This window comes from Mesoplodon densirostris, chromosome 13, assembly GCF_025265405.1.
Source record: "Mesoplodon densirostris isolate mMesDen1 chromosome 13, mMesDen1 primary haplotype, whole genome shotgun sequence".
Classification (NCBI taxonomy): Eukaryota; Metazoa; Chordata; class Mammalia; order Artiodactyla; family Ziphiidae; genus Mesoplodon; species Mesoplodon densirostris.
The window spans coordinates 622,317-1,775,749 of record NC_082673.1 but is presented as its reverse complement, the minus strand read 5'-3'; the positions used below and the strand labels follow the sequence as shown (position 1 = coordinate 1,775,749).

Below are 1,153,433 nucleotides of genomic sequence, written 5' to 3'. Positions count from 1 at the left end.
AATTATTCCGAGATTCATTACCAAAGAAAAAGTGTTTATCTGTAAACGGTCTGGAAAAGTTCAAACAAACTAGTAACATCAAGTGTTTCACTTACATTAAAATAAAGAAAATCACCATTTCACCACCCCCTCTCCCTGGCTTCTGAAGGTTGAATCTGGGCAGTGGTATTATTAACCCTTTTAGCTGCCAGACTCTCCGGCCTGGAGAGAGGAAGAAATGAAAATGGCATAACCTGATAGAAAAGGTGGGCGGGCTCCCACCTCAGGAAAAACTCTGAACTTTCTGAGCTTCTACCGGGTCTTTGTGAAATTAAAGATGCTCCCTAAGCAGAGGTGTTTTAATTAGTTCACAAAGGAAAGTTTTAGGTCTTGTTTCTCATGCAGCCAAGTGGTTCAGATCCTTGTCTGGAAGCAAGAAAAGAGTAGCAAGTGTTATACTGAATGAAAATATTTTTTCATATACTTTTAAAAGTGAAGAATAACTGCTTTACAATGTTATGTTAGTTTCAGGTGTGCAGCAAAGTGATTTTTCAGTTCCTTTTCCTTTATAAGTTATTATAAGATATTGAATATAGTTCCCTGTGCTATACAGTAGGTCTTTGTTGTTTATTTTATACATAGAGCCTTGGAATCTCTGAAGATCATTCAGTAAATTTTTCCTTTAATAATCTGTGTGTGAACTGTCCTGTGTCTGCAGATCAACAATGATACTCAGACTGGTATGTAGGGAACATGTGTAAATGCATTTAATCCATTTATTCCCTGCCAGGAGCTAAGGAAGTGGTGTGTCCCCTCCTGCTGGCAGAAGCATCCCACTGGGACTTTGTTTGGTAGGTCAAAGCCCTCCTTCAACTGTCTTGTCCCAGAGAAGTTTGGAAAAGTGCTGCTCAGATTACAGAGTCCAGAAGAGGGGATGGACCCGTGAGAACAGGTGTAAAGAACAGGCAGGTGGGGACAGACTGAAGAATGGCTTCCCTCAGAGGAGGAAACAGAAGAGGCCAAGCCTCCACACTGAGAAGCAAGACTTGAGATGTGAAGACAACATGAGAAGATGTTCCGTGCAGGCTAAAACTCAAGGTGGAAGTTAAAAATAAGGAGGGTCTTTGATTTATTCCTACTGCTCTAGGATAGATAGATAGATAGATAGATAGATAGATAGATAGATAGATAGATTTGATTTATTGTGAAGAGGTTTATTATAAGGAATTGGCTCCTGCAATTATGGAGGGTGAGCAGCCCCACAGTCTGCTTTCTGCAAGCTGGTGACCCAGGAAAGGCAGAGTGTAATTCATTTTGAGTCCAAAGGCCTGAAAACCACGGGAACCAATGGCAGCTTCACAGTCAGTAAGTAAAGGCCGAATTCTCCCTTCCTCTGTCTTTTCGTTTCATTCGGGCCTTCAGCAGATTGGACGAGGCCCACCCACATTGAGAAGGCAACCTTTTACTTAGTCCACCAATTCAAATGCCAACTTCATCCAGGACACAGACACACTCAGAAATACTGTTTAGCCAAATATCTGTGATCCAGTCAAGTTCACAGGTAAAATTAATCACCGTAGCCTGACTTAGTTTTTCAACCTTTGTCTCCACTGATAGTTGGAATAGGAGCTCCTGAAAGGCTGAAGTTATATCTTCAGTTCTCTATTCTCAGAAGCTAATACAATGCACATCTTAGAGTAGGTGGTAAAGAAAGAAAGAGAGGGAGGGACGGAGGGAAAGAGAGAGAGAGAGAGAGAGAGAGAGAGAGAGAGAGAGAGAAAGAAAGAAAGGAAGGAAGGAAGAAAGGAAGAGAGAAAGAAAGAAAGAGAGAGAGAGAGAGAGAAAAGGAGGGAGGGAGGGAGGGAGGAAGGAAGAAAAAGAAAGGGAAAGAAAAGACAAGGGGAATTTTCAGGTTTTTATAAAAAGGGAAATAAATTCTGCTAGAAGGAAGGAAAAATTGAAAAAATGATGACATTTTTTCAATTTGTTTTTTATTGAAATACATTTGACATAAAATGTTGGGTAAGTTTAAGGTGCATACCATGTTGATTTGATACATATATATATAATAGTACGATTACCACTGTAGCGGTAATTAGTACTTCTATCAAGTAACATAATTATCAGTTTTTTTGTGGTGGGAACAATTAAGCTCTATTCTCTTGGCAAGTTTGATGATTATAATACAGTATTGCTGTCTGTATTCACTATGCTGTGCACTAGATGTCTAGGGCTTATTTACTACCCATTGCAAGTTTGTCCTCTTAAAAGCATCTCTCCTCTTGCCCCACACTACAACTCCCTGTAACCACCATTTTAAGCTCTGCTTTTTTAGTTTGATTTTCTTAGATTCCTTGAAATTTTCCTTTTAATCATTTTAAGGCTGGTTAAGATAAAACAGGTTAGCAGTTGATATAGTCCAAAGGCATCTGGATGTAATGAGTACCTGTAACGCCCCCCAAACTGAAAGTGTGTTGACTTCATTTGCAAAGCACATTTAAACTGACTTCAGATGATTTGTAATTGGATTGTTAACTCATTTTGGCAAAAAGAAGCAACAGATCAGAGTAAGACCGTTTGTCTTTCTTGATAGATTAAGCAGAACCATTGGGTTAACTTACTCGCTGGAAAGCAGTTTGGTTTTCTCTTGGCTCCTTTATTCTCTGACACTAAACAAACAAACATGATTACTAGCCTCATATAGAATTTACTATTTGCATCCAAACTAACTGCCTTAAACTCCAATCTCCTTGAATTCTTGGTGTTGATCCTAACATAAGGGGAAAAGAAATGCTTCATTCCACAGGAAGCTGAACCTGACCTTGTCTTTTTATGATGTAAAGCAAAAGGAGTGAGACCTTAAAAGCACTGCTTTTTAAAGTGAGAGAGAATGGCTCTGTGTGTGTGTGTGTGTGTGTGTGTGTGTGAGCAGGTCTGAGCAGACTCAGTGAAATACACATATACATACATGGACGCTACATACATACGAAATGAAATACGAGTAGGAAGGAGGTTGAAAGGGTCTAAGGCATATGCACAGAAAGGAAAACATGGTACTTTAACTGTGTGCTCTGGACAGCTTTTCATGCAGAGAAGCTGATGCCGGGTCTTAGACTCTCCCAGGAATCCTGAAAGTGCTTGCTTCCTACCCGGTTACTTGAACACTCAGTGCTGAGAGATCCTCAGTTATGACAATATTTAATCACTGGGAAGTGCCAACCTGAGAAGGAGGCATGTAGAAGCACAGCTGGCACACTTGTCTTGATTGACAGTTTTCCATGGGGGATTGGCACTCTGCAAGATGCTAAATTTACAGGGTAATTGACAAGCCATCCAGAACTCCGTGAGAGATGCTTATTACAGTAAGGTAGACCATGCCACAGAGGACTCCGCCCTAAAAGACCATTCTTTTCCCTAGAACCACCCCTCCCCTCTTTTTTTTCAAGGTATTATATTCCTGAAAAGTACTGCAAGGAAGTAATTGCTTCCAACTGCCTTTAAACTCCCTTTAAGCATAAACCACTTGGTAAATCTGGGCCACTGGAAGAAATACATTGGAATGTGAGGGGTGTTACCAGCACAGATTCTTTTTTTTTTTTTTTTTTTTCTTTTTGCGGTATGCGGGCCTCTCACTGTTGTGGCCTCTCCCGTTGCGGAGCACAGGCTCCGGACGTGCAGGCCCAGCGGCCATGGCTCACGGGCCCAGCCGCTCCGCGGCATATGGGATCCTCCCAGACCGGGGCACGAACCCGTATCCCCTGCATCGGCAGGCGGACTCTCAACCACTGCGCCACCAGGGAGGCCCCAGCACAGATTCTTAAGTGTATGATGAGGTTCAGAGCTTGATCAGGACAGCTTTTGTTTGGAGGAAAATAAATGAGGTTCTCCCAAGAAGCAGGGAGAGGCAGCTGGCCATACTTGCCATTGAGCCAAAAATGCCCTAACCTTGCTCCCAGACTATGTTCTAAGGTAATTCATCTTTGCCAGCAAGCTCTGTGGTAGGCAGGATAATGACCCCTAAAGATCTTCACATCCTGATCCCTGGGACCTGCAAATAGCCGACTTTAGTGGCAGAAAGAGACTTTGCAGATGTGATTCAGTTAAATACCTGGAGATGGGAAATTGTCCTGGATTATTTGCGTGGTTTTAATGTGATCACAAGGGTCCTGACGCTTGGAAGCGGAACGCAGAGAGGGAGAGCAGATGATACCTAGTGAGTCCTCAACACTTTGCTGCTGTTTGGACACAGGGAAAGGCGGCCAGGGCTGAAGCATGGGGCACCTCTAGGAGCTGAAAGGGCAAGGAACACATTCTTCCCCAGAGCCTCCAGAAGGAATACAGTCCTGCCAGCCTCTTGATTTTAGCTCTGGAACTCTGACCCCTAGAACCATAAGTGTATAAGTCTGTGTTGTTTTAAACCACCAGTTTGTGGTAATTAGTCAGGGAGCCATAGGAAACAAGCCCAGGAACTCCCTCCTTCCTCCCTGTGCCCACACAGAAGCAACCAACAGCTATTCCAAGGTGAAACCCACCACCCACTAGGCTCAACGTCTACGTAGAAGCACCTGGGAGTTGTGCTTCATCAACCTAGTCATGACCTTGAGTGAACCTTGGCCCTTACACACAAGTGTATTAATTCCACAGCATTCACTAGACACCACCCAGCTCTTGAGACTGGCATGAAAGAGTGAACACCCTTCAGGAAGCTCCCAGGCTGCATTACCAATAACATTTAAAAAGTATTGAACTACTCTTAACATTCTCTGACACTATCTATCTAACCTTAGATCACTTCAACTATGGCTTCTCTAGTCTTAGGGGCAGTAAAGAAAATAATCACTTAAATGTGTTTGCCTTGGAACCATCAACAGCTCAAAACACAGAGGAATAAGGGGAAGTAACTGATAGTTTTCTCAATCTCCAGAACAATCTTTGGGATGAGACGGTCTTGTTACCACTGGAGAAGTGTCAGGGAACCTGCTGAAGGTCTCAGAGCTATGACTGAAAAATCCAGGTCTGGGTCTGTCTGCCTCCAAAGCAAGAATATTCTCCTCTTCACCACGTTGACTCCAGCTTCAGGTGATGTTGGTAAGGGCTCATCAGCACAAGCTGCTTTATACAGAGAAATGGGGAAATATATTAGTATTCCTACTATTTCTCTTCCCATCTGATCTGCGTACCTCATTGGGTTGCTATGGAGATCAAAGGATACATGAGCAATGCCTCAGCAAGAAATAAAGCACTATTGCCTTCCTTCAAATATTCAGAATATTTTATGACATTTAAAAAATATTTCCATTAAAAAAATAGAAAACTCTATACCTAAAAATCTCTTGAGCTAATTAATCCACTTGGTTAGAACATGCTCTTATTATGTATGTTCTACATATATTAAAATAGCTAACTATAAATCAACTAACATGCATGAAGTATTTATTACAGGCCAGCCACTGTGTTGGAAGCTTTATGTACATTATTTCAGCACATCATTACAATAAACCCAAATGATAGTTTTGGTGTTTGTTTTTAATTATTCCTATCCTGAAGATTTGAGAAGTGAGATTTAAAGTTCAGAAAATTCTTCCAAGTTACGTGGATTGTGTTAAAGGTGAAAATTCAACACCTGCATTCTGAATTTATAAATTTATAAATCCAAAGCCAAATTGTGCTATAAGCTTAGATTTCTATGTTTTATCTTCATGTAAACCACTTAATGTCTAATTTCAACCTTAACTTCTATCCTGGAAAAGATGTTATATAAATAATTATCATTGGTCCTAAGGGACCTAGCAAAATATTTTAAGCAGATAATTCCAATTAATTAATCCTGTGGTGAACCGTATTCTAAGCACGCATTCTAGTGTGATGATATTGCATATGTTTATTGCAAATGCATATGTTTATTGAAAATTCTAAAATTAATTATCCTTGTTCCAGTTGTATATGAAGTTAAGATGAGCTGGGAATGGAAATGCCAGTTTTAAAGTGGCAACGGGAAGTCATGCTCTTACAATAGTCCTCCCAGAATTTGTCTAAGGTAAACAAGACAGAGAAACAACAGAACTGAATAAGCAGTCTCCAGTAAAATTAAGAGACTTTTAAACACAGGGACCACAAAGAAACGAGGAAAGAAAGGTAAAAAGTAAAAACTAGTGAAGATGAAATAGAAGTGCATGGAGACACTCAGAAGAGTGCCAGGAATTTCAGAAAAAGTCAGCTGATCACCTCTGTGCCTGAGAAATGTTGCAGACTGGGGTCCAAGACCAGCAAATGTTGACTGTAATAATAACTGTCATAGATGTGAGGCTGATAAGGATTAGGTCCCTGATCTTTAGTGCAGAGTCTCAAAAAGCAGAGACAGACAAAGGAAAGATCACTTGGAAAGGCCATATTTTGAAAGAACAATATGCTGGTACAACGTGGGTGGAGGAGAGATACTTTGTATCACAAACAGTGCTGCAGGGAGAATTTTAAGTTGGAGAATATGGCTTTAAGGACTCACACACACGTATATGAAACCTGGTGAATAAAGGAGAATTCCTGTTTGCCCAGAGCACACAATTCACACATGAAGCTCTTGCCCAAAAGCCCCCAAAAATGAACCAAAAAAACTTGTTTAGAAATAACTTACTTTGTTCAAAAGTGAGTAAGAATATATAAAGGAACAAACTCATAATATCTGAAATATTCTACAAGAAATAAAGGAGTATTGTAAACAAATTGTAGTCTAAGAGTATAAACACCAGTAAAAATGTTACCAAAGAACAGATGAAATTTTTGACCAAATATATTGACACGAATAAAAGTGAAAGAAAGAAGAAAGAGGAAAGGAAAGGAAAAAGAAAGAAAAGAAAATATACCCTCTGTAGCAGCATCAAAAAGCAGATAAAAGAGCTGAGGATGCTAAGAGATTTAACAAAAGAGATGAAACAAAATCAACACAGGTGAAAGAAAAAATTAAAATCATTATGGTAATCAAGACCAAATTAGTTACAGTTTAAAGGAGAGTAAAAATGACAAAAACAACAAGAAACATGGAGGGCAAGAAAAAGAGAAGCAAGCAAATGAAATGGCAACAAACACATTACATGGAACAAAGGCAGTGAGGTCAGTGAAAATGGCAGATTAGGGAGTTCCAAAAATACTCACTTTCGTGAAAGCAATGGGAAAATCACAAAAATGATCCAATCAACTTTTTCAGAACTTTGGAAATTAACCAAAGGCTTGCAACACTCTAGAACATTTATTTAAAAAAAAAAAAAAAGACTGAATATTGGTAAGAATGTGAACTTGTGGCAGTTTATTCCCATATTCCTCTCCCTGGGTCTGTACAAGCCTTGAAAACACCTGCCATCGTGGGGAAAACCATCAACCTTGCAGTGACTAGAGAAGAGACAACAGGCTTTGAGCTCCTTCAAAGCTGAATTTCCAAAGAATTGGGATTATTTTAATTGTCTGATGGTTCTCTGGAGGACCCTATTTCCAAGGCTGTTGATCTGATTCAGAGCTTGCCCTGCAGGGCGTCATCCAGTGTGAAGTAGTTTCCTTGGAGTTGTTTGACAAAAAGAATCAGAAGCAATTGTTTAATATTGCAGCCACCAGAGGCAGTGAATAATAGTTGGGGGAAAAATAGAGTAACACCAAAAAGCTTAAAAGGAAAAGCTGGGGAAAGAGGGGTTTATAGATGTTTGAAAATCTTTGCCATGTCCCTGGGAGGCTAGAAGGCTGTGTGTATAAGAGCACATGCCCAGGAAAGACCTGAGAAGACACACAGCTCTTAGAAGAAGCACAGGTATAAATCTTCATCATGCAATGATCTCTTACGTGCGACACCAAAACCACTAGCAACAAGAAAGCATTTTAAAGATAAATTGGACTTTATTAAAATAAAACTTTTGTGTTTCAAAGGATATTATCAACAAAGTAAAAAGACAACCTACAGAATGGGAGAATATATTTGCAAATCTTAGTAACCAAAATATATAAAGGACGCCACAACTCAGCAATAAAAAAAAGACAACTCAATTAAAAGTGTATAAAGAAGTTAAATAGAAATTTCTCCAAAAACAATACAAAAATGGCCAATAAGCATGTGAATAGATGGTCGACATCATTAGTCTTTAGGGAAATGCAAATCAAAACTATAATGAAATACCACTTCACATAGGGTTATCATATGATCCAGCAATTCTATTACTATGTATGTGACCAAGAGAAATGAAAACATATGTTTGCACAAAAATGTGTACATGCATGTTCATAGTAGTGTTTTCATAATCAAAAAGTGTAAACAGCCCAAATGTGCATCAACTGATGAATGAATAAACAAACTGGTATGTCCATGCATAAATAGAGTAACATTCAGCCATAAAAAGGAAGAAAGTACAAATACATCTAACCATATAGAAGAATCTTTAAAACATTATGATAAGTAAAAGGAGCTAGACACAAAATTTCATATATTGTATTCCTCATTTATAACGCCCACAATAAGCAAATCCATCGAGACAGAGGATAGATTTGTAGGTACCAAGGTCTGGCTGGACGGGGTGAGGAGAGATGAGTGCTAACATGTATAGGGTTTATTTTGGGGGTGATGAAATTAGAACTAGAGAGTGGTGATAGTCACACAACTTTGTCAATATACTAAAATTCACTGTACAATTTAAAAGGGAAGATTTTACGGTATATAAGTTATATTTTGATCTTGGAAAAGCATTATGAGAAAATATGAAAATAATGGGGAAAATGGAACTCAAATATACATGTGTGTCCAAGGAAAGACCTAGAACAATGAAACAAGAACACGATTTCATAAACCATGAGAAAACAATCTCCAGATGTAAAGAACTACTGGAATCTTTACATTTAAAATAAACCCTGTATATGTAGGAGAGTAAAATGACACAAAACAAGCAACAGTAAAATATCTTCATGAATTTACTTAAAAACAGTAATTTGAACAGTTACATAAAATGTTACCCTTCTTATAAAGAAAGAGAAAGGCAGGATTCAGCTATACATACATTCTTCAAGCCTAGGCTACCTCAGAGCAATGGCCAGAGTCCTCAGGGAAAGGAAAATGGTCCAAGAATTTCAAGCACAGCCAAACAATAGTGGAAGTACAAAGCTGGAGTTAAAAACAAAACATGCGAGTGCCCAGGGAACATTTTTCCTACAAGTTAATCTTCAGGAAACTATCAGAGAATGAACCTCAGCCAACCAATTAGTGAATTAAGTTATTATGGCAAAATTCCAGCATTGAGAATTGAGTACGTGAATTGTTTGACTAAAGTCTGAAATAAATATGGTAATTATGGTTACAGAAAAAAAAATGTAAAAATTGTAAATCTTAGCAATGTAGAAATGATATAAAATGGCTAAAACTGGAAAGAGAAAGAATGTAGCAGTTTCTGTATAGCTCTGGTTTTCTCAATGTTTAAAAATAGCTGACTGACAGAGATATAGTTAAATGCTGCTAAGCCTATGGTAGAAATATAGGTATATTTGACGTTATAAAGATAAACAAAAGAAAAATAACATAATCAGTTAAATACATTTGGTGGGAAGAACAGAAGAAGATATTGTACAAAGGTCTACAATCCTTTTTCTGAAATTCTTAATTCCTGATTCTCAAGATACTAACTTATTTAGATAATCATTCAGTTCAAAACTTGATCTGAATGGGATGCCATTTATAATCTCATTTTTTCTGCACTGTATGATCATGCTGTAATATTAACGTGCTCAGTTCTGTATGTTGGTATGTAATGCATAGGTAAGCATTATGCCATCATTCTAAACTTCTAAAAATTTTGAATTCTGAACATGTGGCCCCAAGGGTTTTAACTAAGGAAGATTTATATGAATTCCATCATTGTATAGAGTAGAAAACAAATAGGTATTATCTAAACAGCATCAGTAAAAGTTGTGATTGCCTTAGCTAACCGTTAGAGCAAGGAGTAATACAGAGCAGAATTTTAAAGAAGAAAATCCAGTGAGCCAGACTGATGTAAAATTTATTTTAAAATCTATGAAAATAGGAGTCACAGCCCAACATGTAAGCTAAGAAATGACATCGAACATATCTACTGTATATAAACAAATGTAGGGCTTCCCTGGTGGTGCAGTGGTTGAGAGTCTGCCTGCCGATGCAGGGGACACGGGTTCGTGCCACGGTCCGGGGAGATCCCACATGCCACGGAGTGGCTGGGCCCGTGGCCCAGACATAGCCGCTGAGCCTGCGCATCCAGAGCCTGTGCTCCGCAACGGGAGAGGCCACAACAGTGAGAGGCCCGCGTACCACAAAAAAAAAGAAAAGAAAAGAAAAAGAAAAATGTAAATGAGCTAAGCTCATATGCTAAAAGACAAATTGGAATTCAAAGTAAAATCTAACTTTAAGTGGTAGATAAGCAATAGCCATAAAACAAAGAAACTCAAAAAGTTTGCACAAAAAACATTCCAGACAAATGAAAACAAACAAAAATACAGGTATTGTAATCTTAATAAAATAAATGATCGAATTCAGAATTGGAAATACGAAAACAAATATCTGTTACAAAGGGCACTTTACGGTGACAATGAGCTCCTTTTATTTGCTTGCCTGAACAGTGGATGCAGGTAGGACCTTGCTGCAACACCGTGCCAGCTGGGGGCTCCCGTGGGTACCACGCAGGTGTGTGCTCAGTGGTGAAGGCGGCTGCCTCTGGGAGGCCGAGAGAGGCAGTGGGAGCAGAACAGCTTCCCTCGCTGACGGACCCCAGTCAGTAGTTCAATAACACTGTGTTTGAGGCCTTCCCGAGGGGCTGCAGTGCTGAGGTTACGGTGCGCCGCTGTAAGGCTCCTGTGTTCTTTCCAGCCAAAGACTTAGTTTAATTTTTATTCATTACTCACTGCATAGGAGCATCCATGCCCACTCTGGGGGATTTCAGGGGCATGCATGTCATAACCATGGGGACTGTCCTGATGGTTAGGATGAGCATCCTCTTTGTCTTCTACTTTGTATTCAGGAGCTCCCCTAAAGTTATAGGGGGCGCCGTAAGTCTGAGCACTGAAGTGGACCCAGAAGGAAGGCTGGATGCATCGGACCACGTATTAAATCTCATTCAGAATCGGCGTCACGGGGGGCGGGGGCGCAGGAACCCGGAAGAGGCTTTTGATCTTTTCAGCAAAGACTTTTAATAAGTTTTGTGTTTCTAACTGAGTCAAAGTGTGGACCTGTTGCAGTATATTTTGCTTTCCTTGCTGAACCCAGGTGTCATCCTTTCTTTCATTGTTCTTTCTTCCCTCTTAAATTTTTCTGTTGTAGTTACTGGTATATTTCAGGAGGATTTCTCTCTACTCAACCAGAACCTCAAATGAGTGTCGTCAAGGTTAGAGGTGTCCCCAAAGGCAGTGGGTGCTTTATAGGGTTAAAGGACCCTGGGCTTGAGTCAGCCTTGAATGAACCCCTTTGCTGCACCACAGGATGCCAAGGGTGTTTCTGTGACCCTGTAACCCTGAGGGTCAGGACACAGGCACTGGCCATTGCAAAGGCATTTAGGGTCCCAGAAAGGCCGCTCTTTCACAAGCCACCCCCCAGTACCTTCCACAGAGCGTAGTCTGTCCCCTGCTCACTGTGTTGACAGGCCAACACCAGGTTAAGACACACAAGCAGCTGGTCCCATGGTAAGAGTTTTCCCCTGAGCCTGATGAGAGCCATGTACTGGTCAGAGCTCTGCAGAGAAACAGAAGCAAAGGATTTATGGGACTTCCTTGGTGGTCCAGAGGTAGAGAATCTACCTTCCAATGCAGGGGGCATGGATTTGATCCCTGGTCAGGGAACTAAGATCCCACATGCTGAGGGGCAACAAAGCCCACACGCCACAACTACGGAGCCCATGTGCTGCAACTACAAAGGAGCCCATGGGCTGCAGTGGAAAGATCCCACATGCCTCAACGAACATCCTGCGTGCCTCAGCTAAGACCCAACACAGCCAAAAAAAAAAAAAAAAGAAGAAGCAAAGGATTTATAATATCTATTTCCTTATAATAAGGAATTGGCCCCCTGGATACGGAGGCTGAGAAGTCCCAGGACCTGCAGGTGGGTCGGCTGGAGGCCCCAGAGGCCACGGCGTACATTCCCATGTGAGTCAGAGTCTGAAGGCAGGAAAAGACCAGCATCTGAGATCAGGGCAGGGGAGAGGATTCTTTCTTCCTCGGCCCTTTGTTCCACTCAGGCCCTCAGTGTGTTAGGTGAGGCCACACACATGGGAGAGAGGCAAATGCTTCACTCAGTCTATCAATTAAAATGTTCATCTCATCCAGAAACACCCTCACGGATCAGCCAGAATGTTTGACCAAATAACGTGTAACCGCAAACTACCCCACGTCCCAGTCAAATTGCACAGACACACAGACAGTTCTAGACCAGGAGACGTGACTCAGGGCTTCTTGGAGGAGGGTCCTGTTTCCATACTTCTGTCCGTAAATCCCAGTGGATTACTGAACCCCCCAACATAAGTGGGCTAAAGCTACGATAGGGGGTTGGAAGGGCTGGACCAATGCAGCACCGCCCGCTCAAGGCACAAACCACCTTAGACGGCAGAGCCTGTCCACTGCCAAAGCAGGATCAAAAAGAACCCAGCAGTGGTCATTGACTCAGCAACCTGCTAACAGCACCCTCTGTTACCACCTGGACCAGTAGGATGGAGGCCCCCATCAGTCACAAGATGACACCCACCACGAGGGTAGGAAAAGATTTATCAATCACCCACATCATCGAGCCTTTGGTCACCAAGAGCCTTTCTCAATGGGACAAGCATCCCCAGCTGGTGGGAAAGAGCCTCAGAGAGCCAGGAAGGAGACGGACCAGGGCCTTGTTGTGATGAGGGCGGGACTCAGTGAGGACTCTTGTGTCCACTCGCGCAGGGCGTGGAGCATGGGGCCCAAAGCGGGTGAGGCTCACGGACTGTCAGGAGCCAGGCATCAGGAAATGGAGCCACAGCCTACAAGTGGCTTCAGGACGGGGCCCCGCCGTCCTGTAGCCACAGGACCCTAGTTCTGGCAAGCATCTCCATCAGCTTGGAGGATTCCAGAAGTGCGGATGGCCCACCTGTGAGACCCTGACACTGGACCTGCCAAGCTGCCGAGAACCCTGCCCTAGAAAACTGGGACGTCCTAAGTTTGTGCTGCTTTAGCTGCCAAACTTGTGGTAACGTTTATGCTGCAATAGAAAAATGAAAGCAATACGTTGCACAGTTGCTCACAGCAATGAAGACCCAACGCAGGCATAAATAAATAAATAAATAAATTTATTTATTTAAAAATAATACTCACAGTATTTAAAATTTTCATATGGAATGAAAATAAATAAGCTACGTGCCAACAGAAGAATTTTTTTAAATAGCAGAACAACAAAATAAATGCGAGGAAATCAAAACAATAGTTAATACAAGTGAAAATATTTATGAATTCAAGATCATCATAGAAAGGGTAGGACTAAAAATCCTAATGCAAGCTGGTTATTTGTGATAAACAACAAAATATACAAATGTCTACCATCCAGATAGATAAGAAGAAAACAAGGATAAAATACTTAAAAATAAGACATATTATGATGGAGAGAGCATGACAACCCTGCAAATTAAAAGAATTCCAAGAGGACTTCCCTGGTGGTGCAGTGGTTAAGAACCCGCCTGCCAGTGCAGGGGACAGGGGTTTGAGCCCTGGTCTGGGAAGATCCCACATGCCACGGAGCAACTAAGCCCGTGCGCCACAACTACTGAGCCTGCGCTCTAGAGTCCGCGAGCCACAACTACTGAGCCTGCGTGCCTAGAGCCCGTGCTCCACAACAAGAGAAGCCTCCACAATGTGAAGCCCACGCACCTCAACAAGGAGTAGCCCCCACTCACCACAACTAGAGAAAGCCCGCGTGCAGCAACGAAGACCCAACACAGCCAAAAATAAATAAATAAAATAAAATAATTTTAAAAAAAGAATTCCAAGAGATTATTTTGATCAATTGTCTGCAAATAAATGTGATGACCTATATGAACTGGGTAAGGATGATGAAGTGAGGATAGACATGCAGAAACTGTTCTGAGAGCTGCCCCCTGGCAACCTCACGTGGTTTCTGAAAAGCTGCACTTTCTGGTTGTTTTACTGGATAATTACACCAAATCGTTAGGGAAAAGATCATGCCAACACTTTTAACCTTTTCCAGAACTTAGCAAAAGAAAGAATATTACAAATTCTTTACAAGACATAAGGCCAACATTAAGACTCCAAAATGATATCACAAGAGAAGAAAATTATAGATCAATTTTATAATTAAATGAACTGAGTCATACGCTCATGGATTAAAATTAACTCCATGGATTTTGAAATGCACTTAAACCATCAGCATCCATTTTTCTTTTAAAAAAGCAATTAAATACAGACATGCTTTCCTGAAAGGCTATCTCTTGCTTTTTCCCCTCTTAGTGAGAAAGCATTTGGCACACTTCCATCACAGGCCCATCAAGCTTCCTGATCACCACTCCAAGGGTTCTTGTGTTGCAAGTCAGTGTGTTTTCAAGGACACAGTGTGAAAGATCCTCTCCCCAGCTTGTGCCATTCAGCTGTGAAGGTCGTGTTATTTGGCACTGCTCTGGATATACCAGCCAACACAATGGGACATGAGGAAGGAATGGGATACAAAAACCAGAAGGTAGAAGGTAAAATAATAATTTATTTGCAGGTTATATGACTGTTTATTGTTAATTAAAAAATCAACTGAAATACTATTATAAGTGACAAGAGAATTCATAACATACCTAGATAGAAAATTAATATACAGAAATCATTAGTCTGCAACACACTAAACACAAGCATTTAGAGGAGATGGAAGGAAACACATTATAAAACATCCAGGAACACAACCAAACCCCAAAGTGCAGCTCAGTGTGAGGAAAATTTTGAGACAAAGCTGAGATGCAAATGAAGCCTTGAGCAGTGGAAAAGCACACTTAATCTTGGGGGAAATAATTAATTCAACAGGAATGAATGTTCTCCCTAAGTTAATCTTGAAAGTTATGCAGTCACAATGGAAGAGCACCAACATTTTGGAAAAATTAAGGGGGAAAAGGTAAGATTTTCAAACTTCATATGGAGACATAAAAAGCAAAAGTAGAAAATTGCTGGAGACAAAAGTACAGAGAGAAAGACTTCTAATGGAATAGATGTATTCCTCCCATGAAGTAAAACTAAAATCCCTGACATTATATATTGAAAAAGCACCAGAGTCTCTAAGAGAGGAATGGCTGGGGTCCTCAGATGCAAGGAAGGACACAGAGGTGAGTTCCCTTGGTTTTATTTTTCCCTAATATATCCTAAACTGAATACTGGAGGGAACAGCGGCCAGGAAACACCAATGGGGATAAACAAATAAACAAAAAGCCCCAGGAAAATCTGCTTGATCAGGTCAGAAGACCAGGAAAGGGGTCTGCTGGCCAGATGGAAGGTTTGACAATAATCTCTGTACTGCAGCCAAACAGCATAGAAAATCTGTGGCCCAACCCACTCTTGCAGGCAGCAATGGGCACCCATCCCATTACAGAGAAATCTACAATGATTTCATTCAAGTACCGCAATTTTTGAAAATTAACTGATTTTAGAGATGGGTTTTCTGATACTTATTTTGTCAGCTGTAGTGCTGTCACAGAATCACAGAAAACAAACAAAAAATTATTATCAAAGAAGCATAATGAGCAATTTATATGACAGGTGTGCAATGGAGATAAATTGAGAAAAATTATCCTTCTTTTAAATTGCATTTATCTCTAACATAGGTCGTGGGTGAATTAGGGACTGAAAAGCAAGAAGTGAAGTTTAATTTAAAATTAGGAGTTTTTGGTAATCATTACCATTTGAGGATGTAGAATAAAACTCTCTCCCCAAGTGGAAAGTCCTTCCAAGCTCCAGCTCTCCTTCCGAAAGCTGAAGTCGACTGGTTATGCGTGTTCAACTCCTAACCCTTCTCATATGAAATAACTTCTCCATGTTACACGATCTTGTTTCCAGAATCACCCACATGCTCTCCCAGGCCATTGAGTTCTTCACACTAAAACAACCACTACAGCTAAACATAGTAGCTTGTTTCCTGAGTTTGGGGAGAGGGATGGTTGCAGTTTATGCCAATCTAATAAAACGCTACTCCTCATATCAGATACAAGTGGCCAGGAGCCCTCAGCAAAGAGTAAATTCCCAGGCCTCAGCTCAGGACCCTTGACTTTGGATTTCTGGAGATGGGGCCCTGGTATCTGCATTTTACTGAACTCCCCTCATGATTCTTAGACATACCAAATTTTGAGAGTTGCAGGGCTGCAGCTTTGCTAAAATAAATTGCTTCCTTTTCAGGCAATAACCAAGGGTCTTACGATGTTTTTATACTTTTGTAATATATGCCCAGCTTTTCTGTCTGTCACCTGTCCTTTTAATTATTCAGCATCAGAGAAGTTGTCATTGCCATTTGAAGAAACACAGTGCTTCACAGAAGCACTGTAAATAACTAATTATAATAATTAGCAGGAGAGAGACGATACATTGAAATTTAATATTTTCTAGAATATTAAATTCAATGTTTTCTAAATACTGAAATGTAATATTTTCTAGAATTTTGAAATTTAATATTTTCTAGAGTTTCAAAAGGAGGAGGAATATGGAATAGTGTTAAAAGGTGGTTTCAAAAGGAAAATACTTGAACAGCAATTAACTTTTTAAATATGTTTGAGAAAACTTAATTCAGCCCTGTAGATGCCCAGATTTGTCTTCTGGTCTGAGAGCACTGCCCTGAATGAAGCCTACTTTGCCTTCAATTTGGGATCCAACCCCCATGGGGTCCAGAATTCAGGCCCCTTTCATCTCTTAGATCCACCATCAGGCACACTCAGATGTGCTCCCACCTCAGGGACCGCCCTGAACCTGATGCAGCTCCGAGGAAGGATGCTCTGTGCACCATGGTCACAGATGCAGCTCCGAGGAAGGATGCTCTTTGTCACATGGTCTCCTTCCAGGCTGCGAAGCAGCATCAGCAGTACCAGAAGATGGACGGGTGTTGGAATCCATCTGGGATGACAAAGGACAAAGTAATGTGATCATTCTACTTGGTGGCCTTCCACTGTCTTTTCTTTTCATGGTGAAATTTAGCTTGAAATCTGAAGGTGGATAGCTCCCTCAAAGAGCTTTGTATCACTGCACAAATATTTTCAAAGGTAGTTTATTTGAAAATAGAATGTTTGTCACTCTTCCTTGCAAAGGAGTTTCAAAATCCTAACCTCTGCAGTGAGTTGACATACAAATCATAGCTCTAGTAGTAACCATTCATTTATTAATTCAAAAACCTCCACTAAGCATGTAAAAAGGATAAAATATTTATGAACCTCACACTCCAGTTGTCTCTCAATCAAATAATTACTATAGCACAAAGGATTTAATATATTTTGTCCTTACAACCTGGAGGCAAATAACTTTTAATATATCTAATTTTAAAATGATGAAGCAAAACTTCTGTATTCCACCTCTTCTACATAAAACCATATAACAAATATATATAATACAGATCATTTTTTTCTGAATAAATGAAATACATATTTGTTATAAGGAATTTATTTATTTATTTATTTATTTATTTATTTATTTATTTATTATTGTGTGTGTGTGTGTGTGGTACGCGGGCCTCTCACTGTTGTGGCCTCTCCCGTTGCGGAGCACAGGCTCCGGATGCACAGGCTCAGCAGCCATGGCTCACCGGCCCAGCCACTCTGTGGCATATTTGATCTTCCTGGACCGGGGCACGAACCCGTGTCCCCTGCATCAGCAGGCGGACTCCCAACCACTGTGCCACCAGGTAAGCCCCCAGGAATTTATTTTAAGTGTATGTAAAGGCTGAATAAAAGTTGTCTGAAGCACTGTCTATATTAGCAACACATCATACCGTCCCCCCCAACCTTTTGAGAACCAAATAGTTATACTGTAACAAGAACAAAATTTTCAGACAGCAAAACTAAAAAACATTCTTTCTAATCTATTGAGGAAGGAGAGTAATTGTGTAGCACTCTCTTTTTCTAGTTCTTTGATACAAAATAGCTCTAAGGTTATGTTTTGAAGAGAAACTAGAAAAAACTTAAATAATAGCAATTTATGTATTCATCTGGTATGAGAGGTGGGAAGAAAATTATTTATGAAGAACCTCGTGGGGCAAGGCATTGGGTGACCTTACTTCATGTTGCTGCTACACAGTGTGCTTTTGGACAATTCATTCATAGATCACAGATTTCTTTAAGAAGGAAGCACATAACTCCAAGCCCCACCATTTCTCATCCTGAGTTTGGTTGGAAACAAACACTGTAGGCAATTTGACCTCCACATGGAAAATACCAAGCTCTTCCAAAGCAGTTGTCCCCTGACCACAGTGTCACAGGGGACTGGACACACCATGGAGAGCATGGTACGTCGCCTCTGGCTCCCACCTGGAATACTTTTCACAAAGCCGGACGTTTCCGCCTCGCTCAGCACCTTCTCCATGTGTCCTTTCCCAACTACACCAATCAAAGCAGCCGGGCCTCCACCTCTGTCCTGTCCCAGTCACTCTTCAACAAAATGCCTTGTTTTAGCTCCTTTACAGCACTTACCACTATGGGGAAACTATATTCTGTATTGATTTAGTGTTTACTCTTCTCTCCTGACATGTGATGCTTCTTGCGGAAAGGGGAGCTCTAGCCGAAGAAGCAGTGTCAATCATCTGACAAATATTCATTGTTATGTCAGAAGCTGGGGATAAAACGTCGGGTAGAGCAGATGTGACCCTTGTCTTCGGGTAGTTTATGGTACAGTGGGGAAGACATATAGTGCCATGGAGAAAAGAAATAACTAGATGCATGTAAAACTATAACTGTGGTAAGGGCTGGGAAGGAGATAAACACGGGCTATCAGAGCCTATAATGGAAAACCTAATTTAGTTAAGTAGATCAGAGAAGGTTTCTCTGAGGAAGAGGCTTTTGAGCTAAGCTTTAAAGGATGAGTGGACGTCAATTAAGAGGACAGAGTGGAGGCTGTGGACGCCCCAGTGCAGGAGGGAAGATGGTGCCCAGGTAGTACAGAATGATGACTGATGGGGCTGGACCACAGGGCGCTGGAGGGGCTGCTGGGGATCTGCATGGCTAGAACGTGCGCGGATTTGTGAGTTGTGACTTTATCCCGAGCGTAATAGAGTCATCGAATGTTGTGGACATGTGAGTGTGTCTGTGTGCGTGTTCCTGGGGGAGAATTAGTAGATTTGTGTTTTGTGAAGATGATTGTGACTAATCTGTAGGTGACTCTCCATTGGAGAGATTTCAAAAGGGCGTACGTAGGTAGACCACTTAGGACGTCATGGCAGTGCCCTCGGGAGAAACGATGAAAGTTTGGCTTCAGGTAGTGATGGTGGGAAAGGAAATAAGTAGATAGATCTTGGAAACATACCGAATAAGATCGAAAGGACCTTGTGCCAGATTGGACGTAAGGGAAGCTCTCGAGGATAGTTCGCTGTGTGTGCGGGCTGATGAATGATGTTGCCGGCCTCCAAGGAAGGAGAAACTACAGGACTTGGTGTGAGGCTTTAGAGGACGTCATTGGGGTGAGGGTGGGGCATTGATTACGACTCCTTCCATTTCTTGAATTTCCATGAGTTAGAAGTTTAGCTCTACCCTGTTCAACATGAACAATTATTTATCCTCACTCTCTAATAGCCCAATGGAATTCTGCAATTTTGTTTCCTACAACCCTAACTTCTATAAAATGTACAAAGCATTGCATAGGCCTAAGTTCCAGCTGAAGGACTTTTACTCTAGAGAGAATTGAAGAATTGGCTGTCGGTGGCTTTATCTGTAAAGGACATGGGGCCAATAACATGGAACCTGCTATCCAAACCATTTCTCAAAAAAAAATTAGCAGAATCTCAACATATAATTTCACAGAAACTGAGAAGAAGCTGTCAAAACCTTGTTGCATTTAATACCAACATCCAGGCCAAGTCAAATAACATTTCATAAATCATAGAATGATCATAGCACATCTCAAATCACATGGACACCCCTGTAACATATGTACCTTCACTATTTATTATCTTCCCAATAGGCAGCAAAGCCAGGCAGGAGATATTTTAACTAAAACAACAGTTATGCTGAGACTTACGTCTGAGGTACTTTTTAAAGACAGCCCCAAAGTGTCTGAACTGTGAGAAAATTACTTTAGAAGCAATTTAACTAGAATTTACCTAGAAGACATTTTATTCTCTTTATTTCTATCACACTAATTTTGCAGAAACTCTGGAATAGCAAAAGCAATCTTTTCAATTTTTTAATCATTATATAAGAGTTCACTTTAACATTATTTTTTGGAAAGATTCCTTATATTTTTTCAGTATTCATATCTGTCTATTGATATCTATCTGTCTATCTATCTGGCATCTATATATCCTCACATATATATGTATATAGGTGTGTTCACCACTCTAAAATGCTTGATAAATATATATGCTCATGATAGAATGTTTGATTTAAAACCTTATGTAAAATTCAACTATTTTAAACAGTAATAATTTTCAGTAACAGTAACACTAGTCTAAACAAATATAAAAGCAATACTTTTGATACATTCAAAATACTACAGACACATAGGCAAAAATGTAATTTAACAAATAGTAACTTTCTGAGTAAACAAAGTAAATACCAACTTGATAACCTATTTTGGGAAATTCATCAAATAAACTAATCAAGCCATCTGTTCACACATATATCAAGTGATTAAGAAAAAATGAATTTGTTAATAATCTTATAAAACTAAACCTCCCACAATTTACCATTTTGTTTCACCATATTTTTCTCTCACTTTGGAAAAATTCAGTCTTCAATCACTGAACTTTGATTTTCGACTAAACCCAAATCAGGTATATAGTCCAAAGGTTTAATCAGCCTCTACAAATATATAAAAAGTGTAAAGGCAAGTAGCCAGCAGAAGAGCAGTAACATGTCAACAACGATATACTCCTGGACCAAAAGGATGTTTGAGTCCCTTGGTTGACAGCAAAGTGATGGAGGAACGTGACATAGAAGGAACGCACGTCCCGTCTGGAAGGAGCGGTAAAGACTAGTGCCCATCACTGAGGATGCCGGTCCTGCCGTGGCTGTGTGGTTCTGTGGTTGGGCAGAAAGACGGCTTCACCAACAATCACATGTTCCCTACAGGTGTTTAGTGTGACATCAGCCCCATGAGCCTGTAGGGAGGTCAACCTCTGAGGGAACTTAGCACCCTTAATTCCTAAGCCTGGCATCTTACATTGAAAAATATTTGCAAGAAGTATCAGAAATTTTTCAGCTGAAACTCCTTTGGCCCTATCTACCCAATACTGAGGAAAGTAGGGAATATTCTGCCCAATGTAAGGAAGATTCACACTCAGAAAATGTATTCCAGGTCTCCTGTATGTAATAACATGTATTGCCTTCTAATTGTACACAAAAACCTGCTCATATTAGGAAATGTGAAAAGATACAGAAAAAATATAAAGAAGAAAATGAAAATCACCCAAAATCCCATTTCCAGAAATAGCCGTTGTTACCATTTTGATATATTTCCTTCCAATCTATTCTTAAGCATACATACTTTCTAAATACAAGTAAAATCACACCGTATAGAGATTATCATGCTTTTTTCATCCAACTTTGTATCTTCATGATTTTCCATGTTGTTAAATATAATTTAAAATCATGAGTTTTAAAGTCTACACAAAAACCAGTTATGTACAGTAATGTATTTAATAGGTAATGTACTTATGGATATGTTTTCTATTTCCAATGTCCATGATTAAAAATACAATTTTTGCAACTCTTTTTTACATTTCTGAATCCAATGCCCTTAAAAGCCCTTATGTTAGGCATCGATGCTTCAGTTTTAAGGCATAATAAATCAATCAACAGATGCAAAGAGTGCTTAACTTAAATTTTTTGAAAATTTAAACACAACTTTTAATGTTTAAAAATTTTTGAAGAATAATATGGGTAATGAGAAAGTTACTCTGCACAAATCACTGCGTTTGAAGGGCACGTGTTTTCAAAGGCTTTTCCAGTATTCCCTGTGCAGCTGATGCTGGTAGCAGGAACGGTCTCGCCGTCGAGGAGAATGCCTGATCTTTAGCCATCGGGGTGGCTGCGGTGATCTTGCTTCCTAAGTGAGCCATCCAGCAGGGAGCTGGAGCTGTCATCTCCTTGAAGAGGAGAAGAGTCACTGGCAGTAGCTTAGGTGCTGAAGGCTGCAGTTCACAGGGGCAGGGCCTCCACCTGTGGTCTTCTGGCTTGTCAGAATCACCCGTTAGCTGTTACATAGAATACAAAGAACAGTAATTCTTTGCCTAGAAGAGTCAGCTGTTACAACAATGCCCACTGAATTGCAAGTCAAAGGTGATTAGCTGAGAAATGCTTCTTTGTAAGTTGTCTTTACAATTGAGGTAAACCGGAAAAATAAATGAAACACTTACCTAAATAATTCAAACACTATACTTGATAGAGTAAAGAATACATCTTTTCAACAACTGGCCTTACTTTGATTTTACAAAGTACTGTCTTTAGTTGATTCTGTGGAAAATGTATCAAAACACTAATGTTTTAACATTAGAGTCTATGGACTGCGTTGTTATTTACTCTTTTTATCCCAATTAGTAGCTAGTCATTAGTAAAGGGTGTAAAAAACAACACAGTCACTTCTGAAAAACCATTAGAATAACAACTGTGCTATTCAGTATGATAGAGTTCAAAGCGTGTTGTGTACCAACGCACAAATTCCACCTTCTGGCTGGTAACTGGCACCCAGACAGAGGCCAGTCCTGACCAGCAGTGGGACCTAGCAGCATTGTCTAGGACAGCCAGCAACTAGCTCACTGTTTTCTGTTTGTTTTTGTTGAGGCTCGTCTGACAGGTTTTTCCGTTAGAAAGTTACTATTTTTCCCCTTTGTGATTCTTAGGTACTTTATGGGGAGATACTCTGAGAGCCTGTGATATCTTGTTTCTCGCATTTGTGCCCATTTATTTTAGAGCCCTGGGGTAATTCTTGCCTGGAACAACTGTTGCTGGTGTGTTTGTCATATAACGATTCTCCATCATTCCTTCTACGTTTATAAATTGGAATTCCGCTGCAAGAAAGAGCTTTTCCTTCTCTCTCATGTATTTGTTCATTCAAGTATTTTTTATATCTAAATAGATTAATGGACTTTATTTTATTCTACAGGCAATTGTCTATCATTATCATTATTTTACTGCTGAAATAGTCCCAGATTTACCCAGTTCGTTCCTGTGTCATTTTCACACATCCCCATCATCTCGGGGGCATTTCTATCTTTTTGGCCTCATGAAATGTCCAGGCTTGTCTCTTACTGTTTCTTACCTGTCCTGGGATCAGCCATTTCCCCGAGGAGCTGTGATTCCTTTTATTGGAGTAGATAATTGTTATTTATTCCTGTAGGTATTGGAAAAACAAGTTGAGAACCTTGCCTCTGATTCCCGATCCATTCCCACTAAACCATGATAATAATCGGCATATGAGTTTTCAGTTTTTTCTCTACAGATAGAATTAAAAAGTGTGCTCTGATCTGACTGATGCTTAACTAGAAGGAGGGAGAAAGTGTTTCCCCACCTTTACCCTCAAGTACGCTTCGTATCAAAGCCTTCACTACCTTCCAGGAGACAACTAGGTTTTATCCTTATTGGTTATCATGATAATTATGACATGTATTGTTCTATTCTGAAAAGGAAATATCCTTATCAGAAAAGGCTAAAACTTACCCACAAGCACACTCGTCTTCTCTGCTTGTTCAGACTGGAAAAAGGATTTAAACCACCAGGTGGATTCTGCCACTTCAGGTAACCCTATCAAATAAAATTCACATTACTCCCTTATCAAACACATTTGAGAGATGAAAAATGAAGGGAAATAATGAGGGTGATGCTGATAAGAAATAAACGACATACCTTGCTGGGATTTGTCATCATCTACGAAGTGAACAGAATCAGAGCCAGTTAAAGAGGTGCCTGAAGAAACACTGGCTTCTGTAAGAAACGGATGATAAGAAACAAGCAAGTAAACAACAAGCCAACAAACACGAATTTTTATATATAAACGCTCAAGTAGCATGGTTTGAAATCATTTAATCCTGATCATGAATTCATGAATTGAAAATCTGATTAAATTATCAGCCTATTAAAAGTCTTCCAGAATAATGTGTATTACATTTGTATTAATAAAGTAAATTTCTTTCCATGGTGGACAACTCTCTCTCTCCACAGATTAAATGTAGAATTTAAAATATATTATAAATGTCATCAAAATCAAAATCTTAGGAAGCACAAAATGAAGAATGAATATTATTGTATTATATTAGGAATATTTCTTGTATATTATATACACTAACTTGTGCGATATATACATTTTATTTGTCATATCATACTTGTATTTTAAACCTGTAAGTCTTTTAAAAGATCAGGATATAAAAATAATTTCTAAGGATGTAAATTTATTGTCCGCAAAAAGAATAAATCAATAAATGTGTCCAACTCTTATCTACAAACAGCCCTTGAAATAAGAGTTTTCTACATGCTGGCATACATCCCTTAAATGATAATTTGGTTCTGAAATGATTGTTTCATTTTATGAAATTTCTGAAGTTTCTTTAAGAAGTTACAATTTTCTATTTAGCTATAAATAATCACAGATAGATAGATAAATAAAAATAAAACTGGCCAGGTAGAAGCTGACCTGTTATCCACAGCAGAAAATGGAAATGAGAACATCTTTGAGGCAGTCATGTGACTGCTCTTTTCTAAGAAATGAGTATTTTATTTATGTGAAATTTTCAGTTTTTAACACATCCTATTAAATGCAAGGTAAATTAAAACATAATTATGAAATATAAGCTTATTGTCACTTATTTATGTGTCAGTGGTTTCATGGATGTAACGTAACATAGTTAAAGCAAAGCAATGAGGCTTGACCATATTGATTTGGATAGGTCTCTGATGAGGTCTACTCCTATTTTCTTCACTGTCACAAATAATTGTCATTCTTCTCCCTTAAGTTCTGAGCAGGACATGATACGTAGGTTAATAATATCCCACAAACATCACCTCAGATCATATTCTCTGGGGGTACCCTCCGGTGCTGGTACAACTTACTTCGATAATACTGGTTTGGGGCCAGAAGGCATCCAGTGGAAGGCACCGATGCCACTGTCCCCTGAGCAGGAGCCAGTGAGGTGGTGACCAGCAGCCTGCAAAACAGGAGCAGGGACGAAATGCTGAAATTTCCTTTTCCTTTTCCCATGAGTATTTTGTGTGTATGTGTGTGTGTGTGTGTGTGTGTGTGCGTGTAAAGCAGCAAAATTTATCATGTAATAAATCTCATAAAGAGAATTAAAGAGTTCACACAAAGTTGCAATCAAATACATTGCAATGAACAAAAAACGCAATTCCTTTGCAAAGGCAAGAAAAAAATACATAACCAAGTACCATAACAACGCCTACAGCTTGCTCCACCTGAAACACTAAAGGTCAGAGAACAAGTGTGAACACAGCTGTGACAATCACTCACCCGCCTGCCTTCTCCAACCTTTCTTTGCAGTAAACGTGGTTCTAAAGCTTCTTCAGAAAAGGCACGCCGTGGAAAGGCCGATTGGCCGAGGTCCGGGACACACCCGCTGCCCGGCAGGGGAAGGGGTGTTAACCGTCTGCAAGGCAGAAAGTGGGGCTGCGAGCACACGCAGGTGGGCACCGGGCCCCCGCAGGCGGAGCCGGAGGCGCCCTGCACGCCCGCCCGCCCTTGACCGTGCCAGCCTGCCAGGTGGGCCTGGGCCCGGCAGGCCCCAGATGTGGCGCTGCCCTCGGCTCTGGACGGTCGTGGCTCAGCTCTGCTGGTCTGACGGGGGTGGGGTGGGTAGTAGCCCCTCTGGGGACAGCACCCCTCTGGCCTCTGCGGGGGACGCCAGCGGCAGGCTGCCAGGCCAGCCGGGGGACTGGACGCCGTCACAGACATCGGGATGCTGGGCCGAGGCACAGGGTCTCAGAGGACAGGGAAGAGCTCAGGGGAGCTGGGGGGCTTCCCGGGAAGACCGTCACTGTCGCCCCGATGGACAGCGGGCGAGAGATTCCAGCGAGAATGATCGGGGACAGATGGAGAAACTAGCAACTCGAGGACGCTCTGCCAATACTATTGGTTCATACAAAAGCTGAGTTTCTGTTCTGCTTTAGTAATGGTCCTTATTTGACCTGTTTTGCCATTTCACAGACTCAGTTTACTGAGGGGTCAAGCTGTGGCTCCCTTGACACTGACATGAGGATGCTGTCAACTGCTGTTTCAGCTTCTTTGGTGGCTGTTGGTTTTACCCGTTTAAATCAATTTTGGCGACGTTTACAAAATTACTCGAGTCAGCTAGGTCCACATTTGTTCAGACCATTCGTCTGAGTTTGCCGTCGTGGCTTTTTTTAAATACCTGCTTCATCTGGTTCTGGCTTCTCCCTGTTGCCAGTATAAGTGACTTCTGCCTTTTCATCTTTTATCTTGATTAGTTTTCTAGTGGTTTCTCTATTAAGTTAGTTCTTTCAAGGAACTGCCTCTCTTTTGTTCTTTGGTTTTATATTTTATCATTTTCTGTCTTGCTTTTATTCTTCTTCCTTTTACTTACTGTACGATTATTCTTCTTCCTATTTATTTCAAGATATTTTGTAACTGCCGTTATGACATTTCTTGAATATTTGAATTATCTAGGGATGCTTTTCTTTTCCAAACATATAAATTTTCTAAATTATCTTTTAATTGATGATTCCTAAATCCACTGTATTGTCAAGAGAGAATGTTAACTTTTTATTCATTCTTTGAAATAATTTTTGGAAGTGGCTTTGTGTGTATTAATAAGAGCGAATATTCTTCATTTACTGCACAGTCATGATGTTGTGTCTATTTGATTGTGTTACTTAACTATGTTAAACAAATAATCTGTACACTTAGCAGTGTGTTACCCCCTGCCCTCCCAGTTTCTGATTCTGTCCATTTTGGCCTCCTGTATTTTGCAGCCATGTGGGAAGGTGCACACAGAATCATGAGGTCATAGCTTATCGGTGAATCTTGGCTTTCACCTTCCTTTATCAGCACTAAGGGGTTACTTTTGCCCTAGATTCTCATTGGTCTAATATTAATATTGCAGCACCAGCTTTTTTGTAAGTAATCGGAAGGTATCTCCTTACACGTCTTTGTTTTCAACTAGCTGTTCTGTTTCAGTTTAGAAATAACTTATAAGCACACTTTAGCTGCGTTATTTTTTTCCTAGTTTTACAGATGTACTTTCTGTCACGGTTGTTGATCTGTTGGCTGAGTCTCTTGCCATTGGATTTCTTCGTAACGTTTGTACTGTGGGGTCGTGCGTTCCTTTTCAGTGGGAGATGACTCTCATTTCCCTCACCAGCTCTGCACCACCCCGGCCACTACGCCGCGCCCCTCTCCTGGCTGGTGGCACCAAGGTTTTACCCACCTGACCCCAGTTTTTGTAACTTTCTATTGTAACACCACTCACATTTTATTGAGTTATTTGTTAGAATGCGAGTTTCTCAAAGATAGGGAGTACCCTGTTCATTTTCCCTTTAGCAACACCCAGTACAAAACCTGACACATACAGTAGTTTGTGTTCTGAAAATCTTATAAAAACCAGTGTATTATTGCTCCTGTGCATGGTAATGAGAATTACATCCTTGGCTAATAATTAAAATGCTATAACAGGGCTCAGATTTCCACACCATAAGCATGACATAAGGAGACTAATTTTTACCCAATTGTTTTCTGAGTCACGTCATTTTTCAATAGCTCAGTATTAAAATGAGGTCCATCCACATTTTCACTAAGTCTTTTGTCCTAGAATTAAGTTATGCAAACATTTTTCTTCGATCATAACAAGAAGAGAGCCCGACTCTGAGGACACCCTTCAAACCTAACGGACGCCTCACTAAGGGAAGAGAAAGGAAGGTTTAAGAAAGAATAAGTACTAATTAAAGTCAACGGCAGCCTCTCTGAAAGGTGACCTATTTATCACATGGGAGACACTATTACTCCTTCTGGGTTTATTGACGGTGGATGAAGTAGTAGATAGATATCCAATTGCTGCTCTGTAGAGCATGGAAATTCATGGCGAGAAAGAGAGTTTTGCCGGTAGATGATTTCCTACCACGCTGCGCTGTCAGACGGTTGACCAAGTGCGCAGCGTGAGAGCAGACCCGGGCAACTCCACCACCTCTGCCTCATTCCGGCTGCAGCCATGAAATATGCAATGTCTGCGTGTGCACACGGCACGTCAGGGATCTCAAACACGCGGTAACATCCAGGTCATTGAACGTGCCACATGAAACACACTGGGCACCTCTGACAACGAAAGCTGCAAATGAACACTTGCAGCAGGTGCTTCACAAAGGCACACAGTCTGCGTGGGTGCCACCCGTGGCGGGAATCACCCTTCATCCCGCTCACCTTCCTCCTGTGAGTTTTCCCAGGAAAAGAAACCTACCTGAGTCTCTGAAGGATGAGCTTACAGTTCACAGCATCGGAGTCTAGTGATGCCAGAGAAGGGCTGTGGACCCGGGGCCACCAGCATCCTACCCCCGGCCACCTCAGCTCCCTCTGCCTGGCAGTTGCAGAAGATGATACACCCTTCACATGCTGCCTGTTACCATCCCACTTACACTGGTTAATAGTAACCCTCCTCCTTTCACAGAGTTTCCCCAACATATGGATGACATCCGGCTACAGTCAGCTCACCCCAAGGTCCAACAATCGGCTGCCAGGGATGCTAGACCATCACCTTCCACACTGCCCCCCGACCAGGTCCTCACTGGTAGAGGCTGTAACAGTTGCCCTAGGTCTCAGTCTGATGGACTTGCTGTAACAATGCACCACAGACAGGGTGGCTTAAACAGTAGAAATTTATGTTTTATTTTCTCCCAGTTCTGGGGGCAGCATTGGTTCCTTCTGAGGCCTCTCTCCTTGGTTTGTAGACAGCTGGCTTCTCTCCGTGTCTTCACAGGCTCTTCCTCCATGTGTGCCTGTGTCCTAATCGGCTCTCTTATAAGAACTCATTCATACTGGATGAGGGTCCCATCCTAAAGACAACATTTGAACTTAGTTACTTCTTTAAAGACCCCGTCTCCAAATGCAGTCACACTCTGAGGTCCTGGGGGGTTAGAACTTCAACATGTGCATTCTGGGAGAACACAGTTCAGCCCATATCAACCTGCTGGAGTTTCCCAGGTCATGTGGGCACTCCACCCATCACCAAAGACGGGGTCCAGATAGCTGCCGGCCAGCTGAAAGGTGGTCCAGCTCTGAAATCCCAGCCCTGCTGGCGTCCTGCCCTTGGCTGGGTTCCCTGGGAAGCAGACACTGAGACCCACATGGGGACATTTCTGAGGCAGAAGGAAGCCTTAAGCATCACCTGTTCACACCATCGATCTCATCAATTACGTCACGAGATCACTCAGACAACTTACCAGGTGAAGTGAGATTTCAAACACAAAGCGTCTGCTGAACACTAAAATTTTAATTTCAGACATGGAATGAATGATCTCTTTAATTGAATATCCTGAATTATATCAATTTTGATGTATCTTTACCCATAAATCTGGGCATGCTATTGCTGGAGTAGAATATACATAGTTTCTGACATAAAATTTCATACACTGTAGTCATTTTTTCACTGATCCTTCAACTAAACTCAGACAAAACAGTTTCTTATTTATAATTAAAACCAGAGAAGAAATGAGTTTTAGAGGTAGAGACAAAAGATACAATTTTAATCATCTCATAGTAATTATCAAAGGGCCCAAATGAACACAGCATGTTGAAAGTATTAGATTGTGTATTCTTTACTTGAAATAAACATTTTAATTCTGAGAATCACACATAAGAAGAAAGAATGGTTTTAACTGGTATTTATTTTATTTTACTTTTCACTCTTCATGCCTCATTGAGGATATAGTTTCCAAATATGGTGTTTTTTCCCTTCTCATCTGTTTTCTTTTTTCTCTTATGAGAATAAACTCTGTTGAACTTTCAAATGAAGTATTAACTTTTATCAGATGATCCAAAGCTCAAGTGGATTTTGAATTTCAGCCAAGGAAGGCAAAGTATTTTGATGAATTTCATCACCAGAAAGGAGGGGGAGCAAAAAAGTACCGTTGGCAGAACTTTCCCAAGCTGTTGCCAGGAGCCATAGAAAACGTACTTGCATTGCAAATCCATCATGACATTATAACATAGTTTTATGTAATCAAGATCAAGGCAATTTATAAATAATTAAATACGGAAAGGCGCAAGCAGTTAATGTTATGTGCGTCATAGGGTGTTTTTCTAAAGTATTACATCTATAGGTGTTTAAACGCAGGCCCTCAATCACAAAAACATGCAGAGATTGTGGACTTATAGGTGCTTATTTAGTAAACGTTTGTAAAACAATAGTGTTACCTGCAATCTCGGGAAATATTGGTGAAACTTTTGCTGAAAACAGAATTGCTTCAATCTATGGCACAACTTCTAGTTTTGCATCTATAATACTGAACTCAAAGGTAAACTCTGGACTCCTTCATGAATCCACACTCATTGCAGATTACCAGTGGACGTGTGTCACTTGTCACGGCCCCTTTGCTCTCACTGACTCATTCCCTCGTGACCACTCTACCCTTAACCACACTTCATTTAGGGCCAAAGTTGTTAGCGTTTTCCCTCTATTTCATTCTGCCCTCTCTCCCATCCCCCAGCAGCATGGGATATACCTGGACCCGGGAACAGGAGGGCAACAGTGGGGGAGGAGGGCAAGTGTAGAGGTCAAAGTGAGACAGGAAATAGAGTCTGCACCGTCTTCATGCAACTCAAAGCAGGTGACAGACACTGTTCTCGGGACTGTGTCCATTTCTGACGGAGCCGCAATAATAGCTGTTCTGTCGACATCATTACCCCGACTGTGCAACGAGACACGGTGAGGGGATGAAGGAATATCCCCAAGGTTATTTATGGTCCAACAGGTGGAGATCATCTCATGCACAAAAGCTCAGGATGAAGACCCTTGGTTCATCGTGTGAGGAGATGCAGAGGGGGTGTCTCGGCCTGGAGCCCATGAAGGGAATTTCCTGGAATAAAGGGGTTCCTGAGGCTTCGATTTCTTTAAGACTCTTTATTACATTAGAAAAATGTTTTTCTTTTCTAGCTCCTTCTCATGTGATGAAAGGACAAAACCTTTGTAGCTGAAGTAACTTTTTAGATACCCCATTGGAAGCCACATGCTAACTGTAAGGTATGAAGCCAGGGGGATAAAGGGCCCCAATCTCTGTCATACTTGTGTTCAGACTGCATAACCCATCATTAAAACACATTCTTCTTTGACTGCACATCTAATATGCTCAGTAAGGTTGATTAAATACCTCCGGTGAGCTGCTCCAAGATGGTGCAGGCATCAACTGGTACCTCAAGAGTCGCCCACTGGCTTCACCTCCACATGTTTCAAAGAGCCCCCTCAAGCAGCAAGGAATGTCTAAACACAGAATTTGAATAAGACATCAAAAACTGTAATATAGGATGCATGATATAACAATTATAAATCGTTCATCTTTTTTAGTAAGGCTATTTATATTTCACAGAATTGGGAAGGAATGTGATCTAGATTTCAGGATTGAAAGTCAGAAACCACAGGTAGGTCCCAGGTTTAACGTCCCTTTAGTTAATCACATAAACCAAGACAAATTTCCTTGTATTTATTTCCCATGATGGATAATTTTCACTTGTATCTATTGGGAAAGAAGGCTAATGAGTGAGTCCATTTAGGTCTGGATTTTGTCTAAATGTGCTGGGTAAGCAAGAGAGCATGCATCTCATCTGTGTCTTTATTTCTTCTTGTGAGAATAGGGCTATTCAATTTTAAATACCCTTCAAAGTATTACATATAAAAATCTTTAAGTTGGTGTATGCATTTGAAAAACATGACACAAGATACCCCTTGTTAGCAATTCAACCCAGTTAGTGTTCTCCTTGTACTTTAAAATGAGTCTCTAACTGTACATTAGACATCTGTGAAAGATCATGAACTATTTGGCAAATCTCCAGGGGGATATGTCTACTAGAGTTGAGTTACAGAGTAAATAACCATATGAGAGGTGAAGGGCTCCCTTCAGTGAGCTTCTGTAGAACTAACTTCCCCTGATCATTAAAAAACAGTCCACCTTGGTAGCAATTTTACGTCCTTGGTGAATGTAGCCCTTTGGTAAAGCATCTACATTGAAGTATCTTTGATTTGAGATTTTATCTAGAATTGCTAACAGAATCAGGACATCTTTTCCGCAGGGCTTATGCGATCAGCGCAATTCACTGATACTAGTTTATAAAATATAATCAATAATGAGTTTACAATAAATAGAGCAGAAGCCACTCTTCTGTCTCTAATGGGAGCACTCTGAGTTTGTTTTAACTTTTAATTAATTAAAATTTCCATACAAAGGATGAAGTGTTTATGATTTTTCAGTGAATGTTGATGAAAGCTCATTGTCCAAAATTCACAAGCGTTCATTCAGACTCATAAAAAAGTTTATGAATATTTCATCCAGAACTGAGATCATAAAATGAAGCACTTTGTAACCCTTTCAAGAGCCAAAATAAAGAATGTCCATGAATTAAAACCACGCATATGTTGGTAAGCACTAGTATTTTTTTCCTTCAGAACATACATAGCAAATGTCTACTTGGGGTCAGCAGTGCTTTAGACCACACCTAACATTTTAGCAAGAAGTGCTAACCACTCAATAACTCAAGAACTTTCAAAAAGTTGGGAGGAAAAGACAAAGTTCTAACACTGAGTTTACAGGTAACAATTACCAAATCCTGAAAAAAATTGATGAATTAATTTTACAATCTAGAAATTAGAAGTCAAATGTCATCATCAAATGACAGACTAAGATGAGAACCAATTTTCCAACCAGTACCTCAGCGTCACAGTTGTTTACAGAGTGCTTGCTATGTGTGAGGCAATAGGCTGCTATTTTTACTTCCAAGAACACTGTGGACTCACTGAAGACTCCTGAGGCTTAACTAGGTGTCACTTCTCTATCTACAGTAGAATGGAAGGTAGGAGTTGAAATCACAATTGCATTTTCAGTAGACATCTGGTGTTTACCATTCATGGACATCAGTTTTTCATGGATATTGTTCTACGAGCGGGTGAAAGCTAACTCTCTGTGAATTCTCAGCACCCACTGAACTTCGGGGTTGCTTACTGCACAGACAGCAATGATGATCAACCCATTCACTCATTCGAAGGTGTTTTTTTGAGTGTATCCTATGTAGCAAGCGTCTCATCATGCTGACACATAAGGTAACCAAGACAATATCCTTGATCTCATGGACTCTAGTGAGGAAATAAGTTAACGTGATTTCTAGTAGGGAAACACACTGCAGATAAAATAAAGCAGAAAGAAGGTTGGGGGAAGCTCATTTAGGTAAAGCAGTGAGAAGCAGCCTCTCTGAGGAAGGCGCATTGGGCAGAGTCTGAATGAAGGAACAAGCTCGTGCCTGGCGTCAGTGTGAGGAAAATCCCAGACAAGCACAGCAAGCGAGGCAGCTCTGATGGGGGACCATGGCTGGAAACAGGAGAAAAGGCCAGGTGTGGACTCAGTGGGTAAGAGAGGGAGACGCGTGATGGGAAACACCTTGGGAGAGTGAGAGGTGCCAGGTACAGGAACACTCACTGGACTCCTAAGGACATCGGTCATGTTTTATTTTGAACATAATGGGGAGCTATTTATAGGTTTTCAACAGATGCACATCATATCTGATTTTCATGTTTAAAAGATGTTTCTAGCCATTCTCCTGTGGGCTAAAGACTGAAGCTGTCAAAGCGGAAGAAAATGGACAAGTCAAGAGATTACTGCACATCTCAAGGAAGAGATGATCAGAGCCTGGGCACAAAGATATGATCAGACATCATATTTTAAAGGTAGAACTGACCAAATTCATAGGGAATAAATGATTTAAGAAAACAAGAGCGACTCCAAGATTTTCCATCTGAGTGACTGGTGATGCCATTGACTGAACTTGAGTAGAATGACAGCACATCGAGTTTGGTGTCCAGTGTGACAGAGGTAGAGACCACCCATTCTAGTCTGGACAAATCTGAAATGCCTGTTGCACAATCAACTGGAGAGGGACACAGTCATTCAGAGCTCAGGACAGAGCCAGAGCTGGGGCTGGAGATGCTAGTTCAGGATGTTACTCACGGAAGAGGTACTTCACACCAAGAGCCTGCCTGAGGTTACCTGGCGACGTGTGTGCAGAGAGGCACAAAGGGTGTGGAGGGCTGAGCCCAGGGCAACTCTGTCAACACCTAGAAATCCAGCCGAAGGGCTCTGAGCAAGCAGCGCAGTAGAGGAAAGTTTTACAGATGTGGCTTTCGAGGAGCAAAGTAAAAGAAGCGTGGGAAGAAAGAGGATGTGTCAATGGCTTCAAAACAGAAACCACGAGTTTGCAGTACAGATGCCACTGACGGCTGTGCCCGGAGGTCCAGGCGAGGCTTAGTGGGGGCTCAGTAGGGAAATGAGAACAGCGATGGGGGTGTTCAGGAGGGAAGTAATATGAGAACTTTTTAAAGAGTGAAGTTTGTGGGGCTCAGAAACCAATGGACCACAGAGCCCAGGATGGCTCACAGGACGAGACGCTTCCCAAATAGAAAACACAAAGAAACCATCTCATTTTAGGAAAATTCGATGAGTTCAGTTTTAAACATATTTGTATGGAGGTGCCTGGAGCACACAGGGCACCGTCAGGAGACGGGGTAACAGGCCTCCAGCCAGGGCTGGAAAGATGCACACAAACGACACCAGCACCAACATTCAAAGAACGTGCCAGACAAAAGGAACCTGCCCTAGAAAATTAGGAGGAAAGCTGGGAGAATCCATTGACATCCATGTGACACCTGCTTCCTGAATGATGACGGTGCATTATCTTGAATGTTCTGGTCTTAGCTTCTCCCAAACGTCTTCAGTGTGGCTCCAAATCTGTCAAGGAGATCAGGTAGATTAATGTTCCACGGTGGTCCAAAGAGAGAGAAAAGGAGTTCTAGAAGGATGTAAGGACACATATTTTTTCTCAAAAATGAGTTTCTCTTGGAACACAGGATTCCGACAACTCTGGCTTATTTGGAGCAGGAAGGAGCTGGAGTTGGTGTCGTGGAAAGGAGATGGGATGTGAGGTGGAATTCCAATGTTCCCTCGTTGGCTGGCTGGTCTCTGGCAGGTGACCTCATCATGACGCTACCTCTCATCTGTGGGTGGAGGGTCAGCAAAGGAACTGCCCTGGGTTACTGCAAACATGACTAGTGATTGTGTACGTAAAAGTTCCACCATGGTACTTGGTGCATAAATGCTAAGAAATAGTCATTTCCTTCCTGTCCCTCCTGTAGGATATTTTGAAGACCTTCCACTCCAATCAAAACTAAGCTCAAGAACATAATTATGTTTTCAAAACTGTTTCAAAATTTTAACAGTTATAGTTGGGGAAAGTTGAAATGATGCATGTTCATTGTTTTTGTTATTTTCAGTTTCATTACTTTGTATTGAGGTAAAATGTATGTACAGTGGAATGCACATACCTTAAGTGCATAATGGATGAGTTTGGGTAAATGTATACACGTGTGTAAGCACCATTCCAACCAGACATACAGAGAGACGGGAGCCCAGGAAACATAGGTCAGCCTGGGTGGGGGCGGGCAGGGAGGACAGCAGGGGAGAGGGAAGGGGTGCGTGGACGGTTGCCGCGGAGACGAAGCAGGTTTCAGGGACAAGCATCACAGGGCAGAGGCCCGGTCACCTTGCTGGGAAGCTTCTGGAGCAGCAGGTCCTCTCCAGAAAGGTGCAAGGCGACAGTCCCATCAGGTAAGTTGAGAGATAAAGGAGGGTCCACAGACCCATGGGAGTCCAGGTCAGAGGGCAAAGAGGGCAGCAGGTCGGGTGTCAAAGGTGGTGACAACCCTGTTACCCCAGAGCCTTTGGAAGGATACCGATGCTTCTAGGGAAACAGACCACATCCAAAATCTGAAGCTGCAGGGAATGCAGAGCATGAGCTTTGTTTCTACAAACACGTTGTCCTCTTCTAGGAGACCCGGGGCAGACCAAGCCCCAGCCAGAATCCACGCTCGGCCCAGCACCGGAGCCAGGACCACTAGCGATAGGACAGAGTGGGGAGGTGGGTTGAGAGGTGTGGAATCGGGGACACACCCTCCAGGGAAGACGGGGTCCTCAGGGAAGACCCTGATGCAGCAAGTGTGCAATTTCTGACAGCAAACAGGAGGTTTCTAGACGCCGCTGTGGAGCAGAAAAGAGCACACATTCGTGGAAGATGTTAGGAGTCGCTACTCTGGGGAATTTGTGTTTTCAAATCACTCTTAATTTTACAGAAGCAGTGGTGAGGATTCACTGACACCTGGAGAAGGTGAAAATGCTCTTGTTATTTCCTGTTTATCCAACCTTTTCCCCAGCACGTAATCGGTGCCTGACAACAGCTATGAACAGCGAGTATACAGTTTACTCCCATTGAGCGCCTGCTGTCTACCAGCTGAGGGCCTTAATGCTTCGGGTGAAGGTGAGCCTCACAACAGCCCCAGACGCAGATTCTCTGTTATCCCCTCACCGCACAGGAGGAAGCCCGGAATGGGTTGGTAAAGAACTGGGCTGAAGTCCCACGAAGTCCCACGACGGGTAGGACACGCAGCCCGGAACCAGAGCCCGCTCCCCGCCCTCCTGCCCGCAAGCCCGTCACGCACCCTGGGCCGCCGGATTCTGAGTCAGTCTCAGCCCGTGAGAGCGCTGTGTTTGGGGATGTTACTTGCTTGCTTGTTCTCCCGGGAGTTACTCTTAGGGAAAGATATTTACCTTGTTAGCAGCTGGAATGACCAGTGTGGTTGGCTGGGGACTCAGCTGTGTGTCTCTTTTGGCCAAAAGCGGGGCTTGCGGTAGAGCTTCCTTAGGGGTCCGGTGAGCCCGGCACCTTTAGGAGAGTGATACCTAGAGGGGCTTGAGGATGGAGTCATACAGGCCGGCAGGTCCGTTTTTGTTTGTTGGTGAATCCTGGCCGCTGCCAGGACATAGTTCCGGATGTTGGGGCTGAGTGGGTGAAGTGAAGGGCCCCCAGGGGCTGGTGACGGACGCTACTGCAGCAGAGCTGCAGCCCCAGGCAGACCCCAGGGCGACGGCCCATCCTCCCCTCCCAGGGCCTAAGCGGGAATCACCACAAAGAGCAAGTTCCTCTTGTTTTCTTCCTTCTTTTCTTCAAAAGTAAAATGACATTATGAGTTTTCTTCTCTATAACCTTCGACACACTTGCTTAGCTTAGAATCACCAAACGCAAAACTGTTTTGTTCATAGAAATATACTTTATCAGAAATAGTCAGGAATTAAAGCCTCTTAAAGCCCTGAGAGCCAGGTTAAAGTGGATTTTGTCTTGTAGAAATCAAGGAGAGCATTTGCTTCAAGCTCACTCATTTCCTAAAACACAGATTATCCATGTTTATAAAAAAAAAATTTCCTATACATTGTCCTAATAAAGTAATCAAATATCATGGATCCCAATATATATAATACAAATATTTTTAAAGATTTCACCTACTACAGCATAGATTTTTGGATTAAGGGAGTGAGAATATTTTCCCTTAATTTTTAATGGTTTTGGACTAATTGTAGACCCATACCGCCCTCTGCTGGCCACTGTGTGCCTGACATTAAAAATGGATGTGAACCTGCAGTCTGTGAAGAACCCAACATTCCCCAGAAAATAAACTTTTGTTCCCCTAGTGAATGACAGTTTTTTCTGACATTTGCTTTCCAATAAACAAAACTCTCAATTTTTTAATTTTTATCTTTTTATTTCTTTAATTTTTAAGCAGGGCTACTTACTTAAAGGCAATCTTTAGTATATTTCTTAGGATATTTTTTATCAAAATGTCACTGATGTAAAGTTAAAATAACAAAATATGTGCAATGGAAGAACTGCCCCCAAATGACACATATATTTTAAATCGCTTTTTTACTTCATGTTTTTTATTTTCCATTTAATATATTTTCATATACAAAAAATTTTATACATTTTATATAATCATAAGATAAGGTCTATCACCAAGATGTGCCCTATATTCCATTAATTCTCCAGATGGATTGCATCCACCAAAAAGAATGGAGATTTAATTCACCAATTTAGAGTTCGATAAAGATGTCACGGGACAGTTGAAAGAGAAAGTGACGGGCAGCTGGGATTTGAAACTCGTAGGTCAGCTTGCTTTCTGAAAACACGACCTCGGGCAAATATTTCCTGTAACTCAGCTTCAGTGTCCTCATCTTCAAACCGCAGGTGACACAGGATCCTTACACCGTGTGCCTAATAACACATATTTCATGGAGCAAGACGCTGCCCGCGGGTCACCCAGCCTCCTAGTGGGTGCAGCTCGGGTTCACAGGCTGTCCCTTCCTCTCTCTTCCTTCTTCTCTGAGCAACAGCTCTCACCGATGTACCTTCAAACACTGGCACGTATTGGACTCTCAATAATATTTGTTAGTGAATGAATATCTTTTAACACATGATGGCCGCAAGGGGAGAGATGTTAGCATATTCTGGGGTCTGTATCCGGCCCAAATGCTTTTCCTAGTCAACATATTAAAAGAGTTCTCACTGAAACAAAATATAAAACTATGGACTTATGACATTGTCTCCGAAATCAGCTGAGTATATATGCATCCTTTCTTATTCTTTGTTTGGTTCCATGGAAACTGCTTTGGAAGGTGAGGGGTTTTTTTGGTTTTGTTTTTGTTTTTTTAACATCTTTATTGGAGTATAGTTGCTTTACATTGTTGTGTTAGTTTCTGCTGTATAATGAAATGAATCAGCTATACATATACATATATCCCCATACCCCCTCCCTCTTGCGTCTCCCTCCCTCCCTCCCTATCCCACCCCTCTAGGTGATCACAAAGCACTGACCTGATCTCCCTGTGCTATGCGGCTGCTTCCCACTAGCTATCTGTTTTACAGTTGGTAGTGTATATATGTCCATGCCACTCTCTCACTTCGTCCCAACTTACCCTTCCCCCTCCCCGCGTCCTCAAGTCCATTATCTACATCTGCGTCTTTATTCCTGTCCCGCCACTATGTTCTTCAGAAACTTTTTTATTTTTTAGATTCCATATATGTGTGTTAGCATACAGTATTTGTTTTTCTCTTTCTGACTTACTTCACTCTGTATAACAGACTCTAGGTCCATCCACCTCACTACAAATAACTCAGTTTCATTTTGTTTTATGGCTGAGTAATATTCCATTGTATATATGTGCCACATCTTCTTTATCCATTCATCTGTCAATGGACACTTAGGTTGCTTCCATGACCTGGCTATTGTAAATAGTGCTTCAATGAACATTGGGGTGCATGTGTCTTTTTTTGTTTGTTTGTTTGTTTTGTTTTGTTTGTTTGTTTTTTGTTTTTTGTTTTTTGTTTTCTTTTTGCGGTATGCGGGCCTCTCACTGTTGTGGCCTCTCCCGTTGCGGAGCACAGGCTCCGGATGCGCAGGCCCAGCGGCCATGGCTCTCGGGCCCAGCCGCTCCGCGGCATATGGGATCCTCCCAGATCGGGGCATGAACCCGTATCCCCTGCATCGGCAGGCGGACTCTCAACCACTGCGCCACCAGGGAGGCCCGCATGTGTCTTTTTGAATTATGGTTTTCTCAGGGTATGTGCCCAGTAGTGGGATTGCTGGGTCATATGGTAATTCTGTTTTTTGTTTTTTAAGGAACCTCCATGCTGTTCTCCATAGTGCCTTTATAAATTTACATTCCCACCAACAGTGCAAGAGGGTTCCTTTTTCTCCCAACCCTCTCCAGCATTTATGGTTTGTAGATTTTTTGATGATGGCCACTCTGACTGGTGTGAGGTGATACCTCATTGTAGTTTTGATTTGCATTTCTCTAATGATTAGTGATGTTGAGCATCCTTTCATGTGTTTGTTGGCAATCTGTATATCTTCTTTGGAGAAATGTCTATTTAGGTCTTCTGCCCATTTTTGGATTGGGTTGCTTGTTTTTTTGATATTGAGCTGCATGAGCTGCTTGTAAATTTTGGAGATTAATCCTTTGTCAGTTGCTTCATTTGCAAAGATTTTCTCCCATTCTGAGAGTTGTCTTTTCGTCTTGTTTATGGTTTCCTTTGCTGTGCAAAAGCTTTTAAGCTTCATTGGGTCCTATTTGTTTATTTTTGTTTTTATTTCCATTTCTCTAGGAGGTGGGTCAAAAAGGATCTTGCTGTGATTTATGTCATAGAGTGTCCTGCCTATGTTTTCCTCTAAGAGTTTTATAGTGTCTGGCCTTACATTTAGCTCTTTAATCCACTTAGAGTTTATTTTTGTGTATGGTGTTAGGGAGTGTTCTAATTTCATTCTTTTACATCTAGCTGTCCAGTTTTCCCAGCACCATTTATTGAAGAGGCTGCCTTTTCTCCATTGTATATTCTTGCATCCTTTATCAAAAATAAGGTGACCATATGTGTGTGGGCTTATCTCTGGGCTTTCTATCCTGTTCCATTGATCTATATTTCTATTTTTGTGCCAGTAACATACTGTCTTGATTACCATAGCTTTGTAGTATAGTCTGAAGTCTGGGAGCCTGATCCCTCCAGCTCCGTTTTTCTTTCTCAAGATTGCTTTGGCTATTCAGAGTCTTTTGTGTTTCCATACAAATTGTGAAATTTTTTGTTCTAGTTCTGTGAAAAGTGTCATTGGTAGTTTGACAGGGATTGCCTTGAATCTAGATTGCTTTTGGTAGTATAGTCATTTTCACAATGTTAATTCTTCCAATCAAAGAACATGGTATATCTCTCCATCTGTTTGTGTCATCTTTAATTTCTTTCAACAGTGTCTTATAGTTTTCTGCATACAGGTCTTTTGTCTCCTTAGGTAGGTTTATTCCTAGGTATTTTTGTTGTTTTTGTTGCAGTGGTAAATGGGAGTGTTTCCTTAATTTCTCTTTCAGATTTTTGATAATTAGTGTATAGGAATGCAAGAGATTTCTGTGCATTAATTTTGTATCCTGCAACTTTACCAAATCCATTGATTAGCTCTAGTAGTTTTCTGGTAGCATCTTTAGGATTCTGTATGTATGGTATCATGTCTTCTGCAAACATTGACAGTTTTACTTCTTCTTTTCCAATTTGGATTCCTTTTATTTCTTTTCTTCTCTGATTGCTGTGGCTAAAACTTCCAAAACTATGTTGAATAATAGCGGTGAGACTGGGCACCCTTGTCTTGCTCCTGATCTTAGAGGAAATGGTTTCAGTTTTTCACCACTGAGAATGACGCTGGCTGTGGGTTTGTCATATATGGCCTTTATTATGTTGACGTAAGTTCTCTCTATGCCTACTTTTTGGAGGATTTTTATCAAAAATGGGTGTTGAATTTTGTCAAAAGCTTTTTCTCCATCTATTGAGATGATCATAAGGTTTTTCTCCTTCAGTTTGTTAATATGGTGTATCACATTGATTGATTTGCATATATTGAAGAATCCTTGCATTCCTGGGATAAAAACCCCACTTGATCATGGTGTATGATCCCTTTAATGTGCTGTTGGATTCTGTTTGCTAGCATTTTGTTGAGGATTTTTACATCTATGTTCATCAGCGATATTGGCCTGTAGTTTTCTTTTTTTGTGAAATCTTTGCCTGGTTTTGGTATCAGGGTGATGGTGACCTTGTAGAATGAGTTTGGGAGTGTTCCTCCCTCTGCTATATTTCGGAAGAGTTTGAGAAGGATACATGTTAGCTCTTCTCTAAATGTTTGATAGAATTCACCTGTGAAGCCATCTGGTCCTGGGCTTTTGTTTGTTGGAAGATTTTTAATCACAGTTTCAATTTCAGTGCTTGTGATTGGTCTGTTCATATTTTCATTTCACACGGGCAGGAGGCAGGGCTCTCACATGGAGGGAAAGTGTAGGATACAGAATCACGTGGCCCAGCCGTGGAGTCTGAGGTCTCCAGGGAAAGGTCACTGAGCAGACATTCAATAAACATTGGCTCCATTGCATAGTTAACACATATATATGGACTCTAAAAACGAAATGGTTATGCAGAACCTAGGGGCAGGACAGCAATAAAGACGCGGCTGTAGAGAATGAGATCAGCTCAGTGCTTAGTGACCACCTAGAGGGGTGGGATAGGGAGGGTGGGAGGGAGACGCAAGAGGGAGGAGATATGGGGATATATGTATACATATAGCTGATTCACTTTGTTATACAGCAGAAACTGACGCACCATTGTAAAGCAACTATACTCCGATAAAGATGTTAAAAATTTTTTTTAATAAAAAAAGTAAAAGATCTATAACAAAGGGCTTCTAATCTTCTTTGGAACAAATAGAGAAAATTGAAAATATACATATTCATGAGAGTGGGCTGCACACAAAAGTAATAATCAATGCCATCGTTTGAGGGATTTCCATGCCCTAAACCCTCCCTAAAGCCCCACACATATTACCTCGTGCATCTTATCACAGCCTGGCGAGGTTTATTATTTCAATTTCATCCATGAGGATAGAAATGATCACAGAAGAAATACAGCACGGTTTTCAATAAAATAAGCCCTGTGATCAAAAACACCTGGGTTCTATTCTCGACTCTGCTACTAGCTGATGGCCTTGGACATCTTAAATGAATCTGATAAAAATTTAAACCGTGATATGCATTTTTTGTATACTAAAGAAGCATCAGCAGTAAAACAACACTGTCCCGCATGGACGGGGGTGTGGCTGCAGGAACTTGCCCACAAACTGCATCTCTGAACACAAATGGCTTCAGATTGGTATCTGGAATTTTTGACATTTGTATCATGAGCCATGAAAATGTTTATAGCCTGTGGCCTAATAATTTTACTTCCAGGACTACTTTCTACATCATAAAACATATTTATTGTAGCATCATTTGTAATAGTGAACATCTGGAAAGAACAAAATGTCCACAGACAGAAGATATTAAAACACATTAGGATCTGTCCGCATGATGGAATATTGTGTACTTATTTATAATTATGATCCTGAGGATGAGTGAATAACAGGAAAATCCTTAGGATGCAATGCTAAAGAAAAGAGCAGAACACAATTTTGCCTAGACATTATTATTTCAACATGTATAAATTGTGCATAGAAAGAAGTTTGAAAATTAATACAATAAAATTTGAGCAAAGGCTCTGTTAGCCTGCTAATAACAATGTAACAGATTTTTTTCTCCATTTCCCAGATTTTTCAAAAAATGTCAATGCTTTAAAAAATGTAATACAGTTTATCTTTTATAAATATAATAGACTGTAGCATTTTTTTCTTTTCTAAGAATCCCCAGTAAAACTATTAGCTTTAGGGGAAAACATTAAAAGCTGGTATTTTTTAGCCTTTAACAAAACATCAAATAAATAAACAAAAAACAATACATCCAGAAAACATATCACCAGGCTGCTTAACATCGGAATCAATTAATTTAGGATTTCTTAATACATCAAAAGATTACAACAAAATAAAAGAATAAATACACCAAAATGTAAAAGGAAAATGGTTACTTTTAAAATGTTACTGTTCTCCAGCCTTTTGAAGGACAGATGATTTCATATTAAACACTTGGGACAGCCTTCGTCACAGTAGTGACATCCAACTGAAACCCACTTGGTAGTTACTTATTTGCTTAAAAGGCAAACAGGGAAACTCCAGGGCTGGCGGTTTTGCTAACCCTGCCGTGCGTCCAGCTGATAAGCTGAAAATAATTTGCAAAGTGTTTGGGGAGCCCATTCCTTCTATATAAAACTCACACCCCTCCCGATGTGATGTACCAGCGGAGATTTCACTATTCTTTCAGTCTACCTTGAACAACCCTCAAAAGCAACCATGTACCAGGATTAAACCCAACAGTCGGAAGGACTGCATTTACTCCATCTGAATCTAAGTGGCTCTGGTCCCTGGACACCAGACCTACAGCACCTGCCTGGGTGTGATATTTGTGATATTTGCATTTGTAACACAGCCTTGATCCTGTAGGAAGATTTTTAAAGTTCAAAATAAACTAAAAAACAAAAACAAAAACAAAACGTATTTTAACTGGAAGAAAATCGGATTGGAATTGATTCCTTTGGCCATGTCCAGTGGTTGAAGGAACTTCGGGCTGGCTGGACCCCGAGGGAAGCTTCCCGTGCTGGTCGCAGGGGCCCCATGGGATGAAACGCAGAAACACATGACAAAGTCTCCATCTGAGTACATCTGCCCTTCTCTTAGGACATAATTTAAATCCTGACAGAACTTAGTAGGTTGTGAATAAATTACAATCAGAATCAACACTGTGGCTCAATAGTGAAATCGAGAAATTCTACTCTTTTCTCATCTTATGGAAGTTGCCAAATGCAGCTCTGTGGGTCAGCCGCCTCAGGGTGCTAAGAAAACTCATTTTCAGGCCCTGCATCCTTGTTCTTAGGGGAAGCCCTTAGTCATTTGCCATCAGGTACGCCGTCAGCTGTGGTTTCCCATGGATGATGGTTACCAGGGTGAAGAGACCTTCCTCTAGCCCAGTCTGTCCTGAGTTTCTATCATAGTAACGTGTTGATTTTCTCAAGTGCTTTTTTTCGGTATCAGTTGAGATTTCCATTTATTCCTAAATCTATTTATGTATTTAGAAAAAATAATTCAGACATTGACACCCTGAGATGGAATAGCATCCCTGATCCTGGTTCCTAGTTTATTTTGGAAAGTGCAGAGCATGAGAGAAGAGAGAAATTACAAGTTATGTTCATCATCCTTATTTTAAGTTTCCTATATTTTTCAAATTTTCAAGACCATTTTAAATAAAATAAGCATGTTCCCAGCATAAGTTTATAACCCTATATATAAATATTCAATAGTTTTTTTTATTTATACATAACACTTCCTTACTAAAAATTTTTAGTTTAGAGTGATCTTTTTTTATAATATAGAAAAAATGCATAGTAGCTTTAGGGAGATGTAATTCCTATGTCACACAATTCATCCATGCAAAGTGTACTGTTTAATGATTTTTAGTGTATTCACAGGGTTGTGCAGCCACCACCATGGTCCACTTTATAGCACTGTCCCCAACCATCCCTTCTCATTACCCGTCATCCCCGACCCTCAAGCCCTCCAGCCCTAGGAAGTGTACCTTCTGTCCCCAGACATTTGCTTAGATATATCATGCAAATAGATATTTCTTTTAATGGTTTCACAGTAAAATACCTGTCCATTTATTGAGGGATTTTCTTTTTTTCAAAAATGTTTTGTAATTTTCAGAGTAAACGTTTTGTAGGTCTTTCATTTGTTTATTTATTCTCAAGTATTTTATTCATTTTGATGCTAATATGAAGTTAACTTCATTTTCAAATGGTTCACAGACAGACTATAGAAATACAACTGATATTTGTATATTGATCTTGTATCCTGCATGCTTGCCAAACATGTTTACTAGTTGTAATCACTTTGTAGTGGACTCCTTAGGATATTTTTTAGGAGAAAGATCATGTCATCTCAAAGTAGAGATAGTTTTAATTCTTCCTTTCTAATCTTGGTGCCTTGTTCTCACCTAATTTCCTGGCCAGAACCTCCATATAACGTTGAACAGAAGTGAGGAGAGTGGACACCCTTGTATTGCTCCTGATCTTACGGGAAAAACATCCATTCTTTCATCATTAAGTATGTTAGCTGTGGGGTTTTTTTTAATAGATTTCCTTTATTGTGTTGAGGGAAATCCCATCCATGTCTAGTTTGTGGCATGTCTTCATCATAATAAGGCATTGGATTTTGTCAAGTGCTTTTACTTCATCTATAAAGGCTCTATTGGTAGGTACATATATATTTATAATTCCTATAACTTCTGCATGGATTGACCACTTCTATAATAAAATTTCCTTCTTTATATCTAGTAACATCTGTTTTTGTTTTAAAGTCTATTTTGTCTGATAGTTGTGTAGCCACTCCAGTTTTTTTATGGGTGCTGTTTGCATCACGTATTTTTTCCCATCTTTTATATTCCAACCTCTACACATGTTTGAATCTGAAGGGTGTCTTCTTTAGAGAGCACAGTTAAGTATTTTCTTATCCTTTCTGGCAATCTCTGTCTTTGGATTGGATTGTTTACTCCATTCATATTTAATATTAGTGTTGACATGATTAGATATATCATGTTGTATGAGATCGTAGCAAACTACACCGAGGCAGAGCCTTGGAAAGCACTTGTGCACCTAAATCTCCTCTCGTGAGCCCCTGCCCTGTCACAAAATCCCCAGGCTGGCCAGCTGAGAGCTGTCACTGCAACCAGGATGACCCACACCCACCAGCTCACTACCCCTCATCCATGAAGGATGTACATGTGAAGTCACACGCTCACATATGGGTGGATATTTTTGCTCTCCTTTAATCAAGAATGGCCCCCCTTGAAGGGGACCAGAATATGTCCCCTAAAATATGTCTCTTTGGCATTAGGATTATTTTAAGCTGATTATTTTGAGAAACAGCAGATGCAAGAGAAGCTCTGAAAACAGAGCCTAAGTTTCCTTTTTTAAGGGATATTCACATTTATAAAGGATGTTTCCGTGTGTAAAGGTGCTCCTACTTCTATACCAAGGAGCAAGATTACTCTTAGCAACTCTTAGGAATGGAAAACACACGCTTAAATCTGCATAACAAACCTTACAAAAAAATTCTTGTGTATCACGCATTTCCTGACCCCATCCTGTAACTGACCTCCCTTCCCCAACCAGAGTCCAAAATGCCTCTCCTTTGTGCAGCCTCAGATGCCACAAAAGGCCCCAAGCTCCAGTCGCTTACTGTTTGTGCACACACGTAATTAAAACTAGCTTTTTTCCTCTATTGTTAATCTGTCTTATATCAGTTTGATTTGCCGTCCCCAGTCATTGAACCCAGGAGAGCAGATGGAAGACATTTTCCTTTCCCTGCCCTCTGCACAAAGAGCCCCCTACAGATGCCCACAAAGTGAGAAAGGGGTTTTTAAAATGGCGACATGATTATCAAGTGATCAAACTCAGTATCACTAATGAGACAAACGGGTGTGTTATATCCCCTGATTGGCTGCCACTGGATGGCTGCAAATCCCCTCTGCAGCACTCCTACCAAAAATGTTCTCAGAATCTGCTGACAAACCCAGATTGTGAACATTATACAAAACTATGTCAATGCATAGATGCCACATGAGCTGTTAATATCAGGACGGAGTGAGGTGTTTAGAGTGATGACCAATGAAAACGTTGGCACCAAATAAATCTTCTTAAGTGGACAAAATGTCTCAGGGAAATAAGATCATAAGTAACTGTGGCTCAGTTGAGAAAGCGAAAGACAAAGGTCCAGGAAGCAGGGAAACACAGCAGATCTTAAAAGCGTGTCCAGAAAAGACATGGGCGTGGTTATCAACATGCAGAGCTGATGGAAATCAGATACGTCATCATCTCCCCAAGTCTCTGAGAGCTTCACCGCCTGAAGGAACAATCACCCAGGACCAAAAGCGAATGTGACCCTGCAGGATTAAAGGACATTGGTTCCGAACCGTCCATGGGCAAGACACCCAGAAAGCTGCTCAGTCCCCAAGGAGGAAATGTGCCCTAATGTCCCGTTCAGATGTAGCCAAGAAGGTAACGGCAAAAGAAGACTGTCCCATGGGGAGGCTGGGATGCAGAGACCAAGGCGTTGCCGGGAGAGGAATTGAAGATCCCCCGTCCCCGGGCAGGCGTCAGTGACCGCATGCGTCCCCATTCTGCTTTCTTTCAAATGGGTCATAAAAGTGCTTGTTGTCATGTTTCCTGTCCCTTGTGCCACCACAGTGCACCAGGTACTCGAGGGCAGTTCACTGGTCTGCAGGTGAATTGGGAATCCCCTCCAGACACCCGGGAGGCTTCCAGCCACTGTCCAGACAGCCTTGACCTCGACGAGACATGGGCCAGGACGGACGTTTGGGGCATGCCCCTTAGGAAGGGGGCAGAATATTCTGTTTTGGGGACTGACAGTGAACTGAATACGTGGAGACAGGGCGGATTCAGTAATTAGTGCTGCTTACTGGACACCCTGGCTCTCGGCCCCCAGGGATGTCCTGCCCCCTTCCAGCTGGGTGGAGCCTCGTGACTAGTCCAGGTCCTTCCCAGGCCAGAACACTCCTTCTGCCAGCCCCCTGCCTCCCGGGCTCTCCTTCCCCCGCTCTGTCCTGCAGCCGGACCCTGAACGTGCATAAGAAGTAAAGACACCCCTCTCTACCCGCCTCCAGATGGTTCCTCAAAATGGCATTTAGCATAAGCAGGAAATAAGCCTGTGTGTTTAAGCTACTGATATTTAGTATTTTTTAGATGCCCTATCATTTTTCTTACCGCAGTCTGATCCAGTCTACCCTGGAAGGTAGGTAAGTCCTCTGCTTCGAGAACATCTTAGCTGGGGAGCAAGACAGAGGGGCCCACAAACAGAGGTTGAAAGAGTCGAGGCCCCAGCAGAAAGTGGGTTTCACCCCAAAGTTCAAATGAAGATACTCAAAGGTGGGGATCTTTCACAGGGACACAATCGGAGGGAAGGACCAGCCGGGTGATGAGGCACAGAGGCCAGAAAGAGCAGGGAGAGGTCACCTCTCTCAGGGTTGAAGGGACGGGAAGAGACAGAGACAGTGACCCAGGGAAGGAGCTGGGCTCTGGGGGACGTGGCCCAGACGCTGCAGGGGGCACGATCCTGGAGCCCACCCTGGAGCCGGGAAGGGAGGAAAGCAGCACCTGATTTCTTCCTCCTTCTGTTCCCCATCTGCTGGCCAGCAGGACAGGAGAGCACAGGACACTGGCCCCAGGGAGCTGAGGTGCAGATCAGAGGACTGATTTCAGTGAGCCCGGGCTCCTGCATCTTCCCGTGCACAGAAAACCTGAGATGCCTGGTTCCTCCCTGACCTCTTCGAGCCGACGCTCAGAGCTAGCGAGAGACTGCCTTCCGGGCTATAGTCCTCAGAAAGCCCACTGAATAAAACATACTTCTCAACTTTTAGGTTATGCTTTTTTTTTCAGTTGACATATCTAAACGTCCAGTTTTCACCAAGACATTTTAAGACACACAAGAAACAGGACACTCTGTCCCACACACAGCAAAATTAACAGTTGGCAAAGTTATAGCAGAGGAACCCCAGCTTGAAGGAACAGACACCTTAGAACAGATTGTTTTCAAGTGCACATGGAATAGTCGCAGAGTAGACAGACCATAGACTTGGCCATAAACCAAGTCCCAATAAAGGTAAAAGGACTGAAATCACACAAAGTATATTCTCTGACCACATGGAGTTAAATTAGAAATCAAAAAGTGAAGGTAATTTAGGGAAAGCACAAATATTTGGAAATTAAACAACAGATTGCTAAACAACACACACCACACACAGGTGAACGAACTTACAACGTAGATCTGAATGAAAATATAATACAACATACCAGCATTTATGATAAACAGCTGAAACAGGGCTTAGCTCTCTAGTCTAGCTTTAAATGCCCATATTAGAAAAGAAGATCATTCCCAAAACAGTAATCTAAGCTGTTCTCCATTAGCATATTGATGAAGGCTAAATAATTTGTTGTATCTTTACAATGAAATATTATCTGGCAATAAAAAGGAATGAAGTAGGGCTTCCCTGGTGGCGCAGAGGTTGAGAGTCCGCCTGCCAATGCAGGGGACACGGGTTCGTGCACCGGTCCAGGAAGATCCCACATGCCGTGGAGAGGCTGGGCCCATGAGCCATGGCCGCTGAGCCTGCGCATCGGAGCCTGTGCTCCGCAACGGGAGAAGCCACAACAGTGAGAGACCCGTGTACCGGGGGGGGAAAAAAAAAAAGGAATGAAGTACTGACACATGCTATGAGATTGATGAACCTCAGAGACAGTTATGTGAAGTGACGGAAGCAAATACAAGAGTCGGCCTATGGTGTGGTTCCCTGTATACGAAATGCCCATGAAAGGAAAACTAGAGACAGAAAGCAGATTGGAGGTTGCCTGGAGCTGCGGGTGCAAAAGCAGGAGCACGAGAGACCTTACTGGGGGTGTAGAAATGCTGTAAACCTGGTTTCTGGTGGAGGCTGCAGCACTCAGCAAGATTATTAAAAGTCCTTGAATGGCTGGATTTTATAAGATGTAAAATATAAACCTCAATAAAACCGTTTTTTAAAAAAAGCAAAAACTGGGGCTTCCCTGGTGGTGCAGTGGTTGAGAGTCTGCCTGCCGATGCAGGGGACACGGGTTCATGCCCCGGTCCAGGAGGATCCTACATGCCGTGGAGCGGCTGGGCCCATGAGCCATGGCCGCTAAGCCTGCACGTCTGGAGCCTGTGCTCCGCCACGGGAGAGGCCACAACAGTGAGAGGCCCGCGTACCGCAAAAAAATAAATAAATAAATAAATAAAAGAATAAAATATCTGGGAATAAGTTTAACTAACAAGGTAAAAGACCTGTACAATGAGAACTATAAGACACTGATGAAAGCAATTGAAAGACATTCCATGTCCATGGATTAGGAGAATTAATACTGTTAAAATGCCCATATTATCCAAAGCAATCTATAGATTCAGTTCAATTAATATCAAAATTCCAATGGCATTCTTCACAGGAAGAGAAAAAACAATCGTAAAATTTGTATGGAACCACAAAAGACCCTGAATAGCTAAAGCAATCCTGAGAAAGAAGAACAAAGCTTGCGGTATCACACTCCTTGATTTCAAACTATATTCTAAATATATAGTAATCCAAACAACATGGTATTGGCATAAAAGACAGACACATATATCAATGGAACAGAGTAAAGAGTCCAGAAATAAACAAACGCATATATGGTGAATTAATTTATGATGGAGAAACCAAGAATGTACAATGGGGAAAGAACAGCCTCTTCAATGAGTGATGCTGGGAAGACGTCTCTCACAGACAGAATGTCCAACAACACAGAGAAACAAACGCGGGTGGAAGAGAGAAGTCAGGGTGGCGGCTTTTACTTTTTATTTTTAATCAAGCTAGCCTGCTGGCAAGGTGGCTTATTTCTAAACATAAGACCATTTTATAGTCTATTGAAATGTCAACCTACATACTTACACACAAATTTCCTCCAATGCTGTTCCATTTATCTCAGAACAGAGATGATCCTTTCGGGACAACGGCCCTAGACTCAGCTTCATCTGCAGCTTTTTCTTGTGTCCCTTCCCCCAACACAGGGGCCTCTTTTGGTTTTTGGATGTTCAGTCTGCTCCCCGCCACTTATTAGTCCTTCCAGAATGTCCTCCTCCCCTCCCCTGTCTCACTTAGCTGGCACCCCTCAACCCTCTGAACTCAGTTCAAACATCACCTCAGCAGAGAAGTATCTCGACTCCCAAGAAGGTCTGATTTCCTGCTAAATAATCTTGTAGCATCCTTCACCCACCACAACTGCCCTCATCTGTAGTTCATGCTTTAGTGGCAAGAGATACCCCTCCCCCTCTAAACTGTAAGCCCCATGAGATCAGGGATCCATCAGCTCTGCTCACTGTTGTTCCCCACTGTTCACACCTGGCCCTGCACACGTTGGCCATCTAATCCATATTGGTTGAATAAGTAAGGAACTAATATATCCATCAAGTTTTGTAAAGCCCCACACACCTCTTCATGTAGAATGTATAAATTCCATCCTTGAAAGTAAGAGCAAAGGGGAAATTAAATTTATCCCTCCCTTACCCCCTCCACCTTATTTATTACAGTGTACGAAACTCTATTCCAGCAATGCATTCAGGACTGTAACACCTCCAGTCCCAATAAATAGGACTAATAATTGAATCATAGACTAACCATATTATTTGAGACTTTGGCAGGTATCCTTGTTATGTTTGGAAGACTTAGCTTGACCAGCAATATATCCAAATCCGTGGATGAGTCATATAGTAACAAGGATCTACTGTACTGTTCAGATTTGGCTGGGAAATGACAGAGGTCTCCATAGCTTTCCTTGGCTCAGATCCACTGCCCTCTTGTGCAGTAAGAACAACACCAACCTGAGAACCCAAGGCAGTGGGAATGGAGGCAGGACCTTCTTTAAAAGAAGCCCCAGAACTACTTCTGCCCCAGCCTGTCAGGAGATGCTTCAAAACAGAACGAAAAGTAACCCAGGGTCACCCTAGAGTCATGGCACCAAAAGGTCAACGATTGTGTTTCTAAAACAAAACTGCTGTGGCTGGATTTTTGAACGGCCAGCATAGTTCCTTTTAAAAATGTTTTTATAACAAAAAATGATGTCCTTTCTAAGCATGTTTCACTGTGAGCTCTAACAACAGCAGCGGTCGTTCATTCAACTGCTCCATAGCAGGTCTCATGGTAGGAGAAGCACAGGGCGTGTCAGACTAACTGGATTCGAGTCTTGCCTACGGGACCAATGGGTTGTTGGGCAACCCATGTGCAAAATGGGTTTTATCCTGACTTCATCAGGACGAGATTAAAGGGATTAGGAGAGGATTCAACAAAATAAAACCTGCTGAATTGCTTTGCACAATATCTAGCTCATGGTAAGCACTTAATAAAGGATCATCCTTGTTATTACTGCTATGTGCTGAATACTATGTGAGCACCTTACATGCACCATCTCAAGTCCTTACAACAGCTCTGAGAGATAATCATCAATATTCTCATTTCTCCAAAGAGTAAATGGGAATTAAATAACTAGCTCGAGGCCACTCACCTAGTATGTAACACTAGTCATTATTCAAATCCAGACCTATTGAACTTCAGAATCCGCAGTCATTTTTGAACTCAAAAACTGCATAATTTAATGGGCACTCAGGCTGGGTCACATTATTCTTTATTACACTCTTAACCAAACACAGTTACCCCAGTCTGCATGAGGGCTGTTATTGTCTGATTTCCAAATACTTGGAGGTCAATAAATGGTCATTCTGCTAACATGCAGTATACAAACCAGTGGACTTAGAACAGCGGCCATGTGTATGAAGTCTAGTTCTCAATGTCATCAACTGTGAAGTAGTAAAATATACCTGTCCTAGAGAGTTGTTAGGAGATTTAAATAAGATTCACAAATATAGTTAGTGCAATTCTTCGCTAAAGGTAGGCACTCAGTAAGTGCTTATTAAAAAAAAGAATACATATGCATGTATATATACACAGGTTCTTATGAGGATATAAAATCCATAAGAAAGAAAGTGAAAGAATGAAAGAAGGAAGGAAGGAAAGGAAGAAAAAAAGAAAGAAAGAAAGAGAGAAAGAGAGAAAGAAAGAAAGAAAGAAAGAAAGAGAAAGAAAGAAAGAAAGAAAGAAAGAAAGAAAGAAAGAAAGGGAGAAAGAAAGAAAGGGAGAAGGGGAGAGAGATAGGGAGGGATGGAGGGAAGGAGGGAAGGAAGGAAGGAAGGGAGAGAGGGAGGGAGGGAGGGAAAGAAAGAGAGAGAGAGAAAGAGAAAGAAAGAAAGGAAGAAAGAAAGAGAAGGAAGGAAAGAAAGATGGGGAGGGATGAGGGATAGAGGGAGGAGGGAAGGAAAGAAGGGAGGGAGGAAGGGAGGACGGCAGGCGGGACTCAGGGCCCTGGGCTCTGTCCATCTTGGCGCTCAATCACCAGGAGTTGCCTGCTGGCGGGAGAGATGCCTCCAGGTGTCTGTTTGCATCAAGGACCAGAAGCCTCCAGGGAACAGAGAACTGAAGAGTGCGAACCTGCAGGCGCTGGTGCAGTGCGCTGGAGAAAAGGCCATTTGGCGCTGGGCACTGCGTGTGTCAGGTGCTTGTCCTCTGAGCAGCCCCTGCGCCCTCACCTCTAGGGCCTGGGTCAAGAGCATGGAAAGCGGGAGGCTGTGGGGAACCCCAGGCCCGGGGCTGCTGTGTCCAGTGCTGTGTCATCTGTGCAGCGGAGACAAGGCCAGGTTCGGGGCTGGGACTGGAGGAGGCTGGACGCCGTCTGACGGGACACGCCTGGCTCAGACGGGAGGGGAGCCGGGGGCGTCCAGGGGGTCGTGCCATGACTTCCACAACCTGCAGGCGTGTCAGCAGCCTCGGTGGACACTGGAGGCACAGCCACGGCCACCAAGACAGAGACGCAAGAAGGCGCCCCAGGACTCCGGGCAGGAGCTGGACTCCCCAAGAGGAAGCCTGTCTACACAGCTGGGGAGACAAAGCAGGAGAACCACTCTTCAAGGGCTTCTATTCAAACCCCTTTTTCTCCCCAGGCTGACACAGCTTAAGAAAATATAATCCCCCTAAAAACAAAGGGTTTATAATGAATCATCTTTAATCGTCCTTTTCAAGTCAAAAACTGAGCCTTTCCTCACCCAAACATACCAGCGATCACGCTGATACTTCGTTTGAATGGTTCATCTGCCTGAGCTGATTGTAGGTGTATCTGGTGAAATAGCCTGAAAACATACAAATTCAAATGTTCTTATGGGAAAATGATGATGATGAGCATAACATTTCCTATAATTTCCAGATTATTATTTTTTAAGGTCACTTTGGAATCCATTGACTCACTGCTGATGGAAATAGCCAACATTTCATTCCAAGTACAAAGGAAAAAAAAGCAGCAAAATCCCACCCTCAAAAGACAATACACAGTACATAGGACCAGCTTCCAAACTTGTTCTCTGCAATCAGCTGAGCAGTGCATTTAGCTTCCCTGTACCGCCTACAGTGGCTGGGTTTCCACTCCCCGTGGGAGGGGTCCCACTCTGCCATCCTCCCTGCAGGCTTCTCCAGGGAGGGCCTCCCTGGGTTCTGTGTCCTGGGGACCTTCCATGCACACCACCCACCCTCTTCCATCCGACACTTAATCCTGGGGTGTCACCCATGTTGATTTTCAACATTGTTGTGTCAAGTCAGGGCCTTCCCTGGGGCTCAGGGTGACCTTCCTCCAGTGCAGAGTCTCTATCCTGACACACGGGTGACTTGGATCCATGTCGTGGGAATGACGTGGACCACTGGCTCTGAGCCCTCCCGTTTCAGGGGGCCTCGCCTCAGCCTGTGTGTTTAAAGATCGTGGCTACCAGGGACCTGTGTCCTTTTCTTCCTTACTTCAACTTGACAAACCCTGACCATCATCTTTGGAAATGAGGGAGATTTGTGCTGTACCCGGGGAAGTCAGCACGGTTGCAGGTGCCCGACGGTCCCCCCAGGAGGGACTGGGCGGAGGGAGGTCCCATCGATGGGAGGATGTGCCCTGGCTCACGTGGCCAGTGGCTGTTCCTGTAAAGGCACAGGTTTGTCGGGTGCTTTGTGGCGGGAAGCGGGACCGCGTCCACACCTCTGGGACCACCCTCATCCCCACGTTCGCTGACACCAGGGAGTATCACCAACTGGGGAGACCCACTAGGCCATTTCCAGAGCTCCCCGAATGCAGCTTAGAGCCAAGGGGAGCCACCTTTCAGTCGACCACAAAGAGAAAACTGAAAACCGGGCGTCGGGAGAACCAGGTTGAGCTGTGGTCCTTCTTGTGTAAGTTCTCCCTCAGGTGGAGGATGTTCCAGTGTGTGGGATCCACATCTCCCTTTGCACTTTGGTCTAAAACTACTGAAACCAAGACATCTTGTACCTTCTGTACCCCCCTTTCCATGAGTGAGGGTCTCTCCTGGGGTGGAGGGTGCATTTGCCATTTTAAGCGGAACCTGCTGTTTCCCACGGTCTCCGCGAAGCACGGGGACATCTGTCCTGATGTATGTGAGGGTAAGGATGAAACCAACATTAAATATGCAGGGGATGCCCGTGCAGAGGCATGAAACTGGACCGTTTCCCAGGATGGAGAGGGCAGCAGAGGACAGGACACTAATTTCACCAGCGTTTTGAAGTAGAGAACTTTGACGCCTTTAGAGGCTTTCGAGGAGAGTCTGCAAAGGCTGCTGGCTTACATTTCCCAGCAGAAGGTGGCCTTTCCCCCAGCAGCGTGGAGGCTGCCTGCCAGGGCTTTACCCCGGGAAGCAGTAGGATCAGACCTCATACCCTGGGAGGCTGAGAAGGTTCACACCTCTCCTCACCTTCCCGGCCAGAGTCAAAGGGCACGCGCAGTCCCCCATCCCCGAGGCTCTGCCCTGACGGCTGAGACTCCGCCTCCGCTTCCTCTCTAGCCACAGTTCCCGTCACCCTTTCCGAAGCACAGCTCCTGGTTCTGGGTCATCACTCAGCATCAACATCGTAATTCCCAAGGTTCGAGACAAGGTGGCGTCTCGGGATTACTCTCACGCCCTTGACGTCTACCCATGATCACCTTTGAATGGTTGCACAGTGCCTCTGCCTCGTGATGTATCCCCCCAGTAGAGTCTGGGTCCGTGTGGCTGCCCTGGGGGTGGAGGGCAGAACCCCACCCACCCAGCTCCTAAGAGGCCTTAGGCTTCTGCAATCAGCGGATGGTCTCTAGCCGCCGGGAGAGTTGCAGTAAGGAGGCTTCAGTGTTAATACTAGTTAATAATAGATGCTAACGCTCTCTTGCTGCCCGTGAACTGGACCAGCACCTCCCCTGACAGTGGGCGACGGGGACCGGTCATTCCATAGTGCCAGTGAGAGGTTTACATCCGAGGTCTGAAGAGGATGAGTGAGCACCTCAGGGCTTACTTCCCATGATGATGCTGGCTTTAAGATAAGACTTTTACTTTTAAACACAGGTCACAGAGCACGTTTAGAAAAGATTGCTCTGCCCGTGGTATGGGTGTGTTTCTTTTGAAACAGGTATAACTTAAGAAAATGTCTACTTTGAAAAATCACAGCATACGAAGTGAGGTTTCCATCCAGGCAAAATAGTTGGTCAGCAGTGGATCCAAGTGCCCACAAGGCTCTACATGTCTTTCCCAGGGGCTTGAAAACAGTGTGCCCAGGTCTGCCTGGCTGGTGACGGCCACCGTCCTGGCGCAGGAGACAGGTGTCAGGGAAGCTGGCGGGACCCTCGTGTCAGCCGAGTGATCTGACAGACACGTGTTTCTGGGAAATGGCTCACCGGGAGGTGGGCCCGGGTCTCAATTAAGGGAGAAAATCATAAGCAGAGCGTGATTTAGACTTTGCTTCTCTAATCATCTTGAAAAGTCTGCTCTTTGAAAGGATTTGGCGTGAATATCCAGGTGGATGTCTGGGCGACTCGGGTCCGGGGCTAAGCCAGGGCATCTGGGCACAGGGGCGGGCGGGCAGTGACACTCACATACTGCCCCCTGCCTGCTCAGTATGTCAGTGACACCGGCACTGATCCAGGACCTGAGCACCTGGAAGGCATTCTGCGGACCTACTCTGTGCTCTGCGGGGCCAGGGTGGGTGTCTGGGGGACTCGGGGAGCTCCTCCTCCGGCTCCCCGAGCCTGTCTGTCCGGCCCCCAGGCCCTCCACCGCCGCCGCCTCTGCTGGGGACAACTTCGGCCCCCAGGGCACTCTTGCTCCTCGCTGGGTACCAGAGCAGCCGGGAGACCCTCGTTCCCCGGCTGCGCCCGCACTCCCACTGGGCCCCCACTGGAGCCGGTGCCCGGACCCCTTCAGGCGTGGACACCGTGGGGTCCTCCGGCAGACCCGGGAGGGGGGTTCACACCTCCTCAATTGCTCTGCGCTGGGGGGTCCAGAGCAGCTCCGCCTCCCTCGGGAGCCCAGGGCCTCCCAGTCCGTCCCTTTCCAGGTCCACCCGCCAGGCTCCCCAACTTCTCCTGAGGCCTGGCTGGCACTGGCTGCGGTCAGAAGCCTTCCTGGGGACCCAGGGTTTCTTACAGGCTCCCACTGCGGGCCCAGGTCCCTGTTCTCCCCGAGGAAGCGCCTCAGTCCTTCTTGTAAGCGACTGCAGACCAACCTGCCCACGCGTGTACAAGGAAGCCATGTCCACGACACGGCAGCGCCCCACGCTGTGAGCAAGGCAGGCGTGTCACTCATGTGCGCGCACACTTATGGAGAGAAAGAGGACTTCCCGGCTGTGGGGCACCCCCATTATAGCTGGAAACACTGCTTCTTTACGGGTGGGTTTATTTCCCCAACAAAATCCCATTAAAGCCTGGAGTCCCTTCCAGTCACTTGCAGTTTTGAAAGCCACGTGATGCTTATAGGATAAGAACAACGCTCACTGTTGTCTCCTTTTGGGGCAAAGACCACGGCAGCTCCTTAGCTAAGTGCTCAGGGCTCTGGTCCAATGTCTTCCCAGAAGCCACACCCAAGGCCTGGGGTAAATGATACCAAGTTTGAAATGAAGCAACTGTGACCTTGGTGTGACTTAGGAAAAAAGGGAGACACACAGCTCAGACTGCGGTGGGTGGAATGGACACAGGAAGATGCTAAATGGGAAGATTATAAACATTCCCTAGTGAGGAAGAATGTGGGAAGGCACTCTTCGTGCTCTGCAGCTGGTAATGAGCCTGACTCAGTCCTGTGATAGAAATTAAGTTGCAACCGAGCAGTGGAGTAGGTAGGACCTGAAGTTAAGCAGATTAGAGACAAGTGCCCACCCTCCTGCCCCAGTTCCCTATTAGCAGTGTGACCTGACCCCTGCATCTCCATCTCCTCACCTGCCCCTGCAGGGCTGGCTACTTTGGGGGATTAACTGAGCCGTGCGTATGGAGTGCCCAGCACGGTGGGCAGCTCACATGGAACCTTCTAGAACCGCGGCCTGTATATCACCCTCCACTCCACAGACTGCCTGGCCTCAGGGTCTCGCCCACTTAGCAGACCCGGTGGGTAGCAGAGTGCCCAGCCAAGAAGGATGCACAGTGGGAATCCGCCCCCTCGTGGCTATTGGATGCCCTGGGATGCTCGTTCCCGCCTTTGAGCCTCTGTCTGTGGGTCAGCGAACAACCATCCGAGGTGCCCCTGAGTTTCCAATACGATGCTTTCCTCACGACGGCCCAGACCGATGAAAGTCTTCCCCCCTCACTCACCATCCTTTAAGCGGCATAGTGCGTTTGTAAATGTCACCTGCGTTTCTACAAACACAAATAAGTCACTGTTAATTAAGAACAGATTAAAAACTCAGGGTTTAAATAATATTCGCCTGAAATTGGGGCAACTGCAAAATGAGGTTCGGTTCAGGCCCTGGGTGTGCAGACCAAGCGTCCACCTTCCCCGAGGTGGCAGCCTTGTCAGAGAATTATGGAAAAGGAAGATCAGAAAGGAAACCGGGCATCTTCCCAACTCCACCAGTAGGTGTCTCTCTGCGCCCACAGATCCTGGAGCCCCAGCGTGTTCTCTGCCGTCTTTCCTGCTCCTCTAACTGCCCGGTCCGCAGGTACGGATAGGGCGCTGCGAGCATGGATGTCTTTGACCTTGAATGGCACGTTAACTGCAGTGCAGCCACCAGAGGCAAAGGGGGTTCGAAAACCGTGCCTAGAGATGAGGTGCTGCATGCAAGTTATTCGACACAAAATATTCAGTACATCTCATTAAAAGCTGCTCCCGCGTTCAGCAAGGTTTTGTGTTCGGTGTTAGATGTGCACCCCTCCTGACCTCACCACATTGGAGCCAGGCGGACACACACAGAACCCGCGGCTGTGAGACACCCAGGAAGAACGAGCACCGTCACACCTCACAGCACACGCTGACAGCTCGCCTTCCCGGTGTTCTTCACACCGGTTCTCTCTCTGTCACACACACACACACACACACACACACACACAGGCTCATGCTGACCTCGCTGAGCAGACATACGTGTGTACGTGAGTTTTATCCACATCCCCAGAGGAAGTCATGGAGCTCAGAACCTATTAGCAGAATCCTACACTCACTCTGATTATTTCCCCTTCTGCATTGGGAAATATTTGTCCCCATATCATTGGAAAAGATATAAGGGAAGAGTATCGAACATAATTTACAGACAGAGATGCCCAGGTATCCAAGGAAATATTTATTTCTCTTTCAGGGGCTGGTTGACTTTATCTGAAGCTGAGTTAAATTATGAATTAGGACTACAAATACATACACATCTGTGTACAAACACAGGTACGTGACAAACCATGAGTGGCCTCACGCCTTTGTCATTCAAACTTCAAAGTTCCATATCACAGCCACTTTGTTACTATCTAAGTAGTTAAGAAATTAGCAAGCACGATCATATTCTCCAGACAGCACAGTCAAACCAACGACATTCCATGACTGCATATCTTTCAAGGGAGATTATCCCTCCCCCGCCCGCTCCAGGGTGCCGGCCACAAACTGAAGCCAGAAGACACACCACCGTCTCAGGAGCCCGTTCTCTGCCTCGGCCCAGAATGGTTTCCTCTGGTGCCGGACTTGTTTCCTAAACTCCGTCAGATCTGCACTGCTTCCCACATACCTACGTACCTACATGTACACAAATCCCTGTGCAAAGTAAACAAACCGGAGGTGCATTCCCAAACCTCATGAATCTAATTTATTCCCCAATCTGGCGAGGCAAGAATATGTCTTTCATGGAAAAGACGGGGTCCAGGAGAAGACCCGCCAGCACGGGGAGCCTGCGGGGAAGGACTGGCCCTGCCGTGAGGTCACTGACCTGTCCTTTACAAAGCTGTCTACAAGTCACCTCTGTCAGCATCTTCAGAAAACAGAGCAAAGAAGAGACTGTCAGGTAGGTCACAGCAGGGCCCATCCTAATAGCCTTCCCGACAATTAAGGAACTAGATCACGTGGGCTTCCAAGGTCCCACGCGCCCCACAGACCACAGGGAAGGCGAGCCCCCCCACCACGGCGGGCTCAGTCGCAGGGAGGGGTATTTTTAAGGGCCCACTTCCTCCAGAAGAACCGCGATCCTGGGGGGAGTCGGGCCTGGGAGCCTAGAAGCTGCCCCCAGGCCGTCCCTTCTCCCCTCACGTGTCTGTTCCACGAAAGGCTGACAAGTGCCCCTTGCTGGGGGCCTCACCTGTGCCCCCAGCTCCCCACACACACACCGCAGGCCCAGTAACATCTCAGTCCCAGTGTCTCTCCTCACTCTTCCCAAGAGCCTGAGCCGTCCACCCAGGACTGCTTTCTTGCAGAACCAAACCCACTTGGGTGTGTGCTGCCCCAGTGACATATTTAAGCCCAGGGTCCATGCCTGGGCCAGAGCGTCTTTAGCCAGTGACCGAGGCCAGGTGCTGGCTGACAGGAGGGGACCCTTCACAGGTGTGAGCAGAGCCCCGCAGCGGGTTCCTTGTTAGGGGGTCCTGTTCTTTGGTGGGGGGTCCCGGCAGTCCGCCTCCATCCTCCCATCCTCACTGCTTTGCCTGGCGCCGCTGGCCCCTCGGTGGGTGTGTGAGCGGAGCACCTGTGCCCTGACTCACCTGAGCGCAGCCCCACCTCACGGGGGCCCGCAGACCTGCGTAAGGATGCTCCTCAGATGGTCCCGACACCCCTACTCCTCGCCAGCAGGCGCAGAACGCTTCCCGACTCTGCCTGGTGTCCGCGGGATGAGGCGTCTGTAACCCAGCTTCCAGGGGTTTCCTAGCGGAGTGAACTGCTGCTCAGCTTTTAAAATGGATTGTTTGAATACACGACGTTAGCAGGTTATCTCGTGCTGGAATTACCAACAAACAAACACCGGATGCCCTTCGCAGCCCTTGTGCTGTGAGCAGGCTCTACCTGCAGCTCAGTGAAGACGGGAGAGCACGTGGCAGCTGCGTTTTCCCGAGGGGGTCGCGCCTCTAACACAAGGGGGCGAGCAGGGCCCCTGCCCCAGTAAACCAGGCCCGGGTCTGAAGCAGCCCCTCCCCAAAGCAGAGGCTCAGAAACCGTGCTCTGAGGGACCCTCCAGTTTATCGTTGGTGGAGAAATCTGAGGCATATTCACATTTTCCTGGCGCCTACGAACACCGTTCCTTTTAACGTAAAGATTCGTCTAAATTCCTTTCTCTGGCATTTAAACTAGTGACTGTTGGGAGAAAAAAAAGGGGGGGGGGGGATCATTGAAAATGGGCTCCTGCATCGGGAGCGCCCGCCCCGCCCCGCACACGGCTGCCTCACCCCGAGATGAACAAGTTATGCGGCCTGCCACGCGCTTCCCTCTTACAAGTCTTGACTTCACACTGTTATTTTTTCACTTTTTTTTTTTCTCCTGGCACCTGTTCGAATCAGGAGTCGGGTGGTCTGGCTGCAGATTTGTTCTTTCCTTAATCTCTAAGCAAAAGGTGGGGAGAAAATCTGGAAGGGACAGAGATGTTTGAAAATACGGTTGAAATGTCATTTTTACAATGAGCCACCTTAGCGTACTTTCCGATTGAATACCATACACAAAATCAAAGTATTTTTGCTGGTTACTAGACTAGCTTCAAAGCTTAACCAAGCAGTACTCATGAAAGCACCCTTTCTTTAAAAACACCATGCAGGGGAGCAGCAGACATGAAGTTTGATGACTTTATACTGGAAAAAACAGCACCATATAAAAGCAGGTAAATGTTTGAAACAATTGTCTCTAAGGGCCCATTCACGCTTTTTTTTTCCATAAAAAACATAGTGATGCCTGAAAAGATACAAGCTCTTGTCAGATGCCTTTGTGGAGACGTTAAGATCCACCCATCCTTCCCTCTCATCCCTGCGGTGCCGCCGCTTCTCCCCGAACGCGGGTCCTTCAGGGGCTACAAAGCGCTTCTTTCAGGCACCGAGGCTAACATGGTGACACGGCCGCTCCATTTCCCGAGGAAGCGCCGCGTCCGGCTCGGCAGAGCCTCCGGGACGCGAAGCGCATCCTCAGCGCGAGGCCCCGGGAAGCCCCCTGCGGGGCCGCCGCTCACTCACTGGGGCTTTGTCCTCGCCGCTACCTTCCCTTTTCAAAAGCCAGGAGCGAACCGTTCCGTCCCCGGGCCAGCCGGACCTCTCCAGGGCCCGGGGGCCGGCCTCCCCGGCCAGCGCGGAGCCCACATCTGGAAGCCAGGCCCGGCCAGGCGGACCCGGCGCGCCCGGAGCACGGACGCCCGGCTTAGCGCTCAAGGAGGAAAATGACCTCTCCTAAGAAGACTCGAGCACTTTTTTCCTCTCCACTGAAATCCGGGGCACAGCCCATTTGGAACCAGAATAACTTAGTCTGACAACAGATTCTTCCTCTGTTCACAGCTGTCCCAGAGGGAGGAGCTGAAATCTGAACCTCTCGGCTGTGATTGGACCCTTCTCGCCAAAGAGAGGAAAAAAAGGCCTCCCCGCCGCCACCGCGGGCTCAGTCCGCGAGGAGCCCGCGACCTGGCGGCGCCGCACGCGCACCTGCCGGGGCCGCGATGCTGTAGGACCGCGCGCCCCGCGCCCCGCGCCCCGCGCCCCGCGCCGCCGCCAGGATGCCGCGTTCATTCCTGGTCAAGAAGCATTTCAACGCCTCCAAGAAACCCAACTACAGCGAGCTAGACACGCACACAGGTAAAGGGGGGGCCCGATGTCTGCATCTCCATCTATCTATAAATAGGTAAATGCAGGGGCGCGCGTCCGCTCAGCTTCTGTTACAAAGGAGCTGGAGACCGAGCTGTTTGCCTCGAAACAGGGTCGCGAACGAGCGGTCATTCCTCTGATCATCCAGGCTCAGGTTTAATTCAAAACTTTCAGACTCTGAACTGGCCAGGAGAACTTCCTTCAGCTCGTCCGTCGTCCTGTTCCAGAGCGTGTACATACTTGCATAATGAGTACGTGGAGGGTGGGTGAAGCGCTGCGTAAACGTTGAATTACTGCTTTTTCCCCCATGTAATAAGGCTCCTTTCCTGCAGAAAGCGGCGTGATTTACGCCGATCTTTGTACTCACAGGCGTAAGCCCTGCGACCAGCCCACGCATAAAATGGAAGAGAACTTTTCTGTATCTCTTAAAAGAGTGGGTAGGTTTTCCCCTCGCTGGGCTGCGCTCGCTGGGGACACAGATGTGCCTTAAGGACAGTGGCCGTGAGCAGCAACGGTGGAAAAGAAATGTCCTCCCAGCGCCTGCGCCTCTTACAGAGTCTGTCTTCTCATACGCACGCCCTGCGCGTGTTGCCAAGCAGCTTCTTCGTGCGTTTTTGAAGCTACGTTTCAGCTCACTCTCCTCTCCCCTCCTCTCTCTTCCCCAGTGATTATCTCCCCGTATCTCTATGAGGGCTACCCTGTGCCTGTCATCCCCCAGCCGGAGATCCTCAGCTCGGGAGCCTACAGCCCCATCACCGTGTGGACCACAGCAGCTCCCTTCCACGCCCCGCTGCCCACCGGCCTCTCTCCTCTGTCGGGATACCCCGCATCCTTGGGGCGAGTGAGTCCCCCTCCGCCATCTGACACCTCTTCCAAGGACCACAGCGGCTCCGAAAGCCCCATTAGCGATGAAGAGGAAAGACTACAGTCCAAGCTTTCAGACCCCCATGCCATCGAAGCTGAAAAGTTTCAGTGCAATTTATGCAGTAAAACCTATTCGACCTTCTCTGGGCTGGGCAAACACAAGCAGCTGCACTGTGACGCCCAGTCAAGGAAGTCTTTCAGCTGCAAATACTGTGACAAGGAGTATGTGAGCCTGGGCGCCCTCAAGATGCACATCCGGACCCACACGTTACCTTGTGTCTGCAAGATCTGCGGCAAGGCGTTCTCCAGACCCTGGTTACTTCAAGGGCACATTAGAACTCACACTGGTAAGAGAAAACCTAGTCAGGGATGTTACTGATGGACCGAAGGAAGCTCTGGGCTGGTTGTCGGATTTGCATTAAGTGGCGACACAGGGCTTTTAATGATGGATGATCATTTTTAGCTACTGCCTGACGACTTGAAAGATCGTCAGAGCACCAAGGGCTCCATTGCTTGCTAACACCCTCTGCTCCCGGGACCGCAAACAAGCATTTAGACTTTGGAAAGTAGATCCAGGAGGTTTGGTCTCAAAGATCAGTTAGCAAATCAGGAAAGATGTGCTTGAATGTGTGTTCTGTGAAATGGCTCCCAGTAACCAACAAGTACAAATGTTGCTCCCCCAATCAATTGATCAGGGGGACAGAGAGATGAAGGTTTTGGGTTTGGGGTTTTGGATAGTTTCCTTCTTGCTGTGCTCTCACCCCACAGCAAGCTGGATAGTTAGAGCTGAATTTGCTTTCTGTTGTTTGCTTTTGTTTTGTTTTTGCTGCCGAATTTTCTATTCCTAGCACAAAATTACCCTTCAGGGAGTCGAGGCATTTATCCAGGCTTTGTCATAACACGAAAGGAGGGAAAAGGGGAAAGGTTGGGAAATTTGGGGAGGAGCTGGCCGTTAGCTGCACCTGCTGAAGCTGAGAGCCTGGACAAGCGAAGCCCTGGGACCACAGGAATTATGTCTGCGTGACTGGTGGCAGGAATCATATTCTTAAATTTTTTTAATTTGATTTTTTTTTTAATGCAACAGTCACATTTGTCTTAAAGGGCCAGACATTAAAACAAGTATCTATTCTGGGGGATTTGAATCAAGTCTGGCTGTTTCTCATGCTTTGGGCTAAATGTGGTGGTTGCTCATAAACGTTATCTGGCTTTGCGTTTCCTCTGAAAACACTGACTGTCTTTCTTTCTCCCCCCGCCCCCCAAGGGGAGAAGCCTTTCTCCTGCTCTCACTGCAGCAGGGCCTTTGCAGACAGGTCAAATCTGAGGGCTCATCTGCAGACACACTCGGACGTCAAGAAATACCAGTGCAAGAACTGCTCCAAAACCTTCTCCCGAATGTCTCTTCTGCACAAACACGAGGAATCTGGCTGCTGTGTGGCACACTGAGTGACACAACCCATGTTTACTCAAGCAGAAGGCATTTCTTCACTCCGCCTCCGAATGACAAGTAAAAGTCCAAAGGCATTTTCTCTTGTGCTTACCGACCAAAGAATATGTATACACACACACACACACACACACACACACACACACACACACACACAGCTTCAAGAGCACGGGCATCCATGTGTGTCAAGTTAATCCTTTCCATGTGAAGTTTAAAATTACTATATATTTACTGACAGCTAGATGGAGAGGATAAAAGACAAGAATCTTTCTCTTCAGAGATGAAGCAAAAAGCACATTGTGCATCTTTTCTTACTAAGAAAGAATGCAAAGATTTACATCGCTGCCAAATCATTTCACTGAAAAGAACAGTGTTGCCTTGTAATGGAATTTGTAATAGAATTTCCTATAGGAAGAGAATCTGCCAGACCCTATCTCAGGTGCCTTATAAAGTATTCCAAGTTTACTTTATTACATGTCTGATGTCAGGTCACCATCCTTGAGCTAAAGCCTGTTTTGATTACTGGTCATACTTTAAACTGTGTTTTTAAGGGAGGGAGGGAGGGAGAGAGGAAGACAGAACAAGAAGAAAAAACACAGGAGAATGTATTAAAAGTGGGGTTTTTTGTTCTTTTTTTTTGTTTTTGCCAATAAATAGTATGTGCCTTGGGGGAGACGGGAAAGACTAGCTTTGAACATTCCTGGTGCATGCTCCATGTCATACTTTTTTAAAGAATTTTTGATAATTTTCTAAAATTTTTAATTTTTTAAATTTTAATGATTTTCTAACAATGGGAATAAGTGCAACAAAGGATTTTTAGAAACTCTGTGATGTACTTAAACTATTTTAAACGCATACAAGAAATGCAATCCACACAGCACTCTTTGCAACTGCCTTTTTAATTAATTGTATAGTTGATGAGTCCATGTAAATTTGTGTTTATTTTTATATGATTGAATGAGTTTTGTATGAAAGTGAGAAGTTGTCTATAGCTAATGCCTATAAACAACCTGAAGACTTGTGAAATTCACGTTTCTTTTTTAAAAAACAATTTTCAAGGTTCTTTTTTACAATAAACATTTTTGATTTAAAATCTATTGTTTGTATACTTTCAGAGACTTTACTTACTTCATGATTAGTACCACCAAACAGCTGCATGAAGAATTGTTTCTTTTGTTAATAAGAGAAAACGTGAATAGTGTTCATTATGTATGTGCAGTGTTGTTTTATGTGTTTGATTATAGCAAAGCAATCAGTCAGTATTTTTTCTTTACTCTTAAGATAATACTGTTACATTCAGAAAGACAGCATCCTAATGGGAGTTTGTTAGCGTTATCTCTTTAACAAAAATCACGCTTTCTGAGTGCTAAAAATATTCACCTTATTAATAGTCAAGAATATTTTTCAAAACTTTTTCTTCTTGATGACTTGATTGTTTTGGCTTTATGACATCAGATTACAATTACTCGTTGTAATCAGTGCTTGTCACATAGGCCACTAGAACAGTTTAAGGATTTTAAAAGAAATATTTAATGATATATAAGAAGAAAAATAGAACTTCTGCTTGAAAAGATCAGGAAAAAGTGGATTTATTATAAATTACACAAGTTGGAAGATTAAACCATGCAAAGAAAACCCCACGTCTAGTGGGATGAGATAAGCTGCAGTCTGAGCAGTGCAGAGCTAAGTTTCCCTTTATGGTATTTTGAAGAGGCAACACCCACACCCAGTGTGCACTGAATCAAACAGGGCAGGACCAGCCAGACCACATACAAGCACATGCTTACCAAACGCGGTGGACGAACTCACAAGTCAAGATGCTAACCAAGTGTCGCAGGCACTGTGACAACCACCAAGCTGTGTGTTTAAACCCAAACTCCAAACCTGTGGTGAGGTTAGTTCTGCTACTATTAATCACTTCTCTCTGGTTTGCTCAGAACTTGGAGAATTATTTTTCCTTCTAATGTTCTTGTGATACAAATAAAAGCCAGAACTAGTACCTGAAAGATGTTAGCAATACCAATATATTCCCTTAATGTTCACACACATTCCACTATGTGTTACATTTAAATTTTAGTCAACATATATAAGGAGTGTGTATTTGACTTTAAAAAAACCCTCAATTTAATACTCTATGTTTAATTTTTTTCATATCTCAGGGTATATATCTCAAAGACAATTATTTGGAGACCAATTTATAAATGTAAAAGAAATGGCTGGTAGCTTGTCTGGGACAATCTAAAGTCAAAAAAAAGACGGCTTTAATTAGTGTATATGGCATATAAATGACACCTGGAAGTTTGCAGGCCAGGTAAAATGTAGAAATATCCCACAAGGGACACGTGTGGGTGAGTCACATCCCTGCAGACATCTGGTTCGTCCTCCCAGGAACCACATCTGCCCACTTTCCTTTCCTCATCAGTAGAGCTACAGGCAAGTCGTTTCTTTGTGTCCAAAACACAAACAGATAATTTTCTAAAGGGAAAAGTCTGTTCATTTAATTTCCTAGTGAAGCATTAGTGGTAATATTTTTGCAATATATTTCTGCTTTGTCCTCACCATTCTCACTTCATTCATGATTTAAATATTCTACTTTCATTAAGGTCACATGAGTTTGAATTATGGGACATCAATCAGATACTAAGATTTTCTATAAATACAGCTCAGTCATTTTTTAGATCTTTTAGCATTTTCACAAGGTCTTTGACTACACGTCCTCTAATATATAAGACGTGGCTCAGATGTCACATACTTTGAATACTTTTCCAAATTCACTCTTTCTGAGAGATTTATATCATTTACAATGCGGTGCTTATCTCACTGCGTGGCAGTTTTTTTTTTTAAGATTTAATTTTTTATTTATTTTTGGCTGCATTGGGTCTTTGTTGCTGTGTGCAGGCTTTCTCTAGTTGCGGCGAGCAGGGGCTGCTCTTCATTGTGGTGCTCAGGCTTCTCACTGCGGTGGCTTCTCTTGTTGTGGAGCACGGGCTCTAGGCATGTGGGCTTCAGTAGCTGTGGCACGTGGGCTCAGTAGTTGTGGTGCATGGGCTTAATCGCTCCGCGGCATGTGGCATCTTCCCGGACCAGGGATCGAACCCGTGTCCCCTGCATCGGCAGGCGGACTCTCAACCACTGCGCCACCAGGGAAGCCCAAGACAGAACATCTTAAAGCACAAATTCCCAATAACCAGCACATCTTCTGGAACACAGACATCAACACATGTTTGCTGAATGAATAAATGAATAAAATAATAGAAATTGGTGAAAAATAGCCTGCAGATCTAAAATAAATGTAACATATTCCCCTTTATTGCAAAGAGTCTTGATAATTTTTGAGAGATCCTCTAAGCAAATATGCTGGTGTGTCTTCTAACTTAGTGATGACATCCTCCTGCCAATAAGGAGGATGCTCCAAACAGTGAATAAAGGGCAAATGCAGTGCACATGGACCAGGTTTGATAGACATTCTGAGAGCTGGAGCTTTGAAAACTGTGGTTTTAGTAATAGGGACGTGTTCTAATAAGCCTACTCAGTGTCTGGAATTTGTTTCCTATAATATGAGACAGGGTGGTACAGTAGGAAGAGCTCCAGCTTTTAAAAGCAACATATATGTTTGTATTATCGGCTTTATGTCCTTATGCAACTTACTTAACCCCTCAGTGCCCTGTTTCCTAAAGTGTATAAGAGGACAGGATCCTTAGCGTCCCAACTCAGGACTGACAGTGCCGGGCACGGACAGGCCTCATACAGCACAAGGTCAAGCCCATGGTGCTATCACTCAGCGCTGAGCTACACCTGCTCCCGAGCTGGATACCACCTCACCTGGGTCACATCCAACGGCCACGCTTTCTCGGTGCTGCTGGTCTTTTACGGGTAAAGAGACTGAACTCAGAGGGTTTGGAAAATGGAGCCAGGGTAGCAGAGGCCTTGAGCTGCAAAACTGAACTCCAAACCCCGATTCTTCCGGCTCCCAAGACCCTGCTTCCTCCGCTGCTCGTTGGGAGAAGGGCCCGCTGTGCCACACAGGCCACGTCACCATGACACAGGCACACAGCAGAGGCCGCTGAGAAGACCAAAATGATGTGGCCCCCAGATTAAACAGTGCGGGGCTGCCTTTAGGAGCCGGTGTAATTCAGGAATTACCCAACCACGTCTAACGATCTCCCGGCTCTGTTCGAGAAGCCCCGCGGCCCCTTTCCTCCAGGGCCGCTGGCAGGCCCCACTCCCCGACGGCTCCCCTGCGCCCTCCTGGGGCCCTGCAAGCCCGTTTCCTCTCTCACCCGAGCTGAGAGGCAGCTGGCCTCCATCCTGGGCCATTAACACTTCATCTTCTGAAGGCCACGGCCGTTCCCTCATACACCCACGTCCCTCACCCCGGCTTTTATCTCCCCAGACGAGAAAGGCTTCCAAGTCAAGCACCATTTCTTTCACCACTAAAATGTGGACACTCTGGGGTAATGAGGCAGTTATAATTGTGAAAAGTCTAAGGCTTTTCTGGCTAAGATCCACTTCCGAGGAGTTGTCCCTGGTTTAGATACGGGAAACACTGTGAGCAAAACTCACTTAAGAATGCGTGTTCTATCACGGGAAGCAAGAGGTCTCCAATGAGACGGCTTTTCTCCCATTCTTATCTTCTCACCAGAGGCAGATGGAGAACAGAAGCATTCTGCTCACCTGAGACAGATACAGGTGGAGGGGAAACCCTCTGCTTTAATTTTCAGGGGTAAACGTGTGTCCACGAGCACAGGGCTGGAGCTATGTGCAATGCGAGGGGCCGGCCCCTCGGGTGTCCAGGAAGTAATCGCTACCCTGTGGGCGGGTGCACGTCAAAAGCAGCGAGCATGGCAACCCTTCCGCCCTGGCCCTCGTCCAGGCCCCAGACAATGAGCGCTTCAGCGGAGGAAATGGCACCACATCCCCGTCCTGGGACCCCAGAGGAGCTGGCGAGGTATTTATAGCCGTGAGTGGAAGGTCTTCTGCCAGCAGGAGACGGTGCGTTTATATGTTCTGGGCGCTCCCTCACTTAATTAGGTTCCTGTGCTTATAATCCTCTCGGCCAGTTGCTTGGGAAGATGATCTGTAGAGATGATTTGTGAGTTATCACTAACTAGTTTCCTTAGACAACGGCCGAGGGACAGTTAGGGTGGCAGGGAAGGATGGATGACTTTCTCCAGGGGTTTATTCTGGGCTGTAACTTACCTCCCCACACCCGCCCTCCCAGGGAAGGACTTGTGCCCCTACGTAGTCAGGAGGGAGCAAGGGCTGGTTCTAAAAAGTGGGAAGGAAAGACTCAAATGAGGTGAAATAGCGAGACACTCTTAACAAAGACAGCGAATGGTCATTATAGTTCTTCTGAGTGACCCATCAGATGCGTAGAGGGTTAGTGCTCTCTGGTGATATGTGGCGCTTTTATTTATATCTAGCAGAAAAGACGGTGAAAGAGGCCACCACTTGGGCCACACAATCTCGTGGAGCTGAAGGCCCCGAGGTCCATCAGAGTCCCACCTGTCAGACCTCCGTCTGCTGAGACCCCTGGGTCTCAGTGGGGGGTCTGGAGCGGGCCTGAGAGTCTGCATTTCGAGCCAGCTTCCAGGTGATGGACATGAGGCTGATCCTGGAACCTCACCCCGAGGAGCCAGGCTGTGACCACGCTCAGCTCCCGGCCCGCCCCCTCTCCACACAAGCTGAGGGCGGCAGAGGCAGGATGCCGCCGACGTCCACTGAAGCGGCGCCTCTCCTCCCGGCCGCCCTGCCCATACCACCCACCTGCCCCCTGATCTGCACAGCGAGTGATGCTCTAACTCTCTGACTATGGCTTCATCTTGCCCAGTCCTCATCCACCTTTGGGCCCAGAAACACACACAGGCTACTTCCACTCACACCCCAAGGCTGCACCCTGCTCTCTGCAGAGAGGCTTCTAGATGTGATTTCACCCCAAAGGGAGAAAAGCAACCACACTGGCAAGGCTGACCTGGGGGTGGTCCCCAATGAGAGGTGTGTTCCAGCCTGGGCTCCCTCAGCACTCAGCAGCTCCCCTGGGCCTCCTCCCGGGTTGCCCGTGGCCACCTCAGGGAGCAGCTGTGGAGGCTTTTCCTGCCTGATTACCTTGTATCTTTGAAAAGTATTTGACTTTCTGCCAAGTGGAAATTAATTGATGGATTTTTTTCTCTAGTTTTCTCTAGTTACCTTTACTATGTCATTTTAAGTTAATTCTGTATTACTTATTAATATTTATGTAAAATTGCAAATAGACATTCTTAGGAGAAAATTATTTTCTCTGAACTGATGACAAGTAACTCTTTCCTCTCTTAAATGTTTTTCTTTTATAATAACCAAACTTATCCAAAATACGATAAAAGGGTGATAGATAATTAAATTGAGGGTTGTTTTACTTCCTAAGTGTATATTGTGGAATGAATAACCTGTAATAAGAATCAGCTGATCCTTGAATCACACGGGTTTGAACTGTACGGGTCCATTTATAAGTGAATATTTTTCACTAAACACTACAGCACCGTACGATCTGTGGCTGGTTGAATCCACAGGTACTGGGGCCACCTGTGAAGTTACACACAGATTTTTCACCTGTGGGGCGTTCAGCACCCCTCACCTCCACCCACATTGTTCAAGGGTAGCTGTATGTGTAATGAAGGATTCCCTATTTCTTATGTTAAGTACTGTTTGGTGAAGAAATTTCATATTATTGACAATGTACTGATCACCTTGGGTTCTTTTATTTTATAGAATAAACTTGTTTTAAAACCATATTTGTCAAAACAACATAGAATGGAGATCACGACGTCCTAAGCCTATAGAATCTAAATGAAGTAAAGGTTTGAATTATAACAGGGCAAATTCAGCAGGAATTACCTAAAAAAATAGGTAAGAACCAATGTCAGGTTTGGGGGGTGATACCATGCAAAATGCCATAAAGCATCACTAGGTGCTACACTGGCCCAGTGTGGGCGTCCTCTTCAAGGTGGCCATCAGTCGGGGCCAGACAGCCCCATCTTGCTTAACCTGAGCTTTGCTTGGTTGCTAGGAGGTCTGCCCCCCGATGGTGGGTCGGACACCGCGGGCTGACCCAGGGGCAGAGACAGAGAGGGTGCCTGGGTGTTAGCATGCCCGTGGAGCTGCGCGGTTCTGCCTTTCTCCAGTTGTGCTTGTCCCACTTGCGCGTCGGGCTTTGCTTCTCTGCCCTGGTCGCAATCGTAAGTTATACACACTGTGGGTAAAGGCATTCTGCTGAGTCCAGGCCTAAAACGCACACCTGGTCCCCCACTGAAGCATGCTGACCACGGCCCCCATTCCCGTCTCCTGCAGCAGGAATGGGGGTGATATCTGGATCTGCCATAGCCCCGGGGGGACTAGAGGCCCTTCCAGCCTCTGCGTGTCCTGAAGACCGACAGACGGAGGGGCCCAGCCCGTGTCTCGCCAGCATCAGGGGTGAGGTGGACAGAGTGGAAGGAAGCTCCAGGGGCCGTGGCAGGGTTGGGGGAGCACAGGCTGCTTAGTGGCTCTCAGACTTGAGAGAGCATCTGAATCAGCCAGAGGTTGGTGGAAACACAAACTGCTGGTCCCACCCCCAGAGCTCGGCATTAGAGGGTTGGCAGGGCACCCAAGAACTTGCATTTCTCCCAGGTGAGGCTGGTACAGGTGGTCTGGGACCACCTCTGAGGAGAGCAGGGTCCCAGGAAGGGAGGGGGGCGGAGGCCCAGCTGCTGCAGTCCGTGGACGAGTTCAGAACCTTCCTCTTCCTCACCGTCGTTCACTGCAGCCTCCTATTTGCCAAGCAATCCAGGGACTAGGCACTGGACAGAAAGGGCTGTTGAAGAAGACCTCCCAGTGAAAAAATCGAAAAGGAAACAGCACACACTTGTTCTGAATGATTCCAAATTCTTTATAAATTCCTTTACAGCATAGCGGCTTTCAAAGAGTTTGAAATTAAGCTGAAAAGATACGGTATAAAATTCAGAGGGGAGGAGGGGTGGGAACAGAGCTTCCCTGCACAATAACGACGATTTTACCAAGTGAAAGAGAAAGAAAATGATAGCTGCCATAGCTGCAAAGATTTCCTTATAAAATTATACTGGGTGGGAATCTAGCCATCTTTTTCCCATGTATTAGTTTGTTGGTTTTTTTTTTGCGGTACGCAGGCCTCTCACTGTTGTGGCCTCTCCCGTTGCAGAGCACAGGCTCCGGACGTGCAGGCTCAGCGGCCATGGCTCACGGGCCCAGCCACTCTGCGGCATGTGGGATCCTCCCGGACCAGGGCATGAACCTGTGTCCCCTGCATCGGCAGGCGGACTCTCAACCACTGCGCCACCAGGGAAGCCCCATGTATTAGTATTTTTAAATCATTTTCTTGCGTTTATAAGCTACAATGAATGAACTTGTTTGGAATAATTGGGCTTTTACTGGCGAGATAAACACTGATCAGCTACAGATTTCCCTCCACGAACCCAGCCAGACAAGCCCCTCATAGATTCTGTGTTTTAAATCAAAGATGTAAAGGATCTTTTGTGTTACTGTTTTGCTGAGGCAATAAAAAAGCAATAAAAAAGAATTAGAAGAAAAGGCGATTCTAAAGTGTAACTTTTGGATTTTTACAATTTAGGAAAATCTGGAGGCCTCCAGGCTGGAGCTGCTGCTAGGGTGCTGGCGGGACCCAGGGCGGGAGCCTCGTCAGGGGACGCCAGCCTGGTCCTCTCTCCTGCCAACATGGAACAGCCCAGGCGACTTTCCAGGGAGGTGTCCTGATCCATTTTAAAGACAGCCATTCTCTTTCTTCAATTTCAGATCTTAAACTAGGAAGGGGCTGCATTTTCATTTGTCCTTCGGAAATTGACGTTGGGCAACACAAACATCAGTGTTATGACTTTTTAAAAAGAACTGACGGCCACAGCCCCGGTGTAATCGAGGCCGTTCTGGTCTGAGGTCCCAGCACAGAGCGTGGTGGGGCTTCCGGGGCTCTGGGCCCAGCTGTCCAGGCTCCACATGTGGCCTCGCTGCAGCGTGGACTGTTCCTGAGTCCGGGTGGGTAAGGAGCGCACAGCGGATTCAGCACATTTTTTTCTTCGAGTTGAACTTGAAGAAGAAAGTCAATGAGAACGTGATTCTCTCTGGGTCTGTTAGAGAGAGACACTCCTCCCTCTTCATCAGCCTTTCTCACCTGCTCTTGTCACTGTTAATAAAGACCCCTTAGAGGGGTGTGATCAGAGCACCTACCCTTTTATCATCACGGATCGGTCTACAGCTAGTGGCCCACCAGCCTCAAAGTCCCACCCACAATAATGCCAGAAGCTGAGAAGTCAAGATGATGTTTCTCAGGCTTCAAAACCACAAAAACATACAAAAAGCTCTTCATCCAATGAGCTTGGCAAGAACTTTGAAACTTTTCCCCTCCTGTATAATGCCTTTATATAATGTGCACACTTATATATGAGAATAGATGACTTCTGCAAACAGGAAAGAAAGAAACACTTTGGAAAATCAAAGGACAGAACACTGTGACCGAGTTTGACTCTCCCTCTTGTGTTTTCTCTCCGTGTGCTTTACCTGTTATCTGGGTCTATGTCCAAGATAAAGTGATTTTTGAAACCAAAGTCATTTTCATTCAATCAGGAGGATTAAAATGATGTGCAGAAGTATTTTGAAGCAGAGTTGAAAAGGAAGATTAGAAATGGGTTTCTCACTTATTTTTTCCACGAATGTGTGAATTCCACCTGACAGCCCTCCCCCACCTTTGCTGGACGCCTCACAAGGGCAGTGAGTTACCAGCACATACTGGCACTTTGGTTGGAAGTGAAGCACGTGCGCAGCTGCCATGGCACCGAAGATGACTCCATCTTCAGAAAGTCCTTATTCATTTCCGGCGCCAGATAACCCCAACCAGGAGAAGGCAGGGCTGGGGGCTGGCCCGCTGGAGATGGTCGACAGGCCCCACGGGCCACGGGCTTTACTCCGAGCTCCTCCCAAGCCAAGCACACCCTTCACCAGTGCAGCTGAGCCAACCATTGGCAGCAAACCTACCTGGAGTTTGACATACTATGCTCCTTGGTGTCCATTTTGGCTTTTTCCTAAAAGCTAACCTGGTTAATCCAGTGAAGTGACATCCTCGAATCCTTATTGTTCACAAAAGAAGAAACAATGTGACTTGTACCTATTCAGGTCCCTGTTTTACTCTCTTTCCCATAACAGGTTAAAAATAAAGAAAAGAATATGGAAAAGAATGTGTATATATATATGTATAACGGAATCACTTTGCTGTACAGTAGAAATTAACACAATATTGTAAATCAACTATACCTGAATAAAATAAATCTTTAAAAAAATAAAAAAATAAAACTATTCATGGCTTTTACATTGAGATTAGCCCATGCTCAACATTATCAACCATGAATCCCAGCAAACACAGTGGGATCCAAACCCCAGATGAATCTGTAGAAAACATCAGCTAAAAGAAAGGCTCAGTAAACCATATCAACATGTCAATACTGTTTCTTCTTGGCCAAACGAGCTTCTTATATCTAGTAATCACAACATTGTATTTTGTCAAGTAATAAGTAAACACTCAGAAGACCATGAAGAAGTGATGAGCTGCTGTTTAATTCATATTTAATTCATGCCGTCACAAATAGCTTTTACTAAATATATATAAGGAGATCCCAGGAAACTGACATTTCTAATACAAAAACACCATGGCCAATTCATCAACCATGTTGGATAATTTGTTTCCTGATGGGTTATTCATGTCCCAACTCACCGAAAGAGGATGGGAGACCCTGTACCCCAAGGTCATTGAATCTTAGAAAATCCAGAAACTGTCTACTTGGGGACCATGTAGGGACATTCAAGTAATTCTGATCCAAACCTGGACCCCTCTAACGGGGACTATCTGATATGGCTGTGGCTTTAGGCTCCATCCTCATGAATGAGGAAAAATTAATATGAGAGCAATTCTGGCCCACTGGCCCAACTCCAGGGGAAACATGAGTTCATTGAATGAGCAATCATGTCTTTGCCGTGCTCTCATGGGAAGAGCCCACCCTGCTCTTTAACCAGGGGAAAGGGTGGCAGAGAAGGCTCTCTATCTGCCTCTGATATAGCAAAATACAGTCACGAAAATGAAAAACGTTCCTCCACACGTGACAGCAAAGGCAACTTCTGAACATACGACACTCCCCAAACCCATAAGCTTTTCTTGATTGCTCAATAAATTAATGATTGACGTTGTATTTGTGTGCTCCAGAAATACGGAAGAGGTTCCTAAACAGACCTAACTCTGGAACGTCCTGTACCTCCTGCCGCTGGTCCCCCTCCTACCTTGTGTCCATCTGGCTCATGCCCACATGTTCTTGGAACCCAGTTCAACTGCCTCCTCTTCCAAAGAGCTTCCTCTGACTTTCCCAGACCTGCACGGGGTTCTTATCCCCACGGCACACCGCACACAATTCACGTGACAGCTGTTTGCCACTGTGCCCGTCTCCTCACTGGACTGTGAATTCTTTAAGGGTCCACACTGGGACCACATTTTTACCTCCCAACACCCTGCATGTTCCTGGGGCCGAAGAGATGAGCAGAAAGTTTTTACTGAATGGAGGACTATTTTGTCCCAAGGTAGCCGTGCTCTGGTGATTGTGAGAATAACTTAGCTTCTCACTGTAAGCCCTGAAATGTATTCTAAGACACCTTGAAGCCAAAGCAGCGCAGATCACACATGAACATCGATGTACCATCGGCAGCTGTCTCCCGTGGGGCAGGGAAGCCAGTTGTCACGACCTCAGTGCATTTTTCAAACCCTCACGCTCTGGTCACCACCGTTTGCAGGTCTGCCCCCGGCAGAAAAGTTCATCGTGATTAAACAACGACAAACAACTCTAACTAAAGCCATGTTTCCAGCCCCGTGTGCCTGCTCCATCTCCCTGTCTCCAGCCTTTCCCTCTTGCCATCTTTTCCTTCCCCCGTACATGCGGGGGCGGAACCACAGATGGGACTTTCCTGTGGTGTACTGCAGGCTCTCTACGCCTCTCCCAGCTTGTCCCCCTGCCTTCTGTGGTCTCGGAAGCCAGCTTTCGGGATGATTCACCCAGCACTACATGCTCTGGATTGTTTAAGGCTCTTTCGTGCACTTAATGGTTCTTCAAAAAATGCAGCTGCTCAGTGTCTGTGTCGAACTACATCCAGGAAGAAAAAGTGTGTCTTCCTCAAATCATCTCTACTTGCTCACAGATCTAAGTTCCTATCTACATTTCTGGGGTGTGTACATGTGTGGGTGTGGACACGTGTGCATGTGCATGCACGTGTGTATGTGTGTGTGTGTGTGAGCATGTGTGCATGTATGGGCGCGTGTGTGTGTGCGTGCGTGTGCGTATGTGTGTGTGTGTGTTGCAGAAGCGCCTTCGCTGTGTAGAGTCTCTCAGGCTGGCAGCCTTGATGCAACGTTCAGTCTTTGAAAATCCCTATTTGGAACATTAGAAACATCTGGAGAAACCACATTTCCATGTTGAAATAAAGATAAGTTGTCATTTCTGCTGCTCATTTTGAATGGATCCCACAGCCTGACGAGAGGATTTTGCCCAGAGCAAGTTATAGAGAAAGGAACTAAAGAAGAAGAAAAACTTTTTAAGGAAAAATAAAGAAAAAAACAGATTTTGTAGCATTCTACCGGGAGTTCTCTTAACTACCCCTCCCACCAGGCCCAGTGGGTGGGCTTCCGGGGTAACTCAGGCCGGGAGAACGGTGAGGACCAGGGCAGGCAGGGGCCCTGGGCAGGCACACTGACCAGCCGTTGTTGGTTTCCCTTTGCTAAATTAGAATACTAATTTAGACCTATGCCTAATAATGCATGTATGTGGTCTGCATATTTAGGATAATGCAGTATCAACACAAGGTTTTAGGCTGATGTTCTAATTTCACACTTGATTGTTTGTCTTCTTGGGCCTATGATTAAAAATCACAGCTTTCCATGCTTCCTCCTTATAGGGAGACAGCAATGCATTTTCACAGAACTGCAGCTCCTGTGCCTACAGGTGCCCCTCTCAGGGGATTCAGGACAGCCTGGTGCTCAGCTAACAAACTCCCTGGGGCATCGAGCTACCGTCATCCTCCTCACATTCTGTCCCGCTACCTCGGTCATCTCCTGCTAAGAGGAGTCCTTTCATTTGCTGTGGTTCTAACGCACTTGTGGGAAAAAATATCAGACGATTTTGGCTTTGAGATTTCACACTGGAGTCTGAATCTGTGGTTTCATTCCAAAAATACCATAAGAAAGTCTGAGGAGCAGCAAAGCCAGGGGGAAAAAATAGCTGACATTGAGATTCAGTCCCAAGCATCCACAAATATTTCTAGAATCTTTTTTTTTTTTTTTTTTGGTCAAGGAAACCTTTCTTCAAAGAAAACCTTAGTCATTGAAGAGCCAGCTGTGTGAGAAAAAAGTGAGAAAGACTCTCCTTGAAACGGGCCCGGATGCTGCCTGCCCTTCTTTTCAGACACCCCCCTGGAGTTCATCGGGCAAGACTGACACCACCTCCTGGCCCCCAAACTGTGCTCCAGAAAGTAGGTGTCTTCAGATGCTTCTCAAAGACTCCTCTGGTCCCAGGCCCGTCGATGCTGTAGACTGAATCTTCTTGTGGTTTCTTTACTGTATTGGACAGGAGTTCTTACACCAGAGATCTGGACACCCCACGGCCTCTCTGCGTCATGGTCACTGCCAGATGAGATGTCCTGTAGGCTGCTGGCCCCTGCTCTCCCCGGGGAAAGACCTCAGGGAGAACAACCCCTGACCTATCTGACCACTGCCTGCAGGAAGAGGGGTGCTGGGAAGGTGGGGAGGAGGGACAGTAACTCGGGGCCCACGTGAGGCTAGGGGGAGGGGAGGGATGTCAGTAACCCATGTACATTTACGTTGGGTCGTTTCCAGCCATGAGGTCAATAAGAGTAAATGCCGGTACCTGGGCACTCTCTGCAGCCCAAGAATCCAACACAGAAGCTCTGCTGACATCCTGCCATCACCTCCTGCATCCCTCAGCAGAATGACAGAGCACAGCAACTGAATGACGGGTGTCTCTTCCTCGCTGGGAACTAATATTTCTCAAATGAATCTGAATATTTACCCTCCTGTCAATTTCTAGTTCTATAGTGGCTTCCACTTCCTTGTAATTATGGGCATTTTAATGATTTCTGAGAAAGGACACAAAGAACAAGGAGTGGAAAAAAGAAACTTTCGAGATTGTGTCACACGGCTCACACAGGTCGTGCTAAATCTATGGATGCAAGTTAAACAAATTGATACTCTATCCAGTCTGTCAAATAGATCAACAACTGTTTTTTTTTTTTTCTTGAGAGTTTTTCTTCTTTTTCTTAAGGAATGGGTAAAATGCTCTGGGTAAACAGGTAAACCGAAAGATCATTCTGAGCCATCACCTCAGCTGTCGACTGTCCGCATCCTGATGGTTTTCTACCCTCCTGAAATTTTCCATTCGACTTGGGTGGCTGGTTTTACATTTTTTCCTGGACCCCTGCACCCTGTGGGGCTTGGGACTCCACCAAAGACAGAAGTGAACTGCCACCTGCCTGTGGTCTCCTAGCTCCTGCCCGCCTGGCCACACGAAGCTGGAGGGAGGAGAGACCCGCCCCAGGAAACTTTTAAAGGGAAAGGAATTTCGTGCCAAGGCTAGTCTTCATATGCAGACGGAGAAGCCTTACTTCACCTCCTCTTTTCACATCAGGCTTTCATTTGTTAGATGGTAAAAGACAAATAATTTAACTGTATCTACGTATCTATAGGAAATTTGATAACATTTTAGAACTAGAAATAGATTGGTAGATACTTAGATTCACTTGTGAAATATTTTTTTTACACTCTAAAAAAGACTGAGCCAGAGATAAACCTGCTAAAATCCTAGCTGTAAAAGCAAAAAGACCTTCACGGGCTTTTCTGTCATAGCCCCAGACTTAAGTGTCGTAGGGAGTTTCCAGCCCCTGTTGGGTATCCATCCCTCCTGGGAGATACTTTTCTAAACCTAATAAGTGAATGATGCACAGACAAACCCCTGCAATTACTACTCTGAGAGAATTAACATTTGCTTTCCGAAGATTCCTGTGGCCATCAGTGTTTTAACAGGACAACTGTTCTTACATACTAACATGGCTCTTTTTTTTCCTAGGAAATTGTTAGTTGCGGAATCAAACTGGCCAACTGGCTGCAATCTCTGTGAACCGAACGCAGGTGGGACATCTCCTTTGTGACTCTCACTTTGAAAGGTGCCCTGAGAGTAACAGGCTGATGTGGGACCACGTTAAAGCTGCTTTGAGGCAGCGCCTGGGAACACGGTGACACCAAGGAGGGCAGAACACAACCTCAGAGGTAAATCTCTCCTCTTCAACTTATCCCCTCCTCCAGTCCACATTCTGATAAAACCCTTCAGTAACTTCCTAAACTTTCAACCAGCACGGTTCTCACCAGGCATCTAGGCTCAGAGGCTGTCCTGCATTCCATTGATCGCCTTCAGAGTGAGCTCTGCACAGGATACGGATGCCAGGACACTGCACGGAGCTACACCCGGCCCCTTGGGAGCCTGTTTGCACAGGTCACTTTCTACATGGAGTCACGTGACATGGATCAACTCATAACCCTACAAAGCAAGAGAACCATCAAAGTGCAATATCGTAACAACCAAATTTGTGTCTGCAACTCGTTAAAAAGAAGCTGTGTTCTACCTTCGTTTTCTACAGAAGCAGGCTGCATGTCCATCCTGATATTTTCACCCTAAACCTAATACACTGCTTACCTAACGGAAAGATTATGCAGCGCATAGCTGCCTTTATTCTTTAGAATGCGCTTTTTTTCAATATAAATAGTGGCAAGATTACTATTTAGAAATGATCTTCCTTAGTTAGCAGAGCCCCAAAGCTAGTGGGCTTGTCCTTATACCTTATCTTTGCGTCTGATGTTGAATTACACATCTCAACGAACCTCTCCACTGACAAGAAGCAAGAACAAGGTGATGGGCTGATGCGGGGTCAGTGCGTTTGCACACGTGACATGACTGTTCTCGGGACACGTCTTTGCAGAGGGACGTCTGACTGACTGCAGATCCACGTCCGCAGAGGCCCCCTGGTCCCGGTCCCATGTGAATCTGCACTTGGCTACACTGGGGCCCATGTGCTCCTTTCCCTCACGCCTCTCAGTGGGAGGTGGAAATGGGGGGGGGGAGTGCCTCAGCCCCTCCCTCGGCTCCAGCATCCCTGCCACGTTAGCACCACGTGTGGCTGCAGAGCTTTACAACACAGCAGCCCTTTTTTCTGTTTCATTGAGAAATAACTGATGTCCCTTACTGTATACGTTCAGCATATGCTTAAGGCGTTCAGCCTGATGGTGTGATTCACACACGTTGTGAAATGATCACAGTAGGGTTAGCTAACATCCCTTGCCTCATATAGATACAATAAAAAGGAAAGAAAGAAGAGGAAAAATACTTTCTCCTTGTGACGAGGACTCTTGGGATCTACCCTCTTCTCAACTTTCGTATATAACACAGAGCAGTGTTAATTCTGTTTATCGTGTGGGACATCGCTTCCCTAGAACTATTTTATCTTGTAACTGGAAGTTTGTGCCTTTTGACCACCTTCATCCAACCCCCTCCTTCCACCTCTTACCTCTGGTGACCACAAGTCTGATCTCTTTTTCTCTGAGTTTGGTGTTTTATTCGTTTTGTTTTGTTTAGATTCCACATATAAGTGAGATCGTAGGTATTTGTCTTTCTCTGACTTATTTCACTGAGCATAATGTCCTCAAGGTTCTATGCTATCGCAGATGACAAGGTTTCCTTCCTTTACATGGCTGAGAATATTCCATGAACTATACATACCACCCCTTCTGTGCGCATCATCCTTTACATGGCTGAGAATCCTCCATGATATCTATGTACCGCCCCTTCTGTGCCCATCATCTGCCAGCGGACTCAGTTATTTCCACACAGGCTGTTGGGAACACGGGGTGCGGCAGACACACTTTCTGAGGGAGAGGGTTCGTCTCCTTTGCGCATGCGCCTAGGCGTGGAGCTGCTGGACGGCGTGGGAGGCCTGTTTGTAACGACTGAGGCACCCCACGCTGTGTTCCACGGTGGCTGTGCCCCTTTACAACCTCTCTGTGGGGACGGCCATCATCCCAGGACGGGCCCACAGAGCTGGTGTGGGCGGTGGGGTAGGAGCCCCCCCACCCGAGGCCTGCGGACGGACGGGAGCTCTTCTGACAGGCACGCGGAACCAACGAGACCCCCGCCCCGGGACGGCCGGTGTACTCCCGCCGGGCGGCCCGGGACCCGAGGCAGGCCCGTTCCCAACGGCCACGCTGTTCCCGGCTCTGCTTTGACGCCATCAGGAGGACGGCCCGGGAAGATGAGGCCACACTGCTGAGCCCGGCACGGCGTTTACACCGAGTCACCCCCGTGACCCAACAGAGGGTCCTTTCAAAGTCTTCAGAGGCAAACAACCTTGAAAATGGTGAGGAATGCGCCGCTCGTTCAAACTAGGGGTTCTGTCCCCAGGAGCTGTGCAGCCCGGCTCCAGCACGTGCCAGACGGCGGCCCCCGACAGCAAGGGCCCAGGGGCGCCCGCGACGCGGGAGGCGTTGTGCGAAGCCAGCTGCTCGCTCTTCAGGCCCGCCCGTTGCTTCCCCCACTACAACGGCCGTGTGCTTGAGCCGCAGTGACCAGTGACCCACCCACGAGGGAAGACCGCCCTGCCCGCCGCTGCCGCAGCCCCACGCTACGGAAGGGATCTTGCCTTGGGGCCCAGAGCTTCCTCACCGCGGAGGCTACCGCGAGCCTGAGTTCTCGCGAGCTCACGCGGCTCCGCCCCTCGCTCGGGGCAGCGGCTGGGAAGGAGGCGCGCGGGCCCGGCCCCGCCCCGCCCCGGCCCGGCTCTGCTACTGCGCTTCCGCGGAGCGCCGTGGACGCCCCGGGGCGGGGGTGACGCCAACCGCCCACCCGGCCGGGCCGGGCGGGGCGGGTCTCTGGGGGGAGCGCCCTCACCACCCCTGCCGGGGGCCACCACGCTCTCGCGAAGCTAGTCAGCCGCTGCGTCCGCTCAGAGGAAAGTGCGGGACGCCTCGCCTGCCAGCGGGTGCCCAGCCCCACCTCGCCCCGCGCCCGGGCTGTCTGATGGCGCCGCCCCAGGCGCTGAACTCGGCCAGCCTGGTCCACCACCGGCCTTTCCCGACCGGCAGCCCCGCCCCTCCACGACCCAGCGGGGCATCACCTCCTGGCGTGGTCCTCCACTGACCCACCCCCGGCCCCGGGACAGGGCACTTTGCCGTGTTTTCTGCCTGGGTAAGAGTTTACTTGAGGAGAAGGTCAGGTTCAAGGTGGAGATAAAGTTTAATCATCTGTGATGAGTTACCCGGCGGCTCGTCCAGTGTCTTCCAAAGTGCGCTTGGCTGATCTCGGGACCCTTCAGTGAAGTTCACTTCTGATTATAGTCTAAAAACATATGCTCGCTATTATAAAAACTTCTTTGTCGTAGTGAAATTTTGACTTGAAAGATACATTCATAGGGTAAAATTTTAGTTTCTAAAGTAAATTACTCTCAAATTAGTTTTTTAAGTAATTAGGTTTAGGTCCCCGGGTTGGGGGCTCTGCACATCGTGGGTTGCTCACATTTTTCCTTTAAAAGAGAGAACTTGGGTATTATCCAAGTTTTGAAAAATATTAGAACACGAAGTCTGATCTTAACTATGTAAAATGCATTCACAGAAAATACTGAAGGGAAACATAATAAAGAGCGAACACTGGATATTTCCAAAGGGAGCCATGGGTAATTTGTTATTTCCATGCTGTAAAATGTTCATCATTCACTTTTATCCTAGAAAAAAAGAGTCAATTTTTAAAATCTATCAGCTCTGTGTGAAGACCATGACAAATGGCATGCTGAACTTAGCAACCAAGTTACCAAGCAAAAATCCAGAAACACTTTCTATTAATGTGAAAAAAAATTTAAGAATCAATATTTTGGGAGGTTTCTAAAGTTCCTTGATTTGTATTTTCCTACAAATGCATACAGGTCTGAAGTTGTTCGTGTTGGAGCATTTTCACAGAACACGTAGTGGATTACTCAGGACATGAGGCAGAAGCAGCGGTGAGCACAGGGTGCCTCGTATGCCGGAGCTGAAGGGTGGCGGTCCTGAGGTCTGGGACAGCAACCCGGGCAGGCGAAGAGGAGGGGCACACAGGAAATACAATGGGCAACATACTGAACATCGTTGAAGCTGCATGCTGGGAAAATCGAGTTCATTATACTGTTTTCTCTACTTTAGTGTATGCTTAAAAATTTCCATAATACATGTTTAAAAACTAAAAGCACAAAACTAACCACTCAGTGAGATACTATTCTCCACCTCTCAAAATGGCTATAAAAAAGATCACTAACACCAAAAGTGGTCCAGATGTGGCACTCTGAGAACTCTCGAGCAAACCAAATCCGTTTAGGAGACAAACGCTGTTTATAGTGAAGCCTGCATTTTAAAACATGGATTGGATAGAAACTTTATGGGTTTTTTATCTATGCCACAGCCTAAATCTTTTCATGCCTGGACAAACGCTCGTGTTTAAATCACGTGTACATTTATTTGGAGATGATTTTCCTCTGTGTGTGTGTGTGTGTGTGTGTAAAACTGATCACAAAATTCAAGTCCTCTCATCCTTTCTAGATGTGATTAATTTGGCTTAGACTACAAACGGTATAAGACTAGCCCCAAACTTGTGATGGGCGGGCAACTTTGATGTAATTGTGACCTGAGCAACACAAACCCTTGTCACCACAGTGTAGACATCATAGACGTCCATGTACCACTGTATACACTGGAGATCTCTATATTAACTTAACACTTAGGACCTGCATACACAGGAAGAGTTCATAGGTCTCAGCTCTGAGCGATGGACGTTTTCATGTTTTTTAGTTCATTTACTTAAAATGTAATGGGTCACCAGCAGTTCACGGAATTTGTTTTCTATTGAAAGAATGTTGCCTAAGAAATAAAGGGGATGGAGTCCAATGCTGGACTATGACAACTCTAAAGTTCTTGTATAATTACAGTACATTACAACCAATCGAGAGCTGACAATTTACGTTGAACTGTCAAGTTAAAATATCTTTGAGCTCAGTAGTTATGACTTGTTTCTAATCTTCTAACACTGTGTATACAGGTTTCATTTTCACAATCTTAAAAAATGTGCATAAGATCACTAGAATGTTATCTTTAAAAACATGTTGAAATAAAGCACAGAAGAGTGAAAACACAGCTATAGATATGGATACAGAGACAGATAAAGATGTAGATAAGATATGGAGATGGAGATGGGGACGGCGTGGGGATGGGGATGAAGATGGAGGGAGACACAGAGAGAGACAGAGTCCGAGGGGAGGACGGACTGAAAACCCACGTGACCACTGCCTAGATCCAGACCCCGAGCAGAGCAAGAAGCCCGAAACTCCCGCTGTGATTTGTCCAATCACGACGACCTCCCTTCTCACGAAAAGTAACCGCAATGCACATTTATAACACCAGTTTGTTTGCCTGGTTTGTTACTTTATATAAATAGAATCATACTGTATATATTCTCTGGTGTGTGTCTGCCTTCCTTATTTCAACATTCAGTTTGTGATTCACCCCACTCCTGAATGTAGCTATTGTTCATTCTATTTCAGTGCTTTTTAAGACCTCACGGCATGCAGATCCCACAAAATATATATCCATTTTGCTCTAACGGACTTTTGAGTTATTTCCAATCAGGACCTACTACAAACGCCGTCGCTATGAATATTCTTGAACAAATCTCTCGCTGCCGTGTGGATGCATTTCTGGGGGGTGTATAAGCAAAGGGGAGACATTTTTTGTAGGTAATACCAAACTTTTTCTGAAAGTGGTCCCTGTTAAAAGAAAGACATAGAGCAACTCGGGCTTACAGACCCAGAAGAACCAGGACACTCGTTTGAGAATTGACTTTAAAAACTAAGCCGAGTGTAACTTACTTAAGAAGCAAACTTTTCCTTGACGAATATATTTTTCCATTGAAATACATCACTATGAAAGAGAGGTTCTTATACTGTCTCAGCGTGGACGTGACTGAATTCTCTGCTACACTCTGAAGCCCGCGGAGGTTTCTAATAGGGCAAACGATATCTTCGGGCAGGCTTTCCTTTCCAGATGTTGAGAGAGAGGCATGAAACCACACGGGTCCGCGAAGTGGCTGCAATAACGAGACTATGTTTAAGTCCACACATCCAAACGGCTGCCGTCCTTTAAACTGGCCATTTTGGGGAAACTTGGGCATTTACAAAAAGAGGAGACTCTCAATTAAGTAACGATGGGCGCAGCCTCCCGGGTGGGCGCTGGGAAGGCCCGCAGCCCACACCCACCCCCAGCGCCTGGGCCTGCCGTCTTCTACACGCAGGGCTGAGCCCTGAGCCCGCTGCATAAACCCTTCCGTGGCTCCCCTTTCTTCCAGGTCCAAGTCTGAGTGCTTGTGCCCAGCCCACAGAGCCTCTGCAGCTCCTCTGCAGACCGCCAAGACCCTTTCAATCCAAGCTGTCTGCTCGAAGTGCCATGTGCCCCTTCCAAGGGAGTTACAGATCCTCGCTTATCTTTGTGTCGGCCTGTGAGGTGGGCGCCGTTGTTCACAGCCCCCGCTGGACAGATAAGGAAACTGAAGCACGAGGAGGAAGATGCCTCTGGTCACAGGCGGGGACGGGGCGGGGCACCCCAGCCCGTTCCACGTGGGCCAGGCTTGCTCCCACCGCCGTGCGCCGCCCGCCCCCACCCACTCGCCGCCTCTCGGGCCCCTTCGTCCTGCGAGGCTGGCCCCTCCCCTCCGCAGCTGGTCTCCCTGGACCCTCCTCGCGCCTCTTCTTGTCCACCTGTGATCCTCTTTGAGCCACCACCGTACTGTATCCTTTTTTTAACGTGGATATTTTAATGAAATTATTATTTTTCATGTGTGTCCTCCACTGGAGTGAGAATTCATTGAGAGATCGAGTGAAACTGTAGTCGTCGTTTTTTATCCCAAGAGTCTGACATGGTGTTTGGATCACATCAGCAATTCAGTAGATTTTGGCTGATTGGTTGGTTGATTTGCTGGGAAGGAAGAGCCGGCTGGGGTGTGGACAGCGGGAGTGAGTCAGAAATGCACGGGTTGGAGCTGCGGTCTGAGCACTCGTTAGCTGCTGTGCAGGTAACTGACTCTCCCCAAAACCTTGTTTCCGAACTTGTTTACTAAGCATAAGAATGACTATCTTTGCGCAGTCATTATGAGAATTAGAGATGCATGTAAGGTGGCCTGCATGCAATAAACACACTGTGGCCACTATGCTTAGTGACATTTATGCTCATAGTAGCATTTGCTTTACTCTCTGGTAACTTGTACCCAGCATGACATAAAATCAGTCACTCTCACTTTCAGGAAAGGCCACCTGAAGAACAGAGGCGGCGTTGAATCCTCCTGAGGCCGCTCCTTTCCCAGCTTTGAAATCAAATGATCACAGCAAATGTGCATCACAGATACTGCGAGGTTAATCATTAACATCACTGCAGGAATTCTGAGTGATTTCCAAGCACTGGCTATAGGTGCAATAAGGCGATTTTTTAGATAGTGTAGGCCTGTTATTTTAGAGCATAAGTATTTCTGGGATTATGATAAACCAAATAAAATACCATTTTCCAGGGACTTTCAAAATGACAGCTTGGCACTGCTGACGAGTTGCAGATCCTGGGTGTGGTCAGTGCACTGTGTGCGAAATGGGGGCGGTCACTACTTTTTAATGAGTATTTTATAAAACCTCTTGTTGGATCCATTCGGCACCCAAGGGAATGCCACTTTCTGAATTGTTTGCAACCAAACCCACGCTAGGATCAGCTGATGGAAGACGAAGAGGCAGAAAGCAGACGGGGGGGCGGCCGGTCGGGCCCCAGGGGCGGGGCCTGGAGCCACGGTCCCCCAGAGCCCTGGGGACGGGGACACCGGGGGGTGAGGACCTCAACCAGAGCAAACTCAGGTAACGTGAGAAGACCACGGCCGCAGAGGTCAAACTGTGTGAGCAGAGAGTCTGGAGGCGGGGTGGGTGGGGACCGAAGGGTTATTGTCGCGCAGGAGGGTCACCCCCGGTAACCAGAGGCAGGAGGGAACAGGCAGCTTGGTGGACACAGGGGTGGAAACAAGTGGACGTCTTCTCTGCTCAGTGAACAAGAAAACGAAGCCATCAGCTGAGAATGAGGGGTTGACGATTTGAAGAAAGAGGAAAAGGTGTAAAACCTTCATCTGGAGAAACGCAATCTGATTTCTCATCCGTATGAACCCCCTAAAGTGATGGCTGCCACACTCGGTGCCCGGTGCCGGCTGGGCACGGGCTTGGGCTCTGGCCGAAGGGGGCACGCCGGCAGAAGGAGGGCAGGGGGTGAGGAGTGATGGTGGTGGTCCCGCAGCTCAAGCGGGCAGGAAGGAGGAGAGGACGTGGGGAAGGTGGGCTGCAGTAACACACCACAGGGTCCCTGGCATTCGGGTCCCGGGGGTCACAGAACTCCCAGGCTGGGGAATCTTGGGCGGCATGTGCTGGGGAGACAGACAGGCAGATGGGAGCACGGGGAGGGGGGTGACAAGACCTGGGTGAGGGGGGTGTCCCGGCAGGTGGCCTGGACGCAGGATCACAGGGGACACGGGAGGCCCAGCAGCGAGTCAGCACCCGTGTGGACCCTGAAGCCAGCAGGAACGGCCAGCGCTGTGGACGGAGAAGGAGGAACAGTGGTCCAGGCTGTAAAGTCTTCCAGGACCGGAGCTGCCTGACCAGAGGATTCACAGGAAGTGCAGTAATTTGATGGCAAAGTTCAAAGCTTGGGGCTTGGAGAGTGGCATGAGGGACACTAATCCGAAAGTGCAAAGACGGGCGAGCGAGGGCAAATAGTCAACATTTAACACAGATACGCTTGTGTATCAGCAGCTGAACCCATGGGACTCGATAGTCCTCAGGGTCTTCCGCCCCCCTCCCTTCTGAGGGCGACTAAAGCTGGGTCTCGGTGTCGGAATCGACCGACCAGGCTCGGGATGGTTACCCCCTCAGACACCCTGGAGGACCCATGGATCTACCCGCCTATTCCACAATTAACCCTGAAGTTCCCGTGTGTCCTGTGCTGGTGGAAGCACAGGGACAGGGCAGTAAAAGATAAATGACTCATCTCCTGCGTGCAGAAGCCACACGCGGAAACGTCAGGACAAAAATGCACAAGTAAGGTAAACTCAGGTTGTGATGATTCGTACTGGGAAGAAGTGATGTAAGGAACCCCGGAGGAGAACAGCATGTGACCTGACTTATGCAGGGTCCTCAGGGAGGGGCTGTCCTCCTGGACAGCAGAGGTGTCTTGTTTACACCGGCTGCTAAAATATAGCAGATGATAAACAAATTAACACTGTGTTGATAATGTTATAAAATTGTTCCTGGTTCCCTGCTTGTGTGGTGTTTTACAGTTCAGTAAACTTTTAAAGGCCACCAAAAGTGAACATACGGTTAGCATCCTTTCACATGTGTGAAAATGATATGGAAGATGAACCTTGAGGCAGAGATGGTGTGGTACCCAAGGTTCCACGATGACAGCGTGAGCTGGGCTTAGGTCCCGTGTCCAGCTCATGCGGGCACCAGCACTCTCTCCTGTGTCCTCGTGTCCTGTGCGATGTCTAAGCCCAGACCACTGGGGACGTCCCTGAGAACTTCAACAGGCAACGCTGCTGAAAGCTGGGAGAGGTGAGAGAGCCCTCGACAAGCCCGACGGGCATCCGTCCGTCGCCGTGTCAGTGTCTGCGCTTCACTTAGCTTTCCTCCTCTTCTGCCCCACGGAGGGCCTCCCTGGAGAGGAACAGCCTCAGCCCGGGGAGGACCAGTGACAAGTGACGGCCGGAAGGAGACAGCGCCTGGGTTAGGGACTCGAGCTCCCCGTGCTTGGTTATTTCACTTTGTCCCAAGTGCATAGTGTGTCCTTACCAGACGGTCCTGTGTAAGTGTCTCTCTATTCCTAAGTCCCAAAGGGCTTGGAGCCGCTGTGCTCAGTGACACAGACCTAGTACCAGAGGGCAGAACATGCATTTTCCTTTTATGCAACTCAGGCACACGTCGTCCTCTCCAGCACTCAGGAGATGCCCAAGCCCAAAGCCCCCTTCCTACTGATTTCCTTCCCGACTCACTTTTTGCCGGCTGCATCTGGTCACACTCTTGGTTTGCATGAGCGCTTTGTGAGCTGTGTGTGGTCAGGGCTTCGTTTCCCTACATTAATGAGATCTCCCTGCAGCCAGCACTTGGCAGACAGGAAGTATCTGCTCCCCTCAGAAAGACCTCAGGATGAACGGCTCCCCACCTGACCCCAACACAGCCACGCACCTCCCAGACGCGAGTGCCGTTGCCCAGTTACCTGAGCAAAGGGCGTCTCAAAGGATGTCAGGATAGTTGGTTATCAGAGCAAAACAGGACAAAACGGCCCCAAGGATGTCAGTGGTTCTGAGGCCGAGAGAGAGAGACAGGGAGAAGCCCTGTTCCTACCAGGCCCTCCCTCCCACCGGTAAAAACAAGCCATTACACAAAAAACAAGCCTATGAGGACTCTGAGAGGTGAAAGGAAGACGGAATTTGGCCCAGGAGCTCAGGACCCGAGGGCAACACGGAAGGAGTCCCCTGGGTCCCCTCACTGCCTCCCAAGCCTCTGAGAAAGGGTGCTGCTGAGGCCTGCAGTCCAGGACCACCAGCAGCACAGAAGGAATTCCAGGAAAGGCCGGTTTCTCCCGGCCAAGAACCTGGAAGGGGGTGGCCAAACGACGGAAAAGCGTTTTGGAAGCATGTCCTCCAGGGCAGGCAAACACCAACAGAGGACACGCCTCTTTCTCCCCATCCGTGTCTGCGTTTCCAGTTGGCCAAAAGGGCGTTTGGTCTTCCACATCCCATCCTGCCTGTGGGGCTGGGAGGGGCCACAGGACTGAGCAGGGAGCGGGCTTCCTTCCCCACCAGGGCCCTGTCCCCAGGCCCCTCCCATGCGGGGGCCCCTTCTGCACCCTCAGCCGCCCCAGAGGGGTCGGGGCACCAGTCGCCCCAGACGGACCAACCAGACCAAACGAAGGCCACAGGGGCTCTGAGCTTAAACTGTCCTTGGAGCTACAGCCAAGGACCTACTCAGGACCTGCTGGAATGCAGGGCTTGAACAGGACCCAGAGACTCCCAGTACCACAGACAGAATTCCAGGGAACAATCCAAATTCACCTGTCACACGAGAACCAAGAAACGTCACAAACCGAGGGAGAAAGGACGACCGACAGGGGCCGACACCGAGCAGAGCCCGACGTGGGGAGCAGCTGAGGAGAGGTTGAACGTTGTCGCCCTGAAGGCGCTTCATGGGCAAGTCCAAATCCTTCTGAAGCTGAGGAAAGGTAGACATGGAAATTCTAGAAACAAAGAGAGGCTCTAAGTGGAAATTAGAAAGCCGAAAAGTACCACCAGCAAGGTCAAACCTCACTGAGTGGGCTGAGTAGCAGCATGGAGGTGACAGAGGGTAGAACCACTGGACTTAGTGACAGATCAATAGTATTTGCCCATCTGCTCAGAGGAGAGAAAACAAATAGAAAAAATGGAGAGAGTCTCGGGAACCAGAGAGAAAAGAGCAAAAGGTCCAACATCCATATTATCCGGGCCCCAGAAGGAGAGGAGGAGAGTGGGGCTGGGAGAGTTTCAAAGCAATAACGGTACAAACTTCCCAAATGTGAAAAGTGAAAGACGTAAACCTACATTTTCAAAAAGCTGGGAAAACCTGAAATCGGAGGAATGCGTGGAAACCAATGCCAGGACAGATCACGTTATCAGTTTATATCATGTTAAACTGCTGAAAATAAAAAGCAAAGAAAAGAGTCCTGAAAGCCGCCAGAGGGAAAAACCAATTGGCACGAGAGCAGATTTCTGATTCGAAGTCCTGGAGGCCAAGGGAAGCTGCACAACCTCCTGTAATTGCTGAGAGAAAGGACTGGAGACTACAGTTTCTGTTATCTGCCAAAATGTCTTCGAGGAACGAAGGGAGATGGGAAGAAAACTCAGAGCACGTGTTGCTCAGAGCACGTGTTGCTAGCAAACCAGTCCCTCGAGAGTGGACACCGAACATTTCCCAAGCAGAAGGGAAACGGTATTAAGAAATACTCAGAGCTTTAGAAGGAGGAGGTGAACCTCAGAATGGGTAAAAATGGAGGTAAATGGAGTAGACACTTCTTCTTGTGATTTATCTAAATCATACGTAATGATCGAGGCAAATTTTATCAAACCATCTGACAGGTTGAAGTAACACCTACGAGAATTGCATTGAAAGAGTGAGTGAGTCAAGGGGCCTGAGTGGAAGTGTGGCTTCTCCACTTCCCTGGAATTGGTAAATTGTTGCCTCTGGCTGTGGCTGAGATAGCTTACCCGTGCAGAGCGTGAGACCTGACGGGCACCCCCGAGAAAGACGTACAAGACAAAATCCTAAAAGTCACTCTGAAGAAATCAAGAGGAATTGATAACTTAGGCTTAGTCAAAATTAAGAACTTTTTTCTCTGTCAAAGACCCTGTGAAAAGCAATAAGAGACGGGATAACAATTTGGGGAAAACATTTGCCACAAATGTTAGTATCTCGAATAGATGAAGAACTCTCAAAGCTCAACAGTAAAAACATAACTAATCTGATTAGACAATTGGCAGAAGATATGAAAACACCAATTCAGTGAAGACAAATTTGCACATGACAAGATGTCCCACATCACTAGCTATTGTGGAAATAAAACCAAAGTGAGGTTCCCTACGAACCCGTTAGAACGGCTAGAACACACGCCTGTAAGGACGTGGAGAGGCTGGGCCCTCACGCATCGCTGGTGGGAAAGTCCACCGGCGCAGCCCCTCTGGAAACACTGTAGCGGCTTCTTATAAAACTAAGCTTTCAACTACCAGGCTGCCCAGCAATGGCGCTCTTGGAGAAATGAAAACTTTTATCCACACAAAATCTTTACCTGAACGTTTATAGCAACTTTACCTGCAATAGCTGAAAACAGGAACAACCCAGATGTCCTTCAATGGGTGAATGATTAAACACACCATGGTCCGTCTATACTGTGGAATTCTACTCAGCCATGGAGGAGAATGAGCCCCTGGTACATAGAACAGCTTGGATGGATACCCAGGGACTTGTGCTGAGTGAAAAAAGGCTAATCCCAGCAGATTACACACTGTGTGATTCTATTCCTAAAACTTTCCTGAAATGGCAAGCGTATGGAGATAGAGAACATGTTAGTGATGGCAATGGGCCAGGGTAGGGGCAGGTGGGGTGCGTATACAGATAACACAGTGACGGGAGGCGGTGTCCCTTCAGTGATGGAACGTCTGTGTCTACACTGTACTGATGTCAGCATCCTGGTCCTGACACAGTATCTCAGTTTTGCAAGAGGTCACCTTTGGAAGAAACCGAGCCAAGTGTCCATGGGAACTTTCTGTATTATTTTTTACAACTGCACGTGAATCTACAATTATGCAAAATATTTAAGAAAAAAGCTAGACCCAAATTTAATCCCAACTTAATAAAATTAATGAACCAAAAGATTCTAATGCCAGGAAACATCTGGCTACTATTTGCATCTTCTGATAAAATTTGAATGCTTAAATTAATTTTCAAGCTGGTCGTATATAGCAACACATTAAGACTTGATTGCTGTTTAGAAAACTACATTTTGTTTATAGTTTTTATATTAATAACTCATCCACTTGGGCAATATGCCACATGAAAATTACACCTACAAGACAACACTTAGAACAAGAATGGAAACAGTTAAACGTATCAAACTGTGCTTAGGGTGGTCAGTAGAATAAATATTGGGGTCTGAATTTCTTTTTTTTACAAGAGAAACACTTTAAATAAAATAGGAAATTTAATTCGATTTGGAAAATATGTAAATTTTCAGTCAGATCCATGCTGTTTAAAGCAAAAGTAAGGATTCACTGGAAGCATTTTTTCCTGCTTTGGCCCCATGACATTCAGTTAAAAACACGATACACAGTATGTGGCAGTCTCGGAATCCAATGTGTTATTTCTTTAAGCAACATAACGTATGGGAGAAGGATTTGGCTAGTTGATAGTAAACCGAGGTAACAGTCAGTATAGTTTTGTTTATCGATGGAAACAGAAAACTTAAAGTGATCATTCGGTTGATGGAGTTTAATTAGTGTCTGAGGCTCAAGTTTAGCTCTGGTCACTCCTTTAACCTCATTGGTCAAGAGTGGCTGTACTTGGGATCACACCATCCTCAGGCCCAGGGGTGGGCAGACAGGGGTTCACCCTCAAATGTCTAGCGTTTCCAAGCTCATGTCAGCAATTTGTGTCACACACACACACACAGTCATCTCGGCCGACTTTCCCTAGCTCTACCAACCATTTGAAGACCATGGCTACCGTAATTGAAAAGAACAGACTGGATATATCAACTCAATGGGTTTTTATTCTAAACTGAGCAGTTAGCATATTATTCCAACCTCTTGTAGGGAAGAAGAAAGCTATTTTTATATATAACTCTTACTGTTATAACTGTTGTATAACTGTTACTGTTGACTCTTATTCATAATGTCTTTGCCCAGGAGGACTCAAACGCTCAAGGAGAACAATCCATAGCAAGTTACAAGCAAATCCAGCTGGCGAGTCTCACTGATTAACCAGGACCTCACCAAGGAAGTTTCCTCAACTTAGCAGCCAAGATTTAAAAAGAAAAAATATGTATACATAGCACAAATTCTTGCAGTATAGAATAAATATTATTTTAAAAATCATTTAGAATTTACCCCTTTAGCTCCACTCCCAAATGCATTAACTTTGAACCAAAATCATTAAACCTTCCAAAGTGATACATAAGCTATAGATAATAAGAATTGGCGTGATCTGTAGTCATATGCATCGGGGGATTTTTCCTGAGTTTTCAGTGTACACTGACTTGGAAAGAAAGGAGAAGGGCCACCCAAGGAAGCATTTTCACGTTTAGACCCAACTTGTCTATAGGCCTTTCTATCCAACATTCGTTCTTAGTATTTTATCTTTAATATAAAGAATAGTTTTGATGACTTCAGGCCCCGCTATGAGATTTTGTCTCCGCACCCTCTCCTGACCCACTATTTCATGTTATCAAAAGAGGTGAAATAAGTGAAGTAATTGATGAGGTGTCTGGACATCCTTCTCTGTCCATGACTGCATCTCAGTGCTCAACACCTGCTCAGGAGAAGCCAAGGGACAGAGACGGAGGGGCTTTGTCGGGGTCACTGACTACTCTCAGTGTTTGGAAAGCAGCATGGGTCCCAAGACCATCTTCTGATATTCGCCGCTGAGCCCACAATTATTTTACACGGAAAACGTTCATGAGGTGCCCTGGCTTTGGGGTCTGGGAGCACACACGAGGGGCCTGTCCCCACCACCAGGCGTCTGCAGCACAGGTGACATGACGGCCCATCAAGGACGCATCCCACACCCTGGGTCTTGAAGACGATGGAAAAATGGTCAAAACTCCCATAAGTTGCAAGGAACGCTACTTTTCCTTTTAATCTTCCCACCCATTCTTCAAAGGGAGATGGTGGTGATGACCTGACCAGAAAGGATGCCAAAACCTCAGGGGTCCCCAGGGCCAGGCAGGCAGCAGGCGCCAGTGACGGAGGTTGGAGTGACACCCCGGGAAGGTCAGGGCCTCAGGGGCTGGGAGCGCACGCCGCTCTGAAAACTCTTTCAGTGACGTTTCGTAACAGTGTAGAGTCCAAGCAAATCGTGACTCCAATCAAGATTTCATGTGTGGCCCTCACACGACCAAATCTTGATCCCTGTTTTAAGCAAAAACAGAGCAGAGAACAATTTCACCCCTTCATTCACTCTCCCCACGAGGCAGCCGTGTATCAGCACCAGCACTTTTACATTTAATCCGAACAAAGTCTGAGAATGAAATATCACAGTCCCCTTTCTACTGACGCGGAAACCAAGGCTCACAGGTAGGTGCGTGGCCTCGGTCCTACAGCGAGGAAGGAAGAACTCAGCCAGCTCAGCCTCCACGTTCGGGGCTCTTGGAGCTCTGCCCTCAGCTCCACAAAGAGCGGCATCAGAGCAGGTGGCTTGGGCCTCAGCCAGCACAGGACTCAGCGGCCCACAGGCACTGACCTGCTGCTTTTAAAGGGGGCGGTCTCAGCGGGGGACTGGGTCCTTGGGGTCCTGAACCAGAAGCAGATGGCACTGAGCTCCCACCCCCAGCCCAGCTGCCTGGAAGTCAGGCACGTATTTATCCCTCAGCATCTCATGCATAGGTGAGGGCCTTGGTCCAGGGCAGCCCTTGGACCCGCTGCCACCTGGCCACGACCCCTGCATCCTTTGAAGAGCTGTGGGTACGGCCTGGACTGCTCCTGGGGCGCCAACCAGGATCAACTTTGCATGATGCTTGGTCCATGCTTTTCTACCTCAACACTGAGTGCTAGAGTCCAGGGGACCCAGGATGGTGTCTGAGCTCTGCTCTTTACTTGCTGTGCGACTTCGGACAATTTAGTCAAATACTTCAAATCTTGATGTTCTCAGGTAAAGTGGGCCTAGTTATATTTCCGACTTCCTTGGATTGTTGTAAGGGTGAAATGAGATAATGCTTATCGTTCCTGGACCCAGGGCAGGGACAACCCAGTGCGGGGACCACCCAGAACAGGTACTAGCTCAGGTAGAGTTTTCTGTAAACTTGATTAATACTAACAAGCATCAATATCATGGATTTTATTTCACAGCACATTCGGATCAAAGCCGGTCTAATTTAAGACCTATCTGCATCTATTCCGTTTCGTAAGTAAAAGAAAATAAACCTGAATTGTATTAAGCATCTCACGGAAAAATGGTATCAGACATAAAAATTATTAATGCAGCTAGTTCTTGTTTTTGCTCCACGAATCTTAGTTTGCACACTCAGGCCTCAGCACTCTCTATTCCGACAGCGTTTGCTCCTTGACAGATACGCCCATCACCCCAGCCCCTACCTCTGCTGCCATGTGGGCTTCTCCCTGTGTGTCCGTCTGTGTCCAAATGTCCCTCTTCTTATAAAGACACCAGGCATATTGGATTAGATCCTACATGACCCAGAAAGACCTCATCTTAACTTGATTACATCTGCTAAGACCCTGTTTCCACCAAGGTCCCAACCACAGTATCAGTGTTAGGACGGGCACACATCTTCCTGGGGTCACAGCTTGACCCACAAGAAGCAGATGCCCGACTCCTCTTGGCCTCTAGAAACTGTCATTTCCCCTGAAGTGTACCATGTTAGGTGTTGATACAACCATGCCTTCTTTCTTCTTTTATTATTAATGTCGCATGGCCTATCTTTTCCCATCTTTTAACTTTCACACACCCAGGTTGTTGTATTTGGAGTGAATTTTTAATTATTAATCTGGGGGCTTACAATGATGAAGGTTTATTCGTCACTCATCAGACGTCTGGCTGGGGGCTGCCTGGGGCGTTGCTCCGTGGGCTCCACGCAGCATAGGGCACGTGGTCATCAGCATGAGACAGGCCCGGAGATGCACTGGCCACTTCTCTGCATGGTGCCCGGCTGATGCACGCGTGTCCGAACAGCAACAAGATTAGATGGTCTCATCCCTGCCCTGTTGGCTGCAGAGCAGCTGTGCTGTGCTCTCCACGTCGTCTCCATCCTGGGGTCCGGGCTGAAGGAGCAGCCTCTCCCGACACCTACACTCCACCGCTCCAGGCCTGGATGTTGCAGCGAGCTGACATCTCATCTCTTGCCCCGCCCCTGGACGTCTCTATCCAGTTTCTCGGGATAATTCCAGGGCTGTTGGCCCTCTGTGCTCTCCAGGCCTGGTCAGTGTGTCGAGCAGCCCTTCTCTGTGATGGGGAGCTTGGCGGGTTCTCCGAGAATCCTCTGTAGGTCTCTCTCCCCTGCTGTTCGCTGGATGTGAATGGACACGGCTCTGTTTCGGTGAGTGGCTGGATCTCTCTGCAGCAGCACGGGCAGGCGGTGGACCATCTCCTGGCATCCTGCTGAGGCTCCACCAGCCCGGCAGGCCGCCTTCCACCCAGGAGACAGGACCCCGGACCAGCTGCCTCCTCACAAAGCCTATACCTGCTCTGGGGAAACCACTGGCAGCCTCGCCCCAGAACATTCTGGAGGCGTGAGGAGAATGTCTTGTAGACGGCATATTTTTGGATTCTCTCTGTATCCTTTCTTGCCAATTCTGTCTTTTGTTGGGACCCTCAGGACCCCTAAGGGCTGTCATTGATGTGTCGGGCTCGATGTGCCATTTCATCTGTGTCTCATTCCTTGGTTTGCCTTCTCTTGACTTTCTGTGGGTCACAGAACACTTACAGGACTCCGTTTTGATTTATTTATAGTGCTCTTGAGAGTGTGTTAATTGCTTTAGGCATCACTGTACACGTAACAGATCACGCCCACTGGCATTGATCTTTCACCACCAAGGTGAATTGTAGACACTGGGCTTCCACGTGGGTCCCATCCACTGGCCTCCGCACTTTCACCAAACAGTTGTCTTCAGTATCACCTCCACACAGCCCCTCGGTGCCATATCAGACGGAGTTAACAAACACGATTTAGGACCCCTGTGTTTACTCAGCCCAGTGGCTTTCTTCCCTTTCTGGTGTTTCGAGCAGTCCGGTACTGCCGTACTGTCTAGAGAACTTTCTTTACCTGTTCTTCAGGGCTGTTTGCTAGCAGTCGTTTCCTTATGTTAGAGAAAACCTAAGTTGTTTCCCCTTCAGTCCTGAAGGCTGCTTTCACTGGACATTGAATTCACGGTGCACATTTATTTTTTTCTGGTACTAAAAAAGGTTGTGTCCGTTCCTCTGACCCCCACGGTTCTGGACAAGAAGTCCGCTGTCATGGAGACGCTGATACTTTGTAGACACTATTCCGTCCTCTGCCAGCATCCACATTGTTTCATTCCTCTAGTCTTCAGCAGTTTAACGTGATCTGTCCTGGCATTGGTTTCCACGCATTCCTCCGATTTCAGGTTTTCCCAGCTTTTTGAAAATGTAGGTTTACGTCTTTCACTTTTCACATTTGGGAAGTTTGTACCGTTATTGCTTTGAAACTCTCCCAGCCCCACTCTCCTCCTCTCCTTCTGGGGCCCGGATAATATGGATGTTGGACCTTTTGCTCTTTTCTCTCTGGTTCCCGAGACTCTCTCCATTTTTTCTATTTGTTTTCTCTCCTCTGAGCAGATGGGCAAATACTATTGATCTGTCACTAAGTCCAGTGGTTCTACCCTCTGTCACCTCCATGCTGCTACTCAGCCCACTCAGTGAGGTTTGACCTTGCTGGTGGTACTTTTCGGCTTTCTAATTTCCACTTAGAGCCTCTCTTTGTTTCTAGAATTTCCATGTCTACCTTTCCTCAGCTTCAGAAGGATTTGGACTTGCCCATGAAGCGCCTTCAGGGCGACAACGTTCAACCTCTCCTCAGCTGCTCCCCACGTCGGGCTCTGCTCGGTGTCGGCCCCTGTCGGTCGTCCTTTCTCCCTCGGTTTGTGACGTTTCTTGGTTCTCGTGTGACAGGTGAATTTGGATTGTTCCCTGGAATTCTGTCTGTGGTACTGGGAGTCTCTGGGTCCTGTTCAAGCCCTGCATTCCAGCAGGTCCTGAGTAGGTCCTTGGCTGTAGCTCCAAGGACAGTTTAAGCTCAGAGCCCCTGTGGCCTTCGTTTGGTCTGGTTGGTCCGTCTGGGGCGACTGGTGCCCCGACCCCTCTGGGGCGGCTGAGGGTGCAGAAGGGGCCCCCGCACGGGAGGGGCCTCAGGGATTCTGGGACAAAGGACGCGTCCCAGGCCAACAAGCACTGTGGCAAGACAGCCCGACTGCTGCTGCCTGGCTGTCACTGTCCCTAAGGAGGGGACGTGTCCCGGGGTGAGTGGTAGCTCGTGGCTGAACGTGCGGCCCGCCGTGTGCAGGTGCCAGGGCAGTTCCTGCGCTGGACCTACAGAGCAGTGCCGGGTCTGCACGCCTGTCGGAGGGTCTGCGGGGTCCCACGTGCCTCTAGGCGGGGAAGGGGTCTCCGCCCTGTGAAGGCACAGCGCACGGGCGGGCACCGCTCTGACGGTGTCTCCGCTGGGGCAGCGGGCGGGAAGGCGAGCCCCACCCTGGCCTCTTGGTGTCGGCAGGACTTCTGCCACTCCTTCAGCCTGTGTCATCCCGGGGGAAATAAGCACACCTGGGTGTCCTCCTTTGGGGAAGGGCCCCGAGCCCCCTCCCTGCTTCTCCTCCACAGTGCGGGTGGATTTCGTCCGGAAAGCCAGTTATAAAGGAAACGGGAAAACGTAAGCACATTTCTAAGCACACGCAGCCTTCTTCTCCTGTCCGTCCACTCACACGGGCTGCAGCCCGTAGAGAGCGGCCAAGCAGGCCAGGGTGTCGGCTGGCCCTTGTAAACCCCACCTTCTCACCTGCCCCCAGTCAGGTCGCGGATGTGGACTCCTGCCTCATCATGACAGGCAGACTCAGGACCCTCTTCTCCCACAAGCCCGAGGGTGGTGGCCCAGCCAGTCTGCACTCACCTTGGACGTCTGACCAATGGTGGGCTCCCATCTCAGGGACCTCCCTGTCCTGCTCGTGGTCTCAGAGAGCTGCCTGGAAACCTTCATACCTGGAATCATTTCCACTCTTACCTGGAAGAGCCAAGGCATCCCTTGTAGAGAAAATGACGTGTAAGAAAGTATAGAGCATCCCTTCTGCACGCGATCAGTCAGTGCCGTGGTCATCACATTGGTTTCTAATCAATCAGAGTATGACAAGGAACACTCTTTGTAGAATTTCGGTAGCTGTAGTCTTAAAATATGCTTCTCATTTACCCTGGATAAGGATTTTGCCTTAACTTTCTAGCAAATAATCTCGTTTTCATCTTTTCTCTCTAACGCTTTCTTAGTCTTTGTGGCCGGGGTCGGCGGGAGGGATGTGTGATGCCAGGGTCCACCCCTCCCCCGCCTGCTTCAGAGGATGCTCTGAGGGAGTGCCGGAGGCATGGGAGGGACAGGAGGGGACAGAGAGGGATTTGGGGACGCTGGCTCTTCCCCCAGGGGCCTGGGCCACCCGGCCTAGGAGCTCATTTCAGGGAGGGAACAATTCAGGCAAGACCCACCCAAAAGTCAGTGCCATCAGGGAGCCCACCACGGTCCCCTCCCCAGGATCCGGCTCTGGGAGCGCTTGGAAGGGGACTGGCCTCAGGACTCCCGTCTGGTCCCCCTTTCCCACCCCAGTCCACTTCCGGCCTGGCTCTCAGAGGAGGGATGCTCCCTAGCAGCGGGGCCCTGGGCGCAGCTGGGAGCCCAGGCCTGCTCCGCCGAGGGCTACGCTGGGCCCACCAGCAACCTCATTTACACGAGGAAAAGACTTTAAATGACCAACTCGCGTCTCAGCTTTGAGATCACGATGAGTTCATCAACTGCGAAATCCCAGTGATTAAAACTCTGTGAATAATGATTTTGTCTCAGCAAAGTTGCTGCTTATGACACATCACTGGTGGAAGCGAGGACCCCCTGGAGGAGCAGCTGTTCTGGGCGGATTTTCTTTGCTGATTCTTACGTGTTTTCGCTGTTTTCCTGGGAAACCAGGTCTCTATGCCTCTGTCTCCATCCTCCTCTGAGACGATCTGGAAATGCCAAAAGGAGCCGATTTACTGCCAGCAGAGGCTAAACGTACCGTCTGTGTGTGAATCGGGCAGGAATAGAAAAGACGGGATTAAGTATGTCTGGAAATACCAAGTCCCTGGACTGGTAACCTCAAAAAAAAAGTAAAAGAAAAAAGCTGGGCTTCATTATTCATGTGAAGCTCTTGTCCTGCGAATCCTACAAATTATCATCCATTAAGTAACCACATGTGACGTAACCTCGGGTCTGCTGGTCCTCGTAAGGCTCCTGCGGAACCACAGAAAATATAAGTGGCTGCCGGGCCACTGATGTGAAAGGGAGAGATGACATCACGTCCTGGCCATTTTTCTGCTCAACCGAAACCTGTTTATTCCCATATGACCTGGGGGGAGCACTTTGCAGACGGGGCGAAGAATCCACTCCTTTGAGCACAGTTGATCAGTGCTTCCTAAAGCCAGCCTCCCCGTACAAGCAGCAAATCCAGTACAAAAGCCCAAGGAAAGTAACTTTAATCTTAATTAAGAAAAACTACAAAAAATGACCCCAGTCTCCTAACTCTTCAGATGTCAAATATGAGAAGAGTGCTAGCTAGTTTTCAGAAATTTACTGACTTTCCCCTGCAGTAAGGGGATCTGTCAGGCTGGCGATACTGCCAGTAAGAAGACCCATCCCCTTTGCTCTGCACTGACTGACCACCATGATCTCCCACCTCTGGAAGGCTGATGGTATCGTGGCCAACACGAGCACCTTCCCCACCTCGTGGCTCTTTCAGAATCAAAGGCATCTCTGCGTGGAGGAAACCCAGGGTCCTCAGTCATCTGTGGGTTTCTTTCCAACATAAAGTTTAATTTTAGTGTCATTACTTAGAAAATAATTTTTAAGCAACATATGGACACAGCTGTTTCTGTTTGGTATAGTTTAGAACTTGCAGTGAATTACATCTTCCTTTAAAAGGGGGCCACTTTCTACTTCTCTGTGAAAGCAGCAGTCAAATAATTACAAACTGATAATAAACATGTCTGAACTTTCCTCTCCAACCCCAAAGCCCAGGCATCCGTCCATGGCCTCTGCTCTTATTTGGTCTTCCCATTTTTTAGGAGAGAACTTTCATCTGTTCTAAAGTATGGACTTAATGCACAAACACCGTTTAGGTTTTAACACTCTTCACTTAGTTTGATAAACAAGAAGAAGAAAAAAAAGAAAAAGAAAATGCTACCAAAATTGAAGGGTCACTCTCTCACCAGAAAAATTCTGCTGTCAGGCAATCTATTGACTATGTAACATTAAAAAGGAAAGTGAATATATTAAAATGCATTGTCTAGGGTGGTGAATGTGGAAACTTTGATCTGTTTTCCACCTTTAAAAGATCATGATATATAGTGACCTTTAAATATATGGCAACCTGGGCTTCCCTGGTGGTGCAGAGGTTAAGAATCCGCCTGCCAATGCAGGGGACATGGGTTCGAGCCCTGGTCCAGGAAGATCCTACATGCTGCGGAGCAACTAAGCCCGTGAGCCACGACTATTGAGCCCGCGCGCCTAGAGTCCGTGAGCCACAAGTACTGAAGCCTGCACACCTAGAGCCCGTGCTCCACAACAAGAGAAGCCACCGCAGTGAGAAGCCCACACACCAAAACGAAGAGTAGCCCCGCTCGCCACAACTAGAGAAAACCTGCGCGCAGCAACAAAGACCCAACACAGCCAAAAATAAATAAATAAACAAATAATAAAATAAATTTATTAAAATATATATATATATATATATGGCAAGCTGCCCCATAGAAGTTTCTGCAATGACGCGAATGACCTGACCAATGTGGTAGCCGTTACACGCATACGCGTTGACCACATGAACTGTAGCTGGTCCCACTGAGGAGATAAATTGTTGATTTAATTCAATTTTAATGTATTTGGAATGAGGTAGCACCCATGGCACGTGGCCACCACGCTGGAGAGTTCATCTACGGAGTGTGATGGGGCAGCGGGAGGGATCCAGATCCGGACGGCCCAAGTGACAAAGCTGTGTGTGGAAGGAGAAACCGCAGGAGGTGTGGGGAAGGTGCAGGCAGGCGGAGTAAAGTCAAACTAACAAACACTTGCTGACACTCAGCCCCGATGACAGCCGAGGTGCCCTGAAGCACATCCCGAGTCATGGTGTTTCAACTCTGGACGGTGCACCACCGAGAGTGAACCCTCGTGTAGTGTAAACTACAGATCTGGGTGATGATGACCTGTCAATGGATTGTAACAGATGTACCACCTGGGGGGGATGTTGACACTGGGGGATAATGTGGTCAGGGGGGGATGGAGGAGGTGGGAGGTACCTGGGAAATCTCTGCACCTTCCTTTCAATTTTGATGTGAATCTAAATCTGCTCTAAATAATAAAGACTATTAAGGAAACATCTCAGATGGTTAAGAGGGACGTGACCAAGATGTGGTGGGAAGGGTTTCAGACAGCAGAACGGAGCAGAGTGGATGGAAGAGGGTGCAGGGACGTGAGAGGTGGGCTGGAAGGGGGGGTAACAGGTGGGCTGGAAGGGGGGGACAGGTGGGCTGGAAGGGGGGTAACAGGTGGGCTGGAAGGGGGGTAACAGGTGGGCTGGAAGGTGGGGGACAGGTGGGCTGGAAGGGGGGGTAACAGGTGGGCTGGAAGGTGGGGTAACAGGTGGGCTGGAAGGTGGGGTAACAGGTGGGCTGGAAGGTGGGGGACAGGTGGGCTGGAAGGGGGGTAACAGGTGGGCTGGAAGGGGGGGTAACAGGTGGGCTGGAAGGTGGGGTAACAGGTGGGCTGGAATGTGGGGGACAGGTGGGCTGGAAGGGGGGTGACAGGTGGGCTGGAAAGGGGGTAACAGGTGGGCTGGAAGGTGGGGGACAGGTGGGCTGGAAGGGGGGTGACAGGTGGGCTGGAAAGGGGGTAACAGGTGGGCTGGAAGGTGGGGGACAGGTGGGCTGGAAGGGGGGTAACAGGTGGGCTGGAAGGTGGGGGACAGGTGGGCTGGAAGGGGGGTAACAGGTGGGCTGGAAGGGGGGTAACAGGTGGGCTGGAAGAGGGGGTAACAGGTGGGCTGGAAGGGGGGGTAACAGGTGGGCTGGAAGGTGGGGGACAGGTGGGCTGGAAGGGGGGGTAACAGGTGGGCTGGAAGGTGGGGGACAGGTGGGCTGGAAGGTGGGGGACAGGTGGGCCAGAAGGTAGGGGACAGCTGGGCTGGAAAGGGGGGAACAGGTGGGTTGGAAGGTGGGGGACAGGTGACCAGGCAGTGCAGGGCCTGGATGCCACACTGGGGCAGTGGGACATTTCTTGTGTAGCCATTTGAAAGGCTGGTCCTTGCAGCCCTCCCTTTCCTACCGTTGCCTTTGCTTCTGTGTGATCAGGGCACTGCCCAGACACAGCAATAAAGAAGGCTCTGGCCCCTCCGGGCAGCAGGCAGCATCTTCTCATGGACCGGGTGTCTGGGAAAGGAAAGGACGCGGTAGGTCGTGGATGCTGAGCCTGGTTTTGACAGTGGTGGGCCATCCAGTGGGAAGACCCCGGAAAACGCCCCCCAGGAAAGATGAGGAGCAGCTCGCTGACGATCAGAGCTCAGAGCGATGGGGTGGTCCCACCGTCAGCTCCTTCTGGGGGGACACAGTGCACCTGCTGCTTTCACACAGTCGTTGAGAGAGGGGCTGCCAGGACGTGGAGGGCCCCCAGGACCCCAACTTCCCAGAAGGCATGTACAGACCATCGACCCTCAAACAGGTTTGCATGAAAGATCACTGGCATTTTATGTTAATGTCCTCTGAAACTTTAAAGGCTGTCATCAGAGTCCAAGGGGGCAGATTTTGGTCCTTCTCAGAGAGCTCACCTGAACCCCCAGGTCTTCACACCTGAGTCTGCCTGGCAGGAACAGGAGGCCACAGGGCGGGCCCAGCGCTGACTCAGCCCAGACAGAGCAGGGCGGCCACCCTACCTGGCCCGGGAGGTGACACAGTGCTCAGGAATGCCGGTCCCTGTGAAGGCCAGAGAGGAGAAGAACAGTCACCTGTCACCTGATCCTCCAGGTGGGAAGGGGGTGTGGTCATGGCTGGGCCTGGCTCTGGCCCTGGGATTGCGGCAGGAAGCTGGCCCCTGAGGGTGGGATGCCACCCCCCAGTGGCCGGGTCCTCCCTCCCGGACCCTCCTCCCATGCGCTGATGTCACGGCAGGACCATCATCCCCTGTTGTTGGTTTGAACAGTGATGCCGTGTCACCTGTTTAAAAAGCCCTGCTCTGTTGCCCACAAGGAATCTGAGACTTCAGGCTCCACCTTTCCTCCAGGAAAGGAGTCAGGATGGAAGCAGCTAAAGCAAGACCGGGAGATGCAGCAAAGGGGCTGCCACGGCCTCAGCCCAGCACATCCGCCCAGAGCCCCTCTGTCATGGACACGGCATGTGGGCCCTCCCCAGGCATACATGCACACATACACAGTGCACATGTAAACACATATACATGCATGCACGCAATACACGCACGTGTAAACATGCATGCATGCACACGTAAACACACGTAAACACGCATGCACACGTGCATATGCAAACATGCATGCACACACATGCACGTGTAAACACACACGCATACATGCACACGCACATGTAAGTACATTCATACATATGCACGTGTGGAAATGTGCGAGCGCACATATGTGCATACATGCATGACACATGCATGCACATGCATATGTAAACACACATATATTCATGCATGCATGACACATGCACATGTAAGCACGTCTGTACGCATGCATACACGACACACATGCATACACATACACGTGCACACACACACACTCCTATGGCCTCAAGCAGCCCCACGCGAGTCTCCAGAGGTGCCTGACGTGTGCAGAGGGAGGGACAGAAAGACAGAAGGACAGGGGTGGGACCGCCCGCCCAGAGCCTGGGCAGCTCTGAGGGGGACGTGCCCTCCTCTCCCCTCACGCAGGTGGGTGCAGGGGGGTGTGGAGATCCCGGGAGGGCAGTGCCCTGACGGTGCTGGGAGCGGGGTGAGGGTGGAGAGCAGGGGCTGGACCGAGCCACCCGCTGCAGGGAGACCCCGGGCCCCCAGCCTTCCACCAACATCATCTTTGCATGAACTTCAGCGCTGCCCTCACGTCTCATTTTTTTCCAGCTATTTCTTGAACAAATCTTTATGCTGGTAAATGTCAAATGCCATTTCCCTTGGTGGATACAGAGCCTGGGTGGAGAAAGCACATCACGGCCACTCTCTTCAAAGCTCCCGGGGCATCACTGAGACCTTAAACAAGATGTCCCCGCGCAGATTCTCGGTGCGGCCGCATCCAGGGTGCTGTCGGCGGGTGGAACATGTCCTGTGCCCGGGGCGGGGGGATCCGCGGCTTCCTCACCACAACAGTCCCCCAAGGAAGCTGGCCCGGCCCCACCAAGTCCCTCTGCCCCCGGGGCCACGCTGGAAGCAGGCTTGATTGTAGCTGAGGCAGGCGGGCCTGGCCTGAGTGCCCTGAGCCCTCTGTGCCCTGGGGCAGCGTGGGGTGTCCGGGCTGGGAGTGTTGGTGGGAGAAATCAGGCTGCCGTCTGTGGTCCGTGGTCCGTGGTCCCAGAGACCCGCACACCGTGTGCTGTCCCCGGGCCTTGGGCTTTGTGCTGACCCCTTGGCCCTTTATCCTGGACTATCAGAAATCAATGGAAAGTATCTCAGGTTTTCTGGCTGTAGCTTGTCACCGCAAGAGATAAAAGGGAGAGATGAGTGGTGTCATGGTAACTTGCTCCGGAGGCAAAGAAGCAACATAATGACAATGCTTGTCATTGTGAAGCATCGTCGTGGAGATACAGGTTATTATTGAAAAGGCAGGAAAGTAAAACCTGTTTTGTTGTGGTTATCTCACATTTATTGCAGCTTATGATGTGCCAGTATCTGTGCTTAACAATTTATAGATACGATCTTGTTTAATTTCCTAAAATCCAGCAGGATAAAATCTCTTATCATCCCATTTCAGAATGGAAGTGACTTGCCCACGTTCACACAAGACATAAGCAGGTGCTCCAGGAACCGAACTCAGATCCAGGCAGACCTGCAGGCTGTGCTTTTAACAACGGTGTCATACCAGGAAGAAAAAACCCTGATACACGTCGTGCTTTAACAAAACTAGCCCATGATATGAAAAAGATAATGAATTCTCTTAAGATAGTAACATGTTTTCCGCTAGACCATCAAAACAATTTTTAAAAAGAAAAATCCAACTATTTCCTTCGCCAAATATGGATGTTCTCTGCTGGTGACACCAACCTCCTCCTTTTGGAGTTTCTATCAAAACATTAATGAGAATTTATTTTAAAAGCTGTGGGTAGAAGCTGCTGGCCCTGAGGGGGGCAACGAGATAGGAACACACGTGGCCAGAGTGTCCCCACCTCTGCCTCAGGAAGCAACTCAGGAGCGAAAGAGAGAGAGGGGTTCAGGGAACTTCCGCTAAAAGGAAATTGCTCTGGGTTCAAAATTCTCCAAGCAAAGAGCGCAAAGGGTGACAGGGGACATTCCAGAGGTGGGTACAGAAGGGAGAGCTCTGTGCAGAGCGACTGTCTTATCACCCGGGTGCCCTGTGGCCCTGGTCACCCGCAGGGCAGGGGTTCAGCACTGTTATGTCCCCGGGCTGGAAATCCCCCCCAGGGGTCACATTCTCTGCTGCGCGGACACGGCCCCAAAGCTCTGCTCTGAAAGACTCCACGGTGAGATTTTTCTGTTGTGTTTCAGGAGGAGAGATAACGTTAGCCCTGGTTGTTTCCCATCACAAGACATCACTATATCCTGTCAGCATCTCCATGACAGAGGAGTTAGAGGAAAGGAAATAGAGAGAGAAAAAATGTCACCCATTAATCTAATGTCTTTTCTACACAGTAGAAGTTCCCACCCCATAACTGGGAGGCTGTCAGAATAGAGGGTCCCCCCTTCTCGTATAAACTTTGAATATATATTTAAAGATCGAGGAACTGGGTTCTTCTGAAATCTACCGTATATGTCCCACACTGATTTAATCCCCATAGTAGATTTTTGTCATTATAAGAGTCAATGTGTGGGAATTATAAAGTAAGACCCTTACACAACCCAGAACCCACGAGAAAAAAGCCTACAACGTAATTCCTCTTAATTCACATCCTCTTATGTGAATTGCTGTTGTTTCACTTCATGGTGACCATCCAGGTATAAACATACACCTACAAGTAAGCAGTAGCAATGACAATGGTTTGGAAAGCAGTGCTTTCTATGACGACAGCCGGGAGAGTCTGTCAGGTCGGGGCTCTCACCTGCAGGTTTCCTCTCCTACACCTGGGTCCACATCATCCGTGCGCCTGCCGACCTGAAGCCCTGGGCTCTGTCCATCTGGCAGAGATCGCAGGCTGTTCCGCCCCCTCCTCACACACCCGCTTCCCATCCGGGCACACTCACTGAGCTCCTGTTGGTAGCGGCCGGTGTGCCCCACAGACCGTATCATCTCCTGTGCTCCTCTCCCCGCCTCTGCCCTCTGTGTGCTGTGGCCTCGGGGACACGGAAGCTGTACCCTCTCTGCTGCTTCAAACCGGGTCCCCTCACCTTCCGCGTCTCAGGTTTGTGCTGCAATTTCCATCGCCTCCAGGAGTTAAGATTATTTCTATATAAAGAAGTCAATCCAGAGTTTTCAGGACTCCAGAAGGAGAAAGGAAAAGAAAACAATTTCTGGTGTCAAAGTATTCATACTAACTTTTTTTGTTTGTTTGTTTGTTTGTTTTGGGGTTTTTTTTGCGGTACACGGGCCTCTCACTGTTGTGGCCTCTCCCATTGCGGAGCACAGGCTCCGGACGCGCAGGCTCAGCGGCCATGGCTCACGGGCCTAGCCGCTCAGCGGCATGTGGGATCTTCCCGGACCGGGGCGCGAACCCACGTCCCTTGCATCGGCAGGCGGACTCTCAACCACTGCGCCACCAGGGAAGCCCTCATTCTTACTTTTATCTTTTAATCCTCCAATGGAATTTAGTATTAGTATAGTTAATATCAGTGGAGTACTAACCGTACATGTGTAGTTAGTATTAGTTCCAACTAGTATATCTTATCTTTCACAACAATTAAATTTTAGATTAGTTCATGTGCAAATCTCTCTGAATTTCCTCTGACTAGGCATTAACATTTCAGACTGATAGAATGTAAGATTTATGTATAGTTTTAAATCTATTAAATCAAGCAGAATCGTCTAATCATCTGAAAGTTATTATATGTTGTCCCATCAATATGAAGTATTTTTTAAAATATAAATGCACATTTGAACTTAAATGTTATCTATTACAAGATCTAAAGATTGACAGTGCAGAGTGAGCTTTGGAAAAGGTCATAATTAATTGTACAGATCTTCCTCAACTAACGAAGAGGTTACATCTCGATCGACCCATCAAAGGTTGAAAACACTCTAAGTCAGAAGTGCATTGACTACCCGACCTCCTGGACACCGTAGCTCAGTTCGGCTGCGTGAACTGTGCTCAGAGAATCCGAAGTGGCCACGGGCTGCCTGGGAGCCGTGGATGCCGCCGCCCAGCTTCACGTGAGAGCATCCACAGAACGTCACTAACCCTGGAAAAGATCAAAACTTGAAGTACGGTTTCTACTGAATGTCCATCACTTTCACACCATCATAAAGTCAAAAAGTCCTAAGTCACATCATCGTGAGTCGGGGATTATCTATTTACTGAATGTGTTTGCAGCCCAGTATCAGTCATCACCCTACATTTCTCCCTAGAATAACGATATAAATAATATTCATAACCAGGCCTTCCTGAGTGTGTTCCACTCTACTTCCCGTCCTATCAGCTGGATGCTGACATCTTACCCATTTTTCAAATAAGGATGCAGAGGCATAGGTGAGGCTAAAAGCTTGTTGCAATTCCTCAGCGAGTAAAGGGGGAAGCTGCTCGTCACATCCAGCACCTGAAGTGTTAAACCCTGGGTGAGGGACCCGGGTGGTACCTGCCCAGGGAGAGGCTGTGTCAGGGGCCAGGCACGGGATGCGGCCGCCGGGACCCCCGCTCCCTCCCGGGCTCAACTCTCAAGCTGCTGTCCACATGCGTGTGCTAGGCTGTCCAGCTTCTCTCGGAAGGAGGACGATGCTGAAATACGCTTCGGTTCCATCTGGGACTCACCCTGGTCAGTGACAACGTTCTTATGAAGGCCCCGAGTCAGTAATAACCGCCTGCCAAATGCTAAGAGATATTTTGGAAAGGGATGGTTAGGAGCAAGGCACTCTGTCCTGAAATGAATACTTCATAGTCGACCGGGACAAAAACATGGGGTCCGCTCAAAACACTCTGCTGGGTCCCGTCGACTCATCCGGGGCCAAGGGGAGCTCCAACGCCAAGTCGTGAGGCCTCCTTCACGCGGGGCATCGGGGGGCAGCCCCCCCGGCCCTCAGGAACCAGGAGCCTGGTCCTGTGCGCACTGCTCTCCAACACAAGGTCTGCACACAAAATGTCCTGCAAGGAAAAGCCTAGACGTAACCCCTGCAGGGCAGAGCAGTTGAGCTGAGGTACTCCGGGCCCAACTTCCGGCACAACCAACAGAAAGGCACCTGTTTAAGAAAGCAAGCCATTGCTTAGAACGAGCACGGCTACAGAACGTGCTGGAAAAAATCTATATCTCCAAAGGTTGTCAGGCAACCTCAAATCCTACGAATACACACACACACACACACACACACTGACTTAAAACCAAATAAACACACGACAACATGTTTGGGCCTTACTAACACGTACTTGTGTGATAAGGGTTTATTTCCATTGAAGTCTAGCTATGCTGCTGCTACGCACACAGCCCAAGAGTGATACCTTGAAAATACTTGCAGTTTTTGGAGTGTGAGCACGGCAGCATTCTCGAGGTGACCCACAGTCTGTTCCTTGCACCCACCTCAACAAGACGCATCACGCCCGCCTGGTGGACAGCGCGCGTCCAGATTTGCGTAACACCTGCTCAGAACAAATGTTTATTCTTTCCCTTTGTGTCCCTTGATTCAGTTAATTACATTTCTTGGCATGTTGTCTAGCTCAGCACTGAAAAAGGAATCAAGTGATTTTATCAAATTACTGAAAGCAAACATTGTTCTTTCCCTTAGAACAGTGAGACTTCCTTATTCACCTTTAAAAGGAAAAATGTACAGGAATAAAAATTCTAACATTCTTACATACCTTGCTCATGTCCAACTGATGCTGTAAATCATATCTTGTTCTTCAAATGAATGATCTAGATGCTTCCAGAAACTCTGTATTATCAACAGATACTATCTTTCCAGAGGTCAGAGAGGAAAACCTTTTGTAATGTGCACCCTCATGGTAACAGGTGCCCAACAATTCTGGCCAAGTTCGCAGCACCACCCCCCCAGAAAAAACAGAGAGAGAGAGAGAGAGAGAGAGCTCTCTGGTGCGGCCCTTACTATTTGCAGTTCCTGCCCCTTAAAGGAGAGCACTTTTGACACTCTTTTGGGCAGATGAGACCTCGTAATTGTTCTACTCTCTGAGTCATGAGTCCCAGACAAACATGTAACTGTTAGGACAAGACCTGCCAGGGCTCTCCCTCCCCATCACCCACGGCTGACAACTCTCAGGACGCTGCTGGCCCCAGCGTCCAGCATGGCAGGGCCCCTGCAGAACTGCCAGGCCTGTCTGGGGACAAGCTGCCACCTCCCGGGCTGTGAGCCGGGCTGGCCATTGTCCCAGCCCCTGCACCCCTGCACCAGGGACAGCCAGGTGGCCCCCCAGTCTAGTCTGGTGGCCTGGCCTGCAGGGCACCAACCACATCCTGTCAACCCCAGCCCCAAACTCACGAGAACTCGTACATGGCTTGCTGTGCCATGCCATCCTACCACAGAAGGACACCGTGCATACACGCAGGCACACGCACCCCGACTGGAAGGGGCAGCCCTGCAGCAGGGTCCCTCTCACTCCCTGGTGGGCCAAGGGCCCTCCTTCCCCTCTCCGGTCCAGCGACAAATTGCAGGACGACTGGTCCTCCAAGTCAGCTTACTAGTGGGTCAGAAAATAAGACAGAACGAAACAAAACAGACAACATAAATCGAGCCAGCTGAGTCCCCAAAACTACGTCACATCATCTTCCCACAATTTGAGTGAAGCCAAACCTTTCATACACTCGGAGCTCGGTTAATGCCCTGTGAACAGATGAACAACGGAGTGAGCGGATATCCTCGACATGCTCCCCGCAGCCTCGCCCCTCCAGCACGTGCTTTCTGGAATAATCCCTCCCAGGCTGAATCACGGCCAGCTGGTGAAAAGGGCAGCTCTTTGCAGGGAAACTTGGGGTGGGGGGGCTTCGATTTCACAGATCTTACACTCTACAGAGTGAACTCTATGCTTTTCCCGAGGTAACAAAAGAGACCTTTGTTTAGCAAATTCCTTTGCAAACTGCATTTGTGAGATATAGTTTACAAGTTATTGAAAACAATCCATTTGGAAATTTTTCAGCTGTTATTTGTTTAAAGATGGAGCACTCCAACTGAAATCAAGTCTGAGCTCAATCTAAACATCCCTTAACAACCAAGGCTTCACCCAAGTCGGCCGCCTTTATTCGGGTGGCCTTGGAGCAGAGAGTAGGAAATCCTGAGCCGGCCGGCAAGGCCACGTGGGGCGCCCTGTCCCCAGCCCGAGGCGGCACTGCCCTGGGCGGGCGCACATCCTACCCCGGGTCCCGCAGAGGCGGACCCAGAGTCGGGTGTGGGGCGTGGAGTTTACTTGGGATGTGACCCCAACACATGCTGAGAGGGTAGGAAGTCGAGTCAAAAAAAGGGCAGAGTCACGAAAGAGGAAGCAGCCGGTGGTCGTGTGGTCACCTCCACGCAGACCCTGAGGGACAGACAGCTGAGCACCCGTGAGGGCCGCAGAGGCTGGACGCGTCCCCACGGGTCCCTTTCTCGGAGGGAGGGGATGGCGCCGGCTTCAGGAACCTGGCAGGACACTGGGGACCCGGCTCGGTTCCCTGCAAGGAGGCCATCGGCGTCCTCAGCCGACTGCTGCCAAGGGTCCCTTTCGACTCCTGTTTATCTCCTTCCGAGGACGCATTTCCCTCCGTAGATTTTGAGTTGACTTTCTGACCTCTGCTGTCTACTCACTTGCCTTCTTGTGTAAAACACTGTCAGGGAATAAAGACACAGACGTTGAGAATGGACTTGAGGACACGGGGAGGGGGAAGGGTAAGCTGTGACAAAGTGAGAGAGTGGCATGGACATAGATACACTACCAAATGTAAAATAGATAGTGGAAAGCAACCGCATAGCACAGGGAGATCGGCTTGGTTCCTTGTGACCACCTAGAGGGGTGGGATAGGGAGGGTGGGAGGGAGACGCAAGAGGGAGGAGATATGGGGATATATGTATATGTATAGCTGATTCATTTCATTATACAGCAGAAACCAACACACCATTTTAAAGCAATTATACTCCAATAAAGATGTTTTTTTAAAAAAGCAACAACATTGTCAAGGACCTCACAGAGGTTTATGACATATTTCCGTGGCACTTTGCAAGCTTACACAGGTAAGGGAAAGCAAGAGGGACTTATTATCTCCACAACGAGTCTAAACAGAAATTGACTAGGTATCAAATCAACTTTGCAGATACGGAGACAGAGGCTCACAGAAATTAGGCAAATTCCTTCAGTGCAAAGAACCAGGTAGGGCCCAAGTTGAGGCTGCATGGTTATTCCACTTACCGGTAATTTCTTCCCAATGTTTCAGGGAGCAATAACATCAGTTTTTACGTAAACTTTCTCAAAGAACAGAGAACAGAGACTAGCGGTCAACTCATCTTATGAGACCAGCATAAATCTCATACCAAAACCCCACAGACGTGTTGCAATTTTCAGACCAATCTCTCCCATGGACAGACATAAAGATTTTAAACAATATATTAGCAGGTAAATCCAGTGTTATAAAAAGCATGATATCTGTGGTTCCTTTAAAAATGCCTTTTTTTCTCTGCAATGTCAAGTTTAGATTTCTTGTTACATTAATGAGCCACTGAGGGATTAGCGAATTGCTTCGTTGCTCAGAGGAAGCAGAATATTGAGACCATCAGTGAGATCCCTAGGCCTAGTTTTTTGATGTGTTTAAAATATTACAGTCTCCACCTTCGCTCTTTCAGTTTCCCCCAGAAACCCCGCATTATATCCCTGATTAAAGGCACAGGTTGACGGAGATCTCGTCTTGGCCACACACCGGTGAGTTCGCACAACGAGCTGGACCTGCGGGGAGGTTAGAACTGTCACCCAGGGAGTGAATCCAGGACACCAGCGTCCACTTTCGATGAATAAACTCCTGACGCTCTTTCAGTTTCCTTTCTTCATGGACAGCGCAGTCTGTGGAAAGTGAATTGTTTTCCACGTCCATGTCAAATTCCTCAGTGTATGCAAATTCCAACGCGAGTCTCTGTTCTGTCCGCTCTGTCTTGACAAAGCCCCCAGGCGCCTGTCTGTCTCCTTGGGCTGCGGCCAGCTCCACCCCAACCAGCTGGGGCCCCGACCACCCAGAGCACGTGCCTGCAGAGACCTCGAAGCTAACGAGTCCAAAACCAGACCCCGCCCCCTTTCGCTCTGCTCACAGCCCCTGCTTCTCAGCTGGGGCAACACCCCTCCTCCGAGGCCCAAACCAAGCAGCCAGCCTTCACCCTTCTGTTAACAGGAATGAAGGAGCACGTTGTTTAGATGTATTAAAACGGCTGAGTGATCACTGAAGCTTTGATTCCATTTAAATTTCATTCTCCTAATGTGTTTGAGATGTTATGAAAGTACTACATAAGTAAGAGATGACTTCAAATTCAATCTACAGTCTTAGAGGTCAGTGGTCCCGTGGTGAACTCGCTTTGCAGCTCATAAAATGACTTCTGTGTAAAAGTTATGCTTCCAAATTTTTTCATTTTCACTTTAGGAAGTATTTATTTAGGTTGTCCCCATACCCTGGCTATTGTGAATAATGCTGCAAGGAACACAAAGATACAGACATCTCTTTGAGATAGTGTTTTCATTTCCTTTGGAGGAATACCCGGCGTGGAATTGCTGGACTGTATGGTAGTTATATTTTTAGTTTCCTGAGGAACCTCCACACTGTTTTCCACGGTGGCTGGACCAGTTTACATTCCCACCAACAGTGCACAAGTCCACATCCTCACCTACACTTGTTATTTATTGTCTTTTTGATGACAACCATTCTGACAAGTGTGAGGTGATATGTCCTTGTGGTTTTGATTGCATTTCCATGATGATTACTGTTGAGCATCTTTTTATGTGCCTGTTGGCCATCTGTATGTCTTCTTTGGGAGTCTATTCTGATTCTCTAGGTTTGAAGTTTAAAGACTATGAAATCTAGGTAGAATTAACAAGTGAGTATCAGTATTTAAGGATTGGATGTCGGCGTTTTCCCTCTCTTCAGTGTTTGAACACTGCTGATTGTTGCAGATACCAAATCCCTCCTCGGTGGGTGGGAGGGCACAGGGGGAGGTGCCATTCTAGTGTTGCCACATGGTACCTGCAAGGCCTTTGGGGAACGGAGAAGGGGAAAGTCTCAACCTGCCTGACAAGGGGAGGGAAGCCTACTTTGGGAAAATGAAAGGCCTTCTATAGCAGATGGGAACGCGAGTCAGAACGCACAAGCTTCGGGTGCCCAAGCAGGGGGCACCTCGGGGTGACAACAGCCCGACGTCCAACATAAAATCTAATCGCTTATTATCCTTTAAAAGCACGAGAACGACTTATGCTCAATTCCACCTAAACGCTTTAGAAAATAATTCTCAGCTATTTTACGATCGCTGGGCGGGAAAAGCCATTGAGCAGATCCTGATAGGCTGGTGATTCCCTGGAGGAAGGTGCCCGTGTGGCCGGGAAGCCCTGGGCCCCTGTCACCAGACCTTCCTGATGCTTCTCAGAGCCCAGCGGCAGGAGGCTAGCCCTGCCCGAGGCTGCTCATTTCACTCACCCAGGAAGTGGAGACTCATTGGACTTTGCAGCTCGGTGAGGGCTGTTGTCTTCAGACCTCTGCTGCAGTTAGTCATTCACGCTGCTCTTTAAATTATATGAATTTAGTCACTTGGCTGTGTTCCAGCCTGGGAACCCTGTGTCAGGGAATCGTTTCAAAGCCTGTGTTAGGACAGGTGCCATGACCTGCAGACATGTCTGGCGGTTGGTTCAGGCCCTTTCTTGCTGGGTTAGGAGGTGAATTACCAGGAGGATTCGGGGGAGGGGCAGGTGGACTGACAGCTTCTCTCCAAGGACGCCTCCGGGCGACAGGTGGGGCGGCCAGCGCCCGGCCAGGCGAACTCTGGGGGACTGGACCCGGGCCCTTGGAAGGAAGGCGGTGATGACAAACACCACGCCGTGTCCACGGGGCCCGGACGGCCAGGGACAGTGCTCTGGAGGGATTTCTCTCCTGAACAGCAGGATGCAAACAATCCATAGGTTAGCAAATTGTTAGGAATTTGCTCTAAGTCCAAAAATCTGAAAAATACCGCAAGCGATGCCAGAATTCCTCTGTCATTAGTGGAATCTTGCGTCCCCCGGAGCAGCACAGCTTCAGGCTTGTTAGGAAGGGATCGCCTGCTTCTTGCAGTTTTAAATTACGTTTGCAAAATGCTTCCAACTTCAAAATCAAGAGACGAGTCCCCCAAACTCGACTTTGTCTGGGGTCCCTAAGTGTCTACGGAACATTATGCGTGAGTTTAATTCAGAACAGTTGACAGTTCGTGTAGGGGCGGGGCACCGGCCGACAGGGCCTCACGTGGGCAGCATGAACACCCCCTCCAAGGCCGCCACCCTGGAGAGCTCGGCTCCCCGTCAGTGTTTAATGACACTCAGCTGACGGGCGGGAGGCTGGGGCTGGGAGGTCCCCAAGGGCCCACACCACCGGCTGGAGCCCTGGATTCTGGGACTGTGTCCCATCTGACCAGAGCTGTCTTCGGGCCTCCTGGACCCACTGCCCCAGCACGTCCGGAGGCCGGGAGGTGACGGCCTTCAAAGTTCTTGGCTAGGGTCCTCCCCTGAAGTTTACCAATCACTAAAGTAGCACAAACCATCCTCAAGTGCCCTACGTGACTGGCTACAGTCATTTCCCAGAACACCTCCACAGATAAAGGGAATATTGAAGCGACACGAGAGAGGAGATTCAAATCATCACTCCTTGACCTTCCTGAGGAAAACAAAGGACAGCTTAAGTTTATCGTTTCAACTTACTTATTGTGTGAGAGAACCTTGTTTTCTTTCATTGCTTTTCTTAGCTATGTCTTAGTAAGAACTAGCCTATTAGACCTCTGGGCATAATTTATGTAAAGTGGTGAGAAATTAACCCGACTTTATGTATATTTGAAGAATATGACTGTAAAACTTGCTTGAAGTTGACTTAGTCATTATAAGTGTCATTAGTAGACAATGTATATGTTTGTTTTCTTTCTAACCTCCACTTTACCAAGGTGCTCAGCAAGTACTTCTGAGTAAACGGACTTACGTCACATCCACATCTGACATGGACGCGTGGCTGTGTGTCTTCACAGACCCCCTTCCCACCTGGGTCACTGTCCCCGAGAACGTCTTCTGTGGAATCCAGCTTTCCTATCTGAACGGTGCGAACACTGCTCGTTGTGTGTAAATGGAAGTATATCTTTAGGGAATACATTCCCTGAATCAAGTTCCTACAGGAAGAACGGTTTTCAAAAAAATATCTATCTCATTCTTCTCTTGAATTCCTTATTCAGTAACGAGAAAATAAAAGGAAATAGATTTGAAAAGAAAAGAAGAAATCAGGAAAAGACATTAGAAGTTTGAAAGGGAAGAAAAAAACTGAATGAGAGGTTATATTAATTCCGTTAGCCATTCAACAAAGATCACTAATAGTTAAAGAGTTCTGGGGATATAGGAATGAGTCAATCATAATTTCTGCCTTCGGAAAGTTTATAATCTAAGTGATGAAATAAGCGACTAAACAGGCAATTAATTACAAGAGTGTAGCAACTGCCACGAAGGGGATGAAAGCTGTGGTACCGGCCCTGGGGGAGCCGCCCACGTCGGCAGGGCTCAGAGACCACGGTGGGCACGGCGTCAGGAGAGCCCTGAGAAATGGCACCTCCCCAGCCTGGAGGGTCAGGGAAGCCTTCTCTGGAGAGGTCGTGCTTAACTCAGCTTGTAAGGTGAGTTACCATCAGCCAGGAGCGAGCTGACAACAGTAAGGTAAAGCCTGGGCAGCAATGTTGACACATAACCCACAACGGATTGTATCCGGAAGATATAACAAGCTCTCAAAACTCAACGTTAAAGAAAACAATCCAAATTGTTTGGGTGAAAGACGTGAACAGACATTCCACTGAAGACCATCTACAGATCGTACATCAGCCCATCACTAACCCTCAGGGAAATGCACATTAAAACCAGAGTAAGAGGTCACCTACCAGAATGGCTAAAATAGAAAACAGTGACACCACCAAACTCCAGGGAGGGTCCTCCCCTCACACTTTGCTAGTGGAACATGAGGGCGTGCAGCCACTCGGGACACAGCATGGCAGCTTCCTATAAAACTGGACCTTCGGCTGTCATACAACCCATGTGCACAAGCCATTTATATATTCCATTTTTAGAGCCCTGAAAAATGTGCGACACATGGCTGTTTCCCAGGCTAAGCCAGAGGTGGGGAGTGCAGGAGGCGGTGGGTGCCATACGGGCTCTGTGAGAGCCACAGGAGGGGTTGTGTGGGTCCGTGACCGCAGTGGGCAGGTAGGAGTGGGGCTGAGAAGCCGCACAAGTGATAGGATGGGACGGAGCCCAACGCACACACACCAGGAACCCGGGTGAAGCCGGGAAGTGGAAGTGAGATGGGTGACTGCATCCACGTCACTCTCTCCTGCTTGGGATAAGAGACTATACTTCCCAAAATGGTACCATTGGGGAAAAACAAATGTGTGGAAAGGATCTCTCTGTACTGTTTCTTGCAGCCAGATTTGAATCTATAATTATCTCTATAAAAAATTCAATTAAAGTAAAAACATGTTAGTTATTGTAACTAATAAAACAAGATTTATAGACAGCATGTGTAAAACCTTGAGAGGGGTTATGCCAGAGGGGGAGGGTCCACGGAGAGGGAAGTGTGCAGTATCTGAGGGGAAGCAGTTGCCTTTTGCTGGGTGACCCTGGGTAACAGCGATTAAAAGCTCAGTTGGGGAGGGGGGAACTGTCCTCAGGGGTCTCACTTTTCTGCATCAGAACTGGCTCAGGCTCCCCAGTGGCATCTGGCCTGGTAGAGACAGAGGGAGTGGTCCCTATCTGAGCTCAGTTTTGCCCCAACTTACTAAGGGCCTTTCTGGGAGGTGGCTGTGTATTGCTTTTCAGAGAAACACCCAGGGCTAAGAGTTCTCAGGCTTTAGGAACGTTGTCAAGGGTCCTAATGTGAACCATGTGATGTTCTAAGGACCAGACAAGGATGCTGGTTGGTAGAGAGACCACGAAGGCCTTCGTCAAGGGACAAGGTCAAGAGGAGGAAATTTTGAGTCTCTTGCTCTGAAACCTCCCACTTTTAGCCTCGTAGTTAAAGCAGATCACTGAGAAACAGACCTCGTGGAGAGAGCAGGTGTGACGCATGTTTAGGAAAACATACATTTTTCTACATACACAGACTCTCATGGAAACTGAAAAAGAACACATGAATAAGTCTAAATTTAAGCAGACGTAGATATTTTCTAACATCTTATAGGTAACATTAAGGAAATATTTCAAGCCAAACCAAAGAGAAAAATCACCGGGCAAATGAGGGTATTTCCTGCCAACCGCCATCTTCCTTTTCCTGTCATTACTCATTGCTCACAAAGACAATTTCAAAACTCCCCAAAACTTTCTTTTCGTAATGTGCTTGATTTACACAGATTTGAAGGTGTCTCATTCAGCATATTTTATCAATCATAATTTGCACAAATCTACAATGTCTGCACAGAACGGAACTGCAGTCTGGTGAAACAGTTCTTCAGTTTGGGGCCTGACTGTGAAACGACCCTCCTCAATTGCTTATTTATTGTACCCAGTCTCTACCAGTGCATTCCCACTGACGTATGCAATGGAAAGTCATTTATTATAACTTGGAATCTCCATTATTGAGGAAAATGGCAATGTTTCAGCAGAGTTCTCATTCAACTCGATGGCCAAGTGTTCATTTCCAGCCATTTTGAGGCTTTATTTTCCCAGCCAAGGTGGACAGCACACTGGGGGCTGAAAGGGGCGGACAGCTGGCCTGTGCAGACCTCCTGCCTTTACCTCCGGCCTTTACTCCCGTCCACCCGCCTCTGGGTGGGACGCTGTCCCAGGACAGAGCAGAAAGGGGGGGTCTCTTTCTGCCAGGTCCCTGCGGCCCCTCCCCAAGCCTGAGCCTGCTGGACCCACCTTCCTTCAATGAAAGACATTATGCCGTTTTTCTTTGCATCTGTCCGCCATCACACCAACATTCCTAGCACTGGGATTTTACATAAAAGTCTGCACTCAGAGTCTTACAACGTATGCAATTAATTTAGCATATGCTTCAGTCTCTTAGAAAACTATCCCAGTGTTATTGCATTTTAAATTGTAATTACAGCTATTAAATGAATGTCTCTTTGAAGGATTTCCTTGATCCAGTGATCACATGACAGTTTGAGGGTCAGAGAGCCCTCGTCCGCGGCTCTGATGCCCTCGGGGCTCACGGGGACCCGCTGAGTCCTGGTGAGGTGTCAGTGTTCTTCTGAACAGTTCATCGGAGGAGAAATCCACCTGCAGTGTTTCAGGATCCAGGGACTTACAACTCTACTGCAGTTCTCTACACCGAGAAGCACTGGTTTGCTTTCAACGTTGAACAAAAATGAAGTGGTGGAAATGAAATCGAGTGAGAAGTAATATTTTTGACCAGAAAAAGCTAATGAAATACTTGCCCTGAGTCCCCTGAGATAGGTATGTTTATTTTTTTTCTTGGGATTTTAAACAATTCCTCCCTGTTCTTTCCCGATGGGGCCCCGCGCTGCCCATCAGACTGCTGTGAACCTTCTCCCTTTACGGCCTCTGACACCTGTTGCAAGATGCTGTCCAGTCCTGCTTAGGGCTGCACTTCTTTTCAAGTCCAAAGTAACAAATACAACTATTTAAAGAAAGTGTCATCTCAAGTCCTTTTAAATTCTTTTATATATATATATAAAAGGAGACAGAGAGAGAGAGGAAGAAAGGGAGAGAGACATAAATCTCTGAAAAGTAGCTTTCCTCCAGATGTTGGAAACCCAGGATGTGACGACGAGAGGCAGAGCTCGCACAGAATCCCCAGACGTCTTCCCTTCTTGCGCACTGTGTTCTCTGCGCTCCTCTTTTCTGTCTTTGAGACCTTATCCTTCGCCTTCGAATTATTTTTGTATCTATTACAATTTGGCCAACATCTGCATTTACAACTGACTTGGGAGTTTTGGCTGACCTGGATATAAAACCTCATTTCTATGAGAACGATTATCATGACTTTGTGGTAGTGAGAAGCATGATGAGAATTCCTAGGAAATGAAAAAGGGAAGAATCATGAAATCCTGGAAAGAAATGTTCAAGTCTAGTATCTTTCTCTGTGTCATTCATACAGATTGATGCACCAAAATCGAGTTGTTTTCATCAGCTGATTTCTCTTGATCTCGGGACCATTTATCTGACATTTTTAAACACGGAGCACAGGAGTGGGGTGTGTAGAACCCAGAGGGGCCCGGAGTGTTGGGTTTCTCTTGAGTTAACAGGAAAATAACCCCGATGGCAGATGACTTCAGCTGAATTCGAGCTAATACCACAGAGATGCAAAGTGCTTCTGGAAGAACCGGGGTAGAAACGCTTACGAAATAGTTTCCTTCCATTTCGGCTAGTAAGAGCCCCGTGCCTGCAGCAGAACAGAAAACACAGTTGAGAGTGAGCAAGTACAACCACAGAGAGCCAGCCAACAAGGGCACATGGCCCTGGACATGCGCTGATGTTTGCAGAGGGGCGTGAGGCGCTGGAGGCCCTCAGGTTTGCATCAGAGACGCCCTCGGCCTCCAGCCAGCAGCCTCTCCCAGGCCCCGCGTGCCCATCATGGCATCACTTCAAAAATAAGCAGAAAGAGAAAGAAAGAAAAGTCTTGCCATTTACAGGTTTTAACCTTTAAGCGATGAGGAGGAGGTGAAGTCGGTCACCCCACTGTTCCCCAGAGCTCCCCAGGCACCATGCACCACAGGCAGCAGTTGTTTCCTGGTTTTGGTGGAGTCACACCCAGCGAGGGATGGGTCAAAATCAGCCCTCAGGAATTTGACTGGGTGCCCTGGATTGGAGAGAATCCCCCTGGGAACATCTACAGATGCCCTAGGTGCTGAAGGTCCGAGTCTCTCTCTTGCACTTTTCCACAGTAGACATTAAACCAAGCTCGATGTTGCAAAGGAAGGCTATGCGGTGTCTCTCAGCTGCATCTGAGGGAGTCTCCCCCTGCCTCCTAAGTGGACGTCGGGCACCTATGGGGTGGGTATAAGGGGGGCCTAGTGGAGGCTGCCCAGTGGTCTGGAGAGAAGTGACGACCGCGTGGCCAGGAGCAGCAGGAAGGCCTGTAGGAGACAGGGGTGCCCCCCTTCCGCCCTCCTTCTCCCAGACAGGATCTAGCCTCAGGTGTCCGTCTGTCCTCTGAGGCGGTAAGCAGGGACCTCGTCTCAGGTCAGCCCTGATTTTCTCAGGTTCGTCCCTTCTGGCCTTTGGTGCAGGTAATGCTTCAAGGGGGCTGTCCTGTGTCTCAGGGGGACCAGCATCCTCAGCCTCTGTGCTCTAGCGCCAGCCCTCACCAGCTGCGACAAGCCCAGACGTGCCCACAGCAGAATCACCCCGGTCCAAGCCGGCAAGCACAGGGGCCTCCTCTGAGGTCACCATCCCCCGGGCTCGTCACTCAAGCTGACACAATGCCCTGGGGACCAGTGCCCCTCCCACCAGTCCCTCTAAAAGGAGGGAAAAGCCTGCAGCCTCGTTGGCACCAGGACTCAGAACCAGCCAGATCTGCTGGTCCTGGGCGGACGCTGAGGACAGCAGGGCACGCGGAGCAGGAAGATGACAGCTACGCCCTGGAGCTCAGCCCTGCGGGGAGAACTCATGCTGAAGCCGGTGTCCGGAGGGGCATCCTGACCCCGGCTGGTCACGTCATCTGAAATGATCCTGCATGCGGATCCAAGGAGAGGCCTGCTGTCCACGGGTCTGCGTGACTGGACGGCTGTTTAAGGGCAGAATTCTCCCAAGTTCTGATCGCCATGCAGCCTCCACCTGAGCAGGTGAGCAACAGGCAGTCCGTCCTGCCCATCCTACCTGCACGGCTTTGCCCCTGCCGGCAGCTGCATCCCTGACGACCATCCTCACCACCAGCGCTCGTCCAGAGTGTGTCCTCGTCCTGCAGCCTTCCCTGCTTCCGCGCTGCTCCAAGCTACACCGGCTGTCTCGGTACCAGTCATGAGCCTCATGACCAATCTCCCCCCATCCACACCCACTCCCCTCCGTGCTCTCAGGAGCGGCTTGAGCCATCCTGTGGACACGGGTGTCACTGGCTGGCTTGTCCAAACAGCCCTCGTCTCCAACCTGCTCTTCTCCCTGTGTTTCATTCTGCTTCGTAGCAGGTGTCATACCTAACACACTCTGTGTTTCCTTATTCGCTGTGATCACTGCTCATCACCCACTGGGGACACCTCTGGAGGGCAAACAGTTTTGTTTGTCGTGCTCACAATTATTCCAGAACCCAGAACGGCGCCTGCACTTAGGAGCCACATTCCACGGGTGGAGGAAGGAAGGAAGGAACGTGTGCTCAGCATTGTGTTAACTGAACTTGTTTTCATGCTTCCGTGGGGAAAGATCCAGTCCTGCACTTGACACACACCTGGAAATCCTGGGGGAGGAGAGCGTCACCTGGGTGAGGTCCAGAGAACTAACCAGCTACAGGAATTCACGTAAAAACCCCTCCCGGGCCTCCCAGCTTCTGGTTCCCACGTGAGGACCTTGGAAGTCATGGCTCCATCCTCAGGACAAGTGACAACCCGAACAGACTGAAGGATGGCAAGAACTCATGGATCCCTTGGGGGGACACGGGATTGGCGCGAGTCCAGGCGGCATGGTGGTCATCCTTTCCCGGCCCAGAGCACAGGAGCAGACACTGCCGTGGGTCCAGAGTAGGACCTGGACCGCAAGGAAAGGACAGCCGGGGCCCCACGTGGGCAAGTCTGAGAGTTAACGCTCCAGGGGGGCCCAGCCCCAGGCCTCATGATGTTGTGGAATCCTGGCCGGGTTCCCACGGTAAAAATCAGAAAAAAGTCCCCTGGGCTTCTGGCAGGGGGAGGCGAAAGCTCTCTGAAAAACACCAGAGCGCTCTGTTCTTCTCAACAAGGCCTGGCCTCAAGAAAAACTAGTTAACCAGAGTCTAACCAGCTGGGGTTTATCAGAGACTAACTGCCCCGGGGGAGGGAAAGACCCAAATCCAGCCAGCTCCAGCCAGCCTGACCCCAAGGGCTTGGGGAAATAAGTCCAGATTAGGAAGGAAGAAATAAGGCCACCCTGTTCACAGCTGACATGATCATGTATGTGGAAAATCCACACAAACGAAACAATGGCATAAACTTAAAAAACCATGTGTATTTATAGCTTTACGTATATGTATCTTCTTCCAACACAGGCTCCACACTCTCGTACACAGGTCACTCAGCTGGATTTTCCTCTGATCTTCCTCCACATACCCGTCTCTAAGATAAAAATGCCAACTCTAAGATGTAAAAAAAAAGGCCATCTTGGGCACTCTGCAAGTATTTGGGAATAAACTACTCCCCTACAGACTCTGTGGCACAGAAAGAAATGTGACCTGATTCCTTGAAGAGTATAACGTCATAAAACCTATCCAGATGTCTGGAAACTGCAGACAGAACCTTGAATCCAAGACCTTGGTCCAGGGCCTCACACTGATGCTGCTGGTGTCAAACCTATCACATGAGGTAAAGAATGACGTTTCTGTTCCTCTCACATCTTGTCCATGTTCTATTTATTTTCCACTTCTCCTCCCCTGAATGTGTATACACTAAGCACCACTCATTCGAATTACCCTTTGTTATTCCTAAATACTGGCAAAAACAGATGAACAAGAAGATGGTAGAAACGGAGTTAAGAGATATTAAGTGCCTTAACTGCATTGAAATTCTGGGAGTAAAGCCACATTTTAGGAAGTTTGGCATCAAGTCATCAGGTTAGAGATAAAACGGTGACTGGGGATACAGGAGCCTCAGAGAAGGATGCCACGAAGTGCTACATCGTCTGGACCAGGGTTCCTTTAAAGAAGCACATGGTGATCTTCTCTTAAATGTAAAGGAAGCTAGGACATGAGAAAAAGGTGTGTCTGCAGCCCTCAAGGGACAGGATTAACCCCCCGCCCCCGAGTCCCCAGGTTACAAATCTGAGTGTTGCTAGTTCATACCATTTCCAGCATGAACAGCTCGGGGGCAGGTTCAGGGCAGCTGTGAATCGGGGCTGCCCCCCTCCCCGAGGAGCTGAGTCTTCAGGAAGAAGGCCCTCCTCAGCCCTCTCTTCCCAAGAAATCCAAAGAGTTTTACCCACTTCATTTTGCTTATTTGATTCACACCCTCAAGAGACCGTAGAATTTCAGGATTTTCAGTTGAGGAATCAAAACGATAATTTTTCAAAAGATTCAGATAATTAATCCAAGATCCAAGTTCTAATATTTCTGGTTATCGAGAAAACTCTGCTTCCCTTGAGGTCCGTCTCTTGTTCAGACACCCCCTCAATTAGCCCCGGAACCCCTCGTTATGAGTAAAGGAAAAGAGCAAACCAGTAATAGAGGTACAGATATATTTGCATTTTTTCAGTGTCACGCTATAAATCACATAGTCAATGGCATTCTTTGATGCCGCATACCTTTAAGAAGACAGTGATTGGATGATATTATGTAAAAATACATTTTAAAGCCCGATCTTGGATGGCAAGTCAGTGGGACCTAGTACAAATGCACAGGAGGTCACAGCCACGTTGCTGGTCTAGCCACAAGGCTGGGCGCTGGCCAGGGCACTGTTCTGAGACCCGCCGGCATGCCGGTGACTCTGGAGAGGACGGGACATTTTCCCAGAAAGGGCTTTGCTGGGGCCACTGTCCCCGCCTACCGGGGCCACTCTGCAGACTCCGGAGCAGGCAAAATCATTCTCCTCCATGTCGTGCAGCCCCTTTCCGCCCATGTTTCCGTCTTCATCACCCTCGCTGACTTGCAGTAAATGCCTGTTCCCACCTGACACGTCCTCCCAGCCACCTGGAGCGGCCAGGGGCCAGTGAGCCTTCAGAGCAAGGTGTCAGGACATCGTACCGAACCTCTGCGTAACCCAGCATCTCCTCTGGCAGCAGCGGGCTCAGAAGAGGAAGCGGGGATGTCGCTCTGCGGGGGATTATCCTGCCGGGGGCCCTTCAGCATGGCCTCGTCACTCTGCAGGCAGGTGCCCTGGGTCAGGGGGTGTTTCTCTGTCCTGCGTGGACAGACACGTGCATTCGGTGCCAGGAGGGGAGGGGTGACGGGGCACAGCCGGTCGGTTCCCCCATCTCAGGCGGCAGAAGCACAGCAGTCCTGCAGGTACCCACGCCCACGCGAGACGACACGTCTGCACAGCGCCTCCACCCCTTTCCTCACGGACCCTCCACTAGGTCACCTTCCTCGGTCAAGGTGCCTTTCATGTGCATCCTTACACAAAACATATTTAAGACCTTAAGGTAAAATTATGGAACAGCACTGCTATATACACTTGTTTATTATGAAAGCTCACTGTGGGCAGCCGGAGAAAAAGTCTAGGGGCGTTTAGATCCCTGCTCAGTGCTCTCCACTGGATTTCACGGGTCTTTTAAAATCAAATTCTGGCTCTTCCAGACCCTTCATTTTGAACATTTCTGGCATCAAGGTTGGCCCGGGAAGTCACTGTGTCTTAACTGCCAAGAGTCTAACAGAGACGCCCTGCGGTCAGGGATGACCAGGTGCCCGCTGCCGGGTCCACGTCCTGCATCTGCACATGCTGCCACCCTCCAGCTGTGTGACAAGGTGTAGCTTTTCCTGTGCCCTGTCGCCAGGTGTGGTGGTAAGGAAGCTTGCCCGCTCCAGTCCGAAGCTCACGGACACGTGTGAACGTAGGGCTTGGCTCCCAGGCACAACCACACCTGGCTCTCCCTCCACTTTGGCTTGAGCTGCGCTCCAGGTGGATCCACGCGGTGTCCCTGTGGAATAAAGCTCAGCCAGCTGTCATCCTGGAGCCGCCCCCGTGTGCCTGCACGAGTCACCACCCACCACTGGTGTGAAAACACGGTCTCAACGCTCGCCGCAGATGATCAGAAAATCCTTAAACTCATCGATCAGTAAAGCGGATCCAGATTTTAGAAGTTGGTCTAGCAGGCCTCCTCTCTCCAGGTTGCCCCCCGGAGCACCGAGAAGGTGGAAATCTCGGATGGGCCCCCAGGGGCGGGAGAGGCCATCAGGATGAGCTGACGTCCGTGCCTCTTCCATCCGGGCCTTTGGAAGCAAACTCGGTATGTTTTCAAATGTTTACTAAGTTTTTTCCTGAAGAGCTAACACTCCTTATAATTAAGCTTCTGGAAAATGTATGAAAATCAAAAGTAGGATATTTTTCCCCCACAAGGATCATTACTTAATGCAGTTCTTTCTAATTAAAAATTTGTGTTTCTTACGGTTGGAGATGGAGTCGGCGGCAGGTGCCAGGCCCCCACCTCACCCGGGGCTGAGCCCACGGCCCACGGGACCCCGACGTGACTCTGCGACCAGACGTGGCAAACCGGGAAGGCCGTCCCGTCCTCTGCCACCTGCGGTGGCCACGCCTCATCCCTCCCGATGCTCGTCTCCGTTTTCCAGCGTTTTCCCCCCCGAAGTCTCCCTGAACACCCCCCCCACCCCCGTGCGCCGTCACGCTAAGACCGGGAAGCGAAGACGAAGTGCCGAAAACTGCCTAGAAGATGCCGAAGACAAGAAGGGGGGAGAGATGTGGACCCAGAACAGGAAACAAGACGGGAAAGGGCGGAAACCTTCAAAACACAAAGGAAGACGAATTCCATCAAACCCCTTCCACCGGCTGCAGGACGAGGGGTCATAAGTGGAAAGATGCTGCGGCCGACACGGACTAGGCCGGTAGCAGGCGGGAACAAGGCGGAAGGAAGAGGTTCTGTAACACCTTCCGCGGCTTCAGGGACAGAAGTGGTGCCGCCGCCGGCATCGCAGCACAGAACGCACCTCGGGGCTCCCCACGGATTTTCTGTCTTTCTCCATCCTTCTCCGATATCCCACAAGCCCAGCCACGATCACCTGGGGAAAGTCACGCAGAGCCGCACGGGCCCAAGCTGAACGTCAACTCCTCCTCACGCGGGAAAAGCAAAGAAAGAGGATGGACGCTCCACCACCTCGCTGAGCTCACTCATCACCAGGACGGGTCCAAGGAGCAACTACAAGCCAGACGCAGGACAGAACGCATGAAAAGGACAGCCCATGAAGAGGACAGGGACCTCGAGGACTGCGTGCTGGAGGAGATGGCCTGTGTTCCGTTAAAATGCAAACTTGGATCTGCAGGCGGGCCTGAGACGGAGCCGACCCAGCGCTGCTCCAGGAGATGGCTCTGGCCTGCCCGCGCCCCGGCCAAGCCCCACGTGCCACTCCTCCCTCTGGGCCACCCAGGCCCGGCCTCTGTCCAGAGCTTCCCTGGAGTCCTGGTCCAGCTGCCATTTCTTTTTTTAAATATTTATTAATTAATTAATTATTTATTTATTTATTCATTCATTCATTCATTCATTCATTCATTTATGGCTGCGTTGGGTCTTCGTTGCTGCGCGCGAGCTTTCTCCAGTTGCGGCGAGCAGGGGCCACTCTTCATCGTGGTACGCGGGCCTCTCACTATCGCGGCTTCTCTTGCGGAGCACAGGCTCCAGACGCGCAGGCTTAGTAGTTGTGGCTCACAAGCCTAGTTGCTCCGCGGCATGTGGGATCCTCCCACACCAGCGCTCGAACCCATGTCCCCTGCATTGGCAGGCAGACCCTCAACCACTGCGCCACCAGGGAAGCCCCCCGGGTGCCATTTCTGACACCCCTGACTGCAGACGCTGCTGGCCACCCAAGTCCCCTCGTTCTTCCTTGGAAAAGTGGCCTCCTTTGGACTGCAACATCCTTCAAACCGTTCGGTCAGCGAGGCCTGAGCTGGAGCCCTCGCCTGGCACCACGGGGATAACACAGACTCGGGGCGTCTGGAAGAGAGAACACACACCTCGGGCGGACGTGCGCGCCCAGCCTCATCCCTTCCTGCCGCTCCCCTTCTCCCGACCCCAGGACCAGCTCTCCCACCGTCCTCACCCTGTCTCCCCCCGCCCCCCGGGCAGTGCTGGCAACGCTATAACAGGGACGCAGAGGGGCCTGGACCGCCCCCAGGGGCATGTGCTGACGCGGATGGAGCTCGAGGCGGAGGAAGGAGCGCCGGCACCACCTCCGGGCCGGGGCGGGGCATCTGGAAAGGGCTTCTCTCCAGTAACTCCAGCCCTTCCTCTGCCCCGACCTCAGCGCAGAGACGGAGCCAGCCCAGGACAGGGGAGCTCACGCAGGTCACAAGCCTGAACAAATGCCGACTCGGGTGCAGACCGACTCTTGCCCCATAGTCAGGGCTGAGCAGGTCGTGGAAGGGCTCCAGGGGCGGAGCAGACAGCCCCGCTGAGGGCCGTGTGACCCGAACTCCTGCCCAGCCCCGCGCCCCCCAGGGCGAGGCAGGACCTGCCCGATGGGGCCAGGCGGGGCCACCCCTCCCCCAGAGGGAGCCTGGGGGCCTCAGCCACGTGCAGCCGCTCGGCCCCAGGTGCAGGGGTGGAAGGCAGACCCGAGTGCTCACCTGAGCTCCAGCCCGTGCGGGACGGTCCCGGCCCTGCCCAGCGGCCAGCGCACCTGCGCGCAGTGCCCACCCGCGCCGCCGTCCAGGCCGCCCTTCCTATGCTCTTCTGCTGCGCCATCATTCTTTGGAACAACTTGAGCTTCTGCGCTTCCCTTTGACGCTTTGAAAATCACCCAGAGAAGCCCTAAACTGTTAATTTAAAGTGAATATCGGTCCCGCGTCCCAAGCCCCTTCCTTTAAAAGCAGATCAATAACCTGGAAGAACAAGGTGCACTTTGGCCCAACTGGCCCTCACGTGCCGGTACGGCGCCTGCAGCCAGAATCACGAGGAAAGCCTGCAGGTCCCACACCCGCTGGGCCCGCCCACCTGCCCACCCCCTCCGCCTGCCCATCCCCCTTCCGGGGTCCCACCACGTGCCCATCCCCCCGCCCTCATCTCCCCCCCACCTGCTGTGGGTGTCTGAACCCTTCCTGAGGGCCGGCCCACCTGTTGCTCCTGACTCCCTTCTGTTCTCTGCTGTCCCACTGGGTCCCAGCCGGATTATTTCCGGGGCTGACTCATCCGCCCGGCTGTCTGGCAGCCATCCGCCCTGGCCGGGCTCCACTGGGGAGCGGCTTGCAGGCGTGGACTCAGCCGCCCGGCGCTGCCCGGCCTGGCCTGCTGCTCTCACTGCGCCTCCGACCGGGCTCCCTGCGTCCGGAGCATCCGCCACCTGCTTGGAGCCAGGGCTCCCGGGTCAGCTGTTCCCGCATCTGCTCAGAATCCGCGTGTTCATGGTGGAATGCTCTCCCTCTGTCACGGCGTGGAATCCCTAACGCCAGGGCTGTGGCTCAGACCCAAGTTCACAGCCACGTGATATTTCGTGTTCTGTGAAAGTTAGATAAGATGTGGAGCTTTCAGAGATTCAGGACACAAGCCTGCTGGTGCGCATGCTCAGATGGGCCCGGGCCTCCTGGGGTCGCTCAGGGCACGGGGAGGGCTGGCGGGTCTGACGCTTTGCGCAGAGAAGGGGCTAGATGTGGGGACAAGACAGATTTCCTTTTTATCTTACTTTTTCCAGTTTTACTGAGAAATCGTTGATGTGCACCGTTGTGTAAGTTTGAGGTGTACAGCGTGATGACCTGACTTACATATATTGTGAAATGATCATCACGATAAGTTTACTGAACAGCCGTCATCTCATACAGACACAAAAAAAGAAGAAAAAAGAAAAAATACATTTCTCCTTGTGATGAGAACTCTTAGGATCTACTCTCTTAGCAGCTTTCCTGTACACCGTAGGGCAGTGCAAACTACAGTCGCCACACTGGGCATCACAGCCTTCATCCTATTCTTCTCGTAACCGGACGTCTGTTCATTCTGACCACCTTCCTCCAATTTTACCCCTCTCCTCACCCCTGCCTCTGGTGACTGCAAATCTCATCTCACTAGCAGTTTGGCAGGGTATTTAATTTTTTTTTTTTTTTTTTTTAGATTCTACATATAGTGATGTCACACAGTATTTGTCTTTCTCTCTGACTTATTTCACTTAGTTTCACACAATTCCCTCAAGGTCCATCCATGCTGTGACAAAGAGCAATATTTCCTTTCGTCTCATGGCGGGACAGTGTCCCGTTGTGTACATGCTCTTTACACACCCTCTTTATCCATTCATCCATTGAGGGACACTTAGGCTGTTTGTATGTCTTGGCTATTGTAAATAGTGCTGCAGTGAACATCAGGGTGAGTATATATTTTCGACTTAGTGCTTTCCTTTCCTTTGGATAAATACCCCAAAGTGGGGCTGCTGGCTTCTAAGGTAGCTCTATTTTTAACTTTTTGAGGAACCTCCACACTGTTTTCCACAGTCGCTGCACCAATTTACATTCCCACCAAAGTTGTACAAGACTTCCCTTTTCTCCACTTCCTCGCCAACCCTTGTTATTCCTTGTCTTTTTGACGAAAACCATCCTGACAGGTGTGAGGTGATAGCTCATTTTGGTCTTGATTTGCATATCCCTAATGATTAGTGATGTTGAGCATCTTTGCAGGTACCTGTTGGCCATCTGCATGCCTTCTCTGGAAGAATGTCTCTTCCGATCTTCTGCCCATTTTGTAATTGGATTATTTCACTTGTTGCTATTGAGTTGTATGAGTTCTTTATATATTTTGGATATGATCCCATATCAAATATATGGTTTGCAAATATTTTTCCCATTTGGTAGGCTGTCTTTTTACGTTGTTGATGGTTTCCTTTGCTGTGCGGAAGCTTTTTAGTTTTATGTAGTACCACTTGTTTCTTTTTTATTTTGTTGCTTGTGATTTAGGTGTGATTTCCAAGAAATCATGACCAAGACCCATGTCAAGGAGATTTTTTTCCTATGTTTTCTTCTGAGTTTCATGGTGTCGAGCCTTACATTTAAGTCTTTAATCCATTTTGAGTTAATTTTTGTGTAAGATGGGGTCATTCTTTTACATGTGAATATCCAATTTTCCTAGCATCATCTACAGAAGAGACTGTCTTTTCTCCACTGAGTATTCTTGTCTCCCGTATCAACTATTAGTGTCTACATACGCTTGGGTTTACTTCTGGGCTCTGGATTCTGTCCCATGATTATCTTAAAATAAATTACAAACATTTCAGAAGAGCCCCTGTTTCCAACACCATCAGAGCAGACAATGTAAGAAACCGTTTTTCTCTTTACTTAGCATAAAGGCAGGCTCCCATCTTGCCTCTTCAGGGTCCTGCCTCCCCCTCCTCCCAGCCCTGGGGCTCCAAGTAAACTTTATTTACAGAAACAGGCGACTGGCCAGCGTGCCGTAGTTTGCGTGCATGAATTTTTTTTTTAATATTGCGTTAACTATTATTTATCTTGACTACCAGGTTTGAGGGGAGTTGTCTGTTCTCTGGACTCCCCTTGAATACCGTGCCTCACCCTCGTCCGGGCACACTGCGCCCTCCCCACCCCTCCACACCCCCAGGCCTCCCCCGGGGTCCCGCATCCAGGCCGGGCACTCTCTGGGGCTGCCCCTGCAGAAAACGTAAGACAACTTCTAATTAGCTGATATAATAAGGCTAAACGATTCTGCCGTACCATAATAAAAAAGACAGTCGGTAACTACACTCTTGGGTCTCTTTCAATAACGAATCAACATATAATTGTGTCTTATCTCGTGCTTCCCTGACGGCTCCGGCACGTGGGGAAACAGAGGACCTGCCGTGGTCCCCACGCCTGTGTGGATGCTCCCAGGCCCCGTTCTCTGTCACTGGGGCCCGGACAGAGCATCACGGCCTCACAGGATGGCCGTCCCGCATGGTAATGGGCAGACTTCTCAGGGGTGAAAGCACCTGCCAGAGGTAGTTCACATTTGCACCGAGCCCAGAGTCCCCCGACTGCCTCACTTTTTATGGGCTCCCAAAAGGCAGATTTCATCAATCGCAAGAACAACGCAAACGGGACGGTTTCCTCACCCCGTGCGGTGTGTGCTGACACTCACCCGGCGTGACGGTGTCCCGCCGCCCTGGCCGCTCGCGGACACAGCTGGCTGTGGCTGCGTTGCCGCCGCTGTGCATGCACAGGGTGTGCCCACGGGGAAGAGGGACGCTCTAGAATGTACGCGGCAGTCACAGCTGGAAAGTCACTGAAATATAATACCAGCCCCCGAGGGCTCGTAAGTTACTTTTTGACACTTATGAATGGTTAAAGAAATGGAGTCCACCTTCGGGAGATAATGTTCCTTTATGTCTCATCCTGTCCCATTTTCCCCAGAAGATGGAACGAGTGTGTGGTGGTGTAAATCACGGTGGTGGCCCTGAAGCGGCCCCGCAGCCCTCCTGCCAGCTGAGCCAAGGGTGCAGACGGCGGCCCCAGCTGTGGAGGCTTCAGCAAGGAAGCAGGAGGGAGGGGGGCCACCGGGTGCAAGGTGAGCACGTGAGAACCTGCACGGGTCTAGTGTTCCTCCACTGCACCGTCCCTGTGCCCGGGCTGCCGGCCTCTGGCGAGGTCAGCTGCCCCGTTGGGGGCAGACTAGGAACGTCACAGCCCGAGTGACTCGCAGTGGCTTCCTGCTCTTAGGTCCACCCAGTGGTCCCTGCATTTAAGAAACACGTGGCCAAGCTCACTGCACACGAGCTGATCCACTCCTCCTCCCGGGTTGATGCACTTATCAAGTCCCCCTCACGTGCCCTGTGCCCTGCCACGTGCCAGACAAACACACCCATGAAAACACGTGTCCCATGCTCTCTTGCAGCCAAGCACAAGGGAAAAAAATCACCTTTCCACAACCCAAAGGATTATTTGCTTATAACTACGATGAACGTGTTGAAGGAAAATAAAGGTTGCTGTGAGAGTTTAAAGCGAGGGTCACGGGGAGCTCTGTGTCTGTGTTTCCTGACAGCAACAGGGAAACTGAGGCTCCGGGGAATCAGGAGTCGGCCAGGCCACAAAGTGCTGGCTGGGCGGGGGCGAGAGGGACGGGAAGAAGCCGCTCCAAGAGGGCAGAGGAGTGTGTGAAGACATGGCCTGAGATGGGCCAACGGCCCAGAAACAAGGCCAGAGTGGCCGGCAGCGCCACCAGACACCACTGGGCAGGGGCTCTGCACAGCCCACATTGTCCACACTGGGAACCCTGCAGCAGGATGGAGGGCAGTGAGTGTATATGCACACGCACAACTCACATCATCTGCACTGCAGTAAGATAGCATGAACGGGAGGGCAAGCAGCAGCTTAGGCAGGACGCTTGTACCCTTAGGAAGGCGTCTGACTGCAAGGAAGAGAAAGACAAAGCAAGCTGGCCACGCAAACATGAACTTACTTCTCACGGGAAAAGGGTGGGATCCATACCGCTGGGCCGCCTGCACCCTCCGCCCCTGCACAGCAGCACCTTGTGATGACTCAACACCTCCGGGACCACTTCCCTGTTCCAGGCAGGGAAGGGCTGAGGGGAACGGGAGAGGGCTGTAGGCCACGCAGCCAATTCTGCCCTCCCCTCCCAGGACACCTTTCCCGGGGAGATGTGGACAGCACTGGCGGGTGCCGGGCCAGCTGGAGGTGCCGGTGCCTGTCACAGCCTCGCTTGACCTTGCTGAGGACGGGAGGCTTTGAAAGTTGAAGATCTCAGACAATCCACATTGTTCCACCTTTCTGATGAGCGTATAAGCTTCTTGGAGAGGATGAGCAGGTCCCTGGCCCCTGGACCCTAATTCCACTCCAGTCGTCAGACTCCTCAGGGACACGCAGGAAAGGCACGTGCGGCCCCAGCAGCCAGCACCACGCTGGGTGCTGCACACCAGTAAATCCGTCTCCGTCCATGGAGCACACACATACCAAGAGCCACCGTGCGCCACCCCGGCGCAGGCGTCGGAGGGTCCCGATGGCTCACCTAGGAGCCTTCCAGCCGGCAGGTCACTCTCCACTCACTCAGCTCTTCCAGAGGGCGGCTGATGGGTCAGGGCTCCTCCAGGAGCTGTCTCTACGGAAGAAATCTCCTGCTACAACCTGGATGACGGAGTGTGAATAAGACACCACGTGCCTGTTATTCCCTAGAGTCGAGGTAAAGGGGCCAGGAAACCACAGTCCCGCCCGAGCTGCCAGCCTCATCCTTGTCTGGGAACCAGAGACGTGAGGGGCACGCCACAGTTATCCTTCCTCTTTGCTACAAAGAGCAGAGTTAAATTCATCCCAGGATGAATGTGTGTTGTTACACCGTGAGAAGTCATACCCTGCTACAAAGCGGAGGGTGTCAGGCCCTCATCTCCCCAACCTGATCCTCACCCTTGATGGCCTGATGGATGTCCCCGAGTGCCCACGAGCCTTTCCACCCGGGAACGTCCGCAGAGCATGATGGATGGCTCGACGTGCCTGCACGAGAGGACGCAGGAAACTGGATGAGTGCAAGCACGTTTTCAATAGTCCATAAAATGGAAGTGTTACGTGTCTTGAGAAAATCTGATATTATACCAGGGTAATGCAGTGGAAAGCCAGTCTCTAAACTGCTTGACCGATCCACTTTACCATTCCCTGGCCGATTGTTCTGTTTCCAGTAAGGTAGCCATTAAATGCATGGTGAAGCCAAGAAGATGAAGAATATGTAAGCAAAACCGGAAATGAAAATTACAAGTCTACAGAAAGCTGGAATAAAATCAGGTAAAGCTACCCTGAATTAGGTAAAAATGGTGAAAAATCAAGGTCAGTAATATAGAAAGAAAAAACATAAAGTAAGGGGTTTTGCCACCATAGTTGCTTGGGTAGAAATAGGTGAAAGAAGGACCAGTTTTCGCACGTCTCAAAGCAGAGATAAATCTGGTGACAAGGGCTGCGCGGCCTCTCTCAGTCCTCATGGTTGTCCTGTCTGCGTCCTCAGCACCGTCACTGTCACCTACAGGGTCAGGTGACCTGCACAAGGTCAAGGTCACACAAGGGGGAGGGGGAAGGGGTTCTTGACGTCAACTCCAACTCTGGGCTGTTCTGCAGGTTAATACCACCTTTCTCTTCAAGAGATGAAAGAAATATTCCTTCCAGTTTTGTTTCTTCTCACATTTTAATAACAATAATAAATGCCAATACTGAGTGCAGTGTATCTTTCCATTAGGGTGGCCTTCAATTTCTTTCATCAGTGTCTTATACTTTTCCAAGTACAGGTTTTTACCGCCTTAGTTAGATTCATTCCTGGGTAACTTTTTCCCGTCAATGCGATTGTAAATGGGATTGTTTTCTTGACTCCTCTTTCTGATAGTTTGTTGTTAGTGAACCGTGTACAGAACACATGTTAAAAGTGGGCATAGGACCTGAATAGACATCTTTCCAAAGACGACACACAGATGGCAACAGACCCATGAGAAGATGCTCAACATCATCATCAGGGGAAATGCAAGTCAAAAGCACAATGAGACACCACCTCACACCTGTCAGAATGATTGTCATCAAAAGACAACAAACAAATGTTGCCGAGGGTATGGAGAAAGGAGAACCTTCGTGCATTATGGGTGGGAATGTAAATTGGTGCAGCCGCTGTGGAAAACGGTGTGGAGGTTCCTCAAAAAATTAAAAATAGAGCTACCATATGATCCAGCAGTTCCTCTTCTGGGTATTTTTCCAAAGAAAATGAAAATACTAATTTGAAAAGATACCTGGACCCCTATGGCAGCATTATTTATAATAGCCAAGACATGGGAGCAACCTAAGTGTCCATCAATGGATGAATGGATAAAGAAGATGTGGTGTATAAATACACAATGGAATATTACTCAGCCATAAAAAAGACTGAAATCTTGCCATTTGCAACAACATGGTTGGACCTAGAGGGTATTATGCTGAGTGAAATAAGTCAGAGAGAAAGACAAATACCGTATGATCTCACTTACATGTGGAATCTAAGAAATAAAACCAACAAGCAAACATAACAGAGCAGAAACAGAGACCTACAGAGAAGAGACAGGTGGTTCCCAGAGGGGAGAGGGGAGGAGAGAAACAGGTGAGGGAGATTAAGAGGTAAAAACAAAAATGGCAATATTATGACAATTCTATAATAAAGAAGTTTGGTTGATTTTAATGAAAGTAAGAATGTCATTGTCATCACATAATATGACATACTTACCAAGTTATTAGTGGCATTTAGGAGGAAAATACATAAAATTGCAATGACATCAGGTATCAACATTCTCTTTGATGCCTGTTCCTTTATTGATTCAAATACTTCGAGTCAAGCTTCAATTTTTCATCAAGACATCCTGATCCATGATCCACAAATAAATGACTAGGAAACTATGACAAGATTAGTTGTTAGGTAAGAAGGCTTATGGTGTATAAATCTTTGTTAAGAGGATAAAAATGTGTGTGTGTGGGGCCTCCCTGGTGGCGCAGTGGTTGAGAGTCCGCCTGCCGATGCAGGGGACACGGGTTCGTGCCGCGATCCCGGAGGATCCCACATGCCGCGGAGCGGCTGGGCCCGCGAGCCATGGCCGCGGAGCCTGTGTGTCCGGAGCCTGTGCTCCGCAAGGGGAGAGGCCACAGCAGTGAGAGGCCCGCGTACAGCAAAAAAAAAAAAAAAAAAAAAAAAAAAAAAAAGTGTGTGTGTGTGTGTGTGTGTGTGTGTGTGTTGAATGAGTTTTGAGAGTGGGGGCTGATTTAACTTCAATTCAAATATGGCCTAAATGTCTCTTTTTCTAGAAAGACTGAAGGTAAATCAGTCCCGAAACTCGTTTCCGTTCATCCCTTGTGCACTAACAATATTCAGCATGTTTTGAGAGAAGGGGATCACATGTCTTTTGACGTCTTTCTCTTTAAAAGTCAATCTTCTTACTGTCAGAGCCAGCAATCCATTTGGCCAGCATAATATAGACCCCATGTGGTCTTGGACCCTGGATCTTGGTAGCAACCATGGAACTCAAAGAATTCTCCAATATGTGTGTGTGAGAGTGTGTGCATGTACATACCATATCCCCATACAGGATTGAAGTAGTAGAAATATCTTATACTAATACTTGGAACCAAAAAAAAATGCTGGTCTACAGAAACAATATCATTTTCTAAAGATGTAAAACCAGAGCTCAAAATTATTTAAACACACTAAGTATATATAGATAACTGATCTAATATTTATGCCTACTTCCTTCATAAACAAAACTGGTTTATCCTGATACATATATAGAAGACTACATATATACATATGTGTGTGTATATATATATATATATATATATATATATATATAGAGAGAGAGAGAGAGAGAGAGAGAGAAGATAAAAGGGTTTCAGTTCTCTTTGACAAGAAAAAGACATACTGTGTGATTATTAGCAACACTGGTGAAATTGAAAACAAATTCAGAATTGAGATGTGTTCCTGGTGGACTGGTTCTTCTGTCATATAATGACTCCCTCTACCTCAGGTAATTTTCTTTGTTCTGAAGTCTGATATATCTGATAGTAATATAATATAATCTGATATTAGTATAATATCTGTCACTAATATAACCTCATTTCTTTCAAATAATATTTGCATGATATATCTTTACTATCATTTTACTTTCAACCTGCCTATATTGTTATATTTGAAGAAGGTTTCTTGTATCCAGTGTATAGTTTGGTCATGTTTTTTCATCTATGTTGCCAATGTCTGCCTTTGGTGTACTTAGACCAATCAACTGTAATGTAATTTCTGTTCTAAGGGTCAGTCTGACAGTTTATTTTCTGTTTTCTGTTTGTTCTCTCTGGTTATCTGTTGTCCTTGGTGACTATCTGTGTTTTAGTAGGTTCAGGCTGGTATAACAAAGTACCATAGGCTGGGTGGCTTATTTGTTTGTTTACTTCTCACAGCTCTGGAGGCTGGGAGGCCAAAATCAGGGTGCCAGCATGGTGACCTTCCAATGAGGACCCTCTGTGTGCCTACCAGGGAGGAGCGGAGGGAACAGGTTGTCTGCCTCTTCTTACAAGGGCACTCATCCCACCAGGAGTCCCCACAGCCATGACTTCGTTTCCTGCTAGAGGCCCCACCTCCAGATACCATTACGGTGCGGATTAGATCTCAACGTATGAACTTGGGGCCGGCGGGGACACAAACACTCAGTCCACAACAGTCCGTTTCTCTGCTTTCTTTTTCCTGAGTTCCTCTGGGTTACTTGGGCACTTTTTAGGAATCCCGTTTATTTACCTTCGGTGGCTTTGAGTGTATCTAGTTAACGGTCACTGCAGGTGTCATATTGTACACCGTCCCAGTTCGCCGCTGTCATTACCTTCCCAGGTCCGTGATGTGGAGAAAGCTTGCTTCACGTCACTTCCATTTATCCCCCCCCACGTTTACAGTTTAATTATTTTCTTAAATTTTACTGAAGTATAGTTGACTTACCATGGTGTGGTAATTTCCACAATTTAATTATCTGATGCATGTACTCTACCTAAAATCAGAACCACATAAGATAGTGGTAAAGTTTTCGCTTCAACCATCAAACACAATTTACAAAATTCAAGATGAGAAGGAAAGTCTATAGTATTTACCCATAGATTTACCCATAGGTTTTGCTCTTACCATGCTCTACTTTCCTTCCTGATGTCCCAAGATTCCTTCCTTATCATTTCCTTTCTGTTTAGAGAATTTCCTAATAGTCGTTCCTTAGGATATGTCTTTTGAAAACATATTCTTCTAGTTTTATGCTTCAAGATATGCCTTTTTCCCCCAGTTTACTGAGACATAATTGACATATAACATTGCATACATTTCAGGTGTAGAACGTGTTGATTTGATGCACTTACATGTGGCAAAATGATAAGCACCATAGTGCCAGCCATCACCTCCATCATGTTTCATAACTACCATTTCTCTTCTGTGGTGAGAGCATTAAAGATCTACTCTCTTAAAAACTTTCAAGTCTATAATACAGTATCCTTAACTATGATCCCTGTGCTGTACACTAGATCCCCAGAACTTATTCACCTTCAAACTAGAAGTTTGTACACTTTGACCTACATCTCCCCATTCACCCCAACCCCACTCCCTGGAAACCACTATTCTAGACTCTATTTCTGTGAGTGTAGCTTTTTCAGATTCCACGTATAAGTGATATCACACAGTATTTGTCTTTCTCTGTCGGTTTTATTGCACTTAGCATAACGTCCTCAAGGTCCTTGCATGCTGTGGCAAAAGCCAGGATTTCCTTCTTTCTCATGGCTGATGTTCTATTGTATAGACACCACATCTTCTTTATCTATCCATCCACTGGCTGCACTGAGGTTGTTTCCATATCTTGCCTGTTGTGAATAATGCTGCAATGAACCTGAGAGCACAGATACCTCTTTGAAACACCATTTTCATTTCCTTTGGGTTTACACCAACAAGTGGGATTGCTAGGTCTTAAGGTAGTCCTATTTTTACATGTTTGAAGAGCCTCCAGACTGTTTTCCATAGTGGTTGTGGCCACTGTATTTTGGAAACATATTCTTCTAGTTTTTACTTCTTCCAGATATGTCTTGATATATCTGAACATGTGCTTTCATTCTTGAAGAGCAGTCTTGGTTGATATAGAATTTGCAGATGACAATTCTCTTTTTCAGCACTTGAAAAAGGCCATGCCAAATACAATCCCAAACAAAATTCCAACAAGTTATTTTGTGGATATTCACAGACTGACTCTAAAGTTTATATGAAAAGACACAAGATCTGAAATAACACCTCAGTGCAGAAGGAGAGCAAAGTCTGGGAATAGACACTACCTGACTTCAAGATTTACTGTGAAGCTACAGTAATCAAGACAGTGTGGTATTGGTGAAAGAACAGGCAAATAGATGAATTGGAACAGGTTAGAGAGCCCAGAAATAGACCCACATAAATGTAGTCAACTGATCCTTGACAAAGGGGCAAAGACAATTCAGTGAGAAAAGATAGTCTTTTCACAAATGGTCCTGGAACAACTGGACATCCATGTGCAAAAAAAAAAAAAAAAAAGATTCCAGACACAGACTTTATAACCATCATGAAAATTAACTCAAAATGAATCACAATAGCCGAGACATGGAAATAACCTAAATGTCCATCAACAGATGAATGGACAAAGAAGATGTGAGATAGATAGATAGACGATAGTGTGTGTCAGAATATTATTCAGCCATACAAAAAGAAATCCTGCTATTTGTGACAACACAGATGGACCTTGAGGGCTTTATGCTAAATGAAATGTCAGACAGAAGAAGACAGACACTGTATGATCTCATTTATATGTGGAATCTTGAAAAAATGGAAGAAAAGAAAGACAAACCAAATCCATAGAAAAAGAGATCTGAACCTCAGATCTGCGGTTATCAGAGGTGGGAGTGGGGGGAGGGTAATTGAAGGAAGGTGGTCAAAGGGCACGAACGCCCAGTTATACGATGAATAAGGACGGGGGATGCACAGCGTGGTGATTACAGTTAACACTGCCGTATGGAACATGAAAACTGTCAAGAAAGTAAATCCTAAGAGTTCTCATCACAGGAAAAAAAAAAAGTACTGTTTTTTCGCTCTGTACGAGATGATGGATGTTCACTGAACTTCAGGAGGTGAGGAGATAAATAAACCATGGACGTCCACACAATGGAATGTGATTCAGCGCTGAAAAGAAAGGCGCTCTCAAGCCATGGCAAGACACAGAGGAAAGAAGCCAATTTGAAAAGACTACACACGGTATGATTCCAACAATATGACATCCTGGGAAAGGTGAAAACTATGGAGACAGTAAACATATCAGGGGCTGGGGAGAGGTAAGGATGACGAGGTGACCACAGAGGACTTGAAGTCTGGCTGAGCTTCTCCTTACGGCTCTTCTGATTCTTAGAGGGCAGCTTTATAAGCGCCTTAGAGCATCAGAACTGGGCTCGAAGTGAACCCGGGCCACTTAACTGCCGACGGGCAGGAGACCTGGCTCTCCCGGCCTCCATCTTCTGCTCTGAAAAATGGGGGTGATGACGCAAACCCACTGCAGAATTAATAGAAATACAGTCTGGCGCTGGTGGACGCCAGTAAGTGCAGTTCATAAGCCACTTTGTCTTCACATATTTGTTTAAGGGCTCTGTCTGACGTTTTTCCTGTTTTCTTCCCTTGGTGCATATGTCATCTTTAAATCTGACATTATATGTCCTGTCCTTCTTTTATATTTATTCTTGCTCATGTCATCTCTCTATTCATGGGTGTGACCTTTTTGAACCTGACCTAAACACACACTCATACACATGCATATACATACATACACGTATATAGCCACATATACACACACATACACACATATACACCCATACATACATGCACACGCACACCATGCACACCTGCACATACAGACAGACGCACACACACATACACGAGTAGAAGTAAAACTGGAGAAATCTGAATAGGATTGGTGGGTTGTATCAACGTCACTACCCTGGTTGTGATGTCACAGAACTATAGTTTGCAAAATGTTATAAGTTGAGGGAAACTGGAAGAGGCCTACAATGTGAGTCTACAATCATACGAATAAGAATTTTAATTTAAAAATCTTAAGCAGCTCCTAAGAGCACGCCCTCAGGAGCAGCAAGGAAGGGAGGCTTGAGCAGCCTCATGCCCCGAGCGCAGCCTTTACGTGAACCAGGGGACATTCACGGTGGAAGGACGGGCCGGTCCATTGCAGCAGAGCGATGACCCTCATAAACAGAAGCAGGACAGGCAGGGCAGAAGGCAGCGGCCGCGCTCCTGCTGGGACCGGACGCAGCGCCTCTGAGGAGCTGGACTCTCCCCGCTGAGGGCTCCCAGCAGCTGCTGGAGGCCAGGGTTTACCTCGGGAACAGCTTCTTATTTTCAATAATTTCATTCATATTTTTAAATTATGCAAGAGGCAAGCCGTTTCACCTAAGCATACGGTGTGCTGACTAGCGACAGAGGAGGCTAAATAATAATTTTTGAATTAAAGCAACTAGAGAGACAATCAGGGAACTTTTGAACTCTGATCCCGAGGGCTGTTCAGTACAGTTGACACTGGGCCGTCTCGAGGGAAAGGGTAGGGTGTGAAACCCCTCACGGGATGCAACCGTGGGCTCGCTTCAGGAGCAAATTCAGGCCTCCTGTGCTGGTGAGATGCCTGAGGAATCATAGGCCCCCAGCCCTGCCTGACCGAGGCCGTCTGCCAGTGGGGTCCGGCCAGGCACTGCCCGCAGCATCAGTATCAGCATCAGCATCAGGGTGAGCGGGGCAGCCTCAGTGCAGACCCCTGGCGCGAGGAGGATGCAAAGACTAGGGGTCGTGAGGGGCCATCCGCCTGCGGACGCCAAGGTCCACCCAGGCTTCCTCTTACACACAGTGCCCCTCAGATGAGGGTTTATGCCACGAGAAAGTTCAGATCCATCACTTAGAAAACCGAGCCACCCCTGGAGGCCCTGGGCTCTGTAGCACTTGCTCCAGGGTCTGGGCTTTCCCCCTTGTTCTGCACCTGAGGCCGTGTTGCCTCAGCATCTGCTCCCATCACACGATCTAGGTACAGACGCACCAGGGGGAGCAGATTGCGTCTCCTCACCTGGCCGGGCATCTGTCTGTCCTGCTGCGGGCGGAACGTGACACCAGGTGGACAAAACACAGCCCCCACACACGTCTGGAGGCCCTTTGTTCCACTCGGTGCCCCTGCTGTCGGGCCCCCCAAAGTTCAGGGGGCCAGGCCTCTATCGTGTTGGCCTTTCAAGATAAATGGCAGATCCCAGATCCCAGCGGGTGACACTCAGCTGGACCCATGTGCCTCCTACACAGGGGTCTTCCACCATGGGTCTCAGAGCCAGGGAGGAGCCTGGGGGCCGTGTGTTCACGTGTGTGTGTGTGTGTGAGCATCCCACCTCCGGCCAGGAGGCCACTTTAGCATCTGGTCCCTCTCTCTTAGCGCCCTGAGGCTCGTTTTGCCTCTGAGCTGCCTCTTTGCCGCTAAAATCTGGTCTTTCCTTGGGGCCGGGCCTCGGGATGCTCCCACCCGGGCCGGCACCTGGATGCCCACTGATGGAGCTCTTCCCTGTGCTCCAAGCAACAGAGGAGGTGGGTACGTGGGGCCTCACCTAGCTGACTGCGGCGCACCTGCCCCCATGCGAGCACGGCCACCCTGGGCGCCAAGGGGAAGAAACAAATACGAGATCGCATTGACCCGAGCGATGGCGACAGTCCTGTGAAGTAGATGGTCTTTGGAAAATGGTTAAGATCTCAACAACCGGCAAAGGAGGGGGGGATGGAAATAACTGGAAAGGAAGTCAGGCTCTAAGAATGAGGGGCAGGGAGGAGAGCAGGACCTCCCTGGAGGTCCCGTCCAGCCCAGCGATCGTGCATCCACTCTGCCTCCGGCGCTGGGGTCACGGAGGGCCTGCTGCGGGGCACAGGCGCTGGAAGCGAGACTCAGAGTCCGCGGGGCACTGCGTCCCGGGCTTTCCCACCTGGGGGTCAGCCCGCCCCACGCTCAGCACACGACCCCCTGGAGACCTGCCCAAATGGAGCATCCCCCAGGACCCAAAGAATGTCATCGGGGGGTGGGAGAGGAGAGGGACCCTGGCCTGGACACTCTGTGCCCTGCTCCCCCACAGCAGCTGCAGGCTGCCTTCCTCCTGGGGGTCCCCAGTTACTCGGAGGAGAAAGCCGGAGCCGAGAGCACGAGAACACTTCCCTCTCAGCACCGACGGCTCCCCCGGGAAGCCCCAAAGCCCATGAACTGGCCAAACAACAGGGCAGAGGCACCAGCTTCCAGATCCAAGGATGAGTCACATCCTCTCTCAGGCCCGAGGCCCCGGCCCTGCTCCCTGAGGACGCTGGCTCTGGAAGAGCTGCCGCGGGCTGAGCCAGGGCCGGGCCCATCCCGGCTCCACCGCCCTGTCACACCCACCCGAGCCCGGGACCCACAAAGAGCCCTCTGTGCTCCCCGGCCGCGAGCATCCCTGTCTGCAGTTGCCCTGTACAAACAGCAATTTTAGTTTTGACCAGTGTCTGTGGGCTAAAAGCTGAAAGAAACAGAATAAAAGAAAGGCAGCTGAACGCAACAACTCAAAGCCAAATTCTTCGTAAGTATATACTTTTTAAAACTATGAGAAAATGGACAAGGCTTTTGGAGATTCCTGTGGTCAAATCCAGTGACCACTGACTTTAGGGACATCTCGTTTTTCTGATGACAGAGCAGAGCCAGCACCCGGGGGCACAAGGACACTGAAAGCTCCTCTCACACAGCCCAGGGGACGAGCTTCTGACTTTTTCAGTCAAGAGAAAAGCGCAGACGGGAAGGGGCGTGCTCCTGCCCGCCCAGAGCCTGCTGGGCCACCCGCCCCTGCACTGTCCCGAGGCTGACCCCCGTGCATGGACGGCGTGTGCACAGGGGCCTGGACGGCTGGCAGCTGAGGAAGGGGCTCCTGGCCGAACTGCTCTCCTCGCACAGAAAACTCTCTCCCTCCCACTGGCCACGGAGCCTGCAGGCGTGAAAGGCTGAGAAAGCAGGGAGGAGCGTGATTCATTCTGAGCTGAAAAGTGACTCAAAAAGGAAATTGCAGGGTGAGCCAGGATGGCACAGTTCAGGGTAACCCACCGAGACCAGGCCCCGTGTCAGGAGCCATCAGGGAACATGCCGGACACACCCAGGCCCCGCCGCCACCCGGTTCCTGGCTGGCCTGGCATTTCTGCCCACTCCAAGCCACCCTGCTCGGGCCCCTAGACTCGAGGAAACAGTTCAGATGTGAAGACAGGACACACATCCTCCTGGACGCTGGGGCCCAGGCGGGCGGCAGGGAAAGCAGGGAACCCGTGTGTGCCCCCATCCCTAGAGCCTGAGCTTGAACTTCCTGCCTCAGCCTAAAGCTCGCTCCAAACCACATGCAGGAAAAGGACCAGAGCTCCCTCCTGCTCTAAAAATTCACTTTCATCCTTTCTTTTCATCTTTTCTTTCTAAGATAAAGGGACTTTTATACTTTAAGCCTTAAAATAGCTCAGGTACTCTGTGAGTCGTTTCACCCCTGAAAAGTAAAGATTAGGGTAAACTAATAGAATATTGTAAATCAACTCTACTTCAATCAATCCATAAATTACAATCAATAAGTTGATTTACAAATATGTTTAAAAATAAAAAGTAAAAATTAGGGTAAAGTATACGAAATTACCATTTTGGTGAGTCAACAATGGGTGAATATCCTCACTTTTCAATCTAACGGGCTACATGGGAGAGTAGTCAAAGCTGCTTCAGAAGCCGCTAATTACTTTTCAGTAGGCTTCATCGGCATCTCAGGAGACGTTAGCTCGCTACCGAGTGCCTGTCACTCTTCCTCACCCGGCGGGTCTCCCCGCAGGTCCCCGTGCTCCCTGGAAGATGGTCATCCTTCCTTCTCCCCATGCGTGACAGGCTGACTCCAGGGCTGCACCGCTGGCATTGACCTCTGGGCAATTCCACACCGTGCCAGGCTCTCGGGGTTACTGGGGAGCCTGCCACTGACCCCAGAGGAGCCTAGACCTGGCCTCTAAAGGAGGAAAAGAGAGGCTGCCAGCTCGTCCTACACACAGGACAGGACACCAGGGCTTTTCCACGGGCAGCGTTGGTGGCATCGGCTGAGTAGTCTGCCTGCCTGCCTTCCTTCAGTGAAAACTCATTAACTGTTTACACGACGGCAGGTGCCTTCTAACAAAGTCATCACGGCTTGGTATATTCCGAGGAAACTGAGATTCTGCACAAAGACAGGCACACCGTCGCCACATGGGCAAGGGGGTGTGTGTGCAGTGAGGGTGGAATGGACTCGCTGGTGACGGGTGAGGGAGTGGGTGAGTGACCAGGAGAGGAGACGTCGGGGAGGCAGCCTCCCCTCGAGGTGCTGGGGGCAAAGCAGTGAATACAGTAGATGCCAGCCTTGACTCTGGATCATGTGGATTTGACAGACATGATATTTTGAGTTGCGTTGAAGAAAAAAAATACAGTTTTTTAAAAAGAAAGCAGGATAAATAAAGTTGTATTTAGAGAAATATATTCAGGGTGATTTTTTCAGAGGAAGCAGGAACATAAGGATTTTCACCAAAAGGAGCAGCTTGGGGTCATGGAAGCACATGGAACGGGCATACACAGCCCAGACAGGAAAGCTATAAGGTCAGACCTCTCAGAATCTATAGCACAGGGAGTGATACTCAGTATTTTGCAATAACCTATTATGGAAAAGAATCTGAAAAATATATATATATGTATACCTGAATCACTCTGCTATACACCTGAAACTAACACAGCATTGTAAATCAACTCTACTTCAATAAAAACATTTTAATAAAATAAATAAATAAATAAAACTGTCACAATCTGATGAATTTTAGAAAAAGGAAAAGAATAACACGTCCTGGCCTCTGCTTATGACCCTGTTAGAGGGGCAACCAGCACTCCCAGACCTGCCCTAGTCAGCAACACGGAAGGAGAACATAACGGAAACAGGTCTGACGTTTCGCTTTGCCTCCAGTCCAAATCTCCCAGGCAGCCCAACGGCTGGCATCAGTGCTTGGGGGCAGGCTGAACTGGGTGAAAGGGAAGAAAACTGCCCAGTCCTGCAGGAGACCCCTCCCCATTGAATATTCTCGACATCTCTGTCAAACATCAGTTGACATGTACAGGCGGATCCATTCCTGAATTCTCTGTTCTCTTCACTGATCTATTAGTCTACTCTTAAGCCAATAGCGCACCACCATGATTAAGACAGAGCTATAGGAAAAATCATATCAGACAGTGTTAACTCTTCCAATGGTTTTCATTTGTCAGCTTTGTGTTGATTTTCTTAGGTGCTTTGTTTTCCCAAATATATTTTAGAATCAGCTGATCTATTTCTTTTGAAAAGTGCCCCCTGAGATTTTGATTGTGATTGTGTGATCGCTACATCAACTTGAGGAAAATCAACAACAGAATGTCCTCCAATCAATGAACATGAGCATTATTCTCCATTTACTTAGGGCTTCTGTCATTTCTCTCAGCGGTGGATTCATGTGTGCCTTTTCCTAAACTTGTTCTTGTGTCGTATTTGGTGTGTTGCTGTTGTACACGGGATATTTGTGTTCTGTTTTCCAGTTCTTTGCTACTGGTATATAATGTAATTGATTTTTGAAAAGCAGGCATTGTGCTCTGCAGCCGCAGAGCATAGGGAGATCAGCTCGGTGCTTTGTGACCGCCTGGAGGGGTGGGATGGGGAGGGTGGGAGGGAGGGAGATGCATGAGGGAAGGGATGTGGGAACAGATGTATATGTATGACTGATTCACTTTGTTATAAAGCAGAAACTAATAAAAAAATAAAAAAATAAAAACAAAACAAAACAAAACAAAAAAAAGAAAAGCAGGCATTATCCTGTGACCTTGCTATATTCACTATGGGTTCCAGAGAAGTTTTAGCATATCTGTGTAAACCACCATCACATCACCTGCAAATGAAATAATTTTACGTCTTCCTTTCCAATCATACGCCTTATGTTTATATTTCTTGCTGCACTGGCTACAACCTCCAATAATATGTTGAATATAAGTAATGAGAGTAGATATCCTCATGTTAGTCTCAATCGTTGGGAGAAGGCGTTTAATGTTTCACCACTAAGTATGGTGTTAGTTGTAGCTTGGTTTTTTTTATAAATTTATTTATTTTATTTATTTTATTTTTGGCTGCATTGGGTCTTCATTGCCGCGCACGGGCTTTCTCTAGTTGCGGCGAGCGGGGGCTACTCTTCTTTGTGGTGCGCGGGCTTATTGCGGTGGCTTCTCTTATTGCAGAGCATGGGCTCTAGGCGCGCAGGCTTCAGCAGTTGTGGCACGTGGGCTCAGTAGCTGTGGCTCACGGGCTCTAGAGCACAGGCTCAGTAGTTGTGGCTCATGGGCTCAGTAGTTGTGGCTCACTGGCTCTAGAGTGCAGGCTCAGTAGTTGCAGCGCACGGGCTTAGTTGCTCCGTGGCATGTGGGATCTTCCAGGACCAGGGCTCGAACCCGTGTCCCCTGTATTGGCAGGCAGATTCTTAACCACTGCACCACCAGGGAAGCCCTGTAGCTTGTTTTTCAGTCGATATTTTTTACAGACTTGAGGGCTAAGACCCACGAGCTGAGGTAGATCTGCCAGGGGCCTGGGAAAGCAAGAGCCTCGGGCCACTGTAATTTGACCCTAATGGTACAACAATCTTATTCATTTGTTCGTTCTTAAATACATATTGAGCACGATCTACGTGCCTAGCTCTGTGCTAAGTGCCAGAGATAGAAGAGAGAGCAAAGCATCCTGCCTTCATGAGACTCGCATGCTAGTAAAATGGCATTATTCGAATAACACGGACCTCAGTGCATCACTGCAAAGTATGATCTGTGCTCTGCAGGAAAGCATCACAGCAGCTCCCGACCAGGCTGGGCAATGGGAGGGGAGGAAGTCTCTGGGGGAACCTGAAGGTGGCAGAGGGTTCGAGGATGCAGACGCCCAGGATGACCGCCAGGCTTGGTGGGGGGCTGCAGGGGTGACGTCCACACGCAGGGGCAGCAGGTGGACGGAGTGAAAGAGGGGCATCCCGGCCGCTCCTTCCTTCCATCACTCGGTAAGTGTCTCATTCATGCTTGAAGGCATTAAGCCCTGTGCCAGGCAGGCCTCCAGGTCAAACCTTTTCATTCATATTTTAGGTTCCTTTTCATGCATAATCTTGAGATTCCAACAAAAGTAGCACATTTATACAAAGTACACCAGGAAGGCAGTAAAACTGCATCTTTCTAATTTTTGTTGCATGCAGTCAAGCTCAGCAGACGTGCTCTGGGCTAAACGCACAGCAACAGCTCCCTAAGTAACAGGTGGCGTTTTGTTCTCCGTCTGCCTGCTTTTCAGCTTTCTTTTGTTACACGTGTTTTTTGCTTTATTTTGTTTTAATGTCAGAAAGAAGCTGTTCAGCAAACACATAACTTAGAGGGTGTGGGTGCCTTTCTTGAATAACAGTCTCTATGTTTTTTATCCTGTGAGATTCTAGACCCTTGAAAATCATTTAATAAGTAGAATTGTTTTTCTTCCTGCAAATATACCCCCTTAACTGTTTATTCTAGCATAAAAGCTTTCCTATGTCATCAAATAAACACCACAGAAAAATATCAATTGAAAACATAAATGCTTATGCTTTGTCTCATCCCCACCGGTGACTATATTTATTCATTTCATAAGTCCTTCTGAAGTGGTTGCTGTATGGTGAGGCAGACACTCTGATAACTTAGCTAAACAACTTTTACTGCCTTCAATTTATAAATGTGATTAGAAGATTCTTCTTCCTTGAAATTACACGCATGCAGATATTAACTCTATATACATACATGTACATATGTGCAACTATGCAGTTATAGACGATCACTTGTAGATTCTTAAAAAGTAATTATTTATTACACTGCATAGGATCTTCAATGAGTCTAGATAAGAGATGCAAGCGCTTTAGCAAGAAAAAGAACATAGTATCTGTTTTGCATATTGTATAATAAATTATCTCATAGAACTTTTACATGTGTTTCCCCTGAATTAAATCCACAATGTGAAAAAGCAGAAAAAAATACTGGGGAGAAAAGCGAAATCAATGTCTGAGCAGACTTTTCTCCCAGCCTGAGCTCCATGGTCCCATGGCTGGGAGACGGCGGCAGGTCACAGGGACTCAGTCCCATCTCCACCATGGCTGCTGCCATCTGCCAGGCTGGACTCGTTTTCTCATCACTGGCTTCTTAGGTTTGTGCCCTTTTGGTGGCTTCAGCCAAGAGTCCAGTCCAGCCCAGGTCTGAGAAGTGATCGCCAGTAAGCAGGGCACAAGAGGCCAGCCCATCGGGCCCCTCCACCTGCCCTGCCAAGGGCTGCCTGTCCGCCTTAGCCCCCACTGGAACCAGGTGAAATAATGAACCAACAACGAAATACCGCTGCCACACAGGTGGCGGACAGGTAGAGGGAGAGTGAGCACCTGGGATGAATCCGGCTTCCCTGCCTGAGTCCACCTAAAACCAGAGCCCTCAACCGGCGCCAAGTAAACCCCTGTGATACTCTCCAAGTCAGAGGCCTTTCCAGGAGCTCCCTCCGTGGCTATGAAAGCGATTTGCTTGTCTTGAAAAGTTATGAGGAGCTTTGAACAAAGTCTGCCTTAGTGACTGAAGGAAATGGTTCCCTCAAAAATGTATAAAGAGCTTTGAGAAAATATAATTATGGAGACTCTTTCTTAAATGTTTGACCTGAAGTTTCTCAGACCTGGAGATTTTCAGGTTTTCTCTCCAGACGAGAAAGAGAAGCTGCTCCAGGGCTAAGAGCTGCACTTGCAGCAGGAGCGTACCACAGCGACAGTAAATGCGCTGAGTTTGCACATGCTCTCTTTTTCTAACATTATTTATTTGAGAAACACTAGAAATATCTGAGAAACAAAAGAGTAAGACTGAAAAAAGTTCATAAAACTCGAATTAGGCAGGAAATTACAACGTATTGCATTCGAAAGTAACAATGCACCACAGAGCTAAAGAGAGACTGCACATGACATAGCAAAGTACAAACATCTCTGCCTGGGTCACTCTGGAGGCACCTTTTGGAAAAAAGAAAACAAGACCCTGGAAATGTGGTGATATTGAAGGAGGAAGGTGATGAACTTGTTTTCTTACAGCACCATAAAGCCTGTGAGCAGCTGAACTTCCATGAAGTCAGTGGATTATTGCAAATAATTTTAAGAAAAAAGGATTTGTTTTAATGGCTCAGGCAGCAAAAAGGCCAGAATGGAATCTTCCAGTTCCATTCATTTGACCTCTGTTCATTCTTCTGGGTCCTAATTCCAAAAGTCACATGTCAGCAGTGTCTTTCTGTGACAAGGGGAGAAAATTTGCCTCTTTTTTTAAGTCTCCATAGAGAAGAAAACTGCTTTTGTAGCACCCCCCGCCCCGAGCGAGAAGATTCATGCACACCTGTCCTGGGATATAGGTTGAGGCTGCGATGCTGCCTTCCCTGGCCGAGAGCCTGAATTCACACTCAGAACGTGCAGGTCACATTTTCAACCCAGGCCCCCAGCCTCTGCCCATATCATGGCTGTGACGTGCATGCTGTTTTCCTTATGACAATCCAGATCAGCTGCTTTCTCCTTTGCACATGTCCTTTGACTTTTAAATTTTCGAGTGCATGTTCCAAGGAGGATGTTGCTTTAAAACTAGCAGAACAAATATGAAGCAGGATGGATGGTCAACACACAGTGACTTGGAAGAGAGCCCTGGCATGAAAGCAACTCAGGGTTACGCTTACGACGCACACACTGCTGCCAGGCATTGCGTCCTTGAACGCTGCAAAGCCCTAAGTATGTGTCTATATCTGGGAAACAAGTAAAGTCTTCATTAATTTCTCTTGCCTCTTCCTGAAGACCGATTGTCTATGATTAGGACAGAAAATGTGGTATTTCGAAGATTATCTGGCTCTTTGGGCAAAAGAATAGTCTTTTTTGTAAGCGGGAGTTTGTCAAATGAGAAATCTGGAGAGAACGCATAAGTCAACACGTGATTCTGTGCGCAACTGCACTCCAGGCGCCAACACGCTAGGGAGGGATGGCCACGATTACATCAGGTCATTGTGAAAAGTCTCTGCGGACAGTAAGATGAGAAATCCTGAGCGTGAAATAAATGTGCTTCCCACTGTAAGAGGACTCGCCAGGCAAACCTCTAACTGTACATTTCCTTTCTAGCTGAGATGCTTGTCCCCTCGAGCTGGCGAATCCTTTGGGCCCCACTCCCGGAGCAGCAGAGCTGCCTTCCATCCAGGCCTCCACTCCCTTTGCTGTTTCACCTTCGAAGGACAGACATCGTGGCTCGGGAAAGGCCACAACTGCATGACTTAACCGAGCTCCTGGACCCCTTACCTTCCCTGGCAGCTGGGTCCCCCGGGGAGGTGGGGGCTTGGAGAAAAAGCGGGACCTGCTGCCCTCTTTCCCTGACCTCAGGGGGTTGGCAGCCTCCTTCACGCCCCGTAGCCACAGCCCAGCCCTCAGCGCCTCTGGCACCTGCCAGTACCATCCCGTCCACCAAACTGCCAGACTCCACAGCGCCTGGAGTCTCCTTATCCACCACCTGGAAAATCCAGACTACACTGAGAGCCACCCATCACCTCAGCAGATCTAATCTCAGCAAGAAAGCAGACCATCGGATTATTCCAAATGCGTACGTTCACTGTAAGAAAAGAGGCAGATGGGCCAAATTACCAGGAACTCTGCCTGCTCCGGTGGTCAGGGCGGTGCTCCCAGCGTCCTCCACGTGGGGCACTTTGGCTGCAGGGGTAGGGGCGCAGCTCCGCGGGACCAGGGGACCCCAGGCGGTCCGGCACAGCGTGGCCTGGGGAAGCCACGCCAGCTCGGAGCCGGAGCACAGCTGCAGGGAGCGGGCGGGCTGGGCAGGGGGAGCTTCCGAAGGGGACCCTGGGGGCTCCTGCCAGGCGCAGCAGTGGCAGCGCCAGGTGTGGGGTGTGGCCATGGGGAGCTTTTCTGATTTTGAGAGAGCAGCGGCTGTGAGGACGGCGGCTCCCAGGACCCCCTGGATTCATTCCAGGATTGAGAAAATGCAGGAGAAACTGTTCTGGGGGCGGCGGTGGCGACCGCAGAGGCCAGGGTGCCCGCTGCCACAAGACAGGGCAGATGCGCAAAGGCGCACGGATACATGGAAAACTGGGAAGGGGCTCAGAGCCTCGGACAGCACTGTGACGCGCCCAAGGTCCCCCGGCAGAGACTCCATCCCCACCCCAGCTAGAGGGGAAACAGAGCCCCGAAGTGAAGACTTGGAATAGAAGAAAACAGTGGCCACATTTTACAAAACAGCTCAAAATTCTTGTTGAACCGATTGTATTACACAGAATAAACACATCAACTCCGTGGCTACGCTCCATGGCTCTTATTTTATGTTTCCCTTGCCGGAGACGGGATTCTGACCCAACAAACAGACCGTTATGAAATAGTGATCCACACCCTTTGTGGTTGAATAAGAGGAACGGTTAGACACAGTTTCCATTTCATAGTCCCCCCAAAACTAGACGTGAATTTTCCAGTATTTCTTCTGCCGCGTAGTAGAAGAGGTATATCTGAGGGTCCAGGCATTAAACACTGCCGCAGGAGCCCTGCCCGGGGCCACTCCTCAGCCGTTACAGGGGAACATTACATAGCATTTGAAAGATAAATGTCCATTTCCTTTAGTGCCTTGCAGACCACATGCCACTTAGACGGACTACGTTTTGAAAAACCAATCTACTGATTAATTTAAATTACATAAATTCAATTATAGTAACTGCACCTTAAACTTTTAAGGTAACAACAGGGTAGATTATGTTTTGAGGGTTTTTTTTAAATGAAAGATGCAAAATAACGTATCTGTGTTCTTTCTTCGAGTTCCTAGATTCTTGTTCCCAAGTCCAGGAGACAAAGGTCAACAGCAAAAAAAGCACAGAAGGTGACAAATTGTGGGAACTTGGTGAACTTGAGAAGGAAGGACACAGGGTTTAAAGTATTTACTGTAGCACTTGAAGAAAGAGAGAGAGGGTGACAGAGGTGAGAGAAACCAAAGTTTCCCGTGAATCTTGGGACCGAGCCGTGTCCAGGGAAGGCCTTCTCCTCCAGCCAGTCCCCAGGGCTGGTCTGTTCCCTGGTGCTCTTTACCATGGTCGGTCCAGAGGACAGAGTTTTGAAACAAAGAGCAAAAACAACAAAGAAGACAATTTTTGGAATAATTGAAAGAGATGCCTCCTGCTTTAGCTGATGTTTACGAGCCATTCTGTAAAGTGAGGATCTCATGTAAAACATTGATTCTTTGAAGGAGCTTCAATACTGCTCATCTCTCTTTTGATGTTTAAACTTGTCTTTTTTTAAATTTCAGCTTTATTGAGGTACAATTAATACACTTGTAAGGTATTGAAAGTGTACACTGTGGTGATTTGATACACGTGTACACTGTGAAAGGACTTCCAGCACATGGTTAACTAACAAGCGTCACCTCATGTTTATCTTCGTGTGTGAGGACTTTTAGGTTCTGCTCTGTCAGCAAATTTCAATGATACAAAACCGTGATCAACGGTAGTCACCACACTTTACATTCAATCCTCAGAAATTATTCTGCTTGTAGCTGGAAGTTTATGCCCTTTACCAGCCTCTCTCTGTTCCCCTACTTTCCTGGTCCCTAGTAACCACCATTCTAGCTCTGTTTCTAGGATAAACTCAAGTCTAAAATGGAAAGAAAATAACCCACAAAATGTAAACAACTTAAATGCTTGTCTTAAGACAAAGTATCTACAAGAAGCAGTTATACTTAGAGAGACCTGCTTATTAATAAAATCAAAAGTTCTCTTTACTAATAACGAACCACTCTAACTTTATGTATTATTATTATTATTTTTGGAATAGCCAGCCTTCATTTGATACTCCAAACCCTGTAAATTTCGGATGGGCTGGTAAATGCAATCCACCAGCTAAAACAATTATAATAATATAAACATTTCGTTGTATTTAGAAGTGACAGAGGCAGGATTTGAACCTGGATCTGATGCCCCAGCCTTTGCTGATTCCAGTAGAACCAGTTGTTTTTCTTAGCTGAGATGTTGAAACAAATTGATATACTCCAGTTACAATTTTCAAACTGTGCATTTCCTTGGTGCATTGCCCTGGGACCCTGGTAGGTTATGCTGGGGACCCTGGTGGGTTGCCCTGGGCCCCTGGAGGCCCTCAGTCCCTGCCCAGCTCAGCCCCACTGCCCACTTGCCCACCAGGAAGACACCCAGGCACTGAGAGCCCACGTCCTCGCCCTGCTGCTCTCAGGAGTGAAAAATTCTCCAGGCATGTTCTCAGCAACGGTCTGTGTAATAACCAGCCAGCACACAACCTTCTAAAGTAAATCAAGATCAAATGAAAGGCACTTTTAATGCTTATTGCCAGCTTTGCATTTTGCCTATATTATATTCATGAAATGTATTGTGAAAAATTAAAAATAGAACTACCATGTGATCTAGCAATCCCACTCCTGGGCATATATCTGGAGAAAACCATAATTCGAAATGATACATGCACCCCAATGTCCATAGCAGCACTATTTACAATAGCCAAGGCATGGAAGCAACCTAAATTTCCATCAACAGATGAATGGATAAAGAAGATATGCTACACATATACAATGGAATATTAGTCACCCATAAAATAGAACGAAATAATGCCATTTGCAGCAACATGGATGGACCTAGAGATTATCATACTAAGTGAAGTAAAAAGAGAAAGACAAATATATGATATCAGTTATATGTGGAATCTAAAAAAAATGGTACAAATGAACTTATTTACAAAACATAAATCAAGTCACAGATGTAGAAAACAAACTTATGGTTACCAAAGGTGAAACGGGGTAGGGAAAAATAAGGAGATTGGGATTAACATATACACACTACTATATATAAAATAGGTAACTAATAAGGACCTACTGTAAAGCACAGGGAACTCTATTCAATACTCTGTAATAACCTACATGGGAAAAGAATCTAAAAAAGAATGGATATATGTTTATGTATAACTGACTCACTTTGCTGTACACCTGAAACTAACACAACATTGTAAATCAACTAAACTCCAATAAATAAATAAATAAATAAATACTTACCAGCAAGGAAGAAAAAAGAAATGTGTTGTAAATTTGGGTGCAAAATAATTCCTTTAGAAACTAGTAATAAATCGCTGGTTAAAAACAATATTTAAGAGATATTATAAAAACAGACATGATGCTATTGATTAGCTTAATATGAAATTAACTGCATCAAATTAACTAAATTAAATGTTTGCTGTTGTGGACCACAGTGACAACATGTGAAATGAAAGGCTGGATGCTGGCTTTCCAGCCAAGTCAACGGCAAGAAAAATGGCAAAACATACCCAAAGATGGGAGGAAAAACACCTAGTCCTCGAGGCAATTTGTACTGTGAAAGTTTGCAAAATAGTTCCAGGGTATCTGCCTGGGGTGTGTAAAAAGTTTTTAAAACACTTTTTTAATGTGCAAAGAAGACATGGCTTAATATTATCGAAAATGTATACAAAATTCAAACCTCATCAAAATGAGTTTGTAGGATTGTTCAGATTGGCTGCATAGCCCTTAAGAAAGAAATGAGTCAGGTTATAAAGAACTTATTAAAGCTTCTACTGGGATGTTGTAATGAGTATAATGATGGATCAGATGGCTTACAAATGCAGTCAGAGTTCTGAAAAATCCAAAAGTTATTAACACCTGTTGAGTTAGTTTGAGGTTTAAGCTCATGTGACATCTTTACAATTCAAAAGGGCACACACACACAGATGTCTCCTTCCTGGCATTTTTATACAAATTCACACGCACACAAACCTGAATATGCATTATTTTGCTAAACTTCTGACATACATACAAGAGAAGAAACAATTTTAAGAATTTATGATAATTTAGAAGACATCATCTATAAGTTGACAAAAACGTAGCTGATGAAGCCACATTAGGAAGAAACTGTAGTTATGGGTCCTATTAAAACCTCTAGGAAAATTGAGTTCTCTGTATATAGAAAGATATTTTTAAACACTGACTGTTAAAATGATAGCATCTTTCGAAACTATTGAATAATGACATACAAATTGTCGTTTTTATTGGCTATGGTCTTTCAATTTCATACTTTTCCGTGTGTAATGTTTTTGTTTGGCAATAAAGAGGCTACTGATGCTGAGAAGTTTGAAAACGTTTAGAACTTGAATTGCATGATCTCTGGAATGGAATGTCACCGCCTGAAGCATTTCTTTTTGAGGTGAGCTGAGAGCCTCCAGGAGCGACTGGCTGTGTGTCAGTCACTCACTGGGCTCCAGGTCCTGTGCTGGTCACTCCGTGAGTGACCCCAAGTCTGAGGAGCAGCTCCCCTGCTCTGCAGCTGAGGACTCGGGCAGGGAAGCTTCCACAGCAGCTCAGCCTTCCCGATGACAGAGGGCTGTGTGTCACAGCAGAAAAGCAGGCGGACCGCAAGCAGTGGGGAACCACTGGCGGCACAGATTCCCAGGTACTGGGTGGACGGGGCGGGCTGTGGACGGAAGCTGGTCACCTGGGCTCGGGCGGCATCTGAAGCCCAGGCTGTGCTCTGGGTGCAATGTGGGCCTTTTCAATAAATGCCCCTACGGTAGAAGTGACAGCTCTTAGGACAAAGTCAGGGACTCGGTATTCTACACAGAGGGTAGCAGACCTGAGGAAGGCAGGGTCCTGGCAGGTGCGGGTGGACACAGTCCCAGCGGCCGCCCCCTCAGGGCTGGTGCAGGTTTGACCTTCTACAAGTTACATGACATCACGCTGCCCACACTCTGTATTTGTAAAATGGAATCACTGTCCTTTTATAGATTAATTTAAAATTATTTTTAAATCTTAAAAACAATCACGTGTCTTTGAAAATACATACACATACCTTTTCTATTCTTTGACTAGAAACACTTCTTTGTGTAAAATTAGTCTTAGGCCACGATCCTGAAGTGTTTGAAGTGTTTGTCGTTCCTTGGTTTGCCTCAAGAATTACGCCCTGACAAGTCCCTTCCTGATAACACTGCTGGTTCTCATTTAAATAATTAAGGTGCTGATAAGAACCACCAGGACAAAGACAAAGGCCCCTGTGTGTTAACCTGAGAAGGAAGGAGAGGAGTGAAAAGATGAGAGAATCAGGCACATCGCCTGACCTGTAGCTTTGAAACGAGAAACAAGTTTTGAGGAGAGTGAAAATACTATTCAATGCCCATCAACAACATAGACACTTCACAGAGTGCGCCATTTATTAAGAATCTTCTCCCACCATGAAATAACCCTCAGAAAAACACACTGGGCCTTCTTAGGAATTAGCCCAGTGCCTGAGGTCCCTGGAGCTATGAAATTCAAAACAAATAAATAAAACTGAAGAAATACATAATATGCTGGGCAACCTGGCTCAGCCTTAAACAACTTTTCCTTGTATGAAAACTTTCAGAAAGAAACTGCTGTGAAGTTGACGTGAGCGTTCGCCCTCCGGGTCGTGCTGTGATATTTGAATCACCAGGTACACGGAATGGTGACTGATCCAACGACAGAAAGTCTCGGGGCTGTCCTTTCCGCCCCTGCCTCAGGTGCACGCATACACGCACAAGCTCACACACACACATGCACACGCACATTATATTTATTTTTTAAAAACTGAAATGTATTTAGACACTGATGAGAACTTAGAAGCATCTCTCCTGCTCTTCTTGTATTTGAAGCTCTGATGCATGTTTTAAACCTACAATAGGCCCTGTTTAGGCTGGGCTGGCAGAGACCCACAGGGATTGGGGGCCCTGCCTGCAAACCTAAGATGGGGGAGAATTACAGATAAAATACGATTTCATCCAAACCCTTTCCCATAACAGATGCTGATGCCAAACCAGAACTGCTTTGAAGAGCATAATAAGAGAAAACTGGGTTAACTTTGGGTTTTGCTGCTTTTAAATGATGGTTAGTCTGCAGTGTCTGCACTTCTGAGTCCCCATAATAACTAGGTGCCATAAGAAAAATGCCAGGCCCACCCCCAAGCTGCCTGGCAAACATTTATTGAGTGCCTACTGCATACCATGAAAAAACCAACCGACCAGCAACTCCTCGGGGATCTCTAAGACAGGTAATGCTTGGGATACAGGTGGAATAAAATGCAATATTCTGCTTAACATGCAGTGTAAGGAAATGATTTTCACCACATTTCCCATGCTTCCCAGTTTTCTTTCTCTCTTACAGACAGGGGTCCTACAGCTTGGCATTCTTCTTTGAGAAATCTGTGACCACAGTTATAAATAACTAGCTATTTGCCCACAAAGGGACTTCTGTGTGGGAATCCGTGGGTGGTCAGGGCCCTGCCCACAAATCTCAAAGACCATGAGGGAAATGGAGATTCTGCAGAGCAGGTAGCCCCGGCCAGACTCCTGCCCCCGTGTCCATGCTGCCGGGCTACTCACGGGCCAGAGGACAAGCCTGGGTTCAGAACAGCTGAGCGTCCCAGGACCCGGCCAGGCATCTGAACGCCATCCCAACTCCAGAGCAAGTAGTCCCACTGGCTGAAAGCCTTACCTTCCGTTAAATAATAAGTAACAAACAAACTAATTAATAAAACAGCTACTTGGACAGTGCAGATCCACAAAATAACCCCTGTCAGAAGTGAAGCTTTTGAAAACAAAGACGGTTCTGCTTTTAAATTCTCTTCAGACCCCAGCCCTGCACTCACTGGCCCCAGGAGGCTGTTGCATTACCCACGGTGACACTCACTCTCCTCCCTAAACTGGGCGGTCCACCTGCTCACCCACGAAGCTGCTGCAGGCCCAAAGGCAAGGCACTTCGCGCGCACCGGGGCCATGGCCGGGGAAGGCCCCTCTCTAGTCAAGCTCCTCCTTGGCCTACCCAGGAGGCAATTCTGACATCCACCCTCCTTCACACGGCCGCTGGCCTGTCTCCTAAGAGAAAGACAAGGAGAGGGGGTATCAGCCCTCGACTCCCTCGGACCTGACAGCTCAGGAGGGACGCTGTCACACGGATGCTGAGAATGACCAGGGAGAAGGAAACAGCCTGGATACTGGTACACCTGCAGTGTCAGTGAAGCTGACCTCTGGAATTCTTATCGCATGAGGGTTGAATCAAGGGTTAACTTGCACACAAAAGCTCCCTAATGACTCAGAAAACATGCACGGTCCCTGCGGCCAAGGTCCCTGCACCGGACACGTGAGTCCAAGCTTCTCCAGAAAGCAGAGTTTGAAGGACTGGCACTGATCAGAATACCAGTTTTTGACTAAATGCCAATATTTATTTTGAAATAGGTGTCGATTCACAAGCAGTTCTGAGGAATAACGTGGAGGTTCTCGTGCACCTTTAGGCAGTCGCTCCAAGGCAACATCTTGGAAAACCAAAGCACAAAACCACCACTTTTTCTAAATATATCAACTAATATATCACGTGATTTTCCTTCTTTAACCTGTTAATATGGTGTATAATCCAGATCTATTTTTGAATACTGAACCAGCTTTGCCTCTCCACTATGTTACGGTGTAAAATTCATTTTATGTAATTCTGATATTATTTACTACAATTTTGTTAAGGATTTTTGAGTCTGTATCCAAGAAGGATATGGGTCTGTAGTTTCCTTTTGTTGTACTGTTTTGTCTGGTTTTGATTTAAGTATGATGAATTGGGAAGAATTTTTTCCTCCTCTATTTTCCAGAATAGAGTTTAAACAATTAATGTTAATTCTTCTCTAAAGGTTTGGTAGCATTCCTCAGGGAAACTATTTATGCCTGAAGATTACCTTTTGGGGATGCTTTTAGTTACAAATTGGATTTCTTTAATAGTTGAAAGGCTATTCAGATTCCATATGTCATAAAGGGTAAGTTGTGGTCGTTTGTGCTTTTCAAGGAATCAGTCCATTCATCTACGTTGTCACATTTATGTGTGTAGACTTGTCCATGTTACTCCCTTATTATCATCCTGATGTCTGCAGGATCTGTAGTAATATCCCCATTTCATGCCTGATATTGGTAATTTGTGCCCTCTCTCTCTCTCTCTCTCTCTTTTTTTGGTAAGACTTATTAGAGGTTTGTCAGGATTGTTGATCTTTTCAAAGAAAAACCTTCTCATTTCATGGGTTTTCTTTATTGTTTTCGTGCTTCTAATTTCATTGGTTTCTGTCCTTTTCCTTCCATTTGCTTAGTTTACTTTGCCAGGTTCTCGAGGTGGAAGCTTAGATCATTGACTTGGAAATCTCCCTCTTTTCTGAGGTAAGCATTTAGTGCTATGAATGTCCCTCCCAGCGCTGCTTTAGCCACACCCCACACATTTTATTATGTGGCATTTTCATGCAGTTCAATGGACATTTTATTTCTCCTGAGACTTCCTCTTTGACCCATGGACTATTTGAAAGTACACTGGTTACTTTCCAAGTGTTTGGAGGTTATTTTCCAGTTTGGATTTCTAGTTTGGCTCCATTGTGGGCAGCAAGCATTCTGTATGATTTTAATTCTGTTAGATTTGTTGATTTTGTTTTCTGACCAAGATATGGTCTCTCTTGATGTGTTGAGTAGATCCTGTAGGTTGATGGTGCTGCTGAGTACTTCCATATTCTTGGTGGTTTTCTGAATAGCTGTTCCATCAAGTGCAGAGAGAGGCATGTTGAAGTCTCCAAATACAGTTGTGGGGTTTCTGTTTCTCCCTTCAGTTCTATCAGGTTTGTTTCACAAATTATGCAGCCCTGTTGTTTGGTGCTTACACGTTTGGAATTGCTGTGTCTTCTTGGTGGCCTGACCCTTTTATCATAGTGCACTATCTCTCTCTGTCACTGGTCATTTTCTTTGCTCTGACATCTCCATTAACTGATATGAATATAGCTTTGATAGCTCCTTTTGATTAATGTTTGCATGATACATCTTTTTTCTTTCTATTTACCTATATCACCCATTTGAAATGAGTTTCTTGCAGGGATTATATAATTAGATCATTTAAAAATCACTGTGCCAATCTCTTTTAATTCATGCACTTAGATCATTTAAATTGAATGCAATTATTGAATTGTTAAGCCTTAAGCCTGTCATTTTATTTCTTTCAGTTTATTCTGTTTTTCTTTTCTCTTTTTTCCCTTTTCTGCCTTCCTGTAGGTCACTTAAACCTAATTTTAGAATTCCAATGGGAGTGTATCCTTTTGTATGTCCTTCAGTGGTGGGCATATAGAAATTCCCGCAGTCTCCCGGGGTAGATGTTTTACTTTTGAGTGACGTGTAAAAAGGTCACATCATTTTTATATCCCCTTTCCTCCCTCACTAAAAATATAATCATCTTAAATATTTCTTCTTCTCACATTTAATGCCATATCCAGAAGTTTTATAACTTTTGCTTAGACTGTCAAATACAATTTGGAGAACTCAATAAGAGAAGGAAAACACACTGTATTTTCACATTTTCACTCTTTCTCCTCCATCCTGCCCTGCTTCCCAGTCCTCCTGGGACTCTGATGACTCAGAACTGGCCCCTCCAACTGGACACCCTCCTCAGCGTTTGCTGGTGTGTGTGGGTGTGGGCGGAATCAGTGGTTGTCCTCTAAAAGCTGTCTGTTCTGCAAGGCTCTCATCCCTGATCCTCATCTGCATCTCAGGTTCTGGATTATTCTGCCCTGGGTCTGGGATACAAGGAGAAGGGAAACCAGGGGCCCCTGCTCCTTGATGCTCTCAAGACTTGATGCCAAGTCCCTATCTGTCCACCCCCCTGTCTCCAACTTTCAGTCTCCCTTCATGTATTAGACATTTAAAGCCCATCGATTTCAGCTGTATTTTGTGGGAGGAACAGGAAAAGTGTGTCTAATTTATCCTGAAAGCAAAAGCGCCTCCTCCTCTCTCCACACTTCTCCTCTGGTCACAATCAGGGCAGGTTTTTTTGATTGTTTGGTTTAGTTTGTTCTTTTGCAAACAAGAATCACAGCATTTCTGAGAAGTAAAGACTTAATATTTTCCCAGTTTCAGAATGAATTCCCAATTTTCTGAGTGAAGCAGAGAGGCATCATATAAATAAGCTAATAATTCAACCAATCTATCCCTAAATAAATAATTCAAATTCATTATTAGCTCAGCCCAACTCCCCTAAACAAACAAGTCACATAAGCAATATGCAAATAAACAAAGAGAAAATGAATAAATAAGTGAAACACTTGAGTCAAGATGCCCTAGGTCTAGGGTCCCCACGTACCAGTGGGCCTCACCAGTAACATGCCTGGTCAGGGCCACCTTTTCTGCCTCTTTTATTTTTGCCTGGGCATTCAAGGGCAGGTATAAATGACTCTGTTTCCCAGTAAAATTTGACCAGTGAACATCATATGTGCTTATTCACATCCAACAACGAGGCTCCTGCCCAAGACACAACCTCATCTCCACGTGCAGGTAAGAGAAACATCCAGCACATGTGACGTGGGTGCCTCCCCAGAGCGTGCGTGAACGAGATTAGGGGAAGAACTCAATTTAACAAAGGTGTTTTCAACACTCAAGGTGTCAGGCTCTGCAGAGAATTTTGGAATTTAGGTCTCTCAGGCTGGCAGGATAAAGACTCCTTGGGGTGCACTGTTAGCTGAGCCACGAAGGTGCTCAGCCCTCATGCTGAGGGTCCTGCCTCTGGTTCCTCCTCCGGCCTCAGGTCCAGACAGAGAGGGTCCCGTGGGAACGAAGGTCACACCCCATGGGGCTCCGGTGTCGTCACAAGTAGGAAGACACAAGGCTGGACTCAGTATTCTTCTTCTAGCCCTTTCCTTCCCAGTCACCCATGTATCAGAGCCACACGGAACACTAGAATTCACCAAATAAATGCTTCCAGAACCACACCTGGAGTTTTCAAGACATGCCCTTCCCGAGGCTTCCCCAGCACCAGTGAGAGGCAGCTCCTGCCGGGTCAGGGCTTGGGGGCCTTGACGGTTCTAAGGAGCGAGGTAGGCTCTGATGCAGGTCCCACCAGCTCCTTAGAATCCGGGGAGCTGCCAGCTAAGCACCAGTAGCAGATCAGAGTCACAGCCATCGGGGTTGAGGTCAAGTCCCAGAGCTGGGCATCTGCAGAGGGGCTGGCGGGGCTTCATCCCCAGCCCCAGGCATGGAGATGGAGCAGGGCCACGTTCAGGGCCCACATCCCCGCATCCTTGTATCCCCCTATCCCCACAGCCCTGCATCCCTGCATCCATGCATCCCCGCATCCTCACGCAGGTGGCCAGCCCTGGAAACCAGGCCGAGGCTCCGGGGTGGACCGTGCAGACCCAAGGTGAACAAGGCCCCACCGGCGCCCAGAGCCCCCAGCGAGGACGAGGCACGCGCACATTCCCCCAGCCACGGCCCCGCCTCTGGGTTCTGTTTCCACAGGCAGCTGGTTCAGGAGGAAGGCCCGCTGCTCCATCGCTGCTCGGAGAGCCGTCAGGGAAGCACGCGTCCAGGGGCCGGGCTGCGTGTCCAATCAGGGAGGGAGTGAAAGCCCCTTTCTTCCTGCTCTGGGCTCCCGAGTTGCCAGTTCAGCTCCCTAGCCAAGCAGGAGGGGCCTGGCAGCTGGGCCGGAGCAGCAGGAACTCCCCACGCAGACAGCCAGTCTGCGGCTGGTGGCCCACAGAAGGCCACTCTGTTCCCGGCCCCCAAGAGCACCCGCGCTGCACAGGCCGCAGGAGGAGGAGACTCTGAAAGGAGTGTTTTTTTCCTAGAATACACAGTGCTCTTATTTCCTTGGTGGGGGCGGGGTGGGCAGTAAAACTGAGCCACGACCAGGTTGCCAAATGCAGGGGGAGTCAGCAAGGACACATATCTCCTGGGCTGGAGTGGCTGGGACCCATCGCCAGGACAAACTTTGAACGCTTCAATAAATCGTAATGAAATTAAAATAAGAAAGCATTTGCTAAACATGTCTGGTAGGAGGCTTTCATGCCGCTCTTTTTTTCCTACCAACTGCTGCTCGGAGAATCCACTGGGCTGTTGGAATTCAACAGAAGATGTGTATTTGTTTGAAGTGGGGAGGAAGAAAAGCAGTTCGTGCTCAGAGTCTTGGTTTACGTGGGTTTTTGAGGTCAAAGAAGATTCAACTGGTAAATCTCAGAGCATATGTTAAGTATAAAAAACAACAATTAAAAAAACCAACCAAGAATATATCTCCAGGATATGTGAATTCTTAACACGAAGGTCTATTGAAATGTACCATATCATTTGTTTTCTCTTTCATTAAAATGTAAGAATCGATTTCCTTAAAAATCTGTGAAAAGAAGCCATCATTCTTTCATGAAACAGTCTCGTGAGCGCTGCTGGACGGGCAAGGACTCCAGAAGCCCTCGCCGTAGTGCGGACACCCCCTGGGGGCTCGGCTCCCTTCTCTGGAGGTTAGAAGTCATGGTTTGTTTGGAGCAGGAAGTGGAACCAAGTGAGAGCAGAGGCCCCTTCCAGCCTGGAATTCGCCCCTTCGTGACGACAGCCCGGCCTCCCTCGAGCCCCGGCCCTGACGGCCACCTCCGCCAGGAGCCTGTCTGCAGCCCGGGCCTGGCCGCCGCGTCCAGGTCAGGAGCAGTGGGCAGGCTGGGCTGAGGCCTTCCCTGTGCTGTCTGTGTTCCAGGCTCCCGTCAGGGGCCGAAGGGGGTGCCCTGGACACTCAGTGCTGAAGTCCTGACCCCAGGACCTCAAAGGGGATGACCTGGAGACGGGCCTTTGAAGAGATGATTAAGGTAGAGTGGGGTCACCGGGGTGGGTCCCGACACAACAAGAACCATGTCCTTGTAAGAAGACGAGATTCGGACCCAGACACACAGAGGGAGACGTGTGAACATGCAGGAGGACACGGCCGGCCACGAGCCCAGGAGAAACCTGCCCTGCCAACCCTTTATCTCAGACTCCCGCCTCCAGAACTGCGAGAAAACACACGTCTGTGACAATTGGTACAGCCTCCCGGCAAACAAACAGCCTCTCATGCTCCGTGACACCCAGCTCCTAGCTCGGGCAAAGGAGGACTCAAAATTTGCTTGTTGGTGACTCAGTTTGCTATATATAATACACAATAATGTAAATATATGTAATGGCATATATATTACATAAAATACATATAGATTATATAAAGTAATACAGCTAAGTATTATATAATTAATGTATAACATATTATAATTATATACTATGTATTATAATGTATATAATACATTATATTTATGTAATACATATAGAATAATACATTATGTAATATAATACTATATGCATTACATAGCATGATATTAAATATACACACAGAGGAAATATGGGTGTGAAAAAGAGAGTTGCCATTTTATGAAAACCACACAAATATACTGAGTCCTAAAAACTTTCTATAAGTAAGATGCTTGTAAAATTTTTAAAATAGAAACTAAAAGTCTAGCAGCCTTCCATTGGACTTCTGCTTCCAGAAAGATGTAATAGACATGTTTTTCCCTTTTCTTCCTGCTAAGTACAAATAAAAATAAACAATATATACAACACAAACCTAAAGGTAGAGAGGAGAAAGTGGGCCGCTCAAGAACTCAGGACCCAAGGGAAACGGTGGCGAATTCCATGGGTTTCCTTTTTGCCTTGTATCCCAGCCCTGGAGCTGAAGAACCGGCCACCCAGAAGTGTGAACAGGCACAAACCACAAAAGCCCCAAGAAAAGCCTGCCATCTCCAGCCAAGGGGCTGGAAAAGGGGCAGCCTGTCAATAAGGAAAGTGTCTAGACAAGTGCTCCACTCTTGCCAAATGCCAGAGGAAAACTGTGGCCCCAAGCCCACCAGTAAAGGCACAGGGAGGGGCCTGCTCCCCATTCCATCCAAGTGGAATGAGATGCCCTAGACACCTTGCCACGGTGTGTCACAAAAGGCCGAGTAATGAGTGGGCTGGGAATTGCATCCTGAATGGGGGTATAAAGACCCCCCCACTCCCTAGTAGGGTGATGCCAGTGTAGCCAAGTGAGGAGCAGTAACAAGGTACCCTCAGCATCCAGGCCAGGCTGGTGTCACTGGAGGCCTAGTGGGAGCCAGACTCCCACATTTAACCAGCTGTACAAGGAGCCCTTCCTCCCTTGGTGCCAGTGAAGGTGCCAGTGAAGGCCAAGGGGGGACACTGAACTTCTACCCTCATCTGGCAGGACCCAGGCAGAGGCCCCTTCCCCCTGTTGGAGTGATGCAGAGGAAGTCAGCTAAAATGGAAGGTTTAAATAAAATTCAGATCTCATAACATAATACCCAAAATGTCCAAATTTCAGTTGAAAATCACTCATTATACCAAGAATCAAGAAAATTTCAACCTGAAAAAAAAGACAGTCAACAGACACCAACACCAACATGCCGAGATGTTAGAATTATCTGACAAAGATTTTTAAGCAGCCACCATAAACATGCTTCAATGAGCAAGTACAAACACACTGGAAACAAATGAAAGAACAGAAAGTCTTAGCAAATAGAAGATACAAAGTAAAACAAAAGGGAAATTTAGAAGAGAAAAATACAATAACTGAAAAAAAAATTTAACTCAGCACATGGACCCAACAACATGAGGACAAAGGAAGAATCCATTAACTGGACAGTAAACAACAGAAATTACCCAATCTGAACAATACCAAAAAAAGTAGAAAAAAGAAAAGAAAAAGATAAAAGAAAGATGAACAAAGTCACAGGGAACTGTAGGTGGATTTAAAAGAAAATTCTCACATTCATGGCATGAGTCCCTGAAAGAAAGGGGGAAGAAAGTGTCTGGAAAATTATTCAATGAAATAATGACTCCAAAATCTCCAAATTTGGCAAAAGACATAATCCTACAGATTCAAGAAGCTGAGAAAATCCCAAACAGGATAAGCCTTAAGACATCCATTCCAAGAAACATCATATTCACATTACTAAAATGTGAAGACAAATTAAAAAACCTTGAAAATAGCAGGAGAAAGAACACTTTTTCTCTAGGGCAAAAACAATTTGAATGAGAGTGAAGTTCTCTCCAGAAATTAGAGTCCACGATATTTTTTAAGATGTAAAAGAACTATCAACCTAGATTCCTACACTCATAAAATACCCTTCAAGAATGAAGGGAATTCAAAGACTTTCTCAGAGGAAGAAAAAAATTGCTGCTAGCAGAACTAACCCAACAGAATAGCTAAGTGAAGTTCTCTAGACAGAAAGGAATTTCTGAAAGAGGGAAACTTGGAAGAGCAGGAAATGAGAACAATGCAAAGAGTAAAAATATGTATCTAGACAATACATATCCTTCTCCTACTGAGTTTTCTAAATTACCCTTGATGGTTAAAACAAAAAGTTCTAATACTTTCTGATGTGGCTCTAAAAGTATGTAGAGAAAATATATAATACAATTGTATTTTAAACGAGGTTATAAATGGGATATAAAGGGAGGTAAAGTTTCCAAACATTATTCAAACTGGAAAATATTGACACCAGTAGGCAGGGATTAAAACAACAATAACAACAACTTACAGAAAGCAATACATTTAAAAACACTGAGATACATCAAAATGGAACTCCAAAATGTGTTCAACTAACCCAGAGAAAGCCAGAAAAAATGACACAGAGAAAAGGAAAAATATACATAAGTAGAAAAGAAAAATGAAATGGTAGTTTTAAACCATAACAATGAATAATTACATTAAGTGAAATGATGTAAATATAGCACTTAAGAGGCAAAGTTTGGCCCAGTGGATTGAAAATTGTGACACAACTATATATTGCCTTCAAGAAACGATATAGAAAAAGATGTATCATGCAAACATTAATCAAAAGAAAGGAGCTATCAAAAGCTATATTCATATCAGCTAATGGAGATGTCAGAGCAAAGAAAATGACCAGTGACAGAGAGGAATAGTGCAATATGATAAAGGGGTCAGGCCTCCAAGAAGACACAGCAATCCCAAACGTGTAAGCACCAAACAACAGGACTGCATAATTTGTGAAACAAAACTGATAGAACTGAAGGGAGAAACAGCAACCCCACAACTGTATTTGGAGACTTCAACATGCCTCTCTCTGCACTTGATGGAACAGCTATTCAGAAAACCACCAAGAATATGGAAGTACTCAGCAGCACCATCAACCTACAGGATCTACTCAACACATCAAGAGAGACCATATCTTGGTCAGAAAACAAAATCAACAAATCTAACAGAATTAAAATCATACAGAATGCTTGCTGCCCACAATGGAGCCAAACTAGAAATCCAAAATGGAAAATAACCTCCAAACACTTGGAAAGTAACCAGTGTACTTTCAAATAGTCCATGGGTCAAAGAGGAAGTCTCAGGAGAAATAAAATGTCCATTGAACTGCATGAAAATGCCACATAATAAAATGTGTGGGGTGTGGCTAAAGCAGCGCTGGGAGGGACATTCATAGCACTAAATGCTTACCTCAGAAAAGAGGGAAATTTCCAAGTCAATGATCTAAGCTTCCACCTCGAGAACCTGGCAAAGTAAACTAAGCAAATGGAAGGAAAAGGACAGAAACCAATGAAATTAGAAGCACGAAAACAATAGAGAACACCCATGAAATAAGAAGTTTTTTTTAAAAAAAAGATCAACAACCCTGACAAACCTCCTATAAGACTTACAAAAAATAAAAGAGAGAGAGAGGGGTCACAAGTTACCAATCAGGCATGAAATGGGGATGTTACTACAGATCCTGCAGACATGAAAATGATAATAAGGGAGTAACATGGACAAGTCTACACACATAAATGTGACAACTTAGATGAGTGGACTGATTCCTTGAAAAGCACAAACGACCACAACTTACACATTATGACATATGGAATTTGAGTAGCTTTTTAAGGAAACTATTCCTTAACTATTAAGGAAATCCAATTTGTAACTAAAAGCATCCCCAAAAGTTAATCTTCAGGCACAGATAGTTTCCCTGAGGAATGCTACCAAACCTTTATAGAAGAATTAACATAGATTGTATAAAATCTATTCTGGAAAATAGAAGCACCAAATTACACCTCCAGGCAGAATGAATAGCCAAGTCTGAGCAACTGCCACGGGCCAAGAAGATGCAGGATCCCTGAGTCCCCCAGCATCTGGAAGGACAGTTCAAGGCCTTTTGAATAACTGCCAGAATCACAGTGTTTATGAGAAAGCAGATAAAGAAGAAAATAATTAATATAGAATCTGATACGCATTCCAAAGCAGGCATATGAAGGGCACTGATGAGGCCACAGGCAGGGGTAAGATACAAAACACAAACATTTTGGATTATAATAAACTTTAAAGCGCTTTCCTGTCAGATCTTTCAGGAATTGCACATGTAGTAATCTGAACCATTAAAAGGTTGGAGGATATTAATGGAGAACTAAGTCTGTGCTGTAATTAGCACATAGATTTGCACGTAAAGCATAACTGAGCACAGAAACGCGTCTATGTAGCCCCAAGCCTTGGGTGTGTTATTCATTTTAAGCAAATAATTCTTCATATCTTTAGAAATTTAAATTGTAACTGCATAGGATATGTGACATGGGGCAGCCTGACTCGACGAGGTTTTGCTATAAACACCAATGAATTTTTGATCTGTTTGAAAAAAGAGGATTCCTTGCAACGAAGTGAGGTCAAGTCTAAAACATCATATAAAATGTGACAAAGCATACAAAGTAATCAGCTATGCTCATGTACCCTCACAAATAGATGTTTACGTTTCAGATTCTGGTCTTTGCCTTGAACTTCTCTGGCAGGAAGGAGTCTGCTTGACAAGGCATATAATAACATAAACTAAATCTGCCCTCGGCCGAGAAGTCAAAGCCTCTACAGCGCAGCCTTGCAGCAGGACCCGAGCTGCATTGCGAGCTCCCACGCTGGAAACACTCCACAGTGCATCCTGTGGAGACGGCATTCTCTACCCAGAAGGCACCATCCACCACATCCGTCTTCCAGGGGAAAGGCTTTCCGGAGACCACAGGCCAATAAGAAACGGCAAGTGACACACGAGGCACCAGAGAACAAGTGGCCCCTGGGGACGGGAAATCCAGTGCAACTGTGACTGCAGTCATGCCGGCATATGCATGCCCATCAAAAACATCAGACAAGTGTGCATCATGCACACACACACGCATCCACGTGCACACATGCACAGGTACAGGCGCCTGTGGCACAGGAACAGCCACCAGTGCACTTGGAAAGGACTCAAAGCCACTGTGAGGTGAAGCTCACCCTCTGCCCCCAGCGTGAAGCAACCACACCTCTCCGGGCCTCAGCTTCCTCCAGTGCAGCTCAGAGGGGAAAACAACCTACCGCCCAGGGCTCACCTGAGGTCGGATGCTGTAAAACAGATAAAATGCCAAGAGTGCTGTCTGGCACACGGTCAGTACTGAATAACCGTGGCTTGTTCTTGAAAGCAAGATGTAGATGTTTCCTGCCACCTTTCTGGTGCTTACCCTCCACCTCCAGGCTTCTACCTGTTAAAACACGCTTCCCTGGTTATAAGTGCTGGAAAACTCCGATTAGTCAAGCTCAGAATTTGTTCTCAGGAAATCTTTATCCTTAACCGACTTGTCCAGGCCCTTGGCTGTGTTTCCAGATGCTCAGCACCCTTGATTCCACCTCCAGGAGAGGAAGGGCTCTCCCTTCCTGCTGGTCCCTGTCCCCTGCCCCAGGCACAAATATCTGGGCAGCGCAGGGCAGGACCGAGGCAGCCCGGCCGCAGGAGCGATGCCTCACAGGCGAAGGGGACCGCTCTGCACCAAGGCTCCTCCTGGAAAAGCACCAGCTATTTTTGAAACAAAGTACTTCCTCAAGCCCGAGAAAGTCCACATTGGTAAAAGCACGGGGACCGCCTGCCGGCTCTCCCTCCGTGACCTCCCTCCCGGTTATTTTCAGCAGTTCCTCTCTCCGCACCAGCCCACAGAGGGAGGAAGTGAGCGTGTCCCCAGGGCGACGGTGTGACCTCACGGATCCTGCAGCCACACGGTCCCAGGGGGTCCCAGGGTGGCGTGGGAATCAGTCTCACGCCCAGTGAGCGGGTCTGCGCCCCGGGACGCGGCCAAAAGGGTCTCAGCCCTGAACACGGTCCTGGGGGAGGGCAGCCGCCCAGCGCCCCGTATGTAAGAGTCACCCAGGCCGCCTAGCGCCCCTCGCCCTTGGGGGTTTCCTAACGTGCGTGGCCGAGCCCCACGGGACCACATCCCGCGGGGTCCCTGGAAGCCACCAGCCTGCCTCCTCCCTCCCCGCAGGGCCAAGTCCCCTGGAAAGAGGGGCCACTTCTCCTCCGGGTCTGTGCTGTCGCGGACCTGCTGTGACAGGGTGGCCGGAGCTGGGGGTCGGGCCACGGCCTGGGGGCAGCGGTGCCCATTCCGGCTCTTCCGAACGAGGGAGGGTGCTGAGCTGAGCCGAGCCCAGAGCACCAAACGCAGACCTGGGAGCTGACAGCTGGCTGTGGCTCTCAGCCATGGCGACGTGGGCAAGGTGTCGTGGGCACAGCTGGCCCAGCCCTGTTGTCACCCACGGCCCCCGGGCAGCGCTCCCTAGAGGCCTGGGCCTCGGCCGCCGCTGTCCCTCTCTGCAGTGTCCTCCAGATGCCTTCCCTGTTCCCTGGGGCCTCTTTTCCCAGGAGGCCTCTCCCCTGACCCCTGGTGCCCGTCAGGCTCTCACACAGCGCACGTGTGACTCGTGGCTGGTCTCCTGCAGGTCTTAGAGCACCACCCGCACGCTGAGCTGGCAGAGACCCAGAAACAACCCGCCGGGTTAAATCAGACACGGTGGCTTCCCTCGGATCCGAGGTGATATCCCAGCCGCGGGCAGCCCTGCTCCACGGGACCCTTCAGAGACTGAGACCCTCCGTCTGAATTCCCCTCCGTCCCCACAGAGCTGGGTCCGGGCAACAGGAAGACTCTCCATCCCAGCTCCTAGAAAAGGACACATGAACCCCCCGGGGCATCTTATGTCACAGACCCTGGGGCGACACAAATACGGCCGTTCCCACCCACAGGGGAGGCCGAGGCCTGGGGCTGGCCAGCAGCCTTGTGAGTTGCAAGCCTGTCACCATGGGGATGTCTCGAAGAGACCTGACCCCAATAGGAGACTCCGTCGGAGATGGACTGATTTCTCAGGAGTCATTCTTGAGGAACTTGTATCAAAATAACTGACGTCAGAACCAACAGTAAAGAGGAGAGACGGGTGCTGTGCATGCACCACTTTCTGGGGGGCCTCCCAGGCTCAGCTGAGCCGTGAAGGAGTGGCTGATGGGTCCACACCACCCAGGGGCCAGCTGAGGTCAGCAGAGGGGACGCGAGCCTCCGACCTTGCGTCCGGCAGGAAGTCGGGATGACAGAGCTGTGGCCCGAGGGACAGCGGAACGGATGCAGAGCAGGCCTGGCTCAGGTCCGACCCTGCCTCCGGTTGGCTGGTTTGTGCATTATTCTGATCATGGGCTTCTCCCCCCAGAAGATCAGGAAATGCTTCCGAGGGTACCGCTGAGGAGGGAATAAAGTAATGACTGGGAAGCAGACTGGGGTCCAGAGGCTGTAGGAACGTGGCTGTGACCCGGGCCAGACAAAGGAGGCACCGAGCCCCAGCTCAGGGCACCCGGGTTGGGGGAAATCTGCGCTTCTCTGAGTGAGCCCAGGAGAAAAATAAACCTAGGCATTTCGTGACCATCTTAGAGGCAACACTGGGACTGTTTCAGAGTTTCTCTCTTTCCAACGCTGCGGTAAACGTAAACACATCTGTGCGGTGCCTCACAAAGACCCAGCAAGCTCAGAAGGCTGACGCCTCAGAGGAAAAGCACCAGGGCCCGCGTCCAAGCAGTTCTGTCCCAGACATGACCCAGCAAGTCAGAGGTGGCAGGGGAAGGGGGACCAGCCAGGTTCAACCCACCGCCCACTTGGAAGGAAAGCCGGGGCCCTGTCGCGAGAGGGAGACGGTGAGGGCGCCCAGGGCCAGCTGGAGAGGACACCCCCTGGTGGGAGCGGAGACTGCCCTTTGCGGTTCTCATCAAAGGGCAAGTTTTCAGCAACTCTTAAGAGAATAACTCCGAAAGCGCCTCAACATAGATGTGTTTATACGAAACTCACAGTTCTCCTACTAGAGCTGGCATTGTCTTCGCGGCAAAGCCTCACACCAGACCTTCTGCAAAGTCGGGACCAGGACCCTGGCATCACCAAGGGCGTTTCCGAGTCCCTTCCCTGCACTGCATTTCTCCATGACCTAGAGCTTTGCTCATAAAAAGGAAGTGGGGAAATGAACCATTTTTAAATCTAAATAAGGACTGACTTGACCCTCTATTACTGGATTATGTGGACACACACACGTAATGATAAACATCCACGACTGAAACAAGACTTTGAAACAGAGACATTTAAGAACTTGATTTCCAGAACAAGAAGAAACACTTCAGCATTGAATCAATGTACAAGGCTCTGCAAGCTGGCTCACTTTTGTTTATATGCAAGGTTCTCTGACCACTGAAGAGAGGCCACATCTCAGTCCTCAGGCTGAATGAGAAATGAATGTGCCAGAGCCCGGCCGATCCCTGAGGACCTCTTACTGAGCAGCCCTCCACCAACCGCAAGGAGACAACCTGAATCGCTCTCTTTCTTCTGAGATTGACGTCTCCTCTCATCTCCCCAGTTCCTGCTGGTCCCATCCCATCCCTAATCTCAGCAGCATCCACACTTCCAGCCACAAAGCCGGCTTCTCAAAGGCAGCATTGCCTTCCTCAGAAAACCAGTCCATCAGTGCCACGGTGATGATAAGACAATGCTGCTTAGTCAGGGATTTAGCCTGTCTCTCCTAAGACAGTCGTCTCATTGACCGCATGCTCTAAGATCAGTGTTAGTCACACTTCGTTTCCTAGGCTCCCAGGTCTGAACTGAATGGTTCTGTTTCAGGGGAATCCAAAAAGGGACAACAGTCGTGAAGTCTCACTGACATGGAGTCAGTTGATAGGCGAATGCTGGAGACTCTGGGGAAAAGGATCAGAAGCAACACCAGGCTGGGTCCTTGAGCCCTTTGCCTACAGCGAGTCCCAAACAGTCGCGTGAGCTCCAGGAGACCTGCCGGGGCAGAACTTGACCTCAGTCAGGAGCTGATTTCACCAGGGATGAACAAAGGAGAAGGAGGAGGAGAAGGGTGTATTTGATTCCTCCTAAGCGCTCCCTGAACAAAGTGGATTCAAATGTGTAAAATCTTATTAAAGGAAAGAATCCGTTGGCTCTAACCCTCCGAGTGTAGCAAACTGTGCTATTTCTACTCGGTGTAAAACCCACTGTGGGATGTAAAAGAGAAAGTGAAGGTTCTTCTCATCTTGAGGCTGAACGCCACTGAGCCCTAAAAAGTGATGACGAACAGCCAGAAAATTGTAGGAAACTAATTATCTACAAACTCGAACCAAACTCTGACATGTCGAATGATGTCATTATAACTGAAGCTCTCGCTGGGACTCTTTATTGTTTAAGTGGATCTCTCTTCAGCACAGGATGTGATATCACCTCACAGAATACAATACGGTTCAAGGTAGGCAGATGCTCAAAAACAATGGGGATGAAAAAAATAGAAAACCTATTTCCAAAGTTTCAAGGATGTCATTGAAAAGGACACGTGAGTTTAAGCTAAAAAAACGGAAGGGAATTTGGTGTGCTTTTTGGAAACATTATAAAGATTCTTCTTCTTGTCCGAGAGAAAACACTTCCTCTGCTGACACAGGAAGGAAGGGTAGGTGGACTCCCTGACGGTCGCTGGGGAAGAGGTGAAAATTTAGAAGGTTCATGAAGGATGACCTCTGTTTTCTGTCTGAAGTAACAGGCGAGGCCACATGCTCAGGTGTGACGCTCAGAGCATCGAGAGGAACAAAGGAAAGTAGCAGCAGCTCTCACAAATCACTGAGAGAAACAACTGTCTCACCGTGAGTTATTATTAGAATGAGTTTTTGTGGCTGTTGTTTAAGTGACAACGTGTATTCCAGGGCAGGCTCTCAAGGCCACGTGCTCTCCTGTTTGGAGGACAGTCACATGCGTGTCCTAAGAGCAGTATTCTGAGATGTGCAGGAGAGGATGTGACCCTTTATTCGTTTCTCTGCTTCCAGAGTGTCATGGGCATTGCCCTTAAACGTGTGCCTGGTTAAGCGGAGTTTGGGACTGAATTCTCTGGTTTTGACTGAACTAGCCCTGAAAGAAAGGACAAGTAGGTTGAAATTGTTTCTTCGCAGAAACCCCGATTTGAGGGTAACAGTGACACGGAAGGCAGAAGCCACGAGCAGGGAACAGGGAAGCCCGGCCCCTCCCGTGGAGTTCTCCCACCGAGAGTAGGACCCTCTCGTCAGATCTGCAAGAAGCTGGCCACAAAGCAACACACATTTATAAACTAGAAAGATGATCCCATTTATGCGAGGACAAATGAATCATTGGAGAGGAAGCTTGCACTGAGAGTGCACTGTGAGTTACAATATAAACTAATGACAGCATGAGCAGTAAGACAATTAAAAAGAAGCACGTACCATGGAGAGAATCATATTTACGATTTTTAAAGATAGTTAAGGGTTGGGAATACTCAACGTAGTACTTTATTTTTAATGAACTTAATGAGAAATATGTGTAAATCTCACTTGGGGTCTATGGCTTCATAGTAAGAGAAGAAAAGCCAAATAGCTTTGGGGCAACAGTTGCTCTTTCTGGAGACAGTATGTCAAGATTATAAGTCATTCAGTCTTCAGCAAACGCAACTGGAAGATGCACATAAAATAGCTATGTTCGTTGGAGGCATGAAAGACAGAGTGTACCCCGTTCCAGTCGGGGGACTGGCTGCCCCACTTTGCTGGACGGTATGTATTGCTCAGGGTAGGCGATCTGTAACATGCGACCCCAAGCTCCAATGCTATAGAGCAGTGAAGATCTTCCACTCACTCAGTGTCCACACAAGGTGCCCCTGACCAGGACGCTCTAAGGAGTGTCTGTCCTCCAAGCATTTACCGCGGAGCCCCAGGCTCCTGCAACATGTACCCCACCCCCTGCCCAGCTGCTCGAAGGGGACCACGCAGAGATCAGTGGTGTGGCCAGGCCGGGGCAGCCCCTCTCACTTCTGCCCGCATCCCGCTGGCCAGGACCCGGTGATATGGTCCTGTCTTGATGCGAAGGGCTGAGGAGGGTGGTCTCCCCACAGGACCAGGAGGAATATTAAGGGTACGCTGCTAACCATCACCCTGTATGTCTAACACGTCTAAGCTTATGGTGCTTGATCAACCGTGTTTCAAGAGCAAAATGCTGAGTCCCTAAATAATAGAGATGCCAAAGAAAGTATATTCTCACACAAAAGGAAGTAATAAATAAAAAGACTGTTCTATTGAAAATAAAGTGTGACGCTGTGAAGCTCTGACCACAGTGAAAAAACAAAACAAAACCCCCTGAGTAAGGCTACAGAGATATAGCACCAGACAATGAAGTCAGTCATTTGTAGGCTTCAGTGAGGAAGTTAATTCAAAGTGATCAAAGTCAGTAGTGTAGTCAACTCTATAAAAACGGAGACTTAAAATGCTATGGAACTTTGACAATAATTCACAACGAGGGAGGGTGGGGACACGTGGACCCTTTTGTGCTGCACTGATGCTGACTGTTCGGAACACCGCAGAGAATGCAAACACTCTCAAGGTCCAGGATGAGCTGTGAGTCATCTGTTTTCCTCAAAGACAGGCATTCCAGCTTTGCCTGCATTTTCTGTGATGTGCAACTCAACTAACAGATGCTGGTGCCACTTCCGGCAGGGGGAGGGGTGGATGAGCAGTAAAAACTCAACAACCCACTGAAGACAAACACGCTCAGGAAATTTGGAATGGATGGCCGCTTCCTAATCTGATGTAGGACATCTGTGAGAAATCGACAGCAAACAGCACGTGTGATGAGAAACAATGGGCACCTTCCCTCCAACACAGGAAGCAAAGCGAGGGTCCGCTCTCCCCACTGCCCTTCAGCTTCACGCTGGAAGGGGGCAAAAGCAGGACCTTGCTTTGTTCCCTGGGCTGGAGGGAACGTGCCCGATACTGATTTTAAAAGGCATACAGATGGGAAAAGAAGAAGTAAAAATCCCTTTATTTGTAGAGAACACGATCATCAAGGTAGAAAATCTTAAATAATCTAGAAAAAATCTAGTAAAAGAATATATGAGTGTAGCATGTTTCCAGCATACAAGATCAGTGTACAAATATCAATTATATTTTATGTACTATCAAAGAACAATTGCAATATTAAACATTGCATTTATATTAGCATCAAAAATACTATGAATACATGTACACACGCTCCGATGTGTACACTTAAAACCTCAAAACAATGCTGAGAGAAACTAATGAAGACCTACATAAATGGAGAGATGTACCATGCCCATGGATCAGAAAAATCAATACCTTAGTGAAGACGTCAATTCTACCCAAATTGCTATATAGATGTGATGCAACCCCTCAGCAGGATTTTGTTTCTTTGGAAATTGACAAGCTGATTCTAAAAGTCATATGAAATGAAAACAATGTTAATTAATCAAAACAATTTTGAAAAAGAACAACATTACAGAATTTACACCACCTGATTTGAAGATTCACTATAAAATTACAGAAATGAACACAGTGTGATACTGGCAAAAGAATAGCCACAGTGATCAATGGAACAGAATAGATAGTCCAAAACTAAGCCCACACTATATAACTATTTGACAAAAATGCCAGAATAATTCAATGGAAAATGAATAGTCTTTTATATAAATCAGATACCCATATGAAAAACAAGGAACACTAACCCTTACCTCAGACACATACAAAAATTAACTGAAGGAAACCAGCGGTCTAAATGTAAGAGATAAAACCATAAACCACGTAAAAAATACAGGAAAAAAAGTCTTTATGGCTTTGGATTAGGAAAATATTTTTAAGTAGCACACAAAAAGCATGAACCATAAAATTAAATTGTGGTAGATTGAACTTCATCAAAACTCAAAACTTTTGCTTTTCAAAGGCCACTAGTAAAAGAATAAAAGTCACAGGCTTTATTCTGATAACAGTATTCCATTCCTAATACATAAAGAATACTTACAACCTAATATTAAAAAGAAATTCAATTCAGGAGTCATAAGGAAACGCAAATGAAAATCACAAGGAGTCTGCACTATACACCCACTAATGACCAAACTCAAGAAGGATGACAATCCTGAGTGCTGGGAGGACTGGGTGCACGGGAGCCCTGGGCAGGTCCCAAGTCCCTGGGGACAGCACAGTGGCCAGAGCCAGGCTCTGGGCCCGGGACCCAACGGGCCACAGGAGGGAGCCCAGTGGGTTCCTCAGGACATCATGGGCAGCTCCAAGAGGCTTGGAGGGTCAGCTCCCTTACTCAACCTGCTGACTGATTACTGCTGTCAGAGTAATTATTTACCACAGGCCACTCCGTAGCTTCCAGCATCAGAAGCATATGTAAGACGTGAGGGCCCCAACCTCAGCAGACCTCGGGTATCTGCCTTCCCCACCAGTCGCTTGCTTAAGGTTCCCAAAAATTACCTAGAGATGTGTTAAGAGCAGTGAGTGTTTGGTGTGGATACTCGGAAAATGTCTTCTTCGCTCCCCAGCCCTTTAAAGGCCCTGTTGTACATTCACAGGGGTCTCCAGGACGGGGGCTGTGGACGAAGGGGCTCTGGGTTCCTCCCGCTCAGGCGACTTCTCTCCCTGAGTGTGGACCACGGAGCCTGGGCTGTGCTGGCAAACGCAGAAGGACGACAGACAGGTGACAGACAGAGGGATTCAGAGATAAAACAGACACAAATACGGGGAGAGAGGGATCATGTAATTCACAGTCCAGTGGGGAGGAGAGATCAGAGAAAGAGAGTCATCGCTCGTCGTGGCAAGCGCTGGAAGGGCAGTCCCGAGGCAAAGGAGGAGGACAGGGGCAGGAGGGATGTGGCCTCTGAAGAGGTGCCTCAGGGCACGGGGTGAAGGCCTGGCAGCAGTCCTGGAGGGAGACGCCCCGTGCTGTCAGGGGGGCTGGGGGAGCGGCGCAGGGAGAGAAAGCGGTGAGAGACCAGAGGAGGAGGGTCACCTGCACGAAAGGTTGGCTCAAGTCCCCACAGAACTTCCCATTACTCGCCCTATAACATAAAACTGGTACAAATGAATATAAATTATGTAGATAACTAACCTTTATATTTTCCTTTCATTAAAGTAATTTCATAATAGACTTGTAACATACTTGGAAATCAATTCTGTGATGTCATTTCCCACAGCTTCCAAACACCTCCATCATAAAAGGTCCACATTGAAGGAAACACTTTCATCAATTCAACGTCCAAGCTCTTTATTATGGCAAAATTCCAATTAATTGTGAGTCTAAGAGAAAACTGTTTGCACACAAAATTAAAGGAAGCAGTTATAGCTTTCATAGTCACTTTAACGTACTTTTGTATTCACAAAAGCATCCATCTCAAAGCTGCTTGAACTCTGGTAAGTTCTATAATCACTTCATGCACAGCACAAACTCAGCCCAGTTTTTGATTATTCTATTACTGATTGATTTGATATGAGGTAACTGTTGAGGCCTAATTGCCTCTCTTGGAAAAAGCCCTTGGAACGCAATGCTGCATCTCCTCCACACAAGCAACTAAACCTATGGACAGAAACTACAACCGGCTCTGAGATGCACTCAGCAGACTCTGTCAGGCCCACAGCTCATTCTAAGGTCTAAAAATATTAAGTTCAGAATGTCACAAGAATGTAGAGAACGCTCTGAATTTTGCCAGTATGTGGACAAAAGACGCCCCTAGTAAATACCTGCTTTCCCTGAGAAAGGTTTGCAAGACCGTATGGTGAGGCCAGTTCCACAATGCTCTCAGAGACACAAGAGAGATGCTATGGTGAATTTGTAAAGTTTTGGCTAAAAGAATAACATAGAAGAAAGACCTGGGGGAAGGGGGGCTGGGAATAGGACGCGTCACCAAGGTCTCCCGGCAGGTGCAGGATCTCTGCTGCTAGAACAGACCTGACTCTTAATCAGCCTCCTGTGGCACTGCCCTTTCATTAGCTTTTCCACTTTAAGGGAACACAGATGGCGGGGCCCAGGCCTGAAGCTTATGAAGAACGGATTTGCTCCCCAAAGGTGCTCGAGAAGCTTCCAGTGCATGAGGTCTGCCCAGACGCCTGAACTCGCCCAGCGAGGTGCTCCTACCCGTGGAGGCTGCTCCCCAGACACGCCAGCAGGGAGTCTGTTCAGCACACCTGGTAGGGACGGGAGTGGCCCGTGGCTCCTCTTCTTAGCCCCTGACAGCCACGCTTTGGGCTGCTTGTCTTTATAACGAGCACCCCAACAATCTCTAAGGGCTAAATATTTGCCACAGCTCTGGCATCTGACAAATCACTAAGGTCTCGCAGTGCATGTATCAGAATACACCCATCCCCATTTGTTCCCTACAGTCCTATTAGAAACACCGCACCTGCCGGACAAGGGCACGAACAGGAATACCACTGAACCGCTAACTGTTGCAATCTCACATTCACTATCACTTCATATTAGTTAACAGTTCTCAGGCAATTTGCTTCAGGATAATACGGTGCCTGCCCGCCTTCCCCAGGCATCCTCAACCCTGGATTCAAACAGCGTCCCAGTCCTCCATTCAACAAACAAATGAAACAAGGAAAGAGAATCAGAGACCTCATGTGAGGTTGTTACATACGGTTGGCAGAATTTTTCTGCTTTCAGTTTAACAATGACAGTACACACACTATAGAATAATTTGTATTCAAAAGTATTTTGCCTTCGGAAGCGAAACAAGTGACATGTTGAAGAATATTGTAGGTTTTTTGCTCCTGGCTGAACTAACGCATGTTATCGCTGTCTTAATTCAAAGAGGGTGTTTCATCTGTGTTAAGAGCAGAAAGTCCTCTCATAGTAAAGATGTAAGGACTAGCCTTTGTTTGCAGTCAAAGAACCTGTCTCTCAAATAAGTAGAATATCCATTTTACTGGGACATTTTCCAGAAAAGCAAAGTCAGGCTGTACCCCAGAGCTAGTGTCAGCTGTCAGCTCGTCTTTATTTGGGAGGTTGCCTCTTTAACCAGCTTACAAGTTGCCAGGGGCTCTCCCCAGACTCCACAGACAGCCTCCAGCCCCGCCTCAAGAATGAATGGGGGGGGGCGGGGAACTAGTCCAAGCGCCTCTTGCTCTCTGTAACATCACCAAAAACTTGAAGATATCCTGTGGCAGACTCCCTCCTGGCAAAAGGACTGGCAACCTGAGAGCGAGCCCCTCACCCTCCCGCACCCGAAAAGCCGTCGTCTGGACCACACGTGCTCATTCCTGCAACCCCCGAGTTCCCAGACCTCCCTGAGGACCTGAAGCCTCTCTGGTGTCGCGCTCACCACCCAAGACATCCCCACAGAATTCAGCCCTGAGGACTCACGGTGCATCTCATTAAAGGGGCTGTGAACTCGAGCCAGCCACACCTGGAGGGTCACCCGCCGACGTCACAGTCGGAACGCGGTCCCAGCGCGCCTGGCCGGCCCTCCCAGGGAGACAGTGCCGGCCCGGGAGCCAATCAGCTGCCGCCCAGGCGTTGCCATGGCCACGCCGCGGGTTAGGACCTCGCCCGCCTCAGCCAGGCAGCCAATCGGCAGCCGCCTAGCCGTTGCCATGGCCACGTCGCGTGTTAGGACCTGCGCACGCGCACAGGGGAGACTCGCCGGCAGCCCCAGGCCCAGACCTCGCGAGGGTCCCGGCAGCCGCCCCACTGGACACGGGCCGCGGCCCGGTTCCCTGAGCGGCCGGCATGAACCGCAAGAAGCTTCAGAAGCTGACGGACTCCTTAACTAAAAATTGCAAGCATTGTAAGTAAGAATCAGGTGCCGGGTGTGCAGAGACTCCTGGGCCAGGTCCTGTCCTGCCCGGTGCTAGTGTCCCGCCTGCAGAGCCTGAGCGCAGTCGGAGGCCTCTCAACGCCCGACCCTAAAGAGAAGCCTGGAAGGGAACACCAGCATCAACTCCTTGGGGCGGGCACCCCCGGCACCCATGATCTTAAGTCGCATTTCCAGGTATCCAGGTATCTAGTGCTGTACCCGCACACATGCACATACTTGCTTCTCAAACCTTCTCTTAACTTACCCTTACGTTATAGAAACGTGATTTATATACCCTGGAGACACATGTGGATTTAGCTTCAGACACAGGTGGAAAACAAGCACTAAAAACCACCGAACTCAAGAAAAGTAGCCCAACCAACAGCTCTTCTTAGAGCAAATCAACTGACAAGGTCCAAGTTTGGGGAATTAACAAGAGACCTATAAGGGAAAATGGTTATCAGTGGTTGAACATCCTTAGGACAGATACGGTGAAGTGGCACAGAAACCTGTATCTCAGAGCAAGGAAATGTGCCTGGAAACCAAGGAGCTCCACAAAGCTAAAAACATGGTAAAGAATCTGTTCCCAACTCTAGACCCAACTTTCCAGCAAAGTAAAGGATTGGACTTGGCAGGTGGCAAGATGGACACCTATTGAAGACATCTGCTCCCATCTCACACATATTCTGAAAAGTGGTCCTAGAATTTCACAGGTAACTTTAAAATTATATTCGGACTGAAAAACAGGACTGCTTGGGCAAGGACGCTATGGATATGGCTTAGATGAGGGAGATATCTGATGAGCAATCTTAGAAGTTGAGTGCTGATTGCAAAACTACTGCCCCTTTGAAAAAAATAGAAGCCATAATCCCCAGACGACTCCCACTGTGCAAAGAAAGAACAAACATGTTTTGATGTCGTTCTAGAGATTATGAGATCTAGTGCCTTCTAATCATACTTAGTATCTAATATGATGAGTGGTAGGAAATCCTGTCAGGATGGTGCTGGAAATAAAAGGCTGTGAATAAGCATCTTAAACATCTAAAAAAAGTCATTCTATAAGATATTATTTGGGTTATTATAATCTGATGAGAGTTTTGTCCTGTTGTTTTTCTTAAAATACTTTCATTTCTGGGAAAAGGCCAGATCTTAAACATCTAGTAAACATTTTAAATAAACAATGCAATAACTGCTATACACAACGAACACTGAATTTGATTTAGTTCCTGTTCAAGTGAGTTTTCAATGTATTGCAGATATTCTGTGAACATATTAAAAGGTAAGTGAGGGCTTCCCTGGTGGCTCAGTGGTTAAGAATCCGCCTGCCAATGCAGGTGACACTGGTTTGAGCCCTGGTCCGGGAAGATACCACATGTGGAGCAACTAAGCCCGTGCACCACAACTACTGAGCCTGTGCTCTAGAGCCTGCGAGCCACAACTACTGAGCCCTCGCGCCATGACTACTGAAGCCCACGCACCTAGAGCCCACACACCTAGAGCCCGTGCACCTACAGCCCGTGCTCCACAACAAGAGAAGCCACTGAAATGAGAAGCCTGTGCACTGCAACGAAGAGTAGCCCCTGCTCGCTGCAACTAGAGAAAGCCTGCACACAGCAATGAAGACCCAATGCAGCCAAAAATAAAATAAATTTATAAAAGGAAAAGATAAGTGAAAACATGGCAAGAAAACCAGTCAACTCTTTTGATTTTTCTCCTACATAAAATTTTTAAAGTGAGCCGTAAGAACCTTGATGATTACTAGTTAAATTCTATAGAAATAGTGACTAATCATGGGCGTTATAATAACTTTAAGTTTCTTTAAACAGAGGACCTTTCTTCTAAAGTCAGATTTCCTTTTAGTTGCCAGGTGATAATCCCACCAAGATGAAATGGATAGAGTTTGTAGAATCAAAGAAGAAAGTATCTTAAATGGTTGTCTAGTTAATCCACCATTCTGCAGATCTGATCTGCACAGCAGACTTACACCAATCCAAAAAGATGAAAATCTATTCTCAAATTTCCTTAATTTCATTTAGTATTGTATTCTTTTTTTTTTCAATATTTATTTATTTATTTATTTATTTGGCTGCGCTGGGTCTTAGTTGCGGCACGTGGATCTTTTAGTTGTGGCATGATATAAGAAACATTTCAGCAAGAGAATTTTTTCCTATGGAAAAATTACCCATCTTGGATCTTTTGGGGAATAAATTAAGCTAATACTCTTTCATTTTTATTTCAGCTGAGAAAGAAAAATGGCTAATCAGCATCCCCTCAGCTAGCATTTCATATATGTGATCAGACTGCATCATTCTTCATGCAAGTTTTTCTTCCCCAACCATTAACATCACTTTTTATTTTTAGAGTTTTTTATTGTGGTTAAATGTACATACATAAAATTTACCATTTTAATTATGTTAAGTGCACCACTCAGTGGCACGAAGTACATTCACATTGTGCAGCTGTCACCACCATCCACGTCCAGAACTTTCTCATCTTTCCACCTGAGACTCTGTCCCCATTAAACTGTTGCTCCCCACTTCTCCCTCCCACAGCCCCTGGCACCCACTGTCTACTTTTTGTCTCTATGAATTTCACCACTCTGGGTACATCATATAAGTGAAATCATATAATATTTGTCCTTTTTCATCTGGCTTGTTTCACTCAGCATGATGTAGTCAAGAGTCAGGCAAGTTGTAGCATGAGTCACAATTTCCTCCCTTTTTAAAGCTGAATCATAGTCCATTGTATGGATGGACCACATCTTATTCATCCACTCATCCACCCATGGACACCTGGATTGCTCCCACATTCTGGCTGTTGTGACGACTGCTGTTATGAATAATGGTGTACAAGTATCAGAGTCCCTGCTTTCAATCCTTTGGGGCAAATACCCAGAAGTGGAATCACTGGATTATGTAGTATTTCTGTGTGTAATTTTTTGAAGAAGAAGTGACATACCATTCATACCATTTTCTGTGGCAAGTAAAGGCTCTTTTTAAAATTATAGCCATTACATTATTTTCTACTTTTTATCAATTTATTTACTAAATCATTTGTTTTCCAACGTTTTGAATGTTTGTCTTAAATTGTGGCACCCCAAACTGGAAATCGCCCTCAAGCCTATCCTGGCCTGCAAGCTGAGGTGGGATTTATCCATTTCTTTGGGCTGTTTTCCCTTAAATCACACAGCTTCCATCCTGGTTTTTAAAAATACTCAACCTTAATTTTGTCTTGTTTTGAAATAAGATTTTCCCCATCTTCCACCTTTACTTCATATTTAAACTCACCTTTATGTTCTTAATGCCAGACACTAATCCTTCTACCTACACACCTTGGACAGCCGATGGGGACACAATTAGCTCAGTGTTTACAGCACCGCCCTCTATGCAGTCGTGTGTATGCAAGCATGCATGTGTGTGCACACCCTTTAGACAAAAAAGTCCTCCCTCCAAAGTGCTGCAGCATGGATGCCTGTTAATTTCCATCCCTCACAGCGAGAACCTTACTGGGTGCTAGAATATGCTTAAATCCTTCTTTATTGGAAAATAGGCGACTCTGATTTCCAAAATCTGGCTCACGGCTTCACGAAGGCTAATGTGAGATGAAAGTTATTGCCTGGTTTGGGGGAGGCTGGTATCTATTTCCAGGGAAAAGTTAAACTGTAAATCTTACGAATGCCTATAATCAAAATGCTGGGGGAAAGTTACCATTTTTAACATCACCATGGTTACTTAGAATCAGACCCCACAATCCGCATTCAGGTGACCTGGCTAATGTTATCGTCCTTTTTCTACATGTGACTCTGCACCTACATCTGTTTGGAGGGAAGGCTGCTGCCCTTACTTCAGTGGGAACTTCTGGGTAGTGACCACCCTCTGTTAACTTGAGGGTCACGAATCTCAAAAGAGGATCGTCTGCTGTTGACAGCTGCCCATTGATGATTCCAGTGTTGTTTGTCTACAAAACTCATTTGTGCAAAGTTTAAGTTGGACATTAAAGATTCAAAGGCGTTTTTGTTATATCTCAATTTCATTCTTTCACAGTTACTAAATTGGAAGTGAAATGCCTTATCAATCTTTTCTATCACTTGGTGGGTGATGTGAGAGAGCGGCAGGGCGTGGTCGTCGGGCTGGATCGGAGCGCCTTTCGGAACATCCTGCACGTGACATGTGGGATGACGGACGACATGATCATGGACAGAGGTGAGCGACGTCAGTGTCTAGGCGGGCCAAATCCAGCAATAACTGGGAAAATCAGTTGGGAGTTTGGACAAACTCTGGGTGGGAAGCTTCATGTTCTGTGTTCCCAAATCCATTTGAACATAAAAATTTAATTTTTATATTCATAGGGAAGCATGGTAGGGAAGAAGATAGAGACCACTCTTTTTGTGTATTTAGGAAGAGGACAAAGTCAACTTGAATAACTAGGTTTCCTTTCTTTACATCAGAAAACCAGAACTATTTATATTTCTACTTAGTAAATAGAATAATAAATAATAGTTTTAAAAGGACATTTAAATTTCCTTACATCATCAAGAGTATTCCAATAAAAATTAAGATATAGGGCTTCCCTGGTGGCGCAGTAGTTGAGACTCCGCCTGCCGATGCAGGGGACGCGGGTTCGTGCCCCGTCCGGGAGGATCCCACATGCCGCGGAGTGGCTGGGCCTGTGAGCCATGGCCGCTGAGCCTGTGCGTCTGGAGCCTGTGCTCCACAACGGGAGAGGCCACAACAGTGAGAGGCCCGTGTACCACACACACACACACAAAAGATATAATCTTATCTATCATGTAATAGCAGTACTTTTCTTGGGTAACAAAATATAAAATTATATGTTTTATGTTCATATATCAACAAATTTAATGTACCTATATGTGTATATGTTCATTGTTGATTCATGTATTTAGATATTCAGAATTTATTGGTTCCCACAAAGTATAAAGGGAAAATGTGAAAGCTTAAGTAAAAGAGTTTTCCAATGTTATGACATCTTAGTTTCCTCCTTTCTCAAATGAGTACATGGGACCATAAGGTCGTGAAGTTTTGCCTAAATTTCAGAAGTGTGTAGTGCCCGTGCGGGTCCATCACTGAGAATAGAAACGCAGCACAAATGTCATATTTCACTTCTCTCGTTTTTTTTTAGTATTCCGAGTGTTTGACAAAGACAATGATGGTCGCATAACTGTATCAGAGTGGGTTTATGGATTATCAGTGTTTCTTCGAGGAACTCTGGAAGAAAAAATGAAATGTAAGACTTCATCTTATCCTATTGGTTTATACTTTATGATAAGTACATCTAAAGAATGTAAATCAATGTCCTCCAGCCCAGCCAGTGGCTGGGTTTGTCTGTTGTTTGCTTGGTGTGAATTCCCATCAGCCTCTTTTATGGAGCAAGTTCAGGTCAATAATAAGGGTTGAAAAAAATTAATAAAAAGGCAAATCAAGAAATTCTGAGGCGGAATCCATGCCAAGCAAGACCACAGAGGTGTGTAGTGCACATGCTGACCACGTACACATGTGTTTAGGTATTAAGTGTTTTACATATTTTGTTACTCAAATTGTCATCATACAGCATCGATTCAAGTTTCTGATTCTTAGCTAATTCCTAATTCATCCCAATGAACTCTGTTTAAGAGGCACATTTCAATCCATTTTCCAAGGTTTTCACGATGAGAATGGTAAGTTGTTGTCCCTTGGCCTGCTCTTTGAAGCTAAGTGTAGGAAACTTTCTGAGGATTGTTGAGTCTATTCAGTAAGCAGACATCAGGCGTTTATTAGGGGAATTGATTGCACTGAGGCCCGAGGCTTGATCAAAACACCACTGGAGCCCTGGGCCTGGACCAGCATCAGAGCCAAGGCTGCCTTCCTGGCCGCAGCACATTCGTACTTCTTTCTTGAAGATTGCTTTGACGTGTTTGACTTGAACGGCGACGGCTTCATCTCGAAGGAGGAGATGTTCCACATGCTGAAGAATAACCTCCTGAAGCAGCCGTCCGAGGAGGACGAAGGAATCAAAGACTTGGTGGAAATAACCCTGAAGAAAATGGTACGATGGGTAATTTAGAGTTTTCTCGTGAAATCCACAGATATGGGGTAGAAATAAGAATTCAAATTAGAGTAACTCTCAGTTTCCTGCCTGGTGAAAGACAGCACTCGGACTGTGCTCCTTTATCATAATATGACAGTTTCTTTCAATTTCAGTACTTAGCCTCATACTTTTCTGACGTCTTCTTTGTGAACACTGGGCCATGAGAAGACAGTGTGTGTTTGTGTTGTGTTTTCCATGTTAACTGCGGTGTGGCCGGTCGCCCCCAGGACCACGACCACGACGGGAAGCTGTCCTTCGCAGACTATGAACAGGCTGTGAGGGAGGAGACTCTTCTGCTGGAAGCGTTTGGACCGTGTCTTCCTGACCCAAAGGTAACGGCACTACGTTCACAGAACAGTGACCAAAATGTCATGTAGGAGCCACAGCCCAGGACTTCTTGGTTTGGCAAGTGGTCCGATGACTCACGTTCGCCCGCAGAGAACAGCTTCTAGAAAGAGAAAGGCCGCCTCGGAAGAGGGGCTGGTTCATGCCACTGTACTACTGTAGCCAGGTGCGACTTTTTCATTCACTGACCTGTTTTTTCCTGTAAGAAACGATTATGGAAGCGTAATGTGGGCCAGAAACCCGGATGAAACGCTCCAGGGCCGCCCTCAAGAGCAGGGAAAAGCCAACACAAAACTAGTCACACAACAGTGTGATAACCGTTATTATTACACTAGTCAGTGCCTGGAGCAATGCTCCATCTCTGCCAGCGGTGCCAAAAGTGCTGCGCCTGTGTGGTTTCACTCCATCGCCTGACAACCTTAGGAAGTAGGCAGTACTATTGTCGTCATTGTACAAACGAGGAAACCGAGGCCAGGAGGGTTTAGGCAACTTGTCCTAGGTCACCGGGGCCCTGGTGCTGGAGCTCAGGGAGGTATGTGTAGTCAAGAAGGAGCATGGAAACCGGCTGCAGGGAGATGGGGCGATCACTGGAGGGACAAGGAAGTGTCCCTGGGTCTTTGCGGACACAGCGGTCGGCCAGATGCACAAGGGGGAGAAGGGCCCAAGCAGAGAGAAGGACATGCATGAGCGAGGGGTGGGGGGGATACAAAGGAACCTGTATTAGAAGAGCCTCTGGGGTCACGAGACTGGTGATGAGGCTGGAAGACACAGAGGGCCACGTCCGTGGAGCTCGGAGCTGGTTTTTCTTGAAGGTCGTGAGGAGTTGTTGGAAGATTTTAGGCAGATGGAGTGATGCGATATATAAATATTACCCTATACCCACCCACCCCAATCTCCAGTCTGTCTCTCCAGCTGCCTTCTTAACATACAGAGTAGATGATCTCAATAAACTCTGGATTTCCCCCCAAACTTGCCCCTCCCCCAGCCTCCCCTAACTCAGTAAGTGACACCCCACACACTCAGGTGTTCAGTCAAAACCCTAGGAGTCATCCTTAACCTCTCTCTTGTAACACTTTCCGCTACTCTTTCAAAATAAGCCCTTGAATATAATCTCTTCTCCCACGTCTGTTGGCCACCAGCCTCCATCAAGTCGCTGTCATCAGTCACCCAGCCCAGGTCATGCTTCCACTGCTGTTCCCCTACTGACTGTCCTCCACAATATCCAGTACATGTAAGAACACAAAGGCTCTCATGCCCTTCTTGGGCTCGAGCCCCTCCCCAGTGGGCCCTGAAGTCTGCATGAGGCCCCTTTCTCTCTTTCCAGCCACGTCTCCTGCTGTGTCCTGTCCTCTCTTCCCCTGGAGCCCCCCCGGCCACCTACCCTGCCTCCCTGGTGCCCTTGTGCTCACCGTGACCGCTGCCCAGAACGTTTCCCCCAGACCTCGCCTCGTTCAGTCTCTGCTCAGAGGCTGTTGGTCATCTTCACTTCTCCTCCATCCCCGACCCTGCTTCCTTTTCTTCATAGTTCTTATCATCACACAGAACGTATTTACTCACTATTGTCTGTCTCAACGTGTAGATGTAGGTCCCTAAGGCAGGAACTTGGAGGGTTTTCACCATATTTCCTCACATGTACTGTGTAGCACATGGTGGGTCCCTAGTAAATGTTGAGTGGATGGATGGATGGATGGATGGATGGATGGATGGATGGATGGATGGATGGGTGGATGGATGGGTGGGTGGATGGATATGTGGGTGGGTGCATGGGTAGATGGGTGGACAGGTGGATGGGTGGATGGATGGGTGGATGGGTGGACGGGTGGACGGGTGGATGGACAGGTGGATAGATCGGTGGGTGGGTGGAGAGATCTCAGAAGTGCCTGATGGAGAGTCCTGGATCTATGTCCTTCCATCTCCTCAGAAACTCTATCATTTACCTTCATCTTTACCCTACATCTTCAACCTCCTTCCTCACTGCTAAAACCTTCCCACCAGAATTTAAAGACCTAAACCTGTCACATCTGACAAACAAAAGGGAAGTAATGGAGGGAGGGAGGGAAGAAAAGGAGAGAACTTCCCCTAATTCCACACCTGCTTTCATTTCCTGTCCAAGGCTTGTTTTGTCACAGCCAAGCATCTTGGACGAATTGTCCATATTTATGACCTACACGACCATCGCTTCTTCCCGCCCCCTCTTGCAACAGCTCTTGCCGAGGTCACCCCCGCCTTGTTGAGAAAGCCCAGGTGGTAGTCCCTTGGGTTCTTGTCTTACTCGACCTCGTCCCTCCCCCACCCCCAGCTCTCCGTCCAGAGCCTCCCGCTCCAGGAGGCATCTCCCTCGCCGTGCTGAGCTCCCTGGACCCCCGACGTGCACGCACTCCTGCAGCCCCCACTGCACTGAGCTGAGCTCCCAGCTTCTGGCCAAGAGCCTAAGCTCATGGCGGGGGCTCCTGGGAGCCAGGCCATGTGGTCTCGCCCACCCTGCGGGCCCAGAACCAGCGCTGGGCTGGAGCGGAGTCCGCGCCTGCGGGTGAACACGCAGCCCCCCAGGTCCCCAACCCCACTCTTCCTCGGTCACTGCCTGTCTCTTCGGATGTTAGGAGGCCTAAGGAACATTTTTTGTTTATTTTTTTGAAAGTCTGTACTAATTTGAGCACTTTCATTTTGCAGAGCCAGAAAGAATTTGAAGCCCAAGTATTCAAAGATCCAAATGAATTCAATGAGGTGTGAATTCCTAAATGTCTTGTTGTCTCAAGTGAGTAGAAAAAGAGGCTCATCCGTGTTGTGTATTTTTCCTGCTTAGCTCAGAAGGTGATGGTGAATTGCGTGTTTGGTGAGAGGGGTCAGGGCTGACTAACATATATCATTCAACTTTGGTGTAAGATGCCACTAAGCTAGACGAAGACAAGGAGTTCCTTATTAGCTGTGGTTGGGTTTGGCCAGACGAGTGAACACTGCAGAGACAGGTTATCACCTAGACTGTCTGTTGACACATAACTGTCATAAAATGTTTGTATGAATGAAATGAATAGAGAGACTATATCATCATGAGTTATTTTCCTCACGTCAGAAAGATGCTGGGCACACGTTTAAAAATCACTGAAACTCTTGTCTCTTCCTCCCACCCTCCCTATCCCACGGGGATATATGTATGCATATAGCTGATTCACTTTGTTATAAAGCAGAAACTAACACACCATTGTAAAGCAATTATACTCCAATAAAGATGTTAAATAAAAAAATCACCGAAACTACTGAATTTCCTTTGGAGCAGTAAATAATCAAGATGGCATCCAGAGCACAATGATTCTGGCATTTAGCATTGAAACATCTTTCTGCTGGGCCCTGAGGAAGATTCAGAGACACGGAACCTGTCTTCATACGATCTGTGCTACTGTTGGAGGCGTCTGAGGGCACAGCCCGCTGCCCAGAGCGGCCCTGGGTAAACATCAGGGATGGACAGTACCGCGGGACACCAGGAGGCGAACCCATCTGTGGGTGGGCGGAGGCGGGACGTGCTCTTCCCTGGATCTGAGGGCCGAGGCCTGGGTGCAGCTCTCAGCTTCCCTCTGGAGTCAGCCGGGTGCCTCCCTTGCCGGCACATGCGGAGCTCCCTCTCTGCCTGGCTCTGCTGTGTCTCCACCTGGACCCCATTCTTGGTCCCCATCCCCCGCCCTGCCCCTCAGTGCATTCCCCCCACACCTGGGACTCCCCTTGTGCAGCCCCTCGTCTGGGGTCACATCACTCTGCGCCCACTGGCCAGGAAGCCCTGAAGACAGCCCTGCCTTCCCCCTGCCCCCCACTCTCCAGCGGGTGCCCCTGGGCATCAGGTGGCAGCTTGAGAGAGAAGGGCTTGTGAGGCTCTTTCCCTGCCGTTCGCATTTGGATATTCCCATATTTTTGCTGTTACAAATACTTCCCGAAATGAACTGTCCTTGTAGATAAATCTCTTCACATGCATCATCGCTTACTTACTTGGGGTAACTTTGTAGAAGTAGGAATGCTGGCTTTCAGGCCTGCATCATTTTGAGATTTCCAGCGCATGTGACCTCACACCCTCCGGGAAGGCCGGCTGGGCCAACGCAGACCCCGTCCCTGTGCCGCACCGTCTTTTAACTTCTTTGCCAACGCGTGGGCCCTAACTGACCGTGATTTGAACTCCTGATGCAAAGAACTAATGCTTTGCGTCTGTCCCTAAACGTCTTGTAGGTTGGGTACAAATTGACTTCCACGTGGATAACCCTGTTTTATTACTTTATTTAAAACTAAAAAAAACCTTTAAAACAATTCTCCGTAATTGCGGTGGAACTGAAGAGGGTGCCAGCACCTGGGGGAGAAGCCACAGCCTCCCGGGCAGCTCAGCGCACGCCCTGCCCCCTGCCCCTCTTCCAGACCTGCCCCAGCCGCCTCCGCCTGCACCTTGCTAGAGTCCCGGCCTCTCTTCATGCCACCACTGTGGTGACTCAGAGGACTTTAGCACCAAGGAGTCACTCGACTCCAGGGCAGCTCATCCGAGTACCCGCATCCCTCTGAGGACCCCTGTGTCCTCGTGCTCCGCGCTGGGCCCCACTGCCGACCTCCGCCCAGGCTCAGCCCGTCCTGCCCGCTCGGCACTGCGCCTGCCTCGGGGCGGCGGGGTCGGGCTGCGGGAAGCGGTCATAACCTGGAGAGTTGAACGCAGCCTTCCTCTCACTGGCTCCTCTAAGCAGGGCTTCCCTCCCCTCCCACCCACCCACCCACCCCCACCCCGCGCCCTGGGAGGCCCCTCTGGGGGGCTGCATGGCCTCCACGCAGCACAGAGAGATTCTGTTTGGGAAACAATCCTTTTGTTTTTCAACTACAGGATTTGAAAGCTATCACTGAAAACTGGTAGTCCTGCATTCTTAACCTGCAAATATCTTTGGGAACAAGATTGCACTTGTGAGAAGCCAAGCCTGCAATTGCCTGCATTATAAAATCATCCAAAACATTCATGAGTCCCACCTCGGGCTAAGCCGGGAAGGGGGGTGGTAACCCAGCCTAAGTCTAAGTCAGCCCCTGGCCTCGCCTGGTCCGCAATGTGGATGAGGGCTCCGCGCCCTGCGATGCCCCTGCCGTCCCCCCAGCGCCGGGCATCCCTGTGACGGCCCCTCCCCCCGGCCCAGCAAGAGTTATGTCACTCTGAATGAAAGGAGATTGTTCAAGGGAATTCCCATCGCATACTCTCGGAAACTGTAAAGACAGCCGTGTCTAGAGAAGGTTCCTCCAGGTGCACCTTCCCTGATGTGTTTTCTCACCGCCCCCAACCCTCCCAGTTGTCAGGGTTCACGTGGGGCTGCTATAAAAGATACATAACGGAATAGACTTGTCCCCAGACTAGCGTTCGTTACGATGCACTGACGGTGCAATCGCCTGGCAATGCCCAGAAAGGGCAGAAGTCGCGTGCGTCCCCCAGCTCAGGGGCGGCGCTCCATCCAGGTGGAGCACAGGACCTCCTGAAGTGTCGCCAGTCTCGGTCTCCACTGAAGGAGGAGCCGTCCCCAAACACACCTGAGAGCCAGCCAGGAGGTGCCCACTTCCCAGCAAGAGGAGGGGCGGCCGGGCTGGGGACAGCCTGGAGACTCCACATCGCCTCCCCACAGGCGTGCACTGCTCAAGGTCCCCGCGTCCTAAGCGTGGCTTCCTGTGCCCTGTGCCACCCACCGAATCCACCAGGAAAACGCTCCTCCCCCGAGACCCGCATCCCCTGTCTGTCTCCACTTCCTGCTGCCTGGCCGGACTCGGCACCCCTGCGGGAGAGGCTGTCCACCCAGAGGGCGTTTGACAAAACTGGGTGGCATCCAGGTCATCCTGCCCCGGGCCTTGCGCACCCGTTTCCTGTCCCCACCCCCAAGTCTGGTGTGGAAGAGGGCACAGTGGCTCAGAGCCCAGGGCGGCGAGCAGGGACAGATCAGGCAGAGGGATGGGCACGACCTCTCTCCAGGGGCAGCAGGGGCCGAGCCACCGCCTCCTTGTGGGAGCGGTCAGCCTGGAGCTCAGGCCCGTCCAGAGACTAATGACAACCATCTGGTCCCTAATAACCTTTAGATACAACGGAGTCAGAAGAGGAATAAGACAGTCCCTGTGACCTCAGTGACACACCATACAAAACCCCAACAAGCACTTTTGCTTGAGGTGTCACGCTAAATGCTATGCGATCACCCCACGCTTCCCACTCGGTCCTGGGGGCAACCAAGGGCATGACCTCTCATCTCATCTGAGATCCACTGTCCCTCCAATGGAGGAAGTCAGGGTTTAGGGAAGTCAAGAAACTTCCTCCACGCGCCAAAGTGGTGCAGAGCCAGGCCACACGCAGCCCTTGCCTGGTTCTAACGGTAAAGGCCTTTCCTCACGGTCGTGGACGGGGACATCTAGTCTTCTTGCCGCTCAGGGTGACTGAGGACAGCTCCCTGCAGAGGCTTCCTGGCGGCTGGGCCGCCACGTGGTTTAGGCGCACAGGTGGGACCGCTGAGCCTCTCCAGGGCTCTTCATGTCAGAAACACCTGGGAATGTTCTTTCTTTCATGGAATTTCCAATTTGCATGTAAAGGCGCCCGTTTCCGGAACCAGGAGCAGTCAGGACACTAGGCTGGGCCCCGCCCAGCCACGAGGGCAGCCACACACAAAGGGGGGTGGGAGGAGAGGTGAGGCCACTGCGGGCTGCTGGGGGGACGGCAGAAGTCCTCTGGGATGGGGAGGGCTGGACCCCTCACCGAGGCCAGGGCAGCGTCAGAGAGATTTCCATGTGGAGAAGCAGATGCCAAGGAGCCGAGGACACGGGATCCAGCAGCAAACGCAGAAGTGGTGACGGGGCTCTCGCCAAGTGCCAGGAAGCAGCCCAAGGACCCCAGCCGTGGGGAAGGGCAGGTTTGCGCCAGGCCCCGACTGCGGTCCTGCTCTGACGGCCCGACACGGGCCACGTGGACTTGAACATCTGACAGAAGTGCAGAGTGATTTGTGGACGGTGGGGGCCAGAGTGTGCACCGTGCATCGAGATTGAGAGGGGAAGCTGTGGTCCCCTCAGGCCAGTGCGATCGGGGCTGTCCTGGCAAAGCTGGGCCTACGGTCACCCTGCGCACAGGCTACCGATTACCCCACAAGTGCAGCTCACAGAAAGTGGGAAAAGCGCCTACTCTCTCTGCCTCCACTTCACCTCACAGGGTCTTTGAGAATGAGTAAGAATAAGCCTACGGTGCCGTTTGGTAAACTGTAAAGTGTGATATGAATACGAGATTAATAAAGGTATGTGGTGGACATGGGGGCCAGTGTTCTCACCAGGGGCTCGTAGGTGATGAATAAATAAGAACACAGGCAGGGCTTCCCTGATGGCGCAGTGGTTAAGAATCCGCCTGCCAACGCAGGGGACACGGGTCCTAGTCCTGGTCCGGGAGGATCCCACATACCGCGGAGCAACTAAGCCCCTGCGCCACAGCTACTGAGCCTGCGCTCTAGAGCTCACGATGCACAACTACTGCGCCTGCGTGCCACAAGTACTGAGCCTGTGAGCCACAACTACTGAAGCCCGCGTGCCTAGAGCCCATGCTCCGCAACAAGAGAAGCCACTGCAATGAGAAGGCTGTGCACTGCAACGAAGAGTAGCCCCCGCTCACCACAAGGAGAGAAAGCCCGCGCGCAGCAACAAAGACCCAACACAGCCAAAAATCAAATCAAATAAATAAATAAATTTATATTAAAAAATACAGGCAGCCTTGACTTGAAGAACCCAGCTCTGGGCACTCCCTGTGGACAAATGTGGGGCCTCACTTAAGTGATGAAGCCAAAGGTAGATGAAGGATGTCTCTAGAAATACCTTCAATAATCTAATGTATTTAGAGAAATGAATCTCATGAAGCCAGGATAAAACTCCAATGGAAGCATCACTATGATTTTCATTAACATGACACTCTTGGAGTCTTGTTTTAACGAAATTGCCCCCCTGTTAACACACACACACACACACACACACACACACACACACACCACCCTCATCACAGACTCACAGAAACATACAGTAGTTTATTCCCTTCAAGAGGAACATTCGAGTCCCTTGACTTTTCCTCTCACCCCAAGACGCCACTAAGCCCAAAGCAGTCAGCACCGTCCGGCTGACGTCTCTCCCTGACAAACCACACTCAAAGCTCCATGTGCTTGCTGCGCTGTCTCTAAGGTGCTGAAATATTACAGAGGAATTAACAGGATGTAGGGTTTGCGTGAAAGCACAAGAGCCTAAAAGCCCACTGAGTAAACATGAGCTTGCGTCCAAGATATGGGAGCTCGAACCAGCCAAGTTCATACCTGGGTCTGCTTGCCGTGTTCCTAAACGGGACAGTGTAAATTGGACTAAGTGCAGAACAGGCTTCTTGCCTCCTTGAATTTCTGTATATGACTTGGTGCTGATTTTGACTCGTAAAATTCAGGAAGGAACACAGCAGCCCTAGAAACTAGGGTCAGTCGTCAGTGGGGAAGTGGATGCACCTCCTTCTTGCCAAGGACTCTGAAAACCCTCCTGCTGGTTTGTGCACGGTGCCCCAGGTCCGGTGTCTGCAGACCACAAGCCAGGTGAGAAGAGTCCCACTGCCCCACCTGCAGGGAGCACAGAGTCCAGGAAACCGGAGCCGCTGTTTTCTCGGAAAGAAGGAGGTGGGGAGGGGGCGATGGAGGGAGAGGAGGGCCGGGAGGAGGGCATTCCCGGACTGGGAGCACCGTTTTCACAGCGAGAATTTGTTTTAAAGAAAACAGGTAAGATGGAGAGTTAAGGGACAGCACGTCCCCCCCTCGCCGTGCCGGGTAGGAAATCCTGGCCGTGCAGAGTCTCGCCACCACGGGCAGAGCAGGATGCAGAGCAGGCCGGGGCCTGCAGCCCAGCGCCAGGTATGCGGCCCCGCGGCAGGCGCACCCACGGCAGGTGCAGCGCAGCCAGTGCCGCGGCCCCGGGACGGGAGCCCTGCAGGTGCGGTCGGGACACGTCCCGGGTCTGCAGGAAAGCCACGCGGCTGCCGAACAGCCGAGCGCCCTCCGCCCGCAGGTCCCGGGGTGCAGCGGGGGTGACGCCCGCAGTGGCTCCCGGACGGGGCACGGGCGGAGGGGGCCCCGGGGCTCCTCTCAGCAGAGGCCTCTCCGGACCCCCGGCGCTGCCCGCCCAGCCCTCGCACCGGCCCCCTCCCGTCCACCTTGGGCACGCGGCTCCCCCAGCATCCTGGCTCCGTGCTCAGAAGCCCCAGAGCCTCCAGCTGCCACCCGAGTCCCCTTGGCGGGCCCAGGAGCCACCGCGCGTTCACACCCACCCACCCACCCCAGGGGGGACTCGTGGTTCTTTGTTGAAGGGCCGCTCAGCCCCGATCCAGACCTTTAATCAGAGGCCGTTTTGCAAATAAGCAACTACCGAGTACAGCTGGGGACAGGAGGCAGAAATGGAGGCGCGGGACATCTTCAGGCTCCCAGCGCTTGGTAGGGGGGCTCCCAGCCCCGGGGTGAGGCTGCTACACGCTAGGGACGGGGTGCGGGCATGGCCAGGGCACCTTACACTGTTTAAAATCCCACGGGGCTCTGAGGCTGCGGAATTGCTCCAGGGCTGGGTCCAGGGCCCCGGCAGGACGGAGTGGCTGGTAAGGGAGGTGTGGGCGCAAAGAAGACAGCGCCCAAAGGCAGCGAGTGAGGACGAGGCGGCCGGAGCCACCGGGCCTTCAAACCACCCGAGTGGCCCAGCTCGGGGCCGCCGAGCCCTGTGCCCGCCGTGTCGGGAGAGGCCCAGGACAGGGGCAGGCATGGCGGGCAGAGGGGGCAGCAGGCGGGCTGGGCAGAGCCGGCCCCTCACAGGCCCCGCGCCCTGTGGCCTGGGGGCCGCGGAAGCCTCACGCTCTTCTTGTGTCTCTCCTCTGACGCCACGCCTTCCCTGAGCTCCCGGCGGCGGACCGCACCTGGGCAGGTGGGCAGAGGGGCACCCACGCAGGGCGGGGGTGGTGGGCGGCATCCCCGTCGGGTGACCGTCTCCTGGCGGCCCCACCCGCCCCCTGTGATCCTGGTGCCCGCGGTCCACCCGGGGCGGCTGCTCCAAGCGAGCCATGTCGGGACCTGCTGCTGCGGGGGAGGAATTCCAGGCGGTCACGTCCCTCAGGTACAGATGGGGTGAGTAGTCACAGAAAATCTGAATCGGGACGATTCTGGGACCCCAGGATCCAGAGGTTGTGATATGAGGTTTTTCTCCCAGAGTATACGGAGCTGCAGGCAGTGCAGCCCTGCGCCTGGGCCTGGGCGGGGGGCGCAGGTGAGCTGGAGGGGCCCTGAGCCCCCGCCCTGCCAGCCCTGGGGCTCCCCTGCGTCCCCAGGGTCAGCAGATGCGCTTCTGGTCAGGCACCAGGCAGGAGCCCCTCTGCGCACCCGGTCCCAGGGCCCCAGGTCCCTCTGGGCCTCACTTCATCCCATGCACACAGTGGGGGCCACAGGGATGCCTGCCCGCAGGGCGTGGGTACCCAGGTAGGGGGAAGACAGGGTGCACACGGAGGGCACCGGGCACAGGACAGACACTCCGTCCAGGTCGGCCCTGGACTCAGCTGCGCAGAAAACTTCCCATGAAGGAAGGTTTGGTGCTTTGGCTGTGTGTCAGGGACTTGGACCCGCCGGGCTCTCGGGAGGGGCAGTGAGGCTGAGGCTCCTCAGTCACCCTCAGCAGGCAGACCCACTCGCAGGGGCCCCTCCAGGGGTGGGCGTCTCGGGGGGGTGCGTGGAGGAGCCGGTGTTGGGGGAAGTGGCGTCCTCGGACAGGAGGGAAAATGCCTTCCCCGCGTGTGACTCAGCGACACGGTGATACGCTCTCCTTCCCCAAGCTCCCTCCTCAGCACTGTCGCGTCCCAGGAGCACACAGGTGACAGGTGACGTCCAGGGACAGCCTCCAGCGCCTGCCGTTGACCTCCGAGCCTGTCACTGCTGAGCGGGTCTGAGCGCTTGTCTCTGGTCCCAGTGTGAGCTGTGGTCTTGCGTATGCGTGTGTGCATATGTGTCTGTGTGTATGTGGTCTGTGTGTCACGTGTGTCTGTGTGTGTAGGCATGCCTGTTCACGCACATGCACCTGCACTCCCCCAGCAGGCCTCCTCCCTCAGACGCTGGCACCCTCGCCCTCGGTCCCGCCTGCTGTGCCCTCACCTGGCATCCTGGTGGCACCTCCAGGTGTGAGTAGAGTCATCCCCTCCCGCCTTTCTCCATGTCCCCCCAGGAGAGGGTGAGGGCGCGGGGCACATAGCCTTGGGGGCTGGGGCTCAGCCTCCACCCTCGAGGCCATCCCGTAGAAGCGGCTCTACCCCTGGGTGGAGGTGCTGCCCCGCGAGGACCCGGGGCTGCCGACCTCAGAGAGGATGGACAAGCCAAGCCCGTGCGGCGAGGCTCACAAACAACAGGGTCGTCCTGAGCTGGTCCCTTGAATTCCTCTGCTTGGAAGAATCCTCAACCCTGAAAAGTGTGAACAGGTCGGGGGCGGGGGGGCACAGCCGTCCTCCAGAGCCCACGGGGGGCAGGCTGAATGGGGGAGGGGGAGGCAGGAGGGAAGGACTGAGTGATGAGAACAGGGGAGGGACCGCAGGAGCCGCCAGGCAGGTGGGGACATGCGTGTCCCAGGGGACATGAAGGAGTAACTGAGCACAGGCTCCGGGGAGCAGGGCGGGGCCGCCTGGCTCAGTGGGATCCAGGCCCCCCACCCCGGGCACACCGCTCGTAACCCAGGGCAGGCGGCACAGAGCTCTCGGGCGGACGTGCCCCTCCCTCGGCGCCAGCAGGAGTGACAGGCAGTGGCCCAGGTGAGCACGACAGAGCGCCTGGCCGTGGGGGGAGCCATGTGCGGGGCCCGGGGGCTCATCCAGGGTCCAGCGAATGCCGGTCTGAGGGAGGCGGCCCCTCTGCCTGCAAGGGGAATGAGGCTGCGCAGCATCTGCACGGCCCCCGGTGCGGCCACAGCTCAGGAAGCTGCTTAGGATGCAGACGCGCAGCTGCACGCGCCGGGCTGGTCCCACAGTGACGCACGAGGCGTGGGCAGCTCGCTCGGCTTCACGCCTGGAGACCAGTGGGGCCCCGGGGGGATTTCACAACACGCCACAGGCAGCAAAAGGAATCGCGTATTTGGCCTGGAGAAGTGAAAACTGAGGTTTGATTTGATTGCAGGGGCCCTAAAAGAACAGCAACAAGAAAATGTGGGTGGGGGACAGTCATCCAGATGTTAACCTAATTTTACGCACACATAAAGGCATTTTTTACAAAGCAAAACGGCATCGACTGCAGCCAGAAATTATTTGTCAAGACACAGTGAAGGGACTTCCCTGCACAGTGGTTAAGAATCCTCCTGCCAATGCAGGGGACACGGGTTTGAGCCCTGGTCCAGGAAGATCCCACATGCCGCGGAGCAACTAAGCCCATGCGCCACAACGACTGAGCCTGCACTCTAGAGCCCATGAGCCACAACTACTGAGCCCGCGAGCCACAACTACTAAAGCCTGTGAGCCTAGAGCCCGTGCTCCGTAACAAGAGAGGCCACCTCAGTGAGAAGCCCACTCACTGCAACAAAGAGTAGCCCCCGCTCACCGCAACTAGAGAAAGCCCGTGCACAGCAACAAAGACCCAACGCAGCCAAAAATAAAGACACAGCGAAGAGGATGGTCCTGATAGACTGGAAGGTGGGGGGATGGGGGCTTATGATGGGGGAGGGTGGAGCTGCTATGCCCTCGAGGGGCTGCCAGTAAACCCGACACTGGGAGGTTTCACCCCAATAGAGTGCCACATGGACGAGGTGGCCCTGTGGCCACTCACCCACAGGTGCAGCCACAAATGAGCACAGAGATGCCGGGGGCCTCCGCAGACGCCCCAGAAGCCCCTCGTGTGTCTGCACATCCCCACACTGTCCCGACCTCCCGTGGGAGCCCAGCAACAGGGCCCTGCGCTTGCTGTGTCCTCCGGCCGAGATTTAATCCCGCAAGAAAATGCTCCTCCCCCAAGACACGCATCATGGTGTCAACCTTCACCCCCTCCGGCCTCGTCGGCCTGCATGGCCCCCACCACATGGCCCAGCCACACGCGTGCGCACACACACAGCACGCACACACGCAAACACACACACGTACACACACAGGGTCCCTGTGGGAGGGGGTCCCAGCAAGAGGACGTTTGGAGAAAGGGGTGAAATAGGACTCTTCCTCCACAGCTCCGCCCCGGCTCCCGCCCCCACCCCCACCGCGGGGTCCAGCGCCCGGCAGCCCCAACAAATCCACCGAGTGCGAAGGACGTACAAACGCCTACATGAAACATTCCAACCAGGAAACGCGCTGTTAAACTCCCGCCGCCGGCGAACACTCTGTGCACGTCGGCCACTGCTGTGGTCGGAAGAGCTAGTGGCAGGTGCACTGTCATCCGCAGAAAGCCTTCCCGCTGCCCTGTCACTGGTGGTACATCACAGAAGCAGGACAGTGGAAAACCCTGCAGCCAAATCCTGGTCCATGAGGCAGGCGGTGGATGGCGCTCGGAGTGGCCTCGGAGCCTCAGCGGAGTCCCCGCTCCCCTCCCGTCCCTGCACGCTGCCCCCGGGTGTGTGCTGTTCTTGCTTCTCAGCATCCCTCTCCCCATCGCCCTGAGCAAGCCCATCCCTGGAGATGTCTCTCAAAGCCCAGAAAAATTACCAAAATGTTCAAGGTCCAGCACTTGACTTTACATAAAGCTTGTGTGTTGCTTCTGGTAGGAAAGCAGGACTAGCTGCCCCCAAAGAGCCTCAGCAAAGCCCTGTTTCCCTGACGGTCGTGTCCCCTCCTCCAGGGCCACCCCTAGGGTCTGAGCAGTTAGAGCCAACGGGCATCGTCATCAGTTTGCTCTTGAGAAGCCGCGATAAGCAGACGAGTTGACAGCAGCAGAAAGACGACGGCGAGGTCACGATGGCCATGCAGGGGGGAGGCAGAGGGGGAGCCCCACCTCGCCGTGCCGGGTAGGAAATCCTGGCCGTGCAGAGTCTCGCCACCGCGGGCAGAGCAGGATGCAGAGCAGGCCGGGGCCTGCAGCCCAGCGCCAGGTATGCGGCCCCGCGGCAGGCGCACCCACGGCAGGTGCAGCGCAGCCAGTGCCGCGGCCCCAGGACGGGAGCCCTGCAGGTGCGGTCGGGACACGTCCCGGGTCTGCAGGAAAGCCACGCGGCTGCCGAACAGCCGAGCGCCCTCCGCCCGCAGTCCCGGGGTGCAGCGGGGGTGACGCCCACCGCGGCTCCCGGACGGGGCACGGGCGGAGGAGGCCCCGGGGCTCCTCTCGGCAGGCACCTCTCCGGACCCCCGGCGCTGCCCGCCCAGCCCTCGCACCGGCACCCTCCCGTCCACCCTCAGCCATCCCTGGGCATGCGGCTCCCCCAGCATCCCAGCCCCGTGCTCAGAAGCCCCAGAGCCTCCAGCTGCCACCCGAGTCCCCTTGGCGGGCCCAGGAGCCACCGCGCGTTCACACCCACCCACCCACCCTGTGGGGGGCTCGTGGTTCTTTGTTGAAGGGCTGCTCAGCCCTCGAGGAGGGCTCTCCTCTCCCTGATGTGACATCAGAAAGCAGACAGAGACCCCTGTTCCTGACGCACGTGCTCATCCAGCCCTCTTCTGCCTCCAAAAGGCCTTGATCCTCAGACAGGATTTACCATTTCTATCAGTTATGCTGTGAGAAAATGGGAGACGTAGCGCTAAGTAGGGGGTGAAAACCTAGAAGGCGGTGTCCCACCAGCCACCTCGTGGCTGCAGCTGCCCTGGTTACTAACCCCCCTCGGCAGCCCCGAAGGGGAGCCAGGGCTTAGCGCGCCGCACATCGCTGCACAGCCCGTCTCTGCTTTCCTCTACTTTCCTATTTAATTACCTTATGTTCTTTTTCATCCTACAAGAATGTAGGTCCGTGAACACACAGATCTCACCAGTCTTTCATTCTTGTCCTCCTGGCTTTTCAGAGAGTTGGCACTTAATAAATATTTGCTGAATGAGTCGATGACTGAACCCCAAGGCCTGTGTTGTTGGAAAACCTCTTTCTGTGTGAGTTTGTGTGCCCAGGGTGACGCTGAGTCCTGAGAAAGTCATTGGGACACCAGTACGTACCCAACAGCATAAAGTAGGGCAGAATTATCTCCTTGAGGTCCAAGGCAGCCCTGACAGCCCACAACTCACTGGAGATCAGGAGCAGAGGTCAGTGGTTAATTCTGCCCATCATTTCAGGGGTGTCAGCAGTGACCTTTCATGGTGGTCACCAAACAAAACTAAAAATGGTCACTCATGGACTTCCCTGGTGGCACAGTGGTTAAGAATCCACCTGCCGATGCAGGGGACACGGGTTCTATCTCTGGTCTGGGAAGATCCCACATGCCACGGAGCAACTAAGCCCATGCGCCACAACTACTGAGCCTGCACTCTAGAGCCCGCAAGCCACAACTACTGAGACCGTGTGCCACAACTACTGAAGCCCACGCACCTACAGCCCGTGCTCCACGACAAGAGAAGCCACCGTAATGAGCAGCCCACACACCTCAACGAAGAGTAGCCCCCGCTCGCTGCAACTAGAGAAAGCCCGCGTGCAGCAACAAAGACCCAATGCAGCCATAAATAAATAAATAATTTTTTAAAAAATCTATTAAAAAATGGTCCCTCAGAGACAAAAAGCAGTAAACCAGGGACACTTGGGTACCTGGAAAATTCACTAGGATGAGTACGTATGTCTTTGCCCAGAGAAGACTACTAGCTGATTCAGTGCCTTTATTTGACCTTCACAGTGTAAGATTATTACATGGAATATATCTTCAAAAATGGAGCAAAAGTAAATAGACTTCAATTAAAGTACATAGTAAGTATGATTTGAGCTCAATAAAGATTATTCTATGGACTAGAACAACCTAGGACAATCTGCTAAGAAACTAACATCCTTATGAAACTTAAACGCTGAGCTCCTGGCGGGAGGGCCCTGCAGGATTTATTCCGCCAGGGCGACGATCCCACTGATCTTCAGGCCCCGGGTAAAGTTATAAGGTCAAGGGCTTCAAACTCACAAGTTTTCAGCATGCGGCTAGCCACAAAAAACTTTTAAAGGCAGAGAGTGTGCAGGTCCACAAGATAGGAAATCGCCTGGTAAAAGTCACACGTCCTGAGAACAGCCTCCCTTTTTGGCGGGTGTGTTACTCTCTCAGAAACAGGCACTGTTGTGGCCGGTTAGAAGGTGTTCTGGCAACTTGGTGCCCCCGAGAGGCTGCCCGGCAGGACTTTGCCAGGACGAGGGCCCCTGGAGCTGTCACCCCTGGGGGCCTGCGGGGCCTCACACCTCCTCGCCTCCCTTCCCGCCGGGGTCCCCCTCCCTGTGGAGCTCCCCGGTCTCTGCAGAGGGGTCAGCCCCGTGCCGCCGCCTGGCCCACTCCTCAGCTTTGCCCTCATCTGCCAGCTGACTTCCCTGGGCCCGGAATTCATGGCAGCGTCCTCATCTGGAGGGTGACCAGCCCCAGTGACGTGACGGATGCGTGAAGACTGTTCTCAGACCAAACTCGCGGACCCCGGGGGACTCTAACGTTTCCCCCAATGTTCCCAGAATCCAGACCTCCTGCCCCAGGAATGACAGACGTTCGTGTGGACGGTCCGTCTCTGCCAGCCTCTCGCCCTCTCGGGGAGCAGCGCCACCCCCCCTCCTCTGGGGTCTTCACCTCACCTGTTCCAACCTCCGCACGCGGCCTCCCGAGGGCCTGCCTCTCCGACCGCGCCCCGTCGCACGTCACCTGCCACGCCGCGCAGACCTCTGCCACCGCATCCTACTGCCGCCTGTGCTCCCAGGTCACCAGCTGGGTCTGACCTTGCTGTCTACTCTCTTCCCGCCTCGCCCTTGCTCCACCTGGGTCACTCCACTCCCCAGACCTGCTTCTGGCCGGGTGTCTCGGGAGACTCCGGGGGCCCCCATTACCCCGTCACCTGCAACCCGTCAGAGTTCAAGTTCCTGCCGGTGTGTGTCCATACTCGACCAAAGACAGGCTCCCCAAGGACAAAATGTAACCCCTGCAACGCCATGCGGGTAAGTGACTGTTAGTTAATCTCTCACCTGGTATGAAGGTTCTAGAAGCAGCCTGGCAGGGTTTGCAGAGGGTAGTGAGTTGTCTGGATCCTCGGTAAGTCGGAGCACCCAGAGTATTGCTATGATCTAAAGAAAACCAAACCCATTTGGGTCCTTCCCTACAGGCTTCAAACTCCAAATGGGAGAACCAGCCACATCTTCATTCAGGAGCTGATGCGTGTGAGGAAGTCACCTCCACCACGTCCACCTGCAGTGCAAGGCGGCCACCAGCTCCCTGAAGACCACGTTGCATCTGAGGTTGATCTGGGGTTTTCCTACAATGACAGTCAACACGCATGCGCATCCCAGGTACTATGGGTACAGAGCACACTGCAAAGCGATAGGGCGTCCTGGGCACACCCCGAAGTGTGACTCACATCGGCACTGGCAGTGAGCCATCCTCCAGGCTCACCCACCTTCCCTCCGTCCGCGGAGGGTCAAGATGTCCGCGATGCTATGCGTCAAATACGATCCCCGACCCTAGAGGCATCAGTAAGAACCAAAACTGAAAGTGACAGTGAGCAGGGATCCCTGACTCCACCTCTGCCCTGACCCCCAATTTGGCGCTGCCTGGTGGACACAGGGCTGTGAGGGGCTGGTATTCACCGGTTTCAGCACCGACAGGCACCTGCCGTCCAGGTAACAGGCGTCCAGCGTGTGTTGGTGAGGAGGGCGCACCGACCGCTGGTCTGAGGACGCTGACGTCCCAAGCACCCAGGACCTACGTTCCTTACACAGGTCCCTCGGCAGCAGGAAACAAAGCCTGTTCCCCGAAGTGTTCGCTGAGGCTCCACACGCTCGGTCACAGTCGGCGGGGCTGGTTCCCTGACCCCGTGCCCTGACCCCAGCACCTGCGGGATTTTTATTATTTGAGTGGCATTTTTATACTTTGCAAATCACTTTTACACCCACGACTTCGTGTGATCTTACAGCCTTCCCAGAAGTGGATGGGCAGATGGGATGATTAATGGTGAGTAAACCGAGGCACGGACAGGTCAGACCTCAGCTGCAAGGCCCACGTGGGGAGACGCCCATGGACAGGGTCCCAATGCTGGCCTGGAGTCACTGCAGCTTCATAAGATCGACAACATTCACAGTCAACCACGTGGGAGCGTGGACGGCCACTGGGAGGGGTCCGGCTCAAGGGCAAGAGACACAGAGCTTCCCAAGCGCTGCAGCTTCTGGGGTGACCGGGACTTGGAAACGTGCGCTGGATCATTAGGTGTGTTTTAATGGTGCAGTGTGTGCTCTGGTACAAAGGCTTAATTATTCCAGCTCAGCCATTAGTTCCCACCCGGCAAAGACGACACCAGATGTTATAAAGTCATGTCTCCCGGCCATCGGCCCACCAGGCCTGGCCACAAGGACACGTCAAAAGCAGCAGCAGCTCCTGCCAGGAGCATTCCCCATGTGTCCTAGGACATCAGAGCCCAGGTGACTGGTGGTGTCTGGGAGGCGGGGCAGCAAGGCAGAGAGCGCCCGCTCCCAGCTCCCGGACGGACCAGGCAGAGCTGGCCCCGGGATCAGAGGGATGGGCTGCCCAGCCTCACACAGATGGACAGCTCCCATCCAGACCCAGAGCCGGCGTCGGGAACTCCCTGCAAACCGACGGGGCTGGAAGGGAATCATTCATTTGACTGAGAGCAAGATGGACCCAGAAACCCGTCCAGCTTCTTGCTGCCGCCACCAGGAAAACCACAGAGAAGGGTCTGCGCAGCGTGGCTGCCACTGCACAGACCTCAGCGCCCGGAGCAGGCACCAGCCTGCCCGCATTCTTCTCTCCCGCCCGGCGAGGAGCAGCCAGGAAGACACAAAGGGCTGTGGAGAGTTCAAAGGCTGAGAAACTGGCTGCATCATTATTACCGGCACTTAGACACTGGGAGCTGAAAAAATCCGCCGGAGAGGTAATCAGAGGTCACTTTCTCTCTGCACCAAGCACAGCAAGGAGGTTTCCTGGAAGCGGCGTCTCCAAGGCTTAGTTTGTTTCCTATACACGTGCACACACATACACGCACATGCCTGTACAGGTGCACACGCACACACACACTTGTCTCTTTAATAAGCAACCTGCTGGAAAGAGAGGCCTGGAAAGATGAGGCTTCTCTGCAGAAACCGTCCTCCTGACAAAGTCCCTGCCTGCTTGCTCACAGCAGCTTCCCCAGCTTCTCTTCTCACCGCCGCCAACGCAGAAGGAGCATCTCCCACAAAACTGCAGCGAACGCTTCTCGGGCTTTTTTAAGTGAAAAAAACCCTGCCATAATCACGAGGGGAGCACAGATTCTGTTTGAACAGAGCTGAGACCCGCTGCCACGCGGGGCACCCGGGAGTGGACGGGGGATGGGGGTCGCTCCACAGCAGCACGTCATGGAGAATCAGACTTAGTGAGGGGTTCCTGGCTTCCATGCTTTGCTCTTTTTTTCCATGTGGAGACGTAAAAGAAAATCTAGGCAGGAATGGAGTCCAAGACCTGGTTCTTAGCTCAGGAAGAGGGACAGGAACTTGAGAAAACCTGCAGAACTCAAGAAGACTCTGGAAGTACATTGATTAAAAAATTAGCAAACACAATTAAAAAAATTAAATAACCATCAAAATATGAACAACCAGCAGGTTGGCAGGGGGCCAGCTCTGCACCAGAGGACGGTCTGTTGTAGCCCCTTCCTGAGGACAGAAAGAAGGTGACACACCTGGAAAGAGCCTTGAAACAGCTGCCCGGGCCCAAGGCCGCGTCTCCAGGACCCTCCCTCCGCCCGCATCTCCTCTCCCCCCAGGGCCTCCACCTTGGGGAAGATGGAATTGAGCTGCCAGGATTGTGTTCTGGGGAGAGTCAGTGATACACGCGGTTTGGTGTGTCCTCAGCACAGCGCCTGCTGTTAGCCCTCATCTGTGTTACCACTGATGTTAGCAGTGTATCTTTTTCTGATAGCATTTTCTCTGCTCTGTTTTAGTTCCTTTGACACTGTTTTTATACCTTCATGCTGTTTTCATGGGAAGGTTTTTAATTCTACGTTTGGCCCGAGTTTAAGGAATCAAACTTTCTTTTTATTAGTCCCACTTAAAAACCACAGTCATTGAATGAAATGTGTTGAAATGTGGCCACTGCCCCGTGAGATGACCCTGGAGGGCCTCGGAGACCTGCGCGTGCTGGGTGCCCGAGCTTGGTGCCAGTGTTTAGATTTGTGGGTTTTGTCTCAGTCTGAAGGGGAGGTTGGCAGTCGGGCCCAGAGCAAGGAGTCGCTTGCTGTGGAACAGGACGCCATTCCTGCAAAGGTTCCACGTTTCCTTCCCGTGACAGGCACTGGAGTGTGTGCTTATGTGCATGTGCAGACCCAGGAAAGGAGGCTGCGATTCCCTGGAAGGACGCGGAAGTCCTGTATCCTGTGGACGGGGCAGTGGGCTTCTCGGGGATGGAGCTGCAGGCGGACAGCGCCTCGGACTCAGTAACCGTCCACGGTGCACATTGTCCCGTGTCAACTCCTCGGGTTCAAAGGGAACAGTTCCCGGGTCCCAGCTCTTCCCAGCAGACCAACTAGCCCAGGGAAAATCTGCCCGGTGCTTTCCACACTGCTGGTAAAGGTGAGACCCAATTTTATAAATACAAGTGGATCGTGTGGGGAAAAAAGAGATTTAAGTTAGGGAGAAAATTCTTTACCTTTGCCTAAAAAGTCAGGTAGGTATTTAAATCTCACTGCACAGGACCTTTGCACAGCCGACCGGGTGGTCACGTGGTGAAGGAGTGACGCCCCATCCATGCTCCAGACGTGGGCTCCCGAGGGCGCGGAGCCCGCCCGGCCCCGGCCAGGTCGGTGGCAAGTTCTGCCCCGGACGCGGGGCTCCCCTTTGTCTCTCCTCCAGCCACACCTCCAGTGGTCCATCTGCTTTGCACACTTTACCTATTCACTCTTTACTCCCCGTCTTCTGGAAAGTCACACAAATGTGTGCCAGCCAGCCGTGCCACCCAGAAGGGAGCACATGGTCCTAGCTCAGGATCGGGGAGCAAAGTTCTTTAAGGGAGCAGAACAAAAAGCAGGCATTGAAAGAACTGTTTTCTGTTGGCTTCACTTGAATCATTAGAGAATCCCCTAGACACTTTTAAAAGTAACGTAGAGGCTCAAAGATTTCACACTCATTACATTTTCTGTCTTGCCTTCACATCTGAATTCATCCAGTGACTGGTATTTATTCAATAATTGTGGGTCCAAGTTCTACTTTATATATTAACCCCAGGATTGGCTTGACCTTTGTTACATGGTTTAAGTCTGGGTGACACAGTATCTTGATGATAGACTATCATCCTTTTAGACGGAAATGATCAGAATAATGCTGGTTACTTTACAAGAATTTAGAGCGGCCCAGTCCCCAGACCCGTGGATTCACTGTCCACATTTTGAGTAATTCCATGCTCACTGTCAATATGCAATTCACAATGTCCAACATTAGTAACTCGGTCAATCAACTGGCTCACCATTGCAACATGTATACTGGTTTTGCTATATTTCAATAAAAGTCACCACAGACATCATGAGTTTCAAAGGTGATTCCATGAAAGGAATGTAAGGGGCTGATCTTGTCAGGAGACACTGCAAATAAAATATTTCCATTCTAAAAGGCTTTTCTAAACCCGTACTTACACTTAATTTTTTTTAACAATTTTTTGTATGTTAATCTTTTTTTTTGTTCTTATTTATTTTTATTTATTTATTTATTGCTGTAATGGGTCTTCGTTTCTGTGTGAGGGCTTTCTCTAGTTGTGGTGAGCGGGGGCCACTCTTCATCGTGGTGCACGGGCCTGTCACTATCGTGGCCCCTCTTGTTGAGGAGCACAGGCTCCAGACGCGCAGCCTCAGTAGTTGTGGCGCACGGGCTTAGCTACTCCGCGGCATGTGGGATCCTCCCGGACCAGGGCTCGAACCCGTGTCTCCTGCATCGGCAGGCAGACTCTCAACCACTGCGCCACCAGGGAAGCCCTACACTTAATTTTAATTGTTGAGCCAGTCACCAGACTCAGCTGGGTGACTAACCGTATCCGTGGAAAGCACACGCCTGGCCAGGAGCAGTGGAGGGCTCGGACCAGCTCAGGGAGACTCGCAGGAAACGCGTGTTAGATCTTCAGGAGATTTTAACTGCTTGTTAAGTTTTACCATGATTGAAGTTCTTAAATTATATAAACGTACACCTGAATAAATTACATTCAATGCAACAAAAATAAGAACTCAAAAAATAATCACCTCCTAAATATTTTATTCCGTTTCACTGCGCCCGGCGTGCCTGAGGCCGCGTGTGGATCACAGCAGGTGGCGGGTGGCAGGCCAGCGGCTCCCGGGCTCAGAGTCCAGCTCTGAGCTCACTCACATCTCGTGGGTGAATGGGCTGCTCCGAGCTGGGGCGTTCACACCACGGACAGCAGCAAACATCACAGAGCAGGGCTTGAGTCCCAGGTGAAGAAAAGGAGGAAGAAAGCATTTATGATGCGAACGAGACCTGAAAGCGCATGTCTGACAAGAAGGACACGTGGAGGGCCTGCTCCTCCCATATCCACCTGCTGTCCAGTCTAGAGAGAAGCCACATCGCCGCCCAAGAACAGGTGAAGTCGTGCTCCCCCGCCATCACTCCCCTCGGCCACCCAAGCCAGCGCCAGTAGGAAGACGCCAGCCCACGGTCACATCTGTCCACAGATGCCAGATCCCAGGAAAAGTCAGCAAAAGCAATCGTTGAGAGGGGGTTTGTGATCAGGAGTGTTGCCTGTTACTGGCCGGCGAGTGCTCTCAGCCTGAGAGGCAGGTGACCGGGGTCCCCGCGACCTCACCGGGGCTCCCGGGGCCTCACGGGGGGACGAGGGCCCAGGGCTGCCCGACGTGTGGGGAGCTGCCCCGTCCCACCGGTCATCACGAGAGCAGCTCTGAGCAGTGTGTTTCCATCCCCTCGCTTTATCTTTAACTCCATCTGAGTGTGCTTTTCTAAATCAATAAAACCCTCAATAAGGAATGGGAAAGTGAGGTCAGGACAAGGGTATCACCATGATGTCTGCCTGGTGCAGATGTGGCCTCACCGCCAGGGTGACCCACCCCCACAGGAATCCACCAATAAAGGGGCACCCAGGGCGCTCCATCCAGTTTAATAATGATATTTGATGCAGGTGACTTCCCATACACTCAATTAGTTATGCTATTCTACTTCTAAAATATAGCGGGGCTGTGTGCAGACTGCGTCAGGAAAGCTTCCGCATCAGAGGCCAGAGGGTCAAACGTTCAGACAAAAACTAAAGATGCCTTTTTCTTTAATAATGAAAAATACAGTATCGAGATTAACTCAAGCACACCACAAGACATCTATTAATATGATAAAACTTTGAGGAATATAAAGAATGCCTTGACCAAACCTCAAGGAAAAACATTTTCCTGTTCCTGCGATGCAAGAGAAGTTGAAAAGGTTCATCTACATAAAATATGACTCTCCGAGTCTGCCGAGGTCAGCGAGACCCGGAACGGCCAGCGTGATCTGAAGCTCGTTTGCACTGGTTCCTCCCTTCTTGTACCTCTGCGTCTTTCTTTTACTTCCCCTCCGTCCCTCCAACTTCACCCCCAAGAGGCGCACACCACCCACAGTGAGGGCGGCGTGGTCAGGGTCCAGCACTGAGTTCTTGCCTCCTGATTGGACCCACTGTCTTCGTCTCCTGGTGGCCCAACTCTCAGGGCAGTGGGAGGACAGACGCAAGTTAGCTCAAACCATCAGACTCACTTTGCTACAGATTAGTCACAGGTTCCCTCACCACGGCTTGTCTTTCCGAGTTCCTATTTCCCTTGGAATTTTTTACAAGCCAGCATCTCTCCACAGGTAAGATGCTAACACACATGCTCACTGGCAGGTTATGGAGAACACGAGTTTGACTACAGTTTAAAATTATATGTTCAGGGGACCTCCCTGGTGGGCCAGTGGTTAAGACTCCGTGCTCCCAGTTCAGGGGGCCCCAGTTCGATCCCTGGTCCAGGAACTAGATCCTGCAGGTCGCAACTGAAAAAAAAAAAAAAAAAAAAAAAAAAAGATCCCACATGCCGCAACTAAGACCCAGCGCAGCCAAATAAATAAATAAATAAATATTTTAAAAATAATAATAATAAAATACAATTATATGTTCAGGAAGGAGGAAATAATATCTAAGGCTTTTAGTGAATTAATAGATTTGAAAACCTACTGGCAAATATTAAGGTAGTTTAAGCTTCAAATCCTCTCCCAAAACAATAATTGCTTCCTAAGTGTGCAATTGAAAACACTGTACAACTTTCAGAAATACTGGTACTTTTTAAAAAAACATCTTATGTAGTCATGGAAACAGGAATATGGTGAGAAGAAAGAGATTTTTTTCAAGTCTTTTAATATAAAGTAAAACAGAGTTTCAAGCCAGAAACAAATGATCGCAGACTAGTTTCTGATGACCAAAATCACAAAAGCAAAAACTGCAAAAGGATAAATCAGCATTATTATGGTACTGCCGGGAAGAGAATGTTATAAAGTTGCATAAATATTTTCACCCTAAATCCCATTTATCATCTTCCTTCATGTATAATTTTCTGAAAAACAAAGCATTTTCCCTGAAAACTTTCCATGCTATGATTTTCTCCTTCTCCAGGGGTCACTTATTTACATTTTGGAAAAATCTGAGTAACATCTGTTCAAGGGCTTTGGCTTTTAGGGAGGAAAGAAGTGGAGTGAGCACAAGATAATATACTTGTCCCTAAAAACTATTGACTCATTGTAACTTCAGATCCCTAATCGGTAAAGAAAAACAGTGACTTCTTCACATGCCTCGACAGGAAAGGCAATTATGTAAAGTAATTGAGCCTGAATGGAAACGTATTTGTACGAGACCTTGAGTTTTTCTCCTTACATGTTATACTCTTTGTAAGTCACTCCCCAGCACCACGTGCCAGGCGCTCTGTCTTGTCCCTGTTTCTTTAGTCAAAGGTGGTCTGTGAATCCCCTGGGACAGATGCTGAGAGCCAGCTGTGCAGCCTCAGTGTAACCTTAGGCCAGCCTGGATCTGGACGGCTCTCCGTCCCCTGATGGCTCCTCATCCACTCACCTTCTGTCACGGCCCCGGTGCCTGGGTGAGCCCAGCAGCACCCGAGGTTGGAGGGTGGCCACCCACCCAGCCCAGGAAGCTGGTGAGAGCAGGACACAACACTGGCCAGAGTCTCTCTTGCCCTGAAACTTCCACATCCATATCCATTGAATGTCTATGCAATCTTTCTCCAACATTGAGCTATTTTATTATCTTTTTTCTTCAGAACTTAATATCTGACATTAAAGTTTTTTTAAAAAAGAAAATGTTATGAGATATTGAAATTGTGGATGATTTCTGTATATTTTAAGGTAGGTATTTTGTTTTAAATTTTGTTATCAATTTTTTAAATGTTTACAAACTAAGCAAGAGTTTACTTTTGTGGCACTCCTCAGACAAACTCAAAGCAGTTCAGACCGCACACCTTATTCATCTGAGGGTCCCCATCATAACCCAGCGAGCGCTATTGTCAGAACAGGGTAGGGAAGGGGAGTATTTACCAGAGACCTTTCCTCGTGCTCGCCAGGGCCGCCTTCTGGCCACTGGCCATTTGATGATGGAGAGAAATCAACAAACAGTGCATCGTCTTTGTTTCCGCCCAGGACTTGATGTGACAGCCCAGGAGCCATGCAGGGGGAAGCGCCCTCTGTTTCTGCAGGAAACGGCACCAACGGCAGGAAGTGAGCCCTGGGATCAGCTTCCCTCCTCAGCCAACAGGTACTTGGCAGTTTTCCAGCTTTTATGACTCGGGTAAGAAAAGTGTACTTTTCCACTGTTACTAATGTAACTGTGGTTGTGTCTTCAAACCACCAAATACTTATCATCGCCTGTGACCCTCATGTAAGAAAACTGTATTTGTTCTTCTGGAAAAAATATTTAACCAAAAACTATCTTCAAATTCTAGTATTGGAACAGACCTCAGAATGGCCTCATTAGAATGACAAACCATCGCGTATCTTCTCTTCTTATGGCCCAGGTTGAAGATTCCACTAGATTTTCTTAAACAATCTGTTTTAATTTTTGATCTGTTCTTCTCTCTTTTAATCTGCTTTCTGCAAAAAATAAATTACTTTGTTATCCATATATTTGAAAGCAACCGTAGCCTTTCCTCCTTTAGGTTAAAACAACTCCAATTAGCTCAACCTACATTCCAATATTCAGATTACTAATATTCAAATTACCTTATGATTTTCTTTGATAATCTTCTCTACTTTTTACATATCATTCATAAAACTTGAAGATCAATACTGGATTTCTATTCTAAGAACCAGGGCCTGAGATGTTACAAAGAGGCTATCTATCTGGAGACATAGGCAGACTTCAAGGGGAAAAAAATTCAGTTCTTACAGTACATCAGGATCAACAGTGATTAAAAATCCCATCCTTTGGGCCTCCCTGGTGGCGCAAGTGGTTGAGAGTCCGCCTGCCGATGCAGGGGATACGGGTTCGTGCCCCGGTCTGGGAGGATCCCATATGCCGCGGAGCGGCTGGGCCCGTGAGCCATGGCCGCTGAGCCTGTGCGTCCGGAGCCTGCGCGTCCGGAGCCTGTGCTCCGCAACGGGGGAGGCCACAACAGTGAGAGGCCCGCATACCGCAAAAAAAAAAAAAAAAAAAAAAAAATCCCATCCTTTGTTTAACTACCTTACTGAGCACCTTACATATGCCAAGCACCATTCTGGGCAAAGAGTTAATTAAGCAGTTTCTACCCAGAAAAAGCCTCAATTTTCTCATGTAAAAAATGAGATAAAAAGTCCCACCCGGGAGAGGAGCTTCAAGATGGCGGAAGAGTAAGACGCGGAGATCACCTTCCTCCCCACAGATACACCAGAAATACATCTACACATGGAACAACCCCTACAGAACACCCACTGAATGCTGGCAGAAGACCTCAGACCTCCCAAAAGGCAAGAAACTCCCCACGTACCTGGGTAGGGCAAAAGAAAACAGAATAAACAGAGACAAAAGGATAGGGCTGGGACCTGCACCAGGGGGAGGGAGCCGTGAAGGAGGAAAGGTTTCCACACACTAGGACCCCCTTCGCGGGCAGAGACTGCGAGTGGCGGAGGCGGGGAAGCTTCGGAGCCGCGGAGGAGAGCGCAGCCACAGGGGTGCGGAGGGCAAAGCGGAGAGATTCCCGCACAGAGGATCGGTGCCGACCGGCACTCACCAGCCCAAGAGGCTTGTCTGCTCGGCCGACGGGGCGGGCGCGGCTGGGAGCTGAGGCTTGGGCTTCGGTCGGAGCGCTGGTGGCGTGAACACAGCCTGAAGGGGGTTAGTGCGCCACGGCTGGCCAGGAGGGAGTCCGGGGAAAAGTCTGGACCTGCCGAAGAGGCAAGAGACTTTTTCTTCCCTCTGTTTCCTGGTGCGCGAGGAGAGGGGATTCAGAGCGCTGCTTAAAGGAGCTCCAGAGACGGGCGCGAGCCGCAGCTGAAAGCTTGGACCCCAGAGACGGGCGTGGGATGCTGGGGCTGCTGCTGCCGCCACCAAGAAGCCTGTGTGTGAGCGCAGGTCACGGTCCATGCCCCCCTTCCGGCAGCCTGTGCAGCCCGTCGCTGCCGGGGTCCCGGGATCCAGGGACGGCTTCCCCAGGAGAACGCACGGCGCACCTCGGGCTGGTGCAACGTCACGCTGGCCTCTGCCGCTGCAGGCTCACCCCGCCTCCGTACCCCACCTCCCCCCGGCCTGAGTGAGCCAGAGCCCCCTAATCAGCTGCTCCCTTAACCCCGTCCTGTCTGAGTGAAGAACAGAGGCCCTCAGGTAACGTACACACATAAACAAAATTGATCAACCATTAGCCAGACTCATCAAGCAAAAAAGGGAGAAGACTCAAATCAATAGAATTAGAAATGAAAAAGGAGAAGTAACAACTGACACTGCAGAAATACAAAGGATCGTGAGAGATTACTACAAGCAACTATATGCCAATAAAATGGACAACCTGGAAAAAATAGACAAATTCTTAGAAATGCACAACCTTCTGAGATGGAACCAGGAAGAAATAGAAAATATGAACAGACGAATCACAAGCACTGAAATTGAAACCGTGATTAAAAATCTTCCAACAAACAAAAGCCCAGGACCAAATGGCCTCACAGGCAAATTCTATCAAACATTTAGAGAAGAGCTAACACCTATCCTTCTCAAACTCTTCCAAACTATAGCAGAGGGAGGAACACTCCCAAACTCATTCTATGAGGCCACCATCACCTTGATACCAAAACCAGACAAAGATGTCACAAAGAAAACTACAGACCAATATCACTGATGAACATAGATGCAAAAATCCTCAACAAAATGCTAGCAAAGAGAACCAACAGTACAGTAAAAGGATCATACACCATGATCAAGTGGGGTTTATCCCAGGAATGCAAGGATTCTTCAATATATGCAAGTCAATCAATGTGATACACCATATTAACAAATTGAAGGAGAAAAACCATATGATCATCTCAGTAGATGCAGAGAAAGCTTTTGACAAAATTCAACACCCATTTATGATAAAAACCCTCCAGAAAGTAGGCAAAGAGGGAACTTTCCTCAACATAATAAAGGCCATATATGACAAACCCACAGCCAACACCGTACTCAGTGGTGAAAAACTGAAACCATTTCCACTAAGATCAGGAACAAGACAAGGTTGCCCACTCTCACCACTATTATTCAACATAGTTTTGGAAGTTTTAGCCACAACAGTTAGAGAAGAAAAATAAAAGGAATCAAAATTGGAAAAGAAGAAGTAAAGCTGTCACTGTTTGCAGATGACATGATATTATACATAGAGAGTCCTAAAGATGCTACCAGAAAACTACTAGAGCTAATCAATGAATTTGGTAAAGTAGCAGGATACAAAATTAATGCACAGAAATCTCTTGCATTCCTATACACTAATGATGAAGAATCTGAAAGTGAAATTAAGAAAACACTCCCATTTACCATTGCAACAAAAAAAATAATAAAATATCTAGGAATAAACCTACCTAAGGAGACAAAAGACCTGTATACAGAAAATTATAAGACACCGATGAAAGAAATTAAAGATGATACAAATAGATGGAGAGATATACCATGTTCTTGGATTGGAAGAATCAACATTGTGAAAATGATTCTACTACCCAAAACAATCTACAGATTCAATGCAATCCCTATCAAACTACCAATGGCATTTTTCACAGAACTAGAACAAAAAATTTCACAATTTGTATGGAAACACAAAAGACCCCGAATAACCAGAGTAATCTTGAGAAAGAAAAATGGAGGAATCAGGCTCCCTGACTTCAGACTATACTACAAAGCTACAGTAATCAAGACAGTATGGTACTGGCACAAAAACAGAAATATAGATCAATGGAACAGGATAGAAAGCCCAGAGATAAACCCACGCACATATGGTCACCTTATCCTTGATAAAAGAGGCAAGAATATACAGTGGAGAAAAGACAGCCTCTTCAATAAGTGGTGCTGGGAAAACTGGACAGCTACATGTAAAAGAATGAAATTAGAACACTCCCTAACACCATACACAAAAATAAACTCAAAATAAATGAAAGACGTAAATGTAAGGCCAGACACTATCAAACTCTTAGAGGAAAACATAGGCAGAACACTCTATGACATAAACCACAGCAAGATTCTTTTTGACCCACCTCCTAGAGAAATGGATAAAAACAAAAATAAACAAATGGAACCTAGTGAAACTTAAAAGCTTTTGCACAGCAAAGGAAACCATAAACAAGACAAAAAGACAACCCTCAGAATGGGAGAAAATATTTGCAAATGAAGCAACTGACAAAGGATTAATCTCCAAAATTTACAAGCAGCTCGTGCAGCTCAATATCAAAAAACAAGCAACCCAATCCAAAAATGGGCAGAAGACCTAAATAGGCATTTCTCGAAAGAAGATATACAGACTGCCAACAAACACATGAAAGGATGCTCAACATCTTTACTCATTAGAGAAATGCAAATCAAAACTAGAATGAGATATCATCTCACACCAGTCAGAATGGTCATCATCAAAAAATCTACAAACAATAAATGCTGGAGAAGGTGGGGAGAAAAGGGAACCCTCTTGCACTGTTGGTGGGAATGTAAACTGACACAGCCACTATGGAGAACAGTATGGAGGTTCCTTAAAAAGCTAAAAATAGAACTACCATACGACCCAGCAATCCCACTACTGGGCATATACCCTGAGAAAACCATAATTCAAAAAGATTCATGTACCACAATGTTCATTGCAGCTCTATTTACAATAGCCAGGACATGGAAGCAACCTAAGTGTCCATCATCAGATGAATGGATAAAGAAGATGTGGCACATATATACAATGGAATATTACTCGGCCATAAAAAGAAACGAAATTGAGTTATTTGTAGTGAGGTGGATGGACCTAGAGTCTGTCATACAGAGTGAAGTAAGTCAGAAAGAGAAAAACAAATACCGTATGCTAACACATATATATGGAATCTAAAAAAAAAAAAAAAAAAAAAAAGGTCATGAAGAACCTAGGGGCAAGATGGGAATAAAGACACAGACCTACCAGAGAATGGGTTTGAGAATATGGGGAGAGGGAAGGGTAAGCTGTGACAAAGTAAGAGAGTGGCATGGACATATATACACTACCAAACGTAAAATAGATAGCTAGTGGGAAGCAGCTGCATAGCACTGGGAGATCATCTTGGTGCTTTGTGACCACCTAGAGGGGTGGGGTAGGGAGGGTGGGAGGGAGGGAGGTGCAAGAGGGAAGAGATATGGGGACATATGTATATGTATAGCTAATTCACTTTGTTATAAAGCAGAAACTAACACACCATTGTAAAGCAATTATACTCCAATAAAGATGTTAAAAAGAAAAAAGTCCCACCTCACCAAAAAAAAGGGGGGCTAAATAAATGATAACTACTATTAGCTATTATTAAACATTCCTGGTACAACACAATATTTAAGCAATATGCAATCCTTAATCTCAACTCTGATTCCCAGGGAAGCAATTTACATTTTATATCTGAAAAATTAAAGCATTATTTTGTAATTTTATGTAGCTGTGTGTGGCCCATTTCTTCCTAGAGATGCAGCTGAACCAACTGAGCGTCTGCCCTACTTAGGCGTGGGTTCGAGAAGAGGAGAAAACAAAGCTCACGGGCGCGGCCAGCTCTGCTGAGACATTTATCGACAATGTCCGCGCAACGCAGCCTAGAGCTCCCCAGGGCCCGAGCACCTGAACTCAACCTTCCAGGTCCAGCGCCTCCATCACTGACATGGGACCCAGCTCCCACATCCCGTCCCGCCCAGAAGTCCCTTCCGCACCTGCTCCACAAAGGCACACTGCATCTTGGACAAGTGACAGTGACCACAAAGGATTGGGCACAGGATGGCTGTGTGGCAGTGATGGAGAGAAACCCGCACAAAATTAACTGCAGAGGGACTGTGACTACCCAAGGTGCAGTCAGTGCCTGGGAGCCTGTGTGTCGGGGAGAGACAGGCGAACAGGTGACATGGCCACCAGTCAGTGCTGGGACAGGGGGAGGTGACACCCGGGAGAACAGTGGCAGACAGTCATCTCCAGATAAAAGGAAGCGCTGGCACCAGCGTAAGAACCATCCCCTGGGCGCCGGGGACCTGCCCCTGGAGATAACTGCTTGGCGGCCTTGGTGGAGCCGGCGTGCTGCAGGGCCACGTGCCCTGTGGGGACCAGAGCATCCGGGTGTCACGAGAGGGATCCAGGGCGGTGCTGAGCCACGGCTGCCGAGCGGGGGGTGGCGCGACCCTTGTGTTACAAGCTGGGGTCCTGAGCAGGGGACACAGCCCCTGGGGGCTTGGGGTGGGCTGTGGGAATCAAGGCCACCTTCCTGGGACAAGGGCTTCACTTTATTACAGAATTACAGGTCAGTTCTCAAAGTGAAACGGGACGTATTGTGTAGTAGAAAGAAGAATGATTAAAATTGAAAAGAAAACGCTTTGGGAACTTGACACCCACAAGCCCCCTCTGGTCAAGCACTGGGATGTCCCACCCATCCCCTCCTCACCCTCCCAGCTCTTGGGTGAACAATGTGGACTCTTATCCAGTCCCAAAGTCACTCAGTTCTACCTGAAAGCAAGACGGCTCTCCCCACCCCGCCATCCTACTCGGAGAGAAGTCACTACCCATGACTGGACGCAGGTGTACAACTGCTAAAACTTTACCCCCGATAAAACTGCCCACCCTGTGCCCAGCTTGGCGACTTAACAAGAAAAAATGTATTTAAAAACCATCCTGGGCTTCCCTGGTAGTGCAGTGGTTGAGAGTCCGCCTGCCGATGCGGGGGACACAGGTTCGTGCCAGGCCCGTGAGCCATGGCCGCTGAGCCTGCACGTCTGGAGCCTGTGCTCCGCAACGGGAGAGGCCACAGCAGTGAGAGGCCCGCGTACTGCAAAAAAAAAAAAAAAAAAAACAACATCCTAAGTGGATCTTCCCCACTGTGGATGGACTGAGGCCCTGGACACTTCAGGATTAAAGCCAAACAGAAAAAGAAACCAATGGTGACTGAGCTTAATCAGCAACGTCAATAAGAGGCAAAATCAATGCAGGCGTTGTTTGAAAGCTGTTAATCTCCCGCTCATAGAAGGCCGCTCTGCTGAGTAACACACATATGTCCCGTTTAATCTGGGAGAAAAGGATTACTGGCTGCAAGGAGCTGTTATAAATCTGTGAGACTTAAAGATGAAATAAAAGGTTTCTAATGTCCCTCTTGAAGAGTATTCATTCAGAATGAGCAACAAGCTTCTCAACCAAGCGTTAATTGCAAAGGAAGTGCAGTGCTGCTGTCTTTCCGAATCAGGGCAGGGTCTGCAAACTGCTGGGTCTCTTCAAGGCCCAGGCCTCTAACACCGGGGTAGGAAACAGTTCAAGCTGTAAAGTGCCCGAGCACCCCGGCGAGGGCTGGCATCTCCTTGTTCGCTGGCTTGTTGGTTCTCTTGTAAGTAACAGTTACTGTGCCTTTATGGGTCTTGCTGCCCATGGTCCCTACAGGATGATGAGGGGCCTGCAGAGCAGAGAGAAGGGCAAGGAAGCTGCCCCTGTGCGGGAGGCGTCGTCGGAGGGGAGGGTCCGGCCAACTCCCCAGGGCCCCCCCTTGGGTGTCTACTTGTCTCCAAAACAAAACTAAGCAGACACTCGACCAACGTCTCACTGCTCCAGAAAGCCTTATGCCTGATGAGATAAGGAGGGTGTTTCAATGAACTTAATTTTCTTTTAAAATATTCTGATTCATCCGACCATCATGCCCTGGCCTGGAAGGGAACTGGGAATTTCACTGTTTTGAACCTCACCTGGTTTACGCGCCCTGGGAGGAAGGTAAACGTGCAATTAAAACAACATCTCCAGCCCTCACTGCTCCCTGGGATCCACACTGAGGCCGGGGCTGTGGAGAGCAGACCCACCTCTTGTTTCTTACTTCCTTAGGCTCTGGGCTCGGCTGAGACTGAAGGGCCAGTTTTCTCAGTGACTTGCTTCCTTAGGGAGCTCAGCCTGTGTCCTGCACATCAGTCAAGGCCTGTTTCTGACAAAATTGAGTAAGTGGTGATTGCTAGTCATTTTCCCTTTGGTAAGATTGAATCGACCCGTGTAGGAATGACACAGTGATGCTGAGGTGACACTCGCTGGAGACCAGCACGATCCGTGACTGAGGACTGAGGCCCTTCCTGAACCTTTGGACTCACCACGGCCGCTGAACACGTGGATGGACGGGATCCTCACCTCCCGGCAGAGCATCCGTCCAGCTGGGCACGGCCTCCAGTTCACCGTTCACAAAGCTCTCGGCTCTATTTTCTAGGCTCTGTTAACCTTCCTGATCTATTGTCTGATGGACCTTTCTTCTTCCGTAACTATTCAGGATGTCTCTGGTGACAGCCTGTTACTCAAGGAAAAGGCAGGCGTTTGTAGCTGGTGCAGGAATGTGACCGAAGCGGAGATGATCTAATGACGGGAGAGCAGAGGTTGTTGGGACCGAAGAGATGCGGGCTCACACACTAGCACAACCTCAGGGGTCCTGACAGGTCACCTGCAGGGCCCGGGGGCCCCACCCGGAGAGAGGCTGGTCCCGGAGACCAGCCGAGGTTTCGCTCACCGTCAGACTGGCCCTCAGTTTAGGCTGATGCCCATCAAACGTGAGTGCTGATTAAATTCCCTACATGCTGCTCTTATTAAATGAGAGAAAGACATTTCCCTCAAAATTTGCTTTGTCAGCCTACGATTAACTCTGGAAACGCTCTGCTCGTATTCTGATCATTTTCCGGTAACCCCGCGCCGAATTTGCTAATTTTGTTTTGATCGTTCACTTTCTGGATCAAAGACAAAGCACTGCTCTCCTCGGTGAGCTTAGTCTCTTGGGGCGGCAGCCTTGCTGGGGACGGGCCGCGGAGGCGCTGGCTGCACCAAGCGTCAGCTCCCAGACGCCAGCCTTTGGGGCTAATTGCATTTTCCCACCTACGTCCGTGTCCAGTGGTGTCTGGACCTTAGTCCCTGGGATCCCAGGAGCCACGTACACCGTCTGAGAAAGCGTCGTATGCAGACCAAGCTTCACGTCCAGTAAAGGGCTGCTGGCCAGACTCTCCTTCCGGGCTCCGGAGCCCTCTCCCTGCCCTGGGGGCTCTGGCCTGCCCCTGGCTCCCCGGGATGCAGACAGGCTGGGAGCAGGGCAGAAGCTGGGCTGCCAGGACACGGCAGGGAGAGGGCTCTGTTCCCAGGTGCACCCGGGGTGCCAAGCTCCAGCCTGAAGTCTTTACGGCAGAGTTTTAAACCCCTGAAAGTGAGTTTATAACGGAAACTCTGCCAGACCTTTTAGCTATAGCGGCGCTGCCGTGGTACTCAGAAGCGGCTCTTTCTCTTTCCAGACACACGTGCTCCTTTGCGTGGGCCTCCCGTCTCCGTGTAAACACGGCAGATGGCCTGCTTCTCCTCCCAGATGCGGATGCCCCCCTCCAGCTGCAGAAGAAGGCCGGTCCCAGGGTGGCAGGGCGGCTCGGCCCGGACGCCACAGCCCCCTTCCCTCCCGGCTGTGGGGTCAGTCAACCTGCACATCCTTGAGTGTTTTCTCACCATTATTTCTTTCAATGATGCCCCTGAGGGGAGTGGCAGGGTTTGCAGACAACCCGTGAACCACTGGGTCTGACAGAATCGGACCGTCGGGCAGGGTCTAAGTAAACAGGGGAGAGGCCGTGCACATCAGAGAAAGGCCCCTCAGAGGCTGACAGCTTGTCTGGTCCAACATGCGTGAGTTTCCAGGGAAATGGACTGCTTAAAAGTGATGAGAGGTGACAAGGGCTTCCTAATTCTTCCACGAGGCCCTCCCAGCCTCCCCTGCCTAGGCCCCGAGTCCCACTGGGCTGGGATCTGAGAGGCAGCACTAAGGCCGGCAGGTGAGAGGGAGACGGAGGGAAGGAGATGCCTCCTCCTCCCGGCAGCCCTCGGGGGCAGCCAGCTCCTGCTGACCCCAGTCACGGGAGGCCGCGTCTCAGGGCGGGCCAGGCATGTCCACGGCCAAGCGGCCCCCAGAACCGTGGGAGTTTATTGCTGGCTTCCTGGCCTGAGACTTTCAGCCAGAAGTGAACCAGGGGTCGGAAGCAAAGACTTGGACACAAGCGTTTCGTTGCTAGATTCCAAGATCATGGAAATAAGTGAAGATGTCACCGCTGGACACCGAGGGGCAGAGTCGGGGTGCTCAGGTCATCGGGTCACCGGCACGGCCATCGGGCCACCAGGTCACCGACATGGCCATCGGGCCACCGGCACGCCCATTGGCCTCGCCAACAGTCCCCAGCTGAGCGCCATCTCCCAGAGTCAGCCGAGAGCCCCGCTGCGGATGGCTCCTGGTGACACACACAGCTCTGTGACCATGAGGGACATGGACACCCCTCTGGGGGCAGGGTGTCCAGGCTGAGAGGTGCTGGGTAGGCAGCAGCCCAGTGGACCCTCCACACATCACGCCGAGCCCTGAGCCTGGTGATGGGCAGGCGGGGTCTGGTGTGAGGACCACCCAGCCAGGTGCACGCGGCCTGTGGCACAGAGCAGCCGAGCCCTGCAGACCAGCCAGCGAGGAGCCCACCAGGCCACAGGTGCATTTCCGTCCCTGGTCGGCGACGTCCATCTGCAGCTGGACCAGCGGCCCCGCGATCAGGGAAGGGAGCTGCCCCGAGTGGTGTGGGCCCGTCCACTCCGCCAGCCCGCCAGTGCTCTCGTGTCCAATGGAGGAAGGTAACCGGCTGGCTCTTCGGTGTCTGGCTATAGAGACAGGTCAAAGCACCAGCTTCACTCCCAACCGCGTCCTCAGGCTTCCCCTGCGCGCGGCCACTTCTCCCCCTCATCCCTGGCATCGTCAGCACAGGAACTTGTTCAGCTACTGTATTCGGACGGAGACTGCGACTGTGCATGGGGGCGTCTAGGGACATAGAAACGTGTCCTGCCCGCGGCACCAACACAGCAGGTGGCCCCATGAACACACATCACGGAGGGGACCCCCAGCCCAGGGAGGGTCGTGTCACAGGGAGCACATGGAAGGGACTCCCACGTCCTCCTTCTTGGTACCCAGACAGGACGACTGTCAAGGAAGGAGGGGATGCCCCCCTTCCAGGTGGGGGGAGTCGGCTGTAGCTTCAGGACCAGAGACGCAGCCCTCGGCAGGTCACAGGCCGTTCCGCGTGGTCCGGCAGCTGCGCACACGAGCGGGGCCACCTGCCTGGGACAGTACCGTCCCTGGGCCCCGAGCCGACTAATTTAAGCCCGTGTTTTGCAACTGGTCTATATTTGAGGAGCTGATTTCAGATAACCCTGGAAAACAGGAAACAAAGGCTATAATTTTAAAGAACTATTTGGCCATCAACCCAGGAAGAATAACAATCCTAAGATTTTTAAGCGTAGGGGGAAAAACTCAGAAATTTAATGTTAAAAGTTTTACGTGTCTTTTCCCTAGAGTTTGTCAGCCTTCTCTGTGGGAGACACGGGGGGAAGAGGAAACACTGAAGGTTGCCCAAGCAAATAAATAACTGAAAATTTCCACAGTCCCCCGTCTCAAAAGAAAGGCGACATGATGAGAAATCAGTTTACTTCCAACTGTAACACATCTTCCTTGAAGGAAAACAGAAAGGCTCATTTTGCAAAGGCAAAACGAAAGCTAACATAATCATCATGCTGAACATGAAAGAAAAAATTAAAATAACGGGAAGAATGTTGGTCCTTTCCCATAGCATTGCAGGGCCGGAGGGCAGAGGCACTAAGTGAGGGGCCGCACTGCTGGGCCCAGCACGGAGGTGCAGCATGAGAAAAACAGCCAGAAAACAATCCTCGTGGCTCAGTGCTCGGACTGCACGTCGCTAATCTCGTGCGGATTCAAAGTTTGCCTCTAAGAGCAGGACGGACAAGTCGGGGGATGGGGGGAATAACCCCCGGGCCCAGGCACGGTCGTGAGGCTCAGGAGACCCTCCCCCTCTGTCAAAGGCAGCCATGCATAGGTAGGTGTCTCGTACCGGCTTCCGTCCTCCCCCCAGCACACGACAGCCTCAGACACTGGTTGTGGTGGGGGGCGGATCTCGCTGATCTGACCTCCCGCCCCGGCCCCCGAACAAAAGAGCAACGGGACATCACCGTGCTGAGTTTTCTCCTTCAACACATTGTGCGTCTTCCCGGGCCTGTCTGTAGGTGACACTGTGACAGAGGACCCAACACAAGTGACCTGGACACTGAGTGGGTGAAGGTCAAGGTCACTGTTCTGTGTGAACGGGTCACAGAAGCAGCACCTCCCACCTGGGTTCAGGGCCGCCCAAAGCATTCGCCAGCTTTAACTGGAAGAGTCACCATTTTCTAATGTGACTTGAAACCACGTCCTCTAATGTTCTAATACAATTTTCTTCCATAAAACCACACTGAACCCCCACGTGACCTTTGTAACAGCCAAGGACACGCCCCACACGCCCTTATCAAAGGATAGCCATCCATCCGGGAACATCACTCTGGGTTTGGCCAGGCCTTTGATGTAAATGAAATGTAAACCCGAGGGCCCAGCTGCTGGGTGTTGCGCAGACACCCAAAGGGTCATCCGGCTCCGTGTAATCATCCTACTTTGAGTCTCTGGGATGTGAATAAGCCCCTTCTCTCTGATGTCACTTCCATAGCAGTTAACAGCAGCTAGAATGTATTCAGTAGATAAAGTTCTGTGAGTACAAACCTGGCAACAAGATACACTTTCAGTTTTGCGCATGGAAAGACTCAGCTGTCAGACACAGCTGACAGCTCAAGATCAAAATGAAGCAACAAATCATCGGATGCAAAAGAAAAAGGAAAAAGCTGAGCAAGCTGTGGGGGAAGGAGTCGGAAGGGGGTGTGTTGAGACTGAATGAGTCTGCTTCTCTTAGGGGGTTGCACCACACCCTTTTTCTAAGTGTGTCTTGAAAAGCTGGCTACAAATGTACTGAAGACATGACCATTTTGTAGCTTAAAAAAACCTTGCTGAAATGGAACTTGCTAAAACTTTCTGGACAAGCATTCATATTTTAACTTTAGGCTTAATTAAGTAAATCTTATTGCAAAAAAAATAAAGACACTAGATCAGTGGGGATTTTTGTTACTTAAAGAGACTCCAAGTTTTAACCTATCCATCAAAATGTGACAAAACTATGGACTACATAAGGTAAAGTATGACATTTTTATAAAATGCTTTCTAATCGTACCATAAAAGATTCGGTTCCAAAGGTTCCTTCTCTTTTGGTAATTTTTTAATGTGTCAGCTTGATTGGGTAGGAAACCTCTGCCACAGTCAATCTTGTGTTATGAAAGTGGCTGGTGGGTCCATGCTGGGAACGGATCACGGTGAGTCCTGACCCTTCCGTGGGTGCAGAGGGAGCTTTGTGTTTGTGCTGTAAACGTCTGACTGTTTCTGCAGGGAAAGGATTTCTTCTCCTTGACATTCTCCAGGGGTCCCCTGACCTGAAGGAAGAGTGAGAGCCCCTCGACCCTTCGGTGCCACCGTCTCGGGGCACCCTGGCTTATTCTGTGCACTTACTTATCATGCAGTTCATATTTGTTGAGTGACTATGTAGGGTCCAGTGACGGATCCCCGCCTTCAGGGCTCTTGGGCTAATCTGGGGACACAGGTGGCAAGAGAGGATGGGGAATAAGCTCAGCCGCTGAGTGCACAAGGAGGACTTTCTGTCACAACCCAGGTGTCGGGGAGAAGGCGTGAGCCATACCTGGTAAGGTCCGATCTGTCACAGTTACTACCCCAAACCACCCAAGAACCATCCATCTTCAGGTTGGACCCTGGGCCCCTCAATACAATCCCGGGGGACTTTATGTCCTTGATTTCCTCAGTGACAATGTGTTCTGGCCTCACCTCATGCTCTTCCTGTCCCAGACCTGGAATCAGCTGATCCTCCAAGAAACTCTGGTCTCCTTTGTTAGGAAACAGTATTTACAGATCGCAGACTGGATGCTAGAGGTTCAAAATTCAACATTTTAAAAGGGATGAAAGAGACTCCAATTTTACATGGGATGTTTAGTTTCCAACATCATACAGTTAAACCAAATGGCATCCCTGGAGGCAGTGTGAAGAAACGGGGAGAACAGGCACAGCTCTGCACCCACACCCGCAGCCCAGCAGCTTCACCCCCAGTTCTCTCGGGCTCCTCTCCAGTCCCGGGGGAGCGAGCGTTTCCTCCTTGCGACTAAGCTGGTGCTCCACGTGCACTGCATACACCACGACTCACTGAATTTAAAGGCCACGGATCGCAAGATGCCCCAGCTCCCGTGGCCATGTGTGGCCACTAGGACCAAGGCCCAGCTGCCACCTGCCCCTCAGCTGTCTGATAAAGAAAAAATCTTCAAAACACTGAGAAAGAAAAAAAAAGGCATGTTACTTTGAGGACCAAAGATAAGTATGAGAGCAGATTTCTAACCAAAAGCAATGCAAGCAAAAGACAGTGAAGCAACATATTTAAAACACTGAAACAAAAGACTGTCAAGGTAGAATTCTATTCAGGGGAGGGGAGGGCAACCTTTCAAAAATAAAGGCTAAATAAAGACTTTTAAGACCTACAAAAGCTGAAAGAACTCATCACCAGCCAATTTGCCTCACAAGAAATGATAAAGAATGTTCTTCAGTCACTCAGTTCACCGAGGGAACACTGCAATCCCAAATACTTATGGACCTAGTAAAAGGGCTTTAACATACATGAGGCAAAACCCAACAGACATGCAAGGTGATTCATGAAAGAAGAATTTTTTAAACTGAACTTTATCAACATTAATTACCTTTTCTCTGCAAAATACTCTGTTAAGGGAATAACAAGTCAAGCCACAGATGAGGAGAAAATCTTTGCAAAATGCATGTCTGATAGACGACTGTATCCGAAGCACACAAAGAACTCTCAAAGTTCAACAATAAACAAACAAACAACTGAACACTTCACCAAAGAAGATACTCAAATGGCAAATAAGTGCTGGAGAGATGTTCTATATCTTTTTTCATTAGAAAACTGAAAATTAAAGCAGGAACGAAACACCACTACACGCATATTTAAATGGTTAAAACACAGAAAAAATCCAAGAAGCAAAAACTAACAGTAACAACTCGGGGTGAGGTTGTGGAGCAACAAGAATTCCACGTCCCAGAGGCAGGGATGCAAGCGACGCAGCCGCGGTGGAAGATAGCTGGCAATTTCGTATAAAAGTAAACACAGTGTTATGTACAATCCAGCAATTGTTCTCCTACTGAATTGAAAATTATGCCCACAAAAACCTGCACACAAGCATGTACAGCAGCTTTAACCATAATCGCCAAAAATGGAAGCAGCCAAGATGTTCCTCAAAGGTGAGTGGATAAACAGACCGTGGTGCAAACACCCAAGGGAATACTTTTCGGTGATAAAAAGAAACGAAGTATCAACCCACACAGCAACATGGATGAAACTCAGGTTTCTAAGTGAAAAAAGCCAGGTTGAAAACTCTGTAGACTTTGGAGTTCCTTTTACATGCAATACAAAGGCAGTGATCCTACAGCCCCAGAAAGCAAATCAGTCATCCCAGCTGTTTGGGAGGAGGAACCATGGGAAGGTGAGCCTGTGGATCCCGGGAGGGGTGCTGTGAGGTGGAGAACGAATTCTCCATGGTGCCATGTTGGCGGGTATACGATCCTCTCCACTTATCAAAACCCACAGAATTTGATAGCACCAAGAGTGAACATTCACATGGCAATGTTTATGCGAATTTTGAAAAATCTCTTTAGGAGATCAGGGAATCTCAGGGCAAAATACAGAATGTGACCCCCAAAATCTAAGTGTTTTATGAACGTATAAAACAACTTCAGTGAAAGGAGCATAGGAAAAAGTGGCGCTCACATAATTCACCTAATTAATGAGCAGAGACTGTAAGACAAAATGTAAAAGACACTCTCTGGTTACAGAACTGAGCTCTGGTTGATGAAGTGAAGCCCAGATGGGTTAACAGCTCTGAAACCGCTACACGCAGAGCCTGGAGCTGAACAGTGTGGGTGGCAGATGTGGGGCTGGTTTCCCACCACTGGACAAGCAAGGGGAGAAGCCTAGAATGTTCCATACGGTAAAGGATGACCGACTGAGACCTAAGTGTGGGCTTATGTTTAGCTTAACAAGATGCAGACCATTTCATATAGAAATATGCGTGTCTGCAGACATGGGTTACTACACACTCACACCTCCTTACTCTGCAGCTGAGGGTTTGGAAGCAGTAACCCCCCAGGAGCACCCGATGCACCTAGATCCCAGACCTTGGTTTCTCACATCCCAGTGAAAGAGCCAGATATGTCAGAAATGCTGCCTCGAGGCCACGAGCTTCTTGTGTCCCAGAGAGTAAGGACATGCGAAGTGAGAAAACAACAACAAACAGCACAAAAGACACAATGACGGGCTGTGAAGAAAGAAACACAGGAGCCCGTGGAGAGTCCCAGCGGCCAGAATGCTTCAAACCACAGAACAACTAAAAGCAGAAACCAAACATCCATGATCCCCTAATGATGTAAAAAAGTGATTGCAGGTCTAAATAAGTGGAGAACAGATGAATGCCTGATAGACAAGAATTGCCAGGAATTTATGCAGGTACCTCCCCCTCAGTGGGGTGGGGTAGATCCCTGTCCTTTCCCAGTGGGCTTTGCAGAGTGAGTTCCCTCCAGAGAGCGTGGGATGGAAAGTGCAGAACCCGGGGAGTTAACCTCACAGCAGAGAACCTGACAAAGACACCCCCCGCCCATGCAGTCAGCTCAACCTCAGGGGCGGCCGGTCCGCCATCCCGCAGGTGTGCCCTTGGTGTTACGGGACAGGATGGGCCCTTTCCTGCTGTGTCTTCCTCCCAAAATCCACAACCCCAGCCTAATCATGAGAAAGACACCCGACAAATCCAGAAAGAGGGACAGTCTACCAAAACTACCTGACCAGCCCTCCCCAGAGCTGTCGCTGTCACCAAATAAGGGGAGTCTGAGCGACTGGGGTTTTGTAGATGGGAGGGCTTTACGCAAAAGCTAAGGGAACCTGAATAAAGTACGGGCTTCAGAGAAGAACGTGTCAATATCAGCTCAAGTGTTAGTGATGGGGCGCTGCGTGCAGGTCTACGGGATCATCGGGACCCAGCTGGAAATTTTTCTGTAAACTTAAGACTAGATCTTTCTAAAATAAAAAGTTTATGAAAAGAATAATTATTTTCAAAAGGACAGTGCTTAGCATGTTATTTATTACCAATATCAATTATTTTGTATTTATTATTATTTAGTATTTCTTATCAATATCCTTAATTAATAATGATCAGTTGGTTAATATGATTAAGCATCTATTCGCTTCAGACTTCGTTTCACCGTCAGCGAGAATGTCACACTAGACTCGGATCTCTTCAGACGACACAGCTCCAAGGGTCAAGTCTTGGCGGATACTGCCTGTATTTCCTTCGTCCCAGAAATCCTCATCTGGAAAGTAAAGTGCAAGGTTACGGCACACAAACTTCGGTTCGGGCCTTGAAGCGTCTCCCTCACGGCTGAAGAACCCATTCCACGGGGTCACAGCACTCCCCTCGGGACACACCTCTGACCCCAACTCGGTGGTGTGTCCACAGGGTTAGGAAACTCACCAACGACTTCTGAAACCAGGTGTAAAACGCGGGAATTTAGCCCTAGGAAGCCAGCAGTCCCCGAGGAAGAGGGGTGAGGCAGTTAACACGCAGCGTCAGGAGCGTAACGACAGGCAGCGGGCTAGTCCGGGTCACTCATCACACAAGAACTGTCCACGCAGGTGACCTGAGGACGCGCAGCCCAGATGATGCCCTGCGGTGGGTTTGCGTCAGCACCCCAGGACCTGAGAGTCGGGAAGGGTCAAAGCACCTCCCGTCGCTCCACTGGTGATGCCGCTCCCTTCGGCAGGAAGCCTCACTGGGGGAGGGGACGGGGATGTACGGCCCCCCAGGCCGGTCCCTGAGCTGAGGGTGAAGGCAGCGGAGCAGGTTGGGGGCACGGGCTTAGGGGCGCCTGCTGGCAGTAAGCACCGTGGTTTCCGCCCCACCTCACCTCTCGTGGGCGGCGAGCGTCCCCAGACGTGTTCGCCTGCCCTGCTTCCAGCGTCCTCTCTCCCCAAGCCTGCGGCGAATCGGATCGGTCACACTGCCCAGGTAAACTCACCAGGTGCCTCTTGTCCCCTTCTCTCCACAGCCAGGGCAGCCCTGGCCGCCCAGAACACGCTGGTGCCGAAACAGCACAGCTGCCCTGGCCCGTACCCCCCGGGCAATGCTGTCTCCTCTCGTCGGGGCTCAAGCCACTTAGGAGGAAGAGGAGGGACCCCAGCCCCTCGCGTGAGGCTTCTCTCCAGAGGGGGAGGGACCCAGGAGCACAAGGTGGACAAATTCCCATCTCCTTTGCCACCTGGGACCAGGAGCCCAGGAGAAGGGTAAGTGTTTCATCACCGTCCCGGATGGTTAGGCAAAGGCATCAATTCCAAGGCACCGTTGAACCCTCATAGCAAACCAGGTTGTTTTGTCTTCCACATATACCTGCAGCCTCTTTCTTCCGCTTACCTTCAAAGGATAAACACTTGTTGGTCTTTCTACTGTGAATAATATAGACGCCCTCACCTCCTATGACACGCCTGGCCTGAGCCCAGGGCTGCAAGCGCTGGGGTCACAGAGGTGCTGCCTACCACCCTCCTAACCACGGTGGACGGGAGGCTAAGAGGTCGCCCCCCCACCCCCAGAGTGAGAGCCAGGCTGAGGAGGAAGAGCCAGAGAAACGCGTGTCCGCCCTCAAGAGCTGCCTCAGAGCTTCTCCAGTTCAAGACCCACCCCCATGCCCAGCCCCCCAGCCTGGAAGGTTCCAGTCTAGAAGGGAAGGTCATATTCCCACACGGTCCTCCGCCAGGCCTCGAGTTCCCGGGGCGCACTGGGGCCCCTCAGGGCTGTGACGTGTGCTCCCAGGGCAGGGGGATTCTCCTGTCATCTCTGCAGATCCATGGAAACCCGGCTGGACCCCAGGGACCGCGCTGGTCTGGAGCGTGATCCAGACACACCCTGGCCTGCCCCACCCTCTCCCTCCACCGCTGCCCACGGACGGCCCATCCTTAGACCCCTGCCCCTCACCCACTGTACTTCAGCACACTCAGGGGACTGTGAGATGTTGGCCTGTGGGGGAAATTTAGGCAAAAGAAGGAAAAGATGACGGAGCCCTGGTCTTTTCAGATCCCTGAAATGAGTCACCTGACCACAGAGAGCAGTGATTCCTGAAATTCACTAGTGCAGCAGAACCTTCTGGAAACTATAACAGAGACAGGTCCCAGCCTGGGTTTCCGCATGATGCTGATTGATTGACTGTGTGCCTTTGTGCTTCTGTGTTTACCGAAATCTGAGAATCACTCATTTACAGGTGACGTTCTGACACCAAGGCCCTATGGCAGTGGACGCTGCCTTGAACTTCTGAGTTTACTCACCATCCAGTGCAATCCCTCTGGGGCCCACCAAAGAGTTCAATTAGGTAATAAATGTTCAGTGAATGATTACCAAACAGAAATACCAGGGAAACAGAGAGAGAGAGAGATAACAAATATTTATTTATCTATCTAAAGATAAATACATGTATGTATATATTCCCTTCCCCCACTGATACATTCCTTCTGACTGTGTCTCAAAAGTTAAGTTTCCTGCAATTTCAGAGAAACGGTATTTAAACACTGGAGCTCTTTTTCATGTTGTGTAAACCAGTACCAGGACCCAGCATTTTCCAGGAACTAAAACACCTTCATATACAACTAGGTGTGTCCATTTGAAGGAAGCTACAAGACACTCTTCAGATGAAGGTTTAACCCCCTGCCCCTGAAAATCACTTACATCTCAAAAGTACGTTTATTAAGAATGTTAGGGATATAGAATACAAGATGGTGCACAATTGAATAACGTTCACGGAATCCTAGATTTGAGGTGTTTGTGTTTCTGCTTTCTTCCCTCCAGAATCTTTCCTTCCCTCCTTTTCCCCTTCCTCAGATGAGCGGCAGTGATTTGTTTTTCTTCAGGGAAGGAGCCTCGCTGACGGTGTGACCGTCCAGTGTTGGGTGTGGGTGCCGCCCTGCACGCACCTCTGGTGAGGAAAGGAAGCTGAAGCCGGCCAGCCTCCCTCGGCAGGCGAGCGCCGGGGGCCGCCGTCCTGCGGAGTCTCCCAGGTGACGACAGGGTTCCCTGCTCCGTCCCCACCGCCTGCGAGACTCACAGCCGTCACAGTTGCCGGCCTCACAGGGAGGACGGAGGCTCAGCCCCGGAGCCGCTGGCCCAGGCCCGGCCCCTCCTGCGGCCTCCGCGGGCTCTGCCCTTGGCCGAGGGCCCGGCCTCTGCCCCAACTGCAGGTGTACTTCCGCAGCTCACTTTCCGCTAGGGTGCCTCGCGGGCGCTCAGGAGAAGACGAAAGGGGGTTCAGAAGCACCGGGTGACCTTCGCAAGCAGGAGGCGGTTGGGCCCTGCGCGGCCCGCGCCGGGCCGCCTTCATCACGCTGACCTCGAGCGCGGGCACCGGTCCCACAGGTGCGACCGCAGGCCTCCCCGAGCGGGCTTGGGGCTGGCCCCGTGCTGCCCCGCGTGCTGGCCGCTGGTCACCAGCTGCCGAGCGCTGGACTTGCGGCCCGAGTGATCCAGGACCTAAGCACTGGTCTGCTGTAATGCTAAGTGACTTGAACGCAAGTAGCCACTTGTGGCTGGTGCCACGTGTGACACGGTGAAGCTCTAGACGCAGGTCCGGAGGACTCGGTGCGGGGACCTGGGGAGACGTGTCATACGCGGCGGTGACCCCTCGGGGGCCAGGCCCCCAGCTCTGCCCCACCCCATCACCACGCGCCCCCAGAGCCACAGGGGTGGGGCTGGGGGCCGCTCCACACCCCCGGGAGGGAGCCGCCTGCTGGGGGAGCTCGCGGGTCAAGTCTCAGGGGCTTGATCTCATGCTCACTTGTCTGCCGGGTTCAAAGGCGGCGTGGCTGCCCTGAGGAGGGTCTTCCCGCACACAGCCAGGCGTCTGCGGATTTAGGAGGAGGACACAGGCTGGCATCACACCCACTGAGCCCCCCAGGAAGTGCTTCCGGCACCTCACTGCGCACTGGTGCATCCAGCAAGCAGCCGCTGTCAGCACCGCACCCTGCAGAGCACAGAACATCCACAGCAGACCTAGAGGGAAGTCGTGGCTTCTTTTTCATGGTTACAGATGAGGAACTGAGGCCAGAAAAGAGTAGGAACTTTACTTAAGGCCACATGACTGGGATTCGAGCTCAGTGAGTGCAGTGGCAAAGCCTGAGGAGTAGTTTCCCTAAAACCCTAAGCGTAGCCGCCTTGGTTTGCTGTGCGGACGGTCTTGTCTCACTGGACCAACAGCCTGTGTACACACACATGCACGCACACACACACGTGTCCACACACATATCCACACACACACGCACATGTCCACACATATATCCATGCACACGCACGCACACATGTCCACACACATGCACCATGTTCTCCTGCTTGTGCAAATTGATTTTAAAACCATGAACTCACAGAGTGGGGGGCACGGGCGTGGACGGACAATCATTCTTCACTTCAAAAGATGCCTCATCACTGTGTCTGACCTTGGGGACATCCCTGGTTTGTCTCCGAGCGACATTTTTCTGTCCTCCGACCTGGCAGCAGACAAAGCACTGGCTCTTCCAGCCGTTTCTGTCTCGAAGGTTCTGCCTGAGCCTCTGGCCCGTGCGTGGCCCACGCGTGGACGCTACATTCGCACGCATTCTGGGTCCTCTCGTTGCTGCCTCTTACCAGTGGCTGTAGCGTTAGCTTGTCTGCTTAGGAGGATGTGAAGAGTTTGTGTTTCTTTGATTTCCTGTAGTTTAGTACAATGTCTGAGATAGATCGGACACAATAAATGATGTAGGACAAATAAATGCATAGAAAACACATTAACGGATGTGAAATACATCTTGGATTGTGACGGCCCCCGCGTCAGGGGCCTGGGGGTGAGCCTGGTTGGAGCTCCCCCCGCCCCGTCCCTCCCTGTCCCCGTGTCCCCAGGGGATGCGGGTGCGGGCAGGGTCCCAGGACTTCTACCCTGAGGCCAGGTTAATATTCATGCAGATAAAATATGGTGAAGGTAACCCAAAGGAAAAAACATAGATTTTTTTTACTGGAAAAGAGTTTTGCCCGGGAGCTCCTCCCCATCTGGGGACCTGGGCATGGGGGTGGCAGGGTCTCACCTGGGCGGGAGACACAGAGGGGCCCCCGACAGCCTGCTCCCACTTTCCCGAGGTTTCAGAGGCCGTTTGGTAGAGTTCTGAGAAACATTTATTAAGGAAAGAAACCCCCCAAGGGGTAGAGCATGAAGAAACGTGGCTTAAAGCTGGGTGGGAATGCGGGACACAGTCCCAGGGCCGTCGCGCTGCCCACGGGGGGCCGGGGCGCCTGCAGCCGCGGGAGAGTGGGCGCTGCGCGCGGTCAAAGCCCGCGCGGGGGATTCCGCCATGACGGTGGCTCTCTGGGCGCGAGGCCGGCTGACCAGCCGCACGGCCCTGGTGCCGAGAGCTCCAGCGCAGGGAGGGGTCCAGACGGGGTGGTGGGCGTGCCTGCCGGGCCCCCTGCCCCGCCCACCCCGGGTCCAGCGCCCAGCCCCACACCTGCCCTGGGCACACGTCCGTCTGAAGAGCCGTCCCCACCCACGCAGGCTGCCTCTCCGCCGCCCTGACGGCCAGGCCTGGCGGTCTGAGGCCAAGGAGGCTTCCGGGCGGCTGAGAGCAGGCCTCGGTGCAGGCGGTACCTCGTCCCCACCCTGTTCACAGCCACACCATCCACAGGTCCAGGTGCCGTCTGTGTTCAGGTAACAGTGCCACACTGCTCAGGAGCCCCAGGGGAGGGAGGGGTCACGGGGCGTCCGGAGCCCCTCCCGTCTCCTGCGGCTCTTCCTCGTGATGAGGGCGCGTGCTTCCCGAGTCCCAGCCACGTCACTCCGACACGCAGATTCCCACCCAGCCGAGCCGCGCAGGCGTGGATCCAGCTCCTCGGGAGCCGGGAGCCTGCTCCTTCCTCCCCCACCATCTGCCCTCTGCCCACATCAGCAGCTGCAGCCGCAGAGCCAGGAGGAAACGTCACCGCCCGCAGGCTGCCGCCCGGGGCCCACGCCAACCGCGCTCCGTCTCCCCCTCCCCCTCCCTCCTGTCTCTCCTCCACGCCCCCCTTGAGAATCCGCTGCGCACTAGGGACCAGGTGAGGTGCAGATACAGCCACAAATAAGACGAACGTAATCCCTGACCTCGGGGAGTTTATGTTCTCGAGAAGGGATCAAAAACAAAAGGATAAACGGCTAATTCACATTGTCATGAATGTCATAAGAGAAAATGCAGGGAGCTAAGAAAAGGCAGGACCCGGGCCCGCTCCCCGGAGGAGGTGACACCTGGAGCATCCCTGTGACGGTCCAGGTGAGCTCCTGCACTGGTGGCAATGTCCTCTGTCCAGGAGGTAGCCTTAGACCCATGTGGTCACTAGGCACATGGACTGAAGCTGAATACCTTATTCTGGCTACTGCTTTGGACAGAGAGGTTCTCGGGGTCCTGGCAGAAGGAACGGAGCAGGTGGGACAGACGGGGGCCCAGCCGGGAGGGGCCGCCGGGGGGAGCGGAAGCCAAGAGGTCGTTCTCAACTCAGGCTCTTTCTGAACTAACTCATCCCCAGCAGTTCTGGAAATGACCTTCTTTCCAGCACATCTAAACCATTCCCCTTATGATGACCCGGGATCCAGCTCACTGGATCAACAAACACTGTCCCGAGGGCTCAGGACAGTCCTCGGTCCAGGAGCACGACCCGCCAGAGACAGACTAAGCCCATTTCTGCTCAGGGTTTCAGAGCCACTAAACACACTATCACACAATTGCCATCACAGGGTTGAGAGACCATCGTCACGAAAGGGGAAGCTTCCTGGAAAATTATCAGTTTAGAAAAACACAGAGCCTTTCAAGGGTCATATATTTTGATGCAAAAATTTCACATCCAAGAATCCATTCCGGGTCAGTAAAGAAAACAAAGCAATGAGCGTGTTGTTTGTTTTAGAGAAAACTATCAGAAACCGAGAGGGGTTTGGAGAAGGAAAAATGAACGATGCCCATGCAGCACGGTGGGCCTGGTGGGCCTGGTGCAGCCCCCTGACCCTGTCACCGTAGCCAAGTGTCCAGACCAAGTGTCCAAGGCTTGGTCTGAGCCTCTCACGCCCACCCACACTGCGTCTTCACAACCTCCACGGACAAGGCCCCGTCACAAGGACACTGGGACGCAGGGGACGCAGAGCAGCGGGGAGGGGGGGCTTGGCCTCCGTCTCACCACAAACCAGAGTCCTGACTCTCCACTTCCCACTCCCGACCTTCAGCAGGATCTAGTGACCCAGGAAACACTGTGCCGTGATGTAGTGGACAAAGCACGACTCCTATTCCATAGTTAGACATACACACGCTTGTTCACTCTTCGGCACAAATAAAATGTGTGTGTGTGTGTGTCCAGAATTAATATCCCCCGAGTGTGACTAATGTGCATTTTCTCAAAATCATGAAGGGAATTTGAACTTATTTTTGATGCTGTTTTTCCTAAACTTTCAATAATACATGTTACTTTTTTACAGTCAAAAAGAATAAACACCACCAAAAACAGCTACACAAAGGAAGAGAAGTGGGTCCGTCACTTAATTTTGGTTTCAGGAGCCAAGTCTACTTGCATGTTAAAGAATGTTTAACTTTAAAGTGGAATGCAAGTAATAGTAATTTTATTATTCACTTTATACTTTGATTTTAGTGGGTCTACTCAGCCACGGGTGTTTTGAATTCCTTCCTGACCCTCTCATCTCACTGGAGGACATTGTTTTTTGTCTTTGGATACATTTTAGAAGTAGGTATGGAGACCTTAAATTATTTCAAAACAACGAATTTCTTCTTGGGATTTCTGTACACTTATTTCTTTCTGATCAAAGGTAGTTTATAAAACCAGTTGTTACAGGACCGCTTTCTGATAAGTCTTCTAAAATTCCCAAGTATTTTTCACTTTTAGTAATTTCGCACCAAACCTCAGCTCTTTGCAAGTTTTGTTTTGCTCCCTCAGAGGTATTTTGGCATATGCAAACAGTCCAGATAATAAAAGTTTGCTGATAACTTGAGGCACTAAAAAGCAAAGGCCTTCATAATTGTCACACCATCAATTCTCCATCAGACGCCTTTCTGCACGGCCTCGGTACCTGAGTCTGGCTGAGCCGCTGGTCCTCACGAAGGCAGGTCTGGACCAGCGTCGCCGACTTCCATCCCAGTGGCGAGTGCGTCCACAGTGTCTCTGCTCTCCTGTATCCGGTGGCTGAATCGAGTGCTCAGGGAACCCCTCCAGTATTGGCTGCAGTCGTGTCCCTATCAGCGTCTGGCCGGCGCAGAGGTCGGCAGGTGACAGCGGGACTTGGAGAGCTGAAGGCAGGAGTGGAGGACCCCAGAGGGTGTGGACCTCCTCTGCCCTCGACGCCTCAGTCCCCCTGCTCTGGGGGGCCCAGTCCCGCCAGCCTGATGCAAGGGTCACTCCTGCTGCAGCCAGTATAGACACCCGGTCCTTCCTCATCCTGTTCCCCCACGTCCCCCTGAAGATATTCAAAGTAAGCATTTTCTAACCCAGTTTCCAGAGCTGTTTGAAAGGCAGTAGGTAAGTGGGCACCCTCACACGCGCACGCACGCTCGCATGCACATGGTGTGCACACAGACCTCACATCTCCTCCCGTGGCAAACTCCGAATCGTAGGGCTTGGACTCCAGCTCCCTTTTCTTTGCCAAGATTCAGACTATTGACTGAGGAGGAACTTTGAGCCAAAACAAATCGAGGGGTTGTGCTGCTGGTGTGAGGCTGCGGGACTAAAGTCTGTAACAAACGCACACAGGGCGCCGGCCTTCGGGGGGACGGAAGCAGATCTGCTTCTCTTTGAAAGCTTTCCTTAAAAAGAAATATTTGGGTTCCAGTATCTGTGCAGGAGGAGGCCGCCTGCTGTCCTTGACTCAGGAAGCAGATAAAGTCCCACCACCTGCAGCCCCGGGACTCCCTCTCCGGCCACCCTCCCCCGGGCTCCGGGCAGGAGGGAGGGAGGAGGGGGAAACCCTTTATACTCAGCTCGATCCGTCATCACAAGGTGTGGACCACTCCCCGACCCCACCGGGGATAGAGGAAGCCCCTTCCTGCCTGCAGGACCGCAGTCCACAGACTTAGCAGTCGACACAGCATCCTCTATTCTGGATTCCACAACAGCGCAGCACCCGCCCTGCCTCCTGTGTCTGTTCTCAGAAGCACAGTGTCCGGGACACCCCTGCCCCCCCGAGTGTGTGTGAGGAGGACCCGGAGCACAGAGGAGCAGCCGCCCCCCATGCCCGGCTCCCCTCGGCTCCCGGCTTGAGCCAGCGTCGGCGTGAGACAGGCTTTTCCCATAAGCAGCCTTCTCGTGTGATTTTAAACTTTTCAGTGAATCCTGAAGTCTGAGAGGGTCCTGGACCTGCACCCCTCGCCCGCAGCCTTGCCATGACCAGACGGTGATGAACTGGCCAGTGAGCACCCCCAGCTTTTTTCCTGGCGTTTCTGGGATGAATTTTGGATCTCTGCTACTGACCACCTGAAACCAGCAAGAAAGAGCGGAAGTTGAAACTGGAGGGAAATGAACTTAGAGTCAAGATGATTCAGGCGTCCCATCAGGGGCAGGAGGGGATCAGCTGTGGTGCTTCCTCAGGACCCAGGACCACCGCCAGTGTGTCCCACTGTCCTCACCCGCGTCCTAAGACTCCGCCACCTCCCCCTGGACGCGCCTCCTTACAGCCACCCTATTGCAGAGGGTCCTGCAAACATGGCATCACCTTCTAAATATAACAGCAGATGCCTGAGTCACAAGCCTACAACATCAGAAAAGCAATTCACATGCAAAACCCAAGCTTCGTCTTCCAAGCCTTTGTGCAAATTCTCTGTGTAAATGTGCACCACATGTCGGCTGCTTACACAACAGAGGACAGAGCTCTCAGAATCACACGTGCGGTGGACACGTCAACCCTGATGGAGGGAAAATCGGGGGGACAACTCGCCCAGCGGGGCCCCTGTTCCCACACAGGCTCCCAGGGCACCAAGTGGGCCAGATCCAGGAGAGACAGGGAACCTGCCTGACCCAAGGCTCCAGGGCCCACAGTCCCGCCAGAGCAGAGGGACACCTGCACCCCCAAGAATAGCCCGGAGTCAGAGGAAAGCGGAGGAATCAGAAGAGAAGTGAAAACTCACCAGTTTTGCGACTTTCCCCTTGTCCCATGGCCTCACCTCATGTACCTACCCCTACACGTACACACACGTGCACTCCCCACGGCCCAGATGCGGTCCTGAGGATGCCAGGGTGCCACCAAAGCTCACAGGGGTCTGTGTGGGGATTAGTGGTGGGCCGGGGGGCAGCGGAAGGGACACCTCGAGCGACGGGCACCTGCCGCACCTTCTTCTTGTCACCTTCCCGAGGAAGAGGGGACCAGGTCCCCGGAGGAATGGCTGCACCTGCGCCAGCCCCTTCCTACCTGCCCCCAGGGTCCCTCCCACACCAGCCAGGCAGCCTCACCCCCCTGGGCCACCTATCGGTCACTTGGCCGGACACACTCCTCCTGTCCACAGCTTCCAGGACGAGCTGTGGGCCGGGCACCATGCCGACAGCTGGACGTTCAAAGCTCCCACCCCAGGCTTGGGGCCAAGGCGGACAATGTAGGGACAGACAGCCAGAGGGCCGTCGTCGCTGCCTAAGGGTCAGGCTGGGGTGAGGGCTGGGCAGGAGAAGGGGGCCTGGGGCCTCTCAGCCCGCACACCAGCTTGAGCACACGAGCCCCCCCACTCGGGGACTGGACGGGCCTGAGCCGAGTCTGGAGGCGCAAGGCTCGTCAGCCTCCACCTCCCGCCGTTCTCCTTGGGCAGCAGGAAGGTCAGATGACCGCTCTCCTCCCCTCTTTGGGGACGGCACTGCTCTGATGCAAGCGGGTTTAAGGCCCAGCCCCTCCCGTGACCCGGCTTTAACCTCCCTCCGTGTGGAAGGCAGGCAGCTTGTGCAAACAGCGCCCATGCAGAGCTGAGTCCTGGGAGAGATGGGCTGGGAGGGGGAAGGTTCCAGAAACCGCAGATGAGCTGCGTCTGCCCTGGGAGCAGCCTTGTGCAATCTACGCGAGGACCCTGAGGGACAGACAGGCAGGGGTGTGCATCGAGTGCTCCCCGTTTCCCTGACTTCCTCCTCTGACGTCAGCGGGAACGGATCCCTTTTGAGATCAGGCCCCAAATGAAATGGGATCACTCGGCTGCTAAGGTGTCCCTGTGCACTGTCCTCACCTGTGAGGAAATAAGCCACTGGATAGGAGTTGACATCGTTTCCACATAAACATGTCCAGGTGATGATGCTCTCTGCCCCCCACCCAGGCCTGGGCCCCCCCCAGGGCCAGGACACAGATGCGACGGGAAGCCCACCCACCCACAGGGCGAGACGAGCCCCAGGGGCCCCCAGGTGAGAGGTGGGACACAGGGCCAAGCCCACCGGAGGGACCCCGAGTCCTAAAGTCGCCGCCTGTGTTCAGAACCCTGCCTTGCTGCCTGTGGGGTCTATCCCACAAGTTATTCGCAGCAGAAGTCTCCAGAGGGGTGTGGCCGTCCCAGACACACACACCTTCTCCCAGGGCAGAGGAAGAGGAAGGTGGGCCCCAGGGTCCAGGACAGGGAAGCGGGGGGTCGGGGGGAAGCACCTTGCCGGAAGGAGCCCAGCCTTGGACCTGGAAGTCGTGCAGGGCATCTTCTTAAAGGACGGTGATGCGTGTGGACAAGGACGGCCAGGCAGCCGCTTGTCTGGTTCACTGCCCCTAAGCTGCCCAGGATGAAAGCACTGTCATGATGCCCACCTTACAGATGCGGAAACGGAGGTCTTGAACAACTGAATCATGTGACCAGAACAGAAAGTGAAGAGTCTGCGACTCTGTGTCTTGGGCTTTTAACCTGCGCTTTTCTTTGAATCTGGCTTTTAATCTGTAAAATAAGATTGAAACTACCTGCATTATACAACCCTTATAAGAATTAAGTAAATAATATATGTGGAAGTATTCTATAAAATGAAAATTGTATTTTTGCAAACATTGTTACCATAACCGTGAGTCAAGTAAGGATGCAAAAGTAATCTGGTTTGGAAAAAAAAAAAAAAGAAAACCAGGGAGCAATCAAGTGTAAAACAGACAGCAGCAGCCTTCCCTCTGCACTTGAAACCTCCTGCATTTGGGGCTTCACCCAGCGGACCGCATTCATGCTTTAGGCACTCACTAAAATCAAGGCTCATTCATCAGCCCTCTCACACCAAGGGTCGTTCATCTGAATCAAGTAGAATTGTTGTCATTCATTCTTCCCAAAGTTGGTTTCTGTCTCAGAAACCAGGGGCCCAGCTTCCAGGACATCCCCTATTTGCTCTACTGTCTTAAGAATTTTAAAACTCTGTAATTTTATTCTCACTTTAGTTCTAGACTTTCTTCGTAAAGTTTAAATGAATTCAGAGCTTGAGCAAATGTAATTTCTGTCCCAACGGTTGTATTAAAAAAAAAAAGCAGAACACAGAATCTGATAAAGTGAATTAACTTTTAGCATGAGGTGCATAGGAGTAAGGTAACTTGTGTCCTGCACACAGAAACACGCGGGGCTGCGCGGACCTGGGGACTCCTGCCCGGCCTCTCTCTGCTCACATTTCCACGGGGGGAGAAGACGCACTCCTGGTCTGGAAAGTGAAAGATGCACCAGTGTCTGCGTCACTGCAGGTTCAAGGGGAAATGGTAGCTGTCTCCTGCTCACTCTGAGAAGAGCACCTGTCCTTGGCCAAAGTCTCAACTCCCCTGTGTGTATTTTCTTTCCGTCCCCCTTTGTTTCTGCCCATCAGGAAATGTCCGTAAAGCCTCGTCTGGGGAGCGGGCTGGCCCTGCCATCGGGAGCTGTGTCCAGCACGTCTGCCAGGTGCCCACCTCGCAGCCGAGGAAAGAGGGGGTCACAGGACGTTGCTGCCACGTCAGTCCAGGTCCAAACCCAGGGACGGCCCGGAGCCACGGGATGCGGCCACGGCCCCTCGGGGCTGGCGCTCCCAGCCCCACAGGATTAAGAGCAGAGCTCAGAGCCCGCAGCGCGGGACATTCTGCCTGGTGCCGGGTGGACACTGAGGGATCCCAGAGCCCAGAGAAATCCAGCTGACATTTCCCAGGGAGATAAGCAGAGGAAAGGCTTCGTGGAGGCTTCAAAGAGCAAGGCCAGGCATACACTCCAGAGGGCTTCCAATCACTCGAAAGATAAAAACACGAAACTCTCGAAAAGTCTGAATTCCTGCTTAGCTTTATCAAGACGACAGACTTAAGACAAAGAGGCAGTTCAGCAGCTTTGTGTAGGGGGCTGGTCTTTCTCAAACCAAGCGGTTTCTGGAGCTTTCATTCAGGTTGCCGTCGGCAGGGACGATGCAACGGTTCTGTCTCCAAAGGGCGCGTTTCACAGCTCCTTGCCTGGAGTCTGTCCCCGGGCCTCCCCTGTGATAAGGTAGCTGTTGTTTAACTGTGGACGCTTTGAAGCAAAAATGTCCTTCATCCCTGTGCTGCACCAGCCCCCAGTACTGCAGAGACCTCACACCCAAAGAGGATGCCAACCTTCGTCACCCATCCACAGGCAGGGAGCGGCTGCCTGTCTTCAGGGTGGGACCCTGCAAAAGGAGAAAGTCTGGACTTCACATCCCCAAAACCCACCTGGCACTTTATATATAAACCTTTCGTTACCGAGGCCAGAACCATCGGTCACTTGTGAGACTTTACAATGCAGTATCTTCAGAAGGTGGTCCGTATGACTGAAATATCGCTCTGGGCTCGGATTTTGCAGAGAGAATCATCATAGGGACTTTACAGATGGTACTGGTGGCCATCTGAGCCTCGACCCACGGTGTGCGTGAACTTCCAGACCTACGGGCTGTCGGCCTTGATTCTCGGCGTACGGGGGTGCTTGGGGACAGAAAACTATAAAAGACGTGCCTGACGCTTCAGCAGTCTCCACGTTGGACCAGGAAATTCGGGGTCTTCAGAGACCCTAGGAGTGACCAGAACGTCACCACCATCGTCACCTCTGCAGCCAGCATTGCTGAGCACCTATACCCATCGGCTCCTTTAACCCCCATGGAAAACCCGTGAAGCAGCTTCTGTGATTGCTCCCCGTTTAAAGATGAGGACACTGCCCAAGTCTGCAAACCTGAGACTTGACTGCTCTGCTGTCTGCCTGTGACCCTGTCCCTGTGCTTGAAGGACACGGGCCTTCTTTGAATGCAGGTGACAGAAACCCAACTCAATGCAGCATAAACAGCAAGGACAGCAGCCGAAGATGCCCCAAGCTGACCCTAGAGTTTGTGATGCCAGTTCGGGGTCAGATGTGCACGGGCCACACTCGAGCCCCCTGCCCATCCCCAAACAACATATGGTGATGGGGGAGGTCTGAGGTTCTTATCCCCCCAAATCAAGGCTGCCCCCAAAAGGACAGGCGTGGGGGAAGGCAGCCTCCCCATCAGAAAGCTGGAGGGGCTCGTCCAAAGGTCAAGCAGAAGGATGGGCAGGAGAGAAGCAAAGTTGCATCACAGGAGACCCAGTGGCGGCGAGGCCCACCTTGTAGCAGACTCCCGTGCACACCTAGCAGTCTGGGACTTTGAACAAAATACCAGCTTTGCATGCTTAAATATTTTTCATATGTTTGGACATTCACCTCACCAAGAATTCCAAATTTTATTACATAGTTATTAAATAATAGCAACTAGGCTTTACATAATAAAGGAATTAAGATTATCTTAAGGAATAATCAGCCCACACAATTGACTACAGCTCTAAGCAGAAGGATTGCAAAGTAGGTGAAATCCACCAGTAAGTGCCCCGGGTACAATGTAGATTCTCCACAAATGTGGTGCCTGACTTACTTATTAAGTAAACAAGACCTACACCTTAGTCCATGCACTGGATCATCAATTCTCACTGATTTTTCATGAGTCAGTGTGTATGTATTTACACGTCAGAGCTAATATCATAGTAAAGTTCAATTGCTTCGGTGTTTAACTTTTACGACCTTCCAAGTGATAGCAGGCTGCCCGCTTCCTACTTAAGACCCGGGGCTGTACCCCACAATTCAGCTCTGCAGCACGTACTGCTGCCTGGCAGGTACATGCAGCAGGTGTGAGGGATAAAAATAAACAAAACAATCTCTGTTCCTGTTCGCAGGAAAGACAAACATGCTAAACACTTTGTGCTGTAAGTGCTATGATGAAGGTAAGCTCACAATCTCTGGAAACTCAGACGGGGGTTACTTGACTTAACCTAGAAAGATAAGCAATTTAGGCCAAAGTAAATAAATAAATAGGGGATGGGAGTGTGTTTCGAGCAGAGGGGGTACCGAGAACGGAAGTGTCAAAGGAGGAGGTGGCCGACGTGCCCAGCCTGATGGACGCAGCTCTGTCCAGCAGAATCTCACGTGAGCCACAACACAAGCCACGGGTGTAACCTAAGCTTTCCAGTAGCCACACTAAAAGGCTACAACAAAATAGGTGAAATCAGCTTTAAATGTTATTCACCCCATGTATCTTAAATATTACCATTTCAACATGTAACCAATATAAAAATTACAAATGAGGCATTTTACCATCTTTACACCCACAGAGCCTCTCCGTTTGGATCAGCCATGTGTCAGGGTTCCGCAGTTGCCATGGCTGGGGGTCTGCACTGGACAGAGAGCTCCAGGGCCACAAGCTTGGGGGGCAGAAGGGAGTGTCAAAGAGGATGGAGAAGTGAACAGTCTCGTGAGCGAGTCACGGGAAACAGGGGGAGTACGAGTGGGTGAGGTGCTTGATTTGAAAGAGGCTGGAATCAGGGCCAAAGAGAAGGAGAAAGAGCTGGGAAGACACAAACCCTGAGGCCAAAGCGTCTGCAGGAGTTTGGTGGATCCAGTGTGGGGAGAACAGCTAAGGAGCCCGGCGGCAGACGGTGGGAACCTGGATCTCAGGAGGCTGCAGGAGACGGGGGTGGGAGTTGGACAGGCCAGCAGGAGCTCCCATTCTGCTCGGTATGATACAGCTGGTCACCCACAGCCACACTTATAGATAAGCACGTGTACGTGGGTCACTGCAGACAACTCTCCCTGCTCTGGGGGCAGAGGGGTTAGAAGCAGAGGTTCCCCAGTGGCCCCAGACCTCGGCCTTAAATGCCATCTCCAGGACAGGATCAGGGCTCTCTAGAGAGAAGGCTGAGTCTACGACTCTGCAGGGCACCGGGGGTGGCTCAGTGACCAGACTGTGCGAGATCCACATGGACAGGAGATGCCAGGGGATACGGTGAAACCTGATCTTGCTTTTGGAACAACCTGGGAGCCCCCGGAAACTTCTCTGCTCAGTGGACATTCTAAAGAGCCCACTGGTGGCAAAAGCCTTTCGCCTATGAGACTCTGGGCCCTTCCGTCCATCGCTGCCAGCAGACCCCACCTGGAGGCTTCACCACCGGTCAGAGTGAGTGGGCAGCCCTCGGTCTCCACCCCAGACCTCTCCACTCCGCCTCGCGGGCTCTAAACTGCACCTTTTTATAATATCACCTTTCAACACCTGTGAAGTTAGAATGTGCCATGTTTGATAAGATCTGAGTCAATGAGTTACTGTAAATTACATTCCAGGGGTGTGATTAATAAAATCGAATAAAGTCCATGGAGAAGGAGAGGAGGCGGTAGACAAAGCATCAAGCATTTGCCTGGGGATCATGAAGCCAGGGGGAAGGGGGGTGGAGCTGGAGGCAGCTATGCGGGAGGGGGGAGGACAGGGTCTATGCCATCCCTCCCTCCCCCCTCCCCCCATGTCCTCCCCGGGCTCCCACAGACGCCCACAGACGCCCGTCGCCAAGGCCTGGCCCCCCTCAGTGCCCAGAGCCCTGCTTGCTGTGCTGTCCACGCCCCTTCCCTCCCCGCAGTCCTCACCCATCACGTGGCACATGTGTGCACACTCACACACATGCATACACATGAGCACATGTACACACACACGGACACATATACACACACATGCATACACACGAGCACACACGCACACACATGGACATATACACACATGCACACTCGTGTGCACTCATGCATACACACGAACACACGTGCACACATGCATGGACACATGCACACTCGTATGCACACAAGCATATGCAGGAGCACACGTGCACACATGTATAGACACATACGCACATGCATACAGGCATGCACATGTGCGCAGGAACACATATGCATGGACCCATATACACACATGCACGCACATGCACACAGGCATGCACACGTGCACAGGAGCACACACACAGGGCTGGCGCCCAGTTTCAAACGCGGGTCTTCCCTTGTCAGCACTTCACCCCAGTGGGGAACAAGCTCCAGATGTAAACCCCTGCTCACAAAGTGGACTGGGGCCAGGGGGGCTTCTCCTGGGCTCTCTGGACTGCGTCCTGACTGCTGGGGGGCAGAGGAGACAGACACTGCCTGCCTCCCCGCCGGGCCCACTGGTGGCGGTGTGGACCCTGCAGCCCACGCCAGCCACCACCGCATGGCCATGTGGGGCCTGGTCCTGGGGGCCCAGGAGCCGGTTCCTCAGAGGCCTCGGGCTCCAGCCGACTAGCCACGGGAGCCGCTTGCTGCAGCCGGTGAGCAGGTGGGCACGTGGGCTTCTGGGGGGCGTTCGCCATCCCTTCTAGAAAGGCCAGGTGCCGTCCCGGGGCCAGGCTGGCGTAGGACCGCGTGCGTGGATGCTCGTCAGGGAGCAGACGCTAACGGAGCAGAATCAGCAAGAACGAACGTGCCGAGCTGCCGGGCAGAGCACGAACGGGGGCCCCGGGGGCTCGGAGCAGTGCTCCCAGGAGGCGGCTCCTGGGGACACGAAGGGCCAGGCAGAGCAGGGCCGTCGGGGGCCGAGGTGGACCAGCTGATGCTCCGGGGAAGGAAACGGGCGTGCGGTTGGGCAGGGAAGCGGGGGCTGTGCCGAGCTCGGAAGCCAGGACAAAGGCCACCAAGGAGGCCGAGGGCCGTCAGGAAACGTGGGCCGACTGCGGGGTCTGTGATCAGGGAGGTTTTCGGAAGGCCCCTCTGCAGGATGCGGACGTGAGGTGTGGATGCCGGAGGGAAGCAGGGAGACCCCGGGGAGGGGGCGGGGGCCGGCCAGGCCCGGTCCGGCGGGGTGAGCCCGCGGACAGCAGGGGACGGGCGGTGAGGACGCGCGGGGGGACCGGCAGGGAGAGGAAACGGGTCGGTCAGCGGCTGGGCGCACAGGGCGGGGACGGAAGGGCTCACGGCTGCCCTATTGTCTCTGCTCGAGTGGACTGAGTGGGTGGTGGTCTCATTTCCTGAAATGGGAATTCCGGGGGTGGGGGAACCACCTCTGCAATTCCCGTCAGGTGTCCTGGTGGACACGCCAAGAGCGCAGGCGGGCTGTGGGTGGGCTCTGAGGACGGCCGGGGACGAACGGGGGGCTTCTAGGTGACGCCTGGCTGGGCCCCTCTACGTAGTGGGCACGTGAGCCAGGCCGGGAACGCAGGGTAGGCAGAGGCAGCGCGGGCCAGCCGGGCCTGAGATGCTGCCCTGGGGTCTCCAGGGAGCCAGCCCGGCGCCTGGAAGGGGAGACCGTGGGCGAGCAGCCCCCAAGAACCGGGTGGGCCCAGCAGACTGCCGTCCGCAGAGGCGTCCTTCATGGGCGGTGGAGCCCCTGCCACCGAGGCCGTTTCCCCCGGACGCCCCACAGTCTCCACCCCCAGGGCGGCTCCTGGACGGTCGCGGCGAACTCTTCCGACCAGGCCTCCCCTCTGCCCCGAGGAGGCTCTGAGACCCAGGGCTGCTCCGCGCCTTTGGAGCGTGAATTAAGCTGCATCGTCACAGCCCCGAGGTGCCCGGACACCCTTCAGGATGTGGCCGAGGCCCTGAAATCCCGTATAGCCTGCAAATCCACATTCACAGGTGCATCTTCTGGGAGGAGGGGCCAGAGTTTCAGCGGAATTAGGAGACGTTCTTCTCGAGCTGCGTCTCAGTCATTGGCTGTAACTGACCTATTTCTCCCACGTCGGCCATAAGCACCGGGGGTGGGGGCAGCCTGTCTGAGCCACGTGACCCCCGTGCCCGCCCCAGGCGCGATGCAGGCCTGAACGGACGGCGACATCTTTCTCCTGGGGTCTCGCTGCGCCCGCACCCCTGGCTCCTCTCAGGCGTGAACTCCTGGGGGCTTTGGTCCAGCTTCTGTGTCTCCAGCTAACGCTGAAGGTGTTGCCAACGTCCCCCCAGAACTGACTCTGAAAAGCCCCCCAGGCCCCGCCCGTCCCCAGAAGTCTCAACACACAACCTACGACGTCCAGGCGCTGCCCTCGCCTGAGAAAACCGTCCTCCGGCCTCTGCCTGGACCCTGTCAGAGTCGCCTGGTCCTTCCCTCTGGTCCTGGCACCGTGTGGATCTGTTCTGTCCAGAGCCGTGCCGGGCGCCTGCCGTGGTTTATGCTGTTGGGCGCCGTGGCCAAAGAGACAAGACCTCTCCCCGGTGGGACTGAACTTCCAGTGGGACCGACAGCGCGCTCAGTCAGGGCGTGTATGCGGCCCGTTAGGACAGATGGGAGGTGCCGCGCAGGAACGACGCGGAGGTACCCATGGTTCCCGGCATCACGTCGCACCTCCTCGGGCGGCACGCGCGCCAGCGTCTGGTCCCGGACCTTCGCACGAACGCGCTCAGGTGCCCTCGGGTCAGCCCTGAGACCCTGACCCCGACCGAGACCCTGTCAGATCTGATGCAGTGGACGCACAGAGGTGGGCGCCTGCCGGGGACACGGGGCTCTGGGGACGGGCTGCGGGAGGGTGACTGTGCCGGCAGCCGGGACCCCAGCGTGGACACCCACTCGCTCAGGGGCCACGGCTGGCTGCCCACCCCGGCTGCTTTCTAGGAAAGAAAACCAAACAAGGTGGTAGTGGGTGGGTGATGAGCTGACGACACCAGAAGGATGGTCTTCAACGTCCTGGAGAGCTGCTCCCGGGTGTTTAAGTCACCTCTGAAAAGAGAGGACACAAGGCACAGCCCTCCCAGAGTGACGGGTGCTACGGGAACCTGACAGCCACGGAGCAGTCATTTCAGGACAGCAGCCAGTGGGTGGGGGGGTGACAAAGGCTCAGGCTCGTCTGGAGGACGTGGTGCTCTTTTCTGAGATCGTCCACAGCTGGAGCACAAACTGAGACGTGCACAGTGTGAAAAGATGTAACTGCTACTCCCCTGAGATTTAAAGGATGAGATGCTTGAAATATATTTTTAGGAAGAAAACAGAACTGGAAAGACAGCCCGTGTGGGACACTGTCCTGAGCAGGTGCGGCCGAGCGCCGGGCAGGGGACGGACCCCCGTGAGGCAGCAGCAGCCCCCCAGGCCAGGGAGTCACCAAAGTGAGGTCAGAGGTCACTGCCGGGCGCCGACCTCCACGGCATATCTGTGCACTTGCCTGTGTGGACGGGGAGGCATGGAAGAGAAGTGGGCCTGGAGCAGGGCCAGAGAGCGTGCGCGCAGCTGAGATTCACAGCGCGGCTTCCACAACCACCGTGGACGCACGAGAGCTGGAGGGCCTGCGTTCCTACCGTCTGGGGTCCCAACGCCCCCACGGAGGTGAGCGACGCACGGCCTTTCCCCAGAAGCCACGTGGCAGACGAGCCCTTCTAACCACATCCATCCTCGGTCAACTGGTCGTCTCGCCTGTGACCACGGGAAGAAATGGCTGAATACAGGCCGTGGCTTCTCACCGGGAAGGTGGACGTCGAATGGTGTAAAACAGCGAGGCATTAAAAGCACGAACACCTCAGCCTGAGCAGCGGACTATCTGCTGCGTAAGAACAGGTCACTTTGCGCTTTCTGTCTCCGGACACTGAACTGCGTGTCCAGCCCCAGGGAGTGACACTCACCTCGGGCTCTGCATCCAGCCAGCCGGCAGCCTGGGGTCCTCGGAGAAGCCGGGCTCATCCGCAGGGCTTCTCCGAGTGCCCAGCCCCCACGGGCGCAGGGGTAGCTCGACCCGGGGCCAATGGTGCGGCACGGGGTGGCCACACGCTACTCTGAGGGAGAGGAGAAATGCCCCAAAGGCATAAAGGGCGGCCTTGGGAACTCCACATGGGCAGGGACGGCAGGTCCAGCCCCTGGGTGCCCGGCAGACGCTGACGCCCGGACCTCTGCCCCCGAGACGGGCTGGCCCACCAGCCCAGCCCAGCCCTGGAGGCTGAATTCAAGGCGAAATCCACTCTCGTCTCTGTTCACTCAGGAAGAGCATAGCCTCAATACCAGCCCGTGTCGTGTTCCCGCCAGGTGTCCCCACAGCTACGGGAAGAGCTGAGCAAGGAGAGGCCAGCCACCGGCTGTGAAATCACTCCCACCACCGTGATCGGACCCCCAACTGCATTTCTGCCATTTGGGGCTTTTCCACAACCTCTGGCCACCTCCCATCTGGCCATCAACATGCCTTGGGAAGGACAGGCTGGCCGTCACAGCATCCCTGTCCTTGAAGGCTTCAGGACCAGCAGGCAGAAAATACTCGGATGGTTCAAACTCTCCCTCTCCCAGGAGAAATTCAATTTGACCCTCGGGGGCACCGAATGGGAAGCAACAATGATTTCTGACACAGGGAGTGTCTTGCAAAGTGGAAATCAAATCCACTTGTTCACGGCAGACGGATATTCAGGAAGACACCAAGCACATAAACCACAGCAGCGGTCAGGCTCCCTCAGCACACGTGCCCCAGCAGCTCCAGGACGGAGACAGCCTGCCCCCCCGTCAGCAGTTCCCAAACTTAGCCAGGCCTGTGAGCCATGCTGAGGGCTGGTCTCCTGGTCAGCTTCTCCCACCCAAGTTCAATGTGGAGCTATAGTTATGTCCACTCATGTGGACAACGTGAGTCTTCTCTACGGAGGCTACAAATGATCCATTAGTATGAAGTAAGGTTCGTAACTCACAACCCTCAGACCCTGACCTCCTGCACCCCAGGAGGCCCCCCAGTGCCAAGGCAGGGAACTCAGTAAACGCAAGCCCACAGGCAACAGGGTACCATCTTAACCCCCCGCCTATGTGAATCGAAATATGCCAACAGGAAAATGCAGAAAACAGATCTGCCGCGTCCTTGAACAATGTTTCAGTTTTCTCATGCCACGGCTGTTATTTTCTCCAAACTCATTCTTATGTGAGGGGAAATGAGTGTAACTCTCCCCACGTGCCTTCATGGTATGGTTTAAAGAACTTTCCATGGGGACAGTCATCAAACATCCCGACCCAGGCCTGATGCCCCCAAAACTCCTGTCCTACAGTCTTGTTGATGTCCCTTTACCTGTGCAGACAAAGACTGTTGCCTGCCCTTCCGGTAAACACCACGCGTTGCCTGCCGTCGGGCCCCCAAAGGTGCATGAATTCCCGAGAGGAATCCAGGATGGAGAAAAACAGGAAGCATTCTGTGCTCTGGATACTGGCCCTAGAAAGTGAAGATGCACATCTCAAGAATAATTCCAATGAGCCCAGACTCTTGCACCTTCCCCTACCTAGAAAAGCACTAAAATCCTTAACCGGGGATGTCTGTTTTCAGTGATGTGCAGATATCTTTTGCTGTTTGACTAGATTTCTTTCACCAAAGACTCCTCTACATCCTGGTTCCTCCCTGACCTCTTTGGAGCGGTTCCTCCCACTTACTGAGAGGCTGCTTCCCAAGCTTATGTCCTCAGGAAGGTCCCCGAATAAAACACAGCTCAAACTTGCAGGTTGTGCGTTCTCTTTAGTGGACACCTGAGAAGCAAATGTGTGTCCACAGTGGTCCCAAACCCCCTCTCATCCAACTGGAGTCGGTAGGTAACAAGTTGGATATTTCTGTGAAAGTCTCAGACAGCCGCAGGGTGTGTACAGGGCAATAGCCTCATGTGAAAGTGGCCCTGTGGCTCTACCGGGTGGCTGGGACAACCTGCCTTGCTGGCTGAGCACAGGCAGCAGTGGGCTCCCAGCCCCCTCGCCCAGGAGGCGGGAGGGAGACCCACCGAAGGGGCTTCGAGCAAGGAGACCCCAGGGGCCAGGAGAAGAGCAGCCTGCTTTGGTTTTCGGTCGCCCAGGGCGATGGTGGGAAGAGATCGGGTTAGAGCAGTAAGAGCGGCAACGCCTTACGGTGCTTGTTACTTCATTGGGAAAACCTTGTCTTTTGTTTTCTTTTAAGGACTATCGTCCAACGGTTAAATTTGTTGAGCTAAACGATCTCCTAAAAAGTTTAATGCCTTGACTGTTTGGTGGCCATAGTCTTCTTCCTCTGCGGCCTTTCCCCCAAGGTTAGTCTCAAATACAGAAACGCCCTCCTACTTTCTTCCTGGTTGTCCTTCCGCTCCAACTCACCCAAGTACACGGCCAGGCCCCGTTCCTGTTCTCAGCAAAGCACACGGCCACCTCTGCCAGATTTCCTGCAGCTGGCTTCCCTCAGAGCATGTGCTCCAGTTTCCCTACTTGAAAGGTGTCCCAGAAAGGCTTGTCTCATCCCGTTCCCAGAGGGAGCCCAGAATCCCCAGAGACGACAGATAACAGCTGGTCCAGAAACCGTCGTCCAAACTTTTGAGGCCACAACCGTCAAACTGCAAGAACCGAATCAAGGGAGGCTGAGCAACTTTCCCGAGCTGCTCCGGACAAAGACAGGCTGGGAAGACGGGAGGGATGTGGCTGAGGGCGCAGCGGCCTTGGCCGCTTCGGGCACGCTTGCCACCCCTGCGATATCATAATCATTTCCATCTTGGTAACCGCTGCTATACCACAACGTTATGACTTCATGGGAGGCTGGGCCAGATGAGAAGCAGAGCCGTGAGCAGAGAATGCTCGTTAAAGCAAAACTATTCTCAATCGTGGAAAGAGGGATTTGGGAAACTAATCTGGCCAAGAACTTTTTTTTTTAATGTTCTCCGCGTTAGAACCGTGTCCAGGCTCAGCGGTGACACACCCGGGACAGTCGGGGATAAAAGAGTCTCCAAGAGACCGTGTGAAGAGCAGCATGGGGGGTTAGCTGCCGCCTTGTCCTCCAGGACAGGGTCCTAAATTCCTCCCACGCAGGAGGGACCCATTCTCTTACGATCTGGAAATAAAGGGTATTTATTCTCCTGAGGCCACATGGCCACATCTCAGGGTGGAAAGTAGCTAATTTCTACCGATGAACACTAACAGACCGTTTACTCACCTCTGTGCAGAAGTCAGGGGTGAGAGTGCCCAGCGTGCAGGGCGGCGTGGAAAGGCCACGTGGGTGTGCTCCGCCGCCACCAAACCGCGAGGCGAGGGGAGGATGGTCCCCGCTGCCCGTGTCCCGGCTTGGGGACAGGAGGGTCCCTCGCAAGCACTGGCCTGTGGCTGCCAAAAGCTGCCCATCGTTATGTGGGTCAGGGCAGAGGTACCTGCCCCAAACAGATGAGGAAAAACGCAAAGAGTCCTTGGAACTGAGGCCGTGCAGCATCCGAAGAGCAGAACCCCACCCTCCAGGCCTTCCTTGCCATCCTCTCAACACAACAGACTAACAGGGAAGCAAGAATCGAGGTTGAAACCATTTCCAAGAAAAGCAGTCCCCTGAGGGGGGGCCCGGGAACCCTCTCGGGAGGAGGACGCAGTAGGGATGCCGCGGGCAGCAGCGGGTCGTGCAGGAAGCACCTCCTGTGAGTGGGAAGGAAAGCGTGCGGTCAGCATGGGGGCAGGAGGGGAGAGGAAGCAGCTCTGAACCGTGTCCTGAGACACAATGTGCTCCACGCTGACCCACCAAACGGCTCCAGGAAAAGTATTTTGACTTTCATATCCTTTCGGCAGACAAAGAGCTCTGTGTATCAGTATATATTTAAGTAGCTGTGCTTTCAGGACAGCTACTGAGAGATGACCCTGGTCCTAAAGCAGGAGGGGGCTGATCCTGATGCCGGGTGAACACCAGCCACCCAGCAGCGCCTGCACAGCGAACCCCACCACTGGATCCAAAAGGCAAGTCCCGGCTGGCATCATAGGGATGGAAGGCTTCCCTGGACTCTCCTTAAGCTGCCCAGGTCTGGCTCACCCCCACCTCCTCCAGCTCTGTGACTCAGAAAGTGACTCCATGTCACCTGTGAAATGAGAATGATGCTGACACTCACCTCGTGGTCTGAGCAGCAGTGAGGGTCATCCCATCTGAATGCCATCATCAGGGCAGAGAAGGACGCTTTGCCTCAGGTGTGACTATAAAATAATATAATAATAAAACAATACGACCCTTTTGTTACAAATATAGCAGAACCCAAAAGGCCATGTCCCCAACGTTTTACTATTTCAAATTGATACATTTCAAATTTTTGAGCCACAGGAAAGATAGGAACTATTTTCTCGGGTGATAACTTGATTCTGTCACACTGAGGGCACTCTGAAGACAGCGCCAGCTCAGAGCAGTAAGAAATAAGAGCCTCTTCAGCCGCCGGCTCTCCCCGTGGGCCCTGGGAGCGCAGGCCGACTGTCCGCAGGTGACACCGGGGCCGGGTGTCTTGGCAGCTGGAAGAGAAGCTGAGAGCCACGCGCTCACGGGGCCGCTCACTGTGAGGGCGGCTCTCCAGGTAGACCCTCCTGGACAGGTTCCCCGCTCCTCCCGTAGTGCCCTGGGGGCCCCATCCACATTTATTCAGGAATTTTAAAGGATTTCTTTTTTCAATCCTAGAAAGCTTCTGTCCACATGAAAACTGGTACATGAATGTTTACAGAGGCTTTCTTTGTCATAGCCCAAAACAGGAGCAAACTCAGGTGTCCTTCAGCAGATGAGTGGCTGCCGAAAAGGTGCTCCATCCAGACTGCGGAAGGCGCTCAGACTAAAAGGATGCGCAGATCCAGACAAGGAGGACGGGCCTCACGGAATTACGCTCAGTGAGGACACGTCCCATACATGTCGTATAACATACAGACACGGAAAAGAGATGGTCGTTGCCAGGGGTAGGGGTGGCGGTGACCCCAAAGGGAAGCCCAGGGATCCTGGTGATGGGATAAACAGAGATAAACAAACCCTGGTGATGGGTACATCAGTAGCTGCACAAACTCAGTATTTAGGTTGTGACGTGGAGTTGTGGGTCCATAGTGTCACGGGGTGTTACCCTGGGGAGGCGGGGTAAAAGGGGCACGGGTTTTCTGCCTTTTATCTCACAACTGCACGTGACTCTTTAATCATCCCAAAATAAAAGGTTTAAAAACATATTCTTTGTGGAAAAATCTGTGACCCAGAACTCACGCCCACGTGATGGCCCAGCTTCCTATGGGGCCGGCCGGCCTCTCTGTTTTGGTGAAAACCACCTGCTCACTTTTATCAGTGAAGAGCGTCCGAGTGCAGGGGCAAGAGCCAGGCCAGTCCAGCTCCACTGGTGCCAGGCCGCTCCCAAGGCAGCGCTCCCGACCCCAGGCCCTCGCTTTGTCCCCGTGCGTGTGGCTGGTCGTCCCGCTCACGCCCTACCTCCCCGGCTGCTGGGAAGACCTCGGCGGCGGGCTGTCCTGTGTGCGTGTGGGTGTCATGTTTACATGATGAGAAAACTTCCCACCTTACTGAGACTGCTAAGATACTTTTGGGTTTCAAGTAAAGCTATTTTTATGAACAGAAGAGTTACGTTATAAGTTACTCGTATGTAACTTCATTCCATAGTAGTTTGGGGGCTACCGGAATATTACTGCATGTAGTAGATGCTCGATGACTGGACAGTTGAAGTCAGTTGGACTGATGTCTGATTGCAGATGCCTGAGCAAAGGCAGGACGCACACCTACCAGTCCGTCTACCTGTCCTTAAAACTATTCCATGGTGAGAGTGGTACCTCCAGCCCCACCCCTCCCCAAACCCCAGATCCACGCACCCCTTTCCTACTAAGCTCTCACTGGGGCCCTGACGCAGCCTACTGGGAACGGCCCATCCCCCAGCCTTGCCCTGGTCACCCTGGTTTCTCCAATCTCATCGTCCACGACGACTCCATCGGCAAAGTCTGCCGGCTACATCTTCCAGAAACATCCACGGTCAGGTACCTCGCCATCTCCAGCAACAGCCCCCATGCACAACGCCACTGTGCCCTCCTGGACCCTCGCAGCAGCCTCTCGGGGGCTGAGTCAGGCCCAGCGTGTCCGGGTTCCTCATAGCCGTGGCCCCTGCTCTCTCCGCGGACCCCACCGTGACCAAGAGCCAGCGCGGATACTCGGACTAAGCCCAGCCTTGGAAAGCACCACTCCTCGAGGTCACCCGCTTGGTGCCCAGGGGCCCTGAGCCCATGTGAGTAGCCACTAGGCTGTCCTGCCGAGTGATGAGAGACCTCGGGTCAGGCCCATCCCCAGGGAGGAGCCGGGCCCATCCCAGTAGCTCGCACGCCGCAGTCACACACACAGGGCGGCCGGGCGGCTGGGCAGGCGGGGCCCAGGCCGCTGGCTGCCGGGGCCTGCGGGCAGCCCGAGAGCTGGCCTGGCCTCCTCTCTTCTCTGCAAACAGCATCCAGGCCTCCCCCAAACCCCGTGGGCCGACAGGCAGCTCCTGGCCTCCGCCTCACGTTCTGTGGCTGAAAAGCAGAAGGAAAACTCTGCAGGATCTGAGCTAACTCTGCACAGCACGTGTGGGGCGTGGGGTCACCTGCCGAGAGTGGAAGGATGGCGGTGGGGCCACACCCTCCCCGTGCGGGATGGGTGTGGTCCGGGGGCGGCCCTGCCTGCCTACCCTCCGCCTCCCAAGCCTTCGCTGCCTGTGACCGACATGGGCAAGTTAACACAGAGACACGTGGTGAGGAATTTAGGTGTAAAAGCCAATGACTGGACACCAGCACACGTGTCTGTGGTCACGAGGACGTGTCCCTTACTCCACGTGTGATCAGTCCCGCCTCCTGCCGTGTCTTCCAGCCGACACACCCGCCCCCCAACAGGGTGTGAGACGTGGTCTCCAGAGGAGCTGAAGTAGCCGGCATCGGGGGGCGGGCTCCACGCACAGGACCCGTCTGGGGGTCAACGCTGACACAGCCCCCCCCGGACAGGTACCTGGAGGGGAGCGGCAGGGCAGGGGCTCTGGGGGGGTCCTGGAACCCCCGTACCTCCTGCCCCTGCCTGGTGGTGCCCCCAGGGATTAGATGAGGCTGTTCGGGTGACGCGCTGGAAGCGCAGGAAGCCCTCAATCGGTCCCCGCTGCTCTCGTTGTCACCGGAGATGGCAGCACCCCCGCCCCACCCCCATTCCCTGTGCCCGGACACTCCCCGCGGGGTCAGAAATCAGGGCGGCAGCACACAGGCAGGACAGGCTCACACAGGGAGGCAGATGCCTGGACGGTCCCCCCCACGGGACAGGCGCCAACGCCGTCCCTCCGGACCCTCTGGGCATGTGGTCACCACCAGGCTGATCAGGGTGAGTGAGCAGGGGTCCGTCCCCATGTCCAGGGGCACAGGGTGTGCAAGAGATGGAGGGGGTGGGTCCTGGCAAAGACAACCACACCTGCTCTCAGACACAGAGTCAGGCCCAAGTTGCTGTGTGACCTTGGGCAGAACGCCTGACCCTCCTGAGCTCTCCTGCGGGTGGAGAGCAGCCCTGTAATAAAGACCAGACGCAAGCGGGCCTCCTCCACCTGCAGGAGGAATCCGGACACCCACGTCTCTGCCCTCTGCTCCCTCTGCTTCAACAGCGATGTTTTGGGAACCTCTCCACTGGCCACAAGTTTATATAACCTCTCATCTGCCAATTCTAGCAGAGAAAAATGCTTGAGGTTTTACAGAACAATTATGTTCACATAAAAACAACATCAAATCCTGCACTGTAATATGTGAAATAAATCCAATTTTCATCACTAATGATAATAGAAGGAAACACCATTGGGAAGAGGGCTGTTCCCTTCCTATAACTGTCAGTAGCACAGTGATCATCAGAGGGACCAAGTGCAGAGAAGCTCCGAGGAGGATCAGGCAAGGTCACCTTTGTGGCCGCCTTCCTCATTTGTTACAGGTACTGAAGGTGAGTCTGGTTCTGGACGTCACGCACTCTTGCTCCCCATTCCTACAAGGCTCACCCACTGATGCACTCCCCCCGCCCAACATGATCCGAGTGGCCGTGGGACCAGCGCCCGTGTGTACACTTGGACGCATGGCGAGCACACGGGCTGACCCAGCTAGAGCCTGGGGTCGGCTGGTGAAAGATCGGGGCCGTGACAGCAGGAAGTCCTCTGATGGGGACAGACACAGGAGCCTGCGGGCGGCTCTTCACCTGACCTCAGGGCCAGGGTTCTTGAAATGGGTGACAGACTCGACCCAAAGTGGTAGCAAAAGTAGAAAGAGTATTTTGAGCAGAGAAACAGCGAACAGAGCCATCGGAGTGAAGGAGAGCGTTCCTGCAAACGCACGAGTGCGAGGGCTGCGGTGGCCACAGGGTCAGGCGGGCAGTCAGGAAATGGTCCAGGAAGGCACGCAAAGGTCTCTGGACCTTATCTCCTTGAGAGTGATGGAGATGCACCAACACGTGTGTCAGGGGAAACTGCAGCGTACGGGCCCGGAAACAAGGGGGTGGGGGGGTGACCAAGGAGGGGGAGCCTCCCAAGGTTCCAGGAGGTCAGGGTCGGTGAGGGGGGCAGCTCCAGCTGCTCAACAGACCCCGGGGCTCGGCGACTTGGCACAGTCCGAGTCGGCGTCCTGCTCACACCCCGCCTGTGGCAGACACCCCCGAGGAGCAGCCACCCTCCATGTGGCCACTCGGGTTGCTGTGTCCCCTCCATCCAGCCCAGGGGCCGAAAGCGTGGGCGAGCCCACATTCCTCCTGCCTGCATCCCACGAGCTGGAATCAGTCACATGGCCCAGGAGGTGAGAGGACCGTCTGCTGTACTTCGTGATGAAAAGGGCACCCATAACAGTCTCTGCTACAAGGACTGAAAGAAGGATCCTTCTGATTTAGCCGCAAAAGATGTTTATTGACTGTACCGCTCAGCTATCGCTGCCTGACAAGCCACCCCAAAACGTGGTGCTTTCAAAAGGCAACAAGTCACATTTGTCACGGGTATACAGAGTGGCTGGAACACTGCTGATGTGGGCAGAGCTCAGCTGACTCAACTTGGGCTCCTAATCGGTCGTCACTGCCGGTCGGCTGAGGGGCCCCTGGGCCGGGCAGGCTCGGCGCAGCTCCACGTAGCCTCCTGTGCTCCGGTGGGTCAGCCTGGCCTTTTCTTCACGGCAAAGGCAGGGTCCCAAGACAGAGAGCGGATGCACACAAGACCCCTGAGGGCTGGGCCTGGAACTGGGACATTGCACACATTCTATTAGACCAAAGCAAGTCACTGGACAGCCCAGACACAGACAGTGGGGACACAGATCCACCGTTCAGTGGGAAAACTAGAGTCACGTGGCAAACAATGCAGCCACCTTCTCGGGGAGGGCAGGGAACTGGAGCCGTTTCTCCCAAAGGGACTGTGGCTTGTGAGAGAGGCGGGCTCTGAGCAGACGCCCACCCAACTCCAGAAGTTCAAACACACATAATCTAAGCCATGATTGGCCTGATAAAGGAGGGGTAGGGAAAACAGACTGGAAATGCACGAGGATGCTGGGAGCCTGCCTGCGGCCCCAAGGAGGACACCAGACCAGGGGAATCGCTGGGCCGGTCATGGCCTCGCTGGTTCCCACAGAGATGCATCCAGCATTTCCCCAGGAGATTGGACGTGGCCTTTGTTCTCTGAGCAGCCCCCCTACGTGCTGGCCCATCCCTGCCCTGCAAGACCCACTCTCTGGGCCGGAGCAGTGAGCAGGGAAGTGCAGACAGTACTGTCCGTGACCGCTGACGCAAATCTCCACCAGGGTTGTTCAAAATATTCCCAACTGGATGACTGGGGCTCGGGGTGGGGGTGTCAGTCCTTCTGGTCTTGCCCACCCACCCTCCCTCCTCCAGCAAGACTCAGCCAGTCCGGGGACAGCACCCGTATCCCCGTGGATGTGCTGTGCAGGCTTCTGCTCATGGGGGGATGTCCAAAACCGCCGACCTGAGGGAGGCCCTGGGCTCCAAGAAAAACCCAGCCCACAGCCTCCAGGCTACCTCACCTCCGGGCGAGGTCCCTCTTTTCCTGGGAGCTGCCGCACCCTGACCGTCCTCACTGTGGGCAACTCCCTGAGCTCTGAGCCGTCCACCCTTGATGCACTGAGGAAGTTAGAACTTATGGGATCCCCCCTACCATGCGCTCCACAAAGCTTGGCTTTCAGCAAATTAAGTTGCCAAATAAAATTTGGATATGACTGTCAAAAACAAGACGTCTTCTCGTTCAGGGCCTGCTCTTTTCCTGCAGAATCTAAGGCAGCGTCTTCTAAGGTTGTAAGGCTTGTAGATGTGACAATACATCTGGGAAACTCGTCCGGTTACAAAACCCCTGGTGCAACCCCACGACGAGCAGTGGGCCTGACTCTGCTTCCAAAGAAAGTAGCATCCGTGACTGTGTTTCAGCTCCTTTGTTGGGGCAGGGGGTTATTACTTGAACGCATGGTCCCTCCAGGACACCCAGCCTTCCCCTGCTGCTTTTGCTGTAAGATGCTCCCCAGTTTCTATTACCTGACCCTCCATTCGTTTGTCCCTGGAGCACATATATATACCCAGTAAATGCCTGCGGTTCCCCAGGTCACGTGCTGGGTGCAGACACACAGACGTGACGTGGACCCTCCGGAAGGGCAGACAAGGAGACACACTAGTCATTGTGTTAGCATCTTCACACGGCTCTGCTGCACCTGCTGTAACCACTGGCACCCCCCTCTCGTCTGGGGTGTCCCTGGCGCTCAGTGCCAGCCAGGCCCCGACCACCCTTACACAAGCCCTCGGTCGTCTTCATCAGCATCACAAGCAAGTCTAAGGGGACTGCACGGCCGGCACGGCGATGATCCAGGCCATGTCCAGTCCCTCCGGGCAGAGGCCCGGTCACCGCTTCACACCCCAGCCGAGGAACGAACGCACGACTTACGGAACATGTGCCTTAAAATCATCCTCCGTCAAATGATCTCAAGGCTAAACAGCCCCTAGAGACCACGCAGGACATACAGGGAACAGGACCCACCTTTCTCCCTGCAACGTCTCTGGGAAAATGCGACAGGCCCAGAACGTGGTCCAGGTTCTAGACAGAAGCTTGGTCGCAGCTTTAGAAGTTTAGTCCCCACTGCTCACCTGCGCGTCTGGGGAAGAGAGTTCGCTGCAGAGCCACTTCCCTCTGCAGATCCAGCAGATACTTGAAAACCAGCTAATTCTAGAGGAGAAAACTGCAAAAACTCTCTTTCTTAAATGCTTCCTTGGACCAAATAGTCAAAGGAAGTGTTATCGTAAGAATGTATTATAAATTTCAAGAAACAATCAAATCAAAAAAAATAACTCTCTAGAATATATGTCCGGGTTTCATTTTGTTTGTTTGTTTTTCATTTTGGCAGGAAAAAAGACGTCTCTTTCAGAACTGAGATCAGGGTGAAGGCAAGTAGTGCAAGAAGATGTAGCCAGGAGGGCGGCTGGCAGACGCATCTGTGCAGCGGGAATGAGTCGGACTCCCAAAGGACTCAGACGGGAAGGACAGACGACCACGCTGCAAAACGAAAATAAACGCTTTAACGAAGAGGGCGCTTGGTGTTCCTGATTACAAGCAGGAAGATGGTTTTAAGGCACCATTTGAATAACTGTTGTTTGGAGAAGATTCCGGACAAGGAAAGGCCGCAGTGCAGGGGGTGTCGGCTGCTGGCTGGGTGACCAGGCTCTCATGCTGAGAAGCCGCATTTATTTCTATCAAAAAGAGCAAAACGCTTTACAGAAATGTAATTAGTTTTCAAAATCGACCCTGAGAGGGCAGAGGAAGCAGAAAGAAGCATCGCGGTGGCCATGGGCAGCCCACCTCCTCCAGTCTCCGAGAAGGTGTTTCTCCCCAGGTACACGCAAGCATCGTGAAGAATTTACAAAGGGTCCTGCGTGAAGTTAGTTAGATCTGGCTTGGGTTTTTATGTTTGGTTGGTTGGTTTTGTTTGTTTGTTTGTTTGTTTTGGTTGGGGTGGGTGTTTTGTTTTGTTTTAATAAAGTTGAACAAATATAGGCACTTAAAGTGTAAATGTATTTCTTGGGAAGAATCGTAACCAGGTCAATTTACATCTCTATGATCCCCAGGTCAGAAAATTGCAGAGATACGGGATGATTTCTGAGGAAAAAACTGGCAAAATCTCCGATTTATGTCTTTTACCCTAAAAATGACGATTATGTTGCATGTTGGGGTGAGGGCAGTGCTGTGTTTTTTCATCTATAGGTAAAGTTTCAAAAACTAATGTAGATTAAGTGGGTCTGAGTGTGATTACATTTATGAATACAGAGAAAAATATGGAGTTTTATTAACTGTGGAAGGAATGTGGGTCCTTAGCTGCCCAGCCAGTTCACAAAGACCAAGGAGATCGGCTTACAGGGGTTAAATAAACACAGTATTTTATATTATAGTTCAGATGAATCCACTTGCAGTAAGACTCAGAGTCTAAAATTGGCTTATGAGATCGGCCGTCTCCAGGGCCTTATGGAGCCTGCCCGGAGATGCAGCCCTTGGGCAGCAGGGCACTCCGCTCAGGGCCTCACGGGATGGTCTTTTCACATCGTGGGACAGTGCACGTCCTACAGCGGTTCAGAAGCAGGGCGTGCGAAAGAACACACTTATGCAAAGGAGACAGCGCAGGGAGAGTGGATGGCAGGGGCGGTCTGCAGGTGGAGAGGAGAGGGGGCCTGGGACGGTCTGCAGGCGGAGAGGAGAGGGGGCCTGGGACGGTCTGCAGGCGGAGAGGAGAGGGGGCCTGGGACGGTCTGCAGGCGGAGAGGAGAGGGGGCCTGGGACGGTCTGCAGGCGGAGAGGAGAGGGGGCCTGGGACGGTCTGCAGGCGGAGAGGAGAGGGGGCCTGGGACGGTCTGCAGGCGGAGAGGAGAGGGGGCCTGGGACGGTCTGCAGGAGGAGAGGAGAGGGGGCCTGGGACGGTCTGCAGGTGGAGAGGAGAGGGGGCCTGGGTGTGGGCTGACACCGCCTCCAGGGTGGATCGATTTTCAGAGATCTTAGCGAACGCCCTCGGGGCCCGGGATCCAGGGAGACCAGGCGATTCTGTGCTGCGGAAGCAGGCCCTGAGGCCAGAGGAGAGGCCACGTCTCCTGTTGCCAGCTGCTCGGCAGAGCCCCCCAGCCGGGACCTCCCCTCCTCAAGGCCGTCTGGCCAACCAGGAGCTTGTTAATTGTGCCAGTGACTGGCTTGCCAGCAGCTCCCACACATGAATGTTTCAGGAGTTAGAGACCCAGCTGAGAGTGAAAAGAGCATCCACTCAGAGCCGGGAATCACATTTCAAAACTGCGGGGCAAAGACAGAGAAAAAAACGTGTTTCTTGAGTGAAGAGGAAGAGACTCATTCATCTCGCGAGGCCCAGACTCCAGCCTGAATCGGCTCCCGGATTCGAAGCTCCCAACAGGGGGCCTGCCAGGGTCACCCCGTTAAAGAAAGGCCCCCTGCACTTTGAGCATCTCTCAGTTTTTCCGCGGCAAAATTGCACACCGCTTAAACTTCCTGTGGTTAAAAAGTGCTTTTCAAGAACGTGTTTCTGAAATTAAAAAATGACCTGAGACTGTGCAACGTTTTTCTCACGAGGACCAGAAAGGCCCGATGCTCTGCGTCCACGATGGGCTGGTTCCGAGCTCCCAGTGAGGGGCGGGCTGGGGGCAGGGGGGCTGCAAACAGCCGCTGGCGGGCTCCCAGCCCCACCCCCCGCCCCGGGCTCCCTCCCCCACCCAGGCCTCCCTACCCACCCTGGCCCCGCACACCCCAGCACCCCTCTCCCCAACCCCTGGCGGGAGCGCCGGGACCCAGGCCTCCCGGCCGCCCTCCCTCCCTGGGCCGTTCCCGCCTGCCTGTCATCTTGCTCTAATTGTTTCCAGATCCGTGTGGGAGGTCAGGCCCGGGAGTGCTGCTCCGTGTGCCAAGTTTATAAACAGAGCACAGCTTCCAGATGGCCGCAGGCTCCAGCCTGGCTAGCAGGTTGATTGGGAACAGAGTAACAACAGGTGGAGCGCAGACAATGAGTTCCTTGACACTTACTAACTCGCTTTACTTTTCTTCCCTCGCAGCGCTCAGCCCCATCTGCCACAGTCCCCGACAGATTTCCAAAATGCTCAGATGGACAAGGCGGGGGTGGAATGCAAAGAAAACACGGCATTTCCCTAATGAGGGCGGGGGCCGGGGGAGGAGAGGGCGGGGCAGGCTCCCTGGGCATCAGAGCCGGCTGGGCCCACGGGAGGAGGGGCTTGGCGGGGTGCCCACCGCCCCCCCCCGTTCTGTCCTTAGCCCACTGGCAGTGCTAAGGGGGCAGCTCCTCTTAGCAAGTGTTCTGGGAAATGCCTCATGATTCTCGGGAAGAGGATGGACCACACAATCCAACCCCATTACGCCGCTCAAGGATCCAACAGGAGGGGCTGGGCTGGAGTCCGAATCCGTCCAAGTGAACAAAGTCTGCCCTGGGAGACCCTTAGGCCACAGAACAGTCTCTGTCCCGGGTGGAGAGGCCAGCCGGGGGCTGGGGTGAAATGGGGTTTCAGTAAAGACGCCTCAGGCGCCTTTGCTCAGATGAGCTCACCCCGCAGGCCCTGCAGTGGCTCCCACGAGGGGACGGGCTACGAGTTGCAGGGTCCCCAGGCCGACCCAGAGCCCCTGAGGGTGGCAAGGCCGAGCCCGTGAATTCCCAGCTAGAATCCAGGCTGGCTCAGGCGAGAACCCTCCCGGGTTTAAATCCCTGACCTACAGAGAGCGCCTGTGAAAATAAAGCATATAAATATCAAAAGCACGTCTTTAAGTGTCTGAGTTAAGACTGGGTTATCTTCTGCGAGTCTTTGAATCTGACTTTCTACTTATAAAATGTAACCCGACTCTGCGCTTTGAAGATGCGGGATCTGGGACCAGGACCTAGCAGTTTATCTGAACTGACAGGACGCGGGTGCCCAGGGGTCCATCCACCCGCCCAGGCCCCGGCCCAGGCCCGACTCACCGGAAGGCCCTGCAGAGCTGCAGTGTAACATTCCGCTCCGCAGGAAAATGCAGGGAATCTAAAGAGAGGGGCCTGGATAATTTGGTCTTTATAAGGAAAGAATACAAACTCGTGTGTCTTTAATTACCTTCGCTAGTTTTCCACACGGCAGTCACTGACTGATGCTTTAGCCACAAGGCTGCAAGCATTATAGAAGGAATTCTTAAGAAAACAAATCATGCTTTAAACGAAAGAGCAAGCAAATGAGTTAGAGGGAATGAACTCCTGACTGGGAGAGTGAACGGGGCAGGGGGAGGGGAGAGGGGAGAGTGGGGAGTGGGGAGGAGTGGGGAGTGGGGAGGAGGGGGAGGGTGAACGGGGCGGGGGGGGGAGAGGAGGGGGAGGGGAGAAGAGGGGAGGGGCAGGCGGGGCTGAGGACCAGCCGCACCCCAGCCTCGCAGTCTCTGGTGAAGTCGGCCCCTTGGGAGGGTGTGACTCCAGAGCAGCTTCCAGGGCATCGCTGGGCAGGTCCCCGAGAGACAGGTGCCCCGAGTGTAAACACAGCAGCCCCCTGCCCCATACTCAGGAGTATCAGAAAGCACGGGGTCCGTCACAGCTAGAGCATCCCGGCACATCGTCACCGGGAGCAGGCTCTGCCCCAGACACAAAACGCCAGCAGCCGGAGAGAACTCCCCCGACACAGCGCGGTTCACCCCAGCACCTGGTGAGCTTACCCTGCGACTTGAGGCAGTCACTTGGCATCCTCCAAGGGGACCACCCTCTTTATAGGCAGAAATTTTCCACTTGTGCTCTGAGGCCAGGTGTGGAATTGTGTTCCCAACCACAAAGCACCGAGACCCACCATCGTGGCTCCCCCTGAATTCACCAGAACAGGGCACACAACGCTTCCTGCAAATTGCAAGTACCAGGCTAAACTGAAAGCTACTTTCATAGTTTAAAATCTCAACGTGGTCTCTAGATGGTTAGCAGAGAGTGGAATTTGTTCTCTCCGTCTACACAATCATAAATATGAAGCCAGAAAAAAAAAAAGAGCTAGTGATAACATTAGAAAGTGGCACGGCGTTTCCTAATTTCACAGACAAATGCAAACAGTTAACGTGTTCCGATCAGAACTGTCACACTGCATGTGCGAGCTGGCTTTTCCCACGTGCCAGCGTGACTCTGCGCTTCACTCGAGGCCAAAGTGCGGAACCTAAAACACAGGAAAAGAACTACCTCCTTCAGAGAACTTTATTTTTCAAACTGGAATTTATTGCTCCTTTTCGAACGTGGACCAGAATATTTCAGCAAACACAATGTGTTTGTAATTTTTATACGCTGGTGGTTCTTAGGCAGAATAGCGAGGCTGTAAAGCAGGCCTGCCGGGGCCTGAGCATGCAGGGGGGCTTTAAGTCACAGCGCTTACTAGCAGCGCTGCCCTCTAGGGAGCTCGCTCAGATGCTTCCTGAGATGAAACTCAGGCAGAAGTTAGCCAGTTAACCAGCCAAGCGCCTCTTTATGTAACGTTTGAAACACTTCTAACCAGAATTAAGGGATTTTTTTTCCCCCTAAACTTGGCAAGCAACTGAAAAGACCAGTGTGGAGGAGGTGAGAAATGCCATTTCCAAGTCCTGAAGCCAAGTCAGCTGCCCGCGGTGACTTAACCCAAATTCCCGCACAATGGAGCGTTTGTCAGCCCCCAGCTTAGACGTGAGGATGCAGTCAGGGCTGTGAAGTGTGGGTGATAAGCACATCCTTTCCACTCCGTTTGGTCCTGAGCGTTCACCCCTCCACGCCACCCCTCCACGCCACCCCTCCCTCTGCTTTGCCAAAAGCCTGTCCCGCTGTGCAGTTATGCCGTGTCCTCCCAGACAGAAGTCACCGGCCGCACCCACCTGGCCGCCTCTCGGGCTGCCGGGGCGCCAGCCCCACCCAGAAAGCCAACGGCCGCCAGCGGGGAGGGACGCGGAGCCACAGGGGCCTCTTGCAAGGCAAAGACCCTGGCAGAGCCAAGCACCCTGACCCACAGCCGAGTGGACGTGGCCCCAGCAGAGGCCCCAGCGCACTCAGCCTCTGTCCGGCACTCCTGCTGGAATCGGGATTCCAGGGGCTGTGCACCAGCGTACGTCCTTTTCATCTTCACCTCCCGGTGGGCAGCGTGGCCGAATTTGCCCCTTCACTGGAGCAGGAAAGATGGAATTGCAGTCAGGGCATCACTTCAGCTTGTGCCCGACGGGGCTGTGGGTAAAGACAGGGACGTGGGTACAGTCCATCCAACACTGGTCACAGAGCAGTCGAATGTATCTGAACAGGCACCGTCCCGCGGGGACAGTACTTTCAAACTCCCAGTCCGGCCGTTTGGAGCTGCACCTTTCAATGCTGCTCAGTCACGCCGCCTTTGAAGCGACCGTCCAAAGCCGCCGAGAAAAGGCTTCTGACTCCACGCCTCTGCTGATGAATCAGACCTCGCCCTCAGCAATACACCTAGTGTATGATGGTCACATAGTCAATGTAAACCTTCTGGGGTGCCCTACATTCAGCAACTAGCGCAGGGGCTCTGCTGTTAAAGAGTGTAGCCAAGGACTCGGCCAGACACCACATCTAATCCCCCATGGGTGGTGAGTGCGTGGGCGGGGAAACAGGCCTCTGACCCTGCACCGCAGGAGTGACCCCGGGCACAGCTGGCCTGGGACCCCGCTTCCTCCAACTCAGAGAGTCCCAGCCATTTAACTCAAAGTACTAAGAATGTACTCATGAGGGTAAAGAACGCAGTATGGGTCGTACATTTCTTTAAAAAAAAAAATCCATCAAATGCTGTTTTGTTCTACAACAATAAAACCAGAATTCCTGGAATCGGAAATGAAGAATCTTAGAAATTCTGTAGAAATCAAAGGGATGATACCCTGAACTGACAGAAAGGGGTCCAGAGATAAACCACGAATTTTAAAAAATAAAATTAATTCCATTGCCAAGGAGAACAACCCAACTCAACATGCTTAGATGATATCATGTAAGATCTTATTTGGAAGAAAATTGATTTCCTTTTGCATTCTTTAAAGAATTTTTATTCGCTTTCAATGTCACGGAGCTTCTATAACTTAGGATGTTTCCAAAAGCAGAGATTTGTTTTTGTTGGGTGGATGCACTGTTTGTGATGTCGGGTCACAGCTGGTGAGCTCACATGGCCCTTACGTGCATCCCAGAAGCCCGGCAAAGACCTCCCTGGTGTCACCCCATCTCGAAATTCCCACCTTGGTTCTGATGCCAACAGCGTGGGAAATGCCTTTGTCCCGAAACCTGGAGACGTTTTCCACATCTGAGTTAGTGACACGTCCTTGCAGGCCATCACCCCCTCTGAGGGACAAATAAGCGAATTATAAAGGACACAATTAAAATTTGTCCTAACACTGAAATAAATTCTTGCTACAATCAGACAAAGTTATTTGATTGCGAAAGGACCAAAAGTTACTGGTGTCCCGTTTGCTTCTGATAAAGATTCTTAAATATCCAAAAGGATTAGGAAAGTAGTACTTAGCGGTAATAACTTATTCCCAATAAAAGCGATCTTTGGCCAAGACCCAAGTAAAAGTTATGTAACCCAAATAAAACTCATGACAATTGAGAAGGGCCTGCTTTCCTAAAACTGAAATGTCCTCAAGCAGATTTCCTAATAGCTACCTGATGGCACATGACTCGGGAAAATACAGAGAAAGAGAGGGACAGAGAGACAGACAGAGGAAGGACAGTGTGGATGCTTGCATCTTTGCAAGAAAGGCCACCTGAGTAACAGCTGAACACGTGTCAGAGAATCAGGTCATGTCAGGCAGGTGCCAAGGATCCCAGCCCAACACACACCTCCCCTCAGGAGCCGCAAGGAACTAGCAGAAGTCCTCTGGCATGAAGATGCGGTGTTTCCCCGCGAGAAGCCATGAAGAGGAAGCCTGGGCGACCTCTGTGGGGCCAGCACGTCCCTCCTGATGGAAGAGAAACTTCCTGAGAGCAGGCTAGTGGGGATGGGACACGCCAGCACCTACAGGACACCTGCCCTGTGGCCGCCAGCCTGAGAAGGGTCTGCAGCCCACGAGCTTCATGAGAAAAACCCTCAGGGAGGCTGGGAAGCAGCCCTTCCCCGATCTGGGGGCTCTGGGGTCACAGCCACGGACAGGAAGATGGGGCGCCAGCAGGGGGGGCCTCTGAAGGCGCAGGAGAGGAGATCCCGAGCCAGACTCGGGCTGGGCCCCCGGCCTGGCCCCCGGAGCTTCCCCACCGTCCAGGGAAGGAGGCTGCAGACCCCTTGAGACCCCAGCCCAGGAGGCGTGTGTCTGTGAAGGAGGCCAAAGGTGACAGGTAGGCTGGCCTGGCCTGTCCAGCTGAGTCCTTTGGCCAGAGGGCCGGGTCTCCAGGTGTGAATGAAGGTGTGACCTGGTCCCTAGGTCAGGGATGGTGAGGATGAGAGACCACATGGGATTTGTCCATAAATGGCCCAGCAGGACCAGGCCTTTCAGAGAGGGATCTCTGACCCTCGGGGCGAGACTGTGGACGCTTCCATGGAAGCTCCCGGGAGGAACAGTCAGGCCATTTGCTTGGGCAAGAGATTCCTGGAAAAATAAAACTATCCTCTGCAATCAGCAGACTAGCACGAAATCATGCTGGCTTCAGTTCTGTGTTTGGACAGAGGGTGGGCGGAGCATCTCAAATAAGAAACTGTTGTGAATAACATACAAACAATATGATAACGGATAGAGGTGAGAAACATACTATTCAACAGGAGTTCGGAATTAAACTTCTAGAAGAACTCGTATCAACACTGGGGGTTGGCAGAGTCAAAACAGTTAATTTGCTTTCATTGAGCACTTCCTCGGTGCCAGACAATTTTACAAATTTCCCCCCAATTCCTCTTTCTGGCGGCTGAAGCTGGAATTTCCGAGGCGGGGCCGTTAGGCAGTGAGGGGCCTCGGTCCACACCCAGGACCCAGGACTCGTGCTCCGAGCCCGGCTAACTGTCCCAGAACCGCCTCCAAATGCAAGGAACCCACAAAGGGAGAGGCTGGCTGAGTGAGTAGAGCGGGGGTCACCCGAACGGACGCCCCGAGCCGGGTGGCCCAGGCCCGCCATTGGGCCCGGTCTGTAAGTCCAGGGCTCTTTCCTCACCGGGACGGACGCGGGGCTGCTGAATGCGGGCACCCCGCCCCCGGCAACGGCCCTCGGCCCCAGGGCCGCGGGGACCAGCCGCCGCAGCTGTGCGTCCCTCGCCTCACGCTGTGAGTGGCATCTCTGGGCCCCATGCCAGGCTGCAGCCCGAGGGCGAGAGGCGCTTCCTCCTCGGGTTCGACCCCAGGAGCCTCCGGGGTTCAGAGAGAAGACCGTGGTTGCCAGCCACCCCGGGATACTCCCAGGACAAACTGCGTCTTCTGCCTTCTCCTGAGTTTCGAGCCATACCTGAGCCGGGCCCTGAGGGTGCACGGGTGGGCCTGTCCTCGACCACCCAGGGCTCCTCCGGGTTTGGCCAGCGCACACAGCCAGTGAGTCTACCCTGGGCCGTGGGGAGGCGTGGAAGTCGGGACTGCCCCACTCACCCGTCCACGAGCTCGCAGCGCCCGGACGCTCGCGCCTGAAGCCCACACGTCATCTCATCGTGATGACAAAGAGGCTCAGAGGAGTCACTCACGCCGCCTCCGCCTCTCAAGCCGCGGGAGCATTTACAAAGCTTCAGTCACCAATAGGGCAGGAAGCGCCTTCCTCCAGGGAATGGTCACAAACAGAGCCCCGAGGGCCCTTCCTCAGCCCCTGCCCGGGTGCAGCCAGGCACCTGCGGGAAAGACAGGAAAAGCTCCCCTCCTTCCTCGTGGGAAGCAGCTGAGTCACCAGCAAAAACAGCAACAGTGAGGACCTTACATCATCTACTGAGCATCTTGGGTCAGGGCTTTACATGTGGCCTCGTTTAGCTGTTACTAATACTTTTACTAAAGAAACTCTGAATCCTTACCAGCGGGGCAGAATCTGCCCCCTTTCACAGATGGCCCATCTGCCCTGCCTTTAGTGAGTTGCCAGTTGCCCGCACTCGTGGATTGTTGCTGGCAAACCCACGGTGTGAAGCCCCTTCCTCCACTCCCCTGAGGACAGGCCCCACCGTCCACTGGGCCCGGCAGGACGCGGTTCTGAGAGCAGAACCTGTGAGAAAAGATGCTGCAGTCAGTACTTCTCTTAGGCAGGATGTGAGCTTGTTACTATTTGATTTAATCTCCCACTACTTCCATTAAACTTTGTTATTTTCTGATTCGTGGTTTCTGATCTTTCTGCAGCCAGGCAGAATTAGTAATTCACTGGGCTTGAAGCAGTAGGACAGCCTCCGTGTCTCCCTGGCACAGTGATAAGATGGCATAACTAAGAATGGAATGCCCATCCCACTATAACTCATGTTCTAGTCTATGTATTTTCAATTTTTCTCCCAACTTTCTCCAACATCCAGGTACCTGAGCTGAGTCCCACCTGGCTCCCACCTTATCCAAGAGCGTCGGGACAGCCTCCGAGGTGAGGAGTTAATGGGGAGAGTCGGACCCCACGCCCTGCGTAATCCTGTTACGTTATCCTCAGTTGTCCGTTCCCCCTTGTTTGGCCCTGCTCGCCGGTCAGCCTCAAAACCCCGGTTCCCAACCTCAGGGCCGGCCAGCCTAGGGACTTCTCCCACCAGATAGTCCAGTTGAGCATGGAAGGAAGGATTAGCACTTTTGTTTATATTTCTTTATATTGAACAAGATGAAGAAAGAGAGTTTTCTTAATATCTACTAGGCGGTTGAGTGTAAGACACATATAACATATTACACTTCGGAAGAAAAATTCACACAATAATGACAGTAGGAGACGTCCTGAGGCTTCAGTGTGGGTGAGGCCTTGACCCCTCACGGCAGCCCTGCCGACAGATCCCCATGCACCTCGCCAAGCAACACTGCACAGACTCCGAAAATGAAACTGCCATTGGAGCTTCAGTCCACAAAAGTAGTGTAAGACTCTGTGGCAAACCTAAAAGCACAATTGTCTGCTGAAACTAAGGCTTAAATGGTGCCCGGAGACTCCTTGTGTAACAGACAAAACATCCGGGATGCAACTTCAACTCACCTGTCACATCAAGAACCAGGAAAACACAAGTTGAAGGGAAAAAGCCAGTAGACTGATGCTAACAATGATATTAATCAGAAAATAGAATCCTCTCACGACGACTTTAAAACAGTCATCAAAATATTTCAACAATCAATTACAAATTCTCTTGAAACAAATGAAAGAACAAATCTCGGAAAAGAAAAAAAGGTTATAAAAAAGAACCAAGTGGAATTCCCTGGTGGCGCAGTGGTTAAGAATCTGCCTGCCAATGCAAGGGACACGGGTTCAGTCCCTGGTCTGGGAAGATTGCACATGCCACAGAGCAACTAAGCCCGTGAGCCACAACTACTGAGCCCACATGCAGCAACTACTGAAGCCTGCACACCTAGAGCCCATGCTCTGCAACAAGAGAAGCCACCACAATGAGAAGCCCACGCACCACAACGAAGAGTAGCCCCCACTCGCTGCAACTAGAGAAAGCCTGCCTGCAGCAATGAAGACCCAACGCAGCCAAAAAATAAATAAAATTAAGAAATTAAAACAAAACAAAACCAAAAAAACTGATAATTCAGTTATTTAAAAAAAACAAATGGAAATGATACAACTGAAAAACAGAATAATAGAAATGAAAATTAGCTTGATGGGCTCAATAGTAAAGCAGGGATAAAGAGGATTGAATCAGTGAACTTTAGGACAGAACAATAGAATTCACCCAAAATGAACAATAGAGAAAAAACAGATTAAAAAACAAAAAGTGAACAGAGCCTCAAGGTCCTGTGAGACAAAAGACCCAGCATTCATATCAACAAAGTCCCACAGGAAAAAAGATGGGGAGGGAGGGAGGTGGCTGAAGAATATTTAAAGAAATAATAACTGAAAACTTCACAAATCTGTCAAAGAACACAAGCCTACAGATCCAAAAAGCTGAACAAACCTCAAATCATATTTTTAAAGGGCAAAAGAAAAGAATTGTGAGCCATTAATTCTGTACCCAGCAAAATTTTCCTTCAGGAATGGAAGAGAAATAAAAACAAATATAGGAAAATTAAATAATTTGTTATTAACAGGCCTACCCTTAAAAACTGGCTAAAGAAGGTACTTCACACAGATAGGAAATGACAGAAGAAAGAAGAAGAAAGAATCAGGAAGCAAGAAGGAGCAACAGAAAGAGTAGAAATGGGTACATAAAACAGATTATCCTTTTCCTAATGAGTTTTATAAATTATGTTTGATAAGAAAACAGAAATCATAACACGTTCTGAGTCATAAGAAAACAATATTTAAAAGCAAGGAAGGAAAAAGGGACTAAATGGAAGTGATGTTTCCACTACTGAAAATGGTAAAATATTGATACCAGTCAACCGCTGTAAGCCACATATGTGTATTTGAATACTCAGAACAACCACTACAAAAACTATACACAGAGGCACAGGAAAATAATAAAGATAAATCAAGTTTGGATGCTACAACAGTGCTAATGTACCAGAAAATAAAGGAAGAAAGAAACAGAGGATCAAGAGCTGGAGAAAACAAATAATAAAATGGTCCTTTTAAGCATTTACATACCAATAACCACCTTAAATGTAAATTGTCCAAATACGCTAATCAAAAGATATAGATTAGCAGACTGGAAAAATAAACATGTTCCAACTGTACACTGCTTAATAAAAAACCTCTCTTATTTAATGACATAGGCAGGTTGAAAGAAAAAACTATTGAAATAGACATATAAACATTTTTTAAAGCAGTAGTAGCTCTATTAATATCTGATAATGTAGACTTCAGAGCAAAGGAAGTTACTAGAGACAAAGACACTATATATTGATAAGAAGATCAATCTACCAGGAAAAAATAATAATACTAATTACATTTGCAGCAAACAACAGAGCCTCAAAATATATGAAACAACAATTGATAGAACTGAAGGGGGAAATGCACTAATCCAGAGACACGGTCGACAGTTTCAGCAGATGGTAGTAACACTGGGCAGAAATTCTGAAAGGATATACAGGATCTGATCAATAAAGTCTACCACGATCTAACTGACTTCTATAGAACAAACTACATAACAACAGTAGAATACAAATTTTTATATGTACATGGAACATTCACCAAGATAATCCATATGTTGGGCAAAAAAAAAAAATCAAATTTAGAAGAACTAAAATCATACAGAGTCTATTCTTTCACCCCAATAGAAACAAACTAGAAATCAATAACACAAAGACAACAGGGAAATCTCAAAAAAAAACTTCTAACTAATCCATGGGTCAAAACAAGTCTTAAAGGAAATTATTTTTAAAAACATAGAACAGAATGAAAACCAAAACACAATATTTCAAAATAGTAGGATGCAGTTAAAGCAGTGATGAGAGGGAAATATAGAGCACTAAATACTTACATTAGAAACCAGAAAATGCCTAAGTTTCTACCTCAAGAATCTAGGGAAAGAGAAGGAAGGAAGGAAAGAAGAAAGAGAGAAGGAAGGAAGGAGGAAAGAAGGAAGGAAGGAAGGAAAGAAAGAGAAAGAAAGAAAGCAAGCAAGCAAGAAAGAAAGAAAAGAAAGAAAGGAAGAAAGAAAGAAGAGGAAGGAAATAATTAATATAAAAACAGAAATCAATGAAATTGAAAATAGGAAAACAGAGAAAATCAATGAAATAAAAAGTTAGTTTGATGAAAAAAACTAATAAAACTGACAAACCTATAGCAAGACTGACAAAAATAGAGTGAAGACACAAATCACAAACAGGGGATATTAATACAGATCCTGTGGTCATTTAAAAGATAATAAGGGAATACTGTTAAACAAATTTATATAAATAAATATTATGACTTAGAAGAAATAGACCTTGAAAACTATAAACCACTGAAAGTCATCCAAGACAAAATAGGCAATCTGAATAATCTTATAACCATTAAAGACTGAATTCACAATTAAAAAGCTGCACCACACACACACAAAAAAAGCAATCTCCCTCACAAATGGTTTCACTAGGAAGAATTCTACCAAACACTTAAAGAAAAATTGAAACTAATCGTACACAATCTCTTCCAGACAATGAAAAAGGAAGAAACACTTCCCAACTCATTTTCTGATACCAGTATTATCCTGAAACCAAAACTAGACAAAGATAGTGAAAATAAATAAAACTATAGATCAGTATATCTAATGAACTTAGACATAAAAAAATCTCACTGAAATATCAGCAAATTAAATCCAATAATGTATAGAAAGAATGATACAAAGTGACCAAGTGGGATCATTCCAAGTATGCAAGGCTAGTCAGTATTTGAAAATCAATTAATATATTCTACCATGTCAACAAGCAAAAGAAAAACAATCATATTACTTGATGCAGAGAAAGCATTTGATAAAACATTACACTCATTTATGATAAAGATAGAGGGAAATTAGAAATAGAGGGAAATTATCTAAACATGATAAAGAGCATCTAGCATCTACAGCTAACATCATTCTTAATGATGAAAGAATGAATGTTTTCCCACTAAAATCAGGACTAAGGCAAGGCTCTACCACTTGCATTCAGCATAGCACTGGAAGTTCTGCCACTGCAATAGCAAGAAAAATAAAAGATATACATATTAGGAAGGAAGAGTTAAACTGTATTTGTAGATGACACGACTGTCTATTGTAGAAATCCAAAAGAATCTACAAAAAAATTCCTAGAAGTAAAAAGTAAGTTCGGCAAGGTCACAGGATACAAGATCAGCCCACAAAAAGCAATCACATTTCTACATAGTAACAATGAACATTAATTAACTAAATTTAAAACAAATTACCATTTGTAATCACTGCAAAGAAAATGCAATACTTAGATATATACTTAACAAAACATGTACAGAAAGGATATGCTTAAAATTAAAAATGCTAATGAAATCAATAAAAGAAGACAAATAAATGGAGAGACATACCATGTTCATGGATTGGAAAATTCAACGTAGTAAAGATGTCAAGTCCCCAAATGAGTCCATAGGTTTAATGCAATTCCTATCCAAATCTAGCAAGACTTTTTGTAGATAGACAACCTTGTTCTAAAATTGTTATAGAAAGGCACAGGCAAAGGTAAAATAATCTTAAAAAAGAAGAATAAGAAGGCAGGAAGCAGTTTATCTGACATCAAGTCTTATAACACAGCTACAGAAATCACAGTGTGGTATTGGCAGAGGGAAAGACGCATGGATCAATGGAACAGAAGAGAGAGCACAGAAATAGAGCCAGATAAATATTCTCAGCTGAGTTTTGACAAAGGTGCAAAAGTAATTCAATGAAGGAAAGCTGGCCTTCTCAAGAAGTGGTGCTGATGAAACTGGACAGGAGGAGAGGGGACTCATACAGAAGTTAATTCAAACTCGATCATAGACTTAAGTGTAAAAGGCACAACTATAAAACTTTTATAAAAAGACATAGGAGAAAATCTTCAGGATCTAAGGTTAGGCGACGAGTTCTTAGACTCGACCAAAAGCACAGCCATAAAAGGAAGATTTGGTACACTGGACCTCATCAAAATTAAAAATTTTTGTTCTGTGAAAGTCCATGTGAAGAGGATGGAAAGCTGAGCTACAGATGGGGACGAGGCATTGGCCGATCCGGCATGTGACAAAGGACCAGTATCTAGGATATGGAAAGAATTTTCAAAACCTGACAGTAAAACAATAACAATGCAATTAGAAAATGAGCACAAAGCATAGAGACATTTCACTGAAGAGCATATGCACATGGCACACAAGCACATGAAAAAATAGTCAACATCACTAACCATTAGGGACATGAACATTTAAACCACAATGAGGTGACACATTTATCAGAACGCTAAGATGTTGGCCAGGATGGGGAGAAACTCAGAGTCATTCACACATCGCTGGCAGGAATGTAAAATGGTACAGCCAGTCTTGAGAACAGTGTGGCAGTTTCTTATGAAATTAAGCATTGAACTACCATACAAGTCATCAATGGTCCTTTTGGACATTTTTACCAGAGAAATGAAAACTTATGTTCACACAAAAACCTGTACAGAAATATTATACCAGTTTTATTTGTAATAGCCCAAAACTGGAATCAGCCCAGATGTCCTTCAGCAGGTGAATGGATAAAAAAAAGCAGAACAGTCATACCATGGAATAGTCTTCAGCAATAAAAAGGAACAAATTATTGATGCATGTAACAACTTGGATGAATCGCCAAGGAATTACACTGAGTGAGAAAAGCAATCCCAAAAAGATCATACATATGGCAGAATTTTAGAAACAGAGAACAGATTAGTGGTTGCCAAAGATTGGGACAGGAGGAGGGGGAGGGCAGGGAGAGAGGGAGGGGGCCCTGTGTTGATGGAACTGTTTTAGCATCGGACTGCAGTGGTGTCCACAGGACCCACACACGGGATAAAACTACGTGTAGCACAAATAAACATACGCTGAGTGCAAGTCACAGGAGTGCAGTAAGTGAGTTGTGTCGATATCCACGTCCGAGCTGAGTATCCTTCTGTAGTTTTGCAAAATGTTACCGTTGGGGGAAACTGGGTAAAGAGTACACGGCCTCCCTCAGCTTCGCGTGAGTCTGCAACCATCTTAATAAAAAACTTCAATTAAAGAAAAAAACCTGTGGCCGTGAGAGTGTCCGTGCTGAGCGTTTGGCCTCGACGGGCACACACACACACAGGTCCCTGCTGGCCCGTGTGCACAGCAGGAGGGTGTGACAAGCGTGATTAGGCAGCTCCACGGGCTCGATGAAGACCTCCAGCCCATCACACAGACAAGGTTATGCTTACAGTGAACTGGTCCCGGCTCTAAGAACCAGGATGCACGGTCTGACGACGGGTTTGATGATGGAACGAACTGTTTGAACTCAAGGAGCTCCTAGAAAATGCAAGATGGGTGTTTGGAATGGATTTTGAAGAAACCTCTTCAAGGACAAGAGGTCAAAATGTCTTCTCAAGTCCCGTGTCTGTAATAGTCAGGAAGTAAAAAGGCAGAAACACAAAATAGAATTGCAGGATAAAAGTCTCCCTGCAAGCTTTTGTGTGGTAACCCTGGTTAACAGGCACTGATACAGGCCCTCACATGCATTCCCTAGTTTAACATCCACTGGCCTGGAGAAGCAGATTTCGTTATCCCACATCAGAGATGAGCAAACTGAGGCTGGAGTAGGTAAGTAACCGAGGGGCCGTGCTGGTCTCTTCTCTTTTGAACCTGCTGCCTGTCCCGTGGTACTTCTGTAAAACTCCAATGGTGTGAAAAGGGAGAAGCAATTGTTTTATACTGAGAGGTCCTGCACTGCCGGCCAGACCTCTTCAACCCAGGACACCCCCGGGATCGCAGGAAGTCACCGGAGATCCCTACCCTCAGCATTTCAACATATAAAGAGAGCACAGGAGTGGGGCAAACCCTACATTTGCCTTTGGAGGCTCTAAACGAACCTCATTTTCACTCTGGGTTTTGGCCCCTCTCCTTACCAAACCACCAGGCAGAGCCGCTAACAGCCACCTTGCCAAATTGGACCTCGGTTCTCTCCACGAGTCTTGGCCCAATTTCTGGCAACTTCATCAAGATACAGTCTGTGGGAGGAAAAGGAGTGCCCTGGTAGCCTATTCAAAGCACAGTGATGCACCAGAGGCTCCTTCAACATTCCAGTGCCCTGACGTCCAGCCATCTGGGCCCAATGACCTCAAACATTTAGACAAACCTCCCCACGAAGCTGCTCTGAGGAATCCTACCCGGACAGCCCCCAGCCTCGTCCAGCCTGCTCGCATCCCCACCGCCAGCTCTGCCCTCAGACATGCCAGCAGGCCCCTCCTCGGTTCCACCGAAAGACTTTTGCAAAACGAGTCCCTGCTTCAGGGCCAGGATGGAGATCTTCATATGCTGCAGCTGAAATGGTTCGGGACTGAGGTGGAAACCGGCTACATTTCATTTTAATTGCTGGTGATGACAACATAAGCTCTGCCATCATTTTCTATTTTCCCTCTTTACCATCTTTTCAAAATGACTTTGGCATGGCTCATAGTTGGCTGATTTCTTGTTAATGAACGTTCAGAACCCCAAATCCTGAAGTCTTCATCCCCTGCCAGAGAAGGAGAGAAGGAACCAAAAGCTCTGGGAGAAGATGAGGACCCCAGCCAGACACCCTGGCGCAGACAACAGCGTAAGGCGAGCAGTTCCCTCCTGGAGAAACCGGGAGAGGAAGCACATCCATCCCGCTGTGCAGCGTCGGAAAACTGTCCTTTCAGCCCCAAGCCCTGAGCCTTTCTGGGAACCCAGGAAGGAAATGCATTCTTGGCCGGCGCTCAGCGACAGAAAGCAACAACGCCGTTCTCTCAGAAACGGGGCAGGGGGCTTCCGTCTGGGAAAATCTGCGTCTTAACGCGCTTTCAGAGCAGTGCGGGCCGGCGGGCTCCCGGGGCCGCGGGTGGGGCTGGGGAGGCAGTCGGAACGTTCTCCCCGCTGCACAGAGACTCACACATGCCTTCGGCACCATTAACAGAAACAGCATCTTGTTTCCAATTTGGCTGTAGATAATGAAATTAGCCCCAAATCACCATAAAGTGGAACAAGTAGGCACACAAGCGGGAGGTGGGTCTGGAGGCGCTGGCCCTCCCCCCTGCAGACCAGTCTCGGCTCTGGTTCTTAGCTGTTTAAATTCAAAGCAACACTTCTGTTTTTCCAAGTCTCCGTTTTGACCCCAAGCAGATAAAGAGCGCTGCATGACACATTCAGCAGAGTTGCTGTGTTCTTGCTCTGTTTACATCAGGAAATCCAGCGGGTGGGGACTGGCTGGGCGCCGGCCCGGGCGCGGGCCTGACTTCATCCAGATGTGCGGCGGCTCCAGAGTGGCTGCTGCGCGCAGTAAACGGGCACCGAGGCGGCCCCGCGGGCGCACGGAGGCGGCGCGCGGAGGAGGGACCGCGGGCGCGCGGGGAGGGGGAGCGCGGAGGGGGGCGCAGAGCAGGGACGGCGGGCGCGCAGCTCAGGCGACCCCGGGAGTGGGCCCCGTGCCGTGTGCATTTCCTTGTAAATGTGCTACACTTTAAAGAAGAGGCAGAGCAGTATATCACTGGGAATGTTGGCTGTCTATTGGTCCCTGTGGATATTGCTGGGTTAGTACGACTTGTAACCAGAGCAAGAGAAACATAAAAAAAAAGCCGGGAAACACTGCCAATTAGTCATTACAGGGAGATTGTAAAAACAAGGGAAAGAGAAAGAGGCGGAGCAGGAGGAATAAAAGAATAAAATGCCCCAGAAAAAAAAATGAAAGAAACTAGACGTGCTGTGGTGGTGCTTCTGGAATACAATGGAGCAGGCGGCCTGCTCACCAGGGGGACCTGCACACCAGCAGGTTCCCAGCGCCGCCCTGGAGGGACCCTGCGGCCAGTCCCCAAACTGCACCCCTCTGCTGTGCCTGCAGGACCTGAGCTGGGCCAGTGGGCAGGCAGTGTGTCTTGGAGCGGGACCCAGTTGTGCGGAATCCAAGTCAGACATTTATTTCTGATCGCCGGCCGCCTACACGGTCCACGCTGCCGAGTTATAATAAAAAGAAGACAGGATCCAGTTTCTTTTTCGCACAAGTCCCTACCAGCCACCAGCTTCAAGCAGACTGTGGCCATGCTTGGTGAAAACTGTTTTTAACTTGATGGTAGTTCTGATTAAAATCTCTTTTTTCCCCTGCTTTTTGCCAGACTCACGACTCCAAGAACTTGTAACATCACAAGCTGAGAGGGGTCTGGGTGAGCCCCCCAGGCCTCCTTCAATAATTTTATTGTCCCTGCTCCAGACTCAACCCAATGATGAGGAGTTAGGGTGGCCCCAGTGGTAAGGCTGCAGCAAAAGCCCAGGGTGGACGGTGCTTCTTCCAGGGAAGAGCCTCCACGAAGTGGGCCAGGGAGGAGGGGTGCTGGAGAGGAAGCTGGGCCCCCTTCCCGGGGACTGGGGGCACATGTTGCCGGCCAGAGAGGAACTGCTTATCTCAGCAGCAGAGAGCCGGCGCCCCGCCAGCCCTGCCGCCCACGAGTGCTGAGTCCCACCTCCTCTGAGTCATGAGGACGGCCACATGGGCCTCAGATCCAGTCCCTGGCAAGGGTGCAACTTTGCTAATCAGCTGGGGTCCTTCTTGGTGTCTGGCCACAGGTCAGCAGATGCACAGCTCAGCTTTACCAGCACAAAATGTCTTGCATAAGATCTGCTTCAAAAACAATTATACGAGCAAATTATCTTGGCTTGTAGCAGCAGATTTTTAAACTCTGGTAGCAAGATCTCAAAAAAATGATTAAACACAAACAGTACTTTAAAATAACATTAAACCAGACAAGAGATGAAGAATTCTCATAGAATCACCAAGAACATGCCCTATCCCTCAGCTCAAAACATCCTCCATGCGTGTGTCCGGGGCACCCCGAGATTACCCCGGAAGTTAAAGAAAGGAACTTGCTTCTATCTGTGCCTTCATCTGAGATAGAAACTAAAAGAGTAAAAACTCCTTAGGCAGCAGGACTTTCCCTTCCTAACACAGAGCTTTGACGTCCATCGGTGGAAAGGTTACCAGACAGCCTCATGGGAGAATCCCGTGAGCTGGTCCCTGTCTGCCCTGCCTGCTCGGCTGGCTTCACCCACAGCTCGGGGTTCCCAGGGGATGATTGTGTCTCCTCCGAAGTCAGGACTCAAACATAACACCGCACTTTGGCTGGCAAGCCTGTGCTGCCTGCTGTTATGTCTCTGTGTGTGGAGCTGGCCATCACCCCACCTCCATCTCTGCCCGACGCCACTTCCTGCGGGCCCAACCCTTCCTTTAAAGGTTCACGCTCGCCTCCTGCCTGATGGTGGTCGGACCCTGAGGCTAAGATCTTGGTCTCTGCCCCCCTCAACTGTCCTCTTCCACAATTATCTTGTGTAACCGCTCACACTGAAGACTTTAAACCTAAAGCTGGGATCTTGACATTTCCTGGGGCCCCAGGTGCTTTATTCCAGGTGCAAAGAGACATCGTTGCAAATGCAGGACCTTGACAAGCAAATGCATTCTCTTCCTTCCCAAACTCAGCTCACGCAGCCCACTGGACCCTCCAGTAGCTACTGACGCTACTCTCTCCAGGACACAGACCCGAGGCTCAGAGTCGGTTAACTCCCTCCTCTTCTCAGGGGTCTGCTCTGATTTCCGTCACAGACCTCTGGGCGGCAGCCTCAGCACCACGGCCTGTCCGTCACAGCCTCACCTGCAGCCAGATCCCCGCTCCAGGGGGAACTCTGTGCCCTGGGTAGGCTCGGTGCCCTGGAAGGGGGGGGACTCTGTGTCCTGGGGGGACTATATCCTGGGGGGCACTTTGTTTTGGGGTGGATTCTGTGTCCTGGGGTGGGGACTCTGTGTCCTGGGGGGGCAGCCTCTCTGAGATCATGCCCTGGACAGTGGTCCTTCTATGGATCCTGACTCCTAGATGGAGGCTTAAACTTCTCCCTGTTCTCAGTAGGTAAATTCTAGGCAAACCTTAAAATCAAAGCAAGTCTATCACCCTCCCCAGTGACCTATGGCCTCCTCAGGGACCCCCCCAGCCCGGCCTCCCCAGGGACCTCCCAGCCTCGCCAGGGATGCCCCGGCCTCCCCAGGGACCGTGGCCCACGCCCACTTGTTGGTAGCAGCTGGTCTCCCCTCGCCTTCCCTCCCAGGACTCCGGCCCCGTTGAGCTGCCGTGACTCCCGACGTCTCAGGGCACTTCAGACTCAAGAGCTTTGCCCTCAGAATCTCTCCATCCTCTTGTCTCCCCACTATTTTCAGTCTCTTCTCAGCCAAATGAAACACCTGGGCGCCCCTGCAGCTTCTTCTCCATCCTCCAATCGGACGTCCGCTCAGCCCGGTCCCACCCCCTCTGCCTCTGGGGTCACCAGGCCAGGGCCGCACTGGCAGGTATACGTCCCCAGGCCGGTCACCCTGCCACCGTGACCAGGGGGCCCTTCCGAATGCCCCACCCGCCCCACTCCCGGAGCCGGGCTCCTGCCCTCCTGCTGGCCGGGGGCTGCGGCTGAGGGTCGTCTGCCCCCCACCTCCCCGGGCCCCTGCCATCCCTTGCGGCTTTCCTAACGGGCCCAGACCTGCAAACAGCCCTCGTGGACTCTGCTCGGCCTCCCAGGTGGAGAGGGCTTTCTGCCTGGAAAATGGACAGACGGCTGGTTACCAGAGCCCCGAATCATGGAGCTGTGTGTCTTCGGGGCCTGTGACAGCTCCTGGCCCAGCGGGCGGCTGACACGGGCGTCGGAGGTGTGAGTGAGCGAGTGGACACACAGCTTGAGGCGCGAGTCTTCGTGTAACTTTCCTGAGATTGTACGGTGTTCAGCCTCCCACGGAGTACGTGGTGTGCACCTTACAGGGCAGGAGCACAAGAGCTGTCTGCTAATAAAGCTGAGTTCTCGAAAGGCTGAGCGCCATCTTTCCTGCGGGAAGAAGCGGAAAACAGGAGCCGGGGAGAAAGAGGAGGAGGCGGAAGATATGCTCTGATTGGACCACGGCACCGTCATCCATCGTGCTGTTTTGTGTCTGGAAGTCCCCCCGTCTCCGCTGTGCCTGGGTCGCTCGGGCTCATCACAACCCGGCTCTTCACACGGAGACCCCGGCGGGAGCGGTCAGGACGCTCTCTCACGGGAGGGTCTCATCCTCGCTTCTCTCTTCACTCTTTTCTCAGCAGGTTTTCACCAGCACATCATCGAGTCCGTCATCAATCCAAGAGCTGAACGTGCAGGCAGATCCCAAGAAGTCCCGTCTTCCAGGAGAAGGTCGGGTTCTGAAACGTGACAACGGGAGGACAAGCCGTTTAGCGCAGACGGTCAGCACCGGAGCAGAAGCACAGGGACGCCGTCCACGGTCCCTGAGAGCAGGGGACGAGCCGGCCGGGGGTTCCGGGCAGCGAGGCCCCGCGTGCGGAGAGTGAGTGCAGCTGGGTCTCCCGGGAGCTCAGCTCACTGGTGCCCCCCTGAGACACCCGTGAAGTGGGTCTGACTCTTAAGCCACTTCTCTGTTGGTATTTTAATGGGATCATGCAATCCCACCCCGTGTGTCTGGTGGTTGAGCTCACACACCCACACATTGGTGCTCTTTGGGAATCACACCAGGGGGAGGCGGGCTCTGGTTTTCTCTGGCCATAAAATACTCTGCACTGGAAATCAGATGTGACCGTGGTCCCAAGGCAGGCCCAAGAGGGGGTGGTGCTGTCCGCAGAGCGCAGCATGGACGTCCAGGCTAGCCGTGGACTCGGGGGTGCGGGGCGCACGCCCTCCCGTCCTCGGGGTTCGAAGTCCCCTTCTTGTAGCAAAATGGCCTGAGGCCCAGAGTGCCCCCACCCCAGCCGTAAACCGGCCTCGAGCACATCCTTCCTTTAGCTGCCTAAATGAAGGATGCTGACGCTGGGCCACTGAAGTACAGCCCCATCCACGGTGACGAGAAGAGGCCGGCAATCTGCTGAGGAGCCAGAGGATGTCAGTGCCGGGGCCGGGGAGGGGGCTGCCCCTGCAGGCTGAGGAAGACTTTAAAACCATAAGCGATGAGCCACGTCCCTGAGCTCCTGCTCTACCAGCTCCCCCCATCGTCCCCCCACACGCCCCAGACGATGTAGGTGTCTCTAGACCTGGAAGGACACATTCCCTTTTCAGTGTGACAATAAATTGATGCTATCAGTGTGAGTAGTCACCAAGGGCTGCCTTGGGCTGGAGGGCCGTCAAATAGAGAAGAACCCGTCCAGGGAAGTGAGGCTCTAAGTGCAGCCCGGAGCCCTGCCCAAGAGCAAAGCCAAGAAGCTGGGGAGGGGCCTCCTGCAGCCAGGAGCACATCTGGCAGAAAGCATCCTCTCCAGCCCTTTGGTTTCAATCCGCATGACATCACAATCTATGAATTTGCTGTCATTGGATGTGAATGAACTTGTAGATTCAAAACAAAACCCAGTTGAAACGAGCTCCACAAAGCAGCTGTGTCTCCCAGCGAGTTACGTGTGGCTCCCAAGGGCGCTTTTCTGTTCTGGATCCCAGAGGGCACGGGAAGGCCTGCCCGGAACCTACACAGCCAGGTCCAAACCACGCACACGCGTGTACACACACACATGGACACACAGAGAGACAGACACACACACACAGACACACACACACATATACACACAGACACACATGGACACACACACAGACACACACGGAGACACACAGACACACACGGACACAGACACGCACACACAGACACACACACATATCAACACAGACACACAGACACACATGGACACAGACACACAGGGACACACATACCAGAGACCTGGCGCTGGCACAGGGACCCCGGGCGGCGCTTTGATTCTGGGAGTACCTGTCCTCCTCCTCTTCCCACCTCGTGCCCATTCTTCGTCCTGTTTGTGCCCGGGAGCCGGGGAGGGAGGTGGGCCCAGCCCTGCAGACATGCCCCAGGCTGCAGGGAAACCACACCAGGGCACTGGGGGCCGTGAGGGACACGGCCTCCTCCACACCCGTCATCCTCCTCTTCTGCAAAGCTTCTTTCTAGAGAGGTGGTGGTGACATGGCTAAGGACTAGATGCGTTTACACACAAAACTGAGAACAGCGTCCCACACGCCCGTGGATGCGCAAGATCACTGCAAACCCACTACATCAGCCGTGTTCCAGACAACGTGAACAACTGTGCAGGCAATGTGGCACTGTGGGTTCTGTTTGTGTTGAAATACACGCTTGTTCCCTCCCCACACCTGCACACCAGGCTGGGCCTCCGCCCCAATCTCCCTGGAAAGGCCAGGGACCCCAAACTCTGAACACGGGGCTCTCAGTTCTGGGTGACTTTGCCCCGGGGATCTTAGCAAAGTCTGGACACATTTTGTCCCCGCCAGGCCCGGGGGTACTGCCGGCACCTGGTGGGTGGAGGCCAGGGCGCTCCCAGCACAGGGCCGAGCCCCACCTTGACCTTCCCCGACCTCATAGCTTCCAGGGGGGGAGAGACCGGCGTGGAGGCTACGACTTCGGGGCTGAGAAAACAGCTGCCAGGCCCGCTGACCCGGATGGGAGCCCCGTGCACCTCGAGGGGGGTGGCAGGGGCCCAGACCCTCCAGACACGAGCCCGAGGAACTGTGAACTCACCCTCAGAGTGAGTTAGTGCTTAGTGAGAGATATAGACATGTGATTTTAATAAACGTGTTTTATCTTGGTGAGTTTTATATGGGGTACAAAGGGAGGCATTTCCCCCCTTACCACGTCCATCTGTGTCTGCCTTTGACTCTGGCTCAGCTGCAAAGACTCCAGGACTGAGGCCGGAATGAACGACAGGCCTGACACGGCGACCGCGGGTCCTGCTCGCAGCGTCAAGGTCCTGCCGGGAGCCTGGCACCGCGTTTAGGACGAGGACGGGGGCCCAGCTGCCCAGTCTGTGATTCTGGCCATCATTTCGCATCCTGAGCCCTTTCCTCGCCTGTGACCCGCCCAGGTTAACGGAGCATGTGCCGCATGCCCCAGACTCATCAGCCCCGCACCTGCCTGACGGCCTGTCACAGGCCAGGGGACTGAAGGACAGCGCCACCCAGGGTGCGGGGAGCAGGACCTCAGCCAGGCCGGCGTCTCTCCTCCGTCAGCCCCGTGCTGGACGGGCTCCCTGGAAGAGGAGGTGAGGCCACGCTTGCTCCACAGTTAAATCAGGAAGGTTCCATCTGGTTCCCTCTCTGTGAACCTGCGGAGTTGGCTGAGAGATCAGCCAGACGGAGACGTGCATCATGGGAGAAAACAGGGCGTCCCTCTCGCAGCTCCACCGTCGGGTCGGAGCTGCTCCCTGGACGCACCGTGAGGCCTGGGGTGGGCAAGAGGCTGGCAAAGCCCGTCCCTCCCTCGGAGGAGCCCGCCCCGCGTGCCGACGTGTCCTAGCCGGGATGCGCGACCTCCGGGATGTCGTCTGAGTGCTAGGAAGCCTAGACTTTGCCATCTTCTGATGAAGAGCGCATTTATTTCCTTCTGAGGGGACAGCCCTGGGCCACACCACGTTTAATTTGTGCCTTAAGCCTGTGTTTTGAGAAAGAAGGATTCAAAGGGGCTCTGAGGGGCGGGTTCCAAATCCACTTCCCACCAAGTTGGCCTTGGAAGTGAGATGTGGGCCCCTCGGGGTTGTGGCCACAACTGCATCACAGGGGAGGACGTGCTTTGCGTCAAAATCCAGGAACAAACGTGAGTAAGTGTCACACGGGTCGGTCCCAGGTCTCTCCGTCCAGCCCCTCGATTGACTGCAGCCACGCTGCGTCACAATCAGACACTCGGCTTCCCTGGGTCACAAATGTGGAAACCAGGGTGGCACGGTTAGGAGACACCCCGGAACTAACCTGTCTGCACCGGGTCAGAGCCGTCACCCGGCCCACGATGGCACGTGACCTACCTCGGCCGTCTCCTCCAATGTCACCTGCGTTTCCGACTGTGCTCTGTCGCCAGAAATAAAGCAGAATCACGTATGTGTGTGAAGCTCCCAACACCTGCTGATGACTCTCTTACGAGGTCTGCAAGCGCAGCGTTAGCTAACGCGGTAGAAGCGGGCTCCGCAACATCCTGTTCTCCAGGGAACGCTGCTCTTCGTGTTCTCACAAAAAAGCACTTAAAAATAAGAGCAGCCATGTGCGCGCCAGACACTCAGAGCCTTGTGACAAGATAAAAATGTGTGGGTCTCTCTTGGAAAGGCAGCCATATTCCTAATGCAATCGTCTATAAGCAGGAAATAATCCACGCGAGCTGTCTAAGGAACTTAGTGAAAGTGTAATATTAAAACATTAAAACAGAAACATCTTCCTGTGGGACTTTGAAGGCAGCACCACTTTTCCTCTTCAGGACAAAATGCAACAGCTGAGCAGCCCCCGGGGGAGGGGGAGGAAGCCAACCCTCACGTCCTGTCCAGCCGGGCCTCCCACCCAGGAGCCCAGGGCACAAGCTGAAGTCACCCCCAATCCTGTGTGTTTTGGAGACCCCTCTGCGACTTGACCCCCACCTGGAGCAGACCCAACACCTGCTTCAGCACGTTCCTGCCCCTGGAAGCCAGTCGCCCGCAGTCAAGCTTCACGTGCACAGAGCTTCTTCCTGAACTTCAGACACTGAGCACTTTTCACTTCTAGATTCAGAGGCCTCTTCCGGAGGACTCTTGTTCCTGAACCTAGACACCTAGGTGATCAATGCCTTGCTGCACTTCACCTCTGTGTGTCTAGTGGTCATCGCAAACCACTTAAATTCAGCAAATGTTTGTCGAGCTCCTCCTTTGGACAGGGTACCTGTCTGAGCATTGACTACAACAGAAAATGCCTCTTACGTTGTAGGACAGAGCTTGCGCCCCAGTGGAGGTGGGGAGACAGTAAACATGCGCGAAACAGATCCTACGGGGAGGAGGAGGGCCGTATGGGCACAAACGGGAGGATGTGACAAGTGAGGGAGCAGCCGGCCCCCACCTGCTCCTCTCTCGGGGCTGCAGGTGAAGGCCGTGCCCTGCGGGCCGAGCAGATGTGTCCTCGTGCCGTGCGATGGCATCTTCAACCTCGTCATTAGCTGGAAAGGGCGTTGCGCAGCCCGTCTCTGGAGAAACCGCACATGACATTTAAAAGGGTCGTGCGCTTCCAGGGAGAGTCTGCACCAAAGACGATGCTACGAGGTGATGGGAACCCAGGGCTGTGGACTCAGAGACCAGCGCCTCTGAGCATTTCCAGGCACCGAGAAGGGAGGCTGACAGGACCCTCCCCTCCCCTCCCTGATCGTGGGCCCTTCGGTTCCCGGGAGGGTCCCAACTCCACACTCAGCACTAAGCGCACGGCCCCCAGACCAGCATCTGCTGCCAGCCATGCCCTCCCCCATCAGGACAGCCTCCACACGGGTCCCGAGGACCATGCTGGCCTTGCAGGGTTAGCAAGGAGGTCAGGGCGGGAAGGACCACCTGCGGGCCACGTCGGTCCTGACCCCCCAGCCCTGCTGGACTCTGGTCCCCCCTAGGCCAAGACCCTCGCCAAGCACCGGCAGACCCCACCCCAACCATGGGGAGGGTACAGTGTTCACAGGACGCTTGTGCAAGCTGGGCTTTCCCACATCTCTTTCATGTCCAAGCGACCCCGTGGGGTCGTCACCGTCAGCCCCATTTACAAAGGAGACCCGGACAGACTGCCACGGCAGAGACCAGATTGAAAGCGGCCAAAGTCCAAACCCGAACTCTCCCCAGAATGCTGCACTGTGTCCTGCCAGCCCCCGGTAGCCAGGGCCTCGCTCTGAGTTGGGGGATTGGGGCCAGTACCCACAGTGCTGGGGCACCCCGGCTTCCCCAGCAGGTCGCCTGGGCACCCACCCGGCCTGCCCACTGTCCAGCGCCTCTGCAGGACACCCACCCGGCCTGCCCAGCCCTCCGGTCCTGCAGGGGCCTCCCTGGGGCCGGGCTGGCGCTTGGCCCCGTCATCGCTAACCCCTCCTTCTGCGCTCGCGAGGGGGCGAAGCCTGGGACGGAAGCAGGATCGGCCCAGCGTCCCCGGGACACGAAGGGCACAGGGACGGCAGGGGCACCCGGGCTGCCCCGTGAGTACGAGCGCCACGTGCCCTTCAGCTCGTCCCCCACTGCCTCTGTGGCGTCAACCCCCCAGGGCCTCCCTGACATGCTGCTGTCCTTGGTGTCAGGGGACGGCGCCGCACTGACACCCCGGGCGTGGTCTTGTGGACACGCACACGTTCCTGCGAGCTGGCCTTCGTCCTCAGGCAGCCTGGGCCCGTGCAGGGCTGCGTCACACGACCAAAATCAGCCTTCTTGTCACCAACACTTTCTGTCCACTGATCTCTATATTGTTTGGTAACAAAAACGCAGAAACCAAGAACTGAGAGGAAAACTCTAAAGGATCGTATTTATAGACAAAATTTCCTCTGCACAAGTCATCTGTGTGCTGGGGGATTGGTTCTCCCCTTGGGCCTGAAATATGTGAAATGAAACAGGAAATTCTAGTGGCAGAGCTCCCATTATGTGACTTCAGGAAAATTCTTTTCTTCCCTAACTCACAGCCCCATTTATCACAGGATCGCAGGAATGCGGTTTGCTACCTGCACTTCAGGAGGCTTGAGATGTGGACCGACGTTGCATCGCATATAAAAACTTTTCGAAGATACAATATTGTTTCTTCTTCCTTTGGTCCAACGTGGTACTTCTGAGCACTTTGACATCGTGGTAAATAAGACAGCTCAGTGAACCACTGGGAGTGAGGGCTTACTGGCCACCCTTCGGTAGAGAGAAGTCATATGTTTTAAAGTGCAGTAAAGGACATGCTTGCTTACAACGAGCTCCACGGAGAATCCAATGCCTTCGTTGTAGACTGAGAATATATCTGTTGAATTTGAGGCCTAGAATTATATTAAAACATACTTCATTTTCAAGGACCACGAAATGAAAGTATTGAATGTGGAAGAAATTGTTTCATGAACTGTGAACAGAGGCTGGGCCCAGCGTGGCCTCGGCCATCCGACGGGGCCTCAGCCCGTAACTGGAGTTCCCCAGATTCCTCCGATCTCTGCAGAGAAGAGGACTGGTGTCTGGCCAAGATAAATACAGGATGAAGCAGGCTCAGCTCTCTCATTAACTGGGCTGTTTTCCTTCAATGGGGCTTGAGAACAGAGCTTTGCGCTAGAATTTCCTGTTTCGCCGTCCTTTCATCTGGGAGTCTCCTCGGCCCTGCGTCTCCCATTTACATGGCGACGCTCCTCCCGTGAAGCCTGGAGTCTACACCCTTCCAAGGCCGAGGAGCTAGAGGGTGAGGGTTGTTCTCATCGGCGTGTAGTTGACGTACAGCGCTATGTAAGTTACCGCTGTACAAGACAGTGATTCACAGCTTTTAAAGATTTTACTCCACGTACAGTTATTATAAAATACTGGCTGTATTCCCCATATTGTTGTGCAGTGTGTCCTTGGAGCTTGTTTATTTCGTACATAGTGTTTGCACCTCTTAACTTTCCTAGCCCCGTATTGCCCATCGCCATCTCCCTGCTGGGAGCCACTGGCTTATTCTCTAAGGAGAATAAATATCTGGGAGTCCGCTTCTGTTTTGTCACGTTCGCCAGTTTGCTGTGTGTTTTAGGTTCCACGTATACGTGAGATCACAGGGTGCTTGTCCTTCTGTCTGACTTACCTCTCTGAGCACAATGCCCGCCAGGTCCATCCAGGTGGCTGCAGGAGCGTGAATTATTTCTTCTCCCAGCAGACGACACAGCCCCTGCCCTCTGTCTTCTAGGAAACCCATCATGACACATGCACATCGGGCAAAGATGGCTCTGAACCTTACATTCCCGGGGCAGGGGGAAGGCACATGAAACTTTTCCTTTGTGAATTGCCAATTTTTCCTTTAAAAAATTGGTTGGGTTGTTGAACAGGTTGGGGGGAGACGGAGGGGAAGCTGCCATCGCGTCCGTGTTCGTTTCCACCTCCTCCACTAGCAGACTCTCGGGCTTGCTCGGCTGCTGCCGTTTCTCCCCCCAGCCACACTGAAAAGGTCCCATTGCCCTCTGGCCAAGGGGACTTAAAATGTGCTCGCCTGCGGACGATCCCAGGAAAAAAGACAGTGAAAGAGGAGAAAGGGACTGACAACGATTTTCTCCTGGGAGTGAAGGACGACAGCCTTTTGCTTTTCTCCTTCCAGGAGCTCCTGCTTCTAGGTCCAGGTGATTAGGGCGGGTTTGTTCTTTCTCAGGCAGAGGGATCAGTGGAGCCTTTGAGCCACACGAATGACCACGTTCCACCAGATTCCCAGATGAGCCAGGGAACCCACCTGGCCTCCTGAAGCCAGGACGCCCCTGGGGACAGATGCCTGGAACCAGGTCCCTCTGAGCAGCCTCGGGGCCCCGTGAGCATTGCCCACACCTCAGCTCAAATCCCCCTCGTCTCCACCTCGAACTTCCCTCGTCTCTACTGCAGATCTAGCAGCTTCTGAAGACACACGTGGGGTGACAAAGTGAGGCCCCTGCTCACGTGCAGAGTCAGTACTCACTGCCGGCAAGGACCTCAGGGCTACCCCCGGGGGGGCGGTGCTTAACAGGGATGCCCACTTTGTTTTCTAGGAAATCGTGAGAGATCTAAGCGTCGCCTTGTTTATTAGTTACGTGATGGATACAGAAGGACGGGGGGAGCAGGAAGGATTCAGCTGTTCTGAATGTGGAAACTTCCTCCCTCCCTCCGTCTCTCCTCTCTTCCTTCCTCTTTCTCTCTCTTTCTTCCTTCCTTCTCTCTCTCTCTCTCTCTCTCTCTCTCTCTCTCTCAAAGATGCTTCCACATCTGCATGATACAAAGCAAAAAGGACATGAGCTAAGTGACTCAGAGATTCTTCTGGTGAAGAGAACCAGAGTGAGTAACACAACCCAGGAGGGCACCAGGGAACAGCTGCTTTGCTTTTCAAGTCATTCAAGACAGATAGGATAAATTCTGTAGATATTATGTGTAAACATTAAAAGAAAAAGATTGTGTATCTCCTTTCTGTAAAAAAAAAAAAAAAAAAAAAAAAAAAAGAAGTCAGCAGATGTCCAGGCTGAAGGCCAGCAGGGGCTAAGGAAGCACGTGGGAGCAGGGCTTGTCTTTGCAGGCACAGCCCGGGTACCGTCCCCACGAAGGGCTCCGTGAAAGCCAAAGCCCCTCCCAGGCCCCCAAGCCCTCTGGTCCTGTCGTGCTGACTTGCTGTGTGTTTGCACACCAGCAGGTGCCTCAGACACGGGGGTGGCCAGAGGGCAGAGGCGGGGGTGAGGGACCGTCCCGGGCTCGGAGAGACACAGGGAAGTCACGGTGACGAAACGTTCCTCATTTTTCATTCCTTGTGCTTCCCTGAGATGTCTCCCTGCAGGAGACGGTTCAGGAACTTGGTCCCGAGTGTAGGGCCTAAACGAGGGAGTGTCCTGACCCCCTCTGGTTTGCAGCTCCACATCCCTCATCTTTACTTTGTTCCCCAGAATACACCACTGGATCCATGTCCTGCGGCACTTTTTCTCCCTGAGAACCTCCCAGCCTCTGTGCCCCAGTTGACTCAGATCCTCACGGGCCGGGGGCAATGTGAGGGGATTGGGGGCCCCTAAACAGGGGCCCAAATGAGCTGCAAGCCCGCCCAGCCCCACACCGCAGCCTGGACTCTGGTGTTCCACAAGACCTTGTGACAGGGCCTTTGTGGTCTGGGGTCCACACGTCCAAGAACCTGAGGGCTCAAGAAGCACAAGGCTGCTCAGAGGGACAAGCCTTCCATCGAGACCACACAGGTGGCAGGAGAGAGAAGCTCCTCGTCGGGAGGGTCTCATGACACACGAGAAAGTATTTATCACAGCAAGTCAGCAGACCTGAAGTGATAGAACAATCTTCTCAAGTAACTTATAGAATAAATATTTTAAAATTTTAAAAATAGTTTTAAAATTTCAAAGAAAGAATAGAATCCACAGAGAAATAAGATACTTTAAAAGAAGAGTAGGTAGATTTGAAAGAACTCTTGGGGAAAAGAAAACAGGAATTAAAACGTAGAATTCATGGTTAAGCCACGTTAGAGGTGGGTGAAGAAAGAATTGGTGAGCTAGAATGCGTGTCCGAGGACGTCACCCAGGGCCGAGAGATGGAAGGAGACGGTCATATACAGCAGCGTCGTCAGCCCCGAGTTGGAGTCCAGACCCTGACGCACCTGGGAGGGTTTGCTTGTTGCAGACACAGTTCCCATTCTGCTGTCCTTACTCACAGGGTCCTCATCTGTCGGGGTCACAACGTGCCCAGCTGGAAGTGCCCTCCTGCCTCCCTCAGCAAAGCGGTGACCTAGGGGCCAGCTCTGTCCAATGAGAAGCAGGACTGCCAGCCGAAGGTCCCAGGATTCTCCTCCCAGCTCCTCCCATGTGGCTGTGGACACAGCCGGAGCTGGCGTCTCCAAACACATGAAGGATGAAGCAGAAAGCGAAACGGGATGGGCCTGCCGTCTTCCAGACACTCCGTCACACGAGAAAGAATGACTGCCTCTCCCTCATTCGGGCTGCAGTCGGGTTGTGTTTCATCTGATGCAACTGGATGCCATCTCTCCGCTGATAAAACGAGATCAGAGGAGGCTGGGGGGAAGGCATGGAGAGTGGAGGTAAGACAGTATTTTACAGAGAAGGTCCCCGAGAGCTTTCAACTCCAAAGGAAAACACTCAGGGGGAAGAATCTCACCACATCCACCCAGAAAGGTTAACAAGAAATCCACGCTTCGCCATGTTCAAAAGACGAAGGAGAGGAAGAAATTGTCCAAAGTAGCCACAGAGAAGAGATGCTGCAACAGGAGCACATTCCTCCAAAGAAAGACACCAGAAGTGGACAGGGTCCCATCTTCAAGGTGTTGTGAGCAAGTGATTGGCCCGAATTCTACGCGTAGCTAAACTACAGGCTTTTTCAGATGAGGTCACGGGCCTTCGCTGAAATAACGGCCAAAGGACTTACATTAAAAAGATGGGAAATGAAGCCAGAAAAATGCAAGAAGCATGCCTGACTGAGACACTGAGAGACATGAGTAAATATAAATAATGGTTAACTCCAAATCATAGAGGAAAACCTGTGCGGAAACCCGACCAAGCCGGCGGCTAAAGCAGCTGCCCTCTGCCGTGTTCTTTCCGGCCCATTCTGGACTCGGTCACTCTACACACAGACGTCCTGTCTGTCTCCAGGTATTATTCTAGGAAGCGGATCGCAAAGTCAAAATACCAACCGCAGGGGATGTCAGGCCCTAACGGGGCTTTCTCCATGACTTCTGGGCTAGAAATCTTTGACAACCAACATAATTTCAGCTTACAGATTCAGTCCAGGGAGAAATAATTGTAATTGACACCGTATAGAAGTTGGATCAAACATATGCCTGAAAAAATAAAACCTGTGGTACCTCTGACCTTCAGAGACCACCCGTCTTTGAACTGTCCCTCCTCCATCTTATGAAACTTCCCCATGTACACTCACCAAAGTACATGAGAACAACCCAGAATCGTAGGCTCGCCCACCGAGCCCCTGGTCCTGGTGCCGGGCCCTGCTAGGCATCGTCTGCCATGGCATGGGATGGGATGGAGACTCGCTTCACTGCATTGTTTAAAATAAATAAAGTCATTTATCCAAAACCATATAATATTCAAAATCCCTACCTCGTTTCTCAAAAAATATTCTTTTTCTCCCTCCCTCCCTCCCTTTTTCTCCCATTGCAGTTTAAAACACGGGGTTACCGTCTCACTCTTTCTCAGTTACTTTCCTTTGGTCTGACCATTTCCAAACGTGAGAGCAAGAGTCCTGTGGATGTTTCTGACATTTGTCAAATGCCGCCTCACCTAAAATCCAGGCCAACTCCAGCCGCTCTGTGGGAGAGGTGATGTCATTGTCTTCCTAAATCCAGCCCCTAGTCCCCAGATTAGAGAGTTTGAATCCTTTGAAATATGCTGGGGCCTGCCACACTGTTCTCAGGAGAAAAATCCTTCCTTTCCTCTCTTGCAGGCCCAGCCTGGAATGGAGCCCTGAGCCCCAGCGAGTTAACCCGTCCTGGTCACATTCCGTTCCCAGGCCGCGACGAGGTGGTCTGGGAAGCGTTCTGGCTGGGAGAGATCACATTGCTCAACCCAACCGAAGAGGAATGCGGTTTCCGGAAGGTTCCAGCGAGTACATGGGAATGGCACTCTGAAGGCCCTGGCTGGAGGCGTTTCCCTTGTGAGAAGCACTTCCAATCCCCCACGGAGCCCGGCTTGACAGCAGGCCTGCCATTATTATCACAGAGGGGAAGCAATCATTCACCGCACGCTGCGGCAATTTGGATGTTTATAAGCCCCGCCCACTCTGCAGCCCTGAGGCCAAGCGGTTTGAAACGGAGCTCCCCGGGGAAAGAGGGGGCCTCGGTCAAAGCCACTCGGTGATTTCTGCCCAGTCTCTCTGAGGGTGAGGAATAGTGACTTTTTAAGTGATTTGAGACCCTTCTTAAAAGTTGGCCTCTTTCTCCCTATATGCAATATATAGCCTCAAACGTTTAACAAAATTTTCCCCTTTTGACCACAAGATAGAGTTCCAGACGTGGGCAAAGGACTCACGTAATAAGAGCTCATGGTTGGGGGGAACTTAATACAGTCATCGTGTGTTCAGGAAAATTTTCTGCAATTGCAGCTCATTGTTTTCCCTTGAGTGAATCTGCTTCATTTGGAGCGGCGGAGGCTCCAGCGGCCCCGGGGCTCCCCTGCAGCAGCCCGTGCGCCGGGGCTCCATGTGGACCCACTTCCCAGCGGTCATGGGCGGAACTCCCCACACACGGGTCTCGTGGCTCCCATGCAGGGGCAAGATGAGTTCTTTCTAATTGTGGTTAAACACACATCACAGAAAACTTACAGCTTTTAAGTGCCCGGCTCAGGCGCATGAAGCACATTCACGCTGTTGTGCAGCCGTCACCAACCTCCGTTCCCCGGACTTCCCATCTCCCCAAACTGCCCCTCTGTGCCCGGCAAACACGAGCCCCCCCTCCCCCTTCTCCAGACCCTGGCACCCACCCTCTGCTTTCTGTCTCTGTGAGTTTGTTTCTTCTAGATATTTCCTATACATGAAATTATAAAATATTTGTGTTTTCTACAAATATCGGCTTATTTCACCCAACAAAATGTCTTCGAGCTTCATCCATGCCATAGTACATGTCAGGATTTCATTCCTTTTTATGGCTGAATCATAGTCCAGCGAGTGTATATACCCCATTTTGTTTATTCATTCTGCAAAGTTACTGGGAGTTTGATAGAGATTGCATTGTACACTTTGGGTAGAATTGACATATATTATTCGACTTATTAACAATAAATTGTTACTTTAATAATATTGTCTCCTAACCCATGAACACAGAATCTTTCCATTTGTTTCTGACTTCTTTAATTCCCTCTAGCAGTATTTTGTAGTTTTCAGTGTACAAGACTTTCACCTCCTTAGTTAAGTTTTCCCTAAGTAATTTGATTCTTGCTGATGCTATTATAAATAGAATTTTCTTTTGCAGATCGTTTATTGTTAGTGTATAGAGACATAGCTGAAACTTTGTGCGATGGGGATGATTTTTAACAAGTGTTAATAGGTTAGGTATCACCAGGAAATACCCCTAGAAACAAAGAGTTACAAAGCTTTGCTATATTCATCTTGTTTTTTTTTTCCAGTTTTAGTGAGATATGACTGACATACAGCACCATGTAAGGTTAAGGTGCACACACTAGTGACATGACATTCATATACTGGGAAATAATTACCAATTACTTAACATCTATCATTTCATAGAGATACCAAAAAAAGAAAAAGAAAAGAATACTTTCTCCTTGTGACGAGAACTGTTAGGGTTTCCCCTCTCACCTGCCTGTACACCACAGAGCAGCCCTAATTGTAGTGCCCATGCTAGCATCAACTGCCTGGTCCTTATTCACCTTGGAACTGAAGCTGGTACATTTGGACCACCTTCCTCCACCTGCCCCCCGCCTCTGGTTACCACCAATCTCATCTCTTTTTCTATCAGCTTGGTTTTCCTTCTTTTTTTTGGTGGTGGTTTTGGGGTTTGGGTTTTGTTTTGTTTTTAGATTCCACATGTAAGTGAGATCACACAGTATTTGTCTTTGTCTCTGACTTATTTCACTTAGCATCACACCCTCAAGATCCAATCACGATGTCACAACTGGCAAGATTTCATTCTTTTTCTGGCTGAGTAATATTTCAGTGTGTGTGTGTGCGTATCACATCTTCTTTATTGATTCATCTATCTATGACACTTAGGTTGTTTCCCTGCCTTGACTACTGTAAATGATGCTGCGATGAAGAGATATATTTTTGAGTGGGTGTTTTCATTTCCTTAGGATAACTCAGGAGTGGAATTGCTGGGTCATATGGTGGTTCTAGTTTTAATTCTTTGAGGATCCTCCGTACTGTTTCCACAGTGGCTGCACCACTGACATTGCCACCAGCAGCACCCAGGGTTCGCCTTTGCCCACATCGTCGCCAGCACTTGCTAGCCCTCAACTCTGAGATAACAGCCATTCTGAGCCCCGTGTGCCCTCCTTCTTTGCCAATGTCTGCATTTTGGTTCCCTGAGAGCTGGGACCAAAGACCTACTAAAGCCTAAAGAAAGAAAAGAGACAAAGACCGTCCTACACGAGAAGCTAATCTCTAGGGAAAAGCCTGGGATATTCTTTTTTAAAGGAAAGAGGCTTTGTTCTCTGGTTGAGAGGAATCACCACTACAGGTGAGGATTTCTCCATTTACTCGTGGACCTCGTGCGTATCTGGCACTGTTTAGAGCAGTGAACAAAACAAGAATCCTACCTTCCTCGAGCGAAGAGTCTGTGGTCAATACCAGGAAGCGTGCACAGCATGTCAGATGGTGACACCCGCTGTGAAAGTAACGGGGCAAGAAGAGAAAGGAGGAGACCCCCAGAGGGCAGGTGCACAGTCAGAGCCAACCCAGGACAAGTGACCCTGTGGCGCACCTGGAGGGGGCAGGGGGGCTGGAGCCGGGAGGGGCCTCGTGCGGCAGGATGGTGGCACGGCCACCGCGGGTGACCCAGAGGGCTGGTGGCCCCCTGTACCTGGGCGCCCAGCCAGCTCCAGTGGGAAAACCTACATAGATCAGGGGGGAGTTCAGTTGGCATCCCCCTCCCCCCCGTTCACGTCCAGAAGCGCAGGGCACCCAGGCCCACAGATTCGACCTGCTCTGACTGCCGCTTGGGCTCCGCTGCACCGGGTGATGCACCCCCCTTGGCCCCGAGGTCCCAGGTCCAGTTTCTCCCTTACATGTAGGTTTCCCAATTGAGCGGCTGCAGTCCCCTCTGCGAGACCCAGCCTTAGAGAGGACCCATCGTGGGGACTTCAAGGATGCTGGGGTCCCCTCACAAGCCCACTCCTCACATCGTGGGGAAAGCGGGTCTCTGGGCCCTCTCAGGGTCTCTCAGGACAAATCCCCCCCAACCCTCCAGCCCCCTGAGCCTCTGAGCCCCTTGCTCCTATTAAACCTGGGGGCCGGACACTCCCATTCTCTCGCCGTCAGCCGGCTTCTGTCCCCAGATCAGCCAGCCAGGCACAGACCTCAGAGCCCCCGACTTCCCGGGCTGTGGATTAGGTGCGGGGTCCCTGCTCAGGGGCCCCGTCAGGAAATTCAGCCTGACCCACCTCTGCTCCCTGCAGCCTTGTCCCAAACCTCGGGATCCAACGGTCCCCATTCTCCCTTCCTTCTTGGAGGAAAAGTCTGCTGACTGTGAGCACGCTGGGACTGACGGTGGAGGGACCCGACTTCCTAGATCTGGTGGAACACGGGGAGGGCAGGAAGGGCATGGCGTAAACGGCACAGCGGGGCAGATGGCCCCTGCCGGATGCCTACCATGTGCCCACGCTGAGCACCCACTGTGTGCCCATACTGAGCACCTACTGTGCACTAGGTGGTGCTGCAGACCAGTCCTGGGAGTTGGGCAGTTTGCTCCATGTTTCCAGAGGACACCAGGATAAGGCAGGGACACGACAGGGAGCTGGCGACAGTGGGACCAAGTCTGATCGGTTCCAAAACATTTCTAAGTAATCGGTTGTTTAAAACCCGGAGCCTGTAGACCCTAAACGCTTAGTGATGCCTCCTGGGTTTCCTTGTGCCCGAAGCACTGCCTTTCGGGGCACCCTCCTCCGTGCCAAATCTGAGTCTGAAAGGTTAGTGAAATAAGGCAAAGAGGAAATCACCTCCAAAATCGTGTCAGAGCTCAGAAAATTTTCATTTTATGTGGGCAGGGCAACCAAAGTCAACATTGTTCAATTAAATTATGACTTTTGCAAAATTGCTGACTCATAGAGATACTGCACATCTTCGGAGAGAACATGTGAATTCTGGGGGAACAGGCCTGCCTCTGACACGGAGACTCTGCCGGTTCAGACTCGCCTCTGGGCGTTGTGAGACGCGGGAATCTGGGAGGCGAGAGTGGCCACGGCATAGCCTTTTTCCAGAAAGTGTGAGAAAAACTAACAGAAGCTCCAAGTCAGGGACTAAATGGCCAGTAAGTTTTAAAAGACCTGGGATTAAGGGTCTCCAGGAGAAAGTAATTCACGGCGTATACTCCTTGGGGGCCCCTCGGCTTTCAAATTCAAGTGGCACAGTGGAATAGCTGTTACCCGAGTTCAGGGTCCGGACGTGCTGAGGGCCAGCCCAGGTGGGCATCACTGGCCTGTCCTGACCTGGGCCCTGCAGTGTGCTGTGAGCACACAGCGGGCTCAGCAAAGATCTTGTCACCACCTTCAAGGAATTATCTCAGCCCCAAGACCCGGGAGGGTAGGTCAAGAATCTAGGATTGGACATGGAGTCCACACACTGAGCATTAGTCATTTTATCATTCAATAAGGAAAACTCTCCATAAACAAAGAAGACATAGAATAAGTGGCTTGCGTTAAGGACAATTATTTATATGTTGTGAAACGTCTGAACTCTGTCCCCTGAGAGCAAACTATCTTGATGTATTTCTTCAGCTTTGCTGAGAAAAATTCCACAATAATAAACATGAGATGTCGGCCCTTTTTACTCTCCAGCAAAAAGAAGCGAGACCGCACTCTGGCTGCCTCAGCACAGACCCATGTGTGAAGGGTAAACAAACAGGGCTTTAGAAAGCGAGGGGGGTCAGGCAGTGCCTTCCCAGCCCGCTGCCCCCCGCCCTGTGGACCCCGAGCAACGTGGGAATTACAGGCAGGCCCAGCCTCACTCCTTTTATCCAGAGACCCAAAATGACACAGGCTCAGCACCTACTGAACGGCTGGTCCGCGCCAACGAAAATCAGAGCAGCTTTTACTCTTACTGATAGTCATTGACCAAAACCTGTGGGTCTGTTTGCGCATCCAAGTTCTCCGCGAAGCCGAGGACCAGCCTCACAGAGTCCAGCCTCAGAGCCCGCACGGCTTCCTCATGGGGGCTGAGTGTTCCCACTGTCGGCAAAGCGCCGGGTGTTGATTCCATCTGGCAGCAGAGGCCACAGCCCACGGCGACCCCGGGACACGCGTCTGCTCCGCGGTGGGTCAGCGTCCCCCCAGGGCACGGAATCAGTCAGGATGACCCCCCGAGTCCAGGCACAGAGCGTCCCCGATGGCCGAGCCTGGACCCCAGCCAGCCCTGGTCACTGCCGCCCAGACCCTGACCTCAGGAGCCTCTGACTCCCTTCCCACCCTCTCCAGCCCCCGAGAAACTGGAGAGAAAGAGCACGCTTTACGGGAGACGTTTCACCATCCGTGCCTCTGGGGTTTGTATGAATTCTGAAAACGCACTTTTGCTCACAAATTCACACCAGCCCATCGCGCAGAGGAAGGCCTCTGCCCCTGCACCCCTGGCCCCTCCTGTCCTCCTCCTGCCCCCATCCCCCCTGAGAACTGCTGTTGATTCTCACACGCCGAGCTCTGACGTCCTGCTGCCCAGAGGCCGGGGTGGGCATGGGGCCCCAGCCCGTCACAGGGTCAGCGTGGGAGAGTGTGGCCCGGCTGCAGCTGGGCGGGGCAGTAACTAAAGTCACAGGCTGTGTCTTCTCTTCAAACACCGCAACGTGCCACATCCCTGGCTTCAGATGCCACAGCGCAGTCCTGAGGTACACACGCCTCTTGGGGCCACCGTCTCCCTGCAGCAGGGGCCCAGCGTCCCCCAGGAGGCGGTGAAGACCCCTGACCCTGAGCTGGAACAGCAGCCCAACCTGCGCCTCCAGGAAGCCCCGGGTGCCACCCCAGTTCTCCCCAGGCTGCAGGTTTCCCCAAGGGCAGGAGGGACATGCCACCCACCCTCCGTGGCAGTGCCGTGCCTCCCTACAGGCCACCAGGCCCCGCCACGGGCGCCTCAGAAGGACCGGACCAGAGTGGAAAGCCCAGGGGGTGGGGTTGTGGTCCACCACAGCCTCTGAGGAACATCTCTCCAAATTGCTTTGATGCTGTATTAAAATGAGCGCCAGAAGATGCTGCTGAGGACACCCAGGAAACGGCTGGAGGACTTGCTGGCTGGGGGAGGGGAGAGATAGGGAGCGGACAAGGACCCACCGCCAAGGCACAGATGGCCACACTGTCTGCAGAGAAAGCCGGACAGCATGGGCATCTCACCCAGCAGCTCCGCTCCCTGCACTGGTCTCAAGAGCAGCAGGCCAAGCACGTGGGGCCTCTCTTCCCAGGGGAATCGACAGCTTTGCTCCTGATGTAGCAGCTGTGCGGTCACTCGCTCCCCTTCTGTAATTCTCCCTCCCTTGTATAGTACCCAGGCGCTGCGCTCCGCGGCCCTGACGGGTGACTCGCGGTCCGCTCTAGCTGCCCGGAGGTGCTGGGTCTCCAGGAAATCAGTCCGATTCCCAGCCCAGAACCGTCATTCCCTCGACTTCTAGAGACAGGGCCCCCAGCACCAATCAGGGTCTGCTGCACAGCCCTGCCACTTTTTCCCTTTTTCAGAATGAAAATAACCACGTAGCAGGGAGGCCTGGGGGAAGCGAGGGCCCACTCCCAGCCCAGCCAGGAGCCTGCGGGCTGAGCTATGACTTCCTCTCTGCACAAAGCACCCCGACCCTCCAGTGAGCACAGCCTCTGAACACAAGACAATAGAAAGTGAGACGCTGCTTCATGACTTTTCCATCTTTGGCTCAGACTTGGAAAAGCTGTTCTGGGCTGACTCTTACAGGAAACACCAAAAGCCTCAGGAGAAATGGAGCTCCTGCGAGGTTTCCAGCCCAACTTAACCGGCTGTTTGAGACGTTTCAGGCAGGTTTCAACTGAAGATGCAAACGTGTGGGTGCTTATCTGAACTGAACCCAAACCTCTGGAATTTTACACCTCACTCTTGAAAATCTCGCTGCGTGCTGTGACCTGCAGGTCCGGGGCACTGTCTCCTGGAAGTCAGAGCCACCTTTGCATACACCTGTTCTGCCCGGGGTGTTGGGAAGCCTCCTTCGACTTGGCCTGTGACTCTCTGATTCCCTCTGTATGGTCTGTGCAACCACCAAGCTTAAAAGCAAGCCCACTGGAATGCCTCGTAGTTGGAGGATCATAGAAGGGCTTTATCCTAAATCCACCTGGAGCAACTCAGAGCAGGTATCAGCTAGAAGGACAATTAGGGGGCAAGTTATGCCAGGAAATTCTGCCAGTTTTTACCTGTTGCAGCTGTTGGGAAATAGACCTGTGCTTGCTGAAAGCTTCACTTGTACCTGCATGCAGGATGTGAAGGGAGGGCAGGTGTTTGTAAGCCAGCTGTGCTCTTGACAATCCTCCCCGCCTCACTCACAAGGAATGCCTGGTCCTCAGACTCTTGCCATGGGGGAGACGCCCCGTGGGCCTTGAAAGCCTGATGGGGGGCCAGTCATCCGGGGGGAGACAGCTCACATGAGTGAGCGTGGATTTCCACAGCCGACAGGCTTTGAACCCTCTTTATTTGAAAGCAACCAGCTTCCGAGTTTTACTCCTAATGCCTCTGTGTGCCACAGTGGAAAAGGAAACGGACCTGGGAGCCAGGCCGGGGCACCTCACCTCCTCCTCCGGGGCTGGGGTCTGCCCGGGGCAGCATCTCCGCCGCTGGGAAAGGACCCCTCCCGGGAGCAGAGACGAGAAAGGAATCCACTGAGCGAGGCTGCTGAGAAGTGAGCCCCCGCCTCGCGCCGAATCTGACTGCACAGAGACGCTGAGCTGGTGTTCGGATCAAGGGGAAGCATCGCTCTCACCCTGCCCCACGCTTGAGGGCGACAGATCAGGCGCAGGCAGCAGGGGCGGCACCTGTATCCTACGCGCTGGGTCCCGATGGGAATGGAACAGAGAGTGGACGACTTCCTGACGGAGGGAAGTCTCCGGAGGGCTCTTCCTGTGCAGCCGGCTGCCTCCTCCTTCTCTGGGTTGGAAGTGTGGGTGAGACGGGGCCCCAGAACCTTCTTTCCCGCTGGGCACGCACGGCGGCTCCCGTGAGGAATCTGAGACCCAGGTGTCAGCAAGCATGCTGCGCAGGCGGAAGCCCAGGTGGATCCTGCCCTTCTGGCCATGGCTGCGCCCCCCCCCCACCCCCCTGTACAGCCCCAGGAGGCAAACCGCCGTGTCAGGAAGCGGTCGGCTGTCTATTCTCGGTCTGTGGTCCGCGGTCCCGCCCATGCGGTCAGTGTTGTGGTTTCCCCTGGAGCTTTAGTCCACAAAGATGCCATCGATAACAATGCCACCTTACTGCCACTTCCCCTTCCCCCGAAAGACTTTTCTAGAGCCATTAGACGACCTATAAACACAGCTCAGCCAACTTGCCTTCTGGCATGAGCACACAGAGGCCCAAAGCCCACTTCCTGCAGTCACAATGCAAAGAAAATAGTGCAAAATGCTGGAACTAAGCCATCCGCAGGAGGGTTTCACTTGACCTCCCCAACGATGCTCAGAGTTGTAGGAAACAGAGGCAGGAAAACAGGAGACCCAGACTCCCAGACAGACTGAACCCACGGATCACCTCAGAAAGCAGGCGGGTGTGAGCGCCGTGGGCGCATAAGCACAGGCCCCCCGGGCCCTCGGCAGAGCACGTGTCCCCCATGGGAGGACTGCCGCCCGCCCTGCCGTGCCGGTTCAGGGGCAGCTGTGCCACGGAGGCTCCACCCACCTCCCGCCCTCGGCTGCTTTGATTGGATGGAAACAGCACATGGACTCCAAGGAGCCCTGGGCCTTGGGGGAGGGCAGCCTGCGGCCGAGCAGCCAAGTCTGAACCAGGACGTGGGTTCCCCGCAGACAGCGCTCTACCCTAGGGCTTCAGGGCCAACGCGTCTACTCATAAAACCTTAATTAGCGCCTTGAAATGGTGACAGCTCCGTGAAAGGGGAGCCGTGCGCGCAGGGATCCAAGCCCACCGGCAACAGCGAGCGAGGACGTCAGCTTCCCTGTTCCCAGGCTTCCCTCCACCGCTCCCCGCTCCCAAGGGAGGGTGCAGGGTGCTCGGAAGCCCCAGGCTTGCGGGCCTGCTCTCCCGTGAGTGCTGCATCCGCGTTCGCATCTCTGAGCCACTGGGCAGCACCCAGGCCGCAAGACTCCACCGCCGTGTGGTCCTCTGTGTCTCCAGGACTCACCCCAAGCCCTGAGTCTCCCACGGCGCATCTCCAGTGGGCCATTTGCCAGTGGCCTTGACCCGTCAGTGGGTCTCAAGTGGCCTTAAGGGTCCCCCACACCGTGGGTGGACAGGTCCACTCCCTGCCCTCGGCCGAGACGAGCTCCTCCAGGACCACAGCCTGCTGTCGTCCACGGCAGTTGGCCCACATCACCTCCTTAAGCCCATAGGGACCTTATGGGGCAGCGGACACCGTCACCTCTGACGTTACAAGTAAGAACAGAACGTTGAGGTCGGGCACAGGTCACACAGCAAGGAAACGGCCCATCTGATGGCCAGGCCATCGGGTGAAGCCCCAGTAGGGCTGAGGGCCCGAGGCTATGCACCACCACAGCATCCACAGCCCAGCCTGGTGGCCCCCCCGACCCGAGACACACACAGAGCCTCCTCTCCTCTGGACCTTGACCCCGCCCGGAACATGCTACATTTTTAACAGGGAGCTGAAGAAATACATCAGGTACCTAAAGTCTTTCGTTGTTGATTTGCTCTCACCTAAAACCTAAGAAAATCGCTCACATGCAGAATTCCAATGTTTTGAAAAATTCTGCAAAGTGACATCATTTACATTTTTTTCCAAGGCAGTATACATTCCTCTGAGTTAAAAGAAAACATTCGCCAAAGACTTAGAAACCTGAGTGGAAACGAATAAATGCTGCTTCTGTGTCCTGTGTACATTTTTCATTAGGACTTGACTTTCAGAGAAAACTCAGTTTCAGCAAATACTTTCTCTCCTGTGAAGTGAGGCTGGAACAGGAGGTGTCGATGGTGAAGCGGAAGAGGGAACTTGGCTCATTTGCTCTTTTACAGGGATTTTTAAATGACTTATCGAAGCTATTGATCACACTAAAGTATTTTAATTTCTCCATGAATTTCACTTCCTGAGTTTTGCTCATCATCACACCAGCACATACAGCTGTGTGCTGATCTGGGTCACGAGATAGTCGTGTCTTTCCCATCATGACCGCTTCCTGGACCCTGGGCGAGAGTCGCTGTGACAACCCTGAGTCCAGGGGGCTCCTGGCATGGCTTTGCCCCACGTGCCCTGAGCCCTGGCGGACGCCTTCCTCTGATTAGCTGCTCGGTGTCTGAATCTTCCCCCTGTTCGGGGCTTGAGCCACGCTTCCCCCAACACAGCCCCGGCGCCTGGCATCCTGCCCCGCAGCCGGGCCCGGGAATCCTCCTCCTTGGTTCCCGTTCACTGTTCTAGACCCACTGCTCCAGCTGTGCCACAGCATTTGCTCGTTTCATCCTCACGGCAACGGGTGAGGCGGGCGCTCAAACCATGCCAGGTCACAGGCGAGAAACTAAGGCGCAGAAAGGGTAGGTTCCTGGCCTGAGAGGGCATGGCTGGTGCCGGTGTCCACACCCAGGCCGTCGGACTCCGAGCCCAGCAACTCACCCGAGCAGCTCTGGTGGGGCCGTCACCTGGGTCCACCTCACCCAGCGGCCCTCCGTTGTGTCAAGCTGAGGCCCAGGGAGATACAGGCTCAGAGCGTGGGCTCCAGGAGTGGCTGCAACCCAAATGCAGCCCTTCAAGGCCCCCAAAGACCCTGCACCCCTACTCTGCTTCTGGACAGCGAGCCTGCCCTTTCCCAGCGGGGCCCTGGCCCCTGCCTGGGTCTTGAACCCAATACAGAGGGTCAGATGAGGTCCTGCAGAGGGCCAACCCCCAGGAGGCAGGCCTCCCGGCCATGGGGGGCAAGGAGCCCACCGCCCTGCACCTGCCGCCGGGCCCCGGGGCTGCGGCTTCCTCTTCTCGTTTAAATCCCTCGTTGTTTCCATACATCTCAGACTTCTGGACCGGCGGGTCTGCATAAAGGTGCAGTGTTTCCCCTTCACAAAGGCAGACTGTGTTCCCCTGCGCATCAAGGCAGGGGCACCGACACCTGCTGGAAACAGCCTTTCCTCTGAGACACGTCTGCGCTGCCCGCTGTCCCGTCCTCTGACTCGTCCTTCCGCGACCCTGGGAAGGGCTGCTACCACACCCTGCTCCCCATGCCACCATGCTCCCTTCAAAGGTCAGGCCCTGGGGCCCCGGGGCCGCGTGTGGGGAGGGGCTCGGTGACACAGTGACACTTCAGAGGCTGGCTTCTCCTGGTGAGGACGAAGGAGGAATCACAGGGACGTTTTCCTCCCCTGGTTCCCAAACGGCTCCTTCTGCTTCGTGCTGACTTGTTGCCCAGAAAAGCTGCTGATGGTTTTAAATGATACTTAATACAACGGAGGAGGAGACAGGGAGCTGGGGGGAAATTCTCACTTTTGGTTCCACCTCAGGGGGCCTCCTGAGCGTGTCTGATTTGGAGACTGAGCTCATCCAGCAATTTCACGAGGGGTTGGCTTCAGACTCCGGTGTCTTTTGTGCTCTTGGGTACAAGGCCTTTTAGACGAATCAAGGCAGGTGAAAAGAACCCTAATCTTTCAATCCCTAAGGTAAAATAAGTCATAATATTTTTTTCTTATCAAGAGTTTCTATATTGTAAGTTTTCTGTAATGTCTAATATACTCTAAAAACATATTATGTAAATGTTATGTGTTTGTATATGCAAATTGGAATTCTTCATTCTCTTTCATTTTTGTCACATGATAGAAAATTTGTGTTAGGTAAGTTGCATTAGGCAATTTAGAATTTGTCTCATCAACTGAAACGTTGAAGACTGTATTCAGGGGAAACTAACAAAAATCCTTGTGTCTCACCAGAGTTTGACCCCAGTAATATTTGAAGTACCACGTGGAGGTGTCACAATGGCTCTGAAGATCAGGACGGGGCCCCCGGGGACGAGCCCAGCACCCCGGCCTCGCCTTCTCCCGCCTCAGGGCCCAGAGGCACCTCTCAGAGCAGGCGCAGCCCACGGTGACCCCAAGGTCCCAAGCCACCTGCTGGAAACCTCGGGGAAGTGGGTTTTGTGGGGGCGGGGGGAACTTCTGCTCCACGGGGCCTCCAGGACTGGGTTCCAGGGAGCATGCTGGTCACTCTCACTGCCCCCCGACGCCGGCACTCAAACCTACTGCACTGCTTCATCCCTTCCCTTTCAGTTCATAAGGGAAGTTATATTTAAAGTTTAAATAAAACGCAGCTGTCCTCAAACCGCAAGGCTGTGTGAGGGAGGGCCCGGGGCCAGGCAGCGTCTTTGGAGACCTCGGGCAGCTGGGGTCGGGGGAGCCCACCTGGCCGCCCCCGGGGCCTCCCACCACCCCGTGGCCTCAGACACGTCCCGCAAGAGGGGCGCAGGGGACTGTGGTGCTGCCCGCGGGTCGGGCCCCGGGGAGGTGGCCTGGACAGCGGCGGGCTGCAGCAGCGGCCTGTGCCCTGAACGGGGTCGGCGAGGATTCATTGTTCAAAAACAGAGAGAGAGAGAAAGTGCCCCAAGAGACGCTCAGCTCAGGGTCACCGGTGAAGCCTGTTTAAGGGGAAAACGGCCAACTTTCCCTCAGGTTTGTCATAAAACCGATGGCTCTCTCTAGCTTCTCCGGGAGCCATCTCCCCACGGCTAGTGTCCCCAGGTCCCTGCGTCCCCAGTGGCCGAGACCGTGCAGGTGGAGGACCCCTGCTGCCACTCCCGGAAAGGTGGGGTCAGGGCCGGGGGACCCCGTGTGAACTGGGGGTTGAAGGATGTGGATGGCAGCGGGGTCCCCCTGTGTACCCCTCCCCGACCCCGACCTGGGCTGGGAAACAGGCTTGGGGGGGTGACACGGGCCAGAGGTGCAGACACTCCCGAACACAGCTGTCCCAGGTCCCCCAGGACCACGACCGCCCCCTCTGCCGCAGGTCAGGGGGTCAGGGGGCAACCCTCTGGAGGTGCTGCTGTGGCGTCACCAGGGCCACGTGGCCCAGCCGGGTCGGACTGAGCCAGGAGAGCCTGACGCGGACCAGCAGGTTCCACGGGCCCCAAGGGCCTGGAACCATCCAGGGGCGCGTGCACCTGCCCGCCTGCTCTCCTGGAAACGGCAGCGGCAAAACAGCCCCCGGGATCTGCCGGGCAGCCTCCCGTAGAAGTCCCGGCCGACTCCAGGGCCACCGGTGGAGACGCACGGTCAGAAGCCAGGGAGTGCCGGCTGCGCCCCACCGGTCTGGCGGTGCCGGATGCGACAGCAGACCCCGGCCCAGCTGGGCCGAGAGGCTGGGGGCCCCTGACCCAGCCCAGGCCCTCCTGGGGGTCTCCATCCCAGAGCACAGCCCTGCGCTCTTGTTGTGTCTGTGCATCGGTGCAGCTGGGACTTCAGAGTTATACGACTTTGTGTGCCCATCTTATGTGTACCCTCTGCTGTTCTATGAACCCCAAGCAGGCCTGCTTAGGGCTGGTGTCTCCCCTGCACATGCCCTCTGACCAGGGGCGAGTTTAGGACTCGTTCAAATGTGCCTTGAGGGGTGCGACCTGCCCCTCTCACCCCAGACACCAGCAGCCCTGACCCTCCTGCCAGCCAGGCCCAGGAGCTCGGGTCAGAGAGCTATGCCCACAGCCCCCTGGACACGGGAGTCCATTGGTCCACATGTACAAGCTGCTGACTCTGTGTGAAAATCCCATTTTTACTTTACTGATGGTAGAATTGCTTGCTTTCAGAAGAAACAGAAGACATTAACTCTTGCGGGAATAGGTTTATATGGAAAACTGAGTTAGCAAATCTGTTTTGTTGAGAGAGTAAATTTATGGGGCTGATTTCCTTCAAACTGTTCAAAATACTCAAAGGCCCTATCTCTGTTAACCAACGGTCTAGAAAAACCTTTGTTTTGAGGACAAAGGCATTTCTGAGCTCCAAGGATTTTAAACAGCCCATCTGGCTTTTCCATCCTTTGCTTTGAGTTCCTACCCACGTAACATTTAATAGGAAAAGTGAAATCGAACGAGAAAGTATTTCACAGGATTTCAGTTGAGCCTCTAAGGGTTGGCAGACCTATGCTGAGTATCACCAAATGACATCTGCTCTCAGCACCCCATTTGTGACTAGTCTACCAGGAAAGCGGGAAGGTAAAACAAGAACAGACGTTTTCTTTCTGGACCCCGTTCCTCGCACCAGGGCTGGTGCCCAGGGCTGACCTGAGACCACGGGGATGGCTCTTTGGGCGTCAGGCCCCACTTGACTCATAAACTACCTCCTGATAGGTGTTCTGGCCCCACTTAACACGTGAGGACACAGATGTTCGGGCTGATTCAGTCCTTGGCCCGAGTCACACAGCGGACGCGTAAGTAAATCCGGGCTTCCTGTTTCTGTGCTGAGGGCTCTGCCCTGACACGTGGCTCATGATTAAAACTACAGGACTCATCGAAGGATGCTGACCCTAACCCTAAGTCAGCCTGAAAACACCCCACACGCGTGGGCCCAAACCACCCGGGCCTCTTCGATAAAAGGACAGATGACCAGCTCCTCTCCAGAGGGTAGGCAGGGCTTGGGGGGCCAGGAATCACTGACCTGCCTGAGGCGAGCTCTGCCTGTGGTCCGACGGGGCCACCGCTGGGGATGAGCTTGGGGAGGACCGGCCTTCTCCTCTCGTCTGCCTGCTACCCGATACCTCGCCTGGCATGTGGACTGCTTCATACATGTTTGTTGAGCAAGACTTACTAAACCCAACCCAGATCCTCAAAAAGCCACTTACTTAGAGCCTAAGGAGCATCGCTATGGACTGAATGTGTGTCCCTCCTCCAAGCCCACTGTTGAAGCCTCACCCCCATGTGATGCATCTGGAGAGATCATCTCCAGGGGGAAGTTATGTCCACATGCCGTCACCTGGGAGTTAGGGCTTCAGCAAGTGTGTTTGGCGGGGAGGGGACAGGAAAAGGGGGACGGGGGACAATTCTGCAGCTGCAGCCGCCCCAGAGCAAGGCTTCTGCACCCGCTCCCGGGAAAACCAAACCCGAGGTTTCAGGACATGCTGCTCCGGGCACGGGCTCCTTCTCACCAGGAATCAGCCTCCCCCATCAGGGTCTCACAAAGAAATGAAGATAAATACAAAGAGGAACAAAAATGTGCAGCAAATACACCCAAAATATATCTGTTTGAAATTTATTTTGTTTGAGTAGAAAAGGAGGCCGGGAGGCACCAACCAGCCGAGTCGTCACTGGGCAGCCCCCCCTCGTTGACTGGCTGGCCCAGCCTGAGCCCCTGGGAGCTGAGCCCGACGTGGGGTCTGGCCCAGACGCGTCGGCTCTGTGGCCTTGGGCCATCTAAGTCCCTTAGCCTAGGTTCCTTCACTCGTAGAACAGGGAAATTAAAAAGTACTTATTCCATGGGTTTCCTTATGAGATTTTAATAAGATAATTCATTTAATGGTGCTTTGTAGAAGTCCAGGATCTCAGTAAATGTCAGCTTTTCTCACAAGAGCACAGCTATTAAAAAACAGAACACAGTGTAACCAAAACAAAACAAGATAAGGACCCAAGCCCCCACACACTTGGTTTGTTTGAGGAGGGGTCTGTCCCAGGCTACTTCTCAGCCAGCTTGTTGAGACCCGACCAGTGTACACAGATCACGTAGCCATCACAGGAAAGCCGGAGGATGAAGGAATTCACATTCTACAGACAAAAAGGGTTTCAGCCGACGTTACCCTGCAGAGGCATCACGTTATCTCACTTGGGTCCTTTTCTCCAACACACGTTCGAACATAATAACCAAACGCACTAGCAGCCCGAGTGCCCGCGAGGCCCCGCGAGGCCCCAGAGGCTCCGCCCTCCCCACCTGCACCCCTCAGCCCAGGGCAGCCAGGGCCCCAACCGCCGGAGGCCGACTGTGTCTGGGATGGGGCATTCCGGCTGGCGCTGGGCGGCGTCTTTCTCGCTGAGACCCCCTGGAAGCCCCAGAAGTGTGGATTCTCAAGGCAAAGGCACGTCCTCTCCATCACGGGCCAGCTCAGAGGCCCCAACGACCCAGAGCTGACCCTTTGTCCCAGCGACGCGAGTTTGGAAGAGAGCAAAAAGGCTCCCCAAACGGGGCGTTCTCCCCACACTCTTCTGCATTTTCACAGGACAAACGGATGCCTCACGGACCACGAGGACAGCCTCACACGTGCACAGGCTGGGACCACCTGAGGCCGGGCCCCTACTCGGAGCAGCACGGACGCCCCGGGAGGGCAGAGGCCTTCGTCTCATCCTGGCTCCATCCTCCGCAGGATGTTTCTGGTAGGTGTTTGGATCTGTGAGTTTGTAAACAGTCACGGGGAACAGAGCCTCCGCTGCATCTGATCCCAGGACAAGAGGCCCCGGAGTCCGAGGTGGCCACATGGCCCTCGGGAAGCGAGAGTTCAAAGCCTGGCAGGTGCCGAAGCCAAATTCAACCCCATGAACTAATTATCTATCTGCACAGACCGGGCCGGCTTCGTGGGAAAAGCACGGTCCACACCTGCCGAGAAGCTCACCCGATAAACAGGTTCCCCTGCCTCTGGGACTCGGCCACCAGGTGACGCGCGCACAGCAGGTGAGGCTCCCAGCCCAACACCCTGGGAAACATTCTCACGCTATCGACAGGCAGGGAAGCTGGGCTCGCAGCCTGAGTCCGTCCTGAGGAATGACATTTATTGGGGCAAGATGCCTGATTAATCGCAGTGCATAAAAGCAATCACATTTAATACTGTTTCATAAAATGAAAAAACACATAGCAACACAACAAAAAACTTGATGGTTAGACCATTCTATTTTCTTTAGAGCATTTTTTTTTTGAAAAGTAGGATCATAGGAGCAGGCTACCTAAGCCTTGTTAGGTTTCTAAAGTAACCAAGTCATCCATTTGGATTTTTTTAATGAGCCTCAACCAAAGAATCTGGGGCCTAAAAGAAAGCAGGTCCTTGGCTGCTGTGCCACCTGACTTCTCTTGTGTCCCTCATGGTGGGCTTTTCCAAGAGGCAATACGTAAATAGGACATATTATTTCATTACACATATGTTATATACATACCTGTATACATACACATATATGTACATGCTATTTAAAGAGAAAGAGACTAAGGTTGGCTTCAATAGCGCTTTGAAATCCTCCCCTAGCGGGGCGCCTGGGAGGTGGGGGCTGGAGGCAGAGACCTGAGCCCCCAGCCGCCTGCTCACTAAGCCCCTTTTCCCAAAGTTCCCGACTTCTTCATCACCTGACAGATTGCAGGACGAAATCATCAACCATTACATCTAACTGCTCTACAAATATCACTGGGCATCTGCTGTGTGGCGAGGACTGTAGGCCGAGGGGTGGACTGAGCTGCCCTCTGCTCCCCTGAGGACCCCTCCCAGGGCCAAGTGGGACCCCCAAGTCCACACACTCCCCAAAACCTTAACATAAATAAACACCTCGTGCTTTAAATGTATGTGTGAAGAGTCTGTTGCCACAAAAAAGAAGCGAACAGACTTGGACCTGAATCAGGATATTTATCCCTGGAACCAGGCTAAGGTAAGAGGAGATCTGGGATTGTTTTACATGGCAATTCCACTGGTATTGGCCCACCATTCAGTTTTATTTATGGAGTGTCAGTAAGATGGATTCAGAACAGTAGATAGAGAAAAAAATATTAGATCTTTCCCACATAGCTCATAATCAAAATTAATTTAAAACAAAAGCCAGCTGCATATGACAGATCCAGGCCGTGATCTCCACTGACAATAAAGTATTATTATTTAAGTGCAGAGGATTTTAAGCCACGTTTTAATATCATTCTAAGCCTTTTAGAGGAAAGCAAAATCAGTTTAATTTCTCTTATAAAAATTAATCAACATCTGTTATTTCTGCCAACACATGCATTACAACAAAGTCAAAGCAAATCTGAAATTAGGAGCTCAAGAAATTATCTTTATTCAAAGAACTACCAGCTAGGTTTCCAAACCTCACATTAAAAACTAAACAGCTGAAATTTAAATGTGAAATATATTTTCAATATAAAAAATGTTTAATATAAAATAGAACAAATTTCCACCCCTGCCCGTTTTCTGGCACATCCTGATGGCAACTTTAAAAACTCATTCTTAAAGCACACAGCTGTCTCTAAGGGATGGATTGCCACAATGCTCCCAAAGCCCCTCCGTTTGCCTGTCTTGCAACATGTTGGATGTGGGATACGTGTTGGATATACCCAGCTTGGACGTTCCCCAACGTCTTTGATGATAAGATTCAAGGACGGCCGAGAAAGGGTCTGGACCTCGCTGCCGCCCGGTCCTCACACCCCTCCCTGCCCGGCACCCCGCACTTTCCCACACAGCGTAGGACTCCCACGGGAACCGGCCCCGGCCTGGGATTCGTTTTATGAATCATTCTCGAATCTCGGCTCCGCCACGCTTCGAGATACTGGCTGTTAGCAAAGCGTTACCGCGGCAAACGGAGGGGGCAGGCACGGCGCCCCCATCCCTGGCCGCTGGGCGCAAATCAGAGCAGCAGCCTCGTCGGGCCCTGCATCCCGAGCCCAGGCTGATGGGGCTGAGAGGGAGGCCGGCCCAGCAGGTGGTCACTCTGGAAGGATCCAGCCTCCCATGAGAAGCGGGGCGGGCTGCTGTGGGACCCGGCGGGGACGGAGAGACCCTCGCAGGCTCCTTCCGGGGGCCTGGCCACGCCTGCTCTTTGGCCGGTGGACGCTCCGGTTCATCAGGGGCACCAGTGTTCACACAGTCGACGTCCCACACGTTTTGACTGAGCCTTCAGGAGGGGAACGAACTAAACTGCTGTTAAGTTCTCCCGTCAAAGCCACTTTTCTCAGCTTTCTAAAAATGATAACTAACTTCTGGTTTAAGGCCTCGCCAGAATAACGTCTTTACCCAGTGTGGTAATTGTTTATATTTTGTTCTTCCTATTTCGTCCTCTGCTGTTGAAAATGTCGATTTTCAGAATTGAGACCAAACCAGGGGGGAGAGAAGTCATTTCAGAACGGAAAGGCGGGTACAAAGCCCAGCCTGAGCCCAGTCAGGGTCTTGACTCCACCACCAACGGCAGCACTTCAGCAACAGGCCTGCCTCTGGGGGAGTCTGGAGGGCGGCCCCCCGACGGGCCCTGTGCCGGCCGGACAGGTTAGTAGGTCCAGGATGCAGCCTCCGAGGGGCCCCAAGGTCGCCCCGCAGTGGGTGGGGTACAGTCCCCCCACCCCGTCTCTCCTGCCAACCTGCAAGGAATCAATGAAGACCTTCAATCGGTACATCACAGTTACGTTTAAAAAATTCTTCTTCTTTGCAAAGTTACCAGCTTGGGAACTTTCTTCGAATTCTGCTTTAAGCTTCTTCTCCTCAAAATACAAATGAGACGGAATCTTCCTGGGAGTCAGGATGAAACAATGAGCAGCACACCGGTCTGAGGATAGATTGTCCCCTCACGATGGCCTGGTCTCCCGGCCCACAGCAATGTCCACGTAAAGCAAGGTGAAGCCGTGGGCCTTCCAGGCTCCTCCTTGGGTGGCTCTGTACCGCCTGGGAGCTTGTTCAAAACACGAATCCCAGAGCATCTCAGCAGACGACGTGACCCGGAGTCTCGAGGCGGGTGGCATCCCGGGGCCCACGTTTTCAACAAGGTTCCCTGTGGGTCTTGTGCGTTTGGAGACAGAGTGAGGGTCCCCTTAGATCCTTCCCAACGCCCTGGTGTCTGCTCTTCGGAAGAGCTAAGGTTTACCCACCCCGACCCCCCATCCTAGAACGTCGGACTCCCAAGTCAGGGACACGTCCTCTAGGCTGAAAGGAGGAGTCGCAGTCGCCTCGGTGTCAATAACTCTACGAGCTGCTAATAGACCTGCTTCCCGTTCTAATGATTAAGACTGAAAAAGAAACACCTTTTACGGAAAATCTGGGCAGTGGTCCAAAGGCTTCACGCCAGAAAATAATACTTTGCGTTCTTCTTTGAGACAATCTCTCGGGAACGCATTTGCTGTGAACAGGCAGCTGTTCTCTTGGACTTTCTCCTCCTGAGAGAACCTTGCTCTGTTTGGTGGTTCTTAACCAAGTTCACGTCCCCTGTGACCCCTACAACTGAAAGAGAAGCCGCGTCCCCTGGAGAGTCCAAGGCTTTCTGTTGTCCAGATAAAGAAGCTTTTTCTGGTGCCATAGTTTCCATGGGGAAGCAGGTTTATAGCTGGATGGAATTACAGGAAATCTTAAAATTCCTTCAAAAGCAGGACATTCCCTGGAATGTCCTGGGAGGGGGCTCCTCGCGGGCCTGTTTCAGGGAACAGTGGGGGTGAGGGCGAGACAGGCGGAGCGGGAGGTTCTGCAGAGAAGGGCATCGCCCCCCTCGGCCGCCACCCAGACAGGTGAGGAGGGGGAGGGGCGCGCGCTCAGCCCCTCGCTTTGCTGATCTTTAATTCAATCCAGCAATCCTGTTGCAGAGACCAGCCGAAGCCCCGCCCCCTGCAGCGGACAGACCCCACCCGTCTTCGCTCCGGGGCAGCCCCCGCTCCTCGGTGGGGCGCGGGCGGCGACACCCTCCTGCTTCGGCTCGGAGACCCCGTCCTGCTGAGACGCAGCGGCGCCTGCGCGCGGGGAGCTGGGCGGGGCCGCCGCCGGGAATCGGAAGCCCTGGGAGTGGCGGCCGCGGGAGACCCGCAGGCTGGGCCCACGTGTGTCGTCTGAGCGGCTCCCTCCTGCCTCTGCGCCCCTCCGCCGTTGGGGAACGGGACGGACGAGGTCCTGGGCACCACCGGGCCGGGCCCCTGTGCTCTTCAGACGCCCCGCGTCTGCCTGCCCGTGGGCCCCTCGGGGGACGTGGGCGATGTCCTCGCACGACTCCCCGACGGGGACGTTCCTGCAGCGCGAGGCCTGACCTCCCCTCCCCTCAGCTCCCACCCCCAGCTCCTCGAGGTCGGCGTCTCCCTGCCCATGGCCCCCGCCGGCCCCCAGTGTCCATGTGGGACGCGGGCGTGTCATGGAGCTTCTGCCCCAGCAGGCGCTGACCTGGGACACGGAACGGACGTGCCAGACCTGCTAAAGATCCGGTTCCTCGCTCGTCTCCGTCTGCTGGGAGGAGAAGGTGTCGCAGGAAAGGAAGAAAGTAACCCTTCATCACTAGCCACCCCTTCCCTATGACCTGTGGCCCCGATGACAAGGACTCTGGCCCCTCCCTACCCCAGCCAGCCACCCCCATCGTGTTATACCAGCTGAGGACAGAGAAGCTGGCGGGATGGTGACCTGCCGCCAGTCCTAACGGGGCTGTGGGTCTGGCCCGAGGAGGTGTTTTGCTGTCTAGACAATCGGAGTCAATTAATGAGCCAATTCAGCAACCTGCTGCAGGAGGGCGGAGGCGCTGAGCATTAGATAGACGCCCCAGGTGTCCAGAGAGCTCAAGATGCTGCAGATGGAAAGGTCTGGGGGTTGGAGCAAAGACGACCGTGTGATACAGGCGCTCAGTCCCATTAACTTAGGTGACCCTGGGGTTGGGTTTCTTCACAGCAGCACTACTGATGCTCCAGACCAGAGAATTCCTTGCTGAGGGGCTGCCCTGAGCACTGAAGGATCACCCCCTGCCCTGCCGTGACAACCAAAAGTGTCTCCGTACGTTGCCAGATGTCCCTAAGGTGGTGCGGGGCACAGTTTAGAAGCCCTATAAGCACAGGACGGATCAGCCAGCCAACCAACTGGGCTCATGTTGAGAAGGAGAATCATTGGCATATTGATTTTTTTTTACACCTTATTTCAGTGATATTTTCAGATAGTCAAACTCCTAATTCTTACGAAAATAAAAGACTCCTCTGAAATCCATCCAGAAATTATTACCTGAACGGAATGGCTAGATATACAGATACCATAAATGATGTCACATCACTTCTATGGATTTATATATCACTTCTTCCAGTAGACACTAGTTTCGGTGACTGGATTTTTGACCAAAACATCATCCAACAGGAAAAGGAAGCCCTACTGTGTGCCCAGCCCAGATGTATATGTGTTATCCCACCTACTCCTGAGAGACAAGTATTGTTTTCTTTTCAGAATCGTAAAACAAGTCTCAGAGATGTTAAATTATGTTGCCCCAAGGTCACACAGCTGCTGATTAGAAATGGAATTTAAATAGGTTTGAGGGTGAAATTCATGGACCACAATGTCACAGTCCCATATTTCTCCTGGTCACAGACATCTGCTTCCAGATCAGTGCCTTCAGGCCTCCTGTCCTGCCTGAGACCCCTCAGCTGCAGGCTCTCCACCTCACCATGGACTCTGCCCTGGTTCTTTGTAATCTTTCCAGGAATTCGTGGAGCTGTGTTAAACCACCACTCATTATGGACTTAAAAACACACACCTCGCTCTGCAAACTGGGGGCTGGACCACATGATCTCTGTGGACCCATCAACCCTAACAGTCCACGTGTGAGTGACTCTGTTTTAGAATTTTGTAGGACGTGACCATTGTTCCTGAGCTGTTGTTTTTCTCATGTTATTATCTCGCCTCTTCAACTCAGGTCGGTATTTCTCACCCTAGCACATCCTAGTTTAGTCTCCATCGTGGCTGACTGGCAGCTCCATGAGATGCCCTGTTTGTGTCCGCATCCCCATATCTGGAACCAGCTGTCAGCAACTCTGCTTAGAGCTCACGGTGAGCTACCTCAGCCACCACAGAGGAAGTGATCGTCCTACGACTTTTTAACATGTCTCATTTGTGGTTACAAGGAGTGAGTGAAAAGATGGGGAAAGAGGATAGAGCAAGGTTTTCAAATTTGTTTGTTTGTTTTCAATTAACATAAAACTGCTCAAACAAAATTACCTGGAAGCCCAATGTATTCAACAGATAAAAACAAGAGTTGCTGGGGCTTCCCTGGTGGTGCAGTGGTTGGGGGTTCGCCTGCCGATGCAGGGGACACGGGTTCGTGCCCCGGTCCAGGAAGATCCCACATGCCGCGGAGCGGCTGGGCCCGTGAGCCATGGCCGCTGAGCCTGCGCGTCCGGAGCCTGTGCTCCGCAACGGGAGAGGCCACAACAGTGAGAGGCCCACGTACCGCAAAAAGAAAAAAAAAAAAAAAAAAAAAAAAACAGAGTTGCTTTAAGTTAAAGTTTTTGGATGAAGGCCTGGAGTCTCACTTGATCATCCTTTACCTCCTATAACGAATGCCCTTTGTAAACTTCCTGCAGACCTCCTAGCACTTCAACAAACACCACTTTAAAACTGTTGTCCTGATAAAAGCAATTCTGGAAAGGCCAACAGGAACCTCCAAAGATCCACTCTTTCATAAAAGCAACAAGAACACTGGGAAAAAGTGCAAACTCAACCTTTTCAGAACTCTGGAACTTATCCAAAGGATTACAACAATCCAAGGAGTGTTTATTCAAGAAAAGTGGCTGAATTTCAGTAAAAACAGTGAGCTTTGTGGCATTTTAACTTGGCCTATTCCAGTCTCCCTTGTATTCGTTTCTTATTGCTTCTGTAATAAATTACCACATACCCAGTGCCTTAAAACTGCACAAATTTATCATCTTACATTTCTGTGGGTCAGAAGTTTGACACGGGTCTCACTGGGTTAAAATCAAGAAGGTGGAAGCACTGCATTTCTCTCTGCAGGATCTAGGGACCATCTGTGGTCAGGCTGCCCTCAGCCTTGGCTCACGCAGCCTTCTCTTTACTCCTCACCCACTTTTAACGACCTGTGTGATTACATGGGGCCCACACAGACAACTCAGAGCAAAGCTTTTTAAGATCAGCTAGTTAGCAAACTCAATTCCATCTGCAAAACTATTCCTCAAAAATGAAGGAGAAATTAAGACATTCCCAGATAAAAAATAACTGAGAGAATTTGTCACTAGCAGTCCTGCCTTACAAGAAATACTAAAAGAAGGTGTTTCAAGCTGAAATGAAAAGACATGAGACAGTAACTCAAAGGCATATTAAGAAAAAAAGAGCACATTAAAAGTCAACTACACTGGTAAATATAAAAGACATTGTAGGGACTTCCCTGGTGGTGCAGTGGTAAAGAATCCGCCTGCCAATGCAGGGGACACGGGTTCAAGCCCTGGTCCGGGAAGATCCCAATGCCGCGGAGCAACTAAGCCCGTGTGCCACAACTACTGAGCCTGTGCTCTAGAGCCCGCGAGCCACAACTACTGAAACCCGCGTGCCTAAAGCCCGTGCTCTGCAACAAGAGAAGCCACCGCAGTGAGAAGCCCGTGCACTGCAACAAAGAGCATCCCCTGCTCGCCGCAACTAGAGAAAGTCCGTTCACAGCAACAAAGGCCCAACACAGCCAAAAAATAAATAAATTTTAAAAAAACAACAAAAAAAGACAGTGTAAATATATTTTTGTTTGTAACTCTTGTCTTCACCATATGATTTAAAAGAGAATTGTATAAAGCAATAATTACCAAAATGTACTGATGGGCTTGTAATGCGTAAAGATGTAATTTATATGACAGTAATAGCACAGAGGAGAGTGGAAGATATACAGTTATATTGGAGCAAAGGTTTTCTATTCTATGGAAATGAAGTTGGTCTATTTCTGGACTAAGTGGTTTTAAACTCTGTTAATAATTAAAATTAATGGAGAAAAAGCAAAAAGCACATAACATAAAGAAAATACATAGCAAAATGGAAGCTATAAAGTCTACCTTATTATTAACTACATTAAATGCAAATAGATTAAGCATGCCAATCATAAGAAAGACACCGGTAGAGTGAATTAAAAAGAAAACATGATCCAATTATATGCTGCCTGCAAGAGACACACTTTAGATTCAAAAATACCAATAAATTTAAAGTAAAATGATGGACCTGTAGACTCACTGCAATACCCAACAAAATCCCGGCTTGATTCTTGCAGAAATTGACAAGTTCACCATAAAATGTATATGTCAAAGCAAGGGATGCAATATAGCCAAAACAGTATTGAAAAAGTAGAACAAAGTTAAAAGTATCACACTTCCTGATTTTAAAACTTACTGCAAAGCTACAATAACGAAGCAAGTGTGATATTGGCATAGTAGACATATAGAATAATGGAATAGAATTGAGAAAGCAAAATTTGACCCATACAACTATGGTCAATTGGGTTTTGGGGTTTCTGGGTTTTTTTTTTTTTTTTTGGTCAATTGTTTTTTGACATGGTGCCAAGACAATTAAATGGGGGAATAAATAGTCCTTTCAACAACTGCTGCTGGAACTGAATATATGCATGAAAAAAATGGACTAGGATCTCTACATCACAGCACACAAAAATCGTCCCAGAATGGATCGCAGACCTACACGTGAGAGCTAACACTACACAACTCCTAGAATAAAACATAGGAGCAAATCTTCATGACCTTGGGTTAGGCAAGTGGTTCCTTTCTTTCCTTGTGACGTCTGTGACTTGGATATAATACCAAAAGCATGAGTGACAAAGAAAAAATAGGTATATTGAACTTCATCAAAATTGAAAACTCTTGTGCTTCAAAAGCATTTGTGTGCCAAAAAGTGAAAGGACAGCCCACAGAGAGAGAAAATATTTCCAAATCCTGAATGTGATAAGGCACTTATATCAAGGAGTTATATATATTTACTTACATAACATGGTGTCCAAGTTGATGAGATGGTCCATTGGCAGCTGAAGTCGGGAACTCTCGAATCTAAATAGTAACAAGACAAGTTTGAATAGGTATTCCTCTAAAGAAAATAAGCAAACAGCCAATAAGCACATGTAAAAAAAAAAAGATGCTCAACATCATTAGTCATAAGAAAAATATAAATTGAAATCATAATGAGATATCATTTCACACTCACACCCACAAAGATGGTAAATCAATAAGGCAGACAATGACAAGTGTAGGTGAGGATGTGGAGAATTTGGACCTCGCACACTACCTGTGGGATTGTAAAATGGTGGCAGCTTTTTGGAAAACAACTTGACAGAAAGCCTGTCTTGTCTGGCTGCTGTGGCTAGAACTTCCAGTGATATGGAGTAAAAGTGATGACAGTGGGCCACTTTTATTCAAATTAGTATTGGGAGTCCCAGCCATAGCAATCAGAGAAGAAAAAGAAATAAAAGGAATCCAAATTGGAAAGGAAGAATTAAAACTGTCACTGTTTGCAGATGACATGGTACTTACTATATATAGAAAATCCCAAAGATGTCACCAAAAAACTATCAGGACTCGTCAATGAATTTGGTAAAGTTGCAGGATACAAATTTAATATCAAGAAATCTGTTGTGTTTCTATACACTAACAATGAACTATCAGAAAGAGAAATTAAGAAAATAATCCCATTTACAGTTGCATCAAAAAGAATAAAATACCTGGGAATAAATCTAACTAAGGTGGTAAAAGACCTGTACTAGGAAAACTGATGAAACACTAAAGAAAGAAATTGAAGATGACACACAAATGGAAAGACAAACTGTATCTCTGCCAGTTTCCCTGGGACTCTCTGGGGAAACAGAAGGTTTTCTCATTACAATAAAACACAAAACATGGTTCCCATGTTGATGACACATTCCATTGGCCGCCCGAAGTCGGGAACGTTGACTGGAAGCTCAGGGGTGGAACTGTGTTAACAGTAGGTGGTGGGTTCGTGGCCTTGAGAACTGCAGCATTTATCTTGCCCTTTAATCTTCCCGGCAGGAGGGAACAAAGCACAGCCTCTCCACATTGACCTGGCCTCCTGCCCCTCCCGAGAAGCCAGGGGCATCAGGGCCGTACTGCTCAGTCTCAGGTACTGGGTAGGATCAGGGTGCTGGCACCAACAGGTCCCTTCCTGTGTCCTGCACCTGTCACTGGACAAGATGTCACACTAGTGGGCAGAACGATGTGGGGACGGGAATGGTATGGCCCCCTCGCCAGCGTCCCTGCCCCAAACTCCACCCCCAGCTCCCGGCACGTCGCCCTCGTGGTCCCCTCCCGGTGGTGTCCACCATTTCCCCGATCTTTGTTCCTGTAATACTTCTGTGTCACCAAGCTCACTTGCTTGTCTTCCCAATTAGGCCACACCTCCTGAGAATGGGACCTAAAAGTGACATCACAGTGGCCGAGGTGTAGCCCAGTGAGTAATGAGGCACCCACAGAGCATCGGGGTCAGAGGCAAATGGTGCCTTGAGAGAAGTCATCCAGGGGCGATGGGCGGCTCACAGGAGCAGCTGTAAAGTTGTCAGTTTGTAACAGAACCTCATTTGCAAAGAGGCACAGAAGCTAATGTTGAAGATGTTTAACCTTTGCTTTCATAATATTCCTATATCCTAACTTTCATGACAAACATTGTAAATATTAAAATTTATTTTAGCTGAAAAGTCCAGTGTACATTCTGTGCACTATTTAATCTCTGTGTACACTAGAGGGTGAATTTAAACAGACTGATCCCTCACCCTCTGACGTTCGGGTGTCTCCGGAGAAGAGGCACGACAGAGAGGAGTTTCCAGTAAGGTACGCTGCTGGAGACATGCAACATGCTGTCCATGGAGGGGAGGACCTCGGCCAGCCCCGGCCATGGCGACTCAGGCGTGGACACACCTGGCCCTGCCGAGCAACTCCAACCCCAGGCTAGAGCATCTGGATTCACCCAGTGGGGCATGAACACCCTCAGGGGCCAGCTGGGCTGCCAGGGGACCACGCAGGTGTTGCAGGAGATGGAGGTGATGTAGGTGATGCAGGTCACACAGGTGATGTAGGGCATTTTGAAGGCAGCCCCTCCCTTCACCACAAGCATGATCCTCAGGTTCCCTGTTGTTTTCTACCTTCACACACAGCAAAAGATCTCATCTCGGCCAGACCTTGGTTTTGTGGAAACAGCATCACCTTGGAATGGAATGGAACAGGCCATATTCTCCCGCCGTGACAGGCGTGTCTCCCTGGTGAACCGTGTAGGTGCACCCCCGCCACACTTTAATAAACAGCCGTGAGCTCTGAGCGCTCATTAGATGCATTATTACGGGTCCAACAATCCTGTGGATTAGATATCATTCTTATCCCCATTTCGCAGAGGAAAAAGCTAAAGCATCAGAGGGTAAAGGGTGGACTCGGCCACGTCACAGCTGCTGAGGGAGATTTGGGGTGTTTGAAGCAGCCCATCCAAGCAGCACCGGCCACAGCAGGGCCCTTCGCTATGGCAACAACCCCAGGGCAGGCGCGACATCCAGCTTGCCCCCCTGCCCCTCCCCCGCCCCCCAGCCATGCTGCCTAATTTAGTTGAGTTCCAGAGAGTCAATAAATTTATTATTTTAAAGGAAAATGAAAACATTCCAGAAGAACATTCGAGTATAATTTCAAGCTCAAAAGAACACAAAGATCACTTTACAAAGAAGTCCTATAATGAATGAACTCTTCATGGGGGGTGGGGAGAAGGCGGAAAAATAAAGCTGGATTTCCTCAGGATCAACTCAGCCCTTTAACTCTGAATCTCGGTTACTAACAAAACATTCTCCTCTGCAGAGCTTCGCCCCACAGCTTCATCAAGCAGGAAACTATGGGAACCTTCACCAAAAGTGATTCGTGTATTTTTCTAATAAATCATCAGCTTTGCTATTGTCCTTTCAATAAAATTTTAGGAAAGAAAGAAAACTAAATTCTTCAGAATTCAAGACCTGTTGACAGATGTTGCTGTTTCCCTGGCTTTCCTCTGTAAAGTACTCCAGAAGAGTCAAGGGAAAGATACATTTTTAAAAGAAAGAAAAAGAAAAAAAAATTTTTTTAATGAAGAATCTAAATGGAAAGTAATACTAAGAAAAATATATTCACAGGGAAAGAGGAAGTGTCAGCTGGAGGGGGAGGGATGGGGGAGGGGAGCCTGCACAGCCTGGCCTTGTGCCCCTCCCCGGGCATATGTAAAGAAAAATAAAAAGCGGGCATGCACGAACAAGGGAGTCTAACTGACCACAGTCAGGTCACAGGCTCTGCTGAGAACCCCTTGGAAAGGGCGCTGCAGGAAGTTCTGAAATCCTAATAGCTCAGGGCCAACACTGGGTTGGTTGTGTCCGTGAAGGTTTTCTCCGACCATCAATGATCAGCCAACACGAGAGGTAACAAAGTTTTATAAGGAAGCGTCTAGAGAGGGAACAAGAGGTTTTAGTTCCCCCGTTACCTGAGGGCTGCCAAGACCCAGGTAGGTGTTCAGCCGTCTGCCCGGTTCCTTCCCTGGAAGAGTCTGGGGGCACTTTCTGTCCACCCTGCACCCCTAGGAAGACCAGCGATGGCCTCGCTCACACTGGTCCCCAGGCGGCGGGACTCAGGGCCACCATCCCCATCACAACCACTTGGAAGGTGATTCTTCTGCCTACACACTGTAGATTCGCCGCCAGTTTTGTAGGACAAGTGCAAAAGAGAGAGGGACAAAGCAGGTAAGAATCGGCCAAACAATGCCCTTTAGCCTTTTGCTGAGACCCAAACCTCCACCTCCTTCCCGCAGTTACAGCTGCGAACCGCGTGAAGCCCCCTCCACACAGTGAAGGGCGCTGCGGCCGTGCAGGGTCCTGGGCACCGCTGGGACGTCTGGCCGCTCTGGACTCACGAGGAGGAGCGGGAGAGAGGTAGCAGGTGGTGTCATCAGGCTGCACTTGAGGGCGTTGCAGGGGGAACAGCCAGGGCCACACAGGACTGCGTCCCCAGCGTGCTGCACCCTGTTCTGAGGTCAGCCCAACGCCAGGTACACCCACCACCGATCCCTCTCTAAGGGGCTCTCACGCCCGGGGCCACTCCGCCCACCCTCACCCCCCAGGGCCAGCCTGGACACCCCCTGCACCCACAGCCCACTGCAGTCATCACACCTGCCACCCTAAGGCTGCTGCTCTGCCCGGCCGGGTCCTTGCCACCAAGTCACAGCACAGGAGCTCCGTCCAGACTGTAAACCCCCACTCCCTCCCTGATCGGCACCTGGCCTCCCCACGCCTCACCAAGGTCTGCGGTTACAACAAGCAGGCAGCCCAGGGTCTACAGTGTCTGCACCCTCACACCTGCCACACTTGCCACCCAGCTGGCCAGGTGACTTCGCCTCTTGGGCGTTAGTGAGCCACGCTTCTTCTAGATAAAGAAACACCATCCCTGCTTCTCTGCTCTAGTGTCCGCTGTCTGTCCCACTCACTGGGAAAGGCAGAGATCTCTTTCTTCATTACTTCAAATTTTCCTTTAAATCTTCAGTTACAATGTCTCATTGCAAACATCAGAGGTCTTCCTCCCACAGGCAAACTCCCAGGGGTGGGAGGAGCTCTGGGCTGGGAGTAACAAGCTGCACCCTGACGCCTGCACTGAGCCCAGGAACTTGGGCCGGGTTCCCTCCAAGCCCTGAGGCTCTGCATCCTTACTGAAACGATGATGCTGGTCCCACAGAGCTCTGAGGATTGTGCCAGCCCTCCAGGGAGGCCACCAGAATGGAGCTGGCTGAGTCAGGGCTTCCCATACTCCACGATGGCCATTTGTAACTCTGGTGACAGCCTCTGGGCAAGGGCACTTACTGCCCCTCATTGGCACACGAATGTCAGTGGAGAAACTATTCCTGAATAGTTTCAGTGCTGCTCATGGGTCGAATGGTTCACAAATGCTTTCCCTTTCTAAACCCAGAAATTGCCCTCAGATGGTCCTTTTCCCAGAATTCATCCTTCCATGTCTCTCCCTGTGAGTTCCTCTAATGTAAAAATATTTGGCAGCTTTTTCCAAAAAAGTCTCAGCTGCCTAAAATCAAGAGTTTCTATAATTTAATCTGGTTATGAAATCCCTTAAGGAAAAATAATGATGAAAAGCTTTCTGCTAGGGAAGTTATATTGTGGAAAAATGACCTTGCTACTTACAAAGTCAGGTTTACTTCTGAACAGCTAAATGTATGCCCAGAAATGTACATACTATGAGATGTGGTTTTCCTTTGAAGGTCTGAGCTGTGCTGAGTGCTGGGGTGTGTGGGGTCTCTTTGGGATGATGTAAAGCAGGTCAGACTCTCATTACCCAAAAGAAGGGCTGACTCCAGATCTAGCAATAGGGAGTCACAGCTTTGCATCAAATTGTGATCCTTTCACTCAAGGCAACAAATTTCTCAATAAATGAAAATATTGTTTCAACAGAGAAATTGCTGCTCCAGATTCAGTGGGTACTTTTTCAAATTCTGTTTCTATTCTCACATAAGAGGATTAATCACAAGTAGTTTATAACATCTCAAAGAATTCAAGGACCAATGAAAAAATATGTTGAAGTCTTGACTTAGCATGAAGATGATTTCTGCTTTTAACACATCTTCCTTGTTTGGAAGATAATGACAGTGTCAGGCATTATCTCCTGGAGGCCCCTGAGAAATGCCTCCCGCTTTTGTGTTCTAGGACGTGGATCCACGACGGTGCCCCATGTCCTGATTGGAGCCGCCTCTCCTCCTTCCTCCCCTGGGGACTTGGTGAGACCTGCCCCCTTCTCACACCAGGACCATGTCCACCTGCCTCCACAGATACCCACCCTCCTGCCTCCTTGCTGCCCCAGCCCGTGTGGAATCGCCCCCTGACTGTCCCGCGACCCTGCCCCCCAGTTCCAGCTTCTCGACCTGGATCCGACCTCTCGTGTCCCCGAACCCCCATGCCCCCCCAGGTCACGGGCTTCAGGGCTCTTGGTGTCCATCCTGACAGGTGGTCCAGGGACCCAAAAGGGGGTCTAGCACCCAATGTTGTGCTCAGGGTGGCCGGGAAGGACCCCCACCCACTGGGAGCCAACAGCTCTCCAGTGTGGACCAGCGGGATTTGTAAGTCTGCGTTTGCCCTTGATTCCAGACTAAATTTCAGACTGAAGCTCTAAGCTGTCTCTCTCTCTCCGTGTAGTAAGTTTATGTGTCTGTGATTCAGAAAGGGCTTCCCCTCTCCTGCGTGTGTACGTAACACCTGCTACCTCCCGACGGTGTTAGCAAATTAGATCATAAAATCTCTAAAATCATAAACACTGTGGAGACAAATGTGTTTCCATAGAAACCCCGAGCATGCCCCCAAGGTCCTTCAGGTCTGGCCCTGCTCGCCGTCCCCTGCCCCACAGACTCCAGACCCCCCCTTTCTCGAGACACCCCCACAAACGACCCTCCTCCCCACAGCAACCACGCCCTAACTGTCTAACCACAATAATGTTTCAATGTACATAATGTAACAAAAAACAGGAGAAAAACTCTGTCATGAACTTCTCCATCTTAAACTTCCCACCCATGACACCCATGAGAGGGTTTCTTTACTGGGTGACAAGTTTTTCATCACATTGTGTGACATTTTCATTGAGACAGTTTATCAGTGTAGACACGGCTCATAAACCTGACAGGTGAGGCATGAGCATAGCTCGTGGTTTCCAATACAAGCCGACAAACGCAGGAAGGGTACGATGTGCACGTGCACACACACGTATGTGTGGAGGCTCTATGACGCCACCCACAAAAAGGGTCTGCACACTGTCACCCCTGCTGACAAGGACGACCCCCAATCCCAGCTCTTGGCCCCAAATGTAATTCTCCACCTGAAAGGCACCAGGCCCCCTGGAGACGCGGCTGGGTGGGGGCAGGGCCGGGAAAGCACAAGGTGAGCAGGAAGTGCGGACGTTTGTAAGGACACGGAAGCCGCCTTGACGGGGCTCTCAGTGGCCAAACGGGGGCCAATCTTAACATCAGAAAAAAAGTGATGGTGATGAACTACAGCCCTCGGACTGAAACAGGAGTCCGTGTGGTCTCACCTTAGTAATAAAAACCTTACATGAAAGAGGAAGTTCTCCCTTGCAGTAGAACAGCAGCTACTAAATGCAGGAAGAAATAAAAATACACCTCGCCTGTCAGCTATTCTGGCAAGAAACATCAGTGCGTGAGGCATGAGACTTTAAGTAGTTTCAAAGGCATCTCCACGCCAAATACTTATTGCTACAAAGAGAACCAGAAGGAAGGAAGCTGGCACAGAGCTTCTTAACTACGTGGTCAAATTCAGTGTCACTGGTATCGAGAAAAATCAACATCGATTGCCCCCTGATAAGATCATTGCTTTGGTATTCTGGTCAAAATATGTACAAACCAGGTCTAATCATGAGGGAACTCTGGATCATCCCAAACGGAGGGGAATTCTAGAAAATTACTAGCAGTAATTTTTTTTAAAATGTCAAGGCCACCAAAGTCAAGGAAACACAGAGACACTGCTCCAGATCAAAGGTGGTGAACAGCCACGACGGGGATGAAGTGGGCCTGGGTTCCACACCTCCCCGGTAAAGGGTGTTGAAGTGACACTTGGACACGTTTGAACGGGGCCTTGGTGCAACTCTGGCTAAGTTCCAAATTGCCCCTAAATAAAAAGGTTACTTTAAAAATGTCTTTCGCTCTTTCTCATTTTTTCCTGTGACTGGTGAAATTGTTTGGTTGTATTTAAATGGTTGAGAATTATATTTTACAAATGCATTTGAGCATATGTATGTGAGACAGACAGCCAGACGGACAAACAGATGGGCAGACCGATGGACAGACACACAGATAATGCCTTAAATTTCACTTAAATACGTATGCACGTGACATCACAAATCTTTAGACACAAACTCTTCCATACTTTACATCAATTTAAATTTCTCTCTCCAATATTGTTTTCCAAAATCGACGGTTGAGAAGTAAATTAGAAATGCAAAAACGGTGTTTTGAGAAGCCGTGAGTTACAACCTTTCAGGAAGTGGGACGCCCCATGACCGGCAGCAGGCTCTGTGTGGACGTCTCAAAGCACGGTCTCTAATTCTTAAAACGTGGATCAGAACATCCTTAGTTCTCTCTCTAATTTCACTTCAAGGATATACCCCTCAGCTGTTAATGTCAGCAGCCCAGTGGGCTCTGACCCCAGTACTGCTCCCCAGAGGGTGACGTGGACTGAAACACCCCCTCATCCCACTTGAGGCTGAGCTGCTGCCCAGGGCACCCGCGAGCAGCACAGGACACGGTTCTCCGGGAAAACAGGGGAGGGGTCATCATCCACAGAGGCCCAGGAGGGGAGGGGTCGGCACCCATGAGGGGTCCCCTGGATGAAGGACCCTGGATGAACCACACATGCGCTTTACGTCCAGTGACAGACTCATTTATGGGCCTTTTCCCAGAACCATTTCTTTCCCGCCCCGTCAACATTTACAAAGTCATTCCTGAGACACTGCACCCCGACCAAGTCCTTGGAACAGAGCTTGTCCTTATGATTAAAGATGTGACCCCAAATCCTAAGCAAACACAATGACTCGACCCAAGATACTTTAAATCCTCATTTTCCTCTTCCTGCCACCCAATCCTCAAACGTCCTGTCCTAATTTCTAAGATTCACCCAAACTCCGTGAGAATCTCTGAGTCCTGTCCTCTGGCGTCTCCCAGCAAAACATCTCAACCAGTGGCGACTTAGAGGGTCTCTGGAAACCACCGGCCTGGGGTGGACAGGCGCATCCAGACTCTGAGCCTGGGGGGCAGCCAGACAGCCAACACCCCGATGTCAGGACAGGCTGTGGGAGAAGCAGCATCGCCCCCGCCTGTTCTTCCCAGACGCCTGCCTTCCCCCAGGATGATTAAAATCAGTGTGTCTTATTCTTCCTCCAAACATCTTGTTCTAAACCCTGGACACTGCTGTGGAGTGGGAACCAGCTGAGGCCAGTGGTCAGGCAGGCGGGGGCCGCGCTGTCCCAGGGTTTGTTTACTGGACTCCCCTCGCGGCTCTGCAAACTTGGGGTTTTGCAATCTTGTCCTGAAAGGCTTGAATGAAGTCTTTATATGTAATTCAGTCGTTTCAGGGCTGGTCTAGGCCATGGGCCTGGATATTTATTTACACTTCTTGACCCGAGGTTAGCTCATTTCATGGCTGTAACTGTGATCTGCTCTTCGGGGCCCTCCTCTGTGCCATGGAGCACACCCTGGACGTGGACAAACATTCGCAGGAAAACCAAAACCAGTTTCTCACAAAGCGCCTTTAAACAAAATCCTCACCCCTGCATCTTAACAAAAGGCAGCTTATCTCCCTGCAAACGGCGGTGAAGCGGCTGGGGGCTCCCTGCCGGGGCCACCAGCCAAGCAGCAGGAGGCTCAGCGGGATCCCCCGCCGCCCTGCCCGCGGTGGGCAGTCTCCTCCTCCAGGGAAGGACGGGAACCAGCTTCCAGGAGTACCGGGCCAGGGAAGGGGGCCTGGCTCACAGAGCAGTCGCTGCTGGGGCCAGACTCGGCTGGGTCGCCTTCTCTCTCCCTCTTCGTCCAGGTGGGCATTTGCTGCCAGGCCTTGTTTCGTTTTGTTTTTTACTAGTTCTCAGTTTTAAGGCAGATCCTAAGGTCACAGATGAGGCGCTGCGCAGACGGGAGTGTCCTCGTCTCTAACCACCCACGGGCTCCCTCTAAGGCCGTGTGGTCGACAGGAAAGCAGGCACAGGCTCGTGGCTCCTGGCGTGAGGATGGGGACGGGGACGCAGAGCTGTCAGCATGTCCGAGTGCGGGAACAAGAGGATTTCCCTCCAGTAGAGGCCTCGGTGGCCACCGAAGTGCCTGACGGGGCGGTCGCGCGGGACACACCGTGCGGAGACGCGGTCGGCGCCCGCGCTTCTCAGCATCACAAAGCAGTGGAGGGGGCTCTGATCTAGACCCTCCACACCTGGTCCACACCTGGTCCACACCTGGTCCACCCACTCATGCTTTATTTGCTGTCCTGACTGAGAAGGGCGGAGTGTGAGACCGTTAACTTGCATCTGAAGGCGGAGCTCCAGGACCTCATACACAGCGGCTCCTGGACATGCGCCGCCCCCCCGCCCCCCGGCCCTGCGCGCCTCGGCCCCGCCCCGTGCCCCGAGGCCCGCGGCCCCGCCCCGCCCGTGACCCCATCCAAAGAGCTTCCTGACCTCGGCAGCCAGAGCTTGGGAGCCCCCGTGGCCGCTGCCCTCGGTCCCGCATCCGCTCCGTCACCAGCTCCTCCTGAAAAAACCCCCCGCCTAGCTGTCCTTCCACTCCCGACCCACAGCCTGCGGGGCGTCCACTTGGTCCTCACCCTCTGCGGCCCTGACTCTGCCCACACCCCGTCCCCAGCCTGACACCCAGCACGCGGCCTTACCACCTCCACAGCCTGACGCACAGTGCGGGGCGGCGTCGAGCCTGTGCTCCTGAGCATTTGTTAAGCACCACGTGTGCAAGTGACAGAAGGATATGCTCTGGAAAGAACTGACAGAACGCACTGGACTCGGCCTCGTCTGGGGTGTACGTCTTCTTCTCAGGTTTGAGCAAAATTGAAAGGCGCTAACGCATTCCCAGGTCACTGCGTTGCCAGGTCACCTGGCGGACCTGTGGCTCCGGCCCCCCGCCCGGAGGCTCTGAGCTGTGGGCACTGCCCAGGGCTGACCCTCGAGCCCCTGAGTTCCTGGCTCCCTCAAAGGAATGTGACGGTGTGACCGAGCCAGGGGTTCAAACCCCACCTCTGTTGCCTCCCAGCCTCCCAGCCCGCCTGAACCTCAGTTCCCGAATCTGTAAACTGTGGATGACGTATAAATACAGGAGCTATATGGAAAGTAAAGGCTCAGCTAATTTAAACAGTACTTGTTAATGGCAGTGGCAAATTCTTCTATCCTAATCGGATTGCATTAATTGGACAAAATGTCCCTCCTGAAAGAAATTACAGCCATGGACTGTGCCCTGCAGCAGGGGAAGAGGCCCATGAAAGAAGGAGTACTTTCTGTTTAACCACAGTTCCAACAGCACAGTTTTGGTGGTTGTGTTTCACTGTCAGGAAGCAGAGATAATTATTTCTCAAGATGAGAATGGTCACTGTTTCATTTTCCCAGGGATAGCTTTGGAGGAGCCATCAGGAAACAACTGCATTCGGCTTTTGCTCTGTATCCGCTGACAGCCGGCCTGCGTGGATTAACATCCCTGGGCCTCCACACAGGTCTGGCTGGGCTGGAGGCTCAGCTGAATTCCCAGGACAGCCTGCGGTGCCATCAGAGCTGTTTCCTGGCCAGGACACAGGATCACGGGGCAGGACACAGGTAGGAGAAAGCAAACCTGGATCCAGGGGCTTTGTCATGTTCCAAAGTCGCCTGAACCTTGCAGGGTAAGCTAACGACAGGACATGATGTGGAATTTGACTCGTAACTACACTTGACACAGAATCTTCATTCAGAAAGTCACTTTCATAGACAAAAATAGTAATAAGTGAAAAATAAAAGCAAATCTATTCTTCATTTTCTATTTTTTAAATTTTTATTTATTTATTTTTGGCTGTGTTGGGTCTTTGTTGCTGTGTGCGGGCTTTCTCTAGCTGCAGCGAGCAGTGGCTACTCTTCGTTGCGGTGCGTGGGCTTCTCATTGTGGTGGCTTCTCTTGTTGTGGAGCATGGGCTCTAGGTGCATGGGCTTCAGTAGCTGCAGCACATGGGCTCAGTAATTGTGACTCGCGGGCTCTAGAGTGCAGGCTCAGCAGTTGTGGTGCACGGGCTTAGTTGCTCCGCGGCACATGGGATCTTCCCGGCCCAAGGCTCGAACCCGTTTCCCCTGCATTGGCAGGCGGATTCTTAACCACTGAGCCACCAGGGAAGTCCTATTCTTCATTTTCAAAAGAGCTTTAAAAAAAAAAAGACCTGGGGGTGATTTTGGACACAGATTCCTAGCCCCTAGGGACATAGAGTGTCTAATGCTTTCCGAGTTTCTTGTCCTCACGGGGATGCTGAAGCTGAAAGGATCTCCTTCCCTGCTGGAGGGTTGTCATTTCTCAGGCGTGGCAGACCCCTTGGAAGCTCAGGCAGCAGCCCTGCCCTCACCGCAGTGGCCTGGGGACAAAGGACTCTGGCTGGAGAAAGCGTTTATTTTTACAGTGTCACTTCATTACTCCCCCAAATGATAACTGCTTGGATTACTTATTATTAAATCAGAGGGGCAGGAATCTCAAATCTCATTTGGTTTTCACTGTTTGCACACTACGTTTATCTCTCACTCATTACTTAGCTTGGGAAATTATGAGGAAGGATTGACTATTCAACCCCCTTTGTCTGCAGGTTTTCATCTGCTTCTCGGCCGCAGCCCTTCTTTCTCAGCTATTTGCATCATTGAAACATAAAGGGCCCATCAGGCTTGCACTTATCCACAAATACTCCAAAACTCACAAGGGAAAGCCCTTAAGTAAAACACACAAGAAATCGTTCCACACGTATGCTGTCCTATGGGGCCCAGGGGGCAGGCGGTCTCCATGGGCACCAGCTTCACAGGTGAGCCCCTTGAAGGGAGAAGTAACCCCTGTTTAGTATAAGAACATTAGGGGTTTGACCAAAGTGATAAATAACACGGAGCCTCCTGAGCGCCCTGCTCCCATAGGCCCACTGAAGGAATAGCTATACACGGAGTAACTTCCTCTGAATCAAACACAGAAACCAGCCGAGCGATTCCTGTCATCACTCAAATAAGAAACACCAACACTGAGATGTGTAGGAAAGGCTGAGAGGCCACGAACCCCCGCAGCACAGGCTGTGACATCAGGAGGTGACCCCAGTGCCCAGCTCCTTCAGAGCAGGGAAGTGTTTGGACCCCAGATTTAGAACCCCAACTTTTAAGACTCCCACCAAGGGGCGGGCCCCAAAAACACCTGCTCTGAAGGCGGTGAGGATTGCATCGTTAGGACGGTAACAAACAAGGAAGGAGCAATTGACTGCATGTGAGCACTCACCAGAGCTGTGCCCCCAGGGCTCAGCTGACAGAAACGCCCGTGTCCCAGTGTTTCCCTGAAAGGGACTCATCTGCACACTTGTCGAGCTTCTAATTAGACATCATATAGGGACTGGCTGCTACGAACCTCCCCAGAAACAGGGAAGCATCAGACACCTCCCCACCCTCCCCACCAAGACCTCAGTGTCTCCCTGGAAGGAGTTTGTACACATGTCTGACACCTCAGGGTTTGCGGCTGCCCCAGAGATGGGCCTCCGATCCCCTGGGCCTGGTGGAAATGGGGCTTCCATTCAGGAGCCCCACAGACAGTAACAAAGAAGCAGTTATTGGTACAGAGCCGCCTCCACTCCCCACAGCCACATCCCAGGGTACAGTGCAGAGGAAGCAGCCCAAAATGCCCACCTTCCACTTGCTGCCCAGAAGGGGCTCAACTATGGACATTCCCAGCTGCTGCCGGAGGGTCTGGTTCCCAGTCAGCTTGTGTCTAGGCACGGAATGTGGTCCTCTCCTTGGCGACACCAGTGGGTCTTGGCACCCCCTCAACTATTGGGAGTGACTGAGAATAAAGAAGGTGGCTAGGACAATCACAAAGGTTTGAGAGGCAGACAAGAGCTTGGGCTGAGTTCACTGATGAAATTCAATTCCTACACTAGACCATTCTGTCAAGACTGGGAGGGGTGGCTGCTTTATCTAGTGAGCAGAAACCAACACAGAGTCAAGGAACATGAAGAAAAGAGAAATGTGTTTCAAACAGAAGAACAACATAAATATCCAGAAACAGATCTTAATGAAATGGAGATAAGTGATTTACCTGATAGAGACTTCAAAGTAACTATCATAGGACTTCCCTGGTGGCGCAGTGGTTGAGAGTCCGCCTGCCAATGCAGGGGACGCGGGTTCGTGCCCTGGTCTGGGAGGATCCCACGTGCCGTGGAGCGGCTGGGCCCGTGAGCCATGGCCGCTGGGCCTGAGCGTCCAGAGCCTGTGCTCCACAGCGGGAGAGGCCACAACAGTGAGAGGCCTGCGTACTGCAAAAAAAAAAAAAAAAAGAAAAGAAAACTATCATAAAGATGCTTATCAAGATCAGGAGACCAATGTATGATGAGCAAAGTGAGAATTTCAAACAAAGAGACAGGAAATATAAAAAAGAACCAAACAGAAATCACAGAACTGATTGCAATGGAAACCAATATAAAGCAGGGTTAACTATACTTATATCAGACAAAACAGACTTTAAAACCAAAGACTGTAACGAGAGACAAAGAAGGTCATTATATAGGAAGGTCATAATAAAGGGGTCAATTCGTCAATAGGATATACCTTTGCTAAACATTTATGCATCCAACATAGGGGCACCTAAATATAAAAAGCAACTTTTAATTGATATGAAGGGAGCCATACACAGAAGTACAATAATAATAGGGGATGTCAATACCCCCTTTCAACAATAGCTAGGTCACCCAGACAGAAAATCAGTAAGATTTAAACTACACATTAGATCAGAAAGACCTAATAGACATTTGCAGAACATTCCATTCAATATCGACAGAATTCACATTCTTTCAAGGACAAATGGAACATTCTCTGGGATAGATTATGTGTTAGGTCACAAAACAGGTCTTAAAAAATAAGACTGAAATCATATCAAGCATCTTTTCTGACCACAGTGCTATGAAACTAGAAATCAATTATAAGAAGAAAACTAGAAAATTCACAAATATGTACAGATGAAACAATGTGCTCCTGAACAACCCATGGGTCAAAGAAGAAATGAAAAGAGGAAAAATATCTTGAGACAAATGAAAGTGAAAATGAAAACACAACATACCAAAATTTATGGGATGCAGCAAAAGCAGTTCTAAAAGTGAAGTTTCTCATTATCTTTGGTGTATCTACTACAGGCTTTTACCTTGTGGTCACCATGAGGCTTACATATAACAGCCTATATGTATAACAGTCTATTGTTAGTTGATAGCAATTTAAGCTTGAACTTATTCTAAAACTCTACATTTTTACTCCTCCCCACCCCATTTTAATGTTTTTGATGTCACATTTTACATCTTTTTATTTTGTGGATTCCTTAATTAATTATTATAGTTGTTTTTACTACTCTTGTCTTTTAACCTTCATACTAGCTTTATAAGTGATGGTAAACTTCCTTTACTGTATATTTACCAGTGAGATTTTTAATTTCATGTATTTCTTATATTTAATTAATGCCCTTTCTTTTCAGCTTGAAGAATTCCCTTTAACATTTCCTGTAAAGTTGGTTTAGTGGTGATGAACTCCTTTAGTTTTTGCTTGTCTAGAAAACTCTTTATCTCTCCTTCAATTTTGAGTGATAACCTTGCTAGGTAGAGAATTCATGGCTGGGAGCTTTTTTCTTTGAATATATCTTGTCACCTTTCTTGGCCTACAAAGTTTCTGCTGAAAAATCTACTTATAGCTTTATGGGGGTCCCCTTGTATGTAACTAGTTGTTTTTCTCTTACATGCTTTTAAGATTCTCTATCTTTAACTTTTGACATTTTACTTATAATGTGCCTTGTGGGTCTCTTTGTGTTCATTTTTTGAAACTCTGTGCTTCTGGTACCTAGATATCTATTTCCTTCCCCAGGTTAGGGAAATTTTCAGCCATTATTTCTTAAAATAATTTTCTACCCGTTTCTCTCTCTCTTCATCTTCTGGGGCTCCTATAATATGAACATTATTCCACTTGCTGCTGTCCTGTAAGCCCCTTAAGTTGTCTTCACTTTTTAGTTTCTTCTTTCTTTTTGCTGCTCTGATTGGGTGAGTTCCACTGCCCTTCCTTCACGTTTACTGGTCACGTCTTCTGCTTCATCTAGTCTGCTGTTGAGCTCCTCTGGTGTATTTTTTCAGTTCAGTTATGGTATTATCAAGTTCTGTGACTTCTCTGTGGCACTTTCTTATATTTTCTCACTCTTTGTTGAAGTTCTCACAATGTCACCCGTTCTTCTCCTGAGTTTCGTGAGCATCTTTATGACCATTACTTCAAAATTTTTATCAGGTAAATTACTTATCTCCATTTCATTAAAGGTTTTTCTAAGGTTTTATCTTGTTCCTTCATTTGGAACATATTCCCCTGTTTCCTCATTCTGATCGTCTCTCTGTTTGTTTCTACATAGTAGACAGAACAGCCACGTCTCCCAGTCTTGAAGGAGTGGCTCATGTGGGGGATGAACCTTGCCCAGCTCTTGGTTGTTTCTTGAACCTGTGTGATTGTCTAAGTAGCCTGGTTTATTCTTGACAGGTCCAGGCATCAGGGCTGTGCCCAGACCTCTCAGTGTCCAAGGGGAGGATCTCAGTCAGCACATAGTTTCAAACCGATTAGAAGCCAGTTTCTCAGGCAGCAGCTTTTAAAGGCTGCAAATCCAGGCGTCTGTGTTGGGTCGCAGGTGGAAACTCTGCTGGCCTCCAGGCCAGGAGATCTGGAGTGTTCCCTGGGAACAGGTGGGACAATCAGGGCTCCAGTCTGGGAGGCACCGTGAGCTGCAGCGAGGCCAAGGGAGAGCACACGGATGGGGGCCCCTCTCAGCTCCTACATGGTGGCCAAAGTGAAGCCCCTCAGGCTGAAGCTCCAGGACAAGTAAACAGGCCTTTTTCACTGGAAGACGGGGGTGTGTGCAGTGCCCGGGGGTGGGAGCCTGCCAGGAACTATCTCTTTGATTGTTCCAGTGCCGTGGGACCCAGGAATGTCACCCCCCGACCCCCAGAGCCAGGCAATCAAGGAGCATCCCGGTGTGGACAGCATGGTCCCTCCGGCCATCGTGGAGCAGAGGGAAGGCTCAGGGTGCAAGTGCCCTGCGGCGCCTCCATCCCTGGAGAGAGTCCCAGCAGGCCTGTCAGCAGACACTGAGCTCAGCAATGACCCCCCTTCACATATGGACCAGGCGCTCTTCCGACAGCTGCTCGTGCGCTGGTCCTGGGTGAGGGGGTCTCTGCTCCCCACAGCCCTCGGGTCCCTGCACGAAAGCTCGGTCAGGTGTCTTCAGGGCTCGTCTCTGCATGCAGGTCCCGAGGGCCAGGGTGCCTGGCATGGGGCGCAAGCCCCTCACGTCTCTTGGGGAAGCCACAGGTTCGTGCAGGGCCTCCCCGTGTGCGGCGGCCAAGCCCCGTGTGGGGTTTCTGACGAGACCCAGGCCCTGCCTCGGCTGCCTGCCTCGAGGGGTCCTTGTACCCCTCACTGGGGAAGAGCCGCTCTCGGGTCATCTTCAGAGGGAATTGTTCCCCGTGAAGCTGCAGGTCTGGGGGGTCCGTGGAGGAGCTGAGCCCAGGGACTTCCTGGGCCGCCATCGTGGACTAGCCCCTCCTGGCAAAGCGTCTTCCTTATATATGAACATTTTACTCATGCTTCCAGTGTTTAGAATTTAATGTTTTATTAACAGTTACTATTTGGGCCATACTAGGGGTCGGAAATCAAACACATGCAGAAACTCTGCAGTAATTACACACGTGATCCTATTTTAAGTACAAAATGTTGGTGCTGCTCCTATGACTTTTTCTGAACATCCTTGAGCTTGAACAATGTGGGAGCAGACAGAGCCCTGGACAAGGCCGATTCAGCTCCCCCAGATTCACCCCTCAGTTCGTATTTGGAGGAAGCGTCAGAGTCCCTCATGCCTGTCACCCTTGGGTCAAGTGTTCGTGTGGCTGAGCCGAAGTAAGTGCTGCTCTGGCCCAGAGAACGCCTGCAAGAAGACTGGTCCAGAGCGCTTCAAGTCCTGACTCTGTTTGTCACGTCCACCCACAGGTGTGAGGACGAACCGTCCCTGCCCCCAGAGACCCTGAGAGCACATCATTTAGTGAAGGTTTAGTGCCCCCCAAGTGTTTGTGAAGAAGGATAAGAAGTAAATTAAAATTGGAAAATATAAGGTTAAAAATGATGCAGGGCTTCCCTGGTGGCGCAGTGGTTGAGAGTCCGCCTGCCGATGCAGGGGACACGGGTTCGTGCCCCGGTCCGGGAAGATCCCACATGCTACGGAGCGGCTGGGCCTGTGAGCCATGGCCGCTGAGCCTGCGCGTCCGGAGCCTGTGCTCCGCAGCGGGAGAGGCCACAACAGTGAGAGGCCTGCGTACCACAAAAAACAAACAAACAAACAAACAAAATGATGCAAAAGAGGAAAGCACAATGTCCGTGGCCCGGAGACCTGCGTCCTCGCATCTCCCAAATGTCTGCAGTCCCCCCAGAGGACCTCACATCTTCCTGCTTCTGCAGGGCCCTCCTGTGTGTCACAGCGCTGGGGGCAACGCAGGCTCGCCTGCCGCATCCGGAAGGAGAGTTGGAGGTACAAGCGCGAGCCCAGGCCGCTCAGAGCAGGTGGGTGGAGCTCGCCTCGAGGAAAAGCGGGGAGGTGAGCGGAGCTTGCAGCAAGCCCTGCACTCCACACCACCTCCATCCAATCACAGAGCAGTGAAAGGCACAGAACGGTGACACGCCCGGACAGAAGGAAACGCACAGATTGTGGCCCAGACACTCTGCATAAGAAGGCAGGAAACTGGACAGCATATTTCAGAAAGCTCGTCACCAAAAACGTTCAAATGCAAAGTTGCTATATAAACAGCTAAAATCTCCACCTTCCAGGGCTTCCCTGGTGGCGCAGTGGTTGAGAATCTGCCTGCCAATGCAGGGGACACAGGTTCGAGCCCACATCTGGGAAGATCCCACATGCCGCGGAGCAACTGGGCCCTTGCGCCACAACTACTGATCCTGCGCGTCTGGAGCCTGTGCTCCGCAACAGGAGAGGCCGCGATAGTGAGAGGCCCGCGCACCGCGATGAAGAGTGGCCCCCGCTTGCCACAACTGGAGAAAGCCCTTGCACAGAAACTAAGACCCAACACAGCCAAAAATAAATTAATATTAATTTATTTATTTATAAAAAAATTTTTTTAATCTCCACCTTCCAAAAAATCACTTTCCTAGAAGTTTATTCATTATGATTCTGGATAAATGGCATTTCATTTGGCAACTTCTCCATTTTTCCTACAATGAGGAACAGCTGATACATCCTGACTGTGATTTTCCTTTGTGCCTTGAAATTTGCTTATCATTGCTCAGATTTCTCCAAGTGGATTTAGGTGAAGGCCCCCAAACTAGGCTCGAGTCAATGTTTACTGTATGCTTGGCACGTGCCTGGCCTGTGCTGAACATTTACAGGGACGGCCTCGCCCAGCCATGAGGGAGGGGCGCTGGTGTCGCTGCAGGTGACTCATGAGGAAACCGGGGCTTGGAGAGGTGGGCAGAGCAGCCCAAGGCGACAAGGCCACGTTGGGGTCAAAGCCACATCTGCTGGCTCCAGAGCCCAAGTGTCCAAGTTCTAGGGGAAGGAGGAGGAAAGGGACACAAGTACAGGGGTGGGCGACTCATAAGGGGATCGGTGCTGATGTGAAGCCCCGTTGGCCCATCACTCAGTGCCCAGGGTCTTCCCTCGCCGGCCTCAGCCGTCTGTCAAGGCAGCGTCAGCAGCGGCCGTTGCATCTGAGTCTGATTCCAGCGACAGCTTTGGGTCCCTTGGGCCAGAATCAGCGTTGGCAGAAGAGACGCCTCTCACCTTGTCCTAAAAGCAGGAGACAAGGAGCCAGAGGGCCCGTCCTTGCCTGTGGCCTTGTTTGTTTCCTGTCGGGGCTCCTGGTGTGTCGGCCGAGAGCTGGGGATGCCCCATAGACTCCGGGAGTCTCAGCAGGCGGAACCCGGGCCATGAGTCCCCACGAGGCCTGAGCGCTCCAGGCCAGCATCCTGGCGGACCGACCGCCACATCAGTGATGGAGCTCCGAGGATGGGCTCTCCCAAGCGCAGGGCACCAGCCCCCCAGGTGGACGACGGCCCTCTTGGGGGTGCTGGGCTCCCACCAGGGGGAAATCAGATGCCGCGGGGGCTGCCGGCAGCACAAACGACTCTCGTCCAGCCTGGCAAACGCTGCTCCGTGGGCCCGGACGCCCCGGGAACATGTGGTTCTCAGGGAGAAGCCTACCCTGCAGGAAGTTCAGTTTGGGCCTTCAGCTATCGCTGGTTGTGGTCCATTTCTGGAAAGGAGGGAGAAAGAGAAAGGGAAGGAGCTGAAGGAGGGGCCTCGAATGGCCCCTGTTCTCTTGTTCCTCGTCCCCGACCACTCATCATTTCACCGCTGACAACCCAGCCATAGCCCTGGGAGGCCTGGAAAGCGGCCCTCAGCTCCTGCAGAGTCCGCAGAGACGCCCCCCGGACACTGGAGCAGCGCTGCCCCCGCCCCCCGCCACGCCGGGCGAGGATCTCCTTCCTCAACGCAGCAGGAGGACGTCCACGTCGGGGGCTACGCAAGTGCTCGGACAGTCCCCAGTCTGTGCCTTCCGTCCGTGGGCAGCTCCCCCTGACTCAACCCCAGAGCCTTGTCCACGTGACGTGGAGCCGACGTCAGAAAGGTGACACCCTGGAAGAAAATGTGAGTGTCGTCCTAGCGCCCTGGACCCCATCCTGTCTCGCTATGGCCGTTTTATTACTAACTCCTAAACTCTGTAGCAATCTGTGCTCCCAGCAAAAGACTTGGGAGTTGGCCCAACAAAGCTGCAACGAGTGTATTAGTAAGAGAGCAAACAAGCTTGCTCTTCGCTAACCCAGAAAGAAAAACAGGAGCATTGAGCACAAGCACTAAGGTTTTATTCAGTATTTTTAAGATGTTCTGATGTTGATCACTTTTAGCTGCCTGAACAGAGAAGGTATTGTCTTGATACAGAACCGCATCCCTTCTCAAGAGCGTGTGGGACGATGCTGGGTCACCTTGGCACGGAGACGAGGACCCCGACGACCATGCTGGTGTCCCTTCCCTCGCAGTCAGGGAAGAGCGTCCCAGGCAGCCGGTGGCTCCAGCCCCAGGGGGCTCGGGCTGGAGGGGGACTTGGGAAAACCGCCCTCGGTGTCCTCGCGCTGCAGCCCGTGGCTTGGCCGCGAGCGGTGCCGGTGACAAGCACAGCTGCCTCACGGCCTCTGGTCCCTCTGACGGTAACACCAAGTTACTGACGCCACGTTTCCTGTCCTTCAGTCCTTCTGGGGATCTGGGGTCCCAAGAGCAGAGCTAGAAGTAAACCAGGGTCCCCTGCCCCCTAAAACCTGTGTTAGATTGATTTGCGTCTGACTCTGAGTCTGGTGCTCGGCTGATGCCGTCGTAGACGTCGGGGAATCACCCTCCTCCCTGTCAGCTCCAGGGCGTGACCTGCTCCGTGCTCCTGAGGGACCCTGTCCTCTCCTTTAATGAGAGCCCATCACGACGCAAACCCAAGACAAATCCAGGGAAGTCCTGTCGCACGAGGGTGGAGCCGGGAAGCCTTGCTTCGGGGCAGCTTGTGTGTAAAGCCCACACTTGCCTCAGCCCCTCTGCAAACACTGCCCTCCCCCTCCCCGCGGGCACATTCCTGCGCACTCATCAACCGTCCCCGGATCAAATGTCTAGTGCGCTTACTCTGGGCAGGCACAGCTCTGTGTCCTGGGGACCCAGAGGGACCCTGGCTCGCCTTGAGGGCTTGCATGCAGTGGTGTCAGGGAGCCGGGATGGCAAAGCCGGATGCCCGGCAGCAGGCGCAGGGGTGCCAGGGCCGAGGGCCACCCCTGTGCTTCAGGTGGTCCCGGGGCTTCTCTCAGAGGGGACCTGAGAGCAGAGCCCAGAAAGACCCCAACTGTGTGGAGGGATAACCCCCCAGATGGAGGGAACAGCAGGGGAGCCTGGCCGGGCTCCAGAGCAGGGGGTGAGGTCCGCGTGGCTGGACATGGCGTCGCAGAGGCCAATCTTGCTCAGCACAAGTTGCCAGGCCCTGGGAGCTGTTGATTTGAATGGGACTTAACCCGGTTTATGCCTTAAGAGCCTGCTTCTGTCAGGTGGGGAGCAGGCCAGGGAGCTACGGGGGGCGGCCACCAGGTGGGTCGGGAGCTGGTCTCCAGATGGGCCTGAAGGTGCGATGAGCCAGACTCCAGGGGAGTCCACGTGACCTTGGGCAGGGCAGGCCCGGCTCCAGCCGGCACCACCCCCAGATGCTCAACCAGGCGGCTCCCAGGCAGACTGTGCCCCCGGGAGGAGCCCGTGGAGGGGCCGCCCTCCCCGAGCACAGGGGCGGGGGCTGAGCTGTCCGCTGGCAGGAAGACGGTCAAAGGGAACTTTTCCTAGAATTGTGAGTAACGGGGAGCTGCTAAAAATGAGGCCCAACTTTACAGGGAACGTACTGGAAACCGGCTATTAATAGGTCCCTGCAGGACGGCTGCCCGCAGACCTGGCAGCCAGCATCCCCCGGGCCTGCTGGGCGGAGCCAGGAAGGGGTCTCCCTGAGACTGGCTTCGGAGATGCGGAGGAGCCCGCAGGCCTGTCCGCCCCACCCCTGGCCCGTGACCGCGCAGAGCTGCCCGCCGGTGTGTGACTGGAACAGACAGCGAGCTCAAAGCTCAGACGGGCCAAGGTGAGAGGCTCCCCTACGGGATGGTCCAGACTCACAGTTAAAGGACCACAGACACACACCCATGGACCTTAAGACTCACGAGATGGGTCACTTCAGCAGCGACCAGGAAGCAGTCAGCCCACCTGGTGAGGAATCCTGGCCGAACTCCTGTCCAGCTCACGCCCTGGACGGCGAGCACTGGCGCTTTCCGACCCGGTTCTGCCTTTGCACGTGTGTCGGGGTGGAAGCCGCAGTCGCCCCGCAGCCCTGCCTGGCCGAGCGCGTGCGGGGCCTGGAGCAGCCGTGTCATAGGGGTTGTGTCCAGGAGGACAGGGGCCGTTGACCGAGAGAAATCACGTGGCAGGAAGGAGAGCACGTGAAAAACAGCCCAATTCTTTCAAAGAGCAAAACGCAACAACCCCTGAACTCCCACGTGCGCCGTTCCCAGCCCCTGCTCTGGAGAACTGTGTGGACGCCTGTCTGCACAAAGCACAGCCTTGTGGTCTTGGAGGTCTCATTTCGAATCCCAGCTACACCTGCTCCCAGGTGACCTTCGAGCCGCCAACCTGACCTTTCTGAGCCTCGGTGTCCTGGTCAGCGAAATGGGCACAGCACAGTGTTGTGAGAATCGGACGGGGCCACACCCAAAGCAGCAGCCCCTGTGAGCTCCTGCTAATGTTTCTTTGCCGCCCCCCAGCTGCTCACGGGAGTGGACACCCGGGGTTTCAGCCCAGGGAGCTCCTCAGCTGGAACCGCAGACCCACATTTTCCAGGCAGAGTCACGGGGTAGCCACCACACATGGAAGAAACGGGCCACCTCTGTCCCAGCAGAACAGCCTCTGTGCCAACGCAGCTTTGCAGGGATCCTGCTCAGAATTTGTCCATTTTGCAAATGAACACAAGCTGCCTTTTGATCTTGTAGGCTTGTCTTGTCTTCTCCATGGTGGAAGGACCCTGAGGGAGCGGGAGGCTTCCTCAGGTGCCAAGATCAGGAAACCACACGAGGTGATGGGTGTCCCTGCTGCTTCTCCGCTTCACCTGCACCACCCGCCAGACCAGGAGCTCCTGGCCTGGAAACAGCTTGCGCCAGGGTCGGCCTCTTGGAAGGGATGTGGGAGGAATCTCAGTCTCATCTAAAACCCGCCGAGCGAGCAGTAGATGCCGGCAGTAGGCTCATCCCGCCGGGAGGAAGTGAGCAGAGGGTCGCCTGCTGCTGGGACACCGAACATCTGCCGGCTCCGAGTGGGGCGTCCAGCCTGCAGACCCGGCCCAGCATAGCCGCGGGGCGTGGGGCTGTAGCCGGCGAAAGCAGGGCCTGGATGCAGCGTGTGGGAGAGCGTCCTTTGGGGACCCTCCTCCCAGCAGACACGTGAGCTCAGGAATTTCCTGACCCGAGGACCCCGCCCAGTTAGTTGTATTTGCTTATTTGTCCTCCAAGCGATTTTGCATAATTTTGACAAAGGCAAAGAAGTTATAAACCCAAACACGCGGTGGATGGGGTTTTTAAGCTTTTGCTCCCAGGACAGACGCTGGTGGAGGGTGGGTCTGAGGTCCCGGCTGGGCCACAGGGCAGCAGGCTGTCTGAGGCTGGGCAGGGCGCTGCCCGGACCTGGTCCAGGGTGCTGGGCTGGGGGGAGCCATCCTTGTCTGAGTCTGGCGTTCCTCTGAACTTACGAGAAAACTGCTCCTCAGTTTTACGCAGACTTGCAATTCTCCGGTCGAGCCCTGAGAATTAGAATTTCAAGTGATGCAGCGTGTGTCGGCAGAATTGTTCCCAGTACTTTCCAGAGGCAGAGACTTATCTTCTACCCCTTTGAGATAATTACAGACACGGGCTTCCCTGGTGGTGCAGTGGTTGAGAGTCCTCCTGCCGGTGCAGGGGACACAGGTTCATGCCCCGGTCCAGGAAGATCCCACATGCCGCGGAGCGGCTGGGCCCGTGAGCCATGGCCGCTGAGCCTGCGCGTCCGGAGCCTGTGCTCCGCAATGGGAGAGGCCACAACAGTGAGAGGCCCGCGTACCGCAAAAAAAAAAAAAAAAAAAAGATAATTACAGACAGATTGTTTTCAGTTGGGGCCTGGCGGCTCTCCTGGCCCAGCCGGCAGCCTGCACTCGGCAGACAGAACCTCCTGGAACCTGGGTCCTGCAGGTCGATCACGCCTGGCTTGTGTCTGCGCACAGGGACTGTCCACAAGGGGCTCCGTGGATTAATTCACTTCGTGGGATTCACAGGTTCACCCTTTTCTCCCCTGACTTCCCACCCAGGACCCTGCACCCTGCCCCCCACCGAACCCCTGAGGTCTCCGTGCAGACCCTGCCCCAGACACCACACTTTTCACTGATGCAAGTTTGTTTCCATCTGACCAGACATTGCAAAAGGTTTTTGCTTTTCTTTAAGAAATTCTCCTCACTTCCATCACTTCTCTGCACCCAACTCTTCAAGCCCTTTCCTCCCTCCCTCCTTCCTTCCTGTCAGCCTTCCAGCCCTCGGAGGACAGGCCAGGGCCCGCAGCAGGCCGGTAAACCTTCATGGGGGCTTGGAAGCCCAGCGCTCCGGGGCCCTTGCAGGGCGGCCCTTCTCCTGCCCGCCCTCCGGCATGTGCAGCCGGGGTGTCTGTGCTGCAGCCTGTCCTCTCTGTGTTCTCACAGACCCATCGTCCACTGCGGGCCTCCAGCTGGCCCTGGGTTCACCAAGGGAGGTGAATATCCACCTGTGTGACGGCAGAGGAGACAGGACAGAGCAGGGAGCGGGGGACAATGCACCCACAAAGCCCAAAGAACCGCAAGGAAAAGAGTCAAAACTACCCCAGGATTTGGGGCTGAGCCTGTCTCCAAGCATCTCCTGATTTCCCGAAGCTGACGGCAATATTCTGAAGGTATTAATAGGACCCAGATGTTAGAGAGACGCTTAGAATTCTGCTGAACAAATGACCCGACTGGGAGGTCGCCGCGTCCCTAGGGCCATTCTGCAGTGGCCCAGCCGATGGCCTCGCAGTGAAACAGCATCAGAGACATTCCAGCCGGAAGAAAGCACAACCGGGCTCCTCCGACCGAGTATAAATCACGAGGCAAAGGGCAACACCCCCCTCCCCCGGCCTCCCACCCCCCCAAGGAAAACACAGCCCGAGGACGGACAGGCCGCCCAGCCGAGCCGCCCAGGCGCCAGCCGCCCCGCGGCAGAGATGGCGCCCGTGATGCCCAGCCTTGGTGCTGCGGCCCGGAGTTCGCACTTCGCTGCAATTTGTTTCTGATCTTCAGTCAAATCCCTACAAGGCCAGGGTCCCCCAGAGAGTTTATATTTGACCTTGTGACAATTAACACCCGAGGCCAAGGGAAAATCGATGAGGCCAATTCTGTTGTTGAGAGGTGGGCGGTGGAGGACCAGGCTGGGTCTCATTGACCCAGTAGAAGCGCTTTTGTGAAGTTATTTCCCATCCAATAGCAAGAGTGCAGTGTCTTTAAACAGACAAGTTGCCAAAATGGAAAGAAAGTCTTCTTTCAAAACTGCCAGGCCTGGCGATCCTCGGTTCCCTTGTGTTCAAAACAGGACACAAATTAGCTGAAGCCGAAGACCTTCTGCGGCCAGCAGGGCCGTTCATTGCTGGCTTTGGCCGCAGAGATGAGAGCCGGGGGGGCGGGTGCCTGCCGCACCCCCGAGCTGCAGCCAGTTCAGGATCCCTGGCCACCCGGCTGCTGGCGGGTGACGGGAGGACACAGGAGGGCGAGTGGCTTCTGCTCTCACCTCTGAGATGCGGCACAGGGTCTCAGGGAAGGAGGGCCCAAGCCAGGTGCCATCGCAAAGTGGGGAGAGGGGCCCCGGGCCCTCAACACAGCCACGAGTGTCCCTGGGGTTCACCCAGAGGCGTGGGTGTGGGAGCAGGCAGCCCTGGAGCAGCCCAGTCGGTGCGCAGCCTGGAAACGAGGCCGCCCCATTACAGCCTCCGGGAGTGGAGCTTCTTCCACGCAGGCGGGCGCAGCCTCGGCCCCCAGGCCCCGCTGGGCACAAGCTGGACAAAGGCAGCGACCAGGGACGGGGCTCCTGCTAATTTGAATCTTGGCTTCCTTTCAACTCTCTTCATCTTCCCCCCAGGACGGCCCCTCCCAGGGGCTTGGTCCCAATCTGTAGGGGAGGGAGGAGAGCGGATGCCGTGCCCACGTGGTCCTCGGGGAGAACAGCCTCCTATTCTGGACACTTCCGCGGAGGAGGCCCCAGAGCTGCAGGCTGTTCTTTATAAATCACTCGGTCCCAGTGGAGCGCAGCACAGAGCCTGACGGATGTGAAACGGTTCTCCCCACACAGAGGAGCAGGGCCAGCTACAGAGGCTACGTTTCAAAAGAAATTCCAAGTTGAAAAGAAATAGCCAGAATTATTTTTTTCCCCTGAGAATTTATCAAAAAGCAAGATTATTATCATCCTAAACAGCTGAATGTCTGAGCTTCCTCAGAAAATAAAACAGCCCTGCGACAGAGGACGCCTACTGACGGCCACCGGGGGTCCCGCTCTGGGGTGCCAGCTGGGGCCGGGAGTGTCCGTGAGCCCCAGGGGAGTGGAGAGGGTGGGGGCCGCCTGCCCAGCTGCGGCGAGCAGCATCCACACTCAGACCCGGATGAGTTCCAGGCAAAGGGGCCACCAGTCACTCGGGGCCTGGGATCCGGTGGGATCTGCGGGGACGGTGACCAGACGCCGTCACCGGAACAGTAAAGCACGCTCGGGTTAGGCCTTTTTGTTCAAGTGTTTTACATGCAGAGGATGTAAAGTCCACCATTTTAACCAGGTTAAGTGCAGAGCCCCGTGGCACTAAGTACCTTCACGCTGTTGTGCAGCCGTCACCACCATCCACCTCCAGGACTTTCTCATCTTCCCAGAGTGAAGCCGTGTCCCCAGGAAACACTCCCTTCCCCTCCCCAGCAGCCCTCACCCCCGCCCCACTTCCGGGCTCTGGGTTTTTGACTCTAGGGACCTCCCGTAAGTGGAATTACACAGTATTTGTCCCTCTGTGCCTGGCTTGTTTCACCCTCATCCCCGAGGGGCGTCTGTGTTGTAGCCCGTGTCACACTCCCCTCCTGTCTGGGCTGAGGGGTGCTCCGTCGCCCGTATCGACCCCGTTCTGCTCGTCCCGAACGGGCGGGGGGTTCCTCCCCGCTTGGCGCCTGTGAACCGTGCTGCTGTGGACGCAGTGGCGGGCGGAGCCTCTGTTCAAGACCCTGCTTTCGGTTCTTAGGGGCAAATCTCCGGAAGCGGGGTAGCTGGATCCACAGAAATGGTGATTCCACCTTTAATTTTTGAGGCGCCTCCACACTGTTTTCCACAGCAGCTGCATCGTTTTACGCTCCCACGGACAGCACACCACATCCTCGCCAGCACCTGCTGCAAGGATTAGATTCCCGGGAGAAAAGCCTGGACGGGTTTCTCCAGCGTCCGGGGGGGAGGGCGGAGTCAGTCGTGTTCCTCTTCTCGGCATATTAGCATCCTGGGTCCATGCGAGGCCCCGCGGCTGGGATTATTAAATCCCACTGTATCCCCTGCCCACTCCCATCCCCTTTCCCTTCAAACACAGTGTCTCTAAAATGCATTTCTTCTTACTCGAATGTGTTCTTACAAAGCGCATTTTGTGTTTTTTATGCACGTCTATTCTCTGTGTGTGGATGGTGGGGTGTTTCTTGTTGCAGTTCCTGTTTTTTAAGCAAGTACTGTGTTTTCAGTGGTCCACGTCACCACACAAACACACACACACTCCCCACCCCTCCCAGGTGGCTCCAGCCCCTGCCCCCAACACCGCACCTGCAGACTGACACCTCAGGGGTCCGCCTCGGGCCCCCGTGGAGCCCATCACAGGTCGCGGGGCCACCCTCACTTGATCTGGCTGGAGGGCGCCTGGAATGCTGTCCCATTTGCAGTGCAGGTGCCGGAGGGCTCCCAGGTGGAGGAGACTGCGGGAAGAGATCGTGTCCGAAGGCTGAGCCTCTGAACAGGTCAGAATTCAGACCTCAGTGTGAAAGGATGGAGTGCATGGGGGGTCTCAGCAGCCTCCTTGGTCAAGGGAGGTCATGCCCCCTTTCGGGTCCTAAACACCACGTGGCTGATGCCTGTCTTCCTGTCACTCTCTTATCCCAGAAACCGACGGTGCCTGAGATTGACCCCAAAAGGCCAAACCTCCCCAAAATATATGTCAAAAGCCATTTTCTAATAAGAAACCATGGCAGAGGCGAGGATTGGGGGTTTCGGTCACACTGGTGGGATGTCTCACTCTGTTACTGTCACTGGGTCACACTCTGCGTGCAGGGGGAGGAGTCTGGAGGGGGCGAGTGTCCCAAGTAGAGGTGGAGCCACCTTGGAACAGGAGGTCGGGGGCGGCCTCCTGGGGCCCCCTCCTCCCGCATTCTTGCCTCCTTGGATAAACAGAAGCCGCCCAACTCAGCATCCCCGTACGGACCTCAAGGCCTCCCCACTCTCCACGCCCCCCTTCTGTTTTCTGTCTCAGAACGGACACACCCGCCGGGCAGGCCAGGCCCCGGGGGTCATCCTACTCCTCCTGCGCCCTCACCCAGATCTTGATGATTAGATGCTGAGAACTGCCTGGGTTTGATCCTCCATCCACCTGCACAGCCATGACCTTTGTCCACTGTTGCCACCACCCCCAGGACAGCAGCACTGGCCTCCCAGCGCCCACCCAGGCCCACAGCACGGCCAGCAGGGAGGCCCCAGACACACCTGTGCTGAGCTTCCCAACGAGACACGCTCCATTATTCCCGGAATAGAGACAAGAGTCCAGCTTCACCTCGGAACACGTCCTGAATCAGATGCTCTTTTCTCCCTCTTTACTTACTTTCTTCCCATCACCCAGATCTGCAAAGTATCAAATTCCTTTCTATGTGCTCAGACTGCACACACGTCCTGCTTCTTTCAGCTGCCTGTGTGTTGTTTTGATCGGGGTTGGCAAAGCACCAACCCACAGTGTAAACCCACCTGCCACCCACTTCTGTAAGTAAAGTGTCCCTGGACATGGCTGGGTGTCCTGTGCATCCGTGCACGTGTCCACGGTGGCCCCGGGCAGTCAGGCCAGAGCGTGAGGCTGTGGAGCCTTGAGGACTCGCTCTCCAGCCCTCGATGGAGGACCTGGGCCGAGCCTGGTTTTTCTTATTCAGTACGTTGTCTTCCCCGCTGGACAGCAGCCCACAGGGCTAGCGACTGTATCTCTTTCTCTCTCTGTAAGATCCTCACGCTCTGGCCCGACATCAGCGGGAATGAAGTCAGTGCTGTTTGAATGGATGAACGGTCAGGGCCAAGGGGCGCCGGGTCCCAGCTCCCGTCCTAAGGCACCTTCCTCAAACTTGATGCTGGTGGTTAAGACGGTCGCCATGTCGAGTTTTAAGATTTTTGTTCCCAAGTCGATTAGATTTCGTTTAGGATGAAAACTCAGCCTGGAGGAAGGACTGTAAGGGAGAAACCTTCTCTCTGTTTGAACAGACTCTGGAACAAAGCTGCGGCTCCTAAACTAGTTTTCTTGGGTATCTTCCCGGGCATCCCCCTAAAATTGGATGGAGCTCCCTCCCGCAGCAGGTGACGCTGCAGTCCGAGCGAGGTCCTGTGGCGCCAACCTGCTCCGGCCAGGCTGGGCAGAGGGCAGGGATCAGAGGAGGCCTCCCGCACCCCCTCCACAGGGCTGGAGCACGTGCGGCCGCGCCCCAGACGCCGAGGCCCCGCGCCGGCCGCAGGAAGCCGGACAAAGCCGGGAAGGAAGAGGAGGGAATCCCCACCCTCAGCTGGAGCCGGCCCACAGGCCGGGAACCCTGGGCGGCTGGAGAAGAAAAAATTCTTGGAAGCCGTCGAGGCCGCAAGTGAAAACAAAAGATTCTATCTGGTAGGAAATCGGACAAAATGGAGAGAAATTTGTTTTGTTTGGGGAGATAAAATAAGCGACAAGCCACTGAACTCGGGTCAGGAGAGCAGACCAACCTCCCCCAGAGCTGAGAGCGCTCGGGCGCGCACCGCATCTCCAACCTCCAGCCCTTCTGCACAGGAGGGGCCATCAGTGTGAGCCGACGGCCAAGTCCCTTGGTGAACGGACCCAGGAAATGCCAGGCCTTCCGGCCCCAGAGCCTCGGCCGAGGACGGAGCTCGCCGGGCCCTCGTGAGGATTCCTGCCCGAAGCCGGTCCTGGATGCAGCGCCCTGGCTGACGCCCGCACTGAGTCAGTCAGGTACGGAGTTCCCATCTGGCTCTTGCCCTGAGGACCAAGCTCTGGAGGCCAGAGCCCGGATCAGAGTGACCTGGATGGAAGAGGGGCCGCCCCAACAGGCCTGGGCCCTGCGAGCCCAGCCTCACGGCACAGGGCGGCTGTGTTTGAAAAGCACTGACTTTGGTCCATCGGCCGCGTGCTTCGGATTCACCGTTTACGCCAGAGCGCTGGGCCAGCAGTGACTCACTGAACGCTCCTTGAGTGAATGCGCGCACCATCTACTGCCAGGGCGGGGGCCCAGCCTCCTCAATCTGGTTTGTGTCCAGGTAGGCCCAGGAGTGGAGCAGCCCCTCATGGACCAGTTCTCACGTGACCCTCTCCGGCAGGATGGCCAGAGAGGCTTTCCCAGCGGAGACCACTAAGCAGGAGATCCTTAGACACCAAACACTTCACTGTTGGCTTTCTTGGAAGGTTTTGTCCGCAAATACACAGCCATCTTCACTCCAGCAGAGGGTCCACTTGGAATAGGAAGCCCGGTAGAGCATGCACAGCTGACCGTCTTACAGGAGTGGACTAATGAATGAAGCTGTCACATGGGCAAGTGACAGAGGATCCACACAGTTGCCCAAAACGGTCACAGACAAAAGATATTGCAGAGCCTCGTCTCAGAGCTCTGGCCCGGGGGGCGGCCGGATCCCCCAGGCAGATCCCATGTAGCCTGGACAGCCCCTGCTGTGCACTCTGCTTTGTGTCCTCCTGGAAATAAAATTGAAATCATTTATTTTCTTAGTTACTCCATGAAACGTTCTAAGAATTTATTCTAAAGGAGAAAAGGAAGGAGGAATGTGTGTGACGTTGGCTTTTCGACTGTGGTTTCCATTTCCATAAACCTTACAAGGTCACAAGAACGCGTGAGGTACTCACACACATCCTTCTGCAATCCCTGTGGCCTCTGAGGGCACAGCATCTCATGGCTTCACCACCAAGGCTGGTGTGAGCGCTCACACAGCCTGGTCTGCAATGGGGAGCTGTCTGTGTCCGTGTGTGGATGTATGGGAGTGCTTGCGTGCATGCACTCGAGGGTAGGATTTGTATGTATGTGTGTGCAGGGAGAGAGAGACGGCAAAGAGACAGAGAGAGATTGTCATTTCTCTTTCTTCCCTTGTGTTCTTAAACCAAATTCAACTTTGAAACGAATTTCAATTTTTCTACATCACGATCCTGTAAGTTTTCTCACTGTAAATGTTCATTTCTTCCTAGACCTTCCTAGACGTTCCTAGACATTTGTAGGTGTCCTTTGGGAATGACCACTTGAGATTGCGGCCTCAGCCCTGCACCAAGGACGTGCGGCCTGACCTGGCCCAGATGAGGACACTGGGAGGAGCCCCCCGAGAGGCAGGTGCACCCAGGTTCCTGCTTCTCCAGTGAGTCAGACTCCCGACTCAGCTGGGGATGAGACTCCTGGGGGTGCCCCCAGGCCAGGCGAGGCCTTGGCGCCCAGCCGGGGCGCAGGTCACACACACACAGCACAGGCTGCGTGGTGGCCCTGAGCTTGGGACGGTGGTTTCCCACGCAGACAGCACTGCCCGGGAGCGCCTGCACACAGACCTCCAGGCCCAGAGGCACCACCAGCCTGGAGAAGCAGTGAGTGCGCCAGTCCCCGCGCGAAGCCAGCTGAGGTCCCTGAGAAGACAGCGGGTCACCGCCTGTCCAGACCCCGCCGGCTCTGCCCGCGTGAGTCATCGTTTCCTGCGCCTCTGATCTCACCGCGTCGCTCACTGATGCTGCCGCCACCACAGCCATCACGGCAGGTGGCCGTGGACCCAAGGGGACCGTGTGGGGGTTGAGGACATAGCAGGGGACACCGTGCAGCTGGGCCACTTCTACGGCCTCCGCGGAGACCCCCGGGTCTCTGCGTCCAGAGGGTTCTGAGAACGACAGGCCAGGCTCCATGCAGGGCACGGGGTGTGACGTCCAGGCACGGCAGGCGGCTCGGCCAGTGGATGTGACAGTGAGTGGCTGGGGTGTGGGTCCCCCAAGTGCCGGCGGCAGGAGCCCCGGGGGGCACGGGGGGCCTCACCCCAGGAAGCAGAGGGACGGGGGACGGCATGCCCAAGAGGAAACACAGGCCCCGGGGGCACCGTCTGGTGAGGCACGCTTGGGAGGGCCTGTACCGGCCGCAGAGTGAGGCCTGGAGCCCGGAGCCCGGGCGCTGTCCCCGGGGGAGCCTGGTGCCTGCAGGAGGCCAGCAGCGTCCCAAAGCCTCCACGGGGCCCTCGCCACTGCCTCCGCCCCTTGTGAGGCTTCCTGGGAACGGTGGTTTATCTTCATACAGATTGAACCAGAGGCAGGTTAGCCTTCACCTCGTGCAAGTCACGCAGCCCAGAGGAAGAGCAGCAGGACCCTCCCTGCGCCCACGCGACGCGGAGGCCCCACTCATCTCGGGCGTCACCCCTATGGCGTCCTGGGCCAGGGCCAGCGGCTCCCAGGCCCCCAGTGGTCCCGCCTCCTCCCACAGGCCAGCCCTCTGGGCAGCTCCTAGCCACCCGCCTGCAGGTCTGGCTCCACCCACCCAAGGCCTCCCTCCCTCTGTGTGCAGATAAGTGCACGGCGTGGACAGCTGTTTATCCCAGCACGGTGACCGGGCCGGCCTCTGGGGACAGCACCGCAGGGCCCAGCCCCACGTCTCTGCCGGCCTGGGGCACAGCCATGGGCCCCTTCCCTGCTTTCTCTGCTCATCAGCCACAAAGGCCTGGGCACCTCCCCCTCCCTCCCGATGGTGGTGTGCGGGCCCTGGACGGCCAGCCCTGAGGACACCCACCTCTGTGGCAGGCCGTGGTGTCTCTACCCACGTGCAGAAACAGGCCAGCAGCACAGGGGGGCCCCGATCTCTCCCAACCTGCACAGAGCACCCTGTGCCAGGACAGCCTGCGCTGAATCTGTGACCGAGGAGCAGCTAGAAGACACCGGGGCCTCGTTGCTGGGCTGCAGGCGCCAACCCACCCCTGTCAGCCGCCCGCACTGGCGACAAGAAACTGTGCGGTGTTAGCGTCCCCTCAGAGAGACAGGCTTTGGCAGAAGGTTGTAAAAGATAAAAACACAGGGTTTGAAGCCAGGACCCTAACAAACGGTATGATTTTAGACAAGTCACCGAGCAGTCCCTTCACGGACCTGCTGCCAGACGTGGATGAGGCTGTGGATGTACGAGGTCCAGCGTGTTTGCTCAAGAAAGAGTAGCTGGTCCCGAGAAAGGACAGGAATGGAAAACACACCTGCCAGTTCTTCTAACAGTCAGCTTCCACGCAGAATTAAAATGCTGCTTCAGTGCCTGAGGCTTGTACGTCTGTGGGATAAAGAGAAGACACAGACGGGACAGGAAGAGGAAGGGTGACAGGGCGTCGGGGGGAACGGGACGGGGGAGGGGCCGAGGCAGGTGTGACCAGAGAGAACCAGCACCCCCGGCAGTCAGCACCACCCAAGACACCGTGCGTGGTTTCCAGAAAGTCAAGGTCTGTCCTTGAAGCACTTAAATCTCAACCAACGTGTTCAGTGGGTTGTTGACCATCACGTGGCTCCCGAGCATGATGTCCTGGGCGGTGCCTCCCAAAGCCCTCCCCTCGACAGGAGCCCACCCGGCAGACGTAGCACTCGGGGACCAGACCCCTCCTGATTCCCCAGGAGGGAGCCCTGAGTCATCCCGTCCCCCTGTCCCGTGTCCGTGGTGGCCCTGGAAGCCCTCCTGCAGCCTCTCATCCAGGTGGGCACCCAGATTGGCTGCCGTTCGGGGTCAAGCCCAGGGAATGGAGTTGCCACACTGGGGCCCCTTGCCTTGGCCTTTCGGAGTATGAGGAATGCCTGTCTTTACTCTTCCCGCCACTTTGAGGTGGGCTTTCAATTACTTGCAACCAAATGCGTCCTAAAAGGTCCTGAGGACCCGGTTCCCCCGCCACCTGTGAGGAGGTCGCCTCTGCGCTCCTCTGACCCCTGTGACCTCCAGCCTTTCCAGTGTCGCCCTCCGCAGTTCTCCCCGGGGCCCAGGCTTCTACCACCTCTCCTTCTCCAAGAGCGAGACGAAAAGCCAGGACACATATTACACACAGTAGAGATTGCAAAAGACCACACTGCCTTACTCAGGTAAATGGTTAAAAGAATTCAGCCGACTTCCAGAAGTCACCCAGTCATCAATTCCCTTCAGTGCTGGGGTCACTGTCCTTCTGGGCTGGTCTATTCTCCTGGTCTATCTGAGACCAGGGTTGAGTCTTTCCCTTTACCCACTTAAAATAAGGTCTTTTTCTTCTGGGGTCCCAGACACAACCATATCTGAATTCTCACTGGAAATACGCTCAGTTAGAGGCACCAGCCTCTCATTCCAGCTGTACTGCCCTGTTTTCTCTCGGACACTGGGTCCTGTCCAAAACCCTCTTCTTGGAAAGGACCCTGGATGTGAGCCCCCCACCAGCCCCAGAGACGGTTCCTCCCTCCGTGAGCCTCGCCCCGGAATCAACCATTCCCTCGAAGGCCCTACCCGATGAGGAACGGGGCCCGGCGCTTAGGGAGCCCACGGCGTGCGGGTGCACAGGGCACTCGCCTCCAGCGCTGACGGTGTCTGATGATGTCGTGGAGGAGACCCAAACGAAAGGCCAGGAGGTATGAGAAAGACAGGTGGGGGGATTCTGAATACAAGCTCCGGTTTAGAGGCGAGACAGAACTTGAACTGATGGTGGCGGTCAGGGTGGGGCATCGCAGGCACAGAGAAAAGGCAGAAGCGGAATGGCAGGAAAGGCGGCCGCTCAGGAAGAGACAGGAGTGCGGGGTGGCCGTGGGACAGGAAGCAGATCAGAGGAAGCCGGGAAGCCAGGCTGGGCCCAGGTGGCGGGAGCTCGGGGTCCAAGGTGAACGTGCGTTTAATCTGGCAGATGAGAGGGAACAGCTTTTTTGTCTCAGTGCCTGCTGCTTACTCTGTGTTTTAGTCCAGGTCGCTGTGGAGGAGACGGTGAGTTCTGGGCGTCTCTAAGCCTGGCTCCTTCTCTCTGCAGCCCCAGCACTTTTCCCTGTGTCCGGCATACAGTAGGTGCTCAGTATACGCTTGCTGACCAAATAGTTAAGTTGATCGTATCTGCCTTTTCTGAGAAGTCATCCAGCAGCCGGGGGAGAGGGGATGGGAGTTACGGGGGAGGGCGGTGTGAAGAGATGAGAAGCAGTTAGGAATTCAGACCAAGGCGGCGGGAGAAGGAGGGCAAAAAAGGAAGAATGGGTTAGAAAGAACCGATAGGCCTTGACAGAGCATGAAAAATAAACGCAAGGGGCCATGAAAGGGACTCCAAGCGTTCACCCCCGGAGGCAGGAGCTGGGTGGTCCTGGGAGCTTGGACCCCCGCCCATCAGGCCAGAGACCCCACCAGTGTTTGCCCGGCTATGTCCCCAATACAAGGAGCACAGACCACCAGGCTCTCAGCAGGTGACACTGTAGATGACAGCCATTCGGCCACTTGTAGATGACTCCTTGGTTAGAAACACGGCCTGGCGTGAGGATCAAGCAGCTCCACCTTGGAGGCACCTGCAAAGGAGGCGGCCTCCAGTCAAGAGGCCGAGTGGGAAGCAGGGGCAGAGAGGGTGGCTCGGGGCCCCAGAGACGGAGCTGACGGGGCAGTTTTGCCCAAAGCTCTTGAGAACTTACCGGGAAGCAGGACCAGGTCACTGACGGTGACCCCGAGGCCACTGGTGGGTGCTGAGCCGCCTCTAGTCAGGCAGGAGTCACGGGACACGAGCTTGGGCTCAGGAACATGTTTACATCGTCACAGAGAAGCAGGCACCTCTGTCTCTCTCCTCAGGGGTTGGGGTCGCCCCAAAGACACTCATTTTGGGGGGACAATCAGGGTTTTTCGCCAAATGGTAGGTGACCTCATGGTGGGACATTCGGTTTGAGTGGATAAGTGGTCAGAGAACATGGAGGTGACCGGCCAGCAGAAAGAAGCACACGGTGGTGATCGTGCCCCCAGGCCCACCCCGCAAGGGGGTTCACTGCTGAAGGGGCTGGTCTCCCGGGGCGCAGGAGGGGCCAGCTTCCAGCCCCCCCAAGATGCAGTGAGTCGCCAGAAGAGGCAGGAATTCGGGCCCCATCCAGGTGATCCTGGTCTGAGCTACTCTGGGCTGGTGGGGATGCAGATGGGAACCCCCGGGTTGCACTAAACCGGCCCAGAAAAGACCTGCCCTCCCCGAGGTCCCCACCGCTTGCCCCCGAGCCCTCTGCTTGAGCTCATCTGGGGCCCCTTTCTGAGTCCACAAGCGCAGCTCACAAGTTCCCGCCCCACGCCAGGTCCGCCCGTTCCACGTTTTCTGCACGCGGGGACTGGCATCCTCTCTGTAAGCAGAAGCCTGAGTATTACTATTATTCTAGAACATCGTCTATATTAGAAATCTAAGCAAGGGGGACATGGAATTCTTCAAAAGGAGAGAAGAGCTAGAGTTTAGAGAACTCCGACAGATGTCAAAGGCCTCTTCTCTGCCGTTCTCTGGAGGGGCCACCCCGTCCCCCAGCTGCAGGCACCCTCCCCTGTTAGAACTCAGGAAGGGGCCCAAACCCAAAACACAGGCTCCTGACACGGACGCCGCGTTAGCACCAAGAAGCATCTCAGAGGAGCCTGGGAGACGTCAGATCCCAGGGACGAAGGGGATGTTGCATGTGTCTGTCCCTGGGCATCAGCAATATCCTGTATGTGTGTCTCAACATTCTATAGAAATTACTGTGCTAAAAAACTCTGCCAAGTATGTCATGACAGCAGCCAGGCGTCTGCTGTGACAGCAAACAGATTTCCTAATCCCCAGGCACACACAGGAAAGCACCGTAAATCTTAGATGAGACCAGTGCCCTGGGTGGAGTGACCGGTGGCCAGAAATAGCTCCTTTCCTGCAAGGACTCAAGATCGCAGCGCAGATAGGCCTGCGGAGGGGCCGGGCGGAGGGGGAGGCCGGGCCTGCGATCCCTTGAAAGGGTCTCGTAAAAGCGCGTGTTGCAGCGCCCACGGGGGCGGAAGCAGCGCGGGCACGCGTGGCCGCGGCGCTAAATGAGCTGTTCACACGAGTCATCAGAGTGCAAGAGGCATGAGCGCCTCGGCGCCAGCGACACGGCCGGGCGGGCGGCGGTCCCGGGGCAGGTGGGGGGCGGCCGGCGGGGCCCTGGCCCCCCGCTGTGGGGCGCCGGCGGACGACGGGACCGGCGCAGGGGGACGGCGTGTGGGGCTCGCCCGGGCAGAGGGGGGAGGGGAGGGAGGCCCGCGTCGCGGCGCTCACAGGTGAGCGTCAGGTCAGGTGCGCAGCAGCCGCGTGGGAAGCCCTGAGCCCGGGAGCGAAGGTGTTGGTCTTCCGGGGTGAGGCCGGTGCGTCACATCCCAGGTCCCCCGGGTGCTGGGACGGTGGGGTGACTGGCCAGGCCTCCAGCTGCCCGCGGACGCGGGGAGCGGGACCTTTGGGGGGCGCAGGAGGGCTCCAGGGAGAGTGGGTAGGGGAGCATGCACACCGGCTTCCTGGGTCCACACTCCTTTTCCCACCAGTAGAAAGGCCCTAACATTTTTTTCAGGAGCTTTTCCACGGGCCGTCTCTGCAGCCCGGCTATGTGAGCTGGGAGCAGAGCCCATCACCTCAGTTTGCAGACCTTCTAAAGGCTGAATACAAGCTGGCATACCTGAGCTTTTGTACGTTTTTAATAACTGATTTAACTTTAACTTCAGCGCATTTATGTCAATACACACGTTTATACAGACACAGCCCGTGAAAAACAAAATTTCTCCCTTTGGAAAAGGCATTAGAGTTATGATGTAGTGATTAAGAGAACGATAACATGCCAGTGAGATTCCCATACCACGTCCTAACAAGAGAGGAAGATCACTGGAACGGTGGTACAGCTGTGGCCACCTCACGTCAGGGGCCCCAGGCCTGAGGGCCAGGTAGCCAGAGCCTGGGATATGGACCCAAGGCTACAGCATGGAGGACAGTCCAGAAAAGCAGCAGGAGTGGCTTTTCCCTCCGTATTCATCGTTCACCAAATATTTATTGAGCACCTGGTCAGGAGCCAGGACCCAAGAAGGAGAGGCTGGGACCGGCCTCCTGCCTATGGGGCGGGAGCCGCGGCAGCGCCCAAGTGACAGAGTGACCGACCGATTAAGACTGTGTCCCTGTGGAGCCCGAGGAAGCTGAGCGCTGATGCCCCAGGACCCAGGGGCTCCCAGAGCCCCACCGGTGACGATGGGGACACTGCCAGAAAGACAGTGACTCTGGCCGCCCCAGGAATGGTCCACACCTGCCAAACCCCCAGGAAGAGGCTGCAGTGATCCCCATTTTACAGAAGAGGAAGCCGAGACCTCACAGGACATTCCACGGGTCTCACAGGACAGGGCAGAGCCTGGCTTCAGAATCAGGTCAGGTCTTGAGTTTTTTAAAACGGGCCGTGATCTGGTCCCATCACAGCACCAAGGGCAGGACCTGAGGGAGTCTTCCCGGGCACACAGCACAGAGCGGCCAGACCAGCTCTGCACCCGTCTCTCTGAGCCCAGACGGGGCCACAGACTCGCGTGCGCCAGAGCTGGTAATCCTGCGGCAATGATACCAGCGCCAGGCCCTCCCACCGCCTCGTGCGGTCATTAGAGCAGCCAGGGGCAGTGCCTCGATTCCCTTTGTGGAAAGAAAGAAACAGATGGCAGGTGCTTTGGTGCTCACACAGCTAAGACCTGAGACCCAGACCCCGGGGCTGTGGGCCGCCACCTGTGCTCTGGCCACCGTGGTGCACGGCTCTCCTGCAGAACAAAGCGAGAAGGAGTCCGAAGGTCACTCCCCGCCTCACGTGCAGTGATTCTGGGGTGAAGAGCTTTGAATCCAGTTCCTCCTTTAAAAAAACAAGCCGTTTAACTAGGTCAGGTAAACAGTGATATTTGGACTAGCTCAGCCCAGCTCTGAAGGCTCATAGCGGAACGTCTGAATTAGGATGGGGAAGGACCCCATTATCCACTAACTGTGTCCCAGTTCACGGGGCAGGTGGCTCTGGGAACAAGCAGCCGACGTGGCCCACCTTCAGCTGCCCAGCATCTCCCAGGAGCAGCAGCAACAGGGCCATACGACCAGGCACCTCCAAGCACCCACGTCACAGGGCGCCAGATCTTGGCTGGAGAACCTGAGGGGCAGAGTCCACATGAACCGAGCAGGGCCCCACGGTCCTTGTCCCCAGCACTACATCCTCCGCAGAAAATCTTTAGCCAAAGAGTAAGTTTAATCCGAGAAGTGAGAAAATGCAGAAACGAAGGAAAACAGTCAAAGGAGACCAAACAATCACAGTTCAGTCATTAAGCACAGCCAGGGGCCTTTAGTTCTGCTTTAAGGGCTGTAGATCATATTCTGAGCCGCATCCTGTGAGCCGTTTTGCAGATACTGAAGCCCCCGCCAGGTGGAGGAGGATGACTGCATGATGACCAGATTGAAGCCATGCCCTAAGCTGCCCCGCTGCACACGATTCTGAGAACTGGCCTCAGAGCAATGGGAACAACTCCTGGAACTAAGGGTTAACTGTACTTAAAACAGCCAAGGTGACGCTGATCAGACCACCACATCCCCGATTTCAAGACGACGGTCAGAACTGACTGTGCTGTCCTGACCCCCGCTCCACCTGTACACCCCTGAAACTGCCCTTTCAAAGCCCCCGCCCCCGGGCCACTTTGGTGAAGAGCACACGTGCTGGGCCTGCTGCGGAGGCCACTCTGCCGGAGGAGGATGGGCCGCCCGCCGCTTGAGCCCCTGCAGCTCCCCCGCTAAGCGTGCCCAGACGCCTGTGGCCAGTTCACCCCGCCCCTCCTCGGTCCCACCAGGTGTGCCCCCCGGGCACCCGCTCGCCGTCCCACCAGGTGTGCTCCCCGGGCACCCGCTCGCGGCCTTGGCGCAGAGCTTCCCCCACGGCGCGCCGCCCTCCCCCCCGCCAGGCCCCCATGATGCCGGACGGCTCCAGAGGACCGAGGCAGCTTTCTGTCCCTGTGGCCCCGAGGGAGGAAGCCTGTCCTCCACGCCCCCGGTATCGCCGCCGAGAAGCGCCGGGCCAAGCAGCAGACACATCCCGGGTCGTTCTGAGCAGACGCTTCAGACCGGAAAGCGTCCTCCAAGCAAGGGTCGCAAAAGGCTGTCGGAGCAGCCGCGTCCGCCCTGGAGCGCCGGCCTGCTTCCCTGCTCGTCGGCAGGCACGGCGTGCCAACCGCAGCCGGTCCGGTCCGTCGTGGGGTGCACACACACACACACACACGCGGGTAGGATCTGTCTTGTTCACCATCTGTGCGCACGCACACACGCACACACACACACACACACACCGTCGGCCCAGATTAAGGGCTGAAGGAAGGAATGCACAGCAACCGACCACAGACCAGATGAAGAGAAGAAAAAAGGTGAAAGCGTTGTTAGTAAATAAGAAACTTGTGTCAGGTTTGGTTTTTGATGATGGTGAAGCAGCCACAGCAAACTTAAACACAGTCCTGTCTGCCCCCTCTGAGGTAAAGCAGGACCCGAGAGCCCCGGGCTTGGACAAGATCGTTTAAAATATCCTCTTGTCATTCTTCTTATGGGTCGTGTACCCCGCACACAGCAGGGCTTTCTCCTCCAGGCTCTATTTCTGTTCAAGTGAAAAGTTTGGGGTCAGCTGAATTTGACACCTCTTGTGAAATTCCAGAGGTTCAAAAACTAATGGAATTTAAGGCAAAAGGATCTTTTAAAAAAAAAAAAAAAAAAAAAAACATACCCAGGCGGTCATCATGGATGTCCTTTTATAATAGAAGGAGGGAAGTGAAGAGAAGTGGAAGGAAAATGCAATCAGGGCATTAAGTTCTTAAAACAAATATGGGTTTGTTGCTGTTCACACCTTAGCTACTTGTTTGCACTATTGGAGAAAATATGTAACTTTTTTTATTAAAGGAAGTTTTTCATATAAAAATGTTTTTGTATGAAAAACAGCACAGCAGCCAGAGATTATCTGCTTTAAAGGACATGTTTTGCTGATTCCAAGTCTGTGACAACATTAGAAAACATCCCCGGAGCCCTCTCCCCGTGGAGCTGTTTCTGGACGTGGCCGCCTGCCCTATTGTGAGGTTTTCCCAGAGTTTCACCCCACTGCCGAGCCCCCAGGACTTGGTCCCTTAGGTCCAGGGATTCCTCTGAAGCTTGTACAGTTTGGGAGAAGTTGGTGGGGGTGGGTGGAGACAGAAACAGCACCCGCCCCATGCCGGGCGCTCTGTCCACAAGCTGCCAGCCCGTGAGGATCAAATGGCACCTCAGCCTTTTGCTGCCGTCCTGTTTTTTCCTGTCTAGAAACTGAGGGTTTTGCATTTTATTCTCCAAAGAAACAAAAACTATTGTACATTTACTGTAACAAGCCCCAGGAAAATAATATCACCAACCAAATAAAATCATAAAAAGTAAGTAAAGCAAGGCAATCGGTCACCAAACTTTTACAGTTGAATAGAAAGATGCCCTGTGTCTCACCTGCCCTCTACATGTTTTTTACTCTGACTTCACTGTCGGCAAAGCAGCTGCCTTTACCAGGAAGCTGATCTAAACATGAGAATGAAATTTTGGTGTTGTCTAAAGAGAGCCCTCTAAACACTCCATTGTACTTGGGCTTCTCCATCTCAGCCATGGTGTGTCTGCTTCTTGCCTTTGCTGGGCTGGAGAGCCTCAGATTTCCACTGAAATCACTCAAGTCTCCAGAGAACTCAGGAAACTAAGTTACTCGAGATCCATGTAATTTATTTCCACTTTGCTCTACACAATTGATAAGAATCAAGTGCTTCAAACTTCAGACGTACACTCCCCTCTGCCAACCAAGGCTGCAGGACCATTTGTCACCTAGCGGAAAGGGAAACACAGGGGGTTTCTGGAAGACTGTGAATTCTCCAGGAGAGTACAACATGGGTTTTTGCACGTTTGTGCACGTCTGTAGATTTGACAACCACAACAAATGACAACAAAAGTCGTGCTCAAAGCAATGACTTTTCCTCTTACAAATTACTTCTCTCACTTAAAAAAATCATTCTGCAAACCAGCCTTTCTGTCTGCACCAGTAAAGTAAGCACACATCCGCTTTGGTGACAGCCTTCTGAGCACGAGGCCGGATTTCAGGAGGGCTGCCCTGCCACACGGGCCCTGGCAGGGAGACGCTGGTCCTCAGTGCAGTGACGGCGGTGATGACGGTTTCCAGGGCTTTAGTGGGTATCACACGCTGCTGTCGTGAAGGTTCTGAGCTGTGGTAGTCTTTCTTCTTCCTTTTGTTTGATGGTAGGAAGTGGGTGTTGAGCGTGTGGATAAAAAACAGACTTGGGGCTTGGAGGCCACGACCTGACCTTCGTTCTGGTCACTCCCGGCCCTGGGCCGCTGTTACCTACACCACATGCTCAAGTCCAGCTGGAGAGCGAGCACGCATTCCGTGGTGGAGACGGCGAGCCTGGGCTGTGATCTCCCGAGGAGAGGACCAGCTTCAGCGGGGCGTCAATCAGAGGGTGGGATTCAGCCCGTCACGCCTTCATCCCTCCCTGCGTGCAGCCTTTGCACCAGCACCGCCGTGACTCATCTTTTCACTTGTTTTCTGTTTAGAAGCACCGAGCTCCTCTCCTTCACCGTCCTCTGTTCTGCGAGCCAGGCCTCACCTCCTGTGCGCAAAGCGGTGGCCTGGGAGCTGAGGAGGCCTGCGGGCCCCCTCCCCCCGCCTGCCCCGCGCTCCGCCGGAGCACCACGGGAACAGAGCCTCATATCTGCCTTTGGATCCTTAATCAGAAAACTCACTTGCCACCGACCGGGAACACTCATTGTTAGTCGACAGACAGAAAGCTCTATTTTGAAAGGTGAAGATTTAGGGAGGCGAGAGCACCCCCTGTTTTCTTCCTGAAAATCGTCGCCAGCTTCAACCTCGTGCAGTGCCCTTCCTTATGGGATATTCACACCGTCCTGAGGAGCTCTGAACCCACACTTTAGGTCTACAAAGAGGAGCTGATTTGAATTTGTGGTTTCTCTGTTTTTTAATTTACTGAGGAAGGAAAAAATCTTATCTATATTTTGGCCCATTCAGCAAATTTTCACTAGCATCTGTAGAACCAAATGCATGAACTGATTTTTTTTAAAAAAAGAGACCTAAGGACTTCCCTGGTGGCACAGTGGTTAAGAATCCGCCTGCCAGTGCAGGGGACTTGGGTTCGATCCCTGGTCTGGGAAGATCCCACATGCCAGGGAGCAACTAAGCCCGTGCGCCACAGCTACTAAGCCTGTGTGCCACAACTACTGAAGCCCACGTGCCACAACTGCTGAAGCCTGCGCGCCTAGAGCCCGTGCTCCGCAACAAGAGAAGCCACAGCAATAAGAAGCCCGCGCACCGCACCGAAGAGTAGCCCTCACTCACCGCAACTAGAGAAAGCCCGCGTGCAGCAACAAAGACCCAACACAGCCAAAACTAAAATAAATAAATAAATTTATTTTTTTAAAAAAAGAGACCTAAGACTCTTATTTTTAAATTGTATCCGAGAGGATTATTTTTCCAGTTTTACTGAGAAATAATTGACATACATCACGGTATATGTTTAAGGTGTACAGCACAATGGTTTGACTTACATACACTGTGAAATGATCACAGTTCCTTCAGCTAAAGTCCATCATCCCCTACAGATACAATAAAGAGAAAAGAAAAACTTTCTCCTTGTGACGAGAACTGTTAGGGTTTCCCCTCTCACCTTCCTGTACACCACAGAGCAGCCCTAATTGTAGTGCCCATGCTGGCATCACGTGCCTGGTCCTTATTCACCTTGGAACTAAAGCTGGTACATTTGGACCACCTTCCTCCACCTCCCCCCCACCTCTGGTGACCACCAATCTCATCTCTTTTTCTATCAGCTTGGTGGGTTGGGGGTTGTCATCGTCGCTGTTGTTGTTTTAAAATTCCACGTATAAGAAACATCACATAGCATTTGCCTTTCTCTGACTTGTCTCACTGGGCATCATGCCCTCAAGGTCCATCCATCTTGTAGCAAATGGTAGGATTTCCTATTTTTTATAGCTGAGTAGTATTCCACTGTTTTATATATATATAAATCCTTCTTTATCCATTCATCCACCGGTGGACACTTGGGTAGCTTCCATGTCTTGGCAGTTGTAAATAATGTTACAATGAACATGGGGGTGCTTATATATTTTTATGTTATTGTTTCTATTTCCTTTGGATAAATACCCAGAAGTGGAATTGCTGAATCATATGGTAGTACTATTTTTCACTTTTGAGGAACCTCCACACTGTTTTCCACAGTCACTTCACCAATTTACATTCCCACCAAAGTTGTACAAGACTTCCCTTTTCTCCACTTCCTCGCCAACCTTTTTATTTCTTGTCTTTTTGGTGATAGCCATTCTGACAGATGTGAGGTGATAGCTCATCGTGGTATTGATTTGCACTTCCCTAGTGATTAGTGATGTTGACATCTGTGCAGGTACCTGCTGGCCATCTGCATGTCTTCTTTGCAAAAATGTCTATTCAGATCCTCTGCCCATTTTTAAATTGGATTATTTGGTTTGATGCTATTGAGATGTATGAGTTCGTTATATATTTTGGATATTAACTCTTATTGGATATATGGTTTGCAAATATTTTTCCCGTTTCATAGGCTGTGTTTTTACTTTGTTGATGGTTTCCTTTGCTGTGCAGAAGCTCTTTAGTTTGATGTAGTCCCACTTGTTTCTTTTTTTATTTTGTTGCTTCTGATTTAGGTGTGATCTTCAAGAAGTCATTACCAAGACCCATGTCAAGGAGATCTTTCCCTGTGTTTTCTTCTAGGAGTTTCACAGTTTTGAGTCTTATGTTTAAGTCTTTAATTCATTTCAAGTAAATTTTTGTGACTGGTGTAAGATTGAGGTCTAGTTTCATTCTTTTGCATGTGAATATCCAATTTTCCCAGCACCATTTATCAAAGAGACTGTCTCTTCTCCAGTGAGTATTCTTGGCTCCCTTGTCAAATATTTATTGACTTTATATGCTTGAGTTTATTTCCAGGCTCTCAATTCTGTCTCATTGATCTATGTGACTGTTTTTATGCCAATACCATACTGTTTTGATTACTATAGCTTTACAGTATAGCTTGAAATCAGGAAGTGTGATGCCTCCTCCTTCGAGGAGCTGATTTTTTTTTTTTTTTTTTTGCTGTACGCGGGCCTCTCACTGCTGTGGCCTCTCCCGTTGCGGAGCACAGGCTCCGGACACACAGGCTCCGCGGCCATGGCTCGCGGGCCCAGCCGCTCCGCGGCATGTGGGATCTTCCGGGATCGGGGCACGAACCCGTGTCCCCTGCATCGGCAGGCGGACTCTCAACCACTGCGCCACCAGGGAAGCCCGAGGAGCTGATTTTTATAAAACCTAATTCTGAGACCTTGGTCAATCTCTCAGTCTCCTTAAGTGCCTGTTTCTTAATCAATAAAATATGGAGTTTGGACTCTTTGTTGCTATGGTTCATTCCAGGTCTAAAATGCCATTTTCACCAAATTTTAAATCAATCTCACCCTAAGGGCCTTAAAAGCACCTTAAAAGAAAATGGCAGGTCCCAAGTAAAGAGAGCCACGTCTCTGAAGTGTGGCTTGGAAGAGAGTTCCCTCGAGAAGGAACACCCATTTGGGATTTAAACAGATGAGAAATAAACCTTTGTCATTTTTAAACCTTTATACATTCAGTGGCTTAATTGTTACAACAGTTGATGCTAACTAATACACGTCTGGGCTTTAGTTCCATCATTTAAAAGAATGAGAATAATACTTATCCTCTAGGAAATTTTTGTGCCGTTTACACTGAACAACGTGTGTGAAAGGCCCACTGGGAGCCCCAGGGGGCAGGTGGCACCTTTGGCTCTTCCCCCTGCTGCAGGGGGACGACACAGAGACCCTTTCTGGCTACGTGGGCAGGAGTGAAGCTGTGCTCCAGGAGGTCATCAGCCTGTGTCCCCAGAGGGAGCCATGTGGGTGCAGCCTCACCCACGTGGCACAGGCCGGGAACAGGGGCGGTGACGTGAGTGTTCCTCCTGCACCCGGGTCACCCTGTAAGCTTCGTCCACCCACACACACACTCACCCCAGTGCTTTCCCTCATGTGCGGTTCAACTGCTGCCCTCACCCTGACAACCACGCTGTGCCCTGGGATCAGTCGTCATCCCGTGACGACCGTGGTCCTGTGTCCTGTGTCTGCACGGAAGCAGGACAGCGTGTGCTGAACCTGGACCCTCCTGGACCCTCCTGCTGCCACCACGGTGACACCTCCACCAACAACAAAACCATAAGGGACCTCGTGGCCCACTGGGGCAAACCCATGGTTACAAAGGTGAGCAGAGCCAGAGATCGGGCAGGAGGACGCGGGAGACAAGACGACCGTCCCCGGGCGAGGGCGCACGTGTCGCAGGGCCACCACCAAGCGCCAGTGACTCTCCCACCACAGGAGAGGCCGCGAGCTCGGTCAACAGCGTGCGTGCAGGAAGGACACCACTCCCAGCACAGCCCGTGCCGCGACAGTAGCTCGTGCCCCGTGGACTCACCCTGTCTTCCTTACATCTTGACCTTGACGGCTCCAGGAGCCTTGATTCCACCTCAGGTGGCGGAGATTCTGTCTTCCTATCACTTTTCTTGCCAGTGTCCTCAAAACAGATCTCACTGCTCTCTTTCCCTACAAATGCTTGGAAGACTCTGAGTCTCCATCACACAGCAGGGATGCACCCTCAGGTGCCCGCCCCCCGCCCCGGGGCCTGGGCCTTCAGAGCCACGCCAGGACCCCATTCCACGAGGCAGCAAAGGAGCCTAAAGTCTGAAGCGTTCGGGAGGCCAGGAGGAGGTGAGCCTGGTCCCCGGGCCTGGCCTGGGAAGCGCCCACCCTGTGAGCTGGGGCAGCACCGTCCCCCCGAGTGTGGGGGACTCTTCCCCTGCCTGCCCCCAACAATCCCTTGCACTGATCGCGGCCAGGGTTCCCTGCACGACTCAGCGCTGCTTCTCACACTGCGTCCTCTCTGCCCTCGGCCCGGCTTCCCTGCCGGTTACTCAGTGAGGCAGGCGGGTCCCGAGTGAGCTCAGACCCTCCCTGTGCCCCTTCCGTCACTTCCTAAAGCCAGCCGCTCCCCCAGGAGCACCACTAAGGGTGTGATCGTACTTCTGCTTTCTCTATCGGTGCCTCTCAGTTCTTTCGAAGACGCCCCTGAGACTCTGATGGATGACGTGGATGCTGCCCCAGGGGCAGGGCAGCCCCGGGGCCCCGGCGACGCCCCCTCCCGAGCGCCTCCACGCGCTGGGCGCCCTCAGCTGCCCCTCCCGAGCGCCTCCACGTGCTGGGCGCCCTCAGCTGCCCCTCCCGAGCACCTCCCTCCTCCCAGGCCCGGAGCCGAGGACAAACCTCCAGGAGGAAAGAGCAGACCAGCTCGGGGAGAGGGCGGGATCAGGAACTGTAATTCAATCTGATGTTTGAGGCTTGGCAAGGATACCTCCGGGACTTCTTGAAAAGCCCCCGAATCTTTTTCATTTCAGAGCAGTTAAGCCAACCCCAGCGTCCCGGCTCCAGGAAGCCGCGTGGCTCTGGGTTTTACTGCCGTTTCCTCTCCCTGGGCCGGCATCAGCTCCATTCTCGGCGTTTCGGTGCCACAGAGGGGCCCCCGCAAGCCAGCGTGGGCAGGGGCGGGGGGTGCGGGCCGGCCGGCGGGCACATGTGGCTTCCAGGCCGCCGGCCGAGGCACTGATGTGTAGTATAATCAAAAACATCCAGCGGTAATTTAATGGTTCCCACCAAGCACAGACACAAAGTCTAGCAACGCTTCCCTCCACATACTTAACCCTTGGAGGCAGAGAGAACGGCCAACAGAAAGGGGGAATTAATCGCGGGTAGTTGCTACCCTGGGATTTTTTTGCTTTTGAGGTTTTACTCTGATGTTAGAGAGAAAGATGTGAACTCTGGAAACGTGCCGGGAGCAGGAATTTACATTAAATGTCTTGTCCAGCTCTGGCGGGGTGGCGGGGAGTGAGAACCCTCACGCGCTGGGGAGGCCAGGCCGCCGAGCGCACCGGCTGCTGCCCTGGGGAAAAGAGTTTGAATCCGACTGAGATGAGATGCTCGGTGAGCGAATGGATTTAAGTGTCGGTGAGGGAATGGATTTAAGTGACTCTGAAGCCACTTCCCCACTAGGAGAGAGAGCTCTGGAGTGAGGACGCCGGGCACACCCGCCCTGCGTGTGGACTCAGTAACCAGGCCGGTGACGAACGTGGAAGCTCGAGCGTGGGAAGAAAGTGCCCTTCTGCTTAGAAGCTTTCCTTTGAAATTACAATAAATTTCCCTAAAATTAGTCACCCGCCATTGTCGAAACTTTCCATATCTGATAAGATCGGTGACAGCTCTTGGCTGTGGCTTGTCATCTGATCTGCAGACGCAGACTCATCTGAGGCTCTGCGGTCGAGGCCTCCGCTGGGCCGTCTGCGCACATGTGCACCCAGAATCGTGCTGCAGAGAGCACGGTCCTGTGCACACAGTAGGGATGTTGACGAAATTCCCTGATCCACTAAGTCAGGCTCTCAGCTGGAGGCCCGGGATGTTTCATTTTCAGAGTCTTCTGGGGTCGCTCTGCCGTGCAGCCAGGAGCCGCCGACCTCCCCGGGGCCACTCATCCTCGATGTGAGCCCAGGAGGGGGGCTGGCCAGGCGCCCTGCTTTGCTTCGTGGCTCTGACCCTGAGGCGGTGGGCCCTCTCCCTTCATCCGCAGAAGGAGTGTGATAAGGGCGTCATCCTGCAGAGCTTCGTGCAGGTGGAGCAAGTTAACGTTTGAAAAGCCTTTGGAACAGAAGCGGCTGTTGTGAGCACTGGGTGGGGTTCATCACGGCTTCACTCTGAGATGTGAGTTCCATGACGCAGAACAGACCGCAGTGGCTGAGAAAACCCACGGAATGGGGAGAGGGGGCTGGGCAGGGCTGGGGTTCCTGACAGCGTTTAGCGAGGCCTGGGGGGCAGGGGCTGCGCTCCCCCGGGGGGAGGAAATCCTTAGCAGCAGTGTGCAGAGGGGACTGATCAGGAAATGGTCACAGATGACAGGATCGAACTCTGTGTTTACTTACGAGTTACCAACAGACCCGACACCAACCCTAACCGGTGGGTCATCCATCTCAAGCACTATGTCAGCCTTCCCACTAGGCTCCGCCCTGTGGATAGTAACAGGTGTGGGACTCCTCGGGTGGGCTGGGGCCTCTCAGAGATCACACGCCCACCTGCCCTCCGCACATCCTGACTACTCGAGGTCTGTGTGACCTGTCCCAGCCACCCCCCACTGACAAGGGAACCAGTGGCCAGCAGCCTGGACCGGGGACGGGACGGGGTCCTCCGACCCAGACCCGGGTCCTGGTGTGGGCACCACCCTCTCCCCACTTTCTGCTGAGAGAGTTCTCTATCGGATATAAAATATTTGATACACATTTATATAATACACGGTGGGTATGGTATTTATTTGTTAATTTACATATTTGATAAATATGTACAACTTTATGAGAAACACATGTTACTCTGTCTGGTGGGAGAAGCTGGGTCGGATGAGAACTTAGGTTTCTGTTGTGAAATGAATCCTAAGTGACAGCATTTAGCATCCTGTCCCAAATAAGAACAGCCTCCCAAGAGGAGTCCAGGAAACCGAAACAATCACGACAAGAGAATGTGCTGCATCAGACTAATCTGGTCCTATTTTTCCCCCACTTTCTTTGACGTTAAATGCTGTCTGAGAAAAATATGATTCAGCGTGCACCATGTGTCTTTAGTTTCTTTCCGGGGTGTTGCCGCCCGCAGCGACCAGCCTGGTCCCGAGGTCCGTGATTCTGCCATCCCGAGGGGCCCTGATCAGGGGCACGTCGGCCGGGCCTCTGTGTTTGTTTCCCTGGGCGCCTTAGAAACCTCTGCTCTGGCCTCAGCCTCGGCCCCCACAGCGTCGGGGGCGGGGCGTCGAGGCGGCCCTGCGGGGGCCGGACAGCCGGGATGCAGGCCGCGCTCGCCCCGTCTTCCAGCCCCCGAGAGGCTGTGCGCTGCGGCCAGCTGCAACTCCCTGAAAGCCCCCGGCCGCCTCCCCAGGCACTTCTCAGCACGAACCGCTCCCCTTGGGTGGCTGAGAGCCAGCCCCCCTTTGGCCGGACGCCCCAAACTCCACCCACGGCCCTGTAGTTGCTCTGACATGCGCTGCCCGCGTGTCTATCTTTCCCTTGCACCTAACCTCACTGTTAGTACCCCTGGGGGCTTTTTCTACCGAGAAGCACTTTTCTCAGAGGCTTCTCGTGGCAGAGAGTCCAGTCCCGCGGTGACCCTGGTCCCGAGGCGGCCCAGCACCACACAGCCTGAATCACAGCTCCCGTTGGCCGGGAGAAGGTCTAGAAAAGCAGGGGTTTGGGCAGAAACGGGCACTTAGCTCAGGCCCGACCCCACCTCCTTCCTTCTGAAAGGCTTCTCCCTCCTGCCCTCTCCTGTCTCCACGGGCTTCCTGCTTCCTAACTCCTTTCTAAAATTAAAGCAACATATTTATTCTGGAACTCAAACCCCTTCAGGCCAGGGCAGTAATTCTCCAAGCATTTGCATTTTCAGATTTTTATCTCCAATTATGAAATGAAAGCTTTGTGTCTTGTTAAAGGAATGTCTGGTCAAGGGGAGGATTCCTGGGTAAAGCCTCCTACACCTCAAATCGCACCAAGGGTCGCACGTGCCGGGCTCTGACAGGGCCACGTGCCCACACATGGCTCAGCCTGGCCCCCAGCCTCCCTCCTGGACCCCCCGGCAGCCCCATCTGGACCCCACGCCCTGGGGGCTACTTTGACAACCCCAGACTCTTCCTCCAGAGCTGATCTCGGGACGGGGTGTGAAGGGGCCTTGACGGGATGAGGGGACGACGGTGGAGAGTCGAGTGGACCCAGAGCGGCTGCGGGCCCAGAAACCCTCTGCCTTCGCCCCTGGGGAGCGGCAGCCCCGTCCTGTCCCGGGAAAGCTGGAGTGACAGCAGGTCTAAAGGCCAGAGATCCCGTAAGAGGAGAGGAAGCCTTTAGAAGCCGCCCCGTCTGTGCAGCTGCGGTGGTCTCAGTTTGGGGCGGGGGGATCGCTCGTCCTCTTTGCTCGGGGCCCCCAGCCTGGGGTGACCCTGCTCCCCGGCCAGCAGCAGATCCCGACCTCTTGGCCTGTACAGTTAGCTTCCTCCATGGCTGTGTCTACGGGGAAGCAGGCTGTGGCACACTCATCCTAACGTAAACGCAGGGAAGTAATATAAGAAATAATAAAATAAGAGAGGGGGGTGGACAGCTCTGGGCCAGCCAGCTTTGTCTCGGGCCCCGCGGGTTAACACACAGTTAACGGGGACGGAGAAAGAGGTCCTGGGAGCCCTTGACTTGTATTTACAGCCAGTGGGTCAAAAGCACAGGTGACACCCTGCACTGAGACTGGCACCTGAGGTGGGGAGGGGCTGCCTTGGGGGCCTCAAGCTGTGGGCCCCGATTCTGTCTCTGGGGAGGTGGTGTCAGAACTGAGTTGAGTTGTAGGACCTCCGGCTGGTGTCTGAGCATTGCTGGTGGGTGTGAGGAACCCCCTCCCACGCTGGAACTGGTCTCAGAACTCAGAGACCCTGATGTGGATTCGAGCCTCTGAACGGTGGCCCCAGTGGCATGAGACCATAACCACCTTTGATCTGGGCCGGCAGGCACCAGTCCAGCTGGCCTCCACCAACCCAGAGGGCAGGCGCGGGCAGTGGGCATAGCAGGACCCACAAAACCCAGAGCCCAGAGGGGCCTGTTCCGTGAAACGTGCAGACCACCAGGCAGGAGCACGGAGGGTGGATGGCCGGGGTGGGTGGCGTGGGGACCGAAAATGGGAAGGTTTGGAGAGTGCGGGTCACAGCAAGCATGTTCCAGAGCCTCCACGAGCATCTCTATTCATGGGCAGGGGAGCACACGGTTGACTGAGTAACGCTAACTTTCAAAGAAGCAGATTTCTTTATCACTTTGATATATTCACGAATGCCTCCACAAAAGACATTTAAAAGAAGACTTGCCATTTTTTCGGAACCCAAACCAGGCTAATGTCTCTGTAAATACCATGAGGAAACATTGCTTAATAGGTGGTACAGTCTACCGCACGGGGTGCAGAGCTCGTCCTTCCAAAAGTAAATATTGGCAGATAAAGAAGACTGGGGGATCGGTTAAGCCAGTTTTTCAGGCCCAGCGCAGAAAAGTAAAAATCTGATTTATTTCTTCCCCTGTTCTGTTCTATTAAAATGAAATCATGCAGAAAGCAGCTTTCCCATATGTGTGCCTGTTTTATAAAGGTGAGGCAGACTGCAAGTGAACAGCCCTCGAAGTACGATGCCCACGGCAACTGTTTGATGTGTGTGGCACGGAAGCCAGGTTTCCTTGGAGGGTCTCCGTCAACAGTTTGCTGAAGCCAGCTCCCTCTCCCGCCCGGGACAGATTACTCTGCCCACCTCTTCATGGCCCTCCTGAGTGACAGCACGCTGGGAGATTAGATCAGCCATGCAGGGGGTTTCCCACCGTGGAAACCAACAGACCTTACACCCAGGGCTTCTGACCCCCAGAGACCTGTCAACCATCCAGCAGCACCACTGGGAAAATGAGGCTGTAGAGCAGAAATAGACAAAAAAGGGCCTCTGCCTGACTTGGGGCTCAAGCCAGGAAGGGTCCTTGAGTTTCTTAATGGTTGCAAGAACCATCCACAAACACTGTTATCAAATGCTGAACAATCTTGGAAACTAGCTCTTGCTGCAGGTTTAATAATGTTTCTAAATAAATTCAACCTAAAGTTACAAAGCAAAACGGTGCTTATATGTCACACTTTTAATGCGGTAAAGTCATTTCATCAACAGCTAACGTTGTTGGAATCACAAGTAGTGTCAAGGTGCTTTATACACTTTCTGTGTTGTTAAAATTTAAAACAAGAAACAATCTCCATTCCCACACGTATCGCCAGGGAGGTGCATCTTCTCAACTCTCACTACAGCCATGGCAGCAATTCATGTTGCAAGTGTAAAGGAAGTTTCCATATTACAAAATCAACTTAGGCTTTCTGGGTCTGGAACAGGATGGTGTAAGCCTACTTTTCTCTGCTATGTCCTCTAACTGCAACTAAATAACCCTGGAAATTATCAACAGAGAATGATAGAGGGACCCTAAAGCCTGGAAAGAAAGAAAGGGGCTGACTGGAGACTTGGAGACTTGAGGAAAAACAATATGATTCCCCAGGCTCCCTTTATCTGCCATAGGTCTCGGACCAAGGGGCCAGAGAAGACTGCAACTCAGAACCGCCAAGAGGCAAGGACGAAGAACATTTCTCACTTCTCTCTTTAGCCAGAGGCCTGGGAAAGAGGAAACCCAAGTTCCTCTCCCCAAGCCGGGTCACTGGCAGGTAGGCCAGCCCACCTGCAGGGCCAGCCCTCCCCCAACTGCATGAGGAATCTCGCTCCAGCTGCTCCTGAGCTCCTGCCCCAGCAACACAAGGCAACCCAGAAGAATGCTGTCCATCCCTGTGGGCAACACCAACAGGGATTGAAAGGGACCCCAGCGGTGCCAGAAGAACGTCAGACCAGAGGAGCACAGCAAGCGTTCTGAAAGGTGAATGGATGTCGGAACCAGTAGGCCAGCACCATGTGCTAACCCTAAACAGAAAACTACCTGCTAAACAATCTCCTGAAACAAATGCAAACGTAGACATTCTCAGCAAAGAAATGAAGTTATAAAAAAAGAATTAAATGGAAATAGCAGAAGAGAAAAACACAATAATCAAAATGTTGAAACTAGTTGATAAACTCAATAGTTGAATGGTGAAATGAGATAATACACTCAGTGAACTTGAAGACAAATCATTAGAATTTACTCAATCTGAACAGAGAAAAAATAGGTTTCAAGAATGAACAGATTATTGGAGTCTGTGGGATACTAAAAGATTCAACATTTATATTGTTAGAGTCCCAAAGGAGGGGAGGTAGGAATCTGGGACTAAAAACTTTCCAAATTTGATAAAATACATAAAACTATAGATTCAAGAAGATGAGAGAAACCTAAATGTAATAAACCCAAAGAAATCCACACAAGTACATCAAAATGGAATTTCTGAAAATTAAAGACAAAGAAAAAGTCTTAAAAACCGCCAGAGAGAAATGACACATTACTTATGAAAGAACAAGAATTTATAGCAGCAGATTTCTCATCTGAAACCTAGGAAACCAGAAAGGAGAAGCACAACAATTTTCGAGTGCTGAGAGGAAAGAACTGTCAACTAGAATCTTATATCTGAGTAAACTACACTTAAAGAATGAAGAGGAAATAAAAAATTCTTAGAGAAAGGAAAACTAAGATAAATTGTTACCAGCAGACCTATTTTAAAGACTGGCAAAATGAAGCTCTACAAAAGTAAAGAGAATGATAATAAAAGAAGGCTGGAAATTTCAGGGGAAAAAAGGAGCAATAGAAAGACTGAAAATAAAAGTAAATATGATAGACTATTCTTTGATGAGTTACTTTAATATTTTATGATTGAAGCAAAGTTTATAATACCATTTGATATGGTGCTAATGTATGTAAAGGAAATATTTAAGCCAAATATATTTTAAAACTGGAGAAAGAAAAGGGACCTTAACTGAAGTAAGGTCTATGCTTCATTCAAAGTGATAAAATGTCAATACAAGAAAGCAGTGATGTCACATGAGTATACGATAATACATAGAACAATCAGAAATAACACTCTAGGGACTTCCCTGGTGGTCCAGTAGTTAAGAACCAGCCTTCCAATGCAGGGGACGTGGGTTCGATCGCTGGTCAGTGAACCAAGATGCCACATGCCACGGAGCAACTAAGCCTGCACACCGCAACTAGAGAGAAGCTCGCATGCTGCAATGAAAGATCCCACATGCCACAACTAAGACCCAATGCAGCCAAGAATAAATAAGTAAATAAATAATCAGAGAATCAAAAATAAAATGTCTCTCTTCTGGCAATAAGCATGCTTTTTAAAAAAAAGAAAAGAAAAGAAATAACACTGTACACAGTTATATGCTCAAAAATGTTATAAATAAAAAAATGTTATAAAGAGGTCAACACGGAATTCTAAAAAATGTTAAAATTAGACATAGGAAAGCAATAACTCAAAAGAAGTGAGAAACAGAGAGAATAAACAGGAAAGAAATAATAAAGAGCAGACCTACGCCCTACCATATTAATAATTTTTTTTTTTGGCTGTGCCGGGCCTTTGTTGTGGCAGGTGGGCTCCTTAGTTGCAGCTCGTAGGTCCTTTAGTTGTGGCTCAAGGACTCCTTAGTTGTGGCAGGCGGGCTCAGCATGCAAACTCTTAGTTGCGGCATGCATGTGCGATCTAGTTCCCTGACCAGTGATTGAACATGGGCCCCCTGCATTGGGAGGGCAGAGTCTTCACCACTGTGCTACCAGGGAAGTCCCAATAGTTACTTTAAATGTAAATCGTCTAAATACACCAAGAAAAGCACACAGGTTGACATGTTGGATTAAAAAAAAAAGAAACATGACCCAAGTAAATGAGTACAACACACTCTCTTGAAACATAACAACATAGGTATGTTTAAATTAAAAGGATAGGAGATGGAAGAGATATGGGCATATATGTATATGTATAGCTGATTCATTTTGTTATAAAGCAGAAACACACCATTGTAAAGCAATTCTACTCCAATAAAGATGTAAAAAAAAATAGGAAAAAACATATGATGCAACATGAATTTTTAAGAAATAGGAAAGCTTACATTAATATCAGATAAAGTAGATTTCATAGCAAAGAAAATTACTAGGGTAAAAAGAGGAACATTACATCAATCCTTCAAGAATATATAGAAATTCTAAACCTGTATACATGAAACACCAGAGCTTCAACTAATAGAGCTGAAAGAAAAAAATAAACTAATTATAGTTGGGGACCACAACACACACTCTCAGAAACTGATAGAGCTGTAGAATATTACAACTAACATCATACTTATTGAAAAACTGAGCACTTTCCCTCTAAGATCAGAAGCAATGCAGGATGCCTCATCTCAGCACTCATTTAACATAGTTCTGCACATTCCAGCCAATGCAAAAAGGCAAGACAAAGAAATAGAAGATGTACAGATTGGAAAGGAAGAAATAAAACTGTGTCTATTTGCAGATGACATGACTGCCTATGTAAATATCCTAAGGAATCTACCAAGAGAACTCATAGAACTAATAAGTGAGTTTTGATAAGCTTTCAGGATACAAAGTCAGCACACAAAAATCAGTTTCACCTTTATCTACTGAAAACAAACAAATTAAAATCAAAATTTTAAAAACACTGCCAATTATAATATCTTCAAAGAAAATTAAACACGTAGCTACAAATCCAGCAAAACATGAATAGGGTTATGATGAAAATTGCAAAGCAATGATGAAAGAAATTTCAAAAGTCATAAATACTTGAATAGACATATTGTGTTCATAGACTAAAGGACTCAACATAGAGAAGTTGTCAATTTTCCTAAATTTATATACAGGTTTAATGCAATTTCGACAAAATCTCAGAAAGGTTTGTTTTAGAGATAGACAAAATTATTCAAACAAGGATTGGTTCTAGAAGAGCCAAATTCATTTTCAAAAAGTAGAATAAAGTAAGAGGAATCACTCTTCCCCAAGTTAGGGATCACTCTACAGCCACAGCAATCAAGACAGTGTGCTGTTGGCCGAGGGACAGACACATACATCAGTGAGACAGAATAGAGAACACAGAAAGAAATTCACACTAATACTCCTAGTTGATGCTTGGCAAAGGAGCAAAAACAATTCAACAAGGGAAGGAAAGCCTTTTTTTTTTTAATTTTTCTTTTCTTTTTTTTTCATTAATTTTATTTATTTATTTATTGACTGCGTTGGGTCTTTGTTGCTGTGCGCAGGCTTTCCCTAGTTGTGGCGAGTGGGGGCTACTCTTCGTTGCGGTGCATGGGTTTCTCATTGCGGTGGCTTCTCTTGTTGTGGAGCACAGGCTCTAGAGCGCAGGCTCAGTAGTTGTAGTGCACGGCCTTAATTGCTTTGTGACATGTGGTATCTTCCCGGACCAGGGATCAAACCTATGTCCCCTGCATTGGCAGGCAGATTCTTAACCACTGAACCACCAGGGAAGTCCCAGGAAAGCCTTTTCAACAAATATTGCTGGAGCATTTAGACATCTATAGGCAAAAACATAACACCTTACACAAAAGTCAACTTAGAATGGATCATGGACTTAAATATAAAATATAGGACTATAAAACTTCTAGGGGAAATTTTGGAGGACCTTATGCTAGGCAAAGTTGTCTTACCCTTAACCCCAACAGTGTCATGTGTAAAACATAATTGATAAAATAGACCTCATCAAAATTTCAAACTTTTGCTCTGCAGAAGATTCTGTTAAAAGGATGAAAAGACAAGCTACAGAAGGGAGAAAATATTTACAAAACATATCATCAACAAAGGACTGGTACCTAAATTATCTAAAGAACTCTCAAGCCTCAACTTAAATAAAATGAAATATCCAATTAGAAAATTAGACATTTCCAATAGGAATGTTTTCTTCAATAGACATGAAGAAACATTTACCGAAGAGGTCATACAGATGGTGAATAGGCCCATGAAAAGTTTTTCATCACCATTAACCACTAGAGAAATGCAAAGTAAAAACATGAGATATCACTACATACTTCTCAGAAGACTCAATAAAAATGGTGTGAACATCAAATGCTGGCAAAGATACAGAGAACCTGGGTCACTGATGCATTGTTGGTGGGAATGTAAAATGGTATGGCCACTCTGGAAAACACGTTGGCAGTTCCTTTTGAACTTAAAAGTGAAATTACCACATGACCCAAAGCGCATTCTTGGGCACGTATCCAAGAACAATGAAAATTTATTTTCACACAGAAACTTGCACGTGAATAATCATAGCAGCTTTATTCATAGTAGTCCAAAACTCAACACTATCCAAATATCCTTCAATGGATGAGTGGTTCAATGAACTGCAGTACATCAATACTGTGGGATACTGATCCACAATAAAGAGAACAAACCATTAATCCACTCAGTTAGAATGAACCTCAAAGACATTATGCTGAGTAAAAAAAGCCAGTCTCAAAAAAATACATATTGCATGAACCCATTTATATAAAATTTGTGAAATAATTACAGAGAGGGAGAATGGTGGTCGCTAAGGATTAGAGATAGAAATGGACGTGTAGCTGTGCCTATCATGGGATAGCACAAGAGAGCCTTGCAGTGATGACACAAGATGATATCTTGATTGTGGTGGTGGTTACACAAAGCTACACACATGATCAAATTGCACAGATCCAAACACACATACCCACACGCAAGTGTGTATGTAACAAATGAAATCTGAATAAGCTTCACAGATGGTTCCCACAACGACTTCCTGGGTTTGACGTTGTACTGTATTTATGCATAAAGATAGCATCGGAGGAGGCTGGATCAAGGGTGCGGGAAATATCTCTACATTTCCATGCAACTTCCTGTGAATCTATAATTATTTCAAAATAAAAAAATATTTTTAAAAAGACATATAAAGGTAACGGGACTGATTCTTTATACACTCAGATATGCAAGGGAAATATAGCTTCATTCATTTCTTAACTACTGTGATCTTGCTTTAATCTCCACATTACTGATATCAAGAGAGGAAAATAATATGTTTTCTAATTTAAAGTATTTCTGTTATTCCTGGTTTAAAAGAATAGCCACACAAGGGCCATATTTTTTATAGATGAATACTGAAATACATAGGAATTAAAATGACATGATGCTTGGGATTTGCTCCCAAATGTTTTAAAAAGAAAAGGAAAAGGAAAAAGAAAGGAAAAGATAAGTGAAGGAAACATGGCAAAGTTTTGATCAATTTAGAATCTAGATAAATATGGTTTGTTATATTATTTTCTTTATTTTTGTGTGATGTTTGAAAATATTCATTAAATAATTTTCTTTTAAAAAACCTATTAGGGCTTCTTTGTTGGCTCAGTGGTTAAGAATCCGCCTGCCAATGCAGGGGACACGGGTTCGAGCCCTGGTCCGGGAAGATCCCACATGCTGCGGTGCTGCGAGCAACTAGCCCTGTGTGCCACAACTACTGAGCCTGTGCTCTAGGGACCGTGTGCCACAAATGCTGAGCCCATGTGCCACAGCTACTGGAGCCCACGTGCTTAGAGCCCCTGCTCTGCAACAAGAGAGGCCACCGCAGAGAAGCCTGCGCACTGCAACGAAGAGTAGCCCTCGCTCGCCACAAGTAGAGAAAGCCTGCGTGCAGCAACAAAGACCCAACACAGCCAAAATTAATTAATTAGTTAATTGATGAATTAATTTTTTAAAAAATCTATTAAACTATGCAACTGAGAGCCTTCCGCTCAATTTCAATAGGAAGTGATAAATCTGCAATATAAAAGCATAATCAAGAGAAGAACTTAATTGAATTCAATAAATGCATTCCAAGTAATGAATATGTTCAATTAAAGTCATGTGCTCATGGATTAATATCAATATTTGGCAGTGACTGTGTGAGAAGACGTTTTCAAAGGCCAAATATGTGAAATCTCATCCCAGGTCTGCATAAATAGATGGACACGTGCCATCGATTTTGGTGACAGAGAACCCCGACCGTGAGCTCATCAAGTGAAATGTTATCCTCCCACAAAAGAACTCTGTTCTTCTCGTTAGCAGACCTTCTTATAAAATATTGTACACAATGATTATATTTTGAATTTTGTCAATAAAAAAATCGTAGACATTTGTTTTCTCTCATCTTATATAAGCAGTTATATAATATCCTCAAAGTTGCCTCTTGGCTCGAAAAACCTAAAATATTTACCCCAGTAAAAGTTTTATCGAAAGGGCTGGCCAGGGATGGTATAGAGGATGGCTTTCCTCTGCAAAGGTGCAGCAGCTCCAGACACATGGAGAGACCCTGGGAGCAGGCCGCTCGCCCACGGCAGACCCCACGTGTCTCAGGGGACAGCTGGCTTTAGAGGTGGCCTGGCCATCAGGCAGACCCTGGGGGTTGTGGAGGTCAGCCTTCCTGTGGCTGGTGCTGTCTTCACCGAAGCATCCAGTCCCACACACTCCCTGCGGCATCCCCAGAAGCAGGGTCCCATTTCCGGAGGGCACGTCAGGAGGCCCGTGTCGGGCATGAACCACAGTGGTCAGTCACAGCCGACCAAACCCGAGGTTCAAGGTCAGGGCCTTGCACACGCGGCCTCCCGTCCCTCCTCCCTGGCAGGCCTGGTGCATGGCCAGCAGCTGCCTTAGGGAGCCCCTCAGCCCCTCAGTGAAGCGGCGGTGTTTCCAGAGCACAGAGCTGACTTTGTGAGCCACCCACCCAGGGAACCCAGAGGGCAGGCAAGTCCGCGTGGGCTTGGTGAGCCGCTGTCCTCATGCGGGCCTGGTCAGAAAAGGGGCGCTGGGGACAGGCAGACAGCCAGGGGGTCAGGCAGCTCACACCACGCAGAGTGTTTTTAATTATTCAAAACAGCTCACCGGCTCCCTTGGACCAGGTGGCTGGATCCCTTCAAAGTAGAGAACGGGTTTTGTCGTTTGAAAAAAAAAATAAGTGAGCCCACTATCCCTGGATCCACAAGAGCAGAGTTCACCACCGAAATCTGAATTCTCATAAATCACAGCTTTTTGAGAAAGTCAGCCCTCTTGGTGGTCGCACCGTGGATGGGCCAGGCTGTGCCCTCGTCAAACAGATCTCCCGCCGCCCCGCCCGGACAGACGCCCCCCGGCCTCACCCCTGCCTGGGGCTGGCACCACGAGGTTGGGGGCGCCAGGACTCGTGGGTCCCACGGTGCAGGTGTGGCTGACGGGCTGCACTTCTGGGGATCATGTGCTGCAACACAGGGTGCATCCCACACAGCAGAGGAGCTCCGTCAGAGGTCGGGACGATCGCAGACCCTGCTCCGTGAAGCAATGGAGCAGACAGTGCCGGGCAGATCGGCGGGTGGGGAGCAGGGCTGTGCTCACGCATCAGGTGGCCCCAGGGTCACACTCATCTCTTCTCAATGGGACAAAGGAAAATGTAAGAGAGTGATATATGAAGAATAAAGTCCCTGAAACACTGTATCATCTCCATGAAGACTCACACGGGACGTGATCAACATGCTCTATATAGAGACACGCGTGGCCTATTGCTCTCAGAGCTGAGAGGACGCGAGTCCAGATTCAAACTGGCCTCCTTGTATTTATTCCTGATACGTTGGAAAGCACGTGACTCACAGTGTTTCAGTTACTTTCTCTCTCTCTACCCCGGTTGCCGGCGGCTTCAAAGTTGAGTTCAGGCTTTAGAGCAGCAAGTGCCTCCGGTTATGGCGATGGCCTCCTTCCCATCCTCTGGCTTCTTCTTTACCCTTGTTGTAACGGTCCTGTCGTATGGGAGCTGTAACCTAGGCAACTTCAAATACTTCTGTTAAAATAAGCAGTATGTGATGATTAAATTATTTTGTACGTTTGCAAAGTATGAACCCGCAGAGAGTAGCGGCAGAGGTCTAGAGGGCAGAAGGAAGAAATCGTAGGTAGCTTTACCCCTGCCCTGAGGCCCCGCCCCCGGGGAGACTCGGGGGCCTGCGAGGATGGCAAGGCCGCCTTCGAGAGGGTCTGACCTCAGCAGCTCCAGGCCGGCTGTGGAGGCCAAGGGGAGGGAGATGCAGGGTCCTGGGCTCCGGGCCAGGTTGGTGGGGGGTGACTAACAGGCACCGAAGGCTTTACAGACTATGCTGTGTTTTTCAAGCTGCGTTCAGACCAGAAACATTTGAGACGATGAAGCCAACCAAGGTCACCTTAAAATAGAACCTTTTTCAAATCCTTTAAAAAAAAATGCGTAAATCATTGAAACCCTGAAAATATATAATGTGCCTCTTTTTTTTTTTTTCAAATTTAGTGCTTTTGTCGAAATCCACACAGACTTCAGAGCCAATAGAAAAGAAGCAGGTTGTTTGTTTCTCACAGTGTTGTGCAGTCACGGGCTTCTCCTGGGACTGAGGACCATGGCCGTGGTCCCCCCTGACCTGCGAGCCAGACTGCCCTCCACTGCCTTCCAGGATCCGCTTCCGGATCCGGAGCCGGGACTGAGCCTGCATTAAGGGAAGGGTCACCCAAACTGCTGCGAACCAGGATGTGGCTGGTGAAAACCTCGTTAGCAAAAGTAGGGGCCCCTTCCGTGAGCCCGACACCCTCATAACTGCTCTGAGCCCCCTGACAACCCTGAGCCGCCAGCCCTGGACATCAGGATCAGAGAGGTGCAGCCCTGCCCTGAGGCCACACAGACCGAGCGCAGAGGGGAGGCGTGAATCCTGCCCAGCCAGAGCAGAGCTTTTTCTGTTTGTTTTCTTTGCTGCTCATCTTTCCAGGCTCCCGACCCTCGTCAGCGAAGCTCTCAGAGCACCTGATCCCCGCCGTTTATACTCTGTGCGGCCCTCCGTCAGCCTCTCTCCTGCAGGGCCCGGTTTATCTAAGCAGGGATCTGGGACGGCTACTTCCTTACAGAAGTGTGATCTCAGGTCCAGAAAGATCACAACGTGCTCAGATCACACAGACACACGTCTCTTAGAAAAGACTCTTCATCCTTCAAAGTCATAAGCTTCCTGAAACAAAATTAGCGACTGTTTTATAATTTTAAGGTTGAGAATAAAACCTTTTCATGAACACTCCAAACCCTGAGGGGCAGATCCGGTAACCAATGTCTCATCAGTTACCAGAGGAAGCCTGAGGGCTCCAAACGGGGCTCCTTGGAAAGGATTCTTCCCCAGAGGAATTTCCAGCCACAGCGAGCATGTCGGGGGAAGGGGCTCCTGGCCCTCATGCTCCCCTGCCGGTCAATGCTCGGGCCTCACAGGGCCCTTCCCAGAAGCGCAGGTCCAGGCCAGGCCCAGGGCAAGGCCCCCATGCCGGGGAAGGGGGCCACCTCCACCCCGGGAAGCCATGGTCCCACGCTGTGGCGGGGACCCCAGAGGCCGCCTGGCCTCCTCTGCTACAGCCACGCTGGCGTGTTTTACTCACATCGGCTTTGGCCGTGGATGGGACAGGACCCTGTGGGACAGGCCACCCACAGAGGCAGAGCCGAATCAATGGCTCTTCCCCACCAGGTGCTGACAAAGCGCTGGCCTGGGTTCCCTGGGAGCGGGAAGCAGCCCCACCCTGTGCTGGCAGAGGGCCTGGACCGCAGCCTCAGGAGTCCCCGACCTCAGCTGCCTGGGCCACCCCACATCCCCCATTTCCCCGTTTGCTGGAAAAAGAGTCAAGCCGACCCCCAAGTAAACATTCCTTGAGGAGCCAGGCATTCTCCCCCAGTTAATATCAACGAGGCACAAGTTTCGTCCTGCAGGCACCTGTGGGCTGGCCAGAAGCGCGTGTGTGCAGACAGGCAGAAGTCCACCCCCGAAACCAGCAGGAGCCCCAGCGTGAAAACCCCACTCCCACTCGTGAAGTTAAACATTTTGCTAAATTACCATTAATTGCCTTCATTCCCTCTTGGATGGAAATCAACTTGAAAAGCCTTCGTGTGAGAAAAGAAGCATGATTGTGAAAGTCAGGAATCAGAGGCTGAGAACCTGGCCCCCAGGAGAGACTGAGCCTCTGCCCTTGCAGACCCCTCCTCCCCCGGAGACCCCTCCCTGTGGCCATCTGTTTCCCAGGAGCTGGGGCCCAGCACCAGCCGGGAGCTCAGCTGCACACCTGCCGCCACCTGCCTGTGGGTCCAAACCCCAACCTCTCGCGCACAGGCTCCCCGCCCCTGCCCTTGCCATCCGTCCAGATCTGGGCACTGAAGCCCAGCCCTCTTGCTGGGGTCGCAGCCCCGAGGCCTGATGCGTCCTGCCCCCACTTCCGCACCCCAGCTCTGCCTGCACGCGGTGGAGGGACAGGAGGGCTCCCCAGCCTGAGGGGAGTTACCTCGGGGCCTGGGATGGGGTGCTGGGACTGCAGGCATTCTGATGACAGTGGGACTTCAAGGTAGTTAGATCAAAATACTTATGTAAACTTGTAAAGGTTTAGAAAAAATCAGACCAAAAAAATTTATGCAAATGTAAGGATCCATGAATTCCACTCCAGACAAACCCTTTCCAGGCAGCGTGCAGAGTTGCAGAGTCACCCATACACCCAACTCTTTTTCTTATACAGAGAGAAGTGCATTTTGCTTGGAGATATATATGTATTCCATTCCAAATGTTATATATATTTTTTATATATACTTACAAATATCTCTGTGTATGTATTTAGTACATTAGATGTAATATCTATCCATGGATGTCCAGCCTCCAGGCTGCGAGCGATAAGTTTCTGCTGTCTACAAGACCCCCGTCTGCGCTAACTTGCTGCAGCAGCAGGAACAGAGTAAGACGCCCACAAAGGGCCCTGACCCAGCACCTTCTCGCGACGCATTTAGACCTGGGCCAGCGCTGGCCACCACACAGAACAAAATGTGCAGCTACACTTGCATCCGGCTTCTCTCCTCCTGGGAAGAGCTGTTCCCGCCCCACAAGGCCCCGTTCCCGGCCAGGCAGGGGGGAGCCGGCTCAGGCTCACAGCAAGTGCCTACTCCATACAGTCCCTGGGCAATGCTCCCCCAGCCCTCCCAGACCTGGCCCGCCTCCTTCTGACCTCTGAGCCGCTCCTCCCTGGAGAAACACCTCCGACGGGAGGGGACCCCGGCCAGGGCTGCCTGTCGCCTCACTTGGTGCTGTGGCCCAACTCTGTCTGACGGCTTCTTCTGTCTCCGTGTTCACTGCTCTGAGGTTTCCATCTCAGTCCACCTCCTGAACTCCACGCCAGGGCCCCTGCTCGGCCTCTTCTAACCCACGCTTCCACTTGGGGGAAGCAACTCGGCTCCTTAAATCTGCCCTCCGTCACCGACACACTCTCTTTGGCAAGAGTCACCCATTCCTCTGTGGAGAGAGAACCTCATTACTCAGGCTGCAGGTACAGGACTCCACGCTGGAGGCAGCCGCCACCTCGCTCAGGGAGGGCCCTTCACACATTTAACACTTGGAGTCATCACTTCACCCTGTTTCTCGCCTACCTCCACCCACTTGGACTCACCCTCTCCATTGGCATCTCTTTGGGGAGGAGAACTTGTACACATAATGTTAGTAATTAACTCTGCTCTCATACAAAATCTGATTCTGTATCTATACCAAGAATTGCTGGTGACTCTAAATAAAAATCTTCACGTACCTGGAAAAGTGCTGAATGTGACCAAGTGTTGAATATGCTCAAGAAATATTTGAAAGATGGATCCATTTATCCATCCATCCATTTACCCATCCATATATCAAAGATGGATGGATGGGTGGATGGATGGATGGATGGATAAATGGATGGATGGATAAATGAATGGATGGATAAATGGATGGGTGGATAAATGGATGGGTGGATAAATGGATGGATGGATAAATGGATGGGTGGATAAATGGGTGGATGGATAAATGGATGGATGGATAAATGGATGGGTGGATAAATGGATGGATGGATGGATAAATGGATGGGTGGATAAATGGATGGATGGATAAATGGATGGATGGATAAATGGATGGGTGGATGGATGGGTCCAACACTTAGCACGCCCAGGGATGCCAGCATCTCTTCACTTTGGGTTACAGTTCCAGGGAGGGAGGTAAGAGATGAGGGGCATGGAGCTGGTCCTGACCCAGGGGAGCCGTCCCCTCCCCGTGAGGTCTCTGGTCATTTCCAGAGGGTCTGTGTGTAGAGCTTTATAACACATCCACGAGCTACAGGGGCTTGAACTGATTGGAATTAAATAAATCGGTCATCCTAATAAATAATAACATCGTAGTGCACCAGCCACACGTCCAGTGCTCAGTGACCACACGTGGTCAGTGGCTGCCGTACAGGAACACTTCATCTTCACAGAAATCTTATTGGTCAGTGCAGATACAGAGCTTACGTTCTGCGGGACGAGAAAACGTGAGGAAGCCATTTACGGCCCCCCAGAGCCCCTCCCCTGAGCAGTGACCTGCTCACCCCAGGGCTCTGGCCTCATTCTGTCGTGACCAGTGCTGGGCAAGGGAAACGGCCTTCGTTTGGGTGTATAATAGGAAACACACATCTGGTCTCCTGCCAGGCTCCTGGCACAGAGCTCTGAAAACCCTTGGAATTTCCTGAGTGATGGGAGCGTCTTTCGTTATTCATAACAAGGCCCTTTGGAGCAAAGCTAAATGTATGCTAATGAGGTGACTCTGGTGAGGCCCTGGGCAATTTCAGGAGGCAAGTGTGGCCAGAAACACCAAATCTGAAGTCGTCCAGGCAGAAGTGAGGGGGCCTGGGCGCCACCTTTGAACCTGTGTCTGCACTGGGGGCTCTGGTGGGACTGAGCCCCTACCCGTGGGGTCTGCTCGCGCTACAGGAATTGGCATCAGAACTGAGTTGTTGGCCCAGCTGGTGTCAGAGAATCAGAGAATTGATGGCTGTGAGGAAAAACCTTCTCAGTTCGAAATGGAGAAAACAGTCTTCCCTGTCCTCTCTCAACCAGGAGACTGTGGGGTGGTGTTCTGGTCACGCGGTGCCTGAGAGACGCTGCCGTTGACTGGGGTGGGGGGATCTACGTGTGCGCGGGCTGCAGGCAGCTTCGCTACCGGCTGCATGACAGGTTCTGCATAAGTGCAAGGGGCCAGCGGCTCCAGGTGACCTTTCCTGCAGCTGCATCGACCTCCAGATTCGCCGGGCTTAACTCAAGAGGTGGTGGGTCAGGCAGAGCAAGTGGGGTTTTGTCCAGAGTAATTATATTCTGACCTGAGAAGTTTGAAAGCTAGTTTCAATTTAAGGGGGAAGTTTTAAGTGCTTTTGCCAAAAACATGTACATCATTGAATCCTATGCCCTCTTTTCTTTAAATACAGAAGGAATTAAACTCAGTAATGATAGTGGCAATAACACGAAATATTTTTCCAGAATCTTTCTTTCAAAAGCCCCGAGCCTGCACACACAGATGAACCTGCATGCCCCCCACCCAGGACCTCTCTGTCGAGCAAGGGAAGGCGACCCGAGGGGTGTGGCCTTCATCGCGCCCCTGTCGCGGGGAGGAGGGGGACTTGGCCCTGTGGACCGCGCACGGCACCTGCAGCCGCTCACAGCACTGCCGGGGCGGTTACTCTATTCTGCTGGCAGTTCACTCCCTCTGTGAAGCCCTGAAAACAGCTTCTGCCATTCCGGGCTGAGGGCTCCACGGACTTCACACATCGGCCTCCCACCCTCTAAGGGGCCCCCGCGTGCGAGATAGCGGAACACTGTATCCGTCAGGGAATTCGAGGAGACCGAGCCAGGAGGCTGTCTGCACCTACATCTGCTCTACGTATCAATACATGTATCAATGTCGATGCTGGTACTAATATATATTAACAACGAGAGAGATTAATTATAAGCAATTGGCTCATGTGACTACAGTCGCTGGCGAGTCCCAAACCTGCAGAGCAGGCAGCTGATGTCCCAGTGCAAGTCCACAGGCCGAAACCAATGGGGAACAAGAAAGGGAAGACCCCCCCACACCCAAAGGCCACCAGGCAGGAGAATTTTCTCTTGCTCGGGGGAGGCCGGCCCTCTGTTCTATTCTTTCTACTGATTGACGAGGTCCACCCTCGGGAAGAGCCATCTGCTTACTCAAAGGATTCAAATGTTAACCTCTCCAAACACACACACCCCCAGGAACACTCAGAACAGGGTTTGACCGGGTACCTGGGGCCCCAGGGCCCAGTCACGCTGACACAGAGCAAACCATCACCCCGGGTGCACGCCAGGCAGAAGGGCTCCCAGGGCAGCTCAGAGACGGCCGGGGCTCAGCGTGCTCAGCGCTCCCGTGAACCATCGGAGGCCACGGCAGAGCCCAGGCCCCCGAGACGCTCGAGCAGATTTCCTCCCGGGGCCCAAGTGTCCACTCAGACGAGCTGGAATCCCTGCCCGCAAACGCTGGGGCTGCCGTCCACCCCACGGAGGGCCAGTCCCCCGGACCAAGGGCACAGCTGCCCGGCCCCCGGCTCCCTCGAGAGTCCCTGGAGTCGGCTCCGCAAGAACCCGCAGCTGCCCCACCTCCCGCCCCACCAAGAGGATTCTTGGCCCTCCGTCCTGCATCCACTCAGAAGCCCCAACAGGCTGGGCCTCGGGAGCGTGTGTCGACCTCTTGGCTGTGCAGCCGTCATGGAGGCCCGAGGGGTTAAGCCGCCCGACCATGACCACCCAGAGATCCAAGCACAGCCCCCCTCCCCCCGAGAGACCAGGGGAGGCGCCAGGACCCTTCAGTCCTCATCCCTCGCTGCAGAGTTGTCGCCGCGCCGGTGCACAGGGTCCCACTCCTGCGCCCTCTGCGGGGGCCTGGGCCCCTGCTGAAGGAGCAGCGGGCAGGGCCCCGTGTCCCCACCCCGGCCCACCCCCTAATGGCAGTAACACTCTCCCAGCATCAGGAAAATCAAGAGTGTGCCCACACCTCCCCAAACACTCCTCGAGGGAGGAGGACCAGCAGCCAGGGCTCCCCGAAAAGGCAGCTCACGGGCCCACAGTACCCGATCCCCACAAAATCCTCAGACGGTTTTTCTGTCCACGAGTGAGTCAAGGCCAGACGGGGTCAGCGCCTGGACCCCACGGCTCCTGGCCTGGCCGCCTCCCTGCAGATCTGCACCTCTGAGCTCCTGCTCGGGCTGGAAAGGCCCCATGGATGGCGCCAGACTGCCTAGCAGGTGAAAGTTCTGGACACTTCACGGAAAAGTCGGCTCTTGTAGAATTTCCAGTGTGTTTCTGTCAGCTCCACAGGGAGGTTGCGCGCGCCGAGTTGCTGCAGCCCTGCCCGTGCGACCGGGCAGCGGGGCTGTCCTGGACGCTGAAGCCTGCTCGCCCGTACAGCCTGACGAGAACTTAACCTTGGCGTCACGGTGACAAAGAGGGTGAACCGAGAAAACCAGATGCGTCCGAGTCAAATCACAGACAGCGCCAAAACCGCTCCCTCTGGGCTGTGCGGGGCACGGGGCGGTATTCTCTGCAATGCCGGGGAGCGGAGCGTTAGATGCACTGGTGCCCTCGGGAGGACGGGGTCAGATGGAGGAGGGCGAGAGGCGGGTGAGAATGTGCGCGGGGGGGGGCGCTGGTAGAGATGCCCCCGTGGGCCGGCTGCACCGGCTGCCCTGCTGGGAGAACTACGGTCCGGCTCTCGCTGGCGCGTCAAGGAGAGGGCAAGCGGGCCCAGCACCGGGGCTGGCTCTTCATCCCGGACGAGAAAGGGTGGCATCGACCTGAACGGAAGGGCGCTTATCCCGTGACGAGCTACCCGCATCCTCTGAGCCCCGCACCCGTGGGCTCTGCGGCCTCACCCCTCTGGTGACTGCGGTCCTGGGCGGCCACCTGCCCTCTCACGCCACGACGGACCAAGAGCCCCACCCTCCGAGAGGAAAGCGCCTGGATTTGTGGGTTTGCTCGTTTCCGTGGCGTAAATACTCCCACCCGGGACGAATTCAAGCCCTGATGCTTAACCTCTGGGGCCAGAGCTCCTGAATTTCTCACCACCCACCCTCTCGAGCTGGTCCTGGCCGGCCCGGCCCACATTCAGCCCAAATACGTCCGGAGAGCGACCACTTATCAGCACCACCTCCCGGTTTGACCATCTCACACCTGGGCCATTGCCACAGCCTCCTTGCCAGCGTCCTCGGCCTTTGTCTCCTTGACTGTTCTCCACATGACTTTAACGTTTTAAAGCCAAAGCCAGAGCATCACAGCCCTTTGCGGAGCCCGGCTCAGCAGGGGGACAGCCAGTGAGCCTGCACCACGGCGAGCTTGCAGCCATCTGGGCGGCCTCCCCGTCTCGGCCTCCTGCGGTCCCCCGGGGACACCAGCGGGCTCCTGCCTCGGCGCCTGGGCCGCGCGGTCCCAAGGCCACCTCCAGGGCCGACTCCCTCAAGTCCCACGGGGACACTGTCCCTGACCGGTGCATCCACACTCCCGCCCCTTCCCGCTTCATCTCTCCCTGGTGTGTCTCATTATCATCACCTACGTGGCTCGTGTGTCTCTTCCCACAGAAGACGCAGTCCACGGAGGCCCGCGACTCGGTCTGCTTTGGGCACTGCTGTGTCCCCAGCCTCAAGCATCATCTGGCTGTGGTCAGCGCCCTGCACTTACTAATCCCTGAGCCCCGCTGTTGCTGTTCCCCGTCCAGTGAGCTACTCCACAGCCTCGCTCCGGGCCAGGGCGCCTCTCCCTGTGGCATCCTCTCCGCCCACTTAGACCATTTTAGCCACAGCTCAGACACCGACCGTGGGTAAAACCTCTGAATCCTGTCATCCGACTAACTAACTCCTTCAAGCAGAACCGGGAAAAAAGGAATCGTTCCACCTGTGCTCATGGGAGAAAGAAGCCTCGTGAGCCAGGGGCCTGCTCTCCCAGCGGGGCAGGCAGGAGAAAAGGGTCTCCTTCCTCCTCAGCAAAAGGCTTGCTCCCAAGGGAAAGAGCCACTCCAGCAGGCTGACAGGCTTTCCTCGCGGTCCGGAGATCACAGACAGGAAGTCGCCACCCTCGGTCCCAAACACAGCGAGCGTCCCGCTCGGTACCAAGCGCGTGGACGGAAATGCAGAGCTGCTGCTTTACTGCCGCCGTCCCTCTCTGGCCGCCTGGCAGCTCGGAGCCTTCCAACGCAGCTGGACTGAAGTGGCTGTTCGCTCCCCCACACAAACTACCGCTTCCAGTACGAGCTGCGGGCGTTTGTGCATACACGATAGGAGCAAATACTAAACTTGTATGACACTACAGAAAGAAACTGAATTTAGTCAGGAAATGTAAACAGTTATCAGAAAAATTAATTCAAACCCTGGCCCATGCAACCCCTGCAACCATCCAGGGCAACAGCGCTCTTCCCTGGAGGCGCCACCTTTGTCCCAAGGGAAGGTGTTTCCAAAAGATTGGTCGTTCCTCACCTTATTCCTTCTAAGGCTTCCCCTGGGAGCCGTGTGCCTCCTGCAGCTGTGTGACACTAGCTGTCGCTTCTAAGGCCCCCCTGCTTCACTGCACCCACCCCTGGACCTGCCCACGGCCCCACCCAGGGCACCGCGCCTTCAGCCTTCCGGCTCTGGAGGAAGAACGAGCCTTATCCCTTCGCTGACTCCCCGCCCCCCCCGCCCCGCCATTCGTTCCTGCAAAGTGGAAACTGGCGGTGGGACTCGAATGCGAGGGGCGGGCGCGGGGGCAAGTGCGGGGCGCGCGGGCAGGTGAGGCGCGCGGGGGCAGGTGCGGGGCGCCCCCCGGCGCTCGGTCCCCGAAGCGTCCACCCGCGAAGCCGCGCAGGAAGCGCTCCAGCCCCGCCTGGCGCCCCGCTCACCCTGAGCGAAGCCGGTTGGTGGCAGTGACATCTGGCGGCCCTGGGCGGTACCCACCCTGACAGACACACGTTTTTCTGTATGAGGAACGGGAAAGAAATTTCGGAAAGCCTACGTGCAGCCTGGGCAACCCCCGAGCGCTAAGAAAAGGGCTGCGGGCAGCCTGTGCTCTGCGTCTCGCGCTGCAGGACCTGGGCGCGTCTGGCTTTTCCCCCAGGTACTGTTTGCAAAATAAGTTCGCCGCAGGCAGTGAGCCTCCGCTCAGAGCAGGCGGGTGGGCGGGCTGGTGGGACCGGGGAGCGGGGAGGCAGGATCTGCCCCACAGTCAGCGGGGCTGGGCGCTGCGTTCCTCTCACCGCCCAGCGCTGCCCTTGTCAGAGGGGACCTTTCCCCACACTGACCAGCATCTCCACGTGCAGCCTCAACGCCAGGAACCTGGCAGAGCTGAGGACGGCGCACCTCCCACCAGGACAGAATCACAACACTGAGTAAAAATGCGGAAATACAACCGGAGCCTTAGAGCACGCTTCACGCAGTTTCAATTTGCACAGAGATTTATTACTTGGTGTGTCAGAAAGTTTGCATACACGTGCCCAGTTACCACAGGCAGAATTCTCGATATTTCTCCATATGGATAAGAATATTCATCACATAGTCACAATTCAAACATACAAAAGTCAAGAAATGTAGAAAACTCATTTTTTACCACCAACTCACTAACGTGACTTATGGATACTTGGCGTATAAAAATCAGAGTGAAAACCATGCAGTGAACCGTCAAGTTCCTGTATCCATACACAGCTGGGTGATGTCCCAGGAAAGCTCCCATCTGCATCTGAGAGCTGATCTGCTTGTGCTTGAATATAGATGGTGCTCTGGAGCCTTGCGCGTCCCTGATCCCGGTTTTGAGGGCTGCTGGTCTTTAGGAAGGAAAGAGAGTCACTGGGAAACGTAACCACGCGCCCACTGTGCCCGTGATCTGCAGCATCCAACATCCTGAGTCCAGGATTATCTTTCAAATCACTCTAAGAATGACTACTGCTGCGTGAGTCTTAGTTACATGCCTACCAGTCATGAGCACATCAAACTGTTTCATGATAAGATATGAAGAGTATATCCTTATTTAAGGGAGAAACAGAGACAAAAAATAAGCAGGAAAAGCTGACTGAAGACAGGACCAATAAACATTTTCCACCTCAGTCCTTCCCCTGAGATGACCAGTGAGTCACAGAGACAAGCTACCTGCAGCCTCCAGACCAACGTGTTTCAAGTGGGGGCCAGCTGTACCCACTCCCACCCTCGTCCTAGTGCTGAGAACACAGGAAGCAGGCTCACCACCCAGCAGGGACTGAACACCTACGCACCGCTACGCGGCCAGCGCACCAGGACAAGGCCGAGGACGAGGCGTGCCTGCAGGGGCTGCCCGTCCAGAGTAAAACCCGAGGCAGCCGAGCCCAGAGGAGAGACGGCTGGATTACAAAGAGCACTTTCCTGACGCAGCCGGAGTCCCTTTCACCAACGTAATCAAGAAATACCTTTGCTGGAGAGAGGGGCTCTGCTTCGGCTCAGATGCGGGGCTTACAGAGGCAGACGAGGGGCGGCCGCCCACGCTGTGACCTTGAGCAGGGCCTGTCTCCCACCTCTCCTCCAGGCCACCTCCCCTCACTGGCCCAGCGCACCCTCCTGTGGACAGCTGGACACCCTCACTTTGCTCCGAAGGGTTTTATTTGTAGAGAAGCATCCCACTGCACGTGACCTTGCCCCCCCGCAAGAGGTACCCCAGGGCAGAGAAGGAGCTAGGCGTGCATCTCCCCGTGATGTCAACGCAGCCCGCATCATCTCAGAGCGCGGGGTCCAGGAGCGCATTTCCAGGGAAGCAGGCGGATGGACTCTTCTTCCAGAGGGGGTCGCGTGGGCAGACCGCAGGAGGGTGTCGTCCGCCAGGCGCTCTGAGGGTGAGAGGGACTCCGTCCTCTGCTTTTCCCGGAGAGTGAGCCGTTCCCGCTCACACGCGAGCACACACACCTCCACGCTGTGTCCTGGGGCACCGACTCAACAGTGACTCAGGGAAGACTTCGCAGAGAGCGCATCACCGGCCTCTTTCCTGCGCGCCCTGGGTGCTCCTGGGAGGTCTTCCGTACGATTCCTGGCCAGGCCCGGCCCTGCCACGCTCACGAGATCACAGCCCAGGGTGTGGACCCCCCTCCGTACCTCTCGACGGCAGGGACCCAGAGCCTGCCCGCTGCGTGCTCAAGCGCCACTGGGTTCCTGTCTCCTCCTGCTGTCCCCCAGCCTGGAGCCCCCTCCCCTTTTCCCAGCGGGGATCACGGAGCCGCCCCAGGACCCCCTGCACCTGCACAGCCCCATACAGCACCGCCCACCTGCTTGCATGTGTCCTCCGCCTGTCCGCCCTGTTGTCCGGAGCTCTGGGCTGGATACCGCGCCACATGGCTGACCCCGTCTGGGGTGGAGGGGGGTTCCGAACAGGGTCGGGAGCTGGCTGCCCCAGCCCGTCAGAGCGGCTGGCCTATCTCACCTGCCCACGCCCGGCAAACATCAGAACGACTCCTCAAAGGGAAAGAAAAGGAGAGGTTCCATCTTTTGAGGGCCCGACAACAAGACACCCTAAACTAAGCCAGGCCTCTCTGAGACAAAATCGATTTACTCCAGTAATGTGTCATCGGACTAGGGCCCAAGCGGCCACATCTAGACCCCTGTCACCTCACACACGTCCCTCCAGCAAAGGCGAGGCACCCAGCACTTACTATGCCTCAGACCCGTTCCAGGCACTGGGGCCACAGCAGGGAGGGCACAGAAGCCCTCACTCCTGTCTGCTCTAGTGGGGCAGGCGGACCACAGTGTACCAGTAGCAGCCAGATAATTTCAGTTCGCTCCCAGCTCTGAGGTCAGGTGTCGGGGAGGCCCTCCTACCGAGCTGACATTTGGCTGGTGGCCCAGGGGACATGTGGAGGGTGAGTTCTGGGCAAAACAACCCCAGGCAGAGAACAGAATGCACTGCCCCAGAGCAGCTGGACATGGTGAGTCGGGGAAACAGCAGAAAGCTGCGTGCCTGACCAGGGGAGCAGGGGAGGGCCAGCCGGGGGCGGTCTCCTGCCCGCCCATCACCCGGGGCTGTGCAGCAGCTCTTTGTGGCCACAAAGGCCAGGCTGCGACCTTCCTGCAGAGAGGTCGTGGTCTCCCGTGTGGCACTCCAGGGCCTCCACCCTCATCTGCAAAACTGAGGCACAAGAACATCTTCTAAGCTGCTGAGCTGGCGTGCTGCGAACGCTTAACCACGACCGAAGTCTGTCGAGCATCTCGTCCTCCTTGGCCGTCGAGTCTGGACTCGCGCTGCTGTGGCCCCGAAGTAAACAGAAGTCGGCGTACCCCCGCCCTGGGGCCGCGGGGGCAGGGTGCGCGAGGCACCTCGGGATCCCTCCTGACTTGACGTGTTATGTAAATTCAAGCGCATTATCATTAATCTCAGAGTAGATTGATTCTTCTTTCCAGGCGCCGGGTTAGTTTAATGATGCAGCTGCTGTGAGACAGGGAGAGGAACCGTGAAGGCAGGGAAGCCGCAGCCGCAGAGGAGAAGGAATGCTCCCCCCGCGGCCGGGGGCTGCTCATGTCCCCCGAGCCAAGACCAGCCTTCACTCTGGGAAAAAATAAATAAAGGCCGTGGGAGCGTCTAGAGCCCTGGAATTCTCCCGTATCTAGAGTGCAGCCCGGGGGGTCAGGTGGTCACCAAGGTTACTCTCGCACCACTTTCTGACTTTCTGGATTTTGTTTAAAACTGTATATTTATGATTTTTTTAATCCCTCAAGTCCTAACTTGCATCAAACATCTCAAGCCTTTTGTAGCCTAGAACCACTTCCATCCCCATCACTCCCACCCGCCTCAACTGCTCCGTACACACCCACGTGCACACACGAGTACTCACACACGCACACGCTCACCTGCAGGCACAGGCACACACATACGCTCACACCCATGCACACATGCATGCACTTGTGCACACACACGCATGCACACATGTACACACAATATGCACGCATGCATGCATTCACACGCAGGCACCCGCCCACACGTTCACACATGAGCACTCGTGTGTCCGTCCATCAGCACACGGATGCGCCCGTGGGCAGAGCTGCGTCCCCCACGCACACTCACCAGGCCCTTTTGCTCAACCTTCCCAGGGCAGACTGATGCGCTCAGTTAATCTTTGCTAAATGTTAAGAATTCTATATGTCACGTCTCTCAAATAAACTGATAATACATGTTAATGGAGCCCTTGAAAGCTTGAACCCAGAGGCTTGGGTACGATGGGAATTTCTGGCCCCAAAGGAGGCGCTGGGGGCAGGGTCCTGAGATGGTTCTCACCCCAGGGTCCTGCGTGGAGGCCACTGGGAGGGCCCACGTGCCAGCCGGACCCAGCCGGAGCCCCGTAAAAATTAACCCACTCAACTCCGAGGGAGAGGAAGGGGTGAGAATAAAGTGAAATGGGAGTCACGTGCATCTTTATTCCCCCCTCCGGCACCCCCGGGAAGCCGCGTGCCTCACGCCACCGGTAATCCAGCCTCAGGGGGAAGGGGAGACTCCCCCAGATGGACAGTCCTCCCTGTGCCCCGGGAGTTAGGAGGAGCCAGCCCAACCTGAAATGATAAACGCCGTCATGAGGTCGTCGTCTCACCGCTGACTTCCAGGCTCTGGGCCTTTCTTCCCAAAACACGAGCCGATAAATAAGGCTCCGTGGTGCCCTTCGTGTGGTTTACGGTCGTGCAGCCGGGGTGGCTGAGCCCCAGGCGGGAGGCTTTCCGAGATCCGCCCCCACCCCGGCCGGGGTCACGACGCCTCTGAACTAGCCCAACCCGGACCTCAAAGCACCCAATTCGGAATTCAGACTGGCCACGCAAGTCCTGTGGCTGCCTCCAGGCCGGTCCCCCATCCCCAGGGGGCCGTGTGACTTTGCGCTCACCTGCACTTTCCCAATGTCACAACATTTGTGTGTGTGTCCCATGGCAAGTGGCTGGGGGTAAAATACAAAAGCCAAATTTCTGATACACAGTTTCTACTGTCAGGGAAACGTATCTTTTGGGTCACAAAACTAAGAGGAGTGGAAAATATCAGAAACTGTTGGAGCAAAGTGGTGGAGAGAAAAAAACCTCATGTCAGATCACAGTGGCTCACCAGGAGGAGGCATCCTGAGAGCCCCAAGGGCAGCCCCGCATCCCTGTGTATCTCACTGGGAGGGGCCAGCACAGCACCCCCAACGCGGTGGTAACTTAGCGTGTTTGCAGGACGCTCGCCGTGCAGTCAGGAGTTTTCCAGAGGATTCTCCACCCAGGAGAGGGGCCTCTCTGTCTCCTTGACCCTCCACATCTGCACGGCCCAACTCCCACTGGGGGTCTTTGTAAAACCAACATCGGCCTCCCCAGACCCTCCAACAACTCACTCCTAATTCTGCCCCTCGCTGAGCAGCCCAGGGCTCAGGGCACCTCGTGACTCTTCTTGGTGGTCACACCGCCCACTCCGTAGCTCGACCACCAGCCCCGCCCAGGGTTTCCTAAAGTTCCTGGATTAAGACCAGCCTCTCTCCTGGGGACGCTGCAGCCCTACCTGAACAAGTCAAACAACAACGAACAATATACAAGCAGCTGTGAACTGCCGTCCTTGACTGATCTGCCTGCGCCTCTGAAAGCTCTATGCTTTTGAGTCTATAGGGAATTTAAGGTATTCCTTTAAACTTAGGCACAGGCCCTCTTCTAGGGAAATAATCCTTTATTCATAACACTGTGTGTGCGGGAAAATTAGAGTTGAGTGACATCACTTCCTCTGACAAATCTTCCAAGAGCAGAGCCTGCCTAGGGACCGGCTGTATTTTCTTATTTCTCGTATTCTTCTACCATGTGAGTCCTGTATTTTTACACAAGATGGTAGTCATGATAAGTAAAGGGGGAAATTAAAGCTAATGATAAAATGAAAAGGCACATAGGCAAAGAGACCACTTTGTTACAGCCACCAGGTCATGTTGCTGCTTCACGATAGAAGTGAAAAGCCAGTTTTGGAGGCTGAGTAATGTCACTGCACAATCTACCCGACTCCCGGGCTTCAGAAGAAAATCCAAGTGACAACAGACACTGTTGAAATAATTGTCACCGTCACCATCCTTATCACTGATAATATTCCGCTGGGTTTCCCTCCATATGGCAATTTTTAAATGCAATTCTGAACTGTTGTTAACTATTTCTCCTTTATTTTAATGAACGTATTTCTTTTGTGCTTCCACCTAGCGAAGGTTTATTATAGAAACAAACAGAAGGTTCTGAGATTGTCACATACTGATGCTGAGACTTGTTCCCAGGAAACCGGCCTCGCCTCAGGCAGATGGTCAGCTCCGGACGCGCTGGTCACCTGAAGAGCTGACAGGTGATGGTACAGACAAGAAGACGTCAAAGCAAAGTGCACGGACCTGCTCGTGTTTCCCTTTTGAAGTTTTTAGACGTAGTAAATGTCAGATAATTCCCAAGTCAGGACCTCATTTCTTAACAGCATGCAGGGTGTCAAAGGAAAGAGAAAGCTCTGGAGTTCCAAAGATAAATATTCTATTATATTCAGGACTTCTCCTTTCACAAGTCGGGTGCTATCAACTTCAGAACAACCCTTTATTGATAAAACACCACTCTGAGCTGCTCCTGTGTTGGTCGTGCACGTTCCCTGGCTTCCTCCTTCTGGGAGGTCCCCTTGGAAAATGTGACATTCTTACCTTTGATGCCCTGAAGCCCAAGTCAATGAGGCCAGTGTTCCCTGCCCACGTCTCTCTCAGCAGGACAACTGCATGTGCGAGGCGCGGGCCCGGCACCACCAGGGAAGCTCAGGCATCAGCAGGGCTCCCTCTGCTGGTTTCCTGTGCCAGGAACCCACAGACACCACAAGCCTGAATCCTGCATGAGGAATTCTTCATGGAAATCAACCAAACACAACGTCGCAGAAACTGTCAAGACCTGTGGAGAGTCAGGGACAGCTGTTTCACCTCCTTAGAAGTTTCCGTCCCAGGGATGCTGAGAAGACCTGAGTTCTGGGGTCAGAGACACCGGCTCTAACACCCGGGATGCGGCCAGCAGCCCAGTTGCAGCCCCCGAGACCCCGGGACCACAGGGGTGGGGGAAGGATGTCTTACACGTGCTGGCTTCTGTGGCAGCTGAAGCCACTGGGTGTAGGGCCCCACCCGGCACGGCCCCCTCTCGGTCCTGGAGGGAGATCCCGCTCCACTGCTGAGGTTACTCGCATGGACAACGCAGAGAAATGGCCCAGCTGGAGGACAGCCAGGCCTGGTTCTTAGTGTCCTGGCAAGACATGTAGAAGCACAAAACCCATGGAGAAATGTCTTCCTCACCAAAGACGGGATCATTATTCCTGCTAATAATTTAAAGTTCCAATTTCATTAAAGTCATTGCATAATTTCTTCCTGTTTTTTGTAGATGCTTTTTCCTTTTTAAAACTTTCTACCACGCTGTTCGTTAACTATTTATTTCTCTTTAACACTTGACGTAAATATGTCACTACCTTTTATCAAGTAGTACCTGGTCCATTTGGTCGATTGTAAATGAGGACTAATATTTTACAAAGTTTGGAAATTTAAAGCATGAAATAAAAGTCCCAGCAGTGAAGTTCCTTGTTTGTACATGAATACTTTCCAGAGCCTCTTTTGAAATACTCAGGACTATAGAATTTTAAATAGGATACGGTATTCCAGAATGGCAGAAATCCACAGATAAGCCCTGAAACTTACAGCATCACAGAATTTAAAGCCTTAGGTTTAGGCGGAAACCAATTATAATATTTTGACAGCTGGCTTTTACGTTCTTATTTTAGCATTAGCCAAAAATCATGTACCACCGGCTTTAAATCAAGTGGTCAAGTTTCCACTATTCTATAAATGTGTCTGCCCTGAATTTACAGAACACTTGATTGCTTCCCGAGTGTTTTCACACCCCTTCTCTCCGCTGTACCTCCTCTAACCGTGAGGTTGGGGAAGATGTGGATTCCCCCCTTTTGTCCTTGAGGGCACTAAGAAGCAGAGAGGTCAAGTGGTGGACGGAGGTCATGTGTCCCCACCTGGGAGCCAGGCTGTGTTTGTGCCCGGCCACTGCCAGCACCCAGCACCCCTCCAGCCACTCTGCCCCAGCACTCCATCCTCGAAGGCGCTCACGGCCAGAAACAGAAAGCCTTACTCAGACTTACTTAAGCTGCAAGGAATTTACAGGCTCTCTGACCGAACAGCCCAGGGAGGGTCAGCTCAGTGTGTCTGGAGAAAGGAACCCTCTGTCCCGATTCCTCCCCAGGCTCACCCATCTCGTTACAGTGAAGCGCCCAGGGCCACCACACACCAATTGGCCCTCCCCGGCCAGCAACGGACACTCCTGAGCCCCCCTCCCCAGACCAACCACACCCAGCTCTCTAGCTGGGGCCAGCGCGGCGTCCACTCACGGAGCTCTGGAGAGTGCGAACCACTCAGCACTCACCCCTCAGGGCACTTTGTACCGAGGCCTTCAACCACCTCCAGGCAGGGAGTAATTCCCCACAACCTTACCTTCGTAAGTAAGTGCTGCGACTGCGCTCCTTTCCCAGACAAGGAAACCGGAGCTCGGATCAAAGCACTTGTCTAAGGCCACCTAGCTCAGAGGCCGGAGACCCTGGACTTAAGCAGACGGGCTGACCCAGTACCCCTACACTCATCCCTGGCCCGGGGCCATATCCCACGTCCCCTCCCAAAAGGCGCGATGCCCCTGAGGGCGGGAGTGTCCACAGAAAATGAACCCAATCTGCTCAACCCAACACTCCCCAAACTCACATTGCCACGGGCTCTGCTTTCTGACGCCTTTGGGGTTCACCTCTCCACGCACTTTTCCGGCTTCGGTGATATACTTTGTCAAGTGATGCTACAGGGAAATTCATGGTGAGTAAGTTCCTTTCCTCAGGGAAACTTCATTTTCATCTCTAGCTTCCCTTTGGCTACAAGTTCCCCTGAGCCCCAGGGTTTCCTGGTCCATCTACACTGACCCAGCTCCCAACACGCTGCGGTCGGCAGAGCTCTGTGTGCGTTCATCTGTTGTAGCGCTTCTCCAGGTGAGAGTGCTGGGCATTGAAGACATGGTGTTACTAAGACAAAAATAGCAACGCTAACAGTTCAGGTCCCGATTTTCTTAAGAACTGCACAGGAGTTCTTACTGAGCGCTCGGTAGATAGAGAACCTTGTGCCCACAGACAGTACTGGGGGAAAGGAAAAGGTCCCGCGGCACCGGGCAGCTTGAGCCCTCGGCGGGCAAAGTGTGCAGCATGCCCCGGCTCCGGGGCTGGCTCCCACCTGGGGCTCACGCTCCCCCGGGCCAAGCCCTCCCCACACCTCCTGCCCCAATTGATGCCCAGGATCTGGCCTGGCGAGTCTGATCCACTTCGTCGTGTCTGCCACCGTGTCTTGTCCACAGGCTCAGCCGCCAGCCCATCCCGCCCTCCCGGGTCACCTGCGGCCCGGGAACAACTGGAGGGAGGTTGTTTCATCTGAGTCAAAAGAAGTTTGAGAAAGTCACTCCCTCCAGAGCCGTCTCAGGTTGAGGGCAGGTCAGGCACGCGGGGCGGGGGCAGGGGGTGTCATGGAGCACAGGGCCCCCTGCGCCTCGTCTGCATCCTCTCGCCCTGCCCGGGCCGCCTGGCACCCGCGGGAGCCCCGCTGGAAACCTCAGGTGCTTCCAGCCGCCAAGTGTGGAGAGGTCTCAGCACGACTGCCTGTCGGCACCTGGTGGCCACCGGCCGGGATGTCCTCAGTCCTCCCAGGACACAAACGGCCACACCGATGACCCCGCCTGTCCGCCAGTCACCGTTCTGCGAAGGTCACGGCTCATCCTCTCCCAGACGGGTGGGGTGACACCGCTCGGCCCCACCACGCCCCTCCCCCTCCCGACCACCACGCCCGCACCCTCATCCTGGGGCTCCAGGCCCCCCAGGGCCAGCGCAGAGCCGGGGCTGAGGGAGGACGCTTCCTTCCCCCTTCTGTGCGTTTCAGGTGGGCTGTGCTGGCCGCGTGGGCACCCTAAAGACAGAGCCATCCTTTTGCTTGTTTTCTCCAAGACGCCAGAGACTTCCTATCCTCGTGTTTCTGAGTCTCAGGACCTTTGCGAAACCAGGTGGCCTCACCAGAAGCCTCACTGGCCCTGACCAGACACACAGGGTGGCAGGTGGCCGCCTCCCCGGGGAGACGGCCACCCTTTCACCCCCCTTTCCTCAGCGGGTCCGCTCTGCTCTCAGGGTCCGGGCTTGGCTTGGCTACCAGTGACAGTTTACTTCTCAAGCCCCATCTGCGCCCACGGGCGTCACCGGGCCTGCCACCAACACGCAGAACTGTCTCGGAGCACATCCGTTGGGTGACACAGGTTTGGGATCCTTGGGATTTGAATCGGTCGCGGTTTTGGCTCTCAGGACCCAGCCGTGCTCACTGCACCTGGTGCTCCTCCTGGACATGCTCCTGGAGGGACATGGCTGTGTCCCCATGTCCCAGCGAGCCATGCGCAGCTCACCCTCCGTGCCACCTAGTTTCCTAAGACCCTTTCCAACGGGCAGGTGTTGACGCCGGCAGGACTTGTGCGTTGCCACCTGGATTCTCTCTGTGACGGTGACGAGCCCAAGCTGAGCCGCCCTCGGCCTCGATACGTAGCTTAAAGCTGGAGGGAACAGCTGAGGGACGGGGTTCTGGAACAAGAACGCCCGAGTGGGAGTCCCGGCTCTGCCATTTTTCAGAGGTGGGATCTGGAACAAACTTCAACTCACTTCACCCTGTAAGCCTTCGTTTCCTTGCGTGTAAAACGAGGATAAGAGTGGTGCTCCTCATAGGATGGTCGGATTGAGAGACCTTACCCGTGTGCAGTAGATGCAAAAACGTGACAATCGGCCGCCCCTCCCGGGACATCGGCCTTCGCACTGTGTCTCTGCAGCCCCCTCTCCAGGAGGTGGCGGCTCCCTCCTGCATCTGGGCTGCCCTGTGACTTTCCAGCCAATAGAAAGTGGTGGGAGGAGCACCTTCGTCTCCCCCCAGAAGCCCCGTCGCTCGCTGCCCTGGGAACACGCCGCGGCCGGCCTCGCTGCCTCATGGCCCTGGCCATCAGCTGATCAACCACAGACATCCGCGTGGACCCCTCCTGGACCAGCGGACCTCGGACACACGAGCAAGCCACCCCGAGACCAGCCGTGCCGGGCCCCAACCCAGAGGCTCGTGACCGGTGAGGAATGGTCCTCGGTTTAAGCCAATACGTTCGGAGGCTGTTTGCAAACACATGTAAAGCTTTCAACTGACAGATTTTTCAGTGTTCAATAATATTAGCAGTTATTTTTTCCTTCATAGCAATTTAAAAATATAGATTCTCGTCTAACATACAAATCTGAAATCTATAAAAGCACAATGGCCTGTCTTCACATGCCTTATACTTACAAAGAAGACATTATTTGATTTAAGTAGCCAACTTCAACAAATGCTTTCTATTCAACTGTGGCAGACATCCTGAGCCACCCCACTTCATACGGAAGGTGCAGGACATGGAAACGGAGGAGACAGCTGGTGAGCACAGCAGATTCTCTCATCACCGAGGAACATGGGACTGGACTGGACAGTACCAGCAGAACTTAGAGATCTGGGATGGGGTGCGGGACCACTTTCTTGATACCTCGTTCCTTTGGGCTTAAATGCTCACACATATGGTCTCCATGAGATCAGATACAGGAAAGGGGTAAAGAAGCCACTGTCAGGAGGGGTTGGGGGGAGGATTCAGAAAGACAAGGAAACCTCACTCCAGAGACAGGAGCACCAGCCCTGAGCGCGCCCTGGTCAGGCCCTTGTTTTCAGATCCCTTCCCATGTACGGGTCCCGCGCACCTCCACCCCCGGGACAAGGTCACGTCCCTGCAGCCTAGAGTCGGAGGAGGCCCCATGTGCACCAGCGTGGACCGTGTTTCCTGGTCCCACCACCTCCCTTCTGAGCTGCGTGAGCTGGGATGCAGCGTCGAGTGCGGTAGGTCCAGTTTCTCTGAGAACACATATCTCTAGGACCGTTTTTCAGTCTGATGTTGATGTACAACTGTAGAAACAAGTTAATGTTCCCGTCTTGGTTGATCACAAAAGCAAATTCAGAGATGTCCCACCAGAGCCCCGCACAGCACGAACCCTGAGAAGCAGTAAGAAAGGAATCCAGCGCAGACAGTGTACACGTGCACATAAACACACACTGCGGAAGTGGCAGAAAATGCAGACTGCCCACCGAGGATCATCCTCTTTTCTTTTTTATCAGCATAATCCCATATCACTGGGGGTAGCAACATGCCAAGTTACAAACACTCCCTGCCCTCAGCCTCCTTCACAGCAGGTGCAGCCGTGAGACACGTTCACAACCCTCTGTGCGGTTAATCAGACCGCATGGCCTCCTTGTCCACAGTGGAACCCAATTCCAACTGACCCACAAAGAGGGCCACTTATGTCCACACACACAACTCAACTTAAACCATAAGGCACGTTATACAAGAAGATGCTGAAATAGGACTTAACACAGTGTCTAATGTGCCACCGTAAGCAGTGACACACATCCAGCCTAGAAGGGACCACTAGTTATACATACACTGGATTGTTCATGGTTTAATGTCCTTCTAAGACCAAGCCATAACATCCCATAATGCAAGGTCATTTCCAAAGCTCAGATCTTATCTGCAAAGTAAACCTAGAATCTTGAACTTGAATAAACGTCTTTACTCATCTGAAGGCCAACCCAATTTCAAGAGCCAAATATAAACAGACTCTAACCTTCCTATTGATTTAGGGACATAGAGGAAAGGTACCAGCACAGCCAATTCACTTCATAAACACCACTGAGCACCTACTCTGGGCCAGACCCTGGCCAGGCCCTGGAACATCAGGGGAGCCTGTGGCTCCAGAAAGCCTTATTCCATGTCACGAGTGAGCAGAGCCAGCTTGGACTGGGGCCTTCGGGACATTTATGTGCCAAGTATACGTTTTTTGATTGGTGAAGCATCAGAGTGAAGGAGGTGGTGGTTTGAAGCAGAGTGTTTGTTGCGGGTCGGATGGATTGGTGACTTTTAAAATAATCTATGTTTCTACTGTTACTTGAACCAGCTCTTAGTCTTGCTTTTACGAATTCTGAACTCCTAAATCTGTCTAGCGTTTGGATCCAAAAATAGTTTCCATTTCTATGCCCCGTTAGAAACAACTCACAAATGGAAAAGTCGGGTCCAAGAGCTTGTTACGAGAGTCGTCAGGAGGTGCCCTTGTCTTCACACCACTTCCCTGTCTCACGAGAAATCTGGCAACACTTCATCATCTGAGGGCACTTACTAATCGCTTTCCTCTGTATACTTTATAACTGCATCTGTCACTATAGTGATTCCCTGAACACTGGGCCGGTCTGCCAACCAGGACCACGCTCTCCTTTGAGCAGGCTCAAGTTCACTGCTCATTACGAGGTGCCACAGGAAATCCACTAATGCTTCTCTTCCAGCAACAGCCACTTAAGCCCATCTCTGTTTGATGATGTGAACTAGGAAATCTCTGTGCTCAAAACTCAGACCCTGCCCTTCCTGGAGCCTTGACGGCCTGGGCTCCCTGCCCCAGAAAGTCACCACCCTTTGCTGCAGATTCTGTATTCACTTTTGTCCACCTTGGCCATCCTGATGAAATTCAATGCAAGGGTCCCAGAATAACCCAACATAAATTAAGTCTGTGGAAATTCAGTGCCTACAGCCAGAGAACGTCAGCACCCTCAGCACCACAAGCAACCAGAAAGGAATCCAAAGTCCTCTCTGGAGGTGGAGTGTTAGACTGTGGTGATGAATTTGCATACAAAGTCCCAGACTTTCTGCTTTCCACTTGCTGTTTATATTATTTGGCAAAGACATTTCAACGTTAATGACAGGACGTCTGCTCCTGGGAAGATGGAGTAGGTGGGCTTTCCTCTCCTGCTCCCACTAAGTATGAGGGAAACACTGGGCGTTAAATATAAGACACTGAGAAGTGAGAGGAGAGGCCAGACTGGCCGGCGACCTCGGGGCCTGAGGGATGACCACGCCGAGTCCCTGGCTTTGCTCTCTGCCTCATATGTCACAGAGTTGGAGCTAAAGAAGCTGGTGACCTGGAAATGCCAACGGACGCAGACAAAGAAGCCTCCGCAGAAGCTGCTCTTTCTGGGCAAAGGGCCAGGCAAAGGGCAGCCCAGCAAGAAAGAGAACTTTTAGAAAATCACCACTGTGTTCCAGCCAAGCACCACAGGAAAATCTATGGTCCCTCCACAATACCATGCCAGCAAAAGCCTAGGCAGGACCTACACTCCCCCTCCTAGGCTGTCAGGAGCCTAGGCTCCCCACTCCTGGCTGCCAGGAGATACCCCAGGACCCCAGCCCCCAGGTTGGTGTCAGTGGAGGCCACATGGGGAGCCTGGACCTCCACCCCGACCTGCAGTCCCAGGGACCTTCCCTCTGCCAGGTGGCTTAGTGCCAGAAGAGGTCCAGGGGACAGTAGGACTTTCACCACAGCCCAGCAGTAATGGAGTCACCCCTGCTGTGGTGTCAAGGCAGGGCATGGGGAGGGAAGTCCCACCCCTCACAGCCGGAGACACACCCATGGAGGCCCAGGGGAGCTGGGCCTCTCCCAGAGCAATAAGGGGATGTCCCTCAGTGTCAAAGGAGAGTGAGTGGGGATGCAGGACATCACCCCACCTGACAATAATGAGGAAGCACCCTCCTGCCCACACTGGACCAGTGTCAGAGGAAACAGACAACAACCAAAGGGCTCGAACATAATAACCAGTGTTCAGGCTCCAATCTAAATTCTCTCATCACACCAAGAACCAGAAGGATCTCAAATTGAATGAAGAAAGTCAATCTATAGATGCCAACCCTGAGATGACACACGTTAGAATTCTCTGGCAAAGACTTTAAAGCAGCCAACATAAAAATACTTCAATGAGCAAATACAAACATGCTCGAAACAATTAAAAATAGAGTCTCAGCAAAGAGATAGAAAGTCACAGCAAGAAATAGAAGAAAGAAGAACCAAATGGAAATTTTCGACCTGAAAAATGTCACTGAAATTAAAAAACTCAATGAACGTGCTCAACAGCAAACTGGAAGGAACGGAGGAAAGAATCAGTGAACTAGAGGCCAGATCAGTAGAATTTACCCCATCTGAACAACAGAGAAAATGGACTGGAAAAAAGGTAAGAGCCTCAGACTATAGCAAAACGTCTCACATGTGTGCCACTGGGGTCTCAGAAGCAGAGGAGAAAGTGGGTGGGCCTGAAAAACACCCAAAGAAAGTGGCTGAAAATGTCTTAAATGTTGCAGAAGACATAGCCTACAGATACAAGAAGCTAAGCAAATCCCAAACAAAATAAACCCAAGACATCTCATCATTAAACTTCTGAAAACTAAGGCAAAGAAAATCCTTGAAAGAATCCAGAAAAAAACACACCTCACCAATAGTGGGAAGGAATCCAAATGATCACAGATTTCTCATCAGAAACCAGAGGAGCCAGAGTAAATGGCACAAAATGATTCAAGAACTGAAATTAAAAAAACTGTCAAATGGAATTCTATATCCAGTGAAACGTTCTTGAGGAATGGAAGGGAAACCAAAAACCCTCAGATGAAAGAAAACTAAGACAAGTTGTCATCAGCAGCCCTGCCCTGAAAGAATGGCTAAATGAATTTCTCTGAACAGAAAGGAAATGATAAAAGAAGGAATCTTGGGACATCAGGAAGGAAGAAAGAACACATTAAGCACAAATATGGGAAAACACAACAACCTTTTCTTCTCTTGAGTATATTATATTATTATATTATATTATATTATTATATTATATTATATTATATCATGCAATTGAAGCAAAAATTATAACAGTCTGATGTGGTTCTAAATGTATGCAGAGGAAATGTTTAAGATAATTGTGTTATAAAAATGGGAAGATGAAAGGATTGGAAGCAGATTTCCACAAGTCACTCCACTGGCAAAACGACAGCACCAGTAAATTGTGAGAAGTTATAAAATGTAATACACAGTGAAAAACAGTTAAAATGCTATAGAAAGAGATACACTCAAAAACACTACAGATAATCAAAATAGAATTCTAAAAAATGTTCAGGTAGCCCACAGGAAGGAAGCAAAAACAAAACAGAGAAACAAAAAACAGAGAGAACAAACAGAAACCAACCAAAAATAATGAAAGCATGGTCAATTTTTTCCCTGTATTCCAATTAGACTTTGGGCACCAATGAAAGCATGGTCAATTTAAACAGTGTTAAATTGGACTGCATCAAAATTTAAAACTTTTTCTCTGTGAAAGACACTGATAAGAGAATGAAAAATCAAGTTATAGACTGGGAGAAAATATTTGCAAACTACATATCTGACAAAGGGTATATAAAGAATAGAGAAAGAATGTTAAAGCCCCAAAATTTAGCAGTAAAAATAAGAAAGAAAAATTTTAAATCCATCAGAACATGCACAAAAGACACAGACATTTCACTGAAGAAGATACAGAGGCGGCAAATAAGCACATGAAAACTATGCTCTACATCATTAGTAAGCAGGGAAATGCAAGGTATAATGAGAGGAACTTCCCTGGTGGTCCAGTGGGTAAGACTCCATGCTCCCAATGCAGGGGGCCCGGGTTCAATCCCTGGTTGGGGAACACAGGCATGCCGCAATTAAGAGTCCACATGCTGCAACTAAAGATCCCACATGCCACAATGAAGATCCCACGTACTGCAACTAAGACCCGCCACAGCCAAATAAATAAATATATTTTTTAAAAAAAACAACTATAATGAGACAGCTTTACACACCTATCAGAATGGCTAAAAAAATTTTTTTTAAATAGCGATAACGCTAAATGCTGGGAAGAGTATCAAGAAACTGGACCACTGACACGTTGCTGGTGAGACATAAAACAATAGTCACTCTGGAAAGGAGTTTGACAATAAAAACTGTTAGCCAAGATCTGAGAAATGGAGACCTGATTGAAATAAAGAGGTGTTTCTCTGAGATTTATTAGGACTGCAGCCTGGAAGACACAGGTTCAAGACTGGGAGACTGGGATTGACATACAGGCACTACTATATATAAATAGAGAACTAATAAGGACCTACTGTACAGCACAGGGAACTCTACTCAATACTGACCTATATGGGAATAGAATCTAAAAAAGAGTGGATATATGTGTATGCATAACTGATTCACTTTGCTGTACACCTGAAACTAACACAACATTGTAAATCAACTATACTCCAATAAAAATTAATTTTAAAAAAAGAAGCACTTGAATTGTGTTCCCCTGACTTCAAAATGGGGGAGGCTTATAAAGGAAAAACTGCAAGGATACAGTTGGTTCCATGAGTTGTTTATCAAGAGTTATAACTGGGGCCTTCCCTTGGTGGCACAGTGGTTGAGAGTCCACCTGCCGATGCAGGGGACAGGGGTTCGTGCCCCGGTCCGAGAGGATTCCACGTGCCACGGAATGGCTGGGCCCGTGAGCCATGGCCGCTGAGCCTGTGCATCTGGAGCCTGTGCTCCGCAACGGGAGAGGCCACAACAGTGAGAGGCCCGCGTACCGCATAAAAAAAAAAAAGCGCTATAACTGGAGCTGATAAGAAGTAAGGCTTGTCAAGCAAGTGTCGGGTGGGGTCTGAAATGGCTGCATAGTCACAAGTCACCTTGAGACCATAAGGTTGCAGCTGGCAGGTGCTGTTCTGAATACAGCTGGTGGTGTCCTTGGACCTGGTGCAGTTCAGAGAAAGTTCAGCTTCTCAGTGGGGCAGAGACCTGTCTGAGAGCAGATCCCCAACGGCCACCCGACTCAATGTGTGTACGTCTGAACTGATTGCTCCATTGTAATTTCATTTGTCATCAAAACTAAACATGCAACCACCATATGACTTAGTTGCTCTCCTGGGCATTCATTCTAGAGAAATGTACAAGCATACAGAAATGTACACCTTTATCTATAATAGCCAACATGGAAGTAACCCAGGTGTCATTCATTGGGTGAACAGTCCAGGGAAATGTGGTCCTTTCACATCATGGAATAATCCTCAGCCATAAAAGGGAATGAGCTACTCGGGCACACAGCAACCTGTATGAACCCCTAGAAATAATTCAGAGTGGAGACATGTTACACACCATATGATTCCATTTATATAACATTCTTGATGACAAAATTATGCAAACAGAGAAAAGATGGGTGGTTACCGCCTTTCAGGTGAGTGCATAGGGGAAGGTTGTAGATGCGGCTATAAATGGAGAGACAAGGGGTTTTTGTGGCAATGGAGACGTTCTGTATTTTGCATCAATGTCAATATCTTGGGTGCGACATTGCTCTATAGTTTTGCAAGATGTCACCATTGGGGGAAACTGGGTAAAGGGTGCATGTGAACCTACAATTATCTCAAAATAAGAAGTTCAATTTTTAAAAAGTTAATGACAATTCATCGGTGCCCAAAGTCTAATGGGAATACAGGAAAAAAAAGAATTTTGCCATTTTTACTGCTTTCCTCCGACTGGAAATTATTCATCCTTCATAAACATTCCATAAAGCTACTGAACCAACTGTGTGCTTGGGATAAATACCATAGTCTTTCTTCTCAGCAGTGGAGCAGAGATCACACACAGTCCACTGAAAAAGGCAGTATGGGCAGGAGCCAAACCCAGCCTGCATGACCTTGGAAAAGTCACTTAGCCTCTCTGGTCTTTATTTCTCCACCTACAAAATGGACCCGAATGTGCCACTGCACCAAACACCAAATTCTATAGAATTAACTTATAGAAAGGTTATAGGCTAACCTTTAACCTATAAGGAGTCCTGTTCCCACCACCATCTTTAAGAGGCCTGAGCCAAAGGAATTAATCCTGTTTCCTTTCCAGTCTCGTTTTGCAAAGGTTCCACGTATCTAGGTGCTGGTCTCTGCCCCCAGACCGAGCCCCACGCCCTCTGCGGCTGGAAGGACTTCAGACAGATGCCGGGCTGATCCTGCCTTCCCGACCGTGCTGATCCACAGTGACAAATGTGATTGAGTGACGTGGTGAGAAACAAACTCAGAGACCGCAGCCACAGGTACAGGGTATTTCCTGTGTGATAAGGTCTGTTTTAAGAGCTTGGCAGAGTTTAATTTTTAAAAGCAGCCCAATTTCAAATCTGGACACAACAACCCAAGCGGCAGCAAGAAGCCCTGTCCGCACACAGGATGCAAACACAGCGACACCAGGACGCGAGGCCATCCCCAGCCAGCCCTGACCTGCAGCGGCCGGAGGTCTCCAGCTCAGGCCACTCCCAGACACAGAAGCCCAGGAAGGACCTCAGCGGTCCTTGCACTAGGTGGTCTGCCGCCACCAGGGGTCACCAGCCCAGGGTCCCCATGGCATCCCCAGCTCATGCCAAGGGCTCCTTCTCTGAATCCAAGTATTCCACTTCGCTGCTTCCTGGGACCCATGGTACAAAGGCTCGCTCTCAACCTTCAAGCGGATTACGTCGCCCCTCACGATGGAAGGGTTAACCCTGCTGCTCCTCTGCTGATTGAAATGACTCGATGGCAGGGTTTTGCCAACACTCTTTGAAAGATATTCCCTGGTGGCCAAAGTAAAGCTCGAGGGATTGGTCCGACCCTTGTCTACCATCTCCAACCGCAGCCCCTCGGACTGTAACACCTGATTCTCAGAATCACATCAGTGAGAAGTTCCAAATTAGCCATGCGGCCCACTGGGGGCAAGACCACATCTTATACCCGTGGACCCGCCTGGCCCAGAGGAAGGAAGGCAAAGGGACTCCCCGGCGCAGGCAGGGCTCTGCGTCCCCATTGAGCCCAGGACGGAGGCTGCCCCAGGGCAGCAGTGCAGGACGTGCAAATAAACAACTAAATAGGTGAGGGCAGGGCACTTGACAGAGCTGGTTCGCTTACAGCTGCGCGGCGCTCATCCTGGGCATTTACGGTCTGGAAGCTGCAAACGTTTGCATCAGGCTTGCTTTCTGTAGGAGCCAACTATGACATTTAACTGATCGATTCCATTAATATCGTAACATTTTGTCAATCTGGAATGCATTTTGATCAAAAGCCCCCTTGAAATGGTCTCCTTTGTTGTTTTTCCTTGTTGGGTCATTTCAGCAACATCTGCTGTGTTTAGACAGTAAGAATAAGAGCCGCAGAATGCTGTTTGTGCTCAGCTGCTCGTGGGGGGACACCCACCCCCAGCCCGGCAGTGTTTATGTAAATCAGTGTGGCTGACACAGCCTTCATAAACAGACGAGGGAAGCATAACAAACACACGGTCCGCGCAGGAAATGTTTGCTTGAGAGCTGGCTTTGCTCTCAGCAGACGGATGAGGAGCTGCTGACAGGGCAGATCTGGCCTCCCTGCACCCCAGGCTGTCGCCCGTGGCCGCACAGGACGGGACGGGCCTGGCCCGCCAAGGGGGCCACTGGGGTTCTCCGAGTGGGACGTGGCCATGCGTGCTGGGCCATGGGGCACCCTCTCCGGCCCCGGGACCCCACCAGCTGCCCCCCGTCATGAGGCACCCAGGCTGGAGAGGTTTCCAGGAAGGCCCTTCTGACCCCAGGCCCTCGTGCTCATTCGGGAAACAGGGTGCAGGGGAACCATCACACATACATGCAGACACACACAGACTGGGCTCTTCATACGAGCAGCCTGGGGGTCCAGTAGGAGGAACCTGGTTCACTGGCTAATGCAGCCGTGAGAGAGTGGGAGCCGTGAGAGAACACACCGCGCTGTGCACTGTTGAGATGTGTCACACACACACACTGCACTTCCTGTGTGAGCTGTGCTCTCCTGTCCTGGACGATATAATAACTGCACTTTGCTACACTGTCCTGGACCGTACGGGACTCTCCGCTCTGCTACACTGTCTACTGTAATGCTGCACAGCTGCAGAGCACAGCAAAGTGCGGTGCAGGACACTGCGGTCCAGTGCCACACGGCGTAGTGCAGTGTATACAGTGCGGCACAATCCAGCACGACGCAGCGTACGCCGCCCAGATGGTCCCGGACGACACAGCACGGTGGAAGCTGGTGCATCACGGCACACTGCAGTGCAGTGCGGGCAGCGTCCTGCGGGGCAGTACAGCCCCGTGCAGTGCAGCACAGGATATGCGGCCCTCGCACACAGTGCGGCGCCGAGCCACGGGCCACTGTTCTACGCCGTCCTGTCCTCGTGCACGGGGCTGTGCTCGGCTGTCCTGCACGACCCTCCTGCCTGCGTTGTATGACGGCTCTGTGCTCTGCTCACCGCAGGTTCTCCCGTTCCCCACTGTGCGTCCTACTCACAGCCCCTCCTGAAGGAAGGGGACAGCCTGGCTCACGTGGGACACAACTTGATGAGACCTCGAAAGTCGACCTACTGAGCAGGTTCTGCGGGAGAGACGTGCCCAGACGCCCCTGGACACGGGTGGGGCTGCGAAGTTGAGGCGTCTGGTGCTCGGCGGGGGCCCAGTTCACCCACAGGACCAGGAGGCAGATGCTCGGGCTGCGGGAGAGACCCCCAGTCCTCAGGCCCCTCCAGCACTGCTGAGACACAGGTTCAGACCGTCTGGTGCTCAGTCTAACTGTGTCACCTGGACCCCAGAAGATTCCCTGGCCCAGTGACAGCACAGGAAGAATGCTTAACAAGTTACTGCTTTCCTGCAGATCACACTGACTGAGCAAAAATCTTCCAGAACAGGGCACCTCATCAGGCACACAGACTTGTAGTTAGAAATGAACTCAGAAGATACTCCAAGCCCCTCAGTTCACAAAAGAGGGAACAGACCCGAAGCAGTTGATTCACGCCCGTCACAGGCCTCGGAACGTCAGGGTGAGGACGAGCCCACTGCCCTGGCTACTCCGTCCACACCACAGGCCGCTGTCTGGGACCAGAACAGACGAGTCACCCGGCGTCCCAGACCAGCTTGGAGCTGTGGGACCACCGCCCCGCAGGCCAGACCCAGAGGGGCAGGCGGAGGGCCGTGCCCAGAGGGTCCACCAGCACAGAACTCCCTCCCACTCGGGGGCCGAATTCACGTCTCCTCAGTAAGAAGATCAAACCTGATCACTTCGCAGTCAAGATTAGCCACGGTTCCAGAGGACGGATTACTCACCAGATTACCATCTCGGAAACGTCCAAAAGCTCTATCTCTTCTTGGGTGACGAGTTCCAGATGTCCAGATGTGGGGGCGGCCGGCTACCATGGTGACCAGACCAACACAGAGAGGCCCCTCCGTACCACACTCCGGGGAGACGGCAGAACCCGAAATATCTCTCCTGCCACCAGAGCCAGACTTCCCACGGGGGCCCTGACGGCTGACCAGGTGGAACCGAGGCCCTAAGAATGTCTCAAATGCCCCCTCTGCGTTGTCCGCCCAGAGCGCCAGCTGGAGGTCTAAGACGACACCACACAGCCCAGAAGCTTCCAGAAGACGGAAGGACTCCTGGAGGAGTCCACTCGTGTCGCTGTCCTGACAGAGGGTGCAGGCGCTTTAAGCACAAGCCAGGGGCTGCTACTCACAGGTATCATCATTCTTACGGAAAGCGCGCGATCTTACACAAATCGCAGGTGAGCCTCAGGCCGCACAGAGGCCCTGCTGCGGGTCCCCTGACAGCCCGGCCCGGCTTGAGGCCCAGTCAGGCTCCCCAGCTTCAGAAGCCCCAGAAGTCTTCTCATGAAGACAGACCCGGGAGGGAGAAAAGACCTTTTTCTACTACAGCTGGAATTATTTCTTGGCCTCCAAGTAAAAATTTCAGAAAATATTTTTAACCTTATTTAAAGGGAAGATGAACACTGGAAATGCCTTTGTGCCCTGCCAATTCTTGAGAAGAAGGAGCTGCTTGGATCACACTGAGTAGCTAGAAAACATTTACCTAAAATAGCTCACTTATCATCACACTACACGCCGTGATATATTTCTGATCACAGGCTCCCCAGCCCAAACCGACCAGGCCACTCAGTGGGAGCCAGTGCTTCTCAGCAGCGGGCCTGAGAGGGCCTCCTTCAGCGGGTTCCTTTCTGACACGAGTCATCGCGATAACTTCATCTCAAGGGGAGGGGTGCTCCTGGGGCCACAGTGAGTGAGGCGGGAGCTGGGGACACGGCCGAGGCCGCAGCTTCCAGCCCTGCCACTTGGGCTCACGCGCCGGACTCCGAGCCTCGGCGTCGTGGCCGGAAAATAGGACCGAGGACAACGCGTCTTCACGTGGCTGGGAGGGCGGGCCGGGGCAAGGCGCACAGGGGCACCAGGAGACCCACCTGGCCCGTGTGTGGCACGCACACCCGCCCCCGGGGCCCCCGGCATCCCCGGGGCTGCCACATAAACGCTGAAATCCACAAGCGGGGGCTCGTCCTCGTTGGCCGGCACCCACGCCACCCCTCGTGCTTCCGACTGCCTGGCCCCCAGCCGGCAGTGACCTCTCGGGACCTGTTTTCTGATCTGTGACCCGAAAGGCTGAGCCACAGGAGAGGTCGGCCCTTCAAGCGCTGGCAGCTGTGAGCACCCAGCCCCTCAGCTCAGGGGCCAAGGCCACTGCCGCGGTGTCCCCGCTGCCCTCGGCCTGAGCGCCAGCAGGAGCCCCCGACACTGCCCCCTCCATCCTCCCTTTTCCTGAGCAAACGCTTCACCAGAGCAGAGGGCACCCGGCGAGGCTCAGGGAGAGGGTCCTGGGGGCTCATCTTCTCGAGCAGCGCACATGGGCTGCTCCCCACCATGTGCGACCCCGTGCCAGACCCCAAGGGGCCCGAGGGGCACCGGCCGGCGTGCACGGATGGCACTGGCCAAACATCGCGTGCCACTGGGCTCCAGGTTCTGTGGGATCAGAATCTTAGGCAGGTGGGGACCGTTCCTTAAGAAAAAGAATACACAGTTACAAATACGAAATGACACTGAAACTTCACCAGAATGAAGAAAGAAACCACAACCAATTCAGTGAGCTCTGGAGACTCAGATCTTTTCTTCTGAAAGCCCTTTACCAGAAATGCTTACGAACGAAGGTTTGCAGGCAGCAACCGGCTTCCTCTCCACCCAGAACCATCCCGAGGTCCCAGGGCCCAGGCGAGGGGGTCCCTCCCTGCTGCCGGGGGCGGGGAGGGCGCTCCTCGGCCGGCCCGCCGGCTTCCCCACGCCTGCTCCGGCCTCTATGAACCGAGCCCCTGCGCTGTGTTTGCAGTGGCTTTTCAACCCACAGGAAAAGCAGGGATGCTGCACGTGTCGATGTCAGGGGCCCAAGCTCCAGGCATGGTATTGACGTCAGCCTGAAACAAACACTGAACGGAAGCGGACACGTGAACGCGGGTTCTCAGGGCCCAACGCGCCCCCATGTCCGTAGTAAGAGGCCCCATCCCGACAGTGCTGCCCGGGGCACCCCCGACCCCAGGCCGGATTAAGGCTCGGGAGGACTCCAAACCGTAAACGGCTGCGGAAATGTAAACACACCTCCCGGTCCCAACAGCTCTTTTCTAAGGGATGTTCCTGTGTGATCCAGCTTTAAGTTTTCAACTCTGTCATGTTTTCTAAACTCCAGTCTCTTCCATTTACTTTAGGACTGTGGCCCTCGCCCTCCCCGGAGGGAAAGCTACCCAGTGTGGTCGGGACTCGGCGTCCCAGGCGTCCGTGAGAACCTCTGCCCTCACTGCCACTGCTAACGGCTGCGCTGCCCACGGCCCTCGTGGTCCACCCCTGCTCGCTGCCCGGTGGACGGACGGGCAGGTGCGTCCACGCCCAGGCGAGTCAGGACCCGGTGTGCGGGAACCGGTCCAAGCAGCAGGCAGCTCGGCTCCCGACCACCAGAAACTCATGGCGCAGAGCTGCTCCGTGGGCACCGATGGAGGTCCATGCCATGTTGGTGTATGAAAAACTAGGAAACAAGACCTAATACGGTATAACCTTATGTATGTGAATATCTATCTGCCTGCATTTGCGTATTTTATATACACACAGGAAGATTTTAGTGTTCAGTCAACAAATTGAGTGATTATTTCTAAACAATGGGATCTTGTCTAACTGATTTCCTTACCTGAGCTTCTCTCTAGACAGATACACAAAATATGCACCACATGCAAAATATGACCTTACAATGAACAATGAATATTTTTTCAAAAGGAGCGACGCATGTGAAGACGAAGGGGCGGGGGGCTCAGAGGGAAGCCGGGGGCACGAGCACCCGGGCCCCAGGGCTGCCACGCAGAGGGCAGCCTCTCCCCGAGTTACAAAATGCCCTCCTCTTTGCCGTTTTCTCTCTCAGAACTGCTCCAAATTCCCAATCCTAAAGGATTAAATGGAGATGCAGGACAAGAGGGGTGAATTAAAGCAGGAGGCACTTGGGATGGAAGTGGGGCCTGAATTTAGAATCCACAGACCTGGGCTTAGATCTGGTCTGGCTGCTGAGTGACCAGCAACGACATAGTCGATGACAATTCCCAAACCTCTGTCTGCTCGTCCAAACGCATTTTCACCTGGAAACCTGTAAGGCCACGTATTTAACGATATCATCTCCATCGCTAGGTTGGGCCAGAAAGAAAACTGAGTAACTTTATGGCTGCATTTTTTAGAGCCTCAGGAATAATCACCAGCCCCCGAAGCCGTGCCCACCTCCCCTTCTCTGGACCAGGGGCAATGCTCACCCAGTCTCTGCCAAAACGGCCCTGCCTACTCATCCGAGAGCCCTGCCCCTCTCTCCCGTGGAGCCCCCAGCCCGGCCCACTGAGGTGGGCAAAGATTTTCAGTGGCTAGCGCTTCCTAGAGGATCCTCACAGAAGAGTATTATATGTAATGTATAGCTGATATATTTACGTCATTGTGTAATTGACACGTGAAATGACAGGCGGCCACTCCCTGGGTCAGCGCCTGCATTTAACGGATGTGTCAGGAACCTGCTGGAATTCACCACCATCCTTTCTGTCCTTCCGTCCTAACAGAAGAGCGTTTTGCAGCCGGGACGGCTGGGACCTGTCAGGGTGATTAGATGGAATTCCACTCAGTGGCCCTTCTAATAAAGCCATCATTTTCCTAAGAAAAGGGGGCCCCAGCTGGCAAACACCTCCTGCCCTCCTCCCTTGCTCTTCCCTCTTGCCGGGAGCACAGAAGGGATGTCTGGATATGCAGCCGGCATCCTTGGAATCAGGACAAAAACCGCACACTGGGCGGGGCTGGGGACGGACGAGCCGAGGACGCGGCGCCCACGCCAGCCCCAGACTGCCTCTCTCTGGACGTCTTGAGAAAAGGGAAAAGCAGACGCTGTCCCGTGGTGACTGACTGAACTTCTGGTACTTCTGTCAAGTGCACCTCCAGCTGATTAAGAAAACCTGCCTGTTCAGAGGCCCCACCAGCCAGACCCTGAACCTGGATCGGTTCCAGAAGTTCCACTACACGTGTCAGGCGCTCAGCTACAGTCACAGCCACACCCATCGCTGGCCTCGGAGCCTGAAATTGGGACAGGACCAGGCATCACCTCCCGGGCACGTGTCCTGCTGCTGCGGAAGGTCTTCATCCATCCCCGGGCCTCCGACGAGCCCGCAGCCGGCGAAGCTCGCTCTGACGTCGCCCCTGAAAGACCCAGGCTGGGTCCACTGTGAGAAGCAGCCGCCACCTGCGCGTCCTCAGCACGCTGCCCCCTCGCCGGAACGGCCGCGCGCTCGGGCGCATCGGAGCAGCGAGACGCGGAGGGTGCTGGAGGCCGGCCACACCGAGGGCGGCTCCGGAGCCGCGGGCCCGGCCACACGTGTGTGCACGTGCACGTGGGGCTCTGCACGCACATGCGCACTGTGTATACATGCATGCGCGCATTTGTCAGCTAGGAGGACTGACAGCTGTCACCCCAAGCACCTATCCACCCCGGCAACGGTGGCTGAAAGGCAAACAGTAAATCCCAGGAAGTCGGGAACGAGGAGCTGCTCAGAAGGAGACAAGTTCAAATGTGTGGCCCGAGGCTCCAGGGTCCAGCCTTGTAATCGGTCATTCCCTGCGGCCATTCCTACGCGGGTGTAGCCCAGCATGGAGCCCACTGCCCACACCGAGGTGGGGTGGCCAGGGAGGAGGACGGCAGAGGGCCCTTTCCGGCCTGCTCCGTGCGGCTGGAATGTGGGCGCCGGGCGTCTATACAGCTGACGGCGACTGTCCTGTCCCCGCTGACGCTGGTCTCACCGCCGCCCCGAAGCAGGTGGAGACAGACCCAGAGCCCCCAGGGCAGGAGGCCCGGGCACGGGGGTGCTTCTCCCTGGGGTGGGGCAGGGAGCGCCCACGAGGCTTCCAGCTGCTGCCCTGACTCAGTGGCACAGTCCACCTGTGGGTCTGTCCATGGGTCTGTCCACGGGTCCATCCACGGGGACGTGAGGCGGGACCCGGAGGTGGCCCCCTGGGGAGGCTCGGCCGGCATGGCTCTGTGGTTACCATAAAACACCTCATAGGTAAAGCCCTCCATTTTGTGCTGAGAGCAATTCGTCTGCACTCACCTATAAAGGCTCCACCCTTTTACTCTTACCCTTTTATATTTTTTGATGTCACAACTTACATCTTTTTATGCTGTGAATTCATTAACAAATTACAGTAGCCGTAGTTATTTTTCATGCTGTTTCTTTCATCTTTATATAATAGTTGAGTGGTTAACACACCATTCTAACATAGAATTACAGTTTTCTAATTCTGAAGGCCTATTTTTCACCTATACTGCAGTGTTGTGTACTTTCATGTGTTTTTATGTCACTGATCAGTGTCTTTTCATTTTAGCTTGAAAAACTCCTTTCAGCCTTTCTTGCAGGGCAGGTCTAGTGGTGGTGAGCTCCCTCAGCTTTTGTTCTCTGGGAGAACCTTTATTTCTCCTCATATCTGAAAAAGAACATTGCCTGGTAAAGTATCCATGGTTAAGCAACTTTTATCTTTCAACTCTGAGTCATTCCACTCTCTTCTGGCCTGTGGGGTTTCTGCTGAGAAATCTGCTCCTGGCCTAATAGGGGCTCGTGTGTAGGTTACTTTCTTTTTCTCACTGGCTGCCTTCAAGCTTCTTTCTTTATCACTGACTTTTTGAGTTTCATTAGAATGTGTCTAATGAGACGGTCTTTTTGTATTGCGGTAGTAAGGTGTTCTACCAGCTTAATGGGCTCGCACTGAGCCGTCTAATTCCTTGCCAGGCTTGGGAAGCTCTCAGCTATCCCTTCCATCTCATTCACTGAATTCTTCAGCTCCAGAATTTCTGTTTGGTTCTTTTTTATTAATTCCAATGTCTTTGGTAAAGATACCCTCTGTTGATTTTATTCCTGAGTTCACTGAATTGCCTCTCTGAGTTTTCTTGTTGCTCATGGGATTTCTTAATAACAGCTATTTTGAATTCTTTATCAGGTAGATTGCAATATTCTAACCCTTGAGTTCAGTTGCTGAAGAATTATCAGTTTCTTTTTCTTTTATTTATTTATTTATTTATTTATTTATGGCTGTGTTGGGTCTTTGTTGATGCTCACGGGCTTTCTCTAGTTGCGGCGAGCGGGAGCTACTCTTCGTTGCTGTGCGCAGGCTTCTCATTGCAGTGGCTTCTCTTTGTTGTGGAGCATAGGATTTAGGTGCACAAGCTCAGTAGTTGTGGCTCGTGGGCTCTAGGTGTGCAGGCTTCGGTAGTTGTGGCACACAGGCTCAGTAGTTGTGGCGCACGGGCTTAGTTGCTCCGCGGCATGTGGGATCTTCCTGGACCAGGGCTTGAACCCGTGTCTCCTGCATTGGCAGGTGGATTCTTAGCCACTGTGCCACCAGGGAAGTCCCATCATTTTCTTTTCCTAATACCATATTATCTTGATTTTTCATAGTGCTTGACTATATGTGCCTCTACTTTCGCATTTGAAGTAGCAGACACCTTTCTTAGTTAAGGCTCTCTATTTACTCTGTTTCTCTCAATTCGACAGGCTGGCAATTAGAACCCTTTCTTTTGTGTCCCAGAAGGTGGCGCTATAGCTCAGGTTTGCAACTTCTCCTGGAGGAGCTCCGCGGATACACTGAGGATGGTGCACAGGAGCTGGCATAGAGTGGGGATAGGAGTGGACTTGGTACTGGGCTTTGGGGGTCCCCACGGGCCCAGTAGGGGACCCTCGAGTAGGGCACTGCCCGAGGTCCAGTGGGTGGACCTCCTGCCAGAATCCCGGAGCAGAGAGCAGGAGACACGCCCCTTCAGTGCCTTTTGATATTGTCTCTCTCGCCTCTCTTTCCTCTCTCCGTCCCCAGTCAGACGTCCCTCCTCAGAAACCCAGGTGCTGCAGGAGAGAAACAGGTCCCCCCAGCTGCAGCCCCACATCTGGGTCAGCCAGACGGTCACTCACGCTTTCCACCTTCTCGGCCAGAGAGGTCACCGCTGACACCTTGCAGCGTCACCCTGTGGGGGGAAGCGGACGGGGTGAGTTCCTCCACCCCCTCTCCCTCAAAGCCCATCTCTACCCTGCCCTGAAGGGGGGCCCGACTTCCCATCGGCAGGCTGGACCCCCAGGGATCCTCTGTCAGCCACAGACGCCTGCCCGGGTCTACACTCCGAGGCTGCCTTTCCCCATCGCGCCACGTGGCAGTGGGGCAGGCGCACCCACTCCCTTGCAGCCACAGCCCCACGGAGGCCTGTCTGCTGACTTTCATTTGCACAGGTGGGTAGAAGCTTCCAGGTGTCCTGGGGTAATGTGCTGGTTAGGCTCAGTCATGGGTGTCCAGTTAATTGTAAATCAAAGGGGAGAGAAGAAAGGAATGACCCATGCTGCCATGATGCTGACCCCACTCCATCCTTTCACATTCAACCTATGTGTGGCCTTAGAGCCAAAGTGAGTCTCAGGAAGGGAGCGTGTAGTTGGATCATGTTTCTGTCTTTTTAAATTCATCCTGCCAATCTCTGCCTTCTGTTTGGAAAGTTTAGTCCATTTAAATTTTAAGTCACTGCTGATAAGGAAAGACTTACTTCTGCCATTTTGCCATTTGTTCCTGTATACCTCATGTCACTTTTTGTCCCCCATTTCCTCCATTACTGCCTTTTATGCTTAGCTGATTCTTTGTAGTGACAGTTTGATCCTTTTCTCAATTCATTTTGTGTATATTTTATGATGTTTTCTTTGTGGTTACCATGGGGATCACATTTAGTACCCTAAAGTGATGACAATCAAATCTGAAATTTTGGAAGCAACTTCAATCACATACAAAAACTCTACCCCACACAGTTCCAGATTAGTGAGGTCACAAACTACATCTTTATACATCATGTGACAACTTACATAGATTTTTATTCTTATGTATTTATCTTCTAAACCCTGTAGAAAATAAAAAGTGGAGTTATAAACCAAAATTACAGTAATACTGGTGTCCACATTTGCCATGTATTTACCTGTACCAGAGATCTTTATATCTTCCTGTGACTACTATTTACTGTCAAACGTCCTTGCATTTCAACCTGAGAGATCCCATCAGCATTGCTGGTAGGGCAGGTCTAGTTGTAATGAACCTCCTTAGCTTTTGTTTGTGTGGGAATGTGTTAGTTTCTTGCCCATTTGGAAGGACAGTTTTACCAGAGAATTCTTGGTTGACAGTTCTCTTTCAGCACTTTATCATCCCACTGCCTTCTGACCTCCAAAGTGTCTTCTGAGAAATAGGCTGATCATCTTATGGAGGATGCCTTGTACGTAATGAGTCGCTTTCTTCTTGAGGCTTTCAAGATAGTCTTTGCCATGTCTTTTGACAGTTTGATTACAGTGTATCTCCACGTGAGTCACTCTGAGTTTATCTAACTCAGAGTTATTGAGCTCTCTTATTTGTAGATTCACATCTTTCATTAAACTTGGGGAGTTTGGCCATTATTTCTTCAAGTAGTCCCTCTCTCTCACTCTCTCATTTGGGGACTCCCATAATGCAAACAGTGGTCTGCTTATAGTATCACATAAATCCCTTAGATTCTGTTCACTTTTTAAAATTCTATTTTCTGCCTGTTCCTCAGACTCCATAATTTCAGTTGTCCTATTTCAAGTTCACTGATTCTTCTGCCTGTTCAAATCTATTATTGAACTCCTGCAGTAAATTTTTCATTTCATTTATTGTACTTTTTACCTCTGGTATTTCTGTTTGGTCTTTTTTATAATTTCTCCTTCCTTGTGGATATTCTCATTTTGTTCACACATCATTTTCCTGATTTCTTTCAGTTCTTTTTCCATGTTTTCCTCTAGGTCTTTGAGCACATTTAGGAGAGTTTTTTAAAGTCTTTGTCTAGTAAGTCCAATGTTTGAGCTTCCTCAGAGACAGTTTTTGTCAATGTTTTCCCTCTGAACATGCCATGTTTTCCTGTTTCTTTGTATGCCTTGTGATTTTTTTCTTAAAAAATGGGCCCTTTAATATTACAGTGTAGTATCTCTGGAAATAAGATTGACCTCCTTCTCCAGGAATTTTTTTGTTTGTTGATCCTTGTAGTAGACCATTAGTTTTGAGACTTTCCCAAACTATTTTTGCAAAGACTAGTCTTTGTCCCGTGTGATCACTGGAGTCTGTCCTTTACACTGTGTTCAGCTAATGTGAGAGTCTTCCTTGAATGTCACAAGTCTTTATCAGTTGGCCCTGTCTGGGGAGCTCCTTCAACACTCAGTCAGGCTTGCTTTGAGCCTAGGAATCAGCCTAAGGTGAAAGCTTAATGTCTTCTCGTGTCCTTTTTGAACATGCAGCTTGCCAAGGTATGCATTTGGATTTCTAATGCTCCTACACACACAGCTGCTTTTGAATTCCCTAATTTCCAGAGTCTCACTCCACCGTCTCCCCCAGGCCCTAGATTGTCTACTCTATGTCTTGCCCTAGGCAGCTGTGACCCTGTGTAGCTGTTGGGGGCACTGCCCACAGTTTTTCCTTCTAAGTTCTGAGTTAGGCAAAACAGATGAGCACCTTGCATTAGTCTTTTAGGTATCCCCCAGTTTAGAATAGACAAACAGTAATTTCCCAGTAAAGTCTGCTCTCCTCCCTCCAGTTTAAGGAAGGGACCTGGGAACTAGGCTGCTGCAGCTTCAAACCTGCCACCACCCCAGGGAAGGAGTCGGGTAAGAGTAAGTAAGAACACCACAAAACTTCCTGACCACTTTGAATGTGGCTTTTTCTTGACTGGGTGTTTGCTTGGTGGCTGTAAACTGACTGTTTTCCAGAGCCCTGACAAAGCTGGTTGAGACAGTTTCTGTTTGTTTCTTTCAGTGTTTCCATGGGGAAGCAAAAGCTCAGAGCTTCTCAGACCACCATTTTGCTAGTAGTAACCCCTCTCCCAGTCCTTGTTTTTATTTTACCACTTTTGTTCACATTTCTTGAACTTCTTCTAGTGTAGTGACCTTTTGAAACAAAGTACAATATTTACCAATTTACTTATTTGGCCTATTGGATTTTCATCACACTACCTTTCAGATGATCTCGTCCAACATGACCTATATCTCCACCAGCTTCCTGTCATCCACAACCAAATAAGCAAACCCTTCACTGTTCTTCAAGTCTCTATTTAGAGTTTTAAAAGAATAGCACGGAGACTTCCCTGGTGGTGCAGTGGTTAAGAATCTGCCTGCCAATGTAGGGGACATGGGTTCGAGCCCTGGTCCAGGAAGATCCCACATGCTGCGGAGCAACTAAGCCCGTGTGCCACAACTACTGAGCCTGCACTCTAGAGCCCACAAGCCACAACTACTGAGCCCACATGCCACAACTTCTGCAGCCCACGTGCCTACAGCCCGTGCTCCACAACAAGAGAAGCCAGCACAATGAGAAGCCCAGGCACCGCAAGGAAGAGTAGCCCCCACTTGCCGCGCACAGCAATGAAGACCCAACACAGCCAATAAATAAATAAATAAATATATATATATATATATATATATATATATATATATATATATATATAATAAAAATAAAAGAAAAGAATAGCACAGTCAACCGATCATCATGTTCTCCCAGTCTTCTGTCCTGTCCTCTTAATGTTCTCACCAGCATCTATCCCATAATCAGAACCCTGTATTATGGCTATTTTGGTTTTTAATGAATCATAAACTAAGGTTCCCAAGCCATGATATCTCCCCAGGGAAAACAGCCAACAGATGTCAACAGCCTTGCAGATGCCAGAAGCACTAAGCATCAAAGGTGATAATTATAGATGCTCATCCATTCCCCAAATTCCATCATAAGAAATAATTTTGGTTCCCATTTAAAATTTTTAAATAGAATTTTACTTGCAGCAGTGAAAACCAGGAAGTAGTTTATCACAAAAAACAAAGACTTTGAAATCAAACAGACCAGTATTCAAATATTGATGTTGGCACTTACTAATAGCAAATTACTTAATTTCTATAAAACTCATTTTCTCATCTAAAAAAAAAAGTAGAGAAAACAACAACTATCTTGCAGGGATAACATGAAAATTAAATAAAATAGCACATATAAAGTCTTAATACTGAATTTAAAGATCCCTTCACTAGGAAAAAAGAAAGACAGTGAAAATTTCCCCAAAGCTAAGAATTCTAACGAGTTTTATTAAAGCAATATTACATGGACGCCAAACTGCTGGTTTATATGCTCTCTCGTTTCCATTGCTATAACAGCATATAAATGTGATGCGACATATCAGGCACTTCGAGGGTGCGTGTCTAGTGTATTTTGGGAAGACAGATGGAGGAGCCCATGGGGGATATTTGCATGAGGAGTCAAGATGCCCAAGAAAGATGTCTTCTTAAGAGAGGAGAGAGTCAAGGTCCACAGCGGTGGCCCAAATCCAGCGAGTACATGTTGAAGGTGAGCTTTCTTTGTGTACAGACAGCACGGCGATGTACGCTACTCAGAGCACCTCCACTCCGCTCCCCAGCTCGTGTCTGACTCCCAGGGAGAGAGGAATGAAACACAGACCAAGTAGAAACGAAAGCTGTTTCGTCCGACTCCCTCAGGACATCAAGGGCACATGTCCATGCTGGTCTATAAAGGAATGAAACACCAGTCAAGGAGGGAGACCCTCCCCGACTCTGGCACAGCCTCAGACCGAGAGCTCAGGAGCTAGACCAGGCAAGAGGGGCCTGCACCCACCTCTGCCCATCGTGAACAGCAAACAACAAACTGAAGAAGGAGGAGCGCCGAGGGCACATCGTTCACATGAGGTCCAGCCCAGCACCGTCCCCCAGGGATGCAGTGCCGCCAGACCCAGTCGCCACTTCCCCAGCTCCAGCCCACCATCCTCAGCACGATGGGCAGCTGTGTCCAGGTGCTGTGCCGGTCTGCGGGTTGGACCGCTGCCCTCAGCTTGGGGTCGGGGGGGGGGATGCTGCCCTTGCACACAGGGGGGACGCTTGGATGTGAGAACGCTTTACACAAGTGTGGAAAGTTAACCTACCTTTTCAATCCTGCCTCAGCTTAAACGCAGCAGACCCTTACATAGCAGAGATTCCCAGCGGCACCCAGGTCGCCAAGAGCCCCTTCTCTTGCTTTTCTTATGGTGTCTATTCACAGATCCTGAGGGGTCCACATGTCAGCACGGTACTCACAACCACTGCTGAGAAACCACAGTGACTGAGAAACAGCTCACAATCTTAAACCATTTAAGTTACTCGTAAACTTATGTATGTTGGTCTAGACACAACACACGAGCATAATACCAATTCTTTACATCGGCAACGAGATGACATTTAATGCTAGAAATACAAATTGTTTCATGTTCATGAAAATACAAATATGACAAAAATTATGTAAGACATCATCAGGCTTTTTAAAATTAAATTTAAATTTTCAGTTTTATTTCAATAACTTTAAGATGAATATTCATTTTTAAAATTTGCACTTTAATTTTAATATTTTAAAAGAAAAAAGATTTTTCAAAAACATGAAAATATTAATTTTTAATAATTTTACACTTGTTTTAATTTATATTTTTATAAAATATTTCCATTTTAATCATTTAGAGCATTACTGTCAATTGAACACAAATTATGTAAAAATCTTTATTAGATCTATATAATTCGTGATTTAGCTGAAATTAGGCAAGAGAAAATAAATTTTATGTGCTATATATATATATATTTAAAATCAGTGTTCTTTTTTAAAATTTTTATTTATTTATTTATTTTATTTATTTTTGGCTGCGTTGGGTATTTGTTGCTGCGCAAGGTCTTTCTCTAGTTGCGGTGAGCGGGGGCTACTCTTCGTTGCAGTACACGGGCTTCTCATTGCAGTGGCTTCTCTTGTTGCAGAGCACGGGCTCTAGAGCACGTGGCCTTCAGTAGTTGCAGCACATGGGCTCAGTAGTTGTGGCTCGCAGGCTCTAGAGCACAGGCTCAGTAGATGTGGCACATGGGCTTAGTTGCTCCGCGGCATGTGGGATCTTCCCAGACCAGAGCTCGAACCCACGTTCCCTGCACTGGCAGGCAGATTCTTAACCACTGCGCCACCAGGGAAACCCTGTGCTATGTATTAATTGTTTATGTTTTATTTGATTATTCATTCAAACATCTACAGAACACCCATACATAATAATAATTATTATTCCACATATTATTATGTGGAATAATAAATTCATCCTTGATATTTTGCTTTCAGTCATATAAGAATTGTAGCTTTACATATATTTTTATTTTGTCATTATGAACACATTTATCAGGATAAAACAATAGAACATGTACATTTGGTACCTGTCTGTTGCCTTGATTTATAACTTTAATATTACACGAGGCATGTGGGCCACAACCGTCTGGGGCAGGCTGGATGGAGGGGCCCAGAAACGCCCCAGGCCCAGGACCTCCGAGGGAGGAACTCCCTTAACCAGAGCAGGAAACTGGGAAATGACAGCTCAGCTGCTCAGAGCACAGCACCCCAGCCCACGAGACTCCCAGAAACAGCTGGGGAATTGGGGATGAACTAGAACCCACACCGTAATTGTGTGGAAAATATATAGGAAGTTTCTCTGAGTTTCTCTCCTTGTGACCACTTCTACCCCAAGACCGTGTGGCCTGAAAAATATTAAATTACAGAAAGAAACAGAGAAGTCGCTCTCCTACCCAAAACTCTCCAAACAATGGGCTTTGCGAACATTTAGACATATCTTAATTCTGCCGTAAAAAGCAACTTAGTATTCAGACAACCAGGAAGTGAAACCCAGGGACAAGCCAGCCAAGCTGAGCTCCAGGGCTCAGGAAAGGCAAGCGGTTCCAGCACACGCCACCCAATGACCTGCATAAACACATCCTCTCCACGCAGGGTGACCCCCTTGGAGTGGTCTGTGTTTACAAACACAGTGCAAGCCGGGAATAAACTCCTGGGAATTGCTGCAGGTAGACCGCCAGCGGTAGGGACAACACCATGTTCGTTACCAGAGGGCCCAGTGAAACCCAGGAGCACCAGAGCGAGACGCCCATGGGCAGTGGACGGGCCAACGCCTGACACCACCAGCGAGACAAGCGGCCCGGGAGTGGAGGCGCCCGCGCCCTGCCCTCGTGTCACAGCCGTGGAGCGTGGTCCTCCACCCACTGCTCAGAGCCAGCCCTGGTCCTCGAGTTCCTGTCCCCAAGCACAGCTTCCTTGACTTGATCTGTTTGGGGAAAGCATCTAGGGGACTTAGGCTGACCGCTCCGCACAAAATGTCCTCAAGAAGCTGACTTTTTTGTTAATAAGACCTAACTGAACTGAACGGGCATGAAAACGGTCCACAGACAAAACTGGCCCTAGCACGCACCACGGCTTCTCAGCCTCCTGACCGCTACAGAGATGCCTGCACAGCTGTGCCCATCCCAAGAGGCGGGTGCAGGCAGCAGATTAAAGAAATGTGGTCTGAACACACGGCAGCGTATTGCTCAGCCTTAGAAAGGAAGGGAATTCCGACACACACCGCAGCGTGGATGGACCTTGAGGACACCATGCTCAGTGACATAAGCCAGACACAAAAGCACAGTTGCTGTACGTTTCCATTTATGTGAAGTCTGCAAAGCGGCCAGTTCATAGGAACAGAAAGCAGAACGGTGGGTGCCGGGGCTGGGGGAGCGGAGTGTTTAGCGGGGCAGAGTTTGTTCTGCAAGACGAAGACGTTCTGGAGATCTGTTGCACAATATTGTGAATATACTTAACACTACTGAACCGAACATTTAAAAGTGGTTAAGATGGCAAACTTAATGTTACTCATTTTCTACCACAATAACAAAAGCTATAAAATACAAACATGTCTTGCCTGGCAAAGAATTTTGAGTTCTTTTTTTAATGTGATGAATGAATACATAATCTAAAACTGTTAAAAGGAATTATTACTTGTAATAAAAAAATTGATTTTAAAAGTTAAACCAAGAAAAGGGGAAACTGGAACTGAATAACCCAAAGGAATCCCCGGAAGTGCTGGGCCGTCCACTCGGGCCCAAGGGGTAACTGCTGTATCTGGATGACTCACGGTGTCCTGAGCCAGACACGGCATCAAGCAGCGGCTGCCGGCGTCCCCTGCATATGGTGAGCAGGACCTGAGACCTTCCTGCCTCTGTCCACACTAGCCTGTGTCCCCCTCAGCTGTGTCCTAGATAGGCAGATGCCAGCTCTCACTTCTGTTCTGGGTTTCCATCACTGGAGCATGTTTAGATAGCCCAATGTTCAGAAAATAAGTTCACTTACCTTCTTCTGAAATTATTACTTTGGAGAAGACAAATTACGAAATTGCTTACCTAAAACACCTTCACTAAAGGAGCTCATACGTCTTCATATAATATTAGGAAGCCATTTTTAAAGGCATTTAGGCTCTTTTAGATTTTTTTCAGTCCTTTATGCAACGTGAAAACTTCCTTAATTAAAATATTGAGACCAGCCGAAGATTTCATATTCTGCACTAATAAAAAATCAAGTGGGGACTTCCCTGGTGGCACAGTGGATGAGACTCCGTGCTCCCAATGCAGGGGGCCCGGGTTCGATCCCTGGTCAGGAAACTAGATCCCACATGCATGCCACAACTAAGAGTTCGCATGCCACAACTAAGGAGACTGATAGCCACAACTAAGACCCAGTGCAACCAAATAAATAAATAAATAAATTTCTTTCAAAAAAAAATCAAGTGGACAAAGCAAAAGCTCTGAAATGCCCCTAAACAAACTTGGAAATCTCTCATATCGATTAAAAACATCCACCCACAGGGTAGATCATGGAAATTGTGCTTTCATGTCACCAGAGTCTGACACCTGAAGAGCAGACAGTAAATAATAACCAAATTGGTGACAAGAGAAGGAAGCCTCCTCCTTCCTCGGGGACTTGACGAGTGAGCGCTGACGATGTCGGGAGCCTCGCTAACTCGGTCCAGACGTGCTGCCTCGGTGCTGACCTTCACAACTAAGGCTGTGCGTTAAGTGGGGAGGGGCCTAGACTCCACCCAAAGCAAGCAGCTGACCCAGGGCGCACCTGCCCTGTGTGAATAGGGACGCGCTTGGCCCGAGTGATGGGGGGGAATGTGGGCATGACCCTCCCCGAGATTTCCATTTTTAAATAAAATGCCCCCAAACAACTTTGCTGTGTGCTCAGCTCAAAGCAGCAGCTACAAGACCAGGCCCCCCTCAATCAGATGACTTGTGGACCCACCTCAGTCCTGTTCAGAGGACGTTTAACACAACCTTTGGATAAATCCCCTGGGCTGAGTGAGAGTACATCCCACCCCGGACAGCAGCCACACTGGCCAGGCGATGTTTTATGATCATCCCAGTGTAGTGCAGCCCACAGTGTGTGGTTCAGAGATAGCACGACACCAACTTTTCTTAAGGGAAGCGAAGGGTGCAGACGTCCAGGTGCCGACAGGGGCTGTGGGCCTCTGGCTTGTCAGGCTCTGGACCTGGAGACTTCAGTCACCCCAATTCCCGCAGCTCTGTGACGCAGGAGGACCCAGATGTGGCGGATCCTGCAGAAACACGGCCCCGCCCTGCCTTCCGCCCCGTCCAGAGCACACGCGGCTCATCACGCGGGCCCACGGGTCACCCACCAGCACACCCTCTGAACGCGGGGCAGAATCGCACAGCTGCTGACTCAGGTCTCGGATTTGCACACAACTTCCCTCCACATCACCCTGGGAACGCGGGCTTCCCATCACCCGCCCCCTCCCACCCCCAGTCCTGCACGGTCCAGCCGCACCGATTCTGGGGTAACGGGTCTGAGAACGTCTGCAGATGCTTAGACGTGGTTTTGTTCCCGTTCGGTCCCGAACAGTCACCACACGTAAGCACAGGAGAAGCGCCAGCGCAAAGGACCCTGTGGGACCGGGCGTCAGGAATCTGAAGAGTGAAGGGACCGAGGCGGAGGGTGGACACGGCCGCCCTGGAGCCCGGCTGTCTGGGTGGGAGTTGGTGTCCCTGAGTCTCAGTTTCCTCAGCGTCGAGTGGGGATGATAACTGTACCACGTCTCGACCAGGAAACCTACAGGGGCCTCCACCACCTGGGAAAGGACACACCTGTCCCCGAAGTAAGCCAGGCTCTGTGGCAGGAAGAGCAGGGGAGAAATCGGGGGTGGGGGGGGCTGTGTGCTCACGCGGACCACGCCTTGTTCGCGGGGCAGCCTGGGCAGCCTTGAAACCCTTCCAGGACATTCCACCAGGATGATTCCCAAACCGCTTACCTGGGGGAGCTCCCATTCCTCTCTCTCACCCCTTGTCATCAGAGCATCACTCGCTCTCTGGAATGTACTTCTTTTTTTTTTAATTTATTTATTTATTTATTTTTGCTGTGTTGGGTCTTCGTTTCTGTGCGAGGGCTTTCTCTAGTTGTGGCAAGTGGAGGCCACTCTTCATCACGGTGCACGGGCCTCTCACTATCGCGGCCTCTCTCGTTGCGGAGCACAGGCTCCAGAGGCGCAGGCTCAGTAGTTGTGGCTCATGGGCCTAGTTGCTCCACGGCATGTGGGATCCTCCCAGACCAGGGTTCAAACCTGTGTCCCCTGCATTAGCAGGCAGATTCTCAACCACTGCGCCACCAGGGAAGCCCTGGAATGTACTTTTTTTCTTTTTTTTTTTGCGGTACACGGGCCTCTCACTGCTGTGGCCTCTCCCGTTGCGGAGCACAGGCTCTAGACGTGCAGACTCAGTGGCCATGGCTCACGGGCCCAGCCTCTCTGCAGCGTGTGGGATCTTCCCGGACCGGGGCACGAACCTGTGTCCCCTGCATCGGCAGGCGGACTCTCAACCACTGCGCCACCAGGGAAGCCCTGGAATGTACTTCTTGACCTAATTTTCTCTCTCACTCTCCAGAAGGTAAGCTCCAAGGAGGCGGGGCCTTACCTGCCTTGCTCTGATGTGGTGACTACTCAACAAACACGTGGAAGAAAGGGGGAGGGGGGAGCGGAGAGAACGGGGGAAGGGGGAGGGGAGCTAAGGCTGAGACAGCCCCGAAACACTCCTCAAAACGCAAAGCCAAGGCAACGCACTCATAATCACACTGGGCGCACTGCCCCGTCGGTGGTACCCTGTCAACATTTACTGGCCAGCATCCAGGCACAGCCCTGGTGCCATATTTTTAACGGTTGAATTTTTGTCTAGTGAAAAAAAAAAACTGGCACCAAACCAATAATTAAAACATTAAAAAGACTGTTAAGTATTTTATTTAAAGTTTTCCCAGTCTATTTTCTTAAGGAAACGTGCATTTCAGCCAGCGATCTTGGTCTAGCTTGTAATGACTTATTTATATATCATATTTTAAATCACTGCTCTGCTGACTGGAAATTATTATTGTCTTTGGAGGGAGACTACAGGGTGAGATAGCTTCTTGAAGGTGGCTGTGAACATTCATACGACATTCCACCAAGAAGGAATTACCTTACCTGGAATTCCTTTAAGCCCTCAGTCCCCAGTTTCAACTCTATTAAGTTGCATATTTATACACCATTTACAGTAAAGCCTTCAGATTTGGTGGCCAATATTCTAAACTTTGAACAGCCACCGTACGCCCTCCCAGCCCCTCAGAACTGCAGCGTGTCCTGTTCTCTGGTGCTGTCCAGTCCGCTCCTTCATCAAAAGGAAAAGGAAAGGAAACGCACCTAGCTTTCAGGGAACCCTAACATACAAGCTATTTTTAAAGGAAGATTATTCGCAAGAGAAGTTCTTCCTTACATGTTCTGCAGATGTGAGAAGGTACCGGAAAACACAGGGAGCCCCGGGATAGGAGTCCGGGGTCAGAGGGAGCCCCCCACCCAGAGAAGCGCTGACCACGTTGGGGTGCCCACCACGGGTACTTCAAGGCCGTGTGCTGTGCCCGCCCCGCTGTTTGCCTTCAATCCCAAGAGAGGAGGCCATCACACGGTGGTCTAGGACATAGCAGTCAGAGGAAGCTGAAAAGTGACCGACTCACTCCCCTTGGACTAGGGCTGGAGCAGCCGCAGGCCGCGTAGCTGGGGAGGGTGGCCGGCCTCGGGGACTGCAGCCCGCTGCCCACCCCCGACGCCACCACAGCCCCGCCCTGGGCACCTGTCCTTCGTCACCTCCTTCCAGCCCCACCCTCCCCTGCGGGCTGGCTCCCCTCTCCGCCCAGGCCCCTCGCAGAGTCGAGCTTCCTACCTGCGGTCAGACGCCTGCTGCCCGCTCCTGACGCCGGGGGAGTCCGAGCAGGGACACAGGAATGAGCAGAAGAGGTGCTGATGTGAATCCTGCCCGTGGGCCCTTCAGGGGTCCCTGATTTCCACATAACACACGCGGGGGCGGAACCTTCACGAGGGACCCGGAAGCCCCTGGGGACAGGGCCAGGAAGGCCAGGCTAGGACACCTCCCCCGGGAAGCGTGGCTTCTTCAGCTGGATGTCGGTTTTGGGATCCTCAAGGGCTGCTCGAGGGTCTTCATCCTAAGACATTTGTGAGTCCCCATCAACATACTCCTTCCAACAGTTCTCTGACAAGACCCAAGGTCTCATCTCTAAGGAAGGCAACTTCCTAGAAAACCGTTAGCATCCAGCTAAAATTTAAAAGTGATTCCTAGCATGTGACAGTGGCCAGCATCCCAAGTGTCACACTTGCAGGCATCTCTCTCACACACACACACAGGCATCACACACACACACAGGCATCTCACACACACACAGTCATCTCACACACACACACAGGCATCACACACACACACACAGGCATCACACACACACAGGCATCTCACACACAGTCATCTCACACACACACACACAGGCATCTCACACACACACAGTCATCTCACACACACACAGACATCTCACACACAGGCGTCTCACACACACACAGTCATCTCACACACACACACACACAGTCATCTCACACACACACACAGGCGTCTCACACACACACAGGCATCTCACACACACACACTCATCTCACACACACACACACAGGCGTCTGCGCACGCCGGCCCTGCTGCATCCCGACCGTCACACCTGCTTCTTCACCACTTTGTGGAGGTGACTCTACTCATTCTTCAAAGTTCATCTCAAAGAAGAACTTTCCAGAAAGCTTTCTCGAGTTCCTTCCGAGACTGTATTTCTTCATCCTATAAATACCAATAACGTTCTATACCTCCTCTGTGCATAAGCAAACCTTGCATGGCATCACAGTCGCAGATATTTCTCACGAGAGACTGAGCTCTTTGAGGGCAGAGAACATGTACCTCTCCCCTCTCTATCCCTAGGAGCCTCTCCTCAACATCCTTACACACAGAAAATAACTGCTAAATGTCATAGATCAACTTTAATCGTTAATTGTCCATCTCTGGAAAACTGAAAAATTTGCACACCATCCCCTGGGTCTTTTGAAAAACACCCAGTTTTCAGGGTTCTACGGTTGCCAGTTATAGTTAAAGGAGATACCCCTCTGAGAATTTCCAAGAAACTGTACGGTATAGTAAGATGAGTACCATACTCTTACTCTCTCCATCCATGTATGTATTAATGAATCCATAAAAACTCAAATAACAAAAAAACTCAAACAAACAAACGTGCAACAAAGAATCCATCAGATAAAAGCCCTGTTCCCCAAACAAGTTTACCCTCCAGAAATCTGTACCTCCACCGGGGCTTTGTCTGAGTTGCTGATTCCTGTTCAAGATAAATCCCTTCAGTGAGCCACGAATGGTCTTCATAAGAACCTCTCACTACAGCCAGACTCTCCTTCCTGGCACAATTACTAGCCACTCTTCTAAAATACCATGTTGTTACCCATAGATTGTCTCTTAGAAATTAAATATATACTCACTGAGCACTTACTTTAAGCAATGTTCTAGGTTCTAAGGATCTAACAGCAACAAGAGGAGAAAAGCAGTTACTATGGGAAAGCATCTATTCAAACAGGGACAATACACAATAAACATAATAATCAAGTAAATCATGTAGTATGTTAGGTAAAATAATAGGACATATCTCACACCATCCACCAAAAACTACCTCAAGTGAACCACAGACCTAAATATGAGAGATTATGCTATAGAACTTTTAAAACATCAAAGTAAATCATCATAATCTTGAATAGAGCAGTAATTTCTTAGGTCTGACATCAAAAGCACAACTGGGGAAAGAGAAGATAGCTAAACTGGACTTCACCAAAATCAACAAATTTTGTACTTTGAATGACACCATCAAGAAAGTGAAAAGACAACCCACAGACTGAGAGAAAACATTTGCAAATCATATATCTGATAAGGGACATGTATCCAGAGTATACAAAAACTTTTATAATGCAATAATAAGTTGATGAATAACCCAATTTTCAAAATGGGCAAAGGATTTGAATAGATCTTTCTCCAAAGTGAAAATGCAAATGGCCAATTAGCACATGAAAAGGTATCCAACATCATCAGTCATTAGGGAAATGCAAATCAAACCACAATGAGATACCATGACACACCCACTAGGATGGCTAAAATCAAAAAGACAGACAATCACAAGTGTTGTCAAGGATGTGGAGAAACTGGGGTCTCAGTGCATTGCTGGTACGAATGCAAAATGGTGCGGTCAGTTTGGAAAACAGTCTGGCAGTTCCCCAAAATGCTAAGCATAGAATTACCACATGACCCAGCAGTTCCACTCTTGGTGTATACCCACAAAAACTGAAAATATATCCACACAAAAACTTGTACAGGAATATTCATAGCAGCAGTAGCAAAATAGCCAAAATGTGCAACCAGACCAAACACTCACTAACTCATGAATGGATAAACAAAACTGTGGTGAATCTATACAATATTATTCGGCCATAAAAAGGAATGAAGCACCATGCCACAGCATAAAGGAACCTCTGAAGCACTATATGCTCCAGGAAAGAAGCCTGCCATAGGAGAACACATATTGTATGATTCTATTTATAGGAAATGTCCAGAATGGCCAAATATAGAGACAGAAGGCAGACCTACTAATCATTTAAGTTGAGATGCCTCCTCTGTGAAACCCCTCCTGACAGAAGCAGGCAACCTGGCAGTGTCCTGTGGCCTCACGTTGTAACTGCTGACTAGAATGTAAGTTCTATGAAGACAGAAACGTTAAATGTCCATTTTGTTCTCTGCTGTATCCCCAACACCTAGAGCAGTGCTGAGCACAGAACAAGGGTTCAACAAATATTTATTGCAAGCTCCAGGGAAATAATGTGTTCACAGGCCCCATCAACAGGCAATGGTCCTCGAGTATATCCCATTCATCTCGGTGCTTCCAGAACACATGGTAACGTGGTGCCTGGCACACAGAACATCTCCGATCAATGTGGGGGAAGAATGAATGAATGAAAAATAGACTAAAAACTACCCTCAAAACGCACAGCTCTTCCCAGATGGGATGCCCAGGAAGACCCCTGTTGGCTTCTGACATATATAAATGTAAGAGAATCTGTGTTGTTTGAAACCACTCAGTTTGTGATAATCTGTTACAGCGGCAGTGGGAAACTGTGATAATATGCCACAATAATTAACTCCATAGCATAAAATAAACATTTTGAGAAATACTTTTTAAAAAGTTTTTCAGATTCTATCCTGGTTTTCCTGATTATTCATAAAACTTTTCAATAGTATAAGTTGCAAGAATATGGTAGTTGTTATTCCTAATTTTTCCCCTTCCCCTCCTCCTAGCCATCTTGCTCTACTTTCCATGTTGGTTCTGAGCTGTAATTTGAGGTTAAGCTGAAAGACCACAAAATGGAAAGCTGTCATAAGTGGTTCTCTCAAATTTCCTGGACCTTGGGAACAGAACCACGTTGACTGCTTTTTTGGTTTGACCTAGTTAATTCTCTGTTCATTGGTAGCCTTTGAATTCTTTATTATGAACATACAATGTAATAACCACTTTCTATTTTAAAAAAATTGTAATAGATCTTTGCATCAAAGCAAACTCTTATGCATTAAAACTTCTCTTATAATGAATTTTTTCAAGCCTGCTTTTTTTTTCTTTTAGTCGAAAGTCCAATTTTATTTTATTTTATTTTATTTTTATTGGGGTATAGTTGATTTACAATATTGTTAGTGTCAGGTGTGCAGCAAAGTGCATCAGTTATACATATACATATAGCCACTCTTTTTTAGATTCTTTTCCCATATGGGTCATTACAGAGTATTGAGTAGAGTTCCCTGTGCTATACAGGAGGTCCTTATTAGTTATCTATTTTATATATGGTAGTGTGTATATGTCAATCCCAATCTCCCAATTTATCCCTCTCCCAGCCTTACCCCCGGTAACCATAAGTTTGTTTTCTACATCTGTGACTCTATTTCTATTTTGTAAATAAGTTCACTTGTACCCTTTTTATAGATTCCACATATAAGCGATATGATATTTGTCTTTATCTGACTTACTTCACTCAGTATGAGAATCTATAGGTCCATCTGTGTTGCTTCAAATTACATTATTTTGTTCTTTTTTTTTTTATTCAAGCCTGCTTTTCTTTTCTTTTTCTTTTTTTTTTTTTTTTTTTTTTTAGCTGCATCTGGTCTTAGTTGCAGCACACGGGATCTTTGTTGAGGCATGAGGGATCTTTTCATTACGGCACGCAGTCTGCTCAGGTTTTCTCTATAGTTGTGGCTCTCAGGCTCCTCTCTAGTTGTGGCGTGCAGGCTTTCTCTCTCTAGTTGTGGCACCTGGGTTCCAGAGCACACGGGCTCAGTAGTTGCAGCACGCAGGCTCTGAAGTTGTGGCACGTGAGCTCCAGGGCACATGGGTTCTGTAGTTTGTGGCACGTGGTCTCTCTCATTGAGGCGTGCGAGCTCAGTAGTTGTGGCACACGGGCTTAGTTGCCCTGCGGCATGTGAGATCTTAATTCCCCAACCAGGGATCGAACCTACGTCCCCTGAATTGGAAGGTGGATTCCTTACCACTGGACCACCAGGGAAGTCCCTCAAGCCTGCTTTATAAAAAATCATTTTCTTCATCATGTCCTTTGCAGTGTTTTTTTGTTCCCCCAGTTTGGTTAGGCTAAATATGCAGCCTTAACTAAATCAAATGTAATAAAACAAGTCAAGGCTGAAAAAAAGCTCTTTAGACACATGTCACCAAAAACAGCTAGAAAATTTATTAAGTGTTTTTCTCTCTCGTTTTTTTTATTCCTAGCATTAATGGTGCATTTAACTGCACTCTTCTTATCTTGGTTATATCCTTGAAAAATATTTATACTTCTCAAGTCTCAAATGTCACAGCAAAGAGCCAAGCTATGAGCTCCAGTTTAAGCCTTTACTGAAAACAAAAATAGAGTCTTCTCCATAAAAGACAAAAATTAATTTGTAAGAGATGTCAAGGCCTTCCTGAAACAAACGTAACTATTTTCCCACGACGAGAATAAATAATGGTACAGAATCATTTCACATGCCATCGGCTGTACTGCACAGTGGGTCATCTCGGCTGTCACCCAGAGTCGCTGTGGGAAGGGGGGGCTGGCGGGAGTGCCCTTGCCCACCGCCGGCTCCACAGCCCCTGCAGGAGGGACAGGGGAGGGCGCGGGCTCTGGAAGAGGGGCGCGTGGAAAATTCCGGCAAATCCTCAGCCCTAAAGGTCTGGCAGGAGCAAGGCCTTGGAATCCGATGTTCAGTCGCAGGCACAGGAAGGGGCACGAGCAGAAGTGGCCGCTCAGCCTTCGTAACGACGGCCAGTTCTAACCTCACATGCCGTCAACACGGAATCTCAATCCGGGACATCGTCCTCCAGAAAGAGGGCACGGGGCGGGGCCAGGGCAGACCGAGGCCCCTCCCACCCCCGCCCCGCCCTGCCCTCAGCCAAGGGGCCTGCGGCGGGCAAGGCCGGAGGGGGAGCGGGACCCCGGCCACAGCACGGCGCACGCACTTCTGCAGTTGCTCAGGAGTTTGCGCTGGAGCTGAGGAGGGTCCGAACCAGAAGCAGAAACCGAATACTACTCCCTTTCCCAGGCTCCTAAGACGGCACGAGCCTTGCAGGTCCAGAGCAAGACCGCAGACGCCGTAAAACACCGATGGTCCGGCGGGACCATTTATCTGTTTTCTTCAGATAAATACTCTGCTTTTACACAAGAGACCCTTTATTCACAGGAGCTAATCCCAGAAAGCGACAGGAAATAATTGTGCGTTGAAGAAGAGGGACAGAAAGGGTCATGGCCAATCAGAGACATTCCTGACATACATGACTAGTTTCCAAGGACTTGAAGAGAAAGATGTAGATACACCAGTGAAAAATCTAGAACAGGATGAGATTTCATGTAACTCAAGGCAGAAGAAAAATGTTGGGGAAACCATGCACACAGGTACGCAGACAAAGGAGTACCTGATGCGCTGCTGACAGAGGGCCCAGAGGACAGGCGGGCCTGGGACGTGACCAGGGGCTCCACAGGGGTTTCTAAAGTGGCTTCTCCCACCCAATTTCAAGAGGTCTGTCTTCCCAAACTCCAGCTGTTCTCCTTCCCGTGGTCTGTTTATCCGACCCAGGTGCCACTACATCACAGCCCCGCAGACCCACGCGCCTCAGCTTGGCTGTATTAAGGTACACATAACGTGAACCACCACAGGGGCCAGGCAACAACTCAAACTTTACACCATGCACACACACACACGCGTGCACACACATTACACCCATGCACATGCATACACGTTCACACAAGTGTTCACACATTACACCATGTGCGTGCACACATGCACACACACACACCGTGCACACACATGCACACGCATGCACACGTGCGTTCAGACACACGCACTCTGTTGACTCTGAAAATCAGGGTCCGGTCCTCACCTCCACCGCGGAACTCGGGTGATCACAGTGGACTCTGCCAGGATGAAATCCTTGTCTTTAGACATACTTTACTCTTATTTTCAAGAGCAGGAAAAGGGGAAATAAGAAGCAAAGCCAGAGTTTGTATATCACCAGTGCACAGCCATGCTCACTTGAGACACGAAGGCCACCCTCCCACAGACGCCTCTGCGCCCAGCGCCGGGCAGCCCTAGACCCAGAGCTCGGACCACGAGGGACGGGGCTTCCCCCAGCAGGTGGTCCCGGCCACCTCGCTCAAGGCCTGGCCAGTCGGGACCAGGCAGACCTGGAGTCATGGCTTCCCCACCGCGAGCTGTGCGACTTTGGCCTTGGCCATGTCATCCTGCCCAGCGGCTGACACGCTGCCCGGGGCACCTCCTGCTGGAGCTGCAGCCGCAGCAACAGTCCTAGCAGCTCCCTGAGACTGTTCCCGGGTAGTTAAAGGCTCCGGGAGAGGAGGACCTGGGTGACTGCAGTAACCGCACCCGCCCTGACTCTGGGCCTTGCCCGCGGCAGCATCAGAGGCTCCGACGTTTGGGCCGAGACCTGCAGCCCAGGGGCCAGCAGGAGGCCAGGCCTCGGCAGTCACCCAGGCCCTGGCAGACAGCGGGCGTGGGTCCTGACCTCAGTCCCTTGCATTTCCTGCAGGGCACGCCAGCACGCTGAGGCCTCCCGGTCACAACAGGAAGCGGCCGTGGAAACCCCAGCGGCGTTGCTGGGTCCCTGCTCCTCTGCATCTGATGAGAACCTCCCAGACGGCTCTCCTTCTGGTGCCTCTGAGGAGATGCCCATGCTTGGTACCAAGCCCTGGTGCTAGAACTGAGAAGAGCTGGGGCCGTCCTGCAGGAGAGCCCTCAGGATCCTGACTGACGCTCACAGCCCGAATGCCAGACAAGATGATGTGGCAGGTGCTGAAGTTGAACCAGAGATGCTAAGAAGTTTCTTTGAATCATGTAAGAGGCCAGCAGAACCATTAAAACTCAAAATAATGATCTTCCTTGTCTTCTGCATGATGCCTTCAAGAAATAAATACACTAGCCTGAACTAAAAGATGCGTAATACGACAGAAATAAAAATACTAAACAATTTATAGTTGCATATGTGCCTGATACTTTCCGGAGAGACTTACACTTTGTTTTTCACAACAGCCCTATGAGGCAGGTACTATTATTACTTTTACAAATGAGAAAACCAAGGCTCAGAGAGATGGGGTAACTCACCCATGAGTAAACGCAGCCTCATCCGCCCCCAAATAAATCAGCCTGCAGTCCCCACCCACTCTCATGGCTGAAGGATGGACATGCGTGGACGGGTCTAGACCACAGTGCTCAGGACTGCTCAGGACATGCAGTGCTCCTCCTTTGACCAATGGCCCTGTTTGTGCAAGTCCACGCACCCAGCATCACGGACAGCACGCCTGCACGGACCCCGACCAGAGGGGTGCTGCCCTGACCCAGTGCGGCTCACACCATGTGCTGTGGCTGTGGTCTCATGGGCTTGTCTAAACTTGGCAAGTCTAACTACATCCTTCGCTGTAATTTCAGAAACTGGTATTTCATAAGCACCAGCACTGTTATTAAGGCTGAATCACTAGGAACCTCTGTTTCCATGATTTGGAACCTGGACGGGAACAGTCAGGCACAGAGACACGAAGCACAGAGCTTCAGCCCAGAAGGGAATTTTTTTCCTCTGAAAATTGAGGGCAAACTATTTGGCTGTTTAAAAGCTAAAAATAAATACTGTTTACTGGTTCCAAACACTGTTTGTGGTAGTTCAGCTCCAAGATCATAGCAGTTTGGAAACAAGTTATGTTTGGCAAAAAGGCCACAAGGGATCAAACTGCTTTTTCTATTTTAAATAACAAAATAAAAACAAAGTCTTTTGATTAAAAAATTAGCAGCTGTACAGTAAACTCTCGTGCATTTTCATAAGGACATCAGGAACCTAGGTGGGACCTAAGAGCCACAACCCTTTCAGCCAGAGAAAACTATCCAACCAACCTCAATACTTCACCAAACACTGCAGGAGGCAACATGCTGCATTAACTGCAGTGAGCGTTCAAGTCACTGAGGCTGCCGTCTCCCCAGGGCCCTGTATCCAGTGCCGCAGGACTGAACAAATGGTTTCTGTCTGTTCAAAGCTTCCCCACCAGAAAGAAGGAGATTTAGAACACGGATTAGCAAACATAAATTAAATAGTTGGGCAATGGAGCAGTTTAAGGGTGTTTTGATAACACAGCCTCTGAGCTGGGCTCCAGCCTCCATCTCCCAAGCGCAGGACCCCGGGCTGGGCTGGGCCGCCCACCCTCCCCTCTGCTCCTTCCCTCTGTCCCACGACCCGGCGCTGCCGCCGCAGGCCAGCCTCACCACTGCTGCCTGCGGACCCGGCCCCCTTTCCCCTCCTCGCCCTTCCCCACATGCCTCGAGGTGGAGTGACTGTCACCACGGGACCAGCTCCTCCCCGGGGTGGGGGTCCTGCCCTGAGCAGCCTTCCTGATGCCCCCAGAGACCTGGGCATCTTCCCTGGGCAGCCCTGGGCTTGTGGGGCACCCGACCCTGTACGGTAGTTATTGATGCGGTGAAAGTCACCAAGGCAACGTGCTGGGGCTGCCAAGGGCCCAGGTGGCAGAGGCGTGCGTGCCCATCACGGAGACCCTTCTGGAAACGAATCTGGGTACCTGAGCCTTAAGGTCTCAGTGCTCAATTAAGTTTCAGGATCATGTCCACCACCAATACCACACACACCACACCACATGCCCAGGGATACACATACAAGTACACACCACACACAGCCACACGCTCACATATGCACACCTCACACACACACACACACCACGTGCACACACATGCACACATACGCATGCACCACACACACACACACACAACCTCCCCTCCTCCCTTCCCCCATCCAGCCCAACATGCTTCTGCACTAAATTCCCGAATCAGCCCAGGGATTCCTGCAGGCTGGCTCTGACCCCATCACTCTTCACAGCCCCTACTGCACACACTGCGTCCCTCGGTGAAGACACACAGCAGGGGCAGCTCCCCTCTGGCACCGTCTCAGCGAAAGTAAAGGATCAGATGCCATTTCTCCGCATGATGAGAAAATAAATGCATCTGGATTTGAGAACCTGAGCGTGCTCTATGACTGATACGCTTCCAGACATATTCTTTGAAAGTAAATAACAGAAAAGGAAATGCAAGATGTAAACTGGGATCTGATATTGCAAGCTGACTCTGCATATGACTTTTATAGTTTGCAAAGCATTTTCACACGTGTTATCTTATTTGACCTTCACAACCATCCTGTACAGAGAACAAGTATTATAATTTCTATTTTTCAGAGTCAAGTGGAGGCTCAGAGTACGGGGAAGACAGGAACCCAGCCAACTCAGAACAAGGCTAGTCCCACTATTTACCTTTAAATCTTTCCTGTTGTGCTTCACGTGAAATGTGCAGGAAAAATTCCACAATGGTTCCAGAGGCTGATGTCCCCATTTATCGAATTTACGGTAAAAGTGGATTTCTCCCCATTTTAAAAGTGACAGCTTGGATGAGAACTGCGTGAGTAATTAAGTCATTCGTCTTATTCATTAAACCACTGGCGAGAGCTGGTTATCAAAATGCTGTCAGCGAGAGGAGGGCGGCCGCTGAGCATCCTCTGTGAGTGCCGGACGGTCCTCACTCCCGCCAGCCTCCCACACCACTCAGGGGGCTCAGGAGACCCTAGAGCTGCTTTGTGAGAATATCTTCTGGTACGGCTCTGCTACGGACGGCAAGATTTATCTGGGTCCTTTGTTGGGGACACATGTCCCTGTTTCTCCACTTTCCTTGACTCTCTTGGTTGGTATCTGGAATTAGAAAAAACAGCCGCCTCTCCTGGTCTTCGCGGCCTGACCGCACCCAGAGCACAGAGAGGACCCTCAGCCACCAGCCGGGCCAGAGACTCTGGGGGCCTCTGGAACCTTCATGCTAACCCAAACCTTTTTCTCACGAGCACCCAGGCAGCTGGAGCATGCTGGTCCCATCAACACTCCCAGGCAGGCAGGACAGGAGCCAGGCCCGGCAGCCCCAGGAGAGCTGGACCTCCGCGCCAGGCCTCCCCCTGCGGGAAGCAGCTGGGAGCTGGGGGTCTCTTCTTCCTGCACAGCACAGGGCTCAGGGAGGGATGATGGCCCGAGGATGTCTCAAACTTTCCCACCAGCTTTGAGGTGGCCAATTTCATACTTGTCCAGGGTGCAGAAGCCTCTCAATGAGTTTCCAGATTTCTTAAAAGGGAACTTCCCCGTGTGCTGCTGAATCCGTGTGTCTGGATGGGTGGGGCGTGGGGCGGAGTTGGCAAGATTCCCAGTCCCCCATCTTGCTGGCATCACCTGACAGATAACTCTAACACCTTTATCATCTTGGTTTTGCCATATATTGATTTTTCGTTCACTTTGAGATCATCTGGTAGCTGGTACGATGAATGATGTTTTACTGAAGCCCCTGGGTCCTGTGGGAGCCTCTACTTAAGCCGGGTGTCTCTGACCCCATCCCAGCCGGGGAGGAGGGCCAGTGCGGGGTGCTGTCCGATTGCTGGGAGACAAAGTTAGAAGCCCAGGCTCCCTACCTGGTTACCACGGACACCCACGGAGGGCAGGGGTCCTCACTGCTGTTGGAGGGATGGGAGTTCTGGCTCACTGTCTCCACCACACCAAGGGAGGGTGCTCCCGACCACTGGGCCACAGAGGAGGCCCTGAGTCATCAGGCCACCTTTGAAATACCCAGTTGCAATTAGCAGGAGGAATAATGGAGGAAAGTGCATCTACTCACCTTCCTGGAAGCAGAAGTCCCTGGGAAGCTTTTAAAAAATATCTCTGCCAGGATCCCACCTCTAAAGATGGATTTAACTGGTCTGGAGCAGTGCCTGGACATCAGGAACTTTAAAGGCCTTCCAGGTGACTCCGATGTGCCACCACCTCACCCTGGTGCTCCAGTCACCGTGGCCCCCACCAGCCTTCCTCTGCCCACGTTCCTCTCTTGTGCAGAAGGCTCGCTCTTCTCAAAACTCTCCCCCGCCCCCTCAAATATATGGACTTCCTTTGTGGAGCATTACCATAGGACATAGTTCTCTGTAATTCTGATCTAAGTTTCTAATTGTACATTTACTCTATTTGATTACTTACTAGTGCCTGGAAAGCCCATGAGGCTGTGAGTGTCCTACCATCGGGGACTATGCCTGCATCACCCAGCAGCATTCCCGGTGTCTAGAACAGGGCCTAGCATGTGGTAGACTGGCCATAACCTTTCACAGAATGAATGGCCAGTTGGATGAACATGCACATCTGGGTTCTAGCACATGAGGTGAATCAGGCCTACTGCTTCTCCCAAGGTGTACGCCACTCAGCACTAGTTTAGCAGGATAATAACACAGACGTAACATGGAACAGAGTCCTGGGGACAAGTAACTCGGAGAAACCCCACGTTTAATGAAATTCCACATGACTTTCAACCTATGGTTTACTGACACGCACTGTTAGAATTTCTAGATAGGAATCTTGGAGCTCTATTTCCCAAATTATCTGACTACAATACCACTTTTCACGGTATAACTTATGGCACTAGTTTCACGACTGAGTCTGGCAGGAACAACGTGATGCGCAGAAAGTGCCCCCAGCTTGAGAGAAACTGGAACTCATGGCCCGGGGAGGGCATGGCTCCTGGAAGAGGAGGAAACTCAACACTCGACGCTTCGCATTTACTCTCACCTTAGTGAGACAAACCATCTATCTCTTGTCTTTAGAGAGTCAAACACCAAAATATCTGTGGCACTGAATTAAGAGTCAGGAGTCTGCCCTTTATGGCTTCACGACCTTGAGCAAGTTATGTAACCACCTGCAAGATGAGAGCGACAATAAACACCCTGCCTATCTCACTGGAGGGGGTAAGGAACAAAAGAAATAATGAATATAATAACAACAATGACTAACATTCATTATTTCCTTATTCTGTGCTGAAGAATATCTCTAGGAACTTTCCAAGTATTACCTCTCTCATCTGTTGAAGTAGGTGCTATTACTATCCTTGTTATAAAGATGATCTACTTGATCCTAGAGAGGTTTAGTAACTTTCCCAACAACATATAGCCAGGAAGCAACAGAGTCAGGACTTAAGCTCAGAAAATCTGATTCTGGAGTCTGTGTCCCTAACCTCTATGCTCCAAATAAGAGTCCCTGGCCATCTCTAAAGTGTGCGGTTAATGTATTACTCATCATGATTTCTCAACCTCGTTTTCCCTTTCAGCCTCAGCAAACCAGGAAGCTCATGCTGCCCGGCACAGAAACGGGGTGCCTGGCTCCAGCCCTGTCTTGCACTGATAATCATGTAACCCTGTGCAAGTCACTCAAAGGTAACTGCCATTTATTGAGCATGTGCCATGGGTCAAGCCCTGTGCTGGGTCGAGTTTTACAGACATCAGTTCATTCCTGGGGGGGCTCCAATTCATCCTCAGTCAAGTGAGGGGGAAGAAGCTTTCTGCCTAATAGACTGTTTGTTCATAACAACATGTTCCACAAGCATGAAATCATTGTTTAATTGTGCTATGGTATGACATCATTTTAGATTTATAAAACTTTGTGGCTTATTTATGTGTATTTTAAGCATTTCATATTTTTTCCAGCTTTATTGAGGAATAATGGACAAATAAAAATTCTATATATTTAAGGTGTACAAAGTGATGACATATGTATACATCGTGAAATGATTATTACAGTAAGGCTACTTAACGCATCCATCACCTCACATATGTTTTTTTTTTCCAGTGAAAACATTTAAGTTCTACTCTCAGTAAATTTCAATTTTTTGTGTTATCAAATACAGTCATCATGTTTTATATTAGAGCCTCAAAACTTATTCATCTTATAACTGAAAGTTTGTGCCCTTTTTCCTCATCCCCTGTCGCTGGCATCCACCATTCTGCTCCCTGCTTCTATGAGTTAGACTTTTTTAGATTCTACATATAAGTTAGATCAAAAAAAATATTTGTCTTTCTGCCTCTGGCTTATATCGCTTAGAGTAATGTCTTCCAGGTCCATCCATGTTGTTGCAAATGGCAGGATTTCCTTATTTTTTATTCCTGAACAATATTCCGTTGAATGTGTACATATACCACCTTTTCTTTATCCATTCATCTTACAAAGCTATATTAATCAAAACAGTACGGTACTGGCATAAAAACACATAGACCAATGCAACAGAATAGAGAGCGCAGAAATAAACCCACACTTACATGGTCAGTTAATTGTTAACAAAGGTGCCAAGAATACACAATGCAGAAAGGGTACCCTCTTCAATAAATGGGGTTGGGGAAACTGGATATTCACATGCAAATGAAAAAGAATGAAACTGGACCACTCTCTGACACCATACACAAAATTAACTCAAAAATGTGTTACAGACCCCTGAAGGTAGAACCTGAAATCTGAAAACTCCTAGAAGAAAACATAAGTTAAAAGCTTGAAACTGGTCTTGGTAATGATTTTTTTGATATGACACCAAAAGCACAGGCAACAAAAGCAAAAATAAACAAGTTGGACCAAGTCAAACTAAACAGCTTCAGCAAAGCAAGGGAAGCCATGTACAAACTGAAAAGGCAACATGAAGAATGGGAGAGGGCTTCCCTGGTGGCACAGTGGTTGGGAGTCCGCCTGCCGATGCAGGGGACGCGGTTTCGTGACCCAGTCCGGGAGGATCCCACATGCCGCGGAGCAGCTGGGCCCGTGAACCATGGCCGCTGAGCCTGCGCATCCGGAGCCTGTGCTCCGCAACGGGAGAGGCCACAACAGTGAGAGGCCCGCGTACCGCAAAAAAAAAAAAAAAAAAGAATGGGATAAAACATTTGCAAACCATATATCTAATGAAAAGTTAATATCCAAAATGTATATGGTACTCATACAACTCAATTACCAAAAAAATGTTTAAACAGCCTGATTTAAAAAAGAGCAAAGGAACTGGATAGACATTTTTCCACAGAAGACACACAAATAGCCAACAAGTATATGAAAAGGTGCTCAGCATCACTCATCACCAGGGAAACGCAAATGGAAACCACAATGAGATATCACCTCACACCTGTTAACCACAAATAACAAGTATTGGTAAGAATGTGGAAAAACAGGAACCCTTGTGCACTGTTTTTGGGAATGTAAACTGGTGCAGCTGCTATGGAAAACAGTGTGGAGGTTCCTCAAAAAATTAAAAGCAGATCTACCATACTGTCCAGCAACTGCACTCCTGGGTATTTATCCAAAGGAAATGAAATCAGTATCTCAAAGAGATACACACACCCCCAGTTTCACAGCAGCGTTATTCACAACAGCCAAGACGTGGAAACATCCTAAGTGTCCAGCAACAAATGAATTTATAATAACAACTGCTGATGTTCTCCTGTCTGGCCACTTCCAGGTGACTGAAGGAAGTTACCTCCTTGCCTGGAATGGGTGGGCAATACTTTACTCAGGCCATGGGTACTCAGGGCTCCTTCTTTTCCTGCTTCAAAGACTAGAGCAGAGTCCAGTCTTGGACAGAAAACCGGCGGCCTCTCAGGGCGACCCCGGCTCGCTCTCCAGCTGCCCGCACTGTCTGCTCCGCGGGCCACGCACCAGGGCAGCGTCCAGCTCCTGCACCACCGCCTCGGGCGCACACCCTCCACGGGGGTCTGGATAACCCCAGCCCGTGGGCCCGACTGCCAGCTGTACTGCTGCTGGCCCCTAAATCTAGACCTTTGTTCCTAAACTCCAGACGGCACAAGTTCAAAATCAACATGTCCACAAACAAAACATAAACGCTTCCTCTTCCTTCCCAAACCCGTCCACTCAGGGCCAGCTCCATACTGGGCAGCCCCCCGGTGAAAAAGGGAAATGCCACGAAAGGAACTAAAATAGGCAACTTTTTCCTTTGTCCACAGTCTCCCTCTTGACTAGTCATGATGTTTGTTATTTACTATTTAAAGTTATTCTAGGTAAACAAACATTACAATTTTGATCATTCGCATGAATTTTACTGCTTACCTTTTACTGTGGAATACCAGTTTTACCTGCAAATACAGGAGCATTTAATTCATTTGTGGAACCACAGAAATTACACAATCTGCATTTTGTAGCTCATAACTGCTCGTGTATTGTGTTCTTACCAAAACAGTGGAAACACCACACAAAACACACTGAAGTGCTTTTACTTTTGCTTCTTGATATGCTCTTGGTATGTTCTGCCAACCCTCCAACTCTGTGCCAGCACCCAGCACCCAGGACCCGCTTCCGGACCTGCCCCAAGGAGACAGTGAACAGTGACCTTCCCCCCTTGTTCCCAGCACCAAGCCCAGGGGACGGGCGCAAGCTGCCCCAGGGACAGTGCCACGGCCCCCAGCCTGCAGAGGCTCACCCACGAGACCGCTCGTGTTCACACTTAAATTATTTTGTTGTCCAAAGACATTCATGAGAAATTTTAATCAAAACACTTCATTTTACTCTTTCGTCAGGACTCAACCAAGAGACGTGAAGCGCAGGGGTGAGACGGGCAAAGGGCTCCCGGGGGGCCTGGACGGGTCTGTCCTCCAGTCCTGCCACCGCCCCTGGCACAGCACCTAACCTTTCCGGGCTTTGGTGTGTTCCTCTCTCGGCGAGAGGTGTGTCTGGGGTGTGAGGACACGTGTCCTGCCTGTGTCGGGCACCAGGTGGCCACACCTCGGGCACCGCGAGGCCTCCCTCCCCTTTCCTGCATGTCAGCAGACTTCCTGCAACACCGTTGCCCCCAGCAGCCCCCCAGGGCCGTCCGGCCTCCAGGTCAGGTCTCTGCTCCTTTGCTCGGCCGCTCCGTCCTGGCGGCTCTGACCTCCTCTGCTCGTGTGTGACCAGCCAGAGCCGGACGCAGCCCTGCCATCCAGGTGCCCCCAGCCAGGAGGGCCGGGCACCCTGGGAAGGACAGAGGTGGTGGCGGAACCCGGGCTCCGCAGAGACGCTCGGCCTGCACCCGGACCGCTGCCAGTGAACTGAAGCCAGGGTGCCGGGCGAGGTGAGGCCTCAGGTGGGCAAGGCCAAGGGCTGGACCAGCCTCTCCAGGCCGCGGAGACGGGCTTGGTTCTCACCGACCCCAAGGCGAGGAAGCCGAAGCCGCGGCCAGGGAAAAAGGGCAACTTGGCAGCCCTACCACTGGTTTCTCAGAACTGCTGTGTCTTCTTCCAAACGAGCCTCAGGAGAAGCACAATTTAAAACTGATTTCATCTGTGAGAGTCAAAATATTTGGGCAGTTGTCTGGAAGGGGCAAAGAAGATCCCTAAGCCCTTCCTAACTCCTTCCCCAGGACAAGGAGAGAAGTTACAACACAGGCTTACGGGAGCCAGTGACAGAAATACATTTGAAGATCTTCAGGGTTACACAGTGCGCGAATTTGGAGAAGCAGTTTTGAGTCTAAGTAAATGTCTGGAAGCTTTACTGAAATGTCTCTTTGTCTTCACTTGGCCAAACTGGCACCTCGGGATCACAGCAGGGGCCTCCACGACATCAGAAAACTGGGCGCAAAGAGCAACCTTCAGGATACCGTGGGCCAGCAGAGACGTGATGCCATTTTAGGAGGCTGAGGGCGTGCCTCTGGTCCCTGCAGGGTCAGAGGGTCCTGCAGGTTGCCTTCGTTAAATAGATACACTCAGCATAATTCATTTACAAGTTGCTGCTTTGACCAATCTCTCCAGAACGTACCCAAGGCGAAATCTCAACCTTGCACAACACCCTCACACACCTGCCTCTCTACTGCCCACGCACGCCAAGAAAGGCGTAGCAAAGCTGGAAACATCCCAGGGAGGCCAGGTGAAGTGCGGGGGGGGGGGGGCATTCACACGAGAATAACTTGGGAACATGAGGGCAGAGCACAAATGACCGACTAAGTCATGTCACAAAGGGTGGGAGGAGCCGACAGGAGCCAGACGCCCTGAGAACACCCGCCCTGCCTAAGCGGAGGCAGTGCGGAGGGCAAACACACCGTCTGTGTGGTGGGGACCCCGGGCGCTCGCTCAGAGCGCGGGCCCACCCACCGTGCACTCCCCATCCAGCCAACCCGGTGTCTGGGCCGCGAATGGGTTTGCAGTGAGCACGGCCCCAGCCCCAAGGAGTTCAGGGTCTCAGGAGAAACAGAGGTGAGGTCACTGCACACACGTGAGCACCCGGTGACTGCCCGAAGCCATGCTGGGGACGCCCAGGTGCTGTCAGGCACTGTGACAGGCGCTGTGACAGGTGTGCGAAGCTCAGGGAGGGGCCTGGAAGGGCCCAGAAAGGCTTCTGGGGCAGCAATCCCTAACGGGGTTTACAGGATGATTACAAGCAGTTCCACGAGGGTGGGGAGCTGGAAACCTCCGCAGATGGACTGCCTCCCCGACCTCGGCCCGTCTCCCAGGACCCGCCAGGCCTCTCCCTCCCAGCTTTCCCCACGAGGTGTCTTCTTCACGTCACCGGGCGCTGCATCCCAGACGGACCCGGACCTGCACACTGTGTGGGCTTGCTCACGTCCACTCTCTGCCCCGCACCCCACTTCTCCACGGAGAACCTTAAGGTCACCTGCAGCCTTGGGACCCCCAGCGCTGTGGCCTGTTATCTGTGGCCGCAGACCGTGCAGCTCAGCAGTACCTGGAACCGCTGCCACGCACGCGCACACCCATTTGCCCTCGTCCTCTCGGCTCCCCGCCTGTCTGTGCCCGCTGTCCTCTCCCCGCCCTCATTTCCGAAGGTCTGAGTGCCCTGCCCGTGGGGCGGGTGCGGTGGTCCCGGGTCTCGCTCCCCTCTGGCTGCTCGAGGATGAGAGCCTGGCGCTTAGCAATTGTTCAACAAGCCTCCTTGGATGAATAAGGGTGGCCCGAGAACATGGCTGGTCAGGGAGCCGCAGTATTTTCTGCGTGTAGGTGAGGGGGTAACGAAGACACGGCAGAGAGCGCGGGTGGCAGTAGATGTAGATGCCCGGCGGGGCGAGCCTTGTGCTTCGTCCTAAAACAAGTGAAAAGCTACCTATGGATTTGGGGAAGGAGCATCATCCACTGCAGTAAAAGGATTCCCAGGAAATAAGACCAGAGGCAGAGGGAAGGTTTAGAAAACTGTTCCGCTGTCCAGGCCAAGAATGTGGCCTAAACCAAGGCGGTGGCTTTGGGATCAGAGAGCACAGCATAGGCTGGTTCACAAGCCGTTAGTCACGAAGGCTGGGCTGGGCTTCATCTCCCACTGGATGCAACATGCGACAGAAGGGACGAATCGAGGGCAAATTCCAGGTTTCTGAACAGACAGAGGGGGCTGCCCGTCATAAAGCAGGGCTTACAGAAGGGAGCCCTGGTCCAGGTTCGGAGAAAATGAATCTGATTCTGAAAACGCTGAATCTGACATACTTCTGACATACCCACGTGACGGCGGCCGGTTGCAGCTGGAGGCCCAGGCTTGGCGCTCAGAACAGTTTGGGCTGGAAACACAGCACGTAGATTGGATTTAAGCCATGAGAGTGGATGGGGTCATGCAGGAAGGGTGTAGAGAACACAGAAAGTAAGAGAAGTCTGAACACAGATCCTAAAGAAAACTAACACCCAAGGAGCAGGAGAAGAGTAGCAGCAAAGGGACAGGAAACGCAGCAGAGAGAGAGGAACCAGGGTGTGGGCTTTTGAGGACGGCAAGAGAAGGTTTCGAGAAGAATAGAGAGGCAGCCGATGATCCTGCTTCGAAGCTCCCGTGCCACTCCCAGGGGCCGGGAACTTGTCGGGAATCTTAGCCAAACGACCTCAGGGGACTCTGGGAGCAGGGGAGGAAGGGGAGACAGTAGGAACCAGCGCCCGAAGCCCAACCCTTCCAGCTCCGAGGTCCCTTTCCCAACCGACAGTACGGGAAATAACACTTGCTCAGAGTTCGCTGGCACCATTACTTTAAAAAGCTACCAGAAAGACAACTTAATATTGCACACTGACGCAGCCATCTTTGCAGTGAAAGCACTTCACTGGGAGGGCACAACTTTTTTTAAAACGTTCACAGCAGAAACGTGAGAACCACAGAAGTGCATGCGGTGTGAAGTGTCCCACCCCATCCCTGGGTGGCGGCCGTGAGCACCCAGCTGCCCACCGGCCACTGACACACATTTCATTCAACAATTACTGAGTGCCTACAGCTGCCAGATCCTTTGTGCATTAGAGTTTTGGGTGCTGTTTTTGAGGTAAATAAGAATTTCACTGAATATACAGTAGAGACTTTTCTCTGCTTGCATATATCTCTCTAATTTACATTTTGCAGTGCCCCATAATATTTCATAAGATATATGTATGCACTAAAAACTGCTTACTGTTCTCTAACGGACACTGAGGTTGATTCCAATTTTCACTGTGTAACCCTGCAGGGTACAGTTAATTTTTTGTTCATCTTGTGTCCATATGCAAGTACTCACACAAGCTGTATTACAAACATGGGATGGCTGGGTCAAAAATGTACATTTTTAATTTTTCTAGATCCTGCGAAATTGTGATGGCCAGGATATGTGTGTCCCCACCAACCCCAGATATAATTTCTATCTTCTTCATTTCCACCAATCTAACCAGTGAAACATGGCATCATGCTCAATTTTTAATTTGCAGTTCCCTAATTATTTGGAAGCTTAAGCATCTTTTCAGTATTTGTGGGTCATTAGGTTTTTTTTTTTTTTCGGGAGTTGATCTTGCCCTTCCTTCTGTTATTTGCCCTTTTCTGATTGGTTTGTGTGAACGCTTTGAACATTACGACTGTAACTCTCTTTCTGTACTGTGGGTGGCAAATATTTTCTCTTGCTCTTTGGCTGGTGTTTTAACTTTGTGCTGTTTCTCACTAATAAGCAGTGCTTTGTGTTTGGGGTTTGTTTTGTTTTTGTCGGTCAGACCTGTCCGTCAATTCCTGGACGGTTTTTGGGTTTTGTGTTTCGCTTAGCAAACGTTTCACGACCCCAAGGTTATGCAAACACCACACAGTTTCTTCAGCACCTTTTAAAGTTTCCGGGCCTCCACCTGAGAAGCACGCGCCGTCAGAACTGACTCCTTGACAGTCCTATATGGTCCCAGGACTGGTTTCCCTACATCCAATTACACGTGTGTGGCAGCCTTTGAGCCACATCATTTTGAAAGAGTTTCAGTGAACAGAAACGTTTCCAGGATATAAATGTATTTCCAAGACTTGCTACAAGTCCACCACTGGTTTCCCAACCCTGTCAGCTTTCCTGTGGCCTGGAATCTCCTTCTCCTACTAGAAAATGTGGCTGGGGAGACGGCCGGTTGCCCTGCACAGAGGAGGGGCTGGGGAATGACCGCGTCCCCACCAGCGGCCCTCCAAGGCAGCTTCTTTGTAAAGTGCTTTTGTGCTTTCACTGATGGTGGCAGTTTATCCGGGCTTCATGCAGGAAAGGGGGTCTTTCAAGAGAAGAGCTCTCCTTCCCAAGAACAGTCAAGAAAGTTGGGAGAGATTAGCCAAATCATAGTATTCTGGGGGTGACATGGCTTTCGTTACTTTTTCGAAAGAAAAGAAAACACTTTATCACTGCAAACTGCTTTGGTAGATCAAACCGACGTGCGCGGTTCACTCCTGTTTGGTAACCGGCCCGACGTGACTGCCATCTGGCAAGGCTCCTCTTCACAGCCAGCAGCCCACACGTGCTTCCACAGAGCAGGCCAATAACTCCGCCCCAAATCCCACTCGTACATCTGACACAGTCACACTTCTGTTTGTTTTTACTGTGGATTTTTAACTTCTCACGTGCCTGGGCCGTGTCCAAGGCCTCCGTGTGTGCATTAGACCGTCTTTAAAAGACCTGCCACCAACCAGACAACACACACGAATCCGAACAAATGATTCAAACGAGCCCCTTCCTTTGACACAGCACGGGATCCAAAACAGCCACGTGCACAAACAGCGCAAACCGCTATTGAGCCGGAAAAGTTAGAAATGCCAAGTTCCAGAATCTAACAAATCCACCCGCCGTCTGCAGGACGCAGACTTCCGAGTGACTTCGCCAGTGTAGACAGCGAGCCTCTCTCACGAGAACCGGCTGAAGCGAGGCTCAGCCTCTCCCTGCTGAAGGCCCCATCGCGGCAACAAAGGGACGACAGCCTGGACCCCGCTGAGCGAGGGCTCGGAGCTCAGAGCTCAGGACAGGAGGCTGCACACCCTGTCCGACCCAGAGGCCAGGTGCGCCGCAGTTTCTCAGCATGCGGCTCCCCCTGTCGGGCTTCTTCACGGGCGGGTGCACGTCCCAAGTGGCTCCGAGTGGGGAGCGGGGGCCACGGAGGCTCGTTTCCCAGAGGAGAGTCCCAAGTCCGAAAGGACGACGGGCCTCCTTCCCTTCAGGCTGCTCCTTGCCAAAGGCTGCCCTCCGTGTCTGTGGGTTCACTGGTCCCCAGTCGGCCCAGCACCCACGAGGGGGGCGGCCCCTCTCCAGGCCCCCGAAGCCAGCAGCATAGGTACCCCAGCACCTCCAGCCTGACGAGGCCCCTGCCCCAGGGCTGGTGCGCTCTGGACCACCCAGATCATCCAGTCTCCTCATTTCAAGGTCCACTGTGCCACGTAACAGAAGACAACCGAGGGGGTGAAACCTCATCACACTGACAGGTTCGGGAGCAGATGGGACGTGGGGGGCCAGCAGGCAGGTCAGGAATTCTGCTCCCACGGCGGTAAACACTGCCCACGCGCGGGCACTCTAGGTGGCCTTGCGTGTCATTAAGTTCCCAAATTGGCAGTTTCCTTTCCTGAGAATTTGGGATAATGACCCTTTTTCAGGACTCAGAACACCACGAGAATGATTGCAAATTCCAGGCAAACGTTTATTTGTGGTTATTTCATCGCTGCAGTAAACGTCCTCAGGGGTATAACATACACACGACGACGATGCTGTCGGGGCCGGCCCTTCCCCCAACAGGGGTGGCGTCGCGGACGCCCTTCCCGGGAGTGAGGGTGGCCTCGGCCCTCGCTCCCACCTGCTCCGCCCGCCCCGAGCTGCCCGGCGGGGCTCGGGGACGACTCAGGAGAGCTCCGTGAAGAGATGAGGTGAAGGGGAACGAGGAGATGCGACCGGACACAGCAGAGCAGGAGGCCGCTTCCTCGGGCTCTGAAGACAAGGGGAGGGCGCAGTGACCAGGTTGCCGAGGTCTTAGGGGGAGAACCACAGGCGTCTCCAGCCTCGCCGGGCAAGGAGGGAGCCAGGACCACACGCCCGAGCTCTCGTCTCTGCCCCTCAACATCCTGCCGGCACCTCCCATCGGCTGAAGGAAAGGAAGCCTGGTGGATGGCAGTCAGCGGAGATCAGAGATCTGTCCCCAGAGCGCAGAGCATGGCGGGGAAGTTGGAAATGCAGTGACTTGGATATTGAAGAAGAAGGATGTGTCATTCATAAAAAACAAATGTTCCTGCAGCAATAAACAGCCCCAAATCCCAGTGGCTTTCAGTAACAGCCACATGTTCATCTAGGGATGAACTGGCTGCAGCCGTGCTCCACACCATCCTGCCCCAGAACTGAGGCCAGCGGAGCCCACCATCCAAAGCACGTCCAACTTCGTGGCAAAGAATAAGGGGGGTGATCCCAGGCCAGCTGCAAAAGCGTCTGTCTGGGGGCACTTCGGTCCTCACTTCACTGGCTAGAGCACATCACACGCCCACTCCTGATCTTACAAATGCAGTGACGTGTAACTTCCCACCGTGAGAGGCTTGCAGGGAGGAAAACTAGCATATCTAACAAGCAGGAATACAGAGTAACAGCCAGGGGATGCGTGGTACCCACACCCACCCCGTTCCAACAGAGGGAATACTGCAGCTCCTCCCCATGGGAGAGCGGCCCTGAGGACTCACCTGTCACCCCATTAGCTTTAAGTCTAGCACCCCTGGGTGACATCCTTGCCATCGGGTCCAGGTGTGGCTTCTCAGGGCCCAGAGACCTATGAACGCATGACCTAAAAATCTATCTTCCCCCTTAACACATGCAGCATGCCAAAGTGAAATAAAACCTCACTACGCTGAGAAAGGGGGAGAACAGGAAACACACAGCCGCCTTGGAGCCACAGCAGTGATCAATCCTGCTATGCAGAATTTTGTGTATGTGTGTGTGTTTTTTTCTAGGAAGCAGCCCATAGCTGATAAAACTCTCAAAGCAGTTCTGAATTTGAAAGAAGTTAGGAACCCCTGAAATGAAAAGAAATTATAGTATTGAGAACTCAAACTTTTCTGCTCTGGTAGAATTTTCTTAGAACAAAAGCACCATTGGAACGCACATTGCTAGGTTACAGAAGTTGACTAGGAAAGGGAGGTCAGCCCTTACCTCAGTCAAGCTCTGCCCCCAGTAGAGGAAACCAAGAGGGGTCACGCAGAGGTAATGCTTCCGTTTCCAGCACTTACCCTATTCTGTGTTTTCACACGAGCTTTGGGAGAGTGGGCAGAGCTTCTCAGGGCTGGACGTCTGAAGTGAAAAGCGACGTGAGCGTCTCCATCAGATTCACCCCACGTGGCCTGCAGAGAGAAATTGAAAGAACAGTTCAAAGTCTTCTCATAGTGAAAACACCAGACCTGTAAGTTTTTACCAGCAAGCTCTAGCAAACATTAAAGGGATAAAAAATTCAAAGGTTACACAAACCACTTCACATAAAAGATAATATGGGTTTATAACTATAGTGTAGGATTGACGTATTATTAGAGAATCAATTGATGTAATTCACCACATCAACCAATAACAGAATGGCGTGTGAGCATCTCTACAAGTGCTGGGGAAACTTTGGACAAAACAGTATCTATTCATGATTTTAAAACAAAATAAAACTCTTAACATGCTAGAAACTTCTCGATCCAATAAAGGGTCTCTTCAAAAAACCTACAGCATACAAGATACCTAATCGATACTTAATTGAAGATCGGAACTAAGATCTGCCCACCCTACCACATCAAACTAGAAATCCTAGACAGCACAGCACAGCTGGAAAAAGAGAAAGGTAAGAGAAGTAGAAAGGAAGGAGAAAACAACGATTATTCATATGTACAGATGATAAGAGTTGTCTACATAGAAAATTCCAAATAATCTACAGGTAAATAATCATAATTCACGGCAGAGATTAGTCAGACTTTTGGGTACAAATTCAGTTTTTAAAAATCCTTTTCTAAGACTTCCTCTTTCAGAAAGAAGGAGTAGCCATACTTTTTCCTATTCCTCCCATTAAGGAAAGCCCCAAATCTTGGGCGTTATCTGTAAAACAAACAAAAGACTCTGAAAGGTGTAGAAAGGAAGCAACCCCCTGGGACACCTGGACCCACACAACAGTGGTTCGGGTTCTTTCTCAGCCTCCTGCCCCAGGCTGGGTGCTGGGGAAGACGGTGGGCACAGAGCAGAAAGCACCCAGAAGGGCCTGCTGACCCCGGTGAGCGGACCAGGAATGGGGCAGCGCCCCGAGACAGAACACGGCGGGTGAGGACCACCCTCCTCCGGCCCCCTCCGCCTCCGTGGGCAACTGACTGCGAGGCTCCATCTCCAGCCCCCCCATTGGCTCTTCGCCAGCTCGAGGGGCTGCAGGTGACAAGGCTGCAGCGGGGAAGAGGCCTACTGTTAGTTTAGGGCCCAGGAGTCTGTTTCTGGCCGCCCCCCACTGCCCCGCCCCTCACTCTTCTCTGCCGGGCCTTTCCCAGCTGAGGGCGGGGGAACCTCCCGGAGCTTTGGGTCCTAAAGCCTTGCCCTCCTAACGGCCCAGCTGGGTCTCCAGCGGGAAAATTCCCCTCTTAGCTCCGGGCCTCCCCAGGCCTCCCTGATCTGCTCTGCATGGGCACAGGGGTCCGGGGTCTGTCAGGCGGCCTTTCTCGGCCATTTACCCTCCGACCTCTCGTGAAAGTAGCTGCTGGCGCCTCTCCCGTCTGGTGGGGACCACAGGCAGCACTTGAACAGACAGGCTGTGAATCCGCTGTGTATCTGGTCCAGACCCTCAGAGCGCCTGACCTTCTCAGGGCAGCAGCCCCGGGTCCTCGAGTCTTCCTCTCTCCTCTCCCACTTCTCTCTTAAGAGAAGAACGGAGGACGGGACAGAGTAAATCCAGCCGGTACGAGTGCATCCGAGAGGTTCCAATTCTCTCTCAAGAAACAATTGTCCATAAATATGTGAAAGAGCGTCTGTAACAGTTGTTTCTATTCTGCCTTGGTGGCCTCCAAGCTGACCAAACAGGAAACCAAGGGAGCTTCTGAAACTTGAAACTCAGTGTCCAAATAGTCACCAGATTTGTTGAGCACCCCCCCCCTTTTTTTTCATTGTTTAGAAGAACAATAAGGTCAAGTTACCAGAAGAAAGCAAGATGGAGTGTCCGAAGCTGGGAGGGACTGAGGTCTGTGAGTCCAGCACTCTGGCCAGAGTAACTTAGGTGGTATCACTGTCTTTAAACAGTTCCAAATGAGACTAGAAATGTGAGGCATTTGGTGGAAATACATCCGCTAAGAGGAGCACTTCTACAAGACAGCAAATTTTGGTAACTGGAAACACAAAAGGATCCTTCCAAGAAGGACCAATGAAGTAGTGAGATTGAAGTAGATGTGGATTAAAGATCAAGGAAAGAGGACGCACCAGGCAAGTGGAGAAGGGCTCGTCCTGCACTGGGCGATCCACCTGGCAAAATTTGCAGTTCCCTCCTTCAAGGGACTCACTTGCAAACTGCAATTCTGATGCCCCCAAAGAACTGGAAACGGGCAGACGTTCCTGTGCACACGTGTTCACAGCAGCACTGTCAATAATCAAAAGATGGAAGCAGCCCAAAGTCCCCTCGATGGACGGATGGATAACAAACATGGTCCGTCCATACGGTGGACTATTACTCAGCCATAAAGGAAATAACCTACTGACACAGCACAGCACGGATGAACCCTGAACATGATGCCAAGGGAAGGAAGTCAGACACAGAAGGCCTCAAACAGCATGACCCCAGTTATACGAAACATCCAGAGCAGGTGAAGGAAGGCACGGGGGCAGAAAGTGCATGGGTGGTTGCCAGGGCAATGGAGAGTGCCTGCTGGTGGGCTGGGTTTTCTCTGGGGTGATTAAAATATTTGGGGACTAAGTAGAGGTGGTGGCTGCACAACACTGTGAATGTACTAAATGCAACTGAATGTCCACTTTTAAATGGTTAATTTTATGTTGCATAACTTCACCTCGATTTTTTAAGAAAGCATTTTAATTGCATGTTGATACAATGTCAGAAATCACCTAGTCACTTTCCTTCCTCCAAGGAAACATCTTGGATGCTCAAGTGTGAAGAGGCAAACGCAGGATTTCTCTGGGCCCTGGGTGCTCAGCCCTGCTCCCCACAGCCCTTCCAGGGAGGTACTGAACCCCTGGGTCTCAAGAAGATTTGAAGCCCATCTCCTCATTTTGCACATAAAAGCACAGAGGCCCAAAGGGTGTGTCAGTTGCTTAAGAAGCTCAGGCATTTTTGAAAGATCGGAGACAAATTCATTATTTTTTCCATGTGAAAAGATACCAATGAAAACCTCGCTCCGTGCTCAGCAGGCAGTGTGGACGACACACGGAGGTGTGCGGACAGCTGTGGGGGCAGGCCGGGCGCCTGGGGCCGTGTCACCCGGGCGGGGCCGTGCCCTGTCACGTCTGGGAACTGAATTAACACAGGGGAGCATGTGCAGGAGACGGAGGGAACTAGTCCGGTTTATGAAATGGTGTGAGAGCCCCGGGCACACTTGGGCTTCAGACAAAAAGACATAAATGTCCTCTCAGGGAAAAAACAGGTACGTCCGTGTACATGTGGGTGAGTGATGATGTCACATGACTGGCTGACTCTTGGCCTCGCGGCGTGTCCGTCACGCAGGAAGCCAGGCCTGTCCCCGTGGGCGGTGCTCAGCCCGGCTCAGGGGCAGGGACGCAGCGGGCAGGGCGGCTCCCAGACCCCGGATCCACTCCTGATGGGGAACTCGGTGCGGCCAGGCTGGCCCCCGAAGGGCTCCTGCGAGGCCCACCTGAGCGCTGGCCTCTCAGACCCGCGGGCCGGGCCCCTGCAGCGTGGCTAACAGGGCAGGAAGGAAGTGTCCCCGGTTTCCACGCTGACGACAGCTCAGCTGCAGAGCTGAGATGCCCAGCGGGTCAGGGACCCTCCCCTCCCCCAGCTCTGGGCATCTTTCACACGTGGAAGAAAGAGAACTGAGAGCCCGGTGAGGAGCGTTACTGGAACAGAGGCGAGGGTGAAGGCCGACGGGTCAGGGCCCCCAAGCGCCCCTCAGAGCCTGGGCGGTCCTGTCCCCTCACAGCCACCGGGACCGGCATCCGGACAGGAGGGCATGCGTCGTCCTAAGCGTGGAGAAGGCAGAGCGACCGGCACGGCGCCTGCTTAGTCCCCATGGCGGCTGGTGTCCCCCCATCACCCCAGCCTATCCCACTCCGACCTCAGAGCCTGGCCACCAGCAGGCTGGGCGGGTGGCCCCCAGGTCTCTACTTGTCTGAGCCACCCTGTAGAGAGAGTAAGAGTCTTCACTTACCAGGACCCTCCTGTTTCACCTCAGGACCACCTTCAGACACACTGGTGTGGTCCCTCTGCGCTCCATCCATGTTTCTATGCAGAAACACAGTGGCGTCCCTCCACAGCTGTGGACAGGGTTAGCGAGGAGAGGCCCACGTCCGCAGGTTTGCACAGTGAGTGTAACCGCAGGGTATTTTTTGAGCAGGTGAGACCAGCAACACCCCAGCTCCATCTGGATGCATCTGTGTCCACGTGGAATGGGCGGCCTTTCCTGCAGAACTGGGTCCTTCATTCTTTATGAGGGTAGGTACTGCCCTCTGCTGATGACTCAAAGCCGGAGGAGGACAGCGGCCTGGTGCAGGCAGTGCAGACGTCTCCCCCCAACTTGCTCCCGGGGGTGGGCAGGCAGACCCACAAGGTGGAGTCCAGCCTGCAACACGCCTGACAGACCAGACCTTGGTCCCTGCAAAGTTTAGGGTCACAAGGGAGACACCTGAGCACAGATGCGTCGGGGACCCGAGTCCTCAAAGGGAACGGGGAGTCCAGGGGCAAACCACCACCCCCAAAGTCACGGCCACGCACACGGTCCCCCTGCAAGCGCTGCTGGCACCGGAGAGGAGCCCGTCCCACACGGGGGAAAAGCTCGTCACCCGACTCCTCTAACCAGGAGTGACAGCCCTCTCCATGGCACGAGGAGGGGCAGGGCCACCAGCTCCGAGACCCCCCGGCCCCCAACGTGGCCATGTGCCGAGGGACTCCCAGCCAAGGGCTACACCAACAGGACCGGAGCTTAAACCGAACAGCTATTCCTGGGCAGAAACAGCTCAATAAACTTTACAGGGTGACTTCTGTAAAAAGATGACAAAGCAGAGAAAAGGTCCCTGGTTTCACTGTGGTGACAGCATTCGCTGAAATCTCCCTTTGAATCAAGTAAGCACCTTGAAGCTTTCTAAAAACACAACCAAAAATGGTGACTCTGAACACTGAAATCAGCCAACCACGTAAACAAACACAGAACTCACCCCCCTTTAGACGCCTGGTTCTGTTTCCACCAGGTCCTGTGGACTGACAGCCCCACCCAGGACAGGGTGGCGGTTCTCCAGGGGCAGAGACTCCATAGCAAAACTGAAAACGACAAACACTTTTCCGGAAGCACCCACGGGCCTCCCATGTGTTCACTCGATGCAAACACGCTAGGTCAGCGTCCCTGCACGGGAAAGGGGTCCATCCCGGAGTCTGAGCATCACTGCCGGGGAAACACTCCTGTGAGCAGAAGTGCCGAGGCCGGTTAGTCTGGAGGCTCTGTCCCCCGGGGGCCTCAGAGCCCTCCACAGACACCGTGTGTGCCACGCTGCTTCCACAGGGTGGGCCTGAGGGCGTCGCCCGGGGTCACCGCTCTCAGACCAGACTGCCAACGCTAAACGACCACCCAGCCCCTCAGGCCAACGGGTGTCCGGGGGTGGCGTCGGCCCTGGCCTCCACGCGGTGGCCTGACCCCCACTGGCCCTGCCTGGGGGACACTGCCCGTGGGCCCACCCCGGGGCTGGTGGCTGCACAGCCCAGGGCACCCCAAGCTGCCAGCAGAAGCCCTGGAGCCCAGGCTGTGCTGGGAAGCAGAGACACGATGGGGATGTGTCTGATACAGTGAGTATCTCCAGCAACAACAAAACGCGCCAGGGCCGAGGCAGACACCCGAGGCATCTTCCCGAGCCCTCTGGTCTTGGGCCCAGGTTGAGCCCAGGTCCTAAGAATGCTTCCTGGGGACTGAAAGTTGGGACTTAAGAGAAGAATCGAAAGTTCTCTAACGTGGCTCTGGACTCTTTCCCAGTCTCAATCCAGGGCACAGAACTGGGCCTACGAGGGGTCCCCGGGGGTCGTGGGCACTTCCCAGCGGTGCCTGCAGCCTTGGGGACCAAGCCCACAGACTAGAACTGCTCACAGGACCCTTGGTGTCCAGAGGATGCTTGCTCTGTGAGAACTCGACTGTCAACATCCTGCTGTTCTAGAAAAGCTGTCTCCCTAGACGGAGGGTCGGAATCCAGACGCAGAGGCCTTAGCAAGCAGAGCAGCCGGACAGGGAGGCCTGTTCCTTGAGGCCAGGGGGCGGGGAGGGCAGGGTGTCGGCCGAGGGGCCCATGGCCTTGTTTAAGGGCAAAGGGCTCCAGCCACCCGACATTCCCCTAAAAGGGAATAATTCATTTAAAACACTGTATCTGTGAAACGCAGGACTGTCCTTCCTCATCCGAGAAACGAGAGTGCTGTTCGCGATGTCTAAGCTGCTCCCCCTTCACGTGACCCAGAGAAGGATGAAGAGGATCCCAACTCCTGCGCTGTCGCTGCTGCTGCTGCGGACGTGTAGACACACTTTCCCGTCGGACAGTCTCCATCACTTTTACCCAGGAATTTAACACTCAACCTCAGAATCTTCAGACAGACAAAGACTAGCTTCTATTCCACTTACATCGAGGCCATAGGGGAGCCTTCTTCAGCCAAGGGCACTGGCGGGCGTAAAGGGCTGCAGAGTCTGAGGGTCCACAGTGCCCCCACTGCCCAGCGGTGCTCTGTGTGTCCCCACTTTCTTTCCTGGTCCAGTGGACACAGGACAGAGCTGGACGTGCGTCCGGGCACAGGGTTCTATCCTGCACTGACACCCAGACAGCCCTGTGGAGCCAGGGAGTGTGTAGGTATCACAGAGAAAAGCCTCACGTTCAGGAGTTTTCACTGAAGAAATCATTCCTCGATATAAAATGTTCTCTGCTCGTCCCCTCCCACGTATTCGCATGCTGGGAAGTGGGAACGTTCTGGTAAAAACCTTTGGGGAAATGGGGTGTTTGCAGAGGACGGACAACTTCACAATGTGTGAGTTTGTCAAATGCAGTAAAATATTCAAAGGAACGTCCATGTCAACAAAACACAAATACCTCTCCCCCAACTCAAGAAAAGTCCCTGAAATCCAAGCGCTGACTGATGAGTCCAGATCACAAAGTGTTCTTTCCTGTGGTAATTTGGAAAATAATGAGTTCGATTTTTAAAATCATACATAAAGTATTTTAAAAGCACATCAATATTGTCACTTTTCTGATACAAAAATGAATCTGTCAGTTAACACAATGTCATACAGGCCTTAAGAAAAGGGTTAAATTATTGCTGAAAATCCTACCCCCTCTATGGAATACATTCCAGTACAGCACAACTTCATATTAAGAGACAAACAGAACTTAACAAACATTAATACCAAATGTAACCTAATAGAAAAAGTCTCAAGTACTTGTTATGCGATGAAAGTGACATTTTTCTATTTAGACATATTTTGTTAAGTATTAAATACACACATTACAGATGATGTGGAGAATGGGGGTCAGGGAGACTCTGGGGGATGCTTTACATTCTCACCTGATGCAGCCAAGACAAAGCACTTGACTTTAAAACAGAAGAAAAACGAGATTTCTCAAGCCCTCAGTATTATTAGTCCTGCCCTAATAAAACCAACATGGATGAAAGTACCTTTCAACTCACCGTCCCACCACTCCAGCAAATCTCCTTTATCCTCCACATTCTCCAAGCAGCTTGATCCTAAGAGCCCCCTAACACACAGAAGAAATCCGCTTCCAGATGTGATGAAACTCAGTTTGAAAAAACAGTTCCCTCAAATATTTACCATGACAAGAACTAAGAGAGTTGTGAAAACAAGGCATGTTTCATTCACGTCATACTTTGAAGCCTGTTCCTGAGACTTCGTGTTTCTGTCGGCTCCACACAAGCCTGAGAGAAAACGCAGAAAGTCTGGATGTGGGAACAGGTGCCCTGAGAACTTCGGAAAACCTCGCCCCTATTGCAGCTGGTTCCTAGTCACCGCCCTCGCCGCGGGGCCATCCTTGTGACCTCGGCTCGGCCTTCAGCCCAGGGACCGGTCACCAGGACGGGAAACCTGGGCCCGAGGACTCCCCCAGCTTGGATTCCAACTCCTGAGCCCCAGGGGCGGTGGTGAAGACAGAGTGACCTGGCCGTGTCCTTGCACCTCCCAGGGACGCTGGGGGATGAGTCAGGCTCTCCAAGTCACAGCACTAAACGGGGCCCCCCTGCCCGAGAGCTGTCACCACCCGCCCCCCCGGGCTCAGGTGGCAGGTGCGCGGGCGGGAAGGACTCACCCGGTCCCCAGGGCCCAGCGTCCACAGGTGCCGGGACCCCCGCGCCAGGCCTAACCCTGCGGCGCTCCCAGCTTTACGCCGTATTTCTTGTAACCCCCATTAAAAAGCAAAAAGAGACCAAAATGGTGTTTATGAATTCTAAAAAGGACATTTTCCTCAGAAGGTATAGCGTGGGGCGGGGGGTCTCGGGCCTCAGGCGGCGGCATCACCAGTGCCCCAGGCGCCCAGCGGTGTCCGCGGAGAGGACAGCATGAGGGTTAATCCTGAACTCAGAGGCCACGTGGAGAGGGAGGAAGGGCCGCTGGTGAGTCTGTGGATCCGCCCTCGACGGCCCGAGTCCTGCTCTGCTTCCAGGCCCAGGGACCCTGGTCCTCAAGGAGATGAAACCCAAACCTGGACAGAGTTCAGGGGCTGGGGGTCCTCCTGGACGGGGCCCCCACGGAGAGCGAAGACAACACCCATCACCTGACCCATCTTCTCCAGCTCGCGGAGCCTGAGACATGCCAGACACAGGCCTCCCACAAAGGAGTCCGCATTCAAGTCAAAGTAGGATTTATTCCTCACCCAAACATTTAGCCACAATGTGACCAAACTAACAGTGTGAGAACAGAGCTCCTTGGCTGGAAGGGCCAGCCCTGGGAAGTGGGAACCGGAGAGCCACCACCCGCTCCATCCTCCGTGTGAGGGGTAACCCGGGCGACAGTGGGGACCAGGAGGTCGGAGAGGAATAGAAATGCTGGGCTGGACACACAGCTAAGGTCTGGTGGACGACCAGACGCCAGCAGAGGGAGGGCCGCCAATCCAGTGGATTAGCAGCCATAAGTTTATAAACAGTTCCTACAAATCACTATGAAAAAAAAACACACACACACACACACAAGCAAAGGATTAAAAAAAAAAAAAAAAAAAACAGGGGAATACCCAGAAGAAACCCCCAGGGTGACAGCCATGAAGAGGAGCCCAAAGACCCCACTCATGAGGGACTCAGGTCCATCCTGCTGAGACATGAACTTCCACGGGAGCCCCTTCCACAGCCACACACACACGTGAAGGTACCTGCACGGATTTACTCTGCAGCTTTGCCAGCAATGGAGAGAATGAGAACTCGACCTGAATGTGTGTTGAGAGCATCGAGCCCCTTACAGAACGGGCTGCACCAGTACGGTCTGACATGGAAAAGCAAATAACGCACGATAGTAGCCTTTTAAATACACTTATGTGGCTTTAAAAGTATGTAAACACAACAAGAAAGGATCTTCTCTGCGTCTCTAACGAGCCCGTGTTTTGTTTTTATTTTCTAAATATAGAATGGTGTTTATAAACCATGTACTAATACTTAATACATGGATTTGTTAAAATGAGTTTGATGTCTCATGAGTGGGCTCAAATTAACATTTCAGAACATGATTAAATTACTACAAATTCTTTCCTTGGAAGAATAGTACTAAAAAATCCTTTTATTCCTTGAGATCCCTTTAAGCCGTGGCAGTTAATACACGTAGTGATCCCTGTTTTGCATTTAATTATCTGTGTCCACCTTACCCCCATACCCAAAAGCTCTGACTTCACTTGGTGTTTGTCCCTATTTGGAAGAAATAAAGCCTCTCGGCAGGGCACCTGACTGCAAAACATCTGCAGAAGCAGCTCAAGACCTTTAGGTCGCACAAGCCTGGAGAACACCGGCAGAGCCGGCTCTCAGCACAACGCTTCCTCTGGGCCCTGGTCTAAGCCACGGGGAGTCACCCTGATCAGCGTCCCCTCAATCAAACTTCAGGTCACGGGCACCGGAGCAGCCGGCCCCCACCTCCTGGCCGCTCTTCTGGAGCATCGGCTGGGCCTGGACCCGACGTGGGCCTCCCCTCCCAGCCTGGGCCGCGCTGAGGCACAACGACCGACCGGGCCGGGGACACGGGCAGGAAATGCCCAAGACCCTCTGCCGCGCCCGCCCGCCCCTCGCTCGGCGCCACGGCACCATCTGTATCCACAGCCTCTCGTGAACGCCTGCTGAATACATGCAGGCGGCAGTGAGGGCTCGGCCTCGCACCTGCACCCCCTCGAGCTCCCAGCGACGACTCCTGCTCAGCCCCCATGGCCTCCTAGGGAAAACCGTCCCGTGACAGTGACCACACACCATCCTTCGCCCACCAGGACAGGCACGTTTGCTATCGTAGACGCAGCGCTCAACTACGGACGCCGACGTGTTTGCACCTGTGCAGAATTAAGTAAATTCTTAATTGAGTAAAACCCTTTGGAGGCTTTTTCAAAAAGCCTTTTCTATTGTGAAACATCAAAAACATAGAAAGTACACAAAACAAACATTACAACTCAGTGAATTATCACTTCTCCGTTCACAATGACCTTCTCTTGACCTACATGACAACAGGTTCATGCTTTTCTTTAGAGTTTTACCACATAATCACGAGTCAAACAATACAGGTCAGTTTTGCTGGGTTTTTTTTTTTTTTTTTTTTTTTGAACAACATAAATAGAATCACACAGTATGTGAACTCCTGGCCTGCTTCCCTCATTCGACACTTTTGTATCTTCATCCACACTCTTGTGTGTGCCGAGCACAGTTTGGAGGAAAGTACCACAGGGTGCTTTCTGCCCAGGGCTCAGCCTCCATGCACGCCTCCCCCCCTTCCTGTTCCCCGGCTGTTGGGTTTATATTTAGGAATGAGTAACTGGGACCTGGGGTAGGTGTAGCCTTGACTTCAATAGATGATGCCAAGCAGTTTCCAGTGGGACTGTTCACGCTTCTGCCCTCAGCGGGTTTCCGCCCTCAGCAGGTAAGACTTCCAGGAGCTTTGCAACCTCACCCTTTTTAATTTTGACCACTCTGGAAGTATCAGTGATAACTCATTGAGCACCTTTTCATAACTTTCTTGGCCATTTGGATGTCCTCTTTTGTGGCTTGTTGATTAATACCCATTTTTCTATTGGGTTGTCTTTTTCTTACTGATTTGATAGGATTTTTACTTATAGACTTGAGTTCTTTTTCTAAGTATTTGCAATGCAAACATCTACTCAGTTTGCCTTTTTTTTTTTTAATTGAAGTATAGTTCATTTACAATATTGTGTTTCAGGTGTACAACATAGTGACTCGGTTATATATATATATATATTTTTTTTTTATTATTTTCCATTACAGGCTATTAAAAGATACTGAATATAGTTCCGTGCTATACAGTAAATTCTTTTTAATCTATTTTATATAGTAGTGTGTATCTGTTGATCCCAAACTCCTACTTTATCCCTCTCCTGCCCTTCTCCTTTGGTAAACATGTTTTTTATGTGTGTGAGTCTGTTTCTGTTTTGTAAATAAATTCATTTGCGTTATTTTTTAGATTCCACATATAAGTGATATCATATTTGTCTTTCTCTGACTTACTTCACTTGGTATGATAATCTCTAGGTCCATCCATGTTGCTGCAAATGGCAATAATTCATTCTTTTTTATGGCAGTTATATTCTATTTATTTATTTAGCTGCATCTTCTTTGTCCGTTCATCTGTCGAAGGACACTTGGGTTGCTTCAATGTCTTGACTATTTATTTAGTGCTTCTGTCAACACTGGGGTGCCTGTATCTTTTCAAATTAGCGTTTTCGTCTTTTCTAGATATATGCCCAGGAGTGGGGACTGATGGATCATATGGTAACTCTACTTTTAGTTTTTTAAGGAACCTCCATACTGTTTTCAATAGTGGCATTTACATCCCCACCAACATTGTAGGAGGGTTCCTTTTTCTCCACACCCCCTCCAGCATTTATTATTTGTGGACTTTTTGATGGCCAGGCTTTTCATTTTCTTAATGGTATATTTTAATAAACCAGAATCCTAATAGATAAAATTTATCAATCTCTTACCTTAAGGATGGTGGTTTTTTGTGTAATGTTTAAGAAATCATTTCCTATCCCAAGATTTGTGTGGCTTTCATATTTAAATCTACAATCTATTTGAACTGATTTCTGGAGATAATGTGAGGAAGATATCAAGGTATTTTTAAAGAAATTTTTTATCTATGTTTTCAAATTTCTTGGCATGAAGTTGTTCATAAATCCCTTATCATCTTCTTTATCCACATGATCTCTAGTGATTTTTGATTTCTGGTATTATTTGTGCCTTCCCTTTTATGTCTTGATGAGGACTTGCCAATTTTAGACATCTTAACAATGAACCAAACTTAGATTTGTTGGTTCTATTTTCTCATTTATTGACTTCTATTTTTATCTTTATTTCCTCCCTTCTTTCCTTGAGTTTAATTTTACTTTCTATGACTTCTTGAGATGAATGCTGAGATGATCAAATTTCACCCGTTCATAATTTAAATGTTTTAAATCTATATTTTCTTCTTAGCAATATTTTTGCTTCATCCCACAGATTTTAACTTGTAGTATTTTAGTCATCACTCAATTCAAAATATTTCCGATTTCCATTGTGATTTTTCCATTCACCCATCAGTTATTTACACAAGTATTACCTAGTGTCTAATCTCATCATTTTCTGGCTATCATTTTGTTATGATTTCCATGGTGCTCAAAGAGCACACTCAGTGGCAAAGAGGTGCTTCCAAGGAGTGTTTATTCTGCAGTTGGTGGGTGCACTTTTCTACATTTGCCCTTTAGGTCATTTGCTAGTCGTGTTCAAATATTCCATAAACTTAGTGGCCTGTGCTATCAGTTGCAGGGAGAGATACACGTTAGTGTGAATGTCTTTTTTTTTTTTTTTTTTAAAGAGCTATAATTTTCTGTAATTTTTTTCTGTGCCTATTTCAAGGCTATGTTTAACTGGGTATAAATGTAGGATGTTGATGTTTCCTAGTCATCACGTTGCTTTATCTTCAGCAAGTTGTCTTTGTATACTGTTTGCATTGTCTTCCTCCTTTTATTTTCAACCTTTCTGCATCCCTTTTTTCACAGCTTTATTGAGGATAAAATTAAACAGCACACATTTGAGTTGTTAGAGTTGGTAAATCTCACATGTATGTACATGAAACCACCCCACAATCAAGACAATACGTCTATTATCCCCAAGTTCCTTCATGCTCCAGTCACGAGGCAACCGTTGGTCTGTAGTTAAGATAGATTAGTGCATTTTCTAGAACCTCATATAATAAAATATGATATGTGCTCTGTCTTCTTTCACTCAGCCTAATTATTTTGAAATTCGTTTTTATTGCTGAACAGCATTCCACCGTATGGGTGTTATCACAGTTTGTTCACCCATTCACTTGACGATACACATTTGGGTGTTTCCAGCTTTTGACTCATAAATATTCTATGAGTATTCATGTCTTTGCATGGACATATGCTTTTCATTGCCTTGAGTACATACTTATTTAGGGATGGGAACGCTAGGTCAGATAGCAGATGTGTGTTTAACTTTTTAAGAAACTGCCAAGCTATTTTCAGAAGTAGATGCACCATTTTACAAACCCACCAGCAATGTATGAGAACTCCAGTTCACCGACATGCGCCCCAACACCTGGGGCGTCTTAATTCAAGACGTTCATAGGTGTACAGCGGTATCTCAATTTGGGTTTTATTTGCATTTCCCTAATGATTAATGATGTTGACCATCTTATCATGTACTTATTTGCCATCTGTATTTCTTTGTTACTGAAGTGTCTGTTCAGTTTTTGCCTGTTTTATTGGGTTGTTTTCTTATTGTCAAGTTTTGAGTTCTATATATTTTCTGGACTAACGTCTTATATCAGTGTATTAGTTCCCAATTATTGTCAAAATCACCAGAAACTTAGGGGCTTAAAACAACACAAATTTATTATCTTACAGTTCTGTAGGTTAGAAGCCTGAAATGTCTCACTGTTTGGCTAAAATTAAGGTTTCAAGAGGGCTTAATTAAGGCTTCCTGCAGGCTCTAAGGGAGCCATCTTATTTTTTCCAGCTTCTAGAGGCTGCTCACTCTCCTTGGCTTCGGTCCCCTTCTCCATCCTCAAGGCCAGCTTCTCCCGTCACAGGGACCGTGTTGCCTCCCTCACCCACGTTTAAGCATGCTTGTGATCACACTGGGCCCACCTGGATAACCTCATCTCATGGTCAGCTGATGAGCAACCTTAATCCCATCTGCAACCTGACTCCCCTTGTAACATTACATCTTCACAAGTTTGGGGGATGAGGACATAGACATCTTTGGGGGACCACAATTAGATGTGTGACTTGCAAATATTTTCTTCCAGTCTATGGATGGTCTTTTCATTCTCTAACAGAGTCTTCCAAAAAGCCTAAGTTATTCATTTCAGTGAAGTTCAGTTCTTAACTTCTGTTCTATGGATCCTGCTTTTGGTTTGTTATCTAAGAAAACTTTGCCTAGTCCCCCCAAAAGTTAAAGATTTTCTCCTATTTTTTCTTCTGAAAGTTTGATAGTTTTTACGTTCTATGATCCATTTTGAATTAACTGTCTTCTATGGTGTGAGGTATGGTTTGAAGTTTTGCATAAGGATAACCAATCATTCCAGAACCTTCTGTTGAAAAGATTATGGGAAGTGACAAAGGGCCCCGCTGGCCGGTGACGAGCCTGGCAGAAGCACAACGGGAGGTCACAGACAAGGGGTCAGGAAAGGCGTGTGGATGGACCTCTGGGAGCGGGCACAAGGCATGAAGATTACTGATCACAGGTTAATGCCCAGCAGAGACCATCGCCCAAACACCCAAGTAGATGGAATAGTCAGCTAGCCTGCCATCACCTCAGTGCAGACAGTGGGTGCGTGCAGACAGCATCCACTGTGGTGGGTGAGAGCTGTACATGGGACCAGCAACATGGGCTTCTGCTCAGAAAGGTCAGTCTTCCAGCTGCAACACCACCCTTGACAAGGTCAACCAGACACTTTGGGGCGCCCACTGGGCCCATTCCGCTCTGGAAAAGGCTGGCTTCACCTTTCATATTCCCACCCTGCTCCCCTGTTGAATCCACCTCGATCTTCCGCCAGCAAACTCAGAGCTAGGAAGGAAGTGAGCTGGGCTCCAGGTACCTAGGTTGGTACCCATGCTCCTTCAGAGTCAAAAAGGGAATGCCTCTAAATGCTCTGAGGATGTGAATTTGGCCTGTAATTAATCTTTCAGGACACCTTGTTTCTTACACACACACTGGCTTTGCCCAGTCTGGACTCCCTTCCCTGATTTCTACTGTGCTACATGACGACAGACAATTGTAATAAAACACGTCGGCACATTTTTACAACTATAAAGTATCTGATACGAAACAACTTTGCTGTTTGCAAATTGTCAGCTTTTATTTAGCTAAACAGTAAAACAAATAAACAAATGTCCTATTTCTCTTAGAAAACTGCCCACTAGCAAAACTCCTCTGGTCAAGTGTACCAATTTTTGCTCCCAGAGGGCCAAGATAACACATGTGCCTGTAAACAGCAGAGCAGCTTTTCTGGAAAGTAACACATGAAGATGGGTTATGTCAAGATGATTTCTCTCTGGGAGCCTTGCATCAGCCTTATTCTCAAGTCAGTGTGGTCACTGTCAGCTGTTACAATCTCCACCAGGACAGAGAAAACAGGTTTTCTCTAAGTGGCCCTTCACCCTGAGCACTGCCAATTCACTCCCCACTCCCCACTAAGGTCAACAGTGCCCAGGCTATTAACTGTGACAAGCAGTATAGCGTGCTACCTGCCTCTATATTCTTACTGTCTCTGCCACTTCCTAATTCCAGAACCCAGTCAGCTCTGGCTTCAGCAGTAACCTCACGCCTTCCTCTGCAGCCTACCACCCAAGGGGCAGGGTTCGTACAGGACTCCTGCCTTGGGCTCTGGGAACATGCAGCTGGGGGTGTGCAGAGGACCCCACACCCCTGGTTGTGGCCTCAGACTGTGCGAGCCTGACTGGCTCCTTGCCAAGGAGCTGCCGTGGTGGCCAAGGGTGCAGATCTGCTGCACTCGATGACTCAGAAAATCCACACCTTCACATACAAATTAAAACATACCCACAAAATACGTATGTCTCCACCACTGCTGACTTCACCTGTGAAGTTCCCAGACATCAATCTCACATATATTACAAGGATCTCAAAAAATTACTCTCTTAAGATTTGGTTTTATTATTTTTATCTTACTATAGATAATAAACACTTGATTTTTTCCCCTGCAACCTCTCTTCTCTAATTTTAGGACATTTTTATGTACAGACAATACCCGTGTACTTCCTCTCCCCCTGCAGTTTCTCCTATTACTAGCATCTTGCCTTAGGTAGTGTGGCACATCTGCTACAACTGATGAACCACTCCTAATTATTACTTACTAAAGTCCATAGTTTACATGAGGGTTCACTCTCTGTGTTGTACATTCCATGGCCTTTGACAAGCACACAATGACGTGGCTTCACCTGTACGGACAGTATGACTGCCCTGAAAACCTCCTGTGCTCCGCCTAGGCGTCCCTCTACCTCCCTGCCACTCCCCAGTCCCTTGGCAACCACTCACCTTTTTACTGTTTGCCTTTACCAGAGGCCATACAGTTGGGATCACACAGTATGTAGCTTTTTCAGACTGACTGGACTCCTAGAAACAACTGGATCTCCACAGTTTATTAGCTCCACCAAGTTCATGGAAAGTTAGTATGCACTGCTCAGAAGTATACTGAGGACTGAAGGAACAAAATCTCATGGTCCAGTTCTGGATAACACAGCATTTCAAGAATATTCTCCCTTGGATTAGTTAAAACATAAATACAAACTGGTCTTTTATCCAATTCATAATGAATTGTACTGCTAGAAATAATTGGTACAAAACCTGACAATCGCTGTTAACTGCTCACAGTAAAATCTAGGTCTCCAAAAAAATATATTTTTTAATAAGAAAAGGAAGAGAGACTTCCCTGGTGGTCCAGTGGTTCAGAATCTACCTTACAATGCAGGGGACACGGGTTCGATCCCTGGTCGGGGAACTAAGATGCCACATGCCGCGGGGGAACTAAGCCCAAGCGCCACAACTAGAGGGAAGCCCATGTGCCGCAACAAAAGATCTCACATGCCACGATGAAGATCCTGCGTGCCGCAACTAAGACCTGACACAGCCAAATAAATAAAATGAAATAAAATTTTTAGAACTACCATACAACCCAGCAATCCCACTACTGGGCATATACCCAAAGAAAACCATAATTCAAAGACACATGCAACCCCAATGTTTACTGCAGCACTATTTACAATAGCCAGGACAGCAACCTAAACGTCCATCAACAGAGGAATGGATAAAGATGTGGTACATAGATACAACGGAATATTAATCAGCCACAAAAAGAAATGAAATTGGGCCATTTGCAGAGACGTGGATAGACCTAGAAACTGTCATACAGAGTGAAGTAAGTCAGAAAGAGAAAAATATCATACCAACGCATATATGTGGAATCTAGAAAAATGGTATAGATGATCTTATTTGCAAAGCAGAAATAGAGACACAGCCATAGAGAACAAATGTATGGATAACAAGAGGGAAGGTGGAGGGTGGGGGGGATGAACTGGGAGATTGGGATTGACACATATACACTATTGATACTATGTATAAAATAGACAACTCATGGGAACATACATACTGTATTACACAGGGAACTCTACTCACTGCTCTGTGCTGACCTAAATGGGAAGGAAATCCAAAAAAGGGGATAAGTGTATACGTATAGCCGATTCAATTTGCTATACATCAGAAACTAACACAACATTGTAAAGCAACTATACTCTAATAAAACAATTTAAAAAACAAAAGGAAGAAAAAATATCTAGGAATCTTGGACTAGAAATTATGACTGCAAAAGATAACGGAAGAGTAATTAGGGAAGAAATAGAAATCAAAGACATCCAGATTGGAAAATAAGGATGACAACCTCTATTTGCAGATGACACAATTCTACATACAGAAAACCCTTAAAATTTTACACCAAAAAACTATCCTCACTAATAAATTCAGCAAGATTGCAAATACAAGACTCTAAGCAAAGTGGATACAGAGTGGATATACCTCAACATATTGAATAGTAAAGGCCATAAAATGCAAGCCCACAGCTAACATAACACTCAACAGTGAAAAGCTGAAGCTTTTCCTCTAAGATCAGAAACAAGACAAGGGTGTCTACTTTTACCAGTTTTATTCAACATAGAACTGAAAGTTCTAGCCAGAGCAATTAGGCAAAAAAAGAACTGGAAGGTATCCAAGTCAGAAAGAAAGAAGTACAACTGCACTTGCAGATGACATGCTATTATGCATAGAAAACCTTAAAGATCCCACCAAAAGAACTGTTTGAACTAATCAACAAATTCAGTAAAACTGCAGGATGAAAAATCAATATATAAAAATCAGCTGCGTTTCTATACACTAATACTTAATCAGAAAGAGAAATTAAGAAAATAATCTCATTTACAATTGCATCAAAAACGAAAATATCTAGGAATAAATTTAACCAACGAGGTGAAAGACCTGCACATTTGAAAATGGACAAGACCGAGAATAGCCAAAACAATCTTGAAAAAGAAGAACATACTTGGAGGACTCATACTTCTTGATTCCAAAACTTACTATAAAACTAGAGTAACCAAGTGTGGTACTGGCATTAAGGTGAGACACATAGATCAAGGGAACAGCACTGAGAGTCCAGAAATAAACCCATATATAAATATGGTCAATTGATTTTTGACAAGGGTACAAGACCATTCAACAAATGGTGCTAAGATGACTGGATATATATACGTGCAAAAGAATGCATCTGGACTCCTCCCTCACACCACATACAAAAATTAACTCAAAACAGATCAAAGGCCTAAATGTAAAAGCTAAAAGTATAAATTCTTAGAAGAAAACACAGATGTAAATTTTTGTCACTATATCAGAACAAACCAACAGATCATACATAAATGATAGGCAGATAAAGAAAGAAAAAGACACAGAGATAGATATTTATTTTAAGGAATTGGCTTAAGTAATTGTGGGGACAGGCTAGCAGGCGGGAAATTCAGGCAGGACTTGACACTATACTCTTGAAGCAGAACTTACTTTCCTCCAGGAAACCTCAGTTTTTGCTCTTGAGGCCTTCAATTGACTGGATGAGGTCTCGTCACATTGAGGGCAAGTTCCTCTACTTAACGTCAACGATTGTAGATGTTAATCACATCTACAAAATATCTTGAAAGAACCCAGATTAGTGTTTGATTTAGTAACTGGTTACTATGGCCTAGCCCAGCTAACACAACTAACCATCACAATGACCTTGGACTAGACAATGATTTCTTAGACGTAATATCAAAATTACAAGTAACCAAAGAAAAAACAAAAATTATGTTGCATAAAAATTTAAAAATCTGTGCATCAAAGAAACAGTATCAAAAAAAAAGTGAAAAGAGGGGCTTCCCTGGTGGCGCAGTGGTTAAGAATCCGCCTGCCAATGCAGGGGACACGGGTTCAAGCCCTGGTCTGGGAAGATCCCACATGCCACGGAGCAACTAAGCCCGTGTGCCACAACTACTGAGTCTGCGCTCTAGAGGCTACGAGCCACAACTACTGAGCCCGTGCACCACAACTACTGAGCCTGCACTCTGGAACCTGTGAGCCACAACTACTGAAGCCTGCGAGCCTAGAGCCCGTGCTCCGCAGCAAGAGAAGCCACCGCAACGAGAAGCCCGTGCACCGCAATGAAGAGTAGCCCCTGCTCGCCGCAATGAGAGAAAGCCCGCGCACAGCAACAAAGATCAAAAATACAGCCAAAAGTAAGTAAATGAATAAATTTTTTAAAAACGTGAAAAGACAGACCAGAGAACAGGAGAAGATATTTGCAAACCATGTATCTGATACAGGTCTAATATCCAGAATATACAAGACCTCTTACAACTCAACAATAAAACTACAAATAAACCAATTTTTTATATGGGCAAAGGACCTGAGTAGACATTTCTCTAAAGAAAATACACAAATAGCCAGTGATCTTGTAAAAAGATGCTCAGCATCATTAGTGACTGGGAAAAACCGCAACGAAATACCACTTTACACCTACTAGGATGGCTAGAATCAAAGACAAACAATAATGTGTTGGTGAGGATGCGGAGAACTGCTGGTAGAGATGTAAAATGGCACAACTACTTTGGAAAACAGCCAGGTAGTTCCTCAAATGACTAAACACAGTTACCTTATGACTTGGCAATTCCAAGAGAAATGAAAACATACGTCCTCATATAAACTTATATACAAATGTTTGTAACAGCATTACTTATCACAGCCAAAATATGGAAAGAGCCCAAATAGCCATCATTCTGGAATGTTCTAGAATTAGTGGTGATGTTTGTACAATCTTGTGGATATGGTAAAAACCACTGGGCTGAACAGTTTAAAAGGTGAATTTTATGGTATGTCATTTACATCTCGACTTAACAAGGAACGTGTAGGTATGACAGAACCTCCTCTCCTGGCTCTGCTGGCCCTGGGCCCCACTCCTCCAGGCTAGGATGCAGCAGGCCACCAGGAGCAGCAGAGCTTCAGCTCCAGGAAGCACCCTCCCCGGGGGCACGAGAGTATCCAACTGAGGTGTTGGTCACCACCCCCCACCCCGTAAGGAGCCCGGCAGCATTTCACACCAAGTCAGCTCAAAGGGGGACTGTCCAGCCTCTGCAGGGCTACTCTGAGATTCAGGTCGAGGTGTGTGTTTCTGGTGGGCCAGCGAGGTGTATACCCCACCTGTGTGAGATGAGTGCGTGAATGAACTACACCAGCACCACCTCCAGGTCCACCTGTAACGTGCACTAGTCAGAACAACGATGCAAACAATCGTAAATGCACTGATAACACGCATGACTGTGAGAGGGCAGGAGTGGTGCCCATCCAGGGGTGGATCCACCAGGGCCACTGCACCCAGCTGGGACGGGGGAGGGGTGCCAGGCATGCCAGGTCTCACTAGCACCCAGAAGCCCATCTGTCTCCCTTCAACAATGAGCAGAAATTAACTTCGTCCAGAAAGCACAAGCGGCTTAATGAAGCCTCCTATATAACCTCACGTAACCTCTTGGAAAGTTAGCCCCCGCTTTACACAGGAGGACAGACCTGATGCAAATGCGTATCTTGACATAATTTAAGTGAATGTTCTTAGATTAATAACATTTTTAAAAGCTACCACTTATTGCTTAATCATTCTGATTGTGATTAAAACCATTCATATTGTTTCGTGACACCACAACTCTATGGGGTAAGCATGACCTTCTCAGAAGGAACTGAAGGGCACAGGGCCCTAGGATTTCCATCAGCTTCCTCTCTGCTGCTCTTCGTTGATCAATTTACAGACCCGGTTCGGCTTAGAACCTCACTGCTAACGGCGCCTGGGTTCTGCCAGTGGGGAGCCCCAGAAGAGGACCACAGACTCTGTCACCCACTCGGTCACCAAGGCTGACAGAACTGGCGCCTACCTATCACCTCCGTGGTACTGTCTACCTTTATGTCCTAAAGAAGCAGTCTCACAAGGACTTAACACAGGAAGGGCTGAAAAACACACCCCAACCTGCCTGCTGAGCAGAACTCAGTAAAATCTGCATCGCATAAAAAGTCACCTAATTTCTGGCCGTTATTTTAATAATTTTTAATACAAATAAATGATTCTAACACTTCTTTGTAGCCAAATACACTGCTTTCAGAAGTCGTATTTCTAGTAACCTTAAATATCTCAAAAAAGAAAACACCCTATTTCTGATGTTTAGCTTCAAAAAATATACTCTGGGGATATTTTCTTAAATTCAAAGAATATTAAATGCTGAGAATACATTTATAAATAATATTAAAATTTTATTACTGTGATGCGCAGCTTGGACATCAACTCTCAGAGGCAAAGGAAGCAAAAATATCACACACAAGGACACTGTGTCAAGGAGGACAACGGTGACAGGTGAGGAGAAGATCTGCAAATCGGGGATAGAGAAGGTTGGAGAGGACCCAGGTAGTGAGGGCAAAGGTGGTAAACAAAGGGCACAGGCAGGAAGGAGCCAGAGCACAGCAAACGCGCGAGCTACCTCTCATAGGCAGTCTTCAAATTCATGGCTGGGACTGATGTGAGGGGACCACATCCAGAATGATGGGGAAAAGGGGTTTAAAGGGATCCACTCAAGAGAAACAGAACGTAAGAACAGCAGTGGCCATAGGCTGATAGAAGGGAGCTACAGAGATTACAGGTGAGGGGGATTCACCAGAGGACGATGGACAGTACAGAGGCACAAACGGAGAGAGGAGCCACTTTCAACCGCAGTTTATTTTCTAAACCAATAAATGTATTCAGCACCTCTCTGCACTAAGCTTTAAAACCTGACGGATTAAAATGTGTCACCCAAATTTAAAATGATCTTACTAATATATCAGCTTACCTACCTTCACCAATCATAGATCATTCTTACTTCTATACAGGGCCACAAACACAGCAAAGTGAGTATCACAGTAATTCTCAAGAATCTAGGGTTTAAGACAAGTGTGGCCTCAAAGCTGAAGCAAGACTCAGGAATTTTAGTTCTCTGGTGAACAGAAGAGAGCAGAGGGGGGCCTAATGCGGGGACTGTATTTATACCAAATGAAGGTCGGATAACACAACAAAGGTATTTCGTACCACGTGTGTCAAGAGAAAAAGGGTAAGAAAACTCTGAGGTCCAGCCGCACACTCGAGTATAGACATGGCAACAACAAAAAGCCAAAAAGAGATGAAAATATTTACATTTCAAGTAGAGAGCCATTCAATAAAACATCCTCAATATGAAAGTCTTTTACATTTTAATTACTACGTAATTGTGTTAATTTGCTTTATAATTTTATAGGGCTAAGACGTTTATACATTTGCATTAATACAATTTTATGCATTAAACAATGTTTTAACAAAATAATTCAAGACAATACTGAGTCCAAAAGAATTATTTTTCTCCTTAAAGAAGTCCATATGTGACTCAAGATTAAGAAACCCAGGCATTTAGATATTTTACTTTTCTGGTGAACTCAATTACTTTTACTTGAGTATTAAGATGATTTTTTAAATTACAGAAATAAAAAGATAATTTATGATAGTGGATATAAATCTGGACATGTGGCAGTCACTACTTATTTGGACATTGTGGCTTGAGAAGCAGTAAAACAATACATTTCTCTTTGTCAGTTATCCACTGTGGAGAAAATCTACCTTTTTCCCTCAAATTAAGGGCTGACAAACTACAAAGGCTATAAAATCTCACCCTGTGTAATAAAGCATTCACAATTACCATGTTTGTTGATTGGAAGAGTCTTTGGACCCAAAAAACATGACATTAAGTATTATAACTAATTTTACTACATTTTAATGTAGGTGTCCTGTCGAAACCTCACTTTATACTACACTGTTAATTTTCCAGATTACTCTGTAAAATTATCTATTGTTAAAAGCCTGTTTAAAAAAAAAAAGCTATTATATCAGATGAAGGAAGAATACACACACTCAATTGTTTAGTGTTTTCCCATAATCTCTGAACAATATTTTAATTACTCAACTGCACTGAACAAACAAGGAACAGTTTTCACTCTCAATGAATTCAAAGATTTGCTTCTTTACTGACCACGGGGTTTCTCACTGCTATTGGTTTCTCAGTGCCAGAGATGAGTCTTCCTTTGGAGGTGGAATATTACCTTTACTTTTGTATCATCTTTTGGCTGCCAAAATCTCAGACAGATGTAAGCAGCTGCTCAGTACTCAACTAAGACAAGATAGAAGACTCCACACGGCAAGTCCGCATCTGGAGCAGAGGGGTCACTGCACAGCCCTTACACAGTATCCGGTCAGCTACCCACTGGAGGAAGGATGATTCCTGGAGTGGTTCTAAGTTAAGAAAGTGAAATCTATCTGGCTTTTATCACTGATTTCATAAATGAAGGTGCAGAAAAAGTCTTGTACTGATCTTTAGATTACATGTGAAAATGAAATGCAGAGGACCTTTAGGAATTTTTTAGGTGAGAATGTCCCATTAGAGATGTACGTAAACACAGTGGGCAACCTCTTCATATCCAGTGATTCTTTAAAATCACATACTCACTCCATGATTCCCTCAAACTCCCTTATTTCACAGGATGACAGTTTTGACTTGTCATTTATCTTCTGTGTCATCAAATACCTTCAATAATTTTCTCTTCAGAAAATACTTATGGTGTATCTTTTATTTTCAGTATTCCACTATACTTTTAAAATAACCAACATTTTCAGTATGATCTATAAGATTTCCATCTACTGTTCAGTAACTTCAAAGAGGCGTATTAATTTTAGCATAAAAGATATTCTATTTCCATACATGTTGCTTGTCAATAAACACAGTACCGGGTAGGAATTAACGGCTAGCGCTCTGATCAAGCCTGTAAGGCGCTGCATCCACTGCTTTTCATGTTTGTTTTATATACAAAATACAAATGCTTTCCAAAATCTTCGGAGCTGGAATCTTTTTGTGAACACAACCAAAAGCCAATCAAGTTGTTACTGGAAAATCATATTGTTACTTCTCAGAAAAGTGAAACCAGTGCCTTTTAGATCCTTCCCAGCAATTAATTATACTATAATGCTACACATATATGTCTAAAAAATATACTTACCGAGGAAATCTGGGGAAAAAAATTCCTTAAGTAACTCCCCAAACTGTTATTCGTGACACTGGACAGTATCATCCGCACTTACGCTCTTTAACGTGTACATGCAAGCACGGCTGTGTACCCACGAGAAGAGTACGCACAGCTTTGACCAAAGTCTATACGTCACGATGCGTCTTCCAGAGCTGCCCACATGGTCACACACCAAATCCAGGGTGGGAAACACATTGACATTTTCCAGCCATGTACTCTAAATTTTCAAAATAATATGAATTTCATGCATATTTATCGATGACAACATATGCTTAGTGGGAAGTAGTTAAATTAATGAATTGGTATTAAGTAATCCAGACTAATTAACCATATGCAAGTCAAACTATTTCACTCCCCAAGCACTTACTCAAATTTGAAGTGTGATAAATTCTTTTAAAAAGATAATTTAAAATTATAATTAAAAAAAAATTTTATACCCAAAAGACTCAAATACCACTGACCACCTCTTATAAATGTTTATGCTCCCAAATCCTGAAAAGTCACGCATAAACCTGCAACAACAAATGCCATTACTTTAAAATACTAGAAAAAATATTTTTTAAATGAGGGATTCTGAAAATTAGTAATTAAAACCATTAAAGCATAACACTGACCTAACAGGACAAATATTTTACTTTTGTAATCTTTATTAATACATGATCATCCCCTAGAGTCTCACCTGCTAGCCTTTCAAACAAATTTTGAAGGCAACACACACCTGGGCGGGGGGGAAGTCCTTCACAACAGTGGGTGTGGGGAAAGGAGAATGAACCAGAGGTCAAGGTGCCCAGGGTCTCAGCCCACCATTGTAGAAACAATGTACAGCATTCAGATGGTTATCCGCGTCCACATATGACAGGACACACTCTCCCAGTGGGGAAGGGGTCACTAGAGACCGATTTAGACTGTCAGGAAGCACCACTCACACACAGGATATCAGTGTAATTCCACTTAATCTCAACCACTTAAAATGTTTAAGAATGTATGCCAAGGTAATAGTTCATTTCAAACCTATTTTAATAAATTACACATGCACTAATTTGTATGTATACATTCTCTATGTGTCACTTTAAAGCCATATTGAGGGCTTCCCTGGTGGCGCAGTGGTTGAGAGTCTGCCTGCCGATGCAGGGGACACGGGTTCATGCCCCGGTCCAGGAGGATCCCACATGCCGAGGAGCGGCTGGGCCCGTGAGTCATGGCCGCTGGGCCTGCGCGTCCAGAGCCTGTGCTCCGCAACGGGAGAAGCCACAACAGTGAGAGGCCCGCGTACCGCAAAAAAAAAAAAAAAAAAAAGCCATATTGAAATTAGTAAATTTAGATAAACTGCCACTGACTTTAAAGTATTACTGGCCAAGAAAAGGTAGCTCAGAGCTTTAACTTTGAATGCACTTGATAAAAACATGTCAGGGTTGAGAAATCTGTCCTTGTTACATGACCACCTTACTATTTTCTTCAGAAAACAGAACCCATAAGAGAGAAGTATTTTCAACAAAGTAGTACACCCAAGCGCTCTGAGATGAAAAAAAGGCAACCGAAAGCCTCAAGTCACTCTGGTAAAAGCAGAGCACAGATGGACTTTCAACTCAGAATTATGTAGCTGCCAAAGCAAAGGATAAGTGAACAAAACAAAAAAAGTGAAAAAAATGCTCTTAGTGCTAAGAGCATTGGGGGCAGATATTATGAAGAAAAATTGGAACGTATATTTGGATAATTTGCAATCTTTAATTCTATAAAAACTGCTAGAACTCAAACATCTTTCTTAACAATATTTCTGGTCAAATCAAATTCAAAACATAATACCTGGGATTCCTCCTTCTCCTAACAAGAAATTAAACTTATTAGGTACTCTGCACTGTTAACTACTCCACACATTCCGATTTGCAACAAGTACACAATACAGAGTAATACAAGGTGTGTGTAGGGGGGGCTACAAGAAGTCCAATGTCTGCTACCCCAGCAAGTTACTGTACACACACCACAGCAATATCACAGAAACGGCACAGTTTCTGAGGACACATTCCACATTTTATTTACAATTGAAGACTAACGTTAATCTCAAAATCACATATCCATACATCTATTTCCTTTTTGTTGATTTCATTTAAATGTAAATGCATGGTTTGTCCAACAAAGACTGTAAACAACTCTTCACCGCGTCTGGTACATGGAACACCCAGGAACAGCTTGTAACGGAAATCCGTCCACCTCCCCACAACAATTTTATTATAAATACAGGTATCAAAACAATCCTGAACGTGTTTTTGATACTACTAGTAGTCAGCACCTATACCGCTTCAAAAATGAACACATCTTGTGACAATATTCATTGTACCTGCTATTTTAGACAATTTCAACGGAAGCTCTTTCACTAAGCAAGAGCACGCCGTTCTGGGTTTTCCTTCTTGAGCTTTCTCTTCAGAAACGCATCTGCTTGCACAGCCATCTGACACTTCTCACTGTTCTTCCACCTGGAAACCTGAGCTCCACTCTGAGTACTCCAGGTTCATGTGTAAATGACGGCGCCTTAACAAGAAAAAAAACTGTACTGAATTCTCCTCCTGTTACCTGAAAACATAATGGGTGTACATGTATTAAATATACTCTTACAGATGTCCAGGTCATGTTTACCAGCTGGAATTATCTTACTTAATGTGTGGGTATTTTGCATTGTGATATTTAATCAAGACATTAACATGAATAGAAGGTTGTTGATTTAAGACAAGTTTTAAATCCACTAAAATTAATTGTTGTATGTTTGTCCTTCTGGTGGCTGTGGAAGCTTCATATTTTCTTTGGACATCATTAGACGTCTTAGCTCTTGAAGTACAACTTTAATGCTGTATGAATTTTGCCATTTTGCTAACACTGGTATGCTCCGTGCATCCACCTGAAAGGAGGGGGGAAAAGAGTAAAATTAACTACCAAGTTTAAAGGGGTCTGGCACCGACTTACTAGACACACTTTGATAAGAAGTACTTTTAAAAATTCATAGCCTGGCTCTATTTTCACAAAGTGAACATTATGAAACTACTGGTTCATATAATACTTAGGGAAAATATTCCTTCTTCAACAGGTGTTTCCTAAAAATTTGTGTCCTTTTTGTGTGGTGCTTTTCTGTAAACGTGTAGTGAACTTCGGTCATCAGAAATAAACAAATGTTATATAAAATGACTACACGTAAACATAGTTACCAATTCCTTCTTGATAAGGTCAGAGGTTTCTCTCCATTTCCAGTGCCACGACCCAAAGTCTGGAAAATGACCTCCACCAGGATTAAGGAAAGAACTGCGAACCTTGACCTCTGCTTTCAGATCTCTCTCTCCCGTGTGTTCTCTGAACTGTGCTAAATTCATCTTCCACTGCAGGAAACTGGGAAGATGGGGCTGGAGCTCCTTCAAAGCCTCACCCCCAGGTACCTGCCATCTCTTGGCCTGCCTGGCAGTTCCCTGGAAAACCCCTCCCACAGGGTTTCTCTTTGACCTCAGAACTCACCCACGGAGGACCACCTAGTCCCTGGCCCACTCCTCCACCTGGTGTTTGCCAAAAATAACCAGTGTCAATTGTGTGACACCTCGGAGACACAAACTGCTATGTACAAAATAAGCAACAAGGATGTACTATAAAACACAGGGAAAGATAACCATTATATTGTAATAACTTTAAATGTAGTATAATTTATAAAAATACTGAATCACTATGTTTTACATCTAAAACAAATATAATACTGTAAATCGACTATATACTTCAATAAAAAATAAAAATTTTTTTTAAATTAAAGAAATTGCTTAAACTGTTTAACACCTCTGCTGGGCGAGGAGGTGGTAAGAGGAAAGCAGGAAGGTGACCAAATACTTCACAGGAAAGCTGGGAAATGAGATGTCCAGTGAGGCTTTGAAAAGTTCCAACACACGCCTGTGAATCTAGAAGACACACATGTGCAGGGCTGTACAGGCTCAAAAGACCTGAGAAGGCCATTAACTCTCACCTATGGCTGACCTTGAGCAACATATAAAGAATTTGATTATGCACCATAACCAAGTGGGATTTATCCCAGAAGGGCAAGGTTGGTTCACTATATAAAAATCAATCAACGTAATACACCATATTAACAGAACAGAGAGCAAAAACCATGATTATCTCAATAGACACAAAAAAGCTTTGACAAAATCCAACAACCTTTCATGATAAAAACACTCAACAAACTAGGTATATCAACCCAATAAAGAGCACCTATAAAAAATATACAGCGGGCTTCCCTGGTGGCGCAGTGGTTGAGAATCCGCCTGCCGATGCAGGGGACACGGGTTCGTGCCCCGGTCCGGGAGAATCCCACATGCCGCGGAGCGGCTGGGCTCGTGAGCCATGGCCGCTGAGCCTGCGCGTCCGGAGCCTGTGCTCCGCAATGGGAGAGGCCACAACAGTGAGAGGCCCGTGTACAGCAAAAAAAAAAAAAAAAAAAAAAAAAAAAAATACAGCTAACAGCACACTCAATGGTGAAGGACTGAAAGCTTTCCTCCTAAGACAAGACAAGGACATCTGCTGCCATCACTGCTACTCAACACTGAACTGGAGGCTCTGGCCAGGCAACTAGGCAAGAAGATGAAACTAAAGGTTTTGAAAAGAAAGAAGTGAAACCATCTCTATGCACAGATGCCATGGCCTTGTACACAGATCCTAAGGCAGCCATTAAAGGAACTGCTGGAGGGAATAAACAAGTAGAGCAAGGCTGCAGGGTACAGGATCCACAAACAAAACCTCACCTGTGTGCTTGCAATGAATGATCTGAAAATCAACTCAAGGAAACAATGCCATTTACAATAGGATAAGAAACAGAAGTGTAGGCCATGTACACTGAATACTATAAAAAAACTGTTGACAAAGACATCCCATGTACATGGATCAGAAGACTTAATGTCGTTGACAATACTCCTCAAATTGATCTACAGATTTCACACAATCCCTATCAAAATTTCAACTGCCCTTTCTTTTCTTTTTTGCAGAGCTGGACAAACTGATCCTTTAATTCATATGGAAATGCAAGGAACCAGAATAGCCGAAACAATATGAAAAAGAACACTTACTACAAAGCTACAGTAATCAAGAAGGGTGTGGGACTTCCCTGGCGGTCCAGTGGTTAAGACACTGCACTTCCATTGCAGGGGGCACGGGCTCGATCCCTGGTCAGTGAACTAGGATCCCGCATGCCGCGCAGGTGGTCAAAACAAAAAAGCAAACCAAACCAAACAAAAACAAAAACAAAAACCAAGGGTGGTGCTCACACAAGGATGGACATAGAGAACAATGGAATGGAATACAACTGAGAACCCAGAAGTAAATCCATGCACGTACAGTCAAAAGATCTCTGACAAGCGTGTCAACCATGGGGAAAGGACAGTCTCTTCAATAGATGGTGTTGGGACAACTGGACATTCACGTGCAAAGGAATGAAGCTGGACCCTTAACTCAAAACGGATCAAAGGCCTAAATTAACAGCTGAAACAATAAAACTCTTAGAAAAAAACAGGAGTAAATCTCTGTGACGTTGGATTTGACAATGGTTTGTTAGATATAACAACTAAATACTTTCAACAAAACAGAAAGTAGATAAATTGGCTATATAAAATTTTTTTAATTTTTGTGTTGAAAACATCAAGAAAACAGAGACAACCCACAGAATGAAACAAAATTCATGCAAATCATATACCTGACAAGGGGCTCTTGTTCAGTAAATTAAGAACTCTTAGAACTTAATAATAAAGGCTAAATATCTCAATTAAAATGTGGGCAAAGTGGATCGTGGTAGACAGCTGTTATGGACTGCATGTCTGTGTCCCCCAAAACTCATGCACTGAAACCCTAACCACCACGGGAAGGTACCAGGAGATGAGGACCTTGGGAAGTAATTATCAATAGGTTTAGGTGAGGACCCAAGGGTGGCGCCACCACGATGGGATTAGGAGAGAATGAGACTGGAACTTGCTCTGTCCTCCCTGTGAAGACCCAGCAAGAAGTCAGTCCTCTGCAGCCCAGAATGAGGGTCCTCACCCGAACCCGACCACGTGGGCACCCTGATCTCAGACTTCCCAGACTCCAGCCTGTGAGAAAGAATCTCTGCTGCCAAACCACCCCCGGTTTACGGTACTTTTGTGATGGTTCCCGAAGATCTTCAACTCCTGACCTTCACGTCCTATGTGACCCCTCCCTGGAGTGTGGGCTGGACAGAACGCTGGGATATGACTTCTGACGTTAAGCTACAAAAATACTCCGGCTTCCATCCTGCTCTTTCTTGCTTTCACTCCCCTGCTTTGCAGACGGAAACCAGCTGCTGTGCTGTGAACTGCTCTGTGGCCTCTGGCTATAGCGTATAAGGAACTGAAGCCTGACTGAGAACTGACTACTGCCAACACGTACGTGAGTGAGGCTGGAGCTGCATCCTTCCTCAGCCGAGCTTTCAGCAGAGACCACAGCACAGGCTGGCATGTGGGCTGCAGCCCTGTGAGAGGCCCTGGGCCACAGTCCCAGCCCACAAAGACTGTGAGACAATAAATCCTTGTCGTTTTAGATGGTTCTGAATAGACATTTCTCCAAAGAGGGTAAAAAAATATGGCCAATAAGCAGGTGAAAAGGTGCCTAACCAGGGGAATGCAAATCAAACCACAATGAATATCAATCAAAAGAAAACCTGATGCCTAATCCAGTCACTCTATACACACACCTATGCTCCAATAATTAAACCAGGACTTAATTTCTCTGCTTCCAGGTCCCCACTGCAGCCTGACTATATGAAGCGTTGGTGGGGATGGACAGTCACAGGCACTTACACACAGTGAGCAGGACAGACATGGACAACCCTGGGAGGGCCCGGACAGACGTCAGTCAAGCTGAAGACAAGCCCCACCCAGACCCCACCTCAGCAGACATCCTACTTCTAGGTGAATGCCCTAGAGCAGGGCCACTGAAAGCACCTTTCACGGAACAGCCCAAGGCCTTGCACTGATTTTTACTGGTCCACCACAAGATAAACACAGAAATTCAGAGTAGAGAGTTCTACAGCAATTTGACAGAGAAACTTTTATCTTAAAAAATCTGAGCTTAGATTTTCTTCTTAATTTCATTTTGCTAGTAATTCACTTTCATTGTACTTTATAAAAATATTGATCCATAACCTACTGGAACCCACGAACACCCAGTCCTGAGAAGTGTGTTCTAGGGTATAAGAATACTTGTATAACAATGTTCACTGTAGCAATCTTTTCAGTGAAAACTGAAAACAACCTAAATCCCCAGCAAATGAAAAATGGAATATTAAACAATAAAAAGGAACATTCTAATCTGTATGACATAGCATGGATGAAGTTCAAAAGTCACTCACATGAGTCCACACAAAAGGGATACAACACAGAAGCATACACAAATGTGCACAGTAAAAACACAACCATGCATGGAAATGATAAATGCCAAATCTGAGATGGAGCCACCTCTGAGGAAAGAGGAAGGGGAAACTGGGAAAGGCACAAAGTTAACTCTGTATAATGCAGTCTTTCTTTAAAAAAAGACCTGTTACAAATAAGACAAAAATGCTAAGATTTGAGGAGGGTAAGTGGAGGGTGTTGGTTACATCATTCTCTAAAACCTGCCTGCGTGTTAGAAACAATTCTTTTAAAAACGCCAAAAATAAAAACAAAGAGAAAAATGATAATTTATAGTAACTGCTACAAAGGGGAAGAATAAAAGAGTGACTGTAGCAGAGTAACAAAACAGACACAGTTCAGACTGGGAGTCTGGACAGAACTCTCTGAGAGTGACACTTACACAGGGAAGTGAAGAAAGAGTCCGTAAGGATGTCCCCCCAGGAGGAACAGGAAGCGCAACGGTCTTGAGGCCAAAGGAAAGGTGTGCAGGGCAGAGAGTGTGCATGTGTGGCTAAGGCCACTGCAGGGTTTTAAAGCACAGAAGCGACAGGACACAACCTGTGCCTCAGAAAGATCCCCCGGCTTCTTGCTTTGTAAAGACTGGGGGAGGTAAAGCAGGAGAATCAGAGAGGCTGTGCAGGGCCCAGAAAAGAGATTATGGCTAACATTCACTCGGTGGCAACGTAAGGAGAAAAGTAAGACCGGACTCGAGTTACATTTTCAACAAAGACTAACAGACCTTAATGCTAGAGGGTTTAAGGAGGAGAGGCAGAGAAGGAGGCATAATGTCCAAAATGAGATCAGGTAAGCTCGTAAGGCAGGTCTGAAATTTAATCCTGAATTTCCTAGTTCCCACAACAATGTAGAACTCACTATGAATTACCTAATTTGCAGAGTTTATAATATGAAAACAAACCAGCAGTTGTGAAGAACAGCTATTCCTGGTAAAGAAATTTCACAAAAATATCTTCCTCATAAAGGCAAAGTTGTATGTCATAAAAGAAATTCCCTAAACAATATCCCTTCTTTAAATTCAAACTGTTTCATAATCCTGCTTCCATCACATCTCTTATATTACCTGACACAGAAATAGTTAAGTATGCGCGCTGTAATTTCTAGAATAACCACTGGAAGAACAGAAACAATGAAAAGAATTGAGAACGGCCATTTCAAAAGTAGGCAAGAAACAAGAAACACGTGTAAAGATAGAAACCACAAGATCAGATGATTATTACACCTGAACGCATCAACACGCTGTACAATAAATGTCCATGGACTGATGCCCTAGCAGGCAGGGCAGGGAGGACTCTCAGGGCCCAGCACCGGCTGGCGCACCGCACGCAGGGAGGTATGGGAGTGGCCCAGCAGGTCCAGGGCTGAGATGCCCAATAGCGCTCCTCCAGTCAGGGTCATGCTTTTGTCCGGTGCACCCAGCAGGGAGGAGCCAGCCCACCTGGGGCCCTGGGGTGGGGTGGCGGCCGGACAGCCAGCTTTGTGTCCAGGACCCAGCCTGCTGCTGGAAGTGTGCTTTCACACAGGGGAATGAGCACATGCAGGTAAACACACTGGGCAACAGAAGGCAGGTTTCTCACGGCTGAAGGCAAGAACTACAAGCATAGAAAGGATGAAATCTGAAAAACACCCTGCAGTGTTAGAACAGAACTGGAGATGATGGTATAAACTCATGGTTTGGGATGGATGATGGACGGAAGAGAAGGAAAGAGGGAGGGAGGAAGGAAGGCTAGCTGTACAGATGTGATACCTGGGCTAAAACTATAAGGAAAAAGTGAGAGAACATAAAAGAAATGCTCCAGATGTTAATTACCATTGCTGGGGAAAGGGAACACAGGGACGGGATGAGTAGGCACACACAGAAGTTAAGGTAACGTTCTGTTCCTGTGACAGATGATGTTCATGCCACTACCATCACGTTATCATGCTTCCTAACATGTATTCTGCATGCGAGGGTGCTCTCAACACGGCACCTCAAGAACCTGCACTTCAAGTTCTAATACTCGTATGAACCTCAGACTCCCTATTGGAAATTATTTCTGCTCACTTCCATGAGTCAGGTAGAGCACATCATCTTGATTTATTTGCTTTAAACAACCATGCTCAACTACGACTGTCTGTTCCCATACAGACATACTTGTTCCTCAAAGAAAAACCTCCTCTTCATGAATATTCATCCTTTTAATCTCACCAATATACCTTAACCCTAAAGAAAAATGTTAATTCAAAGAGAAACAATGACTATCTTATCACCAAGTAAGGATTCAGCTGAAATATGACTACTGAAGCAATTAATAAAACCCTCATCTCTATCTAGGCTAGTACATAAAGGTTCTTAAGGAAAGGTCCATTCAAAAGAGAAAAACAACATGAGACAAACTGTTTTAGACTGTCCGCTAAACAAAGGTCCTTTTTTGGTTGTTGCTTTAACATTCTCCTGACTATATATTTACAGGTTATGTAAGAATAAAATGACTATTTTAACTTACCATTCCACTGGAATTATTTATTCCATTCATATTAATTTTGGTTACAAATCTAACTGATGGAGGTGCTTCTGGGTATTTAGGTCCACATTCTACTTTCAGGCTATATATTCTGTTTTCATAATTTGTCTGGAAGGCAAAAATAATAATAATAATATTGAAGTGCTAATCAAGAGGGAAAGTACAATATAAATGTACTTAATATCACCACTTGCATGATCAAGAATTTACTTTTCTACAAATTTATTTGATTTATATGGTTAGAAAAAAGGCAGCAAGCACACTTAAAAGTAGAGATTTTATAAAATTAAATAATTCTACAAAGTAATATCAAAATGATCAGAACTTGCTTCTGTGGTACAGTCAATGCCTATAACAAATTAAAAGGAAAAAACAGACCACTTAAATTCAGATTTTACTCAGAAGTCCATATTGTGGCTTGACCTGTGTCACACATATATAAAGGTTCCCATTTTTCCAGGACAATTCTGTTTATTCTTACTGCTCCTGTATTAATTATTAATAATACTTCATTTCATTCTCAAAAGGGTCTGGCTGGACAATAAATTATATGGTTACCCCATTTATACAGCAATCAATATATCTTCTGGTATAAATGTCATATTATACCGTTGTCCAGCACTAGAACAATTAATTCATGCCTCTTATTAGTTACATTTACGTTACTACTTCATTAATTTTCTGGTCCATTACATTCCATTATCTAAATTCAGAGATACAATAGCCAACTTTTATTTTTCCACATCATTTAAAAACAGGGTTTCTTAATCGAGAAGTTGAACATTACCATATTATAAAACAGCCATTTTAAAGCTACCAGACTTAATGCTTTTCGATTTTTCAAGGCTTACTTTCATGCCTATAATTAACTCTTCTTTATCCTTATGGCTTCTGTTCACTCGGTAAACGTATTAGTGTGCAATTAAAACAAGAAAGTAAAAAAATAAATGGCAGTGACAAATTTAATACCTGTTGATTCCTGTATAAACATGGCAAAACAAGTTAACCATCTATAGACTTCACTTACCCCAACTGATCCACAGCTTCCTCTCCCTTAAGTAAGAGTTCTCCCAAGTGGAGGTCAGGTCTGGGTTATTAAACTACCGTAATTTAAGATGTATACAACAATCTTATACATATATTATTAAATATTTCAATATTTTAAAAAAGAAACAGCTGGATAAAACTCATCCAAGTTTAACAGCAAACATATATTAATAATATGCCCAGGACCTGGAGAGGTTTAAACAGGACTAAAGGTCAAGGAAATCATCTGGTCTGTCGTTCTCCACTCACATGCACATCAGCCTCTTTAGAAAACTTGCGTTAAAAATAATAATAATTTTTTTTAAATGATACAAATGAACTTATATACAAAACAGAAACAGACTCACAGACATAAAAAGCAAACTTATGGTCACCAAAGGGGAAAGTGGCAGGGGGAGGGGTAAATTAGGAGTTTGGGGTTAACAGATACACACTAGTATACATAAAATAGATAACCAACAAGGACCTACTATAGAGCACAGGGAAAACGATACTCAATATTTTGTAATAACCTACAAGTGAAAAGAATCGAAAAAAAATCGATACGTATGTATGTATAACTGAATCACTTTGCTGTGCACCTGAAACTAACACAACATTGTAAATCAACTACACTTCAATAAAAAAAGAAATAAAAGGAAAAAAATTTTTTTCTGAAATAGCCCCTGAGAAATTCCATACTGTTAAAAATACTCAAAGTACATGGAAACAACTAGAACTCTCATACTTTGCTGGTTGTAGGGAATGGTATAACCATTTTGGAAACAATATGGCATTTTCTTATAAAGATAAATAAGCACACACCTCCCCTACCACGTAGGAATTCCATTCCTAGGCATTTTATCCAAGAGAAATGGAAACAAACCTATGTTCACAAGAAGACTTGTAATCATAGCAGCTTTACTTGTAATGGCCAGGGAGTGCTGCGATCAGGAGAAGCGATAAGCACGTTGTGGCATCTCTGTGAAACACACCACTACCCACTTCATGGAACAACACAGCGGATCCCGAGACATTATATGCCAAGTCAAAAGAAGCGGGCCTCTAAGCACACACACTGCACGATTCCACTGGTACAAAGTCCTACAACACACAAGACTACTCTAGGGGGTAGGGAGTAGTGACTGGGGCAGGGCAGGGGCACAGGGAATTTCTGGCGGCACAGACATGTTCTGTATCTCGACATGGGTGCGGGTAACAAGCTCCATTTGTCGAAAATCATGGTAATATCTATGCATTTCACTATATGCAAATTATACCTCAATCTAAGCTAGCCTACAATGATTAAACATCCTAACTTTTGGTACCTTGGATTAATTTCATCACCCCTGGATTTTAAATTAACAGCCAAGTCTTTCTGTTGTTTAACAAAAGAGTGACAGAAAAGAGAGTAGTAAAAGGAACTAATGTTTATTAATTATGTACTACAGATACTCTCTTATTGTCTAATTATTAATTCATTTAATTCTCAAAACTTCTAAAGTAAGTATACATATAAGGAAACTTGGAAATGTTACTAAACATCTAATGCTAAAAAATACTGCTTAGAAAATTTAATACACAAACATATATGGAAAACAAAATCGCTAATTATATAAATCCAAATAAATAGTGGAAAAACATAAAAAACATATAAAAAACTGAGAAACAACTAACCAAGTAACAGAATGCTGAGGTAGGAATTCTCCTATTACCCTAACGCTGGGGACAAAATTGTTCTGAATCTGGCACCTTCCAAAGAAAAACCAACTAAGCCGAGATGCCGCCCCTGCAGGTTTTATTAAAAGGCAGCTGAACAGCTGAATGAGTGCTGGGACCGCCCACTCTCACACAGCCCCCCAGGCCTCAGCAGGCGGGGAAGCCTGGCTGGAAGGACAGGGCCTCTCAGGGGGGCCTCCTGCTCCACAGGAAGGGGAAGGGGCTCCAAGACAACCCCCCCAACACCCCCAGCAGAAAGTGGCAGGGGGCAGCATCCTGTCTCTGCGCCCTCTGCAAGCAGGCCTAGCCCCATCCGACCCTACAACAGCCTTGGCTCCCACTGGGCACAGCAACCCAGCGAGCTTCCTGTGGTTCAGTGACACCAGGGAACAGCTAGTTTGGGGGTCCTGCTGATGACCCCAACCGGGTGAGAGAGACTTGTGAACTAGGTTACAGGGCAGCCCACAAAATCATGGGGGGTCTTATGCACAAACTCCAAAACACTCTTAAAGTTTAAAGTCTCTTAGAGGTAGTTACTAGAGAAAAACCAAGTGTAAATCATTTCTAATGTATACTCCACCGAGTTCAGACTGTCCAATCTTCAAGCTGTTCATTAGATAAGAATGCTCATAAATTATAAGCACTTACTTTTACCAGAAAGACCATGGTGATACTGTTCACAGGCAGTGAAAATCAAGGTTTTCATTACAAATACCAAGTTAATAAAACATCAAGAATTCTAACCATCAGGATTTTATTTCCTTCCTCACATGTCTTATGGAAAAATCAGAGCACTGGAGGGAAGAGGGAACTTGTTAGTTTAGCAGAGTGCACGAATTCTGCAAAGGAATACCAGAAAATGCAAAACATACATTAATTCATTCTCTAAAGTTAACGTTGCTAATTACCTGACCATTTTTCTTTTATAAAAAATAAAGAGGAAATCTAAACTCTACCTAACAGCAAAACAGTTGAAAGCTCCCATCACAGCAAACAGTATACAAAACCAAAGACTAAAAAAAACTTCATATTTGTGTTCTTTCCAACAAGTCAAAAAACACACAACACATATTTCCAAGAGTCACTGCAGGGTGCGCAGTAAATGGGGCCTTTGAGTAAGGAATGCAATGCAGAAAAGAATTTCCCAGTCTGAAAAAGATTTTGAGTAAAAATAGAAAGTCATAAACTTGAGAAAGACCTAAGAATAAAACAACAGGTCTGTTGCCAGCAATGCTAGAAAATATGCAAGAATCAGCCTTGTCTACATATTTTATAGATGAAAACATGGAGGCCAGAACATTTCCATGGCGAGTCAACTGTCATTGGCCAACAGCAATGTGCACTCAACACAAACCAATTTAGAAACCCTGATGACACACACAGCGGGTTAGTAACATGTACATCAAAACACACTGTTCGCTCTTCCCAAATACCCCTCCGTTTCCTCACCTTTTCTCCTCTCTATCTGGAATGTTCTCCATCCCCATCACCACCTTCTGAAATCCTACCAGCCAGTCCTTTAAGGCTCATTCCAAAGGCAACTTCCTCCACTGTTCAGCTTTCCTCAATTATTCCAGCTAGAAGAAACATATTCTAAAGTCCCGCAGTGAACTTTCTCTGCCATATTCAGAATCTATCATTTGTGTTCATTTCTTCTCCTCTACTCAACTGCAAACACTTTGGCAGCAATGATCCTATCAGTCTTTCCCCCCCAATCCTCCAGAAAATCAAGCATCAATAAATGTATACAAAATAAGTAAAAGGTGAGGAAGTGTTTCAGTTAAAGTGATCATAATTATTTATTTTAATATCAATATCACAAAATAAAATGCTTACTCTAAAGTGACAATAAATATTAATAGAAAAAAATATGTAATGTATAGCACTGACCCTTGGTGGCCCAATAATCATGCCTGTCCACCTTGTAAGTGTCATGTCTTCATCATCTTCAAGGCCCCAGCTAACCGTACCATCGCCTACTCCTTTTTGTCCTTCTTCAAGTTCTTCCAACAAGCGAAAATTACGAGGAACTTTAACGCCTATACAAAAGAATGTCAATGTAAATGTAAAAAGCTCATAATTATAAGGACTACACACATTCAAATTCAGCTTTTCCCAAATTAACCTTTAAAAATTATTTCCCAAAGACAAAATTCCCTTTAAAAAGCATTCTGGCCCCCAAAATGCTGAATCTAAAAACCCTTCAAAATGAAAACGCTAAAGAAAGCACTGTTCCAAACATTAACAGCAGTACAGAACATGTATATAAATTCCTAATCAATCAGTTTTAAACTGACATAAATCAATCATAAGGGAGTCATCGTAAGTGATTATTTTTCCATAATTGAGATTCCTGTTCCTCAGCCAAGAACACTACATCGAATAAACAGGCGTGACCAGAAAGCCCATAAAAGCTCCATTTCATTAGCATATACTCTCCAGTAATCTTCAGAGAAGAGAATTATGTTCCATCTGTAAAAATGCACTAAGAAGTACTATTTTTAAAAATGCTGACCCCACCCTCGGTCCTGAGCCAGTCTGCTGGCTGCCTAATAACCAGGGGGCCCCGTCTCCCCCGTCAGCGGGCTGGAGGCTGGAGAGCCAGCCTCCTGGTGGATGTTTCCTAAGACACGTCCTTCTCCTCTGGGCCCAACCCAGCAACAGTTTCACGATCCAACAGCCTTTCTCACACCTCCACTTCTTTAGACCTCCTCATTCTACTTATTTCTAAAATCTTAACACAGAAATGTTCCTCTCTGCCTAGAACCCCCAGCCTTGCACAGTCCCTACTCCCTCACTCTCACTGAACCTGGTCTTTGCCACCATTCTGACCTCCAACCCCTGGAACCAGCCATGATTTGTGCACTTTATCACAACCTGTCCTAGGATCACTGGCCTGGCCTCTCCAGAGGATGGACCCTGTGGTTTTCCGTGTTCTCAACAGCATCTAGCATGAAACACCCTCCAGCCCCACTGCACAAGTCTTGAAAAAAATCAGGACCCTCTCCTTCTGGCTCTGGAGCACCGCCTCTCTCCCTCCCTCCCTCCCTCCCTCTCACATGCAAGCACACACACAATCATGAGGCAGGAAAAAAAGTGACGTCTCTTTTAAAGCGACTGTCATTTTGTATAACTTACCTCTCTTGCTGAAACTAAAACATCTCTTTCAGTTACTAATTTGTAGTAATGCTTCTGGACAAATAATGGAAAGCCAATAAGTACTGTAACCTAAAAACACTAGCCACGGGGCTTCCCTGGTGGTGCAGTGGTTAAGAATCCGCCTGCCAATGCAGGGGACATGGGTTCGATCCTTGGTCCAGAAGATCCCACATGCCGCAGAGCAACTAAGCCCGTGCGCCACAACTACTGAGCCTGCGAGCCACAACTACCGAAGCCCGTGCGCCTACAGCCCGTGCTCCGCAACAAGAGAAGCCACTGCAATGAGAAGCCTGCGCACCGCAATGAAGACCCAATGTAGCCAAAAATAAAATAAATTATTTTAAAAAAAACTAGCCAATTTATGTACTGTGCTTCATAAAAAAGTCTTGAAAATCTTGGGCCACAGAAACATGGGGCTGTTATAAATCACAAAAGCAAGAGTACTCATTATTACAACTATAATAACTAGTAATAACCATTTGTTCAGGGTACACTGTGTGCTATTTTAAATAAATTATCCCATTTGATCCTAAAAGCACTCATTTTACAGTTATGGAAACTGAAGTTTGAAAGAGTAAGTGACCCACCCCAGGTCACACAGTTCCCAGTGGCAGATCCAGTATTAAAGCCCAGTTTCTAGACCGCAGTCACTCTCTTAAGCGTTGGGTTACGCAGCGAGCCATCCCGGAAGCATGGTGGGCGCTGCCCAAGGCCAGCTCCCAGTGCTGCTGCTTCCCAGACAGGGGCCCCGGCCCTGTTTTCTCATCTATAAAATGAGACCACGGTGGCTTCTGTTCCAAAGAACCACTGTGAAAAGTAAACAAGGTAATCTATCGTAAACAGAATAAATGTTGACTATGACCCTTTTAGTGTCCATATTAAGTAAAATTACAAAAAACTTCCATTCACCTCCATCTACGTTTTGGGAGAATTCAAGCTCTCTGTACAGTCCTGAAGGTTGGCCCCCAGGAAACAGTCCCCTGAGCTGTTTCTATGCACATAACACTGGGACAACTGCTATTCCCTGCAGTTGCACAGTCAGAATCTCCACCATCTATTGCTACTGACTTGCTTTTTAAAGGCTTCTTAAAGGACCCTGATTACCCTTACGATTATGAAGTCATTCCCCAAGAAAAATTCTCAATTTGTGTTGAATTTTGTTGCCTCCTTTTTATAAACAATTCAGTCAGGTGAGCTTTATGCACATCCAAAACTACAAAGTAAACAATGTAAAAGTAATGTTTCTTTTTACATAAGTGCCATAAAAGCGATAAACCTAGTGACTGCTAAACTTTTCACCATTTCTCTGTGCTGCATTTTGGGGAAACAGTTCTAAGATTAATGGATCAGTTATTGGCAATGTTAACGTTTAAAAGATTATAGCAGCTAAGATTATTTTGTTTTTAAAGTTTAAGACTCAAAACAAACAGCAGTGAGCTATTATTTTTAAATTCAGGGCTAGAGTACTCTGGTTTTATTTCACCCAACCACTAATGTCTGTGAAGAGAAAAAACACCACGAGATGGGGATGTTGGTCTGTGAGTGTTGCAGTGTGTACATAAGCTGCCCTCTGGATCTCTTGCCATGTCTGAGCCTTCTTCTATTAGTTCTGCTTGCTTTTTTCCTATGTGTGTATATGTGTGCATGTTGTTGTTATTACTGTTGTTGTTTAATAGTTTTAAATACTTTAATCCCTTAGTCTGGGATCTTCATTAAAAGAAAAAAAAACCTCAGAGAACATCCAGTCCAAAACCTAACGCTTTAGAGAAAAGAAAATTCTCACCAGGAAAAGTTAGGTGATAATGCTAAAGTCACTTAACTACCAGTTAGTTACCAAACCAAGTCAAAAACCCAAGTCTCCAGGCATCCACTAATCTAGTCTCCTCCTTACTACATTACAATGAACCTCCATTCGTAAGAGGTAAGACCCAAATTAATATTATTCAAAAGCAAAATGCTGAATGCAAACAACCTAGAAAACATGCTTCCAGTTTTTAATCGCAAGGCTATCCGATTCCTAATAATGTAACTTTAATTCCCACAATACCAAAAGTAAAGGCATAAACACTGCTAAATAAAAACTAGAATGAGTCTTGAAATGCTGTTTATTAGGAACATGGATTTCCCAATTATAACTCATAAATATTTTTACCTTTTTCAGTTATAAGGAAAAAAGCCCAAATAAAACCTTAAACAGTAATAAATCTGTCAATCTATCCACATAAACATAAGAAATGACAGCAAAACAAATTTAACATCACTTTGCAACCAACCATCTAAATTAAGAAACCTCTGATAACACTAAAAAAAAAAAAAAAAAAAAAAAAAAGATGAGGTGGTATAGTTTTGAAGAGGGCCAGGTGAATTCCAGTTCTACACTCTGGGATGTAGAAAACCCAAAAATAAATATGAACATTTCAGTGTATTTCTTTTGAGATTACTTTCCATATATAGTAATATATGTTTCTGTGTTTTTTCCCAAATGATATCATGATTCATAATTTTGTAACTTGCTCTTTTCCTCACTTACAAACATGTTTCTATATAAGCATAATCAAGTACCATTTTTTAAAATGTCCTGGTGAATAATATTAGTCATGTCAGGGAACGGGGTGGGCAGGACTTCACTGGACACCCTTTCACACTATTTGACCAGGTGAATCATCATCACCTACAGAAATGAAAGGAAAACCCCCATACGAACAGAATGAATTTCTTCCATCTTATCTGCTTTCCAGCCCTACGTAGCTAGCTGGTCCTCACGAACACCCGGCTCTCCCACACTACACACCCAGAGTGGCGGTGGTAGGTTAGGGGAGGGAGTGTCGGGGCGCCCAGCTTATGGGCCGGCCAGGCTGCGTAACTGCCCCCGCAGAGTTCTCTTAGGCGCTTGGGCTTCTGTCACCCTTCGACACACCTGAGGGGGCACGCTGCTAAGATGGAACTCCTGAACAGTCCCACCTGTAATCTGAGTGCTTGCTTCCCGTCCCACTCTGGGAGTTCGGAGTCCCCGCAAACTCCCAGCAGGCTGACTTAGTTAAAATGGACATATTTATTGAGCACCTCCTATGTGAGAGACATTTGCTAAAAGCTTTACAGGCAGAAGCATTAAATTTTACCTTATGTTGTTTTAACATCACCATTTCACTAAGTAAGAAAATTAAGGCTTAAACTACTAGGTTGGGCCACATGAGTGAAACTGCTGATGTTCAGGCATCTCTGTGATCAACAGAAAGTGATTTCGCAAGGTTCACCCTAACAACATGGAAAGTGAGTGGGGGAGGCGAGGAGGGAACAAGTCCCAAAGCCCAAGCCGCCCGCCATTACTCTCACTCCCTCCCCTCAGTCCCAGATGGCATGCACATCCCTGGCCCTGCAAATCTGATGGGAGGAGGAACACGTCATGACCAGCTGTGGGGGCAACTGCCAAAAATAAATCCTGCTCCGAACGCTGGTAAAAAGAGCCTTTCCATATATCACACACCTGGGTGTGCGCGAAGGAAAATATTTCCCTACCCAGGGAAATAATATAACTGTCATTTTATATTTTTCAAAGTACTTTCCCATACAGTCATCTACCTGAATAAGGGAAATATCTTTTGAGGTATGATGGGCAGATAGATCCCCATTTTCACAAAGATCAAAGACATGAAGTAACTCACTCAAGGTCATGGCAAGCCAGTAGCTGAGTCAAAAGTGAAATTCACATTTCTCAGCATGAGTACAACTCTTTCCATTACTGTATACTGCATACTTCAGAAAATAAAAAAGAAAGAGAAACTTCAGAATGGGTACGACTTAAAATACATATTTTTCAAAACATACACATTGTTGAAATTCACTATATAAACAAAAACATCATAAAGAAAGTTTCAAAATTCAAGTCTAAGAAATAGGGACTTACCTTCTGATTTTGCATTGCTTAAAATTATATATTAACAGAAGCATTTATAAAAGCTCTCTGTGAATAATATTTTCTAATTTTTCAGAAATTTAAGACTCGAATATTTGTTTGGTTTTAACATTCTTTGCTTCCTTAATGGGATGAAACAAAATCAGGAAAACACAACATGTAGAGGAACACGCATTAGACAGCAAAGCACTGGGAGACCTATTTGATCATATCCATTACTTCTACATTAACTCATCCCTTCACTCAATAAACCTCTGACTACTGGATGTAGTTACTATGCTAGGCACTTGACACCAGGAGGACCAAAACCTTTGTTTGCCCTCAAGAAGTTTACAGTCTATGAGAGGAGGACAGTTAAAGAGATAGCACAACACAAAGTAAAACATCCTCTGGGGACACCTAGGAAGGACAACCAACCCCAAAGAACGGACAAGGAAGGTCTCCTTGAAGAAGAAACTCTCCAGGCGCAACATAAAAGAAACCATTCAGGGGGAGAGTAGGTGAAAATATTCAGGACGTCAGTGGAGAAAATTAAAAAACATAAGCAAAGAATGTCAAAAAACTGAATAAACAGAGCAATCTGCCTACATGAGAAACTCACTGCAAATGCATAAGTTCTCCTCAAACTAATCCACAGATTCTTGTAATTTAAACTGAAATTCCAATAGCGTTGTTCTTGGAACAGGACAAAGAGTCCTAATATTCTTATGGAAAACTTAAGGGGCAGGAGTTTGGAGAAAACTTTTAAAGAAAAAGAAAACAGAGGGGATAACTTCCCTAGATATTAAGACTTCCCCATCAGCCAAAGAAAGTAATTAAGATAATGTGAAGTCAGTGCAAGAATCGACAAACAGACTAATGAAAAAGAAAGCCCCAAAACAGATACATGTATGAAAACAGGATATGTAATAAAGGCAGCATTAAGAGTCAGCAGGGGGACTTTCCTGGCAATCCAGAGGTTGAGACTTCGCCTTCCAAAGCAGGGGGTGCGGGTTCGGTCCCTGGTCGGAGCTAGGATCCCACACGCCTTGTGGCCAAAAAACCAAAACATAAAACAGAAGCAATACTGCAATAAATTCAGTAAAAACTTGAAAAAATGGTCCACATCAAAAAAAAAAAAAAAAAGTCAGCAGGAATCCACACTAAAAGAGGACCAATCTTGAATCATGTAGCAGAAAAAGATATACGTTATTATTTGCTTTAAAGAACATTAGCGGAAAACTGGCAGTCTGAACAGGGCCCAGAGATAAAAGTTCGGTACCAAAGTTAATTTCTTGATTTTGATAATTATATTGTCAAGTAAGAGAACAACCCCGATTTCAGTACCTACACAGTGAAGTATTTAGCAGCGAAGAGGGACATGTCTATAACTTATTCTCAAATGGTTCATTAAAAAAAGTGTGTCTGTGTGGAGGTGGGGGGGAAGAGGGAAAGAAAGAGTATACACGCAAGCACATGCAAAAATCTTAAATATCAGCATGGGGTAGGATTTCCTCATACTGTTCATGTAACTTTTCTTTAAATCTGAAATTATTTCAAAACAAAGAAATAGGGAAAGAATGGACTGGACTGTTCAGTAAATGATGTTAGAAAATTTTATCCACATGGAAAAATAAATTAGATCCCTATCTCACAGCATACATGAAAATCAATCCTAGGCATATTAAATGCCTAAATGTGAAGAGCAAAACATAAGACTTTAGAAAAATATATGATATCCTCCGACCTTGGGATATAAGAAAGGATTTCTTTTTTAAAAAAAGCACAATCCAAAAGATTGATAAACTTGACTAAAATTTAAAAACCAACTTGACAAAAGAGCCACAAACTGTTACGAGTAACATAACCAGAAAATGTCAGCATCCAAAATATACAAAGAATTCATCCTATGATTCAACAAGGAAAACAAAATAGTGAATAAGGAGGTTCACAGGAGTGGGAACAGGGATGTACAATAAACATATAAAAAGGGTTCTCAACCTCAACAGTAATCAGGGGAAATGTGAATTAAACCATAATGACTCTCCACCAGACTGAAAAATATTAAGTCTGGCAATACTTGGTTTGACGAAGATGTAGAGATGGAGGCTCATTCACTGCTGAGGTTGGCATAAACTGGTACAACTCTGGGAGGAAACTGGGAACATTCACGGAGATCCTGACAAAGGGTTGGAGGAAGGTAGGAACGCTCACTTACCATGATTTCTAATCGTGAAAATTTAGAAACAACCTAAGCATCACATGGTATAATCCATGACAGAATACTGTTGCAATTAAAATGAAAGAATTAGAGCTACAAGCATCAATCAATGCTAAAATTTTACAAACATGTTGTTCGGTAAGTGTACAGCTGCACTTTTACAAGGTGAAAAGGATCTGGAGCTTGGCTGCACAACAAAGTGAATACATGATGTTGCTGAACTGTACAGAGGCAGTTAGGACAGTAAACTGTGTGTTACCTACACTTTACCATAATTAAAAAGAAAAAATAAACCAAGAAAAAAAAAGCTATGTATTAACAGACCTTTACTATACTCTTCCTGAGTACATCCATATCTAGCAAAGGTATAAAAATGTTTGTGGAATATACTCCTTAATCAGGATAGTGATCACCTCTGGGCAAAGAGAAAGGGGCCTAGTACTTGGAAGGGTCCTGGTAATGTTTCGTTTCTTCAAAAAACAGAAAACCTGGGCTTCCCTGGTGGCGCAGTGGTTGGGAGTCCGCCTGCTGATGCAGGGGACGCGGGTTCGTGCCCCGGTCCGGGAAGATCCCACATGCCGCGGAGTGGCTGGGCCCGTGAGCCATGGCCGCTGAGCCTGCGCGTCCGGAGCCTGTGCTCCGCAACCAGAGAGGCCACAACGGTGAGAGGCCCGCGTACCGCAAAAGAAAAAAAAAAAAAAACCCAGAAAACCTGAAGCAAGAACAATTTATTAGCGTTTGAGAGAGCTGAGGGTGGGTGCACATGTATTCATGCATTTTTCTGGTGTTTAAAAATCTTTCGTCTAAAAAGAAAAGGAGAAACAGTACCCAAACAAGGAGAGAATGGAAGGCAATGTTTGGGGATAGCAGTTGAGGATAAATGAGCAAAGAGCCAGAAACTGCCTGGAAGGACAGGTGTGCTTGCAAATTCAGACTTCATCTACGGCGGTGAAGACCAAGGGAGGGGTTTAAGCACAGACTTCAAGGACAGGAGGGCAGAGGGGAGAACATCAGCTGTGATGAAAGAGCAATCAGGGAAAAAACGTTAAACGCCTCCACTAAGAAAAAGGTGGTTCGTTTTATTGTTGTAATTCTGTGATTTTATTTATTTCCAATAACCAAAACTAAACATCAAGCACGAGCCAGAAACTGTACTAGGCCATGGGATCTCACACTGATAGTCCCAGTCCCAGCCCTCATGGAGCCGACAGCGTATCAGGTCAGCAAGACACAGAAATCACAGCGTATGAGAAGCACTTATATGACAAAAGCAACAGGAAAGTTTCCTGAAGTAGTAGTTTTGCTCTACCACAAAACTAGAAAGGTGACTTTGGGCAAAGTGTCTTTTTCTTACACTCTGCGTACTTTGATGTAAAATGCAGGACTAAACTACATGAGCCTACCCCAACCCAGCTCACTGACCCGCACATAGAAGCCTACTTCAGGAGGGTCCGGCTGGACTGGAGAGAAAGGAAAAACCCTGTCCCCAGGTCTCTGCCCCATCTCCATCCTCAGCTTCAGAACCCTTGCAGAACCACGTTATTCCTAAAGCTCCTCCCAAGTTTAGGACTCTTGAATTCCATTTGGAGGACTGTTTCAGAACATCAGACATGACCCTATCTTAAGAAGTCAAAAAAAAAAAAAAAAAAAAGCAGAGGGGAAAAAGTAATAAACATAAGGTATAAAAATTTTAAGTTGATTTTTAAAATATTAAAACCCTATAATATCAATAACCAGTTACACCGAAGTAGTAAATGGATAATATGTATTTCATAGACATGAAATACAACTGATAATCCAACAAGAAAATGAACCAAAAGAGAAAATAAGAAAAACATGCAGCTTAAAAAAAAAAAAAAAATGACATTACTGTACTCCCATCAAAAAATAAAATTAAAAGCACAGTAAACACAACGCTGGCAAGACAGTGGATAAACTACATTTATCCATCCTTACACATCACTGGAAATTGACTACACCTTGCTGAAGAGGGAATTTGACAAAATATAACAAGAATTTTAAAATATTTATACACTTTGATTTATACTCCAGTCTGTGAAATCCACCCTCAAGAACAAAGCACACGGAGTGTAGCCGGCCTCAGAGCCAGCTGTGAACAACCTGTCTCCTGTCTCCGGGCACACGCCCTCCTGGTCAGAGGCCAGGGCTACTCCCCTCGCCCCGACTCTGGGCTGGCCTTGCCACTTGTTTCGATAGAATGCGATGCTGGTGCGGTTCTGGGCTGGGACGAGCCTCATCAGAGCCCTATAGCTTCTGTTTGGTTTTCTTGGAAGCCAACCACCATGTAAATTCTGACCTCCCAGACACTACTGAGATGCGAGGAAGTCCAAACAGGGCACCTGGAGTGGCCACGCGGACTAGAACCAAGGCGCCTGGGCACAAGGCCCAGCCCACCGTCAGGTGAAGGGAGACCGGCAAAACCACACAGTCAGCCCCCAAATCATAGGAATAAATCACTGTTTGAAGCCATATATCCATTTCAGATATTAAAATTTGCCTTAGAATTGATGAAATATGGCAGATGAAAATAAATCTGAAAAAAATTTCAAATCAAACGTACATCTGGGGCTTCCCTGGTGGCGCAGTGGTTGAGAGTCCGCCTGCCGATGCAAGGGACACGGGTTCGTGCCCCGATCCCGGAAGATCCCACATGCCGCGGAGCGGCTGGGCCCGCGAGCCATGGCCGCGGAGCCTGTGTGTCCGGAGCCTGTGCTCCGCAACGGGAGAGGCCACAGCAGTGAGAGGCCCGCGTACAGCAAAAAAAAAAAAAAAAAAAAAAAAAAAAACGTACATCTGAAGCATCTGTACTATACCTTCAAACACAAATCCTCTGGATTAGAGGATTTGCAAAGTGCCTCAAACCCATGGTATGGAAGCTGCATTATGTGCAGTAGAATGTGACTCATACTACTGGTACTCTTTAGGTGACAGCAAAAACCACTCTGTCCCCAGCCACTCTCCCACAATTCTGCAACTCTTCTTACAGCCTATGTGCTGTATACTAACTCGGGTAAGGAGAAAATATGCAGCTTCATGTGTTTATTTAATGAAAGTATTTGAACACAAAATATCCTTTTAGTACCGCTTCACTTCAGAAAAGTAAACTCAAAACAAAATTTAAAAGTAAAACATTATAATACACAAAGGGGGAAAGCTAGATTTTACTTGAGCCATTTGTTTTCTCATTATTAAATCACTCACATATAAACTGCACCATAAGGAAATGACAACATCGGAGCCACTCAATAAACACGTGGTGCGTTTACAGCAGACGCTTACTTTCAACCTTTCTGTCTACACTTATGGGCCAGTCCTGAAGCCGGTGATGCCGATTCTGAACACAGAATCCTTTCCCCAGCATCTTGGCGGTGGTGATGGGTGAGGACAACCATGTAGGCGGACGCATTCAAATGCAATAAGCTACCACAAGAGATTTTGCTCAGACACACTACTGATATCTCAATGAGGCAGACTAACCAGGGAGAACAGAGTTCCTTAATATTCTCCAGGAAACCTGCGAGCAATGTTTACTTCAGAACTAGAAGGAATGCCTCCCTGAGAATAAACTCGGGAGTGGCAGAAAGCTAGGTGAACCACAACATACTCTGCTTCCTCTCCAGCAGGGACTTCCAAGTGGAGTGAGGACTGGCACACGTCCCTCTGACGGAGACCACCTACAAGGTACAGGGGCTCTCCTGTGACACCAGGGAGCTGCAGTTAGAAGCAAAGGAAATATCCTGCCAAGTCACTGCTGGCAGGATGAACACTTGAGAAAATTAAAAACTTTTCAATAACTTAAGTATATCCTCTCAGGAAACAACCACTTACATCAATACTGTTTAGTAAGCTGTAACTGATAATTTAGTTAGCAGGTGACACTACCATGAATAACAAACAGTAAACCAAGCTATGCATCATTGGTACTTTTCAATAACATTCCAGTCACTAGACTGAAAAAAATTTATGGCATAATTACATACTTATACAACGAATAAACTGCTTGAAGCATGCCTGCTATCTGGCTGTGTAACTCTGTTAATGTTAAACCTCACACCTGGCAAGGCAGGGCTGAAACCCCTACCCTCTGTCATGTGGTAATCCTGGATAATAATCATAACCAGATCATCACTTAGAACTTACACATGTCAACATGATGTTTTTAAAACAAAGAGTCAGATAGACGATGAAGTACATACCAAAAGCCAGACTTTTCATCTTAATAAAGTAGAAAAAAATAGATAAATTGGACTTTATCAAAATTTAAAACTTCGGGGTTTCAAAGGATACCATCAAGAAAATCAAAAAACCTACAGAATGAGAGAAAATATTTACAAACCATGCATCTAATAAGGAACTTGTATCTAGAATATATAAGAACTCTTACTACTCAACAATAAAGAGACAAATAACGCAAATTTTTTAAGACGGGCAAACCAGAAATGAACCCACACTTATGTGGGCAATTAATCTACAACAAAGGAGACAAGAACATACAATGAAGACAGTGACTTCAATAAATGGTGCTGGGGAAACCGGACAGCTACACGCACAAAAATCAAACTGGACTACTCCCTCACACCACACACAAAAGTAGACTCAAAATCCATCAACGGCTTAAATGTAACACCTGGAGCCTTAAAATTTCTAGAAGAAAACTTAGGCAGTATGCTCTTTGACATCAGTCTTACCAATAATTTTTTGGATGTCTCCTCAGGCAAGGGGAAAAAAAGCAAAAATAAGCAAACGAGACTACATCAAACTAAAAGCTTTGCACAGTGAAGGAAACTCTCAACATAACAAAAAGGAAGCCTATAGAATGGGAGAAGACATTTGCAAACACTACATCTGATAATGGATTAATATCCAAAATATACAAAGAACTCATACAACTCAACATCCAAAAAAGCAACCTGATTTAAAAAATGGGCAGAGGATCTGAATAAGACATCTTCCCAAAGACACACAGATGGCCAACAGGCACATGAAAAGATGATGCTCAACATCACTAATCATCAGGGAAATGCAAATCAAAACCACAATGAGATACCACCTCACACCTGTCAGAATTGCTGTCATCAAAAAGACAACAAAAAACAAGTTGGCAAGAATGTGGAGAAAAGGGAACCCTTGTGCACTGTTGGCGGGAATGTAAATTGCTGCAGCCACTATGGAAAACAGTATGGAGGTTTCTCAAAAAATTAAAACTAGAATTACCATTCAATTCAGCAACTCTACTCCTGGCTGTTTATCCGAAGAGAACAAAAGCACTATTTCAAAAAGATATATGCACCCTTATGTTCATTGCAGCATTATGCAGAATAGCCAAGATATGAAAGCCACGTAAGTTCCCATCAATACATGAATGGATAAAGATGATGTGGAAGGTGCACACACGTGTGCGCACACACACACACACACAAATACACTGTAATACCATTCAGCCATAAAAAAGAATGAAATCTTGCCATTTGCGACAACACGGATGGACCTAGAGAGTATTATGCTGAGAAATGAGTCACAAAGAAAAAGACAAATGCTGTATGATTCCACTTACATGAAGCAACCAAGAAGTTTACAGAATTCAGCGTGATACAGAAGCAGCATCAAAGAACCTGGAATCAAGAAACTAGCTCTGGACTCAGCATCTAGCTAAGTAATCTTGCGAAAGTCATTTCATATCTAGATCGTGCTCATCTATAAAATATACTTTGCTTAGAGCCTAAATGATTCATAATGTACTTTCCATGAGCATTACTATTCCAATATATGTATAAGGACCTATACAAGCCATAAGGACCTCTCTCCCCTTCTGTAGTTTCAAACTTTGCTGAGTTCCAACTTAAACTGAAAATAACATCTGCTCTTACACAAGTCAGCAAAGACTGTGTAAACAAGAATACACTTCCAAACCCAGTCCTGAAGTCCCGTCTTACAATAATATCGCAAAGATTTACTTATAAATACATTTGCTCTTTTAAAACAGTTAACTACTTTTGAAACAAACTTTTTTGTACGCGGGCCTCTCACTGCTGTGGCCTCTCCCGTTGCGGAGCACAGGCTCCGGACGCGCAGGCTCAGCGGCCATGGCTCACGGGCCTAGCCGCTCCGCGGCATGTGCGATCTTCCCGGACCGGGGCACGAACCCGTGTCCCCTGCATCGGCAGGCGGACTCTCAACCACTGCGCCACCAGGGAAGGCCCTGAAATAAACTTCTGAACACTAGATTTCATTCCATTTGTTCTAGTCTACATACCTCACATCCATTTTGAAGTTTTGCGTCAAACATCTCCCCAAATACTTGCTAAGTGGATGTTTCCACGTAGCAATCTCCGCTCTTCATGGTTTCCACACGCGTGACTTTCAGTTACCACGGTTTAGTGAGACACCAGTCCCCCCACAACAAGGTTCAGACTCCAGTCTCCACGGTACGCAGACCATGAGTAAGCGCACAGAGCGCACACGTGGCGGCTAGCTCCTCAGTCCACAGGTCACCACGTGAGTGACAAACGAGCAGTCCCAACCAGCAGCCAGCACTTCACAGCTTTCGGCGTGCAGGGGAGCGCTCACTGCACATCTCTTACTCAGTTAACAGAGAGCAAAGCATGGAACAGAGCTGCCTCCTTGTCCACCAGGGACAGTCCATAAAAACAGCCAACACAGATGAAAGCCCAGCAAAGAAACAAGAACTGGCAACACGGGAAGTGAAATGTGAACAAATGTAAAGAGAGTCACAGAAGAAATTTGACCGTGGGAACGTCGGAGAGACTCCGGAAGAGCAGGCAGAGGAATTCTGTGAACATGAGCTTATTGACATAAATGAGGAAAGGAGATGTAGGAAAAGGATGACTGTGTCCCAGAGGAAGTGAAAAACTTCACAATAAAGAAACTCTCCGAGATATTTCCTAACACTGAAAGCACAAATGACAAAATACTGGAAGCAGATCCAAATTCAGGAGTATGACAATTCACCAAAGCACAGAAAAGATGCTTGTTCCACATAAGCTATACGATAAAAAGATAAGGCAAGCATTGTTCGAACTACTCTTGACAAGCGTTTTATAAACAAAAACACTCTAATTCTTAATCTCTCACGTTTAAACTACAGTGTACTAAACAAATGTTAGTTTTACTATTTTTTCCATTTTTCCTATATGCTTGTAACCCCAGGAATTTTTCAATGTTTCAGCAAACATATTCAAAGGTCACAGAATAATCATAATTTTTCTCACTTAGTAAGATTGCTTTGAACAGCTTCGGTTTGCCACCCAAACTACCATGCAAAGGGAAGACTGCTGATAGTAAGGTTGTATTGCCTGACGATATTATCAAGAGCAAACATATGTCAAGAGCACCCAGGTTCCGAACTCACACAGACAAATCTCCCAGGCCTGTTATGAAAGTCTCAAGAGGGAAATACCCTGGACTATTACAGTTCGGCTCTTGCACTGTTTAATTTCCAGGTTCTATGATTCACACCTGCAAACCTCTTCTTCTAGTACTACTCCCAAGTTCTGCCCATATCCACAAATCTTCATCCTGAAGATGCGGAAAAGAAACAAAATCATGTAGTCCAGACTTTTCATAGAAGGGACAGAAAAGCAAGGCTTATGAGACTCACTGCACACCTAGCACGGCCATCTACCAGGGCAGCAGGGAAATTAAAACAAGGCCGGCCCAGTTCCTGTTCCAGTATACATAATGCTTCCCGCTTCTGAAAAAGGTAATTAGGCTTCACTATGGTCGTTTTCCACCTATATGGCTTACGTAGACCTACCACACTTTTTAATCTAACATTAATACTTCTATTAGTGCTGAGATGTGATTAAATTTTTGAATCACAGGTACTAAATATACTAACAGATTTCTATCCCAAAGAGTCGTGTTTCTTAAGCCGTGTCCTATGAAATCACCTTGACCCCCAGAGGTGACTGTCTCTTAGGAAAGGGGAACCTAGTCAGTGGGGTCTCCACCACAGCCCTACTTCCGTCCACGAGAAGCATCTGACAGTCTGAAACAAGGATTCTGCTAGGAAGAGAAGTATGAAAGCCACTCTCAAGCCTAAAAGGAAGTAAGATTCCTGATTTCAGGATTATTCCAAATTCATAGTTGCTCATGATGGAAAAAGCACTAAACTGAGAGTAAAAAACCTGGATTCTGATCTGGACTCTACTGCTAACCAACTATGTAAAACCTTATATTTCCTCAGGCCTCAGTTTACTCAACTGCAAAACAAAGAGGACCAAATGGTATGGCAAAGTATCGGTCAGCTTAGAGATCTCAGTCTAGTTAGAATTCTTCCTGCCAATTTTTCTTCCAGTAACAGAAAGACTAAAAGCATACGATTTAGGTAATGCAAATTAAAATATAATGCTTTAGTTAAAATTTAAAAAAATACCTGTCAGGTGTTTTTTTTTCTTTTTGGACTATTAAATAGCTATTTTTATCAAGATTATTTTGGCTTAAATAAAAAACATGTACAGTACACCCTAATTTTAAAATTTCAAGCTTTATTACATTTATTTCTCAAATACACGGGTACTGTTTCCCTCCCTTGCTACCAAGAGGCGAACAATACAAAAGTAGAACTAAGAGAAAATATAATTTAAAAATAGTTTCGAAACATAGTCCAAAACTGCTTCTGCACTCCTCTCTGCCCAAGCTGGATGACAGTGTCAATGTTGTAAAGCACAGAAAAGGAATAAACGGTACATGAAATTCGCCAAGGCAATTTTTAACAACAGTTTCAAAACAAACTTCAGTGATTTGGGCTTCCCTGGTGGCGCAGTGGTTGAGAGTCTGCCTGCTAATGCAGGGGACACGGGTTCGAGCCCTGGTCTGGGAAGATCCCACATGCCGCGGAGCGGCTGGGCCCGTGAGCCATGGCTGCTGAGCCTGCGCCTCCGGAGCCTGTGCTCTGCAATGGGAGAGGCCACAACAGTGAGAGGCCCGCGCACCGCGATGAAGAGTGGCCCCCGCTTGCCACAACTAGAGAAAGCCCTCGCACAGAAACGAAGACCCAACACAGCAAAAATAAATAAATAAATAAATTCCTACCCCCCAACATCTTCTTTAAAAAAAAAAATTTTTTTTTCAGTGATTTAAGAAAACATCAAATAACTGCCTAAAAGATATTCTTTCTGATTATGCTCAGGTTTCGAATCTCATAAATTTAAAAGCAGCGTAAATGTAACAATTAGAATGCTAAAATATAAACTAGAAAATACAGGCTTCCAATGTACAATAAACGTGCTAGTAATCTCTCACCAACTTCTTTATAATTCATAGTCAACTTCCAAAAATGACTCACTGTGGTTAACAAAGAGCACCTGCCATTAACATAATCTAATCATTGGTCTTTTCAAAATATTTCGACACTCTCTCACATGTACAACGTTAGAGGGGAGAAAAATCGTGTTTAAATAAAAAAATGAAATCCACAAAATGAAGCCTATCAATCAAATTGAAACACACCACTTTATTACTAAATTTTCAAGAACCTTCAGGTACGAAGCACAACTTTTAAAAAGACATGGAGTTTTAATGCACAAGCACACTCAATTTCAAACAGCAAGGACAGTAAAGTTTTAATACTAAAATGTCACTTTTTAAATCATCCACGCTTTACTAGTTAGCTCTGACCCCAAGTGTACCGAAATAGCTCCCCAACGCTAAAATCGTTAAACAGCTTATCCTGACACCTGTACGTAATAAAGATGCGATACAAAAGACTTAATTCTTCATTAAAATGAAGGTAGAACGGCACTACCTTAAAAGTACCCATCACAACATACACCGAAGCCTTCCACTTAAGTATACAAAGACTTGAAAATTCGTGTTATTATGCAATGATGGCATGAAATACAAAACCACACTGTTCCACAGCCACGGTTCAATAATGATTAGAAAAATTAAAGACCATACGTATTAACGTTTTAAGTAATAAAACTGTGCCCCTTTAACATATTGTAATGGTCAAATTTCTAAAACCTCAGTGTTAATACCGAATTTCAACGTCTGTGCTCAGAGAAAACCAAAACTGTATTCAGTACGAGAGAGGAGCCGACCAGCTAATCTAAGAAACCGCTTTTTCTTCAATTAGCGTTCACCTCGCTCCTTGCTTCTATTTAGTCTGCACCCCAGTTTTTCACTCCAGCGAAAGAAAGACCACACGCATTCATTCAGTCGGTGAGAACGGCCGTGTCCTCCGCCCACGTCAGGGCGAACAGGGGGGTCGGACCCGCTCCATCCAGGACCCCCCACGCGAGGCCTCGCGCGCCCAGGTGGACGCGGCCCGCCCGGGCTCCCCTCCTCGCTCCCGCACCGCCCGCCAGAGCCCCGGGCCAGCCGGCCCGGCCCAGCCCAGCCCCCAGGCGCGCAGCCGACGCGCGGGCACGACCGCCGCCCCGACGGCCGCCAGGACCCTCCCTGCTCCGGCCGCGCTCCGCGGAAAGTCCGGCGGCCGGGGGCCCGTACTCCGGCTTCTCCCACACCGCCAGGCCGGCCGCCAGCTACGCGCAGAGGCGCAGCGCGGGTTGGGATGGAAAAGCAGGCGGCCCGGCAGGGTACTGACCTGTGGAGACCGCCATCTTCTCCTGCAGCCCGACGCACCGACCGGACGCACGCGACGTCCGCGCTACCTCCGGGAGCGCCGCCGCCCGCCCCGCGGCTTCCGGCCCCAGGCTCCCGCCCCGCAGCTTCCGGCGCGTCACCGCGGACCCGCCCCGAGGCTTCCGGCTTCCGGCTTCCGGCTTCCGGCTTCCGGCTTCCGGCTTCCGGCTTCCTGCTTCCTGGGACGGTGCCGCAAAATCAGAGTGCAAGGGTGCAGGTTAAGCTTATGGAACAGACTTGAGTCAGTCCCCGTGACGGAGAGGAAGAGCGCGAGGCCAGAATGCTCCGGGAGGGGAACGTGCTCCTAGAGCCCGCGCGGGCTCTGACGTCATAGGTGTGCGTCGGAGCAGGTGCGCTAGCGCCGCCCAGAGGGCCGTCCTCGGTCGCGGGGGAGGGTGGCGTCTGTGTGGAGTTCGACGAAGTTCGTGTGGAAATGAGGCCCTGACCAGACAGGGGCGTTGACGGTTCCGTCGAAAATAATTCAAGGAGTGACAAAAAGTTTAAGGAGCCCTTAGAATTAAACCACCTTGTTCGTGCTTTCTTTTGAGATAGGAACGCGAGAGAAACGTGATTGAAGTCTGTGTCTGAGTCTAGAAAGTTCCTTCCGCTTGTGAGTGATTGGGGAGCATCACTGCGTCCGGACGGCGGAGGTGCCCACGAGGCTTGGGCGGCCGCGGGGACGACCGGGACGACCCCCAAGTCCACGACGTCCCCAGGGCGCGCGGACCTCTCCCCGCCCCGGCCCGCATGAGTGGGGCTCGTTCTGCGGCCGGGCGGTGGGCCTGCTGGGTGGGCTGCTGCTTTCCGTCCTGCGCCCCTGTTTACCTGTCCCTTGCACTCTGCGGAGGCTTGGGGAGGAGACAGACCCTCCGCTCGGTTCTGAACGTGGAGGGGGTGTCAGTGCTTGGTCCCAGCCACGCCCCCTAAAAATGAAGCGGCCAAACGGGCGCTGTTCGGTTCGCTCTCTGCGATCGGAAGCCTCTGCCGCGGCTCCCGGTGGCCCTCTCTTGGCCTCAAGCCTTGCTCTTTAATATCCCTCTGCCTTTTGTGGGAGCTGTGTTTACTGACCAGCTTCCAGTGAATAAGATAAGGCAGTGCCCACTGCGGCGGCACATACCCTAAGATTGGACCGGAGAAGGGAGGATTAGCGTGGCCCCTGCCAGGATGCACGCAAATTCGTGAAGCGGCCCATGTCTTACGGAAATCTGAGCAAGAGTGGGTATCCGTGTACCTATGACTGACTTTGCTGTGCAGCAAGGAACCCACAACACTGTAAAGTGACTCTATGCCAGTAAAAATCAATTTTAAAAGAAAGAATAAAATAAGATAGAAGAGTGGGGTATTGCTTCTGAGATTTTGTTTAAGAAGACTACATTGCAAGGGCTTCCCTGGTGGTCCAGGTGTTAGGACCCGGCACTTCCACTGCCCAGGGCCCGGGTTGGATCCTGGGTGGGGGAAGTAAGATCATCCCACAAGCCGCGTGGTGAGGCCCCCGAAAAAAACAGAAAACACGAAACGACTGCTAGCTTGCATACCTTGCTCTCTTGCTCCCTCTGAGGGAAGTCAGCTCTCATCCTGACAGCTACCTTACAGAGAAGCCCACATGGCGAGGAACATCAGCCTCTGGCCAATAACTAACCTTGAGGAAGTGAAGCATTCAGTTCAACAGCCTGAGGAGCTGAATCCTGTCAACAAACATGGCGGGGTGAGCTCGAAAGCAGATCCGCCCCACTCAGGCCTTCAGGTGACACTTGGGCCCAGGCCAACACCTTAAGGGCCACTCTGCTAGAGTTCTTGAGGCAGAGGACCCCAGGTAAAGGTTGCCTGATTCCTGACCCCCCGAAAATGAGGTAACAAATGTTTGCTGTTTTCGGCCACTACATTTTGGCATCATTTGTTCTACAGCAGCAGGAAACTAATACACTCTCTTACAGTAGCCAAGGTGTGGAAGCAACCTAAGTGCCCATCAGCAGATGAGTGGATAAAGAAGACGTGGAATATATATACACAATGGAATATTACTCAGCCGTTAAAAAGAATGAAATTTTAGCGTTGTCAACTACATGGTTGGACCTCGGGTGTATTATGCTAAGTGAAGTGAGACAGAGAAAGACATATTCTGATGTTTTCACTTGCGTGTGGAATCTAAAGTATGAAACAAAGGAATGAATGTAACAAAGTAGAAACAGACTCTCACATGTAGAGAACAAACTAGTGGTTACCAGTGGTGAGAAGGAAGGAGGAGAGACAAGATGGAGGGGATTAGGAGGTACAAATATTGTACAGGACAGGGAATACACCCAATGTTTTATAATAACTTTAAATGGAGTATAATGTACAAATTTAGAATCACTGTGTTGTACACCTGAAACTAATATAATATTGTGAATCAGCTATACCTCAATTAAAATAAAACACTGTAAATTTCTCTTGAGATTTCATCTTTGCTTCGGGTGTCATTTAGAAGTGTGTAATTCAGTCTACACATTTTTGGGAGTCAGTGAAGGTTTTTGATGCATGGTAATGGTTACTCAGTATTTGTAAGATTAGCTAATGTACAATAACAGTAATCAGTTATATTCTTACTTTCTTTGTTGTAGGTTAATTGACCACAAGTGCATGGTTTATTTCTGGGCTCTCCGTTCTGTCCCATGGATCTATGTGCCTGTCTTTGTGCTCATTTCATACTGTTTTTGTTGTTTGTTTGTTTTGTCAAAAAGTTTATTTTGGACTCACTGTTTTGGCAGAAGCACCTGTACATCAGCCTACTGGTAAGCCAGTGGTGTTTGTAAGTGCCTTTACCTTGTGGACCCTGGGTTAGGGACAAAGGAGGAAACCAGAGAGACAGATGACAGTCCAGGAGAAAGGGAAACCTCACTCGAATACACTGGTGTTTCCACACAGCTCATTTAATGGAAATTGTTAGACCTGGACTAATCCTGTCTTCATTATCTAACTGTGCAGCCCTCTGTAGATCTTAGTTGCCTCATCAGCAACTGATGGGTGAGGACTGAATGATAGCATCATACTGTTTTGATTAATGTAGCTCTGAAGTCTAGGAGTGTGATGTCTCCAGCTCTGTTCTTCTTTCTCAAGATTGCTTTGGTTATTCAGGGTCTTTTTTTGATTCCATACAAATTTTCGAATTATTCTAGTTCTGTGAAAAATGCCATTAGTATTTTGATAGGGATTAGTATAAAGCTTTTTTTTTTTTTTTTTTTGGCAATGCTGTGAGGCTTGTGGGATCTCAGTGCCCTGGCCAGGGATTGAACCCAGGCCCTGGCAGTGAAAGTACCGAGTCCTAACCACTGGAATGCCAGGGAATTCCCGGGATTGCTATAAAGCTTTTTTAAAAATGAAAACAGAACTTGTCAAAATTTGTGGGATACAGTGAAAGCAGTACTTAGAGGGAAATTTTGAGCATTGTATGCAATGTAAGAAAAGAAGAGAGAAGTGAAATCAGTCATCTAAGCTTCCACCTTAGGAAACCAGAAAAAGAGCCAATTAAATCCAAAGTAAGCAGAAGTAAAGAAATAATAAAAATTAGGAGTAGAAAGCAATGAAATTGAAAACAGGAAATCCATAGAGAAAATCAACAAAACCAAAAGCTGATTCTTTGAAAAGATCAATAAGATCAATAAGCCTCTAGCCAGGCTAACAAGACAGAGAGAAAACACATATTACTAATACCAGAAATGAAAGAGGGCACATCACTACAAATCCTGTTGACATTAAAAGGATAATAAAGGAAGACTATGAACAAATCTATGCCCCAAATTTGACAACCCAGGTGAAATGGACCAATTCCTTGAAAGATACAATTTGCCAAAGCTCACAGACAAAATAGTATGAATAGATCTCTCTATATATTATAGACCTATACACTAAAGAAGATAAATCAACAATCGGTAACCTTCCAAAACAGAAAACACCAGGCCCACCAATTTCACTGGTAAATTCTATCAGACATTTAAGGAAAAAATTATACCAATTCTCTACAAACTTTCAGAAGATAGAACAGAGGGAATACTTCCTACCTCATTCTGTGAGGTCAGCATTACCCTACTAGCAAAACCAAAGACATTATAAGAAAAGAAAACTACAAAGCAATTTATCTCTTCAACATAGATGCAAAAATCCTCAACAAAATATTAGCAAATAGAATTCAACAATGTATAAAAAGAATTGCACACCATAACCAAGTGGGATTTATCTCAGGGATGCAAAGCTATTTCAACATTCAAAAATCAGTAATTCATCATATCAATAGGTTATAAACAAAAGCCACATGATCATATCAATAGATACAGAAAAGCATATGATAAAATCCAACACTCATTCATGACAAAAGCTATCAGTAAAATAGGAATAGAGGGGACTTCCTCAACCTGATGAAGAATATCTGAAAAAAGCCAACAGCTGACATGATAAAGGTAACAAACTAGATTTTCCACTAAGATCAAGAACAAGACAAGGATGCCCCTTCTCACCACTCCTTTTCAACACTGTACTGGAGAAGAAAGAAACTTATTTGTTTGCCAATGACATGATTTCCTATGTAGAAAATATGAAAGAATCAACAAGAAAATCTGGAACTAATAAGCAATTATAGCAAGGTTGCAGGATACAAAGTTATCAAACAAAAGTCTATCACTTTCCTATGTATCAGCAATGATCAAGTGGAGTTTGAAATTAAAAACAGTACTAATATAAGCACCACCCAAATTACTTAGTTACAAACCTAACTACATATAAGATCTGAGTAAACTTACAAAACTCTGATAAACAAAATCAAAGAAGAAATAAATGGAGAGATATTTCATGTTCATGGATAGGAAAACTCAATATCATCAGGATGTCAGTTCTTTCCAAATTATAGATTCAATGTGATCCCAATCAAAATCCCAGTATGTATCCTGATTCTAAAGTTTATACAGAGAGGCAAACACCCAGGGTAGCCAACGCAATATTAAAGAAAAAGAGCAAGTTTGGAGGACTGACCCTGTTTGAATTCAAGACTTGCTACGAAGCTACAGTGACCAAGACAAAATCATATTGGTGAAAGAATTGCTAAATGGAACAGAATAGAGAGTCCATAAATAGACCTATATAAATAGAGTCAACTGATCTTTGACAGACAGCAAAGGCAATACAATGGAGCAAAGGTAGTCTTTTCAGCAAATGATACTTGAGCAACTGAACATCCAGATGCAAAAAAAAAAAAAAAAAAAAAAAAAAAAGAATCTAGACACAGACTTTATGCCCTTCACAAATATTAACTTGAAATGGATCACAGACTGAAGTATATAATGCAATACCATAAAATTCCTAGAAGTTAACATAGGAAAAAGCCTAGATGACCTTGGGCTTGGCAAGGACTTTTTAGATAGGACACTGAAGGTACCATCCATGAAAGAACTGATAAACTGGACTTAAGTTAAATTAAAATTTTCTGCTTTGCAAAAAAAACACTGTCAAGAGAATGAAAAGACAAGCCACAGACAGGAGAAATATTTATAAAAGACCCATCTCATAAGGGACTCTTATCAAATTATAAGAACTTTTAAAACTCAACAATAAGAAAACAAACAATATGAAAAGTGAGCCAAAGACTTTAGCAGACACCTCACCAAAGAAGAAATACTGATGGCAAATAGCACATGAAAAGATGCTGAACATTTGTTATCAGGGAAAGGCAAACTAAAACAGCAAAGAGATATTGCTACACACCTATTAGAATGGCCAAACCCAGAGCACTGACAGCACCAAATGCCAGTGAGGATGTGGAGCCACAGGAATTCTTATTTGTTGCTGGTGAGGATGAAAAATGGTGCAGCCGGGGAAAAGAGCAAAGTTGGCAGGGAACTTTAGGCAGTTCCCTGGTGGTGCAGTGGTTAAGACTCCGTGCTGCCATCACAGGAGGCCGGGGTTTGATCCCCGGTTGGGGAACTAGATCCCACATGATGCAACTAAGAGTTCGCATGCCGCAACTAAAGATCCTACGTGCAGCAAGGAAGATCCCACACACAGCAACAAAGAGCCCACATGACACAACTAGGACCCGATGCAGCCAAGTAAGTAAATAAATAAATAAATAAAAATTGTAAAATGGTACAGTCACTTTGGAAGCAGTTTGGCAGCTTCTTACAAAACTAAATATACTCTTCCTATATAATCCAGCAGTTTTGCTCCTTGATATTTACCCAAAGGAGTTGAAAATTTATATTCACTCAAAACGTACACATTAATGTTTATAGTAGCTTTATTCATGATTGCCAAAACTTGGAAGCAGCCAAGATGTTAGTAGGTGAATGGATACATAAACTGTGATGTACAGTATGCAGATAGTGGAGTATTATTCAGTGCTTTAAAAAATGAGCTATGAAGTCATGAAAAGACAGGGAAGAAACAAATGCATAATACTGTATATTAAGTGAAAGAAGCTAATCTGAAAAAGGCTACATACTATATGACATTCTGGAAAAGTCACAACTGTGGAGACAATAAAAAGATCAGTGGTTGCTAGGAGTTACGGGAGAGGGAGGATTGAGTACGCAGAGCAGAGGACTTTTAGGGCAGTGGACCTACTCTGTATGATGTTATAATGGTGGATACGTCATTATACATTTGTCCAAGCCCATGGAATGTACAACACAGAGAGTGAACCATAATATAAACTATGGGCTTTGGGTGATTATGATGCGTCAGTGTAGGTTTATTATAACAAATTTACCATCTGGTCGGGTGTTGATAATGGGGGACACTATGCATGTGTGGGGCAGGGACGTATATGGGAAATCACTCAGTTTTGCTATGAACCTAGACTGCTCTAAAATATATATATATATATATATATTTTTTTTTTTTTTTTTTTTTTTTAATTCTCCAGTGGCTTTCGTCATACTCAGCTGAAGTTCTTGCAATGGCCTGGAAGGCTCTACATGGTCTGTTCCCACGCCTGCTCCCTTATCTCCCATCTTCACCTCCTACTCCTCTCCTCTTCGCTCTTTCATACCCAACCCATGTGCTTCCTCACTATCCCTCCAACAATGAAGATTCACAACCACTCCAGGGTCTTGTCACTGGCCATTGCTTCTACTTGGACCTCTTTTCCTCCCAGTACATCTCAGCTGAACATCATCCCTACCCGCTTCTTGCAGTCTCTTGCCAGTACCTCTAGAGGTCCCCCTGTTCTCAGTCAGGTTGATCAATCCCATCACCTGGGATTTGGACAGGGATTATTGCTGGCTATGCTCTGCTAGAGCAACCTCCCAGGGGAAGGACTACAAATTTCTGCTGTCCATTCCAGCCATCCCCGGACGTAGCGCATCCTTTCTGAAGTGTCCCGGCAGACAAAGTGGTAGGGTGAAAGTAGACTCATTATTCACTGTGTACTGAGAGCTGACTGTTCAAGCCCAGAACCCTGTAAGTAAGCGTTTTCACCACAGTGCCAAGATTAATGTGTCGGCTCTCTCAATTCTCCTCCTCCTGTTAGAATACTGACTGGTTGTCATGGTGTTAAGTCCACATTCAGTGGGTCCATTCTTCTTCCTCACATTCAGCAGCTGGAGCATTCTTTAAATAAACAGGAGATAATGAAAACCAAGATAATATAGATGTAATTTGTTGTTACTCCCTTGTTTTTTGGTTTTTTTTTTTCTATGAAGGGAATTCTGAGGAACATTGGTAATATTTGAAGTTTTAAGTCCATAGCTGGGAAGAACGGACAACCACTGAAATAATGTGAACTGCATATGCTAAAATTAGGGAGATGACTCGGGGTTACATAGAACTCCTTGAGAGGGAGGATCTGACATAAAGTCATAAATTTCCTAGATATCTAAATTCCTTTTTCTTTTTTTCTTTTTTTTTTTTTTTTTTTTGCGGTACGTGGGCCTCTCACTGTTGTGGCCTCTCCTGTTGCGGAGCACACGCTCTGGACGTGCAGGCTCAGCGGCCATGGCTCATGGGCCCAGCCGCTCCACAGCATGTGGTATCTTCCCGGACTGGTGCACGAATCCGTGTCCCCTGCTTTGGCAGGCGGATTCTCAACCACTGCGCCACCAGGGAAGCCCCCTTTTTCTTTTTTAAAGAAAAAAGATAACAACATAAAATATTTTGTTAATCTGTTATAATTTATTCATGACTATTTCTTTAACACATCCACTTTTAGTTTCTTTTTTTTTTTTAATTTGGTTGCACCAGGTCTTAGTTGCGGCAGGCGGGCTCCTTAGTTGTGGCTCGCTGGCTCCTTAGTTGTGGCATGTGAACTCTTAGCTGCAGCATGCATGCACGATCTAGTTCCCTGACCAGGGATCAAACACAGGCCCCCTGAATTGGGAGCGCAGAGTCTTAACCACTGTGCCACCAGGAAAGTCCCTACTTTCTTATACACCTTTCAGATAAACATTTTTATAATTCCTCTTATATTCTATATGTTATTTACTACTTTCAGTAAAAAATATTTTTCCACTCAATCTTCATAATTATGATTTTAAAGGCTTTAAAATACTTATCACATTGTCAAGCCATTCTCTTAATTTTGGACATTTGTCTGCTTCCAGGACTCTTCCTAGAACAAGTTCCTCTATCTATATTTTTAGGCAGTTAGGGGAAAGGCCAGAGGTTCTTCCTGAGTCTTTTGGGCCTTAAAAATAATCATCCTAGGGACTTCCCTGGTGGTCCAGTGGTAACAAATCTGCCTCCCAATACAGGGGACACGGGTTCAATCCCTGGTCAGGGAACTAAGATCCGACATGCTGCAGGGCAACTAATCCCACGCACCACAACTACTGAGCTTGCGCGCCTCAGTGAGAGAGCCTGCGTGCTGCAAATTACAGAGCCCATGTGCTCTGGAGGCTGCACACCACAACTACAGAGCCCATGCGCCCTGGAGCCTGCACACCACAACTAGAGAGAGAAAACCTGCACCCCACAACGAAAGATCTCACATGCCTCAACAAAGATCCCACGTGCTGCAACTAAGACCCAACACAGCCAAAAAAATAAAGAAAATATTTTAAAAAATAATCAGCCTAAATTAATCCTCATGTTACTGAACCGAACTCTGTTTTGCTCACCTGATGTGCTGCAAAGCCAATCTACCTGGTTGTGGTGAAGGAAAGTACAGTGTTTACTCGCAGGTGCCAAGCAAGAATAGGCAGCTAGTGCTCAAAGGACCCAAACTCCCTGAGGACTTACAGGGAAGGGTTTTTAAGGCAACATGAGGGGTGAGGGTCGCAGGGTGTGGGATCAGCTCATGGACATTCTTCTGACTGGTGATGAGGTAACAGGGTGATGTTTTGGGAATATTAATCATCAGTCTTCTCATTCCAGCTGAAACCACACAACTGGTCTCAGGAATTAATGCAGCTCAGGTTCTTTATGTCTCAGCACAGAAAGAATTCAGTGAGGGACAGAGTGGGAGTTAAGCAGTGGATCTGATTAGTATAGGACACTTGTGAAGGCTACAAGTGGGCAGGCAAGAGGGCTCCACCCCAAGAACTAAGTGAGCTACATTTTTACCATCAAAGGAAAAGTGGGGAGGGGGAGAAGACCACCTTCTTCCTCATTCTTTGGACATCAAGCTTACATCACTAGCTCCTCCTTTGTGTCTTAAAAGCAGAAATAAACAGTTCTGTATAACAGTTGGAGTCTTCAGTACACCACTTCTGTTAATGGATACAACCACCAAGCAAAAGATCAGGAAAGAAATAGAAGACTGAACAATACTGTGGATGAGTTGGACACTTCACTCAACAACAGCATCACCCACGGTTTTCTCAAATGTACATGGAACAGTCTGCAGGATAGGATGTCTGTCACAAAATAAGTCAAACAAATTTTTAAAAGATTGGAATCATGCTGAGTATCTTATCACAATGAAATGAAACAAATCATTAACAGAAGGAAAACTGGATAATTCACAAATATATAGAAATTAAACAATACACTCTCAAACAAACTGTGTCAAAAGAGCAATCACAAGGGAAATTTTCTAATTTCCCGAGAATACAGTATAGCAAAACTTACGGGATGCAGTGAAAGCAGTGTAAAGAGGGAAATGTATAGCTGTAAACACATACATTAAAAAAGAAGAAAGATCTCAGATTAATAACCCAATTATACAGCTTAAGGAACTAGCAAAAGAAGTGCAAACTAAGCCCAAAGCTAACAGAAGGAAAGAAACAGGAAAAAAAAGATAAGGATTAGGGTGTAGGAAAATAAAATAGAGACTAGGAAGACAATAAAATCAATGAAATATGAAGATGGCTCTTTGAGAAGATAAACAAAACTGACAAAACTTTAGCTAGACTGACTAAGGAAGAAAGAAGACTCAAATGACTAAAATCAGAAATAAAAGTGGGGATATAACTAATGATTATACAGAAATAAGAAAGGATTGTAAGAGACTGCTATGAACAATTGTACACTAACAAATGAGATAACCTAGAGGAAATGGCAGATTGCTAGAAACACACAATCTCCTGAAACTGAATTATGAAGAAATAGAAAATCTGAATAAACCTGTAACCAGTAAGAAGATTGAAGCAGTAATAAAAAAATTTCCTAACAAAGAAAAGCCCTGGATCAGATGGCTTCACTGGTGAATTTTACCAAACATCTAAAGAATTAATGCTGATCCTCTCAAATGCTTCCCAAAAATTAAAGAGGAGGGAACACTTTCTAATGCATACTGTGACGTCAGCATTACACGATACCAAAGCCAGACAAAGACACTGCAAGAAGAGGAAACGGCAGACCAATATCCCTTATGGATATTGATGCAAAAATTCTCAACAAAATACCATAAGCTGAAATCAGCAGCATAGTACAAGGATTATACACCATGACTAAGTGGGTTATATTCCAGGAATGCAAAGTTTGTTCACATAATACACCACATTAATAGAATGAAGGAAAAAAATCACATTGTAATCCCTATTCATGCAGTGAAAGCATTTGACAAAATTTGACACCTTCCATGATAAAAACACTCAAAAAACTAGAAATAGAAGGAAACTTCCTCAAGATCATAAAGGCCACATATGAAAAACCTATAGCTAACAACATTCTCAGTGGTGAAAGACTGAAAGCTTTTCCCATAGATCAGCAATAAGGTTGCTCACTTTGCCACTTCCATTTAATGCATTATTGGAAGTTTTAGAACAGTTAGGCAAAAAAAAGGGATAAAACTTATCCAAATTGGAACAGAAGAAATAAAATTATCTCTGTTTGCTGATGACATGATCTTGTAGAAAATCCTAAAACTTCCACACACACAAAAAAAACTTTTGGAACTAAGAACCTAATTCAGCAAAATGGCAGGATACAAAATCAACACACAAAAGTCAGTTGCATTTCTATACACTAACAGTGAACAATTTGTGATGGAAATTATGAAAACCATTTCATTTATAATGGCATAAGAAATAGGAATAAATTTAACCAAGGAGGAGAAAAGCTTGTACACTGAACAGTGTTGAAAACATTGCTGAAAGAAACTAAAGAAGACGTGCATAAATGGAAAGCCAGCCCATGCTCATGGATTGGAAGACGCAGCCTTAAGATGGAAATACAGTGGTGTCCCTGCAGGTCAGCAGACAGCAGAGCAGCCTGGGCAGACGGGCGTCGCCAGGACCTGCAGGGAAGGCGGTGCCCTTGCCATCGGGGCTGTGCTCGCAGCTGCTCCTGGGGGAGGGGCCTTGCTCCGCCCACAGGTGAGCAGGCAGCTCTGGGCCCGGGGGGAGTGCACCTGCTGACGGAACGGCTGCTCTCTTACTGCCCCTTGGTCTCCGGCAGACACCTCCTGGGCCAGCCCAGCCCAGACAATCCAGGGAACAGAATTCCAGGAAACACAGTTCCAGCTTGACCAGGCTGACAGCAAACACAGCCACCACACATACAGAATACTTACAACCCTAGAACTAACTGAATAGTCTGTTTGTTGGCAAGTCAGGAGGCCGTGAATGCTCATTTGAGGTCGCTGGACTGTGTTCTAATTTTGAGCAGAAATGACGTCTCCTGCCTGTTGTCTGTCTAAGAATTCAACGTGCACGGTCGAGGACACTCATCATGTTGGTTTGCACAGAGCCTCTTTTTACCATTCAAACCATAATTTTATGCTTGAAGATATGTCAGCAGGATTTATGAAACATATTTTAGATTATTTCCAGTTCATAAATGATTTTCATAGTGCTAATGTGTATGCATATATGTCTAATTATTTTAGATATTTCTGAACTTACAGTGACTTCACTCCTTTTCCTTTTCCACCTTGATCTAAAGTACTTTTTTCACATGCTATTTTTAGAACTAAGTGTATCTTCTGATGGTTGAAATAGGTGTTTCAATTACTGTCTCTCTGCTCTTGCCATTTATAAAACACTTGAAATTTTTTTATCATGGAAGGTGTTAAATTTTGTCAAATGCTTTCACTGCATGAATAGGGATTACAATGTGATTTTTTTCCTTCATTCTATTAATGTGGTGTATTATGTGAACAAACTTTGCATTCCTGGAATATAACCCACTTAGTCATGGTGTATAATCCTTGTACTATGCTGTTGTACTTCTTTTTTTAAAAAATATTCATTTATTTATTTGACTGCACTGGGTCTTATTTGTGGCATGTGGGATCTTCATTGCCGTTTGTGGGATCGTTCTTTTTTTTTTTACTTGCGGCATGCGGGCTCGTAGTTGTGGCACGTGGGCTTGTAGTTGTGGCATGGAGGCTTGTAGTTGTGGCACACGGGCTTGTAGTTGTGGCATGCAGGCTTGTAGTTGTGGCACACGGGCTCATAGTTGTGGCATGCATGTGAGATCTAGTTCCCTGATCTGGGATCATACCTGGGCCCCCTGCTTTGGGAGTGCGGAGTCCTAGCCACTGGACCACCAGGGAAGTCCCAACACTTGAAATTTTTTAATGCTTCTGACAGTTTCAGACTTAAAGAAGTAAAAGGAAAAATTGTAAAAGACTTTGAAATGAACTGAGAAGCGCACTGGGTGTATGTGAGGGAAACGTGATTCTGCAGGTTCTCTGCTCTTTTTGCTGTCTTTGAGCTATTTTACAACTCATTAATTTGTAAAAAACTGATAACAATGGCCATGATTTTTGTCCATAGAAATACAAATTGTGTCCAGTGATTCCCATAGATTATTCCCTGTGTATAGTCCCATTTTGCTTCAGTTTATAAATTAATACCAATTTTCTTCCATTTTTCACTTGACCCAGTCGTAATTTCTTATTGATGCTCTGATTAACTAGTAAGTTAAAACCTTTGACACTGTCATTTTATCTGTCTCAGTGTCTTGATTATATCTTTAAAAAAATCTTACCAACAGCAAGGAGCTTTATTTATGTTCCATACAGTGGATTTCAGTAAGAGCTCATGGGACTACAAGTGCATTCCAGTTGTATTTATGTATTTATTCCACTTCCATCAAGCACTCAGACCCTGCACTGGGTCCTGGGGAGGAAAGATGAGACCCACAGCAGCAGGTACAGAAAGCATGGTGCTGCAGAGCAAACGTCCCAGAGAGGAGGGTGCAGGGCAGTGGGAGGACCGGAGAAGGTTCCTGATCTTATAGAACAGGTGGGAGTTGGTCAGAGAAGGCATTTTGTGCAGAAGCACCGAGTGAGGGGGAGCATGACACACCCAGAGGTGAATGGGGGGCAGCTGAAGGAAGGTTGGCACCTTCGTCCACTTGGGCTGCTATCACAAAATAAAGTACCAGAGACTGGGTGGCTTATACGTGACACAAGTTTATTTCTCATGGTTCTGGGAGCTGGGAAGTCCAGGATCGTGGCACCAGCAGGTTCAGGGGCTGGTGAGAGCCCTCTCCCAGGGTTGCGGAAAACCGACTGTATCCTCTCGGGATGGTCGCTCTCTGTTATGAGGGCACTACTCCCATTGTGGGGCCCTGAAATAACCTCCCATATGCCCGCCCGCTATTACCATCACTTTGGGCATTAGGCTTCAATGTAGGAATTTTAGGGGGACTCAACATTCAGCCCACAGTAGCTGGGGAGCTGGACACGGGCCCCTGCCAGCCTGAGGAATGAAGGTCCTACTAAGCAGCTTTGGGAGTCACTGAAGGACTGCACGTGGTAGGTCCCACAAACAGGAAGCTGTTTCTGCAGGAAGAGATGCTGCTCTACCCTTAGAGGTAGGGAAGGAGAGTGCCTCACTGCCCACATGGATCAGCTGCTGCTTCTCTGTCTGTAGTATTTTCTGAAATTCAGGGGCAAAGAGCTCTGCTCCTAAGTGGCGTTGGAGTTGGACAAAGTGGAAAAAATTCTATTTTGCTCCTCTTTGATGTATATTTCATCTTAAGTTTATCTGAGACATTTTTCCAAAGAAGACATACAGATGGCCAACAGGCACATGAGAAGATGCTCAACATCGTTAATCATCCGGGAAATGCAATCAAAAGCACAATGAGGTACCACCTCACACCTGTCAGAATGGTTGTCATCAAAAAGACAACAAACAGCCAAGTGCTGGTGAGGATTGGAGAAAAGAAACCCTCGTGTACTGTTGGTAGGAATGCAACTTGGTGCAGCCACTGTGGAAAACAGTATGGAGGTGCCTCAAAAAACTAAACATAGGGACTTCCCTGGTGGTCCAGTGGTTAAGACTTTGCCTCCCAATGCAGGGGGTGCAGGTTCAATCCCTGGTCAGGGAGCTAAGATCCCACATGCCTCGCGGCCAAAAAACCAAAACATAAAACAGAAGCAATATTGTAACAAGTTCAATAAAGACTTCAAATATGGTCCACATCTAAAAAAAATTAAAAAAAAAAAACTATACATAGAGCTGCCATATGATGCTGCAATTCCACTCCCAGGTACATATCCTGAAAAAAAAACACTAATTGAAAAAGATACATGCACCCCAGTATTCACTACAGCATTGTTTACAATAGCCAAGATATGGAAGCAACCTAAGTGTCTATCAACAGACAATTGAGTATTACTCAGCTATGAAAAAGAATGAAACCTTGCCATTTGCAGCAACATGGATGGAGCTGGAGGGTTTTATGCTGAGTGAAATAAGTCAGAGAAAGACAAATACTGTATGATATTTATATGACTCTAAAAAGTAAAACAAACTAGTGAATATAACAAAAAAAGAAAAAGACTCACAGATGTAGAGAACAAACCAGTGGTTACCAGTGAGGGGGGCATGGTAGAGGTTATGGAGGAGTTAGAGGCATAAACTACTATGTGTAAATAAATAGGCTAACATTATACTGTACAGCACAGGAATATAGCCAGTATTTTATAATAATTATAAATGGAGCATAACCTCTAAAAATTGTGAATCACTATGTTGTGCACCTGAAGCTAACATAATATTGTAAATCAACTGTACCTCAATAAAAATTTTGATATATCTGTGCAACCTTCATATCTAGTTATTAATATGCAGAGGGCACAAGACGTAAAAGCAAAATATTATTATTTTAAACAAACAGGCTTATCAACAACATGAATCAGTGTTTCCTTGGTGGATAAAGTTCTATTTTATTTAATAACAGCTACTAATTAAGCAACAGAATAGTTTACCATGACATTAACCTTGTTCTAAAAGAATCATTAATGTGTAAAATCAACAGTTTGGAAAGCACCTGGACCCCACAGCCAAAGCCTATTTCATGGAACTGTCTGTTCTTTATCCATGAGAAGTTGAGTTTACGTAGGATTATCTACAATCTGGAAATCTGATACTGAGAATAAGTGAGCAGAGTGTTTCACACGCTTGATAATTCGCCAACCTGGCATCTTTTCTTCTGAAGGCCCTTCTCACTTACAAATTCATTCTGAGCAAAGTTTCACATTTGACAGTGTTTTGATGTATAAGTCCTTCCAGATATTTTGCATTTTGACAGCAAAGTCCAGAGTTACAGTGCAAGCTGGGATAATTAGGCAAGTTTAGGTTCGGGGACAGAGCAGCTGGGAGGATTGGCTAGGGTCACAAGGAGCAATGTTATAAACGCTTGGCGACGGTTACTGAGTGAGTATCCAAGGACGGGCTGTGCCTGGTGCTGAAGCTTTCTGCTGTGACCATAAGTTGTACTTCTCTGCCTGCCTTTACTGTATCCTTTTTTAATTTACAGGAGTCTTGTAAGAAACAGTCATTAAAGTTTATTCCTGAGTCCAATGTGGTTTTGCTATAATAATGCCAAAAGTCCTGAGGAGGAGCGTGTTGCCAATTAAGTCATTATTCTCTAGCGCTTTATCCCTTTCCAAAGTTCCACGGTTCAGGGGGAAGAGGTTTCATACACTTAAAATACACATCGCTGAGCTTGAGCTTGGCCCTCTGGTTGCTCAGAAGTTCAGAATGTATCTGATCAGGTAGAAGTCGTTTTCAGGGATCTTTTACTGTAAACCCTGTTTGAAATAATCACAGCAGATAGCTTATAGGAAGCCTTAGCACGGATGCTCTATATGTTATATAATATTATGTTACAATATAATTTTCCAACTAAGCAAAGACTGTTTTCATTTTTGTGAGATTGTGTGTTTAGGGTTCACAGTACTTCAAGCCATCAGATCACACACTTTGCCTGTGAAATCCCACTGAAAATCGAAGAGTCTGTGCCAGAAGCCCAGGCATCTGAGCAGCAGGAGGGAAGTCGGGGACTGCTAAACGTTATGAGCAGAAAACGTCGCCGAATCAGATGTTTCCATGTAAAGGCTGATGCTGTTCTGTTGGGACAAAACAGGGCCCACCTGTCTCACTGCTCCCAGGTGGTTCTGGAACAAACGCTGCGGAAGGCTGCCCCTTCCCGGCAGACAGCCTCCTACCCTTGCAGAGATCGGCCCTGCATTTCAGCCCTCAGCGCGAGGAGACACCACAAAGGGGAGGCGGCTGCATCAGCTGATTCTCTTTCACGGGGGAACTAGCTGGACTGGTGTCTTCCTCCAGCCCTCCCAGTTCGGGGGCCAAAGAGATGTGCCTGTGAAATGGAGCAGCACTGCCCCGCGGAGCTGCTGAGAGGGGAGAACACGGCACGTGGGCTGTGTGAGGCGTGTTTGTTAAATAAAACACGGAGTCCATTGCTCCGTCTCTGCAGAGGCTGATAAAGCCTGGGAAGAAAGGGAAGCAGATTTTAAAGTTTATAACTTTCCATTTGCAACAATAGACAGAGAGCAGTGAGAGGAGAATCCAAAGGATAAACAGCCCTGAGGTTTTTTGTTTTTAGATTCCACATGTAAGTGAGATCATAACAGCATTAGTCGTTCTCTGTCTGACTTATTTCACTTAGCGTAATACCCTCTAGGTCCATCCATGTTGTCACAAATTGCAGGATTTCCTTCCTTTTTATGGATGAATAATATTCCATTGTGTGTATAGTTACATATATATAAATATAAATAAATAAATATATATATATATATAATTTCACATCTTTTTTATCCATTCATCCATCAATGGACACATAGGTTGTTTCCATGTCTTGGCTACTGTGAATAATGCTGCAATGATCATGGGGCCCATGAGGTTTTATAGATTTCTCTTTTTATCTGGAAAATTTGTAGTTGCCTTGGAAAAAGTCCCTGCCTTCATGGAGCTTCTGTGCTAATGGAAGCAGACTAACAGCAAACTCTTAAACAAATACATATATGAGACAATATCCCACCATGATAAGTGCTGAAAAGCAAGCAGGGTAACAGAATAAGAGCGGCAGAGGTGGCCGCTGGCTCCGTTCTTTAGGGCAGGTGGTTAGGGAGGGGCCCCTTTAGGAAAGGGTTGCAGCTCAGATCATGGGGCAGGTGTTGTAGGAAGCCCTGGAGGGGCCCAGGCAGCAGCGGGCAGCTGAGGAGGGCAACTTGTGGGGCCTCCCTGGTGATGCAGTGGGTAAGACTCCACGGTCCCAGTGCAGGGGGCCTGGGTTCGAGCCCTGGTCAGGGAACTAGATCCTGCATGCATGCCGCAACAAAGGAGACCTCGAGCCTCAACTGAGGAGCCCACCTGCCACAACTAAGACCCAGTGCAAACAAATAAATAAGTAAATAAATAAATAATTCTAAAATTGTGGCTTGTGATCCTGAAGCAGAAACATGTATTTTTTAGTTTTGCTATGAGCATCACTGAGATAATTGATGAAATCTGAATGTCTGTAGATTGGGTAACTATTAATTTTTTTAAAAAAATTTATTTTATTTTATGTTTTTTTGCCGTGCCACCACGCGGTATGCGGGATCTTAGTTCCCCAACTAGGGATCGAACCCGTGCCCCCTGCAGTGGAAGCATGATTCTTAACCACTGGACAGCCAGGGAAATCCCTTAATTTTTCGATCGTTATAAAATTATTCTGTGGTTATTATATAAAGTAAGGTTACTGGTTTTAGGATATACATGGTTTTTAGGAAGTATTTATAAGTAAAGGGGCATCCTGTCTATAACTTAGTCTCAAATAATTAAAAAAACTTTATAGATAATGATAAAAGCAGGTTCGAGGAAATGTAACAAAGGAATTTGAGTGAAAGGTAAATGGGAATTTTACTAACCTTACAACTTTTTTGTAAGCCTGAAACATTTCAAAAAGTTTTAAAAATTAAATTGTAGAGGCATTTTAAGAAATTATCTCAAATTTAATAAGTAACAGCACTTTCTTAAACTAAACATTTCCTAACCTTGTGCTAAGAGTGAGTCATTACCTTCTGGGTTTCTTCATTCTTGCTGATGTTTGATTCCTCGGGTGGAGTTGGTTATATTTATGATGGATACTGGGAGTACAATGGCTTGTGTATGTGTGTAAATCAAGTAAGGCTGTTCCAACTAGCAAATCTGGGTATCTTTCAGGGTCAAAATTGGAGGGAAAAATTCAAATGCAATTACATTATACTGTAACATTTAAAACATATATTTGTAGGAGTTGAGCTGAATTGTATTGTCCTCATAAGAAAAACCTACATTGTACTTATTTTGTTCACAGGAACGTGGTCGGGCACTGACCACATGCCAGTCGTAAGCACTGAAGATTGGGAGGAAGACGAGCCAGGATCTGGCCTGGGCAGCCCACATCTGTGCCAACATACCACCTTCTACAAACGGGAAGGTGCCGTCTTTCCTGCCCTGATACTCCTGAGGGTAAGTGCGGAGGCTCAGCCTCCAAGGGAGCAGCTCTCGGAACAGGGGTGAGAGCAGAGCTCTCCCGTGACTCACCCTCTTCCTCTCCTGCTCCGCTGCCTACAGACACCCAACAGGCATCCGTCGGCTCTGACCTGACAGGATGAGCCCCTCCTGGCTCTCGGAGACCCCCAGACCACGGCGCAATTACACAAGTGACCGGAAATGCGCCCAATTGAATAAATTTAGATCCACCTTAACGGAAGCCTCATTATGTTCATTAGACTCAAATTCCCTTAAAATCAAACTTTATTTGCCGCCGTAAGTTCCATGTTAGTATTGAATTACAAGGTTTAGAAAAATATCACTACTGTGTTACCTCAGGGGGAAAGCATCTTAGTCAACAGATAGGAGCGCCCCAGGTTTGGGTACTGAACACACTCGTCACTTAACTTCCTATGTTCTAGCCATGACTGCAGGCGGAGGGTTCAGTTTGGGGAAAGCCTGTCTTTATTTCCTGTATCACTCGTCTATGATCTACAGAACTGTGTAAAGGAAGCAGCTCCAGAACCTGATGGCAGCAATGCTGTTTGTTTTGGGGTTTTTAGTATTTATTTTGGCTGCGCCAGGTGTTAGTTGTGACAAGTGGGATCTTCGTTTGCCGTGTGTGGGAATCTTCAGTTGCGGCATGCATGTGGGATCCAATTCCCCAACCAGGGATCGAACCCGGGCCCCCTGCATTGGGAACCTGGGAGTCTTAGCCACTGGACCACCTGGGAGGTCTGCAGCAGTGCTCTTTCACTTAGCTCGTAATTGTGCAAGAAGGCATTCTTATTGTGACCTTACTGAGAATGCAGTTTAGGGGGAAGGTCAGCTCTCGCCGTTCCCAGTTGGTTCAGGGAACTTGGCCTCACAACGCCCGGCACACTGTGGGCCCCGGTGTAGTGTGTGCTGTCCACAGCTCATCAGTGGCCTGAGAACCAGCCACCTTGAGCACCTCGGGCTGGGAACCGCTGAGCGTGTGGCCTCAGACTCCTCTCTCCAACGGTCTCCCTTCTCTGCCCAATTCTGGAAGCGTGAGCAGCGTCCAAACACACCGGACAGAGTTCTACTCAGAAGATTCAGTGGTTTTCATTTCAGACTCGTCTCTCACACCTTCTGATGCCCCAGCCTGACTGCCGCCGAGGCACTGTGACCCCCAGGACAGAATGGGGACCACTGGAGCTGCTCAGATGACCTCTGAATCCCACACCCACGTTAGCATTTTAAGGCTGTTCAAACACTCAGTTAGATCTATCACTTTCCGTGAATGCTTTGCTAATGAATGTTGATTCTAAAAAAGGCCAAACTCATGGAGACTTGAATGTTCCAGGGATTACTTGTTACCATAGTATCTCCACCTGAGATTTCAGCCTATGGTGGTTTTATGAGAATGACTGCTAGAATTGAAATAACTTTTGAGTAAGATGAAATGTATTATGTCTTAGTGAGTTTATGACTTACACAAAGTACTTACTGTCATGAATTTCCATGAAAGCAGTGTTTATTAAAGCTTTTTTCTTAATGAAAAATAATGCCTGATAACCAAGTATTACTTATTCTATCATTTATTGAGGAAAAAGTTTTACATATTAGGGTGAAGCAGTAGAAAGCAGTGACATGGAACCCCATCATTTCCAGCCTCATGTAGCCGAGAGAACAAGCTTTGAGGACTCAGTGGGGACAGCGATGGCCGTGCACCTCCCCACAGGAGGGACAGGAGCACCCGAGCATCTCCAACGGCCACGACAAGGTCCAGCACAAAACCATGACCCAGACCGCTGTCTCCAGAGAAGATCGCACCCTGCTGTCTGTACCTACACACAGCTCAAACCTGGTGTTAAAGAAACGGCACTTGAAGAAAACAGTCGTACTATACCATGCTCATAAACTGGCACAGTGCTCTTTACTTAAAATGTTAAAAAAGATGAACACATACGCCTCCCTAGGAAAACTGAACCCAGGTTAGAACATTTTTATGCAGCCAAGTAATGACTTTGAGGCTCTTTCTCCTGCCGGCGGCAGGGCAGTGACCAGCGCTCCTCGTGGGGCTTCAGAGCAGGCGCACCGTCTTCCCAGTTACCGTCAGGAAGTCATCATCCGCCAAGGCACGCAGCGCTTCTTCAAACATATCCTTGGTAATTGCCTTTGGTGAAGAGAAGAGAAAAAGAACTTTACACGTGGAGCTGCCCTCCCCACTTAGAGACACAATTCCAAGTTAAAGAACCCCCGGAGTCTCCTTCCTTCCTGGTGGCTGTACACACGTCTTAACGCTCCGTCTTGGGAGTGGCAAACGTTTCCTGCCAAGGGCCAGGAAGGGAGGGCGTTAGGGAAGCAGGCAAGACTGGACCCGACCAGCAGGGCTCTTGCCATGAACTCAGCTTTCCTTGTAACAGCAGGAGAGGCTGCAAACGCTCTAAGTGCCCACCAAGTGGTTAAGTAAATGGCGGGGGAGGCGTGAGATAAAGTGAGCGAGTCACGAAGTGGATTCTGCATCACAGATGAAGCTAAGAGTACTAACTGACACGGCTCAAAACCATGCATCCACATCCACACAGAAAACTGAAAGCCCAACAAAATTCTCATCGCGAGGGCCTCCCTGGTGGCGCAAGTGGTTAAGAGTCCGCCTGCCGATGCAGGGGATGCGGGTTCGTGCCCCGGTCTGGGAGGATCCCATATGCCGCGGAGCGGCTGGGCCCGTGAGCCATGGCCGCTGGGCCTGCGCATCCGGAGCCTGTGCTCCACAACGGGAGAGGCCACAGCAGTGAGAGGCCCACATACCGCAAAAAGAAAAAAAAAAAAAAAAAAAAAAAATCTCATCGCGATCATTCCCTGATGGTGGGTGGTGATCTCACTTCTCTTCTTTATCTGTAACTACTTAAACAATTTATTACTTAAACTACAAACGAAGGGAAAAAAATAGAAAAAAACTTTAAAGCAGCATCAAGGGAAAAGAAAACTCTATTAAACAAAATATACACATAAACACTTACTATATCAGACTGTCCCCGAATATCTTCAAAAAGTTGCTGGTATTTCAGGGCTGGCATTTTGCCCTTGGATAAAATAAGCTTTTTCAAAGCTTCAGCTAACTCTTCTTTCCGTTTACGAGAGGTGGCACTCATTCCTGATTTAAAAGAAATAAGTGAAGACGTTTTTGCTCTAAGGAAGCAAAAGTGTTTCAAACTTCCACTAATATTTCTTTAGTCATAAGTCAACTATACTCTTTAAAAAAAAAAACTGTTTAGTCACGTCACCAAATAAGGTTGGGGGACAGTTGTAGCAAGTTCTGAATTCTGTCCCCCGTTTCTGAAGAGCTTATTTCTAGCGGCTTCTTTCCACCGAGACAGTCCAGGCAACGTGCCCAGAAGCGGGGCCGCACTCGCTGGGGAAGAACCGAGCCGCTCCTCCCGGGGCGCGGTGCCCGGAGGGCGGGCAGGACAGGACCAGGTCAGGTGCACCAACACCCACCTCCTCAGCACCCCCGTCACGTGCTCAGAGGGCCCGCGCAGCCCCACCTGTGGTGAGGATGGAGATGTCCACGATGCCCGTCCGCGGGTCGGTCGCCGACTGCTTCAGGGCCTCCCGGTGCAGGCGCTTGGCTTCCTCCACGTCGATCGCCTCCACCTTGCTGGAAAACCGCACCTTTGCGTGGGCTTCGGCCAAGCGGGTCAGCGATTCCAGCTGCCGGGGGTATGCGGACACCATCCCTCGGCTGCTGCCGACCTTCCTCATGTCCACGTAAGCCTGGCGAGACAGGGGACACGCCAACTCCTCACACGATGACCTCAGGGTCGCGCCTGGACTCTGGCCAGTCGGGCTCCCGTTAAATAACCCCCTGGGCAGGTAGGTCCTGAGGGGAGCGAGAGCGGGTCCAGCCTTGGGCCTCGAGCCTCATCTGGGGGAGGCACGGGTGCAGCTTTAGGACGGGACAGGGCAGCAAGGGTGTGCGCAGCCCGGCACCCAGAGGACGCGGCGTTGGGAAGGGCGGCTGAGGACTCTGGTCTGTTCGTTTACACCCCTGCGAGGAGCAGGCCGAGGATTAGTGGGGCAACACGCAAGAGGTAAACTGTCTAGACCCATACACGGATGACGTAATTCCTTCAAGAGGACAGAGACGTTATCACTTGTAACTTTCACTTGAGCATCTTCGGGGCTTTGTCAGGATGTAAAGCCCATCAAAGCACCAGGCACCTTCTTAGTGTCACAATGTCTACTGCGTATGTGTCATCATGCACCGCTGCCCACTTAAAAGGTTCTAAGAAGTGTACATAAAATACTTAATTTTTTAGAAACGAGCAAATGCAGCCCAGAAACCAGAATTACAAAGTCACTAAGTAGCATCACCTATATTTCAACTCAGGTGTCCTGGTCTTAAACACACTGTGCTTATAAGTATTTAAATACAAAGAGTGTGCACAATGTGTAGAAATGAATCCTTTTCCCCTTTCTACATTTGGAAAACTCGATTTTGCAACACAGGAGGGAAGACAGTTATAGAAGTTTCAGAGGCTGTTTTAGAGGCTGAGCGGCACCCAGCTGCGCTTTTGGCCGCAGGTACCTCGATGAGTGCCTGGCTGGCGTCCTGGCTCAGCCGCGGCAGGACGGCACTGTGCGCGTAAGCGATGTAGTCCCTGAGCACTGCCATGTCCATGACCTCCTCCTGTGCCTGCTCCTCACTCCGGAAGTACAGGGACACCAGGTGGTGAGCCAGACGCCGGTCGTACGCTTCGTCCTGAGGGTCCAGCATGAGGAAGATCAAGTCAAACCTGAGAAAACATCGTAAACAGTTTTCCCAGCTGGGACACCCACGTACCTGTGAGTGGACCCCTGGGCCTGCAAGGGAGGGAGGCGTGTCCTGCCCAGGCGGCCTGAGGAGCCCGGGCCTCCAGTTCCCCTGCCCCTGCCCCGCAGGCCCCTTCTGCCCGGGAATACTGAGCACTGAAAGCTGAGCCAGAAGCAAGATGCTCCCAAGGGAAACGCTGCTGTAATTCTGAAGACTGGAAGATGCGAATGAAAATGTATTCAACTCTTTTGGGGAGAAGAAACTATCTGCTGGAACAGTCAAGTAATCAAAATCTAAACATATCTACCTTTGAGAAAAAGTATGGACCACATGACTCCCCTTCCACAAGTTTAATTTTCAGACCCTTATCTACTGTGTAAAACCGCTCTCTGCACTTTGTTGATTCTCTACAGCGGCTTTAAGGCCGAGAGGAGCGAGAGGCGGGTTTCTGAAAGGATGAAGGTGAAAGGCCCTAATTGCTCCAAAAACCTAGTACACATCAAGGTGGGCAGAAAAACACACCGTCCTTGCCTGGAAAACTCGTGACCATGCAGATGTGCAGACTTTGCGTTGTCCTGAAGAGTTTATGACATTAGCTGGGTTCTGCCTTGTATTTCCTTCTCAAGCTCACCCTGAACATTCCACAGATGAGCAAAGTGAGACCATCTATTCTATGAAAACGTGTTTTCGTACCTTGACAACAGTGTGTGGGGCAGCTGGATATTCTCAATGGTGGTTTTTTTCGGATTCCACTGAGACTCGACAGGGTTTGCGGCTGCCAGGATGGAGGTGCGGGCGTTAAGCTGACAAATAATCCCAGCCTGGCGGAGGGACAGTGTGGTTAGAAACCTCGCCCCGAGGCTGGCAGGAACTGAGCCACCTCCGCCTGTGTGCCCTCTGCCAGGGATCCGCCGTCACCACGAGCCACGTCACCCGGCACAGGTGACTTCTGCACAGGCGTCCCACTAGGGACAGCCCTGAGCGCTGAGTCAGGCCAAGGACCGAGCTGTAGATGAACGTTTGCTGCGACTGCGTCTTTTTCAGTAACCAAACCCCTTGCATTAGGACAAACTCAAGTTCTACGAGCGCCACACATTAGAGGGTTAGGACAGCGCAAAGGAGGAAAGAGGATCCTGTGGAAAATACTCAGACTGAGCTGGGACCTAACAGAAGTGTCGGCCAGTTTCCCAAGCTGCAGGTTCCACAGATGCTGAGGTTCAAGCCCCCCGACACCCCAACTGTGTCCACGCCGGGACAGAACGGGCGACTGACCTTGGCGATGGAGAGCGTCTGCTGCTCCATGACCTCGTGCAGGACGGAGCGTGTGCTCTCGTTCATCTTGTCGAACTCATCGATGCAGCAGATGCCATTGTCGCTCAGCACCAGGGCGCCAGTCTGCAGCACGAGCTGCCGCGTCTCAGGGTCCTTCATGACGTAGGCGGTGAGGCCCACGGCGCTGGAGCCCTTCCCGGACGTGTACTGGCCCCGGGGGACCAGGTTGTACACGTACTGCAGCAGCTGGGACTTGCTGGTCCCTGGGTCCCCACAAAGCAGGATGTTGATCTCGGCGCGGAACTTGCCCCTTCCTGTGTGGCTGAAATCCTTTCTCGTCCCGCCGAAGAGCTGAAGCAGGATTCCCTGGATGGGCGGACAGACAGGTCTCAGTGCTCACCTGCCGCTGGCAGCTGAGATGCAGTCAGATGGACAAAGGGTGACGGTGAAGAGATCAGAGGACGGGAGGGGCCGCGCGTCCGCCCTGGGGCACGGATACCATAGGTGCCCGGACTCCACCCACCCCAGGCAGCTTCTGTGCCTGGAAACGAGACGAGGATGCGGACCATTCTCGTCAGCAACAGCCAAGGCAGGCGGCGGGCCCCGCTCGGCCCAATGGGCCGAGGCCCAGCCTTTCCGGGGCATCCACACTGTCCGACCCGAGAGCTCTCAAGCCCAGCCGCAAGGGAGAAGCACATCAGTCAGTTACCTTCTTTATATCTTCGTGCTCATAGATGCTCGGAGCCAAGGCGGAAGCGAGTCTCTCATAAATGTCTGGTTTTCTGGAAAGCTCCTTGAGCGATTCCACACGCTTCTCTGAAAAAAGCTTCTGCTCTGCTTCTTCGTCGAGGCCGTGCAGACGCCTCGAGTCGGTTTTCCGATAGTGAATGACGTCGATGTGGGTTTTGTAGACAGACTTCACGTTGCTCACTCTGGGATTGACGCGAATGGGGACCGCTCGGTAGATGCCTGAGGGCACAGAGGACACACTCTCACCTGCCGGACCTCGGCCTGGAGCACGGGGGAGGCGGGGCTCCGAGCAGAGCCAGCGAGGTTGACCCGGGACCACTGCCTCCACACGCCACCTGCTCGCGTCTGTGTTCGATGCATCGCAGTTTGAAACAGAAGTTTCACTTCTCTTAAACCGAATGTAAGGAATTGTCAATAACTACCTGAAAGAAAGTACCTAAATCCCGTACCAAAAACCTAGAAAGGAAGGAAACCCAAAGAGCTCAAATACTGAAGGCCGCTCACAAGTTATTTCAGACAGTAACAGGCAGACAGCCTACCGTCTGGGCAGGGGCCGTGTCGGAGGTCAAAGGCAGGCGCTGGAAACAGCAGCCCCAGGCCAGGCACCCCCGACCAGGTCACAGGGCTGACTCTGGAGCCCCTCACCTGTGACGTGCACTCTGTCCCCAGGCTGGACCTTGTCCACGAGGTCGTTGTGAGCGGCGAGGATGACCGTGTGTGGCGTCTGCCCCGCGGGCATGTCCTCGGGGGACTCCTGGAGCTTGATCTGAGCGGCGGGAGGAGACGCCTCAGGACAGGCCCAGAGCCCTGCCCACCCAGCCGTGCCTCTGCTGCCCCTGGGGCCTCGCCGTTTCCACCTCTGGAAACCCAGCCTGACGCGCGTTCTGAGGCGGCTGTTCGTGTAGAGGCTGCCCCGTATGAGGGCGGGGATGCCAGGGCTGTTTTTCCCCGTCTTAAGGCTGTGGCGGGCACGCCTGCATCCGCGTCGGCCTGCGTTTCTAGTTCCTTCTGGACGATGCTGCCAGTGCACTTCTGGGTGGAGAAGCACCCCCCCCTTCAGGTCACCGTGCCTCCCAGACTCTTGCCTGTCCTGGTGACATCGACTCACCCACAGCATCTGCCGAGCAGCTGCCAAGCTCCGTCCCGGGTGCTGGGGACTCTGCCCCAGAGTGGAGGGACACACAGTCCTGGCAGTGCCAGGCGTGGTGGTAGAAGACAGGAGGGAGCAAGGGGCGGGGGTGGAGGCTGCGCTTCCCACCATCAAGGGCAGGGAAGGCCATTCTCAAACCAGGTGACCACCGGGCAGAGGAGAGGCTGTCAGGGAGGGGCCACGTGCTCTCAGGGACAGGACAGCAAGCGCAAGGGCCCCGAGGCAGGCTGGAGGAGCCGGAAGGACAGCAGCGAGTCTGCGGGCAGAGCCTTGGGAGCATCCAGGCCCAGGAATTGGTGCCCACGTGAGGAGAAAGCTACTCAACTCAATGACCCTTCCATCAGCAAGGAAGTGGATGCTTTTCACACGCGTTCGTGTTCTCCTAGTGACTCCTAATAAGGGAAACTATCTCTTGTCCTATACTTTGAACTCATTCTCTCCACTTAAAGTTAAGATTGCTTAAACATTAAAACAAATAAACAAAACTTCACTCCTTATGCTTACTTTATACCCTTACAATTGCAGTAAATAAATGGTTTTCTGCCTTTCTCTGGCATTTTGATCTGCATCTTAAAATTTTTCATGAATAGAGGGCTTGTAAGGTCAAACTCCCTAGGCTATAGTTTGTGAGTAAAACTTTGGCAAAACTTCTCAGCCCATTCTTTACCAGTGGTAGAATTGCCAAACGACAGAATTTAACCAAACGGTGTTTCCTGTTCTTAATGCTGTATACACCCTTATATCCTACAATCTTAAGTATTTCCCATAGAAGCATCTTGTGTTAAATTTGACTTAATCAGTCACGAACGACACTGAACTTAAGATGTTCAGTTGGAGAATGCACTCCTCCCCTACGACAAGTGTGGAACACAGCGCCCAGGTGCCCGTGGGCGGTGCAGCTGTGCCGCTGGCCCAAGGCTGGGGCCTCAGGCATGCCAAGTGCCCAGCTTCGCCCTCTAACACACCTGCTCTCCGAGGAGGAATGAAGCTGCTCAACCCACCAGGAAGCATGGTTTCAGGGCTGCTTGAGTGGACAAGTTACACTCGGCTTTTGAGGACCCGGCTGGGGCAGAACCGGGCTGGGGCACGTGGAGGGGGGCGGGGGCCACGCACCATTTGCTTGTCGGAGAAGACGGAGCGGTTGTGGATGAGCGCCATGCCGTGGCTGGTGTGGCAGCGCTCGCACGCGCAGGGCTCCGCGATGCGACCGCGGTCTATCTCCACCCGGGCCGTGTGGGCGCACACCTGGCACTGGAAGAAGGCCTCCTGCATCTCCGGAATCAGCTGGGACGTCCTGATCACCATGCCGCTAATGGCGATGAGCTGGTCGATGTCTGCAAGGCGGGGAGAGGGGGCGGCTCGTCCCGGCTGGGCGTGGGCCTCCACAAGCTGGAGGCCAGCGGGGGCGGGTCTGGCTCTGCTGTCCAGCCCGGGAGAACCTCACTGGAGGAATGGAGGTGCTGGGATGGCGGGGGTCACAGGGAGACGCTACGGCCAGAGCACGAACATCTTGCTGGGTACCCTCAGCTCTGGCCTGGGATGCCCCTCCTGTGACCAGTCTGCTCCCTCTCAACCCCTTAAGTCTACTGACCCTTGCCGAGCTAGGCCGACCCGAGGCTGCCTGGGGACAACCGGACCTGTGAAGTGGCTGTCACAGCCCACGCCCTCGTGATAATCTTCTCCATAGCCACGCCCAGTACACGTGGAGGGTTCAGAGACTTACCTGTCCCACTAGTAACTGGGGCCCCTGATACAGCATTTCCCCAAATAAATAACACAATAGAATGTTTCAGGTCTGCTTTCCAAATCTTTCACCACAAGCTCCTCCCACTGGGGCCCAGCATGCTCGGTCTCTCCCTGGGTCGAGACACTCCTGCTCTGTTCTTCTGTCTCTCCTCTTACTTTCCAAACTAGACTTCCTCCTTACACTTCAGGGCAGGGATCGTATTTTATATTTGTCTTCTACTTTGATTCTGAGAGCGCCTTCTTAGTAAAATAACTGTAAAACTATCATAATCGGATAAGTTCATCTTAAGACAGAAAAGTATCAAGAGTTACAGCATCTTTTATATAACTTCGGTTTAGTTAGAAAAGGTATGGTGGATCCATAAGCATAGGGGGTAACTGAACCTGCAACTGGTTTCGGTCAACTCACAGTCAACCACCATCAGTCACCAATTCTTGTAAAGTTCCTTGATGAAGTGACTTTCACGTAACATACTTTCTTGCTGTTACAAATGTTATCTTCTATATGTCAACTATATCTTAGTAAACTGGAAAAAAATATTACCTTCTGGATTCAGGTTCCTCATATTCTTAGTCTTCAATGCGTTGAACGGTCTTACTTGAATCTGATGTTCTAAGATTGAGTCAGGATAGTGGTCAAAGAAGATCTCGTTGACAGCCATGTCGAAAGTTGGGATAACTTCCTTTAAAAACAAGTATAACGGTGCCAAGCTGTGTTTGTATTTTTCTCTTAGGGTTAAATCTAATAAAGCAATTTATGTTAGCAAGGCATAAAAACAAAAAGAATACGGCATAATCCAAAAGCATTACCCTATAAAATCACACATGCTATCTGTAAACCCCTCTCACCTCTGCATCTTCTCACTAGAGTTAAATGAGATGAGACATGGACATGGGTTCGAGCCCTGGTCCGGGAAGATCCCACGTGCCGCGGAGCAACTAAGCCCATGCACAACTACTGAGCCTGCGCTCTAGAGCCCGCGAGCCACAACTACTGAGCCCGTGGGCCACAACTACTGAAGTCTGCACGCCTAGAGCCCATGCTCCACAGCAAGAGGAGCCACCGCAGTGAGAAGCCCGCGCACTGCAACCAAGAGTAGCCCCCACTCGCCGCAACTAGAGAAAAAGCCCACGTGTAGCAATGAAGACTCAATGCAGCCAAAAATAAATAAATAAACTTAAAAAAAATGAGATAAGACATATAATCGTGCCTTCAGGATGTGCTGGCATGATTGTACGCTTTTAATTGGCAACAGAAGCTCATACTTTCAAGTCTTACTTTTCTTCCATAACAGAATGATACCAAAATGGGTTAAATCATAATTATTCCAATTTGTTAACACCTGTTCCCCATTTTGCAGATAAGGAAACAGCCTCTGGGAAGCTGAGGAACTAGACCAAGGTTACACAGCTATTAAGCAGCAGAATCAAGATTTAAAATCAAGTCTGCCTGCCTCCAAAGCCTAAAGCTATAATCAGTGTAGCTGATGCTTTGTTGATAAAGCCTGACCTTAAGCCCAGAGAAGACTGCAGTATGGTTAACACAACCTGTTAGGGAAGGCAGGTGTGTGTAAGTGTTTTCGTTTAATATGTTTTAAGTCATCAAACCCAACAAGCTGTCAATCATGAGTCACCACTGTTTTATGTACTAAGAAACGCTGCCAACCAAACGATGACATGCTGTCAACAATAACACCCCCGATTTCTAATGTTAACGTGTGGAAAAGTGTTCATCTTCAAAAAGACAGAACATGGTTTTAAGAGGTTTTGGGGGACTTCCCTGGCGGACCAGTGGTCAGGACTCCTCACTTCCACTGCAGAGGGCAGGGGTTTGATCCTTGGTTGGGGAACTAAGATCCCACATGCCATGCGGCAACCCCCGCTCCCCAAAAGGTGCTTTGGTGGCATATTCTCTGTTACTAAGGAAACCCTAATGTCCAGAAACCCTGCAGATCTTCTAGATGTTTACTGCAGTCCCCCAAGTTCAAGGGCAAATTCTTACCTGTGGGTAGCAGATGAGCTGTCTGTATAGATTTGTGTCGAATGATCTTATATGTTCACAGTTTACGTTTAAAAACGGCTCGCCAATAACGTTAATCTACAGGGCAGAACATACAAGTTATATCCTGCTAACCATTTCAACCCCTAGTTTGAATTTTCAGGTTAGTGTATTTAATTACCTCCCCAAGTCGCTGCATGTACAGGGGCTCAGTAATGTCTATGCCAACGCTTTCTTCTTCTCTAGCCAGAGGATCGATGAAACGCTGAAGAAATCTCTTAGCGTGGGGAGAGAAACAGTAAGCTTAATGCAGTTAGGAACCAGCAACTACTCAAAATAAAAGTTATGAATGCTGGGGGCCACGTATCTTTTCAAGTTAGCTAAGACCTGGAAACAGCCCAAGTGCCCATTTATAGACAACTGGCTTAAGAACGTGTGATACATACAGATTTATATATGTATACACATAATGGAATATTACTCAACCATAAAAAAGAATGAAATTTGCCATCTGCAGCAACATGGGTGCACCTAGAAAACATTATGCTTAGTGACATAAGTCAGATGAAGACAAATACTATGTATCATTTTTGCATGGAATCTAAAAAGTAACACAAATGAATCCATATACAAAACAGACTCACAGACACAGGAAACAAACTTATGGTTACCAAAGCGGGGGAGAGGGAGGGAGGGAAGGAGGGATCAATTAGAAGTATGGGATTAACAGACACAAACTACCAGCCGTAAATTAGAAAAGCAACAAGAATTTACTGTACAGCACGAGGAATTACATTAAAAATCTTATAATAACCTATAATGGAACATATTCAGAAAAAGAAATATAACCGAATCACTGTGCTGTACATCACTTTGCTGTACACCTGAAACTACCACATTACTGTAAGTCAACTACACTTCAAAAAAAGGAAACTAGGAACGGTGTCAGAATTTGGAGACAAGCATAGCTGCTTTTCTTTTTCCTAAAAACTCTGAGCCACGTGAAGATCTACTCCTAAATACCGGGGCCACGTGGACGGAGGTGACAAGTACTTTCCCCCACATCTCCGGAGCCCCGAGGAATGAAACCTCACCTGAAAGTTTTCTTTGCACGTCGCCACATTTACATCTGTTCCCCAAATCACGAGTTTTTGGCCCAAAGACTGCTCGCTCGCCACTATATCCTCTGCGGCCGGCTGCACAGGAAAGGCGACAGGAGCAGGTTCACGGGGGACGGCCCACCTCGCGCGGCCCACCGCGCCCCGGGCGGCCCCGCACTCACCCCGTCCGAGTGCAGGTCCACCTGCAGCCCTTTCCGCGCCGAGCCCAGGTCGGGCCTCTGCCGCACAGGCGTGCCGCGCACGCCGCTCCTCGGGGTGCCCTCCACCCGCGAGCTGGGGGTGCCGTAGGTCAGCGGCGAGCTCACGTCCAGGTCCAAGGGGGCCCCTGGGGACCGCGTCCACGGGGGTGAGCGCGGCGAGGACCCCTGCGGGGCGTCCCCTCCCCCCCGCCCGGCCCCCCCCGGGCCCCCCGGCACGGCGGGCTCCCGATGCCCAAGCGGGCAGCGCACCTGGGGGAGGCGCGCGGGGCGGGCTGCGGTGCTCGGCGCCGGGTGACGCGGGCAGCGGCTGAGGCTCTCCCGACGACAGCGGGTCCTGGCCTGTGGGGGAATGGGCACGGCGGCGTCGGCGCGGGCGGCACTGGGGCCGGATGGGGCTGACACGGCACCGCCCGCCCTGCCTCCCCGAGGACCCCGCGGGGCACGGCCGCACGCGGACACTCACGTGGCTGAGCGGGTGCGGCCCGCCGGGAGCCGCGGCGGCTCGGAGTGGACGCCGGGGACGACATGGCGGGCTGCGCGACAGGGACGCAGGCTCGCGGGGACGCTCCTTTAAGACCCCCGCCCCTCTCCCCTCGCTCCGGCCCCCTGCCCCTCGGCCCTCCCCCCAGCACCGCCGACCCCGGCAGACCCCCGCCTTCCGCGCCGGCCGCACCCAGCCCCACCTAAGGGTCGCGCTCCTGCTCCGCTTCGGCAGGGGCCAGGTTTCCCGCCGGCGGCACCGTTGTTACCGCCCCCAGCGGCGGCCCACCAATCGCAGCAGCGCCCTCGCGCAGCCCCGCTTTCGGGAGGCACCACTGTGCAGCGGCAGGGGGAACCGAACGGCCGTCCCGCGCCTCGCGCCTCGCGCCTCGCGGGACACCTACGCACAACTCGCTCGGGGCTCCCCCGCTCCGGTGGTCTTGTCCGAAGCCGGAATGCGATTTCGCGGGAAATCTGGGGAGGCCGGCCTCTACAGGGCGTGCCTAAGGAGGAGCCGCTCCTGTGTCCCTTGGGATTCCAAACGACACACACACACACACACACACACACACACACACACCCCCCCCACGCCCTCCTTATCAAGAGCTAGCTGTGGCTCCTGACCCGAGCCGTTCTGCCTCGGGCACTCGGTCAACTCCAATTCGCCACCTGTCCTCCGCATCTATTTCCGGAGGTCGAGCGGTTGGATTCCTGATTCTCCCCGAGTTTTGACGTATTGTGCTAAGTGTACTGTGGGCCACACATTCATAAGCCTGCCTCTATCTCTTTTTTTTAAAGAGTTTAAGTCATTAGGAAAGTCTCAGCATTTATTTTTTATATTTATTTTTGGCTGTGTTGGGTCCTCGTTTCTGTGCGAGGGTTTTCTCCAGTTACGGAGAGCGGGCCTCTCACTGTCGCGGCCTCTCCCGTTGCAGAGCACAGGCTCCAGACGCGCAGGCTCAGTAGTTGTAGTGCACGGGCCTAGCCGCTCCGCGGCATGTGGGATCTTCCCGGACCGGGGCACGAACCCGCGTCCCCTGCACTGGCAGGCGGATTCTTAACCACTGCGCCACCAGGGAAGCCCCCGACCTCTATTTTAATGCACGTCTAAGCCGTTGATCCTGCAGGGAGGGCTCCCTCCGCGATGGTCTTCGACAAGGTTCCAGCACCCGCGCCCGCGCTCGCCCCCGGGGCACTTCTGCGCCCGGGTCCGATGTGCGTACTCGCCGAGGACCCCGCTCCCTTCAGCCCGCTAAGGCCCCGCCCCTCGCAGAACTCCGCCCCGTTGCCTCAGGGGCACTTCCGGGCCCGGCAGCTGTGTGCACGCGCCGGAAGTCCCGCCCCCCGCCAAGTTCCCCTAGGCACTTGCGGCCCGGGTGGCGTGTGCGCACGCGCAGGTTGTTGCTGGGCGTCATGGCGGACGCGGGCTCTGGTGTTCGGCGTGCTCTGCTTCAGTTACAGGAGTCCTTGTCTGCGGCCGACCGCTGCGGAGCGGCGGTGGCCAGTTGTCAGCTGCTGCGGGGCCTGGGGCAGGAGTGCGTGCTGAGCTCCGGCCCTGCGCTGCTGGGTGGGTACGGCTCCGGGCTTCCGACAGCCCGTAGCTCGGCAGCCCTTGCGGGTCCGGCGTGGGCGCCTCGGGCGGTGCTTGAACGCGCTGGTCGGAATTCGTGATGTGTGTAAAAGTGGTTTGTCAGCTGCCTCTTTTCTTAACAGCAGAGGAAAGGTATTTTAAAACCAAAGGTGGTGAAAATGACCCGAATTTGGTATCATTGCTATCCACGGCGGGGAGGGACAACGAGAGGAGAGTATTTTCTTCCACCTCAGTGTCGCCTAAACCCACCAGCACCTTTTCCAAACCCCTGTGTTTGCTGTTCCTTCTTTTGAGAAGCAAGCCATGCTATTCTTTTAACTCTTTAGCTATGCCTGGATGAGAACTTTTCCTTTTGCAGCAAAAGTGCCTCATTTCAGCATTTTTAAATGCGTCATCGCGTGAAAACATCTGTGATATTCCCTTTTTTTTTTAAAGGGGAAAGTGAATCTTTTTTAAATTTTTTATTTCATTTATTTTTGGCTGCATTGGGTCTTCGTTGTTGCTGCGCGCGGGCTTTCTGTAGTTGCAGCGAGCGGGGGCTACTCTTCGTTGCGGTGCACGGGCTTCTCACTACGGTGGCTTTTGTTGTGGAGCACGGGCTCTAGGCGCGCGGGCTCTAGAGCGCAGGCTCAGTAGTTGTGGCGCACGGGCCGGCCCAGGGCTCGAACCCGCGTCGGTAGGCGGATGCTTGACCACTGCGCCACCAGGGAAGTCCCAGTGTTATTCCCTTTTAAAGCCGCAAGTATGCATACTCTTCATGTTGTGTCCGTTTAATTCGAAGGTAGATGAGATTTTCTTCCTGAAAAAGTCATTGTTGAATAAGGTGGAGAGATACTGTAAGCAAAGTCTTGAAGAAGATGCTGTGCAGTACCTATATGTTGTCAGGGGTGTATTAATGGGGAAATTAATGACCAAACAGCAGCATCATTGTGTAAGTGTTTTCTAGTCTGAGTTCTAGGAGTTCAGTTTTGTTCCTTTAGTAACTTTTCGTAAAGCAGTTCCAGGTTCACTCTGCATATCCAGGGTGTGTCCTTTCACTTGAAAGTGTACTAGTTTTCTTTTGGTGCTGAAACGTACTACTGGCTTGGTGTTTACAACAGCGCAGGTTTGTCAGTCTTATAGTTGTGTGGTTGGAAGCCAAGCACGGGTCTCATAAAGCTGAAATCAAGGCAGCAGGCAGGGCCACTTTCCTTTTCTGAAGGCTCTGAGGGAGAATTCTTTTCCTTTTTCATTTAGGTTGTTAGCAGACTTCAGTTCCTCGCAGTTGCAGCATTGAGGTCCCTTTTTCCTTGCTGGCGTTCCTTGCTTCTAGATGACCCCTGCATTTCTTGGATTACGCTGCTCCCCTCCCCCTTCATCTTCAAAGCCAGCAGCAGAGGGTCAAGTGACATGCTTGGAATCTGTCCTGCTTTCCTGTACTCCCTCTCCTTCCTCCCTCTTCCACTTGTGAGGGCCCTTGTGATTGCATTGGGCCCACCTGATGGCCCAGGACACTCACCAGTTTAAGGTCAGCTGATTAGCAGCCTGATTTTCATTTGCCATGTAAAGTTAGCATATTCACAGGTGTGACACTAGGAATTAGGGTTCTGGCATCTTTGGGGCCATTGTTCTGCCTACCTCATTGCTGTGGAACATCTAGAATTTCCCATTTTCCTTGTCAAAATACGGCAGCCTTAGGCTAGTGTTTTATCACTTAAGAGGCTGAATTGCAAAACAAGCAGCACCTTTAGGGTGGGTTTATGGAGTACCTTGGCAGCTCTCTTAATTTGTTTTGTCTGTTTGTTTTTTCCAGCATTACACACTTCCTTAGTTTTTTCCAAAGATTTTGGTTTGCTTGTATTTGTTCGGAAATCACTTAGCGTTGATGAAGTAAGTTGAAGATTTTCACTTTGCTCTTCTAGTGTGTTCCTTCACGTTGAGGTGACTTTTTTCTTAGCCGTGTTTCTGTAATGTTTCTTTCTTTTATTATAGTTTCGTGATTGTAGAGAAGAAGCCCTAAAGTTTTTATGTGTTTTCTTAGAGAAAATTGGCCAGAAGATCACACATTATTCTCTCGATATTAAGGTAAGGAGGAAAAAACATACCTCGTTATATACCAGTGTCCCTTTTAACTTATGATATGAGTTAAACTTAATTTTATTTCTGCCTTTCTTGTTGGGGAGTTTATTTTTGCTTGATTGTGTTAGAAATTAAGTGGCTATTTTTTAAAAAATTTAATGAGCTAAGGCCCTTGTGGAAAACTATTAAATTGTAATATATACTGGTATCGCTTCTCCCAGGCATAGTTTTAGCTGTTAAGTCTTAGTTATAAGAACTAAGGTCTTATTGATGATTTTGATATGTCTCCTTTTAAAACCAGAATACTTGTACCAGTGTTTATACAAAAGATAAAGCTGCTAAATGTAAAATTCCAGCCCTAGAACTTCTTATTAAGGTAATTAAAAAAAATATTTCTAAGTGCATGTATTTTCTATTAAATGTATCTCTTGAACTGAAAATTGGAGTTTTGGGTTATGTTTTGTGTGAGAGACGTTGTAGAATCACATTGATGTGTGGAGAAGATGCATGTTTTTCCCAACCATCACCCACCCAATAACAACCTTGGTATTTTGCCCTCACACCCTTCTGGGTAGCAGAGGGAGAAGTTCGGTTGTGGGAGGTATGAAGGGGAAGGTAGCGCGGAGTATAAGGAATTGGCTGCCCCTCCATTACCCTATTACCCTTACTGTGAAAACCTAAACGCTGCTAAGAATTGCCAGAGCTCATCTCATTGTGTCTTTGAATGTCTTCCTAAAACCTTAGGCTGGGATGGGCCTGTGTGTTGTATGTAAGTGGTCATTGGGCTTACTCTCATCTAGGTATCTGTTGAGGTGTGTCTCTCTTAGAATTGCTTTGGGTCTTGTTGGTCCTTGTCTTAATATGTCTCTGAGAACACGTGTCTAGTCCTAGGGTAGTATTCGTGGGAAGGTGAAATTAGGTCTACCTCCCATTCCCCTCTGTAGCCCCTGTTTTTCCACCACCCACCTCAACCCGTCCTCCCAAATAACGTGGCTGGATAAGAGCCCTGAGAAGTGGAGAGTGAGTGCCCTAGAGACACGTGGGTGTGGAAGTGTGTGTGTGAGCAGGTGTGGTAGATGGAAGCCTTTTTGCTGCCGTCTCTGTGCACTCGGCTACCTTGTGTTCTTTCAGTTACTTCAGACTTTGAGAAGTTCGAGCCTCATGGATGAATTTAGAGTTGGAGAGTTATTTAGCAAGTTCTATGGAGAACTTGCATTGAAAACAAAAATACCAGATACAGGTGAGCTGTATTTAAATGTTATTTAAAAAAACATTTTAACAAATTAAAAAATGATTAGTGTCAAACTTAGGCTTTCTCTGCCAAGGTATTTATATGCTTCACAGATGAATTCTTTTTACTGAAAACAAACCAAAATGGAGACAAGAAACAATGTGTGAAGTCTTACAAAAATTTTAATCTTTACAAAAGATTTCTTTAAATAGAAAACTCACAACGCGTGTCAAATGTAATTTAGTTTATAATAATAAATTTGCATAAAACATCACGGAAGATTCAGTACATAAAACTAGATATTTTGTGTGGCTTATCGTGAAATTATTTTTTTATTTTTTATTTTTTTTGCGGTATGCGGGCCTCTCACTGTTGTGGCCTCTCCCGTTGCGGAGCACAGGCTCCGGACGCGCAGGCTCAGCGGCCATGGCTCACGGGCCCAGCCGCTCCGCGGCATATGGGATCCTCCCAGACCGGGGCACGAACCCGTATCCCCTGCATCGGCAGGCGGACTCTCAACCACTTGCGCCACCAGGGAGGCCCGTGAAATTATTTTGAACTGAACATCCTTTCATTTTCTTATTTGTGCATTTTTGTTTAATTTATCTAAGTGATTTTAGGCCTAAATTTGTCTAAAATTTATTTTTCAGTTTTAGAAAAGATATATGAGCTCCTAGGAGTATTAGGCGAAGTTCATCCTAGTGAGATGGTAAATAATTCAGATAAACTCTTCCGGGCTTTTCTGGGTGAACTTAAGACCCAGGTATGATAAACTTTATGATCTTCTTTTCTGCTTACATATATCTGGTGAATTTTTCTCTTTTAATGATATCTGGTTAAAACTCTCCTTTCAGATGACATCAACAGTGAGAGAGCCCAAACTTCCAGTTCTGGCAGGGTGTCTGAAGGGACTGGCTTCGCTTCTGTGTAACTTCACTAAATCCATGGAAGAAGGTATCGCTTGATGGCACTTGAGTTTCTTTATTCAAAAACTACTGGTCTAAAATGAATTACACTGTATTTTTTTGAACTTTTATACCAGTTGTGGATTCACATGTGGCTGGGAGAGACAATAGAGAGATTCCATGTGTCCTTCACCCCGTGTCTCCTGATGATGGCTGTCATAGCTGTAGCACGATAGCACAGCCTGATAAAATCTGTGGACCTTGCTCAGATTCCACGTGCTTCATGTGAACACATTTATGTCCTGGGTTTAGTTTTGTGCCGTTTTACCAGGTGTGGACTTGTGTACGCACCATGGCGGCCAGGATACTGAGCAGCCCATCACCAGGAGGATCCTTCATGCTCCCCTTTTATGGCACAGCCCCCTCCCCCTGCTCCCTCCTCCCCTCCTCCCTCCCCCTCCCCTCTCAGTGAGCACTTGGGTTGCTTCTACTTTTTGACTGTTGTGAATAATGCTGCCGGAAAATGGGTGTGCAAATACCTGGAGTCCCTGCTTTCATTTTGGGGGTATATCCCCAGAAGTGGGCTTGTTGGAACATGTGGTAGTTCTATATTTAATTTTTTGAGTAATCGCCTTAGTGTTTTCCACAGGGGCTGCACTAATTTACGTTCCCACCAACAATGCACAGTTTCTCCGCATCCTCACCAGTACTTGTTGTTTTCTGTTGTTTGATCGTAGCCATCGTAGTGGGTGTGAGGTGGTATCTCACTGCATCTCCCTGATGGCTGATGGTGTTGAGTTTTTTCACAAGTGCCTGTTGCACCCCCTCTCTCTTCTTGGGAGAGATGTCTATTCAAGTTCTTTGCCCATTTAAAAAGTCAGATCATTTGACTTTTTGTTACTGAGTTGTAGGGGTTATTTGTATATTCTGCATATCAGTTCCTTGTCAGATACATGATTTGCCAATATTTTCTCCTATTCCATGAATTACCTTTTCACTCTGTTGACTGTGCCATTTGATGTGCAAAAGTTGTTTATTTTGATGAAGTCCAGTTAATCTGTTTTTTCTTTGGTTGCCTGTGATTTTGGTGCCATCTCCAGGAGATCATTGCCAGGTTACTGAATCGTTGTGTGCCTGTGTAGAAAATAGTTGGTGTGGGTCAATCCTTGGTTCTCTGTTCTGTTGGTCTGTGTGTCTGTTCTCCTGCCAACAGCACACTATCTTTTTGATATAACTATATAGTGAGCCTTAAATGTCGGGTGCCGTTAAGTCCTCGCATTTTATTCTTCCTTTTAAAAATCATTTTGGTATTATAAAGTCTGTGCTTTTCCACGTCAGTCTTAGAATAACTTGGTCTGTGTCTGAAAAACCTTGCTTATATTTTGATGGTCGTTGTGCTAAACCGGTAGATCAGTTTGGGGAGAGTTGATATCTCTACCACGTTGAATCTTCCAATCCACGAGCACAGTGTACCTCTTCGCTTTTGTAGGTCCTCTTTGATGTCCTTCATTAGCATTTTGTAATTCTTATGCTGGAAATCCTTACCTATTGATTTTAAACTCTGTTTAATACAACTTTCTACATAGCCGTCAGTAGTGTTCTTCTATAGTATCTCAGAATTAAAAGTTTAGAGGATAATCTAGCTATGACAGCATTGTAAGCATTAGGAAATTCATTTCTTTTTACAAGACAAATAAAACTTTTAACCCCATAAATTCTTCACAAGAAAAAAAATCTGTTTGCCCTTCCTTACTGTGTTTTGTTCAGATAATTGCCAAATTTTTCTACCTCCAGCATGTGTTTGCTTTCATTAAATCGAAACTTAAGAAATTGCCAGTGTCCAGTGATGTTGGCCTGTGAAAACAGCAGTTTCGGATGCTTCCGAAACTGCTGGTGTTCCTCTTCACCCCGTCTTTGTTGCCTCTGACCAGGAACACTGGCGCAGCTCCACCTGCTTTCCCTTTCTCGGTCTCCTCTCTCTTTGATCCATGGCTGTGGCCGGCTTCCCACCCTTTCACGTTCCTGCTCAAAGATCTGTTTTCTGGAGCCTTTATGCTCCCCCTGTGTGGGTCACTTCCTTGGGATTCTGTAGTCCTCTCTGTGACAGCACTTTCTGTGACGTATTTTTAACCTGCGAGGTTGTATGTTTTTTTTGTCACTTGACCATGGTGGCAGGTAATGTTGCTTATTTCTTTTTGTCCTTGCTTCCTATATTAATTGACGTTTGGCGAACAAGAAAAATAATAGCACTTACTGCTTACTTACTGTGTGCTAAAGATTATTCTATTCATACTGCAAGGAAAATTCCTGTAATAACTCACTAAGGTAGGTGATAATATCTTTGTTTCATACATTAGGAAACTAGAACTAAGTAACTTCTCCAAAGTCACTCAAGTAGCAAGGTAGGCAGAATAATGGCTTCCAAAGACGTCCTCATTCTAATCCCAGCACCTGTGACTTAGGTTATATCACAAAGGGGAGTCAGGTGGCAGACGGGATTAAGGTTGCTCATCACCTGACTGTGAGATGAGGTTATCCAGGTGGGCCCAGTATGATCACAAAGGTACTTAAACGGGGGTGAGGGAGGCTGCATGGTCCCTGTGACAGGAGAAGCTGGCTTTGAGGATGGAGAAGGGGCCCGGAGCCAAGGAGAGCGAGCAGCCTCTAGAGTCAGGAGAAGACAGCCCTGGAAGCCTCTAGAAAAGAACACACCCTGATGACACCTTGACTTTATGTTATTTTATTTTATTTTTTCCTTTTTTTTTTTTTTCTTCTCTTTTTCTTTTTCCCTTCCATGCCTCATGGCTTGCAGGATTTAAGTTCCCTGACCAGGGATTGAACTCGGGCCCTGGCAGTGAAAGTGCCGAGTCCTAACCACTGAACCGTCAGGGAGTTCCCTATTTTATTTTTTTAAATGAGGTATAGTTGCAATACAATATTATGTTAGTTTCAGGCATACAGCATAGTGATCTGACGATGAAATACCTTTGGAAATGATCACCTCGACGAGTCTAGTAACCGTATGTCACCAGACGAAGTTACTATGATATTATTGACTATATTCCCCATGTTGTGTGTCACATCCTCGTGACTGACTTACTTCACAATGGGAAGTTTGGGGCTCTTAATCTCCTTCACCTGTTTCACTCATCCTCCCACCTCCGTTCCCTCTGGCAACATGCAGTTTGCTCTCTGTATCTGTCTGTTTCTGTTTTGTTTGTTCATCTGTTTTTTAGATTCCACATATAAGTGAGACAAGTACGTGGTGTTTGTCTTTCTGTGTGACTTACTTCACTTAGCATAATACTCTCTAGGCCCATCCATGTAGTTGCAGATGGCAAGACTTCTTGGTTTCTTACGGCTGAACAGTATTCCTACAAATATGTATATATACAAAAATATTCACATTTTTTTTATCCATCCATTTATCCATGGGCACTTAGATTGCTTCCATATTTTGCTGTTGTAAATAATGCTGTTTTGAACACTGGAGTGCATATATTTTTTCTAATTAGTATTTTTGTTTTCTTTGGGTAAATACACAGAAGTGAAATTGCTGGAACCTGTGGTGGTTAATTTTTTTTGAATTTTTGAATTTAATTTTATTTTTTTATACAGCAGGTTCTTGTTAGTTATCTATTTTATACATATTGGTGTATATATGTCAATCCCAGTCTCCCAATTCATCCCACCACCACCACCCCCCTGCCACCTTCTCCCCTTGGTGTCCGTATGTTTGTTCTCTATGTCTTTATCTCTTTCTGCCCTGCAAACCGGTTCATTTGTACCATTTTTCTAGGTTCACATATATGCATTAATATACTATATTTGTTTTTCTCTTTCTGACTTACTTCACTCTGTATGACAGTTTCTAGATCCATCGACGTCTCTACAAATGACCCAATTTCATTCCTTTGTATGGCTGAGTAATATTTCATATATATGTAACACATCTTCTTTATCCATTTGTCTGTCGATGAGCATTTAGGTTGCTTCCATGACCTGGCTATTGTAAGTAGTGCTGCAGTGAACATTGCGGGGCAAGTGTCTTTTTGAATTATGGCTTTCTCTGGGTATATGCCCAGTAGTGGGAATGCTGGTTCATATGGTAATTCTGTTTTCAGTTTTTAAGACACCTCCATACTGTTCTCCACAGTGGCTGTATCAATTTACATTCCCACCAACAGTGCAAGAGGGTTCCCTTTTCTCTACACCCTCATCAGCATTTGTTTGTAGATTTTCTGATGGTGCCCATTCTGACTGGTGTGAGGTGATACCTCATTGTGGTTTTGATATGCATTTCTCTAATAATTAGTGATATTGAGCAGCTTTTCGTGTGCCTCTTGGCCATCTGTATGTCTTCGCTGGGGAAATATTCATTTAGGTCTTCTGCCCATTTTTGGATTGGGTTGTTTGTTTTTTTAAGATTGAGCTTCATGAGCTGTTTATATATTTTGGAGATTAATGCTTTGTCTGTTGATTCGTTTGCAAATATTTTCTCCTATTCTGAGGGTTGTCTTTTCATCTTGTTTGTAGGTTCCTTTGTTTTGCAAAAGCTTTTAAGTTTCATTACGCCCCATTTGTTTATTTTTGTTTTTACTTCCATTACTCTAGGAGGTGGATCAAAAAAGGTCTTGTTGTGATTTATGTCAAAGAGTGTTCTTCCTATGTTTTTCTCTAAGAGTTTTATAGTGTCCGGTTTTACATTTAGGTCTCTGATCGTTTTTTTTTTTTTTTTTTTTTTTTCTGTACGCGGGCCTCTCACTGCTGTGGCCTCTCCCGTTGTGGAGCACAGGCTCCGGACGCGCAGGCCCAGCGGCCATGGCCCATGGGCCCAGCCGCTGCGCGGCATGTGGGATCCTCCCGGACCGGGGCACAAACCCGCGTCCCCTGCATCGGCAGGCTGACTGTCAACCACTGCGCCACCAGGGAAGCCCTCTAATCCATTTGAGTTTATTTGTGTATATGGTGTTAGGGAGTGTTCTAATTTCATTCTTTTACATGTAGCTGTCCAGTTTTCCTAGCACCACTTCCTGAAGAGGCCTGTCTTTTCTCCGTTGTATATTCTTGCTTCCTTTGTCATAGATCAGTGGACCATAGGTGCATGGGTTTATCTCTGTGCTTCTTATCTTGTTCCATTGATCTATATTTCTGTTTTTGTTCCAGTACCATATAGTCTTGATTACTGTAGCTTTGTAGTATAGTGTGAAGTCTGGGAGTCTGATTCCTCCTGCTCAGTTTTTTTCCCTCAAGACTGCTTCGGCTATTCGGGGTCTTTTGTGTCTCCATACAAATTTTAATATTTTTTGTTCTAGTTTTATAAAAAATGCCACTGGTAATTTGATAGGGATTGCATTGAATCTGTAGATTGCTTTGGGTAGTAGTCATTTTCACAATATTGATTCTTCTAATCCAAGAACATGATATATGTCTCCATCTGTTTGTGTCATCTTTTATTTCTTTCATCAGTGTCTTATAGTTTTCTGAGTACAGGTCTTTTACCTCCTTAGGTAGGTTCATTCCTAGGTATTTTATTCTTTTTGTTGCAGTGGTGAGTGGTATTGTTTCCTTGATTTCTCTGTCTGATCTTTCGTTGTTAGTGTATAGGAATGCAAGAGATTTCTGTATATTAATTTTATATCCTGCAACTTTACCAAATTCGTTGATTAGCTCTAGTAGTTTTCTGGTAGCATCTTTAGGATTCTCTATGTATAGTATCATGTCATCTGCAAACAGTGACAGTTTACTTTCTCTTTTCCAATTTGTATTCCTTTTATTTATCTTTTCTTATTGCCATGGCTAGGACTTCCAAAATTATGTTGAATAATAGTTGTGAGAGTGGACATCCTTGTCTTGTTCCTGATCTTATAGGAAATGCTTTCAGTTTTTCACCATTGAGAAAGCTGTTTGCTGTGGGTTTGTCATATATGGCCTTTATTATGTTGAGGTAGGTTCCCTCTGCCCACTTTCTGGAGAGTTTTTATCATAAATTGTTGTTGAATTTTGTTACAAGCTTTGTCTGCATCTATTGAGATGATCATTTGGTTTTTATTCTTCAATTTGTTGATATGGTGTATCGCATTGATTGATTTGGGTATATTGAAGAATCCTTGCATCCCTGGGATAAACCCCACTTGATCATGGTGTATGATCCCTTTAATATGTTCTTGGATTCTGTTTGCTAGTATTTTGTTGAGGATTTTTGCATTTATATTCATCGGTGATATTGGTCTTTGTCTGGTTTTGGTATCAGGGTGATGGTGGCCTCGTAGAATGAGTTTGGGAGTGTTCCTCCCTCTGCAATTTTTTGGAAGAGTTTGAGAAGGATGGGTGTTAGCTTTTCTCTAAATGTTTGATAGAATTCACCTGTGAAGCCATCTGGTCCTGGACTTTTGTTTGTTGGAAGATTTTTAATCACAGTTTCAGTTTCATTACTTGTGATTGGTCTGTTTGTATTTTCTGTTGCCTCTTGGTTCAGTCTTGGAAGGTTATACCTTTCTAAGAATTTGTCCATTTCTTCCAGGTTGTCCATTTTATTGGCATAGAGTTGCTCGTAGTAGTCTCTTATGATGCTTTGTATTTCTGCCGTGTCTGTTGTAACTTCTGCTTTTTCATTTCTAATTTATTGATTTGAGTCTTTCTCCCTCTTTTTTTTGATGAGTCTGGCTAAAGGTTTATCAATTTTGTTTATCTTCTCAAAGAACCAGCTTTTAGTTTTCTTGGTCTTTATTATTGTTTTCTTTGTTTCTGTTTCATTTATTTCTGCTCTGATCTTTATGATTTCTTTCCTTCTACTAACTTTGTTCTTTCTCTAGTTCCTTTAGATGTAAGTTTAGATTGTTTATTTGAAAATTTTCTTGTTTCCTGAGGTAAGACTGTATTGCTATAAACTTCCCTCTTAGAACTGCTTTAGCTGCATTCCATAGGTTTTGGATCGTCGTGTTTTCGCTGTCATTTGTCTCTAGGTATTTTTTGATTTCCTCTTTGATTTCTTCAGTGATCTCTTGGTTATTTAGTAATGTATTGTTTAGCCTCCATGTGTTTGTGTTTTTTCTGTTTTTTTTTTTCCCTGTAATTGATTTCTAATCTCATAGTGTTGTGGTCAGAAAAGATGCTTCATATTATTTCAGTTTTCTTAAATTTACCGAGGCTTGATTTGTGACGCAAGATGTGATCTATCCTGGAGAATGTTACGTGTGCACTTGAGAAGAAAGTGTAATCTGCTGTTTTTGGATGAAATGTCCTATAAATATCAATTAAGTCCCTCTTGTTTAATGTATCATTTAAAGCTTGTGTTTCCTTATTTATTTTTTGTTTGATCTGTCCATTGGTGTAAGTGGGGTGTTAAAGTCCCCTACTATTACTGTGATATTGTCGATTTCTCCTTTCATGGTTGTTATTTAGCATTTGCCATATGTATTGAGCTGCTCCTATGTTGGGTGCATATATATTTATAATTGTTATATCTTTTTCTTGGTTTGATTTCCTTGATCATTATGTAGTGTCCTTCCTTGTCTCTTGTAACATTCTTTATTTTAAAGTCTATTTTATCTGATATGAGTATTGCTGCCCCAGTTTTCTTTTGATTTCTGTTTGCATGGAATATCTTTTTACATCCGCTCACTTTCAGTCTGTATGTGTCCCTACGTCTGAAGTGGGTCTCTTGTAGACAGCATATATATGGATCTTGTTTTCGTATCTGTTTAGCGAGCCTGTGTCTTTTGGTTGGAGCATTTAATCCATTCACATTTAAGGTAATTATTGGTACGAATGTTCTTATTACCGTTTTCTTAATTGTTGTGGGTTTGTTTTTGTAGGTCTTTTTCTTTTGTGTTTCCCACTTAGAGAAATTCCTGTAGCATTTGTTGTAGAGCTGGTTTGGTGGTGCTGAATTCTCTTAGCTTTTGCTTGTCTGTAAAGCTTTTGATTTCTCCGTCAAATCTGAATGAGATCCTTGTCGGGTAGAGTAATCTTGGTTGTAGGTTCTTCCTTTTCATCACTGTAAATATATCATGCCACTCCCTTCTGGCTTGTAGAGTTTCTGCTGAGAAATCAGCTGTTAACCTTATGGGAGTTCCTTTGTATGTTATTTGTTGGTTTCCCTTGTTGCTTTCAGTAATTTTTTTTGTTTTTAATTTTTGTCCATTTGATTACTGTGTTTCTTGGCATGTTTCTCCTTGGGTTTATCCTTCCTGGGACTCTGCGTTTCCTGGACTTGGGTGGCTGTTTCCTTTTTGATGTTAGGGGTGTTTTCGACTACAATCTCTTCAGATATTTTCTCGGGTCCTTTCTTTCTCTCTTCTCCTTCTGGGACCCCTTTAATGTGAATGTTGGTGCATTTAATGTTGTCCCAGAGGTCTCTTAGGCTGTCTTCATTTCTTTTCATTCTTTTGTCTTTATTCTGTTCTGTGGCAATGAATTCCACCGTTTTGTCTTCCAGATCACTTATCCATTCTTCTGCCTCAGTTATTCTGCTATTGATTCCTTCTAGTGTTTTTTTCATTTCACTTACTGTATTCTTCATCTCTGTTTGTTCTTTAATTCTTTTAGGTATCTGTTCTTTAATTACTCTACATCTTTGTTCAACATTTCTTGCATCTTCTCCATCTTTGCCTCCATTCTTTTCCTGAGGTCCTGGGTCATATTCACTGTCATTATTTTGAATTTTTATTTTGGAAGGTTGCCTATCTCCATTTCATTTAGTGGTTTTCCTGGGGTTTTGTCTTGTTTCTTCATCTGGTACAAAGTTATCTGCCTTTTCATTTTGTCTATCTTTCTGTGAATGTGGTTTTCCTTCCATAGGCTGCAGGATTGTAGTTCGATCACGTGGTAGTTTTATTTTTGAGTTTTTGGGGAACTCCGCACAGTTTTCCTCAGTGGCTGCAGCAGTTTACTTTCCCGTCGGCAGTGCAGGAGGGAACGTGTTCCTTTGGCTCCTCATCTTGCCTGATTCTGTGTGTTTGTTTCTGTGTATTTGGTAGGTCAGCTGCATTTCCTGATCTTGGTATAGAAGGTGCCCTGTGGGGCCCGGTAGTGCAGTGCCCCCAGACTGCATTGGAGCCGGGTGCCCCAGGAGCGTCCCCTGTGTGGCCGGGCCAGGCTGGCCTCCCGTGCGCTACCGTGTGCGCTGGGCTCTGAGGCCCGGATACAGCTGTTGCTGGTGCTCCGGTGTGTGCGGCCAGCCCTTGGGGCAGGAGCCACGTTGGGGGATGCTGGTGCTGGCCAGAGGTGTCTGGCCAGGCAGGGGTGGATTTGGAGGGGCTCTGGTGCCGGCAGAGGGCACGCACCAGGACTGGTGGGGCGTGGGCTGCTTGGGAGGAGCGCGGGCCGTGGTGGGTCCGCAGCTGAAACCGGGTGGGGTGAGCGGGGCTGTGACGGGTAAGATGGGGAGTGAGAAAGGGGCTGGCAGTACCCGGCCAGCTCGGTGGAGGACAGGGCTCCCATAGCCCCCCCCCACAGCCAGCATCTGGTGCTCTCCAGCCCCTGGGGACCCTGAGAATGTGCCAGCAGAGCCCTGCCCCTTGGGCACACGATTTGGACTGAGTCCATGCCACTCCTTCATGGGAGAGGAGACCCAGGTGCTTTTCGAGCTGCAGCCCCTGTGCTAGGCCTCGGGGGGAGCGGCTCTCGTTCCTTGCAGTCCCCTGGCTCTCCCGGATGTTCTGGGGGCTTGTCTTGCGGGTGCAGGGTCTCCAGCTGGGGAGCCCGATGTGGGTCCGGACCCTGCAGTCGCATTGCTGGGGGAGCAGGCCCCACTGCGCCGGCCCGTCTGCGTGGCTGCTTTCTGCCTTCAGCTGTGCAAGGTCTGTCCTGCTGGTCCTCAGGGCGTTTTCAGAGAGTTTTTTACTTGTAGCTGTGATCTTGATTTCACATTTCTCACCTCCAGAACTGTGTGGTAATAAGTTTGTGTTGTTTTAAGCTGCTGAGTTTGTGATAATTGGTTACAGCAGCGACAGGAAACTAATGTAACCAGCACGTGGCAGGACTGGGATTTAAGCCTTGGTCTGAGGCTAAAATTTGCAGTTTATGGTCACGCTGTGATTATGTGACTTCAGGCGGTAATACTCAGAACTAATACGTTTGTTCATAGAGCATGTCTTTGCTGGGTGTCTTCTGTCTGAAGAGTGATGGATTGGGTGCTAGGCTCAGAGATGAGAATCCCTGGGTTCCTGCCATCGCGAGCTCAGTGTGGTGAGAAGACAGACGAGGAGCACAAGCTCTGCAGATTTCAGGGTTCATTTGTGCACGCACGCCGGGTACTGTGAGTGGGAATCTTGAGCATGGAGAGACGGAGGAGGTGCACAGCCCACGGTTCTTTTTGGGGAGGTGACGAGAGGCAAAGGCCTGCAGGGTGGCGAGGGGCCTGCTGGGGAGGGGCTGGGGAGGATGTTCCAGGCAGCGGGAGCAGTGGGTTTCCGGGCGTCCAGGCTGCCGGCTGTGGTCGGGTTCATGAGAGCTGGGCTGCCTGCTGTAGAGCGCTGGGGAGGGGTGAGGTCGCACAGAATGCGGGGTCAGTGTGAGAGGGGCTTCCGTGCTGTAATTTTTCTGTGACGAACAGGTCTGGGCCTTGATGTTTACGAGGTCTGCCTGCCTGCTTTGGCTGAGGTGTGCTTTAGTGCAGCGCCGAGAGCCATGGTTCTTGGTGGCAGTTAGCAGCTGAAGTCCGTCCACTGGTTATTGAGCTGCAGGCCAGAACCTGGCTTTTTGTCCCGGACGTGTCTAGCTGTGGCCGCTGTGCAGCATCCACACTTAGCGTGCATGCACCACGTAGGACTGGATCCTGTGGGAGAAAGGAAACCTCAGGACACGGCCTTGGCAGTCTCCCGAGATACGATACGTACAGCTGTGTGTGTGGGCAGGGTCAGCTCGGGAGCCTGGGCGCAGAGGCCTGCAGGATGCCTGAGGGAGGCTCCTCTGGAGGCGGCTGATGCCAAGAGACCAGAGCAGAGTCCAACTCGGCACAGGCAGCGCCAGTCGCTGTCAGAGCACAAGCGGGACAGAGTGTTTAAGGGTCCGTCGGATGAAGACAGGTGAGGGAGGAGGAGGCTGTGCTGTCTGAAACAGAGCTGTTAGTTTTAAGACCTTGTGAGCTCGGTCAGATGATACTATTATGCTGTGTGACAGCGGCTGCTTTCTGTTTTTCCCCAGATCCCCAGACTTCAAGGGAGATTTTTGATTTTGCACTAAAGGCAATCTGTCCTCAGGTAAGATTTAATATTCCTCTTAATTCTTTTTCAGCTGAGCCTTGTGATTGTCAAACATTGATGGTAAATTTTTTTTTTTAATAGATTGATCTGAAGAGATACGCGGTGCCTTTGGGTAAGATCCTATATTTAATGAGGTGGAATGTTTCAGATTATTAAGTTAATGCATTGAGTGAACGTTTGCTTAAACTGTGAGTGAAAGTCAGTGCAATGACACCTGTGAGGCTCCCATGCGGTTACGACGGGGCCTCTTGGGCGCTGGTTGAGATGGTCACACTTAGATCACATGATTGCAGAAAAAATCTCTTCAGAGCAACTCTCAGAGCAACTCCCAGGGGATCCAGATTGTTTGATTCTGACTTTATCTGAATAAACCCTGATCCTACTTCCGACCTTTGTTTTGGGAGTCACGGGCCTGTCGATGAGATGGAGGATGGGGGCAGCAGAGGTCTCGGGGCACCACTGGGTCACTAGAGTGAGGGCGCTGGAGCCTCCTTTGTGAGCACAGTTTTAACTTGACGTGTGCCTGAAGCTTTTTCTTAGCTCTTTGTTCCGCCCTTTGTTGTCTTATTTTAAATGTGATGTATTTTGCATTTGCAGCTGGCTTGTCCATATTTACCCTGCATGCATCTCAGTTTAGCACCTGCCTCCTGGACAACTACGTTTCCTTATTTGAAATACTGTCGAAATGGTGTAGCCACACAAATATGGAATTGAAAAAAGCTGCATATTCAGCTCTGGAATCTTTCCTGAAACAGGTACTGTTTAAAATTCTTTCTATGCAAAAAATTAAATTCCAGTCTTGTGCATGAACGTTTGAAAAGTAAATACAGGTTGATCCATTAGTTTCCATGGTACTTAAAGAAAAAGCATGCTTACCCATCAGCCGCATGGGCAGGTCTGGAAGAAACCTCAGAAGATGCCAGATCGGATCAGGGCCTCAGAGCCAAGGCTGGATAGAAGTGGTGGCAGGGAGGGACGGCTGGGAGGCCAGGGCTCCCTGGAGCCGGTGGCCCAGTGAGGGTGGGGGTCAGCATCAGCTGCCATGTTAAGACAAGATGCTTGTGTCTCCGTGGCTTCGTGACTGAGATGAGCCCACCTGCCCTGGGGTCTTTCCGTCCAGCTGGGGTGTGGATGCAGGGGGAGCCTGCAGGTGGCTGGGTGTCTCCATTGGCCAAGGAGCAGGTGCTGTGGTTCTGAGCGCCCAGTGGCAGCTGGAAACACCCAAGGGTGGGCTGGTGGCGGGAATGAGACTGGCTGGGGCGGCACTGATGGGAATTCTGAAGAGCGGCATTGGGAGCCCTCACGCGCCTGGGGCACAGCTGCTGTCCTGCTGCAGGCATATCCCACAGCTCCTGTAGGGACTCTTGGGGCGTTTACTGCTTTATTTTATTTTATTTTTTCATAAGATGGCACTTACATGTGGAATCTAAAAAAAGGGTGCAAATGAACCCATCCACAAAACAGAAATAGAGTCCCAGATGCAGCAGCAGACGCGTGGCTACCAGGGGTTGGGCTGCGGGGGCTCTTGTAACGGGGCCAGCTGAGGACATTGCTGCGCAGCACCCTTGCCGACTGTTCTCGTGGCTCTGGAGCAGACATAATTTCAGCCCCTCTGATGGGTGTACAGGGTTACCCTACTGTGATTTTATTTGAATTTCCATGGTGACTGTTGATGATCTTTTTTTCCTGTAGTGGTTTGCCATTCTTATGTCGTTTTGTGACGTGTTCCTTCAGATCTTTTGCTTGCGTTGAAATCAGGTTGTATGTCATTTTATTAATGAACTGTAAGTGTTTCTTATACAATTAGGAGACAAACCCTTTTCTAAAAATAGTGCAAATAGTTTTTCTCTGTGGCTTCCCTTGTCTTTTTCTTAACTGTATCTTTTGAAGAGCAGGACTTTTAAAGTTTAAGTCCAATTTACCAGTTTTCCAATTGGTCCTCTTTTCTATACCCTAAAAAAACTTGACTTATCCCGTGGTTGCAGAGATTTTCTCCTAGTTTTCCACAAGGAGTTTTGTAGTTCATAGTGTTAACATTTACGTTTAGGTTTATAACGCGTTTTGAGTTAGTTTTTGTGTATCATGTACAGTAACGTTTGAAGTTGATTTTTCCCCCTTTTTTTGATTCGAGCACCATTTGTTGAAGACTTCTTTCCCCATTGACTTACCTGGGCACCGTGGTCACAAAGCGGTTGCCTACATGTGTGGAGGTTTATTTGTGGACTGTTGTTCCATTTGTCTTTCTGTCTGTCCTTACGGCAGTACCTCACTGTGTTGATGACTCCAGCTTTATATTAAGTCCTGAAATTAGGTAGTGGTGTCTTCCAATTTCACTCTTCTTTCCATTATTGTTTTGCCTATTGAATGAGCATTTTTTTTAAGGCATTTTAAGAGTGAGAAATTGTGGAGAACAACGTGACTTATTTTACACTGGAGAGAGAGAGAGAGAAATGAATTAGATTCATCTTGAGTGTCTGAGCTTTTATTTTTTTGAATTTTATTTTATTTTTTATACAGCAGGTTCTTACTAGTTATCTATTTTATACATATTGGTGTATATATCAGTTCCAATCTCCCAGTTCATCACACCACCACCACCACCACCCACCCCGCTTTCCCGCCTTGGTGTCCATACGTTTGTTCTCTGTGTCTATTGCTGCCTTGCAAACCAGTTCATCTGTACCATTTTTCTAGATTGCACATATATGTGTTTATATATGATATTTGTTTTTCTCTTTCTGACTTATTTCACTCTGTATGGCAGTCTCTAGGTCCATCCACGATGCTACAAATGACCAATTTCGTTCCTTTTTATGGCTGAGTAATATTCCACTGTATATTCGTACCACATCTTTTTTATCCATTCGTCTGTCGATGGGCATTTAGGTTGCTTCCATGACCTGGCTATTGTCAGTAGTGCTGCGGTGAACATTGGGGTGCATGTGTCTTTTTGAATTATGGTTTTGTCTCTGGGTATGTGCCCAGTGGGATTGCTGGGTCATATGGTAATTCTATTTTTAGTTTTTTAAGGAACCTCCATACTGTTCTCCATAGTGGCTGTATCAATTTACATTCCCACCAACGGTGCAAGAGGGTTTCCTTTTCTCCACACCCTCTCCAGCATTTGTTGTTTGTACATTTTCTTTTTTTTTTTTTAAGGTTTTAACATCTTTATTGGAGTATAATTGCTTAACAATGGTGTGTTAGTTTCTGCTTTATAATAAAGTGAATCAGTTATACATATACATATATCCCCATGTCTCTTCCCTCTTGTGTCTCCTTCCCTCCCAACCTCCCTATCCCACCCCTCTAGGTGATCACAAAACACCGAGCTGATCTCCCTGTGCTATGCGGCTGCTTCCCGCTAGCTATCTATTTTACATTTGGTAGTGTATATATGTCCATGCCACTCTCTCACTTTGTCCCAGCTTACCCTTCCCCCTCCCCGTATCCTCAAGTCCATTCTCTAGTAGGTCTGTGCCTTTATTCCCGTCTTGTCCCTAGGTTCTTCATGACCATTTTTCTTTTTTTAGATTCCATATATATGTGTTAGCATACGGTATTTGTTTTTTTTTTCTGACTTACTTCACCCTGTATGACAGACTCTAGGTCCATCCACCTCACTACAAATAACTCAATTTCGTTTCTTTTTATGGCTGAGTAATAGTCCATTGTATATATGTGCCACATCTTCTTTATCCATTCATCTGTTGATGGACACTTAGGTTGCTTCCGTGTCCTGGCTATTGTAAATAGTGCTGCAATGAACATTTTGGTACATGACTCTTCTGAATTATGGTTTTCTTAGGGTATATGCCCAGTAGTGGGATTGCTGGGTCATATGGTAGTTTTATTTTTAGTTTTATTTTTTTTTTTTTTGCGGTACGCGGGCCTCTCACTGTTTTGGCCTCTCCCGTTGCGGGGCACAGGCTCCGGACGCGCAGGCTCAGCGTCCGTGGATCACGGGCCCAGCCGCTCCACGGCATGTGGGATCTTCCCGGACCGGGGCACGAACCCATGTCCCCTGCATCGGCAGGAGGACTCTCAACCACTGCGCCACCAGGGAAGCCCTATTTTTAGTTTTTTAAGGAACCTCCATACTGTTCTCCATAGTGACTGTATCAATTTATATTCCCACCAACAGTGCAGGAGGGTTCCCTTTTCTCCACACCCTCTCCAGCATTTATTGTTTGTACTTTTTTTGATGATGGCCATTCTGACCGGTGTGAGATGATACCTCACTGTAGTTTTGGTTTGCATTTCTCTAATGATTAATGATGTTGAGCATTCTTTCATGTGTTTGTTGGCAATCTGTATATCTCTTCTTTGGAGAAATGTTTGTTGAGGTCTTCTGCCCATTTTTGGATTGGGTTGTTTTTTTTTTAATATTGAGCTGCATGAGCTGTGTATATATTTTGGAGATTAATCCTTTGTGCATTGATTCGTTTGCAAATATTTTCTCCCATTCTGAGGGTTGTCTTTTTGTCTTGTTTATAGTTTCCTTTGCTGTGCAAAAGCTTTTAAGTTTCATTAGGTCTCTTTTGTTTATTTTTGTTTTTATTTCCATTACTCTAGGAGGTAGGTCAATAAAGATCTTGCTGTGATTTATGTCAAAGAGTATTCTTCCTATGTTTTCCTCCAAGAGTTTTATAGTGTCTGGTCTTATATTTAGGTCTTTAATCCATTTCAAGTTTATTTTTGTGTATGGTGTTAGGGAGTGTTCTAATTTCATTCTTATACACGTGGCTGTCCAGTTTTCCCAGCACCACTTATTGAAGAGACTGTCTTTTCTCCATTGTATATTCTTGCCTCTTTTGTCATAGATTAGTTGACCATAGGTGTGTGGGTTTATCTCTGGGCTTCCTATCCTGTTTCGTTGATCTGTATTTCTGTTTTTGTGCCAGTATCATATTGTCTTGATTACTGTAGCTTTGTAGTATAGTGTGAAGTCTGGGAGTCTGATTCCTCCAGCTCCGTTTTTTCCCCTCAAGACTGCTTCGGCTCTTCGGGGTCTTTTGTGTCTCCATACAGATTTTAAGATTTTTTTGTTCTAATTTTGTAAAAAATGCCACTGGCAATTTGATAGGAATTGCACTGAATCTGTAGAATGCTTTGGGTAGTATAGTCATTTTCACAATATTGATTCTTCCAATCCAAGAACATGGTATATCTCTACATCTTTTTGTGTCCTACACCATGATCAAGTGGGATTTATCCCAGGGATGCAAGGATTTTTCAATATGCGCAAATCAATCAATGTGATAAACCATATTAACAAATTGAAGAATAAAAACCATATGATCATCTCAGTAGATGCAGAAAAAGATTTTGACAAAATTCAACACCTATTTACGATAAAAACTCTCCAGAAAGTGGGTGTAGAGGGAACCTACTTCAACATAATAGAGGCCATATATGACAAACCCACAGCAAACATGATTCTCAGTGGTGAAAAACTGAAAGCATTTCCTATAAGCTCAGGAACAAGACAAGGATGTTCACTCGCCACTATTATTCAACATAGTTTTGGAAGTCCTAGGTACAGCAGTCAGAGAAGAAAAAGAAATAAAAGGTATACAAATTGGAAAAGAAGAAGTAAAACTGTCACTGTTTGCAGATGACATGATACTATACATAGATAATCCTAAATATGCCACCAGAAAACTTCTAGAGCTAATCAGTGAATTTGGTGAAGTTGTAGGATACAAAATTAATGCACAGAAATCTTTTGCATTCCTATACAGTAACAACAAAATATCAGAAAGAGAAATGAAGGAAACAATACCATTCAGCATTGCAACAAAAAGAATAAAATACCTACCTAAGGAGGAATAAACCTACCTAAGGAGGTAAAAGACCTGTACTCAGAAAACTATATAAGACACTTGTCTTTCCTTCTGATTTTTAGTTTTGAGCTGTCCCCGTGTTCCCTCCTGTGGGTCCCAGTCTGTTGGTGACTGAACTCACCGGCCACTGGGCTGCCCAGCTCTGTGTCACCATGAGTCACAGATGAGTCTAAAGATGCCTTCTGCTTCATCAGGGAGCTTTCGTCCGGAGCCTGTGTTTTGTGCAAACGTCTTCCTGCATCTACCTGGTCTCTTTCAGCCCCTTTCTCTAGGAAAAAAAGCGTCACATATAATAAAGGCTTACTTGAGAAAGTACCTTTTCTGAACCTGTTGGAGACTAAGCAACAGATGGAAGAAATGGTTCTTTATGAGTAAAAGCAGCTGTAGAACTGTGTCAACACATTGCTAGTGTCTTATTCAGCAGCTCTAGCCTTTTCACATTTGGAGAGATTCCTTTGTTTTCCTAGAAATGTCTCTAAAGTAAACATTATGCCATTGCAGCTTTCTTTTATGGTAGCGAACGACGCAGAGACGCACAGGAGTAAGCTGCGGTACTTCATGGAGCAGTTCTATGGCATCATCAGGAACGTGGACGCAAACAGCAAGGACTTGTCCATCGCTGTTCGTGGATATGGACTGTTTGCAGGGGTATGCCCATTAATGTACTCTTGTCTTCTTAGTTTCACTTGAGTGTTTAAAGGAATGTACTTTATTGTATTTTGAATAGCATCTCACACTTGTGAAAATATTGTTCTTACTTGCTTTGTCATTAACTTGTTTTTTTCAGTGCCTGCTGTGTACTAGGATTCTGTATGTGTATTATCTCAAATACCCATAACTCTCCCATAAGCTTTTAGGAATATGATTCCACTTTACAGGTGAGGAAACTGAGGCCCAGAGAAATTAGGTAACTCGTGAAAGGGCACACAGTGAACAGTTGACAGAACCAAGACATAACTCCGACCCGAAGACGAGAAACACCACGTTTTTCCTGCTGCCGCGCTGCCCATTGTTGATGAGGCGCAGTTTGGTGGTGACACTCGGCATGCTAGCTAGAGCCCCTGCGCCTGCGTGAGGTCTGTGTAGGGGCGAGGAGCACCGCCGTGGGTGCTCCCACTCGACAGAGGACGTCACTCCCTGCCTCTGTGCAGATCTGCCTCCCCGGCTGCTTCCCTGTTGTAGGGTCTGTGCGTCTTGTTTCCAGCCCTCCACACCACTCCTCACTCCTTCCCTCATGCTTCCTCATTTGTTTCCAGATGATCCTTTCCCCTTAAAAATAAACCTGTATCTCCACTTGTCTCTGCGGCTCCTTTCAGTGTACTTAGGGCAGAAGAAACAGTGTGTGAGAAGGCTCAGAGGTGACCGAGAGCCTGGGCTTCACAGCTTCAGACCCTGAGGTCTGGCCAGCTTGGACTTGTTTGTTGTGGTGCCGTAGTGTAGCCAGAGCATGACCAACAGGGAGGAAGGGAGAGGACGCGGCAGAGATACAGGGGCCAGAGTCTCCTGGAGGAGGGACTCGAGCCGAAGTCTCAGGGGCCTCAGGAGCACGCGGCCGGGCGGAGGACGGCACAACCGGGGGTGTGAGTGAGGAAGGTGCCTCCGGCTGCCGTGTGCTGTGCCTCTTCCTCTGGGCGAGTGGCCTCTGGGCAGGGCCTGCACCCAGTTCTCTTTGATGACTTCCATCTTCCCAGTGCCTAGAACACAGGATTCAATAGGTGTGTTGTGTGTTAATAACTGTTCAGAATGTACTTACAGATTTTTCAGAAAGCATCTTTAGGACATACACTGTATTTTATATCTGTATTTCCTCTCCATTAAAAAGCTTGTTAACATTCAGTTTATAACAACATGGCTTAACACGACACCTTAAACACCATTATTTTGAGGTTGGTAAGGTTGACAGAGGCTTGTTTTCTTTCCCTAAAGCCTTGCAAGGTTATAAACGCAGAAGACGTTGGCTTCATGTTCGTGGAGCTTCTTCAGCGCTGCCGGCAGCTGTTCCTCACCGAGACGGACACGGCCGAGGACCACGTCTACCAGATGCCCAGCTTCCTCCAGTCTGTTGCCAGTGTCTTGCTTCACCTTGATACGGTGAGTGAGATAGTTGATTAAACGGAGCACAATTTTGACTATTTTACCTCAGTTCTTCAGGTAATTTGATGGTGTAGCAGGTTAATATGCATTCAGTACGGGCACATTGAGGTCAAGGTGACCTTTTTTTCCCCTAATATCTTTATTTATTTATATTTATTTATTGGGTTGCACCAGGTCTTAGTTGTGGCACGTGGGCTCCTTAGTTGTAGCAGGCGGGCTCCCTAGTTGTGGCATGCCTGTAGGGTCTAGTTCCCCGACTAGAGATTGAACCTGGGCCCCCTGCATTGGGAGCATGGAGTCTTATCCACTGGAGCACCAGGGAAGTCCCCAAGGTGACATTTTTAGCTAGTATGTTGTATTGGTACGGTTTTTGTCATGCAACTTGACTTTTTGTTCCCAAAGTAGGAAAAATTATTTGTTACTTTTTATCTTTTCTAAAAGATTAAGATTGCTGCTTGGGGTAGAATTGCACCTTAAGTATCATTTAGACAGTTACTCTGATTTTTTTTTAGACAATCACAGCAATAATTTAGCAGAATAGGTAATAATCCTGGTTTTTCATTCATCTGATACGTGTCTAATGGAGTCGTGTTTACTGTGACTGTCTGTATGGTCCCTGTAGTTATTCATTGCCTGCCCTAGCTGTTCGTGTGCTCTCCTTTCTGGCAGGTTCCTGAGGTGCACATGCCAGTTCTGGAGCACCTCGTGGTCATGCAGATAGACAGTTTCCCCCAGTACAGTCCAAAAATGCAGTTGGTGTGTTGCAAAGCCATAGTGAAAGTTTTCCTGGCCTTGGCAGAAAAAGGACCAGTTCTCTGGAATTGCATTAGTACCATGGGTGAGTTGGGAATTCACTTGTTTTGAGGACGATGAATGGGTAATACTTAACATGTTGTTTGATATAAAGAACATCTGGTTGCCAAATTCTTTTGTATCTTTTGATGCCTCTTGGAGAACTCCTAGTATTTCAGTGGACCAAAATATCCTTTTTCTATCCATTTTTTGAATTTTTTTCCTCTTTCTTTTGCTTTTGAATCTTAATAGTCTAAAATTTAAAACTAAAGAAAAAAAATTAAAACTAAAGATATTACCAAACTTAGAGAAAAATTTGAGAGGTAAGTTATGTTCAAAAAGATAATGGCTGTCATTTTTATTGAATGGTTATATTTTTCTTTTTTGTTTTCATTTTCTTTTTATAGTGCATCAAGGTTTAATCAGAATATGTTCTAAACCAGTGATCCTTCAAAAGGTAAATTCTGAATGTATGATTTGAAAGTTAGTCTTTTGTCATCTTGAAAGCTAAAGATGTTGCTGGAGTTTTTAGTCTGTAAATATGCAAAAGTGGCTTTTTTGTTATTAGCCATTAGCTACATTTTGAAAAGTATAGGCTGTAATACCTAAGTACTTTTTCCGGTGATGGTTATGAGACATCCTTAAACATAACCTTACTGCTATACATACATTTTTACAAAAAGGGATCTTTTTCTCTTGAAGCTAAGCTGTAGGACAAAATACTTAGGTATATTATGGGAGGCATGTCTTAGTTACTTTAAGTTAACAGGAAATAGGATGAGATGAGAGATCTGTATAAGAAGTTGGGGTAAATTATTCATATAACACATACCTTGGATATTGTTTTTTTTTTTTTTTTTTGCGGTATGCGGGCCTCTCACTGTTGTGGCCTCCCCCGTCGCGGAGCACAGGCTCCGGATGCGCAGGCTCCGGACGCGCAGGCTCAGCAGCCATGGCTCACGGGCCCAGCCGCTCTGCGGCATATGGGATCCTCCCAGACCGGGGCACGAACCCGTATCCCCTGCATCGGCAGGCGGACTCTCAACCACTTGCGCCACCAGGGAGGCCCTTGGATATTGTTTTGAAACACTTGTTAGTGCATCACTGTTTTAGTCCTAGTTAGAAAATTGTGATTTTTCCAGCTTTTTTATTATGCTTTCATAATATACTGTCTTCCTCAAACAAATTAAGAGTCTCCAGCTGGTGACTGTTCTAGCTTAGAGAATTCTGACATCAGAAAGTGAAAGGGCAGCAGTGCTGCTCGTTCTCTGATCTGTCCTCAGTGTTGGATGTTTGTCTTCCCACCAGGGTGCTGAGCCTGAGTCTGAGGACTACCGTGTGTCAGGGGAAGTTAGAACCGGCAAATGGCGAGTGCCCACGTACAAAGACTATTTGGATCTTTTTAGAAATCTCCTGAGCTGTGACCAGATGATGGTAAAAACGACCATTTTAAAGCCACGGAAGTACCTTAGTTCCTCTTTATTAGTCTCCATAGTTTTACACCTAAGAATTATTTCAGAAGTATATTTTACTAACTTTCAATAGGGTTTTTTTTTTTAAGTATTTCAGGTAATGAAAAATGAAAACAGTGTAAGTTAGGATAGTTAAAGTGAGATTTGAAAAAAATCAAATAAAAGGAACAAAATCATAGAACTCATTTAAAATTAATGAATTACCATAGCTGAGTCCTCATTTTAGCTTAAGAAGCAGCATACATAGTGTAATTGGTGCAGAGTTGTTCTTTCAGACAGACCCAGGCTGGTGGATAAAAAGAACATGGCAGGCAGTGTTATCACCACGGGAGAGACGTGCTCTTTTTATTTGCTAAAGCTGAAGGTAAATCCGGTTGATGTAGTAGGTACGAAGGAGATGGGTGCACGGCTGTTTCTCACGGTTAGAATCACGCCTCCTACGTTTCTGGAAGGTGTTTCAGCGGTGTCTGCTCTAAGCCACGTTCTGGCCACCGTTTAACATAGTCTTTGACAAAGCATTCATAGCCTAGGAAAAGCAGTGTTTGTCAATAGATGGCTCCTATCCTGTGAAAAATCTGAGGAGTTTTTCTGATTGAGGCAAAATAGTATAGCAATCTTAATAATTTTACCTAAAATATGTTTTCTTATATGTGATGTTAGATACATTTTGAGGTTAAGTTTCATAGACTATTTGAGTAAAGGCAGAGTAATTGGTCCGTATTTTTGGAATGGTACAATATTTCAGTTTTAAAGAAATAATAGATTATAATACTTTAAATCCATTCTGAGAATAGATATATATTTATACATATGTATGCATGCATGTATGTGTGAGTACATGCGTATTTATATGTGTACACGTGTATATGTGCATACGTACATGCATGTGCATGTGCACATAGACACAACATGTATAGTATACCGATGTGTGTACACACACACACACACTCACACATTAATGTGGTAAATACTTTGACAAGGATTGGCCTAAATCTTCTCATTTACTACTGTTTGTTACATGACTGCGTAAGTCGTATCTAACTGAAAGGGTATTGTCTTAATAATTTAGGAAGGAATCTACATTTTCCAGCTTGAAAACTTTGAGGTAAATCTGCTATAGTTTACACAGGAGTTTCCATAATACCTGAATATACGTATACATCTTTATGTATCATAATGCTTATTTAATACTGGTACTGATACTTTTTTGCACAGTATGTTGAAATTTATTATTTTCTTTATTTTAAGGATTCTCTTTTAGCAGATGAAGCATTTCTCTTTGTGAATTCTTCTCTTCCAAGTCTGAATCGTTTGCTCTATGATGAATTTGTAAAATCAGTTTTGAAGATTATCGAGAAATTGGATCTTACACTGAAAAAGAGTGTTGGGGAACAAGAGGTTAGAAGATCTTGTCAGTAATAATTTTGCATCCTTTTTGTGCTAACTCTGCGTGCTGCAGTATGAGCAAATCTCACACTTGTAGAGATCGCAGGAAATTGGTTTATCAGCATTAATACGTGTCATTGATACTTTTTTATTTGCATTGCCTAATGTGTAGAAAATATTCTGTTCTAGATTATTCGAAACTACTAGATAGTAGTTTATATGTTTAATAAGTTAAAGCAACTCTTTGGAAAAAGTTGTTACGAGGATTGTTCCTTATTCCTCAGCAATAGCAGAGTCAAGTCTTACTTAGTGTAGAGGCGGCCTTTTGCAGTAGGATCGGGAAACCTGACGTTCCTCTGGTTGATACCCGGGGAGACTGCAAGCTCTGTGCTCTGGAGTCAGTAGAAGGTAGGCCAGGGCGGACAGGGAAGACCCCCGCTCCTGTGTTCTTGCACTGTTTTCCTGGCTGGCTCAAAGATGGGGCCTAGCGTGAAACTGCCGCTCAGAGCTGCCGTCCGCTCTGAGGAGTCCTCATCACAAGACACTCAGGTGATGAGGCTGGAGTCAGTGGGCGTGGACTCTGTGGAACACACTCAGTTCACTGCTGAGCCCGTGGTTCCCTCAGTCGACTTTGCCTGTTGGCTTCCACGGCCGAGCCCGAGGCCACTGGGTCAGGGGTTCCTGCAGGGGCAGAGGTGGGCCCTGGGCCTCGTCAACCTGGCTGCACTCGTGATGCTTTTACACAGGTTGAAGGGGACACTGGGGGGTGGTCTGTTGCTCTTTACGGCTTCTTATTTATTCATGTCTAAACTAATTTCATAAGCAAACATGCCCATAGGGACTCCCTGAGACTGTTGGCCACACACCTGCTCTTGGAGCACGTGTCCTAGTCTCTGTGTCTTCTGCGCCCCTTGCACTGTCCGCCGGGTCAGCCGTCGCCTCTGAGGTTAGCGTTTCCCAAATAGGTCTAGACTCCAGCCTGCCCTTGACATTTCCACCTGAATCTGAAACACAAACTGAATATGTTAAATTTTTTTTTTTTTTTTTTTTTTCTTTTTGCGGTATGCGGGCCTCTCACTGTTGTGGCCTCTCCCGTTGCGGAGCACAGGCTCCGGACGCGCAGGCCCAGCGGCCATGGCTCACGGGCCCAGCCGCTCCGCGGCACATGGGATCCTCCCAGACCGGGGCACGAACCCGCATCCCCTGCATCGGCAGGCGGACTCTCAACCCTGCACCACCAGGGAGGCCCTGTTAATATTTTTGTATTACCTAATAGTAGTAACCATTCCTCTGTTTCTCATTTTGAAACCTACACGTCATTACTGATCCTTTCTATGTTATGAGATTCTGCCTCTGTCCGGTACCACTGCTCCTGTGCAGAAGTTATAGTCCCCACCTACCCTGTCTTTCTGTGTGTGCACCTTTATGCCCCCGTCAGTGTCCCCTGTGGCTTCCCGTGCTGCGTGTTCTGTGGGTCCCGTCATTTTGATCCTACTGTGAGCTTCCGAGGCCCGTCTGTACCTCCTCACTTTTGCATTCCTTCCTCAAAGACTCAGGACTTGGCTGTGGAGTCACTTGCTGTGTCATTTGTTGAATGATTGAATGTTACAGTGTTTTTTTGGTACCATTAATTTTTAAGGGTGAAAATGAAGCTGCTGGTGTTTGGGTGAGCCCGACTTCAGATCCAGCTGCTAACTTGCATCCGGCTAAACCTAAAGATTTTTCAGCTTTCATCAACCTGGTGGAATTTTGCAGGTATTTAAGAAATGCTATTTGTTTAAGAGTGGAAATTATCAATTATTGGCTGTAATATAGGAATGTAGATATAAGAAATGAAATAGTAGGACTTAAAATCTGAAATTGCTTGTATGAAACTTGAAATATATTTAAATGTAGCAGCTGAGATTTATCTTTTTTAAAAAAAATACATTTAAAAGATCCTCAGGTGGGGAAAACAAGGAATATAGATATACCTGAAAATGATATATAATGGAATCATAGATTATGATTTTGTTTTGATTATGTCGCTTATAATTTCAAAGCTGAATAAAAATAGTATATGATGAGAATTTCTACATTGAGCTTTACATTTGTTTTTACAGGGAGATTCTTCCTGAGAAACATGTAGAATTTTTTGAGCCATGGGTATGCTCCTTTGCCTATGAATTAATTCTGCAGTCTACACGGTTGCCATTCATTAGTGGTTTCTACAAATTGCTATCTATTGCTGTGAGAAATGCCAAGAAAATAAAATATCTTGAGGTAAGTGTTTTTTGAAGGACACTGAATATTCCTGTGTTTCTTAGGTTGCACGAGTGTGTATAAATACCTTCTAAAATGCGACACGATAGCATATTGCAGCTTTAAAGTCTACTCATTTTATTATCTCTGTTTTGAAAGACTGATAATGTGAGTGGCGATTGGATGACACTCTTCCAAGTTTAACCAGTAGCATTTTCTGTTCTGATTCACAACACCTGGCTGATTACGTTGGCTCTGCAGGGGTTCTGATGGGGTGCTGGGACCGGCATCACTAGCATCACTCGTGCCCTTTCCAGGCTCACCTCCTCAGAAGCTCTGGGCCGCTTCTTAGCAGCCTTTGCCCAGGCCGCCCAGGGGATCTGGTGGCCCGAGAGGTTGGAGAGTAACTGGGTTTGTGTCTGGGGGCTCTGGGCGCGAGCAGCGTCTCAGCCCACAGGTGTGCGCATCAGAACACCGGGACAGGGAGCAGACTTAGGCTCCTCCCACCTCCCACTCGGTTTCTGGCTGGCCTCCGCCTGAAACGTTTTCAGGGCTGATTTCCCTTCCCCTCTGCCTGAGGCCTGAGCAACATGAAAATGGTTCCCCTTGGAAGGAAGGCTGGGAACGGCCGGATTAGGACACAGGATTACCTGGTTATCATTCACTGAACTAATTCCGTTTTATTTGACAGGGTGTTGGTCCAAAGAGTCAGAAACAGTCTCCTGAGGACCCAGAAAAGTCTTTTTGCTTTGCTTTGTTTGCAAAATTTGGTAAAGAGGTAATTTTCAAATGATTTATCCAGTTTTGTCATGGGTTATTTAAAAATGAATGTAAGACGTAGAGAATGGATTTGAGGACACGGGGAGGGGGAAGGGGAAGCTGGGACGAAGTGAGAGAGTGGCATGGACATATATACACTACCAAACGTCAAATAGCTAGCTAGTGGGAAGCAGCTGCACAGCACAGGGAGATCAGCTTGGTGCTTTGTGACCACCTAGGGGGGGTGATTGGGGTGTGGGAGGGAGACGCAAGAAGGAGGGGATATGGGGATATTTGTATACGTATAGCTGATTAACTTTGTTATACAGCAGAAACTAACACACCATTGTAGAGCAATTATACTGCAATAAAGATGTTTAAAAAAATGTATGTTGAAAAAATCCTAATGATCATAAATGATCTGATTACTTAAAAATGGGCTGCTTAATCCATGTGGGGATTAAGGGGTTAAAATCACCAACAGAGGAAATCTTTGTGCTTCCAGAGTCCCCTGAGGTTTCTTAAGATTGAGTGATGACAACTCAAAGTTAATAGATTCTTTAGCTCTTCCACATAATCGGAATTAAGTACTCAACAAATGAACTTTTCCTGGAAATCAGTGCTCAATTTTTAAATGAACGCGGCTGTGTCAGATAAAGGCCCCGTGATCCTTTTCCCTATTTGCGAATAGGGTATCTCATAGTTGATTGTGAAATCGAAGGCTCTCTTCAGATGCGCAGCACTGATGTTCTTGTCGTCTTTCTTGCTAAGGTGTCAGTTAAAATGAAGCAGTACAAAGATGAACTCCTGGCCTCCTGTTTGACCTTTGTCCTCTCCCTGCCACATGACATCATCGCACTTGATGTCAGAGCCTATGTCCCTGCCTTGCAGGTGGGTGCATCGTCCTGAGCAGACGCATCTCTTGTGCAGTGTCCTGTTTCCTGGAAAGCATGGCAGTCACAGCAGGCGCTCACCCGTCAGACACCCCGGTTCATGTTCTGCTTCGGCCACTGAGCAGCGTTGGGGAGGGACCCTGGCTGGGCCTCTCTGAGGGCCCCTGGGGGTGGGGGGTGAGGATTCAGCCCTCCCTGTGCGGCAGGTGTGCAGTGACACCCCTAGCAGGCCTTCCTGAGAGGGCCTCCGTGTACCCTTCCCTCCAGCCTGTCTGGTTCCGGCAGAGGAAAGGCTTGCCGTTAGGAACCCTCTTTGAATCTCATATTCCTTGTGTTTCATTACCTTGTTCGTACTCACATACAGATGGCTTTTAAACTGGGCCTGAGCTATACCCCATTGGCAGAAATCGGCCTGAATGCCTTAGAAGAATGGTCAGTTTACATCGGCAAACATGTAATTCAGCCCTATTATAAGGACATTTTACCCAGCCTTGATGGATATCTGAAAACTTCAGCCTTATCAGGTAAGGTTTAGAAGAATTTTGACGTGTATCTTAAAATGGCAATGTAAAAACTATAATAAGACTACATATTTGCATTTTTGCAACTTCTGAAATTTGAACCCAACATATTCAAAATATGTTTGATATTTTTGTGATCTCCCCAATTCATTTCAATGTAATTGGGACATAAGTATAACTGAGGTATTAAACCTGCATTTTATTTTAGTCACTTGTATCCTACCAAGATTTATAAAATCTTCAAGGGCAAGAGGTCAGTCTTAAATATCTTGAACTCCTTATAGATTCTGACACACTGCCTTGCAAAGAAACTTTTGTTTGACAAATCAAACAGGAATTAAAACTATAAGGAAATCCAATAGTCATTTTATATTTTGACCTAATCTCACCTGATTTTTTATCGGTTTTTCAGATACAACTGATTTAGTACTAATGTTCAGAAGAATTGTCATACAAGAAGTAGGTTTGGGAAAAGATTCAAAGAAAAAATTCATCTGGCCAGGCAAAAAAAAATTTTTTTTTAATGGATTGGAGGTTTTTAAAAAATTAATTTATTTATTTTTGGCTGCGTTGGGTCTTCATTGCTGTGTGCAGGCTTTCTCTAGTTGCAGCGAGCAGTAGCTACCCTTCGTTGTGGTGTGCGGACTTCTCATTGCAGTGGCTTCTCTTGTTGCAGAGCACGGGCTCTAGGCGCGGGGGCTTCAGTAGTTGTGGCTCGTGGGCTCTAGAGCACAGGCTCAGTAGTTGTGGCGCACGGGCTTAGTTGCTCTGCGGCATGTGGGATCTTCCCAGACCAGGGCTCGACCCCTGTCCCCTTCGTTGGCAGGTGGATTCCTAACCACTGTGTCACCAGGGAAGTCCCCAGGCCAAAGTTGTACTAGCCAAGAAAAGTAGTACGTAGAATTGAGGGGCGTCAGATTTCCTTGAACCAGAATGGAAATGGACATTGTGATCAGATGATTAAAAAGAAGGGTTCATGTTGGAGAAGTACCCTGAAATATTGGTAAGAATTGAAATGCCCCTGCCAGCGAAGTAGAAAATCAAGTGTTAATTCATAAAATTCCATCTACGTAAATCATTATTTTATTGTTCAGCTTAAATACTGTTGGTTTAGAAACCGTAAATGAAAAGTGTCTGACAGATTCCATTCACTGTGTCTGGTTTTTATGACACCTCGATGCATATTCAGAGTTCATGAAGAAAGAGTCACAGTTTTGGGATAAGTATTTAGAGGGGAAAAAAAACTAGTTGATGTTTGTATCTTTAGGCTTTTGAAGTTCACTTCTTATAAGGAGTGCTGCTGTTTGAGTAGTTCACTGAAAACACGTGGACGTGGTTGAAGGAATTGAATATGTCTGTTAGCAGATGTCTTTGTGGTTCTTTCATTTGCTTTTTTAAATTTAGTTCTGTTAGCTCATTGGAAAGGTTTGTATTTCTTTTCAGTTAATGTGGGACGTTACTGTGATCCTTCAAGCAGAGAATTTAGTTATTGATAAGTCGTCGTTCTCCAGGTGATTGGGAGGTAGGGAAAACATAGGGCAAAGCAGAGAGTGGTAAACTAACAACAGAAAATCCATAACCCGAAAGACTGTTTTTAGTAATGTTTTATTTGATATGATATTAAACTTCCAGAGCAGTTGCATTAATAGTGAAAAGAACTCCTATCTGCTCTTTATGCAGGTTTGGCAGTTACATTTTGTCCCACTTGCTTAGTCACTGTATGTGCTTTCTCTGTATTGTGTGATAATACATGTGTGTGTTTATACGTGATGTTTTTTCCCGAACCTTTTGTGAGTAAGTTGCAGGCATCACAGACACGAATGCCTGAATACTGCGAAGTGTGTTTCCTGTGCATGACCACAGCGTCGTCGTGGTCAAGGTCAGGAAGGGTGACATGGATCCCTCACTCTCCTCCTCTGCAGCCTGTGTGCACATTGCTCGGCTGCCCCATTAACTTCCTTCGTAGCTCTGCTTTCAGCTGCGTTTTTCCGGGGCCAGAATTCAGTCCGGGCCTTGCGTTTAGTTGTCGTGCTTCTGGGTGTCCTTTAGTATGGGACAGTTCTCGTGACGTTGATGTTGTTGAAGGTTGCGGGCCGTGATCTGGGAGGAGGTCCTTCCAGCTGGGCTTGTCTGATGTCCTTTCACCTGAGGGGCTCCCAGGACCGATGGCAGGTGGTGCCGTCATGGACATGCCCATGGGCCTGTGGTTAGCGGGAGCTGCTCCGTTCTCTGATTGCAAGTGGCTGTCTTCCCAGTGAGGTCAGTCCCGTGAGGTCCTTCTCCAGTGGTCGGTGCTGAGGAGGGTGGGCACCGGGGGCCCCCCGGTGGGTCAGGGTGTCCAGGCAGGTGAGGAGGGCGGCATACGGGACGTCGGCCACATTAACAACTGGATCAAGGACAATGAGGGGAGAGAGAGAGAGCTAAAGGGCCTCGGGGATTGGGCCGGGCGTGAGCTCAGGACCCTGCCTCCCGTCCTGGGCCTCACTGCTTCTGCACACGTGCGCAGGCGCCCGCACATGTGTGTGGGTGGGTGAAGTGGAACGTGTAACGTGCACACCTGTTGTCCTTCTGTCCATTGGAAGGGGCTGCCTGGGGCTAGTGGTACCTTTGTAGCAGTGAGCAAACCAGTGCCCAGATTGTGGCTTTGGAGAAATGGCTGCTTCCAGCCTGGACAGGGAAAGTACAAGAGGAACCTAGAATATTGTGTTTTCTGAAACATGCAGAAATCAAGGAAGTGTTCAAAGAATGATGGGAAATGTCACGGGCCAACTTGGGATAATCTGAGCATCAAGGCAGATTTTCCCAGAAAGAGATCGTGATCCACTGAATCATGTAGGACTCTTGCGTGTGTACAGTTACAAGTCAGCGAGTAAACGGAAAGCCTCGTCGTGTGCTTCTTCTCGCTGTGTAACAAGTCACCACAGGGCCAGCGGCTGCAGCACCATCTGTCGTTTCCCCGTCCTTTGGGTCAGAAGCCTAGGCGGGCTTAGCCGCTCCTCTGCGCGGGGCTGGCTGGGCCGGCCTGGCCCTTCTCCGGGCACTCAGGAGGGCCCTCAGGTTCCTGCAGGGTGTCGGCGGCGTCCGAGGCCCCGTTTCCTTGCTGGCTGGTGGTCCCGGCTTCACCCGCCCCTTGCCTTTGGCTAGCGGTGCACCTTGAATCCTTAGGCTCTGAGTCTGTGCCCCTTCCTCCTGCATCCGCTGGAGGAAACTCTGCTTTTAAGAGGCTCGTGTGATTAGATTAGACCTGCCTTTGTTGTGTAAGGGAACACAGTCACGGGGGTAACACCGGGGAGGGTCATGGGGCTACCTTAAAATCCTGCCTACCTCACCCCACAACGCATGTTACTCACCAAGGGTGCAGATGGCAGCTTTACAGTGGAGACCCTGGCAGACGGTCGTCAGCCTGCTGGCCAGCAGTGGAGCCAGTGGACAGCATGCCTCCTTATGTGCTTTGCTGAGAGCCCAGTGCCGCTCTGTGCCGCTCGTGACAGAGGTGCAAGGCCTGAGCCTTTCGCTCAAAGTGCTTCTGTTAAGTAAGACTCAAGCCTTGCTCCCTTGTGGATTCCACAGAAAGTAAAGAGTAACTTTGCCCATTACAGACAAAGGCATTGATCAGTAAGGCAGAGAAGCACGTCCTTTAAGACTGAGTGAACTTTGCTAAGAATGTAACTCGTTTCATAGCCTCTTCTCAGACTCAGGTGTTACACTTTCCAAGTTTTGTCATGTTCTGGGACCCACTGACACAACGTGAAACAGTGGATCTCCCAGGGAGTCCGTAAGATCCAACTGTTTTCAGAGGAATACTAAGATGTCGTGTGTGTTAACATGCGGTCTTCAAATAGATCAGTAGGTCTTTACAAAAGTAGTTTCTGCTTCCAGTATGCTGACTGTTGCTAGTTGTAACCCACAAAAGCAAAAGTCTGTGAGCTGTTAGTAAGTCCCAGTTGTGGAAAGATGGCCGGACACCCAGAAGCCAAGACTCGCTGCTTCGTGAGCAGCAGAGCAGCTCACCCTCCTTGGAAGTCAGAAGCACGCCCTCTTCTACTGCACCCTCATCCGCTTCTCAGTTACAACTCGCTGCCAAACTTCTCTTGGACTGAGAAAACGTGGAGTGGACGGTTCTGAGAAGTGTCTGCTGAGGTCTTGGAGTTTCTCAGGCTCGGAGCTTGTGAGCACACATGACACCCGCCTGCAGCCGCATCCATCCTGAATGGCACCACACACAGCATGCCTCATCTCCTCGTGGCCTAGAAAGCAGGAAACAGAAGCACACAGACTTAGAAATGATGCTTAGTGGGACTTCCCTGGCAGTCCAGTGGTTAGGACTTGGCGCTCCCACTGCAGGGGGCCTGAGTTCAATTCCCAGTTGGGGAACTAAGATCCCACCAGCTGCGCAGCATAGCCAAAAAAAAAAAAGAAAGAAAAAAAAAATGATGCTTAGCAATCAGTGTTTCGGTATTCTGTTTTACTTAGAAATTACGTGGGTATCCAGTGATTACTTACTAATTAACTCAGTCCAGGATTTCAAGGCTGCAGACCATAGAAATTATCTTCCAGTTGACATGCTACAAAACGTAATTACTGGGGAAGTAAAAAGTTTGTCCAGTGATTCACTTTAGTTGAACATAAACTTACTGCATTTATCATGATCTTAAAAGTTACGTAGGGGGCTTCCCTGGTGGCACAGTGGTTGAGAGTCCTCCTGCCGATGCAGGGGACACGGGTTCGTGCCCCCGTCCGGGAGGATCCCACATGCCGTGGAGTGGCTGGGCCCGTGAGCCATGGCCGCTGAGCCTGCACGTCTGGAGCCTGTGCTCCGCAACGGGAGAGGCCACAACAGTGAGAGGCCCGCATACTGCAAAAAAAAAAAAAAAAAAAGTTATGTAGGGCTGTTTGTGATGAAGAAAAAATTCTGCAGATGGTTGGTGGTGTTATTTTGTGTGTCTTGTACCATAATAACAATGTAATGAGAGGTGTTGTTAGCTTATTGCCTTTGTAAGCCTGAATAAGTATAATAAGTATATAAATAAGTATAGGAAAAACAAACCCAGGTAGAATAAGATGTATGCTTGTATTGTACTTAACTCTGATAGGAAAACACATTTATGTAAACTAAAATCATGAAATTTGTCTCATTTGCCGAAGATGTGCCTTTATTATGTGAATATGGATTTCTGAAATGCTTCTGAGTTAGTGACTATAGCATTTTTTTAAAGTTTGGCACATTTAAAGCATTATAAGTCCAATTTTTTAATTTTCAGATAATTTTAGGAATATTCATTTTATATAAGCTTATTTATCTGTATAAATAAGAACAGAGCTCCTTTAAGAGACTTAATAATCTAATTTCTTTTTTTTTTTTTTTTTTTTTTTGCGGTATGCGGGCCTCTCACTGCTGTGGCCTCCCCCGTCGCGGAGCACAGGCTCCGGACGCGCAGGCTCCGGACGCGCAGGCTCAGCGGCCATGGCTCACGGGCCCAGCCGCTCCGCGGCATATGGGATCCTCCCAGACCGGGGCACGAACCCGCATCCCCTGCATCGGCAGGCGGACTCTCAACCACTTGCGCCACCAGGGAGGCCCTAATCTAATTTCTTAATACTTTCCAAATACAGGAGAACAGCACACTCACAAGGAGAAGTCAGGTTGTTCTCAATTCAGGGCTTAGGTGACACACAGACACATGAGGGTTTATGGCTTCAGTTCTGCAGTTTGAGTCATAGACACAGATAAAACACTTGACCAGTCCACATATCAGAGAGCTGTTTTTCCCAGTGTACAAAATTCTTAACTAATTTGAGCTCCAAAACATTTTAATAAAGACTAAATAAAAACCAGATCCTCTTTTCATCTGGGGCCACCAGAGGGTAGATTTCTAATATCCACCTGCAGAAGGTCCAAGACCAAAACCCCAGTTCTTAGTGATTGTTCCCACCCGGGGCCTAGCTCATGGGGTGTGAGCAAACCTGCACCGCAGACTCACAGATGGAAGGGGAACTAGAGAAACAGAAAGCAGAGGGGAGTCAGCGGGTCTCACTTCTGGGGGCCAGGAGAGGCGTGCTGGGGTTATAGCCCCTGTGAGGGTCCTCCCAGGCTGTCTCAGCACTGGGAGAAGTAAGTGTGACTCCACTGAGAGAAAGTGAGCAGGTGCCAAAGGTTTTATTAATAAAGGACTAGCAAGACGCTACAAATGGTTTCTATAACCTGAACGCAGTCCTGAGAAAGCATTAGACAGACCCAGATGGAGGCATCTAATTTTGTAAATGTCCAAGTCATGAAACTCCAGGAAACTGAAGAACTGTTTCACTTAAAGGAGATGAAAAAGACAAGAGAACTAAGTGTAACCTGTGGTTCTAAGCTAAGACGTTGTTAGGGCCGACTGGAGCCTGACTGGGGGTGGGGGTGAATGTGGGCCACGTCTGCAGCTCAGCATCCTCATCCGGGTTGTAGTGTGGCTGTCACGTAGGACAGGGTCCTTTAGGACACACTCTGTCCTGCTCTGGGTAGTAGCGTGGCTGTCATGTAGGACCGGGTCCTTTAGGACCCACACCATTCAGGGGTGGTGGCGTCAGATTGGTACCTTACCATGAAGTGGTTCGGGAGGGAAAGTTTTGTGCTAAACTTGGAAGTTCTGTAGAAGTTAATGATTGTCGAATGGCAGCTCCTTCACTGCTGTAAGTGTTCTGATTCCCAGGGATGTCACACCGTGATAGTTTTAGTGTCTGTCCATTGGTGATTATTCTGAGTTGATTATTACTGTAAAAGTGGCACAGTGGCGATGTTCCAGCTCCATGATTCCTTTTATCTAGTTGGCACTCTACGGTGAGAAATAACTTTTTTCACCCATTATTTCTGCCTGTCAGGAGGGACTTGTGGATTCTTATATTCTCAGTGGGTCCAGCCCTTTCCTGCTCCCACTGATGTCTGTGCTCAGCCTGTCCCAGATGTGATGTGTGTGGGACTCTTGAGAGCGCGCCCCTCCCCGAGCAGTGCCCCCTCCTGGCGCTTCTCACCAGCACAGTCTACCCAGACGGGGAGTCAGCCACTTCTCCAAGGAACCATGTTTCTTTTAGTCAGCCGTGGTATTTAAAACTAAGACAACACTGTTAATATTGTTGTTCTAGAAATTTCATTTTTCATCTCACTTTAAATTAGGATTTCAGTGTCTCTCTATAGCAGCGTAGTGTGTTTTCCCTTGTATTAATTAAACAAATGAATGAGTGCTGTTTAATATTGACTTCTGTTTACTGTTGACAGACGAGACCAGGAGTAACTGGGAGGGGTCAGCACTCTCTCGGGCCGCCCAGAAAGGATTTACTAGAGACGTGTTAAAGCATCTGAAAAGGACAAAGAGCGTCGCATCAGTAAGAAATCCCTTGTATTTTCTTTACCTTAAATAATGGAGAGATCAGATTCTAATGCTTGTGAAAAGTAAAAGTCTTCCTTTAAAATAGTAGTTCTTACTCGTTCTTACATATCAGTGTACAATACAGAAATAATTTCAATATATATTTAGCAGTAAAAATGTAAACTATGTTAACGGGCTTATTGTCTTGTTTTCTTGTTTGGAATAAGCAATTGGAGTAGTGATATTATGGATATGTAAGATTAACTCATTTACTGATTAAATCTGAAATACATATTGTCAAGTTCAGTTCATGGCAGTTTTTATGGTTTTTTTCCAGTGATAATTTCTTGAGACCAGTTTTTTAGATGTAGCACATAATGTGACAGATAAAAATGATGTAAATAGAGAAAATTGAGTTAGTGTAGGGAAAATATTTTTAAGTATGAAGTGAAAAAGGAAATTTGAAAAACTTTTAATATCTAGAACTGATATTGCAGGCTCTAGGGAAAATTCCTCCCATCTTGATATTTTTGACAGCTTTTGATTGGGAGACCTGGGTGAAACTAGAAATGGTGTCTAAAGGTTTTAAATTATTTTATCACATATAAGTAAAGGAAGGTAAAGTTACTTGAGCGTGCCTCTAGTTTTAAACATTTCTTTACAGACACAGGACCCCGTTTCCCTACCTAGGTGGACCCTGGGGTCCCCGGGTGCAAGGCCAGAACTGTCAGTATTTTCACACGTCGACGTTTGCACTGTGCAGTGGTGGGTGGTGCGTTGGTTCCCTAGCGCCTCCTTAAGCCTCGACTCTTGAGCACACGTTGTGTGCCATCCCTTGTGCTGGAGCAGGGGTGCTGGCGGTTGTCCTCAGGGGTGCGCCGAGCAGCCCTTCCCTTGTGAACGCCGTTGTTACTGGGGTAGACAGCCTGGCTGCTCAGTGTCTGGCAGGCGTTTTCTCCAAGGCAGAGAGCGAGCCTGTCACTTCAAAGAAAACTTCTGAGAGTATTGGTTGCCAGTGATAAAATTCAAGCTTTTAAGTGAAAATTAAAATTTTGGAAGACTTGTAACCATCATGAGCTGGGCAGCTTCTCAGTACTTAACAACTGTGATATTTTCACATGTACAGTGAAATGCATCAACATGTGGAAGATCTGCATGACCCAGGGAACCATTGTTTTCAGATGAACAGTACATTATGTTCCCAAATCGTGGGTGGGTGAAAATCCACAGAGAGCAAGAGAAGCCCATGGATTTTAATGTAGTGACTACATAATCTTCACTGATGTGGTTTCAGATTCCACTTTGTGACTAACCTTTAAGAAACTTCCACTTCAGTTTTGGAGCCGTATCAGAGAAAAAGCCCAGTTATCTAGAAAGACTATTAAAATACTCTTCCTTTCCCAGTTACAGCCCAACAACAAGTCTGTCACAAATTTGAAAATGGGAAACAGTACCACTTGCCTGAGGTTGTTTATTTGGAATATATTGTTACTTTTCCTAAAAGTTTATCGTTTGTTAACATGTCGTGGGTTCACTGTTTTTAAAGTAAATGATAACTATTTAAATAATATCTAAGTTTCAACTTATGATAAATACTGGTAAATACCACCTACATAAACAGAAGTTCTTTGGGAAGCCTCAGTATTTTTTAAGGGTGTAAAGGCTCTTGCCAAAACTTTGGAACCTATGGTCTAGGAAACGGACAGCGAACTACAAAATTGGAAGAGCTGTGGCTTCTTTTCGTGAATTTGCAATAAAATTAACTGCAGTGCCGTGTAGGCTATAACGAGCCATTGGAGGTGTCAACACTGGCGAGGGTGGTAGAGCAGCTTTCTTGCAGCTCGTGACTCTCTAATGTTTAACTTGTCACCATGTTTGCAGCATGAAGCGCTGTCCTTAGAAGAAATACGGGTTCAGGTCGTGCAAGTGCTTGGCCGTCTTGGGGGACAGATCAGCAAAAACCTCATAACAGGTGACCTTTCCTTAAAGCACATTAACCCCATGGGTGTATTTGGATGCATACAGGTCATGGTGTGTTCTGATATTTGCTCCTGTATGTCATTTATGTGTTTTCAGGTAAGATTATGAAGAGCCATGTTTTGCCTGATGGAGTGAATACTTCCACTGTGCCATGCAGCCTGTGGGGTTCTTTGTGCTCGCTCACTGGGGTCTGGTGTCTTTTCCTTTATGAAGCAGAATCTAGCTTGATGCACCTTTATATTAAACATTGTGTCAGGAGTTCAAAGTTATCTTTTTTAACCTGATATCCTTAATATTTGGATAATTTAAGTTGTTTTTGATCGGAATTAGCTTTTTTTTTTTTTTTTTTTCCCTGTGTGTGGTACGCAGGCCTCTCACTGTTGTGGCCTCTCTCGTTGCGGAGCGCAGGCTCCGGACGCGCAGGCTCAGTGGCCATGGCTTACGGGCCCAGCCGTTCTGTGGCATGTGGGATCTTGCCGGACTGGGGCACGAACCTGTGTCCCCCTGCATCGGCAGGCGGACTCTCAGCCACTGTGCCACCAGGGAAGCCCGGAATTAGCATCTTTGATTAGTAAAAATTGGTATTTTTACCTTTAAAATTTCATATTAAGTGTATTGGTGATTTGGGCATTTCAGAAGTCAGAGCCCGTATTAGGAAAATAAGTGTTATAAAGAGGAGATACTTAATTGAAGTATTGTGCATTTATCATTTTTCCACAGAAGAGTAACTCTTACTGAAATTGGAAATTAAACATTCCAGACTATCAGACTTGTTTAAAAATGGTTTGCCTTTAAGTCAAATTCAGAAACAGTGCGTGGTGGTTTGTACACGTGTGGTAAACAGAGCAGGAAGGGGTGAGCCAGGGGCTGTCCTGGAGCGAGGAGGGACTGACCGAAAGCACTCTGCATCTCTCTGACAGCAGTGTCCCCCGAGGAGAGGGCCAGACGCTGTGTGGCCTGGGACAGAGAGAGGAGGCTCGGCTTCGCGGTGCCCTTCGCGGACATGAAGCCCATCATCCACCTGGACCCATTCCTGCCACGCGTCACAGAGCTGGCGCTCTCGGCCGCCGACAGACAAACCAAAGTACTCACTGATCACCTGCTGTGGTTAGACGTGTATTCGTTAGGAAACACATATTGTGTTTCACGGATTTTGTGTTTTCTCTAGTATAGTAATCAGGAAACTGTTCAGTTATCAGAAGTATGTGTCCTTGGAAAATGGAAGTTAAACATAAATTATCTGAATAATAGATGATAACCTGGCAAAACATTAATATACCAGAACTCTTCATAATAGAAAATAGTACAGAGGGTGTTGAAAAGTGATTTTTAGTCTGTACTTGATTATCTCTTCAACCTGGGAGATTAGAAACAGATAATCTCAAATCTTTATATTAATCTGTACATTTCCAAAATTTGTGCCTTAAAAATATATTTACTGAAAGTGACAGTTGAAAATGTGCTAACACATGAAGCAGAGTTCTGTGATACAGCAGCATGGAAATACGTTTCTTATGAATGTATTAGTCCTGATGTCTAAATCTTTTTATTTATTTATTGATTTATTTTTGCTGTACGCGGGCCTCTCACTGCTGTGGCCTCCCCCGTTGCGGAGCACAGGCTCCGGACACACAGGCTCCGCGGCCATGGCTCGCGGGCCCAGCCGCTCCGCGGCATGTGGGATCTTCCGGGATCGGGGCACGAACCCATGTCCCCTGCATCGGCAGGCGGACTCTCAACCACTGCGCCACCAGGGAAGCCCCTGATGTCTAAATCTTTTAAATCTCAGTTCTTCACTGTGGGCTCCAGATCAAAGTGAACGGAAGCATGAATTTTATACAACAAGAAGTGCCACTTCCAGTTCATTTATTTTTGGGTGGGATAGTTATCTGCTGCCGAAGTTTTCCTTTTTAAAGGGCTACGTTGTGTAGCATTTCAAAATGCTCTTAACCTTTGTTGGACCCCTGGCCTGTTTCAGGTTGCGGCCTGTGAGCTTCTGCACAGCATTGTCATGTTTATGCTGGGAAAAGCCACTCAGATGCCTGACAGTGGCCTGGGCCCCCCACCCATGTACCAGCTCTATAAGCGCACTTTTCCTGTGCTGCTTCGACTGGCATGTGATGTAGATCAGGTAAGTGCATGACTTTGAATTTGAAACAGTTACAGAATTTTTTTACACAGTCCTGTCTAGTTCAGTGGTGGTCAGAGCTTGCTGCACGTTGGGACCACTCTGGGGTCTTGGAAAACCTGCTACCTGGCTCCTGCCCTTCCGACTCCGGCTTAATTCCTCAGGGATGGGCCCTAAGGAATTAAGTGATGAGAGTAATTAATTAAGTAATTAAGGAATTAATTACGAGAGTCTAGCCCTTAAGGCTGATTTTGCTACCGGCTCTGTCACTTAGGGGTGAAGAAGAGAGGAGGGGCCGTGGCCAGCAGTCGGGGGCGCTTGGAGATGTCAGCAGGTCATCTCTTCCTCGTGGCTTTTTGGACAGAATTCTCCTTTGCTGCTGGGACACGGAAGACAAATTCTTTATTTTATGAAGCTGGCAGAACCCTGATATAAGGGTGCACACATAAAAAAGAAAACTAAATGAAAAACTCACTTATAAATACAGATGGAATATACTTCAGTATATATGTGAACAAATACAATCCAGCAGTGCCTTAAGATGCACCATGATTAAATAGGATTTTGGGGTAAAACTGGAAATTTACCACAGAAATAGGTTTCATAAGCAGCGATTCTCTTCATATAGGCCAAGAAGGTATTTTGTTTTGGTAAATCAGGAATAGTTTAATTTTGTCTTTAAAAAAATGATGAAGAATGTTTACCTGAATATCACAGCCAAATCCTGCCCAGCCATGACGCAGTGATGCTGCCTTGTGCTTTGGTCGTCTGTGTTTCGTAAGTTATTTGTGCTGGTTAGCCTCTGGGTCTCTCATCAGGCCATGAGGTCCCTGAGGTCAGGGACATCAGAGAAAGGAAGGAAAAAAATTATTATTTTGAATATAGTTTAAAAAAAATATGGAAAGCCCAGAGTATCAACTGATAAATCTAAGAATTAATAAAGGAGAAAGCTGATGAATTACAAAATAGAATTCTCATATATCAGTGTTCTAATATGTCTCATATTCTATTGTAGCATTGACCACTTGGAAAATATGTTTACAACATAGCATTCATAACAGCATCAAAAAATGTAATAATAATAAAACGTCTGGGGGAGTTCGGCCTAGTGGATAGGATTCTGAGCTTTCACTGCTGTGGCCCAGGTTCAGTCCCTGGTTGGGGAACTGAGATCCTGCAAGCTGCATGGCGCAGTGTAAAAAATAAAATGAAGTAAAATAAAACGTCTAGGAATAAACTTTAATATGCCAGGCAAACGTATTTTATGAATATAAAATGAAAGTGATGTGTACCTGAAGAATCAATATTGAGGGAATGCCCTGGCAGTCCAGTGGTTAGGACTTGGTGCTTCCACTTCAGGTAGCCCAGGTTTGATTCCTGGTCGGGGAACTGAGATCCCGCAAGCTGGGCGGCGTGGCCAAAAAAAAAAAAAGGATCAATATTGAAAAAATTCGAGCTCTTTCCAAATTGTTCAGTAAGTTTGGTATCGTTCCAGCAAAAATCCCGGAATTAATTTCGTTTTGAACGTCAAAAGTAATCTGGAAGAATAATTGCTAGAGCCGAACCAAGAAAAATTTTGGCAGGGTCAGGTACTGAAGGGTGTCTTGCCCTAACAGATACTAAGAAGAAGCCACGTTAATTATAATGGGGTTGAACTTGTGCACAGATATGTCCGTGGGACTGTCTGGCAGTTGGCAAGTGGACCCATGTGTACACATAAATATTGTATGTGTGGTAAAAGGGGCTTTTTTAAGTTAGTGAGAAATGGAACATTTAATAAATTCTATTATAGCATTTGACTAACATATGAGAGGTTAATTTCAAATTAAAAAGATCTAGAAGGAAAAATAAACTCTAAAAATATTATAGAAAAATGTGATGAATTATAGCATGTCTGCATGTATCTTTGGATTGGGATGGTCTTTTTCATTGGTAAAATATACTAATTAATATAGAAACATATGATGCTAAAAGTGAACCTCCACGTCATCACCCCTTTCCCACCATTATTCCTCAGGAAAAGCCACTGTATCCTCTGCCGAAAGTTTGGTGAAAATACTCCTAGATCTTTGTAAAACATAGCATACGTATAAATTTTATATAAATTTTTATAAGCATACATATAAATTTTGTTTTACAGATAAAAAGGATTATAGCATTCAAAAATGCTTTCTTTTATGTAAAATGTGATTTCTGCTACTTGGTTGGATTTTATCATTACATTATAGGTGTCTTTCCATACAGTTTGTGTAGAAAGGGAAATTTTCATACAAGGTATTGAAGGGAGATCTGTGGAAGAAAACTGTTAGTGTATTGATAGTTCTGACTTTATAAGTATTTAAAACCACTGAATGGCACAAACCCACAGTTTTGACATACACATGATGTAGGGAAATTTTTTTTTTTCCCACATTGTGCTGAAGATACTAAGATTTTAAAATGGGCAAATGGATAAAGAACAAAAATGGGCAGCTCTTGAACACAGAAGTACATATGGCCAATTAAATATGTTTTAAATATTCAACCTTTTTAGTAAACAAGGAAATTCAAATTAAAATGGTATGGATTGCAGCAGTTGTCAAATATTTTAAAAATTGGCAGTGTTTAGTGCTGCCAAGCTTGTAGGGAAAGGGACTTGTGAGTCCTGGCAGGTGGGAGTGTGGACAGCAGCCCTTGTCCAGAGAGGTGTTAAGAGTGGTGTGTATAAGACAGACATACTGCATTTCTAACAACAGGATTGGGTAACTGAATCATGGTTTATCCATATATGAGATAGCAGGCATCTAATAAAGATACTGATATAGCTTATGTATTTACATGAAAAGGATTCAAAATTAAGGGGCAGAAAAGTGGTTACAAAAGTGTATATTTTTACACACACGTATACATATATTTAAATTGTGTATAAATAAAATATACTGAGTTAACTGGTTTAGAATGTTAACAGTGGTTACCTTTTGGATGTAGGATTGTAGTTGGATGGTTTTCTACATTTTCTGTAAATGGTGTGTGTGTACATATATATAATTTATGTTCTAAGAATACAAAATAATTCTTTTTGGGGGAAAAAAAAAAAGAGTGATGCTTTAAGACCAGGTTAAATATCCAAACTGAAAGGTAAGATTCTTTTACTTTAAGTCAAAAAGTTGCTTCAAAGTTTAGAAAGATATTTTTTGGAGAAATACACAGGTGTAAGAGAACTTGTTTGGTCTGAGCCCCAGACATTTCACGTGATTTTTGTGGGTTTTTTTTTTTTTTTTAATTTAATTTTATTTTTTGGCCACAACAGGCGTTATGTGGGATCCTAGTTCCCTGACCAGGGATGGAACCCACACCCCCTGCAGTGGAAGCACATGGTCCCCCACTGGACTGCCAGGGACCTCCCTCATGTGATTTTTGATGTGGTGTCCGTACCATGTGCTTTGTTCTTAAGCTGAGTATCAGCGGGGAAGTAGAACTCCCCTGGATTTCTCAGTGCTCCTGTACAGCCAGCCTTGTGAGACGTGAAGATCAGGAATGTTCCCCTTCACTCGGGCTGTGAACATTTACTCTTCATAGAGAATGAGGGTTAGATGCATAACCATTTGTCTCAGGAAATTGCTCTGATCCAAAAGGACAGTAAAACTTCTCTCCAGGCCTGGGAGCCACCCTGGATTGTAGGAGCCAGACACCCACAGGGCTCTCTGGGCCCTGGAGAGACTGTATTTACATTTGAGAAGGTTAGGGTGAGAACCCGCATCTCCAAGGAGTAAAGACTAGTTTCCCTTCTTTTGGCAGCCGAGGGGGAAGTGCCTCTTCTACTCTTGTTCTGTGATACAGCCTGGAAGTCTGTATGTAGAGGACGCTGACCTGGCTTCTGCTTTGTCCCCACGGGGGTGTGAACAGAATGCCTTCTGTTCAACTCAGGATCAGGTTAATCAGGGTGAATGATCAAAACCATCACCGTCACCCTAATTGCCCTCCTCGTTAGAGGAACAGTAAGTTTGGGGATGCGTATTTTTCTTTGCCAGACTCTTAGGAAGAAGTTAGACCACGTTCATCACAGAATTTAACTAGAGAAGGAAACTAATATAACCACAGTAATATTACGCTTAATTTTGCCCCTGTCATATAAATGGAACTCTCTCTGATACAAAATTTACATGACAAAAGTAAATTCTGATGTTATTACTCCTTCAGGTGCCGAGGCAACTGTATGAACCTCTAGTTATGCAGCTGATTCACTGGTTCACCAACAATAAGAAATTTGAAAGTCAGGACACTGTTGCCTTACTAGAAACAATACTGGTGAGTCATGGTTCTTTTCCTGCCGTTCCCATCAAATGGTTATATGTGATCAATACTCAGAACTTTAAGAAAAGCTACCTGTCAAGGTATCAAAATGTAACATCTAGCTAGATTGGATCATCTCTTTTATTTTGGTGAGATGGCATTTAATGAACAAGGTGCTATGTTTATTAAGTGATACTTCTAAATAGCTACAGGCAAATGGATGTTTTTGTTTTGTTCCTTTTGGGAGGATGGTTATAAATTTGACAGACTTCATCTACATTAAGGCTGTGTGTGTGTGTGTGTGTGTGTGTGTGTGTGTGTCGAGGGTGGAAAGGGTGAATAAGAATGTTCTTGGACTTCTATCAGAGTTGCAGTATCCTCTTTTTTTTTTTAACTATAATATATACTAGTTCAGAGTGAAAGGAATTTTTTGAGCTGGTCCTGTTTCCTCCTGCATTCAGATTCAGCAATCAAAGCCCCTAGACACCGCAGTTCACCACGTACACAGAACTGTCCTGAGACGGCAGAGGTGGACTTGTGAGGGTGGGGTCACTGGCTCACTGCGGGCAGAGGCCGTGAGGTCGGCTAAAGCCTTACTGTCTTTCCACACTCATTTGATTTTAATATTCTGAACTCGTGCAAATAACTACATTTGATTTCTTTAAATATCATCTTAATTGATATTTACCTATTATTTCAACCTATACTTTTGTTTTGGCATATTACTGACTTTGGAATCAAAATCCCCAGTTGAGGGACTTCCCTGGTGGCGCAGTGGTTAAGAATCCGCCTGCCAATGCAGGGGACACGGGTTCAAGCCCTGGTCCAGGAAGATCCCACATGCCGCAGAGCAACTAAGCCTGTGCGCCACAACTACTGAGCCTGCGCTCTAGAGCCCACGAGCCACAACTACTGAGCCTGCGAGCCACAACTACTGAAGCCCGAGTGCCTAGAGCCCATGCTTCGCAACAAGAGAAGCCACCGCAACGAGAAGCCCGCGTGCCTCAAGGAAGAGTAGCCCCCGCTCACCACAACTAGAGAAAGCCCGTGTGCAGCAACAAAGACCCAACACGGCCAAAAATAGATAACTAAATTTTTTTAAAAAATGCCCAGTTGAACACATAACAAGTTTGTGCAGACAAACATCCTTTAATCCATGTTTTTGCAGACTGATTTGTTTGAATCTGTGGGTCACTTTCTGTTAAGTTTGAAATGAGGTGTGTCGTTGCATGTAGGGCCACTCTTTGTTGCAGTTTGCCCAGGCCAGCCCTGTTGTCCCTGTTGCCCCTGTTGCCCCGGTTGTGTGTGTAGTTACTAACACAGCTCCTTTCCCTCTCAGAGGTTGCCTAACTGGCTGCCACTTGTGGGCAGTGGGAGTTACTGAACATTTGTAATTAGGATGATGACATCATTGTACCTGTGGTTTAATTCCCTGCAGTGTCTAGTGTGAAAGCTGCCTATGACATCCATTTAATTAAATTTAGCTTGTGGCTTATTTCATTCAGACGGATTTATTCTAATGTTTCTGTTCTAAAGTTTCTATCTTAGCTGTTCCTTTTCCCCTTTTGATCCTTGAAGGTAGCTTAAGTCAGGGCTTCAGGAAAAAACCAGTTGGGAATGGAAATGTAACATGAGAGAGTTTACGGAAAGAAAAAAGGTGAAGGCAGAGGTGGAGGCTGGTGCGCTCCAGCACACTTGTGTCCCTGCTGTCCACTCCTCTGCCCGTTTCTTCACCTCCGTGAATTCTAACTCGCGCTGTGATCAAAGATTTTGCATGTAGCAAGGAACCAGGCATGTTAGAAAGAATCCCCTTATTTCAGTTTCCGTGTACTTTCTCAAGTTAAACTTTTCCTGTGTGGATCTAAGAGAGAAACAAAAGCACTCAAATTTTCTTAGCTGTTTTTTCAAGTATTTAGAGACTGTGCCTTTCTGGGGACTGCTCTGATAGAAGGTTCTACTTTTAGAACCACATCTCTGTGATTTTTCTTTGTGTAGCGTTACAGTTTCCTTGAAACTTGCAAGGGTCTTATTCTATTTATCCTCAATAAATAAAGCATTTCAGATAATGTTATGAGGTAGAATCAACAACAGAGGTTTTTAGGATATAATCATTGTGTTTCTTCAGGGGAAGGAAAGTCTGCTTTGTTGCTGTACAATTAAAGTATTCTCTTTTTTCGTGTATTTTTCAGTTTCTTAATTTGTTTAGAAGAAACTTTTCATTATGTCAAAAGGAATTTGTTATTAGAGTCTAGATTCTAGACAGTCAGATTGGTTTGACTAGTGTCTGTTTTTTCCTTAGTAGTGCTCTAAATTAATTTTCATAACATACTTCATTTATGCTCAGAGGCAGACCAAGGTATTCAGTTGTCATTTTATGCTTTGTTTCAGGATGGAATTGTGGACCCCTTTGACAGTACTTTAAGAGATTTTTGTGGTCGGTGTATTCAAGAATTCCTCAAATGGTCCATTAAGCAGACAACACCACAGCAGCAGGAAAACAGTCCAGTAAACACCAAATCACTTTTCAAGCGACTGTACAGCTTTGCACTTCACCCCAATGCTTTCAAGAGACTGGGAGCATCACTTGCTTTTAATAATATCTACAGGGAATTCAGGTGCGTAAGTTACCTTACAGGGAAGAGTGTAAAGATCTTTAAATTTTCTTCTTTTTTTTTTTTTAATATTTATTTATTTTCCTTTTCTTCTTTCGGCTGTGTTGGGTCTTAGTTGCAGCAAATGGGATCTTTGTTGGGGCCTGTGGGGTCTTTTCGTTATGGCATGTGGTCTAAGATCTTTAAATTTTCAATAGTGATTTTGTAAAGTGACTCACTATTTATGTATCCATGTAGTCATATATCAAGCATTTAGTAAATAGTTAACATGCTGGATGCTGTGCTATTTTCTGGGGATTAAATAATGAATTAAAATGATGTTTGCATTCAAGAAGAGGCTCAGAACGTGTTGAGATCTACATTGAAGCGTAATAGTACACAGTCTGGAAAGTGCAACAACAGCCATAATACACAGTCTTTTGAAGCACAGAAGAGGAGTGTCTGACATGGTGTGAGTAGGTTAGGGGAGGTTTCCTGTACCTCCTGGCCTCCTGTACCATTTATACTTGGGATGAGGCTTAGGGGATGAGTGGAAACTGGCCCAAGCATTTCAGGTCAGAGGGACAGGGCAGAGATAAGAGGACAGCATGTAAGGAGACAAAGTCATTTTCTCCTCCTTGCTGTGGAGTTTGAGGTTTGGAAGGGAGCGAAATGAGACTGGCCAGGAGCCTCTCTTTGTGGAGTTAAGACGTGAAGGCCACGTCCAGAGACGGCAAGTCCTGGATAGTGGGAGCAGGGAGCGGCACGGTTAGACTCCTCCCAAAACTCACCTACCAGTAGCTGTGTGGGGAGTGGGTCTGAGGGCCAGGACATCAGTGACAGGGTGGTTTCACAGTCCAAGGACAAGGTAGTCCTTGACCTAAGGTTGTAGTAGTGTTTGTTCGTTTGTTCATTTAGTACTGTTCGCTAGGTCAGACTGTTACGTGCCAGGCACCGTGCCGAATGCTGGAGATACAAAGGTGTAGCCCTTCGTGAGGGCTGCATTTAAAAAAGACAGGTAGATAATATTCAACCAATCACAGAGATAAAGGTAAAATTTGTAGCTGGAATTAGTGCTTTTAAGTAGCGGTACAGGGAATTCCCTGGCGGTCCAGTGGTTAGGACACTGCGCTTTCATCGCTGGCTGCCCGGGTTTAATACCTGGTCGGGGAACTAAGATCCCACTACTGTGCAGCATGGAGAAAAAAAAAATTAAGTAGTGGTACATGATTACTAAGGAACCTTATAATGAGGAATCTGACCTCATTTGGTTAGAATAGCTTCTCTCAGGAAATGGCAGTTGGGATAGTGATGAGGGGAGCAGTTGTGAAAATAAGAGAGATGATGGATGGATGATGGAGGGATGGATGATGGATGGAGAGGTAGGTGGATGATAAGCAGATAGATTTTAGTTGGATGGATGGGTGGATAGATGATGGATGGATGATGGATGGATGGATGATGGATGGGTGGATAGATGGATGGGTGGATGATGGTTGGAGAGGTAGGTGGATGATAAGTAGATAGATTTTAGATGGATGGATGGATAGATTGGTGGTAGATGGATAGAGAGAGGATAGCTGGATGGATAGGAATCTGTCTCTGCGTGTGTGGGGGCATGCGCACGTTTGTATGAAAATCGACTGGAGTTTGAAGCCACTGTGTTGATTTTTTTAGTTGAGGTATAGTTGATGTAAAATGTATGTTTCAGGTGTACAGTGTAGTGATTCACAATTTTTAAAGGTTATGTTCCATTTATAGTTATTATAAAATATTAGCTGTTTTCCTGTGCTGTACATTATATCCTTGTTGCTTATCTGTTTTATGCATAGTAGTTTGTGTCTCTAAGTCCCCTACCCCTATTTTGCCCCTCCTCCTTCCCTCTGGTAACCACTAATTTGTTCTTTATATCTGTGAGTCTGGTTCTGCTTTGTTATATACATACGTTTTATTTTTTAGAGTTCTCATACAAGTGGTATCATACAGTATTAGTCTGGTGTATTTCACTAAGCATAATACTCTGTAGGTCCATCCATGTAGCTGCAAATGGAATTATTTCATTCTTTTTTATGGCTGAGTAACATTCATTGTATATATTTACCACATCTTTTATTTATTTATTTATTTATTTATCTGGCCTGACCAGGGATCTAACCTGTGCCCCCTGCAGTGGAAGCATGGAGTCCTAACCACTGGACTGCCAGGGAAGTCCCTTAACACATCTTCTTTATCCATTCATCTGTTGATGGACACTTAGGTTGTTTCCATGTCTTGGCAATTGTGAATAGTGCTGCTATGAACAGTGGGGTGCATGTAGTTTTTCAAATAAGTGTTTTTGGGTTTTCTGGATAAATTCCCAGGAATGGAGTTGCTGGGTTGTATGGTAGCTCTATTTTTAGTTTTTTGAGGAATCTCCACACTGTTCTCCACAGTGGCTGCACTAACTTACATTCCCACGCACAGAGCATGAGGTGCACTTTTCTCCACATCCTTGCCAATACTTGTTATTTGCAGTCTTTTTGGTGATGGTCATCTGCCACGTGTGAGGTGACATGTCCTTGTGGTTTTGATTGTACTTCCCTGATGATTAACGATGTTGAGCATCTTTTCATGTGCCTGTTGGCCATCTGTGTGTCTTCTTTGCAAAAATGTCTATTCAGGTCTTTGTTTTTTTGATACTGAGCTGTTTGAGCTGTTTGTATATTTTGGATATTAGCCCTATATTCATCTTATCATTTGCAGATATTTTCTCCCATCCAGTAGGTTGTCATTTTGTTTTGTTGATGGTTTCCTTTGCTGTGCAGAAGTTTTTAGGTTTAATTAGGCCTCCTTTGTTTCTTTTTGCTTTTGTTTTCTTTGCTTTAGGAGACAGAAAATATTGCTACAATTTATGTCAGAGAGTGTTCTTCCTATGTTTTCTTCTAGGAGTTTTAAGGTTTCCAGTCGTACGTTTAGGTGTTTAATACATTTTGAGTTTATTTTTTTGTATGCCGTTAGAGAATGAATGTTCTAATTTCATTCTTCTACATGTAGCTGTCCGGTTTTCCCAGCACCAGTTACTGAAGAGACTGTCTTTTCTGCATTGTATATTCTTGCCTCCTTTGTCATAGATTAATTGACCATAAGTGCGTGGTCTTATTTCTGGGCTCTCTACTCTGTTCCATTGATCTATATATCTGTTTTGTGCTAATACCATGCTGTTTTGATTACCGTACAGTATAGTTTAAAGTCAGGGAGCGTGATTCCTCCAGCTCTGTTATTCTTTCTCAAGATTGTTTTGGCTTATTTGGCGTCTTTTGTATTTCCATACAAAATTTTAAATTATTCTAGTTCTGTGAAAAATGCCCTTGGTATTTTGATACATTTTTCCTTTTCGTTTTTTAAATTGTGAAACCTGTGTGTATAGAAGAATGTTTAAAAACATGTAAAACTGTCACTATTTGCAGATGACATGATATTACAGATAGAAAACCCTAAAGACTCCACCAATAAAACTGTTAGAACTGATAAACTCAGTAAAATTGCAGGATACAAAATCAGTATACAAAAGTCTGTTGCCTGTCCATGTACTCATAATGAACAATCAGAAAGTGAAATTAAGAAAACAGTCTCAGGACTTCCCCAGTGGCACAGTGGTTAAGAATCCGCCTACCAATGCAGGGGACACAGGTTCAAGCCCTGGTCTGGGAAGATCCCACGTGCTGTGGTGCAACTAAGCCTGTGCACCACAACTACTGTGCCTGTGCTCTAGAGCCCGTGAGCCACAACTACTGAAGCCTGTGTGCTCTAGGGCCTGCGTGCTGCAACTACTGAAGCCTGCACGCCTACAGCCTGTGCTCTGCAACAAGAGAAGCCACTGCAACGAGAAGCCTGCACACCACAACGGAGAATAGTCCTGCTTACCGCAAATAGAGAAAGCCCACGCGCAGCAACAAAGAAGACCCAACACAGCCAAAAAAAAAAAAAAGAAAAAAAAGAAAACAATCTCATTTACAGCTGTATCAAGAGGAATAAAATACCTAGGGATAAATTTAACCAAGGGGGTGAAAGACCTGTACACTGACAACTGTAAGACATTGATGACAGAGATTGAATAAGACACAAATTAACAGAAAGATACTCTGTGCTCATGGATTGGAAGAATTAATATTGTTAAAATTTCCATACTACCCAAAACAATCTTCAGATTCAGTGCAATCCCTATCAAAATTCCAATGGCTTTTTTCACAGAAATAGGGCAAACAGTCCTAAAATTTGTGTGGAACCACAAAGACCCTGAAAAGTCAAAGCAGTCCTGAAAAAGAACAAGGCTGGAAGCATCACACTTCCTGATTTCCAACTACTATACAAAGTTATAGTAATCAAAACAACATGGTGTTGGCAGAAATACAGTCACATAGATCATTGGAACAGAACAGAATGCCCAGAAATAAACCCACACACATATGGTCAATTAATTTCATGACAGAGGAGCCAGGAATACACAGTGGAGAAAGACAGCCTCTTCAATAAATGGTGTTGGGAGAACTGGACCCCTGTCTTAAACCATTCACAAAAACTATAACTCAAAATGGAGTAAAGATTTGAATGTAAGACCTGAAACCATAAAACTCCTAGAAGAAAACATAGGTGGTAAGCTCCCTGACATAGGTCTGGTAAGCTTCCTGACACAGGTCTTAGGGATGATTTTTTGAATCTGACACCAAAAGCAAAAATAAACAAGTGGGATTACATCCAACTAAAAACTTCTGCACAGCAAACGGTCAACAAAATGAAAAGGCAACCTACTGAATGGGAGAATATAGTTGCAAATCATATATCTAATAAAGGGTTAATATCCAAAATATATAGAGAGCTCAATGGCAAAAAATCTGATTAAAAAAATGAGCAGAATATCTTGACAAGACATTTTCCTAAAAAAGACATAGAAATGGCCAACAGGTACGTGAAAAGATGCTTAACATCACTAATCATCAGGGAAATGCAGATCAAAACCACAATGAGGTATCACCTCACACTGGTCAGAAGGGCCATCATCAAAAAGTCTACAAATACCAAATGCTAGTGAGGGTGTGGAGAAAAGGGAACCCTCGTGCACTGTTGATGGGAATGTAAATTCATGCAGCCACTGTGGAAAATAGTGTGGAGGTTCCTCAAAAAATTAAAAATAGAACTACCATATGATCCAGCAATTCCACTCCTGGGTATTTATCCGAAGAAAATGAAAACACTAATTTGAGAAGATTTATGCACCCCCATGTTCATTGCAGCATTATTTGTAATAGCCAAGACATGGAAGCAACCTTAGTGCCTATTGCGAGATGAATGGGTATAGAAGATCTGATACACACACACACACACACACACACACACAATGGAATATTACTCAGCCATAAAAAAGGAGGAAATCTTGCCATTTGTGACAACATGGATGGACCTAGAGGGCATTATGCTAAGTAAAACAAGTCAGACAGAATAAGACAAATACTGTATGATCTCACTTATATATTAAATTGTAAACAACAACAGCAAACAAACAAACAAGGTCATCGATGCAGAGAACAGATTGGTGGTTGCCAAAGCTAGGGGCTGGGGGCTCAGAGAAATGGGTGAAGGGGATCAAAAGCTACAAAGTTTAAGTTATAAAAGAAGTGAGTCCTGGTGGTGTAATGCACAGCATGATGACTACAGTTAATAACACTGTATCCTATATATGGAAGTTGCTGAGAGAGAAGCTATTAAAAGTTCTTATCACAAGGCACAGCATTTTGTAAGTAGGTGTGGTGACCGATGTTGACTAGGCTTGCAGTGATGGTTTTGTAACATGTACAAATAGCGAGCTGCTGTGTTGTGCACCTGGAGCTGATGCAACGTATGTCGGTTATGCCTCAATTTGAAAACCCTAAAATGTGTAAAGTTTGTATAATAATAACAGTAACATGTTCCTGCATATTGACCACCTAGGTTTAGAAATCGAGCGTTATCAGTATTTTAGATCTGCCCTGCCCTAAGTTAATCCTTCTCCTGACTTTGATGTTACTTGTTCCCTTGCTTTGCTTTTTTGCTTCATTCTCTATATATTGGTATGTACCCTAATCGGTGTGCTCTTGGTTTTGGAAAGCAGCTGTTAGGCATAGACATGGCCAGGTGAGGTTGGATCAGTGTTTTCACTGTCAGGTAAAGGATCCTGGGAAACTCTGCCGAACAGAGACTGGCTTCAGCTTCTCAGAGGACAGGAGCCTGGTCCAAGGAATTAGGTTGACAGAGTCCATCGTTAGTCCTGGGAAGCCGAGCTCTCTAGAAATGTGTGAAGTGGACCCACAGCTGACACTGGGGAGAAGTACCGTCCAAGAATGTGGACTGCCCTTTAGTTTCTGCTTCTGAGACCCCAGTGGCCTGACTTGGGTGTCAGGAGCAGGTCAGAGCAGAATTCTCTCGTGGGGTCAGTGAGCGCAGTCGGCAGTCCAGGCTGAACCTGGGCTGGAGGGCAGCGTCACGCAGGGGGTCATTGGGCCTGGCTCCTCTGGGTCTGTCGGGGTGGAGAGCTCCTCTCCGCCCCACTCGCCCACCCTGTCTGACCCGACTGTGCGCCCGCGCGCTCCCCCCTCCGTCCTGTTGGGCCTTGTTCCCTTTCCCCTGTTGCCGTCTTTCTCGGACACTGGGATTTGCTGGACTACATTCCGGGTGGCTTTGAGAAATGATGCCCGAGGGAACCGTGTTCGAGGGCTTGTGTGTTGAGTGATGCAAGTACAAGTCCAGGTGCTTCCATCCTGCAAGCTCACGAACTGTTCTGTAGAGCTTTCCCTGGGGATCGTGGATTTGGAGTATCATTTGGTCATGTCATTTCCTCCTCGCTACTTCAAGTGGTGTTTGCATCTAAGATACAAGCCACTGTAGCCAGCCTGGGACTCTGACCCCAACCCCACCTCTGGGGTCCGGCCGCACATCCCTCTCCTGGGTGAGCCTGGGCCCCTCGCTCCCACTCCTGGGCTCCATCTGCCTTTGTGGCCCACGGCCCGGTGCCCTTTAGTGTCACTGTCACTCTGGGTGTGTGGTGGGGAGTCGCGGAGGACACGTGGAGCTTGTGGGTCCCCTTCTAGGACTCAGATTTAAAAAACTAGGGTGATACGCCTCCCAAACCAAACAGTGGCATGCGGTCTTCCTCTCAGTCCTCCCCACCCTCTGGCACCTGCTGGTTCCTCACTCTGGTCCTGTTTCAGGAAATCACCTCTCAGAGGTGGAGCAGTGACCCTGCACTTGGTCACACGGCTAGAACGCCCATGCGCCTTAGTGCCCCTGCCTGGCGTTGTGTGCTTAATCATTCACTGTCCTGTGTCGCTGAGGGACAGATTTTCCAGGGAGAGGCTGGCCTGTGCCTGTGGCCTGCCCGTGAGTGTGACGTCAGTGGATGGTCCACAGACATTGGTGGTCCAGGTAGTTGTTCACATGTGGCGGATATGCTTGTAAAAGGCCCAGAGATGACTGTTGATGTTAACTTACTTTTGGATAGGTAGAGAACTTTAAAAATTCCTTCATTTAAAAAAATGTGAACGTAGTACCAGGTCTTCTTTTCTGCGACATGTAATTTTGATGAGGTGTGTGGAGTGTGGTCAGAACAGTGGCTTTAGGTTTTAGGTTATGTGCTGTGAGCAGGTCCACAGGTGGAGGAGGGTGCTTGTAATAGTAAAAAGCCTGTGCCTCTTGGGTCTGTTTTTGACCAGGTTTTCTTCTTTCAGAAGTGTTTTAGGTTGTTTTATGTTTTAAAAAATTTGTGGCGTTTTTAAAGACAAATTTCATTAAGGTATGTATTCTTTAATAACATAACTTTTTCCCTTCATTGTTTCTGTTTTATTGTCTTCTCAGGTAAGGCTCAATATTCTTTATTTTGCAGGGAGGAAGAGTCTCTGGTAGAACAGTTTGTGTTTGAAGCCTTGGTTACATACGTGGAAAGCCTGGCCTTAGCACATGCGGATGAGAGGTCCTTGGGTAGGTCCCATTTGGGCTTTCTGTGTGTGCGCAGCGAGCCTGTCCATGCGGGGGCCTGGGTCACCCCCTCGTAAGGTGCTGTCTTCTCCTCACATCCCCGTTTAGGGTGATAAGTAAAGGGGAGGTGGGGCCCTCTGCTGCCGCAAACCCGCTTGGTACAAGAGGCTTCAGTGCCTCCTCTATGACTCGCCGTGTCCCCTGGCGTCCACTCATCTTGACCCCTGGTTGGTCAGGGATCCTGGCCAGGGCAGGTGGGGCAGCCCTGCTGTGAAGGTCCAGTGAAAGCGCACGGCTGGCACGAGCCAAAGAAGGCTGGCCCTTGTCTCTGAATTCACTAATGACAGCTAGAAGGTAGAAAGTAGGTTTCCTTACAAGATTGTAATAAGGCTATTTTGACAGTAATTAAGACGTCATTTTAAAATACTAAGTCAGAAATAGGCTGAAGTGGCAAAGAGAGTAACAAATGATCGTCTTTGCAGTTAAATTCCATCCGGAAGCTGTCAGGACTGTCCAGGAGTTCTGGGGCTGGAGACTTCTCGGTGATCTGCCCGCTCAGTCTGCATGGGGTCTGGCCCGGGGCACGTGGACCCTGATATGGCTCTCGCAGCGGGTGCCGTGGAGATCCCCTCTCACTTGCCAGATGGTGGTGTCTCTCATTTCTTGACAGATTGAAGCTCTGTTGTCCTCCATGGTGATAGCCCTACTAATGAGCAAAAACACTTAAAATTCAGTCCTGCCGTCAGCTGTCATTAGCTTAAAATGGCCTTATCTTGACATCATATATAGGTGAATTTTCTCAACAAGTGAAATTTTACTCTTTTAAAATCACTGCCATAGTTAAAAGGCGTAGATGAAATTTTACTCTTTTAAAAATCACTGCCATAGTTAAAAAGTGTAGAAAGAAAACTTCCTTGGTAACAGAGGTCAAAATAGGCTGTGTGAGGCCCCTTTCCTGAATAACCCTAGACGCCTGTAGATGGTTTTACTATTTTATTTCTCTTCTCTTCCTGCAGTGTCTGTATTATTAACTATAATATAGTTTAACCTACATGAGAAAAGTGCGGGTCAAGGAACTGACCCCCTGAAATAATAGCCTTCAGTGGGGTGCACGGGCTCTGGCCTGCTTTGTGGGTTTTGTAACACCTGCAGAGCCCTTCCATCTCAGACCTGTACACAAGGCTGTGCCTTGCTCTCCTGCGGTCTTAAACATGGGTTTTGTATTTGGATGTGCAGTGTTGTATTTTGAGGGATGAAAAATACTCTTTTGTAAAATCACCTTTTTAATGACAAAGCTAGGCCAATAAGACTGTAGTACTACTTTGTAAATGATGATCAGCTGTAGATCTCCTTCAGCAATTTCTGTTTGTGTTGAGAGCAGGTACAGTTCAGCAATGCTGCGATGCTATCGATCACCTGGGCCGCATCGTCGAGAAGAAGCACGTTTCTTTAAACAAAGCAAAAAAGCGACGCTGTCCCCGGTAGGTGATGTTGCTTCCTTTTTCTTTTTCTTTCCCCCTAACATAAAACTAATTCTCAGTTAACACAGGAGAATCTAGGAGGAATTTGTGAAAGTACAAAGAGTCAATTTTCCAAAGTAACTTAAAAGCTTTATGTTTGAAAGTGCTTTGTTTAAGGTGTCATCTTGGTTGGGATAGTGGATACAATTTGAAAATCAGTTTTGTAACTGAGACATTTGTCTGCACTAATTTTGAATACGAATTTGGTGTGGAATTATTTGCTTGGAATATGCATGAGCTGTTTGTTATGGAGTAGGTTTGAAATGTAAGAACTAAAATATTGAAATAGTAGGATTTTGACAGAATGAGGTTACAGATTATGAAATGAAGCCACTCAAAACCAAGGCTGGCTTATTGCCCAGTGGTTTCCAGTCTTTGCTCCCATTTCCATCCCGGCAAGGTCTCCTTCTCAGACGGGGTGTGGGTGTGCCATGCCTCTTCCCCCAGGTCTGTGCAGGGGTCTGGGGCTCTGGTGTCTGCTGGCGCCCATCACTCTGGAGAAGCATAGCCTGTAGACTGGACATTGATACTCCCTCTGTGGTTTTACATTAATACTCCCTCTGTGGTTTTAAAATTGATTCTTCCAGATTCTGCCGCTGAGTATGACATCTCTCCAGGTCATTCATGCTCACACTTGAGCAGTAGCATTACCTGGAGGTCTGGCTACATACAGTTCAGGTCGCTGGGCCTTGCTCTGGAATTGGCTTCAGTAGGTTTAGGGTGGGGCTGAGAATTTGCCTTTCTGCCAAACTAATACTGATGTAGCTGGTCCAGGGACCACAGTTTGAGAAGCACTACTTCAGAACTTAAACCCCCTTTCATTTTAAAGTGCATTGAAAAGGAAACATGAAAATACTTGGTGCTGATCTTTTAAGAAATGCTTTTTACTTTTTCCCTCAATTAAAAAAATAAAAGGTAAGCAGCATTTAGAACCTATTTCACCTGTGACATTTTGATTGTATTCTAATGATAATACACTAAAAGTAAATTGAATGCCTTTAAATATGGTTTCTGCATGTATCAGGGTAGCAAAATTGAATTTATGGTTTTTAGACTCTGGGGTCAGCTAAATGCTGAATGTTGGAGTGTGAATATTAAATACAGTGTATTCTCCATGCAGAGGCTTTCCACCTACGGCACCCTTGTGTTTATCAGACGTGGTCCAGTGGCTTTTCGCCAATTGTGGGAGGCCCCAGACAGAATGTCGACACAAATCCATAGAACTCTTTTATAAGTTGGTTCCTTTGTTGCCAGGTATGATGGTCTTTATGCCCTATAAATGACTTTTGCCAGTAGTTTAGAGATACACTTATATAAAACATATTTCCATTATTTAGATAAATGTAACGTGTTCTAATAAATACAAAAAATAAGTACGTTCTAATAAATACAAAGAATAAGTACCAAAAATAATCATTATAGATAATTTGTAAGACAGGTGATAAATTATGGCTGTACATTTCTCAAAGATTTATAGAAGGAAAGAAAAAAATGCTGTTTTGATGTTAGATGATACAGAAGAGGTGAACTTAGAATTTCCTAGTACCTTTTATTCCACAGCATCTTTGCTTTTCTGTCCCACTTCAAAGAAAGAAGGAAGGGGCTTCCCTGGTGGCGCAGTGGTTGAGAGTCCACCTGCCGATGCAGGGGATGCGGGTTCGTGCCCCCGTCCGGGAGGATCCCACATGCCGTGGAGCGGCTGGGCCCGTGAGCCGTGGCCGCTGAGCCTGCGCGTCTGGAGCCTGTGCTCTGCAGTGGCAGAGGCCACAACAGTGAGAGGGCCGAGTATCGCAGAAAAAAAAAAAAAAAAGAAAGAAGGAAGGAAGGATTGGATGACCATAGTAGTTAACACAATATTCAGTTAAGGTTTAGAAATCTTATTAATAGCTAATGAAGCGGGACTTCCCTGGTGGCGCAGTGGTTAAGAATCTGCCTGCCAGTGCAGGGGACACGGGTTCAAGCCCTGGTCCAGGAAGATCCCACATGCTGCGGAGCAGCTAAGCCCGTGCGCCACAACTACGGAGCCTGCACTCTGGAGCCCGCGAGTCACAACTGCTGAGCCCATGTGCCGCAACTACTGAAGCCCTTGTGCCTAGAGCCCGTGCTCCTCAACAAGAGAAGCCACCACAGTGAGAAGCCCGCGCACCGCAATGAAGAGTAGCCCCCGCTCGCCACAACTAGAGCAAGCCATGTGCAGCAGCAAAGACTCAACACAGCCTAATATAAATTTAAAAAAACCAATTATATATATTAAAAAAAAGTTAATGAAGTAATGCAGTTGTTCGTTTTGGCCTGTAATTAATAAGGAATTGCCAGACTCCTAAGTCTGAATGATCTCAGATCATTTGGTATTAAAGGAAAGCGATGGACCTACGCTTTTCAGTAGTTACTGTACTAAACCATTAAACGGTACTTAAGAGACTTGAGATAATTTCTAAATTTCTCAGGAATAAATGTATTGGTAGCTCAGGTGTGGGGTTCGGTAGCTCAGGTGTGGGGAAGCTGTGCCCCAGGACAGACTCAGGCCCTGGCTCCCCTTCACGTGCACTGGGCACTAGTCCAGAGCCAGGACATGCTGTGGCGTGTGCACCTGGGTGAGGAGGTGCCAGCGCACAGTGGACCGTGAGCTGGTTCTCTTGAGCGAGGGGCGTGGAGGGCCTCCGTGGGGCTGCTTCAGGGGCAAGAGGTGGAAATGACTGCATGTCATTCTGAGACTTAGAAGCGTGCTGCATTTGTTATGCTCGAATATGACGTATACTGTGGAATACGTTATGTTAAATACTATATATTCTGCAATCTGTATGTGGTGATTGTATTTATACTATGCGTTACATATACTATATAAATACATAGTATGTAATTATCTACTATACTATAATTTTATGTATATGGTAAAAATGTATATTTGTATTTTTTAATTTAGAGAATTGTTTTTAAAACATTATTAGTATTTTATATATGCTTACTGCTTTTAGTTAACAAGTTTGTTTTACATGTTGTCATTCTCACAATGAAGTCCGTGAAGAGTGGATGGGATGGAGGGCGGGGCATCTTCTCCTTATTTTTAAAGGAAACTGAGGCCCAGACTCTTCTGAGGAAGGACTGCTTGCTGCAGGCCCCCGATTTCCAGCGGCGTCAGCCTGGCTGACGGCAGACGTTTCCACTGCTCTTCTTCCTAGCTGCCTGCTGCAGGGACCTCGTAGACTTTCGGTGAAATAGTAGCGCTCCACCTCTCGGGATGGCCTTTGTTCATGAGCACAGGATGCGGAGTGCTGGGGAGCCTTGCCCTGCTACCGCCATGACTCACCACTTCTGTGTCTTCCAGTGGGTTGTTCGCCCTCCTCTTTGTCTTTGCCCCTGCGATCATTAAGGTCCCGTGTCCTGCAGTAGTACCCTGTCCATGGTCGGGCCAGGTATGTGGACACCCGGCTCCATGGGACGTAATGACAGGTGCAGGTTTGTCCCCACTGCGTGTCAGGGCCTTCCGATGCCGACACCGGGGAGTGGGGGCGGGTTGGGTGGAGAGGCAGAGAGACAGAGGCCACCTCACGGTGGGGAGGGCCTCCCCCCCAATCCTCGACCTGTCTTGCTTCCCTCTAGACCTGTCTCCCCAGGTCCTTCCTTTCTGCACGTCCTCTTCTGCCGCTCTCAGCTAGCACTCGATGTAGAATTTAAATATAGTAGTGTTCTTCACTCGTGGTTACAGTTTTATTCATTTCTTCTTAGTGAAAATAATGGAATGTTTAATATTTCTTCCTAAAACAAACCCTGAAAACATGGTACTGTCTTTTACTTATATAGCTTGTGAGAGGTATTTTTGACACAGTAAAAAAAAATTTCTTCTTTTTAAAAAAAAATTTATTTATTTATTTTTGGCTACATTGGGTCTTTGTTGCTGCACGCGGGCTTTCTCTAGTTGTGGAGAGCTGGGGCTACTCTTCGTTGTGGTGTGCGGGCTTCTCATTGCGGTGGCTTCTCCTGTTGCGCAGCACGGGCTCTAGGCGCACGGGCTTCAGTAGTTGTGGCTCACGGGCTCTAGGCGCACGGGCTTCAGTAGTTGTGGCTCACGGGCTCCAGAACGCAGGCGCAGTAGTTGTGGCTCACGGGCTTAGTTGCTCCACAGCACATGGGATCTTCCCGGACCAGGGCTCGAACCCGCATCCCCTGCATCGGCAGGTGGATTCTTAACCACTGGGCCACCAAGGAAGTCCCCAATTCTTCTTTTGCATCAGAATTATATTACTGTTTTGGATCCTTCTGTAACTTCATTAGAGTCAGAATGACTTGACCTTTTCACAGCCACTGATTTCAGAGCATACAAAATACACTTTAATGTTTTTTTTTCTTTAACTTAGAAAATGATTAATACCTAAAAGAAAAATATCTTTTCAAAAGCAGATCATTTGACTCTTTTATTTAATAAGCATGGCACTTACCATGTGGTAGATGCTATTCTAAGCACTTTTTCAGATATTAACTGCTTCAGTTCACTTCACCTTGGTGACAGCCTCAGAGGTAGATACTGTGTGCGTCTCACTGTGGACGAGGAAGCAGGCTGACGAGGCCTGGTCCCCGTGGCCGCCGGCGGCACAGGCAGAGGGGCTGGAGTGTCTGACTGCTCTGTTTATTCCTTAAAAAAAGCAATAATGACTTTTAAGAAAAAAGGCAAGAGAAAGAGTATGAAGTTTATAGGTATTCAAATGGTATCCGACTATGTTAATAATGTTTAAAGAAACTGAAGAGAATGGCTTTTGGTGGAAATACTTTCTTGACAGTACAGTGAGCAAGTTGTGAGTGCTGCGGTTAAAATAAGACTATCCTGGATCATTTTGGAATTTCAGTGCACTGGTAGGTCGTTTATGTGGGACATTTATGGAAAACTCTATTTGAAATATTGTGATATTGCCTGTCTGGTTCTGGTCTGATTACATTTTTAACATAGCAGACTTTTAATTTTTATTTTTTATGATTGGGAGATGCTGTTTTTAATCAGGTACAGTGATTAGATCAAGTGATTTTTAACTACATGAAAGTGATTTATATGTGTGTTTTAATCTTATTTCTCTTTTAAGGCAACAAATCCCCTTCCCTGTGGCTGAGAGACCTGATCCAGAAGGAAGGCATTTCCTTCCTCATAAACGCATTTGAGGGGGGAGGAGCCTGCGATCCACCAGCCGGCATCCTCGCCCAGCCCACCCTCCTCCAGCTGCGCGGGCCGTTCAGCCTGCGTGCCACGCTGCAGTGGATGGACGCGCTGCTGGCTGCGCTGGAGTGCTACAATACCTTCCTGGGCGCAGGGACCCTTGGTGCCGCCCAGCTCCTGGGTGGGTAGAGCCTCCCTGGGTCAGCACCGTCCGGTTCTGCCTGGAACCATGCTGGGGCCAAGATGGGTGGGGTTTTGGTTGGACAGGATCACAGGGTGTCATTTCTTCAGGTCTGCCTGCGTCTCAGAGCTCACAGTGAGGGTGGGGGGACTCCCTGCCCGGAGTCTGTGCTGCTTTCTTGCCCTGTTCACAGGTTCTCAGTGACCCTTGTGTGAAGTAACCTTCTGAGGTTTTCCTGAGGCCCTCTGATCTTGTGCCATGTCTCTGTGTAGCGAGTCTTTAGTTTTCTTGCATCTTTCTGTCCCTGGAACTTCTCTGTTGTAGTGCGGTAGTGACGGTGTTGTTTGCAGAGAACATCAGGCGGGTGGAATGTGAGTGCTGGGCAGGCTCTGTCCCCCTGGGGACCCTGGTGGCCCACGCGGGGAGGCGCTGACTCTGGGAATGGTGTCCTCTGGGAAGCAGCACCTGGAGCCGGCTGTCGCCTGACAGGTGTGCTCTCTGCTTCAGGGTTCTCGGAGCAGCTGGCTGAGTCTTCTGGCGGTTCTCCTGGGCCAAAACCCCCACCACCACCCCATCCCATGGGCGGAGCCTCAGACTTGCCCTCAGAACTGGCTGTGCTCTTTGCATGACTGTTTGTGCGGGGGCCTCCGTTCCAGCCGGGGCGGCGTCTGAGCAGAGGGCCTGCTGTTCTCTCCGCAGTCCTGTCAGAGGTGACGGGGTTGAGAGGAGTCAGACGGCCCCTGGCCTGTTGGGTTCAGGGTCCCTGGTGTTTGAGAATGCAGTTCTGAACACATTTTCTCCCAGTTCTTTAAATACATAATGGCCTGTCAGTTGACAGTTTGATCGCCTTCCTAAATCTAAGGAGAACAAAGACCTGGAAGCCGTCACCCTAGAGGACCTCATCAGCCTCCACCTTTGTTCATTCCCTTGGCTTGGTTGTCACATGTCCCCTGCCTTTACCCCAGAACGGTGAGCCGTGCTCGGATTGCGGAGCGGAGAACAGCGTGTCCGTCCTTCCTGTGGCGGAGCGTGTCTTACACTTGCAAGTTTCGGGAGAACCCCGTTCGGGAGTTGATCTGAAATTGATCCCATAAAACGTCAGTCACAGCCTCCTGCTTAAAGGCCACTGCCATGGCGTGTCTCTCCGTTGCCCTCTGAAGGACATTTAGGTTGTTCCTAGTTGTTTATTATTAGAAACAATGGCTAAAGTTAACATTCTCAAAGCACGTCTTTGCAATTCTGCCATTGTTTCCCAAGGATAAAATTTCAGTGCTGGGTCAAAGCATATGAGCACCTTTGATAGAAATTGGTGTGCACGTTTTTTTAAGCTTTTAGTACCATTTGGCAAATAGCCGTTCATAAAGATCATGTTAATTTATGGTCCCATGGTAGTGTTTGAGAGCCAAGACCTAACCTTCCGTAGGTGTGTTCTTACTGTACGAGTTGCAGTTGCATTCTGTTCAGGTGGTGTTTTGAAATGAGAAGAAATAAGTGCTGTTTTATTCGGCTTTTATTAAAACTTTAAAAATTTTGGCTGAAAGTATATCACACCTATACTTAAAGATGGAACTTTACATTAATCTTAGTGGGTTTAGAAGGAAGCGTATGTTAACATTTTAATACAATTTTTTCTAGGTGCTGAAACACAGTCTTCACTTTGGAAAGCAGTGGCTTTCTTCTTAGAAAGCATTGCTCTGCATGATATCACGGCGGCAGAAAAGTGCTTTGGTGCCGGGGCCGCAAGTGACAGACCCAGCCCACAGGAGGGAGAAAGATACAATTACAGCAAATGCACGGTGGTGGTCCGGGTCCTGGAGTTCTCCACAACGCTGCTTGGCACCTCCCCTGACAGCTGGAAGGTAGGCCCGCCCGCTGCCCTGATCAAGGGGCCTGTGCTTGGCTACCCACTGGTGGTTCTAGCCTTCTTAGAACTTTCCCTTGCTGTAGGAGTTGTCTGTTCTTGAAAATAATGATAAAACTCTGCATGTGCTTCAGATTCTCACTGTGCAGATAAAAAACACAGTTTTTCTAGATGTTTATTGGCTACTGTGTGTTATGCTGTGATCAAGCATCTGCCTGACAAAATGCGCATCAGCCAGCATCTGTAAACGTGTCTGTGAGGCTGAGACCCCCATCCCGTCAGTGCCTGCTCAGCGCCTACTATGCACCAGGCCCTGCCTCTGCAGGGCTGGAAGCCCACGGCGCCACCCTGTGAAGGTTTCTCTGGGGCACCTCCGGGCCCTCCTGTCCCCGTGTGGTCCACGGTTGCTCTCCCGCCGTGACGGCAGTCAGGTCCACGCGGCGGAGACCTAGGGACTGCAGAGCCTGAGCTGTGTGCTGTCTGAGCCCCGCCCCATCCTTCCCGGTTGCTGGGCCGTCCACTGCGGTGAAAGTCCCGACGCTGACCGATGGGTGTGTCTGTGCAGCTCCTCGGGAAGGATTCGTGCAGCGCAGACCTTACGAAGCTCCTGGTGAGAACGCTGTGTGCGCCCTCGAGCGTGGGCTTCAACGTCGGGGACTTCCCGGTGATGGACCACCTCCCCAGTGTGTGCGTGGGCCTTCTGAAGGCCCTGAAGACGTCCCAGCACCGTGCTGCGCTGGAGGCGTGCCTCAGGGAGGAGGTCACGACACGGAGGTGGGGCTTCCAGGGCGGCCTCGGGACGGGGTGGGGGTGAGGGTGGGGCGCAGAGACCCCTCCACGGCTTAGCTCTCAGGGCAGCAGATGGCCTGCGGGTGGCCCCGAGTCGTCCCTGCGGCATTGGCACGCACCCTAGTTTGCTTAACCTGGGTTTGCTGTCCAGGACCTTGCGGTGGACTGGGGCACCGGGAAGCTAGTAAATCCATTGCAGCAGGACGCACACAGTCTTCAGTGTGCTCTGACCTCATGAGACCGGCACTCACCTGGTTTCCTTTTGTTTTCCCTGCACGGCCAGCATTGAGGAGCTCTGCGCTGTTGACCTTTATGGCCTGGACGCTCACGTCAGTAGGGCCAAGCTGGCGTCTGTTGTGTCGGCTTGTAAGCAGCTTCACAGGGCTGGCTTTCTGCCTGTTATAGCACCATCGCAGGTAACTGTGCCAGTTTGTTTTACATTTCTCTTAGCTCATTATGCCAGTTTGTCGATTTATTTATAGCCTTTGAAAATATCCCTTAATGTACAGAGCATGCCGAGATAGGAATTAGAGAAATACTTGCTCCAGACGTGGCAGTGTTGCCTAGAGTGTAAATATGACACTAAGTGTAAAAGTTTATTAATGTAAAATGAAAGTAAAGGACACTTGAATATTTCCAGCACCTTCTGAAGACCTTTAGGCACTAACTGCTATTGTGCCTGTGTGGCCAGGAGTCAGAGGTCAGTGAAAATGTCCCCGACAGTTGGAAGGCAGTGGTCAGTGTTGGTGAACATGGATTGTATTAATGAAAAGTGTGAGGCTGTGTTTTTCTGTGTCACACCTCACTGTTGGGTGTTCCAGTGTTGCTGTACTCTAGTCTGCAGGTCAGCAGCATTCTCTCGGCACGAAGCTTCTCTCCCTGGTTTATAAAAGCATCGCGCCTGGAGTCGAAGGGCAGTGCCTGCCCTCGCTGGACCCCAGCTGCCAGCGGCTCGCCAGTGGACTCCTGGAGCTGGCCTTTGCTTGTGGAGGACTGGTAGGGAAAAGCGCTGCGTGCATGTGTGCTGTCCCAGTGAGGTCAGGCGTCGCTCACTCGCAGCGTCTCTGAAAACGGGAATTTAGCTGGGCAACTTCTTAGCTGCACGAGGACTTTACCTGATTTGCGAGAGATGACTTTCTAAAAGTTTTTTATTTATTTTTAATATAAAAGGAGTAGAATGACCTTCTTAAGCTGAAGTTCTGTCCATCCCAGTTTATTTCCAAAAGGCCTTCAGGCAGAGAGCAATTTTTGACTGCAAAGCTGACCTGTGTTGACACAGTGGCCTCTGCTTCCCCCATGCTTGGCAACTCTTCAGAGGCTGATGTGGGAGAGGCCCTGGAGGAGCATTCCAGATGCCCCACAAAGTGCTCAGGGCCTTCTGAGCTGTGCAGGGCTGGCCTCAGACAGTCTCTCTAGCTGTGGTTCCCCAGCCCATCCACCTCCCCTTCATGCCCCTTTCTCCACTCAGTGCAAACAGTCCTCACCCTTCCTGGACTCTCCCCTCAAAGCAACAACCACGAGATTCTGTGGAACACTGTGAGACATGTGAGTCAGGGAAAGAGTTCTTACCCAAAGTAAAACCTGGAAAGTGGAGCCATGTTGAATGTCTACAGTGAGCCCAACCCAGGCCTCCCGGGACCAGGCCCCTGCAGACTCTGTGTTCTCCGCTGTCAGAGTTAACAGCCGCCCAGGGAGTCATGTGCCACAGCCCTTCTCGTTTCCTCTTTGCAGTGTGAGCACCTGGTGGGTCTTCTCCTGGGCACAGCGGTGGTGTCCATGCCATCCTCAGGAGGGTCCCAGAGGAACATCATCAGCTTCTCTCACGGACAGTATTTCTACAGCTTGTTCTCAGAAATAATCAACACTGAACTGTTGAAAAATTTAGATGTTGCTGTATTGGAGCTCATGAAATCATCTGTGGATAATCCCAAAATGGTAATGTATTTTTCCTTTTAATAAAGTATATTTTCTTTAGTAATGCTTATAAAAGGGTTGCCATATGCCTGAAATAATACATCAGTAAACCAAAGTGAGGGACTTCCCTGCTGGTCCAGTGGTTAAGACTTCGCATTCAAATGCAGGGGGGTCCGGGTTCCATCCCTGGAAAGGCCGGCCTGCCTTTTCATCCCCACCGGCCGCGGCTGGTCTGGATGTGCCGCAATCCTCCCTGTTCATGGCTTCCATGGTCTCGAGGCTGAGTCCTCATTTCCCACGTGTTCCTGCTCTAGTCCCTTCGCCCCCTCAGATTGAACCTGTGCAGATCAGTATTTTTTTTAAATAAATTTATTTATTTATTTATTTTTGGCTGTGTTGGGTCTTCATTGCTGCACGTGGGCTTTCTCTAGTTGTGGCGAGCGGGCGCTACTCGTTGTTGCGGTGCATGAGCTTCTCACTGCGGTGGCCTCTCGTTGCGGAGCACGGGCTCTAGGCGCGCGGGCTTCAGTAGTTGTGGTGCACGGGCTCCAGTAGTTGTGGCGCACGGGCTCTAGAGCGCAGGCTGAGTAGTTGTGGCGCACGGGCTTAGTTGTTACGCGGCGTGTGGGATCTTCCCGGACCAGGGCTTGAACCCATGTCCCCTGCATTGGCAGGTGGATTCTTAACCACTGCACCAAGGAATTCCAGATCAGTGTTTAATATATAGTTGACTCGTTTGCTAAACACAAAATTTTGAAATGTCACCTGGTAGGTAGACAATCAAAAATAGTTAACTGTTGGGATGATCATTCTAAGGGAGAGGCATAATTTCCTGCTGAGTTAATAAGCTTTTATTCCAAGCAGTGCTAGTTGTCTCTTGTAGGGGAAGATTTTGTGGTAGATTGCACTAGAAATTTGTATTTTTATAAGTTAGAAATAAAATTGCAGTAGACCCACAACACTCAGGAAATACAGCATTTCGAGCTTGTAAACTATTCAGACTTATGGGGAAGAAACCATACTCATTTATCTCCACCCCTCCCTAGATCCCTCTAAAGTGTTGTTTGGTTTTTTGTTTTTTGGTTTTTTTGAAAGCACAGTCTTAAAGGATACAGAAGAGGAGAAAAGACAAGAGTGACAACATTTTGGAAGCTAGGAAGCAAAAGGACAAGCAGTGACAGACTTCACAGTCTGAGAAGGCTGCAGTGGGGCCTTGGTGTGCAGGCGGCCTGGAGCAGTGGGGGATCGGGTGACTGTTAGCCGGCTCCCGCAGGCTCGCCCTGTCCTTGGGGGGCGCAGGAGGCTGGAGGCGCAGACCCTCTTGTCTGGGGGACCCTGGGCATAGTTGAGGGTAAAGATACCTTTTTTCTAAAGAAACACCTTAAAAAAAAAAAAAAGAAACACCTTTAGTGAAGATTAGAATCACAGTATATAACCCAAGTATTTCTTTAAGCAACATGTGAAGTTTGAAATGCTTTGAACCATAGCAAAAGCACTGTACTACCCGACTGGTGAGAATTCCACTTTGTACTTTTATCCCCAAGTTTAACGTTAGTTCCTCAATTCTTCTGATCTTGGTTTCCCACTGATTTTTTTTGAATAGCCAACGTGTTTCTGGTGTATGCCGTATTTTTGTGTTCTGCCCATTTTTCTCTTGGGATGTATTTTCTTATCAATTTGTAAAATTTTTGTATACTAAGTGTAGCAGACCTCTGTCTGTCATGTATGCAGAAAGTCCTTTTTCCTCCTGACCATTTGTCTTTCTCAGTTGGAGTGTTTATTCCATACAGAAGTATTTGGTTTTTTATAGTTAAAGAAGATACCAGTCTTCTTTTCAGTTGCTCTGTTTTTCATGTCATACTTAGAAAGGCTTTCTCCATCCCAATATTATCCCTAAAATCTATCTGCCCATGTTTTCTTCTGTTACTTTTATAATTTCTTTTTTAAACAAATGGAAGTAATGCAAACAGCACTGTAGAAATGATACTTTTTCCTAAATAGATATATACTGGACAAACATTCATTCACAAATGGATATTTTCCTCATTAATTCAAGTTTCTAACTTTTTCAGGTCCGAATCTCTATACAAATTTAGGTCGGAGGTTGTTTAATTTGTTACTTACCTATCTATTTTTCAGCCAGTACCACATTGTTTTAATTTCAGCAATTGTAAGATACACTTTAACATCTGGTAACACAGTGTTCCTTTTTAGTATTTTTGTTTTTCAGAATTCTTCAAGCTATACTTGCACATTTTCTTTAAAGTGAAATTTAGAATCATTTTGCCAAGTTTCCTACAGCCCTCTCCACAACATACAGGGATTTTGAGTGGTGATACAATGTGTATAGAGCATATTTAAACCAAGGTGACCTCTTTAAAAAAATTAAGCCACGTTTTCTATAGTATGTCTCTCAATTTATTCAAACATTTATTCATGCTCTCAAATCTTTTTGAGAACTATTATGTATTCATACTATTATGTAGAATGTTATAATTGTATATTGGTTTTGTATTCTGTATCTTCACTAAATTTTTAGATTAGTTTTAACAGTTTTTTGGTGGTCTTGAGGGTTTTCTATATATCATATCATCTCCAGATAGAGACTGTTTTGTTTTTTCTGAGTGAAGGGATACCTTTTATTTCTTTTTCTTGTCTGACTGCTATGACTAGAACTTCCAGTATTATGTTGAATGAAAGTGGCGAGAGTGGGCATCCTAGTCTTTTTCCTGATCTTAGAGGAAATGCTTACAGCTTTCCACTGTTGAGTATGATGTTAGCTGTGGACTTGTCATATACGGCCTTTATTATGCTGAGGTACATTCCCTCTATACCCGTTTGTTGAGAGTTTTTATCATGAATGGATGTTGAGTTTCGTCAAATGGTTTTTCTCCATCTGTTGAGATGATCCGATGATTTTTAGCCTTTGTTTTGTTAATATGGTGTATCATCTTGATTGATTTGCAGATACTGAACCATCCTTGCATCCCTGGAATAAATTCCACTTGGTCTTGGTGTGTGATCCTTTTAATGTACTACTGAATTTGGTTTGCTAATATATTTTGTTGAGTATATTTGCATCTGTGTTCCTCAGGGATATTTCCCTGTAATTTTCTTTTCTTGAGGTGTCCTCGTCTGGTTTTGGTGTCAGGGTGATGCTGGCTGGCTAAGTAAAATGAGTTTGAAAGTGCTTCCTCCGTGCCCCCCCCCCCCACAACTTCTTTGGCAGAATTTGAGAAGGTGTTAGTTTTTCTTTGATTGTTTGGTAGAATTCACTATTGAAGCCATATGATTCTGGACTTTTGTTTGTTGGGATGTTTTGATTACTGATTCAGTCTCCTTACTAGTAATTGGTCTGTTCAGATTATTTCTCCATGATTCAGTCTTGGTAGGTTGTTTGTTTCTAGGAATTTATTTGTTTCTTCCACGTTGTCCAGTTTGTTGGTGTATAATTGTTCCTAGTGGTCTTTTTTATGATCCTTTGTGATGTAAGGATACCTTTGGGGAATTAAGCGAAAGCCTGTCCAAGTTCTGAACCTTGAGGCTTTAGGCCATTTTCTTCAATTTGGCTCTCAGAACACAGTCAGCTAGATATACCCTCAGGCAGGATTTCAGACTGTTCTGAAAAGCCTAAGAGAAAATCAAGGTACCGTCACCCCAGCCCAACCAGGTCCGCTTCTAGTGGTCCTCACTGCTGGTGAGCCCTGCCTGCTGCTTATGATTCTTTCAGTTCCTCAGTGGGTACCGACCACTGTGAAGTACCAGGCACTCAAGGAAAGGGCTTCTGAAAGGACAGGCAGGAAAAAAGCACTTGAAACAGAGATTATTCAGTGAGATGGGGATGTAAAAAGAAAGAAACTTCAGAGAGGTGAGAGAAGATACTGTATCCATGAAACAAGAATCGCCATTGAGAAAGAACATCAGAGAACAAGAAAGAAAATTTGTGAATTAAACATAGGCATCACAAATTAAGAATGAAGTGGATTTGGAAGATAAAATTCAGGAACTCTCATGGAGAATAGAGTAAGGTTACAAATCAGAAAATGGAGAAACGATGAGGAAACTTGGAATCTATCTACAAGGTCCAGCTCCATGGCCTCCGCCCCTGACAGAGGACGAGCCAAGTAGAGGCTTCATGGGTAACGTTTCAGGAATGACCATTCTGAGTTCCAGATGGAAAAGGCCGTCGAATGTCTGGTGCCTTGTATGGGGAAACAGCTCCACACGGAGCAGACTTCTTGAAAATTTGAAACCTTGGGGGTTCCCCAGGAGAGAAGATCCTGAAAAGTTTCTACAAGAGAAAAAACCCAAAGGTCTTTCAAAAGGATCAGGAACCTGGATGACAGTTGTCTTTGCAACAGCAGAGTGCAGCCTGGGAGACAGTGAGCCAGATTTCTTGCAGTTTCAGAAAGAATACTTCCCACCTGAGTGGGAAGGAGTCTCGATCATGAGTGAGAGCCGAGTGCAGGTGTTTCAGGTGTGCCAGGTCCCCATGGGGGTCTGTGTCCTGTGCTCCTCTTGCTGGGAAGCTGCCAGGGGAAGTTCTCCACCGAGGTGGAGCAGAAGCCAGGAAAAAGCAGGGCGGGGGGTCCGGGAAGTTTGCCGACGAGTCTCCTGGGGGCGGGGGCGGCGGTGACCTCCACTCAAGACCCGGACCGGTGTCCCTGACCCACCCGAGGTGGCGCCCAGAGATGGCTCACAGCCTCCCTGATGCGTTTGCACGTCTAGAGGAGACGTAGTGCCTTTGGGAGAGTTGGATGACGACAGTGATAGTCACGTTGAGAACAGCTGAGCCGGGGGGGGGGGCTGTCCCTCTGCCAGGCGGACGTCCACGTACAGCTGTCTGTACAGGCGGCCCTCGTGTCCACGGACCCCCCCCCCCCCCGCGCGGTTCAAACCCGAGTTGTTCAAGCGTCAAGTACTCACTTCGGGGAGATCAAAACGTTATGTGAGGAAGGAAATGTGTGCTAGTACTCAGCTCGGATCACCTGTGAGCGGGGCTACCTGTCACAACAGCAGGAATATTGAATTAATCTAACCGAATATAGGAGATCACTGTTGGGAAGGCAGTAGGACAGGAGATGTGCATGTACCTCCCTGTGCCCTTGCATGCCCGTGTCCGTGTGTCCCTGCGTGCGTGTGCATGTGTTTGCTTCACTCTGTGCGTGTCCCTGTGTGCATGTGTGTGTGTGCTGTTTCCAAGCGTGTGTGTCCCTGTGTGCGTGTCCCTGTGTGCATGCCTGTGTGTGTGTGTGCATGCATGAGTGCATCTGGTGGTGATGGTGACCAGAGAGAGCTGATTTCCCCACCATGGAGAATGGCCCTGACCAGGAAGACAACAGGTAGCGGTTTAAACATTATGTCATAGGGGACCACTGTATGCCTTTGTGGGAAAATTCCCATGTTAAAGTGCTGTTTTCAGATATGAGGAGTTGTGAAGTAAACAGCTATTCTAGGAATAGCATCTTCATTTTCCAAGAATAGCTGTGAAAAATGACAGTAAATTCTGTTGCGTGTGTGTCAGCCTTGATGTTAAGAGTTTTCCTTGCTTCACCCCCTGCTGTCGCAGGTGAGCGCTGTTCTGAACGGTCTGTTGGATCAGAGCTTCCGGGACCGAGCCAGTCAGAAGCACCAAGGCCTGAAACTGGCGGGTACCATCCTGCAGAGCTGGAGGAGCTTCGGCCCGTGGTGGGCCAGGGACGCTGCCCCGGACAGCAAAATGGCCGTGCTGACCTTACTGGCAAAAATTCTGCAGGTATTTTGAGATACCTTGAAAATGTAGTTGTGTCTGTTGCTTGTGTCTTTAAAAATTTGATGGAGGTTTCTTGAAAAGCTCATTGGTTTGACAAATAAAAAATAACTTGGACAATTACTGATTACTTTATATTTTATACTTTTCCATTATTTTACATGATTATCTTTTATTCTCATTTTCATTTCTTATTCTTTATCTTCTCAGTGTAGCTTTACATGCATTGTCTTAGTGGATAGTTTTAAAATATTTCAGAACAGGAATTGTTGAAATGCTGTTGGCGCCCAAGAACAAATGTATAGGTCATTTCTGAAATGTAAAAAACTGAAAAATGTATTAAAGGAAATTAGAGGCATAATGTAGAAATGTGTTTTCATTTTCCCTCCTTTAGATTGATTCATCTGTATCTTTTAATACAAATCACAGTGCATTCCCAGAAGTTTTTACAACATATGTTAGTCTACTTGCTGATCCAAATTTGGGTTTACATTTAAAGGTAAGTGGTTAAAAAGATTTTTTTCAGATTATGTTCTCCATTTTTTTTTCCTGTTCTGTATTTTTGTGTATTTGTGATATTTTCTGTTTTCTTATTATGGAACATTTCAGACATATTCAGAAGCAGAGGGACCAGCACAGTGACGCCCGGGTACCCGTCACCAGCGTCTGTGGCCCTCAGTCATCTTTCTCTTAATTGATAACAGAAAATATCTGGCTTACTTTTAGGGTCAAGAACTTAACAGATTTTGTACTTTTAAAGTCCTGTAATAATTAGATTTTACACTCCAGTAAAGTGTGGCCTTCATGAAAACCATCTTTGTAGTGGAACATGAGGGTATTTCTTTGGAATTTTCTGCTCTGTGTGATTAATCAGGTTTCACATTTCTCAACACGAGGAGGTCTGGGAACTGACCTACTACTACCCAAGGGAGGAAGGAAGCACACTGACTGCTCTGAAGCCCTGAGTTCCGCAGTCGCCCCGTAGGGTGTTCACGATAGTCTTCCCTCACAGAACTCAGGCAGCACACTTCTAGTAGAGGCTGCGTGTGCAGAGGAGACCCACCCGCGGAGTCGGGCTGCCCTGTCCTGCGCTCACACGGGACAGCCCTGGCTCAGCCCGCGAGCCCGGGAGTGGAAGCTGAGGGCCGGGACGCGTCTTGCTGGCGGGTTTGATGCTGCCGAGGAGGTGTCCTGAAGTGGGCTCGGAATCCACGCGTGTGGTGCTTTCTTGGCTCAGTCTTTAGAAAGCGGTCATTGCACTCGTTGTGCGGAATCCCTAAGCCAGTCTCCTGTTGTGCTCGCTCTGCAGGGCCAGGCTGTGCTTCTGCTCCCGTTCTTCACCAGGCTCACTGGGGACCACCTGCAGGAGCTGAAGCACGTTCTCGGGAAGCTCATTGTTTCTCATTTCCCCATGAAGTCTGAAGAGTTTCCCCCGGGGACTCTGCGGTACAATAACTATGCGGACTGTATGAAAAAGGTTAGTTTTTAGTAGTTGCAACTAAAATTAAGCACTGCTTGTTTCCTGTCACATTTCTTGGTGAAAAGAAGTAAGTGAAATATTCAGAGTCAGAGAGTGTTCTAACTTGAAGGATTCATTTTAACTCATTTTGAAAGCTTGTTGTCTGTGGGGGCTGATGCGTATCTGAATCCTTTGGGGCTAATTTTTCCCCCATTTAAAAATTGTGAAATATTTTACGTGTAATGTATAAGCTTTGAAGAATAATACCGAAGAGAGCTAAGAAATAGAATATCACCTATATGGTGCAGTTTCTGAAATTTAGTTGACTGGTGGTCATTTGAGAAATATCTAGTGGTTATCACTTCGTTTGTATACAGCGTGACTTCCCACAATACCGGGGGCTTAGCCAAGGAGCTAGGTTCTCTCCCTCCTGTACAGTTCTAGATCCTCTACAGGGACCCCGTCTCCTTTACCTTCTTCTCTGTCGTCCCCCGCACATAGCATCTACCTTGACCAGGTTGGCTGATCCAGCTCCTGTCTTGTCCCTTCTAGCCAACAGGAGGGAGGAGAGGGCAGGAGAGAGCATCCCTTTCCTTTAAGGGCTTAATCCAGGCCTTGCACGTATTCTGCTGACACCCCACTCGTCACATACAAGCGAGCGAGACTGTGAATGTTCTTATTTTGGGCAGCAGTATACTCGGCTAAAACTCAGGGGCCAGCCAGTAGGAGAAATGAGAGAATCACCATTGGAGGGAGGGTGGGTGCTGGTCGCCCATTCTCGTGATGGCCTGAACCCTGGGCTCAAGAATAATGAAGACACTGTCTCTGTTTTCAAGGAGCTTATAGTAAAGCAAGGAAGAAACGATGATTAAAACACACTGAATAAGTGCCAGGGTAGAGATACACATACTCTCCAAGGATGGCTGCACCAGTGTATCCCATCCCACGTGTTCTTATGGTGTGACTTTCCGTCACATGGGGAGAAGAGACGTCATACGTTTTGAGCAACGTAGTCTGATTTTTCTCCTGTTGCGTATGGATTGTCCTTAAAGACTCACTAGTAACAAGGAAATAATGCAGTGGAAGTGATGCTTGTGATTCTAAGTCTAGCCTTAAAAGGTTTCCAGCTCATTGCTGGGTCTCTGGTCTGTGGGACCCAGTCCCCATCCTGTACAGAAGCGACGCAGCCACACGGAAAGGCCGTTTACAAACCACCCATCCACATGGGTTCGCTCCTCCCCACCCTCATATGACTTATTTCTTTCAAATATACAGGGAAGTTGGAAGAATAGTAAACAGACATCCATATAACCATTGTATTCAGCAGTTAACTTTTTGTCGTGTGTGCGTGTGCGTGTGTGTGTGTGTGTGTGTGTGTTTTGCCTGAAACACTTGCGAGTTAGCTGCAGACATCCTGGTGCTTCACTCCTGAATGTTTCAGCAGCAGTTCCTGAGAGGCAGGCACCACGCTGATACCAGGCCCAAGAAAATTCTCGCTGCCCTCAGACCCTGTGCTGTTTCGTCCACGGTCACGTTTCTCCAGATGTCACTGTGTTTGGCTGGATTTTTCAAACCAGGATCTAATTAACGATTGGCTCGAATGTCATGTCTCTGGTGTCTTTAAATCTAGGACTACTTCACCCCCATCCCTTTTATTTCTCTGCGACATTGGGTTTTGGAAGTAACCCCAGCACATCTCTTGGGTGCTGTCCCATTTGTCTGATTGCTTCCTTGAGGTGCGTTTTGGCTTTCCTCACCCTCTGTGTTTCCTCTAAACTGGAAGTTAGGCTTCAAGCTTGGCCGTGAGATTCAGGCTAACCTTTCTGGCAACAGCCCCATACCTGGAGGCAGGTGTCGTGCACGTCCCCTTGTGAGCGACCTCGCGTCTGGTGGCCTGGTTGACGTGGTAACCTCCTCATTCTCTGTCGAATGGTGTGTTCTTTCTGCACCATCATGCCGGTACCATCTGAGTTTCCTGCTCCCCAGCAATCTGCCAGCAGATGGTTGTCACGTCCACAAAGGTTCTGAGTGGATCTTTAGTACTTTCCCTTAACGTAAATGCAAGTGCAGACAGTCGCGGCACCTTTGAAGAAAGCTTCCAGTCTAAGAAAGATGTAAACCAACAGGAGAAAGGAACTCAGAGGGAACAGAGACAACAGGTCGAGATAAGAACGTGGAAGAGACTGTTGGGAGCAGCCTCAGAGCAGAGAGACAGTATATCCAGCGCGTGAACTAGAGCAAGAACGCGCGCTTGGAGATGACATCACACAAAAGAAAGATGACGACACCTTCCCCACGTGGAAGGTGAGGTCGCAGCTGTCCTGGAGCGCAGTGCAGGAGGACGTGGAGATGGAAGATGGGAGGCGAGATGGGAACACGACCCCAGCCTGGAGTGTGTGTGCTGCGCGGTGAGGCTGGAGTGAAGGGTGCACGCTGCCGCCCCCGGAGGGCCCGGAGCCGAGGAGAGGCCTCGTGGAGGCGAAGGGAGGACCCCACACACGGTTAGAGGAAGAATATCTGCAAAACTGTGAGAGAATCAAAACTCAAATAGTTAACGAACATTGTTACATGCCAGGCATTCCATAGCTGCAAAAATGACATATATTAGCATTTGTTAATCCTTGTGAAATTGTTATAATTTGCTTTCCCTTTTTATTTGAACTGTCAAAAAAAATCCAGTGCAATTACTATTATCATCATTATTATTGGTGTGTGTTTCTTCTGTAGCTTCTGGATGCATTGGAGTTATCTCAGAGTCCCGTCTTGTTGGAGTTGATGACAGAAATTCTTTGTCGGGAACAACAGCATGTTATGGAAGAATTATTTCAATCCACTTTCAGGAAGATAGCCAGAAAGTAAGTCATTCCTAGTCTGGGATTCCAGGAACCATATGTGTTTTGTTTCTGTGGGAGATTATCATCTCTGTTCTTGAAAACGATGAGTGGATTATTTCAGTAGATGCAGATACATTTTTGACAAAATCCAGTGCTCATTTACTCATTGATGATAAAACTTGCAAAAGGTCATCTATGAAAAACCAGTAGCCAACAAAATATTTAATAGTGAAAGGCTGAATTTTCCTCCAGAGTTGGGAACAAGGCAAGGACGTCTGTTCTTTTCTATCCAACATAGTCCTGGAGGTTCTAGCCATTACAGTCAGGCAAGCAAAAGAAATAAAAGGCAGTCAACTTGGAAAGAAAGAAGTAAAACTGTTTTTACTCACAGGTGGCACAAGGTAGAGAATCCTGAAGATCTACAAGAAATTGTTAGAACCAATAAGCAATTACAGAAAATTTGTCGGATTCAGGATACGTATTCTAACGTCAGTGGTAGCTCTGTTCATGAACAGAGAACATTTGACACTATAATTACAAATGTAATACCATTCGTAATAGCACCAAAAAGAACAAAACACTTGGGAATAAATTTAACACAAGAAGCACAAGACTTGTACACCAAAAATTACAGCCTATTGCTGAAGGAAATTAAAAAATTAAAGATCTGAGTAAATGGAGAGAGAGTCCGTGTTTATGAGTTGGAAGATTCAATATTGTTAACTTGGCAGTTCTATTCAAATTGCTAGGTTTAATGCACTCCATATCCAGATTCCAGCAAGCCTCATTTTTTGGGTACAGGAATTGACTAGCAGTTCCTAATATTTATATGGAAATGCAAAATACCCCTTAACAGCCAAAAGAGTTTTGAAAAAGAGAGACAAACTTGGAGGATTTTTCACATCCCAGTTCTAAACCTTACTCCAGTTCTACAGTTGTCTCTGTGAAAATTAGATAATATTTTTCATTTTTAGAACTTTTAAAAACAAAACAGAAGTAAATTTCAATCAGTGGCAGTTGTTATTCTTTTTTATGTTCACACCGTCCCATCTGGGGCAGTGGGAGTCCATGGTGCCTGGCTCCTAGGTTCTTGGGCAGCCTTCCTTAATCTCTGATGTCTTTTACATGTCTTCTGGCTCAGATCACCTCAGGCTGACCTTGACCCAGAGTCAAGCCGTTTCTCTAGAGCCCCGTGAAACGGCGCCTCGAGACCACAGGCTGAGTCCTCGGTGAACTTAGTGCTGCTGGGTTATGGCACTGCTACTGGTTAGTGCCGTACTGGGGAATAGTTTTGTTTGTTTTAAGGAAAAGAAAAATATCCTGATACTTTCCTTTCAATCTTAACGTTATGGGTTTTTTATTACGTTTATTATTTTTCCCTTACATTGTAGATTTTAATTTTTTTCTGTTCAGTGTTGTTTTTAATAACATTTCACCAGTATTTAATTGCTTTATCCTATAATACACATAAAATATTTTCAAAACTAACACTACCAGTATTACTACTAAGAATAATCATAGCTGGATGAAGTTAACATTTTTAATTTTATTTATAATTTACTTAGAATATATTCTCTGAGGATATACAGTGAAATTTTGTGTTCCAGAATCACTTGAGAGTGTTTTTCAATGTGCAGTTATTATACCAATTCATTCGGTATGCTTTAATTCATTTTCAGATCTTAGAAGTTTTTGTGGGTTTTTTGACTTCATTTTCTTACTGAATATGTAAACTACACACGTGATTCGAGCGTGAGAAGAACGTAACGCGCTGCATCCAGGAGCCTGGCTTCTGTCTTCCCTCTCCTGTCGTCTCCTGCCCTTTCACCTTTGTTTCGACTTCATGTTTTCTACAGATCATGCTGAATCAGCACGTAGAGATCTTCTGCTTTCCTTTTTTTTTTTTTTTTTTTTTTTTTTTAACAACTGTGGGGCTTCCCTGGTGGCGCAGTGGTTGAGAGTCCTCCTGCCGATGCAGGGGACGCGGGTTCGTGCCCCAGTCCGGGAGGATCCCACATGCCGCGGAGTGGCTGGGCCCGTGAGCCATGGCCGCTGAGCCTGTGCGTCCGGAGCCTGTGCTCCGCAACGGGAGAGGCCACAACAGTGAGAGGCCCGCGTACCGCAAAAAAAAAAAAAAAAAAAAAAAAACCAAAAAAAAAACTGTGTAATTATTCACTGTGTGGAAGTACCAAGTATTTTGAAGCAGCCCCTACTGGTGGGCTTTTGGTCAGTCGTTTGCTGATAAGAATAATGGCCCAGTGAACAGCCCTGTGCACATGTCATGTTGTATTTGGCCAGTGTAGCTTTGGAGTGGATTTGTGAATGTGAGTGAAAAGGTAAATGCATTTGTGACTTTGCTAGATATCACCACATCCCCTTTTGGAGGCTGTATTGTTTGCATTCCTTCCAGCAGTGGATAAAAATGTGTTTCATCACAGTCTTGCCAATGGAGTATATTGTCAAACGTTTGGATTTTTTCCAGCGTTAATAGGTGAGAAAGGATTTCTCAGTGTTGCTCTACTTTGTATTTCTTTTCTTATGAGTACAATGGAACATATATTCCTTTATTAAATGCTCCTTTGCCTTTATTTTTCAGTAAGCCACCTGTTGGCCCATTTATGCTCCTTTCCTCTTCCTCCTCTTTCCTTCCGGTTTCTGTGTGAGGGCTGTGCACCTCCACTGTGCTCGCAGCAGGATGCTCCTTGAGAGACCTGGACTCCAAGGCCGTGTCCAGATGCGGGTTGCGGAGCCCGTGCAGACCTCGTGGTGTCCTGCAACCACAAAGTGTTGTGACTGAGTCACCTTCAAATCCAGTACGTTTGCTCTGGGTCATAGCTAACTTCTGAGCATCGAGATTTCAGAACTGGAAAGGATTTCAAGGATCTTCAGTCCTAACCTCTTAGTTTTATAGGCGGGGAAGCTAACGCTATTCTTTTTTTTTTTTTCTGTACATGGGCCTCTCACTGTTGTGGCCTCTCTCGTTGCGGAGCACAGGCTCCAGACACGCAGGCTCAGCGGCCATGGCTCACGGGCCCAGCCGCTCTGCGGCATGTGCGATCTTCCCTGACCGGGGCACGAACCCGTGTCCCCTGCATCGGCAGGCGGACTCTCAACCACTGCGCCACCAGGGAAGCCCTAACGCTATTCTTAATTAATAGATTTATAGACGGAATCGTATAGGTGATCATTCATATACCATATTATGCAGATGAGAAAACAAAGGGCCAGCTGAATTATCTCTGCCTGGCAAGTAGGAAGAATGGTGGTTCATTACTGAGGAAGAGGCTGGAATTGTCTGATCAGGATTCATGAGTTTCAGGTTCTGGGATACATAATGGTGTCAAGGCTGAGTCTCTTCCAAAGCCTTCCAGAAAGACCGTATTGAAAGTAAATGCAAAAAATTCTTTTTCCTAATGCCTAAATAGGCATGAGGATTTCTGGGGATGAGTAAAGCAGCATGACTTATGTACAAATGCTTCTTGTATTTCCTGGTTTTTATACATAAAATCTTTAAAGGTATTTTTCTGATGTATAGTCATTGGCGTTTACTTTGCTTGTAATGTAGTAGGCCGTCATGAAATATTTGTTGAAAGCCTGAATGTGCGTGTAATTTTCTTTTTTTCTTAGGAGTTCATGTGCCACACAGTTAGGCCTTCTGGACAGTGTGTACAGGATGTTCAGGAGGGACGACCAACTTCCCAGCATCACCCGCCAAGCGACTGTGGACCGAGTGCTCGTCACTCTGTTGTGGCACTGTGACCTGAATGCTTTGAGAGACTTCTTTAGCAAAATTGTGGTGGATGCCATTGACGTGTTGAAGTCCAGATTTCTAAAGGTATCACAGTCTGTTATTAAATTGAACGTTGATAAGAGTTGACAGATCTCCGTGGTCAGTGTCGTTAGAAACTGCCACGTGTTCCGTCAGGGGCGTCTGTAGCTCAGGGAGCGTTGCCTCCACGTCCTGGTCTCAGCCTGCAGGCGTGTGATGTCTGCGTTGGTTTCCTCAGGCTGCTGACACAAAGGACCACAGATGTGGCTTTGGACCACAGGCCTTTATTTTCTCATAGCTCTGGGGACCGGAAATCGGACACCGTTTCCTGGGGCTGCACTTGCTCCGGAGGTCCTGGGGACGAGACGGTGCTCACTCGGCCGGCCTCCAGGGGCGCCAGCACCCTCGGCCTGCGGCCACATTGTGCCTCCCCGTGCTTCCCGGGTCCCCTAGCTTCGTCCTCCTCCTCGTCCTCCTCCTTTTTCAACAGTCCGCTCTTTTTCTCTTATTGAAGTGTAGTTGACTTACAGTGTTGTGTTAGTTTCAGGTGTGTACCATTGTGATGCAGTTACACATGTACGTGTCTGTTCTTTTTCCAATTCTTTTCCATTGTGGTTTATTACAAGGTAGTGAATGTTTCCTGTGCTCTACAGTAGGTCCTTGTTGTTGATCTGTTTTGTGTGTAGTGGTTTGTATCTGCTAATCCCAAGCTCCTAATTTATCTGCTCCGCCTCCCCTCCCCCTTGGTAACTACAGGTCTGTTCTGTCTGTCTGTGAGTCTGTTTCTGTTTTGTAACTAAGTTCATTTGTGTCATATTTTAGATTCCACATATAAGTGATACATATGGTGTTTGTCTTTGACTTCACTTAGTATGATTATGTCTGGGTCCATCCATGTTGCTGCAAATGGCCTTATTTCATTCTTTTCGTGGCTGAGTAGTATTCCGTCATATCTGTGCACCACAGCTTCAGCTTCTTTATCCACTCCTGTCGACGGACATTTAGGTGCTTCCAGCTTCCTCACTTCTGTCTGATCTCTCTCTGCCTCCTGCCTGTAAATATGATTGTATTTCGGGCCCACTTGGATAATCTTCTCAGGATCCTTTGCTTCATTTCGTCTGTCTCATCCCTTCTGTTGTACAAGGTAACAGTCACAGGTCTGAGGCATTGGAATGTGGGTATCTTTTTGGGGCTGTTTTTTAGCCTGACACAGTCTAAACCCATTACAACATCAACTTTTAAGTCCAAAAGCTCATCTAAATATTATTGCCACAAAGTCCCAAATCTCATCATCTAAATCATATAAACCAGATATGGGTGGGTTTTGGGTATGATCCATCTTGGGGCCAAACTCTCTCCATCTGTGGACCTGTGAAACTAGAAAACAGATTATTTGCTTCCAGAACACAGTGGTGGGACAGGCATAGGATGATAATTACAGACATTCCTGTTCCACATAGGAGAAACTGGAAGGAAGGAGTCTTGTTTTCTCAAGCACTTTTCACATCTGGCTGGGCAGATCCATTAGGTCTCAAGACCCGGGAGTAATGCTCTGGGGCCTGGTGCTCTGGCTTCTGGGCCAGAGACTCCGTCCGTGGAGTCATTCTTCTCTTTTCTTGAAGGTCAGCGGTGGTTTGCAGCGGAGTAGTTTTGTCTGTTTCTTGCCTGTAGAATTTTGGGAGTACAACATCCTTCTTTCCATTTCATTTTGTCTCTGTCCCTTTCAGTTCAGCTGGTATAACATTTTCAGAAACCTTCTGTCTCTTTCATGCTCATCCTGGAGGTTCCCTCCGTGAGATAGGAGAGTCCCTTCCCTGTGCGTGGCTTTTGTGAGGTGGCTGAGTGCAGCCGTGAGCCACAGGCTTCGTTTCTTCAGCCATACCCTCAGGCTTCTCGCCGAAGCATGCTTTCCTAACAGCCGGTCTCCTGACGCTAGCGTCTTCTACAGTCTGCATGGGCTGAGAATTTCCCAGATCATCAAGTTCTGGTTCTTTTTGCTTGACCGTTTTGTCTCAATTAATTTCTCACACCTCACATTCTATTATAAGCAGCAAAGAAGAAGCCAGGCAGTACCTCCAGCAAATTTACTTGGAAATCCTCTCAGCTCAGTATTCAAGTGCATAGCCTGCAAGTTCTGCTTTCTGCACAACTTCAGAACACTGTTCAGCTAAGTTTTCTTGTTAGCCGCCTAACAAGGATCCTCTATCCTCCAGTTTCCAAAAATCTGGTACTTATTTCCTTTTGAGACCTCACCAGCAACTACTTTAATGTCCATATTTCTAATAAAAATACGTTTATGGTGATGGGCATTCCCTAAGACAACATTGGCTTTCTGTTCACTTCCTTCTGAGTCCTTGCCAGCAGTGCCTTCAACGTTGATATTTCCTAACAGTGGTCTCTACAGGGCAAGCTAGGCCTTTTCTGTCATGCATGGCAAAATTTTTTTCTACCTCTACCCTCTGCTCAATTCCAAAGCCACTTAACATATTTTTTTCATTTGTTGCAGTAGAGCTCCAACTCTTGGTACCAAAATGTGTATTAGTTTACTTAACCTGCCGTAATAAATTACCATAAGCTCGGTGGCCTAGAACAAAAGTTTATCCTCTCACAGCTTTGGAGGCCAGAAGTCCCAAATGAGTTTCACTGAGGTGAAGTCAGTATTTGCTGCCACGCTAAATAGAACACATCAACACTTACATCCACGTTTTAGCTCTTGGGCTACCTCTCGTTGAAGTGGTTTCACATCTTTGTTAAAATTATTTTCAAGGTAAAGGGCGTTGAGTATTAAATTTGATTTATTCAGTAAACTATTTTTCATGTTGTCTTTTCTTAGCTGAATGAAGCTTCCTTTGATACTCAAATCACCAAGAAGATGGGCTACTATAAGCTGTTCGATGTGATGTACTCTCGTCTTCCGAAAGGTGATGTTCACTCCAAGGAATCTAAAATCAATCAGGTGTTCCACGGCTCAGGTGTCCCAGAAGGAAATGAGCTTACAAAGACCCTCATCAAGTAAGGGTTGACTTAATTTCGGATTGTATTTAGTTTGTTACTATTTTTGATGCGTATATTTTTACGCATGTATATAATGTGACTAAATGTTTAAACGCTGAATTTCTATAGTTTTCCTATGTACAGACTACGTAGATGGACTTTAATTCAGCATGTTGTTGGGTAACGTTCTGTCCTATACACATCTTCTATACAGAGTAAAGTTCTTTTTCTTTTACTGTTTTTTCCTACTGTCTTTTCTCCCTCAGTAGCTTGATATGTTTCTAGTGGTATGGTTCACAGTAAGGAGGGATTTAGTGTATTGTATTTTTTCTGTCATTCGAAATTAAAGGAGTGTCACATACTTCTAAGCAGACGTTTCGTAACGCACAGAGCAGTCAGATACGTTTCCTCTGAAGCCGGCCGTCTGGTGCGGCTCCTCTGAGTGCTGGGCGCCGGCGTGCCAGGTCCCTGCAGGCGCACCTTCAGCTCCGCCGACCCTCTCCTCGCGTGTCCTCCTCAGTGGGTGACGTCGTCACCATGAGCGTCTTGGGGGTCGTGTTATTTTTCCTTCTGAATCTCTTCAACCTCTGCACACACCCTGCCGGCCCCAGAGCTGGTGGGTTGTGTCCCCGGGGCTCCTGGAACCAGTGGCTCGTGTGGCACTGGGGTTGCTGGTGAAGCGCGGCAGTGGCCTCCTGCGTAATGAGTCTCCCTGCCCCGAGGCCTGCCGCTCTCAGCCCCGCTGCCAGATCCATATGTTACAGGAACCTGATTGTTTTGTTTCCCAGCCTGAAGCCCTTCAGAGGGACCGTGTCCTAGTAGCAGGGGCCGGCAGGCTTCTCCCCTCGCGAGCTGGGCGGTAACCGCTCCGGCTTCCTGGGCCCCGTGGAGCAGCCGGCAGCAGCGTAGGTGCGGGGTGGCCGTGTTCTGACCGCACCGTGCTCGACGTGCTCACGCTGGCTGGCCGCAGCTGGCGGGGCGAGACCAGGCTCCTGGGTGTGGCAGCCACCCCTGCCTCCGCCGCTGCTCCCCCCCCCACGCCCTCATGGTGCCCGCATGCTGCTTCCCCAGGGTCAGTTCAGCCCCCGCCTGGTGGAGCCCTTCCTGCCCCTCAGGCTGGGCCGCCGCCCACCCGGCTTCTTGGAGCCCCGGTAGGTGTGGGTGTGGGCGCCCGTGGGGCCGGATCACCCCGCTGGATGGACTGACACTCGCCCGGCCGCCCGCAGGCTGTGCCACGACGCCTTCACGGAGAACATGGCGGGGGAGGCCCGGCTGCTGGAGCGCAGGCGGCTGTACCACTGTGCCGCCTACAACTGTGCCCTTGCCGCCATCCGCTGTGTCTTCACCGAGCTCAAGTTTTACCAGGGCTTCCTATTCAGTGAGAAGCCGGAGAAGGTAGGCCCCTCCCGACTGCTGGCCGCGCCCCCCGGGCCGCGGTGGGTGTGCTCCTCCAGCCCTGCATGCGGACGCGGAGGGTGGGACCCCGGGGTGGCGTCAGCGCCCAGCATCTCCACCTGGCACTCAGGCATCTTCACGTGGGGGTTTGCATTCACAGAACTTGCTCATTTTTGAAAATCTGATAGACCTGAAGCGCTGCTACACGTTTCCCATAGAAGTGGAGGTGAGTGAAATTTTTCGTGGTGTTTCCAGGCTACGAACACTTAGCAGTTGCTTATAGAGAAACACACACGTTGTGCTGAACTCAAGTCTGCTGTGAACTGTAAACACTGGCAGCTTCTTACAGTTTGACCGGAGATACAATCTCAGGCAACAGCAAAAAATTGGTCATGACTCGGGTTTTCCCTCAACTTGTAAAGGAGAGAAAATGCCACTGAAAGGAGCTCTTAGGACACGTCCCTGAAGTGGTTTTCTGGAGTTCCTCTGGTCAGTGATGTTGAGATCCACCCCGCTACAGGGTTAGGCCCTGGGGGCCCTGGTGGGAGGCTCGGCCCATCACGGGCACCGGGAGCAGATGTCTTGCGGGGGAGATGCTCTGGCAAAGGAGCCAAGCTCAGGCTCAGTCGAGCTCAGCGGAGGCGGGGGGGCTGCAGCCTTTCGCAGCCCGGTGGGCGGGACGCTGGGCAGAGCGAGCGGGGGCTGGGGGGCGGGCTGGCGTTGTGCCCTCCACCCCTCGTAGTCTGCCTGGTGGCTCACAGGTTCAGGCCAGTGCTGGCTTCCCGCCTTGAGCCCTTTTGGAACAAGACTGGGAAGTTTTTTCTAGGCCTGTGTTCAAAGAACTAAAGACATGAAATGATAAACACACACGTCCGTTAAGCCTTCAGACACTTAACCGTGCATTACTTGTGAACTCCACTGCGGCCGTGATGTGCTGTGACCTGTTGAGACTGTGCAGTCCAGGGAGCTGAGGCTCATAAGTGCAGACGGCGGGTCCCCAGGCCTGTGGCTAGAGGGGTGCAGCCCACGCGGGTCCCAGAGCCCGAAGGGGGGCACCAACTCCTGGCACCCAGCTGGGGGGAGGGGGCCTTCCTGAAGGGTGCCCGCCTGTCTTTGTAGGGGGTTTTCAGTGCTTTTAAGTTTGGTTAAAATGTTTGCTTAAAAGTCAATATTTGTGATTTTTGCCAGATTGCTACTAAAATAGAAAATATGTGACCATGATTCTAAGTCTGTTTCTGCCTAATAGGTTCCTATGGAAAGAAAGAAGAGGTACATTGAAATTAGGAGAGAAGCCAGGGAAGCAGCAAATGGGGACTCAGGTAGGACGTTTTCAAAATGATGAGAAAGATTCCAGTAGTTGGTATTTGTTATATAAATAGATAATACTTTAAATACCCCAACGTTGAAACTGAATTTGAAAACTTTTATTTTCAAGTGGCAAATGGAATAGTGCTTTGAAAGAAATGCAGTTAGTTAAACTTTAACAGCACAGAAACATCTCAAGGTGGCCAGAGGGGGCTCAGATGTGGTACGCTTTTTTAACAAAAGCAAGATTGGCCTGCATTTATTTGCTTGTTTTTGGATTCTGTTTGTGTGTTGTTTAGATACTTTCAGAACCCTGTGTGAAAGTACAGTCCCATCCTGCCACTCCTCTCCAAACCTCCCATCGGCTCCCACCTCCCTGCTATACCCCCTGTCTGCTCCCTGCGCCCCAGGGCGTTTGCTGTGCTGTTCCCCCAGGCGGACTAATCTCGGCCCCAGAGGCCAGCATGGCCCCTTCCTCTGAAGGAAGTTCTCCTAGCCTCCCTGTTTAGAATCAGCCCTCTCTCCCTCCACACGCTCCTGGTTTCAATTTTTTGCTTAATTTTCTTCATAGGTTTTTTTTTTTTCTTCTTGATTTGAGGATAAAATTTGGACCAGTTTTCTAAGTTCCTTACATACTTTGAATTAGTTATTTTTCAGTAGTATCTCTTGCAGCATTTATGTTAGGCTTTATGGGCAGAGTATATATCATCAGAATTTTCAGTGCAAGAAGTTCTGTTAGCATCACATCCAAAAATTGGATCTAGTTCGACTTCATGCCTTTGTTTGCGACAGAGAGTCACTGCTCAGTGGGGACAGAGTGCAAGGAGGTCCCCCCAGGCCCTTTTTGCTTGTGGATCCAGGTGGTGAGTGAAAGCCACAGGTTTGATGAACGCCTTCGATGCAGGTATCCAGGTATCACTTGAGCGTAGAGAAACCCATTTCTTACTAGTTTGAGTAAATGTAGTTCCTTCTCTTTTCACTTCAGGCGGCCCGTGTTATATGTCTTCCTTGTCGTATCTGGCAGACAGTAGCCTGAGTGAGGAAATGAGTCAGTTCGACTTTTGCACTGGAGTTCAGAGCTACTCGTATGGCTCCCAAGACCCTCAGTCTACCGCCCGCCGTTTCTGGAGACGGGTGATTACCGAATGTTGTTGTCTGGGAGGGAGGGGGGGCGGCGGGGCCCCAGCCTCTCGTCCTGGGGTGCAGCATCTGACCCCGCCAGCACGCAGGGCGGGTTCACGTTAGCCGGGCTCCTCCCGCAGTCAGGTCATTGTTTGCATCAGAGCCGCGTGAGGCCCTCCCGAGAGAGCTGACCGCGCTGGCTGACTGTTGTCCCCCGCTGCCCCTCCCGGAGGGGTGTTTGCTGGCAGCGTCCCCGGCCTGAGCAGAGCCTCCTCCCTGAAGGGCGGGCTCCAGTGACGGGCAGGGGGTGCACTGGGTCTGACGGCTGCTTTGAGAGGTTGAGCTCAGTCTCTCTTCTGGGGTCCAGCAGCTCACGGGGTCGTCCACAGCTCATGGAGCCGCTTTCCCGGCACAGTACTCCGTTTCTAGCTTGGGCTGACCTCACGCTGGTCATTCTTTCAGAGAGAACCCTCTCCCTCCCCCCGCCCCGTCCCATCCCAGCTCTGCAGGCGGCCCGCCCCGTGAGCGGCCCCTGGCGCGGCGGTGGCTCTGGCCGCCCACGTGCTGAGTGGGCCCAGGTACGGCCGCCCGTGGCCACGCGCTCCCTTCCCGCCTCTCCGGGGGGCTTGCTGGGTGCGCCTGTCTCTCATCTCCCGTGACCCTGGTTGTGTGTCGGTTACTGTGCGGTGCTGAGTGAGCCTGGTGTCACTAACCCGTGACACCCCGCCTCTCTCTCCTGCCCCAGTTTGTAGACGTTACCCATCGCCTGGGGCCAAACACCACGGGCACGGAGGTTGTGAGAGGAGTACGTGTCCAGGGCTGTCCGTCTTGGGAGGAGATATTCTGGAGTAGTTACTGCCACCAGGGCAGACAGAATGACGGACTTCACTAGGGCCTTTTTTATTCCTTTTTCTGCTCACTCTCCACAAGCATTTAGTAGCCCAGGCTGACCTTTATCCAAAACTGTGCTCTCAGTGTTTCTTAAGCCGTTCTTTCCTGGAAGCGATCTGTGCTAGGAGCCACCTAGATCAGTGGTGTGTGTGTGAAATACACCATACGTGTATGTAAAACCTCAGTTCAGCATCACACTTATAAAATGATTATTCCTGCCCTTTTTTCTTAAAAAGGATCAAGAATGTTTTAAAAGTTTTGTTCTATTATTGATTGAAATTTTAAGGCAAATTAAGGAGTTCACAAAGTTTTTCAGAGTACTGAGAAAAATCGGTAAAAATTTATTCTATAATTCTACCTCAGTAGCTCTGCTTTCTACATAAAGTGGCAACGATGAATGACGCAGGCTGCGGCTCTCAAGATGTAGAGGGTCTGGGCCCGCCGGGACGCACACGGCTGAACGTGGTCCGAAGCACCGGTGTCTGCAGTGACGCCCTGACCTGAGTGCGGTCCTGGAGGAGAGCCGTGCGGCCGGGGGGAGGGGGTACTTCCCGAGGACACGAGGAGACATGAGGTCCCCTGCGCGTGAGTGCCCTCCTCGGGGCAGCGCGCTGCGGGCCGCCACCTCACCAGCCTCTCCCTCCCCAGGAGCGTCCAGACCCCGAGGTCCCAGGCGACGTGCTGGAGCTGGAGCTGGACGAGCTCAATCGGCACGAGTGCATGGCCCCTGTAGCGGCCCTGGTCCGGCACATGCAGAGCCTGCAGCCCGCTCAGCCAGCAGAGGTGCCTGGGGGTCCCCAGGCGCGCTGACCTTCCCGGTCGTGCTCACCGCCGCTCGCCCTGTCACGCTGAGAGCGAGCGGTTCACATGGGAGCCTAAAGCGGGTTCCGCCTCAGACACGCGTGGTGTCTTGTCACTCGTCCCCTGCCCTGTCACTGTCGTCTCATAGTGTCAGAACACGAAGCTGCTTTGTTCCACTTCCTCACTGAAGTAATTCTGAGTGTATTATTTCAGGGTTCAGTGCCAAGAAATCTTCCTCCGTGGATGAAATTTCTTCACGACAAACTAGGAAATCCATCAGTATCATTAAATATCCGTCTCTTCTTAGCCAAGCTTGTTATTAATACAGAGGAAGTAAGTAATTTATGATTTCTTTAAAAATTCTTTGCAATTACATGCATCTACTTAAAAAAAAAACCCACAGTGAAGAAAGATGTAAAGGGTCAGAGCATGGTGTTATTCTCTGAATCACTTTGCCAACTTGTGTTATTTGCGCAGCGTCATGCTTCTATCATTTTCTTGTAAAACACGTAAATTAACTTCTTTCGAGTTAGAAGTGACCTGTGTTAGGAAGTGTACGTGCTGGCAGTTTTCTCATGGCTGCAGCCTTCCTGGTTCACAGCAGCAAAGCAAGTGGGGAAGGATTCCTGGTGACTCACATCGTTGCTGTGTTAATCCGTTGGAGAGGGGGCTGGGCAAAGGCCGAGGGAGCTGCTGAAGGGGGCTGGGAGGAGGGCCCTCCCGGGCAGCAGACGGCAGGCCCCTCAAGGCCCCCAAGCGGAGAAGAGGCCTGGCCTGGGGCTGCAGCAGGGCCCCTTCCTCGGGGTCACACTTGATTTCTAGCTGCTGGGGCTCAGGCAACAGAAACCACGATGCGCTGGAGCCAGAAGCCCGAGGCCAGGGTGTCGGCTGGGTGGTTCCTGCTGAAGCTGTGACTGGGCCTCTCCCAGCTGCTGTGGGCCGCGGGCATTTCTTGGCCTGTGGATGGTCTTCTCTCTCGGTGTACACACCTGTCTCATGTGTAAAAGTTTCCCTTTTCGTAAGGACACTGTTACTTAGGGTTAAGGCCCACCCTAATGACTTTCTTTTTAACTCGACGATCTTCCAAGACCCCGTTTCTGAATAAGGTCACATTTACAGATACGGGGAGTTAGGAGGACCTCAGCATCCTTTTGGGGCTCACAGTTCAGCCCACAATACTTGGGGTTCACACATGATTTCCAGCTGGTGTTGCTGTAGGTGCTGACTTGATGGCTGGCAGAAGGGAGCTGGTGTCTGGTGTTTGGTTCGATAAGCGGGCTGCTGAGCTGCGCTCACACGTGTGGCTTGAGGTGCCTCTGGAATCACTGCAGGTGGCCCTGCAGCATCGCACACTCCCAGAGCTCGGGAACGGCGGGGGCCCATTGTCCTGTGGAACGAAAGATGAGAACTTGTGTTTACAGCTGCTTTTAAAACTTGAGCCTTAAATTTATCCTTTTCTTACAGTTTAATAATATAGGAAAGAAGTTTATATTTAAAATTTATAAATAAACCAGTAGACATACGTGGAGAGTGTAAACTCTTTTTTAACCTATGGAGTCCATGATCAGAAACGATGTGCAACCACACAGATTTAAGCTGTGAGAGAGATGAGAAAACATTTGGAGAAAGACGGTGGCAGAGGGGAAGAAGGTTGATAGTCTGAGTTACACTTCAGTCTGCAGTTTCTGAAATAGGTTAAATGGAATTTAGTGTATGGAGATGCTTTGGATTTCAGAGATCTTGGGCATGTGTAGTCTGTAGTAGAATGACTTCCACAGCGTGGGAAGAAAGGAAAAAACAAATTGGCCTCATGCACCTAATTTTTATTCTCCTTTCTAATTTCCCCTGTGCATTTGCAGCTGGTAAAAGTAGGATCCGCCAGGGCTGCATGTTGCTTAGATGGGGAGAGGTTGGTGTAGAATGCCTTCGTTTTTATTTCTCCGAGCGTAGGTATAGTAGAAGGGTTTTAAGCAAAGAGCAGATCAGTAAGAATCCGTTTCCTTTGAGCTGTGGTTTCAGGACCCATGAGGATAGACTTCAGCTGAGAATCTCATAGAATAAAGCAGCATGCTTGTTGGCATTTACACCTGTTTTGAATTTAGGTCGAGTCGTAACATAGAATGATGTTCCTGAACTCACATCTTGGTTACTCAGGGCATTCCCGTGACATGTGACCTTTGAACTCTCGCCTAGGTCTTCCGGCCTCACGCGAAGCACTGGATCGGCCCCCTGCTGCAGCTGGTGGTCTCTGAAAACAACGTTGGGGGCGGGATCCACTACCTGGTGGTTGAGATCGTGGCCACGGTTCTTTCGTGGACGGGAGTAGCAACTCCTGTGGTGAGAGCAGATGCGTCTGGTGTCCTCTCCCTGAGCAGAGCTGGGTGTGATCCAGGCTCCTGTCCGTCCTCGGTGTTTCCAGCCAGGATCATGCCTGTCTGTGCTGCTGCTGTTCCAGGCGGTCTCGTTTTACTCCCTCAGTTGTGTCTTGTTTGGTCTGCTTTCGTTAATTCCCCCAGCCTTGCTTTTAGTTTTAAGCTATCAGGTGTTTGTGCTGTTTTGCTTATTGCTTTAACTTGCTAGGAACTTGGAAACTGATCATTGGTTTATTAAAAGTACGTGTAAAATAAACGTCTGTAGACCCTGAGCGTGAGGTTCTGAAAACGTCTCCTCTGACTGAGGTCGTGAGCCTCTGGCATTCGTCTTGCCAGCCTCCCTACGCCCAGAGTGTGACAGTGGCCTGTGACAGTTGAGATTGCTAAGGAAGTGCCCCTGGAGAAGGGCACCGGCCAGTCCTGACGCAGCGTGGGTCTGTGTGCTGGAGCTCTGCCCGCTGGCTTAAAGACGTCAGCACTAATAGTGTCCAGAGTTCTCGTGGAAAGATGTCCTGGGATGGCCCTTGTTCAACATCATATGTGTCCACGGAGCTGTCCCATGTGTTTGTGTCGGGATGTGCCCGTCTCATTTCACAGCAAACCAAGTCTAACTGAGGAGCCATTGGAAGAGGTTGATTCAGATGTCAGGCGTTCATCTGGGCTAGGAGAGTGAGCTGCCAGGTGTCAGGATAACTGATTAGAGCAACAGCCAAGGTGAAAGTCACAGTGAACCTTTCACCACGCGTTGCCGTAGTCTGAGCAAGAGGCTGAAACCAGAGGAAGCACGTCTTCCGACACCCATTCCGTGTACCCCATGGAACAGCCTCCCCAGTCAAGGGTCAGGGGGCCAGCACAGATGTGGGTGTCATCTCACGGTAGAGGGAGCCCCAGCGGAAAGGCTCCAGCAGTTTGGTGGGACCCTGGGGTTGGGAGGAATGTAGTGGGGGGCGGACATCTTCAGGGTCCCCTCCCTCCCCGTAGGGAGGTCCCAGCAGAGGCCCTGAGGAGGGTACGAGTGTCTGGCGGGGGCAGGGGTGCTGCAGGGCCCTGGCGGCCTCTCCGCCTGTTGGGTGGAGGCCCGCTAGGTAAAGCCTTCGTGTTACAATCGCACAGGTGGCTTTTAACCAGGAAGCAGACTCCTCATTGAATGCCAGCTTTCTTTTATAAATGGACTTTCGGGTCAAAAAATGCTTTCCCAGAATGCAGTGCTACGTATTTACATAGAATTTCTATACCTTTTTAGGGGGTCCCCAAAGATGAAGTGTTAGCAAATCGATTGCTTCATTTTCTAATGAAACACGTTTTTCATCAAAAAAGAGCTGTGTTTCGACATAACCTTGAAATTATAAAGACGCTTGTTGAGTGCTGGAAGGATTGTTTATCCATCCCTTACAGGTATAAATTTACTAGATTTTGCAATATCGTTTAAAGATCTTTTACACCTAGCATGTTGTGCGCGTTGATTACAGTGAAAATTACTTGAACGGGTAGAAGGAGGAATGTGATCCGAAGTGGAATCTCCAGGTAAGGTGGAACATTGCCACTAATAATGCAGGCTCCGCGTTCCTTAGCAGAAGCACCTCTGGGCGGCCGTCGTCTGCAGGTGTGGGGTTTGCCCCGCCCTTCACTGCCCCCCAGGGGTGATTCCTGCCGGGCACAACCTGGGGCAAACTAAAACTGCCGGAAGGTTTTACTGTCAACCGAGGGGGGATTAGGACCAGTAATTAGATTGTAAGAAACGTAGCAGTGCCTGTGTTACAAAGGCAGAGTAACCTGGGTGTGAACAAAGAGGGCGGGAAAAGGAGAAGTATTTCTTACCCTGAAAATCAGCCATAGAAAGTTTTATGTTTGTCTTCCGGCTTCTTATGTATGACAAGTTATACTGTTCCTTTATGCTCACGTTTCAGATTAATGTTTGAAAAGTTTTCCAGTAAAGATCCTAATTCTAAAGACAATTCCATAGGAATTCAATTATTAGGCATTGTAATGGCCAATGACTTGCCTCCATACGACCCAAAATGTGGCATAGAAAGTATAAAGTAAGTATGATGTTTTCGGTTTGTTTCTTTTTTTGGTTAGAGTGTACCTGAATCGGACTGGAGACTGGAATATTGTTTAATGTTGATAAATTTAAGGACTAGGACCCATGTTAAAAATATTTCAAAGAAATACATTAGTGGAGTGAATGAGGGAAGTGAGTTTTTAAAAATTAGTGTCATTTTTTCACGTAGTTTTGGCAGACAAAGTGTTAACTCTTTTTGTTATTTTCTAAAGTGACGTTTTCACCCTTCATTCCTGAAAGCAGCATGAGCTCTGGAGAGCATTCACGTCAGGGTCATGACCACGAAGCAGGTGGCTGGGCCCTGCTGCCCTTTGCTGTGTCTCTGCGACAGCTGCAGCCTCCGGCTCCTCATCACCCGGGGGGGCCACGTGGAGGGGCTTTAGCAGGACAGTCCTAACTTCACAGAGAGGAGCTGGGGTCCGTGCAGAGCCGGCTGCTTGGTCGAGTTCATGTCTGCCAACGTTTCCCGTCTCTTTGGAAGTTCTTGCTATCCCGTTGGTCCTCCAGGGTCATCCTCGGCGGCACTGGGGGCGCCGGTCGCCTGGTGTCGCGGATGGACGTGCGGCCCAACACAGGGTCAACGGGAAGTGGTTAACTTTTGGACAAGAGACTTCTCTGAGTTCACGTCCTGCTGTCATGAGTCTGGGGAGCATCCCCCCGCCCCCGAGTCTCTGCATGTCCTTCTCCTGTGGTATAGACGCCTCTAACGGGGTCAGATCTCAGGTCGCAGCTGATTTCACTGCAGGCCCTGCAGGCCAAGCCTCCACGGCCATGTCAGAGCTTTTGCGTGTCTGCACCTGGAGCTGCACAGGTGGTCTGGGCCCTGTCCAGGTGCCATTCATGTCTGGGCATGGGGAGTAAAGTCGACGCTTCTGTCAGAAAACGGGATGGGTGGTTTTATGCTTATTTATTTTCTACATTTGTCGTAGATACTTCCAACCTTTGGTCAATAACATGTCCTTTGTCAAATATAAAGAGGTGTATGCGGCAGCAGCAGAAGTTCTGGGACTTATTCTTCGATACCTTACCGGGAGAGAAAAGGTGAGTGTGCTGTGCACTTTTACATAAATACTTCTTTTTTAGTTTTGACTTGACATGGCCCTTGATACTTGTAGCCTCTACACTAGGAAACCAAAGTGGGCATTCTGGATTTATTACTATTTTACTCTCTTTCCTACTATATACAGTGCTCAGTTTTTTAAAAAGACGTGATTTTTTTTTTTTATTTCGGACTCTTGGAAACTTGGCAAAGCATGTAAAGGTGGTAACTTTCTTTCTATTGTAAAAATCAGGATATGAGTATGTAAGCAGCCTTCACTCCTCTGAACTTGGCCTCAGGAGTCCCTTTTGGAGAAGCTGCCCTGGTAGAGCCTTGCTGTGGTTCGGGCGAAGTAAACGGGTAGAGCCCTCCCTTTGTACTTTTGGACGTAATGTAGCTGTTGGGTAGGAGAGGGCTTCTCAGGGAAGGGCTCTCCATCTCTGCCCTGCCCACTCTGCACGGCTGTGAGAAGGGCCTGGTGGCGTCTCTAAGCACGGCACACATTCTCCATAAGTTATCATTAAGACGTGCGTAGAACTGTGTGGGCTGTGTATGGGAATGGCAGGCTGTAACTTACTGCCTTGTGGCTGTCCCCCGTGGCTTAGTGTGCTGGGGCCTGCAGAGCTGGCCCCCCACGGTGACAAGACGCCGGGTTGCAGCCTGCCCAGTATGGCACGCTGGACCAGTCCTCGGCCCTTTGTCACTGCTTGCAGGACTCTCTCTGCCCTCTCCTTCGCTGCCGTGTCTTCTCGCCCGGCCTCACGGCTTGAGAACTGCCTGTGCTCGTGATCCCCAGATTCCTGTCTCCAGTCCCCTCCCCTCCTGCAAGGAGCCAGGGCGAGGAGCGGCTTGGGAGAAGCCAGGGGGTCCTGAGGGCACCAAGGCCGCCCACAGTATATTGGACCCCTGGCCATTTCACCAGTAAGGCATTTATTTGGATTTAGAACATTTAGTAAAATTAAATTAAGCTAAAAGGAAATAGAATGCCCCCCCCCCCAAGAAAAGCAAACTTCACTTATAATTTATTTTCGGGACTACTAGCTATTTTTGTAAAATAAAAACGTATTCAAATTCACAATCTTGTAACGATAGGATTCTAATGTCCTTTAATGGTGGGTTTCAATTTACATAATATGCCTAATTTTCACCATGGGTGGAGCACGTTAGGGCAGAGCCCAGGCTTAATGTCTCATGACTAAAATTTCAACTTAATGGGAATGATAAACCCTCTTGTTTTACATAGTTCTTTTCTGAATATAAAATGGCATTGATTTAGTGTAGAAGTTTGGAACGCAGAATGGAACACAGAAGTAGGGGTCACTCGTGTTCTGACCACTGACCAGCCTGGCCCCTGGACCGTGGGCTCCGGTCCCAAGCACCCCTTGTGCTCCCTCGTTGTTCCGTGCCGTCAGGGTCCCGTGTTCTGTGGCTGGGCACTTGCTCCCTGGTGGGCACAGGCTCTGGGGGAGCCGGGGACCTGTGGCGGGGGAAGGCAGGCGCAGGGAGATGGGCAGGGCGCTGGTTTGACCAGAGGCGTGAACACTAAGCACCGCTGAGTCACTGGTTTTCATTCAGCTTCTCAAATGACTTACTGGCGGCGTTCTGGTGTCAGAAGGAAGTATAATCTTGATGGTTCTGATGCCTGGCGTGTGGCCACAGCCCCCGAGCCTCTGGAGGTGCCCAGTGCTCAGAGCCCCCCGGGGCCTCCACTTTGTGACGCTGTACTTAACCGAGGTTCCCACCTGGTGTGTACCTGAGACAAAGCTTAACCTTTCAGACGCTGGAGGAGTCTGTGTGTGAACTGGTGGTAAAGCAGTTGAAGCAGCATCAGCACACGGCAGAGGACAAATTTGTCGTGTGCTTGAACAGGGCCGCCCGGAACTTCCCTCCTCTTGCCGACAGGTGGGGGTCAGCGCCGCCTCCCCGCTCCTGCCTTGGCGGGGGGAACGGGGGGCGGTGGTGGGGGTCAGCGCCACCTCTGCTCACCGGCCTTGCCCGCTGCCCAGGTTCATGAGCTCCGTGCTTCTCCTGCTGCCACGGGCCCACGGCGTGATGAAGACGCTCTGCCTGGAGGTGGTGCTGTGTCGTGCAGACGAGACGGCGGACCTGTACCTGCAGTTAGAGAGCAGGGGTTTTGCGCAGCTCATGAGGCACAGGTGAGCGCGTCCTCGGGTGCAGCTGGCTCGGAAAACGTCCCTTTGCTCAGCTGTTGCCCTCCACTCACGGCACTTGTAGGGTGTCGCGAAGTGAGTGTGTGTTCCCTCTGCGTCTCCGTCTTTTCTCGTCTTGCCTGTGTGCACGTTTTTACATAGTGACGAACTGTGTCCTTGTGTCCTGATTTTCTCCATTCAGTGCTTACTAAGTATCTGCTGTGTATAGAGCATTCAGCTGGCGCTTATTTAAGGAGGAAGACACACGAGGAAGCAGGTGTGCCCCCTGTCAGGACCCAGGCTGCACTTAACCCCCTGCTTGACATGCCAGTGCCTGACTAGCACTTGAAGTCATTTTTTAAAGTCGTAACATCCTTTCTGTTAAGCTTATTTTGTTTGACATTGCCGGGTTTTTAAAAATGAACTTTTTATTTTGGAATAATTTTATTTTTACAGGAAAGGTAAAAGATAGTACGTAGGATTCCCACACACCTTTCACCCAGGTTCCCCGTCTTACATAATCACGGTGAATTTGTCAAAACCAAGAAGTTAACATTAGTACGTTTCTGTTAACAAGACTGGACTTTATTTGGATTCAGCAGTTTCCTCACTGATGTCCTTTTTCTATTCTAGGATCCAGGCAAGATACCACGTTGTTAATTTACTTTTAATAATCTAGCTTGCGATAATTATTTTCAAGAATGTAATTTTTATGTAAGTGTAGTATTACCTATAATATCATATTTTGAAATAACAGCACAAAAAAGAAAAAGTTACCTGTCATATCTGAAAGTCTAGTAATAACAACTGTCGAATTTGTCTGTTTTTAAAAAATCCTCTTACTGTAGAGACGACGAGAGACAGAAAGTGTGTTTGGACATAATTTACAAGCTGATGGCAAGATTGAAGCCCGTGGAGCTCCGGGGACTCCTGAGCCCCGTGGCGGAGTTCCTGTCGCACCCCTCCGCTCTGTGCCGGGAGCAGATGTACAGCATCCTCATGTGGGTTTACGACAACTACCGGTGAGCTCCGCTCTGACAGTCGACGGCGCTGTCTTCGGGGGACCGTCTGGGGGCCTTCAGCAGTCTGGAACGATTAAGATGAATGATAAAGCATTTAAAAAGATGTCATTAATAAGTGAAACAAGTTTAGCGTATTGAAATATATCCTTAATTGATTTTGTGTTACCTGTGGGAAATATTCAGAGCGTGGTATTATGGGTTGAGCTGAAAGTGTAACTTGTTTCCATAGTTATCCCTTTACAGTCTGACAAGATTAAGGAAAGGGGCTGCTAGGATGTTTCCTCCTTCGGGGCTGTGACCACGCCACTCCTCGTGGGGCCTCTGCGGCCCTGTTCCCCCAGCCGCACCAAGGGCCCACGTCAGGGTGCAGGCGCCGGAGGGTGGGTGGAAGTTCGCGGGAAGAGGCAGGTTTTGTTACTTCACTTCTGGACAGTGCTCTTGGGGTTGAACAAAAGCAACAGAAGGAGCATTAATGGATTTGTCATTTTGTACTTTTCTCAGGGATCCAGAGAGTCAGGCAGATGATGACTCCCAGGAAGTATTCAAGTTGGCGAAAGACGTGTTGATCCAAGGATTGACCGACGAGAATCCTGGCCTTCAGTATGTGCCCCCTCCTGCAACAGCTGGGCTGGGCGGGCACACTCAGGGGGTCTCTTTCTTGGCCAGTGTGGGGTCTTTCAGAGGTGTTGGAAGCACATTTGCAGTATCAGCGTTTTCTCTGCCTCTTGCTTCCATAATGTGTAATAAAAATGTATTTCAAATCACATTAAGACCTAAAAATCCTGACACGTTACTTTAACATAAAAGCCTTGAAAAAGTGGCATGGGTTCACACTCTCTCTGCTGTGCTGTGACGTACAGCATTTCAAGATGAGAAATCTGGAATAAAAAGTGGGTTATTGTTTCCCGTTTAACCCAGAGTGAGATCTCACTATACGTATCAGTATGGGATGACATGTTTGAAACCTTAGAAATTGGAGGATGCTACAGTGTAATCACACGTGGAGAGAGAAGGACAGTTGTTCTCCCTGAGGGCTAATTACATTACATTGCATAAGGAGCAGTGTAGACCTTTTCGTATGATTCTGTGTATCAACTAGCTTTTAACTGTGCTGGAATTTTTAATTCATTAAGCTTCTAAAAATTTTATTTGGATTTCTTAAACCTTCACAAATTATAAAGCCTAATCTGGTTTTTAACCAGAATGGTTTGAATATTTTATATTCATATTATGTTTTGAATATTCTATGGCACTAACTTTTGGAGTGAACTGTCTTATTAGCCAGGCAGTGAAGGACTATGTATGTAATCTCTTTCAGTGTTTTCTCCGTTTCACAATATCTAATGTTGTATTCTCATCTTTGAGAACTTCCCAGGTAAGAGAGATGAGAATAACATCACCTAGTTTCTCACCTCTTGGCTAAATAATGCTAACATTTTGGAAGATTTCTCCCCTTCAGCACATACATTGTTTGTAAGTCAGCTTACTCTGTTGACACAGTTTTGCGTATGGTTGCCCTGCGTTGAGCTCTGGGCGGGGGAGGAGATGCCTTCCCTGCCGGGCACACGTACAGGCCTCCTTCTCTTCTTTCCTCTCTGCCCTTCAGATTAATGATTCGGAACTTCTGGAGCCACGAAACTAGGTTGCCGTCAAACACCTTGGACCGCTTGCTGGCCCTAAATTCCTTATATTCTCCTAAGATAGAAGTGCACTTCTTAAGTTTAGCAACAGATTTTCTGCTTGAAATGACCAGCATGAGCCCCGACTTCCGCAGTCCCGTGTTTGAGCACCCTCTGTCGGAGTGTGAGTTTCAGGTGAGCTCTCTCCCCTGTGATCTGAGCTTTCCCTGCCAGTTGCTCAGCAGACATTGTCCACTAGTGTTAAACGCCTTTCTTTTTTCTTTAATTGAGGTATAAATGATGTATAGCATTGGATTAGTTTCAGGTGTACGAGGTAATGATTCGGTATTTGTATGTATTACAAAGTCACCACCACAATAAATCCAGTTAACATCCGTCACCTCCCAGTTACACATTTTCTTCCTGTGATGAGAACTTGCAAGCTCTACTCTCAGCAGCTTTCAAATACACAGCACAGGGTTGTTAACAGTAGTCACCATGTGTACACTGCACCCCAGGACTTCCTTCTTTTATAACTGCAGGTTTGTATCTGTTGACCTCCTTTACCCATTTCTCCCACCCCCTACCCCTCGCCACCACCAGTCTGTTCTCTGTTTCTATAAGCATGGTTTGGTTTTTGTTCCAGATTCTACATATGAATAAGACCACACAGTATTTGTCTTTCTCTCTGACTTATTTCATGTAGCCTTCAAGGTCCATCCATGTTGGTGGCAAATGGCAGGATGTCATTGTTTTTCAGGGCTGAGCAGTATTCCATTGTGTGTGTGTGTGTACGTACACCACATCTTTATCCATTCATCTGTTGATGGACCCTTAGGTTGTTCCTATGTCTAGGCTATTGAAAATAGTGCTGCTATGAACATTAGGGTGCATATATCTTTTTTTTTTTTTTTTTTTTTGCGGTACGCAGGCCTCTCACTGTTGTGGCCTGTCCCGTTGCGGAGCACAGGCTCTAGACGCGCAGGCTCAGCGGCCATGGCTCACAGGCCTAGCCGCTCCGTGGCATGATGGGATCCTCCCAGACTGGGGCACAAACCCGTGTCCCCTGCATCAGCAGGCAGACTCTCAACCACTGTGCCACCAGGGAAGCCCCAGACTTGAAAGTTTTTCAACCAGGGAAGCCCTTTTTTTTTTTTTTTTTTTGCTGCGTTGGGTCTTTGTTGCTGCGCGTGGGCTTTCTCTAGTTGCAGTGAGCGGGGGGCTACTGTTCGTTGTGGTGCACGGGCTTCTCGTTGTGGTGGTTTCTCTTGTTGCAGAGCACGGGCTCTAGGCCCACGGGCTTCAGTAGTTGTGGTGCGCGGGCTCAGTAGCTGTGGCTTGTGGGCTTAGTTGCTCCGCGGCATGTGGGATCTTCCTGGACCAGGGCTCAAACCCGTGTTCCCTGCACTGGCCGGCAGATTCTTAACCACTGTGCCACCAGGGAAGTCCCAGGGTGCCTGTATCTTTTCAAATTAGTGTTGTCGTTCTCTTTGGATAAATACTCAGGTGTGGAATTGCTGGATCGTATGGTAGTTATATTTTTAGTTTCCTGAGGAACCTCCATGCTGTTTTCCACAGTGGCTGCACCAGCTTACAGCCCCAACAGCAGTGCACAGGGCCCCCTTCTGATGGCAGCCATCCCGACAGGTGCGAGGTGATGTCTCGCTGTGGTTTGGTCGGCGTTTCCCTGACGACCAGTGTGCTGGCTTCCTGATTTTATTTGGAATCCATGCACATTCTTCCCGAGACGCCTGCCTGTGCGTCACCCTGCACGCGGCGCACACTCGTCCGCATAGCCTCCACAGAGCTGCTCCTCTCTCCCCTCCCGCCACCCCCGTAGATGCCCGTTGGCACTTCGGCCCAGCAGCTCCGGTGGCGATTTGCACGTTGACTCAGAGCTCCTGGAGCAGAGCCCGCCCTGCCGCCCCCCGTGTCCCCAGCGCCTGGCGGTCTGGGCGCCGGGTGGGGGCTGGGTGCTCAGAGGAGCTGAGGCGTTTCCTGAGCCTCTGGATGCAGAATGTGGAGGCGTAGAAAAGGGTTTTTTCCTCCCCAGTACGGATGGGCTTGTGTAGTTGGCAGATAACTGTTCCGTTAAAACTCAGTTTGAAAAGGTTCTTCAGCTACTTCTCACAGAGACACACGAAGTTATCGTACGTATGTGCTGATGGGACCATTCGATTTTAGATAAAACATGTGAGTGTTGCTGAGAAGGGCCACCGCTTCACCTGAAACTCTCGTGTGCAGGAGTATTCTGTTGACCCCGACTGGCGCTGTCGGAGCGCCGTCCTCACCCCGATGTTCCTCGAGACCCAGGCCTCCCAGACGCAGGACGGGCCCCTCTCGGCTCGGCGGGCGCGGGCCGGGCAGGTCCGGGCCACCCAGCAGCAGCTCGACTTCACACCCACACAGAGTGCAGGTAACGCGTCTGCCGCGGGGCGCCAGCTGTCGGGGCAGCACGCCCCCCCCCCAGAAGGCGTGAAGGAGGGGGGGGCGCTGAGTTCCTGGAGGGCAGACTCGGGGGGCGGGCGGGGGCAGGAGTCCCGTGGGGACAGTCCTGGGGGTGGAGGTGGGGACGGCCGCTCAGGTAGCAGGCACGCGGGGCGCTTAGAAGCGTGGAGTCCGATGGGCGTCCTGTGTCCACCGCAGCGAAGAAAGGGAAGAAAAGGGTTATTTCTGATTGGAGCAAGCAGGGAAAGTCTTAGTACGCGTATGTCTTGGTTTCGTTTAGTGCATCACGTTTAAACCCCTTGTTACCTCAGAAGCAAAGCAGAGCTAAACCAAATTCATCTACTGTGTTTGTAGTTTCTTTCTCAAATGAGTCAGCTGTTTCCTTTGATCAGCAAAGTACAAGTTGTAGAGTGAAATCCCCAACTGGTTTTATGTAAATTCTTCAGTGCTTTTTCCTTCATGTGATGATTTCTTCACATTCTGTTGGTTCTAGAAATAGGAGTGATTTGGACAGTTAGTGTGGAACTTTTATGACACTGATGCTAGAAATCACGGACCTTAGTACCTTGTCGCAGACACAAAGTATCGTTCTTAGGAGCAGGTGACACGTCTCCCGCTTCTCACGTTGAGGACACGGGCGCCCGCCGCCCGGGTCTTCCCGCGGGGACCTGGCCGGCTCCCATCTCGGTCGCTGCTGCCAGGCGGTGGCCCCTGCTCTCGAGTGGCGTGTCCCCGCTGCCCTGACGCGCCTGTCACGCCTGTTTGCAGGGGGAAGAGGCTCCTCCCACTGGCTGACGGGGGGCAGCCTCGACCCGCTGGGGGACGGCTCGGCCCCCGCCACCGAGTCCTTGTCCTCATCCTCGTCCTTGCTGTTTGCCCACAAGAGGCCTGAGAGGTTGTGCGGGGCAGCCCCGAAGTCAGTGGGACCCGACTTCGGGAAGAAAAGGCTGGGCCTCCCAGGGGACGAGGTGGATAATGTAGCAAAAGGTAGGTGGTCGCCGAGGTGTGTTGCAACGCGCGCCTCCACGAACCTGTGGCCGTCCCCGCGTCCCGGGCCCTGCGTGGCGCCCAGCACTGTGGAAGCACGGTTCGGGGTCCAGAAAGCGGTTGAGTAAAGTGGGCTCAGCCCCGTCGCTTAGTGACTTTCTGGAAGTTTAGGGGTCACGAGAGGAGGTAGGATGGGGAGGCTGAGCCTCAGAGAGTTGAGGTCCAGGTGGGGTGGAGAGGGGTCAGGCCAGGCCTGGGTGGCGGGGAGTGAAGACACAGACGGTCAGCTCGGGGCCGGGGCGGGGGCAGGTAAGGAGGCTGACGGGGTGGGGTGGGGTCGGGTCTCTGGGAGGAGCCCCGGCTCAAGTGAGGAGCCAGCAGACAGGCCAGCCGCCCCAGACTCGTGGGAAGCGACGGCGTCTGCTGTCAGCCAGGTCTGTGGTGCGGCTTCTACAGCTCCGGTCGGCGTTTTTATTGCCCCTTTCCTTTGGGTCTCAGTCACTCTCTCTGGCTCTGCATCCCCGGCCCTCGCCCACCCCGCACCCACGCGTGGGAAGCACCTGCCCTAGCCCTGGGCTCGCCCACGTGCCTGAGCAGTTCACGCCTGAGCTGGGGTCACGTGGGCCTGTTTTCCTTTCTTGTGCAGTAATTTTTCCTGGGCATTAATGGCTATTTTCTTTCTTTTTTATTGAAGTGCAGTTGATTCACAGTGTTGCGCCAGTCTCTGCTGTACGGCACAGTGACTCGCCTACACACACAGAGATGTTCTTTTTTTATATTCTTTTCCGTTATGGTCTATCACAGGGTATTGAGTGTATGACTATTTTCTTTTTCTTTTTTTACTTCTACCAACTTTATTTGCCAGGTGTCAGCCATTCAGGTTTCTAAACGAACAGACTTCTTTTCATATTTATATTTTTATAATTATGAAATATTTCAGATATAGACAAAATAAAAATAATATATTTGACATCCCTGTACCCACAGCCAGGCTTTACCAAATTAAACTTTTGCCATAATTATTTCAGTTAAAAAAAAACCCCTAAACAAAAACTGTCCCAAATTGTATTTCACTCCCCTCTATAACCTTCCCAGAGGTAATCTTCAATCCTGAATTTTGTGTAGATCATTTCCACAGTTAATTTATGTACTTTTATTCATAACTTATATTCATAAAAATAGTAAGGCATTGCTCTGCATGCTTTATAAAATATTATAAAATGTTTCTATTTTCTACATGCACATTTTTTGTTTAATATTGTTTATCCATATTGATACACATGGCACAAGTTTATTTTAAATCATTGCATAGGATTCAGTAGAATGAATATACAAGAGACTGTCAATATTCTGTTTATGGACATTTAGGGCTTTTTTTTTTCTTTTCTTTTTTTCCCCTTTCCTTTTTTTTTCTTTTCTTTTTTTTTTTTTTTTTTTTTTCTTCTTTTAGCTCATTATTTCAAACAAAGTTACAGGAGCAGCTTCTTGTGTACATGACTATTTTCTTTAGATGTTTGGCTTTCTACATATTTGTCCCCTAGTTTCCCCTGAGTTGCACAGCTGTTGTCTATGTGAAATCTCCCTTGAGCCTCCGAGTGCTGCATCCAGGCTGCTAGCCCCGGACTGTCCTTCCTCGATCTGGTCCTCCTTTCTGGGGGGCACCTCCCTGGAGACCTTCCAGGGTAGGGGTCACCGCGGCGGCTCTTGTGACGCGATGCTAGTCACTGCTTTGCAGGCACTGGTGCTTGTGGGGACAGAGCTCTGGGCTCTGAGGAACCTGGTGTGGCCTCGTCATGGTCCTTTGTGAGAACAGGGTCTTTACTCTGCGGATGCTCTTAGGATCTTCTCTTTAAGACCAGTTTTAGGAAACGTCACAAAAAGGTCCTTAGGTGCAGGTCTGTTTTAGTCCATTTTCCTGGGCTTAAGGAAGGCCCTTTCAGGCTGCTAACTCCTGTTTTCCGGTTCTGGAATATTTTTGCTTGGGTGATTTTTTTTGTTTGTTTGTTTTGTTTTTCATTGCTCTAGACATTTTATTTTATTTATTTAAAAAAAAAATTTATTCAAGTATAGTTGATTTACAACGTTGCGTTAATTTCTACTGTACAGCAAAGTGATTCAGTTACGCATATATATGTATATACGTTGTTTTTCATGTTCTTTTCCATTAGGAAAAGGGTTCCCTCCTCTTCCGTGGATGATTTTGATGATGAGTTCCAAGTGTCAGTTTTCTCTTTTTGGGATTCTGTTTGACTATCAGATCTAATGGATTATCCTTCTAATTTTCTGTTTTTAGCCTTTTTAAAAAATATATTTTATTTATTTAGTTGGTTTATTTTAAAATTTTGGCCGCGTTGGGTCTTAGTTGTGGCACGTGGGACGTTGAGGCACGCGGGATCTCTTGTTGAGGCGCGTGGGCTCACTAGCTGCAGCGCATGGGCTTAGTTGCCCCCACCCCCCCTGGCATGTGGGATCTTAGCTCCCCGACCAGGGATCGAACCCGCTTCCCCTGCCTTGGAAGGTGGATTTTTACCACTGGACCACCAGGGAAGTCCCTATTTTTACTCTTTTTGTTCTCTATTCTGGGACATGTCTTTAGCCTTATCTTCTAACCTATGCTTTCAAGTGATGACATCCTGTTTTTAGTTTCCATGAGCCTTTTTGGTCTCTGAACATCCCATCCGTCCACTGTTGCAATATCTACTCTACTCTTTCTGATAAGTGATCATTTTTTGAATTTCTTTCCTAGACGGCCTGCTTTCAGCTTTTGCTGTTTTGCTGTAGTTTGGTTTTGTTTTTCCTACTTGAAGCTTTCCTCAAGCGACTGGTGACTTTCGGATTTTTGCTGTGTTCCAGCCAGGGCGATAAACAGTGTCTGGAGTGGTAGCTGCATGTTGGGTGTGTGCTGACTGGCCTCCACCATGGCACAGAAGCCCCCCTTTTGTGCTGGTTGGTCCCCTAGAGGCCAGATCTCCACCCTCCTGCCTGCAGGCCTGGTGCCGGGGTGGCCCTGGGTTCCAGCAGTCCTCACGACCCCCAGGGTTTCTGCCCCAGCCTTGCGTCCCCGAGCCCCCTCCGCTGTCCCCGGGTGCTGTCTGGCCTCTGCCGGTTCTCTCCGCACGGCTCTCGGTCGGCACCGAGGCGGCACAACTTTCTGTTCGCCAGCTTCGCGAAGTGGTCAGCGGTTTCCTGTGCGGGCTTTGTTTTGAGAACAAAACTAAGGGGAGGTAAAAGATGGAGCTCAGAGACAGCCTCGCTTTTGTGTCAGGGATTCTGGGGAGGAGGACAAAGTCTGCCGCGAATAACCAGCCTGTTTTCTGTTCTTCAGGTCCAGACAGTCGGGCCGAAATACTGCGATTACGCAGACGGTTTCTAAAGGACCGAGAAAAACTGAGTTTGATTTATGCCAGGAAAGGTGTGGCTGAGCAAAAGCGAGAGAAGGTTTGTGTCTGTTTCTAGCATTTGATCAGAAATAGCTGTTTTCTGTCAGAGGACGTGTGCCAAGGACACAGGCTCCCTGTCGGTCTAGAGCCTGACTGTGGTAGCAGCCCGCCGGGGGTCCCCTGAGCTGTTCCGGTCCGCCCTCCCCTCAGGGGCTGCTCTCTCTGGACAGACGGGCTTTCTCCACGTGGTGGAGACGGGACCGCCCGTCCCCCTGGGGTCCCACCTCCCAGCTTCAGCCCCTCTCGGCGCCGAGGCCGGAGCCCTGACCCAGCTCGGGACCAGCAAGCCGTTGTGAGCAGGGGGTACGCTGCTGGAGGTGCCACGGGGGTGGGCGAGGAGAACGGCCAGGGCTGAGCTGCCTGCTGCAGCCACACGTGTGGCATGAACCGGTGGCTGGACGTTCCTCAAAATGTGGACGTGACAGGAGAGTTTGTGTAGCCCTGGCTCCAGTGCGAGATACGGATCAGTGATGATGACCAGCTGTTACAGGGCCAGATTGTGAGTGAAAGCCCTGTCTTGTTCTAACTCAGCTTAAATCCTCAGCCACTCAGCTTTCAAATTTGAGCGTGGGGTGGTCGAACGGTTCCCCTGGATCTCCTGTGGAAAGAAAACATGCTTTCGCCTCCCTCTCATCCCTGTAACTGTGGCAACCAGCACAACTAATGCAACACTTCAGGCCTGTCGCCAGCCCCATTCCACTGGAGGCATTTGAGCTGCGAGCCCCTCGTTCAGCCTGAATCCTGCCTGGGCTTCCGGGGAGCCAGGAGCGGGCTTGGGGGCATAGGCACCGGGCTGACCCTCGAGGGTCTCAGGGAGAGGGCGGGGATGGCCCGCGCTCCCTGTTGGGCGCGCTCGCCAGCTGGGGGTGCTGGGGGCGTGTCACCTGAGTGCTTGCTGGCAGAGCTGTGGTCTGGTGCGTACAGCAGACAGAAAGCAGGGCAGCGCCGGAAACTAAACAGGAGATGAGCACGCTGGGGAGCCTGTTAAAAGAGGCTGGGGTGGGGGGCTCCGCAGAGATGGTCCCTGCGGAGGGAGCGGCTGCAGAGGTACGTTCCCGGCAGCGCCACACGGGCCCCGCGTGGGGAGAGCAGGGCCGGCGGGGTGGGGCTCGTTGCGAGGTTTGTCCTAAGAGCAATGGTCTGGAAACACAGCCTCTCGTTTATGGCTTTAAAAAGTTTTAAATCAAGTTCTCTGATTTCAGAGAAACTCAGGTTTCTTTGTAATAAATATTTAAATGATCTTCACTGCTCATCTGACAGTGGTTTTTGTTCTGGATTTATCATAGCCAGACTGGTAAAGCGTAGTGACTAAACCGTCTTGGTTAGAAATTGTCATCGATTCACTTTTTTTTTTGAAAGAGATTTTTGGATGAGGACCATTTTTAAAGTCTTTATTGAATTCGTTACAATATTGCTTCTGTTTTCTGTTTTGGTTTTTTGGCCACGAGGCATGTGGCACCAGGGATCGAACCCGCACCCCCTGCATTGGAAGGCAAAGTCTTAACCGCTGGACCACCAGGGAAGTCCCTGATTCACTCTTCTGTCAGCGGTGGGCGCTGAGTGTCATAGCTCACACGCCGCTGGTGCCTTAACTGAGAATTCTAATCCTCCTCCGCTGCTAACGACCATAGGAGATGAAGAGTGAGTTAAAAATGAAGCACGAGGCCCACGTCGTCCTGTACAGAAGTTACCGTCGTGGAGACCTTCCTGACATCCAGATTCCGCACAGCAGCCTGATCACCCCCTTGCAGGCTGTGGCCCAGGTCGGTGCTGGAACCTGCCTCGTGCTCGCAGGGCTGCCTCTGTGCAGGGCAGGGGTGCTGATCTGTCCCACTCGGGGGCTCAGTGAAGGGCCTCGCCCCGAGTCGTGGCTGTGCGGCTTCCTGGCTCCGTGAGACCCTGACACGGGACCATCGAGACACTTCGCTCTGGGCCCAGTGTCTCCGTGTGCCAGTCACACACTGAGTCTGTTTTTCTCACCAGTACTGTCAGTGGGAATGAAACAGTGTGTAAGTTGCTAAGTCACTTAAATCACTTAAATTGATTATACAAAGTCCTCTTTTGGGGGAGGATCAAGAGGGTGTCCGTGGGATCAGTGTCCTTCTCTGGTAATTCGCTTGTTAGCCGAGGACTGGGGATATTTTTCTCAGTCATTAGGGGATAAGTGTATTGGGAGTGAATGAAGTTTTCTCGCTGAATTCGCTGACAGAAACAGGATATTTATCCCTTGAAAGTCTGATTAAGGTTTCTTTGGCTTTAATTGAAGTCATGTTTAAAATCGAAGGGTATCACGTACATCATGTAATATATGATTATGCTAGGTACTGAAACATGATGCCTTATGTTTTATTGCACTTAAGTGGCAGTCCTAATGTTGATTATAGTAATAGATTATGTCTGTGTAGCCCATTACCGCTTGGTAAGATTTTTGTTTAAATAATTATAGAGTGACAGGAATTTGCAGAAATAGCCCAAGTCCTGTGTCCCCTCCCCCAGCTTCCCTCCGTGGGGACGGCTCACATCACCGGAGCACCTGAGCCAGCCCCCCGTGTGGTGACCGGATCGCGGACGCGCGGGTCCCACCACGTCCCATGCGGCACTGTTGTGTGTGTGTGTGTGAGGTTCTGGGCCTCTTGTCCCACGTGCAGATTCACGTGTAGAGGAAGGAATTTGTACACAAGAGTCAGTGGGTATAGACGTGGAAGCCCCCTGACAGACTAAGTGGACCCCACGTAGCAGAGTGAGAGGCCCACCTGGCAGTAACCATCTCTGTGAAGTGTAGCAACGGGCGATATTTATAAATTTATTTTCTTCTTGTTTCCTGATGCGTATTTTCTAAAATTTTATATAAGAACCATTATGTCTTTTTATAAGACAAATACATTACCTAAAATAGAGTAATGAACAACATAAAGAAAAATCAAATTATAGTTTTATTCAGACACAGCTTTTATCAAACAAAATAATTTAAAATTTTTATTTATTCTTGCTTTCGTGCCTTCATTTTAAAAATGTAGACGCTGCCTGTTGGGAGCCGTTCTCAGCACTGGGGTCTGTGCCCGGGGACAGCGGGAGGGACGGGCTATGTCCATCAGCCTGGCCACCCACCACGCGGGACGGAGGCGGCTCCTGCTGACGCCAAGGGATTAAATGGCCACGGTGACGGGGCTCTGGCCTGTCGTCTAAGCTCAGGGCCGTTTTCCAATGTCTCCAGGCTGCTGTCAGTCCCCAGGGACGGCCCTGTGTCCCCCTGGCCCGGGGCAGGGACCCGCAGGTCCAGACTCACGCAGGACTTGAGCCAGCTTCTGAGTCTGTACTCTGGGTCCAGAATCCGTGCCATCGTGCCTTTTATAAGATGTGTCAAACAGATGTGTTGGGTTAAGTTCCGAATCCTCCCCGTCGATGACTGCGGCTGTCGGCGTGGAGTCGGGACGTGCCGTGGCCGTGTGGGCAGCAGTTTGTGTGTTCGGGTTCGGCTCCAGTGCTGTGGGTGAGTCACCCGGGTCTGTCCTCCTCCGGAATGTCCTACAGAGGGATCCGCTCATCGCGAAGCAGCTCTTCAGCAGCCTGTGCTCCGGGATCCTGAAGGAGATGGACAAGCACAGGACTGAGTCTGAGAGGCGTGGCGCCACCCAGAAGCTGCTGCAGGACTTCACTCACTTGCTCAGCACCACCTTCCTCTTCTTCCCGCCGTTCGTGTCCTGTATCCAGGTGAGGCCCCATGTGCACTGTCTCCCACCCTTCACACGCCGGCATCTAGCGACTCCGTTGGCTTCTTAGTTGAAACGAGGGTTTTAACAGAGCAGATGTCCTGTGATGGGGCCGCTTCTTCCCAGATGGTTAGACGCAATTTATTTGTATTAAAAAAAAAAACATATGATGGAGTAATGAAATCAAACTTGATATAAAATTGTTCAGGTCTTGAACCAGCCAGTCCCCTCAGTGTTCTGCTCACACCTGCGTGTCGTGCGGCGCCCAGTCCTCCTGCTGGCCTCTGGGGACGTGGGTGCAGCCCGTGCCTGGCTGTGGGCAGGGCACAGAGGCACAGGCGGGCTCGGGCCAGGTGGTAAACAGGCAGAGGCGGAGGTGCACGAGGGCCAAGTGATGCAGAAGCCCGGGGTGGTGCAGGCTGAGGAGAGGCAGGCCGGCAGGCCGCCTCTCGGCCCGGGTAGGCTGTGCACCGTCACGGGCTCTGCGAGGCCGCCCTCAGAGAAGGCTTTGAAGGCTGTGCTCTTCGAGCAGAGAACTAGTGTAGACGGACTTTTGTAAGCACTAAACACACTGGAAGATTACTCTTTCACGTAAGAAATGTTTTCTTTGCCGTTCAAACCATGGATCGTTACAAAAGTCCCAAATAGAAAATCCTTTGGATTCATTTCAGTATTTTTGTAACTAGTTACCTCCCTGGAGTAATTTAAAAATTACATTCTTTAGTGTTATTTATCAGTAGCTTTGGTTTGCAAACTGATTGGGTAATAATTCCTGGAGATGAAGTACTTAGTATTCTTACTTTGTAATTTTTAGATGTAGCGTGAAACTGTTGATACAGTTTCTTTTTATATACTCTATTTTTATTTTTATTGTTATTTTTATTTTTATTTTTTTATTTTATTTTTTTTTTTTTGCGGTATGCGGGCCTCTCACTGTTGTGGCCTCCCCCGTTGCGGAGCACCGGCTCCGGACGCGCAGGCTCCGGACGCGCAGGCTCAGCGGCCATGGCTCACGGGCCCAGCCGCTCCGCGGCATATGGGATCCTCCCAGACCGGGGCACGAATCCGTATCCCCTGCATCGGCAGGCGGACTCTCAACCACTTGCGCCACCAGGGAGGCCCTATACTCTATTTTTATTGGTTTATAATTTACTAGTAGAATTCCTCCATTGGTTTTCTCCTGGTGATGCCAAAGACAAGGCTTGAGAAATTATATTGAATCAGCCAGTATTTCAAAATAAGTTTCTCTTTACATTTTATCCCGAAGCGATTTTGTTTTTTAAAGATTTAATTTTATTTATTTTTGGCTGCGTTGGGTCTTCGTCGTTGCGCGCGGGCTTTCTCAGGTTGTGGCGAGTGGGGAGCTACTCTTGGTTGAGGTGCGCGGGCTTCTCATTGTGGTGGTTTCTCTTGTGGAGCACGGGCTCTAGGTGCGTGGGCTTCAGTAGTTGTGGCACATGGGCTCAGTAGTTGTGGTGTGCGGGCTCAGTAGTTGTGGCGTGTAGGCTCTAGAGGCAGGCTCAGTAGTTGTGGTGCGCGGGCTTCTCATTGCAGTAGCTTCTCTTGTTGCGGAGCCCAGGCTGTAGGCGTGCAGGCTTCAGTAGTTGCAGCACGCAGGCCCTGGAGCACACAGGCTTCAGTAGTTGTGGCTCACGGGCTCTAGAGCGCAGGCTGAGTAGTTGTGGCGCATGGGCTTAGTTGCTCCGCGGCACGTGGGATCCTCCCGGACCAGGGCTCGAACCCGTGTCCCCTGCATTGGCAGGCGGATTCTTAACCACTGCGCCAGCAGGGGAGTCCTGCTATGTTGTTAATGGAAATAGAATTTTATTTGGATTTTCTTTCCTGTACCACTAGTTCCTGCTAAGAGTGACAAGCATTTTTGTTTGTTTGCTTGCTTTGGAGAATCTGTATTCTTCCAAGACTCCTGGTGTTGAATGCAAGTTGGCTCGGTGGTAGCCGGTCAGTCCCAGTGAGGGTTCCGGGCCCAGCAGCTTCGCAGGGCGGGAGGCAGGTGCCCTTCCAGACGTCCATGCAGACGCAGGTCTGTCGTCATGAGATGCTGTCCTAGTAGCCATACTGTTATCTCTATTGGTTTGGGGCTCACTTTCCGTTACTTTTACGTGTACAGAGCTCTCAAATTGAGAGTTACAAAGTAAAGGCCAACACGATGGTTCCCGAAGCCCTCCATTCCGTGTTGCTGAGCACGTGCGCCCCCGGCGTGGGGAGACGTGAGGGGGCTGCCGGGTAGTGGGGGTGCGCGCACCTGCTCTGCAGTGACTGGTGTGAGATCTTCGTGTCTCAGATGCTCTCCTCGTCTCTTCAGGGTACACCTTCCGGGAAACTGCGCTTGTGGTCTGGATGTACAGCCAATGCATAAAAGCCTCACTGTCCACTAGTGGCTTTGTTGCTCTAAATTAATCCTGGATTGGAAGTGTGCAGGAAGGAGGGATCATTTCCTCCTCTGAGCAAGTGGGGGAAAGCTTAACAGAATCACGCAGAGGAGCTTGTGCTTTCTTGACCACGAACGTCAGACCTTCGTGCTTAGCAGAACGAGGTCCTCGCTGGCAGAGGTGGCTGGGGAGCCGTGGGCTAGAGGGCCGCTGTGTCTGTCTTCGCAGGAGGTCAGCTGCCGACACGCCGACCTGCTGAGCCTGGACCCGGCCGTGGTCGGCAGCGCCGGCCTGGCGGGCCTGCAGCAGCCGGGGGCCATCCACCTGCTGGAGGAAGCGCTGCTGCACCTGCTACCCCAGGAGCCTCCCGCCAAGCGCGCTCGGGGCAGGCCTGGCCTCCCCGCCGCCGTCGGCAGATGGATGGAGCTCGCCAGGTACGCCCGGGCCCCGACCCCCCTGGGGCCGAGGCCGATATATCTGATACAGTTACTTCGTTTATTTGGGAAAAACAAATTCTGTTTCGGTTACGTGAGGTTTTATCATGAGAAAGCCAGTGCCTAATTCTGAGGATGCTGGATTTGGGTGAAATTTGACTGGCGCTTCTTTTCTGTAACGCTGGGTTTTAGGTCTTCGGGTTCTGGGTGTAAGAGTGGAAGTGAGAGCGGGGGCTCTTGCCTCACCGCTGTCACACGGTCGCTCCTGTCTCTGAACTGAGCGCCGTGGTGGTAGTGAGGTGCTGCGCGGGGTGCCGAGTGCGGCACAACGCGGGTTAGACCCCGCCAGCGGCGCGGGCGGCACCCTGGGCGGGAGGAAGGGCCTCTGCGGGGGCTGCTTCTGCCCGCGGGTGTCCTTACCCTCTTGGGTCTGGCGTGGCCATGGGCAGTGGTGACGCCTTGTGCGCTTGGGAGTTTCAGGGGGCAGAGTCTCGGGTCTTGGGTGTTGTCTGGATAAATGAAGCACGCAGCTTTTAAGGGCCTAAACTTTTAAACACTTTTGTTTTCTAGCTTTATTAATGCTTCCTCACACTTTTTATATTATGTTTGTGCATTCCTTTCAAACAGAATTTTTAAAAATATTTATTTATTTTTAAATGTTCATTTGGCTTTGCCAGGTCTTCGTTGTAGTGTGCGGGATCTTTAGTTGTGGCATGCGAACCCACTCTCAGTTGCGGCATGCGTGTGGGATCTAGTTCCCGGACCAGGGGTCGAACACGGGCCCCGTGTGTTGGGAGCGTGGGGTCTTTGCCACTGGACCACCAGGGAAGTCCCACATCATTGTTTTGACCACAGTACAGCATATGTCGTCCAGGGACCAGGGGCCAGTGTAGGGTGGACCTGAGGCTGGTGTGTTTTCTGAATTCCTGTAAAATGCTTGTAGCTTCGTCTCCTCTTGGACTCCTGGGCTGTGGGCTATTTTCCCACCTCCCTACCTCTGCCTCTGATTTGTTACCTTTAACTCCCCATGAGCAGGGCAGTAAGAGAGCTATAGCTATTAGATTTTTTTGGTCTAAATTTGGAGTCAGTGGGCTCTGAAAGAGAACCCATGGGGCTTTTTTGATGTAATAAACACATGTCATACCCAGGGAAGTACCAAATTCAGGAAGACTAGGAGGGAAGTGGTCCTCAGCTTGGTGGTCAGGCGACTGCAGGGTTAGGAAGAGAGGACATTTGTGTGGAGACTCAAAAGGTGGGAAGAAGTCTCTAGGGAGAAGGGAACGAACTTACTGAACACTTGAGACTACCTTAAAGGGGGAGCTTGGCTGACGGACCATCAGGTTTATGTTAACGTCAGAGATGAATGCTCTAGCCCGTATCCAGGCTGTCAGTAGAATCGAGAAGGCCATAGAACGTGGAGTAAAACGTGGCATCTCTAGGACCAGGACTAATTTACCTGTTTTGGGGTTCTTGACTACATTCCAAATGTTAGGGCTAGACAAGGATTCCAGATAGGTTACCACAGGTAAGAGCGGTGTCTCAGCCATGAATTAACACAGAACAGGCTCGTTTAATGAGTCAACTTACTCATTGTAAACCTATAATTTTCAGATTTTACTTTAAACGCGCTGTAGAATAACTTCTGCCTTCTGTACGGCTAAAGTAGTAAAACTTGATGGTAACTTCAAAATTTTTAAGATTTTATATTTTTACAAAACAAGAATAACGTATCTTTTTTGGTTAATTATAACGTATGACATCTCGATTTAATATCATTTCATTAGAGTAAAGACTTTAAAAATACTGGGGCATTTATTGATTTGGACTTTTTTTTTTTTTTTGGTTTGTTTTATAGGCTGTACAGGTCGATTGGAGAGTATGACACCCTGCGTGGTATTTTCAGCAGTGAGATAGGAACAAAGCAGGTCACACAGGATGCTTTATTAGCAGAAGCGAGAAGTGATTATTCTGAAGCTGCGCGGCTGTATAACGAGGTAAAGTTGATCTCTAGCAAGTATGTTAGTTGCTTAAACACTTTTCTCTGAATGGAAAAATTGTTAGCTTTAGAATTTAGAGCTTCAGATATTTCAGCTTTATTCCTTAGAATTTACACAAAGGTTAGTATCAGAAAATGGTTTCATAATAACCGAGTGTGAGCTAAGTATTGTTGTTACCCCTTACTCTTTTTAAGAAAACATCACTGAATAAAAGAAAGCATGTTTTACCAAGTACGATAAAATTGTAAGATGTTACTTCAGTGTCTGGTACTATTATGTAATTTCCATCTGAGTAGATTGTTTTCATTCAGTAAGTAAAAAATCTATAAAGAGGTAGGTAAGAGTTGGTTTTGGGAAGATGACTGAAGTTCAGGTTTGTGTTTGAGCTACCAGTGGCCGAGTGTGGGTGTGTAGCAGGTACATACTTGGAGTTCAGGTCTGTGGCCTGTGCGAGAGATCCAGGTGGTGGAATCTTCTGCAGTTTTCTGTAAATGTCTTATTTTCTAATTTTCTTTCTAAGAACTCTGTAAGTCGTAAATAATCTACAGTATTTACATCAAATTTTATGGGTCATTTAAAGTGTTCAGCTTATGCACCGGCTTCATTGTTAAGTTTCCCAGAGACGTGGCTCCCTCTTGGCTGGCGTTTTTTTTTTTTTTTGCGGTATGCGGGCCTCTCACTGTTGTGGCCTCTCCTGTTGCGGAGCACAGGCTCCGGACGCGCAGGCTCAGCGGCCATGGCTCACGGGCCCAGCTGCCCCTCAGCACGTGGGATCTTCCCGGACCGGGGCACGAACCCACGTCCCCTGCATCGGCAGGCGGACTCTCAACAGCTGCGCCACCAGGGAAGCCCTTGGCTGGCGTTTTTAATACTCATTTGACTATTAGATTCCACTCAAGTTACTCTGTTTTCCCTTTTTTCTCCCCTTGTCATAAATCTGAAAATGGTTGTTCTTAGTACGAATGTTACACAACCTGCAGTGCATATGTTTTCATTTGTACTGTTCCCAACTTTGTAAAATAATCTTACCAGGCCCTCAATAAACAAGAGTGGGCAGACGGTGAGCCCACGGAAGCCGAGAAGGACTTCTGGGAACTAGCATCCCTGGAGTGTTACAACCAGCTTGCCGAATGGAAATCGCTGGCGTACTGCTCCACGGCCAGTGCTGACGGTGAGGGTGCCCCAGATCTCAGCAAGATGTGGAGTGAACCCTTCTATCAGGTGTGTGGGGTCATTTCTGAGGTCACAGAAATAAATGTTTTAGATGGTCAGGTGTGCTCTCATTAGTGACTTTGTTTAGAAGTGTTTAAAAACAGGGCAGTAGTTGTGCAGCATTGGGGTATTTATACGACCTGACACACCCCAAACTGCATAATATTGTTAAACCGCTCACCGCTTTTAGCTCAACCTTTTGGAATAAGCGGAGGCCTTTGAAAATGAATGTCAGCATCCCTGGCGTGACCACCGGGAGAACAGTTCCTGTTGTGTGTGCGCGGCGTTGCAGTCTCACTGGGCCCTCCTGGCCCGTCCGCACTGCTGTCCTCGGCCGTGCCTAGAGGTCCGTCACTTTGTACCAGACGTCCAGTTGTCTTTCAGCTACAAGTAGTTGCCATTTTCTGTAGACCGTGTTCCTTTGTATTTTGTGGTTATAAAGTGAACCATTTTAGATGAACTTGTTTTAAAATTTGTAGCCTTAGGTGCTTTAACATTTGAAGCATTAAGCACCATCACTTTGGCACCTGGACCTATAAAATGACACCAGAGATGCCGTGGTGATGAGATTCTTGCTCCTCAGGAGACCTGCCTGCCACACATGATCCGCAGCAGGCTCAAGTCCCTGCTCCGTGGGGAGGGTGACCAGGCCCTGCTGACCTTCGTGGACGAGGCGGTGACCTCGGAGCTGCGGAGGGCCCTGCTCGAGCTCCGCTACAGCCAGGAGCTGAGTCTCCTCTACCTCCTGCAAGATGACGTTGACAGGGCCGAGTATTACATCAGAAACTGCATTCAGATGTTTTTGCAGGTAATATGACATCCCAGCTGGGAATGTGCCATCTCTGTGACCTTTTCTGACATCGGTAAACTCCTGGGTGAGAATCACAGCAGCAGGTTCCCCCGACCAACCACGTGACGGGCCCACCCTCCTCGCGTCCTGGTTCCCCTGAGGCCTGTGCACACCGGCCTTGGTCCTGAGGCCTTGTAACGCCTTTCTCTGTTTTAGAAAGTTCCACGTTTTGTGGCCCCTTGGGGTTTTCTTTCTCTCACTGTGGACGAGCGCCTGAGAGCAGGCCCCGCCAGCCCCGGCTCTGTGTTCTTCCTTTGGTGTCGGTTCGTTCTGTTGTTAAAGCCGTGTCTTGTGTAGAGTCTGTGAACATTTGTCGTTGCCATATATGGACGTTCACTGTCTTTATTCTACTTTTCAAATGTGTTTGAGGTTGAATAGTACACTCGAAGTTTATCAAAGAAAAATTGGCTTCTGTAGTTGGCAGTTTTACATTATAGGATGTTGTGATTTTTAAGAATTGGTGGCAAATAGAGGCAACGGTACCCGATTGTATTGCATTTATTGATTTTGTTGAACTGAAATGCAATTGAAAACCTAAATTAAACAAGAAAATTAGACCGTTTGTTAATTGCTCCCATGACCTAATTAGTAACCACTCTGAGAGGTCCTGTGTAACTGATGCGTTTATAGGGTAGCTGCTGTTTCATGTTGAGCACTGTGTTAAAATCTAATGCAGTAAATTGACTTGTAACCAATGCTCACTAACTTCTTTCCAGAATTATTCTAGTATTGATGTCCTCTTACACAGAAGTAGACTCACCAAGTTGCAGTCTGTGCAGACTTTCATAGAAATTCAGGAGTTCATCAGCTTTATTAGCAAACCAGGTAATGTTCAATTTATACCCACCTGTGTTTTCTTTTATAATCGTGGAAGAGTTTTGGCTTCTGATCTTTTTGCCCAGTGATAGTACACGTTGCTTACTGTATGGGTTAGAAACTGCCTTGAGTTTATTCTACAAATGTATATATTTGGGATTGTTGAAGTAAGTGTTTAACATGGTCAAGCGCGATTCTGGGCACTGGAGAAGCTTCCAAGGAGTAGTGGTCTGACACATGGCACCCGCGGAGGCAGAGGAAGAGGCAGGTCCAGGGCCCCTTGAGAAACTGGGGTGACAGCACCTGGCCGGCAGGACCCCGAGTTGGGTGTGGTTGGGGGAGAGGGGCTTGCAGAGGGCCGGCCTGACCCTGAGGTGCCAGAGCTTCTGTCCTGGGTGCCAGCTGCTAAGATGAGGCCGAGGGCGGCAATGCCCGGACCTGGAAGGCCTTTCTGCTGCCGACGAGTAGGTTTTATCCTGCTGCTGTTGGGAGGCCACCCAGAGTCAGAGGTAACATCTTGACTGTAAATCTGAATTTCAGTTTTGTAGGCTTTTCAGAGTACTAATAAGAATTGGTATTCAGAACTATCTACCTAGCTGTTCTCTGTTTTAAATTTGGAGAATGATGTTTCAAGTACATTATTATTAATGATGTATTATCCCAGGAGCTATGTTGATCTCTTTCCTCTATATTATCTAGTTTTTATAACAGCCTTATGAGATGTAGATCCTTTCTTCTCGATTTATAGGGCATCAGAGATTAAATAACTTGCCTAAGCTAATACATGAAGGATCCAGATTTTGAGCACAGGACTGTGATTTAAGCTGAAAGAAAACCAAAGCTTTAAACATTAGCAGTGTGAAATTTAAATTTCATGAGGATTATCATGAATCCCTTTTCCGAAGCCCTCGAGGCCAGGTCGTTTGGGGGTTATCACCGGAGACCTTGTGTGCATACTGGGTTGGGCCTTGTGTGCAGTGGCCCGTCAGCCCACAACTGATGGCTGTCCACCGCCTGGGTGGGTGTCCCCACGAGTGGCGTAAACAGACTGTAAGTTGCCCTGTGATGATTCAGATCCGATTTTGCAAACAGGAAAATTGGCTGCAACTGTGTGAAAAACATATCAGTTTTCAGTGCTTTTTAGATTTTGGAATCGTGGATGGAGGATTGTGGACCTGTGCTAAATGTAAAAATTGTGTATGTTTATTTCCTCATCTTCCCTTTATGGCCTGAAGAAATTGAGTTTTAATGCCAGAATATTTAAAATATGGTAGGTTGTTGTGAAAGATAAGACAAAACGTTTAAATTTGGACAAGAAACTTGACAGCTGCGCATTGTGAGGTGGTCTGGTCACTGAGCCGTGGACATAGTCACACTCTGATATTATTTTTAGGCAATTTGTCGTCTCACCTTCCCCTTAAGAGGCTTCTGAAAACCTGGACAAGCAGATATCCGGATGCTAAAATGGACCCCATGAGCGTCTGGGATGACATCATCACGAATCGGTGAGACGTTGAGCCTTCTGAGTTGAATGTGGATTCTCTTTTGAAGTTGCCAGAATAGCTTTTCTCCCAAACTGTGGCTTAGACAAATGTGGGGTCTGAGCCTCGTGGGTCAGTTTCCACGGAGGCGGTTCTGACGGTACTCTCCGTGCGTCTTCGTCCCCTGGTCCGTTCTGTGCCGGGCGGGGAGAGGAGGCAGGGGCGTTCCCTCTGCTCCTGCCTCAGGGCTGCATGTGGGCGAGTAACAGGGCAGCAAAGAAGATACTGCTTAACAACTTCTTCTTCTTCTGTTATTTTAACCTGGATTTTTGACACTCCCACCTCCTGCCTCCCAGCTCTGTTACGTGCTGTATGCATCACTTCGCCGGGTCTGAGATTCTTTTCCTCACCTGTAACGGCCCTGGGTAATCCTAGGCAGGTATTAACTATATGTGTCGGAGAAGAGGTAATAGAGCCAGAGCGGTTGTGAGTTATTTTATTCAAAAACACACAGTCAGTAGGACTGAAGGACTGTGATCCCACGTTTGGCATTCTTGCCGTTGGACCCTGTTTCCTCTGATACTACAGCTTTTTAAAATTTTACTTTTTATACTTTTTATTTTTCAAACTTGTTTTACTTTTTATTTTGAGACAAGTTCTTACCTATAAAAAAGGTTACAAGAAAAGTAGAACTCTCCTTGTGTACATTTTACTCAGATACACTTTTTTTTTAAACATTTTTTAACATGTTGCCGCGTTAGCATTTTTTTCTTTCTCTCCACATACATATATTTATTTTCGGAACCATTTCAGGGTGAGTTGCATACATCTATTTCTTTTTTTTTTTTTAATTAAAAATTTATTGTAATGGGGTCCGCGCAAAAGGAGGGGGTGAAGGGTGGGGAACATGCAGGGGACACAGGAACACGATGACATGGCCAGGGCCACAGCTTCTGTCGCAGGGGGAGGGATGAAAAGAAAAGGCCAGGGATGGAGCTGGGGTGGAAGAGGGAAGGGGGAGACACTGTGGCTGCATTCCCCCCACCCCCAGGAAGCACCTCTAGTCCCTGGATCCCCCCCATTTACCCTGGCCCCCTAAGATTCCATCTCTTGTCCTGCCTCTGGCCCTAGTAGCTCCTTCTTTTGCTCCCCTTGACTTGTTTTCCCCTGACAGATTCTCCAGCAGGATGATGTTTAGGGCCTGGCCCCAAACCACCCCACCTTATGAAGGTATAATCTCTGCCTTCCCTGTTTCTGCCCCTCCTCAAATCTCACCTTTCCCCCTCTCTGGGACAGAATCTTTGATTTCCCTCCTTCCTCTCCTCCCTCCCCCTGGGAAAAAAAAAAAAAAAGCACCAACTCCCCAGGGAGGGGCAGCAGACAGTAGGGGGACACTGGAAGGAGGAGAGCAAGAAAGACCATCGAGGGAAAGGCTCCCAAATCCCTGGAAGGGCAGGGCAGGGGATTACAGAGAGGAGAGGGGGTGAGGGCAGTGGCCACTCCTGTCCACTGTCCAGGGGGCCTCAACACAACCGAGGGGACAGGTGTGTGTGGGGTCAGGTCTGATAGGGAGAAGAGAGGAGCAGGAGAAACAAGTCATTAAAACCCAGCGAATTCCCCTAAGAAAAACACTTCTTCCTCCTTTCCTTCTGGAGGCTCCTTGGTTGATGGGGGAAATAGTGAGGAATTGGTGGGAAGAGAGAGGGTAAGAGGAGATGGTACCAAGGGACTTTCCTCCACTCTCCCCTCTCCCCCCCACCAACTTGGAGCTCACCAGGGCTGGGAGGGAAGTGGCTGAGAGCTCACAGGCACCCCCTCGGCCCCCGAGAGGGAGCCCACAGCTGCGGGAGGGGCTGCCGCCGCCGCTGCCGCCATTGGACAGACGTCACCTGTACCTTTGTTGCAGAGCTCACAGACATGGTGAGGGCCCTGGCTGTGCACCTTCATGTGGTCCGAAATATAAGCCGAGCTCAACATCTTGCCACACCCGTGACATGGCACCTTCTCCTCGTGTCGTACTGTGTGGGCCCGCAGCCGATCCTTCGTAGCAAAAGCTGCTTCACATTTCTCACACTTGAAGGGCCGTTCTGTTGAGGGCACTTGTCTGACGTGACCGTTGAGGTGAGCCGGCCGGGAGAAGCTCTTGCCACAGTGGGAGCAGTTGTAGGGCTTGTGCACAGCGCCGTCACGTGAGCGCACGTGGTAGCTCATGCGGTCCTTGCGCTTGAAGCGCCGCTGGCACACCGGGCACTGGTAGGGCTTCTCGTCCGAGTGCGACAGCTTGTGTCGGTTCCGGTGGTAGACGCCGCGGGACGCCTTGCCGCACATCTCGCAGGCGTGGTTCTTCCGGATGCGCTTGCCCGAGGCGGTCGTGGTCACCACGCCACCGGCGGCCACGGCGGCCGCTCCGCCGCCGGCACCCGCTTCTCGCCCTCCCCCGCCGGCTCCGCTCAGCTGGGGCACGCTCAGGCGGCTCAGGGGCACCATGGTGGGCATCTTCATAGCACCCGAAGGGACCCGGCCGGCTTTGGCTGCCGTGTGGATGGCCTCGTGCCTCCGGAGATTGTAGCCGTTCTTGAGCTCCTGGGCGCACAGGGCACAGATGTAGGGCCCCTTGCTCTTTGTCTTCTTCTCCAAGGCAGATGCGACCGTCGAGGTTGGGGCGATGAGGGCGGTGGCCGCGGCTGCGGCGATGGTGGCGGCAGAGACAGGGGGCGCGGCCTCAGCGGCGGGCGACCCCGGAGGGGGCGGCGGAGGGGGCGCCGGGGGCTGCTTCAGAGCCGCTGTGTCCACAGTGGAGGCGGCGGCCGGGGCCGGGGGCGCAGCAGCAACGGTGGCGGGGGCCGCGGCGGCGGACTCCTGGGCGGCGGCAAGAACCGGGAGCAAGTCCACCTGGAGGGGCTCGGCCGCCGGGGCCTGGGACGTGGGTGGGGGCGCCGGCGCGGCCCGGAATGGACTCTGGGCGCAGCCCTGGGAGGCAAAGAAGCGGGACTGGAGCTCAGCCCGGACCTGCAGGGGGTTCTGGGCGTGACCCTGAGGTGGCGGGAAGGAGTTCATGAGGCCGCCCACCCCCCGGGAGTCCAGGCCCAGCACGGGGAAGCGGGGGTGGGGGGTGGCCAGCAGCGTGCAAGGGAACACGGGGAACATGGCCTCGGCCACGGCAGGGCCCCCGGGGCTCAGCGGGGGCCGGGGGCGCTTGCCGCCCGGGGCCCGGGCTCGGGGCACCGCCCCCGGCCGGCCGGGCTGGGCCGCGCCGCCTCCCGCTCATCCCGGCCGGCGGGAGGGAGGGAAGGAGGGCGCCTGGCGGGCCGCGGAGCGCGGCGGAGATGGCGGCGGCGACGCCCCTGGGTGGGGGTGGGAGGCCCCGCGGGGCCGGGGGGCGGGGGCCCGGGCAGCGGGCGGCTGGAGCCTGGCGGGACGGGGCGGGGTGAGGGGAGCGAGGGAGCAGCCGCCCCAGCCGGCGCCTCCAGGAGGGCGGGGGGCCATACATCTATTTCTTTACCTCTTTATCCGTGTACCTTTCCTAAGAAAAAGAGTATATTCTTAGAACTACAGTACAGTAGTAACTTCTCTGTTTTCATTTTGATCTGCAGCCTTAATTTCAGTTCTGTCAGTTGTCCCATTAACGTCCTTTAAAGCAATTTGTCTTTGAAGACAGGATCCAGTGCAGAGTCATGTACACATTTAATTGATGTATCTTTTTGGTCTCCCCTAATCTGGAACAGTTCCTCAGCCATCTTTCATGACACTGACACTTCTGAGGAATTTTCTTCAGTTTGGGTTTGGCTGTGTATCCTCATGATTATCTTCGGGTGAAATACCCAGAGCCAGAATACCACTTAAGTGGAGTATTTGTCCTGTGGTATCACATCTGGAAACAGAGTGTCTACCTGCCTTTTACTGATGGTAGCAGTGTTGATTGCCTGGTTAATGCTATGTCTGGTCTTTCTGGTGTTCAAGCCCTGTTTGTTCCTCTACAACTTAACAAGCAGTGTGGGAGATGCTTTGAGACATGCCTGTATCCTGCTTCTGATGAGACCTACTCCTCCGTGTTCTGTGTCTGTGGATGACTTTAGCCCAGACCAGCCTTGTGCTGGGTCTTATTGCGGCAGGTGGGCTCCTTAGTTGTGGCTTGCCGGCTCCTTAGTTGCAGCATGCATGTGGGATCTAGTTCCCTGACCAGGGATCAAACCTCGAGCCCCCTGCATTGGGAGCACGGGGTCTTAACCACTGTGCCACCAGGGAAGTCTCTCCAGGCTCATCTTGCAAAATTATCCTTCTAGAAATGTTGTAGTTTTAGTTCTTGCATTTAGGTCTATGATCCAGTGGAAGATAATTTTTTTGTGTGTGTGGTACGCGGGCCTCTCACCGTCGCGGCCTCTCCCGTTGTGGAGCACAGGCTCTGGACGCGCAGGCCCAGCGGCCATGGCTCACGGGCCCAGCTGCTGCGCGGCATGTGGGATCCTCCCGGACTGGGGCATGAACCCGCGTCCCCTGCATCGGCAGGCGGACTCTCAACCACTGCGCCACCAGGGAAGCCCCAAGTGGAAGATAATTCTTGTAGATGGTATGAGGTAGGGATACATGTTTATTTTTTCCATATGGATATCTAGTTGTCTAGTCCCATTTGTTCAGAAGTCTTACTTTGTATCACTGAATTGCCTTGGCACCTTTTCTGAAAATCAGTGACGGTTACGTCTATGGGTCTGTTTTTGAATGCTCTGTTCAGTTCCTTGATTTATATGCATCTCTTTTCACAATTATCAAACTGTCTTCATTACTGATGCTTTATAGTAAGTCTTAAATCAGATAGGGTGAGTTCTCCAACTTTGTTTCCTTTGTGAAAACTGCTTTGTTTATTTTAGGTTGCTTACATTTATATATACATTTTAGTATTTGCTTATCAAATTTCTACCAGAGAAAAAAGAAAAACAGAGTTTGGGATTTTCTTGGCTCTAGATCAACTTTGGGAATTGCGTCTTAACAGTGTAGAGTTCTCCAATTCATGAATGTGGTAATGTCTCTCTGTTTATTTAGGTCCTCTTTAATTTCAAAGTTTTGTGTTTTTTCCATCTGCAGATCTTAGCTGTCTTTTGTTAGATTTGCTCCTAAGTATGTATGGTTTTTTCAGCACTGTTGTGAACGGAGGGGTTTTTTTTCATTGTATTTTCTGGTTATTTGCTGTTCATATACTGATTTTCTGAAAGTTTTGTTTTATCATGAATGGTGTTGAATTTTGTCAAATGCTTTTTCTGCATCTATTTAATTGATCGTGTTGTTTTTCTGTTTTATTGTATGTGTGTGTGTCTATTAGGTCCATTTTGTCTATAATATTGTTCAAATCTGCTGTTTCCTTGTTGATTTTCTGTCTGGATGATCTGTCCATTGTTGACAGTGGTATTAAAACCCCCAACTATTATTGTATTGCTGTTTATTTCTCCTTTTATTTCTATTAGTATTTGCTTTATATACTTAGGTGCTTCGTTGTTGAGTGCATAAATATTTACAATCGTTGTATTTTCTTGACAGATTGGCAGTTGGCCCCTTTATCATCATGTAATGACCTTCCTTGTATCTTTTTACCATTGTTAGATTAAAATCTGTTTTGTCTGGTATAGTATAGCTACCCCTGCTTTTTTTAGGGTACCATTTGCTTGAAATATCTCTCCCACCCTTGTCGGTGTGTCTTCAGAGCGAAAGTGAGTGTATTGTAGGCAGCGTATCGTTGGAGATCTTCCCCCGCCCCGCCCAGGCCATGCCTCGTGGCTTGTGGGATCTTTGTTCCCTGACCAGGGGTTGAACCTGGGCTAAGTGCCGGGGGTCCTAACCACTGGACCCCGAGGTAACTCCCTGGATCTTGTTTTTTTTAATCACCTGGAGAATCTAAATCATTTACATTTGAAGTAATTATCAGTAGGTAAGGCTTACTGTTGCCATTTTGTTAATTGTTCTCTGACAGTTTTATGGGTTCATTACCCCTTGTTGCTTATCCTGTTCTCTTTTTGTGTGATTTGATGGATGACTTTTTGTTTGGTGTGCTTTGACTTCTTTATCGTGATCTTTTGTGTGACGACTACAGTTTTTTCCTTTGTGTTTACCACAAGGCTTACATAAACTATCTTATAACACCTGATTTTAAGCTGATAACAGCTTAACTGTGATAACATTCTTAAACTTTATACTTTTGTGTCCTCATTCCTCTTACATTTTAGATTATTGATGTTACAGTTTACATATTTTTATATCACGCATCCAATACCAGATTATTGAAGTTATGGTTATATTTAATATATTTGTTTTTTAAGTTTTAAACTAGAGTTGTCAGTGAATTAAATACCACCACTGCGAAATTAGAGAATTTGACTTTGGTTTTATATTTACCATTACCAGTGAGTTATATACTAACTTCGTCTGTTTCTGTGATGTTAATTAGCATCACAGTTCTGCTTGAAGAACTCCCTTTAGCTTTCTTGTAAGGCAGGCAGGTCTGGTAATGGACTCCCTCAGCTTTTGTTTATCTGTTCTTCATTTCTGAAGGACAGCTTTGCCAGATACAGTATTCTTGGTTGACAGTTCTTTTTTTCTTTCAATATTTTGAATGTATCACCCCATTCTCTCCTGTCCTGAAATGTTTCTTTTGAAGACTTCACCTATAGTCTTACTGGGTGGGGGGTGGGAGGGTTCCCTTGCGTGACGTGTCACCTTTCTCTTGCTGCTTCCAAAAGACTTTGTCTTGGACTTTGGACACTTCAGTTGTAATGTGTCTCGGTGTACCCCTATTTGGATTCAACCTACTTGGGCTCTTTTTTTTTCCCCCCTCCAAATATTTATTTATTTATTTGGTTGCACCGGGTCTTCGTTGCAGCAGGTGGGCTCCTTAGTGGCGGCAGGCAGGCTCCTTAGTTATGGCAGGCAGGCTTCTTAGTTGCAGCTTGGGGGATCCTTAGTGGCAGCACGTGGGCTCCTTAGTTGTGGCTCTCAGGCTCCTTAGTTGTGGCACGTGAACTCTTAATTGCCACAAGCACGTGGGACCTAGTTCCCTGACCAGGGATTGAACCCCGGCCCCCTGCATTGTTGGGGTCTTTTGGGAATCAAGGATCGGGGTGTCCATTTCTCTCCTCAGGTTAGGGAAGTTTTCAACCATTATTGCTTTAAATGTACTTTGTCTTTTTCTTTATCTCTTCTCCTGGGATTTTTTTAATGGGTGTGTAGTTTATCTTATGCTCTGCTACACTCTTTTTCATTCTGTTTTTTTTTATTATTATTAGTTTCTGCTTTATAACAGTGTGAATCAGTCATACATATACATCTGTTCCCACATCCCTTCCCTCTTGCGTCTCCCTCCCTCCCTCCCTATCCCACCCCTCCAGGCGGTCACAAAGCACCGAGCTGATCTCCCTGTGCTATGTGGCTGCTTCCCACTATCTATCTAACTTAAGTTTGGTACTGTATATATGTCCATGCCTCTCTCTCGCTTTGTCACAGCTTACCCTTCCCCCTCCCCATATCCTCAAGTCCATTCTCAAGTAGGTCTGTGTCTTTATTCCTGTTTTACCCCTAGGTTCTTCATGACATTTTTTTTCCTTAAATTCCATATATATGTGTTAGCATACGGTATTTGTCTTTCTCTTTCTGACTTACTTCACTCTGTATGACAGACTCTAGGTCCATCAATTTCATTACAAATAGCTCAATTTTGTTTCTTTTTATGGCTGAGTAATATTCCATTGTATATATGTGCCACATCTTCTTTATCCATTCATCCGATGATGGACACTTAGGGTGTTTCCATCTCTGGGCTATTTTAAATAGAGCTGCAATGAACATTTTGGTACATGACTTTTTTGAATTATGGATTTCTCAGGGTATATGCCCCGTAGTGGGATTACTGGGTCATAACGGTAGTTCTATTTGTCATGTTTTAAGAAACATCCAAACTGTTATCCATAGTGGCTGTACCAATTCACATTCCCACCAGCAGTGCAAGAGTGTTCCCTTTTTTCCACACCCTCTCCAGCATTTATTGTTTCTAGATTTTTTGATGATGGCCATTCTGACTGGTGTGAGATGATATCTCATTGTAGTTTTGATTTGCATTTCTCTAATGATTAATGATGTTGAGCATTCTTTCATGTGTTTGTTGGCAGTCTGTATATCTTCTTTGGAGAAATGTCTATTTAGGTCTTCTGCCCATTTTTGGATTGGGTTGTTTGTTTTTTTGCTATTGAGCTGCATGAGCTGCTTATAAATTTTGGAGATTAATCCTTTGTCAGTTGCTTCATTTGCAAATATTTTCTCCCATTCTGAGGGTTGTCTTTTGGTCTTGTTTATGGTTTCCTTCGCTGTGCAAAAGCTTTTAAGTTTCATTAGGTCCCATGTGTTTATTTTTGTTTTTATTTCCATTTCTCTAGGAGGTGGGTCCAAAAGGATCTTGCTGTGATTTATGTCATAGAGTGTTCTGTCTATGTTTTCTTCTAAGAGTTTGATAGTTTCTGGCCTTACATTTAGGTCTTTAATCCATTTTGAGCTTATTTTTGTGTATGGTGTTAGGGAGTGATCTAATCTCATACTTTTACATGTCCCTGTCCAGTTTTCCCAGCACCACTTATTGAAGAGGCTGTCCTTTCTCCACTGTACATTCCTGCCTCCTTTATCAAAGATAAGGTGACCATATGTACGTGGGTTTATCTCTGGGCTTTCTATCCTGTTCCATTGATCTATCTTTCTGTTTTTGTGCCAGTACCACACTGTCTTGATTACTGTAGCTTTGTAGTATAGTCTGAAGTCAGGGAGCCTGATTCCTCCAGCTCCGTTTTTCATTCTCAAGATTGCTTTGGCTATTCGGGGTCTTTTGTTTTTCCAACCAAATTTTGAAATTTTTTGTTCTAGTTCTGTGAAAAATGCCAGTGGTAGTTTGATAGGGATTGCATTGAATCTGTAGATTGCTTTGGGTAGTAGAGTCATTTTCACAATATTGATTCTTTCAATCCAGGAACATGGTATATCTCTCCATCTATTTGTATCATCTTTAATTTCTTTCATCAGTGTCTTATAATTTTCTGCATACAGGTCTTTTGTCTCCTTAGGTAGGTTTATTACTAGATATTTTATTCTTTTTGTTGCAATGGTAATTGGGAGTGTTTTCTTGATTTCACTTTCAGATTTTTCATCATTAGTTTACAGGAATGCCAGAGATTTCTGTGCATTAATTTTGTATCCTGCTACTTGACCAAATTCATTGATTAGCTCTAGTAGTTTTCTGGTAGCATCTTTAGGATTCTCTGTGTATAGTATCATGTCGTCTGCAAACAGTGACAGCTTTACTTCTTCTTTTCCAATTTGGATTTCTTTTATTTCCTTTTCTTCTCTGATTGCTGTGGCTAAAACTTCCAAAACTATGTTGAATAAGAGTGGTGAGAGTGGGCAGCCTTGTCTTGTTCCTGATTGTAGTTGAAATGGTTTCAGTTTTTCACCATTGAGGACGATGTTGGCTGTGGGTTTGTCATATATGGCCTTTATTATGTTGAGGAAAGTTCCCTCTATGCCTACTTTCTGCAGGGTTTTTATCATAAATGGGTGTTGAATTTTGTCAAAAGCTTTCTCTGCATCGATAGAGATGATCATACAGTTTTTCTCCTTCAATTTGTTAATATGGTTTATCACGTTGATTGATTTGCGTATATTGAAGAATCCTTGCATTCCTGGAATAAACCCCACTTGATCATGGTGTATGATCCTTTTCATGTGCTGTTGGATTCTGTTTGCTAGTATTTTGTTGAGGATTTTTGCATCTCTGTTCATCAGTGATATTGGTCTGTAGTTTTCTTTGTGACATCTTTGTCTGGTTTTGGTATCAAGGTGATGGTGGCCTCGTAGAATGAGTTTGGGAGTGTTCCTCCCTCTGCTATATTTTGGAAGAGTTTGAGAAGGATAGGTGTTAGCTCTTCTCTAAATGCTTGATAGAATTTGCCTGTGAAGCCATCTGGTCCTGGGCTTTTGTTTGTTGGAAGATTTTTAATCACAGTTTCAATTTCAGTGCTTGTGATTGGTCTGTTCATATTTTCTATTTCTTCCTGATTCAGTCTTGGCAGGTTGTGCATTTCTAAGAATTTGTCCATTTCTTCCAGGTTGTCCATTTTATTGGCATAGAGTTGCTTGTAGTAATCTCTCATGATCTTTTGCATTTCTACAGTGTCAGTTGTTACTTCTCCTTTTTCATTTCTAATTCTATTGATTTGAGTCTTCTCCCTTTTTTTCTTGATGAGTCTGGCTAATGGTTTGTCAATTTTGTTTATCTTCTCAAAGAACCAGCTTTTAGTTTTATTGATCTTTGCTATCGTTTCCTTCATTTCTTTTTCATTTATTTCTGATCTGATCTTTATGATTTCTTTCCTTCTGCTAACTTTGGGGGTTTTTTGTTCTTCTTTCTCTAATTGCTTTAGGTGCAGGGTCAGGTTGTTTACTCGAGATGTTTCCTATTTCTTAAGGTGGGATTGTATTGCTATAAACGTCCCCCTTAGAACTGCTTTTGCTGCGTCCCATAGGTTTTGGGTCATCGTGTCTCCACTGTCATTTGTTTCTAGGTATTTTTTGATTTCCTCTTTGATTTCTTCAGTGATCACTTTGTTATTGAGTAGTGTATTGTTTAGCCTCCATGTGTTTGTATTTTTTACAGATCTTTTCCTGTAATTGATGTCTAGTCTCATAGCATTGTGGTCGGAAAAGATACTTGATACAATTTCAATTTTCTTAAATTTACCAAGGCTTGATTTGTGACCCAAGATATGATCTATCCTGGAGAATGTTCCATGAGCACTTGAGAAAAATGTGTATTCTGTTGTTTTTGGATGGAATGTCCTATAAATATCAATTAAGTCCATCTTGTTTAATGTATCATTTAAAGCTTGTGTTTCCTTCTTTATTTTCATTTTGGATGATCTGTCCATTGGTGAAAGTTGGGTGTTGAAGTCCCCTACTATGAATGTGTTACTGTCGATTTCCCCTTTTATGGCTGTTAGTATTTGCCTTATGTCTTGAGGTGCTCCTATGTTAGGTGCATAAATATTTACAATTGTTATATCTTCTTCTTGGATCGATCCCTTGATCATTATGTAGTGTCCTTCTTTGTCTCTTCTAATAGTCTTTATTTTAAAGTCTATTTTGTCTGATATGAGAATTGGTACTCCAGCTTTCTTTTGATTTCCATTTGCATGGAATATCTTTTTCCATCCCCTTACTTTCAATCTGTATGTGTCTCTAGGTCTGAAGTGGGTCTCTTGTAGACAGCATATATATGGGTCTTGTTTTTGTATCCATTCAGCCAGTCTGTGTCTTTTGGTGGGAGCATTTAATCCATTTACATTTAAGGTAATTATTGATATGTATGTTCCTATTCCCATTTCCTTAATTGCTTTGGGTTCGTTATTGTAGGTATATTCCTTCTGTTGTGTTTGTTGCCTAGAGAAGTTCCTTTAGCATTTGTTGTAAAGCTGGTTTGGTGGTGCTGAACTCTCTCAGCTTTTGCTTGTCTGTAAAGGTTTTAATTTCTCCATCAAATCTGAATGAGATCCTTGCTGGGTAGAGTAATCTTGGTTGCAGGTTTCTCTCCTTCATCACTTTAATTATGTCCTGCCACTCCCTTCTGGCTTGTAGAGTTTCTGCTGAGAGATCAGCTGTTAACCTGATGGGGATTCCCTTGTGTGTTATTTGTTTTTTTCCCCTTGCTGCTTTTAATATGATTCCTTTGTGTTTAATTTTTGACAGTTTGATTAATATGTGTCTTGGTGTATTTCTCCTTGGATTTATTCTGTATGGGACTCTCTGTGCCTCCTGGACTTGATTAACTATTTCCTTTCCCATATTAGGGAAGTTTTCATCTATAATCTCTTCAAATATTTTCTCAGTCCCTTTCTTTTTCTCTTCTTCTTCTGGAACCCCTATATTTCGAATGTTGGTGTGTTTAATGTTGTCCCAGAGGTCTCTGAGACTGTCCTCTGTTCTTTTCATTCTTTTTTCTTTATTTTGCTCTGCATCAGTTATTTCCACTATTTTATCTTCCAGGTCACTTATCCATTCTTCTGCCTCAGTTATTCTGCTATTGATCCCATCTAGAGTATTTTTCATTTCATTTATTGTGTTTTTAATCGATACTTGATTCATCTTTAGTTCTTCTAGGTCCTTGTTAACTGTTTCTTGCATTTTGTCTATTCTATTTCCAAGATTTTGGATCTTGGAAATAGAATCTTGGATCATCTTTACTATCATTATTCTGAATTCTTTTTCAGGTAGACTGCCTATTACCTCTTCATTTGTTAGGTCTGGTAGGTTTTTATCTTGCTCCTTCACCTGCTGTGTGTTTTTCTGTCTTCTCATTTTGCTTATCTTACTGTGTTTGGGGTCTCCTTTTTGCAGGCTGCAGATTCGTAGTTCCCGTTGTTTTTGGTGTCTGTCCCCAGTGGCTAAGATTGTTTCAGTAGGTTGTGTAGGCTTCCTGGTGGGGGGGACTAGTGCCTGTGTTCTGGTGGTTGAGGCTCGATCTTGTCTTTCTGGTGGACAGGTCCACGTCTGGTGGTTTGTTTTGGGGTGCCTGTGGGCTTATTATGTTTTTAGGCAGCCTCTCTACTAATGGGTGGGGTTGTGTTCCTGCCTTGCTAGTTGCTTGGCATAGGGTGACCAGCACTGTAGCTTGCTCGTCGTTGAGTGAAGCTGGGTGCTGGTGTTGAGATGGAGATCTCTGGGAGATTTTCGCCGCTTGATATTACATGGAGCTGGGAGGTCTCTTGTGGACCTGTGTCCTGAAGTTGGCTCTCCCACCTCAGAGGCACAGCACTGACTCCTGGCTGCAGCACCAGGAGCCTTTCATCTACCCGGCTCAGGATAAAAGGGAGAAAAAGTAGAAAGAAAGAATTAATAGAAGAAAGAGAGAAAGAAAGAAGGAAAGAAAGGAAGGAAGGAAGAAAGAAAGGGAGAGAGGAAGGTAAGAAAAAGAGAAAGGAAGAAAGGGAGGGAGGAAGGAAGGAAAGAAAGAAAGGGGGGAGGGAGGAAGGGAAGGTAGGAAAAAAGAGAAGATAAAGTAAAATAGAATAAAGTATGATAAAATATAGTAGCGTTATTAAAATAGAAAAGTAATTATTAAAAAACAAAAAACTGACGGATAGAACCCTGGGACAAATGGTGGAAGCAAAGCTATACAGAGAAAATCTCACATGGAAGCATACACATACACATTGACAGAAAGAGAACAAGGGGGAAAAAATCGTAAATCTTGTTCTCAAAGTCCACCTCCTCAATTTGGAATAATTCGTTGTAAAAAGAGGAAAAGGGGAAAAAATCATAAATCTTGCTCTCAAAGTCCACCTCCTCAATTTGGGATGATTCGTTGTCTATTCAGGTATTCCACAGACGCAGGGTACATCAAGTTGATTGCGGAGCTTTAATCCGCTGCTTCTGAGGCTGCTGGGAGAGATTCCCCTTTCTCTTCTTTGTTCGCACAGCTCCCGGGGCTCAGCTTTGGATTCGGCCCCGCCTCTGCGTGTAGGTCGCCGGAGGACGTCTGTTCTTCGCTCAGACAGGACGGGGTTAAAGGAGCCGCTGATTCGGGGGCTCTGGCTCCCTCAGGCCGCGGGGGAGGGAGGGGCACGGAGGCGGGGCGAGCGTGCGTCGGCGGAGGCCGGCGTGACGTTGCGTCAGCACGAGGCGCGCCCGTGCGTTCTCCCGGGGATGTGGTCTGTGGAGCCCGGGACCGTGGCGGTGGCGGGCAGCACAGGCTCCCGGGAGGGGAGGTGTGGAGAGTGACCTGCGCTCACACAGGGGCTTCTTGGTGGCGGCAGCAGCAGCCCCAGCGTCCCACGCCCGTCTCTGGGGTCCGCACTTTCAGGCGCGCCTCGCGCCCGTCTCTGGAGCTCCTCCTTTCAGCAGCGCTCTGAATCCCCTCTCCTCACGCACCAGGAAACAAAGAGGGAAGGAAAAGTCTCTTGCCTCTTCGGCAGCTCCAGACTTTTCCCCAAACTCCCTCCCGGCCGGCCGTGGCGCACTAACTCCCTTCAGGCTGTGTTCACGCCGCCAGAGCTCTGACTGAAGCCCGAGCCTCAGCTCCCAGCCCCGCCCGCCCCGGCGGGTGAGGAGACAAGCCTCTCGGGCTGGTGAGTGGCGGTCGGCACCGGTCCTCTGTGCGGGAATCTCTCTGCTTTGCCCTCCGTACCCCTGTGGCTGCGGTCTCCTCCGCGGCTCCGAAGCTTTCCCCCTCCGCCACCCGCAGTCTCCGCCCGCGAAGGGGCTCCTGGTGTGTGGAAACCGTTTCTCCTTCACGGCTCCCTCCCACTGGTGCAGGTCCCGGCCCTATCCTTTCGTCTCTGTTTATTCTGTTTTCTTTTGCCCTACCCAAGTACGTGGGGAAGTTTCTTGCCTTTTGGGAGGTCTGAGGTCTTCTGCCAGCGTTCAGTAGGTGTTCTGTAGGAGTTGTTCCACGTGTAGATGAATTTCTGGTGTATCTGTGGGGAGGAAGGTGCTCTCCGCGTCTTCGCGTCTTACTCTTCCGCCATCTTCCCCGATCTTCCATTCTGTTTTCTTTTGCTCCCCTGACTGGATAATTTAATTGAATCTGCCGCATGGTCAAATCTGCTTTTGAAGCTCTCTGTTGAATTCTTCAGTTCCAGGATTCCTGTTTTTGTTTTTTGATGGTTTTTGTCTTTTTGTTAAACTTCTCATTTTGTTCATGTATTGTTTTCTTAATTTCACTTAGTTGTCTGTGCTTTCTTGTACTTCACTAACTTCTTTAAGTGGATTATTCTGAATTCTTGTCCGACAGTTCACAGATCTCCATTTCTTTAGGGTCAGGTATGGAGCTTTATTAGTTTCCTTTGGTGGCATCATAGTTAGCTGACTTTTCGTGATCCTTGGTTCACTATGTTGGTATCTACGCATCTGAGTAAATGGTCTTGTTCAGACTTTGCAGAGATAGTCTTGCACCAGTCAGCTCAGCCTGGGGCTCTGGACGTGTCAGCTGGTAGCTTCCCTGGGCAGGTGGGACCTGCTGTTGTATATTTGGGGTGAGGCTGCTGCCTGAGCTCTGAGGTTGGGGGTCGGGGTGCCACTGGCCCAGACAGTTGGGTAGGACTGGGGTCCTGCCCCAACGCAGCTGTAGCATGGCTCTGTGTTGCCTGCATTCTCTGGTCAGGCTCCCTAGGTGGTCGGGACTGGGTGCCATGCTCAGCAGTAGGTGGGGTACTGCCCCGGGGGGTTGGGGGAGGCAGCCAAGCTGGCCCCAGGGCCAGCATAACTCATCGTTCGGGGGCCCAGAGCAGGCGGGACCGCACAGCTACTTCCCTGGCTGGCAGGCCACCGGTTTGACTCTGCAGACGGGAAGGGAGAGGCTCCAGCACCAGTGTGCACTGGGCTCTGGGATTTCCCCACGTGCTCTGGTGAGGTTCCCCGGCTAGGGGAGCTGAAGGTTCTTCGGCAGGTTGGTTTCCCTGCCCGTGCGCGAGGGGCCACCACGCACGCCCCCGGCTGGCCAGACTCTTGTTTGGGAACCAAATGGAGCAGAACCGTGAGCCCAGCTCCCTGGCCTGCTGGGCCAGCGTCCTGGCTCTGTCCACCGGCAGGTGCTCTGATCCTGTGCTGCTGTGAGCAGGGTCCCCGGGTGGGCTACGCAGGTACCCCGAGCTCCGGCTGGGTTTCCCAGTCAGGTGGGTGGGGCTGTGAATTAGCTCCCTGCCCAGGCAGAGGGCAGAACACGCTCCAGGCCAGCAAGGCTCGTTGTTTGGGTCCTGAATCGGGCAGACGCGCGCCCTTCCCAGCTCCCTGGTCAGACTGGGCCACCGTGTCGGCTCAGGCACGCGAAGCCACGGGTTAGTATTTCTGCTCGGGCTCTGCTGGGACTGCCTGGCAGGATCCCAGCCCTGGTAGCTGTAAGCCCCACCCCATCTTCTGTCATACCCTGAGCCCCGCGATACCTGGGAGGTGAGACCCACAGCCCTGGGCTTTCCTCTTGCCACTGGAGAAACCGTAGGCTCGGGGGCCCTGGCTGCAGTCCCAGTGCGGCTGCTTCTCGCACCCTTCAAGTGGGGTCCCTCCCAGTCCCCAGGGTGTGGGGCTGTTTTCACCTCAATCCCATGTTGTGGGATTTTCCCAGTGCTGGCTTGTCCTTGCATGTTGTTGGTTGGTTTTCCTGTGAGGGGGACTGAGGTCGAGAACGACCTGTGTCACGATCTGGATGAGGTCACTCATTTTTGCTGTTTGTAGTGTGGTGACATCACTTGTCTTTGCTGTGTTCATGATGTAATATGTTGCTTTTTAAAAAAAATTTGTTTATTTTTGGCTGTGTTGGGTCTTCGTTGCTGCGCAAGGGCTTTCTCTAGTTGTGGTGAGCGGGGGCTACTCTTCTTTGCGGTGCGCGGGCTTCTCATTGCAGTGGCTTCTCTTGTTGCGGAGCACAGGCTCGAGGTGCGCGGGCTTCAGTAGATGTGGCTCGCGGGCTTCCGTAGGTGTGGCTCGCGGGCTCTAGAGCGCAGGCTGAATAGTTGTGGCACACGGTTTTTGATCCATGAAATAGTTAGAAGTGAGTTTCTGTGTCTCTTATTTATTGATTTCTGGATTAACTCCTTGTGGTTATAAACACACACTGTATGGTTTCAGCCTTTTTAAATTTATTGAGACTTGTTTTATGACCAAGCATATGGTCTACTTTAGTAAATATACCATGCGCACTTGAAAATCCTGTGTATTCTGCAGTTCTTGGGCATAATGTTTATAATTTTCATTTAGATCGAGGTGGTCAATTGTGTTTTTCAGATCTTCCACGTCTTTAGTGATTTTTTTGTTTAGTTCCATCTGCTGCTGAGATTGGGATTTCAAAACCTCCTACTGTGATTGTGGAATTGTCTGTTTTGCCTAATAACCAGTTATTAGGTACATACATGTTGATAATTACTGTGTCTTCCTGATGAAATGTGCACTTTAGCTTATGTTGCAGTAAAGACATACTGACGTGTGTACTTCATATGTATACATATATGTATACATATGAAGTAACAGTGAAAATATTAACAGATAATATATTTTTGCTTTAAATAGTCTAACATGATTCAGAACTTACAAGGAACAGTCTTTTATACTCACCATTTCTTTTCTTTCTTTTTTTTTTTCTCTCTCTCTCTTTTTTCCTTTCCTTTCCTTTTTTTTTGTGGGGGGGCCATGCTGCATGGCATGTGGGATCTTAGTTCCCCGACCAGGATTGAACCCGTGCCCCCTGCAGTGGAAGGGCAGAGTCTTAACCACTGGACTGCCAGGGAGGTCTCTACACTCACCATTTTTGATGCTCATTATTTGTTTTTAAAGATCCAAGTTTTCCTCTAATATTTCCCTTCAGCTGAAGATTTTCCTTCAGCAGTTCTTGGAATTCAGGTCTGCCTGTGATGAATTCTCTTGCTTTTCCTTTGTCTGAGGTGTCTTTATTTCACTTCATTCCTGAAGAATACTTTCTCAGGGTATAGAGTACTGGGGGATCATTTGTCCTCTATGTTTCTGAAGGGAAGGTCATGCTTGTTCAAATGGTTGTTCCCCAATATGTAATATGTCATGTTTGGGGGCTGGTGTCAAGATTGTTTTTTTTTTATTGTTGGTTATCAGCAGTTTAATTATGATGTGTCTGTGTATGGTTTTCTTTGAATTTATCTAGTTTGAGCTTCACCAAACTTCTTGAATCTGTACATATATGTCACCAAATTTGGGGAATTTTCTGTTATTGTTTTTTCAAGTATTTTTTTTGCCCCAGTTTTTCTCTGTGGGATGCCAATTACACATATATTAGACCTTTTGACATTGTCCCACAGGTTCACTTTTATTCAGTCTTTGTTCTCTTTATTCTTCAGATTAAATCATTTCTACTGATCTGTCTTCAAACTCACTGTTGTTTCCTCTTTTAAGTCTGTCTAGTGAATGTTTTATTTTGGGTACTTCTCAGTAAAATTTCTATTTGGCTCTTTTTACACTCCCTCTCTGCTGAGGTACCTACTTTTTCGTTTATTCCATGTGTATTTTTCTTAACCTCTTAGAGATGGTTAAAATAGCTGTTTAAATGTCCTTGTATGACCTTTGCCAACCTATTGGTCATCTCAGAGTCGACATCTGCTTACTGTCCTTTTCACTGAAAACAGGCACATTTTCTTGGTTCTTTGGATTTCAGTGAATTTTGGCTTGTGTCCTAGAAAGTGTGCAGACTGAGCTCCTTTACAGCTCCCAGGGGCCGTGGGCTGTTCTGACCCGGCAGCAGCCGGCCCCTGAGACTTGCACCTGGGCTCTCGCTTTCTGCTGGCTCAGGTGTCAGTTCCGTCCTGCACACGCACCCGTCGTGGGGTAGCCACGGCCCACGCGGCTTCCTGTTCGGAGCTCCCTCCTCCGGTCTGTCCCCTGCAGGGTTCCCTCTGCAGCCTTTGGTTCCTCCAGGCACAGTACAACAGGGCTCGCTTCTTTCAGAGTCTTCATACTCAGGCTGCCACACTCCATGTCGTGGTTGTCCTTGTGGCAGAACTGGGAGAAGACAGAGAAGAGCAGGACACTCACCGCAGTGGCAGGACCTTTTCCTGGTTTCCGCACCCTTGAAGTGGCCGTCTCTTCTTTACCCTCGGACCCCGGGGTGGTTGTGATTGCACGCTGCCCCGTTGCTAGCGGAAGGGCAGCTGCGGCGCCTCCTTCGGCCTCACCAGAGCCAGGGCTCTGTCACTTCTACCAGGATGGCTCTTTCTGGGCTCCTTCCTCCGAGGGCTGACCCAAGAGCATGCCGGGTACCATGTTTGTTTCACCGGTGCCCTCCCTCTGGGACTTCCTGGCTACTCTGCCGTGTGGAGTGGAATGTACTCTTCTCGCTGGTGATGGCGTGTCCTCCTCACCTGCTGCCCCCCTTTCTGGGAGCCCAGGCCCTCATTCACGCTGCAGGGTGACATTCCTGTTCACGCGATGCTTCTCCAGGTGTTTACCCAGCACCCAGGGTCCACCACCTTCACTTGTTTAGCTCTTGGGAAGGGGGCACTTGCATGGTGGTCATGGGGTCAGGAGCACAGGAGCAGATCCGTGGCTGGAGAGGCTGCATGTTGGGAAAAACTGAAAAAAATAAGCAAGAGAGATGTGAGACTTGCTAGTTTATCTGGCCACAGTGTTTCTAAGAAAATTGAAATTAGTCTGCAGATGCACAGAAAGTTAGTTGATTATTAATTGGGGTGAATTTTGTATGTTCAGGTCCTTTGTCCGTGTTACTGACAATGAAAGTAATGAAACTAAAATCATGGGAACCAAGTCAAATATGTAAATCACGATACAGATGAGAATAAGCTTCTGGCCGTACATGTGACACAGCCATTGTTCTCAGTGGTGGTAGCCTGTCTGCTGCTTGACACTGTCCACGTATGTGATGCAGACCTTAGATGTGGAGATAAAAGGAGAAAAGTGGTTTTGACTCAGCACAGGGTGTGCTGTCCATTTGTTAAGAGAGCAGGTTGTGAGTGTTAATACTTTACTTTGTGGAGGTGGAAGCAGTAGATGCTGTCTGGAAAACTGTGTTGAAATAGCCTCAGTGATCTTCCAAGAGCTGGTTAATTAAAATGGGGGTTAAATCCAGTTCTGAGAGTGTACATTTATAGTCTAAAAAAATGAGCAAACTTTTAACAACTGTAGAATTTCTGTCTGAATGCTATCCAGCAGCTTCCTGAATGTCAGAGATTTCTTTTATGAGTCCGGCATTAATTCTTATTTTTCTTTGTTTCATGTAGATGCTTCTTTCTCAGCAAAATAGAGGAGAAGCTCGCTCTCCTTCCGGACGATGGTGGTGTGAGTGAGGATGCGGACGGGATGGGCGTGCAGGCTCTGGAGGAAGATGCTCGGTCTCTGATCGTGAGCTGCAAGTTCTCCATGAGGCTGCAGATGGTGGAGAGCGCACGGAAGCAGGTGGGCTCGCCCGGGTCACAGACGGTCCAACACTGGCGTTCTTTAAACTTAGCTTTTCTTTAAAATCTGAAGCTTAGGGATAATTGAGTAGTTAGTTTTTTTTTTTTTTTTCCTCTATGAGGAAGTACACTTGAAGAAATACTTACTTAAAAATTTTCCAGAAAGCCTCTAAAGTTTATTATACACTTGTTAATCATTTCAAAATGATTATTCTCTGCTTTACTTATAAAGAAAATAAATCTAATACAGGTTTTCTCTTGTTTAACAAAATGAATGCTTGCCAGGTAGTAACAAATTATATTTAGGTTTAGTTTGTGGAAATCTATCATTTGATAATAAGACCCTTTCTTGATACAAGTGCGGTTTGCTTAAAAGTCGCATATAAGCATTTCAACTGTATTAAATTATATTTTTCATGTAATTAAACCATATTTAGATATACTAGGGGAGCTTGCTGTTTTAATGACCCTATATTGATTGCTATTATAAAGCAAAGAATATTATTCTAGTACAAATAATTAATATTTCTGTTTTGTGGGTTTAAAGGCTCATTTATAGGTTTTTCTTTGAGATGCGTCTTGTATCAGGAATTTTTATATTTCCAATAACAGCAGCCTAAGTGAATGAAGGAAGTAACAACTCTGTCAGTTCCCTGCATTCAGTCCTGGAGGAACTGGCCTTCACGTGCTCTCAGATACTCCACCGAGGAGGCCCTGCCCATTTCTCCCTCCATCCCCTCAGCTCCGGGTGCAGCAGGGAGTGGCCGGGGCCCGGGGCCAAGGCGGTGCATGTGGCCTCTCAGCAGGAAGTGAGGGAAGCATGGTGGGGGTGCAGTGGGTGCTCCCCGCTGCTGGGTGCAGGGCACGAGGAGAGGGGGCAGGAGGGCTCCATGGAGGGGGGCGGCGTTTGGGGGTGGTAGGAGAGGAAGGTACGGAGATATGTTTAAACAGAATCCCAAGGGGAGAAACTGGGAATTGTGGAGGCCGCTGTGGGCGGACGGCTTGTCTCGTGATGCTGGTTTGAGGTGGATTGTGGAGCTTGTGGCCCAGAACTAGGGACTGGAGACTAGGAGGTCATCGAAGGTCTTGGACGTGCTGGTGGGGATGAGAACTGTGTGAAATGTACACTCTTATACGCAAATGTAATAAGGCCAGAGACTGCAGGAATGACAAGGGTGACTGGACCTTTGGCCTGAGTGGTTGGAAGGGTCGTAACAAGGACGCACAGGACTGATGTCAGTGTCCTTGAAGCTCAGCAGAGAATTAGATGTAAAAGACATCCCCAAACAACCAACTAAATAAAAAACAGAGAAACTATATTAAAACTAAAAACTTCTGTGCCTCAAATGGCACACTCAGGAAAGTGAAGAGACAACCCATATGATGGGAGAAAATATTTGGAAACCATGTATCTGGTAAGGGTCCGCTTATCCAGAATACATAAATAACTCTATACAACCAAACAACAGAAAGTCAAACAACCCAGCGAGAAAACAGGCAAAGGGTCTGAATAGACATTTCTCACAAGAAGATACACAAGTGGCCAGTACGCACATGAAAAGACACTCAGGGGACTTCCCTGGCGGTACAGTGGTTAGGACTCTGCACTTCCACTGCAGGGAGCACGGGTTCGATCCCTGGTTGGGGAACTAAGATCCCGCAAGCCGTGTGGCATGGCGAAAGAAGGAAAGAAAGAGAGGGAGAGAGAGAGAGAAAGGAAGAAGGAAAGAAAAGACAGCCAGCACCACAAGTCCTCAGGAGGATGTAGGTCAGACCACAGCGCGGTCCCGCTGCACCCCCAGGACGGCTGGGGTAGAGGGACGGCCCTCTGTGCAGGGAGGTGAGCGGTGCAGCCACCGTGGAGATCAGTCTGGCAGCTCCTCCAAAAGCCAGAGGGTTACCATTTGACCCAGCAGTTCCCCTCCTCGGTATATACCCAAGAGAAATGAAAACTTAATGTCCACACAGAAATCTGTATACAGCTTCTTTATGTTCATTGAAATTAGAAAAAAGAGCATTATTCAAAATAGCCAAAAGGTGGCAACAACCCGAAAGTTCATCAGTAGAGAAATAGATGAATAAACTGTGGTTTATGCACGCAGGAGCATGTTACTCAGCCACAGCAAGGAGTGAAGTTCTGATACACACCACCAGACACAAAGTCAGAACACATCTTCTGACTCCCTGGATAGGAAGTGTCCAGAATAGGCAGACCCGGGGCAGAAGGTTGTGGTCGCTGGGGGCAGGGAGAGGGGAGCAAATGCCTGTGGATGGAGGGTTTCTTGGCGGACGACAGAGTCCCGGAATCAGACGGCAGCTGTGGGCGCCCCGCTGCGTGAGTGTCCCGGAGACTCTGGACTGTGTGTCTGTCCCCGCCATAAAGCTAAGGTGATGGGTCACTGCAGGCCAGTGAGAAGCTCCTCTTGTACAGCGCCTTGACTTCTCATTATCCTCCTGTGTCATCTTTCTGCTTTCTCCCTTCTGCCGTGTAGAATAATTTCTCGCTTGCCTTGAAACTGCTGAAGGAGCTGCACAGAGAGTCAAAAGCACGGGAGGACTGGCTCGTGAAGTGGGTGCACAGCTACTGCCGGCTCAGCCACGGCCGGGCCCGGGCCCAGCGCCCCGCCGAGCGGCTCTGCACGGCGCTGAAGACGGTGCCCCTGCTGGGTACGAGGCTCTTCTCCTCCCACAGCGTGTGTTGTGGCTGTGTATCTTCTCGCAGTATCCTTTGTACTGCTTTACCTGACAGTTGGGAGTTAAGTTTGTAAAACTTTTATTAAGTAGTTATTAAACATGTGGAGCCCAGGTACTGTGAGTCCTGCTGATACTACCGAGTATGACTTCTGGAGCTTTTATTGCTTCAGCTGTAAACTAAAGCTGAAATTTTAAAATGTTTTCTTTAAGACTTAGCCAAATTTTGGGTGTAACAGTTTAATTATTTTGAAAACTTTATGTTTACATACAAGAAATGCCTAAAAAAATTAACCATGAGAGCCTTTTTCCTTTTCAGTTCTTATGTCTGTGATGATGTGGCCCGTAAGGCTGAGGGGGAACCCCGTGTGTGGGTCCCGGGTCTCGTGTGCACGTCCCAGGTGCACGGCAGGGCTTTCCTGTGGCCTCCCGCTGGTCCCGAGCCCGACTCTTGAGCAGGATGGGGAAGCACTTTGCACGTTGATCCCAGGATTGGAAAATGACGCCATGAGCGCTCAGCTATTTTGATAGGCTTTTCTGGGGAGCGAGGGGGAGGAGGAGTTTGCTGCTCTGAAGGTGGCGCTCGGTTCTCGTGATAATAACTGGCTGCCGTCGGTCCCAGCCTTGTGAAGTAAGCGTCTCCTGGAGGAGCAGGTGGTGTGGGTGCAGGACTTGCTGGGTGGCGGCCCTTTCTCTTCTCGACCTCTGCGTGCTGTAGGCTTGCCCAGAGCCACATGGCCGGACACAGTACTAGACCTTGGGCTGCGGTGGTCTCTGTTGCTTTATCAGCTGAAGGTCACAGCATCAGTTTAGAAATCTGGGTTCCTGATGTACATGCACGAATGCATTAGGAAGCGCCCTTTCTGTTCTCTGTTAACACAGAGAAGTGCTTGGACAGAATGCAGAAGGGCAGTGCTTCAATGAAAGTTCATGTGGTTCTAATTGTCGAGCCTCGGTAGACTGTGGTCGCTGGGGACAAAGAACATTTTGCATTAACGTGAGTTCAAGAGATTCTGGAACCAGCGTTTGAAGTCAGTTTCTTATACCTTCAAGATTTCTTTTAGTTTCTTAATAGAAAACAACCTTTGAACACTATGAATATCTTCTTTGTAACTTACATCACTCACTCAGTTCTCAAAAAATCGTGTGTGTGCGTGTGTGTAACCCAGCAGGTGAGAACACATCAAACTACTTAAGCAGAAACGTTGTGGCTTCCCGTGACCATAACATTCTCGTGGGCACAACGTACAGGATCATGGCCGACGCTCTCAGCAGTGAGCCCACCTGCCTTGCTGGGATTGAGGAGAGCAAGGCCAGGAGCGTCATGGAGCTCTCAGGATCCAGTTCAGAGGATGCAGAGAAGGTAGTGATGCTGGGAGCCTGAGCTCTCCGTGTCGTGTGTTTGTCTCGACCGCGCAGCCTCTGCTACACGAAAGAAATGACAAGTCTCGCTTTCTGTTTTCAAGACACGTTTGACAGTTACACGCAGTCAGGTTTCTTATTGGAAAAATGACCTACTCCCTGTGTTTCCTGTTTATTTGAAAGACACCCTTCTTTTAGTGTTAATAATGAGAAGTCTGTGTTGGCTTGATGTGGACGGTTCTCCCATGAATTTTGTTAGTGGAATCTCACCACCGGTCGCCATTCAGACGCCCCACTAGCTTGTGGGAATAATCAGCTTTTCTGCTCTTTTGTGTAGCACCCGCTTTGCTGGCGCTTCTCGGGTGGTTCTGTGCATCCGTGAGTCCCCACGTCACTCGTGTCCCCAGCATGCAGCCCTTCCTGAGCCCTGCCCCGCGCTGGTGTTCAGGCGCCGAGATGGCGTGGGGCTGGCGTCTCTTTCCCAGTCCAGGCAGACCTGGCTCTGCCCTCGAGCGGCTTTCTGTTTACCGGTGGCTGACGGGTCCCGGGGGGACAGGGTCTTCAGGAAGCTTGGTCCCGCTCACAGCCTGCCGGGGTCTCTGCGTTCCAGGTTGCGGCAGGCCTGTACCAGAGGGCGTTCCACCACCTTTCCGAGGCCGTGCGGACAGCAGCACAGGAGGAGGCCGGGCGCTCGGCGCGGGGCCAGGAGCCTGAGTGCGGGCTGGTGGCGGCTTACCTAGCGCTGGTGGAGTTTTGTGACCAGCGGCTCCGCAAGCAGGAGGAGGGCCCCCCTGGTGAGCCCCTCGCGTGCCCGCCGGAGATGTAGGGCCTTGCAGGTCCTGTGCTCTCCTGTGTGTTTTTCAGTGGCATCTGTTCTAAGAGATGGCTTGTCCGTTTAAGAGGCCGTGACACAGCCACGCCCCACGGCCGGTGTGGGACCGGAGTTGGGCGTCTCCGTCCCTCCCTCTGTCTGCTTCCCTGACGCCTGTCTGACCAGCTCCTGCGGCCGCTCCTCGTTTTCCAGCCCAGGAAGCAAACTGCTTCACCCGGTAGCAGAGGTCACCGTCAGAGAGGAGCTCTTACCCGCGGTCTGAGACCGTCTGCTGAGCTGCAGTAGCTGTTAGACAGGAAGCCCGGGGAGAGCAGCCAGCGCTGGGTCTACCTCTCGTGTCTGTGTGTGGGTAGTGACCACATCTCTCCTCTCCTGTCCCCGGTAGTCCTGGACGCTGCAGAACTGCACACGTATCCAGCCCTCGTGGTGGACAAAATGCTGAAAGCTCTGAAGTTACACTCCAGCGAGGCCAGGCTGAAGTTCCCCAGACTCCTCCAGATTGTCGAGCAGTATCCAGAGGAGACCCTGAGCCTGATGACCAGAGAGGTCAGTGTCTTCCTTCTGGCAAAGGGGACTTGACCGAACTAACGGATGTGTTGTGTGGGGTGCGTGTGTTAATGGCTTTTCCTAACCACCGAGTTTTGCTCCATCCCAACAACATATGTCATTTAAAACCATGTAAGGGAGTGTTCCCACGCACCCACTTTCCCCTGTGGGTGGTGGTGACACGAAGTCCGCGTCTGAACAAGGACCGAGACGGGAGGAGGTGAGCCCTCCACCCCGGAGCTGGCTGCCCCTCAGGGCTGAGCTGCGTCTGCACGTCCGGGGGCCTTATGCTCAGGTAACTGTTGAGCAGCGAGAAAGGGGGGCGTTTCAGGTGCCATCGCCCCACGCTCCACGGCTCGGGAACCCCCAGGGCTCCTGCTGCACGTGCCGCTTGCCTGCTCTCACCCTGTGCTGGCCTCTCCACTGGGGCCGTGTCGGGGAAAAAGGGGAGCGTTATCAGAAAGGCTCCTTAGCGACATCTGTGGATGTTTAACTGGAAGACAGGGCCAAGCTTTGAGCTGATGACGTAATAGTTCAGAAAGGGTGCACAGCACGTCTGTAGACAGTGCTGGTCGCCGAGCCCGCAGTCAGTTCTCTGTGCGCTTGGGTGAGGGTTTTCAGTAGGTCCTACGCAGGAGATTAAAGTAAATTCGGTATGAAATGCAGTACACATGCATTTTCCTCAAAGACAAGTAAAGAAATATTTCAGTAAGTTATGGTTCTTTTTTTCCCCCAAATCATACTTGTTTCTAATAAAAATAGCATTTTGAGTTTGTGTGGAAACGAACGGAGTGGTGGGTCGATGTTGTCATGACCCTTGAGATGGGCAGCTGGCCTTGCACTGAGGGCCCCCAAGCCTCCTGTCCTTCCTGACTTTATACCAGCATTCCAAGCGCAGCAGAGTTTATCTTGCAATAAACACCTGGAAAAGCATTAGAGGAAAACCTGAGCAAAATTTGAAAATGGTCTTGAAGTTAAGAGACAAAAACCAGGAGCTATAGAGGAAAATAATTTGACGCTTCTATCATTAAAAAAATGCCATATACAAAGTTAAGAAAGGGCTTCCCTGGTGGCGCAGCGGTTGAGAGTCTGCCTGCCGATGCAGGGGACACGGGTTCGTGCCCCGGTCTGGGAAGATCCCACATGCCGCAGAGCGGGTGGGCCCGTGAGCCATGGCCGCTGAGCCTGCGCGTCCGGAGCCTGTGCTCAGCAACGGAAGAGGCCACAGCAGTGAGAGGCCCACGTACTGCAAAAAAAAAAAAAAAAAAACCGGGAGAAAAATATTTGCAACACATACTGGAGACGGAGAGCAGGCGTCTCCACTGTCCGCAACAGACAGACTCGTAGCTAGGGGCGACGCATGTGCCGTTAAAGCACGTAATGCAGGGAAACGCTGACTGCTCAGTCTCACTAATGATGAGACATGCAAAGTAAACTTAGGGATCGTTCACTTCCCAGATTGAAAGTAGATTTTAAAGATTGTCAGATTGACAATAGATTTTAAAAATGAATCGCGTCCAGTGTCGAAAAGGATTTTGGGAAGTGCTCAATCTACTATACTTTTAGAAGTGGAAATTTGAAAAATCTTCTTGGAGGGAAATTTAGCAATGTTTTTTACAGTTGTTAAGGTTCACATTAAAAGTAAGAAGGAATTTAGGAACTCATTTAGGAATTTCTCCTGTGGGTATATAGCACAAGTACAAAGAGATAAACATACAGGGTTGTGCGTTGTAGGAGTATCTGGATAGCAAAAATTGCAGATACCCTAAAAGTTCATCATAGAGCACTTGTGAAATGAAGCGGAATGTGGTACAGCTGTTAAAAGGAATGAGGTAGATCTAAGAAAAACCAGCAACAGCAAGTCTCTGATTCCATTCTTCTGAAGAAAGGGTCCACGTGCACACGCCCTGAAAAGGCCCGGAAGTATCGATGGTTCCCAGTGGGTCGGAACCGAGAGGGCTGAGAAGACTTTCTGTCTACACGTCTGTCTGTTTTTATACTGACGGTAGCAAATACAGCTGTACTTTGATATTGGACACACAGTACTTCTGTAAGGGAAGAACGTTGCATGTCTCACTCGTTACTAAATCCTGGCTCTCTGTTTCAGATTTCTTCCATTCCTTGCTGGCAGTTCATCGGCTGGATCAGCCACATGGTGGCCTTGCTGGACAAGGAGGAGGGGGTCGCCGTCCAGCGCACTGTGGCGGACATCGCCGACCACTACCCGCAGGCCGTCGTGTACCCGTTCACAATAAGCAGTGAAAGCTATTCCTTCAGAGACACTTCTGCTGGCCATAAGAACAAGGACTTTGTGGCCAGGTGACACAAGAAAAATTAGGTCCACCAACACTGAAAGGTTATCAAAACGTCTGTGGTCAAAGCAGACACAGGGACACTTATGTGTGTCCTCAGATGAATTAGAGCTGCCATGGAGGGCAGGAGGCCTAGATGTCTGTTTGTTGGGTGCATCTGCCCTGGTGTGTTATTTGCTGTAAAATTTATTTCCTTTTGTAAACACAGTTCATCTTAAAATGTTATTCATGAGACGGTTATGCTAACCATTAGTAATCTGTTGGTTGAGAGGGACTAGATGAGATGCTTTTTGGAATCCGTTCTTGAAATTGTTCTGTCATTTAAAACCTCCGGGAAGCGCCCCCGTCTTCATTAAGTCAGTAAACTGCCCAGGTGTCGTCCTTTTCACTTCTTCAGTTGATTTGAGAGTGAGGACAGTTGCCAGAGCCGGCAGCAGTGTTTTACTTTAGAAAGGATACTTGGTAAATGCACGGCATTGTAGTTGCCCTTCTCTGTCAAGAGCTGATTTGCCTCATTATTCAGAGCGTTTTGCTTCCGAGGGACAAGGCTGGGGGGCACAGCCCTCGTCCCGGCTCGTCGATGGGCCAGCTGTGCAACCCACCCACCCTGTGGTGCCCTCCTGTGTCTCAGCAGAGGCAGCTGCAGCGTGATCGCTTCCTTAGAAAGAAAGAAAGGAAAGAGAAATGTTGAAAGTTTGTTGAGAAGCAGGCCTTTTTAACTTTAGATCGTGTGCGCCAAAATGTCGAGGATTTGCTTTCACCTCATCTCTTGATACAGGACACACTTTGTGCTTCATCCATTTTGGAGATAATTTTTAAATTGCTCCTTCCCTAGACTATGTAGTTGGTCATGTATTGTTTTATATCTAAATATAATTATATATACATAAAAACTATAGGCCTTGATCTTTGGAAGATGTTTGAGCACCTAAACCTGGTAATTTTTTGTAGGATTAAAGCTAAGTTAGATCGAGAAGGAGTGGTTCAGGACTTCATTAACGCCCTGGAGCAGCTCTCCAGCCCTGAGATGCTCTTTAAGGTAGCGTTAACGGCTTCTCGCACGTAAGACACGGGCTCGATGCAACCTGCCTGCAGTCCAGCTTGACGTGTCTTTTTTTCTGCATAGGACTGGACGGAAGACGTCAAGGTTGAACTAGAAAAGAACCCTGTAAATAAGAAGAACATTGAGAGGATGTATGAGAGAATGTATGCAGCCTTGGGAGACCCACAGGCTCCGGGTCTCGGGAGTTTTCGAAGGAGGTTTATCGAGGTACGGGGCGGCGGGGGGTGGGGGGGCGGCAGCCGCTTGGTGATCACAGAGTCGTTGTGCAGATGAGGGCTTCTATTTGCTGGGTTTGTTAATACTTCTGGTTTTAAAATGTCTGTTGAATTTGTAAACTTTCCTTAGATCTGTGTCTTTCTGTTAGATATTGACGGCGTATTTTTAGGTCAGACAGTGGCAAGTGGAGCACAGATGAAACCTCAGGGTTTCTATTACATTCTGTTCTTCATGGCCAGATTCTTAGATGTGAAGGTTATGTGTAGTTTAATGCTTTTAATTCTCAGAGTGATTTGGGTATCGGACCAGGAAAACGTGTGTATCTGCCGCAGGTTGTAACCATTTTGTGAGCACTTAGCTCTGTCCGAGGCTCCGAGAGTCCACGGGGCCGCCTGACAGGTGCTGTGTGCACAGAACTGTGGCGTCAGCGTGAGCTCTAGTTTCAAAGTTGCTCCAGACTTGGAGGGGAGAGAACGCCCGCCGCGCTCCCCGCCTGCCCCCGCCTGGCCCCTCCCCCCCCACCCCCCGCTGCCTAAAGCACCTGTGTGCACCTCTCCTGCGTTTGTCACGCTGAGTTCGTTTTGACAATTTTTCACGAAACCTCAAGAAGCTTTCGAGTGTGTAGGAGCCCGGGTGCTCACCAGTCGCACGTCTCTGGTGCACAGGAGCGTCTTTGTCCCTTGCGGGTGTACCGAGTGCTTCAGTGAGATGTAGGTCACACACCCTGCCGCCCACGCAGTCACGGTGTGCGGTGCCCGAGGGTTCGCTGTTTTCCCGCTGCTCCCCAGAGCAGCCCCGCCCCGCCGGCCCCCGGGGGCTCACCTGCCCGACCTTCCGCGTGGACAAGTCCCGCGGGGCCCGGCTTCTTCACTCGGCGGCACGCGTGCTGCAGCCTGTCAGTGCCTCTCCTCTGGGCGCTGGGGGTTGCTCCACAGCCTGTGTGTCCCTCATCCGCTGAGCGACGCTCCTGTGACTCGGGGGCAGGGCTGACTCCGCTCACCTCTGCCCGCGGAGCCCGCCGCCGCGTCGCTGTCGGGATGCGCGGGCGGGGGACGGTTCTGCCCTCCAGAGGGAGGGCTGGGGGAGTCGTCCCTGCTTCGGGGAGCTTCCCTTAACGGTCTGAATGTGGGAACAGACCGGACTACCTGCTGCCCAGTGTGTCCCGGGCTGTGTCTCAAGTGACAACAAAACCCTAAACCTCGGCACGTACTGCATTTTATGACGTGTGTTCGACCCCATGTCCTATCAGGTCGGCCTCACAGCACTGCTGCCCAGTGACTGCAGGTCCCCGGCGGGAAACCCATGTCCCGAGAAGGTACTGAAGGGTGGCGGGCCCGCGGCCACAGCGGGAACCGTCGGTGGGAAGGCGCTTGCGTCTGCCCTGTCCCCAGCTGGGGCCGCACCAGCCTCTGCCGTCACAGCGCAGGAGCAGCCCCGGCGGGCAGTGGGCGGGCAGCAGGGATGGCGGCCTCAGCAGGGTTGACGTGTGACATCGGCCACAGGGTCTGGGGCTCGCCAGGCCTTGTTCCGAGCCACGTCGATTCTGCCAAGCGCATGGCCGGCCCAGGGCCGACCGAGAGGGCAGCAGAGTGGTTGCCGTGAGCTTTCTGCGGAGGCGGGTGTGGGGGCCTGCCCGCTGGCCCTGCCCTGGAAACCGCAGCCTGGCGGGCTTTGTCCCGGCCAAGCTCAGCCCACCGCCCAGCAGGGCTGAGCCCCGCAGAAACCTCCCCACAGCTGCAGCCGTGGTTTGTCCGGAGCTTGCGTCCTAGTACGTGAGACAGTCCATCCGGAACTTTCTACTTCGTACCAAACCAGCACATAATTTGCGTCGGTTAATTAAAATATGAATCCACTAAAACAGAACTGCCTCAGGTTTCACTCTAGGGGGCCCTTAGGGGCATCATGCTATTTGGATCAGTGTTAGTGCTGGTTATGCTGGGAAATGCGGATTGATCTTTCCCTGCATTCTAAGGGTTGCAGATTGTTTCTATACTTTCAGTCCATTTATAGACCAAGGAAGAACTGTGTTTTATATATGTTAACTTTCCTGTAGTGGATTGTCTAAAACAGAGCTTATATTTCATTTATACCAGGCTCATGATGTGGGGTTAGTTCTACATATGGGAAAACATTTCTAATTAAAGATGATCAGGTGAATCTTGACAACTATTAGGTCACCGTTAGTAGTACTCTGGAGTTTTGTTGTTTGTTTTTTTAATTTTGATATCAGGATTATAATTTAAACAAATATTTGAGTAGAAACTAATACAAAGAATGATTTGATATATTCCAAGATAGGGAACTTCTAATAATAATCGCTTCTAAAAATACAACTTACCCAAATGCTATTTATACTGGTTCTTGATCCAAAATAATGGCTTGAAAGGCCCTCACTAACGGAGAGTGTTTTTTTCTTATGTTTTTCTCTTTGCTCTGAGGAAGAACTTCGGGCTGTTCATTTTTTAAAAATTTATTTGTTTGTTTATTTTTGGCTGTGTTTGGGTCTTCGTTGCTGCGTGCGGGCTTTCTCGAGTTGTGGCGAGAGGGGGCTACTCTTCGTTGTGGTGCACGGGCTTCTCATTGCAGTGGCTTCTCTCGTTGTGGAGCACTGGCTCTAGAGCGCAGGCTCAGTAGTTGTGGCTCACGGGCTTAGATGCTCCGCGGCGTGTGGGATCTTCCCGGACCAGGGCTCGAACCTGTGTCCCCTGCATTGGCAGGCGGATTCTTAACGACCGTGCCAACAGGGCAGTCCCTGGGCTGTTCATTTCCATTGAATTATGTCCTTTATTTTGTACTTTGTTCCTAATTACTCCCGTTGTCATGATGGTGCAGATCAGCAGCTGTACAACGGACACAGAGGTTAAAGGATTTTCCCAAGTGTTTAAAGCCCTTATTAAGAATTTATGCCCAGAAGTCACCGCTGACTCTCATCCTTTCCATCTTCTCAAAGGCGCACATAGACAAAAACAAAAGGCAGGCTACTGTGCTTTAAGAGTGTTGAAACATTCAAGGAGAGTGAAACTATCAATTAAAAGCACAGAAAAAAACAGTACAACTTGAGCACCTGTTTATTATAAAGATTCGTCAGCCTAGAACTTTTTCAGAAGTTCAACTACACATTAATATTTAAGGTAAATTATCATTAATTTCAGGCTTTTGGGAAAGAATTTGATAAACACTTTGGGAGAGGAGGCTCTAAGCTCCCTGGCATGAAGCTCCAGGACTTCTGCAGCATCACCAGCTCGCTGCTCCGGAGGATGAGCAGGGGCTCGAAGGCACCAGGGAACCTGAAGGAATGCTCGCCCTGGATGAGCAACTTCAGGGCGGAATTCCTCAGGGATGAGCTAGAGGTTCCTGGTGAGTTCACCTCGGGGGCGGGGGGAGGCAGAAGCGTGCTTTGAGGAGAATCGTGCCGGAGCGGGAACTTTTGATTCTAAGATGGTGAAATCGGGATCTTGACAGTTTTCTTTTTTTAAAAAGAATTTTAAATTCCACATATTTTTCATCATTAGGAAAATCTATAATTACTATGAATAGTATGCTTACTAAATGTCTAGTCATAATCCTGGTTAAGACAAGTGCTCAGATGTCCACATACTAATAACGGTGGCTGGTAATGAATGTCCTCTGAACCTACCTGCGCATTGCCCCTGAATAACTTTTCTTCAGAAATAAAATACAGGCAACCTCAGGGATGCTGCGGGTTCAGTTCCAGACCACCGCAGCAAAACAAATTCAAGCAGGTGGTTTCCCAGTGCACATAACAGTTATATTTACAGTATACTGGAGTCTGTTAACGTGCAGTAGCATCGTGTCTAAAAAGCAATGTACGTACCTGAATCAAAAAACACTTTATTGCTAAAAAATGCTAACCGTCTCCTGACAACTCGGTTGCTACAAACCTTCCATTTGTAAGAACTGCAGCATCTGAGAAGTGCAGTAGAACGCGGTGTGCCTGCACACTGCTTTGTGGGGTGTGCGCTGGTCCCACCTAAAGCGGCGAGATGATGGCACATGACGTGCCGGCAGGAGGGACGCTAGAGCGGCACTGAGGAGCCGCCCTGTCTTCACCGTGGAATTTGCCAGACCAGGTGCTTCACTGTGGTCACTTAGGTCCTTATTCCAGTGGGAGAAAGGGATTTGGAGAAACACTTTCCTTTGTTATTATTAACAGCTGTGCATCACATACCATGAGTTTCAAGAAAACCACCGAAAACGGAGCCTCCTCACGTGCAGCTTGACTCCGCTGGAAACAGCACGGGTGCTCGCCTGGGGCGCTGCCGTCCCTGTTTGCCTTTGTCTGCTCCACCCGAATGGGAACCGGCGTCCACTAGCCTGTCAAACTGAGAAACTGCAGCATTTAAAAAAATACGTCCAATGAAAACTTCGAGTTAAAACTCCCCTCCTGTTAGACCAGTGGGTGTGTTTTAAGTGCAGGGTGCAGCCTCTGAGTCAGGCTTCTGTGGTTTGTCCCAGGTCAGTACGACGGCAGAGGGAAGCCGGTGCCCGAGTACCACGCCCGCATCGCCGGCTTCGATGAGCGGGTAGGTGCTGGGCGTCAGCTCCTCAGGTTCCAGGAGAGGCAGCTCACTCCCCATGTCGGTCTCAAGCGCACGGGGTTCTCTGAGGGTTGTGTTACAAGTTTTCTGATGGGAATTTACTGACCTTAATGTAATGTTTCCAGTCTTTCAACATCAGTCATGTTTAAGGACCTAGTAAACTCGAAGAATAAACTCCGTGTGTGTGTGTGTGTGTGTGTGTTACAAACGTATGAGTCTTAAGTGCCTGTAGCAAGTGGACATGTCGTGTGTGGCTTGTTCCTGAGGACGCATGTTTATAAGCACTTCACTTGTCACTGGGAACCTGGCACCTCTTGGCACTGCAGCCGGGCGGGAACAGGGACCAGGAGACTCGGTGCCCTCGCTTGTCCTTTGCTCTGTTGCCCTCCTGTGTCCCCGGAGGGCGTGCCCCAGGCCTCGTCTCCCCTCTGGTGATGAGACCCGGGCCCACTTCGGTCTCTCACCTGCTCCTGAAAATGCTGTTTTGTTTGACCTTTAAAGGTGAAAGTGATGGCCTCACTCAGGAGACCGACACGCATCGTGGTCCGCGGGCACGACGAGCGGGAGTACCCCTTCCTGGTGAAGGGCGGGGAGGACCTACGGCAGGACCAGCGCGTCCACCAGCTGCTCCAGGTCATGAACGGGGTGCTCGCCCGCGACGCCGCCTGTGGCCAGAGGGGCCTGCAGGTGACGACCTACCGCGTGGTGCCCATGACCTCCAGGTACGCGGAGCCCCCTGCGGGCGATGGGGGTGCGGCGGTCACAGGACCGGAAGCGCCTGCTTGGTTTTGTCGGGAAGGGGAAGGGAGGGGTCCCGTGACGGTTCAGGTTCTAGGTGTCACGGCACAGAGGCCAACAGCACAGACGGTGCTCAGCCTGTGACGTTCATCCTCGTGGAGAAAGTGAGGGAAGAACTGTGTTCTGGAGGGGCGAGGGCAGGGGCGTTCATGACTGCTCTCGCCTTTCAGGTTGGGGCTAATTGAATGGATCGAAAGCACCTGCACCTTGAAGGAACTCCTTCTGAGCAGCATGTCACGGGAGGAGAAGGCGGCCTACACCAGGTGACCTGGAGTCCCAGGGCCCTGCCCCGGCCCTGCCCGGCCGCCCCAGCCCACAGGTCACCTCCCCCGGCGGGGCTCCTCCACCCCGCCTCCAGGGACCTGAATTTTCAGGCCCTTTCATTGGCACCCTTGGCCGCAACCTGGCCTGCACTTTAATCTGCCTCTCGATGGGTGAACAAAGGAAATGGAGTCCAGGGTTCTAAACAGTAGTTGCATATATTTTATCACAATTTTTTAAAAAAGGATTAACTTTGGGGAAGGAAAGACTCTTTGAAGAAAATAAAACAGTAAGGTTAGCAGCTAACATTTAATTATACGTTTCCTGTGGCACTGTTCTCAGTTCTTAACATGCATGAAGTCCTTTATTTCTTACAAAACCCAACAAGGTGAGTGTTGTCGTCACCTTTGTACAGACGGGGCAGCTGAGGCTGGAGAGGTGAGGCCACCCCGGCGTGTAGGGGGCGCAGGTGGGCGAGTAGGTCCAGGTCATGGTACAGGTGCTTTCTGTTTTTATCCTTTTTTATTTTCCAGGTTTCCTACCATGAGCATGTTATTTTTCAATCAGGAAGTTGTTAAAAACATTTGTTCCTTGTTTCTGTAAAGAAAACTAAGGACAGCATGGCTTACAGCCGTGTTGAAGCAGGGGTCGGCACGTCTGGGGGACCAGCGTTGGGCGGGCGGGCGAGGAGACGGTGTCAGTGGCCTCAGGGCCCACTCCTCCTCCCTGGACTCCTGCCCCTTGCTGAGAGCGCCTGCGCGGGGGCGTGTTCTCCTCGGTCACGCTCGTATTCCTGGGCAGTAGTTGCTGCCCCTGCAGGAACGGCACCCTGGGGCCAGGAGTCCTCCCTCTCGCTTGTGCTTGTGCTGACGCACAGGGGGCCCGAACCACTCGCACAAGTGACCTTCCCGGTTCCCACGGCCCCCGACCCCACCTCCCGCTTGTAAGATGGGAGAGAGTGAAAGGCATCCGGTAAACACAGGTGTCCAAGGAGTATAAAGTGCTTTTCACATATGGACTTGTATACATTACTTCCCACTACCTTTTTAAAACAAGGCACTTCCAGCCCCCATCCCTAAGATCATTGCTGTTTTTTTCTTAATTTACATGTTGCAGTTTTCCAACCTAAAGACTTTTATCCGGTTGAAACTAGGAGAGAATTTAGATGGAAATGGAGTGGTCTCTTTGTGAAATTAACTTCGTAGCAACTCAGAAAAGATTCACCTTGAGGGATTTAACTACTAAGTAACATGTTGTGAAGTTGTTCTGTCTTTAGTGATGATGATTATTTTTTTTTTTAAGGAAAACTTGTTAAAACTTTTGATGCAAACGCAAAAGTGGCTAAACATACAAGTAACACAGTGTTTCCACCTGTCCCCACACTGCCTTTTGCCTGTGAAGCATTATTGAAAACAAGCTTTTCAAATTCAATTCAAACCCATCGTCATTTAAGAAGATACTTTTTGGCACTTATTGTGGATTTTGTCTGCGTCTGCATACTGGAAAGGGTTTAAAAAAAAAAAAAGCGCAGCAGTGTTTAATGACAGAAGCAGACAGGCTGTCTTCAACAAGTAGCTTGTGGTCATTTTGGTTCTTTAGTGACTTACCTGCTTGAAACAAGTTGCACGTGGTGCTGTCCTGCTGCGAGGGGTCCCGCCCAGGGTCAGGCGTGTGGGACCATATGCCTGCGTCATCAGCTCATCTTGTTCCTGTGTGTGAAGTGGGACATTTATTGTATCTGGTGGGTCTACACCTGAACTTTTGCACAGGAGATAGCCATGGTTCTTGAGGAGTGGTTAAGAATGGATAATGGTGTGTGGAAATCCTAGACCCAGAGTAGCAGGAGTTCACTGCTGATATGAAATATGATTAAAGTCATGTTTATTTTCCCTGACTCTTCACTACTTTTCAGTGAATTCCTGGTGACGTTTGCCTCTGAAATCAGCAACCCTGGACATCTTCCTAATGCTGATCTCTTTCCCTACTTGTTAGTGACCCCCGGGCACCAGCGTCTGAGTATAGAGACTGGCTGAGGAGGATGTCGGGAAGGTGTGACCCTGGGGCCTACGCGCTCATGTTCAAGTATGTGTTGCACCGACCAGTTCATTCTTCTCACGGTTGCGTATTCACTTCTGTTTCTTAGCAAGGGTTGCCTCAGATCCTCAAAATCTAGTTATCTGATACTCGAGCTTCAGCATAACAAAGAGTTTTAAATTTCAAGTCACGGGAAGTTCTCATCGGACATTTCCTATTATTAAATCCTAGGGGAGCCAGCCGCACTGAAACAGTCGCATCGTTTAGAAAACGAGAAAGTAAAGTGCCGGCCCATCTCTTAAAGTAAGAGTCTTCCCGACCTTGCTCGCGGGGGCTGGGGGGCGGGGTCAGAGGGCAGAGGCCACACGACTGTCCCCCTGCAGGCGGGCCTTCCTGAAGATGAGCACCGGCCCCGAGGCCTTCCTGGCTCTCCGCAACCACTTTGCCAGCTCCCACGCACTCCTGTGCATCAGCCACTGGATCTTGGGCATCGGAGACAGGCATCTGAACAACTTCTTGGTGAGCCTGGAGACGGGCGGCGTGATCGGGATCGACTTCGGACATGCTTTCGGATCAGCCACCCAGGTGAGTGTGCCCTTCTCTGCTCTGGGCTGGAGTTGCCCTTGGGCTTTGCGACCACTCTGGAAACAGTTGGTTTGTGTGGTCGTTGAAGTTGTCATTCTTGCACAAAGGGAAAATCTCAGCTGTGTTTCAGCCTGTGCAGACAGGTTGTGGAAGGTGTGCTGACAGATCAGTGAGACCATCGGAGCTGAGAGAAACGTGCTCCTGTAAAAAGGCAGGAGGTTCTATGAAGCCCCGTCATGAGAACATCCTGTGTGGATGTGTGAAGCACACCCTCCCTGACATCAAGCTCCGAGTCTCCGTCTCCGTGTCGTTGCTCCTGGGCACAGTGACTTCACATCCGTGTGGCAGTAGCTGGCGTGCTCCCCACGCATAAGTGACAGCCGTGGAAGGGCCCTCCCTCGTGTCCACTGCTGCTCACACGTCCTTTTCCCTGTAGTTTCTGCCGGTCCCTGAGCTGATGCCTTTCCGTCTGACTCGCCAGTTTATCACGCTGATGTTACCGCTGAAAGAAACGGGGCTCGTGGGCAGCACCATGGTGTGTGCCCTCAGGGCTTTCCGCTCGCGCCCAGACCTGCTCACCACGGCCATGGACGTGTTTGTGAAGGAGCCGTCCTTTGACTGGAAGGTGCGGTAGTCTCTGCACTTCGTGCCTTTGTTACAGCCTGTGATTGACCCGCACCTCCTGTTACCTGGTGGGAATGTGTCATGTTGCGTTTATTACTAAAATACTTACTGTTTTGTACAGCACTTTCTCAGAATGAACACTTGGGATCATTTGGCTTGGCTTGAAAATCAGATGGGACATTCCTTTTATTTGGAGGAAACTGACTTGAGAGTATTTTTAACCCTTTGGTGATGGTGGGTTTGGTTTCTCTGAGACAAGTTTTAGTTTAAAATCTGTTCCACACAGGGTCTTCCTTGATCATAAAGACGGAGAGTGCTTTCTTAAACCTCAAGGGTTCTTCACAATACTGCCCCCCAAAAGGGAGCATAGCAACGGCACCCTCCACAGGGAGGGATACTTGAAGCCTAAGGGTCAGACCCTACGGTCGTAGTCACTGTTTTTTGTGCTGCCATGAGAGTCTGCATAAAAAGATGCGGCACCCACCCCAGTTAGAGATTCTGCTTATTTTAAGATCGTTACTTGTTGAATCTGTGTGAATGTGATCATGTATGCTGTTAAGCAGAGAAAAAAAATCATGTTCCTTTCCTTCAGAATTTTGAACAGAAAATGCTAAGAAAAGGAGGATCATGGATTCAAGAAATAAATGTAACTGAAAAAAACTGGTATCCCCGGCAGAAGATACATCACGCTAAGAGAAAGTTAGCAGGTGCCAATCCAGCAGTTATTACCTGGTAAGATGTTATTTGTGGAAGAAACAAACACACACCAACACGCAGACGTTTCCGGAAGAATCACTGAACACCATATGTTTATCCTCGGCCTGTGGTGTCGGCACTGACGGATGGAGGGCCACGGCCTCTCCACCGCCCTGTAAGGTCCTAACTCTGGAGCCCTTCCCAGTCTGCCTGGGGTCCCTGCACCGCATTCCTAGACTGATGCATGAATATCTTTACCTGCCCAAGGAGATTTAGGTTTTAAACTTACTCTTGTCCTTTTTCAGGACAAATGGGACCCTGGCAGCATAGCCCCAAGGTGCAGAGAGCACAGTGGTGGCTCATTAACAAGTGTGCAAATCGGGTTACCTTTTTTGTTCGTTTTTTTTTTTGCGGTACTTGGGCCTCTCACTGTTTTGGCCTCTTCCATTGCGGAGCACAGGCTCCGGACGCGCAGGCTCAGCGGCCCTGGCGCACGGGCCCAGCCTCTCCGCGGCATGTGGGATCTTGCCGGACTGGGGCACGAACCCGTGTCCCCTGCATCGGCAGGCGGACTCTCAACCACTGCGCCACCAGGGAAGCCCCCTAAATCGGGTTACCTTTAACTTAGCTTTCACATTTTTCTGGTTGAGGTCTAAAACAAACAGGAATTTGTAGAAATGATTCACAAGAAGGAAAAAAAGTTGGACTTTCCCATTAATTAACAGTAAAAGGCTGTCTGTGGTCAGTTGTTTTTTGACAAAGGTGCCAAGACCATTCGGTGGTCTTTCCAACAAATGGCAAAGGAATGAAGGTGGAACCCCCACCTCCCACCACATACAAAGTTAATTCAAAGTGGATCAAAGACCCAACTGTAAGAGCTAAAACTGTAAAATACTTAGGAAGAAACACAGGGGTAAATCTTTAGGACCTGGGATTTGGCAGTGACAGTTTGGCACTCTTAAGTATAACGGTAAAAGCACAAACAAGAAAAGGAAAAAACAAATTCATCAAAATTGAAAACTTCCGTGCTTACCATCAGGAAAGTAAAAATACAGCCCACAGAATGGGAGAAAACATTTGAAAGTCATACAGCTGCTAAGGGACTTGTGTATAGAATACATAAAAAACTCTTACCGCTGAATAATAAAAGACCACCCAATTAAAAGATGACCATAGTACCTGAACAGACATTGCTCTAAAGAAGATACACAAATGGCCAATAAGCACATGGAAAGATCCTGACCATCATTAGTCACCAGATAAATGCAAGTAGGATTCCACTTCACACCCACTAGAATTGTTGGAATCAAAAAACGGAATATAGCAAGTTGTTGGTGAGGGCTGGAGAAGTCGGAGCCCTCGGATGTTTCTGCTGGGAAGGTAAAATGGTGCAGCCACTGTGGGGAGGTGTGGCAGTTCCTCAGTTAAACGTGGGGTACCATAGGACCCTGCGTTCCATTCTGGGTACTAACCCAAGTGAAGTAAAAGTGAGTCCAAACAAACACGTGAAGGCAGGCGTTCCCAGCATCCATCATGTTCTGTTTTCCTGCATATTGAATCTCTTGGCTTTAAGGTTATGAGCAACAAAGTACTGTGCGTGGTGAGAGGGAACGTCTGGTGTGGACAGGAAAAATAATGCGTGGTTTTGTGTCTTCATGTTTGTTTAATCTTTTTTCCAGTGATGAGTTACTTCTGGGCCATGAGAAGGCGCTTGCCTTTGAGCATTACGTTGCTGTAGCACAAGGAAGCAGAGATCACAACGTTCGTGCCCAGGAGCCAGGCAGTGGACTTTCAGAAGAGGCCCAGGTGAAGTGCTTGATTGACCAGGCAACAGACCCCAACATCCTCGGCAGAACTTGGGAAGGGTGGGAGCCCTGGATGTGAGGTCCCGGGGAGTCAGCAGAGAAGGGGCACGCGTGTGGAGAGAGTGTCCTAAACTTTGATCCAAGCGATCAGTGGGCTCATCGTCCTGAAGCACTAGAGTTGTATCGTGGGTTTAATCAAGGTCGTGTTGAAGAAGTGAATGCTGGCATGGGTGAATGACTAGGCCATAATCAAAGATTAGGTCACAGGGTTAAAATGGTTGTAGAAGTGCAGACTCGTGCAAACACGGAATCAAGACCGTAGCAGATGGCGAGTGCTGTGAGTGGACCAAGAGCTGTCGTAGTTCATCGTGCATGTGAGCATTTTGCTATCGTGCCTCACGGCGCCGTGGAAATCACACCTGGAAGACTTCGTCCCGGAGACTTTGTGAGAGTCATATTAGCAGCACAGGAATAAGAACAGGTCAGGCTATGATTATGGCTTATTATATTTAGAAATGATTGTATTTGACATTTTAGGATATTTTTGTAGGTTTTTCCCTTTCATTTTCCTCTTCTAGTTTTGACATTGTATGATAGAACTGCTCTCTAGAAGAGAAAGTATTTAGGAGAGGGAAAAACCTTGGTCTTAGCACTCACTTTTGCTACTCTGATCACAACGGGAAGGTGGATGAAAGAGCTTTGCATCCCAGACTCAGGAAAGCTTCAGAAATTCCAAGTCTGAAAGTAGGGATAGCACTAAGCATTCAGGTTCTAGGAAAATAAAAGAAATCCCTGTTTGAAATGAATCCTTATTTGGAGATAAAACATGCATCCTAGTGCAGCCAGATCAAGTTACAGAAACAGCTTACTCTCCACTCAAAGAACCTCTGTCCCCACCCCGGTCATCCCCACCTGGAGCCGATTTCAGGTTGGCTTTGAGCTTTTTGTTACTGTTTCTTCAAGCATTTCTAGTTAGAAACTCTTGTATGATTTTGGGAAATAGTAAATCTAAAGACTAAGGAACATTTAAAGTTTTTTTCCCGAAGTAGTGTATAGCTTTTATGCAGTTTCACAAGCAAACATTTCATCTTATAATTATTTCATTTGATTACTTGACAAACTTATTCTGATAGATACAGGTTGAATGCATTATGGCATTAATAAAAAACGTTTATGGGGACTTCCCCAGTGGTCCAATGGTTAAGACTCCGTGCTTCCAACGCAGGGGGCGTGGGTTTGATCCCTGGTCGGGGAACTGAGACATCCAGCATGCTGCGCAGCGTAGCTGAAACATTTAAAAGAAAAAAAAACATTCTAAGTTCCCTTAGGACGGGATGCCTACACACAGCTTCCAATCAACAAAATAAAATCGTGGGGAAAGAGTAAAGATGTAAACTTTAAACACTTTCTAAAATAAAAATTATTTCATCAACTTGCAAGAATTTTTGAAGTGCTGTTTATTAACTAATGACCAGTAACTTCTGCTAAGATGGGTATTTTTGAACTTTGGAATATTTTCTGTACATTAAAGTGACAACACAGCTATGGGGGGGTGTACTTACTCTCTTTGAACATCATGAAATTGAATTTAAGGACTGGCTTTTCAAAAAAGCAAGACCATTGGAATTTTGATAGGGATTGCACTGAATCTGTAGATGGCTTTAGGTAGTTTTGCTATTTAACAATATTAAGGCTTCCAGTCCATGAACACAGTGTCTTTCCTTTTGTCTTTAATTTCTTCCAGCAGTGTTTTTTTGTAATTTTTACTAGTTTTTGATGTTTCTACTTTTCAGTTTCCTTGTTTAAATTTATTCTTAGGTATTCTTTTGGATGCTGCTGTATATTTGTAGATGTTATGTATTTACATAGTTTCCCAATTTCCTTTTTGGATTGTCATTGCTGGCGTAGAGGAACACAACTGCCTTTGTGTGGTGATCTTTTCTCTTGAAACTTTGCTGGATTAATTTATTGGCTCTAGTACTTATTTTGTGTTATCTTTGGGACTTTTCGTATAAGGATCATGTTTGTGATAGAGATAGTTTTACTTCTGCTTTTCCAATTTGAATTATCTTTTCTTTTTTCTTGCCTGATTGCTCTGGCTAGAACATCCCGTACATTGTTGAATAGCAGTGGTGAAAGTGGGCATCCTTGTGTTGTTTCTGATCTCAGGGGAACGTTTTCATCTTTCACCAGTGAGTATGATGTCATCTGTGGGTTTTCAGCAATGTCCTTTGTCGTGCTGAGGAAGTTCCCTTCTAGTCATAGTCTGCTGTGTGTTTTTATCGTGAAACGGTGTTGAATTTTGTCAAATACTTTTTTTGCATCAGTTGAGATGAACCTGTGTTTTTTCTCCTTTGTCTATTAAAGTTGTATATTACAACAATTGATACTATGGCTGCGTTGGGTCTTCGTTGCTGCACACAGGCTTTTCTCTGGTTGTGGCGAGCCTGGGCTCTAGGCGCATGGGCTCAGTAGCTGTGGCTCGTGGGCTCTAGAGCGCAGGCTCAGTAGTTGTGGCGCACAGGCTTAGTTGCTCCGTGGCATGTGGGATCTTTCCAGGCCAGGGCTCGAACCCGCGTCCCCTGCATCGGTAGGTGGATTCTTAACCACTGCGCCACCAGGGAAGCCCGATACTATATGTTGAAGAGAAAAAGACAGCCCTACGAACGGGAGAAAATATCTGCAGATGAATCAACGGACAAAGCATTAACCTCCAAAATATATACACAGCTCATGAAGCTCAATATTAAAAAAAAAAAATCCACAATCCAAAAATGGGCAGAAGACCTAAATAGAGTTTTCTCCAAAGAAGACATACATATGGCCAAGAGGCAGCTTTCTCCAAAGAAGACATACAGATGGCCAAGACGCACATGAAAAGCTGCTCAACACCACTAATTATTAGAGAAATGCAAATCTAAACTACAGTGAGGTATCACCTCATACCAGTTAGAATGGGCATCATCAGAAAATCTACAAACAACAAATGCTGGAGAGGGTGTGAGAAAAGGGAACCCTCTTGCACTGTTGGTGGGAATGTAAATTGATACAGCCACTATGGAGAACAGTATGGAGGGTTCCTTAAAAAAAAAATAGAACTACCATATGATGCAGCAATCCCACTACTGGGCATATACCCAGAGAAAACCATAATTCACAAAGACACATGCACCCCAATATTCACTGCAGCAGTATTTACAATAGTCGGGTCATGGAAGCAACCTAACTGCCCATTGACGGCAAATGGATTAGGAAGATGTGGTACATGTATACAATGGAATATTACTCAGCCCTAAAAAGGAACGAAATTGGGTCATTTGTAGAGATGTGGATGGACCTAGAGACTGTCATACAGAGTGAAGTCAGAAAAAGCAAAACAAATACTGTATATGAACGCATGTATGTGGAATCTAGAAAAATGGTGTAGATGAACCGGTTTGCAGGGCAGAAATAGAGACACAGACGTAGAGAACGTATGGACACCAAGGGCGGAAAGCAGGGTGTGTGTGGTGGTGGGATAAACCCGGAGATTGGGATGGACATATATACACTGATGTGTGTATAAAACAGGTAACCAATAAAAAAAGAGAATGCTAACTGAATTAGGAAAAAGAAGAGATGAACACAGAATTTTAACAAGGAACTAGAAAATTATTTTAAAAAATGAGAAATTAATAAGGAAAAACAAGGGATAAACAGCAGATTAGGTGATACAGAAGAATGCATAAGTGAGCTGGAAGATGGAAATAACCCAATCAGAACAACAAAAAGAAAAAGCTGAAAGGGACTTTAGGATAACATCAAGTGTTTCCAACATTTACATTATACAGGTCACACCCCTGAAGTCCGCGAGAGAAAGGGGTAAAAAATGCACTTAATAAAATTATGGCTGAAAACTTCACAAGCCTGAGAAATGAAACATAATCAGTTATGGGAAGCACAGTGCATGTCAAATAAGATGAACACAAATAGATTGATGCCAAGACATATCATAATTGAAATGGAATTAATTAAAGAGAGAGATCTAAAGGCAGCAAGAAAAAAAGAGGCATATACAAGGGAACCACCATAAGGCTATCAGCTGATTTTTCTGTAGAAACTTGGGCCAGAAGGGAATGGCATGATATATTTAAAGTGCTGAAAGGGAAAAACCTTCAACCTAGGACACTCTACCCAGCAACATTATCATTTAGAACAGAAGGAGAGATAAGGCACCTCCCAGAGAAGCAGAAACTAAAAAAGTACACCAATACTAAGCAACACTAAAAGAAATGTTAAAGGGTCTTCTCTAAGTGGGAAAGAAAAGGCTATAACAAGAGTACGTATCTATAGGAAAGGAAAAATCCCACTAATGAAGGCAAATATATATTACAGGCTGAGGATCAATCACTTAAATAAGCTAGTACAAAGATTAAAAGACAAAAACTTGTAAAATCAAGTATAACTACAATAATCAGTAAAGAGATAAAAAGATGTTAAATATGGCATCAAAAACACAAAGTGTTGGGACTTCCCTGGTGGTCCAGTGGTAAAGAATCCGCTTACAATGCAGGAGATGCGGGTTTGATCCCTGGTCAGGGAATTAAGATCCCACGTGCCACTGTGCAACTAAGCCCGCATGCCACAACTACTGAGCTCGCATGCCTCAACTGGAGCCCACATGCCACAAACTACAGAACCCATGTGCTCTGGAGCCCGCACATCACAACTACGGAGCCAATGCACCCTGCAGCCGGCATGCCACGACTAGAGAGAGAAAACCTGCATGCTACAAGTAGAAGCCCATGCACCACAACAAAGAGCCCGTGTGCCACACAAAAGACACCACATGCCTCAATGAAGATCCCACATGCCACAACTAAGACCTGACACAGCCAAAAATAAAAATATAATAAATAAAAAATCTTAAAAAAAACAAAAACAAAGTGGGGGAAGGTTGTAAAAAATGTAGATGTTTTAGAATGCATATGAACTTTAAAAGGACTACCTGTTTAAAATAAGTATAGTTAGGGGTCATCACGTATGAACACCACGGAAACTACAAACCAAAAAACTACAGTAGAGGGAGTGGCCGAGATGGCCGAGTACAAAGACCCTGAGCTCACCTCCTCTCAGGAGCACTCCAGAATCACAACTATCTGCAGAACCACCAATGATGAAAAAGAATGGAAGCTACCAAAAAAGATCTTCTACAACTAAAGACAAAGAAGGAACCACAATGAGATAGATGGTTAGGAGGTACGGACTCACGAATATAATCAAATCCCACACACCTGGGTGGGTGACCCACAAACTAGAGAATAATTATATTACAGAGGTTCTCCCACAGGAGTGAGAGTTCTGAGCCCTACATCAGGCTCCCCAGCCTGGGGGGTCCTGCACTAGGAAGACAAGCCCCAGAGCATTTGGCTTTGAAGACCAGAGGGGCTTAATTTGGGGAGCCCCACAGAACTGGGGAAAACAGAGACTTCATTCTTAAAGGCACACATGAAATCTCACACATACCAGGAACCAGGGCAAAAGCAGTAATTGGATAGGACCCTGGGTCAGACCAAACTGCTGGTCTTGGAGAGGCGGGGGGTGGATGTGGCTCACCATGGGGACACAGACACTGGTGGGAGACATTTGGGAACAGTCTGCCATGTGAATTGCTGCTGCTGGTTGCTGTCTTGGCTCAATAGCACCAAGACCTGGCCCCAACAGCCTGTAGGCTCCAGTGCTGGGACACCTCAGGCCAAACAACTAACTGGGTGGGCACATAGCCCCACCCATCAGACAGGTTGCCTGAAGACTTCCTGAGTCCACAGCCATGCCTAACCATGGCCCTGCCCACCAGAGGGCCAAGACCCAGCTCCACCACCAGCAGGCAGGCACTAGGCCTTCTCTCCAGGAAGCCTGCACCAGCCTCTTGGCCAGCCTTACCCACCACGGGGCAGACAAAAGAAAACCTCCATCCTGCAGACCCAGCCTGCCCACAGCAGGCCAGACCACACTCTGAGACCAGCTGGCCCCAGCCCTGTCCACCAACAGGCCAATGCGTACCCTGCACTGCATACTTGACTGTGTGAGGAACCAGGAGCCCCCACCCCCACCCCCCCAATAGTCCAGCACGAACTCCAGGACCTGAGTTCACCCACCACTGGGTGAACGCTGCCCGTTTCCGGTGGGCAGGCCCAACTCTGTGACTCTGACTGTACCCGTCACGGAGCCAGCACTAGCCTCAGGGCCCCTTAGGGTTCTGTAGCCCCAGCTGCCTCGTGACCAGGCCCTGCTAAACGGCCGCCAGCAGCATCCACACAAGGCAGGTCCTGGCAACCAACCAGGCCAGGGGCCAACCAAGCCCACCAGATCACCCACACAGCCCACCATAACAGAAGGACCCATGCAGCCCTCTCAGGGGGAACCCTTAGAACATACAGGTAATGGGCGGACAGTGCACTGCTGGGACGCACAAGATGTCTCCTACAGAGGGCCACTTCTCCAAGGTTGAGAAATGTAAGTAACCTACCACGAACATAAAAATACAAATGGCAACTTAGACAAAAGGAGGTAGCAGAGGAATATGTTCCAGATGAAGGAACAAGATAAAAAACCCCAGAAGAACAACTAAGTGATGTGGAGACAGGCAATCTACCCAAGAAAGGGTTCAGAGTAAGAATCCTAAAGATCAAGGAATTTGGGAAAAGAATGCACAGAGTGAGAAATTAGAAGTTTTGAGCAAAGAGTTAGAAAACATAAAGAGTAACCAAACAGATGGAGAATACGATAACTGAAACGAAAAATACACTGGAAGAAATCAATAGTACAGAAGAACAAATCAGGGAGCTGGAAGACAGAGTAGTGGAAATCACTGCCACTGAACAGAAAAAAAAAAAAAAGTATGAAAAGAAATGACAGTTTGAGAAACCTCTGGGACAACATCAAACACTAATACTTGCATTATAGAGGCCCCAGAAGGAAATAAGAGAAAGGGCCTGAGAACATACGTTTAAGACGTAATAGCTGAAAACACCCCAACCTGGGAAAGGAACAAGTCACCCAAGTCCAGGAAGCACAGAGACTGCCACACAGGATGAACCCAAAGAGTAAGACACCAAGACACACTGTAAATAAAGCGACAAAGAGATAAAGAGAATATTAAAAATAACAAGAGAATAAGAAATAACATACAAGGGAATTCCCATAAGGCTGTCAGCCCATTTTTCAGCAGAAACTCTACTGGCCAAAAGGGAGGGGCATGATATATTTAAAGCGACGAAAGGGGAAAAACTACAACCAAGAATAATCTATCCAGGAAGGCCCTCATTCAGATTTGATGGAGAAATCAAAAGCCAAAAGGGTTCCGTACCATCAAACCAGCTTTACAACAAATGTTGAAAGAACTTCTCTGGGTGAAAAGGAAAAGGCCCCAACTAGAAACAAGAAAATTATGAAATGAAAAAGCTCACCAGTAAAGGCAAACATACAGTGAAGGTAGGAAATCTCCACACACCAAGCTAGTAGGGAGGTTAAAAGAAAAAAGTAGTAAGACTGTCTATATCCACAATAAGCAGTTAAGGGATACACAAAACAATGAGACATAAAATATGCAAGCAAAAACAGTAATGGTGAGGGGAGGAGAGTACAAATGCAGGGTTTTCAAAATGCATTTGAAATTAAGACATCAGCAACTTAAAACAATCATGTATACATATATACAGACTGCTATACAAAACCTCATGGTAACTGCAAACCAAAAATCTATAATAGATACGTACCCAAAAAAGAAAAAGGGAACCAAACATAACAGTAAAGCTAGTCATCAAATGACAAGAGAGAACGAAAGAAGAAAGGGAAAAAAGACCCTACACAAACAAATCCAAAACAATTAGCAAAATGGCAGTGAGAACACACATATCGATGATTACCTTAAATGTAAACAGAGTAAATGCTCCAACTAAAAGACACAGAGTGGCTGATGGACACAAAAACAAGACCCCTTGATATTCTACCTACAAGAGACTCACTTCAGATCTAGAGACACATACAGACTGAAAGTGACGGAGTGGAAAAAGGTATTCCATGCAAGTGGAAATCAAATGAAAGCCAGAGTAGTAATACTTACATCAGACAAAATCGACTTTAAAATAAAGACTGTTACAAGAGACAAGGAGGGACACTACATAATGATCAAGGGATCATCCAAGAAGATATAACAATTGTATATATATATGGGAGCACCTAAATATAAGGCAAATATTAAGAGACATAAAAGGAGAAATTGATGGTAACACAATAATAGTGGGGGACTTTAACACCCCACTTATATTAATGGACAGATCATCCAGACAAAAAATCAGTAAGGAAACACAGGCCTTAAATAACACATTAGACCAAATGGATTTAATTGATATATATAGAGCATTCCATCCTAAAGGAGCAGAATACATATTCTTTTCAAGTGCACATGGAAAATTCTCCAGGACAGATTACATGCTAGGCCACAAAGTAAGCCTTGGTAAATTTAAGACAACTGAAATCATATCAAGCATCTTTTCCAACCGCAACACTATAGAGACTAGACATCAACTACAAGAAAAAAAATTGCAAAAAACACAAACATGTGGAGGCTAAATACTATGCTGCTAAACAACCAATGGATCACTGAAGAGATTAAAGAGGAAATCAAAAAAAATACCTACAGAAAAATGAAAGCAAAAATACAACGATCCAAAACCTATGGAATGCAGCAAAATTGGTTCTAAGAGGGAAGTTTATAGTGATACAGCTTACCTCAGAGAACAAGGAAAATCTCAAACAACCTAAAGCAACTAGAGAAAGAACAAACAAAACCCAAGTCAGCAGAAGGAAAGAAATCATAAAGATCAGAGCAGAAATAAATGAAACAGACGAAGAAAACAACAGAAGAGACCTTCAAGATGGTGGAAGAGGGCCTCCCTGGTGGCGCAAGTGGTTGAGAGTCCGCCTGCCGATGCAGGGGATACGGGTTCGTGCCCCGGTCTGGGAGGATCCCATATGCCGTGGAGCGGCTGGGCCCGTGAGCCATGGCCACTGAGCCTGCGCGTCCGGAGCCTGCGCGTCCGGAGCCTGTGCTCCGCAGCGGGGGAGGCCACAACAGTGAGAGGCCCGCATACCGCAAAGGAAAAAAAAAAAAAGATGGTGGAAGAGTAAGACGTGGAGATCACCTTCCTCCCCACACATACATCAGAAATACATCTACACGTGGAACAACTCCTACAGAACACCTACTGAACGCTGGCAGAAGACCTCAGACTTCCCCAAAGGCAAGAGACTCCCCACATACCTGGGTAGGGCAAAGGGCAAAAGAAATAAGAAAAAACAGAGACAAAAGAATAGGGACGGGACCTGCACTTCTGGGAGGGAGCTGTGAAGGAGGAAAGGTTTCCACACACTAGGAAACCCCATCACTGGTGGAGATGGGGGTTGTGGGGGGGAGCTTCAGAGCCATGGAGGAGAGCGCAGCCACAGGGGTGTGGAGGGCAGAGTGGAGAGATTCCTGAATGGAGGATCGGTGCCGACCAGCACTCACCAGCCCAAGAGGCTTGTCTGCTCACCTGCTGGGATGGGCGTGGGCTGGGAGCTGAGGCTCAGGCTTCGGAGGTCAGACCCCAGGGAGAAGACTGGGGTTGGTGGTGTGAACACAGCCTGAAGGGGGCTAGTGCACCACGGCTGGCCGGGAGTCTGGGAAAAAGTCTGGACCTGCCTAAGAGTCAAGAGACCATTGTTTCGGGGTGCACAAGGAGAGGGGGTTCAGAGCACCACCTAAACGAGCTCCAGAGATGGGCACGAGCCACGGCTATCAGTGCAGATACCAGAGACGGGCATGAGACGCTAAGGCTGCTGCTGCCGCCACCAGGAAGCCTGTGGGCGAGCGCAGGTCACATCCACACCTCTCCTCCTGGGAGCCTGTGCAGCCCGCCACTGCCAGGGTCCCGTGATGCAGGGACAATTTCCCCAGAAGAACGCACGGCGCGCCTCAGGCTGGTACAACGTCACACTGGCCTCTGCCGCTGCAGGCTCACCCCGCACCCGTACCCCTCCCTCACCCCGGCCTGAGTGAGCCAGAGCCCCCGAATCAGCGGCTCCTTAAACCCTGTCCTGTCTGAGTGAAGAACAGACGTCCTCAGGCGACCTACACGCAGAGGCGGGGCCAGATCCAAAGCTGAACCCCGGGAGCTGTGCGAACAAAGAAGAGAAAGAGAGATCTCTCCCAGCAGCCTCAGAAGCAGCGAATTAAATCCCCATAATCAACTTGATGTACCCTGCATCTGTGGAACACGTGAATAGACAACGAGTCATCCCAAATTGAGGAGGTGGACTTTGGGAGCAACAATACATACATATATATATATTTTTTTCCTTTTTCTCTTTTTGTGAGTGTGTATGTATATGCTTCTTTGTGTGATTTTATCTGTATATGTTTGCTTTTACCATTTGCCTAGGGTTCTGTCTGTCCGTTTTTTCTTTATTAAAAATTTTTTAATAATTATTGTTTATTTTAATAACTTTATTATTTCCTTCCTCCTTCCTCCCTTCCTCTCTTTCTTCCTCCCTTTTCTGAGCCATGTGGCTGACAGGGTCTTGGTGCTCCAGCCGGGCGTCAGGCCTGTGCCTCTGAGGTGGGAGAGCCAAGTTCAGGACACTGGTCCACAAGAGACCTCCCAGCTCCACGTAATATCAAACAGCGAAAGCTCTCCCAGAGATCTCCATCTCAACACTAAGACCTAGCTCCACTCAACGACCAGCAAGCTACAGTGCTGGACACCCTATGCCAAACAACTAGCAAGGCAGGAACACAGCCCCACCCATTAGCAGAGAGGCTGCCTAAAATCATAATAAGGTCACAGACACCCCAAAACACACCACCGGATGCGGTCCTGCCCAACAGAAAGACAAGATCCAGCCTCATCCATCAGAACACAGGCACTAGTCCCCTCCACCAGGAAGCCTACACAACCCACTGAACCAACCTTAGCCACTGGGGGCAGACACCAAAAACAACGGGACGTATGAACCTGCAGCCTGTAAAAAGGAGACCCCAAACACAGTAAGATAAGCCAAATGAGAAAACAGAAAAACACACAGCAGGTGAAAAAGCAAGATAAAAACCCACCAGACCTAACAAATGAAGAGGAAATAGGCACAGCTTTTGCACAGTAAAGGAAACCATAAACAAGATGAAAAGACAACCCTTAGCATGGGAGAAAATATTTGAAAATGAAGCAAATGACAAAGAATTAATCTCCAAAATTTACAAGCAGCTCATGCAGCTCAATATCAAAAAAAACCCAAAACAACCCAATCCAAAAATGGGTAGAAGACCTAAATAGACATTTCTCCAAAGAAGGTATACATATTGCCAACAAACAAATGAAAGGATGCTCAACATCACTGATCATTAGAGAAGTGCAAACCAAAACTACAATGAGGTATCACCTCTCACCAGTTAGAAGGGCCATCATCAAAAAACCTACAAACAATAAATGCTGGAGAGGGTGTGGAGAAAAGGGAACCCTCTTGCACTGTTGGTGGGAATGTAAATTGATACAGCCACTATAGAGAACAGTATGGAGGTTCCTTAAGAAACTAAAAATAGAACTACCATATGACCCAGCAATCCCACTACTGGGCATATACCCTGAGAAAACCATAATTCAAAAAGAGTCATGTACCACAATGTTCATTGCAGCTCTATTTAAAATAGCCAGGACATGGAAGCAATCTACATGTCCATCAACAGATGAATGGATAAAGAAGATGTGGGACATATATACAATGGAATATTACTCAGCAATAAAAAGAAATGAAATTGAGTTATTTGTAGTGAGGTGGATGGACCTAGAGTCTGTCATACAGAGTGAAGTAAGAAAGAGAAAAACACATACCGTATGCTAACTAACACACATATATATATATATATAGAATCTTAAAAAAAAAAGGTTCTGAAGAAGCTAGGGGCAGGACAGGAATAAAGATGCAGACATAGAGAATGGATCTGAGGACACAGGGAGGGGGAAGGGGAAGCTGTGACAAAGAGAGAGTGGCACGGACATATATACACCACCAAACGTAAAATAGATAGCTAGTGGGAAGCAGCCGCATAGCACAGGGGGATCAGCTCAGTGCTTTGTGACCACCTAGAGGTGGGATAGGGAGGGTGGGAGGGAGACGCAAGAGGGAGGAGATACGGCGATATATGTATTTGTATAGCTGATTCACTCTGTTATAAAGCAGAAACTAACACACACACCATTGTAAAGCAATTATACTCCAATAAAAACATTAAAGAGAACAGAAAAGATCAATGAAACTAAAAGCTGGTTCTCTGAAAAAATAAACAAAATTGATAAACCTTTAGCCAGACTCCTCAAGAAAAAAAGGGAGAGGGCCCAAATCAATAAAATCAGAAATGAAAAAGAGAAGTTACAATTGACACCACAGAAATAGAAAAGATCGTAAGAGACTACCATGAGCAAATATACGGCCATAAAATGGACAACCCAGAATTGACAAATTCTCCCAAGACTGAACCAGGAAGAAATAGAAAATGCGAACAGACCAATCACAAGTACTGAAATTGAAACTGTGATTTAAAAACTCATCAGGGACTTCCCTGGTGGCCCAGTGGTTAAGAATCCACCTGTTAATGCAGGGGACACGGGTTCAATCCCTCATCTGGGAAGAGCCCACATGCCGCGGAGCAGCTAAGCCCATGCGCCACAACTACTGAGCCTGTGTTCTAGAGCCCATGAACCACAACTACTAAAGCCCACACGCCCTAGAGCCCAGGCACCACGACTAATGAAGCTCACGCACTCTAGGGCCCATGTGCCACAACTACTGAGCCCGCATGCTGCAACTACTGAAGTCCGTGCGCCTAGAGCCCATGCTCCACAACAAGAGAAGCCACCGCAAGCCTGTGCACTGCAATGAACAGTAGCCCCCACTCGCCACAACTAGAGAAAGCCCTAGCACAGCAACGAAGACCCAATGCAGCCAAAAAAATAAATTTAAGAAAATGAATAAATAAAAAATAAAAACTCCCAACAAATAAAAGTCCAGGACCAGATGGCTTCACAGGCAAATTCTACCAAACATTTAGAGAAGAGTTAACACCTATCCTTCTGAAACTATTGCGAACAATTGCAGAGGAAGAAACACTTCTGAACCTATTCTATGAGGCTACCATCACCCTGACACTAAAACCAGACAAACACATCACAAAACCAGTATCACTGATGAACCCAGATGCAAAAATTCTCAACAAAATACCAGCAAACCATATTCAACAATATATTAAAAAGGTCATACACCATGATCAAGTGGGATTTACTCCAGGGATACAAGGATTTTTCAATATCCACAAATCAACGTGGTACACCACATTAACAAATTGAAGAATAAAAACCATATGATCATCTCAGCAGATACATAAAAAGATCTTGATAAAATTCAACACCCATTTATGATAAAACTCTCCAGAAAGCGGGCATAGAGGGAACCTACCTCAACATAATAAAGGCCATAAGTGACAAACCCACAGCTAACATCACACTCAACTATGAGAATATGAAAGCATTCCCTCTAAGATGAGGAACAAGACAAGGATGCCCACTCTCACCACTTTTATTCAACATAGTTTTGGAAGTCCTACCCAATGCAATCAGAGAAGAAAAAGCAAAGAAAGGATCCAAATAAGAAAGGAAGAAGCAAAACTGTCACTGTTTGCTAATGACACGATGCGATACATAGAAAATCCTAAAGATGCCACCAGAAAACTACTAGAGCTCACCAAAGAATCTGGTAAAGTTAGAGGATACAAAATATGGAAAATATGGACATCTGTTACAGTTCTATACACTAACAATGAAATCTCAGAAAGAGAAATTAAAGAAACAATCCCATTTACCATCACATCAAAAAGAATAAAATACTTAGGAATAAACCTACCTAAGGAGGCAAAAGGCATATAATCTGAAAAGACGCTGATGAAAGAATTTGATGATGACGTAAACAGATGGAAAGATGTACCTTGTTCTCAGATTCGAAGAATCAGTATTGTTAAAATGACCTACTACCCACGGCAATCTACAGCCTCAGCACCATTCCTGGCAAAATACCCATGAGCTGTGGCAGGGCTGACAGGTGTGCCTGAGAGACTGAATCCACTTCACCGGAAGAACAGGCTGGGAAGGCAAATCGCTGCTCCTCGTGTTTTATTACTGGGAACATGCGCAAGTGTATGGCAGGTTGGACACCTGACTCGCAGAATCAAATAACTGTTTTCAGCTCTGGCTACTTTGTAATCTGGGGGATCTGTCTCTTAAATTCCAGAGGCTGAAGTGAATGCAGAATTTTCTACCCACCACAGTAGGTTTTTAGTAAAATACACAGGCTTTAGCAGTGCCGAGGATGTGTGACCCTAATACCCAGGGGCTTTGTTATTTTGGCCCTTGTATTTCCTTTCACACACACACACACAAAATACTGGAAACCAGGTTTATCCGAAAAGCCTATATTTGTAACCTCACTATTGTCTGACACAAAACACATGAGAACATATCATACAGTTAAAATTATTCCTGAGCCAGAAGACGAACAAAAGTATCTAATCTGGGGCTTCCCTGGTGGCGCAGTGGTTGCTAGTCCGCCTGCCGATGCGGGGGACATGGGTTCGTGCCCCGGTCCGGGAGGATCCCACATGCCGCAGAGCGGCTGGGCCCGTGAGGCATGGCCGCTGAGCCTGCGCGTCCGGAGCCTGTGCTCCGCAACGGGAGAGGCCACAACAGTGAGAGGCCCGCGTAATGCAAAAAAAAAAAAAAAAAAAAAGTATCTAATCTGATAGTTGAGAATCATCATCTGAAGAGGGCGCTAAAGTCACAATTTCCCTCCTCTTGACACTGGCGCTGATCAAACACATTTTCCCTGTTCCAGACTTTCATGTGGAGAACTGTTGTTGCACCGTATGTTGCACCGTATGAAGCATCCGAAAGTGGTCCCTCGTGAGGACTGAGGTATGGCTCCTTCGTGTTATGAATGAGCCGGCCCGATGTCCTAACCCCGACAGTGTCCCACAGCTAGAGCACGTCCAGCCTCCTGAATTTCTAAAGGACGGATGTGTTTAGAAAGTCCACATGAAGTGCTGCATTTGAACAACTCAACTAAGCTCAACATAGCAACGTCCTCATAAACACGGGTGAATCCAAGGCTCCGACGTTTTTTTTTTTTCTTTTTTGCGGTATGCGGGCCTCTCACTGCCGTGGCCTCCCCCGCTGCGGAGCACAGGCTCCGGACGCGCAGGCTCAGCGGCCATGGCCCACGGGCCCAGCCGCTCCGCGGCACACGGGATCCTCCCAGACCGGGGCACGAACCCGCATCCCCTGCATCGGCAGGCGGACTCTCAACCACTTGCGCCACCAGGGAGGCCCGGCTCCGACGTTTTTAAGGAATACTTTCTTATTTGACTGCTTCCTTTAGACAGTTCTCCTCAGAACAACACAGGCTCAAGATTCCTAACAATGAGGAATCATGACCAACTTCGTATTTATCTCGGATAAATCAACAGAGTTAGGAAAAGACAGTAAGTGGAGACATTCAAGAAATGACTGTGGACAACTGTCACAGAAGCTAAACTTTAAATTGTTTTATTGTATTTTTAATAGTCTTTCACTTGCCGTTAAACGTCATAACAAATCTCTACTTTGTTGGTCTACGACCTCTCCTTTCTCTTTTTCAGTAAAAGGGAAGAAAACTCTTTAAACATTATCATTACTAGTTACTACACTGAAAAGAAGATGGGCGTAGCATCTCTTTCAAGCTCAATCCCAATTTGACATCTGAATCTACTAGTCATTTCACTGAATTATTTTCATGAGAATATGGTTCTCTGTGTATTTATTTTGCATTCCCTGACTGGAGAGGGCTTTAGTAGTGTTTTCATGGCTTCCAAAATAGACGTCTTTCCTCTGGGTGTCCATGAACCACACTCTACGTGTTCCTGGGTTTTACCTTTAATAGAGAATTAATCGTGTGACATCCACATCACGGCCCCTGAGTAGTTCTACCGTAGTATGTCTGTCCTTCTAGAAAACCTATTCAGTATCCCATGGTGCCGTCATCAGAAGTCACCTCTGGAATACTGTGGAGCTTGTGGAGCGCTTGGTGTTGGGAAGCAACGAAATGAGAAAGGATGTGGACAGAGACCAAATCTGAACAGGGACGGTGATGTGAAAAATAGAACTGACCCGAAATGCCTGACCCCAAATTGTAGGAAACGTTAACCAACAAAGCCAGTTCAGTCTTTTCCTGCATTTTACAGTGTGAAGAGCTAGCAAGTTAACACCTTGTCAGAGCTGCTAGTATAAACCTTATTTTTCTCCTAAAGGGGACCTACCCCACTGCTCTGGATCCAAAGGCACTTCTTTTTGGAATACTGAACAGCATAAAAGAAAGAGCCTGGAACTAAAGACAGGACTGAAGTAAGACATCACCGCAAGATGGCACTGCTCTAGTGTCCCTGGAAGCAGCGTCGGGGGCGCGGGGCTCGCGGGGCGCTAAGCGTGGAGCTCCCGGGCGCTCGTGGGCTTTCCGGGGGCGCGGAGCTCTCGCGCACTCGTGGTTCCCAGCTTCCCCCGGCCCTAGGCACGCGGGGTTGGAGAGCGCCCCCCGGACCCGGAGGAACCCCGCGGGGCAGCGTCTCCAACCACGCCATCCCCGCGATCGGGAAGCCGCGAGACCCTAATTCCCTGAAGCCGCGGGGGAGCGCCCCCGGGCCCTAGTCCGCGCGCTGGCCCGGGCGCCGTTCTGGTTCCGCCCCGACTCCGCGGGCGCGGAGGCCCCGACCCACCAGCAGGAAGGAGGAGGCGCGGCCGAGGGAGGGTCGTTCCCGGCAGCGCTGCGCGGGCCGGGCCGGCGGGCAGGAAGCACGGGGGAGGCGCGCGGGCGGGGGTCCCGCGGTCCTCGGCCGGGGCGGGGCGGGGCGTGCGCGTCAGTCCGGCTAGAAAAGGCGGCGCCCGGCCCGCCCGGGGACCGCGCTCGCCGTCGGCCCGACGCCGCCATGAGCGCCGCGCTCTTCAGCCTGGACGGCCCGGCGCGCGGCGCGCCCTGGACTGCGGAGCCCGCCGCCTTCTACGAGCCCGGCCGCGCGGGGAAGCTGGGTCGCGGAGCCGAGCCGGCCGCGCCCGCCATGTACGACGACGAGAGCGCTATCGACTTCAGCGCCTACATCGACTCCATGGCCGCCGTGCCCACCCTGGAGCTGTGCCACGACGAGCTCTTTGCCGACCTCTTCAACAGCAACCACAAGGCGGGCGCCCTGGAGCTGCTGCCCGGGGGCCCCGCGCGCCCCGCGGGCCCCGGCCCCGCGCCGCGACCGCTCAAGCGCGAGCCCGACTGGGGCGACGGCGACGCGCCCGGCTCGCTGCTGCCCGCGCAGGTGGCCGCGTGCGCGCAAACGGTGGTGAGCCTGGCGGCCGCCGCGCAGCCCACGCCGCCCGCGTCGCCCGAGCCGCCGCGCCGCAGCCCCGCGCCCTCAGCTCCCGGGGCGGCGCGCGACAAGGGAGCGGGCAAGCGGGGCCCGGACCGCGGCAGCCCCGAGTACCGGCAGCGGCGGGAGCGCAACAACATCGCCGTGCGCAAGAGCCGCGACAAGGCCAAGCGGCGCAACCAGGAGATGCAGCAGAAGCTGGTGGAGCTTTCGGCCGAGAACGAGAAGCTACAGCAGCGCGTGGAGCAGCTCACGCGGGACCTGGCCGGCCTCCGGCGCTTCTTCAAGCAGCTGCCCGGCGCGCCCTTCTTGCCCGGCGCGGGGGCGGCGGACGCGCGGTGACGCGGGGGGCGTGCGGGCTGCGGCCGCAGTGCCTGGAACCGCCGGGCCGGACCCCCGGGCTGGGCCGGGACTCGGACAGCTGCCGCGTGGACCCTAAGTGACTGTGACGGCAGCTTCTCTGCATCCTACGCCCGAGGAGGCAGCTAAGGTACCTTCGTGAAGGGGACGATTCGGACAAACCTCTGTACTGTAGACACGAGGGAAAGACCGAGCATGCTCACCTTTTTATACTGATTTTTACAGCATTTGTAAGAATAAAGGCGCGTTAGACCCACCTTGAGTCCTGCGCCGGGGAGGGCGCGTCTGGCTGGTGTGCGCCCCGGGGCCGGGTTCCTGCAAGACCGTCGCTTTGCTTCTCCAACAGGCCAAACTCCACCTGCGGACGTGCCGGTTAACTTGCCGAGCGAGACCCGCTCGGGTGGAAGGCGCCCCGGAAACGTGTCGGAAACCGGCCGGAGCGGGTCCCACCTCGAGTCGGAGGCAGGGAGAGGAGGGCTCAGGTTATCCGAAAACCAGTCCCACTCATTTTGGCTTTCATGGGATTTGCTTTCACTTTCCTCCGTCCTGTAGACAGCTTCAAGTAGATTTTCAAAGTGCATAAAGTACACAAGTCATACAGGAGATGGAAAGGACGGTCACAAAGCTACTTAAAAGCGGCTGCCTTGCCGGCACTGATAATGCTTCAAGGCTTAATCTGGACGAATAAAGAAAGCCGTTGCCTTTCCCCCACGAGAGTGGGTACTAGGCAGCCTTCTTTGCTCTTGGCTGCTACGTCTGTATTATGTAATTAGTTAACCGTGGGCTGTCATGATTATACTGTCATAAGGGAGGAAACGCAAAATCTTTAGTGTCCAGAGATAATTAATCCATGGTTTTACTTTTAACTCAGATCTCTGCCAACAAGGTGAACGATTACCCAGCTCTCCTGCGGCCGCGTAATCCTGTGCAGTGCCCGGCAGGACTAACCAGACCTGTCAGTCTCTCCGTAAGGAGCTATCATCAGGCCAGTCGCTTTATCTCTACATTATGGGAAACAGTTTTACCTCTGACATAGTTCCCCAGAACATTTTCCAAAAAATACTGAACTGCAGAACGCTTAGGCTGGACACTGACTGTGCAGCAGTAATAGGACAATAGAGGACAAAGGTTTACACTCGGCAGGGTAATTCTTTGGGGAAATGTTAAAAGAAATATAAGAAAAACACGTTGAATCATTGTAAAATTTGAACACTTTAGAATTACAGTAGAACAAAACTTTTTCTACTATATTATTGTCTAAGGCAAATACAAAATGAAAACCTCAAGCTTATTTAAGCTCTATCGTGTTCCTAAATTTGCAGAAAGGCAATAAAAATATATATCATCGCAGAAAGAAGTACTTTGATTTACAGTTTACAAAGCCATTTTACTAACATTTGCCCTAATTGAAGTTCCACTTCAAGATCATAAAGTACATTCACTCTGCCTAGAGTTAACGAATAACTACCGAACCATCACCACTCGCAGCCACTGTGTAAAGTTCACGGATCCTGCGGCTGCCACCGGTGTGCTGAAGGGGCTCCCCCCTCGCTCAGGAGTTCCACCTCCTCCAATCCCACGCAGCTGGCCGGGCGGGTGGTGATGGACCGGACGAAACAGGTTATCGGCCCCACCTCCTTTCCGAGGACACTCCTCACCTCGTAACTCTGCAGGGATAAGAGGCAGGCTGGTTAAAGCAAACAGCCCTGGGCATGCAGTTCCCATCGGCTCAGGACACCAAAGACAGAGCAGAAGGCCCTTCCCTGGCCCATGACCCCTCTCCAGAGGCGAGAACAGGCTGCAATAACAGCAAAGGAAGGAACTGCTTTTTTCTGGTAGCCGAGTTAGTTTTTACAAAAGAACCTTAAAAATATCTGTGATCGATGTTTGTTAGTGGGCGCAAGGACGTGCATCTCCCAGCTGGCCGTCCTAGGAGAGAAACTGGGGGGAAAGCACATGGGAAGGGCCATGCCCTGCGTCCCAGCAGGAGGCACACATCACGCCGGCCGCTGCATCCCACTTCCCCACTCGAGCAACACTTCTGGTCAAAGGACTTCCTTTGCCCCAAACTTCCCTCCTTAACAGGATCCCATTTCTCTCAGAAATTACAGTTACACTGTAATTTATCTCAGTTACACTGAGCTAAACACCTCTTCCTATGCCACAGAAAGCCCTTCCTTCACATTGTTGGATGGCTATCTTAGGGAACTGGTTAATTGTGGGCAAGTTTCATTTCTACACGGGAATGTAGAGCCATGGGCGGCAGGGGCCCCAGGTGAGCAGGCTGGGAAGGTGTGCTGTGCCCTCCTGGTCTCCGTGGATCACACCTCAGAACGGTTTCTTTTGGGGGTGGGGCTGAAAATAAAGAGGTTTATTGGTCTTTATCAGAGACTGAAGCCCTAGAAGGTCACGTGTTCTTTCGGAAACTCCTTTGCTGCCACTTGCAGAGTAACGTCAGGAGTACCTCTCAGCCCTCCTCTGTGCCAGACACTTGATGGGCGTCTGTGGCGACTGAGCTCACTGCTAACTTGCCCCTCCACCATTAGTGTCTTGGCAGAGGGGACTCGGGGCGGGGGGGCGGGTGTCAGGCAACATGGCCAAAGCTGGCATGTCTGTAGCTCCTTGACAGGCACCTCGCTGCCCTCCCCCTGGGTCCAGGCTGGGCGGCCAACTGGCTTCTCGTGAACAGAGTGGGAGGGGAGGGGCACTGAGTGTGTCCCAGGCTCGGTCAGGACCGGGGCCCATCTTCTGCCCGGCTCGGGACCCAGACACATGCTGCGAGGGCGTCCAGGCCATGTGGGTGTCTGGCCAGAGCCCGGGAAGGTCCCAGCCGACAGGAGCACAGCAGCCAGCCGGGGACTGAAGGGCCTCCTGGGACACCAGCCCAGCTTTGGGGCACCAGCTGCTGCCCCGTGGAGCCTCGTCCAGACTGCAGGTCTGTGTGCAGAATCGGTGTGGAAGCACCGAGCCTTGAGACGGCTCATTCTGAAGCAGTGAACGTCCAGATGGGTCTGGGGTGTGGACGCTGCCCTAAAGCCAGCTCACCGTGGTGCCTGTCTTCCCGCCTACGAGACAGGCACGGCCTCCCCACCATGGCTCGCAGGGAGCTGCGGCTTTCCTGGTGGCACGCCGGGTGAAGCGGGGCTGAGAGTCGCCGGCCCAGGCAGACGGAGAGAGGGAGGGAGAGGATGCGACTGGACAGTGGGGAGGCCTCCCGTGGCCAAGACGTCAAGGTCACTCCCAGGGCTTCTATGGAGCCCACGATGGCAGGAAGGCGACAGTGACGCCGGGGAGGGCAGTTCCCACCCAGGGGCGGGAGGACGCCGTGATGCTGGACGCGCTGTGTCGGCTCTGAGGGCCGCACCTGCGCGTGGGCGTGGGCCCAGGCGGCCAGGTACAAGCGTGGGCCTCAGCGTTGGAAAAAAAGTCCGCGGAAACCCTCTTTTTAAAGTGTCAGGGTTGGCAGCTACAGTTTTCGATAATAACTGTATCGTTTATAAATGGACATTACACTATACCTTATATTTGGGGGAAGTTAAGACGGAAAAGTTAAAACAATCACACCAGCAAACTCACACATGCCGGTCATATGAACGCGCGCGTGTGTGTAAAATGTGCCTCTATTTTAAAGGCACGTGTGTGTGCCGGACCGGAAGTGGCGCATTTTGTTCCGGGAGTGGAGCCACGGTTCTCGTGGAAAGTCCTCATCTGATTCTCTGGATTTTGGCAAATGTACCTTCTCACCCTGAAAGCCGACAGAATCCAGATGAGCCTCATGGCCGATGTCCCCGGGAGGTCTCTCCTACAGGTAGGAAGGAAGGTGTCTGCTTCCCTCCAGGTCAGCGTAAAGCCTGAGAACCCACCGGGCGTAGACCGGGGGGCGGTAGCGGGGGGTGGGGAGCTCGGTGCCCCCCAGTCCTACCGGCCTCGCCTCTGACAGCAGAGCAGCCATGCAGGGTCACCGAGGCGCTCGCCAACCAGGCCGCACGCCCGCCTCTTGCATGTCTAGGAGCAGCGGGAGTTTACTGTGGGGGAGGCACAGCCTGCCTCCACCCGAAGCGACACGTGAATGCGGGTTCCTGCCAGGTCCCCGGATGGAGCAGGTGGCTGAGGGCCACCCTCCTGGGAGCCGGGGGCCCAGGGACGGCAGGTGCTCTGGGCGCCGTCCCTGGGCGTTCAGCCATGCGCTTTGCTGGGTTCGCTTCGCTGGGTTCTCCTTAAGCAGCATTCCCCCAGCACCCTCCAGAGGAACGTGTTCTCCGATGACCCGGATCTGCCGGCTTTAGTGCCTGTTTGCAGCCCCACCTTGGAACCCACTCCATCAGCGTCACCTAAGCACCCACAGTCCCAGGAACCGCGGCCTCACCACCCGTGAAACGCAGGACTCCATGAGAGCACACCACACACGAGGCCCCTGCTGGCCCCACCCGGGCTGGCCACCCTGCAGGTGGTGAGCAGAGCGTCGGCCCCGCCCTGCGGGTGTCTCTGCATCCGGCAGAGAGCGTGCCCCGGGCCTGCCCCGACGCCTCCCAGGCAGCGTGGGCTGTGCCCACGGGGATGCTGGGGAGGAGGTGAGGTGGCACGCGGACAGTGGGCAGCACGGTGCCCGGCCCACCACAAACGCTTACTTACACGGTACTGTCACACAGTCAGGCACACTTGTCTATAAGCCCTCCTACAGCCTGGTTCAAACATCAATCCCCACCACGCGCCAGCCCCGCGGACGAAGGTTTGCACTGCGGGGGTCACCGAGTTGCTCTCAAGAGATGCGTGAGGCCAGGAATCAGAGCTGGAACCAAAGTCAGACCAGGGATCCTTAAAGGTTCTGTGCACAGGTTTGTCCACATTCCAATTTACTCCAAACTCTGACATCCGGTGCACATGAAAGAGTGTTAAGGGCTGCTTCTCCCCCGACACCCCAAGCCCAGGAGGGGCTGGGACAGGACTGGCAAGCGGCCGGGAGAGCAGCCTGGGAGCCTCCAAATTCGGGCTGGCATCAGAGCTGGCATTTCGCTTTGGGAACCCATCAGAAAGTTCTGCAAGTGTGAGCCTCCCCTTTCACGGCAGTCTCACGAGCTGGCCCATGTCTGCCACCTGGATGTGGATCCCAGCAGGGCACAGACACAGCACTCTCTCCAGGGCTCGGTGATTCCACAGGCCACTTGCGGGGCTTTCACATGGCTCTGACAAGGACAGGCCTCTCTCGTTCATGAGGCCAAAGGTGAGGCACGTGGCGTGTGTGCTCAGGTGGTGCTTTCTTTGAGGAGCGAGCACGCCTCACACCTCTTTACAAAGCTCACCACAGTAACAGGGCAGATCTGAGAAATAACAGTAAAAGTTTCCAGGCACTCAGACTAGAGAATACCCAGCAATTTAAAAAAATGTGTGTCTCAGGTAATTGTCCTATTAACGTGAAACCATGGCAGGAGGTTTAACTTGAAACCCCAAGACCGACTTACCATAATCAAAGCTGGGGGACAGATTCGTGTGTCTACTGCAAGACCGATCAGAAAATAACCTCGATTCCAAAAGGGAAAGGATCTTGTTAGCAGACTCGGGCGTGAGTCAGAGAGGAAACAGAAGGCCTAGCCGAGTCTCGGGAGAGTCCGGACTCTCAGCTCGCACATGGCACACGGAGGGCCCTTGCAGCCAAGGGACACGGGGGAGGAGAGTAAGGACACAAACCTGGGCTGGGCGCCCCAACTTACCCCGTCCTCGCAGGCGGCAAACCTCAGGAGCGAAGAGATACTGCGCTGCAGCAGCTGCAAGAACAGCCACGGGCGGGGTCAGGACCCCAACCCCGCTTACCCGGAACGATCCCCCACCGAGACCTGACATGTGGCTCTAAGCCACCAGCTTCCATCGCAGAGCCTTAAGTCAGACAGGGGAGGGCTGCGGCCCCTCGGGGGAGCCCTGCCCCCTTTCCCAGGAAAAGAGCAGGAGATGCAGCCCTGGCCCGGCCGCGGGTGAAGGGGGCATGCAGTGGGTGGACGCGGATGCACGAGCCCCCGCTGGTTCCTACCTTGACCCTCACTGTGCACTGGGGTCGCAAGGGGCAGTCCAGGAAGACCTGCAGGTGCCTTCTGAGGAGGGGAGAGGTGACCACGCGGGAGCAGTCCCCACAGGAGAAGGCGCCCCTGTTGTTCGGAAACAAGAAGGCACAGAGCGCGGGAGCCTGGCGGCGGGCAGACACACAGACATTCCCTGCGCGCGAGCGAGTGTCCGCCTGCCGTGTTAGAGGGGGGCTCAGAAACCCGGCTCCTGGAACAGGTCCCAAGCAGCCTGGGCTCTGCGGTCGCAGTGCCCGGAGTGGGGGCCCCCCGGCTGAGCACGCGGCCAACAAGGGGAAGGGCCGGACCGGCCAACCTGCTCCCACCAGCAGCGTCTCTGCTCCTTCCTGCTTCCAAGGAAGGCCCGTCCAGGCCACCACCTGTGAGGCGTCAAGAGGCAGGAACGTGACGGCACGCCCTGTGCACGTGCCTCCGACAGTCACGGGGGGGCCGGAGGTCCGGCTCCGAGGACGGGCCCCGGGCTGGGGGGCGGTGGGGCTGGGCAGGGGTGTCTGCTTGCAGAGGCCGGCTGTGCCGCCACCAAGTGTGTCTCACGTTCACGTTAGCCCCGGGTTCTTTTTCTCCCTCCTGATAACAGAGAAGCTGAGGAAACCTGGCTCTTCTCTCTTTTAAGACAGGAAGAGCCTCGGGGAACAGCAGAACCCCAGTCGTGAGGAGAGAAAACACGGCGCCCGGCCTCCTCCTGCAGCTTGGCCGCTCCGTGTGCCCTGGGCCTGGCCCCCAGCCCGAAGCACAAGGCAGTGGGGTCCCGGGCTGCTGCTGCCGCTGCCCCTACCTGTCTTCCGGCCTCCGTTCCAGTCTCTCACCGCCACACAGGTCACATGCAGGCCACGAGCAGGCGGTGCTCTCGTCCACGGCGACCACAGCGCCTAGGCCCAAGGAAGCAGACCCGGGCTCAGAGGCGGCTGTCCCCCAACTTCTCTTTGCCCCTCAGGTCACAGACGGTAACATGAGGTGCCCCAGGTTTGCTTCTCATTTGTGAGTTTATATACATGTTCCTAAGCTTTTTATAATTTCCATTTATTGCACAAAATTACAACAAAGAGCAAGTTTTAAAGCTCAGGCATATTACTACCTAACCGAGTATTTTCATTTTTGCCTTTTTGCAACGTGCATGTTCTGAGGCCGTGACAAGCAGCCCATCCCTGCACCGTCTCGTCCTGCCCTTAAGCTGCTGCATGGCTGTCCCCTTAGGTCACGGTTCTCTCGGCCACTCTCCAGACTGGACACCAGGTCTCCAAACTGCCCTAGCCCGAGGCGGTGGGCGTCTATCTACCTGGCTCCTTCTGTGCTGGACCCTTCTCTTAGGATGCGCTCACAGAGTGGAGTTACTGCGTCCAAGCGCGTGAGCACAGAGATGGCGGAACCCCTTTCAGAGGTGCTTCCCACAGAACCTCCGACTCCTGCCGTCCACGCCCGCCCACTGCACTGACGCTCACATGCAGTATTTGCCTCCTGGACAGTAGGCTGGAATTCCACAGCTTAAGTTCCACTTCTTTGATACGGAAAGAGAAATATTCTTATTGGTTTGTCAGTATCTCTTCTTATGTGATTTCTCTGGTTCCCTCATTTCTTTTTTACTCCAACGTTTGTGATTTATTTATTCAACAAACAAATACATATACAATGCTCTTTAGTGTGGGATATACACATAGCACTTTGAACATAAGGGTAGATACCACAATCTACACTTTCATGGATGCCACAGTCAGGCTGGAAAAGCTGATACACAAATAACAAGTAAAAAGATCATGAAATATGGGAGAAAATATCTGCAAAAGACACTCTGATAAAGGACTGCTATCCAAAATATATTAAGAACTTTTAAAACTCAACAATAAAGGGACTTCCCTGGTGGTCCAGTGGTTAAGAATCCGCTTTCCAATACAGGGGCACGGGTTCGAGCCCTGGTTGGGAAACTAAGATCCCATATGCTGCGCAGCACAGCCCCACCCCACCCCCCAAAACAACAACAACAACAACAAAACTCAACAATAAGAATCAGAATAACCTGATTAAAAATTGGGCCAAAGACTTTAACAGACACCTCACCAGAGAAGATACAGAGACGGCAGAAAAGCATGTGAAAAGATGTTCAGCATCATGTCTTGAGGGAAATGCAAATGAACGCAGCAGTGAGACACCGCGACATACCTGTTAGACTGGCCAAAGCCCACACACTGACAGCACCAAGTGCTGGGGAGGAGGTGGAGCAGCGGGAACGCTCCTCATGGCTGGTGGGGATGCAGAATGGTGCAGCCACTTTGGAAGACAGTTCGGCAACTTCTTACAAAATTAAACACAGTCTTACCATACAATCAAACAATCACGCTCCTTGGTATTTACACAAAGGAGCTGAAAATGTATGTCCACATAAGCACCGGTGAATGGATACATAAGCTCTGGTTCATCTAGGAAGTGGAATGTTATTCAATGATTTTTTTTTCTTTTTTTTTTTTGCGGTACACGGGCCTCTCACTGTTGTGGCCTTTCCCGTTGCGGAGCACAGGCTCCGGACGCGCAGGCTCAGCGGCCTTGGCTCACGGGCCCAGCCACTCCGCGGCATGTGAGATCTTCCCGGACCGGGGCACGAACCCCTGTCCCCTGCATCGGCAGGCGGACTCTCAACCACTGCGCCACCAGGGAAGCCCTATTCAATGATTTTTAAAAAATGAGTTCTCAAGCCGTGAAAAGACATGAAGGGACCTTAAATGCATATTACTAAGTGAAAAAAGCCAAGCTCAAAAGGCTACACACTGTATGATTCCAACTACAGGACATACTGGAAAAAGCAAAACTATACAGATGGTGAAAAGATCAGTGGTTTCTGGGTATTAAGCGGGAGAGAGGGCTGAAGAGGTGGAACACAGAGGATTTCAGGCCAGGGAAACTATTCCGTATGACGCTGTCATGATGGCTACATGTCCTAAGTGTGTCTAAATCCATAAAATGACAACACCAAGAGTGAACCCTGCTGTAAACTATGCACTCTGGATGATGATGACCTGTCGATCAGGGTCATCAACTATCCGGGGGGAATGCTGACAGCGGGCGAGGCTGTGTGTGTGCGGGGGTGGGGGGACACGGAAAAGCTCTGTGCCTTCTGCTCGGTTTTGCTGTGAACCTAAAACTGCTCTAAAAAAATCAGTTTATTAAAGAAAACCATGAAGTAAATGCTAAATTGAGAAATGGAAAAGACCCCTCAGAGGTGTAAAAGAGAGGCCTCTAGGCTGGCCTAAGTGTCAGGGGAGACTTCCCGAAAGAATGGACCCGAGGAGGGGCTGAAGGTAGGGAGAGGCACAGGCCCACTCTTCACCCTGAGGTGGGGCTGGAGGCCAAACAGGCAGAAAGAAGAGGCAGGTGAGACCGCTGTGAAGTCCGCAGGCTGGCAGGCCAGGACCATCCAGGGTCTCGCTGGGGATTCTAGACTTGGTCTTGGAAGGGATGAGAAGCCAGAAAGGAATTTTAAACAGGGGATTGAGTTGGTCTGATTTTCTTGGAATGTGAAGCATTGTACATACCATCAAGATTCACTGCAAATCACAGACCATCCTTGTTGAAAAGTGGTGAAATTAGACTTTGAAAAAAAGGAAGATGTGACCTAAGTTTCCAGAAAGATAGAAGAGTCATCCTTCACACGCTTGGAGCAAAGAATTTCATTCTCCACTAGAACAAACATTAGGAGAAAACTTATTTGTAGAGGATAAAAGAGAATGACGAGAACTAGGTAGGCTCAGTTTATCAAAATGCGTTCATGCAATGCTTCCTTGAATGGCTTTTTAAAAATGAAAATAATATAGCTTGATTTTAAAAAGGCTGCCTAGCTAATTTCATTGTTCTTGCAAATCTAATCAACATTGAGTCAAAGCAATGAAAAGTCAAGCCAATAAGAGCTTATAATACAGCCGAAGGCGTGTCTTCATGAATGTCAAGAGTCCAGGTCGCAGGGAGGGCTCCCACCCAAGGGGGTGTCAGCACAGAGGCTCACACAGTCCTTGGCAGGTCTGCTAAATGAATTAAGAAAAAGAAGACTGCTACAAACCACAGTTCCCTTTACCCTAGAATATCTTTGGGTGTTAACAGCATTCACACTTACATGGGATGAAGCAATTTCCTTCCAATTAGGGAACAAGGCACGAGCTGAGGAAATACATTTCATCTGGGGTCTCCACACCACTGGCAATCCCTTCTGGCAACCCAGGGGACAGCTGGGAATTGTACTATTAACCTTTAGTATCTAGGACATTCACTTCAAGAAGCATCAGAAGGAAAACAACAACTGTTGTTAGGGTTTGAGAGTTCTGGCAAATCGCTGCAATTTGCTGTTAAAAGCCTTTACATTCTTTGTCTCATTTACAGAAACCTCTTGTAATGAGGCTTGGGAAGGTGAATCACATGTTTATGAAAACGACTTTGTAAAAGGTCCTTCCTGAGGGTCCTATCAGAAGCCCTCCGGCCCATCCTTCGTGGGCGGCCAGCTCTCTGTCCCCGCCCTTCTTTCTGGCTGAAAGAAGTTGGGGCTCAGGACCTTCTTCTAGGTCGAGGCCGACACCCGCTTTGAGGACAGGACTCTGCCCCATGTGTGACCGCACCCCCTGCACAGTGCAGGGAAGATCACCACCCACCAGCAAGCGGCAGATACAAAGTGTCAAGTGGGGCAAGGAAGAGAAAACCAACTGCAAAACTGTCCCCAAAAACAGACTGGAAGGAAGTCCCTGCAGCTCTGGGAGCCGACTTTCGGGGAGGGAGGTCGCGGGCGCCGTCACCTCCTGGAGACGTCTGCCTGGCAGGTGCTGCTGGTTCTCAGTGAGTGGCCGACGCACAGGCCGCTCCCTGCGTCCATCCCAGCTCTGCTCAGGGAACACGCCTGCTGTCCTGCCAGGTCCAGGCGGCCAAGGGAGACCCTGAGGCCAGCTGAGAGCCCTCCTGGGGCAGGCTGGGCAGGGCAGAGCACGGCTGAGGGGCTATCCTGGATTTGATGGAATCCAGTCTGGGCCAGCCCACGGCTGGCTGGAGGGCAGGGGGTCCCGTCCCTGTGTCCATCTGGGAGCTGGTTCCTGCATGGCCTCTGCCTTGGCTGGGGGCTCCTGTGTGGGAGGCTGGGCCAATCCCTGGTTTTTGCAGCTGGGCTTCGTCTTCTCTTAATCCCTAGTTAGCTGGGCCTCCTCGGAGGATCTGGCTGCATTGTGGTAACAGTCTGTACACATCCATCCGACCCACCTGCACGCCTGCAGGACGGCTTCAGAGAGACCCCCAGAGTGCGCAACGTTAAACTGGTAATGGAGGTAATGAAATGATACAGGTCAGAAACTGGACCTACATAAAGTAAAGGAAGGGCACTGGAAAAGGAATAAATGAGGGCAAAGTAAAATCTTTAACCTTTGTTGTCCTAAACTGATCTATAACAATGATGGGTTCAGTGTTATGCCTTGTGAGTAAGTGAAGTGAATGACAGCTGTTATAAGGGACTGAGGCAGAGATTGATAATGTGGCCACACCCTGAAGCAGGCAGTGTTATCTGAAAGTGGACTGGACTGGTTCTAAGTGTACACTGCAAACTCTAGGGCAACTACTAAAAATTTTTTCTAGAAGTATAATTGACACACTGAGAGGAGAAAATGGAATCATACAGAATGCTCAATTAAGATGAGAAAAGGCAGGGACTTCCCTGGCATCCAGTGGTTAGGACCTGGCGCTTCCACTGCCGAGGGCCTGGGTTTGATCCCTGGTTGGGGAACTAAGACCCCAGCTGGTGCAGCCAAGGGGGAAAAAAAGATGAGAAAAGGCAAGAAGAAAGTGGAAAACAAAAAAAGAAACAAGAGCAAGGAACAGAAAGCAAATATATGTATGATAGATCTTAACCCAATGATATAAATATTCACTTTAAATGTGAATGGTCTAAATATAAGAAAGAGACTCTTCAGAGCGGACAAAAACTGTGAGCCATCTCTACGGTGTCTACAAGAAATCTGCTTCAAACACAAAGACACACAGAGGTGAAAAGCAAAGGGATAGAAAAAGGTATATTATGCTCATGCTAATAAGAGAAAACTGGAGAGCTACATTAATTTCAGACACAGCTGACTTTGGAGCAAGGAAAGTCATCAGGGATCAGGAGGGGCATTACCTCATGGGAAAGGGGTCTGTTCTCCTAGGAGACGTATCTGTCCTTAATGTGTGTCTGCCTAACAACAGGCTGCTAAAACCACGTGAAGCCAACTGACAGAACTGCGAGGAGAGAAACAGACCCATGGCTGTATTTTATATATTGTGTTTGGAGACTTCAAGTCCCCTTACCAGTGACTGACAGATCCACAGGCAGAAAATCATAAAGACATAGTTGAACTGAGTAGCACCATCCCCGGTTCTGACTGATGTTTACAGACGCCTCCATCCGACAAGAGAAGGACACACCTTCCTCTCAAGCTCTCATGGGACATTCATCCATACAGGCCACATTCTGGGCCACAAAACACACCTTAACACATTTAAAGGTATAAAAATCACACTAAATATGCTCCTAAACCACAATGGAATTAAACAGAAATCAATAACAGAAAGATAACTGGAAAACCCCCAAATATTTGGAGATTAAACAATGCACTTCTAAATAACACGTGGGTCAAAGAAGAAATCTCAAGAGAAATTTTAAAATACCTTGAACTAAATGAAAACAAAAGCACATCAAAACTTGTGGGATGCAGCAAAAGCAGTGCTTAGAGAAGTTTACAGCACTAAATGTAAATATTAGAAAACATCTAAAATCGATAATCTAAGCTTTCATCTTAAGAAACAAGAAAAAGAGAAGCAAACTAAAACACAAAGTAAGGAGAACATAAGCAATAACAAAAATTAGAGCAGAAATCAATGACACTGAAAACAGGAAATCAATAGAAAAAAATCAAGAAACCCAAAAGTTGGTTCTTTGAAAAGGTCAATAAAAATTAATAAACTTCTAGCTAGGATAACCAAGGATAAAAGAAAGAAGAAACAAATTATTTATATCAGAAATGAAAGAGGGGCCGTCATTACTGATCCCATGGATCAGTAATAAAGGACAATAAAGGAATAATTAAAAGGATAATAAAGGAATGTCAGAAATAACTCTATGCACCCAAATTCAATAACTTAGGTGAAATGGACCAATTCCTTGAAAGACACAATCTGCAAAAACTCCCACAAGAAGAAACTAGTGATCTGAATAGGCCAAGACCTACAGGCACACCTCAGAGATACTGTGGGCTCGGATCCAGACCACTCACCACAGTAAAGCGAATACTGCCATAAAGCGAGTCACATGAATTTGGGGGGTTCCCAATGCATATAAAAGTTATGTCTACACTATACTGTAGTCTATTAAGTGTGCAATAAATACATTACGTCTAAAAAACCCCACTTAATTAAAGAATACTTAATTGCTAAACTATGCTAGCCATCATCTGGGCCTTCAGCAAGTCATAATGTTTTTGTAATAGTAGCATCAAACATCACTGACCACAGATCACTACAGCAAACATAATCATAATGAAAAAATCTGAAGTACTGCACAAATTACCAAAACGTGACACCAAGACACAAAGTGAGCAAATGCTGTTGAAAAATAGCACTGAAAGACTTGCTTGACAGACACAGAGTTGCCACAAAACTTCAATTTGTGAAAAATGCAGGATCTACCAAGCTCAATAAAACAAGGTAAGCCTATATTAAAGCAATTGAATCAATAATTCATAACCTTCCAAAACAGAAAGCACCAGGCCCAGATGGGTTCACTGATAAATTCTATCAAACATCTAAGAAAGGAATTATACCAACACTCTGTAATTTCTTCCATGAAGACAGTAGCAGAAGGAATATTTCCCAACTCATCCTCTGAGGACAGCATTCACCTAGTACCAAACCCAGATAAAGACATTACATGAAAGGAAAACTACAGACCAATATCTCTCATGAACATAGTTACAAAAGCCCTTAACAAGATATTAGCAATCTAATCCAACTATATAAAAAAAAGGATTATACCATGACCAAATGGGATTTGTTACAGGTTTATAAGGCTGGTTCAGTATTTAAAAAATCAATTACTGTAATTTATCATATCAACAGACTAAAGAAAAATCATATGATCATAACAATAGATGAAGAAAAAGTGTTGGACAAATCCGACACCCATTCATGATAAAAACTCTCGGGGCTTCCCTGGTGGTGCAGTGGTTGAGAGTCCGCCTGCCGATGCAGGGGACACGGGTTCGTGCCCCGGTCCGGGAGGATCCCACGTGCCACAGAGCGGCTGGGCCCATGAGCCGTGGCCGCTGAGCCTGCGTGTCTGGAGCCTGTGCTCTGCAACGAGAGAGGCCACAACAGTGAGAGGCCCGCATACCGCAAAAAAAAAAAAAAAAAAAAACAACTCTCAGTAGCCTAGGAATAGAGGGGGTTTCCACAACTTGGTAAAGAACATTTACAAAAAATCTACAGACAGAATAAACCAATAAAGAAGTTATGTGATTTAAGAAAGAATGAATCGAACCATTAGAAGGGAGGCCCAGGACAACAGTCGACAACAGAGCAACTAGTCAAGATTGGTTCAGAGGGACGGAAGGCTCCAGGAGAGAGATTACAAAGGAAAAGGATGACTCCAAAGATTTGTCACCGTTTTTGAGGATTTGGGAGAAAATTAGGGTGTAGGGCAGGCAGTGCTAGGAAAAGAAGAGTCAACATAAAACTCCATGAAAATAACCATAGAAGAAAGGATCTAGAGTGTATAGACTAGTTTCCCATTCAGCTAAAAGTATTTATATAGTCATAATAATAAAAATACCATTTTTAAAGATTTTTTTCATGTGGACCATTTTTAAAGTCATTATTTAATTTGTTACAATATTGCTTCTGATTTATGTTTTGTTTTTTTGGCCATGAGGCATGTGGGATCTTAGCTTCCCAACCAGGGATTGAACCCACACCCCTTGCACTGGAAGGCAAAGTCTTAACCACCAGACCACCAGGGAAGTCCCAAAATACCATTTATTGATTTTCATCCTTGAGGATCAACCTGTAGACAAAGTGCAAGGCTTTACAGCTACAGAACAGTATCGACCTTAGCAACACACAGAACCAACTGCAGGGGAAGGAAGAGAGCGGTGGGAGAAGAGCAGGGTTCTTTTCCTTCAATGTGGGGAATAAAGAGATTATCTTTAGCAGAAAAAACAACAAACAAACCAACCAACCCCCTACAGCTAACATCATTACCTAATGGTGAGAAAGAAAGTTGATGCTTTCTCCTTAAGATCAGCAACAGGGCAAGGAAGTCCCCTCTCACTGCTTCTATGCACCCTGGTGCTGGGAGTCCCAGTTTATGCGAGAGGCCAGAAAAGGAAATAAAATGTATACAGGTCGGGAATGAGGAAAAACACTGTCCTGTCCACAGATGACAGTTTTCTCTGTAGAATATCCCAAAGAATCAACAACAAAAAAATCTAGAACTACAAACATGTTTGTAGCTAGGTTGTAGGATACAAGGTTAAAATACAAAAGTCAATTGCTTTCCTATATACTAACAATAAACGAGGGAATTTGAAATTAAAAACACACAACACCATTTACATTAGCTAAAATAACTGAAATACTTAGCAAAATATGTACAAGATCTATATGAGGAAAAGTACAAAACTCTGCTGAAAGAAATCAACGGTGAGATACTCCATGTTTACGTACAGGAAGACTCAACAGTGTTAAGATGTACATTTTTTCTAAGTTGCTCTACAGATTCAACACCAATCAAAATCCTAGCAAGTTATTCTTGGATACCAACAAACCGATTTTTTTTTTTTTTTGCAGTACGTGGGCCTCTCACTGCTGTGGCCTCTCCTGCTGCGGAGCACTGGCTCCGGACGCGCAGGCCCAGCAGCCATGGCCCACGGGCTCAGCCGCTCCGCGGCACGTGGGATCCTCCTGGACCGGGGCACGAACACGTGTTCCCTGCATTGGCAGGCGGACTCTCAACCACTGCGCCACCAGGGAAGCCCCCAACAAACCGATTTTAAAGTTTATATGGAAGACAAAAAGACCTAGGATAGCCAAGACAATAATGAAGAACAACGCTGGAGGACTGACACACAACAGAGCTACCATAATCAGGACAGTGTTGTATCAGTGAAAGAACAAATAAATCAGTACAACAGAACAGAGAGCCTAGAAATAGACCCACATAAATATAGTCGACTGATCTTTGACATTTCAATAGAGAAAGGACAGCCTTTTCAACAGTGACAGAACTGACAAACACATGGGGAAAAAATGAATCCAGAAAGACCTCACACCTTTCACAAAAGTTAACTGAAAATGGATCACAGACTTAAGTGTAAAATGCAAAACTACAGAACTCCTAGAAGAAAACAGGAGAAAATCTGGATAACCCTGGATCGGACAACAAGTTTTTAGATACACTAAAAGCACAATTCATGAAAAAACAAAGTTGATGTTGGACTTCATTAAAATTAAAACTGGTCTTCAGACACTGTTAAGAAAATGAAGAGACAAGCCAAGGACAGGAAAAATTATTTGCAAAAGACCTATCTGACTAAGGACTGTTATCCAAAATATATGAAAAAACTCTTAAAACTCAACAAGAAGAAAACGAACAACCTGAATAAAAAATGAACCAAAGCCCTTCACAGACACCTCACCACAGAAGATATACAGATGGCAACTAAGCACATGAAAGACGCTCCACATCACATGTGGTCAGGGAAACACAAACTAAAATAGCAATGAGGCACCATCACACACCTGTTAGAATGGCTGACAATCTAAAGCCTTGAGAACACCAAACGCTGGTGAGGACGTGGAGCACAGGGGATGTGACCTGCCGCAGAGCTCTGCTCTGGGGGCACGAGGAGGACTCTGCTGGCCCAGCTCTCCCTCCACTGCCCAGGCGTCGCTCCATGGGTGGTGCTGGCCAGAGACCCTCCATCAACACTGCCCTTCTCCAGAGAGGCCACAGTGGACACTGGATCTCTCACCGTGGGCCACGCTTCCCGACACTGCCCTGTGGTCATCCTGTCTGCGCCGGGGGTGCCCAATCTCAGCCTCAGTTCTGTCCCTCGGAAGGGTTACCTTCTACGGAGGGAGCACAGCTTCTTCCTGGTTCTGACGCTGTTCTCTACTTAGGATCGTGGTCCACATGAACACCATGTGAAACAACAGGAATACACCCAAAGGACGGAAAGTAGATGTCCACCCAAAGGTCTTACATGAATATTCATAGCAGCATGAATCACAGTATCAAAAAAATGTGCATCAACTGATGAATGGATAAACAAAACAGGGTCTACCCATACAATGGAATATTCAGCCACAGAAAGGAATGCAGCCTGAGAAATGCCTCGAAAATGTTCTGCTGCGTGAAAGCAGCCAGAAACCAAGGAGCACACAGTGCGTGATTCATGCGCATGAGTGTCCATGAGACTGAAGGTAGAGAAGCGGGAGCCAGGGGCTGGGCGGGGACGGGGCGTGACTGCTGACAGACACAGGCTCCTCTCTGGGGCCAGTTAGTGGGCGTGCTTGCACAACTGTGTGAACACACTAGAAACAGTGAGCTGTACACTTTAAAAGGGTGAGTTTCATCTCAACGACACTGTGATTGAAAACTAGACTGCCACTTGTTTTCAAAGCCTCAGATGACAAAAGCCAAAATGTAAAATAGGAGGTGGTTGCACAACCCTATAAATGGACTAACTGCCACTGAGTTTCTCACTTTAAAATGGTTAATTTTGTGTTCTGTAAATCTCACTATAAATTATTATTTTTTAAAAATATTAGGGTCTCGGGCTTCCCTGGTGGCGCAGTGGTTGAGAGTCCGCCTGCTGATGCAGGGGACACGGGTTCGTGCCCCGGTCTGGGAAGATCGCACATGCTGCGGAGCGGCTGGGCCCGTGAGCCATGGCCGCTGAGCCTGCGCGTCCGGAGCCTGTGCTCCGCAGCGGGAGGGGCCACAACAGTGAGAGGCCCGCGTACCGCAAAAGAAAAAAAAAATAAAAAATACAAAAATACAAAAATAAAATATTAGGGTCTTCAGAAAAATCGGGTCTTCTCTCTATCCCTACAAGTGTCTACACATTCTCCTCTTCTTTTTACCCCCTGGCTGCAGGTTAAGAACCCTCCTCAGGAAGCCAGCTCTTCAGGTGCATTTTCTCATAAAATAGTGCTTCGGGTGGTGGCGATGTCTGCGGTCTCCTAAGGCCAAAGTGGGAGGGGTGGGGACTGTCACTTGGGAGCTGCTTCCTCATCCTTCCCTGCTCTGCGCCCGGGAGCGACCCCGTTCTGAGAGAGGTGAGGGGATGGGAGCCTCTCGGTGGGCGGCTGGAAACCACAGGCTGTGGACAGGCTGCCTGAGACTGCTCGAGTTTGGCCCTCTCGGCCTCCAGACTCGCAGCCACCCTCCCCCGTGCTCCTCCAAACAGCAGCGCAATCATCTTCCTGCCAACAGCCAGCTCGGCTTTGCACCACAGTCGATCGATCCGTGGTGCTGAAAGAATTGCTTCATTTAAGACAAAAATCTGACCATCCCACCTCGTTAACACGGCCGGGGACAGCAGAACAGCACAGGGCCAGCCTGCCCACGACAGCCCCGCTCCGCCAGCACACGAAGCTCTCACGGCTGCCCGTCGTTCTCCACGTGCCCTCACCTGTCTGGAAGGCCTTGACCAACTCTGCCAGAGCAATCCTGAGGGCCCTGGCGCCCCACCCCTGCCGTCACTGCCTCCAGGCCCCAGCCCCCAGCCAGCCACCTGCCGCTCGCCGCCCGGAGCAGGGAGCACTGAATGTCCGCCTTCGCCACCAGCTCATTTACTCCTCAGCAAGGCTTTGGGGTCAGTCCTGTTATCCCTGTTGCAGAGATGAGAAAGTGGGGTCCCGGACACAGGTGACAGAGCCTGCCTTCTTCAGGACCACCAGGCTGTAGCAATTATGTTTCGGTACTAACGGTAAAAAGAAATGCAAAGAAGGGAAAATCCAAACGGCCTCAACACAAAGAACATGTGCTCAATCTCACAAGCACGCAGGGGCCGTGGATTCAAGCATCAGTGGCATCACAGCTTTTGCTGTTCATAAAAACCACAGTGGGGGGCACAGTGGTTCAGAGTCCGCCTGCCGATGCAGGGGACGCGGGTTCGTGTCCCGGTCCGGGAGGATCCCACATGCCACGGGGCGGCTGGGCCCGTGAGCCATGGCCGCTGAGCCTGCGCGTCCGGAGCCTGTGCTCCGCAACGGGAGAGGCCACAGCAGTGAGAGGCTCGCATACCGCAAAAAAAAAACCAAACCAAAACAAAAAAACAAAAAAAACCACAGTGGGGTTCAGGAATCTAGTGGTCCAAGGATGGAAGAGACAGGCCCTCAATGTTACTTTTGGAATTTCTGTACTTTTTGGAAATTAATTCAGCAAACTACTTTCACAGACATTCCTGCCCTCCATCCACGTATCGCTCCCCTGTACTGAATTTGTTACCCTACCTGTCAATTTCCCTCCTGACTAATCCACCCGCAGATCTACTTCTGTGCCCTGTTTCGCCCCCCACCCTGGGTGCTACCTGAGGCCGCAGCCCCTCCGGCCCCTCCAGATGCCCCTGTAGCCTCTTCCCTCTTCCCTCTGGCGCTAATCCACCTGCCCTGTCAGCAGCCTTTGTAAGCCCTGCTCTCCTCCTGCCCCCACCCTGCACCTGACCAGCCCCCCTCCCCTGCCATCTCGGTTCAGGGCTCCTGCCCGTGCCTCCTACAGGTGAGGTCCTGGCGACAGGCACGCGGAGCACCGCAGGCTGCCGTCCTGTATCTGGTCACGTCTTTGTCATGCATCCAGTGTCAGGCACGCAACAAATACTCGATGAACAAATGAGCAAATGAATATAAGGTAAGTGTGATACGTAAGCAAATACAAATACCTCTTCCATCAAAATCGACTACCCACCTTGGACGCTGCAAATGGAGTTGACCCGAGTGACAGAATCCAGCTCATCCAGCCTCACAGGGCTTGTCAGCTCCCAGGCACCAGAGGCCACACCCAGCTGGGGCTTTGGAAGCAGGAGGACAGTTCGTCCAACACAAACAAGATGACCTGCCAACAGAGACACTTCAGATTATTGCAGCTCTGAGGTTTGAAACAAGCGTGTTTTCCTGCCAGTCGAGATGGGAGCTGGGGGGACGGGGGGAGCCAAGGGCACCACTGTGTGGCCCCCGTGGGTCCAGAGACACAGCACCGTGCAGAAAGGAAGCCCAAAGCCTTGTGCACTAAGCTGTAAGAGCACACAAACACTAGATTCAAATTCCATTCATAAAGGCAAATTCCGTGTCATGCAAGTTATATACACTGAAAAATATACAGTCTAGGCAGGATCCTACTTTGATTCCTGGAAAAAAGTACTGACCCATCTAAGCATACAGTTAGGTCTCTGTATCTGCAGGTTCTGCGTCTGCAGGTTCTGCGTCTGCAGATTCAAACTAGCATGGATTCCAACAACGGAGGATGGAAAATATTTGGAAAAAACGTTCCAGAAAGCAAAATTTGAATTTGCTGCACACCGGCAAGTATTTACACAGCACTGACATCGTGTTAGGGATCGTAAGTGATCTGGAGAAGATTTACAGCGTGGGAGGGCTTCCCTGGTGGCATAGTGGTTAAGAATCTGCCTGTCAATGCAAGGGACACGGGTTCGAGCCCTGGGCCGGGAAGATCCCACAAGCCGCAGAGCAACTAAGCCCGTGGGTCACGACTACTGAGCCTGCACTCTAGAGCCCGTGTGCTGCAACTACTGAGCCCATGTGCCACAACTACTAAAGCCCATGCTCAACAACAAGAGAAGCCACCGCAGTGAGAAGCCCACGCATGGCAACGAAGAGTAGCCCTCGCTCGCTGCAACTAGAGAAAGCCCGCGCGCAGTAACGAAGACCCAATGCAGCCAAAAATAAATAAATAAATTTATTTAAAAAAAAATGTGGGTGGATGTGTGCAGCTCATATGCAGATACCACCATTTTACAGAAGGGACCTGAGCACCTGCAGGTCTTGGTGTCCGCAGAGGGGTGGATACTGAGGGACGAAAGCATGTGTTTAAATGTTCTAGTTTTTTATTTGTTTTAAAAAGTGATGCGCCAGGCAGTGGCTTCAGGTGGCTTCTGCACCTGTAAAGTGTGACCCCAACAGACCACCCCTGAGTGACCACTGGCATCTCCTGCTGCTGTGCCGGCACTGCATGCAGGGGGTTCTGGTTCTGTCCATGTGGCCATCACAGGGGTCTTGTCCGCAGTGGACTTCGGGATGGGGCCTGCATTTCCAGAGCAAGACAGAGGCACCAAGAATCCACAAAGCCACGTGCTGGCATCTCCCGGTTACGTCAGAGCTGTCAGTAAGAGGAGAGCATACCCTGGTCCCGGAGAACATCCCTGAAGAAGAAGCTCTTGGAGGTGGCCTCGGAGAGCGTGTCCCAGACTTCCTGGCCCAGCACGCATGAGGGGGCCACACGCACAGGCATGGTTTTGGGGAGGCCCGAGCCCTCGTCCTGTGTTTGCAGAGTAACGTCGGTCACCACCAGCCACATCTCCCTTGGCTCCAGAAGCAAACTGTTTACCTATAATTCAAAGACACAGTCAGGCTGTTAACTTGGTAGCTTTTCTTAGAGCCAAAATTATTTTTTAAAAGCAATAATCTTAGATGATTATTATTAACACTAACAATTGCTGATATCATTTCAATAAGTATTTCAAAACATGCAATAGCCTTTGCGTGTCTTGGTCAGCAGCCCCCAGGACACGGCTGAGCCCTGTGAGCTCCCACCTTGCAGCTGGTTTAAGGGCTCCTTTGCGGGGGGACCTGCCCGTCCCCGGCTCCGCTCTGCTTGCCTCTGACCCACCAGGAGAAGCCATGCGCTTCCTTCCAATGCCATGTGTTCACACACCTCGGGTGCTGATCGTCACACTGTCTTATCATCAGCACACACACTCTGGCTCTCCTGCTAGATGTAAGCTGCCCACGGGTTAGGAATAGTTACGAACTGAATGTTTATGTCCCCCTCCTCTGCCTCTCCCCGCCCCACCAATTCATATGTTGGAGTCCTACACTCCAACGTGGTGTGATGGTAATGGGAGACGGGGCCTTTGGGAGGTGATTAGGACACAATGGCACTCTGCCATTAGGATCCAGTAGATGCAAATGGGGACAAGGATTTGGCTGGGAAGGCCCCTGTCAGGGGGCCAGCAGGGCTGGCCTGCGAGCACCTGGCTGGCACGAGGTGCAGCTGGGGCTGCTGGCGTGGATGCTGTAGTCAGGCCGCGGATCCCATGTGGCGGCTCACACGACTGGGCGGAGGAGGTGGCGGCATGGCCAGGAGCTGGGACTTGGGTGGGGGAGAGCGCTCATGTGGTGGGGAGGGTGATTACATACAGGAAGTTAGAGAAAGTTACAGTGAGGAAGATGAGAGCCCTTGAGCTCCGGGACAGGTGCCGATTCTCTCTCAAGTGCCTACAAGCGAACAGGGAGTGGCTGTGACACGTGGCTGTCCAGCTCTGAGTTAAGGTCCAGTGGAGGCTCCTGCAGGACTGAGGGCGCGCACTCGTGGACCGAGAGCACCCCTCCCCTGGCCTCGGCCCTCTAACTTGGGGGCTGCCCCGGAGAGCTGCCCGAGACCTCGCAGCGACCACAGGTTCCTCCCAACTGTGGAAGAAAGAGACCTTAGAAATGGCTGAGCTCCATCCTGAGATTCCTACTTTCACCCCGGAAAGGAGGCTTCAGCTGCCCCTTCCTTTCTACAGCCTGCCTGTGTCAGAGAGGGGCTGACATGCCCAGTCTGAGAGCCGGGCAGGTTCCCCCTGGCGGCTGCACACCCGGCGCTTCACCAAGGGCTGCAGCCCCACCTGCGCAAGGAATGGACTGACCACCGCGTCAGCACAGAGTGCACACAGCTCAAGTTCAACAGTGTTTTTGTCTTTTGGTACTGCAGCAGTTTCTGAGAGAGATTATCCTTTAATAAGCTATGCGACACGTTTTGAGAAAAGAGAGATGGATTACCTGTGGTCTTTGGTAAATCACTCTGGCATAGAAACTGCAACGGGTAGAGGGGCCATCAGTCTAGAAAGGTATTGAAAACAGAGAGGAATGTCTCCCCAAGCTCATGGACACAGCAAAGTAACTGAGACCAGGGTACAAACAAAGACGCCACCTGGAGAATTTCTCTTAAGAAGCGGGGAATCGGAGGCTGGTAAAGCTTCGAAATAGAGTCTTCTTCAATTGCATCAATTTGTCCCAGATTTGGATGAGCAGTGAGGATGTAACAGAAGCTAGGAGGCGGCAGATGAGTTTTTTCCTGTTTAAAATGAAGGCGAATGTATTGTTAAAAGGCTCAAATACACTATTAATATAAATCTACCTTTAATACAGACCTCTCTATTCACAGATGCAGGCTGTTCCTCTGGAAGGCTCTGTAAGAGACGGCTTATGTTGTTTCTCTCTGGAAACAAGCATTAGAACGTCTGTGCTTTTGAGTTTATTACCAATTCAAGATTTCACTTTAGAAGTTTATTCTTCAGAGTACACTGAAGACGCCATTTAGAAACTTCGTCCCCGGAAGTAATCTGGACATGGCATTCCTGACCGCCAGGCTGCTGGTCCGGCACAGGACAGAGCCACCGTCTCGGCCGTGCTAGGAAGTCAGCTACCACACAAGCACGGCAGCCCCAGTTCTCAGCTTGGGGACTAAAGCCCAAAGCAGCCGCTGCCAGCCTGCTGGACAGGGCTCAGGGCGGGGAGGAGGGGCACATTTTCATCGGTCGATTTTGCTACCTGTGAGCAACTGACTGCCGTAAGCAATGTGATGAGGAAGGAAAGGGAAACCCCTGGCTGAGCTAGCGGCTGAACCAATACCCACGGGTTTTGTTTACTGAGTTTTTGCTCTAATTGGTGACTAAGTGTTGGTTCTACTACTGACTGAAAGGTGGCGGGGAAACCGCCCGCTTCTTGTTCGCTGCGAGGCTGAGACCCTCAGTGCGCAGTGGCCCATGACGATGGGGGTCGAGAGGCGTCGTGTAAAGTAACCTCAGGAAGCATGCATGCAGCACCGTGTGGAAGGCAGCCAGGCCGCAGCCTGTGAGTGAGGCGGGTGGGTCTGGATCTCTGTACCGGCTCCCACCCTCTGGACCTGGGCTTCTTGGGGATGTGCACCGTAGGCTGGCACTGGTTCAGCGCCTGGTGGCCACAGAGCAGGTGTGATGGGGGGTGTGGGGTTGGGGGATGCTGCAGTGCTGGGCTTACCTCGGAGGCTGGCCCGTGGCCTGGTGCTTTCAGAGGCGCCACTGGAGGCCACATGGTATCAATCAAACTGAAAAGCTCCATCATCCTGGAAAAAGAAGAGATGCCTGGTCAGTGAGCTGCTCACAGGCAGACCTGCTCCACAGACACCAGGCCAAATGCCAAGGAGCCACCATTCAGGACGATGAAGTCAGGGGCACACAGACAGACAGACCTTGGAACCTGACTGCACAAGAACAGGAAGGAGACTGTTCATTCAATTACGATGCATCTGATATACCTGGAGAAAACTCTAATTGGAAAAGATACATGCATCCCAATGTTCACAGCAGCACAATTTACAATAGCCAAGACATGGAAGCAACTTAAATGTCCATCGATGGATAAAGAAGCTGTGGTGCACATAGACAATGGAATACTACTCAGCCATAAAAAAGAATGAAATAATGCCATTTGCAGCAATGTGGATGGACCTAGAAATCAACATACTAAGTGAAGTAAGTCACAAACAGAAGGACAAATATCATATGATATCACTTATATGTGGAATGTAAAAAAAATGATACAAATGAACTTATTTACAAAACAGAAATAGACTCACAGACATAGACAACAAGCTTACGGTTACCAGAAAGGAAAGGGAGAGGCATAAATTAGGAGTTTGGGACTGACAGACACACACTATTATATATAAAATAAACAACAAGGACCTACGGTATAGCACAGGAAACTATATTCAGTATATTGTAGTAACTATAATGGAAAAGACTCTGAAAAAGAATATATACATATATGTACATGTATAACTGAATCATTTTGCTGTACACCTGAAACCCTGTAAATCAACTATACTTCAATAAAAAAAACTATAAAAAATTATGAGGCGATCCCCGGAAGAGAGGCAGAAGAGAAATGGTTACACAGAAAATATTTAAGGACACGGAAAGATATTCATGATACCCTGCTAAGTGACAAGCAGACAACAAATTATAATGTCTCTCCCTCTCTAAAAGATAAAAAAAAATGTTGTTAGTGGTTATCTGAGTAGAACTTAAAGGTGACGTTTATTTTCTTCCTTTGGTTTATGTATTTCCTATATTTTGCAAAACAGATATGTGTCACTCACAGAATAAAAAAGTTATCAATACGTTATCTAAAATAAAGAATATAGCCAGACACATAAAGACAAATAGTGTATGAGTCCACTTATACGAGGTCCCTACACGAAACAAATTCACAGAGACAGACAGTGGGTGACAGGGGTTGGGGAGCTAGTGTTTCCTGGGGACACAGCTTCACTTTGGGAAGATGAGAAAGTTCTGGAGGTGGATGGTGGTGACGGTTGCACAACAATGTGAAGGTACTTAGTGCCACTTAAAAATGGTTAAGGTGGAAAATTTTATGTAATGTACATTTTACAATTTTAAAAATCCGGTTTTAGTTGCCAAAAAACAAAGACTATACATCACAAAGACTTCTTAGACTTTGCCTTAAGTTTCAACAATGTTTAATCAATTTATTTATTTATTTATTTTTATTTTTGGCTGCATTGGGTCTTCGTTGTTGGGTCTTTGTTGCTGCACGTGGCTTTCTCTAGTTGCAGCGAGCGGGGGCTACTCTTCGTTGCAGTGTGCAGGCTTCTCGCTGTGGTGGCTTCTCTTGTTGTGGAGCACGGGCTCTAGGCGTGTGGGCTCAGTAGTTGTGGCTTGCGGGCTCTAGAGTGCAGGCTCAGTAGTTGTGGCGCACGGGCTTAGTTGTTCCGCGGCATGTGGGATCTTCCCGGACCAGGGCTCGAACCCGTGTCCCCTGCATTGGCAGGCGGATTCTTAACCACTGCACTTCCAGGGAAGTCCCTTAACAATGTTTATATATAATAATGTTGTTAACTTTTTAAAAAGCTTGTGGTCTTAATAATTAATGTTACATATTCTTATTTCTCTCAACATTTAAGAGCAAGTACTATTTTAAGTGCTTAGGATCCAGTGGTTAAGAAAGTCAAAACACTCAGAACTGAGAATGAGGGTCTCAGCATCACGGAGAACAAGACTCAAAGCTTCCCACAGTCTTTTAGCCCCTCACACCGAACACAATAGAAACGTGGCCCGCAGGGCGTGGCCTACAGCCAACACCAAGATTCTGGGTCCAAATCAAGCACAAAAGCGGTAAGCCAAGGGGGACACACGAGGGAAATTCACTCTCTCCCTCTCCTGACAGCAGCTGTTTGTGTGGGTGACTGGACAGGGCTGGGAGACCAGGGCCAGTTGAGGTTCAGAGGCAGCTGGCTGGACGCTGGGGGCCCGCTGCGCCTCTCTTCTGGGGATCATCCACCTGCTCCTGCCCTGAACATCCTGCTTCTTTACACACAGCTCGCTGAAGGACAGGCACCGAAGTGCCAGCCCACATGAGGGGTTGGAGACTCGGTGAACGAATAACCAGCACTCACACAGTCTCATACACACCCACACAACTTCTGAGAATCTTGCATAAACAGAGTCGTGTGGTGCATGGCATGTTGAGTTGGCTTTTGTCACTCAGCACAATGTATCTGAGATCCATCCAAGCTGCTGTGGCATCAGCAGCTTGTCCCTTTTTGCTGCGGAGTACTCCCCATGGTGTGGATGTGACACAGCTTGTTGACCATTCACCTTTGAGGAACATCTGGGTTGTTTCCAGTTTGTGGCTATTACAAACACTTGGGTACAGATTTTTGTGTGAATGCAGATATTTGTTTCTCTGGATAAATGCCCAGGAGTGCAGCTGCTCAGATAAGTATGTTCAGTTTTTAAAGGAACTGCCAACTCTGCTCCTGGGGGGCCACACCACCTTACACGCCCACCTGCAACATATGAGAGAGAGTTTCTTCCCATCCTCACTGGCACCCGATGCTCTCACTGTTTTCCATTTTAGTTTTTCACGTTTAGCTGTTTAGGAGCATGGTAATATCTCACCGTGGTCTTGACGTGCTTTTTCTTAAGGACAGTGATGTCGAACACCTTTCCATGTGTTTATTTGCCATGTGATGTCCTCTTTGGAAATGTCTCCTCATGTCCTCTGCCCATTTTCTAATTGGCCTGCGTGTGTGTGTGTGTGTGTGTTTACTGTTGAGTTTTGAGACTTCATTATACCGTCCACGATACAAGGTTTGCAAAGATTTTCTCACCGTCTGTAGCTTGTCTTGCTTTTGTTGCCACATCTCAGAACTCTTTACTCAATAAGTCCCAAAGGTTTTCTTTACAGTTTTATGTTTTATATTTAAGCCTAAGATCTACTGTGAGGTATGAGATTTAGGTTGAGATGAATATTTTGCCCATATATGTCCAGTTAGTTGAAGACTATCCTTCCTCCACCAAGTTGCTTTGTTTGCACCTTGGTCAGGAATCATTTGGCCATAATCCCACAGGCCGCGTCCCAAGTTCTCTCCGCTGATCACAGAGTCATCCCTCCACCAGTGCCGCAGTTTCTTGTAGCCATATCATAAGTTTTGAACTTGGGTGTGATTCCTCCCATTTTATCCTTTTTTCAAAACTGTTTTATCTACTCTAGTTCCTTTGCATTTCCAAACAAAGCCAATCAGGAGCAGTATGCAGAGGGGAAGATGAGAGGGGTTGCCCCTAGAAAGAAGACTTCTGGTTTGCAACCGAAAAATGTTGAAGTGAAAACAAAAAAGAACAAACAGAAAACACCTGGAAATGGAGATGGTGGTAGTATGAGTGAGACACCTCAGTCTCCTCGCAAGAAAACGGCCCGAGTAGCTTCTACTGTTGAAAATGAGGAAACATTCATGAACAGAGTCGAAGTTAAAGAGTCCTGAAGAACTAAAACCATGGCTTGTTGAAGACTGGGACTTAATTACCTGGCAAAAACAGCTCTTTTATCCTCCTGACAAGAAGAATGTGGATTCCATAGAGGATTCTGCAAATTACAAGAAATCTTGAGGAAACACAGAAAATAAGGAGTATGCTGTTAATGAAGCTGTGGCAGGGATCAAGGAATACTTCAGTGTAATGTTGGGCACTCAGCTGCTCTGCAAATATGAGACCACAGGACGCTGAAATCCTCGCAGATCACCCTGATGCGCCATGTCCAAAGTGCATGGAGCGCGGCATCTGCTGAGATTGTTTGTACGTATTGGAGCAATGTTGGCCTCTACACCTCTGGATGAGAAGAGCCTTGCTTTATTACTGACTTATCTCCACGATTTCCCAGAACACCTGGCGAAGAACTCTGTTTAGTGCCAGTGATCACGAAGTGGCTCCTCCTGAGCATGAGCGGAAAGCTGCGTGAGGTGCTTATACGCCCTCGCGTTTGGATCTCTGTAAACACATTTTTGTTTCTTAGTCTTTCTCCTATACAAATGATGTACTTTGGAAACGTTAGTGTATAACAGAAGTGATGTTTGTTTTCTGATTGATTTTAAACAGAAAATAAAAGGGGTTACAGCTCCTTTTTTTCTTTTCTTTTTTTTTTTTCCATTTCAAAGTTGCTACCAGTGTATTCAATGATGGACAACAGAGAGACGTACTGTAGAGTGTTTTACTGCTTAGCTGACAAAGCTGTGTTTGAATGCTGGTGGTTCTATTCCTTTGACACGACACACTTTTATAATATGTGTTAATGCTACATGACAAAATGCTCTGATTCCTAGTGCCAAAGGTTCAGTTCAGCGTGTCTAACTGAAAACGCTCATCCATTTGTGCTCCCCCCCTTTTTATGGTGCTGACAGTGAAGAGCCCATCCTGTGCAAGTCATTCATGTTGTTCCTTAGGCATTTTATCTTTGCTCAGATTGTCAAAGAATGGTGGCTTGTTTCATGGTTTTTATATTTGTGTCTAATCACTTTTTTTTTTTGGGGGGGGTACGTGGGCCCCTCACTGTTGTGGCCTCTCCCATTGTGGAGCACAGTCTCCAGATGCGCAGGCTCAGCAGCCATGGCTCACGGGCCCAGCCGCTCAGCGGCATGTGGGATCTTCCCGGACCGGGGCACGAACCCGCGTCCCCTGCATCGGCAGGCGGACTCTCAACCACTGCGCCACCAGGGAAGCCCCTAGTCACGTTTTAACATGATAGACACAATGCATTGGGTAGCTACAGTTTTCTGGAAAAGTCAATATTTTACAAATTGCTTTTCAGGTCTTCAATAAATTTTTTCCTTAAATTTCAAAAAGAAAAAAAAGAAGTTTAGAATAGGCCTGGATATATCTACAAAAATTTTTGCTGGGACTTTAATGGGTATTGCGTCAAGCCTATACCATCTTTTGGGGAGAACTAGCATCTTTACAATGGTGAGTCTTCCACTCCATGAACGTGGCACACCCTTCCATTTAGTTAGATCTTCTCTGATTTCTTTAATCAGTGTTTTGTAGTTTGCAGCATACAAGTCCTGACATGTTTTGTTAGATTTATACCTAAATACTCCTTTTTGGGCAACTGTAAATGCTGTATTTTTAATTTTGATTTTCAAGGGTTCATTGCCAGTATACAGAAATGTGACTGACTTGTGAATGTTAATCTTGTATGCTGCTACTTTGCTGAACTGACTTACTAGTTTTCGGAATTTTCTTTTTTCTTTTGTAGATTCCTTGGGATTTTCAACATAGACCATCATGTCATCCGAAGTAGAGACAGTTTTATTTCTTCCTTTCTGTCTTTTTGCTTTTCCTTGCCTTATTGTGATGGTTAGTCTATTTAGTACTTTTAAAGTACCCTACCAAAATCTAACATTTAACTTCCACTTTTAAACACGCTGATATAGAAAAAAAACTCTGAGAGGACATCCAGGACAGCAAATACGATAAACGGCACGTGAAGAGTGTCAGGGTGTGATGCTGGCGACAGAACGCTGGCAAAGCTGGATGAAGAGAAAAAGGCTGACACTTAAAGGTCATCACGTGTAGACCAATTTCTCTCATTTCTTCCCTCTTTCTCCCCACCCCGATGATGAAACTACTCAAAGAAAAGCTGGGCCAGGACAACAAAAACTACTAATCCAGGTGGACTTGCAGAGAAAAAACAAACACACCCCTTGACATTCTGTGCACATCTGCTTGAAGCTAAACGCCTGCTTTTACCAACTGGACTGGCCGTTTTGGTGACTTCAGAAAGTGGTAGAATACTACTGAGAGAGGGTCAGACTTTTATTATCTATTTGCTGAGTCTGGGAATCTAAATTTCAAATACTCTTTGTCTTCCATATAACCTTGTGGGCAAATAATGGAAAAAGGATACCTTAATTTCCTCAAGAAACAGGTCATCATCTATCTGTCAACAGCTGCAGCTGCCTTCACTAAATCTTAGACTTTTAGAAAAATAACCTAAAGAAGAACTTTCCTGATGGGAAAGGTGGGTAAACTTGAAAAGCGACCTTTGCGAAGGCAAACGCGGCTGGTGACTGGAGTGCCCTGGAGGGAGTGAACACTGCAGCTCCTGGCGGGAGCCGAGCACACTCCCCCAAAGGCAGTCTCTGTGGCCCAGGACCCAGGGCCTCCTCCAGGGCGGGCTCAGCTCTTCCACTCTCTCCAAGGCAAAGGCCGCCTCTGAGTGTGACCAGCTGCTCCAAGTGTTAAGAGGTGCCTTCTCGCACATCTTCACCTGGGGAGACCCCCCAGGAGAGCCGGAGGAGGCTGGCCGCACCACATTCTTTGAATCTAACTGGACTGCTTGAGACTTGGGACTGCAACAGAGGTGGCGGGTCAGCGGGAATACTGCTCCTCACAGCCAGGCCTCGGGGCTCCCGCTCCCCGTGCTTCTGGAGCTGGGTGTTCGCTCTGGGGGGCCTGGAGCCCGATGGGGCACACAGCGGACGCCTTCATCTGCACTGCAGGTGAGCCCTGAAACCTCCTGGCCCCGCTGTGCTCCCTGCAGGACTCTGATTCTCCCACTTCTAAGCACGCAGTGGCTGAGGGGGGTGGGAGCAGCACAGGCTTTCGGGGAGGGTGCAGGAGCACGAGGTAGCTAGAAACAGCCAGCCGTCTGGGACACATGCCTTCTACAGGCTGAGACACAAGCCTGGCTGGCTGAATACCTTGTTCATGCGCAAAGGCCTTGGGGTATTGATGAAAACAAAACAAGACAACATTTTCCAACTCATTTGCAGTAAAAAATTACAAATACAGAGCACCGTAGTTAACTTCAAAAACATTTTCTGAGTTGTTGTTTTAATAATTACCAGCTCCCTAAGAGAGAAAAAAGTGCTGCAAAGATTATTAAGGATTAGTACACAGATAGAGATACCTGGAGCAAAGTTACTGATTTCTTAGAATGAGAAAACCCATTCTGTTGCCTGCATTTTGTTGTTTGTGGGATATTCTGGAAGCTGTAAAAATCTAAGTAGAAAATACACAAATGAGTCACAAAGGGAAGAGACCGACTTGAGGCCATCTCCAAAAAAAGTCTCACAAATTCAGCATAAGTGTCTGAAATGATGCCACATTCAGGTGTCTCTCCTGGGCAGACGAGAGCCCAGGTTTGCCCTCCGGGGAAAACAATCGAGCCGAGACCCCACATCAACTGCTGAACTTCTGGCTGAGAAAGGCAGCCTCTAACCCTTACCCCTGACGCTCTCGGTTGCTCTGACAAGAGGAAGAGGACCGGGGCTAGTCCTGGGGCAGCCACGGCAGGGCTGCCTGGCGCAAAGAAGAGGCCACGAGAGCAGAGTGTGCCTGAGGACGACAGCAAGAGGAGTTCTAGAAACCTCACAGATAGACGGGGAAGGAGCAGGGGCTCTGGCCTCACCACTATCCGAAAGGACGCTGAATGTACATATTTCACAGATTTTAGAGACTGGCGCAGCCTCCCTGTACCGAGGGCGACGGCCAGTGTCGCCTGGAAGCAGGTCCCCGGCTGCAGCCCATGGGGAGGAAGCAAGGCGGAGAGCTCTCCCTGAGCTCACCAGGTTGTTTCCCGACACGCCTGCTCACCGGGCCTGTTTTCTATGTTATTTTAGAGTTATTTTTCCATCTGATACGGCCTCAGCTAACTACTCCCAAATCTTCACCGGGTAATCTAAGACTGCCTGAATCACTTTCTTTTGGGTGTGGGTGGAGTGGAATTTGCTGCAGAAGATTTAAACCACAATGGTGACGTCACCCTCAAGATGGGATGTAACCTGTTCACTGAGTTAAATTCATCCTCAGAGATCTCAGAATTTTTTTTTTTTAAACGAAGCATTTATATTGGGTGTAAAATGTTCCTAAAATTGTTTCGTGCAGTTGCTAATTGCTCTGTACCTACTGTTATGTAGTACTCATCGCTTTCTTGTAAGACAGATTACCTGGAGATGGAATATTTCAGACCAGGAATTCTGAAAGTGGGGTCTGGAGACCCCTGGGTCTGTAAGACCCTTTCAAGGGACCAGCAAGGCCAGAACTATGTCCTGAGACCTTATTTCCCCTTCTTTCATGAGTGTACAGTGGAGCTTTCTAGAGGCTACACTATGTACAATACAGGACTGACTGAATGCAGAGCAGAGATGACAATCCATCGTTTTCTGTTAGTCCAGACATTAAAGAGATCTGCAGAAAACATAAAATAAGGCTACTCTTCTCACTAAGGTTGTCTTGGTTTAGAAAATATTTTTCATAAAAATTCTATTTATGTTATTATTTAATGGGTTTATTTTTAGGATTTTTAGGTGAACTAATAAATATTTAATTTTCCATTTTATTTTCTAATATAGTTTTTTTTTGTTTTATTTTTTTGTTTTTGTTTTTTGCAGTACGCGGGCCTCTCACTGCTGTGGCCTCTCCCGTTGCGGAGCACAGGCTCCGGACGTGCAGGCTCAGCGGCCATGGCTCACGGGCCCAGCCGCTCCGCAGCATGTGGGATCTTCCCGGACTGGGGCACGAACCCATGTCTCCTGCTTCGGCAGGCGGACTCTCAACCACTGCGCCACCAGGGAAGCCCTTATTTTCTAATATAGTAATTATTGATCAATATAACCACATTAAACAAATCTCCTTGGGGGTGTCAGTAATTTTGAAGAGTATTAAGGGGTCCTGAGACCATGAAGTCTGGAAGTGATCTCTAACCCTCAGTGCCGCTCAAGATCCACTCTCTACCATCTACCTCCCTCCCTCTGTGCCCTCGACTGTCTTCCAGAAGGTAGCTTGTGTCACCTTACGTCCTTTTACGTCACCCTCATACACACACGAGACAACCTCGAATCAACTAAACAAACTTTTGCCTTGATACTGAAATGCATTTCCTTCAGAGGTTTGGCTGCCAGAGCAGACACTACCAGATGGCCCAGGAGATCATGAGGAAACTGATGGGAGCCATGGCAACCTTGAGATCCTGAGGAGATTAGATAATCAGTGACTAAACTACATCAATATGCTGGTGAGACAGGAAAATGGGGCAGTCACTTTGGAAAACACTTTGGCATAGACCCAGCAATCCCACTTCTAGCTATCTACCCAAGAGAACTGAAGACTTACGTCCGTATGTGCATCGTGAATGTTCATAGCAGTATTACTGTTCATAACAGCCAGAAAGTAACATGGAAGCAACCCAAATGTGCATCAACTGATGAATGGATAAATAACTCTGGCATATCCATACAACAGAGTATCAGGCAGCCATAAAAAGGAGTGAAGTACTGACACACGATACAACATGGACGAACCTCGAAAACATGATGCTCAGTGGAAGAAGCCAGGATGGTTCCTTTATTATTTTTTTTATTTTATTATTATTTTTTTTTGTGGTACGCGGGCCTCTCACTGTTGTGGCCTCTCCCGTTGCGGAGCACAGGCTCCGGACGTGCAGGCTCAGTGGCCATGGCTCACGGGCCCAGCCGCTCCGCGGCATGTGGGATCTTCCCAGACCGGGGCACGAACCCGTGTCCCCTGCATCGGCAGGCGGACTCTCAACCACTGCGCCACCAGGGAAGCCCGGATGGTTCCTTTATACGAAGTGTTCAGTATATGCAAATTCACAGAGACAGAGTGCAGATTAGTGGCTGCCAGGGGCTGGAGGGTGGGGAGTGACTGCCCATGGGGAAGGCGTTTCTTTTGGGGGTGACGACACCGTTTCTGAATTAGACAGTGACGGCATCACGTCGGTCGGGCATTCTGACCTCAGAGACCACTCTCTGCTACGAGTATCCCACAAATACCTTATAGATGTGGGGAATTACTGAACATTGTCCAAGGCTAGTTCAATGAATTTCAGGACAATATTTTTCAAATTTTACTCAACAGATAGAGAAACTGAAGAAAGGAAATGAAAGACACACAGACCTGAAATTAAGCCTTCTGCACTATTCCTTTGAACCACTGCTTAAATTTATTATATAACTATGAAAGATAAATTTGTAACTTTGGAAGGCCTCACATTTTGTAGGCTATCTGCTAGTAATATTAAAAAATGTCTTTCCTAATCTAGATTCTTTCCTCAAGATCTAGGATATAAAAATATTAACTAGCACAACTTTGTATTATAAAACAAGTTCTTTGCACATTTCTGTTCTACCTCGGCAGGAAATGACACACACACACACACTCAGTTACAAGGGAAATAAGGAATTCTTGCTGCATGCTGCTATCTGGAACTGCAGACAGTTCTTAGGCTGGTCTCATTCCCAGGTGGTCCGTATCATTTCAAAAGTGTCACGTGATCTACTCACCAGTGTGGTAGCAGGAACAGCCACATTCCACATAAAATCCGTCAGCCCAGGTTTTCTGACAGACGCGTATACTTTCGACCAAACGCTATCACCAGTGCGCTCTGATACCTGACACAGACCTGCCTCCTCAGTCTATTCTATTACCGTGAGCTCACACGTGAAGTAGCCTCCCCTCATGCACTTTTCCAAAGACAGCCTGCTGTTCCCATGGCGAAAACTATAATGAAAACCATGGAGGAAACCAGAGGACAGCAGTGATCTTGGGGGGACGGGGCGTCACCAGGAGGAGCACGCTGGGGGTGATGCCTGGACTCCCAGCACATTTTGTCCCTTGAATTTGGTGGTGGCTTCATGGGTGGCCCTACAGTCGTTCACTACACTCTGCACCTGGGCATCGCCCATACGTCTGTCATGTTTCCCCATAAAGATCCGTAAAGAAGGAGACAGGTGCATACACACTGACGGCTGTGGCTGCGAAGAGGCAGAAACTGGAAAGGGACACCCTTAAAGATACCAAAGGGAAAAGCACCCCTTCTCCTTTGTTTACAGACATGCCTACGTTCACGAGAAAGATGTGGACTGAACACCGGTGCAGAGGGGAGTATTCACTTCCCTCTGCTCTTTGTGTGGCTCATGTTTACGGCAGCGACCAGTGAACGCAGCAGCTGTACCACCACCTCCCCTGCACATAGTGCCGAAATGCCTGATCGGAGGCTGCTCACAACATGCGACCCCGGTCCAGGTCCAGGGGCCTTCGGGACCATCCTCTTCACTGTTAGTGATTCTAGGGAAAGGAGCAAGTTATCTTGCTTTAAAAAAAAAAAAAAACAGTAATGAAAACGATCTTTCTTAGAAGTCATATTTTCATTAATAAGTGTCTAAGTAAACAGAAAAGAAAAATGCCGAACTAGACCTGACACGCTCAGTGTGATTATCTCCTATGGATCTGATGCTCCTCCTGGCCACTCAAGATAATTCCAGCACAGACGGCTCACTGCTGTTGTTTAACAAAAACAATGGAAAACACCAAGAATCTAACATCAACACCCCTGACAAGAAATGGTCAGATTTCTGACTTGAGGGCCGGGGATTATGACTATAAAGCAAATGGGAAATTTACAGAAATGAATTCCCCTAAAACTGGAAGTAATTACGTGTAGGCTGTAGCACCAAAGATGCAGGCACTGGACTCTGATGGACCGGGCTCCAGGCCCACCTCACAGACGTGCAGCCAAGTTATTACTTAGTCTCAGGAGCTTCACGGTGTTTTTTTCAACAACACAATAATTTGTTTTTCAATAAAGACTAATTTATTTTGTCTTGAATTTGGTGGTGGCATCACGGGTGATGCCTGTAGTGAACGGTAGTGAACAATGCCACCGCCTGATCTGCCATCTAGTTGGAGAGATGAAGGAAAGGAAAGCGGGGCTACAGTGACAGGGAAACTGCTTTTCTTTCCACTTCCGTGTCCCACAGGAAAAGACAGGCATTTCACTGGCAAACTTATAAAGATTTCAGAGTATTCTACCTATAATAAAAATGCGTAAGATTCTGCAAATCTGAGAAGGCACTTAATGAAAGCACAATTAAGTATTTGCACTTCATATTTGAGATTAACAAGGAACACCCCACTTAGCTTCTGAATCACATGACCCAGGGCCCTCACAGTAACGGCTACTGCCACAGGCTGTTACCCTGAGAGAGGGAGAGGAAGAACCGTCCTGATGTGTGCGATGTTCAGAGCTGCCATCGGTCCTCAATACTTACTTTCCAACCACGTGGCCCTAGGAGCTGGCTGGGGGCTGGGTGGCCCGACACGCCACCTCCCAATTTTGAACAGAATAGCTCCACGTGGGTTTGTTATTAACACGGAGCTTCCTCTTTGGATTCTGTTTTTTAAAAGTTCAAAAGTTTTAAAACTACTGGTCCCCTACTGGTAGGTAATTATGATTTTTGTGAGAAGAGTGCAGGGAGAGGGGGAGTATTGAGACTTGTAAGAGAAGAAATGAATGAAAGAGCAAAAAAAAAAAAAAAATCCTGCCCATTTGCTGAATTAGAGACTTACTGTGCTGCCAGGTAAATTCACTAGATAAATTACTAACCTGGAGGGACAGGGAGCAGTGCTTTTATGTTCTTGTATCAGCTGATCTTCCTTCTGGTTTCTTTGATCCCTGTTTTAACTAAATCTCTCTGTACTGTTTAACTCCACCGGCTTCATTACCCATTCGCTCCCATTATTATCAGATAATTGACAAGGCCAGCAATTTCCAACTGGATCTATTTTCTTTCCTGGAAAAAAAATGGAACACTCCCAACTTCTACTTATCGTTCTTCTAAGTTACTCATCTTTCTCTTCCTGTTTTATTTGTAAAAACAAGACAAGAAAGACTTACATCAATGCTGGCCTGAGTTTTACTTTTTAGTTAATTAGAAAAGAAAAACAAAGGAGGAGGAGGGAGGGAAGAACCACTACTGCGGTGTTTTAGGGTGTGCAGGGCCGCTTCCACGTGTGACCTGCTGACGACTGAGGGTCAAGATGCAACTCAGGGGCAGTGGTTCCAAGGCCCCCGCCTTCCCCTCTGATGCCTCCGTTCAGTGACCAGCGACGCTCCCTCCAGAAGCTCTGGGTTTGCTTCTGAACAGCAAGTCCCCTCGCGTCAGCCAGGCGGACACAGCCAAATCGCCCCAAGTGACCTGGGTTCTACTCTGTCCCCCAGTCACTGGGGGAAGGTGGTGGAGCAAGGGGGTAGACCTGCGCCACTTCTGAGATTGCTACGAAAAGAATTTTTATATGGCCAAGAACTACTGTGACCGTTTGCTTTGGTTCAGACTTCATCGTTTCTTAGTCAGGTTTTTACTGAATGCTCTATTAACTGCTACGGAGGACACGAGGCTAAATAACACTTGGCTCCAGCATGACAGGCTACTTTTGGTCAAAAGATAATAGGAATGAACTTGTGGGTGGGAACGTGCTCTTCCATGGGTGTCTGCCTAGCAACCAGATGAACCTACAAGTCACACCCTGAGGGCCTTCTCGGCGAAGCCCCACCCACTCCAGCAAAACTCTTCTTAGACTGTTAGTGCTTCCCCACTGGAAAGTCAGACTGAGCTGTGACTTCATCCCTGCATCCACATCCAGGTGCTGTGTTAACGAATGACTGATAGAGAGAGACATGCAAGGGCCGGTCGGAGCAGAACTTCTTTACCCAACTGACAACGGTGAATTTATTTTTATTGGAGAGTTTCTGAAACACTATTAGGGCAATAATCTTGACAACAGCTAACGCTTGGCCTACACAGTTCAGAGGATCTTTCAGGAGGTCTGCGGTTCTCTCCTCCTCTTCCTGTGATCAACCTGGTGGGTGTGTCAAGCCTTTTGTAATCTGCTGGTTTTCCCCTTTGTCAATGTCTCTATCACTGATTAGGTAGATAGATATACAACAGTTTTCTTAAGGATTGTTCATTGAACAATAAAGGTAATGACTGATTTAGAGGGGTGCCCATTTCACTAAACATATGTCCTAATTTCCCCAAAATAACCCTTATGGTTAAGGTTAAATAATAGGCATTTGCTTTCTGAGCCCCTATTCCCTAGTTGGGTCTTTTTGAGATACGTGAAATTATGCCCAGATGTTCCATTTAGAAACTATTCTTCTCCAACTGGACTTATGAGACATTTGTAGCTGTTTTTATAACTCAGTGTAAACACTTTTTAGGCAGTCAGTTCATTCCCCCCCCACACGTTTAAGGACTGAGGTGAAATTCACACAACATAAAATTAACCATTTTGAAGTGCACAGTTCAGCGGCATTTAGCACATGCACAGTGCTGTCTGGCCCCAGAATGTAGCCATCAACCCATGAGACACCGTGCCCGTCAGCGGTCACTCCCTGCTCCCCTCCTCCTGGCCACCACCAACCTGTGTCCTGTCACCATGGGCTTGTCTGTTCTGTTCGTTTCATATAAACGGGATCCTACAACGTGTGGCCTTTTGTGTGGGCTTCTTTCACTCAGCACCATGTTTCACACGGGTCAGTGCTTTGTTCTTTTCGGGCGGTTCTTTGAGCATCACTGGTTTCAGGATTTAGTACATATTCTCTTTCAGTGACATTTTACTCTCCTGCCATTAACCTGGGTGGTGAACCTACCTGCAACAATTTTATTTTTCAAAATGGTGAAAGAATTCTTAAGTATGTCCCCTTAAAAGAGGATTTCCAACCACAGCAATGATAAAAAAAGATTCTGGACCTCAAATCCCAAGGGAATTATGTCTCTTTAAGAGGCAGCCTTTTTGAAGAGCGGAAATCAAAGGAAGGAAATTGCCACTGAAGTTTCTTTCCCCAGGAGCACTCTCACCACTGCTTATTTCCTGTTAAAAGAGCAACTGAGATGATTCCTCCATGATGACCCCAACCCACACGCATCTACTTGTGCCGGGCGATTCCTAAAAACTCCCTCTGCTGCACCTCCACGCACGTGGGTCACACAGGGTCTCCCAGGAGACCAACGCCCTGGTGCCCAAAGTCATAGCGGAGCCTGACCTCTGACCAGTCACCCTCACCTGTTCCAGGCCCTCCTCCATAAGATGAGATCCCATCTTTGATAAAGTGCTTTCACAACAACCTCAGGCGTTACCCCCTAGACTTATTTGTGAGGAGGACCCAGGGTCTTGAGTCCAAGGTGCGCAAAAGGCGTGGTCCTCACCCTGCACTGGACACTGGTCTTGGGACCAACTTAGTCTCTATTCTTCCCACTAAAATTGAGCACCAATAATTACTGCTAGGAAAGTACAAGTGTACACATTCAAATCTTGTTGAGGAAAATCTAAGATGAACCCCAGCAAACGACGAATGTCCATTCCACAAATACTTATTATGAGCCTCTCCAGTGCCAGGAATTGAGCCACATGCAGGAAACACAATGGTGAGCGAGAAACAGAGCCTTATGATGGGCAGGCCAGCCTGAAACACTGGCCACGACGCGTTCTAATCCACAATGGTCTACACCATGCAGAGGGGCAAGACCAGGTCTGCATGTCAATAAGCCACTGGGGCTCAGAGCTGAGCAGCTGGGACATAGCACAGGCCAGCTGGGGGAGCCATCCCAAGGGCTCCTCAGACAACTGTTAACGTTTGCATGTTATTGCTAAAATGTCACTCAAGTTTACATGACAATATACCCCTCTGGTGGGACACAGGTTGTGAGAATCCCACACAGCCCTGAGCACTGGACCCAAAGCAGGGGCTGCAAGAGACAAAGGCGCCGCCCGGGAGAATGGGGGAATGCTCTGCGCCCCGGACCAGACCAAGGGCCCTAAGGGCAGCGGGCTGGGGAGCAGACCAAGGGCCCTAAGGGCAGCGGGCTGGGGAGCAGCATGGGGGCTTCGAGGGCCTTCTGTTTCCTGACCATGGGGTTAGTCTGTGAGCATGCTAAGTAAGTCTGGCTTCTAACTTAAAGTTTATCAGTACTTAATCTGTTACCTTTAAAACAAAAGCTGGCATTTAAACAGTGACTATTAATCGGACCATTCTCTGAAATACACCCCCCTCGAGGTGCCCAACCCCGCACTCTATCCTCAAAGCTGACCAGATGGACCCGCCCCAGGGGGTGAGTGGATGGCTAGATCAGGGGGCGTGTCCTCCCGCCCTCCTGTCCTCAGCTCCAGGCCCCTCCTGTTCTCTCCAGGGTTCCCAAATCTGAACCCGCCCTCTGAGCCAGGCAAAGTGGCTGCTCTGTAACTGGCACTCGCAGGTTGGTGTCTCTCGGGACCTCCTCCTGGCTCTCCTGCTGGTCCATGAGCTCTGGGAGAAAGGGGCTGTTTTACACTCCTGGCATCACAGCTCCCAGGTGAGCGCCACCCACCCCCCTGGCCCCCGTAGCTACTGGAAGTTAAAAATCAGTGGTGATGCGTTCTTCCTTCTACCCTCAACTGCTGAAGTTTCCAAATCTGCACCCCTGCCCAATCCCTCCTTCTATTTCAAATCTATTAAAAGTACAAGAGTAGAATAATCTTAACTCTATTTTCATTTTTATTACCTCTTCTTTTCTTCTCTCAAAAACTCCTAGGGGCCCTAATTTTCTCTTGGATCAATGCAGAATCCCTAATAATAGGATTTAAGGCTTTGTCTAGCTGACTTTTTATTTCAGTATATTGTGGTTTCAGATAAAATCCCAAAAATCTAGCACAGCAGCAACTAGCCAGGGGCATAGCACAAAGAGGTCCTAAATATTTAACGAATAAATGACTGAATTATACTTTCTCCTAATCCTACTTTTATGTCTTCACAGATAACATCTTACCAATTTGAGGAAAAGACCAGCCATTTAAGGCCCCATCACTTAAAGCAACAACCGCCCCGGATCCCTGGGCAGGTCTAGTCTCCAGTTCAAAAGGAGGCAATTCATGGTCAAAGATCTTGTTAGTTGCTTCCCTGGCATTCTCAGCACTCAGATAGACCCCTCTGTGTACGGTGAGTGCTGACTAAATGCTCTGCAACAGTCTTCTCCAGTACGTGACTCTTAAAGAGATCTCAATAAAACAGTCACTTGTGCATTAATAATGTATTTTAGACAGATTAGTGGCTTTTGTTTTAACAAGTAGGGACGTAAGTATTAGCAGGACTTTGAACTGAAAGAGGTTCCTCTCCCCCGCAAAAAATATGCTAACTATATTTTCCATACTTATAGGATTAAGATATTTCAGAAATTTTCTTTTTCCCCTCAGTATTACCCTATCACATAAAAACAAGAGCACATAATAATCAGCAATAAAAAGATAAAGCTCATACACAGAACTAAGACAGCAAAGTAAAGTGAGTTTTCAGCCTGTCTGACCTCTAAACTGTTGCAGAGGCCACCTGGGAGGACAAAGGTCAGGGGACACGCCTCAGCCCCTGGACAAACAGCCTGGAGTCCTCCAGGGACGCCGAGAGCCAGGGAGAGGCACATGCCTCAGCAGTGTTGTTTTAAAATGGTCTTTTCCTTTACATCCAGGATATTTTTCTGACTCTTCTCACCCTAACAAGTCAGTGTGGACACACAACTCCGAAAAGCGGCCAGAGAAATGCGGCAGACGTGACAGCTGTTTTCCTGCAACTCTTCCCAAGGCGGCAGGTGAACAGGGCGGGACGCCCTGCACAGGTCCAGCCCCAAGGTCGCGAGCCCACCCAAAGCGCCACAGGGAGCAGTGACTTCCGTCACTGTGACTGTGGACCAGACGAGACCGGGGAGCTAAGATCAGCCCAAACGTAAAACTATCTTCCAACTGGCAAAAAAGTAATTTTCTATATTAGATATTGGAATTATATAATTATAATTAATCATTTTAGCTTGAATTCTGGGAACTAAGTGTATTTCGTTAAGGTTTATGAGAAATATATTTTGTTAAGGTTTATGAGAGTTGCTATGAAACACAATCATTGGGGGGGGGAAGAGACAGTTTGTGTTTACTGGGCCGTGGACGGATGACTGACAGTGGATGACGTCACTAATAGGCAATCATAACATTCAGCATTCCAAAACTATTTAATAATTTGTTTTGAAGAAATACAGCTTCCAAAAGAACAAAAAGACAATCTTAATATTTATTTGGATAGCTGCACACTAAAATAAAGTTAAACACATAGGATAAAGAAATTAATTCCAACCTAAAAAAGTATCCAATACTTAGTCAAATTTTAGTCCAACTTAAAAATGGAATGGGTTCCAAAAGTCTGTAAATGAATTATTCACAATAGTCAGTGCATTTCCCGTGGAAAAAACATTTCCTATGGCAATGTTGTAGACAGTAGTAAGGCCTCCTCCTCCAGTGTAACCCACAAAAACCAGATTAAACATTAGGTACACATATCGCTGTGTAGCATCATGGTAGCAAAGCATGTACTTTATAGAGCAAAGCCCCCGGACCCCTCCTGGCTCTGTCAGTCCCCAGGAGTATTTCCCTGGAGTTGGGTCCCCCAGTCGCCAGCAGGTAGTGCGTCCCCAGGAGTGGACTCCTCTGGCCTGCAGGACACCGGGACGCCTGCCAGCTGGAGGGGCTCCACTGAGGCGCCCGAGATGGGGAGCCCCAGTACCCCGGCGTGCTCGGGTGTGAGGCTGGTGCTAAACGTACGTCAGAGAGGTCTACACGGCCCTGGTGGGGTTAATGCCGTCAGGCCAACGTCAGAGCTGCACCTCACTTACCACAACTACGCACGGTCTTTCCAGATGCCTGTGATTCTGAAACTGAGAACTACATGGGGTTCAGCCTTCAAAACGATAAGGTTCATGTGACCCAATTAAGCTTTCCAAATATCTGGGCAGCTCCCTCCCTAATCCATAAGGCAATTACACTGTAATACAGCCTCCCTTCTGTAAGCAAAAGGAAGCATTTGTTACGCCGAGTGTACATGAATCAATGCAGGGCTCACAGGGGGTCTGTCCTTCAGGAAAACAGGGTCCTGGGTGGAGCCGCCACTCAGCAGCAGGGCGCCACGTGAGAGACAGATGCAGCACAGGGTGGGGCCGGGGAAAGCGGGCTGCCAGTCACGAGACATGCCCGGCACATGCCCAGCGGCGCTCACAGTGTAGACAGAGCACGGCCGGAAGGGCCGGTATGCAGACCGCTGGACTGGGAGCAGCGTATGTACGCCCAAGGGCTCCTCCCAAGGGCTCCTCCCACAGGCACTGTTACAAGCTCAGACGTTGCTCTAAGTAAAACAGTAGCATTAAGACAGCTAAAATTACACACTATTTGAGGAAAGAGGCTACGATGAGAGAAATCCAAATTCACCGTTTACACTAATTCTCTACATGACTAGATCGTTCCACTGAAAAGGTTTCTTCTGCTCCCTAATTCATAGATTAAGATGCTCACTGGAATGGAACAACCCACGTTGGGGCCGGATCGATGTACCACCGCCACCCAAAACAACATCTAGCGTGAGGAGTCGCGAAACTTGACAGAAAACAAGCTTTCTTGCTATGGAAGCAAAAAACGTGCCAAATTAAGAGTTTTGCTTAAAGCTTATAACATGCCTTTTCACTAAATTATATTTTCACTTATATAAACTGACTCATGCAAAGCTGCCTTATTAGTATAGCTAAGGAAAAATAAAGAAAAAACTTTAGAATTAAAATACATATATATGACATTGTTAATCCTAATTTTAATAAAATTGTGAATCACTAAACCTGCATAATTATTTTTGTTGTCAATTATAATTTTTCTCCCATAAGTACTTTAAGGGCTCCACCCAGCTCGTGGCCTTGTCTTAGAGGCAGACTCTAGGATCCTAGTTTATTGTCTTTAAAAATGAAATTACAGATGTTACTGTAGCAAACTGGATGCTACTGTGGTGTCCTCACCTTCCTCTGGTGACCTTTTGCAGAACCTTCATTCCCGCCAGCCTGCAGGACTTGCCCTCCAACTCCCTGTCCTTCAGGACGGCGCCCTCCGAGTGCACCTCACTGAAGAGTCCGAGGGCATCTTGCACGAGAAGGCAGACTCTACAAAAAAGGATCCACATTTGCTCTTTTAGGAGACAGTTTCTGATTCAGTACCAAGACCGGAATTTCCTTCTCCTTCACTAGAAATCCACTATAGATCCACTGTAGAAATCCATTTCCATTTAAAACATTTCAAATTATGTTTTATCAAACACTAATATTCAAAGATATTAATAGGTATTCCTTGAAAATTATCACCAAAATGTTGCTAGCAATAACTTTTCTAAAATTTACTTCATCAGATCTATGGAGAAAAAAATATATTGAAATCACATACAATTATCACTATGTTCAATTCTTCTTGCAATATGATATTTTATACCCAAGAACACCAGGAAATATCCCTGACTGCTCACCTGATGCCCATATGGTTTTAGTCTGTTCAGGAGCGATATGTAGCAGGTGGTACCCAGAAGAATGTCCTATCTAAAAGATATTAGTCTTAACATTTCCATATGTGTGACGTTGTTTAATATGTTGTGGCTACAAGACATTTATATAGTACAAACTCATTTCTCATGGTTGACTGGAAAAAGAAAATTTTACACAAAAAGTGGGGTTCTGTGGCTTATAATTAGGTCTGGATCAAACAAGTGAAAACCTAGAATACTTCAAAATGAAGATGAACAATGGTGGCCTTTGGATTTTACAAAAATGAGGAGCTGAGTTGCCTAAAGTAGAAAAATTAATGTTCAATCCTACTGACTTAACCTCAGGATCTAAAGGTCAAAAAGAAAGTGTGATGTAAGTTATTTGCTTCTTCCAGAATTCTGAATATTGCCCCACTGCCTTCGAGTCTTCCACTGTTTCTAACGAGAAGTCCCTTGTTACACGAGGAGTCACTTTTCACTTGCTGTTTTCAAGACTTTATCTTTGGTTTTCAACATTTTGACTATGATGTATTTGGGTATGTCTCTTTTTAGGTTTATCCTACTACAAGTTCATAGAGTTTCTTGGATGTGTAAACTTTTCCAGTCCAATCTGAGCCATTTTCAGCCATTATTACTCCAAATATCTTTTCTGTACCCGCCCCCACTCCCCTGCCCTTCTGGCGCTCCCATTACATGTGTATTGGTGCACTTCATGGTGTTCCACATTTCTGAGGCTCTTCATTTTTTTCTCCCCTTAGAATATTTATTCGTCATTTGTGAGATTTCCATAATAGTGCAGAGATAATCATGGTATGTTTTAATTCTTCATAAAGACTGAGTTATTAAAAAGTCTTCACAAGCATTTTTTTAATTGCTAAAATACTCTGCAGTCATCAATTTGAGATTAAGTTTTAACACCTATTGAAATTACAATCCTCTGACCCAGGGCTTACAGATGTGTAATGCTTCCCAAACCTGCGTGTCATGTGCACAGGGGCTGTGCTACTCTCTGTGCGTTCCAAGTTTGGTGTACGTGCTGTCAAAGCGAGCACGTTTCATTCTGTCTTTCTCTCCCTCGGGCTGCACTAGCTCCATTATTCTAATCCAAGTCCATGGATTCTTTCTTCTTCCAGCTCACATCCACTGCTGAGCCTCTAGTGAATTCTTCATATCAGTTATTTTACTTTCCAACTCCAGAGTTTCCATTGGGTTCTTTCCAGTTTGTGTCTTTTTACTGATATCTTCCTTTTGATTAGACTCTGTCATCTACACACTGTAATCTGGAGACATAGTTCCCTCCACTCTTTGAACGTATTTATAATGGCTGTTTTGAAATCTCTGTCTGCTAAGTCCAACATCTGGGCCCTTCAAAAGCGGCTTCTATCATCTGCTTTTTCCCTCATGTATGGGTCATGCGTCCCTGTTTCTCTGCAAACCTTGCAATTTTTGGTTGACAACTGGGCATGCTGGATAGTAAATTGTGGCAACTCTGGATCCTGACTCCTCTCGCCAAGGGTTGATGATGTAGTTTACTCACTTGCTCAGTGACCTGTCTGAACAGCTTTTCCCTGCAGGCTGCAGTCTCTGATGGTTCTGCTCAGACTGTCTTCTTGTTTTTATCTTTTCACATGGCTACCTAGAGGCTGTCCCTAGGTCAGCGAAGCCACTTATTAGTGAAAGGTTGTGCTTGAGCCTCCTTAGCCAGTCAGACTTTTAATCTTTACCACTGGACATGTGTGTCTTGGAGGTTGATCTCATAGTTCAAGGAGTGCAGGTTTTTGCCCTCATCCCTCTCCTTTGGTCAGAGCTCATATTTCCCCTCCCTAATCACACCTGTGAAGGTGTGGCCTTGGGCAGGTCAGATGGCCACTCTTGGGCATGGAATTCTCCCGCCATCTCAGGCAGCCCTACAGAGCTCTTCTTCTTCGCCATAACCTGTCTCCCTCTGGGCAGTGCCCCCTTTGCCCGGACTGACACCTCTGCTCTAGAGTGGGTGCTGGGGGGGGGGGGGTTGGGGCTGGTCTTCTAGGCTAGCCTCTCCGCGTGGTGCATCTACCCTGTGGTGAGCTGGGGTAGGACAACTGGGCCAGTATTCTTGGCCCACCACACTTGGGGTTGAGCTTCTGCAACAGGGGCCTGAGGATGAGGGATGCTAGTGGGCAGCCCTCCTAGAGTGAAATGTACCCTGGACTGGGAGTTGAGGGGAGGGGGTTGTCTCCTTGACTGCACTCCCTGGAGTAAAGCCTCAGAGTAGTAGTGGTTGGTGGTGGTGGTGGTGGGGGGGGTCAGGGCTCAAGGGCCACAGACTCACTGTTCTTAGTGAGATTTATCAGATTTTCTTGATTCCATTGAAGGAATGTTTCCCCATTTGCTGTATGCCCTTAGGACAATTTCCAGAGGCTTCACATGATTGTCTTTTATAGCTTTCTCCAGTTAAAATGTTTGCGAAGGGGAGAATCCACTGTGTAAATAAAGATCTTCTGGATAGTTAGCATGTGTCGTGTAAGAAAATATAATGGCTCTTTAGCCATTATTTACAAGTTTTGAGAGTATTTGGAAACTCTCTGAGTTTGTAGACTTACGTGTGAGTTGTTCTTTTTTTCTTAAAAGACATCTTGATTTGCTTGAACACAAGAAATGAGCCAAATACAAAATTACTGGGTCAGACACAGAAGCGCTTGATGTAGCGAGGTCTAGAGGGCTGCAGAGCCACAAAATCAGTGTCACAAGATTCTGAGTAACAGTGGCACATACGGGGTTGTCAACGTACCCCAAACAGTGCCTTGGCCTTGGGGGTGTCTATTTATGTGCTAAACACAACAGGACTGCTGTGGGCCCAGGCCTGTGCAGGTACCCTCTGAACCTCCCTAGGGAAAGGCCTGGCACAGATAAACACACAATCACAGGCTGTGGGATTATAGGAGGGAAATAACAGGGAGCCTGTGAGAAAGCACTGGGGTGGAATGGCCTGGCCAGGTGGTTAGGGAAGGCTCCTTACAAGAGGTGATCCTTAAGCTGTGTCCTGAAGAAAGAGAAGCCCACCCTGCACAGGGTTGAAAGAAGCACACTTAGAGCAGAGAGCACAGCACACACAAAACCTGGGATGGCAACGAGTTTTTCCATGTTTGAGAAGTTGAAAGAAGGCTGGAAAATAATACAAAAGAAAGAAAAAGAAGACAGGGGGAAAGTGGTAATAAGGGGAAAGACTATGTACTATGTGGGTATTTCCATGCATTGCTTCTGATTTAAAATCAAAGTTATGTTTATGAAAAATTAAAAACTCGAGGCACTTGTAAAGGGGCGGGATGGGGAACGGGGAGGAGGTAGGGGCATCTCCCTGGAGGGGCGCCTCTGCTGTGCGCAAAGGCCCGTGCCGGGGGCTCCCTGTGTGTGGGCGGAGGGGCTGCCTGGGCCCAGGTGGTGAATCGCTGGCCCGGTCCAGCCAGCACCCCTGCCTCCCGCCACGGGCGAGTCATGGGGACGCTAACAGGTGTTAGACCAAATGCTCCGTTTCAGAGATACAACCGCTGGCACGGGGAGCAGGCTGGCTTGAACAGAGAACTTTCAGAGCCTCCGTGGTCCCAGCATGAGCCCACTGCCCTAATGGATGGAAACAGTGGACCTGCAAAGTGCTGCTCACAGGCTGAGTTCCACTGGCTGATGTGTTTTCTTTAGTTTATAAAGTGTTAAAATTTTTTTAAAAATTAGTAGCAAACATTAAAAATTAAGTGATTTTATATAAAATTCGTCTCCTGTTTTCCCGAGAAGCCTGTGGCTCTAGCAGCGCTGGGTGGGCCGACACTCATCGTCAGGCACCAGCCTGTCAGGTCACCCTGTGGCCCCCGCCCCGCCCCTCAGCCGTCATGCAAGTGCGTCCCGTTGGCCTCGGTCAGCAGGTGAGCCTGCGTGAGCGCAACATTTCAGGGCAGAGACTGAAGCACACGGTCTTGGAGGATGGACGAGGGACCGGAAGAGTCTACACTGGCCTAAGATTTCTAAAGAGGTGAGTGGAGTGGAGAATGAAGCGCAGCCCCGGGTATGGGCAGCCCAGACGTGGGTCTCGTTTCAGAGCAGAGGAGACAGGGAATCGAGAGACCAGCCAAGCGACTTGAGCTGGGAGGTCAAGGACAGAGCTGACCGACACGGGCCCGGAGGGCTGGGCCCGGCCCTGCTCCACCACCAGCCAGCTCCTGGCTGACAGTCCTCCGTCGACACCGGGGGCCGTCTCTGGACGCCACGTCAGGTGCCTCGTCTGCGTCAGGTGAGATGGTTCCAGTTCCACACGGGAGGCGCTTGGGCCCCGCCCTGAGGGAGCAGTGTGGCCGAGCCCAGCAGGACACCCGGCCGACGCGAGCACTGTCCCTAAGGATCCCTGAAAGACTGGATGAGCTGCAGCCGAGCCACATGCAGACGAGGAGAGCCGACATTTTAAGATCGTGGCAGGGGTCGGTGCTCACGAGCTGGGGTCTCGGCGCTGGGAAGCAGGCTGGGTGCATCCGTTCGCTCTCCGGCCAGGATGCCAAGGACACCCAGCGACACCACGCCCCGGGGTGCTGGTGACGGGCAGCCTCGGGCTCTGGCTGCAGGTGACTTTCCACACACACTGATCACTGGCGCCGGGAATCCCACGCCTCGCCTGAGAGGGACACTGCTGTTTTCAGAAGTGGTCAGCTTAGATCAACGCTAGACCAGCACAGAGAGAACGTCTCCAGGGAGGAAGCGGGATGTTCGTGGTTAAGAGTAAGAGCCTCAGAACCACTTCGCTCCATGAGACCGAGTTCACCGCTCCGCCTCTCGCAGGAGCAGTCCGGCACGCGAACACCACTTACTTCAGATCGATGTTCCACCCACGCCTAAAACACTGACCGTCACCAAATAAAACCCCTCACCCACTTTCATGGTTTTCACAGCACATGGTGCTGGGCGGCAGCGGCCTGGGAGGGGCTGCCTGAGCTCTGCGGCTGGGGGACGTGGGCAGCTGCTGGGAGCTTCGGCTCTGGAACCCTTAAATCCACGCAACTTTATCTGCTCGGCACCTAGCGAAGAGCCTGCACCTAATCTGCACTCAGCGTCGTGGTTTCCTTCACCCACCAGGCAAATCCACTGTGTTACAAACACACTTAATCGACAAGAAGGTGGTTTTCTCCTGTCACATCACTGGTCGGCTCTCCTGAGCCCATAGGAGGTGTGTGCACCTGTGTAAAAGGGCTGATCTCCTGCATGAAGGGGCTCAGGGAACGTGCTCGAAGCAGCAGAGCGCCCACTGTCACAGACGTGACGTCGTCACTCCCGACACCAGCTCGTGATCCGCCTCGTGGTGCCGTCCTCACCACCCAGCTCCCCAGTTTCATGGTAAGTAAAGCTCCTCTCTGGGTAAAGCAATGGAGAATCACTAACACCTCGCGTGGCCCCAGAGCCCTCGGCTGCAGAGCCTCGACTCCGTGCATTTCTGAGCCACGAGGGTGAGGCTGGAAGAACTGACTAAAACTGATGCCAAGTGAAACCACACTCCACAGCACATGCCCAGCAGCATAAAACAATACAGATAAGAGGTGCACGGTTCCATCCAGCCACATCAGGATGGAAGTATAAAGTCCATCGTGCAGTTAATGTTTATCTTTAAGAATGCTTCCTTCCTTCTCTTTCCAGCTGAATGCCTCATCATGCTAATTAAAGAACATTTTAAAAATTCTAAAAATGCATGTATTGTTAGGCTGTGAAAGTACCAGAACAAAGCACAAGAAATAAGGAAAACAAAACTGTTGATTCACAGAGGGGGTTTTAGTGAGACAATAATCCCTCTTTGAAGCTTTAAATGCCCCTCCCCAAGTTTTCAAAAATATTTACTTTCCCTCCTTTCATTCACTGGCTCAATATCATAGATACATAAATTAAGAAAAGCAAGAGAGAAGCGGCAAACATGTGTATGTGTGTGCGTGTATGTGTGCGCGCGTGTGTGTGCGTGTGTGCGTGTGTGTCTGTGAACGCCTGTGTTCCGAGAGAGAAGCAGACGAAGTGACATGTGGGATGTTTACACGAGTCATGGAAGCAGTTCTGAGCAGTCCACCAAGAGTTCCCGGAATCAGAGTCAGGCCTGGCTGTTTTATTCTAGGTCAGTGTCAACTGAAGCAGCCTCTGAAGACCAACAAGGATCTTTCTCTCCATGTTATAATCCCTTACTAAGCCCTAATCTAAGGAAGAAACAGAAGAAATTCGAGGATGAAGTGAGAAAAAGAAGCAGGAGAGAGAGAAAGGGGAAGAGAGGCTGGGAGGGGAGTTTGGACCTGACCCCGAAGGGGAGGAGAGGGAGAAGAGCGGGGAGCGCGGAGGGGGCAGGGCCTTTCCCAGCTCCAAGCCGCGTGCAGACGGGAAACCAGATACAGCAGGACACTGTGTCCTCCTGAAAAACAAGCAGACCACGCTCCTAAAGTAAACAGCTAATCCTGCTGTTTATCTTTTTAACATGAGATGTTAGCAGGATGATCTCTACTGCACAGAAATGTGGTTTTTATTCATCTAAAAAATCATATTTTCTCTTTGCTAAAATAAAAGTGTGACACGGAAACTTTCTAACAGCAGCGAACAAGAAGGAATAACAGTCGTTCTTTGCTAAAACTAACTTAACTAAAGAATGGCAAGAAGCCTGAGAAAGGCCTTTTCCACACTTCCACTTCCTCTTTATTTTTGGAAAATACTGCATTGCTGAAATTAACCAAACAACAAACCCTGCTGCAAGCGTGGTCTTTTAAGGAGGACACAAACGACGTGGACACAACTGTGGCGTCCTGCACTCGGACTGTGGTTACCACTCCTGGAGATAAGACTTGACTGGGCCGAGACAAGTCAGAAGAGAACGCTTTATACATTCATACAAGTTTGCCTCCAGAACACGTTTTCAAAGATACATAGCTACTCTTACCCATTTTTGTTCATGGAAATTTCTTTCGGAGGCAAGTGTAGATTCACACGCAGGTGTGAGACCCTCACACACTCTGCCCCTCTCCCCCAGTGGCACAGTGTGCCCTGACCGACACAGTCAGGCACCACACCAGACACCTCGCAGCGGCAAGGCGCCACCTGGCTCAGGTCTCACCCACCGCACTGGGGCTTGTGTGTGTGTGTGTGGTGCTGTGCAGTTTTATCCCCTGTGGGGGGTCCTGCATCCACCACCACAAGGACCCCTCAGGCTGCCTTTTATCACGCACCTCCCTCTGTCTCCCTACCCTCCATCCCCAGCATCCAGAAGCCACTAATCTGTCTTCCATTTCTAAATTTGGCCACTTTTGAAATGTTGTAAAAATGGAATCATCTAGTATATGATCTTTGGGTTTGAATTTTTTCCCTCAGCACAGTTCCCTGGTAATAATCAAGCTACTATGCCTTTTATTTTTATAACAGCTTAATTGAGACCTAATTTACATACCATAAGATTCATCCAAATAAAAATACTGTGGCAAAATACACATACAATTTCCAATTTCACCATTTTAAAGTGTATAACTCGGTGGCATTACGTACATGCACAATGTTCTGCAACCACCAGCACTATCCAGTCCCAGAATATTTCCCTAAGAGGAAACCCCAACCTGTTACGCAGCCTCCCTGTTCTCCTCTCCCCCAAGTACCTGGCAACACACTGATCTACTTTCTGTCTCTACGGATTTGCCTGTTCTGAATATTTCACATAAGTGGAATCACGCAAGTTGCAGCCTTTTGACACTGGCTTCTTTTACTCAGCGTAACATTTTCAAGTTGCATCCAAGTTGCAGCAGTACCAGCACTGCATTCCTGCTTGTTGCTGAACAGTATTCCGTTGTATGGATATGTCACATTTTGTTTATCCATCCATCAGGTGATGAACATTTGGGTTGTTTCCACGTTTTTGCATTTATAAATAATACTGCTATGAATGTCAGTGCAGAAGTTATGTAGATTCATGTTTTCAATTTTCTTGGGTTTATACCTAGGAGTAGAATTGCTGGATCATGTGGTAATGCTATGTTTAGCTTTTCGAGGAACTGCCAGGCTGTTTTCCAAAGCGTCTGTACCATTTTACCAGCCAGTATGAGGGGCTCCAATTTCTCCAAATCCTTGTCGACACTTATTATTGTCTGTCTTTTTTATTAGAGCCATCCTAGTGGTGTGAAGTGGTAGCCGCTGTGGTTTTGACCTGCATTTCCCAGATGGCTAATGATGTTGAATACCAAGTGATTCATGGCCATCTTCTTTGGAGAAGCGTCTATTCAAATCCTCTATTTTTTTATTTGGGTTATCTTTTTATATTGAGTTGTATTAGTTTTTATATATACTGGACACAAGTCCCTTATCAGATATGTGATTTGCAAAAAGTTTCTCCTGTTCTCTGGCTCGTCTATTACTTTCTTGACAATGTCCTTTGAAGCACGGAAGTTTTTATTTTGATGAAGCCCCATTTATGGATTTTTCTTTTGTTATATATGCTTTTGGTGCCATAGATAAGAAACAATTACCTAATATATATGTTTATGAAGATATTCCTATGTTTTCTTTTTGAGTTTTATAGTTTTAGTTCTTAGGTTTAGGCCTATGATCTATTTTGAATTAATTCTTGTGTATGGTGTGAGGCAGGGGTCAACTTAACTCTTTTGAATGTGAATATCCAGTTGTCTCAGGGCTATCTATTGGAATCACTATTCTTTTCCAGTTGAAATGTCTGTCTCCCTTGTCAAAAATCAGCTGACCATAAATATAAGGTATTATAAATTTTAAAAGAACATATACATCATGCCAATGATATCTAAAAAAATAATGAAGTATAGGAGTGTAGGTCTTAAAAAGAAAGAAAGATTCTGAACAAACCAAACGAGAGGATTTAATCAGAGCTTTGGTCTATCATTAGCAAAGAGTTGTGTAGATGCATCTATTCTTCCCAGGATATACAGACTAAAGTTGCTGCTGTATTTATTTAGGTCCCGTGAATACTGGGCAAGGGTGACTGGCCAGAATCTCCTCTAATCTACTTCTATTACTTTACCATCATCCTGCAGAGGACTCCTAAAGCTCTGTGTCTTCTGGTCCAAACCTGTGGCTCTTCCTGCATGTTCCCTCTTTGTGTAACAGGGCCCCACCATTCTCCCGGTCACTCTCTTCCAAAACTTGAGCGTGATCTTTATTTCCTTTCTTCCTCATCCAGTTGCTGCAGCCAATCCATCTGCTCCATATTTGTCTTCTTAACATCATCCGTCCTTCTCATTCCCGTTTTGCTGTCTTGTTCTGCTTATTACATGGATTAGGCAGGTGTTTCCCAACTGATCGTTTAACCTCATTCTTCCCTCTAGCCAGTCCTGCAGGTTGCTGCTAAAGTCATCTTTCTTAAGGGACAGAGTTGGTCATGTCACTCAACTAGTCACGGGCCTTCCAGGGCACCCCAGTGACTCCTGCGTGTCTCTGGATGCATGTGTGAGTCCAAGACCAAGCTCCTGCAGCCTCAGCCCCACCTGAGACCTGGCTCCCATTACTTCCTCTAACCGAATCTGATGTTCCCTACCACCCAACTTGTCTAAGGACGCTCATTTTTCAAAGTCAAGCTCAAATGCCATTGCTTTAACAATTTTTCTCATTCCATAGTGTAAACAATTCTTCCTGTTTCTTTGTATGCAAAATGGTTTAGTTTTTGCCTTTATTTTAGTTTCTATCACATTCAACTCTATCTTATAAAAACTTGAGTAGATCTTTTCTCTCTCCTTTTTGACTGGAAGTTTCTTGAGGATGGGATCGTACTTGTTATTCCCTATGTACCCATCGCAGCCCTTAGCTGTGCATTATAGATGATCAATATGTGCTTGGTGCGCCAAGTTGAATTAATTGACAGGCATTTATTCAGGTTTTGTAGGAACAAAAGGTATAAGAAGTAGTTCCTACTCTTATGGACAACAATCAGTATTAAAATGCTTTATACAGGTAATTTACAAGGTGAGATCTTTACACTGCTACAAAGGATAGGAGTTTTAGTGTTCTGGTCAAGTTCTAAATTAGAACAAGATAAACGAAGGGAAAAAAGGATCTTAGCTAAGAAAGTTTTTACTCAAAATGTGCCAAATCAACTGAACAGCCCTGGGGAGACTGTGGTCTTGTTTTCTCTCATTTATACCCTAATCACTCTCAAACGAGGGTCATTTGGTATTCCCACTTTTCCACGGCCATCCACCACTGAACCTGAACAGCCTAGGGTCTGTGACTGAGCGCACAGTAAGGAAGAAGGCGCCCAGGTGAGGCACGTGTTTTGGGAGTGCCGAGGTAAGTCACACATCCTATGGCTTTCCCTGGATCGCCACATGGCATGCTGACCAACCAAGAGTCATCATAGCCTTTCTCAACCAGGGTTCTCTGTGGGGGATGAAGCCCTGACACTCTAAGGCTGCACTGTATGCAACAGATCCGACCCTCCTGTGCATCTGGGTGGCACTAGTTACGTGCAGACTTGGGAGGAAAGGGAAGAGTCTGGAATATCCTCAGGGTTCTGTGGTTCAAGTGAGGGAGCCAGCTGAGAGTCAATCAACCTGCATCGGGCCTCATGACGCAGCAGGAACAGCATTACTCATTCTTAGATGATGGGCTTCTGAGTCAGGGTTTCACACCAGAAGCTGACTAACTGGCCTAGAAACCAGTCCCGTCTAATGCAGCAGCTTGTAAATCATCTGTGTTTGTGAAGCAGAGGTACATGTTCTACCTGCTCTGACTTTACCAAATAAAACACAAACTACCTCGGCAAAAGGCATCCATGAAAGGCTTTCTTGTTTTTCAAAGATCCATGTTGATTTTGTAAGTTCTCAATCCTAAGAACACAACATCCATGACTGAGCAACAGTAAACTGTTTTAGGATATTTGATAGTTGACATAATTTCAATTTCAAAGACTAAACCACGCTCAGTTTGTTGTACTCAAGAGAGCAGACAGGGATCACTTTCAGAAGACAACTTGATTTCAGAGAGAAGGAAGGTCCTCAGGTATGAATCTGCCTCGTGGCAGGACTGTGTGCCACACCTGACTCTCCTCCCAGCCACAGCGTCCCACCTGGCGGGGCCCCAGGATGCCCACCGCCCAGTCCCACCCTGAGGAGCCTCCCTCCGACACACCTATGCCGTCTCCACACACCAGCTCTCGCGTGTGGACGAGCACACGAGCACCTGAAAGCGCAGCGTGGTCTCCTCCCAGCTGGTGCTCCGCAGCCCACTTTCCTGTCGTCTTCGAGAAAGTACAGGCCTCACAATCTCAAATTTACTAAAAGTTCTAAATACAGTACAAAGCATTTTTTCCCCCTGAATCATCAGTGTCTTAGTGAAGTTCTAAATTAGAACAAGATAAATGAAGGGAAGGAGGGATCTTAGCCAAGAAAGTTTTTTTACTCAAAATGTACCAAATCAATTCAGCAGCCCTGGGCAGACTGTTGTCTTGTTTCTCTCACTTATCCCCCAACTCACTCTCAAACGAGGGTCAATCCTACAAACAAGGACTTTCTCCTACATAAATAACCTCTTTATGTAGGTTATTTGTGTATGTAATAAATAAACAGGTTATTTATGTATGTAATTCTCCTACATAAATAACCACTACACGACCACAAAGGGGAGGAAATGAACACTGTCTACCCTCCTCCTAGCTCTCAGACCCGTTTGTGCTTCACCTGTTTGTGTCCATTGCGCCCCTTGCAGCAGAAGACAACTCAGAACTGCGTGCTGCATTTAGCTGCCATCCTGTCTAATCCTCTGCGATCCAGAATGCTCCTTGGCGTCCTTGACTTTCATGACCTTGACATTCTCCAAGGACACAGGCCAGTAATTTTGTGGTACACAAACTCTCACTTTGGGTTTCTCTGATATTTTCTCATAATGAGATCCAGCTCATGTATTACTACTGGTAAGGCTAACACAGAAGTGGTGCTGTGTTCTTCTAAGCAGCTGGCATGCTATTTCAGTAGGTCCCATTAGTGACGATGTTCAGTTTGATTACTTAATTGAGGCAATGCCTGTCAGGCTTCTCAACTGTAAGTTACTTTTTCCTTTTGAAATTAAAAAAAACATTGTGTGGGAGATACTTTCAAAACATGTAAATATCCTATTCCTTGTCAAATTTTCAATTTATTCATTTTTTAAATAACAGTGTGGACTCACAAACCCTCATACAATGGGTTCTAATCCATAACTATCATTTTGATGCTCAGATTGTCCTAGATTTGGCTGGTGGTGGCCTTTTCTCAAGCTGGCTCCTGTGTCTTTTGCTATGTCCCCATCACTGTTTGAGAACGTTCCTTCTTTCTGACATAACAAGATGTTCAAGGCGCATCTCATATTTTCTCCCGTCCCAACCTGGAATCAGCCATTTCACCAAGGAGCCCTGCTTTCTCTCAGATATTTAAAAGCTAATATGTGGGTCGTAAACGTGCTCATTGCTACTGCAGCGTCACTGTCCCAGGACCTCGCAGAAGACAGAGCCGGGAAGGGTACATGCACACCCTCTCACACGTTAGCACGCATTCATCTGTTTATTCATCCATGTATCCATCATGAAAACTGTGAGTTTACACATCACAGAGTGCATTTTAGCTCTCTCTCTGTACATCTGTAACTCACGGTACCTTAAACTCAACACGTCTACAACAAAACCCACCATTTTCCTTGCTCTCTCCAAGTCTGTTAGCCTCTTCCATTTCCTATCTCCTTTCATGGTACCACCAATTATTTTGTGGCCCAAACCACCGAATCCTTCTACGATTCCTCCCTTTCCTCCACTCTCCACATCCTATCCTTCACGCAGTCCTGCCCCTTCTACGTCTTGACTGATCAGGACACACCATCTCTTTATCCACAGCTCCCCTTGCTTCTCACATGGCATTTACAGGCACTTCCTCTTCCGACAAAACCTTCCGGAGGCTTTGCGTTGCACATAGAATAGAATCAAAGGTCCTGCCGGGACTTCCCTGGTGGTCCAGGGGGTAAGACTCCATACTCCCAATGCAGGGGGCCCGGGCTCAATCCCTGGGGAACTAGATTCCACATGCATGCCATAGCTAAGAGTCCACATGCTGCAACTGAGACTCTGCACACCGCAACTAAACATGCCGCTACGAAGATCCCATGTGCTGCAACTAAGACCCAGCGCAGCCAAAATAAATATTAAAAAATAAATAAATAAACAAAACAACCATATATATATTAAAAAAACACTAAAAAAAAAATCAAAGGCCCTGCCATAGCTCTCCAGACCTTCTCGTGACCAGACCCTCGCCGGAACGGCCCGCCCAGACCTTCGTGCGCTGGCTTCCCCCGTCTGGCAAACACACAGCCTCATCTGCCTCACAGCCTTGCATGCGTTCCCCGCCGCCTGGGACACTCTCCCCAAACACCTCATGGCTTGTTCTCTCACCTCCTTTGGGATTTTCACTCAAATATTATCTTCTCAGCAAGGCTTTCCTCAATTCTTCTGTAAAAGTAGCAACCGCTCGATCTTCACTATCCCCTTGTCCAGGTTTACTTGAAGTCAGAACCACTATTACTTTCTTATATTGCTGCCAGTTTTCCCCAATCTAATGTAAGTTCCACTGGTGCATACACTTCCTCGTTTTTGGTCTTACGTATTGCTGTGTCCCTAACACCCAGAACGATACGTGACAGAGGAGGCATGAAAATACTTGTTGAATGAATGTTTCCACGTGGCCTTCTTCGTTATGTTATGCAGTGGCTTGATATTATATCACGGAATATGTCATAATTAAATAATCGTCCTCTTACTGAATATTGAGGTTGCTTCTATTTTTCCATTATTATAGGCATTGCTACTATGAAGAATAGTGTGTGCATCTGTGATTTTTTTGTGTTTCTTATGAATTAAATTTCTAAGAATTATTGGGTTAAAGAATATATCTTCATTGCTATATGTTATGTACTGCTTTCCAAAACAGCTGTAATGTTTAGAAGTTCCAAGAAAGTTTCCAATAAAAAGTCCTATTATTTTCCTAATATATAATTAAAAATTTAAAAGTATACAGAGGTATGTGACAGTTTTCCGCCCCATTCTTGTCCTCCGTCCCCCTAGTTCATAGATAATGAACTGTTGTTTTTTACATGTCCTTTCAGATTTTCTCTCCCCCCCAACCATATATATAAATATATATATATATCTCCAAGGAATACAGCACATTTTAAACACTGCCCTGCTCCTTACTTTTTGTATTTAACCAATGTCATAGATGTTTGTGTATCAGATCACAGTGATTCCTCATTCTTTTTTTTATAGCAGCATAGACAGCTATGCAGTAAGTATCCCACTGTATGTGATTCAATTTTAACCCTCTAGAGCTGACCACTTAGGCTATTTCCACATTTGCTATCATAAACAACAGGGCAAAGAATAACCCTGTACTCCATACGTGTGCAGGTGTACCTGTAGGATATATTCCAAGAAGAGGAAGTGCTTGCTTAAAGACATAACATGCTTAAAATCCATGCTTTTGCTCATGCACACCACGTACACTCACACGCACACTCACACGCACACACTCCCCACGGCCTCTCTACCCTGAGTAGTGACAACGTATTCTCCCTCCACCATTTAGAGCAAAGGCACATTTCCCCTCAGCCTCACCAAACAGACGTCACTAAAATTTTGGATTTCTGCAAATTTGATAAAAGTGTTAATCTGCATTTCTTTTATCATGAGACACACATATTTTCATGTGCTTCTTGTTTTCTATGAACTGTGTGTTCATATCCTTTTGCTTCTTGGGTTGGAGGATTTTTCTCTATTAATTTCTGTGCACACTTTGTTTATCAGAGAGACTGACACTCTGTATTACAGATTACAAAGGCATGTTCCCAGTTTGCCATTTAACTTTTGACTTTACCATGCAGATTTAATAGGATTTATTACTGTTTTCTTTTGGGACCTTTGGATGTTAAGTCACAGTTAGAAAACTTCCACTTGAAGATAATTTTCCTGCGATTTCTTTTGAACTATTACAGTTTTAATTTTTATGTTTAAAATCTTTGCTCCATTTGTCATTTATCCTAGTGCGGGTTGAAAGAAACCGGCCCAATTTTTTCCCCAGATGACTTATCTATTGTCCTTACACCATTTACTGCATGGTTCACCTCTCCCCATTGCTTTGAGATATGTATATTATTTATGAAATTCCCGTATATATTTGGGATTTTCTCTTCTGTTTCATTGGTCTGTTACATTAAAGGAGAAAATCCCTATATATATATATATATATTTTTTTTTTTTTTTTTTTGCTGCACTGCGCATCAGGCGGGATCTTAGTTCCCCAACCAGGGACAGAACCAGCGCCCCCTGCAGTGCGAGCGCAGAGCCTTAACTGCTGGACTGCCAGGGAAGTCCCCGAAAACCCCTTTACCTTTAGAAAGTGGCTTTCATTAATATCTGCTTCTAACAGCTAGATGTTACCTATCATATGGTGTTTTTGTGAAGAATAAAGAAGACAGCTCTCTCCTGGGCACAGGGCCTGGCTCTCATGTCCTCACCTCTCCCCCGCTGCGCGGTCACATCCAACTGGGTTTCTCCAGCCCAGTGTTTCACGGGCACCTTGATCCCAAGGACACACTGGTACTCTCCACTTCCACCCAGCACCTGCCCGGTCACCCGCCGCTGTAACCAACCTGCCATCGAACCAGCAGCCCCGCCACCGTCCCCGACTCCCCTCCCGTCCACCATCGCACATCCAGCCGTCGGCACCTTTGAAGCAGATCCTGGATCTCTCTACTTTCCACCACTTCCTCACCAGCACACTTGCCCGGACCACAGCCTCCCCTGTCTGGATTCCTGAAATGGCCTTGTTACCCTCCTTGGGTTCCTGCTCTGACACATCCCCTGGGACCCGGGGCGGCCAAAGCGCTCTTCTCTAAGCACAGATGATGCCCACCCACCCCAGGCCCGAACCCGGAAGCCGCCTGCCTCCTCAGGGCGGCTCCACCGTCAGGGCCCTGGGGCCGCAGAGCCCCGCCACGCCAGGCCAGCTCCCTTTCCGCTCCTGGGGCACAGGAAGCTTTTCAGGCTGGCTCCGCCTCTTCATTCAGGCCCCTCCTCCAAGGGCTCTGGCCTAGGCCTCCCCGTCTGTCCTAGTCACTCCAGGTAACCTTGACGCCCCACCCAGGTTCCTCCGTACACAGCATGGTGTCACTTCCCACAAGGACAGCAAACAACTGTGAGCCCTTAACTACAAAGAGGAGGGAAGCGACCTCGGCCTCCGTGCAGATCCACACTGGGCTTGGCTGTGCTCTCACCCTCTTGCCAGCAGGTGGCCAGGGAGGCCAGCAGTGGAGGCTGTAGTCCCCAGGGTCCTGGCTCCCCGGTGACCCCATGGCACTGGCTTGGCCATGACTCAGCGTTGGTGTTATCAGGAGTCACTGCCAAGGACCTGCCAGGACAGACTGAGGGTGGAGCCCACAGGTTCCAGAAATGTGAACTCCACGGACACTGTGCTTAGAGTTTAAACAGTGTGATTAACAAGCGTCTGCATGTCACTGACTATCATGAAGGACCCCCCAAAAATTTATACAGTTGAATAAAACATATCATGGAAAAAACCAGCCTTTCATAAACCGAAAGGATGTGTTAGGTATTGCTCCACCAGGTCAGGACAGCATCGAGCTGACCGACTCTTCCATTTGGGGCAGGAAGGAAAGTCTTTCCATTTCGAATAACACTCTTCATTATTAATGTTTTTGAATACACAGTTCAAAGTTTTTTCATGGCAAATGCTTTTTTTGTATATAATATACTAAATACATTTCAACTACGGAGTTGCAGCTTTCTCTAAAACAGAAGATCACACGTACAGAAACATGGAGAACACTACATAAAGCAGAACAGAAAATAAAGGGTATTGTATCTATTAATCATCTGCATATTAGTATTTTCCATCACAAGTAAGTAGATATGGGCTGAATGTGACTCAATAACGCACTCTGTTTAGGAGAAGCGCCCACAGGCTGTGTACAGAGTATCCACGTTTTGAGGCCTTTATAGACCTTGACACCTATCTCTCTGTTAGATGCAGGCTGAGAAGACCGACACCGCGGCAGTTATTTTCACTGCAGGAGAACAAAGTAGAACAAATGAGACTATTCTAGATTCGATATGCCAGATTCCTCGTGTATGAATAAGTTACATTCCAAGACCTTTATAATTTCCCAAATTACAAAGCCTGGGAATATTTGTACAACTTGCCTTCCACCAAATTACATTTTTTTTAGAGTCTTCCATGAACAGACTTACATATTCACAACTGCTTTTTCAACCTTCACTGAATTTCCTCTCTTATTAATAACCTTTTTTAAAATGAGAAAAGCATTAACATTTCACAAGAGTTACTGCTCATGAGAAGTCTCAGAGGACGCAACAACGCTGCCTTGCAGGAGGTGCTGAGAGTGGTGGAGCAGGGGGCTGGCTCAGGGCACAGGCCCTCCCCACGGTCACCGCTCACCACACCCGGGCACGCCTGGGGGCCTCCTCAGCCAGGGCCACGGAAGCTGATCCGTGCGCGCACATGCCATGTAGGCCACAACACCACGCTGAGCTTGACGCTGCCACGCAGACCTGCCACTGCTCTTACGCCCCAAAGGCTGTGGTCAGGTTGGATTTGATCTCCCAAAAGTACAGGCAGGTGTCCCATTTCTGTTCACCACTGAGCTAGAAGCCGTTTAGGGAATTCATTCTTCTCCCCCAGGTCCTGCACGTGCTGGGCTGGCAGAGGCTGAGACAGCCCCAGGGCTGCGAGTTCCCACTTCCGTGGTCCCTCCCCTGCAGGGTTAGTTTCTATCCCCCAGAGGCTAAACACTGACTAGCAGCTCTCAGCCACATGTGGCACCCACTGTGTCTGCTTTAGTGCCGCCACATTTTAGTCTAGAGTTTCAAGAGCTATGAAACATTAACACTATTACTCTGGAGCACTAACTATTTAATAATCCCACTGCCATTGAGCATTAAATCTTTAAAAATGTCTCATCTAGAAGAGGCACACAAGTAAATTTGTTGAATTGAATATTCCTTCAAATATAAAGCAGGAAAGAATCTATGATGAACTTTATGACATCACAGGACTATAAAAACATTCAGAAATAACACAAGTTTATGCACCAGAGCAGCAAGTAGCACAGAGAAAAGCGGGAACTGATTAATTTTATTTAATTTCTTAATGTATGAAATATGTCTGTACTAAGATTTGCTTATTTCAAAAAATTTTTAAAGTGCACCTCAACTATGCATAACACCATTATCATTATCAGCATCTACTTATTAAATTCCCCGTTTACCTCAAAGCTCAACAGTTGTAGTCTATAGCATAAAATTTTAGTTTTTAAAAAATTTAATTTATTTAATTTATTAATTTTTTGGCTGCATTGGGTCTTAGTTGCGGCACGCAGGATCTTTGTTGCAGCATGTGGGCTCTTTGTTGCAGCACATGGGCTTCTCTTTAGTTGTGGCACCCAGGCTCCAGAGCACATGGGCTCAGTACTTGCAGCACGCGGGCTTAGTTGCCCTGCAGCACGTGGGATCTTAGTTCCCCGACCAGGGATCGAACCCACGTCCCCTGCATTGGAAGGCGGATTCTTAACCACTGGACCGCCAGGGAAATCCCAAATTTTTATAGTTTTAATACTTGTTATCAAGTAATGTATCCAGAAATTTGGGGACTCTGAATTCTTTTAAAAAGACAGAACATTAAGTTAAAAGATAGAATTTTTTTTGCCCACCCTGCATTCCATAGCAATGGCATTCTAAAATGAAATTTTAGGACTGTGGTGCTTTGTTGTTCTCCTCTATAGGGAGACCTCGTTTTATTGACCTTTACTTTATGGTGCTTCACAGATATTCCGTTTTTAAAAATAAACTGAAGGTCTGTGGCAACCCAGTGTCAAGCAAATCTATCAGTGCCATCTTTCCAACAGCATTTGCTCACTTTGTGTCTCTGCGTCACTTTTTGGTAATTTTCGTAATATTTCACACTTTTCATTTACTACTGTATTATTCTATGGTGATCTGTCATCAGTCGTCATTGATAGTTGACTAACGTAATTGTTTTGGGGTGCCACGAACTGCACCCATACGAGACGGAAAATTAATCAACAGATGTGTGCTCTGACTCTGCTCCAGCAACGGCCATTCCCCCGGTCTCTCTACCTTCCTTATGCCTCTCTTTTCCCTGAGATACAACAATATTGAACTTAGGCCAGTTAATAACCCTACAATGTCCTCTAAGTATTCAAGTGAAAGGAAGAGTTGCACATCTCTTACTTCAAGTCAAACGCTAGAAATGATCACACCTAGTGAGGAAGGCATGTCGAAAGCCAAGATAGGCCAAAAGCTAGGCCTCTTGAGCCGAACAGCCAAGATGTGAATGCAAAGGAAAAGATCTTGAAGGAAATTAAAAGTGCTACTTCAGTGAACACACAAAATGGTAAGAAAGTGAAACAAACTTAGTGCTGATTTAACTCTCCTCAATTCTGCGAAGGCTGATACAGGTGAGGACGGTGCAGAAGAGAAGTTGAAAGCTGGCAGAGGTCGGTTCATGAGGCTGAAGGAGGGAAGTCATCTCCATGACATCAAAGTGCAAGGTCAAGCAGTGAGTGCTGATGCAGAAGCTGCACCAGGTCATCCAGATGAGCTAGCAAAGAGAATTCATGATGGTGGCTACAATGAACAACAGATTTTCAGTGCAGATGAAACAGCCTTCTACGAGAAGAAGATGCCATCTAGGACTTTCGTAGCTGAAGAGGAGAAGTCAATGCCTGGCTTCAAAGCTACAAAGGACAGACTGACTGTCTTGTTACAGGCTAGAACAGCTGGTGACTTGAAGTTGAGCCAATGCGCATCGACCATTCTGAAAATCCTAAGGCGCTTAAGAATTATGCTAAAGCTACTCTGCCTGTGCTCTGTAAACAGAACAACAAAGTCTGGATGACAGCACATCTATTTACAACATAGTTTACTGAATATTTTAAACCCACTGTTGAGACCTACTCCTCAGAAAAAATGATTCCTCTCAAAATATTAATATTCATTGACAATGCACCTGGTCACCCAACAGCTCTGATGAAGATGTTGTACAATGGAATGGATGTTGTTTTCATGCCTGCTAACACAACATCCACTCTGCAGCCCACGGATCAAGGAATAATTTTAACTTTCTAGTCTTATTATTTAAGAAGTTCATTTTGCAAGGCTATAGCTGCTATTGACAGTGATTCCTCTGATGGATCTGGGCAAAGTCACCTGAAAACCTTCTGAAAAGGATTGTCCATTCTAGATGCCATTAAGAACATCTGCGGGGCTTCCCTGGTGGCACAGTGGTTGAGAGTCCACCGGCCGATGCAGGGGACACAGGTTCGTGCCCTGGTCTGGGAAGATCCCACGTGCCGCGGAGCGGCTAGGCCCATGAGCCATGGCCGCTGAGCCTGCGCGTCCGGAGCCTGTGCTCCGCAACAGGAGAGGCCACAACAGTGAGAGGCCCACGTATCGCCAAAAAAAAAAAAAAAAAAAAAGAACATCTGTGATTCATTCAATGGGAAGAGGTCAAAATATCCACAGTAACAGGAGTTTGGAAGAAGTGGATTCTGACCCTCATGGATGACTTTGAAGGGTTCAAGACTTCAGTGGAGGAAGGACTGCAGATGTGGTGAAAATAACAAGGGAAGTAGAACTAGAAGTGGAGCCTGAAGATGTGACTGAATTGCTGCAATCTCAGGATAAAACTCTTAAGAAGTGAGGAGCTGCTGCTTATGGATGCGCAAAGCAAGTGATTTCTTGAGATGGAATCTCCTCCTGGTGAAGAGGCTGTGAAGACTGTTGAAATGGCAACAAAGGATTTAGAGCATTACAAGAACTTAGTTGATAAAGCAGCAGCAAGGTTTGAGAGGACTGACTTCAATTTGGAAAGAAGTTCTCCTGTGGCTAAAATGCTATCGAGCAGCATTGCAAGCTCCAGAGAAATCGTTTATGAAAGAAAGAGTCGATCGATGCAGCAAACTTCACTGTTGCCTCATTTCAAGAAACTGCCACACCAACCCCAGCCTTCAGTGAGTAGCCATCAACACTGAAGTGAGATCCTCCACCAGCAAAAATACACGACTTGCTGAATCAAGGCTCCGATGACGGTTAGCATTTTTTCTGCAATAAAGTCTTTTTTTTTTGCGTTATGCGGGCCTCTCACTGTTGTGGCGTCTCCCATTGCGGAGCACAGGCTCCGGACGCGCAGGCTCAGCGGCCATGGCTCACGGGCCCAGCCGCTCCGCAGCATGTGGGATCTTCCCAGACCGGGGCACGAACCCGTGTCCCCTGCATCGGCAGGCGGACTCTCAACCACTGCGCCACCAGGGAAGCCCAATAAAGTCTTTTTTAAGTAGGGTATGTATATTGTTTATTTTAGATATAACGCTGTTGCACACTTAATAAACAACAGTGTAAACATAACTTTTATATGCACTGGGAGACCAAAACATTCATGTGACTTGCTTTATTGTGATATCTGCTTTATTGTGGTGGTCTGGAACTGCACCTTCAGTGTCTTCGAGGTGTGCCTGTATTTCTTTCACACATTTTTACTTCTCTCTTTTCGATTCTTTACCACTGTTTTGGTAGATGTGAAGGATTCCAATTCCCTTCTTTGGGCTTTCCTAGACTCCAGAGGCTGGAAGAAAGCTCTATGCACCTCCGGTTCCCTGCAGCTAGAGTTCCTCCTGCAACTTAGGACCTGTCAATCAAAGGCAGAAGTGATGTCAAAGCAGAGGGGTCTGATTTTGCCACTTCTGCTGCCAAGCATGACATTAACAAAGATCTCAGGGTCTGGGCAATTGCTCTGAACGGTCAAAGGGCAGAAAAGAGGCACCACCAGGAGTGGCTGCGGAGTTGGTGGAGAGCTGGAGCGCAGACGTGCAGCTGCGGGAGGGGCCGCGGCTCTCAGGGTGGCCTGTCTTCAGCATTGCTTTGAGAGTCTTTCCTAAAGGTCCAGCACAGAGTCTGTTTCTTCACTTTTGCCAAAGCTTCTATACGCTTTCTGAACCCTGTGGTAAACCTCTTTCTGTCTATGTTAAGCGGAGTAGATGCCCTTGTCACCGAGCCTAACTCCTTCAACTATGCAGATGCCAACGAGAAGTAGATCGTGGGGGAAGGGAGTGGTATACACTCTTCCCTGGATAAATGAATGACCACCACAAAGGCAAAAAGAAAAGCATGAACAAAACAAACCTGTGTTCACTGTTGTAGAATACTGTAAGTTTCTGAGAGACAGGTGAGATCAGGACTGTACCAGTTCACGTATCTAGACTAGGAGTCCCTTGAGAGCAGAGACCCCGTGATTTTTTTTTGACCTGGGCCTTTTAATATATAACTGCTGGGATGATTTAGGAGAAAACCTACAAGAAAACATTACTTACGTGTCAAGAACTATAGAATATCTACATGGAAACACGTCCTGAGAAAATGAGTGACACACACAACAAAGGAAGGGTGTACCCGGATTATTTTTTCTTTCCTTCTATTTATTGCTTAGTACAATTTTCATTAGACAACCACCACTAAATACATCTCAGCTAAGAATCCCAAATTTTCATAAAAACAGTATTTGTGATGCTAAAAAAAAAAAAAAAGGCTCCTACTATTTGGCAACCAGTAGCTAAAATACCTAGTTTTTATCCAGCCAAACAATATTTTAACAAGTATTGGAGAATGCACACTCCTTTAATACCACAGTCACAGATCACAGAAACCATCGCATCTAGGCACCAGAGTCTCGTAAAACAAACGGTAAACCATTCAGAGGAGCCTTGTTGTGCAGAAATACCCTGAACTGGTTCGAGGACGTTGTGACGCTGGCACGTAGCTAAGAGGCCCAGCAAAGCAGACCAGGGAGCGGGGCCGCCGGGATCCGCAGCAGAGACACCGAGGCTCCTCCAGAAACCCCTGTGACAGCCCTAAGCGAGAAACGTGTTGCCTACAGAAAGAGAGGTCGAGGGTGACACTGAAAACTGTCTGAGAGACAGACATGAGGACAAAAGCTAAAGAAAGCTCTATGCAGAGAACAATTTGGAGAGAAGGACCTTTTCCTTGGGCTACAGACAATCCCTGCCCATGGTCAGGGCTACACATCAAACACTCCAGAACTGAGCACTCCTCTTTCTGAAGCCTCTATCTGGCCATGACTACTGAAGCTGGTCGCAACCCTGTAATGCTTTAAAATGAACTTGTATTTTCTTAATCTTCCTGTGTTTTGTGGCTCAAAACCATTCTCCAACAAAAAAGGAACTCCTTGGAGATACGGCTGATTCTAGGCCTGGGGCAGGAAACAAACAAGATGAGCCTGGAGCATCATGTAGTGTCAGGAAGTAAGAAAATGCTGAAAACAAAGCAAAGCCAAACCGAAAACCCACAATGACAGGAGTACATCAAAGAGACAAGGAGTCAGCGCAAAGAGCGTCAGTGGCCAAAGCTGGAACAATCTGAGCAAACAAAGTAAGTAAAACAGTATTGGATTATAATCCAAATATAAAATAAAAATTCATGAGTCCATACTGATCTAAATAATTGAAAAAATAAGTGAGGGAGAAGAGAAATCTGCTCTGCAGAGGAACTCTGAATCATTACTCCCCTGGCACGGAGGGTGTCAGAACTCGCGCCTTAGGGGGCGGCTGTACAGACTGACTTCCTTCCAAGGACTTCAGGGTGAGCAGGGGAGACGTGTAACCTCCCAGTGAGACCACCTCAGCCAGCAATCAAGGCCAACACTGACAGGTCATGCGGACGGCAGGCAACCTGATACGGTGTGACGAAAATGCATGCATCCTCCCCTGAACCCACAAACCCCAGTCTAATCCTGAGTAATCAGATAAACTCCAGTTCAGGGGATTCTACAAAATACCTGACCAGTGCCCCTCAAAACTGTCAAGGCATCAAAAACTGGGAAAGTCTGAGAAACTATCACAGCCCAGAGGAGGCTAAAGAGACATGACCACTAAATGTGATGTGGTCCCTGGATGGGGTCCAGGGGTAGAATAAAAACATTAAGGAAAAATCTAAGGAAATGTGAGTAAAATAAGAACTTTAATTTAAAAAAAATCACATCTACATACTTTCGAAAAGTAGTATATATCTGTGGCAGACATTACTTCAGTCTATGTGGACAATGGTAACTGTCGTGTCGTCCTAAAGCTGAAGCCTCCAGCAGAGACTTGGTGATCAGCACCACGCCGGGTGGGAAGGAGTAACAGTTTTCCATTTTATTTAGCTTTACTTTATTTGTTCCAGTTTTATTGAGATACAACTGACATACAGCACTGTGTAAGTTTAAAGCACACAGCATAATGGGATAATATTTTTCTTGACTAGCATGACTATTTTACTCTTTTGTTACAGTACATGTTTCTAAATTGCTACAGTTTTAGATTTAACCTCATTTCTCAGTACAGCATTCACGAATTGCTTAGAAAGCTTTCCTGACTCAATTTCCATGCGCACAGGGAAATAGCTCCCTTTGTGGACGGGCTACCTTACCCACGGCCGCACAGAAAGCCAGCGAGTGTGTCTGCCCAATCTTCACCCCCTGGGACGTGGGTCTGCATGCAGGCCTCCTAACTCCCTCCCAGGGGTCAGAGGCATTTTCGCTCAAATAGCCTCTTCTTAGGGTAATCTGGTTTTTTAATATTTGATGCTTGCTTAGAGTTCTTCCGCAGCTCTTTTTAACCGATGATGGAGCAAACTTTGTCAAGTAAAGTGTTACCTGGTGATAGATATGCTTCCTGGGGCGAGGTGTTTAAGTTTTACAGCCAGAAACATAAGAGATTCACTAGAAACTTGCTAGTTATCCCCATGGATGGTGCCAACTTTCCTCTAGCCGTTGAATGCTCCATTATTTCATTTCTGTGGCTAACAAACTGCAAAGCAGAAACCAGAGGCTGCAATCCTGTCGACAAATAATACCTCGTGAAAGACGAGGCGGCCAATGCTGCAGGACCAGGATCCAGCTGGCAGTGCCAGCACGGGTCCCGGGCGGGTGAGGGCACGCTCTCCTGCGCCAGGCAGGCAGCATGATGCTCAAAGAGAAACAGTGCCTGCAGTGAACACCTCTGCTGACTTCAGGTAGGTAAGGAGTAGAGGTTTTCCCTTGGAGGGTTACAGGGACTCAGAACATGAAGAGTTTTCTCTCTCACTTTTGTACGTGGAAAAGTTTCTTTTCTTTGTTTTCTGCATCTAGGATCTAGCTGAGAATCTAGCTGAGATCATCTCTAACTTAAGTTCACTATGCTTTTTTCAAGCCATGGTATTGCTGTGTACTCTGAACATGCTTAGTGAATATCAGCTGATAGTGCTGGTGAATGCAGGCAGTGGACAGCTCTCTCTCTGTCCCCTCTCCTCTCCCGTCAGCCACACTTGAGCCTGGCCCTGCTTTCTATGTGAGGGATGCAGACCTGAATGAAACAATTTCTTATATTGATGCTTTATAGTCCAGTGGGACCCACAGAAAGATAAACTCAGACTTGTTAAAGTAGTTCATGAGATATGTCCCAACACGGGGAAAGTAAAAGGTATTAAAAATCCAAAACCCTTGGTTTAAAATTCAACACAGAAGCACCAATCAAAACGGCTGAATAAAACATAGTGACAGTGCCAAGCACTGGTGACACTGCTCAGAAACTGGGTCCCTCACACATTGCTGGCAGGAAGGCAGGTGCTGCAGCCGCCCTGGAACAGTGCGAGAGCTTCTCATCAAACTGCACCTGTAACTGCCCTACCACCCAGAAACTGCACTCCGGGGCGTTTGTCCCAGAGAAACGACAACAGGTTCACACAGAAGCCTGTACACATGGACGCTCACAGATGCTTTATTCATGACAGCCCTGAAGTCCTCCAACAGTGAGACGCTAGGTCAAACTGCGGGGCGTCCAGGGCCAGGAGCACACTCAGCAACAGAAAGGGACGGATACCACTGACTCAGAGACAACTCAGGCGAACCCCCAGGGAATCATGCTGCGTGAAAAAGGCCAATCCTCAAAGATTACACACTGTACATCTATACAATACTTACATAATATTCTTGACAGGAGAACATGATAGAAAGGGAGAACAGATGGGGGGCTGCCAGGCACTGGGGTGGGGCGGGAGGGAGGTGGAACAGAGGGAAGGGGGTGTGATGATGAAAGGGCAACAGAAGGGATTTTGTGGCGATGGAATCGTGTGGAGCATACACGAACCTACACTGCATCACTTCTTATAACTCCATGTGACTCTCCAATGATCTCAGCAAAAATTCTAATTAAGAAAAAAACAAAAAACCTACCAGAGATAACACAATGTGAAAAACTCTACTGAACATAATACAGCATTCACTCCCCAAATACACCTGTGGGCTCTGCTGTACAATAAGGAAAATGACCATTACTTCCACCATAAACCCTGACCAACAGGACACGAGAAGCAGTGAGACCTGAAGCCGAATATCTGTCTCAGCAGCACCTTCCTACCCCCGTCAGGGACGGTGCTTGTTCACCCAGGACAGCACGGGCCTCCCAGCCACATCCTCCTCTAACTCACACAGCCCAGGAAGGTCAGGGAGACGCATCCACACGTCGGAGGCAAGACAGGACACACACACTCAAGCCAAGGCCTATGTTTTCTCTCTTCTGGGTTTGCTCTAAGTGGTAACATTTTAGTCCTAATATACAAATAGTTCTACACAGTGATCTCTGACTAGAAGGGATGTTTCTTCTCTCTCTTTTTCCTTCATTTTGAAATCTACTTTCCCACATCTTTATACCGTTTTTGTTTTGTTTTGTTTTGTTTTTTATTTTAAACATGTCCCTGTCTAGTCTTAAAAAGGAAAAAAAAACCCCATCTTTCAAATCATCTCATACACATCTGGTAGCATGGCACGGAGGTCCAGCAACAGGTAGTAGCGTTGTCCTTGTTTTCATGGTGCTGTTAGCCCTGTTATTGTCCCTTTCCTAAGAAAAGCACTGTCACCCACATGGCCAGAAGCTGCAAGAGGTGACATGAAATGCTCAGGGACTTTTACTTTCTTTCTTCTTCAAAGAGTTTACGCAATTTTATGACTGCATACATGACTGGCTTTTTGTTTAAAAATGTTCTAGACATCAAGAAACAGTGTTATCAACGTTAATTTTCCAAATACCAGATTATAGCCACCTGTTTCGACAGCTGACAGTAACTGCTCACACTTCAAATAAAAATATTACCTGTAGTTTTTCTATTGCCAGTGCCAGTGCAGGTTGCACCAGAGTGAGTGAGAGTAACCATGCTTATGCTATAACCAGTGGTAGCTACAGAATGTGAAATACCTTGGCTGCTACATTTAGAACAGCAAATTGCTCAGAGGCACACAGACTCGGTTTTGAGTTCTAGCTCTGCCCGAGACAAGTCTCCGGCCTCCTGCCCTGTTAGCGGTCTCCTCTGAGCAATGGGAAAACTCACACCCACCTCTCCCAGGTGCTGGCCTTTTCCATCACTGCTGTGCAGAGTGCCATTGGCAGGTACTGCATGGATATTTTATGTGCTTAAATAGCCCCCAAACAAGCAAACAAAAACACAAGCACTTGGCATAATGTAGGTTCTCAAACAAGTTTCCTTTTTTCTCCCTTGTGTACACAGTCAAATTGAAATGTTGCACAGAGGCAGTAAAAATGATTACAGTGTGCTGACATTCTTTGGGCTAAGAACAAAATGTTTCAGGATTTCGGCTTGAAAGACGTATTATAAAAAAAGACTAGAAGATAATATACAAAATGCTTATACAGTGAATAATTTTTCTATTAGTGCAAATTTTGAAATTTTCTATAGATGTCACCATGTTGCTTTTATCCGTTAAAATTACACAAATATATTAATGGACCAGGCTGTCACTTCCATGGTCACATTATTTCATGCACAAGATGGGCTGTGAGCACAAGCAGTGCAGAGTGCAATGTTGAGCAACACTGCTTGTGGTGCAGTCCTGCCAAGCCTGGCCCACGCCTGGGTACCATGTGTTATCTCTCAAATTTCAGAGTAGGTAAAACTCTGCTGTTTGTTTGACAAAGATGGGATGGTAGTTCAACTTGGCACTTCACTATCAGTAGAATCAATCACAGTACAGGACATCTCACAATTAAATTAAAATGTAAATTTTTCTTTTTTAATGGGATGTAATGAAAAAAGTTGTGAAAAAACATTTCCTAACCCCCCTGACATTTTTCTAAAAATAGTCCATTCCAAAGGGTTTAACGCAAAATATGTTCTGTTTGGGTGTTGGGGAGGGGGCTGTGTGTGCAGAATTCTCTCTCACATCTGTGACTCCTGCAAAAATATCTGGCAGTACATTCAGTTCTGTGTCTTAAAACCTCACAAGGCCAATTTAAAAATAATATTATAAATGCTCATGGTTATCATCACTTAACTAATCTAAAGCAACAAAACATTTGGCTCTTTAGTTCTCTCAGATCAGCCCGAGGTAACGGCTGAATCCTGGATTCTGGTCTCACTAGAAAGACTTAGTTTGTCACGGAGTAAATTTCATATAAATCAAGGAGCTGTATTTCACTGGCCTTCCAGAAAATAAAGTACGATTATAAATGAAAACCACATGTTGGTTCTCTGAATGTCTGAGGAGCTGCGAACCCTGAAAACTCAAGTAAGAATTCTTCATCGGCCCTTCATTCCTTTCTCATATGATCGGAACAAATAAATCTGAACCTGTTTCTGAGATACAAAGGTACTCCTTCACCGTTTGCCCTGCTGTATCTGTTGTGACGATTCCTAAATCCAGTGCTTTTCTGTGCTACTTTCTGGTTTAAAAATATGCAGTACTATGTGTGTGGTTTTAAAAATCCATTAACTAGCACATGAAATACAGAATTATGAGGAGGTAAGACCCGTGTAATTGTAGACAAAAGCCTAAATTCTTATTTTCAAGAACTGTTTGTATGGCCCCAGGAAAGACTTTCCTTCAAATCTACTGTAATGAGTAAGTTCAAAGCCTGAGGCCAAGGGCCGCGGCCTTTGCTGTCCCCACTGTCCCCACTGTGTCAAGGCCTGGGGTCACGCAGAGGCTGCCAGGGACTCGCGGGCCCACCTCCCCTGCCTCGGGCCCTCCCCTCGGGACGCCAGGTCGGCTCCAGGCTTGCTGCGACCCCTGCTGCTCTCCCGCCTTTGAGCCCACGGGGCACACCCGGTGGGCTGGTCTCCATGCCCGGAAGGGCGGGCCGGTGGTACCGGCTCAGCCGCGAGCGTTTGGCCAGGCGCAGGGCCACAGCGCCGGGACGAGAACGAGGCGCAGGAGAGGGCGCCTCTTCTCTGCGACCTGCCGCCGCCCCGCACCCGGCACGCGGCCGCGTGTCCTCCCGTCCCGCTGCCCCGGAGGGCGCGGACCACCCGTGGGCCAGGTGAGTCCGCGGCCCGGCCCGGCCCGGCGGACGCGGAAGCTCGAGAAGCACCGCACGCGCGCCACAGGGCAAGTGAAGCCGCGATGCCCTCCGCCTGCCCGGGTCGGGAGACCGCGGGGCGCCAGGGATGGCGCCGGAAGCACAAACCCCGGGCTCCTTCCCACTCCCCACTGCTTCTCTCAGCATCTGCATTAGCGCTGCTTCCACCCATACTCTGATCTACACTTTGTCCTTGGGCTTTCTATTTTCCCTCGTTCATTCTCCCACTCGCAAATCATAAACCCTGGTATAAAGGTTTGGTTTTTTTTTACCTTACTTTGGCTCCTAAGTTTGCTATGCTGCCTCTATCATTTTGTAATTCAACGTCTGAAGGCCAAGTACACAGAGGAATCCCGACATTTCTACAGTCACATCATTTCACCACATGTGACAGGAGCTATTTTATCTGAAACTTAATATATTAATACATTAAGCACTTTAACTTTACACATTCTTTTTGTATGTAGTTCAAAAATACGTAAGCATATACTTACACCTTCACGTGTTATTTTGATGAGCACTGTGGGAAGTTACAACTATAGTAAACACTGGCTGAAAATTCCCTTTTATCCTCCAAAGGAAATATGAGACATAAAGAAATTCGCCTCTTTGTATAGATCATGGGTTGGCAAACTACGGCCTGTGGGCCAAATTCTTCCTGCCACCAGTCTTTGTAAATAAAGTTTCATTGGGACCAGCCCATCTGTTCCGGAGTTCCTGCCCAGAGCTGCTTTCACAGCACAAAGGCTGAGGTGAGGGACCGGGACAGCCTACAACACGGCACTTGGCAGCCCCGCTCTGTCAAGATGAGAACAAAACGAAGTGCCACCGTGAGCCGGGCACCTCACCTCTGCTACTTCATTTAACCCCCTAAACAACCCTGTGAGGTGGATGACAGTCCAGCCCCTAGCACCACCCTAAAAACGGAACTACTGAATCTCTGAGACCGTCAGACCCTGTTCTGGGGAAAAAGAAAGCATCAGGAGGAAGCAAGGACAATTCTGGGTCCTGTGAGAGTGGCTGCGTCTCCTCAAGCAGCTGCTACAACTATTACAGGAAGAATCTCAGCCCTTGTGTTTTCACGACTTCATCATTTCAAATGCCTCAGCTCACTTCTGCCAATAAATCAGGTTTAAAAGAAGACTATATTTTCTAATTTCTGGTGAGACTGATCCAGGAAGTAGCTGAGCCTCACAGATTCTTGGCTACTTCAGAACACTGGCTAAATTGGTTTATCCTTTAATCCCCAAAACAAGGCACACAAGAATCCAGTAAACAACTCTCCATTCAAATGTTTTTTCTTTCCCATTTCCACTCCTCTAGATAGAAATGAATATACGCACATACGTTTATTTCCATCCAGCTGTTAACGGCGTCTAAAAAGTCAGATCTTGCCTTCCATCAGAGTTCACCCCTTGAAAACCTACAGCAATACAAACACTTCTATTTCACTTATCCAGAAATGCTTGGGTAAATTATTCTCTGCCCCCTATAAGATGATGATTCCTTGCTGTGGGCAGAGGAAAAACAACTTTCTCCACCCAATTTTTATAACACTGATGGGAAAACATCCTAGCTCTCTTCAAAAGCGTCATCCAAAGGAAGCAGGACCTGTGAAGGATGGCTGGTTCGATAAGGAAAGCTATCTATATTTTTGTTTTCAAGGGTGATTTGAAGAGCACTCCGGGAGTTCCTGGGTTTTAACGGAACCCTTTTAAATCACATCTCATGACAGACTGGGTGAGTTCATGTAAACACAGTCGGTGGTATCATGAGTAACAAAATCTGTTTCCATCAGAAGCCCTTTATCCTGCGTAAGAGACCTGTACACTAATAGGAGCCCAGGCTTGAGTTAACCAGCTACAGCTGGTTCAGTGCTATTAAAAGAACTAATGAAAACACCAACACTGCCTCTCACCCCCCTTCAGCCAGTGTGTCAAGGCTGCTCAGACAGCCCTTTCCAAACACTCTGTGAATGAACCGGCTGAGCTTGGTTCTCTCAGTTGTTTACTGAATAGTATGTGCAGAGATGTGTGTGCAGGGACCACTGAGCAGAGATGGGGCGGGCAGGACCACAGGATCTATTAGTGCATGAGGCCTATTTTCCGAATGATCTTGAATTTAGCTCTATAACATACAGGAGGCAGAGAAAACTTTCAAAAGCAGAGCTAGAGTACTTTGAGCAATTTCTTAAGCACACATACACACTATGAGTACTTAAGTTTTTGTCGTGCAAATGTATCATTAAATCTGAGATAAATTAATGCCTTATCAGATATTCTAAATTCTTAAGTAAATGTAAATAATTCCTTACTGACTGCTTTCCAAGAGGAAGCAATCATCTGATAAAGAAATGCTCACTATTCTAATTCTTTACACAGCTAAAAACGCCCAGACTTTTAGTTAGTGCTCCAAGGGGCTGTGGTGATTCCTTCCATCATTTAATCTCACAGACACTTGTGTGGGGCTCAGAGGATCCTTAGCTTGCCTCAGACCACACTGCCTGGTGGCATAAAGAATCTGGGGGTCTGGCACCCACAACTCTTTCTCTACTCCACCTTTGCTAGATGTGGCTAAATGAACATGGCCAAGAATAAAATAAACAGTGCCTGGATTATTTCATAGTATCACAGGTTTTGACCTAACCCAGCCTTTTTTTTTTTTTTTTTTTGTGGTACGTAGGCCTCTCACTGCTGTGGCCTCTCCCGTTGTGGAACACAGGCTCCGGACGCGCAGGCTCAGCAGCCATGGCTCACAGGCCCAGCCGCTCCGCGGCATGTGGGATCTTCCCAGACCAGGGCACGAACCCGTGTCCCCTGCATCGGCAGGCGGACTCTCAACCACTGCGCCACCAGGGAAGCCCTAACCCAGTCTTTTAATGTATGAGGTTACTTGCAATGTCAACTGACAACTCAGGGAGTTGCCCCGGCCTTTCTTGCATGTCCCTGAATAGCTTGAAAATGTTAGTCAATGCACGATTCTGCTGGATGACAGGGTTTTTGCCCTGGGCGTGCGGGGCTGACACTAGGGGCCTGAGACGCTAACTTGCAGCACAGACTCTGAGTCGTTATGTCATCACCACCCCTCCCAAACCCCAGTCCCACACTCCATCTGCTTGTGTGACAGCCCTCCAGGGTCTCCTGTCATCACCTCCATTTCCACGTTCAGTTGAAGTACTCACTCAAATTAACGTCAGACACCAAATCACAGATACAGGAAGTTTAGAGAACACCAAGCAGGAATAAATGCCAAAAACTGAACAATAAACAAAAAACCCGAAAGAAGCCAGAGGAAAAAACCACCTTCTCTATAGAGGAAAAAAGGTAAGAATTATACCTGACTTCTAAGAAACCATGCAAACAAGAAGGGAGTGGAGTGAAAGATTGAAAGTATTGAGAGAAAAAAGCCCCCACCAACATAGAATTCTGTACCCTGTGAAATTATCCTTCAAAAGTGAAGGAGAAATAAAGACTTTCTCAAACAAAAATTGGGGCAATCTGTTGCCAGTAGACCTGCCTGGCAAGAAATGATACAAGAAGTTCTTTAGAGGGAAGGAGAACGATATAGATCAGAAATTCGGATCTACATGAAGGAAGAGGACTGAGGAAGGAATAAGTGAAGGTAAAAATAAAGACTTTTATATTAATTCTTAATTGATCTAATAGATAACAGTTTGTTTGAAATAATAATAGCAACAACGTATTCGATTATGTATGCTTATGTATATTTCTTACGCATACATACACATGCCTATGTGTGTTTACACATAAGTGAAATGAATGACAGCAGCGATACAAGGGATGGGGTGGGGGATGGAGTCAGGATTGTCTTGTTCTTATAAGGTACTCACACTACCCAGAACTGATCCGTGTTATTTAAAAGTGGACTTGGATTTGTTGTAAATGTATACTGCAAACTCTAGGGCAACCACTAAAAAAAGTAAAAATATAAGCGTAACCGATGTGCTAAAAACAGGAGAGAAAATGTTATCATATAAAATACTCCATTAAGCCACAAAAGACAGAAAAAGAACCACTTTAAATATAAAGTGGATTAAAAGTAAATGGATGAAGAAAAATATTCCATGCTGACATAATAACACAGTAATAGTATCATGCTACCACAATACTGAAAACAACATGCTAACACGTATATAAAGAGAACAGGAGAAGCGACTTTAATTCCGGACGGAGCAGACTTCAAAGGAAAGTTATTACAGACAAAGAACATTTCACAATGATAAAGGGGTCAATTCTCCAAGAAGACGTAACAACCCTTAATGTGTATGTGCCTAACAACAGAGCATCAAACTCCATGGGATAAAACAGAACTGCAGAGAGAAACAGATGAATCCACTATCACAGCTGGACCCTTTACCACCTCTCTCTCAGAAATGGACAGATCCAGCTGGTAGAAAATCAGCAAGGTCATAGTTGAACTCAACAACACTGTTAATCAACTGGACATAAGTGGTATCTATAGACTACTTTATCTAACAACTGCAGAGGACACATTCTTTTCAAGCCCACATGGAACATTCACCAAGACAAACCACAGTCTGGCCCACAGAACACATCTTAACATGCTTAAAGAAACAGAAACTATACAATGTATGCTCTCAGTGGAATTAAACTAGAATTCAATAACGAAAAGATAACTGCAACGGGAGAGGCCACAACAGTGAGAGGCCCGCGTACCGCAAAAAAAAAAAACCAAAACAAAACCCAAAAACCAACTAAACAACAAAATAAACAGCACCTAAACTAAATAAAAATTCTATACAATACATATGGGTTTTAAAAAAATAACACTTTGTATAGAGTAATAAATTGCTTCCCAAGTAATTATGGAAAAGCAACACATTTATTTATATTCTTTTGCAAAAGTACTAACATGTTTACAAAATTAAACTATGAAAAAATACAGATATATAAAGAAAAATTAACTCCTGTTAAAATTTAGAAAATGTTCACTGCCCAGCCTGTCATCCTTGGCCGTATTTTATTACAGTTTGGGTTAATGCATGCACCTGAAGGGAAAAAAACCTTTAATTCAAGTGATTCAGATTTTGAATAAATTCAGTTTAGTTTTCCTTCAAGACTAAATAAAAACAACTAAATTATTTTGGTTGAACTGGATGACAAGAAAAGATGTCACTGATACATAAACCTCTGCTACAGAAGATAAAGAAAAGGAAGATATTTTATTAACTAAAAAAGAACCAAACCCAGCTGGACAAATCAACCAGAAGTGACACATGGGAGGAATTCTGATTCAAACACAAATCTCAACCATAAAAGCCTGAACTCTGCATGATCTCCTGCCTTCAACTCCTGTCTTCATCGCACACTCTCAACTTTTACAGCTTACTTGTGACATTAAGGTCCACTGTGGCCTAAAGGAAACCTCTGAGGATGTCACGCACCCTGAAGATGCTACAGTTGCCCCGAGGACCACGCGTGGCTCTGCATACTTCAACCACGCAGGCTCCTGGCACCGAGAGTGTGTGCGCAGATGCCCTGACACAGGCATGACACTCATCTCCTTAGAGTTTCCTACCCCACATACATTGAGGATCATCCAGGGCAAGTCTGGGCACGGAGGTGACTTTTGTTCATGTAGTTATTTTAGGATGGGGCTCTAGTTTCTTTCCTGTTAATGCCATTTTTTGCCCTGCAGGGTGACGTGCCACAAGAGGCTCGATAAAGGTTGCCTAACTGAACAATACCCTGGCAACACGGGCCCACTGTTCCCACCTGACCTTCTAAAGGGAGATAACGGGTCTTCTGACGGCCAGAGTAATGCTCTTCTCACCATACAACTATGTTTGCGGGTGAAGAACCCCAACTCGGTACCTTCAAGACACGAATGATAAATGAACATGAATAATAAATAACTTCAAAGACAACTCGGGAATCTGGCTCGTACATCACTCTGCCCTGAGCTTGTCAAAGTCACAAATGCTCTTGCTTCAGACTCTCTTAGATACCAAGGGACGTACAGTGAATGCTCTAGCTCTGTCCCCAGGACATTATCAAACAGGAGTTAAAACGTAAGTTAATTTTTTAAAAAGTAATGTTACAGTGTAGAGACCTGATAAACACTACCTCAACCAGTAATTAAGTCAGCAACAGCAGAGATAAGTCGTGCTGACAGGACGTGCCCTTGGCATGATGTGGGGAAAACGGCTCTTCACCTGTGATCTTCCTCCCCAAACTCATACCACCCTAAATATCAGAAAAACACAAATTAAGGGATATTCTACAAAATACCTAGCCAGTAATCCTCACAACTGGCAAGGTCACCAAAAGAAAGCAGATCTATGAAACTGACAGTCCGAAGTAGCCTAAGAAGACATGACAACTAAATGTAGTATGGTTTGTGGATGGGACCCAAGAACAGAAAAAGGACATTAGGGAAAATCTGAAGAAATGTGAATAAAGTATAAGTTTCAGTTGATAATAATAGTATCAATATTGATTCAATAAATGTGATACTGTATCATAATAATATATGATGTTAAAAATAGGGGAAATCACACCTGAAACTTATACAATATTATCAATCAACTATACTTCAATAAAAAAAATAGGGGAAACTGGGTATGGGGTATGTGGAACTCTCTGTATTATCTTTGTAAATCTAAAACTATTCTAAAATAAAAAGTGTATTAAAATCAATTTTTAAAAAAGCAAAGGTAAGTGCATGTTTGTAAACTCCTATTACAGAGAATATTATTGCCAAGAAGGATCAAGTAGAATAGCAGTGGTTCCATAACCTGGTGACTCAAAGCAATTATTTTAATAATTTGGTTACAACACCTTCTCTACTAAGAATCACCATGTTAGTAAACTTCTCTGATCCCTACCGTATGATGTGTAATCCCAAAAAAGTTGGATTAGGCTGTGCAGAAAAAGCATTTGACAAAATCCGACACTCTTTTATGATAAAAGCACTCAACAAACTAGGAACAGAAGGGAACTTCCTCAACCTGACACGGGACATATGTGAAAAATCCACAAACAACATCAGACTTGGTGGCGCAAGATGAAGTTCCCCTAAGATCAGGAACATGATGAAGGTACCTTCTCTTGCTATCTGTGTTTAACACTGTACTGGAAATTCTACCCAGAGCAATTAGGTAAGAACGAGAAACAGATGACAAATACATTGGAAAGGAAGAAGTAAAAATATCTCCTCACACTAGTTAAAACAGTTGTTATTAAAAGAAAGAAAATAACAAGTGTCAGGGAGGATGTGGAGAAATTGCAGCCCTGATACGTAGCTGGAGGGAATATGAAATGGTGCATCTGCTGCAGAGAATATTCTGGTGGTTCCTCAAAAAGCTAAACATAGAATTACCATATAACCCAGCAACTCAACTCCTAGGGATATACCCAAGAAAAATGAAAACGTGTTCACAGAAAGACTTCTAGAAAGATGTTCACAGTGGCATCATTCATAATAGCCCAAAGTGGAAACAACCCAAATGCCCATCAGCTGATGAATGGATAAATGAAATTTGATATATCTATACAATGGAATATTATTCAGCCATAAAAAGGAAAGAAGCACTGACAAAGGCTCCATCATGGACAAACTTTGAAAACATGATGCTGAGTGAAAGACACCAGACACAAAAATCCACACACTGTATGACTCCATTTACATGACATGTCCAGAACAGGTAGAGATGTAGAGACAGAAAGAAGACCTGCAGTTGCCAGGGGCTGGACGGGTTGGGGAGGTTTACGCGGAGGGGCTGCTAATGGGTGCAGGGTTTCCATCTGCGTTAAAAAAAAAATGTGTTGGAACTAAATAGAAATAGTGGTTGCACAACACTGTGAATGTACTAAATATCACTGAGTTGTACACTTTAAAATGGTTAATTTTGTTATGTGAATTTCACCTTAATCAAAAAAACTTTTCAAAGAAAAGGTGATGTGCACACACAAAATCCACCTGTTCTAACAGGCATTCAGGGTACCGGTCCCACAATGTCAAATTCCTCCCCAGGCAGTGATGGAAACAGCCTCTCCTCATGTAAACTTCCAGGTAGTCTGTTTATTACGGGGGCATTTACACATGTCCCTATGCAAATATGCACTCTTTGTGTTGTTTTTACTAAATGTTAACTGAGCATGCTCTCTCCAACCAGAAGGGACAGGAGAGTTGCAGATGTCACATGGCCAGGAAAAAAGGCAAAGAGCCCCCTGGGATGGGGCTTCATTGCTGCACCTCAATCCTTGGGTCAGTCTCTCCCCTACTTTCCACCCATCCTCCAAAACAGACCAGATACTCTTCTTTAGGAAGCACCTGGGAGAAATTCAAAACTTAAACATAAAGGAACATTGGCAGATAGTCTACCACGATGAATGTACTTGCTACCAAAAATGTAGTAACCCTGGTGCAAAGTACATCATCGTAGGAAATCTCTCATTCTCATCTTTTCTGAAGAGAAGATGATGCCTTCATGAGCAGAATAAAAATTGGAATTACTTGCTTGCAACAGATTTAAAGATAACTTTTTTCTGGTATCTCTGCCGTCAGTGCAGTTTTCCACTTTTCTACAGCTCCCAGAAAGACAGGCCTTCCAAGAACGTCTGTGGTTCTCCTGCACAGCCAGTGTTCCACTGTCACCTATTTGTGGGCAAAGACTCGAGGTGCAAAGCTGCCTAAGCCACCTCTTAGTTTTCCAAAAGGCTGTGTAAGTGATGAGACATCGGGAAATTTGGCGTTTATTTCGCTCTTCTCCTTCCACTCCCCAACATTTAACCAGCCTGGTCTTCTCTGCTCGTCCCCTCCTGCAGGAACTTCTGACACCTGCGTTCAGATTCCACCGCAGAGAGAGGAAGTACAGGCCAGGACACAGCCGAGGACCCCACAGAGCATCTGTGAGACAATCAGAGCTACTCCAGACAAGGGACACCGCACCCCGCCAGCTTTCCCTGCACAACGCAGACCTTCTTCTTTCTTTAATTCAAATCATGGGTCCCTTCCTCCTCAGCTAATTAAGTTGCATTTAGTTAAATACGGTTTTCATCCTTTCATCTTCTACCTGTGGCTCCTTGATTTCTTCTTGATTTCTCTTAGCGCTGCAGGAATTGCAACAAATGCTTTGAAACCTTTCGGTCGTTCTCAACTGGACTCTCTTTCTCTCTTTACGGACATTCTCACCCCAGAGCAGCTCTTATTCCCGCCTTGCCTCCTCCCTGAGGGCCCTTCTACTTTGTCCTCCGCCTGCTCCTTTACACTCGCTGACCACCCTGCAGGGGCCCGGAGTCCAAGCGTCACACCTTCCGCCTTTCCTAAAGCACAGTGTTCCCGGCGGTTCTGACCTCACCAGCCTCCCTGTGGGTCTCCTTAGAGGAATGACAGCACATGTGGTGCCTCCCCACAGCCTGGTGAGTCCTGAGTAAAGAAGGGGACACAGCCACACACTATGTCCTCAGGTCCCCACCCGCCACTCCTTTTCCCCATCCACACATACTGCTACATGTCCACTACCTTCGTGGTCCTGTACCAAAACCAGATGAGTCACAGTCCTTGACCTCAGATGGTTAAACGGGAGAAGTGACATTCAAGAACGGTATGTATGGGCTGATTCGGAAAAGCACTGACAAGTACTAGAGAACGCACAACACCTGGCCGTTGTCCTCACTATACGACAAGCAGCTGTCTAGATGCCCTTGCATCTGTCCCTCTCTTTTTGTATCTGTGCAAATAAATGTGAAGGTTCAGAACACTGATATCACTGCCAGGCCAACCGGTCTGGAAGAAACAAGGGTCCCTGTTCATATATCACAGTGTCTCTCTCTTCCAAAGAATGGTTTTGGAGGATATGTTTGCTGCAGTTTTCTGTGGCACGTGGGGCTGAGGAGGCTCAAGCTAATTAGAACTTCAGGGCCAAGCCATGAGCACAACGAGGGTAAGCCTGCCAAGACTGCCAGCTGGCTGCCCCAAGCGCTCTGGGTCCAGCAGCAGCCGGGAGGCAGGGCAGAACAGGTCCACGTGACAGACACGAACAGGGAGAAAGGGGCAGCGAACTGCGGCAGCCCAGCTGGCTCTCACTCTTGACCTCACCCGTCTGTGCACCTTTGGCTGCAGAGGCACGTGGTGCTCAGTGCTTGCATTTGGCTGCCTACACCCCCCCCCACCCCCCCCCCGCAAGTTGCGGGCTGTCACTCTGTCTCCCATGGCTCTGCTCTGTGCTGTCATCTCAGAGCACACACTAGAGCCGCAACCTGGCTCATAGGAAAGGTCTAGTGTGACCACAGTACTGCTCCAGGTCACAGCTGCAGGCACGGGAGGGTGGCGGTGCAGACCATTAGAGGTCTCCAGCCGCTTTTAGGAACAAAAGTTTCCAGGGAAAGGAGTTCAGGAACAGGCAGAAAATTCCATGCCTTTTATACAGGGCCACCTTGAAACCATTCTTGATCTTGATGGATAACAGGTGCTGGAAAATCACCAAAGCCAGATTAAGATGCAAACTTAGAACTATGGGTACACACAGCATAGTCATCTGGCTGTGAATCGGGAAAATTACCCTTGCTATCTTCATATTGTTGTGAAAATTTTATTTTCATAATTTTCTGTACTCACATCACTAGGCTGTTGCCATTCCTTTTGATTTTTTCAAGTGTATCACTGGTTTAATACATAAAAAAAGAACAAGGGTACTTTCACTGCTATTTCATACTATCAATAAGCTCATTAAATATGCATTAAATAATCTCATAAGCAAATATGAATTGGATCAATGATAGGGGTTGGTATTATACAGTGTTTAAAGAACATGAACATACTGCTTTCAGATTATCCACAGCTCTGATTCTACTCTGAAACCTTTCAAATTTCAATCAGCTAGCTGTAACCTGATACCAGACCAATAAAATGATAAAAGCTTAAAAAAGAGATAAAGGGTAGGAAAATGGATCCATTTTGTTTCACCTAGAAGGGGAGAAATGATACACAAAGACAAATTACCATAAATACCAAAAAGAAATACATCAAACTGAAATATATTTAGGGCTATATGTAATAGGCACAATATTTGCACAAGATGCAATAATAAATACTCCTACACATAATCCTTACCTGCAAGGAGCTGACAACCTTAAAGACTGACACCTCTATAACTAACCACAGTACAAAGGACCATAATAGTCATAAAGCCAACAGTTTTAAGAGTGTCTCCTTGGCATCAAGCATTTTATAAATATTATCTCACTGAATCTTCAAAACAACCATGCAAGGCTGACAGTGACGGTGCTAACTGCATGGGGCTGCTACGAAAATGAAGAGAGTTAAGATTACCTATCTACCTGCCTACCTATCTACCTGCCTACCTATCTACCGATCTCTAACCAAGAACATAGAGCTAGCAGGTGGCAGAGTTCAGATTCAAACCCAAGTTTGTCTGCTTCCAAAATTTGGTTTTTTTTCATCCTACCACATTGAAGAAGAGACTATTTCTATGGGGGAAATCAAGAGAGACTTCACAAGGCAAGTGGCGTAAGATGGTAGTGAAGTCTCCACAGGACCTCAAGAGACTGAGGACAATGAGTAGGGAGATGAGCTACCGTGAAAACACCACAGCTTCAAATAGCCATTTCTATTTTTCTGCCTCAAGACAATTAAAAGCGCTTCCAGGACAATTAAGAAAGAAAAAGAAATAAGATACAACCAGATTGGAAATGAAGAAGTAAAACTATCTTTATTCGAAGACTGCATGATTTTATGTGTGAAAAATCCTAAGGAATCCACTAAAAACTGTGAGAGCGAATACAGCAAATTCAACAAGACTTTAGAACACAGGCCAATATATAAAAATCACTTGCATATCTACACATTAGCAATAAACAAACAGAAGTGAAATTAAGGAAGCAACTGCATTTACAATAGTATAAAAAAAGAAAATAGGTATAAATTTAACAAAAGAAATGCAAGATTTGCAGGCTGAAAGCTACAAAGCACTGATGAAAGAAATTAAAGATCTAATTAAATGAGAAGACATCCCATGTTTATGGATCCAAAGACTAAGTATTGATAAGACAGCAATTCTCTTCAAATTGACATACACATTCAACACAATCTCTATCAAAAGCCCAGTTGGTTTACTGCAAAATAAATAAAAATTAACAAACTGATTCTAAAATTCATGTGTTAATATAAAAGACTCACAATTCCAAACATAATCTTGGAAAAAATAAAGTTAGAGGACTCACATTCCCTGATTTCCAAACATACTATAAAGGTATAGTATTGATAATTAAGATCATTGTGGTGCTGGCATAAAGACATGCAGATAGAGCAATGGAGGAGAACTGAGAGTCAAAACACTTATATGTATGGTCAACTGATTTTTGACAAGGGTGCCAAGAAAATTCCATGGAGAAAGAGTAGTCATTTTAGCAAATAGTGCTAGGACAACTGGATACACACATGTAAAAATGAGGCTGGAGGGCTTCCCTGGTGGCGCAGTGGTTGAGAGTCCGTCTGCCGATGCAGGGGACACGGGTTCGTGCCCCGGTCCGGGAAGATCCCACATGCCGCGGAGTGGCTCGGCCCGTGAGCCATGGCCACTGAGCCTGCGCGTCCGGAGGCTGTGCTCCGCAACGGGAGAGGCCACAGCAGTGAGAGGCCCGTGTACGGCAAAAAAAAAAAAAAAAGAAAAAGAAAAAGAAAAGAGGTAGAAGTAAGATAGATTCCTTCGGCTTCTTTTCAGTCAACTTCCCACTTTGACACCTGTTTGTGTGCGCATTAAAGAACAGCGAGGACTAGAACTGTAATTCCATGGACTTGATGCTATTTTTACCCTTCACAGTAATTCAGAATGTGAATAGGAGGAATGGCAGAGAATGTAAAAGATCTGGATGTCAATTAGTAGAATTACCAGCAATAAGACAGAAGAAAATGGGGCTGAATGACCTTGGGATATCACAAAAGAGGTGTTTTAGAGAGGAAATAAGCAAAAGTTAAGAGCTGGGAAGCTGAGAGTAAAGGGTTTATTTAAGACTCGTGAACACAGAGTTAATGACTAACTAGAAAAACCTTAAGAAAAACCTAAGGAATGGGCTGTGACATCATTTATGAGGACACGTTAAAAAAATGATGCTCTCCTCTTATAATACCTTTGCATCACGATAAGAATACTCAAATCATTGAAGACGAGTGATTCCAATTTTTCTACAATATGAAGAAATAAAGTACAAGTAAAATAACAGCCTTATGCAATGTGATGCTGAGCTGGTCAGTCAATACAATCACTTCACAGTCTGGTGGGTGTGGCAGACGCAAAAGGAGAGCAGGCGGGGCGGCCTGTGTGCCTCTGATGAGGAGGAACTGCTGTCCTCCCTTGGAGCTCTTCCACCACTGACATGTATGAATTGCTGCTCTGGAGGAAGAACACCACGCCATTCCATCTTGATACACACACAAAAGAGACATGAATCCAGCATATCATCCAACCAGGTAACAGGAAGAAAGTGAAAGTTCGTAAGAGCTGGAGACCTGGCTGGTGAGCACACAGCTGATGACTTTCTTTTCAACAGAGTCCTGGCAAGCTGGAGACAAGAATCTGTTCTCTACTGTCCAAACACAAACTAAGGGCTCGAATCATCCCACCCACTACCTGCTCGTTCCTCATTCTGCATTTCCACCATCAGCAGTCTGGGATGTCTTTAGTTGTTCCAGATAAAAAACAAAACTAGACCAGCTGTAGTTAACAGCACCGTCCAACACGGGACGCGGCACTCGGGCCATTGTTGGAAATGTGTTTATTACAGAGGAACTTCTATACTTCCATCACTGAGAGGCAGGGGTCACAGTTCACACATGAATATACATAAATGTTTGTTTTCTAAAGTAAATGAGCTTCAACTCCTTGCTGATGAGTAGGGTGAGGGTGGCCAAAAGCATGGAAGTAAAACCACTTTAATCAAGCTTTCCCTGCAGCTAGACAACAGACACAAAACTAACACAAATGCCGATTTGTAACTAGATGTCTTTTCTTTGCTTATGTTAGGTTTCTATTACTGTACAATGTTGTTTATCACTATTTTACAATTTTAAAGTATTCATGCTTGCTTTTCAAGAGCTAGTGAGCCGCCCTCTGAGTGTTATTAGTATATGGGAAGCACCGTGGGAAATGCTTTACATATGTGATCTCATTTAATCCTCATCATGAACCTGTATTATGGACAGTATTGTACTTCCAATTTCACAAATAAGGAAACATAATCTGCTCCAAGTCTCCCTGCTAAGTGGGGGAGTCGGCACTTGAACCAAGACTAGTCTGAATCTAGACCTTCCGCTCCTTCCACTGACGACCTGCCTCTACCTCAACGCATTTTCAAAAGACAAATGGTATTTGCCTTGCTCTGTCTGACTTACTTCACTTAGTATGATATTCTCTAGGTCCATCCACGTTGCGGCAAATAGCAATATTTCACTCTATTTTATGGCTGAGTAATATTCCATTGTGTATACATATACCACACCTTCTTTATCCATTCATCTGTTGACAGACATTTAGGTTGCTTCCAAGTCTTGACTATTGTAAATAGTGCCGCTATGAACATTGGTTATACTGAAATCTAAAAAAAATGATACAAATGAACTTATTTACAAAACAGAAACAAACAGACATACAAAACAAATTTACGGTTACCAAAGGGGAAAGCGGGGGAGGGATACATTAGGAATTTGGGATTAACAGATACACACCACTAGAGAAAACAGATAAACAACAAGGACCTACTGTAGAGCACAGGGAACTATATTCAGTATCTTGTAATAAACCATAATGGAAAAGAATATGGAAAAGAATATATACACACAAAACTGAATCACTGTGCTGTATACCTGAAACTAACACCATTGTAAATCAACTATACTTCAATTAAAAAACAAAAAAGAAGAAAGAAAAATGGTCCCAATATTGGAAGCAAGAGACAGAATGCCTGCACTGTAGTTCTGCTGTGCTGTTAAATGCTGGGCATTCTCAATCCCTTCTGCGTCAACAAAACTTCGTTGTCAAAACCTGTCCACACTCCCCACTTCCCACCCACTCCTGCATGCCCAGGGAGCTAGCTTCCACCTCCACCCCCAGCAACTCCTGTGCATAAAGTCACCCAGGAACTTCGCATGGCTTCATCCGTCACCTTGTTAGGCTTCTCTGAGGCACCCCGTCAGCTGCCCTCTACCACACATGGCATCCCACAATGCCGAGTGCCTGCCACGACTAGCCCTTCCTCTCCAGGCTCCTCTGTGGTCCCTCTCCTACCCATTCTCTAATGCTACAGCACCTTAGATCTTGACGCTACATCTCTTCTTTCTTCTGTGTCTACGATTTCCCTAATGTGATCTCATCCACTGCCCTGGCTTTAGACAGTTTCCAGCTGGGACAGAGCAGCTGTGAAGGGGGTCAAGGGAGGAAGGCGGGGGCATCTGCCTCTCACTAAAGGCCCTCCAGGGCCTTTGGAACTTAGCACATGGACAACCGTAACCTCTTCAAATTAGCCAACAAAACGAATGCAAGTACAAATATACAGACCAACCAGCTGTAGGCTGAAAACCCCCCGATATTTACTTCCAACCTAAAATCTTCTCTGAATGTGAGATCTGTATATGCAGACTTTTCATCTGACATCCTTTCTTGCATGTCTCATAGGAATCTCAAACTAAACAGGCCCCAAACTGAATTCTCAAGCTTCCCTCCAAACCAGTTTTCTTACCTCAGTAATGACCCATCACTCAACCAAGCACTCAAACTGAGGATAAGTCTTAATATTTCCTTCCCCTCTACCCCCACTCAATCCTTTACCAAGTCACCACACACATCAGAAACATGCCTCCATTTTGCCGTGGTGCCGCATGACACTTGGAGCCTGGGCTGTGCTGGATGCAGCAGTAGCCTCTTCCCGGGCCTCTCTGCTTCCACTGGGGCCCTGCTCCACATCCCCTCTTCCTCAAACCATTTTCCATCCCACAGCTGAAGTGTCTGTCAGATGGGTACACCTTGTTTGGGGCTGGCTCCTGCCCATGGCCCACGCACGCCGGCCACTCCACCATCTCCCTCCTGTCTGGAGCTCTCAAGGGCACTCCCTCTATTTCATCTGCTTTTCACCTAACAGCCGCTTAGCTTTCAAGTGTCACTTAAATAGTACTGCCTTAGAACACCTGTGCTTGAATCCACAAAGTAAATTCTTTCCCTTCTCCACTGGTCTCTCATAGTATCCCACTTTTTCCTTACCAGAGCACTGACCACAACTTAAAATCATAAATGTATGTTTTTGATTGTTTTGTGTGGGACTCCCTCACCAGACTATGCCCCATGAGCACACAATGATGTCTGGTTTTGTCAACCATGCAGACCCAGAGTCTGGCCCAGGGCAACAGTGGATTTTTTTTTTTTTTCCTTAGTGAAAAGAAGAAATATTAAAACAGACTAAAGGAAGGGTCAAAAGATGAAAAGAGAATAACATCAAGGTATAGAGGAAGGAAAATGTGCTTTTTCCCCCTGAGTTCAGCTCAATGAATTTCCATAAAACTGAAGTGCAAGATAACTAGAAAACAGTTAAGTAAGAAGGTTCTGTCCCCTCCAGGCTTTTGTCCAAATGCATGACCATGTCTGTGAATTCAACGCCCTTACAAAAGACTAACTCTCTCCCATAATAAGTATTTCTGCAATGACAGGCTAGAAAGAATGTGCATCTCTGACGGATAAAATTAAATTATTTGTCCCTAAGTTAAATATCTCAAGGAGAAAGGAAGTGAAGGTTTCACAGAAAGGGAGGGAAAAAGGCAATGTTTAATGGCGATCCCCATGGACCGGGAGCAAGGCAGTTCGGTCTAGATTCCACTCTGCCAGGAGGGAGGGAGTCACTAGGGAGTCCACTTACTTTTTCTTGGCCCCAGTTTCCTCCAGTATAAACCAGTGCTCCCTTTGGGCTAAAAAAGCCTATGGTCTTATTAGTCATGCATTTATATAATATTCATCCAATATGCAGTGGATCTAGATAAACGTGTGTTTTGGCTCTGCACAGACTGCCTTGCTTACTGTTTAGGGAGTGTCCTCTGGGCTGGTTTTTTGTTACCTTTGATTTAGGGGTTTATAAAACTTCAGTTAGTGTTGGTTACGCTGACCTATAACACCCTGAGAAACCGAGTAGAAATGTTTTCTTTAATAGCTTGAGTTAAAGGATGTCATCCAGAAGAACAACGGACCAGAGACTCCTACTTATTGTATTTCTGAAACCCGAAGTGTATTTCTGATAATGTTTCACAGCTCAGAGAATGTGACCCCCCCCCCCCGTTTTTTTTTTTTCCGGTACACGGGCCTCTCACTGCTATGGCCTCTCCCGTTGCGGAGCACAGGCTCCGGACGCACAGGCTCAGCGGCCATGGCTCACGGGCCCAGCCGCTCCGCGGCATGTGGGATCCTCCCGGACCGGGGCACGAACCCGTGTCCCCTGCATCGGCAGGCAGACTCTCAACCACTGCGCCACGAGGGAAGCCCAATGTGAACCTTTTGACAGAATCTATTTGCCTCTCTTCAGGATTGGCAGGCTTCAAATAAATTTCTTTTGATTTCAAAGCTGACAGAAATTGGGCTGTCTGCCAGAAGATAAGCTCTTACTGATCCCATAAAAGTGACATGGCTAGGATGATACGATCAAGGTGCCAAGTTAGACAGAAAAGTCACCACAGCTTCCTCGGGAGGCACCTGGCCTGCTCTGGGCAGGAAGGGAGAATCCCGTGGCAGCAGAGTCTCATAAGACAGCGCTCTCTCTCTTTGCACAGGCCTTAATTTATTCTGACGCAGCCATTTCTGACTGTAGAAAATACACAGTGATCAGAGTCGTCTTCAGCTCACTGCTGGCTAGAGAGGTCTTTGGGGTAAAGCAGGTGAGGTAACGCAGGGGACAGCAGGAGAGCAGCCCTCACTGTTCAATCTCCCTCCTGCGCTCGCTGTGCTCGGGCCTCTGGACAAGACTGACTCTGTGCACCGCACAGCTGCCCCCAAGTTACCGACGGGAAGGAAGTTACAGGCAGAATTCAAGTAGAAAAGGGTGACCTAGGCGATATGCCTAAGTCTCCTGATGGTGTCTCCTCTTGTATCGTGTTGCACGTGCAGGTGTAAAGGTCCACACCAGGACACATGCTGCTGAGGGACTCTCCAAGGAGATGCCTTACACACACCAGCAAAGAATCACTAGGGTGCTAAGTGTAATGTTACTTTCTATCTTAATGTCATTTGTAAACTGGAGAATCTGATCATTATTATAGCAAATGAATCTAGAAAAAACTAATGATCAGTTATACAATGAGACCTTTTTGTACCCCAAAGACATCTCAGAAGCCTTCTCTCAAACCCAAGGCCAAACGCTATGGCCTCTGTCCAAAAGTTCCTTTTCATGCACAGCTCCTGCAGTGGCTTTCCAGGATGACTTGACCCCTGGGTCAGCTGTATTCTAAACACAGCTTGGTTCTAACTCAATATTCTTCCCTTTCTTTTAGCTCCCGTATTCTCTACAATACTGTCATTTGGGGATTCTATACCTCATGATGTTTTCCTTTCATCCACCTGCATGACTATGAGCAGTAAGAACCTCTCTGAGGTCCCACTTCCTCACCTGTGAAATGGCGCTAAGGTCCTCCAGCCTCTGTTTACAGCCTCACGTGTGCAACGAGAAGCCCCCCGCCACGACGCAGGCGCGTTCCATCTGAATGACTCAATGTTGTTTTCTTATTTTTGAGGTATGCCTGCCCTGCCTTCAGTCCACCACGAGCACAGTCTCATTCGATACGTCCCGGGTGTATTACAAAGCACAGACCCAAAGCACTCCCACGCCGACCGCTGGCAGCAGCTTACCTTCCAATTTCTTCTCTTTGCTCAACAGGTAAAACAGGTGCCACCGCAGGGCTGGAGGACGGCCTCCGAGGAGCACGATGCTCAACGCCAGCTCCGCGAGCCCCTCCCTGCGGCCTCAGCTCCCGCTGGCCCACCTCCCTGGAGCGGTGCTCCGCGCCCTGCTCACTCGGTATTCCCTCCTTAGAGCCGAGCACGGCTACAGACCGCGAAAAACTCTAAGCAAGACCAAACCTCTGTCTAACCTGTAACTGTCTCAGGTAATCCTATTTAGAATTACACAAATTTAAGTCTAGCACAAAACTGGTCGACAGCTACAAGTCGTGTTAAAACCTAAAGATGGATATAATGGTTTCACACACACACATATTCCAAACAAAATAAAAATAATTTTTTTCTATAATTCCAAAAGAAACATTCTCTAACTCTACACCTGAAGGGACTTTTTCAAATTCATGGTACTTTAAAGTAAGCTGCTGTCCACTGGAAGAGGACTCACAGTTAACAGAGCAGTGCTTCCTGCTTGCTCTTTCTGAAAAACATCAGAAGGCACTGTAAGGATAGGATGACTGTGAATTACTATTTCTCCAATATGTGTTTTCCTAATAGTAGAGAGACAAAATGACTGTTTGATGAACTGGAATCTATGCTTTTCATTTCTATTCTGTTATAAATCTGCCTTACTGCTTTGAGGGCAATTTAACATAGAAAGATAACCTCAGAAGAGTCTGACATAAATAAATAAACTCTCAGTCAGCAATGTGTCTATAGCTACTTGAAAACACATAAAACCAGGAGGAGCCTAAGTCTCAGCAGAAAAGACGCCATTCCCACAATGTGTTGGAGCAAAGTACTTTGAATCACAGGTTTTGCCCTTGCTTTCGTAGCTACCTAGCCATCCTGTGTACCAAGGCAGCCACTATCCACATAAACTTTAAAATAAAGTTAATTTAAAATGTAGTTCCTCAGTCCCACCAGCCATATTTCCTACGTGGTCAGTGGTCACCTCACTGGTTAGGGCAGTAAAAAAATGTCTGCACCACAGCAGAAGTTCTGCCAAGAGCTCTGATGCAGACTCGACAGCACCATCTGGGAGCCACAGATTTACCAGCTGCCATTTACTTATTCAGGTTTTTAAGACATAAAACTTGATAGCTATTGCAGTGGTCTTTTTAAGTACGTAACCATGCCTTGGCTTTCTTATAATAATACCAATTGTGCTTGTATTACTTTCAGTAACATGAACTATTAAAGGTAAAAGTAAATGCAACTAACTTTTTCAGTAAGGACTTTTTATACAAATAGACAAAATCCTCTGTCATACCATGTGTCCCAAATTCTGATGTAAATAAAAACCAACCAAACAAATACAACCCATGTACATGGTGAATACAGTGAAGAAACTGCTCTGAGAAGAGCCTCCACTTTCTCCAGGTGAGTCTGGGCACCTGCACCTGTGTCTCATCACTCACCGAACTCCAGGTGGGTCTGTGCCATCTGCCTGCTGACACCTGCAGCGAAGAGAGTAAACTCTCTGCACCACCACCCGGACCCCGGCTCCCGACCAGGTGGCAACTCCTTGGCTTTCGACTGCATCCAGCAGAGAATCCCTCAGGGGAGCTTGGGCGGGGAAGCCCAGCTCTGCTTGTTCGTGCCTGAGGGTCCAGTCTGTGCCCACGGTGGTGTGACCATCACACATAACCTGGCAAGACACGCAAAGGGAACAATTCCAGTCTGACCCACGAGGGCACACCACATACCAAATCCTGATGTGCTTGGGGAACCCTGAGCATCGGGTGTGACTGCAGGACACTCAAGGAATGACAAGGACAGACGCACGCCCATGGCGCGGGGCTCCCATACGCGGGCCACCAACGTGGCCGAGGAGGCCTGGTGAGTTGAGGAACAGGGGAGCGGCAGGAGGACAGACCACCTCGGGGATTTGAAAACGTGGAGAAAGTACTGCTATTAAAACACCTTATGGTGATTTAAAAATTTTTCTTTTATGAGGTAACAATCTCAATAGCACAAACTACAAAACAAAATAAAAGAATGACTAGGGTTATTATGAAGTGCCAGCACTTTGCACACTCCTGTGAACAACATGCAACACCTTTATGACCCCAGTAAATATCCTACTAAGATTACATCACCTCTAGAGTGCTCCGTGCTTCCTACATTGCAGCCCTTTTCTTTACATACGATGCTGTGTAACAAACACATTTAACCTCCCAACCCAAGGAGGCAGGCTGCATCGTTACCACTGTTTGACAGATGAGAATGCTGAGACAGGAGTTCAGTGTCTTACCCAAGGTCACCCAGCAGCAAGTGGCTGAGGCAGGACCCGAACTAGACACCTAGTTCCAAAGTCCAGACACTTAACCACTAAGCTCTACCGCCGCTCCCCTAGCACTGACGTGAGACGAAGACATACCTCATGAATTTAACATCACATAGCTGTCTAAAACTGTACATTAAAGCAGTAATGCGCTTTGAGCTGTACTTCATATCTGTTAAATTAAATTGATTAGACAGCCCTCCTTTTCACATAATTCTCTCCAGACATATGTGACAGTCAAAGGGAGCTCCCGCTCACCTCCACACCTACAAAGTACGTTCAAAGTCTGTTTCCTTTTCTTTCCGATGTCCCCTCACACTGTCAGCCTCAGTATTCCGCTCCCCCGCGTTGACTGGGATAACTAGGCGACCCTGACGCAGGCGCACTGAAGTCAGACACTTGGAGCCCGAGTGGTCCCGGGGGTGTCCTTTGTGCCCGCCGCAAGAGAAGTTTAGTGGTTCCCCAAGTTCATCTTGGTGGATGACCATGGCTCAGGGCCACTAAAATTCCAAAAAGCAATCTCCAGTGTATAACCTCAAGTTTATGCAGCTCTTTTTATCCCAAGGGATACAGATGTTATGAAAAAGAAAAACATGATTTTTTTAATAAATAAAAGAGGCTTAAATAAAATTCTTAGGCAATTATGAGAAGAGAAAAAAATGAAAACTCATATTTTAATAAATTAAAGATTACATATATAGTTGCTGAATATTTGGAAAGGACCAAACACAAAGGTAATCACCTCTATAAATTCCAAAGCCTTTAAACACAGTATTACTACAAAGCAAAAAACCTCTAAGTCAGTGATCGTTTACCTGGTTTTCAGGTGAGTTATTTGTTAGGCTCTTAAATCTAAACATCTGGGCCAAAATGATGCTTCTTCTTGGAAGGGGTGTGTCCCAACTGTGCATTTCACGTGTTGTTTTTGAATCTTCTTTGGCAACAACTTTCTGACAAAAGTAAGTATTCAGAATAACAGGGCAACTTCCATTTGGGATAATAAGCTTTTGCCTGGAAAGGGAAAGAAATACAAATACAAGTTTATCTGCAATGCTGGACTCCCCTCACCTTCTTGCTAAATCACGAAGGGCAATGACTTGCTGGCTAAGGACACAAGCCCTAGAGCAGCTGCCAGTGCATCTGGCTCTGCTCTTCTGAGCAAGTCTTGTGTCAGGAGTGGGGATGGAAGGGGCGGCAGTGCTCGAGCTGGAGCTCCCGCGGGGCCTCCCAGGCTGCTGGACGGTGGCCCCAGGGCCCCTCGGGGAAAGTACTTGGAGGGGGGCACACAGATGCCCGACACTGAAGTGAATGTTACAGGACAGACCTTCGGACACTTCACAGCTCTCATCTTTCAGAAAACATGACACCAGACACCAAAGGAACTCCATCTTCACTACCAAACGGACCACAGTCACTGAAATGGCCCACATTCAAGTAGAAATAGGACAATGTGCTCCTGGTTCCTCTCAGACTACCTAATGCTCATTCCTCACACAGGCAGCGCTGCTTAACAGGAAGGTTAATGGGAAGACGGAGTAGACACACTTTCCCCTATTTCTCCCATGAGACACAAGGAAGTGCCTGATGCTGTACAGAAACAAAACAGAAGCAGCAGCTGAAAGGGGAGAGGAGGAGGCTGTCCAGCTGGGACCCAAGGAGAGACAGCGCAGTACGTTCCTGGGCTTCCTTTCTGCAGCCTAGAAACAGCAATGGGTGCAGACAAAAGCGCCCTGGAAAGGAAGGACGGGGAAGGGGCGGCCCAGTGGGACAGAAAGCGTCTAGGAAGTCGCTGCTCTACCCCTGGCAGACATCTCAGAAAAGCTGGGACCTACTCCCACACACAGCAGGCAAAGCCCAAGCCGGGGCCACACATGCCCCTCCACAGGCTGAGATGAGGAGTCTGTGCAGGCCAGCTGGGCCGGTGTGAGCCGAGGCATTATTCACCCTCACAGCCCTGTCACAGGGGAGACACCTCACTCCCGTAACCAAGCCTCAGTCCCCGCCCCTTGGAACAGGGTCCAGTCGGCCCAGCAGAGTCAGTACTTTCACCACAACCCGGCCCTCCCACCTTCCTCCACGGCGGTGAGCAGCAGCCTCGCAGGAAGCAATAACGAAGGGAATCCTGACGCCTCCCTCCACCTGGTCGTAAGAGGCCCCCCACCCTCCCAGCGTCTCTTCTCAGAGCAGTGTCACACAAAGCCACCTAAAACTGGTTTAAATAAGATCCAGGATCTCGTACCATAATACCCATCATGTACAGCTTACCATCTAAAACTACTTGTTACACGAAGAACCAGGAAAAATCTCACTTGAATGAAAAAACACAGTGACTAGATGACAATGCTAAGATGACGCAGAATTAGAATTACTGACAAAGATTCAAAGGCAGCCGTTACAAACGTGCTTCAGTGACAGTTACAAATGCACAACGAGACAAATGAAAGAACAGAAAGTCTCAGCAAAGAAACAGAAAGTCTTGGCAAAGATACAGATGTTTTTAAACGGAAATTTTATAACTAGGAAATAAAATAATGAAAATAAAAAAAGTCACTGGATGGGTTCAACAGCAGAATGAAGGGGACAGAGAAAAGGATCAGTGAACATGAAGATAATGGCAATTACCAAACATAAACAACAAAGAAAAAACAGACCAAAAAAAAAAACCAATGAACAGAACCTCAAGAGGTGTGAGGAAGAAGAAATAAAAATGGAAAGATACAGGTAAATACACTAAGCTTTCCTACTCCTGTTGAGCTTTTGAAATTATATTTGGAGTTGAAGCAAGAATCATAACACTGTCTGATACGGTTCTAAATGTATGCAGAGGAAATATTTAAGACACTCATATAAATGAGGACAGTAAAGGGACATAAGAGGCAAGGTTCCTACACTTCACACAAACTGGCAAAATGATAAGTTATGCATATAAAATGTAATGCCTAGAGCAACCAATAACATAGCTATAACAACACAAAAACATTATAAATAAATTAAAATGAAATTCTAAAAAAATGTTCAAGCAACCCACATAATGCCAGGAAAAAAAGAAAAACCCAGAGAAATGAAAAACTGAACAACACAGAGAAAACAAGAAATAAAAAGGGAGACTTAAGTCCTAATATATCAATAATTACATTAAGTGTATATGGTCTAAACAAAGCAATTAAAAGACAGATTAGCAGAGTGGATTAAAAAATATGGTCTATCTTTATGCTGTCTACAAGAAATTCACTTCAAATATAAAGACACACGTAGGGGGCTTCCCTGGTGGCGCAGTGGTTGAGAGTCCGCCTGCCGATGCAGGGGACACGGGTTCGTGCCCCGGTCCGGGAAGATCCCACATGCCACGGAGCGGCTGGGCCCGTGAGCCATGGCCGCTGAGCCTGCGCGTCCGGAGCCTGTGCTCCGCAGCGGGAGAGACCACAACAGTGAGAGGCCCGCGTACCGCAAAAAAAAAAAAAAAAAAAAAAAGACACAGGTAGGATGAAAGTAAAAGGCTGGGGGAAAAACCCATCATGTAACATTAATATAAATATGGTTGAAATTACTATCAGATGAAGTAGGCTTTAGAGAGAAGAAAATTATCAGGGATAGAGAGGGACATCACACAATGATTAAAAGGGACAGTCCACCAAGAAGACAAATTTGCAATAGTAATATTTTAAGCCGATAGACTACACGTATGGTAACCTAGAAATAACAATTAGGAGACATGGAGAGACAGAGGCAAGCTAGACACAGAGTGAGAGTCAGCAAGGAGAGGCTCAAGAAAGCAAGAGGGCAGGGGTGGGGCACAGCATCGGGTACCACTGGGCTCAACTGCGAAGGTCCTGGTACAGCAGCATGGATGAAAGATATCATACGTGCCCAGCCTTTTCTTTCAAGTTAATTTGAAAAATATGATCAAGTAATATTATTTTAACTGCTAAGTTAAGAACACAGCACAAGATTTCTGTGTGTATTTAGAACCTTACCGTTTACAGATAGACATACTAACATTAGAACTCTGTTCTGCCAAATTCAAAGTCCTGTCTGAGGCTATTAAGGTTAAACCAAATTAAAAACATACCTATACAAAATAGATGTGCAAGGCTAGTGGATCTGGGAAAGACCTTAAAACCCATATCTAAGTCCATTTGGTTCGTTTCGCTGTTTTTACTCAACACCTATGACATGCCAGGCACGGGGCAGGGGACTGGGAATCCAGTCTGAGACAAGAAGGCTGAGAGGACAGGTTTACTGCAAAGGAAAAGGGTGTTATATGATACCCCGAGGGAGGACCCTCCGGAGACAGGGGAGGTTTCCCAGGAGGGGTAACCAGGCGAGGGCGTGTGGAGGCACAGGGAAGGGGATGGTGGAGCACCTGCGGGGCTGCCTGGTGGCCATGACCACAACTCAGATTCCATGTGACAAGCAGAGGTCTCGGTACTACCTCACTGAGCTTCTGCAGAAGAAACACAGACGCTGTTTCCTTCGTTAGGAGGCCGAGGACGTCACAGCCTTTCCGCATCCATGTACGTGGCACCACTGTCATGCTCCTCGGGACTATGGCCTCTGTAGTTCCTTCTGTGCTGCAGGCCAGCGTCAACGGCTGTGGACTCTACCATCACCTCTCTACTTATCGTACTGCCACAAATGTTATGTGAGGACCAAAAAGCAAGTTTACAGAGCATGTATTCAGATTAATATTGTACAAGTTTAACCAGTTTTTCTGAAGACCTAACTAAAAATAAAGACAAACCTAAGGGGCTTCCCTAGTGGCGCAGAGGTTAAGAATCCGCCTGTCAATGCAGGGGACACGGGTTTGAGCCCTGGGCCAGGAAGATCCCACAGGCTGAAGAGCAACTAAGCCCGTGGGCCACAACTACTGAGTCAGCGCTCTAGAGGCCACGAGCCACAACTACTGAGCCCGTGTGCCACAACTACTGAAGCCCATGCGCCCAGAGCCCGTGCTCCGCAACAAGAGAAGCCACCGCAGTGAGAAGCCCGTGCACCACAACAAAGAGTAGCCCCCACTCGCTGCAACTAGGGAAAGCCCACGTGCAGCTACGAAGACCCAACAAGCCATAAATAAACAAACACGCACACACACAAACAAATAAATAAGACAAACCTAAGATGTTAAACCTCACTTGATAAATCACATCACAACCAACAACACCAGTTAACATCATCATGATGCTGGACTCACAGTGATTCTTCTGTTAAGGAAGTTGAAGGGTGTGTGTTTACTTTCTAGTAAACTCTCAGAGCATCCTTGACAAGTCAGCAGCCGTGGCAATAGGATGGGCTGCAATGTGGGACAGTCAGACACATGGTAAAATACACAAAAAACTAGACAGTAACAGTCTTCCGTGGAGTCCAAGCACTATGGTTTCTCTTGGAAACTTTAAAAAAAAGAAAAAACAGAGAATCCTGTATGTTCAATACAAACAACAATTTGTCCGAACGTCTGCTTTCATGAAGAACCATTTGCACTGCTCTTTACTGAGAGTGTTATATACAGAACTCAGGTAAAACAGGAAACAAGACTGTTTTTTTAATGTCACCAAGGGCAGAGAGGAAAACAAAGTGAAATATCTTTTCATTTTCTATCACTTGTCAACACTGCCAAAGTGTTAAATACCCCATTATCAGCTCATAAAACAAACAATATTTATTTCACATCACAAATAAGATCAATTTGCTTGTTTATTGTCTAGGAAGAATGTGTCCAAATTTGGTGGGTGGCAAAGATGACCAGTGGGATTAATGCAGTGACCTAAAGAAAACAGACACAAATAGAAGGAATTTTCTTTCTTTCCTTTCCTTCCCTCTGTTAATGGCTAGTTAGCTAAAGAAGTCAGACTAAGAACTGTAGTTGTCAGAAAATCATAACCTAGACTTAATTCTTCTTTCCACTGAAGACACACTTGGGATAAACTAATCAATTTTGTTTACAATTTAGTCTCAACTCAGAGCTTCACTGGCCTGAGGACAAAGCTGTCTAGTGCACACATCTTCCTGACAGGGGAGGCCAAGCCATCGTGTGGGGCTAGTTGAGAGGGCTTATAGTCCACACAGGGACACACACAAAGGAAACAACTAAGTGCATTAAAACATCATTGGTGCTGCAGTAGAACCAATGCAGCCATAAATAAATAAAATTAATTTATAGGAAAAAAACTGTGTAAAGAATTAAAAAATGAAGCCAGTCTGTTCTTTTCCTTGGAAGGAGGATGGGACCCACCACTTGGATACGGCAAGAAAGGTCCTGCATCCTTCCTGGAGGGACCAGTGCACGGGAAAGGGAGTGACACAACCGCCCGGTGGTCGCTGGCCCACAGGGTCGGATGAAGCCACCAGGACAGCGTGAGATGTGGGAGGCCGGTGTGACGAGCTGCAATGGAGGGGCGTTAAATTTAAAGCAAAAAGGTCCCTGGTGAAAACAGAACATCAGAGCCACCTTCTACACCTGTGCTTGTAAGGCAGCCCTTGTGGCTAACTGATTTTAAATAAAAAGAAATAAAATAAAACTTAAAATGCGGTTCCCGAGTTGTAGGGGCCACATTTCTAGTATTTGATGTGGTCAGTACCACAGTGGGCAGCACAGAGAATGCACTGCAGAAAGTTCCATGCAGTTATCTGAGAATTTTGATTCTCAGGGCAGACAGTAAACCACATTCTAGTTACTTGGTAAACCCTTCTTGATTGATCAACTTGTTGGATTTGAAAAAGGCTATTATGCCCCAGTGACTTCTGAGGCAACTGCATAAGCTTTGAACCATCTGAGTTCCCTCCTCCAGACACCGGCATCTGAACCCCTGCATGAAACTCAAGTCAGTGACAAGACAATGTTAACTGTGTTTGCCATGAATTTTTTAAAAAACCAAACTATCCGGCCCACGTTCTCAGTGACTTACAGAGTGAACGGCACTCCTCCTCTCACCAAGAGTCACATTTATTCTAAGAAAAATTTAAAACCATAAGTCCTAGAAAATATCTCTAAACTGAAGAATTAAGCCAATTTCAGAAATAAGAAGTTTAAGGTTTTTATTTTCTTTTAAGGTTTTTATTTCCTTTATTTTCAACTTCTTATTTGCCAAGATTTATCTCCTGGGTTCAAATGTGTTTCTTTTAGCTTCCTACCCAAATAATACCCACATTATCTAAAAAAAACTGATAAAAACACTGACATTTATAACTGTGTGTGTTATTTTAAATTCCCAGAGTAGACTTTGTCTAATTCCCTTTTTATCCAAATAAACACATCGCTGAGGAACACTTTATTTCCGTTCAAAAGTGAACAGCAAACTACACTGAAGATGAATTCACTGAAGAATATAAAATGTGAAATAGACTTCCTCTATAAACCAGGAGTCTAATTCTCTAGATTAACAAAAGTCTCTGACTTGACCATTTCCTTTTTCAGGCACAGGTCACTGGAAATTGCAATTTAAAGAAAGAACCATCACATATCCGGCAGTGGCTGTAAACTTTACTTTTTTTTTTTTTTTTAACATCTTTACTGGAGTATAGTTGCTTAACAACTTAACAATGTTGTGTTAGTTTCTGCTGTATAACAAAGTTAACCAGCTGTACATATACATATATCCCCATATCTCCTCCCTCTTGCATCTCCCTCCCACCCTCCCTATCCCACCCCTCTAGGTGGACACAAGGCACAGAGCCAATCTCCCTGTGCTGTGCGGCTGCTTCCCACTAGCTATCTATTTTACATTTGGTAGTGTATATATGTCCATGCCACTCTCTCACTTCGTCCCAGCTTCCCCTTCCCCCTCCCTGTGTCCTCAAGTCCATTCTCTAGTAGGTCTGTGTCTTTATTCCATCTTGTTCCTAGGTTCTTCATGACCATTTTTTTCTTTGATTCCACATATATATGTTAGCATACAGTGTTTATTTTTCTCTTTCTGACACTTCACTCTGTATGACAGACTCTAGGTCCATCCACCTCACTACAAATAACTCAATTTCGTTTCTTTTTATGGCTGAGTAATATTCCATTGTATATATGTGCCACATTTTCTTTGTCCATTCATCTGTTGATGGACATGTAGATTGCTTCCATGTCCTGGCTATTTTAAATAGAGCTACAATGAACATTGTGGTACATGACTCTTTTTGTTTGTTTGTTTGTTTTTGCGGTACGTGGGCCTCTCACTGTTGTGGCCTCTCCCGTTGCGGATCACAGGCTCCGGACGCGCACACTCAGCGGCCATGGCTCACGGCCCCAGCCGCTCCGCGGCATGTGGGATCTTCCCGGACCAGGGCACGAACCCATGTCCCCTGCATCGGCTGGCGGACTCTCAACCACTGCACCACCAAGGAAGCCCACATGACTCTTTTTGAATTATGGTTTTCTCAGGGTATATGCCCAGTAGTGGGATTGCTGGGTCGTGTGGTAGTTCTGTTTTTAGTTTCTTAAGGAACCTCCATACTGTTCTCCATGATGGCTGTATCAATTTACATTCCCACCAACAGTGCAGGAGGGTTCCCTTTTCTCCACACCCTCTCCAGCATTTATTGTTTGTAGATTTTTTGATGATGGCCAGTCTGACCGGTGTGAGACGATATCTCATTGTAGTTTTGATTTGCATTTCTCTAATGATTAATGATGTTGAGCATTCTTTCATGTGTTTGTTGGCAAACTGTGTATCTTCTTTGGAGAAGTGTCTATTTAGGTCTTCTGCCCATTTTTGGATTGGGTTGCTTGTTTTATTGATATTGAGCTGCATTAGCTTCTTGTAAATTGTGGAGATTAATCCTCTGTCAGTTGCTTCATTTGCAAATATTTTCTCCCATTCTGACGGTTCTCTTTTCGTCTTGTTTATAGTTTCCTCTGACGTGCAAAAGCTTTTAAATTTCATTAGGTCCCATTTACTTTTGTTTTTATTTCCATTTCTCTAGGAGGTGGGTCAAAAAAGGATCTTGCCGTGATTTATGTCACAAAGGGTCCTGCCTATGTTTTCCTCTAAGAGTTTGATAGTTTCTGGCCTTACATTTAGGTCTTTAATCCATTTTGTTTATTTTTGTGTATGATGTTATGAATTGTTCTAATTTCATTCTTTTACATGTAGCTGTCCAGTTTTCCCAGCAACACTTATTGAAAAGGCTGTCTTTTCTCCATTGTATGTTCTTGCCTCCTTTAGCAAAGATAAGGTGACCATATGTGCTTGGGTTTATCTCTGGGCTTTCTATCCTGTCCATTGATCTATATTTCTGCTTCTGTGCCAGTACCATACTGTCTTGATTCCTGTAGCTTTGTAGTATAGTTTGAAGTCAGGGTGTCTGATTCCTACAGCTCCGTTTTTCTTTCTCAAGATTGCTTTGGCTATTCGGGGTCTTTTGTGTTTCCATACAAATGTGAACTTTTTTGTTCTACTATGAACAAAGCCGTTGGTACTTTGATAGGGACTGCACTAAATCTGTAGATTGCTTTGGGTAGTACAGTCATTTTCACAATACTGATTCTTCCAATCCCAGAATGTGGTATATCTCTCCATCTGTTTGTATCATCTTTAATTTCTTTCACCAGTGTGAAAGAATCATCTTTAATTTCTTTCTTTCTTTAATTTCTTTCACCAGTTTTATGCATACAGGTCTTTTGTCTCCATAGGTAGGTTTATTCCTAGGTATTTTATTCTTTTTGTTGCAGTGGCAAATGGGGGTGCTTCCTTAATTTCTCTTTCAGATGTTTCATTGTTAGTGTGCAGAAATCCAAGAGGTTTCTGTGCATTAATTTTGCATCCTGCTACTTTACCAAATTCATTGATTAGCTCTAGTAGTTTTCTGGTAGCATCTTTAGGATTCTCTATGTATAGTATCATGTCACCTGCAAACAGTGACAGTTCTACTTCTTCTTTTCCAATTTGGATTCCTATTATTTCTTTTTCTTCTCTGATTGCTGTGGCTAAAACTTCCAAAACTATGTTGAATAACAGTGGTGAGAGTGGGCAACCTTTTCTTATTCCTGATCTTAGAGGAAATAGTTGCAGTCTTTCACCATTGAGAACAATGTTGGCTGTGGGTTTGTCGTGTATGGCCTTTATTATGTTGAGGTAGGTTCCCTCTATGCCTACTTTCTGGAGAGTTTTTATCATAAATGGGTGTTGAATTCTGTTGAAAGCTTTTTCTGCATCTACTGATATTATCATATGGTTTTTCTCCTTCAATTTGTTAATATGGTGTATCACACTGCCTGATTTGCGTATATTGAAGAATCCTTCTTGGGATAAATCGCACTTGATCATGGTGTATGATCCTTTTAATGTGCTGTTGGATTCTGTTTGCTAGTATTTTACTGAGCATTTTTGCATCTGTGTTCATCAGTGATAACGGCCTTTAGTTTTCTTTTTTGTGACATTTTTGTCTGGTTTGGTATCACTGTGATGGTGGCCTCATAGAATGAGTTTGGCAGTGTTCCTCCCTCTGCTATATTTTGGAAGAGTTTGAGAAGGATAGGTGTTAGCTCTTCTCTAAATGTTTGATAGAATTCGCCTGTGAAGCCATCAGGTCCTGGGCTTTTGTTTGTTGGAAGATTTTTAATCACAGTTTCAATTTCAGTGCTTGTCATTCATCTGTTCATATTTTCTATTTCTTCCTGGTTCAGCCTCCGAAGGTTGTGCTCTTGTAAGAATTCGTCCATTTCTTCCAGGTTGTCCATTTTACTGGCATATATAGTTGCTTGTAGTAATCTCTCATGATCCTTTGTACTTCTGCAGTGTCAGTTGTTACTTTTCCTTTTTCATTTCTAATTCTATTGATTTGAGTCTTTTCCCTTTTTTTCTTGATGAGTCTGGCTTACGGTTTACCAATTTTGTTTATCTTCTCAAAGAACCAGCTTTTAGTTTTACTGATCTTTGCTACTGTTTCCTTCATTTCTTTTTCATTTATTTCTGATCTGATCTTTATGATTTCTTTCCTTCTGCTAATGTTGGGGTTTTTTTCCTTCTTCTTTCTCTAATTGCTTTAGGTTTAAGGTTAGGTTATTTGAAATTTTTCTTGTTTCCTGAGGTAGGACTGTATTGATACAAACTTTCCTCTTAGAACTGCTTTTGCTGCATCCCATAGGTTTTGGGTTGTCGTGTTTTTATTGTCATTTGTTTCTAGGTATTTTTTGATTTCCTCTTTGATTTCTTCAATGATCTCTTGGTTATTTAGTAGTGCATTGTTTAGCCTCCATGTGCTTGTATTTTTTACATTTTTTCCCTGTAATTGATATGTAGTCTTACAGTGTTGTGGTAGGAAAAGATACTTGATACGATTTCAATTTTCTTAAATTTACCAAGGCTTGATTTGTGACCCAAGATATGATCTATCCTGGAGAATGTTCCATGAGAGCTTGAGAAGAATGTGTATTCTGTTGTTCTTGGATGGAATGACCTATAAATATCAATTAAATCCATCTTATTTAATGTGTCATTTATAGCTTGCGTTTCCTTATTTATTTTCATTTTGGATGAACTGTCCATTGGTGAAAGTGGGGTGTTAAAGTCCCCTACTATGATTGTGCTACTGTCCATTTCCCCTTTTATGGCTGTTAGTATTTACCTTATGTATTGACGGGCTCCTGTGTTGGGTGCATAAATATTTTCAATTGTTATATTTTCTTCTTGGATGGATCACTTGATCATTATGTAGTGTCCTTCCATGTCTCCTGTAACATTCTTTATTTTAAAGTCTATTTTGTCTGATATGAGAATTGCTATTCCAGCTTTCTTTTGATTTCCAGTTGCATGGAATATCTTTTTCCATCCCCTCACTTTCAGTCGTATGTGTCCCTAAGTCTGAAGTGGGTGTCTTGTAGACAGAATATATACAGGTCTTGTTTTTGTATCCATTCAGCCAGTCTATGTCTTTTGGTTAGAGCATTTAATCCATTTACATTTAAGGTAATTATCAATATGTCTGCTTCTATTACCATTTTCTTAATTGTTGGGGGTTTGTTTTTGTAGGTCTTTTCCTCCTCTTGTGTTTCCTGTCTAGAGAAGTTCCTTTAGCATTTGCTGTAAAGCTGCTTTGGTGGTGCTGAATTCTTGTAATTTTTGCTTGTCTGTAAAGGTTTTAATTTCTCTGTCAAATCTGAATGAGATCCTTGTTGGGTACAGTAATCTTGTTTGTAGGTTTTTCCCTTTCATCACTCTAAATATGTCCTGCTGCTCCCTTCTGGCTTGCAGACTTTCTGCTGAAAGATCAGCTGTTAACCTTATGGGGATTCCCTTGTATGTTATTTGTTGCTTTTCCCTTGCTGCTTTTACTACTTTTTCTTTGTATTTAATTTTTCATAGTTTGATTAGTATGTCTTGGCGTGTTTCTCCTTGGATTTATCCTGTATGGGACTCTCTACACTTCCTGGACTTGACTATTTCCTTTCCCATGTTAGGGAAGTTTTCAACTATAATCTCTACAAGTGTGTTCTCAGTCCCTTTCTTTTTCTCTTCTACTTCTGGGATCCCTATAATCCAAACGTTGGTACGTTTAATGTTGTCCCAGAGGCCTCTGAGACTGTCCTCAATTCTTTTCATTCTTTTTTCTTTATTCTGCTCTGCAGTAGTTATTTCCACTATTTTATCTTCCAGGTCACTTATCCGCTCTTCTGCCTCAGTTATTCTGCTATTGATTCCTTCTAGAGAACTTTTAATTTCATTTATTGTGTTGTTCATCAATGTTAGTTTGCTCTTTATTTCTTCTAGGTCCTTGTTAAATGTTTCTTGTATTTTCTCCATTCTACTTCCAAGATTTTGGATGATCTTTACTATCATTACTCTGAATTCTTTTTCAGGTAGACTGCTTATTTTCTCTTCATTTGTTTGGTCTGGTGGGTCTACCTTGCTCCTTCATCTGCTGCATATTTCTCTGACTTCTCATTTTGCTTAACTTACTGTGTTTGGGGTCTCCTTTTTGCAGGCTGCAGGTTTGTAGTTCCCGTTGTTTTTGGTGTCTGCCCCCAGTGGGTAAGGTTGCTTCAGTGGGTTGTGTAGGCTTCCTGGTGGAGGGGACTGGTGCCTGTGTTCTGGTGGGTGGGGCTGGATCTTGTCTTTCTGGTGGGCAGGGCCGCATCCGGTGGTGGGTTTGGGGAGTCTGTAAACTTAGTATGATTTTAGACAGCCTCTCTGCTAATGGGTGGGGTTGTGTTCCTGCCTTGCTAGTTGTTTGGCATGGGGTGTCCAGCACTGGAGCTTGCTGGCCATTGGGTGGAGCTGGGTCTTAGTGTTGAGACAGAGATCTCTGGGAGAGCTCTCACCGATGGATATTACATGGGGCCGGGAGGTCTCCGGTGGTCCGATGTCCTGAACTTGGCTCTCCCACCTCAGAGGCTCAGGCCTGACACCCGGAAGGAGCACTAAGACCCGGTCAGCCACATGGTCAGGTACGTGGGGAGTTTCTTGCCTTTTGGGAAGTCTGAGGTCTTCTGCCAGCGTTCAGTGAGTGTTCTGTAGGCGTTGCTCCACAGGTAGAAGTATTTCTGATGTATCTGTGGGGAGGAAGGTGACCTCCACATCTTACTCCTCTGCCATCTTGAAGGTCCCCCTGAAAGACATTTGCCTGTTTTCATCCAGCACTGCCTCCAACTCTTAGGACTGTTTGATGACCTTCAAAGACTGATTTGCATTGCTTCGGTTGGTGAGTTTCTCACCTCCTTACCCCAGGTCTCTGTTTCTTGTCACCACCACCTTCTGGGTGTCTCTTAGCACCGTTTGGACTCTCTATGGGAGGAAGTCAGAGGTGCTTTCCCCCTGGGGTGGGAGTAGAGTTGTGGCAGGAGGTGGGGGTGCGGTTGCAGAACCGTTTCCCTTCGCACTAAGGCTTTCCTTTCATAGTGTTTGCTAGTCTCTTCCCAGCCACCCTAACTGACTTAAAGGGGAAAAATCTGTAACGTTTGTTTTCAAGGCACAAATACCATACTTTTATTCAGTAACAAAACTTCTGCCAAAATGTAACAGAAAATGCAAAGGAGGAGAACAAGGCAGGAGAAGCACGGTCTGATGTCACACTGACCTGGGTTTAAATTCTAGCTCTGCCACCTATTGCCTATTTTATCTCCACCAAATTACTTTGAATTTCTGAACTTTAACTTTTTCATAGCTAAAATGCGTATCATGCCTACCTAATGTTGTTACTGCGAGATTAGGTACATACATTCCAATACACAAGCCACACAAAGAGACAAGTACATACACTGCTTGGCATACACACTAGCTACTATTTAAAGTAGTACTTAAGGGACTTCCCTGGTGACACAGTGGTTAAGACTCCATGCTACCAACGCAGGGGGTGCAGGTTCGATCCCTGGTCAGAGAACTAGTTCCAACATGCATGCCGCAACTAAGAGTTCGCATGCTGCAACTAAGAGTTCACTTGCCTCATCTAAGGAGCACACGTGCTTCAACTGAGCCAGTGAGCTGCAACTAAGGAGCCCACCGGCCGCAACTAAGACCTGGAGCAAGCAAGCAAGCAAGCAAGCAAGCAAGCAAATAAATAAATAAATAAATAAATAAATAAATAAATAAATAAAATAAAATTTTTAAAAAAGAAACTTAATTTAAAAATAAAATAAAACAGTACCTAATACATTAGCTATTTTAAAAATCTCTAGATGTTCACAATTTTTCCAGTAGAAGATCAGATATCTTAGAAAAATTTAGTTTTCTCTGGGTTCACGGTAGTATATTCACTTCTATACACAACTGGGTAATTAAAGGCCTTAAAAATGTTCATACACTTTTACTCGACAAAGTCACTGTTATTGGTATAGATGTTATTTCATCTATACCAATGAAATAATCAGAGATGTGGAGAAAAACACTTACACACTAAAATATTAATCATACTCATTTATTATAGTGAAATATAGCAAAGAATCTAACTTTCTAACAAAAAGTAGAAAAATAAATCATGAAAAGGCTATACAAATGATAGCATTAAAAATCCTAATTCAAAAAAATGTATTTAATGACACTGGGTGGAGCTCCTGTTATATTGCTGAATTAGAGAAACAGACTCAGGCCTATATGACCTATGAGATTCCAAGATGGTAGGACCATATATATTATTAATATAATATTCTTATAAGGAGAAAGTGCTGGAATGAACTGTACCAGAAAATTAAGCAATTTATCCTTAAATGAAAGGATTATATACATACAGCTAAGTTTTAATTTTCTTCTTTCTATTATTGTCTTTTTTTCCACAATAAAAATGTATTCTTTAATAGATACAAGTAAGCACTTAAATCAATCTTTTCTTTAACAATAAACTGCCTCATTACTTGAATAAACTAAGCGATGACCACTTCCCTATGAGTAACTCTCAAATACGCCCGAACTGACCCAACTAGTACGAGATGACATGTTCCTCATCCCTTCTCTTCCTCAGCATCTCAATTCTGTCATCTCCCTCCCTCCCTCCTTTCCTTTCCTTCCTTCCTTCTCTCCATCCCTCTGTTATCTATCCATCCATCTTTCCTTCCATCCATCTATCCATCCATCCAACCCAACTAGCTGAGAATCCACATGCCCTCATCACATCTCTTCCTCAGCATCCCATTTCTATCGTCTGTCTACCTAACTCTAAGTTTAGATTTGTGCCATGACAGTATCATCTCTACAGAGTTGGCTGTGAGTCTAGTACTCAGAAGGTAGACTATCATCTTTCAGCTACTTTGTTTCATTAAAGTCCACTAGGTAACACAGCACAATGCTATGGCTGGGCTTCCTACAGGTATGGCTTCTGGGTAAAGGATTCTACCTGCTCTATTCAGTTCTGTCTCTTGAAAATCAGAAATAGAAATCTTTATAACAAGATCTAAATATATGCATTAACAAGTGAAGTGCATAGTGCAGACAGAAACCTGATGCCTTAGTATCAGTTATGACTGGTCTCTATCTTTAAGGATCATTCCGCACTGAGTTATAAGGTATCTCCTGAATATAAAACTAAATGTATTCATATGTTGCCTGCACTACTTTTCCTAGGCCAGTTTTAAACCTTTATCTTACAGTCTTTATCTCCTCGTGTGACTCCAGAACAGAACATTTTAAACTTCAGCATGAATCAGAATCACAGGCTTGTTAAAGCAGACTGTTGGGCCCCACACCCAGAGTTTCTGATTCAGTAGGTCTGGGATGGGGCCACCTAATTTGCATTTTTAACAGGTTCCAAGGTGATGCTGCTGGTCCCACCACCATACTTTGAGGATTACTACTCCTAGAAAAACACACATGACCATTACACCTTCTTATCTTCACTCAAGCACCTGGCAGGCTTCACCGAGCTCTTTCTGCCTACAGAACACCTGCTCCACTGTCAGGACTTGGCGTAGAGGCAGGGAGCTTCTCGGTGGAGCCTTCCGGCTTTGCCAGAACTGTAGGAAAGCAGCACTTCCTCGTTTGAGCTCCATTACATCTGGTGAGCTGTGGAATTTCAATGCTTTAACTTGTTGACACGTAGGGCTGGGCTTTCTCACCTTCATATTAATAATGAAGATCTCACTCCATGCAGCAGAAAAAAAAGATAAAAATGATACCTAATGTCTCTGGGCCCACAGCTCAATTGCTGCAGAGAAAATCACAATTTGACATTTTTCTTCACCTGACTGAGTTAACAGAGCCTCCCTCACATCTCACCTGCAGTGTCACAAGTCAGCAAGTAATATGCACTTTTTCAGAAATTCGCAACACGCCATTCCACGCTTCTTTCTAGGTAAAAACTGTCTATTCAGAGCAGCAGTTTGGTACAGTGGGTAGAACAAGAACGTGAAGTCTATAGATTGGTGTTCAAGTCCAATTTTGTCACTTACAAGCCAAATTATCTTGATTGCATCACCTAAACAGAATCCTTTTCGTCTTGTAGAGGGGGATAATGACATTTATGTTCGACCATTTTAAGACAATAATGGATATGAAAGTATTTGGTACATTAAAATGCTTTATATTAACGATGTTTATTATTCTTCAAATATCTTGGATTTATAAAAATTAGTCCATTCTAGAAAACTTTCAAATAGTATCTTCCCAGTAACAAACCATTTAAAACTATAATTTAAATGCAACTTAATGTTATTCAAACAAAAAAGTGATGCCTTTTTTACTATCAAAATTGAGAAATCTTTGGTGTATGATTTTTAATCAGAAATATATGACTTTCCAAATACACAGGTAACAAAGCCTACTTCAATTCTATGATGTTTATAACAACAAACCTCACCGTGCAGACCACTTTCAAAGAAAACGGAAACTTAGAAACAAAAAGATGAAGCCACAATACACAAGACAAGCCAGGAATCAGAGCAATGAATGGGTTTTTCCTTATGGTCACCTTCGCTAAAGCTCTGAAGGAAAACCTGGCTCAGGACAAGCTGAAGAACCACAGCAGTCAAAACAGCTAAGCTTGTCTTGTTGTCTAGGTTTTTTATTCCAACTGAGATAAAACGTTGATTAAAAAAACCCACCTTAGGGCTTCCCTGGTGGCACAGTGGTTGAGAGTCTGCCTGCCGATGCAGGGGACACGGGGTTCGTGCCCCGGTCCAGGAAGATCTCACATGCCGTGGAGCGGCTGGGCCCGTGAGCCATGGCCGCAGAGCCTGTGCTCCGCAACAGGAGAGGCCACAACAGTGAGAGGCCCACGTACCACAAAAAATAAAACAAAACAAAACACCCCACCTTATCAAGAATCATCACAGTAACTATTCATACAAATAACTTAATAACCTGCAACTAGATTCAGATCACTAAAAACCAACAAAGGCAGAAACATAATAGCATTCTTTAAAAGGAATTCTAATTCACCATACATACATAATACAGGTCATCCCAACGAAAGCTGACAGTGTTCATATGTAAAAAAAATTTTAATGGTTCAGTCTTCTGATTTCACAAAGAGAAATAAAAATTGAGATGGCACAAAATATGATGAACAGATTACAGTATGTGAGTATACCTAGAGAAGAGGGAGAAAAACAAACCAAATGAACTGAAAAATGTTTTTGTACAATCCACAAAATGGGGACTTCCCTGGTGGTCCAGTGGGTAAGACTCCGAGCTCCCAACGTAAGGGGCCTGGGTTTGACCCCTGGTCGGGGAACTAGATCCTGCACGCATGCCGCAACTAAAAGATCCTGCATGCCACAGCGAAGATCCCTGAGTGCCACAACTAAGACCTGGCTCAGCATAAATAAATAAATAGATAGATAGATAGATAAATAAATAGATAGATAAATAAATAAATAAATAAATAAAAACAGCTCATGCAGCTCAATATTAAAAAAACAAAAAACCCAATCCAAAAATGGGCAGAAGACCTAAACAGACATTTCTCCAAAGAAGACATACAGATGGCCAAGAAGCACATGAGAAGCTGCTCAACATCACTAATTATTAGAGAAATGCAAATCAAAACTACAATGAGGTATCACCTCACACCAGTTAGAATGGACATCATCAGAACATCTACAAACAACAGATGCTGGAGAGGGTGGGGAGAAAAGGGAACCCTCTTGCACTGTTGGTGGGAATGTAAATTGATACAGCCACCATGGAGAACAGTATAGAGGTTCCTTAAAAACCTAAAAATAGAATTACCATATGATCCAGCAATCCCACTACTGGGCACATACCCAGAGAAAACCATAATTCAAAAAGACACACGCACCCCAATGTTCACTGCAGCACTATTTACAATAGCCAGGTCATGGAAGCAACCTAAATGCCCTTCAACAGATGAATGGATAAAGATGTGGTACATATATACAACGGAATATTACTCAGCCATAAAAAGGAATGAAATTGGCTCATTTGTAGAGATGTGGATGGACCCAGAGACTGTCATACAGAGTGAAGTAAGTCAGAAAGAGAAAAACAAATATTGTATATTAACACATATATGTGGAACCTTGAAATATGGTACAGATGAACCGGTTTACAGGGCAGAAGTTGAGACACAGATGTAGAGAACAAACGTATGGACACCAAGCGGGGAAAGCGGCGGGGGCTGGGTGGTGGGATGAACGGGGAGGTTGGGATTGACATGTGTACACTGATGTGTATAAAATTGATGACTAATAAGAACCTGCTATATAAAAAAATAACTTAAATTTAAAAAAACCTTTCCTAGCTGTTGTTGGGGATTTGCATATTGTGATTACACCTTACGTATTAGAAATATATAAAAGTGGCACAAGCAACCAGAAAACACATCATCTTCCTCTATAACTGATTAATTTCTATTGGATAGGAATCTATTATTGACAAATACAGAATTAAAGTAAGCATTCAATCTTTGGAAATAGGCAAGTCATTAAATTAATCTATAGCATGTGATTAAAGCATAGACACATGATAAAAAATAATAAACACATATTTTTTAAATTAAAAAATAAAATCCACAAAATGTCCCAAACTAAAATTTCAGTAGAAAATTTATTAAATTCAGACCAAAAGGATTCACACTAAATGACAGTTAAAGAAATTTGGGAAGACGATGATCACAGAAGAGCTGAAGTTGACACTACTAAAATAAGTGAATCAATAAATTAAGACTGTCCTCAAAAAATCACAAAGCCTAGATTTAATTATTACCATAAACAGAACTTAGTCTAGCTTCAAATGGAAGCAACCTCAGCTGAACTAGATAAATGTGCAAGACTGGTTAAAGGACATGCTTTAAATTATAAAAGGAATAAGAATGTTCTGGGATCAAAACATTCTTAGAAGCAGCAGCAGCACTTCTCTTGAATGGCACAACTTATCTTCATGGAAAAGAAATTAGGACAAACAAGAATGGCAGAAACCTCAAAATGTCACATAGCAACCAGGGCACAGCAAAACCATAGCAGGGTGTGTCATCTGCTAAAATCCAAACAGTATCCCAACGTGAGCTTCACCCAGCCGTGAGAAAACTAAAGTAACTAGAGCCAGAAACAAAAAAAATACCATTTCTGGCCCTTAGAAAGTAAGACTGTGAAAAGGAAAAGGAAAAATTCCCTTGAGACTCTACAACTATCTGAAAGCTACCGTCTTAGTGAGGATTAATCCAGGGGAGGGGATAAAACCTCCTGGCCTTTGTTTCTCCTCTGACTTGCTCCTGTTACCTTCCTCCAGACTTGGTCTATCCGACAATGTGTCCTCCTGAGAGCTGCCTGGCCCTGGTCTCAGGTGCCACAAACGTGGCTGCAGAGCAGGGGAGTGTTTGGCAGGGTCAGAGGGCTGCTCCCAGGTCAGCACAGAGGACTCCTGAGCATGCCTGACCTGAAGGTGAGTACACGGCCACAGAGCAGTCACTGTGCCATACCCTTTCCACTCTTCGTTCTGAAAGGTTAGTAACATAGCCTAAAACATACCTTTTAGCTACAAACACCCACCCACACTCCCAAGTCTCCTCAGGTGCAAGCTTACCCAGCGCTCTGCGAGCCCTAGAGGGATGATCAAGACAAGCAGTCAGTAAGTTCACCGTGCAGAAGCTCCACTTTGCAATTTAGACATATTTTAAATAGAACCTCAAGTCATTTATATTTCAGGCTAACCTGTGTTAAACTTGTTACTTGAAAAATTAATATAAATGATCTTCTACTTAACAAACTTAAACCATTCTTGTTTGCTAATACAAAGACAAGCACATAAGGATTTGTTTTCATCAATGATGGGGTCATTCCTTCTGTCCACAGGGTACTGTTTAACGCTCCGCTCTTTCTGGACTCTGTTGAGTGGGCTATGGGGGGCCGGGAGGGCAGAGCTCCAGCTCCAGGAGAGACGCTGAGTCCGTGTATATGAAAGTGCAAGAGGGAACAGACTCGGCTGAATGGAAGTCTTTTTCCTGTTTCATTTTTGTCTCTAAAACAGTTATCATTTGCAAAGTGGATCTTCAAAGGAAACAATATAGGAATCAATTGTACAAGTGTTTATATCTTCTTTTACAAGTTTATTATTGATAATATCTATCAACTGAATTCTTAGTCCCTAAAATTTATAGTTAAAGATATCTGCACGTTATGGTTGTAAACTATCATTCTGATGAGCTATAAATACAATGGTAAAGATTATCTAAGTCATCTTTATCAAAACAGACCCAATAGGTTATTGACATTAATTCCAAATAGGCTGCAGCATCACCTCAGGAAAACAAAATAACCTTCAAGTATTTTATATAATTTCAAATTTTATACTATTTCAATTAAATTCTTCTCCAGTACATTTACTGAGCACTTATTTTATGCAAGAAATTAGTAAACCAAATGATACAAATAAGAATAGGATTAACTCAATAAAAAGCTTAGTCTATTAGGAGAGGGAAACCATAATAATAACATGTATTGTTGTTATGTTAATTACAGTAGTGCTTAATAATTATAATAATGTTTATTATTATAATGTTTATGTTTTATACATTAATTAAACGAATATTTTAGAAATTAATTCTCCTTAAATTATCTCATTTGATTCTTATAATTACCCTGGGGGAAAAGTAGGATACATAGAATTATCTCCATTTTAGAGGTGAAGACTGTGATTTGCAGAGCAGATGAGTGAAAAGGCAGGACTGGAACCAAGGCTCAGACTCCTACGCTGGCACCTCGATGTGACCAAGCTTATGATGGCGACCAAGAGCACCAACCACAGGCAACATTTCCTCATGCTTCTTAGGTGCCAGACACCTTCCAACTCATTGACTCCTTTAACCTCAAAGAAGACCCCCTGAGACACAGAGAAGTGCAGTAATTGCCAAGAATACACAGCTAATAAGTGGTGGGCCAAGATCTGAGTAGAGGTAGTCTGATTCCCATTACTCTTACTGGCACTTGCATGTCTTCTTTGAAAAAACATTTATTCATATTCTTTGACTATTTTAACTTCAATCTTTTGCATATGGATATCCAGTTTTCCCAGCATCGTTTGTTGAAAAGACTATCATTTCCACATGAATGGTTTTGGCACCTTTGTCAAAATTCAACTGACCATATATTTAAGGGTTTACCTTGGGCTTTATATTCTATTCTACTCATGGTCTATATGTCTACCTTTATGCCACTATCACACTGTTTTGATTATTATAGCTTTGCAGTAATTCTGAAACCAAGAAGTGTGAGTCCTCTAAGTTTAGTTTTTTCAGGATTATTTTGGCTATTCAGGGCCCATATGAATTTTAAGATGTTTTTTTCTATTTCTATAAAAAAAATAAATACCAGTGGGATTTTGATAAGGATTGTACTGAATCTATGGATAGCTATGGGTGGTACTGACATCTTAATAATATTATCGGTTGTGCAATCCATGAACATTTTTTTAGGTGCACATGTTTATAACTGTTATCTATTCTTGATGTACTGAAACTTTTATCAACGTATCATGTCTCTCCTTATCTCTTGTAACCTGTTTGATTTAAAGTCAACTTTGTCTCACAGTAATATAGCCACCCACACTCTCACCTGATTACTATTTGCATGGAATATCTTATTCCACCCTTTTACTTTCAATTCTGTTGTATTTTAATATCTAAGTTGAGTCTCTGGTAGACAGTATATATAGATGGATCCTTTTTTTAAAAAAATTCAGACTTCCAATCTCTACCTTTTAATAGTTGAGTTTCATTCATTTACATTTAATGTGATTGCTGATAAAGATGGATTTGCTTCTGGCATTTATCAATTGTTTTCCTAATGTTTTTTTTATTCTTCTTTTTATGTGTATGATTTTTTATTCTTTTTATGTATATATTTTTTTATTCTTTATTTCTTCCATTACTGCTTTTTAAATATTCAGTTGATTTTTTTGGAGTGTATCATTTTAATTCTCTTTCCTGTTCTGTGATTTTTAATTTTCTTAGTAGTTACTTTGGAAATTACAATTAGCATCTTAAACATGTAACAACCTGGTTTGAATAATCTTAAATTAGTTTCAATAATACTGGCTTTTATATTTACCTATGTAGTTACCTTTACCAGTGTTCATCTCTTCTTATGGTTTCAAGATGCTCTTAAGTACCCTTTTATATCAGCCTGAAGGAGCCACTTTAGCATTTGTTATAGAGCAAGTCTACTGGTAATGAACACCCTCAGCTTTTGTTTATTTGGAGATGTCTCAATTTCGCCTTCATTCTTAAAAGATAATTTTGCTGGATATACTATCTTTCAGGATATACCTGAAAGACAGTTTTTTTCTTCCAGGACTTTAAAAATGTCATCTCACTGCCCCTGGCACCATTATTTCTGATGAGAAATCAGCTCTCAATCTTATTGAGGATCCCTTGTACATAAGTCACTTATCTCTTGATGCTTTAAAAATTCTTTATTTTGGGGTTTTGACAATTTGACTATAATGTGTTTCAGTGTGGCTCTCTCTGTGTATACCCTGCTTGGAGTTCACTGAGCTCTTGAACATGTGTATTCACGTCTTTCCTCAGATTTGGCAAGTTTTGGGTCATTATCCCTTCAGATATGTTTCTCTGCCCCTTTCTTTCTCTCTTTTCCTTTCAATATTCCTATAATGTGTATGTTGCTATACCTGATGGTGTCTCACAGGTCCCTTAGGCTCTGTTCATTTTTCTTCATTCTTTTTTCTCTCTGTTCCTCAGACTGTGTAAGTTCAACCTTCTTATCTTTTCAGTTTGCTAATCTTTTGCCCTGCCAGTTCCAAAGTGCTCTTTAATTCCTCTGGTGAGCTTGTCATTTCAGTTTTGTATTTTCCAGCTCCATAATTTCTGTTTGGTTCTTTTATATAATTTCTACCTCTTTATCGATATTTTCATTTTGTTCAGACATTGTTCTCCTGATTCTATTTAATTCTTTGTTCATGGTCTATTGTAGCTCAATGAACAAATTTAAGACAGTTGATTTAAAGAGTCTGATTAATAATTTCAGTGTGTGTGCTTCCTCAGGGATGGTTTCTGTCAAATTCTTATTTCCTGTGAAGAAGTCACACTTTCCTGTTTCTTTGTATGTTTTTTCTTTAGAACTGGATATTATGAGTATTATGCTGTTGTAACTCTAGAAATCTAATTTTCCCACTCCTCAGGAATGACTTTTGTTTGTTGAGGGCTCGAGCTATCTTTTTTTGACTCTTCCAAACTAGTTTTGCAAATTGTGTATTCTTGCTGTGTATGAGAAACTAAAGTTTCTCTTCATTTATCTCTGTAGACAGCCACTGACCTAACCAAAGGATTCTTTAAATGTCTGATTCCCAAGAGTGGAGGGAAAAAAGGAAAAAAAAAAAGGTTCTGTCTCTTAAATCCTCCCATATCTGGACAGCCTGACCTCAGCCCACAGTGGGATGAAACAATGGCTGACCTCTCTGTCATGCCCTCAGTGATCAAAAGCAGCAATCAACAATCAAAACTCACAACCCTCATTTTTGGGGGACAAAATCCTCACTGCTTGCCGTGGCACCAGCAAGCTGTATGAGGAATGCTTCTCACCTGACAGCTGACTGTCATGGGACTGGGGGTAGGGGATGGTAGAGGCTACAGTGTGAAAGCTGAATTCAACCAAAACTTACTGAAATTTACCAGCGTCTTCATCAAGTTCTCCCCTGGATGCTGCACGTGCTCTATTAGACCCAAAGTTCCAAACCACTTGCCTCAGACATTTCTGAAAGTTCAGTTGTTGTTTTGGTGGAGGTACACACTCCTGGAGCTTCCTGCTCTGCCATCTTCCCTGACTTCACTCCGAAACTAGCTGATACTTACTAAGCACTTAGTCTGTGCCAAGTACTACTCTAAGCACTCTCCATCTTCATACCAACCCTCTGTGAGAGTGTATTATGAGGATCCCCCCATTTTACAGATGAGGAAACAGGGGCAGAGTAATGAGCCTAATCAAGGAGATAGGAAATGGTTGATCTGGGACACAAGGCAGTTTAGCGTCAGATTCGTTCTCATAACCACTATACTTTGCATACAGAACTTCAGTAGAGCTAGAAACTGACTTAAAAGTCATCAGGTTTGAGTTAGTCATTCTGTAAATAAGAAAACAAAACTTCAAGGAAGTTAGCAAATTGTCCAAAGGTCACACAAAGAGTCTACTAACGGCAAAGTGATGATTGTAACTTAGCTTACCAATTTCCAGCCCTTTTCTACCAGACTTCCCCATTTCTCTGAGCACCTAGGCATTTGGAATCTGCATGGAAATCTTTTCCTAGGTAGGAAGCAATGGCAGAGTCCAGAATTCACATTCTTTAGACATACTGCCTATCCTCCCAAACCAGCTTAATCCCCACCTTCTCCAGGAAGCCTGCCATCAAGAGTTAATTGTAACCAGTAAATGCAGTCTCTGTTCTGTCTATATTACCTGCATGGAACTCAGTGCCTTACACTTCAGTTATTTATGTAGTCATGTGTTTAAAATCTTTGAAGGAGAAAAGAAATTCTGTCTTCCCTTTATATATACCCATGTATGTATAAATAAAATCAGGTCTTACAAATATTTGCTGAGTGAGTGATAAATGAAACCTGTCTGCCCAGAACCACAGATTAAAATACGACTTCCATAGTGTCACATCTACACTAATATATCCTTGATGGCTCCAATACACAGAATAAAGTCCACTGTCCTTACTGGGGTATTTGAGCCTATTCAATTTCCAAAAGTGGCTTGCGTAGCCTTTCAGGGCTGCAACTTTAATTTATATATTTCTCAGCACATAATATTTGGCTCTTGCATGTAGCAGATGCTCAATTTATTACTAAGTGATAGTGGCTTAAACTATAGTGAATATGATCTAAGATAAATGTAAAAAAGCAGAAAAATGACTTAAAATATGTAACGATGGCTCCAGAGAGCTCTGACATCTCTTTCCCAGGAGATTTTCAAGATATAAAAAAGATATTCATCTGCCTCCAGCAACCATCACCCTGTCTGGAGGCAAGAAGCTGGACTCCACAAGTCCCTTCTAGTCCTACAATTCTACGACTCCCCACTTAAAACTGCATATTAGCCAGCAAGGAGGAAAAGAAAATAGATTTGTACCTGTGCATGGATGTGAAAACTCAGAGAAGGAAATCATTTAATATTAGAAGGGGAAAAAAGTTTCAAGATAGAAAAAAATAAATATGAGTACAAATATCAGATCCTTATCAATAATATTCTGGTACATACTGCTTATATAATTTTCAGCCAAATGGAAAAAAGAATTTCCTATTTGAAATTTTATTCTCCTTTTAGTAACATTTAATACTAAAACCTTAATACATTAACAGGAGGTTAAACAATAATCTATGGGATAGCCACATGAAGGAATACAAGTATTAAAACTGTATATAAAGACTATAGAATCATACAATGTTTAATGAAATATTAAGTAAAAAATGTAATATGGCATGGTTAATTTAATTGCAACAGTAAAAAATATACAAATGAGTAAAGACTAGGTGAAAATGAAAAAAATCTATGTAGTTTTAATATAATAGTGGGATAATTAGGTATCTTTTCAATATTTAAAGTTATGAAAATCATTTTTCTATATTATCTCTAAGATACCAAATTAAACAAAGTGGTAGAATAATCACCTTTAAAGCTAGTATGAAAGTTAAAAGATAAAAGTAGGGACTCAGGTCGAGATGTGAGACAGTAATTCTGCTTGGATGCTCCAAGTGGAAACTACAAAACAAACACAACACTCGAACTGAGAAACACTTATATTTGATATGCAGCCATGCAGGTATACCAACACTTAATAGGCCCTAATCGTGCAGCCTGGGGCCACCTCAAGTGGGATCTGAATGTATGAACTGTTCAAGCCGCCAAGTGCGCAGGTTTTATGAAGCACTTGCCCTCAGCCAGGCACTGCACCAGGCACTCTGCATGCTTCACCCTGATAAGCTGTTGAGCCTATCCTATAAAGGAGGTGCTGTTAGTGTCACAACTTTAAAGGCGAAGAAACGGAGGTGGAAACAGGTTAATATACCAAGATTACAAAGCCAGAAATACAAGCTAGGTTTGAACTAACTCTGCCTTAAGTGGATCTAACACAAGACCTAGAAAGGACACCCTCCGGACACAAAATAATTGGCTGTTTCATTTTACAGCAGAGTCCAGAGTGACTATTTAAAGTGAAATGCCTATTTCTTTAGAAGAAAACACACGCAGAGGGCTTCCCTGGTGGTGCAGTGGTCGAGAATCCGCCTGCCAATGCAGGGGACACGGGTTTGAGCCCTGCTCTGGGAGGATCCCACATGCTGTGGAGCAACTAAGCCCGTGCGCCGCAACTACTGAGCCTGCACTCTAGAGCCCACGCACCATAACTACTGAAGCCGGCATGCCTAGAGCCTGTGCTCAGCAACAAGAGAAGCCACCGCAATGAGAAGCCCGCGCACCGCACTAAGAGTAGCCCCCGCTCGCTGCAACTAGAGAAATCCTGTGTGCAGCAACAGAGACCCAACGCAGCCAAAAATAAATAAATAAATATTTTTAAAAAGTAAAGAGGGGGCTTCCCTGGTGGCGCAGTGGTTGGGAGTCCGCCTGCTGATGCAGGGGACACGGGTTCGTGCCCCGGTCTGGGAGGATCCCGCATGCTGCGGAGTGGCTGGGCCCGTGAGCCATGGCCGCTGAGCCTGCGCGTCCGGAGCCTGTGCTCTGCAGCGGGAGAGGCCACAACAGTGAGAGGCCCGCGTACCGCAAAAAAAAAAAAAGTAAAGAAAACAAACACAGATATTAACTCTTCAAGTGGTAAAATGTGGAGTTGCTGTAGACTTAAGAATGGATAGATTACCCCAAGACACACAAAGGGAGGACAGGAGAGCAGGAAGAAAAAAAGTCATTTTATCTGATTACAAAAATCATAAATGGTCCGTGTAGATAACTTGGGAAAATCAGAAAAGTAGAAAGAAGAAAAAATCATTAATAGGCAGACAGGCATATGAATATGCTGTGTAATTCTGTAATTCTGGTGGAATATGTAAAAGCAATTACACTGGGCTTCTTGAACATTTGTCCCTGAGCAAACCCAGATTTTTGGCAAAATGCCTATATAGTCTGAACTCCTTGGCTGAAATTGGAAGGCTTTTCAGGGAAGAGAGAATCCCAAGCGAACTGCTAAATGCAAGAAGAGCTGCAAGTTGGATGAGAAAAAGAAGAATAAGCGTGGTTGCCTAGCCCCTAAAGACACAGAAATGGAACTCTGAGTGGCTAACTTGAAGACTTCTGGAAAAGATGCTGGGCCCCAAGAATCTGCACAACCAGTGGAGAGGTCTTCCCCTTGGCTTACCAGTACTAAGTGTGAAAAGATAGATTTGGAAATGACAGTCAAGATTGTAACAATACCCAACAAGGTAAAAGAGCAACAGTTCCTACCAGGAGAGTTGAACAAATGTCAAGTTTCACATTGACATATGCACGTCAGAGTCCAAGAAAGAGTGTTAATACCAGGAGAAATTATGAAATACTCTTTAGTGCACTCAACAAGAGTGCATACACAGGGGCTTCCCTGGTGGTGCAGTGGTTGAGAGTACGCCTGCCGATGCAGGGGACGCAGGTTCGTGCCCCGGTCCGGGAAGATCCCACATGCCACCGAGTGGCTGGGCCCGTGAGCCATGGCCGCTAAGCCTGCGCGTCTGGAGCCTGTGTTCCGCAACGGGAGAGGCCACAACAGTGAGAGGCCCGCGTACCGCAAAAAAAAAAAAAAAAAGAGTGTATACACAATCTCTTCTGAAATCTGTGCTTCAGGACAATAAAATAATGATCCCAAGGACAGAGTGAGAGAAAGTCAGAGCAAAGCAGAGAGAAAAGATAATAAAAAGGGAACTACTTATACCACTAGTTTACTTATAAGTTCCCTAGATTAGATCATGACTATCTAACGTTTCTAAACCAAGGGCTGGAAGATAGGAGCCTGGTATTTCTGAATGATCAAAATGATGGGATTCATGTATTTGAAATTTAACCTGGGCAATGTATATTTAAACACAAAGTACAGTTAAGATATTTCAATACACAGGATGGCGTGGGTTTCTTAAAATAATTTTAATCAGTCTTTTTATCATTTTTGTTAAACAGAATAATATAAAAAATTGATGTTTTAAGCTACATTCTTCCCCTCTTTGTGTTAATGTGCACAGCATATCTAAGCAATATATACTTAATTATCAATTTTACTTAATCTGTATACTTCATGTGTCATGCACCTGTCCTTTATCATACTGATTACTGGATTTTAATTTAAGACAAAAGCAAAAGCTACTTCTTCTGTCTTCTAATTAATAATAGAAAAATAACAGGGAAATCTCCAAACATTTGGAAACTAAATAACATACTTCTAAAAAATCCATGAGTTAAACAGGAAGTCTCAAGGGAGACTGAAAAATACGCTCTACTGAACAAAAATGAAAATACTACACAACAAAATTGGTGAGATGCAGCTAAAGCAGTGCTGAGAGGGAACTTTATAGCATTAAATGCATACATGAGTAAAGTTTCAAATCAATAATGAAAACTCCCTCCTCAATGACTTACAAAAAGAAGAGCAAAATAATCCCAAGCAAGCAGAGGAAATAATTAGGATAAGAAGAGAAATCAATGACGCTGAAATTTTTTAGTAAGAGAAAATCAATAAAACAAAGAACTGGTTCATGGACAAAATCAATAAAGTTAATAAACCCTTAGGCAAAACTGACAAACAGAGGAGACACAACTTACCAGTATCAGAAATGAAATAGGAGACTGCACATAACTCAGCAGACATCAAAAGGAGAGGAAGGGAACACTACACACAACTCTACACACATAAATGTGACAGATTCAATGAGATGAACCAATTCCTTGAGAAAACACAAACTACTACAACTCAGACAATATGAAATAATTATTTGAATAGACCTATAACTAGTAAGAAAATTGAAAATGTAATTTTAAAACTCCCCAAAATACCTCTCTAAATCTGGAGAGTTTCACTGGAGAATTCTACCAAATGTATGAAGACAAATTAACACCTATTCTACACGATCTTTCAGAAAAGAGAAGAGGGAACACTTCTCAATCATTTCATGAAGCTAGAATCACCCTGATGCTACAAACAAAACAAACACAGCACACACACAAAAAAGAAAACTACAGACCATTATGCTTTATAAATACAGCTGTAAAAATTCTTAACAATAGCAAATAGAATTCAGTAATATGTAACCAAAAATTTACACACACACAGACACAAACACACACACCACACACACACAAATACATACACCCCATGACCAAGCAGAGGTTACTCCAGGAATGCAAAGCTGGTTCAATACTTGAAAATCAATCAGTATAATTTACTACATTTAAATGCTTCTTTAAATGCTAAAGAAGAAAAATCACATGATCATATAAATCAACAGAAAACCCACCTGATAAAAAGATTCAACACTCATTCAGGATAAAAAGTCTCAGAAAAGTAGAAATAAAGGGAAGCTTCCTCAACTTGATAAAGAGCATCAACAAAAAACCTATAGGTAACATTATACTTAATGGGGAAAAACTAAAAGTTTTCCGTTAAGATTAGGAACAAGGATGTATGCTCTTACTGCTCTTTTTCAACATAGTACTAGTGGTTGTAGCCAGTGCAATAAGGGAAGGAAAGGAAAAAAAGGCATACAGATCATAAAGGAAGACAAACTGTTCCTACTTGCAGATGACATGACTGCCTATGTATAAATTCCCAAGGATTTTACAAAAAAAACTCTAGGACTAATAAATGAGTTTAGCAATACTGTAGGACACAAAACCAACATACAAAAATTAATTGTATTTCTATGTACTAGCAATAACACTAAAATTATAAAATATAATACTATTTACAATTGCTAAAAAAAAGAAATATTTCAGTGTAAAGCTAACAAAGCATGTATAAGACTTACATGCTGAAGCTACAAAATGCTGATGAAAGAAATCAAAGAAGTATTAAACAAATGCAGAGACATACTACGTTCACTGATTTAAAGACTTCATATAGTAATGATGTCAACTCTTCCCAAATTGATATACGTGTTTAACATAAATCCTATTGAAATCCCGGCAAGGTTTTTCAAAGATACAGACAAAAATTATTCTACAAGTTATGTGGAAAGGCACTATTTATCTAGAACAGCTGAAGTAGTTTTGAAAAAGGAAAATGCAGTGCTAACAACTGATCTACCCGATTTCAAGACATTATAGAGCTTCTATAGTCAAGATTGTATGGTACTGGCAGAGGGACATACACACAGCTCAGTGAACAGAATAGAGAACCCAGGAATAGACCCACACACATATGTTCAAGTTATTTTTGACAGTGGTGCAAAAATAATTCAATGGAGAAAAGATAGCCTTTCAACAACTGGTTCTAAAGTAATCATACATCCATAGGCAAAAAAAGAACCTTCACTATAAGTGTCATACCTTATATAAAAAATAACTCCAAATATATCATTGAATTAAATATAAAACAACATAGGAGAAAATATTTGGAATCTAGGGCTAGGCAAAAACTTGTTAAACTTGACATGAAAAGCACAATTCAGAAAAGGGAAAACTGATAATTTGGACTTCATTAAGATAAAAAATTTTTGTTCTGTGAAAGACTGTGTTAAGAGGCTGAAAAGATAAACTAGAAACTGAGATTAAGGATTTGCAGTCCTAGACCATATGATGAAGCCTCAAATCTTAACAGTAAATAGAAAACATTCCAATTGGAACACAGGCAAAAGATACGAATACATTTCACCAAGAGGCAAACAAGCACATCAAAAGATTTCAGTGTCATTAGTGAAATGCACATTTAAACCACATTAGCTATCACTATGCACATGGCTAAAATAAAAACAGTGACAACATGATACACTGGAGAGGATGTGGAGAAACTGGACCACTCACACATTGCTGGTGGGAATGTACAATGGCACAGCCAGTCTGAAAAAGTTTTCAGTTTATTAAAAAAACTAAACATATAAGTACTTATAAGATCCCATAATTACACTCTGGTACTCACCCCAGAGAGATGAATGCATATGTTTACACAAAAACTGGTATACCGATGTTCACAACAGCTTTATTCACAAGAGTCAGATACCCTGAACAGGTGGATAAACAACTCTGGTGCACCCTCGTAAGGGAAGACCCCTCAGCAGTAAAAAGGAAGGAAATATCGACACAGGCAACAACTTGGATGCACGTCTAGAGAATCATGTGAGTGAAATATGATTCAATTTATATAATGTTGTTGAAATGAGAAATAGTAAGAATGGAAAACAGATTAGCAATTGCCAGTGGTTAAGGAGGGGACTGGGGTAAAAGGAAAGAGGGTATGGCCCCAAAAGAAAGAGGAGGGTCCTGGAGCTGTCCCGCATCTTGACTGCATCAATAGCAATAGCCTTGGTTTATACTGTACTGTAGTTTGGTAAGATGTTACCCTTAGGGGATATTGAATTTCTCTGTATTACTTCTTACGACGGCTTCTGAATCTACAATGATCGCAAACTACAGAAGGTTTAATTAAAAATAAATTTTTAAAAGAAGGTACAAAAAATATAAGAATAAAACAAAGGATAGCAATCCAGGTTCTCATCCAAAAGTCACTGTTGATAAGGCCTAAGTGCTGTCTCCACAGAACCTTTTTCTCTCCCAATCTCCTTCCCCCGGCAAGTCTTCAGTTACTATCTTTACACAGGAAACTTTGAAAATCTCTGCCCTGTGCTTCTCTCATCAGCTCCAGGCCTCCAGGTTTTTAAGCAGAGGAGAGACATGATCTGATTTACATTTCAAAAAATGCCGCTGGCCACTGTGTGAAAATGAGAAGAACAGCCCTGCGCATTCCAAGGGAAAGGTGAGCCTTCCCCAACCCTGGACCTTGCTCACCTCCAACCACTCGGCCCTCCTCTCACTCACAGGAGGTCTCCTGAGCCTCCCCTAGTCTGCACTCACCCGCACTCTCATCTGAGGCCCCACCCACTCCACCCGCAATTCCTCTGTAATAGCCTTGATCATTAGAAAATGACAGTCATGATAAGCTTACAGAAATTTTCTTCCTAAAGAAATTAAGAAAACTTTGCTTCAGTTTCCTGTTGAGATCTTTCTAGCCCTGCATTTGATAAGAGGGCTCTTTGTACCAATATAACACATGAGTGTAACTGATTTGAGAGGTGTTTCTACAATATGCATGGGCTCCTGTCAGTTAAGATCAGATGTATATATGTGACACATGTGCATCTGTACATATATGCATAAACGCATTTTTTTCTAATAATTTTAATTACTGTGAAAAAATAAGATAAAATTGCTGCATTTCAGAGCTTTTACTGAAATGTTCAAGAACTGCCAAACATCTAATTCTGAACGTTGCTTACATTAACGTAAAGAAAAATCACTTTAAGTATGGTATTATAAAAAATTCTCCTGCTTATTATACTTTAAAACTGTTTCAAAAACAGTACTGTGACAGGAGCCCAGGTCGCCTGCTATTGGCAGCACCAGCTTGAGCAAGCTCCTCTCTTACTAGAAAGGGGTAATGCCCGTTTCTAACTCATAGGGTTATTGTGAAGATTAAATGACATCATTCATGCAATTCAGTACAAAGATGGGTTTGTAGTATTTTCTTTCAAAAGCATTAATTTAAATGTTAAGTGTTAATTTAATTTCATCAGAATTAATTTCCATTACCCGTTAATTCACCTAATAACTACTTCATGAATACCTACTGTTTCCCAGACACAAAGTTTCCTAAGATGGTTCCTGACCTGAAGGTACCTACTTTCTAGGGACCCTGAGGGGAAAGACAGGCCAGAAGAAACTTGCCATAGACTGTGGCAAGTGGTCCAGGTGCGGTCGTAAGCCGTGCAGGTGAGAAGTGTGCCTTGGGAGCGGTGCGCTGGTTCTGAAGGCCCTGATGCCGTGGCAGCCGTGAGGAGCCTCAGACGCCCCCCGCCCGGCTGCGGGGGCAGGGAGAGCTGGGGACTAACAGAGCTCAGAAGACTTCCCTGTAGCCTCACGACTGTGACACTGTTTGAACACATTCCCTGGGAATGCGAGCTTTCAAAAAAAACCATCCTGTAGTAACAGAAATACTAATTAAGAATACTTTTTTAAAGTAAAACTTAAACATAAATTTAAATAACTCCTCTGCTTTCTTTCCCCTATTTGAATACAAAAAGTCAGCACAACGGTTTTTGGGTAATGCCAACATTTACTTTCCCCTCTGCTGAAGGCTGGCTTTCTCAAAGGAGAAACCTAGAGAACAATTTTACTGGCTCTGTTTCATTAGAAAATTGTGGTCGCAAGCTATCCTTATGACCTTTTTATGATATTATCCATAAAAGTGTTTAAAATTCAAACCTTATCTCAGCACAGCACAGTCCCTCATTTAGTGAGCCAAACAAGTTCCCGGGGTTTATTTACCTGCGATCAAGCGTTAACCCGGGGGAATGAAGCAGTCAGTGTGGAACACTAGTTCTGCACAATTCTTCTGACTCTATTCTTATCTCGTCCCTAAAACACGGGCATTCCTCTCCCTCTTAGTCTCTCTCTTAGGCCTACAGAATTTTTAACTGCTTCCTTTAGAAGCTGGATTAGGATAACGAGGACGTTGGTCTAGGGCACTAGCACGGACAGGGTCCCCACCCTGGAGGGAAAATGCAGCTGCTGGCAGACAGTCCTAACTGGGCTCAAGGTCTGAGAATAAACAATCAAACCACCAACAGACAGCTTCCCTTGGGAAAAAGGGCTTCTTTAGGAGGAAAGCAAAGGCCCTTACTGCCTGTTAAAATACCAAACCCCACTTCACTCGACTGCAGGGCAGGAATCAGAATGATCTCCAAAGAGCTGCCATGAACTCCTCACACTTTGACCCTTAAGACTTGTAGAAATCCATTTTTTAAAAAGCAGGGAGTTCAGCTAGAACATGGCTCTTGCATTTCATAATTAGTCATTTCATAATTTGCAGTTATAAAAGGTGACTATACAGTGGAGGTAATGCCTCAGTGTACATAGTTTCTTCAATCAATCGACAAGTTCAACAACTATCGGACCCTTTGTCCTGTGACAGGGGTGAAGTGGGGTGAGATATCATACAGCGTGGCGGAGGGAGGTGAGGAAGGACTTCACAATCTTCTCTGGGGTCAGGTCTCCTCCCAGCCTTGCAATCATTTTCCCACCTTTATTTATTTATTTATTTTAACATCTTTATTGGAGTATAATTGCTTTACCGTGGTATGTTAGTTTCTGCTGACTAACAAAGTGAATCAGCTATATGCATACATATATCCCCATATCCCCTCCCTCTTGCATCTCCCTCCCACCCTCCCTATCCCCCCTCTAGGTGGACACAAGGCACAGACCCGATCTCCCTGTGCTGTGTGGCTGCTTCCCACTAGCTATCTATTTTACATTTGGTAGTGTATATATGTCCACGCCACTCTCTCACTTCGTCCCAGCTTCCCCTTCCCCCCGCCCCGTGTCCTCAAATCCATTCTCTACGTCTGCATCTTTATTCCTGTGCTGTCCCTAGCTTCTTCAGAACATTTTTTTTAAAGATTCTATATATGTGTGTTAGTTAGCACACGGTATTTGTTTTTCTCTTTCTGACTGACTTCACTCTGTATGACAGACTCTGGGGTCCATCCACCTCACTATAAATAACTCAGTTTCGTTCCTTTCTATGGCTGAGTAATATTCCATTGTATGTATGTGCCACATCTTCTTTATCCATTCGTCTGTCGATGGACACCTGGGTTGCTCCCATGTCCTGGCGATTGTAAATAGAGCTGCAGTGAACACCGTGGTACATGAATCGTTTTGAACGATGGTTTTCTCAGGGTGTATGCCCAAGCGTCCCACCTTGGTTCTTACACCTGATCCGGTCGTTCATCCTCAAGTACTGCCAGGCGCATGACCATCTCCACGCCTGCTGTCAAAGTGCCCACGCCGCAGTGCTAGCGCCCCACCTCTGCGGCCCCCCCGCCCCCCGCCAGAGCCCTCGAGGCCGCTCACCCACCCCAGAGTGCCTGCTTCTGGTGCCTCCCTCTCCTCGCTTTGCGTGGACTCCGACAGTCACTTCTGCTGGAGGTCCTCAGCGCCTGCTCCTCCCTGCAAAGTCCCCACCCAGCCCTCACCTTTGTTACTGTTTCTGTCCTTACATCTGGACTGTGCTAGAGAAAAGTCACACAGTGAGACAATGTAGCAAAATTACCTCCTTTTATGTCTTGTCAGCTCCCTTTGCAAATCCCCCACAGGCTCTATTGGGCTTTACCATTTCCCTGAAGCTTCTCACCCCACAACTCCAAGCCCTTTCTCTTAGCAAAAGCACTGCACCCAATCTCAGGGGGATGAAGCGTGGTTTCTAAATTCCACAACTTACAAACTCCAGACCCAACCAATCCACCCATTCATTAAGCAAATATTACTTGTACGCCAATCGTGTTCCAAGCACTGTCACAGCTGATGGAGATACAAAGATCAGTAAAATATAGCATCTGTTCTCAGGAAGTACAGCCCTCCTATCCCCCCTCCTCCTGACTTGGAAAAGAGACGGTACACTTGTCCAAGACTAAACACCTCAATGCGGCTCTGGCTCCAACCTTCTCTCATAACGCTGCCTCTTCTCTATCTTCAATCCCTTCCTATCCAAAGTTCTCTTGCCTCCAGGGGAAAAACGTCCATGGTTCTCCCAGTTAAAGGAAAGAAAAAAGCCTTTTTTACTGTGATTTCTGCTAGCCACCTTCCACTTCTTAGGTCTCTTCTTAGCCAAGCTCCTTGAAAGAATAATTGTTTGCCTCAACCTTCAATAGTGCAGTTTCCCCCGAGGCATCCACTGAAACACCTCCAGTCACAATGACCCCTAACTAAAGGGGCACTTCCTTATTTCCTCTCTCTGTTGACCATTTTCTTTCCCGTGGCTACTGGACGGCCATCACCTGCTCTGGCACCTCTGAAGGTCCTTCATTCCTTCCTCTCCCCTCTCTGCACGTCTCCCCACAAGCCTCACTCCACGGAACTGCCACCCCCACGTGCCCCTCGGCTCCAGCCCGACCTGCTGATCTGCATCTCCAGTGTGGATACTTCATGTGCATTCGACTCTAACAATTGACTAGACCACGTGGATTTCAAATGAACCTGTCAAAATGGAATGAGAAGTCTTCTCTGGCCTCAGTATTACCTATCTTGCTTAACAGTCCCACCAACACGCCGCTGCCCATGCAGAATCTGGGAACTGTCTTAGACCCCTTCCTCTTCCTCATCCAAACAACCCTGATGGAGTGTTGTCAACTTTAAATACCAGCCCCAAGGCGTCCCACACAACAGTCTTCCCAATGGTCTCTGCCCACCTCTAGCTCATTCCTCAAGCTGCTTTCAGAACTGCCCATTGGAAACACAGGCCTTCTCACTCCATCACTGGCAGGCCCACGGTCCCTCCCATCAAAGGTCCTGGAGCTTTCTCTTGAGTATCACTCAGGTATTTAAGTTGCAGCAACTCTGTAACAATGAATTCCTCTCTTTCCCCTTGCAGTTCCATCAGTTTTTGCCTTACATATTTTGATTTTTAAGAAGTGTTATGTCTTCTTACAGAATTGATCTCTTTATAATTATGTGATGCTCCTCTTTATCTCTGATAATTTTCCTCAATTTGAAATCTGTTTTGTCTGAAATTAACATAGCTACTCAAAAGTGTTAGCTCTTTGTATCCATTTACTTTTTTGAAAACTGAGGTATAAGTGACATATAACATTATGTTAGTTTCAGGTGTGTGACAAGATTAGACATTTATATACACTGCAAAATCATCACCACAATCAGTCTAGTTAACACTGGTCACCATACATAGTTACAGTATTTTTTTTCTTGTGACAAGAACTTTATGATCTACTCTTGTAGCAATTTTCAAATGTGCAGAGTGTTATTAACTGTAGCCACCATGCCAGTACATTACACCTCCAGGACTCATTTACTTTATAACTGCAAGTCTGTAAATTTTAACCCTCCCCATCCTTTTCTCCCATTCCCACCTCCTGCCTCTGGTAACCACCAATCTGTTCTCTCTATGAGCTTGTTTTGTTGTTCTTTTTAAATTCCACATGTAAGTGAAATCATATGGTATTTATCTTGCTTTGCCTGACTTGATTTAGCACAGTGTCTGAAAGGCCCACCCACGTATTCACAAATGGCAGGACTTCCTCTTTTTCTTATGGCTGAAGAGTATTCCATTGTGTGCAGAACACACACACACACACTCCCACATAAACCTGCCTTCTTTATCCATTCATCCACTGGTGGTGACTTATGTTGCTTCCATGTCTTAGCTACATTGTAGCTAATGCTACAGTGAACGCTGGGGTGCACATACCTTTTCAAATTCATGTTTTTGTTTTCTTCAGAAGTATGATTGCTGGACCGCGTCGTATTTCTATCTTCAGTTTTTTGAGGCGCCTCCACGCTGCTTCCACAGTGGCTGCACCAATTTACATTCCCACCAACAGTGCCATCCTTTCACTTTTAATCTCTTTATATTTAAAGTGGGTTTCTTATAGACAACATATACTTGTATCTTATTTTTTCCCACTCTGTCAGTCTCTGTCTTTTAACTGTTGAATTCAGACCACTGATTTGTTGTTTTAGATTTTTTTTTTTTTTAATGTGGACCCTTTTTTTTAAAGTCTTTATTGAATTTGTTACAACAGTGCTTCTGTTTTACATTTTGGTTTTTTGGCTGTGAGGCATGTGGGATCTTAGCTCCCCGACCAGAGATCGAACCCGCACCCCCTGCATTGGAAGGTGGAGTCTTAACCACTGGACCGCCGGGGAAGTCCCAGACCATTTCTGTTTGAAGTGCCTCCTGTACAGGATCAATATCTACCACAGCTGTTAGTTTCCTATTTGCTGCTCTTGTTCTTTGTTTCTATGATTGTCTGTGCTCCTTCTGCCTTCTGTGGTTTTAACTGGGTACTTCATCCGTCTCTTCTTTTAGCATATTAATTATACTTCCTTTTTAAACCTCAGTGGTTATCCTGGAGTCTGCAATATACATTTCCAACTCATTCAATCTACTTTCAAATAACACGGTATTGGTTTATGGGTGGTGCACATACCTTACAACAAAGTATTTCCAGTTCCAGCCTCCTGCCCTTTATAGCACTGCGGTCATTCATTTCACTTACGTATAAGCTAAAATCACCGAATACGTGTTCTCTGTTATTGTTCTGAACAAACTGTTAACGGTTAGATGAATTGAGAAATATATTTTATTGAACCTTTATTCCTTCTCTAATGCTCTTACTTTCTTTATGTAGATCCTAGTATCTGACCTATATCATTTTCCTTCTTTCTGAAGAATTTCTTCTAACATTTCTGGCAAGGCAGCTCTAATGTAAACAAATTCCCTAAGATTTTGCTTGTCTGAGTTAGTGTTTATTTTTTTCTTATTTTTGAAGGATAGTTTTGTTAGATTAGAATTTGAAATTGGTGTTTTTTCCTTTCAATACTTTAAACAATTCACTATACCCTCTTCCTGCTTGCATAATTTCTAAGGAGTCTGATGCAATTCTTATCCTTACTTCTCTATAGGTGAAGTGTTTTTACCCCTTTGAACCCTTTCAAGATTTTTTTCTTTGATTTTCTGCATTTGAATGTGATATGCTTAGGTATAGATTTCGCTTTATTTATCCTGCTCGATGTTCTCTGAGCTTCCTGGATCCGTAGTTGGTTGCCTATCCTGATTTTGGAAAACTCTCAGTCATTACATTGGTTCAAATATTTCTTTCCTTTCTGTCTTTCTTCTCTGGTGTTCTCATCACCTGTACCTAAACACCTTTTGTCATTGTCCCACAGTTCTTGAATATTATATTCCCTTTTTATCATTCCTTTTTTCTCTTTGCATTTCAGTTTTGGAAGTTATACTGACGTTTCTTCAAGCTCATGGATTGCTTCCTTGGCCACCTTCAGGTGGCTGATGAGCCCACCAAAGGCACGCTTCATTCTGTTACAGGGCTTCTGATTTCTAGCATTTCCTTTTGATTCCTTCTTAGAGTTTCCATCTCTCGGCTTGCACTACCCATCTGTTCTTGCATGTTGTCCACTTTCTCCTTTACAGCCCCCAGCATACTAATCACAGCTGTTTTACATTCCTAGTCTGGTTAATTCCAACATTTCTGCCACATCTATGTCTGGTCCTAATGCTTGCTCTGTTTTTCTTCAAACTATGATTTTTGCCTTTTAGAATGCCTTGCAATTTTTTGTTGAAAGCCAGACATGATGTCCTGGGTCAAAGGAACTGAGGTGTGCAGGCCTTCAGCGTGAGACTTTATGTTTACCTGATGAGGAGCTACACTATCTTTACTGCTTGCTGTAGCTGTAGCCATCGTAAACAAAAACCTTCTCTGGTGTCGCTGTTTTTGTCTGCCCTGTTGTCTTTGCATTTCCCTAGAGGCTTCTTCTTCTTTTTAAAATATATATATATATATATCCATTCATTCATTCAATTATGGCTGTGTCGGGTTTTAGTTGTGGCAGGCAGGACCTTTTGTTGCAGCACGTGGGCTCTTTGTTGTGGTGTGCGGGCTTCCCTCTAGTTGCAGTGCACAGGCTCCAGAGCACACAGGCTCAGTAGTTGCGGTGTGTGGGCGCCACAGCATGTGGGCTCTGTAGTTGCAGCACGTGGGCTCTCCAGTTGTGGCACGCGGGCTTAGTTGCCCCGTGGCATGTGGGATCTTAGTTACCCGACCAGGGATCAAACCTGCGTCCCCTGCATTGGAAGGCAGATTCTTAACCACTGGACTACCGGGGAGGTCCCGAGGCTTCTTCTTAAATGAGGTCTGAGATGTGTGGTTCTTTCAGTTTTATTCCTCTGACATTGTACAGGAGCCCTGAAGTAGTAGTGAGGTGTGGGGGTTAGGGAAAATGTTCTAGAGCCTATGATTAGGGCTCAGCCTGTTAGTAAGTCTGAGCCTCTGGACTGTGACCTTCACAACGGTTTCTCAGCTTCCCTGCCCCCCTCAGGTGAGACAGGAAGACTGGAGGAACCTGGAGCTGGGTATCTCCCTTCCCCGCCAGGTCTGCTGGGCTCTGATAAGACCCCAGCAGGCGAGGCTCTGGTTAAATAGTTTCAGGAGGGCAGGACTTGTTAAGAAGCACAGAGTGCCCCGGCGCCTTTCAAAATGGTTTCTTTCCCCCTCCATGCCAGGGGCCTGAGGAGAATTTTCTCTGATCTTCACTGTGAGCACCTGGCAGGACTCCAGGAGGTAACCTCACAAAACTGCACCCACGGCAGGGGCCCTGGAGTCTTTAACTCGCAAGCACTGAGTCCCCACAGCAGTCTGTCTGTCCACTACAGGTACGGTTCTTCTACCCCAGCTCTGGTTCCAGGGGATGTTTTTGCTCCTGCGCTCCTGAGAGTCCACACCTTCCTGTCTGTCTCTCTAATTCTGGGGGCAGTGGTATACGCCCTATGACTTCAATTCTCTGTTGGACCTAAAAGAGTTGTTGATTTTGTTTCTTCAGCTTTTTTCTTGTTGTGAAAATGGGAGTGATGACTTCCAAGTTCCTTGTATGTCCGACCAGAAACGAAGTCAGAATTCCTGTGTTTGATTGTTTCACTTTGGCCTTTGAAACTCATCTCGTTATCCTTCCTGGGCATCCGGATGCACCATCCCTACAGCACTCCACGGTAGCTTTGGGAAATTTGTCAACCATTTCTTCATTTCTGCACATGTGGTTTAATGTACCATCTCCATAAAACATCCAAGCAGGAAGCTGGGTTTTTTACCTTTTGTCCACATTCTGCTGCTAGCTGACAGTTTGCTGCGTTTTAGGGTTTCTATCTAAAAGAAGACTATAGGCTCCCGGTGGCCAAAATCTGTGTCTCTGATGTTCTGATTTTCTCTTAGCACCTGGCAAAGTAGCAGAAAGGTAGCAGGGCTCTTAGTTCTTCGCTAATAAAAAACTCATAATTTACTGATATTTATTCAATTAAACACTCAAATCTCTTCCATTTATAGAAAAGTAAGTCTAAGGAAAAGGTAATCTGGCTCTAGCCCGACGGGCCAGACCAGAATTAAATAAAATCAGGGCAGCAAGAGATACAGAGGCTGCAACGTCTCCAGGGCAGCATGGTGTCACCACGTCTGGGGCACCCTCTCCACACCCCTCATCTCAGCCTCATGTGGTGGCGCCTCAGTGAGGGAGCAGATCTGGAGCAGCAGACGAACAGCCATCCTCTCTTTCTGTCCTTTCCCCAAATTAGGAGGTTCTTAGTTTAACTCAGGGGAATGACTCTAAATACTTTCTTCGGGACCCAGGGTGGCTGGTGCCCTTGTGTCCTTCTGGATCCCCTCACGTTTAATGAAGAAAAATCCTTTCTAATGCACACTCAGGCAAGTTTGGTCAAGTGTCATGATGGGTTGTTTGGAGTTACACTGAACAGACTGAATCATGTTTTCTGTCACTCCAGGTAGAAGGGGTGAGCCCTGCAGATCTCAGCCGCAAGTCCAGATGGTAGCCTGCTGATCTGGGGCCCCTCCAGGACAGCTCAGTGGGCAGAGTCAGGCTGGACCAGCCAGCAGTGCTGCCGTCCTGCCTTGTGACCTCTCCCTTATAGTTCTTTCTTTATACACGAAACTTTGAAACGACGGAGAACTACAAAACCTTCTATTTTCTTCACCTACATTTGTTACACAGTAGAAGTGTGTTACTCAGCTAATGCTAACCCGAGAACCATAAAGAGAGAGACCAGTTTTTGTGTTCTGGGTTTTTTCAGGCTGTCTCCTATTCCAGTAAACGGAATATCAGGATTCTCCACAGAGTCATGTGATGACGAAGCAGCACACAGCTGCCCTCTGGCTCTGTATGTAAATGAACTCAGTCACCCTTTGGGTTTTCCCCTTTCCTTTCCCTGCTCTTTGCGGAGAACACAGAACCATAGGGAGTAACTAGCTGAAGTTTGCTCTGTACTTTAATAGCAGGCAGAAAGCCAAACTACAAATACAATGACTGGATTCAGTTTTACAAGCAAACACTGGAACTGAATTCACTCTAGTCCGGGAAGAATGCCTGCAATCAGAACTAGCAGGAAATCCAATTCAAAACAGGGCGTGTCACCTTAATTCACAGTGTGGCCTTTACACCTTTAATGACAGCCTTTGGAAATAAAAGTTTCCTTCTGTAAAAGGTCCATGTAAAAGACTAAACTTTATTCACACGATACTAGAAACCCTGTGCAGAACATCTGCATTCCCACAGACAGCACCCCTGGTAGGGACCGGGAGTTCTCTCTTCCCCCTTTGGATAATGATTATCAAAGTCTTAGAAGGTAGTAATAATTACTTAATTCCGCCAACCTCCTTCCAACCTGTGACCCGTCTCTGACATCATATCAGCCCCCCTCTCGTTCTCTGTGTCACTTGAATAACTTAATACGGGACCTCAGATCCTGAGGGAAGGAAGACACCCACTTACTTTGGCCCAGGCACCCCCTGAAATGTGCCAGGAGGTTTACATGCCTGTCTCTTGTGCCTCTGGCTGGCCAGGGACAGCCCTTGAGCAGGGACAAACCCAAGTGCTGAGTCTGCGGTTCCAGGAGGGGTCACGAGAGGGCAGGACCTCAGCCTGCTGCCCAAGGCTGGGCCTTAGCTACATGACATTGCTGACTACAGAAGCCAGGCATGTGAAACAGTGGGCCAAGTGCCCCTCACAAACATTTTAACTGGAGTGCACAGGAGGGGGGTGTAGAAGGGACAACACGAAGTAAAGGCTTCCCTAACTTCAAGGTGTGAGTGAGGAGTAAGAAGGGGGCAATGTTTCTCATCCCCACAAGGACATTATTTTGCATGAATTCTTAATATTTTATATAATTCAGCCTCAGGTGAACAGTTGCCAGATTTACCAAATAAAATATAGGACGGCTAGTTAAATGTGAACTTCAGAGAAATGATGAGTAATTTTTCAGTGTGAATATGCCCTGTAGTTTACCTGAAATTCACGTTTACCTGGGCACCCTCTGTTTTATCTGGTAACCCTATTCAGACGTCGATTCCAATGAACCGATCCCTGAAATGACTTTCACTGCTGGGTTCAGGGCTGTGAACCGGGCCAATGCCAGCCCCCGCTGTGCTGTCTCGTGGGACAAGATGCCATCTCTTGACTCAACTACAAGAAAACAGAGAGCCCACAACTCTGGCAAAGGCTTCATAACAGTGTCAAAGAGTAAAACCGTAACCCCTGGGAAACTCGGGTATGGATGGTGTCCACACACCACACTTCTGTCTTCCTGAGGAAGTCAGAACCAATTGAGTCGACTTACGGTGTTATTACTATTACAAGAAAAACTGAGAGGCATCTTTAGGCTACACAGCATGGCGTAATAAAGAGAGAACAGTGGCAAACCTGGGTGCAATTTGATTCACACCAGGGATCAAATGTAATCTGCAGCACCAACCAACATGTTTATGAGTTAGTGGAAGTCCAAGGACAACAGCCCCTGGACTGGTAACCCCAGCAGAGGCTGGCGGCTGAACCAAGGGGGTCGCAACAGCTCAAGTGTTAAAGCCACAGCTCCCAAGTCTCTGTGTTCATTAGGTCTTTTCCCCTAAGCCCAGTCTTCAAATCTCCATACTCCCAAGCCAGATTCTCAGGCCACACAACTGACATTTGTGGCCACAATCCTACCAAACACCACCTGTGTGCAGTGCCTCCATCTTACTGATCTGGTTAGGGTCAAATAAAATGAAACAGGTTTTCAATAAAATATCAGGAAGCTCATAAAATGGAATTTAGGTGAAAATACACCAAACTAGTACCAAGGCTCAAATTGTGAAAGAAAAAATTGCCTTATAACCTTAAAAGAGGGACTTCCCTGGTGGTGCAGTGGTTAAGAATCCCCCTGCGAATGCAGGGGACAGGGGTTTGAGCCCTGGTCCGGGAAGATCCCACATGCATGGAGCAACTAAGCCCGTGTGCCACAACTACAGAAGCCCGCGTGCCTAGAGCCCATGCTCTGCAGCAAGAGAAGCCACCGCAGTGAGAAGCCTGCGCACCGCAACGAAGAGCAGCCCCCGCTTGCCACAACTAGGGAAAGCCCGCGCCCAGCAACAAAGACCCAAGGCAACCATAAATAAATAAGTAAATAAATTTTAAAAACCAAAAACAAAAAAAAACTTTAAAAGATTCTATATTTTAAATCTTGCTTTTAAAACAATGTGGCAGAAACATCATTAGGTTATTGTAGATTTCACAAATAATATGTAATAAAGAGCTTTGTCAGAAACAGAACATTACTACCTGGAGGGAAGAAAAAAAAAAACTATCCAAAAACAAGGATATCCAGTAAATAAAACACTTTTTAGAATTAAAAAATAATAATATAAAGATGGATTTTTAAATCATGTTTTAAAAATTCAATAAATACTTTCTAGTTTTGTCTTTTTTTTAAAAAAAGAAAACAACAGAATATGGTGCACACAACACAGTGGTATTTTGTGATTTTTGACATGAACACATCTGCAGCCCAGCCAGTTCTGCAAACAGTGGAGGGGAGACTGGTCGGCCTAAGGCCACTCTGGCAGCTGGGAACAGCCCCCCCCCACCCCGAGCGCACAGGCCCGCGCACTTCCACGCTGGCTCTGAACAAGCCTTCAGCGGCTCTTCCTGCCTCTGACAACCAGATATGGAAAATAAATGAATTTTTAAATTATTATTTTCCTGACAAATCTGGGGACAGAGACCATGCAAGTAAACACACGTAGGTACATACAGTCACGTGTTACAGTGCCACACAGACCAGACAGTCAAAGCATGTGCTTATCTAAGGAGGAGCAGGCAGGAACAGCACGATCCTCTTAGGGCTAAAATTCTTCTTCTCCTGCTCATACATTTCTAAGATCTAGGCGCATCCTTCATTAACACAAAATGCTACCCTCTCTTGCTGATTAGATTTCTATCCACAAAAACTAACTGGAATGCTTCCAAATACAGAATGGATCTCCCCTCTGTTAGAACAACAAAAACGTCTGGGTATTTTTTCTAAAATCCTCCTCGCAGATTCTGTATTTCCTTCACTTACAACAATGTACGTTCCACAGCACCCAAGACAGAAATACCTGGCTTTAATTATTTGCTCTTAAGGAGAAGGCAGTCAGGAAAGGAAGATAGGTATTACTATTTATTCATCAAAGCAACTTCATCAAATGTCCACGGCAGAACTGAGTGAGGTCACCCTCACCGTGTCCCTGCAGCTACCCCCCACCCACACTGGATTCTACCCGCTCTGCCTCTGATGTGACACCCACTCCGAGGAGCCTCTCTGCTGGGAGATGACTTGGATCCAAGAGTCATTCTCAAAATGCCACCCGTGCCTTTTCCCCTAAAAAAGCAAAGTCTTGAAAAGGCCACGTCCACATTAATATGGAAATTGCACAGCATGTCAGGAAAAGGTAAAGCTGCAGCCACATCCCTAGAAAACTCTTTGAGCCTCATCCAGTTTGTTTAAATTTTCTCAAGGTCATTACCATTTTCTCATCAACAGACTACAAAAAGCTCAAGAAAACTTGACATCCTAGGCCCTCTGTGTGCTCAACACTAAAGCAAGTCTAAGACAAAGATGGGGTGCCTTTCTGAAGCCAGGTAACCAGAATTCCACTCTGGACTCTGACCTGCCCTGTCACACAGCTCTGCAAGCCTCACTAGCACTGGACATTTAGCAAATTATCTCATCTCCCTGACTTCAGTTTCCCCATCTGCAAATTTAAGATAGTAATGTCTCCCTGACACTTCTATTAGGGATTAAAGGAAATAACCCACATGAAGCATTACATATGATTAGCTTCTTTTCAAAGGAACAAGAATTTTCATGCCATCTGTTGCATGCTGTCTTGGGCTGCCAAAGGTTAAACTGGGAGAGGTGGGAACCAGCACCAAGTACTGAGACTAAAAAATCAGGGCGCAAAGATTCTCAAGATAAATTCTAAAATGAACAAACCACTCTTCAGCTTGCTTGATATAAGCACAAAATTCAACGATTTAAGTTTTGTTTCATTCATATCAAACAAACACTTAGAATGTGTGCCAATTTCAAACGTATGGTTACCGGGGGGAATCGGGGGAGGGATAAGTTGGGAGATTGCGACTGACACATACACACCATATATAGTAGTATATATAGTAGTGTATAGCACAGGGAACTCTTCTCAATACTCTGTAACGACCTAAATAAGAGTGGATATATGTATACCTGATTCACTTTGCTGTACAGTAAAAACTAACACGACATTGTAAATCAACTATACTCCAATAAAAATTAAAAAAGAACGTTTGCCAGTATCAATACGAAGTAAAAAGATGACCTGAACAGGGCCCTGCCTTTCTTGGGGCTTACACATGTTAAAATGATCATCAGCAAGCCAGCGGATCCTTAAAGACCTAGTTGATCAATAGAGTACTTTAAAAAAAAAAAAGAAAAAAAAAGAAAAAGGTCTCCCTGTATGTTACAAGAAGCATATTGCTCTAAAGTTCCTTTTTACAGTTTCCCAAGAAAACTGAGAAACAAAGAAAAGTGAGTGTCAAGCAATAGATCCTCCATAGTGAAGTCCATGCATGAGGTTATGTATCTGCAATAAAGTCAGGCTGTCCTTCAGTAACTACCCCTCCTGCAGGGTGGGATGAATCTGTGCTGCTGAAAGTACAAGACTCAAGTGCAATGGCAGGAGTAAAATTCAAAAATCTGCCAGATGTTGTGTTCATGGACTAGCTTGGTTGTTGTCTTTGAAATCGACTGTGTACCTTGTTTTTAAATTTTAAAACATTCTGTCCCCCAATCAAGCATATCTATTTATAAATTATTCACACACACAGAAGCAAGGCACTGATTTATGGCAAGGTTTTCAGGCTCTCAACACAACACAATACAACACAACAGAATACAGAGCAGAGAAATAAGTCCTAGGATACACAGGAATATAACGAGTGATAAGAGAAGCATTTAGAGTCAGCAGAGGAAAACTATTCAGGAAGTGAAGCTGATAAAATTATTTGGAAAATATGAAAATTGATCTTTACCTCATATTACACACCAAAATACATTAAAGTATTAAATATAAATGTATAAAGCATTAAATATAAATAATGAAACCATAAAATTACTAGAGAAATAAGTAAACATTTCACTGATTTCATGATTTTAGTATGTCCTCACTACACAGACCATTTTTCCCAATTATTTAATGCCGACATATAGCTTTAAAAGCTTGGTTTTTCTAAGAAAAGTAGTCAGTGTAAGTGAACATAATCATTTTGGATACCTAATGAATTTGATACAAATGCAGCAAAAGAACATGTTGTCCAACAGTTACCTGATTGGAAAAGAACCTTTTCTATTTTTCTGAGCCCTGAGAGCAGTGGCCACAGCCTTCAGTCACAGATGCAAATTACATCAAGAAACTGTGTTTGTGGGCTGGGGAGGCTGCAATTGGAGTAAAGAAGGTCTGATGAGGAACTCTTCATCTTTGTTGCAGACTTTTAATTGTTTACTGGGGCTATTTCAGAATTTAAAAGTGGATCATGTGCTCAACATCACTAGTCATTAAGGAAATGTGAATCAAAACCAGGATGAAACACTACCTCACACCTGTTGGGATGGCTATTTTAAAAAAAAGGAAGATATCAAATATTGGTGAGGATGTCAAGAAACTGGAACCCTTATGCGTTGCTGGTGGGAATGCAACATGGTACAGCTGCTGTGGAAAACTATGACAGTTCCTCAAAAAATTAAACATAGAATTACCATATGGTCTACCATTTTCACTCCTAGATATATACTCAAAAGACTTGAAAGCAGGGACTGAAACACAGTTGTACATCAATGTTCACAGCAGCATTATTCACAATAACTGAAAGGTGGAAAGAACTCCGATGTCCATCAACAAATGAATGAATAAACAAAAACGTGGTCCATCCATACAATGGCATATTATTCAACCTTAGAAAGGAATGAAATGTTGACATGCTACAACATGGATGAACTCTGAGTATATTATGCTAAGTGAGATAAGCCAGACACACAAGGACAAACAGTGTATGACTGCACTTATATGAGTTACCTAGAATAGGCAAATTTATAGAGACAGAAGGTATAACAGAGGTTACCAGGAGCTGGGTATGGGGAGGTGGTGACTGGGGAGACAGAATGTGGAATTATTGTTTAATGGGTACAGAGTTTCTGTTTGAGATGATGAAAAAGTTCTATATACTGGTGATGCTTGTACCACGTTATGAATGTACTTAATACCAGTGATTATACCTAAAAATATTAAAATGGTAAATTTTATGTTATGTATATTTTACCACAGTTTTTAAAAGAAGCGTATCATGGATTATGTGTGTATATACATGAGAGTTTACAGAGTAAAAAATGTACTTTTGCCTTAAAGTAGAGCAACTTCATTTATTCAGTCAATAAACATTAAATTTCTACACACTTATGAGATATGCATAGAAAAGTAGTTTACACAATTTAGTACCTAGACTTGCAGGGAGTAATTGGGAACAATGGACAAAAAGCATATTAAATGTGAAGTCCTATATATGTGATTATTCCAGCCCTGGGCTTTGTAGATTACCCGAGGATCCTGTGTGGATGGTGTGACAGGCCCTAGGTGCCCCTGCATCACTTCCAGCATCAGAGCTGATGGCTACGACCTGCTGGTGCTCACTCAGTTCTTACACACAACCACCAGCAGAGGTTGGCAAGGGTCTTCTCTGCCGCGTGATCAGAGAACACACACTTAGAAAGGTAGAGAACTATACCTGCATTTTGAAATATGAATTTCATTTTGTTCGTAATTCCTCATAAGCACCCCTCAAAACAGGTCAATGACTCCTTCTGCATTGTTTAGAAGGTGATACTGGGTGGAGTTCAGGTGAGACAGGGAGAGCTGCCCAGAACGACTGCTCAGTGGGGCTTACCTGCGGGCCGACCCTGCGGGCCGCATATGCCTCCCTGAAGGCAGGGGCTCTGCTCACAAGAAGAACACGTGTTCTTCCTTTTGTCAACCTTCAAAATCACAGGAAACAGTTTTAAGACATGTTCTATGATTCCATGATTACTTGTTAACAAACAGCCATTCAAACTCTTTAGGAATGTGTGAGAAAGGCAGACCTCAGACAGAAAGGGCAGTCATGCTGTTTTGTGAGCTGTATGTATATATACGAAGGAAATGATCTGCAGTATATCATTTATGTTTATTAAATTTCCTTTTAAGCAGTCTTAGTACCTGTCACACATACGTTAGTATTTCCCTCACCTCCCTTATCAGATTGTTTTCTTCGCATTGCCTACTCAAATTACTTTCAACCATCAACTCTGACATCCTCAGAATCGTATCAAAAGAAACCAACCCCACAGAGTTTGGCACAGATCTGAGTATCCCCCTTCCGTGTGCCTCACTATACCTGCAGAACTCTACCATAACAGCCATAAAGGGATGCTGCACACAATCATGAACACGTGTTCCCTGCTCTGGGCCTGCAGCACCCCGCTTCCCTCAAAGAGGGAACAAGGAGCACATTTTCTACAGTACTTAGCACCCAGCACCCAGCAGAACCAGCCTGGCACAGAGCAGTTATTCAGCGAGTGTCTGTGGAATTGATGGATGAATACATTTGGGATATATTAACTTTATAAGATTAGTTGTGTTTAGAAGTGAATTTTTGTTATAGAAAGCCCCTCTCCCCCAAATCTAGCAGACATCTCCATACCAAATGAATGAAAAATAAACCCCAGCCAGTAACTTCAGATTTAGACAATTTAACAAATGTAAAACCACCAGGACAGAGACAGGCACATTAAATGCAAGAAATCCTAGTTATTCTCTTAACTCCTGCCAGCTAATATTTAAAGTTTTAAAGAAACTGTTACCATTAGATTCAGGAACTCCTGATCACAGACATAAAGGACACAATACCACAGACCTTTTTCTGGACCAATCCCCCCAATGCAGGCACCACCATCACTAACATTTTACAGAGCCCACAGCCAGTCACCATCCCAGCCTGAGGGCATGGGGTTCAAGTGTGGGGCAAGACCCCTCCCCCCAGAGCACAGTGGTAGGTAACTATAACAAAAACAACCTGTTTTCCAAACTCCAATAATAGACTGTAGAAAAACACATTTAGACACACACCTAACCCTAGAACTTTTAGTCATTTTAAAGCTATTAGCAAGGATCTTACCCCAACCAACAGCCTCTCCTCCACCCCCACTGCTACATCTAAAAATAAAGTAGCACATTAACACAGGCATATTTTGCTTGCTTCAACCAGGAGCTCAGAAAACTCCCTCAAGCCTTACTGCAGTGGGATCGGTCCATTGTACACTATGAGTCAGCACTTCTCCACATTTCTGGAAATTCCTCACCAGCAACATGACCTACACAGGAAGCCAACTTTCCATTTCAATGTATAACAGGAAGTATTCAAACACATTTCACCTAAACTGGAGAACTGTTTTAATGTAACTGCTGTTACATCAAAATAAGTGAGAATCTACTGAAAGGCACTGTTAAAAAAAAAAAAAAGAATGAAGTATTTTATTTTAAAACACATAGACAAATCGTGATTTGCTAATCCAATACAACCAATCTGAACTAAGGCACTTCAGTACCTAGAAGACAGAAAAACACAAATTAAGTTTAAAACTGAACTCAGTTACTGTCCAATTTTCTGTGGCACACACTACTGCAGAGTTGCACGACTTTGGAAGACCTGTGTTTATTATATTAAGGGTCTGCTAAGTTTTGTTTTGAATATCTGACTTGGCCAGTAACATAATATACAGAAATAACAGTGGAAGTGTAAATATTTGGGGGGAAAAAACTTCTGTAGCAGATATTTTAATAGAATATCTCTCTCCCCTAATTAGTGGATTGAAATTATTTGATTAACACAAAATACATTAACAGGTTACAGAGATTTTATGTTTCAGAAGTGATTTTTTAGATTAACAGACTTTAAAACAGCCTGTCCATTAACTACAGCGCCCATGTCTCTGTGTGCCATTTTCCCCCTTTACAGTCAGAAAGCTGCTTTCGCAGTTAAAAATGTCAGCTACGAGAAGTTGTTTTTCCACAATTCTTAAAGAGAGTTTCAAAACTTAAGTTCAGTAAAAAGCCAAATGCCTCAGCTATTACAGTCATTAATAAAATGCATTTAACATTCGTGCAGCATCAGAATGTGAGACATCTGCTTCTAATTTCAGTTTTGGCTCAGAATAAAAGTGCCTCCCCCACAACCGTCTGATTATAAACTGTTCTTTTCCTCCTCTCTCTTTTTCTTCTTTGGAAGCTGTTATCCTTCATTCTTGCTGGAAGCCACCTGACCACTGCCAGGAAGAGGAATGCAAAACATTCCCAGGACCGGCTGTGACGTCAGCCCCACATTCCACCTCTCTGCGGTCAGGGCTGTCGGGAAACTCCAGCCTCCAGCAAAACCCCTCAAATGAGATAACAGCTGAGGCCTGCACTAAATCACACTAAGAACTCCATGTTAAGCTTTAAAGATGGATAGTTAAGTTGGATTGGGGGGTACTGAGCTGGCTTTATGAAGTATATTTACCATTAATATTCAAAATTTTTGTTGGTTTCTTGGGAGAAAAAAACAAGAAAAAAGTGATTTAACAACAATCACCAGCAGACCGATCACCTTAGACATTAGTGTGCAGATCGGGTAAGGTGAACGACAAAATAGTTTGGGCTTCAACCAGCAGAACTTCCTCAATTAAACAACCCCACAACCTGTCTCCAAACCCTCTCACAGGAAAAAGAGATGAAAGTCCCAGTCAAGGATGCTTTAGAAATTAGTAGATGTATTTTCTCTAGAGAGAATTATTGTATACAGATAGAAACTGAAAGGTGTAAATATTACAGAGAAAAAACAAACATACACATAATCTTCTTACAATTTTCATTTGTAACTTCCTAGATTTTTGTCAAGTGTATTTGTTAATGTATTTGCAAATATATTCTTAATAATACATGCTGTTATGAGGAGCAATCAACATCTAACATGACTGTAAACTGTAGCTCCTGGATAGAGGCGCATGTGTGCCTGTGTGCCATATTACATGTGTGAACTTACCCACCTCTCATTAAGGTCCATGTTGGAAAGAAAGAGCACAAGGTAAGAAGGAAGGATGTAAGTTCTAGTCCTAGTTCTGCCTCCAGAAAAGTTAATTACCTTTGCTGAATCTGTTTCCTCATCTGTAAGAATCTAGTCCTACTTATACCACGAAGGTTATCTGAAGAGAAAAGAAAACAGACAAGAAAGTACTCTGGGAAGTTACTTGATTAGCTTCTGTCTATTAGATCTTGTAATATGTCACTAATAAATGCATCCCAAGGATGAAACTGGGAATTCATTACAGTTGCCCAAGTGTCTGTCTGTAAGGGGAACTCTCCCGTAAAAGCCCTAAATCAAAGGAACTCAAACTTCCTGCCTTCTGCATGGTGTAACAATAGCCCAGAATAGAAATCAGAATATCTAGTTGCCAGAAATGTCTCAGGGGTAGAAAGAGGAAGACTGAGGAGATCTGTCATGTGTCCTGCTCACCCACCTCTTAACTCTACCCTCAGAGAGCCGTGGGGAAGAAGGTCCGTACTGCAGAGGCTGCCCTTGAAACAGGCTCCCTGATTTCAATGAGGTAAGGAACAGCTGAGGCAGCGGAGCTACGTATCCAGAGGCAGAGCACAAAGAAGAACCAAAAGGACCCAAGGTGTGATTCGAGCTATAGGGGTATTTGGTGGAAGACAGTTAACGAGAGACATCTAGGACCAGAAGAGCTGAGAATCCTAAGGAACTCCCATCTGATTTGTAGGGTAAGTGACAGAGATCCTGTCTGATCAAGCATGACAATGTCCAGGGCCTCTCTTCTGGGTCCCAGCCTGAGTCAGGAGCCGTCCTAGAGCCCCTAACTCAAAGAGTGGCTGGGTCCTTTAGGAAAGAATCCTTCACTGATACCATAATCATGTCATTTAACTCTTCTTACTACTCTTTCCCAAAGTATAATTTTTGGGGACAACTGTGCATTGTAGAAAGGGAAATCTAGACCTTTCAGGATTTACTGGACACTGTCCTTGATCTAATGTTGATCCCTGAGGATTTAATACCTCTGTGCTCTACCGGTTAAATTGAAGGTTTTATGACTGACAAACACAAATGGAGTTTTTCTTATGATTATCTGCCCAGATTCTGAGTTTGTAGATGAAACATATACTCAGAAATGGGCAGAACTTCCACCTTTGCACCTTGATTCATGTAATGAGAACTGCTGTGATCAGAAGAGCTGGAAAGAAATCCAAAACTCTTCCCTGCAAAATAACAATGAAAGAAATACTGCATCTTCTGAGGAATCACAAAGATTAATACCACCCTTGGAGGCCTGAACGATACAGGCTGGTGATTCCTATCACACCTCTTGTTGTGGGCATCGGGCGGGGGGGCCTCTGCAGAAGACAGACAAGCTTTGAGAACGACAGCGGATTATCACAAGCTTAATCAGGGAGCAAGTCCCACTGCTGTTGCAGATCCAGTTGTGGATTCTATCAATTCCTGAGCAAATCAACCCATTCCCTGACCTGATTTCCAGCTACTGATTTGAGAGATAAATGTGAATGTCCATGTGTGTCTTCCTATTCCAACCAGCAGAGAAAACAGAAAGCTACTTGCTTTCACCTGGCAGGCAGCAGGGTACTTCCACCTTGTTGTCCTGGTGCTGTGTCAACCCTGGTGCTGCACCATAACTCAGTCTGCAGGAACATTATCATCTCACTGCCCCACAGGACAAGATGGCATCATACTGATAGGATCTGTTAGCAGGAAATAAAAGGTACCCTAGGACATGCTGGTAATACAAGTGTGTACCAGTGGATAGAAGAAAAATACTAGAAAAATTCAGGAGCTGCTCCCTGAGTAAAATTTCCAGTGGTGCTAGAATCTGGGGCATTTTAAGGTATTTCATCCAAAGTGAAAAAATGTTGCACTTTTCATCTACTACCACCAAAAAAGGGGCACAAATAGTATTGCTCGTTGGATTCTGGAAGCAACATATGCTTACTTTATCTGCTTCTGCCATACCTACCATCCTTCCCTCAACCCATACTTATGGCCTCATGGGAAAAGTCTGCATGACAAGTAATCTGAAGGGAAAAAAGTCAAGCCTAGTTTTCAGATGGGCTGATATGACATGGGGTAGCAGCTGGAAATATGTGTGTTATAGCGTTGCAGCTCTCCTCAGAAAAGGCCTGACAGATGAGCAGAGCTTCATGTGCATCTTGGGTCCAATGTGCCAGAGATGGCATGAGGTATGGCTCACACTGACTCGTGGGTGGCCATGACTGCTTAGCTGGGTAGCTGGGACTAGTCCTCGAGGGCACATCTCAACGTCCATTTGACCCAGTAGCAAAGACAGGTAATAGTGTAAGCCCAACTGCTTGATGAAGAACCAAAGATTAGACGGATGATCACAAAGGGGAAAGGGAGATGATGGAAGAGCTGACAAAGAGACCGTCGGGGGACTTCCCTGGTGGCACAGTGGTTGAGAATGTGCCTGCCAATGCAGGGGACACAGGTTCGATCCCTGGTCTGGGAAGGTCCCACATGTTGCGGAGCAACTAAGCCCATGCGCCACAACTACTGAGCCTGCGCTCTAGAGCCCGTGAGCCACAACTACTGAGCCCATGCGCCACAACTACTGGCCCACGTGCCACAACTACTGAAGACCACGCACTCTAGGGCCCACGTGTCACAATTACTGAAGCTCACGCGCCTAGAGCCTGTGCTCCGTAACAAGAGAAGCCACTGCAATGAGAAGCCTGCATACCGCCACAAAGAGTAGCCTCCACTCGCCACAACTAGAGAAAGCCCGTGCACAGCAATGAAGACCCAATACAGTCAAAAATAATAAAAAAATTAAATTAAAATTAAAATAAAAGAGATTTGTACGTTTTATTTAAAAAAACAGAGAGAGAGAGAGACGGTAGGAGGACAAAGAATGACAGAGAATATCTGTGTCCCAGCTGAATGCTTCCTGGAAAAGAGGAGACTCTCAAAAACCAGGAAAACATGATAAATCACCTATAAATACTTGTCTGGGGACTTCCCTGGTGGTCTAGTGCTTAAGACTTCGCTTTCCAAGGCAGGAGGTGCAGTTCAATCCTGGTCGGGGAGCTGAGATCCCACATGCCTTGCAGCCAAAAAACCGAAAACATAAAACAGAAGCAATACTGTAACCAATTCAATAAAGACTTTAAAAAAAAATGCTTGTCTGATTCTTTACAGAGCCAGATCCAGAGCTTGTTTGGTGGGTCACAGGCAGGATCGTGGTGGCAAAGGCTACAACACCACTACTGACCTGTCAGAGTCCAACTTGCCAGGTCCAGCAACAACCCTGAGGGGTCACCTGCCACAGGGCAGCAGCACGGTGACTACATGGAACACTTTCTGTCGGGAAAGAGTAACAACAATGCATTCAGCCAGCACTGGTTTTGCCCTCCTCGACTGCCATGCTGTGCCAGCACCTCTGCAGTATATTCAACACACCAGGTACCAGGCTCTGGCTGTCAGGGCAAATGGACCATGGAGTGCGTCATAACCACTGTGGAAGTGAGAACTCTTAATACCTATGCAAACTTCTTTCCTCAGGGTGTCATTATATACTTATGCATGTTAAATCATATTCCTTCTGCCTTTCCTGTATTTTAAATAGGGTGTGTTGGTGATATTAGCCTATCAGCCATGCAATTCACTCCAAGTTACAGAATTATAGATTCCACTGCGCTTCCACTGCAGGGGGCATGGGTTCCATCCCTGGTTGGGGAAGTAAGACCCCGCATGCTGCACAGTGTGGCCAAAAAAAAAGGAATTCACCAAGAGCTGTAGGTTCAGAGAGAGTAAATGCTAATATTCTCAGCTGGGAAACCCGGGCCATAATTCTAGTTATGTCACTAGACCTTCTTTTTCACTTAGGTCATGGCAGGTCCGTGCTTTTGAAACAGTGTTATATAATGTCCTCTGTTTTCTGAATTCTCCACTATTAGTGCAAATGGTTTAATTCCTTTTTCCAAAAAAGGTTTTAATTTTTCATTGACCCAGCTACAGTTTCTCAGCCTCCTGGGTAGGCACCACACACAGTTGGCTAAAGTGGGGGCAATGCCTACTGTCATAGAACACTGTATGTTTTCTTGGCTAATTAGTGCTATTTTCTTACTGTCAAACCAGCCATTGACAGGGTGGAAAGAACTGGTGATAAAAGCCACATAAATACACCTCTGGGGTAACATGTGTATTTCTTCTAGTCGCAGGGTGGGGAAGCCAACAGTGGCTTGTTTGCTCTCCAAGTACGTTCGGGTGGCCAGCAAGGAAGCTGAAGTGGTTCTAGAGCCTCCACAGGCTTTTCCTCACCAGGAGTGAGAACAGGCCCAGGGTGGCACAGTGTTTCACAGGCAATCCTAAAACTGTAAGACATTTTCTCAGTCAGCTCTAGAGCAAACATAAACCTTATCGTACGGATGATATAAATCCATTTTCAGAAATATAATAGTCACAAACTTTCTAAGAGCTCCCACCCTTAGTTACACATCAGCGTTGTGGGTCACCAAATACCTGCATCCGACAAACGATGTCCTATGTGCTCTTCAAACCTCCTGTACTTAGTCTTATGAAAATGAGTTTCTATCAGACAACAGGCATTTATTGATTATCTCCTGGATAGATAGCTTCAAGGTGCTCACTGCTCCACATAAATGCTTGTTTGGTTGTTTGTCTTATAAAATAGCCGGAATTTCTGATACTGGAAGTTACTAAAGGAAAATGGAAGTCTTCTCTTCTAAATGATAATTAAAAATCTACTAGTGGTCAATACAAGTGTTTTCTTTAATACACTAAATGAGGTTCACGCTGAGAAATTATTTATTCTGGAATCTATCAAAATGCTAAATAAAGAGACACTGGATTTGGGACTTGAATGAACCAGCTAGGTAAGGGCACGGCAATTATACAAGTACAGCTACAAAAGATATTCTTCTCGGGACTTCCCTGGTGGTCCGGTGGTTAAGAATCTGTCTTGCAATGCAGGGGACGCCGGTTCGCGGTCGGGGAACTAAGATCCCACGTGCCGTGGGGCAACTAAGCCCGCATGTCACAACTGGAGAGCCCACACACCACAGCGAAAGATGCCATGTGATGCAAACTAAGACCTGACGCAGCCAAAATAAATAAATAAACCAATATTTTTTCAAAAGATATGCTTCTCATTATGCCCCTCTCACAGCAAAGATCGTGGAGTAGGCCACACGCCATGAGCGCTCACGACACAGGTGATGTCGGTGGGGCAGACGCGCCTCCGCTGGTCGACGTAACACTTTGTCCCTTAGGCAGCAGAGGAAGAGCCCAGAACACAGCAAAGAAGGTTTAGGATGCGCCTCCAGCGAGAGTCAAGGAATCTGGTCTGCTTCTATTAGTCAGAACACGCGGAATTTTCCTAGACACCGTACGGAAAGGTTTATAAACGCTGGAAGTATCTATTGCAGCTGAAGCACTGTTTTGAATTATTGCTGTTTTTTAAAAAAAGCTAGCTTTCAGTAATGTTCTGCTTTGCCTTTATAATTACAATTTGAATATTACAGTGTGTTAATCATAGATGAGTGCATTTAATCCAGGTTGCTTTGATAAAAAAACTGCTGACCCTAACTATTCAAGATGGAACGTACGACAATGACTATGCTTGTTCCTCACTAGTGGAAAGATACAGAAGATCTGTTAGATCCGCTGGCCAACAATACGCCTCCCTTTGGCCTGTAATTGTCAGAGAGAGCGAGCCATCCTTCCTCAAGCCTTGATGAGTAAACACATAACATCTGTCCTTATTCTTTCAACCTTGAAAGTCACAGTTAATTCTTGACATTACAGTCAATTCAGAAAAGAAAACAGTACCCACCTTGCTTACTCACTCTCCTTTGGGTACCTCTAAATCATTGTGCTGTATAAATGTATGCCTTCTTTCAGCAAGGAAGTGCTGTATGTAATTACCACAGTTCGCTTTGTTAAGTTAACATAATGAACAGGCTCTTCAAATGAAGACTATGCCTTATGCAGTTTCTTTGCTAGCCTGGTTCAGTGCAGCACTATTTACAATAGCTAGGACACGGAATGATGCCTGAACAACAGGTGTCTGTTGACCAGATTGACTGTAAGAAAGATACTCCAAAACCCCAGGAAACACTGTACTTACATACAGTGTCTACTTACACTATTTACACTGCAAGCCTTTACACTTGCAGAACTAATGATCCTAGTAAGCCTTACCGAAAGATTAAGCCATTAAAATTTCTAATTATGCTAAATGAAAAAATTATAAAAAGCTTTCACAACAGAATATGTATTCTTTACAAGTGTACACAGACATTCTCCAGGACAAACCATGTGGTCAGTAAACTTAAAAAGATCAAAATCATACAAAATAACTTCTTTGACCACAATGAAATAAAATTAGAAATCAATAGTACAAAGACATGTTTAATTTCCACATATTTGTGAATTTTCCACGACACAATCCTAAATAACCAACAGTTCAATGAAGAAATCACAAGGGAAATTTGAAAATATTTTGAAAGGTATGAAATGGAAAGCACAACATAGCAAGACTTATGAAACGTAAGTAAAGCAGTTCAGAGGAGTATTTCTACTTGTGAATAACTGTATTAACAAGAATACAAATCAACCCCACCTTCCACATTAAAAAAACAAAAATAAAAGCAAACTAAACCCAAAACAATCAGAAGGAAGAAAATGGCAAGGATTAGGCACAAATAAGTGAAATAGGAAATGGAAAAACAATAAACTAAATTGACAAAACCCAAAGATGGTTCCTTGGAAAGACTGACCAAATTGACAAACCATTAGGTAGACTGACCATGAAAAAATGAGAGAAGACTCAAATGACAAAAAACAGGAATGAAACAGGGAAATCACTACCAACTTTACAGAAAGCAAAGGGATTATACAGAACACACTAAGGGAATAGTATGAACAATTATAACAATAAACTAGACAAATGAAATAATATGAACAAATTCCCAGAAAGACACAAACTACCAAAACTTACAGGTAGAAACAGAAAATTTGAACAGCTATAACAAATAAGGAGATTGAGTCAGTAATTTTAAAACTTCCTACGAACAAAAGCCCAGGCCCAGATGGATTCACTGGTAAATTCTACCAAATGTTAATACCAACCCTTTACAAATGCTGCCAGAAAGTAAGTTATTAGGGAATACTTTACAACTGAATCTATAAGGCCAGTAAATGCCTGCCACCTAAATGTGACCCTACAGAAATCTAGACTCATCATTCGTCAGAGCAAAAACCACCTCCCTAAACGTGAGAAAACCTAATCCACTATTTTGCTTCAAAATTTCATCTTTCCTTGAATGAACTAAGATTAGAAATTTAAAATCTACTTGCCACATTTACTCTCCTGTAAAACAGTTAAATTTAGATACTTACTTCATAGAATTCTTGAATAAATGAAATGCCTTAAAGGGAATTAGAATACCGCCCAGCATATAGTAAATTCTGAAATATTACCTTAGTTCTTAATAACCATCATTTTATAATTTTGTTTAGCATGAGGTTTCCCAGACTATGACTTCTTTATTTTCACTTTCTGATTTGTTCTATGTCAAATTTGTTTGCCATTTTGGATTCAAATGTTGTGAAGCTACATACTTATATTTACACAAGTTATGTGAGAAGTGAATTTGATAATCAGTAGGCACTCCATATTTATTAAAACTTTTTTTTTTAGTTCACATTTATTCCAGGTAAAAAGAAATCATTAGGATTTCCATTAATTTTCCTCAACCTGTACCTGAATGATGGCATAATTTATCTCAAATGTTTAATTTTATAGGTGAATGATTCTCATGATATTTTTCCGCTTTCATGTTCCACTTTTTGGAAATTTAAGGCTGTTCTTTGCCCCTTTTGTAAGAACAGCAGCAATAAATCAACAACATAAATTATTTTCTCTAGTGTCATTTAAATGCTTATTCATTCATTGGTCCATAGAATTGAAAAAAATATTGGGAGGATATAACAGGGGGAAACAGAATGAGACATTATTGAGGGAGAGGACCTGGAAGAGGGCCATGAGGGGGAAGTGGAGGCTAAGGAGTGGGTCTGGGTAGAGGGAGGGCCGCCACTGGTAGCTATAGGGTGGGGGTCGTGGAAGACCAGAGTATCTATGAGGGGGCATCAGTGGCTGAGATCTACGAATACTATGTGGAGGCAACGGATGTGGGTAACCCAAGGGAGAACCAAATGGAGGCCCTGGGCGGGGAGGAACATGACCACCGGAGGTCTAGGATGAGGCATTCCAGGTGGTGGCTGGGGTGGTATCTGCTTCCCCCTACCCCCAGAGCCTGGGGGCCTGGCATGGGGGTTTCCTAAGCCATGAGTAACCTCCTACCAAAATTAAACACATTTCAAGAAGAGAAAACTAGAGACCAATATCACCTATGAATATAGATGCAAAGCTGCTCAGCAAAATATGAGCAAACTGAACCCAGCAATATAGTAAAAGAATTATACACCATAAGTAAGTAGGCTTAATCTCAGGAATGCTAGGTTGGTTTAACATCTGAAAATCAATTAATGTAAAACAACCATATCAAAATAATAAAAGACAAAAACCATACAATCATCTCAAAAGACAGAGAAAAGTCATTTGACAAAATCCAACACATTTTCACAATAAAAACACTCATTAAACTCGGAATAGGAAAACTTCCTCAATCTGATAAACAGAGTCTATAAAAACCCTATGACTTACATCATATTGAATGGTGAAGAGTTTCACCCTAAGAGCCAGAAAAGGACAAAGATGTCTGCTCTTGACACTTCTATTCAACTCTATAATAGAGGCTCTAGTCAAGGAAAGTGGGGAAAGAAAAAAAAAAAAAAACATCCTGATTGGAAAGAAAGAAGTAAAACTCTCTATTCGAAGATGACATAATCTTGTATATTCTAAGGACTCCTCTACAAAACTATTAAGAGTAATAAATGAGTTCAGCAAGCTTGCAGGATACAAGGTCAACAAAAAAAATTATACTTGTGCACAATACTAATGTACAATGTGAAAATGAAATGAAAAACAAAAGTTTCCTTTACAATAGCATTAAAAATTAAAATATTTAGGGATAAACTAAAGAAAGTGCAAAATTTACACCTGGAAAACTATAAAAGACTGTTGAGAGAAATTAAAGAATTTTTAAGTAAATGGAAAGACAGTTCATATTCATAAATTGGAAGACAATATTGTTAAGATAGCAATGCTCTCCAAATTGCTCTAAAGATTCAACATAATCTCATCAAAAACCCATCCAGCCTTTTGGTAGAAATTGACAAGTTGATTCTGAAATTCATATGGAAGTGCAAGGGGCCTACAATAGTCAGACAACACTGAAATGAAGAACAAAGTTGGAGGGGTCACACATTGACTTCAAAACTTACTACAAAGCTACACTATAGTAATCAAGACAGGGTGGTACTGGAATAAAGACAGACATATAGATCAATAGTGGCATAAGAAAGGACACATAAATCAATGGAAAAGAAATGATCCATATTTATGGTCAACTGACGTTCAACAAGGGTACCAAGAAAATTCAGTGGGAAAAAATAAACGTCAACAACTGGGGTGGGACATCTGGATAGCCACAGGCCAAAGAATGAATATGAGCCTCTTTCACCATCCATACACAAAAGTTACCTCAAAATAGATCACAGACCTAAATGTAAGAACCAAAACTATAAAAACTCTGAGAAGAAAACATAGGAGTAAATCTTCATAGCCTTGGACTGGGCAATGGCTATTAGATACGACACCAAAAGCACAAGTGACAAAAGAATAAAAAATTGGATGTGATCAAAATTTAAAACACTTTTGCCTCAAAGAACACCATAAAGTGAAAAGACCACACACAAAATGGGAGAAAATATATGTAAAACATCTCTCTCATAAGAGACATGACTACAGAATATATAGAGAACTCTCCCAACTCACTAATAAAAAGATAAATGACCCAACTAAAAAATACGCAAAGGACATTATGAATAGTCGTTTCTCCAAGGAAGATACACAAAGGACAAAGACGCACATGGGAAGATACTCAAAATCATTAGTGGCTGGGGAAATTCACATCAAAAGCACAACAAAATACCGTGTGCTATTTAGAAGTGTGCCTTCCATCAGAAGACAGCAGCAGGTGCTGGTGAGGCGGTGGGGAAGCGGGCACACTCACACCCTGCTGGTAAGAAGTCAAATGCTGCCGCCCACATGGAAAATGGTTTGGCGACCCTCAGCATTTTAGGCATAAAACTACCATATGACTCAGCAATTCTGCTGCTAGGTTCAAACTCAAGAGAAAGGAAAACATGTCCACATAAACACGTGTACACAAATATTCACAGTAGCATTATTCATAATACTCAAAAAATAAACACCCAAATGTCCATCAACAGATGAATGGATCAACAAAATGTGGTATATCCATATGATGAAATATTATTTGGCCATAAAAAGCAATGAAGTATTGATATATGCTGCAAGGATGAACCCTGCTACCATGCTAAGTGAAGGAAGCCATTTACAAAAGACCATATATTGAATAATTACATTTATATGCAATTTCCAGTAAGGCAAATCCATAGAGACAGAAAGTAAATGAATGGTTGTCTAGCACTAGAGACTGAGGGGAAATGAAAAGTGAGTGCCAATGGGTATGAGATTTCCTTTTAGCTTGATGAATTTTTTCCAAAATTGATGGTGGTGACGGTCACGCAACTCTGTGAACATATTAAGAAACTGCTGTATACTTTAAGATGGTGAGTTGTATGGCATGTTAATTATGTCTTAATTTAAAAAAAAAAAAGAAGTTCTCAGGTACCTCTCTACAAATTATATCTTGCTGTACTGAAATGCTTGTGAATGATGCCTATGCCATCAAAGAGGACAGGGAAAGAGAGTGAGGTGAAATTCTCAGTACGATGAGTTCCAACTGAATTGGATACAATATAATAAACTGCTCATTGAGTAAGAGCCAGGTCAATTCCTTGACATGGGTCAATCTGCATTTATAAGGATGCTTGTAGTTCACATCAGCTCTAAAACGCACCGTGCTTGGCAGTGGGACTGCTACCATGTTATCTATCTAGATCACAGCCTTGGTCTATGTAATATACATGCAAGATAGCAAGATAAGATTCCAAACAGCAAATTTAGAAAAATACTGTCACTGAAATACAGTTGGTTGCAGATTCCCTGGGATGGCTCCATCTCATAATGGAGAAGGTAACAATGAATACCCATAGCCCGGGCTTCCCTGGTGGCGCAGTGGTTAAGAATCCACCTGCCAATGCAGGGGACACGGATTCGAGCCCTGGCCCGGGAAGATACCACATGCTGCAGAGCAACTAAGCCCATGCACCACAACTATTGAGCCTACACTCTAGAGCCCGCGAGCCACAACTACTGAGCCCATGTACCACAACTACTGAAGCCTGCACGCCTAGAGCGCGTGCTCCGCAACAAGAGAAGCCACCACAATGAGAAGCCTGCGCATGGCAACAAAGAGCAGCCCCCCCCACCACAACCAGAGAAAAGCCCGCATGCAGCAACGAAGACCCAACACAGCCAAAAAAATAAAATAAATTTCTAAAAAAGAAAGAAAAAAATATCATAGCCCCACGGCGTTTCTCCTTCACTGGAATGAAAACATAAGTTGTGGCCAGATAATGCAAATGAACACCCTATTAAAAAATGCAAGAATTTTTCAAAGGTGAACTAAAAAACAAGATGCATCTCACTTTAATCCTAAGAACTAGCAGGGCAAGCAAATACCCTGTCAAGTGAAAATGAAAGAAATCCACGGACTTGGGAAGTCCTGCATGCCTGTGTGAAGAGAGGAGGGTCTCCATTAACCTCATACTGCAACAGCCATCGTAAAATCCACGCACAGTGGCATGCCACTTAATATAAATACTTGTGCTCCACAGTTTGTGAAATATTTTCAGGCCTATAATCTCATTTGATCCTCACAAGAGGAGGAGGGGAGATAAATAGTAAGGACCCAACAAAGTCCCAGGGAAGATACCCAGGCCAGGGAAGGGACTCTGTTTACATCATCTGGCCCCTGACTCCACTAAATGTTTGTTTTGACTTTCAACATCACTTCTTCAAGCCCAGAAGCCTATGGAGGGCCCTTCTGTCTGGAGTGATCCAATTAGATAGTCAACTGTGATTTGTAAATTCAGTCATCATGAAGACTGACAATCTAAGCAAATCTTCCACAGTCTCAATGTAATTCAAAAAAAATTTCTTTACAGTAACATTTATTTACATACTCCCTGATATACTCTATTTTAAAATGCTACCTCTCAGAAAATGTAAATTTCCTTCATAAATTAATAAAAATTAATTTAGAAATTGCTCTTCAGTTCAAAAGGTCTCTTTTAGGCTCCTGGGTAGATCCCATTTATAACTTCTTGTATTGGGAAGACTTTTCACTACCTTACAAGTCTTTAAGAGTGTAACTTGAAAATATGAGTATTTTCCCTAACATGTATTAAATTAAAAAAATATTTGCATGGGGTTTCCCTGGTGGCGCAGTGGTTGAGAGTCCGTCTGCCGATGCAGGGGACACGGGTTCGTGCCCCGGTCCGGGAAGATCCCACATGCTGCGGAGCAGCTGGGCCCGTGAGCCATGGCCACTGAGCCTGTGCATCCGGAGCCTGTGCTCCACAATGGGAGAGGCCACAACAGTGAGAGGCCCGCGTACCGCAAAAAAAAAAAAAAAAAAATTTGCATGGAATATAAACCTAACAGGAAGTATTGACTAGGTCATAAGTCCTTCACCAGTAGTCCAAACATCAAAACAAGACATTTTATGGTAACTCTGACAATAGGTTAGAGTCTATTATGTCTCTGGAAAACACTACACTAAAAATATGGATACATATAAATTTGCAAAATTTTGTTAGTTTCCAAATTTGTTCAAATCTATAGAATGTACAACACCCAGAGTGAACCCGAGTATGAACTGTGGACATTGCGAGATGATAGTGTGTCCATCTAGGTTTGTCAGCTGTAAGAAATGCACCCCTCTGATGGGGAAAACTGACATGAGGGAGGCTGGGCGTGTGGGGAGGTGGTGAATGGGAAGTCCCTGCGTCTCCTGCTTAATTCTGCTATGGACCCTAAACTGCTCTAAAAAATAAAGTGTGTTTTTTAAAAATGGACTTCTCACTAAACAACTGATTCTAAAAGACATCTTTAAAAAGAAAATTTAAATTCTTACTAAAAAAAACCTCTAAAATTAGGAAAACTGCAAAGAAATACTTCATCCCTTATTATTCGTCCCCCCTCTCCCCGCCCCCATAGGAGCCTTTTGGAGAGTTTTTTTCACTAAAAAGTGAAACTGCAGAGACATAGCAATAAAGTCATGTCTGAAATCAGAGCCATCTGAGAATGAATGAAAATGAATGAATGGCCAATGCAAACAGCAAATACCATCTAAAAATGAACCACAGAGCCCAAGCAGTTGGTCTCAGAGCTGCCATGACACGCATGTCCTGAATCTTCTTCTAATCCACCTGGTACTACATACAAATGGCAAAATGGCAAAGGGGAGCACCACCACTGAGGCGTCAAGGAGGGACCATGTGAGGGACATGGTTCCAGCGCCGGGATGAGGCTTGGCCCAAAGGGCCCTCCCTCAGTGGGGAATTGCAGAGCAGGCGGGAAATAGCCAGGCAGAGAGCAAACTTACAGCTAGCCTAACAGAACGCGGAAAAAATCATTCTCAAAGTTGCAGGTGCTGATAAGTAAGAATTACCCTAAAAGCTGACTACAAGACACACATGTATCAATATATTATCATACACAACACTCTTCCATTTTATGTATTTGTTTCCAAAATGAAGTTTTAAAGAATGCTTCTGTAATTTACTCCTCCCCAGTCTGCTTCTTGAAGGGAACATTAAATTGTTTTAAAGGGATGTTCTATTTAATAGTGAATGAAGCTTTATGTTGTTAACTTGGAAAAAAAAAAAGATTTTTGCTTTTAACTCCAAATAGTAAATATCTATCTACTAAAGGAACAAAATCTTACCACAAAAATAATATAAAAAAGACCAAAAACTTAAAATATCAACTCCTGGATGAAAAAGTATTCTTAAAGAGTTGTCACTAGATGGACCATTTTTAAATCCAATGAGGAAAAAAACAATAGGATTCCTTTGCCATCTTCGGCATAGTAAGTGGACCCTCGTCACTCCTACACTCACTGGGCGGACCACTGGGTCTGCTGACCTCTCACCAGGCTCCAGGCCTCTGCTCCTAGGACCAGTACCATAGTTTTCACCTTTTATTTTACAGTAATACTGAAAAATAAATAGGCCTTAAAAGCATCAGGAAGAGAAAGGCAAGGTTTCTTAAAATTACTATTAAGAAATGGCCACATTTAATATTTTCCTGTTTGATCCTGAAGTGTTTATAAAGTACAATACTTAAAAGAACAACCTAATTTTGGAGTCCCATAGCATTAATTTTCTTTTTTCAATGTTTTCCAGGAAATATATTTTTTAAATCTCTTTAAATACTATCTTAAAACAGCTAATAGTGGTATGTGTGGCATAAACTCTGATTTTCTTATTGGTTATAGATTTAAAAGTAACAAACAACTTTAAACCTAAATGGAATAAGTCTTTCTACAATGTCATTCCAAATTATAGCAAATTCTATAAATGAAGATCTGTTTTATGCATAGCACTGTGCCATATCCATATTCCCACTCTGAAAGCACTAGCAATCTATAAAGTAGGAAGACAGGACAAACCTATGTAACAGCTCTTAAATTAAGGAGAATGTGACAAATGTTGTATGAAAGGCACTAGTTTTTTTTTGTTTGTTTGTTTTGTGGTACGCAGGCCTCTCACTGTTGTGGCCTCTCCCGTGGCGGAGCACAGGCTCCGGACGCGCAGACCCAGTGGCCATGGCTCACAGGCCCAGCCGCTCCGCGGCATGTGGGATCTTCCCGGACCAGGGCACGAACCCATGTCCCCCGCATCGGCAGGCGGACTCTCAACCACTGCACCACCAGGGAAGCCCTGAAAGGCACTAGTTTTAAAAAACAAAGAAACCACAAGGGTTCAACACTGGAAAGAGCCCATTCAGCTGGAAGGAATCAGAACAAACTTCATGCGCATGTCTTCAATGAAGAGTTAAGACACTTCAGGCAGAGTGAGGGGGAAATACCAGGACTATTGAATTGGTTCATGCAATGGGCCACAGAAGCAGCAGCAGAGCAACAGAAAATGCACTTGGAAAAGGTGAGTGAGGGAATCGTAACCTGTACACTGAGAGGCAGGCTCTACTCCTGTGCACCTCGAGGAGCTACCTGAGATTTCTGGGCAGATGGGCAGCGTGGCCAAAGCTATGCTTCCAGAATTTATCTCAGGGCTGTGGCAACACCAGCAGTGGGACACAAACGGCTTGAAGGAAGAAGGACCCAGAAGCGAATAGGTAACCAGCTGGAAGTCTCTGTACCACTCAGGCAGGGAGTCAAAAAATAAGTGAAGGTTGAAAAGAAAGGGAATCACAGAGCCATCCTGCAGAGACAGTCTGTGAGGACTCCGGCACTTGTCACTTATGGTTTGGGGCTCCATACTAACCACTGCCCCCCCCCCCAATCATCAGGTGCAAGAGGTGAATTCATTAGGGCTAAAATGCACTGTGGCTGACCCGTTTCTCAGAGATGAAAGAGCTGACAGATTTCCAAACCCAACCCCTCTATAGAGGAAAGGCCTTGGTGAGAAGCCCATCTGTTTTGCAAGATGTTGATTTTATAGCTTGGGAGGAATACAAGTAGCAGTGTGGGCAGCATGGGCCACTCGTAACACATCATGCCCTGTTTCTGCACGTGTGGCATGGGGAGGGGACAACTCTGATGCACAGGGGTGTAGTTACTTGTTTTCCAGGTTAGGGAGCAAGGGCTTCTGGGCTTGAAGGATCCTTGGAACTAACCAGGAGTGGCGTCACAGTGGTTAAAGGTAGAGGCCTTGCCCCCTCCCATACTGCCTGGCCTTCTGTGGCCTAGTTTCTTTCCATGTCTCTGCAGGTGGTTGCATGCTCAGAGACCTTGATATGAAATTACTTTAAATCTCTGTAAGCCCATGCCCTGTGCCCTTCTGGAACACCAAGACAAACAGCAAAGAAAACTGCTCTGAGCAGCTACCCCCAGTCTCCCATACTTCCATCTAAGTTATGTTCTTTGCTCTCTGGAACTAGGTTTTGTGGCTTTCTATGATAGCCTCTCTGCCTCAATATTTTCCTTTGAAATATTTTCAGACTTACAGAAAATATGCAAGGCACTCTTGCACTCCTGACCTAGATTTGTGGACAGTGAACCTTTCTTTCACCAGAGCTGCTTTGTCACCCTTTCCAAATACATGTGCACATACACATTACTGCCACTGCAGTTGTTAGTTACTATTACAATTATTTTGCTCGACCACAGAGAGTAAACTACAGACATAATGGTCATTAAAAATTTTTTTATTAAGACTTAATTTTTTTAGATCACTTTTAGGTCATAGCAAAACTGAAGGGAAAGCTCGGAGACATTCCATATACTCACTGCCGCTACACATGTGTAGCTTCCCCATTATCTGCATGCCCCCAACATAGTGGTACATCTGCTACAACAGAGTGGTACTTTTGCTACAGCAAAAGTGGTACATTTGCTACAACCTACATTGACACCTCATAATCATCCTTGCAGTATGGTTCACTCTTGGTGTTGCATATCCTATGGATTCAGACAAAGGTATAATGAATGACATGTACCCATCGTTACAGCATCACATGGTACATTTTTACTGCCCTAAAAATTTTCTGTGCTCCTCCTCTTCTCCCATAACCCCTGGCAACCAATGATCTTTTTACTGCCTCCACAGTTTCTGCCTTTTCCAGAACGTCATAGAATTGGAATTATACAGTCTGTAGCCTTTTTTAATTGGCTTCTTTCACTTAGTAATATGCATTTAAGGTTCCTCCTCAATAAGGTTCATGGCTTGATAGTTCATATTCTTTTAGTGTCGAGTAATATTATATTTTCTAGATGAGCCAAAGTTTATGTATCCATTCACCTACTGAAGGAAGTCTTGGCTGCTTCCAAGTTTTGGTCATTATGAATAAAGCTGCTATGAACATCCATTTGCAGGTGTTCACGTGGACATAAGTTTTCAACTCCTTTGGGTAAATATCAATACTATGGAGCATGACTGCTGGACTGTATGGTAAGACTATGTTTAATTTTTTTATAGAAGTTTTTTTTAAAAAAATAGACCATTTATTTATTTACTTACTTATTTATTTATGGCTGCGTTGGGTCTTTGTTGCTGCGTGCGGGCTTTCTCTAATTGCAGCGAGCGGGGGCTACTCTTCGTTGCGGTGTGCGGGCTTCTCATTGTGGTGTCTTCTCTTGTTGCGGAGCACGGGCTCTAGGTGCACGGGTTTCAGTAGTTGTGGCTTGCGGGCTTCAGTAGTTGTGGCTCACGGGCTCTAGAGCGCAGGCTCAGTAGTCGTGGCACACGGGCTTAGCTGCTCCGCAGCATGTGGGATCTTCCCGGACCAGGGCTCGAACCCGTGTCCCCTGCGTTGGCAGGCAGATTCTTAACCACTGCGCCAACAGGGAAGCCCAAGCTATGTTTAATTTTGTAAGAAACTGCCAAACTGTCCACAGGGGCTCTGCACCATTCTGCATCCCCACCAGCCATGAGGAGAGTTCCCGCTGCTCCACATCCTCACCAGCATCTGGTGCTGTCAGTGTGTGGGCTTTGGCCAGTCTAACAGGTATGTCGTGGTGTCTCACTGCTGTTTGAATCTGCACTTCCCTGACGACATGATGTGCAGCATCTTTTCATGTATTTATTTGCCAGCTGTGTATATATTTTCTCTGGTGAGGTGTCTTTTAAGTTCTTCGGCCCATTTTTAAGTTAGGTTGTTTTGTTTTGTTCTTATTGTCGAGTTTTAAGAGTTCTTTGGAATTTTAGATAACAGTCTTTTATCAGATTTGTCACTTGCAAATATTTTCTCCCAATCTGTGGCTTATCTTCTCATTCTCTTGATATTGTTTCTCACAGAGCAAAAGTTTTTAATTTTAATTATGTCCAGTTTATCCATTTTTTCTTTCATGGATCGTACCTCTGATGCTGCATCTAAAAAGTCACTGCCACATCCAGGTCATCAACGTTTTCTCCTATGTCATCTCCTAGGGGGTCTGTACATTTTACAGAAGTCTGTATTCTGTTTTCAGTTAACGTTCAAGAAGGATATAAACCACGTGTCTACATTTATTTTTTTTGCATATGTATCTCCAGTTGTTCCAGCACCATTTGTTGATGAGATTATCTTTGCTCCACTGTATTGTCTTTTGTCCTCTGTCAAAGATCACTAGACTATATATCTGTGGGTCTATTTCCGGGCTCTTTATTCCATTCCATTGATGTATCTGTCTACTCTTTCAGCAATACCACACTGTCTTGATTACTGTAGATTTTGTTCTTCAAGTAAGTCTTGATGACGGGCAGTGTCAGTCCTCCAACCTTGTTCTTCTCCTTCAATACTGTGTTGGCTATTCTGGGTCTTTTGCCTCTCTACATAAACTTTCAAATCAGCTTGTTGAATGGTCGTTTAATTTCAAATACCACTGGACGTATTCATTCCTAAGAACAAGGTCATTCCCTTGGAAAACCACAGAACAATGACTATATTAAGGAAATTAGACATTGCTACAATACTATAATCTAGAATGTTGTCCATATTCAAATTTCTATAGTTGTCCAATAGAGCAAATCTTTTCTAATAAAGGATCACAACTGTGTCTAGTACCAGTTTTCTGACCCCTAGTTTTGACTCCTTGGCTTCTGTGTGTCTAGAACTGTCTCTCTCCCAGCCACACCTGTCTGAGGCAGTCAAGCCTTGAGTACCTCAACAGCAGGAGGCACAGGAGGACAAAGGGGCCAGGGTCATGGCCCCTCCTACCGTGTTCTGCTCTGGGTGGAGGCAGCGCCGGTGATGGGGGCACAACACACAAGAGCAGCTGAGCTCACCCTAGGTGACCTGGGCCACCTTGTTTAAACCTGACCAACCAATCACAGCAGCTCCAGAGAGCAGTAAGCAAACATCCATCCCCCCCACCCCACAGACTGAGTGCTGCAGGGGGAACGCATCCTTTTCCCTCAAAGTGTTAATGTATATAAAGAGCTTACAAGACAAGTAAGCTCTCACCAAAAGTTACTGTTATCATTACTACGACTGTTTCTATCCAGCTCCTGACTTTGGTGAAAAGAAAGCGGAACTTCTTCTCCACGCTTTTATCTAATGACTTCTTTGTGTCAGGTCATGTGCCAGGCATTCAGTCTGTCTTCCCTTTGTGGCAAACTCCTGTACTTCCAACCACATAAATTCATTCTTGAAAACCAGTTGAATCAAATTATTCTGGAAATGACAATCACAGAAATAGTTTGATAACTTGGTAAAGAAGCAACAACATTTTTAGTGGGAGGCTCTATTTGGTAATTTACCAGGTTCAAATTCGAGGGGTGAAGGTTTGAGAGCTTTTTCTAGGTAAAACGCCAACTCTACCCCACCAGCCTCCTAACGTCTTCTAAGAATGTACATGAGCCATCGGACTGATCGGAAGGAGAGCAAGGGTTTTAGATCATGATTATAACATGCCTCAATGGCCTTACAGCAGCAACTGTTTATTTTATTTTGGGTCACAGACCATCGTGACAACTGGGTGTAAAGGGATCCTCTCCTTAGAAAAAGGAACACACACATAAATTTCACGTAATTTCTTCTGTAGAGAAAAAACAATGGTATTGTCTATCAACTCCCTTGTCTTGTCTTTAGAGTTCAGCTTCTTGCTCACCTCCTTGGGGAATAATTTGTGTGACCACTTATCCTAAATGGTCTATCTCTTCCTCTAGGCTGATTGCTTTCAGGGTGGCAGCTACAGGGAGCTGAGGGTCGGCAGAGGGGAACTACTTGGTACTACAGGGAGTATTACTCAGGGCTTATTCAATCAGGAGAAGCAATTACCCTGCCCTGTCTGGGGTGTGGACTGGCTTCATAGGTTATCTTTTACGCTGCCATTTTCTGTTAAATCTGTTGAACAGTAGGAAGTAAAAGGGGTAGAGTTAATATGTGCTAGATGATATAAGGATTTCTAACAGGTAAAACAAAACAACACATAATAAGGCTTACTTCAAAGGAAATAACCGACCAAAGATCTAAAGACATAATTTAAAAATTGGTTCAAAAATCAGACAAGCCCATGATTTCCAAAATATACAACAGCTCATACAACTCAATATCAAAAAAACAAACCCAATCAAAAAATGGGCAAAGACCTAAATAGACATTTCTCCAAAGAAGACATACAGATGGGCCAATAGGCACCTGAAAAGATGTTCATCACTGATAATTATTAGAGAAATGCAAATCAAAACTAAAATGAGGTACCACCTCACACCAGTCAGAATGGCCATCATTAAAAAGTCTACAAATAACAAATGCTGGAGAAGGTGTGGAGAAAAGCGAACCCTCTTGCACTATTTGTGGGAATGTAAATTGGTACAGGCACTATGGAGAACAGTATGGAGGTTCCTCAAAAACTTCAAGATAGAACTACCATATGATCCAGCAATTTCACTTCTGGGTATATACCCCAAAGAAATTAAAACATGATATTGAAGAAATATATGCACTCCCATATTTACTGCAGCATTATTTATAAAAGCCAATACGTGGAAACAACCCAGGTGCCCATCAACAGATGAATGGATAAGGAAGATATGGTGGGTACATATACATATATACACACACACACACACACACACAATGGAATATTATTCAGCCGTGAGAAAGAAGAACATCCTGCCATTTGTGACAACATGGACGAAACTCGAAGACATTACACTAAGTGAAACAAGTCAAAGAAAGAAAGACAAATACTGTATGATATCAATTATATGTGGAATCTAATAAGCCAAACTCATAAAACAGACAGTAAAATGGTGGTTACCAGGGGACAGTGGGTAGGTGGGATAGATGTTGTTTAAGGGTACAAACTTACAATGAGTAGTAAATAAATCCTAGAGATGTAACGCACAGTACAGTGATTACAGACAACCATATGGTATTATAATCATCAAACTTTCTAAGAGACTTGAACTTAGTTATTCCTACCACTAAAAAGAAAGAATAATTATGCGAAGTGACAGAGGTGCTAACTATTGCTACAATGGCAATCATACTGCAATATATAAGTGTATGAAATCAACATGTTGTATATCTTAAGTTTATACAATGTTATATACATCAAATATATTTCAATTAAAAAAAAGAATGAAGAATAAGGAATTCGTGAATGAAGCTGTTGACCATTTAACATTTGACATCATCCACCAGCTCACAACTAACACTACTGCACAGAATGCTTAGAATTTCCTCTTTGTAAGAACTGGAGAGTTTCAAGTACAAGTCTTACATGTTAATAAAATGACACATGCTATTACATCTAGGGATTTTGGACATTTCTCCCTTGAATTATTAAATTAGGATGTACTCATCTAATCAAATATTTAACCTTCACACTAAGAGACAATCATGTTTGTATATAGATATAGAATTTAAGCAATTCTATGAACACTGTTTGATAACATTTTAAGGAAAATAACTGCTTAAATCACTTTCTTCCTAATCTTCTGCTTTGTATACTAAACCCAACTTCTCTTTTTTTATGTTCGACCTCTGAATCTTCACTGCCTAGCACAATATCTGGCACCACGCAGCTCCCATTAATAGTGAATGGATGTATTTTAATTCATTAGGGAGATTCAAAACGCAAATACTGGTAAAACAAGGGGAGAAATTCTCCAAGATATTATTTTACTTCTTCTTCCATCCTGAGCCTCAAATGAAAATGAATTCACCTGTTTAAGCTGACGGCCACATTCTCCTTTTACTCTGATTCCTTTAAAAGTTCAAAGCATAGTGGGACACAATGTTTTGGAATTTGAAATACCTTAAGCTTTCTGCCTTGGAATAAAGCCAGGTGACAAACACACATCATTAAAAAAAAACCAAAAAACAAAACAAAAACCAAACTAAGAGAAACTAGATGGCAAACACTAAAGAAACTAGCACAGTTCTCACAGTGCTCTGGACAGACTTCACCCATTTTCCCAAATGCTGCTCAGTATTTTTTTTTTTTTAATTCAAAATTTTTTTGAATTTTTTTAAATTTACTTTTTTATACAGCAGGTTCTTATTAGTCATCAATTTTATACACATCAGTGTATACATGTCAATCCCAATCGCCCAATTGATCACACCACCACCCCCAGCCCCCCGCCACTTCCCCCTCTTGGGGTCCATACATTTGTTCTCTATATCTGGGTCTCAATTTCTGCCCTGTAAACCGGTACATCTGTACCATGTTTCTAGGTTCCACATGTATGCGTTAATATACGATATTTGTTTTTCTCTTTCTGACTTACTTCACTCTGTATGACAGTCTCTAGATGCATCCACATCTCAACAAATGACCCAATTTCGTTCCTTTTTATGGCTGAGTAACATTCCATTGTATATATGTACATCTTCTTTATCCATTCATCTGTCAATGGGCATTTAGGTTGCTTCCATGACCTGGCTATTGTAAATAGTGCTGCAGTGAACACTGGGGTGTCTGTGTTTTTTCTGAATTATGGTTTTCTCTGGGTATATGCCCAGTAGTGGGATTGCTGGATCATATGGTAATTCTATTTTTAGTTTTTTAAGGAACCTCCATACTGTTCTCCATGGTGGCTGTATCAATTTACATTCCCACCAACAGTGAAAGACGGTTCCCTTTTCTCCACACCCTCTCCAGCATTTGCTGTTTGTAGATTTTCTGATGATGCCCATTCTAACTGGTGTGAGGTGATACCTCATTGTAGTTTTGATTTGCATTTCTCTCATAATTAGTGATGTTGAGCAGCTTTTCATGTGCTTCTCGGTCATCTGTATGTCTTCTTTGGAGAAATGTCTATTTAGGTCTTCTGCCCATTTTTGGATTGGGTTGTCTGTTTTTTTAAATACTGAGCTGCATGAGCTGTGTATATATTTTGGAGATTAATGCTTTGTCTGCTGATTCATTTGCAAATATTTTCTTCCATTCTGAGGGTTGTCTTTTCGTCTTGTTTATGGTTTCCCTTGCTGTGCAAAAGATTTGAAGTTTCATTAGGTCCCATTTGTTTATTTTTGGTTTTATTTCCATTACTCTAGGAGGTGGATCAAAAAAGATCTTGCTGTGATTTACGTCAAAGAGTGTTCTTCGTATGCTTTCCTCTAAGGGTTTTATAGTGTCCGGTCTTACATTTAGGTCTCCAATCCATTTTGAGTTTATTTTTGTGCATGGTGTTAGGGAGTGTTCTAATTTCATTCTTTTACATGTAGCTGTCCAGTTTTCCCAGCACCACTTATTGAAGAGACTGTCTTTTCTCCATTGTATATCCTTGCCTCCTTTGTCACAGATTAGTTGACCATAGGTGTGTGGATTTATCTCTGGGCTTTCTATCTTGTTCCATTATTCTATGTTTCTGTTTTTGTGCCAGTACCATATTGTCTTGATTACTGTAGCTTTGTGGTATACTCTGAAGTCAGGGAGTCTGATTCCTCCAGCTCCGTTTTTCTCCCTCGACTGCTTTGGCTATTCGGGGTCTTCTGTGTCTCCATACAAGTTTTAAGATTTTTTGTTCTAGTTCCACAAAAAATGCCATTGGTAATTTGATAGGGATTGCACTGAATCTGTAGATTGCTTTGGGTACTATAGTCATTTTCACAATATTGATTCTTCCAATCCAAGAACATGGTATATCTCTCCATCTGTTGGTATCATCTTTAATTTCTTTCATCAGTAAGTTTAAGAAAATTGAAATCATATCAGACATCTTTTCTGAACACAATGCTATGAGATTAGAAATGAATTACAGGGAAGAAAACGTAAAAAACACAAACACATGGAGGCTAAACAATACATTACTAAATAACCAAGAGATCACTGAAGAAATCAAAGAGGAAATCAAAAATACCTAGAGACAAATGACAATGAAAACACGACGATCCAAATCCTATGGGATGCAGCAAAAGCAGTTCTAAGAGGGAAGTTTATAGCTATACAAGCCTACCTCAAGAAACAAGAAAAATCTCAAATAAGCAATCTAACTTTACACCTAAAGGAACTAGAGAAAGAAGAACAAACAAAACTCAAAGTTAGCAGAAGGAAAGAAATCATAAAGATCAGAGCAGAAATAAATGAAATAGAAACAAAGAAAACGATAGCAAAGATCAATAAAACTAAAAGCTGGTTCTTTGAGAAGATAAACAAAATTGATAAACCATTAGCCAGACTCATCAAGAAAAAGAGGGAGAGGGCTCAAATCAATAAATTTAGAAATGAAAAAGGAGAAGTTACAACAGACACTGCAGAAATACAAAGCATCCTAAGAGACTACTACAAGCAACTCTATGCCAATAAATGGACAATCTGGAAGAAATGGACAAATTCTTAGAAAGGTATAACCTTCCAAGACTGAACCAGGAGGAAATAGAAAATATGAGCAGGCCAATCACAAGTAATAAAACTGAAACTGTGATTAAAAATCTTCCAACAAACAAAAGCTCAGGACCAGATGGCTTCACAGGTGAATTCTATCAAACATTTAGAGAAGAGCTAACACCCATCCTTCTCAAACTCTTCCAAAAAAGTGCAGAGGAAGGAACACTCCCAAACTCATTTTATGAGGCCACCATCACCCTGATACCAAAACCAGACAAAGGTACTACAAAAAAAGAAAATTACAGACCAATATCACTGATGAATATGGATGCAAAAATCCTCAACAAAATACTAGCAAACAGAATCCAACAACACATTAAAAGGATCATACACCACGATCAAGTGAGACTTATCCCAGGGATGCAAGGATTCTTCAACATACGCAAATCAATCAATGTGATACACCATATTAACAAATTGAAGAAGAAAAACCATATGATCATCTCAGTAGATGCAGAAAAAGCTTCTGACAAAATTCAACACCCATTTACGATAAAAAAACTCTCCAGAAAGTGGGCGTAGAGGGAACCTACCTCAACATAATAAAGGCCATGTACGACAAACCCACAGCAAACATCATTCTCAATGGTGAAAAACTGAAAGCACTTCCTCAAGGATCAGGAACAAGACAAGGATGTCCACTCTCATCACTATTATTCAACATCGTTTGGAAGTCCTAGCCATGGCAATCAGAGAATAAATAAAAGGAATACAAATTGGAAAAGAAGAAGTAAAACTGTCACTGTTTGCAGATGACATGATACTATACATAGAGAATCCTAAAGATGCCACCAGAAAACTACTAGAGCTAATCAATGAATTTGGTAAAGTTGCAGGATATAAAATTAATGCATAGAAATCTCTTGCATTCCTGTACACTAATGATGAAAAATCTGAAAATGAAATTAAGGAAACACTCCCCTTTACCACTGCAACAAAAAGAATAAAATACCTAGGAATAAACCTGCTGTTCAGTTCCTGAGCACAATTTTTTAAATTGGTAAACCTTACTTCCCCTACGTTACATTCTATTAGCTTATTAAAAATTCCGGCTACAATCTGTACCAAATTCCTTCCTGACAAACTGCCCTAGACCCCTCACATTCCTGCTCTGGAAGAGCAGGGCAGTTTCAGGCTGTTTTCTAGTCACTGTTCAGCACAAGAATTGTACCACCGGGAGGAGAAATCTCAGCAAGAGCATCAACTGCAGCTCTCATTGCTTTTCCTCCTCTCAGTCAGTTGTGGTATGTGCTGCAGAGCTCATTAAAGACACCTGTCTATGACACTGTGACAGAAGCTGTACCCACGTGGCCATCAAAGCCAGGAGAAACCAGTCTCCTAACAGATCAGATCATTCTAGCAACGTAAAACAAAACTGTGTTCCACATCCTTTTAAAAATTTTATCTCACTGACTTTATACCACTTTGGGATGAGATGAATGTTGCACCAACGAAAATAAATAGAAATAACTATTCAAAAGCAAATCACATATTATTTTATTACCATAAGCTAGGAATGACCTTGACGAGCTACTCCCTCTGCTAGTTAAACGTGGCTTCAGATCAATTATTGAAAAACCAAAGTTGTCTTATTTGGTAAATATTTCCCCATACTCAACGGGTTTACAGCTGATAACCTTAGGTAAATCATTCAGTTGTACATTTTATAGCCAGTTTATCTTGGTGGGTCCATCTGATGTCACACTGCAATCCCACTTTATGAGTATTTTTTGTGATCACTTTTTTAATGGAGGAATATGTGCTTGGTAACACTCAGAAATGTTACTACTTTATCAGGTAGAACCTCAAGGACTTCATCCACAGTGACTGTGTGTTGAGAGTACACCCAGAATGTCTTTTCTGGGGCAATCGTGGTTCTGCTGCAGGTATGCCTGTGGCGCCGCTGTAGGCTGAATGTTTGTATCCCTCCCAAGTTTACACATGGCCTCCTAATGTCCAAAGTGATGGAGGTGAGATCTTTGAAAGGTGATTAGGTCATGAGAGTGGACCCGTCATAAATAAGATTAGTGCCCTGTTAAAGAGACCCCAGAGAGCTCCTCAGCCCCTTCTGCCATGTGAGGATACAGGGAGAAGATGGCCATCGATGAACCAGGGAACAGTCCTAACCAGACACTGAATCTGCCAGGCCCTGACCTGGACTTCCAGCCCCCAGAACTCTTGAAATAGGAACTTCTGTTGTTCATTAGCCACCCAGTCTACAGTAATTCGTTACAGCAGCAGGGGAAGAGCTGAGTGAGCACTCAGTTCAGGCGCACGTCTCTCTTAGGCTCCCCACTTGCATCACCCTCAGCTCACCTGACCTTAACGCAGTTGGCTGATTTCTGTTAACCAGAAACGGAGACGATCCTGAGTCTGTCCCACCTGTTCTCTATCTTTGTGCAGGTGCTACCGTCTGTGAGATTAGAAAACCCAAACTTCCAGGCTAAGAGAGTTGTTTCCCCTCCACTCATCCTCCTGGTACTCTCAGGGCCCAGCTGCTTCTCCTCACGGCTGCTGTCTGGACTGGCTAGCCCTTTCGCTGCCCTTCACCTCCTCGCTGCAAGAACCTCCTCAGAAGTGTGCATGTCGGTGGGCACAGTGCCCCACCCCTGCTCCAACTAATTCTTCGCAGTATTTCTGGTGAATTTTCCAAACTCAGACCTAATTAAGTGCTCCGCTACCTCCTTTAATTTCCAGACTAAGTCTGTACCTGGCACACAGCACAAGCCCTTCAGGGCCCAGATGCTGCTAGCTTCATCCACAGCCACACACCTTCCTCTCTACAATCAGCCTCCTCCACGCTCCTCGAGCGAGTCACTGCCCCCAATCCTAGCCAGACGGACCCTCCTGCTCACTCTTCAGACCTGTGCGCAGCTCTACCGTCCGGAGGCTGCCTGTATCAGGGCTCCCTCTGCCTCCCCGAGCTCCTGATTGTGACTCTGCACGTTCTCCCACACACCACGCTGTGGCTGGCTGCTTACAGGACTGTCACCGCTACTGCAATGGCAACTCCATTATGGTACTGACATGATCGTATCCCCAGCACTGGCCACTCTAAAAATATCCGCTGAGTGAAACAAAGAATGAAAATATGTCAGCAGCATAACTTTAAACTCATTGCGACCTAATACTTATCAAGAGACAGCCAAAAAGAAGTAATGTTAACAAGGATTAGCTTAAAATTATTCCTCTTTTATGCTTTCCTCTAGATATCCTAAAAAGTACTACTGCATTAAGTATATCACTAACAGATTTTTTAAAAAATTATCTGTGTTGTAGAAAGCTCTAGCAATTAATGTGAATAAACAGCTAAAATTCACTGAGCGACTACCTTACTGACACTAGTAACAGACACACTGTTTCATTAAGTTTAACATACCCCTTGAGGTATCTTTATCTCCATTTCACTCATTTAGGTACTATGCTCACAGATGTTCAAAACATTCCCAAGATAAGAGAGCCGATAAACACTATACAATCCACAATCTCACTGAATAGCACTGAGCTCTTATGCTGGCAGCTTGCACAAACAGATGTCAAGAGAAAGAATCCCCACTCAACTGGTTATTATATTTGCTATACTTTCTAGTTTTACTTCTATATTACATGCTGTGTCCTTTTCCTTTTAAGAACACTTTTCTAAGGGATCGCTACCAGACGTGGAAGTACTTTTTTTATCTGTTTGCATGCAGAGCCTTGAGCCTCAGTGTTGAATAAGTTTCCTCCTTGACCACTGCTTGCTTGAGTCTCTTGCATGTAGATTTCCATATTCATTGAAACCTGATACTTTTAAGGCCACTTAAAAGCCATTTTGGACAAGACAGAATACATAAACAAATAAATGTGAACTGCTGACTTAGGTACGTGGAGAATCAGAAGTACTGGGGTAGAGGCGATTGTCCAGGGATGGGCAGTTAAGGTAAGTGAGGGGTGAGGTGCCTAACAGAGAGGAGAAACAGAAGGCAACGAGTGGGGAGCTCAGATGCCACTGACTGGTGTTTCCAACTTAATCATTACAGTTCAACCTCAGATACCATTTCTTGAGCTGCTACTACTTATTGGCAGCCTTCTGGGTGCTTACACATGACATTTTCATAATCTCCTTGAACAAGCCAATGAGATAGCTATTAATGCTCTGTGTCACACCTGTGGAAAAGGAGAATCATGGCAATCAAAGAGCTTGCCCCTGCGTATCTAATATCCTGACTTTTCCAGTTGCTGCCTGAAGGCTGGACTTACAATTAGCCTACATCACAGAGCTAAAGGGGCAAGGAATTAGTACAGTAAGTGCCCTACGCATGAACCTTCAAGTTTGCAAACTTTCAAAGATGCTAACGTGCATTTGCATGTCCAATCACGTAAGTTAGTTCATGTGTCTGGTGTACACTGTCATATGGGTGCATCCTCTACAAGTGGTTGTGGTTTTGCGTGCCTTACTGTAACAGTACTATATAGGGTATAGTATCTTTATTTCAACCCAGGATGTCCGGAAGCAAGCGTAAAAGCAGCGGTGAGGCAGCTGGTAGTGCTAAGAAGAGATCTGCAACGCAGGAAACGGCAAGGGGAGTTTCTTTATCTGAGGAGGCACTGTCAGTGTTTGAGGCACAGGACCCGAACGTGGAACGGTGCACGAAGGTCACAGCAGCCGTTCAGAATGCAATCCAGTGCTACCGTGTCATCTATGGTGAGAAAAAGAGAGCTGCTACACAGACAGCACTGGACCGTTTTCTCAAGGGGGTGGATAGAATTGAATCCAGCAAGGAACCAGAACCTGCGCCACCAATGTCAGGCTTGAGTGACACTGCAGGTTGCCCTCCGTCTCCTATTATTGACGATCCTTCAGCTCTACCATCTTTCACCGCCTCTCCCTCCTCCAGTCAGTAACTCTTCTTGCCTGCTCACTGGATGCCAGCCCCTGGATGCCAGCTGTTGTACTGTACTACTGTACTTTTCAAGGTACTGTACTGTAAGATTAAAAAGGTTTTTTCTTTTTTGCGTTTTTTAATGTGTTATTTGTGTGAAAACTATTATAAATCTACTAAAGAACAGTACTATATAGCAGATTGTGTTACTTGGATACCTAGGCTAACTTTGTTGGGCTTACAAACAAACTGGACTTACGAACGCGTCATATGTAGGGGACTTCCTGTATAGTCACATTGTGAGGTACGGTGGGGGTTAGAACTTCAATATATGCATTTAAAGGGAACACAGTTCAGTCTGTAACAACTTTTGTGGCCTAACATCTGGGTTTAGTTGGAGAACATTCTATGCACAGTTAAGAAGAATACATATTTTGCTGTTTTGCGATAAGAGTGCTCTCTGCATACTTGTTAGGTCTAATTGGTTTATTGTGTCATTCAAGTCTTCCATTTCCTTATTGACCTTCTGTTCATTCTGTTCATCACTGAAAGTGGGATACTGAAGTCTCCAACTATTTACTGTAGATTTGACTATTTTCCCCTCAATTCTTTCAATTTTTGCTTCATATATTTTGGGGGCTCCTTTGTTAGGTACATGTATGTTTAGAATTGTTACATCTTATATTGAATCTTTTACCAACATATAATATCCTTCTTCATTTCTCATAACCTTTTTTTTTAAAGTTAAAATCTATTTTTCCTGACAATAATACATCCGCCCAGGTTCTCTTTTAGTTACTATTTGTATGAGATATATATTTGTTTGTTTTACTTTCAACCACTTTGTGACCTATATCCAAATCGAGTTTCTTGTAGATAGCATATAGATAAAACCTGGGTTTTTTCTTTTTTTTTAAAAAAAAATCCAATCTGCTAGGCTCTAACTTTTAATAGTTTGGTTTCATAGTTTTACATTTAATGTGATTACTGATAAGGAAGGTTTTATTTCTACCATTTAGCTATTGTTTTCTGTATGCCTTATATGTTTTACTTTTTGTTCTTCAGTTTCTTCATAACTGCTTTTCTTTTTTTAACTTAGGTGGGGTTTATTTTTGGTATTGTGCTATTTTAATTATTTTTTCCCTTTGGCTACATTTTTGAGTTATTTTCTTAACTTTTACCTTAGAATTACAATTACTATTTTAAAAGTGTAACAACCTATTTTGGAAAATACCAAGATTACATCTTTATACATTGTATTCTCATTAACACAGATTTATAAAGTATATGAATATTTCTCTTAAATCATAGAGGAGAAAGAGAACATAACAAACAATACCAAAAATACAATAACATTGCCTTTTATATTTACCTTTGTAGTTACTTTTCCCAATGTTCTTCATTTTTTCTTGGGTTCAAGTTGCCTCTTTTTTTTTTTTTAGATTTTTTTTTGATGTGGACCATTTAATTTTTTTAAGTCTTTATTGAATTTGTTACAATATTGCTTCTGTTTTATGTTTTGGTTTTTGGCTGTGAGGCATGTGGGATCATAGCTCTCTGACCAGGGATCGAACCCGCACCCCCTGCATTGGAAGGTAAAGTCTTAACCACTGGACCACCAGGGAAGTCCTCAAGTTGCTGTTTAGTATCCTTTCGTTTCAGCCTGAAGGACTCCCTTTAGTATTTCTCCTAAGGTAGGTCTACTGGTAATAAATGCCGTTCAGCTATTGATATCTGGAAATGTCTTAATTTCTCTTTCATTCTTGAAGGGTAGTTTTACCAGAGAGATAATTCTTGGTTGACAGGTTTGTTCTGTTTTTTTTTTTTTTCCTTTCTGGTTTTAAATATGTCATCAACTGCTTTCTGACCCCAGAGTTTTTTGTTTGTTTGTTTTAAACATGTCCCAATTTATTTTATAAGGCCCTAATAATTTTGAAACCAATAGGGACATTACAAGAAAGGACAGTGTAGGCCAATTTCTCTCATGCATACAGATGCAAAAATTCTAAACTAGGTATTAGGAGATTAATTCCAACAATACATAAAAATGATACACATTACCTATAAGTGGGCATTATTCCAGGAATTCTCAAAGATGATATACAAAAACACAGTATGCATAGGCTCAGCATTAGTAGTCATCAATAAAATGCCATTTAAAATGAGACTTTTTTTTTTTTTTCCGGTATGCGGGCCTCTCACCGTTGTGGCCTCTCCCGCCACGGAGCACAGGCTCCGGATGCGCAGGCTCAGCGGCCATGGCTCACGGGCCTAGCCGCTCTGCGGCATGTGGGATCTTCCCGGACCGGGGCACGAACCCGTGTCCCCTGCATCGGCAGGCAGACTCTCAACCATTGCGCCACCAGGGAAGCCCAAAATGAGACTTTTTACTTACTTTTTTATTGAAGTCTAGTTGACTTACAATGCTGTGTTAATTTCTGCTGTACAACAAAGTGACTCAGTTATACGCATATATACATTCTTTTTTATATTCTTTTCCATTATGGTTTATCACAGGGTATTGAATACAGTTCCCTGTGCTAAAAAGTAGGACCCTGTTTATCCATTCTGTATGTAACAGTTTGCACCTACTAACCCCAAACTCCCAGTCCATCCCTCCCCCACCCTGCCTCCCCCTTGGTAACCACAAGTCTGTTCTTTATGTCTGTGAGTTTGCTTGTTTTGTAAATAGGTTCATTTGTGCCATATTCTAGATTCCACATATAAGTGATATCATCTGGTATGTCTTTCTCTGACTTAACCTCACTTAGTATGATAATCTCTAGTCACATCCATGACCCCACAGTTTTCAATGAGATATCAGCTCTTAATATTATTGAGGATCCCTTGTACATGACAAGTTCCTTTTATATTTCTGCTTTCAAAAGTTTTTGTCTTTAGATTTTGACAATTTCACTACAATATGTCTTGGTGTGGATCTCTTTTATTTTATTGTGTTTGGAGATCACTTACCTCCCTGGATACATATATTTATGTCTTTCATCAGATCTGGGGAGGGGGGTTTCACCCATCATTTCTTCAAATATTTTTTCTGATGTTTCCTCTCTTCTTCTAGTACTCCTATAATGCACATGTTTCTCTATTTGATAGACATATCCCACAGGTCTCTCAGGGTCTTTTCATTTTTCTTTCTGTTCCTCAGACTATATAAGTTCAATTGTCTTATCTTCAAGTTCACTTATCTTTTGTTTCACTTGTTTAAATCTGTTGTAGAACCTCTCTAGTGAGTTTTAAAATTTAAGTTATTGTATTTGGGTTGGCCATAAAGTTCCTTTGGTTTTTAAGTAAAAATAAAAGATACATTTTTTTCATTTTCACCAAGAACTTTATTTAACAATGTATTCACCATTTTGTTCCACTACCTTCTGTCATTTTTCAGGCAACTTCAAATTCCATCCTCCCAAAACTTTTTTATCTTTTTGAGCAAAGAACTGTTCCAGGTGCCTTTTACAGTCTTCCAGGGAATCGAAATTTCTTCCATTAAGAGAATTTTGTGAAGACTAAAATAAATGGAAATCCGAAGGTGCAATGTCTGGGGGATACAGTGGATAAATCAGAACTGCCCAGCAAAGCTGTAACAGTTTTTGCCTGGTCATCAAAGAAACAAGAGGTTTTGCGTTATCCTGATGGAAGATTATGCATTTTCTGTTGACTAATTCCAGACACTTTTTGTCGAGTGCTGCATTCAGTCGGCCTCATTGGGAGCAGTACTCGTTGGAATTAATTGTTTGGTTTTCCAGAAGGAGCTCATAATAGAGGACTCCCTTCCAATCCCACCACATAAGCAAAACCACCTTCTTTGGATGAAGACCAGGCTTTGGCGTGGCTGGTGGTGGTTCACTTCACTTGCCCCACTATCTCTTCCGTTCCACATTATTGTACAGTATCCACTTTTCTTTGCCTGTCACTATTTATTTTAAAAATGGAACGTTTTCCTTACGTTTCAGTAGAGAATCGCATGTGGAAATACGGTCAAGAATGTTTTATTTCGTTTAACTTACGTGGAACCCAAACATCAAAGTGACTAACATAACCAAGCTGGTACAAATGATTTTCAACACTTGATTTGGATATTTTGAGTATGTTGGCTGTCTCCTGCGTGGTATAACTTTGATTGTTCTCAGCTGATGTCTTGATTTGATCACTGTCAACTTCAACTGGTCTACCCAACCACGGAGCATCATCCAGAGAGAAATCTCTAACACAAAACTTCGCAAACCACCTTTGACATGTTCAATCAGTCACAGCACCTTCTCCACACACTGCACAAATCTTTTTTTGCGTTTTTACCTTTCTTGAAATAATAAAGCATAATATGCCAAAAATGTTGCTTTTTTTCTCCATCTTCAATATTAAAATGGCTACACAAAAACTCACCAATTTTGGTAAGTTTATTTTTAAATGCACTGATATGACAGCTATCACCATACAGTCTAACAAAATTGCTTTGAATGAAGTTAAAAGACAACTAAGCGCTACTAGAGCCATCTTACGGAAAAAAACTGAACAAACTTTTTGGCCAACCCAGTACTCTTCAGCTCCAGAATTTCTCTTTGCTTTTTATGATTTCTCTATCTTTACTGATATTTTCATTTTGCTCACATATTATTTTCCTGATTTCGTTTAGTTTTTAATCTATAGTAAACCTTTAACTCACTGGAAATATTTAAGACAGTTGATTTCACATGTCTGACTAATAATTCCAATGTCTGGGCTTCCTCAGCGATGTCAATTTTTTTTTCCTGTGAATGCACCAATTCTTCCCTGTTTCTTTGTATATTTTGTAATTTTTGTTGAAAATTGGACATTTCAGTATTATTTTGGGGTAACTCTGGGAATTTAATTCTTCCATTCCACAGGGACTGCTGAAGCTTAACTTACTGAGAGCTGGATTCATCCATTTATGAATTTTCCATACAATTTTGTAAGTTGTGTGCTCCTTGTCTTGTGTAGCAAAGTGGTATTTTTGTTTCATTGTCTCTGTCCTCAGCTAGACCTGACCAAGATTCACTTAAATGTTTGGTTCCACACAGCAGGGAGGTAGACATGTACTGTCTCTTTAACTCTCCTGGAAGCCACTTCAGCCTGTGAAGGGGCTGGAAAAATGGCCACTAGTCTCTGTGCCAGAACCTCAGTGATCAAAGCTTCATTCAGCAAAATCAGTACAAACCCTGATATACTGCCCACCCTGGCTCTAGCATTCTGCACCAGGATTGTGGGGATGGGTGATGTGGGACAGTAGCTGCTATCAGCAGCTGAAATTCCCCATTTTTTTTAACATCTTTATTAAGAGTATAACTGCTTTACAATGGTGTGTTAGTTTCTGCTTTATAACAAAGTGAATCAGCTATACATATACATATATCCCCATATCCCCTCCCCCTCTTACATCTCTCTCCCACCCTCCCTGTCCCCACCCCTCTAGGTGGTCACAGAGCACCAAGCTGATCTCCCTGTGCTATGCGGCTGCTTCCCACTAGCTATCTATTTTACATTTGGTAGTGTATATATGTCCAAGCCACTCTCTCACTTCGTCCCAGCTTACCCTTCCCCCTCCCTGTATTCTTTACCAAAATCTTCCCTAGACCACAAATGTTCAACTCCATAGAATTCTAAAGTCATTACTTCACATGGTTCCTGCCTGTGCAGCAGCTGTTTAGGTGGAGGTATGGGTTCCTGGAACTCCCTGCTCTGCTATGTTTTGAGACACCACTCTCCTTAGCTGCCCTCTTGATCCACTTTCTTAGACTAGGAAGACAGTGGTCACTTGTTTGTATGTTCCCCTCTTCTTCTGCTTCCCTCTATTGTAAATCATAATGCACACTTTCATATTAGATACTCTAAGCACTCCTATAATACAATAACTAGTACACATTTAACCAGCCTTTTCCAAAGTTATTTAAGCACAAAGCCTTTTGGTCATATTCCTATGAAGACCCTAAGGAAAAGTGCCCCAAGGAACAAGAGCTGACATCTGCTTTTTCTTCTTTCTCATGTAAGCATGAATGATAGATTTCCTTCTCTTCCTCCCTCTAGTTTTTCAGATTATCCAGATTACCATCATGGTGCTCATTTTTTCATTTTCACACTGCATTAGTTTTCTTTTCTATTTATTTCCTCTGAAGACACTGTAATTTTGGTGGGGAAAGACTGGCTGTCATAAAAGGAAGATAATCTCACCCTATAAACAAACCTTCCACCTATAGCACTGCTTTACTCCTAGCAATTCCTTCATTTCACAGAATCCCAGGTGGCAAAGATGGAGCAGGGGGCTTCCCTGGTGGCGCAGTGGTTGAGAGTCCGCCTGCCGATGCAGGGGACGTGGGTTCGTGCCCCAGTCCGGGAAGATCCCACATGGCACGGAGCGGCTGGGCCCACGAGCCATGTCCGCTGGGCCTGCGCGTCCGGAGCCTGTGCTCCGCAGTGGGAGAGGCCGCAGCGGTGGGAGGCCCCCGTACCACAAAAATAAAAATAAATAAATAAATAAAAAGATGGAGCAGGAACAAAAGCAGCTGTGAACAAGCCTGAGGGCTCTACCTCGGCACTTACCACATGTGGGTTACACTGAAAACCAGACCAGCTGACAGTTTCTCTTTGGGCATCACAGTCTCTCTTGTGTTTACTCAAGGCTTTAGGTATTGCTGGTGTCAAGAAGGTACTGCTGACTGTGTCATCAAAATCTGCCCCAAGTCTCCCCATTTTACTACATGGTGCCCTAACTCACTTGTTTCCTCAAGCCAGAAACTCAGAGGAATCTTGTTTCTTGTCTTTCCTTCACAAACCACATCAAATCCATCAGCACATCCTGTTGCTGCCAACTCTGAGATACATACTGAATTTACTGTTTACCATCCTTGTCCAAGTCATCACCTTCCCTCAGACTTGAGCTACTCCCAAAGTCTCCCGGATGCCTTTACTCTGGCCTCGTTCTAAGTTATCCTGCACAAATTTCAAACTGTGGGTAAGATCACATCCTTCCTTTCCTAGACAGCAGGGAGGATTTAACACACCAGCTCTCTAACATTGTACACATGTTCTCCATCCTCACTTGCTGCCACTCCTGCTGCGGAATTCCCCTTCATCCATATGCACTATGTATACTCCTGCATACACTATGCCACTCTGGCCTCTTGTTCTTTGCTAATTCAGCCTCCTCTACTGCAAATGCCCTCACAGCCCCTTCTTTGGTTCTTTCCAACTTAGCCTTCATAACTTAGATAGAGAATCAGCAACTCCAGGAAGCTACCTCAGTCTGCTCTCTCCCCAGTACACATACACACAGACACACACACTCTCTCTCCCCTACCGACCTATCAGTCATGCTTACCTCTTCACTGCTCTCACATCCTTTGTACAGACCTCTATTATTATACTTCCTAGAGTCTTTATCACATGTTTATTTTACCTTTCTCTTCCACCATAAAGTGAGTCCCTTAATGGCAGAGATGATTTGTCATTCATTTTGAATACTGTTTACCCATTATTTAGCACAAGGCTTATTATACAGTAAGTAAACATCAAAAAATGCTTCTTAGTGAATGTACAAATCAATGAAATACATTGATACATCCTCTCATTCAAACAGGGAACATAACAAGACTGACAACATCTTGATGATTATCTGATATTCAACATTAATCATATAGTTACTGAATGTCTACCACAGGCCAAGCATTATTCTAGTCACTGGGAATACAGTAGTGAAAAAGTTTTGATTTGGAAGTTCTAGCCAATGCAATAAGAAATGAAACAGGTAAAGAAGCATAAGTATTAGGAAGGAAAAAACAAAATTGCTATCATAAGTAACATAATTGTATAAATAGAAAAGTTTTACTACACAAAACAGACATATGAATTGATAAGAATATCCCCCAGACCCCAATGAATATATGAGTAAAAGTTAAGAAAAACAATTTGCAACAGAGAAGCTGTCATCAGTAAATAAATATAAGAGAAAGTATTCAGTTTGACCAGCAGCAGGTACTCTACTATGAGGTTTACAGTTAACTGTATCAAGAAATCACAGCACCAACAGCAACAACAAAATGTATACCCTTTGGGATTGACCCATACACACTATTGATGCTATGTATAAAATAGACAACTAATGAGAATATACTATATAGCACAGGGAACTCTACTTACCGCACTGTGGTGACCTAAATGGGAAGGAAATCCAAAAAGGAGGGGATATATGTATATGTATAGCTGATTCATTTTGCTGTGCAGTAGAAACTAACACAACATTGTAAAGCAAATATACTCCAATAAAAATTAATTAAAAGCCAAAAAAAAAGGTATATCCTTTAATCCACTAAAACAGTTCCTAAAATCTACTCTGAGAAATAATCTGAAATATGTAAATACGTATATATGAATATCTATTAAACAGTTATTTATGTTAGCAAAAGAATGGATATATACTATTTGCTGAGAATATGGAAAGAGTAAAGAAATTATAATGTGCAGTCGTAAAAATGTTGACGGTGGTATTGACGTGACTGCTGAGAAACTGTCAGCAGTGGAAACAGCTATAAGCTTTACAAGTTATTATGGTAACAATATACTGAGAAGCACAAAACCCACATTCAAAGATGTTTACTGCATCAGAAGTCAGGATCATGGTCACCCGGAGCAGGAGGGAGAGGAAGGAAAGGGGAGAGCATTGCAGTCTCAGGTATGGACTGCATTCTATTTCTTGGACTAGACAGAAATGTATTCACTTTGTGATGACTTGATGAAATGTATACTTATAATCTGTGTATGATTCTATATGTATATTATATTGTTCAATTTTAAAATGTATTAGAAATTTAAATAAAATAAAGTAATGCAAGTTACCCTCTGATATCCTCAGCCTGTTTGTGGAAGAATTTAATTAGAGACTGATGATCACTCACTATGGACACAATGAAAAGATCCCTCCTCTGGGGAGGAAGTTTAACTTAAAGATCTTTAAGCTGAATTCAAACCTAAGAATTTAACAGATGAATGAAACTTAAAAACTGTCAATAAAATTAACAGCCCTTAAAACAAGTCTGCTCAAACCTTCCCTCTTCTTTTGGTGGTAAAAATTAATACCCTATATGCAGAAGAAAACAAACATGGTATCCTCAAAAATAATTTCTGATCCACTAATGAACACTTATGCCCCTGATGATCAAACCCTATTATGTCTTAATTCGTGATTTTTATCCCCCTAAAGTAATTAGCAAAGAAGTATTAAATTAATGTGTATTATCCTATTGTCACATAATTACTCTTAGGAAAATTATATTTCTAAGAAAGACAAAAACAAAAACAGCCAGATTTCATAACAACACACCACTAAAGCAGGAATCTTGATGTGCTTGTTTCTCCCTCACCACCTCCCCACCCGCGCCAAATTATCAAAAATTTGCTACCAGAAGTACAAACGAGCCATCAGAGACAGTTCAGACCTTCTGTTACATAAAATCTATGTCAAATCCTGGCTCCATCCCCTGGCAGTACTGTATAACAAAGTGACAAAAATGTTCCTGATAAAAAGGTCTTTTGAGACAAACTCACAGTTGGTGACTGTGGGGATCAGTTCTCTGCACTCACCAGGGAGGGTAGATACGGATGATGTCTTGTGGAAGTCCCCTGAGGCAGCGTGCAGTCTCCTTGGCGAAGAGAACCTTCAGGCCAGTCCCAGGGGCCCCACCCTGAGAAGAGCTGTCAGCCTGCAGCCCCGATAACTGCTCACACATTGCAACTTGGATGGTGCATTCCTCATGAAGCTCTAGAATTTTCACAGTTAATATACCAGATTTTATACCTAGAAGGTGAAGAAAAGAGCAAAAGCAAAAATGAAGTCTAAAAGACATATGGTCCAAGTGTGAATAAAATTGTCATGAAAAAGAGAATCACTTTCAGATAGCTTTCTTCACCTGGAGAAAATGGTCTATATATTGATACTTTGCAAAGTAAAATACAGACTCTAACATGCTCATGATAACATATTTTTTTTAAATCAATATAACCTGTATGTTGCATTTAATATATACATTTTAAGCAACATAAGAAACAGTTTTCTATCATAAAGAAACAGTCTTGCACATATGGTAAACTCAGATCCATCACTTCACAAAGCATGTTTTCACTCCAAAACTTGAACCCTTTCAAAAATCACAACAAAAGCAGTATGACCGGGTCCTCTCCACCTCATTACCTGCTTTGATTGTCTACTTTGAAATGATGCAGTATGACTGGCCGGCTGCAAGTATTCTAACGATCGTGGACATTCAAAGTTGAGGATTTCTGTGGACTGATGGGAGTTAGGGCTCTAGATTTAAATGGGTGGAATTCGATCTGGATTCAATCACTCGGTCTCTTATTAAGTTGGCCAAGTTACACAGCATTTCAACACCTCATTTTTCTCATGTGTAAACTGGGGATCATGCCACCTGCCTCGATTAACATTTTTAAGAATTAAATAAGATAAATAAAGTTGAGAGTGTGCGTAGCCTATAACCCGGAAATCCCAGCTATGTACCCAGGAACTCTGTCACATACACCAGGAGATCAGGACAAGGCTGCACATCTCAGTGTTGTTTGTAAGAGGAGGAAACGCAGCACCAGTCCATAGCCAATGGGTAAACTGTGGTGGGTTCATGGAAGAGACACTCTACAGAAGCTTATGTGAATGGACCTGATCTGTACATATCAGCTTGGAGAGATCTCAAATACAAGAGGGGTAAACAGATACGTACAGCCTAACACCCATAATGTTATTTTTCTTAAACACAAAGACCAATAAAATATAGTTACAGATACATATGTCATACAAGTACATAAATATGGACTAGCAGGACACACAGAAAACTCGTTGTAACTGTTGAATCATGCGAGAAAGAGAAGTGTGACTCAGGAAGGGAACCCAGGGGATTTCAAACTTATCTGCCGTATTGTTTGTTATAAAAATATGTGAAGCAAAAATGACAAAAGATTAATATGTGTTATTAATTCTAGGTAGTAAATACACTTTTTTTTTATTACTCTCTGCTTTTTAGTTAAAAAAATAAATGGATTAAATGAGATAAAACCGAAGTGTCTGGCACAGTGCCTTGCTAATAACAGACACCAATATGACTTTCATTACCACTTTAGCTAACTGGTTAACAGTGAGTATAAAAATTAACATTTAAACAGTACCAGCGCCTTAGTTATACAGTTTAATTTCGTTTCCATTTCTTTCTCCCTTTCACTTTTCTCTAGTCATTTTCCCCTGGACCCCAAGTTTTCCACGCCCTCCTCTCTCTGAGTGCCACCAGCAAGCATTCATGTATGAAGCAAGGTCATGGCATCTCCCCAGAGCACTATCTGGAACTATGATTTCTAAGTATGTGTCTATCGTGAGACTGTTTCTTAAGGCAAGAAGGAAACAGAATGGGGAAGGACGTGACCAAGCGCATCCTAAGCTGTGCTGGCTCAGCTGGGCTGGTCACTGTGGGGAGTAAAACACACTGGAAAGAACAGCACTGCCCAGGAAGCAAAGACTCAGCCTGCTCTGCCGCGACAGGTGTCTTTTTAATAAAAAGTAGCTCACCCTCAGCTGGTGAACAGGAAAAGAAGTCAGGATATGTGGGGGTCACTGCGGTGAACACACCCGTTTTTCCTGGGCAGGGAAGCAATGCAGTGGGCAGAGTTCAGCTCACTAGCAGCAAAGGGAAAAGCCCTAGTGGTAGGGACTGCACTAGCCACAGGCAAATTTCTGGACATACTTTAGGAATTTTTAAAACTTTTACCTGTACTCAGGGGTTACCCCCAACACCATCCTCCGCCACTGGCAGCAGCCACTGTCCAGAGCCCCATGGCCCGTGTTCTCCAGCGCCCACTGTCCTGCTGGAGTTCAAGCGGCCAGTGGTGCCTGGGCAGCACCGTTCTCCCTTTGGGTAACCAATTACTGTCATGTGCGGCTGATTAAAAAGCGGTATAGGGGCTTCCCTGGTGGCGCAGTGGTTGAGAGTGCACCTGCCGATGCAGGGGACACGGGTTCGTGCCCCGGTCCGGGAAGATCCCATATGCCGCGGAGCGGCTGGGCCCATGAGCCATGGCCGCTGGGCCTGTGCATCCGGAGCCTGTGCTCCGCAACGGGAGAGGCCACAACAGTGAGAGGCCCGCGTACCACAAAAAAATACAAATAAAAAAAATTAAAAAGCGATATAGGTTTTCAGCAGTCTGCCCCCAACCCTACAGTCCACATAGACCCTGACAGATTTTACAAAAGGCAAGACACTACAGAAACACATAAACAGTATTACAGCAGAAATACCTATATATCCATGATGAGTCACACTGCTGCTGACTGCAGTTTCTTTGAAGATTTTTATGAGAACTCCTGACAATATCTAATAACTATGAACCGTGATTTGACCATCACCACAGCATGCTTGGTGACTAAACAGGTTTGGGAGTGCTATCTTGGATGCACACAGGGCTGCAAACAGCACTTCTCCACCAAGCACCGTGAAGTCCCTCCCACAGGAGGTGCTCCCACAAAGGCCTGAGGAGAAGCCAGTGGTCTGCCTTCCCTGCACAAAGTAAGCAGCTAATCTCCTCTTCCTCTGAGGGAGAAAGAGCCTGGGACAACCCAAGACAAGTTACGCATTCAATGCAAGCTTTCAATCTGAGCACAAGAGATAATGGTTTTACACACGAAGAAGAAGGCTGTTTTGCAGTTAGATGGAGGAAAGATAAAAGGCCATTCTGTGACGGTGGGGCAACGTTTTCCATAAATGCTGTGAGACTCAGCCAACGTTTAATGTTGTCAAGGAAGTGTCTCCCGAATCTCAGCCAGAGGCTACTATTCCTTCCCTCTGAAATCCTCAAATACCTTACCTACACTTACAAGTATTCTCCTTTTTAAATGGAGATAGTATCAGCTATAGTCAAGAACACTACAAACACTGAGAGAGAGAACAGAAAGCCTACAGTGCAGGGCCTGGTCTGTCACCCATACAATAATGGCTGCCATTGTCATCAGTCACTGTCACAATACCAACTTTTCAAGGCATTTTCAAATCTATTATGGTACTTGATCCACAATAACCCTATGAAATAGGTAAGGAAGATATTAATCTCCCTTTTTGACAAATAAGAAAACTGAACAAGTTAGTTGCTCATATGACTTTCTTAAGGTTAGAGAGGATTACTGGCAGACTTTATGCTCAAAACGCAGTATTCTCACAAGTCCTATACTTGCAGTGTCTCGAGGGTAAATGGCAGTTAAAGACAGGAAACTGAGGATGCTTTTTTTTCTCTATTTTATTATGCTAAAACATCGGACTTGTTTAAATGTTAAAAAAAAAAAAAATGAAAAAGCACACCAGGTTGAGAAATGGACTCAAGTGAGGCTTCTCGCTGGCTGGGCACAGTCAGGATTTCAACACTGAAAAGGAAGAGTATAATTGGACAGAAACCAAACGCTGAGGAAGAAGTGCCCCGAAGACCAAAAGGAAAGCACAGATATCAACACAGCACCAAAGTGGTTAAGACACAGGAACAGACGATTCACAGAGGAAATACACCACAGGATCTAGTCATTTCTATCCATACATATGCCAAGCAGATGAAACACTCTGTAGTTAAAATGGCAAATAGTTAACTTAAAGCCTAACGTTTGATGAATGAATGCATGAATGAGTGAGTGATTTATTTTATCAGCAAACTACTCTAAAAAAAAGTCTGATTTTAAATGAGCAAGAGGCCACAAAAGAATCAAGCAAGTAATATAAAAACAAAATATATTTTTGATTCCTGGCTTAAATGACTTATTTGAAATATACAGGTGGCTAGGGTCCATTTATATGCATGTTAATTCCAGTCCTCCTCAGTGGGTTATGTTGATGAATTAATATATATTGTGAGGAAAACATTCACGAATACTTACACAAAAAAATACTATACAAGAAATTAACAAAAACTATAAAAGAAAGTACTGGTTGAAGCAAGTTAGTACGGGGGGAGAAATACTGAAATCATCCTCCTATAGAGACAGAAACATCTGTCATTTTTTTATCATGAAATACTTTCCATAACATAATTGTTGCACTAACTTTAAGTTGTTCCACTTCATTATCCAAACGATGACCACAGAGTAATTTGGGATCCTCCCTGTATTATTACTCTCTTAATCTTCATAGATATTCTAACAGGCTAATCCATAAAGCGTCTTGATTTAAAATACATGTCCTGGGCTTCCCTGGTGACGCAGTGGTTGAGAGTCCGCCTGCCGATGCAGGGGACGTGGGTTCGTGCCCCAGTCCGGGAAGATCCCATATACCGCGGAGCGGCTGAGCCCGTGAGCCATGGCCGCTGAGCCTGCGCATCTGGAGCCTGTGCTCCGCAACGGGAGAGGCCATAGCAGTGAGAGGCCCGCGTACCGCAAAAAAAAAAAAAAAAAAAAAAAAAAAAATATATATATATATATAATATATGTCCTACTATTCTCTGAAACTGGTACTTTTTCTCTTCTTCAGGCCAAATCATCAACAGGTGCCCACCAATACATTTTTCCTCAGTCCTCACCCATCATGTACACATACACACACACACACACACACACACACACACACACACACACACACATTGGAGTAGGAATAGCAAGGGTCAGGGATGGAGATCAGGGGAGTTTAAAGTTCACCTGCTTCCTGTCCAGACAGAGGAGTGTGTGTGTGTGTGTGTGTGTGTGTGTGTGTGTTAGGGGCGAGGGACAGGGGTAACAGTGGTATCATGATATCAGTGTTGGATTTATTAAGGCTGAGATACCTCTTAGTTATGACAACAGCCTGGCCCTAACTGACCCCCGCAGTCTGGTACCTGACTACTCTGCCCTAACACAAGGTCCTCCAGAGTGACCCTCTGTACATGTAAATTTAACGACAGCCACCTCTGTTCCTGAATCCTTCAGGCGCCAACCACTGAGTAATCCAGACAACTGTCCACTGTTTAGAAACGCCTTTGTTACCAGTTACTTCTCACTGCTCTACCCTCAAATTCCACAGCTCTACTCAAGTATCCTTAAATTGTTTCTATACCCATACTTTAAGAAAGCATTTCATCACCATCTCCCAGGTAAATTCTCTAACCACAATTCTCCTTTTCCATTCAGCAGGGTTTATCACTCTCCTTTATGTCATCACTGTACCACTGTACCAAGATTTTAACACATAAAATGAATAATTTCGTCTATTAAATCATGAACTCTGTGCTGTACTTGGATAAATACCAATAAAATATATATGAGCTGAATGAACTCGAATAATACAAACTGATGTAAAGAATTTTGGGGACTATTTTTCTGTTCTTGATTTCACTGCCAACCAAGATGGTTTTGACCTACCTCCCTCACCTCAATTGGTTCTGATATTTACCCAAAGGATGCAAATTAAGCTGTAATTCAAGTGACGCTCCAAAAAGAAAAATAAACAATACAGTGCATCAAATCCAAATGATGTTTTTTCTATTCACTGTATTGTACCACTGGGTTTTTTTTTCATCACTATGCACTGAAAGTTGAATTGTACTTACTTTTACACAATTATACTATCTTTTCTTTTGAAAGGTTACAACTATGCTTAATTTTACCAATGATCCCAAACACCCAGCAATATTATGTGCCTGTGAGTATTCAAGTAGTGACTCTCTAATTAACTGCATTATCAAATTATTATTAATGCTTGGTACATCAAAATTTTAGTTTCTGAGTAAATGTTGTAAGCTGCCAGGAGATTCATTTCACAGATAATTTCACAATAAAATTCATAAAGCTCTAAGCAGGAGGTCTAGATTATAATACCTAAAAACTAAATTCTGAAGAAATTTACATCTTTAGCCTGTAAAAGCACTCTTTGTTTAAAATTTATGCTCCCCCATAAAATTTTAAGTCATCTGGCAATGATGAACAGACACATTTCTTAACCACAACTGCTTACTGAACTGTAAACAATTGTGCTTTCACTTCTTGATTCTTCTTTTTTTTTTTGGCCTTTTCACCCAGTTTAAAATATTCTCTGCCAAAAGCCACAATAATTCTAAGCATGAAACAGAAATCCGAAACCCAACTCTTAAAAAAAAAATAGACCAGATAATACTAACCAGGAGGCTGTAATGTTCATCACAGTCCCCAGCAATGAGAACAAACAGAATTCAGCAGAGCAGCCACCTGGGGTCACAGTGTCACAGTGCTACCACCAGGCATGTCACCATGACTTGTTCTGCAGGGGTAGCCTGTATTGCTCCCTAGAGGGTGAATGGGCAATAGAAGGTCCCATTTTTTAAGAAATCCAAGTAAGGAAAAAGCATACAAAGGCTCCAGGAAGGCAACAGATCCCTAAGCAAAGTTCATACAAAACCAGAGAAGAGGGAGTACTCTGGACCGAATGTTTGTATCCCCCCTAAATCCATATGTTGAACCCCTAACCACACAGTGTGGCTGTATTTGGAGATGGAGCCTCCAAGAAAGTAATTACGGCTGAATGAGGTCACCAGGGTGGGGCCCTGACCTGACAGGATTAGCGAGTATCCTTAGAGGAAGAGACACCAAGAGATGCCTATATCTCTCTGCTGAGCACAGAAGAAAGGCCATGTGAGCACACATCCAGATGGCTGCTGCCTAAAAGCCAGGAAGAGGGCTCTCACTAGAAACTAACAATGGTGGCACCTCAACCTTGAACTTCCCACCTCTAGAACTGTGAGAAAATAAATGTCTGTTGTTTAAGCCCCACATCAATGGTAATTTGTTATGGCCGCCCAAGCCAAATAAGACAGATTTTGGTACCATGAAGTGGGATGCTGCTATAATAAATACCTGAAAATGTGGAAGCAGCTTTGTAACTGGGTAATGGGCAGAGGCTGGAGGAGTTTGGGGGTGCTTGCTAGAAATATGGATGTTAAAGGTGATTCTGGTGATGTATCAAACGGAAATGAGGAACAAGTTATTGGATACTGGAGGAAAGGTGATTGCTATGGACTGAATGTTTATGTCCCCCCCAAATCTATATATTGAGACCCTAATCTCTAATTTGACCGTGTCTGGAGGTAGGGCCGTTTGGAGATAATTAGGCCAAGAAGGTGGTACCCTCATGAATGGGGTTAGTGCCCTTATAAGAAGAGACACAAGAGAGAGGATCTCTCTGTTAGCATGTGAGGACACAGCAGAAGGCAGCCGTCTACAAATTAGGAAGAGGATCTCACCAGGAACCAAATCAACTGGTACCTTGGATTTGGACTTCCCAGCCTCCAGAACTATTAGAAATAAATGTCTGTTGTTTAAGTCACCCAGTCTATGGTATTTTTATTACAGCAGCCCAAACTAAGACAGCAATTTTTATTATAAAATGGCAAAGAGCTTGGCTGAATTTTTTTAGTGTTGTATGGATGATGAAACATGTGAGTCGTGAGATTAGATAGTTATAAGAGATTTCTAAGCAAATGTTAAAGGTATGGCCTGAGTCCTCCTGACTTCTTACAATAAAATGCAAGAGAAAACAGAGGGACTGAAGAAGGAATTGTTCTGCAAAAAGGAAGATTTGTAAAATTCTCAGCCTGTCCATACTGCAAAAAAATGAAAGAGCATGTTTGGAAGAGGATGCCAAAGGTGTAGCTAAACTATCACTCAATAAAGAGATTATGTGATTATAGGAGCAGAAACAAAGCCAGTTTGAACTGAAGGAGACAGAAACCAGAGGAAATGAAGAAAGGCTGTTAGACTTCCTACAGGGCAAAAGAACCATTCTGCTAATGTGCATCATCCTTCAAAAAAGGGAAGGATGACCCTAAAGGCAATCCAGAGATCATAAGGGCTGCCCACAGGCCCAGGGCAGGGCTGATATGTTCTCTGGGTTTCAAAGGGTAGGGCTGCCTCTAGGGTTTGGGCGGGCAGGGCTGCCCTTCCCTGCCTCGGGGTGGCGGCTCTGCAGAGAGCCTTGGGTGAGGCCCAAGAGAGCTGGGGCGACACTGCCCTCCAGTGGACCTGGAGGCCAGAGCACAGAACCAAAGAGCATTGGCTTTGAGCCTTAAAATCTACTAGAAATTCCCTTGGTAGTTTTTGGACTTGCTTGGGACATATCACCCCTTTCTTCCTTCCTATCTCTTCTTTTTGGAACAGGATTGTCTACCCTGTACCTGACCCAGCATTGTATTTGGAAGCACATAACTTGTCGGGTTTCACAGGCTCACAGTTGTTGAGGAATTTTGCTTCAGGATGAATCAGACCTCGAGTCTCACCCATTATCTGATTTAGATGATATTTAGATGAAACTTTGGACTGTACAGTTGATGCTGGGATGAGTAAGGCTTTGGGGGCTGTTGGGGTAGAAAGAATGTATTTTGAATGTGAGACGACATGAATTATGGAAGGCCAAGGGCAGAATGTTATAGACTGAATGTTTTCGGCCCTCAAAATTCATATGCTGAAGGCCCCCCCAACCCCCCAGTGTACCTATAGTTAGAGATGGGGCCTCTAAGGAAGAAACTAAAGTTAAATGAGGTCGTAAGGACAGGGGCACTGATTCGATAGAATTAGTGTCCCTATGAGAAGAGACACCAAGGAGCTGGATTTCTCTTTCTTCCTCTCTCTCTCGCTCTCTCCCTGCATGAGCACACAGCTAGATGGCAGCTGCCTATAAGCCAGAGAGCCCTCACCAGAACTAGATCATGCAGGCACCCTGATCTCAGAATTCCAGCCTCTAGACCTGTAAGCAATAATGTCTGCTGTTTAAGCCTCCCAGTCTGTGGTACTTTGTTATGGCTGCCCAAGCTGAGACAGGGGCTTATAACACGTTAAATTTCCCAAGGTGTAAATGTAAAATAGATAGCTAGCGGGAAGCAGCTGCATAGCACAGGGAGATCAGCTCCGTGCTTTGTGACCACCTAGAGGGGTGGGATAGGGAGGGTGGGAGGGAGATGCAAGAGGGAGGGGATATGGGGATATATGTACACGTATAGCTGATTCACTTTGCTATACAGCAGAAATTAACACACCATTGTAAAGCAATTATACCCCAATAAAGATGCAAATAAATAAATAAATAAAGTTCCCTGTGCTATACAGAGAAAGAAAAAAAAAAATTTTTTTCCACGGTGTGGTGTGTATGGGACCACCTAGTGTGCAAACTGCCCCCTCCACTCTGAGTACAAAGAAAGGTCTTCTTTATTAAAAAAACTTCCATATTTAAAAACCTTATTTCATAGTACTGCAGGTAATATTTTTGGCTCAGAAAACAGGATTAAAATGCTGTCCAAGGGGCTTCCCTGGTGGGGCAGTGGTTGGGAGTCCGCCTGCCGATGCAGGGGACGCAGGTTCGTGCCCCGGTCCGGGGAGATCCCACATGCCGCGGAGCGGCCAGGCCCGTGGGCCATGGCCGCTGAGCGTGCGCGTCTGGAGCCTGTGCTCCACAACGGGAGAGGCCACAGCGGTGGAAGGCCCACGTACCGCAAAAAAAAAAAAAAAAAAAAATGGTGTCCAAAAATCACACTGAAAACAACTTTTAAAAGGTCATATGGGAGGGCCTCCCTGGTGGCGCAGTGGTTAAGAGTCCGCCTGCCGATGCAGGGGATACGGGTTCGTGCCCCGGTCTGGGAGGATCCCATGTGCCGCGGAGCGGCTGGGCCCGTGAGCCATGGCCGCTGGGCCTGCGCATCCGGAGCCTGTGCTCCGCAACGGGAGAGGCCACAACAGTGAGAGGCCCGCATACCGCAAAAAGAAAAAAAAAAAAAAAAAAAAAAAAGGTCATATGGGACTTCCCTGGTGGCGTAGTGGTTAAGAATCTGCCTGCCAATGCAGGGAACACGAGTTTGATATCAACACTGGTCCGGGAAGATCCCACATGCCACGGAGCAACTAAGCCCGTGTGCCACAACTACAGAACCTGCGCTCTAGAGCTTGTGAACCACAACTACTGAAGCCCACATTCCCTAGAACCTGCATACTGCAACTACTGAGCCCACATTCCCTAGAACCTGCATACTGCAACTACTGAGCCCACGTGCCGCAGCTACTGATGCCTCCGCGCCTAGAGCCCGTGCTCTGCAACAAAAGAAGCCACCGCAATGAGAAGCCTGTGCACCACAATGAAGAGTAGCCCCCACTCGCCACAACTAGAGAAAGCCCACACGCAGTGACGAGGACCCAATGCAGCCAAAAAAAACCCCAAAAGTACCTTAAAAAGGTCATATGGCTGTTAAATATCTCTATTTTTATAAATTTAACATCAACTGAAAAGTAAATAAATGTGATGAGAAAAATTTTAGGAACCCAATTACAAAATAGCAAATTACTAATTGGGGATTGTTAGTAGAGTCCTCTAGAATTTAGAACTCATACCCACCCTCCTCTAAGCAATCCTGAAGAAGGTCAGAAGTGCACGTGCATCTGTAGAGAAGAGCATACCCACTGCCAGGCCAACACACCGTAAATCTTGTAGCAAAAAGAACTGAAGATACACTTACTGATGTGCTGATAGAATCCACGGTGTCCCTACTGCCATGTTATTCTTATTTATTTATTTATCTATCTACCTATCTATTTATTTATACTTTGGCTGTGTTAGGTCTTAGTTGCTGCGCGCGGGCTTTCTCTAGTTGCGGCAAACAGGGGCTACTCTTCGTTGTGATGCGCGGGTTTCTCATTGTGGTGGTTGTTGTGGAGCACAGGCTCCAGGCGTGCAGGCTTCAGCGGCTGTGGCACACGGGCTCAGTAGTCGTGGCGCCCGGGCTTAGTTGCTTCGTGGCATGTGGGATCTTCCTAGACCAGGGCTTGAACCCATGACCCCTGCGTTGGCAGGCGGATTCTTAAGCACTGCACCACCAGCGGAGTCCTGCCGTGTTATTCTTGATACTTCCTCCACTATCAACCCTCAACCCCCTCTCACTCTCTAAGAACTATTAATAAAGGGTATTCCAGTGAAGAACTTCTAATTCATCAGTTAAGTCCAGTTAAATTAGGTCAAAATAGGCAACATCTACAATTAGGCAGAGCAGTACACGTACCAGTAGGAGTACAGGGAATTCACAACTACTAAAGAAAAGCAGGTATTTTGGTCTTAGGCGCTATCTCCTTCCAAGGATACTGTAACAAACACTAACAGGGAGGAGAGGGAAAAGAAGAGAGATTAACTTACGGATTAAAATGAGATGATATCATAAAAGCCATCATCTCTCAAAGGGTGTGCAGGGAGAGACCAGAGAGCGCAATCACAAGTGAAACACTCAGGGACCCTGAGGGGAAGCGCTCTGAGGATGACTGTACGCGGGAACACTGGGCAGGGGCAGGTAAAAGGGCAATGCAGAATCCCAAAGCAGCAATCACCTAAGGGTTGACAAAGCCGAATTTTCTCAGTAAAGAAACAGGCTCAGATCAAGTGACATGCATGGGCCTTCACTTCCAGCAGAGCTGGGACCATTTCTGCACTCTGATGTCACGTGGAATTTTAAAATTTACCACTGACACCATTTATTTACTTCATAAACACATCCTGAGTCACCAGGCATGGCTCAGGTTGCTAGGTCAGCCCTACACTTCCTTGTAGCACTTTGCAGAGTTAGGATTTACCTATACTTTATATAATTACAGTACAACAGGATACCAGAAGTATAACTACAAACAAAGAAAAGTATACTAGGCCTAGTGGTCAAGAATACGTCATGCCCAGAGATAAACCCACGGACATATGGTCACCTTATCTTTGATAAAGGAGGCAGGAATGTACAGTGGAGAAAGGACAGTCTCTTCAATAAGTGGTGCTGGGAAAACTGGACAGGGACATGTAAAAGTATGAGATTAGATCACTCCCTAACACCATACACAAAAATAAGCTCAAGGGCTTCCCTGGTGGCGCAGTGGTTGAGAGTCCGCCTGCCGATGCAGGGGACACGGGTTCATGCCCCGATCCCGGAAGATCCCACATGCCGCGGAGCGGCTGGGCCCGCGAGCCATGGCCGCGGAGCCTGTGTGTCCGGAGCCTGTGCTCCGCAACGGGAGAGGCCACAGAAGTGAGAGGCCCACGTACAGCAAAAAAAAAAAAAAAAGCTCAAAATGGATTAAAGACCTAAATGTAAGGCCAGAAACTATCAAACTCTTAGAGGAAAACATAGGCAGAACACTCTATGACATAAATCACAGCAAGATCCTTTTTGACCCACCTCCTAGAGAAATGGAAATAAAGACAAAAATAAACACATGGGACCTAATGAAACTTCAAAGCTTTTGCACAGCAAAGGAAACCATAAACAAGACAAAAAGACAACCCTCAGAATGGGAGAAAATATTTGCAAATGAAGCAACTGACAAAGGATTAATCTGCAAAATTTATAAGCAGCTCATGCAGCTCAATAGCAAAAAAACAAACAACCCAATCCAAAAATGGGCAGAAGACCTAAATAGACATTTCTCCACAGAAGATATACAGACTGCCAACAAACACATGAAAGGATGCTCAACATCTTTACTCATTAGAGAAATGCAAATCAAAACTACAATGAGATATCATCTCACACCAGTCAGAATGGCCATCATCAAAAAATCTAGACACAATAAATGCTGGAGAGGGTGTGGAAAAAAGGGAACACTCTTGCACTGCTGGTGGGAATGTGAATTGGTACAGCCACTATGGAGAACGGTATGGAGGTTCCTTAAAAAACTACAAATAGAACTACCATATGACCCAGCAATCCCACTACTGGGCATATACCCTGAGAAAACCATAATTCAAAAAGAGACATGTACCAAAATGTTCATAGCAGCCCTATTTACAATAGCCCGGAGATGGAAACAACCTAAGTGTCCATCATCGGATGAATGGGTAAAGAAGATGTGGCACATATATACAATGGAATATTACTCAGCCATAAAAAGAAATGAAATTGAGCTATTTGTAATGAGGTGGATGGACCTAGAGTCTGTCATACAGAGTGAAGTAAGTCAGAAAGAGAAAGACAAATACTGTATGCTGACACATATATATGGAATTTAAGAAAAAAAAATGTCATGAAGAACATAGGGGTGAGACAGGAATAAAGACACAGACCTACTAGAGCATGGACTTGAGGATATGGGGAGGGGGAAGGGTAAGCTGTGACAAAGCGAGAGAGCGGCATGGACATATATACACTACCAAACGTAAGGTAGATAGCTAGTGGGAAGCAGCCGCATAGCACAGGGAGATCAGCTCGGTGTTTTGTGACCGCCTGGAGGGGTGGGATAGGGAGGGTGGGAGGGAGGTAGATGCAGCAGGGAAGAGATATGGGGACATATGTATATGTATAACTGATTAAATTTGTAAAATTAAAAATAAATAAATAAATAAATAAATAAATAAATTTTACTTCTTAGATCGGTTTTAGGAAGTTCCCAGCAATAAAAAAAAAACAACAAAAAAACAACAAAAAAAGAATACGTCATGAAAGACACAGGTGATACAGGAAGGAGGTATGTAGCGCTGTGACAGGCGCAAGGTGGCACAGCAAGGGGTTGGGTTGAGAGAGACAACCAGTCAGGTGGGCTGGGACCCTGACCAAGAATGCTCGCCAGTGGCTTTAGCAGTGGTGGACACTTACTCTGACACAGAAGGCAGGCAATGGACATTTCTAAAGCAGACAAGTGACACCATACTTGCCTCTTAGGATGATGACTCTGACAGTCTGAAAATGAGGAAAGGGCAGTGGCAGGGAGACCACATGGAGACTGACACAGTAATCCAGGCCCAAGGGAACAGGGGCCTGAACTAGTGATTGATGGCATCAGTGGAGAGACTGACTTGAGAGACAGTTCTAAGGCAGAATCACTAGCATCTAGGGATGGGATGCATTGAAAAAATGTACAAGAAAGCCCAATTTAAGACTGTGCAGTTCATGGGCCAGGGCAGGCAGGTGCTGGGGCACGCTGAGTCTGCTGGGTCTGCAGGACGCTTAGGTGCAGGCAGTGCTGAGGCTGGGCCAGGAAAGGCCACAGGACAGACTTACCAGACCACCTAGCAGTCCTGGCGGAGGTGGCATGGAGACCCCAGATGACCCAGGAAGGGGACACAGGACAAGAAGAGGGCCAAGACAGAAGTCTGAGGAACACCTGTTGACGCTAAGCACAAAGTAGGAGTCAACAGAGAACCAAGAAGGAAAATGAACATGGGAGGAGGCAAAGCATGAGGGAGACTGTCCTTGAAGAAAGGGCAGCCAGCTGTGTGAAGGCTGCATGAAGACAGCAATTAGGAATGAGCACTTGTGCACACTGGTGGCAATGGAGCAGCATCACACTGGATGGAAGGGGTGGGTTGAAAGTGACTACTCTTTTAAATCACTATTACAATACAAATGCAGTTTCCAATTTGTTTCCAACTTTATAAGGCATTTTAATAATCCAAGGACTTACTTATTCTGTTTGCAGGCTGAAAAGTTTTCTATTTTCTAACAAAAAACTTTACCACAGAGTCTCTGCAGAAAGATAAGCAGCCACCCACTCTTAGACCACCTTCCTGCAGCAAGACTCGCGCCTCCTGGGCCACTGGAGCAGCCGCCTGGTCTGTCCACAACTCTCCCCCACCATCTTCCCTCGCAGACAACGAAAGTCAAGTCTGGGCTTGCACTTTCAAGCAGGCTCCTTCAGGCACCAGCGTCCCAAGTGGAAATTATAACCCCTTTGAAAGTAAAAATGAGCTGAAGGAGTGTGGAAAACTAGACTGGTGAAAAGGTTAAGATGACACACACAAGATTTCACAGCACGGACAAAGGCCAGTGTGATACTGAACTAGGCTGGAGGATAAAAATGACAACTGGTTGAGCGAGCCAAAGAAAAGCCTGCCTTGCCAATATCAACACTTTTCTAAAGGTCAAAACCAGAATTCTGAACATATAGATAATTTTTCTCATTAATGAGGTCCCAATTTAACTCTATGAATGAATTTTTATTCATTGAACCACATGTGGAATTCAACGGGAACCATGTTTTACCCACTATATAATTCATTGAGAATGGGCTAACTGTGCAGTCTTATTTTTGGATCATTTACAACAGAAAACAGAAATGAAGATTCTTTTAAAGCTCAGATTTATCAGAAAACAACCCGTAGAATTACTATTTTTCTTTTCATGTACAAAGAAACGGAGAAAGCACAGATTAAATAAATTTAGAGGGAACCTGAAAGCATCATTTAATTCTGCTTTTTCACCAAACCTCATTTTATATACTTTTAGGTAGAAAAACTCATAAGAATTAAAAATGGATGTGGCAGAAGCAGCCAAGAGGTGACAGATACGTTAGCTGGAGAGTTGAATTTGGTATTAGTATCCCTTCCTCTGTTCCTCAGGTCCCATCATTATTTTTAACATAATTATGAAATAACTTGATATTATGAAAGTCACATATGAATTCTTTATTCTTCTGTTAACTTATACTTAAAATGATCACTGGAAATTAGTCATTTGGGACATGAAATCACACCTCTAACAGTGGGCAAACCAGTATCACACTTTGTTTCCTGACTTAAATAACTCAAGAGTATTAATGTGGGGCCTCCCTGGTGGCGCAAGTGGTTGAGAGTCCGCCTGCCGATGCAGGGGATGCGGGTTCGTGCCCCGGTCTGGGAGGATCCCATATGCCGCGGAGCGGCTGGGCCCGTGAGCCATGGCCGCTGAGCCTGCGCGTCCGGAGCCTGTGCTCCGCGACGGGGGAGGCCACAACAGTGAGAGGCCCACATACCACAAAAAAAAAAAAAAAAAAAAAAAAAAAGAGTATTAATGTGAATTCCTCCTGCTCACGACTACAAAGAACAATATTAAATACCACTGCTGTACCGAAATGTGGGTCTGGATATAAAAAAAGGGGGGGAAATAAAGCTTAGACCCTAATTGGCTTTCTGGTTTTATTGGTCAGAGGGGAGCTGGAGACAATCCAGAGGCAGCTCCCTTGACCCAGAGGAAAGGGGAAGTTAAGAAAAAGAACTGCGTGAAACCTCTCCAGCAACCTGGGGCTGACCCACACTGAGTAGGTCACAAGCAGTGTCCCTTCACTTGAAGCAAAGGGTGGTTAAGTAAGGTAGATCAAGGAGTTTAAGAAAACATTTTAAATGAGTTTTCTAAGACTCTGAACTAAAAAACTACAACCCGCTTCATGTCATTCTCATTTCATAAATCTAAACAAACATGCATTGTTTTTAAACTTGTCATATTATGTCAAAAATCCCATGTCCTTTACATACACTACCAAATGTAAAAAATAGCTAGCTAGTGGGAAGCAGCCGCATAGCACAGGGAGATCAGCTTGGTGCTTTGTGACCGCCTGGAGGGGTGGGATAGGGAGGGTGGAGGGAGGGAGGCGCAAGAGGGAAGAGATATGGGAACGTATGTATATGTATAGCTGATTCACTTTGTTATAAAGCAGAAACTAACACCATTGTGAAGCAATTATACTCCAATAAAGATGTTAAAAAAAAAACAATCCCGTGTCCCCACAGAAACTAAAGATTTAAAAGGCATAAAATATTGACAAAAGTCAGCCAAATTAAATGAACAGCTAACCACATGCTTCATGTCCTAGCTTTAAACACTCAACATTAGAAGACTTAGACTAAATCATATGTCTTTTTTTTTTTTTTTTTTTTTTTTTTTTCGGTACGCGGGCCTCTCAGTGCTGTGGCCTCTCCCGTTGCGGAGCACAGGCTCCGGACGCGAAGGCCCAGTGGCCATGGCTCACGGGCCCAGCCGCTCTGTGGCATGTGGGACCCTCCCGGTCCGGGGCACGAATCCGTGTCCCCCGCATCAGCAGGCGGACTCTCAACCACTGCGCCACCAGGGAAGCCCCGTATGTCTTTTTTTTTTTTTTTTTGCGGTTCGTGGGCCTCTCACTGTTGTGGCCTCTCCCGTTGCGGAGCACAGGCTCCGGACGCGCAGGCTCAGCGGCCATGGCTCACGGGCCCAGCCGCTCCGCGGCATGTGGGACCCTCCCAGACCGGGGCACGAACCCGTGTCCCCTGCATCGGCAGGCGGACTCTCAACCACTGCGCCACCAGGAAAGTCCTCCCCGTATGTCCTTTTAACAATTATTTTTCAAGTAATTGAGGGATCTTAGTTTACCAACTAACTTGCTTTGGTAGAAAGAATCAGCCTAACATTTCCTAACCCAAGACACTCTTCAATTATGAGAAAGTACCGCAACAAAGCAATTAAGAAACTAGGTAACTGGTAAGGAGACACACGTGTCTCCACGAAGTCTTGGCTCTTCCTGCTCCACTGCTGTCGCTGTACAGAAAAGGCTGCCCTGCTGTTCCTGCTTGCTCTCCTGACCACTCAAGTGGGGAGTCTGGAACATGACCCCATTTCAGGGGGCTCCGTGGCCTCAGAGGAGCCCCTGAAAAGCAGTGAGAAAGAGGCAGGGGCCAGATTTCTGGCTTCGAATTCCCAACAAGTCCGAGTGAGCCCTGCTCCACGGGTGCCAGTACTCTGGAGGTTACAAGCTTCCTGTGTGTCAGGGGCACAGCGACACCCACGTAAGGTTCATGCAGGGAGAGAAGGGCTCCAGGAGCAGTGCCTAGGGAACCCGCTGTGGCCTTGGAGATGGAAACCAAGCCTCTGAGTGCTCACAGCTAACTATGCTCGAGGGCAAGGGCCAACTAACACTCTGCCTTGTGAAAACTGTCTCACTGGAAAAATCAGCCTCGTTATTGAACTTTTCACATCCTGACACAAAAGTATAAATTTTATAGTCAGGGTGGAACTCTCTACCATTTCACATTCTCCTCCCTTCTCTAATTGTGAAAATAATACATTTGATTTTAACAAATTTCTTCTTTTATAAGAGGAACGTATTTTTAAAACCCTGTCCCAACACCTTTTCCAATGATAACCTTTGTTAACATTTTTGTACAATTTGTTTTATAGTATTTACTAAGACTTCCAAACTATTATATAATGTGAAGAAAATCTAAAAGCATTAGAAGTACCCAGGAGCACTATCCTGAAGATTTTATTATAATCATCAGAATAAGGAATAGTATATCTTTTAATTTTTCTTGAAACTGTATAAATACAACCTTCTCCAGGAGAACTCACTGCAGTTATTCTCCTTTAGAGCTTGACAGAGTAATCCTTATTCCCTTTGGCTTTGTTTCTTTTGTCTGATTTTCCAAAATGTGCTTCAATAAGTAAAATTTTAAAGACATTATTAAAACATCTTCAAGTGTAAAATACTGTTTTGTTTCCTTCTAAAGAGTAAATCTTTAATATTAATTTTAAATAAGCAAGAAAAAATTAATTATAAGATTATGACAGAGTCAGATCTGTCAGTGATGAACCCACATTTGCTGCTTAATAAAAGTTTGAATGAAAGAAATAAGAGACAAAGTAAAACGAATACACACAAGTTAAAATATTAAGGCCACCTGTTATGAAAAAACAAAGAGATGAGGCACCAATACACTGTATTTCTCTAGTAACTAAAAAACCTGAAATTAACAGAAAACCTTTATTTCTATTGAGTAGCGATGGTTATAGGGATACTTGCTTTACAAGTACTTGTTAAGGTATATGTCTATGTTTTCTATATTATCTTCTTTGTGATATATTTCAACACAAAATAATAATTTAAGAAAAGCAAATATTTACATGGTAAAGGTTCTTCAAATAAAAAATCTGTTGCATCCTAGATTTTCCAAAGCTTTAAATTGTACTTTTATATTTCTCTGCTTGAATAAAATGTATACCAAATAAACTGCTCCCTACTGAATTTCAATAATAACCTTTAAAAAAAAAAACCTTTCAATTATAATGATTTTGTGCAAGTGGAAAAATATTTAACATATGGGCTATTCAGGTCAATAAGTACATGAAAAGATACTCGACACCATTAATCAAAACAGAAATGCAAATCAAAACCACAATGGGCTGGGCCTCCCTGGTGGCGCAAGTGGTTGAGAGTCCGCCTGCCGATGCAGGGGATACGGGTTCGTGCCCCGGTCTGGGAGGATCCCATATGCCGCGGAGCGGCTGGGCCCGTGAGCCATGGCCGCTGAGCCTGCGCGTCCGGAGCCTGTGCTCCGCAACGGGGGAGGCCACAACAGTGAGAGGCCCGCATACCGCAAAAAAAAAAAAAAAAAAAAAAAAACAACCCACAATGGGCTATCACTCCATACCTGTCAGAACGGCTACCATCAAGAAGATAGATAAATGCTGGTTACGATGTGGAGAAAAAGGAACCCTTGTGCACTGTTGGTGGGAATGTAAACTGGTGCCGCCACTGTGGAAAACAGTGTGGAGGATCCTCAAAAAATTAAAACTAGAACTACCATATGATCCAGCAATTCCAGTTCTGGGAACACATCAGAAAGAAATGAAAACATGATGTCAAAGAGAAAGCTGCACCCTCATGTTCACTGCAGCATTGTTGACAATAGCCAAGATATGGAAATAACCGAAGTGTCTATCAATGGATGAATGGATAAAGAAAGTGTGAGATATACACATATATTTATATACTACATATATATAAAATATGCCAGTGTGTATACATCACATACATACATACACATACACACACACACACACACACACACACAGAGGAATGTTATTATTCAGGCATAAAAGAGAATGAAGTTCTGCCATTTCCAACAATATGGATTGACCCTGAAGTCATTATGCTAAGTCAGAGAAAGACAAATACAGTATGATCTCACTTATATGAGATCTCACTTCAATCTAAAAAAACACACATACAAAACAAAAAAACCAACAAACCAAACTGATAGAAAAAGAGATCAGATTTGCGGTCACTAGAGGCAGGGTTGGGGGAAGGGGCGATTGGAGGAAGGTGGTCCAAAGGCACAAACTTCCAGTTCTAAGACAAGTAAGAACTAGGGATGTGACGTACAGCACGGTGACTAAGTTAATGCTGCTGTGTGGTATATAGGGAAGTTGTTAATAGATCCTGAGAGTTCTCATCACAAGGGAAAAAGTGTATTTTCTCTTACTCTTTTCTTTTGTATGTATATAAGATGATAGATATTAATTAAACTTGTGATGATACATGTATGTATATCAAATCATTATGCTTTACACCTTGCACTTATAGTGATTATATCTCAATAAAACTGAAAAATCTCTCGATAAAACTGAAAAAAGATAGAAACAAGAAAATATGGGCTATTCAAAATCTGTTAAATTATAATTTTTCTTGCAAAAACTAATAAGTAACAAAACCACTGTCCTATATCTCTTTAGCCACATTTCTTTGATATCTTGGCCTGGAAACTAGACAGCGACTGGAGGCATCCACTGTAAATGTGAAGCTCTCTTCCGCGGCCTGTCCAGCACAGCGCCCCTCCACAACGCCTCACAGATCCTGCACTGTGCCAACCTGTACCTATATTTTTCCTTTGCTTATCATCTATCTCACTCAACACAATGAAAGTTCCATGAGTGTAGTGACATGGTGTACATTGTCTGGGACACAGCAGGCTGTCAATAAACACCTGTGGAAGGAATAAACGAAGGATGAACTGTCCAGTTCCTTGCCTGTGCCTCTCTCTTGCCACCATCCCATCTCCACCACCAGATTCTAAGCACCAGAAAATTAGCAGTGAGGGAGAATAACATTTATTTCATATAACTAAAATTACCACAGAAATATGGGCACATAAAAAATGTCCCTCTGCACAAGTGATGTACATGACAATTTCACAGAAAAAGACACTCTGAAACTGCTTGGTTGCTTACCTGCTACAATACAATTTAAAGCAGAATCAGTGTTTTTTCATTAGCTAATTGAAGTGACCTTAAACAACCCCCCCCCCAAAAAAGCCTTTGTTTATCAAGAATAAGCAGTGAAAAACTTAACATTTCAAGAGTTTGGCCCTGTCTCCTGCCTCCAAATCAGGCTTCTTCACTTAACAAATAATCTCTGACTCTAGGGACTAGAAAATAAAATGTCTGGATACTTTTAGGATTTGGAAGGCATAGTGCAGCTCCGCAGGGTTGCTGTGAGAGCTGTGTGCACTCCTCACTCAGGGCCTAGCAGGAGGCACATTCAGTGGGAGCCATCACTTGTATTATCTACATCAGTCTAAACTCCAGTGTCTCACCTACCTGCATCATCTCTAAAAAACTTTCAAGTCTGGGGCTTCCCTGGTTGAAAAACTTTCAAGTCTGGGGCTTCCCTGGTGGCGCAGTGGTTGAGAGTCCGCCTGCCGATGCAGGGGACACAGGTTTGTGCCCCGGTCCGCGAAGATCCCACATGCCGCGGAGCAGCTGGGCCTGTGAGCCATGGCCGCTGAGCCTGCGCGTCCAGAGCCTGTGCTCCGCAACGGGAGAGGCCACAACAGTGAGAGGCCCACATACCACAAAAAAACAAAGAACAACTACAACAAAAATCAAGAAAATAGGCGCACATAAAAATTTACTCAAGTTTTTTTTTGCGGTACGTGGGCCTCTCACTGTTGTGGCTTCTCCCACTGCGGAGCACAGGCTCCAGATGAGCAGGCTCAGCGGCCATGGCTCACGGGCCCAGCTGCTCCGTGGCATGTGGGATCTTCCCGGACCGGGGCACGAACCCGTGTCCCCTGCATCGGCAGGCGGACGCTCAACCACTGCGCCACCAGGGAAGCCCTACTCAAGTTTTAAGAACCTTGAGATGTATGTCTTTTATATTGAAATGTACTAGAAGGTACTAACAAGGTAAACAAAACTGATTATTAAATGTTATAAGTAAGAGTTACAAAACAGCCCAGAAAAGTAAGCTATCCATGAGGGAAGAAAAGAAGAGTTGAAATCCACAAACTAAAGGTGTTAAAAAAATTTTTTTCTTAAAGCCAGAAACATGTATTAGAGATACTCACTGAAATATTTGATATTAATATGCAACGTCTTACAAAACTAGACAAGCACTTACTGTAACACCCAGCAACTGCACCCTTGATCATTTATACCAGAAAATTAAACACCTCTGCTCACTCAAAATCTTGTTCACAGCACCTTTATTTGTAAGGTCCAAATGTCCCTCCACAGGTACACAAAGTGTGGTACATCCATATCACAGAGTAAGAGGAACTAACTGCTGATATACGCACAAACTTGGATAAATCTCAAGGGAATGGTGTTGAGTGAAAAGAAGTCAATTCCCCAAAGGTTACATACCCTATTATTTCATTTACGGAACATTTCTGAGATGACAATAGTATGGAAATAGTGAACACACCGGTGGTTGCAAGGCATTAGGTGGGAAGAGGTGGCTAAAAGGGAGCACGTGGGATCCTGGTGATGAGTGTCCTGTATCCTGACTGTGGTAATGGGCACATGAATCTACCCAGGTGATAAAATTACATAAACAAAACACACACACGAGTGCATATAAGCTGGTAAAACCTGAATAAGGTTGGTGAATTGCATCTGGATCAATTCCTGGTTGTGCCAGTGTACTAGAGATAGGAAAAACATCATCCCTGGTGGAACGAGGTGAGGGGCACAAGAAGCCACTGTTTTATTTCTTAGAATGGCATTAGTTTAATGTGAATCTACAATTATCTCCAAATGAAGAGTTTTTTTTAAAAAGGCAGAAAGGGCTTCCCTGGTGGCGCAGTGGTTGGGAGTCCGCCTGCCGATGCGGGGGACGCGGGTTCGTGCCCTGGTCTGGGAAGATCCCACATGCCGTGGAGCGGCTGGGCCCGTGGGCCATGGCCGCTGGGCCTGCGCGTCTGGAGCCTGTGCTCCGCAACGGGAGAGGCCACAACAGTGAGAGGCTTGCGTACCGCAAAAAAAAAAAAAAAAGGCAGAAAGATGTGTTGAAGACATCCACTCAAATATTTCAAGTTAGTAAGCAGGCTCCATGTCCCTCTCAACTGTGGAATAATTAAATAATATTCCTCAAATATAAGAAACTTGGGAAGAAGGGCCTCAGGCTAAATTATTACAATTACAGGTTAATTTTGTAAACCATAATTTCTCATATCTGAGGGATATAAAGGTAGACTCAGTGAGATATACTATATTTAATATTCAGAACAAAAACCAAGATGTGGTTCATAAATTACTACTAACTCCTAGATTTCTCAAACCTATCAGAAGAAGGAAAAATCAAGCCCGACACAATGCCCTGGTCATTCAAAATTAACCAAAGCTCAAGAACGCTCTGGAGTCTGAACAAAATAAGATGGGATTCTGACTGTGGTACTGTGCAAACCCAAAGGTCCATCCACACCCTAAGTGGGGGAGGAGGAGTTGCTGCTCTCCGTTGCTTCTGCACTTCCAGGTCTGGCAGCAGTGAAGCCAACCTCAGGATGACAGTACTTCCATGTTTCCACAGTCTGTCAAGTCCCAGGGTCATCCGAGAGCTGCCCATCCTTCCCATGCAGTTTGATTTATTAGTAGCACAGTTCATAAGGCAACGGTCTACAGTTATACTCATTTTTGACAGGGAAATTAAGAGGATTAGAGAGTTTAATTACAGAGGTATTTTAACAAATCCATCACTGAATTTCAGCTGTTTACTAAATTTTAGTTCTTGGGATTGGGGAGAGAGAGAGTTACCTCTACTTAATATTTTCAAGTTTTTCTCTCATTTATTCAGTTGCTATACACATATAGAAACGAGAAAAAACTTTTCTTATGTTGAAAGAAGAAAATTCTTCTGCCAGGCCACACAGGAAACAAAACACCAAATAGTGAAATGTTCTTCCTAATATATGTTTATAATGAGTTATATCAAAAGTAAAGAGGGCCTCCCTGGTGGCGCAAGTGGTTGAGAGTCCACCTGCCGATGCAGGGGATACGGGTTCGTGCCCCGGTCTGGGAGGATCCCATATGCCGCGGAGCGGCTGGGCCCGTGAGCCATGGCCGCTGAGCCTGCGCGTCCGGAGCCTGCGCGTCCGGAGCCTGTGCTCCGCAACGGGGGAGGCCACAACAGTGAGAGGCCCGCATACCGCAAAAAAAAAAAAAAAAAAAGTAAAGAAAAAGACACAACATATTATAAGACATCAAGGGGAGGATTCACAGATCTGAAAAATAAATTCATCTAAGAGACAAACAAAACCCAAATTCCTAAATATAGAGACTTCTAACAGAAAAATTAGAGATGGTCACATTCATATTTTCAAATTAATGGATTAATTTTTGGCTCTGGTTTTTCATTTTATTTTGCTTTTGTCTTTTATTCATGGTATAATTAAATACCATGAATACCCTCTATTCCCAAATTAAAGAAGGGAAAACGTAAGGAACATTCCAAATAAGCTACTTGGTGCCAATGAGCCAAACAAAAGGTCATCTTTTCCCTTCGGTCCAGGCACACTAGTTTGTCTTGGTATTTTTCTAGTCCAACCTCCAGAAGACACTCTCTCAGCTCTGTGCTTGACAATTTGGTTAATTCACTGTAATGTTGCAACTCATTAGAAGGGTCCTGCACCAATTTAGTGAGACTGGGATTTTGGTACATCACTGAGCTTAGTGTTGTTTATTAAATGTTTGTTTCATGGGTGTGTGTGTGTGTGTGTGTGAGTGATGTGTGAGAATGTTGTGTGTGTACTGGGAGATGCTGTAAGATGTACTGCTGACTGTGAGTCACAGTCACAAAAGTCTGAAAGCTACTGGGACAGAGCAAGAAAAAGGGGTAATGTAGAACCCTCCCGCTCAGATCTTTGGACACCTAGAGAAAAAGGTGTAAAAACAGTGATGATCAACTTCATATATCTTAATGTAAAAAGACTTTTAACTGGCATTTTCTTTACTCACAGATGCCAGTGCAAGCCTTACCTGAAAGTGTCCTTTGGTAAGAAAGATACTGATGTCTCCACAAAGAAATGGCAGATCTCTCTCGATTCTGCAATCCATTTAGTCTTTCTGCTAGCCCGCCTCTGTTCAACAAATTATAATGTATTAAGCTTAGTTAAAAGAAAAGCTTCAGAATAGTTGGTACATTTATATTTTATACCCTCCAATCAGGGACAAATAAAGCATTCAAATTTTAACTTGTTTGGCAATACACTCTCTTCCTAGAGGCCAAATCCTTCTAGGTTAGTAATCTCCTTTTTAAAGATTTCTCGGAAGATCAGTTTTCTGATTCTTAGAAATACGGGCTCCTCTGAGATCAGTATGACTTCCTGACTATCCTTTCTTAGTTTACTTATTCCATAAATATGTCCTGATTACATGTCTCCTTCTCTACCTAGCCAAGGACCAGGTGCCAAGGATACGAAGAAGGCAACAAGCCATGTCATGGTGGGCCTTACAATCTGATCAGCAGATGGGCAAACAGATAATTGTAAAATGGGTTCAGAGTTGTAGTCAAGAATAAAACCTGTACACTGTTGATAGGTAGAATACTCAAATAAGGATTTGGGTATGGGCTCATTACTTGGCCTACAGAGGTAATTGAGTACTAATCATAAACATACAGCAAGGATACCAACATTATACAAAGAAGAAAACTTCCACATATGACAGGAAGACAATTCATAACAGTGGACATACAGGCACTTCACGAGAGCCCTGACCTATCAATGACTAGACAGATAGATAGATAAATAGATAGATAGGTAGGTAAATTATAAATTCATATAAACACACATTTTCTTAAATTCGTAAACTACCTATACTCAGAAGTCAGAAGCTTCTAACACAGATTTCTCTGTGATCTTAAGAGAAATCAAGATCAGCTGTTAACCACCATTATGACTATATGTTATATAATTTATCAGTGTATTACCTCGTAAAATTATGTTCACTGATCATTTCACTACATTATTTCATTTTATTCTAATAATATCCCTTTGAGGTAGAAAGAACAGATATCAATACCCACCTCATACATTATAAAATCAGAGCTTAGAGAGAGGTTAAGAAAATTCTCCAATATTGTATAACTAGCCCGATGAGGAAACAGTTCTTGAAAACAGAAAAGAACTGAGAACAGTGTACGGCATTTAGTAAATCTTCAAGAAATGTTAGTCACTGGTGTTACTGATTCTGTTAAGATTTTTACTTGCACCCTATGCTCTTTCCACAATGATTGAAGGATCTTACTTTAAAACATATTACATATATTGTCACTACCAACTACTTTGTTTTCCTATAGGTAGCTGTTTTTCTACAGGCACTAATTATTTCTGAATACGTGTGTGTGCAAGCAGTATATATAACAGCAATTTTTAAAAAATTATCATAATCACATATATGCCAAAGAATCTCTACTTTATATATATATGCAAGCCCTTCTTATCATACATGAAGTAACTCATTGACACACCCCCTCTAAACACCACCACAAAAGGAGGTACTACCGTCATCTTTATTTTACAGATGATGAACAGAGACACTGAGTGTGCAGCACTGCAGGTGAGACATCTGCTGAGGGTGCAGCTGGATGCATGCCACGCAGTCTGGCCCCAGAGATTACAAGCTTAGACTCATGATGTACCCACTGCCTCTTCAAGAATACTTACTACTTAATTCCCCAAAGTCTTAACTGCTTTATTTTGGTGTTGTGTTAAACTGAATAGACAGAGATGTTTTCCTTTCTTTTGTACCATATAAGACTCTGTATAGTATGTTTGTGAAAGACTGAACTAGAATAATGAAAGTTTGTTTGCAAAAAAAAAAAAGAATACTTACTACTTAAGGAACTAATCCTAACCCTGAACGAACTTTTTGGCCAACCCAATATAATAAACACAAGAAAAAAAGCAAAACACTGTGTTCTTTGCACAATGATTTAGATAATTATTTGTCAAATGTTGGTTTTCAATCTTATGAGATTTCTTTAGAGAGAAGGAAAAAAAAAGACAATATACAATCTGAAAGAAGTATATGTTAATGCCAAGCCCTAGAATCTCACAAGTAAACTGCAGGAATTACAGGATGAAAGATAGAAAACAAGAGTAAAAATGAATGCAGAACAGTTCTCCACAGGTGGGAGCATCTGAAACCATAACAGAGAATCTGCATTTCCACCTTGGTTTTAGTCATAGGGTCACAGGATACCTCTGCTCCAAGAATACCTGCAGGGAATTCTGAGCTGGTGCACCTTAGGAATGGAAACACCATGACCTCTAGTCAACAATCATAATTTTAGTAAAAAACCTCTCCTACATTAAAAAAAAAAAAAAAAGGTTCAAGAAGGCTCTGCTACAATACATGCAAATTAACTCTTTTTTTGTTTTCTTTTTCTTTTCAATTTTATTGAGATATATTTGACAAATATATCTCAATTTTATTGAGATATATTTGACAAATAAATCTGTAAGCATTTACAGTGTACACTGTGGAGACTGGATACATGCGTGCATGTTACAGGACCCCCCCCCATTTACTCAATTGACAGATCCACCTCCTCACATATTTATCTTTTTATTTTTCATGCAAACATTTAAATTCTACTCTCAGCAAATTTCAGTTGTACAGGTAGTGTTCTGAATAACCATCACCCCATGTGTACATTAGATCCTCCTAACTTATTCACTTTATGACTACAAGTTTGCACCCCTTTTGTATGACTATGTTCCCAGAAGTGGGATTGCTGGATAGTATGGCAGATCTATTTTTAATTTTCTTAGGACCTCTGTACTGCTTTCCATAGTAGCTGCGGCAATTTACACTCCCACCAACAGCACACAAGGGTTCCCTTTTCTCTACATCCTGGTCAACACTTGTCATCTCTTGTCTTTTTAATGATACCCATTCTGACAGACGTGAGGTGGTATCTCAATGAGTTTTGACTTGCATTTCCGTGATTATTACTGATGTTGAACATCTTTTCACATACCTGTTGGTCACGTGGATGTCTTCTTTGGAAAAATGTCTACTCAGTTCTTCTGCTCATTTTTAAAATCAGACTTTGATATTTTTGCTATTGAGTTGTATGAGTTCATTATGTATTTTGGATATTAACCTCATCAGATATGATTTGCAGATAGTTTCTTCCATTCTATAGGTTGCCTTTTTCATTTTGGTGACCGTTTCCTTTGCTGTGCAGAAGCCTTTTAGTTTGATGTAGTTCCATTTGTTTATTTTTGCTTTTGTTGCCTTTGCTTTTGGTGTTAAATCCCAAAAATTCATCACCAGGACCAAGGTGAAGGAGATTACCACCCATGTTTTCATCTAAGACTTTTATGTTTTCAGGTCGTCCATTAAAGTCTAATATATTTTGAGTTGTTTTTTTGTGTGGTGTAAGATAGGGGTCCAGTTTCATTCTTTTGCATGTGGCTGTACAATTTTCCCAACACTATTTATCGAAGAGACTATCATCTATCCATAGTATATTTGCGCCTCCATTGTCTTAAGTTAATTGACCATATACACACAGGTTTATTTCTGGACTCTCTATTACGTTCCATTGAAATATGTGTGTTTTATATCAATACCATACTCTTTCGATTACTACTGTTTTGTAATATAGTTTGAAATCAGGAAGTGTGATGCCTCTAGCTTTGCTTTTCTTTCTCAAGATTGCTTTGGCTATTCGGGGTCTTTGTGGATCCACAAAAATTTCAGGATTGTTTGTTCTATATCTGTGAAAAATGCCACTGGAATTTTGATAGGGATTGCATTCAATCTGTAGATGGCTTTGGGTAGTATGGACATTTTAACCATATTAATTCTTTCAATCCATAAGCACAGAATATCTTTCCATTTACTTTTGTCTTCCTCAATTTTTTTCATCAATGTCTTATAATTTTAAGTGTAGAGATATTTTTTACCTTTATTCCCAGGTATTTTAATTCTTTTTGATGCAACTGTAAATAGGACTGTTTTCTTAATTTCTACTTTGGATAGGTTTGTGGTTAACATATAGAAATGCATCTGATTTTTGTATACAGAGATATTGGGGATTCAGTTCCAGACCACCACAATAAATTTAATATCACAATAAAGCAAATCACATGAACTTTCTGGTTTCCCTGTATATATAAAAATTATGTTTACAGTATACTGTACACTATTAAGTGTACAATTATGTCTTAAAAATGTACATACCTTAATTTTAAAATAATGCTATTAGAAAAATGGCATAGAAACACAGGGTTGCCACAAACCTTCAATTTGTAGAACAAACAAGAAAAAAACGCACAATATTTGCAAAGTGCAATGAAGCAAAGCATAATAAAATGAAGTATGCCTATATTGATTTTTGTATCCTTTGCTGAATTCATTTATTACTTCTAACAGTTTTTTGGTGAGTCTTTAGGTTTTCCTGTATAATATCATGTCATCTGTGAACAAGTTTTAATTCTTCTGATATTTGGATGCCTTTTATTTCTCTTTCTTGCCTAATTACTCTGGCTTGGATTTTCAGTACTATGTTAAATAAAAGTGACACGAGTGGGCATCCTTGTTGTTCCTGATATTAGAGGAAAAGCTTTGACCTTTTCACTGCTAAATATGGTATCAGCTGTGGGCTTGCACTTTGTGGCCTTTATTATGCTGTGGTACATTCCCTTAACACCCAGTTTGTTGAAATTTTTTTCATGAGTGGATGCTGATATTTGTCAAAGCATTTTCTGCATCTACTGAAATGATCACATGATTTTTTTCTCCATTTTGTTAATATGATGCATCATGTTGACTGATTGGTGGAAGGTGAACAATCCTTGCATCCCTAGAATCAATCCCACTTGATCATGGTATGTAATCCGTTTAATATATTGTTGAACTTGGTTTGCCAATACTTTATTGAGGATTTTTGTGTCCATGTTCTTTATGGATATTGGCCTGTAATTTTCTTTTCTTGAAGTGTCCCCATCTGGTTTTGGTATCAGGGTAATACTGGACATGTAAAATGAGTTTGGAGGTGCTGAGTTTGGAGGTATTCTTTCCTTTTCTATTTTTTGAAAGAGTTTGAGAAATATTGGCATTAATTCATCATTGAAAATGAGACAGAATTAAATAGTGAAACCATCTGTTCCGAGACTTTTCTTTGTTGTGAGGTTTTTGATTACTGATTCAATCTCCTTACTAGTAGTTTGTCTGTTCAGATTTTTTATTTCATCTTGATTCAGTCTTGGTAGGTTGAATGTTTCTAGAACTTACCCATTTCTTCTAGGTTGTCCAATTTGTTGGTGTATAATTGTCCATAGTAGTCTATCATGATCCTTTGTATTTATGTGATATCAGTTGTAATGACTCCCTTCTTATTTCTAGTTTTGAGACTTTTATCTTTTTTGTTATATCTAGGTAAAGGTTTGTCTATTTTGTTTAGCTTTTCAAAAAACCATTAATCATTTCCACTAATCCTTTCTATTGTCTTTTCAATCTGTATCATATATTTCCCGACTGATTTTTATTATTTCCTTTCTTCTACTAACTTTGGGCTTAATTTGTTCTTCTTTACATGATTCTTTGAGGTGTAAAGTTAGGTTGTTCATTTTGTATCTTTCTTTTTTTTTCCTTAATGTAAGCGTTTAACACTATGAACTTCCCTCTTAGAACTGCTTTTGCTGCTTCATATTAGTTCTGGTATGTGGTTTTCCATTTTTATTTGTCTCAAGGTATTTTTTATTTCTCTTTTGGTATCTTTTTTGATCCACTGGTTGTTCAGGAGCCTCTTTTTTTAATCTCCATCTATTTGTGAATTTTCCAGTTTCCTTCCTTCCTGTAATTGTTTTGTTTCAAACCACTGTGGTCGGAAAACATGGTTGACGTGATTTCAATCTTCTTAAGCCTAACAAAACTTGTTTTATAGCATAACATATGATCTATCCTGGAAATGTTTCATGTGCTTTAAGAAGTATGTATATTCTGCTGTTTTTGGATGGAATGTCCTGTAAATGTATGTTAAATGCATGTGATGTAGTATGTCCAAGTCCAATGTTTCTTTATTGACTCTCTGGATGATCCAGCCATTGTTGAAAGTGGGGTATTGATGTCCCCTACTATTATTGTATTTCTAACTCCCTTCAGGTATGTTAAATTTGCATTATATATCTATGCTTGGTGAATAAGTATTTACAATTATTATATCCTCTTGATGAATTGATGACTTTATCATCATGATGACTTTATCATTATGAAATGACTTTTCTTGCCTCTTGTTACAGTTTTTGGTTCAAAGCCTATACACTCTGATACATGCATAGCTACCCCTGCTTTCTTTAAGGTTTCCATTTTCATGGAATATGTTTTTCCATCCCTTCATTTTCAGTCTGTTTCTGGCCTTAAGGGTGAAGTGAGTCTCTTATAAGCAGCATTTAGTTGGGCCTCTTTTTAAAAAAGTCTATTCAGTTACTCTTTGTCTTTTGATTGGAGAATTTAGTCCACTTATATCTAAAATAATTACTGATAAATATGGATTTACTGTTGCCATTTTGTTAATTGCTTTTTGGCTTTCTGTAACACCTTTGTTCCTTTCTTCTTCTCTTTGTCTCTTCCATTTTAATTTGTTGATTTTCTATATTGGTGTGTTTTGATTCCTTTAACTTTTTTGTTATCTATTATAGGTTTTTACTCTGGTTACCACAAGGCTATATAATACACCTTATATTTATAACAGTCTACTTAAAGCTGGAAACAACTTAAGTTCAAATGCATACTAGAATTCTATATATTTACTCTCCCCCACTATGACACTTTATGTTCTTGATGTCACAATTTACATCTTTTATCTTATTTATCCATTAACAAATTATCATAGTTATAGTTATTTTAAATATTTTTGTCTTTTAATCTTCATACTATATTTAGAAGTGATTTACCCACCACCATAACATCATTAGAATATTCTGAATGTAACTATATATTTACATTTACCAGTGAGATTTATTCTGTCATGTTTTCTGTTACCTTTAGCATTTCTTCTTTTCAGCTTGAAGAAGTCCCTTAGCATTTCTTATAAGGCTAGATTAGTGTGAATGAACTCCTTCAGCTTTTACATATCTGTAAAACTCTTCATCTCTCCTTCAACTCTGAAGGACAACTTTGTTGGGTAAAGTATTCTTGGTTGGCATTTTTCCCCCTTTCAGCACATTGGATTTATCATGCCATACCTTTCTTGTTTGCCAACATTGTGCTAAAAATCCACTGATGGTGTTACTGGAGTTCCCTGGTACGTAACATGTTCATTTTCTCTTGCTGCTTTTAAGATGATATCCTTTAACTATTAATTATTTATTATGTGTCTTGGTGTGGGTCTGTTTGGATTCAACATACTAAGAACTTTCTGGACTTCCTGGATCTAGGTGTCTGTTTCTTTCCCCATAATAGGGAAGTTTTCAGCCATTATTTCTCTGAATAAACTTTCTGCCTGTTTCTCTCTCTCTCCTCCTTCTGAGACCCCTATACTGCAAATATTGGTCCACTTGATGGTGTCTTTTAAGTCCCTGAAGGTATCTTCAGTCTTTTTCATTCCTTTCTCTTTTTGGTCCTCTGTTTGGATGAATTCTGCTGCCCTGTCTTTGAGTTCACTAATCCATTCTTCCACTTAATCCAGTCTGCTGTTGAACACCTCTACTGAATTCTTCAGGTTTGTGATTTCTGTTGGGTACTTTACCTTCTATCTCTTACAATTCTCACGTTGTTGATGCATTATTCTGCCAACCTCAGTGAGCATCTTTATGACCATTATTTTGAACTCTTTTCATGTAAATCACTTATCTCTCTTTCATTAGCTCTGTTTCTGGAGTTTTTCCTTGTTCTTTTTTTTTGGGGGGGGAACATATTCCTCTTATTCTTCATTTTCCTTGACTCTATGTGTTTAGGAGAACCTTATTGTTCAGCTTGGCCTGAGTTCTTGGTTCTCTAAAACTTTTGTGAACATCCAAGCTGCCTTCTTTGTTCTCAGTGGCTCCCAGAAGTTGAGAGTATACCAAAACCTATCCGTGTCCCAAAGGGTAGAATCTCAGTCAGCACCTAGATACAAGCTGACTGGAACCTGGTCCCTCAGTCAGCCACTTTTAAAGTAGGCAGGAAAACCTATTTAAGGAACATACTGGGAGCTAGGCATTTCTGCCTATTCCCTCTAAGCTGAGCCCTTTGGGAATAGCCAGAAAAGAACTGCGTCTTTGTTTGCTACTTTCCTGTGGGATCCACAAATGCCAGCCCTGCTGGCCATCAGAGACAGGCAATCAAGCAGTGTTTCTTCTGGGTGGTGGCAGCAAAGGCTGGTGCCAGACGTGTGAACAAGCCTCTTCTAGGAGAGACCATCAACCCACCGTGCTGTAGAGGGAGGGCGAGAAGATGGCACCCGCTGCCTCCCTAGTCTCCGAGGAGACTGGCAGTCAGCACCCTAGATGTGTGCTAAATTAGAACCTGATCCTCAGGCAGCAGCTTTTAACATATGCAAATAGGCCTCTTCTGGGCAAAGACTGGGAGATGAGTGTTTTTGTCAGCTGTGTGCTGAGCCCTAGAGGAATAGCGACGGGGAGTCCTAGCAAGCCCATTAAGAACTATTTCTCTGTTTGCTAGAGTCTCGTGGGTCTCATGGACACAAGCCCCTTTGACTTTTAGAGCTGGGTGTTATGGGGGCTAGTGCCTCCAGTGAAAGTCTTAAAAGCTGGGGTGCTAGATATTGGATCCAAACTCTTTGCTCCTCATGGAGAAGCTAGGAGTTACAAGTTCCCTACTGATTGTATGTCACTGTGCCAGGGGTGGGGTTTATGGTGAGAGGGTGTCTCATGTCTTAGCCTTTCCTACCCATTTCAATGGGCATACTTTCTCGTTTGCCCCATGTATAACAATCTCTCCATTTCTGGATTTCTTTTAGTGGGAACTGCCTTGAGTATAACTGTAGATTCAATATGTCTATGGGAGAAAGTGAGTTCAGGAGCTTCCTTTGCCGCCATCTTGGACTGGAACCTCCAAATTAACTCTTTTCAATATAGTCTGCTAAGTTAGTCACAGATAAAATCCAAAACACCAGTGGAGTGGAAAAAAAAAGATAAATTCACTAACCAAATTAAGATAGTCTAATTATCTTTTATATAAAATAAACAGATTGGTACTATATCTGAAAAGATTACTGGCATCAATTCAACAAGGCTAAACATTTCTACAAAGTATGAAGTGAAAAAGAATAAAGATTCAAAAACATTCTAAGTTCCAGAAAAAAAAATCATTATTTTATTTTATTTTTTTTTGCAGTACACAGGCCTCCCACTGTTGTGGCCTCTCCCGTTGCGGAGCACAGGCTCCAGACGCGCAGGCTCAGCGGCCATGGCTCACGGGCCCAGCCGCTCCGCGGCATGTGGGATCCTCCCGGACCAAGGCACGAACCCATGTCCCCTGCATCGGCAGGCAGACTCTCAACCACTGCGCCACCAGGGAAGCCCTATAATATTTTTAATAAGCTATACTAGGTAAAGAAACTAGGGGAAGAAAAAATAATTTAAATAAATATAGTATACAATATTTTCAAGTTTTGCTCTCTGTCAGATATAATAGACACTGTGAAAAAAAACTTGATCGTATGACTGTGGTAATATGGCCTTATTATTGACAACATAACTCAAATATCAAAACAATGTTGCACTGACTTTCATTAGTTATGCCTCAAACAGTGCCATGAATCAAAAATAAAAATAAACAAGGAAGAAAGCCCAAAGAGACTGAATTAACATTTCCCCGTGGGGCAAACCACAGGGAGAGAGGGCCAGTGTTCTCCAGCCTTGAAATGCCAACTACTTAACTTGATCCTTGCTAGCTAGTCCTTATCAGGTTAAAAAAAAAAAAATCTTTTAATCACTGCTATATTCATGCTACATAATGAAAATCTGTAACTTACACCTGCTTTTTTCCTTAGTAGCAGTTTTATTTTCCTCAGGCCCCCTGTTGAACTTCTATGACAAAAGTTGGTGATCTTTCCCTGTGAGGATTATCAAGATGTCTGTATTCTCAGCATTTTCATAAGACTTCACGTCAGCAAATCAAACACTTAATGCGAAACTCTTTCTTCAATCATTACTAGACAACAGGCTAAGTGATTTTCTTAACTCTCTAAAACATGATGCTCTAAACACATATGAGCCAAAACATGTAACCCTTTCCCCTGCTTCTGAAGCAGGTCACCAAACAGCCATCCTGCGGCAATCATGGGCCTTTTGGTCAGTTCAGTAAAGCTCCTCCTACTGTCAACAGAAAGTCTTCCAGTTTGATGCCTGAGACAGACAACCCTAATCACACCAACCTCTCTTTTAGTATTTCAACACAGTAACTTTAAAAGAATAACCACAAAATAGACATCTCTTAGTTATCACTTAGAAATCACAAGAAGAAAACAATCACGTGCATATTGCTGGAGTTGCTTCAGTTGCCAGCAAAACCCCTGTGTCCTCAACCTCTCCGCATATTCTCTTTACCTTCCTGCTCCTCCCCTGAGGCAGGGACCTTAAAAAGCAGCTGTCTTCTCCCTCCTCTCCACCTGACAGGCATGAAGGGTCTGGAAGGGGCAGTCCTGCTCCTCACTGAGGATTCCAGGCCATCTTGCACCTCCCTTATATTCCAGGAGGTGGGGAGGAGAGGACATAGACCATCTTCACCCCAGGGAAGGCACCTCCACAGTTGTGCCAGCAACTCTTTGGAGGCCTTATCTTCTGGCTTCAGGCCACCATTCTTGTTGACATCAGTGCCTGCCAGGCTTCTGATACCTCAACCTCCTCATTCCTTGAAGTCCTCTCCTCCAAGACTGTGTGTCCTCCACCTCACCTCAGCCACTCATCGCCCATGGTCATCCTCTAAACCTCAAGGTTACAAACCGCCTCCCTCCATTAATTCACTCCTGAGCACCAGTCATTTTTACCTGTTCAGCTCATGTCCTCTAGTGTCATGACTTCAGAAGTGTCTGACCAACCTCTCCCCAGGCCACGACCAGATGGTACAACCCCATCTCTGTGCTCTACACCCTGCATGTTCTCATTCTGACCTTACCCAGTCGAGATTTCATGGTCCAATATCACAATCACTCTCAGGACTTTTATTGACTGGTTTCATCATACTCAATGGACAGTCCCACACTCTGTTCCACATCTGCAGCCCCACGGTTCAATCCATGCTGACCAGTCAGTCTCAAACTCAATTCATGATGACCACTCCTGCCAAACAATCCTACTGCAATTCCCTAGTTAATTCACTCCCCCACTGCATGACCATGTCATCTACTCTCTCTTCTCATTCCTCCAGTATCATCTCCTTTTCCTTACTCTCAGCTGATGAAGACACTTCCAATTTCACCGAGAAAGTAGACGTGATCAGCAAGAACTTACATGAGTTCCCACTGCCACATATATCTACCTGCACCTGAAGAGACTCTGCCTTCTCACCTGTCTGTGGATGGACTAACTGTGCTCCTAACCCAGGACACCCCTCCATCTGGAAACCCCTTTCACCAAGTCAGACACAACTCCAACAGGTATCGTCTCTTTCCCCTGCTGAGGACCTTTCCCATCAATATATAAAAAAATATGCTCTCATTCCCACTCATAAAAAAGAAATCTCAATCTCCAAATTCCTTTCAATTAGCAAACAGTTCTCTACATCCCTTAAAGCAACACACACAATGAATTTTCTATGCATGCTGTCTTCAGTTTCTCTCCTTCCATTCTCTCTAAATCCACAGCAATTTGACTTTGCCTGACCATTCCACTGAGAAGGCTCTATATTCCCTGTCCTCCACAGTGCAAACCCAGCAGCATCTGTCATAGCTGGCTGCTTTCCAGGACTTCGTGCTCTCTTAGATTTAATTCCTCCCTCAGTAGCCTCTTCCTCTGTGACTCAACCACTGCAGAGTGCCTAAGACACAGATTCTGTGACAGATTCTCCTTTCAGTGTGCATTTGATCTAGGAAATGACCCAGCTCATGCCCTAAAAACCATCTGGACACTAAAGATTACAAATTCACATCCAGCAGCAACCTTGTCATGTGAAGTCCAGACTCGTACTCCTACTCAGATATATAATGTCTAACTGAACATAGTCAAAAACCTCATGATTTCTTTCAGCAATGTCTTGTACTTTTCACTGTAGAGCTTCTTCACCTCCTTGGCTGACGTTATTCCTAAGTATTTTATGGTTTTTGATGCTATTGTAAATGGGATTATTAGTGTCTCTATAGATACACTACTGATTTGTGTATGTTAATTTTGTATCCTGCAACTTTACTGAATTTGTTGATCAGATCTAACAGTTTTTTTGGTGGAATCTTTAGGATTTTCAATATATAAAATCATGATAAAAGAAACAGAAGAGAAAACAAATAAGTGGAAAGATACCCCATGTTCATGGATTGGAAGAATTAATACTGTTAAAATGTCCATAATATACAAAGCCGTCTATAGATTCAATGCAATTCCTAGGAAGACTCCAGTGGAATTTTTAATAGAAGTAGAAAGAAAATCCAAAAATTTGTATGGAACCACAAAAGACCCCAAACAGCCAAAGAAATCCTGATAAAGAACAAAGTGGGAAACATCACACTTCCTAATTACAAGATAAGCTATAAGATAAAGCTATAGTAATCAAAAAAGTATGGTACCAGCATAAAAACAGATACATAGACCAACGGAACAGAAAAGAGAGCCCAGAAATAAATAAATGCATACTCAGTCGATTAATATCTGACAAGGGAGCCAAGAACACCCAATTGAGAAAAGACAGTCTCTTCAATAAATGGTGCTGGGAAAACTGGATATTCACATACAAAAGAATGAAACTAGACCCTATCTTACACCATTCACAAAAATTAACTCAAAATGGATTAAAGACTTAAATGTAAGACCTGAAACCACAAAACTCCTATAAGAAAATCAAGGAAAATAGCTCCACGACATGGGTCTTGGCAATGATTTTTTGGATATGACACCTAAAGCACAAACAACAAAATCAAAAATAAACAAGCAGGGGGCTTCCCTGGTGGCGCAGTGGTTGAGAGTCCGCCTGCCAATGCAGGGGACATGGGTTCATGCCCCGGTCCGGGAAGATCCCACATGCCGCGGAGCAGCTAGGCCCGTGAGCCATGGCCGCTGAGCCTGCGTTTCTGGAGCCTGTGCTCCGCAACGGGAGAGGCCACAACAGTGGGAGGCCTGCGTACTGCAAAAAAATAATAATAAAAAATAAACAAGTGGAACAATATCAAACTAAAAAGCTTCCGCACAATTAAGACAAGTAAGACAAGTAAATGACTGTTCACAATATATACAAGTCATTATGCTTGAACTTGAACTTACGCAGTGCTCTGTGTCAATTAAATCTCAATAAAACTGAAAGAAGATAACACAATATGTATAAAAGGAGATTACTATTACTAAGGATACAGAACTTCCTATGTTTAAAAAGTAATTGGGAGGCAACTTGACACAATACGACCGACCTACAGAATTGACCACACAAATACAAACTTTTATACACTCCCCCAAAATGTATGCATACAAGTATAAAAGCATTTGAGGCCAAACAGCAAAGATAGTGGGGAAACTCCAATTTTTGTTTGGAAGTATGAAAAACTCAAACCCCAGGTAACTGTGAAAAGAACTTGTACAGTCAATGTACAGAGAAAGCAAAAGACTAATAACCTCATCTCCCCCAAAAAAGCCTCATGATATTCCCACCAAGGAAAACCAAACCAAACCATATGATCCCCTCACCACCCTCCTACCTCAACTCAGGAAATGTCAGCTCTGTTCCTCCAGCTGCTCAATAAGTCACATTCTCAGAGGCTTCCCTGATCCCCTGTTTAAAATAGAAACGTCCTCCCCTTCCTCCTGGCCATCTGTCCCTCTTTTTCTACTTTTTCTCCGTAAAGTTTATTTCCTTTTGGCATGACGTCTACTTTACTTCTTGGCTCCTCATCAGCCTTCCCCTCAGGACAGGTAGAGTTTTCATTGCCTTTGTTCACTGCTGTGCCTCCAGGACATGAAACAGTGTTTGGCACACAGCAGGCCCCCAACAGGGTTGGGAACATGACCTTCTCTAATTGCATAGGATCAACTTCAACAAAGACATTCGAATCCCTTTAATTTGCTTCCTTTCCTGTTTTCTCCAGAGACTATTACAAACCATCACCATATTCATTTGAGGCTGTAGCTTCTTCACTTTGGGCATAAGGCCTTCTGTCTTGTTTTATGTTAAAAAAAAATACAGTGAACAGGCATCAATTGACTCACCATGCTATGTCCATCCCACTAGACTCGGTCACATCCTTTTACTCTCCTCTCCACTCCTTTATTCAAGACAGGCCTCCCTCTCCCACTTCCTTTCCTGGACACTGAGAGTAATTATCCCTAACCTCTCTGCCTCCACTGGGTCTTCCCTATTATTCTCTAAATCCATCTCACCTTTTCTCTGCGATCTCTTTAGACAATGGATCCCAATCAAGCCTGATCAAACTTGCAACCTAAGCTCCCCACCCCTCTCCTGCCTTGAATCCCAGCTTCTAGCAGAGGGGTCACAGCACCATCTCCACAACTCGAGCCCTTCGCCTCCTCCTCCACCAGTCCACCAACACTGTCCGACAGTGTCATTGGGCTCTCCTTGGTGTGCATTGTACTTGCCCTCCTTGACGCAGACATATCCTAAACAGATCTAAAACCGTGTTCTTCATTGCCATGTTTACACTTCCTACTACACTCCTTTTTCCTTGAAACTGTCCACTGAGTCAGCTTTTGTGGCACTGTTTCCCACAAGTTCTCCTTCTCACTTTCACTGGGGTTTTGTTTTCACTGTTTTGTTCTAATTTAAAACACAAAGAGATGATGTACAACACAGGGTTGGGACATGTCCCCCTACATGGCAAACACCAGGCCCCTTCACACGTCTTGCTGGGCCCTCCACGGCCTGGCCCCTATGGTTCTTCACACACACACCAGACAGTTTCTTGCCCATGAATCCTTGCCCATAAGTCTTTGCATCTGTAAGTGTTTCCCTGGCCAACCACAATCACAAAAGTAATCTCAATAGTCTATATTTCTATTTCCCTCTTTTAGACATAATTTACTCAAAAACAGGAACAGTCATTTACTTGTCTTAATTGTCTAAGATAGCACTTGGAACACGGGTGCTCAATAAAATTCGATAAACCCAAACAACCAATCTCCATTAAGGAAAACAGTCACATAAGCTGGTTATGACTGAAACAGTGAATGCTCAACTAGGATGAACAATTCCATAAACAATCTCTAGAAATTAGGACTCCATAACTGCTTATCAGAATTATAATTCTATTCTGTCAATCTTCCTTCCCAAGTAAATAAGTATTTTTAAATTAACATTGTAGGTATTTGGGCTTTTTAAGAAAGAGAAAAACTTTTTTAAAAAAGTATTTAAAAAGATGTAATTTAACCTTAAAAGCTTCTTCTTCTTTGCTGAATTTTCTGGAGTCTTGAGAAGCTTTGTCTCTTTCTGGGGTGTATGCAAAATGGCCTCTGTAGATTTTACCCTCGGGTTTATCAGTCTCTCCATAACCTGTCTTCCATCTGATCCAAAATCCATGTGGTATTTGTGAGAGGATTCTGAATCAATGAACAAGACATTCTCCGACTCATCTTTTTCACTATCTGATGAATACTCTAAAATTTCTGTAGGATTTGTCTGAAAAAAAAAATTAAGAGAAATGTAATTAAATTTGGAGAACTCTTTATTAAAATTCACATTTATACATGCCTATTATTGTATTCCCGTATGACTATATTCATTGAAATAACTTTGCAGATATAGTATCTGTAGCTTAAACTTCTATTTTGACACAAAATCCAAACTAAGTAAGCCATATACCCAAAGACAAGAGATTAAATCAATTGTAAGCCAGGCACTATCTCACAGAATCCACCAAATTCAGTACAAATATCTCAATCTTCCTTCAATAAACTAAAAGAAATGTGCCGCACATATGTCAGTCTCAAAAACTGAACTCATAACACCAACCTGAATGGCCATTAGTCATTGTAATCTAACACCTGTTGGAAAAAAGTATTGTTTAGATTTTGAATTTTAATGTGGGGTAAATAATATTCACTATTTGTTAAAAGCCAACTATAAAGAAAATTGCCTCTTCAGGTGTAAACCACTTAATTTAACAAAGAAGCCTCCAACCTAAAGCTGAAAAATGGACTTTTCCCACACAATTCCAATACAATATTATATTTTCAAGAGGCTAATTTGAAACTGCTAATACCAACAGGAACTACTTAAAGAATGAATCACTGAGTCTTCTTCCTAACATTTTCTATGCTTTCTTTTACTCAAATTTCTGAACTACCAAATAAGTAAGAATTTTTTTTGAAAACTAGATTATAAAACAGAAGTCATATCAACAGCCAATCCTGGAGAAAAGAATCAAAACATTCTTCTGTAATGTTTGCTGTCTTTGCCCAGACACATGCTAAAACTTTCAAGTGTGGTAGGTATTTTATTTTTCCATTACTTAGTTTTGCAAGTCAGTCCCGTATTGTTCTAATGTCAGCAACAATTTACCCTTCAACATTCTAATTTTCCACTGTATCAGTAGCCCCTCCTAATTTAATACCTACACTAAATTTTAAATTTACTAAATATAAATTGTACATTTAGTTGAATGGATTCTGTACCCGGTCAATTCATAGTGTAGCTATAGGGACCCTCATGAGGAGCCCTTTCTACTGATGGTCAGCATGGACTGTGTCACTGGCATTATAGCAGGCACTTGGCTAGAACAAGTGAAGAGGATACAAGTGGATGAGGGTTATCATTTGTGGGTATATGTGTGTGCATGGGTGTGGGTGTGTGCATGGGTGTGGGTGTGTGCGTGTGTGGAGGTTGGTTAGCACTATGGTTTTCATCATTTCCTAATCTACACACAAGGCAAAGGGTTTACCACATTTGGCCTTTTTTGAGGATTTTATAGTTAAAACCTTTTTAAGAGCTTAAAAAGGACATCACCCATCCCCACACCTCCTCCAAAAACCAGGTCACCTGTTACCAGGTGCATTTAGAATATGAAAAAGTAAATGAAAAAAATTCTCAAAAGAAGAGCTTAGTTCCACTACCCTTTTCACAATCTCAGTTGCATGCCTACATTACTGCATTACTGCCTACATTACTGCATGACTGAAGTGTTTAATTACTAAATACTGCTAACCCATTAATAAGCTCAGGGGTCACGTTTCCCCCCAAACACAGCTTCCGAATAAATATTAACAATAGGCCACAAAAAGAACCAGGGTCGTTTACATTGAAAATTAAGTTCCTCAACCCTGAAAAGTTTTATATGTTACTTGAGAACTCCAAATTTAATTTCATCTTTTTGTTATGGAATGTCTTTTCTTTTAGTACTCTCAAGTTTTGCGCTTCCTGCTAGAGCAGGGCTTCTCAACCTCAGCACTGTTGCCATTTCACACTGGATAACGTGGGGTCCTGTCCTGTGCATTGCAGGGTGTCTAGCAGCATCCCTGGCCACTGCCCACTAGATGTATTGGCCCTGCCCCACCAGTCATGACTATCCAAAATGTCTCCAGGCGTTGCCAAATGTCCTCTGGGGGACAAAATCATCCCCAGTTGAGAACCACTGTCCTAGAAAAATGTCAACAAATAACCAGCTACACGTGGCCTGTTTTGGGGACTCACATGCAGAAGCAAAGGGGACACAGGGCTTTGTGGGGATGGGGAGGTCAAAATGAAATAGTCATAAAACAATGCGGTGGAAGTATTGCAATTGAAGTGTTGTTCAGGCTCTACGGGAACAAGAGGAAAACAAAGCCAGGTGGGGCACAGGGAGAAGGGGAGAAGGAAAGAACTACCACCTGAATCAGGATCTGCCACCTAAAGCTGAAAGCTAAGTGTAGGTTATTAGGCAGAGAGAGAAGGAAGTACATTCAGGGCTAGGAACAGGAAGACCACAAATATGAGGCCAGAGAGAACAGAGCACATGCAGGAAAATCTACAAGCAGCAGAAGAGAGAGGGCTGCTGAACACCTTGCAGACCAGAGCAGGGCATGCAGCTTTACTCTGAGGCACTGGAGGAGCCACGGGCAGTTTTAACAGGGGCTAACCAAGTCACATGTTGATATGGAATGATCATCCGAACAACATTCTGAAGAACTGACTCTACTGTGGGCAAGTAGGCAAAGCAGCTAGCTAGAAGGCTCTTACGTAATCAAAGCAAGAGATAAAGAAGATGTGAGGGAAGTGGGAGTAGAGATAAGTGGACCAGAAAGAAAATAAGGAAGGAGATATAACAATACTTAAGGACTCCCAGATGTTAGAAATGAAAGTGAAAGCAGAGTCAAAGGAGACCCCAAGCACCTGGTTTGAGCAGCAAGAGAGGTACATTTATCAAGAACGGGAATTCAGGAAATATTATATGTCCAATATATCTGGAGAGGGATAGCTGCTAATACTAAATATGGTTTTGATATGTTAATACTGCAATGCCTATGAAATAGTTGAGGTAACTGACCAAGAGGCAGCGGCTCTATGGGTCTGGAGCTTTAAGAAAGGGATATGACACGGAGATACAAGCTCAGGAATCATAAGAACAGAAACAGTGCATGAAGGTATGAGAGTTAGAAAAGACTGTCCATGGAAATTATGTACAAGTAAGAAGACAAGGTTCAAGTTGGAACCTTACGAATATCACCAACATTAAACCTGTATTCAGGTGAGAAGAGACAGAAAAGTGGATTGGATTTGAGAAAAAAGAGATTGCACAGACATGACCCCAACATCATCTCAAGCTCAGCCCTGCCCTCAACAGCAGGTTATCTTAAGCGATTTATTTAACTTTCCCATGCCTGTTTCCTCATCTTCAATTTGGAGAAATAATCACATCTAACACATTAAGCATTTAGTAAATGTTTTAAATTTTGTATTTATTTTCTGGAAAGTTTTTTTTTGATTCCTAAGAGGATCTCTATGTAAAGGACAACGAGGAACACAACAAATAATGTCTTCAGCAGCCAATCAAAAAGACAACTAATGCCTTAGTCAGCAAAGGAAACCATGTATTCTTCACATAGGCATTTCTAACAGGAAGCAAAAGGCCATAACAAATATCTTTAGCAAAAGAGAGCAAGAGGCAACACTTCAGCATATTTTATTTTAGAACTGCTCCCCCAAGCCTGAAATCCTGATGAACGTGGAGGAACTTTCCTCACATGGACACAGAGAGGAAGTACAGCTCACCAGACACTAGCTGTCTTAGCCCCAGCCTGACAGTAAGGAACTCACATTCTTTCACAAAGATGGTGTGCACATGTGCACACGTGTGCATGAATGCACGTGCATGGTGTGTCTGTGTGCAGGCATGCGGAGGTGCATGTACCTGGGATGAGAGGAGAAGGGAAGAATCAAAGACAGGTCAGAGGAGCCTGTGGGTTCAGAAGCTTCAGTTTACATTTTATCTTTATACTGTAGAATCTGATTAATGAGAAAGGAGGGCTATGAGTTTTGGACGAAGAAAGACTTGGTTCTGAATCACAGTGCAGCTATTTTATTGTTTTGCAGTTGCACAAGTTACTTCACTGGCTCTCCCATCGCTTAGTTAAATGGAAAAATTCTACTAGAAATATTTCAAGAATCAGAGATACTGACTATTTATTATGAAATAATTTAAGCACATGGAAAAGTATAATAAAAAATACATGTTTTCATTACCCAATCATCCTTCATCAAATATTAACACAATACAAATTTTTCTTCAGTTTTTTTAATGATGCAGTTGTAATTTCCTATATCTCTCTTCCTGTTCTAGTTTTCCTCCTTCCTAGAGGTAACTCTCTCCTGAATTTGGCATTTCATTAACATCCTGTTTTTATCCTTTTTCTACCACACACACACATAAATACTGTATAGTATTATTTTGCAAGCTTTTAAACTTTATATAAAATTTTTTTTTTCGGTACGCGGGCCTCTCACTGTTGTGGCCTCTCCCGTTGCGGAGCACAGGCTCCGGACGCGCAGGCTCAGCGGCCATGGCTCACGGGCCCAGCCGCTCCGCAGCATGTGGGATCTTCCCGGACCAGGGCACAAACCCATGTCCCCTGCATCGGCAGGCGGAGTCTCGACCACCGCGCCACCAGGGAAGCCCAAAACTTTATATAAAATGTTTAAACGGTATCCTGTGAACACAACTCTGAATGACCTACTTTTCCATCAATATTATCTTTTTATATTTATCCATGTTCATACATGTAGCTCTATTTCAGTGTTGCCCAATGAAAGAAAGCTATGTAATTTTAAATTTTCTAGTAGCCATATTAAGAAAATAAAAAGAAACAGATGAAATTAATATGATATTATTTAACCAAATGTATCAAAAATATAATCATTTCTCTTCTTTCTCAGCTGTCACCAGAATCATCTTTAGCAGTCCCTTCACAGCAATCCCAGTTTTTGCCTCTGTGCACCTCAAAACTCTCCCAGCCTCTACCCACACCCAGTTCCAAAGCCACTTGCACATTTTAAGATATTTGTTACAGCAGCACCACACTTCTCAGCACCACCTTCTGTATTGGTCTGCTCAGGCTGCCATAGCAAAATACGAGAGAGAGAGAAAGACACAGAGATACAGACGGAGAGGCTGATTTTCTCCTGCTTTCTTTGGAAAGCTAACCAACTGGTGTCCTCTGAAAATTTTCATATACAATTACTTTCTTCAGGTTTACAGCCCATTTACAGAAATAATACAGAAGAGAAAATTAGGATCCTTTGCAGTAGAAAAAATACTGCAGTGGTCAAATTCACAGAACCAAAGAGTGACTATGTAGCTATGATCATAATTTGCTAATGTTTAAAACATAACAAAATTATTAGTATTATGACTCTTTTTCTCTCCTCTGACCCAATGAACTTCAGAACTAGGAGTCTCCTGAATTAGTGATTAAGTATCACAAATGACAAGATTAAGACATGAGCAAGCAGTTCCTATGAAATCAGTCAGCAAAGGCAAGGACAACACCCTAACCGGACCACAGCTGAAGTCACCTGCAATCTACCAAACCCATACTGGCTCAGTTTCCAGAAGTCAGAAATACCACTGTAGGAGACATCCGTTACAATTTATTTCTGACCCCTCCTTTCAGAGAACAACTGCCTTTCTACCGGGGGACAGCCATCCACCTCCAAGCAGCCACAGGGATGGTCTCCCATGTCTGAACAGTCATGTGTCTACTATGATTGGCCTTAGGTAGGCAACTGACCAGATCTGAGGCAAGCAGATTCTGCAGATCTTGAATTGAGGGATACAGAGTCTGAGAGGTAGAAGCTGAGACACACTACTGACAAATCTCTAAAGGAAAGATCCGTGAGTTCCTGCTAGTGAGGTTCCCAGATCTCCCTGAGGCCCAGTTCACCCTTCAGCTTTCCCTTAGATTCCTCAGGATATACTAGCATGATTCCAAAATATTTACTTTTCCTGTTGAACTGGCTACGTTTGTTTTCTGTTACTTGCATCTAAGAAAACTAACCATCTGCTAAGTATCTCCAAGTACAGACGCTGTTCCATTAAACAAACATGTATTGAGTGCGCACTACGTGTGAGGTGTTATGCAAGAGAGAACATCCAATGAGACAGAGTTCCGTAAAGACCTTGAAATCAGAGAAAGGAGACATTTCTGTAAAAGTCTCAACAGGTAAAGTGAGAAAAGAGAAGAGAAAGCACATGAGGCAGCCAAGTACCATGGATATTCAAGATACACAGACAAGTCTAGACAAATGCAAGTTTAGAGTTCACCCTGGGAGGCAAGAGACAGTAACAACATAACCCTACAGACTGGGTGTGTGTGTAGAGAGCAGACACGTTCTTACAAAAAGATAAATCAGATGACCCGTCATCAGTGGGAAACAGGTTCTAAATTTATTTCTTGGGATAATGATGAACTGGGGCAAATTCACTCACCTCCTTCCAATGTGGCTTCTTGGTACCAGTGACTGCTCTGAGTCAGTGATGAAGTCCATGCCTTCAGACTTGTTTCCATTCCCAGCCCCACTGATGAAGTGCTCTAGCAAATTAAGTTACTATAGTGTTTTAATGTGCTGAAAGTAATTCAGCACACTGGCAAGTGTTCATTCATTTCCAGCCTACTACTTTAATATTCATTATTCTAAAACTGTTTGGTAATCAAATAGCACTACTGAAAATACTTCAGATAAAGAATCAGTTGGTTAAAGTAACGCACTAGGAAAGGCCAAATTTCATGACAGTCAAGATAGTGGTGCTACCAACTGAAATAGAGGACACATTCAAGAGCAAAGAACAGCAGAAAGAAGGTAATTCTTTGGAATACAGGGAGTTTTAAACGATCACAGGACTAGCACAGACAAAGAGAGCCACCTAGCAGGAGGCTGGAAATTCAGCTGCTTGGCAAAGAGGCCACTGGAGAAGAAACAATCCAAGGTATTGACCTGTAAGATGCCCTCATGGAGGACACGCGTGAGGACAAGCTGGCCGCCAGCACTCTAATTTCTGGGCTCCTTGAACCCAGTTACGGTGCATTTATGACTTCCACCTCATCGTAGACAACCTCCCGCAGACTGTACGGTAGGAATCACAATGGATCCACGACTTCCATTACTTTTAGGGATTCTTTATTTTAATAATCTATAATACCGTGCAGCCAAGATGATAAGAAGACCCCACTGTCTCTCCCTTAAAATCTGCCAGTTATCTGGCAGTGCACACAACATCTGAGCGATGGGGAGAGCAAGGATAAAATGGGAAGCACACAGCTCACAAGGATAAAATGTGAGCCGTAATCAGCTGGAAAACCAGGAATAAAAAAATTCTACAATTTTCTAAATAGGTGGATATTCAACAATATCAGTCCTTTTCTTTAAAAAATAGCTTTTAAATAAGTATCATAGGGCTTCCCTGGTGGCACAGTGGTTGAGAGTCCGCCTGCCGATGCAGGGGATGTGGGTTCGTGCCCCGGTCCGGGAAGATCCCACATGCCGCGGAGCGGCTGGGCCCGTGAGCCGTGGCCGCTGAGCCTGCGCGTCCGGAGCCTGTGCTCCGCAATGGGAGAGGCCACAACAGTGAGAGGCCCGCGTACCGCAAAAAAAATAAATAAATAAAATAAGTATCATAAATTTTTAATTTAAAAAATTAATTAGCATAATGTTCTATGCAATTCATCTGATACTCTTTAAGCTAAAGTTACTACCTATAATCCCATTTACAAATTTTCTTCATGAAATGTTCAGGAAAGAGTTTTGTAAGTAAAGAGCTACCCCTGAACTGAAGCGTCCTGATTCCTATAAATCAAATCTTTATCTAAATCCATGTATAAACGTCTACATGTGTAGGGTCCTCCTGGATAAAAATTGCATCCACTAACAAAGTTAAGAAGTTAGCTGCAAGATTAAACCAACCCTCTGGGGTAAAGCAAATGAAACCAATCAGCCAGATGAAACACCACTCTAACTTTCAGAATTTAAAGCTTTTAATTCTAAACTTTATAGAAAGGTCACACCAAGAGCAACAGTGGAATATCAATAATAAATGATAACCTCTTCATTTTTAGATGATGCCTCTGTAGCTAAATACTCAGCCAGCTGGTAAAACAAAAGGAACATGGTAACTAAACTAAAATCATTCCTTGAGATAACCAATTACAGGACAGAAAGCAGCTCAAACAAAAACACAAGCCTCGAGCCCTGGTCTCAGCTCAGGCAAGAAGGCGTCCCCAGCGGGGCCAGGGAAGCACCTTGTGCGCCTGCTAGCCCTGCAAAGTGGCAGGGCCACACCCGACAGCACTGCCTCTGCCCTCCGAGGCTTCCCACCCAATTACTGGCCAGCCCAGACCTGCCCTGGGAGGATCAGCGAGGGCCAGGCTATGACCACTTCACCATGTTTATCCTGGTTCGGCCTCCCTTTCTTCAACTCAGTACAAATGAGAAGTCAGGGGAATTTTAAGGAAAGAACAAGAGAAGTATAAGGTCCTGCCTGCTGAGAAGCTTTTAAATCTAACAACCACCACTGAATATTTTTAAGCAGGTTAAAGGTAGGGGCAACAGCAAATATGCTGAAGAAGATACGCCACTGCAGCCATGACAAGTAACACCGCCAAAACCAAGACCACTCTTAAAAATTAAGGGGAATGGGGCCTCCCTGGTGGCGCAGTGGTTGAGAGTCCTCCTGCCGATGCAGGGGATACGGGTTCGTGCCCCGGTCTGGGAGGATCCCATATGCCGCGGAGCGGCTGGGCCCGTGAGCCATGGCCGCTGGGCCTGCGCATCCGGAGCCTGCGCATCCGGAGCCTGTGCTCCGCAACGGGGGAGGCCACAACAGTGAGAGGCCCGCATACCACAAAAAAAAAAAAAAAAAAAAAAAAAAATTAAGGGGAATGAAGAGTACTGGTAGCTGATAAGCCAACAAATTTAGTTAGCAAATGCCCTCATGTCCACTCATAATTATAAAATGGAATTCATTCGTTTAACAAAGTAGTTGAATGCTGCTGTGTGTCAATATCAGAAATCATTCTGGGTACAGTGGATATACTGGGGGCGGGGCTGGGACACCAGAATCCTTATCCATGTGGTCTTTAAATTCCCGTGGAATCGTAACTAACACACACACACACACACACACACACACACACTCCTTAAGTAACAGTGGGCTGTTCACTGGCTATTTATCAAGAACTACACTGGTTGCATGAAAAAGGACAGCAAAACCACCAAGAATGGAAGGAGTGTATCAGAATCCCAGCTCCTAACAGTATTTTATTTTCTTCTGGGATTAAAAATCAATAAAAGCAACAAAATTCTAGACAACAGAGTCTTAAACTACTGATAGGAGATACACTTTCACTGTTTACTTGGTGAGCTTTTTGTGCCTGAAACTTTATCCATGAAAATCACTGCCAGCTAGTAAGAGGGAAACAAAAGCTACAGATTTTCTCACACATTCAAGAAAAAAAAAATATTTTCTGAGGTAAACAGGTTTAACAAGCTACACCCATGGTTACACCTCTGTAAACCACTTGGCTTGCCTTCCCCAAACCAAATGTTTCCAACCTCCAATTCCAGCCCAATGAGAACGACAGAATACCGACACGGGTTCACAGAAGCACCATTCCACCTCATCTTATGGGTTCACAAAAGCACCATCCCACCTCATCTTAACGTCCAAAGTGCCTGCTCTGAGGAGCACAAGGAGGAAATGAGAAACAGCAGGGCAAAGGCTCATCCTAAGACAAAGAGCAATAAAGAGAAACTGCAGCACTCAAGAAGGAACCTGCTGGGTCAGTCCAAGTTCACTGAGCAGCAGCTGAGCGTGGAGAAGCTCCTGCAGGCCCAAGTACAGGAGGGCCCCGCAGCAGAGATCCGTCCAGAACCAGGACCACATGGCCTGGCGAGTGAGTACAGGAGAAGAAAGAAAAGCACCCTTCCTCCAAGGAAGACAGTATATGACTGGAATATGGATGCAGTCCGTGACACAACCTGTCTGACCATTCTCTCTGTTTCAAATATGTTCAGAAAAAGACACAGCCCACGTCTTTCTGCAACATGGCCTTCTGGCAGACCCACGCAGGGGTGGCACACGTATCCCTTGTCTGGAGGCTAAGGGGCATCCAACTCAAACCTACACTCAAAACTGGGGCTTCAAAATTAACAGGGAAGCAAAAAGGAAAGCATACTCAAAAAGATTAATCTGTTCATTTGTGCAAACAGAACCAGAGGCAAGACACAGGTTGTTGCTGGTTATGAGTCAGGCTTTGCTTTTATTCAAGGCAAAGAATTAAAATCCTACACAGACTATTAGGTATAAAATAAGCTATAGGGATATACTGTACAGCACAGGGAATACGGCCAATATTTTATGATAACTATAAATGGAGTATACAGTTTAAAAATTGTGAATCACTACATCGTATACCTGTAACTTATATAATATTGTACAGCAACCACACTTCAATTTAAAAAAACTAAACTAAACTAAAACAAAATAAAATCCTACACAATGCAGAATGGGGCGGGGGGAGATGGGTTGGAAGAAATGGAGGGAGGATCCTAGAGAAGGTAGAAAGAAGGCTCCAAAGGAAACAAGCCAGGTAAGTGCCCTAAGGAACAAGGGAATAAACAAAAGCAAGAACACTGAAAAGCAACTACACAGCCTTACAGGGCCTAAGGTGTACCCTCCAAACATGGGTTCCAGGAGGTGTTCACAGGCATTCTGAGAAAAGGGAGCTCCAGAGTCAAATCAATTTGAATAAACACGGTTGAATAAAATTAAGTGCTGAGATTTCTCAGGGGCCTTTAATACATCCTTCCACACTGTGATCTCTAGGAGGAGGCTGTAGTTTTCCATAATTTCTTCTACTTCTATCTTCTAAAATATCATATGCTGAAGAGAATTTCATATTTTCTTGACAACTCACAATTATTCTCATGGATAACCATTATTTTGGACTTTGAGGTATGCAGTTCTGCATATGCCAGATGGGTTTCCTTTCCCACCATTTACAAGGTTGCTGGCTGGTCTCAAACCTGTGATGCCCAAGTCTGCTCCTAGCTGCATTTCTGATTGACTATCAAAGTCACAGACTCCTTGTTTGCTTTGGGTTTGAAACCAGGAAACAGCAAGGCTCAGTGTTGGACAGCAGGAGGACTATAAAGATTAATAAAATATAGATTCTGCTCTTTAGAGATTTGTATCTAGCTACTTGTTCACAAGTCAGTGAAGCCAAAAACACTCACTGTAAAGAAAATATAAAAGCAATTATTTTAGGGACTTCCCCGGTGGCGCAGTGGTTAAGAATCCGCCTACCAATGCAGGGGACACGGGTTTGAGCCCTGGTCCAGGAAGATCCCACATGCTGCAGAGCAACTAAGCCCATGCACCACAACTACTGAGCCTGCGCTCTAGAGCCTGCAAGCCATAACTACTGAGCCCACATGCTGCAACTACTGAAGCCCGTGCGCCTAGAGCCCATGCTCCGCAACAATAGAAGCCACCACAATGAGAAGCCCGCGCACCGCAACAAAGAGTAGCCCCAACTTGCCACAACTAGAGAAAGCCTGTGTGCAGCAATGAAGACCCAATGCAGCCAAAAATTAATTAATTAATTAATTAATTAAAAGCAATTATTTCACAGGTTAGCTGAAAAGGTCCCAATCAGACTTCAGGCAGGTAGCATCTGACCACATCTTATGTAACATAATGAAAGAGGGCAAACTAGGTAAACTGAAACAGAGGAAGATAAAATGATTTATATGTAGTCATCCAGAGTCACACAACAAGTTAAGTAAGTGAATAATCTCAGGAATCCCCACTATCCACACAGGATTCTCAACACACTACACCAGGCTCTGTCTAGAAGATAATGCCAGCCAAAAGAATAGAGGAAAACTTATATATATACACACACACAGATACACATACATATATGTCTACATATTTAATTTCAACAGCTAATGAAGTGAAGGAAGGCAAAATGAATTCTCTCTAAAGAAGAAATTTGTCCTGTGTATTTTTCCATAACATGAGGGTCAATAAAGGTGATACAGCAAGCACTTTATATTAATATCAAGGATTTTTAAAGGTATAATGTTTTATAATGCTCATTTCATCATTATTTCAATAACTAAAAGATAATGTTTAACATACTGTTGGGAATTTTATTGACCACAATGAGCTAAAACAATATTACGGAAATAAGTCAGCTCTGAAAATGATTACTCTTTAACGTTCATGCAAGAACATGAACTATGAAAAAGAAGTGCCAGGTTGTTTCAGTCTCTAAAAGCTAGAAACAACAAAGTAGTCCACTCTTAAAAAGATACTTGGTTTAAACTGTAAATTCAAACAAAACAATGTTTATCTTGGTGAAGTTTTAAAGACCCATGATACTATAAAGTTATGCTGGGCTTGATTCATGAAGTCATGTAGATTTTCTTACTTGAAAAATAAAGATAATGCTGACAAAATAATCAATTCACTAAAAGAACATATCTGAAATATAGTTGAACTAGCAGAATATTTTATATATACATGAAACTATATATATAAAACACTGTATAGCAGAACACTGACAACCAGCAAAAATTTTGTGTATGTTTCTGAACACTTACTATGGAGTGTTCAGGAGTGTTAACTCAGCGGTTGAGCTGAACCAACTACGTGCACTCAGAAGGGCTGCTTTCCCCACTGGCCCTTGACTGGCACTTGAGAACTGATCTCTTGGAATGTTCAAATTGATAGAAGTATTTTGCACACTCAGTACCTTGGCCACACTGTACTATTCTGTCTGGACGGTCTCTGCAAATCATGTAATCTATGGTGAGCACTGCTTTCCTTCTGCGGGACTGGGTTTGGTCACTACAGTCAGTCACCAAGCATGGTTACCAGTGTGACCAAACCCCACCAGGAACCAGTGAGCTTACTACACTCTGCACGTGCTGCTACAGTCATTGCTCGAGGACTAGGCGTGTCCTGTGCAACCTCTGGGTGAGCACTCTTGGAAGCTCATGGCTGGTTCCCCCAAATGCTCCTGACACACCTCTCCCCTGTGGACTGTGCTTGGTATCATTTGCTGTAAAAAAACCTTAGCCTCAAGTATAACAACTTCCAAGCCCAATGATTCCTCCCAACAAATCACTAAATCTGGGGATGGTCTTAGGGACTCCAGACACACAGAGTTTATAGAATTTTATTAATTTTAATACACTTTCCATTATTTGAGTAGAGTAAGAGGTACAAAATAGTCTACACAATCCTGGTAATCAGATGTGACTGGATTTTTTTTTTTTTTTTTTTTTTTTTTTGTATGTACTGTGTGGCATGTGGGATCTTAGTTCCCCGACGAGGGATCAAACGTGCGTCCTCTGCATTGGAAGGGTGGAGTCTTAACCACTGGACTGCCAGTGAAGTCCTCTGGATATATTTCTTTTAATAATGTATATTCAAGACTTAGAGAACCACCACAGACAATACATAAGCCAGTGAGGGTGGCTGCGTTCCAATCAATCTTCATTTGCAAAGACAGGTAAGGGGCCTGACGTCGCCTGCAAGCTACAGTCTGCCAATCCCATTCCAGAACAACTGAGCTTCAATAAAAATGGTTTTTCTCAATTTCTTTTCTAGGTAAAGACAACCACGGATTTAAAAAATAATAAAACAAAGAGTAAACAAAGGAGAATACCAAAACTCTTTCCTCATCACTCAATGTACCTTAATATGCTATAATAAAAGTAAAACTCAAATCACCTAAATTGGAAGTAGAAATAAATTTTAAAACTCAATTAGTATTTGCTGATACCCACTCTGACCTCAGTATAATACCAAAAGTTATGAAGAGAAAATCCAAGGGTAAGCTGGCTCACTGGCACTGGGCATCCCTAGACTGGCTGACATACCCCTACACTGGGTTTTCTACTGCGTCGTAACAAATCACCACCAACTTAGAGAGTCCAGAAATGGCAGGCTGAGTTCTCTACTCAGAGTTCCCCAAGGGTAAATCAAGATGCTGGCTGGCTGCTTCTCGTATGGAGCTCAGGGTCCTCTTCCCAGCTTGCATGGTTGTAGAAGATTCAGTTCCTTGCAGTTTTTGGACTGAGGTCCCTGAATTTTTGCTGGCAGTCAGCTGGGGGCTGCTGCCAGCCTACATGACTTTCCACATGGCCTCCCCAGCTTCAGAGCCAGCAACAGATAATCTTTTTCCTGTGGAATCCTCATATAACTTCCTGCAACTGGTTCTTACAATCAAAGTTTACAACATTTAATTTAGCCAATAACTGGATTCAGTATTGCTCAACGAATATCTCAAAGTATGCCTAACAAAACTAAAGCCCCTAAAAATCACTGAGAGGTTTTGAAATGAGCTTTTTTATAGAAAGGGTCCTACCTTAAAAACATTTAATCCAAATTTCTGAGACACTGGACCAGCATTAACATGAACCTTAACCATTCAGGTAATACATGACCTCGAATGAGGTCAAACAAAAAAGCTTTTCTACCGTGTGAAGCTCTTAACCATACTTGTAAGTGCCCCAAATCTATATAAATTCCTTTCTTCATCATCCACAACTTACTGATTTAATGACAACTATCCTAAAAGAAACTAAACAAGAAATTTATAACAGCTTGAAAACATAAAACAATTAGAGCTATTTTCTTAAAGGCCCCTAAAAACTTTTTTGTTTGTTTTCTTAATAGCTATTAAGTCTTGATCTATTTTACCAAAGCAAAAAAGAGAAAAATATACAACTTCTAAACTAGACAAAGCAAAATAAAGAGAATTACACACCTTGCGAACTTTCTACCAGTTTTAGCTACAAATCCGCCTGACCGTGTCTATTAAAATTAGGCGTTGTCTACTGTTTAAATGGCCTTTCTTGTCTCCTTGATTAAATTAGGTACAATCGAAAGATGAGTTGTCCAGAACAAATCAGAAGATTAAATCTCAGCTAAAAATGAGGACCGCATCTAAAAGTAAACTATCACATAGAGGCCCAAGGTGGAGACAAACAGGAAAACATCCTCTTTTTGCTGGACAGACATAAAAAGAAGGAAAACAAAAGAGAACTTAGACACTTAGACTTCAAAACTGCACAAACAAGGCAAAATAATTAAGTCCAAACAATTCAGAAATATATTCAAAGTGGGCCAATTTATATCTTTTTTTAATTTTTTTCCTTTCATAATTTTCATATTTTTAGTTGTGGCCTTTCTTTTTTTGCTTAGAGAAGTACCTTTAATATTTCTTGTAAAACTGTTTTCGTGGGGCTGAATTCTATTAGCTTTTGCTTGTCTGTAAAACTCTTTGCCTTTCCTTCAAATCTCAATGAAAACCTTGCCGGGTAGAGTTCTCTTTGGTTGTCAGGTTTTTTCCTTTGATCACTTTGAATATATGTGCCATTCTCCTCTGGCCTGCAAATTTATGCTGAAACTCAACTTATAATCTTATGGGAGTTCCTTTATACATACTAGTTACTTTTCACTTGCTGATTTTAATATTCTCTATCTTTATTTTTTTGTCATTTTAATTGTTACGGGTTATAGTGTGGACCTCTTTGGTTTCATCTTGTTTGGAACTCTGTGCTTCCCGGACCTAGATGCCTCTTTCCTTTCCTAGGTTAGGAGGGTTTTCAGCTACTACTTCTTCAAATAAGTTCTCTCTCTTCTTCTAAAACCCCTATAATGCAAATGTGTATAATGCAAATGTGTATAATGTTAGTACACTTGATGTTGTTCCAGAGGTCTCTTAAACTATCCTCATTTAAATTTTTTTTTCTATTCAGCTTGAGTGATTTCCACTACTCTGTCTTCCAGTTCACTCATCCATTCCTCTGTATCCTATAACCAACTGTTGATTCCTTCTAGCCTATTTTTTATTACAGTTATTACATTCTTCAACTCTGCTTGGTTCTCCCTTAAATTTTCTAACTCTTTGTTAAACTCACTGTGTCCATCCATTCTTCTCCTCAGTTCTGTAAGCATCTTTATTTTTTTATTTTATTTTTTTTATTTTTTTTTTTGCTGTACGCGGGCCTCTCACTGCTGTGGCCTCTCCCGTTGCGGAGCACAGGCTCCGGACACACAGGCTCCGCGGCCATGGCTCGCGGGCCCAGCCGCTCCGCGGCATGTGGGATCTTCCGGGATCGGGGCACGAACCCGTGTCCCCTGCATCGGCAGGCGGACTCTCAACCACTGCGCCACCAGGGAAGCCCTGTAAGCATCTTTATAATCATTACCTTGAACTCTTAACTGGGTAGATTGCTTATCTCCACTTCATTAAGTTCTTCCGAGGTTCCTTCGTTTGGAACATTTTCCTTTGTCTTCTCATTTTGCCTAATTCTTTTTCTTTATTTCTTTGTACTAAGTAGAAAGGCTGGTTAGGCTCCCTAATCTTGGATGAGTGGCCTTAGGTTGAAGATGTCCTGTGGGGGGGCCCTGCAGCACACCTCCTCTGGTCACCAGAGCTATATGCTCTAGAGGTGGCCCCTATGTGAGCTGGGTAGGCCCTTCTGTTATGGCAGGTGAATACTGTGGGCACACTGGTAGGTGGAGCTGGTCCTTGGCCCAGCTGGCTGCCAGGTCCTGCACTGGCAGTGGCTGCCAGCATCCTGGTAGCTGGGGCTGGGTGCTGGCATGACTAGCTGCATGGCCTGGGGGGTCCTGGGGCTGCTGCCAGCTCCCTGGCGGGTGGGGTTGGGCCCCAGGTGGCTGACTGCAGGCCCCAGGAGCCCTGGGGCTGGTGCTAGCCCACTAGTGGGTGAGGCCAACTCCTGGGCTTGCTGGTGGACAGGACTGGGTCCTCATGCAGCTTGCTGCTTGGTCCCAGGGCTTGTGCTGACAGGTTCATGGGTGGGTAAGCCTCTGGCACTGATGGGCTAAAGGGAAGATTCCAAAAGGGCCCTTGCCAGCACCAAGTGTCCTCATGGGAGAATGCACTCCCCAAAATGGCTGCCACCAGCATCTATGTTCCCAGGAGGAATCCCAGTTGCCTCCTGCCTCTACAGGAGGCTCTCCAGTATCAGCAAGTGGGTCTGACCCAGGCTCCTTTCAAATTACTGCCCCTGCACTGGGTCTCAGAGCACGTGAGATTCTGTGTGTGCCCTTAAAGAGCAGAGTCTCTGTTTCCTACAGCCCTCTGGCTCTCCCAAAAGTAAGCCCCACTGTCCCTCAAAGACAGGCACTCTGGGGACTTGCCTTCTTGGTGCAGGACCCCCGGCTGGGGAGCTCCTTGAGGAGAACCGCTGCAACTGTGATTATCCTCCTGACTGTGGCTGCCCTCCCAGGGCTGTGGGTCTGGACTATACCATGGCTCCACCCCTCCTACCAGTCTTGTGTGGTTCTATCTCTATTAACTTTAGCTGTGAAAAATCTTTTCCACTAGTCTTTAGATGGTCCTCATCGATAGCTGCTCCGAAAACAGTTGTAACGTTGGAGTGCCTGTGGGAGGAGGTGAGCTCAGGATCTTCCTACTCTGCCATCTTGGCCAAACCTTCAGTCTATGGAATTTTTAACAAACATGATTTTTTTTCAATTAAGCCTTGTGATTATGAGAAGGTTGTGATCTTCATTTATCTTTAAAAGCAGCAGCACTATCTGAAATACTACTTGAAATACTCTTTTTCTGATGAGCTGCAGATTTTTAATCAAGTTTTATAATACCATTTCAGGAATACATGCCATAGCAGTGATCTGAATACTATCAGGTTTACCTCCATTTTCCATAGTTAGGTCACTAGAGCTTGATAATTAATGAATAAGTTCTCGAAGACCCTTATTCCAGTTCTAGCCATTGTACCTCTTCCTTTTCATCTCCTTTGTGCATAGCACAGTACCTAGCACCAGCTAATAATTTTAGACATTGTGTTCTTTCAAATCACATATGATTTGGAAAATTATTGTTCCTGGCACAAAATGGCTCACTTTTGACACTAACTCAGTTTAAAATTTTTAATTCACTGTCACATACATACAAAGAAATGCTCTAGGCAATATGGGAAATACAAGAGAGACCCGGTTGTAAATTCTTGCTTCGGTATCTACTAGTGGTATAACCTGGACAAGTTTTTTAACCATTCTGAGCCTCAATATCTCAAACTATAAAAGAGGAATAATAATACCTACTTCACAATGTTACCTTGGGAATTAAATGAAGAAATATAAAAAGCACTATAAGATTCTTAGGACTAGGGCTTCCCTCGTGGCATAGTGGTTAAGAATCCGCCTGCCAATGCAGGGGACACGGGTTCGAGCCCTGGTCTGGGAAGATCCCACATGCCACAGAGCAACTAGGCCCATGCACCACAACTACTGAGTTTGCACTCTAGAGCCCGCGTGCTACAAGTACTGAAGCCCTCACGCCTAGAGCCTGTGCTCCGCAACAAAGAGAAGCCACCGCAGTGAGAAGCCCGTGCACCACAACGAAGAGCAGCCCCCGCTTGCTGCAACTAGAAAAAGCCCGTGCACAGCAACGAAGACCCAACACAGCCAAAACTAAAAACAAAAATAAAAAATAAAGAGTGTAGCTAATGAGAACTCCTTTAAAAAAAAAAAAAGATTCTTAGGAATAGAAATAGTATATTATCTTACTTATCCCAATGGCCAGCACTGCCTTAGCAAATTACAAGCCTTCCTATCCCTACTCACTCAACAAACATTAATAACACGTACCAGGCATTGTTCTAGGCTGGGGACAAAGGATAAATAAAACATTTTTCTTGGCCTCAAGAAACCTGTAATATAGAAGAAGGAACAGAAAGGCAAACATTAGTAACATAAAGAGTGATAGGCGTTATAGTAGATGTGGGTCATGGGAGGATTCACAGGGAGCGAGGGCTCAAGTTTATGGGCAAGGAAGGTTGATGGGAAAGTCTTCCCAGAAGAGGTGACTTGAAATTGAGTAGATACTTCACAGGCAGGGATGGAGTTGGGAAAGAAGAGTGAACTCTAAGCAAAGACAACAGCAGGGGTCAGAAATATGAAGGAATAAGGAGTCCTCCATCTGTGGGGAGTTGTCCTGTCAGCACAGCAGAGCCAGAGGGCAAATGATACAAGCAGCTGGGATAAAAATATGACCACCACATCCCAGAAAGCTCTAGGCAGAGCATTTCTAACCGAGGCATCTATTTAGGAGCTCTCCCGATCTCTTTTGGCTTTTTTGGAAGAAAACCCAGAGGCTTTATTTTCATGATCTCTTTTGATCCTTGCTATATGTCTATGAGAGAGTTATTCCTAATCTTTTTCAGAGAAGGCCCAAAGAGGTTAAGTTGCTTCTAGGTAGAACAATGACAACTGGAACCCCAGCCTGGCCCATCTGAAACCATGCTGTCCACGTTCTTAACCCTCATGCTCTGTCTAATTTTGCAAATGATTTCAAACTTTTTACTACAACACAAATTTCAATTGGCAAGACATGTATGTCTACAACTGAAACAACAATTTTATGAAGCAACATATATACTCTGTAATGGTTTTCTTTCTCTTCCCTCTTAAAAAAACCTCTGATTGTAGTTTTGAAGGAGGAGCAAGTGATCAGCAGCGCCAGTGCTGCTGCTAAGTCATGTGGGATGAGAATGAAGAGTCTGCCTTTGGACTGAAACTCTGCGGTCTTGGGGAACAGCACCATGCTCAGGGGCAGAAGCTGGACCAGAGGCAGAGAAGAGATATTAAAGACAGAAACATAAAGACACGTCTCAAGGAGTTCTGCTTTACACAGGAGTTGGGAAATGAGGCAGAAGCTGCAGGGGAAGTACAGTCAAGAAAGGTGAGAGTTTTGTTTTGTTCTGATGGATGCAGAACTCTGTCTTTTGCAAACATAAGTAAAAGGCAAATAAACAGTTTGGCATTCAATACCCTCATGATCTTAATTCTCTAAGCTCATTTCCTATTGCTCTTTCATAAAAAGGATTAACTCAGCTACACCAAATTACTGAATTCTTTTCTTTTCTTTCTTCCTTTAATATACTATTTATTTTACCTGGAATGCCCCTGCTCCTTCTTTTCTACCTGGCGAGCTCTCATTCAATGCTGAAGGCTTTGTTACAGCATCCATCATCCATGAAACCCTTCTCCCCACCCCAACCATCTATCATGAAGTGAGCACCCACACACCCACCACGGCGAGTCTACCATTAACAGTCCCCATATTGCTTTAGCTTGTACCTACAATGGAGTTCTTCCTAACCCACAAAGGGCTTTTCTTTTTGCCACCACTACATATTGTACCCAGTTCTATTTCTATGTACTATTTGTATACATGTCTGTCCTTCTTTGAGACTGTGAGCTTGAAAGCCTAACCTGGTTTTTGTATGCATGGCTCCAAGAGTACAGACTGGCATAAAGAAACTTCCTGTGAGAGAATATGAAATAAGTAAGTTCTGACCACTTCACTTACTGAAAACTTCTCTTTAGCTGACCTCTAAATAACAATAGCAGAAATCAATTTTTTTTTCACTATATACCTTTCTCTGAAGTGTTGGGAGCCCTGGGTGCAACTGTTCCATCTGAACAGCAACAAAGGGGAAATAAACTTTGCACCACTTCTGCAGTTAATAGAGAAGGAAACTAAAGAGGTTCCTTCTGCTCTGGGAGGAGAGCAGATTTCTTTCTAAATTAGATGTCACACACACGAAAAGACCCTCCAGGAGACCGCAACCAAATTTTTAGATACTACTCATAGGATAGGCTAACCACTTCTGTTCTGACCCACTGTTACATCTAGGAAACCACCTTTTCAGGAGATAATCGTGAAATCAGCTCCTGTGCAGAGAAGATGAGATTAACAGAACCGCAGCAGACTTGAAGTGTAGAAAACAGAAGAGAATGGGAGATAAAACAAATAGAGATTACCTTCCATTGTATTAAAGGAAAAGACACTCATATAATGGCGGGGGGCAGAGGGTGTACATAACATACCTTAACACATAAAAGCAGATAGACAAACCAAAAGAGTCACTGTTAAATATGAGTGAATTTAATATGACCACAGGAAAACAGCCCTGAACAGGATCTTTTTCAGACTATGGTGAAAATATTTTCTTTCCACATGTATTTTGTTCCCCAGATGATGAGACTCTTAAATGTACCCTAGAAAAGAAGTTCTTTCTACAAAGCATCCCCTTCATAACTGCCTATCATGACACAGCAACCAAGAAACACAAAGCTTGTGCTGGGGACAGTCAACTGGTGATTTCCTGCTAGACTTTCTCAACTCACAGGATGATGAAATGGCCTGGTGTTGCAATGCAGTTATGACTTTGGGTGAAAACACAGGGCATCCAATACAGAAGTGGCCAAAGACAGTGGTGCCCAGCAAGAAGTTGCTCCTACAAAGGAAATTGCAGTTCCTAAGATGAAGAGGAAGTCAAGAGGGAGAATTAAGTGTCTTAAGAACTTGAGAAAATACTGAAGAAACTACTTGTGGTCTCACATCTATTTAAAACCTTACGTAGTATATTGAGGTTATCATTAATTATAAATTTGAAACTTTGCCAATGCAGTTTAGGGTAAAGTTCACCCACAGAAGTCAAATCATGTCTGTTAGGGGCTGCTGTTCTCCTCTATTCCTTGCAGAAAGCTCTTCTGGAAAAACGTCTGGTGATGATATTGACTAAAGGGCCAGAGGAAGACCACTCTCGCTCATCTGCCCCTAGACGGTAAGAGTCCTGGTCACATTCCTCTTCATTTTACAATGCCCTGCATTGCCCTCTTCACATACAAAACCTCACACAATAAGCATCTAGTCTCTGTAATAAATGGCAACTTCTAGAGTTTATTTCCACTTGCCTGTAAAATGTACCCTAGTCACAAAGACCACACTACTAGTCAGTTCTTTGGCATTAAATGAATTAACACAAATTATCATTTTGAGTTTAATACAACTTTCGTAATAAGGTCTAAGGAACCTCTGGTAGAAGTTGTTCCTAACTCCTCCATCTGCAGACAACAGAAACTCAGTGGAAACTTCATATCCCACCCCCCATCTCTTTTTAATTTTTTTTTTTTACCATGTCCAGAATGCTTTTCCTGATGCTTAGAAATATTCACAGAACAGACCTTTTCCACCATTAAGCAAGAAACAGTATTGCATATATATTTTTAGTCAATAATAGGCTTTAAAAATATTTAAGTGGTATTAACAAGAAGGAAACTATTAAGTTTTTCATAAAAGACTACATGTGACTTTCTTTCCTCTGTCTAGAGTGTGTGACGACGTTGATTTTCTATCAAGACCCACAGCATGTTCACCTCTGCAAGACAATGTGAGGCACCAAGGACCTGCTTTTTACCCTAATTTCCGAAATCTTGTTTGGTACTATTTCACTCTAAATGAACTGCACTCCACAGTGAGATCTCCCTCACAAAACCACCTTTTCGACGTCTCAAGTCCTCCTGACTCTGTTAATAACCGCTTATATCACCATCCCACAATTTCTAATCTGGCTTTGGAATCACTGTGTTCTTACGATCTCCATCTGCCTTCCTCACCTTCATTCACTTCACAACCACTGACGAACAACAAGTGTTCTGCCTGCTCGATGCTGCTGCACAAACACGAAGACAGACGTGGGCTGGTTATGGACAGGGAATCATCTGTTACAACAGAGTGCGCTACATGCCACAGAAGGAGCAAGGACAAAGTGCTATAAGGTATGGAAGAAGGACACGAAACCAGACCCCGGGGTGGGGGCCAGCGAGGGCTCCCAGAGGGAGGGAGAGTGAAGATGACCCTTCACTGTGCCGGGATGCCAGCAGCAGAGTTTCTTGCCAGCTATTTAACTTTTTTTTTTTTACAACTTTATTGGAGTATAATTGCTTCACAATGGTGTATTAGTTTCTGCTTTATAACAAAGTGAATCAGTTATACATATACACATGTTCCCATATCTCTTCCCTCTTGCGTCTCCCTCCCTCCCACCCTCCCTATCCCACCCCTCCAGGCGGTCACAGAGCACTGAGCTGATCTCCCTGTGCTATGCGGCTGCTTCCCACTAGCTATCTACCTTACGTTTGGTAGTGTATATATGTGTCCATCATCCGATGAATGGATAAAGATGTGGCACATATATACAATGGAATATTACTCAGCCATAAAAAGAAACGAAATTGAGCTATTTGTAATGAGGTGGATAGACCTAGTCTGTCATACAGAGTGAAGTAAGTCAGAAAGAGAAAGACAAATACCATATGCTAACACATATATATGGAATTTAAGAAAAAAACAAATGTCATGAAGAACCTAGGGGTAAAACAGGAATAAAGGCACAGACCTACTTGAGAATAGACTTGAGGATATGGGGAGGGGGAAGGGTAAGCTGGGACAAAGCAAGAGAGAGGCATGGACATATTTAACTTCTTTATGTTGACATATTCCCACTCAAACGTGTGGGTTTACGTAACAACATGCACTACCTGTGCCCTGTGAATGCTGTCCACGAGCTTTATGTTACTTTTCTATCGTGTGTAACAAGTTTCCACAAACTCAGGGGACTACAGTCACACAGACTTATTAGCTAGTAGTTCTGCAGGCCAGAAGTCTTGCTTGGTTCTTTTTGTTTGTTTTCTTGTGGCTGCACTGCATGGCCTGCGGGATCTTAGTTCCCCGACCAGGGATCGAACCCATGCCCCCTGCGGTGGAAGCACAGAGTCCTAACCACTGGACGGCCAGGGAAGTCCCCTGCTCGCTTTAACTGGGTCCTCTGCTCACAAAGCTGACATCAAGGTATGGCTGGGCTTACTTCTCCCCTGGAGACTCTGGAGAAAAACCCAATTCTATGTTCATTTTCTTGTTGGCAGAATTCAGGTCCTTTTGGCTTTATGACTGAGGTCTCTATTTCCTTGCTGGCTGTTGGCCGGGGTCCACTGTGAGCTCCTAGATGCTGCCACATACCTTGCCCTGTGGCCTCTTCCAACTGAGAACCAGCAATATTACATAAATCCCTTTCCTGCTTCCAATTCTGACTTCCTCAGTCTCTGACATCTAGACCCAGATTTAAAGGGCTCATGGGATCAGGTCAGGCCCACTGAGGATCAACTCTTGTCTTCAAGTCCACTGTGCTACATAACAAAACCTAATCATGGGAGTAAATACCATCCTAGTCACCGTCGCAGGGATGATGCAGGGTACTGCCGGGAATGAGGATGTCAGAGGTCATTTTAGAATTCTACCTACCACAACTTATAAAGAAAACACAAAACCTTGGCATCAAAATACTTGTCATCAAGGAAGAATTTTATGGCACTGATTAGAAACTGGGTACTTGGGTTCTCTCTATATAAAGATTTTAGTTTTCAATCCTGAGATTCCAAAAGCCAAAAAATTATAGACAACTCCCAAATCTATGCCTCCTGCTTTTTTATCCCTAATTCACTCATCTTTACAAATGCCTGAGACATTTATATTTGAATATCTCACTCAACCTCACATGATAAATAAAACTGAACTAACAGCCTTCCCCTTCAGAGTCACCCGTTCTGAGATTTCCATTGCGCCCGCAGGCAGCCAGTGCTCCAGGGTATCAGCCTCAGCACATGGCGATTTTATCTTCTACTCTGTGTGCTCTTTGACATCAAGCCGAACTGAAACTAATTCATCAATAAATCTTAACACTCCTCACTCTCTCCATTACCAAGCATACTCTGTCTAGAACAGGGCCATTAGAAACACTGGTCTCCCAACCTGAACTCCCCTCCCTGGAACTTTCTTCTCTTCTCCTCCTGTCCACGCACACACTGGCCCCACGCTGCACACGCCAGTGAAGGCCCCAACACCCCACTCAGCCGACTCAGGAACTCCCGCTCGGGAACCAGAGCAGCCCCCTGTCCCAGTCAAGGACACAGGAGCTCCTGGGGCCAGGGCTAGAGGCCAATACTTAGCATTCCCTGGGGCCTGAGCTCATACTTCAAACCCCGTAATCCAACTCCACACCACAGAGTCAGCTGCCTGCACTCCTCACCTTCTAGTCCCACCTCAGGCTCTGTGCACTGCTCTCTCAGGCAGACATGCCTTAGCCTTGAGGAGTCAGCTCCACAAAGGCTTTTCTGATCACTCTCATCCTACCACCTGCCTCAAGGACCTCTTCACCCATACCGCCTGGCATTAGCCTTATCTTGCTCTGGCTCCTATCAGGTTTTTTACAGGGGCACTGTACCTGTGTGTGTGTGTGTGTGTGTGTGTGTGTGTTCTTCTCCATATCCCTCAGCATCTTATGCAGCACATACAAGAAGCTAGAGAATTAAGTCAATTTTCCCCACGATCCAATCTACATCTCCAGTCCTTATCTTTCACCTGTTTTTATAATCTCTTTATTTCTCCTTGCCTGGAAGAACATCTTTAAAACAGAGGTTAATACAGTAGGCCATCCATTCTGGTCTCTGTAGGAATGAGGTAATTGCATAATTAACAATCCAGAGTGGCAGACAAGTCAATTTATTTAATGTTTACATTGAATAATATTTAAGACTCTTAAAATAGGAGTAAATGGAAAAAAGATTCTAGGAAAATAAACTACTTCTTCTAGACATCGAGGACACATAGCAAAAGAGGTTTTAAAGTAGGGAGAGAAATAGAACTTGGAAAAATGTGCATTTTCATGTGCAAAATTGCATGTGCACAAGGGTTGCTTTGTTTCATAAGTAAAGGATGGGAGACAATCTGAAAGTCCACCCACGTGGGAATAGCTAAATGGATGACGGTATCACCACGTGCGGACACTGTGCCACAGCGGTAAAAAGGAGACTTCCTGAGCTACTATGGAAGGGTCTGGGCACACTAAATGTGTTACTTCGTGTGCAGAGCTATGTGTCAAGTATGCTGTCATTTGTTTACAGAGGTCAGGGGACATATCTTCATATACATTTACTTACATCTCTGGAAGAATTTAACAATAGTGTTTGCCGATTGGGGGAAGGGAACTCTGGGATTGAGGAGGCTTCCGTCCTTGCCTGTGGTATGTGGACTGTGTGAACCTGGTACCAAAAGAGGCCAGGCAGAGCCACCTCTGTAATTGCCGGAATGGAGCAGATTCATCCACAGCTAGTTGTAAAGCTCAATGCTCCAGAAGAAGCTTCATGCTTCCAGAAATACCCATATGTGTTTAGCTGATCTTCTCTGGCAGAAGAAAAGTTTTAGAGGTAACACGCCCAAACATTTGTGGATTCCTTCTTTTGCTAGAAGCGCTGCGCTGCACACAGCAAAGGCACATCCAGTAGAACAGCCACAGGCCTGCAGCGAGGGCAGACAAGTGGCAACTGCACACAGGACGCTGCCCATGCCACAATAAAGACCATGCAATCTTGCCATTTGCGACAACATGGAAGGAGCTTGAGGCCATTACACTAAGTGAAATAAGTCAGGCAGACAAAGACAAGTACTGCATGGTATCACTTATATGTGGCATCTAAACAAGCCAAACGTGTAAAGATACTTTAAAGCACAGGAGGCAAACTGGCAGCCAGCAGAGAAGTTTTCATTTTTGCTTTTTGCCCTACAGAGTTTTTCACTTTTTGTTTTTATTTTTCTTTGAACTAGTTGCCTACATGTAGAAGTTGGGAGATTTCACAGCAGATCTGACTGATAGCTTCTCTTGAAACTGAGAGGATCTGGAAGTGCTGGAATCACACTCCTGCAAGGCAACAGCTGGCTAGAGCTTACTAACAGTTCTTGTGCTCAGCCAGGCCCTCTGGGCCCTAATGGTTTGTCTCACTTGCCTGGTCCACAAGCATCCACAGGCCTCCTACCCTGGGACGTGTTCCTATACAGATGAATCAATGGCAAACAAGGTGAGCAGAATAAATTTCTCCAGGCTCCAAGGTGAGCAGAATGAGCAGAATAAACTGAATTACAATTTGAGAGTGATATCCTTTGGCTGCTTAAGGACTAATGAGAAATAACCAGCCACACAGCAATGATTCTTGTTGCCTGTTTTCTGGGAAAGCCACTCTCCATTTCTGTAAAAAGAGTGTTCCAGGCTCTTTCAAACAGTTTTACACATATACATACATCCATATGATTCAGTATGAAAGCCAATCCTGATCACACTGTTACGGTTTGTCATTACTGAGGATCCATCTTTCGAAGAAGGAAGAATACCTGGGAGGAGAAAGCTAGTGGTACATTCCAAAATGAGAACTACCATTTATGATATATTCTTGAGACACAAAAAAATACATGAAACACACACACCCACAATTACTGTACTCTCTTCAGAGGTGGGATGCTCTCTACCCTAAACTATAGGACACATACAAACTCTATAAGGCGTAAAGCTGAGATTTAATCTCAAGTTTATCTGCAGCGGTTAAGTTAATTTTCGAGGAAAACAGAAAGAATTAAAACAAATTCATACCCCACCTTCATCCTTGAAGAAAAGGTAAGACATAAAATCACTATACTGTATTCATTAACTCTCTTTTCGATTTTGCCCCTGTGGGTACAGCCAAAAAGGAAGGCCATCTCAGACTCCTTCACATGCTCTGACACACAGAACTGGGACCTGGGGCTCCCAAACAAGCAGACGCCTTGACTGTGCCACTGTCAACGTTTGGGACTAACAGTGTTCCAACACAATGATAACAGAGGTGATATGAATTCTTCATCTAATGTGCCACAAATAATATAAAAACAGAACTCTACTAAAAATCTATAGAAGTAAAATGCCTCATTCTCATTACCAGATGTCCAGGAAACCCCACTCACACTAAGAGTTAATGTCTTAAGATGAAAATAAATTATACAAAAACATTAATTCTAATTACCTCCAGCTAGAGAGACTATAGAAAAAAAGTTATTGTGATTATCAGTTAATAATGCAGAGAAAACTCAAAAAAAAAGAGGTGTGTGTGTGTGTGTGTGTGTGTGTATCCTACATTCTAACTTTTTTTTTTTTTTTTTTTTTGCCGTATGCAGGCCTCTCACTGCTGCGGTCCCTCCCGTTGCGGAGCACAGGCTCCGGACACGCAGGCTCAGCGGCCATGGCTCACGGGCCCAGCCGCTCCGCGGCATGTGGGATCTTCCTGAACCGGGGCACGAACCCGTGTCCCCTGCATCAGCAGGTGGACTCTCAACCACTGCGCCACCAGGGAAGCCCCATCCTAACTTCTTAAACATAAATAACTATGGGCAGGACAAAAACCCATAAAAAAGAAAGAAATATATTACATGACAACAAAATCTTTAAAATTTTCCTACTGATATAAAGGTGAGAAAGTGCTCTAGAACTGAGAAATTCTTACGAGACAATCTAAGCCAATGACATTCCATATTTAGAGACAACTGCAGAGAGCACAGGTGTGAATGTATTTAATCATCTTCTCTTCACAAGACTGCTGTGGGGCAGATAGAAGGAGATCTTAGCCTTAAACCTTAATCTTAAATTAAGAAAATCTGTGTTAGGTCCTGTCTCCTGCCACCACAGGAAAATGGGTCAAACTCAGGAGTGAACGTACCTGTAAACCTATCATTTTGGACATACAGTTATTTGGGAAAAAAAATAAGATAATCACTCAATATTTATTTCTTTAAAATTAAAAAATAAAATGAAATGGTCTGCCCAAAGCCCAGTTTACTTGTTAACAGATTTGATAAATAAGTATGGCAATTTTTACCAGGGTGGAGAGCAAAGACTGTCAGAATAAAATACGTGTAAGCCACGAACATTTTAGTGAGTAAACACTCACAAATACGCATATTTATATTTAATATGCATATTTATATTTAATGTCCTCTAATATCATTTACTAACCTTAATGCAGCTTAAAAACACTACATCCTCAACACATAAGAAATCTCCTTTCCTTTCTTTCTCATTTCCTCCTCAAATTTTTTTCAGAACTCGAAATTCCAGATTTCAAATCTCTTTCTTATAAGTAAAAAAAACAAAGGCACATATTTATGGAAATGAGTTTGAGGCTCTTTGAGCTTTCCTTCTTAGAAGCTCAGCTCAGTAAAAGAAGCAGAAATCATATGGTGAGGAAAATAAATGCTATCTTGCTCCATCATACCACAGAAAGAATGCAGCCCATACCAAAGTGAAATGATGGAGTAAAAATAAGATAAAGGAAAGAAGTTTGACTTAGGCAAATGTCCTCCTTCTCTTGGCCTTCCTAAACCCCTCCACACTCAGTGCTTTTTTCACGTAGACATCCTAGAACCTAGTGGGACATCTTTAAAAACTAAGATACACACTAAGCAGAGCAGTGTGCTGACGTCTCCAACACAGGCAAGACAAGCACAAGTTCTGACTGGTGGCTAGGGAGTGGGTGTTGGGACGTGGAAACACAGTGGAATGATTTTCCCCCCCTTAGATCCAAATCGCAAGGTGTGTCAAGGCCCAGAAATTTGGATGGAAGACTCTAAGTAAAAGATGAACAAGAAACATGTTAGTATAGAAAGTTTAATGTGTTCCCTTACAATCCCCGTTGATAAATTCACATTTCCCCGAAAGTTTAATGTGTTCCCTTACAATCCCCGTTGATAAATTCACATTTCCCCCTATTCCTTAATTTCCTACTTATTTAAGAATCAAAACCTTTTACATGAGCACTCAACTTAAACTGATTAGAATACAAGGAGATTCTTCTTCTCTTAGGACCTAAATCAAAGATTCCATTGTTGTCCTCATCTGCCCTTTACCAGCAGAGTAATGCTGGGCAAGGTTTTAATTTGAGACTCAGCCAAATCTTCCCACAGGCACAAGAGACAGTAATGCCCACCTCAACAGGGCCACTGTGGAAACTGAATGAGAAAAATATACATAAGCAAGATCCTCTAGGACTCTGTATATCAGTCAGAAACCCACATAATAGCAGATGTCCTTACTGTACAAGTTTTAAAAACTGAAGTTCAACATCCAAATTTTCTAGGGCTTTATGTATATACTGGTCTTATTTTAGGTATCAGATGCAACCCTTCCCTGCCCCCACCTACCTCAAATGTGCTGTCTACTCAAGAATGTTTTTCATTACAATTTCTCCTGGAAATATACATTATACAGATCATTTCCACACGTTCAACCTATGAGATGCATTAGCTTTGTTAATGAGCTCTCTACTTGGAATTTAATTATCATGAAATTTTGGTAATACATTTTCAAATGGCCAAGCCATGTGATCATGCATGCTTATTACACACTCATTTCTTTAACTCTTTTCCTTAATTAAGTACAGAATCTTTCTCTACTTAGTTTTTCTCACAGATGAAAATTCCAATGGTATCAGGACACATATTTTGTTAAGTATCCTCCAATATGATATGAAAGTTTCAGTACTGACAGATACTCAGAGTGAGAAATCATGCTCTGATCCCTCAACTTTGTCCTGTCACCCTCAATATAGGCATAAGACTGTCTGATAAAAGTAGAGAAATTTAAGGGAATAAATACAGAATAAAAAATACAATATCACCGATTCTATTTTCATGAGAATTGAATGTTTAACCAGTTGTATTTAGTTCTGCCTTCACCACAGATGCAGGTATTTAACTCATGAGTGTAGGAGTCTTGCCAGCAGTGTTTTCAAACAATCCCTGCCTCTACCCATCCGCCTGTCTTACCTCTACTCACTCGTTCACGACGATCCAGGCCCTCAGGAAACTTCAGTCCAGTTGGGGAGAAGGCGCGTAAGGCAGTGCTTACTGGGAGCTATGACAAAGGACACAGTGGGAGCAAGAAGGGCGCTGTGGTGACGTGATACTCAAACCCTAGCTTTCGACTAGCGCTACGACATGTCTCCTGAGGAAGGAGGGGAAGGAAGTAGTATACTCCTTCCAGCATTCAACATTCTAAGGCTTTCTGAGAAATTTATGTATACTCCATCTACATTAACAGCATTTAATACTGTTCAAAGGTCCTTGGAAGAGCAATAAATTAGTATTTTTGCCAAAGGAAGATATGATGGGGGAAAAAAAGTTTCTTCTGTTCAAGCTTTACTGGAAGCCCAGCGAAAGTAACCCATGCAGAAAAATGCCTGAAAGAGATGTTCATATTATAGCTTTTGCTAACATGTTTGGCTTTAAATACTTAATATAAGCCTGTAAAAGCATATATTTATGATTTGCTTCATTTGATTATTTTTTGATATAAAATACGTTCCCACACCTAAATGCCCCATCATCGTAGGTCTGATGTGTGATGCGACTGTCATCCATTAACTGGCCAAGCTGTCAGTGCATGGTGAGCAGCTGAGGACAAGGCATCCTGCCAGATTCCAGAAAGGCATTATGAATAAGACAGTGATCAATCACAAAAAAAGAAATATTAGCAGACATCACCCCCCAAAATCACACATTCCAACAGACAGTAATGCAAGACTTCTTTAAAACCTTTATCAATATCAACAGAAACTTCATATCCTTGGTTAAATACTAGAATGAAAAGGAAAAAAAGTAAACTTCCAAGGATCTAGCAAGCTAGTATAAGGCAAGAAATGTTTGCTCACTCACTTACACATATGCAAATTAGTTTTGGAAAAAAATTGTTTAAATGTATAATTTTCAGGCAAAACTGCTCTAATCGGGACTTCCCTGGTGGTGCAGTGGTTGAGAATCTGCCTGCTAATGCAGGGGACACGGGTTCGAGCCCTGGTCTGGGAAGATCCCACATGCCACGAAGCAACTAAGCCCGTGAGCCACAACTACTAAGCCTGCGCGTCTGGAGCCTGTGCTCCGCAACAAGAGAGGCCGCGATAGTGAGAGGCCCGCGCACTGAGATGAAGAGTGGCCCCCACTTGCCACAACTAGAGAAAGCCCTTGCACAGAAATGAAGACCCAACACAGCCCCAAATAAATAAATTAATTAATTTAAAAAAACTGCTCTAATCATTAGCTTTCTGTATACTTACTGCATTTTTAATACAACAGGGTCAGGGCATTTCTGACAGTGGAAAACAAAGTTGCTAAGTGAGAAAAAAACCAAGAAACTAAGCAAGAACCATTCATTCCAATGAGTGAAAGGATGAATAAAATCCTTAAAGATGGATATTTGATAGTATTTTTCTTGCTTCTAATCCACCTTTTCCAGCTTTAATTTGCATTAGTGACTGAGAAAAGCACCTTTTGAATACTATGTGTTTTCTTCAGTAGTATAATGCAACACCTTACATGACACAGTAGAGTTCATATGGCACCTACTAGATACTTGTCTGATATGGTTAAGAGAGCAGTGATATTTCACCAATTCAGACACGGAGAGTCAATAAACAGACAAAAACGTGATATCGGTGTCAAAAGCATTGTTTGTATATGAAGCCATAAAAACCACATCCCTGAAAGACAAAAGTATTAATAATCTTGTTTTTAAAACAACGAATTCTCCAGACCCACCTAACATGCCAAGACAGAGGAGTGTTCCTCACTCAGTTTAGAATCTACACTGAAACTTATCTGAATGAACTTGACCCTGGCTGGCAGCAAGCCAGTAACCTTCGTCACTGAAGACTTAACAGAACACTGTGTTCTTGGCACAAGCACAAAGAAAGGTGTTGAAATCCACGCTAAAAATAATCTCAGCTCACATTTTAATCGGTTTTAAAATATGATGATAAAAGATACTTAAATATGATGAGGGCTTTTCAGTGTTTGGTACATTTTTAATTCAGATAATTTTTAACCCCTACTCCATTTGGTTCACTTTTAACACTTCCTCTGGGCCCCTCCCAGAACACTGTGAATCCCCACCCTGGCCCTCCTCTGTGCCTCCTCCTCTAATGATTTACCTGGAAAATTCCAATGCACCCTGAGGCACTGGCAATGGGAGGAGGGACAGCAAGTAAGGCCAGAAACAATGCATTGACTCACTTCCACAGAAAGCCCTGGAGAAAAATGTGGGCCACGGTTCAGTCGTCTTACGCGATGCTGTCAGAACAGGTAAGAGGTACCAAAGTGTCATTCCCATACAGGTTACGTTAATTCATCCACAAAGGTAAGATGCAAATGAGAAGGCAAGGAACACACAATGTGGCAGCGAGTCTATATACTTTCTTTCAGAGAAAACACTAGTCTTCCTTTAGTTTTTGCCATCCTCCTTTTCTCCTGCTCCAAAAATGCCATCCTTGGTCTAACATTAGGATAGTTCAATCTCACCGTGAACTACAGCAGCTCACAATCACCTCCTAATATGGGGGAAACCCACACAAGTCCTAGAATGCTCAGAGTGAACAAGATTCAAACCACAAACATGCAGCAGTCTACACTGGCAGAAGTCAACAACGAAATGACAGATGTTTATTCACCCTTAAACCCTTTAGCTTTTAGTCTTAATTATTTACTATTTTTATAGATCTCTCATCTTACAGCAGCACATATCCCATGTCTAAGTCAAAGCAAACAAGCATATAAGGTCTTTAACTCTGATGCTGATATTTTTATGGCCTAGACTCCAGATCAAAACAGAACTACATAGTCAAATGATTTTTCTCAACACAGTAAAACGTTAAAGAATATTGAACACTTACTCTCTTAAAACTATAATGTACTTTAAACCTTACTTTTTCAAAATTATAACATAATTATTTGTTCATAATTATTTCAAATTATGTTTAAAGTAAGTTGTAATTAATACTAACCCAGGAAGTCAAAGAATTTAAATATGCATGGTTTACCTTCAAATAAACACTTCTTTTTTTCAACCAAATATGACTGACTCAGATGAATGTTAAAACTAATCTAAATATCTTGATACTAACTGATAACTAAGTATACATGGACCAAAACTGCATCTAGAAGTAGGCCTAGGCTTAAAATTTTGCTATAATTAAAAAGTCAATTCTACTCTGTATTTCTATGATATGACCATCTAACCAACAAATTAAAACACCATATCAGTTAACTTTATATAAAATCACCATTTATATTATACATTTGCTATAAGGATATACTCTCCTATGGCATTCCACCATGTTATACAGAAGCACTTCAACAATTTAGACAGCCTTGGCATAAGAATTATAAAATTTCTATACAAAGACCTTCTGATAATCCTTCAGAAACTATTCCATCTACACAGAATGATAGAGAAATGAACCTCCCTGCTTTTGTGTGTGTGTGTGCACGTGTGCACACATGCGTGTCTACTATATATACCTATCTGTGAGGGCAGTGCTTATAAAATATACATGAATATAAAAAGATGATGACAACCTCAATTAAAAGAAGAGAGTTTTAAATGGCAGGATTTTTTTTTTAAACTTCCTGCTTTGATAAAACTTTAGACATACAGGAGAGTTACAAAAATAACAAAGAGTTTCTATGTAGTCTTCAGGATCCAATCCAGGATCGCACACAGCATTTAACTGTCATGTCTCCCAATTCTCCTCCCATCTGTGATGGTTCTTCTCTCCTTGTCTTTCAAACTTGGCACCTTAGAGAAGTATTGTTCAGGTATTTTGTAGAATGTCAATCAACTTGGATTTGCATAATATTTTCTCATGATTAGACAGAAGTCAGGAACTTTGTGGTGGTGTGCCCTCAGTTCATCACATCAGAGAGTACATAATATCGATGTCAGTAACATTGATCACTTGGTTAAGGGGGTGCCTGCCAGGGTTCAACATGTAAAGTACTATTTTCCCCTGTGTAATTAAGAAATATTTGGGGGGAAATATTTTAAAGTCATACAAATTTATCCTGTTTCTCATAAAGTTTTGCCCATTGATTTTAACATTCCCTGATGGATCTTACCCTCAGCAATTATTATTGTTCTGGTCTAAAGATGACTTCCTATTTCCCTCATTCCTTCTACATTTGTTGAAATTCTTTTCTAAGTTGTTCTTTCTCTACTATTTATTTATTTATTTATTTACTCGATCATGTATCTGTATCAGTATGGACTCATGGATATTTATTTTATTCTTTGGGTTATAATTCAATATTATCATTCCTTACCTCACTGCTCCAATTGTTCCAGCTTTAGCCACAGACTGAATATGTCCTTTGGACATTCCTCCCAACACTCTTTTTTGAATACTTTCTTATTTTCTGACAACCAAAGATGCCCCAGGCTCATCTTATGTTTTCTCTGCCCTGGCCACAGATTCAGCCACTTTTTTCTAAAGAGCCCTGATTCCTTGTATTGGAGTGTAGTATTGAAAACCATGACCTGGGCCACTAGGTTTACTTGTTGCTCACTGCTTCTAGGCCCCCTCAGTGGAAGAGACAGGAAATTACACACACACACACACACACACACACACACACACACACACACACTTCTATACTTCTTTCTTGCATCTATCTACCTATCTATATACACTTTTTTTTAAAAAAAAAGAAAGCACACAAGTTCAAACTGATACACTCAACTCCAATACGGAGCCATGGAGTTCATGTCAGCATTTCCCACTGCTTATTTGTAACTTCACTCTCCCCCAGCTCTCAGTATCTACAATACGAGTTATATTTACTTATGTGCTCAACACAGTACACATGCAAAGTATTTTCAAAACTGCTAAGTCATAGCTGTGAGAAAGAAACATAGACTAGAGTACAATGTATGTATCCAGTTCTTTTTGTTTTTAGCCTTAGGGTATTCAGCCAAAGTTACTTAGATCAGTACCCTCTTCCTCAAACCTTTGAGTGAAGTTACATAATTCGCCACAGTCTGCATTCTGTCTTGGGTGCCCCTGACAACCTGATTTATTTGATTGATTGATTTAAATGTGCAGAGTAAAATTCGTTTTGGGGTTCACAGTTCTATAGGTTGTAACAAATGCCGAGTTGTATATGCATTGCCACAGTGCAGGAAGGACAGCTCCCTCACCTTGAAAACTCACGTTTCTCCTTTGTAGTCAATCCCTTACCCCAATCTCGTCAACCAGATTTGTTTCCATCACGATAGATTTGTAACATACTTGGTTCTAACTTCATTAATTCCGTGATTCAGTCAACATTTGGTGAAGATTTACCACATGCCAATCTCTGAGCTAGGTATCAACAATGATAAATCAAATCTCAGACTAATGAAGGGATTCTCAGTCTCTTCTTGAATATGAGAAAATCCAACTCTCAGATACCTTGAGCCAAAAGTACTAGAAATAATAAGGAAACCTTTGATTTTCCTATTTGTTTCTTAACTTTAGTACCATCATCTTTATATTGGAGATAAATTTTTTAGGGAAACCAGCTGAGGAAAGCTGAGCTCTATCTCCTCAAATACTAGTATTTGCATTAGGTAATTTTTTTAAAGGAAGAAAAAAAAAAGACATACTGAACAATGAACAAAACAAGACTACAATTCAAAATTTTTCCTAGGTGTGAAGTCAACATATAACATAGCATCCACTTAATTATTCCTAATATCAATTTACTAGTACAATAAAGTTAGGACAGCTAGATAATGATCTTGAAGTGTGTATGTCTTAACAATTTCCAATCCAATTGAACTTGAGATGAAACTGAGAAATATGGTTTTTACAAATTACCTATATATTCTGAAATGTCTCTTTCAAAATGTGACCAGATTTCAAGCACATGCAGGGATCATGCCCACAGTAAGTATGTTAGTATAGTATAGCCTACTGGAGGAAAAGGAAAGGCAGCCGAGATAGATACCTGCACTAAAGATAAGTAAATGATGAAATACCAGTGGGCATAAGAGAAGTAACAGTAAGAAAGAGAGTTTACAATGCATACCAAAAGCTATCTTTAAAAATACAAAATCCAGACTTACTTCAAAGCACAACAGAGGACAAATCAGAAATATGAGGAAGAAAATCTAACTTACGTTACCATCATAATTAGATAACATACGGCAAAAATTCTACAGAGAGGAAAGCAGTGAGGCCAAAGAAATAGCCCTGAGCTGGCAGCTGGCTGCTCTGTTTCTAACCGTGCATCTTCTCTCTGTCCAGACACCTCCTCCACTTATCAATCATGGATCCATGAGCTTTCACTTCTCTGAGATTCATGATTCTGTATGAAAATAAACATACAGAAACATCTCCAAAGCTAAGCAAAAGCCCCGTATGCTAAATTTTACTACAAATAGTTAGACTTCTATAACAATTTCTCTAAATACAAAATTTCATATAAAATATCCTTTTCAGGATCATTAGAAATAGGAATGGAGGGCGAGAAATGGGGGGGCGGGGGAGAATAAAATACAAGGCAGAGTGCAAAAAAACGTAGCGGTAACACCATCTGGAAATGACAGAGGAAGATACAGCAAAGTATACCTACCTCTAGGAAGGATTTTCTTATGTCCTTTTTGCCATGGTAGCAGGCAGGATAGAGAAGGGGGGTGGGGAGGGACTGGAGAATAAGAGATTCATATAGGAACTGCTGATAAAGCCATGTGAGATAATACTGATACTTTCTATATGCTGTGACAGGAAGTTATCATGGGTGGCAATGTAACTTTAGAAAAGGAATTTGGAAAAACTCCCTGGATACACATAATAGTATTCCCTTACGTTGGGAATATGAGGGACAAAAGTTACTGGAGACTCTGGAAACAGTTTGTTGCTAACAGTAATTTAAAACTTAGACAAAAAACAAACCAGGGATGAAGATTCACGTGTAGAAAAATAAATTTCTGCTTTCCAAAAAAATTACCTGTAATAAAGTAAAACATTTTTTAACTGAGAAAGTTTTGAAAATGGAAAAGAAAACAGAACTTAGCATTATAAAACATATTATTATACTAATTTAAATGTATGAAATATTTTATTTTGCTTCAAGGTTTTTTAAAATAAACAAAAAAACATGTATGTCTACATACCTCAGAAGCCCTAAATTGCACCACTGTGAAGCAATTATACTCCAATAAAGTTAAAAAAAAAAAAAAAAAGCCCTAAATTGCAACCGAAGTCATGCCAGTATTGTTTTTCCTATAGGTTTTAAGTTACTTAAACAAAAACTCTTCTCCTGTGAGAGATCTTTAAGAACATAAAACTTAGAGTTGGAAAGAGAACACCGCACTACTTCACAGCCTTGCAATGAAATGATGTTTGCAAACATGTCAGGGCAAAGCTGTGTATCAGCACAGCTTCAACTCCACTATTCCAACATGGTGCATGCAATTCAGTTCTGACATTAACTACCCAAGACAGCCCAGACCCCACACCCTGAGGGCTAGTCCTCCACAAGACTGGACTCCTGACGCGAGCTGCTAGTTCCAGGTATCACCGAGCTGGCTCACTACAAATTCAGGGATTCCTGCAACCCCGTCACATGCGATAATTCATTACAACAACTTACAGAACTCAGGGAAAGTATGACACTTAACAACTATAGTTTTATTACAAAGGACACACATCAGGAGAAGCCTGGGAGGGTCCCAGATGCACTTTGCAGGCTCTGCCCCTGAGGAATCAGGGTCTGACATCCTCCCAGCATATGGATGTGTTCACTAACCAGGAACAGCCCCTTAACTTCAGTGTCCAGAAGCTTTTTGGAATTTCGTTACTTAGGAATGACTCATTAAATCACCGGCCCTGCTAAAGGTCAGGCAGCTGAAAGTCTCAATCCTCTCCAGGCATGGTGGTCCTGCTGGTGAACAGCCTCCAACCTAAAGCTATGTAGAGGCCTACCTCATTAGCATAAAAAAGATACTCCTATCATTCAAAATTCCAAGGCTTTTTAAAGCTTTGTAGCAGGAACTGGGGACAAGGACCAGAAATATTTTTTATTATACCAAACACAGACAGACCTGAATTTAAATCCTACTTCTTCCACCTACTAGCTCCGAATCCTTAGATAAATTAATTGTTTTTCAGGTCTTCAGCTTAGTTCTCTGTAAAACAACAATAATACTAGATACCTTGTGAAACTATAGTGAGAATTAAGTGGGATAAGCAAAAAGATACCAGGCACAGCCGAATGAGCAGAAGCTTTAAGTCAGTCCAGGATTCAAATCAGGTTCTACCACTAATTAGCTATGTAACTGGAGCTAATCTTTTATTCCCTAAGTCAAAGTTGCTTTCTTTGGAAAAATTGTAACATATCTATATTAAAGGATTTTAAATGTTCTATTTTTTTTAAAAAAAAGAATAGAATGTTTATCTCAACAATAATTACTTTGACTAATATAAAAATTATAAAAGAACTCCCACAGAAAAACAACTTTTTGTGTCCCCATTGCGCATACTTTTATAAAAGCACTTATAATTTTTTAAGTATCTCCATAAATGTCTGGCAAACTCCTCCATGTTATATATCCCCAAATGGGTATATAGAAATATAAGCAAAAGAAATCAAAAAGTAAACAAGAAATTCAAGTTCACTAAAAAATTTTCAATACTTATCAAAACAACTATTGCTCCATTCTGTAAAATGTAAAGAAGAAAGAAAATTATTCACGCTGCCACTTCCAATCTTCAGGAATAGGGCTGATCCATGATGCTTCCTGGTCTTGCCCTCTTACAGCCAGAGATTTCCTTTGTTGAAGGTATGGAATGATTAAGATTTAACCTAAGTGGGACTAGCATACATTAGTGGGCCTCTTTAACTTTTTTTTAATGCTTTTTTAAAAAATTAATTAATTTATTTACTTTTGGCTGTGTTGGGTCTTCGTTTCTGTGCGAGGGCTTTCTCTAGTTGTGGCAAGCGGGGGCCACTCTTCATCACGGTGCGCGGGCCTCTCACTATCGCGGCCTCTCTTGTTGTGGAGCACAGGCTCCAGATGCGCAGGCTCAGTAGTTGTGGCGCACGGGCTTAGCTGCTCCGCGGCATGTGGGATCTTCTCAGACCAGGGCTTGAACCCGTGTCCCCTGCATTAGCAGGCAGATTCTCAACCACTGTGCCACCAGGGAAGCACCCCCCCCCGCCATTAACTTTTTGAAGATTCAGATTATTCTACATAAAAATAAGAATGCAGAAATCTCTCCCTAACTATACAAAATCATCCTTCTCATGAGCAAAATTTCAATACAAATAGTTAGACTTCTATAATATTTGGTTGATCAAAAGTAAGAGAGCCACTGCCTTCTGGCAAACACACAGCACATTCTTCGTCAAAGATGTGCATTTGGTTACTACCTGTTTATCTTTGCCTTGGATCTGAAGTCCCCTTCTCTGGAATCCACTCTCAATCTAATGAAATATTCCTCCTAAGGGCTTGCTTGGGTCAATTTTTCTACATCTCTCACTTGACATAAGCTCCCTAACAACAGTCTGTGTATCATTCATCTCTGACAACACTTATTAGCATAGTCAAGATGCCAAATGAGATATGTGAAAACACAAATGGATGACAGGGAAAAAAAAAAAAAAACAAGGAGAGGTTACAAAAAACATTTATAATGTGTTCAATGTTTTAAGGCATAAGTTCATTCACAGTCCTGTCTCTATTCTCATCAGTTTTACTGTTAAGGAAATAATTAAAAAGAAAAAAGATAAGCACGTATTTCATATATACACATATATGCATATATAGTATATATACACACATGCACACCTACATGCAGGCACTTTTAATAACAGCAAAAAACTGGCCAATTCAATCCAACAAATATTTAATAATTTAGCAAATATTTATCAAATACCTGTACTTGGGGTTGGGAACAAGGTACTGAATGAAAAAGGACAAATTTCCCCAGTTATAAAACTTACACTCTACATGGAAAAACGGACATTTTATAATAATTTCCTAATTATTATAAGAAAACAATGGTTAAATAAATATTGTTTTATTAATGTATAATACACATGTTTTTAAGAAGTCAAAAACTGAACTTCTTTGAGACACATGGTTTTATCTTCCCTTCAGAACTTCCAGCCACATAGAACAATGCCACAAACATATGCATTCACTGATCAAGCCCCCTTTGTGTTAGAAACTGTTTATCCAGCTGTAAAGTAAAGAAAGAAGGTGTAATATAAAACTATCAATAAAAATGATAAACACGAAAAACTGGGGGAAAAACCCCATAAAATACCATAACTAGATTATAACTATGCAAAGACTATATTTATCCATGGATAATAATTAAAACAGCAATAGAAGAATGTGAATAGTTATGTTATCATCAAGAATTATAGAACTTAAGCTTTTTTTTGGTTCTGTTTTAAATAAAAACAATGGGTTGTTTATTTCATCTCTCTAAATAAGTCCAAAAAATGGGAAAGACTATATTTTGTGGGTTGTTTAAATAAATATCCATTTTCACAGGCCCCCGTACTAGATCTACTGATCTGCTGCAGACAAATGAGAAAAGTGTGGAAATTATTAAGAAAAATATAGCTTAACTTCATATAAAGTATGGTGGATAATTTTTCACCTTCAAATATTTGTTTTTCTTGGGCTACCATCATAGAAACATGGTAAATTACTTTGTTTTTTTGTTGTTTTTAACATCTTTATTGGAGTATAACTGCTTTACAATGGTGTGTTAGTTTCTGTTTTATAACAAAGTGAATCAGCTGTACATATACATATGTCCCCATATCTCTTCCCTCTTACATCTCCCTCACTCCCACCCTCCCTATCCCACTGCTCTAGGTGGTCACAAAGCACTGAGCTGATCTCCCTGTGCTGTGCGGCTGCTTCCCACTAGCTATCTATTTTACATTTGGCAGTGTATATATGTCCATTCCACTTTCTCACTTTGTCCCAGCTTACCCTTCCCCCTCCCTGTATCCTCAAGTCCATTCTCTACTAGGTCTGCATCGTTATTCCTGGCTTGCCCCTAGGTTCTCCTGACCATTTTCTTTTCTTTTTTAGATTCCATATATATGTTAGCATACGGTATTTGTTTTTCTCTTTCTGACTTACTTCACTCTGTATGACAGACTCTAGGTCCATCCACCTCACTATAAATAACTCAGTTTCGTTCCTTTTTATGGCTGAGTAATATTCCATTGTATATATGTGCCACGTCTTCTTTATCCATTCATCTGTCGATGGACACTTAGGTAGCTTCCATGTCCTGGCTATTGTAAATAGAGCTGCAATTAACATTTTGGTACATGACTCTTTCTGAATTATGGTTTTCTCAGGGTATATGCCCAGTAGTGGGATTGCTGGGTCATATGGTAGTTCTGTTTTTAGTTTTTTAAGGAACCTCCATACTGCTCTCCATAGTGGCTGTACCAATTTACATTCCCACCAACAGTGCAAGAGTGTTCCCTTTCCTCCACACCCTCTCCAGCATTTGTTTGTAGATTTTTTGATGATGGCCATTCTGACTGGTGTGAGATGATACCTCACTGAAGTTTTGATTTGCATTTCTCTAATTATTAATGATGTTGACCATTCTTTCATGTGTTTGTTGGCAATCTGTATATCTTCTTTGGAGAAACGTCTATTTTGGTCTTCTGCCTATTTCTGGATTGGGTTGTTTGTTTTTCTGATATTGAGCTGCATGAGTTGCTTGTATGTTTTGGAGATTAATCCTTTGTCAGTTGCTTCATTTGCAAATATTTTCTCCCATTCTGAGGGCTGTCTTTTGGTCTTGTTTATGGTTTCCTTTGCTGTGCAAAAGCTTTGAAGTTTCATTAGGTCCCATTTGTTTATGTTTGTTTATATTTCCATTTCTCTAGGAGGTGGGTCCAAAAGGATCTTGCTGTGATTTATGTCATAGTGTTCTGCCTATGTTTTCCTCTAAGAGTTTGATAGCTTCTGGCCTTACATTTAGGTCTTTAATCCATTTTGAGTTCATTTTTGTGTATGGTGTTAGGGAGTGTTCTAATTTCATTCTTTTACATGTAGCTGTCCAGTTTTCCCAGCACCACTTATTGAATAGGCTGTCTTTTCTCCACTGTATATTCTTGCCTCCTTTGTCAAAGATAAGGTGACCATATGTGTGTCAGTTTATCTCTGGGATTTCTATCCTAGTCCATTGATCTATATTTCTGTTTTTGTGCCAGTACCATACTGTCTTGATTACTGTAGCTTTGTAGTATAGTCTGAAGTCAGGGAACCCGATTCCTCCAGCTCTGTTTTTCTTTCTCAAGATTGCTTTCGCTATTCGGGGTCTTTTGTGTTTCCATACAAATTGTGAAATTTTTTGTTCTAGTTCTGTGAAAAAGGCCAGTGGTCGTTTGATAGGGTTTGCATTGAATCTGTAGATTGCTTTGGGTAGTAGAGTGATTTTCACAATGTTGATTCTTCCAATCCAAGAACATGGTATATCTCTGCATCTGTCTGTACCATCTTTAATTTTGTTCACCAGTGTCTTACAATTTTCTGCATACAGGTCTTTTGTCTCCTTAGGTAGGTTTATTTCTAGATATTTTATTCTTTTTGTTGCAATGGTAAATGGGAGTGTTTTCTTGATTTCACTTTCAGATTTTTCATCATTAGTGTATAGGAATGCAAGAGATTTCTGTGCATTAACTTTGTATCCTGCTACTTTACCAAATTTATTGATTAGCTCTAGTAGTTTTCTGGTAGCATCTTTAGGATTCTCTATGTATAGTATCATGTCATCTGCAAACAGTGACAGCTTTACTTCTTTTCCGATTTGGTTTCCTTTTATTTCTTTTTCTTCTCTGATTGCTGTGGCTAAAACTTCCAAAACTATGTTGAGCAAGAGTGGTGAGAATGGGCAACCTTGTCTTGTTCCTGATCTTAGTGGAAATGGTTTCAGTATTTCACCACTGAGGATGATGTTGGCTGTGGGTTTGTCATATAAGGCCTTTATTATGTTGAGGAAAGTTCCCTCTATGCCTACTTTCTGGAGGGCTTTTTATCATAAATCAGTGTTGAACTTTGTCAAAAGCTTTCTCTGCATCTATTGAGATGATCATATGGTTTTTATCCTTCAATTTGTTAATATGGTGTATCATGTTGATTGATTTGTGTATACTGAAGAATCCTTGCATTCCTGGGATAAACCCCACTTGACCATGGTGTATGATCCTTTTAATGTGCTGTTGGATTCTGTTTGCTAGTATTTTGTTGAGGATTTTTGCATCTATGTTCATCAGTGATATTGGCCTATAGTTTTCTTTCTTTGTGACATCTTTGTCTGGTTTTGGTATCAGAATGATGGTGGCCTCGTAGAATGAGTTTGGCAGTGCTCCCTCTGCTATATTTTGGAAGAGTTTGAGAAGGACAGGTGTTAGCTCTTCTCTAAATGTTTGATAGAATTTGCCTGTGAAGCCATCTGGTCCTGGGCTTTGGTTTGTTGGAAGATTTTTTTTTTTTTTTTTTTTTTTTTTGCGGTATGCGGGCCTCTCACTGATGCGGCCCCTCCCGCTGCGGAGCACAGGCTCCGGACGCGCAGGCCCAGCGGCCATGGCTCACGGGCCCAGCCGCTCCGCGGCATGTGGGATCCTCCCGGAACGGGGCACGAACCCGTGTCCCCTGCATCGGCAGGCAGACTCTCAACCACTGCGCCACCAGGGAAGCCCTGCTGGAAGATTTTTAATCAGTTTCAACAACTTTCCGAGACTGAACCAGGAAGAAATAGAAAATATGAACAGTCCAATCATAAGCACTGAAATTGAAACGGTAAATTAGTTCTTGACAGGCACATGGTAGATCAGTTCTCAGTAAGAGCATGAGAGATTAGCTGATAGGAATATGGTAGGTTAATTCTAAATAGGACCATGGTAAATTAGACACAAGGAGTAATCTTATCAAAGCCCAATCTCAAATATTTTGGGTTTTTTAAAAAAATTATTTTATTTTATTTATTTACTTTTGGCTGCATTGGGTCTTCGTTGCTGCGAACGGGCTTGCTCTAGTTGCAGCGAGTGGGGGCTACTCTTCATTACGGTGCACGGGCTTCTCATTGCGGTGGCTTCTATTGTTGCAGAGCATGGGCTCTAGGTGCGCGGGCTTCAGTAATTGCAGCGTGTGGGTTCAATACCTGGGGCTCGCAGGCTCAGTAGTTGTGGCTCATGGACTTCGCTGCTTTGCGGCATGTGGGATCTTCCCAGACCAGGGCTCGAACCCTTGTCCCCTGCATTGGCAGGTGGATTCTTAACCACTGCACCACCAGGGAAGTCCCTTTTGGTTTGTTTTTTATTAAAAAAAAAAAAGGCACCAACAAAATCTCTAAGGTTCCAAAACTGTAATCCCATGATTTTGTGTCCAGTATTAATTATGAGTGGTGAATCATTTCTTACAAATAATATTTAGAACAGAAGTGAAAAGCAAATACTACATTTTAAACTACTTTAGTGTTTATTTGTGTTAAATCTATAAGTCCTATCTATTAAAGGTTGTAATTATTAACGTCACAACACAAGAAGAGTTCCTCTTCTCTACCCAGTTCAGGCCCTTCATAGGCAGTCATACTGAGACAAGGTTCACGGATCTACTTAAGGAAAATTTTCACTCATACTCCTCACAGTGCCCACTCACCCATGACGATACACTATAAATAATATTGTTATTTAAAGCAAAACAATGCAAGCTCAACTGATAGTACTCTGTCTGTCCTTTACTCATTAAAACATTCCCTATTCTCATGTAAGCTATCGATCAGAATAAAAGAATGCCAAGGCTGATATCCCACCACCAACTGGGATTCCACCTACTAATGTTAAGCTTTAGCAGAGCCACTACTAGGATATGTGAAGGTCCTCAGCATATAATTTTTGTAAGGCCTCTGTCTGAATAAATAATTGATTTTACAAAATTCTTAGGCCCATGAGAGCTATAGTGATTTTTTCATGAAGTTTTCGAATATGGGGCAGAAAACAGATACTTAGTGTTTATTGATTGTCTAATCATGCACATAAACATTCTTCACGGTGTAACACAGACATCGTACCTGTGGTTTTTACTGTCATATGTTCATAACCAATTTCATAACGCCCACCCAAGAGAAAGGTAACAATACTGCTATGACTCACAACAGTCTTAGGACATCGTATTGAAACAATATACATCTGCTGTGGTTCCTTGATGCCATTTAGTTAATGTCGGTTCTATCACTACTAATGACACTTTTCTTCCATTATAATGCCTGTGAACACTAACTTCCAATGACTCTCTCAAAGGTTGTTAGATTTTGTTTGTTTGTTTGAAGACCTCAAGTCATACCCATTGTAAGCGAACGTGTGGATAATCTACTTTGCGGTCACATGAAATTTACTGTTAAGAATTTCATGGCGTAAGAGCAGAGCAACACACCTTCCAACCATGCCCTCTCCTGAAATCTTCAGGCCCTGGTCACTGGTGGATCATGACTAGGATGTAACCTCTTGCAATGTGGAATGCTCCCCTGCTCCCATACATCAGTACCGGAATGGGGCAACACGCCCTCCTGCCCAGGGAGCAGCGGAGCAGAAGAGTACAGAAATGGAAAAGCTCACTTTAAAACACCTATGGAAATGCAACAGACCCAGAAGAGCCAGGACAACCTTGAAAAAGGGAAAGAGTTAGGGAACTCTAACTTCTCAATTTCAAAGTCTACTACAAAACTACACTAATCAAGAGAGGATGGAACTGGCATAAGGACAGACATACAGACCAATGGAAAAGGATTTAAAATCCAGAATAAAACCCACACATATATAGTCAACTGATTTTTGATAGTGATACCATGACCTTTAAATGGAGAAAGAATAGTATTTCAACACATGTTGCTGGGACAATTGCATATGCACATGAAGAACAAATTTGTCCCTACCTAACACCAACTGAACAATTTACTCAAAAAGGATCATACATCAATATTGAAAAGGTAAAACTATAGAAATTCTAAGAAGAAAACATAGGTGCAATTCTTCATGACTATATTACACAATTTTTATATATGACAAAAAAAGCACAAGGAATCAAAGAAAAAAATAAACTGAACTTCCTCAAAATAAAAACCTTGGGGCCTCCCTGGTGGCGCAGTGGTTAAAGAGTCCGCCTGCCGATGCAGGGGATACGGGTTCGTGCCCCGGTCTGGGAGGATCCCATATGCCGCGGAGCGGCTGGGCCCGTGAGCCATGGCCGCTGGGCCTGCGCATCCGGAGCCTGTGCTCCGCAACGGGAGAGGCCACAACAGTGAGAGGCCCGCATACCGCAAAAAAAAAGAAAAAAAATAAAAAAATAAAAAAATAAAAACCTTTATGCAACCAAGGACAGTATCAAGGAAGTGAAAAGATAACTCACATATGGGAGAAAATATCCAATCATGTATCTGATAACACTTACATATACAAAACATATAGAACTCATAGCTCAACAGTAAAAACACAAATAAGCCAAGTGAAAAATGGGTAAAGGATCTGAATAGAAATTCCAAAGAATAGTGAAATAGGGAATAAAGAAACTGAATAGAGAAATTATAAAAAATATATACAAATAGCCAATAAGCACATGAAACGATGCTCAAAACCATTAGCCATGAGAGAAGTGCAAATAAAAACCAAACTGAGATACCACTTCACACCCATCTGGGTGGCTATTTAAAGAAATTTAAAAAAAGAAAAAAGTTCAGGGACATGGCTGTGTTGGCAAGGATATGGAGAAACTGGAGTGTCCATAAACTGCTGGTGGGAATGTAAAATGTGCAGCCATTATGGAAGCAGTCTGACAGCTCCCCCCAAAGTCAAACCACATCAACTGATGTGGTATATCTGTGCAATGAATATTATTCAGCCATAAAAAATAATGAAATAGTGACAATGCTACAACATGAGTGAACCTTGAAAATATTATACTTAGTGAAAAAATCCAGACACAAAAGGTCAAATATTTATGACTCCATTTATACAAAAAGTTTAGAATAGGAAAATCCTTAGAGACTGAATGTAGATTAGAAAGTTCTAGGGGATGTGAAAGGGGTGGAATGGGATTGACTGCTAATCAATGCAAACTTTCTTTCTGAGATAATAAAAATATTCTGGAATTAAAAAGTGGTGATAATTGCACAACCGTGTAAATATAACTAAACATCACTGAATTGTACATTTTCAGTGGGTAAATTTTTGGCCTTTCAGTTATATCTCATTTTTTTAAGTGTAAAGATAGGTATGATGACAAAAGAACCAAACAGGTATCTTGAGGTTGAAAAGTTCAATAGCTAAAATGAAAAATTCACCAGAATAGCTTAATAGCAAATATAAACTGGAAGAAGAAACTGATGAATAGAGATTATGCAATATGAAGAACAGAGATTAAAAAAATAAAAATGAACATACTCTCTGAGAAATGTGGGATACCATGAAATGTACCAAAATACATGTAATGGGAATACAAAGAGAGAAAAGAGAGGGAGAAGCAGAAAAAAATTCCAACAAGTGATGGCCGTAAATCTCTCAAATTTAACTAAAAACATAAACCTACACATGTAAGAAGCTCAACACTCCAAGTAGGATAAACACAAAGGGATCCACACCCAGACACATCTAATAAAAATGTTGAAAGAAAAAGAAAAAAAAAAAATCCTAAAAGCAGCAAAAGGAAAATGACTTGTCATGTACAAGGGAAATTTCATAAGATTAACAGCTGACTTTTGAGAGATGACATATTCAAAGGTTGAGTTAAAAACAAAAAAACAAAAACAAAAGAAACCTGTCAACCAAAATTTTTATCTACAGGGTAACTATCAAAAATGTAAGTGAGGCGCTTCCCTGGTGGCACAGTGGTTGAGAGTCTGCCTGCCGATGCAGGGGACACGGGTTCAAGCCCTGGTCTGGGAGGAGCCCACATGCCGCGGAGTAACTGGGCCTGTGAGCCACAACTGCTGAGCCTGTGCATCTGGAGCCTGTGCTCCGCAAAGGGAGAGGCCACGGTAGTGAGAGGCCCACGCACCGCGATGAAGAGTGTCCCCAGCTTGCCGCAACTGGAGAAAGCCCTCGCACAGAGGCGAGGACCCAACACAGACAAAAATAAACAAATAAATAAATAATAATTAAAAATGAATATCTAATAAAAAAATGTAAGCAAAATAAAATATTTCCAGAAAACAAAAACTGATGAACAGTATCAGACTCACCTTGTAAAATATACTAACGTAAGGTTTTAAGGCTGAAAGCAAGTGACCTCAGAATCCACACAAATCCACATGAAAAAAACAGTGTCAATGAAAGTAATTACCTATTTTTTTTCAAAGTATAATGTGTATTCTTTCTCTTAGCTGATATAAAAACCAATTGCATAAAATAGTATGTATATAATTGTATTGTACCTATAACATATAGAAATGTAATATACCTGTCAATAATACAAAGGAGGCAGGTGGGAACAAAGCTGCAATGACCAAGGAAATGTTACTAGATGGTAATGTGATTCCATGAGAACAAATGAAAAGGACAAAAAATGGTAACTAAGAAAGATCATATAATACTCTATAAATATACACTCTCCTCTCCACTTCTATAAAAGACATTAATTATACCAATTTATTAATGGATTTATAACATATACCGATATAATACGTATGACAATAATAGCACAAGAAGAGTAAAAGAGAATAGAGTTATATAGAAGTAATGTTTCCATATCTCATTGGAATAAAATTGGTATAACCTGAGAAAGAGTCAGCTAAATTAAGATGTACATGTTAAGCTTTAGAGCAATCTCTGAGAAGCTAAAAAATACATAGTAAAAAAGTCATGAAAGAAATTAAAAGTTACAGCAATCCCACTTCTGGGTATCTATCCAAAGAACACAAAAACACTAATTTGAGAAGACATATGCACACATACACCCCCTGCCCCATTCACTGCAGCATTATTTACAATAGTCAAGATATTGAAACAACCTAAGCATCCATCAATGCATGAATACATTAAAAAGATGTGATATGTTTATACGCACACACATACACACACATATACAACAGAATACTATTCTTCCATTAAAAAAGAATGAAATGTGGCCATATGCAACAAGATGCATGGACCTTGAGGGCAGTAAGTTAAATAACTTAGAGGAAGACAAATACTATGGATCTAACTTAAATGTGGAGTTTAAAAGCATCAACAAGAACAAAAAAAAATCCAAGCTGCAGATACAGAGAATACACTGGTGGTTATCAGAGGCAGGGGCTGAAGGAGGGGGAGCAGGGGGAGGGAGAAATGGATAAACAGAGTTCAAAGGTACAAACTTCCAGTAATAAAATAATTAAGTCATGGGGATATAATGTAGAGCATGGTGACTGTACTTAAAAATACTGTATTGCATACCTGAAAGTTGACTAGATCTTTTAAAAAGTCCTCGTTACAAGGTGATGAAGATGGCCAACAGGCACATGAAAAGATGCTCAACATCACTTAATCATCAGGGAAATGAAAATCAAAACCACAATGAAACATCACCTCACGCGTATCAGAATAGCCGTCATCAATAAGTCTACAAATAACAAATGTTGCCGAGGATGTAGAGAAAAGGGAACCCTTGTACACTGTTCATAGGAATGTAAATTGGTACAGCCACTGTGGAAAACAGTATGGAGGTTTCAGAAAAACTAAAAATAGAATTACCGTGTGACCAGTAATTCCACTCCTGGGTATATATCCGAAAAAAACCAAAAACAGAAACACCAATGCAAAATGATAATGCACCCCAATGTTCATAGCAGCATTCTTTACAATTGCCAAGACATGTAAACAACCAAAGTGTCCATCAACAGATGAATGAATAAAGAAGATGTGGTACACACACACAATGGAATACTACTCAGCTATAAAAAAGAATAAGGAGTTAGCTTCTCCCCAAAACTAGGGCGCCTGCTGGCCACTGGGTGGGGACTCTGATGCCCAAGGAGATGGGAAGAACCCGAAAGTGAACAGGTAGTACGTACGGGGACTGACAGGGGAGGAGAAGTGGAGGCCAGACAGGATCTGCGTCCCTGAGGCCAGAGAGATCAGCAGAAGCAGGTGGAAGGGACTCTCCAGGAAGAGCGGGAGAGGAGCAGAGGGCAATCGCCTGACCCACTCGGGCGGGGGAGCGTGCTGAGCTCCCAAGCCAGTAACCCACCCCCCAAAGCCCCAGCCAGGCCACGTAGGTCCTGGGGGCAAAGGAGGGAGGCCAGGAAGATTAGGAGAGGCAGGCAGGACAGGCCCTCTGGGAGGAATGGGAGAGGAGCAGAGGGCGATTGCCCTGCCCACTCAGGCACAGGGAACCTGCTGAGCTCCCAGGCAGATACCCTGCCCTCCAAAGCCCCCTCGAGGCCACATGGGTCCTTGGGCGCATAGGAGGGAGGTCAGGGGGATCAGGACAGGCAGGCGGGAGGGGCCATCCAGGAGGAGTAGGAGAGGAGCAGAGGGGAACAGACCCGCCCACTCAGGCCGGGGAGCCTGCTGAGCTCCCAGGCAGGTCCCTTGCCCTCAAAGGCACCCCCCTCCCCCGCCACCGCACTGGTCCTTGTGGTATAGGAGGGAGGCCAGGGAGATCAGGAGAGGCAGGCGAAAGGGATCCTCCCAGACCGGAGGAGCAGGAGAGGAGAGGAGGGTATCTGCCCCGAGCACTCAAGCCCAGGAAGCCTGCTGGGCTCGCAGGTGAGGTCCCCTGCCCTCTGAGACCAGGGGTGGGGGGCATACCTGGGCCCCTTCTGTTCCTTGAGCCTAAGCCCCACGGGCCCCAGGGTCTTTTCCAGCCCTGTGAGTCCTAAGCATAGGCCGTGCCCACTGCCCAAACCTCACCCTTGCTTAGGCCCCGACGTCCAGAGCGAAGGCCTTTCCCCCCGACGCTTGTTTTTTTTTCTCCCTCCTCCTCTTTTTTTCACTATTGTGGTACTGATGTACTTTCCGGTTGTTGATTCATCTATATTATTATTTTTATATCCTTTCTAACATACCTGTTAGTTTCCTAGGGTAATTTTATTTTTTTCTGCCTCCCCACATGGCTTGACGGATCTTGGTTCACAAGCCCAGGGCTGGCCTAAGCTCCTGCAGTGGGAGCTCCGAGTCCAAACCACTGGACTAACAGAGAAACTCAGACCCCAGGGAATATTCACTGAAGTGAGGTCTTACGGAGTTCCTCATCTCAGCACCAAGACCCAGCTCTACCCAATAGCCTACAAAATCCAGTGCTGGAAGCCTCAGGCCAAACAAACAGTACAACAGGAACACAATCCCACTCATAAAAAAAAAAAAAAAAACAAAGAAAAATGAGACGGTAAAAAAATATGTCACAGATGAAGGACTTTTGTTTGTTGGAAGATTTGTAATACCAGTTTCAATTTCTTTCACCAGTGCTTGTGACTGGTCTGTTTATATTTTCTATTTCTTCCTGGTTCAGTCTCAGAAGCTTGTGCTTTTTTAAGAATTTGTCCATTTCTTCCAGGCTGTCCATTTCATTGGCATACAGTTGCTTGTAGTAATCTCTCATGATCTTTTTTTTTTTTTTTTTTTTTTTTTTTTTTTTTCGCGGTACGCGGGCCTCTCACTGTTGTGGCCTCTCCCGTTGTGGAGCACAGGCTCCGGACGCACAGGCTCAGTGGCCATGGCTCACGGGCCCAGCTGCTCCGTGGCATGTGGGATCTTCCCAGACCGGGGCACGAACCTGTGTCCCCTGCATCGGCAGGCGGACTCTCAACCACTGCGCCACCAGGGAAGCCCTCTCATGATCTTTTGTATTTAGTCACTGTCCGTTGTAACTTCTCCTTTTTCATTTCTAATTCTGTTGATTTGAGTGTTCTCCCTTTTTTTCTTGATGAGTCTGGTTAATGGTTTATCAATTTTGTTTATCTTCTCAAAGAACCAGCTTTTAGTTTTATTGCTCTTTACTATTGTTTCCTTCATTTCTTTTTCATTTATTTCTGAACTGATTATTTCTTTCCTTCTGCTAACATTGGGGTTTTTTTTCTTCTTCTTTCTCTAATTGCTTTAGGTGTAAGCTTAGATTGTTTACTTGAGATGTTTCCTGTTTCCTGAAGTAGGATGGCATTACTATATAAACTTCCTTCTTAGAACTGCTTTTGCTGCATCCCATAGGTTTTGGGTCATCGTGTTTTCACTGTTATTTGTTTCAAGGTATTTTTCAAATTTCCTCTTTGATTTCTTCAGTGATCTCTTGGTTATCTAGTAGTTTGTTATTTAGCCTCTATGTGCTTGCATTTTTTACAGTTTTTTTCCTGTAATTGGTATCTAGTCTTATAGTGTTGTGGTCGGAAAACATACTTGATATGATTTCCATTTTCTTAAATTTACCAAGGCTTAATTTGTGATGCAAGATATGGTCTATCCTGGAGAATGTTCCATGAGCACCTGAGAAGAAAGTGTGTTTCTGTTGTTTTTGGATGGAATGTCCTATAAATATCAATTAAGTCCATCTTGTTTAATGTATAATTTAAAGCTTGTGTTTCCTTATTTACTTTCCTTTGGGATGGTATGTCCATTGGTGAAAGTGGGGTGTTAAAGTCCCCTACTATGATTGTGTTACTGTCGATTTCCCCTTTTATGGCTGTTAGCATTTGCCTTATGTATTGAGGTGCTCCTATTTTGGGTGCATAAATATTTACAATTGTTTTATCTTCTTGGATTGATCCCTTGATCACTCTGTAGCGTCCTTGTCTCTTGTAATAGTCTTTAAAGTCTATTTTGTCTGATATGGGAATTGCTACTCCAGCCTTTTTTTGATTTCCATTTGCATAGACTATATTTTTCCATCCCCTCACTTTCAGTCTGTATGTGTCCCTAGGTCTGAAGTGGGTCTCTTGTAGACAACATATATATGGGTCTTGTTTCTGTAACCATTCAGCCAGTCTACGTCTTTTGGTTGGAGCATTTAATCCATTTACATTTAGGGTAGTTATCGATATGTATGTTTCTGTTACTATCTTCTTAACTGTTTGGGTTTGTTATTGTAGGCCTTTTCCTTCTCTTGTATTTCCTGCCTAGAGAAGTTCCTTTAGCATTTGTTGTAAAGCTGCTTTGGTGGTACTGAATTCTCTTAGCTTTTGCTTTTCTGTAAAGGTTTTAATTTCTCCATCGAATCTGAATGACATCCTTGCTGAGTAGAGTAATCTTGGTTGTAGGTTTTTCCCTTTCATCACTTTAAATATGTCCTGCCGCTCTCTTCTGGCTTGCAGACTTTCTGCTGAAAGATCAGCTGTTAACCTTATGGGGATCCCCTTGTATGTTATTTGTTGCTTTTCCCTTGCTGCTTTTAATACTTTGTAATTAATTTTTTTTTTCTTTTTGCGGTATGCGGGCCTCTCACTGTTGTGGCCTCTCCCGTTGCGGAGCACAGGCTCCGGACGCGCAGGCCCAGCGGCCATGGCTCACGGGCCCAGCCGCTCCGCGGCATATGGGATCCTCCCAGACCGGGGCACGAACCCGTATCCCCTGCATCGGCAGGCGGACTCTCAACCACTGCGCCACCAGGGAGGCCCCTGTAATTAATTTTTGATAGTTTGATTAATATGTGTCTTGGCGTGTTTCTCCTTGGATTTATCATGTATGGGACTCTGCACTTCCTGGACTTGACTATTTCTTTTCCAACTTTATTAGGGAAGTTTTCAACTATAATCTCTCCAAATGTTTTCTCAGTCCCTTTCTTTTTCTCTTCTTCTTCTGGGACCCCTATAATTTGAATGTTGCTGCATTTAACGTTGTCCCAGAGGTCTCTGAGACTGTCAATTCTTTTCATTCTTTTTTCTTTATTCTGCTCTGTAGTAGTTATTTCCACTATTTTATCTTCCAGGTCACTTATCTGTTCTTCTGACTCAGTTATTCTGCTACTGGTTTCTTCTAGAGAATTTTTAATTTCATTTATTGTGTTGTTCATCATTGTTTGTTTGCTCTTTAGTTCTTCTAGGTCCTTGTTAAATGTTTCTTGTATTTTCTCCATTCTAATTCCAAGAGTTTGGATCATCTTTATTATCATTATTCTGAATTCTTTTTCAGGCAGATTGCCTATTTCCTCTTCATTTGTTTGGTCTGGTGGGTTTTTACCTTGCTCCTTCATCTGGTGCGTATTTCTCTGTCCTCTCATTTTGCCCAGCTTACTGTGTTTAGGGTCTTCTTTTTGCAGGCTGCAGGTTCGTAGTTCCCATTGTTTTTGGTGTCTGCCCGCAGTGGGTAAAGCTGGTTTAGTGGGTTGTGTAGGCTTTCTGGTGGAGGGGACTGGTGCCTGTGTTCTGGTGGATGAGGCTGGATCTTGTCTTTCTGGTGGGCAGGACCTCGTCTGGTGATGTGTTTTGGGGTGTCTGTGAACTTATTATGATTTTAGGCAGGCTCTGCTAATGGGTGGGGCTGTTAGTTGTTTGGTATAGGGTGTGCAGCACTGTAGCTTGCTTGTTGTTGAGTGGAGCTGGGTCTTAGCATTGGGATGGAGCTCTCTGGGAGAGCTTTGGCCGATTGATATTACATGGGCCTGGGAGGTCTCTGGTGGTCCAATGTCCTGAACTCGGCTCTCCCACCTCAGAGGCTCAAGCCTGACACCCGGCCAGGGCACCAAGACCCTGTCAGCCACACGGCTCAGTAGAAAAGGGAGGGGGAAAAAAGAAAGAAAGAAAGAAAAATGAATAAATAAATAAAAATAAAATAAAGTTATTAAAATGAAATATTAAAAAATAGTGTTAAAAATAAAAAAATTTTAAAAATGAAAGAAAGAAGAGAGCAACCAAACCAAAAAACAAATCCACCAATGGTAACAAGCACTAAAAACTATCCCCCCCCAAAAAAAACAACCGACAGACAGAACCCTAGGACAAATGGTAAAAGCAAATCTATACAGACAATATCACATAAAGAAGCATACACATACACACAAAAAGAGAAAAAGGAAAAAAATATATATATATATATAAAATTGAGAGCAACCAAATCAGTAAACAAATCTACCAATGATAATAAGCTCTAAGTATTAAACTAAGGTAAACATAAAACTACAAATGAATTAGATGCAGAAGGCAAACCCCAAGTCTATAGTTGCTCCCAAAGTCCACCGCCTCATTTTTGGGATGATTCGTTGTCTATTCAGGCATTCCACAGATGCAGGGTACATCAAGTTGATTGTGGAGATTTAATCCACTGCTCCTGAGGCTGCTGGGAGAAATTTCCCTTTCTATTCTTTGTTTGCACAGCTCCTGGGGTTCAGCTTTGGGTTTGGCCCCGCCTCTGCATGCAGGTCGCCTGAGGGCGTTTGTTCTTCACCCAGACAGAAGGGGGTTAAAGGAGTGGCTGATTCAAGGGCTCTGGCTCACTCAGGCTGGGGGGAGGGAGGGGTACGGAATGTGGGGTGAGCCTGCCGCAGCAGAGGCTGACGTAATGGTGCAACAGCCTGAGGCATGCCGTGTGTTCTCCCAGGGAAGTTGTCCCTGGATCACAGGACCCTGGCAGTGGTGGGCTGCACAGGCTCCCAGGAGGGGAGGTGTGGATGTGACCTGTGCTTGCACACAGGCTTCTTGGTGGCTGCAGCAGCAGCATTAGCGTTTCATGCCTGTCTCTGGTGTCCGTACTGATAGCCACGGCTCATGCTCATTTAGGTGGTGCTCTCAATCCCCTCTCCTCGTGCACCCTGAAACAATGGTCTGTTGCCTCTTCGGCAGGTCCAGACTCTTTCCCGGACTCCCTCCCGGCTAGCCATGGCACACTAGCCCTCTTCAGGCTGTGTTCACGCATCCAACCCCAGTCCTCTCCCTAGGATCTGACCTCCAAAGCCCGAGCCTCAGCTCCCAACCCCCACCCGTCCCAGCAGGTGAGCAGACAAGCCTCTCGGGCTGGTGAGTGACGGTCAGCACCGATCCTGTGTGTGGGAATCTCTCCGCTTTGCCCTCTGCACCCTTGTTGCTGCGCTCTCCTCCATGGTTCCGAAGCTTCCCCCTGCCCCATCCCCATCTCCGTCAGTGAAGGGGCTTGCTAGCATGTGGAAACTTTTCCTCCTTCACAGCTCCCTCCCCAAAGTGCAGGTCCCGTCCCTATTCTTTTGTCTCTGTTTATTCTTTTTTCTTTTGCCCTACCCAAGTATGTGGGGATTTTCTTGCCTTTTGGGAAGTCTGAGGTCTTCTGCTACCGTTCAGTAGGTGTTCTGTAGGAGTTGTTCCACATGTAGATGTATTTCTAATGTATTTGTGGGGAGGAAGGTGATCTCCACGTCTTACTCCTTCATCTTGAAGGTCTCTGCCTTCATTCCTGAATGATTGTTTTCACTGATTATAGAATTTTGGGTTGACTTTTGTTTTTCCAGCACGTTAAATGTGTTCTGTAGCCTGCTGGCCTGCACTGTTTCTGATAAGTAGTCAGAGACCATTTGTTATCACTGTATCTCAGGATGCTTTCAAGATATTTCCTCTATCATTTTCAACATCTTGACTATGAAGTGACTAAATGTATTTTCTTGTATTTATCTTGTTTGAAATTCACTGAGCTTCTTGAATATGTAAATATATGCCTTTCCCCAATTTGGGGAAATTATCAGCCATCATTTTTCCAAAAATTTTTGCTCCAATTTTTCCTCTCTGCCACTTCAAGGACTCCATTAGACGTGTGTTGTGGGCTTCCCTGGTGGCGCAGTGGTTGAGAGTCCGCCTGCCGATGGAGGGGACATGGGTTCGTGCCCCGGTCCAGGAAGATCCCACATGCTGTGGAGCGGCTGGGCCCGTGAGCCATGGCCGCTGAGCCTGCGCGTCCGGAGCCTGTGCTCCGCAACGGGAGAGGCCACAACAGTGAGAGGCCCGCGTACCACCCCCCAAAAAAAAGAAAAAAATGTGTTGTTGGACCTTTTTACATTGTCCTACCAGTCACTGAGACTAGTCTCATTTTCTAAAATCTCCTTTTACACTTTTTCAGATTGAATAATTTCCACTAATCTATCAAGATCACTGACTTTTATTCTTTCCCAATCTTCTGTAATCCCATCTAATGGAATTTTTATTTCAGGTATTGTACATTTAATTATAGAATTTTCATTTGGTTCTTTTTTTCCAATTCCTATTTTTCTGCTGAGTTTTTTGGTCTGTGCATTCATCATGTGCATATTTTTCTTTATGTCCCAGAACAGAATTACAAGACTTGCTAATTCTAATATATGAGTCATATCAGGGTCTGTCTCAATTAATTGCCTTTTCACTTAAGTATAAGTCACATGTTTCTGGGTTTACATGTGTATGTGTCTGTGTTTGTCTAATAAATGTGGAGTGTACCCTGGTCATTATTAGTGACTATTCTAGACTCTGGATTCTATTATGCTCTTCTGAAGAGTATTTACTTTTTTGCTAAAATGGCAGTTAACTCAGCTGTACTCACTCTGCACACTGCTTTCTCCTGTGTGGTAGAAAGCAACTGAAATCTGTGTAGTTCTTATATCCTGTAAGATTTATAAGCATTTGTGGTTCTCGCTGGGAGGTTCTACTTTACACTCTCTAACTTTTAAGCTCCTGCAGCCACCCCGAACTCTGTGTTGTGATTTCTCTCCAAGTCTAGCCACCCTGAACAACACTGATGGGGGCCTGCCCTTGGGTAAAAAGCGGTGAAAAATGAAAAACTCTCCTGGTTTTTGCCATTCTCATCTTCAAAGTGTCAACCCCTCCAGTTTCTGCAAGCTGTTTTCCCCTTCTACTGTGTCTTCAAATATTTTTATATTCTTTTTATATTTTTATAAACTCTATTTCAAAAATACATTTAAGGGCCTCCCTGGTGGCGCAAGTGGTTGAGAGTCCGCCTGCCGATGCAGGGGATACGGGTTCGTGCCCCGGTCTGGGAGGATCCCATGTGCCGCGGAGCGGCTGGGCCCGTGGGCCATGGCCGCTGGGCCTGCGCGTCCGGAGCCTGTGCTCCGCGACGGGAGAGGCCACAGCGGTGAGGGGCCCGCATACCGCAAAAAAAAAAAAAAAAAAAAAATACATTTAATACACTTTGTATGTCCAGAATTTGTCACTGTTATTTGCAAGAAAAGTTATCTGACACATGCTGCTCCGTCATTACTGAAAGTGGAACTCCTAAGGATTTTTTTTTAATTAGAAAACTAGAGGACTATAAAAGTCACACGATGATGACTCACTATTTTTTAATTTATACAGGTGTAATATTAATTCCTACAGCAGTCCTTTTTCTATTCTGCTCCTTCTTATACCAGAAAACAGATGAATTTGGGCAATGAAAGGAAAATGAAGGGAAATGGGATGACAGGGTGACAGCCAAAGAGGAGGAAGATTTATAGTGAAAAAAAAAAAAAAAAAAAAAAAAAAGACAAAGTTCCTGACCTGGTATGTCATAAGTTCAAGTTTCGCCAATTAAGAAGGGAGATGTGGAAAAATAAGGATGTTAAGTTCTGAAACAGATGCTACAAATGATATTGGCACATACTCACTTTCTTAAAGAGAATAAAAGCCAAAATATGCTATAATATTATCAGATCATGAACAGATAGATCATAGATATATGCACATAAAATTGTAATATTAAATAACAACAAAAATGATACCTGCTCCTCAATACAACTCCTAAGGGTCCTCCTTTTTTTACCACAAGAACACACTGGAGTATGAATTTGTTTCTTAAGTGTAATGTTTCTACAATGAAATCTTTAAAATATAATCAAACAAAATCATGACTAAAAACTCCATATATTTCCCTTTACAAGCACTAAATTGTCATTTTTATACAAACATAATTATATTTTAGAGAGGGTTTCTGAAATGTGTGCTTTTGATCTTGATTAATTAAATTCTTTCAACTCTATACATGTTGTATACATTGGACAGTTCTCAGACATTAACAATTAGTACCTATTTAGTCATATCATTTTATTCTAATTCATCATTAAAACTGATTAAAGTGAAATTAAATGTATTACTTTCAAACTTTCATACAAATATAAACAAATAAAAAATAAAGAATTACAAATATGCTCATTAAATTTACAAATATTTTTGAAGTTTGCCAGATCACTTTCTAAATATCCTCCCATGTAAGAATATAAAATTTTGCTTATTCTAATTTTGTTAAAACTTTTCCATATTCCATATTCTGTGAGACACTGAATCATCTGTTCTGCCCCTAATGTTAAGAGTACAAAGAAAACATCTGTTTTATAACAATGAATCCATATTTCAAATTTGGAAAACAAATTTGCTTTCTCTTAAAACTCCAGCTTTCAGATTTTGTTTGAGCCACCCAGCTTCTACTGCGCATCTTCAACAAAAACCCAAACCTCACTCGGGTTACCTGATATTTATGAAGTCTGCAAGCCTGTATTTGCATAGGACTCACTACATAAAGTACAAGAGAATTACATAACAAAGCTCACCTAAATCCAATTTTCTTCACACTTCCTGAAAAATGTGCATTACACAGAAAACCCACTGCTGCCTCTCTGCTGCCCTCTATAGGAATGGTTCTTGGAAGACACATAAATTGAAAACCCAGACAGCAATACTGAACAATAGGAAGTGACACCAGTAATCAACCACATTTGTCAAATGTCCTAAAGGGCAACATTACAAACAGAAGTTATGGTCTCTGATTTTCATCATGCTTTTCTTCCAAGTTATGTAAGTATGCTATATTGCAAGAAACACAACATAAGTAATTAAGAGAACTTGGGATCAGACTACATTAGTTGGAACCTCATTCTGCTATTTACTGGCCATGTCTCGATTCCCTCATCTGTAAAATGGGGCTAATAACTACATCTACACAACATGATCAGCACTTACCAAAGTGCCTGGCATATAGTAATAACTCAGGGTTATTGTATTGTTATTAATGTTATCATTGCTACTACTATAATTGACACTGTAACAATGTCAGGACCACAGCTCTGAAGCCAGAGTACCTGAGTTAGAATCTAGGTTCAGTCACTTATAACCACAGGAAAATTACTTAATCTCTCCGTGCTTTAGAATCCTCATCTGGAAAACAGGGATGATAATAGCTCCCACCTCACGGAGTTATTGTGAGGTTTAAATAAGCTAATGTATATAGCAAAGCACTTAGAGGAGAGCCCCACATCAGAAGCACTCACAATATTAGCTGTTGCTGTTGTTATGAGTTCAGTCGCCTTTACATAGGACTAGTAGAACTCTATTCCAGAGAACTGGTGGAATCAAGCTTACAGGCATATGTTTCCTAGTTCAAAAACATCCCTCACTCCGCCCAGGGAAAGGGATTCAAGATAGACCTGAATTACAATCAAGGCTTCCCACTCAGTTAAAATACAGTTCTTCTGTAGAGTAAGTATCCTCCCCGCCCCCATATATTCCATTTCTACAAGGATGCATGAGAGGCAAAAGTAATAGCCTCATGAGTTATATAAGGGAGGTTTTGTTTCTGAAGAGCAAAGTAATAGTTATAAAATTCCTAATTATGGTATGTCTTCCCCCTCCATGTTAGTCAATGTGCATGGCTCATTTTAACACTGTAGCTGACCCTGTCAATGCCCAACTCCTCCCCTATGTCTTCAGTGATGCTGGGCCTACGTCCAACTTCCAACACCCCCATTTCTTTGCATCAGGGTTTCATCTGGCTGCTGGAACCCATTTTTTCCACCTGTTCAGTAGTCTGTAAAAACTAGGAAAAACTCCTATCTCCCAACTCCACCATGGAGCAGCCCTCAGCCAAGGAATGAAGGCATCTGTACATAAATACCCCAGCTTCCCTGACCCTCTGGTGGGATAATTCTGATGCGTCCAGAGGTTTCCAGCAGCACTAAGTTACCCACAATGGTAACTTGTTGATACTGACGCCTTGATTGGCTGCCACCCCTTCCTAGACTCACTGGCCCACTTCACCACCAGATGTTCTCAAGGCATGCTGCTACAGAAATTCAAAGACAAACGTTAAGTAGAGGCAAGTCTACCAAAACTGCACGCCACACTTTACTTCTTCCGACCTCCTTGAAATACTGAATGAACAGAAGGGAATGGCTTTAGGTATTAGTATAGGGAAGTATTAGGAAATAACTGCTGATGTGACTGTAAGATACTGGGCAGAGGGTATGCAGATATATGAGTTAAAGTCTCCTGAAAGGTAGATGCCAAGACAGCAACAGCTACAGAAGAGATTTATTGGAGGGAACACCTGTGAAGGACAAAGGGGAGAAGGCAGGAGTCAAGGAGAACTTTAAGACCACAACGCAGGTCTGACAACTATGAAAGGAGGAGGAGAAGGAAAGAGGACAGGGTAGCAGAGTCTCTGACTGCAGCGCAGCTGTAGGAGATTTTAGCTTGGCTGATGCTGTCTTCAGTTCAAAGCCATCCCTCGAGCGGTTCTGTGCGACTGTGTCACAACCCTGGCATATTCAGTCAATGGCTGGGACCAGCCCATGGGAAGCATGGTCCCAGCACAAACACAAGTACAGTACAAGCCCATTTCCACAGCTGCACTGTAGGGAATGATGGTGCAAAGTGACCTTACCTTAGGACTTGAAAAATGGGTCTAGCGAAAACCTCCCTCTTCTCCAAGGTTGTCCCGTTATCAGTATGTACTACTGTTCTGCATGCTTGTAAACTTCATGTAACGTAGCATCAAACTACACATAGCCTTCGGCAAGCTGGCTAACTTCCTCAGCATTAACCATAATGGTAGCCACAGCTCTCCACTATACAAATGTACCACAATTTGCATGTGTGCACAGAAAATTAGGTTACTTTCCTACGTTTCTTTCTCTTATAAACAATACTAAAATAAATGTCCTTGAACATATATTCTTGTACATATCTTCTTGGGGCATATGTGAAAATTTCTCTGAACAGTGGCTTTCAAACTTTTTGGTCAAGAACCACAGTAAAACACATTCATATTGTGATCCAACACATGTATACTAATAAACCTGAACCTAAAGTTTCACAAAAAATACTCTTACTGTCATATATTCTAATGTAGTCTATTTTATTCCACTATATTTTTAAGTCATTGAATCAATTACAGCATCCAATGATGGGTCATAAGCCACATTTTGAAAAAAGTTAATGATATTTATCTAAGACAAAATTGTGGGGTGATAAAATATGAACATCTTCAGCTTTACTAGAATTTACCAAATTACAAAATGGCTGTACCAATTTACATTCCAACAGCAACTATTCCTACTGATCCACACTCCTGACATTAGGCACTGTCGGACTTTTTTTTTTTGGCAATCTGATGAAAATGTAGTATCTCATTTTTAATTTGCACTTTTCATACAACTAGTGACACTGAACATCTTTTCACATGCTCATTAGTCATTCAGGTTTCCCTTTCCTATGCTTCACCTGATTTTCAATTGGGCTATTTATCTTTTCTTTACTGTTCTGTAGAAGTTCTCACCATATTCTGGACAGAAGTGTAAACTGTCCTTTAAAATTTTTTTTAATGCAAGCAATATATGTACATGGTTCACAATTCAAAACAGCAAACAAGAAAAAAGTTTCCTCAATCCAGAGATAGTCCACATAAACATACATTCTTTCCATTTTCCTACACAAGTATTCTATATCCTGTTTTTGTCATTTAACGAAGTATTTTGAACATTATTTCATAAGCACATAGACCTACATCTTTCTTATACTTTACAAAATGTTTTATCAATTTTATTGAAGTATAAAACTTAAGCACACTAAACTACACATATTTATTCAATGTTTTGACATATGTACACTCCTGTGAAAATATTACCATAATCAAGATAAACATTTCCATCACCCCCAGAACTTTCCTCATGTCCCACTGTAATCCATCCGTCTCCTCCACCCTCATTCCCAATAAACCACTGACCTGCTTTCTCACTATGAATCATCTGCACTTTTTAGAATTTCATATAAAGACAATCATATAGTATATACTCCACCTCATTCATTTTAAGGGCCTGAGGCTAAACTGTAAAGGTCATGTTACACGGACCTTGACTTTCAGGCAATGGGGTACCATTGGAAAGTGTTTCAATAAGTGAATGATAATGTCATAATGTTTACTAAGATGAATCTAACAAAAAGATGTAAGCTACGAAATCAGTTATGAAGCAACTGAAACAAAACGGACAACAGATGAAAGGGCCCAATTTAGGGCAGAAGTGGTGGGGATGCTGTGGTTTTGAGGCCAAATCTGCATGGCCTGATAATGAATAGATTCAGGCAGTGAAAAAGAAAAATGATGAACTAGGACCAAAAACGCATGAAAAGGATGAGCCTGGGTTAAAAGGAAGAGGGACAGGACTTCAGGCTCTTAGACTTGCAGTAACTTTAGGACATCCACACAAAGATGTCATCAGGCAGCTGGAAACCCCCAAGGAATTCAGGACACCAAGGGCATTAGAAAAAGATTTAAGAGTTAGCAGCTTGAAGAAAATAAGGAAAATAATTGAATCTTTGTTCCTGTATGAGGAAAAAAAGGAAGAAAAGGAGGCAGGAGTTAAGGTCATAGAGAACACTGCTATGATTAGGCAAACCACAATTCCCACATTATAGGAATGCCTCCCAATGCCTGCTTGGAGAAATCCATTTTTTGAGTCACTTTTCAATGACAACATAGTATGTTATATTTTTAACATACATGACTATTAATAAAGACAAGTGTACTTAATGAGAAACTACATAGAGAAGTCTTGAATTTTTAAATACAAAGTAAGCCAAGATCTTCTCTTTTCTATGACCATATCTTTCAAAGTTCTGCCCATGTGCAAGCTTCTTCCAATATAAGAAAGCAATCTAGGGCTTCCCTGATGGCACAGTGGATGAGAGTCTGCCTGCCGATGCAGGGGACATGGGTTCGTGCGCCGGTCCGGGAGGATCCCACGTGCCGCGGAGCGGCTGGGCCCGTGAGCCATGGCCGCTGGGCCTCCGCGTCCGGAGCCTGTGCTCCGCAACGGGAGAGGCCACAACAGTGAGAGGCCCGCGTACCACAAAAAAAAAAAAAAAAAAAAAAAAAAGAAAGAAAGCAATCTATGTAGATTCTGAGGCATTCAAACGACACCTGAATACTTCTGTTGCAAGGTTTCACAGCTGCCTTGTTTACTACATAACTTGGTCACAGTCACATAATTTTCTAACACAGTTTCCTGTCTGAAAATTGGGCATAACAGCATTGACTTCATAAGACTGTTTTAAGGCTCAAATGGAAAATGTACTGCTATAAACTGCATGTTGAAACCTAATCCCCAATGTGATGGTATTTGGAAGTGAAGCCTTTAGGTGTAGCCCTCTTGAATGGGATTAATGCCCTTATTAAAAGGCCCCAGGGAGACCCCTCGCCCACTCCATCATTTGAGGACACAGTGAGAAGACAGCTATGGATCCTCAACAGAAACCGTATCTCCTGGCTCCTAGATGGTGGAACTTCCCAGCCTCCAAAACTGTCAGAAATAAATTTCTGTTGCTTAAGCCCCCCAGTCGGTAGTATTTTTGCTACAGCAGCTCAAAGGGACTAATACACTTATATAAAGCAATTAGTACAATGTAAGGCCCAGTATATGTTCACTATACGTGATTTGATTCTCTGTCTTCCTTGAGGGAAAAGCCAATGACTGTTGTGTTTTTGTTTTTTTTTAATTATGAAATAAATATAGCAAAAAAGAAAATAAACTTCTCCAATAATCCTACCACCCAGAGACACACTGTTCACATTTTGGAGAACTATGGAGGCTTGCCACTCACTTCTTATAACTCAATTCTATTATTCAAGAGCAACCCTGAAAAGTATGTGTCATACTGTAATTTGTAATTTTAACAAGGTATAAACTTGAATTGCAAGCACTACAAAACCTGTATGCAAGAGTTTGCTGAGTTAGTAAATACTCTCAGTTTACCACCCGGCATCTCTACCATGCAGCATTACAGTCCTTCAGAAGTGGTTATTTACAGCAGCTTTCAAAGGATAAGTATATCTTTAAGTGACAGAATATTTCCCCTAAAAACAAGCCAAGAAAAAAATTTACATGGGGCTTCCCTGGTGGCGCAGCGGTTGGGAGTCCGCCTGCCGATGCAGGGGACACGGGTTCGTGCCTCCGTCCGGGAGGGTCCCACATGCCGCGGAGTGGCTGGGCCCGTGAGCCATGGCCGCTGGGCCTGTGCGTCCGGAGCCTGTGCTCCGCAACGGGAGAGGCCGCAAAGGTGAGAGGCCCACGTACCGCAAAAAAAATTTAAAAATTTAAAAAATTTACATACCTTAATGTTTTCAAGTTTCATCCACATTGTACCATGTATCAAAATTTCATTCCTTTTGAATGCTGAATAATAGCCTGCTGTACTCGAAACAGAGCAGGACCCTGCTGAGTACCCTGCCTCTTGTTTGTAGGAAAGCTTTAGCCTCCTAGGACTTCCCCAAGTTCCAAAGAACAAATTTAATTTGAGATGTGAGATAACGGAGAAACAAAGCAAAACAGTCAAGCAAGATAAAATAATAATAGTTTAGCCATTAAACAAAGTGAAGGGCCTTTAGTTCTTCCACAACAGCTATAGATAACATGCTGAGCCATGTCCTTAAGCTGTTCTGCTGACACTGAAACCCCCACCAGGTGGAATAAGTGAGCTGCATGCTGACCATAAGCACACAGGCCCCAGACTGGATGGAACCAGAAGGTTGATGTGACTCCTGATTACTTTACCACCAACCAATCAGAAAAATATCCACAAGCTGATCAGGCACCCTGCAACCCTCTCGCTCACCCTGTCTTTAAGAACTTTTCCCCGAAAGCCTTTGGGGAGTCTGGGTCTTTTGAGCATGAGCCACCTGTTCTCCTTGCTCAGCCCCATGTTGGGGCGCCATGCAATAAACACTGTATTTTCCCTCACCACAAGCCAGTGTCAATAGATTGGCTTTAGTACACGTGGGCAAGTGGACCCAAGTTTGGTTCAGTAACATACATATATATATATGTAGATATATATACAAAAATATACATATATATACATACATGTTGAGAAATAGAATACTGACTGAATATCAGTAAACAAAGGATGTCACAGTCATCAGTGATTGCAGCCACCAGCCTATGGTGAGGTGGTGAGCTCTGAGGGAACTCAGGATATGAAAACACAGGATACTGGCCCCAGACAGCTGAGGTATACATCAAAGGAACGATTTCAGCGTGCCCAGACTCTTTCATCTTCCCATACATAGAAAAGTGTTAAATTCCTTAACATGAGATACCTAGTTTTCTTTAATTAAAAATAATCTTTTGACGTTCTAACCACCTGCCCTTGGTTGCAAAACTCCAATATAACCAGGCTCCCCCCTCGCCTCCTCGGAGCAGTTCTCTCAGGGTTACCTGACATGCTGCCTCCCGGGCTTGAAGTCCTAAAAATTCCTGCCGAATAAAATATAACTCTCAACTTTTATGCTGTGAATATTTTTTTAGTAGACAATATACATACACACACATTTTGTTTATTCGTTCATCTGTTGATGGATATCTGGGTTGTTTCCACCATTTGGCCATTGTGAATAATGCTGCTATGAACATCAATGTACAAGTGTCTGAGTCCCTGCTTTCAATTCTTTTGGGTATATGTCCAGAAGCAAAATTAGTAGGTCATATGGTAATTCTATTTTTAACTTTTGAGAAACCACCAAACTGTTTTCCACAGTGGCTGCATCACTTTACATTCCCACCAGTAGTGCACAAGGGTCCCAATTTCTCCACATCCTCAACATTTTTTTCCCATTTATGGATAACAGCCATACTAATGGGTATATAGTAGTATCTCATTATGGTTTTGATTTGCATGTCCCTAATGACTAATGATGATGGGCATCTTTTCATGTGCTGGACTGCCTGGAAAGATCAGGTTGGAATAACAGGGAATGGATTTATCCTCCTGCCTGAAACAACCAAAAAGAAAAGAAAAGAAAAGAAAAGAGACAAAATACTTGAAACAATGGTTTTCAAGAATGGGACATCAGGCAAGAAGAACACTAACCCCTGAAAGCTGGGAAACAACGAACTGAGCTCTATAATTGCCCCAGCTTACTTTCTTGAGAGAATTTCCAAACCATACAGTAGGGAGGGAGAACTGAGGTGGAGCCTGGGGAGCTCCCTGAGTTAAGAGACAGAGCTGAGAGTCCATGGAGACACAAGTAGCTGGAGTTCACAGCACAGAGCACCAGAAAAGCCAGAGCTGCACAGAGAACCCCAACCATCCCCCTCAAGTATACAGCAGAGCACTGATCAGCATGTGCATATGAAGAAGCTACACTAGACCAGCGAAAGAACCATTGGGAAGTATTAGACCAGTGCCCACTATTCACACAGGGTCAGGAAACTGTAACTGTTAACCTGACTGGAAAAAACCCATAATTCAGAGAATTACACAGACCTCAGGAAGGTCTTGCTTCAGTAGTGGGATATAAGACTGTGTACTTCCCCAGACCCACCTAATAAATCATAAAGCAACACCTAAAAGGATGAAACTGTTTCCAGGTAACTGCACCACAGAACAAAGCCAAAATTAAAATAAATTTTTTAAAAATCCAGCACCCAACAACATAGAATTCAAAATATTTGGTATCTACTCAAAAATTTCTGGGCATGTAAAAAAGCAGAAAAATACAACCCATAATGAAAAGAAATACCAATCAATAGAAACAGACACAGAAATTATACAGATGACAGATTTACAGAAAAAGCCATTGAAACAACTATAATACTCTTTACGTTCAAAACACAGACAAGGGCTTCCCTGGTGGCACAGTGGCTGAGAGTCCGCCAGCCGATGCAGGGGACACGGGATCATGCCCCGGTCTGGGAGGATCCCACATGCCGCAGAGCGGCTGGGCCCATGAGCCATGGCTGCTGAGCCTGCGCGTCTGGAGCCTGTCCTCCGCAACGGGAGAGGCCACAACACTTAGAGGCCCACGTACCGCAAAAAAAAAAAAAAAACCACAGACAAATGTATGATCGTGTTAAGGAGAGACATGGACAAGATAAAATGACATATCAAACTTTTAGAGCTGACAAATACACTGGATAGTATTAACAGCAGATTAGACACTACAGGAAGAAAAGATTATCAAACTTGAAGGTATAGCAATAGAAACCACTCAAAATGAAACAGAGAGGGGAAAAAATGAGCACAACGTCGATAATACATGACGCGACATCAAGGAGCCTAATTAATATACATATAATTGGAGTCACAGAAGGAAAGGAAAAGGGAGTCAGAAAAAAAAAGTGTTGAATAAAGGCAAAAAACTCTCCAAATGTGATGAAACCTTTGAACCCATGTGAAGAGGAGAGTTAACTTAGCAGACCTGAGACAGGTATCCCTAGAAAGCCCTGCTTACAATGTTGGTCCTTGCCTACCTCTGGGAACTTAGATTTCAGGATGATTCCCATCATTCCCTAAATGATAAGGGTATCTCCCTGTGCCTAAACTGTGCAAACAATATGGCTTATGTTGAATACCTGTTTTCCGTCCTGAAAACTGAAATTCTGGCACATGTTAGGCAGAGAGCTCCCCTGATAAAAACCGTTGGCACTGAGTCACCGATGAGCACCCCCGGCAGACAACACTGCACATATACTGTCAAAACTCACTGCTGGAGCAGTTAGGCATCCCCTGTATGACTCCACTGGAAAAAGACTCTTGGAAGAGTGCTGATTTTACTTTTGTATCTTTTCACTGTAATAAATCATAGCTGTGAGCATGACTGTATGCTAAGTTCTGAGTGTCTTCCTAGCAAATCACTGAACCCAGAAGTGAGCTTGGGGATCCCAGACAAACCACAGATCCAAGAAGCTTGACAAACTCCAAGCAGAAAACCACACCTAGGCATATCACAATCAATCAGTTTAAAACAAGCAATAAGAAAAACTTAAAAGATCAAGAGTGAGAAGAGCTTCAGGCTTCTTGATAGCAACTCTGGAACTAGAAGACAATGAAGCAATGCCTTCAAAATTCTAAAGAAAAAAAATTTCAAACCTAAAATTCTATATAAATTTTCAATCACACATTAAAGTGTGATGAATGCATCTTCTGACATGACAAGTCTCAAAAAATTATCTTCCATAAATCCTTTCTTGGAAGCTACCGGAAGATGTGCTCAATCAGAATGAGACTAACAACTGAGAAAGAGGAATCCAGGATAAAGTTGCTCCATGCAGGAGCGAGGTGAAGGGAATTCCCCAAAAAGATTGTGAACAGTGACTCAAGGGTGGCTACATTCACAAAGCACAGAGGACTCTGAGTTGAAATCAGAGCGGCTAGGAGGTTGTGGGAAACAGTTCTCCATAAAAACAAAACGAATAGAATGCTGAAAGGATAAAGAAGATGTGGTATATAATTACAATGGAATACTACTCAGCCATAAGAAAGAATGAAATAAAGCCATTTGCAGCTACATGGATGGACCTAGAGATTATCATCCTAAGTGAAGTAAGTCACACAAAGACAAATACCATATGGTACCACTTATAGGTGGAATCCAAACTATGACACAAATGAACATATCTACAAAACAGAAACAGACTCACAAACATAGAGGACAGACCTGTGATTGCCAAGGGGGAGGGGTGGGGGAGGGAAGGATTGGGAGTTTGGGATTAGCAGGTGCAAACTATTACATATAGGAGGGATAAACAACAAGGTCCTACTGTAGAGCACAGGGAACTCTATTCAATATCTTGTGATAAACCATAATGGAAAAGAACATGAAAAAGAATACATGTAACTGAATCACTTTGCTATACAGCAGAAATTAACACAACACTGTAAATCAACTATACTTCAATAAAATATTTTTTAAACTTTTTTTAAAGAACTAATAGAATGCCTGCTATGTCTGAAAATCTTAATGGAAGAACTGAACAATGGTGAAAAATTAGAGTTTTATTCATGATAAGTAAAATTAAGAGTTTTATTCATGATAAGTAAAACTAGGCAAACAAAAACCCAAATGATTAACTCCAACAAAAATGAAAAGTTGGGAAGGAAAATCACAATTAACAGTTGTCTTGTTATGAATATTATTATTCAGAATTGCATAATGCTGAATCTAATGTAACCAGACCACGAGACATCTGTCCTGGGGGAACAGAGGGATGGGAAAGTCCCATGTGTAGCAGAGGTGAGAGTAGGTGAGGAGAGAAGTACTCAGTATTTATCCATGTTTAAAAGCACATTACAGGGACTTCCCTGGTGGTCCAATGGTTAACAATCTGCCTTCCAATGCAGGGGACACGGGTTTGATCCCTGGTCAGGGAACTAAGATCCCATATGCCGCGGGGCAACTAAAGCCCACGAGCCGCAACTAGTGAGCCTGCACGCCACAACTACAGAGCCCATGCACTCTGGAGCCCGCATGCCACAACCAGAGAGAAGCCGGTGCGCCACAACAAAAGATCTCACATGCCGCAACTAAGACCCAAGGCAGCCAAAAGTAAAATAAATATATATTTTTTAAAAAGCACATTACAAGCATTTTATTTAGAGAAAAGGAGGTAAAGAACAAAATAATCCACAGAGTCAAAAGTGGTAGTCCCTGAGGAAGGAGTTGCAAACAAAACACGAAGGGCGGTGACTAACAAATGCCATAAACAGAATGGAAAGTTGGAAACAATTCATTCTTACCTTAGGAAGTTCAGGTAGAGTCTCTGGAGGTGTCAAAGAACGACTGCTTGTACAAGAAGCACGGTCAGATATTTCCACCACACTCTCACGGTCTTCAAATTCACCACATGTATCTTCCCTGTCACTGTCTATCTCCCAGTCAATAACGTGGAGATCATCTAAAAAATACAATTTTAATTTTAAATATCTTTAATGTGTTTGAAATCTATTCTTCCTCAATAGTTTTAAATGATCCATGTTGTTCAACAATTTTAAAATATATTAAAAGACAGCAGAAAGTATACTCCTACTCTTATCTATAAACATCCCATTTCTCCCAACTCTTACCCCTACCCCAATTCTCAGGTAACTACTTCTATTAGTTGTTTTTGTATTCTTCTAGAGTTTCTGCAGCATTATTGTTGATATGGAGAAAGTTTTAATGGTCTGGATAGAAGATCAAACCAGAAACAACATTCCCTTAACCCAAAGCCTAATCCAGAGCAAGGTCCTAACTCTCCTCAATTCTACGATGGCTGATACAGGTGAGGACGGTGCAGAAGAGAAGTTGAAAGCTGGCAGAGGTCGGTTCATGAGGCTGAAAGAGGGAAGTCATCTCCATGACATCAAAGTGCAAGGTCAAGCAGTGAGTGCTGATGCAGAAGCTGCACCAGGTCATCCAGATGAGCTAGCAAAGAGAATTCATGATGGTGGCTACAATGAACAACAGATTTTCAGTGCAGATGAAACAGCCTTCTACGAGAAGAAGATGCCATCTAGGACTTTCGTAGCTGAAGAGGAGAAGTCAATGCCTGGCTTCAAAGCTACAAAGGACAGACTGACTGTCTTGTTACAGGCTAGAACAGCTGGTGACTTGAAGTTGAGCCAATGCGCATCGACCATTCTGAAAATCCTAAGGCGCTTAAGAATTATGCTAAAGCTACTCTGCCTGTGCTCTGTAAACAGAACAACAAAGTCTGGATGACAGCACATCTATTTACAACATAGTTTACTGAATATTTTAAACCCACTGTTGAGACCTACTCCTCAGAAAAAATGATTCCTCTCAAAATATTAATATTCATTGACAATGCACCTGGTCACCCAACAGCTCTGATGAAGATGTTGTACAATGGAATGGATGTTGTTTTCATGCCTGCTAACACAACATCCACTCTGCAGCCCACGGATCAAGGAATAATTTTAACTTTCTAGTCTTATTATTTAAGAAGTTCATTTTGCAAGGCTATAGCTGCTATTGACAGTGATTCCTCTGATGGATCTGGGCAAAGTCACCTGAAAACCTTCTGAAAAGGATTCTCCATTCTAGATGCCATTAAGAACATCTGCGGGGCTTCCCTGGTGGCACAGTGGTTGAGAGTCCACCGGCCGATGCAGGGGACACAGGTTCATGCCCTGGTCTGGGAAGATCCCACATGCCGCGGAGCGGCTAGGCCCGTGAGTCATGGCCGCTGAGCCTGCGCGTCTGGAGCCTGTGCTCTGCAACAGGAGAAGCCCCAACAGTGAGAGGCCCACGTATCGCCAAAAAAAAAAAAAAAAAAGAACATCTGTGATTCATTCAATGGGAAGAGGTCAAAATATCCACAGTAACAGGAGTTTGGAAGAAGTGGATTCTGACCCTCATGGATGACTTTGAGGGGTTCAAGACTTCAGTGGAGGAAGGACTGCAGATGTGGTGAAAATGACAAGAGAAGTAGAACTAGAAGTGGAGCCTGAAGATGTGACTGAATTGCTGCAATCTCAGGATAAAACTCTTAAGAAGTGAGGAGCTGCTGCTTAGGAATGCCCAAAGCAAGTGATTTCTTGAGATGGAATCTCCTCCTGGTGAAGAGGCTGTGAAGACTGTTGAAATGGCAACAAAGGATTTAGAGCATTACAAGAACTTAGTTGATAAAGCAGCAGCAAGGTTTGAGAGGACTGACTTCAATTTGGAAAGAAGTTCTCCTGTGGCTAAAATGCTATCGAGCAGCATTGCAAGCTCCAGAGAAATCGTTTATGAAAGAAAGAGTCGATCGATGCAGCAAACTTCACTGTTGCCTCATTTCAAGAAACTGCCACACCAACCCCAGCCTTCAGTGAGTAGCCATCAACACTGAAGCGAGATCCTCCACCAGCAAAAATACACGACTTGCTGAATCAAGGCTCCGATGACGGTTAGCATTTTTCCTTCAATAAAGCATCTTTTAATTAGGGTACGTACATTTCTTTTTAGATATAATGCTGCTGCACACTTACCAGACTACAGTAGTACGTAAACATAACTTGTATGTGCACTGCGAACCCAAACATTCATGTGACTCGGTTTGCTGCAACGTTCACTTTATTGCGGTGGTTGGGAACCAAACCTGCAATATCTCTATTGTGTACCTGTACTTTAGAGAACTGGCTTGGTCAAAGAGACCCAAAGTGGAATCCAACCAGTTCTAACATGTTCAAGACTAAGTTGTTAACTGTAAAAATAATACTGGTAATACTTATCTCTTAGAGTTATTGTGATAAATATTATGAGAAAATGTTTCTAAAAGGCTGGGAGGCTGGGACTCAGTAATATTTTTTTAAATGCCAAGTATCAATATTAGAAAAGGAGTGTAAGTTTCTTTCATTATTAAAACCCAATCTATAACAGAAACTAAATTTCTTACAAAATTATCAATTTACCTTCACTGGCCCCATCTTCTGGAGAGAAAATATTCCTGCTATAAAACCTGCCTATTCTAGAACCATGTCCATTCTCTCTCTGTGATTTAAAAATTGTTTTATCTTCATCTGACAGATCACTTCCACTGGAACTCCATGTTATAGCTGTAAGCCCACTGGTACTCTCAGATGTGGTAGGTTCTGCAAAAGAAAAAGGGAAAATATAAAAATGGCCAATTGATACGGTTATTGATCAAAATGAGGTTTTATACATGTTACTTTGCTGAAGTCACAAATATACAAAATTCTGATGATAGTGAAAGCAATGTCTTACTTCAAATCTTCCGAACTGAAGGTCTATGTGCAACCTGGCTAAGATTCTTTGAATTAAAGCCAAATTACAAGAAGAAAAAGAAGTCAAACTGATTGAGAAAAGTCATAAAAGACAAGGAAAATGACTGGAGCACAAATGAAAACTCAAAAATAACCTTCAAATAATTACAAAACTATAAAACTTCATAGAATATTTCATCAAGCCATTAGGAAAACCAAAAACACAAAACAAACCACACCAATAATTATCTGTAATAGGAATGCTTCTGTGTGCTTCCTTTGCCATACTAGGAGCCCTGGTAAGAGCAGTTTGCTTAAAATACTTACCAGCAAACTTTTTTAATTAATGAAACTTATTTTGAGATAATAGTTGTTCCATGAACATCTAGAATTACTAAAGTTGTCTATCCTTCAAAATAAAAAATTAAATATAAACTATTCACAATAACCTAAGAACCCATATTGATTTAAAGAGCTAATAAAACTAAGCTGTGTACTTACTTGCCAAAGACATTATCAATCTTTTTCATTATTATGCATCTGGACAAGTAAATCAAAAAGGAAAAAGTAGAATGCTACAGACTGAATGTTTGTGTTCCCCTAAAACTCACATATTGAAGCCAAATCCCAGTGTTATGGTATTAAGAGGTGTGGCCTTTAGGGGGTAATTAGGTCATGAGGGTGGAGCCCTCATGAATGGAATTAGTGCCCTACAAAAGAAGCCCCAGAGAGATCCCCAGCCTCTTCTACCCTATGAGGATGCAGCAGGGAGGTGCTATGAACGAGGAAGCGAGTCCTCGCCAGACACTAAATCAATGTCCTGACTTTCCGCCTCCAGAACTGTGAGAAATAAATTTCTTTTGTTTATAAGCCACCCAGTCTACAGTATTTTTCTTATATACAATAGCAGCCTGAATGGTCTAAGACAGGAAGCAAAGTTATCACTATTTTCAGATTATATAATGAATTCATAAACCTATAAATTATAGGCACCTAACTGTATAATTTATATAGTTAACCTCTACCAGGAATTTATTACTCAGTAACTCATTTTATTTGCTGAAAAGAGGTGGCCCTTGAAATCAAGACTCATTCCAATGAAATTCCAGGAACAACATCAGCCAGACTATGAGAATAGTTACCATGTATTTATAAACATTTCTGGGTGACCAATGTGTGCTAGGCACTATGCTAGGACTTGGTGTTATAGGCTGAATTGTATCCCCCCAAAACTCATTCATATGTTAAAATTCTAACCCCCAGCATCTAAGAATGTGACCTTATTTGGAGAAAGGGTCTAAAGTGATATCATTAGTGTGGGCCCTAATCCAATATGACACCTGTCCTTGTAAAAAGGAGAAATTTGAACACAGAACCATACATGCAGAGAGCAAAAACACAGTAAAGAGACACTTGAAGAAGACAGCCACCTACAAGTCAAGGCAAGAAGCCTGGAGCACATCCTGAAGGAAGAAACCCTGCCAATACCTTCACTTCAGACTTCTAGCCTCCAGAACTGCAAGATAAGAAGTTTTTGTTGTTAAAAACACCCAGTTTTGGGCTTCCCTGATGGAGCAGTGGTTGAGAGTCCGCCTGCCGATGCAGGGGACATGGGTTCGTGCCCCGGTCCGGGAAGATCCCACATGCCACGGAGTGGCTGGGCCCGTGAGCCATGGCCGCTGAGCCTGTGCGTCCGGAGCCTGTGCTCCGCAATGGGAGACGCCACAACAGTGAGAGGCCCGCGTACCGCAAAAAAAAAAAAAAAAAAAAACACCCAGTTTGTAGCATTTTATTATGGCAGCCCTAGCCATATCCTAGCCCTAGCCACCTAAGATATAAAGATGAGCAATAGAGGAGGGTCTGCCCTGAAAAAAATCTATGGTCCAACAGGGAGAAAAGCAAATCAAGAAATAATAATTTAAAAATTTACTAATGCGGGACTTCCCTGGTGGTCCAGTGGTAAAGAATCTGCCTTCCAATGCAGGGGACGCAGGTTTGATCCCTGGCTGGGGAACTAAGATTCCCACATGCCGTGGGGCAACTAAGCCCATGTGCCACAACCACTGAGCTCGCGGACCTCAATGAGAGAGCCTGCATGCCGCAAACTACAGACACCACGGGCTCTAACCCACACGCCACACTGCAGAGAAGGCCACGTGCCACAACGAAGAGCCCACGTGCCACAACTAAGACCTCATGCAGCCAAAAAGAGATATAATAATAAAAAAATAAAGATTTTTTTTAAAAAATGGGCAGAAGACCTGACTAGCCACTTTTAAAACTAATAATAAAATAAATACATACATAAAAATTTACTAATGCTTCTCAAGGAGTTTCTGACTCCATAACGAATAAAGATTTTGAGAACATATTTTACAGGGTATTTCAAGAAAAAAAATAAACACTATCTTCTTTTTATTACATAGTTTCATTTTGCTTGGTAAATACACTTTTTTAAAGTTCTGCCTTTTAAAGAAAATCACTAACTACAAAGGTTCCAGCCTCTTTTCATTTCAAGTTTATATCTTCTTCCACGTCCCTCAAACCTTCTGGCAAGATCCTTTGCCAACATTCATTTGCTCACTTCTCTCACCCCTTCCCTTCTCCTCCATTTCCTCCCCCTTCCTTCTCTGGTTCTCAGTGCCTTACAGGTAAGGAAACAGAGATGTGGAAACAAGGAAATGGAGTCTCCCCCTTTTTTGCACACTTTGCAAAAGTATGTTCCCCCACTTCTGCTTCCCAGCTCTCATAAAAATATTACTTCCACATCCTAGAAGTTTTGTTAATAGCCTGTCTTAAACTAATATGTTAGAAGTTACTGTTTTTAAAATGAACCAGTTCTAGGAAATGCCTTGAGTCCCCTTTTCTATCAATTTCTATTTGTAAGCTTCTGTTAAATTATTAACAATACTTTCTGTTCTTAACAACCTGCTTATGCTGTAAATAAATTAATTATACATGGATACAAGCTCTTTCAGCCCATAAGAATCTACTGATCATTCCACAGAATAGACAGCACAGCAGAGTAGGTTTTAGGTTGAATATATTGGCATGGGAAATCATTTCAAAAGATCCTTTTGAAATTAAATACAAGGTAGCAGCTTATTTAATATTTCTTTCTCTCCCCAAGTTAAATTTGACTACACCAATTTTAAGTCTCCAAAAATAGATAGAAGCCACATTTGTAAAAGAAAATAATAGTTAGTCGACCCTTGAACAACACAGGTTTGAAGTGCGCAGATCCACTTACACACAGATTTTTTTCGATAAACATGTACTACGGTACGGCACGGCCCGCAGTAGGTTGAATCCGCTGATGCAGAACTGCGGATAAGGAGAGCTGACTATGAAGTTAGTTACAGGCGTATTTTTGACTGTGTGGAGGGTCAGCGCCCCAGCCCCCCATGTCAGTCATTCAAGGATCAACTATACTATTCTTTCCATACATTATGACAGTTTAGAAATCAGAATTAAATTGATCTTTGAAAATCACAACACTCAGCACTAATAATACTAAAATTTAAATTCTGTAGTGCCATCAGAAGACTATGGTATTTTATAATACAGCATTTTATGAATCAAAAAAATTAGGGGAATTTTATTCTTCAATTGCATAAAAAGAACCCCCTTAAATGTTAGTGAATAATATAGCTTAAAGTGTTTAGTCTCTTATTCACAGAAAGCTTCCCCACTCCGCAGGACTCTGAGCAGGCTCTCACATAGCTTTCTTTGCCATCAAACATAACAGCAATTGGTGCCATTAAGCACCTACTAAGAGTAAACCTTTGAACTAGGGGTTTGTTTTTTTTTTAAACTCACAATAACGCAATGAGATACACAATTCTTAGGCTTATTTTCCAGATGCAGAAACTGAGGCTCAGCATGTTTAGCTTGCTATCTCAAGACCCCACAGTCAAGATACAGTCAGTCCACTTCAGGGTCAGATGAGATCCCTGAAGTCTCAAGCCCTCACCCTTCCTGCCCAGAGGGTAACAGAGTATAGCAGCAGAACCAGTGGCCTCCCTGATATCCACTCCCTCTTCTTCCTTACTAACAAAATCCCAATTTTCTTTGAGCAGCAACACACATGTTTTAAAATCCTCAATTTCACTGTTGTCTCTTTAGTGGAGGTGACCCTATGTAACAGGTTCTGGCCAAAGGTAGAGGTCCTAGGGAGAGTACTCCTTGTCAGAGGAAAAGTTCATTTGGAGAAAATCCTCCAAGCCTATACTTTTCCTGAGAATTGAGCCTGGACAATTCAGCTTCTACCTCACAACTGCAAAAACAAACCCTACACTAAGGCAGCAGAACTCAAAATGAGTCTGGCCCCCTGGCCTTCTTGTTGCAGGGGATAAATTCAACCCATCTCTTCAAACACTCCAATACAACTTCCTACTATTTGTAACTGAAAGCCTTCCCTAACTAATTTGCCAAGTAAGAATTTCATTGACTAAGGAGTATAGTCCTTATATCATAGATCATGATTTTATTTCCCAAATCAGATTCTTTTTAAAACCCTGCAGCTATGAACCTGAGCTTACCTACTGAGCTCTGTTGATAACAGTGAACCCAGGAAAGAGACAAAAAATTTTAATAATTACCTACACGACACAGAAAAAATGGGGTGGATGGTGACAAAGATGAGAGATTTTTTCAAAAAAATACCTTTTTACATTGTTTGGGTGTTTTCTTAACCATGAATATATAGTCCACCCAAACTATGTAAACATCTTTTTAAAAGAAAGCAAATAAATCAAAGGAGGATATATTAGCCTTATACCTTTTCTGCCAAGAAATCAACAAAAGATTACCTGTCTTGGGTCCAGAGGATAATTCAAGGTGTTTTTCTGTAGTAGTCTTCTTTTCAGCTGTTAATGACTGCAGGCAGATAATGATAACAATAATATAATTAGTGATGATGTAGTAGTTTATGTGACAAAGGCTAAAAACCAACAATATTGCATAAAATATTCAAGAATTTATACTACACCCCTTTAACATATTCCTCTGTTTTCCTTTATTTACCAACAAGTATTCCCAAAGCAAATACTTATAGTGCATTTTTGTATTTTTCCAGAATCTAAACAGAGAGCTACCCAACCTTGAGCTGTCTAACCTTTAGTGGTGAGCACTCCTTCTTATGGTGAGTACTTCAAAGTTACCACATAAACCAAAATTAACCAGAATATCTCACTGTCATTAGTTTCTAAATATATAAGCATTTCATAAATATACTTCTTTTAAAGAGCAGGATGCTCAACAGTTTCATCTTCTGAGAACATTTTCAGTACGTATCCTTCACTTACAAAGAAGTACAAAGGTTCTGCATGACAGAAAAAGGTGAATACTGCTATGCCACAATTTTTAAGGAATTCAAGGATGAGGAGAAAAAAGTAACACACCAATTACAGTGTTTTGAAAGAAAATAAGGAAAGGAATTCTGAAGAAATATAATTACAGTGGCCCGAACTCTCAGGAATCTAAGATTTGTCCTTCAGCATTCAGGGAAAAAAATATTATGACTTTACCAGAGTCTCAGGAGTCTCCTGAAATCCTTCTCCACACCTGAGCCATGCTTCAGAGAGGGAAGCTTCTGCCCCCACGGTCCTGAGACCTGCTCGTCTGCACTGCAGTGGACTCTCTCCTGGAAAGGATGGGTATTCTACATCCCAGTTTCTTTTTCTCTGTAGAAATTGTTTTCAAAGGAAAAAAAAAAAAAAAACAGTGAAGTCAACTTCACTAAATATACAGTAACAACACCGTGGAAGCCCAGAAATGGCATCGGTGAGAGCATAGTTTTTATTTTATTTTAAGTATAATTTCCATTTTATTGTCTTTTCAAAGAACAGTATTTCTTCAGTCTTTAAGGACTTAGCTCCTTACATGGGCTTTGGTGGAGGATGTGGGGCAGCACCCCCAGATCTAAAACAAGGTGACGGTGTTTAGTCCCTCCAGACTTTCTGAGAATGATTCCTGACTGCCTTGCAGTGAATGGCACAACTCTTGCAGTTATGTACTTTCACATACAGTCTGGGAAGCACACACGCATCGAAAACACTGGCTTCAGAAATGTCACTGAAAGCTTCGGCCTCTACTATGTTCCAAATGACGAATTTCTTAACAGCCTTGTCCTTGGGCATACATCGCGAACAGTTGTGCAGCGAACAGGCTGCACATGTCTGTGGCCCTTTTAGGCATGACCATTGTTCCTTCTTTTCTTGGTCATCCTGGAAGTGAGAAGGCGAGAGAGGACTGGCAGAGTTTTTAAACGTCTCTGAACCGCCACAGAAAGAAAGAGTCACGAGATAGCAAAACCAAAAGCATGTGGACAACACAACTAGACAACAAACTCCAAAATACAAGCGTGTGAGGACAAACAATGAACACTCCCAAGTTCTGCATGGTATCATATCTGAGAGGAAAGAACCTGAGAGAAGCAAGGGAGCAAAGGAGGACTGAGCACAGACATCTGGTGTTCACCAGGAAGGGGAGCAGGCAGCCTGAGAATGCACCAGAAATAGAAAGGGCAAGGGCTCCACCCTAGAAGACCCAAAGGAGCCAAGGAGTTTATATCCAGCAACAGTGACAACACTGGCTTCTTTCCTCAAGCTATTTTGTTTTGTTGTTTTAAATGTCTACGACAGACAAATACTCACTTTATAAGTTTTTTAATTTGCATTTTATTTTAAGGAAAATTTTAGATTTGTACTGGGAATCAAATTCAGGTCAACTACTATGAGCTGACCACCTAATCAGAAATAAAATCCCTTATCCAATGCCACTGTACTTTAAAAAAATAAATTAAGATTAAAATATACCATTAAAACTTTCTTAACTAGGAAGAAGGGAACAAATTCATAAAAATAAATCCAGCCATAACATAGATGGTATTTTAATACTTAACAGGTCTAAGCATGTTCCTTCTCATGCAGAAATTCCTATGGTGGGGCAGGACTGCAAGAGGAAGAGGCATCTTTTCTCAAGAAGGTGCTAACCTCCACAGACACCTGTCAGGATTCAGTTATCTGACAGCTCTGAGAAAGCTCACCTAGTTATCTAGAACAGTAAAGAAATTGGAAAATATCATTTGGCCTACTCAGAGTCCACACACACACACACACACACACACACATTTTTTTTTAACTCCAGAATACCTCTTTAATACATTAAATCAGCCCAGGTCGGCTCTTTAACCAAGTGGGTGATACCAGGGATGGGACAGGGAAGGACAAAATGAGCCTGAAATATCTTGAGCCAGAGAGTGAGAACGTGCCCAAGGAATAATGAGAACATGTAAAAAGGACACATGAGCCTGAATGAGGGGGCTCTCACTGGCCAAATGTGGGGCATTCCAGCATCAAATAAATAATGACAGTAAAGGATTATAACCTACTGAATAAAATAAGACTGTAAGTCTACATTGATATAAACAAATAAATAAATGACGGATTTAGAAAATTATCAATGAATGCTAAAACTAGGGGGTAAAAGTTTGAGGATGAAGAGGATATATACATGATCACAAAATGACTCCCCCAAAATTACTTATTAATTCCAAAGGTAAAAACAGTAACTTTACAGTGGAGAAACCTGTCAGACACCATCTTAATCAAGTCATGAATGTTGATGTAAACCAGCATCAAATGCTTCTTAATATGAGGCAACAACCAGAATACAAGACAACCTCCACAGTATTACTACCAAAAATGCATACCCTAAATCTAAACAGAGAAAATATCAGACAAGCCCACAATAACTGGCCTATACACCTCAACAATGGCAAGGTCAAGAAACACAAAGAAAGTCTGAGGAACTATCCCAGATTAAGGGCTAAGGAGGTATGAAAAGAAAATGAACGTATGATCCTGGACTGGATCTTAGACCAGGGAAAACAGATCATTATTAGGCAACTGATAAAATTTGAGCATAAATGACTGATTAGGTAACAGTATTTCATCAATTTTTAAGTTCCTAGTTTTGTAATTATACTACGCTTATGTAAGGGCTGTCCTTAACCCAGGACATAAACATTTTGGGGTACAGGTTCACTATGTCTCTCAATTACTCTGAAATAGTACAGAAAAAAATTAGATATACACATGTAGAGAAAGAGAAACAGACAGAGAGACCAATAATAACAAATTGGTGAATCAGAATAAAGGGTTACTGTACTAGTTTCCTAGGGTTTGACATAACAAGTTACCACAAACTCAGTGGCTTGAGACAACAGATTCATTCTCACAATTCTAGAGGCTTCAAGTCCAAAAATGAACGTGTTAGTCCCTCTGGGGGCTCTAGGGAAGAATCTTTCCTTGTCTCTTTCTAGTTTCTGGTGACTCTAAGCAATCCTTGGCATTCCTTGGCTTGTAGCTGCATCACACCAATCTCCACCTCCATCATCACATGGTATTCTCTCCTGTGTGTATCTCTGTGTGTCCTCTCCGCTTCTTATAAGGACACCAGTCACTGGATTTAGGGCCCACCCTAATGCAGTATGACTTCATAGTAACTAATTACATCTTCAAACACCCACCTCCAAATAAGGTCATATCCTGAAGTTCCAGTTGGACATGAATTTTGCATGGGACACTATTAACCCACTTATAGTTCCACTAGAAAGAACCTCATTATGTTATTCTTGCAAGTTTCCTGTAAGTTTGAAATTTTGTCAAAATAAAAAGTTATCCCGCCCCCCCCCACACACACACAAAATAACTATATATAAGCCCAGGTTGATGCCAGGAAGAATAGGAAACAAATACAGTCAATTCTCCTTATTCAAAGTAGTTAATGTTCTATAAAGTCGCCAAAAACAACGAATTGGCAAATACTGAACCATTGCTCCTCGGGGAATACAGCGTAGTTCCTGTCAATGTGAAACCTTACTTTTTGTGTGTTTCTGATTAAAGACACCTTATTTAATATATATAGCTTATTCATTAACATTGAACTCATGGCCAACAGCACTATAACTCATGCCTGAACAAAGCTTATCTAACACACATACTTTCTCCATAATGCACATCACAGATGTCCTGCACTTAGGAACACCAGACAGCACTTCAGCACTATGCTTGGGGGCCATTTTAAACAGTGACATCACCAACACAATGCACAAAAATGTGAAAAACGTGGCACTAAAAAGACCAAGAAAAGGGCCCTTGCTGAGAGTGTGAGAGCTAGAACAAGCAGACAGAGTGGGGCCTTGGACCTCGGTTGGAAACATAGGTGTCAGGTGACTCAAAATTTTCCCTGCTCTACATATGCCTGCAAATGACTATAAAAGCACCAAGAGCACTGATTTGGGGACTACAAATAAATTTGAGCAAGTAGGCGATTTCATAAATACAGAATCTTTGAAAAGTGAGGATTGACTGTACTCTGAATAGACCATACTTCAGAAAAAAGCAACCAATTAAAACACAAAAAGGTTGAACTCTGCTTCACTGCTTTACCATCCACGTCAGCCCCTCAGAGACCACTTCTCCTTCTTCTTGGCGCTCTGCTCAAGTTGTCGTTTCTCAAGGACACCGTGCTTATGTAGTTTATTTCCTCAGTTTGAAACTTTACTCCCTGTAAAACCAAATGCATTCCACTATACATCTGTGGGATACTCCCCTTGGAAAGAAGTGAAAATTTCTAAATATTGTTCTGGATACCATGTAATAAATTTGGGGAACAAATCAGACGTCTAACAATCCAAAAAGGAAGTTTCCTTGGGTATCTGAATAATATATGTATCCCAATGTATCCCAATGTATCCCAATGGCTCTAGCCACATAGTTGAAGGATGTCAACCCTCTTTCACCCAGAAATTCATCTACATTAAGCAGAGACAATGATTCAGTGGCTCTCAAATCTGTTCCTGTCAAATATGAGGAACAGATGTAAAGTTTTAACCACGTCAGCTAGTCGGTAGGCGCTGTGATGCTCAGAGCCTGGCCTATCAAGTTTATTGCGCATGTGTTTTTTCCTTCTCTCTGGCAACAGAACGTCTCTCAGGCCTGTCACTCACTGCTTTGGTTGCATCTGACTTGTCCTCTGCTTCTCTGGAGTTCATCCATACTCAGACTCTTTAGGGACTAGAACCCTCCAATTTACTTAACATAAAAGACAGAATTCTAATGTCCTCATCTTCAGTCTGTCAGTAAACATGTACTGAGTGCCCACTGCAGGCAGACACTCTGCCAGGCCCCAGGGATACAAGACGAGCAAGAAAGACTTTGCCCTCCAGCAGCTCAGGCAGTGGCAACAGAGACCCTCCCACAAATTCACTGACGCGAGGGCCTGAGCCCAAGTTCTGATACCTACTATCCTGGCCTTCAACAGCACTCTTCAGCCTCCGCTTCTGCTTCCCCAGCCTATCTGTTCTACTCCCCTTGCTGCTGCCAAGTGGAGCCTTTCCAACACCACACCTGCATCCATGGAACTCTTCGCCAGAAATCACCTCTCCTCTTCTTTGAGTCTCTCCAACTCTGCCACGGATCCCGGCCCATCTTTTCCATGAAACATCCCTCAATGCCTCCACTTAATCCCTCCCTCTGGGACAACAGCCTGTTTCCTGCCCCATCTACTCCTTTCCCTAGAATAAGAGCTTCTGAGGGCAGGAGTCTCATGCCTCTTCATCTTATCCCCAGTGCACAGCACTCCCCACTGAGGTACTCGCTAAATGACTCTTGAATGAATATGCAAATGTCTTGACTATTACCACACCTGTCACAAAATCTAAAATATCTAAAGTAAATAAGTCAGTAAGTATAAACCTAAGGGTAAACACAGCCCTCAGGCTGCGTTAAACTCATGTCCATTTCATCTACTTATCCTCATAAACAATACCTGGCCACAGCTCTCTAGAACATGTGTATTTCTCTCTCCACAGTGTTTACTCAGCCACAGAGCAGGTGCTTACAGGGCGACCTCACTACCCAGCCTTCTCATCCATCCACATTTCTAGTGACAAAACACACTCCCACCACCACAGTTTTGGGTGCCCCACCTGGCCAAGGATAATCATAGGACATCAGCCTGGCCATAGTAACTGGTCCAAGGATGCCATGGGACCCAAGTTGAGGCAGTCAGAGGCCCTCTCCAGGACTTTTCTAACTGGGGCTACTGGAGAAGATTCTCTTCTTCCCAACTTGGCCAAGGGTGTGGCCCCAAAGCAGCCAGCCACCTTGTCCCATATAATATGAAGAAACCTGAGAAAGAAAGAAGAGGCACAAATCATGCTCCAGACTGTAAGTCAGGTCCCTGAGCTGCCCAGGTGCCCAGATGCTGTCAACTGCAAGCCAACCCATCAATCTTCTGTGCCTCTGTCCAGCTGAAGGTGGCCTTCCATCACCAGCTACTGAAAGAGCTGGACCACAATACTCCGTAAATATTCGTACTGAGATGAAATGATTCACTGAGCCCTCTGAAGGCATACAGCTAAAGACAGTTTCCAATCTTCAAAGACCTTGGGTTCTAAGGATATAATTAGAGTGGAGGAAGAAACAGACCAAAATTGGGCTAATGAGCTCAAAAATAGATTGAGAGAATGTTTCCTGGAGAAAGCTATCTTGGACTTGAACAAAGGAAGAAATGTACTTTGGTGATGGCTACCCACAGATCCTTGATTTTCCAGGCTAGTCCTAATTCCAAACGTCCTGAGTTGTTATCCTCCTCAAGCTTAGAAACACCCAGGAAATTTCACAAGCAGCACACAAATCCTTTCAGCTCCCATCTTCAAGCTGTGCTGTCAGACCGACCTGGCCTGAGTCGCCGCTGAGCTACTGGCTGGCTTCCCTGACACTCCCCAAGATCGAGTTTCTGTATCAGTAAAATGAGAAGAATAAAGGTACTTGCCTCAAGACGGCTACCAAGATAAAACTGACACGAATGGCACTACCGTGCAATGACAGTGCCACAGACCACCGTAAGGGAAGGTAGAAGAGGAGGTGGTTGACATGCAGCAGAGCGAACATGAGAACGTACTCTAGACATTTTTATAAAGATGCTTATATTTTCACACACTATGATTCAGAAGAATACTGTCTTCATCTAATGACCAACTCTAATATTTCAAACCTCGAAAAATAAGAAAAAGCAGCTTACTGATTAGAACTCTACGGCCTCTCAGACAGTTTAAGGAGCAGAAGGGAACGAAGCGACTTTCTTGGTGGCGCAGTGGATGAGACTCTGCGCTCCCAATGCAGGGGGCCCGGGTTCTATCCCTGGTCAGGGAACTAGATCCCACATGCAAGCCACAACGAAGAGTTCACATGCCACAACTAAGGAGCCCACCTGCCGCAACTTAGATCTGGCGCAACCAAATAAATATTTCAAAAAAACATTAAAAATAAAGAAGAAGGGAATTAAATGACTCATTGGAAAAGGTCAGTTTATTGCAGAGTCAAAGTCACTATTCCATGAGCTGCCCCCATAACCAGTGCTCTAGCTTTCTCACCTTTCTCACAGTCAGGCAATGCCGATTAAGAAAGCCCGACCCTCCTGATGTGGGGACAACAGATGTTAATAAATAAGAAAATAAAGGGTATTAGAACAAGCCTGAGAAAAAAACATGTAAGTAAAATAAATTTTCAGAAAGCATAACAAAATTTCTGAAAACTGCCTATAAGGTTCAAGACAACTTTGCCCTTCCCCTTGTTTCCTGCCAGGCTGTCTTTCCACCTCTCTTCAGTCTGACTGCTGGACCCCTCAGGATTTGGCCCAAGGACTGCCTTCTTCACGAACCCTCCTGTGCTGTCACAGCCCTCAGTCATCGTCCTTGAACCACTCCTTTGGAAATCAGCACTTCCAATAGCACCTCCACTGTCACAACAGAGAATGCTATTTTCATGTGTTTATGTCTTCTATGACCCCCAAACCAGGATTCACTTATAACTTACATTCTACAAGTGGCAAACTCTAAAAGTGCTAGCTTCCAGAACTTGCTGGTTTATCCCTTGTCTGCTAAATAATTTCAGCATATGCTAAATAAGTTTAGGGATCACCTAAATCATTGCTTCATTTAAGGAAGTTCATATCAATACTATCTTTTCCATTCATGGAAGAGTTTTTTCAGGAAAGAATCCATAGCCATTCCAGTGTTTTAAAGATTTTGGTCACAAAGGCATTAAATCATGTAGCAGTTTAAATTCATTTCTTCTTCTGTCATCAGAGAAAATAAAGGAAACAGTTGCCACATTTTGTATAATTTTCGTAAATGTCTGGAATGTACAATTATGCTTAAACTTACAGTACAATAATCACCTAGTTTTGGTGTCATCACACACCTAAACTGTTCAAACAAACCAGACTAATTTACTACAGCTATTCTAAGACTCTGAGGCTAGAATCCTAATGCCTAGCAATCTAGCCCCTCTTTTTCTCATTCTTCTCAACAATCCGGAACTTCTTAACATAACAATGTTGGAAATATGGTGATGTATTTAATTTTCAACACTTGAAAAGAAAAGCAGAACTATTTTCCACTAGCCCTGTACACCAGCTCAGAATACCATTAGTCTGAAACTTATTTTTTTCTGAAATGGAAAATTCCTCTGCTAGAAACCAAGTTCCCATGCCAGGCTACCTAAAACCACTCTTGGCTCCACTGACATTACCCTTAATCTAAGGGCTTAAAGACATAAAACAATGACAGCTGCTAATATATCACACTCTGGGTCCAATTTTATTTTACTGATCATTCCCCACTCAAAAGCAAACAATGAGTTTGCCTTGGTTCTTTCCCATTCCTGCTTCCTCACTGTTGAGAAGTTGAAGCACAGCAACCTATAAACTCCAACTGTGATAAATTTATTCTCATGCAAAGGCAGGATTATCAGCAAGACCCCTTCAAAGGCTACAGGTTCAAGTCTTTGTCCCTCCTTCCCTCACAGCCCTCTAACCAAATCTCTACTTACAGTTCAAGCCTAACCCGCCTACTCTTCAGAAGACGAAAAGTCTGAATAAAATTACAATAGACTTTAACTTAAAAACAATCAGTTAAAAAGGTACTTAATAAAAGCTATTTGTGACAAACCTAGAGCCAACATAATACTCAATGGTGAAAAGTTGAAAGCCTTTCTGCTGATTCCTGGAATAAGACAAGAATGGCCACTCTCACCACTTCTATTCAACATAGTATTGGAAGTCCTAGCCACAACAATCAGACAAGAAAAAGAAACAAAAGGTAACCAAACTGGAAGGGAAGAGATAAAACTGTCATTTTATGCAGATGACATGATACTATATGTAGAAAACCCTAAAGACTCCACACAAAAACCACTAGAACTGATAAATTCAGCAAGGTAGCAGGATACAAAATTAACGTTCAGGAATTGACTATTTCTTTATACTAACAATGAAATATCAAAAAGGGAAAGTAAAAAAAAAAATCCCTTTTAAAATCGCATCAAAAATAATAAAATACTTAGAATAAAACTGACCAAGCAAGTGAAAGACTTAACACTGAGAACTATAAAACATTGATAAAGAAAGCTGAAGATAATTTAAAGAAACTGAAAGATACACCACGCTCTTGGATTGGAAGAATTAATATCGTTAAAACGGCCATACTACCCAAAGCACAATCTACAGATTTAATGCGATTACCATCAAATTACCCGTGACATTCTTCACAGAACTAAAACAAATAATCCTAAAATTTATATGGAACCATGAAAGACCCAGAACTGCCAAAGCAATCCTGAGGAAAAAGAACAAAGCTGGAGGCATAACCCTGCCAGGCTTCAAACAATACTGCAAAACTAGAGTAATCAAACAGCGTGGTACTGCCACAAAAACAGACATATGCATCAGTGGAACAGAACGGAGAGCCCAGAATTAAACCCACACACCTACAGTCATTTAATCTTTGACAAAGCAAGAACATACAACAGAAAAAAAGACAGTCTTTTTGGCAAATGACGTTGGTTAAGCTGGACAGCCACATGTAAACCAATAAGTGAGAGCACTCCCTCACACAATACACAAAAATGAACTCAAAATGTCTTAAATACTTAAGATAGGACACCACAAAGCTCCTACAAGAGAACACACGCAAAACATTCTCTAACATAAACTGTAGCAATGTTTTCTTAGGTCAGTCTCCCAAGGCAATAGAAATAAAAACAAAAATCAACAAATGGGACCTAATCAAACTTATGAGCTTTTGCACAGCAAAGGAAAGCATAAACAAAACGAAAAGACAAACTATGGGCAGGGGGAAAATATTTGCAAATGATGCAACCAACAAGGGCTTAATTTCCAAAATATACAATCAGCCTTAATAACTCAGTAACAGAAAAACCAAACAACCCAATCAAAAAAAAAAAAAAGTCAGAAGACCTAAATAAACATTTCTCCTAAGAAGATATACAGATGACCGATAGGCACATGAAAAGATGCTCAACGTTGCTAATTATCAGAGAAATGCAAATCAAAACTACCATAAGGTATCACCTCACACTGGTCAGAATGGCCATTCCATTAAAAAGTCTACAAATAATAAATGCTGCAGGGGTGTGGAGAAAAGGGAACCCTCTTACATTGTTGGCGGGAATGTAAATTGGTACAGCCACTATGGAAAACAGTATAGAGGTGCCTTAAAAAACTAAAAATAGAGTTACCATATGATCCAACAATCCCACTCCTCGACATATATCCAGAGAAAATTCTAATTCAAAAAGATACATGCACCCCAGTGTTCATAGCAGCATTATTTACAACAGCCAAAACATGGAAGCAACCCAAATGTCCACTGACAAATAAATACATAAAGAAGATGTGGTATATAATTACAATGAAATACTACTCAGTCATAAAAAAAAGTATGAAATAATGCCATTTGCAGCAACATGCTTCCCCTACCAGTGTGACAGCGCTTCTTATAATTTAGCAGGGTCTCCAGGCTGAAAGATGTCATGTGTGAGAATTTTAAGAAATGTGCATCCACATCCTGACGGTCAGAAATGAGTATCTACAAGCACCCTTTCAAAGCTTTATCCAAAGTACCTCTATCAACACTACATCTTAAAGTAACTGCATGCCCTTGTATGTAAGACAAAGCCACGCAAAACAAAGCCCCAGAAGCCCCCTTTCCCATTCTAAATTAGTGACCTCGTGGATTTTGTTTTATTTCCAGTTTGTGGAAAATGTGGTAGTGATCCTTCTGGTAAACAGGAGGTTGGCAACGAATAGGAACACCTCTCCTCATACTCTACTGGATCATAATCAGGTCAGATAAGCATGCCAGCCTGTTGGTATCTGTGTACTATGAGAATCTGGTACCTTGGAGGGCTCTGATTTGGTACAAGGGAGACGTCCTGTTGCCAGGATAAGCACTTGCCACGTGAAATTCAGGCTCACAAAAACTGTCCCTTGCTATCTCTGACCCCAATTTTAGCCCCAGTTTTTTTTTCACTTTCTAGGTTTCAAACACAAAGGAACCAGTGTCCAAAGGCAAGTGATATAGGCCTTAAACTTGCTGCCATCCTTAATTTCCTCATTCATAAACTTTCCTTAGAAAACCCAAACCCCCATTCCTCTTTTTAAATAGATTGCTGCCTTCAGCCCCGATGGCCAGTAGCAGACATCTATTTCCCAATGGATGAGAGACACTCCTTCACCTTCTTGGTCATGGTTGGGATGAGGTTCATGTGGCCATCTACACACGTGGTCATGCAACTCTCCACCTGCCGCTTCACCTGAAGCTATTTACTCCCCACATCTATTGAATCTTTGGCTTTGTCGTTGCAATACATAGTACACCGGGCCAGACGCTCCTGAAACTTCTCCAACTCGTTGGTCACCAGGGCCTGGGCTTGAGCCAGAGGTGCATGGCAGCGCTCAATGCACTGGTGCACTTGCTGCATGGACTCCTGGCTGCCCTCACAGCAGGCGGCGCTGCACCAGAACATGAGGCCCTGCATCTTCCGGATGTTCTCTCTCCAGACTTACCACCAGAGTCCACCGCCTCCTGCAACCGGAGCTGCTGCAACTCCGCCACAGCGACCCCGCACTGCTCCCTGCCACACAGGTGCCCACATGGACTCCCACGCACGAGCCTGCCTCCCCCTGAATTAAGACTTTTACCTAATTATGGGACTTCCCTGGTGGTGCAGTGATTAAGACTCTGCGCTCCCAATGCAGGGGGCCCAGGTTCGATCCCTGGTCCGGGAACTAGATCCCACATGCATACCACAACTAAGAGTTTGCATGCCACAGCTAAGGAGCTGGCAAGCCACAACTAAGGAGCCCTCGAGCTGCAACTAAGGAGCCCACCTGCCACAACTAAGACCTCATGCAACTGAATAAATTACTTTTACCTAATTGTAAACCACCTCAGATATAACTATGTAATCACACACTACTAAAGTAAAACCAGCTCCAATGAAAAGAAGCACAATCGTTTAGCTATCACCAACTCAATATTTATGCTACAGATGGAATATCTGTGTCCCCCCCCCCATAATTCATATGTTGAAACCTAATCCCCAATGTGATGGTACTTGGAGGTGAGGACTTCGGGAGGTGCTTAGTTCACAAGGATGGAACCCTCATGAATGGGATTAGTGCCCTTATATAAGAGGTACTAGAGAGATCCACTATGTGTGGACAGAAAGAAGATGGCTATGAACCATGAAGTGTGCCCTCAACAAACATTGAATGTACTGGCACCTTAAATTTGAACTTACCAGCCTCCAGAGCTGTGACACATCTGTGTTGTTTATAAACCATTAGCCTATGGCATTTTTGTTACAGCAGCCTGAACAGACTAAGATAATTCAGTAGCTGCCAGACGTCACTGCAAATGTTTCATGTCTATTACCTCATATAGATCCTAGTTGATATTTTATGGTGAAATGAGTAGTATTAATTCCATTTTACAGATAAAGAAACTAACTGTTGAAGACATTTTTCAAGATCACGTATCTGTAAACAGCAAAGCCAGGATCAAAATTCAAGCTAGTTTAAGCCCAAGGACCATATTCTTAATAGGGCTACATTTTTCTGCAAATGAGAAAAAAACACTCTCTTCTCAAGTCACTGGACTTCCATATATTTGGAAATTGTCATAATGTACTGATTTTATTAGGAAAGATGCTTTACTGCCATCTACTGAAAAGAGTAGCATAATAAATATACAACTTTTGCAGGACGTGACTATGTATAGGGCCCCTGCGCACTGCAGTTTTCAACCTGCACAACCAAATGCAGCCACTCTGGTGGTTAAAAGCAGATGGAATTTCAATATGTTTGTACCATTATTGAAAACTAAATTCAACAAACCAGTGCTTGTAATCACTTAAGCACAGAAAACACAGAGAAATACCATGAACCCTGTCCTCAAGAAAATCAATATGATCATTAGACCTGTCACAAAACACAATACAGAGACGTAAAATAACACAAGTTAGTATAAACATGCAGAGGCAGTACGAAGATTGCAGAGACTAATTCTAAAAACCACTTTTTAATTTCTTTCCCTCATTGAAGCCTTATAGTAACTCTGTGAGTTAAGGCAGCAATCACAAATTCACTTCAAAATGAGGGCACATGAATGTGAATTAGGGAGAGACATTTGCAGACTGAGAAGAGGATTTGTGTTTGTCATAAACATGGGCTCTTAAGGTGTGAAAAAAAAGACAACCATGGGTAAAAGACTTATTAGGGAAGGACTGAAAAAGTAAAACATGCAGTAAAGAATCTAACCTCACCTAAAAGGAAGGCTAGGGAATTAATTCCCTGGTGGTCCAGTGATTAGGACTCAGTGCTTCCACTGCTGGGGCCTGAGTTTGATCTATGCTCAGAGAACTAAGATCCTGTAAGCTGCACAGAGCGGCCAAAAAACAAACAAACAAACAAGTTTAGCCTTTGTCCTTGGCTTCTGGAAAGTAATGTCTATGCCCTTGGAATTCCATGGCTGACAGAAGTGTCTTTCTTTGCCTGAGAGCTTCAGTTACACCAGACAGTCTAATAATGTGATTTAGGGTAGTGGCTAATCACACCCCATACAGTTAGCATGGGGACTGGTGACACCAGAAAGACAGTGTGATTTAGAGTGAAGGCTTTCAGTCACACACAGAAGAACTGGAGACTGAGATCAGCCATTTATGTCTATGTAATGGAGCCTTAGTCTGTTTGGGCTACTATAACAAAATGCCATAAAGTAGGTAGCCTATAAACAACAAACACTTCTCAAGTTCTAGAAGCTGGGAAGTCCAAGATCAAGGTGTCAGCAGATTCAGTGTTAGTGGTGAAATCTGGCAAAGGATCACTTCCTCACTGATGCTAAAGGGAGGAGGGATCTCTCTGGAACCTCTTTTATAAGGGCACTAATCCCATTCATGAGAGCTCCACCCTCATGACCTATTTACTTTTCAAAGACTCCATCTCCAAATACTAACACATTGAGGATTAGGTTTCAACATACGAACGGGGGTTGGGAATAGAGAACACAAATATGCAGTCCATAGCAAAGCCCCAGTAAAAACTCTGGAGACCAAGGCTCAGGTGAGGTTCCCTGATTGACAATAACCCACCTATATGGTCACACATTGATACCAAACATGTAACTCATCCTGATTCTATGAGAAAACCACAAAAGTTCCATGACTGGAACTCACATCTCAATTTCAAAACTTACTACAAAATAACAGTAATCAAAGAAGTGTGGTACGGGCATAACAATAGACCCAATCAATGGAACAGAATTCATAGTCCAGAAAAACTCATACATCTGTGGCCAAACGATTTCTGTCAAGGGTCTGACAAAAAATAACAGAAGTTACTAAGCAGTGGTTTCAGACACAACACAAAAGGACACGTTAACAAAAAATGAATAAACTAAACCATCAATATTTAAAACTTATGAATTTCAAAAGATATTATCAGAAAGTAGAAGGACAATTCATATAATGGGAGAAAATATTTGCAAATCACATATCCAACTAAGAATCTAGTACCCAGGATATATGAAGAACTCCCACAACTCAACAACTCAGTTTAAAACTCGGTAAAAGTCTGATAGACATTTCTCCAAAGAGGGCATACAAATGACCAACAATCACATAAAAAGATGCTTGATATCATTAGTCATTAGGGAAACACAAATCAAAACCACAATGTGAGACACCAACTCCCACCCGTTATAACAGTTACTCTCAAAAAATAAATAAGTAATAAGTATTGGCAAGGATATGGAAAAAACTGGAACTCCTGTGCATTGCTGGTAGAAATACAAAATGATGCAGTTGCTATAGAAAATGGTACAGTGGATCCTCCAAAAAATTAAACATAGAATTACCATAGGATCTAGCAATTCTACTTCTGAGCAATTCGATTTCCCAAAAGAACTGAAAGCTGGGACTCAAATAGATGTTTGGGTTTTTTTTTTTAATATTTACTTATTTATTTTGGCTGTGCCAGGTCTTAGTTGCAGCACGTGGGATCTTCGCTGCAACATGCAGACTCCTTAGTTGCAGCACACAGACTTCTTAGTTACCGTAGGCGAACTCTTTGTTGCGGCATGCATGCAGGATCTAGTTCCCGGACCAGGGATCGAACCCAGGCCCCCTGGATTGGGAACGTGCAGTCGTACCCCCTGGACCACCAGGGAAGTCCCTCAAATGTATGTTTAAATGTCAAAGTTCAAAATAACATTATTCACAGTAACTAAAAACTGGAAACAACCCAAATGTCCACCAATGGATGAATGGATAAACAAAATAAGCATGTACATGAAAATAAAAACTATTCACAGCCTTAAAAAGGAATGAAATCCTGACACGCTGTAGGTTTGCGACCTCAGGAGTCCCCAGGTGAAGTCTGAAACTGGTGCCCATGCACAGAGGACAAGAAGAGACCAAAGAAAGAGGTAGATCGCTCTAGATTGGTAGCTGGCAGTTTTAATATGCAAGGGAACTTACACACGAGCCAAGGTTCACAAAGGCTGTTTGACTCCACAATTCAAACTCCTTACCCCAAGCCAGCATTTCTTAAGATGCAATCCAAGATCTGATGAGGAACAAATATCCAAAATACATAAAGAACTCCTAACAACTCAACAACGAAAAGACCAACAACTCAATTTTTAAGTGGGCAAAGGACCTGAAAGAGACATTTCTCCAAAGTAGATATACATATGGCTAACAGGCACATGAAAAGGTGCTCAACATCATTATTCATGAGAGAACTGTGAATCAAAACCACAATGAGATACCACTTCACACCCATTAGGAATGACTACTATTAAAAAAAGTTAAAATTAAAAAAAAAAAAATTTTTTAAACAGAAAATAATAAGTCCTAGCAAGGATATGGAAAAACTGAAACCCTCATACATTCTGATAGAAATGCTAATGATGCAGTCACTGTGGATAAAAGTATGGTGGCTACTCAAAAGTTAAAAATATAATTACCGTATGATCTAGCATATACCCAAAAGAATTGAAAGCAGAGACTCAAACAGACATTTCCACAACAATGTTCAGAGTGCCATATTCACAAGAGCCAAAAGGCTGAAACAACCCAAATGTCCATCAATGGATGAATGATAAACAAAATGTGGTATACACATACGACGGACTACATTCAACCTTAAAGAAAGAAAAAAATTCTGACACACGATACAACATGGAAGAACCTTCAAGACATTAAGCTAAATGAAATAAGCCAGATACAAAAGGACAAAAATTATGATTCCACTTATATTAGGTCCCTCAAGTCATCAAACTCAGAGACATAAAGTAAAATGGTGGTTGCCAGGGGTTGCGGGGAGGGGAAAATGAGGAATTGTTGTTTAATGGGTATAGGGTTTCAGTTTGGGATGATGAAAAGTTCTGGAGATGGATGGTGGTGATAGTTTCGGAACAACATGAAGGTACTTAATGTCACAGACCACAGACTTAAAAATTGTTAAAATAGTTAATTTCATTCTATTTGACCACAATTTTTAAAATGCAATCAAGGGCAATGCACATCAGAATCACCACGTATGCCTTTAGAGATAGTAGATACTCAAACCTCAAATTAGAATCTTGAGTGATGAGAGGCCCACCAACCACCCTGGTGAGTTAGGCACTATTAAAGTTTGAGAACCACCACCAAGAACACTGGATTAAAATCCAACCTCTAGGGACTTCCCTGGTGGTGCAGTGGTTAAGAATCCGCCTGCCAATGCAGGGGACACAGCTTCAAGCCCTGGTCTGGGAAGATCCCACATGCCACGGAGCAACTAAGCCCGGGCACCACAACTACTAAGCCTGCGGTCTAGAGCCCACGAGCCACAACTACTGAGCCCGGGCGCCACAACTACTGAAGCCTGAGCGCCTAGAACCCATGCTATGCAACAAGAGAAGCCCCCGCTAACCGCAACTAGAGAAAGCCCACGCACAGCAACGAAGACCCAGTGCAGCCAAAAAAAAATCCAACCTGTATGGCTTTACCATACAGGTAAACTAAACACAGAACAAGCTTCTCTGCACATGCTTGGAATATTCTGCTGCAGTAAAATACACAATGTTGGGTAAAAAAGTAAAAATGCTATAGGCTCTACTGAATTTTTAAAAAGGCTAAGAAACAGAAAGCTTACATCCCAGTGGCTTGAGGCTATAAGAAGAAAATTCTCAACATGAAGAACAGGATGCCAGTCACGAGACACTGCATTCAGGATTCCAAAGTTTCCTATCTTAATCTGTTCCACCCCTTAGGCCATCATTCAACCATGCACAAGTTTCTCATTAACTTTTTTTAAAACTCTCTCTCACCCCATCATGCTATCCCTTGCTCCTTCTCTCCCCCAGCATACTTATACAGAGATTTGTCAACACAAAGATTTTATTCTTCAACTACTGCAATGTGATTTCTTCATTAACCTCTCCTCAAAACTGTTTTCCCTTTGATTAATGGATTTCTCCACACTCATAAGTGTACATTTGTTACCTATATTATTTTAATGCCTAAGTGACAAGAACTGAATGCAGAATTCAACAAAACTGGTTCAAAATAAGGAGGAACTTATACAGAATGTTCAAAGATAAATATTTTTGAGATCTTAGTAAAATTGTGGCCAGAACTCAGGCACTAAGTATGTTTCTCTTCTTTCTATAAATGAATTAGTTGTTGGGTAGATGATATGTACTGTTTTTCTCGGTCATAGCTTTTAAGAGGAGATAATCTAGAGCTACACCAACTGGACAAGCTTTCTTACACATAACTTTTTAAGAAACTGTTCATGTGTGTTTCAATCTTTACAAAAGTACTCCATTTTTATTTGTCTTAACATTACAATAAATTTTTTTAAAAGCATCACCCTATTCCACTATTTGTCCATTCCAAAAACTGAGTACAAAATTATGTACCAGGCACCAAGCCGGCAACCTGACACAACTGTTTTAATATACTGCTGCCCTATTTGCATCTTCTGATTATATATGCTTTAGTTGTATCCTTAAGATAGACAACATTGTATTCTGCTGCCTTTCTTTGCTTAACAGGAATTTTCTGATGCTCTAGAGGTTTTGCTCCTTAAAAGAACAGAAATAAAAATCTACAACTTGGGCTTCCCTGGTGGCACAGTGGTTGCGAGTCCTCCTGCTGATGCAGAGGACATGGGTTCGTGCCCCGGTCCGGGGGGATCCCACATGCCACGGAGCAGCTGGGCCCGTGAGCCATGGCCACTGAGCCTGCGCGTCCGGAGCCTGTGCTCCGCAACGGGAGAGGCCACAACAGTGAGAGGCCCGCATACCGCCAAAAAAAAAAAAAAAAAAAGAATGAAGGTAGACCCTTTCCTTACACCACATACAAAAATTAACTCCAAATGAACCACAGACCTAAATGTAAGAGCTAAAACTAGAAACTCTTAGAAGAAAACATACGAATAAACCCTTATGACTTATGACCTAAGTGATTTCTTAGATATGACACCAAAAGCATAAGCAACAAAAAGTAAAAAGACTGGACTTCATCAAAAATTTTAAACATTTGTGCTTCAAATGACCTCATCAAGAAAATGAAAAGCAAGCCCACAGAATGGGAGAAAATATTTGCAAACCACATATCTGGTAAGGAAACTGTATACAGAATTTATAAAGAACCCTTACAATTCAACAGTAAAAAGACAAATCCAACTAAAACACGGGCAAGGGCTTCCTTGGTGGCGCAGTGGTTAAGAATCCGCCTGCCAATGCAGGGGACACGGGTTCGAGCCCTGGCCGGGAGATCCCACATGCCGCGGAGCAACTAAGCCCGTGCGCCACAACTACTGACCCTGCGCTCTAGAGCCCATGCACCTAGAGCCTGTGCTCCCCAGCAAGAGAAGCCGCCGCAATGAGAAGCCCGCACACCGCAACGAAGAGTAGCCCCCGCTCGCCACAACTAGAGAAAGCCCACACGCAGCAACGAAGATCCAACACAGCCAAATTAAAAAAAAAAAAAACATGGGCAAGTAATTTGAATACACATTTCTTCAAAGAAGATACACAAATGACCAACAAACACATGAAAAGATACTCAACATAATTAGTCATTAGGGAAACGCAAATCAAAACCAAAACAATAAAATACCACTTTCTACCCATTAAGATGGCTAATGTCAAAAGAACGCAATAACAAGTATTGACAAGCATGCGGAGAAATTAGAATCCTCATTCCTTGCTGGTGAGACTAAAAAATGTAACCACTTGGAAAACAGTTTGGCAGTTGCTCAAAATTTAAGCATACAATTACCATATGACTCATCAATTCCACTGGTAGGCTTACATCCAAGGTAAATGAAAACTTTCATCCTCACAAAAATTGGTACACAAATGATCATAGCAGCATCATTCCTAACAACCAAAAAGTGTAAATAATCCAAATATCCATCAACTGCTGAATGGAATTTTTTTAATGTATACCATACGATGAAAAATTATTCAACCATAAAGGGGAATGAAGTACTGATACATCTACAACAACGGATGAACCCTGAAAACGTTAGGCTAAGTGAAAAAGCCAGTCTCAAAAGACCATGTTATTCCATTTACATGAAATGTCCAGAATAGGCAAATCTATACAGATGGAAAGTAGCTGAGTGGTTGCCAGGGGGATGGGGAAGGAGAGAATGTGGAATGACTACTAACAGCCATGGAGTTCCTCTTCAGTGTGATGAGAATATTCTATAATAAGAAATATTTGTACAACTTTGTGAATATACTAAAACCACTGAATTCTGTACTTTAAAAGCATGAATTTATTATCTGTGAAATTGAATCACTCATACATTGCCAGTGTAATATTGTACAGCCACTCTAGAAAAGTTTGTTAGTTTCTTATAAAACTAAACATCAAATTACGATATGACCCAGCAATTACACTCTTGGGCATTTATCTTAGAGAAATAAAAACCTATGTTCCCCAAAACACCTGTACACAAGTGTTCACAGCAGCTTTATTCCAATAGCCAGAAACTGGAAACAGCCCAGATGTACTTCAACAGGTAAAATGCTAAGTGAAACTGTGGTACATCCATTCCATGGACCACGACTCCGCAATAAAAATGAAGAAACTACTGATATACACAACTTGGACAAGAGTTTTATGCTGAGTGGGAAAAAAATAAGGAAAACAATGTCAAAAGGTTATAAACTGTATGATTCTATCCCAATAACATTTTTGAATGACAAAAACTTTTAAATAATGAATAGACTAATGATTGCCAGGGTTTAGGGGTGGGAGTTAATGGGAGTCAGTGTGATTATAAAAAGGATCCTATGCTGATGAAACTGTTCAGTATCTTGACTGTGGTAGTAGATACATGAACCTATACATGTGATAAAATTGTATAGAACTAAACACACACACACGTATACACAGACGCACATCTGGGGAGATGTGAACAAGACAGTTGTATTAATGTCAATACATTGGTGGTGATATTGTACTACAGTTTTGCAGAATGTTACCATTGTGGCCAACTGGATGAAGAATACATGAGATGTCTATAATTCCTTACAACTGTTCTGTGATTCTACGATTACCTCAATTTTAAGCAGGGATTGCCTTCAGGGACGTGACTCAGTGCAGGAAGGAGCCGGGCAACAACTGCTGGTTTTCGTGAGAATCTTTTCATACGACTGCTTTCATCTATAAGCATGTATTATTTTGATTTCAAAGAAAATATTTTCCCCTTACAGGAAATACATATGTGAAGTACCTGACCTATGAAGAGTCTTCAATAAATGTTAGTTCTCCTTTCCTTCCATTTTAAGGATACGACAACCTCTAGACTAAGCTATCAGTACTAAGGAGTCCAATTCTGAGAAGCAGAGCCACTGGTAAATCATCCAGTGGGATTACCAAGGGCTAAAACCGGAACCATAAGGTACTCCTACCACGATAACTAGGAGAGAATCTCCCTCCACCCCTGAACAACTTTAAAACTAAGCCCTCTTCCTATTCCTTGTTCAACAAACTGAGTGAAGCAATTCTGGAGAAATCTAAAGGCAAAACAGTAGAGGATGAACAGTAGCTCTGTCCTCATCTAGAAATTTCTTTCATTATCATGGTGTTTTATTATTAACTGCTTTCATTATCACTAACGTTAATTGAGTGCTTATACGCTCAGTACATCATTTCATGCAGTTCTCATCATTTAACCCTCATACCAACCTTGCAAGACTGGTATTACCCCCATTTGATAGACAAAGAAGCTACAACTTAGAAATGCTGTGTATATTGTGCTGGTCAGAGATCTAGTAAGCAACATGTCAGGATTTTCTCCCATGCATGTCTAATTCCAGAAATAAAGATTCCAGCCACTGATTCTGCATTATCTCACTTTAACAAAAGTGTCTAGCAATAACTGTCATGTGCACCTTCCACACAAAGGCACATAACAGCAGCTGAGCTTTCCGACCGGGTTGAGAACCTGGGAATATCACTGGAACTTCGAAGTCTCAAGCCCAGTCATGGTATCAGCCACTAGCCTCCTCCTAATCATGATGTCTCACCTGCCATTCTGCACTCTTACGGCCAACTACGTCAGTGTTTCCTTTCAAGCATTAAGACTCCTACCCTTCTACCAACTCACTTTACCAATCACCAACCCACAAGGCTAGGATGAAAAGACCCACAAATGAGAGTGGCCCTCCCCATATTTTCTTATTACCTGTCCTTGGTCAATGCTGGTAAACACTCTTACCATTCCCTAACCCTCTACTCACACACACACTTACATACACAAGTTCCACACCCATGCCTGCCTTTACCTTTCCTTCTCACCATCGTGGCGCAGGTCGTCACATCTTCCCTAAGGTTAAAATAAGCCACTATAAAGCTCAGCAGACCTCCCATCTGCTGAGCTCTCCTTCTTTCCCATAGTCTCCGAGGAAGAATACTCCTATTACCTAATACTCGCCCCTTCTGTGACAGAAGCCAGGTCCTCATTCTCTCCTCGGCTCCTCCCCCTCCTGCTTCAAAGAAGCGATGTTTCCCTTTCTTGAAAGAGCAACAACTTCTTTGAAATGACACGTACACTGCATTTAATTAAAAATTACTATGTCCTTGCCATTATGAAAGAAGCACCAGAAATAAACTAAGGTTTTCTGATGAGGACCCGAAGGAGTAGAGAAGGAGGGTGTCATCAGAAAGACATGGTGTTCCTTTACTTCTCTTTTATGACCTGACCAAGATACAGTTTTCCTTCCAGTGAGAAAGAGAAGGGGGAGAGCTATACTTCAGTCTGCGGAGGCAGAAGGAACTGTGAGAGCGAGGGGAGGGTCAGGAAATCTCGGAAGGTAAGCGACTGACAGGTAAAGGGAGTATCTGTGGTCGTTCTTGGCTATTTAGCAAAGGGAGAAGACAAAGCTTAGAGGGAATAAGAATCGTAGCACTTGAAAGGACAGTGAGGGGGCAAAGGCAGGAGGGAAGAAAGAAATAAAATACACCCAGCCGCGGAGCAACTTGGAGCCTAATCTCTCCCTGGGCCTTAAGGTTCCCGTATCTGTATATCCTAACATCCGGTAGGAAGCAATGAACTCTCCCCAAGCTTCCCATTTTTCACAGGTTCAAGTTTTGAGTCACCACTGACTCTTCCCTCTTCATCTTTCAATTTCAGGTACTTAAGTCTCATCTTCCTTTTCTTATTTATCAACTCAGTCCTTTCCCAATACTATTCCCAATTCTACCATGTTAGTTCAGGCAGATATCAACTTCCATTTTAAGAGTCCAGAAAGATCTACATGGCTTGCCCAGAATTATAAAATTAGTTAGTTGCAGAGCTGAGACTGGTACCCAAGTCTTCTGACCAGGGTATTTCCCCATGTTTCTTCATACCTACAATATTTGCAAACCTTCTATACTAGTTCTCCTTTCATTCATTCATCACATATCTATTAGGTATCTAATATGTTCAAGGGATTATGACAGGTGCTATGACAAGGTCTTGAGAACTGATAGAATGATGAGGGGAAAAGTGAGTATCAAGTCAAAAACATGAAGATTTCTAAGTGAGGATGTAGTGCAAGTGCCTGACATTAAGTATCTGATTGCCAGGTGGCATCCACTTTAGAAGAAATCCATCTTGAATAAAAGTATCTCCAGCTGTATGGCATAGCTACTTGCAAAACAACCAGGTAAGGAACTAGGCTGCCTCCACCCATGAAGGTTCCTCTTCCAACAAGCCCTGGTAACCTAAATAACTGACCATTTGAGTGACCGTGCTTCTCCCTCCCTGCTATTGCTTTAAATTAGCCAACGAAGAATGAATCCCCGAAACTCTAGACACCTAACCCTCAGACCCTAATAAAGGCAGACCCCAGGGGTGCCGTCCCTCTCTCCCTGTGTCTCACCCCCCCCAACCTCACCGTGCGGTCCTTGGGTGTACCATGCACCCTCCAGGGCCTGTGAGGAATGAACCTTGCTCCTCCAAGTCTCCTGACGGTTTCTGCTGAAGTGGACCCTGCAATCCCAATTAGAGAGCATCAGCGTCAACAGGCTGAGACCAGCACAACACAGGAGGAAGTGCTGGCGCCCAGGGGACTAAGGGCGAGAGAATGACAACTTCATGGTGCACTGCGTTTAAACCGCGCTCAAGGGAAAGGTCAAATACACATCTGAAAATCGTCCATACAGAGGGACAGCTAACATCAATGTGTGAGACTGCCCAGAACAAACTTGGAAAGTGAGGAAAAAGGCGAAAAGTCAGAAGTCAGAACCTGGCAGGAAGGCAGCAAGGAGAAATAAATGAGCAGTTGCAATACAGGAAAAGAATCAAGTGGCAAATGTGTCAAATGCTACAGTGACCAAGTTCACAAGTTACATGGGCTTCAACAATTTAACATACTTCCTTGATTCCTTGGTTTTTTCTTTCTTCACATTTTAGTAGTTTTGAAATCAGGGTTAGGTATGTTTGTCATGGGCTTCCTGGACTTCGTAAATGGGTAGTCACAAAACTGACAGCGTGTGTGACAACCAATGGTATTCCAGGAACAAGGAGACACAGCAGTGAGACGGCGGCTGAACCAGCGTGCGCGGACTATTTTTTCAGGAACTTTTTTGGTAAGAAAAGAGGAGTCAAGAAAGGAGTCAGTGTCTGCTTTCATTCAGTTTTCAGTACGACAAGACAAGCATGTCAGTAAGCAAGGAGCTCAGAAATCGCTTTCAAAAGGTAAAGGGCACACGCAGGACAAACGCAATGCACTCAGAACGCAGCTGCGCCGCTCTCAGCGCGGTCACCAGGCGGACCCCGCGCCCGACTCGGCCGAGACACTCCCGCTCTGGCGTCGGAAGGGGCAGGGGAGGCAGCGCGGCGCAGACGCGGCGGCTACGCAGGCCCTCCCGGACCCCAGGACACCGCCGTCGCGCTGCGGCCCAGCAGAGACCCGCGAGTACCAGCTAGACTCGGGCCGCACGGCCGGGCTCGCCCGCTCCGGTCGCCCCGCAGCCGCGACCCTCGCCCTCCAGGGAGGCGGCCCCTCCCGCCCCGCCTCCAACGCGGGCTGCGTCCACGCCACAGACGCCCCGGCCGCCCACCAGCCCGGGGCCAGCCACACGCGCCCGGCGCCCCGCAGGCGAAGCCGACGTGGGGGGACCGAGGAGACGGCGCCCAGAGGCCCACAGCCTACCTTTGAGCCATGAGACTGGCCTCCGCGGGGCATCTTCGTGCGCGCCGCCTCCTCCAGAGCGTGCCTTCCCCCTCAGGCCGCCGGAAGGCCGCGCGGCGCCGAACCAACTCGGCGCGCCGCGACACACCACGCTCTGCGATTGGCGGACGCTTGGGCTGGGGGCAGGGCTTCTCCGGACGCACCGCCCTCCCAGCGCGCCGTGCTGCACTGCACTCTGCGATTGGCGGACGCTCGCTCGGGGGCGTGGGTTCCCTGCTACCCACGCTTCCTGGCACTGACCTAGAGTGCGGCCGCTGGGAACCGGGCGCCCGCACCAGCTGTAGGTCCGGGTTGTCTTGCGCTGCTCGGCCTGCCTGTAACTGGGCCCGGGTCCGGCAGAGCACGCGCTGGACTGGCCGCAGCGCCACCGTCGCTCCTGGTCAGGGAGCTGCTGAAAAACCCGCGCGGGGTTTTTCAAATAAAGCTCGTACGTGGTGTGCTTTGTCAGGCAAGGACCGGCCTTAATAAAAATAAACGGGAGGGAGGGAGGGAGATGCATGAGGGAGGGGATGTGGGAACAGATGTATATGTATGACTGATTCACTTTGTTATAAAGCAGAAACTAATAAAAAAAAATAGAAAAAAAAAGTTAAAAAAAAATAAAATAAAATAAAAAAAATAAACGGTAACCCAAAGTGGGCTATGAATTCAGCAAGCGGTGCTTAGGGAATGGTTGCAGCCGTGGATAACCGGAGACAGGTGTTATTTCCCCATCTACTTGAGAGCAGGGGGTTAGTATCCAGAGCAGTTTTCAAGTTCAGAGACGCCAGAATCGCTGCTTCTCCCTAATGACGGCCTGGACCTCGGATGTTCTGGGCAGGAAGAGGGCCGAGGAGGAGGCTGGCCTGTCCCCTCTGCCTCCTGGGAGCCCAGACACAGGGCTCGGGGGCTTCTGGACCTTGAGGCCTGGATGCTTCCAGGTGTGGGATGAACCTTCCACTGCCCGCTGGAGCTGCTCCTTCCGAGATTCAGGAAACCGGGGGACCCACAAAACGGAGCCCGTCCCCAGGCTCTGCTGCAAGTCTGCTCGGACTGATCCTGCAGACAGACCTGCGGGAAACAGGGCCTGGATCCCCATACTGACGGTGTTCTGTGGAATTTCCACTAGACCCCCACTAGACCCCCTTCTACGCTGTTCTGAGCAAATTACTAGTCAATCCATGCTACCATCACCCCACGAGCAGACTGGAAAGCTGAAGCTCCGAGAAACCAGGTAATCCAGCCAGAAGCACAGACGTGAGGCCACGGAGTGGGGTCTGCACCCGCCGCCCGCCCAGGGGGACTGCCCACTCCCCGCAGCTTCCACACCTGTTCCCTTCACCCGCCTCCCGGGACCAGCTCGCAGAGCCTCCTCTTGGGGGGATTCGCTTACCTTCTTCTAACAGGATCCGTCTCACTATCCTGTTTTGGGATCATCCAGAAGGCTTGTCACTCTGAAGCAGGTTCAGCCTCACGTCACCGAGGGCAGCTTTCCTGGATCACACACACCACCTGCACATCCACTCCCAGCTCAGACCCAGAAAGGCACCCTTGGCCCCGAGCCCCATGGCTCTGCCTGGGCTCCCATCCCCTCCTGCCTGGTCCGTCCCTCTCATTTCCCCTGCAGAGTCACCAGGAGCTCCCACCTGCCCCAGGCAGGCTGGCTGCTCTGTCCTGGGGCGGGGCGGGGGGGGGGGTCGTCTGTGGTGTCCGGTGGAAGAAACAAGAGGTACCCTTGGGGCCTCCCTCACGCAGCACAATGGCCAGCACCTGCCTACTGACCTCATTACCCTGGATGGGCAGGGGTTCAGGGAACGTGCAGCATGGCCTGGTTCTCATCTCATCCCAGCGCTGCCCACAGGGAAGTCGCCAAGCAACTCTGTGCCGGCTGTACAGAGAGGATGCTCGTACACACGTCGCCCTCCCAGAACACGGGGCTCTCGTGGTCAGGACTCTCCCAGGATACGGAGCTCACCTGGGCAGGCATCCAGCAGCCCACGGGGCTCTCGTGGTCAGGTCCCTCCCAAGATACGGAGCTCACCTGGGCAGGCACCCAGCAGCCCACGGGGCTCCCGTGGTCAGGCCCCTCCCAGGATACGGAGCTCACCTGGGCAGGTACCCAGCAGCCCACGGGGCTCCCGTGGTCAGGCCCCTCCCAAGGTATGGAGCTCACCTGGGCAGGCACGCAGCAGCCCACAGGGCTCCCGTGGTCAGGCCCCTCCCAGCGTACGGAGCTCACCTGGGCAGGCACCCAGCAGCCCACAGGGCTCTCGTGGTCAGGCCCCTCCCAGGGTACGGAGCTCACCTGGGCAGGCACCCGGCAGGGCTGGGCACACAGGAACCGTGCATGTAGCCCTCATTGCAGAGCACCCCCAGCCCACCTGTTGGTGGAGCTGACACAGAGCACCTCAGAGCAGGACCTGAACTAACAAACAGCAGCTCCGACAGGTCTGTGACCCTGGGCATCACTCTGTGTGGCCTCCCTCTGCCTGGTCTTCCAGAGGCTTCCACTGCAGCCGGGGCACCAGGCCCCTGGCTCCACCCACCCCCCCTTCTCTCCCTGACGACTCTCCTAATGAGAGGGTCTTCTTGAAGTTGTCTCCCACTCATGGACCAGAATAAATGATTAGAAAACAAGCTGGAGTTGCAGCCCCTTGTCTATCCTGACCCTCAGGACCCCACACCTGTTCCTTGGACCTGGCCGGTGCAGCAAGGCCCATTTTCTACAACTCTGAGCCCCTGAGGGGCGATGATTGGCTGACCTGGGCAGCCTGACCCGGCTGGCCAGCCCTCCCCAGGTGTGCCTGTGTTGAGGTCAATATAAACACCGCTCCAGGCAGCAAGAGTACCTGCAGCTGTGCCTGACGCCATATTCTCTGCTCCGTCAGCAGTGTCGGGGCTGGGCTGGTGGGAGGGAGTGAGGGGCCGTGGCTTTGTGGGTGGCCTGGTGTGAGTGGGGCTCTGCTGAACTTTCTGCAGGAGTTGCCGGGCTGCCACCTGCTAAAGAAGAGGATGTGTCACCCATACCTGCCGCTGGAATTTCTCCCCGGGCAGAGGTGAGGAAGGAAAAAAGCAGTGGGGGCCGGGACAGGAGGGATAACTCAGGTAGGGAAATGGAAAGCTTCCAGAAGAGCATCTGGGGCCAGGACCACCCTGGCTGGCCTGCAGGCACCAAGTCGCCCTGCATGCTGTCGGTGGTGTGGCTCCACGGCCCTTCCTCTAGGCTTTCAAGTCCTTGCACACATTCAGGTGTTTTACCTGGGAAGGGTGGGAACAGTTCAGCAGCAGCTGGCCTGGGGCTCAGCTCACGTTTACTCACAGACGCCTCAGCACTGTCCCCCAGCTTTGCAATGAGGCCGCTCCTTGCAGGGGGGCTGCTGGCTGCATGGGAGACGATTCCCCACCTCTGACCAACTTCAGAATTGTTTACCACTGGAGCAAGTGCCCTGATAGGGTTTTCATCTGTGTAACTATGGGGTTCTTAATTAACAACGTGAACGGTGACATCAGAGGTCCTGAATCAGGATGGAAATACTTATCCCCAACATGTACAGACGTAAAAACCTGGGGAGGCCGTGTGCAGCCAGCACCCTTAGGGATGGGCTTCCAACTGACCCCTCAACATTCTGGTGTCCAGCTTTACTATTTCTGGGGCGCAATGCTGACTCTAAGGGTTCTGCAATCCAGCCTCTGTCGACCTTTAATGAGACCCGCACTTCCGGGATCCTACAGAGTAGGGTCTGTGTGACCGTTCTGTGGCTTCTGTAACAAATGACCACAAGCTGGGTGGTTTAAAACAACAGGAATTCATCCTCCCCCAGTCCTGGAGACCAGACATCTGAGATCAAGGTGTTGCAGGACAGAAGTCTCTCCAAAGGCTCTAGGATAGGGTTCTTCCTGCCTTTGCCAGCTTCTGGGGGCTCCAGGCGTCCCCAGGATTGCGGCTGCATCCCCCCGTCTCTACCTCTGTGTTCACGTGGCTTCTCCTCTCTGTCTGTGTCTCTCCTCTGTTGTCTCTCATAGGGACTCTCTCAATTGGACTGAGGGCCACCGTAACCCAAGATGACCTCACCTCAAGATCCTTAACTACATATACAAAGACGCTTTTCCCAGATATGGTCCTGTTCATGTGTTCTGGGGGACACATCTTTTGGGGCCAGCATTCAACCCATTACCTGTGTATAAAATAACCCTCATTTTATGGGCCTCCCTGGTGGCGCAAGTGGTTGAGAGTCCGCCTGCCGATGCAGGGGATACGGGTTCGTGCCCCGGTCTGGGAGGATCCCATATGCCGCGGAGCGGCTGGGCCCGTGAGCCATGGCCGCTGAGCCTGCGCGTCCGGAGCCTGCGCATCCGGAGCCTGTGCTCCGCAACGGGGGAGGCCACAACAGTGAGAGGCCCGCATACCGCAAAAAAAAAAATAAAATAAAAAAAAAAATAACCCTCATTTTAGGAGATTACCAAGGTCCTGTATAGACTGGCTCAGACAGCAGCCATGTGGGTGGGTCTGGGCAGAGTGAGGACCCTGGAATCACCTGGAAAGGATGAAGTCCTGGCTGCATTAGGTGAGCTCTTCCACCACGGGGCCCGTGGAAACAGCCACTCCACTCTGTCCGTGGAAAGGGACCCAGTGCCGAGTCCAGAAGTGGTTATATTGCAAAGCTGGCTCTTCTGGGATTTCATCATCAGTAGCATCATGTAACCAATAACTACGGGCTTGGAGGAGTCACTCTGGCACATGATGACAGCACTGTCACTTTAGGCTCATCCAGCCTAGAATAGGAACGTCTGAAGGAGGAGAGTTTGGGAGATTGCCAAGCTCGGTTGTCAAGGAAACAACCTGGAGCAGGTTTGTCAAGGTTGTCAAGGAAACTTCCTCCTTAAACTGAAGGCAGGGCTGGGAGAGCTGAACTCCAGGGATCTTTTAAAGGGGCTGCTCTGAAGCACCATCACCCGAGAAGTGGTCTCAGCGTGAGCTGGGGTTTGAGAAAAGTGTGATGAGATTAAGCCTGACTTTCTGTGACAGCTGGGGAGGGGTTTGTAAAGCACCTTGGCTTTTAAGGCAAATGTTTGTTGCTGGAACAAAGTGTCTCCCAAAACCGGGCTGAAGCTCAAAACGTCTCTGTCTCCTTCTTGTGAGAGTCCAGGGCAGGTGGGGGTCAGGTCCCAGGCTCTGTCCCCCTTGTTTCTCCTCCCTGCTTCCAGGTGAGGGCTCCAACCAGCAGGGTGGGGTGACCAGGTGGGCATCATGCCCTCCGTCCTAGGATGCAGGCTGGCCAAGGCCCTCACCACCTCCACCCCTTCCCCTTGGTAACACAAGACACTGCGTCCCAGCTGTAAGGGGTGGGAAAGCTGGGAGGTGCAGGGTAGCCGTGAACAGGAAAAAGGGAAATGGGTTCTGATGGGCAGCTGCGCGGCTCTGCTGTGAGGGTCACCTGGACGGTAGTGCACAGACTCTGGGGCCTGTGAGGCCTCGACACTTTGTGGTTCTGGAAATCCTATAGGAGACGGTCCACAGCAGGTGAAGCTAATGCCCTCAGTGGAGGTGGTGAAGCCAAAGATCTGCAGTTCAGACTGAAGGTGCCGATGTACATACAGGACAAGACCATCTCATGTGAATGGACTTCAGGCACGTTTAACGTGAATGCAGTCATGTTAATGCCTAGCATCTTCTATCTCATGCCTCCCCTCAGGGACCCCCTCCTCAGGCCCTGAGGATCCTGTAACTCACCTACAGGGAGATGGAGAGTGAGCTCTGTCCAGTCTGAGCCCTGAGTTACCCTGCGTGTGAGTCTGCTCGGGACCCCCGTAACAAAGAGCACAGACTGGGCCGCTTGAATAACAGACCTATCTCCCAGTCCTGGATGCTGAGATCAAGGTGACTGAAGGCTGATTTCTCCTGAGGCCTCTCTACCTGGTGCTTAGACAGCCATCTTCTCCCCAGGTCCTCACATGGTCTCCCCCTGTGCCTATCTGTGTGCTAATCTCTTCTTGTAAGACATCAATCCTATTGGATTAGGATCCAGCCTAGTGACCTCATTTTTACCTTGATCACCTCTTTAAAAATCCCATCTCCAAATACAGCCACATCCTTGGGTCCTGGGGGTTAGGGGTTCAGCATGTGGATTTGGGGGGACGTGACTGAGCCTGTACCATCCTCCTTAGGAACCAAGGGTGCCTCGGTCCTTCCTTCCCTCAAGTCACACGAGGTGATGTAATGGCTCACGGAGAGGCCACTCGTGCAGAGTTTGTGTCCCAGCAGGGGAGCCCTTCTCTGCTCTCTTTGATCAGGCCGTGGCAGTGCCAGTCCCCTCCGGAGGTGAGCAGTTCTGGGGTTTCCTGCCGTGTCTCCTGGCCTGCTGAGGTGCTCATTGTCAGGGAACCCAGGAGGCAGCAGCCTAGTGGGGATGCCGGGGACCCTCAGGGCCTTGGCAGATGTCTCTCCCAGCAGATACCCTAGCAAAAGTGGGGAAACATTTGGGGGATTACAGGTGGGAGAGGGTCACAGTCTCGTTTATGCTTCAGAAAGACCACGTTGGGGTGGGATGTGAGACGCACTGTGGGGCAGGGAGCTTTGTCAGGCCTGATGGAGGAACCAGGCACAAGATCAGGCTTGGGCCAGGGCTGTGGGCGTAGAGAGGAATTAGTGTGGGAACTGGCCACAGACTGTTGTTGAAATCTCGGCTTCCCTGTGCACCGAGGCCGAGCAGAAATACAGAGACAGGGATTTTGGAGGAAGAGAGAGATGGCTTTATTTTTCTGCCAGGCAGAAGGGAAGACACAGCTGGCTAGCATCTCAAGGACTGGGCACCCCTCCTTGAGAATCAGGGAAGATTTTATATGTGGGGCTCTCGCAGTCCAGGGTATGGGATGAGGATCAAAGTAGTGAAGGTCTTGCATTCCTCCTTTCCTTTGCATTGTTTCAAAACAGTCATAGCTGGCGTCAGGCCGCCCGGTAATTGGGGTCCAGCAGTCTGGTAATTGCATCCGTTTGCCTCTGGTTTATCGGCCGGTGACCTTGTTTCTGAAATGAAAAACTATAGGGGGTGACTTGTTATGAGGGGCGTATAGAATGTAAGTGCTGGACATAATAAGGTCAGGGAGTGAGAGGCAGGGGATGTAACTCACACAGAGTCAGGGGTGATGGGTGCCGAATGTAAATTACATAGTGTCAGGGAGTGAGTTTAGCTTTGTAAAGTACAAATCTAGTTACTACAAATGAGTGACAAAGTAAAACAAGGAGTGATGAACTCTTTCACGCCAGGTTATGTTTCTTCTCTAGCCTGTTCGCTGTTCCCTTTGTTTTCCTTGTTCTCAGGGGAAGGAAAACTTCATTTCTATTTTTGCTGCAACAAGACTCTGGAGGAGCAGATGACAGTCAGTGGGGCACAAGGAGGGTGGGAGCCTGGGAGACCCCAGTGTTACCGAACAAAACGTGGGTCCGCTTGCCCGAGTGCAGTAAAGCCAGTCTACTGACACCGGGTGTGGTGAAGGAAAGTGCAGCTCTAATTGTACAAGTGCCAATACAAGGAGGCCAGGTGGCTTGTGCTCTAAAACCCCGAACTTCCTGAAGGATTTCAGCAAAGCAATTTCAAAGGCCAGGTGAAGGAGGGGGGTTGCAGGGTATGTGATCAGCTGGTGCACAATTCTCTGGCTGATGGTGAGGTAACAGGCGGTTAACATTATAAATTCTTAGGCAGCAGAAGCTCCGGGGCTACCTGTTCATGATCATCAAGTAGTTAATTCCTTCCACTTGGCGGTGGAGGAAGCGTGCGTCAGACACTGTTATCCGGGTACTTCAGAGAGGACCTACAGCAGAGGACGTGGGGGAGGGCTCTGCCCTGGGAAGGCCCCGTAGGGTCCTGCTCGGTTACACCCGGTGCCTGGGCTCAGCAACCTGGGAAGGTGGGGCTGCTCCTGGGTGTGGGGAGCTGCGGGATCCCAGTCCTCTGAGGGCCCTGTTAGCCCCCAAGGTGAGATGGGGGTGCAGTGGCTGGACAGAGGCGTCTGGCCTGGGGGAGGGGTCCAGGCTGGAAATGTCATGGGAATCATCCCAGGGAGGGAGAGGAAAGGCCAGTGGGGGCAGGTAGGTCACAGCAGGCTACGTGCAGGTGACTGCGGTCCTGGTGGAAGCAACTCAGAGCCAGAAAGGAGTGGCCGTCAGGGGCTCGGCTCCATCCTCTTGCTCCTTTGTAAAACCGCTGTGTCAGAGTTTGAGACAAACCCCAGGGGACGTCTGGGCCCAGTGCTGCCGTGGCTTCATCAAAGGGCCCAGGGGAAACGCAGGACCACTGCAGGCCCCGCCCATGTCCTCACTGGGAATGAACCCCATCGGGGCTCCTGGGCTCACAGACTTGAGGGAACCTCTGTCCTCAGGACCGGTCTTCCTCCCTCCTCTCACCTTCTGGTCAGAGGCCCAGGAACCCCCAACCTGGCTCCACCTCCAGGGCCTGGATTCAGAGGCCCAGGAACCCCCATCCTGGCTCCACCCCCAGGGCCTGGATTCTGGGACAGCTTAGTGGTAAGCAAGACCCTCATGCTCCTTTATCTGCCTGGGGGTGAGAATGTCTTAAACGCTGCAGTTGACTGATTATGGAGGGCTGAGTGTTTCCAGCAGGTATGGGTGGAAAGATGGGGCGTGAAGTTCCTATGTCTGCAGGGTCTTCCCAGCGTGAAGATCTGTCAACGTCACAGCCAGTCAGCATCCTCCCGGGAAGCCCAGATCCAGGATTACAAGGGCAGAGGCTCTCCCCTTGCTTATCTGTAACTTCCCGCTCCCACAGCAAGGAGCCTGGCTCCCACGACCTGCCATTTATCTGTGCATTGCTCCTTTCCAGGTTACATGTGCAGAGGTTTCAGAATTGTTAGCTACTACACCCTGGAAAGAACTTCGTAGAATAAAGCCCACTGTTTATATACGGTCCATTTTGCCTTTAGTCTACAGATTCCATTCATTTCCAAAGGTAACTTAGGTCAGCAGCTTTTACCCCATCCCCTACAATGAGTTGTTTCCATATATTTCTAACACAGTTAGATTCTGTGACATTATGTATTCCATCCTGCAACACTCCTACATCCTAAATAACTAAATTTGAATAGATTATGATTGGCCCCTTGGGCTGTGCACATCTGTGGGCTTAGACAACTGCATAGTGACAGGTATCCACCCTAGAGTATCACGTGGAACACTTCAAACCCCCCACCCCATGATCTGCTTATCATGTATGTAGCTTTGCCTTTCCCGGAATGTCATCAATGGGGTCATACTGTGTGCAGCCTCCTCAGACTGGATTCTTTCACTTAGCAGTATATACTGAAGATTTATCCATGTCTTTCCATAGGTTGGTGGTGCATTCCTCTCTGCTGAGTAGTATTCCACTGCAGGTGTATGGGAGGAAAAACAATTTTCCCTCTACTTTTCTAGGTTCTTGGTTGAGGTCCCCCCTGCCCCTGTAATAAAAGACAGATTACCAGGAGAAAAGCAGAAGTTTAATAACATGCATACCTTCTGAATACAGGGGGGGTACCACGGAAACTGAGTCACTCCCTGAAATGACCATAACCATCCCCTTAAATACCGTCTTCAGCTAAAAACAGAAGAAAGATGCTGGGGAACGGGGGAAGACCACTTATGGCAGGTTATCATGCAAAGCTCAGTAAACAAGGGTATGACTGTTTGCACATTTAAGTCAGAATTTCTCCACTGAAAAGAGTTACTTAAGATTTAATTATCCTATTTTTGGTGCAAAGAGGGACATACCCTTATAAATGGAGATTTCTCTATTGTAAATGTCCTTTATAATACGGCAATCTCAGTTTTCTGAGATTAAAAAAAAATAAATTTATTATTTTATTTTTGGCTGCATTGGGTCTTCGTTGCTGCATGCAGGCTTTTCTCTGCTTGTGGCAAGCAGCGGCTACTCTTCATTGCGGTGCATGGGCTTCTCATTGTGGTGGCTTTTCTTGTCACGGAGCACAGGCTCTAGGTGTGCAGGCTTCAGTAGTTGTGGCACACGGGCTCAGTAGTTGTGGCTCGCGGGCTCTAGAGCGCAGGCTCAGTAGTTGTGGCTCACAGGCTTAGTTGCTCTGTGGCATGTGGGATCTTCCTGGACCAGGGCTCAAATCTGTGTCCCCTGAATCGGCAGGCAGACTATTAACCACTGAGCCACCAGGGAAGCCTTTTTTTTTTTTTTTAAAGCAGGCCAATAATCCTTATGCCAGAGAGACATATTTTGGGGTGGCATATTCTACTCGCCTTGACATGGATGTACCCCAATTTGCTTATGCATTCATCTTTTGAAGGATATCCTGATTTCTTCAAGTTTTTAGCCATTATGAAAGTGCTGATGTGAATAATTGCACCCTTGTTTGCATTTGGACATAGATTTTCAAACCAGTTGCTTAAATACTGGAAGCATGATTGCTGGATCCCAACGTGAGACTTGTTTAGCTTTGGAAAAAACTGCCAAATTGTCTTACAAAGTGGCTGCACATGCATCCCCCCAGCGATGAGGGAGAGTTCCTCTTGTTCCTCACCCTCCAGCAATTGGTATTGTCCTATTTTTGGAGCTTAGCAGTCCTAACAGGTGTGCTGTGATATCTCATGATTTTAATTTGTGATTCCCTAATGGTGTATGATGTTGAGCGTGTTTCTGTATGACTTTCACTCTCTGTGTATCTTTTTCGGCGGGACGTCTGTTCAGATCATGCTGTCATGTTCATGCTGAGAGGAGCCCCGTCTCCTCAGGACCCGCTGGGGCTTTGGCTTCTGGGACATGCGGGGCCGAGTCCACGCTGACGGCTGGGCTTCGGGACCACCCGGGGTCGAGTCCACACTAACGGAAGCCGGGTCTCCTCAGGACCCGCTGGGGCTTCAGCTTTGGGACACCGTGGGGACCAGTTCATGCTGACAGGAGCCTGGTCTCCTCAGGACCTGCCGGGAGGTGATGCCACTGACGGAAAAGGTGAGGAAAAGTGAGCAGAAGGTTCCTGTGCATGGCTGACCGCTGAGGGTGTCTGTCTTCAGAGGACCCAGGAGAGGAGGGGCTTGATGTGGAAAACTGGGTTTTTGGCCCCTTTTGTGTGTGGTGTAGACAGAGTGCAGTGTTGTTCTTTGGCGTGTGGTGTCTGGTTTTCCCAGCACCGTTCATTGAGGGGGCTGTCCTTTCCCTGGTGTATGTTCTTGGCTCCTTTCTTGTGAAGGAACTGACCACACACCTGTAGGTTGATTCCTGGGCTCTCTGCTCTGTTCCTCTGGTCTGTGGGCCTGTTTTTGTGCCAATTCCACACTTTTTGGGACTGTAGCTTTGTAATGAAGTGTGAAGTCAGGGAGGGAGATGCCTCCAGCCCGTTCTCCTGCCTCAGGGTCCCTTTGGCTCTTCTGGGTCCTTTGTGGTTCCACACACAACTTAAGATTGTTTGTTCTGTTTCTATGGAAAATGTCATTGGACTTTTGGTAGGGATTGCATTGAATGTGTACATTAATTTTGCTAGGATGCATATTTTTTTAAATTAAAAAAAATTTGGGGCCACACCATGTGGCATGCAGGATGCGGGATCTTAGTTCCCCAATGAGGGATCGAACCCATGCCCCCTGCAGTGGGCGCACAGAATCCCAACCCCTGGACAGCCAGGGAAGTCCCACCTTAGAATGCATATTTCCACAATATTCTTTTTACCCATGAGCATGGGGTATCTTTCCATTTATTTTTGTCTGTTCAGTTTCCTTTATCAGTGTCTTCCAGTTTTCAGTGTGCAGGTCCTTCACATCCTTGGTTAAATTTACTCATAGTTATCTTTTTGGATGCAACTGTAAGTGGAATTTGTTTTTAAATTCTTCTTCTGATGGTTCATTATCAGTGTATAGGATCACAAATGATTTTTTTGCATTGATTTTTCTTTTTTTTATCCTGTAGCTTTACTGAATTAATTTTTTAGTTGTAACAGTTTTTGGTGGTTGAATGTGGAAAGCTAGAATTCAGAAATCTCACTGTTTCAACTACATCCAGGTCATCCACAGCACCCAAGACATACTGGTTCCCAATATAATCTTCCCATGGTGCCTCTTGTAGTATGTGGACTCCTACAAGGGTGATTAGCATCACCACTGTGGGTGAACTGGATCTGGGTAGGGCTTGGCCTCTATAACAGAGTTTGATGTCTGTATTTCTGGCTTGGTATGACATGGTTGTTTTGATAAGTACTTTATTTTCTAGTAAATTTCAAGTGTATAAAAAACTTTAAATAGCAGTATAAAGTTTTCCACATTCACAAAATACTCCAGTTTGTTTACCCTGTGAGAGTGGGGGGGCCACTCTCCCAGGGAACCAGCACATAGCCGCATAATGAGGAATAATTATGGTTTCCACATTATAATCCTATCCACAGACTTGCTTCAACTTTCACCAGCTGCCCCAGCTTTGTGGAAATGTATTTTTCCATTCGAATCCAGTTTTCTTTTCTTGGAACCATCACTGGGGCTTTTCCTCACTTTAAAAACCTTGCTGGGGCCTCCCTGGTGGCGCAGTGGTTAAGAGTCCGCCTGCCGATGCAGGGGATACGGGTTCCTGCCCCGGTCTGGGAGGATCCCATATGCCGCGGAGCGGCTGGGCCCGTGAGCCATGGCCGCTGGGCCTGCGCATCCGGAGCCTGTGCTCCGCAACGGGAGAGGCCACAACAGTGAGAGGCCCGCATACCGCAAAAAAAAAAAAAAAAAACCTTGCTGGATTTAAAGTGTACAAGATGAGCATGATCTGGGTGGTTTTTCTGCATGGCTTCTTTCACTTAGGATGTTTTCAGTGTTTATCCACATTGTAACATTGATCATTATTTCATTCATTTTTTCCCATTGTGATTAAAAACACATAACATTTACCATTTAAACCATTTTTTTAAAGCTTTTAAAAAATTATTTTTTCTTTTTTGGCTGTGTTGGGTCTTTGTTGCTGCACGCAGGCTTTCTTTAGTTGTGGCGAGTGGGGCTACTCTTCATTGCTGTGTGCAGGCTTCTCACTGCAGTGGCTTCTCTTGTTATGGAGCATGGGCTCTAGGCACACGGGTTTCAGTAGTTGTAGCACGAGGGCTCAGTAGCTGTGGCTTGCAGGCTTAGTTGCTCTGCGGCATGCAGGATCTTCCAGGACCAGCGCTTGAACCCGTGTCCCCTGCATTGGCAGGCGGATTCTTAACCACTGTGCCACGAAGGAAGCCCCATTTAAACCATTTGTAAGTATACAGTTCTATGGCATTAACTACATTCACGTTGTTGTAAAAATATCCTCACCATCCATCTCCAGAATTCATTTTCCCCATGTGAAACCGTAGCCATTAAACACGAACTCATCTCAACCCCTGGCAACCTTATTCTACTTTGTCTTTGAGTTTGACTTATCTGGATACCCCATACTAGTGGAATCATAGAACGTTTGTCCTTTTTTGTGTCTGGCTGGTTTCACTTAGCATAATGACTTCAAGGTTCATCCACATTGTAGCATGTGTGAGAATTACCTTAGTTTTAAAGGTTGAATCATATTCCATTGTGTATATACTACACTGTACTTGTCCATTCATCTGTTGAAGGATGTGTTGTGTTGCTTCCACCTTTTGGATATTGTGAATAACGTTGCTATGAATATGGGGTACAAATGTCTGTTCCAGCCCTTGCTTTCTAATATTCTGGGTGTACACCCTGGAGTGGAATCAAGGGATCACACATTTTCCATATTTTTCAGGAGCCACCATACAGTTTTCCACAGCGGCTGTATAATTTTACTTTATTCCTTTAAATGACAGAATAATGTAGCTTATGAATCTACCTTATTTTGCTTATCTGTTTACCTGCTGATGGACATTTAAATCTTTTCTACCCTGGGCTATTGTGAACAGTGCTGCTATGAATAATTGGTGTACAAGTTTTGGTTTGAACACCTGTTTTCCATTTTTTTGGTATATATCTAGGAGTGGAGTTGTTGAACCACATGGTAATTATATTTTATATTTTTGAGTAAATGCTAAAGTTTTGTACACGTAGACTGCACCATTGTACATCTCCACAAGTAACGTTTAAGGATTCCAATTTCTCTACATTGTTGCCAACCTTTGTTATTTTTATTTATATATTTTAAAATTGATTTTAAAGTTTATTTTTATTCTAGTGTGTGTGAAGGGGCATCACACTGTGGCTTTCATTTGCATTTTCATCATGACTACTGACGTTTGACATCTTTCCATGTCCTTGTTGACTGTTTTTATGTCTTGCCTGGAGAGCAGTCCATGCAGCCATTTGTCTGTTTCAAAAATTTTATTGTTTGTCTTTTTGTTGATGAGTTGGAAAAGTCCTGGGTATATTCTAGGTAAAGAGCCTTATCAGATATATAATGTGCCAGTATTGCCTTCCATTCTGTGGGCTGTCTTCTTCCTTTCTGGATACCTTCTTTTGATGCACAGAGGTTTGTAATTTTGAGGAAATCCAATTTATCTATTTTTTTCTTTCATTTCTTAGGCTTTACTGTCAAATCTAAGAAACCATTGCTAAATTCATGGTCAGGAAGATTTAATTCCTTGGTTTATTTGAGAGTTCATACAGTCATCCCTCGGTACCCACTAGGCCAGGCTTTAGGCCTGGGGTTGAGTCAGTGTGAGGGTTCAGGGGTCACAGTTTAGGGTTATGGGTCATTGTTGGAGAGTCCTGGTAGAGGGTTGTGGTTAAAGGGTCGGGGATTAGAGTTCAGGGGTCTGAGGCGAGGGTCGTTAGGGGGTTACGGTTAGAGGTCAGGGTTCTTAGGGTGAAGGTTAGAGTTAGGTTTAAGCACAATTGGCCCTCATTGCCCTCCCCTCTCCTTCTCTCTGAAGCCTCCAGAATGGATAGGACTTGCCCAGGGTCAAACAGGAGTCAGGGAGCTGAGGTCAATAACTGTTTTTCTGGCCTCCCTTCCCCCAGTCCTGGGCTCTGAGAGAAGAATGAAATGTCTGTTCTTGTCTCGGACTGTTTCTTATCCAACTCAACCTCTGTCAAGGATTGGGGAGGGTGTCAGAAGTCATGCATGGTTTCCTTCTGCCCTCCTACCTGGGAAGGGTGATGCTGGCCCTACTCTGCCTGGGCAGCCCCAGGTTCCAGCACAGCCCAGACTGGAGGGCACTCAGTGGACATGTGTGGATTTATACAGGATTGAGTTCAGTGACCTGCCAGCCCCCAGATGCTGCCTTCTTAAGGGCTGGTGGGCCCTCCTGGCACTGGAGGCCTCCTTTGCTCCATCTGAGTGGGCATGAATAGACGATCAAGTCTCAGGCAGGACAGCCTTTGACCTCTGACTATCCAGGCAGGCATCTGTGGTCCTCTAACTCAGTCCAGCCTGGGCATTGTCAGGCCCTCATGTACAGTTACAGAGCTGACCATGATGCTGGGCAATTCAAGAGCTACCTGGGCAGTGTAGACATTTCTTTGAGAAGTTTCAACTACCAACATGCATGTGGCTGAGAAAAAGGCCTCCCGCTCACAGCCTCATAGGCTGCCAAGAGAAGTAATAATCCTCTAAACATTGGATTGTGTCCCTGACACAACACCCATACAGCAGACCATGACCCTGCAATCCTTTGTCCTTTCAGTCGTTAGAAACTTTTGACATGCATATTCATTAAGAATCAAAGATATGGAAGCACCTGGACCACCCAGTGGGAGGTTTACACTGACACTGCCATTGTCTTGGAGAGCCATATGCATCCATGTGGCCTCTGGAAGCCTGCCAATTATGGGTTCCATGGCATGGAATAATTCTTGAGCCTCCCGTTACTTCATTGCACAAGAGTTTCCTTACCACCCTAGCATTTGGTTTCTTCCCTTAGAAAAGGAGAGAGAAGAAACTGGAAAAGGAGCAGTATTGTTTTTCAGGGATGGGTAGTTAATATGGCCAGGGAGATGGCATAACTCACGGGCTCCCACCTCTCAGGGGCAGGAATGAGGTCTGTGGGTCTTCTGAGGGCACATGGGCTGTTCTGGGCCAGCCTCTGAGATGTGAGGACCTGATGCCCAAGGAAAGAGACTTGAGTTTACCACCACCAATGATCCTGACTTTTCAGCAAGTGAAAGAACTTCTTGCAGTCTTGGGAGGGACAGTAAGAGCACTGGATACATAGCTGCAGCCCCTGACCCTAAGTGAACCCCTTTCTTCCTTTTGTGTCAGATTCTGTGCTGTGCAGTGAGCTGTCATTGACTTAGAATCTGTTGCTTTCTCCCAGCGAACATCTGTTCTCAGGCCCAAGTGCCTCAGTTTTCCTTTGGGAATTACATCTCACCTGCTTCCAGTCCAAACAGTTGCAGAAGGATGACCCCATGTTCCACCCCGCAGAAGGATGACCCCATGTTCCACCCCGTTTCATCTAGCCAGTCCCATTTTCCATCTTCTGGTGTTGGGTCAAGGATGAGAATGCAACCCAAGCCAGATCAAAGGCATTTAAACCCATGACTTTTTGGAATCCAAGAAAAGGAGAAACTCTTTATCAGAAAATGGATGGTGAGTGGTTGTCAGCCTAGAACTGCTGTTGGCCAAAGGGCAGTGAGAGAGCCTGTGCCTGTGAACGGGGTCCCCCAAAGGCACTGAGCGGGACAAAGGTTTGGAGAGAAGCAAGGTCACACTGAGACAGTGTGAGCCGCTGGACCTGCCAGGTCTAAATCCATTCTTCAACTTGTCACTTGCAAGTATTAATGTATTTCTACCCTTACATTAAATATTAATTTATTTTACTTCCGTAAGTGTGTCCAGTCGCTGGGAAAAGAAAAAGTCCTGGTTGATACATCTGAGTCAATAATCCCTGATCCTTCCTCAGGTGTCCTCACTGGGTAGGCGTGGCTGGGGGAGGTGAAGACACTGGGTGGGGTCATATACTAGGGGAGCTGCCAGACATCTCTGTCCCTGCTCCTTCCCTGTCCCTGGAAGAGTGATAGGATAACCAGTAGAGGAAGAGGTTCCTCAGTGATTAATTGGCCTTTTTGTGTTTTCCTTAATTTAGGGACCATTTTGGTAATGTGTTTTTACAAAGAAATCCCCCTTTTCCTCTAGGTTTCCAGTTTGTTACAGTAGGTTTCTCTTATTTGACGTTTACTTTTTCCTGTCTAATTTTCTACAGAATCATGACAAATAATGAACAAATACTGATACTTTACTATTAACTGAAGTCCCTATTCATGTTCCCTTTGTTATACCTTTCCTTGTTCCAGGGTCTCAAAGGACATGGGGTCATCATGTCTGTTTAGTCTCTTCTGGGCTCTGACAGTTGCTCAGACTCTCCTTGTTTCCATGACCTTGACAGTGTGGAGGAGGACTGGTCAGGTATTTTATAGACTGCCGGGCACTGGGATTTGCTTGGTGTTTTTGTTGTGGTTATACTTGGCTTTGTAAAAGCAGATCACAGAGGTGAAGTGCTTCCTCTTCACTGTATATCAAGAGGAGAGGCTCTTAAGGAAACTTCTCACTTATATTCTTAACTTTGGTCACCTAGCTGAAGTAGTGTTTGTCAAGTTTTCCCACAGGTTAATTTTTTTCCCATGTCCAACCTGTGTGTCTTATTTAGGAGGAAGTCATAATGCAGAAGCCACACTTGAGGAGAGAGGGGTTAGCTTCACATCCTTGATGGACAGCTGAGTGTCTATATGAATTGTTTAGAAGCTTTGTGCATAGGAGATTTCTATTTAACACCATTCATCGAAAACTATGTAATTTATTTTTACCAGTTTGGACACGTGAATGATTACTGTAAACTTTTGGTTATAATCCAGCACTACATTATTAGACTGCTTAGTTCATTCTTGCTTTGGCTGTTGAGAGCTTTTTCCATTTGCTCCTGTTTTCATTTTACATAATTTTCCTTTTGTGGGTTTTTTAAATTTTGGGTACTTCTTTACTTTCTGATATTTTAAGATTATGCTGCTTCATATATTTACTGTCTCAGTCCTAGCATCAGCCCTTTCTTCAAAGAGCCCTTGTTCCTTTTATTAGAGAATGGTATTAAAAACTTACATGTGGGAGCTCAATATGCTCAGCTGACAGTACATAGAAATACATGCATGTATCCCAGCCTATGCATATACACATAATTATAAAGATATCCATATGGAACTATGTGTAGGCTAAAGATAGTTTATACCGATGTCTCCAACCGGATCTGTTATGACATGGATATCGTAACCTTCTCCCTTTGTTTGATTGTAAAGTCCCACTCCAGTGGTAAGAAACCTGGCTTCCACCATTTGTCATTTATTAAATTCAGTGCTTGTTCCATTCGATTACTGATATAGTAGTTTCAGTACTGTTAGCTACTACCCCTCATGGGAAAGAACTTAGAGTCCACTGTGTATGTATGGCACATTTTGTCTTTGGCCTACAGATTCTGTACATTTCCAAAGTTAACTTAGGTCAGCCCATTTGTCCCACTACCAACAGTGAGTTTTTCCATACATTTCTGAATCAGTTAGATTCTTTGTTACATTCTGTATTCCAGTCTTTGACACTCCCATATCCTAAGTAGCTAAGTTTGAATAGATTGTAAATTACTTGTTGTGTTGTAAAAATCTGTGGGTGTAGACAAATGCATAGTGACAGGTATTCACCACTAAAGTATCATATGGACTATTTCAACCATATATTCCTTAAACTGTTTACCAGTGTCAGTTTTACCTTTTCTAGAATGTCATATAAATGAGGTCATACAGTGTGTAGCACTTCAGACTGGATTCTTTCACTTAGCAATGTACGTGTTATTTGAATCTATATATATTTGCATGGGTTGATGATCCATTCCTTTATATCTCTGAATACTATTGCACTGCATGTATATGAGAGGAAAAATAATTTTCCCTCTACACTTCTATGTTCTTTATTGAGATCTCCCTTGTAATGAAAAAGAGACGAACTGGAGAAAGCAATCAGAAGTTTAATATATACCATGCGTACCTCCTGTATACTTGAAAGATACCCAGGAAAACTTAGTCACTCCCTGAAATGGCCCAAGCCATTACCTTAAATGCTATCTTCTGCTGAGAACAAAAGAAAGATGTTAGGGAATGGAGGAAGCCATTTAAGGGATGTTATTAGTCAAAGCCCAGTAAACAAGGGTATGGTTGTTACACAGATTTACATCCAGGCCTATTTCATTGACAAGCTTTTTTTTTTTTTTTAAAACATTTATTTATTTGGCTGCACTGGGTCTTAGTTGCAACCTGTGTAATCTTTAGTGGCAGCATGCAGGCCCTTAATTGCAGCATGTGGGATCTAGTTCCCTGACCAGGGATTGAACCCTGGTCCCCTGCATTGGGAGTGTGGAGTCTTAACCACTGGACCAGCAGGGAAGTCCCAACAAGCTTTTCTTAATATTTAGTCATCATTCAATTCCTGGTCCAAAGAGGGACATACCCTTACAAATGGAGATATCCTTAATAAATGGAAATTTACCTCCTAAAAGGGCATTTTCTACTTTATTTATTTTTTTGTGGTACGGGGGCCTCTCACTGTTGTGGCCTCTCCCGTTGCGGAGCACAGGCTCCAGATGTGCAGGCTCAGCGGCCATGGCTTATGGGCCCAGCCGCTCCGTGGCATGTGGGATCTTCCCGGACTAGGGCATGAACCCGTGTCCCCTACATCGGCAGGCAGACTCTCAACCACTGTGCCACCAGGGAAGCCCTCTACTTGCTTTTGAAAGATTCTCCTGGGTCTGCTGTTTCTTAAATTAACCAGTCCAAAATAATCCTTTTGTCAAATGGGCATATTTTGGGGTGGTGTATTCTGCTCCCCTTGACATGTATGTGCCCTAATTTGCTTATGAATTCATCTACAGAAGGACATCCTGATATCTTAAGTTTTTAGCCATTATGAATAGAGCTGCTGTGCATTACTTGATGCTAGTTTTGGTTTGAACACAGTTTTTCAAAGCAGTTGTCTAAATACAAGAGGTACACTTCTTGGATCCTAAGGTGAGACTTTTTAGATTTGGAAAAAACTGCCAAACTGTCTTCCAAAGTTGGTTGTACATGCATTCCACCAGCATCTTGAGTATATTCTTGTATGCTTATTTACTGCCTGTTTATCTTCCTGGGCTAGGTGTGTGTTTCAATCTTTACTAAATTTTAATGGCGCTGTTGGCATAATTTGAGTACAAATCCTTTAACAGATATGTGTTTTGGAAATAGTCTCTTGCAGTTTGTGGTTTGTCTTCCTGTTTTCTGAATAAGGTCACCAGACCCAAAGTCATGTAGATTATCTTTTTTTGTCTAGGATTTTTATAGTTTGGTAATTTAAATTTGTCTATGGGCAATTTTGAGTGAATTTTGGTTTAAGTTGTAATGTTTGTGTCTACATTCATTTCATTATACATGGTTTGTAATTAATTGCTCATTAACCAATTTTTGAGAAGATACAGTGAGACACTTGGCTCCATTTCAGTTTGGATTTCCAAACTTAGTATATACAGCAGAACTGCCTTCCGGATGAGGCCTCTGGGTTTGTGAGTGCGGCACTCCCGGCACTTTTCTCACGTCCCACAGGGGGCGCCAAACCCACCTGTCTGACCCTGGGGGCACAGGTGCACCCTGCCCACAGACTTCGCTCTGTGACAAGCAGACGGGAGCTTTGTCTCCTGTCAGGGCTTAGGTTTCTGGAACATGAGGCATTGTCCACACTGACAGGAGCTGGGTTTTCCCAGGAGCCAATGATGAGGAGACTCCGCAAGAGGAAAAAATGAGCAAGTGTGGAGAATCTTCCTGTGCAACTGACTGCTGGCTGGGTAGGGTGCAACTTCAGGGGACTCAGGAGAGAAAGAGTTTAATGTGGAATACTGTGTGCTTTTAGTTAGCTTTATATGCAGTGTAGATGGTGACCACTGTCGTTCTTTGGAGTCTGGTGTCTAGTTTTCCTGGAACTGTTTGTTGATAACTTTAGGTAGAATAAACATTTTTTTAAACATCTTTATTGGAGTATAATTGCATTACAATGGTGTGTTAGTTTCTGCTTTATAACAAAGTGAATCGGTAAAACATATACATATGTTCCCATATCTCTTCCCTCTTGCGTCTCCCTCCCTCCCACCCTCCCTATCCCACCCCTCTAGGTGGTCACAAAGCACCGAGGTGATCTCCCTGTGATATGTGGCTGCTTCGCACTAGCTATCTATTTTACGTTTGGTGGTGTATATATGTCCAAGCCACTCTCTCACTTTGTCACAGCTTACCCTTCCCCCTCCCCATATCCTCAAGTCCATTCTCTAGTAGGTCTGTGTCTTTATTCCTGTCTTAACCCTAGGTTCTTCATGATATTTTTTTCTTATATTCCATATACATGTGTCAGCATACAGTATTTGTCTTTCTCTTTCTGACTTACTTCACTCTGTATGACAGACTCTAGGTCCATCCACCTCATTACAAATAGCTCAATTTCGTTTCTTTTTGTGGCTGAGTAATATTCCATTGTATATATGTGCCACATCTTCTTTATCCATTCATCTGATGTTGGACACTTAGGTTGCTTCCTAATGTCCTGGCTATTGTTAATAGAGCTGCATTGAACATTTTGGTACATGACTCTTTTTGAATTATGGTTTTCTCAGGGTATATGCCCAGTAGTTGGATTGCTGGGTCATATGGTAGTTCTATTTGTAGTTTTTTAAGGAACCTCCATACTGTTTGCCATAGTGGCTGTGCCAATTCACATTCCCACCAGCAGTGCAAGAGTGTTCCCTTTTCTCCACATCCTCTGCAGCATTTACTGTTTCTAGATTTTTTGATGATGGCCATTCTGACTGGTGTGAGATAATATCTCATTGTAGTTTTGATTTGCATTTCTCTAATGATTAATGCTGTTGACCATTGTTTCATGTGTTTGTTGGCAGTCTGTATATCTTCTTTGTAGAAATGTCTAGGTCTTCTGCCCATTTTTGGATTGGTTTGTTTGTTTTTTTGTTATTGAGCTGCACGAGCTACATGTAAATTTTGGAGATTAATCCTTTGTCAGTTGCTTCATTTGCAAATATTTTCTCCCATTCTGAGGGTTGTCTTTTCATCTTGTTTATGGTTTCCTTTGCTGTGCAAAAGCTTTGAAGTTTCATTAGGTCCCATTTGTTTATTCTTGTTTTTATTTCCATTTCTCTAGCAGGTGGGTCAGAAAGGATCTTGATGTGATTTATGTCATAGAGTGTTCTGCCTATGTTTTCCTCTAAGAGTTTGATAGTTTCTGGCCTTACATTTAGGTCTTTAGTCCATTTTGAGCTTATTTTTGTGTATGGTGTTAGGGAGTGATCTAATCTCCTACTTTTACATGTACCTGTCCAGTTTTCCCAGCACCACTTATTGAAGAGGCTGTCCTTTCTCCACTGTACATTCCTGCCACTTTATCAAAGATAAGATGACCATATGTGCATGGGTTTGTTATTATAGGTCTTTTCCTTCTCTTGTGTTTCTTGCCTAGAGAAGATCCTTTAGCATTTGTTGTAAGGCTGGTTTGGTGGTGCTGAACTCTCTCAGCTTTTGCTTGTCTGTGAAGGTTTTAATTTCTCCATCCAATCTGAATGAGATCCTTGCTGGGTAGAGTAATCTTGGCTGTAGGTTGTTCTCCTTCATCACTTTAAATATGTCCTGCCAGTCCCTTCTGGCTTGCAGAGTTTCTGCTGAAAGATCAGCTGTTAACCTTATGGGGATTCCCTTGTGTGTTATTTGTTGTTTTTCCCTTGCTGCTTTTAATATGTTTTCTTTGCATTTAATTTTTGAAAGTTTGATTAATATGTGTCTTGGCATGTTTCTCCTTGGATTTATCCTGTATGGTACTCTCTGTGCTTCCTGGACTTGATTAACTATTTCCTTTCCCATATTAGGGAAGTTTTCAACTATAATCTCTTCAAATATTTTCTCAGTCCCTTTCCTTTTCTCTTCTTCTTCTGGAACCCCTATAATTCAAATGTTGGTGCGTTTAATGTTGTCCCAGAGGTCTCTGAGACTGTCCTCAGTTCTTTTCATTCTTTTTTCTCTATTCTACTCTGCAGTAGTTATTTCCACTATTTTATCTTCCAGGTCACTTATCCGTTCTTCTGCCTCAGTTATTCTGCTATTGATCCCTTCTAGAGTATTTTTAATTTCATTTATTGTGTTGTTCATCGTTGCTTGTTTCATCTTTAGTTCTTCTAGGTCCTTGTTAAATGTTTCTTGCATTTTCTCTATTCCATTTCCAAGATTTTGGATCATCTTTACTATCATTATTCTGAATTCTTTTTCAGGGAGACTGCCTATTTCCTCTTCATTTGTTAGGTCTGGTGGGTTTTCATCTTGCTCCTTCATCTGCTGTGTGTTTTTCTGTCTTCTCATTTTGCTTCTCTTACTGTGTTTGGGGTCTCCTTTTTGCAGGCTGCAGGTTCGTAGTTCCCGTCATTTTTGGTGTCTGTCCCCAGTGGCTAAACTTGGTTCAGTGGGTTGTGTAGGCTTCCTGGTGGAGGGTGCCTGTGTTCTGGTGGATGAGGCTGGACCTTGTCTTTCTGGTGGGCAGGTCCACGTCTGGTGGTGTGTTTTGGGCTGTCTGTGGCCGTATTATGATTTTAGGCAGCCTCTCTGCTAATGGGTGGGGTTGTGTTCCTGTCTTGCTAGTTGTTTGGCATAGGGAGTCCAGCACTGTAGCTTGCTGGTCATTGAGATAAGCTGGGTGTTGGTGTTGAGATGGAGATCTCTGGGAGATTTTCGCCATTGGATATTACGTGGAGCTCGGAGGTCTCTTTTGGACCCGTGTCCTGAAGTTGGCTCTCCCACCTCAGAGGCACAGCACTGACTCCTGGCTGCAGCACCAAGAGCCTTTCATCCACACGGCTCAGAATAAAAGGGAGAAAAAGTAGAAAGAAAGAAAGAAAGAAAGAGGATAAAAGAAAATAAAGTAAGGTCAAATAAAATAAAGTTATTAAAATAAATAATTATTAAGAAAAAAATTTTTAAGTAAAAAAAACAAAAACAAAAAAAAAAACGGATGGATAGAACCCTAGGACAAATGGTGAAAGCAAAGGTATACAGACAAAATCTCACACAGAAGCATACACGTACACACTCACAAAAAGAGGAAAAGGGGAAAAAAATCATAAATCTTGCTTGCTCTCAAAGCCCACCTCCTCAATTTGGGATGATTCGTTGTCTATTCAGGTATTCCACAGACGCAGGGTACATCAAGTTGATTGCGGAGCTTTAATCCGCTGCTTCTGAGGCTGCTGGGAGAGATTCCCCTTTCTCTTCTTTGTTCGCACAGCTCCCGGGGCTCAGCTTTGGATTCGGCCCCGCCTCTGCATGTAGGTCGCCGGAGGACGTCTGTTCTTCGCTCAGACAGGACGGGGTTAAAGGAGCCGCTGATTCGGGCGCTCTGGCTCCCTCAGGCCGCGGGGGAGGGAGGGGCACGGAGGCGGGGCGAGCGTGCGTCGGCGGAGGCCGGCGTGACGTTGCGTCAGCACGAGGCGCGCCCGTGCGTTCTCCCGGTGATGTGGTCTGTGGAGTCGGGGACCGTGTCGGTGGCGGGCAGCACAGGCTCCCGGGAGGGGAGGTGTGGAGAGTGACCTGCGCTCGCTCACGGGCTTCTTGGTGGCGGCAGCAGCAGCCCCAGCGTCCCACGCCCGTCTCTGGGGTCCGCGCTTTCAGCCGCGCCTCGCGCCCGTCTCTGGAGCTCCTCCTTTCAGCAGCGCTCTGAATCCCCTCTCCTCACGCACCAGGAAACAAAGAGGGAAGGAAAAGTCTCTTGCCTCTTCGGCAGCTCCAGACTTTTCCCCGGACTCCCTCCCGGCCGGCCGTGGCGCACTAACTCCCTTCAGGCTGTGTTCACGCCGCCAGTGCGCTCTGACTGAAGCCCGAGCCTCAGCTCCCAGCCCCGCCCGCCCCGGCGGGTAAGGAGACAAGCTTCTCGGGCTGGTGAGTGGCGGTCGGCACCGGTCCTCTGTGCGGGAATCTCTCTGCTTTGCCCTCCGTACCCCTGTGGCTGCGGTCTCCTCCGCGGCTCCGAAGGTTTCCCCCTCCGCCACCCGCAGTCTCCGCCCGCGAAGGGGCTCCTAGTGTGTGGAAACCGTTTCTCCTTCACGGCTCCCTCCCACTGGTGCAGGTCCCGGCCCTATCCTTTCGTCTCTGTTTATTCTGTTTTCTTTTGCCCTACCCAGGTATGTGGGGAGTTTCTTTTCTTTTTTCTTTTTTTCTTTTTCGGTACACGGGCCTCTCACTGTTGTGGCCTCTCCCGTTGCGGAGCACAGGCTCCGGACGCGCAGGCTCAGCGGCCATGGCTCACGGGCCTAGCCGCTCAGCGGCATGTGGGATCTTCCCGGCCCGGGGCACGAACCCGTGTCCCTTGCATCGGCAGGCGGGCTCTGAACCACTGCGCCACCAGGGAAGCCCCGTGGGGAGTTTCTTGCCTTTTGGGAGGTCTGAGGTCTTCTGCCAGCGTTCAGTGGGTGTTCTGTAGGGGTGGTTCCCCGTGTAGCTGTATTTCTGATGTATCTGTGGAGAGGAAGGTGATCTGCGTGTCGTACTCTTCCGCCACCTTCCCCCTCTCCCAAACATTTTAATAACAGTAATTTTTCTGACGCATGAGCACGGAATACTGTTTTCTATTGTGTCTTCAGTTTCTTTACCAGTGCTTTATAGTTTTCTGAGTATAGGTCTTTCGTGTCCTTGGTTAAATTTATTGCTAAATAGTTCGTTCTTTTGGATGGAATTGTAAATGGGATTGTTTTCTTAATGTTTCTTGCTGGTGGTTCATTATTAGTGTATAGAAACGAAACTGATTTGTGTATATTGAGTGCATATTTTGCAACTTTACTGAATTTATTTTTTAACATTTTTTGAAGTAATGTGAAATATTGCAATACTAAAATCTCACCGTGTCTACTGCCCCCCAGGTGATCCACAGGACCCACGACATGGTAGCTACTAATACACTCTTCCCACGGTGCCTCTTAATACCGTGCGGACTCCTATAAGGGAAACAAGTATCACAACTTTGGTTGAACGTGGTCTGGGTAAGTCTTGGCCTCTATAAGAAAAATTTGATGTCTGTCTTCTCTGATTTTCTGGCATGATCCTGACATGGTTGTCTAGAAAAGTAATTTACTTTCCACTAATTTAAAATGTACAGAAAAGTTGCAATAATGTCAAAAAGTACTCACATTTGCCACTTGATACAAAATGCTCAGTGTGTTTTGCCCAAGGCACCAGCACATAACCCCTAAATGAAGAAATCCTGATGTCCACATTATAATTTAATACTCAGCCCCACTTCAACCTTCACCTACTGTCCGAACGGTATGAAAATGTCTTTTTCCATCCTGATCCAGTTTTCTTTTTCTGGAACCATGACTGAGTTTCTCCCTCATTTGGACAACCTTGATGGATTTGAAGCAGACAAGATGAGTATGGGATCTAGGGGGCCTTTTCTGTATGGCTTTTTTCACTAAGAATGTTTTTAACGTTCATTTTTGTAACAAATATCAGCGCTACACTTTTTTTTCATTGTCATTAAAAATACAAAACACGACTTTAGCATTTAATTCACTTTATGTATACAGTTTTGTGGTATTAACTACCTTAATTTAGTTGCACAAACAAGTTAACTAACATGCGTACCTCCTGTGTGCATGGCAGACACCCAGGAAATTGAGTAACACCCTGAAACGGCCCAAGACATCACCTTAAATGCCGTCTTCACCTAAAAGGGAAAAAAAGGAAGGCTATAGTTGTTTTTGTCTACATTCATTTGATTGTATATGGTTTCCAATTGATGTTGTATAACTAGTTGTGGAGAAGTCATGGGATAGGTGGCTTCATTTCAGTTTGAATTTCCAAATTTAGTGGATTCTGCAGGCTTGTTACAAGGTTTACAAGCTTCATATTGGATCAGGACATCCCCTGGTGTAACTGGTATTCACGGTTTGTTCAACAGTTAAAGGTCTGTGTGATATGAGTTCATCCGGGAGTAATCCAGGTTAGTTTCTGTTATACATTTGTCCCAGGATGAAAGGACAAGAGAACTAAGACCTAATTTATAAAAGTGCCTTCAAACTAATTGATACTGACGTATAGTTAACCTACAATGTTGTGTTAGTTTCTGCTGCACAGCAAAGTGATTCATATATACGTACATACATATGTACATATTTTTCATATTCTTTTCCATTATGGTTCATTACAGGGTATTGAATACAGTTCCCTGTGCTGTACAGGAAGACCTTATGTATCCATCCTATATATAATAATTTGCATCTACTAATACCAAACTCCCACTCCATCCCTCTCCCCTGTCTTCCCCTTGACAACCACAAGTCTGTTTTCTATATTTGTGAGTCTGTTTTTGTTCTGTAGATAGGTTCATTTGGGTCTCATTTTATAATCCACATATAAGTGATATCGTATGGTATTTGTTGTTCTCTGTCTGACTTACTTTGTATGATAATCTCTAGGTCCATCCATGTAGCTGCAAATGGCATTATTTCATTCTGTTTTATGGCTGAGTAATATTCCGTTGTATATATGTACCACATCTTCTATATCCATTCATCTGCTGAGGGACATTCAGGTTGCTTCCATGTCTTGGCTATTGTGAATAGTGCTGCTGTGAATGCTGGGGTGCATGTATCTTTTTGAATTATAGTTCTGTCTGGATATGTGCCCAGGAGTGGGATTGCTGGGTCATATGGTAATTCTAGTTTTAGTTTTTGAGGAACCTCCATACTGTTTTCCATAGTGGCTGCATCAATTTACATTCCCACCGGTAGTGTATGTAGTACACCACACCGCTTCCAGCATTTCTTTCTAGACATTTTAATGATGGCCATTCTGACCACTATGAGGTGATAACTCACTGTAGTTTTGATTTGCGTTCTCTAATAATTAGCGATGTGGAGCATCTTTTCATGTGCCTATTGGCTATCTGTATGTCTTTGGAGAAATGTCTGTTTAGACCTTCTGCTTATTTTTTGATTTTTTTTTCTTTTTTGAGCTGTATGAGCCGTTTGTATATTTTAGAATTAAGACCTTGTTGGTCGCATCATTTGCAGGTATTTTCTCCCAAACAGTTAGCACAGGTAGTGGAACAACTGGATACCCACCTGCAGAAGAGTAAAGTTGGACCCTTACCTCCCCCCACCCCATATACAAAATCAACACAAGATGGACCAAAGGCCTAGGTGCAAGAGCCAAAATTATAAAACTCGTAGAAGAAAACATGAGAGTAGATCTTCATGACCTTGGATTTGGTCATGATATCTTAGATCTACCAAAAGCACAAGCAACAAAGGACAAAATAGATGAATTAGACTTCCTCAAAACGAAAAGGAGTTGTGTATAAAAGGAGCAAGGAATAAGATAATCCACCATCCAAAATGGCGCAGGATGTTTGCAAACCATGTGTCTGATAAAGGACTGTATGTAGCCCACCGGCCAAGCCCCCGGTGGTCCAGTGGAGTGTCTGTGCGGCCCCTCCCGTCCTCGGTGATCAGGGAATTTCAGGCCCCACGGCACCCAAGGGGTGGTCACTGGTCATCCTCGGCACCCTCAAGGAGTGAGTGAGCGCTGGATGGTTTTGAGCCCCGATGCACTCCCATTACTGCCCTCAAAGCCTGAAGCCTTCAGCATGCCTCCAGAAGGACACAGAGTATTTGCAAGTCTTTGAGAGCCAAGAGAACAGTCTTCACTTTTCTGAAAAGGGCATCTTACTGTCTCACAGCATGACCATTTTCAATCTGGCTCTCGGGGTGCCCTCCCACCTTCTTTATTTCTCTGAGAGTGGCCATGGTGGTTTGGCTGTCCCCAGTCCCCACACCAGGTGACAAGGCCAGTGGGGCCAGATCCTGGTGGCCCTTAGCTTCGTTGGAGATTAACCCAGACCCTCGGCCTGCGATTGAACGGGGATGCCCCTGCTTCTCCCCATCACCGATTCTCATCTCCTCCTCTATCTCTTTTCCTCTTGCTTTTCAGTCTCAGATTTACCTGATGGTCACCACTCACAGCTCCCGCAGAGCCCAGAGATTTCTCCTTGAAGGAAAGGTTCTGGAAAATCAGAGGGATAAATAAAGGATGCAGCTGCTTCCCGCCTTGTGCTGACACCCAAGAGGGTGAGGAGAGTGAGTGTTTTCTCATTAGAATTTTAAATCCTGCAAGTAATAGATCATTGGGGGTGGGGGGCATCCAGTGTTTTCCTGCTCATTCTCATGATGTCATTCCTGAATTTTTATGTGGTAAGTAATTTATATTATTTATCAGTAATTTGATTATTGCTACAATCAAATTATTATCAAATTATCCTGAGGGGGATATCCATTTAAAACATGTTAGAGGTAACTCCAAGGGATTTACAACAAACAAGGACACAGAACCCGTTCTCCAGACACTGGCTGAGAGATTCCTACCCTGAGCCGCAGTCCCCTGGAGGGCGGAGTGGCCATGACTCTCCTCCCACAGGTGAGCCTACACAGGCACATCCCACGTGGGACCACTGCATCGCTGAGTCTTAAGAGTGGCCAATGGCAGGCAGCTGGCCAGAGATGCGGACAAGAGAGAACTGCCCAGCAGCCTGGGACAACGCCGGGGTGAGGCCTTAGGAAGGGCCAGTGTGAGAGCCTCAGAGATAACCTGAAGAGCGTTCAGGCTGTTGAGGACATCGTCAGAGATGCACTTAGGGACATATTCAGGGCCTTAGTTGTGGACAGGATCAGGGCATTGTTTAGTGACAGCTGAGACTATAAGGGACAGCATCAGGGCCTGATACTGTCTCTAACAAAGTCCCTAACCCTATGCCTGACTCAGGCCCTGACAGTGTACCTAACAGAAGGCCCGGACGCCAGTCCTAACCAAGACCCTGACACTGTGCCTAACAAAGGCTCTGATGGTAGTGCTAACCAAGGCCCTGACACAGTCCCAAAGTAGGGCCTGAGACTACGGCTAACTCAGGCCGTGACACGATACCTAACCAAGGCTCTGATGCTAGTCTTAACTCAGGCCCTGACACTGTCCCTAACTAAGGCCCTGATACTACTCCAAGCTCAGGCCCTGACACGATACCTAATGAAGGCTGTGATGCTAATCCTAACCAAGGCTCTGATGCTAGTCCTAACTAAGGCCCTGACACTGTCCTAATTAAGGCCTTGACAGGACTCCTAAATCAGGCCCTGACATGTTACCGAACAAAGGCTCTGATGCTAGTTGAAAGTAAGGCTTTGACACTGTTCTTAACTAAGGCCCTGACACTACTACTAACTCAGGCTGTGATATTGTCCCTAACTAAGGCCCTGACAGTGTCCCTAACTAAGGGCCTGACTCTCCTCCTAACTCTGGCCATGCCATTATATATAAAAAAGGCACTGATGCCCGTCCTAACCAAGACTCTGACACTGTCCCTCGCTAAGGCCCTGACACTACTTCTAACTCAGGCCCTGACATTATACCTAACGAAGGCTCTGATCCTAACCCTAACTAAGGCCTTGACACTATTCCTAGCTAAGGCCCTAGTCCTAGCCCTAGCCTAAGCCCCAGCCCCAACCCCAGCCGCAGCCGCAGCCCATGCCCCAGCCTGAGCTCGTGTTGCTGATCCTACAGAGGCCCTTATACTCCTCCTAGGCCTTGCCCTGACACTGTCCTTAACTAAGGCCTTGACAATATTCCTAACTAAGGCCGTAGCCCCGGCCCCAGCCCCAGACCCAGCCTCAGCTGTAGCCCCTGATCCTACAGAGGCCCTTATGCTCCTCCTAGGCCTTGCCCTGACACTGTCCTTAACTCAGGCCTTCACACTACTACTAACTAAGGCCCTGTCATTATACCTAAGGAAAGCTCTGATGCTAAACCTAACTAAGGCCCTGACAGTGACACTAACTAAGGCCTTGACACTATTCCTAACTAAGGCCCCAGCCCTAGCCTGACCCCTAGCCCCAGCTCCAGCGCTAGCCCAAGCCCCAGCCCCAGCCCTAGCCCCAGCCGCAGCCGCAGTCCCAGCCCTAGCTACAGCCCTAGCCCCTGATGCTGATCCTATGGAGGCCGTTACGATCCTCATAGGCCTTCCCCTGACAATGTGGGAACTAAGGCCTTGACACTATTTCTAACTAAGGCCCCAAGTCCAGCCCCAGGCCCAACCCAAGCCCCCGATGCTGATCCTACAGAGGCCCTTATGCTCCTCCTAGGCCTTGCCCTGACACTGTCCTTAACTCAGGCCTTGACACTACTACTAACTCAGGCCCTGTCATTATGCCTAATGAAAGCTCTGATGCTAAACCTAACTAAGGCCCTGACAGTGACACTAACTAAGGCCCCAGCCCTAGCCCGACCCCTAGCCCTAGCCCCAGCCCCAGCCCTAGCCCCTGATGCTGATCCTATAGAGGCCCTTATGATCCTCCTAGGCCTTCCCCTGACAATGTGGTAACTAAGGCCTTGACACTATTTCTAACTAAGGCCCCAGGTCCAGCCCGAGCTGCAGCCCCAGCCCCTGATGCTGATCCTATAGAGGCCTTTATGCTCCTCTTAGGCCTTTCCCTGACACAGTCCTTAAGTAAGGCCTTGACCCTATTCCTAACTAAGGCCCTAGCCCTAAACCTAACCCCAGCCCCAGCCCCAGCCCCAGCCCTAGCCGCAGCCCCAGCCCCAGCCCCAGCCCCAGCCCTAGCCCTAGCCCCAACCCCAGCCCTAGCCCCAGCCCCAGCCCTAGCCCCTTATGCTGATCCTATAGAGGCCCTTGCGATCCTCCTAGGCCTTCCCCTGACAATGTGGTAACTAAGTCCTTGACACTATTTCTAACTAAGGCCCCAGGTCCAGCCCCAGCCGCAGCCCCATCCCCTGATGCTGATCATATAGAGGCCTTTGTGCTCCTCCTAGGCCTTGCCCTGACACTGTCCTTAAGTAAGGCCTTGACCCTATTTCTAACTAAGGGCCTAGCCCTAAACCTAGCCCCAGCCCCAGCCCCAGCCCTAGCCCGAGCCCTAGCCCTACCCCAGTCCCAGCCCCAGCCCCAGCCCCAGCCCTAGCACTAGCCCCAGACCAAGCGCTAGCCTTAGCCTCAGCCCCAGCCCCAGCCCTAGCACTAGCCCCAGACCCAGCCCTAGCCTTAGCCTCAGCCCCAGCTCCAGGCCCAGGCCCAGGCCCAGGCCCAGGCCCAGCCCCAGCCCCAGCCACAGACCTAGCCCTAGCCCTAGCCCCAGCCACAGCCCCAGGCCGAACCCCATCCCCTGATGCTGATCCTACAGAGGCCCTTATGCTCCTCCTAGGCCTTGCCCTGACACTGTCCTTGACTCAGGCCTTGACACTACTACTAACTCAGGCCCTGTCATTATACCTAACGAAAGCTCTGATGCTAAACCTAACTAAGGCCCTGACAGTGACACTAACTAACGCCTTGAAATACTACTAACTCAGGCCATGATACTGTTCCTAAGTAAGGCCTTAACTGTGACCCTAACTAAGTGCTTGACACTAGCCCCAGCCCCTGATTCTACAGAGGGCCTTTTGCTCCTACTAGGCCTTGCCCTGACACTGTCCCTACTGAAAACCGTGATACTGGTCCTAAAGAAGGCCCAGGTGCTCTCGATAAGTAAGACCTTCAAAGTGTCCCTCGCTCCGTTCCTGACTTTATCCCTAGTCCGTAGTTAATGTCCTGCCCCTTACCCTACCTGAAGCCCTAATGTTGTACCTAACTAAGGCCCTGACTAGTCATCACTAAGGCCCTGACTCTGTTTGTACGTAAGGCCTGGAAGCTGTCCCTAATTCAGGCCCTGCTGCCAGCAATAACTAAAGGCCTGACACTATCCTGAGCTAATATACTGACCCATCTCTAACCAAGTTCCTGACACTATCCCTAAGTTAGCCCTTATTCTGGCCCTAAATAAAGTTCTGATGCTGTCCCTAACACAGGTCCTGAAGGTATCCCTAAGTGAGGCCTTGACGTGCCGCCTAACTCAGGCCCTGATCATGTCTTTAACTAAGACCGTAATGCTCATCCTACGGAGGCCCTGTTGCTGCTCCTGAGTCATGACCTGACAGTGTCCACAGCTGAGGGCCTGATACTAGGCCTCACTCGGGCCCTGTCACTCTCCCTACGTCAGGCTCTGACGCTGTCCCTACCTGAAGCCCTGACACTGGTTCTAAGCAAGGTCCTGATACTCTCAGTAACTAAGGTGTTGACACTATACCTGGGTCATTTCCTGACAGTATGCCTAGATCATAATTTAACCCTTTCTTTAGCTAAAGTCGAGCCTCTTATGGCAACTAAAGCCCTCATGCTGTACTTACCTCATGCCCTGAATTTAGCTCCAAGTCCGTGACACTGTCCCTAATTAAGGCCTAGATGCTGGTCCAACATCAGGGCGTGATACTGTCCCTAACAAAGTCCCTAACACTATGCCTGAGTCAGGCCCTGACTGTATACAAAACAGAAGGCCCTGACGCCAGTCGTAACCAAGACCCTGACACTGTCCCTAACAAAGGCTCTGATGCTAGTCCTACCTAAGGCCCTGACACTGTCCTAACTTATGCCCTGACACTACAGCTAACGCAGACCCTGACCCTGTTCCTAAGAGAGGCTCTGATTCCACTCCTAACTCAGGCCCTGACATGATACCTAATGAAGGCTCTGATGCTAATCCTAACTAAGTCTCTGACACTAATCCTAAGTAAGGCCTTGACAGTACTGCTAACTAATTCCCTTACACTGACCCTAACTAAGGCCTTGACAGGACTCCTAAATCAGGCCCTGACACGATACCGAACAAAGGCTCTGATGCTAGTTGTGAGTAAGACCTTGACACTGTCCTTAACTAAGTCCTTGACACTATTACTAACTCAGGCGGTGATAGTATCCCTAACTAAGGCCCTGACAGTGTCCCTAACTATGGGCCTGACTCTCCTCCTAAATCTGGCCCTGCTATTATACATAACAAAGGCTCTGACGCTCGTCCTAACCAAGGCCCTGACACTGTCCCTAACTAAGGCCCTGACACTACTTCTAAGTCAGTCCCTGACATTATACCTAACGAAGGCTCTGATGCTAACCCTAACTAAGGCCCTGACAGTGACCCTAACTAGGGCCTTGACAGTATTCCTAAGCCCTAGCCCTAACCCTAGTCCTAGCACTTGCTCCGGCCCCGGCTCCGGCCCCTGCCCCTGCCCCTGCCTGTGCCTCTGCCCCTAACCCTGCCCCTGATGCTGATCATACAGAGGCCCTTATGCTCCTCGTAGGCCTTGCCCTGACACTGTCCTTAACTAAGGCCTTGACACTACTACTAACTCAGGCCATGATACTGTCCCTAACTAAGGCCCTGACAGTGTCCCTAACTAAGGGCCTGACTATGCTCCTAACTCTGGCCCTGCCATTATACATAACAAAGTCTCTGACGCTCGTTCTAACTAAGGCCCTGACACTACTTCTAACTCAGGCCCTGACATTATACCTAACGAAGGCTCTGATGCTAACCCTAACTAAGGCCCTGACAGTGACCCTAACTAAGGCCTTGACACTTTTCCTAACTAAGACCCTAGCCCTAACCATCGCCCTAGCCCCAGCCCCAGCCCTAGCGCCAGCCCCAGCCCGAGCTCCAGCTCCTGATGCTGATCCTAAAGAGGCCCTTATGCTCCTCCTAGGTCTTGCCCTGACACTGTCCTTAACTAAGGCCTTGACACTACTACTAACTCAGGCCGTGATAGTGTCCCTAACTAAGACCCTGAAAGTGTCCCTAACTAAGGGCCTGACTCTCCTCCTAACACTTTCCTTGCCATTTTACATAATACAGGCTCTGACGCTCGTCCTATCCATGGCCCTGACACTGTCCCTTCCTAAGGCCTTGATACAACTTCTAACTCAGGCCCTGAGATTATTCCTAACAAAGGATCTGATGCTAACCCTAACTAATGCCGTGACAGTGACCTTGACTAAGGCCTTGACACTATTCCTAACTAGGCCCTGAAGCTACACTTAACTCAGGCCCTGACACTGTCCCTAAATAAGGCCCTGATACTACACCTACAACAGGCCCTGACACTGTTCCTAACAGAGGCACTGATGCTAGTCCTAACTCAGGCCCTGACACTGTCCGTAACAAACGCCCTGCTGCTGTCAATATCTAAAGTTTTGACATTATCCTGAGCATATATCCTGTCCCATCTCTTACTAAGGTCCTGAAACTGTCCCTAAGTGAGCCTTGACGCTGTCCCTAAGTGAGACCCTGAGCCTGTCCTTAAGTGAGGCCCTGAGAATGTCTTTAACCAAGACCCTGATGCTGATCCTACAGAGGCCCTCATACTCCTCCTAGGCCTTGCCCTGACACTGTCCCTACCGAAGGCTGTGACGCTGGTCCTAAAGAAGGCCCAGGTTCTCTCAGTAACTAAGGCCTTCAAACTGTCCCTCGCTACGTTCCTGACTTTATCCCTAGCCCGTAACCTGACTCAGTCCGTAGTTAATGTCCTGCCTCTTACCCTACCTGAAGCCCTAATGCTGTCCCTAACTAAGTTCCTGACTAGTCGTCAGTAAGGCCCTGACACTGTTTGTAAGTAAGGCCCGGAAGCTGTCCCTAATGCAGGCCCTGCTGCCGGCAATAACTAATGGCCTGACACTATCCTGAGCTAATATACTGACCCATCTCTAACCAAGGTCCTGACACTATCCCTAAGTCAGCCCTGATGCTGGCCCTAAATCCCTGAGGCTGTCCCTAAGACAGGCCCTGAAGCTATCCCTAACTGAGGCCTTGACGCTCTGCCTAATTCAGGCCCTGACCATGTCTTTTTTTTTTTTTTTTTTTTTTTTTTTTGCGGTACACCGGCCTCTCACTGTTGTGGCCTCTCCCGTTGTGGAACACAGGCTCCGGATGCGCAGGCTCAGTGGCCATGGCTCACGGGCCCAGCCGCTCCATGGCATGTGGGATCTTCCCGGACCGGGGCATGAACCCGTGTCCCCTGCATCGGCAGGTGGACTCTCAACCACTGCACCACCAGGGAAGCCCCCATGTCTTTAACTAAGACCGTAATGCTCATCCTACAGAGGCCCTGATGCTTCTCCTGAGTCATGACCTGACAGTGTCCCCAGCTAAGGGACTGATGCTAGGCCTCACTCAGGCCCTGTTGCTCTCCCTACGTCAGGCTCTGACGCTGTCCCTACCTGAAGCCCTGACACTGGTTCTAAACAAGGCCCTGATACTCTCAGTAACTAAGGTGTTGACACTATACCTGGGTCATTTCCTGACACTATACCTAGATCATAATTTAACCCTGTCTTTAGGTAATGTCAGGCCTCTTATGGCAACTAAAGCATTGATGCTGTCCCTAACTCAGGCCCTGAATTCAGCCCCAAGGCTGTGACACTGTCCCCAACTAAGGCCTTGATGCTCTAAGTCAGCTCCTGATAACTGTCCTTAACTGAGGCTATAATACTATTCCTAACTAAAGCCCTGACAGTGTACCTAACAGAAGGCTCTGACACTAGTCCCAACCAAGGTCCTGACAGTGTCCGTAACAAAGGCTCTGTTGCTCCTAACCAATGCCCGGACACCGTCCCTAAGTAGAGCCTGAGACTACGGCTAACTCAGGCCGTGACACGATACCGAACAGAGGTTCTGATGCTGGTCCTAACTCAGGCCCTCACACTATTCCTAAGAAAGGCTCTGGTGCTACTCCTAACTAAGGCCCTGAGACTACTCCTAATTCACGCCCTGACACTCTCCCTAAATAACGCCCTGACATTACTCCTAGCACAACCTGTGAATGTGTCCCCAACTAAAGCCCTTGTTGTACTCCTAATATAGGCCCTGCCACGATACCTAACAAAGGCTCTGATGCTAGTCCTAACTAAGGCCCTGACACTATACCTTCCTAAGGCCCTGACACTGTCCATAACTAAGGCCCTGACACTACTCCTAACTCAGGCCCAGACACGATACCTAACGAAGACTCTGATGCTAATCCTAACTAAGGCCCTGACACTGACCCTAGCTCAGTCCCTGACACTGTCCCTAACTCAGGCCCTGACACTGTCCCTAACAAAGGCCCTGCTGCTGTCAATATCTAAAGTTTTGACATTATCCTGAGCATATATCCTGTCCCATCTCTTACTAAGGTCGTGAAACTATCCCTACGTGAGCCTTGACGCTGTCCCTAAGTGAGGCCCTGAGCTTGTCCCTAAGTGAGGCCCTGAGAATGTCTTTAACCAAGACCCTGATGCTGATCCTACAGAGGCCCTTATGCTCCTCCTAGGCCTTGCCCTGGCACTGTCCCTACCGAAGGCCATGACACTGGTCGTAAAGAAGGCCCAGGTTCTCTCAGTAACTAAGGCCTTCAAACTGTCCCTCGGTCCTTTCCTGACCTTATCCCTAGCCTGTAACCTGACTCAGTCCATAGTTAATATCCTGCCTCTCATCCTACGTAAAGCCCTAATGCTGTCCCTAACTAAGGCCCTGAATAGTCCTGTTAAGGCCCTGACACTGTCTGTAAGTAAGGCCCGGAAGCTGTCCCTAATGTAGGCCCTGCCGATAGTAATAACTAAAGGCCTGACACTATACTGAGCTAACATACTGACCCATGTCTAATCAAGGTCCTGACACTATTCCTAAGTCAGCTCTGATGCTGTCCCCAAATAAAGCCGTGAGGTTGTCGCTAACATAGGCCCGGAAGCTACCCGTAACTGAGGCCCTAACGCTCTCCCTAACTCAGTCTCTGATCATGTCTTAAGACCATAATGCTGATTCTACAGAGGCCCTGATGCTGCTCCTGAGTCATGCCCTGACAGTGTCCCTAGCTAAGGGCCTGACGCTAGGCCTCAGTCATGCTCTGACCATCTCTCTGTCAGGCTCTGACGCTGTCCCTACCTGAAGCCCTGACACTCATTCTGAACAAGGCCCTGATCCTCTCAGTAACTAAAGTTTGACACTATCCCTAGGTTATTTCCTGATACTATACCTAGACTTTAACCTAACCATTTCTTTAGCTAAAGTTGAACTTCTTATGCCAACTAAAGCCCTGATGCTGTGCCTAACTGAGGCCCTGACTTTAGTCCCAAGGCCGTGACACTGTCCCTAACTAAGGCCTAGATGCTCATCCTAAGTCAGGGCCTCATACTGTCCCTACCTAGGGCCCTGACACTATTCCTAACTGAGGCCCTGACACAATCCCTAACGAAGTCCTTGACACTACTGCTAACTCAGGCCCTGACAGTGTCCCTAAATAACGCCCTGATACTACTCCTAACTCAGGCCATGACATTGTTCCTAACTAAGGCTCTGATACTACTCTTAACTCAGGCCCTGACACGATACCTAACAAAGACTCTGATGCTAGTCCTAACCAAGGCCCTGACACACACTGTCCCTATCTAAGGCCTTGACATTGCTCCTAACTCAGGCCCTCACACGATTACTAACAAAGGCTCTGTTGCTAGTCCTAACTAAGGACCTGACACTGTCCCCAACTAAGGCCCTGACACTACTCCTAACTCAGGCCTTGACATGATACCTAACAAAGGCTGTGATGCTAGTCCGAACTAAGGCCCAACACTGTCCCTAACTAAAGCCTTGACACTACTCCTAAGTCAAGGGCCTTAGTTAGGTCCTGTTTCAGCACCTTAGTTAGGAATAGCATCAGAACCTTTGTTAGGTATCGTGTCAGGGCCTAAGTTAGGAGTACTGTCAGGGTCTTAGTTAGGGACAGTGTGAGGGCCTTGGTTAGGACTAGCATCTGAGCCTTTGTTAGGGACAGTGTCAGGGTCTTAGTTAGGACTAACGTCAGGACCTTCTGTTAGGTACACTGTCAGGGCCTGAGTTAGGATTAGTGTTAGGGCCTTTGTTAGGGACAGTATCAGGCCCTGACGTTCAACCAGCATCTAGGCCTTAGTTAGGGACAGTGTCAAGGCCTTGGGACTAAGTCAGGGCCTGAGTTACGCACAGCCTCAGGCCTTTAGTTGGCATAAGAGGCTCAACTTTAGCTAAAGACAGGGTTATGTTAAGGTATAGGTATAGTGTCAGGAAATGACCTGGGGATAGTGTGAATACCACAGTTACTGAGAGTATCAGGTCCTTGTTTAGAACCAGTGTCAGGGGTTCAGGTAGGGATCGCCTGGGAGCCTGTCTTAGGGAGAGCGACAGGGCCTGAGTGAGGCCTAGCATCAGGCCCTTAGCTAGGGACACTCTCAGGGCATGACTTAGGAGCAGCATCGGGGCCTTTGTAGGATGAGCAGTAGGGTCTTAGTTAAAGACATGATCAGGGCCTGAGTTAGGAATACATTCGGCGCCTTAGGTAAGGAGAGTGTCAGGGCCTTAGTTAAGACTAGCATGAGAGCCTTTGTTAGGTATCGTCTCAGGGCCTGAGTTATGAGTAGTGTCAGGGCCTTAGTTAGGGACAGTGTCAGGACCTGAGATAGGAGTAGTGTGAAGGCTTTAGTTAGGGCCAGTGTCAGGGCCTGATTTAGCAGTAGTCAGGGCCTTAGTTAGGGACAGCATTAGGGCTTCAGGTAGGATAAGAGGCAGGACATTAGCTACGGACTGAGTCAGGTTACAGGCTCGGCATGACGTCAGGAAATGAGCGAGGGATAGTTTGAAGGCCTTAGTTATTCAGATCATCAGGGCCTTATTTAGGACCTGCGTCAGGGCCTTATCTAGGGGCAGTGTCCATGCAAGGCTTAGGAGTAGCACCAGTACTTCTGTAAGATCAGCATCAGGGTCTTTGTTAAAGACATTATCAGGACCTCTGTTAGGGACAGCCTCAGGGCCTCTCTTAGGGACAGTTTCAGGAACTTAGTAAGAGATTGGTCGGGATATAAGCTTAGGATAGTGTCAGGACTTTCAATATTGACAGCAGCAGGGCCTTTATTAGGGACAGTGTCAGGGCCTGATTTAGGTGTAGTATCAGGGCCTTATTTAGGGACAGTGTCAAGGCCTTAGTTAGGGTCACTGTCAAGGCCTTAGTTAGGGTTACCGTCAGTGCCTTCGTTAGGTATCGTGTCAGCGCCTGAGTTAGTAGTAGTGTCAGGGCCTTAGGGACAGTGTCAGGGCCTGAGTCATTAGTAGTGTCAAGGCCTTCGTTAAGGACAGTGTCAGGGCCTGAGTTAGGTGTAGCATCAGGGCCTTAGTTAGGAGTAGTGTCAAGGGCTTAGTTAGGGTCAGTGTCAGGGCCTTAGTTAGGATTAGCATCAGAGCCTTCGTTAGGTACCGTGTCAGGGCCTGAGTTAGGACTAGCGTCAGAGCCTTTGTTAGTTATAATGTCAGGGCAGAGTTAGGAGTAGTGTCAGGGCCTTAGTTAGGGACAGTGTCAGTGCCTTAGTTAGGAACAGCATCAGAGCCTTTCTTAGGTATCGTGTCATGGCCTGAGTTATTAGTAATCTCAGGCCTTACTTAGGGACAGTGTCATTGCCTTGGTTAGGACTAGCATCAGAGCCTTTGTTAGGGACAGTGTCAGGGTCTTAATTAGGACTGGGGTCAGGGCCTTCTGTTAGGTAGTGTCAGGGACTGAGTTAGCCATAGTGCTAGGTCCTTAGATGGAGACAGTATCAGGTCCTGACTTTGGACCAGCATCTAGGCCTTAGTTTGGGACAGTGTCAGGGCCTTGGTTAGGAGTAGCATCAGAGCCTTCTGTTAGGTACAGTGTCAGGGCCTGAGTTAGGAATAGTGTTAGGGCCTTTGTTAGGGACAGTATCAGGCCCTGACGTTGGACCAGCATCTAGGCCTTAGTTAGGGACAGTGTCATGGCCTTGGGGCTAAATTCACGGCCTGATTTAGGCACAGCATCAGGGCTTTAGTGGGCATAAGAGGCTCGACTTTAGCTAAAGATAGAGTTAGGTTAATATCTAGGTATAGTGTCAGGAAATGACCTGGGGATAGTGTGAATACCATAGTTACTGAGAGTACCAGGGGCCTTGTTTAGAACCAGTGTCAGGGCTTCAGGTAGGGACAGTGTCACAGCCTGACCTAGGGAGAGCGACAGGGCCCGAGTGAGGCCTAGCATCAGGTCCTTAGCTGGGGACACTGTCAGGTCATGACTTCAGAGCAGCATCAGGGCCTTTCTAGGATGAGCACTAGGGTCTTTGTTAAAGACATGATCAGGGCCTGAGTTAGGAGTAGGTTCAGGGCCTTAGGTAGGGAGAGTGTCAGGGCCTTAGTTAAGACTAGCATGAGAGCCTTTGTTAGGCATCATGTCAGGGCCTGTGTTATGTGTAGTGTCAGGGTCTTTGTTAGGGACAGTGTCTGACCTGAGTTAGGAGTAGTTTGAAGGCTTTAGTTAGGGCCAGTGTCAGGGCCTGAGTTAGGAGTAGTCAGTGACTTAGTTAGGGACAGTATTAGGGCTTCAGGTAGGATAAGAGGCAGGACATTATCTACAGATCGAGTCAGGTTATGGGTTACGGAAAATGTTAGGAAATGAGCGAGGGATAGTTTGAAGGCCTTAGTTACTCAGAGCATCAGGGCCTTATTTAGGACCAGCGTCAGGGCCTTATCTAGGGAAAGTGTCAGGCCAGGCTTAGGAGCAGCACAATTGCCTCTGTAGGATGAGCATCAGGGTCTTTGTTAAAGACATTCTCAGGGCCTGTGTTAGGGACAGCCTCAGGGCCTCACTTAGGGACAGCGTCAAGGCTTACATCAGGAGAGTTCTAGGACGTTATTAAGACATTTGTTAGAATATATTCTCAGGATAGTGTTAGGACTTTAGGTATTGACGGCAGCAGGGCCTTAGTTAGGGTCAGTGTCAGGGCCTTAGGACTAGCATCAGAGCCTTCAAAGGACTCGTGTGAGGGCCTGTGTTAGGAGTGGTGTCAGTGCTTTAGTTAGGGCCAGTGTCAGGGCCTGAGTTAGGGACAGTGTCAGGGCCTGTGTTAGGTGTAGTGTCAGGGCCTTAGTTACGGAGAGTGTCAGGGCCTTAGTTAGGCGTAGCATCAGAGCCTTTGTTAGGTGTCGTGTCAGGGCCTGAGTTAGGACTAGTCAGGGCCTTAGTTAGGGACAGCATTAGGGCTTCAGGTAGGATCAGAGGCAGGACATTAGCTATGGATCGAGTCAGGTTAAGGGCTAGGGATAATGTCAGTAAATGAGCAAGGGATGGTTTGAGGGCTTTAGTTACTCAGAGCATCAGGGCCTTATTTAGAAGCAGCGTCAGGGCCTTATCGAGGGACAGTGTCCGGGAAAGGCTTAGTCGCACCACAAGTGCCTCTGCAGGATCAGCATCAGGGTGTTGGTTAAAGATAGTATCGGGGTGTCTGTTACGGACAGCCTCGGGGCCTCACTTAGGGACAGCGTCAAGGTTCACTTAGGGAGAGTTTCAGGACTTCAGTAAGAGATGGGTCAGGATATAAGCTCAGGATTGTGTCAGGATATAGATATTGACAGCAGCAGGTCTTTATATAGGGACAGTGTCAGGGCCTGAGATAGGAGTAGCATCGGTGCTTTTGTTAGGTTAGGGTTAGGGTTAGGGTTAGGGTTATGGATAGAGGTTTTGGGTTAGAGGTTTAGGGTTAGGTGTTAGGGTTAGGGTTAGCGTTAGTGTTAGTTATGGGTAGGGTTAGTTAGGGTTAGGGTTGGGGTAGGGTTAGGTTTAGGGTTAGGGATTAAGGTTTAGGGTTTAGGGTTAGCTTTAGGGTTTTAGGGTTTTAGGCTTTCAGAGTTAGGGTTTAGGGTTAGGGTCAGGGTCAGGGTCAAGACTAGGGTTTTGGGGTTAGGGTTTAAAGGTTACAGTGATGGTTAGGGTAAGAGGGTAGGCTTAGGGTTATCATACGGGTTACGGTACAGGTTAGGGTATGGCTACGGCTTAGGCTTAGGGTATGTGTTAGGGTACAGGTTAGGCTTAGGGTATGGATAAGGGTTAGGATACAGCTTAGGGTACAGTTTAAGGTTAGGGCACGGGTTAGGGTCGGGGTATGGGTTAGGGTCAGGGTCGGGTTAGGGTTAGGGTTTAGGGTTTAGGGTTAAGGTTAGGGTTAGCGAACGAGTAAGGTTTATGGTAAAGGTGAGTGTTAGGATAGCGTTAAGGTTAGGTTTAGGGTTAGGGTAAGGTTTAGGTTTAGGGTTACGGGTTAGGGTTAGGGCTAGTGTTAGTGTTGGGTTAGGGTTAGCTTTAGGGTTAGGGTCAGGGTCAGGTTCAGGGTTAGGGTTAGGTAAGGGTTAGGTTAGGGTTAGAGTATGGGTTAGGGTATGGGTTAGGTTATGGTTTAGTGTTAGCGTATGGGTTAGGGTTGGTATGGGTTAGGGTATGGTATGCCTTAGTTTTATGATTCCGGTATGGGTTAGGGTATGGCTACGGGTTAGGGTTAGGGTATTGGTTAGGGTACAGGTTAGGGTATGGGCTAGGGCTATGGTACAGTTTAGGGTGTGGAGCAAGGGTGTCCTTAAGGGAGTGGCTTGGGGTCAGGAGGCGGTGGAGACTGTGTTTCGTGGGAGAGTCTTGCACACCTGTGACATTTCGTTCTCGGGGTCCGCACGGCAGCGCGGATCCACCATCTGCCCATTTTTCTGTTCCTTCATCGCTCACTCATTCCCTTGCTCATTCGTTCATTGACCCTCTCGATCCGTGACTTGAGCAGTTACTAAGGGTGTACTGTCTGCAGCAAAACACAGGATGCAGAGGGCCCGAGAGATCTGGCCATCGGTAAGACTAAGGCCTGCTCAGCGCGTCACTCACGGTGAGCCCGGGAGTGAACTGTGCACCAGGGCAGGGGCTCCAGGGGGACGAGAAGACCATGCAACTGGGGTGCTGCCACTTCCTGCCTCCTCTCCCTCAGGCTCCTTGGCCTGCCCGCGTCCCTGTGGCACAGCTCTGTGTTTGGTCACCCTTTGTGTGGTAGAGGCCTGGAGGAGATGGTCAGTGTCCTCATGGGAGGATCCTGCTGCCCACAGAGCACCTGGGACTCTGAATCCAAGTTCAGCAAGGAGAATACTCTGGAACTTTCTGACCCTCCAGGCACCAGAAGCCTGGGAGCTTGGCTGGGCTTCCGTACCCACTTCTTATGCAGTCTCCCTGGATCCCCCATCCCACCATGGTGAGGATCCAGAAGGTGCTTTGTGAGGCCCTTTCCAGTCTGGGCAGCACCAGGGCCCTGGGGCTCTTCCAGGCCCAGAGCATCTCTGAGTATGTTCCAGTGTAGTGAAAAATTGACAGTTTTCACACAGTGTAGAACAAGCCTGGCGGTTATTTATGGTTTGTGTTGTGTGTGATTTTTTATGGTCTTGGAGAGTCCTATCATTTTTGTATGCATCAGCACATTTTCCCACAGCACGTGCTTGAGTCCACAGGCTCAGGGGGTATTCCTGGGTTCTCTGGTCAGGAAGGCCCTGTCAGACTGGAGGGGAGACTGACCATACCCAAGGCCTGGTCCTTGTCAGGCAGAGGGCAGGAGATAGTCCAGTTGAGGTAGGATTGAGGCTCATTCCAGGAGGGTCATCCTGACTGTGGTCTAAAGAGATGCTGCTGCTTCTGGGAATATTTTTTTCTAGAGGAGAAAAACAGAGATGTTGTATAGAGCATGACTTGGACTAACAGGCAAAGGCAAGTCCGTGGAGGCCTGCGAGAGGGGGATCATGTCTCTCAGATCTTCATGGACTGTAGACCCAGCACCTCTGCAATCAGCCCCAGGTGGAGCAGCATTAAGACATAGAAGAAGTGGACTTGGGTCAGACTGCAGCTTTGTGATTGTGCACAGAGACGGCTGACTGTTTCCCAACTCCAGGGTTCTAGAACTGGGGCCTCTGGAGGACGTAGGCATTCAGGAATACGGTGAAGTGCTTATGGAAGAGTAGATAGCAAAATGTAAGCCTCAGCCCAGAGCAAGGTACCATGCAAGATAACACAAGACCCCCAGTCCGGAAGTAGCACAGACATGACCTGCAAGTGACACTCAGACTTGCTTCTCCCACGAGCGGCTGGGACAGCGGAAGGCTCGGCTGAGGCAGCTGAGCAGGCTGGGTCTGTACCCCACGACTGGGCAGGGCAGAGCGTGCTTGAGCCTTCAACGAGCCTCTGTGACAGATGCAGGGCCGTAACCATCTTTAGTTCCCAGGGACCATCTGGTGTCTCCTCGTTCTTGGGGAGGCTGAAACAAAAACAAACTTTGTGAAATTTCCTGAGCTTGTGTGTGTATGTGTGTGTATTACGTGAGTGTGCACAAGCACGTGCATGTGTGTGCTGTCTGTGCACAGGTCTGTGTACACCCGAGTGCATGTGAGTGTTTATGTGCAGGCAGGCACATGTGTGTATGCACGTGTTTTTGCATGTGCAGCACGTGTGATTGTGTGCCTGTGTGTGACTGCAGTCCATCTTTTCATGTGTGTGTGTACATGTGTGTGAATGCCGGTATGCTTGGGCATGTACGTGCACATGTGTGTACACATGCGTGCTGTGGGGGGATGAGGAAGGCACGGGGTTGTTGCTTTCTGGTGCCACCTTCCCCCACCCTCCCTTTTGCTGTGGCCTCAGCATTTTGTGGTGAAGTGTAGAGACTCAAGGAGGACCACTACCTGCTACCGTGAGTGATCTGCCTGCTCATCCTCATGGTCATCCATCTGTCCAGTAAACATCCCTGAGCGTGTGCCATGTGCTGGGGCCTGGGGTCCACAGTGAAGCAGGCGCATGCTCTCAGCTCTGCTCGGCCCAGCCGGGCGCAGGGCAGAGAAGCTGCAGGCCAGGTGTGTCTGCAGAGGGAGAGGTTACCTCTGGCTGGTGGGTCAGCGGAGGTGGCAGCTGAGCTGAACTGAAGGAGCGGGAAGGACGGAGCTCGCTCTAGAGGAGGGTGGGGGCAGGGGGCAGGGGAAGGGGCTGGGTGCCTGGCTCGCGGGGAGGACGCATCGCAGAGGGGCTGCAAGGGTGTCCAGACAGCTAGCTTTGACTTTGTTTTATAGACAGAGAACAGTTTTGGAACCAGAGTGACAGGATCAAGCCCACATTTTTCCTCTGGTGGCGGCTGAGGGGTTTGATGGTAGAAGAGAGAAGCTGGGCCGAGGAACAGGGGTGACAGTAGGGGCTGTGCCTCTGCCAGGCTTCCAGCCTCTTTGTGGTGGTCCCTTGGGTCCACAAGGTTAGCACACACCTTGTGTGAGGCCGGAATGGGGCTTCCTCTTCACTCCCTCTGTCCCAGAAGTAAATGCAACACAGTTTGGAGTTGGTGAGACTGAGGGGCAAGCGTCAGCGTTGGCTGGGGTGCCCACCCGGGGTCAAGGGGGAACCCTTAGCCAGACCCGCAGACCCCAGGGAAGGACACGGTGTGCTCAGAGGGGCAGGGATAGTCAGGAGAGCCAGGTGTGCAGAGAAGGCTCGGCCAAGGGGGCCCTGGGGGCTCAGGCACTCAGGGAGTGAGGGGAGGGGCGGCCAGACAGCCGGGAATGAGGCCCAGGGGTCGACGGGGTCGTGCTGTGTGCAGGGTGGACACACAGGGCCCCAGGCTGTTCTGTCGGGAACGTCTCCCGGCTACAGTGGGCTCTGGAAATTGTCTGCAGGTTGCCATGCCTCCTGGGGCTCTCCGGCCCAGTCCCTAGCCGGGAGCTGCCTGTCCAGCCTACCCCGGCTCCACCTCCAGACTGCGCAAGGCTGGGCGGGCGGGATGGGCTCCTCGTGTCTCAGTTGCCATGACCTGTGACGTTTCCTTTCCAGTTGCCAGATTCATTATAAGGATATATGTACAGTTTGTTGCGTTGTTTTGCGCCACCCGTTGGCTTAGGGAAGAACTGCCCTAGTAGGTTGGCCTGCAAGGTGTGCTACTTAAGAGCCTCCATCTGACATACTCTTCCCTGTCCGAAATGCAGACACAGCACACACTCCCTGCCTGGTTTGGGAATGATGACACCTCACCTCTCGCCCCTCCTACCCTGTCCTGCCCACACTCCAACCTCAAGGACACTTCGGTTCCCCATCTGACTCCCGACCCCTCCAGCTGGCTGGGGACAGGCAGCCTCATGACACAGTGTGCACAAAGGTTTCTGGCCGGGCTGTGAGGATGGGGACCAGGTCCCACCTGTGCCAATGAAGCAGGCGTCTCACCTGGATTTGTCTCCTGGCTCTTGAAGGTGGAGTGAAGGTCAGAGAGTCCAGAGGCCAAGGGCCCCAGAGGAGGGGGGTGTGGGCGCAGGTAGACCAGGAGCAGCTGCCCCTCTGGTCAGGAGAGTCCAACAACCCAGGGCTTTCTGGTTCCTGCGGGGAGGAGAGGGCAGAGGCAGTGGAGGCCCAAAGACAGGTCCTGCTTCACCTCTGGATGGAGCCACTCAGCTGAGCCCAGGTTTTGAGGAATTACAGTTAAAGGATGCAGGCTAGAGGGTCAGGTTAGATGGTCTGAGTCATAGTCAGGGTAAGGGTTAGGAGTTTACAGGTCAAGGTCGAGTATCTAGGGGCTAGGGGTTAGGAGCATTAGGGTTTAGGATTAGAGATGAGGAGGTTAGGGTTAGGGAGGGAACAGTAGAGATTTGGGCGTTAGGGTTAGTGGGTTAGTGTTAAGCACAACTGGCCCACGGCCCCCCTAACCCCACACCTCTGAGTCCTGTAGGATGGACAGGACTTGCCCGGGGTCACTCACGAGTGGGGGTTCACCTGGGCCGCTGGTTATCTACCCCCATCCTGGAACCTGAGAGCAGAAGAACGAAACGTCTGCTCGGGTCACTGACTGTTTCAAATCCACCTCAACCTCAGTCAACGGCTGTTAGGGCCTCAGAAGCCCACAGGGCTTCCTCCTACCATCTGAACTGGAGAGAGTAGTGCTGGCCCCACTTGGCCTGGGCAGCCCGGGTCCAGCACAGGCCTGACTGAGCTCACTCCATGGTCATGTTATGAATTTATACAGAACTTGGTGCAGCGACCTACCAGCCCCCAGGTGCTGCCTCCTGAGGGCTGGTGGGGCCCTCCTGGGACTGCAGGCATCCTTTGTCCCATCTGAGTGGGCATCAATAGACATCAAGTCTCAGGACAGCCCTTGATCTCTGACCATCCAGGCAGTCATCTGTGGTCCTCCAGCTCAGGCCAGTCTGGTCCCTGTCAAGCCCCTGTGGCCAATTACTGAGCTGACCTTGCCACTGGGCAATTGAACAGCTACCTGGGCAGCACAGACAGCCCTTTGGGATGTTTCAGTTACTAACATCCTTGTTGAGAAAAGGGCCTCCCCCTCACAGGCTCATAGCCGGCCAAGCGAGGTAATAACCGTCTAAACATTTGAGTGTGTTCCTGACACAACAACCATACAGCAGACCATGGCCTTGCAATCCTTTGTGCTTCCAGCTGTAACAAACTTTTGATATTCATACTCATTAAGAGTCAAAGATACGGGAGCAACTGGGCCACCCAGTGGACAGTTTCACTCTGAGGCTGCATGGTCTTGGAGAGCCACGTGCACCCATGTGGTCTCTGAAAGCTGCCAATGATGGATTCCATGATACGGCATAATCCTTGAGCCTCCCACTGCTTCACTGAGCAAGAATTTCCTAACCACCATAGCATTTAGTCTCTGCTCATTGTAAAGGAGGGAGGAGACTGGATAAATGAGCAGTATTGTTCTTGGGGGATGGGTGAGTCATGTGGCCAGGGGGCAGGTGTGACTCCTGGGCTCCCCTACCAGAGACATCAAGGAGGGCTGTTCCTTTTGCAAGAGGAAGAGGTTCTTGCTGTTGTGGACGGACAGCAAGAGCACTGGATGGGTGGCTGCAGCCCCTGACCCGAAATCAGCCCCTTCCTTCCTTGGCCTTCAGATCCCACAGCTGTGCAGTGGGCCGTCAGTGATGTGGAATCTGCCACTTTCCCCTATCCAGTGTCTGTTCTCATGCCAAAGTCCAGAACCTCAGCTTTTCTTTGGGAACTTCTTACCTGTTTCCAGTCCAAAGAGTTCCAGAGGGCTGATGCTACGTTCCACCCACCTTGAAGATGGGCATATGATCCACATTTAGCCAATCCCATGTTCCATCCTATGGGTGCTCTGATGGGTTCAAGGATGATGCTATGACCCAAACCAGGCCAATGACCTTTATTTTATTTTATTTTTTGGCCATACTGTGCACGCGGGGTTTTAGTTCCCTGACCAAGGATCGAACCTGTGCCCCTTACATTGGGAGCTCAGAGTCTTAACCACTGGACCACCAGGGAAGTCCCATCCCCTCATTTTCAAAACTGCTATGGATTTAAAGCACACAAGATGGTTGTGATATGAGTGGCCTTTTCAGTATGACTTCTTTGACTTAGAATGTTTTCAATGTTTATCCATGTTGTAACATGGATTATCAGTGCTTCATTCATTTTTTAAATTGTGGTTAAAAATACATAACATGGGGATGGGGGGCAAGTGGAGGGAACGGCCCAGATGCACACCATTCATGGACCCTCTGGACTGGAGGGACTCGTGAGAGCCGGAGCCCAGAAATCCAGGAATGGATAAGATGCAGCGTCCCCCTCCAATTCCCGTGAGCACCCCTTGCTCCATCCTGTGCCCAAATACCTCAGCTAGGCCCTCTCCCCACTCTTTACACTCCAGACTCAGCGGGGACAGACCTCCGCAGCCGCCACTCCCCACCCTGCAGGAGAAGCTCAGAGGTCCTGTCCCCCTTTCCTCTGAGGGACTCTTTTTGGTGACCACAAAAGGATTTGGTCGCTCAGGACAAAGCTGGTAGAGGACAGCGGGATGGCTGCGCCCGGCGCGCCACGCTTCCTCCTGACCTTCGACTTGGACGAGACTATCGACTATCGTGGATGAAAACAGCGACGACTCCGTCGTGCGCGTGCCGCGGCGGGCCAGCGGCTGCCTGAGAGCCTGCGTGCCACCTAGCGCGAGGGCTTCTACGACAAGTACATGCAGCGCGTCTTCCAGTACCTGGGCGAGCAGGGCGTGCGGCCGCGGGACTTGCGCGCCATCTACGAGGCCATCTCCCTGTCGCCCGGCACGGGCGAGCTGCTGCAGTTTGTGGCCAAGCAGGGCGCCTGCTTTGAGGTTATTCTCATCTCAGACGCCAACACATTTGGCGTGGAGAGTGCGCTGCGCGCCACTGGCCACCAAGGCCTGTTCTGCCGCATCTTCAGCAACCCGTCGGGGCCCGACCCTTGGGGGCTGCTGGCGCTGTGGCCCTTCCATGCGCACAGCTGCGCTCGCTACCCCGCCAACATGTGCCAGCACAAGGTGCTCAGCGACTATCTGCGCGAGCAGGCCCACGACGGCGTGCCCTTCGAGCACCTTTTCTACGTGAGCGACGGCGCCAACGACTTCTGCCCCACGGGGCTGCTGGCAGGCGGCGACGTGGCCTTCCCGCGCCAGCGCTACCCCATGCACCGCCTTATGCAGGAGGCGCAGGCCGAGCCCAGCTCCTTCCGCGCCAGGGTGGTGCCCTGGGAAACCTCCACCGAAGTGCGCCTACACCTGCATCAGGTGCTGAGGACGTGGCCTGCAGGGCCCACCCGGGCGGGGAGGGGGTGGGGCGGTGGGGGTCGGGAAAGAGAAAGCTAGTTTTATTACTCCCTTTCCCTTGCGTTTTGGTATATCCCTCCAGGATTTCCCGGAATCCCAGGTTGGTCCATTTGGGGACTGGAGGAGGGAGTTGGGAGCTGTCCCCATCTGTGCAGTTAACCGAGGTCAGCTGCCTCCCCCAGTTCCACTGCAAGCGAATTCTGGAGTCTGGCCGCAGCAGCGTGGCACGCATATCTTAGCAGGCAGCAGTGTTTCCACACACCTTGTCCTCTCAGTTGGGAGGACGGGGTTCCCTGTCAGGGTCGAGAAGGAACATGTCCCGCCACGTTGCGGTTAACTGTTGCCTTGGGCTGCGTGGCCTCCCTCCTCCAGTCTTCTGTCCAGAGGACCTAGGCCCCGAAATGTACCCCCTGACCTCCCCCGCACCGGACTCCCCGTGGGGAGAGGTGGCGCTCCTTGCTGATGGTCCCAGGCCTAGATCGTGCTTTACCTACTGTGTCTGTACACTACACTCCTTGCCTCCCCCCCCGCCCCGCCCACCCTGTTAGCATCCCCACAGGATAAAAAGCTAGAGGGAACAGTCACCTCCTGTTGGTGGAAAGAGCACACTGTTCCGGGGCTCGGGTCTGGCCAGCCAGGGACCTCACAGAGCCCGAAGATGTCTCCTTGCACCCCAGCCTCGTCTATGCAGCAAGAAAGCAGGGACTTAACCAAAGTCGCCCCACTGACTGGGCCCTTTTGAGTCCCTCTCCTCCCGTATGGAACAGAAAGCCATGATGCTTTAAAGCAGAGCCAGTGGAAACCCAAGGCCCACCTCCCTCTTGTGGAGTTTCAGAGCTGTGAAGGAGGTGAAGGGGCGGAGGTGAGCGAGATGTCTCACGCTGCAGTCTGGGGGACGAGGGCGAGGTGAGCTCTGCTCTCAGCCCCACCTAAGTGATGGAGCTGGTCCCCACTCTGGGAGGAGTGCCCAGCCTGGAGAACCAAGACTGAATACATAACAAAGCAGGCAACAGGCAAAAGAGCAGGGTGCGGCCCACCTTTGCAGAGGGGCACAGGGGTCTAGTGTGGAGGGCTCAGTGAGCACCGAGGAGATGGGAGATAACTGCTGCTTAGGGCAGGCAGAGGAGGCTCAATGAGCGGGAGCCTTACAAGTGTGTTGCCTTTCAGTCCCTCGGCCCGCTAGCCCTGCAGGGCAATCATCAGGAGGTCATCAGAAGTTTATTCAAAGTTGGCACTTGCAGCTGGAGATCCTGTCTTGCATGGCGTAAGGGTTCCCTGTAGGTAAGGTCACCAAACTCCTTGGCTTCCAGTTTTTTCCTGTCTCCAGCAGGCCTCTGGGTACCTCCTCTGTCTTTACCAGGACGCCTTCCCACTGCAATGGGGGGAAGGAACAGACACAGCTCACAGCCCAGGAGGCGTGCCGGGCTGGTCCAGTCTTGAGCAGGCTTTGGTGTGGGACTCAAGAGGCTCACTCAAGGCGGTGCTTGGGTCAGCATCCCAGAGATCCCAGGCTGTCAGCAGCTGGGCTGCACATAGTTCCCGGGGAAGAATCCAGACCCCTCTGAGCCGATGCCCTCACAGCAGCCATCGGAGTAGTGGCGGGTGATGCAGATAATGGTGCCCTCAGAGAAGGAGAGTTCATTGTCCTTCTGGCGGGTGTATGGGTACAGTGTCATTACTGCAGGGCGGGAGAAGAGGGGTGCCATGAGACGTGCCTCCTGCCCCACCACAGGGATGCTTGTGCCCACATACTGGACTCTAGGGGGCAATGTGGGGAGTGGGGCAGGAGATGCCTTCTTCAAAGCCCCAGGACTCCTCCCCAGCTGAGCTAATATTCAGTATCAGGCCAGCTGCTTCCCTCCTCCGTGGGGGTGCGGTGGGGTGGAATAAAAGGCTCTGCAAGTGTGACACAAGCCATCCTCTCCACTCCAAGAAACTTAAGTGTTTGAGAGCAGGGCCCCAGGATCTACCCATGTTTTGTAATCTGCTTTCAGCCCCCGTTCATCCTGGTCTTTCCACAATGTCTCTGGCAGGTGCTGGAGGTATTGCTCAGTAGGTGCTCTAGTAGGTGTTCAGTAAATACAGTAACATTGAACAGTGTAGACTTGGCCGAGTGAGCCTTGGGCAAGTCACTTAGTTTAACCTCTCAGGCTCAGCTTCTTCTGTTAAATGGGAATGTGAAGATCCTAGGAGGTTAAGTAAAAGTGAGAAAATGGATGAGAAGCTTCGACTCTGGGGTCTGGTATAAAGCAGGGGCTAAATTATGTTAAAACCGCCCACATAACATAACATTTACCATTTAAATCATTTTGAGCATACACTTCTATGGTATTAACTACATTTATGTTGTTGTACAAATATTCTCAGCATCCACCTCCGGAACTTACTCATTTTCCCTATGGGAAATTTTGTATCAGTTTCTCTAAATTTTTGCCAACATTTGTTATTTTTAGCTTTCTTGATTGTAGGCCTTCTAGTGTGTGGAGGGGTCGTCGTTGTGGTGTTAACTTGCATTTCATCACGACTAATGACGATTAACATCTCTTCATGTGCTTGCTGACCATTTGTATGTCTTATCTGGAGAAGGGTCTTTTGAAGTCCTTTTTCCATTTAAAACATTGGGTTGTTTGCCGAGTCCCGCCAAGCGCTCCTCCTGGCGGCGTTGGTGTCGATGAGTCCAGCCTGGAGCGGTCTCCGCGCCGCAGGGGCCCGCGCCCCGGGGCATCGCTAGCTGCCTCTCAGGAGAGGAGACGCCCGCATCCCGGCGCCCGTGCCTGGAGCGCCGAGATCGTGCTGCGCCTAACGGGGCGGGTCTTGCTCGGCATTGGCTGCGGGTCACCTGAGGGCGGCGGCGTTCTGCGCGCTTCTCCAGGAGGAGAGTGTCCCGGAAGTGGGCGTTCCGGCGCCCGTGCCTGGAGCGCCGTGATTGTGCTGCGCCGCGCGGACGCGGCGACGGCGGGGCGGGTCTTGCTCGGCATTGGCTGCGGGTCACCTGAGCGCGGCGGCGGTCTGCGCGCCTCTCCCGGAGGAGCGTGTCCCGGAAGTGGGCGTTCCAGCCAGAGCGCACCTGGCGCGGGGCCTCCTTGGGGCTCCTCCCCGTCGGCGCCACGTGAGCCGGCGGGGGTCTAGAGGGCCAGCGCCCGGCGGCTGGGAATGACCCGTCCCGTGGGTCCCAGGCACCCCAGAGGCATCCGAGCGCGGAGCGGAGGGAGTCTAGGGAGCCAGCGCCCGGCGGCTGGGAACGACCTGTCCCGTGGGTCCCTGGCACCCCAGCGGCATCCGAGCGCGGAGCGGAGGGCTGCGGACCGCAGGTAAGGGGACAGGGGTTGGTGGGGGTGGGTGGAGGAAGGAACGAGGAATTACACCAGAGCTGTTTGGTACAGGGGCAGAAACAGAAAACTCAGACGTACCACTGCAGAGGCCATGGGAGTTAAGTTGTAAATGCTGCTGGCTTTCAGTATCCTGCAGCCATTCTCTTCCTGTAGCTGATGGGATACTAAGCTCTACTGGGTTGTTCTTTGCACGGGATAGTCTTGTTTTGCAGAAATTCAGCTCAGAGCCATCCTTGATGTGTAAGTGTAAGGTCGGATCTTAACAAACGGCATCGCGAAACAGAGGAAAGCTTCAAGTGAGCTTTATTAGGGGGCGCTGCCGGGCGAGGTTCACTGGTCCGAGAGAAAGGGGCCAGAGAAGTCGCCCCCGGGCGAGGGCTGGGCAAGATTTTATAGGGGAAGAAGGGAAAGGGGTGTGGTGAATCTGGGAGGGCGCAGGGTATTCCTTATCTGGTGGTCTCTTGGGGTGTCGTGGCACTATCTGGTGCCGGTTACATCAGTCTTGGGAGCGCTAGTCCCGTCCCTCGAAAGGCGGGAAGGCTGGGCCGGGTGGAAAGCCCCCAGGTCAGTTCCTGGAACGGGGTGGTCCAGAATGTCTCCAGGTCAGTTTCTGGAACGGGGTGGTCTGGAGAGTTTCGGTCTGATGCAACCTGTGAATCTGATTGCGTTCCCCTCCCTCGGGCCAGTTGGCCTTACATCCCGACATCTTTGGTGTAATGGGGCGGCGTTACAACCTCTGGCTACTTCATGCTGAATGGGGGCGTCGAAAGGGGAGTCGGGCGACCAGAGGTCCGAGGCTTAGGGGAGACCAGTGGGGGTTTCTGTAGGAAGCAAGGTGTAAGGACCGAGGAACATTTGGTTTGTGGCCACCCGAGAGACTTCCTCCATGCGCCGGCGAAGGAACCTAAGAAAACGGGGCAAACATGAGCAAGATACAGATGAGAATTAAGGGGCCTCAGATTGGTGTTAGCCAGGTATAGAGGGTGGATCGCCCCCAATCGGGAATTGGGGAGGCGGACTGTTGGTGTTTGCGTTGGAGTTCTTCTCTTAAGCGATGGAGGGCGTTTACAGCAGCATTCCTCCTGTAGGAAGAGGCAGGTACCTCCTTTGTCGGCCGTCAGGAGATCCAGGGCTCGTCGATTCTTGAGAGCGACTCGGGCTATGGAGGTGATTTGGCACTGGAGAGAGGAGATGGAGGCGGCGGAGCCTTCAATGGCTAGCTGGAGTTTATGTTCTAAGTCGCGGGATGTTGAAACACTATGTGTTAGAGCTCCCCCCCGCCCCCCCGAGGCCTGCAGCGACCAGGGAGGAGGCGAGAGAGATGCCTGCGACTAGAGGAAGAAAGATAGCTCTTTTCTGTCGGGTAAAGGGCGGCGTGATTAGCGAGGAAAATTCGTCTTGGCTATACAGTGTGAGTTGTGGGACGAGAGTAACGGGGATACATGGGAAGGGGGAGGAAGAATTGATCTCTTTTGTGAGGGAACCATTGCATCACAAAAACATGCCTGGTGGTGCTTCAATTGATGTGTTTACCGTGAGGGATGTGTTGCAAAGAAACCCAGTATCAGGTAGATTTGGGCGGCTGCCCTAACAGATAATGAGATTTTTTTTGAATCAAGGAATATGGGGACTTTTAACGGGGAAAAAGGTGGGTTTGGGGATGTGTAGGAAGTAGAATTGAAGGGCTGGTCGAGTGGGACAGCAGCCAAGGGTGGCCGGCCAAGCGAGGCACATAGAAAGCAGTCGGAGATGTTGCCTATTCCTGTGTGGTTGAGTATCTGTAGTGTTTGTTTGGTCAGTTCGGCTGCTGCTGCTAGGGCCCGAAGGCATGGTTGCCATCCCTGAATGGTTGGGTCTAGCTGTTTGGAGAGGTAAGCCACGGGGCGGTAGGAAGGCTCTACAGGCTGGGCAAGGAGTCCAATGGCTATTCCGGCCCTTTCATCCACAAAAAGGTGAAAAGGTCGGTTTGGGTTGGGCAGAGAAAGGGGAGAAGATATCAGAGCGTTACGGAGGGTGAGAAAGGCCTGTTGAACGGCGGAAGGAGAGGTGAGGAGTCCTTGAGGGGTTTCCTTAGCGTCTAGATATAAGGGTTTAGCGAGGAGAGCAAAGTTAGGGATCCAGTGTCGGAAAAATCCTATAAGGCCCAAAAAGGAGGGAATTTGTTCCGCTGTTTCCAGAGGCTGGAGTTCACGGATAATCCGGGTGCGATCGGCTGTTAGATCTTTTGTGGTAGGGGTAAGATGGAGCCCCAGGTAGGTTACAGAAGATACAGATAACTGAGCCTTGGCTGGGGAGACCCGATAACCGCAAGAGCCAAGGTAATTGAGGAGATCTGCAGTATGTTGTCTTGAGAGGCTGAGAGATGGGCTACAAAGGAGGAGGTCATCTACATATTGAAGGAGTGTGCTGGGGGTACCGGAGCAGGAAGTGAGGTCCTGTGCCAGCGCCTGACCGAAGAGGTGAGGACTGTCGCAGAAGTCCCGGGGAAGAAGCGTCCAGGTGAGCTGACTGGAAGTATGAGTATGCGGATCCGTCCAGGTAAAGGCGAAGAGGAAATAGGAGTCGGGATGTAGGGGGATAGTGAAAAAGGCATCTTTGAGATCCAGAACCGTAAACTGGGTTGTGGATGGGGGGATATGGGAGAGCACGGTGTATGGGTTTGGTACTACTGGGTGCAGAAGAATTATGGCCTCATTGATTAGTCGGAGGTCCTGGACCAGGCGATAATCCTCAGAGGCTTTGTGGACAGGCAGGATGGGGGTATTGCAGGGAGAGTCAGTGGGGATAAGGAGTCCCTGGCTTAGGAGTCTGGTGATAATAGGTTGTAGGCCTCTAAGGTGAGTCTCAGAGATGGGAAATTGGGGCCTTGATGGAAATTTGGAGGGGTTCTTTAGGCGGATGAGGACGGGGGAATGGTGTGTTGCTATTATGGGCTTAGAAGTATCCCAGACTTGGGGATTGATGGGGTTGGTGTGATTGGAAGAGGGGGATAGGTGGGGGAGGGTTCTAGAGACAGGCCGAGAAGAGGAAGCAGGAGTTGGGAGGAGGGGACCTTAGGGTCAAGTCTAACCAGCTGGAGGGAGGCCCCTAAGTGGAAAAGGACATCTCGGCCTAGCAAGGGAACTGGGCAGGATGGTATCACTAAGAAGGAATGAGTAAAAGGGAGTCCTTCGATATGACATGGGAGTGGACCGGTCTGGAGTGGGAAGGATGGTTTGCCATCAATACCCATGACCGAGATCTGGGAAGGAGTAACTGGCCCAGAATAAGTAGGCAGGACCGAATAGGCAGCCCCCGTGTCCACCAGAAATGAAATGGACTTATCCGCTACCTGTAGCGTTACCCTGGGCTTGGCGAGGGTGATGGGGGTCTTCGAGTCCGGGTGCCGTCAGTCGTCAGCCAATCCCAGCAGTTCGAGTGGTAATGCCATTGGGTCGGCCTGCCCCCCACGTGGAGACGCTGAGGGAGGGCCAGTCGTAAGGCAGTCACTCTTCCAGTGGCCCGTTAACCTGCAGCTGGGACGGGGCTTAGAAGGAGGTCGGGGATTGGGACATTGGCGAGCCCAGTGGCCTTCTTTTCTGCATTTGAAGCAGGCCCCCGGCGGGGTTGCCTTTTGAGGACCCCATGGATGCTGTGATACATGGGAGATGGCCGACCTTAGGGCGGCTACAAGAGGTTGGGTTTGGAGGGCCACCTCCTGGTGCATCCGAGCCTGTCAGCTGGATCCTGCCAAATCCTCACGGCCATTGTAGACTTTAAAGGCCATCTTTACCAGATCTCGAATAGGGGTTTGAGGGCCATCTTCTGCCCGTTTTAATTTCTTTCGGATGTCCGGGGCTGATTGGGTGATAAAATGGGTGGCTAGGACCGCTGCCCCTGCCGGGGTGTCGGGATCCAGCTGGGTGTAGAAAGTTAAGGCCACTGTAAGGCGATTGAGAAAGATAGCTGGATTTTCGTTAGGTTCTTGGATTATCTCTTTAGTTTTTCAAAATTGACTACCTTATGAGCAGCAGCCTGCATGCCAGCCAGGAGGCACTGGATCATGAGGTCGTGTTTATGACGGCCATCCTGGCCATCCTAAGTCCAGCCTGGATTGGTACCAGGTACAGCAGTCACTCCGACAGGCATGGAGTTGTCGGTAAGGTGAACCTGATCTGCATGGTTTCGGGCAGCAGTTTGAATTCTCTTTCCCTCTCATCAGGGGTCAGAGTAGAAGATAGGATCACAGAGATATCATACCAGGTTAGATCGTAAGCTTGAGAGAGGTAGCGAAATTATTTGATGTAGCGGGAAGAGTCGGCTGAAAAGGAGCCTAATCGCGTTTCTATTTGAGAGAGAACTTGGAGGGAAAAGGGAACATGAACTCTAACTAATCCTTCCGCTCCTTCTCCCTCCCTCAAGAGGACAGAGGAGATTTGGATCTTGGGAGTCATGAGAGCGAGTATGTGCACTAATTGGCGAAGCAAGGGGCGAGGGAGGAGAAACCGTTGAGGGAGGCGGGGGAGCGGTTGGATGGGCCGGAGCGGCTGCGGGATGAGGAGGGACCGCTTCAGGGTTGGGTGGAGGCTGGAGAGGAGCTCTGGAGGGGGGAGAGGCGAGAGATTCGGGTGGGTCGCCTAGTGGAGAGGAGTCATCATCAAAGGAAATTAGGGGCTTGGATGTAGGAGATGTCTGTTTGGCAAGAAAGATCTGGGAAGTGGAACAATCGACGTAGAGGGAGGGGCGGGAGCGTAAATACCAGAAGGCCTGAACATAGGGGACCTCGGATCATTTGCCCATCCTGCGGCAGTAATTATCTAGATCACGGAGAATGTTAAAATTGAAAGTCCCTTCAGGAGGCCATTTGGATTGATTGTCTAGAGGATATTGTGGCCTGGCCACAGTGGAATAGAAAATAAGCTGTCGGCAATGGAGAACTTGGGAGAAACCGAGGGCTGTAAAATTGGCTAGGAGACACCCCAGGGGTGTCTTAGAATCTGGTTTCGAGTCTGAGGTTCCCATGACCCCCAGTCTGTCCCTGAGTGAATGGAGAAGGAGAGAGGCGTGCCTGGTCTCAGTCTCCAATTCACGGCAGGTCGGAGGGCAGTCAGGTGATTGGGACGTCTCCACAGTTCCATAGACCTCACTTGCTATATGGTCGGTCTTTTGGTATATGTATTTAATAGGTATTTGTACACGTTTGGTAACTCTAATCTTAATTTTTCCATTCACCCCACCTATCCTTTTAGATAAGCATACTTCTAAGTCTGTGAGTGTCTTTCTTTGTGGAAATATGTTCATTTGTGTTAGTTATTAGTTAACACCTATAAGTGATATCATAGGATATAGGTTTTTGCTTTCTGACTTACCTCATGTTCTGTGATTATCTCCAAGCTCATCTATGGTGCCTCAAATAGCAGTGTTTCATTGTTTTCCATGGCTAATATTCTGTTGTATAAATAGACCACTTCTTCTTTATCTGTTCATCTGTTGATGGACATTTTGGTTGCTTCACTGTCTTGGCTATTGTGAATAAGGCTGCAGTGCAGATTTTGCAGCCCGGGTCTTCTCGATTCAGGTCTCAGGTGAGAGGCCCAGTGGTGTGACTGCTGGATTGAATGGTACCTCAATTTTTATTTTAATTGCAGCTCCCTTCTGTTCTCATCATTGGCTGTTACCACTTTACATCTCACCAGAAGCTAGAGGGTTCAGTGTTCTCTAAAACCCCTTCAATATTTATTGTTTGTAGTCTTTTTGCTGATGGCCAGTTGACTGGTGTGAGTTGAAACCTTTTTGTAGATTAGATTTGCATGAGTCTAATAATTACTGAGGTTGGGCTTTTATCCATTTTCCTTTTTTTAAAAGAGAGTGAGCCAAATTAACCTCTTCATATTATTTTCTTGAAAAATTTGCAGTTTTGAATTTTTTTGGCCATTCCCTACCTCCGCACAGTTGTTTAGGGCAGGTGTCCTTTACAGCCCTGAGTCCTTCTGAATGTTAAGTGACCATTAGCGGTGGGTTTAAAGCCACTCTTGTGGGAAACGGCCACAAGGCGGCAGCATTTCTACATTTCCAACTCTGGGTTTTTGGGCAACAGAGCTTTCCTGGAAATTGTGTTAGTAAGCAGCAAAGTAGAGTGGAATGTGCCAGCGCAAAGCCCCAAAAGCATATATATCCTAAATTGTTGTTTGCTTTTTAAATTTAATTTTTATTAATTATCAGAGCAAATTTGATAAAAATGTAGATTATCCTAGGTGTACAGTCTCCGGTTCATCCTATCAATGTATCTGTCTATTCCTCTTTGGATCCTTTCCCGTGTATGTTATTATAGAGTGTTGAGTAGACCTCTCTTCGTATTCCATAGGAATTGTGTGATTATATATTTCATATGTATTAGTACATGTCTGTTAACCCCCATATCCTAATTCATACATTCCTTACACCTTTCCATTTGGTTAAACATAATTTGGTTTTCTGAATCTATGTGTGTCCTTCTCTTGGAAATTATTTCATGGATATCAATTTTTAGGTAACACCTATAAGTGATGTCATAGGATGTCTGTCTTTCGGTTTCTTTCTTACTTCATGTTGGGTGATTATCTGTAGATCCTTATATGGTGGTGCCAACGGCACTGTTCCATGCTTTTTCATGGCTAATATTCCATTGTGTACATGGACGACGACTTCTTGATGCATTTTTCTGTTGATGGATATTTTGGTTTCTTCCAGGTCTTGGGATGGTACATGTTGCTGCAGTGCAGGATTGCCAGCCTGTGTCTTTTTGATTCTGGTCTAATCAGGTGATAACCCCATGAGTGGGCCTACAAGATCACATGGTAGCTCCATTTTTACCCCTAAACGCACCTCCAATCTGGTCTCACTACTGGCTGTTACCAGGTTTCATCCCACCAGCAGCTAAAGGGTACACAGTTCTCTAAAACCCCTTCAGCATTTATTCTTTTAGACTTTTTTTGCTGATAATCATTCTGACGGCTGTGAGGTGAACGTTTTCGTACACTGGACTTGCATGGCTTTATTAATTCCTGATGTTCAGCCCTTTTCCGTTCCCATTTTTTTAACAAAAAAAGAAAGGAAAAGAAACAGAAGCCAAATGTGCATAAATTATGCCTCTTGAAACTGTCGGTTTGAAATATGGACGTCTTTTGAATTTTTTGTTCGATATACGACCCCAGGATTTGTTTTCAGGGCAGGTGTCATTTACAGGCCTGAAATTATTTTGAATATCAACTGACCATTAGCACTGGGATTAAAGCTGCTGTTGTGTGAAACGGCCACAAGGTGGCAGCAGTTCTCCCTTACCAAATCTGGTTACTAGGGCAACAGAGCCTCAATGGAAGTCGTGTTCTAGATTGGAATTTAGAATGGAATGTGCCAGGAGAAAGCCCCTTAAGTTTATGTCTCACTACTTCTTGTTCGTTGTTTTTATTTAATCTTTATTTTTTATCACAGCAAGTTTGATTACAGGGTTTGTCTTGTTCTAGGTGTGCAAGATGTGGTTCTTTTACACATAAACATATGTCTATTCTTCCTGGGATCCTTATCCCATGTACGTTATGACAGAATGTTGAATAGTCTTCTCTTGGTATTCCGTAGGTCTTTGGTGATTATATATTTCACCTGTGTTTGTATACGTCTGTTAACCCCAATATCCTAATGTATCCAATCCTCACACCTTTCCATTGGTGAACCATAAATTTGTTTAATGAATCTCTGATAGCCCTTCTCTGTGGGAATATCTTCACTGGTATCCATTTTTAGGTAACACCTATAAGTGATATCATACGATATGTGTCTTTCTCTTTCTGACTTACTCCAGGTTGTGTGATTACATCTAGAATCATCTACGGTGCTGCACAGGGCAATGTGTCCTTTTTTTCCTTGGCTAATATTTTGTCTGTACTTGTACCAGTTCTTCTTTGTCCACTCATCTGCTGATGGACTTTTTGGTTACTTCCATATCTTGGCTATTGTAATACTGTGCAGTGCACATTTGCCTTCCTGTGCCTTTCCAATTCTGTCTTCTTTGGTTATAGGTCCAGGAATGGGCCTGCTGAATGATATTGTAGCTCAACGTGTACCTTTTAAAGGCATCTCCATTCTGTTCTCATTAGTGGATCTTTCAAGGGTACGTCCAACTGAAAGTTGAGGTTATGCATTTCTCCACAAACACTTCAGCATTTATTGTTTATAGGTTTCTTGCTGATGGTTATTCTGAGGTGTACTAGCTGAAACCTCTTTGTAGCTGAATTTGCGTGTGTCTCATAATCCGTTGAAATTAAGCTTTAAGGCATGTCCATTTTATTTTTCAAACTGTGATTACAGCTTAGCTCTTCAAAGTGTTTTCTTAAAGTATGTGTCACATTTTGAAATTTATTGGCCATTACCTCCTTCAAGGCATTTTGTGGGCAGGTCTCATTTACAGCCATGCAGTACTTGTTCACATGAAGTGACCATTAGCACAGGCTTTAAAGCTGCTTTTGCAGGTAACGGCCAGAGGGTGGCAGCCTTTCTACGTTCCCCACGCTGGTACTAGGGAAACAGACCTTCCTGCCAGTGGTGTTCCTCGGTTATAAATTAGAGAGGAATGTGCCCGGATAAACCCCCAAATGCTTACATCTCCTTACTTATGTTTGTTTTTAAATTTAATTTATACTTTTTATTGGAGTAATATTCCATTGTGTACATGGACCACTGCTTCTTGGTGCACTCCTCTGTTGATGGACATTTTCGTTGCTTCCAAGTGTTGGCTATGGTAAGTATTGCTGGAGTGCAGAATTGCCAGTCTATGAGGTTTTGATTCTCATTTTCTCAGGTGACAGATCCAGCAGTGGGTATGATTGATTGCCTGGTAGCGCAATGTTTCCCTTTTCAAAGCACCTCCATTGTGTTTTCATTAGTGGCTCTTACCACGTCCCCCTTAGAACGGAGGGTACGCACTTCTCCACAATCGCTTCAGCATTTATTGCTTGCAGCATTTTTGCTAATGGCCATTCTGACTGCTGTGAGCTGATAGGTTTTTGTAATTTGGGTTTGCGTGTCTTTACAAATACCTAAAATTCATCATTTTTCCAAGCCGTTTTTGTTTCTGTTTAAAAAAAAGGAGAACAAAGTGTGCATACAATATACCTCTTGAAATTGTCTTCTTGGAAGGTTGCCCTCTTTTGAATTTCTTATTCGGTTTTCGACCCCAGGAATTTTTTGGTGGACAGGTGCCATTACAGAACTGCATGCTTGGTGAATAGTTAGTGACCATTAGCAGTGGGTTTAAAGCTGCTGTTGTGTGTCACAAGGAGGCAGCATTTCTCCATTCCCCAATCCTGGGTAGTAGGGCAGGAGAGCCTTTCTGGAAGTCGTGTTCCTAGGTTGTAAATTAGAATGGAATGTGCCAGGAGAAACCCCCATACGTTTATGTCTCATTACTTCTTACTGGTTGTCTTAATTTTTGTAATCGGGGTAATTATTAGAATATTGTTTGTCCTAGCTGTACACAATCTGGATCATTTGTACATTATATATGTCTATTCATATACAGATCCTCTTCCCATGCAAAATATTACACAGTGTTCCGTAGACCTCCCTTGCTATATGGTCGGTCTTTGTGACACATGTATATAATATGTATTGGTATATGTAACACTGATCTTTTTTTTTTTTTTTTTGCGGTATGCGGGCCTCTCACTGTTGTGGCCTCTCCCGTTGCGGAGCACAGGCTCCGGACGCGCAGGCTCAGCGGCCATGGCTCACGGGCCCAGCCGCTCCGCGGCATATGGGATCCTCCCAGACCGGGGCACGAACCCGTATCCCCTGCATCGGCAGGCGGACTCTCAACCACTTGCGCCACCAGGGAGGCCCTGTAACACTGATCTTAATTTATCCATTCCTCCCACCTTTCCTTTTAGATAAGTATAGTTTTTTCCTACATCTGTGAGTCTTTCTCTGTGGAAATATTTTCCTGTGGGTCAGTTATTAGATAACGCCTATAAGTAATATCATAGGATATAGGTCTTTTGATTTCCAACTTACCTCATGTTCCATGATTATCTCTAGGCTCATCTGTGGTGCCTCAAAGAGCAGTAATTCATTGTTCTCCATGGTGAATATTCCATTGTGCACATGGACCTCTTCTTCTTTATCCATTCACCTGTTGATGGACATTTTGGTTGCTTCACCATCTTGGCTATTGTGAATAAGGCTGCAGTGCAACTGATACAGCCTGTGTCTTCCCGATTCTGGACTTCTCAGGTGAGAGGCCTAACGGTGGGCCTGCTGCGTCGAATGGAAAACGTAGGGAGTAACCAGGCAAAGTCAGTTACCATGGCAGCCCTGGGAAAAACATTACCAAGTGACACTAGCACTCCCAGGAGCCTACATTTGTTTCCACAATAGGTAAACTTTTCTCATTTCAAAGTACTATAATGTGAAATATGCATCTCAGTCAGAACTAGAGGTTACTCAATGTCTGCTGTGATCGGAGGAAAAGAGAAGGGCCTTACACAGTATCTAAAGCAATGACAAGAAGGAACTAGGGGCCACGGGCAGAGACACACAGTCTTAGATAGGCTCCAATCTCTATGACATTCTGAGGAGATTCACGTTGTAAGGGCTCGAGCACGAGAAAACAGCCACTAAAGAGCTACCCTGTCTCAAATATGTGGAGAAAGTCAATGCAAATACATACCTATGTATTATTCTTTTCTGATCATTCTTTCAGTGTAGCCCTTATGGCTTTGTGCAAAGCGATTCTTTGTTTTGTACCTGAAAAATGAGTGGCACATGTAAATGGATGAAACATGTCACAGCAGACATCCAACGAGCACTTCAGCTAACGAACGAGGAGCTCCGAGTTCTGGGAAAGAATCGTAAAAGTAGTGTACAATCACAATATCTTAGAGCATCCTTTATATCAACTCCCCTCTATCATATCACCAATCAGTGGTCATCAGCCTATACATGAACTTTGCAGTGACAGAAAACCCAGCACTGTCTAGACAGATCTAGGCATTTCTAGTTGCTACAGCAGTCTATATCAAATTCAGAATGTGACTCCCTGTCACGCATCAGTCCCAGTCTGCCTTCTGCAATGGTACACCCCATGGCACACCTCATCTCTTTTCCATCTGGCACATTTCTCAAACACATGAGGACAATTTTGTTCTTCCTAAAGCTCTCCCACGTCACCCTCCTAAATCACTCCTTCCTGTGTTTATGACTTTGAGGAGCCCCCAAGGTTTTCTCATCCCAAGGCCATGACAAGCAATGGCATCAGTGTGCCTGCTACAGATTCTAGGAAAGGGGCAGGGCCACACAAGGGTCTGGCAAATGTGACTGACTACCTGAGGTGAGAGTACATGTGAGAACCTCAGCCTCTCTTCAGTCCTCAGCCTCTATCCAAGGTTTCTCCATAGCACACTATTGACATTTTGGGCCAGATAATTCTTTTGGGGTGGTGGGGAGAGCTGTCCTATGCCTTGTACGATATGTAATAGCATCCTGACCACTACCCACTAGATGCCTGCAGCACCACCACCCCCACACCCTGGATGTGACAATGAAAATTGTCTCCAGCCATTGTCAAACGTCCTGGAGGAAGGGTGAGGGCAAAATCACCCTCACTCAAGAGCCACTGCTCTATCCAATGACTCTGTTCACCCATGAGGACTCAAAACTCTCTCCTCCGCTGGCTTAACAGGTAACTCTCCAGGAAGTTTATCGGGTATCAAAATGCTATTTGAAATTTAATAGTATTTATCTCTATAACGGTATCTGATGAAAGTAAAACCCTTTCTCCAGATGTTAAGAACCTCCCAGGTGGTTAATCCAAGTTTACCTTATCTCCTACCCCAGGCCCTGGAAATTACAGAAATGATCGGACACCCATTTTTGGGAATTGTTCAGGAAGACCTGTTGTCTAAGGCTTTTTGGCAACCTGAACAACTGAACTAAAGTAAAATATTCTGCCTGACCGTGGCTTTGTGAGACAAGACACAAACCTGTAGCAGGACCCTCCTCTCTGCCATTTACGGAATTGAGGTATGTGACTGGAAAGCCGTTGGAGGTGAACTACCCAAGAAAGCAGTGGGTTCAGGATGAGAATTTGGAAAGGGTGACAAGGGAGGGGAGAATGAACCTCAGCTGAAAAGAAAGGGGAAAAGTACCAAGAGGTGAGTTCTCTTGACTGAAGAGAAGATACGCTGAAAGCCATCAGCTTGCCCTCGGGGCCCTCAGCTCTCTGGGGAGCTCTAAGGGAAGGGTGAGCCTGGACCTACGACTCCGGACTCCTGGTCTTGGCCCCCAGGCCTGACCATTCACTCAGACTTTCGATAAGTACTTGTATTCAAAGACCTTACACGGGGACCACATCTGGAAAAACATCGCCGCACCCTCATCATAAGTCACAGGGGGAGACCCGAACTGGCCAAGCCATGACAGGAGCTGTGAGGGCGACAAAAGAGCACGGCAGGGATCGGACATCGGATCGCCAGAAGCCCTCCGCCCTCCTGGTTCGTAATGCCAGGGCCCCATCGCCGCGTATCGCCGGACCCCGGTCCTGCCTCCGCCGCGCACCCTTCCCCAAGGTTGGCCGGGGTCTGGAGTCACCATCCCTGGTTCGGACCTACAGACCTCGCCGCTGCTGAGCTCTACAGGTCCCGCTCCTTCCACACAGTTCGCCGAGTCCGCGGGCCTTACTGAGCCGCGCCGGCCACCGTCCGCGAGGCCTTGGCGCGCCTGTGACGTCACTGTCGTGCGCCTCTCCTGCAACAAGGCGGGTACGGCTCTCGCACGGCGGCTGCGGCTGTTGTCGCTCGCGGCTCGGTTGCTTCTGGCGCCTCGCCGGGACCTGACGGTCTGCGGTCCCATCGAGCCCCTGCCCGTGGTGCGCATCCTGCGGGCTCTACAGCGGCGGCAGGAAGAGCGGCAGAGTGGGCAGCGGAGCCCCCCGCGGCCGGTGCTGGCGCGACCTGGGCCGCTGCCACAACGACTGAGCTCACGTGCCGCAACTACTGAAGCCCACACGCCTAGAGCCGGTGGCCCCCAACAAGAGAAGCCACCACAATGAGAAGCCGGTGCACCGCAACGAAGAGGAGCCCCCGCTCACCGCAACTAGAGAAAGCCCACGTGCAGCAACGAAGACCCAACACAGCCAAAAGTAAAAAAATAAATAGAATGAAAAAAGATACAATACAGTATTTTTAACCATAGTTGCCATGCTGCACATTACATCCCAGAACGTATTTGTCTTGTAACTGGAAGTTTGTATCCTCTGACCACACGCACCCATTTCCCCCCCGCCACCCCGACCTCATCCCCATAGGTTAAAATTTTAAATAGAGAAGCCCAGATAAGCTTCAATGAGAAGGTGACATCTGAGCAGAGATTTGAGTTAGCCAACTTGGTATCTAATGGAAAAGCGCACAGGAGAGGTAAGGGCCGGTGCAAAGACCCTGGGGCCGGAGCTTGTCTGGTGTGTTAGAAGAACAGGAAGGAGGCCACTGTGGTTGCAGCACAGAAAGGAGAAGAGGGTAACGGAAGTCAGATACACAATGGATGGAGAGCAGTGAGCAGGTAGGACACAGTGGTCAGACCCCGAATGGCCTTGTCGGACGCTCTGCGGGCTGTGTTAGCGCTTCACGATAGGAGCCAGTGAAGGCTTTTAAGGAGAGGAGTGGCATGACGGATCACATTCCCCATGATCACGCTGACTGCTGTATGAAAAACAGACTGTGGGGGCCACGGTAGACACTGGCAGATCACCAGAAGGCTCTTCTGCCACCGATGTCAGAGATGATGGTGGCTCAGGACGGAGAGATAGTAGGGGAGGTGGCGAGAAGTGGTCACATTCTAAAAATATTTTGAAGGGAGAGCAACAGGAGTAAAACGAAGAAAATCCAAATCCCGTGGCCCAGAGATAACTGTTAATTAATTTATTCTAAGTAAACTCGGTCCCTCCTAAAAACCACAAAGCTTGCCAAGCATGCTCTTCTCAGAGGTACTACCTTTGTACTACTCAGTCCACTCCGGCATGCCCTCCCCCTCTGCCACTCTCCCAAAACCGCTCTGATTCAAGTCACCAATTACCTCGAAGTGGCTCAATCTATGAGACACTGACCTGTCCTCAATCATGTTCTGCTAGCAGCACATGGCACGGTGAAGCCTCCCCTCTTGCTTGATCTCTCTCCTCCCTGGGTTCGTCGACCGCACACTCTCCCAGTTTTTCTCTCTACCCCTGCTTTGCAGTCTCTTTTCCTGGTTTCACCTCCTGCCCTCACATGTTGAGGTTGCTCCTCAGTCGTGGGCCCTCTTCCCTGCTAATTTCACACATCCTGCCCCACAAATTTATTCACTCCCATGGTATAAACTACTGGCCACGATCATCTCCAAAGGCATCCCAACCTCACACCAACTGCTCAAAACACATCCCCACTCGGATGTATTAAGGGCATCTCCTACTCCACGTGTAGAAGACAAAGCCTTGATCAACCTTCCTAAGCCTCGTACTCTGTCTCCAATTATTTATTCAACGGACACTGACTGAGCCCCTAAGATATGCCAAGCACTGCTAGGCACTAGAGACAGAAAGATGAGGCAGGAGGGTAAGGTTCAATAGAACAGAGGGTTATAAAAAGGGAACTTACAGATATGTGTGAAAATAAAAGTGTGCATGGTGCTATGATGGAGCACTTATGTAAGGCTGTAGGAGTCCAGCTCAGCAGCGAAGAGACTGATGGGGGTTGAGGAGGGCCTCCCTCAAAAAATAATCTCTGTGGACTTTCCTGGTGGCGCAGCGGCTCAGAATCCGCCAGCCAGCACTATTTACAATAGCCAGGACATGGAAGCAACCCAAGTGTCCATCGACAGACGAATAGATAAGAAGATGTGGCACATATATACAATGGAATATTACTCAGCCTTAAAAAGAAACAAAATTGAGTTACTTGTACTGAGGTGGATAGACCTAGAGTCTGTCATACAGAGTGAAGTAAGTCAGAAAGAAAAACAAATACCGTACGCTAACACACATGTATGGAATCTAAAAAAATAAAAGAGTTCTGATGAAGCTAGGGGCAGGACAGGAATAAAGACGCAGACGTAGGGAATGGACTTGAGGACACGGGGAGGGGGAAGGGTAAGCTGTGATGAAGTAATAGAGTAGCACTGACGTATATACAATACCAAATGTAAAATAGCTAGGTAGTGGGAAGCAGCGGCATCGCAAAGGGAGATCAGCTCAGTGCCTTGCCACCACCTAGAGGGGTGGGATCAGGAGGGTGGAGGCAGACTCGAGAGGGAGGGGATATGGGGATATACGTATGCATAGAGCTGATTCACTTTGTTATACAGCAGAAACTAACACACCATTGTAAAGCAATTATACTCCAATAAATATGTTTAAAACAAAACAAAACAAAAACAAAAACAAGAATCCACCTGCCAATGCAGGGGACAGGGGTTTGCTCCCTGCTCCAGGAAGATCCCGCATGCCTCGGAGCAACTAAGCCCATGAGCCACCGCTACTGAGCCCGTGCGCCACAACTTCTGAAGCCCGCGCACATAGAGCCCGTGCTCCGCAACAAGAGAAGCCCCTGCAGTGAGAAGCCCGTGCCCCACGACGAAGGGTAGCCCCTCCTCGCCGCAACGACCGAAAGCCCACGCGCAGCAACGAAGACCCAACGCGACCAAAAATTAATTAATTAAATCTTATATTAAAAAAAAAAACAAAAAAATCTCTGCTGGGAATTCCCCGGTGGTCCTCTGGTTAGGACCCTGTGCCTCCAGTTCAGGGGGCCTGGGTTCAATCCCTGGTTGGGGAACTAAGATCCTGAAAGCCGGCACCGCAGCCCAAATAAAAATGAAATAAAATAAAATATATTAAAATAAAAAAAGAAAGGATCTCTGATTCAAGGTCTAAAGGGTGAGGTGTTTATCAGGCCAATATGTGGGGAGAAAATTTTTCCCATTTCAGTAAGTAGCACCTCCATTTACGCAATTACACACCATTAACCCACATTCCCCACATCCAATTCATCGCTTACTCCTATTCGCCTCCAAGCCATCACTAACCTTCCAAATATGACTCTCACCTGCCTGCTTTACTCCACCTCCAAGGCCACCACTGTGCACAAAGCCAGTCTCCTAATGAGTCTCCCCAAATCTTCTCCTGCCCCCTCCTATCCATTCTCTTACAATAGCCAGTATGGTGTCTGAAAAAGGCATCTCTGCTAACACCACTTCCCTGTTTATACCCTGCAATGGCTTCCCACCAACTTTAGGATAAATCCCAAACAGATGATGGACTGGATGTTGAAAGACCAGAAGGAGGTAGGGTGTTAGGTTAGAAAGAGGTATAAAGGGTCTAGGCAAACAGCGAAAAGGGCTGAATAGAAAATGATCAGCACTTGTACAACAGTCCGGATGCAGGCAGGAGAATGCAGGAATAGCGAAGGAATACCAATAGCCAGCCACTTTTTATTTCTGCAATGCCTTTGCAATTCCCCAAGTACTTCATTTATAACTGTGATTCTCAAACCTAACTGTGCATTAGAATCATCTGGAGAGATTTTTAAAACTACCAATGACCAGACCTCACCCCAAGCCAATTAAATCAGAATATACACTTCACTAGGGCAGGAATTTTGTCTGTTTCGTTCACTGTCCATATGAAAAGTACCTGGGACATACATGGTGCTCAGAAAATATATACTGAGTGAATAAATGAAGGAAGGAATGTACCACTATCACCTGAGATCCAAGGAGACATTCTTTTCAAAACTTAGGGAGTAACCAGGCAACGTCAGTTACCATGGCAGCCCTGGGAAAAACATTACCATGTGACACTAACATTCCCAGGAGCCTACATTTGTTTCCACAATAGGTAAACCTTTCTCATTTCAAAGTACTATAATGTGAAATATGCATCTCAGTCAGAACTAGAGGTTACTCAATGTCTGCTGTGATCGGAGGAAAAGAGAAGGGCCTTACACAGTATCTAAAGCAATGACATGAAGAAACTAGGGGCCACGGGCAGAGACACACAGGCTTAGATAGGCTCCAATCTCTATGACATTCTGAGGAGATCACTTTGTAAGGGCTCGAGCACGAGAAAGCAGCCACTAACCAGCTACCCTGTCTCAAATATGTGGAGAAAGTCAATGTAAATGCTTACCTATGTATTATTCTTTTCTGATCATTCTTTGAGTGTATCCCTTCTGGCTTTGTGCAGAGCGATTCTTTGTTTTGTACCTGAAAAATGAGTGGCACATGTAAATGGATGAAACTTGTCAGAGCAGACATCCAAGGAGCTCTTCAGCTAACGAACGAGGAGCTCCAAGTTCTGGGAAAGAATCATAAAAGTGGTGTAGAATCACAATATCTTAGAGCATCCTTTATATGAAATCCCCTCTTTCATATCACCAGTCACTGGTCATCAGCCTATACATGAACTTTGCAGTGACAGAAAACCCAGAACTGTCTAGACAGGTCTAGGCACTTCTAGTTGCTACAGCAGTCTATATCAAATTCAGAATCTGACTCCCTGTCATGCATCAGTCCCAGTCTGCCTTCTGCAATGGTACACCCCATGGCACACCTCATCTCTTTTCCATCTGGCACATTTCCCAAACACATGAGGACAATTTTGTTCTTCCTAAAGCTCTCTTCTCCCACGTCACCCTCCTAAATCACTCCTTCCTTCCTGTGTTTATGACCTTGAGGAGCCCCCAAGGTTTTCTCATCCCAAGGCCATGACAAGCAATGGCATCAGTGTGCCTGCTACAGATTCTAGGAAAGTGGCAGGGCCACACAAGGGTCTGGCAAATGTGACTGACAACCTGATGTGAGAGTACATGTGAGAACCTCAGCCTCTCTTCAGTCCTCAGCCTCTATCCAAGGTTTCTCCATAGCACACTATTGACATTTTGGGCCAGATAATTCTTTTGGGGTGGTGGGGAGAGCTGTCCTATGCCTTGTACGATATGTAGTAGCATCCTGGCCACTACCCACTAGATGTCTGCAGCACCGCCCCCCCCCACACACACACCCTGGATGTGACCAAGGAAAATGTCTCCAGCCATTGTCAAACGTTCTGGAGGACGGGTGATGGCAAGATCACCCTCACTCAAGAGCCACTGCTCTTTCCAATGACTCTGTTCACCCATGAGGACTCAAAACCCTCTCCTCTGCTGGCTTAGCATTCAACTCTCCAGAACGTCTATCGTGTATCAAAATGCTATTTGAAATTTGATAGTATTTATCTCTATAATGGTATCTGATGAAAGTAAAACTCTTTCGCCAGATGTTAATAACCTCCCAGGTGATTTGATTAATCCACGTTTACCTTATCTCCTACCCAAGACACTGGAAATTACAGAAATGATCGGACACCCATTTTCGGTATCCGTTCAGGAAGTACCTGTTGTCTAAGGCTTTTTGGCAACCTGAACAACTGAATTAAAGTAAAATATTCTGCCTGACCGTGGCTTTGTGAGACAAGACACAAACCTGTAGCAGGACCCTCCTCTCTGCTATTTACGGAATTGAGGTATGTGACTGGAAAGCCATTGGAGGTGAACTACCCAAGAAAGCAGTGGGTTCAGGATGAGAATTTGGAAAGGGTGACAAGGGAGGGGAGAATGAACCTCAGCTGAAAAGAAAGGGGAAAAGTACCAAGAGGTGAGTTCTCTTGACTGAAGAGAAGATACGCTGAAAGCCATCAGCTTGCCCTCGGGGCCCTCAGCTCTCTGGGGAGCTCTAAGGGAAGGGTGAGCCTGGACCTACGACTCCGGACTCCTGGTCTTGGCCCCCAGGCCTGACCATTCACTCAGACTTTCGATAAGTACTTGTATTCAAAGACCTTACACGGGGACCACATCTGGAAAAACATCGCCGCACCCTCATCATAAGTCACAGGGGGAGACCCGAACTGGCCAAGCCATGACAGGAGCTGTGAGGGCGACAAAAGAGCACGGCAGGGATCGGACATCGGATCGCCAGAAGCCCTCCGCCCTCCTGGTTCGTAATGCCAGGGCCCCATCGCCGCGTATCGCCGGACCCCGGTCCTGCCTCCGCCGCGCACCCTTCCCCAAGGTTGGCCGGGGTCTGGAGTCACCATCCCTGGTTCGGACCTACAGACCTCGCCGCTGCTGAGCTCTACAGGTCCCGCTCCTTCCACACAGTTCGCCGAGTCCGCGGGCCTTACTGAGCCGCGCCGGCCACCGTCCGCGAGGCCTTGGCGCGCCTGTGACGTCACTGTCGTGCGCCTCTCCTGCAGCAAGTGGAGTATGGCTCTGGCACAGCAGCTGCGGCTGTTGTCGCTCGCGGCTCGGTTGCTTCTGGCGCTTTGCTGCCCCAACGAGCCGCTGCCCGTGGTGCGCATCCTGCGGGCTCTACAGCGGCAGCAGGAAGAGCGGCATAGCGGCCAGCGTAGCCCCCCCGCGGCCGATGCTGGCGCGTCCTGGGCTGATGCTGATGTCAGTGCGGCGACCCGACTTGAACCAGCCGGCTCACCTCACGCTGGGCTCTTGGAACCCGCGCCACTCTCTTCGTGGGGCTGGAGGAATCGGTGCACCCACGCGGACCATTTCTCCATCGAGTGCGCGCAACATGAGGCTCCAGCGCTGCGGAACCTCTCGCCCAACGGCTGCTGAACCGAACTGGGTCTGGAGCTCCGCGTTCTGAGCGCACTACAAGAGGCTGCTCCCGAAGTTGTTCGGCCCACAAACGTGCAGTCGAGTACCATTCCCCCACTTCTTCGTGGCCGCCACATTCTCTGCGCCGCAAAAACCGGCAGTGGCAAAACTCTCAGCTACATGCTACCTCTCCTTCAACGGCTGTTGGGCCAGCCAAGCCTGGACCCCTATCGTATCCCCACTCCTCGAGGCTTGGTTCTTGTGCCTTCTCGAGAATTAGCCGAACTGGTGCGTGCCGTGGCCCAGGCCTTGGGCAGCTCCTTGGACCTCCAGGTGCGGGAGTTAGGGGGAGGCCATGGCATGAGGAGGATCAGGCTGCAACTGTCCAAACAACCTCCAGCAGATATTCTGGTGGCCACTCCAGGGGCTCTGTGGAAGGCCCTGAAAACTCAACTGATCAGCCTGGAGCAGCTCTCCTTCTTGGTGTTGGATGATGCAGACATGCTGTTGGATGAAATCTTCCTGGAACTGGTGGATTACATCTTGGAGGGGAGCCATATAGCAGAAGGCTCAGCTGACATAAAAGACCCCTTCAATCCCAAAGCTCAGTTAGTGCTGGTGGGTGCCACATTTCCCGAAGGTGTAGGCCAGCTGCTGAGTAAAGTTGCCAGCTTAGACTCTCTAACCCCCGTTACCAGTGACAAGCTCCACTGCATCATGCCTCATGTCAGACAGACATTCATGAGGCCGAAGGGAACAGAGGAGGTGACTGGGTTGGTACAGATCCTTAGGCAGCATGACAGAGCATATAGGACTGGCACCGCAGGAACTGTTCTGGTGTTCTGTAATTGCTACAGCACTGTGAACTGGCTGGGGTATATATTCTGGATGACCACAAAATCCAACACTTAAGACTGCAGGGACAAATGCCAGCCTCAATGAGAGCAGGCATCTTCCAGTCCTTCCAGAAGGGCTCCCGAGACATTCTTCTCTGCACAGACATCGCCTCTCAGGGCCTGGACAGCACCCAGGTGGAGCTAGTCATCAATTATGATTTCCCTCTCACCCTGCAAGACTACATCCACAGAGCAGGGAGGGTGGACCGGGTGGGGATCGAGGTGCCAGTTACTGTCATCAGCTTTGTGACCCATCCCTGGGACGTGAGCCTGGCTCAGAAGATTGAACTGGCAGCTCGCTGGAGGAGAAGCCTTCCAGGACTGGGGTCCTCAGTGAAGAGAGCCTTTGCACCAGCAAACCTTATTGCAGCAGGCTTATATATGATGCCATAACAGGGACCTTTCCCTCTGTGCTGGATGGGTGAGCACACTTGTCAGTAGGGTGCTCTGGGCTGCCTAGTCACCTTCTGAAGACCCGGGCTGCTGTCTGGCTTCAAAAGGTAAGTTGCTGGCCAACACTTGAGGGTGAACTACTGAGCTTGGCTCTCTGTAGTCTTTCACGTGAAGAATAATGTCGATCTTGGCTCTGTATTATGTCATGGTTTCTAACAATAAGCGATGTTTCTATGGGTGCCCCTTAATAACAGTTTCCACTGGGGCAGAATTCAGTAGACCCTGAGAAGATTCACACTCCAAACTACCACACTTAGGACGAAGGCTCTTTCAATTTAAATTTTGTTTCCTGCCCCCAAACATCCATTAAGCCTCCAGGAGAAGGAAAAGGGGATGTGACTAGCAATAAAGAGAAATTTTCTTCACAACAATGGCCATGGCAAGCTTAGGCACTTTTGGTGAAATCTCTCTGGGAAGTACTGGCAGAGGAATAAAAGGCAAACTGACACAGAAATATTGCTTGGTGTGCATTTCCAGGCTCTGCCTTCTTTCTCATCTCTTGGTGGCAGGTGGAGGAAGAGAAGAAAAGGTTAAACTTTTTTATAAACCAGCAGAATAAGCTTATAACATCCTCTCACTATCTCTGCATAGGTTCTAGTCTCTGCAGCATTATATAAGCTTTGCCCAAAGTAATGAACTGTTGAAAGTCAAATGTAATACTTCACCAAACAACTTAAAAATGCTTGCGCACTGGAAAGGGTTAAGTTGCAGAGAACACAGATGGACCCAGAGCAACCTTTGCCGAAAGAGAATATTGTGCTAAATGTACAGTCATAACTCTTTTCCATTTGAAGAAACAGAAGGATAAAAGAACTTGGTCAAAATCACACAAGTCAGTAGGAAAGAATCTGGTTTGTCTGTCCTCAGGGTTGTGTTCTTTAACCACCAGGCTAGCTTTTCTCAAATCTGATTCATGCATAGAATAACTATACACCTCTGCTTGCCTTGAATATTCCCTGTTTATACATATGCCTGCTGCAGTTTTTAATATTGCCCACTTTGACTCCCAAAAGCAACCGAGAATACACAATAATTTGGTCTCTCTATCCATGGACCACTGTGGTGGGACTGCCCAGGAAGCTTATTAAAAGTGCAGCTTCCTGAGCCCTACTCCAGATCTAGATAAGCTTTCTGAGGGTTGGCTCAAGAATCCAGGTACAAGGCTTTTTAAGTGGTTTGGTGGAACCCCCCAGGTGATTCTCTCGCTCTCTTAAGTTAATAAACCGTTTATTCTGCCTCCCCCAGATGCCCAGCCAGGTCCTGTTAAGGTAGGGGTCCCCACACCACATCAGAGGGATGCTCCCAGCCAAGTAATCTCTGGAGCCTTGGAGATTCTGAATGGTCTCATGCTGGCCCACCTGCCGTGACAAACCTCCGCCAGAGCATTCCCCTTCACATTTACCTTCTACCACTCCAAAAGGCAGTCTGCTCCAATGAGGCCTGACTTCGTCTGTCCTAACGGGCACCCACTGATTCAAGCAGTTTAGGGATAGAAGGTGCTGTGGTTCTCATCCAGGGTGGCCCAACCTCTAAAAGGGTAGTCCAAGCAGTCTCTACCTCCTGGGCACATCCCCTCTACAACAGCCCCAGTAAACGAAGGTCCCATCTTTGCTTTCTCAAGGTCGGCAACAGGGAGTCCCCTCCTAAAGAAGGTTCTCTCTCATTGCCACACTATCAAAAGCTGCCCCAAATGTGGTTCCTTCCTGTGGGCCTGATCAGGCTAAGGGCAGAGTTGTCTCTTTCCTTCTCTGAGTCGGACCAAGTCGTCTTACTAACCCCTCTTCACAGTGTTGACCATGATTTTCACGGGGGCTGCTGCTGAGCCTTTATCTCATCCTTTCATGGTGGAGAGAGAGAGGATTATAATGATTTTTACTTCTAGGGGAGAGGGGAGTGTAATGATTATGTTGTCATTTTGTATTATGTCCTTTTGTCATGAATTTGTTTTGAATTTCATATTAAAATGGGCCCACCATTCCCACTTTGTGAGGTCATTCAGCACCCTCATTTTGCACCTTTAACATCTCTCTCAGTATCACTTGGAAATGTTTGAAACGGCATGAGCTCGTCCTCACATTCCTATCAGCTGTAAATCCGGAGACCCGACACGAACATAACCATTGAGCAGAACCCCTCTCCACTAGCTGTGTAACACTGGGTAGGCTCCTTAACATCTTGGTTTTTCTAAGCCCTCAGATGTAAAAATGTGAGGGTTCTATGAATTTATATTTGGGGCAGGACAAGGTCGAGAAGAGTGTGTCTTTGCTTGTATTCTTCCAAACTGGAATGTCTTCCCTCTCTTCCCCATGGGTCCAGATCTCACTTGTCCTTCAGGCCCACTGCCAAGGAGCCTTCCCTGGTTCCCCAGTCCACACAATTCTCTGCCTCTTAGGGTCAGTGCCATACAACCTAGCTGTCTCTTAACGTTAATCTTGCCTCTCAAGCCAATTTCAGAATGTGGGTCTCTCTTGCCCTCCTGGGGCCCATGGGGCTGTACCAGCCCACCTGCACGCCCCATGTGGGGTGTCTACTAGACTAGGGCATGGGTGGGGAAGCCCAGGTGTGAGGGGCCAGGCAGAGTACCTCTGCCTCCACCCTGCTCTCCTCCACAAAACTGCCCCTCCTCCTGAAGCCTGACCCGCAAGTCACAGGTTCCTTATTATGACCTCACTGGGTAGTGATGACCTCACAGGCCTTCTCACAGTTTCCATGGCAGCATAACTATGGAAATGTGCTGCCCTCAGAGAAACTTCCCTACCAGTTCTCCACCAGATACCAATCTCTTTGGTTGTCTGAGAATGTCTGACCGGATCGTCTATATTTACTCAAACCTGTGCTCTGTTCCCTGGCTGGGCAGTGCAGCAGGTACACTGAGACCGGGCATCTGTAGAAGAGGCATGGTGTACACAAAACCTCACCTGGCTGCCACATGTTCCTGTGGGGCTTGCCCACTACGTAAACCTCAGCACTTTCCCAGCTGTAAGTAATACCAGTGACCTGGGACACCTTCAGGGTCCCACAGTGCTCACTGCTGAGGACAAGTGAAAGGTCATCCCTGAACTAGTGTGCAGGAAGCTTCTGATCTTTATAAATGTTGCCTTCCGCTTTGGGCTACAGGATGCTTCCATTCAGACCCTTTCCTGGTTGGCCTCTTAGCAAAAGGCAAGTGCATTTTTGTTGGCAGATGGTAAACGGAGCAGTTTGAGGAAGAGGGCCACTCTTGAACCGCACCTTCAAACCCAGGCACCTCTGTGCTGTCATGTACACATCTATTTCGGTCCCCTCAGACACATCCCATACTGAGCTGCTGAGTACTAGGGGAGAGGGTGGTGCCATATTCATGGGAAGACCGGAAGAACCAAGGGGGGTGATGAAGTGCTAGTGAGACTGGAGGGCTGAGCAGATGGTGTCCCAGGAGGCTGGGTGGATGTGAGCCTACACTTGGTACCCAGAACCCGGTTCTGAGTCTCCTGATCACTCTGCCTCAGTATTTGGCCTTGTTCTAATCTAGATAAAAGTATCAGAGGGCTAGAGTTCAGTGTGGTTGTAACAGGCATTATAAATGGGGCCCGAGGGGTTGCCAAAGTGGGAGGGGTCCTTAACCAATTTATATTAGATTATCTTTTTCCAAAACTTGAAAGACATTTCCATTAAAGCCTCAGAAGTGACACACACTGCAAGAAATGTTTTCTCTGTTGTGGAAGGGAGAGATGGAGAGGATCATGATTGCAATTTCTTTCAGGTTCTACTGTTTTCCCTGGCAACGGTGAAGAGACTACCTCACCTGATGCAGCCGTAGGCTCTAGGAATTGCTTTTGCAGCCAGTGTCCCTTCTCTAGGGACTCATAGAGGTGATGGGCCAAGTCTGTGTTTTGGATGTCAAGTAGATTAAAGGTCTTCAGCCAGAAACTGGGAGAGACATGAGAGAAGGAAATTCTGGCAGGAGACTGTGTACAGCAGAAGTGACTGATCAGTTCTGATTTTCTTTGCAGCAGCTGTGGCTCCCATTTCTCCTCCTACACCTGGTCACTACCATGTCCTCAACCGAGGGTGTGGAGAAACGCAGTTGGGCCGGTATGGGGAGACATACTGCCTGGTTGGTGGCTACCGGGCCTACGGGGATGCTCCTTTGGCCATGCCAGCAAAGGCGGAAGCCGAGAAGCCAGTCCCCAGATGTGCTCCCGAGAGAAAGCAAGCTCCGGAAGAGTCAGACGAAGATCTCGGTTGCTCCAGACCCAAAATCCGGCGATTGTAGCATGGTGCCAGGAGGCGGACTCCACAGAATCTTGCTGGCTGAACCATTCTGAAGACGGGGCAATGGTTTAACTGCCTAAGACAGCGAATGCCTCTTCCTGCAGTGACCCCTCCCGCCCCGCCCCCCCACTGCCCACTACCACAGATTAGAACCTGCGTCGTTCTGTCTGAGCCTTCCTCAGCCAGGAGCCTCCCTGCACACTAAATGGCCATAAGCCAGGAGCCTCAGAAAGTGAGGTTTGAAATGAGAGCCTGCCCTGAACATCCCAGGGCGGAAGCTGGCCTGGAAGAAAACCTGGCATTCCTCTGCTCAATCCTCACGGGCCCCTTTGTGAGCTGAAGAAAGTGAAGTCTGCACTCTGCGAGCCGAGGAGGATGCAGGAGCAGAGACAGGGTGCAGAGAAGCCTTAGCAGTCTACCACATGGGCTCCTGCCCTGAGCCATTGTCAGCGGCCACCACCACAAACCAGTGGGGAGCTGGGCTTTTTGAAACTGAAAGCAGCAATCTGTGGCTTCCCAAAGATCCTCCTGCCTGGGGTCTCAGGAGGCAGGATAGAGAGGCCCAGGAAGCCCTGCTCCCTGAAGCAAGAACAGGATGGAGAGTCAAGCAGCACGCACCCTGTCCCGAGGTTCACATGCTCCTTTATTGCCAGGCCTTTCCGTCCCCAGTGGCGTCCCTTACTGCTCAATAAAATGCTTTTCTGTAACAGATTTCTAGGGTCGCCAGTGCTCAGACTTAGGTCACTACCCCTGTGCTAGGCACTCCTGCCACCTGGGAAAGGTTCCAAAGGTGGAACAGCTCCAGGGGGCGCCAGGGATCAGAGCAAAAACTTGAGAGGCTGGGGATGCAGGAGTTTGGGTACAGTCCCTAAATCATCTCAGTGGTTGAGCTGCTGTGAGAAGGCACATCCCCAGTGTGCGTGCGTGTGTGTGTGTGTGTGTGTGTGTGTGTGTGTTGGGGGGAGGGGGTCCCTAGAGGAGGCAGCTAGCGGGAGGGCCTGAGGCTGGAAATGGGGAATGGCGTGCGGCCCCTGAGCAAGCACAGGCACTTAGCCCTTGAGGTTTCTGGGAAAGCTAGAGCCACAAGGGCCACGAGATAAGGCAAGTGTAGCAGCAGAACCCAGGTGCCAGGTCTTTCTTCAGAACCTACACTTCTCCACGAGGCCGGGCCTTCCACGCTGAGGTAGGAGGGATCCTGGCCAGAAGGTCAGCCAGCAGCTCTGGGACGAAGGTTGCTGCGGTGGGGGCTCTTCTGCCATGGAAGCGACTTCATTTCCTTCCACACAAATAGCCTACTGACTGAGTTCCTGCTCTGTTGAGTAAAAGGGTCGTTGACTCTCCCCAGAAGGGTGTTCAGTTCACATCCCAAAAGTCCCTCTATTCAGGCCCTGGGGAGGTGTAGCAGCTCCTGAGGGCGCTCTCCTGAGGCTGGCTGACAGAAGTGGGGGAGGTTCCTGATAGTTCCCAGGTGCTGCTGGTTCAAGTCCCCAGAGAATGGTCAGGCAGGTTGAGGAGTCAAGTAGGAGGAGAGAGAAGGTTGGGGGCAGAGGGCCCCTTCCTGAATCCAGAGCTCACATGGTTACCACCCCCCATTTCCAGAAACTATCTCTTCCCCCACACCAGCCCCCATGGCCCAGTACCGGGAAACCGGGAGCCCAGAGCACTTGTGGCCACAGAGACCCTCACACGCAGCCCTCGGGGTGGGCGGGGCCGGCTGCGGGCAGATGGGGACGAGGTGTGCTCCCGGGAGGCCACGGGCTGCAGGTGGCCCTCTGAGAGAAGCACCCCAGCTTGGACAGGAAGGTTAGAGGCGGGGGAGAGCAACCTAGGGCGCCCCCTCGGAGCAGTGGGTGTGGGAAGAGGGGCGGGGGCGGAGGGAACCCGCGATGGGAGGCGAGTGGGCTCTCAGCAGAGGCCAGCTTAGCCCGCGGGAGCTGCCTCTGAGCAGGGGGCGGGAGGGCAGTGCCGCCCTGTGGCTGCCGGGCTTCCCGGATCGCGGCTCTCCGCACACAGGTCGCAGGGTCCTGTGACTCTGTATCCCCTCCCTCACCCCGCCCCCCTCGCGAGGCCGCGCCGCTGGGTGGCCTGTGTCGACGGGCAGAACCCCATCACCCGCCCCTCTCAGACCCACCTCTGCCCGCCTGCCTTGCCCTGCACAGCTTGCGGCCCGGGGGCCTCGAAGGTCCCCGTGCACACAGCCAGCGGCCTCTGCTGTGCCTGCTGCTCCTGCTGGGTCTGCTGCTGTGATCGGTAACCCTCGTGCAGACCACGCTGGGCACCTCCAGCACCCCAAGTCTGCGGGAGTGCACGCGGGCCCTGATGCGGAACTTCCCGCTTGTGGAAGGGTGGCTGCAGTGTGTGCGGGCTGCTGGGGGCCGGTGGGGGCCTAGCCTGTCCCTGGGCAGGGGAGGAGGTCCGGAGCATGTAGCGCTAGTGGGGAGGCTCCCTCACACCACCCCTGGATGTCCTCTCCATCATCTATGGATGCCCTTCCCCTTCTCTGTCATCCCTTCCCTGGTGGGAAACCCTCAGCCCAGGCCTCAGCTGCTCCTAGTATAGTCTGTGTGACAGTGTGAGGTGGGGGACCCCAAGGCTGGCCCAGGCCAGGCAATGTGTCCTGCCCGATCCCAAGACCTAAGGAGCCCACCCATTTGCCTTGACCTCCCTCCAGCCACAACAACATGCCCCTGGTCCTGAGGCAGTTTTACCACAATGGGCTATAGCATGTTAATCTGCGCAATTTCAGCCATGGCTAGAACAGCTTGGACAGGTTGAAAGATGGTCTCGTGGGTGGCCAGGTACCAAAGTGACACACAAGGTGCCACCATGGCTGCTGGGGAATGTGGGGCAGTTTGGGGGCCACAGAGACCACAGGTTAGTCACATTGGAACGAAGTTACCATAGTGACCTAGAAAGTGCCATGCCATGGATGCTGGGGGCTACAGGGGTCACAGTGAGCCAACCTGACGGGCTTCCAAGTACCACAGAAAAAGCAACGCATTACATGTGACTTCTGGGCACGGTAAGTGCTGTGCCAGCTGAGGAGGCTATGAGAAGCCCAAGGAGTTCCAAAGCCCAAACTAAGCCCTGGCCTTCCCTCAGTTCTGGTCAGCCTACGTCCCATGCCAGACCCACGAACGGGATGCTGTGCGCCTCACCCTGGAACAAATTGACCTCATCCGCCTCTTGTGTGCCTCCTATTCTGAGCTGGAGCTTGTGACCTCAGTTAAAGGTAGACGGGGGACTTCCGTGGTAGTCTAGAGGTTAAGACTCCACGCTTCCACTGCAGGGGGGTCGGGTTTGATCCCCGGTGGGGGAACTAAGAGCCCTCATGCTGCGTGGCACGGCCAAAAAAAAAGGTAAACAGACTGGTGGTAGTGGGTGTTAGGGACTTCAGTAAGCTACCCCTGCCTCTGAAAATGATCATCTGACCTACGTGCCCCCAGCTCTCAACAATACCCGGAAGTTGGCTTGCCTTACTGGTGTGGAGGGCGGCCACTCACTGGACAGTAGCCTCTCCATCTTGCGTACCTTCTATGCGCTGGGTGTGCGCTACGTGACACTCACCCACACCTGCTACATGCCCTGGTGAGCACCTGAATATATTCAGGAAAAAACGCATTCGTCCTTTTTGGCCAACCAAACAAGCGGGCAATGCAAATCAACACTGCAAAGAAGTCTCACTAGGCATCGGTCAAAAGGGCCATGCTGAAAAAGTGTAAAAACCAGAAATGCAGGGCAAGTCAAGGAGAAAAGGGAGCTTTTTTACGCTGATGGGCGTGATATAAATTGCCAACGGCCACTCTCGAAAATTGTATTGTGTTTCCTAAAACATCTAAAAAACAGAGCTACAGAGCACAGGGCACTTCCACTCATGGGCTTATATCTTGAGAAAACAAAAAATCGACAAGACACAGGCACCCCAAATTTTAGGGCTGCTGTGTTCACAAAATCCTCGACTCGGGTACACCTTAAGTATCTCATGAAAGAGAAAAATGGATAAACAAGTTGTAGTACTTATGTACAATGGAATATCACTCAGCCATGAAATCAATGTCCTAAGGCTAGTAGCAGCATAATGAGTGGATTTAGGTACGATGATTCTAAGAGAAATACGTCACACAGATAAAGAAACTTATCATAAGATATCAGTTATAGACGGAATGTAAAAATCGCTACATGAACTAAATTACAAAACAGAACAGAGTCACACATTTAGAAAACACACTTATGGCTGCTTAAGGGGAAAGGTGAGGTGGAGTGATGCATAAAACAATAGTTTGAAATTAGCACAGATACCGTTCCATCAACCAAATATGTAATAGAAAAGACCTACTCATTGCTCAGTGAACTGGACTCAACACACCTTATTCACCACAGAAGAATATATCCGCGTAGTAAGAATCTTAAAAAGTATTTATTGATATTTCTCGGTAAGTGAATATAGTGGGTGTAAAGGGGCACAAACACAGCATTGAAAATCAGCTAAATCCCATTATAAATACAAATTACAAAAAAAAGCAAAGATAGTGAAAGAGAGAGAAATTCTTACAAAATTCGTTCAGTGGCTGTGATGCAACCTGGATTGACCACATCTAGACCCACAGCTGGAAGAGACATAAGGCTGGAAACTCTTGGGGGCGACCGGATTGGTGAGGTTGTGTGAGCAAATGCAGACCCTTTAAAGTAATACTGCGTGCTACCCATTCCATGGGTCAGAAATCTCCAGGTTCAAGGGAATCTTCCTACAGCTAAAACATGCATGGGAAACCCAGAGGATGGTACACCATATGATCGGGAAACGTTTCTAAAACGCACCTCATTTTTCATCTCGTGGTGCTTGGGTTCGCCATTCAAGCTGCTTTACCAACAAGCTCCCCACTTGGAGAATCAGCACCTTTAACCTCCTGTTTTGTACAGTTTGCAATTTGTCCAGAGGTTGAATGGGTAGAGGGGGAACCAATGAGAGGTCAGCTCTAGGTGTTTGGACAGACACATGTCACTCTAATTTCCAATCAGGAAGAAGAATTAACCAAAGGCTCTGACTGCCCCCCGGAACCAAAATAGGGCCTGAAGCAGTCCTGCGGTTTGGAGGCCAGCTCCTAAAAAGGCGAGTTGAAAAATGGATCTCAGAGGCACTAAAATTCACAAACCTGCAGGATAATAAATGATAACTTTCGTACCTTATTGAGGTAAGGCAACGAAGAGGATTTGAAAACAAGGCAGAATTGCAGGAAACCGTTTTCAAGAGGTAGATCGGAGTCGCCTTTAAAGCACATGAAAAGCGGCAGAACTTCGACAATGATGCAGTTGGCCAAAAAGGGCGTACGTTTTTTTTTTCCTGAATATATTCAGGAAAAAACGCGTAGGCCCTTTTTGGCCAACCAAGCAAGTGGGCAATGCAAATCAGCACTACAAAGAAGTCTCACTTCGCATCGTTCAAAAGGGGTTTTACCATGTTTGAAATTCCAATATTTTAGCCTGACACGTTTTTGGATTTTAGAAAAAAAAATATTTTAAATGAGACAAAAAATCTTTTTTATGACCCAAAAAGACAGCAATAGTTTTATATTTTTATCTATTTCACTTGCACACAAAAGTCTCATGGGGTTATGTAAAGCAGTCCTGTTGGATGCTGTGCATGGTGCAAATATGGATTAAAGCTTTGGAATCTTAAGCTTCACTCACCTGAAACTTTTAAATTAGGATGCAAGCAATCCTTTCCAACATTTGAACAGAGAAAGACACTGTTTTTATTTTATTTGTCAGGTAATTAATCTGTCTTTTGCCCCAAGGAGAGAAACACCTGGCACTTCTATCAATGTGTTGTACAAAAATCTTTGAACACAGAGTGCAAGCAGAGGCTGATACAAGATGTGAAAGAAAAAAAAAAGAGAGAGAGAGAGACCCCTGTGGCATTTTCTCCTAACTTATTGCAATCTCCCATTTAAAATGTGGGAATAATCAATCTTCTGAGGAAAAAGGCCCAAGGAAGCTTTTTGCTTTTGTGGAATAATGCATTGCCTAAAGATTTCATGAGGCAAGAAGAATTAATGAAAATGACCATGAGAAATCAAGAAAAGTCAGATCCATGGATGAAGTGATGTTTACCTCTGTGAATCAATAAGAAGTAGGAGCAAATGAAAAGAGAGCTGAATACAACATTTTCTGAATAAATGTAACCTTGCAGCTGTCATAG

At 47.0% G+C, this 1,153,433-nt stretch overlaps 10 protein-coding genes, 6 long non-coding RNA genes and 5 pseudogenes across 26 annotated transcripts; 11 read left to right on the top strand and 10 right to left on the bottom strand.

Annotated features, from left to right (window-relative positions):
• Positions 1-63,181: 63,181 nt before the first annotated feature.
• Positions 63,182-66,770, top strand: SNAI2 (snail family transcriptional repressor 2). The gene is made up of 3 exons (XM_060116343.1): positions 63,182-63,360; positions 64,035-64,580; positions 65,495-66,770. Exons 1-3 carry the CDS (start codon positions 63,282-63,284, stop codon positions 65,674-65,676), a joined length of 807 nt encoding a protein of 268 aa, XP_059972326.1. The 5' UTR covers positions 63,182-63,281; the 3' UTR covers positions 65,677-66,770.
• Positions 66,771-79,113: 12,343 nt separating this feature from the next.
• Positions 79,114-82,470, top strand: LOC132500831 (uncharacterized). The gene is made up of 3 exons (XR_009534083.1): positions 79,114-79,234; positions 80,845-81,044; positions 81,129-82,470. It is a non-coding gene; the product is annotated as an uncharacterized LOC132500831 (long non-coding RNA).
• Positions 82,471-83,601: 1,131 nt separating this feature from the next.
• LOC132500827 (uncharacterized) lies at positions 83,602-86,296 on the top strand. Its single transcript, XR_009534082.1, has 2 exons — positions 83,602-84,009; positions 84,740-86,296. It is a non-coding gene; the product is annotated as an uncharacterized LOC132500827 (long non-coding RNA).
• A 43,917-nt stretch (positions 86,297-130,213) lies between these two features.
• LOC132501057 (uncharacterized) lies at positions 130,214-134,855 on the bottom strand. Its single transcript, XM_060116519.1, has 4 exons — positions 134,754-134,855; positions 131,789-132,014; positions 131,302-131,461; positions 130,214-130,669 (listed from the first exon to the last, which is right to left on the bottom strand). The coding sequence occupies exons 1-4, from the start codon at positions 134,853-134,855 to the stop codon at positions 130,390-130,392; spliced, it is 768 nt and encodes a 255-aa protein (XP_059972502.1). The 3' UTR covers positions 130,214-130,389.
• A 50,035-nt stretch (positions 134,856-184,890) lies between these two features.
• On the top strand, positions 184,891-194,683 carry CLXN (calaxin). The gene is made up of 6 exons (XM_060116142.1): positions 184,891-185,039; positions 189,092-189,250; positions 190,191-190,295; positions 190,948-191,093; positions 191,363-191,467; positions 194,151-194,683. Exons 1-6 carry the CDS (start codon positions 184,982-184,984, stop codon positions 194,208-194,210), a joined length of 633 nt encoding a protein of 210 aa, XP_059972125.1. The 5' UTR covers positions 184,891-184,981; the 3' UTR covers positions 194,211-194,683.
• Positions 194,684-263,794: 69,111 nt separating this feature from the next.
• LOC132500740 (uncharacterized) lies at positions 263,795-270,259 on the bottom strand. 2 transcript variants are annotated; one of them, XR_009534074.1, is made up of 3 exons: positions 270,181-270,259; positions 266,211-266,723; positions 263,795-264,418 (listed from the first exon to the last, which is right to left on the bottom strand). It is a non-coding gene; the product is annotated as an uncharacterized LOC132500740 (long non-coding RNA). The 2 variants fall into 2 exon arrangements; XR_009534075.1 differs by having other exon boundaries at positions 266,318-266,723.
• Positions 270,260-298,698: 28,439 nt separating this feature from the next.
• Positions 298,699-300,832, bottom strand: LOC132500991 (uncharacterized). The gene is made up of 3 exons (XR_009534108.1): positions 300,557-300,832; positions 300,198-300,314; positions 298,699-299,317 (listed from the first exon to the last, which is right to left on the bottom strand). It is a non-coding gene; the product is annotated as an uncharacterized LOC132500991 (long non-coding RNA).
• Positions 300,833-385,008: 84,176 nt separating this feature from the next.
• LOC132501039 (uncharacterized) lies at positions 385,009-398,461 on the bottom strand. Of its 6 annotated transcripts, XR_009534120.1 has the most exons (4): positions 398,351-398,454; positions 392,051-398,180; positions 390,901-390,947; positions 385,011-390,036 (listed from the first exon to the last, which is right to left on the bottom strand). It is a non-coding gene; the product is annotated as an uncharacterized LOC132501039 (long non-coding RNA). The 6 variants fall into 6 exon arrangements; XR_009534116.1 differs by having other exon boundaries at positions 385,009-388,859; positions 389,056-398,180; positions 398,351-398,461; XR_009534117.1 differs by having other exon boundaries at positions 385,010-388,859; positions 389,937-398,180; positions 398,351-398,459.
• Positions 398,462-491,183: 92,722 nt separating this feature from the next.
• UBE2V2 (ubiquitin conjugating enzyme E2 V2) lies at positions 491,184-521,827 on the bottom strand. The gene is made up of 4 exons (XM_060116088.1): positions 521,720-521,827; positions 503,747-503,895; positions 499,094-499,219; positions 491,184-492,067 (listed from the first exon to the last, which is right to left on the bottom strand). Exons 1-4 carry the CDS (start codon positions 521,733-521,735, stop codon positions 491,921-491,923), a joined length of 438 nt encoding a protein of 145 aa, XP_059972071.1. The 5' UTR covers positions 521,736-521,827; the 3' UTR covers positions 491,184-491,920.
• Positions 521,828-542,430: 20,603 nt separating this feature from the next.
• MCM4 (minichromosome maintenance complex component 4) lies at positions 542,431-554,661 on the bottom strand. Its single transcript, XM_060115943.1, has 17 exons — positions 554,586-554,661; positions 554,366-554,435; positions 554,152-554,241; positions 553,864-554,027; positions 553,676-553,777; positions 552,763-552,858; positions 552,585-552,680; positions 551,127-551,265; positions 549,950-550,170; positions 548,332-548,452; positions 547,646-547,905; positions 546,937-547,302; positions 546,358-546,485; positions 545,440-545,647; positions 544,397-544,625; positions 543,872-544,005; positions 542,431-543,024 (listed from the first exon to the last, which is right to left on the bottom strand). The coding sequence occupies exons 2-17, from the start codon at positions 554,427-554,429 to the stop codon at positions 542,932-542,934; spliced, it is 2,511 nt and encodes an 836-aa protein (XP_059971926.1). The 5' UTR covers positions 554,430-554,435; positions 554,586-554,661; the 3' UTR covers positions 542,431-542,931.
• A 1,127-nt stretch (positions 554,662-555,788) lies between these two features.
• On the top strand, positions 555,789-720,142 carry PRKDC (protein kinase, DNA-activated, catalytic subunit). Of its 4 annotated transcripts, none has more exons than XM_060116122.1 (86): positions 555,789-555,949; positions 557,766-557,842; positions 557,945-558,037; positions 558,333-558,407; positions 559,163-559,271; positions 559,913-560,025; positions 560,117-560,216; positions 571,316-571,371; positions 571,456-571,486; positions 571,972-572,129; positions 577,722-577,868; positions 579,147-579,311; positions 579,984-580,152; positions 580,514-580,563; positions 581,415-581,540; positions 582,827-582,976; positions 584,604-584,719; positions 585,067-585,226; positions 585,897-585,983; positions 586,736-586,855; positions 587,222-587,381; positions 594,634-594,740; positions 596,606-596,696; positions 597,628-597,788; positions 598,683-598,835; positions 603,012-603,119; positions 605,493-605,719; positions 613,587-613,681; positions 615,060-615,159; positions 616,319-616,452; positions 620,271-620,522; positions 622,158-622,381; positions 622,949-623,157; positions 623,456-623,588; positions 624,010-624,168; positions 624,904-625,107; positions 630,656-630,841; positions 631,230-631,334; positions 632,145-632,312; positions 635,022-635,149; positions 638,756-638,963; positions 641,731-641,909; positions 643,118-643,286; positions 643,447-643,512; positions 644,533-644,605; positions 645,577-645,725; positions 647,253-647,387; positions 647,619-647,738; positions 649,599-649,742; positions 651,021-651,172; positions 651,685-651,816; positions 652,769-652,880; positions 654,656-654,780; positions 654,885-655,034; positions 655,877-656,050; positions 656,552-656,650; positions 657,657-657,864; positions 659,914-660,085; positions 660,886-661,104; positions 664,430-664,542; positions 666,176-666,307; positions 668,076-668,255; positions 670,873-671,078; positions 672,934-673,072; positions 674,108-674,296; positions 674,871-675,095; positions 675,854-675,962; positions 677,347-677,458; positions 697,198-697,372; positions 699,864-700,038; positions 701,232-701,425; positions 702,035-702,218; positions 702,642-702,802; positions 704,910-705,121; positions 706,066-706,153; positions 706,241-706,384; positions 709,546-709,750; positions 710,870-710,937; positions 711,454-711,674; positions 711,921-712,013; positions 714,004-714,093; positions 714,277-714,348; positions 714,429-714,630; positions 715,067-715,255; positions 715,847-715,986; positions 717,630-720,142. In XM_060116122.1, exons 1-86 carry the CDS (start codon positions 555,796-555,798, stop codon positions 717,832-717,834), a joined length of 12,369 nt encoding a protein of 4,122 aa, XP_059972105.1. In that variant the 5' UTR covers positions 555,789-555,795; the 3' UTR covers positions 717,835-720,142. The 4 variants fall into 4 exon arrangements, with proteins under 4 accessions (XP_059972105.1, XP_059972104.1, XP_059972103.1 ...); XM_060116121.1 differs by having other exon boundaries at positions 597,625-597,788; positions 701,235-701,425; XM_060116120.1 differs by having other exon boundaries at positions 597,625-597,788.
• On the bottom strand, positions 678,975-680,596 carry LOC132500830 (myc-associated zinc finger protein-like). The gene has a single exon (XM_060116125.1). The coding sequence runs from the start codon at positions 680,579-680,581 to the stop codon at positions 679,205-679,207; it is 1,377 nt and encodes a 458-aa protein (XP_059972108.1). The 5' UTR covers positions 680,582-680,596; the 3' UTR covers positions 678,975-679,204.
• A 14,650-nt stretch (positions 720,143-734,792) lies between the features above and the next one.
• Positions 734,793-735,701, top strand: CEBPD (CCAAT enhancer binding protein delta). The gene has a single exon (XM_060116490.1). It carries the CDS (start codon positions 734,833-734,835, stop codon positions 735,601-735,603), a length of 771 nt encoding a protein of 256 aa, XP_059972473.1. The 5' UTR covers positions 734,793-734,832; the 3' UTR covers positions 735,604-735,701.
• Positions 735,702-736,898: 1,197 nt separating this feature from the next.
• SPIDR (scaffold protein involved in DNA repair) lies at positions 736,899-1,068,468 on the bottom strand. 2 transcript variants are annotated; one of them, XM_060116488.1, is made up of 20 exons: positions 1,068,333-1,068,467; positions 1,043,773-1,043,928; positions 1,043,056-1,043,122; positions 1,037,933-1,038,112; positions 1,035,275-1,035,432; positions 963,938-964,185; positions 948,436-948,536; positions 923,278-923,491; positions 831,943-832,138; positions 830,262-830,491; positions 779,944-780,084; positions 759,978-760,062; positions 758,890-759,033; positions 758,739-758,798; positions 757,098-757,302; positions 755,647-755,793; positions 742,468-742,561; positions 741,644-741,758; positions 741,330-741,383; positions 736,899-737,288 (listed from the first exon to the last, which is right to left on the bottom strand). In XM_060116488.1, the coding sequence occupies exons 1-20, from the start codon at positions 1,068,363-1,068,365 to the stop codon at positions 737,124-737,126; spliced, it is 2,793 nt and encodes a 930-aa protein (XP_059972471.1). In that variant the 5' UTR covers positions 1,068,366-1,068,467; the 3' UTR covers positions 736,899-737,123. The 2 variants fall into 2 exon arrangements, with proteins under 2 accessions (XP_059972471.1, XP_059972472.1); XM_060116489.1 differs by lacking the exon at positions 779,944-780,084 and having other exon boundaries at positions 1,068,333-1,068,468.
• Positions 763,543-766,635, top strand: LOC132501056 (mortality factor 4-like protein 1; annotated as a pseudogene).
• Positions 1,044,124-1,044,470, bottom strand: LOC132500865 (small ribosomal subunit protein eS26-like; annotated as a pseudogene).
• On the bottom strand, positions 1,054,822-1,055,945 carry LOC132500793 (protein FAM136A-like; annotated as a pseudogene).
• Positions 1,068,469-1,121,846: 53,378 nt separating the features above from the next.
• LOC132500980 (uncharacterized) lies at positions 1,121,847-1,133,885 on the top strand. The gene is made up of 3 exons (XR_009534104.1): positions 1,121,847-1,121,988; positions 1,132,057-1,132,251; positions 1,133,854-1,133,885. It is a non-coding gene; the product is annotated as an uncharacterized LOC132500980 (long non-coding RNA).
• A 546-nt stretch (positions 1,133,886-1,134,431) lies between these two features.
• On the top strand, positions 1,134,432-1,143,238 carry LOC132501074 (probable ATP-dependent RNA helicase DDX28; annotated as a pseudogene).
• A 2,540-nt stretch (positions 1,143,239-1,145,778) lies between these two features.
• Positions 1,145,779-1,147,339, top strand: LOC132500979 (DPEP2 neighbor protein-like). Its single transcript, XM_060116379.1, has 2 exons — positions 1,145,779-1,145,845; positions 1,146,973-1,147,339. Exons 1-2 carry the CDS (start codon positions 1,145,779-1,145,781, stop codon positions 1,147,233-1,147,235), a joined length of 330 nt encoding a protein of 109 aa, XP_059972362.1. The 3' UTR covers positions 1,147,236-1,147,339.
• A 1,781-nt stretch (positions 1,147,340-1,149,120) lies between these two features.
• Positions 1,149,121-1,150,826, top strand: LOC132501073 (dipeptidase 2-like; annotated as a pseudogene).
• Positions 1,150,827-1,153,433: the final 2,607 nt, after the last annotated feature.

What these genes read in the sequence shown, in the direction of transcription:
- SNAI2 (XM_060116343.1), top strand. Translation starts at nt 63,282, where the DNA reads ATGCCGCGTTCATTCCTGGTCAAGAAGCATTTCAACGCCTCCAAGAAA. An exon ending in CGAGCTAGACACGCACACAG is followed by an intron (nt 63,361 to 64,034) that starts GTAAAGGGGGGG and finishes TCTCTTCCCCAG; the next exon opens with TGATTATCTCCCCGTATCTC. An exon ending in GCACATTAGAACTCACACTG is followed by an intron (nt 64,581 to 65,494) that starts GTAAGAGAAAAC and finishes CCGCCCCCCAAG; the next exon opens with GGGAGAAGCCTTTCTCCTGC.
- LOC132501057 (XM_060116519.1), bottom strand. Translation starts at nt 134,855, where the DNA reads ATGCACAGCGGCGGCAACGCAGCCACAGCCAGCTGTGTCCGCGAGCGG. An exon ending in GTCAGCACACACCGCACGGG is followed by an intron (nt 132,015 to 134,753) that starts GTGAGGAAACCG and finishes GGCTCCAAGCAG; the next exon opens with GTGGCGGATGCTCCGGACGC. An exon ending in AAGGGAGTCAGGAGCAACAG is followed by an intron (nt 131,462 to 131,788) that starts GTGGGCCGGCCC and finishes TGATTTTCAAAG; the next exon opens with CGTCAAAGGGAAGCGCAGAA.
- CLXN (XM_060116142.1), top strand. Translation starts at nt 184,982, where the DNA reads ATGAACCGCAAGAAGCTTCAGAAGCTGACGGACTCCTTAACTAAAAAT. An exon ending in AACTAAAAATTGCAAGCATT is followed by an intron (nt 185,040 to 189,091) that starts GTAAGTAAGAAT and finishes ATTCTTTCACAG; the next exon opens with TTACTAAATTGGAAGTGAAA. An exon ending in TCTGGAAGAAAAAATGAAAT is followed by an intron (nt 190,296 to 190,947) that starts GTAAGACTTCAT and finishes TCTTTCTTGAAG; the next exon opens with ATTGCTTTGACGTGTTTGAC.
- UBE2V2 (XM_060116088.1), bottom strand. An exon ending in TGATTATTGGGCCACCAAGG is followed by an intron (nt 499,220 to 503,746) that starts GTCAGTGCTATA and finishes TTTGCCTTCCAG; the next exon opens with ACAAATTATGAAAACAGAAT. An exon ending in TAAATAATTCCAGTGGAATG is followed by an intron (nt 492,068 to 499,093) that starts GTAAGTTAAAAT and finishes CCCTCCTTTCAG; the next exon opens with GTGGATGCACGGAGCATACC.
- MCM4 (XM_060115943.1), bottom strand. Translation starts at nt 554,429, where the DNA reads ATGTCGTCCCCGGCGTCCACTCCGAGCCGCCGCGGCTCCCGGCGGGCC. An exon ending in CCCCACACACTGTTGTCAAG is followed by an intron (nt 545,648 to 546,357) that starts GTACGAAAACAC and finishes ATGTTTTCTCAG; the next exon opens with GTTTGACTTGATCTTCCTCA. An exon ending in CCAGCCAGGCACTCATCGAG is followed by an intron (nt 544,626 to 545,439) that starts GTACCTGCGGCC and finishes CTGTCTCGCCAG; the next exon opens with GCTTACGTGGACATGAGGAA.
- PRKDC (XM_060116120.1), top strand. Translation starts at nt 555,796, where the DNA reads ATGGCGGACGCGGGCTCTGGTGTTCGGCGTGCTCTGCTTCAGTTACAG. An exon ending in AGAAAATAAAATATCTTGAG is followed by an intron (nt 585,227 to 585,896) that starts GTAAGTGTTTTT and finishes TTTATTTGACAG; the next exon opens with GGTGTTGGTCCAAAGAGTCA. An exon ending in TGAAGTCCAGATTTCTAAAG is followed by an intron (nt 638,964 to 641,730) that starts GTATCACAGTCT and finishes GTCTTTTCTTAG; the next exon opens with CTGAATGAAGCTTCCTTTGA.
- LOC132500830 (XM_060116125.1), bottom strand. Translation starts at nt 680,581, where the DNA reads ATGTTCCCCGTGTTCCCTTGCACGCTGCTGGCCACCCCCCACCCCCGC.
- CEBPD (XM_060116490.1), top strand. Translation starts at nt 734,833, where the DNA reads ATGAGCGCCGCGCTCTTCAGCCTGGACGGCCCGGCGCGCGGCGCGCCC.
- SPIDR (XM_060116488.1), bottom strand. Translation starts at nt 1,068,365, where the DNA reads ATGCCCCGCGGAGGCCAGTCTCATGGCTCAAAG. An exon ending in ATCCTCTGGACCCAAGACAG is followed by an intron (nt 1,038,113 to 1,043,055) that starts GTAATCTTTTGT and finishes TTTCTTTTGCAG; the next exon opens with AACCTACCACATCTGAGAGT. An exon ending in TCTTAAGAGAAATTCTCCAG is followed by an intron (nt 758,799 to 758,889) that starts GTGGCGTCTTTG and finishes ATACCTTTCTAG; the next exon opens with ACTGATGGCCCCTCTACCCG.
- LOC132500979 (XM_060116379.1), top strand. Translation starts at nt 1,145,779, where the DNA reads ATGTCTGACCGGATCGTCTATATTTACTCAAACCTGTGCTCTGTTCCC. An exon ending in CTGGCTGGGCAGTGCAGCAG is followed by an intron (nt 1,145,846 to 1,146,972) that starts GTACACTGAGAC and finishes TTTTCTTTGCAG; the next exon opens with CAGCTGTGGCTCCCATTTCT.